We start from the raw sequence: 1,153,433 nt of genomic DNA on the forward strand, positions 1-1,153,433 counted from the left end.
TTTTGGTTAATTGATGAAGGAAGCTGTCATGAGCACATTGTGTAAAAGAAAGAACAATTCTTTGGAGAACCATAGTTCACTGTCTGAGTTTCCCATATGGCCTGCTGAGCATTCAGTATTATGACTGGAACTCTCAATGCCCACCTGTCTGTACCTATTGGGGTCAGACATGAGACAAAAGAACAAAGTACTAATCTGATTTCAATCTTTCCACAAAGACTATATCACAGAACATTGGTTTCCATTGTGGCTCAGTGGTAAAGAATCTGCCTGCCAATGTAGGAGACGTGGGTTTGACCCCTGGGTTGGGAAAATCCCCAGAAGAAGGAAATGGCAACTCACTCCAGTATTTTCACTTGGGAAATCTTAAGGACAGAGAAGCCTGGCAAGCTACAATCCATGGAGTCAGGAAAGAGTCAGACAGGACTTAGCAACTAAAAAAAAAAACAACAACAGCAAAAATACTCCCAATATTTTTTTTAAAAAAGCTGTTTTCCACAAGATGTAAAAACAGGACTCTAAGAACTATGATCATGATGGGTTCTCATTCTCACCTCATTTTCTCAAAACCTGATTATTTCCACTTTGGTTAATTATAAGCTGCCTCTGAAAATATTCAATATAGGGATGCTTTCGATTTATTTTATTTTCAGTTGCACTTCTGTGTTCTGTCTTAATTATTATAATTCAAATCAAATTGGAGGCTACTCTTTATTTCTTAAAAAAAAAAAAAATCCATGGCCCACAAAATGTCAATAGTGCTATGCAAAAGAGCAACAACAAATATTTAGTGAGTGCGTACCATAAAACAGATGTTGTTTGAGTATCAAAAGATAAACAACCTGCAGGTGATAAAAATTGGGCAAAGATTAGACAGGGATTGAATGGTCAAAGAAGGCTTTCTTAAGAAGACAATAGTAATGCAGAAATCTACATAAGGGTCACTCACCTAGAGCCAGACGTCCTGGAATTCAAAGTCCAGTGGGCCTTAGGAAACATCACTATGAAAAAAAATGTAGTGGAACACATGTACACCCATGGCTGATTCATGTCAATGTATGGCAAAAACCACTACAATGTTGTAAAGTAATTACCCTCCAATTAAAATAAATAAATTTTTAAAAAATTAGTGAAGATGATGGAATTCCAGCTGAGCTATTTCAAATCCTAAATGATGATGCTGTGCAAGCAAATTTGGAAAACTTAGAAGTGGCCACAGGACTGGAAAAGATCAGTATTCACTCCAATCCCAAAGAAAGCCAGTGTTAAAGCATTGCTAAAGGCAATGCTAAAGTACCGCAAAATTGCACTAAACTCACACACTAGAAAAGTGTCCTGCAAAGTTCTACAAGCCAGGCTTCAACAGTATGTGAACCAAGAATTTCCAGATGTTCAAACTGGATTTAGAAAAGGCAGCAGAAGCAGAGATCATCACCCTCATCTGCTGGATCATAGGAAAAGCAAGAGACTTCCAGAAAACATCTACTTTTGCTTCATTGACTATGCTAAAGCCTTTGACTGTGTGGATCACAATAAACTGTGGAAAATTCTGAAAGAGGCAGGAATACCAAACCACCTGACCTACCTCTTGAGAAACCTATATGCAGGTCAGGAAGCAACAGTTAGAACTGGACATGGAATAACAGACTGGTTCCAAATAGGAAAAGGAGTACCTCAAGGCTGTATACTGTCACCCTGCTTATTTAACTTATATGCAGAGTACATCATCGGAAATGCTGGGCTGAATGAAGCACAAGCTGGAATCGAGATTTCTGGGAGAATATCAATAACCTCAGATATGCAGATGACATCACTCTTATAGCAGAAAGTGAAGAGGAACAAAAGAGTGTCTTGATGAAAGTGAAAGAGAGTGAAAAAGCTGGCTTAAAACACAACATTCAAAAAGCAAAGATCATGAGATCCAATCTACCAGGTCATGGCAAATAGATGTGGATACAATGGAAACAGTGTCAGACTTTATTTTCTTGGGCTCCAAAATCACTGCAGATGGTGACTGTAGCCATAAAATTAAAAGATGCTGCTCCTTGGAAGAAAAGCTATGAAAACCTAGACAGCATGTTAAAACACAGAGATATTATTTTCCCAACAAAGGTCCATCTAGTCAAAGCTATGTTTTTTCCAGTAGTCGTAAGAATGTGAAAGTTGGATCACGAATAAAACTCAGCACCAAAGAATTGATGCTTTTGAACTGTAGTGTTGGAGAAGACTCTTGAGAGTCCCTTGCACTGCAAGGAGATCAAACCAGTTAATCCTAAAGGAAATCAACCCCGAATATTCACTGGAAGGACTAACACTGAAGCTTAAGCTCCAATACTTTGGCCACCTGATGCAAAGAACTGCCTCTCTGGAAAAGACTCTGATGTTGGGAAAGTTTGAAGGTAGGAGGAGAAGGAGATGACAGAGGATGATATGGCTGGATGACATCACCAACTCTATGGACATGAGTTTGAACAAGCTCCAGGAGTTGGTGATGGATAAGGAAGCCTGGTGTGCTGCAGTCCATGGGGTCACAAAGAGTCGGACATAACTAAGTGAATGAACTGAACTGATTAGAAATCTCAGCAGTATGGTAAGTAATAGTTACATATATTGGTGTAGGCTAATGGGAAGAGGTCCTGTTGTGAACAGTGAATGTGAAGGTGAGAGTCATAGTGATGGTTCATAGACAAGAAGTTCACCCAGGAAGAGTAAGTATTTAGGGAAGAAAAGGGGAACCAGAATGAAGTCAGGGATCTATGCAACATTGAAAAGTTGAACAGAGGGTTCTCAGCTAGCCAAGTAGGGCAGAAACAAGGTATCATCAAGTTAAAAGAAAAGACAAGAATGTGTTCTGTCACAGAAGCCAAGAGAAGAATATTGGAATAACTGTGAAGTAAACAGCCAAGTTTAGTGCTTTTAAGAACTTAAGAACAGAGAAGTAATCATTGAATTAGCAACGTGAATTCCCTCAAATACTGTGACAAAATGTTCTCAGTGGAGTGGCAGGGGCAGAAGCGCAATTATGGCTTGATTAAAAATGCAAAGTAATATGTGGGATAAGCAACGAAACATCACACTTTTAAGACTTTTGTAACAAAGGAAAGTAGAAAAATAGGTGATTGGGAAGAGGAAGTTCAGTTCAGCAAAATCAAAAGAATACATTTTAAAATAGGAAAAATTTGGACAGATTTTTATTATCATAGGGGAATTATCCAACAGAGAGGGAAGCTTATGCTGGAGAGTGTATATAAAGCAGGAGTGAGGCTTTGGAGCAGAAGAGGAGAGATCCAGGAGTCCAGATGGAAGTGTTAGCCTTGCCCAAGAGCAACATCACATCCAGCCCTTGTAAGGTAAGTCCAGTCAGAATGAGGAGAAATGCAGATGGGTTGGTAAAGATGACATTGGAAAGATGAAGAAGTACCAACTGATTATTTCTATTAACTCAATAAATTATGAGGGAAGCTATCAGATGAAGATAAGGGATTGCTGTAATGGAGAAGGTTTGAGAAGAGTCACCTAGGCTGTATATAACCTTTGGAGAATGGGAAAACATATATAATGAATATGTAAGTAAGACTGCTGGAGAGAGCTACGTCTACTTTTGAGATAGGGTATAAACATAAAGTAAAAAAAACCTCACTTTTTTTTTTTCAATTCTCCATAAGTCCTTGGCATTTGCCTGTAAGTGGAGGAAAAGCATTCATGGGAGCTAAGTCCATTATTTCTGTAACATACAGATATTAGACATGAACTGAAGAATGTTCAATAAAAGACACAAGAAGTGTAAATATTAACCATGTAAAACAAGAAGACACTGATAAGGGAACACTGGATATTTAGAGCATAAAGAAAGCTAGAAAGCAAGATTGTACACGTATTGCAAGTCACTCCCCATAAGTACATAGCAGTGCAGTTCTCAATATTAATATATTGTAGGACAGCAAGAATTCCTTGCAAATCTGCTGATACTTTATTGGCAGGGACACCTTATGCGGTGTGCACCTAGCCCCTAAATTATTTCTAGTGAACTTTTCCTCTGTTCAACAAGAGCAATGGGCTGTAGGTCATTTGCCCTCATGGTCCTCACCTCATGGTCACTGCTGATTCATGCAGATATGTTATTTCATCCAAGTGGATCAATCCACTTCACCTTGCTTATTTAAAATTAGGATTGATTGCTGCTGATTTGTGTCTGCAGGTCATCTGAGCTTAAATCAGTAAAATCAGGAGTTGAGGAATAAAGGAAAAATGCTGAAAAAGACTGTGATGCATTTGTGTGTCTAGAAAGACATACCTTTCTTTAAATCTGTGGTGATTCTTGAGAGCTTTACAGCCTCGGATATTAGACCTTCCTGAGACTTGATTCCACTTCCTAAAGAAGGTTTTGGAAGAAAGTCCTACATCTTTATAGTAAAGTCTGCCGGGGGCCAGCGTGAGGAATTCCGCCCATGGCAAAGGTCATGAGGAAGGAGGCTTGGCATATGCAAAGGCGTGATCAAGCCTCAGGAAACCCCCTGTTCCCGAGCATCTAACCCCAAAACCAGAGTCTGTTTTATGCTCTCACCTACACCTCTAACTTTACGGGGGGCTCTCCCCCATAACCATTTCTTTCGGAGAAGGAGTAAACGTGCAGCTCCAAGGCAATAAAAATTCCTGGGTGTGACAAGAGTGTTTCAGCTTACGGACTCCTCTGAAGGTTATCTAGCCCACCTGTATAGGTTCGTCCGGCCACATGTGATTGTTTACAGCCTCCAAATCTGAGAGGCATGAGATGTTTTAGACTTACTAAAGGCAAATTCTTTTGAGGAGTTAGAAATTATTAGTATAGTGGGTTGGTTAGGAATTATATTGGTGAAGGGTTTTTCATTTGTTGTGTCAATAATTGCTACTAATTCCCTGCTCTGGGTGGGACAAGGATGTCTCAGGTCAAACCTCTCTGCTGACAGACTAGCTTGTGTGACAGCATTATCCATATTCCTGCCACATGATTGTTTACTACCTCTTAACCATAAACAGCACAGAGAGTTTTGGAGTATTTTGAGAGTCTTAATTAGCATAGGACTTTTTCTTGTTGTTGAGTCAATGATTGCCGCCAGGCCTCCATATCCTTAGGCACCTGGGAATATATTAATCAATGTATTTGGAATATAGCAAAGGAAATATAGTAGTTTTTGATGTTAGCAATACTAGACTTTTTGATTTAATGGATTTTCTCTTTTGTAATAGGTCACTGTACTTTGTTATAAATCACTGTGTCCTTGCTATGTAAAAATGTAATTTTATCATATCTTAAGACTAAACAGATCTTAAGGGGAGCATTGGTGAAAGGATTTTCATTTGTTGGGCTGATGTTTGCTGCTAAATCTCCATGATCCCTACTCTTATAATGAATATAACTAGCATATAGGAAGAAATAAGTATTAACCTTTAAGCATATAGGAGAAATAAGTATTAACCTTTAAGACTAATCATGTTAACCTTGGGTTAAATAAATTCCTTTCTTGATTGTAACTCACTACACCCTCACCCTATAGGAATGCAGCTTTATTTGGAGGATGGTGCCTGGTTTGAGAGAAAACATCCTTGGGAAAAATAAGATTTTTGGTTATCAGAAAGAAAGGATCATAAAATGTCAGCAGGTCTCACTCATGGCCAGAAGATGATGTACCTTTTTTATACATTTATGTGAAGCACCTGATTTTGACAAAGGTCAGGACTGCTGACCCCCACGTGACTCTGTATTCATCCCTATGTGTAACAAAAGGTATATAAGCAAACCCCAAAATAAAGAAATCGGATCAGTTTCCAGAAAGACTGATTCCCCCATGTCGCTTCTTTCTTGCTCCCATTTTTCTGGCTGAATTCCCATCTGGAGCATGGATGCTATTCCACGTAATCCAAGTTATTCAGCCTCCTTTTCTCCACTAATCTTCCTACTACACTATCCATTTCTAATCTCTCTATATCTGTGATTAAATATGTATTTTTCCAAAGACGCCGACTCCGTCCCCCCACCTTCGAATCACCCTGGATCCACCGGGGCTGGACCCCAGCAAGAGTCGGCTTTGTGGCCTAAGCATTTTCAGTGGATGTTTGTAGTTTGCAAAAAAAGACATCCTCAACTCTTAGAGTGAACTTTAAGTACATGATTAAGTAATGATAAGAATCTTCTGAAAATCATAAGATATTACGAGGAAGTAAATGCTCAGTGTGGACTGACATGTACTTTGTGATAAGTCACGAGCAAGAAATAAAGTAGAATTTCAGGTTCTATCAAAACAGGGACTCTTTTTCACAGCTATCCTCAGCTAAGTGCTAAATTTTGGGGAACGAAAAAAGCAGCATTCCTCCATATAACATGCTGAGTATGTTAATGTATAACATTTAATCATGCTAATGTAAATTATGTGGCATAGTGTACTTATTCATTAGTGTGGATTTATTGTCCCCTTTCTGCTGTTTTCATGAGGTTCTGAACCGTAGATCCCTTCCAGATAGTGTTAAAGATAGATAACTCAATAACACTGCTATACCCTACCTGGTTATTTTAAACATAGTTCTCATCACCAGAGTGGGTAAAATCAGGTAAGAAATTCATCAGAAAACAAAGGTGTTAGTTGCTTGCTGCTATTGCTGCTAAGTCACTTCAGTTGTGTCCGACTCTGTGCGACCCCATAGATGGCAACCCACCAGGCTCCCTCATCCCTAGGATTCTCTAAACAAGAATACTGGAGTGGGTTTCCATTTCCTTCTCCAATGCATGAAAGTGAAAAGTCAAAGTGAAGTCGCTCAGTCGTGTCCGACTCTTCTCAGCCCCATGGACTGCAGCCTACCAGACTCCTCCATCCATGGGATTTTCCAGGCAAAAGTACTAGAGTAGGGTGCTTAGTCATGTCCAACTCTTTGTGACCCCATGGACTCTAGCTTGCCAGGGGCCTCTGTCCATGGGATTCTCAAGGCAAGAATACTGGAGTGGATTACCATTCCCTTCTCCAGTGGATCTTCCCAACCGAGGGATCAAACCCAGGTCTCCACCATTGCAGGCAGATTCTTTACCATCTGAGTCACCAAGGAAGCCCCAGAAAGCAAAAATGTTGCTTCAGCTACACCGGTGTAGTATGTGTATTACAGGCACATTATAATAAAATATTATGATGAACCCTGGCACCCTGTAAGAGACATGGGGAGAAAAGCACTCAAGTAATAATGGCTGCCAAGATCTAATGTTAATTGAAACATGCCCCATGAAATCAGGGTGGACACCTCAAGGAATGTATAAGGACACACAGTATCCTCGTCCGCTTCGCTCCATCATGCTACCTTTGCAGGAACAAGAGACAAGACAGACTCATGGAAAAGCTTCAAAACATATATGAAGGAAACATACCTTTTTATTTCAACATTGCCAATACTTTATTTTGAGGGGCATTAGTCCACTAAGAGTCTGTAAGTGTTAGGGGAAGCACACTGAAACCACCCACCCTGTCCAGCTACCACAGTAATCATTTGCATGAGTTGTTTTATGACAGGAAGTCCTGGTAAGAAACAGGGAACTAATAAGCCTCCACCACCCAGAAGAGTTCGGGAAAAGTCAAAAGGAGACACCACCTGTCCAATCACCTCCCAGAATCCTTCTCTCTGGCATCCATCTTGGTGTGCACTACCAGGAAGGACTCTGAGTCAGAATGATTGGCTAAGGACAACCCAAAAACTAATCCCATCACCATAAAGCCCGAGATTGCAAGCCATGTGACAGAGCAGTTCTCCTGGGTTCCCTTACCCTACTGCTCTCCACCCGGGTGCCCTTTCCCAATAAAATCTCTTGCTTTGTCAACACATGTTTCTCCTGGGACAATTCATTTCTGGGTATTAGACAAGAGCCCAGTTTCAGGCTCTGGAAGGGGTCCCTCTTCCTGCAACATAAGGATTTTGGGAATTATGCTAGCTGTTTTTAGCTACAGTTTATTTATCTCTAAGTGGATTTAGCTAATCTCTAGTATTCACTTGTACTTTTATAGCTTATGATATTAAAATTAATATAGAATTTCAATTTCCTTAACTCACAATTGGCAATAAAAATATTTACTCAGTATCTACCTGCTCAGATCATAAAGAATCTGCCGGCAATGTAGGATACCCGGAATCGATCCCTGGGTTGGGAAGACCCGTTGGAGAAAGGAATGGCTACTGACTCCAGTATTCTTGCCTGGAGAATCCCGTGGACAGAGGAGCCTGGTGGGATATAGTCTGCTGCTGCTGCTAAGTTGCTTCAGTCGTGTCCGACTCTGTGCGACCCCATAGACGGCAGCCCACCAGGCTCCCCCGTCCCCAGGATTCTCCAGGCAAGAACACTGGAGTGGGTTGCCATTTCTTTCTCCAGTGCATGAAAGTGAAAAGTGAAAGGGAAGTTGCTCAGTCGTGTCCGACTCTTGGCGACCCCATGGACTGCAGCCTACCAGGCTCCTCCATCCATTGGATTTTCCAGGCAAGAGTACTGGAGTGGGGTGCCATTGCCTTCTTGAGGTCACAAAGAGTTGGATATGACTGAGACACTAACACACACATCCATCTACCTCAAAGGATTGCTACATATGTAAGTTAGCAGGATGAATCTTCCAAGCAAGGACTGGCATTACACTGAAAGCTATGTTCCTTTGTTAAACTATTTTAACACTTTGTATGTACCTGCAAAGATGCACTATCTAATCTTTCAGTCAACTTAAAAATCAATATAAGCAAATGACTAATAAATGTGACGGGCTCTCTATTGATTCCATTCAACCTGACTAACATTTATTGAGTAATTATCATATGCTGATCCCTGCAATAGGTACTGATTGGGACATGGCCCCAGATCTTGAAGTGTTTACAATCTTGAAGAGAGAGAAAGAGTTTTATAAGGAAAGCATACTGAGTAATTAAAATAAGAAATTATTATCTGAATATGTGTGGCTTTACATGGGCAAACATGTAAAATTTCAAGTGAAGATAAAAGAATGGTAAAATACAGATGAGTGATGAGCAAAAGGGGTGGCTATTCTAGCTGTTAGATTCCTAAGCAGGTATCATTGTAAAAAGGTGTAAATGAAGGGAGGGGGTGAGCCATATGACAATGTAATGGAATCCTGTTCTAGGCAGGAAAATAGCTGAGATGAAAACAAAGTCAGCTTTCCCAGGAAACCATGAAATATCTGGAGGGCTGAAGCAATTTGACTGAGGAGGAGCAGAGGAGATGCAGTCAAGGAGACTGTCCATGACCACTAAGAGTCTTATCCAGTCATGGTAACAATTTTATTCTGAATGTGATGGGAAAACAATGGAAAGTGGTATTTGAAGTTTTACAGAAAGGGGAAGTTTGTAAAAAAAAAAAAAAAAACTGGTGAGATATGTTTGTCAGGATTGTATCAGCTCTGTTTGAGTTATGTTACTATCAAGACAGATATTAAATATTAAATAGCAGATGTCAAGTATGCAACTGGATTTTCACATATGGAGCTCAAGGGACAGGTCAGAGTTATAAACTAACTTGGGAAGTCAGCAGTGTACAGATGGTATTTAAAGCCATGAGACTGAATGAATCACCTTGGGAATGAGTGTAGAATGAAAATTAACAAATAATGAGTAATGAAGATTAAATGACATATGTATAAACCAAAACTAGTAAAAATCTCAGTCAAAGATGACTTTAGCAATGTTGGCATAGACCAAGTTATGACCTATGAGGTTTAATAAGTTACAGAAGATACACACAAACCTCAAAATTCCCTGTGACTTCACCAGTACAAAATAGTTAACATTGACTATTTTTAATTTCCTTTTGTTTTTTGTTCACATTTTTTTTTATTTTTTGCTATTTATAATGGTATTTTGTATTACTCAAGTATGTATCATAAGCACCTCATAGGCACCTGTAAATGTATCCTAAACTGAGTGAAAAACACAGAAGGGAATCACCCAAGACTAAAATCTCCACATGAGGAAAAAGACTACAGAGAGGAACTTACTAAATATTTGCTGAAACACTGACTGAATAGACATATCCCATGCCTAGTCTCCAAGTAAGAAATTGTATCTATAGATCACTAAGGCAAAAGAGATCAGAATTGCCCTTTTGCTTGTTCAAGTTCCTCAAAAGTATTACAGGGATGGTATTTTCTCTTTCTTTGGGAAAATGTGTCACCAAGTCTTACAAGGACAAGAAGGCTGTGCATTTTCCTACTGGGTTCTCATGACTCACTTCATTTCAAAAATAGCACAGCACTATAACGCAACTTCAACAATATTTTAAGTCTTTACACTTAATATTCAAAAATCGCTTCCAATGTCAACTAGCCACAAATGATGAGAATGTGCTGTCTTTATTTCATTGTTATTTTCTATCCCAGAGTCTATTATACAGAGTGAAGTGAGTCAGAAAGAGAAAAACAAATATTGTATATTAACACACATTTATGGAATCCATTAATAGAAACATGGTGCTGATGAACCTATACGCAGGGCAGCAAAGGAAACACAGTCATAGTGAACAGATCTGTGGACACAGTGGCAGAAGGAGAGGACAGGATATATTGGGAGAGTAGCACGGAAACAAAAACATCACCACATAGGTAGCCAGTGGGAATTTGAAGAATGACGTGGCAAGCTCAAATCTGGGGCCCTGTGACAACATACAGGAGTGGGATGGGGCGGGGGGAGGTGGGAAGGGGGTTCACGAGGGCCAGGACATATGTATTCCTGTGGCTGATGCATGTTGATGTATGACAGAAACCAACAATATTATAAAGCCAATATCCTCCAATTAAAAATAAGTATAAATAAAAAAATAATAAACTGGAAGGACTGAGAAGGAAAGATGTGGCTTACTCATTTGGATTAATAGTAGTTTGCCCACCAGCTAATTCCGTTTTTCTTATTTCTATGGAAACACTTCTTACTAGGGTTTTCCTTACTATAACTGGACAATCTCACAGAAAACCTCTTTAGTACTAACAATAGAATAGCTTTTTACCATTTAACAAAGATATATGTGCTAGGTTTATAGCAGATTTAACACAGCATGCATTTAATCCTTGCAACAATTCTATATTTCAGGTTTATATGTAATATATATGTGTGCATGTGTACACACACACACACCTGCACATGCACACTCAGTAATAAAAGTTAAAAGTGACAGAACAGGTATTTGAACGACAAGTGGAAACAAAGCCCAGGTGTGGATGTGACTGGTAATGGAAGTAAAGTCCGATGCTGTAAAGAACAATATTGCACAGGAACCTGGGATGTTAGGTCCATGAATCAAGGCAAATTGAAAGTGGCCAAACAGGAGATGGCAAGAGTGAACATCGACATTCTAGGAATCGGTGAACTAAAATGGACTGGAATGGGTGAATTTAATTGAGATGAACATTATATCTACTACTGTGGGCAAGAATCCCTTAGAAGAAATGGAGTAGCCATCATAGTCAACAAAAGAGCCTGAAGTGCAGTACTTGAATGCCATTTCAAAAACGACAGAATGATCTCTGTTCGTTTCCAAGGCAAACCATTCAAAATCACAGTAATCCAAGTCTATGCCCCAAACAGTAATGCAGAAGAAGCTGAAGTTGGACAGTTCTATGAAGACCTACAAGACCTTCTAGAACTAACCCCCAAAATATGTCCTTTTCATTTTAGGGGACAGGAATGCAAGTAGGAAGTCAAGAGATACCTGGAATAACATGCAAGTTTGGCCTTGGAGTACAAAAAGAAGCAGGGTAAAGGCTAACAGAGTTTTGTCAAAGGTCATTGCAAACACCCTCTTCCAACAGCAGAGATGACTCTACACATGGACATCACCAGATGGTCAATACCTAATTCAGACTGATTATAGTCTTTGCAGCCAAAGATGGAGAAGCTCCATACAGTCAGCAAAAACAAGACCAGGAGCTGACTGTGGCTCAGATTATGAACTCCTTATTACCAAATTCAGACTTAAATTGAAGAAAGCATGGAAAAGCACTAGACCATTCAGTTCAGTTCAGTCGCTCAGGCGTGTCTGACTCTTTGCAATCCCATGAATTGCAGTACACCAGGCATCCCTGTCCATCACCAACTACTGGAGTTCACTCAGATTCACATCCATCGAGACGGTGATGCCATCCAGCCATCTCATGCTCTGTCATCCCCTTCTTTTCCTACCCCCAATCCCTCCCACCATCAAAGTCTTTTAAAGTGAGTCAACACTTTGCATGAGGTGACCAAAGTACTGGAGTTTCAACTTTAGCATTAGTCCTTCCAAAGAACACCCAGGGCTGATCTCCTTTAATGGACTGTTTGGATCTCCTTGCAGTCCAAGAGACTCTCAAGAGTCTTCTCCAACACCACAGTTCAAAAGCACCAATTCTTCAGTGCTCAGCTTTCTTCACAGTCCAACTCTCACATTCATACATGACCACTAGAGAAAACCATAGCCTTGACTAGATGAACCTTTGTTGGCAAAGTAATGTCCCTGCTTTTTCATATGCTATCTAGGTTGGTCATAACTTTTCCTCCAAGGAGCAAGCGTTTTTTAATTTCATGGCTGCAGTCACCATCTGCAGTCATTTTGGAGCCCCAAAAAATAAACCCTGACACTTTTTCCACTGTTTCCTCATCTATTTCCCATGAAGGGATGGGACCAGATGCCATGATCTTCGTTTTCTGAATGTTGAGGTTTAAGCCAACTTCTTCACTCTCCTCTTTCAATTTCATCAAGAGGCTTTTTAGTTTCTTTTCACTTTCTACCATACAGATGGTGTCATCTGCATATCTCAGGTTATTGATATTTCTCCTGGCAATCTTGATTCCAACTTCTGCATCTTCCAGCCCAGCATTTCTCATGATGTACTCTGCATATAAGTTAAATAAGCAGGGTAACACTATACAGCCGTGAAGTACTCCTTTTCCTATTTGGAACCAGTCTGTTGTTCCATGTCCAGTTCTAACTGTTGCTTCCTGACCTGCATATAGGTTTCTCAAGAGGCAGGTCAGGTGGTCTGGTATTCCCATGTCTTGAAGAATTTTCCACAGTTTTTTGTGGTCCACACAGTCAAAGCTTTGGCATATCAATAAAGCAGAAATAGATGTTTTTCTGGAATTCTCCTGCTTTTTCAATGATCCAGTGGATGTTGGCAATTTGATCTCTGGTTCCTCTGCCTTTTCTAAAACCAGCTTGAACATCACAGGCATGACCTAAACCAAATCCCTTACAATTGTACACACTGGATGTGACAAATTGATCTAAGGGATTAGATCAGATAGACAGAGTGCTAAAGAACTATGGATGGTGATTCAGTACATTATTCAGGAGGCAATGATCAAGACCATCCTCAAGAAAAACAAATGCAAAAAAAAGGCAAAATGGTTGTCTGATGAGGCCTTACAAGTAGATGAGAAGAGAAGCTAAAGGCAAAGGAGAAAAGGAAAGATATATCAGTCTGAATACAGAGTTCCAAAGGAGAGATAAGAAAGCTTTCCTCAGTGATCACTGCAAACAAACAGAGGAAAACAACAGAATGGGAAAGACTAGAGATCTCTTCAAGAAAATTAGATACTAAGGGAAATTTTCATGTAAAGATGAGCACAATAAAGGACTGAAATGGTATGGCCCTAAGAAGCTGAAGATATTAAGAAGAGGTGGCAAGAATACACAGAAGAATTATACAAAAAAGATCTTCATGACCCAGATAACCACGATGGTATGCTCACCCACCTAGAGCCAGACATCCTGGAATGTGAAGTCAAGAGGGCCTTAGCAAGCATCATTACAAACAAAGCTAGTAGAGATGACAGAATTCCAGTTGAGCTATTTCAAATCCTAAAAGATGATGCTGTGAAAGAGTTGCACTCAATATAGCAGCAAATTTGGAAAACTCAGAAGTAGCCACAGGACTGGAAAAAATCAGTTTTCATTCCAGTCCCAAAGAAAGACAATGCCAAATAATGTACACAATTGCACTCATCTCACAAGCTAGCAAAGTAATGCCTAATATTCTCCAAGCCAAGCTTCAACAGTATGTGAACCATGAACTTCCAGATGTTTCAGCTAGATTTAGAGAAGGCAGAGGAACCAGAGATCAAATTCCCAACATCTGTCAGATCATCAAAAAATCAAGAGAGTTCCAGAAAAACATCAATTTCTGCTTTACTGACCATGTCAAAGCCCTCGACTCTGTAGATCACAACAAACTGTGGAAAATTCTTTAAGATACGGGAAGAGACCAGACCATATTACCTGCCTCCTGAGAAATATGTATATAGGCCAAGAAGCAACAGTTATAACTGTACATGGAACAACAGACTGGTTCCAAATAGAGACAGGAGTGCATCAATGCTGTATATTGTCACCCTGCTTATTTAACTTACATGCAGAGTACATCATGCAAAATGCCAGTCAGATGAAGCACAAGTTGGAGTAATTTTTTTCTGGGAGAAATATGAATAACCTCAGATACACAGATGACACCACAGAAGGTGAAGAAGAACTACAGAGACTTAGGAATATATCTACATAAAGAAACTAAAGACCTATATACAGAAAATTATAAAATACTGATGAAAGAAATCAAAGAGGACACTAATAGATGGAGAAATATACCATGTTCATGGATCAGAAGAATCAATATAGTGAAAATGAGCATACCACCCAAAGCAATCTACAGATATAATGCAATCCCTATCAAGCTACCAGTGGTATTTTTCACAGAACTAGAACAAATAATTTCAAGATTTGTATGGAAATACAAAAAACCTCGAATAGCCAAAGCAATCTTGAGAAAGAAGAGTGGAACTGGAGGAATCAACCTGCCTGACTTCAGGCTCTACTACAAAGTCATAGTCATCAAGACAGTATGGTACTGGCACAAAGACAGAAATATAGATCAATGGAACAAAATAGAAAGCCCAGAGACAAATCCACACACATATGGACACCTTATCTTCAACAAAGGAGGCAAGAATATACAATGGAGTAAAGACAATCTCTTTAACAAGTGGTGCTGGGAAAACTCATCAACCACTTGTAAAACAATGAAACTAGATCACTTTCTAACACCATACACAAAAATAAATTCAAAATGGATTAAAGATCTAAACGTAAGACCAGAAACCACAAATCTCCTAGAGGAGAACATAGGCAAAACACTCTCTGACATAAGTCACAGCAGAATCCTCTATGATCCACCTCCCAGAATACTGGAAATAAAAGTAAAAATAAACAAATGGGATCTAATTAAAATTAAAAGCTTCTCCACAACAAAAGAAACTATAAGCAAGGTGAAAAGACAGCCTTCAGAATGGGAGAAAATAACAGCAAATGAAGCAACTGACAAACAACTAATCTCAAAAATATACAAGCAACTTATGCAGCTCAATTCCAGAAAAATAAACGACCCAATCAAAAAATGGGCCAAAGAACTAAATAGACATTTCTCCAAAGAAGACATGCGGATGGCTAACAAACACATGAAAAGATGCTCAACATCACTCATTATCAGAGAAATGCAAATCAAAACCACAATGAGGTACCATTTCACACCAGTTAGAATGGCAGCGATCCAAAAGTCTACAAGCAATAAATGCTGGAGAGGGTGTGGAGAAAAGGGAACCCTCTTACACTGTTGGTGGGAATGCAAACTAGTACAGTCACTACGGAGAACAGTGTGGAGATTCCTTTAAAAATTGTAAATAGAACTGCCTTATGACCCAGCAATCCCACTGCTGGGCATACACACTGAGGAAACCAGAATTGAAAGAGACACGTGTACCCCCAATGTTCATCGCAGCACTGTTTATAATAGCCAGGACATGGAAACAACCTAGATGTCCATCAGCAGATGAATGGATAAGAAAGCTGTGGTACATATACCCAATGGAGTATTACTCAGCCATTAAAAAGAATACATTTGAATCAATTGTAATGAGAGGGATGAAACTGGAGCCAATTATACAGAGTGAAGTAAGCCAGAAAGAAAAACACCTATACAGTATACTAACACATATATATGGAATTTAGAAAGATGGTAATGATAACCCTGTATGCGAGACAGCAGCGGAGACACAGATGTATAGAACGGAGTTTTGGACTCAGAGGGAGAGGGAGAGGGTGGGATGATTTGGGAGAATGGCACTGAAACATGTATATTATCATGTAAGAAATGAATCGCCAGTGTATGCTCAATACAGGATACAGGATGCTTGGGGCTGGTGCACGGGGATGATCCAGAGAGATAATATGGGGTGGGAGGTGGGAGGGGGGTTCAGGGTTGGGAACTCATGTACACCCGTGGCAGATTCATGTCAATGTATGGCAAAACCAATACAGTATTGTAAAGCAAAATAAAGTAAAAATTAAAATTAAAAAAAAAGAATAGTTCTTTTAAAGTTCCTGAAAATATTGACTGTTCCAGAAAAGTTAATTACAATGTGGTAAGATAATGTCATTTTAACCTTTCATTTAATGATAAAGTTGTAGAGCATTTTCTTATATATGTAAACAACTTGCTCTCTTGTTTCACATTGACAAAGTGAAACAAAGTAAACAAAGTAAATTGACCATTGACAAAGTCAAAAAAAAAAAAAGTGAAAGAGGAGAGTGAAAAAGTTGGTTTAAAACTCAACATTCATAAAACTAAGATCATGACATCCATTCCCATCACTTCATGGCAAATAGAGGGGAAACAATGGAAACAGTAACAGACTTTATTTTCTTAGGCTCCAAAGTCACTGCAGATGGTAACTGTAGCCATGAAATTAAAAGACACTGCTCCTTGGAAGAAAAGCTGTGACCAATCTAGACAGGATATTAAAAAGCAGAGACCTTACTTTGCCAACAAAGGTCAGTCTAATCAAAGCTATGATTTTTCCAGTAGTCATGTATGGATATGAAATTTGAACTATAAAGAAAGCTGAGTGCGAAAGAACCAATGCTTTTGAACTATGGTGTTAGAGAAGTTTTGGGGAGTTTTGGAGAGCTGCAAAGATATCCAACTTGTCCATCCTAACGGAAACCAGTCCTGAATATTGATTGCAAGGACTGATGCTGAAGCTGAAACTCCTATACTTTGGCCACCTGATGCGAAGAACTGACTCATTGGAAAAGACCCTGATGCTGGGAAAGATTGAAGGTGGGAGGAGAAGGGGATGACAGAGGATGAGATGGTTGGATGGCATCACCAACTCAATGAACATGAGTTTGAGTAAGCTCTGGGAGTTGGTGATGGACAGGGAGGCCTGGTGTGCTGCAGTCCATGGGGTCGCAAACAGTTGGACACACCTGAATGACTGAACTGATCTGAACTGCTTGATGCAAAAGCTGCAATCTGAAGCATTATGCTGAACAAAAGATATCAGAGGTTTCCCTCTGTGGCCCCTGGAAGAGGCAGGGAAAGAATTTAAGATGGATGAACTGCAGAATCAAAATGTTTTCATCAAAATCTCAGATATTAAACTTTTCTCACTCTCTCATTGCTCATGTGTAAAAACTGAGATAATAATTTGTTTTCTTTTTCAAGGATTAAGTGAGAAAATTTATGCTTCATCACATAGTATTGTACTTGGTATTCAGTTCAGTTCAGTCACTCAGTTATGTCTGACTCTGTGACCCCATGGACTGCAGCACAACAGGCTTCCCTGTCCATCACCAACTCCCAGAGCTTTCTCAAACTCATATCCATCGAGTCAGTGATGCCATCCAACCATCTCATCCTCTGTCGTCCCCTTCTCCTCCTCCCACCTTCAATCTTTCCCAGCATCAAGGTCTTTTCCAATGAGGCAGTTCTTTGTATCAGGTGGCCAAAGTACTGGAGCTTCAGCATCAGTCCTTCCAATGAATATTCAGGGTTGATTTCCTTTAGGATTGACCGGTTTGATCTCCATGCAGTCCGAGGGACTCTCAAGAGTCTTCTCCTACATCACAGTTCAAAAGCATCAATTCTTTGGTGCTCAACTTTCATTATGATCCAACTCTCACATTTATACATAACTACTGGGAAAACCATAGCTTTGACTAGATGGACCTTTGTTGACAAAGTAATATCTGTGCTTTTTAATATGGGTCTATGTTGGTCATAGCTTTTTTTCCAAGGAGTAAGTGTCTTTTAATTTCATGGCCACAGTCACCATCTGCAGTGACTTTGGAGCCCAAGAAAATAAAATGCCACTGTTTCCATTGTTTCCTTGGTATTACTAGATTCCAATTCCCTTGAAAGTGGTTTTACTGTTGTTTCAAGATTCTATCCCTATACCTGTGAAAAAAAGCTAAATGCAGTAATGTTGAATTAATTGCAGATAATAGGCAACCTACATAATATCTGCCTCATTTGCCTTGTATATCAGCAAAGCAGTCCACAGACTGTCTTTTTACTTTGGATAAAAGAGGGAATTAAGAAAAGTAAGAATGTTCACTGCTTAAACTATGACAGGATACCCTTCTGATTCACATACTTTGCTTTGAACCCGTATCACTGAGTGCTTCCTGAGATTGCAAGTGTCCCAGCATAGTGGAGATCAGCCCATTTTAGGCTGAAGCACTTTCTAGGTAATAGATGAACATTCTTGGCACACAGCCTCACTAATACGGCTTCCAGTAAGTTGCTTTTACTAGAGAAAATTAAATAGGACTCTTCTGGGAGCAGTTTTAGACAAGGACATCCCCTGAGCCATGAGAACACTTAGAGAAATCCATGGTGCTGACTGATAGCATCCTATTTTGATAACAGATAATTTCCTCAGGCAACCCAGAGTAGAAAGACTGTGTGTGTGTATGTGTGTGTGTGTTTGTAAAACAGCTAAGAGAAATGAAACAAACAAACAAAAAAAAATGAGAATCAAGAATAGTAATAACAATACCCAACTGCCTTAGCAGTTAGGTGGCACCTCAGAACTGGCAGCAAAATAGGGTCATGGTGAGCATCAGTTCAGTTCAGTGGCTCAGTTGTGTCCAACTCTGCGACCCCTTGAATCGCAGCATGCCAGGCCTCCCTGTCCATCACCAGCTCCCGGAGTTTACTCAAACTCATGTCCATCGAATTGGTGATGCCATCCAGCCATCTCATCCTCTGTTATCCCTTTCTCCTCCTGCCCCCAATCCCTCCCAGCAAGAGTCTTTTCCAATGAGGCAACTCTTGGCATGAGGTGGCCAAAGTACTGGAGTTTCAGCTTTAGCATCAGTCCTTCCAATGAACACCCAGGACTGATCTCCTTTAGAATGGACTGGTTCGATCTCCTTGCAGTCCAAAGGACTCTCAAGAGTCTTCTCCAGCACCACAGTTAAAAGCATCAATTCTTCAGCACACAGCTTTCTTCACAGTCCAACTCTCACATCCATACATGACCACTGGAAAAACCATAGCCTTGACTAGACAGGCCTTTGTTGGCAAAGTAATGTCTCTGCTTTTGAATATGCTATCTACGTTGATCATAACTTTCCTTCCAAGGAGTAAGCGTCTTTTAATTTCATGGCTGCAATCACCATCTACAGTGATTTTGGAGTCCCCCAAAATAAACTCTGACACTGTCTCTACTGTTTCCCCATCTATTTCCTATGAAGCATAACCAAGTGCAAATATTAATCGGGACAATAAGGAACATAATGAAAAAGACATACAAACATGACATATATTAGGAGAGGCACTATATATACAGAGGAGATAACATAAAAAAAAAAAAAAAAACAACAAAGAGCAACTAGGTGGAGGCCAAATTTTCAGCAGAGACCTAATAATTTAAATCTGGTGAATCAGACAAATTTGGATTTAAGCCCAGGTCTTTCATTTACTGGTTCAGTGTGACCTTGGGAAAGCAATTTCTTATCTAGGCTTCGGTTTCCTCACCTAGGAAGGGAAACACTAACTGTACCCAAGTTTGAGGCTTTTAGAAGGTTTATAGTGAAAATGTACTACAATGCCTGACATTAATTAAAAATCCATTAAATGTTGGTGGGAGTGGTTATGGCAGTCACTGCTCAATAAATGTTCATTGTTGTCATTCTCTAAGAAAGGACTAACTGCACTGAATCTTCCTAGTAAGCTAATGGAGTGAGTGCAGTTATTTTTCTCCTAAAACAAATTAAAAGACTGAGGTATAGAAGACTAAGGAACTTGGCTGTGATATACAGGTGATTCACTATAACAGCTAAAACTGAAACCAAGGCAAGATGGCACAAATGTTGGGACTCTTAACAGCTGGGGTGGGGGTATGGTAAGAGTAGTGGCTGGATTATAAAAGTGTAGTAGGTTATTAAAAGGCACTGGCTTTACAAATAGTTGGGGAAATAAAGAGAAGTGAAAGGCAAGGGTGAAAGGGAAAGATATACCCAACTGAATGCAGGGTTCCAGAGAATAACAAGGAGAGATAATGCCTTCTTCAATGAACAATGCAAAGAAATAGAGGAACATGATAGAATAGGGAAGACTAGAAATATTTTTACAATAACTGGAGATATCAAAGGAATATTTCACGCAAGAACGGGCATGATAAAGGACAGAATCAGTAAGGACCTAACCGAAGCAGAAGTGATTAAGAAGAGGCAGCATGAATACACAGAAAAAACTATACCAAAAAAAAAAAATCTTAATAACCTGGATAACCACAATTGTCTGGGTCACTCACCTAAAGCCAGACATCCTAGAGTGAGAAGTCAAGAGGACCTTAGGAAGCATTGCTACCAAAATAGCTAGGGGAGGCAATGGAATTCCAAATGTGCCATTTAAAACTCAAAAATGATGTTGTTAAAGTGCTGCACTCAATATACCAGCAAATTTGGAAAACTCAGCAATGGCCCCAGGATTGGAAAGGTCAGTTTTCATTCCAATCCCAAAGAAGGGTAATGCCAAAGAATTATCAAACTACTGTACAATTGTGCTCATTTCACATGCTAGCAATGTCATGCTCAAAATCCTTCAAGCTAGGCTTCAACAGTACATGAATCAAGAATTTCCAGATGTACAAATGGGTTTCAAAGAGGAACCAGAGGTCAAACTGCAAACATATGTTGGATAATGGAGAAAGCAAGGGAGTTTCAGAAAAATATCTACTTATTCTTCATTGAGTACACTAAATCCTCTGTGTGGATCACAGCAAAACTGAGGAAAATTCTTAAAGAGATGAAAGTACCAGACCACCTTACCTGTCTAGAAACCTGTATGCAGGTCAAGAAGCAACAGCTGGAACCAGACACAGAATAACTGATTGGATCCAAAGTGGGAAAGGAGTACAACAAGACTGTATATTGTCAACCTCATGCAAAATGCCAAACTGGATTCATCACAATTGCAATGAAGATTTCTGGGAGAAATATCAACAGCCTAAGATACACAGATGACGCCACTCTAATGACAGAAAAGAAAGTGAAGAGGAACTAAAGAGCCCCTTGATGGTGATGAAAGAGAAGAGTGAAAAGCTGGTTTAAAACAACATTTAAAAAACTAAGATCATGGCACCTGGTCCCATTACCTTATGGCAACAGAAAGGGAAAAAGTGGAAGCAGTGATAGATTTTGTTTTCTTGGGCTTCAAAATCTCCACAGATGGTGACTGCAGCCACAAAATGAAAAGATACTTGCTCTTTGCAAGGAAAGTTATTTATTTTTTATTTTTTTAATTTTAAAGTCTTTAATTCTTACGTGCGTTCCCAAACATGAACCCCCCTCCCACCGCCCTCCCCATAACATCTCTCTGGGTCATCCCCATGCACCAGCCCCAAGCATGCTGTATCCTGTGTCAGACATAGACTGGCGATTCAATTCTTACATGATAGTATACATGTTAGAATGCCATTCTCCCAAATCATCCCACCCTCTCCCTCTCCCTCTGAGTCCAAAAGTCTGTTATACACATCTGCGTCTTTTTTCCTGTTTTGCATACAGGGTCGTCATTGCCATCTTTCTAAATTCCATATATATGTGTTAGTATACTGTATTGGTGTTTTTCTTTCTGGCTTACTTCACTCTGTATAATCGGCTCCAGTTTCATCCATCTCATCAGAACTGATTCAAATGAATTCTTTTTAACGGCTGAGTAATACTCCATTGTGTATATGTACCACAGCTTTCTTATCCATTCATCTGGATAGGACATCTAGGTTGTTTCCATGTCCTGGCTATTATAAACAGTGCTGCGATGAACATTGGGGTACATGTGTCTCTTTCAATTCTGGTTTCCTCGGTGTGTATGCCCAGCAGTGGGATGGCTAGGTCATAAGGTAGTTCTATTTGCAATTTTTTAAGGAATCTCCACATTGTTCTCCATAGTGGTTGCAATAGTTTGCATTCCCACCAACAGTGTAGGAGGGTTCCCTTTTCTCCACACCCTCTCCAGCATTTATTGCTTGCAGATTTTTGGATCGCAGACATTCTGACTGGTGTGAAGTGGTACCTCATTGTGGTTTTGATTTGCATTTCTCTAATAATGAGTGATGTTGAGCATCTTTTCATGTGTTTGTTAGCCATCCGTATGTCTTCTTTGGAGAAATGTCTATTTAGTTCTTTGGCCCATTTTTTGATTGGGTCGTTTATTTTTCTGGAATTGAGCTGCATAAGTTGCTTGTATATTTTTGAGATTAGTTGTTTGTCAGTTGCTTCATTTGCTATTATTTTCTCCCATTCAGAAGGCTGTCTTTTCACCTTGCTTATATTTTCCTGGAAGGAAAGTTATGACAAACGTAGACGGTGTATTAAAAAATCAAAGACATCATTTTGCTGACAAAGGTCCATATAGTCAAAGCTGTGTTTTTCCAGTAGTTATGTATGGATGTGAGAGTTGGACCATAAAGAAGGCTGAACACTGAAGAACTGAAGCTTTCTAACTGTGATGCTGGGAGTGATGGGAGTCCCTTGGACAGCAAGGAGTTCAACCCAGTCAATCCTAAAGGAAATCAAGTCTGAATATTCACTGGAATAACTTATGCTGAAGCTGAAGCTCAAGTACTTTGGCCACCTCATGTGAAGAGCTGACTTACTGGGAAAAAAATAAAAATAAAAACAACCTAATTCTGGGAAATAAGGAAAGTAAAAGGAGGAGCGGGCAGCAGAGGATGAGATAGTTAAATAGCATCACTGACTCAGTGGACATGAAATTTTTGCAAACTCCAGGAGAGAGGGTGGGGCAGGGGTGCCTGGCATGCTGTAATTCATGGGATCACAAAGAGCTGGGCATGACTTATCAACTGAACAACAGCTACAAATACCATACTTCTTTAATATGGCACTCGGCAATTTATTTATTTATTCGTAAAATGAAATGAATATTTGCTTCTTGTCAGATGCTCTGTAAGATTTAGGAAGCTGGGACTAGCTTCAGGGGAGCCTATAGAAATGCATACAAAACACACCCTCTGGGATTTGAATCCAAGCCCTGCCGGTGTTGGGTGATGTGGAGACTGCTGCTTTACTTGCTCAGTTTCAATTTCCTCTGATGAAATTTTACTGGATTGCTATGAAGATTAAATTAAAGAGATAACCATATAATTCACCTAACATCTCATAGAGCAGTTGATAGACAGTAACTAAAATGGTCCTGACTTTTTCCTTTAAATTTCTTGGGTAGATTTTTATTTACCTATGAGAAGTCAAACCCAAAATAAAAGTTCAGTGATACCTTAACACAGTGCATGCAATATCAAATTCCTTTCTTCCTTCCATCTTTTCCTTCTGTGCATCTTTCTTCCTTCCTTCCATCATGTACCATGTACTCTATATCTACTGCATGCCAAGCTGTAAGCATAGCACTAAGAATACAACAAAAACAAGATAAGTATATGATTAAGTGTCATGCTTAGTGTTCCAGAGGGAGAGACCCCTCTTTACTGAAATGACCAAGGACAGTTTTACACATAAGTTGAATTAGCCCTAAGTTAGCCCTTAGGGCAGAGAATCTAGAAAAGGAACAATTATCTAGGCACAGGGAAAGGACAGTAGCAAAACGTAAGAATCCTTAATGTGTGGGATGTTTGTTCATCACTGACAGGTATCATTTGGCTAAATGAACTGTTCATGGATACAGTCATTATAATTAATGCTCCAACATCGCTTTGGAAATTTTTCTTTAATAATAACCTTACAATGGAACCCAGTGTATAAACCAAACAACACTGAAGTATTCTGACTGAGAAAAGAAGCCAAGAGATTTTTCCAGGAACATGCTTTGTGCTCCAGGTTATCTACAGAGATCCCATAGAATTTTTGAAATAAAATGTACAGCAAAGAAAAACAAAAGCTCCCTTAAGAATGTAGTAAAGGTTTAAACATTCATCTGGGAATAGCCTAAGAACAGTCTATCCAAGAATGTTGGATAAAAGTCTGAGTAAACCTATATGTAAGAAAAATGGAAGAATTTGAACAGGAAAGTACAAGGAAAACTGTGCTGAGGAGAAAAAAAAAAATCACCTGGATTAGATGAGTCTGATTTGGAGGATTAAAATATCTGTTTGCAAGGTGATTAAATGGATATTACTATAGTTTAGTTTGAATGTACTCCAAAGATTTTTGTAGAGAAATCAACATACTCTGAGTTGTAACAAGGATGTAACCACACATTTACATCTAGCTCTAAGCATTGCTTTTAAAAGAGAAAGAAGTGGAACCGTACTACTTTTAGAAGCATAAACACTTTTGTGCATGAAATGCATAAAACCATTCTTCTACAGTGATTTCCTCAGATTCATGGCAATGTGAACCTACATCAGTACTTCACACTTTTATCTATAATCTGGAATCCCAATCAGGGGCAAAATTACACTCAGGGAAGCAGCATTTCATCTTATTCAAAACATATCTCATTGAAAAAATTAATATTATATTACTTTGGATTAATGGTGCTGATTGATTTACCTCTTCATTATTTAAAATAAAGACTCTGTGATGTTTCCCTGACTTCTTTCTATTCTTCATAGTATGTAGGACAATGACCCTTCCCCAAGGTATCCCTGCTTTAATTACTGGAACCTATGAATATATGGCCTTACACAGAAACTTAAGTTGGCAGAAAGCAATTAGGAACTAAAGAGCCTCTTAATAAGGATGAAAGAGGAGAGTGAAAAAGTTGATTTAAAACTCAACATTCAAAAAACTAAGATCATGGCATCTGGTCCCAACACTTCATGGCAAATAGATAAGGGAAAGTAGAAACAGTGACAGATTTTATTTTCTTGGGCTCCAAAATCACTGCAGACATGACTGCAACCATGAAATTAAACGACTCTTGCTACTTGGAAGCAAAGCTATGACAAACCTAGATAGCATATTAAAAAGAAACATCTCTTTGCCAACAAAGGTCCATGAAATCAACCCTGGAATATTCATTGGAAGGACTGAAGCTGAAACTACAATACTTTGGCCACCTGATGTGAAGGGCTGACTCTGGAGAAGACCGTGATGCTGGGAAAAATTGAGGGCAGAAGGAGAAATGGATGACAGGGAATGAAATGGTTGGATGGCCCATTGACTAAATAAGCATGAGTTTGAGCAAACTCAGAGAATTAGCGAAGGACAGGGAAGCCTGGGATGCTACAGTTCATAGGGTCACAAAGAGTCAGACACAACTTAGTGCCTGAACAAGTTCTTCAGTTGTTCTTCAGACAAAAGTCTTGATATAGGAGATTACTCTGGATTATCTCAGTAGACCCAGGGCAAGCAGAAGAGTTCTTCTAACTTAGAGAGGGAGGAAGAGTCAAAGAAAGAGATGTGATGAGGAAGCTAGAGTCAGAACAATGCTCCCTGGAGACTCCACTGGCTACTGCTTTTTTTGAAGACAGAAAGGAGGTCATGAGTCAAAGAACATGGGCGATTTCTAGAAGCTGGAGAAGAGAAGGCAACAGATTCTCTTCTAGAGTCTCCAATGGGAACACAGTCCTGGCCACATTTAAATTTTAGCCGAGTGAAACCCATTTTGTTCTTCTGACCTTCAGAACTGTAAGATAATAAAACCATATTGTTTTAAGTCACCAGGAGTAGTTTGTTACAGAAGCAATAGGAATCTACCACAGAACAGCCTCAGTAACCTGAAAGAGAACTGTACTGAGTATTCTGAAGGTCAAAGAGATTCACTGATTCATTCCTAGGGCTGATTCTTAGAACATCTCTTTACTGGTCACTTTTCTTTCCTAAAATTTCCTAGTGATTATCCAGGTTTTTGGGTTTTCAAATTATCTTAAAAACAATACTCTAAATCACTTATCAGTGTATTCATGACATGTTAATAATCCTCTTTATGTCTGTTTATCTATTTAAAACAGGATCAATGAACACACCTAATCATAATATTGCGGGGGGCGGGGGGGAGAGACTGAAAGTTAAGTAAGAATGGTAGAGCTTAATATATTCACTCATTTAAAATAATCTATTTACAGGAAGTATAACAACTCTGTACTAAGCATTTTATTAAATTCTACAGCTTCTATCTTCCAGGAGCTGACATTCTTATACACGGCAGGTATATATAAATGTCGACTCTAACATGTAATAAGTGCCCATAACAATGACATTTAGTCATTTGTTACAATGTTGGCATACAGTAAACATCAGTTTGTCAATATGTTTGTCTATAAAGACATAGTGGGGTCATTCAATACTTCAAACAGTGCTAAGTATCTCATACACATACAAAGATGATATGTAAATATACAAATGCTTTTTCATAACTGTATATCCTTTTAACTGCATGCTGGAAATTTGCTACAAGATGGCCTGTTCATGTGTCAGGGGATGCATAATCATACCATGGTACTTACTCTGTGTTTACATCTCTGGAAGAACTCCTTTATAGTTGTGGTATACCATGAATTGTCTTTTCTGGTCCAGGATGCTATGGAAAGGTAGGAATGTAAAATTGATTCACTAATGCTCAAACTAATGAGCTATAACAGTGTGTCCTATCTGTCAAACTGACACAGAGCATTTAGCAAATTCAAGGAAGTTTCCGAGCAAAAGACTCATTTCTGAATTTTTCCAGTGTCCCCATCTCTCCAGCAATAGCAATATGCATTCCTTAGGACCCACCAAATGAGAACAGAAATACAGATAAAGTGGTACATTGCTACTTAAGTAAATCACACCAGCTTCAAAGTCTGGAAAAGCTGGCAGACCAAGATGGACTTTCTTGAAGACAAGATTAAAGCACAACTCAGGGAGAAGTCATTGAAATGAATACTTCGCATGCAAAGGCAACATATATTTACAGAGAATGAAATCTGGGTTAAAACATTTTTGAATCATGTCTAAGTGTTCACTATAAACTAAAAAGATTTTGCTTGATTTACTCGCTTCAATTTCTAAGCTTTTCCCCTTTCTTTGCTAATGGCAAGCTATCAATCATTGAAGCTGTAATCAGATTTTACAGAAGGCCACCAGCATCATTTTCAATCATTTAAATGTTGCAGCCTGCCTCCCTTCTTTGTGAATCACAGAGATTAATGTGAAAGGATTTTTAAATGCATTTTAGAAAAATTAGCAAATTATGATTGTTCTCTAATTCCCAGCTCACCACTTTACAAGGAATTATGCACAGGGGCTTCTATAGGCTTCATTGCTCAGAGGAAGAAAAATGTGAAGGCATCCTGTACTTAACACTAGGATGGCTCTTTGGACAGATACTGAATACTATATTCAGAGTGGAAAGCCTTACATAAAAGTGCTTTCACGGTTATACCTTTTTCCTCTAAGTTATTTTCCTGAATAAGTTATCTCCTAAAGTAGACTACAGTCAAACAGAATTTTTTTTAATTACATAAATTTTGTTTTCAAGCTCATCACCATTTGAAATTCTTCATAGCTCCCTCAAGTTGCAAGAGTTACACTTCAATTTAGACAAGAACATTTTTTAGATTTTGGACCATGAAATTTTCTTTTGAAAACTTTTTCCAGTTCATTGAAATTAGATTTACTGTTTTCCTGTTTATAAACAGGAAAACATAAACTTTTCATTTTTAAATGAAAAGTGAAATAACAGAGTACAGCAGATAAAGTAAGAATGTAAAATCCCATCAGCCTGGTTGAAGTTGTGTGTCAATAGGAGTGTGGTCCATATGAAACTAAGAGAGGAGGTCTGAAAGAGATGATTTGGGTTATTCTAGGACATATATGTGATCTGATACTACAGAAGAACAGAACAACAAGTCATGAGCAAACCTAGCAGCTTAAAACAATAAATATGTATTGTCTCCTACATTTTGTGGTGTAAGGAATCTCAGAGGGGATTAGCTTGGCATTTCTGCCTCAAGGGCTCCCGTGAAGCTACAGCTGAGCTCTTATCCACAGTGCAGGACTCAGGAAAACTGACTGGATTAGAGGATCCCCTCACAAGATGTCTCAGCCATACTTGGAAAGCAGTACCGTTTGTCAGCAGGATCCTTCCTTCCTACTAGGTGAATATCTCCATGTAGCTGCTTGCAGGTCCTCAAGACATGACAGCTGGCTTCCTCCAGAGTAAGCAACTCAAGAGCTAATAACAAAATAAGGTAGAAGCCAGAACATATTTTACAACTTAACTTCAGAAGTCACATTCTATCATTTCCACGAAATCTTGTTAGTTACACAGGTCAACCCCATTTGAGGTGTGGAAGCACTAAAAAGGGATGCCGATCAGAAGATAATGCTAATTACTCAGTCATGTTCAACTCTTTGGGACCCTGTGGACTGTAGCCTGCTAGGCTTCTCCATCTATGGAATTTTCCAGGCAAGAATACTGGAGTGAGAAGCAGTTCCCTTCTTCAGAGGATCTTCCTGATGCAGGGATCGAATCCCAGTCTTCTGCATTGCAGGCTGATTCTTTACCATCTGAGCCACCAGGGAAGCCCCAGAGGATGAGATAGTTAAAGAGCATCACTGACTCAATGGATGTGAATTTGAGCAAACTCCAGGAGATAGTGAAGGACAGGGAAGCCTGGCATGCTGCAGTCCATAGGGCCGCAAAGAGTCGGACACAACTTAGTGATGGAACAACAGCATCAAGAGATAAGCTCGGGGTCAGTAACCACACCATTACGGATTTTTGTCTTTCCTTTAAGAGTGAGTTGAAACTAAAGACTTTTGCTAGAGGGCTGTCATAATGAAACAAATTGCAAGATGATTTTGACTCCAGTGTGAACAGAAAGACAGGAAGAGAGCAAGAGTCAAAGCAGGACACTTAGATAGCTTCTGCTGTGGTCCCAATCAGAGATAATGGTGCTTACATCAGTCTAAGGGCAGGACAGGTAGAAAGAAATAGGAAGGGAGATCTGGGGTATGACTATTTCAAAGTTTTTGTTTCTAAAAGTTCTGTTCATTACTTTTTTTTTTTTTTTTAGTTTTTTATTTTTTAAATTTTAAAATCTTTTTCTTACATGCATTCCCAAACATGAACCCCCCTCCCACTTCCCTCCCTATAACATCTTTCTGGGTCATCCCCATGCACCAGCCCCAAGCATGCTGCAACCTGCGTCAGACATAGACTGGCGATTCAATTCACATGATAGTATACATGTTAGAATGTCATTCTCCCAAATCATCCCACCCTCTCCCTCTCCCTCTGAGTCCAAAAGTCCGTTATACACATCTGTGTCTCTTTCCCTGTCTTGCATACAGGGTCGTCATTGCCATCTTCCTAAATTCCATATAAAAGTTCTGAAGGGTTTGATTTAAAAAGAAAAAAAAAAAACATTTATAGCTTCTCTCTTTTCCTTTTTTTTTTTTTTTTTTTGAAGGCCTGATCAGCAGTTTCATTAGTATAACCCAGGAAACAGCCTCATAAGGAAGATGTCAGCATTTCAGGATGATCCACACCTCCTCCATCCAAAAGGGACAGATGCTTTAAATGATGCAGTAGAATTGTCTTACTGAGCTACAGATAACAAATTGAAGTATTTCTTAAAACTAGGGTTACTGAAAATTACAGAGTTGTGTAGTGGGAGAAAATGTGAAGCCATATAGAGAAAAGGAGCCAGTGGATTAAAGGTTCTTGTCGGTGCAAATGCCCTATGACTGAGTTGGTGAAATTTCAGGTGTTATCCCCAGGTTGTATCATTTTCTCCAGAGTGCTTGCTTGAACCTCCAAAAGGCTAGGTTTGAAATACAAATCTTTCCCCACAATCACATGCTAATTTCTTTTTTCAGTTGTCTGAGATCGAGACCTTAGTTCTAGGCTACCTGGACTTGCCATTTTTTTTTAACTGGAGCATAGTTCATTTGCAATGTTTTGTTAATTTCTGCTGTGCTGCTGCTGCTGCTAAGTCGCTTCAGTTGTGTCCGACTCTGTGCGACCCCATAGACAGCAGCCCACCAGGCTCCCCTGTCCCTGGGATTCTCCAGGCAAGAACACTGGAGTGGGTTGCCATACAGCAAAGTAATTGTTATATATGCGTATGTGTGTGCATATTCTTCTTTAAATCCTTTACATTATGATTGATCCCAGGATATTGAATATAGTTTGCTACACTAAACAGTAGGACCGTGGTGTTTATCCATTCTATATATAATGGTTTGCATCTGCTAAACCCAAATTCTCAATCCATCCCCCACACACACCCTTCCCTCATGGCAACCACAAGTCTGTTCTATGTGTCTGTGAGTCTCTTTCATAGATAGGTTGTCATTTGTGTTATATATTAGATAGAATTGGCAATTTTGATCCTTTTCCTGAATCTTTCCCCTTGAGTTTTGTTTTTGCTTTTGATGGAGTCAACGATCAGGAAGTGTTTATTGACATAAATAGGGTTAAAGTTATTAGATAGTAAATATTCATTATGGGCTTCCCTGGTGGCTCAGATGGTAAATAATCTGCATTATACAAGTATTTATACATTACGTATTTACATGTAAAGTATCTATTAAACGTCTCTCTGAGTGAAGCACTCTGTAGGACCACAGGACATAATGCTGAACTAAATGGATCTAGCTAGTCCCTGTCTTTGTGGAGCTTAGTCAATCCTTGTTAAATTGGTAGTTACATTGCTAATTTTATCTGTTCTCTCCCCTTTCCTCTTTTCCAACACTTCTCTTGCGTTTTTCTAGCACAAAAAGGTTCTTTGGAGCTTTTTACACATTTTAACTTGTATTGGTTTTAGGTTAATTATCTTTTGTTTTTATGTACTGATTGGCACAAGGAAGATACAAAAAAAAATACCATAATATTAATAGCTAATTTGGTGAAACTTTGCCAACTGGCTTTCAGTGTGAAACAGACTTGAAAGTTTTATCCATCTGGCACTACTTAATTGAGGAGTTCACCACTAATCACTGTCAACAATCAAGTTTCTTTTCCTCCAGTCCCACTTTTGGGAAATGTGTGTGTTCATGGGCAATTTGTTCATTTAGCCAAAATCAGTGACTGTCATCTGCTTAGTAATGTGCTGGGGAAAAAGTAACAACCCATGCCACTTTTTAAAAGAGATCTTTATTTCAGAAAAACAAAGAGGGCTTTATCTCATAAATGAAAGCAAAATATATTTGCCTGCCTAAGTCCTATGTATTGTCATAACTCTTATGCTTTAATGCTATGACTACCCCATCCATTCCTTATCTAGATGTATCTTGTATTTCCTAGTCAAGTTAATAACCCACCGACTTCAAGAAACTTTTATCCCCTATGATAATCTCATCAGAACCATACATTCAAATATCCAATTTTATTTCACTCATTTTGCTTTGTCTTCCCTTTGGTTCTCCTGTTCTTTAAGGTTGGGGATCCCACAGCATTGTTCTCACAGGAAAACCATGCTATGTGCTGAGCACATGGCAAGAGACTAAAGGATACTTATTCTTGCCTGGAAAATTTCACAGACAGAGGAATCAGGAGAGCTACATTCCATGGGGTCACAAAGAGTCAGACATGACTGAGCGTGCACACACACACACGCAGAATACTGACTGAATTTTCATTCATTAATTGATTCAGAAAATAATCATTGAGCATCTACTGTATCTTAGATTTACCAGGTGTACAGCTATCCATCATACTCTCATAAGATGGCAGAAAAGGCAAACATTAAAAAAAAAACTTGAAAATTATATTGCAATTATTACATGTGTTAGGAAGGAGAAATGAGACTCTAAGGATAGCTACACCTGGAGAAGCCAGTCTAGTCTTCCCTGGTTAGTACTTAAGCTTCTAAGGGGCAGGGATACTGGAGTGTAGTATGTGAGGCAAGTAAGGAGACTCAGAGATCAAGAGTACTCTGCTGTTCGGGAATCTGGCACATGAGACCATTCCAACTGATTATGGGAGGAGTCTGTTTCAGAGAATGACAACTATCCAGGGATCATAACATAAACAGGGCTGGTAACTATTTCAGATTCACAACCTAACAGTTCCCTTGTATAAGTGACCTACTGCAGGCATTCCAAAAAATGTCTTTCCAGCATTCTTAGTTGAATCTCAGGTTTAGGTATTTATCTCCTTTTAAGTGTTTATAATCAAGTCAGCATTTTTCATTTCTTGTGCAGCATTATGGGCTCAAATATGCTCCTCCTCTCAAAACTAATCTGCTGATACCCTAGTACCTCAAAATGTGACTGTATTTGGAAATAGGGTCATTAAAGACATTAAGTTAAAATTAGGCCATTACACTGGGGCCTAATCCAATATGACTGCTCTTCTCATAAGAGGTCGAGATACCAGGAAGGCATATGCATGGAGGAAAGTTCATGTAGAGGTACAACAGGAAGGTGGCCATCTGCAAGCCACGGAGAGAGACCTTGGAAGAAATCAAGCCTCCCAAAGCCTTGATCTTAGATTTGTCATCTCTAGAACTGTAAGAAAATAGATGTCTCTTGTTTAAAAGTCACCAAGTCCGTGGTATTTTGTTATGGTGTAACAGAGCAGGGCCCTATGGAACTTTCCTGGAGCAAACCCTCCCCCAAGTCCCCTGCTTTTGCTCCTCTCTGAAGCACGTAGATAATAGCATCTTATACACACTTCCTGAGCTATTTTACAGATGCTAAAACCCCACCAAAGGGAAGAAGTTAACTACTTAGTAACCTTGAGTACATAACCCTCAGATCTATTGGTACTAAGGAATAATATTGTCAAACCCAATGGCACCGCCTTGTTACCCCACCATCAACCAATCAGTATTGTGCACGAGCTGATCAAAGATCTTGAGATGCCCCTCACCATGCTCTGAAAATGCTTTGCTGAAATCCATCAGAGAGTTCTTACTTTTTTAGCACTATCTGTCCCAGACTCCATATCTGGTGTCTTACAATAAACCCTGAACTTTCCTTCATCACAGCTTAGTGTCAGTAGCTTGGGTTTACAGCACACAGGCGAGTGAATGCCATGTTTCATTAGGTAGCAATGGCAGCTCCAGCAAACTAATACATACAAATACAGAATAGCCAAGTTTCTTTAAGTACCCATCTTAACTAATCAAAGTTTCTGCCTTTGATGACTATTTACCTCTTCTTCACAACACACCAAAGCATAACTTTTTTCTTTAACATTAAGATGGTGTATTATTATGACCACAGAAGAACTTCAGGTCTAGCTAAACAATCTTCATACTGAATATTATAAGTCCAGTATGGATGCTTTGCAGAGAAAGAAAAAAAAAATCATTCCTTACAACCAATGCCCTGCTCTCCTTCTTAATTTATTCTGCAATACACTAGTTGCCTGGATACAGAACTTCTTTCCTCAGTCAATACCTCTTCCAAAAAGTATTTTTATGTGAAGAGGAAAATGCATAAGCCTCATTCATATTTTTTAAGCTAGCTAGATCCTGGTCTGTACTTACCCTTCTTGACTTATATCCTCCTTAGATTTACAGAGCTGTCGTTTGAAATATTATTTCTTGAGTATCATGACTTGACTTGGCAAAACTTCTGCAGAGCAGCTAGATAAACTTTGTATACTTGAGGGTCTTTGATTTATTATATTTTCCAGTTTCAAGGGGCTTCTCAAAAGATAATTTTTAATTGAGTATTAGAATTAAGGGGGCCTTTGAAAAAGTCACTTTTATACACACACATTTTTTGCCCTTGTTCTGAAGGACTCTTATATAAGCATAAAATAATCCTCATTGAATTCTCTTGGACAATATCAGTTCAGTTCAGTTGGGTAGTCATGTCCGACTCTTTGTGACCCTGTGAACCACAGCACGCCAGGCCTCCCTGTCCATCACCAACTTCCAGAATCCACCCAAATCCATGTCCATTGTATTGGTGATAGCATCCAACAATCTCATCCTCTGATGTCCCCTTGACCTCCTTCCCTAAATCATTCTCAGCATCAGGGTCTTTTCAAATGCGTCAACTGTTCAGATCAGATGGCCAAAGTATTGCAATTTCAGCTTCAACATCAGTCCTTCCAATGAACACCCAGGACTGGTCTCCATTAGAATGGACTGGTTGGATCTCCTTGCAGTCCAAGGGACTTTCAAGTGTCTTCTCCAACACCACAGTTCAAAAGCATCAATTCTTCGGTGTTCAGCTTTCTTCACAGTCCAACCCTCACATCCATATATGACCACTGGAAAAACCATAGCCTTAACTAGATGGATCTTTGTTGTCAAAGTAATGTCTCTGCTTTTTAATATGCTGTCTAGGTTGGTCATAACTTTCCTTCCAAGGAATAAGCGTGTTTTAATTTCATGGCTGCAATCACCATCTGCAGTGATTTTGAGGCCCCCCAAAATAAAGTATGACACTGTTTCCAATGTTTCCCCATCTATTTCCCATGAAGTGATGGGACCAGATGCCATGATCTTCATTTTCTGAATGTTGAGCTTTAAGCCAACTTTTTCCACTCTCCTCTTTCACTTTCATCAAGAGGCATTTTAGTTCCTCTTCACTTTCTGCCATAAGGGCGGTATCATCTGCATATCTGAGGTTATTCAGACTTCTCCCAACAATCTTGATTTCAGCTTGTGCTTCTTCCAGCCCAGCCTTTCTCATGACGTACTCTGCATATAAGTTAAATAAGCAGGGTGCCAATATACAGCCTTGACGTACTCCTTTTCCTATTTGAAACCAGTCTGTTGTTCCATGTCCAGTTCTAACTGTTGCTTCCTGACCTGCAGATAGGCTTCTCAAGAGGCAGGTCAGGTGGTCTGGTATTCCTATCTCTTTCATAATTTTCCACAGTTTATTGTGATCCACACAGTCAAAGGCTTTGGCATAGTCAATAAAGCAGAAATAGATGTTTTTCTGGAACTCTCTTTTTTTTCCCCATAATTAGACATGGAACACCACAAAACATTCCTGGCTGTCTTTGATTGCAGAGGTACAGTATGCTTTAAAGCCAACGATTTTAAGGCTTAGAAAAGTCATGGTCTAAATCATTTTGTGTTCAGAAAGTTGTTTAAACATTTCAGAGAAGTCATAAATTGTAGGTAAAATGTGGTATAGAAGTTAGTATGCAGGGGCTTATCTAAGACATTGATACTTTCCAAAGCTCATTTGTTTAAAAGATACATCTAATATGTTACAAATTGAAATCCAATGCTTTTAAGAGAGTAGATGCTGACAATCTAAAACTAAGTGTAACAAACCATCTTCAATAAATTCATCAGTCAACAGTCATTATTCTTTCATTTTATCATCATATTCCCAGAAATATAGTTGAATTTAATTCATAGAAGTTCAGGAATCTGTTATTAGCAGAACAAGAGTAGCAAGAAGCTGATCCTACAAGGTTCATTATTCACTGTTAATAAGCCATAAATTATTCAGTACCCAGAACTGAATTCTACCTCAAAACTAGGCACTTCATGAAACTACTATGAAGATCCTCTGGGTCCAGTCAATGAACTGGGACTCTGAGGACTCAGGAGCAATAGTAAGTTTCAGATAGCCTCATCCCTCACAGTATCATTTATTTATATGACTTATAGCACAAATACTCTAGGGGGAAAAGTATAAGCATACATTTTTCAATATACTAAAGAACAGCAATCACTTTGTGGTAGTCAACATATTTTGGAAGGTATTGGCATGGGATCAAATCTACCATAGCAGGACATTTATATGTTCACAGACCTAAGCACCATTCTTGGAAAAATATGTACTCTACCATTATTCATTTTCATGCAATGTTTAATTATACCAGAGGCAAAAGAAAATATAATATGAGAGGAAAAAATCAGCCAGGCAGTGCTCTTGAGAGAATAAAACTTATGGAAGATTTTTAATAACAATGAGATGGCATGAACATCCCTGCTTTATAAAAGCAACAGAGCTCTTTTCTCTTTGACTTCTCAAATTAAAGTAGAATTTATAATTTGTTCTTCCCTTTATCATTAATAGGAGACTATTGCCTAAATATTGAGTACAAGGCCACAATTGGAAATGCATAGATGTGGCCCTCACTTTAAATTAACAGGAAGAAATTTAGTTCAAAAACAGAGGTATCCCAAATAGCTGCACTTTATTCTTCAATATTAAAGAACAGACATTGAGAACTAGATGGCAGAGGAGTAGGTGTATGTGGAGTACATCTCTCTCCACGAATACATCAGGAATACACCTTCAGACCCAGAAGTGCATGCAGAACACCAGCTGGAAGTGGAAAGGAGGACCTGACCAGTGGAAAAGAATATATGCTGCTAAGTCACTTCAGTCGTGTCCGACTCTGTGTGACCCCATAGACGGCAGCCCACCAGGCTCCCCCGTCCCTGGGATTCTCCAGGCAAGAACACTGGAGTGGGTTGCCATTTCCTTCTCCAATGTGTGAAAGTGAAAAGTGAAAGTGAAGCCGCTCAGTGGTGTCCAACTCCTAGCGACCCCATGGACTGCAGCCTACCAGGCTTCTCCATCCATGGGATTTTCCAGGCAGGAGTACTGGAGTGGGTTGCCATTGCCTTCTCTGAAAGAATATATAGTATTACTCAGCCGTTAAAAAGAATTCATTTGAATCAGTTCTGATGAGATGGATGAAACTGGAGCCGATTATACAGAGTGAAGTAAGCCAGAAAGAAAAACACCAATACAGTATACTAACACATATATATGGAATTTAGGAAGATGGCAATGACGACCCTGTATGCAAGACAGGGAAAGAGACACAGATGTGTATAACGGACTTTTGGACTCAGAGGGAGAGGGAGAGGGTGGGATGATTTGGGAGAATGACATTCTAACATGTATACTATCATGTGAATTGAATCGCCAGTCTATGTCTGACGCAGGATGCAGCATGCTTGGGGCTGGTGCATGGGGATGACCCAGAAAGATGTTATGGGGAGGGAGGTGGGAGGGGGGTACATGTTTGGGAATGCAAGTAAGAATTAAAGATTTTAAAATTTAAAAAATAAAAAAATAAAAAAATAAAAATTAAAAAAAAAAAGAATATATAGAACCACACAAAACTCGATAGGACTCAGGAACTAGGGGGGAAAAAAAGGAGTATTAGTAGGACTGGACCTATCCTTGGCAGGTGGGGGAACTGAAGCAGGGGTCCAATCCCACATCCGGGCAATTGTCAGAGGAGAAACATTTAAGGCTGGAAGGGACAGTGGCTGCAAGCTGGAGTTTAGGGATTATGGAGCAATCCTAGTGCGAGGGTTGCTGTTGACTATGGAGAGACAGATTGAGGGGATTTGAGAGTGGAGATCGCAGTGGGAACTACCTATGGAGGAAAGCCAGCCAGCTATGGAAGCAAGGTGATACTGCTGAGTCATGCATAGTAGGTGGAGCCATCACCATAGCCTCTCTCTCCACGTGCCAGCATCAGCAGCTGAACAATAGAGAGGCTAGCCCATCTAACACCTGATGCACTGAACTACAGAGCAGGACCCCACCCAGGGTGCCCCTTTAAGTTCCTGATGCACCAGTCTACAGAGTAGGGCACCAGTCTACAGAGTAGGGCACCAGTCTACAGAGTAGGTCCCTAGTCAGGGGGGTCCCTCTATTTGCCTGACATGCCAAACAACAGAGACAGACCCCAGGCAAGGGATCCCTCTAAGTGCCCAAATGGGCAAATCTATGGAGAAAGACTGGCCAAGGGGGCCTTCTGATCACCAGCTACAAGAGGCTCCAAAAAAAGACTCTGATCGAGCCATAACTCCTGCCAAGGTTCCTGAACACTTAGAGCTGCCAAGGTCCCTGCAAGCCAAGCAGCTGCACCACCTTCACGCTCAACTGTCACTGGGACAGAGTGGCCACAGTTAAAAAAAAAAAAAAGGTCTTATGTTTATGCATGCAGGGTCTCTTCAGTCCTATATGGCTCTTGCAACCCTGAAGACTGTGGCCTGCCAGGCTTCTCTGTCAGACAGGGGTTTCTCCAGGCAAGAATACTGGAGCGTATTGGCCAATGTTGTTTGCCATACCCTTCTAGAGCACTATATTTCCCACTGCCCTAGCCACCAACCCCCTGAGTACCTGGTGCTGCCAGAACCCCTGAGACCCAAGTAGATGCACCACTTCCAGACCTGGCCCTCACAGGGGTGAACCCAAGCCCTCCAGGGAAGCCTCAGGAGCTAAACCCCAATGGATGACCCACATGTACATAGAGGTGGAAATAAAACCACAATTGAAACCCAGGGCCAGTGTGGTTAAGGAAGAAGACCCCAAACCTTCCCACCAGCTCTAGAAGCTGCAGGTTAAATCCACATGATCAACTAAGCAGACTCTATGTCTATGGAATATATAAAAGGACATTGAGAGCTCCCACAAAAGAAAACACACTAGCTCTGATAGCTGTGGACATTGGAGGCAAGAAGATACAGGAGCAGGACCAGATTGGAATCTGAGCAGCCTCCACAGCAGGTCCAGAGATCAATACAGTGTTGGAGGGTGTCATAAGAAGGTAAGGTGGACTGTGATTCCCATCTTGGGAAAGGACTCTGACAGCAGTGACTCAAGAAAAACTTTTAAACTTTTATTATTCTTACTTTTTGACTTGTTCTATAGATTTTTTTGGATTTTTTCCCTCCCCTCCCCCCTCCATTGTAGTTGTCAATTTTATTGGCACTAAGAAATTCAATTAAGCTTTTGAGCCTTTTTTTTTTTTTCTTTTTCCTCAGCCTTTTTTTTTTATTGTTGTCATCAATTTCTATCTATACATTGGGCTTTTACAGTTCTGTGGAGTTTTCCTGTATGTTTTTTTTTTTTTCTTTACTCTTTTTTTAAAATTTTATAAACCATTATTTTTTCTACATTTATGTCTTTGTTTGCTTTTCCTACTGTTCTTTAACCTCACAGTTAGTCTTTAATGTATATAAATCTTCTTCATCTTCCTCAATTTAACGTTGCATATCTATTCTTTCTTTCTTTTCTTTCTTACTTTCCTCTCAACATATTTGTTATTTTTGTTTTCATTGCTTTATTTCCCCACTTGGCACCTTACTTTAGTTTTGTTTTCCATTTTGTGCTTAAGTTACTTTTGTTCATAGCTGGTAAATATAATTTTTTATTTCCTTTATTCATCAGATCAATATACTGTACTTGATTTTTGTTGTACTGTTTTCAGTTTGCTCATGGGTGTATATGTATATGTGTATATGCCATTATTTTGATTATTATTTGCCTGATTTTGTAACTGCAATTTGTCAGAGGTTCATCTGTAGTTTCTCATTTTTGGATATTTGTTTTACTCTCCCTTAATGCTATAACAAACCACTTGTGGAATCTTCATTCCTGACCAGAGATCAAACCCTGAGCCTTTGGAATGGGAGTACTGACTCCAAGACCCTAGACTACCAGAGAACTAACCCTATGGAGTATCAAATAGTGAGAACTCACACAAAGGAAACCACTTGAATACAAGACCCAGCATCACCCAACCACCAGTAGCACCCTGGGCAGGATGCCTCATCTAAACAACAAGTAAAACAAAAATACCAACCAAATTAACAGCAGACAGGAGTACCACCTCACTCAGCCTTGCCCATCAGAGGGAAAACAAACAAACAAATAAACAAACAAAAACTCAACACAAATTTCACCCTATAAAAAACACACAAACCACTGGGCCAACCTTAGGAGGGCAGAAATGAAAAGGAAGAAATAATTCAATCTTCTTCAAGGAAAGAATTCAACTTTCCTTGAAGCCTGGGAAAAGGATACCTCAAACACAATAACTTAAATTAAAAAAAAAAAGAAAGTCAGAGAAATGCTGCACAAATGAAGGAACAAACTAGAAACACAGAAGTCCAAATAAATGAAGAGGAAACAGAAAAATTACCTGAGAAAAAAATCAGAATAATGATAGTAAAGATGATCAAAAACCTTGAAAACAAAATGGAGAAAATGCAAGAATCAATTAACAAAGACCTATAAGAATTAAAGAATAAATATACAAAGACAGACAACACAATTACTGAAATTAAAAATACTCTAGAAGGAATCAATAGCAGAATATCTGAAGCAGAAGAACAAATCAGTGAGCTGGAAGATAAAATGGTGGAAATAACTTCTGAAGAGCAGAATAAAATAAAAGAATGAAAAGAGCTGAGGACAGTTTCAGAGACCTCTGGGACCATATCAAATGCACCAACATTCTAATTACAGGGGTCCCAGAAGAAGAAGAGAAAAAGATAGGGTATGAGAGAAATTTTGAAGAGATTGTAGCTGAAAATTTCCCCAACATGGAAAAGGAAATAGCCTATCAAGTCCAAGAGGGACAAAGAGTCCCATACAGGATAAACCCAAGGAGAAATAAGCCAAGACACATACTAATCAAACTAAAAATGACTAAACACAAAGAAAGAATATTAAAAGCAGCAAGGGAGAAGCAACAAGTAACATACAAGGGAAATCCCATACACTTAATAGATGATCTTTCAGCAGAAACTCTGCAGGCCAGAAGGGAATGGCAAGATATATTTTAAAGTACTGAAAGGGAAAAATCTACAACCAAGATTGCTGTACCCAGCAAGAATCTCATTCAAAATTGATGGAGAAATAAAAAGCTTTTCAGACAGGCAAAAGTTAAGACAATTCAACCAGCTTTACAACAAATGTTAAACGGACTTCTATAGTGAAGAAATATAACAGAAGAAAAAAGATCAATAAAATCAACCCCAACCAATTATAAAATGACAATTGGAGCATACATATGAATAATTACTTTAAATGTAAATGGATTAAATGCTCCAACCAAAAGACACAAACTGGCGAAATGGATACAAAAACAAGGCCCATATATATGCTGTTTACAAGAAACCCACTTCAGACCTCAAGACACATATAGATTGAAAGTAAGAGGATGGAAAAATATATTCCATGCAAATGGGAAGCAAAAGAAAGCCAGAGTAGTAATACTCAGATAAAATAGACCTTAAAATAAAGAAGATTACAAGAGATAAGGAAGGACACTACATAACGATCAAGGGATCAATCCAACAGAAAGACATAAAAATTGTAAATATCTATGCATCCAACATAGGAGCACCTCAAAACATAAGACCCAACACTAGCAGACAAAAGGAGAAACTGACAGTAACACAATAATAGTAGGAGACTTTAATACCCCACTCACACCAATGCACAGATCATCAAAACAGAAAATTAAGAAGGAAATACAAGCTTTAAATGATAGATGTCATCATGGTTATCTTCAGGATATTTCATCCAAATGCAGAAGAATACACCTTCTTCTCAAGTGCACATGGAACATTCTCCAGGATAGACCACATTTTGGGTCACAAATAAAATCTCAGTAAATTTAAGAAAATTGAAATTGTATCAAGCATCTTCTCTGACCACAATGCTATGAGACTAGATATCAGTTACAAGAAAAAAACTTGTAAGAAACACAAACACATGGAGATTAAACAACACATTTCTAAATAACCAACAGACTACTGAAGAAATCAAAAGAGAAATTAAAAAAAATTCTAGAAACAAATGACAGTGAAAACATGACAACTCAAAACCTATGGGATGCAGCAAAAGCAGTTCTAAGAGGGAAGTTTATAGCAATACAATCCTAACTCAAGAAATCAGAAAAACACTGAAGATACAACCTAACTTTACACCTAAAGCAACTGGAAAAAGAAAAAAAAAAAACTGAAAATTAGTAGAAGGAAAGAAATCATAAAGATCCAAGCAGAAATAAATGAAAAAGAAATGAAAGAAACAATAGTAAAGATAAATAAAACTAAAAGCTGGTTCTTTGAGAAGAAGAACAAAATTGACAAACCATTAGCCAGATTCATCAAGAAAAAAGAGAAGAATCAAATCAACAAAATTAGAAATGCAAAAGGAGAGATTACAACAGACAATGCAGAAATACAAAGGATTATAAGAGACTATTATGGACAACTATATGGCGATAAAATAGATAACCTGGAAGAAATGGACGGATTCTTAGAAAAGTTCATTCTTCCATGACTGAACCAGGAAGAAATAGAAATTATGAACAACCCAATTACAAGCACTGAAATTGAAACTGTGATCAAAAATCTCCCAAAAAACAAAAGCCCAGGACCAGATGGTTTCACAGGAGAATTCTATCAATCATTTAGAGAAGAGCTAATGCCTATCCTTCTAAAGCTCTTTCAAAAAAATTGCAGAGGAAGGAACACTTCCAAACTCATTCTACGAGGCCACCATCACCCTGATACCAAAACCAGACAAAGACAACAAACAAAAAAGAAAACTACAGGCCAAAATCACTGATGAATATAGATGCAAAAATCCTAAAATTTTGCCAACAGAATTCAGCAACACATCAAAAAGCTCATACACCGTGATCAAGTTGGGTTTATTCCAGGGATGCAAGGATCCTTCAATATATAGAAATCAATCAATTTGATACACCATACTAACAAATTGAAAGAAAATAACCATATAAACATCTCAATGGATGCAGAAAAAGCCTTTGACAAAATTCAGCACCTATTTACAATTAAAACCCTTCAAAAAAATGGGCATCAAAGTAACCTACCTCAACATAGTAAATACTATATGAGATAAGCCTACAGCAAACATTATTCTCAATGGTGAAAAACTGAAAGCATTCCCCCTAAGATCAGGAAAAAGACAAGTGTGTCCACTTTCACTACTATTATTCAACATAGTTCTGGAAGTCCTAGCTATAGCAATCAGAGAAGAAAAAACAATAGAAGGAATGCAGATCATAAAAGAAGTAAAGCTCTCACTGTTGCAGTTGACATGATACTGTACATAGAAAACCCTAAAGATAGTATCAGAAAATTACTAGAGCTAATCAGTGAATTTAGCAAAGTTTCAGGATACAAAATCAATACACAGAAGTCACTTGCATTTCTATACACTAACAATGAAAAATCAGAAAGAGCAATTAAGGAATCAACCCCATTCACTATTGCAACAAAAAGAATTAAATATCTAGGAATAAACTTACCTAAGGAGATAAAAAAAATCTGTACACAGAAAATTATAAGACACTAATGAAAGAAATAAAAGATGTCACAAACAGATTGAGAGATAGTCCAAGTTCCTGGGTAGGAAGAATCAATATTGTGAAAATGACTATACTACCAAATGAAATCTACAGATTTTTAACAAAATTAGAACAAAAAAAAATCACAATTCATATGGAAACACAAAAGACCCCAAATAGCCAAGGCAGTCTTAAGAAAGAATGGAGCTGGAGGAATCAAGCTTCCTGACTTCATGTTATACTACAAAGCTACAGTCATCAGGACGGTGTGGTACTGGCACAAAAGCAGAAATATAGACCAATGGAACAAGATAGAAAGCCCAGAAATAAACCCATGCACCTATGGGTACCTTATTTTTTACAAAGGAGGCAAGAATATAAAATGGGGCAAAGACAGCCTCTTTGATAAATAGTGCTGGGAAAACTGGATAGCTACATGTGAAAGAATGAAATTAGAACATTTCCTAACACCATACACAAAGACAAACTCAAAATGGATTAAAGACCTACATGTAAGACCAGAAACTATAAATCTCTTAGAGGAAAACATAGGCAGAACACTCGATGACATAAATCAAATCAAGATCCTCTATGACCCACCTCCTAAAGTAACGGAAATAAAAACAAAAGTAAAAGCTTTTGCGCAGCAAAGGAAACTATAAGAAAGGTGAAAAGACACCCCTCAGAATCGGAGAAAATAATACCAAATGAAACAACTGACAAAGGATTAATTTCCAAAATATACAAGCATCACATACTATTCAATACCAGAAAAACAGATAACCCAATGAAAAAGTGGGGGAAAGACCTAAACAGACATTTCTCCAAAGAAGACTTACAGATGGCTAACAAACACATGAAAAGATGCTCAACATTGCTCATTATTAGAGAAATGCAAATCAAAACTACAATGAGTTATCACTTCACACCAGTCAGAATGGCCATCATCAAAAAGTCTACAAACAATAAATGCTGGAAAGGGTGTGGAGAAAATGGAACACTCCTGCATGTTGGTGGGAATGTAAATTGATACAGCCACTATGGAAGACAGTATGGAGATTCCTTAAAAAACTAGGAATAAAACCACCATATGACCCAGCAATCCCACTCCTAGGCATATACCCTGAGGAAACCAAAATTGAAAAAGACACGTATCCCATTGTTCATTGCAGCACTATTTACAATAGCTAAAACATGGAAGCAACATAGGTACCCATTAACAGATGAATGGATAGAGTAAGTGTGTTATATATACACAATGGAATATTACTCAGCCATAAAAGGGTCACATTTGAGTCAGTTCTAATGAGGTGGATGAATCTAGAACCTATTATACAGAGTGAAGTGAATCAGAAACAGAAAGATAAATACCATATTCTAACACATATACATGGAATCTAGAAAAATGGTACTGAAGAATTTATTTACAGGGCGACAGTGGAGAAACAGACATAGAGAATAAACTTATGGACATGAGGAGAGGGAAGGAGAAGGTGAGATGATGGAAGAGTAACATGGAAACTTATATTACCACATGTAAAATAGATAGCCAACGGGCATTTGCTGTATGGCTCAGGAAACTCAAACAGGGGCTCTGTATCAGCCTAGAGGGATGGGATGGGGAAAGTTTCAAAAGGGAGGGGATATATGTATTCCTATGGCTGATTCATGTTGAGGTTTGACAGAAAACAGCAAAATTCTGTATAGCAATTATCCTTCAATAAAAAATAAATTTAAAAAAAAGAACAGGCAGTCTACTACAGTTCTGTTGGCTGTGACTGATTAATTCATTGAAATCAACAAATGTGTACTGAGTCTCCACTATGCCCCATGCATTGTTCTTCCCATATTCTAGTGGGAAAAAAGAAAAAAAAAAAAAACTGGAACAAATACATCCTATCAGATGATGGTACATAGAAGCAAAATGAAAGAGGAAATGGGAGGTGGGGAGTAAGTCATGTTGTGGGTGCTATTTTATATAACGTCATGGGCCAATGACTCTCCAAAAAGTGGTATTTGAGTAGACTGGAAGGAAATGATGACATGAGTCATGCATATATCCTAGAAGAGATTTCTAGGAAAGAGGCAAGTGCAAAGGTCTTGAGGAGGGAGTGTACTTAGCATATCAGAAGGGAAAACAAAGGAAGCCAGAGGAGCAGAAGAGGAAGAATTGAGAGGCCAAGTGGTAGAGAAGGACATAGAAAAGGTAGTGCAGGATAGTTTATACAGGACTTTGGCTTTTACTCTTTGTGAGACAGAAAAAATCTCACTGGTTTCAGAGGGTTTTGAGCAGAATTAATAAGTATATACATGGAGAACAGACTATGAAAGAATTAAAGTAGAAACAGGGAAACCATTCAGGAGTCTGCTCTAATGATCTACATGAGAAGCATGGCATCTCAGACCATGTGATAGCTAATGAACATGTGGTTTCTCCTTTCTCAGTCCCTGGGCATGTTCAGCGTGCCTTCCCTAACCTAGTAGACCCTACCTGCTCAAGAAACTTCCCTCCGCTGAATCTGCCATCAAGAATTTCTGCAGTTGCCAGATTCTCTTCCTACCCTCTGGCCTAGGCTGTCAGCCACCATTGAGAAGCATGTGGTGAGCATCAGAGCAGATCTGACTCTAAAATCTGTATCCAGACATATGGAGGCTTAGGGAGGCTCATGAGTGGAGACTATTAAATCCACTCTTTTCACTAAACAATACCCCTCCCACCTTAGCTCTGCTTGGATCTCACATTATTAGGTAGGGAAGCTATGCAGACAAGTTTCTTCCAGAGTGTGGAAGAAAGTACCTGTGCTACTATTTTTCCCTCCACTCAAACCTGGACAGGATTCATCTATGAGCATCTCTCTTCCTATTGCTTTATTCTCCCTTCCTTCATTTTAATCCCTTCTGGGATAAAAAGAATGAACTTTTCTTTAATGCCCTTGTGGCATTTTATTCTAGTATTTAGCAACAAGAGTTTGCCTAGCTAGTCTAGGTAAAGGGATATGTCTTTTCTAAGAGAAGAGAAATGTGAAAGCTGAGTCTGAGTTTTGTTCTTTACAGACTGAAAAAAAAAAAAAAAAAAAGGAAATATCTCTCTGCTTGCTTGATAAGGACAATTGTCTTGCCAAATACCTCTTTCTCTTTATATGGGGTAAAAGACCTCATAGGCCTCTGAGATGGAAAGCTATAAGGAAACATGATTCATGATTAAAATATACCTGTTTGTCATTTGCTAATTATCATCCCTGGAAAAGTTATAATAATTGCCAAATATCAAGTCAGTAAGTGATGAATTATTCAACCAATAATGTGCATTAGTTTCCTCTTGCTTTCTTTATATAAATTTATTTATTTTAATTGGAGGCTAATTACTTTACAATATTGTATTGGTTTTGCCATACATCAACATGAATCCGCCACGGGTATATTTAGTGGCTTAAAAGAACACAAATTTATTATCTTACAGTTCTGGAGGATAGAAGTCCACAAGGCAATGTGCTTTCTGAAGGTTCCAGGTATCCATTTCTTATTTTTTTCTGGCTCCTAGATGGTTCCTGCATTACTTGGCTCATGGCCCATGCTTCCATCTTCAAAGTGCATTTCTCCAATCTGTGTTTCTGACACTGTATTAATCATCTTTGACAACTTTGCTTCCCTTTTATCTGGTCGTTTGTGATTATGCTGGACTCATCCTTATAATTCAGAATAACACGCCATGGCAAGATCCTTAACAATGTCATATGTGAAGAATTCTTTTTTCCATGTAAGATAACATATTCACTAGTTCAGGAGATAGGTATATAAGCATCATTGTATATGCTCAACCCTATGGACTGCGGCCTGCCAAACTCCTCTGTCCATGGGATTCTCCAGGCAAGAATACTGGAGTGGGTTGCCATGCTCTCCTCCAGGGGATCTTCCAAACCAGGGATCAAACCCAAGTCTCCTGAGGCTCCTGCACTGCAAGCAGATTCTTTATCACTGAGCCACCAGGGAAGCCCAACATAAACATCACTGGGTGTCATTTATTCTGTTTACCACATAATGCTAAAGGAATTGCCTAACCACTAAAAATATAAAATGATATCTAAGCCTCACATTATCTACCTTAGTAAATTACACACAGATTAAAAATATAAATGCTAATCATGAGAGTAGCACTTATAAAATCTTTGTTCAAGGAAAAAGACCTTACTATACATGGCAGAAAGTCAGACACAATACATCCATGTAGCTAAGTTTACTTGTCAACTTCTCTGGGCCATAGTGTCCAGATGAGTAGTCAAACACTCTGGTTGTTTCTTGGAGGGTGTTTTTGGTTGCAATTAACATTTAAATCAGTGGACTCTGAGTGAAACAGATTGCCCTTCATAATGTGAGCGAGTCTCATTCCGATAGCTCAAAAGTTTGAACAGAAAAAATGACTGACATCCCTTGAGTTACAGGGAATTCTGCCAGTAGATGGCCTTTGGACTTGAATTTTAACATCAGGTATTCCAGCTTGCTAGTTCACCCTGCAGATATTCCATAGTTAAATGAGCCTCCGTAGTCCCATCAGTCAATACCTTAAAATAAATATTTTATATGTATATATACCCTAGCCCTTACCCTTCTTTTGCTTTTCCTTTGTTACACACACACACACATATGCAATTTTAATGGCCAAACTACAATATATGAAACAAAAAGTCTAAATATCCTAAATATATCAAAAGTTCTTCATATGAATGGAGAAAAACACCCACTAGCCTAAACATGAAAATATTGGGAAGAAACAAACATTAAAAGAAAAAAGTTCTAGGGCTCTAGCTTTTAAAGAGAAGTTCTTTAAAACAATACAAAGACTGGCAAAGATCAAAGGTAATGCTAAGACTCAGTAACCTTCTGCTTAGAATGCAAATTGCTTAGTTACGTCTTATAAATTTAGTTCCATGTGTCAAAAGTCCAATAAAAGTCATTGATCCATTGATACCAGCTTTGTGAAGTTTTCATTATAAATAAATTATCAAATATGAAAACAAATATTTAGCTCATTTATTATCATGATGCTAATGATAGGCATTAATATAAGCAGACTAATATCCAATAGCTTGGATATACTGCTGCTGCTGCTAAGTCACTTCAGTCATGTTCGACTCTGTGCTACCCCATAGACGGCAGCCCACCAGACTCCCCCGTCCCTGGTTTTTTCCAGGCAAGAACACTGGAGTGGGTTGCCATTTTCTTCTCCAATGCACGAAAGTGAAAAGTGAAAGTGAAGTCGCTCAGTCGTGTCCGACTCTTAGCGACCGCAGGGACTGCAGCCTATCAGGATCCTCCACCAATGAGATTTTCCAGGCAAGAATACTGGAGTGGGTCGCCATTGCCTTCTCTGAGCTTGGATATAAATAAACCCAAATATTTATTACTTAAACCACAGTAGAGGGTTAAATGAGTAAGGGACAATCATTAAAAAATGGAATCATACATCCCATATGGAATATAATTTATATTTTAAACAGTAATAAGATATAATGTATTCTGACAAATAATTCTACATGCATGTTAATATCTTTAACACATCTGCATGCATATTCACATGGAAAAATCTGGAAATATATAACTAAGTTTTAGAAGTAATAATTTCTTGGTGGTAGACTCTAAGTTGGCTTTCACTTCTTCCCTTTACATATCTGTATCTTTTACTTTCTATCCATTGGTTATTTATTATTTGTATACTTTAAATTTTCAAAAATAGGTTAACCTGCAAAAATTTTTTTAAATCTCTTTTGCATAAGAAAAGTAAATTGTTTGTTTGTTTGGTTGGTTGGTTGGTTGGTTAGGTTAACTAAATCATTAATAAATAAATAGTAGAGAGGGATCACAGGAATAAAGTGAAAGTTACTTGTTTCAGAAGTATAAGCAGAAAGGAACACTGATAATGCTCTCCAAGATAAGATGCCTTTTGTAGCTAGCACTTCATCTTCCTCAGCATGTAAATACAAGGAGAGCAATCTAAGATCCATTTTCAGCTAAAATCTCTTGGATAGGTTGGTTTCTATCTTTCTAAGATATTTAACCAAGTACCGAGTAGGAAGTCAAGAAAGACCTGGAGTAACAGGCAAATTTGGCCTTGAAGTACAGAATGAAGCAGGGCAAAGGCTAATAGAGTTTTGCCAAGAGAAAACAATGGTCATAGCAAACACCCTCTTCCAACAACACAAGAGAAGACTCTACACATGGACATCACCAGATGGTCAACACCGAAAACAGACTGATTATATTCTTTGCAGCCAAAGATGGAGAAGCTCTAACAGTCAGCAAAAACAAGACCAGGAGCTGACTGTGGCTCAGATCATGAACTCCTTATTGCCAAATTCAGGCTTAAATTGAAGAAAGTAGGGAAAACCACTAGACCATTCAGGTAAGACCTAAATCAAATCCTTCATGATTATACAGTGGAAGTGAGAAACAGATTTAAGGGACTAGATCTGATAGACAGAGTGCCTGATGAACTATGGATGGAGGTTTGTGACATTGTAAAGGAGACAGGGATCAAGACCATCCCCATGAAAAAGAAATGCAAAAAAAGCAAAATGGCTGTCTGAGGAGGCCTCAAAAATAGCTGTGAATAGAAGAGAAGCAAAAAGCAAAGGAGAAAAGGAAAGATATAAGCATCTGAATGCAGACTTCCAAAGAATAGCAAGCAGAGATAAGAAGGCCTTCCTCAGTGATCAATGCAAAGAAATAGAGGAAAACAAAAGAATGGGAAAGACTAGAGATCACTTCAAGAAAATTAGAGATACCAAGGGAACATTACATGCAAAGATGGGCTTGATAAATGACAGAAATGGTATGGACCTAACAGAAGCAGAAGATATTAAGAAGAGGTGGCAAGAATACACGGAAGAAATGTAAAACAAAGATCTTCATGACCCAGATAATCACCATGGTGTGATCACTCAGCTAGAGCCAGACATCCTGGAATGTGAAGTTAAGTGGGCCTTAGAGAGCATCACTACAAACAAAGCTAGTGGAGGTGATGGAATTCCAGTGGAGCTATTTCAAATCCGGAAAGATGATGCTGTGAAAGTGCTACACTCAATATGCCAGCAAATTTGGAAAACTCAGCAGTGGCCACAGGACTGGAAAAGGTTAGTTTTCATTCCAATCCCAAAGAAAGGCAATGCCAAAGAATGCTCAAATTACTGCACAATTGCACTCATCTCACATGCTAGTAAAGTAATGCTCAAAATTCTCCAAGCCAGGCTTCAGCAATACATGAACCACGAACTTCCAGATGTTCAACCTGGTTTTAGAAAAGGCAGAGGAACCAGAGATCAAATTGCCAACATCTGCTGGATCATGGAAAAAGCAAGAGAGTTCCAGAAAAACATCTATTTCTGCTTTATTAACTATGCCAAAGCCTCTGACTGTGTGGATCACAATAAACTGTTAAAAATTTTGAAAGAAATGGGAATACCAGACCACCTGACCTGCCTCTTGAGAAACCTATATGCAGGTCAGGAAGCAACAGTTAGAACTGGACATGGAACAACAGACTGGTTCCAAATAGGAAAAGGAGTACGTCAAGGCTGTATATTGTCACCCTGCTTAGTTAACTTATATGCAGAGTACATCATGAGAAATGCTGGACTGGAAGAAGCACAAGCTGGAATCAAGATTGCCAGGAGAAATATCAATAACCTCAGATATGCAGATGACACCACCCTTATGGCAGAAAGTGAAGAGGAACTAAAAAGCCTCTTGATGAAAGAGAAAGAGGAGACTGCAAAAGCTCAACATTCAGAAAACTAAGATCATGGCTTCTGGTCCCATCACTTCATGGGAAATAGATGGGGAAACAGTAGAAACAGTGTCAGACTTTATTTTGGGGGGCTTCAATATCCCTGCAGATGGTGACTACAGCCATGAAATTAAAAGATGCTTACTCCTTGGAAGGAAAGTTATGACCAACCTAGATAGCATATTCAAAAGCAGAGACATTACTTTGCTGACTAAGGTCCATCTAGTCAAGGCTATGGTTTTTTTCGGTGGTCATGTATGGATGTGAGAGTTGGACTGTGAAGAAAGCTGAGCGCTGAAGAATTGATGCTTTTGAACTGTGGTGCTGGAAAAGACTCTTGAGAGTCCCTTGGACTGCAAAGAGATCCAACCAGTCCATTTGAGACGAGATCAGTCCTGGGTGTTCATTGGAAGGACTGATGCTAAAACTTAGACTCCAATACTTTGGCCACCTCATGCGAAGAGTTGACTCACTGGAAAAGTCCCTGATGCTGGGAGGGATTGGAGGTAGGAGGAGAAGGGGATGACAGAGGATGAGATGGCTGGATGGCATCATCAGCTTGATGGACATGAGTTTGAGTAAACTCCAGGAGTTGGTGATAGACAGTGAGGCCTGGCGTGCTGCAATTCATGGGGTCGCAAAGAGTTGGACACGACTGAGTGACTGAACTGAACCTAACTGAGATATAAACAACCTAGAGATATTTTGATATTGTTGAAACTAAAAATAAAGATCTCACAGATGTCATTCAAGAATTTAGGAGAAGGCAATGAGATGGGTAGATGGCATGTCTGACTCAGTGGTCAGAGCAAACTCTGAGAAATAGTGAAAGATAGAGAAGCCTGGCATGCTACAGTCCATCGGGGTCACAAAGAATCGGACACAACTTAGCGACTGAACAACATCAATATACCCACACAAACCTCTCTAGCTCTGTCTCTGTGTCTCAGAATTATGAACTCAAGCATATAATATCATTATGTAATATATTTTGTGAAAATATCATAATATGTTTGCGGAAACTTTCATTAAAATCTCCATTTAATGGTGCAGATGTCAGTAAACTGATAGAGTGAGGACCAGATTCAAACCAAATTATCTCTTCCATAAAAGCCACAAGAACATTGGCAAAAACAGAAGCAAAGCTTTTTTTAGGACTCTGGAAATTAACCAAGGGTTTGAAGCAATCTGGGGAATACTTCTCTGGGAAAAACAGCTGATTCTCAGTAAGGACTTCAGGATTTGTGGCAATTTAACTCGCACTATTCCCAGGTTCCCAGTCAGATCTGCAGTACCCTTGAAAACTGATAGTACACAGTCAGCTAAAAAAAAAAGACATTGAAGAGGCAGAACAGGGTTATAGGGTTAGAGCTTCCTCAAAGCCCAGCCTCCAGGGAATTCTCATTATTTGACCTGTTAGCTCCCTGAAAGACCACATTTGCAAGGCTGATGTTATTTAACTTGATTCAGCACACACAGTACAAAAAGCCTCTTTCCTAAGACATTTACTGAAAACCAGAGATTGATCAGCACTGCGGGTGCCTGAAGTGCATTATAACAGGGCAGAAAAACTGGCTAACCAAAAAGCGTAATGAGAAAATCAGGGAATGAGATAGTCATAGGTAGATCTAAAAAGTTCAAAAAATATTTGTAGGAAAGCAGAAGGCCGTGCATAGGGCAGTGCATATGCTCAGAAAAGACCTGAAAATGCCCTTAACATCTCAATTCTGGCCCAACCTTGAGTCTGTGCAAGCAGAAACTTAAGTGCTAACACAGAGCTGTAAACTGCATGGCTAAGTGTTGAAAATATCAAAATATGCGTGAAGCTCTCAGCAAAGACAGAGACTCATAGGTTCCAGGGGTCAAAAGCAATATCTGTCCAATTCTTAACTGATTGCTAAGCTAACTGAACGCAGCATTAGTGGCCACATATGGAAAAGAGTCCAGATTTTACATAATTCAGAAAACTCACTAAACAGCGACAAATAACAAACACTGGAAAATGGGAAGAATCTTATTTCTACAGTTGTCACATTATGTTATTTAAAATGTCCATTTCTTAAAAATTGTAAGTGATGCACAGAAAGAAATAAGGTCCATAGAGGAAAAACAAAATAGAACAATCGATAGAAACTGAGCTTGCAGAAACCCAGAACTGCACTCACTAAACAACAACTTTAAATCAGGTACATCAAACATGTTGAAAGCCCTAAATGAAACCATGTCTAAGGAACTAAAGCAAAACATGAAAATGATATCTAACCAAATAGAGAATGTCTAAAATTAGAAATTCTTTTAAAAAAAACCAAATATGAGTTATGGAGTCAAAATATTAGTTGAATAAGATTAATCTACATAGCCAAACAGCTCAACAAATTCCAAGGAGGAAAACTCAAAGATATGTACACACAGACACATCATAATCAAACTATCAAAGAGAAATAAATGATCTTGAAAGCAGCAAAAGAGAAGCATCTCCTGGTTTCCAAGGGCTTGTCAACAAGGTTAACAGTGGATTTAGTTGCAGAAATCATGGAGACTAGTGAGGTGATACAAAGTTCAAAAGAAACTAAAAATTAAAAGGGAGATTGTTAACCAAGAATTCTATATTAACTATCTTCTAAATATGAAAGTCAAATTAAGATATTCTCAAATAAACTGATCTAAGATGACTTTTCCATAGCAAATCAGCCAAAACAAAATGTATAAGGGGGTTCTTAAGGCTGAAATGAATCAACATTAGATAATAAAACTCACATAAAAAATTAAAGTGCACCATTAAAAATAATTACATAAGTAAATATTAAAAGTATATTTTTATTATAACAATTGCTTATATTTTATGAAATATAGCTGCATAAAGCATTAATTATGAATCTGGATTGATATGAACATGCAGTGTAAAGATATATAATTTGTAAGGTAATAATAGCAGAAAGGAGGGAGGAGAGATTGAGGCTATGAAGGAATAAAGTTTTAACATATTGTTATAATTATGTTTTCATTAATAAAAGTAGGCTGTTAAAATTGTGATGTTCATTATTAATCCTAGAACCAATAAATTAATTTTTTAAATGACATAGTAAAAGAAATAAAAGAAGAATTAAAATAGTACAGAAGATCATACCTCTTTAATATAAAATAAGGTATTAACTGAGAAATAGATTAATAAAATATATATGACAAATAGAAAACAACCAGTTAAACATGCAAATCTTACATAATAGGTATTTATTAACATTACACTTAAATGGATTAAATATCAAAATTAAAAGTTAAGTAGAAAACAGTTTAAGTGATTTAACTACATACTGATTCAAAGACACAAATAATTTGAAAGGATGAAAAAATATATATACCATGCAATATTAACAAAAGAAAACCTGGAATGGGTATACTAATATTAAATAAATAAAGTTAAAGACAAAATTGTTTACCAGAGACAAAGAACAGCATTTTATGATGATAAATCTAGCAACCTGTTAAGAAGATATAACAAATATAAATATATAAGCCTCGAAAAGTACAGTCCAAAATACATGATGCAAAAAAAGGTAGAACTGAAAAATTGAAAGCAGAGAAATGGGTGATTCAATGATAACGGTACAAGATTTCAGTACTACAATTTAATTATGTATTGAAAAATAATACTGAAGATTGGCAATGGAAGACTTGAATAATATGTCAATTAGACCTGATGGATATTTATAGAATAGTACCACTCAAAAGCAGTAGAATACAAATTATTCCCCTGTGTACACATAGCATTTTCCAGGACAGAGTAGATGCTGTTCATAAAGTAAGTTTCAATGTATTTCTTTTCTTCCCTTTTTTGGCTGTGCCATGCAGCCTGTGGGATATCTCGGTTCCCCAACCAGGGAATGAAGACAAGCCATGATATTGAGAGTACCAAACACTAACCAGTAGACCACCAGGAAAGAGCAATACACCTAAAAGATTTGAGATAGTACAAAGTATGTTCTCTGACAATGGAATGAAATAAAATGAATAACAAAAAGAAATTTGGAGTATACACAAAAATATGGAAATTAAGCAATACACTCATAAATAGTAGTTAAAAAAATAAGTCATCATGAAATTAGCAAATATTTGTGATGAAAGAAAATAAAACACAAAATACTAAAACTTATACATGCAGCAAAAGCAATTTTCAAGGAAAGATAACTAGCTAAAGAAGAACAGATTAGCTCCAAAGCAAACAGAAGTAGGAATTAATGAGGGAAAATAAATAATAGAAAGCAACTAGAGAAAAAAGCGAAACAAAGAATTTTTTGTTATCAACATAATTGAAAAATTATTTGGATAGATTATCCATGACAAAAAGACTCAAATTACTAAAACTGGGAATAAAAAGGAGATACTACTCATCTTAGAGAAACAAAAAGATTTTACGGAATTACCATAAACAATTGTTATAAACATGTCAATAAGTAACAAGATAAAATGAAGAACTTTCTAGAAATATTCAAAACTAAACCTTATTTTTAAAAATCAAAATTCTAGCTAGACATAAAAAAGGATTGAGTTTGTAATTAAAATATATATAAATATATATTTATTTATTCTCACAGGAAAAGTCCAGTACCAGAGAGCTAAACTGGTGAATTCTATCATACATTTTAAAATGAATTAACACTACTCCTTTGCAAACTCTGTCAAAAATTAGACAAGGAGAAAATGCTTCCCAGATCATTTTATGATGCCAGTACTATCTTTATAACAATACTAAGCAAAGCATTAAAAGGCAAGAAAACCAGAGATCAAACTAAAGATCAATATTGCTCATAAATACTGCCACACAATCCTCAATAAAATATAACCAAAGCATATGAAAAACATTATACCCCACAACCATGTGAGATTTATGCAGGAATCCCAGGTTGATTCAACATATGAATATCAATATAATATATATAGAATAGAAAAAAGCCTATATATTTAATAAACACAAAATGTAATCTCAACACAGAAAAATTTGACAAAGTCAAACACACTTTCATGAGAAAAATCATCAGCAATCTAAGAATAGAACTTCCTCAAAATGATAAAGTTAGCTATAAAAACATACCGTAACTTTTTATGAAATTAAAAGACACTTGCTCCTTGGAAAAAGGCTGTGACAAACCTAGATAGCATATTAAAAGGTAGAGACATCACTTTGCCAATAAAGGTCCATAGAGTCAAAACTATGGTTTTTCCAATAATCATGTATGGATGTGAGAGCCAGACCATAAAGAAGGTTGAGCACTGAAGAACTGATTCTTTCAAATTGTAGTGCTGGAGAAAACTCTTGAGAGTCCCTTGGACAGCAAGGACATCAAACCAGTCAGTCCTAAAGAAAATCAATCCTGAATATTCATTGGAAGGACTGATTCTGAAGCTGAAGCTCTGATACTTTGGCTACCTGATGCAAAGAGTTGACTCACTGGAAAAGACCCTGATGCTGGGAAAGACTGAGGGCAAGAGGAGAAGGGGTAAGGGTGACAGAATTAAGATGGTTGGATGGCATCACTAGCTCAATGGACATGAGTCTGGACAAACTCCAAGAGACGGTGAAGGACAGGGAAGCCTGGCTTGCTGCAGTTCATGGAGTCACAAAGAGTTGGTCATGACTGAGAAACTGAACAACTCTATCCTAAATGGTGATAGACTGAAATGCCTCCCTCTATGATCAGAAACACGCCATATACATCCATTCTTATTACTTCTGTTCAGAACTGCACTGCAGAACAGGAAATTATGGGAGGGAAAAAAGGAAAGAAAGGTATGCATTTTGGAAATAAAAATGGAAAATTACCTCTGTTTACAAATGATCTGAACTTGTACACAGAAAATACTAAACAATCCATAAAATAAACTATTAGAGCTGATAAAGGAGTTTAGCAAGTTGACAGATAAAAAGATCTACACACAAAATTCAACTACTGCATTTCTATGCACTAGCAGTGAACAATCTGAAAATAAAATTAAGGAAACACTTGCAATTAAAATAGCATCAGCAGTAATAAAACACTTAGGAATAACTTTATTGATTAAGTTGTGCAAGAGAAGTGTAAGACTTATACACTGAAAAGTACAAAACATTGTTGAAAGAAAGGAACAAAAGCTTAGAAAAACAGAAACATCCTGTCTCCATGAATTGGAAAACTTTATCTTACAAAAAGGATGTGAGCCCCAGCATACTAAGTCACTTCAGTCATATCCGACTGTATGGCCCTGTGGACTGCAGCCTGCCAGGCCCCTCTATCCATGGGATTCTCCAGCCCACTGGAGTGGATTGCCATGTCCTCCTGCAGGGGATCTTCCTAACCCAGGAATTGAAACCACGCCTTTTATGTCTCCTGCATTCGCAGGCAGCATCTTAAACCACTAGAACCACCTGGGAAACCCACAAAGAGGACAATCCTCCCCAAATTGTTTATCAAAAATCTCAACTGCTGTTTTTCTAGAAACTGAGTTCAGTTCAGTTCAGTTGCTCAGTTGTGTCTGACTCTTTGCGACCCCATGAATTGCAGCACGGTAGGCTTCCCTGTCCATCACCAACTCCCAGAATTTACTCAAACTCATGTCCATCGAGTAGGTGATGCCATCCAGCCATCTCATCCTCTGTCATCCCCTTCTCCTCCTGCCTCCAATCCCTCCCAGCATCAGGGTCTTTTCCAATGAGTCAACTCTTCGCATGAGATGGCCAAAGTATTGGAGTTTCAGCTTTAGCATCAGTCCTTTCAATGAATATTCAGGACCGATTTCCTTTAGGATGGACTGGTTGGACCTCCTTGCAGTCCAGTGAACTCTCAAGAGTCTTCTCCAACACCACAGTTCAAAAGTATCAATTCTTCGGCACTCAGCTTTCTTCACAGTCCAACTCTCACATCCATACATGACCAATGGAAAAACCATAGCCTTGACTAGACGGACCTTTGTTGACAAAGTAATGTCTCTGCTTTTTAATATGCAGTTGAGCCTAAAAGTCATTTAGACGTGTGAAGGACCCAGAATAGACAAAAGTTTTTATTATAAAGAACAAAGTTGGAGAACTCGCTTCCTAATTTTAAGTTACATAAAGCTGTAGTAATTTATATAGCAGCAGTATAAGGAGAGATACATAGAGCAATAGTATAAAATTAGGAGTTTAGCTAGATGGATAGATACATAAATAGCTAAATACATAGTTGAATAGATATACACATACCTGTTATCTCACACATCTATTGATTGTATAGAGATCTCTATCAATATCTATCTGTATGCTAGTATGAGTAGCACTGTCAATTTCTTAGTTCAAAAAAGAAAGGTTATTACTTTTGAAACAGAGGTTTAGGCTATGATGGAGGAACAATGGTCACCTCATGGAAGTATATCAAATTTCAATATTAGTTATTTTATGTAAAGGAAAAATAGCCTTGCAAAAGGATATACTTTGCACTTTGTAAAAATCAGCAAAGATGCTGGACCAACTAGAATTACTTGTGAAGTTACATTTTCTCAGTCTTAATATCATCTGACAGTTTTAAATATGTTTTATTAACTTCTCTGCAGTTATTGGCTCAGAGGTTAAAGCATCTGCCTCCAGTGCAGGAAATCCAGGTTCGATCCCTGGGTCGGGAAGATCCCCTGGAGAAGGAAATGGCAACCCACTCCAGTATTCTTGCCTGGAGAATCCCATGGACAGAGGAGCTTGGTAGGCTACAGTCCATGGGGTCACAAAGAGTCAGACACGACTGAGTGACTTCACTTTCTCTTTGCAGTTATATCACAGATGACTAAAAATGACTACATCACATTTTTAAGAGTGTAAAGACAAATATAAAATTATGATTGGACAGAGATAGTAACAGTTATGTCTTCCCAACTTTTGGGCAATCTATATCTATATGCAATAATGCAGACCTTTTTCTTTATCAATGTACCTAATTCTACATTATGTGGGCTACGACCTTCCTTCTAGCCACTGATTGGAAATGTATTGTATCATTGTCCTACTTTAAAGACTGAGTCACCTACTGTGAGCTGTAACAACTGAATAGCCACTAACAAGGTAAATAAATTTATCAAGCCCTAGAAGCTCCAGTTCTGTTTAAAAAAAAAAAAATCCTTTGTTACTTTCCAAAAGTGATCCTTGGGTAATGCCAAACAGGAATTAATACTTTCATTGATGAGAAATTAAGATTCTTCTTTTCCCTATGATGAAAATTTATGAAAATAGGGGAAAAAATTACATAATGCCAATGTATCATAGTAAGAACACATTAAAAACATGATAGAAAAACTGTTTTCTACCAAAAGTTTGGTGTCTGGTAGAAATGAGGGGAAGTCCTCAATTTTAATAATGATCATGGCCAACTCAGAAAATAGTGATCCTGCTGTGGAATTAAATTGTCATTTCTTAACTGCATGATTCAGGTAAGTAAATGACAACTAGGATAATTTAGTAGTTTAAACTCCTCCAGAAGAGTCACTTTGTTAGTCTTTAATTGTTGTATGAACCAGTGAACCAGTGAAGTTGCTCAGTTGTGTCCGACTCTTTGGACTGTAGCCTCCTAGGCTCCTCCATCCATGGAATTTTCCAGGCGAGAGTACTGTAGTGGATTGCCATTTCCTTCTCCAGGGGATCTTCCCAACCCAGGGACCGAATCCAGGTCTCCTGCATTATAGGCAGACACTTTACCATCTGAGCCACCAGGGAAGCTTAATTGTTACATAAGTTACTACAAATGCAGAGGCTTCAAAGAAAACACATTATCTCTTTTTCACAGTTTATGAAAATTAAGAATCTGAACATGCTTTAGCTTAGTCCTCTGTTTGGGGTCTCACAAGGCTACAATCAACAGGTTCAAGGGCTGCATTCTCATCTGAAGGCTTGATTATGAATAATCAGCTTCAAAGTTATCTAAGTTGTCAGAAAATCCATTTCCTTAGACTCATGGGTCTAAGGTTTTTGCTAACTGACAGCTAGAAGCCTCTCTCAAGTCCTAGAGGCCTAAAGGCACCCTGAAGTTCTTTGCTGCATGGGCTTTTCCAAATGGCCATTTACTTCACAAAATCCATGGTTCAATATGCTAAACGAAATCCCACATAACAATGAAAAATGGAAATAACATTCCATCATCTTTTCCATAGGCTACTGGTGAAAAGAAAGCTAGAGACCCTACCTACTCTCATGGGGAGGGATCACACAAGGATGTGAACACAAGAGGGTAGGGATGGTTGGATGTGACACTAGGGTCTGTCCAGCACGATTCTCTTTGACTACTTTCAAATCCAAAAATTCATTCAAAATCCCTAAAAGCTTAGAAATCTATATAACAAAGGAGATATTAAAAGAAACCTCAAAATAAGGGAGATATTTTCTGGGACACATTTTGTGCTTCAAAAACTAATATGTATTGTTTGTTCAGGAATATCACTGTAATAACAATGAATTAATTGGTGTCAACATGCTAATTTCCTCACCAGTATTCCATTGGTCATATTTGTGACCCTCATATCAAAAGCCCCTGCAACAGGAAAACAAATGGAACCCCCCAGATAGAGGCCAATTTGAAAAAAGCAGCCACAAGTTTCATTGTCATCTCCCGTAGATGGAGGTTGTATGCATCCTTATGCTTTGTATTCTGGGAATAGCATTCTTTTGCTTCTAAAACTTGTTGGCTCAGCTGCTGGAACCTTGAGGACCTAATTAATCCAAGGCCAAGATAGAACATTTTCTCTCATTAATTTTTTTTCAACTGCAATTATTTGAGGCTGAAAACATACGCATCTGTGATATACTAGGGATGAGTGGATCCATGCCTGTCAATTGTATATATCTGAAAGGAGGCAAAGGTCCAGAAATCCCCCACTTAAAAGTAGATATACTGCTATATTTTATTCTCTTTCATTTTGAAAGATGAAATTATGCATCACACTCATGTCTCAAATTGATGGCAGAATGATTCAAAGGCAAATATTTGTTGCAGCTTTTGACCAAGCATTGAAACACTTCTGAAGTCAAATCTCAGTTCTGGCAAAGTGATAAACTCTTAGGAAAGAGAGCAGGAAAATACCAAGTGGAAAGATGGCATTCGTAGATTGAGGGGGCAAGACATGTTGGGTTCCCAGGAAACAGGCAACATGACCCACAGGTATTTGTTTCTTGTTTTGATTCTCAAATCTACTTTTTGTGCTGACCTATTTGAAACATGACCAAAGAATTAGTTTTTACTAATACAGAGTTAGTTATCTTGAAAATATAAAGCATTTTTAAAAGACTTTTTTCAGCTCTTTTGTTCATTATGAAGATAAATAGGGATGCTGCTGTAAAAATCTCACTATCTACTCCCTCCCCACACTGCCTGTTCCACCTCCACCGTGCAGCCTTCAGAGGTAAACTCAGTCTACTAGCCATTTTCATCAAGTACAAATTCTTAAAAACCAACTGGGGGAAAAATTACACCAGCTAAAAAGAATCTGATGGTTTGAGTGGGAGGTGGAATGGGATAAGAGAAGAGAAAGAAAAAACATGGAAAATGACTTAAATAAGAGGGCAGAATGATACACTTCAAGTGGTTTTAATGAATGGAATTTTAAAAGGATGTCCATTTAGTAGTTCCCAATTCTAACTGCACATTAGAGCTACCTAAGGAGTCTCTGAAAATGCTAATACTAGGGCCTAATCTAATTACCCCCACATCTCTAGAGGTGGGACCCCTGCATGGGCTTAATTTGAAAGCATTCCAGGTGATTGTAATGTGCAGCTATGGTGGAAAACCTCTGCCTAAAGCCAGAAAACATCAATTTTATATGAGCACAAATGCCTTCCTCAGTGCTAATCTTCTTGGGCCATACTTGTGAATTCTGGGACACATCCATAAATTAAAGTCAAACCCTCTGGGGTGGTGGCTTGAATATTTTACATTCTCAAAGTGACGATGATGCAACTCTCTTGATTGATCTATGATTCACTGGCTTTTAGAAACAACTGCTGTAGGCTGATGATCTTGCTTCTTTTTTCTTGTTAACCAAGAAACCATTTGGGGTTTAAGATGCAACATAGTGTCTTGAGGGGAAATTTTCTATTGTTTACTAGACCCACAAACATTTATATCACATCTACTCTGAGCTTCCAAATACAAAGAAATGGACAGTGACTGCAGCCATGAAATTAAAAGACACTGTTCCTTGGGTAAAAAGCTATGATAAACCTAGATAGTATATTAAAAATCAGAGGCATCACTTGGCTGACAAAGGTCCATATAGGCAAAACTATAATTTTCCCAGTAGTCATGCATGGATGTGAAAGCTGGACTATAAAGAAAGCTGAGCACTGAACAATTGATGCTTTTGAACTGTGGTCCTAGAGAAGACTCTTGAGTGTCCCTTGGACAGCAAGGAGATCAACTCAGTCAATCCTAAAGGAAATTAACCCTGAACACTCACTGGAAGGACTGATGCTGAAGCTCTAATACTTTGGCCACATGATGCAAAGAGCCAGCTCATTGGAAAAGACCCTGATGCTAGGAAAGATTGAGGGCAGGAGGAGAAGGAGGCAGCAGATACACACACACACACACACACACACACACACACACACAAATATATTTAAGCATAGATGAATAAGAGATAAAGTTAAAAGAACTACCCCTCCCCAACAAAATTGGTGTCTATTTTTCAAAAAATAATTTAAGGCTCATAAAACAAAAGCTTGTTTTATATTTATGTTCATGAACTTTTTCAATGGATTATGAGTTGCGACAGATGTTTAAGGCAAAAATGTTTTTGATGAAATGGTTCAAAGCTAGTTAAATCAAACACTTCCAGAAACTAACCTTCCCTTTGCCCTCAGAAATCATCCTAAACATGAGCATTATATTTCTTTCTAGACACCTAAAACCATTTAGGACACAAACTTCCACAACACCGCAGTTAAGAAAGAAACTCAGACTATATTTGCACCACACTGCCTGAAATCCATGGCAGCGTCTTTTTAGGTTCCCTGAAGTCTTCTTTTATTTTCTTTCATATATATGTTTCCTAAGCTTTAAAAACATTTTTTCCTTCTAAAACATATAAAATATACACAGAAGTAAAAAGGATTGTGTAATAAACTCCCCAAAATCCATCACATACTTTTAACAATTAGTAACAAACACATGGTCAATCTTATTTTATGCAAACTTCCTATGTCTTTCATCCTCTTTCCAAATTGGGTTATCATATCATTTCTTCTGCGAACACTTCTGTATAAAATTCTTAAAAATGGAGTTTGATTTTTGCTAATAAAATGCAAAATAACTCTGCAATATCAAATATCCAATCACTATTTAAATTTCTTTTTTTTTTTTTTTGTATAGTGAAAGTGAAAATTGCTCAGTCATGTCCAACTCTTTGCAACCCCATGGACTAAAAAGTCCACAGAATTCTCCAGGCCGGAATACTGGAGTGGGTAGCTGTTCGCTTCTCCAGAGGATCTTCCAACCCAGGGATCAAACCCAGGCCTCCCACATTGCAGGTGGATTCTCTACCAGCTGAGTCGCAAGGGAAGCTTGTGTATAGTAAGTTTCTTTAAATTATAATCTAAAGAAATACCACAAAATTTTTTACTAAACTTTATTTTGAATAGTTTTAGGTTTACAGGAAATTTGAGAAAATAGTACAAATATTCACATATGTCGCACCCATTGTCCTCTATTAACAGTCTGCATTACTATGGTGGCGCGCGTGGTAAAGAACACACCTACAAATGCAGTAAGCATAAGAGATGATGGTTTGAACACTGGGTCGGGCAGATCCCCTGGAGCAGGGCATGGCAACCCATTTCAGTATTCTTGGCTGGATATTCCCTTGGACAGAGGAGCCTGGCAGGCTACAGTCCACAGGGTCGCAAAGTGTAGGACACGACTGAAGTGTTTTAGCGCAGATGCATTACTATGATACTTCGCTATAATTAATAAACCAGTACTGATATATTGGGCTTCCCTGTAGCTCAGACAGTAAAGAATCTGCCTGCAATGCAGGAGATCCAGGTTCGATGACTGGGTTGGGAAGATTCCCGGGAGAAGGGAATGGGAATCCACTCCATTATTCTTGTCTGGAGAATCCCATGGATAGAGGAGCCTGTCCATGGGGTTGCAAAGAGCTGGACACGACTGAGTGACTAACAGTACAATAGAGTCCATACTTTGCTTAGATTTCCTTAGATTTTTCCTAATGTGTTTTTCTGTCCCAGGACCCCAGGTAAAATACCCCATTACATTAGTCATCATGTCTCCTTGGACTCTTCTTGGCTGTGACAGGTCTTCCTTTTCCTTGTTATCGATGACCTTGACAGTTTTGAAGATTACTAGTCAAGCATTTTGTAGAATGCCCCTCTCCTTGAATTTGTCAGATAGTTTCTCAAGATTAAATTGAATTATGAATTTGGGGAGAAGACCACAGAGATAAGGCTCCATTTTCATCCATCGTACCCAAAGCATATACTATCTCCAAAGCCTGCCAATGTTAATGTTGACCTTGATTACCTTGCTGAAGTACTTTCTCCACTATGGGGTTATTCTCCTCTTGCCATCTAGCTTCTTCCATACTGTACTCTTTGAAAGGGAAGCACTTATATGCCGTCCATACTTGAAGTGAAAGTGTAGTTGCTCAGTCATGTCCGACTCTTTGCGACCCCATGGACACCAGGCTCCTCCATCCACGGGATTTTCTAGGCAAGAGTACTGGAGTGGGTTGTCATTTTCTTCTCCAGAGACTCTTCCCAACCCAGGGATCAAACCCAGGTCTCCCACATTGTAGACAGATGCTTTACCATCTGAGCCACCAGGGAAGTCCTAGGCAATTATTCTTTGCCTTCTTGAGGGCAGAATATTCATATAACTATTTGGAATCCTTTTGCATGGAGCAGTTTTCATTTCTCCTCTATTTATATATGGTTTCAATTGTTTTTATCAGTATGAACTCATAAATATTTATTTTATCTTTTGGGTTATAAAACAACATATTTTGTTTTGTGCTTATAATTCAATATAACTTTTTCTTGCTCAAAGTTTTCTAGGTATAGCCCTTGGAGTAGCTTCTTCAATAGCCTTGTGTGTTCCTGTAACATGCCCTTGATTTATTTTTAAGTACTTTCAGACAAAGTAAGATCTCTAGCCTTATCATGAATATTTCATACTGCAGTCCTGGAATCAATCAATTCTCTAAGGATCTTGGTTCCTTTTATTGGAGAATCATATTAGAAACCAAAATGTGGGTACTAGATGTGCTCATTGTTACTGGGGTATCATTTTCTAAGCATTTTCAGCTAACACAGCAAAGAAAACATACTTGTGTATATTACTCATGTACATTCACATATCTATTTATATTTCTATGTAACCATTTTTATGCATATTAAGTTAAATATAAGTTAACATTGATGTCTCTAACTGCAAGTTCAATGAAATTTGACAAATGCATACTTTCATACACCCACATACGGTATCATACAGAACAAATAAACCAACCTAAAAAGTCCTCAGTGTTTTGCCTGTTCAATCCTTTCTCCTTCCAAATTCCTGACAACCACTGATTTTTTTAAACTGTATATACAGTTTTACCTTTACCAGGATGTCAGATAATTATAATCATATGTTATGTAACTTTAGACTGCCTGTTTTCATTTAGAAATATATACCCAATATTTATCCATGTCACATCTTCATGACTCAATAGCTCATTTGTTATTACATTCAGTTTTTGGCAATTATAAAATGAAGCTGTTATTAACAGTTTTAAGTACACAGGTATTTTCAAATGAGTTGGGTAAACACCTATTAGCACAATAGCTGCATTATATAGTAAGACTTTAGTTTTGTAAGAAAATGACAAGCTGTCTTCCAAATTGAAGTAACATTTTGAATTCCACTAGTAATTAATGAAGAGTTTCTATTGCTTCACATTCTAAACAGAAATAAGTATTTTCCCTCTTCCGGCTTTTTATTTCCTTACAGATATTATGTCACAGAAATTGGATTTTTGTTCTCTGCTATTTTACGGATTTTTAAAAATTTGTATCCCCATGTCCCTTCATTTCCTATATTGCTTGGAACCCAATGTTAAATCTAGAATCATGATCAGATTCAAGTTTGATTTTTTGGCAAGAACATTTCATAGGTGGTTAAGTATGTTACCTATTACATTTCAATCAGTGACATAATTTTTGGTTGACTCTGTTTTTGTGGCCTTAAGCCTGACAAGTAGGCCTAGGTATAATCAATCTGAAACATCATTTATAATGGTACCTATAGGGTTATCTTCTGATGAATTTAGTTAGCATCCACTGCTTTGATCCATTATTAAGAGCCATCTCCCATTTTTAATCAGTGCCCCAATGGAAATTACTGGATTTGTATTTTCACACCTGTTCTTAGGATTTCTCTAGCTTCTCTTGCTATTACAAAGTCAATGCTTTGCTCACAAGTATTACTTTTAATGGAAAATACCAAATATTTGTTTTAAAACTATGGCCCTCATTAGAATCAGATCTGACTCCACAGTGGAATATTTTATGCTTCAGTATCCTGTGATGATTCAATACCTTTCACCAACTTTACCTGCTCTGTACTCTTTAAATAATTGTGACATTTTATGTTCTTACTTTATCTCTCGGACCACATTTATGCCTGACAGAACTCTCTATAAACTCTGTCTCACGTCATAAATCAGGACCCAGAGCTCTTTAATCATTCTCTTCTTTTCTAAACTGTCTTTGATTTATTCATTTGGCATCTTTCAATCAATGTGCTATCCAAAACCCAAAGCCATATTTGCAAAGGGACAATTAGAATTGACATCTACCACAAAAGATTATTTTACAGATTAAAGGAAATAATCTACATATAGTTCCTATCACAAATACTTAAAAATTGCTTGCTCTTAACTCAAATTTTGTGTCCTATTTCAAGGAAACTTATTTTGTATATATACCCGTGGTGGATTCATGTCAATGTATGGCAAAACCAATACAGTATTGTAAAGTAAAATAAAGTAAAAATAAAAATTTAAAATATTTTTTTAAAAAAGTATGTCTTCTCAGAAGGTTGATTAACGCTGTATGGCATTTTTATGGCGGAAATTTTGAAAAAGTCAGCACTCACAAAAAATAAAGATCATAACACACAAAAAGAATAATGATTATAATTTTAAGTTACCTCCTGCACTTTTCTGCATACTGTTTATATAGCTAAGCACATGCTATATAGAAAACTTTGCATTTTGATTTTTAATTAATTTATCATATCATTTTATTTCTTTTAAATACATAGGAAATATTACACAATGCTATTCTATCATTTATGCAATATTTTTAACAAAATTTTCTCAATCCCAATTTTTTAGGTCTATTTGAGCAAACTCTGGGAGATAGCAAAGAACAGAGGAGCCTGGTGTGCTGCAGTCCATGGGGCTGCCAAGAGTCAGACAAGACTTAGTAACTGAAGAACAACAATGACCCTATTACACCTTCTCTCCTATCCAAATCCTTAATATCACACCAGTATATATCATATCCTTTCAAACTTAAAAAACCTCTTTCCGCTCTATTGCATCAAACCATCCCAAGGGAAACTCTTTTAAGAATCAAACAACTAAAATAAGAAAATATGCTTTTAAAATAGCTTTTATCAAAAATGAAGGAAACAAAGAGCCTCTTAGACTATAGCATTCAGAGCTGAATTGAAGCCCAAGTTCCAATAATTTGTCTCACTTTTAGTTACTAGATCACTTTATTTTCCAATTTTATCACCTTCCTACTTTACATTTAAAAGAAAGAAAAATGGCCATTGAGTGCTAGTCTTTTGGCATGCATAAATGTGTTACATTTTTCATTCCCCTAAACTGATAAAAGTTTCTACCAACAAAATTATCTCTTTGAGATCTCAAATGATTTAATAAATTCAGCTTCATTTTAAACTCAAATGGATCAGAATATCCTACTTGCTCCCAAACTAGATACTTTGCAGTTGATTTTCTACTGTTTGAGACCTTAAGTAGCTTTCAACCCACAAGGCACTACTCATTTTCCAGAAAATTTGAACTGATGTAAAATTCACTAGAGACTATCACATATAATAAAATAAAAACATATTACCATCACTTCCTTTCCATAGTCTATTAATTTGGCAATCCTATCAAAAAGCTATTACATCCCATCTGTCAATTTTTTTCTTTATAAACCAATTCTATTTATTGTTCATGATTTTGTTACCTTTGAGAGGTTTTTTACAGGTTCTTCTTAATAGTTGTCCCATTATTGAAGGATATAAGTTACATTCACTGAGCCATAATTACCATGATAGCCGTTACTTCTATCCTAGAAAACTGATACAATGTCGGCATTCAGTTCTATATTTCCCAGTTCTCAGTAAATTTTCACAAATAACCATCAGCAGTGGTTCAGTAAGTTTTCCAACAAAATCCATTAACACCTTAGATGACAGATCATTCAGACCTTACACGCTTATTTTACCCAAGTGTACTCTTACCTGTTTTTAATTAACAGCTATTTTTGAAAGTATTACATTACATTGAAATCCTAGAGTGAAAATAATGATTTTGTGTAAAGTAATTTCTTTGCATGAAATAAAATACCTATATTCACTCTGTACAATAAGAATGGCAATATTCTGAGGAGATACACATAGGAGTTCATAACATAGTGTGAAGTCTGTATTTACAGAGCATCTCTTTCCTACTCTGAATATTCCAACTTGTACCATCTCCCCTTGGTTCTATGGAAGATACACTGTTCCTCTCCTGTGACTTCTCTTATAGCTTCCAAATATGAAAATGAAACACCTAAATATAAATAACCAAATATGTAATCCACATTTTTTTGTTGTTCAGCCACTCAGTCATGTCCAACTCTTTGCAACCCCATGGACTGCAGCATGCCAGGCTTCACTGTCCTTCACTATCTCCGAAGTTTGCTCAAACTCATGTCCAATAAGTTGGTGATGCTATCCAACCATCTCATCCTCTGTTGCCCTCTTCTCCTTCTGCCCTCAATCTTTTCTAGCATCAGGGTCTTTTTCAATAAGTCAGTTCTTCACATCAGGTGGCCAGAGTATTGGAGCTTCAGCATCAGTCCTTCCAAAAAATAATCAGAGTTAATTTCTTTTAGTTTGACTGCTTTGATGCACATTAAATGGGTTGAATAGTGATTCCCCAAAAAGTAATGCCCATGTCCTAACCTCCAAAATCTATAAATGTAATTTTTTTTGGAAAAATATCTTTGTAGATATTATTAAGTTAAGAATCCTGGGATGATTGAGGTGTTCTTATAAAAGAAAGGCAGACGGAAACTTGAGAAACAGGTCAAGTGCAGATGGAGGCAGAAGTTACATTGCTACAACCCAAGAACACCAAAGATTACTGGCCACCAACGTAGGATACAGACATGGAATGGATAGTGTGTTAAAAAGAACTGATCCTTCTAATACATTGATCCTGTACTCAAAAATTTTGAGATAATAAAATTCTGTTGTTTTTAAGCCCTCCAGTTTTATTTTCTAATTTTTTTTTTATTTTTTTCAGGGTCACAGTCTTATATCTATTTTCCAACAGATTTATGCAGGAGATGAGTTGGAAAGACAGCTCTTTCCCTAAAATAGGCTAACATTATTGGTGCTCAGAGTCAGTTAATTTAACCTTTGAAAAGTTTGAAGGATATATGAGTTTATTTTTTCCCCTCACCAGATATTGGTATAATTCTGATCCCTAGCTCATAGACTTTAATAGGATTTGAGTACAAATGAAGAAAACAGTTGTAAAACTTAAAAAGTGAGTTGATGCCGGATGGTGGGGAAGGCCTCAGTTGAATGTAATTGCCCAGGAAGAGATTAAAATATTAATAGGTCATAAGTTGCGTGTGTTTTACTGCAAAGTAATAAAGTAACTCATCCAAAACTACTCTTCTAGGTCTTTGCAACATGGGGGATACAATCCCTTCTAAGCTGTGTCCTTGATATATCATAATTCATTTGTAGCACCCTGACAGGGAAAGTCAACCAATGGCTTCAAAGTCAAGGCACTTCCACAGAGCAAATTTTCTTTGTCTTCCTTATGAGTGAGGAATCTTGGAAACAATGTTAAATAAACCAGAAATTGTAATAGTCAATGATGACAAAGTCAAAAGGCCAAGATATAGAATGGAAGAGATTGCAAGGCAACTGGCAGAGCTAAATGAGAGAACAAGTAATATATTTTAAATGATTTGTGATGAAGAGCTAATTGTAATGAACAAAATATAATACCACCAATCATAAATAAGTGAAGGAAACAGAAGTAATTACAGATAACCTGTAAAAATTGCTGTCATAAATTTACAAAGTTATTAATGTTACTGACGCCTATCACCATAAACCAAATACATTAAAAGATATAGAGAACAATATAGTATAAGGAAATAATTGGAATTAGGTTCAGGAAAGTAACAAAAAGCCCAAACTCTTTATATTTTAAGTTAAATAAAAGCCTCTATTATATATTATTTATATATTTATATATATTTTAGTTTGTCAATCCAGGCCTGGTGAGTGACTTTGTTTCAAAAAGTTTTCAGGGACCTATATTTCCTCTGATTTTCTACTCCACTATCATAAAAGAATAACTTTAATTCTCCCAATCCAAGAGGGGATTCCAGAAACCAAAGGGCTATTTCAACTGTAGAGTGGAAAAACTGAGAAAAACAGGTCAGCAATATCTGACATGGAGCATACATTGTTTCCAAGTGCACATGAAACATTCACTAAAATGGACCATACTCTGGGCCATAAAATAAACTGCACAAGTCTGGAAAACTTGAACTCATAAAAAAATATCTTTTCTCTGTAAAGTAAAATAAGGTAAAAATAAAAAAGAGGTAAAGAGAAAAAAAAAAATATCTTTTCTGACTGTAATGAAATTTATAAATCAATCATCAAAAAATAAAGGAAAAGTGAAAATATTTTAAAATTAAGCAACATACATCTCAAAAAACCTTAGGTCAATGAGAAAATTCAAGGAATAAAATTAGAAAATACTTTATCTGAAAAGGAAAGCACAACGTATAAAATGTTGTGAAGTGAAGTGAAGTCGCTCAGTCGTGTCCAACTCTTTGCAACCCCATAGACTGGGGCCTATCAGGCTCCTCTGTCCATGGGATTTTCTAGGCAATAGTACTGGAGTGGATTGCCATTTCCTTCTCCAGGGGATCTTCCCAACCCAGGGCTCAAACCTGGGTCTCCCGTATTGTAGAAAGACGCTTTACCATTGGAGCCACCAGAGATGCTGCTAAAGCAGTGCACGCGAGAAATTTATATCAATAAAGTAAAGAGATGTGGGAAATGGGGAGATTTAAGCCAAGGGGGGCAAAGTTTCCCTTACACAAGATGGAATTCTAGGATACTAGCGTCCAGCATGTTGACCGTGGTTAATAATGAACTGTATAAATGAAATTTGACAAGAAGGTAAGTCTTAAGTGTTCAACACACACAAAATGAAACTGTTTGAGGTTACGAGTATATTAACTAGTTTAATTATGATGATTATTTCACAATGTATACATATATTGAAGTATTAGATTGTACAACTTAAATATATACAATTTCTTTTTGCTGACTATATACCAATAAAGCTAGGGGAACAAAAAACTGTTTTGAAAGAAAAGTCTAACATTCCACATTGAGAAATAAGAACAAGAAAATAAAACCAAAATAAACCCAAAGCAAGCAGAAGAAAATAAACAATAAATAGTAGAAACTAGTGAAATTGAAAATTGAAAAATAGAGATCCTTGAAGAGATCAATAAAATTGGTAAACCTCAAACAAGAGAGACCAGGGAAAATATCAAACCTAATTTTATAAGGTTTGAAAGTATGGCTATTGCTACAAATCTTGTAAGTATTAAAACCATACTGAGGGAATACTACAATAACTCTGTATATATAGTTGACAATTTGGATCCAATGCCTTGAAAAAGCAAATTGCCCTAACTCAAACAAGACAAATTAATTAACTGAATAAAACTTAAATTACTAAATATACTGAATTCAGAGTTTAAATCTCTGAAATAGAAATATTCAGGCCCAGCTTGTTTCACTGGCAAATCCTACCATTCACTAAAGAAGAAATCACATCTATTCTATATAAACTCTTCCAGAAATCTAAAACAAGGAACCATTCCCTACTCATACAAAGAGGCCATAATTAATGATTTAAACCAGACAAAACAGTAGAGGAAAACTACATGATAATGGATTTAATAAAAATATATGCCAAGTTCTTAATCAAACTTTCAAGTGAATCAAATTTAACACCATATATGAATAGTAATACATATCAACCAAAAAGGTTTTATCCAAAAATGCAAGATTTGTTGAACATCTGAAAAAAAATTCAATGTAATTCATCTTATTAATGATCTAAAAGAGAAAAACCACATGATTCTCACCTGATTTATAAAAAGCACTTAACAAAATTCAGTATCTGTTTGTAATAAAAATTTTCAGCAAACTATAAATAAAATTCCTAAAGAAATGATAAAGGACATCTATGTAAAAATTAAACCTACTGCTAATATACTTGCTTCTTACCGTTTTTTTTTAATTATTATTATCAGTAACAAGGCAAGAACATCTCCTCTCACTATTCCTAACCAACTTTATATGAGAAATTCTATTAATAGTTTAATAAGTGAAGAAAAATAAAGCTATGCACAATATTGTATCAATATTGTATTGTTTAATGTAAATTAACAAAAAGTTCAGTTCAGTTCAGTCATTCAGTCATGTCCAACTCTTTGCAATCCCATGAACTGCAGCACACCAGGCTTCCCTTTCCATCACCAACTGCCAGAGTCTGCCCAAACCCATGTCCATTGAGTCAGTGATACTATCCAACTATCTCATCCCTTTGTCATCCCCTTCTCCTCCTGCCTTCAATCTTTCCCAGCATCAGAGTCTTTTCAAATGAGTCAGCTCTTCGCATCAGGTGGCCAAAATATTGGAGTTTCAGCTTCAACGTCAGTCCTTCCAGTGAACACCCAGGACTGACCTCCTTTAGGATGGACTGGTTGGACCTCCTTGCAGTTCAAGGGACTCTCAAGAGTCTTCTCCAACACCACAGTTCAAAAGCATCAGTTCTTCGGCACTCAGCTTTCTTTATAGTCCAAATTTCACATCCATACATGACCACCGGAAAAACCATAGCTTTGACTAGACAGACCTTTGTTGACAAAGTAATGTCTCTGCTTTTTAATATGCTGTCTAGATTGGTCATAACTTTCCTTCCAAGGAGTAAGTGTCTTTCATTTCATGGCTGCAATTACCATCTGCAGTGATTTTGGAACCCCCAAAAATAAAGTCAGCCACTGTTTCCCCATTTATTTGCCATGAAATGATGGGACCAGATGCCATGATCTTCATTTTCTGAATGTTGAGCTTTAAGCCATCTTTTTCACTCTTCTCTTTCACTTTCATCAAGAGGCTTTTCAGTTCCTCTTCACTTTCTGCCATAAGGGTGGTGTCATCTGCATATCTGAGGTTATTTATATTTCTCCCAGCAATTTTGATTCCAGCTTATGCTTCTTCCAGCCCAGCCTTTCTCATGACATACTCTGCATATAAGTTAAATAAGCAGGGTGCCAATATACAGCCTTGACGTACTCCTTTTCCTATTTGGAACCAGTCTGTTGTTCCATGTCCAGTTCTAACTGTTGCTTTCTGACCTGCATATAGGTTTCTCAAAAGGCAGGTTAGGTGGTCTGGTATTCCCATCTTTCGGAGAATTTTCCACAGTTTATTGTGATCCACACAGTCAAAGGCTTTGGCATAGTCAATAAAGCAGAAAGAGATGTTCTTCTGGAATTCTCTTGCTTTTTTGATGATCCAGTGGATGTTGATCATTTGATCTCTCATTCTTCTGCCTTTCCTAAAGCCAGTACAAATTGGAAAGGAAGAAATGTGTCCCTATTCACAAATGACAGATTTGCCTACCTAGAAAAATCCCAATAAATCTACCCAAAAGAAATTTCTCTATTAAGTGAGATTATCAAGGTCAAAAGTTACAAAGTCAACATACAAAATCAATCACACCTCTACATAATATCAATTCATGATTGTATATTTATATTTAATAAATTATACCTGTTCAAAAATTATAGCTTTACAATAAAATATTTTGTTATAAATCTGGGACAATATGTACAATTTAATCTAAAATCTACAAAACTCTGACAAAATAAATCAAAGAAGATCAAAATAAAAGCATATACTGTGTTCACAGATTTGAAGATTCAACAAAGTAAAAAATCTTTAAATACTAGTTCTAGATATCTGATACTGTTTATCATGTTCTCCTTTCTGCTTTCAGTTCAATCTCGAGTCCTCATCATCCAAAGAAGGCAAGAGAAAGCATAGTCAGCTGGAGTGAAATATTCTGAAACTGCATGTGATCACTGACAAATGTAAAATGGTTGCCCTTGGTTGGAGAAGGTCAAGTTAAGAGCTTTGAAAGCATTTGTGAAACAAGAAAATCAATAGTTTTGTGTATTTAATGTCTCCTCTGTAAGCAAAGTCACAGAAGAAAAACAATGCCACTTTGTGTGTAGTGTTCCACAAAAGATAAATCCTTTCAAATGATCTGAGCTGGAGGTATACATTATCTGAGAATTGGCAATTTAGTGCAAGCTGATAAATCATTTCACTTGACCAAAAACCATGTAGAGAAGATGTGATAAAATGGCACCCAGTGTACACTCTCTTGACATGCATATTTTACGTAGATGACTGATGGCTTTTTTCACTCCTTCTCTGAAACATAAATTTAATGTACTATTTCAGATATGGGAAGCAATTTTTTTTATTCACAATTCAACCACATTGAAAATATTAAATGTCAACAAGTTTTGTTGTTGTTTTATTTGTTAACAGTAACGTGTTTCTGGGCTTCCCAGGTGGGGCTAGTGGTAAAGAACCCACCTGTCAATGAAGGAGATACAGGAGACATGGGTTTGATCCTTGGGTTAGGAAGATCCCCTGGAGGAGGGCACGGCAACGCACTCCAGTATTCTTGCCTGGAGAATCCCATGGACAGAGAAGCCTGGTAGGCTACAGTCCATAGGCTCACAAAGAGTTGGATATGGCTGAATAGACTTAGCACTCAATGCACTTCTAATGTGGTCATTCTACATCCAAGTAAGCTGTCCATGCACATCCATTCCAAGACTTAATTTAACATGCAAGTATAGATCTAAATTATTTATGCAAATAAACATAATTTACAAATCTTATGTACAAATCCCAATGTAACTTACATTTATATTCCAACCCTCACTGTTGTAACTCAGGGCCTACATGCTCTTTTCTTACCCTAATACTAGCCCCTTAAGGTATATTTCTAATCTATTTTTCCCAGCTCCATGGCATTTGTATAGAATGACAATGCCAAGCTGTTCTTTTTTTTTTCCTAGTTTTTTTCCTTCATGAAACACTGTTTTCTAAACTGTCTTCTTTATTAAAAATTAATGATTCTCTATTATTTTTAATCCATCAACACTGACACCTAACTTTTAAATATCTCTGTAGTCTGACCCATGTCTGTCCTATACATACATATACCCTAAATCCAGCCACAGTATCATTTCCTGATCATATCTGGCACATTTTCATAAATTACCACTTTATCTAAAAAATTATTTCCGTTCTAACTTAACCCACATCTACTTAGATTTCTCCATTCATCAAGGCAAATTCCGAATGCACACTTTACCTTGAAGCCTTTTCCCATCATTTTTGCTGCTAAAGGTGATCTTCTAGGTGTTAGTACTTCCATAACTCTTACCATTTAAGTTTTGTGATACCCACTGGGTAAATACAAAACAGAATCCATGTCTTCCCAATTTTCTCTATTTCTTAAGAGTTACAAAGGGCACAGTTTCCTTTTCAGAATTATAGTGTGCTTGGTCCTTACCTGTACACAGAAATGAAACATGCTAAAAGATGGAATTAATTTTTAAAAGTGTTGAATGACAGTGTAAGATCAGCAAGGTCTACCCCCAGATTAATAATGGTTTCTTTCCTAACACCTAAAATATTTACATTTAATCTTTGTTTTGGATTTCCCCGGTGGATCAGACAGTAAAGAATCTGCCTAAAATGTGGGAGACCATGGTTCAATCCCTAGGTCAAGAAGATCTCAACTTTGTTTTAACAAAATTTCTCACAGAAAACCCATTTCAAAGTAACAGATATCTCTGAGAGAAAGAAATTATTTCGACTATTTTATACTTATCAGGCTGCTCTTTTTTATTTAAAAAGAAAATTGAGGGTTTCTTAGTAGGAGAGCTGTTAGAGGTATATGGACAGGACAAGAATGATACAAAGTGAAGGGCCATCCCTGAATGTCTCCTGTGTGTGTGTGCTTAGTCACACAGTCATGTCTGACTCTGAGATGCCATGGACTGCAGCCTGCCAGGCTCCTCTGTACATGGGATTCTCCAGGCAAGAATACTAGAGTGGGTTGTATTGCCCTTCTCCAGAGGATCTTCCCAACCCAAGGATCCAACCTATATCTCCTGCATTACAGGCAGATTCTTTACCTTCTGAGCCATGAGGGAAGCCAGATATCTCCTGATTTCAACACTAATGAGAGGTGTAGTGGACAATAATCAACAGACATTATGTAAACTGAATGGGGAGAGTAAGAGAAGGATGTAATGCTAAATACATGAAGGAAGGTAACTTCAGAAGTGTATCTCAAATTCTAAGAAAGGTCCATAAAGGGATTATCATGCTAAAAATGACCATTGAGCCCTTGCAACAAATCCCTTCCCTAGTGATAGTAGGAAAGGAAAATTTAAAGAGAGCTAATATTTACCTGCCCCTTGAGAAATCTGTATGCAGGTCAGGAAGCAACAGTTAGAACTGGACATGGAACAACAGACTGGTTCCAAATGGGGAAAGGAGTACGTCAAGGCTGTATATTGGCACCCTGCTTAGTTAACTTATATGCAGAGTACATCATGAGAAATGCTGGACTGGAAGAAACACAAGCTGGAATCAAGATTGCCAGGAGAAATATCAATAACCTCAGATATGCAGATGACAACACCCTTATGGCAGAAAGTGAAGAGGAGCTAAAAAGCCTCTTGATGAAAGTGAAAGAGGAGAGTGAAAAAGATGGCTTAAAGCTCAACATTCAGAAAACGAAGATCATGGCATCTGGTCCCATCACTTCATGGGAAATAGATGGGGAAACAGTGTCAGACTTTATTTTGGGGGGCTCCAAAATCACTGCAGACAGTGACTACAGCCATGAAATTAAAAGACACTTACTCCTTGGAAGAAAAGTTATGACCAACCTAGACAGCATATTCAAAAGCAGAGACATTACTTTGCCTACTAAGGTCCATCTAGTGAAGGCTATGGTTTTTCCAGTGGTCATGTATGGATGTGAGAGTTGGACTGTGAAGAAGGCTGAGCATCGAAGAATTGATGCTTTTGAACTGTGGTGTTGGAGAAGACTCTTGAGAGTCCCTTGGACTGCAAAGAGATCCAACCAGTCCATTCTGAAGGAGATCAGCCCTAGGTGTTCTTTGGAAGGAATGATGCTAAAGCTGAAGCTCCAGTGCTTCGGCTACCTCATACGAAGAGTTGACTCATTGGAAAAGACTCTGATGCTGGGCGGGATTGGGGGCAGGAGGAGAAGGGGATGACCCAGGATGAGATGACTGGATGGCATCACGGACTTGATGGGCGTGAGTCTGAGTGAACTCCAGGAGAAGGTAATGGACAGGGAGGCCTGGCGTGCTGTGATTCATGGGGTCTCAAAGAGTCGGACACTACTGAGCGACTGAACTGAATATTTACCAAGTTTCAGCCATATGCTATGCACTTCTATTCAATATTTTATTTAATTCACATGGAAGATAGACATTATTACCCTCCATGGAAAGAGATTAGTGATGTTTATGTAGTTTTTAAAGCACATGATGTTAGAATTTGTGCGACAAGATTTGAAGCCATATCTGTCTGATACTATTCCTGTGCTCATTTTTATATATGTTAATGCACCAGCAGAGGCTATTTTTTCAGACCAGCTTATTTTAGGCATGGCCAAATTTTGGCACATTACATAGGTACCCCCTCATAAACCTAGAGTAGTTGATCACAGTACCCTTTGAGTCCAGGTTCCACACTAGCATCCATCTCAACACAGTGATCTTAGAGGCCACTAGAAATCAGATTTTCTTCATGGAAGTTAAACTTTTTAGACATTCCTAACACTAGTAACTTTTATAGTAGTAATGAGGTGAGCAGGATCATCTCTGAGATTCTTTTCAGCCTAGAGACTGTATCAACAGTAACAACAACCAGCTATCCAAACAAAACTTCAAACTCTTTTATTCCTAAATAATTTTTAATAGAGATACCTAGGGAAATATATTATTGGAGATAAAGTTTTTCTTACATACACACTTCAAAACTATCAATAACCCAGCACACTCTAAATGCTGAGCCCTGTCTAGAATTTTTAAAAATATTGTCCTTAATGAAACTGAAAATCTGATTACAACGTTTGCCAGTCCCTCATTTCTAGGTCACCAAACTTCACGTGATGTATCATTCTGACCAGAAAAGCATTTCCTTTCATTCCAGTTTGTCTGTTTGTTTTTTTTCCAAATTTGAACAACTGTTTGAAGAAGAGGACCTTTCCCAAAGGGTAACAGTTCTTTGGTCAAAGGTATTGTTTTAATACATGCTCTCCACTGCAAATTCCAGTATAGATTCTGCATTTCTATTGTAAGAACTCAGACTGGTAGCCTCATGGGAGCCTGTATACCTCCTGGAAGCAACTATAACCCCATCTCAGAAAAGCTGTCTGGTATGTCATCTGGTAAAAAGCTGTCAGACTTATCTAACTCAATGAAACTATGAGCCATGCCATGTAGGCCCACCCAAGATGGATGGGTCATGGTCATGGAGAGTTATGACAAATTGTGGTCATCTGGAGAAGGGAACGGCAAACTACTTCAGTATTCTTGCCTTGCAAACCCCATGAACAATATGAAAAGGCAAAATGATAGGACACTGAAAGATGAACTCCCCAGGTCAGTAGGTGACCAATATGCTACTGGAGATCAGTGGAGAAATAGCTGCAGAAAGAATGAAGAGACGGAGCTAAAGCAAAAACAACACCAAGCTGTGGATGTGACTGGTGACCGAAGCAAGGTCCGATGTTGTAAAGAGCAATATTGCATAGGAACCTGGGATGTTAGGTCCATGAATCAAGGCAAATTGGAAGTGGTCAAACAGGAGATGGCAAGAGTGAAGGGCAATGTTTCAGGAATCAGCAAACTAAAATGGACTGGAATGGGTGAATTTAATTCAGATGACCATAATATCTGCTATAGTGGGCAAGAATCCCTTAGAAAAAATGGAGTAGCCATCATAGTCAAAGAGTCTGAAATGCAGTACCTGGATGCAGTCTCAAAAATGGCAGGATGATCTCTGTTAGTTTCCAAGGCAAACCATTCAAAACCACGGTAATCCAAATCTATGCCCCTATCAATAATGCTGAAGAAGCTGAAATTGAATGGTTCTATGAAGACCTACAAGACCTTCTAAAAATAACACCCCCAAAAGATGTCCTTTTCATTACAGGGGAGTGGAATGCAAAAGCAGGAAGTCAAGAAACACCTAGAATAACAGGCAAATTTGGTCTCAGAGCACAGAATGAAGCAGGGCAAAAGCTAATAGAGTTCTGTGAAGAGAATGCACTGGTCATAGCAAATACCCTCTTCCAAAAACACAAGAGAAGACTCTACACATGGACATCACTAGATGGTCAACACCAAAATCAGACTGATTACATTCTTTGCAGCCAAAGATGGACATGCTCTATACAGTCAGCAAAAATAAGACCGGGAGCTGACTGCGGCTCAAATCATGAACTTCATATTGTCAAATTCAGATGTAAATTGAAGACAATATGGAAAACCACTAGACCATCAGGTATGACCTAAATCAAATCCCTTACAATTATACAGTAGAAGTGAGAAATAGATTTAAGGGATTACATAAGATAGACAGATTGACTGATGAACTATGGACAGAGGTTGGTGACATTGTATAGGAGACAAGGATCAAGACCATCCTCAAGGAAAAGGAATGCAAAAAAGCAAAATGGCTGTCTAAGGAGGCCTTACAAACAGCTGTGAAAAGAAGAGAAGCTAAAGGCAAAGGAGAAAAGGAAAGATATACCTATTGGAATGCAGAGTTCCAAAGAATAGTAAGGAGAGATAAGAAAGCCTTCCTCAGTGATCAGTGCAAACAAATAGAGTAAAACAACAGAATGAGAAAGACTAGAGAGCTCTTCAAGAAAATTAGAGATACCAAGGGAACATTTCATGCAAAAAATGGACTCAATAAAGGACAGAAATGGGAGGGACCTAAAAGAAGCAGAAGATATTAAGAAGAGGTGGCAATACACAGAACTATACAAAAAAAAATTTTCTTGACCTAGATAATCGTGATGGTGTGATCACTCACTGAGAGTCAGACATGCTGGAATGCGAAGTCAAGTGGGCCTTAGGAAGCATCATTACAAACAAAGCTAGTGGAGATGACAGAATTCCAGTTGAGCTATTTCAAATCCTAAAAGATGATGCTGTGAAAGTGCTGCACTCAATATGCCAGCAAATTTGGAAAACTCAGCAGTGGCCACAGGACTGGAAAAGGTCAGTTTTCATTCCAGTCCCAAAGAAAGGCAGTGCCAAAGAATGCTCAAACTATCACACAATTGCACTCATCTCACATGCTAGTAAAGTAATGCTCAAAATTCTCCAAGCAAGGCTTCAGCAATACATGAACCATGAACTTCCAGATGTTCAACCTGGTTTTAGAAAAGGCAGAGAAACCAGAGATCAAATTGTCAACATCTGTTGGATCATTGAAAAAGCAAGAGAGTTCCAGAAAAACATCTATTTCTGCTTTATTGACGATGCCAAAGCCTTTGACTATGTGGATCACTATAAACTTTGGAAATTCTTCAAGAGCTGGGAATACCAGACCACCCTACCTTCCTCCTGAGATATCTATATGCAGGTCAGGAAGCAACAGTTAGAACTGGACATGGAACAATAGACTGGTTCCACATCGGGAAAGGAGTACATCAAGGCTGTATATTGTCACCCTGCTTATTTAACTTATATGTAGAGTACATCATGTGAAATGCTGGCCTGGATGAAGCAAAAGCTGGAATCAAGATTGCCAAGAGAAATATCAATATCCTCAGATATACAGATGACACCACCATTATGGCTGAAAGTAAAGAACTAAAGAGCCTCTTGATGAAAGTGAAAGAGGAGAGTGAAAAAGTTGGCTTAAAGCTCAACATTCAGAAAAGAAGATCATGGCATTTGGTCCCATCACTTTGTGGCATATAGACGGGGAGACAATGGAAACAGCGGCAGACTTTATTTTGGGGGGCTCCAAAATCACTGCAAATGGTGACTGCAGCCATGAAATTAAAAGGCACTTTCTCTTTTGAAGAAAAATTATGACCAATCTACTACTACTACTACTAAATCGCTTCAGTTGTGTCCGACTCTGTGAGACCCCATAGATGGCAGCCCACCAGGCTCCCCCATCCCTGGGATTCTCCAGGCAAGAACAGTGGAGTGGGTTGCTATTTCCTTCTCCAATGCATGAAAGTGAAAATTGAAAGTGAAGTCACTCAGTTGTGTTTGACTCTTAGCGACCCCATGGACTACAGCCTACTAGGCTCTTCTGTCCATGGGATTTTCCAGGCAAGAGTACTGGATTGGGTTGCCATTGCCTTCTCCAATGATCAACATAGATATCATATTAAAAGGCAGAGACATTACTTTGCCAACAATGATCCATCTATTCAAAGTTATCATTTTCCAGTGGTCATGTATGGATGTGAGGGTTGGACTATAAAGAAAGCTTAGCACTGAAGAATTGATACTTTCAGACTGTGGTGTTGGAGAAAACCCTGAGAGTCCCTTGGACTGCACGGAGATCCAACCAGTCCATCCCAAAAGAAATCAGTCCTGAATATTCATTGGAAGGACTGATGTTGAAGCTGAAACTCCAAAACTTTGGCCACCTGATGCAAAGAACAACTGACTTATTTGGAATACCCTGATGCTAGGAAAGATTGAAAGCAGAAGGAGAAGGAGATGAGAGAATGAGATGGTTGGATGGCACACCGACTCAATAGACATGAGTTTCAGCAAACTCTTGGAGTTTGTGATGGACAGGGAGGCCTGACATGCTGCAGTCCATGGGGATGCAAAGAGCTGGACATGACTGAGCGACTGAACTGAACTGAAAGATGCTTCCTTGGAAGGAAAGCTATGACAAATATACATAGCATATTAAAAAGCACAGACATCACTTTGCTGACAGAGGTCTGTATACTCAAAGCTATGTTTTTTTTTTCAGTAATCAAGTATGCATGTCAGAGTTGGACCATAAAGAAGTTTTAGCACTGAAGAATTGATGCTTTGAAACTGGTGCTGGAGAAGACTCTTGAGATTTGTTTGGAGAACAAGGAGATCAAACCAGTCAATCCTAAAGGAAACCAGTTCTGAATATTCATTGGAAAGACTCATGCTAAAGCTCCAATACTTTGGCCACCTGATGCCTAGAGCCAGATCATTGGAAAAGACCCTGATGCTGGGAAAGATTGAGCACAGGGCATGGGGTGAAAAAGGATAAGATGGTAGGATGGCATCATCGACTCAATGAACATCAGTTTGAGCAAACTCTGGGAGATAGTGAAGGACAGGGAAACCTGGCATGCTGTAGACCATGAGGTCTCAAGTCAGACTTAGAAACTGAACAACGAAGTCTTTCATATGAGTCTGGATTCTCTCAGACTATCTGAAAGAATGCTTTTCTGCTCTAGCCTCAACCAACTTCTCTCTTATCTGCACCATTCTTCTATTGTTCACAGTGTCCTCATTTTATTATTAATACTCTGCTGCCATCCCTTTCTCTGTGTGTCTTCCCTTCTTATTCTCTCTGCCTACAATAAGCTTCTCATGGCTGACTTATTCTTCCCTTTTAGGTCTCAGGTCAAATGAGCACACCTCACCTGTCAATTACTCTCATCACCCTACTTAGCACCTTCAGAGACTGTCTCATTATGTGTGTGTGTGTGTGTGTGTTTACTCGCTTATTGGATTTCTCACATATCAACATATTGAGTTTCTCTCACAATAGAATTATCTTTCTTCCATTCATTACATCATTAAATATTTAGTGAGCACCTATTTTGTGTCAGGCACTATTCTGAGCATTGGCTATATAAAAGTGAAAAACAAAGTTCTTGTTCTCATAAATTTATGTTTTGTTCTAGAAATAAAGAAATTGAAAAAAATACCATCAATTTTCATTGCTTATTATCTCTCAATTCTTTTTTGCAGTAGTTATATTTTATAAAGTCACCACAAACACTGAGTTAGTGAATACTGAACCACTGATTCTAAGGGAAACAGGGATTAGGTACCTGCAAGCCTCTGGTCACAACATTTTCATCAAACAAATAATACATAACCTTGCTTTATATATGTTTATGTTTAGATATATCTTATTTAACATATATTACAGATTCATTAACACTGAATTCAAGACCAGCAATACTTTGATTCATGCCTGAACAAAGCTTATCTAATACAGGTATTTCTTCTGTAAGGCACATCACAGGTTTCTCATACTTCAGTGCAGTTCAGTTGCTCAGTCGTGTCCGACTCTTTGCAACCCCATGAACCACAGTACGCCAGGCCTCCCTGTCCATCACCAACTCCCAGAGTCCACCCAAACTCACGTCCATTGTGTCGGTGATGCCATCAAACTATCTCATCCTCTGTCATCCCCTTCTCCTCCCACCTTCAATCTTTCCCAGCATCAGGGTCTTTTCAAATGAGTCAGCTCTTCACATCAGGTGGCCAAAGTATTGGACTTTCAGCTTCAACATCAGTCCCTCCAATGACCACTCAAGACTGATCTCCTTTAGGATGTACTTAGGAACACTAAGACACACTTAAGCTGGCTTACACAACAAAATCAATAACAAAAATTTAAAAATGACAAAAATGTGCCTAACAGATTGCACCAAGGGCATGTGTATGTTGTATAAGAGCTGAAGGAAGAGGGCAAAGAAACACCTTGTTCAACCTCAGCAAGCAATGTCTGCTTTGGACTTTTTCACCACTTAGAACTTGTCTGTGAATAGCCAAGAAAGTGCTGCAATCATTGATTATGGGGTCACAAACATGCTTTAGCAAGTACAAGAATTTATAAGTATGGAATCTTGGAATAATAGAGACTATTATAATAATTACAGATGGTTAGAAGTATGAGAAATACTAAAAAAAATTTTTGTTAAAGCAGAGCATGGAGGGTGAATGCTCTGCTCTTCAGAGTTGGGTCAAGGAAGGCCACTCTGACAAAGTAAAATTTAAAATAGTTAAATAAAATTAAAGAAGTAGTATGCAAGTGTTTGTGGGGGAAGAACATATGCATCAAATGAAAACCAAATGCAAAAGAAAAAAAAATTCTGGGGGAGAAAATGTGCTTATAATGGAAGGGTGTGGATAACAAGCAAAATGATATTACAGAGTTGGAGGGGGATGTGAGCAGGCCAAGTATATTATGATTGTAGCTTTTTTTTTTTTTTTAACGTAGAAGGAAGTAGATAATCACTAAAGGGTTTTCAGCAGGAAGTATAAAGAATTAACATTTTCTAAATTTCCCATCTGGTTGCTCTATGGAAAATATGCAATAATGCTCAACATTGGAAAGTGAGACCAACTGGTAGTGATTTCAATATTCCAGGTAAGGAAATGTGATCACTTAGCACAGTATAATGGGCTTCCCTGGTGGCGCAGCTGGTAAAGAACTCACCTGCAATGTGCGAGACCTGGGTTTGATCCTGGGTTGGGAAGATCCCCTGGAGAAGGGAATAGCTACCCACCCAGTATTCTGGCCTGGAGAATTCCATGGACTGTGTAAGAGTAGAAATAATATTTAGAAACCACGGAATCGGGGATATCAGTTTAGTTCAGTAGCTCAGTCGTGTCCAACTCTTTGCGACCCCATGAACCACAGCTCCCCAGGCCTCCCTGTCCATCACCAACTCCCAGAGTCCACCCAAACCCATGTCCACTGAGTCAGTGATGCCATCCAACTATCTCATCCTCTCTCATCCCCTTTTCCTCCTGCCCTCAATCTTTCCCAGCATCAGGGTCTTTTCAAATGAGTCAGCTCTTTGCATCAGGTGGCCAAAGTATTGGAGTTTCAGCTTCAGCCTCAGTCCTTCCAATGAACACTCAGGACTGATCTCCTTTAGGATGGACTATAGTTCAGGTTTATCATTATAGAATATGTTTTAGATTGGGTATAAGTAAATCATGAGAGAAAAAGGGTGAGAGAGAATATGAATAAATGGTCACAGATGACCATAGGCTTTTCAGCAAGATCAACCAGAAGAATGAAGTTAGCATTTTGTGGCTGAAGAAAAGAAGAGGAAAATGGATTGACAGAGACATGGCTCATGAGAAAAGAACAAAAGTTCTTTTACAGAGTTAATTTGACACATCCAATCATTATCTCAGTAAAGGTGTCGATCAGGGAGTTAGATGCATGAATCTGAAGTCCTAAAGATAGGTTCAGACTAAAGATATTTTGGGAGACAGTAGTTTATACTTAATATTAAAGACTTGAGACTGATGAGATTGACTATGGAATAAACTAGAGGTTGGAGATGTGAAGAGATCTGAGGTCAATGGATGTAAGTTTCAAGAGGGCAGGGGTCATATCTTACCGATGCTTGTTAGACCTATTACTCTTTTCAGTATCTACACAAAAACATCCTCAGTAAAAAATGTTGAATTACTTTTGAGCATATATTAACATTTCATACTGATGAATAGATGTACAATATATTTTTATTTTGCTTTTTAAAATAACTTTTTAATGTTTTCAGTGTGCATTTATGGAGCCAAGAAGAATAATTTTGCAGTAGCTAAATATTCTGAATTAGGTTTCCTTTCTATTTTAACAGAATTTATATTTTTGGACTTTGCTTAAGATTTTTCAAGAAGATTTTCTTCAATAAAGCTAGGGTAATAAAGAATTGCCTCCAAACTGTCAGTCAGAAAGAGGAAGTTCATTCTCCTGTTTGGCTTTCCACACCCACTCTGAGACTAACAGCTTTCTGAAATACGATGATAATTATCGTTGTTGTTACCAATATTGTGAACTGGTACAGAGGCAATATTTAAATGTTAATTCCTGTGTTGGCTCATCAGCATTTCATCTTTCTTTTTTCAAAGGTTATTGTATCCTCCTCATTGAGCAGCCTTCTCAGGAGAATGCGCCCATCTGATTCATCTTTGGAACACAGTCTCAGAGACATCAAAGGAAAAATGAAAGAGACAAGCTGGCACACAGCTCTGTAGTAGGCTTTTCCCCTATTGCATTGTCCATATCAGAGATCCAAATTTTCAAATATAAAAGTGTGTGTTGTCTTGAAGATTCTGAACCAAATCAAAATTACAAATCTCCCTGCCTGGGTCTCTGTGCTTGGTCAGACAGCTGGGGACTTTTCAGCACAACCCAGATTTTCATATTCAGTTCAGAACTGACATCACTGAATTACTTACTTCTCTAGGCCCACTCACTTTGGAGAAACGTCCTCATTTTGTGCCTGAGACTTAGTCTAAAGGTCTACTAGTTTATATGCAGCAGTAGAAATGCAGCTCATATTTTTTTTCAAATCAAGTGTGGTTTTGCTATATCATGTGGTTACTGCTACCTCATGTGAAGGTTCACTTATAAGCTCTTAGTGGACAACATTTTTACTCCTCTATCTCTAAATCTTACGGCACAGCACTCCTAAAATGTTGTGGGATGAATGTATTTCCAAATTACTATTTCACTTTGACACTTGTGATTTCTCAAAGAGAGTAGCCTAGTTACCATTCCAATAAGCCCTCGTCAATCAATCATTTCTGAAGTGATCACAGGAAGATAATAACTTCAGGTAACTTCTTATTTCAATGAGTTTATGAAACAGCACCTTGACAAAGTCACTTTTCCTGATGCCAAATAAAAGATCTGGGTTAAGAAATCACATTTGTCTTCCTAGATAACAGGATGTCAGTGTTCTGAGACACAAGTGCCTCTGAATCATTCACAATGACTTCTCTTATTCTTCTTCTCTTATTCAACAAAATCAGTTAGGCAGTATGCATTTGCTTGGGTTGGTATATGTGCAAGGGCAATGTCATAGGCATCACTTCACAGTGAAGGTCTCTCTAACCTGTACCACTATCACTAGAAATGATTACACAAAGGCCCCTCACTGGGTAGAGGGGATAGAGTGTCAGCTGATTCAAGTTATTAATACATCTTTATACTCAGCTAAGGAGGAGGGTGGTGGCGCTGGTGGTAAAGAATCCACCTATCAAGGCAGAAGACATGAGAGATATAGGTTCAGTCCCTGGGTTGGGAAGATCCCCTGGAAGAAGGCATGGCAACCTACTCCAATATTCTTCCCTGGAGAACCCATGGATAGAGGAGACTGGAGGGCTACAGTCCATAGGGTAACAAAGAGTCGAACATGACTGAAGTGATTTAGCACAGCACAGCACAAAGATGAGGGCATTCCTTTGAACAGGAAAAACAAACGCAGCTGAAGGACTCCAGGTGGGCAATGAAGGTAAAAGTAAATAAATGTTTATGCTCAAAGAGTTAGAGGTGCAGTGAACAACTGACAGACTTTTAGGTTCAGGAAATAAGATGTGAGATGTCTCCCAGGGAAATTTACTCGAAGGGAAAGAATTCCAAGAAAGGTCTCATAAAGCTGTTCTAAATCTGAAGCCTAGATTTTCCTTACAGTAGCAGCAGGTCCTTTAGCTACATAAGCTTAACTAGTTGTATGAGTCTCTCTTTTTTTTAATACCTTTTCTGCTGTTGCTTGGTTTTCACAAAAATTCTTTTCAAAATGCCAGCCTCTCATGGGTGTGTTAGTAGACGGAGAGCAAAGGATATGGTGATGGGAACAAAATTTCAGGGGAGAGAAACTGGTACCTGCCTGGGTGGTATGCTACAAATTCATATATCTGAGCCTCCCCCACACCTGCTAAATCAGAATTCATGGAGGAAAGAATCCAGAAATCATTACAGTGTCCCAAGTGATTTTTCAGGTCAATAAAAGTTAATCCTTATGCCCAAGGGGAAGTTAAAACTCAAGAGTGTTTCTCTCATCTTTCCTTCCCAGTCAGAGTCTCATTACAGATTCTCCTCTATCAAGTACTCCAGGCTCACTGTTTTTGGTGTTTTTTTTTAACATAAATAGATCTTTTTCTCTTATAAGTTTTTCCACTGGATTTTAATTTTACCATATCCTTGTAAGTAGCAAGAAGTAACTGAGCCTCAAAAACAGTAAATTTGAGTTACTCTTTATGTAGGCAACATCCAGCTATCTTTTGCAACTCTATTCAGATGTCAGTTTTCCCTGGAAATATTCACTTATTCCTCACCACATCCCCATCTAGATTAAGTGCCCCTCCTCTGCCTTCCTAGAACATCTTTATTTACCATTTAGGCAATGTTCAGAATCATCTGTTTATTTGTCTGTTTCCTAAATCAAATATTCTTCCTATCAGACTTTGCATTGTCATTCCTATTTTTCCCTCCCATTTCTCAGCTGACCCCTAACTAAATGTTGGTTAAAAACAAACATGCACGCAAGAATAAATGCATGAAAATATGATTGCGAAGGGAGCAATGAACTACAAGCCTGAAGCTACAATTTTAGAAGCTTGAATTTAACTTTCTAGTTGACACTTAAGGACATAGACAGACTTATCTGAGAAAGAGTTCATATTATCTTAGTTGTACAACCTTGAGAAAATAAAATCTAAGTTATCTTGTGACAGCATATACTTCTGAAAGCAACTAAAGTGAGAAACCAAACCCATTATTCTTTGCTCTGGTTCCAAGGTAACTAATAACTTGAGTGTTTCACCAATAACAATTGATGGATGCTTTTACACTAAAATGGGTTTCCTATTTGCCATGCAATGTAAAGGCTGGAAAATACAATTAACCAACTAAAAATGAGAGCATAATGAAAGAAGAACCCAAGGCACCAAGGAAATAAACTTAGAATTATTACTTTTCCATAGGCTGCTTGTGCTCTTAAGAGTATGCTGTCTTGTCAAGATGGAGAGAGATTTTCCCATCAAAGTTAAGTGGATGTCAAGGCCATACCCATATCTACTGCAGCAGCACATTTAACTGTATACAGCATAGGTGTTTAATAAAAACAAAATTTTTTCCCAGTGTTGAGTTTTTGTTTGTTTTTGCAGGTCATTATGTTAGATGATATTATGAGAGCAAGTTTTCAATGGATATCAAATTTCTCAACTCATTTCCAATGAATGGCCTCAGAGTTATAAGCTCAGCCACTAATGGGTGGTAGTCTAGTTGTTTACCCACGAATCACCAATTAAAGGGAGCATTGTGTTTAGCTAGGTACAGCGGAAGAAAACAAAACAGGTTTCCTATCACCTGTCTGCTGAAATTAAGTGGGATATAGTTTGACTCACAGTTGCTCCTAGAATAAATCCACACATAAAGGGTATCTGCGAAGGAACAAGATGAGTCCAGCCTAAGTTAGCTCCTGGCTAAAGATTGCCCTTTAAGACTCTAATTTTTCTATTCAAATTTAACACGAGGAAAAAAATAGAATTTTGTGCAGTGCATAAATTAAACACTTTCAAACTATCCTTAATGATTCTGGTTTTGCTAGACAGTTGCTAATGGCAATAACCAAGTCTTTAGGGAATCTGCCTTCTTTTGACATTCTAGTTTAGAGGACAAAAATTCACTTGTAAAGTCTTTGCTCCAAAGCTTGAATTTCTCTTTTGGGATTTCTCCCTTATATTGAAAACTTTTACCCAAACATGAAATGAGATCTTAACTCCACACAGGAGACATTCAGTAAACCTTGGAGCTAAGAAACCTTCTGTTGGTGGAGAGTCTTAGGAGCACCCAGAGACCAAATTCTCTGAGCTCTTTCTAACCTGATCACATGAAAATGGGTACTCTGGCAGAACTGAATTCAACAAACCATGGATCAAAAATATTAAAAAAAAATTTTTTTTTCTAGAAAGTTCCCCAAAACAAAACTTGAATTTACCACCTGCTGGTAATTATTTATATAGCATTTGTATTATATGAGGTATTTTCAGTGATTTAGACATAATTTAAAGTATATGTGAGAATGTGTTTATATTACCTGCAAATATTATGCTATTTTACATAAGGGACTTGAGCATTCCTGAATATCAGTACCCACCAGAGGTCCTGGGATCAATCCTCTGGGGATTCTCAAGAGCAACTGTGGTAATAATCATGATATTTTGGAGGGCTTTTTAATGGCCAGGCACAATGATAACATATGCCTATATCTTAGTCTTTCAACCTATCAGACAGAAGCTATTCTCATGCTCATGTTTTTCTTTTTTAATTTCAATTTTAATTTAAAAATATATCCAAATGATAGTTTCAAATGGAATAAACAGGAACACAGTAAAATGTGACTATTCATATGGTCTATAGTACCCTAGATGCTTTCCACAGAGGAAACATTATAACCAATTTCTTCATTGTTCTTCCAGAAATAAGCTATACATATATGGGACTTCCCAGGCAACTCAGTTGGTAAAGAATCTGCCTGCAATTCAGGAGACATGGATTTGATCCTTGAGTCTGAAAGATCCCCTGGAGATGGGAATGGCAACCCACTCCAGTATTCTTGCCTGGAGAATTCCATAGATAGAGGAGCCTGGAGGGCTACAGTCTAAGGGGTTGCAAAGAGTCAGACATGAATATGCAACTAACACTAAGGTGATACATTCTGAGAAGGTTAAGTCTTCAATATACTTCTGGAGAGCGAGGTTAGGGGGCACAATTCAACACATTATAGTGTATAGCTTCATTTGATTCTCAGTACTGTTGAGAAGTAGATTTATTATAATCTACATATTAAAAAGCAGAGACATTACTTTGTCAACAAAAGTCCATCTAGTCAAGGCTATGGTTTTTCCAGTAGTCATGAATGGATGTGAGAGTTGAACTGTAAAGAAAGCTGAGCACAAAAGAATTGATGCTTTTGAACTATGGTGTTGGAGAAGACTCTTGAGAGTCCCTTGAACTGCAAGGAGATCCAACCAGTCCAACCTAAAGGAGATCAGTCCTGGGTGTTCATTGGAAGGACTGACGTTGAAGCTGGAACTCCAATATTTTGGCCACCTGATGCAAAGAGCTGATTCATTTGAAAAGACCCTGATGCTGGGAAAGATTGAGGGCAGGAGGAGAAGGGGATGACAGAGGATGAGATGGCTGGATGGCATCACCGACTCAATGGACATGTGTTTGGGTAGACTCCAGCAGTGGTGATGGATAGGGAAGCCTGGCGTGCTGTGGTTCATAGGGTTGCAAAGAGTTGGACACTACTGAGTGACTGAACTGAACTGATTATATATATATATATATATATATATATATATATATATATATATATATATATATATAAAGGCTTAAAGACATCAAATCATTTACCAAAGTTCACACAGACAAAATGTGGCAGGGCTCAGACTTAATCCTGGGCACCTGAATCCACATTCTAACCCCCTAACCACCACCCTCTGCTGCCTTTATTTAGAATAGGTTTCTTTAACCTATAGACTGTGCTGTGCTGGTAGACATTCTATATTGCAGCATCACTAGGACAAGCTATGGTGTCTCTACTTGAATACATGAATGTCTCTAGGTTCATTCATGTTGCTGCAAATGGCAGAATTTCACTTTTCATATGGCTGAGTAATATTTCATTGTATATATTATATACACCACATCTTATTAATGCAACCTTCTGTTCATGGCCACTTTATGGGTTGCTTCCTTGTCTTGACTATTGTAAATAGTGCTTTGAAAAGACATACGCACCTCAATGCCATTTCTTTTATAATTCCTGACCCTTCCCACATCCCTAAAGTTAGGCCACATATCCTTCCCCAATGCCTCCTGTGTGCGTCTCTCACAGTTTACTGATCAACCTCAGGTATCTGTGAGCTTTTCTGTGTCTTTTATTTGACCAAGAGCATATTGAGGCAGTTTCTATGTCCTGGACCTCAGGACCAGATATTCTGTACTTGACAGAAGGTCACTACAAATTAAATGTTACAATGACTATGTTGTAGCCACACGTTCCGGGAAATGAACTCACTTAGAAGGACAATGCAGATAGTGGAGTGCAGTTTATTATACCAGCAGGCCCAAGGCAGAGTCTCTTTTTAGCCCAGGAGACTGACCAGTTTTTGTGAAAACCTTATATACCCTAAGTGTACGTGCTCAAACCCACCTCCCCAAATTCTCTGAAACTAGTCTGAACAAAGGAAAAGAAAGATACAATCAAAGTTAACCCATGGTTTGTATTCCTTAAACCCGTGATTTGTACACCTTGCTGCTACTGCTAAGTCACTTTAGCCGTGTCCGACTCTGTGCGACCCCATAGACGGCAGCCAACCAGGCCCCGTCCCTGGGATTCTCCAGGCAAGAACACTGGAGTGGGTTGCCATTTCCTTCTCCAATGCATGAAAGTGAAAAGTGAAAGTGAAGTAGCTTAGTCGTAACCGACTCTTTGCGACCCCAGAGACTGCAGCCTACCAGGCTCCTCCGCCCATGGGATTTCCCAGGCAAGAGTACTGGAGTGGGTTGCCTTTGCCTTCTCTGTCGTCGTATGCCTTAAGCCTAGGTAATTAACAGTGGACAATTATCAATAGGTCTGTGGCCATACCCCAATAAGCATAATAGAATTTATGATTCTATTCAGTTACACAGATAATTAGGGTGTTCTTTTAGGCATTGGAGAGTCTAGGTATGAGCCCAGAGGCTCTTCCACTCAGCAGGCAGGTGGGGGGTCTGGTTTTCCAGTTGGTATGTCATTTGCATAGATAATGGGCATATAGCTCAAAGTCCACAGTCTGGCCCAGGATGGAGGCTATTCTGTCTGCTTTCTCCTTCAACTAGACCAAAGTTCCTATTGACTTTAGCAACTCTAAATATCTAAGAATTTATTTTAAATGGGTAAATAATATTGCCAGCAGTGAAAGATATGTTTATTGAAAATGATAAAACATTGATTAAAGAAATTGAGAGATACAAAATAAATGAAAAATAACCCCATTCATGAACTGAAAAAAAGTTATTAAAATGTCCATACTACCTAAAGCAATCTACAGATTCAATGCAATCTCTATTGAAATTCCAATGATATTTTTTCACAGAAATAGAAAAGCCAAGCCTAAAATTTATACAGAACCACAAAAGATCCCTAGTAGCTAAAGCACTCTTGAGGCAGAAGAATAAAACTGGAGGCATCACACATATTTTCCTAATTTCAAACTATGCAACCAAAATGACAGTAATCAAAACAGTATGGTATTGGCATAATAACAGACACATGGACTGATGGAATAGAATGGAAGGCCCAGAAATGGACCCACATATAAACAGTCAACCAATCTTTGACAAACGTGTCAAAAATACACAATTAGAAAAGAAGAGTCCTTTCAATAGAGTGTGGGGAAAACTGGAACTCCATATGCAAAAGAATAAGATTTACAAAAATTTGAAATACTTTTATTTTTATTTTTTTCTCATTTGAAATTTTTATTTTGGTATTTGAGGTGTTTATGACAATTAGTGCCTAAAAACATGGTATTTCTTTTTTTTATGTCACAGAAAAGACAAATGAAAGAAATTTTAATTCATTAGAGATATTCTAAGGAGTGGGAACAAGATAGTGGTAAGTCAGACTGAAATCATAACGCGTTCATTTTGTTTCTTCTTTCTTGAAAGAAGTCTTTGCCCTGCTGCACTCTAATCACCTGTCTTCTTCCCTCTTGGTTCCTTTGGCAACTGCTGTGATGCATACACTGCCTCTGTTGCCTTTCACTGCTTCTTCTTCCTTACGAAGTAGGGATCCTGGATCTCTGTTCATTGCGGTATTGGGACGGAATTCTTAAAAGACAGCTTCCTAATTTAAAATGGAATGCCGAGTTCTCAAGAGTTACGGTGTTTACCTGCTGTTAACAGGAGATGGTGTTCACCAGCTCTCTTCTCGGGAGTGCTCCTCTGCTGTTGGCTCCTCTGGCACTGCTCTCTTCCCTTTCCCTTCTTGTCCCCTTCTCCCCCCGCCCCTGGAACTGTGGCCTTTTCTCCTCTTAGGACCTGCTTTTGTCATTCCCTGGTGCTGTCCTGTGCTCTTCCTGTGTTCACTTCAGCTCCAGGCTGTTCTCACCCTGCTTTGCAGATGACATGTTAGTGATGGTGGGATTTTTGTCTGCTGGCTTGCATGAGTAGTCTAACTGTTGTTTGTACTGATAGATACCTTCTGTTTTCTCTCTCTCTCTCTCTTTTTTTTTTTTTTTTTACTTTACAATACTGTATTGGTTTTGCCATACATTGACATGAATCCACCACAGGTATACATGAGTTCCCAACCCTGAACCCCCCTCCCACTACCCTTCCTATATCATCTCTCTGGGTCATCCCAGTGCACCAGCCCCAAGCATCCTGTATCTAACCTAGACTAGCTATTCATTTCTTACATGATAGTATACATGTTTCAATGCCATTCTCCCAAATCATCCCACCCTCTCCCTCTCCCACAGAGTCCAAAAGTCTGTTCTTTACATCTGTGTCTCTTTTGCTGTCTCACAAACAGGGTTATCATTACCATCTTTCTAAATTTCATATATATGTGTTAGTACACTGTATTGGTGTTTTTCTTTCTGGCTTACTTCATTCTGTATAATCGGCTCCAGTTTCATCCACCTCATTAGAACTGATACTTAAATGTAAGACTTGAAACTAAAATTCCTAGAAGAAAACATAGGGAACACTCACTGGCATTGGTCTTAGAAACAATTTTTTTGGATATGACACAACAAGAAAAACATAAAAATAAGTTGAACTACAAACTAAAAAGTTTCTTTATAGCAAAGGGAATAATTAACAAAGTTAAATGCAACCTATGCAATGGGAGAAAGCATTTACAAACCAAATAAATATCTGGCAAATATTCAAAATATATTAAGAAACTCATATGACTCAAACAAAAACAAAACCACAAATAATATAATTTTAAAAATAGACCAAGGACTTAAATTGAAGTTTTTCCAAATATGACATACAAATGACCAAGAGGTACATCAAAAGATGTTCAATATGACTAACCTTCAGGGAAATGCAAAGCCGCAGCATGGTATCATCACTTTCTTGTTAAGATGGCATTTACTAAGAACAAAATATCTGGTAAAAACTGTTGATGAGGATGTGGAGAAAGGGAATCTTTGTGTCCCATTTGGTGGGAATGTAAATTGGTATGGCCTTTAGGGAAAATAGTATGGAGGTTCCTCAAAGAAATTAAAACTAATATGTGATCCAGTCATTTCAAAGGAATTGAAATCAGAATTTTGAAGCAATAGCTGCACTCTCATATTCACTGCAATATTATTCACCATAGCCAAGATGTAGAAACAACCTAAGTGTCCAAGAGATGAATAAAGAATATGTGGTTTATATATTATAATGGAATACCATTCAGTAGATAGAAAGAAACGAACCCTGGCACTTGTAACAACATGGATGAATCTGCAAGACACTATACTAAGTGAGATAAGCCAGATCTCACTTACATGTGGAATCTCAAAAGCAAGGGAAATGTCCAGCTTGTAGGAACAAAGGACAGAATGTGGTTAGCAGGGGCTAAGGAGTGGGAGAAATGGAGAGACGCTGATCAAAGAATACAAGTTTCAGTTTTAAAATGAACAATTTCTGGGGCACAAATGTACAGCATGGTGGTTATAGTTAGTGCTGTCTTGAATAATTTTTCTAAAAATGTGGAACTTAATTAAACATTCTCCACACACACACAAAAAGATAACTTTGTGAGGTGATGAATGATTTAATGAACCCGATTGTGGTAATAATTTCACAATGTGTGTGTGTGTATGTTGTGTGTAATATGTGTTAGTCACTCAGTCGTGTCTGACTCTTTGCGACCTCATGGACTTGTAGCCTGCCAGGTTCCTCTGTTGACGGACTTCTCCAGGCAAGAATACTGGATTCAAATCATTACTTTGTACACTTCAAATGTGTGTTCAGTTGCTAAGTCTTGTCCCAGTCTTTGTGACACCATGGACTGTAGCCCGCCAGGCTCCTCTGTCCACGGAATTCTCTAGGCAAGAATACTGGAGCTGGTTGCCATTTCCTTCTCTAGGCGATCTTCCTGACCCAGGGATCAAACCCACATCTCGTGCATTGGCAGGCGGATTCTTTACCATTGAGCCACAAGAGAAGCCCTGTACACCTTAAATATACACACTTTTATCTCAAAAAAAATTGGAGGATTAAAAAAAAAAGAAATGGGAGGTGATGGCTCTAGTTGAGATTCAGTGAAGGCAAATTTAATAACAAAAAATCAGGGGGAAATGTGGAGGGGAATACGTAATGTCAATGTGTCTCAAATTTCATTGTGTGTAAAATTCATATTCCTCATTTCGTAGCTCATATGTGAGACAAAGAAACCTGCCATTTTAATCAGCATCAGTAATTCTTATGAAGACTAAAATTTGAGAATTGCTGTAGGTCTTACAATAGAATCAATAACATTTTTCAAAAAATGCTTTATAAATACAAGCCTTTTTTTAACCCTCTCTGTAAGGCATAATGCTATAATTTGAAACAAGAGCAAGTTCACTAGTCATTCTATCTACATTATTTCCTCCTTGTCACACATCTTTTCTTTGTGCAAAGCTTTATTAAGTCACTTCTCCCACCTAGAATCCAATATAAAACCTTTCCTAATAATGAGTTTCATTACTTAATTACATGCCATGAGGGCTCTGATTGAGAAATGCAGACATTTAATTGTCTTCTTGAAATAAAGAAAGGCTGTAGCTGAAGACATGAAGTTTGTGAAAAATCAGGTCATTTATGTCAGCTAATACCTCCCATTTCAAAACAGATGTATAAAAGTAGCTTTCTTGAATATGGCCATAATCAGAATTGTTTTTATGTAAGTTTACTCCTAGCCTTGATACAAAGAATCAAAGAGGTAGGAGCAATTGTTCAAATAGTCCCACCTCAAGGAAAAACAAAACAAAACAAAACAAAACTTGACCTTCTGTTAGTCAAACTATGCAAGTTTTCATACCTCAAATACCCTACAAATTCTCTCTTTAAAAGGTACTAAAATAATCGTATCTATTCCCTGGATGAAAGATTCTGCCATCAAGAGAAAGTGCTATGAGAAATCACAGTTTCAGAGGGCTACCCATCTCCTGTGGTTTACTATTTTTATCATGTTAGCAAATCACTTAGTACTTATTCCAGGTCAGAGTTATTACCTGAAAGGAATATCATATGCAGAGGACTGAAGAGAATTAGGAGCTATAGCAACCTCTCAAGCTGGATGTCCAAAACAAAATGAGTAAACTTTTAAGAACTAAAAATGTCTTTAGGAATAAATATAACCCTGATGAAAGATGACAGCCTATCAAAGAACATGTGGGCTCCACACCCAAAGATTTCACAACTCCTTCAGAAACTTTTGCCAACTCTACTGCAGCAAGCTGGCTCTTCTCACTCTCAAAGAGGTGTATTTATCTGCTGATGTAGAATCCTGGAGAGCTCTCCAGAGTGGATTTGTAGACTCCGACCCACTTAAGATTGAAATGTCATCAAGATTGTTGAAACTTATGTCTTGATGATTTGAGTAGTTCTAAAGAAGTGAATGTCACCTATATATTTTTTAAAAAAATCAAAGAGAAAAATATGAGTTAGCTGAGTATGGCAAGGAAAGGGACTTCTTAGTAATGAACTAAATTAAAAGAGCTGTTTAATGATACTGAGTATTTATTACATTTCAGGGGCTGTTCTTTGTATGTATTAACCCTTAGCTCTCAAAACTACTCTAGGAAGTTGCACTGTTACCAGTCTCCTTTCGCTCCAAGGTAGAGAGGGGTCATACTTCCAGTAGCACAACTACTGGAATTCAACCCTGGGGAACCTGACATTAAAGCCCAAATGCTAATCACTGTATATATTGCCTCTACCTACCTCTGATGGGTAACCCTCTCCCCTTCATCTCCTTCATATTAAATGAAACAAAAAACATAATAATGAAAAAATAGGCTTCCTAATGATAAGATTTTTGATAGAAGTCACAGACTAAATTTAAAGGACTCTGAATGAATTGAGTTAGGAACAACAACAACAAAAAATTATACACACACGCACACACCTCCTGTGCCAAAGCCAATGCCAGTTATTTTCAGCTTTAAAATCATTTCCACTCTTGAAGCTTTCCCTTGCCTCCCATCTTCATAGAAGTATTTGTAGTTCTGAGTTTTGACAGAAACCCAATGAGCCAAAATTCTGTTGGAGCAGCTGTTCTCAAGGCATTTCTAGATTGACTCGATCCATGAGCCACTGAATGTACCCTGTACAAAAGTGGTGAAAATGGAGGCTGTTTGTTGTTTAAAGTTGGTGACAGTTTGTCAAAATGTACTACTGTGATACATGTGGATGACATTTTTCTAGCCTTTTAAATTTGTTTCCTTGAATTAAAATCCACTCAGAGACCATCCCAAATACAAATAATAGCTAGTAATCTTTTAATACAATAAATTCAATACAAAAATAGTGAATATTTGTCATCATCATGATGTGAGCCAAAAGAGTGTTCATGCTCTGTTTTCCAGATCTTTACCAATGGCTGCATTTATTAAACTGCAACTGTCTCCTTTGAAAATCTAGCATGGGCACTATAACTATAGAGTCGAAAGGATTTTCTGGCCATTCTGTTGGTGGTTAAATGAAATCCTAGTTTTACTGATATCGCAATAGTTTTTCAAATTCTCATCTTAAATTATCTTAAATCTATGGGACTATTTTAGAATTATTTGAATGAATTGAATTAACTGTTTTTCATTATAATCCTTTTGTGAATTCCTTGTTCAATAATATTAGAAGTGGTATTAAATTCATGTTTAGCCTACTATTTGTACCAAAGACTTCTTCCTTTATACCAGAATTTCTCAGAATTAAAAACTTCAGTATTGCATCTTGGTTTAGGTGTTCTGAGGGAGAGTCCAGACTGAAAGGCATATGAGCCTTCCACTACAATATATGTGGGTGAAGCTCTGTAGGCAGATTCTTTACCAGTTGAGCTACCAGGGAAGCCTGGAACCTACCCTAGGACCACCCTATCTCTGCACGTCTGGCCCATTTTGAATTATGTCTTGTGATCATATCAAAAGCATGTTAATACTCTCTGTAGACCTACACTTTTCATTATGGTAGCCACAACCCCTGGATGTGAATAAAATGTGCTGGCCAAAGCTGAAGACCTACTTTACCCTGCGTGAAAGAAGCTTCACTTTTTCCTGATGTACAGCATGACCAAACACATACATGCATATGTATGCGTATACACACCATACATTCGACCCCTTTACTTCTTGCCTTCAAGGGATTAAGTAAACTTCTGAATGGGAAGAGACTATCATCTGCATTCTAAACTTCAATATAAGGAGTGTCAAATTAACAAAGAATATATAAGTTGACCCCTTGTCTAACTCAATGAAACTATGAGCCATGCTGTGTAGGGCCACCCAAGATGGACAGGTCATAGTGAAGAGTTATGACAAACCATGGTCCATGGAGAAGGAAATGGCAAATCACTTCAGTATTCTTGCTTTGAGAACCCCAAGAACAGCATGAAAAGGCAAAAAGATAGGACACTGAAAGATGAACTCCCCAGGTCCGTAGGTGACCAATACACTACGGGAGATCAGTTGAGAAATAACTCCAGAAAGAATGAAGAGATGGAGCCAAAGCAAAAACAACACCCAGTTGTGGATGTGACTGGTGATGGAAATAAGTCCAACGCTGTAACGAGTAATATTGCATAGGAATCTGGAATGTTAGGTCCACGAATCAAGGCAAATTGGAGGTGGTCAAACAGGAGATGGCAAGAGTGAACAGCAACATTTTAGGAATCAGTGAACTAAAACGGACTGGAATGGGTGAATTTAACTAAGATGACCATTATATCTACTATTGTGAGCAAGAATCCCTTAGAGGAAATAGAGTAGCCATCATAATCAACGAAAAAGTCTGAAATGCAGTACTTGTATGCAATCTTAAAAATGACAAGAGTGAGTTCTGTTCATTTCCAAGGCAAACAATTCAAAACCACAGTAACCCAACTCTAAGTCCTGAACAATAATACTGAAGAAGCTGATATTGAATGGTTCTATGAAGTCCTCCAAGATCCGCTAGAATTAACACCCCCAAAAGATGTCTTTTTCATTACAGGGGACTGGAATGCAAAAGTAGGAAGTCAAGAGTACCTGGAGTAACAGCAGATTTGGCCTTGGAGCATGAAGCAGGCAAAAGGCTAAGAGAGTTTTGCCAAGAGAACACACTGGTCATGGCAAACACCCTCTTCCAACAACACAAGGGAAGACTGCACATGGACATCACCAGATGGTCAATACTGAAATGAGATTGATTATATTCTTTGCATCCAAATGGAGAAGCTCTATACAGTCATCAAAAACAAGACCTGGAGCTAATTGTGGCTCAGATCATGAATTTATTGCCAAATTCAGACTTAAATTGAAGAAAGTAGGGAAAGCCACTAGACCATTCAGGTATGACCTAAATCAAATATCTTATGATTATACAGAGGAAGTGACAGATTCACAAAACTACATCTGACAGACAGAGTGCCTAATGAACTATGGACGGGGTTCATTGTACAAAAGACAATGATCAAGACCATACCCAAGAGAAAGAAATGAAAAAAGCCAAAATGGTTATCTAAGGAGGCCTTACAAATAGCTGAGAAAAGAAGAGAAGCTAAAAGCAAAGAAGAAAAGGAAAGATATACCCATCTGAATGCAGAGTTCCAAAGAATAGCAAGGAGAGATACGAAAGCCTTCCTCAGTGATCAATGCAAAGAAATAGAGGGAAATAATAGAGTGGGAAAGACTAGAGATCTCTTCAAGAAAATTAGAGATACCAAGGGAACTTTTCTTGCAAAGAAGGGCCCGATAAAGGACAACAATGGTATGGATCTAACAGAAGCAGACGATATTAAGAAGAGGTGGCAAGAATACACAGAAGAACTATACCAAAACGATCTTCATGACTCAGATAACCACTCTGGTGTAATCACTCACCTAGAGCCAGACATCCTAGAATGCGAAGTCAACTGGGCCTTAGGAAGCATCATTACAACAAAGATAGTGGAGGTGATGGAATCCCAGTTGAGAGCTCTTTCAAATCCTAATAGATGATGCTGTGAAAGTGCAGAACTCAATATGCCAGGAAATTGGGAAAACTCAGCAGTGGCCACGGGACTGGAAAAGGTCAGTTTTCATCCCAATACCAAATAAAGGCAATGCCAAAGAATGTTCAAACTACCCCATAGTTGCACTTATATCGCACGCTAGTAAAGTAATGCTTAAAATTCTCCAAGCCAGGCTTCAACAGTACGTGAACCACAAACTTCCAAATGTTCAATCTGGTTGCAGAAGAGGCAGAGGAACCAGATATCAGATTGGCAACATCCGTTGAATTATCAAAAAAACAAGAGTTCCAGAAAAACATCTACTTCTGCTTTATTGACTATACCAAAGACTTTGACTATATGGATCACTATAAACTGTGGAAAATTATTCAAGAGATGGGAATACCAGACCAACTGATGTGCCTCCTGAGAAATCTGTATGCAGGACAAGAAACAACAATCAGAACTGGACATGGAACTGGACTTGGAGCAGACTGGTTCCAAATCAGGAAAGGAGTATGTTCAAGGCTGTATATTGTCACCCTGCTTATTTAACTTATATGCAGAATATATCATGTGAAATGCTGGGCTGGATGAAGCACAAGCTGAAATCAAGATTGCCAGGAGAAATATCAATAACCTCATATATGCAGATGACATCACCCTTATGGCAGAAAGTGAAGAACTAAAGAGCCTCTTGATGAAAGTGAAGGAGGAGAGTGAAAAAGTTGGTTTAAAACTCAAAATTCAGAAAACTAAGATCTTGGCATCTGGTCCCATCATTTAATGGCAAATAGATAAGGAAACGATGGAACCAGTCAGAGAATTTATTTTGGGGGGCTCCCAAATCACTGCAGATGGTGACTGCAGCCATGAAATTAAAACATGCTTGCCCCTTGGAAGAAAAGCTATGACCAAACTAGACAGCATATCAAAAAGCAGAGACATTACTTTGCCAACAAATGTCCATCTAGTCAAGGCTATGGTTAGTCATGTATGGCTATGAGAGTTGGACTATAAAGAAAGCTGAGTGCTAAAGAATTAATGCTTTTGAACTGTGGTGTTGGAGAAGACTCTTGAGAGTCCCTTGGACTGCAAGAAGATCCAACCAGTCCATCCTAGAGATCAGTCCTGGGTGTTCATTTTAAGGACTGATGCTGAAGCTGAAGCTCCAATACTTTGGGCACCTGATGCAAAGAACTGACTCATTTAAAAAGATTCTGATGCTGGGAAAGATTGAAGGCAGGAGGAGAAGGGGTTGACAGAAGATGAGATCGTTGGATGGCATCACCAACTCAATGGACATGAGTGTGAGTAAACTCCGGGAGTTGGTGACGGACAGGGAGGCCTGGTGTGCTGCGGTTCATGGGGTCGCAAAGAGTCAGATACAACTGAGTGACTGAACTGAACTGAGCTGGTGCTGGGAAAGATTGAAGGTGGGGGGAGAAGGGCTGACAGAGGATGAGATAGTTGGATGGCCTCACTGACTCAATGGACATTAGTTTGAGTAAGCTCGGGGTTTGGGTGACGGACAGAGAAGCCTGGCATGCTGCAATCCATGGGGTTACATAGAGTTGGACATGACTGAGCAACTGAACTGAAAAATTATCCCAAACACGATACTATGCTGATCAAAGGACTGTTTATTAATTCTCTAACTTGTGCCCTGAGATCAATGCCATACTATATTTTGTTTGTCCTTTCTTTTCCCTTGATTTCTAATATGTGGTGGTTTTGTGGTATTATAACATAAATTTTTGGGAAGCATATGCTTTTCATATGCATTCTCTGCTGACTTTATGTCCAAGAATACATAATCTCTTGACTCCTCAGTGAAGCCTTAGAAGTTTATCATAAGTATAGTTGCTTTGTAATTATATTTTCAACAGTAATTATATCCAATCATCTGGTTCAGCTTGCATCAAAAAATGGCACATATTTTTGTGACAATTTCTAATTTACACTCCTCATTCAGGTGAAAGCTATCTTCTGAAAGATTAATTAGGTCTCTAAGTGTGTGCTAAATTACATTTTACCCCTATTAAGCATGTGAGAAGCTCATGCTAAGATCTCTGGTTTCTGGTCAAAGTACAGTTCAATGAATTTGTTGAAATCACAGAACTCTAGGAAGTTTTATTATTCACTCTCTTGATTTTTACATATTCAGTCTACTCCGGCCCCTTTGCTGAGAACTCCATACCCAGAACCTTCTGCTTTGAAACGGTAAAATAATCAAGAGCTTGTTTGATTCAATTTCTGATATGGGATTTGGATAATACCAGTTACTGGTCCTACTGTGCGTTAGTTTTCAAATAGTTTTCCTCTATATGTCTCCATTTTTAAATTGTACCTGAGAAGCTATGTATGTTAATAAGATGGGAAAGGAGGTTTTTTCCTCTGCTTTTAGTTCTCTGAAAATGCAGAATAGTATTCCCTGGACCAGTGTTGAGATGGTCCCAAGGCCTAGACTTTCAGATTTTCTACCCTTCTATCCTACTGACTCCTTAAGCACACCCTATGGTATTCTTACAGAGAAGACAGTGGCACCCCACTCCAGTACTCTTGCCTGGAAAATCCCATGGGCGGAGGAGCCTGGTAGGCTGCAGGCCATGGGGTCTCGAAGACTCGGACACAACTGAGTGACTTTCCTTTCACTTTTCACTTTCATGCATTGGAGAAGGAAATGGCAACCTACTCCAGTGTTCTTGCCTGGAGAATCCCCAGGACGGGGGAGCTTGGTGGGCTGCCGTCTATGGGATCGCACAGAGTCGGACACAACTGAAGTGACTTAGCATATCATAGCATGGTGTTCATAGAGAGACTGGGAAAGCAGATGATCAGTTAATACATTTTTGATAAGACAGAAGTCAACTCAAAATATTCTTAATATTAAGAAAAATAACTCCTAAGAAATTCCAAGTTAGAACAACTTCAAAATGGGTCATGCATCAGCTTAAGAATGTCAAGAACACATGTACCATTTCCCCTTTCCCCAGCCATTCTTCGCTTGCTGGTTTTGCCCTGAGAGTCAACATATGGTTTCCATGATTCTAGAGATAAGTTTCAGAGATTAAAGTTTCCAACAGAACAAAAGAAACCATTTCTTTCTTTTGTCTCTTACTACAAGTAGTTCGAGCTTTCCTAGAAGTGTCCCCAGAAGACTTTCCTTTGCCTGTCTTTAGTCAGAATTGTATCACACATCTATTCCCAAAGCACTCAGAGGAAGAGAAGAGTAAGATTACTGAAACTGGCTTACTGAGACATATGGCCATGTTTAAGAGGGTGGATTACCCAAACAAAAGCACGGTTCTGTTAAAAATCTACTGCATAGGGAACTGGCTATGTCTGTATGTCTGCTACAGTCTGGAAGAGTGAAGCTGGGGACACAGTTTTTACTAAATAGCACGAAATTCAGGTCTGATTGGGTTTCCCAGGTGGCTCAGTAGTAAAGAATCCACCTACAAATGCAGGAGATGCAGGTTCTACCCCGGGGTCAGGAAGATCCCTTGGAGAAAGAAATGCAACCACTCCAGAATTCTTGCCTAGGAAATCCCATGGACAGAGGAACTTGACAGGTCGCAGTCTGTGGGGTTGAAAGGAGTTGGACACAACATAGTGACTGAACAATAACAACATCCTTGGTTGCAAACTTCAATGGAAAAAACACCAGGGAGCCATGTAAACAATTCTATGATAATATATATATATACTATATATATACACTATGTTCATATTGAGGACAATTAAGAATCTTAATATTTCATATTACATTCACAGTTCTGAAATTTTTGTTCAGGAGCACTTTGTGCAGAACACTTTTGAGGGTGGATAGCTGGTACTTCAGAGATTTGTACAGTTGAAGAGGGTTAACTGCTTTCCCACTGTCTAGTAGTAACCAAGAATCACTTTGTTTTTTCTTCTCTTTACATCAGAAATATATGAAAAACATTCACCTGTAACATGTCAAAGGTATGACACTCCATTTTGAAAATGTTCTTTCCTGGGAAGGGTCACTAGTTCTCTGGCAGCTGAAACAATGCTTTTTAGGAAAACTTCTGTCCCCTAAAAATGCAAGGGAAAAGGAGTCTAATTTCTATTTCCTCACCATTGCCTGAATTACCTAGATATTTTTGAAACCAAGAGACATTTCCTTATCAGCAACTTAGAGGGCAACTTTTAGTAGTTTTCTTCAAATGAAGGGCACAATTAAAAACACAGCTACACGTGTTTTCAGGAATCTTGAAATCTTAATGCACATGAGATCTTTATTCATCTGTTAGAACAAACTGGTTTTCAGTAATCCCCTAATGCCTACCAGAGACAGGAATTAACTGATTTTTTCTGCAGTTTACATCACTGTCCCTCACTTAGTTCCTGAAATTCTCTCATGTTCACCTTTGATGGCACCAGAATTTCTTTACCTTTCCTCTATGATTCCCATGACAGCTGTCTCAGTGTCCTTCACTGTACCCGATTCTTATTCCTACTCACAAGATATAGACATTCTTCAACCTTTTGTTCTCAAGGTCTGATTTCACTCCTTCCCTATCTCCTTGCAAATCACTTCTGTTGGTCTTGTAAGTGCCCCCAGACTTCAGCATTCTTTTTTTTTTTTTTTCAAACAACTGCCAAATCAGTATCTCTAGCCCAGATTACCATATTTCTAACTACCTGTTGGGAACACTAACCTTCTTCCCATGCATTTTATTCTCTATTTGGAATCAGTTCAGTTGCTCAGTTCTGTCCAACTCTCTGCAACCCCATGAATCACAGCACTCCAGGCCTCCCTGTCCATCACCAACTCCCAGAGTTCACTCAAACTCACGTCCATCAAGTCGGTGATGACATCCAGCCATCTCATCCTCTGTCATCCCCTCCTCCTCCTGCACTCAATCCCTCCCAGCATCAGAGTGTTTTCCAATCAGTCAACTCTATGCGTGAGGTGGCCAAAGTACTGGCATTTCAGCTTTAGCATCAGTCCTTCCAAAGAACACCCAGGAATGATCTTTAGAAATAGCATCACCTTATTTCTAATCACTGATGCCTGAAATCAGAGTTATCCCTGACCCTTCTTCCTCCTTTAATTTCCATTCTAATTACTCATGGGCCAAGGTCTTAGGTTTGACCCTCGTGGACTTTTATGTCTGTCTTATAATTACTACTAAAACCACAATGAGAGCTTATTAAGATGTCAATGCACAACTACAATAAACTATAAACTAGAATTACTCTTCTTGGCAACTTCCTCCAAACAAAATATACTGATGATGTCCTGTAATCACTTATTCTCATATGTAATTCTGATTTCATGACTGCTCTGCACAAGAAACTTCCATTGCTCCCTACTGCCTTTGTCCTAACATATAAAGATTTCCAATTTCAAGCCCTGATTACATGTCCAGGCTTATCTCCCTACACCCACTTACCTGTTTCCTTTGGCATATTCAACTATGGTTAAACTTCTTATATATCTACAATGGTGGTAGAATTCCAAAGCAGTTCCCCTACTTCCCAAATTCGATTTCTATCCTCTGATTATTAAATCAAACACTAATCTAGGTTCTGCTGTGAAAAGACTTTGAAGATGAAATCAAAATTACTACTCAACTGATTTTAAAATAGGGAGATTATTCCTGATTATCTGGATGGGTACAATGTAATCACACCAGCCCTTAAAAGCAGAATGGGAAAGCAGAAGGATCTGAAGGAAATAATGGAAGAGGAAGGAGGAGAAATCAGAAAGCAGGACACAGACTCCACCCACAGATCCAACCACTGCTGTAGACAGAGGCCCCATGGAAACCATGAGAGGAATGCAAGCAGCAATGAAAATCAGATCAGTCTCCGTCTGACAGCCAGGAAGGAAATGAGGACCTCAGTTCTGGAACTCCAAGAAGCTGAACCTGGCCAATTTTGAATCTGGGCTCCTTTCAGCCTGGGTGAGCCTGAAAGGACCACAGCTGTGCCAACACAGTATCTCAATACTGGCTTGTGAGACTCCAAGCAGAGGAACTTCTGCCCTACACAACTTTGAGATGGCAGGTATCACTCCAAGTCACTAAATTTGCACTAATTTGTTATGGCAGCAATGAAACCGAGGGTAATCATCAGAGCCATTCAACTATAACTTGCTTAATACATAATAAGCTGTAACCTGTCTTCACCGATCAAGCTCCTTGTAACTGTTTCTACAATATTTGCATATCCTCCAAGCATAACATGGCCTAAAAAATAAGTTACAAGACACTTTCACCACCCCTGGAGATAGTATCTCTGACTCAGGTGTCTATAAGATGTTTGCCTGAGTTGTTCTACAGGAATTTGGAGTCAGTTTCTGTTCCATTTGAGCTCTAGCCAGTTAAACTGGTTGGGACCACTGACCCTCCACCTGGGAATGAGAGTGTCCAATCGGTGACCTTTTGACATCACAGGACCAAAAACCCCACCCCTAGAATGTGCTAACTCCATCATTTTCTGAGCATGCAACCTTTGAAGAAGCATAGCTCAGTTGCACCTGCACAGGTCGCCGATTACCCAACATTCTTACTTCCCGTGACCTTTCTGCCTGCCTCTTCATCTCATGAAAATCCCTAAAATGTATCCTTATGGAGGCAGATTGAGATTTGTTCTCCCATCCTCTCTCTTGGCTGCCTTGCGGAGAAACCAATTCTCTGCTGCCAACCTCTAAGTCTTGGCACACACTTACTTGTGCTTCAGTTTAGCACTCAGTTCATTTATGCAAGGGAACCTGGCTCAGCAACAGCAAAAGAAAATAAAGACACTGCCGCATTTATACACCGCCTCCTGCTCCCAGCATTTTCCAGTCTAAACAGGAATACTGTGCCAGGATCTAGACTTAGTGACTAAACAGCGACAAACTTGATCTTTCCATACTGATGCTATTGGCTAGAAAAACCCAGGGCCACTCAACTGGGCCCTGGCAAAAGAGGCTCCCGCAAACATTTTCCTTATTGGGGTCAATGTTCTAGCTGACCAGACGCGTGGTTCTTACTTCCATTGCAAGACATACTTCAGCAACAAAACCATCAGGGAACTTTGAAAAACAAAAGCACAAATGAGATTTATTACTCACAAGTCCTGGAGGATACAGGGCATGCCTGGAACCACACAGCAAGCCCGCAGGTAGAGAAAAAGCATCCTCAGGCATGGGGCTCTGCCTTTATCAGGGTTCAGGGTAGGATTTCTAGCATTTCATAGCTTCATTCTTTCTTGGGAAGTAAAAGTGAGAAGGGAAAGACTAGGAAACAAAGGATCAGATACTAAGTCAACCAGAGAGTTCTTAAAAGAGAAAAAATAAAAGGAACTTCCTGGGCGGGACAGCCGGGCTCCTTCTATCTGGCAATGGGTAAATTGGAAACAGCTGTCTTTGATGAGGAGGCCACAGCAATCAAAGCTTAATATCATGCACATGGGTTACAATGAAAAAAAAAGCAACTATATATGCTGACATTAAGGATCCCTTCTCCATGCTTCCCTTGCCTCTCCACAATCTGCTCACAACCTAACTTTCCTTTAAGGATATCACTGTCACTTTCAGAAAGTCTTTGTTAACCTGAAGCCTCTCATCTCTGTGCCCTCTGTTCCCTTGAATATTTTTTACTTCTCTCAAGACACTTATTCGAGTTACTGGAATATACTTAAACACAAACCATTATTTCCTCAGTAGGTTAAACTTTATTGATATATGAGGTCAACCTTAGTTTCTTTACTAGCATTTGCTCTATAGCAAAAGATTTCAATATCTCAGTGGCTTGTAACAAGTATTTATTCTCCAGCTCTTATCTTCAGGTTAAAACCAAACTGATGTCTAACTGGATCTCTGCTGGTGTGCTGTTCTTCAGGACAGTGGGAGTCAGCTGTGCTTGGATACACTCTAGTGGTGGGCTTAGATTTGGCTCTATGCATGTTCCTTTTCAGGTCGGGGCAAAAGGGAAAATACTTAAGTGACCGGCGTTACCAAGAAGATCAAAAGACACAAGAGAAATCTCAAGATCACGCATCAAGCTCCTGCTCCCATTGCATCCATTAAAAATTCATTTGCCAAGTCACAAGACCAACATAAATGGTTGGCCAAAAAGTACATTTGATTTTTTCTGTCACATCATATGTAAAAACCTGAACAAACTTTTTGGCCAAACCAATACCTCCACCCACTGTGTAGCATCATACCAGTATAAATGTATCAGTTTACTATAGGCGAGTGAAAAATTGAAAAACTTTCATTCAAGTGACCTAGGTATTCCTTCTGATAAATTTATCCTTCCCTCATCTAACAGAAGCAAAATGGTTAACATTGAGCCTTCTGTGGTCAGGAGAGAATTGATTTAATCTCTCTTCTTGACCATACATTTTTCCTCTAGGATAGCTGTTCCTTTCCCGATTACTCAAAATACATATTCCCTTTATCACACACACATACACATACACATACACACACTTGCCTGTGCTTCAATTTAGCTTTCAGTTCATTCATGATTTTTACAAATTATCTCCAGTATATATATTTTACATCCCCAGAGAAGTCATGAATTCCTAAAAGATACCTCAGCTTCATTTACTTGTTCCAAGTCTCCCACATCATGTCTAGCCAAGGGCTGAATAAAGTGGATACCAATAAGTACCCGATGGCTGCTATTTCCCATTAAAAATGATGGCTCTTCTTCTCTGGCAATTTTCTGAATGTGTTTCCTGTATTACTATACAGAAAACATCAATGGTGCTCCTCTCATTACAAGTCTGAGTGTCAGCCTTAGCTGTATTTTATTTAAAGATGAGTAATGATACATAAAAGCTTTCATAGACCCTTGAGAAGCTGATGGGTGACATTTCCTGTCAATCTGAGCTTGTTCTGTCAGGGTAACTGACACTGTTCTTGAAATTCCTGCTCATAGAAAGCATACCTGTGCTGCTAGGGAATTAAAGGCATCCTTCCTGTCTTGTAACAAGCTATTGGCGATAATCTAATGCTACTATTTGTTTGGTTATCAGACACTGGTGTTGAGTTGTTGAGAGGATGCAAGGCAGCAGGGAAGTCTCATTCTATAGGGTGAAAGTGAGGGCAGGAAAAACTCTCCAACACACTCTTTCAGATGCAAGGTAATATCGTCTCCTTGAATTCATTATTATTCATAGATATGCCTCTGACAGGTTAATAAACCATTGCAAAAGACTCTGGCATTGGAGTTCATGCTACTGAGAAGAACCATGACATTAGAAATTAGTCTGAACAAGTTTCATAAAGATCTCCATCTGGTTTCACCCCTTAGTAGGTGACTGAGTCATGCCCTGGCTTCACCACCAGATCAAGTGATCCCAGAGGTACTGGAAAAAAAAAATCAATTTGGAGCATATATGAAAATATATGCTCAATAAGCCAGAGGAGCAGAATAGGAAGGGTGTGATGCTCTTCAGCAATAAATCAAGATCTCCTGCTCGAACTGACATAACTACACTGTCAAATGGGCTTTCCTGATGGCTGAGTCCATAAAGAATACGCCTGCAATGTGGGAGACCTGGGTTTGATCCCTCGGCTGGGAAGATCCCTTGGAGGAGGGCATGGCAACCCATTCCAGTATTCTTGCTTGGAGAATCCCCATGGACAGAGGAGCCTGGAGGGCTGCAGTCTAAGGGGTCACGAAGAGTTGGACATGACTGAGGAGCTAAGCACAACTAAGCACATAATGCTATATAGTTACCATGCAATCAGAGAGAGAGATATGTAATGAATGGGTTTCTGTTCACCAACTTAAATGCTTCAACAAGACAAACTCTACAAGCATCTTTATGTTTAGGGCAATTCTAGAAATCATGGTAGAAAGTAGACAGGACTTTCTAGCACAAATGTTGCCTTTATGTCATAATTGGGCAAATCACTTAATCTCTCTGGGCCTCTACTATCTCATCTATAAAATGAAAACAATCTCACTTGCCTTCTCCTTGCATTCTTGTGTGGATTACATAATGTCACATTTTGAAGGGATCCTGTAAACTAGAAATAATCACAGAGAGATCAATAGTTAAAATTGCATTTTTACATTTTATACAAGAGGTTCAGAGAAACTGACTTTCCCAAAGCAAATAATTATTATTATCTGTGGGTCATTATGGAATAACAGTAATAATAACAGTAATAAAAAGTACTAGCATTTAGTGAAAATTTACTATATGACAGAAATTCTTAAGCATTCTACAACAATTTTAATTTCCTCAGAAACAAACTATGAAGTAGCTACTGTTTACCCTCTTTTCAATGAGCATAACTCAGTGAATTTCAGTATTCTGAGGAAATACAATTAGCAAATAGTAGAGCTAGTATTTAAACCAAGAAATCTAGTTTCATAGTATTAATAATATTGCTTTTGCAGATATGCAAGATCTGCCTTAATCAATTTGAAAGAGTTTGTTGAATCCGTTACGAATGTTAGAGTAGTCCTTTCCACTTTCTAGAAGCCTCATAAGTACCTGTGACCTTCTTCTAACCTAATTGCTCTTTCACCTCTAGATCTTCCCACAAAAATTTGATGACAGTAGTAGTATATTATTATTTCTTTTTGTTTGTTTTCCTCATGGTTCTGTCTAAACTGATGGACAGAGTATTATATCTGAGCCATGAATCCAGCCGATTCATGACCCTACTGCCTTCTATCAGCTGAATCTGAGTTGATTCATACTGGTCTGTGAATCAGCGAAACTAAACTCTGACTTCTGCCATAAGGCACCTTAGAAAAGGACACATATCTTGCTACTTTCATCTGAGTTCTGACATGAAATTAACTAGCAGGCTCAGCTCAGTAACAGCTCTAGAAATTGCCCTACACTACAAACATGTATGCGACTTCTGGGCTTCCCAGGTGGTGCTAGTGGTAAAGAACTTACCAATGCAAGAGATACAAAAATAGTGGGTTCATTCCTTGGGTTGGGAAGATCCCCTGGAGGAGGAAATGGCAACCCATTCCAGTATTCTTGCCTGGAGAATCCCATGGACAGAGGAGCCTGAGAGGCTATAGTCTGTAGGGTCGCAAAGAGTCAAACACGACTGAAGCAACTTAGCATGCATGCATGTGTGACTTCTGGGCTTCCTTGGTGACTCAGATGGTAAAGAATCTGCTTGCACTATGGGAGACCTGGGTTCAGTCTCTGGGTCAGAAAAATCCCCTGGAGAAGAGAGTGGCTATCCACTCCAACATTCTTGCCTGGAGAATTCCATGGACAGAGGAGCCTGTTGGGCTACAGTTCATGGGGCCACAAACACTTGGACATGACTGAGTGGCTAACACTTCCACACACAGATGACTTCTAAGCAAATCTTAGTGACAATCTATCCCTGTTTTTTAAAAAATCATGTTAGTCTTTTTAAAATGAAAAACTATCTCTTTCTCTCTCCTTGCTCACTCTCTTCCTAACTCTCAGATATACAGAAGAAATTTCTTGAAATGCCTTGCTTTTGACTAAAAGAAGTAGGCTTCATCCTACAGACCAAAGTCTAGATTAGTTGAAATATATTTGAAATATAACATGCTTTTTGGTAGGGAAAAGGCTCTCATAATTTAGCCCATGCCTGTACATTGCTAAAATAAATGAGAGAAAATATAAGGCCAGAGAGAAATAGTTCTGTGCAGTTGCTTATAAAGTTGAAGATTGTCAGCAAATCTTTGAGGACACTATATCTCTCTTATGTAGACCTGTGGATTACACACTGGTTACAGAAAGTCAACTGCATAGCTATAACTTCCCCTGCTTCTGTAGCATAGGCTGGGCTCCTGAGATATAAGTATACAGAAAGAATTATATAATTGTTCATATTTTATTTGTTTGACAAAGGATGGGGATGCATATATCAAAGTGACCCCAATTTTCAGACAAGCCATGAGCTGTCTTGGCATAGAAACGTGTCAGTGGTACCAGCATCTGTAATCCCCTCATATGCTGTAATTACGTTTTTGTGGAAAATCTAAATGTGCCAAGCTTCCCAGGTAAAATTCTTACCTGTAGTAAACTACCATTGTCTTTACCTAGCCAATAGTTTTCTTCTTTCTTGGGACGAGATCACAGCTTTTGAGGAATCACCCTTCCTCTGTTGTATATGGTATCAGTGGGACTTCTGATCTGGGAGCCCTATGTGCCCACTGCTGATCAGAGTCAGGCAAGACTAACTCCCTGTCCCTGGAATTTGTCTCTTGTGAGGAATACAAGGGCAAAGAATGTATAGAGGTGGTCTGTCCAAACTGTGGATATCTAAACAAACTCTCCTCCAAGTTTCATTATCTCTACTTAGATTTTGTCCCACTCTAAGTCCCTTGGACTGCAAGGAGATCCAACCAGTCCATTCTGAAGATCAACCCTGGGATTCCTTTGGAAGGAATGATGCTAAAGCTGAAACTCCAGTATTTTGGCCACCTCATGCAAAGAGTTGACTCACTGGAAAAGACTCTGATGCTGGGAGGGATTGGGGGCAGGAGGAGAAGGGAATGACAGAGGATGAGATGGCTGGATGGCATCACTGACTCGATGGACGTGAATCTGAGTGAACTCCAGGAGATGGTTATGGACAGGGAGGCCTGGTGTGCTTCGATTCATGGAGTCACAAAGAGTCGGACAAGACTGAGCAACTGAACTGAACTGAAGACCCATTTATTCAGTTAACTGCCTCATGTCCTTGCAATGCCTCACATCTTCTTTTGACTTTATCTACTTTGTTTTGTCAAACAAACAAACAAACAAAATCCAGACTTTATTCAAAATGATTATTGCAAGGGATGAAGAGGTAGACAGGGGATTATTACAATAAGGAGAGTGCTCAGATCTTAAGATATGTAAGTGTTCTCAAAGGTTGGATAGAGTTCTTTGGTATGGAGAGGAGTATGCAAGTTCAGAGAAAAAAAAAAAAAAACAGGTATAGAAAAATGGAGTGAATGGGTAGTTTAATGGATTGTATATCAGAGAATGTTTTACCCTGAGACCAGCCTACTCTCTGAGCACTGTTAAGTTGTTTGCAGGGTCAGGCTGAGGGTGAGTCAAAGTAGGTGGTCTGAGGGAAGGGAAAGAAATTTAACCAAATATGATTAAAGAGCACATCATTCCAACTGATCAGTGGAGACAAGCATTTGAGTGAATCATTTAGGAGGCAAAAAATTGGAATTTATAAATCTGTATCTGATCTCATGATAAGTAAATAAGAAAGGCATCCAGAAGTCTATTTAAGTCATATGGGGAGGGATCATTCTTTGTAATAAACTGTTTTCCAGAACCATACAAGGGTTAGAGGATTTCTTAAATTTTGCTGTTTTCCAGAATCCCAAGGTCTCAACATTGTTAGTTTCTATTGCCTGCATCCAGTCCCATCACTTCATGGCAAATAGATGGGGAAACAGTGGCTAACTTTATTTTGGGGGGGCTCCAAAATCACTGCAGATGGTGACTGCAGCCATGAAATTAAAAGGTACTTAACTCCTTGGAAGTAAAGTTATGACCAACCCAGATAGCATATTAAAAAGCAGAGACATTACTTTGCCAACAAAGGTCCATCTAGTCAAGGCTATGGTTTTTCCAGTAGTCATGTACAGATGTGAGTGTGGGACTATAAAGAAAGCTGAGCACTGAAGAATTGATACTTTTGAACTGTGGTGTTGGAGAAAACTCTTAAGAGTCCTTTGGACTGCAGGGAGATCCAACCAGTCCATCCTAAAGGAGATCAGTCCTAAGTGTTCATTGGAAGGACTGATGTTGAAGCTGAAACTCCAATATTTTGGCCAGCTGATGCAAAAAGCTGACTCATTTGAAAAGACCCTGATGCTAGGAAAGATTGAGTGCAGGAGGAGAATGGGATGATAGAGGATGAGATGGTTGGATGGCATCACCGACTCTATGGACATGAGTTTGGGTAAACTCTGGGAGTTTGTGATGGACAGGGAGGCCTGGCATGCTGTGGTTCATAGGGTCACAAAGAGTCGACTGAAGAAAAGGGTCACGACTGAGTGACTGAACTGAACTGATTGCCTGCAGCAAAATAATTCAAAATAATGAACTAGCTCACCTTCCAGATTATTTGATCTAAAGTGACTTTAATTTTTTATGTCATCTGATGCCTGATGCAGGCAGAAAAGAAGGAAGGGGAAAAAAGAGAAAGGGAGAGAGGAAGGAAGGACTGAAGGCAGGAAAGGAGGGAGGAATAGAAGGAGGAAGACAAGCATTCTTACTCTAACCACGTGATGACAGCTGGAGCAAACATGACGACTGCACCTTGACTCACACGAGAAAAGGGAGCACAATGTATAAATATGGCAATGGCAAGCACAGTTCAGTTCAGTTCAGTTGCTCAGTCATGTCCAACTCTTTGCAACACCATGAATTGCAGCACGCCAGGCCTCCCTGTCCATCACCATCACCGGAGTTCACTCAAACTCACATCCATCGAGTCAGTGATACCATCCAGCTGTCTCATCCTCTGTCGTCCCCTTTTCCTCCTGCCCCCAATCCCTCCCAGCATCAGAGTCTTTTCCAATGAGTCAACTCTTCACATGAGGTGGCCAAAATACTGGAGCTTCAGCTTTAGCATTATTCCTTCCAAAGAACACCCAGGGCTGATCTCCTTCCGAATGGACTGGTTGGATCTCCTTGCAGTCCAAGGGACTCTCAAGAGTCTTCTCCAACACCACAGTTCAAAGGCATCACTTCTTCGGCATTCAGCCTTCTTCACAGTCCAACTCTCACATCCATACATTGATGTTAGCAATACTAGACTTTTTGAGTTAATGGATTTTCTCTTTTGTAATAGATCACTGTACTTTGTTATAAATCACTGTGTCCTTGCTATGTAAGAATGTAACTTTATCATATCTTAAGACTAAATAGATCTTAAGGGGAGCATTGGTGAAAGGATTTTCATTTGTTGGGCTGATGTATGCTGCTAAATCTCCATGTTCCCTACCCTTCTAATGAATATAACTAACATATAGGAGAAATAAGTATTAACCTTTAAGACTAGTCATGTTAACCTTGGGTTAAATAAATTCCTTTCTTGATTGTAACTCACTACACCCTCACCCTATAGGAATGCAACTTTATTTGGAGGGTGGTGCCTGGTTTAAGAAAAAACACCCTTGGAAGAAATAAGTTTTTTGGTTATCAGAAAGAAAGGATCATAAAATGTCAGCAGGTCTCACTCATGGCCAGAAGATGATGTAATATTCCTAAGACCTTTTTTATACATTTATGTGAAGCACCTGATTTTGATAAAGGTCAGGACTGCTGACCCCCGTGTGACTCTGTATTCATCCCTATGTGTAACAAAAGGTATATAAGCAAACCCAAAAATAAAGAAATCGGATCAGTTTCCGGAAAGACTGATTCCCTCATGTCACTTCTTTCTTGCTCCCATTTTTCTGGCTGAATTCCCATCTGGAGCATGGATGCTATTCCACATAATCCAAGTTATTCAGCCTCTTTTTCTCCACTAATCTTCCTACTACACTATCCATTTCTAATCTCTCTATATCTGTGATTAAATATGTATTTTTCCAAAGATGCCGACTCCGTCCCCCCACCTTCGAATCACCCTGGATCCACCGGGGCTGGACCCCGGCAATACATGACCACTGGAAAAACCATAGCCTTGACTAGATGGACCTTTGTTGGCAAAGTAATGTCTCTGCTTTTCAATATGCTATCTAGGTTGGTCATAACTTTCCTTCCAAGGAGTATGCATCTTTTAATTTCATGGCTGCAGTCACTATCTGCAGTGATTTTGGAGCCCCCAAAAATAAAATCTGACACTGTTTCCACTGTTTCCCCATCAATTTCCCATGTAGTGCTGGGACCACATGCCATGATCTTCATTTTCTGAATGTTGAGCTTTAAGCCAACTTTTTCACTCTCCTCTTTCACTTTCTTCAAGAGGCTCTTTAGTTCCTCTTCACTTTCTGCCATACGGGTGGTGTCATCTGCATATCTGAGCAAGCACAGACCCAGCTTATTACTCTACATGTTGTATCCAGCCTGTGAAATCTCTGGGGACCTTCTGACCACCTTGTCAGTGCATCTGAGAGAGAGGTTTCAGAAGCCTGTCTTGCACAGTCATCCTGATGCCAGAACTGCATACACATGATATAATGAGATTTCCCAAACTCCTTGTCCTCCTAAGTAAGAACTGAAAGTACCTGAAGTATGAACTACAATGATAGTACAAAGAGCTTCTCTCTTGACTTCCTTTCCTAGTTTCTGCTGCTAAACCTTACACAGAGGCTACTGTAAAATTCCAGGTATCACCCAAATACAACTGTATGCTAAGATAACCCTAAAGAAAATCTGATGGACCCACTGCCAAATGATCCAGAATCACTCTAGGAACAAAATGAAGACCACTGAACACACTTCTTTCCTTGAAACAAAATGTATCACAGTTCAATATCTTCATTGAAAAAGACAAGAAAAAAAATCCTCTTCGCTTTGACCATCACTGTCGATGTCTTTACTACAGAAATTATCAATAAGAAAAACTGGAAAGACTACTCAAAGAAAGACATAAAGTCAGTATGTTTTTAAAGGAAAGGAAAATAATCATATTTGGTTTAACATACCTATGAATTTCTCATTAAGATCTTGAAAGTACATTATAAATTCCCATTTTTCTCCTAGGACATGATTCAGTTGTTACTGGCTTATAATAGTTCATCACCTTTTTGTACTTATTTTAACTTCTTCATGTCTATTTTATGGAGTGGCATCATGGACAACTATCTACTTCTTTTAATAGCACCTTCTTTATAGAGCACATCATTTTCATTTACCTGCTCTTGGACTGTGTGTTAAATCCAACTAAATCGATTTTAACAAGCCCTTTTTTCAATTGTGAAGAAGCAATTAGCACTGGGTGATGTCACCCAAATTCCGGTAATTATGAAGCAAATGTCTTCCATCTTTTCTCACAGGTTTTAAAATTCTGACAACTTGGCATTGTTACTGATCCATTCGCAAATGGAATTTGTCTTTTAAAAAAGTTACATTTTTCCTAAGTTGTTTGAGTTATAAAAGAAAAAAAAAAAATCCCTGACACTCTGAAAAATCTATTAAATATCTTGGCTCTTAGGATCTTCCTGCCTTAGAGGCATACTGTATTGAGGATGGGGGCCAATTCTAAGAGAATGTGGTGTCTGAATGACGGGAATTCCCTTTTTTCTTTCACATTCTACCCTGATCTGTCTTCTAGGTGAAGAATCTTTTCACTGCTCTCTGTTCAGTTTTCCGGTTCCTTACTTCTGGTCTCCTTACATTATGCTAATCCTCATCTTGCTGAATGTGCTGCCTATTGGACCACATGATGAAATAATCAAAACCCCTCAGTGTTTCCATGTCACAGTCTTTTTATCTTCTTCTCCACTGAGTCCCTCCAGTGTCATTTCAGGCCACAGATCTTCCCTGTGACTGGAAGTCTCCCCTCTCACCCCAGCTTCTCCTGTATAAATGTCATCAGAATGACAGTGAGCTCCTTGAAAATTTGATATCTTGTATTATTTAAAAGAAATCTGTTCACAAAGTTCCTATTATTATGAAGGGGAGATAAGTTTGGTTTCAACTTGGGGATGGACAAGTTGAAAGTTGTCTCAACTGCACATCTACAGAAAATAGCCCAAGTTTAAAAAAGCTCATTAGAGGCTTCCATGTCATAATCATGGATAAATGCAACCATGACTTTCTATTTTTAGGAAAAGAAAAAGAAAAGTCATGCTTTCTTTACTTCAAAATAAATAGAAAAAAACACATTTTTTTAATGTGATGACCCTTAGAAGGGAAATGGGAAAAATGCATTACTTTGAAGATTGTTGCATGTTGACTTCTTATTGTCAGGGAGAGACTGGAAAATGGGAGGAAGGGTAAAAGAATATAAAGGTGACTTGAGAGTTCCACCTTCAATGGAAGTAATATACCAGCAGGAGGGGGGAAAAAAAGAAAATTTTAGAAATCACATAGATATTTCTCTTTAAGAAAGAAAATTCTTAAAACTTGTTAAGAGATTCTTTGGGTCAAGCAAAGAAGGCAAGGACAGCTAGCTTGTCGACAGTCTCCTGAGAAACATTGGTCTGTATGTTTTCTAGGAGTCCAAGTGTTAAAATATCTTCCCTCCTCGCTTATCCTGAAACCATTCTATCAATTAAATATATTTGGACTAAATAGTTTTTGAAAAACAGAAGGTCCTTTGTAGCAGCACTATTTACAATAGCCACAAAGCAGAAACAACCTAAATGTCCATCAACAGATGGATAATGAAGGTGTGGTGCATATGTACACACACACACACACACACACACGTATACAAGTGATGGAATATTACTCAGCCACTAACAAGAATGAAATAATGCCGTTTGTAGCAACATGGATGGACCTACAGATTATTGTGTTAAGTGAAGTAAGTCAGAAATAGAAAGACAAATACCTTAAATCACTTGTATATGGAATCAAAAATATAACACAAATGAACTTGTCTACAAAACATAAACAGGCTCAGAAGTATAGAGAACAGAATTGTTGCCAAGAGGAAGGGAGGGGTTTAGAAGGGAAGGATTGGGAAGTTGGGATTAGCAGATGCAAACAATTATATATAGGATAGAAAAACAACAAGGTCCTACTGTAAGGACAGAGAACTGTATTCAATATCCTGTGATAAACCACAGTGGAAAATAGTATGAAAAATAATATATATGTATTGGGTGGACCAAAAAGTTTGCTATAGTTTTTCTGTAACATGGTATGGAAAACACAAATAAAATTTTTGGTCAACCTAATATAATGGAGTTACTTTGCTGTATAGCAGAAATTAAACAGAGCATTGCAAATTAACTCTAATTCAATAAAATTTTAAAAAGAAAAAAAAAACAGAAGTGCCTTGGAAGAGTTCTCATTTTATCAATAGTTATGAATTTAACATCAGTTTATTTTTCTTTTTCACACAGATTAGACCAGAAGTATTAAGGAAATAGAACATGGGAGAGGTATAAACTCCTGGAGCAGAAAATATATTGAGATCAAAGGGAGGCAAAGATGGGAGTTACATGAAAGGTTTAAGGACATATAAAATCCTGGAGAGAGAAGTAGAAGGTGAGAGAGCTATAGATAACAGGATATTACTGAGGCAATCTTTCTCATTCAGTTTGCCTGGGGTTTGCCATCTGCTCTGGAACAGTACTCTCGGACCTAAGATTTCTCTTTGTGTTACATCTTTCTTCTCCTTCATATGATGTCAACCTCTTCTCTTACTCTTTCTCTTCTTTCACTGCCTTGGTTCTTTGATTCAAAGACTAAACCATCAAGCCAGTATTGTATGAAGTCAGTTGCATTAAAAGATTAATCAGTTCTGGGTTCTGGTCTGAGAAAGGAGCTACCACTCTGAAGAAAATGTATTAAGAATGAACAATTTAACCAAGTCACAACCACATTGGGGAACACAGTGCATAAGTTGGGTCTGGAAACCTTCTGCACTTGAATGCATGGATTGTATATCTTCTGGTTATACTGATCCTAGGTGTGTATTTACCTCTAATCCCTGGCAGTCTGCTGACTAGACTTTGCTACAGACAGACTCCATAAGTTGAACCAAAATTCTATTAACTTCTCAAATGAAAAGAAAAAAAAAAAAAAAACAACAAACAACCCTCCTTTAGAGTTTCACCTCTGGAATGTTCTTACTTCACTCCTACTCATGCAGGTCAGTTTAAATGTCCCTTCCAAGACTAACTCAGATCTTCTCTACAATGAACTCTCAAAGCATCCTCTATGTTTCCATGGTACCCATATGCATTTATAATCAATTCAGTTCAGGTAACAGTGAAATGGGTTCAGAGAAAAATGCTGTTAGACTGACTTTGGGAATTAGACAACTGCCTTCAGAGGTCATCTGAGTCCCATTGGTGTGGCTGTCAACTGGTTCTGCATTTGAACATTCTGTAGGCATTACGAAGTTTTCCAAACCCTCTGTAATGAGATACCCAGCTATTACTTTTGACAGGCATTGTGTCAGTGAAGACACTTGGGAAAGAATTTTATCCCAAACTAGAGTTAAATTCCAGGGTGGTCCAGATACACTAAAGGAATTCAGCATGGAGGAGAGAAACAGAGGAAGTCTCCAGGTGCATAATCACTGTTGCAGAATCAAACAGACTGAATAAGAGGACCAGAAAGAGACAGTGATTCCAAGCAGGGTGGATCAGTATGCCCCACCCTCTCCTGATCCAGGTTCTAGGTCAATCATTTGTAGCCCACTGGACATAGATTAAGTGACATATAATTTCCAAGGACTAAATTTCATTTATAACATATACCGTACAAAGTCTTACATTTATGCTCTTTGTCACATCTGATATCATCTTTTAAGTACCCATTTGATTAATTACCTGCTTTTGTTCCCATTGGCGGGGTGGGGGGCACTGACTGGCTACAAAATCTTCATGCCAACCAGCCTATTCTTGACTTGAGGCTTATGGAAACATTACATCATGAGGGAACAGTCTTTGATTCTTTTGGTTGTAGTTTCAGTTTTGTTCTTTGTCTGCATAGCTATCTCTTGATTATGAAAGACTCATTTCTAGTCCTGATCCTCTTATTTCTTTCTTCTCAATTATTATTCCAAGGACTTAAATTCTCAGTCAAATTTCTTAACTCCACACTTCTTTATGGATTAATTTTATAGAATTATCACACAGTGTTTTAGGAAGATTTTCTTCCAAATGATAATATTTATTGAGCTTTTGGGTTTCTGCGGTTGCTCAGTTGGTAAAGAATCTGCCTATAGTGCAGGAGATCTGGGTTCAACCCCTGGTTCAGGAAGATCCCCTGGAGAAGGAAATGGCAACCCACTCCAGTATTCTTGCCTGGAAAACCCTATGGACGGAGGAGCCTGGTGGGCTACAGTCCATGGGGTCACAAGAATCGGACATGACTTAGCAACTAAACCATCATCACTGAGCTTTTACTATGGAAACAGGCATCATTTTAAGCACTCTCTAAGTAGTCCCTCATTTGATCTTTTCTGCGGTAAAAAGAATCTGCATATTTTATGAGGCACCCATGCAGCTAGCAAATGGTAGAATGGGATTCAAACCCAAACAGTCTAGTTTCAGAGCCAAACTCTTGGCTACATCATTTTAATAAAATGCAAGTACTACTGATGGGGTTAAATATATCCCACTTCTATTGCAAGATACTTACAGCAGAATAACACTTCAAATGAAGCTAAGATTCAAATATAAAGTTTGTGTTGAAATCATTCAATTAGCAATTTAAACTTCTGAAACATAAATTGGATGATAATAGATCTCAATGGGAGGGCTTGGTTTTGTGAATCAGGGACAATAATCATAGTTACCAATGGAATGGCATCTATGAGAGAAAAAGTAGAGGCACAGATCTCTAGCCATGACTGATGTGGAATTACATTTGCATTTTGTGTCATGGATCTGGATTTATTTTTAGCTCCAACACTTACTACCTGTATGCTCGTTAGAAGTCTACTTTTCAAAAAAAGAAAAAAAAAAGTCTACTTTTCTTAATATTCCATTTTTTCCTATTGGTGAAAATTAAGATTTTACTGAATATCTACTACCTACCAGGACCTCTGCTGGTACTATATGTATGTGCATGTAGCCGTTGTGTCTGTTGAGTCTTTAATATTCTCTGCATTACATAGGTTGGGAACCTGAAGTTCAATGATACTAAATAACTTGCCCCAAAGTATTAGCTATTCATTAGCATAGCTAGAAATTGAATCTAGTTATGCTTGACTTCAAAATCTCTCTGATCTCAGCTGTACCACAATGACTTGTGCAGATGATAACACATGATGTTGCCTCATAGAATGTTGAGTCTTGAATAAATACATGAATTATAAAAAGTAGCTAATATATAACTGATAAGTAGGAGGCATTCAATGTGAGCTCCACAGAGATATCAATGTGACCTCACATGGGTCTCCAAATTTTGCATATTGGTTTATTAAACTAGACTTGGTACTGTAATCAAGTTAAACATACGTATTAGTTACATAAACAGCCTTTCAGGCCATCTCAATATCAGAATTATTGTTATCTTATTTTACTTGAGGGTTTCAATGTCCACTATACAATTTACCCTAACAAAGCTGTAGACCAGACACTGTTAGGCCCCAGACATATCACTTGACCTTTTCTATTCCAGTACACATGAGCTAGAATTTCAACTACCAGTACATAAATCTCTTTACCATTCATCTTTTTCTGTGGCTCCAGAGCCTCTCTGACCATGTAAGCTGCAGGCCTGAGGTGTCAGTGAATTAATGCCTATCAAGAACAGCTCTTACTGAGGTTCCAATGAACTTTGGGATACACATATAAATGTCTACCAACAGATAGACAGATAAAGAAAATATGGTGCATATATGTGTGTGTGTGTGTATAAATATATATATATATGATATATATATATATGATGGAATACTACTTAGCTATAAAAAATAATGAAAAAAATCCATTTGTAGGAAAGCAACATGTAGATTATCATACCAAATGAAGTGAGTGAGACAAAGACAGATATGACATCACTTGCTGGGAGCCACCACGGGAGATCCCACCCATGACAAAGGTCATGCAAGAAGACCTGACAGGCAAAGGTGGATCAGGATTCGAGGGGCTCTCTGGACCTGCTTGAGCATTTACCCCAAAACCAGAATCTGTCTGTCTTACTGTTTTGTGCCTTTCACTAACTCTCCTGACATACAGGTGGCTATCCCCGACCACCTTTCTCTGGAGAAAATCAACTTAGGGCTCTAGCTAATAAGTCTCCTGGACATGAGAGGAATATTTCAATCCAAACCCCCTCTGTTAGCATTCTAGCTTGCTTGGCAGGTTTATCCAGACTCTTGCAGCTACACATATGATTGTTCACAGCCTCCCAACTGTGAGAGGCACGGGAAGCCTAAAACATAGAGCCTTTTAAAGAATTAAAAACTATTAGAGTAATGCTGGTGTAGCATTTCACTGTTGAGCCAATGCTTGTTGCTAAGTTCCCATATCTCTTATCCACTGTGCACCTGGGAGTGCATTAGTGAACATAGTTGGAATGTAAGAAAAACAAGTGTAGCCTTGAAATTAACCACATCAGACCTTTGAGCTAATTGATTCTTTCTTTGTAGTAACTCACTGCACCTTTGCCCCGTGAGAAATGTAACTCTGTTTAGCATTTTCTGAGGCTGAGATAGATTAGAAATATAAAGAAAAAACACTTTGAGGGAAAATAAGTTTTCTGGTTGAGCAGCCTTTATCAAAAGAGGGTCATAAAATGTTCACAGGCCTCCAAAGCCAAAAGATAATGTACACAACATTGTTTATGGGAAAGATATGCAGAAAAAATCCTGGTTTTGATCAAGACAAAACAGATGTAATGTTTGGGCTGACTCTGTATGACTTTACATCTTTCATTTCCCTCTATGTACAAGTTAAGGTATAAAAGTTCCTTTTGAAAATAAAGTAATGGGTCCCGCTCACCGAAGCTTGGTCACCCTGTGTCTTTCTTTTCTTTCTTTCTTTCTTTCTTTCTTTCTTTCTTTCTTTCTTTCTTTCTTTCTTTCTTTCTTTCTTTCTTTCTCTCATCTATTCTCTTATCTGCAACATTCTTTCTTTGTCTCTCTCTCTAAATCATTGCCGATGCCATTTCTCCTTCCGGCTCCCCTGGATCCTGCGGGGGCTGGACCCTGGCAATCACTTATATGTGCAACTAAAAGAAAATGACACAAATGAGCTTATTTTTAAGATAGAAGCAAACTTGCAGATATAGAAAACAAACTTAGAGTTTCCAAAGGGAAAGGTGGTGGGATGGGATAAATTAGAAATTTAGAAGTAACATATACACACTACTATATATAAAAGAGATAAATAATAAGAATGTACTATATAGCACAAGGAATTATAATCAGTATTTCGTAATAACCTATATGGGAAAATAATCTGAAAAAGAATATATATATATATTTGCTGTGTACCTGAAACTAACACAGCATTGCAAATCAACTATATTTCAATTTAAAAAAAAACAACAACAGTTCCCAAATGATGACTTTTCCCAATGATGACAGGAAGTGAAGTGAAAGTTGCTCAGTTCTGCCTGAATCTTTGTGACCCCATAGATTATAAAGTCCATGGAATTCTCTTGGCCAAAATACTGGAGTGGGTAGCCTTTCCCTTCTCCAGGGGATCTTCCCAACCCAGGGATCAAACCCAGGTCTCTTGCACTGCAGGTAGATCCTTTACCAGCTGAGCCACAAGGGAAGCCTAAGAATACTGGAGTGGGTAGCCTATCCCTTCTCCAGTAGATCTTCCTGACCAGTAATCAAACTGGGGTCTCCTGCATTGTAGGCAGATTCTTTACTAACTGAGCTCTCAGGGAAGCCCTGATGACAGGAAGTTGTTATATAAGTAGTCCAATTTCCCCATCTCTAGGTTGGGGTAACTCTGAGGCCACAGTCTTCACTGTTTACAGAGCTCCCCAGAAGGAGAAAGCGCCATCTTGGAAATGATTAATTCAGTTCAGTTCAGTTGCTCAGTTGTGTCCAACTCTTTGCAACCCCATGGACTGCAGCATGCCAGGCCTAGGGAAGTTGATCATCCATCACCAACTCCCAAAGTTTACTCAAACTCATGTCCATTGAGTTGATGATGCCATCCAATCATGCCATCCTCTGTCATCCCCTTTTCCTACCACCTTCAATCTTTCCCAGCATCAGGTCTTTTCAAATGAGTCAGTTCTTTGCATCAGGTGGCCAAAGAATTGGAGCTTCAGCTTCAGCATCAGTCCTTCCAATGAGTGTTCAGGACTGATTTCATTTAGGATGGCCTGGTTGGATCTCCTTGCAGTCCAAGGGACTCTCAAGAGTCTTCTCCAACACCACAGTTCAAAAGCATCAGTTCTTCAACACTCAGCTTTCTTTATAGTCCAGCTCTTACATCTATACATGGCTACTGGAAAAGCCATAGCTTTGACCAAACAGACCTTTGTTGGCAAAGTAATATCTCTGCTTTCCAATATGCTGTCTAGGTTACTCATAACTTTTCTTCCAAGGAGCAACTCTCTTAATTTCATGGCTGCAGTCACCATCTGCAGTGATTTGGGAGCCCAAAAAAGTAAAGTCTGACACTGTTTCCACTGTTTCCCCATCCATTTCCCATGTAGTGATGGGACCAGAAGCCATGATCTTAGTTTTCTGAATGTTGAGTTTTAAGCCAACTTTTTCACTCTCCTCTTTCACTTTCATCAAGAGGCTCTTTAGTTCTTCACTTTCTACCATGAGGGTGGTGTCATCTGCATATCTGAGGTTATTGATATTTCTCCCAGCAATCCTGATTCCAGCTTGTGCTTCACCTAGTCCAGCATTCCTCATGATGTACTCTGCATGTAAGTTAAATAAGCAGGATGACAATATACAGCCTTGACGCACTCCTTTCCCGACTTAGTACTTTTTTCCCTTTTCCTTCTCACTTAACCTCATTTACAGACTAAACTATTTGCTCTCTAATCTTTGTCTCAGGTTCTGCCTCTGTGAGACTACAGAATAAGATAAATCCTCAGTAAATTCCATTGGTGGAGTTTAAGGATATCACAGAAAATCTCCCTCATTTCTGCCACCATTCTGAACCAATTGTCATTAAAAGAGAGTTAAACATATAGAAAGAATAAATATTATATTATTTTTATTACTGATAAATCAGTTCACCATCTGTCATCAAGGGCCTCCTTTAGAATTTTTAAAAATCTGCTTTTTCTTAATCACATAAAGAAAACCTATCTGTGCTAGAAAATGAGGAAATGAAGAAATGTCACCTATACTTACTTCAAATGGATTTGACTATTGGTAGTTCAGCTGGTGAAGAATTTGGCTGCAAGGCTGACAACCTGGGTCCAGTTCCTGGGTTGGGAAGATCTGGAGGAAGGCATGGCAACCCACTACAGTATTCTTGCCTGGAGAATCTCCATGGACAGAGGAGCCTGACAGGCTACAGTCCGTGTGTTCACAAAGAGTCAGACAGGACTAAGCAACTAAGCACAGCACAGCATGTTAATTTATATCACTATGTATCTATTTAGTTGAGGTCTTTTCAGCCATTTGAAACTTCATCTCAATATATATTTTTTTCCCTTTGATTTTTTGTGCTTCACACTTTCCAATGTGCCACATATTAACCAAGCATTCATATAATGGCTCTGAAGAGTTACAGAAGATTAGATAAGATATGGCATTTCAATACAGTCCAATAGACATGATATAAAAACTCATAAAATGGCATTAATGACATTTAAAAAGTTATTAATTAACATTTAATAGACAGGCATCTATAAAAACCAAGATGCTTAAGAAAGGCTTATGGAGGAGATGACATTGTTTCCCTTATTGATTGAATTAATGCATTTTAGAAAATATTTTTATTTTAGAAAGTAAAGGGTAAAATTAAAAATCATCAGAACAATCTTCGCAGAGGAAGAAAACCTGGACTTGTTGGAAAAAAAGAAAGGGAAATGGTTGTAAAATATAAGAACCACTTATGAATGTTTATTGAGACTCTACTGTGTGGGCACTGTTGAAGTTTATATAAGAAGGCAAAACCTCCTTTTTTTTCTGCTTTCAAAAATCTTGCATTTCAATGGGAAAGAAAGATGACTATGGAAATAATAGTGTCAATGATAATTATGTAACAATGTAAGAAAGGCTATGGTGGAAACACCTTTGAGTGCTATGAAAATGCCAAGAGATGAGAGCGATTCTTGTCTGAGGAATGAAAGTGGCTTTCCTCACAAAGCAAGTCAAGGAAAGCCACTACTTAAAACATTTCTAAGACTGATAGAGTTTTGACAGTGTTTGTTTGTATGGGTTTGGAGTCCATTTGCCCATATACCAATAACTGCACCCTGCTGTTCCAATATAAAACCATCCTTCTTGGATTTTCATCCCATGTCTGACAATGACCCACACCTGGTCAATTAGACACATTCAGTGTCATTCAGCTGGAGTAACTGATTCAGACATGGGCCTGACATCTGTCAGTGAAATGCAAGTGTAGTAATTACTGGCAATGCTCAACTGAGAATATAAAATCTTGGAGCTGGTTGTGTGTACCACAGCAGAGTAGGAGCCTGCCCAAGGAAATAGGGTAGGATGAGAACAGAACTTAGATGTGGACAGAAATAGACTAACCTCAATTATTCTCTGAGGTCGTATATTCGGTTGTGAATAAAGCAAACCCCAATACTGGGCCTTTCAGTGACACAATTTTGAGAAAGGAAGGTATGCAAGAATTTTTGCTTAAGCCCCTTTGAGTTGAGTTGCATTTGATTAAGAGTAGGAAATGCTGTTTGTTATGAGGAATTAATGATGAGTGTGTTATTCTTGATGAGATAACAGTAGCCTCAACTGAACAAAGAAAACATTTTCCAAGAGAGAACCTACATTTTTAACAAAATGTCACCAGCAACACCTGGCATGTGGCAGTATATTCTGTTTTTATAGCACACCTACCAAGAACAAGACCCTTTTCATTTCTAATTTCGTGAGATATCATCGCTAAGTTGATATTGTTTATGCTGATTAAAAACCCTCTTGGGGACCCTGTATGCTCTGTTTGTTTTGCTTCAGACACAGAATTCTTTTTCTTTTTTTTTGTCCCTGCAATTTCCCTTTTTTTTTTTTTTTTGATACACCAATGGTATTACAGATGGATTGCTGTGATTCCATGTATTGGTAACTTCTAAAATGAAAGCTGCCACATAATAATTACTGGTGAGAAGGTTTCTGGTTGTAACAAAAGAGAGATGGGTTTTACTTAATCTCCCTCTTCAAGTGGCTATTAGCTTCATCATAAAAGGTTTATTTTTAAAGGAACAGGATAAAGATATAGTTAAGAAAGGATTTGACATCTGTCACTGAAATGTAGGAATTTACTCTTTTTTTTTTAAGGAATAGGATAAAGATATAGTTAAGAAAGGATATTCATGCTTTGAGTGATAGTACAACTGGAAATTGTTACTCAACCGGAAACCAGACACTAAAAAAACTGGTAAAAGAACGGGTGAAGATAATAGACAGTATTTGTTACTATTGAATAAAATTTTGTTTGTTTTTTTTCAACCTGATAATAAATCCTCCTGAAGAAGCATAAAAGTGCCTTCTCTATCACCACAAGGTGATTATTTAAACTAAACAATTCTCTATTTTAAGAGTAACTAGATCAGTCAGAGCTTCCCAGGTGGCACTTGTGGTAAAGAACCCACCTGCCAATGCAGGAGAAAGAGACTTGGATTTGAAACCTGGGTCCAGAAGAACCCCTGAAGGAGGGCATGGCAACCAGTTCCAGTATTCTTGTCTGGAGAACCCCAAGGACAGAGGAGCCTGGTGGGCTACAGTCCATAGGTCACAAAGAGTTGGACACGACTGAAGCGACTTAGCACACACAGATCAACAGCCACTTTTAAAGGTTCAGTGGTATAAGCTGTGGTTGTAGTAGATTGTTGGGACAAAGATTGACATTATTCACTTGAAGGATGATTTTTCAAAAGTCCTAGAAAATAAAGAAAACTTGAGTATGATTGTAGAAAAAATAATTATACCAGAAACAAATTTATTATCATAATTCAGGAACATGGTCACTGAAAATAGGGCTACAGAGTGAAATAGAATTCAAAATTGCTAAGTAATAAGACAAGTTGCATTTATTCCAGCTGATTACTAACTAGGTATATAAAACTGGTTTCATAGGAATTCATAAGTTCAACTGCTTGTGTGTGTGTGTATTTTCTCTGTTTTGGTGTAGGTCTCTTTTTCGGAAGGGAAAGGTTACGGTGTTGTAGCCACAGACAACTGAGAATTTAGTCATTCTAAAAATAAAGGTCACTGGGACCTGATGGTCTATGGATTAAGACTCCAAGCTTCCAATGCAGGGAGCATGAGTTTGATCCCTGATCGAGGAACTAAAACCTCACATATCATAGTGTGTGAAAGTTAGTCGCTGGAGTGAATTAGATCTCATGCACAACTGAGCATTTCTGTCATCACCTGCCTTGCCCTGACCAAATATCGAGGCAACAGTAAAGGAAGTGGTATTAGGCATTCTCTTCTCTTCATTTTCAGAGTTGTCCCATTTATGGAGTTGCAGAGTTCCTATTCAGTTTTGATTAATTCCCACATTTCCAACTGCCTGCAAGACAGCTCTGTTCTGAATACGTCCAACAGAACATGGTTAGATTGAACCCACCACAAAGCAAGCAAAGTATCACCACAGATCATCTCCTGCTTGAGACCTCCTTAGTGCTCTTCATGAAATTCCTATTTAGAAAACATTAATCTCGACTTCTTCCTTCATTCTTCCCATTCAGTCATCCTCTACTTCTGAACCGTGAAGTAGACTCAGTAAGACTCTTGAATCTGTGTTCTCCTTACACTTCTGCTCCCACCAGCATCATTAAGATTGTCATAACATCATAGCTGGAAAGCTTAACTCTGTTTCCCTCCCTCTTTTTTCTGAGCCATTGAACATTCCACTGCTGTACTTCTAGGCCATGGGGTATTTGTGTGTGCTCAGTTACTCAGTCATGTCCAACTCTTTGCGACCCTTTGGATTGTAGCCCACCAAGCTCCTCAGCCCATGGCATTTTCCAGGCAAGAACACTGCAGCATTTCCTCCTCCAGGGTGTCTTTCCAACCAAGGGATCAAACCCGTGTCTTCTGCATTGCAGGTGGATGCTTTAATACTGAGCCATCTGAGAAGCCCCCAAAATCAGAATTAATGGACTGCTAACTGAAATCCTTAAGGTCAGGCCAAATTTGGCTTGCTGCCTGTGGTTACTGCAAGGATCCTGGGACCCAATTACAAAGGGCATGTGTGTTGATGGGAAGTACCTGACCCAAATAATTCTCTGTGACACCATTTGGGGGTACTACAATTTAATTCAATTATAACACTATTTACCTGGAGAGAGCATCTGATTCTACAGATTAAAGGCTCAGTCCCAGAAGACTGTCCCTCATTCGCCCCATATGCATACACACACACACACACACACACACACACAAGACAACAGTCAAAATCCCAGGTGGTTTCCCATAATGCTAACCAACTGGTTACAGATTGGAGGTTCCAAGGATCTTCTTCTTGGGTTTGATTAGTTTGCTAGAGCAGTTCATAGAACTCAGAGAAGCATTTTACTTACTCCTGAAGTGAAGCGGCTCAGTCGTGTCCGATTCTTTGCAACCCCATGGACTGTAGCCTACCAGGCTCCTCAGTCCATGGGATTTTCCAGGCAAGAGCACTGGAGTGGGTTGCCATTTCCTTCTCCAGGGGATCTTCTCAACCCAGGGATCAAACCCAGGTCTCCCGCATTGTAGGAGCTACCGTCTTTACCGTCCCGCTTTACCGTCTGAGCTACCAATTTATTATGAAAGGCTAGAACTCAAGAACAGCCACATTGGAAGAGATGCATAGGATGAGGTGTGGGTAAAAGGAACCTAATTTCTGTACTCTCTCTTAGTGTGGAACTTTCCCTAAATCTCCATGTTTTCACCAAACCAGAAACTCTCCTAACCCTGTCTTTGTGGGTCTTTTTTAAAGAGGATGCTTCATGACATAGGAATGGTTGATTAAATCATAGGCCATCAGGATTGATTCATCCTCCATCCTTTCTCCTCACCAGGGAAATCAGGAGGGTCAGGCTGAAAGTTCCTACCCTCTAATCCTATGGTTGGTTCTCCAGGAAACCATGGGTATGGATCAAAAGTCACTTCATTAACATAACAAAAGACACCTTTGAGTTCTCTCAGGGGATTCCAAAACTTTAGGAGCTGTCAGGAACAAAACCAAGACCAAATATATATTTCTTATAAATCACAGTGTCATGGCTATAAATAGTTTTACTGAGAGTATGTGCTACTATTTGTTTACATGTTGTTTATGGCTGCGTTTATGACAGAGTTGTACACTTGTAAGAGGGCCAAGTAGTTGTGCCACAGTCCACAATGTTTTCCATCTGGCCCTCTAAGAAGAATATTGCTGGCCTTTGGTCTCTGTCAGTGATTCCAACTTTGGTGCATATTACAATCATATGCCATAGGATCCATCATCAAGAGCTCTTATCATATTGTTTCAGAATAGGAACTTGAGCATCTGTGGTTTTTAAAAACCTCATAGGTGATTATAATATGCAGTCAGGTTTAAGAATCACTGGCTAGGTAATGCTTTTACAAGCACTGTGTTGAGAATCAAAGCCACTGGATACAAAAGTAGAAAATATGACCAAGTCACAATTCAGAGTTTTATAATAAGCCTGGTTGGTAAAGATACTGGCATAATTTACTCAGTGATTGCATGAGGCTCACAGTGTATAAGCACTAATTTTCTGGCTCTGATGTCAGAGTCATGGAAAGAGGCTAAAGGAGACACATGGTAAAGGCTAGGATGATTCGAACACTTACTTGATTTCCCTAAACAAAACTAGATTTTATCCCAGAGTATCAAAGATGGTTAATTAGAAGATCATTTGTGCCTTGATTAGAAACCTCATTTTATGGGAAATACAGAACGCCACTCACATTAAATACAATTGAAACAAATGGAACACAACGTTAGTGCACTTGTGCTGTCATTTATCTACCTAATCGGCTTATAGTTGTAGCTGCTGTTGTCATGCATATCTCAGAGTAAAGAATGACTCTTGAATAGCCCCACTCCCTGCACACACAATCTCCAGTCCACATTTATGGAGAAAGGTTTATAAATCATGCAACCACACATTTTTGGCTATGTGTTTGTGTGTGTGTGTATACACTATTGATGATCCTATGTATAAAACAGATAACTAAATGAGAACCTACTATATATAGCACAGGGAACTCATTGTAAAGCAACTATACACCAACAAAAATTTAAAAGAGATGGAGAGGGAGAAATTTTCCTGACCCAAGGATTGAACTCAGGTCTTCTGCAGCTCAGGCAGATCCTCTACCATCTGAGCCACCAGAGAAGGCCATCTAAACATTATTAAGATTAAATTCTGCAGCCTGTATGCTTCTAATTATGTAGCAATTTGATGCAGTCTGTGTAAATTATATGCGAATTATGAACAGAGGTCCAAAGAGAGATTAACCTGTGAAAATGATTCTCTATTTTAATACTTACCCAGCTCATCAAAGATACTTTGTCTTAATTGCTATTCTTTATATGATTCCCAGCACAGACCCTTCATAATAACCCTGTGAAGTCACTGATATAGTTATTTACTGTGAAGTCACTGATATAATTATTTATTTCAAACCTCTGTGGAAAGTTTCTGACAACTCCTTCCTATTGTGCTTATGTGTCCATTAAAGAATCTAAGCACAATTTCTTTCTTTCCCTGTTCATCCTCCTACCATACCTCCAAGAAATGTGTCTCTTTCAGAATGCACAGGAACTACCCCAAACTTCAGTGTCCTGATTCCAACAAGCCCCATCAAGCAGTATGGCTATCACTTCTAAGAAGTTTCTAGTCCCTTCACATAAGCATAAGGCGTCACACGCTGCTGGTATGAGCACATCTAGATGTAGAGAGTTGGAAGAGGTGGCACTGCCAGTCTCATTCCAACATAAGTGAATTTTGTTGTACATCCTGGTAATGTGTTGTATATGTGGTAACATGCTGCTGCTGTTGCTGCTGCTGCTGCTGCTAAGTCACTTCAGTCATATCCGATTCTATGCGACCCCACAGACGGCAGCCCACCAAGCTGCCCCCTCCCTGGGATTCTCCAGGCAAGAACACTGGAGTGGGTTGCCATTTCCTTTTCCAATGCACAAAAGTGAAAAGTGAAAGTGAAGTCGCTCAGTTGTGTCTGACTCTTCAAGACCCCATGGACTGCAGCCCACCAGGCTCCTCCATCCATGGGATGTTCCAAGCAAGAGTACTGGAGCGGGGTGGTAACATACTAGGCACTAGAAAAACAAAAGCAAAACACCAGTGGGCTCTACTTGGCGGAGGTATCACAGTCCACTGGCTAAAGTTCAACGGGACACTACCTTGACCAACAACTGGATCTTGCACAAGCCCTGCCCCCAATATCTGGCACTGCCAACCATGGCACATGGGGTGCCATGGAAAGAAGGACATGCTCGTAACCATACAGATGCAGGAAAGAAATGCAAGAGCAAAAGCCATGTGGGCAACAAACATCAGAGGATCTCTTCTCATTCCTATTCTTCTCGGCCTTATTTTAAATAAGAACATGAAGTGGGTTTTGTGAAATCTGTTCCTCTTTTTTCCCAAACCACAGAACCAGAAGACTATCCATCATATTGAGCAAAGTAGCTCATCTGTCCTCATGGCAACCAATGACAAAAACAGAACAAATATATATAAAACTTAAAATAGGCATAGAGTAGTAGAAGTAAACTTTTAAAAGCAAAAATTGTATCTGCATTTAACTGTCTTATGGAAGAATTACAAAAATTAGAGTATAAAGGATATGACAAGAATGGATGAAGTAAATAGCCAGAATTATTTTAAAATACTCTTGAATATTATTTCTTAAGGATGGCCCTGAAGCATCAAAGTCTCTTTAAAATGCAGCAATCATATAAACACACTTTGCACAACATTCTGCATTATTATTATTTCAGTAATGAGAAGTGCTTTTCAGAGATTGCTTCTATATTAACATACTGGGAGGCAAATGGTCATCATAATGTTAAGAACATCACAAGTTAATCTCGGCATTGGCTTTCTTCAGAAGTTACAAACCACACAAGCCAGTTTGAGTGCAAATTGTATCCTTTTAGGGTTCCCCCCCCCAAAGAAAACTCCACCTAACTTTTTTCTCAGATGAATTCATCAATTTCTTACGGTTTGGAGAGATAGCAGAGAATCTGTGAGATGTTTGCTCAGTTTCCATTTTACATAATTGCAAGGAATACTGCAAGCTTTACCAACTTAGTTGTAATTACTGATGTGATTTTTGAAATGAACTAGAAGATAACTATCATATTATATAAGTTAACTTTCTGTTGGTACTTTAATGATATGTTATTACAAATTTTTATATTCTGTGTGGTTATTTCCTGTACATAATCTTACTGTAATACTCTTCTTAAACTTTTAAAAAATCAAGCTCTAAAATCACTGATGATCCTTCTCTAAGAGCAGGTGGAAAGGAAACAATCCATTTGATATCCTAACCCTGCTATTTCTCAATTGAATGACACTGGAAAAGTTACTTAACTTCTCTGAAGATTTTTCATCTATAAGGTACAGATGATAGTACTTACCTTAATGGTTAACGGAAAGGAATAACATAATTTTACAATATTTGTTTTTATCTCTTCAAACAACCTGCTGCTGCTGCTAAGTCGCTTCAGTCGTGTCTAACTCTGTGCGACCCCAGAGACGGCAGCCTACCAGGCTCCCCTGTCCCTGGGATTCTCCAGGCAAGAACACTGGAGTGGGTTGCCATTTCCTTCTCCAATGCATGAAAGTGAAAAATGAAAGTGAAGTCACTCAGTCATGTCTGACTCTTAGTGACCCCATGGACTGCAGCCTACCAGGCTCCTCCGTCCATGGGATTTTCCAGGCAAGAGTACTGGAGTGGGGTGCCAGCAACAAAATCCCAGCAATGATTCATATATTCACTTTCCCAATTATTCTTCTCTGATATGTGTTTTAGTCCTTATATTAAAAAATTAATTTTGCTGCAAGATATTTGGACCCTAAGGAAAATGCTAGAAACAAAACTTATCATGGTTCTTCCACTGAATTCAGGTTTTAGATCTGCAATATGAGTTTGGGCACTGGTGTGGGAATGGTTAATAGCTGCCAAGAAACACTGCTGGCCTCTAAATATACTATCATTTGCCTTTGTGAATTATCTCCTCATGTTTGTTGAGAGAACACTGCTTACCTGAAATGCTGCAGTATCATAAAATCATTCCTCAATAATAAATTCTGAGTGAAGGGAAGATATATCAGTCAGACAAGATTCTTGAGCCATGAGGTTTAAATAATCAAGTCAAGTAATCAATGGGTTTTATATATCTCAAAATGGATGAATTCATCTTTCACTTAAATAACCTGAGTAGCTAAAAGCTTCTGGTAATTTTCTCATTATACAAGTCAGTTGTTTAAAAACAAACTGTTTTCTAACATTGACCAAGCATATTCTGTAAATCACAGTTTTGGCACCGTGTTCTCACAGCCCTATATAAATACTTCCCTTTTTGAAGTAGATTTTGAATTCATAGAATATTCATTTATGTGCCTGGCCACTCCATCAAACAAAAAAGAATCCTGCATGATTAAACAGAATATATTATTCTGGCTCTGTATTTGTATAATAAATCAGGCTTACACTGTGGGTCATTGAGTGCTAGTTATGGCTTCTAATAAGTTGTGCCTTCAACTTCATTCTCAATTTTCAAATTAAAACAATTTTAAAGGGATGCATGAAGTTTCACAATTCAGAAACTGCAAATATTCAAGAATACATGGACTCTGAGGGAGAGGGAGAGGGTAGGATGATTTGGGAGAATGGCATTGAAACATGTATGCTATCATGTAAGAAACGAATCGCCAGTCTATGTTTGATGCAGGATGCAGGATGCTTGGGGCTGGTGCATGGGGATGATCTGGAGGGATAATGTGGGGTGGGAGGTGGGAGGGGGGTTCATGTTTGGGAGCTCATGTACACCCGTGGCAGATTCATGTCAATGTATGCCAAAACCAATACAGTATTGTATAAAATAAAGTAAAAATAAAAATTTAAATTAAAAAAAATATATACATGGACTATTTTTACGTGAACACTGCAGCAACCTGATGTTGAAGCAAATAATTATATCAGTCAGAGAATTTGGGACCTGACCAATTACGAGCCTGACACTGATACACTTATTTTGAGACTGAATACTATATTATGATATTATAGATACAAACTTCTCTCACAGTCCAGATTCAAGCATCAATAATGAAAGGTCTCTGATTATGTCACTTTTTTCACTCTATTCCTTGTTTAGGTAATCAGATATTGATTCTAGCATCCTCAGTGGAGGTATATAACAAGATACTTACACTCAAGTCACAAAAACACTCACTATTAAATATTCAAATTACTAAAAATTAAAATTGAAAATAACACTGATCCAAATTTGATCTTCATTCTGTTTCAAATTAATCATTAAATTCAAAATATAGGGAAAAATATTATCCAGGGCCTTTGTGACAATATTACAATTGAAATTTATTCTACATATCAATTCTGATACACAGTGGAAAAACATTTTGAATGCAAAATATATAAACTAATAATAGTGTACCTAGATCAGTGGGTGCTTCCAAGTTGGAAGCTAAATTAAAATTTTTTTCAAGGTTTCAGATTTATCTGATCATGTCTGAAAATGAGTAAAGCAGGTCCTCCAGAAGCATTTGAGAAATAAATTATTTTAAGAGAAAAGAGAGTTGAGGAGAACTAGGTTGGTCCAAGAAAAACAGAATGATAGTGAAGAGGAAGAGAAATCTTGAGTAGTGAAGAGTATTGCCCAGTTTTCATAAATTTATATCTGACAGTTGAGTAGACTGGTTAGGATTCTTAAAATCAGCAAAAAATAAATAAGTAAAAGAACCATGCTACTGAACTTTGTGAAAACATTGAGGAAATGAGGTAGTTTTACTTTGTAAATTGGATAATAGAATAAGTCAAAAGTAGTGGGGTGAGGGACTTCCCTCGAGGTCCAGTGGTTAAGACTTTGCCTTCCAGTGCAGGGGTAAGGCTTCGATCCCTGGTTGGGGAGCTATGAGCCCACATGTCTTGTGGCCAAAAAGCAAAAAGCATAAAATAGAAACAATAACAAATTCAATAAAGACTTTAAAAATGGTCCATATCAAAAAAAAAATCCTTAAAAACGAAAGTAGTGAGGTGAAGTATCATGTCTCTCTTAGTCTTCTGCATTGGAGGATATGGACTATGGAAGTTAGTGCAAGCAAAAATATGGACCAGAAAAAGATGACATAGCATGTGAGCAAGTGCCTGATGGCCTCAACAGAAGATAGTGAACTTTGAAAACGACTTTAAATTGTATTGGGTTGCTCCAGTGGCTCAGACAGTAAAGAATACACCTGCATGGTGGGAGACCTGGGTTCAATCCCTGGGTTGGGAATATCCCATAGGGGAGGGCATGGCAACCCACTCCAGTATTCTTACCTGGAGAATTCCATGGACAGAGGAGCCTGGTCAGATACAGTCCATGGGACTGCAAAGAGTCGGACACGACTGAGCAACAAACACTTGGATTGAATGACATTTTCATAACTTTTTTGCTGATTTTATAAATAACATTTAAACTGTAGAGGAAAAAGTAGAAAAGGCACAAATTAAGGCAGACATAATTTAATCGTGACCTTATCAGGAAGAATTAGAGGAAAATGGAATTCTTATAGGTGAACACAACAAACAACAATAACCACAGTAAAATTCTGTCACTGTTATTATGATCCCTTGTTTAATCCTAACTGAGATAGTCTTGTTACTGTTGTATGTTGATAATAGCATGCTATAGGCACCCTATGTTTTATGAATTAGTCCTTAAATAGTCAGGTTTTCCTGTCATCTTTACATTTGCAAATCAGGGCAACTACATCCCTAGAAACATGAAGTCACAAGGCCTCAGATGTATTTGTTCTTCCCCTGGTTGTCTGCGAATGACTCTAGGCTTACTTTCTTTTTCCTTGAATTTCTTTAATGTACACTATAGCAGTCTACTTCTTCCAGAAGAAATCAACACAGTGATTAATACTGACCTTTGGGATGTAATTTCATGTCATTAGCAGAGTGAAACCAACAGCGGTAACAAAATGATACATATTTTTAAGCTTCTCTGCCTAGCCCTACTTATGCAATTTTTAACATGCAATTACAACAGAAGTTTTGTCATTCTTCTCAGAAAATGGAAGGTGTAGGATGATACTGACTCCATTTATTATTGCTTTAGCAACAATGTTCAGATAGAACCCCACAAAATTGTGCCATGACAGTGTAATACAACTGAGTTTGGTGCTGTGGTTGAAAGAATAATCAATTCTTATAATCAATTATAAGACATTATAAAAGAAAGTGTCCTCAATTCAAATATTTTATAGACAAAATTAGAGATCTAACTTGACCATTTTGATTCTGAGTGCTTCAGCTTCACATTCCTAATCAGTTTCTGAACACTTGAATCCCCACAAATTGTATATTCTCTGATATACGACAGAGGTTCAAGAAGTGTATATTGAATAAATGAATAGGTCTGCAAATATATAATTTCATGAGACTTACTAGCCTTTGTAAGATAGACTGTGGATGATGGAGTCAGATTACTGGAAGTCATTATATGACTGCTCTGTTTTCGACATCAGTCACATGGGATCTGTCCGGTCAATTTTCCTGTTCATTTTGTGCCTCTCTGTCCAACTCTCATGATCGGTCATTGTTCTTACCATCTCACTCTGCTGCTCAAAGCCCTTCATTCCCTACTTAAATACCTGTGAATTTCAATTTTTTTATGCTGACTTTCAAAGATTTCCATGATCTGTGGCCTGTGAACCACAATGCCCACTGTTCTATTTACCATGACTTTATCCTTTCCTTGCTTTGGTGCTCATGCCTTACTCATCCAATACCTTTCAACAATCATTATTCTCTATCCATTCCATGGATGACATAAAGATGGATTTATGTCATCCATCTTTCCATGCTGCAGATATTCTTTGCTCCCTTCTCTCTATCCAAATACCATTCAGCCTTCAGTACTTAGACTCCGGTAATCTGTGGAGTGTTTTCAAACTATTCATCACATCAATTTCTCTTTCATTCACTGATAACTTACTCTGTGCAGAGATACAAAGTTGCCACCTGCCAGGGATGCAAATATTAGTAGAATGAAGGTCCAGCTTCTAAAATTCCTATATTCTAACAGAAGGATCAACATGTAAACAAACAATTAACAATGTAGACAACGCAAATCTTTTGACTCAAAACTCTTAGAGCTTTTTTATTACTGAGAAGACTGTAAACTCCCTGCTGTTTTGTTTTGCAACATATATGCATAACTTAACACAGAGCCATAGAATAAATATGTGTGGAAGAAATGGCTAAATGAGTGGAATAAACCAGCATAAACACTGCCATGTTTTTTCAGAATGCTAAGTATCATGTGTTTGTTCATTTAAATATGTTCTATTTTAAAATATATTCTAGTTTTTTCGACTCCCTTTTCAAGCCCATCCACAGAATTGAACACAATGCTAAATTTCAGTTCTTTGATTGTAAAACAAATGGTTAAATCTTATGAGTTTAGTGGCCCCTCAGCTTTACGTGTCCCCTAAATGCAGATGTATTCTCATTTTACCCAGTAAATGAGTTCATGTTTCTAACCCATACACTTCCAAGGACCTTAATATTTACGAAAAATGCATAATTTCACTACCAGTATAAAATCATTAAAGAACTTGTTTTACAAAGAGATACTGCATTATAGAAGCTTGTACCCTAGAACAGGCTCACAGATCGATGTAAGGAGAGAACACAGATTTCCTCTACTTGCTTTCATTCAATGATTTCCCTTTGATTTTTGGTTTGACTAAGATGGTTGAGAACTGTGAATAGACCTCACTTCATTTGATTCCAGCCATTCCTCTACCATAAATTTGGGAAGTGGCCTTAACAGGTCATGTTAATATTCACAATCTCTAATTCTTCCCTTTGACTTATTATATCTATCTTGTTGAATTGATGAAAATCATACGTCATTTTTTTATGTGGTAATAAGGGCACAGTGCTTGGCACATAGTAGTCATTTATTAAGAAAAAAACAATTTTTAATACTATATTATACCTTTTACATCTATAATCTTGTTTTTTCATTCTCTAGTAACTTAGTTTCTCTTGTTAATCATGTCTTCCTGAATCCTCTTTAAGAGCTCAGAGAATAAGAAAAAGAACAAATTATTTCTTTATTACTTTTGCTCTGCAGATTTCCAGTGACAGTTGCTGAGTCAAGTCCAACTCTTTGTGACCCCATGGACTAGACAGTCCATGGAATTCTTCAGGCCAGAATACTGGAGTAGGTAGCCTTTCCCTTGTCCAGGGAATCTTCCCAACCCACGGATTGAACTCAGCTCTCTTGCATTGCATGCAGATTCTTTACCAGCTGAGCCACCAGGGAAGCCCAAGAACACTAGAGTAGGTAGCCTATCTTTTCTCCAGCAGATCTTCCCAACTCAGGAATTAAACCGGAGTACCCTGTGTTGAAGGTGGATTCTTTACCAACCGAGCTATCAGGGAAGCCCAAATGCCCACTGCTGCTGCTGCTGCTAAGTCACTTCAGTCGTGTCCGACTCTCTGAGACCCCACAAATGGCAGCCCACTAGGCTCCCCCATCCCTGGGATTCTCCAGGCAAGAACACTGAAGTGGGTTGCCATTTCCTTCTCCAATGCATGGAAGTGAAAAGTGAAAGTAAAGTCGCTCAGTCATGTCTGACTCTCAGCGACCCCATGGACTGCAGCTTACCAGGCTCCTCCATCCATGGGATTTTCCAGGCAAGAGTACTGGAGTGGGGTGCCATTGCCTTCTCCTTAAATGCTGACTAATTAATACTAAATATATGCTAGGCTTTTGACTATGTGGATCACAATAAACTGTGGAAAATTCTTCAAGAGATGGGAATACCAGACCATCTGACCTGTTTCTTGAGAAACCTGTATGCAATTCAAGAAGCAACAGTTAGAACTGGACATGGAACAACAGACTGGTCCCAAATAGGAAAAGGAGTACATCAAGGCTGTATATTGTCACCCTGCTTATTTAACTTATATGTAGAGTACATCATGAGAAACGCTGGGCTGGAAGAAGCAGAAGCTGGAATCAAGATTGCCAGGAGGAATATCAATAACCTCAGATATGCAGATGACATCACCATTATGGCAGAAAGTGAAGAGGAACTAAAAAGCCTCTTGATGAAAGTGAAAGAGGAGAGTGAAAAAGTTGGCTCAACATTAAAGCTCAACATTCAGAAAACGAAGATCATGGCATCTGGTCCCATCACTTCATGGGAAATAGATGAGGAAACAGTGGAAACAGTGTCAGACTATTTTGGGGGGTTCCAAAATCACTGCAGATGGTGATTGCAGCCATGAAATTAAAAGACACTTACTCCTTGGAAGAAAAGTTATGACCAACCTAGATAGCATATTTAAAAGCAGAGACATTCCTTTGCCAACAAAGGCCTGTCTAGTCAAGGCTATGGTTTTTCCAGTGGTCATGTATGGATGTGAGAGTTGGACAGTGAAGAAAGCTGAGCACTGAATAATTGATGCTTTTTATCTGTGGTGTTGGAGAAGACTCTTGAGAGTCTCTTGGACTGCAAGAAGATCCAACCAGTCCATCCTAAGGGAGATCAGTCCTGGGTGTTCATTGGAGGGACTGATGCTGAAGCTGAAACTCCAATACTTTGGCCACCTCATGCGAAGAGTTGACTAATTGGAAAGGACCCTGATGCTGGCAAGGATTAGGGGCAGGAGGAGAAGGGATGACGGAGGTTGAGATGGCTGGATGGCATCACCGACTCGATGGACATGGGTTTGGGTGGACTTTGGGAGTTGGTGATAGACAGGGAGGCCTGGCATGCTGCAATTCATGGGGTTGCAAGGAGTTAGACATGACTAAGCAACTGAACTGAACTGATATTTTAAGCTAATGAATATATTAATATATATGTATGATAATGTATACTTTTGTGTGTGTATATATATGCCCATATAGGTATATATACACAGAATTTGCTTTGAACTCTGCATAAAGAAATGATGAATCGGTAACACTGAAACTCAAAAATCATATGAGTTCGTGGTCCTAAAACAATGTATTTTGACTTATTATTACTATGGTAACTTGTATGGAAAGTCCCAAGAAAACAATTCATGTTTTTCATTAAAGCTAAAACAAGAATAAACAAGCAAAACAATATGAAGGATTTACTCAATCTGTGAAGACTAAGGACTACTTGAGGTGAGATTCAAGTTTAGTCATTACAACCCTTCATGAAATACTGGACAGAAAACTATGAGATTTAGCCAAGGTATTTGAAATTAAGTCTGGTGTGGAAATAAGAGGAAGTAATTTTGTTAATTCTTCTCTCGTTTTATGCTAGAAGAACAAAGAATATTTTTATCGAAAGTATCCTTTGATGTTGACGTCATGCCCTCCCAAAGCAGAAGTTCAGTTCATAGCCCAGAAGTTTTTCTTTCCCATTCAATTATCTCCAAGGAAGATATATGAAGTATATATTTGCATTAGTCTGAAGCACCAGCCTAAGGGAGGGAAACTGCAACCTATCTGCTTGTGAACAATGGGCTTCATTTCATGCTTTGTTCTAGGGGGCAATGGACTTTATTCCATCACTGAAGAACAGTAGCTAATTTTCCCATTCTAGTCCCCAGGGCACAATTGGTATTAAATGAAAACAGTAAGCTGTTATTTCAAAAGCATTCAATAAATGGTGGATAATGCTTATCTAACCTTTGGATCAGGACTACTAAAGTAGACTTTATTATTCTCATTTTGCAGATAATAAAATGGAGGCTCAGATATATTATATAAATTTGGCACTCAGCAAACCTGGATTTGAATCATGGCTTTGTCACTTTCTAACCCTGTATCCTTGGGCAAAGTCTGTCCTCTTTCCACTACACCATAATATATCCATTTTCCTTTCCAAGAGACAGTCAGCTACAGTGGAACTCATACTTTGTGGCCCGCCCACATCCATCACCTGATGCTCACTTTGAAATGTACGGAATGGACACAGATCAGCACTGACTCTGCGGATCTACTGCTGTCATATCAGAAGGCATGCTCTTGCTCCACATGGTTAGTGCCAAGGGAATTGAGAGCTTATTCTGCTTATGCAAAGCTTAAACTCATGAGCTAGGGAAGTATTCTAACTTTTTCATAAATGATTTGTCTTTTTGATAAAACTTCCTCTGATAATTCATAAAAAATGAGAGAAAGCTATCACTCCAGGGCACCTTCGGTAGATCAGAGCCCAATATCACAGAAACTTTCCCCAGTTTTTTCAGATCATCAAGCTAAATAATGAATCTGAAGTTTCCTGATGTCTTTCCTACCATGAAGCTTAAATTAGATGTGGTCTCCCCTGGGTACCATTCAAAAGAGTCTAATGACAGTGTAAAAATATTGAAAGGAGCTAAACGAGATTCTTTTATTTAAATATGCATAGCTATATATGTACTGACTTCACTTCATTGAAATGAAAAGGAAAGAGCTAACTTCAATGTTAATATCATTCTCCCATTGCTTGACTTTATATATAAATGCCAATAATTCTGAGGCTTTGCAAGATGGATATTTATAATTACTGCAGATTTCATTAGCTAAAAAGCCAGCATTAGAAAGTAAAAATTAGGTTTTAATGAACAATTCTTTGGAAGGATGTCATGAATTGGTGTCTGGAGGACATAATCATGACTTAAAAATCAAGCAGACTAAATGAGTCCAGGAAAGGGCTAGATAGAATCAGGACTAAAATAACTTTAAAGATAGGTCCTTCTTGAACCATTTCTCCCAACCCCTAGGGAAAATAACAAGGTAAGAAAATAAATAAGAAATGTGCATTTTTAAAATGTAATTTGTGTTGTAATCCTTTTTATTTGACGGGGAAAATTTGGGTTGACAATTTTAACAGTTGTGACTTAACACAGCAAATTAAAGGCTTTGGCAGCAAATCAATAGATTCAAAGTGATTGGTGCTGAAATTCAATGGCCTTCCATAGGGTATTGTCTAAACTCTGCCTTGTCAGACTTCATGAATCCAGCACCATCTTGGGAGGGGTTAATGACCAAGATAAATTTAGAATGAGAGTTTTCCAATGCAGGCTGGAAGGAGATCTGCTGCAGCCAACGATAGAAATAATAACAGCAAGTAACACTGTTATCATTGCCAAACGCACAGAGCAGTTTTATCTGCCATGCACTGTGCTGAACACTATGTAAACATAAAACACGTTAACTTGAAGAGATGATTTAACAAGGAGATTTAAGAGCCAAAATGAAAGAGAAACTTGCTTCACATTCTTAGCTTATTTTTCTAAGTATCATGTATTGGGTCATAATAGCTTCAGAACAGACTTGAAATTGCCTTTATATTTTAAAAATAACCATTTTTAAATACAAGAAAAAGGAACAGAACTATTTCTATCTAGTAGTGGTAAATATTAAGCATGAATATTTTATTTGAGAAATTAACACTTAATTATAAGAAGTTTTGAAGTTACTACGGCTACGTAACAACAGCACTGTGCTTGCAATAGACTACAGCAAGCTTATGTCACTCTTGTAGTGACTGGAGAATTCTAATTCAGTCTCGGTAGAGGTCCATGAATTCTCAGCTCACACTCATGCCATTTATAATCTCCTTCCGTTTTATTAAAATATATCTTTCCTTCAGCGGTCTCCTTCTAGGAGAGCTACCTCCTATGATTTGTATTTTGTAAATGAAGTAAGGACAGGAGATTATCTGTGCCTCTGTCTCTGGTTGTTCATAATTCTACTCTGGGGTACTAATAGTGAATCATTTACAAAACTGACACTGTGGAGTTATTTGAGATATTCTGGCTTTTCTGGAAACTTCATGTCAGTTTGTTGTTAACATTTTGTTCTGTGTGTGTGTGTAATGATTAGGGCATGAATTCATAGATGCAACAGGGAGAAAACAACATGTCAGCAAGCATATCTTACCCCTCAGGTATCTGTCTACCTTCTTCTTCCTCTATAAATCCTATTTATAGACAACTGGGATATTCCTTCAGTTCAATCGTTCAGTCATGTCTGACTCTTTGAGCCCCACAGACTGTAGCATTCCAAGCTTCCTTGTCCATCACCGACTCCTGGAGCTTGTTCAAATTCATGTCCATCGAGTAGGTGATGCCATCCAACTATCTCATTCTCTGTCATCCTCTTCTCCTGTCTTCAATCTTTCCCAGCATCAGGGTCTTTTCCAAAGAGTTAGTTCCTTACATCAGGTGGCCAAAGTATTAGAGTTTCAGCTTCAGCATCAGTCCTTCCAATGACTATTCAAGACTAATTTACTTTAGGATGGACTGATTGGATCTCCTTGCAGTCCAAGAGACTCTTGAGAGTCTCCTCCAACACCATAGTTCAAAGCACCTATTCTTCACCTCTTTGCTGCCACAAAACCTTAGCTTACACTGACCCCTAGTATTTTCATCTATCCATTGACATATAACCTGTTTTTTAGAATATAGGTAAAATGCTGCCATTCATTAACTGTAGAGCCATTCATTAACTGCTAATCAAATCCCCACCCCAACACCAAAAGCCTTCACAAACGTCCCCTGGATTCCCTCTTATATCATGATACTTGGCTAGTCACACATTTCTTCTCATACAAACTAAAATTACTTTGAAGACAAGGTCTACAATTTATATATCTTTACCATAGCTCCATATTCAGGGTTCTGATTTTGAACATACTGAATCGACATTATTTCATGGTGGATGCCTAAAATGAATTTTTAAGTCCTACAGAATTTTATCCTTTAAGACCTCATTAAAAATGGTTCCTATAAATAAGAGGAATCTCTTACTTTACCCTATAAATCCTAGGGTCAAATGCAAAGTTTGCAGCCAGAGTACACAGGCTCAGGTCCGAATTCTATTGTAAATAACTGAGAGACCTTGGGCAAGTTTTCTTGTTTTTCTTGGTTTCTACACACTTATCTATAAAGTGCACTTGATAAAAATAAAACTAATTATAAATACCAATTATACTGTACCATTGGAAGGCTTAAATATGCTAGTAGATGTAAAGAACTTAATAGTGAGTCCACTGAGGATATGGTTCAGTTCAGTTCAGTTGCACAGTCATGCCCAAATCTTTGTGACCCCATAGACTGCAGCACGCCAGGCTTCCCTGTCAATCAATAACTACCAGAGCTTGCTCAAATTCATGTCCATCGAGTAGGTGATGCCATCCAACTATCTCATCCTCTGTCATCCCCTTCTCCTGTCTTCAATCTTTCCCAGCATCAGGGTCTTTTCCAATGAGTCAATTCTTCGCATCAGGTGGCCAGAGTATTGGAGCTTTAGCTTCAGGATCAGTCCTTCCAATGAATATTCAGGACTGATTTCCTTTAGGACTGACTGGTTTGATATCCTTTCAGTCCAAGGGATTCCCAAGAGTCTTCTCCAACACCACAGTTCAAAAGCATCAATTCTTCGGCACTCAGCTTTCTATATAAGCAAACTCTCACACCCATACATGACTACTGGAAAATCCATAGCTTTGACTAGTAATGCTTCTATTTTTTAATATGCTGTCTAGGTTGGTCACAGCTTTTCTTCCAAGGAGCAAGCATCTTTTAATTTCAAGGGACCGGATGCCATAATCTTAGTTTTCTGAATGTTGAGATTTAAGCCAACATTTTCACCCTCCTCTTTCATCAAGATGCTCTTTAGTTCTTCTTCACTTTCTGTCATAAGAGTGGTGTCATCTGCATATCTGAAGTTAATGATATTTCTCCAAGCAATCTTGATTCCAGCTTGTGCTTCATCCAGCCCAGCATTTCGCAAGATGTGCTCGGCATATAAGTTAACTAAGCAGGGTGACAATATATAACCTTAACATATGCCATGAAATTAAAAGACACTTACTCCTTGGAAGAAAAGTTATGACCAACCTAGACAGCATATTCAAAAGCAGAGACATTACTTTGCCGACTAAGGTCCATCTAGTCAAGGCTATGGTTTTTCCTGTGGTCATGTATGGATGTGAGAGTTGGACTGTGAAGAAGGCTGAGTGCTGAAGAACTGATGCTTTTGAACTGCGGTGTTGGAGAAGACTCTTGAGAGTCCTTTGGACTGCAAGGAGATCCAACCAGTCCATTCTGAAGGAGATCAGCCCTGGGATTTCTTTGGAAGGAATGATGCTGAAGCTGAAACTCCAGTACTTTGGCCACCTCACGTGAAGAGTTGACTCATTGGAAAAGACTCTGATGCTGGGAGGGATTTAGGGCAGGAGGAGAAGGGGACGACAGAGGATGAGATGGCTGGATGGCATCACTGACTCAATGGACGTGAGTCTCAGTGAACTCCAGGAGGTGGTGATGGACAGGGAGGCCTGGCATGCTGCAATTCATGGGGTCACAAAGAGTCGGACACGACTGAGCGACTGAACTGAACTGAACATATTCCTTTCCCGATTTGCAAATAGTCTGTTGTTCCAGGTCCAGTCCTAACTGTTGCTTCTTGACCTCCATACAGACTTCTCAGGAGGCAGGTCAGGTGGTCTGGGATTCCCATCTCTCTCAGAATTTTCCACAGTCAGTGGTGATCCACAGTCAAAGGCTTTGGCATAATCAATAAGGAGAAGTAGATGTTTTTCTGGAACTCTCTTGCTTTATTAATGATCCAATGGATGTTGGGAATTTGATCTCTGGTTCCTCTGCCTTTTCTAAATCCAGCTTGAACATCTGGAATTTTACGGTTCACATACTGTTGATGCCTGGCTTGGAGAATTTTGAGCATTACTTTGCTAGTGTGTGAGATGAGTGCAATTCTGCAGTACTTTAAACAATCTTTGGCATTGCCTTTCTTTAGGAGTGGAATGAAAACTGACCTTTTCCAGTTCTGTGGCCACTACTGAGTTTTCTCAATTTGCTGGCATATTGAGTGCAGCATTTTTAAAGCATCATCTTTTAGGATTTGAAATAGCTCATTTGGAATTCCATCACCTCCACTAGTGATGGTTTCTAAGGCCCACTTGCCTTCACATTTCAGGATGTCTGGCTCCAGGTGAGTGATCACACCACCGTGGTTATCTGGGTCATGATGATCTTTTTGGTACAGTTCTTCTGTGTATTCTTGCCATGTCTTCTTAATATCTTCTTCTGTTAGGTCCATACCATTTCTGTCCTTTTTTGAGCCTATCTTTGCAGGAAGTGTTCTATTTGCATCTCTAATTTTCTTGAAGAGATCTCTAGTCTTTCCCATTCTGTTGTTTTCCTCTATTTCTTTGCATTGCTGAGGAAGACTTTATCTCTCCTTGCTACTCTTTGGAACTCTGCATTCAGATGGATATATCTTCCATCTTCTCCTTTGCCTTTAGCTTCTCTTCTTTTCTCAGCTATTTGTAAGGCCTCCTCAGATAACCATTTTGTCTTTTTTCATTTCTTTTTCTTAGGGATGGTCTTGATCACTGCCTCCTGTATAATGTCATGAACCTCCATCCCGTAGTTCTTCAGGGACTCTATCAGATCTAATCCCTTGAGGATATGGTACAGGCTATATAAATATTAGCTGTATTGCTGTCTCTTATCTAGATTTTAAAGAGTATCCATAGGCTAACTTTGTCCTGCAATCATCATGTTTTGCTCAGCCTGACACTGTTGCTACACATAACACTTTTTAGTTTGTTGCCAACATTGAAAGGAGGATATTTTGCATTATTCAGATTTCTGAATTTTCCCGGAAAAAAATAGAAAGCTTGGTTAACACTGAAACTTCTGTTTGCTGAAGGAGAAAAATCAGCTGGAAGGAAGCAGTGCCTGCCCACTCTAGACAGGGTATGTGTTTTCTGGTGTTTCAGGGGCCGCAGTTGCTTGCTGCCTCCCTGAGCACATGTCATCCCTCATATCACACCTTGTCTGAAACACTCATCCAAACTATCTAGATAGTACATGGAGGCATTGGTTTTAAGACTCTGACATTTTAAAATAATAATAATTCATGAATACATCACTGATGATCACCTATAGCAAAATAACACAGCCTGGATGTGAATGCTACTGTGGCAATAACTATAACCTTGATTGTCTCTGAGGTGAGGTGAGGTGAGGTGAAGTCACTCAGTCGAAGCCTACCAGGCTTCTCCGTCCATGCGATTCTCCAGGCAAGAATACTGGAGTGGATTGCCATTTCCTTCTCCAGGGGATCTTCCCGACCCAGGGATCGAACCCGGGTCTCCCGCATTGGAGGCAGGTGCTTTAACCGCTGAGCCACCAGGGAAGCCTCTGGTGATTGTCTCTAGCCAATAATTATTGACTACACACTATCTACCATGCACTGTCATAGACACTTGATATAAATTAACCTCACTACTTATGAGAAACTTGCAAGGTAGGTATTTGTCATTGTTGTTGTTGTGTAGTTGCCAAGCCGTGTCTGACACTTTGAGACCCCATGGACTACAGCACTCCAGGCTTCCCTGTCCTTCACTATCATCTCCCGGGGTTTACCGGATTCATGTCCAAAAGTAGGTATTATTAATTCTTTATTTTACAAGTAAGAGAATGGAAGCTTAGTGAAATATAGCCACTCACCCAAGGCCACTCAAGGTATCAGCAAGACAACACAGGACTATCTGGCCCCAAACCCAGTGCTTTTCCACCATATTGACATGTCTTCCTCTTGTCAATCTTTCTGGCTTCTCTTATACAGTATTTATCCACGTTCCAAGGAAGACTGAAAGAAGGAGACTTTAGTTTTACTGTGCATATGGTGAATTGAAGCATAGGCAGACCCCAAAGGAAAAAAAGTGACATAGATGAGTAAGCATTGTCCTAGGACAGATGCAGATATTGTTTCTCTATTAGGAATACTATGAAAATTAATTCAGAAAAAGAAGTGCTAGAGCTTTTTCCAACTGAATCCTCTGAAGTGAGGCAAAAGGCTTTAAAGATATGATTTTCCAGCTGCTGATGCTCAGCCATACTTTAGAATATATAGATTTATATACATAGATATATAAAACATTTCTATTTTGAAAGCATAACAACCCTTTTCTAATGAAGCAGAGAAACACTGCATTTTCATTGACATTACAAACTGGGAAGAGTATTTCAAGCAAGAGAAAATGCTATGTTTGTGTATACATATCAGTTCAGTCACTCAGTTGTGTTCGACTCTTTGCAACCCCATGGACCTCAGCATGCCAGGCTTCCCTGTCCATCACCAACTCCTGGAGCTTACTCAAACTCATGTTCATTGACTCAGTGATACAATCAAACCATCTCATCCTCTGTTGTCCCCCTCTCCTCCTGCTTCCAATCTTTCCCAACTTCAGGGTCTTTTCCAATGAGTCAGTTCTTCGCACCAGCTGGCCAAAGTATTGGAGTTTCAGCTTCAGCATCAGTCCTTCCCTTTAGGATGGACTGGTTGGATCTCCTTGCAGTCCAAGGGACTCTCAAGAGAGTCTTCTCCAGCACCACAGTTCAAAAACATCAATTCTTCAGCGCTCAGCTTTCTTTATAGTCCAACTCTCACATCCATAATGATTACTGAAAAGCCATAACTTTGACTAGATGGACCTTTGTTGGCAAAGTAATGTCTCTGCTTTTTATATATGAGAGAGAGAAAGGGGGAGAATTAAGTACTCATTATTCATTTTCATTAGGCTACACAAACATTTTCTTTTTTTTTTTCCATTGAACAGTTTATTTTATCTTCAATAAGTATTTTTGTTATATAAGAAAAATATATATATATTTATATGTATATAAATAAAAGACAAAATGCAAATGTGTTTTTAATATTGATATGAAGATGGCGAAATTTTATGCTAGAGGTGCTAAATCAATTGCTTCTCTTATCTTGACCTACTTCTGTTTTGACAAAAGTAGGTCCCTTTCAAAGCTTAATGTATCATTAAAGTAGTTGACTATTTCAAGAAGGAAGACTAATTGCATTGCTGAAAGTTTTTCAAAATAATATTTTAACATAAGTTAATATATTGTCAACATATCAACTGTAATTTTAGGTTATTTTTTAAATTTATTTATTTATTTATTTATTTTTGACTTTTTTTTTAAATTTTAAAATCTTTAATTCTTACATGCATTCCCAAACATGAACCCCCCTCCCACCTCCCTCCCCATAACATCTCTGTGGGTCATCCCCATGCACCAGCCCCAAGCATGTTGTATCCTGAGTCAGACATAGACTGGCGATTCGATTCTTCATAATTTTACTAAGAATAACTTGAATTTGCTTGTTAAATATTGTTTATTGTTTCATTGATAAGGTTGGAGCTCAAATAATTATTGTTTTCCTGGATCATTTGTATTATTACTAGAAATTATGCTTTTTGATCTGTTGGAGTTTTTGCAAGCTTTTCTCTATATTCTGTGGGGGCTTTCCTGGTAGCTCAGCTGATAAAGAATCCACCTACAATGCAGGAGACCCCAGTTTGATTCTTGGGTCGGCAATATCTGCTGGAGAATGATAGGCTACCCACTCCAGTATTCTTGGGCTTTCCTGGTGGCTCAGCTGGTAAAGAATCTGCCTGTAATGTAGGAGACCTGGGTTTGGAAGATCCCCTGGAGAAGGGAATGGCTACCCACTCCAGTACTCTGGCCTGGAGAATTCCATGGACTGTATAGCCCATGGGGTCGAAAAGAGTCGGACACCACCCAGCGACTTTCACTCAGTCTGATTCTCCAAGAAGCAAAGTACTCAATGCAATGTTTCAGTTTCAGAATAAATTACTTAAAATGCCCTGAAAGTCTGTCTTTTCTCCTTCCCTCTCTGGAAAACATAGGAAAGCAAGGTATAAATTGCCACAGTAATAGTCTGGCAGCTCTGGTATCCACTGCTTGATCATCAAATCATATTTATACTGGGCTAATTAATAATATTCTTCAAATACAATAGTAAATGCAGGTGAGCTAAGAAGTGCTTAGGAGAAAAAAAAAAGAAACAAAATACCACTGAAATATTGCAGACAAATCACTTACAGACCAATTCCTCCAAGCCCCCAAAATAATTAACTCCAGAGAGTTCATGAACTCTCAAATATTGATAGGCATTCCACCATGGCAGTTACTAAATAGATTCACCAAAACTGATTATAAACAAATGACCTGCTGCTTCAGAAAAGGGGTAAAGTATATCTCAAAATTCTTTGCATTTGTCTCAATTGTGCTTACTATGTTCCAAGTAAAAATAAATAGTGTTGGAGGGAGGGGTGTGAGGACGTGATCCTAATAAGTCACATAGAGGAAAAATCCCTAATCTCCATTTAAATTGCAGTGAGAGTTGTCAGCCATAAGCACAACAAACAAATGACCAAGCTCTGGGTTCTATTGCAGTTCACCTTAACCTTACTCAGATTTTGCCTACTCATTCTACAGTAATTGAAAATGCCACAAAAATAATGCCTTTCTTACTACAGTATAGAATTAAGCAATTACTATAAATAAAGAATAATCAAGTTAAACTATTTTAATAGTAAACTGTCACTATGCTGTTTTTAATCTATATGTACAAAATAATTTATCATGTATATAGCACCTACTCTCTTAACTATGCCAACATATTCATCTGGCTTTCTGTCTCCTGCAAGTTCTCAATCATCTTTACATGAGCAAACAGTCACATTCTCAGAGAAGCAAATATCCTAATATATTCATGCTATTATTGTTCCTTGGAAAAGATCCAGAGCTTCAATAAGGCAGTGATTGGAAATGCACAAAGTATTTTAATATCCTAATTATTTTGATTTAACTTCCTCTAATAGTTTAAATTGATACTGAATTTATTTAGACCCCATTAGAGTTTTGTTTTTTTTTAAACAGACTATAAACGCAGACTGAACTTAATCTCAAGACAAAATTAATTATTCATGCTTCAAATTGCTGATACACTTTTCCAAAAACCTGCCACCCTCTTCTACACTCAGCCTTTAATTTTAATTTCCTTTTCCATTTTAGGAAAGTAATTATTGGCAATGTATATGTCATTCTGAAGAGCAGTGAGGCCTTCTTCTCACTGATCTGAACATAAAACAGGCTCTCAGAGCTGCAAGGAGAGAAGTTGCTAAGTGTCATCAATTTGATATCACCATCATAGCCTCCCAGCCCCTTGAAAATGAGCTACTGCAGAGGAAGAAGACCATACAGTTGTAAGAATCTCTTCTTTATCAATAACAGGAGAAAGTGAAAGTGAAAGTCACTCAATTTATCCGACTTTTTGCAATCCCGTGGACTATACAGTCTATGGAATTCTCTAGGCCAGAACACTGGAGTGGGTAGCCTTTCCCTTCTCCAGGGGATCTTCCCAACCTGGGGATTGAATCAATAACGGGAGAGTCAATCATTAAATGACCTCATACAAACCACAGAAAACTCAAGAGTGTTTTCAGTGAATGCAGCACACTTTGGTGTAAGTCAATGCTCATCTTTCATCCATTTTGCTGAATTCAAATGGCTGTTTTCAAGGGAAGTGGGCTTTCGACTCAACAGAAACATTAAATATTCAAACTTGTTAGTAACCAACTATGGCAATGCAAGATTTTTGACTTTTGTTTTCTTAAACATGAGAAGGGTTCGATAATAATAACAATTAATTAAAAACCCAGTGATACTACAAACGATGTATCAACCGAAAATTGGATTAAAGATTTACTGAGCATGGCCCCATCCATCAGAAAAAGACCCAGTTTCCCCCTCAGTCAGTCTCTCCCAAGCCTTTTATCCTTCTACATCAGAGGGCAGAGAGAATGAAAAAAACAATTACCAGAAACTAACAACCTGATCACATGGGCCACAGCCTTGTCTAACTCAATGAAACTATGAACCATGCCGTGTAGGGCCACCCAAGACAGACAGGTCATGGTGGAGTGTTTCGACAAAATGTGGTCCACTGGAGAAGGCAATGGTAAAAGACTTCAGTATTCTTGCCTTGAGAACCCCATGGACAGTATGAAAAGGCAAAAAGATAGGACACTGAAAGATGAACTCTGCAGGTCTGTAGGTGACAAATATGCTATAGGAGATCAGTTGAGAATAACTCCAGAAAGAATGAAGAGATGGAGCCAAAGCAAAAACAATGCCCAGTTACGGATGTGACTGGTGATGGAAGTAAAGTCTGATGCTGTGAAGAACAATATTGCATAAAAACCTGGGATGTTAGGTCCATGAATCAAGGCAAACTGGAAGTGGTCAAACAGGAAATTGCAAGAGTGAATATCAGCATTTTAGTAATCAGTGAACTAAAATGGACTGGAATAGGTGAATTTAAATCAGATAACCATTATATCTACTACTGTGGGCAAGAATCAACTAGAAGAAATGGAGTAGCCATAATAGTCAGCAAAAGAGTCTGAAATGTAGTACTAAGATGCAATCTCAAAAATGTCAGAATGAGCTCTGTTCCTTTCCAAGCAAACCATGCAATATCACAGTAATCCAAGCCTATGCTCCAAACAGGAATGCTGAAGAAGCTGCAGTTGAATGGTTCTATGAAGACCTACAAGACCTTCTAAAACTAACACCCAAAAGAGATGTCCTTTTCATTATAGGGGACTGGAATGCAAAAGTAGGAAGTCAAGAAATACCTGGAGTAACAGGCATATTTAGCCTTGGAGTACAAAATGAAGCATGTCAAAGGCTAAGAGATTTGCCAAGACAACCCACTGGTCATAGCAAATACCCTCTTCCAGCAACACAAGAAAAGATCCTACACATGAACATCACCAGATGGTCAATCCCGAAATCAGACTGATTATATTCTTTGCAGCCAAAGATGGAGAACCTGTATACATCAGCAAAAACAAGACCGGGAGCTGACTGTGGCACAGATCATGAACCCCGTATGGCCAAATTCAAAAATAAATTGAAAAAAGTAGGGGAAAACACTAGACCATTCAGGTATGACCTAAATCAAATCCCTTATGATTATACAGTAGAAATGACAAGTAGATTTAAGGGATTAGATCTGAGTGCCTGAGGTTTGTATGACATTAAATGTAGAGGTTTGTGACATTGTACAGCAGACAGTGATCAAGATCATCCCCAAGAAAAAGAAAGGCAAAATGGTTATCTGAGGAGGCCTTACAAATAGCTTAGAAAAGAAGAGAAGCTAAAGGCAAAGGAGAAAATGAAAAGTATACGCACTGAATGCAGAGTTCCAAAGAATAGCAAGGAGAGATAAGAAAGCCTTCCTAAGTAATCAATGCAAAGAAACAGAGGAAAACAATAGAATGGGAAAGACTAGAGGTCTCCTCAAGAAAATGAGAGATACAAAGAGAACATTACATGCAAAGATGGGCACAGTAAAGGACAGACATGGTATGGACCTAACAGAAGCAGATGATATTAAGAAGAGGTGGGAAGAATACACAGAAGAATATACAGAAAAGATCTTCATAACCCAGATAACCATGGTGGTGTGATCACTCACCTAGAGCCAGACATCCTAGAATGTGAAGGCAAGTGGGCCTTAGGAAGCATCACTATGGACAAAGCTAGTAGAGGTGATGGAATTCCAGGGGAGCTACTTCAAACCCTAAAAGATGATGCTGTGAAAGTGCTGCACTCAATACGCCAGCAATCTGGGAAACTCAGTAGTGGCCACAGGACTAGAAAAGGTCAGTTTTCATTTCAATCCTAAAGAAAGGCAATGCCAAAGAATTTTCAAAGTACTGTACAATTGCACTCATTTCACATGCTAGCTAGCAAAGTAATGCTCAAAATTCTCCAAGCCAGGCATCAACAGTGCATGAACCATAAACTTCCAGATGTTCAAGCTGGATTTAGAAAAGGCAGCGGAACCAGAGATCAAATCCCCAACAACCACTTAATCATCAATAAGGCAAGAGAGTTCCAAAAAAATATCTACTTCTGCTTCGCTGACTACATCAAAGCCTTTGACTGTGCAGATCACAACAAACTGTGGACATTCTCCAAGAGATGGGAAATACCAGACCACCTGACCTGCCTCCTGAGAAGTCTGTATGCAGGTCAAGAAGCAACAGTTAGAACTGGACATGGAACAGATTGGTTCTAAATCAGGAAATGGATACGTCAAGGCTGTATATTGTCACCTTGCTTATTTAACTTATATGCAGAGCACATCATGTGAAATGCCAGGCTGGATGAAGCACAAACTGGAATCAAGATTGGTAGGAGAAATATCAATAACCTCATATATGCAGATGATACCACCCTTATGGCAGAAAGTGAAGAAGAACTAAAGAGCCTCTTGATGAAAGTGAAAGAGGAGAGTGAAAAAGCTGGCTTAAAGCTCAACATTCGAAAAACAAAGATCATGGCATCCAGTCTCATCACTTCATGGCAAATAGATGGGTAAACAAAAATAGATGGGGAAACAGTGACAGACTTTACTTTGTTGGTCTCCCAAATCACTGGAGATGGTGACTGCAGCCATGAAATTAAAACATGCTTGCTCCTTGGAAGAAAAGCTATGATCAACCTAGACAGCATATTAAAAAGCAGAGGCATTACTTTACCTACAATGGTCCATCTAGTCAAAGCTATGGTTTTTCCAGTGGTCATGTATGGATGTGAGAGTTGGACTATAAAAAAATCTGAGTGCTGAAGAATTGATGCTTTTGAACTGTGGTGTTGGAGAAGACTCTTGGGAATCCCTTGGACTGCAAGGAGATCCAGCCAGTCAATCCTAAAGGAAATCAGTCGTGAATATTCATTGGAAGGACTGATGCTGAAGCTGAAGCTCCAATACTTTGGCCACCTGATGCAAAGAACCGATTCATTGGAAAAGACCCTGATGTTGGGAAAGATTGAAAGCAGGAGGAGAAGGGGATAACAGAGGATGAGATGGTTAGATTGCATCACTGACTCTATGGACATGAGTTTGGGTAAGCTCCAGGAGTTGGTGATGGACAGGGAAGCCTGTCTTGCTGTGGTCCATGAGGTCATAAAGAATCGGACAGGACTGAGTGACTGAACTGCATAATGTAAAGGGAAGACAATAGCAAGAGCAAACACCTTCTGGTTTGAATCCAGAGACCTCTACTCCAGCTCACTTTTTTTCACTTACATGTTCATTACTTTGGCAAAATCTTTGACTCTGTTGACTCAGATTAGTCATCTTTGAAGATGGGCCGAGACTACTAGATAGAATTTTAAAATAAGATTATATCCAATACCACTTAGAAAAAGAAGAGAACACTATTCAATTCTAAGATTATCTTATCTCTATTTCATCTGGGGAACTCATTTCAATTCTGTCTTCCACTGTACAGTACAAGAGTTGCTCTTAAAAAGCTACAGCATTGACTTGTTTTGTGCTGCTTTTTGATGAAGAGTATGTTTTGGAAGACAGATCTAAGACAAACCTTTCTATCCCCCCTTTTACAGGTTGATTTTCTTAGGTATAGAGTGTCTGATCAGTAATATTACCCAGAGCCTAGGGCAGAGGAATGAAAAACCAAACCACAACAACTCAACAGACATGTCTCTTTATGGCTGTAGCTGAAGTAGCAATGAACAGTAACTCTATGTCATCTATCTTGATGTGGGACTCAATCCCTTTCTGTGTATCCAGATCAAAGTATTCTGAACAACTAGCCTGTTGGGTCCTGCTGCAGTGTACTATCAGCATGGTCAGTCCAGTTCAGTTCAGTTCAGTCTCTCATTCATGTCTGACTCTTTGTGACACCATGGACTTCAGCAGGCCAGGCTTCCCTGTCCATCACCAACTCCTGGAGCTTACTCAAACTCATGTCCATAGAGTCAGTGATGCCATCTAGCCATCTCATCCTCTGTTGTCCCCTTCTCCTCCTGCTTTCAGTCTTTCCCAGTAACAGGGTCTTTTCCAATGAGTCAGTTCTTCGCATCAGGTGCCCAAAGTATTGGAGCTTCAGCTTCAGCATCAGTCCTTCCAATGAATATTCACGACTGATTTCCTTTAGGATTGACTGGATGGATCTCCTTGCAGTCCAAAGGACTCTCAAGAGTCTTCTCCAACACCACAGTTCAAAAGCATCAATTCTTTGACACTTGGCTTTCTTCATAGTCCAACTCTTACATCCATACATGACTACTGGAAAAACCATAGCTTTGACTAGATGGACCATTGTAGGTAAAGTAATGCCTCTGCTTTTTAATACGCTGTCTAGGTTGATCATAGCTTTTCTTCCAAGGAGCAAGCATCTTTTAATTTCATGGTGGCAGTCATCATCTGCAGTGATTTGGGAGGCAAAGAAAGTAAAGTCTGTCACTGTTTCCATTGTTCCCCCATCTATTTGCCATGAAGTGATGGGATGGATGCCATGATCTTAGTTTTCTGAATGTTGAGTTTTAAGTCAACTTTTTCACTCTCCTCTTTCACTTTCGGAGAAGGCACTGGCACCCCACTCCAGTACTCTTGCCTGGAAAAATCCCATGGATAGAGGAGCCTGGTAGGCTGCAGTTCATGGGGTCGCTAAGAGTCCGACACGACTAAGTGACTTCACTTTCACTTTTCACTTTCATGCTTTGGAGAAGGAAATGGCAACCCACTCCAGTGTTCTTGCCTGGAGAATCCCAGGGACAGCAGAGCCTGGTGGACTGCCGTCTATGGGGTCACACAGAGTCGGACACGGCTGAAGCGACTGAGCAGCAGCAGCAGCTTTCACTTTCATTAAGAGGTTCTTTAGTTCTTCTTCACTTTCTGCCATAAAGGTGGTGTCATCTAGGAGCCTGGTAGGCTGCAGTCCATGGGGTCACTAAGAGTCTGACATGACTGAGTGACTTCACTTTCACTTTTCACTTTCATGCATTGGAGAAAGAAATGGCAACCCACTCCAGTGTTCTTGCCTGGAGAATCCCAGGGACAGCAGAGCCTGGTGGACTGCCGTCTATGGGGTCGCACAGAGTCGGACACAACTGAAGCGACTTAGCAGCAGCAGTATCTGCATATATAAGGTTATTGATATTCTCCTAGCAATCTTGATTCTAGCTTGTGCTTTATCCAGCTTGGCATTTCACATGATGTGCTCTGCATATAAGTTAAATAAGCAGGGTGACAATATAGGGTCTTGACGTATTTGTTTCCTGATTTGGAACCAGTCTGTTGTTCCATGTCCAGTTCTAACTGTTGCTTCTTGACCTGCATACAGATTTCTCAGGAGGCAGGTCAGGTGGTCTGGTATTCCCATCTCTTGAAGAATGAATGTTCCACAGTTTGTTGTGATCGACACAGTCAAAGCCTTTGTTGTAGTCAATAAAGCAAAAGTAGCTGTTTTTCTGGAACTCTCTTGCATTTTCAGTGATCCAACAGATGCTGGGGATTTGATCTCTAGTTCTTCTCCCTTTTTTTAAATCCAGCTAGAACATCTGGAAGCTCATGGTTCACATATTGTTGAAGCCTGACTTGGAGAATTTTGAGCATTACTTTACTATCATGTGAAATGAGTGCAATTGTGCAGTACTTTGAACATTCTTTGTCACTGCCTTTCTTTGGGATTGGGACCCATTTCTTTGGGACTGGGACCTATCAGCATGGTAGTTGTAGTTATAAGATCCCAACAGTTGTGATCTGGGCATAATTTACAAGCTTCCTAAACCATGGGCTTTTACTGCCCCTGATTCATATTCCCTGCTAGCAATCTGCCCTTCTCTCTCATCCTTATCTACTCCAATCTCAGTCATTGGTTCACTGTCATGCCTTCCATGAAGCCTACTTTTGTCAGAATTTGGCTGTTAATTAAAGTCCCTAGAGTTAACACTTGGCTCCAATAATTCACAGCTGTGTGAGTTTGGGCTTGTTAGTTGAAACTTACCAAGGTTTAGTATTCTTATCCTTTCAAGGAGAAATATAGAGTATACTGTTAGAATTTAAATAAGCACATATATGTGCTTGACATGTAATAAGGGAGCAAGAAATGTCAATTAGTGTTGCAATTCGTCATAATAAACTCTTCACTATATGGAAATTATACAACAATTTTTTAAACCTAGGCCTCTCATTTGGTTCTTTCGCATTAACTTTTTCTATTTGTCACAGCTCCTCTTCAGAATTTTTTAGGTGAGGATTTCTACTTCAATTTATGGGGTAGGAATATATAAGCAATTTATTTTTACATTCTCCATAGCATCTAGTAGAGTGCATTGATATAAAGGCGGTCAATATTATGCGTTGTGTAAATAAATGAGTAAATAGGTAACTTACATGATTCCTGGGGTGCGGCCTCTGGCTAAGCTTCCTCTGAATACTTCACTGGTTAGGTCTTCTGCCCCCAGGAGAGCCTGATATTTGCATTATCTCTCAGCCTGTGGACGGCTCCTTCCCTTTTTATATTCTGCTGCACACGCCAGGCAGCCGGTATTCAGCCCTCACTCCACTGTGGCCCATTAAGAAAGGACGATCTCACACTGGCAGTGCTGAAGGCAGTTAGACTCAGGGCACAGAAGCAGAACAGGAGTTTGGAAATTTGGTTGACTGACAAGAAAACACATTAAAATTTCAAGAGTAGCTTTCAAGCCAAGTGCACTCACCAAACACTCAAGATATTCGTTCTAGAGGGAAAAAAAAGCAGAGTCTTTTCTGGAATATAGACCCTACCCCTGCTATATGAGACAGAGGTCTGTCATGGCAAATATCCTGACCTCAGAGGGAAAGCAAAAGAATCAGAATTCCTATTATTCAGGGCCTATGTGAACTTGGGGAAGCGACTTTTCTGTTGACCTCGGTTTCTCTTGTACGAAGGTAAACCAATGCCCCCTCAGATTCTTTCAAAATGTATAGTTATATGAATATAACATGAATAATATAATACATATGATATTGCCAGACCTGGGTTCGATCCCTGGGTCAGAAAGATCCCCTGGAGAAGGAAAGACTTCAGTATTCTCACCTAGAGAATCCCATGGACAGAGGAACCTGGTGGGCTACAGTCCATGCAGTTGCTGAGTCAGACATGACTGAGCAACTAACACTTTTAGAAAAACAAATGACTCATTTCAATGGTTCAAATTCACGCATTTCTGTCCAGATTTGACATTACAATCTGACTTGCTTTGAAGTCAAAATGTGGGAAACAGAGGAAAAGAAATGACACAAATCAACCTATTTCAGAATAATGCTCAACATAAACAAAAGCAAAAGTTAACTTGTTTCTTGATTTTTTTAAAAAAGCTTTAAAAAAAAACCTCAAAAATGCTTTGTCATGCTGTTCTTAAGGGATTTTGGATACAGGAGGTTATGAAGATAGGCAGATTTTTTAAAATATTTTCTGCCCTAAGAAATGGGAATTCAAACATTAGGGATCTGAGTTTAAGCAGTTCCTACTGTTTAAAATCTGGGACCTTAAAACCCTTCATATGACATGCAAATTAGAAACAATCTAACAATTTCGTAGAGTCAGCCCAGGCCCTTTAGATATCTATCAAGGTCCCCACCCACTTCAACCCACACACAGATCCAGGACCCATTTCTCCCAGAGGAGATGTTATAGAGGAGAGGGAAGAGAGGAGAAGAGGGTGGTGGAGGAAGCTGTTTGCCACTTGTAACTATTTCCCAACAACCTACAAATGTTCCAAGTTCCTTGGTAGCATGCTACACATCAAATTAAATCTGAAGTGGTAATTTGGCACAATTTTTTATTCATAACATCAATTCTCAACATTAATTTTGACATGTCCTTTTTTTTCTGTTAATATTTCCAAATGAAACTGAAACTTAACTTGGCAAAGGGAGTATATGCTGAGAAATAAAATGAGGCCCCCGCCTCTGGCTATAGTGGAGCTGAGTTCCCTGCCCACCCCAACCCCTTCAGGAAGGTGAGCACTGTTTCGTTATTAGGCCTTGGAGCCAGCTCTTCCTTCAGCTCTTTGCTGGTGACCCCAGAGAGCTGATAAATGGCACTTATTTCCTACTCATAACCTAGTTTGTAAGCTCATAAATCACCCCCAAATACCCTGAAACCCATTTCCTAGGCTCTTCTCTTGACAAACCAGAGTTTGCTACCTGGGAGAGGTCAGGAGATCAGCTCGGAGATCTGGGCACCTCTCCTCGAGCCCATTAGGTTCAGGTGTAAATCATTTCAATCATTAAAATATCCGCCGGCTGGAAGGTTTATTACTGAAAGTGTATGTGTGCCTGTCTGCGGTCATGACCAATGCCTGAAGGTTGTGTCTGTTAGGAGAGGGGAGGATGGGCGGTGCAGAGAGTGGCTAAGTATTGGACTGTGCTGTGCTCAGTTGTATCTGACTCTTTGTGACCCCTTGGACGGTAGCCCGCCAGGCTCTTCTGTCCATGGGATTCTCCAGGCAAGGATACTGGAGTGGGTTGCCATTTCCTCCCCCAGGGGATCTTCCCAACCCAGGGATCGAACCCAAGTCTCTTGTGTTTCCTGCGTTGGCAGGCAGCTTTCCCACCACTGAGCCACCTGGGAAGCCTGGCTATATAATACAACACTAAAAATCAGAATGCTTCATTGTTGTTCAGTCGCTAAGTTGTGTCTGATTCTTTGTGACCCCATGGACTTCAGCGCATCAGACTTCCCTGTCCACTGTGCACTTGAAACTAGTTTCTCCCACTCACAAAATCCAAGCATTTCCATACCACCTTGATGACTTTTGCCATATCTATGTTCTTCATATATTAATTAAAAATTTTACTTACATCTTTATTTTCCAACTCGGTTTCTATTCCAAACCTAGTCTTTAAAATTATCTGTGAAATTATAGGATTCATGTTCTACTTATGTATTTTATAATGCCTACTAAAATGAACACAGAACAATGACATGTTTAAAAAGTGATCTATGTAACATCTAAAATTGTGCATTTATCATTGGTAAACTGTATACTGCACCAAGAAGGAAAATTGCTCTAGAAGATACACCACCAGTGATATTAAAGGTCAGAGGACTAGTATGAAAAAGCTAAGTTCCTGATGAGAACGTTTTTGCGTATAATGTTTCTAAGACTGAATGAAGCACCGCTGGGGAAATGCTACAGAATTCAGACTTGCAAGGGGCCGCCAGTAACTGAAAATCCGGCTGTGAAGCACATTAATACAGGAGACAACTGTATCCAAGCGGGAGGACCCTGAGGCCTCCGCAGAACTGGCCCCCACCTGTGCCTTCTACCTGCCTTTTGTGTGTAGAAAAACTTCAGTCAAAGAAAACATCTAATCAGAGAAGTGAAGAAATGCAGAAAGAAAAGAAAACTGTCAAGCAAGATAAACTAAAAATAATTTAGCCATTAAACAAAATCAATGACCCTTAGTACTTCTTCAAGGCACAGACGGTAAAGAATCTGCCTGCAATGTGGGAGACTCAGGTTTGATACCTGGGTCAGGGAGATTCCCTGGAGGAGGAAATGGTAACCCATTGTCTCCAGTCTGTGGGGTCACAAAGAGCCGGACACGACTGAAGCACACATGCAAAGGCTATAGATAATATTCTGAGCCATATCCTTTGAGCTATTTTGCAGATACTGAAACCCCCACCAGGTGGAAGACGTTAACTGTATGCTCCTCACAAGCATCTAGACCCCAGATGGGTTAGAACCAGAAGGTTGATGACGCTGATTTCTAATCACCTCACCACCAAACAATTAGAAGAATGTCCACGAGCTGATCATGGCCTGCTCCGTGAACACTGTAAGATTCCTCAGTACCTGCTCCAAGATGGGACACATAGTCTTGAGGGCATTAGCCTGCTGTGGTCCCCTTTGCCTGGCAAAGCAATAAAGCTATTTCTTTCTACTTCACCCCAAAGTCTATCCCCCAGATTTCATCTGGCACCAGTGTACAGAGGCTGAATTTTGGCAAAACAACTAGTGTACATTAGTTAATTGGAAAGAAAATGTTTTACAATTGAAAAAGGCAATATACCAACACAGAGCAAAGTTATCAATGAAAGGTTTTACAGTACTGTGTTGAGAGAACTGAGCTCAGTGGAAGTGAGAAACCTAAAGTTATCAACAGTGTTGTAAATAAAGCTTGGACCTAAACTGGGTTGTTATGGACTTTCTAAAGCACACAATATTGCCTTCATTTCATTAACTGTAAAACTTTCACTTAGATTTTTCATGGTGGAACAGGTTTGACCTATTGGCACAGACCTTGTTCAGAGTCAAATCTACAGTGGAAAGGATCAAGGCTTAACCTAATACTTAGATACCATGCATTGCGTACTCTGACTCTCTAGGTCTCTAAGAGCACTTGAATTCTAGTCATTTGCCCTGCTATTGTTCTGACCTTGGAGGGAGATCGAAGTCCTAGGCAGCGTGGTAAGTAGCTTGACCAGGCTCCATCAGTCTGTATCATAACCAGTCCTATGTATACGGGAGCCCTATGCCTCAAGCAGAGTAGAGAGGGAATGGATGGCTCAGTTCAACTCAGCTTTAATCCTGGGAAAAGTCGGTGCTATTGCTCTGGGGTCAGAGAGGATATGGAAAAACCTCATTTTTGAAAGTCCTGGAGGACTAGGTGCTAAGTTGCTTCGCTCGTGTCTGACCCTTTGCGACTTCATGGACTGTAATGTGCAAGACTCCTGTGTCTATGGGATTCTCCAGGCAAGAACACTGGAGTGGGTTGCCATGTAGGCCATATGATAAATTTTACTTCAAATATAGTCTGTTAATATATTGTTCCCAATTTTACAATTGTTTATGGTGGTTCTTTATGCTGTATTATGGCCAGGAATAGAAGAAAGCCCCTTCAGCTACCACACCTTTTTTTTTTTTTCCTGGCTGCACAGTTTGTGGGATCTTAGATCCCTGACAAAGGATCGAACCTGGGTCTTGGCAATGAAAGCACCAAGGCCTAACTACTGGAATGCCATGGAATTCCCTGTAGTTTACATTTTGGAAAGGAATACTATGCTTGACTATGTTTATGAGAGTTTGAATTTTCAACAGAGTATCTAGAACTCATATAAAACACGGAATTTTGTGTTTGTGTCATGTCAAATAGATAATGAACTACAGTTTTCATCTTTCCCAAAGCCACACAGAAATTTCATCCTTTTATCCTTTACCATCTTTCTATGGTGTCTGATGACCTTTAACAAAATTCTTTTGTTTTATTAACAGCTTATATTTGAATATCTGTAGTAGTATGGAACACTGTCTTCCCCAAAGAATCTTATCCCATAAGACAGTTCTGTTACCACAAGCCTCCTTATGTTGCCCTAAATTCTTTCTTCTTGTACTTTCCAAGAGCTGACTCTTATGCCAGCCACTGAAATAGTCCAAAATTTATTTTTTTTAATCAATCATATCCCACCTGCTTCCAAATGAGATTTGAAGCAGTCTGTTTAGAAGACATGCATGGCAAATATCTGATGCATAAGAGTAACTCTCAAGTTCCCTGCTGCTGCTGCTAAGTCGCTTCAGTTCCCTAGACACACCCTAAGCATTCCTGGTTCCTCAGTTATTTCTCATATGATTAGGGACTAGTTCCTTTATAAGAAAAGATACCAGAAAGTAAAATGATGGTTTCCAGAGGCTGAAGGTAGGGAGAAGAGGGGTTGTTGTTTCATGGTTGTAGAATTTCAGTTTTGTAAGATGAAAATGTTCTTGAAAACTGTTATACTGCTCTACTGTACACATAAAAATAGTTAAGATGATAAATATTATATGCTTTTCACACACACAAAAATAACAATGGATACATGTAACAAAGACTGTTGAAACAGTAAGGAAAAACGGAGGTCTCTTTCTGATCTCATAACAATGTTTTCCTTCTGTTGGCTTCAATGCTAGATCTTCTCATCAATGAATATATCAAACCAAACCTTGTTTCAGAGCTCTGTTAAGTGGGAGACAGGGGAAGGGATTAGGACTATGGTAGGAGCTCCAAAAATGAAGCAGTAATTTAGCCATCAGTCTGAGACAACTTGGCTTGCAGAACCTAAACTGCAAATTCTAACATTGCTACTACAGTGGCCAGGGATTTGGAGATTTTATGTTGGATTAAAATCAGCACCTTGACTTGAACTTGAAAGTGTAAAATCTGCAGTGCAGGCCAGCAGGCTGGAGATCTAGGAAGGCTGATGGTTCAGTTCTAGTCTGAACGAGGGCAGCTTGGAGACCCAGGAAACCTGATGATGTACTTTCTCTCCAAAAGCAGTCTGCTGGACAAGTTTCTCTTGCCCAGTCTTTTTTCCCCCTTGTGTTTTATTTTTCCCCCCAATGTTTTATACAATTTTTAAAGGTTACTTTACATTCATAGTTATTACAAAATATTGGGTAGATTCCCTGTATTGTACAATACGTCTTGAGCCTATCTTATATCCAAAATTTGTGTCTCCCACTCCTACCTTTATTATTCCCCTGCAACTAGTAACCACGAATTTGTTCTCTGTATATGAGTCTGCTTCTTTTTCTTTTTATTCACTAGTTTGTTGCATTTTTTAGATTTCACATATAAGTGATATCATATTTTTATTTCTCTAACTTTTTACACCCAATATAATGCCTTCCAAATCCATCCATATTGCTGAAATGGCAACGTTTCATTCTTTTTTATGGCTGAGTGGTATTTCATCATGTGTGTGTGTGTGTGTGTGTGTGTGTCTGTGTCTGTGTGTGTGTATACACTATATTTTAATTCATTTATCTCTTGATGGGCACTTAGGTTGTTACCATATCTTGAAAGAAAGTGAAGTTGCTCAGTCGTGTCTGACTCTTTGCGGACCCCGTGGACTGTAGCCCACCAGGCTCCTCCGTCCATGGGATTCTCCAGGCAAGAATACTGGAGTAGGTTGCCATTTCATTCTCCAGGGGATCTTCCCGACCCAGGGATCGAACCCAGGTCTCCCACATTGCAGGCAGACATTTAACCTCTGAGCCACCAGGGAAGCCCTACCATATCTTGGTAACTGCAAGTCATGTTGCTATGAACATTGGGGAATGTATCTTTTTGAACTACTGTTTTTCCAAATATTCACCCAGGAGTGGAATTGCCGGGTTATACGGTAATTTTAGTTTTAGTTGAGAAATTTCCATACTGTTTTCCACAGTGGCTGCACCAGTTTACCAATTTCCACCAACAGTGTACAAGGGTTCCCCTTTTTTTGCCGACACTTTTGGTATTTGTGTTCATTTTGATGATGGACATTCTGGCAGCTGTGAGGTGATATCTCATTGTGGTTTTAATGTGCATTTTCCTGATGATGAGCGATGTTGAGTATCTTTTCATGCGTCTATTGGCTACCTGCAGGTCCTCTTTGGAAAAATATCTACTCAGTTCTTCTGCCCATTTTTTTAATTGGTTGCATGTTTCTTGATGTTGAGTTGTATGCGGTCTCTGTATATGGTGGATATTAGTCTATTATGGGTGCTATCATTAACAAATACCTCAGTAGGTTGTCTTTCCATTAATATTTTTATTCTATTCAAGCCCTCATCTTATCGGAAGAGATGCACCCATATTATGGATGGCAGTCAGTTTACTAAAAATTCAGTGATTTAAACGTTAATCTCCTCCCAAAACACCTTTCAAACTAACACACAAAAGCAATAATCAAAGATATTTCCATGAGACAACAGGAAGTGCTAGCAGTAGTGAAGTGTTGAACTTTCAAGACTCCACTGAGATTTAAGTGAAAGGACAAGTCCTGTAGAAAACTAGGAAAAGAACATTCCAATAAGTGGCACCAGTGTGAGCACAGAGGGCTGTGTGTATGTCAGTCTCTCAGTCGGTCCAGCTCTTTGTGATGCCATGGACTCTGTCCATGTTCTTCTGTCTGGAGGATTCTCCTGGCAAGAATACTGGAGTGGGTTGCCATTCCCTTCTCCAGGAGATCTTCCCAACCCAGGGATCTCCTGCACTGCAAGCAGTTTCTTTACCGTCTGAGCCACCAGGGAAACCCACAAAGGCCTATAGTGCATGCTAAGTAGCTTCAGTCGACTCCAACTCTTTGTGACCCCATGAACGGCAACCTGCCAGACTCCTCTGTCCATGAGGATTCTCCAGGGAAACACTGGAGTGGGTTGCCATTTCCTCCCCCAGGGAGGACTATAGTAGGAGAGTATTTCTATGGAATAGAGGAGGGATCAGGCTGGGACAGCAAGAGCACAGGAGCTGAGGTCAAAACAGCAATGGAAAGTCATATGCAGATCATTGAAAGGACTGGGGGCTTTAGTCTGAAGGATGGTAGCCATTCCACAGCAGGAGCAGAAGAATAACATGAGCTAGTTTTATAATATTCTTTTATTGATGCTATTTCAATTAAACAGGCATAAATGGTATAAAGGCAGGCTCTGTGTGAGACACATCTCAGATGTCATTTGAACTGGAGTTCAAAGCATTTAAGTGAATTATTGAAGGCCACAAAGCTGGCAAGTGACAGAACCCGATCTGATTCTCTTTTCCCTCACATGATATGCTGACGTCCAGGTCATTCTGACCTTCCTATGACATATAGGATTTCCAGGTCACTGTTTGGTAAGCTAGAGTCATTACTAAGTTGTGTCCGGTTCTTTGCAACCCCGTGGACTGTAGTCTCCTCTGTCCATGGGATTTCCCAGGCAAGAATCCTGGAGTGGGTTGCCACTTTTTTCTCCAGTGGATCTTCCCAACCCAAGGATCGAACCTGCATCTCCTGCTTGTCAGGTAGATTCTTTACCGCTGAGCCCCCAAGGAAGCCCAGAGTCATGATTACAGAAGCCATTAATTTAGCATTCTCAGAAAGAGTCACAGTAGTCCAAAGCAAAAAGACCCAACTCCTTTCTTCCTCATTGTGAGTGACTTTATTCCCACCTTCTAATATGTTCTTTTGCTTCAAACTGTCAGTCTATTCATTCTCCCAGATTTCAGTCTACTCAGTGATATAAAGAAACATGTATTTTCCCCTTTCCTCCAGTCAGGAGGGTAAGAGATATTTCCCTGGATGATGCTATTATAATATTCAACAGCAGCTCCCTGGAGAGAAAGGATAATTCAAAATCTTAAACAAGATATTCAATTTGAGATTAGTTAAGTGGTTATTTGGCTGAAAGGGATTTGACAAACAAGAAGAACTTTTATATCTTCAGGTGAAGGAAATATTCAGTTGGATTTAATTAGCAGTGGGATTTTTCTGGCACCTCTCCATTTTGAACTTTCAAGCATTGAAAGGATAATTAAAATTTCTGCAGGTTAATAATCACAATAAAGTTTCATTTAAAAAATGAGAATTCTTAGCTCAAATGCAAAATACTGGTGTAGTATTCCCAAATGTATTTCCTCCAAGATCATAGTTAATATACAGACTGTAGCCATGCATTTTATTAACACTTGTGGTCTTGATCAATTTGCTTTAAAATCACACAGCTTTCAAGTCTGATAATTTTAAGCTTGGAAGAACATACATCATGAATAAATGTTGGCTCTGAGTTTCTTCAAAACTCTCCAGTAAACACATTATCCTCTGGCACAGAAGAAGTGCTTACAGAATAGAAGAGAGACCCTATCTTTGTTGATTGCACTGGTGGAGGCATGGCGGCCCAGGATCGAGGTCACTGATTAAGGTCATTGTGATCATGAACAGGATGATAGTGAGAAATAGGAGGGCTCTGGCCGAGGGAGTAATGGGTAGCTACTCTTCCACTCTCAAGTCTCTTTTTATATATTCTAAGTGTGGGAGGACATGATTCTCTTTTTGTCCCTTTATTTATCATTCTTATCCCTGGTGAGGAAGATGGATTTAAGCATGACATGCCAAAATTCTACTGTGAGAGATGACAAGATGACAGATATTAGAAAATGAGAAGTTTGCTTATATTTTTAGATACTTCATCCATGAAGAATTGAGTGTTTAAGGCAAAAGACTGGTCATGGAAAAATGTAGCTGCTCTGAGGTCCCCTAGAGGAAGAGTGATGAAGAGGAAGGACAAGGAGACTAAGGGAAAGTGAACTCCAGATGGCCCTGTGCACCCCAGGTGCCCACGGAACACTCCTAGAAAGGGGCACAAAGGGCGGAGCCAAGAGAGATTTCCTCTGGCCTCTTGATAATATCAGGATTTCCGGAAGCTTTCTGAGAGGATCTCTTGCCTTTCCATGTTTGCAGAGCATAACTGTAAGTTACCAGGTCTGTTTCCAAAGATGTTTGAAAGAATGCCTATATGCCTATTCATCTTTCAGTCCTTCTGGTGATGTACTGCAACCAGAGCATACAGGCTAATGAGAACTAACTGTTAAATTTTCAGGAATCTTGGGGACAACTGTTAAATCATTGATAGCTTGTAAATGGCTATGATGAAAGTATTTATACCATGAAATTCAGCAATGCTTCAAAACAGGCCCTACCCTAGAGAGCCAATTTTTAAACTGCTTTTAGCATACCACTGAAGTTTTTTACTCACCACTCAATACTGTACCATCTGGGTTTTGCTTCACTTTCCTTCTCAGTTATTACTATTAGAGGCCACAGATGGCATTCTTTCCAGACACAGATATCCACACAATCCACACTTCCTGACCTGTCAGCATGGGACAGGGTCAGGTGAGTCCATCTTCCCTTTCCTCCTACAATAGTGTTATCTCTTGGGTCCCAGTGATTCCAAATTCTCTTCCTGGTCAGTTTCAACAGTTCTGTTTCTTTCTCCCTTTCCTCAAACGTCAGTATTTCCCCTGAGTGTGAACTGAGGCTTCTTCCCTCTTTCTCCCTCAACCAGCCCGTTTATTGTCTGTTTTCTCTTACTGCTCATGTTGAGGCGATGGCCATGTCAGTCCCTTCTCCTAGACTCACAGTTCAGTTTTCCAGGCTAGTGTTTCAACAGTCTGCTAGTGTTAGCACATGATATACCCCACAGTATCATAAATGCAACATTTCTGAAAGTAAACTCATCATCACCCCCATCTTTCCTCAGCGCTTGCCCTGACTTCCTTATTTGTATGAAAGACATCATCATCAGACTAGTTCTCTCTATTCTGGTCTGATTATCACAGGTAATTTGCATTTTTTTTCAATTTTGGGGGGCTCCAAAATCATTGCAGATGGCAACCACCACCATGAACTTAAAAGACACTTGCTCCTTTGAAGAAAAGCTATGACCAAACTAGACAGCATATTAAAAAGCAGAGATATTACTTTGCCAACAAAGGTCCGTCTAGTCAAATCTATGGTTTTTCCAGTACTCATGTATGGATGTAAGAGTTGGACTATAAAGAAAGCTGAATGCCGAAGAATTGATGCTTTTGAACTGTGGTGTTGGAGAAGACTGTTGAGAATCCCTTAGACTGTAAGGAGATCCAACTAGTCAATCCTAAGGGAAACTAGTCCTGAATATTCATTGGAAGGACTGATGCTAAAGCTGAAACTCCAATACTTTGACCACCTGATGTGAAGAACTGACTCATATGAAAAGACCCTGATGCTGGGAAAGACTGAAGGTGGTAGAAGGGCATGACAGAGGATGAGATGGTTGGATAGTATTACTGACTCAATGGACATGAGTTTGAGTAATCTCCGGGAGTTGGTGATAGACAGGGAAGCCTGGCGTGCAGCAGTCCATGTAGTCGCAAAGTGTTGGACACTACTGAGCAACTGAACTGAACTGAACTGAATTTATTTTATTTTATTTTACTTTATTTTAATTTACAATACTGTATTGGTTTTGCCATACATTGACATGAATCCACCACAGGTGTACATGCGTTCCCAAACATGAACCCCCCTCCCACCTCCCTCCCCATAACATCTCTCTGGGTCATCACTGTGCACCAGCCCCAAGCATGCTGTATCCTGCGTCGGACATAGACTGGCGATTCGATTCTTACATGATAGTATACATGTTAGAATGCCATTCTCCCAAATCATCCCACCCTCTCCCTCTCCCTCTGAGTCCAAAAGTCTGTTATACACATCTGTGTCTTTTTTCCTGTCTTGCATACAGGGTCGTCATTGCCATCTTTCTAAATTCCATATATATGTGTTAGTATACTGTATTGGTGTTTTTCTTTCTGGCTTACTTCACTCTGTATAATCGGCTCCAGTTTCATCCATCTCATCAGAACTGATTCAAATGTATTCTTTTTAACAGCTGAGTAATACTCCATTGTATATATGTACCACAGCTTTCTTATCCATTCATCTGCTGTTGGACATCTAAGTTGTTTCCATGTCCTGGCTATTACAAACAGTGCTGCGATGAACATTGGGGTACATGTGTCTCTTTCAATTCTGGTTTCCTCGGTGTGTATGCCCAGCAGTGGGATTGCTGGGTCATAAGGTATGAACTGAACTGAATTTACAAATAAGAAATTTAAAAATAATCCTTTTCCTTCCTTATTTACATTTAATTTATAACATATCTTCCTAAAATATTTCTTCTTAATATATATGTTGTCCCTGAAATATTTCTTCTTAATATATCTCATATATGTTGTCCCTGACATTCATTTTTTCATCACACGGCTTTAGCGAAAATCTGTTTGTTTGGTCCTCTTCACCATTGCACTAGACTTCGATTAATACTTTGTTTCCTGTCCCGAATACCTGTTGAGATGGGAGGTACCAGGTGGCACAATCTCTATAACATGCGGATGCTAAGCTATCTATATTGGTTTTACTTAAATCCTTTTCTCTCTCTCCCTTCAAGAGGTGGAGTTCCTCTTGAACCTAGGTTCAATTTAGTTGATCAAATTCTAATAAATAGAAGTGACTGTGTGAGACTTCAGAGACTAGGTCATTAAAAGCACCAGGCTTCCTCTCCTCTTCCTTGACCTTGGATCATTCACTCCAGGGGAAGTCACCCACGATGCCACGAGAGTGTCAGCTAGCCCTGTAGAGAGGGCTGTATGGTGAGAATCTGAGGACTCCTAGGAGAGCCATGAGACCGAGCTACCTTTGTAGATCCTCCAGCCTTCTGAAGTCTTCCTGTGATTATAGTCCCGGCCAACAGCTTGACTGCCACCTCCTGTGTTACCTTGAGTCAGAACCATCTTACTAATTCACTCCTGGATCCTTGCCCCTTGGAAACTGTGAGAACATAATTGTTTGTTGCTTTAAACTGGTACTTACTGAGGTCATGTCTTAAGCATCAACAGACAACTAATCTATTAGTCATCTTTCATCTATCTTTCATCCTGCTCCAAGGACCACTTTAAAGGGAGCATTCTAATGATACCATGTCAAAGCTAAAACTTTCCAAAGGCTTTGGAAACAGACTTCCCACTAGATAAAGTCCTGTCTTTTTAGTCTGGTATTCAAGGCACTCTACAATATATCTCTTCAGCCTTATATCCCAGAGGACTCCTTATTAACAGTGGATGTTCAGCCAATTGAGAATGTTATCCACTCTCTATGTAATACATTGTATTTTCTATACCATTCCTATTCCTGTAAAAGGAATGTAGTAGCCTTGTTATGGTGATCAGAGAGACTTTTAGATCACCATCTTTTTAAACCCCCTTCCTTAAAGAAATTCAGGTAAAAATGCTTCTCTTACATATAGTGGAAGGGGAGAATTTAAAAAGAACTTAGGATTATACTATACTTCAGCTCATCTGGTTTTTCTGCAATTAGACTGTTTTGTTTGGTTAGGGGTGTGACTGCCCTCTTTTCTCTGCTCTCAGCCTCTATTGCGTTTGGCTTGGGCCCAGTTCCTGCAGGGCCACTGTTTTCTAGAAATCCCTAGCTGAATGTTAACCTTCTGTCTCCTGCTAGCTCATGACACTTGTTCCAATCTCCTTAATATTTGAAAATTATTCCCACCCTGACCATAGATATGAATCTCCTTTGTTTTCTTCAATTAGCCATTTTTAATTCTATGGCTCCTGCACTTAGACTTGTAATTAAATTCACTACAGTATCTTGGTTTCTTAGAAAGCAAAATACCCAACACACACCCCTTCCTTCTCAGAGGACTCCCAGTCATCTCTGCCCTGCCTGGAGGTCCACTGAAGCAGCAATGGGTGGCCTCTCCAGTCCTCTGAATGCTTCTCACCATACATGGAGCCATACCTCTGTGAAGCTGATGACAGGATAATTTCATGCATGATGTGCCTGGAAAAATTTCTCTCTACCTCTTTTCTGTCCCTCCTTTCTTCCTCTTCTTTCTTTTCCTTTTCCTTCTTAAAAAATTGAATTAAAAATTCATTTTTAAAAAATCTTTATTTTCTATATTTTTTCTGTTTCTCTATACTTTTCTGTTTCTCTCCATGTTTTCACCTTGTGGATAATGTGCTTGTGTAAAAACAGTCAATGCTTTAAATTTTAGCCAAAAAAATAAAAAGCCAGTCGAGTCCTCCTTACCAGCAGCTGTTGTAGGAAGAGTGGACTTTCAGTTTCTCCTGCCTGATGCCTCTGAGTTCACAATGGGAACATCTCAAGTCCTGATGCACACTGTCCATTTAAATTATCTTAATGTGTATATGGATGAATTAAAGCCTATTTTTGCTCAACTGTCCGTGAGAACTGAGTAGCCGGGCATGAGTCAGCCACCTGATATGCCCTTACAATGGGCAGTGATTTGTAAATATTTCTCAGCTCCCTAGGTGCCAAACTGAAAGAACCAGAAAAAAGTCACATTTGCCTCTTTAAGACTATCACTTATTTGTTTGGTATGTCTTGGACAGACAATGACAATCTACCAATATTTCTACATGGAGACAATCATATTGATCATCTAGAAAGGGATATGGAAAACTGGAAGGACAATATCTACTATAGGATAAATCCAAGTCTCGGAGAAATAAGTAACTTGACCAGGAACTGAGAGAGAAAGAGGAATCAAAGGAACAGCTCAGTTAACCTAACTGCCAGACCAGTGCATATTTCAGGGAGTTATGCTGATAACATGTGATAATTAGTGACTGTCCATTTGGCTACAGTGACCAGTTGTTTGGTCAAATGTAGTCTCAAAGTCACTGTGAAGTATTTTTTGAATGTGATAAATATTTAAATTGGTAGACTGAAGACAGCAGATTATGCTGCCATAATGTGGGTGGGCCTCATCCAATAAGTTGAAAGCATTTAGAGAAAAGATTGAGCTTTCCAGAGGAGGAGGGAAATGTGTCTCCAGACTGTCTTATGAGTAAATATTCATCAGAACTTCCAGTCTGTTGGTCTGTTCCACAGATTTCAGACTTGCTAGCCACCGTCATCTCATGAACCATTTAAAACAAATCTATGAATATATCCTATTTGTTCTGTTTCTCTGGGACCTTAGCTAATACTTAATGATACTGAATTTAAGTCATACTTATCATCCAGATACAGGAACATTTGTACTATTGTATTGTGCTAGTCATTGGAAGGACAGATGCTAAAGCTGAAACTCCAATACTTTGGCCACCTCAAGTGAAGTGTTGACTCATTGGAAAAGACCCTGATGCTGGGAGGGATTGGGAGCAGGAGGAGAAGGGGACGACAGAGGATGAGATGGCTGGATGGCATCACCAACTCGATGGACATGAGTTTGGGTGAACTCCGGGGGATGGTGATGAACAGTGAGGCCTGGCATGCTGCGATTCATGGGGTCGCAAAGAGTCGGACACGACTGAGCGACTGAACTGAACTGATTGTGCTAGTATTCCTTATTGCTCCTGGAATTCCTGACTAGCATTTACTGAGTTCTTAGTATACAGATTGCACTAAATAGTTTCCATAGATCATGGTTTTAAACTATATAGTAACCACTCAAGGTTGCTGTATATTTAATTTTATGCAACTGGCTTTAAGAAGAAAAAGGATAAAGGAAGAGAAAACAGAAGAGAGGGAGGGCAAGGAATGAAAAGAACAATTGCCCATGCCTACACAATCAGTAAGAGGAAAATCCAGGACTTTGATCAAGATCTAACTCCAAGAGTCACATTCATACCAGTATACTGATCTTAGGTAAAGGCAAATCCACTAGTAACCTGTGAATCGAGGCTCTGACATTAGGGACTCCAAGCTCATGAATAGCATTCAGTTTAGTAATCCTGTTCACTAGCATTACTAGTTTCTAAGTAGCTGGCCCTAGTGAGAAATGGGTTAAACTTGAACTGAAGAACAAAGAATGATCAAACATTATAAAAAGACAATCTACAAATCAAACCTCCAGATTTGCTGGTTTCTTCAGGATAACTGAAATATGGAAGTTTCACACCCCATTTAGTTTATTTACATGCCATCATCGGGCATTAGGAGTATACATAGATGAGGTTTTCTTATTTTCACTTGAAAGTAAGAGAACCATACCTGCTTAAATGCCAAAGTCTTTTAAAATAACTGTTAACAAAATTTTCTAAAACACACTATATTTGCCACCCTCTTCCTTCAAAACAGAGACTGAACATAACTCAAATGCATCTTTAAGACATACGATGACCATTGCAACTACACCTCTTGTTCACAGAACACCTTCCAGACCTAATGATGTATGAAGAATTTTTTTTCCCTGCACTAAAGAGAATTGAATGTCTGGGATTTTATAGTTTTGTCTACTTCTATAATGCTCAATTTCCTTGTATATCTCTAGTAGCCTTCTTGGTGGCTCAGTGGTAAAGAATCTGCCTATCAATGCAAGAGATTTGATCCCTGGTCCAGGAAGATCCCCTGGGGAAGGAAATGGCAACCCACTCCAACATTCTTGCCTGGAAAATCTCATGGATAGAGGAACCTGGCGGGTTCCAGTCCATGGGGTCTCAAAAGAGTCAGACATGATTGAGCAACTAAAATAACAACAAAATCTGCTGGTGCTCCTCTCCACTGCCTTCAGTGTGTCTTTACTGCCTCTTGTATGCGAGGTATCTAAACCTGATATCATGTGTTATCTTTGCCAAGACCCTCTTTTTTAAACAGCGTTGTTATTCTCTATGCCCTAAATTTCATATTAATGTTTAACTTCTTTTTATCCCTTGTTTCTCAAGTTGAACATATTGCCTAATGGGGTTGAATCTACTTTCTCCTATAGAGTTTTGGGTGACTTATTAATATATATAATTCTCCAGCAAGATTTATTCAAATGGGCTATAGTCCATAGTGTCACACAGAGTCGAAAATGCTCTGAGCATGCAGCACAGAGTTGCAAAACAGTTGTAAGAAAAATCAGGGCATGAAAAAGGCTTGAAAATTGTTGCTAAAGTTATGACTCACATACCCAGTGATATTCCTTGAATCATGTAAATAAAGGTTAGAATTTCTTGTTTGTTTGTTTTTTTTTAATTACTAGTTGATGGCTTAGACTGCTTCTTTAAAGTTACACACCTTAGTGACTGTCCTGTGATTTAGCAGCTATTCAGATCCTGTGTGTTGAAAAAACTGACAAAGCAAATGAAGAGACGCACTCTTTATTTTTCAAGGACTGAGGGCCATTCTACACCCTCAGATCCTGGGTTTGTGGTAGTCATTTTTCTCACTTCTCCTGGATTCTTTTCTATTCATTTCAAGGATCTTGTCTGTGTTCTTCAACGATGGGAGAGGAAAGGTATCATGGAGAGAACAGAGGCTAACAATGCGCTGCAGAAAAGAGGCTTTAATCTGGTTGCAGGAGTCTGTGCTATGATCTAACTTGTTATGTGTCCATGAGAAAAAAATCTCAGTCACAGGAGGTGACTGGCTAAATCCACACTCTAGCATGAGACCCAGCACCTAGTCAGTGCTTAAGAAATACTCAGAATGATTTCTTATTTCCCCTCCAGCTCTAGAATTCTGAGTCTCTAATTCTAGCCAAGCAGTTCTGGCAGACTTGATTCTTAATAAAGATATTCCCCAAGCACTGAAAATTTGGACTCCGGCTGCTGAGTTACTTTCTGCCTCTGCTTCCCAGGAGAGGATGGATGGCAGTCCCATTTGTAATGCCTATAAAATTATGCAGAGTGGACCACTGCAATATACCTAATAAGCCATCTGGCATTGCTTTTGTTTTTCCCAGAAACTGCCTACCACACATTATACCAAAAGGAGTGCATCTGCCTACACACAGAGCACACAGACCTGCGTGCTCACTGAAAAGTTTTTCCTACTGAAGAGTTCAAGGTGAGTCAGTTACCGTACACTGGATTTATTTGTTGTCTCCCCAAATCGTAAAGGGGCTCCCCAGGTGGCTCAGTAATAAAGGACCCTCCTGCCAATGCTAGAGGTGTGGGTTCAATCCCCGGGTCAGGAAGATCCCGCAGAGAAGGAAATGGCAGCCCACTTTTGTATTCTTGCCTGGGAACTCCCTTGGACAGAGGAGCCTGGCAGGCTACAGTCCATGTGGTTGCAAAAGAGTCTGACATGATTTAGCAACTAAACAATAACAACAAAATTATACAGAGCTGGAACCCAGGTCAGTGCAGATGCTAAAGGAAGAGGAATAGTGTGGAGGAAGTGGAGAAGAAGAAAGTGTAGACAAGATCTGTTTGAGCTTGATAACTAATGGACAGTTACTCTCATCTGGCTCTTTCTTCCTATCACTTTCTGAGAGACTGTCCAAGAAGCTCTGAGATTACTATATGATTCATTCCCAGAAGGTTTGGAGGAAGTGGAATCCACATTGTCCCAGAACCAATGCTACTAGGATTGAAGTGTGTATTAGGCGTCACAAGCTCAGTCTGGGAGAAGTCTGTTTGTGAGAAGTTGGGATGCTTTAATTGTGGGTCCAGTGTGCTTGGTTTTTTTTTGTTTTTCTGCTTTCTTATCAAATCCTAGTTATTCTATCACATAGCTCAGACCTAGATATTTGGCCTTGCTTTCAGTTTTTTGAATGAACTTTAGCCCCCTACTCTGTTCTGCTAAGAATCCACTTAAATCGAAGCCAGGTGCCTTGATTGGTTTCTGCTGTCCCCTGTCCCTCAGGGTCAGACCCTACTGGCCTCCCAACTTCAGGACACTCAGTAGAGTCTTATTGATAAGAGATACAGATACAGATAATTGAGGACACCTATATTACATCCACCAGCCTGACTTTTCATGTAATCGATGACTGGAACTGTTAGGTTGCATGTTTCACCTATAGAATTGGGCTAAACACAATCTAGATTTTTTATGCCTGTTTAGATAGTACACTGAGGTCAAGAAGCGGCCCTGCACCTGTGTCAGTCCTGCCTCCTCAGCCCTTTCCAGGCTTGCTTTAGTCTCCCTTCCCACTTAAGTCTCATGACGTACCATGACTGAGTGGGACATCCCAAACCAATCAGTTTTTTCCTATTTGTAATAATATTGTGGACTCTCATCAGTTACAAATAAAAACATGCTTGGTCAAGTATGCTTGTATATAATAAAACCTCAAGGCTTAATTGGAGAAGGCAATGGCAACCCACTGCAGCACTCTTGCCTAGAAAATCCCATGGGTAGGAGAGCCTGCTAGGCTGCAGTCCATGGGGCCGCTACGAGTCAGACACAACTAAGTGACTTCACTTTCAGTTTTCACTTTCACAGATTGGAGAGGGAAATGGCAACCCACTCCAGTGTTCTTGCCTGGAGAATCCCAGGGACTGGGGAGGCTGGTGGGCTGTTGTCTATGGGGTCGCACAGAGTCGGACACGACTGAAGCGACTTAGCAGCAGCAAGGCTTCGTTCTGGGTTATTACTTTTCACTCCAAAAGTGAGGAAGGGCCAAAGTGAGGATGGAAGATCTTGCCCTGCAGTGAGGGCACTGGGAAGAAACCTCATTCAGAGGCTTCAGAATCAGTAAGGAAGCCAGTCTCCAGTGTACCAACCATGTCTGTTTCTACCATTACATGCAGCTCCCCTGAGTGGCACATGAGCTGCTGGGTTTCAGGTTACTTCGTATTGGAATTTGGAAAACACTTCTTCTATATCTCGTTGTTTACCGGAGTTAGTAGCAAATATCAGTTCTTTCCTCTGGGAGGGCTTAGGTGGCCTATCTTCCCTGTGTACCAGTCAAGCAAGGTCAAAAGGTCTAAGTCTTTGTTTGCGAAACTCAACTGCAAAGGCTGAGACAGGATTTATAGTGAGCTTTCAAAAGAACGATAACTCTTTTCCTTGTGTAAACTTTCTCACCACTATATCTGGAGGAGGGAACTGTGTGAACACATAATTTTTCTATTTTAAACCATCTCCTATTTGTGGCTTACCTGGAGGAGGGCAGGAAGGAGGGTGGTAGAGTGAAAAAAGGAGGGGACATGCCCATTAGGAGTTCTGGGTTGGAATTCTGACTTTACTATCCTACTGGCTATGTGACCCTGGCCATGGGACTTAAACTCTCCAGATCAGGGTTCCCACATTATTTAAATGAACATATTACTCTGAAGTATTTGCATGTTTTAAATCACTTATTCTTTATAACATAAAAAATGTACTATCCCATCACCTCCTTTGTCTCCTCTTCTTTTATAGGTCATTATCTCCTACTTAGATTAAATCTTTCCTATCCTCCTGTCCCAAAGTCCCAGCATCCTTATAACATGTTGTATAAAATTAAGAGGTTAAAAAGAAGAAATGTTTGGAAATACATCTAAAAATTGGGATGCTATACTGGGTAGACCAAATAACTTTGTGATTATTTCTCTGTCCTATTTAAAAAAATAAAAAGAATTCAATAGTTACCTGTCTCTCTAGGTTTCCTGAGAGTATTTTCAGATTATTTCTATGGAGAAAAAAAACCAAAAACTCATGTGAAAAAATAAAAAAACTCATGTTAGTTATTTCCCTTGTTAATTATTTCTACATGCATGTGCACATATCTGAATAATGCACATATTTACATTATATTTATATGGCAACATTTTATTATGTTCAGTTGTGTATATATACATGTATAATACATACTCATATATTACATACACACACAGCATGTTATACAGTTTAAAATTTTTAAACATTTGAAATTTTCTGAATTAAACCAAGTACCATAACAGCAAAATGTTTTCACCTCAATATAAATATAAATTGGCAAAATGAAACAAAAAGTATTTTTTACCTAGAGAAGTTATTTTTAAGTTACTAAAGATATTTAAGTATACATTGCCAACAATTTTGAACTTTTCTATAAACTATACATATTATATATAGAACTATTCATAATAATTACATAATTAGTATAATAAATATATTTTAGATCTGTTCTATATTTCTTATGCATTGTATTTAAAATAGTATTTTCTGACCATATGAGTAACATATGTTCATTTTAGAAAAGTATAGCAAATATATAAAGATGTAGAATTTTTAAAAACCTGGCATTTTTACAAGTTAGAAATAACCAGTGTTACTATATGTCAATCTGACGGTCTGCCCCTACTTATTTTTTGTAGAAGCTATTTTCATACTACACGAAGTCTTAAATTCTGCTTCCTCTTAACATTGCCTGAGAATTTTCTCAGGCTATTACAAGTTTTTTAGAAAAAACAATTTTACTGAAACATTTTACTTTATTATATAGGTGTACACTATGTATTATTGTTAAATAGTTGATTTAAAAATACTGTCTACTGAGTTCTTTTTAATGTTTACATGGGCAGAAAGCTTTCATCAGGACATCTCCAGATGCATCTTTTGAAATATTATTGTTCACAGAGTGTGTTTATTATCTAGATGACTCAAGAATAGATGCTTTCAGACTGTGGTGTTGGAAAAAAACTTTTGAGAGTCCCTTGGACTGGAAGGAGATCAAACCAGTCAATCCTAAAGGAAATCAACCCTGAATATTCACTGGAAGGACTGATACTGAAGCTGAAGCTCCAATACTTTGGCCATCTGATGCAAAGAGCTGAGTCATTGGAAAAGACCCTGATGCTGGGAAAAATTGAGGGCAAGAGGAGAAGAGGGAAACAGAGGATGACATGGTTGGATGGTTGGATGGCATCACTGAGTCAATGGACATGAATTTGAGTAAACTCTAGGGCATGGTGAAAGACAGAGAAACCTGCTGTGCTGAAGTCCATGGGGTCACAAAGAGCTGGAAATGACTGAGAGACTAAACAACAACAATCATACCTTCTCATACTATCATCTTACTTTTTTATACTATCATCTTACTTTTTTATACTATCATCTTACTTTTTTATACTTTCATCATACCTTTTCATACTATCATCTTACCTTTTCATACTTTCATCATACCTTTTCATACTTTCATCATACCTTTTCATACTATCATCTTACCTTTTCATACTGTCATCATGCCTTTTCATACTATCATCTTACCTTTTCATACTGTCATCAAACCTTTTCATACTCTCATCTTACCTTTTCATACTATCATCCTCTTTAACGAAGAGTTTTTACCACAACTGAACATTCTTGGGGCCAAAATCATATTTCTAAATATCAGTTGTGGCTGCTAGAAAGTGGGTGATGTTCTAAGGTCTGCAGAGTGAGGTGTCCACAGCAGAAGTCCTTAGGCTAATGCTGAGGGGGAGGAAAGGAGAACTGGCGCATTTCCTATCTTTCCCCTTTGCTGTCAAGTGAGACGTCTTCCTTTTGCCAGTATATCCAAGCTACTTTTAGCACATACATGCACCTGCCAGTGGCCTCCATCTGCCTCCTGTGTTAGGAGCCATGCCATCCATTCAGCAGCACAATCTTCTACTGGATTTCCGATCACGCCTTCTACACCTTTAAAATACCACAAGCTATCAGGGCTCCAGTGACCACTTTCACAAGCAAATGGCAGGTCCTCTTTAAGATAAGTGTTATATCTGAGTATTTCTTAACCATTTAACAATGTATACGTCTCTGAATGACTAGTTCCTTTTCAGCTTTCAGATCTCAGAGAAGCTGGGGACCAACTTCCTCCTCTCCCACCCTCAGTCACTCTGCTCCCTGTTTATTTACCTGTAAATATCTCTAAATTATATACAGGATAGCATCGTCCATGTTATATTAAATTTTCTTATTTGCCCCTATTAGGCTATATCCCTATGAAGGCAGACATATTATCAGCTTTGTTCACAGCTGTATTATAACTACCTAAAAAGTCTGCACCATGATGGATTAATAACTATTTGTTTTGTAAACCAAAGATCCTTTTTCGTGTGCTTAACATGAAAACTATAGCAGCTATTTCCTTATATATGATCATCTGGAATTAATTTGGGATTCCCCCATTATGAAAGAGTGAGCCTAACACTCTTTTTCAAAGTACTATTAACCCCTAAGAAATAGAAGACAAATTACATAAGGGTTCAGAAACCAGACTTAGGCCTTTGTTTTTCATGCTACATTCTAGAGAGGTTTTTTTTTTTTTTTCTAAACAGCAATTATTTCTCTTAAATTAATACATAAGAGTAGCTCCCTGAATACAGCAGCTTGAGTGGTATCAGAGACGAAGGGCAAGGATGTGTTGATGCTTGACAAACACCAACTGAACATGTAATTGGAGGTGCTGTCTGGGTAGGGGAGTCTGACTCAGGAGGGCATCTTAGAGGTCTTTGCTAAATGAAATGGACCAAACTGAAAATCCAAGGTTGTTTCAGCAAACATTTATCTAGTGCCCTCTAATGGTGATGTCCAGTGCTGCCAGCTACAGGCCGAAGGGGTAAAATGAAAAATAGAAGATTCTCCCCAGAGACGGGGGAGCCTGGTGGGCTGCTGTCTATGGGGTCGCACAGAGTTGGACACGATTGAAGCGACTTAGCAGCAGCAGCAGCAAGTGAGCATAGAACTTGGTGAGAAAGGTATAGAAGGGCATACATAAACATAATGCCACATTTTAAATATGTGTTGCTTAAAGGCTTACATGTGAAAGAATGGCATAGAGAAAGGAGCACCGACTATTTAGTAAGCACCTTTGGGTGGAAGGAGATTCGTTGAAGTGGGCAGAACTTGAAACAAGCGCTGTGCCAATTATCCATCTGTGTTTCTCAAGTCCACTTTCCACTCCTCCTTTTTCTACTTAGTAACTCAGAAAACTATTTTCCAGGCTCCACTGCCCACTGCCTTGTGTGTGGCTGGGTTGAGCTAGTGGGAAACATTGGCAGGAGATGGGAGGCCTAGGGCAAGCTCCTCCACGCCCTCCCTTCTGCTGAGGCCGCAATGCTGGCAAAGGCTGTGTCTCCTCCGTGGCTCCAGTTTCTTCCAGACACGGCCTCCATGACTTCAGCTTCCATCTGGTGGTCCTGGGTCCCGGGCTCTGGGGGTCTCTTTGTTTTTTCAGCCCAGGGAAGATAGAGGCCTCTTGTTGATGTTTATCTTGGAGTTGTTTCACCTTCCCCTATTTGGCATGCTGGCTCTTCAGTTATTCAAGCAACAAATTTCCTGTCTGAAATTAAATCCTGTCTGAAATCTCCAGGGATGACTTTTGTTTGACTGCCTGTACCCTCAGTGATGTACTATGAATTCTAGCTCAGCTGAGAAAGAATTTGCCTGCAATGCGGGAGACCTGGGTTCAATTTCTGGGTTGGGAAGTTCCCCTGAAGAAGGGAAAGGCTACCCACTCCAGTATTCTGGCCTGGAGAATTCCATGGACTGTCTATGGAGTCACAAAGAGTCAGACACGACTGAGCGACTTTCACTTTCACCCTCAGTGACACAGGAGCTAAGTTGCTCCTGATGGAGAAAAACAGTATAGGCCTGGAAAATAATGAGGGGTCAGAAAGAAAGTTTAGTCTGTGTTAAAGGAGAGGTGAAAGCTCACCTGAAAATAACAGAAATTCCTATGCATGCTGAGGCTGCTCTAACGAGGCAATGCCATTCTAAGCCTGGCAGGTCTTCGAAAAGGTTTTGGGGGGCTTTGTGTCTGCACAAATGTTTAAACGAAACACAAGTACAAAACGTTGACCGAGAAAACACACCACAAGGCCAAAAGGATTTGGATCCAGTCCACTTCTTTATTTTCCACCAAGTTTAAGTCAGCTATTTGGAACTCTTGGGCATGACTCGCCCACTCAGAATACAGTTCTGGGAGGTGTTCTTTTCCTTTAAATTATCCACAGGAGGACACTAAAGATCTGCTCAAGGTCACACAGCTGTTGGCGGTGGGAGGAAAACTCCATTGTCCTGATTCCTGTAGCAAAGCCATAATTACTCTAGCATTTGAGCTCTTTCCTCTCCCCAAGTTTCAGTCCATTATATGCAGGTTTGGCCCTTCAGTAACTACAAGCTTCTGAACAAATTTGAATAAATTTGTTCCATGTCAATAATTTCTCATTTTAAAGCAACAAAAGGTAAGAATGGTACTCATTCCAATGCAACCAGCTTAGGGTGATTTTTAAATAGAATATAGCAATAGTAAAGCAACAGACATTATACAGTCAACTGAAATGTGGGTAGAATTCAGACAGTAGACTATATATCCTACTTCAAAAGCAAAAACCAAAACCCCCCAAACGCAAAGCCCTCAAACCTGTGGTACTTACTAAACTCGCATGCATTTAGCCTTTACGAAACCCTATAGATTTAGCGCTTCTATATCTGGACTGAACACTGAGGTTTGGAATAAAAGAAACACCTCAAGGCATAGATTTTAGAGACATTATCTGTTTAATAAATATGATTGTAAAAGCAATAAACAAGAGCAATTATACATTACACTACATAGTATTTAACAAAAAATACATCAAAAAAGTCATTTTAAAATTAGAAGTAGTTCCAATACTATAAGAAAACTTTCTTTTTTTTCTTTTTTTAATTGGCTTCCTATAAAAATAAGTTGGCAAATGAGGGAATTTCAATGCTCAGTTGGAATCCTGGAAAACACAGAACAGCTGCCAAGCACCCCATTGCTCTCAAAGTTGCTGTTTGGAACTTCTGAAAAAAAGCAAAGCAAACTCTGCATTTTGGAGAGTGAATCCAATTAAAAATAAGGCAAAGGAGGAAACCTTGGTTGGGTAGTTCAGAGTGGAGCATGCTCAGTTTGCCCTCTGGGATTTTGGAAAATGTTTTAATATCAGATTCGCAGTTTGCCCTGAATCTTACCTTTCCCATCCATCCCTCCCCACCCATTCCTCTGGCCGTGAGCCCACCAAACTCCTCAATGTGTTTGTACCTGCTGTTAGTGAGTAGGTAGGCACTTGGGTCCCTTCCATTGGCAGGCTCTCATCACTACTTTTTCTTTGGGATTGAGCTGGTGTGGCCTCCTATGATGGTTCTCAAACTTTAGTGTATTTCAGAACCACTTGAAGAGCTTGTAAAAACAGTCTTCTGGGCCCCAACTCTGCAGTTTCTAATTCAGTCGGTCTGAGGTTAAGGGAACATAAAATCTGCATTTCTAACAAGTCCGAGGTGATGCTGATACTGCTGGTCTCTGGGTGCCACACTTTGAGAACCATGGAGCTAGATCATATGAACAGTAAGATCCCCTCTGAGCAATATACTTTGCCTCACCAGCCTCCTATAGGTGGGAAGGAGCTCTAAGGAGAGGAACATGAGGACCTTGGAGATGCTGAATCTAGAGCTGGCCGTCTGTGATCACTTCCCAAAATGCCAGACATCTCATCCCCACCTCTGCTTTAGACGAGGACTTACAAGCCCATTCTTCCCTATGTCTTCTCATGTATTCATTTATTTTTCCAACGCACAATTTTCTTAATACCTATTCTAAGCAAGGCACTGTGCTAGATTGAGTGTTATTCCCTTTTTCATAGTTTTCCAATTAAAATTAATTGAACTGCAACTCTGATGACTCCCTGTTCTGTTGTGCATGAGCCTCATTTGGTTTCCAAACACTGTCTTCCAGATTAAATTTGGGAGGCTCCAACCAAAGAGGATCAGTGAAAATGTTTCCGATGGGATAGGAAGCCTGGCAGGTTGGGGATCAATTGAGTTCTACAAATAGATGGCGGCCTCAGGCATAATCTGTTTCCCAGATTCATACCAAGCATCTTCAACCGTAAACACTTCTGCTTGATTAACTTCTGAGTGAAGCTTTGCTACTCTTCCTTACTTGAGCTACACAAAGGCAGGGGTCATCAGGATGTCTAGGACACTGCCACTGTCCTTTCTCTTATATTTTAGAGTGGGCTTTATCCAATCCATAATACTCCAAGGGCTGCTGTTGGACATGCTTTTGGTTCCCACTCTCTCTGGACCTTCTTTCCTGATGGCCCTGGGAGAACGGGGGTTTCTTCCTGCTTTGAGCCAATCTGCTTGAGTCTGCTCACTCCACCCCTTTACGCTTATTAAATTGTCCTTTGCTGATACTATGAAACTCACAGAGCAGAGAGCATACGTGTAAGAAGTCTAGGATTATCCTACATAATCACAATCCCATTCCAATAGGGCAAGACCTCCATACGTTCTTAGACTTTTTGACACTCTTAAACATTAAATCCATTAACTAGGTTCTTCTTCTGCTTAACATCGGTTTTATTTTACAAATAATTTCACTCTACTGTAAGAGAACTACTGGGTAATAGCAACCATCACAGGAGGAAATTGCCCTGCCACACAGTAACACATGCAGAACATTTCTCACAAGAATCTTCTGGAATCTGACTGCAGGAGATGTTTGTTAAGCTGTGAGGAAAAACCATCATTCATTCTTACACTTTCTTTTCTAAGATACATGGGCCAGGTTGGAATTGCTTTGCATCTCTCAACTCTTTCACACACATTATGCGTTTCCAGGTGGGGAAAGGCAAGGATACTTAGAAAAGGCAGGTTCTACAGGAGGAGACAAAAAAAAAAAAAAAAAAAAACCCATGAAGCTGACCCTTGCAGGGCAGGATGTATATGGAGGCTGCATGCGTGGGCATGTTCAAAGCTGACACAAAGATCAGAAACTTTGGGTGGTGGAGGCAGGGTGGCAGAGGCGAAGTCAGTTTTTAAGGAACATCAGGATGAAAGTCCAGAATCTAGCAACGTGTTTGGGAGGAAAAGGCAGGAGCTGTGGTAGGATAAGTTGGGGACTGGAAGGAAGAGATACAAAGGCTTTGACAGATCGTGACCACAGGCGGAGAGCAGACAAATGGGAAGGTCAGAATACGGGTAACTGAGATTCTGTTTCCTACACAGGGCAGGAGTAGGGAAAGCTAGAGGAGAGGTCGTCATGATTGGAAGGGGGAACGGGAGACCCAGGTCCACTTTTAACACACTTGCCCCTTGCCTTCCTTCCTTCCTTCCCTATTCTGCCTGCATCCATGGAACCTGAAGTTGCTTCTTTGTCCCTATGGCCGCTCAGAATGGAGAAGGCCACCTTGTGACCGCTGTCAGCCAACAGAGCTCCCCAAGATAACTTAGAAGGGGAAAATAGCAACAGGGAAAGTGGAACAGAGAAACAGCTCAGGGTTTTGAACTCCTGTGCATGTCTTTGTGTCTTGTGAAAAGAGCCGGGGTGGCTAATCCACCCATCAGCCTATAGTGCTAAAAGAGCTGTTAAATCTAGAGCCAAGAATATTTCCAAAAATACATGCAGATTTCCTTGGCCTATATATGTTAGGAATTTTCTACAAACACGACCGATCAGAAAAAAGAGAGAGAAGAAGAAAGGGGGAGGGGAGTGTTTTTTCCATTAAAATAGAGCACCTGTACACTGCCCCTCCAAGCATGTTCTCAAGGTACTGTCCACATGCACAGGCTTAAAGCTAAAAACCCTTGTTGTGTCTGAAGAATTAAAAAGTCCCGATGCAGTGAGTGTTTGTTTGTCTGTTTGGATTTTGATTGTTTTTATTTTATTTGTTTGTTTTTGTTTTTACTGGCGTCCTCCAGTCAAACATTTACATAGGTAGGGATTTCTTTTGTGCTTTGATTCTCAGCAACTATGGAAATACTTCCTGGCAAGATAGGAAACAGAACAACAAAGGAAAAAAAAAAAAAACACAAAGTTAGTGGTCATGGAGAAGGATGCACTTGACAAGAGCGAAATTCTTTCCTGATCAGCAGGTCGCCTGTAGCCTTTGGGGGTTTTCCTTAAATGGCAAATTGAGCCCCAGCCGATCCCCGCTTTGGCGTTGAAGGTGGAGTGGCGTGTCTTGCTCTTTGCAATCGGAGAGATGAGTCACCAGGTTGAGTAGAAGGGGAGGGAGGGGAGGGTAAAGCTACTCTCCTAAGAGAAAACGTGTAACACTTACTCATTTAATGACACTGGAAATGGAAAGGTGTCAGACACGTTGCAACGCACTGGGAGCTGTTCCTGGTGAAGGAGGGATTGCTGCTTTAATAAAGCAAACAGTGCCTGTGCTCCACACCCCGTGGAAATGGGATTGAAAACCAAACGACCCGCAAAAACGCACTTAGAAGCTTTAGAAATAAATAGACAGGGTGAATGCTTCTCTGGACTTGAAGACCAGAAAACCTTTTTCTTTTTAACCCAAAGCAATGACTCATTTATCACCTTGTCTCCCCAAATAAAAGGAAGCACGCTGTGAAAACTGGACACCCGATGTGGGGGCTGTTGTTATTATTACCTCCCATACAAGCCAGGCAGCACATTTAAATTTCCCCTTAATACAGCCAAAGAACTCGTTTTAAGAGAGGATGCTGTTTCCCTCTAAGCACTTTTTTTTCTTTCTTTTCCAGGTTTCAGATTAACAGTCCTAGGTAAGGACCTTCTAGGTGGTTTGGCATTATCACATCAGAGTAAAGCATGAATGATTATATAACAATGTATCCATCAGAGTCAGCAATGCAGGGTCTAAATGGGAACATTTACAGCTTCAACTCTATGGCCACCAGACAGGAGGAGACTGGGAGAGAAACTGATCACAGTGGTGGCTTCACGGATTTACCTAATTTCCTGGGAAATTTCCTCTACAATAAATAGTAGAATATAGCAATTACCCTGAGACTTTCTACACCTAGCTGTTAGATTCCCATGCTTTCTTTCCAGGCAGCGTGAGCCCTACTGAATTATGTTGAAATCCATTTTAAGACTTCTGGTAGGGCACAGGTGAAAAGGAGGAAGAAATCTTCCAGCTGCTCTAGAACAATCTAACCCTCCAATGCTCTCTCCAGGAAACTTCACTCCTGACATGTCCTGCCAACTTGATGGCTCTTGTCCTCAGAATTTTTAGGCTCCATGTTTCCTGGAGGACAGTTTTAGTTTAAAGCTAGTTTAAAAAAGAAAAAAACACCTAGGGTGATCAGTCTTTCTTTTACATGTGTTCTGGAGCAGTCTGCCGTCCTTAGAACTGTCTCCAGGTGGGGGTGCCATGGCTTGCTCTGGTCATTATAAATCCTGGCTCCCAAAACCTTCACAGCCTTCTAGGATCAGCAGCTCTAGCCTCTGAGCTCTGTCCTTCTCATATATTGTTACAGCACATACTATGCTCTTTGCCCAAGAACACTTGAAGTCCAATGTTTCAGCAAGCATTTTTGCAAAAAAGGAATAAACTCAGAAAAGAAAAAAACTAGATAGGAGCGAGAAAGCTTTTTTTTTCCTCTCTCTTTTCTAAAGGAAGGAAGCAGGGAAAGAGGCATCTTAGCTGTTTCTCTCAGAGATGTTAGAAAATAGAAAGTGGTTACGTCAAGCCAGAGAGAGGTTAGAGAGAGAGCCAGCCATTGACTACTCAGGCTGAAGAGCTGAGGGCTACCAGGAATTATTTACCTATGAGCTGGGACTCCACCTTCTCATCTATCAGCTGGCCAGGCCTCCTGAGTTCAGTCTGAGGGACATAGGGCCTGCTTTCAGGGTGACTGACTCGACTGACCATCTCTCGTTCTTTCTCATTCTGCATCTGGGCATAAACATTAATCCCCGGGATCTTCCTAAAACATTAACAGAAACCATCACTGCCGTGCATGGGACGTGTACACCATGGCCACAAATGCTTCTGAACCTGTTGGGGAGAAGGAGGAGGGAAGGAGGGAGATGGTGGAGGGGGACACCCACCTTTTGAACTTGTAGATGACGAACACCGCCAGCCCCACAAACACCACGGACAGCAGCATCAGCATGGCAGAGCCACTGTGGGTTGGAGTGAGGTCCACCAGCGGGGCTAGGGGGGAAAAGCAAGGCACAGTTACCGGCAGGCAGGGGGTGGGTGTGACTCTGTGACAGGCTTGGGGCGCTCACACGGAGGCATGGTGCATCCCACAATGCCGTGTGGGATGTGCACACAAGATGTACCTCACATGGCTGGACATGTGGGTAAATCTGAGCCTGTCCCAGGCCCCAGAATGCTCCAACTGGCCTGCTGAAGAAGTGCAGTGGAATGATTTCAAGCACAGACTGTGGAGCCGGCCTGCTTAGGTCCAAGGCCTGCCCTACCACAGGCTGGTTGTTAGCTGCTGGGCAAGTTACTTCACCTTCCCATGCCTGAGGGAGGGAGCTGAAAATAAAAGTACATGTCTCATTGGGTTTTTGTGAGGATTAAATGAATTGATGTATGTAAAGCACGGATAACATTGCTAGGCACATAGTAAGCCCTTTATGAGTCTCAGCTTTTATTGCTTTGAATCAATATTTATAATATGATTTTTAAATTTTTCTATACTCTGAATGCAAGCTTTTCCCACTAACTAATGCAGAAAAGCAGAAACACCTCCAGCAGGAATACTTTCATGAATTATCCAACCCCTCTCACTCCTATCCCAGCAGTTGTCATGTGAGAGAACTGGTTGCTTATATTTTTACACATAGGAAACTGATGGCTAAGTGAATATTTTACGAGGGCAGCTGCTCTGATGCAGGAGGAAAGAGGTGAAATCCGGCATCGTCTCTGTAACTTGCCAAAGTCCAGACAGCTCGTGCCAGGAGGCGCCAGTCTCTCAGAGGCAGTGAGTTCTCCTCTTGGGCTGAACAGATGTCTTGGCATCCATGAAAGATTCTCCCTCCCTGACCTCACTCCTAGAGTGCGGCTCTGGGGAGCATCTCTCTCCACCTCCAAACCCCCCTCCTCTAGCCCCAGGGTCAGCCTGCTCTACTTTAGTGACTTTGCAATTAATTTTCACCCTCTCGAACACTGACATTTTGCAAACATAGCGTAGCTCCAGAATAAAAGGCAAACCACACATAGCCCTCAGAAGCCTGGACACTGACCTTTACCTTCCGTCAATTTAAGCAAAGCCCAATATCCAGGAATGCAGGTGACCTTTAAGCACCATTTTCTGTGGCTCTTCTCTGTTGAAAGCCAAGAGTAGAATGTCCTGGTCACCCAGATACAAAACTTCAGGATAGGTGTCTGCAATGCTGATGGTTTCAAACATGACCCAAGGCTGCTTCTGCTCTGTCTGGTGATTCAACGATTACATCCCAGGCGTGCGGTAACTATGACTGGAAATTCCATATACCAGTGTTGGCGAAAAATACAAATCAAGCCCTCTTTGTCAGAAAACAGGTTTATTGTTTTAGTAGAATTAGCTTTTAGGAAGGGCTAAAATGAAGCTACATCTCTGATTCTCCTCCCTAAGTCAAGCAGCACTTAAGCTGTGAAGTGTGTGTGAGGAGACAGGAGGGGCTCACTGAACAGAACACCCAAGGCAAATGCACTTTTGGCTCGAAACTGAAAAATAAAGGTCTCTTCCATTTACTTAGGCAAACGCAGTGCAAAGGGGTCCAGGAATACTTCAACACTCACATCACAATGGGTAGAAGGTCAGTGGGGAAAGAACACCTTCCATTTGTCATAGACATTACCGCAACTGACTTTCACTGTGGAGGGCAGGGCGGTGATCCCCACTGAACAGACAGGAACGGTGAGGGCCTCACTGGTTAATGTTGCTCCAAAGGACTCAGGACTAGTAAATGGGAGCACTAAGACTTAAAGTCCCTCTTCTCTCTCTTTCTCTCTCACACACACACATACACACACTTTTCTATATACATCAACCCTGGGATAATTTCAGCAGGAGATTTCTGAGAATGGGGATAAAGGCTAAAAGTAAAGCACATGAAGCAAATTAACAAGTGACAAGGTCAAAGTAGTCTGATGTTTTCAAAGGACCAATTAGAATCCTAGGTCATACCCTCTTAAACTCTGATAACGTGTATATGCACATACACAGGCATGCGTGTATTTAATGGGTGGTGGGCTTCCCTGGAGGCTCAGTGGTAAAGAATCTGTCTGCCAATGCAGGAGACACGGGTTCAGTCCCTGGGTCAGGAAGATCCCCTGGAGAAGGAAATGGCAACCCACTCCAGCATTCTTGCCTGGGAAATTGCACAGACAGAAGAGCCTGGCAGGGTTGTCAAAGAGTCACATGCAACCTAGCAACTAAGCAACAGTTTATCAGTGATAAGTGTACATAGAGAATGAACCCTCATGCATCCATCACTCTTCAATAACCATCAACCCAAAGACAATGTTATTTTATTTCTACCCCTGTCCAGCGCCCACAAGCCCAACACTGGGTTATGTTGAAGCAAGTCTCAGCTATTAGATAATTTCCTCTGTAACTCTAAAAGATAAAAGTCTCACTCTGTTTCTCTCTGGACATTATCACAATACCATCCTAACACTTTTGGAAATAATACTGGAAAGCAATTAAAGGCAATCTTCTAATGCAAACCCCACATTTGACAGGGAATTAAGGGAGGCCCAGGGAGAAGCTGTGGAATATAAGGATGAGTCAAGGCAAGTAGTTGTATTAGCTAAACCTCTGATTTCCAGCTGAATGCCCTTTCAGAACAAGCAGAACATCAGTGTTATGGAGAAAGCAGGAAGAATACTAAGGCCGCTTGAAAGGGTTGGCATTTGAAATAAAGGTAGAACTAAAGTGAGGAAATTGCCGCAGCCAGGTTCTCACTGACACAGAAAGCAAACACACAAATGGACTCTGTGTCCCTTCTCTCCCCTTCCTCCTCCTCTATCTCCCCATCACAAGCTGAAATCCTTCAAATCTAAATGATTCCCACTAAAATCATCATTTACAAGTAGGCAGCATTAACAATGTTAAGAAATTAGCACATTATTTTGGGAAAATGAGCTTCTGTATCCCGAGGTCTAAAGTGCATGCACTCCCTCGACCATCTTTGCATCACGAGTCCCTGCTCAGCGGCAAGGAGCAGGCAGCAGCAGTGAGAGGTTGAGTACTGCTGCCCTCTGTGCTTCGTGGGCGACTCCTGCTTGCCGATGTGTGTCTGAAGATAAACAGGACTATTGCTACTCCACACAACCTCGGATGCATATCACAGTTTGCCCAACATTACTAGGTGGGTTTGTATGCGTTTTGCTGAGGAATGAACACTCATGATAAATGAGCTTCAGCTTACTGTCTGCTCAATAAGCATAAATAAATCCCTCTCCAATTACAGCCTAAACAAGGTAGAAGGGGCAAATGCTGAGTGGTTTATTGGCCACAGTTGACACACACCATAAAGCATGGACATAGCAGTACAGTATGTGACTCGACAGTTCTAAGGCTGATGCTGGTACATGTCGTTTCTACAATCCTACAGAAATGCACTGAATTATTACATTCTATTCATGAGGACCCAGACTGATTACAATAATAGCGATGCTTACAGGAATAACAAGAATTCTTGTGAAAAGTGATCCATACACAGTGAGTGCTAAGTAAGGTCACAGCTTGAGGCTTGAGTATACGAGAGGAGAGTGAACTCAGAACCTTAAGTTTAGGGTGAAATAACTGATATGGTACCTTTTTGAAATCAGATTCTTACTTGGCCACTTGCCGACACACTAAATGACTTACACTGAACCTCAGTTTCCTCATCTGCAAAATGGAGATAAAACTAGTGCCTATTTTAGAAGGCTGTGAGAATAAAATAAGATGGAATTTATAAAATACTAACATGGTGTCTGGCAGATGGTACATGCCCAATGGCTTTAAAACCTTGCTATTCTATTTCTAAAAGTGTACTCTATAGAGGACAAGCCCTGAAAGATAACTAGAGTTCATGGCCAGATAATTTAGGGAAACTGTATATATGACATTCCCCATCTTGGAGATTCAGTATATGAAAGTTCACAGCAGTCCTACAGGAAGGAAACTCACATGACTTCATCACAGGGGTTCATAAAGTCGTCAGAGCACATACCCTTTGCTGACCTGGGTCCACACAACATGCTTTAGGGAATGCTTCATCCAGAGCATCACTAATCCCCTTGGCTGCAACCTTGCCCCTTTAGGTTATTTCCCAGTTTGAAAGTCAGCAATATGGCAGCATCACCCTGGTGAAGCTCCGCAAATATCCTTACCGTGGTCTGTACTACACTCATTCTACCAAAGGGACTTTCTTGGAAATCTTCTACCTGCTCTATGACCCTGGAACTTTGGACTCATATTGCATTTCTAATCCAGAAGTTAGTGCTGTCAAGAAGTTACAAAAGCAAGTTCAAGTTTGCCAAACTTCGATTGATTTTTCCTCTCTCGCCTCTAAAGCAGACCTAAGCCAGCCTTTACTTACATGCCTTGAATATCACGAAATACATGTGGTCTGAAATCTCTTTTTCAGAAATTAAAGTTATATGGGACTGGAACAGAGAAAGTTTATCTAGATCACAGGAAGGGTTTATGGAGCCTTATGACAGAGCACCCTCATTTGTCTAACAGCCCTTCCTTCTAATTCAAATCCAAACCTGGAGTTCTCAGTTCACATACTGTTGAAGTCTAGCTTGGAGGATTTTGAGTATTACCTTGCTAGCACGTGAACTGAGTGCAACTGAGCGGTGGTTTAAACCAAGAACTTTCAGACGTACAAGCTGGATTTAGAAAAACCCAGAGATCAAATTACCAACATCCATCAGATCACAGAAAAAGCCAGAGAATACCAGAAAAACATCTATTTCTGCTTCATTGACTACACTAAAGCCTTTGACTGTGTGGATCACAACAAACTGTAGAAGATTCTTCAAGAGATGGGGATACCAGACCATCTTACCTGCCTCCTGAGAGACCGCTATGCAGGTCAAGAAGTAATAGTTAGGGTCAGATATGGAACAATAGACTGGTTGGAAATTGGGAAAGGAGTATATCAAGGCTGTATATTGTCACCCTGGATATTTAACTTCTTTGCAGAGTATATCATGAGTAATGCTGAGCAGGATGAAGTACAAGCTGGAATTGAGATTGCCAGGAGAAATATCAATAACCTCATATATGCAAATGACATCACCCTAATGGCAGAAAGTGAAGAGGAATTAAAGAGCCTCTTGATGAAGGTAAAAATGGAGAATGAAAAAGCTAGCTTTAAATTCAACATTCAAAAAACTAAGATCATGGCATCCAGTCCCATCACTCCATGGCAAATAGATGGGGAAACAATGGAAACAGTGACAGACTTTATTTTCTTGGGCTCCAAAATCACTGCGGATGGTGACTGCAGCCATGAAATTAAAAGACTCTTACTCCTTGGAAGAAAAGCTATGACAAACCTAGACAGAGTATTAAAAAGCAGAGATATTACTTTGCCAGCAAAGATCCATCTAGTCAAAGCTATGGCTTTTCCAGTGGTCATGTATGGATGTGAGAGCTGGACCATAAAGAAGGCTGAGCACCAAAGAATTGATGCTTTCAATCAATGCTTTCAGTCTGTGGTGCTGAAGAAGACAGCCTTGGTCCCTGTAGATATAAGAAACAGTGCCTGAAAGGTAGCTTGTCCTAGATTCTGGCATATTCTCTGTATTGTGTATGTGTTCTCCTAGCTTCTTTGGTTGTGCCATTTTCTCTGGAAGGCCTTCCCTGAAGGGAACTGCATCTCCTGCATCCTAACTGTGGCTTATTTCCAATCTGACATATGATTGTACTGTTTCCGAACTGTTCATCTGACTATTCTCTGCCCAGGAAATTCTGGGTACATCTTCAGGGCAGTTAACCTACAGTCATTCATGCCTTTCTATAGACCCAGGAAATCTTAGAAAAAGAAAAAGGTTATGAATCTTCAGAAGCTAATGAACTGCTTCATTGCTGGTCCCTGGCATATTTATGAAAGTATCACATTCATTTAGTCACCTTTGGGAAAGGGATATATTTAATATCTCAGCACCTGTTATTACTTATCATAATACCATAACAGCTTAATCACTGTCAAAAACCACTGGGTCCACATGTCTGTGAAACAACCTAATAATGCGTAGAGTAAAAAAAGATTGAGAGGAAAAACAGAAGGAAGGAAAAGTATTACAAGCATGACTTTACTCACAAAAGACTTGTAAATGATAACCATGTAGATCATAAGGCAACCAGAGACTAAAGAGGCAGATAAATTTATTGGTTGTGGAAGAATTTCACTAGTGCTAATTCCATCCCTAAATGGAAAATGTTATTATAACCATCTATTTCACTTTACAGTTCTGAGCTCCACAACTTCACAATTGGGCATCTGCATGTATAACAACGTGGCTTATATGATACTGTGTTTTCTAAAGCTTCTGGACTCATGCTAATTCTGCCTTCAAGTGAAAGAGTCTTTCTTAATGTTAACTGTTGGGCAGAATTCATGATGTATCTTGACCTAGACTGAAATTCTGAGGACCTTATCCCTTCCCACATTGATTCATAACATATCCAGAGGTAGGAAGTGAAGCTGGGAAATATTAATTCTCTAACATCTCAGTGATAATATCTTTTTATTACACCTGAAAAGAAATTGAACCAGTCAGAAACAACCATGGAGGCTAAGATAACACAAGATAACAGTTTTATTAAAAACCCACACATACCCTTGACAAAGGACAGGCTTCCTAAACATAACAGTTTAAACAAGGCAACTGCTAGACAGATAGGAGGGGTTGAGAGCAGTTATGTGGTATTACATTTTTAAAAATTTCAACCTGCGATTTGAGGCTTTGAGAAATATTAAGCTTTTACATTTTTTTTACCAGTCAGTATCCAAAACCCCAGAAGAACAGTGACCCCCACCACAAAGCTAAGAGTGGAAGAGCACCCTGATTCTCTAATATGTGCAGAAATACAGAGAGGTGTGGATGTATTATTTTCTGTTCACACTAGCACATTAACAACACTGAGATAATATCACTTGTTTAACTTTTATAAAACCCACGGCTGTTCTGCTACTAACATTCTGGTTCACGCTTTAATCATTTTTCAACTGCTTCACGGCCACGGCTCTTGGTTGGCCTTTGCCATCCATCTAGATTATGGATAGAGTCTATCCCGCATTCAGAGGCAGGTTTCATTTTTTTCCCCTTACTCCCACCGTCATCTACCCATTCGGCCAATCAAATTGGCTCCAAATAAGCCAAGGAATTAGATTTTAATGTTTATTACTAATTTCCTCCTACACTTAATATCAAGGGCTTTTTTTTTTTTTTTTTTTAGATGCATGCCTCTGTTTTGAGTGGATGCCCTGAGTTGTAAATCAGATTTATTGCTGGAGATAGACGAGCACCTTTCCTTGTTACACAGATAGATTTCTGTCTGCAGAATGCTTGTAAGAGCAGCTGCTGAGACTGATGAAAGGCCTGGCTGCATAAACATCTCTTGGGGAACCTGTTACAAAGGCAGATTCCCAAAGGTCCCTGGGATTCTGATTCCAGGAACGCATAGTGAGGCCTGAAGAAGTTCAACTTTGATGAAGCTTCCTCCGAAACTGTGACACACAGCAAAATAAAAGAACAACGTGTTTTATAGCAGGGATTGCCTACCCTAAGCTATAAAGAGATTTTCAGCCAAAGAACAGGCGGATATTTATCCCAAATGTTTTGAGTGAACCAGTTAGCACCAGCTTTTCCAGTCGCACTGTATAGAAGTCTCATCTCTCAAGGTTTAGTTTATTTATCCAATAAATAACTCCTGTGAAATGCACAAAATCCCTAAGTGCTGTTGGTTGTCATTTAATATGAATTCATCTAGTGAAGGCTCTGTGTCCTCAAATAAAATGTAGTGTTTCCCTTTGCTTGCTGAGGCATTAACTTCTAGTCTCACTGCTCTCATCTCTTCTACCAAAGGAGAAACAATACGTTTTTTTAAGCTACTTTCTCCCCATCTTCTGCCCCCTGTCCCCACCCCCATTCCCAAATATAATTGCTGAATTAATTTTGACCATGGGTCCTCACAGGAACAAAGTTACAGACTTTGGTGTAGCGTGAGAGGTTTGTATCAGCAATTAAAACTTCAGTTAATTACCTGTCAGCAGATTCCCTTCACCTGGCAATCTACTAAAAGGTGATAAACTAAAGCTCACAGTTTAAAGCATAGTCTGGTCCTGGTCTCTTCACCTGAGTGCCCACCTCCTAGTCCCAGCTTCCTATTACGGTTCTTTACTTGTCTGTTTTGAAGAAGGAAATGGCAATCCACTCTAGTGTTCTTGCCTGGAGAATCCTGCAGACAGAGAAGCCCGGCAGGCTACAGTCCATGGGGTCACAAGACTGGGACACGACTTAGTGACTAAACTAGCATCACCAGCACTTGTCTGTTTTATGACACTTGCTTTTCTGGTGGCATAAAGAATATGCCTGCAATGCAGGAGACCTGGGTTCAATCCCTGGGTTGGGAGGAAGATCCCCTGGAGAAGGGAATGGCAACCCACCCCATTTTCTTGCCTGGAAAATTCCATGGCCAGAGGACCCAGGTGGGTTACAGTCCAGGGGGCTGCAAAGAGTCAGACATGACCAAGCGACTGACGCTAGTACCAAGCTAACACGACCGTGGCAGTTACCTGCTTTGGCCACTATAAAAGAGATTCCAGGTTTCCAATGCTATCAACTAAATGACCGTCTCTTGCTACTAGAGTTGAAAAATCCTTGTAAAATGGGTAAATACTTTGTAAAATGAGAAAGGATTGTTGGCTATTGACCTATGGTCTTAGAAAATCCATTTATCTGCCCCTTCTTTCCTTTATCATGTGTATCATACTTTGTAACAGTAAACTAAATGTGTGTTGATGAGAGTTTTCTCACATTATGCAGGGATGATGAACAAAGTGTATAATATAAATGACATATCAAATAATGACACATTTAATTCCCATGAATTGTATCCTGTTTATAATTATATCTTCAGTTAATATTCAGCTAGGAATATTTGAGGGTATCTAAATGCCACAAACATGTCACATTATGGATCACTTTACACACAAACCTAACTTTTTTCTGCTTCTGCTCAGCATAGCCCCTCAACCTGGCAGGTTTATTTTCTCTGCTTTGAGTGAACTCCTATTCAGCATGAAGGCTCTTTTTTATTGAATCTTCCACATGTAATGCTCTTCATCCTCTTGATTTAAAATTAGGAAAGCTTCACGCAACTAGTATTTGGGCCCCAGATCAAGCCAGTGTACACTGAGCAAGAGTACTAGTTTATTTCATATCTCTGGAAAAACCATAGTTTTAAAGGAATCATTGTGTAGCAAGGTACAGAGTCATGTGGAGAAGTAAGATGATAAACTGGAAATGAACTGTGTGCCCTTGAGTAAATCCCAAGTTACCAGAACCAATGAGGAAACTATTGGCATCTTAGGGATATTTTGTTAACAGCCCAGGTTTGTTCTGCTGTAATTACCTACAGGCATCAAATGTTCTGCCGCAGATCCCAAGACTTCCTGTGAGTCTTGTTGGAAAAACTCTCCCTAAACCATCCCTACATCACACATCACAGCTCTTAAAATACAGGAGAAAATCAATCAGTCAATCAATCAATAAAAAGAAGGCCAGGGTAAAAACATGGATAAGAGAGAACTCAAGGGAGACATTACAAAAGATGTGAAGAAGGTCTGGTTTGTTTGATCAGGTAAGGGTAGTGTGATCTAAGGTTTGAGACCCTGAGCTCTGTCATGAAAGGAGACAGAGCTTGCTTTGCTCCTTATTTTACTATTCTGGTAAAATAATGGCCAATAAGTTAAATTTGCTTCTGTATCTTTCAGGAACATCTCTCTTGCCAGTCCCTCTGCCATTTCTTTAGGACCTCTCCTTTATAGAGCTCCAATTTTCCTTCAACTCACCCATTTTCCGCAACATGCATATCAACAACTATCGTACATCTTAAAAAAGATATCTGACATAATGAAAGCACAGAGGTGGGTTTTCCTGGGAAGCTTACTATTTAAATGAAGGCAAGGCTCCTCCATTATTGGGTAAGAGGTATTAAAACAAGACTCTTGGAGAAAGGAATGGCAAACCACTCTAGTATTCTTGCCAGGAAAATTCCATGGACAGAGGAGCCTGGACAGCTATATTCCAGGGGATCACAAAGTCAGACGTGACTGAGTGGGTAACACACACACACATTATAACATGACATGGAGACCGGTTCATAGTCCAACACACTGAATCCAAAGGTAACCGAGAAGATAAGAGTTTTGAACATATCTCTATAGGTTATACAGCCTTAACGTACTCCTTTCCCGATTTGGACCAGTCTGTTGTTCCATGTCTGGTTCTAACTGTTGCTTCTTGACATGCATACAGATTTCTCAGGAGGCAGGTAAGGTGGTCTGGTATTCCCATCTCTTGAAGAATTTTCCAGTTTGTTGTGATCCACCTAGTCAAAGTCTGTACCTTGTCACCCTGCTTATTTAACTTATATGCAGCGTACATCATGCAAAATACCAGGCTGAATGAAGCACAAGCTGGAATCAAGATTGGCAAAAGAAATATCAATAACCTCAGATATGTAGATGACACCACCCTTATGGCAGAAAGTGAAGAACTAAAGAGCCTCTTGATGAAAGTGAAAGAGGAGAGTGAAAAAGCCAGCTTAAAACTCAGCATTCAGAAAACTAAGATCATGGCATCTGGTCCCATCACTTCATGGAAAATAGATAGGGAAACAATGGAAACAGTGACAGACTTTTTATTTTGGGGGGCTCCCAAATCACTGCAGATGGTGACTGCAGCCAGGAAATTAAAAGATGCTTACTCCTTGGAAGAAAAGTTATGACCAACCTAGACAGCATATTAAAAAGCAGAAACGTTACTTTGCCAACAAAGGTCTATTTAGTCCAACCTATGATTTTTTCAGTAGCCGTGTATGGATATGAGAGTTGGACTATAAAGAAAGCTGAGTGCTGAATAATTGATGCTTTTGAACTGTGGTGCTGGAGAAGACTCTTGAGAGTCCCTTGGACTGCAAAGAGATCCAGCCAGTCCATCCTAAAGGAAATAGTTCTGAATATTCATCGGAAGGACTGATGCTGAAGCTGAAGCTCCAATAGTTCGGCCACCTGATGTGAAGAACTGACTCATTTGAAAAGACCTGATGCTGGGAAAGTTTGAAGGTGGAAGGAGAAGGGGACGACAGAGGATGAGATGGTTGGATGGCATTACTGACTCGATGGACATGAGTCTGAGCAAGCTCCGGGAGTTGGTAATGGATAGGGAAGTCTGGCATATTGCAGTCCATGGGGTCGCAAAGAGTCAGACATGACTGAGTGACTGAATTGAACTGAACTATAGTTTATAAATTAACTATATGTCTAATTATTTGTAAAAGCAATATTTACTGAACACATGATATATGCAATTTTCTGTGCTAGATACAATGATAGAGACACTACAAAGACATGGTGAACTGTATCCTCAGGAAATTAAATAGGAGAGATGATGAAGATCAGACAGACAGAGCTTAAAAAAATCCCATGTGAGTTCTGACAAGGGATAGATGATATCCAGGTAAAGGGTTCCAGAAAGACAACATGTAAAGGTTAACATTGAGCTGAGCCTTAAAATATAAAGACACTTAAAAGATGTAGAAAATTAGAGAAAGGGGAGTAATATTCCAATTGGGAATACCACGAGCAAAAGTACACTTCCATCAAAACACCAGTGTTTCCAGTCCAGCCCCCAGCTTGACTGAGTCATACTCCCTCTGTCTGCTAAACGTGGCACCAGCTGCCACGGGGTCCTAAAAGCCAAAGAGAGCCACTCAAGGCATGGCCCTCTCTCAAACTTCTTATAACAGCTCCTCATCCCTTCTTATTCTCACACAATCTGAAATATTTACTTTCTTCAAGAGAGTTTCAGGAACGCCGCTCTCAGGAGCGGTGAGGACCCCAGGAGGGAATCGTACAGAAACTGAGAGGCACGGGAAGAGCTAGAAACAAAACAAGGGCTGCATTCAGAGTTTAGCTCACTTAGATACCAAAGTTAATGCATTCCCAAACAGAACACGTGGGGGAAACAAACGAAATCCAGTCTCTAATGACATCCAGGTACCTGGAAACGCTTACCTTGTGTTCCCATAAAAGCAAACAGGGACCTGAATTTGAAAAACAAAGCAAGGCTAGTAAATTCCTGAAAGGAGACATTTCTTTTTCCTTGGAGATCAACTAAATTATGCATTGCCTCTCCCACCAGCAATATACTCTGGCTCAAATATTTTTAAAAGAAGGCTGTTGAACATCTGCTAAGCAATTAATAGTATGCAGCGGTGTGCTGGAATGGTCCCTGGGAAGGTATTAGCAATCCTGCTTATGAGACATGAAATGTTGCAAGCAGTGGTCCTTCTTCCCTTTTTTGAGATTGTATTTTATTTTTGTTTTCTCCTGCCTGTAAGGGGGATGAAAGGAAAGGGAAGGTAGCTGAGGTGGAAGTTCGGCATCAAATTCTCTTCCTCGTCATGTCTTCTTTCACCCAGGCAAGAAAGGGGATATTTTTCTGCTTTATCTTCCTAGCCATCCCAATATGAATGTGTTAATTTCAATTTAAACAAATGATGGCAACTCTCTCAATCCAACTGATTGCCTACCCAACATGCCAAATTTTCTATGTGTGAAAGGAGAATTCCCTCCACTGTCTTGGTACCATAGTCTACCCTCTGTTCTAACAGTTAAAAAAAAAAAAATCAGGTAGTTAGAGTTAACTTAGGAACAATCTCCAACACGAAACTGATCTCTCCTATATTCAATTTCCTCATCACAGTCATTGAAGAGTGCCAGCCTTAACACAAGCTTGTCTTTTGCATATGAAAGCCTGGCTGAGAGTAACTTTGTACCTCTCTCCCTCGGAACTGCCAGTCCTAACACTATTATGACAACATGGCTAAAATCAATACAGCGAAAATTTCCAAGACTCAATTCCTACATCAGCCCTTGACAGTCTCTTCTTTTATTCTTCAAACTGGAGCTGATTACCCACATATAAGTGTATATTCACTCTGGTCATCCTAGGAAGCACAAAAGGCCAGGTGATCAGGTTTCGAATTACACTGCAGAAAGGTGTATGAGAGATACTATCAGAAGAACCTGGGGCAGCCCTGATGACTGAAAGCCAGATAATTTTCTCACTCTCTCCAAAATGGCCCAGTCTAAGTTTGGGCTTTTGCCTCAAACTACAGTTTCCTTTTGTTCCCTTGGTAACCCTGCAGAATACATATCTATGCTGCAGAGGTCTCTCCTTCCAATCTCAGCATGTTTACCTAAGTTCCCAGTAATACAACTCCCTTTTGCCAGCCCCTCCTCTGACGAATCTGAGTACTGTTCTCCATATCTCCAGCTAAAGGATGAACCATGAATATCAATTGGATAAATTTTCTAGATCTTCCCAACTTTGCATTACTCTTTGCCAACTGGAACTTAGACCAGTGGAATTATTCTTTCCTGGTTATCAGGAATGACCTTTTCTTTCCTCCATGGAACTATGGATCCATAGATACCTTTGCTGTATAAATTTTCCAGGCCAAGTCACTGGTTAAAGCAGTTTCAGATCATTAGCCACTTTTTGGATTTCTATCTTTTTTAAAAATTCTAGATCCCAGATGTCATCACAGAAAGGCATCCTTAACTAATATATAAAGTAAGATTCAAATTTAGGAAACTAATCAAACCATCTTTGGAGTGTGATATGACAACTGTCAGTGGCATGGCCACTGGGCTGATAACAAGGGATGTTTCTGGACTTTGTTTTCCAGTTTAACCAACTATGTGTAACTGCCATGTGCCACCACTGCTCACCAAAGATCAAAGGTCAACCTTCTTGGCAGGAAACAGCCAAGAAGATCATCAAACACTCTGCGGGAAGTTTGTTCAGGCCTTAGGCTTACAGCCTGCCCTCACAGGTGCTCCGTTGTTGGTTTCTACTCTCTGTGCACATGCTCAGTCATGCCCAACTCTTTGCGAGCCCATGGACTGTAGCCTGCCAGACTCTCCTCTGTGCATGGGGATTCTCCAGGCAAGAATACTGGAGTGGGTTGCCATTTCCTACTCCAGGGGATCTTTCCGACCTAGGGATCAAACCTGTGTCTCTTGCACTGCAGGCAGATTCTTTACCATTGGGCCACTGGGGAAGTCCCTTTCTACTCTCTTATATTTTCTTATTTTCTTCAGGACCTTTTCACCATCAGTATGATTTGTAAAGTGTCATTTTCAATATGTTACCTGCTCAGCCTTCTACACTGATGGAACCTTCATGAAGTCAGAGGCTCTATCTCATGTTGAGAACACTTCTTGGCTCAGAGTAGCCAGCAACTCAATCAATAAATGTCTGTTGATGGATGCAACTGACTGCATTCATTTGCTGCAGAATAGCAAGCTGGCTCTACTCAATCCTTGCTCCTAAGAGTCACCTTTCTCAAGTGACACTCTGAATCAGGCACATCTCCGCTCCTAGGTCTCCACGGCTTCCCAGAGTCCACCACAGGAAGAAGAAGTAGCTCAGCCTGGCATGTTTCCACCTTCCACCTCCATGCCCCATGCTTAGTACAGTGACTTCTATATGTTTGTTTTTTAAGTCAGTGTTTTTTTCTTTTTAAAGAAAAACATTTTATGAAATCCTAATAAAGTAACAAGATGGAATCTAAGTAGAAAAGAGGCCAATGGCCAACCTTCTTGGGCTTCTTCTAGACCTAAGCACACCTCCAGGAACCTCCAGGAAACCAGAGAATGGAATTGGAAAATCCTGCTCCTTGTCCCCACTTATTCAGCATACCCAAAGCCCTCAGGGCTTTCGTGTTCCCTCCCTGATTATTCCAAGATTATGCTTGGAATAATCTCTTCAGTTCAATCCTATCCATCTTTCAAGGTCCTACCCAAAGACCACCTCCTCCATGAAGCTTTCCTGTGTCATTTTGAATGGCTGTGATTTACCACTGCTTTAAATTTATCATAAAACTTTGATTGTTAATAATAAAAAAGGATAAAAGGAAAAATAACACCTGACTCTGCACCAGGCATTACCCTATGTGTATAACCTAACTTGACCCTCACACAATTCCATTATTACAGATGCTATAGAGAAGTCTCCTCTCAGAGTCTATATACTAAGCAAGTGATGGAGCGAGACTGAAACCAATGGTCTGGCTGCAAAACTGCAAAGTCCAAGCACCCAGAAATGTGCTTAAGCAGAAGTGAAGTTGCTCAGTCGTGTCAGACCCTACCAGGCTCCTCCATCCATGGGATTTCCCAGGGGGTTGTCAGAAATGTGCTACTGCCTCTCTATAAAGGCGTTTATGCATTTCACTTGTTCAGAGAACCCCCTACTGCCCACTTCCCCCACCCCAAAGTATCACCACCACTGCCACCACCAAACTCTGAAACACCACAACTAGATCATACTTTCTGAAGGCAAAAGCCATTGCCTACTGGCCTTTCTGCAATACCGGTATAGCACTCTGCAAAAATAAGGACCCAATACATGGTGTTAATTTATTATTAATAGAGCACAATAATATCTATTTCTATATACTTGGAACTACCTCAATTACTATTGAGACTTCTATATGGCCTTAGAAAGAATATTTTCCCCATCATCTTTTACAAGTGAAGAGACAGAAGTTCAATGACATTCATTCATTTGTAAGATACGGACCAACCTGGGGTTCAGCTCCTGGCTATGGCCCTGGACAGCTCCTAAGTCTCAGCTATTTCTATTGTGCCTCTTTATCCCAAACTGAAAGAAAGTTCTTCATAGCATGAATGATTTAAAAATAAAGTCTTACAGAAAGACCAGAAAAAAAAATTACTTGTAAAGTTTTAAGTTAACTTTATTTTCAAGAGTTCTGTAAGATGAAATATGCTATTATTTGAGGGAATTTTAAGTGATTCAGTGATGGTTTTTGCCATGAACCAGGCAGGAAAATCACCCTTTTCTCTCACCTTGCTGGTCCCCATTAAAGAAAAAAAAAAAAGACAAGCAAGAGAACCTCCAAAGAACGAAGCCCTATTTCTGATCAGCAGTGGCACCAGTTAGTCTTGTTTTGCTGAAACAAATTGGGATCCCCTTCTGCCAGAGGCACTAGCCAGAACCCAGGGATGGGAACACTGACCTGCTGTTAAGTGGGCTGCGTGGACAAGGACTTGGACCCCCGGCTTCAGCTCAAAGTGCACGGAGTTTTGGTTGAGCTTGTGAATCAGCAGTTCTGATATCTGAAAGGAAAAGAGAGTGAGTGCCACTAAAGTTGTCACACTAACTACATACAAATGTGCTGAGCAATATTTACCATGCTGATCAAGGCATCCTGATATTGTACCTGGCAGTGATATAAGTGAGCTGTATATGATTTTAAGTTTTTAGTCCAGAATATGTGGATAGAATTATCGTCTAAGCATGACATGACTTTATATTCGAATTGCTACAAAATAGGACAATTAGGAAATCAGATCATTTCTACTGTTAAAAAATTACCATGGTATTAGTTTTAAAAAATCACCCTGGGTTTCTTTGAGAGCGCATTTGTTATACACAAGGCCTTAAAAGAAGCAAATATGTAGAATTTACAAATTCTGATGAGATTCAGACCCATTTATTTTACTTTTTGATAGTAAACTCCATCTTATTACCTATTTTGCTTCCCTCCTCTTACCCAACCTTCCAAGAACAGGCAGTTCATGGGTATTTGTTGATGATAAACATTGCTCTACTAAAATAATAACTTCTGATGTTGTAGTTCAGCTGCTAAGTCGTGTCCAACTCTTTGAGAGCCCTCATGAACTGTAGCAGGCCAGGATACCCTGTATGTATTTATTTCAAATGTATAATAAATTATACATTTGAAACAAAGCATAACCACAACTTAACATGTTGGCTAACTCTTGTTTCATACTATGAACCCAAAACCACTCCTCAGGCTGATGCATCTGTGCTGGGCAGACCCACAGAATTCTGGGTCATGAAATATTTAACTCCAACAAATGACAAAGGACCTTGTTTTAGCAGTAACAGTATAAGGCCAGATTTTCTAGACAAGGTAAAACTATTAATGTGTTTAAAGTTAAAAAAAAAAAAAAAACAACCAGATCAGTATGCTCTTTCACTCATCCTTTTGAGTAATTTGTGAAAAGCTATCAGAGAAAACGATACTCCTATTATCTGGTCTCTTTGCCTCATTTTTAATGTTCTAAGACCCAGTGTAATGTTCTATTTCATATGCTATTTAAGTCTAGTTAGATGCTTTCTGAATATCATTCTGCTAGTTAAGTTCTTAAATTATTTTTCTTTTTATATTTATGGACTTTCACTCAGTCCACTGAGTTGCCAAAATGACACCTTTGATCCTTTTATCAATTAAGCAGGGCCTGACAGCTTTGTTTTCAAGCACAGGGTCTCTCGCAGAGGTCCCTGTTCAGTGACGGAACTGAACTGCCCTGCACATGAATTTCTCTGCTTAATAGCAAGAACTTGGGATGACTGTCAGTGACCTGTGACCCATGTCACGCACCTGGGATCCAGTTCAAGCTCAGCCTCTCAAATATTTCCATTTAGCAGACTGTGCAGGAAAACAAGGTTGTGATAAAATTATGTTGAAACAGCTTTATTCTTTCTGTATAAGCTACTCTTTTTCCTGGGTAATGAGAAACTTCCAGAATGCTCAAGGTTTATGGGAAGAGTAGATTTCTAACACAGATTGTGTAGAATGTTTTCCTCTGTGTTCTGTAAAGTGTTATAGTGTGCAAGTTCCTATTCTATCTTATTCTTATCATTCAATCAGTAAGACCTTTCTAAGAATTTGATGGTGAATTTCACTAGAGGTTAAACAGAAAGGTTTGGCTCTTAAATAAACATATACACAGAGAAATGTGTATATATATATGTGTGAAATATATAATCATGTATAAAATTAATATGCTTATGTACATACACATGCTTATGTATATACACATACATATGTGCACATACATATGTAATTGTATTTGCAGAAAAAATATCTTAACTTGAATAAGAAAACATCGGAAGCAATTAAGAAATTGTCCTGTTTTTCAGAGTCCATCCCATGAACAAAACGGGACTGTGTATATGCATGAGAAAGACATCTCTCTTCCAACTTGCTGAAGTGATATGTATTTCTTCTCCCTGATAACGTTTCTTCCTCAAGAAAGAGATGTAGATAATAAACCAGAAAAGTGTTCATCTGAACAATATACTTCTAATTTATAATCTCCAGGAGAGTCCCTTGAAGAAAATAATTAACTTCCCAAATTTGTTCTGGTTTATAACAGTGCTTCATCGGCTTTATCTGTATCATTTACAAAATTAAACAGGCTATGCAAAAATGGAAACAGCGAAAGTATATTTCATGGATTTCATTTTGCGTCAAACAACACACAAAAAAGATAACATACTTTGTGGTATGTGAAAGAACTTATGCACAGAAATAGAACTAAATAAAATTTACACTGCATACAAGAATGAGCTCAATTAGAACCATGCATTTATCTATGCGAGTAAATGGATACGAAACTGTTGACAGATTTTGACAATATTTTAAATGTTTCCCATGCCACCTGCAGAAGTGTTTATCCTGTATTGTCTTCATTATTTGTGAATTATTACATATATTTTCATATATATAATATATAGTATCTATGCATTGAACACTTTCTATTGGCAAAGTTACACGTTTCGCAGTATTTTTTTTCCTAGCACAACATAGCTCCATTGAAAGCAACATGAAGCCTCAAGGACACTCCTAAGTTTATCCTGTTAATATTTGAAGAATTGAGACTAGAATTTCATTCTGTTTGACTCCTAATCTCAGGGCATTTCCATAAAAAACATTTTCCTCGAGCCAGCTGACAAAGACACAAAAAGTATATAGGGGGAGGTCCAGCTGAGCACATTTAGGAGATAAAAAATTGTAGCATATCATTAACTATGCTTCTATTTCTCATCTAACTGTGAAACACATGATTTATAACACCAGGCCCGTGTCATCTGACCAATTGGAGCTACAGGCAATTCCTAACCGTAGCCTCAGGACTGCTACATTCTATTCAACAGTTAATATTATTTATAATGTTTGTGAGAGCCTTTGGCCATGAAAGGAATAGAATAAACTGCGACTATAGAACAGTGTGGTGACAGCCTAAATGAAAGAACACAAGCTTGCATGATAAAGACTCGCGTGAAATAGTGTGTAATTGCCGGGAGCTCGGTCCTCCTGAAACAAGCTGAATCTGTTCATTTTTCTTTCTCTGTCCAGTGCAAATGTGTCTTCCTAGCAAATTTCATTTACCTTTGTAGTGTCACCCCTCTTCTGCTGCTCTCCATTTCCTACTCTCCTACAGCTAAATAATCATGAGCAAAGGAAAATCTATTATTCTTGGTGTCTGCCTATTTGATGGAATATGCCTATGATTCAAGTGCAACCCACACGTCATTTAAACTACCACTTAAATAGACAGTGGCAACTCAATACAAATACTTGGAAAGACGCTTTCAAAAGGGTGCTGTGGAAGGGACCAGGTACATGGAAAACATCAATTCTCCTTCTCAGCTTCTACACAAGCATGAAATTGGAGTGTGGTAATCAGAACAGGGGTCAGGCTGAGGTAACGATGTTACAGTTTTGAGGACTTGAAACAAAGGAAGTGTGCTTTCTGCTTAGCGCTCCATATCCACTGCAGGAAGATGTGATGCTGTGCTCATTATAGTCACACAGGGACATCGGCTGGTAGATCAGCCCCCTCAACTGTACACACCACCAGAGGAGGGGAAAAAAGAGTTCTCTGGGTTCTAGAGACAAAATTTGAATACTTCAGCTTGGAAGTGATGCATCGCTTCTGCTCCCACTTCATCGGCCAGAATTAATCACACGGCTCTGCTCACAGAAGAGACTCATGGGTATAACCCTACTGGTACCCAGAAGTGGTGAGCTGGAGATGGTTGGTCGATAGAATAGATCGCTACCACAGAAAGAACACATTCAACATCCAAACAATGCTTAATAAAACCAACAGAGGAAAATCGACTCTCAGATCATGAGAATGGAAGTGTCAAATGCTGAAACAGGAAGAAAGAGAAGCTTAAGGACAGCAGAGCAGTGGTAATTTATGAAACATGACACCCAAAGAAATGGTACAGAGTGAAAGTATTAATACACACTCAGATGGGCTTTAGCAGATTTACAAATGGCAAACCTATAGTGGGCCACACAACTAATGCTTATCTGAAGTTGAGAGGAGGGATGGAAACCCTACTGAACGTAAGGAACATTTTGGTGCCAGGTTTAGAAGAAGACTTGCCTGGGATTACCTTGGAATGGACACAGTCACGCCTGATCCTATTAAGTTATTAAGGCCTCTTTAAAGAGTAATTGAAAGATATTGCTTTTGGAATTAACAGAGAAAGATCTTTCCCAATTATCATGATTTCTGGGTTAATACAGGGAAGAAGCGATGGAGCCAAATGGGACTTCTACTTATCAGTTCTGTTCTTTGTTAGCACCAAAGCATCAGCTTGACTACAGTGTCTAAGAAGTTCTTCCTGGATGACATAATGAAGAAATAATGTGGCCCAGTTCACTTCCTTGCCCTAAATTCCCCATCACCAGCTCCAAACTTCTCTCCTCCTTTCGCTGTATTCTTTCAGCACAGCTCTTATCTATTCTTTCGATGATAACTTCCTGTTTTTGTGACCTTCCTGGTGAACTTCAAAATATTTCTACAACCTCTCTCTTTGAAAAATCTGGACAGGGCAGACTGAGTATATTGAAAATGGTCTAGGATTATTTATTACATTTCACAATGAATCTTTAATTTCTAAAATTATTGCCAATAACCTGTTCCATTTTAAGAGGCTCTTTTTCTTTCCCTGGATTTTGGTTTCTGCACCTGTCAAATGTATATGACAACACAAACAACTAAGAGGAAATTCGTTGTTGGTGGTTGACATTTCATCCATAGTCATTCTGTTCCTTTTAAATGCGTCCATACCCTTTAAGGATTCAGCAAGACAACATGCAGGCTCTCTATCTCCCCAGCACAGCATCACAAACACAGCATGATGGTCCTTTCTCCTTCCAGGAAAGCCAGATACAAATCTGCTCACCTCTGAGGACTCAGAGAGAAGCTAGCAAGTGGTGCAGGGGGTGGAGTATGCTCCACACCTGAGCAGCTGACCCCAGGTAGCAAGAGGGTCTATCCCTGATGAGGCCAGCTAAGGGCAAGTGAGTCTTTTCTCACTCTCTGGAGATGTGAAGTCAAGAGTGGTGGAACCCTCCCAGACAGAGGTCACTTGATTAACCCAGCCCACAGTTATCCAGATAACAAGGTCAAGTGCTTCTCACTGTGAGGAGTTTTCAATTTATTTCACAGACAAGATAACTCGATCTAAGCCAGCATCTGTCCTCCCTGGGCAATGCTGTTAGAGGAAGTAAGGGAGGAGAGCCAAGAGCCCTTTGTGGGGGACCTCCCTGCCCAGTCATCAGGGTCCACCTGGCCAGGTCCCACTTTTTCCCCTGCTGAGAGTCTGTGCAGTAACTTGACAAGAAAGGGGCCAGAGTATTGAGAGAGAGAGAATAAAGCCAGCTCTTCCCAAGTTCCATCTAATTCAGAGTGCAGCCTTTAAAGGAGTGGGGTCCTGGTTGTCCTTTTCACTTTGCACTCAGTTGCAATTTCTATGTAATTTATGACAAAGGAAGTCAGTTGCTTTTGCCTGCCTCCAGTTCCTTCTCTCTCCCCACCCATATTTTTCTTTAAGGACCCGTGTCCTTCTTTATTCTCAGCCCATTTGATTTAGGAGGGGCTCCCTTAACTCCTGATCTGGGGGAGGGTATGACATATTGAGTTATCACTGACAGAGCCCTAGCCTTCTGACTACCAGGCTAGTTGAGACATCTCCACTTTACCGAGGTCGAGCCTGTGAGAATTATCACCCTAGGCTTTCGGGGTGCACTCAGGAAGAGGAACTGTCTTTTGAATGGAATTGATAAGATGACTAAATGAAAGGCTGGGTGGGGCTTCCCGGGGCCGCTCTCGTCTCCCTGTGTGCCGGCTTCATTCTCAGGCAGACTTCTCGTGTGGTCACAACAGAAAGAGATAGAGAAAGAGGGACAGACAAAGACAGGGGAGTAAGCTGATGATGCGTCCTCTCTGAGTTATCCATGCCTGAGCTGGACTTCCCAACTAAATAAGCTCATAACTGCAAATTTCCAGTGAAATTTGTTTGAACAGAATATATGTTCATTTCATCAGAGAAAAAAAAAATCCCTACAAAACTCAAAGCAAAGCATCTGTTGCTCATTTCCTGGGGCAGCAGCCTTGATACCTGGGGGCCTTGCAGAAGTCAAGTGGTACCCAAATCCACATGGGCAGCATGATGGAACAAAGGGACCACTAGACTTGAGGGTCAGTTGCAGGAACAGAACTAGAATCTCCTCCTTAAAGAGTTGCATCTCCTCAGGCAATTCACAGCTCCCTGTTGGGGTCTGAACTCATCAATTTCAAAGTGACTGAGTCAGAAAGAAGAATTAAAGGACCTCTCTTAGGATCATAACTATAGGATTCCTGTGGGCAGCACCTGTATTGCTATTCTTGACACAGTTTACATGCTGATTTCATTACTGTACTTATTAATTGGGTAGTAACAGTTTCCATAAGACACTGATTTCTCATATGCTGGGCTTGGTCACTGAAATTAGTTTCATTCCTGCATAAGGCTGCTACACTGGCAATTCCCTTAGCTAAAGTTACAGTCTCCCTTGGTACTCTGCTGCTTTCCCTCAGTGCCATCCATCTGCCTGATAACTTAGATGAGTCATCTTCCCTCTAGTTTACTCACTGACGTGTTCTTTCTGTTCCCTGCTATCTTTGTTCTTTCCTGTAATTCCATTCATTAATCTTTTTCTCCTTATTGTCACCATCTTCTTTCTGCCAATGCATGCCCTGGACTATACTAGTCTTTAATATGCCTATATATATTTTTTGCATTTCTCATATACTCTCCTACCACAAAATGTCCATAAATGTAACCGTGATCTATTTCCCATTTACTGAGTAACCTCCATAGTCAAGGGCTTTGCTGCCTCATTTCTTTAATGATCTGTCAGACACCCCATGAGACAGGTATTATTGATTATGTGATTTTGACTGGATTATTGATCTTTTCTGAATTTTCCTCATCTATAAGATACAAGCAATGGATATAAGAGCTGAAACTAGAAACCTGGTCTATATTTCTCCAAACCTGTGGTCTTTCTAAAACATATCTGAACTTGCTACATGGGCACTGAATGTTAAGTTTCACAGCTTTCGAGCAAGCCAAGCCAGCTGCCTTTGGGTCTCTGATTAATGGCTCATCAGTACATGAGACTTGGCTGCCTCAGGGACACTCACTCAGGTCTCTGAGAATGTCTCTGGAGAAGACACTCTGACAAGATAAAGAGAAAGAAGAACTCTAGGGAAAACAGACAGTTAGAGCAAGATATACCCTCACACAAGTAAACCAACTTTCAGAGAACACCTGCCTCTTCTTCCTACATTTTCTCTCAAATAAACATCTAGAAACTATATTTTAGAGAGAGAATGAAAAGTATTGGAAATTGAGATATGCAGATGATGTGGTACCTGGGAACTTAGCTGGCTCTAAACCTGGACTCCTCCATATTGAGAAGATGATATTCTGGATTTCATAGGCAAGCCACCAGATTTTCAGAGGAGGCACAAATATACATGTTTCAACCTAAATGCCCTGGATAGGGATCTACACCCCTCTTAGTCTCATCAGCAGTGTGGTGATAAGAAACACGTCATTTTTCCTCCCACTGAACTGCAGGTGCAGAGAATAATTTACAGAATACAACCGGAAGCTGAAAGTGAGGGCTGAGCAAAGTCAGACGCAAAGTTGATGGGTTCCCTGCTGTCTGATGTTCAAGTGCAATTCACTAGGAGATGGGGTTCACTGGGGCTTTCCTTGACAGCTCTGTTATTTACACATGAAAAAATATATAGATGTGAGTCTTCTGCCAACTGAGAAAGCAACTGTTGAAAGATGGGTGTGTCCTAGGAGGTGGGCCAGGTTGTAATTTGGGGTTGTTGCTAACAAGGCTGTGATAGAGGTTTCTCAAGTCATCTTGGAGACTAGAGATCAAGGGACTAGATTATGGGTTAATTCTAAGTCAACTGAAAAGATCCAAGTACTAAAAGGAGAAAAAGTTAATATTTACTTAGTATCTGACAGGAATCCTGTTTTTAATATATCTGTCAGAGAGCGTTGAGAAACCAAAGTCATATAGTTTCCAACAGGGTGACCAGGCCAAGACTGATCATTTTAACTGAGTGAAGAATAAGAACAACAATAATGACATCATCATAGTAATAATCCTCACTATGCGAGTGTGTTAAGTTGGTTTAGTCGTGTCTGACTCTCGGTGACCATATGGATCATAGCCCACCAAAGCTTCTCTGTCCGTGGGATCCTGTATCCAAGAATACTGGAGTGGGTTGCCCTCCTCTGAGGGATCTTCCCAACCCAGGGATCGAATCTGTGTCTCTTACACCTACCTGCATTGGCAGGCAGGTTCGTTACCACTAGCAGCACCTGGGAAGCCCAATCCTCACTACAGAGATGGATAATATGAAGTTAAAAGGAAGAACAGGAGAAAAAAGACCTAAGGGAGTAGAAGAGAGAGAACCTCTCTCTCACACACCCATACACACACACACACACACACACACACACACACACACACATAGACACTCTAATACTCCAGAGGTGCTAGAGATGAGGAAAGCAAATCCCATATAGCCAGGGCAGGTACTTGGAGTCAACATTACTCATTCATTATCAACTCAAATCATCATAGACTGGTGGCGATAAAGAAGACTCATGATTTGTATAAAAGCTGTGCCTTTTTATAAAGATATGCCATTTGATTCTCAGGGATTCTGTCATGGCTCAGAGGGTAAAGAGTCTGCCTGCAACGTGGGAGACCTGAGTTCAATCCCTGGGTCAGGAAGATCCAGGCACCTAAGTTTGATCCCTGGAGGAGAAAGTGGCAACCCACTCTAGTATTCTTGCCTGGAAAATTGCACAGACAGAGGAGCCTGACAGGCTACAGCCCATAGGGTTGCAAAGAGCCAGACACAACTGAGTGACTTCACTTTCACTTTGATTCTCAGGCTGCAGGTATGTGAAGCAACATAAATCGATTCGACTTCTACACATGGTTCAGCCTCTTGTGTTTTTCCTGCCACCTAATACCTGGGACAGTTTGCCACGTCAGTACACGGATTTATCTTGTCTACTGTAAACACTGTAGATGGATAGACCCTGAGTGGTTTAGCCACTGCTGACAATACACACTCTTGCCCATGTTCTCTGGTGATGCTGTAGTTAAAGCCCAAGATTAACTTTCTTTAGGGAGGATGGGAAAGTGGAAGGGTCCGCAAGTGGGAACCCCCAGAGCTGCTGTCCTGGTCAGGCACTAGTGGGGTCGTGGCTCGGAGAGGGAGAAGCTGGCATGCTACCTAGGGACTCACCTGCTCCAGGTCCTCGGTTGGCCTTTTGTTTTCTCCTGTGGGGTCCTGATGGGGTAAGACAAAGAGCTCGGCAGCGGTGGGCAGGCCAGGCAGCACTGCCACCAAGATGTGCTGGCCCGGAACCCCGGTGGCCTGAGGGAGAGACACAGAGGCACACGTGAGTCCTGGGGGAAAGAAAGCTGATGAGAGCGAACCACGTGTTCGGGGGGAGTTGGAGGGTGGTGTAGTAAGAAGGCACACAGGTGTGGAGATGGGGTGTGAAGGCAGAGTCCTGGGTGCACTTGTGGGGGAGGGATGCAAGGGCCAGAAATGGGTTCAAGCCAGACTCTGCAGTCTGGTCCCCTGCTCTATCCCCATGAGACCTTAAATACTTTGCATCCTCTCAAATTAAAGAGTGGCATAATGGTAGAACCTTCCTTGTAAAAGTAAGTGGACCCTGTCAGTGAGAAGGCCGTCACTGAGCCTTATCTTCTGACCCTGGAGATATAACATTTTCTAACCTAGCTCCCTCCTTCCTCAAAGCACCAGCATTCTCTCCAAATCCACCAGGCATACCTCTATCACCTAACCTAACAGCACGCCCCAGACCACAGCCTCCAGGTATCTGTTGAGTTCTCCAAAGCATCAGACCCCAGTGATCAGCTAAGGAAGCTCTCTTAGCCCCTCCCCCTGCTACCCTTCAATCTTCTATTAAAATCACGCACATCACTCAAAAACTTCCTCTTTACTGAGACTACTTTTTAGATGGTTCTAGAATTCAGTTGGCTACAATTTCGGCATTTCTCTGGAGCATTCAGTCAGAATGTCATTTGTTTGTTGTACAAGAACTTCTCACATTTACTCCAAAATCTTCATTCTGCATGTGGATGAATGGAGGCACTCTTCTCCCAGATACCTCAGTGGGAAGCCTTGTCTCACCTATGACATGGCACTTTCCTTTTAACATCCTATCTAAGCAGCCTGTGAGATATTGACAAGTGATCCTATTGGTTCCTTTCTATTTAAAATCCCCCCACCCCTGCCTTGTTAATATCTCAATTCAGCCTCTATGTTCACTCCCCTCAAGCTTTACAACAGCCTCCCCATCTCCAGGAGACAGACTACTATCAATACTTAACAATTTATCCCCCTATAGTCCAACTCAGATAGTGCGTCCCCATCCAAATTCATGCACAAATTACCATTGCCAAGTGGATTAGATTTACATTCAAAGTCTTCAGCAATATGGTCCCACCTTTCCTTCCTACACTAATTATCCACAGCTCACACAGTCATCTTATGCTTAACTGAATAGACTCATCTACAATTTCGCAACATCCAGTCTTTTCTTGCAAATGTTTCTGTGTATCTCTGCCGAATATCTTTTCTATACATTTGCTGCTAGAACATCATGAAGTTCTAGAACAACATAAAGTCCACTCATTTCAGTATATTTTTTCACGATTTCCAGTTAGGTGATTGTTGGGTTCCGAAATCTACCTTTATATCTTTCTTCAAGTAGTAAGAAATTCCATTTACTGGATCTTTTCCATGTGTCTGGCATTGTCCTAAGAACTTCTTAATATAATGTAATGCAATCTCCCACAAGCACTCTTTAAAGCATGTATTACTATACCTCTCTGTGCAGGTGAAGACTCGGGTTGCGAGTCCCCAGGAAGCTGACTCTGAGCTTAGCATGTAGGGTGTTTATTAGGGGACATTCTTAGAATCAACAGCTATACAACTGAAGGCAAGGAAGCAAGAATGGGTAGAGGGAGAAGCTGAGCTATGATAAAGGTCAACAACAGCCTCAGACAACCTTGCAGGGAATGAGAATGGCCCTTCAGATTTGCCTGAGGTTGAGCTGAGGGCATCACTGGACATGAGCCACTCAGAAAAGGACACAATGTGGGGGGAAGGCAGCTGAAACCTCTGCCCACAGCTCTCCCAGTAGCTAAGGCAACTGTATCTCCCATAAGGGGAATCTGGACGGTACATCCCTATTTCTGCTACGGGACAGACAGTAGACGAAGGAAAGCTCAACAGTGGCTCGATGCCATCTAAGTAACCAGTGGTGACACTCAGTTTGGAACCTTGGTCTGGCCATGACGCCTCTGTCCTTTACCAGGGCTCTCCTGCCTTCTTCCTCCTGACACACAAAGTAGCTCCTGTCCCAGCTGGTATCGTGCTGTTTTACAGCCCTCCAGGATGCTAAACTCAAATATTATGTCTAAACTCATCCTTATCATTGACAATGTTTACTGAAGGACTTTCAATTAGAGATCCCATTGCAAAATATCAATAGAAAAACCCCAGTTGATGCGGAAAAAGGCAACTGATTTACATATTGAATTCCATTACAGAATGAATAGGAAGAAAACTACAATTAAGTTGACATCCAGTTGAGCTTCTTATAGAGCTTATTAGGGGACACCTGGCAATAGGGTGTGTTCTTTAGGACTTAAGGAAGTGGCTGAGAATATTTACTCTCTCAAAGCCAAGGTGGGGAGCTAGGAACCAGGGCTGGTTCAGCTGCCTCTTAGGATTGGGTAACCACGGAGTCTTCAAAACTCCCTCCACTCCATCACCTCTTATTCTGAGGGATGTGAAGCCAACCTCTTTGTTCTGAATTTAGCTGATTATGCTCTGCAGCGGCCTAGAAATATTAATGAGCAGTCAAATATAACTTAGTGGACAGCTGGTGGAAGGGTGGCAGCCCAGAGCATCTGATCCCCTTAAAATTAATGTGAAGAGAAAACAGCCTGGAAAACATCACTGCTGAACTAATGCTTGGTTGATAAGTCACCTGGGGGTGTTGGACAGCTGCCTAGGAGATCTACAGGGACACAGATCTCTGAAGGAGGTGGGTTGTGAGTTCACTGAAGGCTATAAGTCATCTCTCTAGGACAGCAGAGAAGAGAAACCAGTTGTCACCCTAGTGACAAGCAGCTCCAAGGATAAAGGGGCCTGTGGTTTGGTAGCTTCGCCCCCTGGTGGCCACAATGTTTAGCCATTGACAATGTCATTGATGCTCAGAGTCGTTAAGACAAAGGTGAAATGGCATTTACCCGGAGGCAGAGAAAATAACCCTTCCCCATCCCACTATTCCAATTACTCTCATCTCTCCATTTAACAAGACAAAGGACCCAGCAGAGTGGAGTGGGCAGAAAACTACTTGATCAAGATTTAAACCTTGAGGCCTGACTCCAGAGCCTGATTTTAAGCTGTACAACTTTGGGCAAGTTATTTGCCTCTATTCACCTGTAAAATGGGGATAATCATACTATCCATTTCTATATCATAAGCTAGGTTTCTTTTTTGTGATTATATGTGTCTAAAAATGCAAAACATTGAGAAGAGTTTCTTGAATTTTTAAAGTGCTAAATGAATATCCACAAAGACAATGGTATGATTATGGGGAATATCAGCTCTTTGCCAAAAGGCTGAATGTGAGATCAGTTTTCTGGGTGGAGGTTATCTGAATGGCTTTAATTCTTCTCACCCCTTTGTGTCGTGAGGCACCATGCGTCAGGTGCAAGAGAGAATGTATAACTAATCCTAAATTGACTTTTCTTTTAGGCTAAGAGTAGACCTCATTTTCTTGGGCGCCAAAATCACTGCAGATGGTGATAACAGCCATGAAATTAAAAGACGCTTGTTCCTTGGAAGAAAAGCTATGACAAACCTCAACAGCATATTAAAAAATAGAGACATCACTTTGCCGAAAAAGGTCCAGCTAGTCAAAGCTATGGTTTTTCCAGAAGTCATGTATGGATGTGAGAGGTGGACCATAAAGAAGGCTGAGCACCAAAGAATTGATGCTTTCGATTAATGCTTTCAATCTGTGGTGCTGAAGAAGACTCCTGAGAGTCCCTTGGACACTAAGGAGATCAATTTCAGTCAATTCTAAAGGAAATCAGTCCTGAATATTCATTGAAAGGACTGATGCTGAAGCTGAAGCTCTAATACATTGGCCACCCAATGTGAAGTGTTGACCTGATGAAAAGAGTCGACCAAAGAAAAGACCTCAATACTGGGAAAGATTGAGGGCAGGAGGAGAAGGGAGCAACAGAGGATGAGACTGTTGGATGGCATCATGGACTCAATGGACAAGAGTTTGAGCAAACTCCGGAAGACAGTAAAGGACAGGGAAGCCTGGCATGCTTCAGTCCATGGGGTCACAGAGAGTCAGACATGACTGAGCGACTGAAGAATAACCACCAAGAGTAGATGTTAGGGAAAAGTCATTTCTAATTTCCTGGGTTTGTGCAATAAACCCAAGCAGCTATATGAGCAGATATTCATTTCTCTGATTGTTTATGGAAGTGGAGTATGCAGGCGGAATGTGCCTAGATGAAGATGTCTTGTCAAATTGTGGGTGACATTTGTTCAGAAGGGGATGGACCTTACCACCTAGTTACCCTCCCAGAAACCAGATTGGATTCAGATCCTTCACTTTAATTTTGTGGCTTTGTCACTTATTAGCTGTGAGGCTTTAGACAAGTTATTTAACTTCTCTGAACCTCAACTGCTTAATCAACAAATAGAGACAATAATATTTTGCTCCTGGGGCTGTTGTGGGAAAGGAATGCTGTTAGAAAGAACTGGGACATAGTAAGATGACTACCTTCCTGTGCTGGGTACTCACTGTGCTGCTGTGCTGGGCATTCACGGGGCTGGAACCCAGGTTGCTCTTACTAACGGTATTCACTCTATGCCTTTCAGTATTATGCCCAGTAGCTATTTCACACATACTGACAGCTAACTGTGAATTCTGCCATGACCGTCACATATTGCCGTGGTCTTCTCTAAGCAGAACATAAAGGGTAAGGACCCCGTGATTATTCCATTTCCTGTCCCCCGTGGCACCTGTGACATGTCTGCACATGGGGGGCTCAGCTTTGCAGGCATCAGACTGGGCCAGAAGGAGCTGGCCACACTCACCTCCACCAAGGCCTTTTTGATGACTCGGCTGACGTCTCTCCTCCACTCAGGGATGTCTGGATTGTAATCGTCCAGGTTTGGAGAAAAGGACAGGCGAAGAGATCGGAATTCCTCTGTGGACGCCAGAGTAGAGGGTTACTATAAGTCAGATCGGCCTCTCAGGAAATCTGTTATACTTTCTATTTTATGCAAAGCCCTAACGCAGGGTCCTTGTCCTCCACACTCACCAGAAAGGCCTTACTAGAAGGCAAGGTCAACATCCCATCCTTCTTACCTCTGAGCTCCTTTTCCAGGCCAAAGCTTTAGTCTGTGACCCATGCTTCACTCCACAGCTTTGTGCATTGTCCCCAGTTCTAGCCCTTGTGCTCCTGGACGCTAAAGGCACACACCTGGAGCACTCTGACTGCATCACAGGTTTCTGCCTCTGGGCCTTTGAACACACAGCCGCTTTCCCAGAATGGTCCCCTCTTCCCACCTTCCACGCATGCAACACTCAAGCTCTAGTTTGAATCCTCACTGACTTAATACTTTTCCCACCACATTTTACTTTTCTTTTTTATGGTACAGCTGTGCTCTGCACATACTTTCATTATTATAATATAATAATTATTGTATGATTATATAATTATAAAATTCATCATAGTCACTCTATCGATAAATTTTGTTTGCATGGGAATTTCACTGAAAGGAATTTTCAACTCTCTATTTCAAGGATTTTGCTAGTTGTCACAGTAGCCTCTGAGTTAATCTTGGTCCCCCAGAAAGTAGATGAAATTATAAAGGCGATGATTTTGTGAGGAGAATTGTCTTTAACAGAATATGGGGAGGAAAGCAGAGGATCTTGGAGTACCGTCAGACCATGCCGCATATATGACACAGTGCAAGAGAGGGAGGAAGGTTCAGCGAGACTGATGGGAGACCCATGAGCTGAAGTCAGCCAGAGGAGCCCTGTGTCCCAGGAATGGGCTCACCTTAGTATTCCTACTGCATTCAGTCACTGGCTGGATGGTGCAGCCTTGGTCCTAACATGGTGATGGGTTTCAGAGCACAGCCCTGAGGGGGTCTTATCACACAGTCTACTCAGATCACACTGCTCCCCTGAAATCTGTGGGAGGTTCCTCACTGCACTTAGAAGAAATTCAGATTCATATCATGGCCTCCCTAGTACCACACAAACCAGCAACAACTGCCTCCTGCCACATGTCCTGTGGGCTGCCCTGTACTCCATGACGCCATCCTTCCCCATGTTCCACAGTCTGTAAGTTTCTTCCCACGTTACCATGCCTCTACTTCCCCAGAGGAAAGCCTGCTCAGCTCCTTTTCAGCCTTCAATTCTCCTGCAACCTCAGGTATCCTCCCTTTCACCAATGTGCTAATACCTTTCATCATGTGACCCTATTTGTCTTTACCAAACTTCTTTCTATTTAAATTATTTTGTTTGGGGGATAAGGGGGGAGGGACAAATTGGGAGGTGGGGATTGACATATACACACTGCTGTATATAAAACAGATAACTAATAAGCAACCTACTGTGTAGCACAGGGAACTCTGCTCAATACTCTGTAATGGCCTATATGGGAAAAGAACTGAAAAAAAGAGTGGATTTATGCATATGTATGGGCTTTCCTGGTGGCTTAGACAGTAAAGCGTCTGCCTGCAATGCAGGAGACCTGGATTCGATCCCTGGGTTGGGAAGACCCCCTGGAGAAGGAAATGGCAACGCACTCCAGTACTCTTGCCTGGAAAATTCCATGGACTGAGGAGCCTTGTAGGCTACAATCCATGGAGTTGCAAAGAGTCAGACTGGACTTCACTTTCACTTTCACGCATACGTATAATTGATTTACTTTGCTATACACCTGAAACTGGGTTTCCCTGGTGGCTCAGAGGTTAAAGCGTCTGCCTCCAATGCAGGAGACCCAGGTTTGATCCCTGGGTCAGGAAGATCCCCTGGAGAAGGAAATGGTAACCCACTCCAGTACTCTTGCCTGTAGAATCCCATGGACGGAGAAGCCTGGTAGGCTACAATCCACGGGGTCGCAAAGAGTCGGACACAACTGAGCGACTCCACTTTCTTTCACTTTCACACCTGAAACTAACACAATACTCTAAATCAACTATACTCCAAAATAAGCTTTAAATAAATAAATGTTTTTGTTGTCTGTCTCCCACACAGGAATATTAGTTCAGTGAGGATGGGGGCACAGTGTTCCTGGCCCTTCGGGACAGTGCCCAGGGGTAGTGCCTTCATGGTAGGTTTCCAGTGGCCAGGGGTCACTTAATTAATACATTTTTGTTGAATAAATGAAGGCATGAACATCTCTGTAGTTTATGCCTTTATTATTCAACAAACATTTCTTTCTTAAGCATGTTCTTATATTTCAGGAGGGGCTCAGCAACACTGGTAACACCAAAGACACATTCAGGAAACTAAAAAACCCACGTGTGTATTTCCTAACACTGCTAATGACTTCTCAGGAGCAGGCACTGAAGATGTGCACATGATCAGGACTGCATTTAAGGCAGTCAGGTTATTCCAAAGATGTATTTTTCAAAGTTTGACTATTTTGAGTCACACTGGTCACTGAGGTGAACATTCCCACTTCAGTTCTGATGGAGAAGAAGGAAATGCATATTAATTAGCAGCATGGGAAATGGCAGTGCCAAGGAATGACCCGCTGGGTCCTAACATTTCCCTTTGAAGATGTACGTGTTTGTCATTTTCACTTTCTTCGAACCTCTTAACCAAATTGTGCAGACTTCATCTCAAAAGAAGATATTTATCTTAATAAAGAGACACAGATGAGAAAAATGGTGCAGATCCCTCTATAATTCCTTAGCATGCTAAACAGCAGGGCCGAGAAATGTTATCTTTAAGTTTATTCAACAAATAGGGGATGCATGTGGGAGGACTGAAAAGGGTAAACGTCAATAATATATGTATTTTTTGCAGCTGCTGAGAGAGATGAATTCTACACATTTACATTTTCTTTGTTGCATTTAAGGGCAAACTTGAGCCCTGAAGCAAAGGAAGGAGAACCATGCAAACCAAATTTTCTTTCCTACAGTCTACTGTATGTCTTTGGGTAGGCAATCTTTCCTCTGCCAGCTTCTCAAATATGCTACCTCCTTTGGTCTGACCATAATGATCTTAAATTTCCCCAAAGCTTAATTAAACTTGAACAGGTTTCTTCCAGACTTCAGACTCTGACCTCCCCTTTCTTGGAGCATTTCTTTTAGAAACTTGCTATTATACATTCTTTCTGTGGACTTTTAAGATGTAAATCTTCTGCAACCAGGAATGCCTTTCTCAAGGACCCAGGAACCATCTTTGAAATGGTATCATTAAGAAAGACAGTGCCCCACCTCTGGGAGGGTAGGAACCATGTTTCCTAAGTAAACCCTTGTGTTCTAACCCCAGAGATAATCCAATCCCCCTGAGTCCTCCAGCACTTTCTGCCAGCTTATCCCAGAGTTTAAAACTCTCCCTGCCTTTTGTTTCTGTCAAGCTCAGTCTTGCCTATTTAATTTCCTGTGATACAGTTTCCTTTTAATAGGTCACACATATCATTAGAATTTTCCAGTTATACATGTGAAACCCTGGAAAACCCATCTGACCAAAGATGATTATGGATGCTGAAAAACTCAGGAATTTGGCTACAGGAAGCAGAGAGCACTTTCCCTGTTCAAGCTTTTAGTCAAGGGATCCCTTTTAATGAAGAGAACCCATTTGATGGTGAATGACCCACTCTGGAATGATGTCTTTCAAGGGATTTTTAGGAAGAGGAAGAACTAAGCATAGCAAGGGATAGAAGGTAGTCATCAAGGGAAACATTCTCTCTAGATTCAGAATTCTTATGCTCTGGCTATTATACTTACATTTTTCACTTGTAAAAGAGGGATAATCATATTTCTGATAAGCCTGTTCATAGGATTCAATAAAACAGATCTTATATATCCAATGCTTAGAATAAACACCAGTGAAAGATGCATCAATGTTAATTTCTATCACTACCAACCATCATCATTATTATTCAACCTGTCACTGAATAGGGATGACTTTAAGACAGTAACTTTCCATTTGGGGACCACAATTTCCTAACGCTGTACTAGCGGGTTGGACCAGAGAAGTCCAAGTTCGGTCTGTGGTTCTAATGGGGAGGTAGCTGTTGGACTAATGGGTCAATGCCCATTAGTGACACAGGTGACATCCCGGAGGGAGGGCGGAAAGAAAGAGAGCATTGGATAGAAAAGAATGAGAGCCAGCCAAAAGGGTAATTTCAGAGCACTGGGCCCTAGGTCTTGATGGTTGGAAGCCCAGCTCCACCACTTACTAGCTGGAGCAAGTTAATTACCTCTCTGAAAAAAAAAAAAAACAATGAGGTAATGATATTGGCTACCAACTAGATACATTCCTATAGCATAGAAAGGAGATGGAGAGGAAAGAGAAACAAAAGCTCTCCTCTATTCAGGCCACTTGGCTAAGAGGTCTCCTCACTGATGGGACCTTGGAGGCAAACCACAACCCTGCTTACTGCTGGGGCTTCTCAAACCTCTTCAGGGGCTGGGGGAGGGAGGAAACACTATGAAATCTAACAGGCGGCCACACGAGGAGGAGCAGTGTCCTCAGACGTGTTCAAAGTTCCTTACAAACTGCTTTCTGAATTTGAAGGTCAAGTTGGCAAAATCAGAAATGAAAAATAGGACCTGCATGAGAATCAATAAATTCTAGAACTGGGGCAACTGATACTACTTGGCCCATGAGTTCATGTGTCTCCGCCTCAGTCTCTCTATCTCTTTCAGTCTCTCATCTCGCTTTCCCTCCCTCACTCGATCCTCCCTTTTGCTCTCTCTGCACAGCATTTATTTCCTTATTTTCTTTTAAATTCCTGCTCTTTAAATTTTTATTTTCTGGGATGCATTAGTACCATTTTCCTATTAACAATAAAAGTTCATATTTTTATCATCTACTAAAGCACTTAGTGTAGATCCATCTGACTATCTTTCCACAGGGGAAAAAAAAAAAAAAAACCAAAATGAAATCAATTGGTATAAACTGGTTTTTTTTTTTTTTTGAATATCATTTCCCATCAAGGATCCCACCTTTCCTTTTCAGTAAATTTTCATTTCATGTGATACCCTGACCACATTCAGTTTCCCCGACTGATGACAAGAGTGTTCTGTACAGCTGTTTGTTCAAACTAATATTCTGTCCACAATCGCTCACCACATGTGCTTTTTATGACCCCTCCCTTGCTTTTAAACCAGTAGAGTGATTTTTAAATGATACATATTTATGGAAGAGATTTTCAGAGCATTTAGACATTGGCAGATTCTTCTTAATGATCAAGACTCTACGTTTGAACTTAAAAAAAAAAGGTTCAATATTAACCATTTTCATTTATAATAGGTTTAAATCTTTAAACATCACAAAAATATCAAATGGAGTGAATCAGCCTTCCACATAATGAAATTCACTTTTTTGTACCTAAGGTAGTTGAGTATACACTTACTCTATGGCACCAGAGCCAGTTCCAAAAAAAAAAAAAAAAAGGCAACAAACAGTCTTGAACAGTCTTGGGGTTTTGTGATCCCTACTTTGCTGGTGAACCACACCTTTCTCAAAAGAGGAGATGAGACTTGACTCAGCTCTTTCTCAACCACTACCGTCTGTTCTCTGGGTAGATTAATAAGCTAGCATGGCCTCTGGTGCCAAGGTACCAAACCATCTCATCTGAGTGATGGAGGCGGACAGTGATGGATCAGCAGATGGACCACTCACCGTAAACCGCGATGGTCTTCGTGTCTTGCAGGATGGCATTCCCAGCTGAGACCTGCACTGTGATGGTGTTCATCCCTTCAGAAGTAAACTTGAATGCTATGCTTCCCTCCAAGGTGATCAGGGGCTAAAGCAAATGAGGACATAGAGTGACGGGAGAGATTTTCAGTTATACCCAAGATAGGCACCAACTCTGAACCACCACCAAGCTCCTTAAATTAGTGGAGGCTCTTTCTAGGGCGCCCCCTATGTGACTGACTCCACCTATGCCTCCCTGTCACCTCGGGTCCAGTCCAGAAGGGGACTACCAGAGACATGACCGCCAAGAAACTCTACTCATTCCTTGTGAATCTGACACCTCTCTTCTGCTACAATCCTGATTCAGGACTGGGAAGATCAATAGGCCTTGCCTGCTGGTGGGGTGTCTCTCTGTCAATAACCTACTCATCAAGCAGATCCCTTAATCCAAGGCAACATTAAAATCAAGCCAAAAGAAGGGGCTCATATGAATCCAGATTTAAGCCAGTCACTGAAAGTGTGTAAGCTGCCAGTGCTTCCCTCCAGGGTGCGCTGCTTACATAAAATTACAATGGAATGCAGCGACAGCGGACACCAAAACTATGCTAATTAGATGGGTGTTGCCCTTGTGTGGCTTGGTTTGCTCTGAGAAGCCCCATCAGCAATTTCCTGGAAGAAGCTGCTATGGAAACAAGTACTAATTGGATCGTGGTTTGAACACTCAAAAAAAAAAAAAAAAAAAAAAGATTTGGATCAGTTCCTGTCATGCAACTGGACACTAGGATTCTGGGGAAAGTATTATTAGGCTCCTGACCTCCCTCCACTCGCTCCCCACAAACAGTTCATTCCTGTCTTTTCTTTAATTAATTTAAAAATCAAAATTCATTTAACTCCCTGTGTAGCAGAAGGTAGACGAAAGCCCAGCATAAGAAGTCTGCTTAACAGAATCTGTTGAGAATTTCTTCTTCTGCTAAAAGCTCAAGAAAAGAAGCAGCAGCAAGTAAGTTATTTAATAGTTTCACCTCCTAGTACTAGCATTCAAGCAAGTAACGCAGATTTCTCTTCTCCTGCGGATAGTGGGTCCAATCTGGACCCAATTTGCATGTACAGTTTCAGAAGAAATAAAAAAGGGCTTCTTTTCAGCTGATTTATGTCAGCAGGAGAGGTGAGAGATTCCTTTGACTGCCAGGCACGCAGCGGGTCTGGTGTCAGGAGAGGTTTCCTCCCTGGGCTTGTGTGAAATTATGGCTCCAGTTAAAGCCAACACTCAGCTCCGGGGTAGAAAGAGATTTGTATTCACACAAGAAGCATTGCGTTTGAAGAGCAAAGTTATAAGCAACGGCACCTCTGCTGCAAGAAGATGAAGCTCTCCATTCAGAGCCATTGGTCCGGGTCCTCTCGGGAAGATGATGCCAAGCTTCAGTTCTACTGCCTTTACTGACATTTGCAAGCAAATTTTAATTTCTGAGGATGGAGTGAGTTCCAAACTGAACCAGCGCATGCAGCCTGGTGTGCGGGGGAGAGAAACCCAGACAGGCATGAGAAAGGCCATGGATCTGCGTGAAGTAGCTGAGTGAGACTGGAGGAAGCCACTTCATCTGTGTCCTCCTCACTTTCCTCATCGGTAAAATGAAGGACTCGGGGTACATGAGGTCCAAGGTCTCCACTGGTTTGAACTTGCTGCTGACTTTGGATCACAGCGAGTGTTTGAAAGAAACTTAGAGCAGGAAGCTGAGCTAAAGAGGGGGCCATTTCTGATCCAGGCTGGGGAGTCATGGGGTGGAGGGGCCATAGGGCAGGGGGGCCCATGTCTGATCCAGAATGGAGAACAAGGGGCGAGGGGCGGGCTGCTCAGACGTCTGTGGCTCTTGTCTGTCTGGTGTCCACTGGTCTCTTCTCCTTTTGAGAGCCATTCCCTCCCTTCTCTTCTAGACAGATCTAGGAAGGTTGACTTGAACAGCTCTGTTTCTGCCACGAGCACCATGATCAAGGCATGGCCGGTATTATTACTCTGTTCCGGGATTCCTGTTAGAATTTTGGGAAAGATGGCTCATTTGCTCCACTGAGCTGTGACAACAGAAAGCTCAGGCTGCTGCTGAGGGTTACTGCAGAGTAAAGCCCATGTGGAACCCTGACTCACAGGAAGGCAGGGGTAAGAGTAGAGGTGTAGGCGTGAGAGAGACAGAGACATACTGAAGAGATGAGTGGGGCTCTCAGAGCCTGCCATTCCCAAGGTTGCCACAACTCCTGGGCTCTTGAGTTAGTATAAGTGATTTCTTTCCCTTTACTGCTCCAAGAGGAGCCACACAGGCCCTGCCCGGAAAGCCAACTCACCTCGGTGTTGTTCCCGTACCACCACACGTAAGTGAGGGTGCCCACTTGGCTGGGCCACAGCACGGCAGTTGCGTTGACCTCTTTGTTCTTCGTGGTGACAAAGGGAAGAGACAGGTGTACATGCTCCAGGGGACCTGAGGCAAGAGAGGAGAGAGGAGGCATGGAGAGGGAAGAGCTCTCTCTGCTCTGCACTCCCTGCTCTGAATCCACATTCCTTCTGGAAGCCTCCAAAACATCAGTCATGTTCCCAGAAGGAAGTGCTCAGGTGCCACCCCTACTCTGGGGGAAAGGGACATGTTGGGAGCAATTGTGTCTCCATCCTTTCCATTTATAGATCTTTCCTCCAGGTCTAAATCCTGAGTTATTTCTGTGTAAAAGCTTAAAAAGTTACAAGTAATTGATGAAGTCCTTAAAGGAACAGGAATAATATGAGATTTCACAGAGAGATGCAAAGTGTTTCCAAGAAACCTCCCAGAACCCATGTTGGGTGGGGGTTGGGGATGGCTATTATACAAATCCCCAAAACTTTCTACATGTAATTATTTTGTATTCTTTATTGGATTTTAAAGATGTATCTGAGTTATGGAAATATGTGTTTGTGTCTAACTGTGTTTGTGTGTCTGTGTAGCCCCCTGGTTAGGTAAGCACAGGGCTGAGCTGAGCCTGTCCAGGACAAAGACAGGCATGAGGGGGCAGAGAGAGAGTTCTGTGGTCCTCACGTTCTCAGGATGCACTCAGCCAAAACGTAGGATGATTCTACCTATAGAGGCCCAGTGGACCAGAAACTTTAGTCAGATGTACAAACCCACAAAGATAACAGTATCCTTTTCCTGGAGAACCACTAGATATACCTACCCTAAGATCCCCTGACTTTCTCTTCAAGTTACTGTTACCAGACAAAATGCATTCTCCTTTGAGGGGAACATGACAAAAATCCACCACCACCACCCGTATTCATGAGATGGAGAAGAAAGTGGTACTCAGGCCTTTGCACCTGCTTTAATCACTGTCCCCTCTAGTTGACCATATGATGTATTTTCTAGAGTAAGTCTTTGACTTCTTTCTCCATCTTCTTTTCTGCTGAGGGATACCATCCACACTCTGACCTTCAACTATGAACCACGTGCTTAGGGCTCCAAACCACCTTCTTGACTCCAGATCCAGTTGTTCATTTATGCTCAGCCATGTCCGACTCTTTGCAGCTCTATGGACTATAATCTGCCAGGCTCCGCTGTCCATGGAATTTTCCAGGCAAGAATACTGTAGTGGGTAGCCATTTCCTCCTCCAGGGGATCTTCCTGACTCAGGGATTGAACTCACATCTCTTGCATCTCCTGCATTGGCAGGCAGGTTCTTTACCACTAGCACCACCTTGGAAGCTCCCAGACTCAATTAACAGCCAGATATTCCTATGAAATACGCTGCCTCCCCCACCCCCCCACCATTCTGTATACTTCAATCTTGATGAATAACATCAGTGTTAATTCAGGGGAACAACCCAGAAACAGAAGGTCAGTCTTGATTCCTTATTTCTTTGCTGCCAACATCCATTTAGGAAACCACTGATTTGGTTTCATAAATTCTCTCTCAGAGCTTTTTGCATCCTGCCCTGGTTCATACACTATACACCAGTCTCACCTGAAGCAGTAGAACTTTCTCACGGATTTTACAGGCTCTAACCTTTCCCCTAGAGCCAGACATCATGGAATGAGAGTCAAGTGGGCCTTAGGAAGCATCACTATGAACAAAGCTAGTGGAGGTGATGGAATTCCAGTTGAGCTGTTTCAAATCCTAAAAGATGATGCTGTGAAAGTGCTGCACTCAATATACCAGCGAAAACTCATCAGTGGCCACAGGACTGGAAAAGGTCAGTTTTCATTCCAATCCCAAATAAAAGCAATGCCAAAAAAGTCCTCAAACTACTGCACAATTGCACTCATCTCACATGCTAGCAAAGTAATGCTCAAAATTCTCCAAGGCAGGCTTCAACAGTACATGAACCGTGAACTTCCAGATGTTCAAGATGGATTTAGGAAAGGCAGAGGAACCAGAGATCAAATTGTCAACATCTGCTGGAATATCAAAAAGGCAAGAGAGTTCTAGAAAAACATCTATTTCTGCTTTATTGGCTATGCCAAAGCCTTTGACTGTATGGATCACAACGAACTGTGGAAAATTCTTAAAGAGATGGGAATACCAGACCACCTGCCTGCCTTCTGAGAAATCTGTATGCAGATCAGGAAGCTAGAGTTAGAACTGGACATGGAACAACAAACTGGTTCCAAATCAGGAAAAGATTATGTCAAGGCTGTATATTGTCACCTTGCTTTTTTAACTTATATGCAGAGTACATCATGAGAAACGCTGGGCTGGATAAAGCACAAGCTGGAATCAAGATTGCCAGGAGAAATACCAATAACCTCAGATATGCAGATGGCACAACCCTTATGGCAGAAAGTGAAGAAGAACTAAAGAGCCTCTTGATGAAAGTGAAACAGGAGAGTGAAAAGGTTGGCTTAAAACTCAGCATTCAGAAAACGAAGATCATGGCATCCTGTCCCATCACTTCATGGCAAATAGATGGGGAAGCAATGAAAACAGTGACAGACTTTATATTTTGGGGGCTCCAAAATCACTGCAGATGGTGACTGTAGCCATGAAATTAAAAGACGCTTGCTCCTTGGAAGAAAAGTTACAACCAACCTAGACAGCATATTAAAAAGCAGAGACATTACTTTGCCAACAAAGGTCCGTCTAGTCAAAGCTATGGTTTTTCCAGTAGCCATACATTTCTTCATAGTTGGACTATAAAGAAAGTTGAATGTCAAAAAATTGATACTTTTGAACTATGGTGTTGGAGAAGACTCTTGAGAGTCCCTTGGACTGCAAGGAGATCCAGCCAGTCCATCCTAAAGGAAATCAGTCCTGAATATTCATTGGAAGGACTGATGCTGAAGCTGAAACTCCAATACTTTGGCCACCTGATGTGAAAAACAAACTCATTGGAAAAGACCCTGATGCTGGGAAAAATTGAAGGTAGGAGGAGAAGGGGATGACAAAGGATGAGATGCTTGGATGGCATCACTGACTCAAAGGACATGCGTTTGAGTAAACTCCAGGAGTTTATGATGGACAGGGAGGCCTGGTGTATTACAATCCATAGGGTCACAAAGAGTCAGACATGACTGAGCAACTGAACTGAAGTGAACTTAACTAAACCTTTCCCTATTCTAATCCACCCTCCTGCTCTGTGTGTCAAAGCCTGCCTCCCTCGATAATACATAAACTGGGGACTTCCCTGGCGGTCCAGTGGCTAAGACTCTACACTCCCAGTGCAGGGTGCCCAGGTTTGAGCCCTGGCTGGGGAACTAGATCCCATGTGCTACAACTAAAGATCTCATGTGCCACAACTAAATAAATAAAGATTTAAAAATTAATACATAAGCTAGATTAAGTCCCAGATGGCCCCATCACTTAGAATAAAACATACGATCCAGGGCAAGGGCAGAGGAAGTCCAAAGACCCAGAGGAGGAGAGGGATCTCCATGTTGGAAGAATAGTGAGAAATGGAGAAATAAATGGAGGGAAAGTGTATAAGACAATGAGATCTCAGAGATAATCAGGACATAGAGCACATTGGCCTTGAAGGCCCAGAGAGATGTATCTGTGTGTTTGTGGAAGTTCTTTCCTGCATATGTATGAGTACACATTATACATTCATGCATTGTATAGCAATGACTATGTGCCTTCTCACCCTCCAACTTGTTGTGAGAGTGATATTTCCAGAAAGCGATGCTACTCACATGCTCAAAATGAAAATTTCCATTATATAATCATCATAATAAGATAGCTAACACATACAAATCTAAAATTTCTGAGATAGAGAACACAGGCTGAAAACTTTTGGAGGGACCAGTCCTTCGTATTCATCTTTACATATATAGAAAATTGCATGGATGGACAGAGGAGTCTACAGTCCATGGGGCTGCAAAGAGTTGGGCACAACTAAGTGACTAAGCACACACACACAGATGTGTGCTGCGTGGACAGAGGAGTCTGGTGGCTGTAGTCCATGGGGCCACAAAGAGTTGGACATAAATAAGTGACTGAGCACACACACAGATATGTGCAGGTCCTGAGACCTAGCAGGTGCTGCGTTATTGGCTGGGTCACTGAACAAAACCAGGTAAGAAAGAGTTGGATACGACTTAGCGAACAAAGAACAAAGTGAACAAAAACATAATTTCCTGTTTCTGCTTTCGTGTGTGTTTTCCTCTCTTTATAAAGATTAGAGGCTGGAAGACCAGGAGAATGGAACTAATTTTCCGGTTTACAAGCCATATGATAAGAAGTAGTTGATCATAAGTCAGAATTGTTCAATGAAATAATAAAAGGGTAATATTTACTGAATGGTGGCTGTGTACCACATAGTCTGAACGACTTCTTGTTCTCATTTAATCTTCATAATAACCTTATGAAGTAGGCATTATTATCAGCTCCATGCAGAGATGAACTAACAGAGGAAGGTCACCTTCCTCCACTCCAGGGTGTGAACCAAAACAGTTCAAGTTCAGAGCCTGGGCCAGCTGACAAATGCCTGCTAAGACCCATGTTAACAAAAGAGCTATTATACTTACTGATGACTCAGACATGATGCAGACAGCAGGACATGCTTGTTACACAGGCTCTTGTTTATTGCATGGCTCCTGCCGTCCCTCATCACGTGATGTGCTCCAGCAGGTTCCCTGTGCTCCCTGAGGACCTTACTTACACACCTTTGTGATGGCACCTGTCCCCTCCTCTGTGACACTCCTCCTGACTCCCCAATCAGAGTTACCTGAATCAGCTAGACTGTGAGAACTAGCTAAGCTCAGGGAGACCAGCCATTTCCATCCTTAAAGGCTTCATCTTGGTCTCTCTTGAGCAGTCAAAAATTTTTAAAGTCCCAAAGGTCAAAATAAGGATAATGTCTGTGTCCCCTTAATGACAAAGCTGAATCTTGTTCCTGAAATATGGTCATCCCTCCACTCAGTAGTTTCTGAGTGCTACTGTGTGCCAGGCATTACTCTAGGTGCTGGGACATCTGTCCCTCGATGGTGCTTATGTATTATTGAGGGAGGCAGTGACTGCAAGGAGCAGGGCTAGTGAGAGCATGCTATTTTTGATGGGTAGTCAAGCAAAGTCTCTCAGAAGCAATGACATTTGACCAGTCACCTGAATAGCATGTATAAGGGCACTGTGCATCTCCTTGGGAAGCTCCAGGGTAAGGGCAGGGCACAGACCTTGAGAAGGAGGCGGCCTGTCAGGTGTGAGGAGAGCAGGAGACACAGGCAAGGAACAAGAGCAAATGAGGTCTAACTGGCATTCAGGACTCTCAGCAGGTCCGTTAGATGCTGAAGAATGTCTGCGTGTGTTTGTATAACTTTCATCTTGCGTATATAGACATACACACACATGCACGCACGCACACGCACACCCACACATCATCTGTTCATACGGCTGTGTGGCATTTAGCTCTCAGGTAGCTAAGTCCTCTTGCTTTTTATTTGTTTAATATACCTGATTCCTGTTGCTTCAAAGCCGAGCTTTCAACTCTCATTTTTCTGCACAGAGGGACCTGCCCTAACGGAACCTTGGAAGTGAAAGTCTAACCCATGGAAGCCTCCGGCTGGCTAGCCACACTCAGCTGAGAGCGGAACAAGCTAACAGACACCGCTTCCTCGGACAGGTGCACGCAATACACAGAGTGGACAGCAGGTGGCGCTGTACTATTCCTTATGAATCTCAATGTGGCTGGGAGAACTGATCATTCTGACCTGCCTCTGGCATTTGTTCTGAAGACCTACATGTCATATTGCTGTTTGTCTGAAATGCTGGGCTTCCCTGGTGGCTCAGTGGTAAAGAATCTGACTGCCAGTGCGGGAGATACAGGTCCGATCCCTGGGTTGGGAAGATCCCCTGGAGAAAGCAATGGCTCCCCATTCCAGTATTCTTGCCTGGGCGATCTCACGGACAGAGGAGCCTGGCGGGCTACAGTCTGTGGGACAAGAGTGGGTCACAACTTAGCAACTGAACCAAACCTGAAACATTAAAAAAAAATACCTAAGAGAAGAAACAAAAGAAATTCAAAGTTTGAAGATCCTGCAACAGAGTATCTTAAACTTCACTGGGCTTGAGGCTCATACTCAGCTGTTGAAGGCAGAGTATGTCACTTTAGGCAGCTGTCACTTTAGGCTCTGAAGAATGTCCATGTGTGTTCATATAACTTCCTTCTTGCATATATATACATACATACTTACACACACACACACACACACACACACACACACACATTATCTGTTCATACAAATGTGCAGGATTTAGCTCTCAAATTGAAGCCACACTTCCAGAAATTTTAGTCCGGTAGGTCTGGGAAGGGAATCAGGGCACTACATTTTTATCATTTGATTCCAGGGCAGGAGGCTCCTTAACCACATCTTATAAAGCCTAGGTCTGACATTCTCTGGCCAATAAAATGACCGTGTGATAACAAAGCTACAAAGGTTTTCAAGAACTGATCACTTTACCCTAAGCTGGGGACAGAGAGATATCTGTAAAGGACATCTTGGTAACAGGGTAGTTGAGGAGAGAGGTTCAGGAAGTATCGGAAACACCCCCCTCACCTTTTTTCCACCTCCTATTCTGCAAGTTTGCAAAATCTTCAGTGATTTTTTTTTTTTTTTACGCAAGACTGGCTGAGAGAGGGCAGCTTTCTGAACAGAAATCTGCATGTCCTCTAAATTCCCAGTCCCATGCAGCTGAAGGCAAACCTGGCTGCATCCCAGGTCTCATTAGTTTGCAAGCTAGCAGAGAACAGTGAATGCATTCCCCAAGAGATTCTCCGCTGTCAGGATACAGTAGATTACCCAGCTGCCCCCAGAGAGCCGCCCAGCCCTGTGTTACAGCAGGAACATCATCTCCACTTGCTTCTGATGACCTCTGCAAACCAGTACTTAAGAACCTTTGATTTAGAATAAAAGCATATTTCTGAACTGGAAAGAAGAGGTAGTGTGTGTATAAGACAGGCTGTGCAGCTTTTAGGAAGAGCCCTGGGTACAGGGGAGGAGGACTGGGTGAGAGGAATAGAGGGCAGGCTAGGGGAGCTGAACTGAGCTTTTGCTCAGAACCCACTAAGTACTAATGCACCTGCGGCATCATAATGGAAAATCAAGCTTGGCCAGTTGGCAGGGCACAGCATAAGATGTTTTATAGAACCTTTGGGAAATAAGGCGTGCATTTCTTATGTAATGGAGGAGAAAAACTAGCTTCAAAGCAATGCAGTGACTTGGCCAGGAGTTCAGGCCAGCATCTCTACTTAACAAGGGCCAACTTGTGCAGTGCTGGCTTCTATTTTTCCTACAAAGCCATATATCCCTTCTGTCACTGTGGCACTCAAAACCGCCATGCTACCCTCCACACTTCAGATTTGGGGGAATGGAAGTCAATTATGATTTCATCATGACTTCCTCTTAGTATAAAATAGTGTCAAATCACCGTACTTCTCTAGTCTTTGCTTTCACCATCTGAAAGAAAGGCCAAATGTTGCCCAAGATGGTAGATGTGTGAGGATAAACAAAGATGTTGATGCGTGAATGCTAAGTTGCTTTAGGTGTATATAAATCTTAGCAGTCCTATGGACTATAGCATGCTAGGCTCCTCTGTCCATGGAATTCTCCAGGCAAGAACAGTGGAGTGGGTTGCCATGCTCTCCTCCAGGGGAATCTTCCCGCACAGGGATGATACCCATGTCTCTTATGTCTCCTGCGTTGGCAGGCAGGTTCTTTACCTCCAGCGCCACCTGGGAAGCCCTAAAAAATGTTCACACATATGGTAGAACACAACGGGTCCTTTAGGAGAGAAGCCCTAGCAAAGCTGTTAGAACCTGCTGGCACTGCTCATGTTGTGGTTTTTAAATATATGTGACAAAATGGAAACATAAAACATAATCCTGCTTTCATACAGTTAGTACAAAAGTTAATTTTTATCCCCAAAACCAGGCTTAGAAAGGGGTCCCCTGATATGAGTCCTGCTTATTCGATCACTTGACCCAAGATGAGTCTGATAAAATTAGAATCAGAAGACAACACTTTCCATCACAGATCATCTGCTACTGAGGTTGAGGTCAAATCGCTCAAGCCATTCAATCAGCCTAATGAGATGAAAAGAAATTGCAAGTGAACAAACGGCTCGTTTCTTTCAGAAATCTTGGCTTCCGCAGCCCTTCATCTGGAACAGAGGTGAAAATGCTCTTTTCCTTCCCAGGATTCAGTAAGCCCAGGAGAGAGCAGGAGAGGGAGGTTCCCTCGTGGGATATGACCGTATGTAGGGTGATGGAGAGTCCACAGGGCAGATTGGGGCAGGGAGCTGTGGTTGACTACGAGAGACCCTGAGAAACAGAGATGGCAAGCTGCTGCTGAATTTTAAATCACTATTGACACATGCTTAGAGTCCAGGGATGTTTGATACACATATGGGGTATGGAATATAATAACTGTGATTCTTCAGGAGAGTAAATCTCTAACAAAACCTCAAAGAATAAGCTGTGTGGAATGATAACTGCCAGGTAGGCAACCATTCTCAGCTGTCGTTTGTGTGGCAATTTATTTTTGTTACTATTAACAAAGGTTTGTGATGTAATTTTAAAATATTTTGGGCTTCCCTGGTGGCTCAGCTGGTAAAGAATCTGCTTGCAATGCAAGAGACCTGGGTTGGGAAGATCCCCTGGAGAAGGGAACGGCTACCCACTCCAGGATTCTTGCCTGGAGAATTTCATGGACTGTATAATCCATGGAGTCGCAAAGAGTCAGACGTGGATGAGCGACTTTCACTTCACTTTTAAATATTTTAGGATTACTCCTAGCATATTATCACTTGTGCCCCCATAAATACTGAAATATAGAGAAGAATTACCTCTTAGTAAGCAGCAACTCCAGGAAGACTGTCGAGGACAGCTCAGGAGCGGCAGTCAGCAGGAAGGGAGCTTGAACCTGTGTAGTTGAACAGCTGGAGAAATGCCCTGCCTCTAACCTACATGTTCCTTCGGGATGATGTACAAAGCCATGGAGGGGAATAAGGGCTGACGACTTCCTCTGACCCCCAGCCTACGCTGGCACCTATAATAACCTAGTGACCACGGGCTAGGATTCCAGAGGCAGGGAGAACTGAGTCTGAAGCCTGGCCCTACAGACAGTAGGCCTGCACCCCGAATGGGCAACTTAAGCTTTCTGAACTGCACAGTTCTTTGTAATGTAGTCTTCCAGGGAGTGCCTACTTGATAGGGTTGTTCTGAAAAGAAAGGTCAAACACATAAAGAGTAGGTTTAGCATAAACCCTGGCACATAGTAAGAGCCTAACTAACATTAGCTGAAAGGGGGATGTGGCATTGGCACAGGCGGCACCTTGCAGAACTCTGCTTAAACTCAAAGAAGGACGGGTGGGTTTCTCCAAAGCCCTTGAGTCTTGAGTGTACAGGAGATGAGGATCACGAATGGCTGATAGAGCAGGAAATCTCAGTACTCTTGGGGACCTCTAAATTGCCCTGTCCTCCTGCTGGACCACAGAAGCTTAACAAAGGGAGTCTACTTGGCCCCTTGTGTAGCCAGTTTGCTCCAGTGGGCAAGGGTCAATTAAGAGGCTTGGAATACAGCCCAGCCTTAATACTCCTGACCTCGAACTTGGAATTTAAACAGGATCATTCATATAGAGACTAACTTTCATTTGAAAGTAAACCATTTCTCCAGCAAACTAAGTAGGTCCCCTATCCTTCTTTGGTTTTTCCAGTGGTCATGTATGGATGTGAGAGTTGGACTGTGAAGAAACCTGAGTGCCAAAGAATTGATTATTTTGAACTGTGGTGTTGGAGAAGACTCTTGAGAGTCCCTTGGACTGCAAGGAGATCCAACCAGTCCATCCTAAAGGAGATCAGTCCTGGGTGTTCATTGGAAAGACTGACGTTGAAGCTGAAACTTCAATACTTTGGCCACCCGATGCAAAGAGCTGACTCATTTGAAAAGACCCTGATGCTGCGAAAGATTGAGGGCAGGAGGAGAAGGGGACCACAGAGGATGAGATGGTTGGATGGCATCACTGACTCAACGGACATGAGTTTGGGTAAACTCCAGGAGTTGGTGATGGACAGGGAGGCCTAGAATGCTGCATTCCATGGGGTTGCAGAGTCAGACATAACTGAGTGACTGAACTGAACTGAACTGATACTTTTTTGGGGACAACCATATAGACTATACCAAAGCCTTTGACTGTGTGGATCACAATAAACTGTGGAAAATTCTTAAAGAGATGGGAATACCAGACCACCTGACTTGCCTCTGGAGACACCTGTATGCAGGTCAGGGAGGAAGAGTTAGAACTGGACATGGAACAACAGACTGGTTCCAAATAGGAAAAGGAGTATGTCAAGGCTGTATATGGTCACCCTGCTTATTTAACTTATATGCAGAATACATCATGAGAAACGCTGGACTGGAAGAAGCACAAGCTGGAATCAAGATTGCCGGGAGAAATATCAATAACCTCAGATATGCAAATGACACCACCCTTATGGCAGAAAGTGAAGAGGAACGAAAAAGCCTCTTGATGAAAGTGAAAGAGGAGAGTGAAAAAGTTGGCTTAAAGCTCAACATTCAGAAAACTAATATCATGGCATCTGGTCCCATCACTTTATGGGAAATAGATGGGGAAACAGTGGAAACAGTGTCAGACTTTATTTCTTTGGGTTCCAAAATTACTGTAGATGGTGACTGCAGCCATGAAATTAAAAGACGCTTACTCCTTGGAAGAAAAGTTATGACCAACCTAGAGAGCATATTAAAAAGCAGAGACATTACTTTGCCAACTAAGGTCCATCTAGTCAAGGCTATGGTTTTTCTGTGGTCATGTATGGATGTGAGAGTTGGACTGTGAAGAAAGCTGAGTGCCGAAGAATTGATGCTTTTGAACTGTGATGTTGGAGAAGACTCTTGAGAGTCCCTTGGATGGCAAGGAGATCCAACCAGTCCATCCTAAAGGAGATCAGTCCTGGGTGTTCATTGGAAGGACTGATGCTAAAGCAGAAACACCAGTACTTTGGCCACCTCATGCGTAGGGTTGACTCCTTGGAAAAGACCCTCATGCTGGGAGGGATTGGGGGCAGGAGGAGAAGGGGACGACAGAGGATGAGATGGCTTGATGGCATCATCGACTTGATGGACATCAGTTTGAGTGAACTCTGGGAGTTGGTGATGAACAGGAAGGCCTGGCGTGCTGCGATTCATGAGGTCACAAAGAGTCGGACACGACTGAGCGACTGAACTGAACTGAACTGATACACCCTAGCATAAGAGGCACTCACAGCAAACCTTTTTTTACCAAACACAGCTTAGGACTCACCTTTGTTTCATTAGGAACCCTCTGAATTCCTCAATGGGGAAAAACCTTTATCACTTTTTGAAACTACTTCTTAACGCAGCTTCCTCTCCATTGTTTACCCTCTTTTGCTCTATACCACTTTCTAAGACCAAATCATCACAGAGCAAATCTAGGAAACATACTTGAAAGAAAGGAAAACAAAAGTCTAACATGATTATTATTAGTGAGATAAAACAAGGAAAGAGAAGAATAAGCAGATGGGGCGAAATCCCATTACTTGTGATAATTTGGATTGTTCTCAAACATCTCTAACCCCAAAAAACCCTCACAAATCCATATTAAATCAACCAGCTCAGCAGGTTGCTCAGGCTCAGCATAGACAAGCAGTACCATCTCTAAGAAGTGTCCAGAAGCGGCAGAATCAGTGCAAAAGAACAATCTGAAGCAAACCAGAGTCCAGACCTTTCAGTCATGCCCTGGTTTCTTCTTGCTTTCTCTGCACTCTCAGTCTCCTTTCCTCAGCTGCTAAAATAACTAAGGGGCTTCTTCTAGATACCTGATTTTGGATTATATTTTTCAAAGGACACAATATGTAAGATATGTCATAAACCAACAACAGTAATAACATACAAGTTACATGTAAGTACAGGACGGCGCTGTCAGACCCCAGACTGTTGTCCACCTGCACGGTCACTCGGAAAATGCCCACATTGTGATAGACGTGTTTGATCCCATCTTCCATGGAGCTGAGGTTGACATAAGACACTGCGATGCCATCCCCGAAGTCCACCTGGATGAGTGTCCTCTGGACGTCACCCTGAAAGACAACACCAGAGGAAGGGGGGTCAGTGCGTGGCTGTTGCTTCTCCAGGGCTGAAGCTTATCAGAGCCCCAACTCAGGAATAAGGCAGCCTCAGTTCCGTCCTGCAGCTGGGAGCCTGTGTCTGTGTGACGGGATCCCTGTGAAATTCCCTAGGAGACAGGAGTTTACGAAGGTGGATACCCTCCAAACCTGAAAGGTACCAACTCCCAAAAGTTCTAAGGTTCAGAATATTGTTTGATTATCAGCTTCAATTTGATATTCGTTTCCTCTGAAGCCTTTGTTTACAGTCTGATCATCCACATCAATAAAAGGTTTACATACACAGTTTCAAAAATTCAGCCTACCTGACACTGTCAAGGGTCACTTCCCATGTGCTCAGGGTCCCCACATTTCTGTCTTTATTTCTGGTTCCCTAACTGTTTTGGAGAAAGGACAGGGGACACCTTGCCTGACACTGGACTCAGCCCTATTATTACTGATAGTTAAGATAATGATGGCTAATTCTTTTATACTTCAGTGTTTTCTACTATCAAAATGATCTCACTTTATTCTTTATGGAATCTCAGTCTGGAGAAAAAAGCAGGCAATGTTTGTCCACTTTACAGATGAGGAAGCTGAAGTGAAAGAAGGTTTAACCATTTGTTCAAGGTTACTGCAGCTATTTAGCTGCAGCAGTCTTGGGACTTAAACCCTTCTCCTTGGACTTGCATTTAATTCACTATACATGGATTAAGCATTGACAGCTCATCTGGGCTCAAATCCTGTCATTTCATTAACCAGCTGGATGACTTATGTATGTCAAGCAGTCTCCTTTGGTCTCAGTTACCTAATCTGTGAAATGGGCATATTAGTGTCTTCCTATCTTAACTTAAAGAGTTATTATAGAAGACATGTGAATAATCAGTAACCTGTACAATTTGATACCAAAATGAATGACTGTAAAAACAATGCAGCTATGAAAGATCTGCTATATCCCTTTTAAAGCTTGACTGAAGTCATATGATTCTAAATTTCCCACAAGTATGCAGGAGAAGATAAAGTCTGCTTTATACCCAGACCTGCTTAAAAAAAAAATAGCTTGTGGAATTAGTTGAGATTCTTAAAGAACAAAGTTTCTTAGAAAAACTGACAATACCCAGCATCCCTCACAGATAACTCATCCTTTAACAAGTTGTGTGTGTGTGTGTGTGTGTGTGCACGCATGCGTGTATCTGTTTTGTTAGCTTTCTCCATTTGGGGTAGAGTGGGGGAAGAAAACGAAAAACCTTTGAACTAGAAATGTATTTTCGATTAAGTAAGGTTCACACGGTATCATATTTTTTGAAAAGGGCAAGTTTAAAATGTTGACATTTAAAAGATTAATTCACAGGGAAAGGAAAAGCAGTTCAAATCCTATGAATCTATGTGACCTACTCTTCTGATTTGTGCCCAGCCAAGCATTGTGTGAGGATGTACACGGCAGCTAACCCTCTATAAGTACATGGGCACAAATCTCCCCTAGGGTGGGAAAAAAGAAACCCCATTCAAAATTACAAAACAGATAACCACAAGTCCAGGTGTTGTACAATTACCTGAATTCCCTCCGCTATTAAATACAAATGTCAGCCAAGCTTGCTGACTTGTCCTTCACTTGGACAACCAAACTGGACTGACCAGTTTCTCACTCTGCTTCTGGTCAGTTTCCTCCCATGTTTTCTGGATTTTCAACAGAGCTGCTGCTAGCCAACCCTAGGTTGGGCATGGAGGAAGAACCCATATTAAAATCTACTACATTTGGGGGGGGGGGGAAAGTGTCTCAGGGAAATACCAGAAGTAGCTAGGGTTAACCAGATTATCTATGGGATGAAACTAGCAATATGGTTTCTGAGAAAGAAAGAGGTTGAGAGACAGAGAGGGAAAGAAAGTTACAGGGTTCTTTCTGGAGATAAGAATGGTCATAAAGTAGGGTTACCAACTGCAAGAAGACAGAAGGGAGATTCGTGTCTCTGCTGATTCCACTTCAGTATCTGCTGAGAGAGAGCAGCTACAGACATGACTGGGGCAAGTACAGCTCTGGCTGTCTCAGATGGAGTCTACCTTACCTTGGTCTCTCTGTCTGGTGTTCATCACTCTCCTACAGACCTGGGCTTAGACTTCTTGTCAGTTACTTGAAGCTCCTCCCAAGTTCTGCCTGGATATCTCCTGTCTGACAGCCTGATAGCATTCCTGGTTCTCCAGTGCTGCTGACAATGCTCCCTGTCTGGATCACAGGGGAAACCAGGGAGCTACACAGCATTTGGGTTAGTGCACCAATAGGGCTGCCATTAGAGCAGAGGAGCCAGGCTTTGAGAGAATAAGGTCAGGTACAAGGATGGAAGGTCCGTCTAGTCAAGGCTATGGTTTTTCCAGTGGTCATGTATGGATGTGAGAGTTGGACTATAAAGAAAGCTGAGCACCGAAGAATTGATGCTTCTGAACTGTGGTGTTGGAGAAGACTCTTGAGAGTCTCTTGGACTGCAAGGAGATCCAACCAGTCCATCCTAAAGGAGATCAGTCCTGGGTGTTCATTGGAACGACTGATGTTGAAGTGGAAACTCCAATACTTTGGCCACCTGATGCGAAGAGCTGACTCTCTTTTGAAAAGACCCTGATGCTGGGAAAGATTGAAGGCAGGAGCAGAAGGGGACAACAGAGGATGAGATGGTTGGATGGCATCACCGACTCAATGGACATGAGTTTGGGTAAACTCCGGGAGTTGGTGATGGACAGGGAGACTTGGCGTGCTGCAGTTCATGGAGCTGCAAAGAGTCGGACATGACTGAGCGACCCAACTGAACTGAACTGAACTGAACAAGGATGGAGATACAGATATATAGATATAAGTATATTAGGTTACCACACATCTGAGAGCCCCTGTGGATAAAGACGTGGGATCCCCCAATCAAACATCAAGTCCCCAAGGCCTTTGATGTGGGTGGGTGCAGACCTCTTAGTACTCTGCAGTACGTGCCGAGAGAATCCAGGGGCCAAGTCTCACTGGTGATTCATCCCTGTTGTTGCTGTTTTTCCCACTTGGGTCAAGCACACTGGATCTTGTGCTTTCAGGGGCTCTCAGGTGCTTGGGAAGACTAACACAGCTGTAGCTGCATCACTTTGGGGCTTACTGTCCTCAACCTCTAACTTTCTTGGGCTGCTATTACCATCTCAGGCAGGGATACCAATTCCTTTTAGAGAACAAGAAACAGGGCAAAGAAAAGAATGCCTAAGTCCTAGGTCACCATTTGATTAGCCATGCCTGCCTTGCTTTAATAGGCTGTCTGGTCATTCATTCATTCAGCCAGCTGACAGATATTTTTAGGTGTCTTTCTTGTATCAGGCCCTAAATGTGGAAAATTATGCCAAGATATTATAATCAACCAAACAAAATAGATGTGGTCCCCACTTTCTTGAGCAAAGAGACTAGTGAGACAAATAGACTTCAATAATTATGCAAATAAAAAGTTATTCTAGGGGATGATGTGAAGGAGAGATCCATGGTGCTGTAAGCTTGTATAGTAAGCTTGTTCGGTAGGGAGAGGTGGAGAGTTGAAAATTTGACCCAAATGAGAACTTCAAGAAAGGCTACCCAGAAGGAGTGATATCTGAGCTGAGAAGGCCTGAAGAAAAGAAATTAACCAAACAAAGGACATGAGCAGGTGATATGGAGGTGAGGAGTCCAGGCAATAGGGGATGGAGGGAACTGGATGTGCAAGGGCCCTGTGGCAGAAAATGGTGGTACGGTTAAAGGAAGCTGATGATACAGACACAGTAGGAACATGTAAAATTAGATGGGAGACAATGACATTCCAGGACTTGTGGGCCAAGTTTCTGACTTCAATATTTCTCTTAAGAGCAATGGGAAGAACTCAAAGTGATTGAAGTCAGAGTTTGAGGGAAGATGACAGGATAATATTTTTAATTCAAAACGATCACTCTGGCTATAATATGGAGAATGCATTGGAAGAAGGCCCGAGTATTCCAGGAAGCCAATTAGGGGATAGTTCAAGGTAGATGATAGGCAGATTGATATATGAGTTGCAACAGGGAATTGCATTCACCTTCCTGCCAAAAGTAATTCCCATAGTTTACTGGTTTTGAAATCAGTGAATCTCAGTCTTTGATAACAACACCTCTTATAGAAATTAAAAGAAAAAAAAATCTGATACCCAGTTCACATCCAAGCCCACCTCCTGGTTTGGGGCCTTTGGGGAGGATGCTCGGTCCTGCTGTGGCCTGAGAAGGCCCCCAACTGATGCTGGGTTGCACCAAAGGTTGAGGAACACTAGTTCAGACTGTTGAACATTAGGTTTTCTTGTGATTGAATTCATCTGAAGATGAATGTAGTGCAGCACAAGCTGATGCCATTCCTATCACACCTTGGCATAATAGTCAAAGTTTCCCAGTATGTTTTAGGATTCTGAGTGCTAAGGGTGAGCTAACAGAGTCAGGAATGGAAGGACTAAACTCACAGTTAGTGACTGATGCACAATCACAAAAGTCCCACAGTACACTCAGTCAAGGTTAGTCTCTGGGAAAACAAGTGGCTGGATAATATGAGGGTAGCTTGTATAAAGAGCTGAGATGTGTCCTTAAGGGCTGGCTGCAGTCTCAGGACCTAACACAGATGATTCTTTTCTGTTCAATAAATTTTGAAATTTTACAAAAAACAAACAACAACAAAAAAAAAAAACATGAACACTGTACATTTCTAACTTGTTTGTTTGGCTTTTGGGACTCTGGGAGATAGCTAGGCAGATGCTATTTCTATCTGTGACACCAGGAGACTGGAGCATGGACCAGTTAAATGAGATGCCAGATGTCCCACAGCTGGTGAGAGGCTCAAAACAGGCCTAAGATGACCTGTGGTTTAACTTATCTCTGCAAAACAGTCCTTCAGGAGTTTCTTTAATTGGAATTTATTTGTGATGCCTTTCAGAGAGAGAGAGGAGATAACAAAGGCAAGCTTCACTTTCTTTTCTTGTTAGATTTGATTCCTAGCATTGACCATTTCCCTCTCTGACAATATTTTTGCTTATGGAAGTGGAAAGATGGGTTGTGAACTCCATACACCATCCTTATGTCTTCCCTCTGATGAAGCAGTATCATGTTTAAGCTGCAAAGAAGACAGATAATAAACAATAGGCATTCATAAACCACAATCACAAAAAACTAACCAAACTGATCACATGGATGACAGCCTTGTCCAGCTCAATGAAATTATGAGCTATGCCATGTAGGGTCACCCAAGACGGACGGGTCATGGTGGAGAGTTCTGACAAAACACGGTCTACTGGAGAAGGGAATAGCAAATCACTTCAGTATTCTTGCCTTAAGAAACCCATGAATTGTATAAAAAGGAAAAAGAGATAGGACACTGAAAGATGAACTTCCCAGGTCAGTAGGTGCCCAATATGCTACTGAAGAAGAGTAGAGAAATAACTTCAGAAAGAATGAAGAGACAGAGCCAAAGCAAAAACAAGGCCCAGTTGTGGATATGACGGGTGATGGAAGTAAAGTCCAATGTTGTAAAGAACAACATTGCATAGAAATCTGGAATGTTAGGTCCATGTAAAAGTCACTCATTCATGTCCAACTCTTTGCAACCCCATGGACTATATAGTCCATGGTATTTTCCAGGCCAGAATACTGGAGTAAGTAGCCTATTCCTTCTCGAGCAGATCTTCCCAACCCAGGAATCGAACCAGGCTCTCTTGCATTGCAGGTGGATTCTTTACCAACTGAAAGGGAAGCCCATGAATCAAGGTCCATGAATCAAGGTAGATTGGAAGTGGTCAAACAGGTGATGGTAAGAGTAAACATCGACATTCTAGGAATCAGTGAACTAAAATGGACTGGAATGGGTGAATTTAACTCAGATGACCATTATATCTACTGCTGTGGGAAAGAACCCCTTAGCAGAAATGGAGTAGCCCCCATAGCCAACAAAAGAGTCTCAAATGCAGTACTTACATGCAATCTCAAAAATGACAGAACAATCTGTTTCTAAGGCAAACCATTCAAAATCACAGTAATCCAAGTCTATGGCCCATCTGATAATGCCAAAGAAGTTGAAGCTGAACGGTTCTATAGGTCCTACAAGACCTTCTAGAATTGATACAAAAATAGATGTCCTTTTCATCATAAGGGACTGGAATGTGAAAGTAGATAACTGAGAGACACCTGGAGTAACAGACAAGTTTGCCCTTGAAGTACAAAATGATGCAGGGCAAAGGCTAACAGAGTTTTGCAAAGAGAATGCACTGATCAAAGCAAACACCCTCTTCCAACAACACAAGAGACAACTCTACACAAGGATGTCACCAAATGGTCAATACTGAAATCAGATTGATTACATTCTTTGCAGCCGAAGATGGAGAAGCTCTATACAGTCAGCAAAAACAAGACAGGGAGCTGACTGTGGCGCAGATCATGAATTCCTTATTGCAAACTTAGGATTTAAATTGAAGAAAGTAGGGAAAACCACTAGATCATTCAAGCATGACCTAAATCAAATCCCTTACAATTATACAGTGGAAGTGACAAATAGATTCACAAGACTAGATCTGATAGACAGAGTGCCTGAAAAACTATGGACAGAGGTTCATGACATTGTACAGGAGGTGGTGATCAAAACCATCCCCAAGAAAAAGAAATGCAAAAAGACAAAATGGTTGTCTGAGGAGGCCTTACAAATAACTGAGAAAAGAAGAGAAATGAAAGGCAAAGGAAAAAAGGAAGGATATATCCATCTGAATGCAGAGCTCCAAAGACTTGTAAGGAGAGATAAGAAAGCCTTCCTAAGTGATAAGTGCAAAGAAAGAGAAGAAAACAGTAGAATGGTGAAGACTAAAAAATTAGAGACACCAAGTCAACATTTCATGCAAAGATGGACACAATAAAGGACAGAAAACATATGGACCTTATAGAAGCAGAAGATATTAAGAAGAGGCGGCAAGAATACACAAAATAATTTTATACAAAAAGGATCTTCATGACCCAGATAACTATGATGGTGTGATCACTCACCTGGAGCCAGATATCCTGGGGTGTGAAGTGAACTGGGCCTTAGGAAGCATCACTACAAACAAAGCTTAGTGGAGGTGATGGAATTCCAGTTGAGCTATTTCAGATCCTAAAAGATGATGCTGTGAAAGTACTGCACTCAATATGCCAGCAAATTGGGAAAACTCAGCAGTGGCCACAGGACTGGAAAGGTCAATTTTCATTCCAATCCCAAAGAAAGGCAATGCCAAAAAATGTTCAAACTTCTGTACAATTGCACTCATCTCACACACTAGGAAAGTAATACTCAAAATTCTCCAAGCAAGGCTTCAACAGGACATGAACCATGAACTTCCAGATGTTCAAGTTAGATTTAGAAACGACAGAGAAACCAGACATCAAATTGCCAACATACATTCAGTTCAGTTCACTCACTCAGTTGTGTCCAACTCTTTGCAACCCCATGGACTGCAGCACACCAGGCCTCCCTGTCCATCACCAACTCCCTGAGTTTATTCAAACTCATGTCCATTGTGTCAGTGATACCATCCAAGCATCTCATCCTCTGTTGTCCCCTTCTTCTCCCACCTTCAATCTTTCCCAGCAACATGGTCTTTTCCAGTGAGTCAGCTCTTCGTATCAGGTGGCCAAAGTACTGGAGTTTCAGCTTCAACATCAGTCCTTCTAATGAATATTCAGGACTGATTTCCTTTAGGATAGACTGGTTGGATCTCCTTGCTGTCCAAGGGACTCTCAAGAGTGTTTTCCAACACCACAGTTCAAAACCATCAATTCCTCAGTGCTCAGTTTTCTTTATAGTCCAACTCTCACATCCATACATAACTACTGGAAAAACTAGCTTTGACTAGACGGACTTTTGTTGGCAAAGTGATGTCTCTGCATTTTATGCTTTCTAGGTTGGTCATAACTTTTCTTCCAAGGAATAAGCATCTTTTAATTCCATGGCTGCAGTCATCATCTGCAGTGATTTGGAGCCCCCAAAATAAAGTCTACCACTGTTTCCACTGTTTTCCATCTATTCGCCATGAAGTGATGGGACCGGATGCCATGATCTTAGTTTTCTGAATGTTGAACATATGCTGGATCATAGAAAAAAGGAAGAGAATTCCAGAAAAACATCTACTTCTGCTTCATTGACTACATCAAAGCCTTTGACTGTGTGGATCCCAACAAACTGTGGGCCATTCTTAAAGAGATAGAAATGCCACAGCACCTTACCTGACTCCTGAGAAATCTATATGCAGTCAAGAAGCAACAGTTAGAATTGGATATGGAACAATGGGCTGGTTTCAAATTGGGAAAGGAGTACATCAGGACTGTATATTGTCACCCTGATTATTTAAATTATATGCACAGCACATCATGTGAAATGCCAGACTGGATGACGCACAGCTGGAATCAAGTTTGCAGATAGCAATATCAGTAATATCAGAGAGTAATATCTGAGATATGCAGATTACACTGCCTTTATGGCAGAAAGCAAAGAGGAACTAAAGATTCTCTTGATGAATGTGAACACAAGAGTGAAAAAGCTGGCTTAAAACTCAACATTCAAAAAATGAAGATCATGGCATCTGGTCCCATCACTTCATGGCAAATAGATGGGGAAATAATGGAAACAGTGAGAGACTATATTTTCTTGGGCTCAAAAATCACTGCAGATGGTGATTGTGGTCATGAAATTAAAAGATGCTTGCTCCTTTGAAGAAAAGCTATGACCAACCTAGACAGCATATTAAAAAGCAGAGACATTACTTTTCTGACAAACGTCCATCTAGTCAAAGCTATGGTTTTTCCAGTAGTCATGCATGGATGTGAGAGTTGGACCATAAAGAAAACTGAGCTCCAAAGTATTGAATGTTTTGATCTGTGATGTTGGAGAAGATTCTTGAGAGTCTCTTGGACAGCAAGGAGATCCAACCCAGTCAATCCTAAAGGAAATCAGTCCTGAATATTCATTGGAAGGACCGATGCTGAAGCTGAAGCTCCAATACTTTGGCTGCCTGATAGTGAAGAACTGACTCATTAGAAGAGACCCTTATGCTGGGAAATATTGAAGGTAGGAGGAGAAGGGAACAACAAAGGATGAGGTGGTTGTTTGGCATCACCAACTCAATAAACATAAGTTTGAGCAAGCTCTGGGAGTTGGTGATAGACAGGGAAGCCTGGTGTGCTGCAGTCCATGTGGTTGCATAGATTTGGCCACAACTGGGAGACTGAACTGAACTGAGATACTGATCAGGAAAATCTTGTGTATCACTGAGAGGTACTTATTAGGTATTCAATCTCATAAATGACAAGTCAACATTCCTGAAACACAACTTAGGCTGGGAAATATCTACACTGTCAAATAAATTTCTTTAGACATAATGCATTTGGTCCTGTGCCCTAATATAGACATATAACTGAGAATACTAGGCCAAAAGAAGTTCCCAAGGAAGGACCAAAAGCCACACGAAATCCATATGGGGTTTCTCCAAGGGCAGCACTGACTTCTATAATAGAAAAGCAAATAGATCAAATGGCCGCAATGAGGCCAAGATTAACCTGAGGAATGAAAGGTGTGTGAACTTATCAGTTCCTGTAACAGGGCTTTAGAGAAAAATGGGAAAACAAATGCTAAAGTAACTCAACACTGACAGCCTTGGTGCAGAAATGAGACTCCAAGATGCTCTGGAAGTCATTAGGGAGCCACTGCAGATAGAAACTGGACTCGTTTGTCAGAGGTTGGTCCTTGCAAAGCTTAAGGGCAGGCCTGACAAAAGCTTTACTGAAATTCAGTCTTGGAAGGGGCTTTAAAGTTTATGCAGCAAAAACTGCATTGAAGTCAATCACCTACGGTATAACCTGTTTTCAGATGCATAAGACAACACATTATATGTCCTGTAAGTCTGTATGTCTGTATATGTTTGTATGAGCATAAATGTGATCATTAAAATAGCCCAGTCTGTTAACACTGACCACCCCAGGGGTGAAATGACATGAGAGGCAGAGGAAGATCAGCAGGATTAAAAGAGAAGAGTAAAGAGGGGAAACTAATATTTCACCAAATTTAAAAGGAGAGGTGGAGTAGGCCACGACACAAGAAACAGCACAAAACACAACACCATAACCGTACTGTTACTCTTAACGCTTAAATATTGACTGAGTAACAAGGAAATAACCAGGAGGTAACACAGACACTGATTGGAGAAGGAAGTGGCAACCCACTGCAGTATTCTTGCCTGGAGAATCCCAGGGACAGAGGAGCCTAAGTGGGCTGCCGTCTATGAGGCTGCACAGTCGGACACGACTGAAGCGACTTAGCAGCAGTGGCAGCAAAACAGACACTGATGATGGGATACAGCCAACTCTGGCTTTAGATTTCTGTTGTTATTTTATTGTTCTTTTGATCACAATATTTGAACAACATTATCACTCAGTTCAGTGAAGTTCAGTTCAGTCGCTCAGTCAGGTCGGACTCTTTGCGACCCCATGAATTGCAGCACGCCAGGGCTCCCTGTCCATCACCAACTCTCAGAGTTCACTCAAACTCACATTCATCGAGTTGCTGATGCCATCCAGCCATCTCATCCTCTGTCATCCCTTTTTCCTCCTGCCCTCAATCCCTTCCAGCATTAGAGTCTTTTCCAATGAGTCAACTCTGCATGAGGTGGCCAAAGGACTGGAGTTTTAGCTTTAGCATCACTCCTTCCAAAGAAATCCCAGGGCTGATCTCTTCAGAATGGACTGGTTGGATCTCCTTGCAGTCCAAGGGACTCTCAAGAGTCTTCTCCAACACCACAGTTCAAAAGCATCAGTTCTTTGACGCTCAGCTTTCTTCACAGTCCAACTCTCACATTCATACATGACCACTGGAAAGACCATGGCCTTGACTAGATGGACCTTTGTTGGCAAAGTAATGTCTCTGCTTTTTAATATGCTATCTAGGTTGGTCATAACTTTCCTTCCAAGGAGTAAGCATCTTTTAATTTCATGGCTGCAGTCACCATCTGCAGTGATTTTGGAGCCTCCCAAAAATAAAGTCTGACACTGTTTCTACTGTTTCCCCATCTATTTCCCATGAAGTGATGGGACCAGATGCCATGATCTTCATTTTCTGAATGTTGAGCTTTAAGCCAACTTTTTCACTCTCCTCTTTCTCTTTCATCAAGAGGCTTTTTAGTTCCTCTTCACTTTCTGCCATAAGGATGGTGTCATCTGCATATCTGAGGTTATTGATATTTCTCCCGGCAATCTTGATTCCAGCTTGTGCTTCTTTCAGTCCAGCATTTCTCATGATGTACTCTGCATAGAAGTTAACTAAGCAGGGTGACAATATACGGCCTTGACGTACTCCTTTTCCTATTTGGAACCAGTCTTTTCCATGTCCAGTTCTTACTGTTGCTTCCTGACCTGCATATAGGTTTTTCAAGAGTCAGGTCAGGTGGTCTGGTATTCCCATTTCTTTCAAAATTTTTCACAGTTTATTGTGATCCACACAGTCAAAGGCTTTGGCATAGTCAATAAAGCAGAAATAGATGTTTTTTCTGGAACTCTCTTGCTTTTTCCATGATCCAGCAGATGTTGACAATTTGATCTCTGGTTCCTCTGCCTTTTCTAAAACCATCACTCGGTAACATTAAATGCCAGAATCAAAAATCAGGCATTTCAGCCTTTTCTTCTTAAGAGTAAACGTATTTGGGCAGGGTGGGAGGTGTGAACTAAAAATAACATACCTTTTGGGAATGTAAATTGGTGCAGCCACTATGACAAAACAGTATAGTGGTTCCTCAAAAAACCAAAAATAGAATTACCATAAGATCCAGCAATCCCACTCCTAAGCATATATCTGGATTAAGCTATAATTCAAAAAGATACATGCATCCCTACATTCAGAGCATCACTCTTCCCAATAGCCAAGACATGGAAACAACCTAAATGTCCATCAACAGATGAAGGGATACAGAAGAGGTGGTACCTACACAGGGCGGAGTAGCTATCAAAAGGAACGAAATAATGCCATTGGCAGCAACATGGATGGACCCAGAGATGATTATACTAGGTGAATAAGTTAGAGAGAGAAATTCAGATACCATATGATATCACTTCCCTGTGCAATCTAAAATATGACCCAAACGAACTTATCTATGGAACAGAAACAGACTCACAGAGAGAAAAGACTCCTGGCGGCCAAGAGGGTGGGGACAGGGGAGGCATGGACTGGGAGTCTGGGATTAGCAGATGCAAACTATTATATACAGAATGGGTAGACAATAAGGTCCTTCTGTATAGCCCGGGGGACTATAGTCAATGTCTTGTGATAAAGCTTTATGAAAAAGAATATACCCATATAAGTAAATTCCTTTACTGTACAGCAGAAATTAACAAACACTACAAATTAAATATACCTCAGTAAAACAAATTAGAAAACAAAAAGTAATCTGCCTTTGGCTTGTGTATCTTACTCCAGGGTATGAGACAGGTTAGCAGCTTTAGATTCAGACTGGCAAGGTCTCAGCAGGAAACAAAAAGGAGAAAACGACGGTATAATGCTGCTCTGGTCTCCAAAGAAGAGATTTTGTCAGCTGGTGTAAAGGAGTTCATGGAGAGAAGTGCTATTCCCCTTGTGCGTATTCAGTAAGAATGAACTCTGGCATGTGACTTCTTACATGGACTGTAAAGTTAAGACTGTTCTAGAATATCCCCTGACGGTCACTAAGGGAAAAGAGAGAGCACATTTCTCAAAAGTTTTTTGTCCTAGAAATAGTAACGACTGTTCTCTGTGTAGTTTCTCATTGAATCTTCAACCCTATTAAGACTCAGGCCTGAAAGACTGTTATAATTTGTCTAGAGTCACAAGATGAGTTTGAACCAAGCTCTTCTTAACTCAAGAAGAAGTTAACTTAAGGAGTTCTGTGAACTTCTTTTTCACAGAAGATAGATACTCATTGTGCTCATTGCCAGAAGGACACTGAAGAACAAATTGATAGACAGGTAAGACCTGAGAGTGATTGTAAGCTCCAGTAATGAAAACTCTTTAGAGGAATGCCAGCACAGATCAAATTCTACGTTAAAAAGCGATGTAAGTAGATACCCATGTAATACACGGGAATACCATGGAGACTACAAAATACATTTGTAAAGACCCATGAGTGCTTGACAAAGAGTGAGATGACTGTAAACAGGAATCAACTGCTGAAACTGTTGCACCTGCCATTGTATAACAGTCAACAGAGTCCTAGCATAGGGCAACAGCAGTCTATGATAAGGAGCCATTGCGCATGCTCTATCTTCTGTTGCTGGTTCTGGGTCCTCTCTGGCAGCTCTTCCAAGTGGTATTACTATTACTGAAAGCTGAGGCTGCCTCACCAGATGAGCTGGGACAGTGTTTTCTGGTGGTCTGGTTTGAAGCATGCCCTATGGGCTTCTTTTTAAGTTCAAAACCGAGCTTTATATATAATTCCAAGATATCTAGGTATTGGCACAATTGTAAAATATAGAATTATCCTCCTCCCCTTGCCTATTCAGAGATGCTTTTCAATAATAGCGCAGGCACCTCTCCAAATGTGCAGACCCTCCGGCTTCTCTGAGAGTAAAGGCAACATTGAATTTGGATCCTTTGACCTTAAGGGAGAACATTCACAACAGTATGGAGGGTGGTCCATGGGGTTTTATGATTTTACCAGAAAAATTTGGGTCTGACAAGGCCAGTGATACCAGAGAGACCCAATTGTGGACCCACCAAATAATCTGACTGGATGAGCACTTTATCTTCTTTCTGATGAAATACAGATGGCTAGACCTTTCTTTGAGGACTATGATTTTTGGAGCTTGCCTAACTAAATATCCAGATACTTCTGGATCTAATGCTCAGACTAAGAACTTGCTATTACAACATCACAAAACAGTTCACCTTCTCACTTACAAATAAACTGTAGCACCATGTGTCTAAATGAACAGCAAATTTCCAAATTTCCTTTTTATGTCTTCTGTGCTTGTCTGAATAGAACAGAATACTGTAAGTCAACATTTGGCTTGTATAAGTAGATAAATGACTATAAACAGAGGCCTCCTTATTCCATCCAGACATTGTGGTGTAGAGCCATCAGAACCTTGATCCATCATGCTTTTGAAACCTTTTTCAGGTGGTAAAGGACACTGCTCTGCTGTCTGCTGCCGTTGCGGCCTCAGGAATCACCCCAGCAGGCTTTGGCAGGAAAACTCTGAGGCTGCTCAACGATGTACATTGTGTAAGTGGTTTTGAATGATTTTTTAAAAATCACTCTAAAAGTAAACATTTGGGTATGTCATAAGAACAATGTACCCCAATGTTCATCGCAGCACTGTTTATAATAGCCAGGACACGGAAACAACCTAGATGTCCATCAGCAGATGAATGGATAAGAAAGCTGTGGTACATATACACAATGGAGTATTACTCAGCTGTTAAAAAGAATTCATTTGAATCAGTTCTGATGAGATGGATGAAACTGGAGCCAATTATACAGAGTGAAGTAAGCCAGAAAGAAAAACACCAATACAGTATACTAACACATATATATGGAATTTAGGAAGATGGCAATGACGACCCTGTATGCAAGACAGGAAAAAAGACACAGATGTGTATAACGGACTTTTGGACTCAGAGGGAGAGGGAGAGGGTGGGATGATTTGGGAGAATGGGAATTCTAACATGTAAACTATCATGTAAGAATTGAATCGCCAGTCCAAGTCTGACATAGGGTGCAGCATGCTTGGGGCTGGTGCATGGGGATGACCCAGAGAGTTGTTGTGGGGAGGGAGGTGGGAGGGGGGGTCATGTTTGGGAATGCATGTAAGAATTAAAGATTTTAAAATTTAAAAAAAAAATAAATAAAATAAAATGTTAATACTCATAAAAAAAAATAAATAAAAGTAGTTTATAAACTTAAAAAAAAATAAACTAGAAGTAGGGTTTATATGGATAGAAAACTGATCATAACATCACTTTGAAATAAACTGCTTTTGAAAGTACTTCTAATTAAACTTGAAAAAAAAAATTAAAAAATAAATAAATAAATAAAATGTTTAAAAAAAAAAGAAAGAACAGTAGGAACATTCCTTTGGGAATAAATCTATGTTTCTTTTCTAGTTTTAAAATATGATAAAATATGTTAACCTTATTAGAAGAAAGAACAAAGAGAAAAGCCATAATGAATTCTTTGAGAAAACTATAGAATGAGGATGAGATTTGGAAGAAGAAAGTTCAAACTGCTCATAATCATGACACCCAGAGATAACATTTTTACACTGGTGAATACCATATTAACCAATGATATTGCACGCACACACACACGCACACACACAACCACCACCACCACAACGGCGGCACTGGAATTACTACACTGTTTTATGTTACGCTGCCAACATTTTTAAGTAGCTTTCAGAACTTCTGTATTTAGCCATCACTTGGTAGACTTGAGTCATGGGATCCTGCCTATAAAGTGGATATATGATTTCTTGCCCCAGATATCACTTCATCACTTTCCCAAGTTATTAGGTTGATGAGATTTCAGTGACTTTACAGAGGTCTACAGGTGTATTATATGTGGAAGGAGTGCCCTTCAGAAGGCAGGTGGTGACCTGGAAGTTAGAAGACATAGTTAACTGTCCTCTGAAATGCATTTTACAATTGGACCTCAATTCCTTTACCTATAAATTAAAGATGAGCAGAATGGTGATGATTCTAGTTGTCATTTCTAGACTGGGTAACCTGCTATTTTAATAATTATACTATTCTTTCAATTGGCGTTACTGGACATCCATAATATTCCAACATCTCTTCAGGCTGCTGAAATAATCTCCACTCTTTGGTGAAGATGCAGAACTTATCCGAGTGCTGTGATGGAGATTCTCCATTATAGGTGAATGGTGGATTACGCTGAGGAGTGAGCTGGTAAGACACAGTTATGGAATAATGAATGACAAGAGTGTAAAGCCAGAAATCTGAGGAAGTTATGCACTTGGGCAAGATTGTGTGGCTTCAGCCCTGATTCGAGGGGTGGTGGGCCCCTGTGGTGGAGGGCCTCAAGCAGACATGCTGAAAGATTGAAAATCCAAACTGAAGACAATTTTATGACTCTAGCCCTTGGATGATCACTGTATTGAAACTCTCGGTAATGAACCAAGTATCTCTCTTTGCTTGTCAAGGCAGACTGAAGTGCTTTGCAAACATCTATTCTCTGAAACCCTAAAGGATAGAAATATACCAATGCATGTGGAACAGGTACTGAGGGAAGAGAAAAGCAGAACCTTAGAGCTGCTAACCTGAATTCAACTGAACTTCAGGCATCAGGCCTCTGGCTAAAGACAATCTATATTGCCTGCCTCATTTCCTTCTTTCCTATTTAACCCAAAGCAACAAGGGAGAAGAAATGAAGTGCCTCAATTACCTTGCTTAGAGTCAAAGAGAATAAAGCTGCATGGAGTAAGGAATAATACATGAGAAAGCCTCTTAAATCTCTATGGCTCATTGAAATCAGCTTCCATTCCTTTGTGCAGAAGAAGAAAACAGCTGAATCTTCTGAGTCAGATCTGGGCTGGCTTAGAAAGTGATGCATACCTGCCTGGACTTAACACTTCCTGCGAACTCTTCATGCCAACTCTTTCTCCAAATGAAAAAGTAGGTCAGCTCCCTTTATCAATTCAATAGATGAGTTTCTCTCTCTCTCTCTCTCTCTCTCTCTCTCATACACACACACACACACACACTCACACACACAATTATCAAAAGTCCTCTTTTCTACCATCTGATGGCGGGCAGCATTCTGCAAAATTTATGAGGTGTTATTACACTGTGGTTACTTTTATGTGGCTGTAAGTCTTTCAATGTATGTGAAATTACAGCTCATTGAAATCCATTTAATGAGGACACAGCCTTCACATTTCCAAGTTAAATCTCACAGAAGAAGTTATAATCATGAATTTTCCTTATTAAGTTCCAGTCTTTGTATGTAAATTGAAGTATTGAAACAATGAGATACGGATCAAAGTTTTTAATTTTAGTCCCCTGCCTCAGATTTAATTTAAAAGTCTTAAATTATGCAGTGAATTGCATCTCTTTATTCTTACAGCTGTTTAAAACAGATTTAATTATCTCCCGTAACATGCAGACACTACTTCCGCCTAGCAGTCCTCTCAAATGACTGCCTTCCAAATCACTTTTGTTGAGTTCTTAAGACTGATTAGGGCCTTCACCATTCATCCTGTGCCTTCAGGTTGTCACACTGGATTTCCCTAGAAAGCTGGGTTATCACACTGAAAGTCCATAGACTCATTAGGTGCTCATTAGTGGTACAGGGGATATCCATCTTAAGCAAGTCTCCAGACAGATGCTACCACTCATTGGATGCTGCTGGGGTCTCTCTGCAGAACACTTTTGATCAGCTTCCTAAAATTCAGGAGCCATTACAAAATGTGAAATGTTAAGCTTCTTAAACACAGCTTCATGGACTCTTCCTCTCCCCTCATGGTTGTTCCTGGATCATTGTTCTTTGTCCTTAAGAAAACAGTGATGCACAAATGCATATTGTAGTGTGAGTGTGGGTGTTTACATGCGTGTGTTCTTGGATCCTCCACAATGAGTAGGTCTGGGATGGAAGCAAGACTGGCTCGTTCGCCTTGTTGCTTCCAGTAAAGATTCTTTTATTCTTGTATATTTGCAGAGAACCCTCAAAGCAGCAGACATGGGGTTCCTGACAAGGGGGCTTTTCATCAGCATTAACAGAATTCTGTGGTTCTCTGAGTAACCAAGCTGTATGGTTTTGAAGGGTTTATGTATGGAGTCATTGTGTCACCTAGATGTATGTGTGGGGGTGGGGGGAGGATAGCTTCACAGGCCATTTATGAAAAGTGATCACATTTCTTGCATTTCTCAAATTGGAAAAATTGTGGCTCAGGTCTCAGCTACAGTACACAGAGCTATAAGCATCAGTGTACCTTTGATATTCTACAGTCAATAAGAAGTTCTCTTCTTTGCTCTGGTTTTAGCAAGGTTTTCACTGATATTATGTTAGAATTAGGACATGCACTAATACAGAACAAAGGAAGGGCTTTAGATTTCAGATGAAGACTAACATGTTTAGGGTTTTATTCGAATCTTAAGAGCCTTTTCAAGTTTAGGCTTTATCTCTACTCTCCTGGAGGAAGCCTATTCAAATCCACACACATTTATTGAGTTCCTACCAATATTGCAGACATGGTGAGCAGAGTTACAACCAGGCAGGACATGATTCATGTCTTAATAATATTGATCATTTATTTGGAGATGTCAGAAAATAGAAGGTTGCTATTATATATTAGTAATATAGATATTTATAATGATCTAATACAGATTTTATTATAATGTATCCAATAAATTATTTTTTTTTGTTTTGAACAAATACAAACTACTTAGTACTTTCTATATTGTATGTTTAAATTTCTACTTAAAATTTGATACAGCAGAGGTCCTAGTTAGTCCAAAACATGTAGTTCCACAAGCTGAAATATGTCTACTCACAAATGAGAAGTATTTGAAGGGTTTGAGTTCCTACAAGGTTGGAAGTCATAAAATATTTGTTGAAGAAAAAATAAACACACATACATAACTAACTGGTGGAACAGTTGACTCCTCAGGTCTCTAGTGTTTTAGCTGATACACAAAGGGGACACAGCTTAGTGTGTGTGTGTGGGCGGGGGCGAGGGCAAGGGTGCGTTATATGTAAGTAACTTGAGGACAAAGATAGGGTAGGTTCAGTCCCTGGGTTGGGAAGATCCCCTGGAGGAGGGCATGGCAACCCACTCCTGTATTCTTGCCTGGAGAATCCCATGGACAGAGGAGCCTGGGGGGCTACAGTTCATGGGGCTGCAAGGAGTCAGACACAACGGCGACTAAGCACATACACACACAGAGCTGAGGACGAAGGTGGAGGGGTCAGTCCTTAACCTAACCTAGTCCTTAACCTAACCTAGCATCGTCTTTAACCTAACCTAGCCCCACAGACATGAGACAAACTTGGAGAAGAAAGTTGAACCAGAATAAACCATGAGATGCAGAAGCATGATCCTTGGTGTCCAAATGATAAAGTATCACCCTGGCTTGGAAATCTTCTGCCCACATCTCAGTAATCACACTACAGTGTCATATCAAAATGTAGCTGAGACCTCTTGTGGCACCTGGAGGACTTGCCGCTTTGGGGGCATCAGAAGTGTGGCATTGATATCCCCACTGTTATGAAGAACTGGCACTAGATATGAGAGCAAGTCAGACACTCTACTCAAAGTAAATTTAGAAACAAATTGAAATGAGAAGTGAATTCAGAAATTTTGACGAGGATGTAGAGAACACATGTATTACCAGTAGCATACATAAGGGTTTTTTTTGTTTTAAATTTAATTAAGCAATATTATAGCCAAATTCACACCCAAGATTCTGGAGAAGCTTGGTATACATAGATGTTAAAGTCCTCAAGTATTGCATTCATATTCTGTTTTCCAACATTTTTTAGAGGGGATAAAACAGTGCTAGAATCAGACATGACTGAGCGACTTCACTTTCAATTTTCACTTTTCACTTTTATGCTTTGGAGAAGGAAATGGCAACCCATTCCAGTGCTCTTGCCTGGAGAATCCCAGGGACGGGGGAGCCTGGTGGGCTGCCGTCTATGGGGTCGCACAGAGTCGGTCACGACTGAAGCGACTTAGCAGCAGCAGCAGCAGAAATACTGTAGTCATTCAATAAAGGCATAGTTTTGCAAAGAGGAGGACACCCAAGAGCAGATTTGGCTTCTCTCATTGCTGAAATGGTTTTCAAGAAGCTGATCTCAAAAGCCATGGATATTCTCAGAAAATCCAGAAGGAAATCTTGGTTTACATACTGATGAGTGGGATGGGGGGGTGGGGTGGGGATGGGAGGAGATTCAAAAGGTAGGGTATATATGTATACCTATGGCTGATTCATTTTGAGGTTTGACAGAAAATAACAAAATTCTGTAAAGCAATTATCCTTCAATTAAAAAAAAAAAGATGAGTGAAAAAAAAAAAAAAGAGAGAATTTAGCTGCAGCCATAGCCCAGCTTGGCTTGGACATAGATAATTTAGCCTATTCTTTCTACTCCTTGATCTTTGTTACTACCTGCCCCAGCCAAGTGTTTCTAGGAAGCCTTGGGAACTACATGAAGTTCTTTGCCAGAAAAATGGTTGTTTCCACTATAGACAAGTGATAAAAAGGCAGGATACCATAGGTCCTGGATTTGACTCCTGGCTCCATTACTGTAGCTGGCTGTGTGATCTTAGGTGAGTTACTCTGCCTTTCTGTGCTTCCACCGTACCATCTATAAAATGATAACAGTAATACTTACTTACCCACTGCAGGATCTATATGAGACAATCCATGTAAGCACTCACAAATGGGATCTTTTTTTCAAGTCTCAATGCTCCCCAGGTTCTATAAGACTTTCTGCCCTTCTGTGTTTCACATTGCTTATCACATGCCTCAGCTCTGCCTACATATATAATCCAGAGATTAACAGAGAACTTGATGGTGTTTATGTAAGGAGAGCTTGTGATTCATGAGCACAGAATCTCACAATCAAATGTGAGCTCTCTGGGGCCTCCTTATATGGGGACAGTCCTTAAGGCTTTGTGCTCTGCACTAGGAGACAAAAAAATCAAGGGGCTGATTCTGACAGCTACAGGCAGCGGATTCATCCTTGCTCTTGCAGCTTTGCCCATTCAAGTGGAATGAACTGACTTGTTATTTTTTTCCCCCTTTTTGTGCCCAGAAGGCATGACTTTACACATCTTAGAACCAGATTCCCCAATTTGTTCCCACATCACTCAGCCAAGTTTGAGTTGCCTGATCATCCTGGTTGCATGGAAAATGACATTAAATAGATGAGAGCCTGGCCTCTGTCCCTGGAGGGTACACACAGGTTGGAGCTGACCAGGACTGATTTCTTATTTCAGATTTTCCTCTACAGCATTCTTCAAAGTGAAATAAAAATCTAAATTCTGAATCCTGCTCCAGCATTGATGTCTATTGCTTCAAAAGACAATGTTCTTCTGAGTTGTATAATCAGTTTCCTTATGTCTTTGGGAAAGGGGCCTTCACCTTCACCACAGGGTATGGGATTAGTCTGGAAAATGAATACCTCCTTAACAGTTGCCTGTTTCCTTACTGCTTAAAGATCTAAATACAAAGTATTCCATTTTATTTGAATTTCTAAAATGATTTTTAAGTCAGCTTCTTGTTGAACATGCTATGGATATAGAAACATATGCATACCATTAAATATACAACCTGAATTTTATAAAGTATATGCATTCATTAGTCACCAAGAAATTTTAAATTGTGACTAGTCCAGAAACTGTCCCTGCCACTCCCCCTCCAAAGGTAATACTTATTCTCATCACCATAAATCAGCTTTGCTTATTTTTTTGCCGTTTAACTAGGTAGACATATAATATGCATTTTTTCAGTCCGATTCCTTTAGCTCAATAGTAGCTATGCGATTCATTCAAGTTTCTGTACATAGCAGTAGTTTGTTCTTTTTCATTGTTGTATGATGTTCCATTTTATATGTATATTATCATTTATTTCTCTGTGCTAATATTGACGGATGTTTATTTTCAGTTTGTGAGCTCTTAGGAATTCCTCTGCTATGCATATTATTCTACATACATTCTTATGCACATTTGTATGCATTTCTCTTTGTTTTTAAGTTTTATTGAAGCATAGTTGGATTTACAACGTTGAGTTAATGTGTCCTGCACAACAAAGTGATTCAGTTATACATATGTATATATATTTACTTTTTCATATTCTTTTCCATTATGGCTTATCACAGGATATTGAATGCAGTTCCCTGTGCTATACAATAGGACATTGTTGTTTTCTCATCCTATATATAATAGTTTGCACTGTATGCATTTCTGATAAATATATCTTTGGAGTGGAAATGGGGCTCTTAGGTTGTGCACGTATTCAGGTATAGCATTTCATGTCAAGCTGGTCTCCAGGGTGCCAACCAACATGCCTAACAGCACTGGATGACTGACCAGTTGCCCCAACAGCACCACTTGATATTGTTAGTCTTTTAAAATACCAGTCTTCTGATGGGTACATAGGAATAATCTATTATAGTTCTAAGTTGCATTCTCTGGATAGGCGGTGGTGTTGGTAATTTTTTCATATGCTTATTGGCTATGTGGTTACCCTCTTTGAGATTTCTAAATCATTTGTACATTTTCTACTAGGTTGATGAAATTTTTCTTATTGATTTGTAGGATTTATTTATATTTTTCTGGGTATGAGTCCCTTATTGAAAGTGTGTACTGAAAATAACTTCTTCCCCTCTAGATTTCACCTTTACGGTTTTTAAAATAATGACTGTTGAAGAAAAGAAATTCTCAATTTTAATGTAATCTTAGCAAATCATATTTTTCTTTATATTAGGTTTTCTTTCCTGTTAAAAAATATTTTCCTAATCCACGGTCATGAAGATATCCTTGCATGTTTTCCTTTAAGTACCCTAGTTTTCTCTTTCAAAATTAGACTGACAGTCCAGCTAATATTATTTTGGTGTGTTTTGAGAGGTCAAGATTCACATGTTCCCTCATACTCAATGCTGCAGCACCATTTACTGAAAAGATAGTACATTACCTACTGTACTGCAGTCTCATGTGACATAAAGCACATACTTATGTGCACATATATATGTATATTACTATGTCATAAATGAATTGACCATATAGAGATTCAGTGTGAAAATATTTGTCTTTCAATGGTACTGGGTCAACTGGCTACATATATGGAAAAAATACATAAATTTTGGCCCTTGCCTGAAACAATTTTGTTCAAAATGGATCTTAGGCTTAAATGTGAAAGCTAAAGAAAAAAATGTGATATGATATCTTCACAGTCTTGGGCTAGACACATTTCTTAAGCAAGACACAAAAATAACTAATTATTTGTTTTATATAACTACATATGCCATTTTCAAATCTGTTCAATTTGTCTCAATGATAGCATGTCTCCTCTTCTCTCTTTTCTACTTTATTTTGATTAATGAGGCACTTAATATTCATCCAGTTCTCCTATCAGTAGTTTGATAGTTCAGCATTACCTTACCATTTTTAACTTGTGACTAGATATTAAAGCACACTTTCTGAACATGCTGGTTCTAATATAAAAGAGTATTTTTATCAATACTTCTTCACAGATATTTCATGGAGCTTAAACCACTTTAATTACATTTAATTCTTTTCACATACTATATTATTATTGTCATGTATTTTAATTCTGCGTGTATTTTAAGTCCCACAACGGATTAACATGATTGGTCTACAAAATCACTGTTAACTTCAGTTCACCAGCATATCCACCATCTTTCTTATTCTTCATTCTTTCCATTATTTCTGTGCTTTTGCCTGGGGTCACTTTGTTTATTCCTGGACAATTACCTTTAGTGTTTCTTTTCAAAGAAATCAGCTTATATGACTCATTCTAATTTTTGCTTGTCTGAAAAATGGTTTTGCTTTAGCTTCACTATTTTTCCCTCAGCACTTCAAACATGTCATTCCATTTTTGTCTGCGCTGCTTTAAAATTTTCTCTTGTTTTTAGATGATGTCAGTAGTTTGAACACAGTATCTAAAATACCCTGCTTTGAGTCTACAGATTCTCTTGAATCTCTGTGTTGATATGCTGACATCTTTTGCCAGCTTTTGGAAAACTCTGACATTATCTCTCCGAAAATAATTCTGGCTCCTTACCAGTTCCTCCCCTTCAAGATGACTGTGTTCACTCTTTCTACCATTTCCTTTGGTCTCATTATTCTTTTCCCTATTTTCTCCTCTTTTCCTCTTAAGTTCCAAATGCTATATTCCCTACTGTCATTGCTTCTAATAAACGGATCCTTCACTCACCTGGGTTCAATCTACTACAAACCCCTCTAAGTTCTTAATATCAGTACCTATACCTATGGTTCTATGACTTCCATTTGATTGCCGCTACCTACTGATGACTGCTGTGGGATTAAATTTTATATCTTGTCCCATATTCATAAACATATTAATCATATCTCAGGAAATGTGCTCTTTTTTATGTTGTTTTTTTTTTCCTGTTCTTGGTCCTGATTCTTGATATATCTGTGGTTATTTAAATACCCTAAATTTTACATGAAAAATAAAAAGTAGTAAAGCTGCCGGTATATGTTATTTTCCTCTAAAGAGGATTTGTTACAGTTTCTGACATTTAAAATGGGGGGGAAATCATTCTAATAATGATTAGACTGAAATAATTTCAGGTGGGATTTCAGGGTGTAGGGAGTCTGGTCTAATTCCGCTCGGTCCTTACTCTTAGCATAGAGAAATCTACAGGACCTAGTCTTGTATCATTCACCAGGGCTTTCCCCTTGATCTCTAAACTCAATTTTTTTCTATCTCCTCAAAATGTAATACTTCTAAAAACTATGTTTGACTTCACATCCTAAGTGATTACCTGCTGTTTTATCTGCATCCCTCACATATTGTCAAATAATTCAAGGAAACAAAAGTGAAAGAGAAAAGTGTTAGTGGCTCAGTTGTGTCCAACTCTGCAACCACATGGATTGTAGTCTTCCAGGCTCCTCTGTCCATGGAATCCTCCAGGCAAGAATACTGGAGTGGATAGCCATGCCCTCCCCCAGGGGATCTTCCCAACCCCGTGGTTGAACCTGGGTCTCCCACATTGCAGGCAGATTCTGTACCAATTAAGCCACCATGGAATCCCCCAAGGAAACAAAGAACACAGAATCCTGTATAACTTCTCTACACTCCTCTCCTCTTTGGGATTTGAGATCATCAGTCCCAGATGACTTGGTTACTCTGAAGTCCAGTCTTTATCTTCCCAACCTCGAGTCTACCAACAGATGTTTAGGCAACACTTCTGGTCTGACCTTCTACTGGGAATCTGAAATCTGACCTCTTAAACAGTGTGACAGATGAACTGGCAAAGTTCTTGAGGGGAAATACAACATGAATTACAGCATAACTCATCACAATGAGTTTCCTATCTCTCAAGAAAAGAATTGAAATTTCTTAAGTCCTCTTCCTCCTTCTCCATGTGTGTTTCTCTCTTTCCCACTCTAACTCCTGCTCTAAATAATACATATGTATTTGGTTTGCAGCAAGCTAGTCTGTCATAGCCTCAGGCAGAAGCTCCCCCAAGATTTATTTCTGTGAAATGCAAGTAATTCCAACTAGCCTAAACTGGCCCATCTCTTTCTAGTTCCAACTGAAGAACACTGGGGAAACTTAGTGTTTAGGAAACTGGGTATGGTTAAAAGGCACTTACTAAGGAGACAGGAAAAAAGATATTAGGTTAGAGCAGTGCTTGTCTAAGTGGTCCTTGAACTGAAAGCAACAGCATCACTGGAGCCAAGAATTCCAGCTCATTAGATCACAGCTTTTTCTATGGAAATTATAATACTAAGTATTTTGAGTAAACCTGACAATGTAATCCTAACTACATCTTTTCCCCTTCATGTCACCCTCTAGAGCCTCTTAGACTGGTCTGGGCCTCTTGATGTTGCCCTTATTTCTTTCTTTCTTTTTTCTTGAAGCAAAATGCATAACATATGACCCTGTTAGAAAAGGATATTCCTGAGTCTTACCTCAACCTCCTGTATGAGAATCTTTGAAGTTGCAGCCCAGAAAACTGTTTTAACATGCTCACCAGGTAATTTTTATGTTTATTAGAGATGGAGAGTCACTGAACTATCAGAAGAAAAGGGGAGAAAACAATGTTGTATATCTTTATCCTGATGTCATTGTGAACTTTTCAGATTCCTTTGCATTCACATGGCTAAAAGTGGCATTGGCCATATTTTAGGTACACAGAAAACACTGAAGGTAGGACAGCCTGGTTTAGTAATTAAGATCATTTAGTGAAGGTGTTTATCCTTTAGAGGCCATTGTTACAACCTCACCAGAGCCATGACAGGCTCAGAGAGGTGCACTAGGCCAAAAATAATCCCTGAGTCATGCTTCAGGGACTTCTGGGGATGGTAACTCTGGCCAATCAGAGAGATGGTAACTCTGGCCAATCAGAGAGATGATAACTCTGGCCAATCAGAGAGATGATAACTCTGGCCAATCAGAGAGATAACTCTGGCCAATCAGAGGGATGATGACTGGCCAATCAGTAAATACCAGGAAACCCCTGCAGCCAATCAACCCTTGCCAACTCCCTGTCTTTGTTCTAAACTTATAAATACTGCTGTAAATCTGGGCTTGGGGCTTTTGTTTTACTCCACTATGTTGGATGTGACAGGAGCCCTGGCTCAAGCTAGCAATAAACCCCTTTATGCTTTTGCATTGCTGTGGATGTCTTATTCTCTCAGTTTTGGGGACTCAGACACTGGGCGTAACAGCCATCTTCCTCATTTGCAAGATGACAAACATGCCGTAAACATTCTAAAATATGTAATATAAAAGACATCTTATTCTACCATCTAATTACTCAGAAACTTCAGATAACTGAAGTTTGGCAAACAATAATTGATGTTTATAATAATATTCCTAAGGAACTATTAATAGTAAAACAATAAACCTCCCAAATGTCAGGGAAATTATATTCAATTAGTTTAGATTGGTCTGGATGCTATATGTATGACTGGTTAATGTTGTCTTTAGAAAGAAAAGCCATGACCTCAGATTAAAGGAGGAAGACAGCATTAGCAGCTTTTAGGTTAGTTCAGTATGTATATGTGTTAAGCTGTTCTAGGAATACTATTAATGTATTCTGAGAAAACATTTTGCTAAAAGTGCCAATAATAGAAGATTAAATCCAGGCAGAATCCCTAAGAAGTTACAGGTTCAGTAAGAATGAAGACCAACTTGCAGTGAAATAAAAGTAACAGAACTGTGTCAGAGAAGGCAAACTTATAACAACAAATACCAAGGAACTAAAAGGAGAATACAAATTTTAAATGAAATTTAAAATTAAAAAATATACCTATGTAAACAAAAAGACATGTAAACCAAATCATGATTTCTTAAGGAAAGTCATTGGCTCTAGAAAGTAGAGGGGAGACGGGACCCGGTCCTACCTCTTCCAGCTGTACCAAAAGAGTAACGTTGTGCCCTTGTTCCGCCGTCAGCTTTCCATCAGCAGTGACGATCCGGAGCCCCCGCGGGGCCTTCCCTGGGCACTTCTGTGGCTTGGCTGTGTACTGTTCTCTCACTCCATCGGTGCAGTTATTGGAAACCACCTTTCTATACCTAAGTGGGAAAAAAGCTCAAATTGTAATTCAGTTCGTGATAATTTGGATCACTCTCAACTTTTCAAACCTTCTGCCTAGCCCTGAGGGCTAGCAATAACTACCTTTCATGGTGTCAGGAAGATTACAGTTTGTTTATAGTAAGCACCCAACAGAGAGGCAAATCGTCATAGGAACATAGTGCATCATTATTAACGTTCTAATTTATGCTTTTGTTCACTTAGTTGATAGACAATTTCACTTTGGAGTTGTGGGAAATGCATAGCAGGAGAAGACGTGGTCTTTCCTTACCCTCAATAGGTTTATAATCCAGGTGAAAAGATGTGTACTTAGTTGCTCAGTCATGTCCAACTTTTTGCAACCCCCTGGGCTGTAGCCCACCAGGCTCCTCTGTTCATGCAGATTCTCCAGGCAAGAATACTGGAATGGGTTGCCATGCCCTCCTCCAGGGGATCTTCCCTACCCAGGGACTGAACCCAGGTCTCCTGCATTGCAGGTGGATTTTTTACCATCTATACATGGATAATCCAGAAAATACTTCAAAGGCCACATAATTAAAGGTCAGAATGAGTACTATATATATATTGTAATATATACATGTATATATTGTAAAGGAAGGTATAGTTCAAAGAAAGAATAGATTATTATGCATTATATGTCTCAACATTAGGTACTGTACAAGCTGTTGCACTCATGGTACAGTACAGAAAGGTGGCTAAACTCGAGAGTTTCTACTCAACATTTCATGGGATATAATGTCTAAACTATTGAAATTTCACATTAAGGAAACTTTAGACTATAGATTGAGTAAATCCTCCCTCTATTTTGCTTTTTTCTTGTTTTAGCCTTTCTAGGAAAAAAAAAAAAAAGAATTATGCTACCAATTTGTCCTATACAATTTATCAGATTTATGGTATATTAGAATCTATGGGTTTTCTTTAAGACTTTTGAGGTCCAATGTTATACATTCATCATCTTTTTTGGTGTGGAGTCCACAGCAGCCACATTATGTATTCATATATTTGGTTTCTCCAATCTACCTGAGGAAGGTTCTGGTAGGTCTCAAAATGGAAGCAGTCAAAAGTCCAAGGTCTTTCCATTCTTCTAGACCATAATTTGACAAACTTTTCACATAAAGTGCCAGGGAATAAATGTTTTAGCTTTGCAAGTTATATAGCTCTAGTCACAAGTACTCAACTCTAGGGTTGTAACATTAAAGTGGACATAAAGAATGCATAAAAGAAAAAAAATGAATCTGGGTTCTAATAAAACTTTATTTATAAAATCTGGCAGTGTGCGGGCTATTCCTTACCACCTACTTCAAATCTAGCCAAAGTCCTTTCTCTGTCCTTAAGTTTCAAGACTGACTACTTAAAAGCATGATTGAGAAAATAGAATTAAATACCATCTGGGAAAGCACTTTGAACACTTTTGGTGACTGTAAGGCCAAGTATTAATATTAAACTCACCTCATAGGGTAACCATAAGCATGAAATGGATTAATGTACACAGAACACTTCAAACCACCCTGACAATTAGCAAGTGATTATGAAATGTTATCAGTTATTTTTACTTAACATTATTATCTATCCTCCCTGTTCACAACCTTCACAAATTCCCATTTCCTTAAGATAAATCATAAATCCTCTAACTTGGGGCTGAAGCCCTCCATAAACTAACTTGGTTCTACTTTTCTGGACTCTTTCTCCCCAGCCAGCTCATTCTGCTTTAGCCAAACTTTTCTTTTCAATCCTCTTGAAAGTGCTTTCTTTTGTTCTCTCTGCTTCCATGTCCACCTTTTTGCCTAATCAGCTGCCTAAAACTTATCCACACTTTAAGTGGCACCTTATCTCCTCTCTTTTCCTGATTGTGAAAGTAAAATCATAAGACGTTCAAATTTAGAGAATACTAATATGTTTGGGCTTTCCTGGCGGTCAGATAGTAAAGAATCTGCCTGTAATGCAGGAGACCCAGGTTCATTCCCTGGGTTGGGAAGATCCCCTGGATAAGGGAATGGCTACCCACTCCAGTATTCTTGCCTGGAGAATTTCATGGACAGAGGAACCTGGTGGGCTACAGTCCAAGGATCGCAAAGAGTTAGACACGACTGAGCAACTAACCCTTTCACTAATATGTTCTAGACACTGTGCTAAGTTCTTAACATGATTTGCTTTCAAACTATCCCTAATAAAGAAGGTATCATTACTCCCAATGAATAGATGAAGAAATTAAGATTCATAGAACTTAACTAGTTTTCTCAAGATCACACAGCCAGCATCTAGACAATTTGGATCTAGGATATATGTATTTGTTACCACTGTACTGTACTAGCTCTTTAAATTAGGTGAGATATGTGTTATCTCTTACAGGAATCCTTATGATTTACTTTATAGGAATCAGTAATGTCTTGTATGATTTTCTTCCTTCGTGTGACTGTGAACTTTAAGCTCCTCATTGAGGGCATACTTGTGCTGCAGACACGCAAGGCTGATGATGATCACTAGGTCCACACTGGGATGACTGTATAGAGTTTAAATGTTGAAATAACTGTCTAGAAATTGGCTATCATCACTGGCCCCAAACCCTGCAGGCACCACACCCACCAACCCAGCTATATTAACCCCTATCCTTGGAGTCCTTGCTTTTCCTGGCAATCCAGCAGTGAATGGGTTAACACCTAATACACCAAGGTGAAGGTGAAGGTGAAGTTGCTCATCGTGTCCGACTCTTTGCAACCCCGTGGACTGTAGCCTACCAGGCTCTTCCGTCCATGGGATTCTCCAGGCAAGAATACTAGAGTGGGTTGCTATTTCCTTCTCCAGGTGATTTTCCTGACCCAGGGATCGAACCCACGTCTCCCGAGTTGGAGGCAGATGCTCTAACCTCTGAGCCACCAGAGGAGCTTCCTAAATCCTGCTCCTGTACTGAGATCCCTACTCATTCTGACTGGTCACTGCCATGTCTGAACATCTTCAAATCATCCTCTCTGATATTAAGTATTCTGAAAAGTCCATGTAGGTGCTTATGACCGTATGCTGATTTGAAAGAAAATAACGGAAGCTGGGGAAAAAAAAAAAAAAAGATGCGGACATGGGAGAATGGTGACATTCTGGTACCAGCAATGGTGGCAGAGAAGTGACCAGCAACGTCATACAGTAATTGTGGCATCCCAGTGAGTTAAACCGCATCACAAACTCTCTGTGTGTTTAAGAAGCCAGGCACAATGCACATTAAAGGCACGTTATAACTTTAATCGCTTAGCATCCAATCACACCTGTGACTCTGTCTTGGCGAGGAACTCTGGAGGCATGGGCTCACTATCACCACTGGCATCATCAGCTAGAGAACACTTCTTTTGTGTGTCACTGTTCTGACCAACCACCACCCTGGGTTTCCCTGAAGCCTGTAGCAACAGGAGTTCTGCTTAAATACAAAGCATGAATCCATTCCTCTGGTATTCTGCCACAGAGAAGACTGTTGGTAATTTTTTCAATGCTCATTAAAAACCATTCTGAGACCATTTTATTTCCTGGATGAAAATGGCTTCACATTAGCCCTATCAGACCAGTCTCTGAAATTTACAAGAAAATTGAGCAGAAATACAGAGTTCATTTACTCAAGTAAGTACACACCTGCTTTGTGCATTACAGAATGGTTCTATTTTCATCCCAGCAGCTGTCCCTGGGTCTGAGTTACATAAATGAATAATACATTTTATATGTTATTAAATGGGGCTGCTTACCTCTACAATAACAAGGCAACTTATGATTATGTTGGACCTAAGCTCTGAATATTACTGGGATGCATTTAGTTGGTAAAACATTCTTCAGTCTGCCAAGAAGAAAAGTGCTTTGCAATGGCAAGGGAGTCTTTGCACAATTACTGAAAGGAAACATTCCACAAATACGCCTTTGATATTACCGACTGCTCATCAGTAGATGGTGTCTTATTACTCCAACAACCCCAATTTCAGCTATTCTCTTTCTTCTTTTCTTGATACTCTCTGTCACCTTTTCCTTTTTACCCCTACCCTCTTTGATTTTGCTTCTGCACTGCCTCTCAGTCTTTAAAAAGATGAAGGTCGTAGTTTTTCTTTGTGAGAGTAAAATCGGAAAAAGCATCAAAAGTCTTCATATCATGTGATTTAGCTGTTTAGCAGTTTGTTTTTTTTTAACTTACAATTTTGGTACAGATGTTTGCTATAGATGTTTGTGACTATTCCGTGTATGTTAAGGTGACAATATAGTCTGGCTTAGTCAGTCACAACCATCTCTGTGATGTTAAGACTCTGCCCATAGAAATCAATTTAAATGAGGATTCTGGGCATCAGTGTGCTTTTGTTTTTAATTTCCCCTGGTGATTCTACTGTGCAGCCAGGATTAAAGATCACTGCCCCGGTGGTTAAAACTAGTGTTCTGGAACCAAACCGCCTGAGTTTAAATGCAGGCTATTACACATTATATAAACTTGGGCAATTTACCCAGACTCTAACATTTGGGTTCTCTGCCTATAAAATAGGTATAATTACAGAAACTGTTCCTAAAATTCTTGGGAGGATTAAATGAGATAATGCATTCAAAAGGACATAGAAAAAATATGCCACACTGCAAGACCTTAATAAATATTAACTAGCATAAGGTAGTAAAAAAAATTAGCATTTAATGTTTTAAATACTAATTCCCTGGTGGCTCAGATGGTAAAGAGTCTGCCTGCAAAGAGGGAGTCCCAGATTCGATCACTGGATCAGAAAGTTTCCCTGGAGAAGGAAATGGCAACCCACTCCAGTATTCTTGCCTGGAGAATCCCATGGATGGAGGAGCCTGGCAGACTACAGTCCATGGGGTTGGGCACAAAGAGTTGGACACAACCGAGTGATTCACTTATTCACTTAATTAAAATTTTAAATGTCGGCTTGCTATCACAGCTGGTAAAGAATCCGCCTGCCATGCAGGAGACTGGTTTGATTTCTGGGTTGAAAAGATCCCCTGGATGAGGGCATGGCAATCCACTCCAGTATTCTTGCCTGAAGAATCCCATGGACAGAGGAGTCTGGCGGGCTATAGTCCATGGGGATGCAAAGAGTCAGACAGGACTGAGCAACTAAGTACAGCATTATACAAGTTCCCTGAAAGTAGAAGCCATGCTCTCACTGCCAAGATTAGCTTCAGATCAAACTGGATCACATCAATTCCTTCCTTAATATTGTTCAAGCTGCCCATGGTTTAGTCACAAAGAGTAAGGTTTGGGTTTAAAAGATAGTTTCATGATTTGTGGTTGATGAATTTTTTAAGCTTAACTCTTTTCACTGCCCTGCATACCTCCTAAGCTCAGGCCAGGCTAAAGGCTACTTGCCTTCTGTCGGTGGGATGTTCCTCCCTGGGATGATCTTTACCCTGTCAAGCTTCTATTCATTCATTAAAAATCAGTGCAGACATTATATCTTCTTATTACATTATCTCTTCTCTTTTTTCACAGTAGTTATTACATGTTATGACCAAGAAAGAGGTGGAACTCTAGGTTTTCTATTAGCCAAGGTAGGACTTACTGTCACTGAGCTCTGGTGTCCCTCATTTGTGAGCACAATGAAAAGAATACATTTGTTTAGTTTCTTGGATTGTACCATGTGTCCTTGTTTTCAAGGAAAAACTTTCCTCTTACAATAACACCTGACTTGAAATGAGAAATGGGGCAAGCCCTGGAGACAGAAGGGAGCTGGTTCTGGCTACAGTGCATGGCTAACACTTCAAGTAAGTCTTTCTAGACTCAGTGTGCTCATATTTCAGCAATAGTGCTATGTAGCAGTCATACCCCAACAGTCAGAAATAACAGGGTTCCCTGACGGTTTAAGCAGGTTCTCCAAGTTTCTCTCCTCAAGGCAATAGCTCTCAGAACCTTCCCCTTAAACAGAATAGGCAGGCCTTGGGCTCAGGGGAGTGTCACTGGGCAGAAGACAGGTGAGGGGAAGAAAACTTTTCTTACACTAAGTAGGATGGAAGCGCAAGTCATTCAACAAGAACACTAAATAGAATGCAACATCATTCTGAATGCCAACGTGATGAAGTGGGACATACGGCTGAGTTAAACTAAATGACAGCATCAGGAGGATGGCTCCTGGAATCCACTACAGTCAACTAGTTACATAACAAATTCATAAAAGGAAAATGTCCCTACTTTTAAACATCTGCAGTCCAAGGAATGCTAATACTGGTCAGTTCAGATAGATTATGGACATGTCAGAGCCTGAAGGGGTCAAAGATCAACACAATCCCTCTGTTTTGCACATAAGGAAAAAAAAGAGAGAGAGAGATAAGAGTTTAGAGGGCTTCCCAGGGTCACACAGCGGGCAAGCAGTGGTCAGGGGCTCTGGACTGGGTTGGGAGCTCTCGCCATGATGCCATACGACCTGGATGAGGATTTTTATTCCCAGTGCCACTGGGCAAGGACAGTGGTGTGAGAAACCTGATCTCCATTCACTTTCTTCATTTCCAACCCTAATGCCATCCTGTAAACATGTGGGAACATGTATCTAAGAAATAGATTCTGAAGAATCAAAGCAGCTGACAAGTCTAGAGCATCTGCTGCAAAACTGAATGGGTGCTTTCCAAAAAAAAAAAAAAAAAACAGCTACATGGGCCCCTGAAGTTTTGGGTCTGCAAACACTGCAAGTGATTTCCTTTCTGTGGACATGAAACACATGGACCACTTTTAGGGCCAATTATTCTCTGTGATGTACACTGACATATGTTGCTGAATAAATCAGACTGAACATCAAGAACCCTACCAGGATAAAAAATAAGATCACTTGGAAACGAACACAGCCCCTAGGGCCCTGGAAATAGCAACCCCAGGGTGATGGCAGGATAGCCAGGGTCTAAGTGTTTTCATAGCTCATGTAGAGAGGATTATGTTTATAGAAAGCATTTTTAAAACATTCTAAGTGTATGTGAGAGTATGGAGATAACTGTTTTTCTATAATTTATGTGTATATATACATGATATATTTTCCTGGACCCACGAAATATTCTTATATAGATACTGAATTAATGCTATTTATAGATCTTTCTTAAAATTATTGATTAAATATTCCCATTGAATATTGAGAAACTAACATTGAGGAACAACAAAAACCATCACTGTATACTTATATTATTCCAGAAGAGATTAATGGCTCCCCTAAAGAAACTTCACAGACAAAAATTTCTATACCTACTTTCTTAAAAACACATCTAGAAATATCTCTAGCTTAGTAGCAAAAAGAAATCTGTTCCTTGATAAGATTATCTTCGTTTCTTACAATAAACAAGCCCAATGCCCACTTTATTTTTTACTTATGGAATCTTTCATGGTTGGCATGAAACAAGCAATGTTCTAGTTAATTTAGCAACTGAAATCGTATCACGTTCTCTGGATCTGAAACAGTGTAAACAAAATTTAACCATTCACAAGTATCACTTCAGTTCAGCTGCTCAGTCATGTCCGACTCCTTGTGACCCCATGAACAGCAGCACGCCAGACCTCCCTGTCCATCACCAACTCCCAGAGATTACCCAAACTCATGTCCATTGAGTCGGTGATGCCATCCAACCATCTCATCCTTTGTTATCCCCTTCTCCTCCTGCCCTCAATCTTTCCCAGCATCAGGGTCTTTTTCAATGAGTCAGCTCTTCACATCAGGTGGCCAAAGTATTGGAATTTCAGCTTCAACATTAGTCCTTCCAATGAACACCCAGGACTGATCTCCTTTAGGACGGACTGGTTGGATCTCCTTGCAGTCCAAGGGATTCTCAAGAGTCTTCTCCAACACCACAGGTCAAAAGCATCAATTCTTTGGCGCTCAGCTTTCTTTAGAGTCCAACTGTCACATCCATACATGATGACTGGATAAACCATAGCCTTGATTAGATGGACCTTTGTTGACAAAGTAATGTCTCTGCTTTTTAATATGCTGTCTAGGTTGGTCCAGAGAAGGCAATGGCACCACACTCCAGTATTCTTGCCTGGAAAATCCCATGGATGGAAGAGTCTGGTAGGCTGCAGTCCATGGGGTCATTAAGAGTTGGACAGGACTGAGTGACTTCATTTTCACTTCTCACTTTCATGCATTGGAGAAGGAAATGTCAACCCACTCTAGTGTTCTTGCCTGGAGAATCCCAGGGCTGGGGGAGCCTGGTGGGCTACCATCTATGGGGTCACATAGAGTTGGACACGACTGAAGGGACTTAGTAGTAGCAGCTAGGTTGGTCACAACTTTCCTTCCAAGGAGCAAGTGTCTTTTAATTTCATGGCTGCAATCACCATCTGTAGTGATTTTGGAGCCCCCCAAAATAAAGTCTCTCACTGTTTCCCCATCTATTCGCCATGAAGTGATGGGACCAGATGCCATGATCTTCATTTTCTGAATGTTGAGCTTTAAGACAACTTTTTCACTCTCCTCTTTCACTTTCATCAAGAGGCTCTTTAGCTCTTCTTCACTTTCTCCCATAAGGGTGGTGTCATCTGCATATCTGAGGTTATTGATATATTCCCGGCAATCTGGATTCCAGCTTGTGCTTCTTCCAGCTCAGCATTTCTCATGAGGTACTCTACATATAAATTAAATAAGCAGGGTGACAATATACAGCCTTGATATACTCCTTTTCCTATTTGGAAGCAGTCTGTTGTTCCATGTCCAGTTCTAACTGTTGCTTCCTAACCTGCATACAGGTTTCTCAAGCAGCAGGCCAGGTGGTCTGGTATTCCCATCTCTTGAAGAATTTTCCACAGTTTACTGTGATCCACACAGTCAGAGGCTTAGCATAGTCAATGAAGCAGAAATGGATGTTTTTCTGGAACTCTCTTACTTTTTCGATGATCCAGCAGATGTTGGGAATTTGATCTCTGGTTCCTCTGCCTTTTCTAAAACCAGCTTGAACTTCTGGAAGTTCACAGTTCACGTATTGCTGAAGCCTGGCTTGGAGAATTTTGAGCATTGCTTTACTAGCATGTGAGATGAGTGCAACTGTGTTGTAGTTTGAACATTCTTTGGCATTGCCTTTATTTGGGATTGGAATGAAAACTGACCTTTTCCAGTCCTGTGGCCTCTGCTGAGTTTTCAAATTTGCTGACATATTGAGTGCAGCACTTTCACAGCATCGTCTTTTAGGATTTGAAATAGCTATTGTTATTATTCAGTTGCTAAGTTGTGTCCAACTCTTTGTGACCCCATGGACTGCAGTAACCCAGGCCTCCTCATCCCTCACTTTCTCCCAAATTTTGCCCAAGTTCATGCCCAAGAACATAGTATAAATGTGTAGTACATAGTATGTACCAGTTCAATTCAGTTCGGTCGCTTAGTTGCGACCCCATGAACTGCACCACGCCAGGCTTCCATCACCAATTCCCAGAGTTCACTCAAACTCATGTCCATATAGTATGTATAGTATAACTAAATAGGCTTGGGCTTTTGTATTTGCAAACTGAGATATTTATAGTTATCAATGGAGTAACAAAGAGAAAATGAATTTGGAGTTATTTTAGCACTAAATGCCAGATGACACACAGGTGAATACTGATTTCATTCTGTTTAAACAAAAGGAAATCATTTATTAATCAGGTAAATGTCTTATCTGCCTTGAGTCGTCTTGGAGGCAGACATGCATTTTGGAGTACAATGCTTCGAATTCTGTGAGTTTATGAGCCTATGCAAGGCATTATTTCAGCTTTACAGATGACAAAACAGGTCCTGATTTTAAATGTGTCCTAGATCTCAGGACTCTCATGACTATTATGTATCAAATGTCTGGACTACAGATACACAATAAAGGGAAATTTCCCCCCTCTTTTCACCTTCACTCCAGAGGAGCCCTTAGATGACCACTGTTGGCGATGTTCTACATTTGGAAAAGTGACTACTATCACTAGGTACTGTGCTGCAGGCTTCATATAAAGTATCACATTTAATCAACCCCCAAAAGCAAATAGTAAAATTTCATAGTTTAGGAAACTAAGGCTCAAGAAAGGAAGCGACTTGCTAAAGATGAAGGCAGAGATTGTTTCATTCTAAAATAACTCTGTTCTTTACCAAGCAACACCTCCTGCCTTAGAGTTCACTCTCTAGCCACAGTAGATGGAAGGCCTAGTACCAGCCTCCTGGCTTTCCGTGGAGTGGCTTGTGGGAGGCATGAAGGAGCAGGTGAAAAGTGGCAGAGACAGCGTGGCAGAACCGTGCTCACGTGCTGTGTCGCGGTGTGGACACTGGACACCTTACATCACTGGGCTAAGAGCTGAGGACTGGTAGCTACAGCCACTGGAGGGATACTTTACACCCATTTCAGCTCTTATTCTGTCTTTCTAAGATCTTTCCAAGAGCTAAAAGGAAACTGCATACCCATTCATTTCTACACAGGGAAACTGATAACAATTTTGGCATCTCCTCAAAAGAGCATTTCTATTGAGCATAATAACAACTGATGCTAGGATGTTTCCATCATGGAGAAGGGAGTGAATCTGAGAACAGGGCTATCTGTACAGCATAATAAGCTGACTATGAGAGCCACCATAACCATTTATAAAGTGAGGTCTTAACAAAAATAAAAGGAAAGTTTGCCTGCGTGCCTTCAAGTAAACGTGCAGAAAGGTGCTACTGGCAGATCTGCTTGTTAAGCTTTATTGACAAGGGATGGCTGTTTTGCAGACCTGGTCAACCCAAGTCTGACTGCATAGCCGCAGCGTGTGCCCTGTTGTGAGGACTGGGTGAAGCAAGTCAGGCACATGACAAGTGAAATCTATCGGAGGCAAGAACTCTCAAGCCAATCCTGCCCTGTGACTCCTCAGCACTTCATCTCAGCCTGAAGTTAATACTACATATTCTGTGCTGACAACCAGAGATGCCCGTGGATCGGTTAAAATGGGCACTGGAGAGACTTAGGGGCACTATGGCTCCTTAATCCTAGAGACTTGAGGCTTTGCCCAATATCTCCCCCAATGCCTAGATACTAATCAGCTTGTCTTTGAAAAACTACCAGCCTGGCCCTTTCAACTGGCTCATTTCTTGTTCCTTTACCTCCAGTAACCTGCCTCAGTTCAGTTCAGTTAAGTTGCTCAGTTGTGTCCAACCCTTTGTGACCCCATGGGCTGCAGCACACCAGGCCTCCCTGTCCATCACCAACTCCAGGAGTTTACTCAAACTTATGTCCTCACACCTTCTTAATTTGGGAATCCTGCTTACCCTTCCTCCTAGTGTTCTCTTACAGAATCCACTGGCATTTGTATTTTAAAGGTGGATGGAAGTTAATACAACTGAATATCTTACGCATGGGATTCACAGGCAGTGTGTGGGCAGGAAGCTGGTGTTTCCACTCTTATGCGGGAGATATTTGGCAATGCCTAGATACCCAGGTCTAAGAAGGAATCAGCTGACTGGGTGGAATTTGCTTTAGCAGGTAGCAGAAAGACCTTCAGCTGCCAAAAGAGACTCAAATTATTGTTGCAGGGTTTTAATAACAAGTATTATAGTATGAGAAAGATAACTGTAGCATTGTTTATAGTGGCAGAAAATAGGAAATGATCAAAACGTCCATGAAAGGGATTACTACATAACTCCTGGTGCCTGAATCCTAAGGGGTAAAAAGAAATTAGATGGAAAGAAGCCTCATAAACTCTGACATCAAAAGATGTCTAAGATGCATTTTTGAATGAAAAAGGCACATAAAAGAATAATACATCTAGTAGGAAGCTGCATATAAAAACAACCAAATTAATTTTGCATGTCTTTTCACTTAATTATTCCCTGACAAATGAAAAAGAAACTGTTTAGAAACATGCATATCAAACAGATCACAGCTGTGTAGGAAAGGAGGCCAGGACTGGGATGATAATCTAAATTTGCTTTTTAAACACAGAAAACATATGTATATAATTTTTGTAATTAAATACCTCTAAGTGAAAAGCTAAATGTTTGATTGCAGCACGGTAGTGGCTACCACCTTATTGAGAATCTGTACTTATGAAATGCCACCAAATCAACATATAGCCAGGTGGCATCTGGGATCAGGGGCTGGAGTGGCATTAAGATGGTCAAAAAGATCTGCAGCAACATGGACAGACCTAGAGATTTTCATACTTAGTGAAGTAAGGAAGAGGAGGAGAAATAACATATGACATCCCTTATACGTGGACTCTAAAAAGAAATGATACAAAGGAAATTAATTACATGACAAAGAGGGACTCACAGACTTAGAGAAGGGATTTATGGTTGCTGTGTAGGGGGGAAGGAGGAGACAGGGATAGTTAGGGAATTTGGGATGAACATGTTCATACTGGTATATTTAAAATGGATAACCAACAAGGACCTACTATATAGCACAGGGTACTCTGCTCAATGCTATGTGGCAGTCTGGATGGGAGGGAGTTTGGGAGAGACTGGATACACACACTCACACACACACACACACACACACATATGGCTAAGTCCTTTTACGGTTCACCTGAAATCATCACAACATTGTTAATCAGCTATACCGCAACACAAAATAAAGTTAAAAACAAGAAAGACAGAATGTTCTTTTTCAATTTCATCTACACATTACCTCTTACTCACTCTTGAGTTGGCTACAGACCCTGCAAATGGAAATTTGATGGTATGGAGTCTTCTTTGAGGATGACTTCAGGACTCTGTCTCAGCTAATAGTCTCCCTATTCCTGATGCAAATGTATAGATAATATGTCAATCAGTGAGGTTATGATTGATACCCTTCCTCCCAAACTTAGGCCACAGGGTGCTATGAAGGTGGTTACTCTTCCACCTGTGAGCCCCTTACTTTCAAGAGCAGAGCCTTTGTCCTACTTGCTGATGGTTGGTATTTATATGTCCCCTTTACACAAAGTAGCTCACTAATGCTGATGATTTTCTGCAATATGTTTCAATGGAATGGATGAAGCCAGCAGATGTGATAACAAAAATCCTTTAGGGTGAGATGCTCTCAGGTAATAGCCACTGACAGGAACAACCCTCTGAGAGTGGAGGGGGAGCACTAGGAAGTGATGTTGTAATTAATAAACATAATTGCATTGACAAGCATTTATATACCTGGATACCTACTGCTGAGTCAAAGCTATGGTTTTTCAAGTAGTCATGTATGGATGTGAGAGTTGGACCATAAAGAAAGCTGAGCACCAGAGAATTAATGCTTCTGAACTGTGGTGTTGAAGAAGACTCTTGGAGAGCCCCTTGGACCACAAGGAGATCAAATCAGTCAATCCTAAAGGAAATCAATCCTGAATATTCATTGGAAGGACTGATGCTGAAGCTGAAGTTCCAATACTTTGACCACCTGATGCAAAGAACTGACTCATTGGAAAAGACCGTGATGCTGGGAAAGATTGAGGGCAGGAGGAGAAGGGGATGACAGAGGATGAGATGGTTGGAATGCATCACCAACTCAATGGACAAGAGTTTGAGCAAACTCTAGGAGACGGCGAAAGACAGGGAAGCCTGGCGTGTGGCAGTCCATGGGTCACCAAGAGTCAGACACGACTGAGTGATGAACAACAACGCACCTACTGCTGCTGAACCATTTATAGCTGAAATTTTTATCTTTTAGGGCATAGATGAAAACTTCCATTGAATAGAATATATAAATTACTCATCTCTGATGTTTTATTAAATATGTGTTAGGATTTATTTGGGTTTCACATACTGAGTTCACCAAAGGAATGGTGAAATCTGTTTAGGAGTAGCTAAAAATATGTGTGTCTAAGTGTGCATGTAAATATTGATACATGTATATAATTATAAAATGAAAATACATATACATTCTTAATAAAGTGAAAAGTAAGGGTTCATAAACCTTTTTCTGCCTTATTACAGTGGTTTCAGTAGCACTTGATAAAATTTACATCCCTCTGTACTTCAGCCTCTTCTCATTAATACCAAAGAGAGAATAGCATAACTCCCTTGACTAATGCTGTGGAAAAAAAAATCAATTCTGAAATCAGCTTCAGGGGCTCCCAGTGCTCTTTACAATGTCTACACATGTTCCTACATGCAAGTGATACAACTTCTTTCTCTGGCATTTCTTCACCATTAAGTTGAGTGATTTCAGCAGCCTTTTTCAATTTTTCACATGGTACTAGATGCTCAAGACCTCACTGACCCTTTGCTGTAAAAATGTTACTTGCATTTTTCTCAAATTTTGTGTTACAGTGCAAATAAATCAGAGCTTATTACTTATTCAATCATAGATACGAATATTTGATGTGCATGTCTATGTTTCCTTTCTCTCCTTCTGAAAAAAGTTTGAATGGAATGGATGAAACCAGCAGATGTGATAACTCAACAAAAGTCCCTTAGGGTGAGATGCTCTCAGGTAATAGCCACCGAGTAGTATATACTATTCTGAGAGTAGTATATGTTATTTTGGTGATTTTTTTTAATTCAAAAAAGTACATATTTAAAATACAAAAGTACAAGAACATGAATGTCCTCTCCTCTGGATGGCAGCTCTCATGAGAAATGAGAAGGGCAGCTGTCAAGCGGTGCTGGCCTACTGGTGAGTGCCTGCCCCACCCCACCCCCCCCCCCCCTTCTTCCAGCCCTTTCCTTCCTAACTGTCTTCAAACTGAACAATGGCTTCCTTCTTGCCTTCACACTTAGATGGAAACATCAGTTTTGGCCTTGCTGGTCTTCAGACAGAAACTATACTGTTAGCTTCCCTGGTTCACCATCAGTGCTCAGACTGTGCCTAGAAACAACCCGTCTCCAGCTTGCCAACTCCCCCTATAGATATCAGGATTTGAACTTGCCCACCTCCGTAGCTGGGTGCTCCCAGTCCTTTTAACAAATCTGTTTATATATACATATATATCTCCAATTGGAGATAGAAAAGCATATCTTTGGAACATCCTGATGAATACATCACTAGTCACCAGACCATACTTAGCTTCCCAAATGGCTCAAAAATGTCTTTTGATAGATTGCTGGAATTAGATTCCAAATAAGTTCCACACAGTAGTTTCCTAAGTCTATAAATATTAGTTACAATTTTGGGAAAGTCACCACACGGTTTTCCTTTTTATGGTGTTTCTTAAATAATATTGGAAAAATCCCACAACACATATCATTCAACACAAAATTTTCAAATCTGATTCCAGATTTATAAAGATCAGAATGCATGTCTTCAATGTGTCAAGACTGGATAGAGAGAAAATGGAACACATTTCTGCTAACACCAGCATACTCTTGAAAAGTCAATGAGCTTCTTTTCTGCCTCTAGTTTCCACATCTATAAAGCAGGAAATGCACATAGGAAATATTTGTTTGACCTTTCACACAGGGATGCTGCAAGATAAAAGGTAGTGTCATCTAATTAAATAGTTGTGAAATAAGGGATCAAAAAATGAAGCAATTTGTATATTATCATCATTGCTATCTTCATCCAAGTAACCTGTTCTGTGTCTTCATTTGCAACTGGAATCTTATTCTCAGATGGAATTTGCACTATTAATGCAAATTTGTGCTGATTAAAATGAACAAAAGTGAATAAACTGGTGCTATAATGAAACAGACCTGGTCTTTGATCAGAAGTTATTCTATAAGTTTATCGCATGCTGAAAAGCAGCAGTAGATGACCTCCTCAGGCCAATGTTTCCGGCACTCACCCAGTACTATTGAGGTAACTCTGCCCCAAGCTGCAGTCCTTCGACAGAGAGGATGGATTGAACCAAAAGGCTGGCAGGCACTGACCATTGCTGTGTCGCTCATAACCATAGTCACTGTTGGGGAAAAAAATGAGAGAAGCCTTTCAGTAGGTGGCAACATTACTGAGAATAATTTAAGTCAGTCCACAGCCAATTTCTACACTGGTCAATTAATTTAAAAAAAAAAAAAGGCAGGCATTCACTAAATTAATGCCTTTCCAAAAATGCAGTCTTTCTTTCTATCTATCAATTACCCAAGAAAACATTCTACAGAATCCATTTTGAGAAATGCTAGCTTGGAAGCCACAGAGACGCATGTATAGAGATGAAAGTTCAGTGCCCAGTAATTCCTATTAAACACCTTTCAGCCAGGAGCATAGATGTTGTTCTCATCAGGGGGAGACACAATAGTGATTGTGGTTGGGCCCCAAGAAAGCTATGATGGTGGAAGCCCAGTCCTCCGTGACAACTGCATTGGAAAACATAAGGCATCCACAAGTGGCATAATCCTCATTACTAGCTCTGTCTTTGTGGTGCTCTTCTAAGACGTCTGGATCTACTAAGGAGAGCTGAGCCAGGTCTCTCTGCGCACAAGCCATTTGCTTCAAAGTCACAGCAGGAAAGGCAATGTACTTCGGGAGTGTTCCTATTCAGTTAACGCCACCAACTGCTTTAAATTTTCCCTAGTTTGAAAACAAAGAGTTTTCTCTCAGCCTCCTTGCATTCTTGCCTCCAGGAACCTCTGAGTCAACTTTCTTGGCTTATAAAAGATAAAGCTGGGCACAGAGAATGGCAATACATCGCACCTCCTCACGCACAGACAAATTGCAGGCAGCGATGGCAAGCACAGGTATAAACTGGCCCATCTGTGTGATGGAGGCGAGATGCTGGCACACAAAGGTTGGGAAAGAAGAACTAGCTTGCTCAGGGGCCTGTCACCAGGCAGTTGGTTCTCAGAATTCTGCCCATACCAGCTGGGTTTGATTCTGGTGCAACACAGCATGGGTAGAAGCACTTCCGGGACTCTGCCTACAGGACATTCTGTGTTCATTTCAGGAAATCACGAATAACAGGTAAGGCCGTCTAGCAGAGGGATGTCCGGGGGAGAGCCAAACTGAGAGAGAACATTCAGGGACAAACACCTTTGCCAAAAAAATCACTGTTTGGGAAGGCCAAAGTCAAAGCTATAAGATAAAACGTTAACTCCCCGTAAGGATCCTCCTTAAATACAGTGAATAAAGGAGAAGCAGGTAGGTTTCCGAAAGAGGCACATGATGAATGACAAACATTCCACGCAAGTTCTCCCTGTGAATGTAGTTCAGGATGTCAATCCTGAAAGGTAGGACAGAGATGAAATATTTTTGTCATTGTAACAGTGTTGCACTGAATAAAGGAAAATCAGGGCTGGGGAGGCCCCTACAGAATTCCCTGTGAGTCCCAGTATAACTGAAGCTCTGTCTGCCTCCAGCAGAGCCCAGAGAGAGACAGCACTGCCTCTTGGCTTGCCTTCTCTACCAACAAGACAGGAATGGCCTTGGGTTATATGTCTGAGTACTGGCAGCCAACGAGCCAGGACTGGCCAGCACTATTTATTCAGAGAATGCCCCTAGAGGTCTACCGTGAGAGATGCTTCCTTTTTCTAAGTCATGTTACATGCATGTACACAGTATCTCAGCCCAATCACTGATACTCTGATGATCAGACATGTGGCTGATGATTGCTACCCAGCTAATACTTTTAAGTAAATGTCTTTGTTTCTTCTGCTGGTTAAGTTCAATTATTAACACTGACGTACACATTTAGCAATTGCTTTCTCTAAACCAAAAACATATAAACACATTTTAAAAAGGAGGAGGAAAATAAAGAGACTGAAAATGGGATGGACATGATCAAGAGCGTTGGTTACCACCTATTCATCGTCAGTCATCTTTCAACCTCATCTGACAGTCAAAACTAGAACAAAGCGAGCACATCATTGGCCCCACAAGCTAGTTTTCTGCTTAAGTAAAGCTCCAAAAACCATGTTGTGGCACTCTGAGAATATTTAACATCTAAATGTTGCACTCATTTTCCAGTTTAAACTAGGTTAATACTCATAACAGGAAAAGGCTCTTCTGCTTCTAGGTTCATAAAGCCACAGATGGCAATGCCAGTGACTCCATCCTTACACTGAATTCAGAAAAATATTCCAAGGCTTTCATAAGCAATAGTCAGTTAGCCACTAATTGAAAACCTCCAGGTATAGAAAATGCACTGCCCTAAATGACCGCAATTTCACTAGCAGAAACCCTAGATTCTAGAAAGATTTTTACCTTGAACACACATATATTTGCTCCCTGAAACGTCCACTTATTGTTCAAGTGTTTCAGTCAGAAGAGACTCAGAGTGGATCTGGCTTCTCTTTTTGTCCTGAGATCTGTCAAATGTGTGAAGATAATTACCAGCTATCTCCTGAGTCCTCCTTAAGCCTAAAGAAATCCCTGTTTTTTTCTGTATATACACACACACACACATAACCAGTAAGCCATGATGTCCCCACATGGTAATTCACACAAACGTGAGGTTTATCACTTGGATCTATGCATGTCACTATTCAAATCTAAACTTTCATTTAAGGCCCACATGGGTTTGAAATATGCAGTGACTACATGGGCTAACAGCGCAAGCTCACCAGTCAAAATCAGCCTCTGTGCAGACACAGGGCTCAGACTCCATGGCGCCTGCATATTTTCCCTGCATGCATTTCCGCTCGGATTTTCTCTTCTTATATATCCTCTTCGCTCCCATGATGCATGCTTCCCCCTGTAAGGAGACAAGAATCTCACACTGTTGGCCCATAGGTATGACCTTCCCTACTCCACACTAGGACAGTCCAGGGAGATGGTCTCAAATCTTAGGATAATCTGGACATGGGGAGTCTGCTTTGTGCTAACAGCATTTTCTTTTCAATGTCTAGAGTCCTATTACAGAACGTGACGGCAAAGTTAATCCTAAGAAGCCCCGAGAGTGTCAAAATGTCCTGAACTCTGTTTTCAGCAAATCCTTACTTGGCGAGGTGTTGGGTAGAAGGCTATGAGGGACACACAGGTACCTAAGACGCAGGCTGTGACAGTGTATTACCAACAACTCTATGGTAATTAAGTTGACTTCTTCTGTAATAAAAGATTGGCACATGATCATTTATGTGCATATGAAAGAAGAATATTGCTAAGAAACATAATGGTCTATTTTGCCTCGGTTTGTTATGCCTCTGCCCACACAATTTTACTGCACTGATCTTACATCCCTCTACAAGATAACCAATAGCACTAAATTCAGTGTTTCTCCACAAAATAAATAAACGCTTTGAATATTACAATGTCCATGCACTCCAAAGGGGAAAATATCAGCTATGTGAATGAGCAATCCTTTCATTATTGAGCCTCCAAGAAAAGTGGGTGATTCTAGCTGATGTAGCTCCCATTGTCAAACCCAGCTCTGTGTGTGTGTGTCCAAAGGGACAGACAGACTTTTGTCTAAGCTACTCGATACTGTCTTTTTTGAGCAAGCTCACTTTAACCAGCTGCACTACACATCAACACATAAATATACAACTTAATCTAGGTTTGGAGTATATGTTGTGTTACTTTCTCAACACAGTGATGGCTTTGCAAGCAAGGGCCCCAGCTATGTCCTTTGAGAGGCTGGCAGAATGAGTTCTTGGGAAATCAAAAGAGAGATGCTTTTATCCAAGCATTCTATCAACAATATGAGCGAAATAGCAGAGGGGCCAGGATGAAGGAAATTTTCCTACTAATTCCACAACCTTATAACACAAGAACCTTGGAAGGAGACATGAAGCACTGCCTAATCCCAGGGAATCACAGTGGTGGGGAGGAAGAATTTTACTGGTGCTCCTCACTCAGCCTAATTTTGCTGTTCTATGTCTCTGTTTGCATTGCTAGATAAAACTGAAGAGCCTTTCCTCACCCCTGCCCCCACAACCTGCAAACAGATGACATGCTCAGATAAATTATGTTTGGATCTCTGTGCTGAGTCGGTGTTTTGTTTTGAGTCATAAGTCTAACCCAAGCACTTTTGAATTTTATCTCATTATACCCTAGTAGAATAAAAACATAAATTACTTCACAACAGCTATAAATGTCGAGTCTGTTCACTGCCATGGCACACAGAACACATAAGGAACCACCAGATGGACATTTTTGCCCAGAGAACCCTGATTCCTACATATGAATGACTATCTTTCCCCCAGTACTCTCCATGCCTCCCACCCAGGACACTTGTCCCCCTACCTGGCTGTGCAGCTGCCAGGGTCTGTAGTCCTCCTCGGCACAACGCCTATCGAAAATGGACTTGTAGTCCACTTTGACTAGCTGCCATTCAGAGCGGTGACTGAAGTGTCCAAACACTCTGCAGATGATACAAATACTCACAATAATAGCGATGCTGACAGTTACAACTACAGTTATAAATATTTACAGTTATGAATATTTACTATGAGGTTAGCACAATGCTAAGCATCTTATATCGGTCGTATTATTTGATCCCCAAAATACATTTCCGAGGAGGGTTGCTATTATTGACTCCACTTTACCTGTGGGTAACCTGAGGCTCAACAAGTTTTAAAAACCAAAGACAAATCACCAAGAACCGGTATAGTTAAAACCCAGGGGTATTAGACTAAAAGCCTGCTGCTATATATTGTACAACAAGAACTGTTGACCAGAAAGAAAAGATAAAAATGAGAAAACAATCACAAAGCCTGCCTTCTGTGCAGTCCAAGATTACACATACAGGTTCTCTTGCATTTAATCTACCTGGTCCCGTGGTTTCCATTCTATTTTATCTTCCCACCATTCCCAAGGAGAAGTAGGCAACAAGGTTGAAGAGGTATAACTACTTCCTACCCTATTCATTCTACTCTCCTGACTCAGAGAAGCTCATCTACTTAATGAAGTGTTTGAATCACCTATTGTAAATGTGAATAAAAGCTACAAGGCAGCCTTTACAATCAGCTTTTTTCATCTGTGTTTTGTAAATATAAAAACTGAATAAAGATAAATTATAATAAATGGTTAACCCACTGGGCAAAAGTGTAACTGTTAGGCATATTAATTTTTGTTGCTCTTTTCTACTGTTAAAAAAGGAGAAAAAATATCAGAAAATGTAACAACTATTCACTTTGATTTAAAAATTTTCACTGTCGACGGGATCAACTGCTTTAAAATCTTCCCTCTCTGTTTTCCACTTCTGTTTTTCCAGGAGAAGAAAAAATCAGAGTTTCATATTTCAAATTCAAAGCTCATGTTTTGAAACCCACAGGCAGGCAAGCCATTAATCAAGCCTTTCACAAATTAATGATCATCACTTTCCAGACAAGAATGAGCGCAAATGTAATTTCACAAGAACAGACTGTTCTCGTGGTTCCCCTAATATGCCTCACAATTGGGTTAGGTAAAGAGCCAGGGAAAAATAACATCCTTTGTGGGGTTGTGATCAAGCTCTGTGTTCTGTCTTAAAGTGAAATCATTCTTATATGCCTGTGATTGTCTGTATATCAAGCGTGTTTATAATTAAAGTTTTAAATTAATAGCTTTAACTTCTATTGAAAAAAAAAATCCCGTCTAATTTCCCTAAGCTCATTCCGTATAGGAAGAAATAAGCTGTACCACGTTGCTGCCAGTCCACAGTACAGGTCTCCTAATAGCTAGCAAAGAGCCAAGGAAATGGATGCCTGCATTGTTCTTTCTTCTTTGCTAGGGAATCATGAAGTAAGATGCACTGCCTTTGCTAGCAACTTTAAAACTGAAAGCAGCAAGGCGAATAGGCTCAGCTAAAAACCACACGTTTCTGGATTTCTATGAAGACCAGAAGACAACACGGTTTTCCACTTACGTCATGATGAGAGTCTCTTCCCCAGGTTCACCCAGAACCCCATCCACAAAAAGGGGAATAGATGTGAAACTGTATTTGCTCCAAGATCTCCCTTCATCAAAACTCAACCTGATGACAGAAAAAAATAACAGTCATAGGCTCTCAAAAGAAAATCCTTTCAAAGAAAAGATACTACCAACCAGGACAGAATATATTTTAGAAGTACCTGGGGCATTGTCAAAGTGAGCCTTTGATATGAATAAGTGTTCTTAATTACATCAGAAGGTGGATATACAGCTAGCCAAGTGATTTGGGGCCCAGATGTATTATAACATCAGTGGAGAGCTGTATGAAATGGGAATGGTAAGTCGCTGATAGAATTTTTTTTTAATTTGGATATCTTATTAGGTCTTAGATCTCAATGTGACCCTCTCTAAAACCCTGCAGTCATCTAGCAGCAAGCCTTGCAGGTGATTCTGAGAACAGTCACCTTCTGAGACCACTGTGATGGACTTGAATCAGCCACCTCCATGTGATCAAACCCTTAGTGGTATCCTTCGTACATTGTTACAAATCCTGGCTGACCCACTGAGCGACGGGGTGCAGAACAGGCTCTTGAAAGTAAGAGAGGACTCTGCATCTCTGATGGTCATACAGGATGTTTCCTTTCCTCTGCCTTTCTCTGGGATGCCTTCCCTCAGGCTAAGCCTCTGGTTCTCTTATTTCTGCAGCTTTCCCTTTGGTCCACCAAAGAAACCAACCCTGGAGGGAAAATCAAGCCTCTCACTTTGAATGAACCCGCCTGTGGAGAGAGCCATTTTCAAAAACACAGATAAAGGAATCTATTGAAAACCCCTCTGGAAGTTAGGCCTTGCATGTTCATCTATAGAAGACCGACAGGGAGAGTTTCAGAAAACCACCCTCTCCTGCCCGCAAAAATGAGGCCAAATGAGATCAGAGCAGAAGTGACACGCACTGCTGATCTCTGTGCAGAATGAACACAGTGAATGCAAACATTAAACTTCAGGAGACAATATTTGGGATAGGTGGCTGTGAGAAATTAAGCTATTCAGAGATTATCCTTGACAACCATCCTACCCATGACTGTACTGGAAGAGTGTGGCGCTGGAGGTACTGATGGGGGAGAGGGGAGCTGTCACATTCCAAAACCATATATAATTCCTCTCTAAAGGGCAGAAGTAAGCTCCTTTCTCTTTCTCACTCTCTCTCTCTCCTTTCCTCTTGCTTCTTATAATAAAGCAAAGGTATATGTTATACTCCAGGAGACCATGATAATTTACTACAAGCAGTTATCGTCTGTCAGCTTGACTTAGACTGGTCTTAGCTGTGTGCAACCAGGCCTGGGTACAGGATTTAGGGGCAACAGGTGCCTTTACCAGAGATGTCGAATTGGGAGAGATGTGTGCTTCATGGCAACCAGGACTCCACCTTGATCCAGATACAAAACACTGTGTTCTTCTTCAAAGATCTGGAAGAGGAAAAGCACATACACAGCCCCCCACCCCGCCACACACACACCCAGGGTTCAGAGAATTAGTCTTCATTTGAGGAAAAATAATCTCTCCATGAGCCCCCATGATAGAACTGCTGCTGCTGCTGCTGCTGCTAAGTCGCTTCAGTCGTGTCCGATTCTGTGCAACCCCATAGACTCCAGTATTCTTGCCTGGAGAATCCCAGGGATGGGGGAGCCTGGTAGGCATGATAGAACTGGGTCTCCCCAAATCTGTGGAGAGACACAGTTATGAACAATGCTTCCCCAGGTGGGTGACATGTACCACTGGAGTTCCATAAAATGATTTTAGGTGCTCCACAAGAGAAATTTAAATAATGATGAAGAGTTATGTATTCATATTTCTATTTCTGTCATTTTGTGGTGAGCTCTATTGGGTTCCATTTATGATTATGTTGACATTTGTGCAACGGTTACACTGGGTCACATCTTTAGATCAGAGAAACCTTGGAGACACTCTATTCCAATACTCTCATTTTCACAGATGAGAAAACGAAGGTTTAGAAAGAAGTGGTGACTTGCCTAGGACCAGGTAGACGATAATGGATGATGCCAGGACGGGGCGAAAGACAGTGTCCTTTCCACATGCAATTACTTCAAAGTTTCCAAGTGTTACAGGGGACAGATGTTCCTGTTCAACTCACGGATTCTCTAGTGAGTCATAGAGTAATTCTGATCAAAACGAGATCATACCTTTGGGTACATTGTCATCGAGTCTCTTTCTGTATGTGGAGGGAGGAATCTGAGGTCAAATGCAGACTGGCTGGAGACAATTTCTAAGACCTCCCCATACAAGATGCATCTTTTTTTCTCACAGTCACTCTGTTAGTATAGCGTTGTCTGTGATTACACTATAGAAATAATTGTTGCCACTCTGTCTACTTCTTACATTCAAGATGTACCCCAGGACTATAGGAGAGACTTATTTGCTTTGTTTGAGATGTTAGAAGGAAAAAAATGTGACCCTGGCCTCTAACTATTGTCCATAGGAAGCTTAATAATGCCTGTTCTTATATATATCCATGGAGAAGGAAATGGCAACCCACTTGAGCATTCTTATCTGGCAAATTCCATGGACAGAGGAGCCTGGAGGGCTACAGTCTATGGGATTGCAAAGAACTGGCCATGACTGAGTGACTGAGTGCATATATCTCCAAGATCAAAACCCCTGGAATTTCTTAAGCAAGTTTCTTTCCTGCCCCACTCTTCTCAAAATATGTGAATCACAGTGCAGATCTATGAAGCTAGGAGATGGTAACTAGACCGTAACATGGGCATCTCTGTCTAAAATTTAAAGCGCAGTATTCTCACTGCTATGTGATTACCTGTGCATTAGATTTCAATTTATGGTGCTAGTTATTGTATGATAATTAAATGTCAGTGGCTTATTAAAGCATATTTATTGAAGTGTAACAACCAAGCATTAGGCACCTATTTTGTTAGGACTGCTAAACCTCATTAAGCGCCTGTTTTATAAGCTAGGAGTATCTAATTTTCATTCAGAAGAAAGGGGAAGCATTTAAGCTAAACACACTGGCTGAAAGTGATTCCGTTTCTACTCTCCCTAACATATGCGCCCTGATGCTTATTACTCTGTCTTCTGCACATGAGCTTTAAACATCTCAGAGCACCACCTGGGTAATGGCTTTTTCTGAATCACTGCATTCTCCTCTATTCTGACTTCAAGGCAAGAGGAATTTACAGAAGTAACCCGGCATTAGATAGATAATCTCCCTTCCAGGCTTCATGTTCCCTACATAATAAACTCTCTAGATTTCCAGCTTTCTTTTAAGGGGAAAATTCAGTCATATCTAATTTGGTTTCATTGTTACTTTTAAACTTTCTTACATATAGGCTGTGATAAAGTGTCAATTTTTTAGGACTTTCCTAGTGGCTCAGACGGTAAAGAATCCTCTTACAATACAGGAGACCCAGGTTTGATCCCTGGGTCAGGAAGATCCCCTGGAGAAAGGCATGGCAAGCCACTCTAGTATTCTTGGCTACAGTATCTCATGGACAGAGGAGCCTGGTGGACTACAGTCTATAGAGTTGCACAGAGTCAGACATGATGAAAATGACTAGGCATGCATGCAAAGGCTCACTCATCACGCAAAGAAATCAAATTTCATAAATATTTGTTGAACTCAGAACTTCCGTAAGCCATGCATAAAACAAAAAAGGAAATAAACACATTGAGAAGCTTTAGGATTTATGTGTGACTAAGTTCCCAGAACTGAAACAATCTGGACAGTTTTTAACACATTTAAACACCAGTAACTTAACCAGGATACTTTCTTACCTGCCTCCAAGTGTTTCCCGCATCTGAAGAGACAAACATGCTGATGTCACTGTCTGACAACTCAGAACCTATATTACCTGGAGAGAGCACATCACCATTAGTGAAGAGAACTTTCTGCAAAAGCTAACGACAGTCTGTGCTGGCAGTGTGCATTGCCCGAGGTGGATTTCCACTGCAAACACTATCTGAGCAGGGGTTTTCAGCATACTTGCTTCAGGATCGGTGGCTTAGGTGCCTTTAAAAAATATTTTTAGCTTGCTCATTAAGTTCCAAGCACAGCTACTGGGCTTCTTAAAATAAATACAATTTATAGCAGTGAGCAAACCAGGCAAGCTGCTTACCTGAAGCCACTATGATGCTGGGGGCTGTGTCTCTGCTGGCGATGATCCCTGATGTGTAGGGATTCTCAGAGACCTTAAGGTGAAGATGTAGGGAGCAATAGGGCTGAGAAGAGGAGAAATGAGGATCATGAAAGTACACCATTTAAACGGTTGTTTAAAGCTCAGATTCAGAGCTCCTATCCGTTCATTCAACCATCCCACCCATCCATCCACCCATCCATGAACCCATCCATCCCCCCACTTTTCATTCCACAGATATCTGGTGCCCACTAAGTATAAGACAGCTGCCAAACTGTTGAAGGAGAGAGCATTTTCATTTCAAGTCTAGTCTACTGATATAACTGCCATTTGGCCATTCGACAAACATTTTAATACTTTATCTGTAAAACACATGGTGTAGTTTTATGAAAGACTTACCACTGACTAAAGTTTGGTCTCTGCCACTAAGGAGTAACAATTTAAGATCTTTCTATTGATTACCATGAAGGAATATATTTTAACAGCCATGAGATAAGTACAGACAAAATATGAAATTCTAGGGGTTAGGAGCCTACATTTAACTTCGGTTAAGGGGAAATTTCAAGGAGAAAATGGTGTCTGAGGCAAAGGTGGGTAGGATTTGAATTGCAGATGAGATGCTCAGAGGATAAAGGACATTTCAGGCAACAAAGAAAAGGAGCAGAAGAGTGGAGCTGTAATACAACAGGTAGTTGGGTAAGACCAATGAGGAGAAATGGGGTTTGAGACTGGACAGAAAGCGCAGCCAGGCTGGGGGTGCTCTGAAGAAGTCACTTAGTCATATGAAGCCTTGGTCTCAGTTCTGTAGAAGAAGCTGTATGACACGTGGAACTGTCCTTACATCTGCCAGATAACTGACATAGTGTCTGTGTAAGGATATTATCAGATTCAGTGTAATTCAACATAGAAGTTCTTGTAGATGAAACACACAAGAGACAACAATTTAAATGAAAATTTAAGGGACTTGTTTGCGAATACAAAACTTGATCAAGTTTTCAAATGAAGACATCAACAGTTTTCAAAAAAAAAAACAGGATAATAAATCTCACACAAATTTCATTTAAAAGCGGTCTTGTACTGAATCATCGACAAGTTTGTGACTGAACCCACGTCACTTTTCATCTCTCAGGAAGATTATTTTCTAATCTTATCGACTTGAGTTTTGAAATCACCAGTGCACCTCTGTTATTACTTTCATTCTGCTCTGTTAAGTCTCAGCCAGCAGATATTCGGAGAGCGACAGAGATGCAGCGATTGCATTTAGATGGGATAGAGTAAATGACAAACTGAAAATGAAACTCAGAAGTAAAAGCAGCTGTAACACTGGTGAAATGACACGATGGGTCACAGTAGGGTATTTCCATCACTGCCGACACAGGGAGTAAACTCCCAAGCAATGATTACCATAACAAATGGTTGGCTTTGCATGACAATTTCATGTACAACTTTCAAAAATGGAACTTGTACTCTGCAATGTTCCATAAGGGTAAAGAAGACCACCCCTGTAAGAAAAAACAGTCAGACCCCAAAACCTGGCTGCCTTTTGTCCAAGAGGAAGATTAGCGAGGGTACTGCATCCTACAGAGGCCCCAGGGAAGTGTTGACCAACTCTCAGGCAGATGCTGAGACAGGATAACCAGAGGTGTCAAACCATGTGTCCATAAAAATGTGCCTGACAACTGCAACCTATCAGATCTTGCTGTCTCTGATTTACCACAGCTTATTTTACCACGCACAATCCTGGATCATGTCATCGAGTATGCAGAGTTTTATCGCCCTAAGAGATACACTCGACAAATAAAGAGAAAACATCAAGTATTACTTTACATCTTCTGTAAAACCTCACATAGAATCTAAAAAAGACAATCAATAAATACTTGAACTTTAGGGCATGAAAGACCTTACTTTACTGTTCTACTCAGAACAATGCCAGAAGCACATGGGCTTAGGTATTGTTATGAACCACATTACCACAATAATGTGAGAATCTCCACGGTATTCAAAGAAACGATTACTACTATACTTAGACACAGGGGCTTAGTGGATGGCCTTTTGTACCAACAGAGCAGGATAGCCCTGTCCAAGAGAGCACCCGGGTGGCAATCTTAAGTCAGCCACTGGTCACATGCTTCATCACCCCGCAGTCCGGAAGACTGTGAAACTAAGTCGTCACCTGGCCCAAGGATTATGTATGAGAGGGCACTTGCCATTACGTGAGAAAGAGAGCATTTTCGACTGGTCATTTCAGCACTGCTCTGTTGCTATGGCTTTCAGAGGCCTGAGAAAAATTAATTTGGGAAGAAAGGACACCAGTTCATGCAGTAGCAGCAACATTACAAACGCTCTCTTTCGTGTACTTTTTTTTTTTTTCCCTCACTTGCACATTTGTAGAACTGGATTGCCCCCAACTGGTACAAGGGAAATATTCTATGGGGTTTTTTTTTTTTTCCCTTTCTTCCATTTTTTTCTAGAAAGTTACATGGTCCACCTTGCAGAAAAACGATATTAAGTGATTCATCTTCACTTTTTAAACTTAAACATTTACACTTGAACAATTTGGGATATTTATTAAGGTGAAGTCACCAAAGATTGATAGAGAGGTTGTTATAATGTCTCTCAAACCACTGCAAACTCCTGGAAAACATGAAACAATGCCTTCCAGTTCTTAGGCACATTTTGCTCAGGCAGGAAGCACTTTGTCCATTTCTGCCCTCCTGCCTTCTTTTCCCTCATTAGGGAACATATACTGAGTATCTTTCCAGTTCAGTGGCTCAGTCATGTCCAACTTGCGACCCCATGGACTGCAGCATGAGTTATCTCTAATTTAGTATGAGTTAAAACACAGCTTATCTCAAAGACCTTTATCTATTTCCCTTCACTTCTCATATTAAAAATCTACAAAACTGTACACTGAAATCACCATGATCTAGGAGCTAACCCACAAGAACGGAGGGACCAACACATGTGTTTGGAAGCTGCCTGTGGTTCTGACTCACACATAGGTATAGGGCATAGAGTATCACCAGCTGGTCAATACCAGGAGCAACTAGATCCTTAGTCATCAATCTTTCTGGGGTCAAGCACAGATTTTGAAATTCTGATGCAAACTGAGGACTCTTTCCCAAGAAAAGTGCACAAAGGAAGCACACACAAAGATTTGCATTCAAATCAAGGGAGTTCACATGCTCTTGAATTATACCGTGGACCTCTAGACCCCAATCACCTTTCTTTGGCCTTGTTCTTGTATTTCTTATTTTAACCAACAAAATCCTTTGGCCACCGCAAGTGTTCAGTGAATGCCTGTTCAAGTCAATTGATCTGCGAATGAATTGCTGTCTTCCTGGCACTGTGGGTGACCGGCAGAGAAGGGTTAAGCGATCCAAGACATCCTACACAGACAAGACATCCTACACACACAAGACATCCTACACACGCACTTGTACAGTTTCTGATCTTGAGTTGGAGCGTGGGATCCATTGAAGTTTTTGTAAGGAGTCGGGGACAAAGAAGAGGGTGGCCCTCAGCCAGCTGGCTGGGTGTAAGGCATTCAGCACTGCTCAGATTCAGCAGAATATGGAAAGCTGCAACCCGTGCAGAGGAGCAGGAAGCAGGGTCGAGCCTCCCGGCTGCAGCTTAGCTCCAGGAGGAAGCCGCCAAATGAACCCATCAAGAAGGCATGGTTTCTCTCCATGAAACACTAGGCTTTCCCTTGGGGCCCAAGGATTTGTCACAGGCTCAGCTCACATTTTGCCTCTAGGGAGCCCAATCCTGAGGTTCTGCAGTCAGGTAGACCATGACCTATAACACCCCATCCAATTGTACAATGTGGTCTTCAGGGGAAGGAAATCCCAGCTGAGCCCTCCAGGCAATCAGTCTGAAAGTCCTAAAAATACAGCCCAGATTACCCTGGATGTCTTATTTCTATATAATATATTTTACCAGGAACATTCCATTTGGGGCTGCAATTCTGAACTTGTTCCACATTTGCAACAACTCTGCTGGGGGAAAAAAAAGACAAATCTCTTTTCTAATCACTAGACTGTGTTTCCAGTGACACTGTCACTTTCCAAGTATTCACAATCTAAAATCTCCGTTTATCTCCTCTCTGCTACCAGCTCCCAAACCTAAGGAAGTTTTTAACAGTCTGGGTCTCCTGAAGCTCAAAGATCTTTCTTACTCTGTGCCTTGGCAGAGTTGTATGAGTTTTTTTGCTGTTTCTTCTTCATTTTTTCATTTTCTTCTCCTCATTCTACTGCCTGTTTTCTAGAGCTCAGATTTAAATTACATTAAATAATGAGATTAAAGAGGGAGGAAGGCCAAAAGACTCTTGGGTACCATATATCTATATCTCCTTCACTGATTTTTCCTCAGTCTTAATGAGCCTAGTGATTCTGTTAACTGTGGGGTCAACTGGTGCACATGAACTTCAGAAGGTGGCTATTATAACACATTTTCCAGTGTGACTATCAATGGCAAGGAAAGCCTTCCCCTAAAGTCCAAATATGAAACTCAAACATCTGTCGATGGCATGTCTGACTGAAACAAAGACAACACCCTCCCCAACACAAGCATTAAGCACCCACCATGTGTCAAGTATGGCTCTTGAGCTAACTCTTTGGAGTGACCAAAAAGAGCGCCATGGTCCCTATGCTTGTGGAGCTCACAGTGAGTGGGAGGAGATATACTAGCAAGTCAACAGATGCATGTGCTGATTTCAGAGTGAGAAAGATCCTGAATTAAAAAAAAAAAAAAAACACTGGACCAAGTGCAGTTTCAGAGGATGCTCAAGGAAGCTCCTGAGATGAAGGTTCTCAAACAAGGGTCTGAATGCCAAGAAAAAAGTCATACCAGAAGAAGGGCATTTTAGGAGATAAAATATAATGGCAGATACAGAGCCTAAAACATGAGTGAGGTGAGCCAATGGTATGGAAAGGCGCGATCACTTCCCTCACCATGGCCAGTGTGTAAGGAGAGAGAGTCCAGAGACCAGCCAGGGGAAATGGACGGGGGCCAGACCATGTGGAATCTTGCAGGCAAGAGTCAAATATCTGAATTTCATTCCATCTGAATTAGAAAGTCATTAGAAGGTTGAGTAAAAGGAGGGACATGGTCTGAATTTTTAAAGTTCAAGTTGACACCTATAGGTAAAATTTTAGAAAAGAACAATCTAATCTCTCATGAAAGAAAGCAAATCGGAGGTTGTCTAGGGCCAAGGGTGTGGGTACTGACTGTGAAGAGGCACAGAGCAATTTTTTAGTGATTAAAATGTTGTATCTTGACTGCTGTAGCCGTTACACGGGTCTATACATTTGTCAAGATTTATCACTAAACTCTTTAAATGCTTTTATGTATGCATATTTAAACGCAATGAAGTTAGATTTAAGGGGGAAAAAAAGGTGGCATTGGCTGCTATGGTGAGATGAAGTTGCCAGGTAGAGACAGGAGGAGCAGCTGTCACTGTAGGGAAAGGGAGGAATGATGATGCTTGTATTAGGATGGTCTCAGCGGAGATGGGGATATAAGCTGATACGGCACTTATAACTCGGAGGCACAGCAGTCAGACTTCCTAACTCTGGGCTGGGGGCGGAGCAAGGAATGTCTCACTAAGTGCTTTGTGTAAGAGGCATTTCTAATGGTCCATTTATGATGCCAGAGCACCCAGGAAAGCCTCTTTAGGTGACACAGTTGACTCTTTCTCACGGGCATGCAGTCATCAACATGCATGATGGGATGGACGACGGCATTAAGCCACTGGGACATCTCCTGCATCTTTGGCTTCAACTTGGAACAGCTGAATGAGGAAGTCGGGCATGTTTTTAAAATGCTATTTGCCTTATAAATAGCCAGTGGGAATTTGCTGTATGACTCAGGGAACTCACACTGGTGCTCTGTAATAATCTAGAGGGGTGGGAATGGGCAGGAGGTGTGAGGAAAATTCAAGTGGGAGAGGACATAATGTACACCTATGGTTAATTCATCTTGATGCATGGCAGGAATCAAACCAATACTGTAAACCAATCATCAATCAATTAAAAATAAATAAATATTTTTAAATGCTATATTCCTTGAATAGAGTAGGCATTCAATACATAACTGCTGCATTCACTTACTCTGTAACTGGATTTGTGTACTGAGTAACAACTGGCTTTTTCCCCCCTGCAAGTTGCCACTAATAGGGATATAAGCTGAGTGGGAGGCAGAATGTCAGACTGCTTCCCCTGATGCATGATGACAACTGTGATATCCTCTGCAGCTAATAAGGTCAAGCTATGGCTGTTGACTCATTGGAAAAGACTCTGATGCTGGGAGGGATTGGGGGCAGGAGGATAAGCGGACGACAGAGGATGAGATGGCTGGATGGCATCACGGACTTGATGGACTTGAGTCTGAGTGAATGATGGAGTTGGTGATGGACAGGGAGGCCTGGCGTGCTGCGATTCATGGGGTCACAAAGAGTCGGACACGACTGAGTGACTGAACTGAACTGAACTGAACTGATGGCTGTGGCATCTTCTCCATTGGGAGAGTGACCTGCTTACAGCTATAGGAGACGAACCTGCAAAGTGACCGCTCAGACTTCATGGGACAGAAGGAAGCATGATCAGTGTGCATAACATTAAATAAAGCTGGGATTGTTTGGTGGGTGTGAATAACTGGTATATATCAAGCCCTTCTTACTAAAACTAAGAGGTCTCTTCTCTAGCTTTACAGACTGCTCTCTCCCTTTTATGAATTTAAATGAAACTTTGGATTTGTTTTCTAGAAATTAGCATTTAATGATATATTATTTTTACAATTAACCCCTGGCTCCCCTCCTTCATTCACTCAGTATCAAACTCATGTGTCAAGTAAAGGGCAAGCATCATAAATACTAAGAAAAGTAGGATGTGACCTTATAATCATTCACTCATTAATCTATTCTCTCTCAAGTAGACAGCAAACTCCTTGAAGGCAAGACACATTTGTGATTCTCCTCTTGGACACCATCATATAATCAAATAGAAAAATAATTTGATCTAATCTACTTACTGGCCCAATGCTAGACAAGTTTTTACAAGACATATTTCAAAGTCTGGGTCAAAAAATTTGTTTTTAAGCATCAGATAGTAAATATCTCATTGATAGAATACACAGTTTCCCATGGCTACTCAACTCTGCCACTGTAAAGCAAAAGCACCCATAGACAATATATAGGTAGTTAAGCATGACTGTGTTCCAATAAAATTTTATTTAGAAAATAAGCAGTGAGCTAGATTTGCCCCACAGACCATAGTTTATCAATACCAGCTTTATATAATGACATACATGAATGGAACATATTACAAAGAGTTCCGATTCAGGATTTAAATCAGTGATCCTTATCTTTGTTTGAGGCATACATTTCTCTGAAAATATGAATAAGCATGTCCACTGGAAAATATACTTACACAATTCTGCATTCAGTCCATCAACTTTACAGCTGAATTTGTCTGTCGTTAGATCCTTAACAGGTTATTCATGGGAAAGTAAGCGGATCTTTTCCCACCACAAATGGAAACTATCATAGTTTCCCTTACGCTACAATATGTGGTCCTTATCAGAAATTGGACAGCAACTGAACATCCTTGGAAATAAGCAAGAACCTTACTTATGTTTTCTTATGGCTTTGGTCCATCACAAGCAGCAAAGCTGTGACTCTTACCTATATCCGCCTTCACACCCTTCCCCATCCGCTCCTGTTCATCAGTTGAGCAAGAAGCCCTGCGGTCATGTGCCTCTGCTTTTTTACCTCCATCTCCAGCCCTCAGTATGTGGGGCATTTCACCCCCATATGAAGACTCACCAGCAAGCAGTGCACAGGGTCCCCTCTTAGGTCTGTGTCTGGAGCCTGCAGCAAACGCCAGTCTCTGCCTTTGTTGTATGTGATGAAAGTCTTTACTTGGTTGTCAATCTTCTTGTTAGCCAAGAACATTCCCTTTATCCCTGCTACCTGGGAAAAATTGACATGGCTGAAAAATACCTCAATTTGAGAAGAAATGTAATTATTTTCCTTAAAAAAGAAACCAGACTATCAAACTTAACTGTGATCACTTGTCTTAAAGGAATGAGAGTGAGGGTTGTGCTTATGCATGACTCCCCGGGCTGTGGGAGACAATGTAATGGCCCCATGACCCCTATGCCAGGGCGAGCCCAGTGCAAGTTTGACAGTCTTCTTATCTCCTCTAAGGTAGGTTGACAGTAGCTTACAGCTGCCTAGAGATAAACTGATGCTGTTGGCTCTGTGCTTGGCAAATGATAAACAAATAGGGGGTACAATATTTTGGCCACCTGATACGAAGCACTGGCTCACTGGAAAAGATCCTGATGCTTGGAAAGATTGAAGGCAAAAGGAGAAGAGGGTGGCAAAGGATGAGATGGTTAGAAAGCATCACCAACTCAATGGACATGAATTTGAGCACACTCCAGGAAATAGTGGAGAACAGAGGAGCCTGGCATGCTATAGTCCATGGGGTCGCCAAGAGTCAGACAAGACTTAGTGACTTAACAGCGACAACTTTTATTTTATTTTAGGCAAGCACTGATAGTCTTAAATACTTTATCTTCTTCAATTATTGCAAAAGTCCTTTTGGGTAAATATCATTTACTCTGTTTCACAATTGAGGAAACTGAGGCTCATTCAGGTAAAGTGAGTTGCCCAGGATCATAACACCTAATGTCATATAAATGGTAAGAGGCAGACCAAGGATTTTAACCCAGAGCTCTGTGGTTTCACAGCCCCTGCCCTTAATGATGAAATCACTGCACTATTTATAGCCTTGGGCAATAAAAAGAGATCAGTGCAAACTCTGGATCCAATGACTATCACTATTTTTTTTCTGTAAAATATCTATTAAACTACCAAAATACATTAAGCAAATGCAAACAGCTTTTAAACATAAAGAAGTAGTGGTTTTCCTAAATTGTCAAACAATTCTTCCTCAATTTCTATAATACTATTAATCCTACCATAAACAGCCCTTATTATTTATTTGACTCTACAGACATGATTACTTTTTCTTTTTTATATCTTAGGAAAGATGCAATGATAAAGAAGTTGCCAAAACTGTGCAGGAGAAATCATTAATTGTGTGTCATATTTTTCACGTGTTTTAGAATTCAACATATTTATGCATAATTGAGTCTACTTTAAATTATAACAATCCAGGAAAACTTGGTAGTGAGACAAGGGTCTGAAATGTGTTGACAGGTGCATTCTAACAGTCTGCAAAGGTTATCTCATTTAATCCTCACGAAAGCCAAGGAGATATAGCCTCATCTGAGGATGAGGGAATAGAAACTTAGATTAAGTGGCTTTCTGGAGCACAAGCAGAGACTAAATGAATAAGCTAGAAAGAATACCTGAACCCATTTAACTTAACTCAGGTCCTTTATATTATAATATGAAAAAATTTAAGCAGAAGGATGAAACCATGGTTTCAGTTCTTGCCATGTACAAAACACTAAACCCAGTCCTTTTTAGGTAAAACCTCCAATATTTGCTATAAACCTGTACAGCACCTATCATCCTGATTCTACAGATGAGGAAACTGAGGCATAAATGAAATCTAATTGCTGAGGATAACAAAGACTTGGGGTTCACACCCAAATCTGCTGGACTTCCAACATTCTTTCAGCAAATACGGCTCTGACTTTGTCAATTCAAAGAGGCTGGGCTTCGATCAATAGAACACGCACGTTTTGCCTTTGCTTTTGACACAGTCAAACCTCATTAGTTCGTACCTGCTGTTTTGGCATCTGGGATAATTTAGAGTTGAGCCAACATTGTACTCTTTTGCAACAACAAGTTTGTTAAGCAAATAAATGGTATAAATGAGTTGCTGGGGGGAATACTTTTTGAACTACTTAGGAAAACAAGCTTCATTTGGGGCCTGTAACAGTAGCCAGAATACTTTTTTACACACTGTGGATCCTCCACAAATGTGGAAGACGTAAATTTCCAGAAATACTCTACCTCTTAACAATGGCATGTTAATTGCAAACAACGTTTATTTATTCACTACACCGGCTCCATAAGGATTACACACCAGGGAAGCCCATGTTGGTCTTGCATATGTTCGAGAGGCTGCTACATATTTAAATGACATTATACTGACAATTCTTTAAAGCTTTGATTTCATAAATCAGAATTTTCCCACAGTTGTACCCATCTTCCCTCCATAGCAGTACCAAACATGGACAATGCAACACTGTAGTTTATAGGACATAGAGAAGGAAAAAAAAAAACATTACCTATTCCAGTAGTTCCCTTGCCACTTCCCGCCCCATTCCTCTTTTGGCCCAGGTGTCAGAGCGGGGCTACACGTGTTTAGAAGCTGGTGCATTTGATTTGCAGAGGCGGGTGACTTTATTGGCCCCCAATTGTCTGGCTTTATCAAATGCCTCTAGAGCTTTGTAATTCATCTCTGGCAACCTGGCCTTCAGGCTTATCTTGAGGAGTACAAACTTAGCAAAGCCAGGGGGATGTATCACAATAAAGGATAGAGCTGAAGAAGGTCTGCTTATTTTCCTCTTGTGGCCAAGGCACTTAATCCAGGAAAATCCCATTTGGAGTGTATTTTTATCCTATTTCTCTGTTTATTTAGGCTTCTTTGGCTTGGTCTGCAAAGATGGGCACCCTTGCCTGCTGTTAGGTTTTTGTGCCACTCATGGTTCCTTTTCCCTGAGCCTGAGAAGCCCACCCGCCTGTCACAGTGCAGGCTTGTTATGAGGTCTCATTATGTTTCTAGAACTTCTACCCTCTTACTGTGGACTCTGGATACTAAGGGAGCAGTATTAGTACCCAAAATGTCGAATATGTGTGTATATGTGTGTGTGTACGTACATATATGCATCTATGTATTAATGTGTGTGTGTGCGTGTGTGTGTGTGTGTGTGTCTAAGGTCTAGGTTTCTGCTGAGGATGAGGGTACACATTTTTGTTTCCAGACAACTCCCTCTGCATCCACATCATGAGCCCATCTGTGCACTGGGGTGGGCTGTGGTGTGATGACAGGGCAGGTTGCGGGGTGGAGGGTGGAGTAGTATTCCCACTGGAAGCATGCCTTCACATAAACACAGAGGTCAGGAAGATATGCTTGTGGAGATGGTATATCCCACTGCTGGCAGTCTGCCTCGCTTCAGGGAAGAGCTGCTACTGCCTCTTCTGCCGGTCTCAATTCTGCACAAAGATGCTGAGTATGTTGAGAAGCCACTTTTATTTCTTTGTCATATGGGGGAATATGATACCAAAAGTTTCAAAGTTAATTAGTAATTATTTCTTATTCTCTAACATCCTACAAGCCAAAAATACCACGTTGATTAGATTTTTCAACATAAAGTGTCAGAGTTCAAACCTCAAGACAACACAAAGCCCTGACCTCAGGATATCAGCCTCAACGTGCCACCGTTACTTCTCTTGTCTTCCTTTCTTTGATCATGAAGGCTACCCCCACTTCCTGGGACAGCATCCCAATGCTGACCTCTCCCTACCCATCCTTCAAGACCCAGCTCAGTAAGTCTTTACCAGAAGCCAGAACCTCTCTTTTAATCCTGACTGTCCCCATCTCTTCTTCTCTGTCCTTCAATATGTCTCTCACACAGATGCTATCTACATCTTGGCTCTCAACAACCATGTAAGCTTCTCAAGGGCAACGGTCTTCCTGGAAATGTGTCTGGTACTCCTCAAACTTCTTACCACATGTGAATTCTTCCTAGATTCTCCTGTCATCTCTCACATCATCATGTCTCACTCGGGTATAACTTCTGGATTATCATTCAATCCACCATATTCTCTCATTGAAATTAATAATTGAAAGTCACTTTATACAAGAAGTGCTACTTTTGTTTTTAGTGAACTAGGTAGTAAGAATTCTTCATTAGAAGAGAGAACAAATTCACAGTGCCCCAAATGGATTAAATACTTAAGAAATGTCAGACATGACATGAAAGGCTTTTTGCAAGCAAGTGCACATCCATCTCCCCATGCAGTGTAAGTGGTAGACTCATTGCACCCTCATTCTACACATGCAAGAACCAAAGTCTGGATGGGGCCAATCACTCTAAGGCCATTCCCCCAAGAACCTTAGGAACGAACTCCACATCAGTGTGTCTAACTTGAGAACCCAAGAACCTAACCCTTTGGCAATACTAGTTCTTCAAACTTCTCTCTCATCCTGAGAGAAATGTTAAATGCAGATATTACAGGAAATTGCTTTTTATTCATTCTTCAGTACATGTACTCAGTAGTTGCTCAATTAATATTTTTTAATATCCATCACTTATATGTTCTAAGTACCAGGAAAATAGCACTTAGAATGTCTAAGGAAGTATACATTCACTCTGCAGGTGTTTTTTGAGAGTCAGAATATGCCAGGTACTGGGACTTAGATTTCTTTGGTGATTTAAAGAAAGAACTCCAGATATCTCCTTTGTTTCTTTCCCTAGAAGGTGCTTTCCTACCCCAGATCTTTCATACATTCCACATGGTGGCCATGTTAGAAAGATTCCTGCACAGGAATTTTTGTTTATTTCCCTGATGCTGACTGGGAGCTGATTCCTCCCAACCTCTCTATCTCAGACTTTAATTATGAATCTGAAATGTCAAACTTAGAAGAGAATTTTAAAAATGAATCAATGACAATGGTGGGAAAGAGAACATATTGCCACCATAATGTCTTTGGAGACAGGATATTTTTTGTTCTAAAGAGAGAATCCCAGCCAGGAGAGACACATACCCAGCCAGTGCCTTTGCCATCAGAGAACCCACTCCCAACAAAGACTAAGTATTTTTGCCTTCCCTGTTGTCTTGGTCAGGCAGCACTCACCTACCCAGGGAGAGAATCACCTTAAATAATTAGAGGGTATATTCTATGTCTTGCAATAACTATGTCCTAAATGGGAGAGGAATTTTCTTCCCTACCTCTTACACTGGATTGTAAGAGGTAATCTTTTCCCGAGAATCAAGGTGTAGCTACATCCTCAGAATTGTGGAGCTTTCTCTTATAGAGAGAGGTACTCATAACATTGGAGCAGGCAATGGCACCCCACTCCAGTACTCTTGGCTGGAAAATCCCATGGATGGAGGAGCCTGGTGGGCTGCAGTCACTAAGAGTTGGACACCACTGAGCAACTTGCCTTTCACTTTTCACTTTCCTGCATTGGAGAAGGAAATGGCAACCCACTCCAGTGTTCTTGCCTGAAGAATCCCAGGGACGGGGGAGCCTGGTCGGCTGCAGTCTATGGGGTCGCACAGAGTCAGACATGACTGAATTGACTTAGCAGCAGCAGCAACAGCTCATAACTTACGGAAGACACTATGTGTGTAACAACATGCACCGCTCACCAGTTACGTCTGTCATACCGCCCACTGTGCCTCACTCCTGCATGCATGCATTCCGTGCATTCTGAATTCACAGCCAGGTGGCTTCATTCTCAACACAACCCCTTCTGCTTGGCTGGGGTGAACTGTCATTGTCCATTAAACCAAAGGGCTCGCCATCATCATTAATTAATATCCCCTTCCCAGAAGAGGGAGGATATTGCCCAAAGCTGTCAGACTCCGTATCATCATCCGCTCCAGATGGATATACCAGGAACCACATGTCTCAGACACACTCATCACAGCTCTTTTGCTCCGGCCACCATCAGGCCTGCTGTCTTCTGTGATCTGCTCCACATGGTGCTACCGGAGAATTTGTGCTCCTCGGGAATGACAGAATTTTAGGACACTTGTTTCTAGGATTCTCTTGCATGAACACATCCACCAGGCAAAATTGGGAGTTTCAGGATAACATAGGGTGAATTTGCTTAAACTGCAGGCTCAGGACTTGGCTTAGTAAATGGTGAATAGGTCCAAAACCGTCATCTGCTGATTCTGTTCATGTTGGCTTTTTCCCAGACCATTTTCTTCTTCCCGTCTGATCTCTCCTGTAGGTATCGTCTAATATGATTTATGCTGCTCTCTAATGGGCTTCTATCTTATGGTTACTACTTGGCCACAATCAAATAGAGGCCTGAAGGCTGATCTTTCTAGAGACACACAATAGTTTCTGGTTAAAAGACTACACACTCTAGAATGCAGATCCTAATCCTGACACTTATGAGTTTTGTAATCTTATAAAAAAATTATTGCATTTTCTCTGCCTCCATTTACTTATAAACAAGATTGATGATTACAGTCTCTGTGTCATAAAGTTAATATATAGATTGAATGAGATAATTTAAAAGCTTCTTTATAAAGTGTTTAAATGGTATCCTAAGTGGTATCCCAAATATTATCTATTTACTGTGATATTTCTTCAACAAAAATCACTACCCAGCATTTTTGCTCTGAGGCCAACTTTCCTGACTCACATCTTGACTCTTCATGAATGGGGTCCATGGCAGTGGTTACCTCATACTGAGGGGAATTTTTGGTATTTTAATAACTAAACCATGTAAGATAGAGCCCCAACACTTTGTCCCCAACATTTCCCTATCTCAATACATACATACACATGGTTCTGGTGTAGAGAGAACCTCATTTGTTATAAGGTTCCAAGGAGAGAGTGCATAAAATGATTATTTTTCATGAGAACTGTGCCTCCCTCTGCATTTCCCACACAGACTCGCCAACAATACATATGCCTGATACACAGACTCATCACACAGTCATATTACACAGTTCACCTCGGCTCACATAATTTAAAGAGCACATGAGAACAGCAGGTGATCAGCAGGTAGAAGCCAAGAGTGCAAGTCACCTTCCTCTGTCCCCCCCAAAACGTGGGCAGACGTGCATTCTATGTATTCTCTCTCTGTCACCCCCTCCTGGCGTGTTGCTCATCTCTCCTCATTAATTCATTTATGGATTTTCTTACTTCTCATTTATCTCTAACCACTCATCATTCATTGCCGTTCGATGGGGAAATTCATGCTGGATGGCTTTCAGCTTCCTGCTAGGCAGAACAATCAGCTTTAAGGAACACTTGTGCCAGGTTCCGTGTCAGCCAATATTCTTTCTATCTACGTAATTGGCCTATATGGCATTGCTGTTCTGATCACATCAATTTCAAATCAAGTTTCTGTGAACTGCCAGGTTAATAAAACAAAGCCTCTTCTTCCCCTGGCCCCAGGATGCAGAACACCTTTACATAATGTAGGCCCACCACCGTTCAAAGTGAGGGTAATAAGAGCCAGCAGCTTTCCTACAGACAGTCAACCGAAAGGAGAGATGCAAAGGGAGGACATAAAGGTTACCGAAAAATGGCTGGCCGTGTTCAGTCACTCTGGTTCCTCTTCTCAGTCCCTGCCTGTTAGTAATTTTTGATTTCAGAAAACCATTCACGGAAACAATTGCAAATAACAGGACATGACAAAGTCCATCATCAAGGGACTAATTAAAATGTTCTCCATTTTGGCAGAAAATAAAATTAACCAGAGAAACTATTCCACATGGACTTAAAAAGAGGGAGAAGGTCATCAGGAAGGAAAAACACCACCTGAAAATCAGAAAATGTTTTCAAGAGAGCAGGGACAGATCCGAGGCTGATTAGTGTGGGACAGTTGAGTAGATTTCACACTCTCGAAGCAAGATATTCCCACTGTAAATGCTGGATCAAAGCAAGAAAATGTGTGGTATTTCAAAAAAACAAACTTAAAGTTTAAATGTTTATATGACATTTACAAAAGAGGACCAAAATGTGGCAATTTACATTTGTTTATAAGAAAAGGTTCAGATGGTAAAGAATCTGCCTGCAATGCAGGAGACCCGGGTTCAATCACTGGTTGGGAAGATCCCATGGAGAAGGAAATGGCAACCCACTCCAGTATTCTTGCCTGGGAAATCCCATGGACAGAGAAGCCTGGAGGACTCTAGTCTATAGGGTTATACACTCTGAGAAGAGTCAGACATGACTGAGCATGAAGCGTGTCATAAGAAGACAACTTTGGTGATAAAGGATGGCATGTGGCCTTGCTAACTGCAACACAGGAAGGAATAGAGATCCTGAACAGTGGAAGTACGTTGAGCATTTAAATAATATGGGTTGGTTTTAAGATTATAAGACTAGAACATTGTTTTCAGGCTTAAACTCATTGGAATGTAATATTGATTATGCTATCTATAATCTGTTGAGTATTGCTATATTTCAGGCACTGTTCACAGTACTTTAAGAAGATTAGCTTATTTCATCCTCAATGAAATCCTACCAAGTAGATATTACATTTATCCCCTTATTTTAAACAAGGAGACTAAGGCTCAAAAGTTGTTGGATTTATCTCACGGAGATATATATGTGACATGGTCAGGATTTAAACCCAGCCTGCTTGACTCCAAAATTTACACCCTAAATCACAATTTTATCCAACATGGATTTAAAAGTAAATCACTAGAATATGTAAATGTTTTCCAGAATACATGTTCAGTTTGAGGCTGAGATATATGATACTATATTTATCTGGAACATGGGCAGGAAATGAAGTGGAAGAAATTTGTGACTGCATAAAAAGTTTGCAGGGTATTTTCCTAAATATATACACACAAACTATGTCTTATGCTGTCTACTGTAATTTCCATTACAAATACTTGAGCTCTGAGTTGTGCTTACAGTTTGCTAACATGCCTTTATATATACAGAGAAGTTTAGATACTAGAAGAAAATTCCCCAAAATATCTAAAGATCAAGGAATATAGAGAGCATTAAAAGAATTCCAGTGATAGGTTTATGTTTCTTAAGTGAAATTGGTTTTTTTCTTTGACATAACTGGATATGATTCCCTTTCTACTCATCACACAAACAACTTATATTCTCTGAGCTTATCCTCAAATAAATGACAGTATCATTGTGACTGAACGCATTTAAATCAGTTTTATAACTATTTTTTCAATAGAATATAAGTAGATGTTTGTACTTCCCAAATTCCAAATATGACTTTTGTAATGGCTCATTAAAACCCACTATGAATCCTTCATAGCACAAGACTGACGCATGGATAAAATCCGTCCCCAAATAGCAGCTTTCTTTTACCTGACTCTACTTTAAACAGCCAGTAAAGTGTTAGTGTTTGTCGTGAAAGCTAACTGAGCCACCACATGACTTTATTTTGAACCTGGTCCTTCTGAGAAAAAAAGGGTCAGAGTTCCCTTAAGGAAATCTGGTAAACTCTGCTTTTTGTTTCTCCTCCTTAGCCCTCTTTAGGAAAAGAAAGACATATGAATCTTATCTCATACATTGGACCCCTGAGAAGATGACAATCAGCTTGTAGAGGTTATGTAGTCAGAAAGGTCTTCAAATCCAAGTGAGTGTCTTCTTTTTTTCCCCAATATTTAGCTACAATAATTTTCAAGTTTTATTTTGTATTGGAGCATAGTTGATTAACAATGTTGTGTTAATTTCACATGTACAGCAATGTGATTCAGTTACACATATATGAAGGATAGACTGAGAGTTTGGGATTGACAAGGACACACTGCTATATTTAAAATAGGTAACAAACAAGGATCTACTGAATAGCACAGGGAATTCTGCTCAATATTCTTCATGACCTAAATAAGTAAAGCATTTGTCAAGGGAGTGTGCTCTGATGCAGTGCAAAGATGTTCTCTTAGTTCTTTCTTATGAGACGTAAGAGAGCACTGCCGGTCACTTCCTTGCTCTACCCCTGACATCCATTAGTCCTTTAAGACTATTTTCAAGCTTCATACTAGGCCCACTCTTATTCAAACCTTTTAATTACCTGACTGCTTCCCCAGATACTTTCCAAGTCTTCTGGACTTGGTCAACAAAGAATCCCTCCCAGAGATGTCTTATGAATTGCAAATTAACCAATATAAATGTTCTGCAATCCCCTCCCTCTCCCAAACAGACCAAGGCCACATAAGGAACTAGTCATTAAAATGACTGAGGGAAGGGCCAACCCGTAGCCTTCAACTGCCGGTCACAGCACTGCAGTGGCTGAAGACCCCACATGCCTTGTGACATACCTCATAGAGGTCAATCATGACGTTGCCCTCAGGGCCTCTGCTGCTCTGGACATTCTCTAAGGCCAGGGTGAAGTAGACTCCGCGTGTGTCTGAGATGTAGAGGTTGTACGTGTCATTCTGGTTCCACTCTTGGACCGCTGCAAACACTTGGTTCTCATCAGTGCTGATGACGTGCATGTCCTAAGGAAAGGCACAGGGAAAGGAAGAGGAAGAACATTTTATACGTGCCCCTGGCATGTATCCACATAATGTGAAGACGAGGAACACAGGACAGGCATGTAGGTAGCGTGAGGAAGACAGAGATTTTCCTTGTGTGTATCTGTGAAACAACCATTAGTTGAGCGCTAGTCACATATTTCCGTTGTCGCTTACAAGGTGAGGTCATCAGAAAATAAGACAGAGAGGTGCTTGGTAGCTCAGTTACCATTTAATTGCCTCATTAGATAATTTGAAGGATAATTTCTCAAAGATGTATGACTTTGGAGAATCAGGCATCCTGATAAATTTGCAAAACACCGAGTTCATGCTCAGAAGGCATATATAGGACAAAACAAGGGACAGAGAGAAAACAGACAAGCTTTGCACCTCTCAGTGTGGTCTATGGAACAGCAGCATGACCATCACCTGTAAGACTGTTAGACACACAGAACCTCAGGCCTCACCTGTCCAATAGAAACCTGTATCTTAATAAGATCTGTGGATGGATAATATGCACACCCAAGTTGGAGAAGCACTTCCCTAAGGCTCAGCAAGCCCTAGAAGTCCCAGAGGAAAAATGTTTACCTGAGACCCCAGAGTACTAGCCTTCAGGTTAATGAGCATTCCAGGTCTTAGCTTATCTAAACCTGTACCCTGAGAAGTTCAGCAGGAAACCTTAAATAAAAGAGGGAAAAAACGCTCTGCATAATTGATGATGTTTTCAGCCTCTGGTTGTCCTGGAAGATAGAAACAAGGCAGAGGTAATGAGAGGCAGTGAGCAGAACCCCCTGGGGTGGCGGTTCTGAATCCTTTCTCCCCGACTTCTGACCACAGAGGAGTAGGTGTTCAGGAAGAGGCTGTCTCAGACCAGGGCTTGCCGTCTCCCTCAAGGATGCCAGCTCATTGCTCTCAGCAATCTTTCCCCCTTCACCCAAGGTGGTACATATATTGGTATCACTTTAAAAACCCAAAATCAAAATAAAACAAAACAAAACCAGAATTGCACATAAGCCTAAAGGTAGAAGAGCAACCTGAAAAGATCCCTGGCCTTTGCGTAGCTCAGTGCTCAGACTCTCCAAGAGCAACCATACATTCTCCTCGAAAGGCTTCCGGAGACCTGTCAGTTTTCCTTGACAACAATTCCAATTCTACCTAACTTGTAAATTTCTCATTGTAACCTCTGCCCATATTCTCTCAATCAGTCAGTCAGCAATTCAGCTTCAAGTGTGTTTTAGACACAGATTCCTCTTTCAAGTTGATCATAGTGAACTCATGTGATTCTAGAAGGAAGAAGTCCTTACTCAAAGGGTTTCATGTTCCTGACCCCTTTTCAGACCTTACTGCCATACTCTGGAGTCTGATTACAATTTTATAGAAACAATCCAGAGGCAGGAGCCCACCAATGAATCCTGCCCATGGATCCAAGGTGGTCGATAATGCAAAGTGAGGTTTGGTATAAAAGTTGTCCAATGTATGACTTTACTTATGTACCTTTTATTTTTCTTACGTACATTTCTTCTGGCAATGATAGCTTGATGTTCTTTGAAAAAGATTCTCATCCCTCTCAGACAAATTTCCCTCTATGCTCAGTCTTTGCTACTTTCTCCCACCCTCAGCACCAGAAATGATCTTGCAGGCCTAGCATTCAGGGAACGCTGACTGTTGGACTGGCAATGGGCATTCCACCCAAGCAAGCTCAGTAAGACATCATTCTAGAATGACTGTGAATTACTACACGGAGAGAGAAAGTATATTTTACTGTCAGTTTGCAAGCAGTCAGAATAAAAAAATAAAATCTAGATCTGTTAGAGATATATCTTGCAGGTAGAGAATAAGCCAATCCAGAAAAAAAGTAGGTATGATTTAATAAAGAATTTAAAAAAAAGAAAAGAAAACAAAACAAAAGGTAAAGAGAGATGGTTCAAATTCTGTGACACTCTTGGAGTCTCTGAACGTGGATACCTAAGAAGTCTGGCCACGTGTGAACTTGCTGGAGAGGACAGTAAAGCAAAATGATTAAAAGAATGGTCTTTAAATAAAGCTAAGTTCAAATCGTAGCTCTGAAATTTAGCTGTGTGAACAGAACTTTGTGCCGCAGAATTTCTACTTGTAAACTAGAGATAATAGTATGTCCTTCATGGAGTTGAAAGGATTAAATCAGTTAGTAAGTATTAAGCATTTAACAAACAGTGCCTGGAACCATACAGGCTATTTTTAGTTACACAAACCTTAAATCTCCTTTGTTGATTGAGCCAGGTGGATTTGGCTTTTCTGTTCATTGCAAATATTAGGGTATTGAAATATTATATTTATATATATGATATATACACTAATACACTTAATAAAAAAGTGGTTCATCCACATGATTTTTTTTTCCTAATGGAAACAATTAACTGTGGAAATTAGCCCAAAGGTCATTCATCCATGGAGGGCCAATGGTTCCTCGTTTCCTACAAGACAAATATCAATATCCTTACACTAGCATTTCAAACCCTTAAACAACTACTCCCAATTCATGTTTTCTTCCTTGTTAGTGGGGTGTAGCATCATCCCTGAGTTCAAGCTAAAATATTTCAGCACTAACCTGAACATCACATAACTAATTCCCACCTCTGTGTCTTTGGAGTGAATCAGTGCCCTCGTGAACCTCCGAGGTCTGGGCCACAAATAGATGATGCATTAAATAATCTTAGGGGCCAGAGTAAATCATCGATATTATCCCAGCCCACTTAAACTTGTCCTTGGTAGATGTGGAAGAGAAAACATGGATGCTTTTAAGTGTTTAAGTCACTTAGAGAACTATTCACAGAACTATGGCTGATTCATGTTGATGTATGGCAGAAACCAACACAACGTTGTAAAGCAATTATCCTTTAATTAAAAATCAATTAATTAAAAAAACAACAGATTAAATGGTCATCACCAGATAAGGGCCAAGGACAGATCTCTTTCTCTGAATACAATCTAATTTTATGGAATAGACTGTTTAAAAATGACAGATGACATTAGTCTTAAATATTTTAACTGAAACCTATGACATATTTAAATACCATCTTCCCTTTTCTTGTCTACATCCACTTATATCAGGAAAACATGCTATTTCTCCCAAAATGGCACTTCATGTTGAAAGCTCGTACTGAGACACAAAATTTTAGACCAAGAAGTGAACTCTGAGCTCTTTTAGAGCATTTCCCAATGTCCGTTCCATAGGACATCAATATTGTTGGATTTTAAGTTTTTTTTTTTTAATGGTTCCCTCTGTAAAATGTTTTGATGAATGCAAATTATACAGCTTTCTTGCTTGCAGGACATCCTAGAACCTTTAAATACTGGTGAGCTTCTAGTAGTCCCCAGACAAGAAGCATGGAATTAAGTTTATTTCCTTTTTTAAACTTTCAATCATAAACCAAATCTTCATGAAGCATCTCTAAAGGCATTTTATTGAGTAACACATTTGAGAAAGTATTATTGTGAATCTAAGCTCTGTATTTTAAAAATGCAAAAAAAAAAAAAAAAAAGAAGAAAAAAAAAAAACAGAAACTGATAAACCCTCCCAAGGTTCAGAGCAGGTGAGTGACAGATCTAGGTCTGGAATTAGGGTCTCTCGCTGTGAATCAAGCAGCCTTTTCATCACCCACACCCCAGTTCACATCGATCTTCTCCAACACAGACAACTAGATCCATACTAATAATAATATTACCTTGCTTTTATAGAGTATCTGTCCTCCAAAATGCTCAAAGCACTTTCATATGTATTGCCTCATTTATCTCACTTGAGTAGCTCAGAATGAGCTCCAAGTATGTCAAGGGAGGAAAATGGTCACTAGCTCTCCTTCTGCTGGGCCTCATGCTCTTAACAGTAACAGCAATATTAAAATCTCCCCACCCCTGCTTTCCGATCATCTTTGCCACTGTATTATTATTATTTTTTAATACAGCCCAGGTTAACCTCAGTCTTTTTAGAGCTGATGCAATGGAAGGGGATGACTAAAGAAAATCTGATCATGGAAGTGCTGGCTTTTGTCTCCGTTCCTTCAGGGAGCATGGAGCTTTGCTCCTTTCCTGCTGCAGCAGGAAAAGGTTTGATAGCAGGTCATGAAACATGCATCTTTGCCATGGATCACTCCAACCAAGCTGAGGCTTCTCTTTGAAGGTATAATGGGATTGTAATGAGGCATCTCTTTGCTTTAAATAATAAACACCTACTCGGACCAAATAATATATTCATTTGCTATAGTGGCTATGATTTTTCTGGGAACAAGCTAATTTAATCACTGCATTCTTATCCTCAGACCTCAGATGAGACTGAGTAATGGAAAACGCTCATCTGGGACAGTGGAGTGGGGATGGGGTGCAGATAGCTGATTTAGGCTCAAAGTAAAACTTCTCCTTCCAGCTTGGCACAATACCACTGGGTGCGATGATCCACAGTGATTGGTGTGATGCCAATGAAAAAGCAATGCAAAGTATGCAATTCCTAACACTCCAGCCAAGGGCCCAAAGTGATTTCTTTGATTTTAAACTACCATTTCTGAGACAACTTAGATCAATGGGACTTTTTCTTTGGACGCTATTCAGTGTATAAAAATCTGGGGGGTGGGCGGTGCTGCTCCCTTTTAGTTATAGACTCTATTAGTTTATTTTGAGAGTAGAAGAGTATAATACAAGGAATGCTGGTCTGGGAGTCCACAGACCTATTTTAGCCTTGATTCTGCAGCAAGCAGCATTTAGTTTAGCTGAAACTTATTCCACTCACAAAGTATATTCCCAAGAGGAAGTAAGCAAGAGATGAGTGGCTCAGATATGCTGTTTCCTGATTTGGTCCCAATTCCCACACGCCTCTTGAACAGAAGCATCTCACTGCATTGAGTGTATTCTTGTTTTTAAAGGTGTAAATCTTGCAAGCCAACTACTTCATTTGTTGGTCAATCAAAGTCAGAAACTTATTTCAGTGCTCAAGGGAAACAAAACAAAACAAAACCACCATCTCTGTTGAACTTACCAAGATACCATGATCATCTCCCTCATGGACTTCCCTAAAAGATTACTGAGGGAAATGTTAACAACACTGAATTTTTCTTTTACTGACTTTATCAAATTCTCATCTAAGGCACAACTCCAATGTTGTGTTTGTCTTTTTGTAAAATAGTTCAAGCTAAATCACGAATGAGGAGCATTTAAACATATACAGGCACAGGCATACAGTTCTGGGCAATTACCACTGTTATTAATCTCTTAGCAGCTGAAAATAGTAACTACTCACATGGAAATAGTTTTTTGAAGTTAACAGCATAATTTAATGTGTGTTATTATCTCTAATGGGCTGAGGTTTACAGCTCACCTCTCACTACGCTAGGGTTAGGGGCAGAGTGATGGCCAAGAAGGAGAATTCTGCCTGGAGAAGCCACTGGCTCTCCTGGGAGAGAAGACCTGCTGTGCCCTTGTGCTGGATCTATCACAGGGTCCCCGGGCAGGAAGCTGGTATTGGTCCAAGAAAGCATATTACAAACTCAGGGATAAAAACGCAAGACACAGAGTCATGGAAATACAATTGAAAAGAAGTTATTGATGCTCTTTGTTCAACCAAAGATTTCAAAGCTGAGCTGCATTCAAACCTACACTATCCCCTTCTTATAGCCACATACATCTCCCTTGTTTCATGATCAACACACCCACATGTCAGAATGGCTATCATCAAAAAGTCTACAAAGCATTAGCAAGGATACAGAGAAAAGAGAACCCTTGTATACTGTTGATGGGAATGTAAATTGGCGCAGTCGCTGTGAAGAATAGTACGGAGGTTCCTCAAAAAACTAAAAATAGAACTACCACACGATCCAGCAATTTCACTGCTGGGTATATAGTCAAAGAACACAAAACACTAATCAAAAAAGATAAATGCACCCAAATATATATACATGTAACTACACATATGTGTGTGTACACGTATGTACCCCATTATACATATCAACATACAATGGAATATTACTCAGTCATAAAAATGAGTGAAATCTTGCCTTTTGCGACAGTGAGGATGGACCAAGAGAGAATCATGCTTATGAAATAAGTTAGAGAAAGACACATTCTCTGCTATTGCTTATATGTGGAATCTAAAAAATAAGGCAAACAAATGTATGTAACAAAAGAGGAGCAGAGTCACAGATACAGAGAACAAGAGTGGTTACCAGTGGGGAAAGGCAATGGTAAAGGGGATAGATAAAGGCATGAGATTCAGAGACATAAACTACTATGTATACAATAAATAAGGGTACATTATACGGTACAAGAAAATATAGCCATTATTTTATAATAACTTTAAATGGAGTATATAACCTAGAAAAAATATTGACTCACTATGTTGTACACCTGAAGCTAATATAATACTGCAAATAAACTATACTGCAACAAAATCTTTTTTAAATGAAGACGCATTTCAGTGGTTGTTGCTAGAAAAAAAGGCACGATGCATTAACAATTTACGGCCACTTAAAATACATCACAGTGGCAACAAGACAGCAAATCCACAACTTTGAGCTCCTAAATAAGTTTCGCTTCCACTAGGTGGCGCTCCGTATTAACACAGTTCTTCAGTGTTTATGGAGAGACAGCCTGGGGATGTTAGCTGTTGGGAGTCTCTTGTCTGCCTCTATTTTCAAAAGAGTACGTTTTGGGGGAGGTTTTAAAAATTAGCTGTGTCGCTGAACCCTAAAGACAACTAGTCTCATAAGTTCCACTGGGAGGGAAAACAAAGGTCAGAAGCTGTATCACTGTATCTGTGATATAGTGACCGTACCACTTTATAAATAATAACAGGTCAGAATACATATGTATCACACCTGTTGCTCTGATATACTGTGTGTCCAAAGCATAGTTTCTGTTTTGCTAAAAACCAATATATACCACTTAAGCAAAAGCAAATCGGTTATCAGTTTACTCAGATGTCCCTACAGTAAGAATTCCGAAGAATCAGAGAAAGAGAGAGGAAAAGAGGGCTATGAGAGGGAGGGACCACTGAGAGAGAAAGGAAGATAGTGAGATTGGCGAAAAAGAATATAAGTGAATTTGAGAAATGGAGATGGGGGATTTTTAAAAAATAACTACAAGAGGCTGAAAGTGTCCTTGGGAAAAAGAATAGGTACTGAAATAGAGAAGCTGATCAGGCCATACCTTGGGCAAAGCATATTTGGGGAGCTTCATCTGGGCAAACGCATTCCTTCGGTAGGACACGTAGTAATGTGGCCGTCCCCCTGATGTCAGCTGCAACGAAAACACCAAGGTGGTAAAATGAGTCACTACCACAGTTACAGGTCACAGAAGAACAGTCCCTGCACGGAAAGGGTAGGTACCAACGCAACAGCGCGAGTGACTACTGTGGGCAAGTGTAAAGCTCTGGCATCCAGTTCCAAAACAACTCGGTGTGTGTGAGTTGGTCAGAGGCCCAACGTGAACCCCCTTGACAGAAACACAATTCTTCGACTTGCCCTGTGGCTCAGAAGTCAGGAAAGAATTTTGGTTATTTTTCTTTTAACTGACACAAGCCTGAGGGTATTTGGGATCAGAGCCCCTCAGCAACCCAGCTCTCTCTAGCCCCAAGACTGTGACCACACCAACAGGTCCTTGTGCCATACCAAAAGGGAATGGGCCAGGTCACACAGTGGCAGGACCGGAGCCCCCATCCCCGGGCACTGAATTTCAGTTTGGGGCAGTCACACAATTGGCTGTGTGCACGTCCCCCACACAGCAGTGCTGCTGACGTGCTAGACGGAAAGCCAAGCCAGGACCATGGTTCTAACTCATTCTCCATCTCCCCCGCCGGAAGAGAATGGTGAGCTACCGCCCCAGGTCCGTCCAGGATCTACAGCCCAAAAAACCCTGTGGGTCTGAGGGAGGGGGAGGAGCAGTGTGGTCTCCATCTCAGTTGAGCACCATAAGGAATGAGGTATCAGGGCTGCACTGCCAAACTCTCCCTTAATCCACCTTTAATGAGATATTATTGACACATAACATATGCAGTTTTAAAGTGTACAATATGATTTGATGCATATATATTATGAAATGTTTACCACATATAAGGTTAGCAATCACCTCTGTCTTTTCATCTAATTAAGATTGTATATGTGTATGTCTGTGTGTATGTTGATAACATTTCTGACTTATTCTCTTAATAATTTTCAAGTATATAATATAGTAGCCACCATGCTGTATACTACATCCCCAGAACTTATAGCTAGACATGTATACCCTTTGACCAGCATCTCCCCATTTCCCTAGCCTCTGAAAACCACCATTTTACTCTCAGTTTCTCTGGATTCCTGTTGCCACTCTTAACTCATATAAACACCTGGAGTTTGAAGTCAGTTGGTTTGCATACTCAGAATGTCAACAAATGCTCTGGGTGAATTTTCATCAGACACATAAAACTGTGACTGGAAAGTTACATAGTCACCATGATGTGGCCAGCTCTCTCTCAGTCCTAGCAATGGGTTATATATTCATAGCGGCCTGGGTAAAAATATATATAAAACTCTAAATGCACACTTGATTCTCACTTGTACATCATATATGTGGATTATAAATTGTTAATAGAAAATAGGAAAGGTCTCTGGAAGCAACACTGATGGAGAAATGAATTATATATAGAACCAATATGGGTAACCATTTTCCATTTTAATGTCACTTGATAATTTGATGCTGAAGTTATCAGAGTGCTCATTACTCATTTTCCTGAAGAAAAAAGGAAGTGTGTGTGTGTGTGTGTGTGTGTGTGTAATTGTGAAATAGTTTAAAAGTACAAGGAATTTGAACATTTGCTTTTCAATATATGGGATCAAATATTCTAAATTATAATTTCTTGCCCAAGTAAATACAGTAGTGTCTAGAATGTCTCAATCATAGTGAAAAAAGGCAATGGCACCCCACTCTCTTGCCTGGAAAACCCCATGGGCAGAGGAGCCTGGTAGGCTGCAGTCCATGGGGTCGCTAGGAGTCGGACATGACTGAGCGACTTCACTTTCACTTTTCACTTTCCTGCATTGGAGAAGGAAATGGCAACCTGCTCCAGTGTTCTTGCCTGGAGAATCCCAGGGTCCGGGGAGCCTGGTGGGCTGCCGTCTGTGGGGTCGCACAGAGTCGGACACGACTGAAGCGACTTAGCAGCATGTGTATTATATATAAACTATTTAGCAATAGTAACTTTGTCAATTTTAACATGAAGAGCAACATGAGAAGCAACAACTGAGGTTTTAAATGTTTTGTCCAAACAAGTTTAAAGTTTTATTAACTGCAAAATGAAACCAAAGGATACTTGTTCCTTCTGTCTTCTAATTGCCCCTGAGCCCTCAGTTTCTCAAACTGTTCTCTGCTCTCTCTGGAAGTGAAACACCCACCTGAATGTCTCCTCTGCATTCTCTTGATCCTAATCACTGCAGTGCCTGACAATAATGGCTGATTACTGGCTAACCACCTCCAGCCACCCCACAGCGTGTGACCGCCTGGCTATTTTTAAGGCAGGTTCTGAAGAGGGGGCTTGTTGGCTGACTGCTCTAGGAAGAGACTGACGTATCTGCTCAGTCCCATTGACGACTGAAGGGAGCCTCTCTGGAATGCAGGGGATGTGACGAGGATGAATGTAAGTGTGCGTAGCTCTGGGGACAACCTGAGTATTCAGGGCAATGTCCCCAGGACCCTGTTTTAACACATCCTCCAGACACTGCCCCAAGGAAGTGAAACAGGAGGGAAGAGGGCAGGGCAGAACCTTTCAAAGAATGACACTTCATAAGACATGACAAAGACTGATTCGAACCAACTGGGTCCAAGATGGCTGGAAGATTGTGTTTCCAAGGCACCACGAGCTGCATTATACACTCACTGACTACATTAGCACGCTAAAAGACACACCAACCAGTGCCAGACAGTTCTGAGGGCAACCGTGAGAGGTCAAAAGTGGGTGACGGCCCAGTTCCTGGAAATGCCGGTTCTTCCCCCAAATAACTGGAATAATCCTCCCACGGATTAGCCTATGAAATTACCCAGGCTGTAAAAACTAACTGCGCCATACCTCTAAACTCTCACTTACCCTCTGAGATGGCCCACACGCTGTCTGTGGACTATGTTTCTCTCCAAATACATCCACTTCTTACCAATTACTTTCTCTCCGAATTCTTTCACTAAGAAGCAATAACTTCACATTCACAGGCAATAGAAGGAATTACTATTCTGTTAGTATAGAAGCTTCAACTTGGTAATGTTCCTTTTGTTAAAAAAAAGAATGCCTTTGCTTCTTTCTCTATTGTTCTTCAGGGAGGGCAGGCAGGTGAAGGGGCTGCATTAGAAGCAGGGAAGGGAAATGTCTGTGAGACAATCAGCGGAAGCAGATCTTTCATACCTGAACAAACACATAATCATCCTGGACAATCAGAGAGTCTGGGTCAATGTAGCCTGGGAAAGGTTTATTTCTGTTGGCCTCTGTGCAGTTCTGCATTCGGCATGTTAGGTATTGTGAATCTGAAAAAAAAGAAAAAGAAAAAATGCGGGTGGGGTGGTCTACACACAGTATACAGAGTCAGAGTAGACATTTTCCATTCTCTTGCTTTCTGCAATTCTTGCAACAAACCTCACATTCTCTATTAACTATATTACTGTTGTTATTATCATTGTTTAAATTTTCATGATTATTTTACTCACTTGCCATCAACACCACCACCATTTCCCAGTGCCTCCACCAACTCCTGTCATCCTAGAATACTAAATTCTATTAACTATTTTTTTTTCCTTCCAAACCAAAGTGAAAAAAAAATTCAAAAGCTGGCAATAATACTTGTGCTCTTTTAGTTATTTTCCTTATTAATAGGATTCACCTCCATACTCTGATAAATAGGGAAACATACAAACATACATGCAATCATTGGTCATCTCGTACTAGAAGTACACTGTTATAAACAATAAGGCCCTAGGTCAAGATAAAGGTTTTTCTTCTATTACTAATTGGAAATAAAACAGAATTGAGAAGAGCTTCCATACTCAAAAACATTGCTCTCATTTTATAGTTGAGGAAACTAAGACCCTGCCTCTCACCTGAGATGAGAGCAGGTGATACACATGCCAGTAAAAAGGACTCTTAACAGATTTGACCCCTGCTGTGGACAGGAGTAATATATTGTACCAGGGAGGCTGTCTTGTTTTTCAGCCACAGCTGTTCTGCCCTCTCTGTGAATCAGACGTCACTCAGACCTCCCTTTTGCAGAACTCCCGAATACATTCAAACCTTCCGTCAGTGCTGCTTCAACCTCCCCTCATGCTAATCTCTTCTCTCCAAGTGATTCTTCTAATCTGGCCTAAAATATGTTTAAAAATTTGGCCAAATTTTCTGCCACTTAAGAGGCTTTACATTTGTATTCCCTCTGTTCTAAAGGCTTCTCCCCAGGTTGTTCTCTAAAAAAGGTCTAGATTTCAGCTTACTGTTATTTCTGGGGGTCTCCTATGATTGCTTTTCAACAATACTCCATCCTATTAATTCCCTTCATGGAACTTATCACAATCGAAGTATGAAACAAATTAGCACATAGTACATAATAAATAAATATTCTTTGGAACATGCCACTTTACTGGAATATGTCTTTTTGAACGAAAAAGGAAATTATTTTACCTTTTTCTGATGTTTAATGAATGAGTGAGTTTGATTTTAGGACATTCAAGGATGTATGAAGAAATATACTCTTCCAAATGGAGAAATAAGGACATGATTATTTACATGAAATGGGGGTAGGCAATTGTATGCTGTGTTGGATATAAGGATTCACTAACGACTTCCCTGAAGGAAATTTCTAGCACTGCTGCTGCTACTGCTAAGTCACTTCAGTCGTGTCCGACTCTGTGTGACCCCATAGACGGCAGCCCACCAGGCTCCGCCGTCCCTGGGATTCGCCAGCCAAGAACACTTTTCTAGCATTACTTTAACCTGGGCAAACGTGTACTCTACAAGCAGTGCCACGAGGGGGCGACATGCACATTTGCTCCAACTGACCAATGGCTGACAGTTGCTGATAAGTTCTGAGAGGGAAGGAGGAGAGCTTTATCCAGTCTTCCTTTATCCTGCTACCAAGTGCGGGGATGGAAATAGCTCTCAAGTATATATTTTAACCCATCTAGTCCTCCAAAGAACGACTAAGGAAAAGACTTCCACTCTCCCTTCCCCATCTACTTTTTTAGGCATTCTTATATTAATTAATTATATTAATTGTAACTATAAATATGTAAATTTATATAAATTATAAATATATATTATGTTATAATCATATATTCCAAACATGTTATATTTATATATTATCTTATGTATTATATTGTATATAATTATAATTATAAAAATTTTATATAAAATATAAAATTTTATATAAAATTATAATTATATAAATTATATAAATGTATGCAATTTTAATTATTAATTATATTAATTAATTATCAGTTCAGTTCAGTTTCTCAGTTGTGTCTGACTCTTTGTGACCCCATGAATCGCAGCACGCCAGGCCTCCCTGTCCATCACCATCTCACGGAGTTCACTCAGACTCACGTCCATCGAGTCAGTGATGCCATCCAGCCATCTCATCCCCTGTCGTCCCCTTCTCCTCCTGCCCCCAATCCCTCCCAGCATCACAGTCTTTTCCAATGAGTCAACTCTTCGCATGAGGAGGCCAAAGTACTGGAGTTTCAGCTTCAGCATCAGTCCTTTCAAAGAAATCCCAGGGTTGATCTCCCTCAGAATGGACTGGTTGGATCTCCTTGCAGTCCAAGGGACTCTCAAGAGTCTTCTCCAACACCACAGTTCAAAAGCATCAATTCTTCGGTGCTCAGCCTTCTTCACAGTCCCACTCTCACATCCATACATGACCACAGGAAAAACCATAGCCTTGACTAGACGGACCTTAGTCAGCAAAGTAATGTCTCTGCTTTTGAATGTACTATCTAGGTTGGTCATAACTTTTCTTCCAAGGAGTAAGCGTCTTTTAATTTCATGGCTGCAGTCACCATCTGCAGTGATTTTGGAGCCCAAAAAAATAAAGTCTGACACTGTTACCACTGTTTCTCCATCTATTTCCCATGAAGTGATGGGACTGGATGCCATGATCTTCGTTTTCTGAATGTTGAGCTTTAGGCCAACTTTTTCACTCTCCTCTTTCACTTTCATCAAGAGGCTTTTTAGTTCCTCTTCACTTTCTGCCATAAGGGTGGTGTCATCTGCATATCTGAGGTTATTGATATTTCTCCCGGCAATCTTGATTCCATTAATTATCATAACTTTAATTATTAAAGTTTCATTTTAGGACATAATTCATGATCTTCATCTCTGAAGAGAATTTCTGGGACTCATCTCCTCCCAGAACACTTCTCTTTGTGGGACACAAAATCTTTCCCTCGCCATTTCATACCCCATCAGACCCTTGCAGAGCTTTCAGTTGACGCCTGCCTTTCAGAAGGCAGCTCAGGGTCATAGAAATGGAGACTGGCATCTGTGAGACCCGGGTTTGAGCTCTGCCATGGTCACTTCCTAGTTGCATCACTCAGAGAACACCGCTTCACCTCCCTGAGTCTCTTCACTGTCATTTCTCAAATGAGGATGCCAGTGTCAACTATGTCATAGTTTGGTTCTAAGAATTAACTGAAATAATATATATGCTAAATGATTTGAAACTCAGAAGTTGTACAAAAACTGTAATGTTTCTATTTTCTCTTCTGCAACCTTTCACAATGATTAGATCGTGTTGGGGCACATTGTAGGTCCTTTAAAAAACTGAATTTGAGTATTCCAGTTATATTTCACTATTGATTACTGCTGGTATCTGGTCCAACACTCATTCCTCCCTACCTCTTTGCCAAAAAAGCCAATATGGATCTGGTGGCTCATCTTTCTCCCATGTCACTCAGAAGCTCTGATCTGCTGGGAATAATTCTCTCGGGTCTGTGTTTGCTCCAAGTCTTCTACTCCACCTACTATCATTTGCTTTAGGAGAGGCCTTTTAAACCCAGTTCTAGTAAACAAGAAGTTATAAGGGGCTACAGGGAGGCACAGCAGAAAACCTTCTTCAGCCCCCATACAACACTGTGTCAATATGATGTCTGGAAGTGTTCTAGCCTTTCTGTGCACGGAGGAGTCTTACAGTTGAGCTTCCACAATGAATACGACAAAGAGATGGAAAGGGCCCATTGCCTGATGACATCACTGAGCGTCTGACTGTACTGAACCCAGAGCTGCCCTTTCTCAAGCTTCTTGTTACATGAGATAATGAATGAAAACAATCTGAATCAAAGGTTCTGACTGAGGAAGTCTCGGGCTTCAGATTACAAATACAACTTTCCAATTAGAATTCGTAAGACTGCCACTCATAGGATTTCTTGATGAGTACACCGTGCTTGTTTTATTTGTAGTGTTGTCTAATAATTTCTTTCTTAAGATTTCAACTTTCTCTTCAAAGGTCCCTGAACAAACATAAGATGGAAAATATAAAAATAAACTCTTTATATTTATAACTTAACTATATGGAAATTATGAATCTGAGGGATTTGGGGAGAAATTAAAAGAATAGGGAAACTAATATTTGCTGCGAATTTATGTGCCAAGTACTCTAAAGCATGTTCACATTCATTTGGTACACTTAATCGTCACAATACTCTGGCATATAATTTATCAACTGACTTTGCAAGTAAAGAGAGGGAAGCTCCTGGAGATTATAGAAAGGGCAGAATGGGTTTTCACACTGGGTTGGCCAGACTCCAAGTCTGGTTTATTCCCACTGCGGCTGCTGCTGCTGCTGAGTCGCTTCAGTCGTGTCCGACTCTGTGCGACCCCATAGACGGCAGCCCACCAGGCTCCCCCATCCCTGGGATTCTCCAGGCAAGAACACTGGAGTGGGTTGCCATTTCCTTCTCCAGTGCATGAAAGTGAAAAGTGAAAGTGAAATCCCTCAGTCTTGTCCGACTCTTCGTGACCCCATGGACTGCAGCCTACCAGGCTCCTCTGTCCATGGGATTTTTCCAGGCAAGAGTACTGGAGTGGGTTGCCATTCCCTTCTCCAGCTTATTCCCACTACATTGCATGAAAAACCCCGGCAAGTCTGGGGCCAATTTCCGTTAAGTATGTTTTGGCTTCAAATTATCAATGGACAAACCTAGATACAAAGGAAAAGGAGAAAGAAGAAAGAACAACTGTATGTTTTCATGAGGTAATTTGTCAATACGGATCAACATTTATTAAAATCTCTTTTGACTGTGAGTTCATTTCTGAGAATTTGACTTGAAGAAATAATTAATGAACCATGCAAAGATTTAGTTACTTTGATAGTCATCATAGTGTTGTTTATAATTTAAAAAGGTAAGAGAAAACAAAATGGCCAACAGTTGAGGCACAGCTAAATAGATTGTAGAACATGCATAGCTTGTTATGAATCCTTATAAGAGGATTTATAGACATTCTTAATACATTTTATAAAATAAAATAGTTATCAACTAATAATGTTGTATCAATGTTAATTTATTAGCTTTGAAAAATAGATCATGGTTGTATAAGATGTTCGCATTAAGGGATGCTGGGTAAAGCTGCACTATCTTGGTAACTTCTCTGTTTATCTAAAATTATTCCAAAATAAAAGTTTTTAAAAAGTAGGTTACCAAAATATGTGCATATGGACACGATTTTGTGCAAGTGGTATATATAGATATCTACATATGTATGTTTGCACGGGGAAAATGAATAATAAATATATACTAGACGTCAACGCTAGTACAGAGGCAGTTACATGAGAGAGGCAGACGATCAGACAGCATGCAAATCTCTGGCCAGCACTTCGCAGCCAGGGAAGGCGGCCCAAGGGTCATGGTGGGCTTGTGGGATTCTACTCCTAAGAATTAGAGAACTGTCTCTGACTCCTTTGCTTGTTCCATCCCTCTCCACTCCCCATGCCACACAGTGAGGCAGACATGTTCAATGAGCTGTTCTTATGCTGAGAATTTTAAAATGTACAACCAAAGCACCCAAGAAAAGCTCCGGGAAGAGGTCTTGAAACCATGTCTTGCTCGGAGTGGCTCAAAGTGAAATCTACAAGCTGAAGGGGAACCGATCAATTCCAACCGCCTGCCCATGGTAAAGTGCTCCTGGTTTGTTCTCGTTCCCCTCCTAATGGAAACAAAAAGAAATTGGCTGCACTTCATAATGAGGGACCGATCATTCTTATTCCCCTTGGGGCTTGCTGTAATAGCATTAAGTGTGATGAACTCTTTCCATATTCAATTCTGGTGAGTGTATGATGCGATTCCATAGGAGGTGTCTTGTAATTTGGCATTAATTAACGTCAATTAATGTAGGCAACCGCTAGACTTTAGAATTAATTTCATTACTTTTCCCACGCAGATGTTTTCCTTGCCGCAGGTAATTAGGACACTGTGCTGCTCTTTCTAAGCTCCCTCACTCTCTGCAACAGCTGCTGCTTGGCATAATGCAGTTTCCATGCCCCCAGATCGGTGCTGCTCTAAAGAAGGGAAGCTGCTTTTTAAAGGCCAGGCTTGGAGCAGGGGTATAGTGGCTTAAATGCAGGCTTAGCTTGGTAAACCTAAGCAAATCATTTTACCGCTCAAGTCTGTAAGATAGGTATAAACAGGAGCCGTCTCGCTAGTGGTTGTGAGAGCTTAAAACCACAGTCGGGAAATGTATTCAGTCTGGAGTCAGGCTGGACTGTGCTCACACGGTGGAAGCTGGGGTTGTGATCAAAGTCCCCCATCCCCAGCTTTCATCACCAGTATGCTCACTGTGTCTCAAGGGAACCGACTGCAAAGTACTATAGACATTTCTACCTGAGACAATAGCTTTCTTTCTTTTTTTTTTTAAATTTTATTTTATTGTTATTATTTTTTTAACTTTACAATATTGTATTGGTTTTGCCATACATCAACATGATTCTGCCACAGCTATACACGTGTTCCCAATCCTGAACCCCCCTCCCACCTCCCTCCCCATACCATCCCTCTGGGTCATCCCAGTGCACCAGCCCCAAGCATCCTGTACCCTGCATCGAACCTAGACTGATGATTCGTTTCTTATATGGTATTATACATGCTTCAATGCCATTCTCCCAATAGCTTTCTTTAATATTCATGTTTTGATTTGGGTTAATTTATTTATGTGAAATTTTAAAACACCATGAAGAAGCATTCTCGGTGTAACTAAAGAAGTATTCTGTGCAGGTAGTGGTCAGGCAGAACTGGAAGGTAACTCGGATATGAGATGACCCAGAAGTCATCCTGCCACCTGGCATGCGGGGTGGCCTGCCTGCAGCCCTGTTGCTGTGCAGGGTCTCCCACCCCTTGGAGTGAAGGGCTAGGTCTGAGCTCGGTCTCTTTCTCTTTCACAGGCTGTGTGACTCTGAGAAGGTCATTTACCAGACGAGGCTTCAGACTTTTTCTCTATAAGATGAAGCTTCTTAGAATTTTAGAATCAAAGGAGGATGGTAAAAATCAGACTATTGACTTTAAGATCTGAAGGTCTTTACCATCCTTTACCCACTGGGACCTGTTTCCTTCTCACTCTTGCCCAAGCAATCAAAACTCTGTGATGCTGCTGGCAAGTCTGTGTCTCCGGGGTTTCTGCCTTTTCTAAACAGCATTTGCATTGCTGACTGACACTCTGTGTTCATTCAGAGAGCTCCCTCCTGGGGCTTGAACTGCCTCTTCCTTTCCTGTGATCTTCTCCTAACACTTCCTGGGCTGCTTTCTGTGGAGATTTTCCAGAGGCTCAGGCAGATCTCTCCTTCCAAGAATGGCTTCATTTATAGTAAGAGTGGCATTAACCTCCAAAACCACCAGAGCCACCTCTCCTCTGGGTCAGGAACTGTGCTGAGTGCATCACGTGCTTTTTCTCTTTTAAAGTTTGGAAAAAATCCAGAGTAAGGTACCTTTTACAGGTAAAGAACTCAACGCTTAGGGACAACAGTTTAATATTGTAAAACTTTAGTCTTAAATAAAACCATAAACCAAGCTGGTAAGCATAAACACTTTAAAACTCTTTCCCATCCCCCATTAATTTTCAACTTAAAGCAGAATAGTTTTTAAAGCCCATAATCTGTTTGTAAATTTTTATTTCGTTCTTTCTACAGTCCTATTGTTTGTTTTAGAATGTTCCTATCAAAGTTTCCAACCACAACACACACACACACACAAACATATACATGTTTCAACAATCTTGTGCTCATAGAAACTTCATTCCCAACTGGGTCTAGCACCCTCTGCGGCACATACCAGTTAGAAACTGAGATCTTCAAAAGTGAGACTCCAGCATTGACCCCTGAAAGACTATATTGAGGACAAGAAATTTCTGTGAAAATTACAAACTTGGATCAAATTTCCTCTGGCATGATGAGCTTGTGGCATTGCTTTCTTCTAGGCAATCTCCTGATTTCAGCCCAGTGTGACTTTCTAAATGCTGGCTTGTATTGTTAGTCTTTGGACATTCAGGAGGCCATGCTTACTACATAGAAAGCTCTGGAATCATACACTATTTTTGTCAAGCATGGGGCTAGGAACTGGGGACATGAGAGAAAACAAGAGGGCAGGATAATTTTGTAGAAGTACAGAAAGCCCCTCACCAAGAATAATATAGTGGGGGAGTGCATTACGAGGAGCTCAGGGGCAGGTGTGTGGGCCCCCAGGTGACGGGTGTCTAGTCTCCAAACCTCTCCACAGAGGATTTACTCTGTGTGGGGATTTCTTCTGTGACTCTGCTTTTATTTTACTTTGAGTCATACAGAGCTGTAGACCTGCTGTGCTCTCCTGGGCTGTAGAACAGCAACCATTTTACTACTGACTGACTCACAGAGGGATAACTACTGGTGTAGAGATGATGATGGGCACACCCATGGAACACTTCATGGAAAAGCTGAGAAAAGCCTAGAAGGCTGCTTGGAATGGAGATGAGGAGTGAGGGGGGACATCACTCCAGAAAGCAGGAGCAATGGCCAGAGCACAGAGGCATGAGAAAGAACTGGGGACAGGCTCAGGGAGGGCTAGCTGTCTGTCTTGTGAGAACACCACACTAGAAGTCCAGTTTAAGCCAAGAAAAGAAATCAAGCTATCCATAAGATTCACCCAGCCATGAAAAACCCAGGGGCAAGCTCATTCCAGTAATTTTCCAAACTGAATTTACAATGAAGTGGGTGGGGTGGGAGAGGGAGAGGCAGAGACAGCAAAATGGACAAATACTAAGAAAGAAAGAAAATAGAAGTGAAAGTGGGAAATGGAGGGAAGGAGGGAGGGGAGGGAGAAAGAAATGAAAGCATCTTTGCACATGGGAGAGAAAATACACAGCATGGCTTCTCCAGAGTTTCTGGGGGATGGGTGTATACTACTCATTACATGTGTTCATGTGTTATATGAGGACAGAGGGCAGGTTCAAGGAATGGCCGATGAAACATGTGGGTATATTCAATCCACCATGTCTATACTAACTTGCTATTTTCATCATACTCAATACTGAATATCATGCTTGGTACATGATAAATGTTTAATAAAAATCAACAGAAAAACATCTAGTTCTGTTTCATTGACTATGTTAAAGCCTTTGACTATGTAGATCACAACAAACTGTGGAAAATTCTTCAAGAGATGGGAATACCAGACCACCTTAACCTGCCTCATGAGAAAGCTGCAGGTCAAGAAGCAACGGAAAGAACCGGAGATGGAACAACGGACTGGTTCCAAATTGAGAAAGGAGTATGTCAAGGCTGTATACTTTCACCTTGATGATTTAACTTGTAGGCAGAGTGCATCATGCAAAATGCCAGACTGGATGAAGCACAAGCTGGAATTAAAACTGCCGTGAGAAACATCAATAACCTCAGATATGCACATGGCACCACCCTTACGGCAGAAAGCAAAGATGAACTAAAGAGCCTCTTGATGAAAGTGAAAGAGGAGGTTTAAAAAACTGGCTTAAAACTCAGCATGCAAAAAAACTAACACCATGGCATCCAGGCCCATCACTTCATGGCAAATAGATGAGGAAACAATGGAAACAGTGACAGATTTCATTTTCTTGGGCTCCAAAATCACTGCAGATGGTGACCGCAGCCATGAAATTACAAGACACTTGCTCCTTGGAAGAAAAGCTATGACGAGCCTAGACAGTATTTTAAGAAGCAGAGACATTACTTTACCAACAAAAGGTCCATCTAGTTAAAGCTATGATTTTTCACCGTAGTCATGTATGGATGTGAGAGTTGGACCATTACAAAGCTGAGTGCCAAAGAGCTGATGATTTTGAACTGGGTGTTGGAGAAGACTCCTGAGAGTCCCTTGGACTGCAAGGAGATCAAACCAATCAATCCTAAAAGAAAACAGTCCTGACTATTCATTGGAAGGACTGATGCTGAAGCTTAAGTTCCAATACTTTGGCTACTTAATATGAAGAACTGACTCATTAAAAAAGACCCTGATGCTGGGAAAGATTGAAGGCAAGAGAAGGGGACGACAGAGGATGAGATGGCTGGACGGCATCACTGACTTGATGGACATAAGTTTGAGCAAGCTCCAGGAACTGGTGATGGACAGGGAAGCCTGGTGTTCTGCAGTCCATGGGATCACAAAGAGCTGGACTCGACTGAGTGACTGAACTGAACTGAAAGATCAGTAGGCACAATCCCTGCCTTCTGCAGTGGAATAAATAGAAAGATATGACACATTTTGTCTTTTCTGTATTCCAGCCACCCTGCCTCCCTGCTATTCCTGCATGTCCATAGGCCAAATCCTTCACACATGCTGTTCCACTGTCTACAATGCTCGTCCATGTGGCAGACCCACCGCTCTCCCTTACTTACATAAAGACTTAGCTGAAATACCAAATGCCACCTTATCAAACATTCTTTCTTTGACAGCTCCCCCTCTCCAACCAGCCCCTCTTTATAGACTTTGCTTTTCACTTTCTAGAACTTATCACCATCTAGCAGTATGCATATGCTCATAACCTGTCTCCCCTAACTGGAAGGTAAGCTTGATGAGAGTGGGGCCTTTGGAACATCCCTTATCCCCCCTCATTCATGCCTAGAAGGGCACCTGGCATACCACCAATGTCCAACAATGCCTTTCAAATGAATAATAAACAGCTCTGGAATAAAACAGACCTGGCTTCAAATTTTGGCCCTGCAGCATTGGCAAAAATATATAATCAAAAATATGTAATCACTGCAAACCTCATTTTCCTCATAGTTACAATGAGGAAAATAATTAAAGGAAAGAAAGAGAATAAAAATGAAAGTGGGAAAAAGGTGCGAGGGAAAGAAAGGAGGGAGGACCTATTCCCAACAGTTGCTGTAAGTAGTGTAGCCAAAAAGTATCTAGTGCAGCAGCAACAAATAGTAGGAGTATAATGCACAGCCCTGGCATCCTGGCTGCTTAAGAACATATGGGGCAAAGGAAGAGTGGTGGTATGAAAAAAATGGCAAGACCTTTACAATGTACCTTTTGGTTTTGCTTTAAATTGGGAATCAGAAACACGAGAAATTTCTCAAACTCTTAGAAATTGTATGTTTTAGGAACTGGTGTTGCTGAGTCTTGGAGGAGCTTGAAGACCCAGTAGAAATCCAGTCCTTTGTCCTAGAGTTAAGATTTGGAGATCTAACAAGGTCAAGGTGAAGGTGGAAAGAGATGAGACATGCAAAGAAAGGAATTAGCAGGCAGCAACCTAAATTCCTATTCACTATCATAGGAATGAATAACATAAGCAGAATCATCACACAGTGTAAAGAAATACAGCAGTGAAAAAAAATTGCACTGGAGCTCCATTCAGCACCATGGACAGAGCACCAATCAAAGTACCAGGCAATAAGGTGGAAGGGTATACAAGCCATGGCACCACTTCTATGAAGTGTGAAATATAGAAATCAATATTACACATAAGATAATAGTACGTGAGTTTGGTGGGCTACAGTCCATAGCATTGCAAAGAGTCGGACACAACTGAGTGACTAATGTGGATTTAGGAGTGATAGATACCCATTTAAGGAGAATGGTTAGTTGGGGTTATCAGAGGATACATTTCGGGAACAGGCACTTTGGGCTTTAACTGTGTTTGCAACCATGTAGTTCAGAGGCTGACACAACTCTGGTCCATCCAAATACAGCTTGTCATCTATTTTCGTGTGATGCTTGAACCAAGGATGGCTTTCACATTTTTAAATGGTTGAAAAAAATCCTAAGAAGGATAACATTTCACGACCTGTGAAAATGATGTGAAATTCACATTTCAGTATCCATTAGTAACATTTTCTTGGAACATACACACACACACACACACACACACACACACACACACCATCTGGAGATGACAAATTTCTCTCGTGTACATCTGTGTTCTCCTCCTCAGGCTGGGAGTTGAGGGCACAGACCTCCTCACACATGGGTGGGCACCCAGGAGGCAGAGGAAGTGGCACATAATGGATACAAAGGACCCAATTTGAAAGCTGCCCAGCTGAGCCTGTGACTGCACTGTCACTGCCAGGCTTTTCACTGCTGTGTGGGGAGGCCTGTGTTATCTTATTTCATGCTTTTCTGGTTGGTTTTCAGGGCTGTCCTTAGGCTGACAAATCAGAGAGGCCAAGTTGACATCAATAGTCTTTGAAATCAACAGACTTTTGCAATACGAAAAATAGGGTCAAAGTGGTAGGTACCATTGAACTCGCTAAGCCTGGAAGCTTGATTTGAGGATAGGGAAGGAGAGGTAAGAAAGCATTTGGCAAATCTATTGGGAAGTGAGGAAACCAAGAAGGACCCTGTGGGGCTCCTGGGCACAAAAGCCTTCTATGTCCCCCATCTCTGGATTACTGGAAACAGGCTTCTTTCAGTCTCCAAGGCCTCCACGGAGTTCCAACAGGAGGTTCAAACAGTTGCTAATTAAGGAAGGGTGGGGGATGCTGAGACTGGAGATGAACAGTCTAGAAACAATAGTGCAGCCTCAGGGAAGGTTCCTGAGGGAAGGTTCCTCAACTGATATGCAAAACAATATCTTCCAGCTGTCTTGCAGATACTGAAACCCTCACCAGGTGGGAGAAACTAACTGTATGCTGCCCACAAGCACACAGACCCCAGACGCATTGGAACTAGATGGTTGATGATGCTGACTCCCACTTACCTTACCACCAAACCAATCAGAAGAATGTCCACCTGCTGATCATGGCCACACCCTCTTGGAAGCATTACTATAAAACTATTCACTACCCGCCTCCAGGTGAGGACATACAATTTTGAGGGCATTAGCTTGTTGTGGCCCCTTTTGCCTGCAAAGCAACACAGCTATCTATTCTTTTCTACTAGGCCCCAAACTCTTGTTTCTAAGATTTAATTCAGTCTCAGGATATAGAGGCTGGATTCGGCTCCACTGATGGAGAGCTATCAGTATATAAAGCTGACCATTAGTGGAAACGTCTAACCTACTCCCCGGCCCTACCCTAAAAGCCTAAAAGTGATTAATACATTAACTTTTTAAGAAGAAGGTAAAAGAAGGCTATGAAACATGGGGTCTATTAATGCCAATTGGTGTACCAGTATTGTTGGGACTCTGGTAGCAAGTTTGGTATTTTTTAGATTTGAATAAAATGCAAAAATTTTGATCTTCTCTAGAAAGAACATTAAAAAGATCTGATACCTTGGGAAGGGTCATTGAAAAGGAAATGCAAATAATTAGGTAAATATAATACCTCACTCTTAATTAAATAAATGCAAACAGAAACAATACGGATATGCCACATTTTTGCTCATCAGACGGGCTATGTTTAAAACATCTTTCATAATTTCCTGGACTACTGAGGGCTTGTAAACATAGGCATTCTCATATTCAGAGAGTATACGATGATGCAACTATTTCAGAGGGTATTGTGACAATGTCTATGAAAATTAAAAATGTATACACTCTCAGGCCTAAGAATTTCCCTTTGGTAATTTTTCTTTGAGCAGTGCTTGCTCCCTACACTTGTCTGAATGCTTACCAACCAAGTAAGTAACATGTGTGTACATGTATGTATCAACATTGTTTGAAATAGCCAAACATCTATATGTCTATTAGAGATGTGGGGAAGTGTTAGTCACTCAGTCATGACTGACTCTTTGAGACCCCATGGACTGTAGCCTTGCAGGCTCCACTGTCCCTGGAATTATCCAGGCAAGAATACTGGAATGGCTAGCCATTCCCTTCTCCATGGGATCTTCCTGACCCAGGGACGGAAACCAGGTCTCCTGCATTGCAGACAGATTCCTAACCATCTGAGTCATCAGGGATAGTGATTAACAAAATTACAGTTGATTGTATAATGGAGTTCCTATGTCGTGATTAGTCATTAAGTGGCTCAGTCAGTTCAGTTCAGTCGCTCAGTTGTGTCCAAATCTTTGCACTCCCATGGACTGCAGCACACCAGGCCTCCCTGTCCATCGCCAACTCCCAGAGTTTACTCAAACTCATGTCCATTGGGTCGGTGATGTCATCCAACCATCTTATCCTCTGTCATCTGCTTCTCCTCCTGCCCTCAATCTTTCCCAGCATCAGGGTCTTTTCAAATGAGTCAGTTCTTCGCATCAGGTGGCCAAAGTATTGGAGTTTCAGCTTCAGCATCCGTCCTTCCAGTGAATATTCAGGACTGCTAAACGTATATATAGTATATGGAAAGATTTTTAACTTGCTATTGAATTTGCCCAGACCAAATTTGGCATAAGAGTTTTATAAAATGAATATTTGTGTGTATGTATGTATAGACATACATTTCTCTGTATAAGTCAAAAAAATATGAAATCCAGATTTCAGAGCACAGTCAGCAAGAAATGTCTATGTCAGTCACAGACCCTCATAGAGCAAAAGTTTTCCAGAGCTCATCTCCCCTCAAATATGGAGATTTCAATTACAACAGAAATTAATTAGAAAATGTAACCTAGGGAGATCTGAAATGAGACTAAAACTAAATTTCCAACAACAATAGAAGACATACTTTTTTAAAAATACCAACTTTAGGGAATGGGAATGACAGTCAGAAAGTGGACCTACTTTTCACTTGATACAGTAGAGTACTGCTTCTCCTTGTTATTGTCAGTGTTGCTACTTCTGTTGGTATAAAAGTGATTGACGCTTATCGTATAACCTCAAACCACTTCATTGCTAATACACTGGGGACTGATGAGAACTGAGGTCTCTGTCAACTTCCCACAGTGTCTCAGCAGGGGTCCCTGATCCAGGTGTTGACATGCAAGACATTCAATATGGAAATTTGATCGGAGGGGTAGAAAACAAAAAAGTTGAAATGAGATATCCAGTTCTCACGTATAGCCGGAATTAGTGGGATAGTGGTTATACAAAGTTGGGAGTTTCCTTTGATTTTTATCTCAGCTTATAAGATACTGGTTTGAGTTTCATTTCAGAGTTTGGGGGCAGCCATTTTCACAGTTTATTAAAGGGCTAAGCTTGTTTTTCCTCAGTGAAGATTAGTCCTGTGGCAAGCTGTTACAAGGTTAGTGACTCATGTAAATAGACAAGGAGACCAGTAATTGTCCCCCATCCCCTGTCCCTGCTGGCATGGATCATCATGGGTACAGAAAACATTCAGGTCACTGGCCAGGTCTTTCATTCCAGAAATAAAATGGAGAAGCAATAAAGCTCAAACTTGGTATTACAGGTTCTCTGACAAGATAATGTCTATAGACAAGCACAAATATAAGACTATAGACCCATGGATAATTATCATGCAAAGAATTGTGATAAAAGTTTTGCTCTTTTCCCCCAGATTATGCATACATACAACGTGGCACAGGATTTCAGGAAGCTGTGAGTTTCTCATGCTCATCTCATCCATTAGACCTATGGGACTAGACACCCTGTGGTTACAGCCCCTTCTTTATGAAAACCTGCCCATACAGTGACAAGGAGATTTTCATTAAGTCAATATATGTTAAATGTACCACGCTCTGAGCTATGCTTTATACACAGAACCAAGATTAAATAAGATGTGACCTTTCAAGATTTCAATCTAACAGTTTGGTCAACATTTTCTCATTATATACATTACATTTACACACACACATATCTATATTAGGTAAATCAATAGAATGTATGTTTCCTTCATACAATTTTCATATTCTGGGTAGCAGTTTTAATGTATTAGGTACATGCCATCCATATGTGTGTACACATTCTCTCTCTCTCCCCGCCCCCCCCCCCACACACATAGTATTTGAACAGTAAAATCTTTGTTTCCAGGATGACAATATATCAGTTTGTCCACAGTTGAATGCAGGGGCCAGTAACAAATGCCAAGTACAATAAATACGTTCAGAATTTTCCAATAATACAACCCATGATTGACTGTAATTGAGGTTGCTCTCTTCAGCTTGCCTCCCAAGGCAGAGAGGTAGTACAAGAAAGAATAACACCCTTGTCACGGGTGTAAACTACAAAACATCCAGATTTCAGAGCATAGTCAGCAAGAAACATCTATGTCGGTCACAGACCCTCATAGAGCAAAAGCTTTCCAGAGCTCATCTCTCCTCAAATATGGAGATTTCAAATGAAACAGAAATTAATTATAAAACGTAATCTAGGGAGATCTGAAATGAGACTCAAACTAAACTTCCAACAGCAAGCTCAGATAAGCATTTGCCATCCATCCCAGGGTGATGAGCAAAATAAGGAGGGATTTTGTTGTGTGTCACATGTTTCAGTGAATTGGTGACAAAATTCCTAAACCCATTAAAATCAGAAAAAAAAAACTTGCTACAAACCTTTTAAAAATTGTATTACTTGGGCATATGTTCTACTAGATGTATGACCCCGAATACAAATGATGGGTTTCATATACTAAACAGTAAGAAAGAATGGAGAAACAAAAGAGGAAACCCAATCCCAGAATGTGGAGAGAGAGATAACATAGATACTGGATTTCTGGGAGCAACCGACTAGCCTGGAGCCTGATTCTGATAAATACATGCTCAGTTATTTTTACTAACAGTTTGCTACTTGGACCTCTCTGTTTTCTCTCTTTCTTTCCTCCTCCTCTCTATTTCTTTGATCTGAAGCCATGGTTACTGACTCTCTCGGAGAGACACAGACAGACAGAGCGAAGATGATACCAAAAAAAAAAAAAAATCCTTTTTACACTGAGTCAGGTCAGGTGTTATGCTTATATCCTTTATTTCAATGGTAGGTTTTGTGTTTTTTTCTCCCCTTTTGTTTTGATAGGGATAACGTTTCAAATTGAATCCCTATATTTAATTTTCACTCTTGGATAGTTTCTGAAGATGCTGCCTTTGCAAAAAAAAAAAAAAAAGTACAATAAATAAATAAAATTAGAACTGATGTATTTCATGCCTTGTGAAAGCTGAGCCTGAGAGGACAGTTTGGCATTATCAGCCTCCATGCCTGCAAGGAGCACAGGAATGTTGCTGGGTGAGAGAAAACGTGCCAATCAGGGAAAGTGACTGTCTTGTTGCTTTTAGGATACAGGGTGAGAGCATTAGATGCCACAAGCCAGAAAGCAGCCGAATCCCCCAAAGCTGGAAAACAGAAGCAAACTGGGATGCTACCAATTTCATTCAGAGCTTTCTAAACAAGGAGTGTGGTCATGGGAGACAGACCCTAAAGCTCTTTCATTAGTTTTTCATTGTGAGACTTTGTTACTTTAAGCATGTTCTACAGACCATTGGCAGCAGCTTCACCTGCAGACTCTTGGGCCCTTACTGAATCAGAATCCACATTTTTAACAAGATCCCTAGGTGGGTTGTATGCATGCTCAAGTTTGAGACGCAGGGCACTAGATTTTTCATAAAACCTGTAAGTGAGTTTAGGTAGCCAGTTGACTGAAAATTGGTCAACTACGTATTCGTTATCCAGTAAGCTCTCTCTACATGGAGCCCCTGTGGAATGTGCTGGAGACGCACTATCAAGCAAAGGTATGCTTGATTCCTGCACTCACAGAACTTACAGGCTGGTGGAGAGGAAAAGTTATCAAATAACCATGTAAATGGAATGTGTAATTTCAAGCTAAGATGAGCACCAGAAAGATAAATAATGGAGTTGGATGAAAGCAAACACAAAATAAACAAATTTAGATTAGAAGTTCAAGAAAGACTTCCTTAAGAAGTCTTAAGAAACCAGGGATGCTTTCTCTGGTTTGATAGAATTCTGTGGTTATATTAGATGTTATCATTGGAGGAAGCTGGGTGGAGGATTTGAGGGAACTCTACTATTTGTGTGTATGTGTGTGTGCGTGTGTGTGCGTGTGTGTGTGTGTGTAACTTCTATGTGAGTCTAAGGGGCTTCCCTTTTGGCTCAGATGGTTAAGAATCTGCCTGCAATTCAGGAGACCTAGGTTCAATCCCTGGGTCAGGAAGATCCCCTGGAGAAGGGAAAGGCTCTGGTATTACCACTCCGGTATTCTTGCCTGGAGAATTCCATGGACAGAGGAGCCTGGAGGGCTACAGTCTACGCGGTTGCAAAGAGTCAGACATGACTGACGAACTTTCGCTTCATGTGAGTTTAAAATTATTTCAGAATTAAAAGTTATAAAAAAAATGGATGTTTAACTGGATACCTGGATGATTCCCAGTGATGAGTTATACTGAATTGGTCAGGGAAGAGGGACAAAATGAATTTCAAGGAGAGGAAACACCAGGTATTAGAGCCTTATAGGGAGATAGACCTTGCAGGTCTAAGAATTAAAAGCAAACCCACAGACCCCCAGGTTAGGAGGGCCCAGAGTGAAATGAGACAGAGAAAACGGACAGATGACACTGTAACTTCTGACCTCAGAAAAGGCAGCTCTGGCTACTGTGTACTGAAAACTGAACCTTGGAATCCAAGGTAACATTCAGCTCTGGTCACCACCAGAGAGAGGCCACTTTAAAAGAGGAGAGGAAGCAGCTCTAAATTGCTGAGGTTATTCTGTGTCAGGTACAATCTGGGCACATTATATATCACAGCCCTTCCTGAGTTTATAAGGAGAAAGGAGATGGTCAGCTTGGACCCTGATCTGTCCCCAACTAATTCAGCCAAAGGATATATATTCATCCCTTACACAGGGAAAGAAACCTCTGGAGATGAAATGATCTCCCTGTGAGTGCACAGTGATGGAGGAGGTGTGGTTTCTGGAGGGTGTGGATGCTGCGGTGACCAGCTGCTTTCAGCTGTGAGCTGGTAAGCCATGGGTATCATCTGCCTTTGCATCAGAAGAGAGGACGGCATGTAGACAGGCTCAGTGTCAGTGATGGTAGTATCTGTGAACTGTGAGGGGTAGTTTTGAAGGAGGGAAGATCTCCAAAATTGGATTATAGCCCTCTGCTCAGTGCTGGACAACCTCTACCAGCCTTCCGGCTCCATGGTGACTGGAGAATCCATTCTCTTCCTCTTCTCTACACTGGAGACCTCTTCCTTTTCACTTGCCTTTTCTCTCTCATCCTTTTTTTTCTTCTCTATAGTTCCCCCTTACTCTTTCACCTGCAGCATCCATCTTGGGCCTAGTAGAACCCTTGGAAATGCTTAGCCCTTCTGGAGATCCTCAGGACCAAAGAAGGGGAAGGAAATCCACGTCATTTAACCATATTACTTAAACTTTCTATGCCTTGATTGCTTCATCCATAAAATGGGAACCACATATAAGTTGTGAAGATAGTTGTGATAAACTATAGAAATCCCTTAGCAAGATTCTTAGTATAGGGCAAGTACTCAGTAAATATTAGCTACCGAAGGAATCACTGTTATTAACTTCTTATAATTTACGGTGAAGAAACAGAGGCATAAAGACTTTCAAGGTCACACAAGAGAGTGAACTTGTGAGCCATACAGACATGTGTTTGGATTGTGAATCTTCAACTCCCTCCACACCGAGTGCTAAAGTCAGGAAACGCAATCCTTCACTCAGCCAATCTAACCAGGGGCGATCAGAGCTACCAACTGACTTTTCCCTTCTGCTGCTCGATTCTTTCCTACAAACCAAGTATTCTGTGAATCTCCCACTAGACCGTGAGGCATTGCCTGGATGATATCTGACAAAACAAGGAAACTGATGGAAAAAATCACATCAGAAGAGCAGCAGTAACAAGGGGACGACAGAGGATGAGATGGTTGGGTGGCATCACCAACTCTATGGACATGAGTTTGAGTAAGCTCCGAAAGTTGGTGATGGACAGGGAAGCCTGACGTACTGCAGTCCATGGGGTCACAAAGAGTTGGACACAACTGAGCGACTGAACTGAACTGAACACAATAATAATACATGTTTACTTTAGCAATAAGGGATTTGGGGATTTTCTCATCACCTGCAAAGAAAAACCCCCTGATTGGATGAGAGTTGTAGACAATTATCAAGACAACTCTAGATTACTAAACAAAAAAAGTTTAGGTCCAAATGACTTAGATTAGTGCCACTGTGATTTCCCTTAACACAGATGTAATTCATGGCAGATCCAGAAAACAAATTATTACTATGAGCATCACAGAAAAGTGCCTTTACTTACGACCATCCACAGTTCTGGCCTCTAGATGCACAAGGTCCGGATCCTTGTTCGACCCCATCACAGACCTAAATGATGGAGAAATATCAACATTAATGAAACCCCACATGCCCCAGAGAAACTCAGCTGAGCCCCACAAACTATTATACTAACATCCACAGGACTTTAAAGCCACGATCCTTGGGATACATCTACTGTATTTATAGATAGAGCCTGACAGTAAAATTTCCACTTCAAATAAAGCTGATAATGAAACCTTTATTTGATGGAGGCCAGGCTTAACTCTGGCAAGGATATTGTGTGTTATTATCTCAGATTTGCAAATAAGTCCCACACATGTCATATGCAACAATCTCACTGACAGTATATTAAACTTTCAAGACTTAGCCGGCAGATGCCAGGCAAGCTGCTTTAGCTGGATGACTTGAACAGTGATCTACATGGCAAACCGATCTAATTAATACTTTTATTTGAAATGTGCAGAACTATCTACTACTATCCTATGAACAGACCATGTGACCCAACAAATGTAGTGGACAGAACAGCGCAGGGTGACCATTCTCTGTGTATTTGAACCAGTTTGAGGGGGAAATGCAGGTGCATTTGCTTTCTGATGTGTACTGGATGCCACAAATGTAAGTAAAAGACAAGTCTATTTAAAATGCCTTGGAGGCACATATTACTTAGTCTTATCTTGCAGTGAGCCATATTAAATAGAAAATAATTATTCTGTTACATAAGTAATATGGGCCATCATACTCCATCTCGTAAGACTTTCATTCAACAAGATTAATTAACCTTGGGATCGTCTATAATTTTATCAGGACTTGCACAACTTTCATTTATTTGTTTCATTTCCAAGTGGAAGGTGGTAACATGCCTTAAAACCGGTCTCCTTTTGCCTCCTTTGAGCCCCTCAGCTCCACCATCAAATCCATGTGGGAAAATGTAAATGGTGAAAACATTCAGGACTCAGTGTGGTACCCTAGGTGCATCTCGCTTCTGCTGTCACCTCCTGCTACAGGGGAAGACGTGCCACTTCTGAAAGTGTCTCTTGCCCTTCCTTAGCCTCTGTGAGCCTCTGTGTGCTTTTCTCTCCAGCATGAAAGGCTGTTTTCCAGGTTCACCTCGTCTTCCTTGACTCTTATTCTAAGGCACATCTGAAATGTCACTTCCTCCATTCCCTAGTTCCCAGTTACACCAGGAAAATTTTTCTCTTCCTACCACAAATATTTCTTTTTTAAAATATAAACCCTATAACAGTGTGCTAGAGTTATTTTTGTCTTTCCCAGTGTAAAAGCACCCACCCCCCTACATCAAACTGAGAGCCATGGAGGAGTTTTGCTTCAAACACTTTATATTCATATGTATAAATGAATAAAATAGAGCCTGAGCTCTAACATAATAGATATTCAAACACTGAAAGAAGGAATGGGGGGAAGGTAAGGGAGGAGGAAGATAGGGAGAGTGTATGATGGTCTGTGAGCTCTTCTAAGTAAGTAAATTAATCACTATCCTATGGGCATCCCCAGAACACTTCTCATTTGACCTTATCTTCCAACTCCAAGTCTGAAGCTTAGCCTGATTAGTCTCTGTTCATCTTAAGGAGTCTCCTAAGGCCCTATTATCACTGTCGGTAACTTTTCTTTGATTGACACATAGCCTAAAACTCAGAGCCTATGCCTGAAAAATTAAACTCTGTATTTTTCTTCTCCCAGGAGGCAGAATGGTCCCAGCAAGGGTTTTATAATTCCCCCCAAAGACACAGAGGACATGCACTTGGTCATTTCGCCTGGTTAGAATCTGAACATGGGAAGATGTGACATTTTCACCATCCACTGTAGTGACTGCTTGTCTATGGTTGGTAGCACTCCACTGCCCAAAGTGAAGCATTGACTGGGTTCAATCAACCTCTACTGATGAGACCACAGTCATGAGCACTAAAAATAAGGACAAGCTCCCAACAACCCTCAAACCAGAAAGCTCAGCAGGTAACTGGTTTTTGTAAATTATTACTAGGTAGTAACATGTTTGTCACTTCCCTCCTTAATTGCCACAAGTTTCTTCCTTGAAATGACCAACATCTATGATGCTGGCATCCCATAAACAGTGGTGCACTCCCCTGCAAACTAAATAACCTGCTTGGCTTGTGGTTAGGGTCAACAGGAGGCAAAATGATTATTGTGTATCTAGTTTCATCTTTCCATGTGCTCATGACCTCAAATCAAAATCTCTTAAGATCTTTTATTATCTCTAAAGGCAGGAGCTGTTGTTTCAAGTGACATGTTCCTCTTATTAACTAATGAAAAGAGACAGGGACAAAACAGAGTCCTTTGTCGCTCCAAAATCTACCGTGGCTACCAACTTCCTTACCTCGCCTAAGATTTTCCCAGGTATAGTAAAACTGCAGTAACAAAATAAAACTTTAAAGTCAGACCACAGGTTTTATTTGCTGATGTGCTCGTCCTTTTTCCTGGAGGCCTAAGGGTATCTCTTTGATCTGCAGTCACAGATTATAAAGAATTACTGTTGCTTTTACTTTGTGGCACTGGTGAGTTCTCAAGAGCGGAAGCCAAACAATGTTAAATGTTCACAGAGGTGCTGGCTTTAATGGTGCTGTCATTGACCAGACCCTTGTGGAAACACATCACTGCAGATGACCTGCAAAATATCATTTTCTGGCTCATTTATGCATTTTAGTTGGAGCTTTAGAATTGAATGGTTTTCTGTATGTTTTAAGACCAGTTGTTGGGCTTAATGATGATGCTGATGACAATAATGACAATAATGACAGGTGGTTGCCAGAGACTTTGGGGGATGGAAGAATGGAGAGAAAATGATAAAAATGCACAACCTTGCAGTTAAAAGATGAATAAGGTCTGAGGACCTAATGTATAACACGGTGACTATAATGAAGAACAATGTATTATACAATTGCAGTTTGCTAAGATAGTAGAATTTAAGTGTTCTTACACATCACACACACAAAAGATAAACAGGTGAGGTAATTAATGTTAACTCAATTATGGAAATCCTTTCATAATGTATGTGTGTATCAAATCATCAAATTGTACATGAAACATATCACAAGTCTATTTGTCAATTAAACCTCAAAAAAAAAACTAAAAAAATAAGAAGTCAGAGAAAACCAGCATAAACAGTCATTTTAATTCAAAATATTCTCTTGATGATCTCATATTTGAAGCGAGATCTCAAAAACGGCATTAAGAATCTCTACCCAATCATGTTAGTAACTCTGATTTCAGGTATTAAGCACAAAGGTTTGGGCCGCTTTGCTTTATGCTTCCAGATTGCCCTGCACCATCCCCATCATGGTTCATAATGATTTGCTGGATCTCTTTGCATAACTGCTTCTCTTACTTCACTGAGCTCCCAAAAGGCAGGTGCTCTGTTTTTATCACTACTTTCTCTGCTTACCAGAGCATAGAGAAGAATGTTTCCTCAACAGATATATAGACATATTTACACTGGTCAATATTTACTATAATATCCAATATTATATTGGGTTGTTCAATTCTGGGACTCTGAAAGAATCTCTATGAAAATGAGATGAAAAATATTGGTGCAGGGTCCTTTAATTACATAAAAAGACAGTAGGTGGCTATATCTTGTATATTTTTATATTGTCTTTATGTCTAATTGGGAAAATGAATTCCCTTCTGGAGCTGAATTTCAATGAAGTTAAGGAATATCTTCATGCGTGCTTTGCACATATCAGCACCTCTGCCTGGAATGACCTCTTACCCTTCTTCTGCCTTCTTAACTCTTATGGTTTGTGGCTCTGCTGCACATGAATGAAGTTGAAAACTATTTCCCCAGTGGGGGTGCCACTTAAACTAAGATGGTTATCCCTTCTGAGACATCCAGAACTTTGCACATTCTTTTGCATAGCACAGATTAGGCCATGTTTCAAGTGGTGACTCATTTGCTCTTATTGACAGACAAGCTCAAACTGTGCTAGGTACCATGCATGCCATACATAGATATTCAATACATGTTTACCAACTGCTTTTGAATAATGAAGTACAAAGCAAGCCATATCAGCATTTCTCAGTTTATCTGCATGTTTGACATTCAGTTACTTAACATCTCTGTGCTTTTATTTTTTAAGGATAAAATGAGACTAAAATAAATTTTCTTAGAATATACATCTAAAGCACTTAAGAGATTCCTGGCTCACAGCAATAATGTGTAGATAGATGGGGGATATTAATCCTCATGTGAAAATTAAAATTCATGTTGGTAATAAAAGCTTCTTAGGTTATCATGGGTACCTCATTAACAGAAATGATTTCTCATCATGAGTCAACAGACAAAATGAAAGAGTCAGTAGCCCAGAGATCAACCATATGAATGAATGAATTCTCTTATTTATTTAGTGAAATATTCCAATGTCCTCTTATGTGGTAAGAACAAGGGCTACAGATTCCCCAGCTTTACATACAGCTATGGCAGAGACAGTAATCCAGTTAGACAAGAGTTCTAATATTCAAGTTGGTATTTGAAGACATAGGAGAAATGTCTGCAGGAGAATGTTCCATAAGCCTTTAGAGTAAAATAGATTGAATTTTCATGGATATGTAATGATATGATCAATGGCTAGAGGGAGTGGCAGAGCATTCTCCTTAGAGATAAATATCAAGTGAAAAGGCCACTTCTTTTCTTCAAGAAAATTAGAGATACCAAGGGAACATTTCATGCAAAGATGGGCTCGATAAAGGACAGAAATGGTATGGACCTAACAGAAGCAGAAGATATTAAGAAGAAGTGGCAAGAATACATGGAAGAACTGTACAAAAAAGATCTTCACGACCCAAATAATCATGATGATGTGATCACTAATCTAGAGCCAGACATCTTGGAATGTGAAGTCAAGTGGGCCTTAGAAAGCATCACTACGAACAAAGCTAGTGCAGATGATGGAATTCCAGTTGAGCTGTTTCAAATCCTGAAAGATGATGCTGTGAAAGTGCTTCACTCAATATGCCAGCAAATTTGGAAAACTCAGCAGTGGCCACAGGACTGGAAAAGGTCAGTTTTCATTCCAGTCCCAAAGAAAGGCAACGCCAAAGAATGCTCAAACTACCACACAATTGCACCCATCTCACATGCTAGTAAAGTAATGTTCAAAATTCTCCAGAGACCAAATTGCCAACATCTGCTGGACTATGGAAAAAGCAAGAGAGTTCCAAAAAAACATCTATGTTTGCTTTATTGACTATGCCAAAGCCTTTGACAGTGTGGATCACAATAAACTGTGAAAAATTCTGAAAGAGATGGGAATATCAGACCACCTAACCTGCCTCTTGAGAAATCTGTATGTAGGCCAGGAAGCAATAGTTAGAACTGGACATGGAACAATAGACTGGTTCCAAATAGGAAAAGGAGTACGTCAAGGCTGTATATTGTCACCCTGCTTATTTAACTTATATGCAGAGTACATCATGAGAAATGCTGGACTGGAAGAAACACAAGCTGGAATCAAGATTGCCGGGAGAAATATCAATAACCTCAGATAGCAGATGACACCACCCTTATGGCAGAAAGTGAAGAGGAGCTAAAAAGCCTCTTGATGAAAGTGAAAGAGGAAAGTGAAAAAGTTGGCTTAAAGCTCAACATTCAGAAAACAAAGATCATGGCATCCAGTCCCATCACTTCATGGCAAATAGATGGGGAAACAGTAGAAACAGTGTCAGACTTTAATTTTGGGGGCTCCAAAATCACTGCAGATGGTAACTGCAGCCATGAAATTCAAAGACACTTACTCCTTGGAAGAAAAGTTATGACCAACCTAGATAGTACATTCAAAAGCAGAGACATTACTTTGCCGACTAAGGTCTGTCTAGTCAAGGCTATGGTTTTTCCAGTAGTCATGTATGGATGTGAGAGTTGGACTGTGAAGAAGGTTGAGTGCCGAAGAATTGATGCTTTTTAACTGTGGTGTTGGAGAAGACTCTTGAGGGTCCCTTGGACTGCAAGGAGATCCAACCAGTCCATTCTGAAGGAGATCAACCCTGGGATTTCTTTTGGAAGGAATCATGCTAAAGCTGAAGCTTTAGTACTTTGGCCACCTCATGCGAAGAGTTGACTCATTGGAAAAGACTCTGATGCTGGGAGAGATTGGGGGCAGGAGGAGAAGGGGACGACCAAGGATGAGATGGCTAGATGGCATCACGGACTTGATGGACATGAGTCTGAGTGAACTCTGGGAGATGGTGATGGACAGGAAGGCCTGGCGTGCTGTGATTCATGGGGTCGCAAAGAGTCGGACATGACTGAGCGACTGAACTGAACTGAACTGAAAAAGGCCACAGGTCAGGTAGAAGTTGATCCACAGAGGTATCTACTAATATGTAAACAGTAAACATGGCTAAGTTTTCACAGTAGATCAACAGAAGATGAAATGAAAATTTAGGCACTGTGTACATCATGTTAGCACTTCCTTGGTGGCTCACTGGTAAAGAACCCACTGCTGATACAGGAGACATGGATTTGATCCATGGGTGGGGAAGATCCCCTGGAGAAAGAAACAGCAATCCACTCCAGTATTCTTGCCTGGGAAATCCCATGGACAGAGGCGACTGGTGGGTTACAGTCAATGGGGTTGCAAAGAGTTGGACACGACTTTGCAACTAAACAGCAACAACATCATGTCAAGGTTTTGTATTTGATTCTAAAAGCCACAGGATGGCACTGAAGAAAGTTATGCACACAAGTTTATAAACGTCTCCAAATAACTTGTGTCCTCATCTATCCATGTGTAGGTCTCTCTGCCCAAGGAACATGAAAGCCCTCAGGGTATAGTAGACTCAGCTGTATTGATAAAAACAAGGTCAAGCCAGACTCCTGCATCTATGCTTCCAGTATCTTAAGCCAGTGCTCACATTTAGGAGCCATTTTGGAATAAAACCTAAGGATTATCATAGTCAAGAATGCAAATAAAATGCTCACTCTGATATACTGCGCTGTGAAGTTAGCAGTGAAACATCAGCCTTCTGAAATACAATCAGCCAAATGCAGCCTTTGTAGACATTTTCTACAGAGAAACTCAAGAATGTCACTAATTTATCATTCTCCTGGCATTTTGTCTGAGTTTATTCCAGCTTAATATACTACTCAATAAATGTCGTGGATCCACAAAATGTACTAATGGAGATAACCACGGAGCAAGTATTAAAAAATAAACACTATGATGGGATAGCGCCTATTTATTCAGAGTCAGATTTGCAGCTAATGGCCAAGGGAGGAGTCGGGAGGGATCTGCAGAGAGACAGAGGCTTGAGAGTTAGAGACACCTGCCCTCCTCCTTTTTGTTTTAGAAGAAGCATTTATGTTCCCGCAGGCTTCCCATAAACAAAGCGAGTGGCCCCATCTACTGCTGGGAGAAGCAGCCAAGTGCATGCCTGTATTGGCAGCTGGACCCTCTGGTTCTCTTCTGTAGTCAAGGGTTTCCTCTTCACATAACACTACGGTTAGGCTCTCAGAGATAAACGCCATTAGGCAAGTCTTAGTTAAAGCTATAGTTTTCACTCCTAAACAAAGCAGCTGGGCCTGAGGTCTCATCTTATGGGAGAAATGAGCTAGGAAAAAATAAAAAGTATCTTAAAGGTGGCATTTTAACCTCTCCTGTAAGCCTGAGAAACATGCTTGCTTGCTTTTTTCTGATCTCCACATGGTTACACTGGTTTTCCAGACACACTGGTCAGTCAATCAGTTCAGTCGCTCAGTGTCCGACTCTTTGCGACCCCATGAATTGCAGCATGCCAGGCCTCCCTGTCCGTCACCAACTCCTGGAGTTACTGAAACAATGGTAGCTACTACAAATAACAAATAAATAGAGGCAGACAAATGAAAATGCTGCTTAGTTTGTTAAATGCATAATGGCTACAAAGGATCAGCATGGCCAACACCCTTAAGCTCTTTACAGTCTGCATTTTGTCATTCCTACTCCCCAAATGAGAAGTCTGACCATTAAGTTATATGACATTTATAACAAAATGCAGGGGAGAGAGACAGACAGACAAAAGAGAGCAAAGTGAAGAATAGGATGTTTGACTCAGAATGAGGGAATACATAAAGCTCAGGGGGGCGGTGGGAGGTGAGGTTTTGTTACACAAAGTGCTCAGTAGAAAGAAAACGGAAAGTTGAAAGAGAAATGAAAGGGCTTAGAAGTAAGCACGGGTCTCTGCAGACATCAACCGGTCTTCTAAACTGGTTGGGACAAACCATTCCTCTACAGTTTCCCTCCTCTTTCCCACTTTCCCTCCTCTTTCCCACTTTCCCTCCTCTTTCCCACTTTCCCATCTTTTAATGTAATGACTTTACTTCTTACTCCATTGGTTGAATTTCCTCTCTCCTTCTTATTTCCCCACTTTTATGGTGCCTCCCCATCTTTGTCTTTGTTGTTTCTGAATGCAAATGAGAAAGTCTAGAGAGATACCAGGGAACATGACCAGGTCATGAGCCTGATCCTGAAACAGAAACGACAGTGTCAGTAAGATACAGAGAAAAATACCTTAAATTATCAAAGAATGTGGGATGGAGGTAAAAGAGGAGCACACAGCATTTTTAAGGCAGGTTTCTTCTTGTGTTTTGAAACTATACTGGTAGCATACCCTATGTATTTTTAGCAACTTGTTAATTTTACTCAAAGATGTATCTTAGAGACTGTTCCATGCCAGAACACAAAATTAATGAGAGAGATCTCTATTTTATTGCAGCCTATTAAATGAAAATACCAAATTTATCTATCTTATATTGACTAGCTCAAAGTCAAAATGCATATAAAGGTAAAACAAATGCTACTGGAAATGTACCTTCAAAATTCATAATGGAAGTCACCTCTGGAATTTTTAGAATTGTAGAGAAATAGTCAAAGGGATCAGTATACTTATCAGTAATTTATTTAACAATAACATGGAAAATGTATTTATGCATTATTATTAATAGTAATAAACCAATACTATTAATAAAAACAATAAAATTTCTACAGTCAGGAAAGGAAGAATAAAGTGGATGTAATTAATGTGTGCAAATGACAAAGGGACAGAAGGGGAGAAAAGTGGTATTTGCATGATCAGGATACATGGAGTTTTCTCAAATTTCAGGACACTTACAACTTGTATACCATCTTAAGAAAGAGTGCTTGGAAGGCTAAAGTTGTGATAGTATAAGAGGAAAAAATGCCAGGGATACCAGGAGGTGTGTATTTGTGCCCACTGTAAATTCAATAAGAGGAAGGTGTAAAGGTCCTGATTCGGACTGAAGGGACTGTATTAATGGGAAACAAGGAGAGGAGAGAACTTCAATTCTCCTTTATTTTCATATTTGTTACAGACAGAGAACTTCAGACCAGAAGGCAGAAAATGAGTGTAAAGGAATGGAAACCTGATTAATTTGCTGCTGGAGACAGTCTAACCCAGAGAAATTATGTTCCATAAGAGAATACAAAGGGCAGAAACCTCCAAATTTTTGTTTGAACACATCAAGCAAGAGAAAACAAAAAAAGAGCACATACCCTGCCAGGGTCCAGCCCCGGTGGATTCAGGGTAATTTGAAGGTGGGGACGGAATCAGCATCCTAGGAAAAAACTTATTTAATTACAGATATAGAGAGAGATTGGAAAATTAGCGGAGAAAAGGACACTGAATAACTTGGTTTACGTGGAATACCAATCACCATCTACGTAGGCCACAGGCGTCTTTCCGTTCTCCCGAAGGAGAGGAGGCACTGAGGCCTCCCCGGTCCGATCTTAGAAGCCCAGGCAAAATTAGCAGGCTTGGTGAGTACCCACGTACCAGATGGGAATTCAGCCAGAAAATAGTAGGAAATATTAGTGGAGAAAAAGAGGCTGAATAACTTGCTTTACGTGGGATACCAATAAAACCCCAAGACAAGGAATTTGCACCATCTACGTTGGGCCACCGGCGTCACTTGAATATTGGAAGGTGTCCCTCCTTGGGCTCCTTCTCGCATGGAACTTAAAAGCTGGGGCAAGTAAGTAGACGTGGCGGGCACCCACGCTCCAGATGGGAATTCAGCCAGAAAAATGGGGAGCAAGAAAGAAATGACATGGGGGAATCAGTCTTTCCAGAAACTGATCTGATTTATTTATTTTTTAGGTTTGCTTATATACCTTTTGTTATACATAGGGATGAATACAGATTCACGCAGGGGTCAGCAGTCCTGACCTTTATCAAAATCAGGTGCTTCACATAAATGTATAAAAAAAGGTCTTAGGGGTTTTACATCATCTTCTGGCCATGAGACCTGCTGACATTTTATGACCCTTTCTTTCTGATAAGTAAAAAACTTATTTTTCCAAGGGTGTTTTTTCTTAAACCAGGTGCTACGCTCTGAAGGTAGCAGATAAAGTTGCATTCCTATAGGGTGTGGGTGTAGTGGGTTACAACTAAGAAAGGAATTTATTTAACCTAAGGTTAACATGATTAATCTTAAAGGTTAATACTTATTTCTCCTATATGCTAGTTATATTCATTATAAGGGCAGGGAATATGGAGATTTAGCAGCAAACATCAGCCCAACAAATGAAAACCCTTCACCAATGTTCTCCTTAAGGTCTATTTAGTCTTAAGATAGTGATAAAGTTACATTTTTACATAGCAAGGACACAGTGATTTATAACAAAGTACAGTGATCTATAACAAAAGAGAAAACTCATTAACTCAAAAAGTCTAGTACTGCTAACATCAAAAACTACTATATTTCCTTTTCTATATTCCAAATACATTAATATATTCCCAGGTGCCTAAGGATATGGAGGCCTGGTGGCAATCATTGACTCAACAATGAGAAAAGCCCTATGCTACTTAAGACTTTCAAAATACTCCAAACTCTCTGTACTGTTTATTGTTGAGAGGTAGTAAACAATCATGTGCATAGTGGCAGGAGTGTGTATAATCCTGTCACACAAGCTAGTCTGCCGGCAGAGAGGTTTGACCTGAGACACCCTTGTCACACCCAGGGCAGAGAATTAGCAGCAATTATTGGCATAACAAATGAAAAACCCTTCACCAATATAATTCCTAACCAACCCACTATACCAATAATTTCTAACTTCCCAAAAGAATCTGCCTTTAGTAAGTCTAAAACATCTCATGCCTCTCACTATTGGGAGGCTGTAAATAACCACATGTGGCCGGATGAACCTGTACAGGCAGGTAGATAACCTTCAGAGGAGTTCATAAGTTGAAACACTCCTGTCACGCCCAAGAATTTTTATTGACTTGGAGCTGTAAGTTAACTCCTTCTCCGAGAGAGGTAATGGGGGTCAGCCGCCCGTAAAGTCAGAGGTGAGAGCATGAAACAGTAAAGTAGGCAGACCCTGGTTTTGGGGGTAGATGCTCGGGAACAGGGGGTTTCCTGAGGCTCAATCCGCCTTTGCGTATGCCGAAGCCTCCTTCCTCATGACCTTTGCCATGGGTGGAGTTCCTCCCACTGGCTCCCGGCATCTCCCCTTTTTTAATTCTTAAAACAGCCAGGTGCAGCTCAGTCGAGAGCTTCTAGTAATAAGTTACTAGTAATAAGTTGTGGAAATGCACTAGTTGTTGTTGTTACTCATTGGCTAAGTTGTGTTTGACTGCCTGCAATCATATGGACTGTAGCACGCCAGGCTTCCCTGTCTTTCACTGTCTTCCAGAGTTTGCTCAGATTCATGCCCACTGAGTTGGTGATGCTATCTAACCATCTCATCCTCTGCCACTCTCTTCTCATTTTGCCTTCAACCTTTCCCAGCATCAGGGTTTTTTCCACTGAGTCAACTCTTCCCATCAGATGGCCAAAGTATTAGAGCTTCAGCTTCAGCATCAGTCTTTCCAGTGAAAATTTAGGGTTGATTTCCTTTAGGATTGACTAATTTGATCCCCTTGCTGTCCAAGGGACTCTCAAGAGTCTTATTCAGCACCACAATTCAAAGGCATGAATTTTTTGGCACTTAGCCTTCTTTATTATCCAACTCTAACATTCATACATGACTGCTGGAGAAACCATAGCTTTGACTATACAGACTTTGTCAGCAAAGTGATGTCTCTACTTTTTAATATGCTGTCTAGGTTTGTCATAGCTTTTCTTCCAAGGAGCAAGTATCTCTTAATTTTATGGTTTCAGTCACCATCCACAGTGATTTTGGAACCCAAGAAAAAAAATCTCTCACTGTTTATACTTCTTCCCCTTCTATTTGCCATGAAGTGATGGGACCATATCCCATGGTCTTAGTTTTTTGAATGTTGAGTCCAAAGCAAGCTTTTTCATTCTCCTCTTTCACCTTCATCAAGAGGCTCTTTAGTTCCTCCTCACTTTCTGCCAAAAGAGTAGCATCATCTGTGTATCTGAGGTTGTTGATATTTCTCCCAGCAATCTTGATTCCAGTCTGTGATTCATCCAGCCTGGTGTTTCTCATGATGTATTTTGCATATAAGTTAAACAAATAAGGTGACAATATTCTGCCTTGTTGTACTGCTTTCCAATTTTGAACCAGTCTGTTGTTCTACATAAGGTTCTAACTGCTGCTTCTTGATCTGCAACCAGATTTCTCAGGAGATAAGTAAGATGGTCTGGTATTCCCATCTCTTTAAGAATTTTCCAGTTTGTTGTGATTCACATAGTCAAAGACTTTAGTGTAGTCCATGAAGCAGAAGTAAATGCTTTTTTTTTTTGGAATTCCCTTCATTTTTCTGTGATCCAATGGATGTTAGCAATTTGATTTTTGGTTCCTCTGCCTTTTCTAAATCCAGCTTGTACATCTGGAAGTTCACATACTGCTGAAGCCTAGCCTGATGAGCATTATCTTGCTAGCATGTGAAATGAGCACAGTTGTGCAGGAGCTTGAACATTCTTTGGCATTGCCTTTCTTTGGGATTGAAATGAAAACTGACATTTTCCAGTCCTATGGCCACTGCTCAGTTTTCCAATTTTGCTGACATATTGAGTGTAGCACTTTAATAGCATCATCTTTTAGGATTTGAGATAGCTCAGGTGGAATTGCAAATGCACTATGGTATTTACATATTCACTTAAGAAAATATACTGAAAATAGAAATCAAAATAAAAGAAAGCAAAAAGTCAGAAATTCTAATACTTTCTTCTCATGTCTCCATGAATCATCTTGTCCATCCCTGGGGTGGGGTCACAGGTAACTCACCATGGAGACCATTGCTCTAGACTGAGGATTCCTGGGGCATCTTTAACATTTAAAGATTTATGCACCTACGGACACCTTATCTTTGACAAAGGAGGCAAGAATATACAATGGAGAAAAGACAATCTCTTTAACAAATGGTGTTGGGAAAACTGGTCAACCACTTGTAAAAGAATGAAACTAGATCACTTTCTAACACCATACACAAAAATAAACTCAAAATGGATTAAAGATCTAAACGTAAGATCAGAAACTGTTAAACTCTTAGAGGAGAACATAGGAAAAACACTCTCTGACATAAATCACAGCAGGATCCTCTATGACCCACCTCCCAGAATATTGGAAATAAAAGCAAAAATAAACAAATGGGACCTAATTAAAATTAAAAGCTTTTGTACAACAAAGGAAACAATAAGCAAGGTGAAAAGACAGCCTTCAGAATGGGAGAAAATAATAGCAAATGAAGCAACTGACAAAGAATTAATCTCAAAAATATACAAGCAACTCCTGCAGCTCAATTCCAGAAAAATAAATGACCCAATCAAAAAGTGGGCCAAAGAACTAAATAGACATTTCTCCAAAGAAGACATACAGATGGCTAACAAACACGTGAAAAGATGCTCAACATCACTCATTATCAGAGAAATGCAAATCAAAACCACAATGAGGTACCATTTCATGCCAGTCAGAATGGCTGCTATCCAAAAGTCTACAAGCAATAAATGCTGGAGAGGGTGTGGAGAAAAGGGAACCCTCTTACACTGTTGGTGGGAATGCAAAGTAGTACAGCCACTATGGAGAACAGTGTGGAGATTCCTTAAAAAATTGCAAATAGAACTGCCTTATGACCCAGCAACCCCACTGCTGGGCAGACACACCGAGGAAACCAGAATTGAAAGAGACATGTGTACCCCAATGTTCATCACAGCACTGTTTATAATAGCCAGGACATGGAAACAACCTAGATGACCATCAGCAGACGAATGGATGAGAAAGCTGTGATACATATACACAATGGAGTATTACTCAGCCGTTAAAAAGAATTCATTTGAATCAATTCTAATGAGGTGGATGAAACTGGAGCCTATTATACAGAGTGAAGTAAGCCAGAAAGAAAAACACCAATACAGTATACTAACACATATATATGGAATTTAGAAAGATCATAATGATAACCCTGTATGTGAGACAGCAAAAGAGACACAGATGTATAGAACAGTCTTTTGGACTCTGTGGGAGAGGGCGAGGGTGGGATGATTTGGGAGAATGGCACTGAAACATGTATAATATCATATAAGAAATGAATCACCAGTCCAGGTTCGATGCAGTATACTGGATGCTTGGGGCTGGTGCACTGGGATGACCCAGAGGGATGGTACAGGGAGGGATAGGGAGGGGGGTTCAGGATGGGGAACACGTGTATACCTGTGGTGGATTCATGTTGATGTATGGAAAAACCAATTCAATATTGTAAAGTAATTAACCTCCAATTACAATAAATAAATTATATTAAAAATAATTAATTACAAAAGAAAAAATAATAAAGTGTTAAATCTTTAACACTGTCCTCCCCAGGAGGGCAGACAGCAGATTCTCAATTAAATTTTTAATGAATGAATGAGTTCAACAAATATTTATTGAATGCCAATAATGTGCCATTGGTAGTTTTAGGTGATGATGGTTTAGCAACAAATAAAACAGAGGAAAATCCCTGCTCTTCATGTTTAGATTTCAACATAGAAGAGAGTGAATAACTATAAATATATATCAAGTGTATATTATGTATAATATACCATTTCTTGAAAGTTGTGTAGGAAAAAACATATGAACTATAAGGGGCTTTAACTACATTAGAAAAAAAATCTTCTGTCAGATGCTGTTGATCAATGACTAGTGTCCATTTGTTAAGTGTAGGATGGATATCACATATGGTTTGTAAGGCTGTGCCACTGCTGGTGTCCTGTCTGTCAACTGTCAGCAACTTGGGTAAGAATATATATTGTGTGCCTAGAAACTTCACATGCAACACAATTTCAGGAAAAATAATGGTGAGATAAGAGAAAGGCGGTGTTGGCCCTGAAAGCAATTTACTTGCCTGAGGTCATATGGCTAAAAAATGATACACAATCAGATTGGAATCTGACTTCTCTATAACTCCATGTACCATCTGTAGAAAGGTTGATAATAATACTACTTAAGACTGTTGTGACGAGTAAAAGAAAGAATACGTAAAGCTAACATTGTTGTCAACAGTAAACCTGTAGAGATGAAAAGACTGTTAGAGATGACCTAGTCAAAACACTGTATGTCACAATTATAGAAACCAAAGTATCAAGAGAGGAAATATCTCATCCAAGGTCACACCATTCAGACAGTGTCAGGTTGAAACTGCTAACCTGGGTCTTGACTCACTCCCCAGTGATCTTTCTCATGAAAAAATATTCCTTTTCTTTTCATTCTTTGTCTTAGGAGTTAAAATCACTCTTGAATAGCAGAGTCAGTAAACTTTATGGAGGTTTGTTTTCTTTTTCGGGGAGTAGCAAGCCTGCATTTTTTTTTCCATAGCCAGGATAGAAGAGAGAGAGAAAGAGGCAAAAGCGTTTGTGTGCAGGAGCATGCATGTGTGGGCACTCTCATGCAGTACCCCCAAGCCTCCCTCCTCAGGGTGAAGATGCTGTGGGATGCCCAACTGAAGAGACGGGGGAGATCAGAACTCCCGAGGGAGTCCCCACCTCCACAGTCAATAAAGCAAATATGTCACTGGAGAAAAGCATTCGCCTCTGACTGCTTCATCCCCAGTCAGACTTTAAAACTTTCCTTTAAGAAGGACTTTATTAGGCAGAGAGATCTTGCCTTGAATTAGCAGGTGGCATCTTAATGCCTAACAGGGATTATTTGACCACAAACCCAGAGACAGCGCACGGAGATTCCTGAGGTGAAGAAGAAATAAAAAACATAATCCAGAATTGGGCTTATTAACTATCTTTTTTTGGTCAGTTCATTGGCTGAGCAATTAAACAGCGCTATACATTAAATAAATTGTCAAATGGGACAATTGTTCCTGACAGAATTTCAATGAACACATACATGAGATGACTACTATGAAAAATTTCCATTAGAATACCACAGTCATAACTGCTGCAGGCAAGGCTGACGGATACATCCTAAAATTAGTGAGTGAAAAGCACAGCCTCAAAGTATCCCTCTCAAAAGACTTAATGATGATGGAAATTTTAACATATGTTCATCCAGTCTTTGATACTCCTTCTGCCAGGAGTTAGAGCTGGATTCTCCTTCGCTGGAATGGGAACTGGATTCAGGGACTTGCTGCTAAGAAACAGATGTTGGAACAGGGGAAATAATAACTAAGCAATGGACAAACCTGGAAGATACCACCTCAATCAAGTGATCAAGGTTACCATCTTCGGTAATAAAACATACATATTGATACTTGTATCACTCTTTGATGTGATGTCATGAGAAGCACACACCATTTCTGTGATATTCTTCCCAAGAATATATAAACCTATAATCATGAGAAAATATCAGACTAATTCAATTTGAGGAACATTCTATAAAACACCTGATCAGCATACTTCAAAATTGTCCAGGTTATCAAAGACAAGGAAAGACAGGAGATTTGAGGAGACAGAAAAAGAAATGACATATAAATGCAATGTTGGATTATTATTTGGATTCTGGATGGGGAAACAATAGAGCATTGGTAGAAAACCTGGAAAGATCCAAATAAAGTCTCCAGTTTAGTGGATAGTATTAAACCAATGTTAATTTCCTAGTTATGAATATCACAACATGGTTATATAAGGTGTAAGCCATAGGGAAGGGTATATAAGAGCTCTCATTCTTTGCAATTCTGCAATCCTGAAATTATTTCTAAATTTAAAAAAAATTGGATAAAACTACCCAAATCTTATAAGGATATACTCAGTTATAGCAAAACTATAAACGGGAACCTAATCTGTTTTAACTAAGTTATAGTCATCATGAGGAATGAATTGGTCCTGTCGTTACTTCATCCTATAAAAAAAGTAAAACTACCATTTCATTGCCACTGTCAAGAGTCTTATTCATAGATTTAAATAATCACAAAAGATGAAGGTATATGATTTTTCGAAGACTTGCTAAGATCAGAAAAAATGGTTCTTATTACTGGCATGTTTTTACTCTTCGTTTGTTTAGAAGTAGAAAACAATGAAGACAGCCAGAATCTTTATTTATTGTTTAACTGGCCAGATTACCATGGGAAGAGCCTGATTTCAGCTGACAACAGAAATGTGTTGGACCCAGGAGCTGACCTTGAAATTCAAGGTCAGATGTGAAGTATGGTTGTAGGCTATGTCTGTTTTGGAGCCCTCTCTCTGAAGTATCTTGTTTTCCTTGGATACTGAATTACTCAGGAAGGCTAACTGCTCATAGGAGGCACATGGAAGAGCCAGCTTGTTCTCTGGATTGGTGGTGCAGAAGCTATCCCAGGCACATAAATATTCTAACAAGTTCCATCTTGTCACAATAGAGTCATAAAGTTGCTCTGTTCAGCACATGATAATGGTTTTGTAATTCAATTATTGGTGGTATTTGTCTTCTGGGATTTATCTGCCTTAAACTTCAGCCCTCATGTAAAATCCTTTCCCATAAATCTCATAAATGCTGCAGCAAGTTTTTCCCCCCACCCCAGGGCACATCTTGCCATGCCCCTGAAAACCTCGATAGCTTTCTCTAAATTATGGGATCATTCTGTTTAGAGGTGTTGATGTTTTAAGTGCCAGAGCCAACAATAAAAAATGGTGGGAATAGTCTATTTCCTCTACTTATTATTTTTAAAGAAAGATAGATCCTGATAGACAAAGTTCCATTCTCAATACAAAAGGCTGTTTTCAGCCACTTAACTTAAAATTTTATAGAAGGGATTCCCGCGAGTCAGAAATAAGATGTTATGAGCCTTAAGTTTTTGAAGAATCCTGAGATTCTGATGCATAAACATATCAGGGCTAGTCATCTGTAAGGATTCACCTGTCTTACAGTTGCTTTTATGATCTTCCTCAGGTCATTCTGAGTTTCATTCCTACCTAGTCAAATGAGCCAGGTTTTGGGTCATTTGACTACCCTCCTGTCTAGAATTCATCATTCCACATCTCATTAATTTTCTATTCAGACAACTCTACCCACTCCAGTAATCTTGTGCTTCCTTTGTGGTTCAGCTGGTAAAGAATCTACCTGCAATGCAGGAGACCTGGGTTTGATCCCTGGGTTAGGAAGGTCCCCTGGAGAAGGGAAAAGCTACCCACTCCAGTATTCTAGCCTGGAGAATCCCATGGACTGTACAGTCCATGGGGCTGCAAAGAATTGGACATGACTAAGAGACTCACTCACTCACTCATCTAAACTTTGATTTGGAAAATAAATACCCATGGTTATTCCATCTCCAACACCCATTCTTCACCTTGCACTCATTCAACAAATATTTATTGTTCACTCATTTCATCAATTCCAAAATGTTCATTATTTTTTTTTAACATCTCTTAAATCAGTAGGTATAATTATTGAAATGATAAAGTTTAATGAGAAGAATTATTTTGACAGATATACAAAATGAGGGTGCATCTTCATTCCATAAAAGTTTAAATTTGAAATTATATGGATACACTAGGGACTGTTCTGGGTACTTCACTATCCTAACTTTTCGGTAGGATTTCTACCGAAATTTCTTCTCACCATTGATCTATTAACAGATAAATTCCTTTCCTTAGGAACCATGGCCTAGAGACCCACCGTGATCTAATTTAATGTGAATATTTTTGTGCATGTGTGTTTGTGAATCCTTCTTTTTTCTCTTTCCCATTTCTCTGTTTCAACATGAAATTTATTATTAGTGGCTTACATTATATGTCAGTTTTTAACTACAGAATAAAGAAGGGGGAACTATGATTCACTAGAGAAGGAATATCACCCAAAGAGAGACTCTATGACATGGGCAATGGTTTTTAATCTTTTTAGGAAGATATTTATCATGTCTTAAGTTACATGGGGGGGTCCTCTCATGTTAGACATGGGTGTAATGTTTCTTTTCTCATTTGGAAGTTACATATGGTTAATGATGTGAACAGGAGCCACATTTTCTTTCTTTTTTTTTTTTTTAAGCCAACTTTTTCACTCTCCTCTTTCACTTTCTGTTTTTAATTTTTTTTTTAATTTTTATTTTTACTTTATTTTGCTTTACAATACTGTATCGGTTTTGCCATACATTGACTGTTTGCAGGAGCCACATTTTCAATGGGTATACTGTGGTGATTTTGCACTGGCTCATCTTGGCAAAGCTGCAAGTATATTTTCCAGAGTCTCTGTATGGCTTCTAGTTAGAACTGACTGAAAGGAAACGCGTGAGATCAGCAACGCAGGAGAGAAGCTGCGGCCACCTCACTCTGAAGGTCCTTTTGGCTAGAGGTGATGGGAGGTGGTCCAGAAGGACTGGAGGGTTCTGTCTTGCTTGCCCGTGCTCTTCCCTTTCCAGTTACATGCCCGGCCTTTTTATTTTTCAGACTGACAGTCTCGTGACCCTGGGTTCCAAGTCAGATGCTTGGCTGCCACTCACAGAGGGGCAGCTATGCAGGGGCAATATCCTTCCACAGACTTCTGAAGGGTCTTCCCTTCACAACCCCACCCCATCAGCTGCAGGCCCCCCTGGGGCAGGGGCTGTATCCTCTACCTTCACGGACAGGTGTTAGTTCTGAAAATGACTCAACTGATGTAAATTAAATGAACTGGATAAATAAGAGTTTTCAAATATTCGAGAAGCTACAAAATTATAAGCTGTTTTTCTATCCATTGTTCCAAATTCTGGCACAACAAAAATGTAAAACACACACACACATATTAAAAATGCCTATTGAAACCATAAAGGATTAAACTGAATATCAAAATGAGATGGCCACATTTCAGAAACTCATTAATACCCAACTTGTCACTATTCCTCTTTTAAATAATAGTTAATATTTATTCATCATGTATCATGTGTTTAGATTTTAACCTCAAATCTCATTTTAATCTTGACAACAAATATATGAGGAGGCCACTATTATGATAACCATTATATAGATGAGGATGACAAGGCTTAAAGAAGTTAAACAGCTCATTGTGACACCTTTGATAATAGGATTCTAACAAAATTCTAACAAAAGCATCCTGACTCCAGAGCCCTTACTCTGAAACACCAAACGCCACCTCTCACTGACAAAAGAGAACATACAAGGTGGACAGTGACTGAGCAACAGAAACTACATATGGAGACACTGGACAAATCCAGAGGCTCTTGAACTTGAAGACTAAGCAAGGCCTAATCACCAGAGCTTAGTCAGTTTTTTTTTTTTTAATTAGTCTAAATTAGGAAGTCATAATTATGAGGATTTTACCCTTTCTTTTGGCCTTCCGCTGCCCTCTCTTGTACTCTGCCATCATAAGAGTTCTCAGAGGGAATCTAGAGAAAGGACTGAATCTCAGCTGCTCAGTGATGGAGGAGCTGCCGTCCTTGGAGACAAGAAGTCATCAAGATAAGGAGGACAGGAATCAATGATGGCCATTAGTGAATGAAGGTCATGAGAAAAGTGATGGGCTCAGAGTGTAGCAGGGGAAATTTAACTTAATTTGTAGAGAAAACCTGCTAATCATAGGAAGAGATTAAGAAGTGGAGGAAGAAAAAAAAAAAGTGGAGGAAGGTACAAGTGGATAGGGAAATACCACTGAAGTGGAGCTCATTAACAGGAAAAAAAAAAAAAGATTAAACAGCAACCCTCTCAAGGATAATGAAAATCCTCTTATCCAGCATGCCTAGTACAGGTACCAGAAATGCCCCACTGCAGCTCCTGGTATGTGATCTTGGGCATGATTTTCTGCTACTTCTCTCTGCTCTTACCCAAGCCACACACATGGTTCATCTCAGAGGCTCAGAACAGAAGAGACTGCCTGGGAGGATGAGGAGTACAAAAGAAGAGAGAAGAAAGTCCATACTCCAAAGAAAGGAGGGTTTCTTCTTCTGAATTCCATATTCTGAAGTATGTAGAGGATCTCTCGACATTCTTTGGCAGAGCTCTCTGTGAGAGCAGTCTAAGAGGCAGCCACTTTGTTTTTGCTTAAATTCCTCTGCTAACATGGATCTCATGACTCCTTAAGACAGCCTGTTGAATTAATAAATAACCTATTGCATAGAAGTGTTCCTTTTACTAATCCAGAATTCCCCCTCTCCCTCCTTCAATATATACTTTGATGGCTTCAGTGGCTTAGAAATCTAACCTTTTCAGGCTGGAAGGAAAACACAGGTTATCTATTATGATTTCCTGATAAATAACATCCGTTCAAGATGTGTTTCAATCTAAAGGTTTATGTTTGTGCATATACAAGTATATGTGTAGTTGATGAATTTCACTGCCTTGTGTGCATTTGTGTGTGTGCGTGTGTGGTATGTATGTGTGTGTGCACACTAAAATTTCTGCTATCCATCTATTTTTGCACACAAGATGGAAATATGTTAAAGACAGTGCTGGTCCTTAAGGAATTTATCTTTTAGCAGGAGAAACAAATGAAACCAAAAGATAGATACAAAGAACATACTAAGTGCTAAATTACTTAATAATAACATAATATGCTATTTTTGATTCTCAAAATAAGATATGGAAGAAGGAAAGTAAGCTCTGGCAGGTGAAGCAGTTTTTCAGGATCTCCCAGGTAGTAGATAGTGAAGCTCAGATTAGAAACTGCATATGATGGCTCTAGGGCTTCCCTGTTGGCTGAGATGGTAAAGAACCCGCCTGCAATGCAGGAGACTCAGTTTCGATCCCTGGGTCAGGAAGATCTCCTGGAGGAGGGAGTAGATACCCACTCCAGCATTCTTGCCTGGAGAATTCCATGGTCAGAGAAGCCTTGTGAGCTATAGTCCATGGGGTTGCAAAAGAGTTGGACACAACTGAGTGATTACTATTACTACTATGTTCTTTCTCCTAATCCTACAAACAGACCTGTAATACGACCGACACTATGATGTATTACTTTTTATTTGTGACATGATCACATTTAAATTCAAAGGAAGAGATTCTTACTGCCTAAAAAAATAAGAAGCCAGAACCAAAGAAGGCTACATAGTAGAGGCAGTCCTCAGTAAAAGGACATAACAGTCCAATACTGTGATCCTAATAATGACAAAGACCCTCACATATTACCTTTATATTCAAAGAAAAAAATATCCTGACACATAGTAGGTATTAAAAATGAATCACTGCAAAAACAAACAAACAAACAAAAGGACAGTTTATCCTCAGGTAGGAATATGTTTAAAACCATAGACACAAGAGGTATAGATTGGTACATAGACTAAGCAGTGCTTAGAATTACTTACTTAGCCTTTAAGATTTTGGCACACAGAATTGGGAGCACGGCAGAAGGGCCAGAAAAATGTATATTTGAGCTCAGGTTTGTAAGAACCAGGTTACATTCTTATTCTTTTTAATGTTATGCTTTAAGCCATGAGAAATAAGACAGATACTTGACCAGGGAAATGCGTACATAGTTCCTGAGGCAGTAGTGCGATAGGAGGAGATGGATGGAGAGGCTTTTTTACTATTCCTAGTGGGAGGGAAGGTGGTGCTGAATCCGTATAATGCTAGGGAGAATGGAAGAGCAGCTGGGCAGGTAAAACTTCCTGGAGGTAGAACCTGTGGGACTTGGAAACCCAAAGATTTAAGAGGAGGTGAGTATGAGAGCGGAGTTGAATATGACTCTAAGGTGCTAAGGCTAGGATACAGGGAATACAGAAATATGGAAGCCTGTAGAAAAAGCTGATTTTGAATGGTGGGATGTCACACTACTGGCTCACATAAAACTGAAAGTGGTGGTGTTATTCTCTACAGAAAATGACTGGCTTCACAGATGTGAGTAGAGAATACAGCAGAGCATCTTTAAGAAATAGCCATAACTCTATCTAATCTAATGCCATCAAATATCGTATTATATCTTCCAGTTATTTTGATAACATAGAGTTTTACTTCATATACATATATATGTGTATATATAAGTGTGTGTGTGTGTTTGTAACATCATTAGATTTTATCCTATTTCCAGTTTGCAAAACCTGGGAAAGGAAAAGCAGAGAGAGTTCTTTTATTATTGAATCCATTAAACCCATCTGAGGAAAGAGAAAAGACTTAGTTATCTCATGCCTTATCCCATTCAAGTCCCTTTTGTGAGAGTGGCTTAGAGGTAGAGATGCTGGGTTGAATGCCAGCACATCTGAAGGAGGAAGAGGTAGGGTCATGGTTCACTTGGTAACCTGGTGAACATAAAACAAACTGTCAAACAAGGCAAAATAAAATGCTGAAATAGGCTTGGCAGCAATATTCAACAAAGACTAGATGATGAGTAGGAGCGATATGAGTCAGAATCAGAGAGGAAAACTATTTCAAGTCCTGGAGTGTTTTCTGACTGTAGCCAGATATACTAATGAAAGTTTATGGATCTGCCTCTTATGCCTGAGGTTAGATGAAAGGACCCTGGGTAGGAGCTGATGACTTCATGTGTAACTGAATCACTTTGCTGTGCATCTGAAACTAGCAATACTGTAAATCAATCCTATGCCAATAAAAATTGAATGCCTTTGGAAGCAAACAAACAAAAAATAAATAGAAAGAGAAAACATGATTGCACCGAGCCCCCGCATCAGGTAGTCTAGAAAAAGGTAGACCTTATTTTTCAGATCCATGAGCCAATATTGCTTTTTCCCCCCTTAAAACAGGTTTCCGTTTTCTATTACATATTTTGAAGAGGTTTTGATCAATAAATTACTTTACATCATTGTCCTGGCGACTGATTAAAACAACATATGCAAAGCACTCAGCACAGAGGCTGGCATACAGTAAGTGCTCAAGAAATGAGACTTGTGGCCAAAGATGTGGGATGGGAGTCATTGATACTGACTGACATTGAACCATACGGACAAATGAGAATGTATAAACTTGCTCAAACACACTGAAAATGGAGCCAGAAATGTTCCTGGATCCCTCTGCTACAATACAGCTGGCATACACCCCCTGAGGGACATCACTGAAGCAAGGATGGCATTGTAAAATAACAGAAGGTTTACTGTCGAGCCGACTCTTAATTTTCATGTGTGAATTAGTTACAAAAAATATGTAATCCGCCATTCAGCTGTCTCTGTTTCCAGCTGGTATGCTTGAGCCTATTTGAAATTAAGTGAAACAGCTCTAAGACTGCCTTGTCTTTTGCACAGATGATAGATTGCTGTAGCAGTTCAGTCACTAAGTTGTGTCTGACTCTTGTGATCCCATGGACTGTAGCCTGCCAGGCTCCTCTGTCCATGGGAGTCTCCAGATAAGAACACTGGAGTGGGTGGTCATTTCCTTCTCCAGGGCATCTTCCTGACTTAGGGATCGATCCCGGATCTCCTGCCTTGCAGGCAGATTCTTTACCAACTTACTAACAGGGAAGCCCAATAGATTGCTGAGTGGTTTATAATAAAAACTACCTTCCATTCCTCTATCCTAAATTTGAATCCTATTCCAACAAACCATATTCATCAACTTCTTAAATAGTAAACTTGGTTCCTGACAGAAGCTTCACTTCTGCAAGGCATGTGGGCACCACTGGTTCTCCTTTCCACAGTCTTCTTCAGTATTAAATGCAATACCTTGGTTTTTTATCTATTAAACTGTTAGAAAGTGTGTGTTTGTATGTTAGTCATTCAGTCGTGTCCGACTCTGGGACCCCATGGACTGTAGCCCTCCAGGCTCCTCTGTCCACGGGATTCTCCAAGGAAGAATACTGGAGTGGGTAGCCATTTCCTTCTCCAGGGGATCTTCCCCACCCAGGGATCGAACCTGGGTTGTCTGTTACAGGCAGAGTCTTTACCGTCTGAGCCACCAGGAAAGTCCCACTGAACTGTTAAATTAACAGTTATTATGGAGGGATACAAGGGGTTCACAAAGAATCCGACACAAAAGAAATGACTGAGTACACACGTAACTCTTGAATTTGGGGCTGATCTTTACTGTTGCAAGCAAGAGTCATGGATCTAGACAGATCAAGTTCAAAACTTGGTATACTACATACTATGTTGCATAAACTATATCACTTTTCTATTTCATCATCAAGGGAATAAAAATCCCTACCCCACAATCTTATTGTGAGGATCAAATGGTGTGACTTATCATGTGCCTTCAAGCTAGGCTACAGCAGTATATGAATTGAGACCTTCCAGAAGTAAGATCTAGTACAACCACTGCAAGTTCAAAGCGTGAAGCAGGGCACCCAGGGCCTGTGCTCTGTGACAACCTGAAGGTATGGGGTGGGGAGGGAAGGGGGCGGGGGGTTCAGGACTGGAGGGACACAAGTATACCTATGGCTAATTCATGTTGATGTATAGCAAAACCCATCACAATATTCTAAAGCAGCTATTCTCTAATTAAAATAAATTAATTATTTTTAAAAGAAAAGACAGAGGAACCAGCAATCAAATTAGCAGAGAAAGCAAGGGCATTCCAGAAGAACATCTACTTCTGCATCACTGGGCTTCCCTTGTGGCTCAGCTGGTAAAGCCTGCAATGTGGGAGACCTGGGTTCGATCCCTGTGTTGGGAAGATCCCCTGGAGAAGGGAAAGGCTACCCACTCCAGTATTCCGGCCTGGAAAATTCCATGGACTGTACAGTCACAAAGAGTCGGACACGACTAAGCGACTTCCACTTTTCCATTAACTATGCTAAAGCCTCTGACTATGTGGATCACAATGAACTGTGGAAAATTCTTAAAGAGATAGGAATACCAGACTACCTTACCTGTCTCCTGAGAAACCTGTATGCAGGTCAAGAAGCAACAGTTAGAACCTTACATGAAACCATGGACTGGGTCAAAATTGGGAAAGGAGTACGACCCTGTATTGTGACCCTGTTTATTTAACTTATAAGAGAGTAAATCATGTGAAATGTCTGGCTGGATGAATCAAAAGCTGGAAACAAGATTGCCAGGAGAAATATCAACAACCTCAGAGATACAGATAATACCACTCTAATGGCAGAAAATGAAAAGGAACTAAAGAGACTCTTGATGAGGGTGAAGAGGAGAGTAAAAAAGCTGGCTTAAAACTCAACATTCAAGAAGCTAAGATCATGGCATCCAGTCCCATCACTTTATGGCAAATAGATAGGAAAAAGTGGAAGCAATGATAGATTTTATTTTCCTGGGCTCCAAAATTACTGCAGATGGTAACTGCAGCCATGAAAATTAAAAGATGCTTGCTCCTTGAAATAGAGAGTGTATTAAAAAGCAAAGACATTGATTTGCCAACAAAGGTCCATATAGTCAAAACTATGATTTTTCCAGTAGTCATGTATGGTTTTGAGAGTTGGACCATAAAAAGGGCTGAGTACAGAAGAACTGATGCCTTCAAATTGTGGTACTGGAGAAGACTCTTGGGAGTCCCTTGGACTGAAAGGAGATCAAACCACTCAATCCTAAAGGAAATCAACCATGAATATTCATTGGAAAGACTGATGCTGAAGCTCCAATACTCTGGTCACCTGATGCAAAGAGATGACTCATTGGGAAAGACCCTGATGCCGGGAAAGACAGAAGACAAAAGAAGAAGAGGGCAGCAGAGGAGGAAATGGTTAGATAGCATCACCAACTCAACGGACATGAATCAGAGCAAACTCTAGAAGATAGTGAGGGACAGGGAAGTTTGGCATGCTGCAGTCTATGGGGTTGCAAAGAGTTGGACATGACTTAGCAGTTGAATAACAACAAAATCACGTACCTGGACCACTGTAGTTACTTAACAAATACATATCCCTATTCTGGAACATTAGCTTACTAACACCTAGCTCTCCCATCTTATTTTCTCCCTAATGAAAATCTATCTTTTTATTTTATGATAACAGAATCTTTTTTCCTTCCTTTTTAGGAACCTTCTCTCTTTTATCTTTGAGCTATGTAGTTTGACTGAGACTCTATACCACCTCCTATTTCAATTCCCAGAAAAGATACGTGTCTGACCTACATTAGTAATGAACCATCTTATATAGCTCTGATCCAAGCCAGACTACTTGGATTCAATCCCTGGAAATGCGAGGAAAGAGGCAGAATGGTTTGATGAAGTTTTCAAACTGTCAGACTGTAAGACTAAATTTGATGATGTCCATCATTGCTATAATAAATGGTGAAATCTAACTTGAGAATGAAGCCAACTTGGGGGAAAAACAAAACTAAGAGATGTAAAAAAATCAGTTGATATTACTGTAAGCCAGTAGGGACTCAATACAGTTCTTAGGTGTCAGGCATATAACCAATTCACAAGAAACATCTCATTTAACTAAGTAGGTATTCATTATCTTCACTTTACAGAGGGAAAACAATAAGGGGCACACAGAACTAAACTTACTCATGACTCCTTACTTAGTAAATGGCAAAGCTAGAACTCATACCTCAGTATCTCTGAGCCCCTTAAATTCCCAGCTGTACTACCTCCCAGTATAATTGATTTCTGATGTAGTAAAGAACAAGACCATTATAACAGTTAGTTGAATAAAAATACACCTATTCTATTTAAGGCAGCATTGTGCTAAGATACGTTTTATAAGATGCCCTAAACATGCAAATCAATTTTGGAAGCAATTTAAACTCCTTGGAAGAAAGTTCATATGTATGTCAGTATGATGGTACTATCAACAACCACCATAAGCATAAGGATAAGTTCTTATATTCCAAAACTGCTTTACAATTACCACTGACTACTTCCAGGGGTAGGAGTACTATTGCCGCCAAAAATAAAGATATGCCTTAAGTGCACTAGGTGATGAGGAAAAGATATGAATTCATCTTCATTTTTCTCCATGGGAAATGCTATGTTATTATCCAGTGTCACATATAAGTTCAGCACTATAAAAGTTCCCCTCAGTCCCCTCTACACTCCCACAGCCAGGCTTTAAGCAGAAATGATTAAAGAGAGCTTCTTTCAATTAATTTGCTGAATAATCCTAGATAACCCAGTAGTTCTTATATAATAAAAAAAAAAAAAAACCTGATTTCCAAGAGTCTAACAAATATTGCTTCGATTGACACCTTTTTGCCAGGCATAGGAAGATCCTCAGAGTCAGAAAATACAGACCATGGGGACAGAGACCAATATATTTCATCAACAGTCAGGTGCACTGTGCAACTTACAAGGTCTCATGCTTTCTCGGGAAAATCCAGAGGGCCCACTTTCCAAGCCCCATTGGAGGGATACGCACACAGGCATGGTGGCCAAAAGAGCCTTGGGTTTCCTACTCACCTGCCTAAAACAGTCTAGATTTCCAGAGTTCACAGCTCCAGCCCAGAAAATGTCCAAGAAGTGGCAGAGTCCATTGATTCACTAGCTTATGGGCTCTGAAGCCATTCTGCCTGAATCTTAATCCTGGCTTTGTGGCTTTCTGGCTGGGTGACCTTGGCTAAATTATTTAACCTCTCCATGCCAAAGATTCCTTTTCTGTTAGGGAGGATAATGCAAGGCTTACTTCATAAAATTGTTCTGAGGATTACATTGCTTAAGTTTGAATAATGCCTATCACAACGTCAGAGCTTGAATGGAGAAGAGGTCTCTATTCCCAAAGGCAGAGGAGGGGTATCATTTATTTCACTCAGCAGACAGATTAATTAGAATTTATATATGACCATGTATAAAGTTTTTATCAAGATAATGATATGACATGTGGTTACAAGGACTTGGTATAATATTTGTATAATAAATAAAATTTGTATAATAATATTTATATAATAACATTTGGTCACTGATGGAAGACCCCCATTCCAAGAAGAGATAATGGGTTTTCAATTACTACCAGCCAAAGCAATGATGGAATTGTTTATATCCCCAAAATGTGTGTAAACTAGCCCCCAGTGAGCTGGAAAATACCGTATACCACCACTTAACATGGGAAATTCTCTCATCTCACTTTCCCTTTTTTTTTTGGATCAATGTTTTTCTTTGTTTCTGTCTCCAGACTTTCATGAAGTTTTTACCTTTCACTGCTTGGTCCATGTGCGAATGTTTTCAGTCACTTGGAAGCTGGACTTAAAGAAAGATCAGTCTCTCATACTTTCTCATTGGTGAAGCATTGACTCCATCTCCAGGTTAAATTAGGGGAACCATATTAATTTATTTTAGTCTTTATTTATTCTGTGCATATTATTATTTATTTATTCTATGAACAAAACACCCAATAAAGGAGGAAATGAAAATAAACAAAACAAAACACATGGACCCTCTTTCCAAAAAGTGACTTTATAATTTATAAGGAGATGCGCATGGAGACTCAAAGTGTCTCATGAATAAGAAACAAAATGAATAAGTGAGGAAGAGAAGAAACGCTAATCCGAAAAGGGAGATTCAGTGACAGTTAGAACTGTTTTCCCAGAGAAGGGAGAGGCCAATTTAGATGTCAGAAACAAAACTTCAGTCATTCCTGAGTGGAAGCAGCAGTGAAGAGGTGGTGACTTCTATGCAACTGAAACCCTATTTAGTTATCAACATCTCTGTGATGGGAGAAAAGGTATCTTTCCATACAGAAGTCTCTTTGTGTTATCTTCGAGCCAGTTTGTTTGCAAATGACTTGTCTTTCACTTTTTCAGGCAGTTTCACTAGTGTTAAGAGACTTATCTGTTCTCTGGCTTTCACATCCCACAGGAGTCTTAGGGCAGTATTCGAGAATGAGAAAAATAAAAATGCATTCCTCTTTGAAGTGAGAGAATTGGAGTGGTGAGGGAAGCTATTAGGTACATGGAAGTTGCAAGGCTGATGAAAGGTAGCATGATTTTAAGAGGAATAAAAGGGAGGCAACTTTCACTGTCCTGGTTGAAGGAAGCTCACTGGCTTCTAAAAGGTCATTGCCCCAGTAATTCTCAATGATGTGAACAAAGGATATTTAAACTCCTGTCTGAGCTAGTTCCACAGACCACTGTTTATACCAGCAGAAATCTGGAAGTAACCTAAACGTCTATTCCACAGGCAGGTTAGATAAATCAGGGTAAGACAGAATCACATCTTTTATATGGTCTAGGCTATAAATTCAAAAGGGATTGATAAGTAATATCAACATTAACTAGAATGTTTTGTATTTACACATGCTTAGGTATTCATAGAATGTTTAGGGAAGGAGAAGCGAGAAACTAGAAACATTGGTTGCGTACCATATGATGAAAAGAATACTTAAAAGAGTCGAAATCAGGAATGGGAAGATGATCTGCTTTTAGACTAATTAAGATCTACTTATTTACACTGAAAGTTTTTAATTTGTACATGTATTATATATGTGTATAATGCTTTTAGTAATAAAAAATCACTATTAAAATGTCTTTAAGGGTCTGTCTCAAAGTTTCACCAAAATATAAGAAAACAACATTTTCATAGCTCTTGCTGCCATTGATCTCATTTTTTAGAAGTAATTTCTGATACTGCTTTAACATTCCCTTGCCATGTTTACCAATCCAATGTCACCTTCTGCCCTACAGAATGTGGGTGTATCCCGATAAGAACAGACTTCATGTGAGAGTTCTGGGTGGGAAGATTCCAATGCTCGTTTTCCCAGGTGATATCTCAATATGCTACTAAACAGAGTGAGACTTACCAGTAGAATCTGTTTGGTACAACCGCTTCCTGGATAAGCTGCCACCTTCTCCCAAATTCAGCAGAGCTGTATAACTGTAGAGAAGACAAAATATTCAGCACCAGGACGACATGGTACACTGAGTGCATAAAACATAATTCACTGGATTAATGATAATGATAATAATAATAACATCTTCCATTTATTAATTACCCTTCCTATGCCAGATGAGTGCCCCATGTATCATCTCTATTCTCCATGTAGATCCTGCAAGACATTGATATCTCCATTTTATAGTTGAGCAAACTGAAGCTCACAAAGATTAAGTGATTTGTTGGAAATCACATGCCCACTAAATATTAAAATAAATTGGGATTCATACCCCATTCTGCCTGGTAAGCTGTATTACTGGCCGTGGAATAGCAGACTGTTGTCTGAAATACAAAGAAGCCCAAAACCTAGACCTGGCTCTCAGAAAGCCAATAATATAACCCAAATCTGACAAAAGATAATGAACAATGCATGCAATCACCAGATGAAGAAATTCAGAGGAAGGGGATTCAGAAATCAATTAGGGATGCTTCTGAGATGTATGGTAACTCACCATGGATGTGAATGAATGGCAGAATTCAAACTGACAAAGATAAGACAAACAGTACTCCCAAAGGGAATAGCATGGATAAGAGGTGAGAAATCAGGGATGGTATTTGAATAAATGTGGCTTATCAAAGACACATGTAGTCAAAGCTTTAGTTTTTCCAGTAGTCATGTATGGATGTGAGAGTTGGACCATAAAGAAAGCTGAGCACCAAAGAACTGATGCTTTTCAACTGCGATGTTAGAGAAGACTCTTGAGAGTCCCTTGGACTGCAAGGAGATTAAACCAGACCATCTCAAAGGGAATCAGTCTTTAACATTCATTAGAAGGACTGACGCTGAAGCTGAAGCTCCAATACTTTGGCAACCTGATGTGAAGAACTGACTCACTGGAAAAGACCCTGATGCTGGGAAAGATTGAAGGCAGGAAGAGAAGGGGACAACAGAGGATGAGATGGTTGGATGGCATCACTGACTCGATGGACATGAGCTTGAGCAAACTCTGAGAGTTGGTGATGGACAGGGAAGTCTGGCGTGCTACAGTCCATGCAGTTGCAGAGTCAGACACAACTGAGTGACTGAACTGAACTGGCAACTTGAAAAGGCTTTGAATGGCAAGTTATGGGGAAGAAAATCCGGCCCTGCAGGTAGAAGGAGCCAGTGATGGCTTTTTAAACAGAGTAGAGGAACTCCGCACCTTAAGCACGGGCGGCTGCACCCGACGCACGAAGCGCGGCCGAGAAGAGCTACCCCATGTCCGAGGCCAGGGACAGAAGCTGGGAGGACCCCAGACCCGAAGGGCAGCAGCTGAGAGGAGCTACCCCACATCCGAGGGCAGGGGCAGCGGATGAGAGTGCCAGACTGTGACGGCACAGGAACGGCCGAGAAGAGCTACCCCACGTCCGAGGCCAGGTGCAGAAGCTGGGAGGACCCCAGGCTCGAAGGGCAGCAGCCAAGAGGAGTTACCCCACATCCGAGGCCAGGTGCAGCAGCTGGGAGGAGCCACCCTGAGCCCGAGGCCAGGGGCAGCGGCCGGGAGGAACAACCTCATGTCCAAGGGGCGGTGGCTGCGCAGGTGCAGCAGGGCCTAGAGGAGCTATCCCACGTTGAAGGTCAGGAAGGGCAGTGGTGAGGAGATACCCTTTGTCCAAGGTAAGGAGCAGTGGCTGCGCTTTGCTGGAGCAGCCGTGAAGAGATATCCCACGCCCAAGGTTAAGAGACACCCAAGTAAGATGGTAGGTGCTGCAAGAGGGCATCAGAGGGCAGACACACTGAAACCATACTCACAGAAAACTACTCAATCTAATCACACTAGGACCACAGCCTTGTCTAACTCAATGAAACTAAGCCATGTCCGCGGGGCAACCCAAGACAGGCGGGTCATGGTGGAGAGGTCTGACAGAATGTGGTCCACTGGAGAAGGGAATGGCAAACCACTTCAGTATTCTTGCTTTGAGAACCCCATGAACAGTATGAAAAGGCAAAATGATAGGATACAAAAGAGGAACTCCCCAGGTCAGTAGGTGCCCAACACGCTACTAGAGATCAGGAGAAATAACTCCAGAAAGAATGAAGGGATGGAGCCAAAGCAAAAACACCAGGCTGCGGATGTGACTGATGATAGAAGCAAGGTCTGATGCTATAAAGAGCAATATTGCATAAGAACCTGGAATGTCAGGTCCATGAATCAAGACAAATTGGAAGTGGTCAAACAAGAGATGGCAAGAGCGAATGCTGACATTCTAGGAATCAGCAAACTAAAATGGACTGGAATGGGTGAATTTAACTCAGATGACCATTATATCTACTACTGCAGGCAGGAATCCCTCGGAAGAAATGGAGTAGCCATCATGGTCAACAAAAGAGTCCAAAATGCAGTACTTGGATACAATCTCAAAAATGCCAGAATGATCTCTGTTTGTTTCCAAGGCAAACCATTCAATATCACAGTAATCCAAGGCTATGCCCCAACCAGTAACGCTGAAGAAGCTGAAGTTGAACGGTTCTATGAAGACGTACAAGACCTTTTAGAACTAACACCCAAAGGAGATTTCCTTTTCATTATAGGGGAATGGAATGCAAAAGTAGGAAGTCAAGAAACACCTGGCTGCTGCTGCTGCTAAGTCGCTTCGGTCGTGTCCAGCTCTGTGCGACCCCATAGACAGCAGCCCGCCAGGCTCCCCCGTCCCTGGGATTCTCCAGGCAAGAGTACTGGAGTGGGTTGCCATTTCCTTCTCCAATGCATGGAAGTGAAATGTGAAAGTGAAGTCACTCAGTCGTGTCTGACTCTTAGTGACCCCATGGACTGTAGCCTACCAGGCTCCTCCGTCTATGGGACTTTCCAGGCAAGAGTACTGGAGTGGGGTGCCATTGCCTTCTCTGAAGAAACACCTGGAGTAACAGGCAAATTTGGCCTTGGAATGCAGAAGGAAGCAGGGCAAAGACTAATAGAGTTTTGCCAAGAAAATGCACTGGTCATAGCAAACACCCTCTTCCAACAACACAAGAGGAGACTCTACACATGGACATCACCAGATGATCAACACCAAAATCATATTGATTATATTCTTTGCAGCCAAAGATGGAGAAGCTCTATACAGTCAACAAAAACAAGACCAGGAGCTGACTATGGCTCAGATCATGAACTCCTTATTGCCAAATTCAGACTTAAATTGATGAAACTAGGGAAAACCACTAGACCATTCAGGTATAACCTCAATCAAATCCCTTATGATTATACAGTGGAAGTGAAATATAGATTTAAGGGCCTAGATCTGATAGATAGAGTGCCTGATGAACTATGGAATGAGGTTCATGACATTGTACAGGAGACAAGGATCAAGACCATCCCCATGGAAAAGAAATGCAAAAAAGCAAAATGTCTGTCTGGGGAGGCCTTACAAATAGCTGTGAAAAGAAGAGAGGCGAAAAGCAAAGGAGAAAAGGAAAGATATAAGCATCTGAATGCAGAGTTCCAAAGATTAGCAAGAAGAGATAAGAAAGCCTTCTTCAACGATCAATGCAAAGAAATAGAGGAAAACAACAGAATGGGAAAGACTACAGATCTCTTTGAGAAAATTAGAGATACTAAGGGAACATTTCATGCAAAGATGGGCTCGATAAAGGACAGAAATGGTATGGACCTAACAGAAGCAGAAGATATTAAGAAGAGATGACAAGAATACACAGAATAACTGTACAAAAAAGATCTTCACGACCCAGATAATCAAGATGGTGTGATCACTCATCTAGAGCCAGACATCCTGGAATGTGAAGTCAAGTGGCCCTTAGGAAGCATCACTATGAACAAAGCTAGTGGAGGTGATGGCATTCCAGTGGAGCTATTTCAAATCCTGAAAGATGATGCTTTGAAAGTGCTGCACTCAATATGCCAGCAAATTTGGAAAACTCAGCAGTGGCCACAGGACTGGAAAAGGTCAGTTTTCATTCCAATCTCAAAGAAAAGCAATGCCAAAGAATGCTCAAACTACCGCATAAATGCACTCATCTCACATGTTAGTAAAGTAGTGCTCAAAATTCCCCAAGCCAGGCTTCAGCAATACGTGAACTATGAACTTCCTGATGTTCAAGCTGGTTTTAGAAAAGGCAGAGGAACCAGAGATCAAATTGCCAACATCCGCTGGATCATGGAAAAAGCAAGAGAGTGCCAGAAAAAACATCTATTTCTGCTTTATTGACTATGCCAAAGCTTTTGATTGTGTGAATCACAAAAAGCTGTGGAAAATTCTGAAAGAGATGGGAATACCAGACCACCTAACATGCCTCTTGAGAAATCTGTATGCGGGTCAGGAAGCAACAGTTAGAACTGGACACGAAACAACAGACTGGTTTCAAATAGGAAAAGGAGTACATCAAGGCTGTATATTGTCACCCTGGTTATTTAACTTATATGCAAAGTACATCATGAGAAATACTGGATTGGAAGAAACACAAGCTGAAATTAAGATTGCCGGGAGAAATATCTATAACCTCAGATATGCAGATGACACCACCCTTATGGCAGAAAGTGAAGAGGAACTGAAAAGCCTCTTGATGAAAGTGAAAGAGGAGAGTGAAAAAGTTGGCTTAAAGCTCAACATTCAGAAAACCAAGATCATGGCATCCAGTTCCATCACTTCATGGGAAATAGATGGGGAAACAGTGGAAACAGTGTCAGACTTTATTTTTAGGGACTCCAAAATCACTGCACATGGTGACTGCAGCCATGAAATTAAAAGACGCTTACTCCTTGGAAGAAAAGTTATGACCAACCTAGATAGCATATTCAAAAGCAGAGACATTACTTTGCCAACAAAGGTCCATCTGGTCAAGGCTATGGTTTTTCCTGTGGTCATGTATGGATGTGAGAGTTGGACTGTGAAGAAGGCTGAGTGCAGAAGAATTGATGCTTTTGAACTGTGGTGTTGGAGAAGACTCTTGAGAGTCCCTTGGACTGCAAGGAGATCCAACCAATCCATTCTGAAGAGATCAGCCCTGGATGTTCTTTGGAAGGAATGATGCTAAAGCTGAAACTCCAGTACTTTGGCCACCTCATGCGAAGAGTTGACTCATTGTTAAAGACTCTGATGCTGGGAGGGATTGGGGGCAGGAGGAGAAGGGGGTGACCAAGGATGAGATGGCTGGATGGCATCACTGACTCAATGGAAGTGAACTCCGGGAGTTGGTAATTGACAGGGAGGCCTGGCGTGCTGTGATTCATGGGGTCACAAAGAGTCAGACACGACTGAAATGAACTGAGAGGAACTCCAGGCTCTAACAGCAACCTGCATGGACTAAGCTCTTACTATAATTCAAGTGCTTCTCATACATTCCTTAATCCACATAGCATCCCTCCCAGTAATATATAAAGCTATTATGGTCATTTTAGCAATGGTTACACAGCTGGGGAGATTTCAAGTCCATTTGCTACAGTGCTTTCCAAGGGCAACCACAAAGAAACACTGCTCAAGACACAGGGTCTAACCCTTGGCATACTCCTTCCCCTCCAGATGTCTTTCTTCTCTTACATCTTGTTCTTCATTGTCGCCTCACTCCTACTCCTGCTCCTCTCCAGTAATTTCACAGCACTATACCCAGGATGGTTTTACAGGAACCTTTCTTGGTGTTTTTGTTGTTGTCGTTGTTGTTCTTTTGCTTCTAGAAGTGTCCTCTGATGGCAGCCCAGAGATTCCTATTGCTCGAGGCATTCCAGTTCCCACGGATGTCTGGCCCGCTGATTTGAAAATATCATTTTGGAACATCTCCTTTCTGCTATGTGCCTGGTCTGTAACCCACTCACATCCCAGTCATCCACCACTGCAAGTGCCAGATCCCACAGTGAATGGATGGTGAGTCACTGTGTATTGAGTACCATGACTGTCCGCCCTCCCCAGCCTCAGCGAGCAATGGAGGGTCAAATGACTCACCAAGTGACTCACCACGCCTGCAGATGTACCAGGCATGTCCAAGAAGTAAGTCGGCTCAAGTGAGCATTTACTGACCCTTGGAAGAGCCTGCTACGACACTGTGTACATTGGATCAAAACACATCCTGAAGTCAAAAAAGAGGCTGAAGTATTTGGCTACCAAAGCGAGGTGCTCACTTGGCCCCAGCTACTCAGTATTTGGGCATTCAGCCAAGAAGAATCTGTGACTTTTCCTTTCAAGTCTTATTATTTTTCCCTGCCCTACAATGCCTGGGTTGGGGCTAGGCTTCCTGGGTACATTTCATGCTTGATTCATTTTAACAGTGCCGAGGAGAAAGGGGAGACAGTTCCCCTTGTGGGGCAACAGAAGACACAACAACATCCTCCCTCTTAATTCAGACGCCAAGCAGACAGAGGGTGCATGTTCTGCTTCCCACTACGTCCCGAACACTTGGGTTTTAATATTCAAACTTGGATCAGAACAGTGATCATTTGATCCTGAGTGTCTTTGGTTTCCTCTCCTCTTGCACCATCTTTTTTTAAAAAATTAAAACCCAGAGCTGCACTGCTTTCTATGAGTTCAAAGGGAACAGAAATCAGGCCACTGTGTATGCCTATAGCTATTTATAAATGTATGTTAGTATCTATATTTATATACAAAGATTTATGCAAATGTGAGAGAATCAGGGTCATATGAAATAATAATTCTGTGTGAAGGCTAGACTCACATATATTCTGAAAATCATATATAAATTCTGAGCTCTTCTACAGCTACACCAAGGGATTGCTACCTCTGTCTTCACATAGAATTCATCACAGTGAGGAATTGTTGGGTGCCAGCATTTATGTGTGTGTTTGTGTGTGTGTGTTTTCCCCTATGTCTTTTTAAATTGATCCCTCTAGGCTTGGATTCAGAACCTGTGGACCAGTCAGGTATGTCCCATGATATTTGTTTTTATCCTCTTCAAGGAGATGCTTTGTTATTTGTGAGCATCTAGAGGCCCCTCAAGCAGTGGGCACATTGAACAATCCAATAAACCAAGCCTCTCTTATTCAGCTCAGTGACATTTTTTATAGTTTCCTATCTCAAAAGGTACCCTCTCGTGACAGTGGACTTGTTTCTCCCCTTTCCATTCACACCTGGGCACATGTCCCCTGCCATGCCTTCCCTGGTACTACCCACTCTGGCAGAGGTGGCTTCAAGGCTTGCCTACCACAATGCCAGTCTTCTTTTTAGGTCTAGATGAGAGGACATTTTTTCTATGAACCCTCTCCTACACACTGAGATTTCCTAGTGGTCTCATTTCCAAAGAACTATGGTATAAGAAATGCTATCAAACTATAGTCCGTATATTTAACTTTCTTAGTAACCTTTCAAGAGAGCCTTTTATAATGCAAGACAGAAATCCCTACCTATCTAAACTCACTCTAAAATATCTGAGATCATCCCTTCCCTCTCTGATGAGATCACAAAGTTTTTATGTCTGGAATTCCATCTTTTTGTATCTACACAGTGCCTTGCACATAGCAGATGACCAACAGGGAAAAATAAAGTATTGACTTTACATCATGCAAATTCCCTAGTGATGGATCTACCTAGTAAAACACTCAGGTTTCCCAAAGAACAGACAAAGGTAATTTAGCAGAGGAAGATGTTTTACTTCCATGGATCCATAGCTAGAGGCCTGTACCTAAAACCAACAAATAAAACTATAAATATCAGCACATTTGAAATTCCCAAGGATTTGAAGGCAAGGTCTTATATATTCACCCTTAGACAGAGCTGCTCTGTATACTCCACATACTACTTCAAACCTTTCCTCTCTAAGAATTTAATTGTTCAGCCTGATGTCACACCAAGAAAAGGAGAAAACAACTCACAGCCATCCAAGTTAACGTGTTCATTAAACCTGCAGAGTCTGACAGCAAAGTTTTCCTCCACAAAATAGAGAGTGCTACCCAAGCCTTTTTTTTTTTTTTTTTTCACCCAGTGACTATCTCAGCCACCAGTGGAAGGCTTTCTGTGTAGAAAGAGTCAATGTCCTTTAAGAAAATTCATAGTGGTGGCAGCACCTAAATAAGATTTATTTTCCTCCCTATCTGTGTGTAGCTCCAAGGTTTCTTTTGACTGTCAGAACACAGAACTGAGAACTATCATTACTACTTGTCACATCAGAGAAAGCATCCACAGCTTTCTCCAGCAGTGTCAAACCCAGAGAAAGAGAAGAAGAATGATCAGGGGGCAGAAAAGACTGTCTGAACTAGTTTTAGGAGAGCAGTGCTTGTCTACTAATCCTCTGTCATGACCTCCCAAATGCCTTCTTGGAAGGGTTTAGATCTGTTTTTTTTTTTTTTTTTTAATTTTTTTTACTAATCCTGGTACAAAATATTAGCAAAAAAGAAAATGGAAGGAGTAGACATTTTAGACAGGGAGAAGGGAAGGATTCTAGTTAACTAAAGAATGAAAGGCAGATGATTCTTCCAGTTTAGAATCACTCTAAACTGTCTGAGACCACCTCTCCACCTCAGTAAATGTAAGTTAATGAGCAAAAACTCATTGCTCATCTAAGCTCAAGATGTATTAGCAGCTCAAGGTCCAACTCTCCACTCTGTTATTACCCTAGTGTGGGGGCTTTCAACACTTCTTCCTGCCAGTTCCTCCCCTGAAGTGTTAGTCGGTCCTTCTTTCCTTTTTTTTTTTTTTTTAATAACTTGATCATCATCACATTGGCTTGTTTTCTTGCCATCTGTCTTTGTCTGCCATATGAAGAATGCAGATAAAAAAACAATTAATTGCAAAGGATGCAATTTCAAGGGTTGGTTTTATTACCAGCTTTCAACCAACTGTACAGTCCTCTCTGGTGCCATCCTGGAGAGCTGCAAGTTGGCTGAGAGGCAAAGGCTCCAATGGAGAATAAAGAGGGAAGCCACAGGGGGACAAACAGCTTGGGGCTGGGCAAGTTGAGATCCACCAACAGTGCTCAGAATTCCTAATTGACAGCAAAATAAGAAGGGCTGGAAGAAGTGGGGTATGAGAGCAGCTCCTTGCAACTTTCATTTTCTGTCTTCTTACCATTCACATTTTGGCTGAATCGCGAGCAGAACAGCATCTTTTTTTGAATAGAAATTCACCTTCTTTGTGGTGATGCAAAAGCTTGCAAGCATTGCTGTCCCTGGAAAGTCTTCTCAATTGTTCTAAATCAGATCAACGCAGCCCTTCATTTTATAGCATTAAGACAGGGACCTATTAGGGATTTTCTTTAGCAGCTAAGAAATCAAGGACACCCTTTGGCAGAAGGTAAGAGTGATGGCATGTTTCAGTCTTTGAAAGTGAAAGCTGCTCAGTAAAATCTGACTCTTTGTGACCCTACGGACTGTATCCCGCCAGACTCCTCTGTCCATGGGGATTTCCTTCTCCAAGGGATCTTCTCGTCCCAGGAACTGAACCCAGGTCTCCTGCATCGCAAGCAGATTCTTTATCACCTGGGCCACCAGGGAAGAGTTTCAGTCTCGGATTGATGGGTTTGGATGCTTTCACCACAAAGGTCCCCATGGCGATTTTCTCATCAGGAGGCAGGTCCTGGGTCTCCTCCACATGGTCTCCTGCAGAGGCTTCCAGGTTGGAGGAACACTTCCTGCGGTTGGCTCTCTTCAAGGCTGCCTGCTCCCTCCACTCTGTGGCTCTGCCCTTAATAGTTTCAGAGGCAGGAGGCTTGCAAATTGCCCTTCCTGAAAAGGCTGACAGAAAACCCTGCCAGTTGTATTTGATCTGCCTCATCCTAATACCACCCTGGGGATGGTCTGGGGACAAAGCAGTCAGTCACCTCATGACGCTCCAGTTCTCACTGCTGTTATTGCATTCTTTTTAACAAGAAAAGAGATGGGGCCTTGAGGACTTCCAGTAAATTTATAGTGCCAGCCCTGGGGCATTGCAAATATCAAGCTCCTTCCTCCACTAGCCTCCACAGGAAGAAGAAGAGCAACCCAGAGAAATCCATAGTCTTCAGAGATGGGCTCTCATGCTCTGGTTACACAGCAAAGGAGGCCAGAGTACACTCTTAGTGGGAAATCACATCATAAGGGACCTCAAACTTCATCCAGTTCTGACACAAGTCTTCTCCTTGGCCAGTGGGGACAGGAATAGATACAGAACCATGACCCCCTTCCCAGACCAGCTCCCCCACCTCCAAGAGATGCAAGTTCCTCAGAGAAAAGGCAAACTTCTCAGCATCTGTCATACATGATATGTAGTAATGTGTTATATTTTGTCCAGATTGCTGTGGTGGCTTATGTAAGACAGTAAAAGCGGGAAGTCTCCCCAAGTTCTCATGGTGGGACTGGGCATACAGTTAAAATCTCTCAGTATGACAGTGTGAGGAAAGAGTGTTTTAGGACAAGTGGGTCAATCTGAGCAAATAAACAGAGCAGAAAAAGTTAAAGTGAAGTCGCTCAGTTGTGTCTGACTCTTTGCGACCCCATGGACTGTAGCCTATTAGGCTCCTCTATCCATGGAATTTTCCAGGCAACAGTAGTGGAGTGGGTTGCCATTTCTTTCTCCAGGGGATCTTCCTGACCCGGGGATTGAACTCGGGTCTCCCAAATTGCAGGCAGACGCTTTACCACCTGAGCCACCAGGGAAGCCTGAAAAAAAAGGTAGAGCGGTGTCTTTGTTCTTCTTTTGTCAACTATGCGAGACTCAGCTTGGCAGGTGTGAGTAAAGGAAAGTGAAGTGGGAGCAGAGGCTATAAACACAGCCTGGGAACAGATTGGGTGGAGGCAATCCAACCAAACTCATGGGGAGCTAATGGAGACGGGACTCAACGGACAATGAGGTCAAAAAATAAGGGGCCGCAAAGCTTTGCTGATGAAGAGTGAGCAGGAATGATGACATGTCACCAGCTCCATCAAATTCTCCCAAGGTTGGATTTATCAAACCTGTCACTGGCCATCCCCCAGCTGGCAATGAAGTCTGTCACGTGCCCCACAGTCCTGTTTGGCAGGATTGGGGGGTTAAACCTATGGAACTTGGGTGGATTGGGCAGCAAGGGTCAATAGGTAACAGTGGGCCAGTTCAATTTGTGGCCATTTCCTGTGCTCCCAGATCTGGAGGTACTTAGGGAAATTTTCAAATAGAATCTTAGGCTTAAAGGTTCTATAATATAGATGTAGAAATAGAGAATAGATAAAACAATTAGATGCTAAGCATCTATATCACAAATGCCTCATATCTAGACACTGACAGGAAAAAATGAGTAACTCTCAATAACCATGTAATTGTCCCATTATTTAAATGCATAAATGATGAAACTTAGCAAGTTTTGAGAGATAAAAATAAGCAGGAGGAAACACTTGTTGCTTGGAACATACTGGATGTGTGCTTCCGTAAGATAGACCCAATAGCCATGTGGAGATGGGACAGAGGGGAGAGAGCAGTTAGCAAGTGGCTGAGCAGAGCAGGGAAGAGATGGGTGCCTGGATAAGCCAGGGCCCCTGGATTTGGGAACGAGGAAAGGGAAGAAGAACAATAATAACAATAAACAAAATTTTAAAAAGAAAAAATCTGACCAAGACTGAGTATAAGAGAGGGTCATTTCATTTAAGTATAGCTTATATATATACACACACATGCATGGGTTTGTGTATTCTATTTCAGATTCTTTCCTGTTATAGGTTATTGCAAGATGATGACTATGACTCTCTGTGCTATACACACACAGGCAACTATAAATTTTGTCTCAAATTTGAATGATGGGCTTTAGAGACTTTTCTAGAATATCTAAATATTTCATCTAATCATTCCAAGGACTACTGATTTATTTTTATTTATTTCATTCCAGTTTTTAATTTTTCATTGAAGTATAATCGGTTTTCAATGTTGTGCTAGCATTTGGTGTACAGCAACGTGATTGTTTTATTCATAAACACATTCTTTTTACATACTCTTTCCACTATAGGTTATAACAAGATTTTGAATACAGTTCCCTATAATATATAATAGAAACTTGTGTATCAATTTTATATATAGTAGTGGATACCCGTTAATCTCAAACTCCTGGTTTATCTTCCCCCCACTCCCCTTTCCCCTTTGATGACCATAAGTTTGTTTTTCCTATGTCTGTGAGCCTGTTTCTGTTCTGCAAATAAGTTCATTTGTGTCATTTTATAAGATTCCACATATAAGTGATATACAGTATTTGTCTGCCAGACTGACTTTACTTAATATGATAATCTCTAGATCCATCCGTGTTGCTGCAAATGGCATTATTTCATTCTTTTTTTATGGCTGAGTGATTGCATCTGTGCATGTGTGTGTGTGTGTGTGTGTCTGTGTGTGTGACATACCTTATCTATTCATTTGTCAGTGGACATTTAGACTGCTTCTGTGTCTTGACTGTTGCAAAGAGTGCTGCTATGAACATCGGGGTGTATGTATCTTCTGTGAAACAATTCTGTTTATTTACTTTTGGCTGTGCTTGGTCTTCACACTGCATGGGCTACTCTCTAGTTGTGGTACATAAACTTCTCATTGTGGTGGCTTCTCTTGTTACAGAGCACAGGCTCTGGGGCACATGGGCTTCAGCAGTTGCAGCACATGGCCTCAGCAGCTGTGGCTCCCAGGATCTAGAGCACAGGCTGCATAGCTGAGGCACACAGGCTGCATAGCTGAGGCACACAGGCTGCATAGCTGAGGCACACAGGCTGCACAGCTGAGGCACACAGGTTTAGCTGCCCTGTGGCATGTGGGATCTCCCCAGATCAGGGATTGAACCTGTATCTCATGCACTGGCAGACAGATTCTTCACCGCTGAGCCACCAGAGAGGCCCCATGAAGCATATGTATCTTTTTGAGAGTCTTTTCTGGATAAATGCCCAGGAGTGGGATTGTTGGATCATACAGTAGTTCTATTTTCAATTTTTAAAGGAATCTCCATACTGTTTTCCACAGTGGCTGCACCAATTTACAGAAGGATTCACTTCTGAAAGCTCTAGTCATTTTGCTGGGCAAGGGGAAATTTTACACATAGACCCCTGGGACCAGAGCTGGTGCAAGGTTGGAGGAGGTGAGCAGGGGTCACAGTGCTTATGACACAAGCTGGCCTGCTGAGTCACAAGGGACTGTTTGCTGCCTGGGAACCAGCCAGGGACAGTTCCCTTCTTGCTCTCCCTTCCTCTGTTGCATGATCTTCAAACAGCAGTTTTCCCTCTGCTGTGAAACTCAGCTTTGAAATGCATACTACAGCATCTGCCAGAGGGAATGGGTCGCACAGTAGGTTGGACATGGGGAATATGGTTAAACAAAATTGAAAAAAAAAAGGCAATTAAAGAAAAGAAAATATCACAATGGCTTTTCTAGGGAGGCAGTGTTTGGTGCAGTGAGGACAGAGTATGAAGAGAATCAAACCTGGATTAGACTCCTAGCTCTATCAACCACCCTGGGGAATTTTCTTAACCTTTTGGAGCCTCAGATTCCCCAAATATTAAATAGGCATAAAGATAAAGTCAATGTTTCATGTGAGAAAGAAGTTGAGGAATCAATGCGAAAGGCCTGGCAGAGAGTTTACTATGGAGTAAAGGGTCAGTGCTAGTTCTCAGCCTTTCCTCTTCCTGCTGATCACTGCCTCCAGCCTGAACTGCCCACAGACCCTGAAAAAAACAAGGAATGGCAAGGAGAAGCAGGTGTGATTGCTATTTTCTTCCTGACTTTCAGGAAGCAAGGAACGATCCTAGACAACACTTCCATGTCCCTTGCCTCTGAGGTTGGATATTGCTTAGCCTGGCTGTTCCTGGAGTAGCTGGGGGCGGGGTGGGGGGGGGGGTCTGACTTTGGACCACAAGTCTTATGCTGGGACATTTTCTCATCATGCCTGCAATGAGATCAGCAGGCAGGCACTGAAATTAAGTAAGTCAGGTGAGTGAGCCTTGCCGATTTGAATTTGTGACTTTTCATCTGGTACTATTTTACAGTACAGGATCTGGTTGTTTCAGGAGGCTGGTTTCTGACTTCCAGTTTCTCTTCCTCTTGCCATCTATGAGATCCTGCCTGGGCCTCTGAGTCTCTTAGACCACTGAGTGTGCCGTTTATAATTTGTACTTACAATATCCTCTTATGCTGAAAAGAGGAAGTTGGACAAGGTAACATTGAATTTTTTTTTAATGTGAAATTCAGAGTCATAAGTTCACAAAATGTGTCTGTCTATAAGGCCAAAACTTCCTTCTCCCCAAACCACTCCCCTCCGTGGCAACACTGTTGGTTACACACACTCTTGAAAAGGAAAAATACAGGAAAATGTCACTTACTTGATTTCTAAAGGACCACTACGAGAGACAGGTTTAAGAAGAGGTCCATGCCCTCTTAGGATGTCAAATGTCTTTCAAAGTTCCCTGGATGGATGCCTGGATTTAAGAGGCATCTTAATCCATTTAGACAAGTGGTGGTTAGAACAGATCAAAAAAGCTAGCTACAAAACACAAGCAAAAATGTAATTTATTGGAAATAAATTAAGCTCAACTAGCTAAAAAGAGCATAATTCTGTCTGTCCAAACCTTAGTCCTAATCACTCATTTTAAAATGTCCATTTCTCCTAATTCTTGCAGCCTGTTTATTCAAACTTGGGAATAGATAGATCAATCTGCTTTATGTAGCAACTGAAAAATAATGCTACAACCTGGTTAAACAAGTTAGCTAAGGTGAACACAGGACTTCTGTGTTTGCATAGGATGACATTTCGGCTTGAGAATTTGTTTTATAAACAAGCATTGGGGTTGACATTTAGCAAGCTCCCTGGTTTCCAGTCTAATTGCCAGTTTTGTACTTGGATACTTAAATTACTAATATATTCATGAGGTTAGAAATCAGCTCTGACATTGGGAAATTTCAAGCACATGGAAATCTTGCCAAGGCAGCATGGTATATAACACTGTACGTATTTCTTATAAATAACTGAGTGCCTTTTTACTTAATGCAGTGCCTTGGGAAAAGTGATGGCTTTAGGTAGGTATCAGTCTCCCAAGTGTTGTGCAGAAATTATTTGAATATCCTCCGGGGGCTGAATTTGAAGGATCTATTTATATTTTATTTCAATCTTGCCCTTTTGACATGAAAGGGCTGCTAGGTCTATTCAAAAACAAATAGAGTTGCTCTGAAGGCAAATACATTAATATGTAATGGCATACTGCTATTATAATCGATAATATTTTCTTAGGACCAAATATTGGTTCTTGCTTGCTCCATTCATTCTGGTTCAATGGTACCTTTTAGCCACTAAGAGTATAGTCAACATTGACTAAAGTTTCTATAACTTCTCGTATGTGGGGAAGACAATCCTGGATTGCTGCTAAGGCAGCCTTGTGTTTGTATCTAGTTGTGGCACACCAGGTGGCTCTCTCTCCTAGGTCTTTGAAGAACCATGTGCCAGGCACTGTGTTGAGTGTTTTACATACATTATCTCAGCATCTTCAAACAGTCCTGTGAGCCAGGTACTATTATTACTTCCATTTCACAGCTGGAGAAACTCTAAAAGTTAAGTGACTTGCTGAAGGTCACACAGCCATCTGCAGGGCCTGACAGAGTAGAGAGCTGATGTTCCTGTCTCACTTGCTGTGTTGTCTATCACTGGTAAGAAACCAATATTACCGAGTGTTGGAAACTGCTGACATCTCTTCTCTTGTTGAGCAGTCATTATTTCCCAGGGAATTCCTGGCATTCAAAGCAGTTGTGATAAGCAATGGTCTTCTGTTAGTGCCCAGTCAGGAAAAGTAGAAAGGATTAAAAGAAATAAAAGAAAGTGTGTTTTTTTTTTAAGAAATAGATATAAAACTGTTTAAATAAAATTTCTGGACTCATATAAAGAAAGAAAAGAGAAAACTAAAAGCAGTTCTTTTAAAAATGTACTATTAGGCAAGTTACTAAAATTCCATTGTATGCCCTCAAACATACTTGCAGTATAATTTTCCTTTTCTATCAATATGATTTTAACTCAAATTCAGTCTTCATTTATATAGAGAATGTTGCTGTTAATATTCAGGGTTTTAATTATTTGTGAAAAGGGTTTCCGTATCAAAACACGTTCTCCTCCTTAACAGTTGTGTCTTTTGTATATCCTACACATATTTGCTAAAATCCTGAAGGTGAGGCCACTCTGCAAGCCTGAAGACTTCTCATTTAATTCGTAAACTTTGATAGTTTGTAATATAGAGTAGAACAGAGATCCTGAAAGCTCCCACATGGTATTACTTGGACTGTTGACTCATAGGGCTTTGGAACAAGTGAGACCATACAAACTCATGAGTATTCTAGAACTGCCACTAAATGAACAGTGACCCACCAAACTGTCCTAAAGGTCTTGTCCTCCCTCCACAGAATTGATCACTCATTTGGATGCATTTTTTTTTTTAATTCACAAAACAACTGAACACCTCCTGAAATAACACTGACAGGAAGATCCATGAACAAGAGGAAAACAAAGATGATGAGAAAGATGGGGAAATAAGAGAAAAAAAAAAGTGATTTGGGGACTAATACAAGGCAGCAGATGAGGTTCACTTGCTCTGCACAGTTCTCTGCTTTAAGTTTTTGAGTTCGTTACAAACAATTTACAAATATCACATTTCAAACAAAACAGAATTACTCCTCTCGAAAAACTCTGAAAAGTCTGATGACATCAGATGAGTCATTCTTGGTGGCAAGAACAGTAGGCTGAAGCTGACCAAGATCCCCTACCTCGATCCACCCACCCTCCTGAATGCACACCTGCGCCCCAGTCTCCCACAGCTCAAACCCGGCTGCTCCGTTCAGTCAGATTCTTGCTTGTCTGTGGAGGAACTGAGTTTGTGGCCTAGAAGGACGTGGGCATCCACAGGGGTGGGGAGAAGAAGCTGGCTGCCGAGGATGGGAGAAAAGTGATTCCTTCTGCTCACAGTCGGGGCGGCAGGTAGGTCTGCAAAGCTGCCCAAGGAAAGGGCTTGCCAGTCTGAATAAGCCAAACAAGAGAGTCTCTCCTCCCCAGCAACCAGGCAGTCTGAGCCCGGGGAGTGTTCACATTGATTTCACAACACTGCAGACCCTCCCCTATACAAATCACTCCTCAGTGCAACCCCTAACAGACAGGCCTCGAGCCCAGCACCCCCGGATGGTCAGCAGAACTGATTTAGATGCCTATTCTTAACAAATTTCTATTTCCTTTCAGTCACATCTGCGTCTTGTTTTCTCTCATTTCCAATGTTTCCCAACACATCATGTTTAGTGAGGTGTTTAAGACAGACTGAGAGATGCTGTTGGAGGCAATGTTTTATAGCACAGTTTGTACACTAGTTTATTGCCAAATTAAAATAAAGATGTAATCTGGCAGACTCAGCCTACTGCTAAGTCTTGCTTGGGTGGTTTCCTGCACTGAGGCAAGAAGAGGTAGGGGAACATGGAAGGAAGGGGAAGCTCTGTATCTTTCTTTTCCCAGCTGTTCGGTTTCCAAATGCAAAGACACAAAAGCAATGAGCAGAATGTTTGGTTTGCCTACCACTTAATTACAGACATAACAAATAAATGAAGGAGCGTGAGATGGTTGGTGCTTCTGGAATTCTTCACCGCAGAATTCTTCACAGCATCCACAGTGATTCACTGCTGGTTTGTAAGAAGCTGAAAGGGTGTGACTATACGTGACGGGGTTACCTTGGCCCATTTGGCACAAACTTTCCATAATGTCTATAACATTTATTTTTCTGAAAATCTCAGGGCTTTCCAAAGGCACAGCCTCACATTCAGAGGCCAAGGAGTCTATCACCTGTGTCTAGACCACGGAAGTCCCCCAACAGGGCTTTTTAAGAAGGCAGGTTACTTCTTTTAGAGCTTCAGTGGGTCTCAAGCCTTTTCCCTTCAATTATTCTAGTGGTGACTTGAGAGTCACATGCTCATTCAAGAACACTTTTACCTCTTGGCAACCATCTAGATATTGAATATCACAGGTATATTTCTTTATCTAAAAAAAGGCTAAAATATCAAAATATCCTGGTTTTATGGATTTCAAGGGCATTTGGCTATACACGTTTCTCTCTGATTAAAAGCTCTTCTCTTTTTTTTTTTTTAAATCTGGCTTCCTATGGAATTGATGGCCACTAAAACTCTATCTTGGGCCAGAAAGGACAATCTGTTCAACCAAACTCTTTCAAGTCCCTTAAAATGCTCACATCAAAAAACGTCCGCTGAGAGTCCAGACACTCAAGATGAGATGCAGTCAGGGCAGAGTGCCGCGGCCCATATGGACTCTTTCCTGTGAGCCAGAGATCCAGACTGTGTCCTTGGGGGGCTCAAAGCCTCATTCACGGAAGGAGAAAGAAAGCCATGGCAGGAAAATAAGGGAAAAGCAAAGGTGGCTGTATATTCAAAAGAGGAAGTATGCTTCGAAAGTCTGACAGCCAACGATGGGAGAGAGGTGAGGAGGTCTGTGCGCAGGGGAGCTCTAATGCAGCTGCCACCTCCGTGCTTTCTAACCCACAGTATTTCACCACAGACTGATGGGAAATAGCACTCAGCAGAGTGAATCCCAGCACTTAAGCCACCATCTTTGCTGAGAGCTCTGCAGCAGCAGTGACTGTCATGCACAGTGATGAGCAATACTTACATGGAAGAATGAACGTTCCTGTTTTCCAAAGTCACTCACCTGCCAGCACCGGCATGGGGCCCTCATTGGGGCCCACTGCTGCATCTCATTGGAGCTAAAAGCTCTGTGATTTGTGGGTGACTGACAACTGCTATTTCCATATCACTGGCCCACTGGAGTGGCCACACATCTTCTCCACTTGACTTTAGGCCAACTCCACCAGTTAATGGCTCATCGAATGACTGCACCCCAATCCCCTCATTGCTAATGGACCACTCCTCATTCTGTGATTCACATCCTGACATATGGAGCCCTTCAGTTCAGTTCAGTTAAGTTCAGTCGCTCAGTCGTGTCCGACTCTTTGCGACCCCATGGATCGCAGCACGCCAGGCCTCCCCGTCCATCACCCCTACTTCTGTTAGTGGGTTTCTCATAATTCTTTTTTCCCAGGATCATCTCTCCTTCATTCTCCTCTAGAGAAACAGAGCTTAGCAGATAGGCTGACTTCTACCCCTTTGGTGATATCTCCAGACATCACCATCCATTTAGTAGAACTCTATTAAGTTTCATACTCAGATTCCAGTTGCCTAACTTAGACATGTGTTACTAATGAGTATTTTCCCCTTTGGGGAAAAATCTTCTCAGATTTTTGGTTTGTCAGCTACATACAGAACAAAGACTGTTAAGGCTTCCTCTACATGTAAAATGACAGAATTCATTTGGTCTGGTCCAGACCAAGGATTCTATGATATCACCCTAATGGGTCTTCTTGGTTTTGACCTCATAATGCCTCAGTTCATCGTAATATTACTGCCAGGTTAATTTTTGTAATCTATAGCTCTGAACACATAAATCCACTGACCAAAATGTTCAAAAGGCTCCTAATTGGGAAAAAAAAAAAAAGAATTATCTTTCCTAACAGTCTAAACAGTAAAAAAAAAAAAAAAAAAGATTGGGTCCAGGAGTACATGCATAATTAACTTTCCATAATTTCAGTTTCAGCCAAATCAACATATTCATGATCCTGTTAACATGAGTTTTCTAACTATACAAACTTACATTATTGTTTATGACATTGCTCTTGTGTAAAGTGTGCCTCCCCCCAAAAAAGAAATATGACATATTCATTAAAGTCCAGGTGAAATCATTTTATAAGATCTCCATCTCCTAAACTTTGGGCTGCCAGGTTCATAGAATCCATGAACTAACTCTGATTGGGTATCTACTATACGTGAATGACTTCCCTGGTGGCTCAGACGGTAAAGCATCTGTCTACAATGCAGGAGACCCGGGTTCGATCTCTGGGTCGGGAAGATCCCCTGGAGAAGGAAATGGCAATCCACCCCAGTACTACTGCCTGGAAAATCCCATGGACAGAGGAGCTTGGTAGGCTACAGTCCATGTGGTCGCAAAGAGTTGGACACAACTGAGCGACTTCACTCACTCTTCACTCATATGTGAATGAAGGCTCTCCCTGCCTTGTTAGTCCCTCTTAGACTACTGAACTCATGTGTGTTTATTTTCCTTCCCTAGGTTGACCAAATACTTCTCGATATAGCTATTTTATACCAACAATGCACCATGCTGAGCACGTAAAACAGAGCCTAATCTTTTTTCAGTCTCATCCAAGTGCATCTGCAATTATAACTACCCACACAAACACATTTTAAGACAAAGAAGGCTGACCCCAAGTACCATACGTGGCCGAGTTGGGGCTATAACTCCCACATGCCCTAACTTCTCCAAGGTAATTCACTCTGCCACTGTGGTCATGGGGCTGCTGTCTGAAGTGCTGGCACATGAAGGGTTACATTTTTGGCCTTTTCTTCCAACACAACTGCAAAGATGCACAGTTTTCACTCAGCCAGGTAAATCTGGCCCTCACTGTGCCTCTGGCATCAGGGGGAAATTAACCAACTGTCAAATACAATACAAAAGCCCAGTGGATTAAATGTCTAATACTCTGTGTTCTGAGCTGCTCAGCTTTGCCTCTGGTAACTGCACCATCCTGGACCAAATGCACGGTGGCTTGACTCCAGGAATGAAATTGTACATTCTGCTGAAAGGGGAGCCAGGCTGCTCAAGAGGAAAAAATACTAATTGCAAATATTTTCTATTTTTAGGCTAATGTGATTTTATTTGGCAGTAAGGGCAGCATGAATAAAACTCCAATCCTAAGAATTTTAATTTGCCTCCTCAAAAAATGCTCATGTCAGTTAGAGACCTTGAAAAGTTGCTAGTATCATTCCTCTCTCATCAGGAAGAACCCCCACACGTCTATACCAGTCCAGATGGATAAAATCCTCAAACACCCTCCTCACTCAGCTAAGTCCAATATTTCTTTAAATATACGTCCTTTGTAACTTACAAGTCCTCTAAAGAGAATGTTCAGAATGACCTCACTGAACCATGCATTTCACAAAAAGCATTCCAATATTTTAGCTATGTTCCTTTTGGCTTTTTTTTTTTTTTTAGGTTTTCTCTCACATTTGCCTCTGTATATTTTGTTTCTTCTAATTCTAATCTGATTGTATTTGCTGTTGTCAGCCTTATAGTCTACCTGAAAATGTAAGTTCCTTAAAAGCAGGGGCTATATGTATTTTATAACTGTAGCCTGCTAGGCTTCTCTGTCCATGGAATTCTCAAGCAAGAATACTGCAGTGGGTAGCCATCCCTTCTCCAGGTGATCTTCCTGACTCAGGGATCGAACATGACTCTCCCACATTGCAGGTGAATTCTTTAACATTTGAGTCACTAAAGAAGCCCAACTGCAGTATAGAGTACATGATATATTTGACAGTATTTATCCCATAAAATACATATACATATTGCCATGCACTTGCATACTCACATGAACATACAATAAACATAACATGCTTATAACATACAATTGCATAACATCAATCAATGCCTTCTTAAAAAATAGACTTCTCCTTCAGCCTAACCACCAAGAGAAGAAAAGTCCTGGATTACCTGATTCTGAATGTCATCTATGTACATGTCTCTCACTATTTTAACAAGTCGCTAGCTATTGCGCTTAACTCTTTCAGAGCCATCCAGCCCTTTAAGGCTCTGAGAAAACCTATGGGGTCCTTTATAAAAAATGATTATATCTCTCACACACAAAACTGTCTCAGATTTCATGGGGGTCGGGGGCTGTCGATGGACTGAAACTTCCAGGTAATAAGTTTCTCCACAACATCTTCCTGATGGTCTAGCTTTTCCTTTGCATGCTCTTTCAGACATTTACAGCTCAGACAAGCAGCCTGAGATCCACATTCCTGCTCCCTGCCCTACTGGCACAGGGTTCAAGCTCCTGCACGTAACCTGCCCACTGAGATGAAATACAGAGATGACTAAGTGGTTGTTGTTCCCTAGGACAACCATGTACCACTGTCTCGAGCAAGGTGATCGCACTCACCTTTTGGTCTTGGCTGTATGCCAGAATCCAGTCCTCTTGTTTGGGGTGGAAAAGTAAGCTCTGGATGTAAAAGTTCAGCCGGTATTTTTGATAGGTTGCCCCTTCGTCCGAGCTGATCAGTAAACTGCTCTCAATCTCTGGGTCTGTGAGCAGCATAATCTGTGGCAGATTATGGGAAAGAAAACAAGAGAAAAGTAAATTTACAAAGCTTAAAGATGAGCTAAATTTTTGACAAAGGGAAAAGGAGCAGGTGAAGAACAACTGGGCAATGACCTTGACTGCCAGGTCCACTCTCCTGCCTTGGACCAAGGTGACAAAAAGAAAGGAAAGCGGTAGGACAAGTTGAAAGCAGGGGTTGGGGGTGGGGGGTGGTGGTGGGTGAGAAGAAAGGGAGGAGTGAGTTTTCTTTCCTCCTATAGGGCTCCTTGACCCCCCCTCCCCAAATGTTATTTCCTTAATCTGAAATATTTTCTATTATTCTCCTGACCTCAAGCCTCCTTCCTACTGAGCCCTATCTAGTCTCCATTTGGGGGGATGAGAGAGCAAGATTTGTCACTGGTATTTGTGAGAAAGCTGGAAAGGAGTACCAATAGCAGTGGGATTTCAGTCCATTAGATTTTTCTCTTATTACAAGCCCTTCTTGATAGGGTCCACATAGTTCTCACTGACAAGATGGCTCATTATGCTGACCTTGCAAACAAATAATAAATCAGAGTGATCCTTGAGACTGACCAAATTGCCCAAATGGCATCCTGTTATCTCACTGGTGCCTATCTTCTCAAAGCTGCGAGACCACCAGATTCCAGACCTCTGGCTAGGTGACCATTTCTTTAGAGAATTTTTCATTGGTGGGGACTCCGTCAGAAAGGAGGATGCTGGTTCTCCTTAAGGGCCAGTCACCCTCTCTTTTCCCTCTAATAAATTTTCCTTTTCTTGCCTGACTGCCTGGCTCACTCTTTTTCTCTGCACTCGCCTTACACTTCTATTCATATTAAAAATCTCCCACATCATCCTGCCTTTAGCCTGATTTTCTGAATCTTGAGTCAAAGGCTGTGTATTCAAATGCCTCCTCTGAGTATTTATTTGTTGTCTATATACTTTCTTTAGAAAATAACTCCATGAGAATAGTGATACTTGACATTCCTCTGTTTTCATCCCCCATGGGTATATTCCCAGCAGCTAGAATGAGGTCCAGCATATATTATATACTCAATAGATATTTACCAAATTAATGAACATGAGTAAAAGGGATGGATGAAAAGAGTTTTCAGAGTAGTCACAAAGATTTAGAAAGATGCTCTGAACAGTTTGAACAGATATAAACGGAAGTTCCATGGGAAAAAAAGTCATTGAATGCCCTCTCCATCTTTAGCCTTTGACACGAGAATACACTAGACTCATATAAAAAGTCACAGCTCCAGAGGCTTGGGATTTTCTCCTTTTGAGGGTTAACCTTGGCCAGAGCAGTGTGAAGAACAATGGGAGCGAGATGCAGGAGCTGCCCTGTAAACTGCTTTTTATTCTCTCATTTTCTGCCTCTAGGAATGTGATAAACACCTCATTCCAGACTCTGCAGGTTGCCCTTCACTCAAAGTGCGCACCTAACGCCTCCAGACAGGTGGCCTTAATGCTACCCATTGACTTCTTCCCCATCAACTTATTAATTGGCACTCTCCGAGTTTGGTTCAGAGAGGCATGAAAGATGTGTTTAATGTGTGGCCATATGAACAGAAACCTCTGCAGCCCAGGGTTTAAGATTACCAGCTGAGGATGCTGCAGTTCCAGGGAAAGGAGAGAAAGAGAGAGAAAGAAAAAAAGAAAAAGAAAAAACTAGAGCCCTGTCATAAAAGAGCAGAGTGTCAGGCAAACACACAGGGCTTTCTCAGGCACTGGAGGCAATCATATTAAAACCTCAAGATAGTTAGTGCCATCTTCCAAAGACGTGTCCTGTCACGGCAAATGGCACACAAGAACCGCACACCAGACACACTCAGCCGGAATGTGTTTATGTAGTCAAGGATGGATTTAGGTTCCTTGCTGTTTTCCTCTCTGCCTTTCTTGAAGAGGAGAAAGGAATGTGGTGGAGTGAACGGAACGCCAAGGCTGTCAGCCCCTGTCTGGACAAGTTGGAGAGCACACACAAAACTGGAGACTAATTGCCTCTCATCCTGTGTTCCAGTGAAGCCACTGTCCATCAAACATAAATCCTGACAAAGTTATAGATTTCTCTGTCTTGCAGTCACCAAGCAGACAGTGTTCCCCTTTTGGATGGCTGGTGTGGAACCAGCAGATAATCTGCTAAGTACAAACTTCTGTGGCATCATTAAAGTCTATTGTATGCGTTAAGCAAGGAGGATCAGATGGTTCCTAAATTCACAAGAATATTTCCAGGTGATTTCCTATTTACTGACACATAAAAGCTGTCATTTTCTAAATAACAAATAAGTCATCAAATGATCATATTGCTTTGTGTCTCCAACCACAATTAACAATAATATATAACAGCCTTTTTGCACCACTGCCAACAAGTAATTTCCATGATAAAATGAAAAGGTTCAATTTTATAGAGCATCTATTGTCTCAGGCAAGGTGATTTTCCCCCTCTGATTTTCTATTTCTCTGTAAACCAGAATATGTTTTACTCTCTTCCCACGAGTGCGGATCCCACCACCTGCTTCTCCTGGCAGATTACTTCATCAAAATAAAAACCTAGGCCTAGAATATACTGATATCAAGCTGCTTTTGATTTATCATTTATTTAGAATATTTTGATACTCATTTATGCTCTGAGTCATCTGTATGAGATATTCTGTATCCAAGTAACATGGGATGGGAGAGGTAAAATCATGCAAATATTTTCAAACATATGGATATTTACTATTGAATAAATAAAACTCCTAGCTTCTGTGTTTTTCTTCTGGGTGTGGAAAAAATGTAGGTCAAAATCTCATGAATTCTATATATTCTTACATAAAACCCTCTGCTTGGGAACTTGACACTTCAGATATTATAGAAGATGTCAGGAGATCCCTCTGTAAGAATTTTAGATGTATCTGTACTACACCAACTTTCCAGTGGTTCCTCTTTCATATCTCTGCTTCAATTTACTCAAAACAAACAGGTCAGTCTGGATCCATTTTTAGTAGAATTCAAAATAAATGAAAAATTCATTGACCCTAACCCTTCAACATGTTAAATCATGTTTGTGCCGCCTTCTACTACTTCTATATTCATAGCTACATATCATATCATGGATTGAATTTTTCATTGTTTTCCTTTTTTAATTTACTATCATTACCTATATTCATTTCTCAGAGAAGGGAATGGCACCCCACTCCAGTACTCTTGGCTGGAAAATCCCATGGACGGAGGAGACTGGTAGGCTGCAGTCCATGGGGTCGCTAAGGGTCAGACACCACTGAGCGACTTCACTTTCACTTTTCACTTTCATGCATTGGAGAAGGAAATGGCAACCCACTCCTGTGTTCTTGCCTGGAGAATCCCAGGAACGAGGGAGCCTGGTGGGCTGCCGTCTATGGGGTGGCACAGAGTCGGACACGACTGAAGTGACTTGGCATGGCATATTCATTTCTAGCTGAACAATAAAATTACAAATGCATACACACATTAATTAATACACACCACTGTATACAATGTATTTCAATTAGTTAGTTACAACCTTTAACACAATTAGGTTACAATTGATTCAGTGGTTGAACCATAGAAAGCACTTGATGAATTATTCATTGGATTCAGTTCAGTTCAGTCACTCATTCCTGTCTGACTCTGACCCCATGCACTGCAGCACGCCAAGCCTCCCTGTCCATCACCAACTCCCGGAGCCTACTCAAACTCATGTCCATTGCGTTGGTGATGCCATCCAACCATCTCATCCTCTGCTTCCCCTTCTCCTCCTGCCTTCAATCTTTCCCAGAATCAGGATATTTTTCAATGAGTCAGTTCTTCGCATCCATCAGGTGGCCAAAGTCTATAGAGTTTCAGCTTTAGCATGAGTGCTTCCAATGAATATTCAGGACTGATTTCCTTTAGGATGGACTGGTTGGATCTCCTTGCAGTCCAAAGGACTCTCAAGAGTCTTCTCCAACACCACAGTTCAAAAGCATTAATTCTTTGCCACTCAGCTTTCTTTATAGTCCAACTCTCAATCCATACATGACTATTCATTTCAGTTCAGTCCAGTTCAGTCGCTCAGTTGTGTCTGACTCTTTGAGACCCCATGAATCGCAGCACGCCAGGCCTCCCTGTCCATCACCATCTCACGGAGTTCACTCAGACTCAAGTCCATCGAGTCCGTGATGCCATCCAGCCATCTCATCCTCTGTCATCCCCTTCTTCTCCTGCCCCCAATCCCTCCCAGCATCAGAGTCTTTTCCAATAAGTTAACTCTTCGCATGAGGTGGCCAAAGTACTGGAGCTTCAGCTTTAGCATCATTCCCTCCAAAGAAATCCCAGGGTTGATCTCCTTCAGAATGGACTGGTTGGATCTCCTTGCAGTCCAAGGGACTCTCAAGAGTCTTCTCCAACACCACAGTTCAAAAGCATCAATTCTTCGGCACTCAGCCTTCTTCACAGTCCAACTCTCACATCCATACATGACCACAGGAAAAGCCATAGCCTTGACTAGATGGACCTTAGTCAGCAAAGGACTGTCTGTGCTTTTGAATATACTATCTCGGTGGGTCATAACTTTTCTTCCAAGGAGTAAGAGTCTTTTAATTTCATGGCTGCAATCACCATCTGCAGTGATTTTGGAGCCCCCAGAAATAAAGTCTGACACTGTTTCCACTGTTTCCCCATCTATTTCCCATGAACTGATGGGACCAGATGCCATGATCTTAGTTTTCTGAATGTTGAGCTTTAAGCCAACTTTTTCACTCTCCACTTTCACTTTCAACAAGAGGCTTTTTAGTTCCTCTTCACTTTCTGCCATAAGGGTGGTGTCATATGCATATTTGAGGTTACTGGGATTTCTCCCGGCAATCTTGATTACAGCTTGTGTTTCTTCCAGCCCAGCGTTTCTCATGATGTACTCTGCATAGAAGTTAAATAAGCAGGGTGACAATATACAGCCTTGACATACTCCTTTTCCTATTTGGAACCAGTCTGTTGTTCCATGTCCAGTTCTAACTGTTGCTTCCTAACCTGCATACAAATTTCTCAAGAGGCACGTTAGGTGGTCTGGTATTCCCATCTCTTTCAGAATTTTCCACAGTTTATTGTGATCCACACAGTCAAAGCCTTTGGCATAGTCGATAAAGCAGAAATAGATGCTTTTCTGGAACTCTCTTGCTTTTTCCATGATCCAGTGGATGTTGGCAATTTGATCTCTGGTTCCTCTGCCCTTTCTAAAACCAACTTGAACATCAGGGAGTTCACGGTTCACATATTGCTGAAGTCTGGCTTGGAGAATTTTGAGCACTACTTTACTAGCATGTGAGATAGATGAGTGCAATTGTGCGGTAGTTTGAGCATTCTTTGGCATTGCCTTTCTTTGGGATTGGAATGAAAACTGACCTTTTCCAGTCCTGTGGCCACTGCTGAGTTTTCCAAATTTGCTGGCATATTGAGTGCAGCACTTTCACAGCATCATCTTTCAGGATTTGAAACAGCTCAACTGGAATTCCAACACCTCCACTAGCTTTGTTCATAGTGATGCTTTCTAAGGCCCACTTGACTTCACATTCCAAGATGTCTGGCTCTAGATTAGTGATCACATCATCTTGATTATCTGGGTCGTGAAGATCTTTCTGTGTATTCTTGCCACCTCTTCTTAATATCTTCTGCTTCTGTTAGGTCCATACCATTTCTGTCCTTTATCGAGCCCGTCTTTGCATAAAATGTTCCCTTGGTATCTCTAATTTTCTTAAAGAGATCTCTAGTCTTTCCCATTCTGTTGTTTTCCTCTATTTCTTTGCATTGATCGCTGAAGAAGGCTTTCTTATCTCTTCTTGCTATTCTTTGGAACTCTGCATTCAGATGCTTATATTGGAAAAACCATATCTTTGACTAGACGGATCTTTGTTGGCAAAGTAATGTCTCTGCTTTTAATATGTTGTCTAGACTGATCACAGCTTTTCTTCCAAGGAGCAAGCGTCTTTTATTTTATTTTATTTTAATTTTTGGCAAGCGTCTTTTAATTTCATGGCTGCGCTCACCATCTGCAGTGATTTGGGAGCCTAAAAAAATAAAGTCTGTCATTGTTTCCCCATCTATTTGCCATGGTGTGATGGGACTGGATGCCATGATCTTAGTTTTCTGGATGTTGAGTTTTAAGCCAACTTTTTCATTAACTGGATTAGTAGAATCTTATTATTTTAGTCTTCAAATTAGGATTCTCCAGTAATTATATTTCCATTAGTTCAAGTTTGTTCTGTCATTTTGTAGGTTATGAAAATTAAATATGTTAATAAGCAAACAGAGAATTTAAGTAAGATCTAAATAGAAAATGTCTAACCCATTTGAGAAAAAAAGATACAATGTAAGTGATAAGTGTGATCCAATCATTAGATATAAATGATGCCATTTATAGATAAAATCCTATCTTCTCAAGAAGGTATTCTACTATCAAAATAGTAACTTCAAATTAGTGACTATTCTTCAAAAAATAATCAACTACATTCCTTAAATATGGTCAGTGATCCCTGTTTTTGCCAGTTTACATTGGCTCTCTACCTTCCTTTGGCTCTTCCTATGAGTTTGAATAATAATGTTTTGCTATGTTTAATCCTCTGCATTCTGAAATATGATCTCCGTGACAGAACTCTAAAAGACCTCTATAAAAGGCATGACTCCAAAGTCAGCAGGATTCCTGCAGTGAGCTCTCTAAAAGGAGGACTTATTTGCTCAGCATAAAGCTTGATCCATAGTAGGTCCATACATATTTATAAATGAACAAATGAATGAGTCCTCTTTGTCCTTGGATCCCTGTGCCATTGAGAGTTCGAGTCTCTTAAACAAGTCCCTGCTTTCTACTTGGAAGCAAAGAGGGTAGAGACATCAGGAAGAGTCTGTCTTTAATAGGAAAGTAATTAGTCTGTTCAGATCAGCCCATTAGTGATCAGAACCAGTTCACTCATGCCTTGGAGGGCACACTGCATGCTTTACGACTATAGATGAGCTACTTTCTACAGCAAGTCAATAATGGCGACAAGGGCTTACACCACCCAACTCTAAGTAACCATTCATCATCCACTTCAGGGGGAAAGAAGAGACTTTGTTTGCTTTTCCCGGAGGTGACAAATGAACATGAAATGCAATTTATAGATTTCAAATATGTCACTTCTCTCTTTTTTTGATATCAGTCCCCCTGAAACCTCAGTGTCATAAAAAAATAAATGTCTCTTTGACTCGCTCCAGATTCAACTTATGGCTACATGATGCGCTTCTACAAAAGGTTGCCTCGTAGCTTTCTGATCCTTCCAGGTGTCTAATCAGGACATTCCTGAGGAATGTCCTACTATTTAGCTCTCCCAATTCTTTTCCTAGGTGTATGTTGTTCTTAGAATTGTATCATATACCTGTTAAGGCAGCATGGAGTTAATAAGAGGCAGCTGGAGAAGGAAATGGCTACCCACTCCCATATTCTTGCCTGAAGAGTTCCATGGGCAGGGGAGCCTGGCTACAGACCATGGGGTCACAGAGTCAGCCATGCCTGAGTGACAAACAGACACTCACTCCCACTAGGCATATATGTTTTCCCACCATTTCCTTGGTCCTTAAGCAAAGAGTATTTATTTTATGTTGTTCACTGTTCATTTGCTTGTTTGTCACTCCTGTTGTTCATGGCAGAACCAAGAGGGAATGCACTGGTGTCATCTGTTTCTTTGCTCAAGGCTTACTCAGATCCAGATGCCCACGTCACAGGTGCACAATAAATAATTTCCATAGTGAAAATTACAATGACCAAGAATAATAGCAAGGGCAGCAATTGGGCACTCTAGTTATCTAGCCACTCTATTCAAACAGAAATCTATAAAATAGTATAAGAGGCTATTTGCAAACCTTTAGCTCCAGTATAAAAAACAAATTAAGTGAAATGTAATCGGAGCAAGTGAATAATAGGTTGATCAATGTGGATGGATGAGTTGAGGGTGAGAGCAACAGTGCTTAGCAACTGGCAGCTGTTTAGAGGATGGTATTAAAGAAAGTTATACAGGCTTCCAACATGACTCATGAAAAATAAATGACTGAAGTATGAACAATAGTGAGAAAAGGAGGGGAAAGTGATGAAAAAGAAAAAGGTCTAATCAAGTAAACACTGTCAGAAGTGAGTCTGTAGAAAGATGGACCCAGCAAGCAAATACTCGATATGAGTCCCACTTCACCCTCTCCCATGAACTCAGGGAAGCTCATCTCACATTCCTTAACCCATCCATGTTCATTAACACAAGGGAGGGTCATTCAATACTAAGAGGCCGAGAGACCATTTGAGCAATAGACCAGCTTCCTGTGATCTGAAATATGGATTCAATGAAATTGCAGAGAAACGTTCTCACTGTATTCTTTAAGCTCACTTTTAAACTATTTTTTTCTTTAATGAAGTCTTTTTATTTTAATAAAGACTTTGATGTCTCAGCGGGGATAAAGGGGGTTTTCAAGAAGTGTATCAAACAATTTCAGCCCTTCACACTTCTCTTGATAGAAGACCTACTACTTATTATGCAATGATAACAATAATTCATTCAGTACTCATTTTGCCAAACCCTGTGAGGTACACAGAAGAGTAAGATTCACCAGTAATAAAATATGTGTTACACTTCTTGGAAGACAATTCAAGAAAGAAACTATGGAAGACTGCTTCTGATTCTCTTAGGACCACAGACAACAACCCTCTCTTCTGAGTTAACTCAGACAATCTCAAACTAAAATACACCATTTCACTGTGAGACTAGGCTCCCACTGCTATGACCCTCTGCGTGCACAGAGGCAGGTTGGTATGCAGGGCTGAAGGCGGGGAGCTTGAACCACACACTTGTTTTCCACAAGAAGAGGCATGACCAAATCCTAAACATGCCCCTTGTCAGTGTTGCTGTGGATGTGTGCACTCCCTCAGAAAAGAGGAAGAAGGTGAGTTTAGTGAATCCCATTCATGCCATGAGAAGCAGAAAAAACAAACCATAATGTAACAAACCAAATAATCACAGTGTCTCATAAGCCCTAACTGGGAATGCAGATTTGAGTTTCATTTCTGCCATATTTGTTAAGCCATTTTTAGGGGCTCACAATTCAATCTCATTCTGAGCCTCCTTTTCAGCATTGAGGGTAGGGATACTACACACTAAGTTTACATTCACTGAACATGTACTATGTGCCACACACTCCACTAAACCTTTAAAACACAGCATCTCACTAGACTTAAAATACTTCAGATAGATATTATGTGCATGAGACAGATGAGGAAAGGAGGCTTTGAGGAATGAGGTGATTTGCTCTAGGGCACACAGCTAATCAGTGGCAAAGCTGCTTATGGGGTCAAATAAGACCATCTGTGTGAAAGCAGAGTTGTTTTGTGCCAATGTTACCATTATTACTTCACAAAGACTGTCACATTTGGTGCTGAATGTTCAGATAAAATGAAATGGTCAAGTTCTAAAAAAGAAAGAAAAAAACCTTATATTACAAATATCTCATGAAAATATTGCCTAGATGGGAAGAAGGATGGGGCAGTAAGGGACTAGGACTTAAATACTGGAGTTTCAATAACAAGATGATTGGTAAGATATTCTTGAAAAAATACAGATAATTTGGGGAGGGGCTTTAAATATAAATCTACTGAAGCAAAATGCCCAGGCCTGGTTCACACTCAGATTTTTTACAATGGTACTGGCCTCCTTTATTCTTCAGCATCACTCCTCCATAGAAATGGTTTTATGCTTTATTAGAATAATGGGTGAAAAAATAAATTATAGAAATGGTCAAAAAAGCCCTGATTGAATGATAGTACATCTTGTTCTCAAAAAAGTTTACGCTAAAAGCCAATAAAAACCATTACAATGTAATGTAATTTTCTGCACAAACAGACCCTAAGTCTAATTGGCATTTTAAAAATAAACTATCTTTGCTGGAGGGAGAAATTGCTATTATCATGCTAAGAGTATAGTACAGTATGTGAACTATTCATCGAGGCTAAGTATTGTGTCATCTACTTTTTTTTTTAAAGGTATTTTAAAGGAAAAGAATGATGTAAAAATTTGAGAGACATTTTTATTCTTGCAGTCACTATGGAGACTGATTAAATACCTTGAGAATATTTGCATTGACTTAAAAAACTGCAGCATTATCCATAGCCTCAGCTCAAACTCAATCAGAATACACTTCCATGGTCATTACAAGTCCCAGAGTAACTTCTCGCTTAAATCCCAGAAGATCTATAAATGGCAAAAGGTCACATCATTTTAAAATGTTAGCTGCTATCAGAGGGAGCCATGATGCTGGGAGAAACGGACATTCATCTTCTTTGCTCACAGGAAACTTTACAAGAAATGATGTTCATTTAATGATAAGAAATCTCTTTATTCCACTAGAAATGATAAAGGAGAAGGAGATGGAGAGAAAGAGCAAGAAGAGAAGCTATCAGTATATTTTAACATTGATTTAGGTGAGAGACACACCATTTGGGGTAAAATCTCTTAAACTGCATTTGATTTTAGAGATTGAATAAATGTCAAGTAGAAAATCAGGAGAATGAGAGGAAGAGCCAATAGGAATGAATCCACTCTGAAAATCAGTGAACAGAACATACCCATATTCTTCATCCTTTGCACATCGAGCATCATCATCCTAGGGGGTATGGTTAATTTTACTTACTTGTATTAATGATTCATGGTAAGCAGACAAATATACCAGGGTGTACTGGGGAAGATTAATGAAGTCTCAGACACAGGTTCAATTCAGTTCAGTCATTCAGTCGTGTCCGACTCTTTGCACCCCATGAACCGCAGCACACCAGGCCTCCCTGTCCATCACCAACTCCCGGAGTTCACCCAAACCCATGTCCATTAAGTCGGTGATGTCATCCAACTATCTCCCCCTTTGTCATCCCCTTCTCTTCCTGCCCTCAATCTTTCCCAGCATCAGGGTCTATTCCAAATGAGTCAGCTCTTCGCATCAGGTGGCCAAAGTATTGGAGTTTCAGCTTCAACATCAGTCCTACAAATGAAAACCCAGGACTGATCTCCTTTAGGATGGACTGGTTGGATCTCCTTGCAGTCCAAGGGACTCTCAAGAGTCTTCTCCAACACCACAGTTCAAAAGCATCAATTCTTCAGTGCTCAGCTTTCTTTATAGTCCAACTCTCACCTTTATACATTACTACTGGAAAAACCATAGCCTTAACTAGATGGACCTTTGTTGGCAAAGTAATATCTCTGCTTTTCAATATGCTATCTAGGTTGGTCATAACTTTTCTTCCAAGGAGTAAACATCGTTTAATTTCATGGCTACAATCACCATCTGCAGTGATTTTGGAGCCCAAAAAAATAAAGTCAGCCACAGTTTCCACTGTTTCCCCATCTATTTGCCAGGAAGTGATGGGACCAGATGCCATGATCTTAGTTTTATGAATGCTGAGCTTTAAGCCAACTTTTTCACTTTCCTCTTTCACTTTCATCAAGTTCTTCTTCACTTTCTGCCATAAGGGTGGTGTCATATGCATATCTGAGGTTATTGATATTTCTCCTGGCAATTTATATTCCAGCTTGTGCTTCTTCCAGCCCAGAGTTTCTCATGATGTACTCTGCATAGAAGTTAAATAAGCAGGGTGACAATATACAGCCTTGACGTACTCCTTTTCCTATTTGGAACCAGCCTGTTGTTCCATGTCCAGTTCTAACTGTTGCTTCCTAACCTGCATATAGGTTTCTCAAGAGGCAGGTCAGGTGGTCTGGTATTCCCATCTGTCTCAGAATTTTCCACAGTTTATTGTGATCCACACAGTCAAAGCCTTTGGCATAGTTAATAAAGCAGAAATAGATGTGTATCTGGAACTCTCTTGCTTTTTCCATGATCCAGTGGATGTTGGCAATTTGATCTCTGGTTCCTCTGCCTTTTCTAAAACCAGCTTGAACATCTGGAAGTTCACAGTTCATGTATTGCTGAAGTCTGGCTTGGAGAATTTTGAGCATTACTTTACTAGCTTGTGAGATGAGTGCAACTGTGTGGTAGTTTGAACATTCTTTGGTATTGCCTTTCTTTGGGATTGGAATGAAAACTGACCTTTTCCAGTCCTGTGGCCACTGCTGAGTTTTCCAAATTTGCTGGCATATTGAGTGCAGCACTTTCACAGCATCATCTTTCAGGATTTGAAACAGCTCCACTGGAATTCCATCACCTCCACTAGCTTTGTTCGTAGTGATGCTTTCTAAGGCCCGCTTGACTTCACATTCCAGGGTGTCTGGCTCTAAGTGTGTGATCTGACCATTGTGATTATCTGGGTCATGAAGACCTTTTTTGTACAGTTCTTCTGTGTATTCTTGCCATCTCTTCTTAATATCTTCTACTTTTGTTAGGTCCCTACCATTTCTGTCCTTCATCGAGCCCATCTTTGCATGAAATGTTCCCTTGGTTTTCTAGTTTTCTTGAAGAGATCTCTAGTCTTTCCCATTCTATTGTTTCCCTCTATTTCTTTGCATTGATTGTTGAGGAAGGCTTTCTTATCTCTTCTTGCTATTCTTTGGAACTCTGCATTCAGATGCTTATATTTTTCCTTTTCTCCTTGGCTTTTCGCTTCTCTTCTTTTCACTGCTATTTGTAAGGCCACCCATTTTATTTTTTTGCATTTCTTTTTCTTAGGGATGGTCTTGATTCCTGTTTCCTGTACAATGTCATGAACCTCTGCCCATAGTTAATCAGACACTCTGTCTATCAGATCTAGTCCCTTCAATCTATTTCCCACATCCAGGGGAAGTCATAAGGGATTTGATTTAGGTCATACCTGAATGGTCTGTTACTGCAGGTGTTTCTTGACTTCCTACTTTTGCATTCCAGTCTCCTATAATGAAAAGAACATCTTTTTGGGGTGTTAGTTCTAAAAGATCTTGTAGGTCTTCATAGAACAATTTAACTTCAGCTTCTTCAGCATTACTGGTTGGGGCATAGACTTGGATTACTGTGATATTGAATGGTTTGCCTTGGAAACGAACAGAGATCATTCTGTCATTTTTGAGATTGCATTCAAGTACTGCATTTCAGACTCTTTTGTTGACCATGATGGCTACTCCATTTCTTGTAAGGGATTCCTGCCTGCAGTAGTAGATATAGTGGTCATTTGAGTTAAATTCACCACGTCAGTCTATTTTAGTTCGCTGATTCCTAGAATGTCAACGTTTGGTCTTGTCATCTCCTGTTTGACCACTTCCAATTTGCCTTGATTCATGGACCTAACACTCGTGGGCTGGATGAAGCACAAGCTGGAATCAAGATTGCTGGGAGAAATATCAATAACCTCAGATATGCAGATGACACCACCCTTATGGCAGAAAGTGAAGAGGAACTAGAAAGCCTCTTGATGACAGTGAAAGACGAGAGTGAAAATTTTGCCTTAAAGCTCAACATTCAGAAAATGAAGATCATGGCGTCTGGTCCCATCACTTCCTGGCAAATAGATGGGGAAACACTGGAAACAGTGTCAGAGTTTATTTTGGGGGGCACCAAAATCACCGCAGATGGTGATTGCAGCCATGAAATTAAAAGACACTTATTCCTTGGAAGAAAAGTTATGACCAACCTAGATAGCATATTGAAAAGTAGAGACACTACTTTGCCAACAAAGGTCCATCTAGTCAAGGCTATGGTTTTTCCAGTAGTCATGTATGGATGTGAGACTTGGACTGTGAAGAAAGCTGAGTGCTGAAGAATTGATGCTTTTGAACTGTGGTGTTGGAGAAGACTCTTGAGAGTCCCTTGGACTGCAAGGAGATCCAACCAGTCCATTCTGAAGAGATCAGCCTTGGGTGTTCTTTAGAAGGAATGATGCTAAAGCTGAAACTCCAGTACTTTGGTCACCTCATGCAAAGAGTTGACTCATTGGAAAAGACTCTGATGCTGGGAGGGATTGAGGGCAGGAGGAGAAGGGGACGACAGGATGAGATGGCTGGATGGCATCACCAACTCAATGGACATGAGTTTGAGTGAACTCTGGGAGTTGGTGATGGACAGGGAGGCCTGGCGTGCTGTGATTCATGGGGTCTCAAAGAGTCAGACACAACTGAGTGACTGAACAGAACTGAACTTAATGGTCTAGTGGTTTTTGCCTCTTTCTTCATTTTCAGTCTGAATTTGGCAATAAGGAGTTCATGATCTGAGCCACAGTCAGCTCCTAGTCTTGTTTTTGCTGACTGTATAGAGCTTCTTCATCTTTGGCTGCAAAGAATATAATCAATCTGATTTCATTGTCGACCATCTGGTGATGTCCATGTGTAGAGTCTTCTTTTGTGTTGTTGGAAGAGGGTGTTTGCTCTGACCAGTGTGTCCTCTTTGCAGAACTCTATTAGCCTTTGCCTTGCTTCATTCTGTACTCCAAGGCCAAATTCACCTGTACTCCAGGTGTTTCTTGACTTTCTACTTTTGGATTCCAGTCCCCTATAATGAAAAGTCAGACACATGAGACCTTACTAATGTATTTGTCTATGAAAGCTTTTCTGAGAAGACAGTGGCGACCACCAGGGGTTTCTCTTCAATGGGATTTGCAAATTGCGGAGTGTGATTTGCCTTCTGGCTCCTCTGCAGAGCTCTCAGGAAGACTGGGCTGGAGGGCATCATCCAGAAGAAGTTAACAAGGAAATCTATTTCATGTGTTTTTTTTTAGTTCCTTAATTATTTAATGATAGACACTGATCAAGTTGTTTCTGAGAGGCAGAACAGGGTGAATATGCTTCATCAAGCTGCCCCAGAGCATAATTACATTCTGCTGCTGCTGCTTCTCTTTTCTTCTTTTCCTTCCTTCAGAGCAGACAATACATACTAATGCAATGTTTTAAGTTGTTTTTTTTTTCTATGATTGCATGATAGTTCTATATCTTGGGTTAATTCCATTTCAAAACATGTAACTCAGAAGCAGTAGAACTCATCCGTCATGATAGAGAAAGTGACCTCTGTTCTTATTGATTGCTGTGCAACACACTATATCAGAATAGAGGCTTAAGACAACCATCTATTTTTTTTCTTGGTTTTATGGGTCAAGGATTCCGTAAATGCTCAGCTGGGTAGTGAGTCTCACATCCACTTGATGTCAACTGCAGTGGCTGGAACTGGAGGTTCCACTTTCTAAATGTTTTTTTTCACTCGGGTGTTGTATCTTAGCCTCTCTCTTTCTCTCTATGTTGAATCCCATCCTTCAGGCCCTTTCCATGTGGCTTGAACTTCACAGAATACTACAGTTTCATGGTTGTTGGGCTTCATAATTGGTGGCTGGCTTCTCCCAGTATGAGGTCCCAAGAGTGAGTGTTTCAAGAAATTCCAGTGGAAGCTGCAAGGCTTCTTATGACCTACCCTCAGAAGTTCTACACATCCATTTTGCCCCCATTCTATTGATAAAACATATCAGTAATTCTGAGTTAGATTTAAAGGGAAGAAAAAAATTAACTCTACCTCTCAAGATGGGAAAGGCATATGCACACACAGGATGGCAAGAATTGATGGCAGCCATGTATGGATGTGAGAATTGGATCATAAAGAAGGCTGAGGGCTAAAGAATTGATGCTTTTGAATTGTGGTGCTGGAGAAGACTCTTTAGAGTCCCTTGGACAGGAAGGAGATCAAACTAGTCAATCCTAAAGAAAATCAACCCTGAATATTCATTGGAAGGAATGATGCTGGACCTGAAGCTCCAATAATTTGGACACCTGATGCAAACAGCCAACTAATTTGAAAAGATCCTGATGCTGGGAAGATTGAGGGCAAGAGGAGAAGGGGGGCAGCAGAGGAAGAGATGGTTGGACGTTATCAGTGACTCAGTGGACCTGAGTTTGAATAAACTCTGGGAGAGAGTGAAGGATATGGAACCCTGTAGTTCATCAGGTCTCAAAAAGTCTTTACATAATCATAATGTATCTGGAATACAGATAATTTTGAGATTTTCAGATTTTTCATTGGATTTTGGCTGTGAAATAGCTATTACCTTAAATTTTTGAAGGCTATAGATTCCCAATCTGGTAGCAATTCAAGGTGCATATTTATTGAAGCCTAAATGAATTTATCATTAGGCTCAGAGACATCAAGAAACCCAAGGTCAAGAAACTCCAGTCTGGATTTTCAGGGTATATAAATTACCCAGATTAAATTATAGAAGAATAGATCTGTTAGATGTTCATTGAAATGTACATAAGTAACTCTTCAATATGACAGCACTTACCTTGGCATTACAACCCTGTCATTTAATTAAGGATCTCATGCTATTAAAAAAAAATGGGTTTCTTAAGAGCAAAAACAACTTTCGTCCTTTTATAGTCACAATGAAAGCACTGATACCAATTATGACACAATCTAGCAATTGAAAACAGAATATTTATTGTTCTCTTAGGTCTTAAAATAAACTCAGTGACTTTTTAGGTAGCCTTGGACCAACAGAAACAACAGAAGACCATTTGGGTCTGAAGGTGAATGGCTGAATGGTAAACATGTCCCAGAAACATACATCAAGCTCAATTTTCATCATACACAGGCTGGTATAAAACTGTCTACAATTTTTATTGTATATTTTTTATTTTATATGTATCCTGCTGCGTAGCTCAATTCTTACTGCTACTACTCCAACCCTATAAAACACTCATCTGCTCCATGTTACTACCAATGGGCAATCCACACTTTAAGAAAATAGCCACAAAACCAGCCCTCTTGACTTCAGTGGTATTTTTCAGCCCACTGATTCAAAAGGAATAAAAGGGTTCCCTAAAAGAGTTCAAAAAGAACAAAAATTTTGCCTTCATAGAACCTTTGCAAACATCTTTTATGTATGTTCTTCATAAAACGTCTTTTAAGTATGTAGGGGCTTCCCTTGTGGCTCAGCTGGTAAAGAATTCACCTGTAATCCGGGAGACCTGGGTTCGATCCCTGGGTTGGGAAGATTCCTTGGAGAAGGGAAAGGCTACCCACTCAAGTTTTCTGGCTTGGAGAATTCCATGGACTGTATAGTCTATGGGGTTGCAAAGAGGTGGACATGACTGAATGACTTTCGATCTTTGCTTCTATGAACATATAGATATAAACATACATAAATAGGAGAGGAGACAAAGAAAGACACACACACACACACACACACGCACACAAGGTGGAGGAGGAAAAAAGGGAGCAATTGATTTACATAGCAAGAGAGAGTACAAAGTGATACTTTCTGCTTTTTAACCTGCTTTAGCCACTTTAAAACATTTTCCAGGCTATTGAATATTCTTCAGTATTACCATTTTTTATTGGCTACACAGAACTTGGTTGTATGGATATACTACTACGCAATTAATCGCTTATTAGAAGGCTCTTAAATTTCACTATGATAATGTTATGACCTAATGTAAATTAATACTTCTATGAAGTGAAGTCTTAAGCATTCAGTCATGTCTGATTCTTTGCAACCTCATGGACTGTAGCTTGCCAGGCTCCTCTGTCCATGGGATTCTCCAGGCAAGAATACTGGAGTGGGTAGCCATTCTCTTCTCCAGGGGATCTTCTCAACCCAGGTATTGAACCTGGATCTCCTATACTGATGGCAGATTCTTTACTGTCTGAGCCATCAGATGATAAAGAGTACATCAATACTTCTGTATATCAACTATTATTTCTTCCAAGGACTGTTGTTGAAGCTGAAGCTCCAATACTTTGGCCACCTGGTTCAAAGAGCTGACTCACTGGAAAAGACCCTGATGCTGGGAAAGGTTGAAGGCAGGAGAAGAAAGAGGAGAGAGAAGATGAGATAGTTGGATGGCATCACTGACTCAATGGACATGGGTTTGAACAAACTCCAAGAGATAGTGAAGGACAGGGAAGCCTGGCATGCTGCAGTCTATGGTGTCACAAAGAGTCAGACATGGCTAAGTGACTAAACGACAACAACAACAATTTCCTTAGAGTGCAGTTGAATTTATGGATCAAAGAACAGGAATTTTGTCACCCCTCTTGATACATAATACCAAATGTCTTTCAGAAATAGAGAATGCTAATTCATGGTTCCCTCATCAGGGACATGGGAAGTACCTATCACCAATACCTTTTTTTATTCTTGCTTTCTTTTTATAATGCTCTCTAAGTGAAATGGTAACCCACTCCAGTATTCTTGCCTGGAAAATCCCATGGACAGAGGAACCTGGTAGGCTATAGTCCATGGGGTCGCAAAGAATTGGACATGACTGAGCGACATTTACTTACTTTACTTACTAGGCTAACTTTGAAAATGGTGCATTTTGTGTCAAGACACACTACTAAAGATAGCAAATTTGTTTTTTTCTCATTTCCTTCCTTTTGTCACGTGTTTTTAGTCATTTGAATATCCTCATTTGGTAGATTGCCAAGTTCATATTTTGTCCCCATTTTAAATCATGATTGTTTCCTCTTTTCTAATTGATTTATATTAGAATGCCATTCCTACTTCATAGTTTATTTATAACAGTCTATTTATGTACATTTTCAATCTTCATCTAAGTTTCTAGAAAAAAGTAATAAAGTATCATCTGCACATATTATACATCCACACACATAGGGGACCCAGGTAAGCATTTCAAGTTTGAAGACATTTATGAGATTAAAAACTCTGAACTGCACGGCACCTCAGTAATTGTGTTCCCTGAATAAAGCAGCCCCAGAGAAACATGATTTCTCCATTTTGACTAAATCATCAATTCACAGGCAAACTTTCCCTGTCACCCATTTATCATAAATTCTAAGATGTTAAAAAAGACTTCACTACATACACAAAAATTCCACAAATTTGTTAAGTTACTATTTAAAAAGATTTTATACATACATGACATTTTCACTGAAGCACTACGAATGTGCTTTACAAATGTTAATTAAGATATTCCAACCTGAAATTGAAGCAAACCTCAAGGGAGTGAAATTAGGCAGGGAAGGACGTGATAATTTCTTCAAGACAATTTCAGAGCATTTCTGGCATTTGCATGGCTCACACCCAAGAACCTGGTCCCCAGGTCTGCCTTTTAAACATAAGCCCACAAAATAATCAGGTCTTCTAACCAGTGACCATGAGCTTGGAGCGGTTATTAACCAATGTGTGTAAATTTGTCTAAAACACAAGAGAAAGTGTCAACTAAACGGTATTTTCCTTCTTCAGTACAATTTACAGTCAATTCATAATCAAGGCACTAAACAGAACCTTATAAAGCCTGTCTTATCTACAGGATATTTTACCAAAAATACAGAAATGACCTCAACAATTAAAATTCTTAAATTCAGGCTTCAGGTATTTCAAGAGTGGATAGAAAAACATGATTCTTCGCAAAAAATTTTTTACTTTACCCCCATTTCTTTCTTCTCTCCCTCTTTCTCCCCACCTTTCTAATTTATTTAAGTAAGTTTTAGGTACCAAGTGATAACTACTGTTTTTAAGACTGGGGATTAAATTACAAATGAGACACTAAATGTTTTACTGCTCTGTGAATCCTTTACAACTGGCTCTGACACAGAAACAGATAAAACTCAGCGGGAAAAGTGCAGCCATACAGGTACTAACACATACCAAACATTGAGAGAAAACACAAAGAAGCACCTCTTTCCCTGGTGTTGGAAGGAGGGAAGGAGCCATAGGGCATTTGATGCTATAGTAGATTTTGAAGGATGTACAGGTACTTGACAGAAGGGGTGGGAAGGATCTCATGGCAGAGGAGTCAACCTAAACAAGATCAGAGAAGTGGGAGCCCACACAATACGCTCAGGTAGTAGCAAGTTCCTCAGCATGGCAGAAGTTAGGTAAAATGGTCTGAGGCTGGTAAGTTGTGTCCAGCTATTTGTGACCCCATGGACTGTAGCCCACCAGGCTCTTCTGTCATGGAATTCTCCAGGCAAGAATACTGGAGTGGGTAGTCATTGTCTTCTTCAGGGGATCTTTCCAACCCAGTGATGGGACTCAAGTCTACTGCATTGCAGGCAGATTCTCTGAAATTCTTTAGCAATTTCCCATCGCAGCACTGGTGCTCTACAGCCTAAAAGCGATCTACAGTCAAGGTAAAAGAGCTTCACTAGCCACTTAAAGGGGTTTTGACTTAAATAGGAAGAGAGTCTATTTATTCTGAGCAAATTCAAGGTTTTGAAGTAGGGGAAAAAAAAAAAGACTCCATTGTAGGTCATGCAGAATGACCACTGTGGAGGTAATATAGAAGTAGGATTACACAGAAAACATTTGGAGGCAAGACACTCACTTAAAAGGTTGTTGTATCAGTTCAGCTAAGAGAAGTATCAGGAACATACACAAATGATCTTAGACCAAATAAAGGTCTCCTCAGAGTTGGGTGATTAAGCATTACCACAATGATTTCAATATACCAGAATGTCAATCATATTTTATAGTTAATTCCAGCCAAATTTGAAAGTGTTGGAGATTCAGGAAAAAAGAAGAAAAAAAAAAAAAGATTCAGAAACATGCCCCTTGAAAAAGAAAGCCAAGTCTCACAACCAAAGCTCTTCAAGGATTTAACAGGAGGGGAGAATAAAGAAAACATGTCTCCCCAGTTTAACACTTGCCAATGTAAATGAGCACAGTACCTTTTCAGTGTTCAACAAATTCCTCAAGCCACACAATGTGGAACTGCCACAAAGAACACCATAAAGCTACAAAGAATCATTTCAGTGAGAGCCTTCTCTACCCCCTACGCCCTCTTGGCAAGTAGCACAGTGAAAAACAGAGGCTAAAACTCATGGTCTATAGGGTGACTCCGACCAGCCCCCAAGTTCTTTTTGATGTAAATAATGCTAATTCAAAGAGAACTGTTGATCAGTTGATTTTTCAGCAATGTGCAGAATGACTGGGACCATATTCCCATAAGGTCAGAATCAACAAGAGCTTTAGAGCTGCTGTGTCCTATAGAGAGAGGGCATCTCTTCTCTGGTTTACTGCACTCCACATTATCCTCTGTTGCCTTTTCGATACTAAAAGCTGGATCTATTGGTTTCTGTCATTAATAAGAGAGAGAGAGAAACAAAACAACACAGTGTAAATTCAGAGCTTAAATAAAAGAGAAAAGTACTATGTTCTTGCTGCAATTAAAAATGGGACATCAACAACAGATTGAGAAGACACAGATTACATTAGATGCTGGGGATATTCCTCACTTCCTCAATTCATACGCTGTCTCATTTTTTTTTTCTTTGAAATAAAAATCCTGTGTCCAGAGAATCCCTAGTCACATCTCAGTTACCTGTTCAAGCCAATAGGTATTGGAACTGAGACTTCTGCAGGGGCTATGAACACAGACTTGATTTTGATTCTTAATTCTTACTACTGATGAGACATTGATAAATCACTTATTATCTGATTCTTTATCTCATCGCCATGAAATGCAGCTGAAAATGTCCATTTCACAGAATGTCTACTACAATTACACAAAACCTAAGCACAGAGCTCAGCATTTTCTAAGCAAAATTCATAGTTACAATATCATAAAGATTTAATATTCATGTAAATTTGAGGAACAGTCAAATAAAGAAAAAAATTAAGGTTTATTTGACTCACTAAAGTGTCTGAAAAGCACATTTGGAAGCAAAAAGGGAGATACTTTTTTAACATCTGCTGAATGTATTTGGGGACAAAATCTGTTTTTGTTCACAGAGCTTCTAGAGAACTAGGGCCCTGAGAAACAGACTTTAGGAACTACCAATGGATTGTCTACATCGCTGGCTCACAGAAGACATGGGAAAGTTGTTAGTTCACTCTTATAACTGGCTCTGGGCTTTCTGTAGCTTTAGATGAATCTCAAGATACAAAAGAATAAGGATGGGGACAGTAAGGAACAGATCAGGCAATGTTGTCCTGTTCCCAGTGTGAAAAGAACCTTTGGCTCTTACGACCCTTCTTGTTGGGAAAGATGGCCAAAACCAAATCTATTCTGAATGATGGTCTTTTTTGTTATCCTTGGTGTTTCTGGGGAACAAGATGCTTGGTCCATGTATTCAAGTTATGCAAAATAAAAGTTAAAAATGTGCCATAACTACAGGACTAGTAGAGGAGTCCAGTGTTCCAAAAGGGAATAGTCTGTAGAGTGGTTGAACTACTTGATGGTCAAGGGGGAAGGAAGTGTACAGTGAAATGGGAAGTGTGGTCCACTTCTGCCACTGGTTGGTTCTGGGACATTAAAAAGTCACCTAAACCTCTCTGAGCCCAGATGTCATTATCTTAAAATGCTGAGTTGGAAGATAAAGTTAGTTTCTAGTATCTCTTTCAGTTCACACAATATGCAACTATTTTGGGGTGAAAGATACATTCTAATGAGGTAGACAAATCAAATTTTAGTGAATCAAATTCCTAATACCTATAAATAATATTACCTATGCCAAAAAATATCATTCTGTTCATCTTCAAATTATCTTTTCTTGGCACTATTTCCTGGTATTTGAGTCTTAAGTTTTGCCCTTATTTAGCATAATGTGCAAGGAACACCTGTTACCTAAAAGAGGTATGTGCTGTTTTTTTGTGTCGAGTGGATAATTTCTTAATTTACATATTGACCGTTCAGGTTTGCTGAAATCAAGTTAACTTATGGTAAGAAGAACAGCAGAAAGAAAGTTTGTGCTAAATGGAAGTTTTAAATCACAGAAACTTTAGTATGCTTCTCAATCTAGAATTGCAAATTTTTAAGAAGATATAGATCTTCTTGACATAAGACATTTCTCACCAGTTCCTTTATCAAATTTGTTTTTTCCCTGAAGGTAAATTCTTCTAGTGCTGCATTATAAACTTAAGTTCCACCCCATCCAGGCTCAGCTGTCAATGAAACCTATAAGATTATAGTTACCTCTTCTAGCTAAAATGTAAAGGTCACTTTGTTTATTAAAGTTCAGCCTTGAGGTTAAATATCTTTCTTCACTTTCCCCGAAGAAAAGGATAGAGAGAAAGACAGAGAAGTCTGGGAAATAGAAACCATTACAGCTTAATTGATCGGAAACTGAGATCTCTGGATCCTCACCAAATTTAATCTGGCTCATCCATAGCTGAACCAGAGTTTTTAATTCCAATCAAGAATAAATTTTACACAGAAGAGATAGGAACCTTTCTCTGATTAAATAACAACTGTTTTTTCTCACTGATCTATCATCTTTAAGAGATTGGAAGATTGTCTACTGGGGAAAATAGTGCCATTTTGGTCTGGCTCTTCTTGTCTGCATCTAGTCCATCAAACACCTCTGAGCCATTTTGGAAATAATAGACAATAGGATCCAACCCAAATTTCCATGTTTCAAATATATTACTTAGTTAAAGGATGCGTTGCTTTAAGACTGATTGAAAATTGAACCACATGATGCTAACTTTTGGAAATCCTGACCTGAAAAACACCCCATCTTCTCAGTTCATGATACCTACACTTAGGTGATTTTCCTGAAAATTGCACAGATTTTCTTCTAAGCTCTGAATACAATCCTTTTCCAATTTAGTCTCTTGCTGAGGGGGGTTTTGGCTGTGCCAGAATATTTGAAAAAACAGAGGATAGGAGCAAACAACCAGGTGCAGCCATGAATTTTTAAACCAGGTCTACTGAAAAAAAACATAAAACAAAACCCCTCTAACCACCTTTGGGGTAAAACATCAAGCTGAATATTATCCAGAATTATCTCTGTTATGCGTCTACACCAACTCCAGACAGATGGTCAATTTGCTTTTACCCAAGCCCAAGCAGCCAGCCATTCCCAGTCGACGGCTTTTGCAGACAGGGGCTCTGATGATAGAGCAGTCCAGACACTGAGGGAAGAGTACATCCCCAGAGTGGCATAAATGTGTAGAAAGTAAAGCTAATAAGCACACAATAGTCCATAAAAAATATGTATGCATATAATTGAACAATAGGCAAAGATTGGCCAAGAAACGAAGCTGACACAAAAGTTTATTTCACCTTTCTTTGAAATATGAGGTACCATTTCTTAAAAGGGGAACTACCTTCTGTCACTTTATTCTTCAACTTCCTGCAAGGAAACCTAGGATTCTTAGAGCCAGGAAAAGATCTACATGACTGAAGATTGAACTATCACCTGCATTGCCATGTGTAGTATTTGGTTAAAGGGATAAATCAAGCCCTATTCCAAGGAATCAAAAGTGTCTGCCTGCCCTATTTTGCTGCAATTTACATAGACTGAACTCCTGATTTTGATGCACCATTGCAACTGAATATGCTGTCTCATCTCTAATCACCTTGTAGTGATTGGTGTCTTCTAGCACTTTAGCTCTAAGTTATGGGTCCAGTCTCTTAAGCAAGAAAAGATGGTCTATTAATAAATAACTAAACACCCAAGAAGGACTCATATACTGTTGAAGCAACTGTCTACCTCCATTAATAATCTTGAAAATAATTAAGTGTTCCCTAAACAATATTTATATAAAGTCAATATACAAATGCAAGACTTCCTAAAGGTTGATATCATGTCTGCCAGAACACTTCTAGGGCTGTAAACAAAACCATAATAAGGGGCTACTGTGTCCACGTGCTGTAGTTTACAAGGGAACCACCAACACCAGAGACTGAGGGGTCAAAAAGTTGGACCTAACAGGTTATAGGGCCATCTTGGGAAGAAACAGCAAGCTGGGTGAGGTGACTCTCCCCTATTCTTCAAAAGCACACTGGGTGCAGTGCTATCTCCCCAAGCCAAGCACTCAATGTTGGTGTTGCCGTTGCTTTGTGTATCTCCTCTACCAGACTGGAGTACGGATACCAGACATGGGATCTTTCTCCTTCCTCTACTCTCTTCTACATAGTATATTGTTAATCGATATTTGGTGATAAAATGGACAGAAACATAATTTAATAAAACAAAGAAGCAAAAAATACTTTGGGATATTTTATTCATTAACTAATTCATTAAGTATTTACATGACTGCTGAATATTTGCATATTATTACATTACATATGTGTCCCAGTTCAAATTTTAAGGAGAGCAGTTGGGACAAAGAAAGAAAAATAAGGAAGGAGGGAGAGTAGGGAAGAAAGGAAAGAGAATGGAGGGAGAAAGTCTCTAAATAGTACTATTTGGGGCATTAAACTAAATTCATCTATGTGCTTTATATGTCTTTTATGTCTCCTACACTGGCAGGCAGGTTCTTTATACTATCACTACCTGGGAAGCCCATACACTTTATAATTGAACTATAATTTTTAGTTTTTTACTAATCCACATAGCATCATATTTAAGAGGCCTTACTAAGTGCTAGGACCCATTCTAAGGGTTTGGCCTGCGTGTATGCTCAGTTGTGTCTGACTTTTTACAATCCCAGGAACTGTAGCCCCCCAGGCTCTTCTGTCCATGGGATTCTCCAGGCAAGAATGCTAGCGTGGGTTGCCATGCCCTTCTCCAGGGATCTTCCCAACCCAGGGATCAAACCCACGCCTCCTGCATCTTCTGCACTGGCAAGTGGATTCTTTACCACTGAACCACCTGGGAAGAGGTATCAGTCAGTTACTATTACTATTGCCATTTTATGGATTGCTATACAGAGACAGAGAAATTTAGTGACCAACCTAACATTACACAGATAATAAGTGGCCAAACCAGGATTCAGTGTAGGCAGTGTCAAAGTTTTTACCCCTTATGTCAAACAGCCTCATCTTGAATTTATAAGCATGTATTAAGGAGATTCAAAGATCTTCATAGATCTTTCTATGAAGACCTCCTAGAACTAACACCTAGGAAAATGTTCTATTCATCATCGGGGACTGGAATACAAAAGTAGGAAGTCAAGATATATCTGGAGTAACAGGCAGGTTTGGCCTTGGAGAACAAAATGAAGCAGAGTAAAAGTTAACCTCTATGCAGGTCAGGAAGCAACAGTTAGAACTGGACATGGAACAACAGACTGGATCCAAATAGGAAAAGGAGTACGTCAAGGCTGTATATTGTCACCCTGCTTATTTAACTTCTATGCAGAGTACATCATGAGAAACGCTGGACTGGAAGAAGCACAAGCTGGAATCAAGATTGCCGGGAGAAATATCAATAACCTCAGATATGCAGATGACACCACCCTTATGGCAGAAAGTGAAGAGGAGCTAAAAAGCCTCTTGATGAAAGTGAAAGACGAGAGTGAAAAAGTTGGCTTAAAGCTCAACATTCAGAAAATGAAGATCATGGCATCTGGTCCCATCAGTTCATGGGAAATCGATGGAGAAACAGTGGAAACAGTGTCAGACTTTATTTTTGGGGGCTCCAAAATCACTTCAGATGGTGACTGCAGCCATGAAATTAAAAGACGCTTACTCCTTGGAAGGAAAGTTATAACCAACCTAGATAGCATATTGAAAAGCAGAGACATTACTTTGCCAACAAAGTTCCATCTAGTCAAGGCCATGGTTTTTCCAGTGGTCATGTATGGATGTGAGAGTTGGACTGTGAAGAAAGCTGGACTGTGAAAGAAAGTTGGACTGTGAGCACCAAAGAATTGATGCTTTTGAACTGTGGTGTTGGAGAAGACTCTTGAGAGTCCCTTGGACTGCAAGGAGGTCCAACCAGTCCATCCTAAAGGAGATCAGTCCTGGGTGTTCATTGGAAGGAATGAGGCTAAAGCTAAAACTCCAGTACTTTGGCCACCTCATGTGAAGAGTTGACTCACTGGAAAAGACTCTGATGCTGGGAGGGATTGGGGGCAGGAGGAAAAGGGTACAACAGAAGATGAGATGGCTGGATGGCATCACCGACTTGATGGATGTGAGTTTGAGTGAACTCCGGGAATTGGTGATGGACAGGGAGGCCTGGTGTGCTGCAATTTACGGGGTCACAAAGAGTCGGACATGACTGAGCGACTGCACTGAACTGAACTGAAAGGTTAACTGAATTCTGCCAAGAGTATGCACTAGTCATAGAAAAGACCCCTTTCAACAACACAAGAGATGACTTTACACAGGTACACCACCAAATGGTCAATACCAAAATAAAACTGATTACATTCTTTGTAGACAAAGATGGAGAAGCTGTACACAGCAAAAGCAAGACCTGACTCAGATCATCCACTTCTCACAGTAAAATTCAGCTTAAACAGAAGAGAACACAGAAAAACAATAGGCCAGCCAGGTACGACTTAAATCAAATCCTGTATGAATTCACAGTAGAGGTAACAAATAGATTCAAGGGGCTAGATCTAGTTAACAGTGTGCCTCAAGAACTATGGATAGAGATCTGTAATATTGTACAAGAGGGTTGAACAAAACCATCCCAAAGAAAGAGAAAAGCAAGAAGGCAAAGTGGTTATCTGAGGAGGTTTTACAAAATATCAGAATAAAGATAAATGAAAAGCAAAGGAGAGAAGGAAGGGTATATCCAATTAAACTCAGAGTTCCAGAAAAATAGCTAGAAGAGATGAGAAGGCCTTCCTCAATGAACAATGCTTAAAAATAGAAGAAAACAACAGAAGGGGAAAGACGAGATCTCATCAGGAAAATTGGAAATATCAATGGAACATTCTGCCCAAAGATGGACACAATAAAGGATAAAAATGGTAGAGTCCTAGTAGATGAGGAAGAGATGAAAAGAATACACCGAAGAACTGTATAAAAATAGATCCTAATGAACCGGATTACTACGATGGTGTGGTTAGTCACCCAGGTCCAAACATTCTTGAGTGTGAAGTCAAGTGGGCCTTAAGAAGCACCACTGTTAATAAAGCTAGTGGACACAATGAAATTTCAAAACTATTCAAATTCCTAATGGATGATGCCATCAAGGTTTTGCATTCATTACATCAGCAAATCTGGAAGATCCAGCAGTGGCCACAGGACTGGAAAAGGTCAGTCATCATCCCAATTCTCAAATCCCAATTCATATCAAAGAATGTGCTAACCATCAGACAACTGTACTCATCTCCCATGCTAGTAAGGTCATGCTTTAAATCTTGCATGCTAGGCTTCAGCATTATGCAAATCAAGAACTTCCAGATGTCCAAGCTGGGTTTAGAAAAGGAAGAGGAACTAGAGAGCAAATTGCCAACATTCGCTGCTACTACTGCTAAGTTGCTTCAGTTGTGTTTGACTCTGTGTGACCCCATAGATGGCAGCCCACCAGGCTCCCCCGTCCCTGAGATTCTCCAGGCAAGAACACTGGAGAGGGTTACCATTTCCTTCTCCAATGCATGAAAGTGAAAAGTGAAATTGAAGTCGCTCAGTCGTGTCTGACTCTTAGCGACCCCATGGACCGCAGCCTACCAGGCTCCTCTGTCCATGGGATTTTCCAGGCAAGAGTACTGGAGTGGGGTGCCATTGCCTTCTCTGGCCAACATTCGCTGGATTATAGATAAAGTAAGGACATTTCAGGAAAATATCTATCTCTGTTTCATTGATGACGCGAAAGCCTTTGACTGTGTGGATCGTGACAACTGTGGAAAGCTCTTAGAGACATGGGAATACCAGACCATCTTACTTGCCTCTTGAGAAACCTGTATGCAGGTCAAGAAGCAACAGCTGGAACCCTGTATGGAACAACTGATTGGTTCAAAATCGAGAAAGGATGACAACAGGTCTGTCTGGATGAATTACAAGCTGGAGTCAGAACAGGTGGGAGAAACATCAACAACCTCATATAGGCAGATGATACCATTCTAATGGCAGAAAGCAAAGAGGAACTAAAGAGCCCCTTGATGAGGGTGAAGGAGGAGATTGAAAGAGCAGGCTTAAGACTAAATATTAACAAAACTAAGGTCACGGCATCCAGCCCCATTACTGCATGGCAAATAGAAGGGGGAAAGGTGGAAATAATGACAGATTTCTATTGGGAGCCGCGTTAGGCATTAGTGACAAAATGGAGGCACGGTCCCCAGCCCCCTCTCCTCATTCCGCAGGCACGGATCCCAGGATGAAGGAGTTAGGCCTTGTAATTCTGACTTGTCTTTTCCTCTCCTCAGCTGAGTTGACTGAAAAGGAATATTAAAGTGCTTATTGTTCTTGAGAGAAGCATGAGAAGGCACAAAGCCTTCTGTAGCATTGCTCAGAAAATAATTCATAAAGTTAATCATTGACACTTGTTCAAGGACTTTTACAAAAAAGTGTTCCAGGATGAGCACATAGGCCGCAGCTTGAGACCATGGGAGAGACTGATATCTGAAGTCTATTTGTGAGGAGAATGTTATGGCAGAGGAGTTTACTGAATTTAGGGCTTAGAAATAATTAAAATAGTTAGAAGTTAAAGATTTAAGGAATGTTGTAAAGTTAGCATATTTTACTATCGCTTATAGAAGTTAGGAATTTTTAGAGACACTATAGCTAGCAGCCTTTTTAAGAGATAGTGAGCTCAGGATGTTAGGGGCAAACAGGATTTAGGAAGATAAGTAGTAAACTGAGGAATGTAGCATGAGTTACAATGTAATCACAAGTTGACTATAGGACACATTAGAGGGGTAGATAATAGATGATAAGGCTGATTCCGAGAGGATCACTGAAGCAGGAACTCTATTTGAAGAGCAACAATGATTTATGGAGATAATAAATCTGGGAGAGGGGGATCTGAAAATGTCAACCCTCTGGCCTAATGCTTTTGTAAAAGTATAAAAGAGAATCTTACACGTGAAATAAACAGGCAGTCCATAGAAAAATGAGAGGCTGTCTCATTCGCCAACACCGTCCACCTCTTCAGGTTGAATCCCTGGTTGCTGGAGTTGGACTCCAGCAGATTTCCTCTTCTTGGGCTCCAAAATCACTTTGGATGGTGACTGCAGTCATGAAATCAGAAGACGATCGCTTTTTGGAAGGAAAGTGATGACAAACCGAGATAGTGTGTTGAAAAGCAGAGACGTTACTCTGCCGGTAAAGGTCCACATAGTCAAGGCTATGGTCTTCCCGTGATCACGTATGGTTGTGAGAACTGGACCATAAAAAAGGCAGAATGCCAAAGAATTGATGCCTTTGAACTGTGGTGCTAGAGAAGACTCCTAAAAGTCCCTTGGACAGCAAAGAAATCAAACCAGTCAATCTTAAGGAAGATCAACCCTGAATATTCACTGGAAAGACAAGGCTGAAGCTGAAGATCCAGTATTTTGGTCACCTGATGTGAACAGATGACTCGTCAAAAAATTCACTGATGCTAGTAAAGATTGAGAGCAGAAGGAGGAGAGTGCATCAGAGGATGAGCTGACTGGATGGCATCACTGATCCAATGAGCATGAACTTGGGCAAACTCCAGGAAATGGTGAGGGACAGGGAGGCCTCGCATGCTGTAGTCCATAGGATTGCAAAGAGCTGGAACACGACTGGGCAACTGAACAACAATAATGTTGAGGAGACTCAATGTGCTAGTTACTCAGGCATGTGAGAGATATATGGCTTTAAGCTACTGACCTGTGATGCCTTATGTTGTCAGTTCCTTTACTGAAGTATAGGTTGCTGCTGCTGCTGCTAAGTCGCTTCAGTCGTGTCCGACTCTGTGCGACCCCATAGACGGCAGCCCATTAGGCTCCCCCGACCCTGGGATTCTCCAGGCAAGAACACTGGAGAGGGTTGCCATTTCCTTCTCCAATGCATGAAAATGAAAAGTGAAAGTGAAGTTGCTCAGTCGTATCCGACTCTGTGCGACCCCATGGACTGCAGCCTACCAGGGTCCTCTGCCCATGGGATTTTCCAGGCACGAGTACTGGAGTGGGTTGCCATTGCCTTCTCCGAAGTATAGTTTATACCTTCTAAAATAGAAAGTAAGCATCCCAAGAATAAAGACAAAGTCCACACAGGGTATAGATGCTCTAGAAGAGAGGATTAGAAAATGTGCTGCCAAAGGGGCAGCACAGAGAGTATGAGGAATAAGCTTGGTTTCAGGGGGTTTGCCTCTAGAGAAGAGCCAGCAATGAAGTAGTGCTCACTGACTTTATACAATTAAAAACAAACAAACAAACAAAAAACCCTGCAGGACCTGTTGGTATAAATGCAGATGACACAGGAAGAAAAGAACCATCCTTCATTCAGGGATATCTTGTCCCTTCTGGTTAGTAGGACTGGGTTACCTCTCTTTACCTGATCACACGTGAGGGCCGCACTGTCTGTAAGAGAAGTGGAAACCAAGATGGAGCACAGACCTTAGGCCCAGACCTCTGTTCACCAAAGTGAAATCAACTTGCTTGCAAGAGTGAAAAGGAGACACTTAAAAAATTTGCCAAGAGGTGAAAATCACGGGTTTAAAATAAGAGTTTTTGATGAAATAGATGATTTATGATGACAAAATCAATCCCGTAAACACCCATGCCTTACAAACAAGTACATTTTATGTTATAAAAGAAGCATATAGTTATTTGGAAAATACTGTATAGTGAGGAAATATGCAAAGTTGGGGCACCTCTCTATAATTCTTAGTGCATTTATTATAATAGGCTTATAAGCATTCATCAACACACACACACACAGAAACACACACAATCTTGCTGCCAGACTTTCACTCTCACAATACTTTGTATCTTTGAATAATTAGATCCTATCCTCTTGATAGCAATGGCTGAAGGTTGTTAGAATCCAAGCTGTTCTGGGTACTGGAAATGCTCAGTATCTCTTCCCTAACATCTATCAGCTCTTTAGACCTCATTATCACAATGACACATCTTGGCTTCTCTCCAGCTAGTATATTGTTTATTGATTGATGCAAATAAGGTAGGAAGAGTAGAACATTCTCTGCAAGTTATGAAGCACTGACAAAAAGGGGTTCAGAGGGCAGTATCTGTCGGAATTGTAACAGCCAAGGGATGCAACGAGATAGATTACTGTGCAACTTCTCCCTGGTTCCCAATCTAGGCTTGCAGCAGAGAATTACTGGAGAAAGTTTTTTATTATGGTTGATTTGTACAAGGACATTTTTCATATCAAAATCTCCAAACATCTACTGTATGGATGATTTCTGTGAGTGAAACTGACATGCAACCATTTAACAATTAGCCTATCTTACAGGTTAAAATTGAGAAGGATACGGGGCCAATTTGTGGGAATAGTGTCAAAAAAGGAGAACATTTAGAATCCCAGTGTTTTGTTAGAGAAAGCTGGGCAAGGTGCAAGTTATTCAAACAAATTGATGTGTGAGAGAGGTTGGAAAAGCACTTGTCATAATCACTGCATCAAAGAAAATCTCTTATTCAAAAACGGAGACAGTGTGCCTGGGGACTAATTCGGCAAGTTGCCACATCAATCGCAGTTTGGATACATAATTAACAGCTGTGTGTATGGAAATAATTAATCTCATGCTCTGGGAGAAAATGTATAGTGAAATGTTTTTCGGAACAGACAAGGGAGGATTATGTTTTGAGATTTGGACGTCTGGAAACAACACTTGAGAAGAAGAAACTTCCAGGTCAGTGATGTCATGGATCCAGCCTGCATGTGCCTTGGATGTCAAGACAAGAGAAGAAAGAAAGTACGCCAGCTGCACACCTAAACACCTGGTTTCAGGAAAGCAAAACATCTACAAATACCCCTGCAATCTTCCTGAACTTGAAGCTCAGGTAATACTATTCCCAGATTCAGAGAAATTTTGTGTTTAAATCGCCAAAGCTAAATTCTTCCACAGACATCTCTGAGCAAATGTTAAGTAAGTATAAAGAGTTTGTTATTAATAGCAGTGGGAACACGGCTTTCATCTCAGAATCTTGGAAAGGCAATGAAGGAATGAGGGAATTCTTGAAATTCTTCAGGGTGAAAACTCCTCCTGCCTCTTAGCCTTTTGCACCAGGACTTTATAGATATATGATTGTGCTCATCTTCTGTCTAAAATTTACAATGTAATCCTGTCCCTTTCAGCACAGTATTTAACATCCTCAGCATGGTATACAAAACCTTTCATGATCTGACCCCTGGTTTGCATAACTCAGTTTTTCCAACCACAACTTTAAGTGACTCTCAGGGACTGTCTGCTAGCCCTTGACTGTTCTTTCTCACTGCTGTTTGCTCAGCCAGATGGATTTTCTTCCCCCCTCTACTAAGAATAAGCTGATATCTCTTTATTTTCCTAATTCCTCTATCACTCCCCTGGAATGCCTTAGAGTTGCTCAGTCGTGTCTGACTCTTTGCAACTCCTTGGACTATACAGTCCATGGATGGAATTCTCCAGAACAGAATACTGGAGTAGGTAGCCTTTCCCTTCTCCCTTCTTTCCAACCCAGGGATCAGACCCAGGTCTCCCACACTGCAGGTGCATTCTTTACTAACTGAGCTATCAGGGAAGCCCTTTTCCTAACCCTCTGCCTACCCTAAATCTGGGTCAGATTCTCTTCCCATGAGCTTTTATTTAAGGAAACCTGCTTTCTACGTGACATATCAATTAGAAATTAAGTATTTCCAATATGGTATAACATACATCTTTTACTAGATTGCGAACATAGAGAAAATATACCCTGCTCACCTTATTCCATACCCACATATAGTAGATGGTCAATAAGTGATGGCTCAATCAATTAAAGAGTGTGGCTTTGTCTGTGACATGGCTGGGCGTTTGGCAGAGGACCATAAAACCTTGACAAACAGAGTTGAGTGGCCTGAAAGCAATTTGAAAATCCATGATAGCATGTGTTTCCCTTCAGATATATTTTACATTGCCCTTCGAAGCCCATTGTTAACATCCCCACCCCAGACCAGGAGGCACATTATTCACTCAGCTCGGTGTCATTAGTGGAGCATGTGGTGTGACTCTGGGCCATGCTCTTTTCTCAATGGAAGGCTCTTGGCCAACCTAGGAATGTCATAATGATGGAAATCTGGCCCATTTCTGTGGGGCTCTGTCACCCATTCTGGAGGAAGGGAGGATGGAAGCAGGGGCAAGAAGATGCTTCCCAATTCTTTTTATTTTTCATCAGAAGGTACCTAGTTCTTCTCTGCTTCAGATATACTGGGTGACCCTACTCTGAAGATGCTGCAAGGAACTTCCAATATAGCTATAATTCTAGCAAAGCTGCTTCCTAGAAGTTTGAGAGAATCAAGCTATAGTTTCACCGTGATGCATCAGTAATAAGCAAACACCAGCATCTGAAAGTATTACAGGATGTGAATAAGAAGCCAGGCAGGGAAAATTGATGGCATTTAGAAAGAATGGGCCTCTTTGTCAGAGAAATGCTACAGGTTAATATGAAAGGTGCAAATTCAGAGGTTCACAGAAGTCCTTTGCTTTAATAAGCACTTAATCAAAATATAATTGTTTCAATTTAAGTCTTTACAAAACTTTTATTTTTTTTCTTATTTCCTATTTGAAAATTCCTTTTAAAAATAGCATAGTGAAAACCTTAAGAATGTAGCTTTGAGAGAGCTATTTTCCAAGGACAAATTCTTCTGTATGATAAACAGAAGTAAGAGAAGCAGTTTACTGAAAAGAAAAAAAAAAAATCAATATAGGAGATAGATGACACATACCACAGCCACTGGAAAGAATAATAATATATTCACACTTCATATAATGAAGGAAATAATAAATATAGAGTGCTTTGTTTAATAAGGAAGGTGAGGATATAATTTTGAAAACTTTTTAAGTAAAATAGAAGGAGGGAAGGCACTATCGCCTTCTAAAGATAAGCTTCAGTTATCTGAACATTCACCTAAATAGAGCACTAAAATCCCCTAGCATGTCACACCCACAAATGATACTGAAATATGTGGATCTCTTAACGGACATGCTACATGGCAGCAACCCCACAACACAGAGAGATACTCAGAAATAAAGTAGATATTCTGGGAAAGAATATCACTATTTCTAAAGATAGATAACCCATGATATGGGACATAAGTGCTCTATGAAAAAGGTACTTATTTATACTTTTTGCAAACAGTTCCTGGTTATTTACTATTTCCAGAATGACCTTTCACTCATGCCCAAAGATTATGTGAGAACTATAAATATGAGATATTGAACTGAAAAACCATTTGTATGAACCTTAGGATCCAATTGTCATAACCTCTTAAGCCTTCCTAAGAATTACAGATTTATCACTTCCAGGCCTTTCAAAGAACTTGAAAAGGCATTTTATTTCTCAATATACAGCATTTAAGTTCACTCACTGTAATCACTTGCTAATGGACATCATAGCTGCAAATTAGATGAAAATGGTGTTTAGAGATAACAAATCAATTGGTTAGATTAAAGGATGTTATCAAACAAGTATCAGAAGGATAAGGATGATGAGATTTTAAAGGATTAACTTACTCCTTGGAGAGGTAAGGCTTAGAATCTATTACCTTCAGGGCCCCCATGCAGAAAGCCAGCAGCTGCAAATTACTGGTTAGTTTTACAAAGTATAAAGATCAGGTAAAGAGAATAGATTGCAGTAGGCTAGGCATCAAAGAAACTACAATATGTTAATTAGTAAGGACCCACAGCATTTACATGAGATCTTAAGGTTACTATCGGTTTAACTCCTTAAAAAAAAAATCCTATGATGTTGTTTTACTCCCACATGCCAGGAAGATTAGACAAGTTGCTCAAGGTCATTCAGCCTGTTGACTGGCTTGTCATGCAGAGCTCTCAACAGTCATGCCATCAGAAAACCGATTTATGTGTCCATGTGGTGTTTGGGCATGGCATTTATTAGTTTTTATTTTATCTTATTAGTATATCTTTTGCATACCACAATAACCTACAGGAAAAAAAGAAAACAGTGTCTGATGGAGTCACCTCTACACTCGGGTATTCAGAACAATGCTGAAACTACAAATTATTCAGCAAGCAAAGTCCTGTGGGATGAGAGCCTATTTGATGGGAGAGGAAGCCTTTTAAATAAAGAAGGAAACTCCACCTTCCCTATCACCCATGACAAATGCATAATTGCTTGGCTCTTTTCAACATCCTGCCCCACTCACTTAGTATCCTGCTAAAAGTGGAGCTGAGACACTGTATTTTAATTTTCAGAGCCCTGAATAGAATATCAATAAAGGCATGTGAGAAAAGCACATATGTTTACCATCCTTCTCTTGGAAATTAAGCACAATGAGATTAACTCAGGGGAACCTAACAAGCTTTCCCTTTCTTTCTCATCTTTCCCTTTAGATTACTTCTGTAGCTGCTTCGCTTGTACTGTAATGTAGGTCAATGACACTACCAAAGTTTTTTTTGTTTGTTTTTTTTTGCTAACATGGATCCTCTTAGGAAGAAAAGAAATAAGTAATGGAGACAGGGTTTCCATCACTTAGGAGGATGCAGTGTGCGGCTGTATTCTGTCCTAAGTCACTTCAGTTGTGTCCAGCTCCTCACGAGCCCCATGGACTGTAGCCCACCAGTCTCCTCTGTCCATGGGATTCTCCAGTCAAGCGCACTAGAGTGGGTTGCCATGCCCTCCTCCAGGGGATCTTCTTGACCCAGGGATTGAACCTCCATCTTTTACATCTCCTGCTTTGGCAAGCAGATTCTTTACCACTAGCTCTACATTAGAAGCCCATAGGAGGATTCAGTGCTGGATATGTTAAAAAACAAACAAGCAAACAAAAAACACTTTTCTCCTCCTGATGGTTGTGTCTGGATAGAGACCAAACCACAACATTGAATAAGAAGCTGTCCCTTTTGAAAATGTAAACTTCAGTTTAAATGGTCCATAAGACATGATACAATAAACTGGTTCACTGACTAAGCACTGGGACTCTGGTTGCCATCTCCACCTCAAAAGCCCAAAGGCCCTCTTGTCTGCCCCTCCCCTTTGAGCTCAGATGCTGAGTCTGCAGCTCTATACAAGAGCAGTGACTTCTCTTGGCTGCTGATTTCTGCTGTAGTTTTGCAGGCTTTTCACTGAGATGCAAAAGGAGGTCCTGACCACTCAGAGTCATTAAGGCTCCCTGGAAACATTCTGCAAGAGTTGTGATATTAATTCCAAGTAATTGGATTCCACTAGGCAGTTTATGACAAAAGCCTATTCTCCTGCCATCTTCGTGGGTTCTTCTGCCAATAAGATACCAGCTGCTGAGCTTCAACTACTTTGGGGTTAAAATCGAGTTTCTGGAGTTAAGTCACTTGCAGAATATGTACAATAAACCTAGCTGCAATGATTCTTTCATTAGCTTCCAATATCAAAGCATTCTTGAAGTCTTCTCCTTGTCTGATGTCCAGCTCAAAAATTTTCTCTTTCAAACAGCCCTCCAAAAGCCTGTCCTGTAGGGACTAATCACACACTCTCTCAAGTTTCCTCATCATAGTATTAATGTAGTTTTAGAATATGTAATTTAATTCAATAAATATGTGCCCCTCTGTGTTTGTGACTTCCTAGTCCATGCTACCATGTAATGAGCTAACAGGATACATGTATTATCCCTACTCACAGATGAAGAAATAATGGTACCCAAAACTGTGGCTTTGCACATACATCAGAGAAGAGTATATTTAAGGCAAAGTGATGGATGATGACTTTTGTTAACAAGGGTGGTAATTAAAACCAGAAGATTCTGCTGCCTTCATGCTAGTTAGGTGTCTTTGTTTTCTTTCTAAAATTCCTTCTGCATTATAGGTGGTCCTTTCCTGTTATAATTTTGCACAAATTGAGATCCCCGCCTCTTTCCCAACAACCGCAAGATGTAATCCTCCAGTAATCTGCTTCCTACTTCTTTTTACTTTCCCCATTCATGTTTTCCATATCTCAGCTTCCAGATAAAGCACATCCTCCTTCCCCATGGTCAAGTTTTTCCCAAAAAATCATCTTGCAAATAACTATAAAATCACTGATTGTGTATATCTGAACCTTATTTTTCAACTATCAAAGTATCTTTTGATATACAATTGCATTTTTCTCTTAATGATCCTGAGATGAAGGAGAATTAGTACTTTCTCCATATTCTAGATGGAATAAGATGTTCAGGGTTCTGAAATAAAACCACTTTATTTGCATCTCAAAAGAAATGGCTCAAACCCCTCTGGGCTTCGCTTTCTCCAAGACTGGTCCAAGCACTCCTCATGATTGCCTAAAATAGGGCCATCTGTCCCTTGTAGCAAAAGCTCCCTACATGATCTTCCATGGGGTAGGGAGGAGGGAATTTACTTTTCAATTGCACTTTGAATTTGCCCACAAAGGTCACATCAGAATCGAAATGTCCACCAGATTTTGAGCTTACAAAAGGCAAAAACCTAGTGTCTTGAAAGAAAATGTGGGTCTAATATACAGTCTGTACTCAAGGGCAGTCACAGTTTGGTTTCTTTGTCTCATTTTCTTTTTTATTTTTATTGAGGTATAGTTTATTTACAGTATTATATTAATACCAGGTATACAGAGTGTGCTATTTCATTTCATATTCACACCCCTCATCCATGTGATCTTCCCCACTGCACAGAGGAGTATGTCCCTCCAGCACATGTGCTAAAGCCACTGAAGCTGGGATTTAGGTGGAGGCTGGCTGCCTCCAGGAGCCACACTCTTCACCTGTCACCTGGAGCAGGGAGGGCAGTTGTCACATCCCCTGATGCGTTCATCCCCTTCCCGGCTGCCACATACAGCAGTCACAGTATTTCTTCCTGTTTTCCTACAAAACTTTAGAGTTAAACCAGAAGAGCAAATAGAAATAAAAAGGATACTGAACTTGTTCAGAGAGAAGTCGAGAGGTTTCAAAGCAGTTGCCCACTTTACGGCCAGTTGTAAAGAAAACAAGATGTGGGATTCCAGCTCGGTCATCAGACTCAGATCCCTTCTTTACGTAATTTTCTCCTAGCCAAGCTACACTTTCTTCCTTTGTTTGTTTGTTTTTTAATTTTGTTTGTTTGCTTTGGAGGGAAGGGCTATGTAGATATACAATTTTTTTAAAATACATAAAAAACAAAACCAAAGGGAAAAATCCTCCCAGACTAACAGCCTCCTCCAAGTTCCTGGACATCAGAAATGAAGTTTGACTTTGGCCTTGGCAAAGGGACAGAAAGTGCCAGGGATGGAGGACCTTACTCTTCTCTTGGCTGAGAGACTCCACAGTCAGGCTGCCCTTTTGAGAAGACAGCAGGATCCGATCTGTACTGGTCTCCCATGGAGCTCTCACGTCTTGCCAGGATCCCCCTGCCAGCCCCGTTCAATTCCACTTGTCAAAAGGCAGGGAGTTGAAAGACATGACAGCCAAACCACAAAGCAGAGACGAGCGACAGCTTAGCTTTGGAGAGGCTGGGGCAGAGGAAGGCTGAGCTGCTAAGTACAAAGAACGGGGCTAGAAAAGGAGCATCTGGTGGTGCCCAGCGCATTTATTCTCCGACTCATTCTACAGCCTTCACAAACTCTCCTTCTCTGTGACCAAAATCTCGAGAATCTGTTTGGTAGGCTGGTCTGAGCACCTGGCCCTGGATGAAAGTGAGAGAACCCTCTCTGTGCATTCATGCCTCTTTTCAAACAAGAGTCGTTTTCTCCTTGTTAATGTTGTGTGTGTGTGTTTCAATACATTTTGCTTAACTAGTGTTATTGGGTGGGGAAGAGGAGATCTCACAGACATGAAATAAAAAGCATCCATGTTTACTACCATTCTTCTTTCTTGGAAGGTGGAAAAGTTAGATAGAGTTCAGTGATAGATGAAAGCTCACATATCAATGCTTCCTTAAAATTACCCTTTCACTGGTCCAATCTCAAAGCAATGATAACCCCTCTTTTCACTCTTCCTGCAGGCCATGGCACGTGTTAGAATTTATTCCTAAACTCGTTTTTCAAAAAACACCTGCATTTTTTCATGTAGCTCTCTCATGGGATGTTTGAATAGCAGTTTGTATCTAATAAGCCTGTGTGGGCTACCTGTGTTTCATACCAAGACAGAGTCACTTGCTGTGCAAAGGAATTGAATTAGAATTCTGGAATAATGGAGTAGAACTCTCAAAAAATAAAATTTCAAGAAGCTCCCCTCCCTGAGCTTATCAAACACCTTAGAAAATACTGTAAAAGCCTCCCGCACCTCTGCACAGTTACATTGCAAGCTGTTCTATGAATGCTTTATTCTAGCCCCTCCACTACATTCTCCAGTAGAAGAGTAGAAGGGCACCATGTCGCCTGCATCTTGAGCTTTCCTAATCCACTCCTGAGACTAGGTTTCATCACTTCCTTAAATCTCAGAGATGCCCCAAATGCGTCTGTGTGTTCTGGACCTTTATTCCATATGGTGGTTGAGTGCCTAACACAGCTGTCTTTCTGCTAGGGGCATAAGGAACCCAGTCTTAATGTCAAAGGGACACGTGGAGAGAAACAATCTAATTTCACATCAAAATTTCCACTGTCCAGTAGAGGGCAGCTGGTTCCAAATACATAACATGTATTTTATAGTCAGGTCACCAACATTAAGAGTTTTACCTACTTATTTTATAAAGAAAAACAAAACCAAGAGATTTCTTGAAAAAATGACATGTTACTGTCAGGACAGTTCATCTCTGTTCAGTAAAGTCTGGCCTTAGGTCCATATGCAAAAGAATTATGGGGGGAGGGTTGGCAGGTGGTGCCTGGTTTGCAAATGCAGATTCTCAGAGCTTCTGACCCAGAATTTCTGAAAAAAAGGCCCTCATAGTCTACAATTTCAACAAATTCTCTAGATGATTCTCATATATACTGAGATTTAGGTATCTCGTTACTAATTTAGTCACTACTTCCTGTGAATCTTGGAAAGACAAGTGGATATATCTTCAAGTATTTTCATATATATGTATAGAGAAATCCAAAGATACTAGAACATTCAAGCCACAGTGTGTTGGATGAAAGTGTGTTAGTTGTGAAGTCATGTCTGACTCCTTGTGACCCCCATGGACTGTAGCCCGCTAGGCTCCTCTGCCCATGGAATTCTCCAGGCAAGAATATTCGAGTGGGTAGCCATTCCCTTCTCCAGGGGATCTTCCTGACTCAGGGATTGAACCTGGGCGTCCTGCAATGCAGGCAGATTCTTCACCGTCTGAGCCACCAGGGAAACCACAGTAGTCTTTATAAATGGCCCAAAATAGAATTATTGTTACTGCTCTTGCTTCATTGAGCAGAAGGAAGTATCTCACATGCACCATTAGAAGAAATAACTGTGGCCCTAGGGAGATTATACTCTTTAGTTAATATTCAGGGAAGGTAAATGTGAAGCAAAAAGCTTAGGAAAATTTCCATGTTGTCAAGTCCTCATGTAAGCATCCGCTACACAATCTGGACAACCCACTCTCTGAGCCTTAGTTTTCTCAGCATAAAATGTCATTAATGGCAGTTACCCTGGTTTCAAAGTTTTGTTTTGTTTCCTTTCTGCATCAACTATCATCATGCATGGGAATGTTCTCAGTACATTTCCCATGTGCATATCTTACAGCTTGTAGTTTATTATAATCACCGACTTGAGAAGCATGCACCGTTGTTCTACTATTTCTCTGAAAAGTGTGAGTCTGGGTTACCTCAAACACCACTTAATTTAAGAGGCTTAAGGGGAGTTTCCAGTTATAACTAGATGTTATCTCATGGATGGAGGAGCCTGGTAGGCTGCAATCCATGGGGTCACAAAGAGTCGGACACGACTGAGAGACTTCACTTTCACTTTTCACTTTCATGCATTGGAGAAGGAAACGGTAAACTGGGTGGTTACTTTATTCTTCATGTCCCTGGTCATGGATATGGCGATGGGATGGGTGCGTTTCTGATCTACATTCCTTCTGGTAAAAAATAACAACCCAGAATGATATAAATTGTAAGTACACAGAAGGCCTATTGGGCCTGCAGGGAAGCTCAGAGGCCAGGCAAGGGATAATGCCCATTACAGGAGTTGTATGACAGAGGAGGAAAGTGCTGTGAGGGTCACCGCCCATCCTCCTGCCATAGTAAATCTATCCTGATTATTGTTGGCGCCTCTAACCTTAGAGATACTAAGGAAAAAAAAAATTCTTGAATTTCCTTTTACTTACTCATTCATTCATTTTTTCATTCATTCAACAAACCTTAATTTGTTTGCTTAAGGTTTTTGGTTTGTTTTTTTTGTTTTTTTTTTCTGTTGTAGTTTTGCTTTTTTTAGTAGCAAATATTGACTGAGTTCTTCCTGGGAGCCAGTACCAAAACCTGGGGTTAAAATAAGGACTCTCTATGTGGAATCTTTTTCAGATTTTTTAAGACATCAGGCTTATCCTGTAAAGCTGTCAAGGCTGCTATCAAGAAATGATAAGCTAGAGGCTGGATGATTTTATACAAGCTGACTTAAAATGTGACATATGGTTGTGCCTTTACTTTTGCTCTGTGCTTTGCATTTTATCTGAGATTATATAATTTGTATTTAATACATGAAATTCATTAAAGTTCTATAGAGGAATCAGCGCTTAGCCTGAGACTAGAAAACTGCAGCAATGTTTGGAAAATGTAAACTAAGAGAGAAGAAATACAGACCCAAAATGCAAAGTCTAATTAAAGACTACCAGCTACTCACTGGGTGTGAGATGTAAAATAACGTGACTTTTCCTATCCCCACCTCACAAAGTTTTTGTAAAGATGACATGATTACACACATATCTAAACATTTTGAAAACCTATTCTGTTTTAAATATATAAGGTGTTCTCATTACTCCCTCTTTCATATAAATGAGCTTTGGGAGAGAAAGAAGGAAAGATGGGCACAAAGAAGGGAAGAAGAAAGGAGGGAGGGAGAGAAGAAGGGATGGAAATGAAAGGAGAAATGAACTAAGCAGTTGAAGACAGGTAATATCCAATTTCAACACTGTTCTCTCCTGTGTATTTATTTCAGACTTCTTAGTAATTCCCCTGAGTTGGGTTTGTATAGGAGGAACATAATGAACCATGGGTGAAACTTTGTAATAAATGGAGCCAAATGGTTTGGGTTGGATAATCTTCTGGGCTTTATCATATGAACTTAACCAGCTCCCATTGGTTGCTGGGAAATGGGTGCTCACATGGCCCTCCAGGGATCCAGATGATCCCCTCTCACCGTGCTAGACTCTTGGGCTCTACCAAGACCTCTGAAGTGGGAAAAACAGTGTCGTAGCTCCTAGGAAATTTAAGCCCTCATACAAGTGTAATCTTCACGAGTCTATAAAATTTCAACTAGTAAAGACAGGGGAAATGGGGGAGGATAATAAAACTGCGGGAACTGTTTTCCCTTCTGCAAATCAAAGAATTAATTTCATTTTCTGTCTGGTTGTTTGCACTAGCAGTGCAGGGAGGAGGTGGGAGAAAGTGGCTATTTCTATAAGAAGAGGATGGTGCTTTCTGTCCAACTTCAACTTGCTTAGATCTGGAATTTCAAACGAAACAATGAGAGGCAAATTTCAAGCTCCATTTACTTCTAGCAAATCAGGACTTCTTGTCTCAGTGTGAGTACAGAGAGACTCCTTCCTGGGCCACTGTGTTTACAGATGGCCACTTCTACTAAAATAACTGGTTTGGTAGAATTTGGCTTCATACTTCATCAAAATGTCAGTAGCATCACACCTTCATCACAACAGAAGATGGAGGAAATAGAAGTCAAGAGTGGAAATAATTACAAAGGAGATGATAAACCTCTGAATACATTATCAAGTTTATTCCCTTAAATTAGCACATCTTAAGGCTATTGTCGACCAGAGATATCAATCTTCTCATGAGGAACATCTGCGATCTGACAAACTACTCTGGCTCTAAATGCCCTGATCTCACATTCCATTAAAGACAGAGAGAAGTTTAAGATTACCTAAAAGGCTACCATCCCAGATATGCACTAGTAATACATATAATTTAACGTGCAGAGGGCTCTGTGCCTGACGTCTGCACTCTGGGGCTTCAGTCCCTCTGACAGCCTGCCATGGAACAGGCCAACTATGCCTACGGCAGAACGGCCCTGCAATTAGCAACAAATCACCATCTTGAAGTAATTGGTGAGCTCTGCTGATCTGTGAGTCTAGAGTAAACCTGCAGGCAATGTCCCAATTTCTGCCTAATTATTTTATTTATTTAGGGTCTTCTTCTGTGTTGACACAAAAGGTGATTGAATTGAAAACTTGTTAACTCTGGGGGTCTGCTTCTTTTTCTTCCAGAGAAAACATACGTTTCCATTCACAAGTCAATGTCTTAGGGTTTGGGGAAGAAAAATAAGATTCTTCATCTAAGAAGAAAGCATCCCACCAATTACACCAGGCATGGAGCCAAAATTACAGCAAGCACTGCGGGGGTAAGAAGCAATAGATTTTAATTGGTGCCCAGGGGTAAAGGTCAACTCTCTTGGAACAATGGGTGTCTATGGTGGTAATTGACAGAGTCCTCCATGGGAGTTTGTAAATGTCAGTAATGCTTCCAAATAGAAGCAGGAAGGGCTTGGGCCCTGGAAACAGAGCCAGTAGTAACCAGTTGAGAAAATATGTAAATCTGATGGTTAAATAATGCAGTCATAAACCGTAAGAGTAGAGTACACACAAACACACCACAAAAGGTTTCAAAAGCAAACAGACTGCTTCTCATATCAGACAAGTGCCTTCTTGAGGTCCCGTGTATTTTTTCCCAGCAGATGTGCTTAGTCGTTCAATTGTGTGTGGCTCTGTGGGACCCCATGGACTGTAGCCCGCCAGGATCCTCTGTCCATGGGATTCTCCAGTCAAGAACACTGGAGTGAGTTGCCATGCTGTCCTCCAGGGGATCTTCCTGACCCAGGAATTGAACCCAGGTCTCCCGCACTGCAGGTGGATTTTTACTGTCTGAGCTACCAGGGAAGTCCAGCAGAAGTTTGGCTCTTTTCCTAGATGCCTCCGGAATTCAAACATGCTGATTATTTGAGTCAAGCTGGATGGGTGGTTTGATCCTAAAGCTATAATCATCCTTGTGAAATTTGGGTTACTGGAGAGGAAAGCATCAGCATTTATTACTGTTGTTTTTTCAAGAGAATTTTTGGCCCCTTTTTAAAAGTAGTGGCAAAAATGGTGAACAACTACTAATTGAAACACCAGCATCCCCTGCCGATCCCCCAGATCAGAAGGACCTGACTGAGCCCCCTTAACTATTCAGAGTGCTTCTCTTATGACCATGTTTCACCCCATTCCTCTCATTTCACAATCATCCCCCAGTATTCACCTGCTCCCCGGACCTGGGTCATTCTTCTCATTTCACCATCACCCCCAGTATTCACCTACCCCCTGACCTGGGTGCTCTCCTAAGTGTTTAATAAGTTTCCTATAGTTTTAAACTCAACCATTAGGCTAACTGTGGAAAATTCTGAAAGAGATGGGAATAGCAGACCACCTGACCTGCCTCTTGAGAAACCTGTATGCAGGTCAGGAAGCAACAGTCAGAACTGGACATGGAACAACAGACTGGTTCCAAATAGGAAAAAGAGTACGTCAAGGCTGTATATTGTCACCCTGCTTATTTAACTTCTATGCAGAGTACATCATGAGAAACGCTGGGCTGGAAGAAGCACAAGCTGGAATCAAGATTGCTGGGAGAAATATCAATAACCTCAGATATGCAGATGACACCACCCTTATGGCAGAAAGTGAAGAGGAACTAAAAAGCCTCCTGATGAAAGTGAAAGAGGAGAGTGAAAAAGTTGGCTTAAAGCTCAACATTCAGAAAACGAAGATCATGGCATCCAGCCCTGTCACTTCCTGGCAAATAGATGGGGAAACAGTGGAAACTGTGGCTGACTTTATTTTTCTGGGCTCCAAAATCACTGCAGATGGTGATTGCAGCCATGAAATTAAAAGACCCTTGCTCCTTGGAAGGAAAGTTATGACCAACCTAGACAGCACATTAAAAAGCAGAGACATTACTTTGTCAGCAAAGGTCTGTCTAGTCAAGGCTATGGTTTTTCCAGTGGTCATAAAGAAGGCTGAGCACCGAAGAATTGATGCTTTTGAACTGCGGTGTTGGAGAAGACTCTTGAGAGTCCCTTGGACTGCAAAGAGATCCAACCAGTCTATCCTAAAGGAGATCAGTCCTGAGTGTTCATTGGTAGGACTGATGTTAGAAACTCCAATACTTTGGCCACCTGATGCAAAGAGCTGACTCATTTGAAAAGACCCTGATGCTGGGAAAGATTGAGGGCAGGAAGAGAAGGGGACGACAGAGGATGAGATGGTTGGATGGCATCACTGACTCAATGGACATGGGTTTGGGTGGACTCCAGGAGTTGGTGATGGACAGGGAGGCCTGGCATGCTGCGGTTCATGGGGTTGCAGAGTCAGACATGGCTGAGCGACTGAACTGAACTGATTAGGATAAACAATGTATCAAAGGAGCATTGTAAGGAGCACTTCTAAGATACAAAAAGAATAAGGCATATAAAATATATTATCAGATTATTGAGATTTCAGAAAACCAAAGGTACAGTGCCTAAACCAATGCCAACACCATACTCATCTCTACCTGCCTGTCTTTGCAGACAGGGCCCTGCTGTATGGATGTTCATATTTCTACTGCCTGCCTGTGTATACATGCTAAGTCACTAAGTCATGTCTGACTCTTTGCAACCCCACAGACTGTAGCCCACCAGGCTCCCTTGTCCATGGGATTCTCCAGGCAAGAATACTGGAGTAGGTTGCATTTCCTTCTCCAGAGGATCTTCCTGACCCAGGGATTGAACCCACATCTCCTGTGTCTCCTGAACCGGCAGATGGATTTTTTTTTTTTTTTTTAACAACTGGGCCACCACCTCTGTGGTTATCTACTGCCTAGCACTCAATAATTGTTGGTACAAATAATTATATATATTTTCTGTGAATGCCATGACCCTTTGTAATACTGGTCTGCTTCATTGGTCAATCTAAGCCTTCTCCTGATGTTTTTCTGATCATCTTAGACTACAGTCCTCTCCAGATTCTAAGAGCCTTTGCCATCTGTACCACGTAATTCATCATCTTCTATCCAGCACTGTTCATTAAGTGTATCCTCACAAAGGGAATGCAAACTCCATAAGGGCAATGTGAAGTTCACACTGTTTTTTTGTTCGTTTGTTTGTTTTTTAATTCACCAATACAGTTATACTTTTTCCAATAGTCATGTATGGATGTGAGACTTGGACTATAAAGAAAGCTGAGAGCCAAAGAATTGATGCTTTTCTAAAGGAGATCAGTCCTGAATATTCGGAGAAGGTAATGGCAACCCACTCTAGTACTCTTCCTTGGAAAATCCCATGGATGGAGGAGCCTGGTAGGCTGCAGTCCATGGGGCTGTGAAGAGTTGGACATGACTGAGTGACTTCACTCTTACTTTTCACTTTCATGCATTGGAGAAGGAAATGGCAACCCACTCCAGTGTTCTTGCCTGGAGAATCCCAGGGATGGCAGTGCCTGGTGGGCTGCTGTCTATGGGGTCGCATAGAGTCGGACACAACTGAAGCGACTTAGCAGCAGCAGCATTCATTGGAAGGAATGATGCTGAAACTCCAATACTTTGGCCACCTGATATGAAGAGCTGACTCATTTGAAAAGACCCTGATGCTGGGAAAGATTGAAGGCAGGAGGATAAGGGGATGACAGAGGATGAGATGGTTAGATGGTATCACCAACTCAATGGACATGACTTTGAGTAAACTCCAGGAATTGGTGTTGGACAGGGAGGCCTGGAGAGCTGCAGTCCATGGGGTTGCAAAGAGTCGGACATGACTGAATGACTGAACTGCACTGAACACTTGCAAAGAACTGAGTACAAGCCAAGGTGTTCAATAAAATATGTAAATTGATTTCTTAAATGTGTACCTCCAAACCTCATCAATAGTTCTGTCTGATAAATAGTTGAGATAAATGCTGAATATGTCAAATTTATAAGGTAAATTTTAGTTTTATTAATTCAATTTTAATAATGTCATTCTGGCCTGTTTATTGATTTTATAAAGAGAGGTGAAAATTTATAATAATTAAAAAAATTATATTATTATGTTAGAATTCTAATTTAATTGGGTCATGAGGACTTTAATTTTGGTTTGATTAGTCAGTATACTCATATATATTTCCATTTATATATGTACAGAAGATAGGTACAGAGAGTCAAAATAAGTACATGCTTATCTATTTAATATCTGCAAATCAATCAAACTATGTATGTGCTGTGATCTGTGAACACTGGTTTCTCACAACACATACACTGAAAGATACTCTTCATCTTCTTTTCCCTTCCCCTTTGACAAATATTTGCTCCTCTGTGAAGCCTTTCTTGGGTCCCCAAAATAGAGTTCTATGTACATAACTCTTATGATTCATAACTTCTGTGCTGTAGTTGACTGTTTATATACTCATCCCCTCTGCCAGACAGTACAATCCTTAAGAGCAAAGACAAAGTCTTTCATTTCTATTCTGCTTCCTAGTTCTTAAAAAAGATATGGCACAATATAGTCATTTAAAAAGACTGGCTGAGTTGACAAATGATAGCATCAGGCATAACCATATAATTTGAAACAGATGAAAATGATAGCAATGAGACTAACTACTTGCTGTGTGTCAGGTACTGTTCTTCACTTGATATAACTCTTCTCCTAACTATCAATAACTCTTGATATGGACACGATCATTTTGTTTTAGAGATAAGGAAACAGTATTGTGGTGAGGTTAATAAGAAACAAACCAACAAATGAAACCTTGTCTAAGGGTACGTACCTAGTATGTGGCCTAGCTGGAATTTAAAGTCAGACCAACTTCAGGGTGTAATACATCAACTATTACACATGACCATGACTCTACTGGGGCTTCCCAAGTGGCGTTAGTGGTAAAGAACCCGCCTGCCAGTGCAGGAGACGTAAGAGATGCAGGTTTGATCCCTGGGTTGGGAAGATGCCCTGGAGAAATGCAGGGCAACCCACTCCAGTATTCTTGCCTGGAGAACCCCATGGACAGAGAGGAACCTGTCGGTCTACCATCCATGGGGTCGCAAAGAGTCGGACACAACTCTACTAAGCAAAAATTCACCATGAGTGCCTTCAAATGACAAAGTGCAGCTCCATGGTAACTGAAGATGGATGCTGAGTGGAAGCACCTGACAAGTGCAGACACCAGCAGATGTCCACATACATAGAAGAGCCCATTCCCTAGAGGGATGGGGAGCAGCCAAGGGAGACAGCATTAAAAGGACAAAAGTTCACTAAGCGCAGGCAGTGGCGATGATATTTGAATCTGCCACTAGGGAGCTGGGGAGCCTGTATCTAGGCCTGCTACTCCTCCACGCTTGAGTCTAAATCGTTTTTCCTTCCTGGCAAAACCAATTTCGGCCACGGCCATCAACATCTTTTCCCCCTTTGAAAGTACTCAAGAAGAGCAGAGAGATAAAGGTAAATTATACTCCCTCTGAAAATCTTAATAAGTTCCTAGTGAATGAGCCAGTCCTCCTCTCTCATAGATCTCAAGACATTCTTAATCTACTGCTGAGAATACACATGATTTTATTTTTTCTTTTTCTTCAACTTTATGAGTTCATTGTGCTTTTACTACCTTTCTCTCATCACCATTTTGTTTTCTAAATGTTTTGTACTAACCTCTACCATCATCCCTCTGAGCTTAACACCTGTGTCTTTCCTCCTATAACTTTTCTCTTATCTGTGAGAGACAGTGTATTCAGGCTGTTTTATTTTCCCCCATTCTATACTTTTTGGATTCGTCTGCAATAGTCCTTTCCTCCACAACAAGTATGCTCATTTCCTGGTTGGGAGATGCTGTCAATCATGGAGACACTTAGTATTCCAGGGCCAAAGAAGCGCACACAACCCCAAGCAGGTAAAGAAGAGACTGCTCTGGCCCAGGCATCAGACTGTATACGCTGTACTACAGGCTTTTTTGCCTATGAAGATCATAGCCCATCTTGTACCAACAAGTTACGGTATTTTGTCCTGTGAAACCTGTTTTAAGTAGTTGAGTTGGAGGGTTATGGAACGAGAAACATGTTAGCAGCTAGTGACCCAGCACAGTGAGAGGTGGATTGCTAGAAGAACAGAGGGAAAAACTATCAAAAGAAGATTTGGTCAAAAGGAAGGTCAGGTCAGAAAAAGGAATTGTTTAAATGGAAGCAATCCAGCTCCTGAGGCTAGAGGTATTCTCTTAATTTCTCCAGGGAAGAAAAAAAAAATAGTGATTTTATTAAAGATTCATCAACATCGACTCTGTTTTTCCTGACAGCACCAAAAGAAAGCTTGGAGTAGATCTGATATATTGGAGTGAAATATCCCCACCCTAGTAAATATGGCACATTTCCTGTAGCAGCGGGCATTCATCTCCATCCATCACGAGAGCAGCAAGGGCTATTCACGAGAAACAAATGTTCTAGATACAGTGTGTCAAACACTGAATGATGGAAACCTCTGAGAAACCACAGGGAGCATCCAGGAAGCAAACAGACCAGAATGTTGAAAAGACCTGAAATAATGCATCTGACCTTCATAAAAGGGTAATGGATGGGCATTTAACATTAGGCCAGTCAGACTTCAGAGAACAAGAATTCTAATAAGGACAGATGATGAATCAAAAATAAATAAATAAGGAAGTAGATAACTAAATAAAAAAAGATCTGCTCCCCAAAGAAGGTTATGCAGGTAGCCTATTTGGCATATTTGAAGGATGACCAGCCTCTGATACAGGTTTCTTTCCATTTTTGAAAAAACTTCTGTTCACTGGCCTACAAAAACAACTATCTTCTGAGACGCATTTGTTGGTATAAGAAGCATTCAGTTTCCAGATCACTCTTACTTTATGATATTTCAAGATTAATGCAGGCTATCTCTGCCCTCATTAAATACATTTGTTAAAAAGGAATAACACCAAAAGACAAAGTTCTATTCCCCCACCCTCTTTGGGAAAGACATACCACCTAGAGTCAACTAGAAGGCATTACCTAAACTTAGAAATGGTTGACCTCTGGGTATTTATAGGGCTTCCCTGGTGGCTCAGATGGTAAAGAATCCACCTGTAATGAAGGAGACCTGGGTTCGATCCCTGGGTTGGGAAGATTCCCTGGAAAAGGGAACAGCTACCCATTCCAATATTCTTGCCTGGAGAATCCCATGGACAGAGGGGCCTGGCACTCTACAGTCCATGGGGTCACAAAGAGTTGGACACAACAGAGCAACTTTTACTACACTCACTACTGGGTATTTATAACCATTCTACTTATTTGGCTAATAAAACTCTGAATTATAGCATCAACATTATAAACTCACCTTTATGCAGATGTGTTCGTTGTTTCCTTTTATATCAGTGATTCATAATTAATATTTAATGTATCAGACACATTATATGTGATAGACACAACATCTTACAAATGAGGAATAATAAATACATGATCTTAAGTATGCAAGAAGCTTCTTTCTAAGAACAACAAAATGATATGCTTTGCTACTTAAAGCTTCATGAAATAGAACAGTGAATTACTAGTTAACCTGGTAAGTTCTGGAAAACCAGGCACATTCTAAGTCTGCCTTTCTTTTCTTTCCTTTTTAAATTAGTGTTAGAGATAAAAGTCAATAAAAATCAACTGTGTACCTACTCTGTACCACACTGTGTTAAAATAAAATAGACCAGTTTGATAAGATTTTTAAATCTATGAATGTTATTATAAGTGCTTTGATTTATATAAAATAGCACAAAGTACATGGCTGTTTCGAGTGTAGTTCCACATACAGAGGGGGAATGGCTTAGATCAGTGGTTTCATTTTTTTTCTTTATTTCTGTTTTACCACTGTGTTCTGTGGATCCCAGGAGCTCCCGAGGGCTCCCCAGGGCCACCCTGGAGTGACAGGGGAGTTTGCAGGTGGGCACTAGTCCTGGCACTCAGCCCATTTCAAACAGAGCACTTTGCACTTATTATTCTGTAGCTTATTTGAAACCCAGGGGCTTGGACAACCGTTGGAACATCACCCAGAGGAAAACAATGTAGATGTGGCATGCTTTCTTGGATTTGATTTGATTTTTGAAGGCTCAAGAAAAGAACAGAACAATGTTTGATGGACTGAAACAGTATAAACACTCAGCTGTACCCAGGAAGGATCAAAGGACGTGATCTCTCCCTTTAGCCATCATTGCCCAGAGTAAATGCAGGCAAGTTAGTATTTGTTTCCAAAAAAAAAAAAAACAACACCACAGAAAAGTCACTTCTACTGAAGTTTGGAAAATACAACTTCCGTTCTGTTTCTGGATTCATGTATTGTACTTCTTTATGAATGAAACATACATTATTTTTTAAAAGATTAGAGGCAAATGCATGATCTTGTGTACAAAGGGACAGATAAAAGAGTTAGGGTAGAATGAGCAAGTGTTGCCTGTCTGCCAAGGGAAATGCCACGCACCCCCTTTGATGTATTATACAATACACTTGCTCCCCTCGGCCTCACCAGATAATGCCGAGTGAGTGCTATGCAAAGTCCTGGAATTTTAAATATTAATCATGCTCTTCTTGGCTAGAAAAGATAAAATTATATATAAAATTATAAAAATGATAAAACTATGACTTAGAAATTATTAAAACCTACAGGGATTTTTTTTTTCCTTTTAACTGTCCTTATTTATTTACATAGAAAAATTAATTTTATAATTAGAGAAAGTAAATGAGTCAAAGCTAGTTTCACATTGTATTTTTCTTTTCAAGATCCAGCCTAGGAGTCCAAAACCCACCTAAGTTCAACTCATATCTTCAGCCATGTGTTGGACATGACTGGACCCCAAAACCTTGCGCTCTGATTGTTAGAGACAGGAAAGTGGATCAAGCCACAATATCCCATCTAGGACCCTGTGTGCTAAAGGGGTGATTACACAGGGTCAAAAACAATTATAATCAGGAGAGAGAAGAGCTGGAAACAGAAGCAGATGCCTGGGAGATCAGGGGGAGTGAGAAAGTTTTGTTAGCAGAATTGATTCAGTTTTATGGAATAGGTGGCATTTGAGGATGACTTTAACTCAGACAGTAAAGAATCTACTTGCAATGCAGAAGACCTGGGTCGGATCCCTGGGTCGGGAAGATTCCTCTGGAGAAGGGAATGGCAACCCACTCTAGTATTCTTGCCTGGAGAATCCCATGGACAGAGAAGCCTGGTGGGCTACAGTCCATGGGATCTGCTAAGAATGGGACATGACTGAGCAACTACCACTTAAAGGGTTAATCATCTTTGTTGTTTATTTGCCAGCTGCATGCAGCCTCGGGCAAGATACTAAACTCTCAAGACTCAGTTTCCCTATCTGCTAAATGCAAAAGGAGAATGTTAAAATGTCCAACATCTTTTAGGTCCTGATTCAACAATTTCATGATTCTTCCTAAGAGAAGATGAGGACACTGCCAAGCACACTTCTCTTCAGTCCCAAAAGGTCACATGCATGCTAAGTCACTTCAGTCATGTCCAACTCTTTGTGACTCTATGGACTGTAGCCCCCCAGGCCCCTCTGCCCATGGGATTTTCCAGGCAAGAAGGCTGGAGTGGGCTGCCATTTCCTTCTCCAGGAAAAGGTCACATATATACATGATATATATGTGACAAGCAAATGACAAGAGGAATTAAGCCCAGGATATAAAAAGAAGAGGCAACAAGTCAATAATCACATGCTTATTTAGAAAGTGCCACATACAGTATGGTAATTAAAACCTAAACATCTGGAGAAAATGCAAACAGTGTTTCATGTTGGCATGTATCAAGAGACCAGCAAGAATGATCAATGTGTTCTGGAGAGCCAGGATCCTATTTATAGGATGAAAGTCTTGGAAGGCTCTCTCAGCAGGAACAATACTAATTAAGTGGTGATAACACAGAAAGGAAAAGGAACTGGGATATGCAGGGGGCACCGGAAACATAAAGAACAAATAATCTCTAGGTCTTTTCTTTGCTGGGAACATACTGTACAGAGAGTACAAGCATATAACAACTAAATGAATTGGCTGTTCTGAGTTTTTGAAAAAAAGCAAAACAAAACACTTTCTTTTCTTCTCTCTCCTGATAGATGCCACTTAGGATTTTGTATTCTTTAATCCTTGAAGATGTTCTACAACACTGCATGAAGGGAGCATAGCTAAGGTTGGTTGGGAGTGATGGGTAAGGTTTTATGGATAGATGCACATGGAGTATAAAGAAGTTTTCCTTTTTTAGGCAGAACACAAATAAACTCAGTGAGAATATAAGAGTAAGACTTAGATTTCAGTATTGATTTTTTTTTTCTTTGATACATTTGTATTGCTTTTCCCCATCATCCTCTACATCCCAGATGTCCATTTCAGGTACAGGTTAAATCATCTTTCCTCACAGAAGATTATATATAGGTAGCCAATAAACTACTTCTGAATCCAGCAAGCCTTGGGATTTATCATGAACTGGGTGGGTGGGGGAGTGCATTCCCTTGGAGGCATGGTGACAGATAGGTAGCCTGCCTCTCCTCTGGCACCTGTACCCACTCACTCTTAGAACTTTTGAGCCTACCTCATATATCTGAGGTCAGGTGCTGAGTTCCTCTGACATAGAGGATGCTTGGGCTAGGATAATACCTGCGAGCCAGATTTCTGTGTCTGTCAGTCAGTTCAGATTGCCTAGACTGACCTAAGATGAGATTATAGTTTTTACTGTAACAGACAACTCCAAGGAAAGCTGCTGTAATTTACAGCAGGCTTGCAGAGAAACAGCCAATGAATGATCATCAATTTAAACTGAAAATATGGGCCTATTTTGTTCTAGAGGCTGATCCCAGTAATGCCCCTAACAAGCTGCCTGGAAAACCAGGGCATGATGCCCACTGCTGGAGACATGTTGATTGAAGAACTGTGCTTGTCCTGACAAGCTGCTAAAAATAGCAAGAAGAACAGGAAGGCAAAACAGGTTCCTGGGAATGTAAGACAGTTACTCCGATGTCAGTTTTATTCCAATTGCTCTCACTGATATGAAGAGGAGAGAGAAGTATCTGGTACAAAAGATGTTAACTTGCTAGACAGTACCCCAGAGACTTAAAAAAATTAATACAATCCTTTAAAGGAGATTGCCTTTTCACTGGAGGATGTAGAAGTCTTAGGAGAATCAGAGCAAAGCTGAATGCCTTTGTCCTGCATAATTAATAGAGCCTGGTATTTCTTTTCTTCTTCTTCTGCATTTTTTTTTAAACATAAACTCTCATTGATTGGGGGAAATATATTCACACTGTAAAACATTGGGCAGGTACTATCTCTTTGGTTCAAGTATTCCCTTTGCGGGGGGAAAGTCCATATTTCATGGTGATAAATTCACCTCATAAGTAGAAAAACTGAACACAAATATACTGCTATGTCAACTTTATTGATTTTTGCACCATTGTAAAGACCTTCATCGTCCTCCAATATTTCTTAAATCTATCAGCATCTCAGAAAGTGACCCTGAAAGCCTCATTTATCTGTAGAGGAAAAGATCCCTTCTCTTAGGTTCACCCATAAACATTGTGATTTAAACAGCTCAGGCCTGCCTGCCTCTGCTTCTGGAAGGGAACCTGCACTGAGAAAGCTGTTCTCAGAGTCATGGGCAACAGTTTCTTTTTCTCTGGAAAAAGGAATAGCTGGGTGTTAATTGCAGCTAAATGCCCATAGCCAAATGTCTTTTTGAAAGTCCTGTGAGTAACTATATAGTTCACTATGCACCCTGACTGACATTGATATATTGACATCAATAAGTTCGATGGCAGGGCGCCTTTCTGTATTACGTCTAGGATTTCCTTCTAGTTTTAGGAGCTACGTCTGGACTTGAGACCTCATTCTTCAAGTCCTGTTCCTGCTAACAATCTTGTAGCTTTCAGGTCACTAGCACTTACTCTGCTGCTACAGAAAAGCCTATGCTGACATTCAATACTTGACATGTGACTTTTAAAAACCATATTCCTTTCTAATGGCATGAATAAAACAGAGACTATCCCTAGATCAGAACAATTTTAAGGTCTCTTCTAGATGTAAATTCCTTTATTTTGACTATATCACTTTACAAATGTAAACAACTCACCCAAAGACACCTGCTAGGTGCAAGCAGAGTCAGAGACTTCTTAGTTACAAAAAAGTCATATTGCATTTACTACTAGAATACAGGATCTTTGAAGATGGAAAGCTGGCTTATTTATTTCTATATCTTATGGTGCCTACAATTCGTTGATTGTTGAATAAAATTTACTAAAAATGTGAACTAGAGGAAAAATCTATAGAGATTATAAGAATTGATTCAAAGCCAACAAACACAGCTAAATTTCATTATAAAAAATAGGGGATATAAGTTCAGCTCCTCAATTTAGGACTGTATACAACAGATCAAAATTGTTTAGATGTAATTGTTGATGTTGGACCAGTCATCAGCCAGGAAGGGCAAGATAGGAACGTTCAGGGTAAATCTCTAAATTTGAGAGGCTGACGTTACTTAACTGTGCTCCCCAATACTGTGGCCAACAGCCACACGTGGCTATTTACATTCAAATGAACTAAAATGAAATTAAATGTAAAATCTGGCTCCACAGGCACACTAGCCATAATTTAAGTAATAGCCCCAAGTGCCTAGCGTCTATAGCACTGGACAGCTTAGAGGAACATTTCTATCATTGTAGAAAGTCTACTAAACACTGATATTTATAGAGGATGGTCACTACTATTATTTCCAGTAATTATTTGATAAAGGAGGAGAAGAAAGATGAGCAAAGGAGAATAAAGCGAAGAGAAAACATGATAAGGCCTTAGCTATTCTGTGCTAAATACTTGAAGTGCCTTAGTTAATGTAGTCCTTAAAACTTTCCTCCTGAGGTAGGTACTATAATTATGCTTATTTTGAATTTGATGACACTGTGCTAGGAGAGATTAAGGAAATCGCCTTAGTTATATACTTGTTAATTGGCTTAGCTGGGTTTTTACTCAAGCCATCTGACTTCAGAGTCTATGCACAATGGGAAATTATGCTGCTCCAACTGAAAAACTTGAAATGTGTAGACCCAGAAGAAATATCACACCCTATCTAGGTGGTTCTTAAACCCAGATATATATTAGAAGCACCCGAGGAACTTGCATAAGATACAGTTCCCTGAGCCCTAAGCCAGAGCAACAGTGGTAGGGTAGAGGTTTGCACACCCTACAATGCCCATTGCTCTGCATCTACAGCTAGAGTTGAGGATGACTATTTAGAGATGCACTAATCTACCTTCCACGGGCCAGATGACAAAATGTAGTGCCTACCTACTCAAGGTCAATGATAGTACCTATTGACAGATCTGAAATGAGAACATAGGTATCAGGGCTACCAACATAAGAGAATATGGCTTGGGACAAATGAACAACCTTTTTAAATTTCCTGATAGATATTCTTATCTATTCATATAACTTATATAATACCTAGAAATTATATGTCAGATTCTGATAGTGCAAATTTTCAAAACTAGACAACGAATGCAACACCACTCTCCTCCTAAACTGAATAGGTTTTTCTCATTTAAAAGCAAATATTATTTTCTTCCTAAGAAAATAACATCCCTCTCTGAAGAATAAATAAACCCTATGTTCATGACAGCTCTCTGGTACATCAGATGGTAAAGAATCTGCCTACAAAGCGGGAGACCCTGAGTCGGGAAGATCCCCTGGAGAAGGGAATGGCTACCCACTCCTGTATTCTTGCCTGGAGAATTCCTAGGACAGAGGAGCCTGGACTGAGGAGCGTCCATGAGGTTGCTAAGAGCTGGACATGATTGAGCAATAACACTGTCACTTTTCACTGAAGAGTAAATAACCTCTCATCATAACAGCAGTATAATGCAGTGGAAACAGGATGATCGCCAAGCAAGAAAGCTGGATTCTTGTCTCAGCTGTGCCTATAACTCTGTGATGGAGGCAAGTGATTTTCTTTCTTTGAACTCTAGTTTCCTCATCTGTAAAATTAGTATGTCGTATATGATGATCTTCAGGGTTCCTTCCAGCATTGTCTTCAACCTGACATTTGTATGCAATCTGAATAAACTTTAGAAATGAAACTTCCAACCTGCTTAGGACAATGCGTTCACTTCAATTCTCGTCAATCTATTTATTCCATGTCAAGAGAATAGAGGTGGACATTCCATGAAAATCCTATCTTTTGTTTTGCCATGCTTCATTATAATTCCTGCCACTAACTGGTCAGAGCTCTTGTAAGAGTCTGGAATGTCCACACAACAGGACATTCCCTATAGCTGCCTTTTGGAAATGATAATGATGCCTGCTTCTCTCTCTCCTACATTCACAGCTGCTGATCTGAAAATTATGATGTGTCGGACATTTTACCACCTTAACATCCATCAGTTCATCTTTATATCTCTTGAAGCTTAACTGTAATGGATTTTTAGGTGGTTTAGAGAGATGAGCCAGCCAAGACAGAAGTCACATCATGAATAAACAGCATGCTGAATACACACTTCTTACCTTACGCTTGTTGGTAGGACACACGTAGAGATAGCTTAAAATTGTTTTCAACCCAACTTTATCATTCAGCTTCTCATAGGTTGTCCCATAATCGGTTGACCTATAATTCAAAAGGAGCATTAATGAGGACAGAAGTATACATCATTTGCCTGCTTGTCAATGTAATGCATGTTTTACATAGTAGAATGGCTCTCCAGAGGTTTCTAAATGATTCATGTAGTATATAATGATGCTTAATTATGTACACAGTAGCATCATGTGAGTGGTTAACATTTGCATTTAAATTGAATTGGTAAAAATTAAAACTCCATCTCTCACTGCTCCTTAAGGTACGTGCATTGCATCGAGAATGTGTTTAATTTTCAAAGATTAAGAATGAGGGTATTCCTTGAAACCAGACTAAGAAATAAAGACCTTTTACTTAGATCTGACATTTCCAGAATTCTGCTTTATCTTTGGCACAGTGGAAAAGTAGGTTCTGCTGATTTATCTACAAATTGTGTTTTCTTTCATGAGTCATAGGATATATGGTGGGCTAGTCTCTCCAAAGGTCATTCAGTCTTTTCTTATTATTTAAGAATAAGAAGATGTCTTAATAGTAAGCGAAATTTCACAGTTCTACTCGGTGGCCTTTTCCAGTGTTAAGCCACCTGGAGTTGGGAGGATATTACGTCTTGGCACTGACTTTGTCGTTTTTGGAGATTCTCTCATCTTTTCTTGACATTGGTCAATGACTTATTAATTTAGACTGAATATACAGACCTTAATCACCTTCTCTGTATGTCTATTATATATTTCAGAATTGTACATCTTATTAGATCATCATTGCAACCAAGTTCAATAGGAAATATTATCTATATTTGAAGAAAGTGGTTGAGAGAACATGAATGATTTTTTCAAAGTCAGTTAGAATTTGACTCTAGGTATTTTGAATGGCAACCCACTCCAGTATTCTTGCCTGGAGAACCCCATGGACAGAGGAGCCTGGTAGGTTACAGTCCTCGGGGTCGCAAAGAGTTGGACACGACTGAGTGACTTCACTGTCACTTTCCTTTCTGACTCTAATCTCTATGTTACATTATACCACAGCTTTTTTTTTTTTAATTTAAAGGGAACAAATATAAAATCTGTCAGCTTCTTTACACAAATAGGAGATTCCCAAAGAAAATGCAATTCATCCATTCACATTTGTAGAGCCTCTAAAATGAACTAGGCTCTGTGCTATGTTCCAGGACACAGCCCCTACTTTCAAGAATCCAATGGCTTTGAAAGGCAGAAAAAGAAAGTGGTAATGTGTTATATGTAACAAAAGAGATGAAAATTAACAAGACTCAGAAAATAAAGTTGGTTTAATCAGAAAAATCACAAAAATGCAATTATTTAAACTTATTTATGATATGATAGAAGTTTCATATTTCCCCATAAAGATGAAATAGAAGAGTTGTCTGTTATCAACCTCAATGTCATACATTAAGAGCCTACTCAGGATCAGGCACCAGAGCTAGAAAGCTATAAAACATATTAGCTAGGAATTAAGGAATTAAGAAGTTGCTATGGCTAGAGATACAGGGAGCTCTTTACCAAAAAATGTTTATATAAGATAGATAAATATTTTAGATGATATTTGAAAATGAAGATCATAGCATCCGGTCCCATCACTTCATGGGAAATAGACGGGGAAACAGTGGAAACAGTATCAGACTTAATTTTGGGGGGCTCCAAAATCACTGCAGATGGTGATTGCAGCCATGAAATTCAAAGACACTTACTCCTGGGAAGAAAAGTTATGACCAACCTAGATAGCATATTCAAAAGCAAGACATCAGTTTGCTGACTAAGGTCCATCTAGTCAAGGCTATGGTTTTTCCAGTAGTCATGTATGGATGTGAGAGTTGGACTGTGAAGAAGGCTGAGCACCAAAGAATTGATGCTTTTGAATTGTGGTGTTGGAGAAGACTCTTGAGAGTCCCTTGGACTGCAAGGAGATCCAACCAGTCCATTCTGAAGGAGATCAACCCTGGGATTTCTTTGGAAGGAATGATGCTACAGCTGAAACTCCAGTACTTTGGCCACCTCATGCGAAGAGTTGACTCATTGGAAAAGACTCTGATGCTGGGAGGGATTGGGGGCAGGAGGAGAAGGGAACGACAGAGGCTGAGATGGCTGGATGGCATCACTGACTCGATGGATGTGAGTCTGAGTGAACTCCGGGAGTTGGTGATGGACAGGCAGGCCTGGTGTGCTGTGATTCATGGGGTCACAAAGAGTCGGACATGACTGAGTGACTGAACTGAACTGAGACTAAAATACATATTATATACATAAATTATAAGTAAGTAAATATAGAAAACACTTTATAGAATTTAGATTACACTCCAAATCACTGAAGATTGGGGTATTATGAAAAGTTTCTTAGAAGGACTTTGGATCTTGAAAATGGAAAATGGGTAGGGTTTTAGAAAAGGGATGTAGAGTTGATACTTGAATAATAAGGGGGTTAGGGGTGCCAACAATTCCTGTAGTCAAAAATCAGCATACAACTTATCATTGGCCTCCTATATACAGTTTCTCCACTGTGGTTCTGCATCCAAGGATTCAACCAAACACACATTGTAGAATCTACAGTATTTACTACTAAAAAAATATGTATAAGTGGATACACACAGAGTTCAAATCTCTATTGCTCAGGGGTCAGCTGTAGTCAGAGCATCAAAAAACAGAAGTCACCTTATATAATCCAAATATATAACTAGATTTCCTCAGGACCAGTCTGGGCTTTAGCCCAATCGAACAAATGCTTGCTTAATAACCAAGAATATTTAAGAATATTCCTAATCTCTTTACAGAAGAGCTCATCTATTAACTATGACAAACTTCTTTAAATTCTCCTTCCATATATTTTTTTCTTATCAGACTCATCTAGACATGAAAATTCCTGCTATTTTCTAAGAAATATCTGAGGCTTCTTTCCTTATTGAGTCTAATCCTGGTGTTTGACCAGTTTTTCCCACTCTCTCCGTGGTTATACTGAGTCAACTTTCTCTTCTTACTCAGACTCGCTTGTCTCCAAAATTTCAATAGTCTTTCTCTAGCTCTTTTTATTGGATAACGTTTTCTATTTGTATTCTTAATGATACAAGTTCAAGAACAAAAAACATAATTGCAAAATCTATGGAGGGGTGATGGGAAGAGGATTAAATATACAAATACTTCCACATTGATAAATTTTGTGGTAGGCAGAAATTGATAGAACTGTGTTGGGGATGAGAGAACAGTTCATGTTTTTCTAGTGGGATAAAAGAAAGGAGAAGCAGGGATCAGTTTATAAAAGCATGAAAAATAGTTTCCCATAATTTCTATCAACTCAGTCTCTGAGCTACTCAAGAATATTTTTACATTCAAAACACAAACTACAACTACAAGGGCAAACTCTGTGTGTGTGTGTGTGTGTGTGTGTGTGTGTGCGCACGAGCGCACACTTAACTGAAATCCAAGTGTGAAAGATGGTAATGGAGTGACTAATTCAGATTTACATGAACGACTCCTTTTTCAGATAACTTACAATGTTACTGGGAACTTTTATTTTAACATCAGTAGCCCAGAAACTTCAGGTATCTGCCATTATTTTTTGTGCCATTTTTGCCCCTTTATTTTTCAAAGCTCAAAAAGTGAATCAAAATTTGTTCTCAATTCAAGCCAAATTAAATGTTTAAACACTGTGGTATTATAGTAACTAATAGAAAGGGGAAAAAAAACAGATGTATTTCCATATACCCCAAATGTCACAGACAAGCAATTGTCTGTGGCTGTCCCACAGAACCAGAATTACACAGAGTGTTGACAAGTTTCATGGGTAAAACAACCAACCAGCTGGGATACACTGGTACAGTGATACAGGAGTGAAGACACTCAATGATTGCAAACCAGTTGGCAAATAGTTTACTGCACCACATTCTCTGAGTAGCTACTTCTACCAGCCTCATCACCAGGGCCTCTCCTTGGAAAATGCCCAGATCTCCTTACAGTCCCAGCAACCGAAAGACTGAGGGCTGAAATAGCAGAGTGTCACTGTGTGACCCAGGACACTTGCTCCAGCACCTGTTCTGAATGCCACTGCCTATGACAGTCAGCCTGAGCCCCAGTGGAGGAGACAGTGACCTTAGAGGAGGGACTGCACCCTGGAAGGCAATTCTTAGGGTCCATCTGCAAACCCAAACTCCCCTTCATAGCCAACAGATGCTTCCAGTCATGCCTGCATGGTCAAATGTGGGAAATTCAGTCTCCTAGGGATGTGGGCTCAGAAAGAACAGAGAAGAGACAGACAGTTGAGCAGCAGGCTGGCTGTTGAGCCAGTGCACTAGCTGTTAAATATTTTAAGTGTCATCTCTAAATACAGGGGAGAGGAGTATCATCCCAGATCAAAAAAATGTTAGGAAACACTTGATTAGGCAAAATTTAACGTTTCTTAACTTCAGAACTTAGAATTTTTATTATTCTTACATACATACATAAATTTTATTATTCTAATATACACTGTGAACCTCTTACATGCATATTTCATGAAGCATATTCAAAACATATTTGATTATAGGATCCATTTGTGAGAGATACCTAATGAGATTAGTCGTCTGAACAATATACTTTGGGAAACTGTACGAAAGACCAAAAAAAAAAAAAAAAAAGCCAAACAAAGATTATGGCGCTCTTGGTTTCATAAGAAAAGGAGAACAATAAAAATATTTAAAATAAATCAAATTTGCCAAGAGAAATGCCGGTTATGCTAACTATAAAGTGACTGTTGCTATGAAGGCAAAAAGGAAGCAATCTTAAAAATAGGTACCATACACAGACATATTTAAGATGCAGCCTTGCATCCTCCAATTGTACTATTTTTTAAAACATTCCAAAGAAAGCATTTTTTCAGGTTGTGTTTATAAGCTGGCTTATTACAGATTAAAAACATAGCTTCTGTCAACACCTATACTGTGCTAGAAGATACAGAAAGCTTAAAAAATAAGTGTCTCAGGAAAACAAATAGCAAATGATTAAATCAAGGACTGCAGGCTCTTGTGTTTGATCCTTAATCTTTACCCTTTTCAGCAAATGCATCTTAGTGACTTTTAGAACATTTGAAAGCATGTCTTTATTTAAGTATTTACTATATGCATAGACCTGAGAAGAGCTTCTCTGAGGGATGGAGAAACCACATTCAAGGCATGGCCCCTGCTTTCCAAGAACTTATGATCTTTTTGAGATGACAGAGTCTCCAAGGGATGAACACTGGGCACAGCTAGTTTCCACAAGGAGTGGCAGAAATAAAGTGTGTGATTGGATTTCCTCTACTACAATCTTATATCATCAAATGGGATAATAAATAAGCACAGAATCATCTGTAAACTAAATTAATCCATAAAAAGTGCTGAGCACAATGGCTGGTATGTAATAAACCATCTACAAATTATAGCTTTTGTTACTCATTTTATCACTCATTCTTTTTCTTGATGATTTTTAGCATTCTTTGGCCAACATTCACTAAAACCCATCATGTGAATCCTCAAGGAAAATCTCAATCACTGAAAATGAGTTAGAGTTAGTTTGCTTAGAAGATAAGACTATCTCATGAAGCTATTACGATTTTGAAATGTAACCACATTTAGCCTATCATATTTTGAGGGATAAATGTTAGCAGTTTTGTGCAGAACTTGGATCAGAGAGGTAAGGAGAGAACTTGATAAAAGATTCTGTACTCTGCTTCTATAACAACTGTGTCAGGATTCTACTGCTGAATAGATTATTACATTTAAGAATCCTAACAGATATTATAAATGTACATTTATTGGGTGCTTACAGTGTGATCTAAGCTCTTCAGCTCCTTCAGAATCCCATGAGAGGCAGACTGGTATTAGTCATATGCTATAGATAAGGAAGGCCCACATGTATAACCAACCTACTTAACTAAGGCCACAGAACTTGGAGGTGGGGCACCCACTAAGGGCTGTATCTTTAACCTCATGCTACATTTCCTCTCTCAAAAGCTACAAGAGGAAAAAGGAAATGTATTTACAAAGCCTAGTTTTAAAAAAGGAATATGAACTGAAATTATTAGAAGTTCCCCATGGGGTAGGCCCAAACCTGGATTCTCTTCATACTTAGTAAAAATCCAGAGGATCTGCCAGAAGCCATATTAAGAAAAGTCTAAACAGAAACTCTCACAACAAGGCACAAAGAAAGCGATCCTTGATGTGGCCCACTTAGGCTCCTGGGGAGGCTAGAAATATGGACAAGGTGAATGGGTCAACCTGTCAATGATGTGATGATGGCTCATGAAGATTACCAAGACATCACAGCTGAATGGAAGAGCAACGACTTGAAGTCAAATAGAATGGGACTTATGAGCTCACAAGCTGGGTAACCAGTCAGTGTCCTGTCTCCATACAAACTCCAGACTTGCTATAGACAAATAATATTGACTTCTGCATCTAATAGGACTGCAATATAATCCTGAGATTCCCATTCCTAGTATCTCTCCTTTTCCCCTCTCCCCCTGATTCCTGCCCACACCTGTCTTGTTATTCTTGCCCTTGGAGAGCTCTTTATCTAGATACCCTGACAGATGGCCCCTCGTTTCTTTCAGCGACCCCCCTCTCCTAATACACTGCTCCTCCTTAGCCTCTTTTATTTTCTCCTCATAGTCTTTACCCACATCTGAAAGATTTTTACTTATTTTTTATTGTAAAAAACAAAATTCTCCCACCAGAATACAAGCGTCATGAGGGTAGGAAAGATGTCTTGCGGACTGCTGTCTTCCGAGCTCTCAGAAGAGTGCCCCAGACACTTGTGAAACCTAATTGTTTTGGCTGAGTGACTGACTTCACAGATGTTTGCTCTTTTCGTGTGGCCCACGGGATTTCCACAAAGTCAAAATTAAGAAGCTCAGCTATTCAGGCAAGAATCACTGAAGTCTTTGTTATGAGCAGATACAATGGACTCTGCAGGCTCAAGCGGGACTATGGTGGTCAGCATGCTCCATGCCCCTCTATTGTTTAATGGAGCAACCTCTGCCTGGCATTTGTAACCTGGCCACTGTAAGCACCATAGGAAAGCACACATCTCTGTTCATTTCCAAGTCCCCGGTCCTCAGGACAATGCTGGTACATAGCAGGTGCCTTCTATAGACAGAAGGTGAATGAATGCATGAAGCCTGATGGACACCCTCTTTGAATTGAGGATAAACTAGGCTTCTTCTTCAAAAAGGCTTTTAGAAAATATCCACATAACTTGACACCTTCCTTCACTTCCAGGCCCCAGAGAGGGAATATACTCTCTCCCAGACACACCATGCCATAATGCCAAGGTCACAAAAACAAGACTCAAGCTGTAGAGCGAAGTCCAGGGACAAGAAATATCAAGGCATCACTCAAATCAGCTCAAATGAGATGTCCTGAAAGAGGAACAGTGTTTAACTCTAATTCAAGAATCTGCAGCTTCTGTGTTTTGTTTCTTTCCTAAAATCATTAACAGCAGCCACCTCCACTGTCCCTGGTGCATTTGGTGGCATACAAATAGCTTCCAGAGGCAAAGTTGCACTGGCTACATCACAGACTCTGTTCCTGCGGAACTCAGGAGGCATGAGGTTACAGCAGTGAGAATAATTTAGGGTTTGGAAAATGTTTGCGAGTGAGTTGACATTTAAATAACTTCATTATCATTCATTGACAGGTTTTTTTCACCTGTCAGTGCAATTGATATTTCTATTACCATGTTATAACAAACCTCTGCACATTTTAAATACAGTCACCAGATTCCATTAGTCTACCCACTGTCAAGAAAATATCTCCCAATCCATTTCTCATAATACCTCGAGAATATAATAGGTGATCTACATCAAACGATGACGTGGAGCTGAAGGAAATTGTCTCCTGCTTTCTGAGGATTCTGTCCTGAAATACATCTGCCTGTCAGCCTAAACATATAATTTAAAAGTGCTGCTGAGACATTATAGTGCATCCAGAGCTGAACAAGCTTCCCTCTGTTTTCTTCGATTCCCTGAGTTTTTCAGATTAACCAGCAGAATCAGAGGAAAGGGGGTTAAACAGCAGGATTGGGGGAGGCATGTCAGTTTACTATACAGATACTTTCCACTTTGCCATATGACACAGTATTTGGAATGTCATTTAATTTGTAATAGAAAAGTGTTTATTTTTTTAATGGAAGGGACAGTACTTATATCTTGTTAAATAATAAGCTGTGAAAGTCCTCTCTCATCTTCCTGGTTCCTTGTATCATCACACTGCATTCTTTTATTTTATTGAAGTATAGTTGATTTACAATGTTGTGTTAATTTCTGCTGTATAAAAAAACGGATTCAATTACACACACACATATTCTTTCCCATTATGGTTTATCGCAGGATATGGAATATAGTTCCCTGCACTGCACTGTATTCTTGATGTTTCCAGTCACACAGGATAGCTAAGAAACTGGAATGTATCTGACTGTAACTGCATGCATATTGCTCTGTGGGAAAGTGGTGATATAGATTAGAAGACATTGCTACCCACATACATTTCTGCAGTAAGTAAAGATCTATTATACTTAACATTAAAGAAAGGAGTTACCCTTGCCACTGAAATATCTCCCAGTTCATTTTGAGTGAGTATAAAGATAATCCAAACTGGTACCAATACCCAGAGTATTTTGCTTAAAAAAGGGAGTGCAAATTAACTTAGTCAGATGTTTTCTGTTCAGCTTTTTGGGCCATAGGTACAGGGAAGAGTAATTTTCTTAATAAGGTAATATCTACGAGTTTCTTCTGACACACACACAGAGAATTGTCTATCCTCACTGTCTCTTATCTGTACCGTCCACTTCAGCTCTCCTTCCATCTCTGGGGCAGAACATTGCCATCTTTGCACTGGCTAGATCTTGTTGCAATAGTCCAGGAGACACCACTACTCCCTCCTTTTCCCTCCTCTCTGTCTTTGCAAATATAATACCCACTGCACAAGAGACAGTGGTGGGGTGAGCAGAGGACACACAATCCTTATCATCTTTTCCTTTTCCTGGATACCTCTCCTGACGACGCCAGCTGACTGGCAGCCTTTGTTGTTTCTTCTATAACATCTCATACCTGTCTATGCTGGCCTAAATTTGTCAATGCTCAAAGTGTTCAGTGCTAATAGACTACCTTCTCTGAGGGCAGGGCTAGTTTACATTTATTCTTTCACCCTTTATTTCCCCAATCAAAATTCACTCATACTTTTTCCCTTCCTTTATTGAGCCTTCTCATAGCCCTCTGCTGAATGGGATGACTCTTCTTTATATCTCACATAACTCACTTGAATCCTGTCTTCTGTTACTTTCCATATTTGCCATGCATTACCTTCATCTAGGTCTGCTCCCCTCTCACCTTATGGCCAGCGACTAGACAACAAGCTGCATTTATGCTTACTCTTCTGTCTCTCTCTCCACCATTATAGCTTCTCCATGGTGTTCAAAAGGTGCTCAAACAATGTTGCTGATTGAACACCCTGAGACCTTTTCCTCTATTACCAGAAGCTATCATTCGAGAAATTTCACATTATTCTCTTTTTATGCATTTCTTTTTGGAGGATGAGGGAGCAAGAAAATTTCAGGATTCCCTGCTTGGTTAGAGTCAGACAGGATTAATGCTGAGGCAGAAATATAAGAGAAATTAGGGGCTTACTTAGGAAGCAGGCATAAAACTGTGTATGTAAAATGTATTATGCATTCAGTCCAGTTCGGTTCAGTCGCTCAGTTGTGTCCGACTCGCTGCGACCCCATGAATTGCAGCACGCCAGGCCTCCCTGTCCATCACCATCTCAAGGAGTTCACTCAGACTCACATCCATCGAGTCAGTGATGCCATCCAGCCATCTCATCCTCTGGTGTCCCCTTCTCCTCCTGCCCCCAATCCCTCCCAGCATCAGAGTCTTTTCCAATGAGTCAACTCTTCACATGAGGTGGCCAAAGTACTGGAGTTTCAGCTTCAGCATCATTCCCTCCAAAGAAATCCCAGGGTTGATCTCCTTCAGAATGGACTGGTTGGACCTCCTTGCAGTCCAAGGGACTCTCAAGGATCTTCTCCAACACCACAGTTCAAAAGCATCAATTCTTCAGCACTCAGCTTTCTTCACAGTCCAACTGTCACATCCATACAGACCACTGGAAAAACTATAGCCTTGATTAGACGGACCTTTGTTGGCAAAGTAATGTCTCTGCTTTTGAATATGCTGTCTAGGTTGGTCATAACTTTTCTTCCAAGGAGTAAGCGTCTTTTAATTTCATGGCTGCAGTCACCATCTACAGTGATTTTGGAGCCCCAAAAAATAAAGTCTGACACTGTTTCCACTGTTTCCCCATCTATTTCCCATGAACTGATGGGACCAGATGCCATGATCTTTGTTTTCTGAATGTTGAGCTTTAAGCCAACTTTTTCACTCTCCACTTTCACTTTCATCAAGAGACTCTTTAGTTCCTCTTCACTTTCTGCCATAAGGGTGGTGTCATCTGCATATCTGAGGTTATTGATATTTCTCCCGGCAATCTTGATTTCAGCTTGTGTTTCTTCCAGTCCAGCGTTTCTCATGATGTACTCTGCATAGAAGTTAAATAAGCAGGGTGACAGTATACAGCCTTGATGTACTCCTTTCCCTATTTGGAACCAGTCTGTTGTTCCATGTCCAGTTCTAACTGTTGCTTCCTGACCTGTATACAGGTTTCTCAAGAAGCAGGTCAGGTGGTCTGGTATTCCCATCTCTTTCAGAATTTTTCACAGTTTATTGTGATCCACACAGTCAAAAGCTTTGGCATAGTCAATAAAACATTAATGTACTAAATATTATATACAAATAGAGCAATGCAAAACATAATATGCATTTATCAGTTATAAGGATACAGACAAATTTAGGAGAAAAGAAAGTCTGCTCAGCTTTTTAGAGCGTTCTCTCTTTTGACACGACCCTAATCCCCAGGCATTTTTGATCCAATGCAATGCTTCCATGACCACGCTGAGGTCACATCCCCACATGCTGCAATACGCTACACTCATAACTGGCTGTGCCAAATATTTTATGAATAATAATAGTGGACATTCACCGAATGCTTAAAACATCCCACACCCTGGGCTGACAAACACTTTGTAAGGACTAGCTCATTTAATCCTCATGACACCCTACCAGTTAAGAGCTGGGAAGATCTACATTTTACAGATGTAGAGATTGAGACTTAAAGAGGAAGAACAACTTGCCAATACCACACAGCAATGATGAGCAGGGACTGGATTCAAACTTGGGTATTTAGTCTCCGAAGCCAGCTTCATACAGACACAAGGTGGCTTGTCCATTTAAGCTTTGTGCTCGTTATAGGTGGAGAAGGCAATGGCCACCCACTCCAGTACTCTTGCCGGGAAAATCCCATGGACAGAGGAGCCTTAGTAGGCTGCAGTCCATGGGGTTGTGAAGAGTCAGGCACGACTGAGCGACTTCACTTTCACTTTTCACTTTCATGCTTTGGAGAAGGAAATGGCAACCCACTCCAGTGTTCTTGCCTGGAGAATCCCCAGGACGGGGAGCCTGGTGGGCTGCCGTCTATGGGGTCATGCAGAGTCAGACACGACTGAAGTGACTTAGCAGCAGCAGCAGCAGCAGCAGCTTGTTATAGAAAGAAGGAATAGTTTGTCTGGAAAACAACAGCATTTTCTAACAGAGCTCCCAGAATGTAGATCACCTTCTTCCCCAGTGAGGAACCACTACTGTTTATGACATTTGCCAATTATCATTCTAAAGTCAGTTTTCTATTTGATGAGGACCCTGAGCCCAAGCATCTAATAAACCAAGACTCTAAAGGCACTGACGGCTCTAGGGACTACTGCAGCTTATGCCTTTGCTTGTGAAGACTGAACGGTGCCAGACATGAAAGCACATCCACATGTATATTCCTTGCTTTAGAATCCTTATCAGAAAATGGATTTAACCTGCAACTGCTCATCAGCATTTGCTATTTCTGACAGAGTGCTTCACTTCACTCTCAAATGGCATGCTGGTTGACTAAAGGAGCACTGTGATTATCTTGCCTGGAAATAGGCAAAAATAAGTAAAATATTTATTAAATGAAGCCAGTGTAAATTGGTCCTCCTAGTCCTTCAATCCGGAGAAGGCAATGGCACCCCACTCCAGTACTCTTGCCTGGAAAATCCCATGGGCGGAGGAGCCTGGTAGGCTGCAGTCCATGGGGTTGCGAAGAGTCAGACACGACTGAGCGACTTCACTTTCACTTTTCACTTTCATGCATTGGAGAAGGAAATGGCAACCCACTCCAGTGTTCTTGCCTGGAGAATCCCAGGGACGGGGGAGCCTAGTGGGCTGCCGTCTATGGGGTCACACAGAGTCGGACACAACTGAAGCGACTTAGCAGCAGCAGCAGCAGTCTTTCAATCAGAACATACAGTGAAAACTATGAAAAAAAATGTATTCTGGAAGCATAAGCAACTTGTCATTTAGTGGTGATAATAGGATTTATTTGATTCCCTGATATTTAAATGATTAATTATCCTAAATAATGGAAGTTGTTCTCTGGGAGTCATGATATAAGGATATTTTATGAGTTTTTTTTTTTTCTATACATGGTAGAAGCCTCAACCTCACATGATGACTAAAAATTAAATTAAGTGAATTGGAAATGAGTAAATTATTTCCCCACATGTAATTGGAGAGGACTGAACCACTGATGTCTACTCATGACTACAAAATTCAAGAATTTCTGTAGCAGGAGTAGTTTTGAGGAACTTGATATCCATAGTGAAGCCTGGAGTAAGGCTTAGAGGAAAACACTACCCCCAAATCATAGGAGACAACCAGGGGTTGGAGTTTCAAGAGGAGGGTTTACCGTCTTCATCTGTTACATGTTGTCTACTTTCTATTTAGCTTCTTTAAAGATGAAATGCTTGCAGATTTTTGGATCGCAGCCATTCTGACTGGTGTGAACACCAGTCAGAATGGCTGCGATCCAAAAATCTGCAAGCAATAAATGCTGGAGAGGGTGTGGAGAAAAGGGAACCCTCCTACACTGTTGGTGGGAATGCAAACTAGTACAGCCACTTTGGAGAACAGTGTGGAGATTCCTTAAAAAATTGCAAATAGAACTCCCTTATGACCCAGCAATCCCACTTCTGGGCATACACACCGAGGAAACCAGAATTGAAAGAGACACATGTACCCCAATGTTCATCGCAGCACTGTTTATAATAGCCAGGACATGGAAACAACCTAGATGTCCATCAGCAGATGAATGGATAAGAAAGCTGTGGTACATATACACAATGGAGTATTACTCAGCCGTTAAAAAGAATTCATTTGAATCAGTTCTGATGAGATGGATGAAACTGGAGCCAATTATACAGAGTGAAGTAAGCCAGAAAGAAAAACACCAATACAGTATACTAACACATATATATGGAATTTAGGAAGATGGCAATGACGACCCTGTATGCAAGTCAGGAAAAAAGACACAGATGGGTATAATGGACTTTTGGTCTCAGAGGGAGAGGGAGAGGGTGGGATGATTTGGGAGAATGGGAATTCTAACATGTATACTATCATGTAAGAATTGAATCGCCAGTCCATGTCTGACGTAGGGTGCAGCATGCTTGGGGCTGGTACATGGGGATGACCCAGAGAGATGTTGTGGGGAGGGAGGTGGGAGGGGGGGTCATGTTTGGGAACGCATGTAAGAATTAAAGATTTTAAAATTAAAAAAAAAATAAAAAATAAAAAAAAATAAAGATGAAATGATTGAGCCTGGATAGAAAACACAATTTGTTCATTACTGCATGAAAAGTGAAGTAAACATGTTAGTCATTCAGTTGTGTCTGACTCTTTGTGACCCCATGGACTATAGCCTGCCAGATTCCCCTGTCCATGGTATTCTTCAGGCAAGAATACTGCGGTGGGTTGCCATTGCCTTCCCCATGGGATCTTCCTGACCCAGGGATCTCACCTGATTCTCCTGCATTGCAGCCAGGTTCTTTACTATCTGAGCCACCAGGGACGCCCTCATTACTCCATATAGTTTCTTAAATAATCACTATTTACTGGGGGAATTCCATCTATTAATGTGAAGGAAGCTAAAGATTCTAAAATAGATCTTCAATTAAGTCTTAGAGGTAATTTGATCTGTTTAGTGGTTTTTATTTTTATTTTTTATTAAAGTAATGGGGTATTCAAAACATATTTCAAATTGTATAGTAGACACATAGGAGTTAAATTCATTGAACCCCCTGTTGTCCACTCTAGCCCACACCCAGATACCCTAGTTGGTCTCTTTTAGTAACCCTTTAACACTTTCACACTACCTCCAGAAATCAATAAAGTACAATTACTACACAACTGAATAGGTCTGACCTTATGATTCTGCAGATAAAGAAGATAAGACTCACTGTAAATTAAGCCAAGAATTCAGTTGAGACCAAGTTATGAAGAGAACACAGGTTTTTTGATTCATGTGCTAAGGCATTTTTCAGAATTTCAGGCTATAAAATATGCAAAAGTACAGTTATCTCATTAGAGAAAAATAATTATAAAGCTTAATCATCCTAGAATTAATTAATACTGTAAGAAACATGATTCTACATATAAAAGTTAATTCTCCTCCAAAACTAGAAACAAATAAAACATAAAAATTTAAAATAAAAATAATTACAAAATAAACTAAATCAGAAGCATAGATATATACAAAATTATGTGTAACCACACTTTGGAATCATATCAAACTGAAAATAGTGGTTACATTCAGGAAAGGGACCAGGATGAGGGATAACAGTCAAAGAGGATATTAAAAACACAAATGATATATAGTGCTTACTGAGAATACATTTCAGAATCCCTCATGGAATGAAATTTGAAAGGAAAGCCAAGAAACACTTTAGTCATTGATCTTTATCCCTGCCAGTCTTCGTGCAGTGATATCTAACCCACTTACAGGTAATACTCTGCTCAGAAAATGTGATGGTCCAGCCAACTGGAGCTCTAACCTACACCATGACTCCAGGCCACACTGACACTTGTCCATAAATATCCAGGAAAACTGTCAGGTCCTACTTTCCTCAGCTTTTCCAATTTTATTCAAAAATCCAGGAAAAACTGGCAATCTCGCCCACAGTCTTACCATGGTCCCTTCATTCATTCTTAAATATGTCAAGATGACCACAGTATAAATTAAAACACTCAGGTGTTTCTTGGCTTGAAACTTACTGGGGCACTGGTAGCACCAGAATACTTATTAATAGGTGCTAAAAAATGCTCACCAGAAGTCCAAGACTCTGATTCTTCATAATCACACACAATGTGTAGTTAATATACATATTAGAGTGCACTGATACAGGATCATGGCATCTGGTCCCATCACTTCATGGGAAATAGATGGGGAAACAGTGGAAACAGTGTCAGACTTTATTTTGGGGGACTCCAAAATCACTGCAAATGGTGATTGCAACCATGAAATTCAAAGACACTTACTCCTGGGAAGAAAACTTATGACCAACCTAAATAGCATATTCAAAAGCAGAGACATAACTTTGCCAACTAAGGTCCGTCTAGTCAAGGCTATGGTTTTTCCAGTAGTCATGTATGGATGTGAGAGTTGGACTGTGAAGAAGGCTGAGCGCCGAAGAATTGATGCTTTTGAACTGTGGTGTTGGAGAAGACTCTTGAGAGTCCCTTGGACTGCAAGGAGATCCAACCAGTCCATTCTGAAGATCAGCCCTGGGATTTCTTTGGAAGGAATGATGCTGCAGCTGAAACTCCAGTACTTTGGCCACCTCATATGAAGAGTTGACTCATTGGAAAAGACTCTGATGCTGGGAGGGATTGGGGGCAGGAGGAGAAGGGGACAACAGAGGATGAGATGGCTGGATGGCATCACTGACTCGATGGAGGTGAGTCTGAGTGAACTCCGGGAGTTGGTGATGGACAGGGAGGCCTGGCATGCTGGGATTCATGGGGTCGCAAAGAGTCGGACACAACTGAGTGACTGAACTGAACTGAACTGAACTGATATAGTATAATGGCCCATTCATTCATTCAACAATTATTTGTGCTGTGTCTCCTAGGTTCCAGGCCTTGTTTCTGACACCAGCAATAAAACAGAAAAAGAAGAAACAAATACAAAATCGCTGTTCCTTTGGAGCTTACACTCTAGCAGAAAGAGACAGATTAGAAACATATAAGTATTAGTAGCTCAGTCGTGTCCAACTCTTTGCAAACCCATATTCTGTCCATGGAATTCCCCAGGCAAGAATACTGGAGTGAGTAGCCTTTCCGTTCTCCAGGGGATCTTCCCAATCCAGGGATCGAACCCAGGTCTCCTGCACTGCAGGTGGGTTCTTTACCAGTTGAGCCACAAGGGAATCCCAAGAATACTGGAGTGGGTAGCCTATCCCTTCTCCAGGGGATTTTCCCAACCCAGGAATCGAACCAGGGTCTCCTGAATTGCCAGTGGATTCTTTACCAACTGAGCTACTAGGGAAGCCCTATAGTCAGAGAAGGTCTTACTAATAAGACATTTGAGGATAAATCTGAGTGATATATGTGGGAAGGTATGCATGTTGAGAAAGAGTGTTACAGGGAGAGGAAAAAGCAAGTGGAAGGGCATGGGGTCAGGTCCAAGCTCTGGATGTCTGATTTATGGCTGGACAGGATATTAAAAAGTAGAGATATCATTTAGTTGATAAAGGTCCATATACTCAAAGCTATGGTTTTCCCAGTAGTCATGCACAGATGTGGGTGTTGGATCATAAAGAAGGCTGAGCATCGAAGAATAGATGCTTTCAAATCAAACTGTGGTGTTGGAAAAGACCTCTTGCGAGTCCCTTGGACTACAAGGAGATCCAACCAGTCCATCCTAAAGGAAATCAACCCAGAATATTCACTGGAAGGACTGATGCTGAAACTAAAGCTCCAACACTTTGGCCACCTGATGTGAAGACCCTGATGCTGGGAAAGATTGAAGGCAGGAGGAGAAGGGGATGACAGAGGATGAGATGGCTGGATGGCATCACGGACTCGATGGACATGAGTCTGAGCAAACTCCAGGAGATGGTGATGGTGTGCCACAGTCCATGGGGTCGCAAAGAGTGGGACATGACTGAGCGACTGAACAACAACAAATGGTTAGTTCACCAATTTAGAACTACATTTAACTTTTTTTAGTATGTAGCTCCATTTATCAAGAACTACATATCTTAAATCCTAAAGGAAGGGAAAAACACCAAAATAATAATGGAACGTGAGATGCAGCATGATTTCTTAAAACTGAGATCATGTTCCTTGATACATATTCCTGCAGGAGAGATAGTAAGGCAAGTTGATTACAAGGGGCACTTGTGGAATTCATATGCTGGGCTTCAAGGGCTGAAATACTATGTATTTGAAAACTAGATTTCACCCTCACAGAACATCAGGAAACTCTGCTTGATGGAGGTGAGTTGGTGACATATTATTTCAGAGAACTAAACTTATTTCTGAACAGAACTTATTTCCAATACCCTGACCCAGACGCTTCTGAAAGGTTTTGGCCCTATAACTTACTATTTTTCATCTCCCAAAGCCACCCAAATTGATTTTCTACATACATCTCTGCTTTTTACAGTCCTATTTTTCAAACTACATTTCTCTCATTCTCTCAAAAATAATATGTCCTCCAATTCACCTCCATTAAGCAGCATTTTCAATTTTCAATATCTGGCTCCAGTTTCTAATTGCACCAATAACTCCTTCAACTCAAGGCCTTCACATTTCTTTCACCTCAGAACAGTTAGTGTTTATATGCCTACCTTACAAGAAAAGTGATTAGGGGTCACCCTTCCTAGAGGAATCAATGCCAGGACTTGTCACAGTAATGGGCTCTGAAGTTGCCCATGAGGCTTTGCCAATGACCTGCTGAGTGACCTTGGGCAAGTTGCCCAACCTCTCTGGGCTGTTCAATAATAATGGTGATTGACCTCACAAGGTTGCTGAGAGGAAACACTAATCAACCTGATTGGGAAACAGTCAATATAGAGAGCTTTATAAATATTTACCAATATACAATGAGCTCACCGCATATGAGAGTCAAAAGATTTGCATAATCACAGAAAACCCTGTCTGGACCCCAGAATAACAGTCAACATGGTGCCTGACATGGTTTCTTTCTCTTAAAATTTAAGGCTATCAGCATTCTGGGATGGTTTCCATTTTGAATCCTAAGAGAAAGGAAGGAATCAGATCAGTAAAGCCTTAGTCACCTACTAAACAAAGAAAGCAATGACTCTAGATCACTAAAGTGGTAATACTATATGCAAGGAAAAATGTATGCATGTCACTTTCATAATAAAGTGTGTGTGCCACTGAGCTTGTCACTCAACAATTAGGTAAACTGAGGATAATATATTACAGATACAGTTCTGGACATGTGCATTAGTCGCTCAGTTGTGCCCGACTCTTTGCAACCCCATGGACTGTAGCTTGCCTGGCTCCTCTGTCCATGAAATCCTCCAGGCAAGAATAATGGAGTGAATTGTCCCATTCTGGACATGAGGGCAAAAATATTCAATAAACCAAGCAAGGATCCTGTTCTCAAGGAGGCTGCAGTTTAGCATGAGATAATCAATCCCATCAATAAAAATGTTTATATTTTCCTGTTTACATAAATACTAAGATGAAAACAAAAGAGGGTCCTGCTGTAAACAGTGACAGTGTGGTGGCTACATAGATCGGATGGTTTTGGGAGAACTTGATGAGTAGATGACGTAAGCATCCATTGGAAGCAGAAGAAGCTACAAACACAAAGGCCTTCAGGTGTATTCAAGAAACCACAAGAAACTTGTGTGCTCTTAGCTTAGAGGGGGATGAATACAGAGAAATACACAGGACCTAGATCATGTAAGGTCTTCCTTAAAGTACATGGTAAGAAGTTTAGATTTTCTCCCATGTGAGACCAAAAGGCATAGGAAAGGTGTGGTAAAAGCCAAGTCTGAAATTGACTACATTTTATAACGATCATTTTGTCTATGGTGTGGAGAATAAACTAGAAAATAAAAGAAGTAAAAAAGCAAAGAGTCCAAATAAATGAGAAATATGGCCCAGATAATAGACTCAGGCCAGGATTCACTCCTGGGCTTGATTTTTCAGTGAGGAATACCTGCAGGCTACCAGAAAGTTATCAATTGTACCAAAACCTAGTAATCTATGACTATTTCTATGAACATTTTATAATAATTTCTATTCATTATGCATCATTTTTTCTAGGTATAACTTATATAATAATTTCTTCAACTCACACTCTTCCTTAGCACAGGCCTGACAGTTCCTTTTCTCTTAGGACCAGACAGTTCCTGAGACATTCTGCTTACGGAGACCCTGGAAGGAGTATGGCTTCTTTGACATTGAGGGTGCAGTTTGTATAATCAACATGAATAATTCAGCAGTGTATTAGTTATGCTTTATGATTATCGTTCACTTCAACTTGAGCTATAGTTTCAGAGTTATGGACCTTTTTTTTTTTTTTTTTAATCACCAGAAGCTCATCCATCACTATGCATCCAAGGGATCTACCAGATTACAAAGTTTGCTACTTATAGCAACAATTGTGATTCAAAATATGAATCAATATGTTGGTCCCCTACGCCTAACATTAGGTGAAGCACAGGATCGCCAGATGAAATTTTACAGGAAGTGAGATGAAAGCACATAGCTGGAGATTGATGCCAGTGCAAGGGCTCAAGAGAACAGGCTCTTTGGCTGCTTCCCAGATGAAAAATGGTCAGCAGTGTAGATTGTGTGTCACAGCTACCTGAGGGGTGACAGAGAAATGATAGACAGGGTGCCCTGGCATTTTCACACCAGGGTGTATGAACCAAATTTTCTCAAAATGAAGAGTGATCACCCCAAATCCTGTTCAGAGTTTGCCTTAGGAAAGAGGTCTCCAGGACTCCTTGCTCAAGTTATTCAATCCTCAGCATCATTTATGTAGTTAACTGGGAGCTAAACTTCCCTCCCATATTACCATGCAACGTCTTGTGTCTCTTGCAAATACCACCATTGTGAACACCTACCTAATCACTTTCCATCCTGGTACCTTAAGATGTAGGACTTCCCAGCTGACACTAGAGGTAAAGAATCTGCCTGTAATGCAGGAGACACAGGAGATGCAGGTTTCGATCCCTGGGTTGGAAATAATCCCTGGAGTAGTACAAGACACCCCACTCCAGTATTCTAGCCTAGAGAATCCCACAGACAGAGAAGCCTGGAGGGCTACAGCCCATAGGGTCACAAAGAATAGGACATGACTGAGCAGAGACATTACTTTGCCAACAAAGGCCTGTCTAGTCAAGGCTATGGTTTTTCCTGTGGTCATGTATGGATGTGAGAGTTGGACTGTGAAGAAGGCTGAGCGCCGAAGAATTGATGCTTTTGAACTGTGGTGTTGGAGAAGACTCTTGAGAGTCCCTTGGACTACAAAGAGATCCAACCAGTCCATTCTGAAGGAGATCAGCCCTGGGATTTCTTTGGAAGGAATGATGCTAAAGCTGAAACTCCAGTACTTTGGCCACCTCATGCGAAGAGTTGACTCATTGGAAAAGTCTTTGATGCTGGGAGGGATTGGGGGCAGGAGGAGAAGGGGACGACAGAGGATGAGATGGCTGGATGGCATCACTGACTCGATGGATGTGAATCTGAGTGAATTCCGGGAGTTGGTGATGGATCTGGAGGCCTGGCATGCTGCAGTTCATAGGGTCGCAAAGAGTCGGACATGGCTGAGTGACTAAAATGAACTGAACTGAACTGAAGCAACTTAGCATGCATGTACCTGAAGATATGATGTTTTCATATCTTTAAGAGGTTGGTTTTTTTGTTTTTTTTTTTTTTTCTGCAAGGAGCTTTCCTTGGATAGAGGCAATTTCCTTTGTACAGTGTCTAACATCAGGCCTTAAGTAATTAGCCATGTACCAAATATTTCTGACAGTGACGAGGCTAATGAGAATCAGTTACTATTTTCATACTCCCAAAGGCATTTCAACCCCTGTTTGCTGTAAAATGTGTTTGAAGATCCTGAGAGAGAACTTTTCTTTTTGCCACAGCTGGGTTTTTATACAAATTATTAGTAAGAACCAATCTTTTCTAAAATTCAAAGAACAAAATTGGGCTGCTTCATGGGCTTTAGGAGCAAAATCAAGCATTAATCTACTCTTGAAGAGGTGGAACTCTATTTAAGAGAGAGTCACAGTCCTCAGCAAAAGTTTTGTGAACAGTGGAAAATAAAGTAAATGGTTGATATATGTACCATGATGGACTTCTGGAACTGGCTTGATTAGAACTCTGGAGAAGAACCTGGGAATGTGCAGATTCTGGGGGAGTCTAGTCTGGGAAACCAATGTGCATGGCAACTCTGCAGAGTCAACAACCATTGCCCACCAAAGATGGAGCAACTGCCATGTGTAGAACCTTGCTCTGAAACAGTAGAGGAGAGAAAAGGTGCAATGGGAGGGCCATGACTGAACAAAGCAGAGGTTTCTTGTACAGCCCCTGGCAAGATATTCGGACAGACAGTCTTCTGTACTGTATAGATGCAGGGCCGGGGGTGGGGGGTGGGAAAGGGCTCCAAAAGACATGAGAATGTGGCCACACTCACACAACTTCTCCATGGGTAGGACTGGTTTCAAGTGTCCGTCCTTCTGGCATCAAAGTCCATACTCACAACCTCTGTCTTAGATTAACTCCTCAACACTCTTGCCCAAGAACGAACTGAAGATTTCAGGTCTCCCTCACTCACCCCGTACCCCTTCCCTACACACGGCCCTATGGTAGTCATGGCCAGGTCATATGAGACCTAGAGAATTTGTTTTGGGGAGTTACTAAAGCTTTATGAACAGCCCAAGAACAGAAAGGGTTTCTTTAAAAAACCCAGATACAACCAATCAATACTTCTGAGCTGAAAAAATCCCCTTCTCACTCTCCCAGTGCTTTTCAGCTGGGGCGCCACTCTCCCCTAGGAGATCCTTTGTAAAAGTGTCAGATGTTCTAACATTGTCATAATGATTGAGGATGGGGGCCTGGGGATGCTAGGTGTCATCACATATGATTTTAAAATGTCCCACTAGGTTCTCTCTATAGAAAAATATCTCTAACAGCAAACTTCATTTTATATATAAACATAATTTTTCCAATTATTAAAATATACTATGTTTTATAAAATCTGGCTCCAGTGTAACTAGGGGGAAGATTGTATTCCATCTTTTTTTTTTTTTAAACTGAGGGCTTCACCATTTCTAAAAATTACATAAATGATGACCACGCTACTCAGGGAACTTAGGCTTCCAAACCTGATCACTTGTGTCTGTCTTCACTGTAGCTCTTCTTTCTGACAATCTTACTTCTAATAGTGTACTGTCTAAACACCGAAATACTAAAATACATTTAAACAGTGGAAACAGTGACAGACTTTATTTTGGGGGCTCCAAAATCACTGCAAATGGTGACTGCAGCCATGTAATTAAAGGACACTTGCTCCTTGGAAGAAAAGTTATGACCAACCTAGATAGCATATTAAAAAGCAGAGATATTACTTTGCCAACAAAGGTCCATCTAGTCAAAGCTATGGTTTTTCCAGTGGTCATGTATGGATGTGAGAGTTGGAATACAAAGAAAGCTCAGTGCTGAAGAAGTGATGCTTTTGAACTGTGGTATTGGAGAAGACTCTTGGACAGCAAGGAGATCCAACCAGTCCTTCCTAAAGGAAATCAGTCCTGACTGACGCTGAAGCTGAAACTTCAATATTTTGGCCACCTGATGCGAAGAACTGACTCATTAGAAAAGACCTTGATTCTGGGAAAGATTGAGGGCAGGAGGAGGAGGGGACAACAGAGGATGAGATGATTGGATGGCATCACTGACTCAATGGACATGAGTTTGAGGAAACTCTGGGAGTTGGTGATGGACAGGGATTCCTGGCATGTTGCATTTCATGGGTCATAAAGAGTCAGACACGACTGAATGACTGAACTGAACTGAAACTGCATCATTATACTCTTTTATCCCTACATTACAGTTAAGAAATGTATTCTTATTTATTTTTAATGATGTGTGTAGATGAGTGTGGTTGGCAGAATATTGCCTCCCCCTTCAAAAATGTCCTCTTCCTAGTGGATATGTTATATTACATGACAAAAAGGACTTTGTATTTATAATTGAGATTACTGATTGGTTAAATCAGAGATTATCCCAAATTATCTGGGCAGACCCAATATCATGTGTTCTTAAAGACAAATAAACAGAAGAGTAGGTTGGAAAGTAAGCATGAGGAAGATTGACTCTAGGTGACATTGTTGGGCCGAAGATGGAGAGGGCATGTGAGAGCTGATGTGGGTGGTCTCCAGGAGCAGAGGACAGGACCAGATGACAGCCAGCAAAGAAAAAGTCACAGCCAATGACCTCAGACCTACAGCCTCAGAAGCATGGGAGAGAATGCTTCCCCCAAGCCTCCAGCTGGAAGTCCAGCCAGTAGAGATTTTGATTTCAGCCTTGTGAAACCCTGAGCAGCACACCAGCAGGATTCACCTGAGCTTTTGATCTACACAACTGTGAGCACATGCTTTTTTTGGCAGCTAAATTTATAGTACTTTGCTAGACAGCAAAACAAATATACCACAGTTTCATGTGAGAGGTTAGTTCTGACAAGACTGATAATGACAGCACTAGGCACTTGGTAGCTAAGGTGGATGGAATGCAAAATGCAGCCCCTGCCCTTATTTGGAACCCAGGACAGATATTGATCAGACTCCAATGATAGTGCAAAATGAAGTCTTTGTGTACAAGGACTCCATTTTACTTGTTATACAAGCTTGCTTTGTTCTCCCTGACAGTGAGTCATAAAAAGAGTTATTGCATTTCAGCAATACTGTTGTTAAAAATATTATGAGCCAGAGACTAGCCTTGGAACTAAAGGACTAGAACAAAATCTTTTTTGTATTTAAAAAAAAAAAAAAAAAGAACACACATCCTAAAAATATAATTAGGAAAAATATTTCTAAGTTGAAGAGTTCCTATATCTTACGTCATGTCTTTGAAGGTATTAAAGAACAAACTCTCTAGGATGGTCTGCTTGATATTTATGATGTGTGGGTAAGGAAAGGAGACTGTTAAAAATTTAGATTCCTGGGTCTCTACCCCAGAGCTAATAATCCAATAGGTTCTAGAAGTGCCCAGGAATCTACAACTTACTAAGCTTCCTAGAAGTAGAATGACCTATTTTGAGAAAAAGTTTCGAGTGTTTGAAACTACACGAAATGAACAAAGAGTAGGTTAACAAACAAAACGTAGAAGAAAGTGGAAAAAAATATTAGAATTTCTTTTTGCACCAGAATCAGCTACTACCTTCAGAACCAAGCAGTAGCCTCACTTTCTAAAAGCAAAATAAATTCCTTTGAAAAGGACAGGCTGTAGTGGTCCAATGGAAAGAACTAGGGCTTGGGAGAAGACAGCTAGACCCTCATTCACAAGGTGACTAGAGGTAATTTTTCCATCTTCTCTAGGTTTGAGCTTCTTTCTCTACAAAAGAAGAACAATAGTTAACTACTATTTAGGATGAAGATAAAAAAGAACTATTATGACTTTGGGATACTGTAACTATTTAATAAATATCTATTCTTCTGTCTGGTCCCTCTTAGAAACAACAGTTTCAAGGGTGATAAATAGAGTCTAAGCTGACTAAACCCTGCCCCTGGTCTTTAACCTTTTCAGAGAGAAGAGCTGGCATCACATTATTTTTGAAAGACCAGAAAATGAAATTCATTAACATCTCTAATCATGTGTTCCAGTAACATGATTTATACTAACAATGCCTTCTTCAAATCCCACATAGCAAAACTCAGGGCTATTATCTATCCCAATGTGTACTTACTATGGGAAAAAAAAAAAAAAGAACAGTTGAGTTACTTAAAGATCAATAGGCTTATCATCAGGAGCTGAGAGGATGAAACTTAGCTGCCAGTCTACTAGCTCACTAGTCTCCAAACAGATTTCTCACCTGGTATCCTATTAATCCCCAGTGGATTGGAATGATTATGGCCCTTTGATATGCCTGTATTCATTCAACCAACATGTACTGAACATGATTGTATGCCACAGGCCCTAGACGTTCACTGAACACATAAATTAATATGAATTGGTCCATCTCCTCTGGGATCACTGAGGGCAAGTTCATCTAAAGTGAAATCTAAGTTACTATCTCTTTCAGATGATCAATGAAGGCAATAAATGCCTAAATTCTCTGCCTCTGAATTTACTGTGAAATTGTATTGCGGTTGTACCTGGGATGTCTGTGCATAACTCTCATCTTTAACAAGATACCTGGAGAATGGCTTGTAACTCAACCTGCAGTTACCAACCTGGGGAAACTGTTGGGAATATAATCTCAATCAGGGTCTGACAACATTTTTTTTTTTTCGTAAGTGGCCAGACACTAAATACGAAGCAATAAATCTGAAGCAATAAATAAAGAGTCTCTCTTAGAATTATTCAACTCTGTGGTTGTAGCTGAAAAGCAGTCACAGACAAGATGTAAACAGATGGGTGTGGACATTTTCCAATAAATATTAACTCATGAAAACACATGGTAGGTAGATTTTGGCCAAAGCTTGCTGACCCTGCTCTAGATTCTCTAGACCAGAATTCCTAGTTGCAGATCCTTTGTTTTTCACCCTGAGATTACATACATACACAAAATCTAAATGGGGGGGATGGGTAGCAAAAAAAACAAACAATAGACCAAAAAAAGCAGTGGTCTTCCTGACAGAGGGTTTTCCTAAAGAACTTTAGTAAGAATAGGATAAATATCAAATTATATTGTCTAGAGATTATAGCCAGTACTAAGCTCTGTACTAAATAACTCCTTGATGACTGTTGAGGTTGAATGACTAAATTTAAACCCCAAAACACAGAAAAAACACCACAGAGTCAAGTCTCATTCTGACTCTCTATTGAACAATTATCACCACGTATACATTAGAAATTATATCACTCTGTCCACTAAAGCCAGGTGATCTACAAAAATAATTGTTGAAAGACTCAGAAGAGATTTGGCATAAGGTGTCCCAAGCATACTTGGGAGCTATGCACCCAGCCTGCTCCCCTGGCCATTTGTAGAAAGTCACTGACATTTCAGAGTAAGCAGATGTCTTTCGATCTGATTTGATTTTAGAAGAGCCACTTGCCGACAATCTGAGGTATGTGTCTGATCTCCATAAGCACATTATAAATCTTAAGAGTACCTCTGAATGAGAGGTGATGTTCACAAGTTTAGAATATATTATTAGCAATGTTAATAACACCTTCACGTATTTTTTTTCCTTTTCCCTTCGAGTTTTCGTGTCTCTTTCATCTTGCAGATGCCATGTCATGTTCAAAGATTAAGTGGGCATAGGAGCTGATATGCATTCCTGTTGCCAGCACTACTCATATCTTTGACTTAAGCTTCTCTGACTCACCAGAGTAAAGAAAATTACAATGTTTCTAACCTTACCCAGGTAAGTTGACCCCTTATACAGCGTCACAGCTGGAAGAAACTGGTTTGTTTATTGTTTTCAGAGGTTAGCATCTCTAATCAAGGTAGAAAGCATCACTCAAACTTCATAATAGACCAGTAGCTGAGTTCTGAGCCAACACATTGTTATTTTCCCTGCTGAGAACGTCAGTCATTTCTCAGATCACGTTTCTATATTGTTTCTCCCTCCCCTTAATTCTATAGTAAATTATCAGCTAGGAAAGTATCAAAACTTGACTCCTTCCTCCCTCACTCTTTTTTCCAGTGAAATTATTCTTAAAAAAAAAAAAAATTTGGAGTATAGTTGATTTACAATGCTGTGTTAGTTTCTACTGTACAGTAAAGTGAACCAGTTATACAGATACACATATTCACTCTTTTCTAGACTCTTTTCCCTTATAGGTCAATATAGAGTATTGAGAAGAGCTCCTTGTTCTACAGTAGGTAGGTCCTTATTAGGTATCTAACAGTCTTCCCTGGTGGCTCAGATGGTAAAGCATCTGCCTGCAATGCAGAAGACCTGGGTTCGATCCCTGGGTTGGGAAGATCTCCTGGAGAAGGAAACGGCAATCCACTCCAGTACTCTTGCCTGGAGAATCCCACGGATGGAGGAGCCTGGTAGGCTACAGTCCATGGGGTCACAAAGAGTCGGACTCGACTGAGTGACTTCACTTATTAGGTATCTATTTTACATACAGTAGGGTTCTTATGTCAGTCTGAATCTCTCAGCTGACTCCTGCTCCCTCTCCCTGTGGGGTAACCATCAGGTTTTTGGTGTTTTTTTTCTACATCCTTTTTTTTCTTTTTTGCCAAGTCATGAGGCTTGTGGGATCTTAGTCCCCTCATTCTTTATCTTCCTCTCCTCTTCCTTTCTCTCATTCTAAATACCTGTATGGCCTTCTGGCCATGAGCTGTGAGATGTGGAGTTCCTGGATTCCAGTGACGGGAAAACCTAACATTCCATCTCCTTATACAAGACTCTGAAGTCTAGCCGCAGACTACTGTGGAACAAACAACTTTCTTTGTCTCAAATAGAGTTTCATGATAGCATAAGACTATCCAGCTGGTGAATGAGGCACCTTAACCTTCACATTCTTCCCCTCCCCTTTAAATTTATGGCTACCATTTAGGGAGATTTCAATTCCCATTAATAATACGTGTAATTGATCTACATTTAAGAGAATTTAATCATGTCAGCGACAAATTTAGCTTAAAGCAGAGCTTCACTTAGGACTTCCAAGTAAATTTCTGTTGAAAAGGTCAATTTCTAACATTTGCCAGTTAAAGCCCATACCAGACAAATTACATTTCATGCACTCATCTGGACACAAACACTTTCCATGCTGAATATCACCACTGGCTGTCAATTAGGAAAGCCACCCAAACAACAATGCAGACCGAGAATATTTTTTTTAAGAAGACCTAAATAATTATTTATTCAAGAGTTAGGATTTGTTTTTCATACTAAAAGGTTATCTGAATATGGTAATGGAAAAACAAAATAACACATTATCTTAGTGGATAAATAGAATCAGTTCAATACCACAGCACTTGAACATGTAGTATCGAGAAAAGAAGTAGAGGGGGCTCTTAAGCACATACTGAAGTTTATGAATCCTCTCTGGGGATACAAAGCACCCTTGAACAATTGGAAATTAACATGTAATCATCACTAAGGATAGCATTTGATAAAATCCTAGTCCCCATGTCATGCTGAAGACAATTTGTGTTTCGGTTGGAAAAAAAAAAAATCTATGTTGTTTTGAATTTCTGGGGAAAGCTTTATGGAACAGAAAAAAATATCATAAATAATTTAGACAAATAGTGTTCACATTATGGATATTTTTCCTTTTGCTTCTCTATGTCTTCTGATTTTGTACATCATACATGAATTATTTTATTTAAAAATAATAAAAAGAGAGAGAGCAAACTTAGAGAAAAGAGAAACAAAAAGGATATTTTTCAATTTCCTCAGGTCAGTCTCAGATCAAACAGGACTGTATATCCTTCTTTTTTGGCCTTCAATTATTAAATAGTTCATATTTTATTCCAAAGAAAAAGGCTCATGGCCAAATATTTAAAGACGATATTTGACCATAAGGTCAACAGCAAAGGACCAAGATTTAGAAGATTTTACAAAAAGACTGCATTCATTGTCTAGCACATGTGATCGACTAATATGGCTACCTGAGCACTGCTGGGGGAAGAAGTGAAGGGAAGCCTCAGAGCAGGAGAAGCAGAGACGCTCACTGCCTCATTAACCTGCTTATTTAATAAGGAAGAAGAGCAGGCCATGAGGGATTATTTTCTTAGAAATCATCAAAATTGAATACAACACACACACACACACACACACACACACACACACACGACATACGCACACATACCCTCATCCTGGGTTGAGTGGCAACACTAACTAAGCTGTCCCAAGATTATAGGGGAGGCAGTCTTTTCCAAGCACCCTGTGATTACTATTGATCTGTTCAGCGCATTGTAACTCAGCCTTACCAGGCTGGTCATGGAAGAAGGATGGATGTTATTAAAGATCCTGAGGAGCTGCTCTGCAGATATCATTCATTAGAAGTAAACTAAATGCACTGACTTCCAATCGTATAGAGAGATTATGTAGCAGATCCATTCCATCGCCAAAACCTAGAACCTCTAATGTGCAAAAGCACAGACAGGTTTAAGTGGAAGCACCTACTCTCAAAGTGAGATATGGAAGCTCAACTTTATTAGACAATCCAAATAACTGAGCAAAGTCAGGACTGGTGTGGCAGGCTTCAGTACTCTGCAGTTATTTATTAAGCTATCATGTGTCCAGAGATATGCCAGGCACCAAGCAAAGAATATTTAGAAAGAGATAACCGGGGATGTAGGAAACGTCTATGACCCTGAAAACACAGTGGTGCGCAAAGGGTCAAAGTCTCTTGAAATGAAGTATATCAGTTACCACAAGTCTTACAAACAGATTACCAATGGACACACACATCAATCACATAAGACAGCATGAATTAAATATATTAATGATAATAAACATTACTATGAGGTATTTCAATAATTCAAGAAAATTAAATACATTGATAAAACTATAGAATAATAAAGAATCAAATTAGAAATATGTTGATTTACACTATTTTGTAATAATAACACTATTTCATTTCAGCCATAATTCACATTCTGCCTTTATTTTATTTTGAGCTAAAAAGAATAGAGATTAATATGACAGCATTATACCAGATATACAGCAATCTTAGATGGATTAAAGAGTTATAGGAAAATGAAAAACGTTATTACTGTAGCACAGTTGTGAAACTCCAGATTAAAATATAACCTCCCAGTAAAGAAGCAGATACAAAATTCTTAGCACATAGTGGGCTTTCAATAAATGTCAATTAGTAGTAGTAGGATGAAGAATTAGTTTATAAAATATTCTATGTGACAGTAACAGAATCGCTCTTAAAAGACAAAGGATCTAGGGTTGAACACTTTAGAGATTTACTTTCTTAAACTACACTCTATAATGTTTAAATGACTATTATTTTCATTACAAATTTATTTTTCCTAATGTGTTGGCAATTTACTGAATATCCAGTGTGTTTATGTTATTTCTCTCACATACAGATACACTGTACCTAAAGAAGTGACTAGTAGAAAAAGACCCAAACTCTGTGTCGCCAGGACTGGTTTCTAGATTTTCCTCTATCACTGACCTGGAGGGCATGAAGCAAATCTCCAATTATCTGGGCTTTTGTTTCATCAACTACAAATGGGATGAGTGCTGTCTCCTTCCAGCTGTCCATGGTGTCATAAAGACAAGTGAAAAATAAGTTGAGAATCGTTTTTGGTTTCTTAGAGGAAAATACATGGAACACAAGCATTTTTCCATTCTTCAGAGCTGGCATAAACTAGTATATATTTTATAGAGTGAATGCAGAGTATAAAATATCAGTGGTCTAATAAAGTAAATTCTCCAGGCTTCTAACTTTCTAGACTTCTTGATAAGATCGAGCTGACCAAGGCCTGCTCAACATTTTGCAGGTATTTGAGAGGCTGGTGCCTGTTTATTAAGGAGATTAGAGTCTTTTCATTTGGGAGAAATGGCACTGATAGGAAGTCAAAAGATGGAGGCCATGAGGAGCACAGATATGGTGTGTATCCACAAACAGCAGGTTGACCAGTAAGTATTTCTTAAATGAAAAATTTGAATCCTAGTTTTACTCTTGAGAAATCAATTAATAAACTGGTGATATTAAATAAAATTAGGGTAAACAATATTTTGCTTTGTTGGCCTCACAGGTTTTTATTCCATGATGAATTAAGTGTCACTTCAATGACTATCTCAGATAGGTCTAACCTACTGTCCACTTGACTGAATCTGCTGCTGCTGCTGCTGCTAAGTCACTTCAGTCATGTCCGACTCTGTGTGACCCCATAGACGGAAGCCCACCAGGCTCTCCTGTCCCTGGGATTCTCCAGGCAAGAACACTGGAGTGGGTTGCCATTTCCTTCTCCAATGCATAAAAGTGAAAAGTGAAAGTGAAGTCGCTCAGTTGTGTCCTGCTCTCAGCGACCCCATGGACTACAGCCTACCAGGCTCCTTCATCCATGGGATTTTCCCAGCAAGAATACTGGAGTGGGGTGCCATTGCCTTCTCTGCAGACTGAATATGCTATTTGCATGTAAAAAAATAAAGCCAATGATACAAAGCAGGGAATGATATCTTTCCTCCTTGGTTATACTGTAGGTTCATAAAGATAGAAGAATCCATTAATTCCCAGACCTTATCCAAGCACTGAATTAGGCACTGGCAGAATAAAACAGAACTTGTCTATAAGAAATTAATCACCACAGATGTGAAAGCATCTGGGAAAATTTTAAGGTAGTTAAAATCCCAAGGCGCTGTCTTTAAAGAGGCCTATGTGTCTCAAGAACTGCTGGAGAAAATTATTTGCAAAACATCAAGGTCATTGCAATAAACATTTCCTTTCAGTAGGAGATTGATTTTTTTTTAAAAAGGCCTGTCTTTGTGTTATGTATTCAGAAATTAGACATAATCCTTTTACAGTTTTAGAGAATGATGGAAAAAATCATGATGCTACTTTCTGAGACAACAGGCGGAGGCATTAGGGACGAAGCCCCATTCTCTGGTTTCCCTGGCAGCCGATATTGGCAGGAAGCCCAACCTCCTTGCCTTATGACCATTAGGTAGCTCTAATGGGCAGACATGACCACCACCCCTGCCAACTCTCCTTTTGGCACAGCACTAAAGAACCACAAAAAAAGAGACCATGGTTCAAGGACCCTGCCACCTCAAATGCTTTCCACTGCCCAGCATAGCACCACCATCTGCAAACCTGCAAGGTATACAGTCATACCGTACACATACCTGAGGAACAAGAGCCCTAGCTGACTTGCGCACACATTCAAACAAAAGAAGCACTGCCCTAGGCCTCACTTTATGTTTAAATAGCCTACTTTTTTGAAACCTGAGCACTAATGTTTCCTCTCAAAGCTCGCTGTGCAAAGAACAACCTTCTGGGGTGAATCATCTAAGATGTTCATAAAAAGACAGATTTCTGGGCTCTACCAAATACCTACATTTTTGTCAGAGCTGCAGTCTGAATTTTTAAATAATCCTACCAGGTGATTTTGATGCATACTCATTTCTGAGGACCACTGCCTTATTCTTTGATGGAGGCTGGCTCTAAAGACCGTTGGCTGTGTCTTCCATTTCCCTCTCTCATTCAGAATGCAGGCATTTCAGGTTGACTTTCTTTTTCCTTCTATTCACACAGATTGAAACTTTTTTTGTATCTCTAAATCATCTGGGGATTGTTTCCCTCTAATAAAATGGCTGCACTACTGATTAAGGAAAGTGATAAACCTGCTGTCAATTACCTTAATTGATCTGACAACATGATTAGGCCCAGAAAGGGGAAAATTTCCTCAGAGGAATCTTAATAAAAACAAAAAAGAGAGAGAGAGAGAGAAAGAAAACAAAACAAAGGTCCATGTAATTAAAAAGTGATCACTGGTGATGAGTATGTAAAATCAACCCTGAGAGGCATTAGTGATGGGAAAACTTTTCTAAATGACATCTTAGGAAGACAAAGGAACACAGGACAGTCAAATAAATCAGGGGACAACTAATGGAGTATGCTGAACAGACCTAAAGGACTTTTCTCAGTTCTACTCACCAGAAGCTTTGACATTAACAAAGTCCATTCTTGGTTTAAGGATGGAAGAACACAGTTAACTGGCCCCAATTTGTGGCACTATAAACCCAAAGAGAATGCCCATTATTGGCACTGTTTGTGGTTATATGATCTGTGATCCATGGGGTTGCAAAGAGTCGGACACGACTGAGCAACTGAACTGAACTGAACTGATGGTTAAAATAGAATCTTGGGTTCTTATCTCAAGGGGACTGAATAAGTTGTTCTATGGAACATCAGTACCACATCCCAGCAACCACAAATGCTCCAGCAAAAGGCCAGCACTCAGCATGTGTTCCAGATTCAGGGATTATTTAGTATTATTTATGACCCATTTTATTCAATTAATTTTCAGTGAAATACATCTTTTAAATTTATCCCATACTTGGGTAGCCCCCAGGCCTTCAAGACCAGAAATGTAATATGGTGACTACGTTGTTTTACACAACAAAAACACCTCAGTCCCAAGAGGGCTGAGGGATAGAATATTATTAGGTAATTAGGATGAACTGTCACACTGGAATGTTTGATTAAATTAATCAAGCTGATGATTGGTCTGGAGGGGGTAGGAAGCTGTTTTTATAGTGCACCTGGTAAATTGTGTTATTAACCAGTGGTCCCTTTGAAATTTAGGGAAAAAGTATTTTGGGATGAGAAATAAACAAGTGAGCAGAAAGTTGATAGAGGGATCAGAAATAACAATAATGCTTGTATGCAGCAGGTGCCAAATATATGACTGTTCACTGACAGATTTGAGATTGGAGTTTTCCTTTACCCATATCATTATATTGAAGTAGTCAGAAGTTTGAATTTGGACATCATGATTTCCTCTTTAGCAATTACACAGAATAATAGATTAAAACAGATGAAGAAGCATCACCATAGACTTTGCCCTATTTTAGTTTTGACTAAACAAACCCATCCACCCCATTCTTTTTCAAAGACATAAAAGAAGAATTAAAAGACCTCTAGTTTTATTCCACTATCTACTCCCATGCCTAACTTTTTTAAAAGATGTATTGTTCTCTCATTTCCTGTTGGGCAAGAGATCAATTATTCCTTCCACTGCAGAGTTCCCAATTTGGTAAGCACTGGTATGGTCTTAATTCCGACCAATTCACTCCATATCTAACACTCTATGACAGAGGACATTTCCACGTGACCCTGAATATGCCTGATACAAAGCCTTCTCTATATCTTTGATAAAAGTTTCCTGGCAATGTATACTCTATATGAGTTTGCTACTAAGCTAATCTTCAGATGTAAAATTGAACAAAATGGACCAAGATTTCCCTTGCAGTCAAATCAACCAGGATACATGTCAATGGGTCACCAACACTCCTTGGTGATGCTAGAATTAAACAATTGTTCAAATAAGATTGCAACTGCATGTTATTTCTCTGACTTGAAACAACCTTTTATTCTAAGCCACCTAGAGTCTGACTTATTTTAGACAAATGTGGCTGTTTCCCCATTTCAGATGGTCCCTAGACAGTTCCCTCAGTCAATCACTGCATAGTATTAGCTGGGAAAGCTCAGGGACTGTTATCATTCCTGTGCTCTTATAGAATACCTAGCACATTCAACTATTCTGTGCCATCATTTACTAAAGCGTTATCAAAGCCTTGATACTTGGATAAGAAAGGTTGTAGGCACATATTTTGGGACTTTATCAAAGCCCCTGATTCATCCATCTATTTACTCATTCATTCATATGTATATTAATTCAAATTATTTCACAACCTTTCATAAAGCCACCTTCAGGCAAGATGTAAATACAAATAAGGATATGTCTTATCCTTGTAGAGGTCATAGTGTGTGGTATTAACATTCTAAAGGGCTTTAGATAAATTAAACCCCATATATAGGAACTCTGTTTTAAATGAATACTTTGCAGGCTTAAAAATTATATATATATATATATATATATATATATATATATATTTTTTTTTTTTTTTTTTTTTTCAAAAACTCTCTCAATAGAATCGCAAGGGAAAAAGGACTCATTTGAAAACTTTATCAACTACCGTTCCCCTCCCTCTCACCAAAGGATGGAGCTTTCTTTTTCCATTTCCTCAGAGCCTGGTTCAAAGGATAAAGTTTTTGCTGTCAGATACAAAATCTGGTTACACTTCAATAAGTACTTTAAAAAATTATAAAACCAATTAAAAAAAAAAGTATAAAACCAATAAAACAAATGAAAACCCTTCTTTTGATCTAAAATATGTAGTTCAGCTCAGATTTTATAATGCTAAATTCATTTAAAGCTACTTATCTATATTTTTTCCTCCTCCTTTTGCCTAAAAGCTCCCTGAGGGCAAGGGATATGTATACTCCTGATCATTAATTTACTATCTGCACCTAGCATGGTGCTAGCACATACTATGCTTAATAATTATTTATGGAATGAATGAAATAAACTAAAGCAATATAAGCTTTCACATTCAAAGATGCAAACACCCCCAAATAGCTTTAAAATTAAAAGATGCTATTGTCAACATGCTACATCTAATCTAGTGAAAAATAAGTAGAAAATAAGTGCAGATAATTTCAAAGGACCAACAAAGGTAATTTCCTTTTTTTTTCCCCTAAAAGAATTACAGAGGAAAAGAGTATATATATACATATATATATATATATGAGTGGAAAAGAATAAAAAAGGGGGGAGCAAAGGGAGAGTTTAGCTCAAATGATAAACTAAACATTTTTATTCAACACTTTATAGTCTTCAAAAATGTATAATGATCTCCCCAGCTCTTCAGGACAGCAGCATGAGGTTGAAACACACCATCAGTTCTGATATAAAACATGAGTTTGCAAGTAAACAGGAAGTTTGTCTTATAAAACGGAGCTTTTATTTACATAGAAGTTCTTCATTAATAACAGAGATGGACTTTTGACTACTTACTACAGCTGGAGCTCTTTCTCCCTGCATATGGAGCTTCTTTAAGAGGTTAAAAAAAAAAAAAAAGTCAGAGGAATTTCTCAGCAAATTCAATCCCTTTTTTTCCCAGAAGGGCAGGAGTGAAGCAGCAGGTGGCAAATTCATATTTATCTAGCAACATTTGATCATGTGACACATTTTATTTTCACAGTTAATGTAACTTAATAAATAGAAATTGGGAAAATCTGCCAGCATGTGGGGAGTTCGTGGGGGTGTGTACGTGTGCTGTGTGAATGTAGAGAGACTGAGAAGGCTTACATGGTGAAGGTGGGGGAAGAAGATGGCTGCTGTTCTATGCCCTGTGTAGGAGACTTTTCTTTTAAATCACTAGTTCCAACCCATACTGAGAAAGTTCTAAGACCATTATATGGGCTGGGGAGACCATCTTTATTAAATAAGATGTGGTGATCTTTGGTCAGGTCCTTAAAGAAACAGGCTTTCAAAAAGAACCCCATGACTGATAAACAAGGTCCTACTGTATAGCATAGGAAACTATATTCAGTACCCTGTGATAAGCCATAATGGAAAAGAATACCAAGAAAGAGTTTATGTTTATATATAACTGAATCTCTTTGCTGTACAGAAGAAATTAACACATTGTAAATCAACTATGGTTCATTGAAAGAAAAAAAAAATGACTGACTACAGCAACTCTGACGAAAACTCCAAGATGAGATTACAAAGATTATATGGAACAAACCTGTGTAGCCTACAAAGGAAGAACAGAAACTGAGGGAGCTGTCAACTGGACATTTTCCACCAAGAAAAGCAGTTGCTCTACAGTTTCAAACAGAGTTATACCTAGTTTTGATATGTATAATACCAGCAAGATGAAGCTTTCTAAACAGATAAGATAAACATTGACTTGTTATTCTCTCATGTTATGGAGAATCCCAAACCCTGGAAGAAAAGCTAAGAGATCTGGCTGCATTCGGAAACAAAACACTCAGTGTAATTTTGGGTAAGCTGTTTTCCCACAAACCTCAGCTCTCTCAACCCATAAATTGGGGATAATCAGACTTTGCGTTTCCTATGGCTACTAGCAGAACTCCACGTACCTTTCTTTTGTAAGTATTCCAACATATTAGCTTTTTCCATAATAGATGCTGTCTAATACGACAGCATATTATAACATCTGAGAGCATTCCTGACAGGAATACCCAGGTAAACTCGGTCTAGTCAAGCTTTTAGGCTTCACTCACCTTACTCTACTTGTCATTTCAGTGTAGCTAAGACCCCAGAGTTAGATGATCACTTGCTTACCTTCTGTAAGTCCCTCATGGGCTTCTTCTGCCCCGTCTCTTCTCAGAAGGGGTTTTGAAACCTCTGGGGACTCCCAAGAAATGATGGAAAACAGCCTTTTAGGGATCCCACCTACTCCAGATACTAATTCTTCCACAGTTAGAGGAGTTTTTCCTTAAAAGATAAAAATGAAGCTGACAAACCTTGTACACTACTGGTGTGGTTATAAAATGGTACAACCACTATAGAAAACAGTATGGCAGTTACTCAAAAAAAAAAAAAAAAAACCACCACCAACAACTGAAGATAGAATTACCACGAGTAGTCATGTATGGATGTGAGAGCTGGACTATAAAGAAAGCTGAGTGCAGAAGAATTGATGCTTTTGAACTGTGGTGTTAGAGAAGACTCTTGAGAGTCCCTTGGACTGCAAGGAGATCCAACCAGTCCATCCTAAAGGAGATCAGTCCTGGGTGTTCATTGGAAGGACTGATGTTGAAGCTGAAACTCCAATACTTTGGCCACCTGATGTGAATAGCTGACTCATTGGAAAAGACCCTGATGCTGGGAAGGATTGAAGGCAAGAGGAGAAGGGGATGACAGAGGATGAGATGGTTGGATGGCATCACTGGCTCAATGGATATGAATTTGAGTAGACTCTGGGAGTTGATGATGGACAGGGAGCCCTGGCGTGCTGCATTTCATGGGGTCACAAAAGGTCAGACTCGACTGAGCAACTGAACTGAGCTGATATAGAACTGTCATGATTGATGACTACAATGATCCTACTATCCTACTTTTGCATATAAAGTCAACATAATTGAAAGCAGGCTCAAAAAATATTTGCACACTTGTATCTGTAACAGCACTATTCACAACAACAAAGAGTTGGAAGCAATCCAAATGTCCATCAGTGGATAAATGTATGAACAAATGTGAGTTATATATTCAGTAGAAAAGAAAGGAAATTCTGTCACATGCTATAACATGGATGAACCTTGAGGATATGAAGTAACATAAGCTAGTCATGAAAAGACAGATACTATATGATTCCTTTTATTTGAGGAATCTGAAGTAGTCAAATTCATAGAAAGAGCAAGTAGAGTGATGATTATCAAAGGTTGTGGTGAAGAGTAAAGGGTGATCTTTGTCTATTGGGTGTAGAGCATCATATGCAGGAAAAAAAAGTTTTGGAGATCTGCTTTAGAGTAATGTGAATATATTTAACACAATGTAAATATATTTAATAAACAAATTTGGAGACTCAGCAGTGGCCACAGGACTGGAAAAGGTCAGTTTTCATTCCAATCCCAAAGAAAGGTAATGCTCAAACAACTGCACAATTGCACTCATCTCACATGTTAGATAAAGTAATGCTCAAAATTCTCCAAGCTAGGCTTCAGAAATATGTGAACTGTGAACTTTCAGATGTTCAAACTGGTTTTAGAAAAGGCAGAGGAACCAGAGATCAAATTGCCAACATCTGTTGGATCATCGAAAAAGCAAGAGAGTTCCAGATACACATTTATTTCTGCTTTATTGACTATGCCAAAGCCTTTGACTATGTGGATCACAATAAACTGTGGAAAATTCTGGAAGAGATGGGAATACCAGACACCTGACCTGCCTCTTGAGAAACCTGTATACAGGTCAAGAAGCAACAGTTAGAACTGGACATGGAACAACAGACTGGTTCCAAATAGGAAAAGGAGTACATCAAGGCTGTATATTGTCACCCTGCTTATTTAACTTATATGCAGAGTACATCATGAGAAACGCTGGGCTGGAAGAAGCACAAGCTGGAATCAAGACTGCCAGGAGAAATACCTATAACCTCAGATATACAGATGACCCCACCCTTATGGCAGAAAGTGAAGAAGAACTAAAGAGCCTCTTGATGAAAGTGAAAGAGGAGAGTGAAAAAGTTGGCTTAAAGCTCAACACTCAGAAAACTATGATCATGGCATCTGGTCCCATCACTTCACGGCAAATAGATGGGGAAACAGTGGCTGATTTTATTTTTCTGGGCTTCGAAATCACTACAGATGGTGATTGCAGCCATGAAATTAAAAGACCCTTGCTCCTTGGAAGGAAAGTTATGACCAACCTAGACAGCATATTAAAAAGCAGAGACATTACTTTGTCAACAAAGGTCCATCTAGTCAAGGCTATGGTTTTTCCAGTAGTCATTTATGGATGTGAGAGTTGGACTATAAAGCAAGCTGAGTGTAGAAGAATTGATGCTTTTGAAGTGTGGTGTTGGAGAGGGCTCTTGAGAGGCCCCTGGACTGCAAGGAGATCCAACCAGTCCATTCTAAAGGAGATCAGTCCTGGGTGTTCATCGGAGGGACTGATGTTGAAGTTGAAACTCCAATACTTCGGCCACCTGATGCGGAGAGCTGACTCATTTGAAAAGACCCTGATGCTGGGAAAGATTGAGGGCAGGAGGAGAAGGGGATGACAGAGGATGAGATGGTTGGATGGCATCACCGACACAATGGACATGGGTTTGGGTGGACTCCAGGAGTTGGTGATGGACAGGGAGACCTGGCGTGCTGCAGTTCATGGGGTCTCAAGGAGTCAGACACAACTGAGTGACTGAACTGAAATGAACTGATAAACCTATAAATGGTTAAATTTTCTATTCTGCATTTTTTTCTTTTTTATCACAAGGTTTAAAAAAAGATAAACTTTGCAGACATTTTAGATGCTCATTCTTGGGCAAGTTCTCCCCCCTAAAGCACCCAAAACAGAAGACAGAGCTGGACCTGTGTTGGAGTTTATGGAGAGAAGTGAAATATTCCGACACCCTTCCCAATCTATTTCAAATGTTCATGTCCCAAATACTATTTTAATTTATGTTACTGAGCCCAGAAATGTCAGAAGGCTCTGAGGATATTGATTGCCCATAAATAATCTGCTGTTGCTTTTCTCGACTTTCTTTCAGTTTACCCTTAAGCTATGTCCCACATAAAAAAGGATGCACCTTGTCTATTCATTAACCCCCTGGTCTGAAATCTTAATATTTGACAGTCCCATCATAAAACCATAAATTTTTATGGTTACACTTTTCTACTATCTCCATACCACTTCCACGCTGGATATTTGTCTTTGTGACTGTGTGCATGACTCATAATCCAGTTCTCCTTCCCAACATCCAAATTCCCTTATGGGGAATTAACTGTCACTGTGGGGAATCTTGGTTTGGGTGCTTCAAACAGGTGTTTACTTCTCTCTATAGAATTCAATCCTGGAGAAGGGAAAGGCTACCCACTCCAGTATTTTGGCCTAGAGATTTCCATGGACTGCATAGTCCATGGGGTCGCAAAGAGTCAGACAGGACTGAGCAACTTTCAAGAAGTAGAATTTGACGGTGCTCAGAATCTCCTCTCCACTCTGTAAAGCCAAAGAGGGAACCTAGCAGCCAAAGCTCAGAAAATGGGACACACTAGCCCAGGATTGTGACTTTAAGTAAGAAACACAAGATTGGAAGAAACATTTGGAATTTGGTCATTTGCTGTCAGTATCCTGACCTGACAGTCACTGAAGTTCCTGCTTCCAGTTCTCTGGTGCTGGCTTGGCCACCATCTATTCGTTAGGTGGGATTTCAACCCTACTGAAGTACTTGGCGATGTTTATTTGCATACTGTTAGGAGTTGGTGATGGACAGGGAGGCCTGGCGTGCTGTGATTCATGGGGTCGCAAAGAGTCGGACATGACTTAGCAACTAAACAACTGAACTGAGGCTGTACCCCACAGGCCTGCAAGGTCTATCTTTGCCCACCCAAGACCCAAGAAAGAGCCCGGAGGCAGCAACAGAGACATCAGAGGTTTCATGGATGGGGGATCTTGCACACTGAAGGCAAGGTCCTGGAGCAACACCCCACCACACCACCGAGTGCAGTGGACGGCGGACAGGACACAGCGGCAGTCTTCACTCCCGGAAAGTGGCTGAGGGGAACAGCCAGTTATTTGGGAACTGATGTAAGCTTGGCTCATCAGTTACTATCTTTGATAAGAAGAATCGCTGGCTGGGGCCTGGGGCAAGTATGTTGGAAGGTCAGTCTTGTGAATAGGGTATAGGTGAAGAAGGTACTGGTCAGGCAGGGGATGTACAGAGAACAAGAGAATGGGAGTGCTGAGTGGCTTGACCATACATGCAGGTAGCTTCAAGAGAGCAATGCCGTGGCTACTATCTCAACAAGCTCCCAGAGCACTCTGAAACCCTCTCACTGCCTCAGTTCTTTGATGGAAAAGTTCTGAAAATGTCTCCTGTCTCTGCTTCTATTCTTGTCTTGTTGCTCTTCAGATTTCTTTAAATCCATGCAGATCAGCTGCTGTTCTGCCCCACTATGTCCCAAACACTATTAAAATAAACCCACCTACAGCACCAAGCCTACTAATCATCCTCCCACCTAATTAGATGTCTGACAGCTAATTTCTTCAGCAGGATTCCTGTCCTTCTGTTGGGCTTTCTATACAGGAGTTTCACAGGTAGATTAGAAACTAGTTAATTGCCCACATCCACAATCTTCTTCCTCCGTTTATTCATGAGAGACCAACCATTCCAAAACCCCTTTGGCACAGGAAGCTGCTGTCCCACTGTTAAACAAATGGCCATTATCACTGATTAGAAGATAAAGCTTTTTGCATGTGCGGGGGAGGGGGTTCTCAGGGTGCTGATCTAGGTTACACTGCTGAGAGGTAGGTAGGTGGTGTGGTGACAGGAGCCACAGCCAGACTTGTGGGGGAGTGAAAGATACATGAGGCTGCTAGCCTGATTATATCATTCTTATTCTCTCTTTTCCCTTCCTTACTTTCTCCCTACAAAATGGCTCCTGAATTTATTAATATTTGTTATGCTCATGGTTTCTTGCTCTCTTTTAAGCCATCCATTTCCACCTTTATTATTATTATTATTCCCCCCCAAAAACCTTAAAGCACAATTATTTGTAGTCTCTCCCTAGTTCATAAGTAAGGGACCCTGTATGGTCTTGGCTCCTCTGATCGGGGCAATGCTGGCTTATTATTAATTCATTTGCCTTAATTTATGAATTACTTGCTTTTGTAATTGCACAGTCCTTACGAGTTCGTGTGTGTATGTGCTAGACGCTCAGTCATGTCCAACTCTTTGTGACTCCATGGACTGTAGCCCACCTCTATCCATGGGGATTCTCCAAGCAAGAATACTGGAGTGGGTTGCCATGCCTTTCTCCAGGGGATCTTCCCAATCCAGGGACTGATCGCAGGTCTCCCACATTGCACGCTACCAGGGAAGCTAACAGGGAAGTCAGACAGCTTTTTACTCCTTATGTCATTCAATTCTCACAACCATCTTTCTGGGGAGTGTACTCCTACTTGTAGGTAGTGGTACTGCTGGGATGGAAATTCAGGACCAAATCATGTTTGTTTGTTTTTCTGTAGTAGTTAAAAACTAACCCTATCCCAACCCATTTGCTCTTCCTTTCAGTTGACACCCAAGAGGCAGCCATGAAACTTCCTGTATCAATTACACACTGAGCCTCTGGTATTTAACAATATGGGTTTGGCAAGAAAAGTGAAATATGTTTTATTGGGGCTGAGGATTCAACGAGGCACTAATGAGAAAAGAAGGAAGGAAGGAATGGTAGAGGCCAAAGAAAGAAAAATAAGTAGCACCCTGTCCTATTACTAAAGAAGTAAAGAGCCTCTTGATGAAAGCGAAAGAGAAAAGTGAAAATGCTGGCTTAAAACTCAACATTCAGAAAACTAAGATTATGGCATCTGGTCCCATCACTTCATGACAAATAGATCAGGAAACAGTGAAAACAGTGACAGACTTTGTTTTTTTACGGCTCTAAAATCACTGCAGATGATGACTGCAGCCATGAAATTAAAAGACACTTGCTCCTTGGAAGAAAAGTTATGACTAACCTAGAGAGCCTATTAAAAAGCAGAGACATTACTTTGCCAACAAAGGTCTGTCTAGTCAAATCTATAGTTTTTCCAGTAGTCATGCATGGATGTGAGAGTTGGACTATGAAGAAAGCTGAGTGTTGAAGACTTGATGCTTTTGAACTGTGGTGTTGGAGAAGACTCTTGAGAGTGCCTTGGACTGCAAGGAGATCCAATCAATCCATCCTAAAGGCAATCAATCCTGAATATTCATTGGAAGGACTGATGCTGAAGGTGAAACTCCAGTACTTTGGCCACCTCATGCAAAGAACTGACTCATTGGAAAAGACCTGATGCTGGGAAAGATTGAAGGTGGGAGGAGAAGGGGACGACAGAGGATGAGATAGTTGGATGGCATCACCAACTCAATGGACATGAGTTTGAGTAAGCTCTGTGAGTTGCTGACGGACAGGGAGGCCTGGTGTTCTGCAGTCCATGGTGTTGCAAAGAGTCGGACATGACTGAACAACTGCATTGAACTGACTGTCCTATTACATCTTTCAGTTCTCCCATCCCTAAACTGTCAATCTCTGTGTCCAACATATACACAGGATGAGTAGCATAGCCATGCAGTCAGTTCCCTAGTCTGAAATTTGAAAAAATATCCAGGGCTAATTCATTTCACTCATCTTACTGCCAACTCTCAAGGCCTAACTCACTTCCTTTGATTTTCTTTGTGTGTTAGTTGCTCAGTAGTGTCTGACTCTATGTGACCCCATGGACTGTAGCCCACCAGGCTTCTCTGTCCATGGGATTCTCCAGGCAAGAATACTGGAGTGGATTGCCATGCCTTCCTCCAGGAGATCTTCCCTACCCAGGGACCAAACCCAGGTCTCCTGCATTGCAGGTGGATGCTTTACCATCTGATTCTCTTTACTGTGGAGAAGGTAATAGCACCCCACTCCAGTACTCTTGCCTGGAAAATCCCATGGACAGAGGAGCCTGGTACTTAAATCCATTCTGCCTGGGTTGGGAAGATCCCCTGGAGGAGTGAAAAGCTACCCACTCAGTTATTCTGGCCTACAGAATTCCATGGGGTCACAAAGAATTGGACACAACTGAGCGACTTTCACTTTCACCAGGGCTTACTACCTTTTTTGCTAAAACTTCTACAGTTGCCCCTAAACGGGTCTCCTTGTTCCTTAAAATAACATTTCCACACTGAAAGTATTTACCAAAGAGCTCTCTGTGTAAAAATCTTTGCCCCACCTCCTCCCCTCCGATTTCCACAAGGTCCCCACAATTGCCTTTACAAGGTCTTTCATGATCTGGCACCAGTATGGCTCTCTAGACTCAAAAATTACTACTTGACTAACTGAATCCTTCCTTCCAGGTATGCAGTACTACTTTAAATCCTAGGTTAAGCCATTCTCATTTACTATTCCCATCATATTATGTAGACTTTTCTCCCTAGGATGTCCATCCCTTCCCTCTTTGTGAAGCTATATCATCTACTCATATTCACAAAAAAGCTGAAAAATCATCTCTACCAGAACCACTCCCCACCTTCCCACAAACCACACAGTCAATAGTCATGGCTTTCCCTCAAGAGTTCTCACAGTTGTCTCGCCTATGAATTTTCATTGCACCTTTTCTTGAATTTGAAACAGCATGCATACATCATAGTTTTTGTTGACTTACTCCTTTGTTTCTAATAACCAGACTGTGAGCGATCTGAGTTCAGAAACTATATCTTAGTCATTATATTCTCAGTGGCTTTTACTGTGTCTGGCGACAGTGTCTGTTGAATACTAGAACTAAAATCACAAGTACTGCTTGCTTTGAGCATGATGATCACAGCCATGTTCAGGTTATAAACTTTCCAGGGCTCTTTAATTTCTTTGGATTGGAACAGTATCAAAGCTGCTGGTCCTCTCCCCACGTTTCCTTGGCCTCACCACTATAATGTACTAATGGCCCCACTTCCAACTGCCTGTGGCTTTGCTCTGGTGGTAGCAGTCCCCCTCCCCCACCAATGATCACAGAGGAAGACAAAAGGTGTCAGAGGATGAACCCCTCCCACTCCAATGCAGCAGCCCTCAATCAATGATTTATAAGACTTGGTATGCAAATAATCTAATTCCCTCACTCCTTATATAAGACACCTCAGGGGTGGCAGTTTTACACTGACTCCCAGGCTCCCCAATAAGATTAAGTTTCATTCACCCACAGTGTTGACTGGTTGGATAATGTATCTTTTGTTGGATAACTTTCTATACCTGACTCACTTCCCTACCCTCCAAATTTTGTTTCTAGGAATCATCTGCAAATAACCTATGTACTAGAATCCTACTGTCAGAATCTGTCTCTAGGGGAACTAAGCAAGACAGTATCCGATATTAATTTTTTTAAGTTTAAAAAATTTTTTTTAAATAATTTTTTAAATTATTTTAAAATAAGTTTAAAAAACTAATTTTTAAGTTTAAAAACAGTTATATAACTCCATGAAGTAGAAATTGATATTGTCCTTATTATATACATGCAGAAACCGAGGAACAGACAGGTTAAACTTCCCTTAAGTTCAGAGCGTCCCTTTGAAGAGATAGTCTATCTTAAGGGGTTGATGGGCTCTTTCCTCGCCTGCTCAGTTCTTTTGGTGGTCCCTGGAGCATGCCTCAGATTGTAAAGAACCCACCTACAATGCAGGAGACCTGGGTTCCGTCCTTGGGTGGGGAAGATGCCCTGGTGAAGAGAACGGTAACCCACTCCAGTATTCTTGCATGGAAAGTTCCATGGACAGAGGAGCCTGGTGGGCTACAATCGCAAAGAATTGCATACGGCTGAGTGACTAACACTTGAGTATCTTTAATTAAAAAGTTCACACATCAGTTGCTGATGTTGCCCTCCGTCTAAAAGGGTGACCTGTGGAGAGGTCATAGCCCAGCACCTAAAATGGCTGAGCAAGCAATGCATTACAGTTGAAAGCTAAATTCTCTCCTTAAGAGAACAATAGAGCCAAACACAAGCATCACCCAAGAGAGTTGGCAGGAACAATCTTGCCATCACAGTGATCATCCAGGATCTGAGGGATTAATCCATAAAAAACTAGAGAACAGTCCAATATAACACTCAAGGCAGATATTACTTCTATAGACTGCTTAATGAAAACATAAAGTAGAAAGGCATGTAAGAGAGAGAAATGTATCTACAACATGAAAGATGGGAAGGAGAACGTATTAAAATGTTCAACTTCCTAAGCAAGCAAAGCTACACCAAGTGTTCAAAAAAATAAGCCAAGATTAAAATAAGATAATGTGCAAATTTAGTAATATAGGCAATTGGCATAATGTTGGTGGGAGTATAAATTTGTAGAACATATTTGAAAATTAATTCAGCCTTTTATAATAGAAGTCTTAATATAGACCCTATAATTTGATGCAGTAATTTTTAAAATAGTCCCTAACCTTTAATCCAGTATCTTTCTTTCCTTACAGATTTACCTTAAGAATATATATAAAATACCCACATATACATACAATAAAAATACATCCTGAAAATCACCACAGTATTATTTATAATGGCCAATTAAGAAGAAATCACCTAAATGCCAACAAAAAAGAAAAAAGAAGAAAAATACTAATCAATCGTATGTTATAATACTTAGGGTAAACATTAAAATATGAGGATTTGAAAACTAGGACTGACATGAAAAATAATACATAAAAATTAAGAAGATGTAGGTTTTATGGTTTTATATAACATATGAACTTACTTTTTAATGCTAGTAAACCTAGAAAAAAGACAGGAGGAAAATAGTGAGTGATTCATAAGTATTACAATCGGTAATGGGATTATGAGTTACATATTTTTATTATTTACATGTTCAAAATTTCCAAACTTTCTGTAATATACACACATAATTTTTATGTTTATGTGAAGTTATTTAAAAATATTGATTGGCTATGCCTGGGAAGTGAATCTATGGGTGGTTATTCCTGCCTAATGAGATCCCAAGCATTGAATCAAGAATAAATCTTAAGCAAGTGAAATAAAAATACAAATTTACATGGCGCTCCTTTTGTCTAGTTACTCCTCCAGATCTGGGTGGTGCATGCCCCTTTCCTCTTCCATATTTTCAGTCATAATATTCACCATTGGAGTGTCTTGTGGCTATTGGGCATGTGCTAATTCTAAGTGTTCATGGACCCCTCTAAAGGCCTTTATTTCTGCAATTTCAATTAGGGAGGCGACTGTCAAGAATAAGAAGCAGCAAAGCCAAGCCAATACAGCTGGTAAGGAACTGCTTCCCTGCATTGAGAAAAATGAGGTTCACTAAGAGTCCTGGCTGTTCCTTGCCATCTCCAAGAGTTGCAGCAGAATAACTGTTTTAAAAAAATGTATATATATACTAACCAAGACAACTCTGTTGTGATTTGGCTCTGTGTTGACTTCCCACATCATTTCTTAATAATTTTGCCTAAAATTCTCTAAATTAATGAACAGTGTTTATTTTGTAAGATCAAACTGACTCAGCAGGACTTTGTCAGAGACAAGGAAGAGTAAAGATTTTGAAGGGAAAACAACTATACTAAATGCATTTTTAATTACCTTTAAATTACGTTAATAACAACATTCTCAGTGGGACAAAGAAATCAAATCCTACTTACTATGAGATTTCTCATTAGCTTGGGAAAAAACTTCCTTTCTTCATTTGTTTGATTTTGTTTCAGAACTGGACTGGAGATATGTGCAATTCTAATAATTTATATCCATGGCTAAACACATAGGGATAGATAGTTTCATTTTCCTGTTTACTACTGTAGCTTTGCTTTGTTGCTGTTATTTGCTATGTAATAATTAAGAAAAATCACCCTTCTTTCCCCAACCCTGACTCAGAGTCTAGAAATCAAGTCTCAGCTCTAAGAGAACAAAGAATCTTTTGGTTTAGAGAAAAGTTAACTGACATTGCCTAGTTCATGTATTTGCTACTAGAATCATGGATGTTATCCAACTCCTTCAAACTTCTCTGGAATAATTCCAATAGCTGACACCAGGGAAATTCTCCAATCAGTAGAGATATAGCTCTGCTTAGTCCCACCTGTGTCATAGGTAGTCACAAAATTTTTCAATCAAGATTTGCATCAATTTAAAATTTGAATTTGGTCTCAACATTCACTCTAATATTTTCTAATAACCCATGGTGGAAATAACCTGAAAAAAATACATATGTAACTGAATTACTTTGTTGCACACCTGAAATTAACATGATATTATAAATCAAATATACTTCAATTAAAAAACAGTAACTTTTATTTGGTGCTTTTTGTGTGCACGGCATATGGTTAGGTATATGGAAAATTCTTAAAGAGATGGGAATACCAGACCACCATACCTGTCTCCTGAGAAACCTATATGCATGTCAAGAAGCAACAGTTAGAACTGGACATGGGACAATGGACTGGATCAAAATTGGGAAAGCAGTACATCAAGGCTGTATACTGTCACCTTGCTTATTTAACTTCTATAGAGTACATCATGGGAAATGCCTACTTAGGATCACAAGATGGAATCAAGATTGCTGGGAGAAATATCAACAGCCTCAGATATGCAGATGACACCACTCTAATGACAGAAAGCAAAGAGGAACTAAAGAGCTAACTGATGAGAGTGAAAGAGAAGAGTGAAAAAATTGGCTTAAAACTCAGCATTTAAAAAACGAAGATCATGGCATCTAGCCCCATCACTTCATGGCAAATATATAGGGAAAAAGTAGAAACCGACAGATTTTATTTTCTTAGGCTCCAAAATCACTGTAGACGGTGACTGCAGCCATGAAATTAAAAGACACTTGCTCCTGGGAAGAAAAACTACGCAAACTGAAACGGTGTATTAAAAAAGCAAAGACATCGCTTTGCCAACAAAGGTCCATATAGTCAAAGCTGTTTCCTTTTTTCAGCAATCATGTACAGATGTGAGAGTTGCACCATAAAGAAAGCTAGGTGCCAAAGAACTGATGCTTTCAAGTTGTGTTGCCAGAGAAGACTATTGAGAGTCCCTTGAACAGCAAGGAAATCAAACCGGTCAAGCCTAAAGGAAATCAGTCCTGAATATTCATTGGAAGGGCTGATGCTGAAGCTTCTATACTTTGGCCACCTGATGCAAAGAGCTGACTCATTAGAAAATACTCTGATGCTGGGAAAGACTGAGAGCAGGAAGAGAAGGGGGAGACAGAGGATGAGATGGTTGGATGGCATCACTGACTCAATGGACATGAATTTGAGCAAACTGGAGAAGGACAGAGAAGCCTGGCATGCTTAATATGGTCATGGACTTGCAAAGAGTCAGACATGACTTAATAACTGAACGATATCGAGACATGTAAGAACCAGACAGCCTCTCAAAGCTTAGAGGAAAGGGTATCCATATGTCAACAGGAAGATGAAAAGTACAAAGCGCCAACAGAAGAATGCATTAAAGATACACATGGTTGAAAGTGAAAATGTTAGTCACTCAGTCATGTCTCACTCTTTGTGACCCCATGGACTATAGCCTACCAGGCTCCTCTGTCCATGGAATTCTCTAGGCAAGAATACTGCAGTGGGTTGCCATTTCCTCCTCCAGGGGGGCCTTCCCAACCCAGGGATTGAACTCAAGTCTCCTGCACTGCAGGCAGATTCTTTACTGTCTGAGCCATCAGGGAAGCTCAGGGTTAGTGGTGAGAAAAGTTACATCCCTGAGCTGGTGGAGCGTGGAGGGCACATAGCTTGGGTACTTACACTGAGACCTGAAATAGATCATTTACTGTTCTTGACATAACTTCGGGATTCTAATGGCATCCAGATCTTCCTCCCCTTCCTTGGAGAAACCCATGAAATCAGAGAAAGATGAACAGCCTTAGAAGTAGGAAAGTAAAGTTACTGCTAAACCTGGCCAAGTTTGGAGAAATCCTACCCAAGTTTCCCCAAAATAGGAGATGGGTCTATGTGATGGATCCCTGTAGGTCAACCTGTATTTAGACATCTGATACAGAATAAGAAGGAAAGCCAGGATCCATGACTTTTTACTGAGCCACATTATTTGTTAACTTCAAGAAGTAAAATAAGATTAAACAAATTATTAAATAAAAGTAGTATTAGAATAAGAAATCAGAAACACTTTCCAAAAAGAATTACTGAGTGAAAGAGCAAATAAAAATGTCAATTAGAGACTAATTAGAAAATAATGAAAATGCAAATACTACTATCAAAAGATGTGATATAACACAGCTTAACTAAGCAAATGTTTAAACTCAAAATGTTTTAATAATTGAAGTGAAAGTAAAAATATATGTTTATTAAATCTAATAAGGTACAAAAATAACCACAATACTTAAAAAGCAAGAAGAAGAAAATAATAAAAAAATGAAGACAAAAGAAAGACTTACAGAAGAGAAAAAAGAAAAAGATGAAAATTGTTCAATAAATTGTTCAGGAGTTGCTTCTTAGGGAAACATTAATGTGAGCTTTAATATATGAATCTGGTGATTTTATCATGAGAAAAATAAAACTAGAGAAGGAAAAAATACATAGTGCTTAAACAATATATAAAGCTCTCTATTCAATTTGACAGCAGAATATTTGAAAGCCTAGGACAAATACATTTCTTAAAAAAATAAATATAATCAAAATATAATAAAGAAAAACCTTAAAACCTTATCAGAAATGTGGGGCAAGATTATTAAAAGTTAACAAACTATTAGTCCTTCTTCCCTATCTCCTCTCTCCCTTAAAAGGTTATGGTTTAAGGATAATTTGCAAATTATTTAAAAACATGCTATTTTCACTTCAAGTAATTTTATAACTGAAATGGTCAGTTATCAAGAAAAATGGAAGAAAGAATAAATAAGCTTAGCATTTCAGGACTCTGGTTTTCTAATCTTTCATTGTGTAACTGGTCAAATTCCTTCACTTCTCTGATTCTCACTTTTTCCCTCTGTAATATAAGTGTCAGAGCATGTACAGGTCGAAAGACTAAATTGTATCAAAAGTCAGCCAAGTCTATATCAGTTCTGGAAATACTGAATTTTAGAGTTAGGAAGCTCTAGAATGCTTTAAAACAGTCTCAATTCACTATCAGTCCTTTCCATAATCTGCACTACCTGCACTCGGCAGTATCTCTGATGTTATCCCCAAGTCAATTTCTATCCTCTTAAAACCCCAGTCTCAACTATCTCATATCAACACTTATCCCTCCTTCTGGGAAATAGGTTCAACAACAGTAAGTTATAACAACAGGTGAGTCTAGTTTAAATACAAACCAGAAATTCAATGTTCTGCTTGAGCCCCAAAGTAACTCTAATTAACAGAGGGCACTGCTAACTTGCTGGGGTAGGGTCTGAACCTAACAGAGGGATGTGCCAAGTGACCAGCTTGCTGTAATAGAAAAGAATCAGCCTCCAGACACTATGAAGGTCATATAGACCCCAAATAGTACTTCTCCATGCCCTGTTTCCAAGCCAGCACACAAAGACTGAAAAGGAATGGTCATAACCATTTGTCAGGTGTATGGGGAAACTCAGATAACTGTCTGTAGGTGTACATTCACTGCAGCAATTCCATAGAGCAATCGTTCACACCATTTTGAGTGAAAATGTACAATATTTCCTCATTATTTCCCAGCAGTGAAACTGCCAGGTCAAAGGATATTATCCTGGTATTACACACAACATTAACACATCAAAAGGAATCTAATATCCAATGATGATGATGTTGGTATAAGTATTGCTTGATATATCCATTAAATAAATATCACAGAATATTAAAGATTGATTTTTTGGGACATGGAAATGTGATTAGTATATACTGATCTGAGAAAAAATAAAGGATATAGATCAAATGTATTATGATTAAACTCCATTTGTGTCTACACACATAGAAATAAAGAAGAATACATATACACATAATAAAAGTACTTATCTGAGGGTGCTGGGATTACAGTGGATTGCACATGTTTTCAATTTTCCAATATTTAAAAAGTAAATGTTACTCTGATAATCTTAATAGTGATAAAGGTATACCCATTTGCTAAAAACAAAATAGTGGTATTATGAATAAAGTCAAAAAAGATTATGCTACATATATAAAGTCTACCCACACTGTAAGGACAGTCCTGCTTCCGAATCTCCCAGGAAAGCTGAACTAGACACAGATCATTACTGTTCCTCTGAAAGCTTGAATGTACCCAACATTTGACTCTCAGCATATGCTGCTTTGAGTTCTTATTGAACCACTTTCTCTAGCTGTAGGTCTCCCTTTCATGGTCAGCAACCCATGATTTATATGCATGTACTTATATGTCTCTCTGTGTATTTGTACTTCTATCCTTCCGCCTCCACATTCAGCATGACAGTTTCCACACACACACACACACACACACACACACACACACACACAGTCACATTCACGTATTTGCATTCTCCCCAGTACTGTCAGCTAAACAGTTCTGTGGGTTATGATCTGTGGTCATATGCCAGGGCCCCTGTAGTAACTTCCCAATAGTCTTGGAAATGGCTAATAAATAGGATAGGTATTTTTAACCATTAAGGTGTACTAAGACATTTCACAGACACACAATTATGGAGGATTTAGCTGTTAAATCTGAAGCTACCCTAACTTATCTATCAATAATGAAGGCTTCCAGGAGCCCTTAGCATGGATCCTGTTTTATTTCAATGACCAATTTTGCCCCTTCTCTGGGCTGGTGTGGATAACATGGAGACTGCATCCCTGCTTCAGTTGCACAGCTGATGAACCTCACTGTGTGGGTGAGGGTCCCCTCCAAGGCCCGGGCACAGCACACCCTGAACACAGAAGGGAACTCACAACACAACTGCTCCCTTTGCGGTAATGGAAGCCATCCTAGACAGGCTGCACGCGCCGCTTCCCTAGCCAGCTCCCAGGTGGTTCGCTGATGACCTCAAGAACCATCTCAGCATCTAGGGACGCCTCTAAAGACTGCTCCGGGGATCTTCAGGCTCTACCATCCAAGCCTGTCCTGCCATCTTTCAACATTTCATTCTTTTTTATTTATTTTTTTTAATCTTCACAGTACTTGTAGCTTCCCTGACTTCCTTACTCCTTCAGATGCTTTGAAAGAAAAGCATCCATCTTCTGGAGTCAGCTTTTCCTTGAGAGCACACCACAGCCACCAAGCATCAGTAGCTTGCCCTCACCACCCTTCCTTCCCTGGGGGTAGGATCCTAGCCTCCTTGGTATTTGGGAGGAAGGCTCTGACACAGCCTTTTGAAAATTCGCAGAACCACATGGTTTCTTGAGGATTGCATTCAATTTTATGCTGGCTGCCTTGCTACCTGGCTTGCCCTCAATCCATTGATCTCACGCTGAGGACTCTCACTGATTTCACTGTGGTGAAAAGAATGCATTTCCTTTTGTCAGAAGTCACCCTCTTTTCCTTACAAAGTGGCTACAGGTATAAAGTTGGGGAATACATGATGGAGAAAAAATGATGAGAAGAGAGCGAGACTATATTCTCAGGAATAGAAAATTAGATAGAGAAATGCCGACTCACATGCACAGAGTTACAGAGAGGGATCCGTTACCCGTAGGCCACAGCATCATACACACTCTGAAACCCACACAATACATTCCCCACCTCACCTCTGCCAAGCAGTACACAGATGTGCCTTTTCTAGTTACTGTATGGGCTGTACTGTACAAGTAGGGAAGTGTGCTTATTTACCCGTTAACGTCTCCCTCTCTTTACCCCAATTCCTTCTTGAGATTTTTATGCATTCTCATAATGTTTCATTCTCAAAATTAATACATCCCCAAGCTGGTTTCCCCCTCTCTCTTACTTATTACATCCAGTGGCTATTTCTTTCCCTCTAATCCATGAAATTCTGTCCCCTTCCCTTGACATCTCTGCATATACACACTACCCCACACAGAGACCCAAAAATATCTACTGGCACAATATATCTGCAGGTATTGCTGTGATGCAGTCGCTGATTTGTGGGGAAAGTTAAGTGTCCGGAGCTTGGCACAGAGGGAAGGAATTCATGCTTATATCACAGCAGGGAAAACGACTTTAAAAGTTCTCTAGCAATTTCCACTCACTCCCATATACTTAGTGGGGATTTTTTTTTTTAGCCACACCATTTCACTTTAGCAGAGCAAAACAACTTTTCTAAATTGGTTATGCTAAATAATTCTGTTCTCTGTAGCCCCTACTTGCAAATTTAAATCTAATGTTGCTTCTCATTTGAAAAAGGCCTCCAATATGGTAGAAGTGGAGGAATATAGTTGAAAACTGGGGTCTTGACATGAGGAGCTTTATTTTCTACCAGTGTGTCTTTTGAGATAAGCTACTTCACAACTCTGTGCCTTAGACTCTTTATATACAAAACGCAGCTGATGACAATATTGAGTAAAGGGTCCGTATGAGGCATAAATGAGATGATGCAGGAAAGGTGATTGTCAGTTACCTGGCACAGGGTAAGCCCTCTTTAGTGTTCACCTTAGAGAACCACACATGAGTTTATATCCCATCTTTACCACTCTCTGTAAGAAGTATGCAGTATGTAGATAAATTATTATGAACAACATCAGCTAATGCAAGTGTCTCCCCCACAGAACGTAAACAAAGCTCAAGTAACCTGTAGTTACACTGCACAGTTTTAACCTGTTAAACTACTATTATCTACTGCACATGTGTACACACACAATGATAGTGTGACTGGAGCAATATTGCTCCAACTACGGTCATTTGTGAGTCACTGCCAGGATTCCACCTGATCCCTGGACCACAACACATGCTACTATTTACTATTTACTTTGCCTTTTTTTTTTTTCTTTAAATCAACTGAAGTATTTTTCTTAGGCCTGCTCTAAGATAATAACAAGAAAATTACAGATCTCATGGGATGTTAATCACTGCTTAGCATTCATAAAATAAGCGCTGGAAACAAACATTTTAAATATGTTTATCCACGTTCCAACTTTGATGATAGTTTCTGCATTTGGAAGAGGAAGCATAAGACTTCAATTATTGCCCCCAAATATCATCCAATATGTTATTGTTGTCTGCCATTTTAGAGTCATTTAAACTCTCTAAGTTCCCTTTGTCTTGCTTGGAACAGTTCACAGATGTTTTGTAAAGGTCAAGGGAGAAAATGTACATGAAAGTGTTTTGTAAACTGTAAAGCTCTGTGCCAGTGGACGGTGCTGATTTTCAGGAGATGTCCAAGAACTCTTCGGAGTTGTAGATTTAACTTCAACAACTGAACAGCTGGCTTTTCCAAAGAAAGAGAGTTTCCTTCACCCACCGGATCCCCAGATGATGCATTCCTAAGGACTCCATGGGGGAGAGTGGCCCAGCCAGTGCCACACTGGGATGCCCCGGGGTCTTGGTACAGAGTTCAGAAATGAGAACAAAACCGGCAAATGTCTTTTTTCCTTCTCTTGACAATTTTTTTTTTCTTTTCAATCAACAGATGAGCTTCATGCCATAGTATCAGAGAACCAGGATCCTGAATTCAGTACTGGGTAGTACAGTCCCCAAGTCCTGACCCCACTTGCACAGACAGTGCTACAGAACTTTGCATTTCTGAGAAATTCTCTGGCTTTGTATCTTTCTTTAGGCCAATGGACTTCAATCCTGGCTGCACATTAGAATTCCATGAGGAATTTATTTTTTTAATACCAGTCTGAGCCTTATCCCAGAGTAATTTAACTAGGATCGCTGGTGGAAGTAAACATCAGTTTACATCAAAAGCTCCTCAGATATGAAGCCTTCTTGGGAATCATCACTTACAGCGAACCACGGCCAGACTGTAAGATTGTCCCTACTGAACCTGGAGAGAAGTAGGAATACAATTCACCTAGGGGTTGCACAGCGTCGGACATGACTGAAGCGACTTAGCAGCAGCAGAAGCAGCAGCAGCAGCAGCAGCATGTACTTAATGTGACTAAATCCTCTAAGTCACAATAATTAAACAAGAAACTAAAGAAAATCAACCAAACTACAATAGTAACCACTGACAGTCAGCCAGGACACTTTCTCATTAGATGATCTTTTTACTGCCTGCACAGATCTTGTTATAGATTCCAGTCCTCACCCTGACCCACAAGAATCAGAGTCTCTGATTTGAATTTGCATTTCAACAGGCTCCCCAGAGCATCCAAGTCCACAAAAGCTTAGGACCACTGCTCTCCATGTGATTACATTAATTAAAGAGCTGTTGCATACTTTTTTTTTGGTGGGGGGGGGGCAATGTAATCCTTTTTTTTTAAAATTTTGCGGCAGGGGGTGGGGAAGGGGTCTCTGCTCTGGTTGTACAAGAAAAACCAAACTATATGAGCTTTAAAAATACATAACTGGGTTCCAGCCAAGCATCCAGGTATAGGACCTGCATTAATGAATTTTTTCTAAAGCTTTATATAGGATTTTGATAGACTGTGAACCTCTGTTACAACGGCAATGCTACTAAAAAAAAGAAAAGAAAAGAAAAAATATGCAGGAGCTGTATTTCAAAAGTATCTTTCCTTTGGTCAGGTGTCATTACCAAAACAAATTCCTCTATGCCAATTCTCTTTAGAATGAGAAAAAGAAAGTCTCCTTCCTGTCAATTTGCCTTCTGCACAGAAGGGAACACAGATTTACAAAGTATTTAAAGCAGTGGGCAGTCTGACTGTTCATTATTCAACACGGGAACCAAAGGCTCCCCAGGCATTATTAAACAAATTGATGAACACTGTGGCTGGATTTAGAGGGAAGAAAAATGCTGCTGGAACTGAAACACAATGATTCTTCATCTAAATGTCTTGTGAGTAAAGACTCAGGAACTGACTTCATAGAGTTTCATGTAGCTGGTGACAGTATTTACATCTCAAAAGTCCAATTCTGCCTTCTCTGTGATTTCAGCCACTGGAGATTTGGAAAATGAGCACAGGGTGAAATGCAACTTAATTCTCTCCATCGAGGAGACACAGGTTTCATAGCTCACCCTGTTGGGTGGTGTGCGTGATGAGGCAGTCATTACGGCCTGAACAAATGGAAACCAAAGCTGATTACCACTTCCACCACCTGGTTTGCTTTTGGACGTTGAGGCATGGGAGATGGAGTGCCAGTCTGGCCTGAGTTCATGACTTAACACAGAAGGATAATTTTTCTTGTAAATCCTGAAGGCAGGGTGAAGCCCCCAGAGCAAGCCACGCTATTACCACTCAGCAGGGTGACTCCTGGAGGTGGATTTGAGGGACAGAAGCCTAAGAAATGTCCTTGTAGTAAACGTACATTTTTATAGATGACAAAGGGAAAAACAAGAGCCAGCTGTCACTCAAAGAGAAAAGGAAATACAGGTTGAGCACTTGTGCTGCTTCTAAGTTCCCCTCACCAAACTAAACCAACCCCCACACACAGCCAATCAAGAGGAAGACAGCCATGATTTTCCATCTCTCCCAGGTCTGTGATTGGCTTCAAAACACTGTCATCAATCATCCTAACAAGCACTTAAACAGTAAATCAAGGGCTATTAAAACACTTCTGACATTGAGCTTGCTTCCTCCAGCAAATCATAAATGCCCTGAATTTACAACATTTGCTGAGAGTGGAGAGAAGTTGCTGGGTTTTAAAAACAAATTTATTAGCTTGTTTCTTGTACTGGGTTTTCCTCTTCCCTCTGAAATAGTGATAAACTAAAATTGTTGAATGTCGTAATGGACTGCTAAATTCGTGGTTAGGGTTCATATCATCATCTGAGCTATTCTGGATTTCAGTGGGGTGATTTATAACTGTGTGCTGGCAACAAGCCAAAAAACATGTTCTCCCTTACTAAAGGGGCCCGAGACTGTTTGATCAACATCTATATTCAAAATTTAAGGTAGTGAAATAATATTGCAGGTCACTCCCTTCACAGTCAAAATCCTGGGGGACAAAGCCATATCTAACTGTGAAATAGACTGAGTTAGATGGTAGTCACACACTGTCACTAACAAGTGGGGCAAACCTGGATAAGTCATTTATCCCCTCCAGACTTCCATGTGCTCAACAGTAACAGGCATGTATGGATGTGAGAGTTGGACTGTGAAGAAAGCTGAGCACAGAAGAATTGATGCTTTTGAACTGTGGTGTTGGAGAAGACTCTTGAGAGTCCCTTGGACTGCAAGGAGATCCAACCAGTCCATTCTGAAGGAGATCAGCCCTGGGTGTTCATTGGAAGGACTGATGCTAAAGCTGAAACTCCAATGCTTTGGCCACCTCATGCGAAGAGTTGTCTCACTGGAAAAGATCCTGATGCTGGGAGGGATTGGGGACAGGAGGAGAAGGAGACGACAGAGGATGAGATGGCTGGATGGCATCACCGACTCGATGGACATGAGTTTAAGTAAACTCCAGGAGTTGGTGATGGACAGGGAGGGGTTGCAAAGAGTTGAACACGACTGAGCAACTGAACTGAGCTGAACTGAACTGAACAGGCATGATTCATCTAGGTAACTCTGAAGATCCCTTTCCAAAATAAACTATCATTCAATCAGCTCATTAGACAGCAAAGTATTAATCAGCTACTTCAGGGCTTATATGAATGGCTAATGTGAGACTCCCCAATGTCCCTTCCTCCAAATTATGTGTCCTGGAAGTGTCCTCCACTTTGCCCTGGCAAATCTGATTCCTTTTCCTTCACTTTCTTTCTCCCCTCAACACATGCTCAACATTGATTTTTTATTTAAACTCTCTTGGCTCCCTGCTTAGTTTCATGTTGGCAGCACTTTCAGCTGGCGGGGCTGGGATGCACCAATTTTTAAGTCTACAGATTAACAAAATGGAACTGTGATGAGGGCAATGTGCCAGCTGCTACTGAAGGGTATCACCTTTTAGTTTAGCAGGAGCATAGTTGTTGCTTATCAGCAGCAGAAACTCTGCATTTGATAATTCCCCTTGATGTCTCAAACATACCTCAAAATCAGCTTTTCTAAAATTGAGCTTGTGATCTTCTTCTCCAAAATGGATCCTATTTCAGAGATTCCTCTCTGGGTGAACAGTACCATCATCTACCCTGCTGTCAGGCAAGACATCTAGCCTTTATCCTTGACTCCCCTATCATTTTTATCCTTAACTCCCCTATTTATTTATTTTTTTTACTGGTTTATCCCAATCCTTACCATTTACTTCCTGAGCATTTCTTGAATATGAACAAACTAATACATTCCCATCAGTATGAACTTACCCTATGCACTATCCCTCTCCTGATTTTCTGCACTATTTTCCTACATGATTTGACAGTATTTTCTCTGGGATCTTCCAAAGTGTATATTTGCCCCTTTCTCCGCACCCCCCATCCCAACTCTACTTTCGCTCCCTCCCTCCTCCTTCCTACTCTTGCCTAGTAGTGTGGTCACATTTCACACCCTACTTCCCATGATCCCTCTCCATCCCAGTAACACTGGAGTTCCTTCCCTTCTTTCTTGCATGGTTCCTCCCTCCATATGCCAATACCTCTGCAGAAGTCTTTGCACCCTTCATCTCACCCCACTTCACCTGGGCAATTTCTACTTGCCTCTTGCTCAACACTTTCTCTGAAAAGTCTGCCCCGTCACTACTCTCCAGTGAGAATCCTCTAACCATAGGTTCAGTTCAGTTCAGTTCAGTTCAGTTGCTCAGTCATGTCCCACTCTTTGCGACCCCATGAACTGCAGCCACCAGGCCTCCCTGTCCATCACCAACTCCCAGAGTCCCCCCAAAAACCATGTCCATTGAGTCAGTGATGCCATCCAATCATCTTCTCCTCTGTTGTCCCCTTCTCCCTCTGCCCTCAATCTTTCCCAGCATCAGGGTCTTTTCCAATGAGTCAGTTCTTCGCATCAGGTAGCCAAAGTGTTGGAGTTTCAGCTTCAACATCAGTCCTTCCAATGAACACCCAGGACTGATCTCCTTTAGGATGGACTGGTTGAACCTCCTTGCAGTCCAAGGGACTCTCAAGAGTCTTCTCCAACACCACAGTTCAAAAGCATCAATTCTTCTACACTCAGCTTTCTTTATAGTCCAACTCTTACATCCATACATGATCACTGGAAAAACCACAGCCTTGACTAGACAGACCTTTCTTGACAAAGTAATGTCTGCTTTTTAATATGCTGTTTAGGTTGGTCATAACTTTCCTTCCAAGGAGTAAGTGTCTTTTAATATTATTGCTGCAATCATAGGTTCTTATAAGGACAAATATTCATTCCTCTCAGCACTTAACTCTACATGCATACTTATTTTTGTTTTTATTTCAGAGGTGGCTCTCCCACTAAACTGTAACCTTCCTGAAAGCTGAAACTATTTCTGATTTTGCTCACCAATATGCTCCCAGGGTCTAGTATGTCAAAAGCACTCAAACATATTTATTGAGTGAATGAAGTGGATGGTTGATGATAGCAGTTAAGTTTTATTTTTTTCCATAGCACCATTGGCCATTCCAGGTCCAAGCCCTTGCTTTTAGTATGTGATTTTTTCTTGCCTAGAGATCTCTTAACACCAAGTTGCTTGCACCAATACCTTTAAAAAGAAGGACCTACATTTCAAAAGATTTCTTCTTTTTTTTCTTTTGGTCACTCACATGCAGTGTCACAATGGCAACCCACTCCAGTGTTCTTGCCTGGAGAATCCCAAGGACGGTGGAGACTGGTGGGCTGCCGTCTATGGGGTCGCACGGGGTTGCACAGGGTCGGACACAGCTGAAGCGACTTAGCAGCAGCAGCAGCAGCATGCAGTGTCACAATAGAAAGGGCCCATTTTCAAAGCAGGCTGCTAAAAACCAACGTTTATGACTCCCTTGTCTTATTTCAGCCCAACTTGCCCAGATTTTTCTATTTCCCTTTTTAAAAAATGAGACGTACTTACGTCTCTCTCCAAGTTGTTGCTGTGCGACCCTACCCCAGCCAACTTCCTATGCCTTCCTCCAGATATTCCCTGGTGACTTTTCTCTCTATTCATTTCTCCCTTTTCCGAATTCTTACCAGGTTTATTAGCTTGGCTATACTGAATCTATATACACAGGCACATCCCTCCACATACACACAAATCACTCAAAATCAAAAGTGTTTCCCCTCTCTCAGAGCCTGAGGCACATGCCTGCCTCTCTCTGCTTATCTTTCTCTTCCTTTGCTTTCTCAGCTTAAATATCTTGTTCTCAGAGAGGTTTGCCCTGATCACCAAATCTAAAGAAATTCTTCCTGTCATTCTTTCTTGGGGCAACAGGGATTTTTCCCTTCCAAATATGATTTCTCCCATTACACAGTGAATTTTGTGTGTCTTCTCTTTAACAGGTGTCCTACTCAGTAAATTCTAAAGCTCTTGAAAAAACGTCCTAGCACAACTACAAACCATCTAAAATCTTGCAGAGTCCCTGGCACATTGTAAGTACTCAGTAAATATTTCTGGATGTGGAATTATTTCAACTAATGGATGGGTGTATTGTTCCAGCCTCTGGATTAGGGCTCTAAATCACTCAAGGTCTGAAATCATGTGTCTCATTTGTTTTGTATCCCTCATAGTTAGGTGAGCCAGGCTTTGTCAGCTCTGGCACTATAGACATTTGGGTCCAATAATTCTTTGTTAACCTAGTAATTCTTTGTTGCATGTGGCTGCCTTGCATACTGTAGTCACATCCCTGGCCTCCACCCACCAGATGCTGGTAGCAAACACCCACCCTCAGTTGTAACAACCAAAAATGTGCCCAGACATTGTTAAATATCCTTGAGAGCAAAATCCACCCCTAGAACCCTGCTGAGAATCACTGGATTAAATACTTAATTTGATCAATATTGATTAACAGATGGTAAACTGGCTTCACCTCTGGGATCCACAGAGTCCCTCAATATCTTGGTGGAATTCAGTATAGCCAAGGAACAGAACAAGTACCTATGAGCAGTGCACACTTCAAGTGTTAGAAACTGAAGCCAGCTTGGCCAGGAGCCTATGCAACTTCTGCCTTAGTAATTATTTTCTCAATAGCTGGAACTCATTGGAACATCCTTGGAACACTAGGTGAATTTATATCTTATTTTCTATTCCCTGAACTCACCAATTAAGTTCTCATCATTGTAACTATTTTTTAAAAAATCTTCCAGCCTGCTGCATCCTCCTGAGGGGTAAGAATATGCACCTGTTTCATTGTGCTGCCTTCTGCGATACACGAGAGGACATGAGCAAAGCGGCTCCTTAATAAAGAATTTCTGTTGAACTTTGCCATTTGCTCTGCACATACATTTTTTTTTAATCAAACAGTGAAAGACACATACACAGAGAGAGAGAGAGAGAGAGAGAGAGATGGAAGATGAACTGAGTAGTGTATTGGTCTAAAATTGCGACAGGACTGAAAAACAAGTAATTATCTCCTTACCATAAGTTTTGACATCTGGGCTCAGAGGCAGAGAGAGGAAGAGACAAGGCTGGAAAAAACTTCAGTTCTTATTTTTAGTGGTAGTTGAAAAAAACTAGCAGGAACTTTCATAATGAATGGCTTGAAAGCTGTATAATACAGAATGCATTTTAATGTCCTTTATAATACTTATCACTTATCACATTTACAAAGAGGGAATGAATGATGTCAATGTTCTTTTCACTGAAAAATGTAATGCTTGTTATATCTTACCCATTAGATGATACTACACTAATGGCAGAAAGTGGAAAGGAACTAAAGACCCTCTTGATGAAGGTGAAAGAGGAGAGTGAGAAAAAGCAGGGTTAAAACTCAACATTCAAAAAACGAAGATCGTGGTACCCGGTCCTATCACTTTGTGGCAAATTTTATTTTCTTGAACTCCAAAATCACTGTGAATGGTGACTGCTGCCATGAAATTAAAAGACACTTGCTCCTTGGAAGAAAAGCTATGACAAACCTAGACTAAACCTAGTGTACTAAAAATTCGAGGTCTCACTTTGCAGACAAAAGTCTGTATAGTTAAAGCTAGGGTTTTTCCAATAGTCATGTATGGATGTGAGCCTTGGTCCATGAAGGAGGCTTGGGGGCAAGGAATTGATGCTTTCAAATTGTGGTGCTGGAGAAGACTCTTGAGAGTCCCTTGGACAGCAAGGAGATCAAACCAGCCAATCCTAAAGGAAATCAACCCTGAATATTCACTGGAGGACCGATGCTGAAGCTGAAGCTCTGATACTTCGGCCACCGGATGCAAAGAGCCAACTCACTGGAAAAGATGCTGGAAAAGACTGAAGGCAGGAAGAGAAGAGGGAGACAGAGGATGAGACGGTTGGATGGCATCACCGACTTAATGGACATGAGTTTGAGCAAACTGGGAGATGGTGAAGGACAGGGAAGCCTGGTGTGCTGCAGTCCATGGGGTTGCAACGAGTTGGAAAGGACTTAGCAAATGAACAACAATAAAGTACTAGGGCAACTTACTTAAATTCCAGTCTTCTGATTTTAAATCTTACGTACTTTCCACCCTGACCCCACTCTCTCTCATAGGGAACACACCTAATAATCCTTCTGGCTCCCCATCTTCTCTTCTGCCAGTTGTGATCATTTTTCTTTCTTACTCTTGAGCAGAGTCTGCCTTTGAAAAGAATATCTGCTGAGACCTCAAACCAGGAGCATGTAAGGATTCCTAGGACATATACATCACTTCATAATTGGAAACCTCAATTTAAGTGCTTTGTCTGGATTATGACAGGGCTGTGTGTGACCCACAGTACCATCACCTGTGATGCAAATAAACAGGAAATTCCCTAAGCTACTTGCTTCAAGGGAGGCTTAATAGTGCTACACAGTAAATGGCACAAAGCTGCACAAAAGTTGGATAGGATTTTAGCTCTCACCTCTAGCAAAACAAAAACAACAAAATTAAAAAAATAAAATAAAATAAAACTTTTCCACATAGATTAAGAGCAGCAGGATATGGGTGGACTGACCATATATGTCCTGGCTTGCTCAAGACAATCCCAATTATTCCTGTGGTTTCAACACAATTAGTTCTAGTGTCCCTTCTCTAAAGGGTTTCCATTTGGAAGCTAATGGCACCGTCATGCTAAATATAGTTTAGCACAATTTCACATTGTGCATGACAGGTTTAGTGTATCTTCAAGTTTAAGGTATAATCACATTGAAAATGGTCATGCTTCATTCCCAGAGGTTGTTCATGACATTAGATAGGGTTTCAGGGGGTAGGTGACAAATTCCCTCCCCCCCCGTCTTTGGAGGCTACAATATCACTTCTAAAAAAGGAGCTTTATACTCAGAGATTAAATTGCCAACATCATTTGGATCACAGAAAAAGCTAGAGAATTCCAGAAAAACATCTACTTCTGATTCATTGACTATGCTAAGGCCTTTGACTATGTAGATCACAACAAACTGTGGAAAAATTCTTAAAGAGATGGGAATACCAGACCACCTTCCCTGCCTCCTGAGAAATCTGTATACAAGTCAAGAAGCAACAGTTAGAACTGGACATGGAGCAAAGGACTGGTTGCAAATTGGGAAATGAGTACATCAAGGCTGTATACTGTCATCCTGCTTATTTAACTTATACCCAGAGTACATTATGCAAAATGCCAGGCTGGATGAAGCACAAGCTGGAATCAAGATTGCCTGGAGAAATATTAATGACCTCAGATATGCAGATGACACCACCCTAATGGGGTGCTGCAGTCCATGGGGTCACATAGATTCAGAAACAACCGAGTGACTGAACGATAAACTGTTACTCCCATCACCACAGGGTTCCAGGACTAGAGGCCACTGCAGAGAGAAAACCAGATGCTGAGCATGAGCAGCAGGGGGCGGCCCACGACCAACATCCAGGGTCATACCTGTATCTGTAAGCAGGTGCTAAACAAACATGACCGGTGACTTAAAACACAGTTTTGTTTCTATCTTCTTTTAAATTTTATTCTTTGGGAGCAAACTTCCCACACTCTTGAATGAAATGACTGATATATCCCTTTTATGTTTATTTATTTTATATTTTTTATTTATTTATGTTATTTATTTTAACATAATAGATAGTGCTAAAGTCACTTTATAACATATGCATGGTCTTAATTCAATAAATAAAATGTCTAGCTGAAGACAGTAATCAAAAAGCTGCATTGGACTGTATTAATCCTCTTCCTTTTCTCCCTCTCCAGCTCATACCTCCCACATTGAGCTCCCTGACTCCTTTCAGGACCTCTCTGAGTTGTCTAATCAAGCTTCTTCAAATCGCTCCCCACTGCCTTGTTCCAGGACAGCCCTAGAGGGTAGAAGGACACGGAACAAGGGCCTTTCTCCCTCCTGCGTCGTGTCTAGCACTCCGGGCATAACAGACAGTGAAAATAACTCTTTGCTTGATGAGGTTTTCAGAGCCCTCAGCTGGGCCCCCTATCCTGAATTCCCATGACCAGGAGGGTTACAGCTCTTGGAGACCCTCTCCCCTGAGGGTGGTTACCTAGAAGTCCAATTCCAAGGCATTCATTCCACTGTGAGGTCGCCTGGTGCCTTCAGACAGGCTTGCTAAACGTGACTTGAGAGGACCCCGGAACCCTGTCCCCTTCACTGTCCTTTCTAAACACCCCTGCTTCCCCAGACTCAATGCACCAAAGGACCGAGACGCTATCTGACCCACCATCTAGCAGGTGGTCAGCTCTTGCCTCTCCCCCTTTACAGGCAAGAGTCAGATCCCAATTGTTATGCCACTTTAATTGTACCAATCAAGGGTGCAGTGCCAGTCTTTTGCATTACCAAATCTGAGGTGGGGGTATAAGTGAAGTTCTTTTGATGTCCACGCCATCACCACAACATCATGGGGACAGGAAACAGCCCAGTACTCTGTCAACTCTTTCTTATGAAATCCTCTCCATCTCCTCACATGCAAGTACCACTGAGTGTTTCTCCCTCCCTGATCTTTACCAGGCTCAACTGATGTGACAGGCATTGAACTTCTGAAATAGGGAAGATGGGATTCAGAGTATAACTGTCTCTAGATCTCTTTGTAAGGATACCCACCTTACACAATTCTCTCACCCTGCTGACCTGTTTGCATATTCTCTATTTGCTTGAAGAGTATGAATGCCCTAAAACAGTTCCCCACAATCATTTCCCTAGTAAACTAGCAAACAGCTAGTAAGGGTTATAGAGGGAGGGGAGTGGCTATTTCACCCTTACCCTTGGAACCTATTGCATAGGCACCTCAGTAGAAATTATATACACTCAGTAGAAGCTGTAAGTACCTATAGCCCTTTGTGAGTATTAATATCAAGGGTCTGGTGTCCAGGAAGGCAAAGCCACCTAAGCAGGCTGACACCCTTCCTCTGTCCATTACAAATTCAATCTGAGCAATGCTTATTTTTTTTCTATGTTGCCTGAATTTCTAGAAAGTCTCTCTCTAGGGCCCTACTTCCTATAATCCAAGCACCTCACTGTCACCAGGGAAATCTAAGAAATTGCTTTCCTGTGTGCTTTATCTTACACCAAGTTGAGAAATCTCCTCTGATCTGCTGAAATTTTGAAGTCCCAGAAGTAGAAAACACTAAGAAATATATAAAAAAAAGGTCAAGAATCTGAAAATGCCACTTGTAAATGGACAGACTTAGTGAATAGCCAGATAAGGCAATGGCACCCCACTCCAGTACTCTTGCCTGGAAAATCCCATGGATGGAGGAGCCTGGTGGGCTGCAGTCCATGGGGTCACAAAGAGTCGGACACCACTGAGAGACTTCACTTTCACTTTTCACTTTCATGCATTGGAGAAGGAAATGGCAATCCACTCCAGTGTTCTTGCCTGGAGAATCCCAGGGACGGGGGAGGCTGGTGGGCTGCCATCTGCGGGGTCGCACAGAGTCAGGCATAACTGAAGCGACTTAGCAGCAATAGCAGCAGCAGTGAATAGCCAGGCCTCCTCAGGTGGTGAAGATTAAGGTTTGAAAAGGAATGAGAGCGATAAGCTACTTTGGGCTCTTTCGTTTTGTGCCAAGAACAAAGTTTTTATTTTCTTGGGGCAGGTTTCATGGGTCATGTACTCAACATGCAACCATTATTGTGCACAATGTAGAACCTCAACAGAGAAAGAAATTATAGGGCTGGCTTGTGAGTTAGCTTCACTTCAACATGAAGGCTGCAGCAGGATCTACAGATCCCCAATCCCCCTTTGAAATGTTTATAAGGGTAAACATACAATACAAGCAGATAAAACTGCTGATCAGAAAGTCATTGAGACCATCAAATAATAGAACTGTTCAAAGGCTTTTTGGCAAAAAAAAAAAAAAAAAAATTAAGCACATTTTCTTAGAGGTTTAGATTCATCACAAAAACACGGGAAAAGTTCAGAGAGTTCCCATATGTCCTTGGCCTCCAAACACCCACAGTCCTCTTCATCATCAACATCTGCAGCAGAGTGGTAAATTGGTTATAAAGAACCAACACTGACACACCAACATCACTGCAAACCCGTAGCTCACATTAGGGTCCACCCTTGGTGTTTATTATATGGCTTTTGGCAAATGTATATAATGACATGTACCAACCATTGCCCAGAAGAAGAAAATTATAACCCACTCCTATATTCTTGCCTGCGAAATCCCATGGACAGAGGAACCTGGCAGGTTGCAGTCCATGGATCACAAAAGCGTTGGACATGACTTAGAGACTAAACAACAACTCATCATTGTAGTATCTTACAGAATAGTTTCACTGACTTAAATATACCACCTATATTCTAACTATTCCCCTGTTTTTTTCTCCCAAGATCCTGGAAATGACTGATTCTTTTATAGCCTCCATAGTATTAATACCTTCCAGAATGTCATACAGTTGGAACCATGAAGCCTTTTCAGATGAGCTGCTTTCGCCATGCAACATGCATTTAAGGGCCCTCCATATCTTTTCATGGTAAGATAGCCCATCTCTTTTCAGAAATGACTTATAACTCATTGTCTGGATACACCACAGTTTATTTATCCATTCACCCACAAAGGAAATCTTGTTGCATCCAAGTTTCGGCAATTATATATGAAACTGCTATAAACATCCATGTGCAGGGTTTTTGTACAGAAATAAGTTTTCAAGTTATTTGGGAAAATATGAAGGAGCAAAATTACTGAATCATATGGCAAAATTATGTTTAGTTTTATAAAACAAAAAACTGTCAAACTGTCTCAAAAGTGGCTATGCCATTTTTTTGTACTCGCAACAGCAATGAATGAGAGTTCCTGTTACCCTACATCCTTCTGAGCACTTGGTTTTGTCAATGTTGTGGATTTTAGCCATTCTAAAAATGTGTAGTGAAATATTGTTATTATAATTTTCAATTTCTTTATATCATATGATTATGGACATTTATTCACATGCTTATTTTCAATCTGCATACCTACTTTAGTTCATTTTTACAGTTGAGTTTTAAACACACTTTGTATATTTTGGATAACATCCCTATGTCAGATGCTTTTTGCAACTATTTTCTGTCAGTCTGTGGCTTTTGCCCACTTTTTTATTCTGAAACATCAGACAAGCAAAATGTACTATTTGTGTAACTTTCATAAATATCTAGGGTTATATTTATCTCTGTTCTGACTTCTGAAAAATGACAATTTGTTGGCTCACTTGCTAGACAGTTCAGTTCAGTCACTCAGTCGTGTCCCACTCTTTGTGACCCCATGAACCGCAGCCACCAGGCCTCCCTGTCCATCACCAACTCCCAGAGTCCACCCAAACCCATGTCCACTGAGTCGGTGATGCATCCAATCATCTCATCCTCTGCCAGCCCCTTCCCCTCGTGCCCTCAATATTTCCCAGCATCAGGGTCTTTTCAAATTAGTCAGCTCTTCACATCAGGTGGCCAAAGTATTGGAGGTTCAGCTTCAACATCAGTCCTTCCAATGAACACCCAGGACTGATCTCCTTTAGGATGGACTGGTTGGATCTCCTTGCAGTCCAAGGGACTCTCAAGAGTCTTCTCCAACACCACAGTTCAAAAGCATCAATTCCTTGGCACTCAGCTTTCTTCATAGTCCAACTCTCACATCCATAGATGACTACTGGAGAAACCATAGCCTTGACTAGACAGACCTTTGTTGACAAAGTAATGTCTCTGCTTTTTAATATGTTGTTTAGGTTGGTCATAACTTTCCTTTCAAGGAGTAAGCATCTTTTAATTTCATGGCTACAATCACCATCTGCAGTGATTTTGGAGCCCAGAAAAATAAACTAAGCCACTATTTCCACTGTTTCCCCATATATTTGCCATGAAGTGATGGGACCGGATGCCATGATCTTAGTTTTCTGAATGTTGAGCTTTAAGCCAACTTTTTCACTCTCCTCTTTCACTTTCATGAAGAGGCAAGACATTTAAAGAAACACACAGATAGTTTCTAAAACATCTACTTAAAATATTATTTTTTAATTATCCTTTCACTCGATCCTGTAGTATGCATCACAGAGTACACAGCAGAAATATCATTCTGTAATCAGTGAGTATTTGCAAACTAAAATACCAAAATTCTGGCAATAATGCTAATTTGGAGCAGGAAAAGCATCACAATCCTGGATAAATAACAATTCTTCTATGTTGTTTTCCGTTGTATAGCACAAAGACCTGTTCCCCTATTCTATCTTCCTCGATAGCCAGAGAGAGAAGCTTCAGATTCTGCCCTAGGTCCACTGCTGACCAGCCACCACCCATACCATCCTCTCTGGATGCCATGTTTCCACATGGAAGGGTATTTACTTCCTGCTTTTGGACTCCTGGATGGGACCCACTGCCACATTTAACTGGCTGTCCCTGAAGCAAAAGTTTAATACCCAAATAACACCAGCTCCCTGCTTAGCATGAAATTGGCTTGAAATACACATGCTCTTAAGCATCCCCTCTTGATGGCCTCAGGCTTTCTCACTGATGTGTAGCTGCTCAAAAGCCCCAGGACAAATGCCAGAGTCTCCCCAACCCTGAACACAATTCTTCTCACTGTCCCCTCCTTTGAATGACTGCTTGAGAGAAGAATTAATGTGCTTCAGCTCAGACAATTAGTTTTTCCTTTCATGTCTAAATAACCTGCAATCAGTTCATGCAGCATTTTGCATATAATTGCTCCAAGTCTATTTCTGTGTTTTTTTTTTTATGATGAAAATGTTTCTTTCCACCAAACAACTCAACAGAGAACAACTGTCCTGAATCTTCAGGGGTAATACTAGAGCCCTGGGGACAGTATGTTTGGTGGAAAAATGAAGCTGATGATTTGGTTAAGATTTCCTTGATGGAAAGGAGCTACTGCCTTGGCAAGTATATAGACTCTGAAAGAGTGGTGTTCCTAGAAATCTGTGCACAAAACCAATGTTTCATATAAACACATTACCAGGACTCTGCTATTAAGAAAAGATCCTAAAATGTTTCATAAAAACACATTACCAGGACAAGATTGTAAAATTAAATGAAAGTAGAACATGACATTAAAAAAAATAGTAACTTCATTATTGGTAAATCTTGAGGTTCATATGGGATATTGTCCATCTAAAGAGAATACAGGAGTAAATCTAGAGACATCGAATGCATTTAATTCCAGCTACAGCATACAGTAACATATGTACTAGGAGTTATGTTCACTGTAGCATCTTTTACGGTAATGAAAAAATAGAAACAACATAAATGTTAATCAAGAGACTATATTTTTAAGACAAAAAATACTAAAGTAGATGCATACAACAAACTATGCCACAGCCATTAAGAATATGCATGTTTAAAATAATGTGTGTGCCTTGGGGGAAAAAAAAACCCACTAGAGCCAAAGAGAACTGTGTTTTAATACTGATTTGCCTCCTTACCAGTCATTTAATATTGGATTAGTCACTTTGCCTTTCTGAGACTCAATGTCTCATTTGAAAAGTGGAGGAAAAAAAAAATGTGCCTGGCCCTTGAACAACACAGGTTAGAACTGTGCTGGTCCACTGATATGCAGTTTTTTCTATAATATGATCCATGGTCGGTTAAATCTTTGGATGTTGAATCACAGATATAGAGAAACCACACACACACAGAGGAACTGTGTATACAGAAGGTTAAATATAAGTTTTTACAGATTTTCAAGTGTGTGGAGGGTTATTCCTAATGCTTACATTGTTTAAGGGTCAACTGTGATTATCTGGGAGGATATTTCAGGGAACAAAATGAGAAGATCTGTGTGAAGTCCTTAGCAAATGATAAAGTTAACTTTTATCAGTATCATTACATTGAACTGCCACCCACATATAATTCAGGGAATAGGAAGATCTGTTTTCATCCATTTCTATTCTTGTTCCAAAACATCTGATGTTTGTCAAAGGTGCATCTCAAAGGCAACCTGACAGTCCACTGCTCTGAACCAGTTCCGGGCTAACTGCAAGAGATGGGCAGTGCAGAGGAAACCTACAAGTGTCAGGAAGTTGCCTTTTCTTTGTTACTATGCTAAGATCCCCACTCAAAGGAGGAGCTTGTACTTTGCTGGGCACAATTAGTACAATTTGCAAGAATGCCTGAGGGACCAGGCAGGCCCTCCCTGTTCCTGGAGATCTCCACCCTTTTCCCCAGTTTGAAGACCCAACTGCCTTATTACCCCTGAAAAGTCTCCCACTTTCCTCTCTTTGGGGAGCAGTTATCTTTAGAGAATAAGCTCTCCTTTCTCCATTCTTCGATCAAGGAATAAAGTTTCTGCTCTGCTTTGCTGAGCATTGGGTTGAAGGCAATTGGCTTGAATGCCACTAGGCAAGGGAAGGACCCTGCTGGAGTCCACCTGAGGTGAGAGGGTTGGTGACAGAATCACCCTGTAGTTTATAGAGGGGAAAAGAGGGGGATCAATTAGGAGTATGAGATTAACAGAAACGCACTACAACGGTGGTGGTGGTTTAGTTGCTAAGTCATATTTAACACTTGCGACCCCATGGACTGTAGCCTGTATAGACTGTAGCCTGTAGCCTGCCATAGGATTTTCCAGGCAACAATACTGGAGTGTGTGGCCATTTCCTTCTCCAGGGGATCTTACTGATCCAGGGATCAAACCTGTGTCTCCTGCTTGGTAAGCGGATTCTTTACCACTGTGCCACCTGGGAAGCCCCCTTAATGTATAGTACAGGAAGCTATATTCAATACCTTGTAAACCTATAATGAAAAAAAAAAATGAAGAGGAGCTAAAAAGCCTCTTGATGAAAGTGAAAGAAGAGAGTGAAAAAGTTGGCTTAAAGCTCAACATTCAGAAAACAAAGATCATGGCATCTGGTCCCATCACTTCATGGGAAATAGATGGGGAAACAGTGGAAACAGTGTCAGACTTTATTTTTTGGGGCTCCAAAATCACTGCAGATGGTGATTGCAGCCATGAAATTAAAAGATGCTTACTCCTTGGAAGAAAAGTTATGACCAACCTAGACAGCACATTCAAAAGCAGAGACATTACTTTGCCGATGAAGGTCCATGTAGTCAAGGCTATGGTTTTTCCTGTGGTCATGTATGGATGTGAGAGTTGGACTGTGAAGAAGGCTGAGCACCAAAGAATTGATGCTTTTGAACTGTGGTGTTGGAGAAGACTCTTGAGAGTCCCTTGGACTGCAAGGAGATCCAACCAGTCCATTCTGAAGGAGATCAGCCCCGGGATTTCTTTGGAAGGAATGATGCTAAAGCTGAAGCTCCAGTACTTTGGCCACCTCATGCGAAGAGTTGACTCATTGGAAAAGACTCTGATGCTGGGAGGGATTGGGGGCAGGAGGAGAAGGGGATGACTGAGGATGAGATGGCTAGATGGCATCATGGACTCGATGGACGTGAGTCTGAGTGAACTCCGGGAGATGGTGATGGATAGGGAGGCCTGGCGTGCTGCGATTCATGGGGTGGCAAAGAGTCGGACACGACTGAGCGACTGAACTGAACTGAACTGAACTGATATGTATAACTCAATCACTTTGCTGTACACCTAAAACTAACACAATATTGTAAATCAAATATGTATATATTTTAAAAAAAGGTTAAAATTGGGAATCTCAAATGGTTAAAACTAGTATCAAGAAAGAAGGTAAGATACAGAAGTAGATTGTGAAATCTTATCTAGAAGTATAAATAGGCACATATCTAACAGTTAAGTCTGATGTAAGAGAATTTTTCAATTCATTAGTAATATTTCCCTCATACCTCAGTTCGTAAAGAATCTACCTACAATGCAGGAGACCCTGGTTTGATTCCTGGGTCAGGAAGATCTGGTGGAGAAGGGACAGGCTACCCACTCCAGTATTCTTGGGCTTCCCTTGTGGCTCAGCTAGTGAAGAATCCGTTTGCAATGTGGGAGACCTGGGTTTGATCCCTGGGTTGGGAAGATCCCCTGGAGAAGGGAAATCTTCCAGAACACTCCAGTATTCTGGCCTGGAGAATTCCATGGACTGTATAGTCCATGGGATCGCAAAGAGTAGCACATGACTGAGCAACATCACCACTTCACTACTGCTTAGTAGCATTATGATGATATTAGACCCAGCGTCTTATACAATAACCATTCTTCCCAAAATATTTCTAAGGGAGATATATATAGCCAAGAGACAATGACTAACGCTTAAGTATGTTATGATGGACTTCATCCAGTTACTAGGAGTAGAACATAAAAGAAAAATAATATATTTTACGGTTATAGCCAGGGTTCTTCTGAGCTAGGTACCTGGATGGGAGGGAGAGGCCAGACAAGAGGAGTGTGCAGCATCCTGTCCTGGCCAGGTCCAGGTTCACTGAAGCAGGAGTCCCACCTGCGTGTGTGATCTGGCATTTGGAGGGACTATGGGCAGAGCTATTCCATCCTCCTGGGAGGAGGCGGAGAGCAGCAAAAGGACAGGCAAGTCTGTCCCACACAGAGGAGGAGGCGGATGGCAGCTTCCACCCACCTACCCGCTAGATCCACTTTTCCTCACTCTTATCTTTTTTCTTAGCATATAAACTTTCCAGTTTACATGTTTTTTCCTAAATTAGGTATGTGTATATACATAATTTTTCAGAGAATTTTTTTCTTGCAATTACATCTAATTAAAGAATATTGTTAAAGCATATCAATGACAAACACATGACAACATTCATAGGAAAGACGTGACTCTCCCAAGTGAGAAACTGATGGTTCCTTCTGTGTCATTCTGTCTCCCTGAATACGCTTCAATGGTGAAGAGCTGCTTCATGTTCAAGGGTGGCTTAGCCTTAGAGGAGGGACTTAGAAGGGGATTATATTGAAGATCAGAAGAGAATGAATTTTTCCAGAACAAAAGATTTCTAAAATCTTCTAAAATTGCTCATTCGTTTTCCATTTCCTTTCCACCATGTATTACATGTAGGCCTCTCTGTAACAGTTAATAGAAAAATTCAAATTATATTTTAAAAAAGAAGGAAAAAAGGTCTGAGATCTGAGAACAGAAAAAGATATGAATTGGTCCATTAGAGATAACTGAGTTCCACCGAAATATGGCTTGTATTTACTTTCTGTCCATATTAAAATGGCCTTTTTATGAAAGAAAATGTGCTGGCTTTTTCTTCCCCTTTCTTTCTGTCTACTAATGAAGCCACATCAAGACAGATCAGAGTTTTAATCCGTTTCTGGAAAAGCAGATCCCCAAGACAGGCTGTTTTGTAGACTTTCTGGTTCATTTTGCCTCCATTGTTTTAGTGACCTGAATGTAAGGAAAATCAAATTTTGTCACTTAAGCTGCTATTCTTGGCTGAATTTTAGAGTACTCAGCAAGGTTCTGTAACAAACAAATGACCCTACCCGCACCAATCACCCCCACCTCCACCCAGTATATATCTGAATATGCATTTGCTTAGATTCTAGCCAGGAAGATGAAAATAAATGGTGCAGGGTCCCTAAAATTCCCAAACTAATCCTTTTGAGTGTGGTGGAAAATGAATGATTGCTAAGAGAGAAGGGGTGACGAGGCTCCTTTTGCTTAAGAAAATTAATCAATTAAAGGGTTACGACTGATTGGTTAGAAAACCACCAGAAAGGTCACTCCTAACAGAGTCATTAAATTTAGAGTAAACGGCCATCAGCTTACCCTGCAAAGTAAGTGGCCTGGCTGCTGAATACAAATTATTTGCAGAACCCTCTGCTAGCCTTGCCTCATTTTGCCACTGGGGATATGCAGAAGCTGGAATTTACAGGTTTATGCATGGATGTATGCATCTCATTATAAATTATCTTTGTATTGAAAAAGAACTCCATAGGCACAGCATCAACACAGGAGAGCTGTGCCTGGGTGGCAAGTGATTGGATCAGGTGCATCTTGCTTTGCATTTTCTTGTTGTTGTTTTTTTTTTTCTTTTTCTTAATAGAATCTGGGAAAGCATGGTTGTCCTCAAGAGTCAGGGCTCTTATTTTGTTTGCTTTAATCTCCAAGTGAGATTAAATAATCTCAGATTTATCTAAGATTTTTCTCAGATAAATTTCTATCAGAAGTCCAGGAAGCCTAGAGATCTAATGTTCCCATGACCTCCTCCACAAGTCATATCTGATCAAAAAGCCTTAGCAAATCAAGGACAGATGTGAGGGAATCTGCCTTTCAAAGAGAGGACAGTCTCAGCAGATTTCAGTGGAGCTTTGCAGTCAGATTTCCTAGGGTCACTGCGGTAGAGCTGGCTGTCAGATACATTAATGCAGACACAGTGGCCTTGGGATTCCCTCAAAGGGCCAGTGTGTGATTCTGGAAAAGCCTGGGAAAAGAGTGTCTTGATTTCGTTCCTAATTTGGAGAAGACTTGCAAATCCCTGTCTTGCCCTTCCCCTCCTGGCAGACTCTGAGGGGTCAGTGATACTTGGGAGAAGACTACACCTGGACTCGATACCTAGAAAATTCCTGAAATATTCTTCTGGGTCTTTATTCATTCATTCAGTTATCCATTTAATGAATTTTAATGAGCCTACTTAATGTGTCAGGCACTCCGGTAGGTGAGGGACATACAAAGAAAGGCTGTCCTGTCGGCAAAGGCTTTACAGTACAGGCGAGATGGAAAAGTAATGGAATCCATTCAATGGGACAGCGCGAAAAGCAGCTGCAGGATAAGGATCTCAGAACTCACTGAGGAGAGTGTGGAGAGGGTAGGGAAAATACTTGGTAAGAAGGGCAGAAAACTCAGTTTCAGCATGCTCGACTCCAGTGTAAAGTTCTTTCTCTGAAAGTTGGCAACCTCCCCAAGTGCACAAATACAGATGTTTGTTTGTTTCTAACTCCTGAACCGGACAGCCACCAGCTCAGAGCCATCATCATGGGGCAGCCTCCTGCAGTTTTCATGGATGACACCTTATGAATAACAGAAATTTCAAGAATAACTTTGGTTTAAGACCAGGGATAAGACCTTCTTGAGGGGCTGGGCATGTCAGCACGCTGCCCTGGTAAACGATCTGCAGACAGCACAGTCTATCCGCCCACAGCTGCTCCTTCTTTTCCTGCCTGCCATGTGGTTTATTAATTACCATCTGTTATTTTTAAAGAATTTCTGGAATCAAAGGAAAGAGCAAAAAGAGAAAAGGGTGATCCGAGATGAACGCACTTTCAAATCTGGGTCACGTGTGCCGATGAAACAGGAAAAATGTCTAGGGGGAAATACGCAGATTCTTCCAGAACAGCAGGAATAGTCACAGAGTTGCATGTTCCAGACTCAGGGACACTGACAGTTACATTCTGGGGGTATTCTTAACGGGGAGATGATGTGTTGAGCTGATTGGCTGTCCATTCCTTGCTTTTTGGAACAGTGACACAATGTGAATTTCAACCATCTCTACAGCAGCAGCAAGCAGTTACAGAAGAGAGTCTCTCTATCTCTTTAGTCGCTAAGTCGTGTCCGACTCTTGCGACCCCATGGACTGTAGCCTGCCAGGCTCCTCTGTCCATGGGATTCTCCAGGCAAGAATATTGGAGTGGGTTGCCATTTTCTTCTCCAGGGGATCTTCCTGACCCAGGAATTGAACCTGGGTCTCCTGCATTGCAGACAGATTCTTTACTGACTGAGCTATGAGGGAAGCCCCATACTATGATATCAATATGCTTTATAAGTATGTTATTATTTTTGAGAATTGTATGACATTTTTTGAAACACCCGGGGATACCCTAAGGCTTTTAAAAAACAGAGTAGAAATCATTGCCTTGAGTAAAAATAACTTCACATTTGGCTGCGGAGAGCTCCCCTGGTTCCATTAATTTGGCATCTAATCATCCTTCCTTGAAGCACCTCACAGCACTCCTGTCACCCTGTGTTATAACTGGACTCTTGAGTTGTTATTTAACTTTGTCATGGGGTGACAAAGCAAAGATATGTGTTACTGCTTTAGAGTGATAGCTATCTCTTCTCCTAGCCCTCACCACATGTGTGTACGCCTGTCTATGAAATGACTTACGTTAGGTTCTTGGGCAAAATGACACTTTAGTGGGACCAGGAATGAAAAAAGAACGAACATGTTAACCATCCATGAAAAACAAAATAACATAATTATGATTAATCCAGACAAGTTTACTTCAATGACATCTTCAGCAAACATGTAAATTGAGTCTGCTCTTTGAAGAATCAAAATACCTTTGACATAAGTACTCCCCCTAATGGGAATGGCAATATTTAGCTGGTTAATACCAATAAAGTTGCAAATAAACACTTAAAAAGGAATCAGGCTATAATTTAAAACACCTCCTAGGCACTGCCTTATCTCATAATGTTATAGTGAGATTACCAATTGTTTTATTCTAAAACTAGCCTGAGACCCAGACCTCTGCAATTTACAGCATGTCAGTGATCTTAGTCAACATTAATTTTCTCCATCCCGATTGACATGTTTTCTTTCACACTACAAAAGGATCTAAGCTTATGATTTACATGGACAGCATGACTGTGTTTCAGGACTAGAAGCAAAACAGATCACACTCTTAATGTGGATAATAAATTTGCACCCTTGTTAATGTAGAAAATTCTTAGACATGACAAATGGCAAGATGGGAATACATGGTCACTGAAAGTTGCATGCCCAGAAGTTAAGTAATTGGCAATGTTAGCAAAAAACCCAGTCAAACAAACCCCAGGAAAACAATGGATCAAGAGTCATTGACTCTATGTGTCTCTCTCACATTAAAATCACTTGGGTAGCTTTTAAACTACTTATGTCTCAGGCTCAGTCCCAGAGATTCTGATTCAATTAGTCCCGGGTGAGACCACATATATAATATTTTTAAAAGCTCCCCAGGAGATTCTAATGTACCCAGGATTAAGAGCCACTGAGTATGAAATGTACTCAGCATATCGGCAGGCCCATGATCAATAGGATAGAAACTAAAATAAATCAGTGATTCATTAATTCACAGACTCATTAAAGAAATTCTGAGGACTCATTATGTGGCAGACATTGTTCTCTGCTTCAATGCTACAAGGCAAAAAAGTTGCAAATTAAATATTCTACAGGAGTCCATTATCTAGTGAATTATAATGGTATTTGGACAGTTGCATCTGGGGTGCCCTCAGCCACAGTGTAGGAAATCACTGAATTCAAGTTTTCCCCGCTCCCACTCCCAACTAGGGATAACAACATCCCTAACACGGACCCTCAGTTGGACACGAATGAGCGACTTCACTTTCACTTTCAACACCCACAGAGCACTTTATAAACTGCAGAGCCTGTGGGCTATCATGATACCTGTGTGTGTGCTTAGTCACTCAGTCATGTCTGCTTCTTTGGGACCCCATGGACTGTAGCCCGCCAGCCTCCTCTGTCCATGGGGATTCTCCAGGCAAGAATACTGGAGTGGAATGGCATGCCCTCCTCCAGGAGATCTTCCTCCAGGCATTGAACTCAGGTCTCCTGCATTGCAGGCAGATTCTTTACCATCTGAGCCATCAAGGAAGCCCTTGATACCTTGTATTTATAGTAACCTTAGATAAGGAAAGAATTTTTGGCATACCCATTTTACAGTGAGGATACTGAGGTTCTCACAGGCTTTTCAGGAAATGATCACTAACTCTTTTTCTTTACAATCAAAAGATCTAGGTTTCAGCTATGTTTCTACCACTCAAAATATAACAGGCAAGTTCTTAAAAACATGTTTACTCTTTACAGCAACCTAATGGATAGAATCATTATCATCCCCAATATATAATATGCAAATTAAATTTCAAAGATATAAGGTAATTTAGTAAAGGTCATTAATTCTGTTTTCTATCACTTTCAGTTGGCATATAGATTCTCTAATATAATAACCATGAAATATGAGTCTTATTACCTGTAAAACCAGAGTTTACCAGCCTGTCTCTAATCAGCTAGTAATGAGCTGCAATGGACACATTTAAGGAAAAAAAAAGTACCTCAAGAAATGGGGGTACTAATCTCATTCACATTCCAAAATATATGAGGACATCAGCTTTAAACATGGCAAAATTTGGGGCAACAATTCTTAGAAATATGAATGTTAAAGCTAGGTTAAATATCAGAGATTAGGTAGTACAAACTTTTCTTGTTATAAATGAGGAGTCCAAGACTCTATGAAATAAAACCATTTGCCTAAGATCACACAATTAATGGCAGTGCTAAGATTAGAACACAGGACATGTTCACACCAAATCTCAAACATGCCCAGGATATATTATTTACTTTTCATAGGAGGGACCAAAGCAGTTCTCTCTCTAACAGATTTTCAATTTTGATTATATTCACAAAAGTTTGAGGAAAATTCAAGGAGATGAAGCATATTCAATTTTCATCTAGAATTTCTAACATTTCTAGAAAGTACTTTGAACCTTTAAAATTAAACTTAAGAACTGGCAGCCGATACGCTATATTATTTTAAATACACACCCCTATTACCATCTGATTGGACACATCTGAATGTTAACTGTTCTTAGCTACCTCCTGAAAATCTGCCAAAGTGATCTATGCTGGATGGTGCAGGAAGTCAACTATTCTTACATACTGATGCATTGCTGAAAATCTCAATTTCTGTTTATGTGTGCAGGTAGGAGATCTGAGTGCTACCTGAGTAGATTACAGTGCTGGCTCTGCCACCTAATAGTCATTAAGCTTTTGGGCCTTGGTATCCATGATTATAGGAATTTTATTTTATTTTTTAGATTATAGTTGACTTTCAACATTATATGTTAAAGGTGTGCAACAAGGTGATTTGCAACTTGGTAAAGGTTATACTCCAGCTACAGTTTTCCTTGTATATTCCCCATGTTGCAGCTTATTTATTATATACTTAATAGCCAGTCCCCTTCTTTCTAAATTGTGACTTGGCCCCAAGCCATGAGTTGGGACACACGCACTTTAGTGAGCTTTTTCCTTCTTCTTTTCACGTGGGACCTGACCAGTATCTTGTGGGCACTACTTACATGACTTGAGCAAAAGAAGTAAATCACTTCCCCATATCCAGCATCCACAAACAACACACATCTAAGAAGAAATGTACAGAAGAAACACTCAAATCTAAGACAGGAGCTTTAGTTTTGTTAGTGGATCTAACATCTGGCTCTCTCTCAGATCCAGGACATCTTTCTGGTGGGTCGATACTAATAACCTCAGGCACCATGGAAAGACGTATGTATGGGAAAATGCTATTAATAAAGGAAATTTACATATAATGAGACCCTTCTATGCATCTGGAGCTTCAAATACATTTTTCCTCACAATATACCTACCTGAGGTGGAGGAGCAGGTGCTCATGGACACCGGGAAACTGGAAGCAGAGATAATGTTCAGGAATTTACTAAACTCTGATTTCCTCTGCCAGACAGATGTGGCCTTGATGATGACGGGTTTGACACAAGCCCCACAAGAAAATGGTATCTGCATTTCCTCAAGAGAAAGCGTCAAGTGCAAAGACTGTCCTTGAGTATAATGAAAGACTCAAGTTTAAAAGCATTGTGGAAATCAAAGCAGGAGACTTGTCAGCCGTGGTAAGGCACAGTCCTACAAAAAGTCACTAGTATTTCTTTGTGAACACCTTGTTTTTGATAAAATGCTGCCCTTAGTTAAATACAATGGAATACAATCAAATCTTCAAATAGCATTTGTGTGTTCTCTTAAATCTGAAATGCTGAACTATTATCACTCTAACTGATCAGATGAGGAAAAGGAGAACCAGAAATGATAGCCTTGCCTGAGGCTTGAAGAGACTAAATAACCATCTCAGCTATCTTTTCTATAAGCATAAAGAATCCATAAAGAAAGGAAGGGTAGCATTATTTCCAATGGCCATAGGGACTACTGGGTAGCAGAAAGTATCAAAGCAGTGACAGAAGGAGGCCTGGGAAGTAGAGGGAAGAGGAACCCAAGTCAGTCTTGCTCTGCTCTAGTCTACAAGGCCTATGTCAGGGGCTTACCCATCAGTCTGATGTTTGCCCTTAAAAACCAGAAGCTGGGCTTTCCTGGTAGTTCAGCTGGTGGAGAATCTGCCTGCAATGCAGGAGACCCCGGTTTGACTCCTGGGTCAGAAAGTTCCCCTGGAGAAGGGATAGGCTAACCCATTCCAGTATTCTTGGGCTTTCCCAGTGGCTGAGACAGTAAAGAACCAACCTACAATGTGGGATATCTAGGTTTGATCCCTGGGTTGGGAAGATCCCCTGGAGGAGGGCATGGCAACCCACTCCAGTATCCTTGCCTGGAGAATCCCCAGGGACAGAGGAACCTGATGGGCTACAGTCCATGGGGTCACAAAGAATCGGACATGGCTAAGCAACTAAGCTCACACACATTATAAACCAGAATGGTACCAAACCTTGACATTTGCCCTGCTACAGTGAGTCTTTGGAATAAGAGAAGTGGCCCTGATTTTCATTTTGAATTTGTCTTTAAGAGTTATATCTGGAGAAGGTGAGAAACACAGGTGAATGAAAGGCTCTGAGTCCAGATAATAGTTGACTTCATTGCCCCCTACTCCCTGATCCTGCATGCTTCCTGGTCATTGGAGGAGTCATGAATCATGAGCTTAGACTGCCCAGTGAGTAAGTAAGCAGGGTTTTTGTTTAAGAAGAGTCTTCTAGTTTTGCAGGTACTGTAAAAGTGACCTAAACAAAAATAGTGGTGGGTAAAGGCAGAGTACACATATTCATGTGTCATCGCAGCCTCAGAGCATCAGCCTCTGACCTCTGTAGAGTTGCCAAGAAGGGGAACTCAGAGGCCAGGCCTCTATCAAGAGTGCAGCAGTACGTACTTGGTGTCAGCAAAACTCTGCTTGCCAAGGCTACTGCAGACCAGCGCCCACTGCACCCTGGTACAAGTATAGTTTCCATGTGAAAACATCAGTTTGCTCAGTTCTGAAGACACAGGTCTTTGTGATTGTTTTCTGCGACCTCCAAAGAGGAAACATCCCATGCAGTGTGGAAGAAAGAGGGTTTAAATGCTCACACATCTTTGAGTTAGAAGCAATAGATTCCCACCCAGGAGAAAGGCAACAACAGGCCGAGGAAGGGTGATCCAAGAAGCTAGATATATAGTCAATAAAAGTCAGAAAACTGATATTTCAATAAATACTAATCAAATTCTAAGAGTTTTTCAGACAAAAAAATTTCTTGCCTTACCAAAGAGAATGTATTCATCAACCAGTAGGTATTACTAATCTGAGTCCCCAGTTATTTCAAAGAGTATCTGTTTGGCATACTGTAATGAGTATACATTTCCCAATTAATTTGGTTTGGAGTCAGGAAAGGGGGAAAGACTTTTGTGAAGTCATCTCATTTCTTTCAAACTCAGAGTTAAATCTAAATTCACATTGGCTTGGCTCAGTGTTCTTATTTGAAAGAAGCAATGAAGCAGGACATTCAATGATAAATTCTTTTCAAAAGGCTCTTTTAAGTCTTGGTCTCCAGAAATGCTGGCAGAAATAAATATACATTTTTTAAAAGAGAGAGAGAAAAAAAAAAGTCCTGTGCCTTTCATGAATTGATTGCATCTCCTGCTTCTGCAAGCTAAGAAGTCATAATCCTCTGCAATCACAGATTGTTTGAAGCCAATAAACCAAAGGTGATGACCTTGCTAATACATCCCAGCAGGAGAAAGAAATAAAGCCGTGCTGAGGAATAACTCTTCAGCACACCATTTCCCTTTGGAAAGAGGAGAACAGAGCTGAAAATGCCCCAGCTTGATTTATGGATGAACAGTAGCTCAGAAACTTCACCTGAAATAAGAAAACGGGTTTCCTAAAACTCTTCAGTAATGCTGTTTCATCCCTTGTGCCCTATAACACACAGGATGAAGTCCCCACCCCTAGGCGCCAGCTTTGTTGGCACACAAGGCTCCCCTAGCTTTGGTCAGAGACCATACTGCTGTCTGATGGGGGCCCCTATTTCCCCTATGTGAAGTTTATTCTCTGGTGACAGCGCAGTGTGCAGGGCTCAGAATTAGGAATTCAAGTGGGCTCAACATTACATTTGTTTTTAAACAACCCCCCAATGGTAGCCAAAGGAAAAGAAACTAGGAGATACTGAAAGAAAGTGAAAGTGAAAATTGCTCACCCTTTTTGACCCCATGTCTGACCTTTTTGACTCCATGGAGTCCTCCAGGCCAGAATACTGGAGTTGGTAGCCTTTCCCTTCTCTAACGGATTTTCCCAACCCAGGGATTGAACTCAGGTCTCCCACATTGAGGGCAGATTCTTTACCAGCTGAGCCACAAGGAAAGTCCAAGAATACTGGAGTGGGTAGCCTACCCTTTCTCCAGGAGATCTTCCTGACCCAGGAATTAAACTGGGGTCTCCTGCATTGCAGGTGGATTCTTTACCAACTGAGCTATCAGGGAAACCCCTAGGAGGTACTGACAGGGATAAATTCATCTCCCCTTTACAATAATATCAGCTTCCAACATACACCAAAGCATAATTACAGACAAGCTGCATGGCAGTATCAACCTACATGGCAGAATCAAATTAATATTTGCCACCTCCTTCAATGGCAATGAATGAGAGCAAGACTTGACATTTGATTAAACTACTCTTGTTACCCTTTGATTACTTGTGATATACAGTAAGCTGCAAGCTTTGTATCAATTAATTATGTCCACAGATGACACAGTTCACGTGTTTTTTAAGTCTTCTCTCCTCAGTCATGGTATCCACTCCCATCACTTCATGGCAAATAGATGGGGAAACAATGGAAACAGTGACAGACTTTATTTTGGGGGGCTCCAAAATCATTGTAGATGGTGACTGCAGCCATGAAATTAAAAGACACTTGCTCCTTGAAAGAAAAACTATGACCAATCGAGACAGCATATTAAAAAGCAGAGACATTACTTTGCCAATAAAGGTCCATCTAGTCAAAGCTACGGTTTTTCCAGTAGTCATGTATGGATATGAGAGTTGGGCTATAAAGAAAGCTGAGTGCTGAAGAATTGATGCTTTCGAACTGTGGTGTTGGAGAAGACTCTTCAGAGTCCCTTGGACTGCAGGGAGATTCAACCAGTCAATTCTAAAGGAAACCAGTCCTGAATATTCATTAGAAGGACTGATGTTGAAGTTGAAACTCCAATACTTCGGCCACCTGATGAGAAGAACTGACTCATTTGAAAAGACTCTGATTCTCTGAAAGACTGAAAGTGTGAGGAGAAGGGGACGACAGAGGATGAGATGGTTGGATAGCATCACCGACTCGATGGACATGAATTTGAGAAAGCTCTGGGAGCTGGTAATGGACAAGGAGGCCTGACATGCTGCAACCTCTGGGGTCACAAAGAGTCGGACACGACTGAGCGACTGAACTGAACTAACTGAACTCCCCAATCAATTGTCCTGGTGCTCTTTTTTACTGAAGAACTACAATGGGCCAAGAACTATAACTGGTGCTATGGATACAAAGGTTAATAACATAATAGGCAAGCTTCAAGATGGTCCCTGTAAGGGGAATAAATATACAGAAAGTACTAATGACTCAAAGTAATACATCAAGAAAGGAAATTATGTACAGAAAATATGTACCAGAAAGAGTACACGAGCAGTGATTTATTCTGTGTGGAAGGTGCTGGTCAAGAAAGGGGTCACACAAGAGATGGTCCCTCTGGGGTTCAAAGCCAGGCTCTGGAGCCAGACTGCTTGAATTCGGATCTCTTCTCTACTGCCTAGTATTCTTGTGACACTAAGCAGTATCCTCATCTATAAAATGTGTATAATGATATAACCAAACTCGGAGGGTATCAAGAGGATTCACTTATGGTTAATACATATAAAGTTCTTAGAGGAGTGTCTTTGTTGTTGTTGTCTTGTCACTAGGTCATGTCAGACTCCTTGCGACTCCATGGACTGTAGCCTGCCAGGCTCCTCTGTACATGGGATTTCCCAGGCAAGAATACTGGAGTGGGTTGCCATTTCCTTTCCCAGGGGACCTTCTTGACCCATGTCTCCTGTATCTTCTGCACTGGTAGGCAGGTTCCTTACCAGCTGAGTCTAACACACAGTAAATCATTTGTATAAATGGCTATCATTATTATTTACTAGACAAATAGCCTTAAGGGAAAAGGCATTTCAGATGAAGAAGGAAAGACCACAGAAGTACAAGATCTAAGATTTTCATTGGTTTTAGATTATTTATTTATTTACTGTGTAATTAATAAGTGATGCACATTTTTAAAATATAAGTGTCACTATAATTGTACTAGATAAATACTATTGCATCCCCTTTCATGATGAGGAAATGAAACAGAGATTAGAAAACTTCCCATCATCTCAGAGCTAGTAAGCGGACAGAGCCTGGATTTATGTCTGGACATCCAACGCTTGAGCCCAATGCGCTGACCTGTTTACGGACAGCCTTCCAAGGGCACATGTTGTTTGGCAGAACCTACACGTAGTTCACCATGTCTGGAACACATAATGAGCTTCCTTTATTGAGAATGCTACTAAATGGAGTTATCAAAGTCAAGGACTATAAATACCTAACAGGATAAAGATAGGAGAAGCCAAGGTCAACTGAGAGTCCAGAAAATTAAATTCTGAAAAGCAGAGTTTAATATCAAAGAAGCACATTTTTGGCATGGGCTCCAGAGCAAATTGTGATAAGAAGAAAAAAGTAACCAGAAAGGAAATCAACATCACTTCAATGTGATATCTAGCCTGGCACTATTTTCTTAAAGGCATCACGGTGGCTACCAGATGTGGTCCACAAGTCTTAGCGTTGGAGTCAGCAGCTTCACAGAGAAAAGTCTAATATAACTCAACCAGAGAAGGCTGCCCAGTGTTTCCCCACAGTGTGAGTTTTCACTCAGAATGTTGGGGGCCTGATAAACAGATCCAGCTGTTTCATATACACGTGGAGAAATAGCAGCTCCTTCTCCTACAGATCTGGGTGGATTTCTTAACAGTATCTTTTAGAAAATTTTTCTGATTAACACCACCTTCTCTTACCAGGTCCTTTTCCCAGAGTCCCCTGGAAGCTAGATACAGTCTAAGTTTAATATTATAAAAAGTCTAGATATTATTACTTCAGTGTTCTTTAGGCTTTTAAACATGCTTGGATTGGGAGGGGGAGGTCCTACTGTTCACTCTTTGTCCTCCCCCAACCCCCAGCTTCAGTTTCTTCTCTGTTTGGCACAGATCCCCTTCTCTACCACTCACTGCCCCCAGCCATCTTGCTGTCCTGTCCTCTAACACCGCTCCAGAAAAACACAACCAACTGCCTTCTTGAGGATGTCCCCTGCTCACCGGAGTGAAAACAGCCACGCTGACCCCCAGGCTGTGGCCTCAGCTGGGCCCTCAGCATCACCCAGAGCCACCCCTGCTTTCCCTGAGTAGGCCTTCCTCATGGCTCCTTAGCAGCTGCTCCAAACCACCTGGCTTCCTTCTCGCTGAAAGAGAAGCAGTGCTCCCCCTCTGGCCCGCTCCTCATCCACCCTGATCCACCATAGCTGGATTACCCACCCCCCAACCGTAGAAGCTCCAATCCATATACTCTCTGCCGTTCAATCCTCAACCAGTTTTACTGCCTCCTAAGTTCTACATTTTTAATCTCTTTCCATGGATTTAACCCCCATAAAACAGGGTTGTCCTCACTTAAGGAAAGGAAGATATTCCTTTAGTCTATGACCTCTTTCATATTTTTACATGTCTTCCTTTATGTCCCTTCAAAACTTCTTCCTTGAAAGAGTTGCCTCCATATCCTTTTCTCCTTCACTAAGAGAAAGTGCTCAGAAGGTGTCAACAGAGCAGATGTATGTAGTAAATAACCTCGCCACCCACTGGACTATCCAAGACTAAGGCAAGAAAATCATGTCTCTTCCTTTCACCTTCTCCCTTATCCAACAGCCCTATTCATTTTCACTTTAAAAGATTTATTGAAATCACCACCGCTAACCACTTCCATACCCCATATCCCTTCCTTTGTGGCCTAAAATAAATCACTCCCTTCTTAGCTCTTCTGATACCACTGACTGCTGTTCCCATGATTACCAGTTTTGTTCTTTCCCAAGTGAAATTCTCAGCATAACACCATGAGTCATTTATTTTCCTAAAATTCACATTTCATCAAGTTTCTTCCTTGCCCCAAACCAAAAAATGATACTTCAATGGGAATAAACATCAGAATAATTAGCACAGAAAAATATGAATTATCCCACCTCTATTTTTCCAAAATCATCTCCAAACATCCTCTCCATACAGAGTATATTCCAATATTACACACACAGAGTATATTCCAATCTTGTGCAGTTTCCTCAATATGCCAGACTATCATCTCTTAAAGATGCTTAGAATAATAGTATATTCCAGTCAATAAACAGCCCCGTTTACTAGTGTGATTCTTACTTGTTCCTCAAGATTCAAATCAGATATCCTTTTCCTTCTTCAACTCAGGTCATATTACAATACCTCTATTATGACATTCGATGCACTAATTTCTCATCTATTTATCTTTCTCCCACTGTGAATTCCTTAAGAGCAACAATCAAATTTTATATGTATCTGGATTCACACAATTTACCATGATTCTAGGCATGTATTTACTTATACATTCAATTAATTGAGAAATCTCACTTGAATGTCTGTCTATGTGGCACGCACTTTCCTGGGCATTTGAAATACAGTGGAAAGTAAGACAATATTTCTGCCTTCAGGGAGCTTATATTCTACTGGTGGCATCGGCCAATAAACAAGTGATAACTAGAATCAGTAGACATCAGGACATGCAGTAAATGACAGGAACAAAAAGCTATGGTAAAAAGAAAAAGAGTCTCCTTTTAATAGGTGGGCATCGATAACTTTTTAAAAATAAGATGGTATTCAGGCTGAGACCTAAAAAATGAGCACAAGCTAGTCATGTTGACTGAATAATGAGATTGTATGCTGGTGAAAGTTAAGAATTTAATTTTATCTTGGGTATCTTTTGACCTTCCTTGTACCCAGGGCAAAGCTCTAGACCCAAAGAACATCCAACTGCCCCTGTTTACCTACTTATTAATGATAAGCTCAAGTTTTGACTTCAAAGGACAGACCAAAGCATCAAGTGAGGTTTTGAGAGGCTATGAGGATATGGAAGCATTGGGTTCCTATTGTAATTGGATGGTGGTGACAGAGGATGAGATGGCTGGATGGCATCACTGACTCGATGGACGTGAGTCTGAGTGAACTCCAGGAGATGGTGATGGACATGAGGCCTGGCGTGCTGCGATTCATGGCGTCACGAAGAGTCGGACACGACTGAACTGAACTGAACTGAACTGACCTCAATCTCAAGGGACAACATAGATGTTAAGATTCCATCATGTACTGTTCAATGGCAAGGTAGGAAAACCAAAACTGACATCCTTTAACTACTTTCTGAGTTTATAACCAGGCTTGATATTGGAATGCCAGTTGTTCTGCACTTGCTTTACTCTTTCCTAAGGTCATATTGATAAAATTACTACACCCTCAGGGCAATGGTAGCTTTTGTGTGTGTCTCATCTATTACTTACTAAAAGGAGAAGTGGAGAACTCAGCACAGCCAATCACCGAGGCAAATGAGAAGTGAAAACATGCAATCTGAGGCCAGACCCTCACAGAGATCTCAGGAAAGCCAACAGCATCTCTGGGCAGAACTCAGCCAGATCCCTACAGAAATAGGAGGTATGCAGGAAGATTTTGACAGAATCTCCAATGTGCATGCCTGGTGTTCGATGGATATTAGTGGATTCCTTGACTTGAATCTGGAGTCTTCACACTTGGCACTGCCTGTGTTCTGACTCTTTGAGTGCAATCCAATGATATTTTACAAGGTCAGGTAGCACATTATTGAAAACAGTATTTCCTATATGGAAGGCTTGAGTTTAAAAATTTAGGATTAAATAAGTACACAATACAGACCTGACTTTCAGAGAAGACCCTGAACCAATACTCCACATAATATTTCTAAGCAAAAAAATAAAAATAAAAATAACTTAATACATGCCAAGTTACATTTTAGGTGCCAAGTGAACAAAAATAAGTAAGAGACGGTCACAATCTGAGTTTCCAGGCTGGTGTGGAAATAGATGAACAGGGACACTGACACATGCATAACTTTGGGGCTATGTTTGTCACACTTCTATGACCACCCACGGAGTGTCTGCCCTTTACTAGTTTCGAATTTCTGTAGGGAACAAGCAATCTGTGACTCCTAGTATCTACCTAGCACACTGCCTGACATAAAAAAGGGGGTTAGTAGATGTTTATTAAAACAAACCAAATAAATATACACCTGATAACCATTATAAGCCCAAGTATATCATACACTCAGGATTATTGGGGAAGAAGCAATTACCTTTGCTTAGAAAGAGAGGAGAGATGGAGACAGGGATTCAAGAGTGTCACAGACCAATATACATATGAAAAGATACTCAGTATCACTGGTAGTCACAGAAAACCCCTTTGAACACTGCAATCAAGACACCATTTTCACTAAACAGACAGCAAAATTTTAAGTATAAAAAATAGCCAGTGCTGGTGATATTATAGGGAAATGTACAGTCTGTTGTTGCCTGTGGGTATATGAATTATCCCAACCATCTTGGAAAGTAATCTCAGGTATCTGTTAACATTATAAATGCATTAGGTTTTAATACAGCAATATCGCCTTTAGGACTCTAGAGTAATTTCCATACACAAAATTACCAGAATGTAAGAACATGTTTACAAACATGCCGATTGAAGCACTATATGTAATAAATAGGGCTTCCCTGATGGCTCTGACGGTAAAGAATCTGCTTGCAATGCAGGAGACCTGGGTTCGATCCCTGGGTAGGGAAGATCCCCCGGAGAGGGGATTGGCTGCTCACTCCAATATTCTTGCCTGGAGAATGCCATGAACAGAGGAGCCTGGCGGGCTACAGTCCATGGGGTCACAAAGAGTTGGACACAACTGAGGGGCTAACACATACTTATGGAATAGTAATATTGTAGAAATTAGAATAAAAATCAAATAAAAAGGCCATAGAGAAGAAGCATAGCATGGAGTTAAGAGAGCACACTCAGGATCCAGCTCACGCTTACCATTTGCATGACCACTGGGCCCATTACTTAATTTTTCTAAGTCTCAGTTCTCCCATCTGTAAACCTGGGATACTAGTAATTCTCGCTTTATAGGGGTGTTATGAAGATAAAGAAGCACTGAGAACACTTCCTGGCTCAAAAGAAGCACTACATAAGTTAATTAAGCATGCAGTAGTTAAATTCAGTATACAACATCCGTACTAATTGATGCTTATAAACCTGACCCATTTTTCTTAATGTATTCATCTGGACGGACACTCATGACTCACTGTAAAGTGAAAATAACAGGTTGTCAGAGTCCTGTGAATAGTTACTCCTATTTGCTCAAACAAACAAAAAAAGTGGTCCTGATATGTGTATATATCTCTTGGTATTTTTGAGTCTGGTCACAATGATGGGGACAGAATCACCCAAAATGGTTAGCATCACTGACCTCAGGGAAGCTCAATCTGTGTGGGAAGGAAAAGACAAACAATTCTTTTGCCTCTAAGTGTGTGGCTCATTATAATGAGCATACATTCCTTTTGATTTCTTAAAAAAATAAGATTAAAAATGAATTTGTAAGCCCAGTAACTACAAGTAGCTCTCTATGACACAAATATGTGGGTGGGAATAGGAGTTATTAAGTCAAAGAAGTCCAGACTTCAGGGCACCTCCTGATCTGGCTGGGGAGCCTGCCTCTTTCCTGGGGGCCATTAGGTAGGCACAGAAGGCAATGGCACCCCACTCCAGTACTCTTGCCTGGAAAATCCCATGGATGGAGGAGCCTGGTAGGCTGCAGTCCATGGGATCGCTAAGAGTTGGACACGACTGAGCAACTTCACTTTCACTTTTCACTTTCATGCATTGGAGAAGGAAATGGCAACCCACTCCAGTGTTCTTGCCTGGAGAATCCCAGGGACGGGGGAGCCTGGTGGGCTGCCGTCTATGGGGTCGCATAGAGTCGGACACGACTGGAGCGACTTCACAGCGCAGCAAACACGTGCAGCAAGGGATGATTAACATCACTGGATTTGTGTGACATGAAGAGCCCTTTTACAGAGAAATTTCATACTCTAGCTTTATTCTTTTTTTTCTTTTTCAGGCTGTATAGGGCATGTGTGTGTGGGTGTGGGTGTGGGTGTGTGCGCGTGCGTGCGCACGCCTGCACTCTCCGTCGTGTCCAACTCTTTGTGACCCCATGGATTGTAGCCCACCAGGCTCCTTGTCCATGGAGTCCTGAAGTAGGTTGCCATTGGCAGCACTTACATTGGCCAGGGGCTTCCCAGGTAGCACAATGGTAAAGAATCCACCTGCCAATGCAGGAACCTCAAGAGACACAGGTTCAGTCCCTAGGTTGGGAAGATCTCCTAGAGAAGGAAATGGCAATCCACTTCAGTATTCTTGCCTGGAAAATCCCATGGACAGAGGAGCCTGGTGGGCTACAGTCCATGTGGTCACAAAGAGTCAGATTTGACTGAGCACACCCACATATCCCTGTTCTAAATCTTTGTAACTGTAACTGACTGAAAGCTGAATTATCTGGAAAACATCCTTCCAAGCTGAGACTAACAGCCTATTCATGTCACTCTCTGCTTTTCCCCTGGAGGAGGAGTGGGAAGGAAGAGACTTCCAGCTAGTGGGAATTATCCACAGGGTTGGCCAAAAGTCAGCATCTTCAGGTCAGCTTCTGTCAGCCTGAACCCCTGGAGCTCTCCAGGAAGTACTAGCTGCAGCCAACCCCACACAGAAGCTGCCTCAAAGCCCTCTGCAGCATTCTGTCCACAAAGATGTGATGGGGACACTTCTCTTGACAGTCGCTGTAACACCCAAAGCTAAACAAAGCGACTCAGGTGACAAGGAAACAGGGCTGGCTCCCAGTGCTGAACCAAATGGCCTAACCCGTTTCCCCACTTTAATCTTCATTCCACAAAAGCAGGAATTGCTGCTTGCGTAGTCCATAAGGGTGGAGATCTTTTCATAAGCTTACGTATCATGTGGATTGGAAGATAGGACAGCAGTGAATTTGAGAATCAGTCAGGTCAGGCAAGCTCTGCAACAGACCCTTGGTAAGCTGTGCGTCCCTTTAAGAGAGTACACCTTTAGTCCCTTCACAACTGCCCGAGGCTTTCTCACCAGCTAAGCCTCTCAGCAGAGTGCTGATTACCCTGGCACAGGGAAAAAGAAAGATTAATACATTTTTTCTCAGAGATACTGTATCTAGATTTTGACATTTTATTTAGCTCAACCTTTAAGCTTATCTTGCTTCAATATGGTAAAACCACCAGCTCTACGGAGTCTCACAGCCTAATCCTCTGGAAAGTGAAGAAGATCCTGGGGTGTAATTAATTGTTCTGGGGCAGATTATCCCCTTTGCCTCTCAGTTTGACTCCTGGAGTGAAGGACCACACAAAACAAAACAAAATCAACAACCTGCTCCAGGATTAAGGTGTAATCAATGACAAGACCAACTGGGAGCCAAAGCTCATTAATTTGGAATAGCGGCATCTCGCTCATCAGCCTAGGTTTGTTGATTCAGCAAGGTTGAAAACCCTAGAACACCAGTGCAAGGTCAGCTGCTTTTCGGCCTCTTTCCTACCCTAACACCCTGGAGGCATTTGCCACTTGCCTCTTTTGGACTACCCAGCTGGTAAAAGTTATAAAGAATACAGGCTCAATCAGAAAGCCCATGTATCTGTTTGCTGGACAAGAAACCAGTTCCCTGTTGCCCAGTATTTTTCTGGAATAGGGCAAATGCTACTCAAAATGTTATAATGCTTTGAAAACTCTGATTTTAAGATGCAGATAGATAATAACCATATATGTATGTATGATTAAAATGTTGTTTGTTTAGTTAGAGCAAAATCCACCCGAAGGCAGACAGGACTCTAGGTGATCAATAAGCAGTGAAATGAATGAAGTTTATTAACTAATGTGCCTGTATGTGTGTGGGCTATTATTTACACATTGTGTGACCTTGGCATACTGTAAAAATGAACTGGGAGGATGCAATAATGCATGTCAAGCACTGAGCTTAGTGCCTAATACAACCTGAGTGCTTGATCAAAGTTAACTTTTATTATTGTTGTCATCATTTTCATTAGCAAAGTATCACTGCCATTACCATGAAACCAGAATGGTGTTGGGTTTAAGGATGTAAAGTCTAGTTGAAAAGAGAAAATACAAGCATGAGCAAAGTAAAGAAGCAACACTTATCTCATATCTTTATGCTAACACTTAATATTTGTATGGCAGTTTGTCTATTTACATTAGATTAAACACATTCTGGGATCTGGCAGTTCTGGGTGCTGTGTAAGGACCTTATTCAATATAATTACATAAGGCAGGTTACAGACAAGTACAGTTCTCTCTCATTTTAACTGTCCATAGAGCTTAGCCTCTCTAAACAACGAAGTCCTAGAAGGCAAAGCCTATATGCTGTGGATCTGTGTATTTACCCACCCTCCCTTTCCCAGACAAGAACAATACAAGGCCCAGAGGAGTTAATCAATTCATCTGTGTTGAATAAATGAGTGAGAAACAGAGTCGTATGTCTATGACCATGCAGTAGAGATAAAATTGTAATACTTACTAGCCTTTTCAAAACCAGATACTTATTGAGCATTATCTATGTGCTATGTCCTGAATCCAGTGCTGTGAGAGCCATGAGAATTTCTAAAATATGGTCTGTGCCCCTAGTAAACTCCCAACTGTAGGCATAGGCAGGTTTTCTGAGAAGAAAGTACAAGCTTGTGCAGGAGAAAATGAGTCATGTCAATGTATGGCAAAACCTATACAGTATTGTAAAGCAAAATAAAGTAAAAATAAAAATTAAAAAAATTTTAAAAAAAAAAGAAAATGAGTCAACACTGAGCAGTCTAGTCCCCTTCGGTAGGACTGAATTAGAAGACATAGGGCCATGAGGACCTCATTTCTTGGTCCCCATCCTTGACCCATCCAGGCCTGTCCCTGTCCTATGCTAACACCCAGAAAAGGGTCCCTAAAGACCGAATATGGGCGCCATGAGCCACTCAGAAAAATGCAGCCCTGAAATGCAACTGGGAAGTTTTCTAAATAATTTTTCTTTCTCCTTTCCTCTTTTCTAAATTACATTTTAACTCAGGTATATGGTCTCCTATAAGGTATTAAAGTGAGCAGTTGCAATAGAATAGAACACCCACAGTAATAATTTGCCACATATGACATGTAGAACATAATAAAACATGCAGAACATGATAAGACATGTAAAACATGGCATATGAGGTAAAGGATTACTTTGGGTATGTTAGAAAAGTGAATATATATGGGTATATACATGTACATATTATAGGTATATATGCATATATATGGGGCTTCCCTGGTGGCTCAGCTGGTAAAGAATCTGCCTGCGATGCGGGAGACCTGGGTTCAATTCCTGGGTTGGGAAGATCCCCTGGAGAAGGGAAAGGCTACCCAGTATTTTGGCCTGGAGAATTCCATGGACTGTACAGTCCATGGAGTTGCAAACAGGCAGAGATGACTGAGCTACTTTCACACATATGCATATATATATATGTATGTATGTATGTGTATATACATATATATATACATGCATATATATAGGTTTCGTAGGAGGCTCAGATGGTAAAGAATCTGCCTGCAATGCAGGAGACCTGAGTTTAATTCCTGGGTTGAAACAATCCCCTGGAGGAGGGCATGGCAACCCACTCCAGTATTCCTGCCAGGAGAATTCCATGGACAACGGAGCCTGCAAAGAGTCAGACACAGCTGTGCGACTAACATTCTACTTTTTCATGCATGTGTGTATATGTGTATGTATGTATGTATATGTTTTTATGAATGTGTGTGTGTGTGTGTGTGTGTACACATATGTGTATATTCTCCAGTGAAATTGGTTCTAAGATGGAAAAGTAAGCAGGTCACTCTTGCCACATTTTCCCAAACTAAAGCCCATGGAGTTTGCTCTCTCAGAAGGGAGGTCTGATACCACTGGAATGAGATGTCTTTTTTATTTCACTAACCTGATTCCTTAAGATCAGAAAAGAATAGTCCTCCTAGACTGGGGCATCAGTAATAGTACTCCAACAGAGAGAGAGATGCATGCTGGACGTGTGCTTCTGCAGTCCAGGACAAGCTGTTCCTCAAATCCCTCCAGAGTGCCCTTCCTAGGCCTATTCAGAGTGAGAGTTATGGCTGCTCTGCCTCTATCCCACGGAGACAGAACTGCACATCTTTTAATTTTCTAATACACCAACAACACTTTAGATGGCAGATGCACCACAGAGTAAAAGCTGGCTTTTATTTTCATTTATGCACATACATTAGAGAAATTGATCAAAGAAGCATAAGCTTACTCAGAGACGCTGACAAACAGGTACTGAATTTAAACAATACAGCAGGAGTCAGGCCCTTAATGTATTAAAGAACTGTACTTTTAGAGGCTCCTATCAAACCTCCTACACTTGAATTCAGTTACATAAATTTCCTTGGGACAGAAACTCTGCATAATTGACCTCTTCATTGGGAAAAGAGCTCACTAATTGAAATGCCTGACAACAAATAAAATAACAGAATCTAGCCTTTTCTTTAGTATAGTAGGGCTCTCCCAGAGCATAGGACAATTTATTTGGAGCTTCTTATACATAGTGTCAAGTCTAATAAAAAATAGACATCAAGTGAAAATGAAATTTAATGAATAACCTTCTTGCAAGGTCTGGTACATTCTTTTGGGATGTCTATTCAATCCATGAGCCTCCTCTTGTATGACCACCACATTAGCCAACAGAGGCAGGCCCTGCAACCAAACTGCTACCATAAAAATCAGCTTTCCCTCCCCAGCCACTGTCAAGTGTACTGGGAGCAGGGGGAGCAGCTGAAAAATAGGGTGACTGGAGTCTTTCTCCCTAGACCTCAGCACAGAGACTCAGAGCGAACAGCCAGTCTTTCCTGGTCTTGCAAACTGAGTCAATGGAACTACTAACTTTGGTCTGTCCACAGACCACTTCTGCCTTTGTGTTTGTGCATGTGTGTGAAAGAGTACATGTGTCTATGTGTGAATATCATCTCTGAAGTCTGTCTGCATCCTTTCAGGCTCAGGGATCATCATGTGATCCAGGCCTGGCCAATCAGAGAAGGCTCTCTCCTAGACTTCAGGGACTAGTTCAGGTTTGAGCACATGACCCAGGCTACTGGAGAAGAGCCAAAGAGGAATGAGATAAATTAAACAGATTTTTTTAAGAAACAAAACAAGAGAATGTATAGTTTTCAAGAATAAAGGAGGACAGAATAACTGTCTGGGTATCTGAGGACTTGCTTTTGTGCCAAATCTAATGAGTTAGTCTACGCTCTTAAAGAATTTGCTCATCCATTTGAAAAATCACTCAGTATATACTCTCTCTATATATGGCTCAGTAGTGTGAATCCCAGAAATAAACGCTTGCACGTGTGTGTGCACACCTCTGTGCTGCAGAACCACAGAAAAGCAGCTGTGAAACTGGTGTGCTGGGAGCCTGCCTGAGTTCTTCAGACCTTGAGTTATACTGATCCCCTCTGCAAAGACATCCTTATTCTTTCATTTCCACTCCAATAAGCTCACGATTGGTGAGAACTATGGGAACCAACATCCATAAAGACAATCTAATGAACACTTTAGCAAAAAGACTTCTGACCAAAAGAAGAGGTCTATAGAAAGAAAGGATCTGGCCCCTGGTAAAACAACAACAAAAACCCTCCACATGGTTAAGGAAAACAAAGAGCAGACAGAGAAGAAAGGGAACATATAACCAGAAACCTTCTCACTAGGAAACGGGTGAGGAGGGAGCAGCCTGGCCAAGGGCATCATGTTTAAATAACACAGTAACTATTAGCTCAATTTCCTTACCTCCAAAGCGAGCTCTCGGTGATGCTCCCCAGGTTATAGTCATACAGCTTTGTCAAAATGAGAATCACCTGAAGGCAAAAGAAGAAATCGCGGTTAGTTTCAAACAATTACAATTTCATAGAACTGAAATGGCCCAAGGGAGGGCTTAGAATTCCTTTAACGGGTGCTTAACATAATTGAATGAATTGTTGCAGCATCCACTTACACAGATTGGGGAAGGGTTTGCCAGTGCCTGGGCTTCCCTTGTGGCTCAGCTGGTAAAGAATCCGCCTGCAATGCAGGAGACTTTGGTTCGATCCCTGGCTTGGGAAGATCCCCTGGAGATGGGAAAGGCTACCCACTCCAGTATTGGGGCCTAGAGAATTCTACGGACTGTATAGCCCATGGGGTTGCAAAGAGTCAGACACGACTGAGCAAATTTCACTTCACTTGCCAGTGCCTCCCCTTAAACAGCTAAAACTGGACCTGGATCCTAGAGCTTACAGAATTTAGGCAGCTCTTTATAAGAAACAAAATACAAAGTCATGAGTTCCAATCTGCACATCCTGGGAAAGGGCCTGTGCAATTAATTAACACTGAAACTTGCTTCATTTGCTTTTTGGCAAATCTTCATATAATTTTAACTTGTTGCTTTTCTTCATCCTCACTCAGAGGAACCCAAACAATTTAGCTCATTCTTTAAGCATTTACTAGGAGCCCAGAATTTTGCCTGATGCCAGAAAAAGAACATAAATACAGATAAGGCCTGTGGTCTGGGATCCACCAGAACTCATGCCCATCATGGTAGCATCAGAAAGCAGCTGCCTTTGTTGCCTGCAGCTCTGACCTAGCTCCGCCTGGTTAAGTGAAGCATAGGAGTGCCACGACACTGGGGAAGATTCAACAGAGCAGCGTGTTTCTAACCATGGATGGTCTCAGCCCTTATTTGCTCTTCTTACATAATGAGAAGAGCCTAATAGCTCTGCCTTGTTTTCTGTTGAGGTTCGTATTTCTCTCTTGGTAGTCATAACCTAGAACATTCAGCCCAGTCCTGTTGTTTCCAACTCAGCATAAAAATGTTGACATTGATTTTTTGGATTTCCTCTGAAGGCCAAGGGATCAGTTAAAGCCACAGTGAGCACAGAACGGTCTAACCTTGAATTCCAAGCCAGCAAGCTGCCAAGGAGCTGCTGAATCCTTCATGGGTCTACTCTGCTAGCATAAGGCTGCTTTACTGAAGACACAGTCACCAGTGAGTGGATTCTGATCACTTCTTTCACAGCAAGTGAACTGGAACTCCATGCCTTAGGTTTGTTCCAACTTCAAGGGGATGAAGGACCATGGTCACCCCAAAACAGGCACAAATCTGAGGACCTGAGCTCTAAGGCCACCTCGCTCTTTAACCACTGCACAGACTTCCTTCAAGGATCTGTTCAAAATTGACTTTCTTAGCAAAATGTGAGCATGTGCAAGGCGCTGGGTGCCCTACGGGCATGTCAGATGGCAGGCCTGCGGTGGGGGCATATGCTTAACAGATCCGTGTGCCAATTAAGTTGCTCTAAGTGCTAAATTTCAATCACCGCCATCCCAGGAACGCTGATCAGTGACAGCGGGGTGGCTGTTTGTTTGAAGACACAGAGATGTCGTTGCTCTACCTCGGTATGATTTTGCCGAACAGGCCTATAAATCCCCCGCCAAGAAAATGGGGGTGTGGGCATAAAGCGTTTCTCGGTAGTTGCTCTCTTGATACAAGATGGCAGTAAACTAAATAATGAAGTTCAGCCGGCCACAAACTGCATTTCCCATCCATCTGATGAGGGAAGCCACTGGAGCCCCAGAGAAGGAACCTTTTTAACCCAGCATGTAACAGTGTGGAGCAGCTCACACGTGCACGCAGAAGTTGTTTAAGCAATTCACAGGCAGGCAGGCAGGGAGGTAAAAATCCACCCCCTGATTTTTCTTGCTGGGCTAGTAAAATGAAAATGCCAGTGATACACTCAGGCAGCTTGTCAATACTGCCCCAGATGAGGCGTTCTTTACGGCATTTCAAAGCATATCTGCTTGAATCAATCTAATCTTTCATTTTCAGAATGAAAGCAAGAAAGAAGGGAAAACTGCTAACCTTTAGTTATGCTTCAATCGATTATTTGAACTCTCTTTTCCCCTCTGTTTTTCCCCTTTTCTATCTATATGCATTATTCACCGCCTTACTCCTGAATGGTGATATGCCATTATATAAGGTTGATTTGTGATTGTTTGTTTTTCTGTTCTGGTTAATTACCAATACTGTTTTATAGAATTAGCATCTGTTAAAGGGCCACAGCCCAAACTACCACCATTAGATGAGTAAAAGAGGTTAACACAATTGTCCATCTATTCTAGTTTTGTTGTCTATCATTCCTGTGTATTTTTCAAACAAAACAAAAAATGCTGGAACCTATTAATCAAGTAAAACATATGTACTTAAAAATACATATAAATGGTCATTTACATTTATTCATTTGGTAAATACTTTTAATGTACAGGTTTAATTCCAAGTTCATGTGTATAGCATTTAAGTATAAATTCCAGTCAATGTGATCAAGGCTGATTTGATAAATATAGGGTTTGACCAAAAAGTTTGTTTGGGAAAAACCCAAAATCACGTCCATTGAGTCGGCGATGTCATACCACCATCTCATCCTCTGTCATCCCCTTCTCCTCTTGCCTTCAATCTTTCCCAGCAGCAGGGTCTTTTCCAATGAGTCAGCTATTCACATCAGGTGGCCAAAGTATTGGAGTTTCAGCTTCAACATCAGTCCTTCCAATGAACACCCAGGACTGATCTCCTTTAGGATAGACTGGTTGGGTCTCCTTGCAGACCAAGGGACTCTCAAGAGTCTTCTCCAACACCACAGTTCAAAAGCATTAATTCTTCTGTGCTCAGCTTTCTTTATAGTCCAACTCTCACATCCATACATGACTACAGGAAAAACCATAGCTTTGACTAGACAAACCTTTGTTGGCAAAGTAATGCCTCTGCTTTTTAATATGCTGTCTAGGTTAATCATAACTTTCCTTCCAAGGAGTAAGCGTCTTTTAATTTCATGGCTGCAATCAGTAACTGCAGTGATTGTGGAGCCCCCCAAAATAAAATCAGCCACTGTTTCCACTGTGTCCCCATCTAATTGCCAGGAAGTGATGGGGCCATATGCCATGATCTTCATTTTCTGAATGTTGAGCTTTAAGCCAACTTTTTCACTCTCCTCTTTCACTTTCATCAAGGGGCTCTTTAGTTCTTCTTCACTTTGTGCCATAAGGGTGGTGTCATCTGCATATATGAGGTTATTGAGATTTCTCCCGGCAATCTTGATTCCAGCTTGTGCTTCTTCCAGGCCAGCGTTTCTCATGATGTACTCTGCATATAAGTTAAATAAGCAGGGTGACCATATACAGCCTTGACGTACTCCTGTTCCTATTTGGAACCAGTCTGTTGTTCCATGTCCAGTTCTAACTGTTGTTTCCTGACCTGCATACAGGTTTCTCAAGAAGCAAGTCTGGTGATCTGGTATTCCCATCTCTTTCAGAATTTTCCACAGTTTATTGTGATCCACACAGTCAAAGGCTTTGGCATAGTCAGTAAAACATAAATAGATGCTTTTCTGGAACTCTCTTGTGTGACCTCTCCTAATTATTTTGCTTATAGGTAGCAACCCAGTTGGTAGCAGCAGTGGACTAAGAAGCTTTCCTGAAGGAGTTTAGTAAGCTTTCTATTCTTCTTAAACTATGAATTTAGGGTAGCTCTTAGGCTTCCCAGGTGGTGCTAGTGGTAAAGAACCTGCCTGCCAATGCAGGAGACCCAGGTTCGATCCCTGGGTCAGGAATATGCCCTGGAGAAGGGCATGGCAACCCACCTCAGTATTTTTACTTGGGGAATCCCATGAACAGAGGAGTCTGGTGGGCTATAGTCCATGACATCACAAGAGTCACACATGACTGAAGTGACAGCATTCTGCATGCTGTGAGAACCACTGGACACTTAGGGAGATCTGAGTCCCACTAGGACACCTGGCCTGGCCACTGACCTCCACCTCATCCCTCTCTCATCTCAGGGAAATCTTAGAATTTCTAAGTAGGTCATGTCTCCTCATTTTTCAGTTATGAATTCTTTTTAATCTTTTTTTTTTTTTCCTTGCTCTATGTCCAACTGTGGAGGTGGAATCTAATCATAAAGGAAACAAAACTGTGCCCTGGGCTTCTTGATAGTGAGCACTTTGAATACAGGATCCTAAAGTCTGTTCATTCCTGAGGGTCTATAGTTCTAAATCCTGAATAATGAAGAGGAGTCCTAGTCTATAAATCAAGACATTTTCTTGTGTAATGTTCTCAGTCATTAGTGACTCAGGGTTCTGCCTTTGTAAAGCACAAGGAGACCCCGTAAGAACTCGGTCTTGTCAGAGCTTATAATCCTGCACCCCTGAAGGAGGCTTCATTCACTTCTGAATGAGCACTGGCAAAACCACATGGGTGATGTTAGCAGGCTGGTTCAGGGGCTGAAGCATTCTCCTAAACCAGCCTTCCTTAATGTAGGCCCTGGTGTCCCCTCATCACCCAGGTGCACATGACCCTTTTTTGCTCCCTGCACCACCCTGCCAGAGACATTAGGTTGGATGTTTTTAAAGATGTGTGTGGAAGTGAATATGGGGACAGGATAATCAGGGTCCCAAAGAGATGTGGAACAATCTTTCACAGGGATAGCACAGTTGGATAAAATGTAAGAGGGATATTCAACAGCCAGAAAGTTGTTTTGTTTTTGGTTGTTTTCCTTGTACTCCAATTTTAGGGAAAGGAAGAAAACTCACAACAGTGGTTTTCCTAAAACATGCATGCTCTGGAGTGTGTGTTTGGCTCAGAAAGCCTTTATTCAACTTTCCAGCTTAAACAGAGGTTCTCATTCTTTTAAGGAGCCATGAGTTCTTTAAAAATCTGATCTAATAAAATCTATGAGCATAAAACAATGAATATACCATTAACGATTCCCCTGATCTCCTGAATCCTACGGGGATCATGAATCCAAGGATAAGAACTGTCTATAATTTCCAGAAAATGGGAGCTTTGTTCAGAAGAAAGAACTTTCAGCTGTAAAATTCTACATATTTAATTCAATAAACATTTATTATGCCTTCTTAAGAAGCAGGGATAAAAAATGTGTGCTATAAAGACTCAATGAGGGAATGAGTCTCAGGAACCAGTTTCTGGAAACTCACAGTCTAGTAGAGAGGCTGAGCTGTACAAAGATGGTTAAAAATAAGGAAGGAAAAGGTATATAGCAGGAGAAAAACATGCATATCTTTTAGAGGGCAAGAAAGAAAAGTATCATCAAGAACAGCATCTTATAAAGGAGGCATTCAGGCTAGATTCAGGACATGTGTGATTCTAATGGAGTCAAGGGGCTACATGGATGATATTCTAAGGGAACTGCAAATTTCAACAGATTGTTTTATAATATCAACATTTTAAGAAGATTTATGTAAATGATTAGGGGCAGGAGGAGAAGGGGACGATCGAGGATGAGATGGCTGGATGGCATCACTGACTCGATGGACGCGAGTCTGAGTGAGCTCCGGGAGTTGGTGATGGACAGGGAGGCCTGGCGTGCTGTGATTCAAGGGGTCGCAAAGAGTCGGACACGACTGAGCGACTGAACTGAACTGATACTTGTGTTCCATTTGAGCTATCAAAGGGCAAAGAAATCAATAACTTCTAATAACCTAGATTAAGAAGCCCCAGAGGGAAGTTCAAAAGTTGGTATGATGCCCAAACACACTCACAACCACACATTGAAGTCATCAGATGGAAGTATACTTGAAGTCATCAGATGGAAGTAATTCAGTACACACAAACATAATTTGAAATGAAAAACCAGTAGAAAGAGTGAGATGAATGTGGGGTGCAGGGCCAGCTAGAAAGCTGTTAGTAGATTTTTGCCTCTGGAAAGTTCTTAATCCCCAAGTGACCTTCCAGTTTTAGAGAAGCCTGAACATCATTTAGTGTAATGTTTATTCATTGATATCCTCTACAGGGCACTAAAATGGTTTGAGTCAGTCACTGGATCCCTCCCCAGGGAACTTAAAAGATAAGACAGTCAACAGAGATGTAGACATAAAGAAGGCATGCAGATAATCTAGTCAACACTAGACGCTAAGTCACTTCAGTCGTGTCCGACTCTGTGCAACCCCATAGACGGCAGCCCACTAGGCTCCCCCATCCCTGGGATTCTCCAGGCAGGAACACTGGAGTGGGTTACCATTTCCCTCTCCAAAACATGAAAGTGAAAAGTGAAAGTGAAGTTGCTCAGTCGTGTCCGACTCTTAGCGACCCCATGGACTGCAGCCCACCAGGCTCCTCCGTCCATGGGACCTTCCGGGCAAGAGTACTGGAGTGGGTTGCCATTCAGCACTAGACACAGGGCAAATTGTAATACAGAAAAGGTTTCATGAAAAGTGGAACATTTTTTAGTAAAATTTGCTATGTGTCCTTCCTCTGAGTCTGTTTCCCAGTAGAGGTCATTTGCGGCTAATGTGAAAGGCTGGTCCAGGAGCTGTGGGCCACTGTCTCAGTCATTTGCATGTGAGAAAAACTGTAAATCTCATTGGAGGACTGATGCTGAAGCTGAAGCTCCAATACTGAAGAGGCTGATAAGAGCCAGCTCACTGGAAAAGACCTTGATGCTGGGAAAGACTGAAGGCTGGAGAAGGGGGTGGCTGAGGATGAGATGGTTGGGTGGCATCACTGACTCAATGGACATGAGTTTGAGCAAACTCAGGGAGATAGTGGGGGACAGGGAAGCCTAGCATGCTGCACTTCATTGGGTCACAAAGAGTCAGATAAGATTTAGTGACTGAACAACATTGGAGGCAACTTGTATCTCTTGCCCCTATCTAGAGAAAGTCAAGGTTTCTCCTGTTAGTAATAAGCCTAGAGCCAGGTCGTTATATTTCACAAACAAATCCAAGATCCTTAAACCCACCAGACCTAAGTTGCTTTTGAATGGAAATCTTAAAAACAGAAACTCTGATCATCAACTTGCTTTTCTGTTTCCCAAAGTGGGGGATGATATCAATTTGAAAAAAAAAAAAAAAGGGCACTCCCTTCAAAATGTATTTATCTTAGAATGCCAAACCAAAACAGACTGACTGAGATATGCCATTCTTATACTTTTTTTTTTCTTTCCTTCTCCTTCTCTTCTTCTTTGAATAATAATAAAAAAGAAGATAATTTTCCAAACATAGATCCATATCTAGTAGATAATGTTGGCCATTCTATACTCTCCTTCCTTTATTTCAATTACTCTGCCCAAAATGATACTCCATTTTAATCATCTGCATTATAGCAGAGGAAGTAGGGAGATGCTAAATTAAATGATGTATTTTTTCAAGAAGAGCCAGATGTCAGCACCAATGTCATCCTGGAAGAGTATTGAGATAAAATGATTGCACCAACATATGAGGAAATGCTTATTCAAGGCAAAATCTCACTATATAGGGAAATAGAAAATATTAAAATGATAGTAAAATAAACATATTAAAAAGAAACAGAAACCTAAAGCCAAAGTCTCAAGACATGAAAGCAAATGAAGCTAGAGCATAGGTGGAGAGAAGCTGGCAGCTTACTGGGTGGTAGGCAGAACAAAGAACCTACTGGAAATGTCCTCTGCAAGTCCACTGTTTCATAAAGAAACAAACTATATACTGTTTTCTCCTCATTCTCCTCTTAGGGCTTAGCAGGGAATGGAGATGATATCCAAACCATTCTCCTCTGAGTTAGTCTCTATTCAAATTAGGTTACCTGGTACTTTGCATAGAAACACACATAATGCAGAGAACTTAATTCAGAATTTCAAAACAATTAAAAAAAAAGTGCAGTATCTTCCCTCTGGAAACCCAGAAAATGAAAGAGAAGTAACCTTCCATATACTGAAGTAAAAGGGGTACAAACCTGAGTCTGAATAGGAGGGAAAGAGGGGGGATGTGAATAATGGCCATATTCCTTTTCAACTTCTCTGAGGCGCTGATCTGAGAAAGATAGATCTACAAGCTCTCAAATCACTGTCTGAAGTAGAGATGCTATCTAAATATCAAGCCTCTTCCTTTGTGAGAACCCACACGCAAGGTGAACGCACCATTAAACAGCAAACAGCGTGTTAACAATGAGGGGCCCTTCTGTTCTTGCTTCCTTATATTTAGCTTTGAAAGAAAGAAACAAAGCAAGACTTTCCCTCTCCGCTTCTCTGTCTTTGGTTTTATATAGTTATTCATGGGTCTGAAGAGGTGAACTCATTTCTTTTTTTTTGTTTTATATCACTTTTAAAGGTTAAGACAACACACAGAAAGCTAATAAAGAGATATGCATATTATGGTGATCCAAGCATCAGAATATGAATTTCAGCAAGTTAAGAATAAGAATGAAAAGAAAAAGTAAGCTCTCCTTTTTTTTTTTAAATTTTCTCATTTAATATCTACTTCAACTAACCAAGGCAACAAGAATAACACACTGGAGAATGAGAGATGGTTCAAACAAGGTAAGTTCAAATGTTTTCCTTTACTATGGGAAAGTCTTAAAGTGGACCAGAAATGAAGAGAGCTAAATAAACAATAACCACTGATATCTCTATGAGCAGATTTTTTATTTGCCTTATCTGAGTGCTAATGTGTGGTGAGACACAATTTGCCTAAAAGGAAATTCAGAGCCTTGAAAAAGTTGACTTAAAAGTGAAATTCAACAAACATCTTGAAGTCCCATGCCAAATACTTTAATAAATAATCAAGGTTTCTATTGTAGGAAAAATCCTATGGAAGTTAAGAGCTTTTTATATGTTCTTTGTCTTTAACTCATGGAATCAAAATGCTTCTACAAGATTCTAACTCTAATCCTCTACAATGGCATCTAGATGGCCGGTGGGTGGTTATGAAAAAAACAATAGCATTTTGCCACTCTTTGGAAAGAAACTTAGGACAAAATCGGAAGGAAGGGACTGGAAAGATCTAATTTCAACCACCTCATTTGACAAATGCAGTAGGTTACACTTTTAGAACCAGTTTTTGAATAAGCAGTTTCTGAGAGTAAAGAAGAGTCTTAACAAACCATATGCTAATTTGGGGCGTGAAGCAGGGGTTCCTAAGTCCAGGAGGAAGGACTGGACTGGGACAGTTCTGAGCCAGGAGAATTGGAAGGGGTAACACAAATTGGTAGGACCAAGCCTGGACCCAGGTCTTCTGAGGATGAAAGTCATGCAACTTGACGGGGCCTCACTTTAAGAAAATACAGAATTGTTAGTAAAATTAGATTTAACAGTCAGTATTCATTAGAATGACCAATTAGATGACAACAAATTACCAGTGTGTTAAAGATTTGCATATTTTCATTCTGAGATAGCTTTAGGCAGTTTGGCAGAAAATGAGGAAATAAGAATGTCTTCTGATTTCAACCTAACTTCTCGTCACTACCTGCAACAATCTACAACCCCCTCAAACTGCCAGCACTCCCAGGAGCCCACGCTTATGAAGGCTGTGACTCTTAAGCTTCCTTAACTCCACTATAAATCCACCTTTAAGTATCATTCCATACTATTAGTTGCTCAGTTGGGTCCAACTCTTTGTGACACCATAGACTGTAGCCCGCCAAGCTATTCTGTCCATGGAATTCTCCAGGCAAGAATACTAGAGTGGGTTACCATTTCCTTCTCCAAGGGACCTTCCTGACCCAGGGGTCAAACCCGTGTCTCCCGCATTTTGGGGAGATTCCCCATCTGAGCCACCAGGGAAGGCCTACTAGATTCCACATTAGATGCTCATTAAATCTTTTCAATGGAGTTCTCCATTTCAGCAGGAATAGGTATGAAACAGGTGATATGGACTTAAGCCTGAGCTCTGCTGATAACACTGTGATACTGAGGAAGCCAATGTACCACTTTGGGCTTCAGTTTCCCCCATGGCTACACTACAAGCTTGTAAGGTCTGCTCCCATTATAATAACATCTATGGCCCATTCAGTACTCGGTCTTCAAGGTCACCAGGCTTATTAGCAAGTGCCACTGTCATTGCTAAAGCTTGAGTTCTGAGTCTTCCTTGATGCCATCCCTCTCTTTTGTCCCAAAACTGAAATCAATCACTAAGTCTTACAAACCTCTGCCCTCTAATCTCACATGAGCCTGGTCTAGCCCAGCGCAATGCCTGAGACATCTCTGCCAGGATCTCATCTTGCTTCCCTCAAGCCACCTTCTATGCTGCTACCACTATAATCTTTTTGAAAATAGAAATCTGGTCATCTTTTCCCACTTTTTAGAGCACTTCTATGGCCCCCCACTGATCTTAGAGTTTAAATTTCATATGACCTACAAGGCCAAGCATGACATGCCTCTTAACATGCACATTCAAATCAACATCATATTAATGCCTCCTTAGAGACAGAGGTCTCCTGCTGACCTAAAGAACATCAATATTTGTTGATGGCCTGACTGACTGACTGACTGTAGTGATATTGGTGATGGACTTTTCCAGGCATGAAAAACATATTCCAGTTACATGAGCAATTACTGCAGCAAGCCTCTGGAACAGAGTAGGCTGAAAAAACCTGAGTAATTGCAACACAAGAGCACTACCATTTCATGAAATTCCAATTTTAGGAAAGACATTCCAAACAGTTTGGATCAATTTAGAAGTCCAAGCTGATTAAAGGATTAAATGCTACAGATAATTCAATGCTGCGTATCTCTTTTGGGAGGGGTGAGTAGTTGTAAAACATGTCTATGATTGAATCCAAAGATTTATTGATTTTCCTGTCCTTTCATCCAAAAGTATTAGCTTTCATGCACAGACCTGTGAGCTACCTAAAGTTTGGCCAGGACACTGTAGAGGCCCAATTCCCATTCTGTGAATTTCTTCTGTCTAAGAAAGGACAGCCCTGGGAATATGTAAATATGTCAGTGTTCATATCTGAAATCAAAGTCTGAATGCTAGGACTTTCAATAATTTCCTATGGGCCTCTCAAAACTTCCTCTGTACAACAGGGACAAAGTCAAGTAAAGTCTGAATAGATGGCAGAGTAGAGACACAAACTTAAAGTTGAGAAGGATTGGTTTTGGTTAAGGAGCCAATTTTAATTCCTTTTATGACTTTAGTTAACTTCTTTAATTTTTTTCTTATCCTTTTTCTTATCAAATAGGATTGATAAAATTAGAAGGCTGGTGTACTTCAGTCCATGGGGTCACAAATTGGACATGACTGAGCAACTGAACAACAAGAAAATTAGAATGGCTTTTTCTAACTGAATTATTATCACCAGTTTACCATCTTATTGAGTACTTAAGAAAAATCTGTCACTCTGCTAAGCATTTGGAATAACATAATATATATTCATTTTTAAATATCCTGTGAAGCCAACAGGTCTTCCTTTCTTTCTATGGTCTCTTTTCAGAAAAAAGATTATAGAAAGTTTAAGAAATATCAGGTAGTACATAAGTAGGAAAGTTGGGATTTAAACTCAAACAAATTGAGACCAGAGATCAGGTCCTTCACTATTAATACCATGCTACATGGAAGAAACACAAGCTGGAGTCAAGATTGCTGGGAGAAATATCAATAACCTCAGATATACAGATGACACCACCCTTATGGCAGAAAGTGAAGAGGAACTAAAAAGCCTCTTGATAAAAGTGAAAAGGAGAGTGAAAAAGTTGGCTTAAAGCTCAACATTCAGAAAATGAAGATCATGGAATTGGGTCCCATCACTTCATGGGAAATAGATGGGGAAACAGTGGAAACAGTGTCAGAGTTCATTTTTATGGACTCCAAAATCACTGCAGATGGTGACTGCAGCCATGAAATTAAAAGACAATTACTCCTTGGAAGGAAAGTTATGACCAATCTAGACAGCATATTCAAAAGCGGAGACATTATTTTGCCGACTAAGATTTGTCTAGTCAAGGCTATGGTTTTTCCAGTGGTCATGTATGGATGTGAGAGTTGGACTGTGAAGAAAGCTGAGCGCCAAAGAATTGATGCTTTTGAACTGTGGTGTTGGAGAAGACTCTTGAGAATCCCATGGACTGCAAGGAGATCCAACCAGTCCATTTTAAAGGAGATCAGTCCTGGGTGTTTTTGGAAGGAATGATGTAAAGCTGAAACTCCAATACTTTGTCCACCTCATGTGAAGAGCTGACTCATTGGAAAAGACTCTGATGCTGGGAGGGATTGGGGGCAGGAGAGAAAGGGGACGACAGAGGATGAGATGGCTGGATGGCATCACTGATTCAATGGACGTTGAGTCTGAGTGAACTCTGGGAGTTGGTGATGGACAAGGAGGCCTGGCATGCTGCATTCATGGGGTCGCAGAGTCGGACACAACTGAGCGACTAAACTGAACTGAACATAACCTCTTTCTACTCATCTACTACTGTGGGCAAGAATCCCTAGGAAGAAATGGAGTAGCCATCATGGTCAACAAAAAGAGTCTGAAATGCAGTACTTGGATGAAGTGTCATAATTGAGAATGATCTCTGTCAGTTTCCAAGGCAAATCATTCAATATCACAGTAATCCAAGTCTATGCCCCGACCAGTAATGCTGATGGAGCTGAAGTTGAATGGTTCTATGAAGACCTACAAGATCTTCTAGAACTAACAACCCAAAAAGATGTCCTTTTCATTATAGGAGACTGGAATGCAAAAGTAGGAAGTCAAGAAATACTTGGAGTAACAAGCAAATTTGGCCTTGGAGTACAGAATGAAGCAGGGCAAAGACTAATAGAATTTTGCCAAGAGAACACACTGGTCATAGCAAACACCCTCTTCCAACAACACAAGAGAAGACTCTACAAATGGATATCATTAGATGGTCAATACTGAAATCTGATTATACTCTTTGCAACCAAAGATGGAGAAACTCTATACAGTCAGCAAAATCAAGCCCAGGAGCTGGCTGTCTCAGATCATGAACCCCTTATTACCAAAATCAGATGTAAACTGAAGAAAGTAGGGAAAATGATTTGACCATTCAGGTACGACTTAAATGAAATCCCTTAGGATTATACAGTGGAAGTGACAAATAGCTTCAAGGGATTAGATCTGATAGACAGAGTGCCTGAAGAATTATGGACAGAGGTTCATGACACTGTACAGGAGACAGGGCTCAGACCATCCCCAAGAAAAAGAAATGCAAAAAGGCAAAATGATTGTCTGAGGATGCCTTACAAATAGCTGTGAAAAGAAGAGAAGCAAAAGGCAAGGGAGAAAAGGAAAGATATGCCCATTTGAATGCAGAGTTCCAAAGAATAGCAAGAAGAGATCAGGAAGCCTTCCTCAGCGATCAATGCAAAGAAATAGAGGAAAACAATAGAATGCAAAAGACTAGAGATCTCTTCAAGACAGCTAGAGATACCAAGGGAACATTTCACTAAAAGATGAGCACAGTAAAGGACAGAAATGGTATGGACCTAACAGAAGCAGAAGATATTAAGAAGAGGTGGCAAGAATACACAGAAGAACTATACAAAAAAGATCTTCATGACCCAGATAATCATGATGATGTGATCACTCACCTAGAGCCAGACATCCTGGAATGTGAAGTCAGGTGGGCCTCAAGAAACATCACTATGAACAAAGCTAGTGAAGGTGATGGAATTCCAGTTGAGGTGTTTAAATCCTAAAATATGATGCTGTTAAAAGTGCTGTACTCAATATGCCAGCAACTTTGGAAACTCAGCAAGTCCAAAGGACTGGAAAAGGTCAGTTTTCATTTCAATCCCAAAGAAAGTCAAAGACAAACAATGCTCCAACTACTGCACAATCGCACTCATCTTACACACTAGCAAAATAATACTCAAAATTCTCCAAGACAGGCTTCAGCAATATGTGAATCATGAAATTCCAGATGTGCAAGCTGGTGTTAGAAAAGGCAGAAGAACCAGAGATCAAATTCCAAACATCCGTTGGATCATCAAAAAAGCAAGAGAGTTGCAGAAAAGCATCTGCTGCTGCTGCTACTAAGTCTCTTCAGATGTGTCCGACTCTGTGCGACCCCATAGACGGCAGCCCACCAGGCTTCTCCATCAGTGGGATTCTCCAGGCAAGGACACTGGAGTGGGTCATAACTATGCCAAAGCCTTTGACTGTGTGGATCACTACAAACTGTGGAAAATTATGAAAGAGATGGGAATACCAGACCACCTGACCTGCCTCCTGAGAAATCTGTATGTAGGTCAAGAAGCAACAGTTGTAACTGGACAGGGAACAACACATTGGTTCCAAATTGGGAAAGGAGTACATCAAGGCCGTATTTTGTCATCCTGCTTATCTAACTTATATACAGAGTACATTATACGAAATGTTGGGCTGGATGAAGCACAGGCTGGAATCAAGATTGCCGGGAGAAATATCAATAACCTCAGATATGCAGATGACACCACACTTATGGGAGAAAGTGAAGAACTAGAAGCCCCTTGATGAAAGTGAAAGAGGAAAATGAAAAAGTTGGCTTAAAACTTAACATTCAGAAAACTAAGATCATGGCATCTGGTCTCATCACTTCATGGCAAATAGATGGGGAAAAAATGGAAACAGTGACATACTTTACTTTTGGGGTATCCAAAATCACTGACTGAAGCTATGAAATTAAAAGATGCTTGCTCCTTGGAAGAAAAACTATGATCAACATAGACAGCATATTAAAAAGCAGAGACATTACCTTGCCAACAAAGGTCCTTCTAGTCAAAGGTATGGTTTTTCCAGTAGTCATGTATAGATGTGAAAGTTGGACTATAAAGAAAGCTGAGTGCCAAAGAATCGGTGCTTTTGAACTGTTGTGTTGGAGAAGTCCCTTGGACTGCAAGGAGATCCAACCAGTCCATCCTAAAGGAAATCAGTTCTGAATATTCATTGGAAGGTCTGATGCTGAACCTGAAACTCCAATACTTTGGCCACCTGATGTGAATTACTGACTCATTGGAAAAAACTGTGATACTGGGAAAGATTGAAGGCGGGAGGAGAAGGGGAAAACAGAGGATGAGATGGTTGGATGGCATCACCAACTGGATCGACATGAGTTTGAGTAAGCTCTGGGAGTTGGTGATGGACAAGGAAGCCTGGCGTGCTGCAGTCCATGGGGTCACAAAGAGTTGGACATGACTGAGTAACTGAACTGAACTGAAAATGGTGTCTTTAGAGAGGGAAAGAAGCAGCTTTAAAGAGTTTCCAAGATTATACTTCTTGCTTTTAATTAGTCTGAGACTAAGCTCTGTCTGTCTTTAGGCATGTTGGTTCTATCTATCTATCTATCTATCTATCTATCCATCCATCCATCCATCCATCCATTCATCCAAATCCTTCTCTAGGCACTGATCACAGAGTGTATTTCTTCTTCTAAGTGCTATCAAGGATGCAAAAATAAGAAACAGGTACTTGCTCTCATTACACATTAAGGCCACAGGAGAGAGAGATATGCCAGGTTACAACTGAATGCTTTGGGAACTAACCACTGTGGCAATAAAGAGAAAGGAACAGTCTCTAGCTAGATGTAAATGGAATCTTTCCAAGCTCTTACAAGCCAGGCGCTTCACACACCACACAAATTCACTTTGCAACCCTAGGGCGACAGTGTTAGTTATTCTCACATAGGAGAGGGGATAGGATGGGACTTGAGTCACACATATTTAAGCCTTGATCTTCCTGGCTTTTGATGTAGAGCCAGAGGTCTTGATAGATGAGCTCTTTCAGCATCCTAAGCAGAGGGATCAATTTAGCATCTCATTCACTGAACCTCTCTGGATTTCACAAGCTGGAAAGACACAGTTCTTTCCCATCAGCAGGGATAAAACATGGAGGTCTCATAGTCAGACAAGATGAAACAGACTTCCCCTAGATCTACAACAAGACCAGCCATCTGCTACTCTGATAATGAAGACTTCATAAACTGAAAGTCACTCAAATGTCCAACGCAGGAAATGAGACTTTAGTAAAGAAGAATAAGTAAAGCCTGAAAAAATGGTATCTCTATTCCACGGGGGAAATCAGTTGCAAAAATGGAAAAGTATATCACTGCTGCTTCCCTTACTTTTCAATGCTTTCATCCTAAATCAAGACACACAATGAGATTTAGAAACTCAGCACCCAGTGTTGGAAAAGACCTTGATGTTGGGAAAGATTGAGGGTAGGAGGAGAAGGGGGCAACAGAAGATGAGATGGTTGGACGACATCATCAACTCAATGGACATGAGTCTGGAAAACACCTTGAGATGCTGAAGGACAGGGAAGCCTGACATGCTGCAGTCCATGGGGTCACAAAGAGTTGGACATGACTGAGAGACTGAACAACACCACCACCCAACACCTAATATACCAGAGGAAATGCAAATCTCCCAGGAAAGAACCAGTTTCCTGGCCTTGGGACAGAATTGGGCCATTGCAAATGACTGTCTGCAGAGAAAGGGAGCCAGGTGCTCCCTGCTGGGTACAGGACTGTGAGGGGATCCCTGGGCCTAATCAGCAGTTCAGCAGGAGACTCAGAGCCACTGGTAGAAGGGGACATCTCAGCCAGCACCTCTGCCTGGCCGCTGAACAAGGCAGTAGGAAACAACAAATCTATTTTCTTGAAAATGGAACTTCTTCTTTAGACTCCCTCTTACTTTTTTCCCCCTCTAAACTGTCCAAGATTAATGTGGCAAAAAATAAAATGCCCTACAGGCTGCTTATTTTGACGCTTACTACAGCGCATAAAAGTGAAGAATTAGCATGGAATGAATAATTTATTTAGCGCTTTACTGTTGTTTTAAACAAATCACTTCCATGAAAGCAATGTGTATTCAAGCAATAAATCACTGTTTAGCACTCTGTCGCGAGGAAAAGATACCACTTGCCAGAATTATTGAATGGCAGTTGCTGGCAGGAGGCAGACCCAATAATGGTAAGCTGATACGCCTGCACAAAGGGATTCTCTGGATCTGGAGGAGGCTAGGTCTGAATGAGATTCAGTAGTGATACTTTTTTCTTTACCCATAAGATTTAATTAAATGAGCACCTACTTGAGCTAATGCATCTGATACTGTGACAAACACAGTGTAACTGAGCTATTGTATCACAGCTATTATTATTTTATTATTGCAATGACTGTGGACCAAGCACAACTAAGTGTCCTGGACACATTACTGAAACAAAACAGTGAGTTTTACGCCCTTGAGTTGATCACTATCCTATAGGCTTCAGACCACTTTATATGATGTGACGGAGTATTATACAAAATGCTATGACGACTTACTTGCCTAGTAGGAGGGCGGGAAACTAAAAGTTTTCACAGAGGTGGTTTCACTGTATTCAGACCTTAGTTTAGTCAAGGGGCGAGGAAAAGGAGAACAATCACTTTAGAAGCATTCGAGGGACCAGAGGATGGCGAGTACGAAGCCCACGCGATATCCGAGTGGACAAGTGTGTGTTGACATGGTGCAGATCCCAGGGGTGGAGAGGGAAACAAGAGAAGGGCACCAGAAGAGGCTTCAAGGGATGCAAGATGCACCCCCTGTGCCTCCTAGATCCTGTGCCGCTTAGGGAAGTTGGTCCTATGGACCAGAAACTTAATCCACTTTCAGTCTGCAAGGCAAGGATGCTTGTGCTATCCTTCACCAGACTTGCTGATCACCAAATCTAACATAGCAAGGGAAACCAGTTTAGGTTGAAGACAGAATGACCCTGGTACTCTTCCTATAGTCAGACTGGAGATGGAACTGCTCTGTTGCCCCAGCTTTATAAAGTTCTCAGAATGAAACCATAACCCTAGTTTTTGTTAGGGAATGAAAAAAAAAAAAGAAAAAAAAAGAAAAAAAAAACAGTTTCCACAGGGCTAAACTATCTCAGATTACAAATTTTGAACTTTTTTCCCCTTTCTTAAAAGTCACCATCATAAGCATAACCTGAGGTCTGACAGTCTAAGCTCTGATGCTCAGAGACCTCCATCACTCCTGGTAACTTGCAACAATTGGTACAGGTTGATCGTTCCTGTCACAGTTCAAAAGGCTGAGGGCTTAGTGTTTAGGCAAGTGTAGGAAGAACAAAATCTTTCCATTCGATCAATAGCTTAAAAGGTTTCTGAATTATTTCATTTCCCTTTGGCTTAAATAATAGTTATTAAAAGGATGTCAACCTCAAGAGTTTAGAGAACCAGTATTTCCCATCTCTACTTCAAAGTGGTTTAAGAAAGAATGAACTTGGAACTTATTTTGGGTCATTTCAGCTTTGCCAAAAATTTGCTGAACACTGCAAACAACATTTCTGGTTACTAGACTGAAGATGACAGGCAGAGAAATGTCATGAATTTGAAGCTTCTCATCACCTTAATGATATTTGCTGCTTAAAAAAAAATAAAATAAAAACTAGATGTCAGCATTTTATCAAGCTCAGAGAAAATTCAAAATGTTGTTGGCTACCAGTCAGCCAGAAACACTCCCCTCTCAGGGAGAAATTAATCAATAGACGGCTCTATTGAAGGTCCACTATGTTCAAAGTAGAGCTGGTAGAACCCATGGGAGACAAAGAGACACATAGTTTCTCCCGCCCAGAAATTTACAATAAAGGTAGAATCTGATTGTCACACTCCTGCTCAGAAACTCTCAGGGTTTCCTTTGTCTCAAGAGGATTAACTCCTTATTCTTCAACAAGACATCCAAGGTCCATTCTATATAGCACACGTCTCTTTTCGAGTTTTATCCGTTTGCCAATTCTTTGTGCAATCTCCTGCAACCCTGACCTCCTTGTTATTCTCTGAACCACCATAAATATTCAGGTCTCTGGCTTTTTCAACTTCGGATACCCAGCTCCAATGCCATTGCCTCCGTGAAGCCATCCCAGGCTCTCTGGATAGAATTTGTGGCTTCATCTGTCCTTCAGCATTGTATGCTTCTACTACAGCTAAGCACATCATTTTTAGTATTGACATACCTGTCTCGTTCATTAGATTGTGATCTAGTTGTTATTTTTTAAAATATAATTTCTTGTGCTAGGAAAAAGTCTGACATAAAAGAGCCCTCAATATATGATCAAAGAGTAAATACTTAATGTAGCAGTTTTTAGTTTTAAACACACAAAATGTGTGTTTAAAAACGTATGTCAATCCAGGACAAAAGAAATTATTGTGCAAGCCTACTGCCATCCTTAACATACAGTAGGTTCTCAGTAATAAATTATAATCATAAATACCCACTGAAATCATAGTCAAAGTATGATGGGCAAACTATTCTGCACATTAGGTTGCAGCACACTCTCAAAAGTTCTGAATTAGGGTGAGCGTATTGTGGTTCATGATTTAAACCAGCCTTATTGGAGATCAAAGTGATATGTAACACAGACTAGGCTGCAACACGGCTGTAAACACAGACTAGGGTCGTTTTAGAACCATCTCTAATACCAAGTTGTGAAATCTTGAGCAGTCACTGTGTGTATATGTGAAATAGGAAAGCAAGTAAAGATTTTGAGCACAGAGGTAACACACGAGATATGGAGGATACAAAGTTAGATTTGATAGTGATGAACGGAATGGATAGGCAGGTATCATCAAGCTTTCTCGTAAAGAACACAGTGGTAAACGTTTTAGGCGTGTGGGTGACAAAGCAATTGCTGCAACTACTCGTTCTGCAGTTGGATCATGAAAGCAGTCATAAAGGATGTGACTATAAATGGGAATGCCTGAGTTCCAAGATCCTTTATTTACAAAACAGGCCAGGGGCCAAATCTGGCCCCCCACCTCCACCCCACCCCAGGCTGTAGTTTGCCAACTCCTGGATTAGAGCAACACGTACCTGAAAGTTAAGACAACACTTAAGAGTCTATTTAAAGGCACTGATGTAAAATTTTGGAGGCTTGCAGCAGGGTGGCAGAATAGAAATGGAAAGAAAAGAACAAAAGGAAGAGAGATTACAGAGGAAAAAAGAAAGTGGGACTAACTGGATATTACAGGAAAAAAGGAGGAAGAATTTATGATAACTTGTTAAGGTTTTGAAAAAATGAGGCTAAGAAGAAAAGAAGCATCACTAATAGGATAGGGTCTACTTTGTTAACTGTAAAAACTTTCCTAAAAGGGCCGGAAGAAAGCAATTTGAAAACACACACATATGGAAACAGGAAGCTTGAGCTATTCTAGAGAATTTTGGTGATGGAGGTACTTAAGAGATTATTTAGTCATTTTATAATATAGCAGGGTAGGTGGCATTTAAATCATAGATCAGTAGATGATTGTCAAACCACAGCAGGCCCAAATCATGTTTTGCTTATCCTATACAATATTGATTTTCAATGTGTTTTAAAAACAAAGACAGTTGGTTGCCAGCATTTCAAAATCAGGAGTTTATACCAAGCTGAAATTCTTGCTTCTCTTGGAGAAAATACTAAAGCAGCTAAAGTGACATTCCTACACAGCAAAATCAGCTGGAAGGAAGGGGCAGTAGCTTTTGCTTATAGGATATGGGCTCTCCATTCTCTGGGGCAAACTCCATACCATCACTCTCTGACCATCCTTGTGTGGTCCTATGGACATCTGAGTTTGTGAGCCTTAACTTCAGTGTCTGGGCCTTGGAATCAGACTGCCAGGCTTGTGTCCTAGCTGTCACCATCCTAAGTGGTCAGTTAACTTCCATAAGTTTCCTCATCAAGAGGTGTGGAATAATGTTAGCACCTACTTTATAGGATTATTATAAGGATTAACTGAAATATTATATGTAAAGCACTGGCACACAGTAGTCCCTCAAAATGTTAGATACCATGATTTGTATCATTATGAGAAATTGCAGCCCAGACAAGTTACTTAAATTGCCCGAGTTGAAACTGTTGAATGGTGGCAGATGAGTAATAGAACTCATTTCTCATGACTCCAGAGGGATTTCAAACACTCTGGAGTGTATTTCAGCACAAAGGCAATGGGGATGTTTGAAAAACCTAACAAAGGTATGCACTGAACCAAGAAGAAAAAGAAAAAAGAATAAGTCAGATATAATGATGGACCAATATGTTGGACCACATCCAGGTGTTATACCCAAACATAGCATATTAGAGCAAACATAGATTACGTGTCTGCAACTTGTTTTTCTGCCAAAGTCATATAAAGGAACTCTAAACATTGATTCTACCATTTGTGACATAGAGTAAAAACCAAGCCCTATCTCACATCAAAGTTTGGTGACTTGCCTCCTATTCTGGGGAGCAAGTGCAGGTAGAAAGACTGGCAAAAATACCCTGGAGCGATTTTGTCCTGTTTATGAATTCTAAGTCCATGCTTGTTTCAAAAGTGGAGGAGAGAAAGTGCTAAGTCAACCAACTTTAGCTAATTAGCTCTTTCTATTTGGTGACTGTAAATCAATGACAGGCAAACTTCTAAGACTTTCACCCTGGCTGAGAAATTTGCTGTCACTCATCATCCATCACACCTGCCTGTTAAGTGGCCTTCACTGAGCTCTGTCTAAACAGCACCCAGTTTTCTGGTTATATGCCCCACTCTTTTTCTCAGCCTATAAGAAAATATGCTGGTGGCAGCTGTTTGTAAGAAGCTGAAGACTTTGTGAAACCAATTGTAATGCAAAGGTCATACTTGCTAAGCTGTTTATAGATTGCAATTTGTAAGGTTATAATGTCACATACCGTCAATAACTCAAGGTGGAGAACTACAACTGTTAATAAGTCATCAATTCTTCACTCTTTTCTTTCAACACTCATTCCCCCAACAGCTTTAACTTATTTCACTGAAGTGTGATTCCTTGAACTTTGAACTAAAGGTTTCATATGTTTATATGAGGAAGGGGGGAAAAATGCAGAATGGTACATCATAGCTAATTCTTTAACAAGCGTCAAGGCATTTGAACCAATAAGACCATAGTTCAGATAGCAGTGTTAGCATAAAGACTATTTTCCCAGGAACCCAAAGATCCAGAAAATGTGTTTACATTATATTCATGAGGCTTAAGCTGTCCCCTAAACAAGCAAACAAATAAATAAATAAATAGAGCAGTCAAAAGTTGCTGAAATGCACCACATACCAAAAGCTAAAGGAGTTTCAGCCTGTTTATAAGAATATATTTGCTGTAATTGTGCTCTGTCAGGAGTTTGTTCAAACGCTTTACTTGGGAAAATAATTAAATTTAAATTCTAGTGAGATTATGAGTACCAAACTTGTTGCACCTGGATTTGGGGGAGGTTATAAACTTGAAGTATCTGATAACAGCTTTGGACACTCCATACACTACTTATCGAACCCAGGTCTCCTGCATTGCAGGTAGATTCTTTACTGTCTGAACCATTAGAGAAGCCCCTCATGAACAATAGATGTAAATAAAATTCTCAGGCAACCTTCAGAAGCTCATTCATTTAATTCTGGGTAAAGAACTTTGATGATAGAGATGCAGTTGATCTTTTCATACAACCAATGTGCTTTTAAAACAGAGGATAGAGGCACATGATGAAATTACCTTTCCTGGGTACTTACAGTCACAGGATTTAAAAGAATAATTGATTTTTCATCTTTGATAATATTTTTCCCTGTCTTCAGCTTCAGGTTGGAGCAGGTTGATACAAAATGGCAGAGCTCAGAAAAATAGCCAGTTATCCAAAGAGAGGGCAGGCAGGACAGGGCTTCTCATTACAGTACCAGGGGGCTTTTAACAGACTATTTGCTTTGTGTTTGTCTGTTCTTCCTGTCAACTCCTTCCCTGTAAATGTGTCCCTGACTATTTGATTCTTCAGTGTTCCTAGGGAGGGGAAACTCTCAGGGATCCCCTGTGAGAAGCTTAGAAAAGCCCATAAGCACCAAGCATTCACTGAGCATTCCTGAGTTTCTGACTTCAAGACCCATTCAAACCTATGGGTTTCCATTTTTGTAAAATTCCAAATCCCAGGTCACCAAGAATCAGACATCAATATATTAGCCAAACCATAGTCATTATTTATGCAAAGATCTCGGTACCTAGAAGTAATCAGGTATAACAGGACATAGTCTTGGATTAGATTGTGTGTAAGAGACTGAATTGGATTTTTTAACAAGAAAAGCCATTACTGAAATCTGATCAAAGGAAATATAAATTTTAAACTCAATCACAACTTAATGCATATAATTCTCACTGTGCTGATGAATTAGAATAATATGAATACTTATTAGAATGTCTAAATATATATTAATCACATTAATCACAGGGGGGATATGTAATGAGCCAAATAAATATTGATATGAAGGATTGTTAACAAAGTTGTGCTTCTTCTTTTCAGGGTAAGGATCATGCTTCTTCAACACACTGTCTATTCATTAACCAGGACAGCCAGGCTTTCACAGTATTAGTCCACAGAATGTGGAAATATAGAGAACTGTGCCCAGTTGCAAGGACAAGACAACTAATTTAGATTTTAAGGATGGGGAGGAAGGGCACACTCCTCCCTTCTCAAATTATTACCATTTCCAGAAATCCATCTGAACTCAACAGTAAGAAAAACATCTTTTCAAGGCACCTGGCTCTTAAGACAAGATCTCTGCTGCCTTCTGTTTCTGCTTCTTTTGCTCTCAGTTTCATAAAGGGATCAGTTTCACAGGTAAAAGATAAAGCTAGAGCAGTTAAATATTCCAGAAAAGGCGAAGGTCCAGTTTGCTGATTGTAAGCTTATCAGCATATTTTAATGCCTTTTAATGTTATTGGGTTTTAACCAGAGTTTGGTTAAAACTCACCCACTAATATGTTTTTATATTCATCTTACATCACTGGTGCTTAGCTTCCAGGCACAGGGGTATTTCCAACTTTTGGTCAAATGAATGAAATACCAAAGGTGCTAGAAAAGGACATTCAAAATATTGCTAGCTTTTAAATATTTACCTTGGCAATAATATACAATGCTTTGCCTTACCAACTCAGAATAATTATATATACTGTCAAATTTTTATATTAGTTTCTTATTTAATATGTCTTATGGGCAGGAGACAACCCCAAAATCTATAGTGGATAGACATGGCATATCTACTTTAGAAAATCTATAGTAAAGTAAAATAAATAATTCATTCTTTGCTTTCCATAAGTCAATGGGGACCCCACCAAAAACAGCACTTTTTTTTTTTTCCTGTGATATAACAATTGAATATGGTCAACTATTCAAGTAAAAAGTGTGTCCTGCTTTCCAGGGATTTATTTGCCTTTTTATCACTACTAGAGTTTTCCTAAGTAACACTGCCCACGGTCCTTGAAACCAGATTGTACCTATATCAGTAACCATTCTTATAAATAATAACTGCTGGTGAGGACTTCTTTAAGTCTATACAGTATGCACTGCCATCTCTGCCTTTCTCACAAAATTCTTTTTTTTTAATTTTTTAATTTATTTTATTTTTTTATTTTTTATTTTTAAAATTTTAAAACCTTTAATTCTTACATGCATTCCCAAACATGAACCCCCCTCCCACCTCCCTCCCCACAACATCTCTCTGGGTCATCCCCATGCACCAGCCCCAAGCATGCTGCACCCTGCGTCAGACATAGACTGGCGATTCAATTCTTACATGATAGTATACATGTTAGAATGCCATTCTCCCAAATCATCCCACCCTCTCCCTCTCCCTCTGAGTCCAAAAGTCTGAATTGAAGAACTTGACACAAAATAGCAGCAATCGCAAAGTCACCTAAACAGCAGTAATCGTGAGGCGTTTCCCAGCAGGGGAATCAATAATTCCTGTTATCTCCAACTTGTCCAGAGCCCTAATGGCAATTTGTAAGGGTCACATCTAACTTGGTGTTTATATATAGGGCAACAATTAATTTAAAAAAAAATAAATAAAAGTGACCAAAGGTTTTATAAAGACCAATTGTTCAGTTCAGTTCAGTTCAGTCGCTCAGTCGTGTCCGACACTGGAGAAGGGAATGGCAAACCACTTCAGTATTCTTGCCTTGAGAACCCCATGAACAGTATGAAAAGACCAATTGTTAAGAAATTTTAATGCAAGATCTAAGTACTTTTACTAATTTCTGGGTAAATGGAACTTACCAATGCACCAGAGGAACTCGAGGTAACAACAGACCACATATGTAAACAGGCCTATATATTTTAATGAGTTATAAGAGAGAATCATAAAGCAAAGAAGTGCCACTGAAGCATGATTTCAATAATCAAAAGGTGAGATTTCAAGAGGATAGACTGATAATATATAGTTGAGAGCAATTAGTTTATTTTTAAACCAATTTGGAAATATATTGCCAATGACACAAGCTTATTTACTAACACGTTAAGTTGTCTAACCAGTCTTAAGTATTTCTCAGATTTCCCTGCAAAGCTTTGTTGTCGTTGTTCAGTCACTAAGTTGTGTCCAACTCTTTGCGACCCCATGAACTACAGCATGCCAGGCTTTAGCTACAACTAAGCCAACTTAATTTTCCAGAAATGAAGCAGTAATAGTGATCTTCCTATTCTTAATAGGAAGAGTTACCATTCTGACCATTGTTCATGCAGTACCAGACGATACAGAAGAGACTTTATAAGCATATACTTCTGAACATATTTCAGAGATGTTTAAAATCCTGAAACCTCACAGACACACAGAATACAATGAAAACACTAGCAAACATGAAGTATGTTCTCATTAAGTTGCTTAAAAATATGCAAATTTTCAGGGTTCTATGTTTTCCATGCAGGTCCTCCAAAGCCTTACAAGTAGAAACACACCTTGAAAGTGGAAATAAATATTTTGAAAAATCTAGGCATTTGATTTAGAAAGTGGATTTTTCTGTCTCATAAATATACCCCTATGTCTTTGGGCTTCCTCGGTGGCTCAGTGGTAAACAACTTGCCTGCAATGCAGGAGATCCTGGTTCAATCTCTGGGTCAAGAAGATCCCCTGGAGAAGGAAATGCCACCTCACTCCAGTATTCTTGCCTGAGAAACATGTCTTTATCATATAAAATATCTATATGTCTTTACCATATAAAATAACCAAAATCATTTATATTCACAGACACTTCAAATGCCTAGAAAGAAGAAAGAAAAGAAGGAAGGATGTGAACATTTACAGGGTGTGTTTTATGTGGCATTCTGTTAAGTCTGTGCATATATTATAATCTCAGTCAATCTTGATCCCAGCTCTAGGGGCAGTTCTGCTTATCAACAATCTTAGAGATTATGAAATGTGATACAGAGGGCCCTTTTCTCCAAAGGTCAGTCATTCAGCATCAATGCCAGAATTCAAATCCTGCTCTCTCTGCTCACAGATCAAGCAATCCTTCCATATCCTTAAGCTCTACTGGTGACTGTGATGGAATAATTACAAGTTTCTTAACCAACTCCATATTAAGTAACAGCCTTGTCTAAAATAAATTTTCAAACATGAATACTGTTTTTCAGCAACTTGACTTGGCTATGAGATGGCTAAATGTGGCTTCTTTGTATCTATCCAATTTGGTGTTTGCTGAGCTTCTTAGATACTTAATTTTTAAATCAAATGGGAGAGTTTTATATGTATGTTTTTGGAGGTGAAGATTTTTTTCTCTGTTCTTCAGATCGGATAATTTCTATCACCTCTCTTACAGTTCCCTACTCTCTCTCCATTCTCCTCACCAATACATATTTTCATTTCATATAGCATTTTTCACTTCTAGAACTTCCATTTGGCTCTTTTCTGATAGTTGCCATTTCTCGTCTAAGATCATCATCTATTCTCTCAGCATGACCATCTTCTTCTTTAAGTTCTTGAACATATTTGCAATAGTTTGAAATTTTTGTTGTTAACTCTAACATCTGGACCATCCTTAGGTTGGTTGTTTTGACTACTTTTTCCCTTGACCATAGATGACACTTTCCCTTTTCTTTGCATGACTAGTAATCTTTTACTATCCATTGAATACTGTGGATGATGTGTGGTATGGACATAGACTGGTAGCTTTTCATGACTTTTTTTTTTTTTTTACTCCTAATAGATAGCTATTTTTTACTCCTAATATATATATATATATATATCACTGGCTGATCACCTGGAACTTATGAGAGTGAAAGTCACTCAGCCGTGTCTGACTCTTTGCGACCCCATGGACTATATAGTCCATGGAATTCTCCACACCAGAATACTGGCATGGGTAGCCTTCTCCTTCTCCAAGGGATCTTCCCAACCCAGGGATCAAACCCAGGTTTCCTACATTGCAGGCAGATTCTTTACCAGCTGAGCCACAAGGGAAGCCCTGGAACTTGTAGGAGCTTGGTTTTACACTTTACTGATGAGGCAGTTTGTATTTTCACTTCAGTTCAGTTCAGTCACTCAGTTGTGTCTGACTCTTCATGACCCCATGAACCGCAGCAACCCAGGCCTCCCTGTCCATCACCAACTCCTGGAGTCCACCCAAACCCATGTCCATTGAGTCAGTGATGCCATCCAATCATCTCATCCTCTGTTGTCCCTTTCTTCTCCTGCCCTCAATCTTTCCCAGCATCAAGGTCTTTTAAAATGAGTCAGCTCTTCACTTAGGCTTCTGGAAAAATCCTTGGCCTGGTACATAGTCTTTATACCTAAGGTGTGTCCCTTCTGTGTCTTAATGGTAGGCTCAAGGTATTTACTAAGGCTCTTAGTTGAGATTCAAGCTCTTATCTCTGTTTCCCCTGCAGTAAATAGCAGCTGAAACCCCTTTTCAGCCCTTTTAGTCTTCAAGCTGTTCTCATCTGCTGGCTCCTTGGAATTCAGGAATCAACAATTTGATACAGATTTTTGAGGCTCTCATCTGTGTGGCTTCTTCATTTCTTAGATACCTCCACAATCACTAGCCTCTGAAAGTCCCAAATTCCATCCACTGACCCTCTGCTCAAGGTCTAACGACCCTGTGCCATATGGATGGGGGAAGACCCTCAGGCAAAAACTATAAACACAGATCTCACCTAGTCCCTTTCCCTTTTCTCATGAGCTAAATCTCCTTCTGTTTCTGCTCTTGACTCCCTCTCCAATGAAACAGTTTTTCTTTTCCTTCTAAGATTATAATTATTACTTACAGGAAGACTAGTCCAATACAAGCTATTCCTCTCTCACCCTAAGGGCTCCTTCTTAAAAGTAAACAAACAAAGGTCTTGTGTTTTGCAAGTGCCAAATCCTCCTTTCAATTCTAATCAACTTTTGGAAGATTAGTGTTGCTGTTATTATTATTACAAAATAACATTTTTTACTTATGTTCTAGAATCCTTTTCATTCTTTTCTGCTTTTGTTCAAGGTGGATTCTGTCACTGCCAACTTTAACAAAAAGTGACAAAACCAGAAATATACTGACTCTATTAGAGTAAGGCCATTTCACAAGACTCATCCTCCTTTGCTTTCATTGTATTACAGAAGAATATGGGAAGCCATCCATCTGCCGTTTCTTCCCATGCTTGGTGAATTTCCTGTAATGTGTCCAATTAAGTCATCAGAAGAAGTAATGGGAAAGGTAGATGTGAACTCTACTTCACATGACAACTTTGAAGAGCACCTTTATTCTATAAAATGTGAGTTATACCATACCTGCATTTACACAAGGCAAAGGGATCAATCTATTTACTTACTCCTAAGATCTAAAACACAGGTGGGTTTTAAATTATTGCTTTCTCAGAGAGGTACCAGGAAAAGGGCAGTATCCATATCTCAGCTGACAGGTGGTGTATGAAAAATACATTCTCTCTGCTTGCTGCTGGCTAAGGTGAGGCTGCTCCATATAACCTAGAGCTAGAGGGCTGAGATTACACCAGTTCATCAGCTGGATTTTTCAGTATCCAAGAAAATCTGTCTACTTCTAGAGAGAAATTCAACATTTCCAGGGAAGCCACTGGATTGAAAAATGGGTAGATAAACATTTATTTATTTATTTATTTTAGAATACTCAGCAAGACGGAAGCCTCTTAAGGGTAAAGTAGGGCAGTTCCTAGGAAGCGTTTGACTACTTTCCCAGAAATTATACTCTAACCTGATACCTGGGTATCAATAGAGAGAAAAAAAAGGGGGGGCATTAATATTTAGCACTCATACAGCAGTATAAATGCTTGCAATGCTCTGCAATAAATAAAATCAGGTCTCAAAATATGCCTTAACACAATTGTAACACAGAAATATCTTTAGACTTTGTAATAACCTCCAGGGGAATCAGCCAGAAGTCACATCATGTAAACTTATAGTATACCGAGCAAAGAGGAGGAGGTTATCCTATAAAACATAATCGTGTACTGATGAGACAAGGATCAAATGTCCTTAGGAGGGGCTTTTTTGCTCTAATTTAAATGACATTAGAGTACTCCAAGTGCCTTCCCTAAAGCCCCTCTTCAGGCTGTCTGTCCCCCTTGGCAGTGTCCTCATTCTGTCAAGTTCACTAACAGTAAGCAGTGGCCTTGATGTATGGTAGTTCACTCTCTCTTACTTCTTTTCGTTACCACTCATCTCCATGCTGTCTCCATTCAGTAGTACAGTGCTGACACTTTAACTCGGACCCATAGTGCAGTTTCCCCAGCACAGCCTCTTCTTATTATCGACCATCACCATTCTCCCTCCCTCATCGCTCAGTACTTCCAAGTTAAGCAATTAGTTCTGACTATGCCTTCACTGACATTGTCCATTCTTAAGCAGAACTTCTCTTTATGTACACATATTGATAATTCAGCTCCATCCATGTTGCTGTTAATATTCAGTTCAGTTCAGTTGCTCAGTCATGTCTGACTTTTGCAACCCCATGGACTCCAGCCCGCCAGGCCTCCCTGTCCATCACCAACTCCCAGGGTTTACTCAAACTCATGTCCATTGAGTCGGTGATGCCATCCAACCATCTCATCCTCTGTCGTCCCCTTCTCCTCCCGCCTTCAATCTTTCCCAGCATCAGGCTCTTTTCAAATGAGTCAGTTCTTCGCATCAGGTGGCCAGAGTATTGGAGTTTCAGCTTCAACATCAGTCTTTCCAATGAATATACAAGACTGATTTCCTTTAGGATGGGCTGGTTGGATCTCCTTGCAGTCCAAGGGACTCTTAAGAGTCTTCTCCAACACCACAGTTCAAAAGTGTCAAATCTTTGGTGCTCAGCTTTCTTTATAGTCCAACTCTCACATCCATACATGACTACTGGAAAAACCATAGCCTTGACTAGATGGACCTTTGTTGGCAAAGTAATGTCTCTAGTTTTTAGTATGCTATCTAGGTTGGTCATAACTTTTCTTCCAAGGAGTAAGTGTCTTTTAATTTCATGGCTGCAATCACCATCTGCAGGCATAAGGGTAGTGTCATCTGCAGTTGTTAATATGGGTCATATATTTACTGAACAGGTACAAGAAAAAGGGTCACCTTGCAAAAAAACACCCTTGTAATGAAGACATCTCTGAAATAGCATATAGTTTTTAAGATAATCCACTCAGAGGCAAAGAGATAGTCTCTCTAGGTCCCTTTAAACCAATACATCTTATCCAGTCCAGGACTGAAAGAACCAAACTTTCATTCTACTCTGAAAACTCAAATTATTCTCACAGTCTACACAGATTTGGAAGCCTCCTGCATGTTTTAAATGATTCTTTGATCAGAAAGAATGCTGCTACTGATATCATAGTATATGACTGCATAGATCACAAAGGTAAATGGGGACCAAATAGTTACAATTAAAAATAACAGGATTTAAGAAGACTGGAGAGCATTTAAGCCTTCATTTTCCACTTCCTATTTCTACCTGTAATCCTCTTCATTTTGCACTCACACACACAGTTAATGAAAAAGGTCTACTTTTAAGACACTGAGTAAATTTATTCCTAAAATAAAAGAGGCAAACATGACCAATGAAAAATGCAAAAATGATTATACTTCCATTAAAAGAGTTTATAATTTAGAAATATTATTAGACATTTCTTTTCATTGAGGTAGATTATCCTTTGCAAAATGAATGATGAACATTTGTGCTTTTCATAGTCTTTGCTTAGAGGAAGACAAAATAGGTTTTGCTTAGAGGAAGACTCATCCATAATCTCACCCAGCAAGATTCATCCAGCAAGGACAGCAAGGAGATCAAACCAGTCAATCTCAAAGGAAATAAACCCCAAATATTCATTGGAAGGACTGATGCCAAAGCTGAAGCTTGAATATTTTGACCACCTGATACAAAGTGCTCACTCATTGGAAAAGACCCTGATGCTGGAAAAGACTGAAGGCAGGAGGAGAAGGGGATGACAGAGGATGACATGGTTGGATGGCATCACCAACTCAGGGTTCATGAGTTTGAGCAAGTTCTGAGAGATGGTGAAGGACAGCAGTCCATGGGGTCATAGAGTTGGAGATGACTGAACGACTGAACAACCACAACATCCATAATCATGGATAGCTGCAGCACATCAGAGCACAAATTCTACCTCATGTTGAAATGAAAGCTGCTAACTTTTCAGCTCTTCAATATTCTATGTGCCTAACTAATCTGACTTCTGCTTATGTTTAGCCATTTGTCAAATACCAGGTCAGCACAGAGTTTGATTTTCCATTGCCTTTGACTTCCATTTTATATTTGACATGTAAGGCCCTTGGGATACAAGAAAACTTTCTACCCAAGCTGATGCCTACTCAGCATGTGTTCTAGAAGCGAGAGTGTTATTTTAGCTTCCCCGTGTGCTGGTTGCAGAAGTCAAATGGCTTAATAATTCTCTCCACAATGATGTGTTTGACAAGCTGGATGGGAGTTGACACCCTTATCCTGGCCTTTCCATTCCTCAGATATAAGGGACTAGAACCTGAAACAAGAAGAATAGATGTTTAGCCAGATTAATTGGTGAGCTTGGCTGAAATGCTTAAAATCTTAATTGCAGTAGGCAATTCTAACTTGAAAACTGATTTTCTCTGAATAGATCTTCTCTGTATGAGTCCTCAACTTATGCCCGCCAGCTATACTAACAAAGTAGTTATGCCTTTGGAACAAAGTCAAGAGAACCAAGGGAAGATGAATCCTTGATTTCAGCCTTGAGCATCACAAATAATTATCAGTCTTTGACTAAAAGTTCATTACCGTTGAAGCAGAGCTGGATTTTAACTCGAAGGTATGTTACAGAAAACACTAGAAGGTGGAAAAGGAAGGCCTATGCAGGGAGAAAGAGAACAGAGGAGAAAAAGAGGAGAGTTAAGAGGAAAAAGAAAAAGCAAGACATTGAGGTTGTATAAAATCATTTTTCCATTTTCTTCTTGCAGCTTCATTTTGAAATTATGCAAACGTCTCATTAATTTCTACATTGAGAATCTGATTCTGATGGTAAAAGTAAATTACTCTTTTCAGTCTTCTTATTTCCACTTCTACCAGTGACAGATGTGAAAGAGATGAAATAGTTTACCCAATTAAATAGTCCATGTTACACAATGTGACTCAGAATGAATACTGTTTCAATAACTTAGAGGGAAGAGAGATATAGGAAATAAAAAGGTGAGGCCTGAGCAATCAACACAGGATCACAATAGATAAGTGGTTGGATGCTTGTTTGTAATTTGTTTTGGGTACATCTCTTCAGAGCTAGAGTCTGCATGGGCTTAAAAGCACTAGCAATGATAAAGGAGCCCTGGCTTTGCACAAGAGATGCTTCCCCAACATTCACAGTGCTCAGTCCTCCTCTCCTAGTCATGACAATGAGGAACTGGAGTGCTCTTCTGAATAGGCTCAAGCCAGGAAAATAGAGGCCAATTTTGGACTTAATAGCAAGGGATTATAACAGAGTGAAACATATCATGCATTTCCTACAGCTTTTTCTACAATGGCGAAACTGCACAGTGCTTTCATGATGTGTATTGCAGATCCCAATACTAGGCTTTCCTGTCAATTATAAGATCCCGCAAATTTCTCACAGGACTTTCAAGGTAAGTCTAGACACTATTTCCAGGGCCAAGGTTATGAATGCCTCTTCATTTCCCCGAGTAGGGCTGGAGGCTCTTTTCCATGCCTTTGTTTTCAGAAAGTTTTCATGACTGCACTCAGACAGCTTGCTCCAGTTTGTGACAATTTTACATGGAGCTGTACTGGTAGTTTGGATTATATTTGAGTGCAAACTGTATTCAATATAACCCTCAAAGCATCCTATTACTATTTATCATTGCTATTTCACAGAAAATATGAGGCCCAAAGAAATAAAAGATTTAATTATCAAAGACAGAGGGGACATGATACAGGCAGGACTGTGAATTAGAACACTGGATTCTAGAGGATTGCCCAAGAATTCCTTTTTCAAACAAAAAAATTTTCAAAGCTGGAAAACTAGATAATACTTTTCTTCATTCTGTAACAAACATCACCGCCAATCTGACATGGTGCCATAACCCCAAAACTCACAGCTGAAACTACCAATGCTTTATTTGAATGTATATAAGAGGGAAAAAAAACCTACCCTTTTGGAAATTAATAAGCAACCAAGTTGCCAGATGGCGCTAATGGTAAAGGATCCCCCTGCCAATGCAGAAGACATAGGAGTAATTCGATTCCTGCATCAGGAAGATCCCCTGGAAGAGGAAATGGCAACCTGCTCTGGAATTCTTGCCTGAAAAATTCCCTGGACAGAGGAGCCTGGTGGGTTACAACCCATGGAGCCACAGAGAGTTGGCCACAACTGAGTGACTAAGAATACAATCAACCAAGTAAATTTAATTCATCTAAGGCGGTGATATGAAAAAGGAGAAATAAGATACATGAAAGGAAACATTCAAAATAAACATATTCCTAGTTCATGATCCTGATAAGAAAGATAAAATTAATATAGGCTCATTCAAACTCTAATTAAATGTAGTCCCAAGGAGTTTCAAGCAATTTGTATGTTATTCAAATTCTCCTACCTACAGAATTGATTCTTTTGTGGTCAACTCTTTATGTAAAATGACCACAGCATGACAAAAATCCTTAGAAAATATACTGAATGTCTTAAAAACAAGAGCCAGAGAAAAAGAATATAATCAGGCATCAATTTCTCTAACAGTAAGTCACTGCTTGGGCTTTCCTGGCAGCTCAGCTGATAAAGAATCTGCCTGCAATTCAGAAGACCCCGGTTTGATTCGTAGGTCAGGAAGATCCCGTGCAGAAGGGATGGGTTACCCACTCCAGTATTCTTGGGCTTCCCTGGTGGCTCAGATGGTAAAATATCTGCCTGCAATTCAGGAGACCTAGGTTTGGTCCCTAGGTTGGGAAGATCCCCTGGAGGAGGGCATGGCAATCCACTCCAGTTTTCTTGCCTGAAGAATAATCATGGACAGAGCAGCCTGGCAGGCTACAGTCCATGGGGTCTCAAAGAGTTGGACAGGACTGAGCGACTAAGCACAGAATAGCACATGTTACGGCTCAGCATATAATTCAGCTCTAAGTAATCAGGAAATTAAAAAAATAGGATATCACAAAAATATCAAAGATTACAGAGATACAATTATAGCAGTTGATCCATATTTAAGTCAATAGACACTTTGAGAAAAGATTCTAAGCCATTTTTCTTAAAAATGCAATCAATTTAAATGATGATTTAATTTTAACAGCTGATTAAAACTATTTTGGACAGAAGTATATGCCACTGAACTGTTTTTGCCCTGAAGTAGAAGTAATCGGTCTTAAAGTTAAACTTTACTGGCAAATGTGTTATGCAGCATTACTTGAATGTGAAAATACCAGTGACGGTTTAAGAACTCACGATATAACATTCTGAAATGGTGCTGAATATTTTTGAGGAGAAGGGAACGATGAACAGGCAATAATTCATTGGCAGCAATCTGGCTAAGCGTTGACAAACACCCCAGAGCAGGCACCAAAATGCATTCTGCCTCCTCTCTACCCTTTGGGCAAAGAAAGCAAAGTAAACCATCCCAGTAAATCCCAAAAAGATCAAACAGAAGCCTCGTCAATGGGAAGACTATTAGTAATAACTGAAAGGAGGTATAAAATACATGTGGGTATTAGGGGTTAAAAAATGAGAGTAGAATAACAGAAGGAAGAAAAAGGAACAGTTTTAGGAATGAATTAGAAATCTGAAACAAACCTGCTGAATCTTAGAGTTACACATCTGTCTGGGTAGGCAAGAAAACTAATGGGATCCATTCATCAAGTTGCTAAGTTCTGGTGGGGATTACTATAGACAAAGCAAACACCAAGTTATCCTATAAATTGGGAAGGGGCAGCAGGAAATGGGGAATTTCAGCTTCATTTTGCCAGGTGAGGTAGGTTAATACTAGTTACTAAAAGTTAAATAAAAGCTAATAAAGGTGCTGCTTTTCTGGAGCATTACGTTGCTCTTTTATTCCAAAGTTAGGACTACATGGGAAGTTGAGCACTGAAACACTGTCCCCAAAATATCAGTCATGCTGGAAGCAATAGTTGTAGCAACAGTAATAGTCAGAACAGTAGCAACGGTGATAAGAACACAGCTCTGAAAGGTAACTTTTCAAAAAATGGTAAAATCATATAGATATAAAAATTAATCACAATGGCATTTATTTGGCTTTTTTTCCCCCACCACCATTAGAATAATGTGCTCAACATACTTGGGCTTTAATTTGAATAAAACACTAGAATTTTCACAACACAATTTACATATAAGGCCCAAGTGAGTCAATCAGTAACATACACAGATATATAACCACATACACTCATAAAGGGGGAACTTGGAAGACGTTTTAACCAATCAAAGGAGAAGTGCAACACAGTATCAACGTATCGTATATAGATTAACAGTGTGTTGAAATGAATATGCAAAAGGAGGCAAAACTACCTTCAGAGGCTTGAGCGAACTGGTAGAGTCTCTACAGGTCAGGATGTGGTATGTTTTTCATAGGCAAAATTGTGGTTTGTTGTTATCACTTATCTACACACAATTTAAACACTTAAAAACTAGCTCTCACAAAATCAGAGTCGGAGAACTACCAGAAGGGTGTGCTATAATGTATAATTTTCCACCAAGTCACAGATTTTCCCCTGTAACGGGGAAACGAGAAACCTAGGATCCTTAGAAATCAGTCTGAGTTCCACATTAAAGTCACACGCATAACTTCTCACAGCCACTACCCACCCTCCTCTACCTGCCTCTATCTGTACCAAGAAATCAGAAGCATACTGTTTTCAGAGCTACAATTGTTCCATTTGCAAATGAGGGATCTTAAAGATAAAACAGCAGACAGGCAATATGGTGATCATTCTGGATGATTTGACCAGAGTGTGTAACCTACATAATGTGATTAGTGAAGGTACTTTTGGGGGAAATGACAAAGTCCAGTTTACAAGGAACTTAAACTCCATGTCTCTACCGCTCAGGGAAACTTGCCCAGTGCCCAGGGCAGTTAAAAAGGAATATCTATCATGTTTTCTAAAATGAAAGGAAATATGCTGAAAATAACAAAAGAAGCATATGGAACTCCATTCTCATTGCATTTTTTTGGATCTTCATTTAGAGAAAAGGAAAGAGGAGGAGGAATATATAAAATTATTTTTACATCCTTTTTTTTTTCTTTGCAAAACTGCACCAGAACAGTCGGTGCCTTTAAGTTGTCGGGTAATGTTGTGACCACAAAGCTGGAATTACATAAAATAGTGCTCTGATATCCTCTTTCTCAGGAATGTTAACTACCCTGAGAGAAGAACTTCACATTATTTACTTCACATTATTTATCTTTATCCTCAGCACAATGTCTGGTGCATAGTAGGTGTGTTACAAATGGTTGATGAACCCGGCCTTCACCTTGCTGTCAGTCTCTGGCCCGAGCTGCTCACAGTATGCCCAGTCCTGCTCATGAGGGCCACTGCTTCTGAATTTCTGACATATTTTTCCACATCTGCAGCTTCGACAGGCTCCTGGAACCTCACTGCTGGCGCAAATTCACCGAATCTGACCCACTAGTTCTCTCTGATCACAGCGAGCCTCTCCTGTTGTAGACATATTGCCACCGAGTCATCCCCTAACTCAGCCTGCAAAAAGAGTCACTCCTTCGATTTATATCATTTCCAAACACTTTATACTCATGCAAAACAAGGGACATGTTTCAAGTCATATGAAGAAAAACTAAAACCAGGACAGAAAACCTCTGGAAACCTCCTAAGGGGCCTCAGAAGCCAGAGAAGTCTGTGCCACTCTCTGAATGACTTTTCCTAAGTCTACATATACAATGTGGTTCAAAGTGGGAGAATACGATTTGACCATTTTTTCAGTAAAAATAAGCATCCGTAAATTAAAAACCACACTTTCGTTTGGTGAAGTGCTTCTCCCCATCACACTAAACTGCCTCCCAAGGATCCCCATCCCTGACATCCACCTCCCCTATTCACAGCTACACAGGTAGGGAGAGGAGAAAGGACGGATGGACTCTGCATTTAAGACCATTTATACTGGTTACTTCTCAGGGATTCAGCAGATACTCTCACTGTCTGCTTCTGCTTTAGGAAGCAATTCAATGCAACTTCTAGTTGCAATTCAATGCAACTAGAAGGAAAAACAGAAAACAAAAACGAAACAGAAGCCTAACCTGCAAAGCCTCCTGGTATTGATGATGTCAGGCTCACAGATTTCATAAGCATCTTCTAACAGACTTAAATCACACATGGTCATATCCATTGCCTTTACGTGACTTGTTAGTCTTTTATTAAAATGCTCCTCAGTCAAGGGGTATAGAACTTTCTGTGCCAAGTAACAGCTACAGGATGAAGCTTAGCTTCTGAAATCTCAGCCTCTGAGGTGTCAGCATAACAGCACAAATGAAGCTGCTGGGTCACCTTAATTGCTGGGGTCATTCACAACACCTTTCTTCTGATCAGGATTCCCAACCTCTGGCTACTTTCTTTAGTTAAGAACACATTTTGATAACCAAGGAAGACCTACTCTACAGTACAGAAAACTATGTTCAATATTATGTAATAATCCGCAAGGGAAACAAATTCAAAAAAGATTATAAACATATTCACATTAAAAAAAAGCCAAAGGAGCAGAGGGCAGCAGAGGATGAGATGGTTAGATAGCATCACCGGCTCAATGGACATAAATCTGAGCAATCTCCAGGAGACAGTGGACGACAGGAAAGCCTGGCGTGCTGCAGTCAATGGGGTCACAAACAGTCAGACACAACTTAGCGACTGAACAACAACAAATGTGTGTGTGTAACTGAATCTCTGTTCTATGCATCTGAAACACAATACTGTAAATCAACTATACTTAAAACTGTAAAGCTATGCAGCAGAGATAAAACTAAAGGAAAGCTGTAAGGAGGCCTGGGTATGGGTGAGGTAAAGGAACTATTGAGCACAATTTCATCTCACTCTCCTTTTCTTTTTGAGTGTTCTTTAATATGACAGCCAGTCTTAAACTACTTTTAAAGGCTGATGACTTGACCTGGAATTAACATAAGCTATATTAGATACTTTCTGATACACCGTTAAAGTGAAACAGCCATTATCTTTTTTACATTAAGAGAAGGGCAGAATGCCATAGCCTTTCATTTCTCTAGTAAATCAAACTGAATTATTCATTAGCACTAAATATTTCCAAACTCTGTCCCGCTCCACACACGCATAGCATTACCTCATTTTAAACAACAAATGGATTGGTTTTATCGCTTCTAAAAATAACCCCTCTGATACATTGAGCTCCTACAGTTTTGGACTTTGCAAAAATTAATTTCTGTGGCTAGTAAAGCTAACAGCCTCTAGAGTAGAATCAAATGGTAAAGATAATAAATGAGCAATTAAATAGCAGCCCCCCTGTATTCTTTTTCAGTTCTCCCATTTGTCACTGACTACAGAACTTTAGTGCTGAATAATTCTTGAGATCTGAGGTTAGTCAAGAAGAATTCAAATTAAAATCTTAAGAAATAACTAGCTGTGCACCTGAAACTATCACAACATCATTAATTGGCTATACTTCAACATAAAATGAAACTTTAAAACAATAAAAAATTAATTACTCAGGGAAAAAAAAAAGAACTAGCAACTAAACTTTTAAAGTTTTACAGTTGGTCAAATGAAGGCAGGTCCCTAAATACCTACCTAAGAGGCAGAGTGAAGCCACAGCTATAGATTTATAGGAGTCAGGCTTAATGGAAACCCACACAGAATGCCTAGCATCTCAGACCACTAAATATGCACTTAAACATACATGAAATACACATAACCCAGCATACACACATACACTACCAAACACACACACACGCACATACACCCCATTTACCACCACTACCTAACACATACATGGATAAACACCCACATCCATCACATACACACACACATCATACACACACACATTGCCAAACACAGTGCCATACACACCCAAATAGACAAAGATCATTTTTCTTCTCTGAGATATGATCTCTCTAGACACTCGAGTCTGTTTTTCATATGGAATCCTATCTTCCATCTTCAACGCTGATCGTTTTCCATCTGCTGTGTCCTGTTTCATTAACAGGAGCTCATCAGAGTCACATCAAACAGTGAAGATGCATTGTTCCTATTACCATTTATAGCGCCGTTTGTTTCATTTAAGAAAACGGGCTTAGTCCCTGGCCTTAAATTACACAGCAGAAACAGGATTTCAGAGTTTAGAGTACATATTTATTCGCCCATCTCTTCACTCTGTCAGAAGAGAAATCACTTCGAGTTGACTTCTAAGACAAACTATTTCCATTTGTACCAGCAGAAGCTCAGCTCTTTCTAACAATAACTTAGCTTCAGGGACTCCTGAGCCGTTCTTGTTTCCAGATCAGAAAGTAGCCTCAAGACTGCTGCTGCTGCTACTAAGTCGCTTCAGTTGTGTCCAACTCTGCGCGACCTCATAGACGGCAGCCCACCAGGACCCCCCGTCCCTGGGATTCTCCCAGGCAAGAACGCTGGAGTGGGTTGCCATTTCCTGGCCTCAAGGCTACACCTCCTTAATTCAGGCCTTACAAATTCAGCCAAGGGCTGAGCTCAGAATTTTACTTTTGCATGATGAAGATGAATTTCTCAAGTGTAACAAGAAAGGGAAAATTGTATTATCTTGACGACTGACACCAGAATTCCTCCTAGGAGGAAATGTCTTTGGAAATAGACCTGGATTGTAGGTTTTTATCTTTTGTGTGTTTTATATTCTTTGTTCCTATTTGTTTTCTCTTACTTGGTGCTTTCTTAAAAAGGTCTCAGCAGATGCCAGCTGAGCCATGGGAGACAAAGTTTGCTGGAAAGGAGCAGGTGAGGAGAAGAGAGTACTGGTAAGAGAGGAAAGAAAGAGAAATCTAACAAGAGTCATGGTAGAAACCTACGTGCCTGTGTCACTAATTTCTCCCCATTTCCTGCCAAATCTTCAATTAAACCTACAAGACTAACAAAGACTGGAAATAAGTGATTTTTTTCCCCCAAAGCTGTTACTATAGCAACCAGACAATGATTTGTATTTTATGGTGTCTGATGCACACCCATGAACTGGATACCAAGTGGTCCTAAGAACATACTCTACCACCACATTCCTAAGAACTAACAGAAACCTTAGCTACAATTTTACCTGAAACTTGAGTTTCAGTAAGCCTCACACTAACATCTGGCTTACACAAAGTAAGTATTTAAATTAGATGGTACAGACAACACTGAACAATACAAATTAATAAACTCTTTTTTTTCTTTTTTTTAATAAACTCATATTTTAACACATTATTCTCAGTACTTGCTTGCTTCAAAGGACCCATGAATGAATGGCGCAATCCCTGTCCTCAAGGAAATTTACAGTCTAGTGGGTGAAATAACATACAGACACAGTTATAACATGAGGCAAAATATGAAGTATGGGAATGTGGATTGTGGAGAAGGACCAATGCCAATTTCAAAGAGGGGAGAAAAGATAGATGTCAGTGATTCTTTTGAGAGACTACTACATGAAGATGTTGCTGATATGGAAACAAATCGTGGGAGATGGGGGAAAGACTATCTTATTAGAGCTTCTTGTATACTTATCCAAACATTTCTCATATTAAAGGATAGTAATACTATCTTATGAACCTCTACATTGTCTTAAACATAGTAGTTCCTTAAAATTAATATTTTATTGAATCCTAGGCTGAGGATCAGCATAAACATAAGCAGAGATGCAAGATGGGGCAAGCAATGGACAAGAAATGTCAAAAGTCTAGTTTGTCTAGAACTTCAGAGGTAAGGTAGAAAACTGCATGGGATATGTGGTCAGGCTAGACTGGGGCCAGAGGGAGAGGCATCTACACTCAATCCTCTTTGCTTTATGCACTGAGGGGGTGTGGTGGGAGGTTCTTGGTCAAGGGAAGACTGCACAGGCAACTTGAGACCCATTATTCCAACGTCATATGAAGCATACAAGGGGACAAATCTGTCAGTGGGAAGCCCAGGAAAGAATTCAGTTAAAAACGAAGCCATAGACGTCCAAGCTGAGGTGGGGTTAACAGGAATGAAAAATAGTGGGATACTGTTAGCGATAAACTTAGGCTGTGGAGAGGCAGGGGACTGCTTCAAGTTAGTTTAACAACTATTCCCTGAGCATCTCCTGGGTATTCTGTCCAAGGCAGTTAAACCTGGTGCCACAAGGATTCATGCCAAACTGTTATTAGTGGTTATACCTGAGATTTGAGTTGGAAGGGAAGAAATTGATTAACTCTTTTCTCTCACAGAATTAAGTTACCTTTGGCTTCTTACAGTGGTGATGCGTCACTTTTATGATTTTGAAAAAAAAAAATCCGAGAATATGTAAATTAAACAAAAAAGTGTTACATAGTAAGTGAACATGGCAGACACCACTGGCTTTGTATGCCGAATCAGGGAAAGGAATGGCCTCGAGTGAATTAAAAATCATCTCTATCTCATCATTAAAGCAGGCCCACGAGCATCACCACAAAAGGTGTTAAGCTATTAGTTTGTGGTTTTGAATATCGCCCGAAGTAATAAAGCCATGTTTCAATTTAAAACGTTACAGTTTTCATGCTCCTCATTAAGCCAAACTAATATCTCTCTCAATAATTCTAAATTTGTAAGGTCAGACTATATGGGAACTAAAAAATAATTATGGATTGAGTGAATCTTCCCATTCTCCTTTAATTATTCTGTCAGACCCAGGCCCTGGGAAAGCTCCTACCCAAGGACTAATTTAGGGAGCTTCGAAAACAGTCACTTTTGGGGGCTGTCTCGCTGTGCGCAACTTTTTCCAACCCACACAGCACATACTGAAGCAGAAACGGTAGTTAATGAGTCCTCATTTCTACAGCTGCAAAAACCTGGGAGAATTTAAGAAAATAGCATAACTTCCCTGAATATGCTATCTCACATGAATTGTATATATGTTGCGCTTGCCTACAAATGAACTAAGATAATCGTGTCTAGCAAATCCAGACTGCATTCAGCAGAGAATCTCATCTGTGTCTATGGAGAGCTCAACCATAAAATTATGTCACTTCATAATTTAGCTCTGAGTTTAAATCCCAGAAGAAATAACATGGGTACATTTACCCAAAAGTACTGAGGTGTCCCGTGTCTTTATCCCACTATTGACTGCCACATCTCAGTCAGTGCAGGGTTGTTACTGAGATCCCATGAGGGGACTGGTGTTCTGATGACAGTCAGCTAAGGGATGTATCCCTCGGGCCTACTCCTTACAACAAGAAGTTATTCTATAGATCAAAGTGTCAGTCCCTCAGTTGTGTCTGTCTCTTTGCGACCCCATGGACTAAAGCCCACCAGGGTCCTCTGTCTATGGAATTCTCCAGGCAAGAATACTAGAGTGGGTGCCCATTCTCTTCTCCAGGGGATCTTCCCAACCTAGGGATCAAACCCAGGTCTCCCCTATTGCAGGCAGATTCTTTACTGTCTGAGCCACCAGGGAAGCCCCCTATAGAAAGTACTCATCTGCATAAAAAATTTTTCACTTTGCATTCTTCCAATGGAGCAACAATATAAGAACATGTATGTTTATATGTTTAGGTATAAAATATATTTCTACATTTCTATTTGTATCTACATCTATCCTGAGAAGTCACTTCCTGCTTTAGCTGTCCCATAAAACAAGAATATCACTCATTTAGATAAATGCCTGAGAAGGAATAATAGGTCTGATGTTTTTCTGGTATCTCTTTCAGATCTAAAGTTCTAGGCATAAAAAATGTACCAACAGTCTTGCACCACAACCCTCACGGTGATGACATTATCTGCAGGGTCTGTGTGACTCTGGAAGGAGTCTCTGGCCTGTGAGGACAGCAGTTGTAAGAGATGGAGAGCATGTTCCAGGGAAGGTCCTGACTCCTGATCAGGACCACTCTGCCCCTCATTACATAATTAATACAGTTCTAAATATTTGGGAGCAAGGAAGAAGGAAAGGAGAGATGGAAGAAGAGAAGGGAGAAGGAGGGAAATACTGTGACTATAGAATTTCACCATTAAAAAGTGATCCATGACTATAATTAACAATTCGGTTCTGCATACTTAAAGTTACTGACAGAGGATCTTACACATTCTCAGTACACACACACACACAGAGTTAATTCTGTGAGGTAATGGATGTGCTAATTATCTTGACTTTGGTAATCTTTTCATAACATATATGGATAGCAAATCATCGCATTTTACATCTTAAATATATACAATTGTATTTGTCAAGAAATAAATGTGATTTAATTATGCCTTCTATTTTCTAATCTATTTTACTGTATAATTTTCCAGTAAATGTATTATAAATATATACAGAAGTATTTCACCAGAATAATCTCCACAATGTGTTTTACTATATGAATAAACTTTAATGTCTTTATATACTCAAAAAAAGTACCTTTGAAAGACTTATCTGGTGATACCATCAAAAGTGCATTTTATAGAGCATTGTACAAAAAGCAAAAGTTAATAGTTTCTTAAACTTCCTCCCCCCAAAATTAACAAATAAAAAGCAGTCCACAGCATATCCATTTTTAAAGCAGAGAATCCTATTGTCTCTATGTGTTCTAATTTCCCACATGTAAGTTTGGATTCTCTATACAACAAACCTTCAGGTCCCTTCTTTGGTTAATTCCCAGATATTCTTCCTGACTTTGTTCAAGTGTCTGCTCCTCTGAGAAGTCCCTCTTGGACTTCTATAGGCCCATACTCGGGCTTGTGAGCTGAATATCTGTAAAACTGTAGATCATGTCGCCTCCATCATAGTAGAAATACTTAGAAAAATATAAATCCTCATATGCACACCTATATGTGTGTGTGTGCACACACATGCACACACATGTATGTATGTAAAAGTAAGTTTCTAAAGACAGCCAAAGAACTACCTTAACAGAACAAAACAGCAAGTCATCTGGTCCTGAAGGAACTTTCTTCAGTTGTTGACCAATCAAATAGTTACCTACACAGATACTTTAATGCAAATATCTGAAAAAGAATATGTCTGCACAAGAGTCCTAGAATATTCATGGCTGTTATCAAAAAGACCAAATACAGCAAACAACTCAAAACAAATAATTGAAAGAAGGTCAAAGATATGTGCATAAGAAAATTCATCACAGCATTATTTATAATAGAAAAAGAAGCTGAATAATGCATAAACTTTAAAAACAGAGGTTGAGTAAATTACAGAAATTTTAAATAACAGAATAATATAGATATTAAAATTATAGTTTTTTGAAAAATATTTCATAAAGTAAAGGATATAAGATTTATCTCAAACACATAGATATATCTATATAAATATCTCTATAGATGTATACAGCTGTGTATATATATATATGTTAATTTAGTTATCTTGGAGGTTTATAGGCAATTTCACTTCCTTTTTGTACTTTTTTGCACTTTACATAGTTTCTACAGTAAGAATATTTCACAATATGATTTCACATCATATACAATATGATTTCAGTGTAATCATAGGGAATTTTTTTTTAACAAGGTGGGATCATAAAAATAATAATGAATAACAAAAATAGGCATAAGACTTTGAGATATCTTCTGGCATTAAAATTAATGAAGCTATAGTTCTCCTTTTACCTATCTTTTGATGCCTAATGATAACCATCTGAATGAAGATCTAGAATTACTTGAATCAATAAATATTTCACTTATATACTATTATGATTAAAAAATATATCAGTTGTCTATTCTTGATTTTGTGATAATTTGTTTTTGACTGGGATGTATAATCTTGAGGCTCCTTATCATATGTCCATAACACTTATATATTTATTATAATACATCATCACAGCAAGTTTTAGGAACTGATTTACTTCTGTCTCTCCTATTAGGTGTTCAGTTTACGGAAGACTGGAAACTCCCATTCCCTCACTCAACACATACTAACTGAGAACATATTATATAGGTCCTGCTGTAGAACTTGTGATAGAACAGTGAGGGGAAAGAGATCGAAAACTCCAACTTATGGCCTCGTGTCTCTGATTCCCAGCCAACCCTGTGATTAACATGGAGTAGGTGTCAATAGGGGCTTCCTCGGTGGCTCAGACAGTAAAGAATTCATCTGCAATGCAGGAGACCCAGGTTTGATCCCTGGATCAGGAGGATCCCTGGAGAAGGGAATGGCATCCCACTCCAGTATTCTTGCCTGGAGAATGCCATGAACAGAGGAGCCTGGTGGGCTACAACATGCGGTCACAAAGAATTGGACACAATTGAGTGACTCAGAACACATGCACACATACACACACACAGAGGTATCAATAAACGTGTTAAGTAAATTAATAAATGATGATATAATATATTAAATCAAAACAAAAAAAGAACAGGTAGTACAGGAACACTCTGCAAAGTATAATGAAGAAATTAAAGAAACTCAGGAGGGGAACAAGTAGGAAATCCAAAACATGTATTTAAGGAAAGAAAAAGTGTTGGGTTTTGAAAGAAGAGTACATAAAAACAGTAAGTTTCAAATTATGTTTCACAGAACTCTAGATTCTTCTAATATTCTCATTCCTTTTAAAACTATTGTTGATAAATTTTAACAGTTATACTTTAAAAATTATGTTCTCAAATGTGTTCTATAACAAACATTAACACTCCAGAGAAAAAGTGTTCATTTTTTTTTCTAGTTTAAGTTGTTCTCCATTGTTAACCTCAGTTTACAACTTTAACTGCAATCCTGGTGTAATTATTTGAAATTCCTTGAGAAGAATCATCATGGAAAAAGCAAGAGAGTTCCAGAAAAACATCTATTTCTGCTTTATTGACTATGCCAAAGCCCTTGACTGGGTGGATCACAATAAACTGTGGAAAATTCTTAAAGAGATGGGAATACCAGACCACCTGACCTACCTCTTGAGAAATCTGTATGCAGGTCAGGAAGCAGCAGTTAGAACTGGACATGGAACAACAGACTGGTTCCAAATAGGAAAAGGAGTACGTCAAGGCTGTATATTGTCACCCTGCTTATTTAACTTCTATGCAGAGTACATCATGAGAAATGCTGGACTGGAAGAAACACAAGCTGGAATCAAGATTGCCGGGAGAAATATCAATAACCTCAGATATGCAGATGACACCACCCTTATGGCAGAAAGTGAAGAGGAACTAAAAAGCCTCTTGATGAAAGTGAAAGTGGTGAGTGAAAAAGTTGGCTTAAAGCTCAACATTCAGAAAACTAAGATCATGGCATCCAGTCCCATCACTTCATGGGGAATAGATGGGGAAACAGTGGAAACAGTGTCAGACTTTATTTTTCTGGGCTCCAAAATCACTGCAGATGGTGACTGCTATCATGAAATTAAAAGACGCTTACTCCTTGGAAGAAAAGTTATGACCAACCTAGATAGCATATTCAAAATCAGAGACATTACTTTGCTGACTAAGGTCCATCTAGTCAAGGCTATGGTTTTTCCAGTAGTCATGTATAGATGTGAGAGCTGGACTGTGAAGAAGGCTGAGTGCCGAAGAATTGATGCTTTTGAACTGTGGTGTTGGAGAAGACTCTTGAGAGTCCCTTGGACTGCAAGGAGATCAAACCAGTCCATTCTGAAGGAGATCAGCCCTGGGATTTCTTTGGAAGGAACGATGCTGAAGCTGAAACGCCAGTACTTTGGCCACCTCATGCGACGAGTTGACTCACTGTAACAGACTCTGATGCTGGGAGGGATTGGGGGCAGGAGGAGAAGGGGACGACAGAGGATGAGATGGCTGGATGGCATCACGGACTCGATGGACGTGAATCTGAGTGAACTCCGGGAGTTGGTGATGGACAGGGAAGCCTGGCGTGCTGTGATTCATGGGGTGGCAAAGAGCTGTACATGACTGAGCGACTGAACTGAACTGAACTGAGAAGAGTCACTGACTATCAAGGTGGTAACTCTATGTGGTGATTAAAGATGGTCACAGATTCTCTGACACAACTTCTCAGAAGAACAAAGGAGCCTTGTGGGTTACAATCTATAGGGTCACAGAGTCAGACACAACAGAAGCAACTTAAGATGCACACACTAAGAAGAGAGAGGGTCTCTTGCCTCATTCTGGGAATCTGCACAGGTTCTTTCAATGCTATGACAATAGAATATAACACAAGTGATACTGTACCAAATTCCAGACAAAGCCTTACCAGTCAGCTTACACTTCCTGTGTCTTTAAACAGTCTCTCTTGAAGCCCAGCTTCCGTGCCTTGAGGACGCCCAAATAACCCTATGGAGAGGCCCCAGCAGAGAAAGAAGACACCTGGCTGTCAGTCCTGGATGAGCTCACAGGTAAGAGCCAGAAACATTCGGCCATCACATGAATGAGCACCTTGAACATCCATCCTCCAGTCAGTCCCAGGTGAGTCTCACCAGCTGACACTGCGTGGCAATGCCACTGCCAAGCCCTGCCCTAACTTCAGCCCTAACTTCAGAGCTCCCCCCGGAAAAAGAAAATAAACAAATGTTGAGGCTTTCGGTCATAATGTTTTAGAGTGGTTGATAACTCAGAAATAAATAAGTGGAATATTCTGCATGAATGCTTGTCCACTGTGTATGAGCATGCTAGCAGTAAACGTGCTCCTCCAGCACACTGAGCCACACCCAGCTAAGGGCCATGCAAAGCTTAGGCCCTTGTCATCACGTTTGATAAATGTGTAGTAACAAATGAATACACAGCTTATTACAGAATTTCAGTGCTTCTGGAAGTTTTAGGTATTGCCATAATAATCATTATACAATTTTTCCTGTCATCTAAATTTTGATATCATTTTATTTACTGCAGGTTAAGTAATTACATTAGAAATGTATCATTACATTTAGGGATTTTTTAAAAATTAGAATGACTGTGATGACATTGATCAGCTTCAAAATGAGATAGCAATTCATACTATACTGACATCATATGATTCTTCAACTGGTGCCAATGGCAATTTCAATAATACCTAAAATAGCAGTGTATCCAATATCTTCCATAAAGTCACTCATAAAAATACAGCACAATAAGCATTTATCAGTCCTTTCACTTTTTAAGGTGATGTAAGTCCAAGTCAATGTAATTTTTATAGTAAAATTTTACAAAATAGTGTTCCAGGCAAATCACAAGGTCACTGATACACAAAATACAAATATGTAACCCAGATTCTCTCAGGATCAATTAAACATATTAATATGACTGAAAAAAATGTATACTAAGAAAATTCAAATATGTTGATGAATATTTTGTCATAACATTGTTCAGTATAAATTGCTTCATCACATGAAAGTGAAATGTGCTCACAATAGAAAAACGTTTGTGAATGCCTCTTCTGATATTGACACCTCAATACGTAGTTTGATATATAGGTTATGGTACAATTTTTTTTTTTATGGTACAATTTAAAAAATTATTTGATAATGTAGTGCAAGGATGGAGCTAAGAAAGTGAATTCTACATTCTGGATGAATTTGCTTGAAGTCTGGATTATAGGAGATCATGAGAATGCAACTGTACATTAAAAAGGTTATTATGGCTTTCTCTCCATTTTACTTGTTTTGGTAAATTGTGATCATATAAGGAGATATCAGGCAGATTTTTTAATTTGGTTAAATTTTTCTGTATTTATACAATAGAAACACTTAAGAATATGGATCAGTTTTTTTGTTTGTTAATTTTTTTTAACACATGATCCAGTATGGCAAAAATGTACTCACACATGTTTTGGTGTTGGAAAAAAAAAAACAGGAGAAACTAAAATATCATGGCCCTTAAAAAGTTATTCCCCACATAGATTCAAGCAATCTTTGTATCTTTCCTGGACTAGCACCACTTTTAAGATGCTCTCTTCTATCAGAACTGCATTGGATAATGCATTGTACACTGTTGACTAGATCAGGCATTTAGAATTATTTGGGCAGTGAGTTACAATTTCTATTTTTTCACTGAAGCCCTTCATTAATTCTGATCAATGCAAGGTGCAAGTGTGTATACTTCAAATGAGACAAGAAATCGCTACATTCTGTTGGTTTCTCTCTAAAATAGAATATAATTATAACAAGATTCTTGTGAATTGTGAAGTTTTTAGTAAGCAGAGCCTGCACAGTCTGGTAATGCAGGGCATAATGTTTACAACCATGGACAATGCTACTGAAAATTTACAGTTTGCACTTGGCAAACAAAACAAAATAAAATTTCACATTTTGAGATATTAATTGAGTCACTGAGAAATGTACTAAAATATACACATGCAAAAAAAGATGGAAAAATATTACTATCTTATAATATATATAAAAATATTTTCTAACCAAAATATTTTTAACTTGCTGAGGAATCTGTTTTCCAACTTTTTAAAATTGGGATTTTACTTATTGAAGAATGCAAATAATTATTAAATGATGGGAGTGATTCAATTTGCAAAGATCAGTAAGAACATTTGAGGCTGAGATTTCAGTTGTTGAAAAATTGTTACAATGCGTAACTACTTAATTATGTGAACCAGTATATTCTTATTTCTGAAAAAAAATAAAGTAACATCAACAACTATGGTATCAATCACACAGTTGGTTAATACGAGCAATAGTCACTGTTTCAAATTTGTGTTTATCAAAATAACCTCGTTTGAATTCAGAGGTTTACTAAGCACATGGGAATCTGAAGTTCAGTGAAATGTTGTTTAAAGCTTTTGGGGAGGGTGAAGTGAAGGAGATTTCACAAAAGGTTTCATTTATAATATTGGTTCTCAGCTAAGTAAGTTTGAAAACCCACTGAGCCAGAAACATTTTCAAACAGTTGTTCTATAGGACAGAGTATGAAAGAAAACTTCAGCTGCAGTTGATCATGCTCCACTGATCCGAGACCCAGTTACTTGCTCACAAGGCAGAGGATTTTTTTTTTTCTTTTCTAGTTTTCTCTGAATGACTCTTGAAAAGAAAACGCCATTCAGTTAAACATCCTGCATCGGTAGCAACATTCATCACTCAGCTCATCTCTCCTGCAGATGTGTTTATCCACAGCTCTGTGATGTCAAAGACTGTGGCATCAGCTTCCATTAGGAGCTTTCCTCAGCCATCAAAACCAAAACTTGGGAAATCAGCCCAGCTCAAGGAAGTTGAGTAGGAATGGTGGGAATAACAAAGTTCGCTTTAGCGCTGTGGTCATTTGGGGAGTGCTCACTTGTGGCTCATCTGATAAAGAATCCACCTGCAATGTGAGAGACCTGGGTTCGTTCCTTGGGTTGGGAAGATCTCCTGGAGAATGGAAAGGCTCCAGTATTCTGTCCTGGAAAATTACATGGACTGTATAGTCCATGGGGTCGCAAAGAGCTGGACTCGACTGAGCGACTTTCACTTTCACTTTTCACATCTTTGAATATATTGGCATCTCTTTCCTAAGGCAGAGCTCAAAGTTCTGATGGCTATGGCTTTTGCAGTATCTATTGGCAGAGCTGCCCTCCATGGTTTGTTTGTTTTCCCCACTATATCAAACACATCCTGCAGATCATTTTAGCTTCTCTCACATCAGCACTTTCAAATCACTTATCTTCCCAACAGAGACAAGAACACAATGATTGTTCACATGCCTCACCAGAAAAATGTCTAAGTCAACTGGACCATCTGGAGGGAAGCCCTGTTATTGTGGAGACACTGGAAGAGCTGCCTACTATGACAGGTGCAATTCCTATGTGCTCAGCCGAGCAGAACAACCTCAGGAGGAAAGAAAGGTGTACTTCTGCCCTAATCACTGTGTCATGCCGATGGGTGCCCCGTGAATAGCAGCTCCCTTGAGCAACCTCTCCACTTTTTGGCCATGGACAAAATGAAGTCCCCTTTGGGTTTGTTCCACTCTCACTTTCACAGAGCATCAGCCACAGTGAGAAAAACATGCCAGTTCATATTTCTCAAACTGCTTACACTAACTGCTTTCACTCTTTATTCAAATGCTGCCTTCTGCAAGAAGAATGTGCTAATTGGAAAGTCTGAGGGGAAATAAAGAGGTCAAACTAACCAAGAGCAGGTTACAAGAAGAGACCTTCCACCATAAAAGAAAAGCACATCCTGGTCTTCTTAACAGAAATCCATGCAAACTTCAAAGAGTTGCTCTCTCTCTCCTGCAAAAGCTGTGTCTTTGCTTCCGCCCTGCAAACCACCTGCTGATGGCTCCTTTACATGCTTCCTGGACTCCTGTTCATTCTTGGCAGCTAGAAGATTTACCCTGCATCTCTCCACAACCTAGGATTCTAGCTCCCTGGAGAGCCTGACAGGTACCCACCTCCTAAAAGCCTGACCCAAGGAGGTATTAGAGATTTTTTAGACAGTACAGTAGAATATTACAGAGAACCTGAGACAATATACCCTCTTCTCCCTACACAACTTCTGCTTAGTTATTGTTGACTTTCCTAAACACTGAAAGTCATTGCCTGAACAAGGGGTTCTCTCTCCCCAGGCTCCTTCAGTGTGTGTCACAGTGAACCAGTTCATTTACTACTGGAGTATACTGGAGTTCATTGGAGTATATTGGGTTAGAAGATACTGGACTGAGAAGGTGAATTTGTTCAAACTTTGAAATTACACTGCCTTTATAATCTTTGTAATCAGTGTCAGATCATAAGATCCTCATTCCTAAAAGGTAAAACAAGTCATAAAAGATGATTATACTTTCACCCTCTTGTGTGGAAATTTTTAACATCAGAAGCAAGTGCCTGAGAATGACATGATCTGGCATGTGGATTTTTGTCTAGGCAACAGGCAGAGTGACACATTTCTGCAATGGTTCTGGATATCAGGTGTTCCTACGTTACTCTGTCTAAGGCTGAAACGGAGTCATTAGTTTGACATCAATTTCACATCTGTGTCCCAATACCCAAGTTGTGGTTTGGCCTCAGGGAATAGCCTTGAGTTTCAAACTAGTTTCATTTCACACACTTCCTTCCTGATTTTTTTTTTTTTTTTTTTGCGCTAGACATATGAAGCCTGCCACAGAGATCTCTGGAACTGCAGTGTAATATAATGATTAAAAGCCAAAGTCCTGGAGTCAGACAGGTTTGTCAAAAAGAAAAAAAAAAAAAGCAGATACTTACAGCTTAAAGAGCTAATGGGAGATGATGCATAAAAAATATTTAATAATAATAAAACCAAGTCCCCCTACACCAAGTTCCTTTTCTGAGTTTATGATTAACCTCCCTATCCAAAATCATATTCCCTTTCTAGTACCATCCCTATTACCCTCAAGATTGAGGAGTATCAAATCTTAAAGGGGAGGGTTAAAACTGAGCAGGAGGTATGAGGCCCTCCTGGGTACCAAAGTTCCAGTCTTCCACCTGTCCCCCCGCCCCCCATTTATTTTATTGTAGAAGAAGGCTTTAGCCTCCTAGGCACATTCCCTGAGTTCCCAAGAGCAGATTCAAGCAGGTAGCAATTAGGGAAGTGAGGGAATGCAGAAACAAAGGAAAAACAGTGAAGAAAGGAAAGCTATGATAGCTTAAATAGTTCAGTGGTAAAACAGAGCTCTAGTTCCTCCTCAAGTGCATAACAATCTGATGCATATCTTTGAGATGTTCTAAGAAACTAAGATGCCCATCCAGTGGAAGACGGGCAACATGCTGAGCACAAGCAGGCAGAATTCACACTGGTTGGAACCAGAAGGCTGATTGATGGTTAAGATTCCCCAAACATCACCCTGTTGTCTGACCACCAACCAATCAGAAGAAAGTCCACCAGGTGCAACCCTCACTGCAAAATGCTGCCCTTAAAAACCCTTCCCTAAAAGCCACAAGGGAGTTTGGGTTTTCTTGAGCGTGAGCTGCCCATTCACCTTGCTTGGTGCCCTGCTCTAGGTAAGTATAATAGCTACTAACATTTATTTCAGAGAAGGCAATGGCAACCCACTCCAGTACTCTTGCCTGGAAAATCCCATGGATGGAGGAGCCTGGTAGGCTGCAGTCCATGGGGTCACGAAGAGTCGGACAAGACTGAGGGATTTCACTTTCACTTTTCACTTTCATGCACTGGAGAAGGAAATGGCAACCCACTCCAGTGTTCTTGCCTGGAGAATCCCAGGGACGGTGGAGCCTGGTGGGCTGCCGTCTATGGGGTCTCACAGAGTCGGACACGACTGAAGCGAGTTAGCAGCAGCAGCAACATTTATTTATCTCTTACTATGCTTAAGCATTTTCCATGTATCAACTTATTTTTCTTTCACAATAACTCTGAGAAAGTTAGTATCATTCTCCTTACTTTACATGCAATGACTAAGACTCAAGAGGGTAAGCAACCTGCACAGATAATTTATTTGCCCATGGCCACACAGCTAGTTGGTTGAAGAATTAGAATTTGAACTCAGGCAATCTGTTTTCAAAATCCATGTACTCTATCACTATATTGTGAAATGAAATCTTTTCTGTTATACCAGTAAACAAGTCACATCACAGCCAGGAGGGATACCAGCCTTCCAAATGCAGATGAAACAATACCAGCCATCCAGCAGCCATCAGCCACTTCCTCCCTGGTAAATGCTGAGGAGTTGGGGGTGGGGGAATGTGAGAAAGTACAGGAGGCAGCCATCTGCCACATCCGCCACCACTTATGGTAAACGAGGAATGAAGGATGAGAACAATCAAAAAGTAGGATTTGGCCTCAGATAGCTGAGATGCATATGAAAGAACTGAGTTCAGTAAGCCCGAATGCTTGCATTTTTCCATACATAGAAAAGCACTAAATTTCTTAATGCAAGAAATCTGGTTTTCCTTAATTAACAGTAATCTTTTAATATTCATATTACCTGCCCCTTGCGGCAAACTTCTACGTAGCCTGGCTCCTCTCCGCACCTCCTCAGAAAGAGTTCTCTCTTGGTCACCTGAGGTGCTATCTCCCAGGCTTGAAGTCCTCATGATTTCCACCAAATAAACCTAACTCTCAACTTTTAGGCGACATGTATTTTTTCAGCCAACAATACTATAAACCTGAATGACTGTTAAAAGGACTGTTAACTCATTGTGATCCTTTCTCCTCTGCCACCTTAACACTATAATTCCCCATAGATACCATATGACCCACCATGCCCATGCTTTTATTTGTAACATTTTGTCTGTATTTGGCTTGCTTCTTTCTCATTTCCCTAATTCTTACAGAACAGTAAAGAAGCATCACAAGTCATGACGTCACTAAGAAGCTGCCCCTGCCCCCTCTGGGCTGAGCTGCTTGTTGCTCTTCTATAATCCCTTAATGGCTGTTCACTGTTCACGTCACTGCCGTTAATGTCGATGTATCCAATTTCCTCCCTTGACTGAGCTCCTGAAGAACAAAAGAATAGCATCCACTTCTGTATCCCCAGGGGCTGACAGGAGCACCTGGTACACAGTAGATAGCTAATTAATGATGAATTGAACAAAACAAAGTCTAGTTACTGCTCCATAGCCCCTGGTGGGTTCCGTTCACAAACTAAACTGCATCTGCCTTAAATAGGTTTGGAGAAGCGTGAGAAATCAAATATCTAGGAAAAGTTGGGTAACTCCGATGGCATTTAACCCAGAGCCCAGGCCTCATTGAAATTCAACAAGAAGCCTGGCAGAAGTTAAAGTAAATGGCATGGAAAGGTTTCACAGTTAGCCAAGAACTCCACAGAGCACTGAGATGGAACCTGCCACCACGAGGAAGATAATTAGTTCTGAGGTAACCTCAGATCACAGGTAGCCAGCAGGAGACTCACTCATACTGTGGATGAGCGAATAGGAGGTCATTACCCACCTATACTGTATTCCATGCCATCCTCTCCCTTCCACACCTGCCCAATAATGGGCTGTCTGCATATTTACACGCTGTAATTAAGCCTAGGCAAAGAACTCTTTAGGAGTGTTTATTAGGATGTGGAGTCTGCAAACTACCTCTGGCCAACCTCTTCCAACCTCTGGTTGGAAGACAGGATGAAATAAAACATCGACTCTGCAATGACACTATAAATTCCCTCCAGGCCTCCTCCTGCCAATGCGCCTGACCTCCTCATGCTATACGGATGCAGGCCAGGTTACTGAAGATTTTGTTTCTAACAAGCTCATCAGGGCTCAAAGGTCTGTAAAATGTGTAACCACTGCAACTGGACTCCTGCTCATTCAGAATCTCTAGGTCCCCATGAACAGGTCTGCTCAGTGTTATCAGGTCATCTTTGGAGGTGTCTCAAACGTGCTCAGCAAAAAAATAAGGAACAGAGGACTAGAGGGAGGGTGGGAGTGAGAAAGATCTTCCCTTATGAGGCATCCACCACCTTCTTCTACCCTTTCTTCTGGCCTTTGTTTGGTGCTGCAGGGCACCAAGCTTCTTCCAGGAACCACTGTCCTTTTCACTGAATACTTCAGAGCTCTTAAGTATCTTCAAAGTGTCAAAGTTTGGAAACTGTTCTATTGCAAAGTGGAAGCCTGGAGCATACCAAGCCATTTCCTTTCCTCCCTAGGGTCACAACTAAGGAGGTACTGAAACTAGCTCCTTTGCTCTCTGATACCTTACAGCCAGGGTTCTCAAGGGTGGGGCCTGGATCAGCAGCATCTGCATAATCTAGAAATATGGTAGAAATGCAAATTATCTGGCCCCATGACAAAATTTTGAGAAATTAATAAATACTGGGGTTAGACTCTAACAGTCTGTGTTTTAATAGCCCTCCAAATGATCCTGATGAATACTCAAGTTTGAGAACCTCTTATTTTACAGAATTTCTATAGGAAAAAAAAAAAAGTCATGTTTTATTTCCAAGGTTCATCTGGGATGTAGACATGAATTCCTAAAGGGAGGAACAGCTGATGTTACAGTGTGGTCAGAGTCATCCTTTCCCTAAAAACATTAAAACCACATCTTACTGGATTGAAATGCCATGCCTAGGATTAGGATGTTCTTTCCAAAAAGACCCACAGACCCTCAGGCACACCAACTGAGTTATACAGGCAGTCCCATCACCAGACTGCCCCATGTAATCACACAGAGAGACACGGCTTAAGAAGGAAACCTTTCATTCATTTAATTCATTCTGCAAATATTTGTTAAGCATGTGCTACATGCAGGATGCTTTTCTTCCCTTGGGATACAGTAGCTACAAAGCCAAGACATTTGCTATTGTGGAAAGATAGACACTAGATGGAACCTTATCAGGAAGTACATTAGATTGGGTCAGAAAGTGAAAGAGTTACTGTAACCACACACACAAAATAGAGCAGGCAAGGGGGGTTAGCAGTTACCATTTCAACCAGAATTAGGCTTCATTGACAAGGTGATGTTTAAGCATGGTTTGGAGAAAGATGAGAGAGTAAGGCACACCAGTGCATGCAAGCTAAGTTGCTTCAGTCGTGTCTGACTCTTTGAGACCCTATGGACTGTAGCCCCCCAGTCCATGGAATTCTCCAGGGCTGCCATGCCCTCCTCCGGGGAATCTTCCCAACCCAGGGATCAAACCCTTGTCTCAAGCATCTCATGCATTGGTAAGCAGGTTCTTTATCACTAGGACCAACTGGGGAGCCCTTGTAGCTCAGGAAAGGTGTTCTAGACCCAGGACACAGCCAGTGAAAAGGGTTGAAGGTAGAAGCACCCCTGGCTTGGACAAGGACAGCTATCCTAGAAACAAAATGTGGAGAATTGATATATTACATCTGAAAATAATATAAGGACTTTGACATAATTTCAGAATAGTAACTGAAATAATGTAGTAACATTTAACCTGGGGCTCCCTGGCTTTCTGAATGAGCTATGTTCTTAAACAATAAAGACGTATGTTTAGCATGAAATCTTCCCTATTATCTCCCTGTGAGCATGTGCACAAATTAGGAGTGAGAGTTTTATTTCTACCATTTCTGATTGAAGGCAACAAATTGGTAAAGATCTCAAGGGAACAACTTTGAACTAAAAAATACCTAAGTCAAAAATATACTATTAGCAGTTGATTATAAATGAATATGGATGGAAACAAAATAGCTAAGATCCAAGGGTGTCATAAATAGGAAGGGAAATTTAGAAGTCTTTCACTACCAGATATTAGGATTTTCTAGAAAGCTACAATTAATTAAGAGAAAATGAAAAGGATGAATCCACTGGAAAGAGATAATTAAGAAAAAGATTCATAGAGATATACATATGATTTATAACCAGGTTGTACAGCAGAACAGTGGGGGAAGTACGGTCTTTTCAATAAGTGGCACCAGGTCAACTGGATACGTCTACAGAAAAAGTAGTCCCTAACGCTTAACTTGTATCATACACAGAAATCAATTCTACGTGAATTGTAGATGCAAATGTGAAAGGCAACAATAAAATTTCTGGATGATACGACAAAAGAATATTTTTTGTGACCTTGGAGTAAACAAGGGAACTTATTAAACAGGACTTACAAACTATTAACCAGCAAGGCAAGGAAAGGTAAACTGACTGTTTCAAAATGAGAAGGCTCTATTCATGAAATAAAACCACCAACAGAATGAAAAAAGAAGGTTTATGGTAAAGGACTCATGTCTAGAATATATCAAGAACACTTCAATCAAAATAAAAGATTAACAGAAAAAAAAAAAAAACAGAGGACATGAACAAGGAGTTGACAAAAGAGAACAAGCAGGTAGCTTATAAACAATAGAAAAAATGCTTAATTTCATTATTTGGGGAAACACAAATGAAAGCCCATAATGATATAACTAGACATATCCACCAGAATAGTTAAAATTAGAAAGACATGACAAAACTATATCATAAAATGTGGAGCCACTGGATTTCTCCTAAACTGCTGGTGGGAATATGATCATTGATTTAATTACTTTGGAAAACTATTTGGCAGTGTTTATTCAAAAGAAATAGTGCTGGGACTTCCCTGGGTGTCCAGTGGTTAAGAAGCCACCTGCCAATGCACAGGACACAGGTTTGAACCCTGGTCTGGGAAGACTCCACACATGGTGGACAACTAATCCCGTGCACCATAAGTTCTACTGAGCCCAAGCTCTAGGCCCACAAGCCACAGCTACCAAGCCTGTGTGCCGTAACTACTGAAGCCCGTGCACCATGGAGGCCATGCTCTGCAACAAGAGAAGTCACTGTAATGAGAGGCCTGTGCACCACAGCTAGAAAGTAGACACCACTCACTGCAACTCGAGAAGGCCCACACACAGCAACGAAAAACTTGTGCAGTTAAAAATAAAAATAATAAATAGTGCTTTATATATAATGCAGAGATTCCACTTCTATATATAATTCAACAAAAATATATATGTTTGGGTGCTAAAGACAAGTGCAAGAATGTTTATTTCAGCATTATTTGTAGCAACCACAAACTATGCATATATCCATAAAGAATGAAACTGATAAACAGTGGAATATTTATACAATGAAATGTTACAAAGCATTGAAATGAACAAACTACTGCTATATAGAAGAGCAAACATAAATTTCCGCAACACAACTCTGGGCAGAAGACGTGAAATAATACAAAATGTATAGTTCTCTTTACACGAAGAAAAAGAACTGGCAAAATTTAACACTCTCAAGTCTACTGAGTAAGAAGTGGGAAGACTGGCTAGCCTTGGAGAGAAAGGCAGGGATATGGCAGGGAATCCTGGAATGCTGGGAATGTGCTATCTCACATTCCCTTAGTGAACATTCATTGTGCAGTGAATTCATGATTAGTGCATTTTTATAGGCATATGCTATACTTTATAAGAAAATATATTTTAAAAACAAAGAAAAATATAAATATAGGCTTGTGACAAGGCAGTTTGTTAGAACACCAAGTGAACAAATTGGGAGTCCCAAGTTCTAGTCCCAGCTACTTCCTGATGGCTCAGACAGTAAAAACAATTGTCTGCAATGCAGGAGACCTGGCTTCACTCTCTGGGTTGGGAAGATTCCCTGGAGAAGTAAGTGGCTACACACTCCATGGAATTCTCCAGGCAATAGAAGGTTTTTGCCTGGAGAATTCCATGAACAGAGGAGCCTGGTGGGCTACAGCCCATGGGGTTGTGAAAGTCAGACACGACTGAGCAACTAACACTCTCACTTTGTGTAATTTTGGGTAACCCACTTCACCAATCTGAACCTTACGTTTTACATCTGTGAAGGGGATTCCTGCCCATCTCATAGGATACTATAAATACCACATGAGATGATGAAAAACTATTTTATAAATTCTTTATTAATTGGAAGAAAATTGCTTTATAATGTTGTATTGGTTTCTGCTGTCCAATGATGAAAATCAGCCATAATTATACGTATACCACCTCTTTCTTGAGCCTCTTAAGCAACGTATAAATATATGATGCTGACTAGTAGTAAATTGTACATTTAGGATGTAGAGTTAGATAGTAAAATTTCAATAAACAAACTTCTCAAAAATCAGGAGATTTGTCATTATGAATAATGATTTCAGGTTATTCTTATTTTTTAAACTTTGTATTGCTATTTTTAACATTTGAAGATCATATCACGCTTGGCTCAAATTCCTGATGGCGACAACTATGTTTAGAAGTAACTGCTCCTCTGTCACGGAGAAGGCAATGGCACCCCACTCCAGTACTCTTGCCTGGAAAATCCCATGGATGGAGGAGCCTGGTAGGCTGCAGTCCATGAGGTCACTAAGTCGGACATGACTGAGCAACTTCACTTTCACTTTTCACTTTCATGCATTGGAGAAGGAAATGGCAACCCACTCCAGTGTTCTTGCCTGGAGAATCCCAGGGATGGGGGAGCCTGGTGGGCTGCCGTCTATGGGGTCACACAGTCGGACACGACTGAAGTGACTTAGCAGCAGCAGCAGCAGCAGCTCCTCTGTCAGTGGAGTGCGTATTCTCAGGCTCACAGTCGCCTCCCCTATCCATTTTTATTGCTAGGCTGTCTATTATAGGAATAGGAGTTTGGGATCCACAAAAAATGTTATCATTAAGATTTTTTTAAACTTTTCCTAATTAGAAAAGGCAATTACATTGCAAAGTTCTAGACTGAACCAAAGAGGTCAGGATCTGCTAGAAGGGAGCCCATGCACTCTGCCATTCCTTTCCTTGTGCTACGTACTTCAGTCTCTGCAAGCTCCTTATAGAAGCTGTTCCTTTTAAAGTCCTAACAGCTCAAAAGGGAGAGTACCATTCAATCAACATGTAGCACTGGAATTTCTCAAATGCCAAGGGCCAGTACAGATGCGCTGTGCATTCCACTCTAGCAGCAGGTATCTGTCAGACTTGTGATGCCTGAGGTTCTCTGTGCTGAGCCCACTGGGACATGACTCTGCCCTTTTGGAACTTATGATCTACTTAGGGAAGCAGCTCCAACATGGGAATCTGCTGGTCTGACAAGGCAAGTAAATGCCAGAACAAGAGTTGCAAACAGAGTGAGTACTCTGGGATTCCAAGAAGAAGCAATCATGGAAAATTACGGAAAGTCCGAGAAGGCTTTTTAGAAGCAATGACGTCATTGAGAATATGTACCTAAAATTCAATGAGCCAAGGCCATTCTAGTTTCTCTTTCTAGCAAGAGTCACCCCATGTCCCCTGTGATGATGACCACTGAACTGAAGTCAATTTGGGATGAGTGCTTTTATCTCAAATTATCCAAGTTCCTCTGTCCAGACAAGAATGACTAAAAGGAGATACAAATAGGACAAATGGCATTACCTCTTACGCTAACCAAACACACAGTCTCTAATCTCAAGATTTTACTAATGGGTTTAAATGGCTCCTTTAGTTAGAATTACATGTAGTAAATGAAGTGTAGTATGAAATGAAAACAATCCCAAAATGACTTGGGCCTGTAGAATTTTGTTCAAAAATAGAGAATTTTTGCCTGGAGAATTCCACAGACAGAAGAGCCTGGTATGCTACAGTCCATGGGGTTGTGAAGATTTGGACATGCCTAGGCAAGAGGAGATGAGATGGCTGGATGGAATCACTAACTCGATGGATGTGAGTCTGAGTGAACACCAGGAATTGGCGATGGACAGGGAGGCCTGGCATGCTGCGATTCATGGGTTCGCAAAGAGTTGGACACGACTGAGTGGCTGAACTGAACTGAACTGAGGCAAGAGGAGAATGAAAAAGTTGGCTTAAAGCTCAACATTCAGAAAACTAAGATCATGGCATCTGGTCCCATCACGTCATGGGAAATAGATGGGGAAACAGTGGAAACAGTGTCTGACTTCATTTTGGGGGGCTCCAAAATCACTGCAGATGGTGACTGCAGCCATGAAATTAAAAGATGCTTACTCCTTGGAAGGAAAGTTATCACCAACCTAGATAGCATATTAAAAAGCAGAGACAGTAAGTACTTTGCCAACAAAGGTCTGTTTAGTCAAAGCTATGGTTTTTCCTGTGGTCATGTATGGATGTGAGAACTGGACTGTGAAGAAAGCTGAGTGCTGAAGAATTGATGCTTTTGAACTGTGGTGTTGGAGAAGACTCTTGAGAGTCCCTTGGACTGCAAGGAGATCCAACCAGTCCATCCTAAAGGAGAGTAGTCCTGGGTTTTCATTGGAAAGACTGATGCTGAAGCTGCAACTCCGGTACTTTGGCCACCTCATGTGAAGAGTCAACTCATTGGAAAAGACCCTGATGCTGGGAGGGATTGGGGGCAGGAGGAGAAGGGGATGACAGAGGATGAGATGGCTGGATGGCATCATCGACTCAATGGACACGAGTTTGGGTAAACTCCGGGAGTTGGTGATGGACAGGGAGGCCTGGCATGCTGCGATTCATGGGGTCACAAAGAGTCGGACACGACTGAGCGACTGAACTGAACTGAAGCAAATAACACTTTCACTTTGTAATTTGGGCTAACTCACTTCAACAGTCTGATGTCCAGACGTATTTCCTGGATTATCTATTCTCTACAATGCCCAGAGGAGAGAGAAGGGATGAGAGGGGGAAACTATCTGATACCTACATGTTTGAGGAATTAAACTTTTGCTCCTACAGATGTTAGTATATCAAAGACCAAAGCATTTCTTCTGTGAGGAAATCTGTTTAAATCTGGCAGTGCTAAATGTTTTTGTGATTAACATCAGCTATTAATTCTGATGGAATCAATGTTCCTCAAAAGGCACTTTAAAGCAACTCTTATTAAAATAAGTTTTAGGGCTTATTTTTGTATTGAAATCCTCAGACAATGTGGAAAAGAAATGCTTTCAATTTGTGTCGTTTCTCTTTCCTACACATTTAGAAATAGTCTTTTCTAATGGATTTTGGGCTTCCCTGGTGGCTCAGAGGTTAAGGTGTCTGCCTCCAATGAGAGAGACCTGGGTTTGATCCCTGGGTCGGGAAGATCCCCTGGAGAAGGAAATGGTAACCTACTCCAGTATTCTTGCCTGGAGAATCCCATGGACAGAGAAGCCTGGTAGGCTACCGTCCACAGGGTTGCAAAGAGTCGGACACAACTGAGTGACTTCACTTCAATGGATTTTGGGAGCTATGCAAAATTTCACATTTTTGACTAGGTGGTTGATTTATAGAAAGTGATTTTTTGAAATTTTAGATAGCAGAAGGTAGTAATGCCTAAACTTACCAAACAAAAGATTCCTGCACTGCCCACCTCCCCCCCGCCCCCCGGGGGAACCAAATTTTCAATCAAATCTGCTTTAACCCTCCCTAATTTAACTCTCTCTACACACACATACTATATATATACTTACAAAATGTAGAACTTTCATTTGGCTTAACTAAGTTTTCTTCTAAATCCTCATTAAAAAAAAAGTAAGCCAATTTTTTAAAGAAAGTCCTAACACTTTTGAGTGTCTATTTTAGGCCTGATATTTTATATACAAAATCTCATAAACATCACAATGATTTTAAAAAAAATGTAGAGGTAGGAAACCAGAGGGCATGCCTAAAGTCAACAGAATTTCAGTCTACATGAAGTGTGTGTATAATTCATCCAGTGAGAACAACATAGTGATTGTACAGGCTTAAGGGTGTCCAAGCCCATCTGAATAATTTCATTAAATGTCCATTTCTAGTCCCCGCCCTCCCATCCCTAACATTTTGATTTAGGCGATGGGGAGAGAGAAACAGGAGCTAGGCGGTCCTCTCTTGAGTTCAGCAGACCACACTAGAGACACTTTTCAGTAGAGTGAGACCCTACTAAAGAAGGGCTTGGGTTCCAGTGTCAGAGGTCTAGGTTTGCACCCTGATGTGGCCCAGCTTCAGAGAGGTTAAATGGTCTGTCTGGTTCAGAGGGAAACACGCACTTGGGAAACCAAAGGTGATAATAACTACCTGCAGTATTAGGATGAGCGTTGTACGTGAATGATGAGGTGTGTCGATTACTGAGTCTACAGCATGGCATATAATTCTAGACACCATCTACCAAATTTTATCATAAGCTACAGCCACATAGCTCACTACTGCAGTCAGGGGGATGCCAGCACAGGGCTCTGTTACCCCTATGCCACAGTTTCCAGGAAAGGTTGACCTTCTTACCCCAAACTGAAACGACCAGGGGCTTTCCCTCTCAGGCTAATAAGAATTTTTCTTTCATTTTTCTGCCACTCCCTATCCCCAAACTATCTTTCTAGAGTTTTTAATTGGTTGCACTCATTTTAGCATTTCAGTAGTTAGACAATATCTACTTTTTTCTCCCCATGAGTCAAATCAAACCCTACATAAAAATGTGCTGGGGATATAATGGTATAAAATACCTAAGGCAGAACTTGTGACATGAGGATTTTTGCAGTCTCAGAAAATAATAAAACACACATTTAAACTAACAATTCAAGATAGTATCTGGTTATATATCAATATAATGTAGGGACCAGAAGGCCTAGTGAATCTTAAAACATAGAGAAATCAATTTGTTCTGAAATTAGGGGAAAGTACCCGAAGGAAGTCATGGAATCTGAGTTAGGTGAAGAAGGATGGAAGGAAATTGTGATTGTTTTGGAAAATGGTGAATACTTAGTAAGGAAAAGAGGATATTATTACACTGTACTTCTCAAAGCTTTCAAAAGTATAGTCAGAGGATCAGTCACATCAGCATTACCTGGAGTTTTCTTAGAAATATAGTTGTCCCATGGTATCCATAAGGGATGGGTGAGGATTGGTTCCAGGACCCCCCGCAGATACCCAAATCTGCAGATGCTCAAGTCCCTTACAAAACGGAGTCATATTTGCACACAAGCTATGCACTTAGTTACATATACATTAAATCACCTCTAGGCTACTTATAATACCTAATAGAAAGTAAATGCTATTAAATAATTGTCAGCACATACCAAATTCAAGGTCAGCAATTTGGAATTTGCTAGATTGTTTTTTTCAAATATGTTTGATCTTTGGTTAGTTGAACGTGAAGATATGAAATCCAGATATGAAATAGGGTCACCTACACAGGATTCCATGCCCAGCCCCAGATTTCCCTAATCAGAATCTGCATGTTAACAAGATCCTCAAGTGATTGGTATGCATTAAGTTCGAGAGATAGTAGTACTATACAAGTGCTTATTAGCACACAGTACTATCAGCAAGTCTCAGCAATTACCAGCTGTGAAAGGATTCCACTCTAACATGGAATCAGAGGTTTATGAAATGAAGAATCTCAGACATACACCCTGGGAGCAGTCCTTAAGAACTGAGAGACTTATTTCTGTAAATGTCTAACTTATAGAAGACCAAGACTTACCTCCTGACCAATGAACATCCACCAGGAATCCCTTGCCATCTTCAAGCTAATGAGTTCGCTGCTTGGACTCCAGCTGAACTCCTACTTTTTACACCACTGGCTTGAGTGCAACCTCCCTCAACCCTTAGGGAACTTGCCTGAGGGTTGCTATAACATGCAATTCCTGAACTGTAACTTCTCTGCTATTCCCAAATAAACTCAATTTCCAGTAATTGAACTTGTATCCATTTACCTCTTTATTTATGTTGAAAAGTGCATAGTGTATCTTGTTTTCTTTGTACTTCTGCCCACATTTTCATCCGCATTTTGGATTAAAAGAAACCCACTGTACCATAAATTTTATCTGTGCTTGTTTCAGAGGGTGCATCTTTAGAAGACATGGTCTCTTAGAAAGAATAGTAACTGCAAGACATTTACCACACTGGAAATATAATAATTCTTGAGTATCATTAAACATTCTGGAAGGATTTGAATAGGTAAGGAATGAGAAAGGTATCTATTTTAGAATAATCTGCGGAGATTTAACTAGCTTGCTTGGAGCTGAGGGTTAGTCTTCTCAGTATTGGAGAGTTGTGAAGCTGAACAATGCCCATAAAATTACCTGATATAAAGCACAGTATGTTACTGATAATATTATGTCAAATGACTTATGCCAGATGCTATATAAGGAGTCACAAAATTGAAACCTAAAAGGCAAGAGGAGCATTGTTATATGGCTTGCCAAGGGAGAAAAAGGAACTCAAAATGTTAATTATTTTTTTTAAACCCTCTGTGAATGGTTAGGTTATAAAGAAAACTAAATGTAAAACAAAACTACTTGAAAATTCTAGTTAAAACCCAGATTTAGAACTACCATCATGGCAAAGTCTGTCTCAAAAGAAGGGAACAAACCATAGAAATGCCAGCATGGGTATAAATAGTGCTTAAGGTTCAGAGAGACCCCAGAGATGTGGTTGACTTGTGGGAAGACATGTTAACTCAGGGGGCTCTCAAGGATAATCTCCTTCTATTGAATCAGGTGACTGAATTTATATTGGAAGCTTAAAGATGAAATAAACTATCAGAAGCTATTTGGGGGGCTAAAGGTATGAGAGAGAGGCATAATAGCATTAAGTTTTACAATGCTTAATATATTTGTATGTAGAGAAGATGAAGAGAATCAGATACACTGGAAACTAGGCCCCAAACAAAACCAATTGATTATAGAGTATAACAAAATGGTCAATTTCTCAAGGGTACTCCAAGGGGAATCTAAAAACCATGGCACGTTTCAGGAAGATAAATTCAGTCAGGGGCAGGTTAATTTCTGGAGGACCCTAGATGTCAGAATGAGGAGATGGAACTTATTTCCACAGGCAGCAGGAAGCCATGAGAATCTTTGATGGGATGAAACAGCCCCTCAGGAAGGTGTATCCGACAAGAGCAGTAAGCAAGAGCAAGAGCCTAGAAGTGGGAGGACCAGTGAAGGGGTTGCAGAAATAATCCTGGCATGAAGAGATAAGCGGTGCATGGCTGGAGAAGGTCATCTGAATGTCAGCCTTGAGAGTGATATCAACCTCTCTCCGTGCAACTTTAAAAGCTCTCCTCTCTCCCACCCAGGGACCCCATGGGAGCCCACCTAAAAATCCACCATCCACAGGAATATGATCTCTCACATTACAAGGAAATCTCAAGCATCGTGGTAAGGGATACATGATTCCAAATCTCTGAGTGTGAGTTAAACTTCACTTACACACTGGAATGTTTCCAAGAAGTTTAACAAGATGGAGAAAAATATTATTTACCTGAATTTCTTTAACAAAATGAAAATTTTCAAGTGAACAGAGTGATGGGTTTATTTGGAAGAACGACAGATTTATTTGGAAGGGGTGCCTTGATTAAAAGCTTGAAGCAGAAGCTATCCTCAAAATATTTTCTTCCAGAGACAGAGAGACAGACTGGAAGGGAAAGAATGGGAAGGACCAGGATAAAAAGAGAAAAGAGAAGCACGAGCGTGACAGTGGGAGACAGCACCCAGCATGATGTGACACCCCCCGTGACCCTTCACATTGGCAGTGATGTGACCACACAGGCAACGTAACTGACACGGCTGGACACGCACATCTTGGCTCTAAACCAGTTAATGAGCTGAGTGTCAGCAGACTTGAGATCTAGCTTATATGAGCAATTAAATTTCTGTAAGTCAAATGTGAGAGTATGTCTTAAAGGAATTCTCTAATGAGTCCTTTAACAGTATGAATAACTCATGCCCTAATTTATCTGGTTAGTAATTTAGGTGCTTGACGATCAGGCTTTCTTATACTGGGGTGGTCCCATTATTCCTGGAGGCCTGGCAAGCAAGAGAAAGCCAGATTACATGATTTGTAAAATATTAACTGTTTAAAATGGGGCTGGAGGGTCGGGGTAGGGGAAGAAGATTTGGAAGCCTTTCAGGACCTGGGTGAGTGATAAGCCTCCTCTCACCTGGATAATGATGTTGTCAGGGGCCGCCTGAGGGATGAAAGGGGTGATGGTGGCTCTCTATTCCTCACTAATGTCCCCATCCAAGCATTCATTTTTTCATTTACGATCTCCTTGACACCGGCTCTATTTACATGGCATCAGAATTAATCAGCCAGGAGTTTTTTAGCTGCAGGAATCAGGCAATCCGTGTAACTCAGCATGGCAGCGTGACATTATCACCAGCTAAGCAATTTTCGTTCTGTATGATCACCATCTCCAGGGAACTTGCTGTGTGATAGGACTTCAGGTGCTGAAGTCATAAACCATTACACTCATCCCTGAGCAGCTATGTGACACCCTTCCTCAAGGACAGCCATGGAAAGCCACACTGGTGATCCGGCCTGATTTATTAGCAGAACGGGCAAGGGCAGCACGGAAGTTTCAATCACCCAAGTGCTGCAGGGAAAGGTACCCATCCTCAACTCCGCTGGCAGGTCCTTATATATAGAATTACCCAAGACCCAAACACAACCCACTCGCTCAGTGGCAAAAAGATTTCTGTCAAGGTATCCATCTCACTGCATCACAATTATGTGTTGGCCTGCCTGTCATGCCCCAGTGAGAATGTGAACACTTTGATGGGAAAAACAGAGACCTATTCATTTGAATCCTCACTTCTCTACCTGTGTTTGATACAAAAGAAGTTCTCAAACTATGTTGGTGAGTGAGCAAAAGAATGAATATCTGAGTTTTGGTGAATGAAACAAGTTACTTTTACAATAACACTAGGGTTGAATTTGCTACTTGTTTTTATTCTATTCCTCGTAAACTGACCTAATTAAGCAACTGTTGATGGGGAGGGAGGTGCTGTCCAGAGCAACTGACTCCTGCCAGGTAGAACAGGGGTCACTGTATTTTCATCTGGTGAAACTACTCAGCTAGTTCAAAAGAAATTTCAGGGTTTAGGCTAACATACAGTTCCCCCTCGGTATCTGTGGGGATTGGATTCAGGACTCCCTGAGGGTACCAAAACCCCTGGATACTCAAGTCCCTTACAGTATCCTTTGTATACAAGTCCCTTTGTATCCATGGATTCCATATCCACAGATTTGGGAGGGCAGACTTTACATATGAAGGCAGAAATAAACGTGCTCATCTGACTAGCCTTAAATGTGGAATTCCCCATCTTTTTTTCACTTGGGTTAGCAGACAGGGAACATAAAATAGTTCCTATTCAGACAGATCTGTGTTAGACTCCCATCTGCACAACTTCCTTTTTCTGTAATTTTGACTCTGGAACCTTAGTTTCCTTAAAACTCTTCTATCCCGCATGTGATTGCAGTCACTACTATAAGGGAAATACTGAGTGTAAACGTTCTACCTGCCTGCGACTTGGCAAGTGCTCATTAAGTGGAAGCTAACACTGTTAATCCAATTTTTTTAAGGAGATTAGCAATACTTGGTTCAGGTGAGTGGTTGGCTATAGCAGGTAAATCCTCAGAAAACCATTCACAACTCAACTAAGCATTATTATATTTTTTAAAAAATCAACCAATCAATCATGGGAAACAAGACTGTGATCTCCAGTTGTCATGTGTACCCCCGAGTTTCTTACCTCTAAGCAGTTCTCATTTTCTTTCACTCTCCCCTTCATTTCACTGCAGGGGCATAACAGATTACATCTGCTTACTTCTCAAAGAAGCAGCCAAGTGACCTTTGCCAAGTCACTTTACCTCTCATGGCTTCTCTTGGCTCATCATTTAAATGAAATCAGTTGGACTAGGCAATCTCCAAAGTCTTTCTGATTCAAAGATCTTTGATACTAGGAAATGAACACTCATAGTTCCTAGATAACAAATCAAGAAGTCAGACCATGTTAAGATATTAAGTCAAATGAAGCCCTACAATGTTATAACATGGCTTTTTTGGGGCAATTAGTATATATTAAGCCCACAAGATATACAGATACTGTACTAAGTGCTCTCATACAGGATTTCCATCAGTAGCTGACCCTCAGTAAAAGAAAACTCCCTAAGGCAAGCATGAGTTTATGTTCGCTTTTCTAAGAGGATGTTTGGGTCATTCACTGGCCAATGGGCATCTTTCTGTAATACTGCGTGACTACCATAAAGCATTTTCATTCTTTAGAGTGAAAATTTAGAAGAAGGTTAATATTCCCTTCTACTAGTCAAGAGCATGGGTTTATCAGTTTCATTAGTCAGAAAACATCCCATGAAATCCACCTACTCAGCCTCCTGCTCATGCACTACTTACTCAAACATTCTATTGCAAACATCAGTCTTCATGTCCCTCTTCTTACAATTTCTGCAAACCACCGTATGCGGTAAACACACAGTAAATGTTACCTTGCTCATTCACAACACAAATCCAAGGTTGACAGGAAAGCCTCTATATGGTAAGCATACTACTTACATTCTCAATGGGACATTCAATTAACTCAGTAAATAAGGACTGAATTCTTATTTTGTGCCAGGCCAGGACTAGGTATTCCGGATATGGGAAGAAATAAAGAAATGAGGCCTTTGACTTCACAGATGCTACAATTAAGGTTGTGGAATACACATTAATCAAATCCAAGCACACACAACAGAATGTATAAATACACATACAAATTCTAGGTTGGTCAGTCAGTTCAGTCACTCAGTTGTGTCTGACTCTTTGCGACCCCATGAACTGCAGCACACCAGGCTTCCCTGCTCATCACCAACTCCCAGAGTTTACCCAAACTCATGTCCATTGAGTCAGTGATGTCATCCATCAATCTCATCCTGTTGTCCCCTTCTCCTCCTGCCCTCAATCTTTCCCAGCAGCAGGGTCTTTTCAAATGAGTCAGCTCTTCGCATCAGGTGGCCAAAGTATTGGAGTTTCAGCTTCAACATCAGTCCTTCCAATGAACACTTAGGACTGATATCCTTTAGGATGGACTGGCTGGATCTCCTTGCAGTCCAAGGGACTCTCAAGTTGGTAGGTAGGCTCTTAATTCTTGTTTTAGACTGTGCTAAAACATCAACTGCATTCAAGGCAGAGAGAATATCTCTGAGGCAGAAAGGCACATCATGGCAATAAAGAGCTGATATAAATTATGTCTGGAGTGCCACTAAAGGAACACAGAGGTGCCAAAGGTGAGTTTTAGAGGGCTATGCAGGTCCAGAGGAAACTGCCATGACATACAAGAACTAACAGATTCTGAAATTATTTTAACCATCATTTTAACATCAAGAGTGGTCTACTCTGTGTTATTTCTTTTAGTCACAAGAACATCTCTTTTGCTGGTCAAGTGCCAGTACCCACATTTAGTACTTGGTACCAGGTGATTTCAGACAAGTCTAATAATAATATTAATAATAATGGCAAACATTTATTGACAATGCTTAAAGTCCTGGGCTACATACTCTGCCAGCATCACAAAATAGGGCTTCATTCTCCTAACTACACCAGGAGATAGACATTATATTGACCCCTAAGTGAAAGATACAAAAACAGAGTTCAGTATCGTGCTCGAGGTCACACAGCTTGAGGTCAATTACACACTAAGTAATCGAACCACATCAAAATCCAAAACTTGTATAATTCAAAAGTCCTCTTGCTTTTTATCTATGTGCTACTTTAGGTATCTAAGTTTTCCATACCCATAGCTATGCTCTGAAAGAGAAAATCACAAACATGATAGGCGTAGACATGTATTAATAAGACATATTTAAATCTAATTTCACAGAAGTAAAAGAGCAAATTTAATTAGTGGGGTTTTGTTTGTTTGAAGGAATAATGAAAGGTTAGAGTAAGAGCTTATTTTGCAGCTAAACTCACTCAAGGAATACAATAATCATTTTAAAGGCAAAATTCATTTTTATATTACACTGAGGTTAAAACTGAAAAGATACCAAAAATACAGAGAAAAAATGGACAGAAGGGTGAAATATGTTACAAGAGAGAAGAAAGATCAGCTGGTAAAGAACTAGGGGAATAAGACATAAAATCACAAACAAAAAAGGAACAGGAGAGACATCAGGAGTGAGAAGGGACACAGATGGATACACAGGGGGTCCTGAGTCTTCTAAGAACATCTGTGCAATTCACCTGAACCTCAGAACCTCGCCCCTCTCATTGCTGTCCTTAGAGAAACAAAGGAACAAAGAACTAGGGTTCCAAACTGTTCCTTTCCCAGAAACTGGCATGTGTCCAAATGGGCCAAGTTAGCTCAGCTGGAGGACATTATCATCTAGGCTAAAGCAGATGTCTAAACAGATGAAATCACATCAAAGTCAGACATTTCTCATCCCTTATGTGAAAATACTGATAGCACAATCTTTTCTTTCCCTAACCCTCGAAATAATCAGAGATTGTGAAAACTATTAGGCATGTCAATAAGTTTCTTAGTTCATTTATGGCTAAGTTACCTCACTGGGTTCCATTAAAAAGTAACTTTGCAGTGATCCTTCACAACCTCTGCAAGATTTTATTTTTTTCCATTTCTAATACTTTTCTTTTTTTCTAGCCAGAGCCCATAATACTCATCAAATTAGCAATCTGAAAGCAATTGATCATGTCCACAGTCATTTAAGGAATCAATACTAAGGGCTTGGAGACACAGAATAATATCATTTGGCAAATTGCCCTGAAAGACTTTAGTTCCACTATTATTGAAAATGACTGACTTTGGGGGAAGGTTTCCATGATATTCACAGGAAAAAAAGAACTTTGCATTATAGCCTCAAAATGTGAAAGACATCACATCTTCACTGAGTCCTGGCTTTTTTGACCATTATTTTTAACTGCTCAGAGGTCATCCTCTCTGGGCGATCCTCTGACACTTAAAAGCATATTTGTGTTCCACACTAAACTCAGTACCTCTCTGCTGCTCCTTGGTTCCCTTTCCCAACTTTTCTGCACTAGGACCCTATGTTTCTATTTTCTAGTGTCAGAAATCTGGCCAAACTCTGCTATGCTGCTCTTCCCCATAAGCTATTCTATCATTATCATCAGAACCTCAGACATATGCATAATCTGGTGGTGCCAACGACAGAAAGGAGAGCCCACTGGACTCAGCAGCACTGTCTGTGACCTTTTGACAATCAGACCCAAGAGCACAGCCTCACCTCTTCTCTGTGGACCTGTTCCCCAGGGCTCCATTCAAAATGCATAAATAAATGTAAGACACATAGTTCAGTTTAGTTCAGACGCTCAGTTGTGTCCGACTCTTTGTGACCCCATGGACTGCAGCATAGACATATATATATAGTAAGGACTCTTGCCATTGCAACAATTAACAGACACTACCTCGAACTAGATTAAATAAGAAAGAGAAAATACGAGGGAAGTTGCCATATGCACAAAGGAGCCTGGTAAGGATTGAAAGCCTTGGCCTGAAATCAGGCATGAAAATCATGAAGATTCCAAGAGTACTCCTGGTCCTTTTTTTTTTTTTTTCCTTGATTTCTCTCTGTTTATCTGCATTTTATTTCCTCTCCTGCTTCTGAGTCCAAATGCTGGGTGGAAAATGGCCTCCTCAAAACAACCAGGGTTTCTAGCAGTTATAGACACAGTTACTCTCCCTCAGTGCCAATTCCATCCCTGGGATGGGGAATCTATTTGATTTCAATCAACTATAAGTTTGAAGTAAGTCACTTACTATAAACAAAACTGCTGGGAACCTCTCCTCGTTGCCCCAAATATGTGGAGATATCTCCAGAAAAGAGGGGTCTTATGAATTGAGTGCCTCTCCATAGGGTCTGGGTTTCCCAGGTGGCTCAGTGGTAAAGACTTTGCCTGCCAATGCTGGAGACCTGAGTTCGATCCCTGGGTCAGAAAGACTGCCTGGAGAAGGAAATGGCTACCCACTCCAGTATTCTTGCCTGGAAAACTGCATGGGCAGAGGAGCCTGGAGGGCTACGTTCCATGGGGTGGCAAAAGCGTCAGACACAACTTAGTGACAAAATGATAGCCACAGGGTCCAATGCCAAAGAAAAATGACAACAGAGATGTTGTAACCTGAAGCTGTTCACTGACAGAAGCAATCAGATGAGGCTGGAATAACACAGGTAAGTTCCCTTTGATCCCCTGCTCACAACACAGTTCAGACGGCATCACGCCTTTCAACTCACTATGGCAGCCTGCAATCGAGAAGCAAAATCTGACCACTGGAAGGATTTTTTGCCACAGTCACTACCACACTTGACCATCCCACAACCTGACAGCAGAAAAAACTCATCATCTTCCTCTTGAAAGGAAGGTACAATTCCAACAACCAATATCAATATCATGCGTTATCCCCTTCCGGATTCTTATTTCCCACTGGGCCTCAGTCTCATAGCTGCAAAATGCAATGGCTTGGGTCCAGACTGGAACGTACTACAGGCTATCTGAAGTGTGGTCTCTACAGCCAACGGGTGACAATGAAGACCTTGAGTAAAAGCACTGACGTCTAACGGTAAACACTAAGTTCTAGGTGCCAAGAACTAGGCTAAACTCTTACTTCCATCAGTAAAGGATTGCGTAACAATTCAATAAGGTAAAAAATCCTTCATTTTGCATACAGAAAAAAAAGTACAGATGAGAAAGATTAAATACTCCCATTAACAATATAAAAAATGCTTCCAGAGTTTAGCCGGCTGCTTAACTTCTTTGAAGTTTGTTAAACTTTTCTCCTTTTCTTAAATCCTCAGCCCCATTCTCCTATTTTCCAAGTTCTGCTGTATACAGAACAAGTGGGTTTTCTGCTTCCAGAAGAACTCTTCAGACATGTGGAGTGAGGGGGCCTGGAGGCGGTGCGCCTCCTGGATAATGAAATACAGAGTTTGGGAAGGCAGCTGCCTGTGGTCCATTAATCACTCCTGACACTCTGGGAGACATGAGATACAATTATAAGCCAGTTAATCCCCTAGTTCACTGGTGGTGAGTTGGAGAAACTTAATCAGCATCATAAACACATTCGGAAAAGGATTTCCACAGGACAGTTTGGAAAATACTGAGACAGACAGAGCAATCCAACAGGAAAATCACTTATTGGTCACATCTGTAAGCACCCTGATTCAGTCTTAATTAGACTGTGTAGTAAAGATCTCATAAACAGAAATGGAAGGGAGGTGTCTGGATGGAGCTCAAGAATATTGAGTCAATACCAGTGGCCATGCTCCAAGTATCAGAAAAGAGCCAGGAGTGAGGAACCCAGAGGCTCCATGAGGTTTTATGGGTGAGAGGCATCCATGAGCTTGCTACCTGTCCTTCCTTCATCTGTCAACTTCAAACAACACTAACAATTCCAGTGGAGAAAACGGAGGCTCTCTCCAACTCCATCTAAAAGCTAACCAATGGAAGAAACATCTGTCTCTCTGACAGGTGTGGGTTTCTAATACATTGCCTCTTATCCTCTTTTCTATGAGAAATTCTTTCAAAATTTCCTTCCATAAACACCATATTTTATACACTTCTGTTTTTAAATAAATACCTGGTTAGTTATCCATTTACCTGTTTTATTAATGAAATAATGAAAGATGAGAGATCTCTTCAAGAATATTAGAGATAACAAGAGAACATTTCATGCAAAGATGGGCAAAATAAAAGACAGTAAAGGTAAGGACCTTACAGAACCAGAAGAGATTAAGAAGAGGTGGAAAGAATACAAAGAACTATACAAAAAAGATCTTAATGATCATAATGACCCAGATAACCATGATGGTGTGGTCACTCACCCAGAGCCAAACATCCTGGAGTGTGAGGTGAAGTGGGCTTTGGGAAGCATCACTGTGAACAAAGTAGTGAAGGTGATGGGATTCCAGCTGATTTATTTCAAATACTAAAAGATGATGCTGTTAAAGTGCTGCACTCAATATGCCAGCAAACTTGGAACACTCAGCAGTGGCCACAGGAAAGGTTAGTTTTCATTCCAATCTCAAAGAATAGTAACGCCAAAGAATATTCAAACTACCACACAACTGCACTGATTTCACATGCTAGCAAGGTAATGCTCAAAATCCTTCTAGCTAGACTGCAACAGGTATGTGAACCGAGGACTTCCAGATGTATGGGCTGGATTTAGTAAAGGTGGAGGAACCAGAGATGCCAACATCTTTTGGATCATAGAAAAAGCAAGATAATTTGAGAAAAATAAATCTACTTCTGCCTCAATGACTACACTAAAGTCTTTGACTGTGTGGATCACAACAACCAGTGGAAAATTCTTCAAGAGATCAGAATACCAGACCACCTTACCTGCCTCCTGAGAAACTTGTATGCAGGTCAAGAAGCAACAGGTAGAACCAAAAGTGGAAAAAAAATGACCGACAAGATTGGGAAAGGAGTACATCCAGCCTGTATATTTGCACCCTGGTTATTTAACTTATATGCAGAATATATGATGCAAAACACTGGGCTGGATGAAGCACAAGCTGGCTCAAGACTGCCAGAAGAAATACCAATAACCTCAGATATGCAGACGACCCCACCCTACTGGCAGAAAGCAAAGACAAACTAAAGAGCCTCTTCATAAAGGTGAAAGAGGAGAGTGAAAAAGCTGGCTTAAAACTCAACATTCAGAAAACTAAAATCATGGCACCCAGTCCCATCACTTCATGGCAAATAGATGGGGGAAATATGGAAACAGTGACAGACTTTTTATTTTGGCTTCAAAATCACTGTGGACTATGACTGCAGACATGAAATTAAAAGACACTTGCTTCCTAGAAGAAAAACTATGATAAACCTAGACAGTGTATTAAAAAGCAGAGGCATCACTTTGCTGACAAAGGTCTGCATAGTGAAAGCTATAGTTCTTCCGGTAGTCATGTATAGATGTGAGAGTTGGACCGTAAAGAAGGCTGAGTACCAAAGAATTGATGCTTTTGATCTGTGGTGTTGGAGAAGACTCTTGAGAGTCCCTTGGACTGCAAGTAGGTCAACCCTGAATATCCACTGAAATGACTGATACTGAAGCTGAAGCTCCAAATCTTTGGCCACCTGATACGAAGAGCTGATTCACTGGAAAAGACCCTGATGCTGGGAAAGACTGAGGGCAAGAGGAGAAGTGGGCGACAGAGGACAAGAAGTTTGGGTAGCATCATTGACTCAATGGACATGAATTTGAGCAAACTCTGGGAGATGGCGAAGGACAGGGAAGCCTGGCATGCTGCAGTCCATGGGGTCACAAAGAGCTGTGCATGACTGATCAACTGAACAACAACAAGAACAGTTAATGAAATATATGAAAATGCTAACCTGACATCTGAATTCCTTTGAGATAACATGTGTGATCCTCAACACGTTAGGAGGAGTACCATGAGAAAGCTGAATGATTTAGCTCTTCTGTAAAATGATGAATACTAATATATGTACAGTTCCAACTGGGCTTTTGTAGTATCAAAAAAAAAAAAGAGTTTTGGATATGGATTACCAACTTTTTAATCCCAACCAATCCCATATGGGGTGGAAGACACTGCTGCAGCTCATCTCCAAGCTCCCTACGTCTTTGTAGAGGTGGAGATACAGATTCTCCTTCATTATTATGGTAAGGTACCTTAGAGCATCTTGCTTCAGTGAATCGTTCAGAAAAACTCTTCATATGTAATGTTATATAGAGCTACATTTTGCAGGGGAAGCACAGGCGATCAGGTGCTTTGCTTCTCACCAAGAATATCTCTTCCCATTGATTTAAGTAGAGCACCTTCAACTCTTCAACTTAATTCAGTGACCCGCAGTCCCATCCTTCAGTAAACCACATACCAGTAGAATGATATTTTGGTAGAAGAATGGAGGGAAAACCATACTTCACATTTCAGTTCGGTTCAGTCGCTTGGTCATGTCCAACTTTTTGCAACCCCATGGACTGTGGCATGCAAGGCTTTCCTGTCTGTTACCAACTCTGAGAGCCTACTCAAACTCATGTTCACCATGTTGATGATGCCATCCAACCATCTCATCCTCTGTGATCCCCTTTCACTCCCACCTTCAATCCTTCCCAGCATCAGGGTCTTTTCCAATGAGTCCGTTCTTCCCATCAGATGGCCAAAGTACTAGAGTTTCAGCTTCAGCATCAGTCTTCCCAAAGAATATTCAGGACTGATTTCCTTTAGGATGGACTGGTTGGATCTCCTTGCAGTCCAAGGGACTCTCAAAAGCCTTCTCCAACACCACAGTTCAAAAGCATCAATTCTTTGGCGCTCAGTTTTCTTTATAGTCCAACTCTCACATCCATGTGTGACTACTAGAAAAACCGTAGCTTTGACAGGATGGAACTTTCTTGGTAAAGTAATGTCTCTGCTTTTTAATATGCTGTCTAGGTTGGTCATAACCTTCCTTCCAAGGAGCAAACATCTTTTAATGTCATGGATGTCATGGCTGCAGTCACCATCTGCAGTGATTTTGGAGCCCCCCAAAATTAAGTTTCTCACTGTTTCCCCATCTATTTGCTATGAAGTGATGGGACCAGATGCCATGATCTTCGTTTTCTGAATGTTGAGCTTTAAGCCAACTTTTTCACTCTCCTCTTTCACTTTCATCAAGAGGCTCTTCAGTTCTTCTTCACTTTCTGGCATAAGGTTCATGTCATCTGTATATCTGAGGTAATTGATATTTCTCCCGGCAATATCCAGCTTGTGTTTCATCCAACCCAGGGTTTTGCATGATGTACTCTGCATACAAATTAAATAAGCAGAGTAACAATATACAGCCTTGATGTACTGCTTTCCAGGTTTGGAACCAGTCTGTTGTTCCATGTCCAGTTCTAATTGTTTCTTCTTGACCTGCATATAGATTTCTCAGGAGGCAGGTCAGGTGGTCTGGTATTCTTATCTCTTTCAGAATTTTCCATGGTTTATTGTGATCCACACAAATGCTTTGGCATAATCAATAAAGCAGAAGTAGATATTTTTCTGGAACTCTCCTGATTTTTTGATGATTCAACGGATGTTGGCAATTTGATCTCTGCTTCTTCTGCCTTTTCTAAATCCAGCTTGAACACCTGGATGTTCACGGTTCCCATACTGTTGAAGCTTGGCTTGGAGATTTTTGAGCATTACTTTGCTAGCGTGTGAGATGAGTGCAATTGTGTGGTAGTTTGAGCATTCTTTGGCATTGCCTTTCTTTGGGATTGGAATGGAAACTGACTTTTTCCAGCTCCATGGCCACTGCTGGAGTTTTCCAAATTTGCTGGTATATTGACTGCAGCACTTTCACAGCATCATCTTTTAGGATTTGAAATATTTAACTGGAATTCCATCACCTCCACTAGCTTTGTTCGTAGTGATGCTTCCTAAGGCTCACTTGACTTCGCATTCCAGGATGTCTGGCTCTAGGTGAGTGATCACATCATCGTGATTATGTGGGTCATGAAGATCTTTTTTGTGTAGTTCTCCTGTGTATTCTTGCCACCTTTTCTTAATATCTTCTTTTTCTGTTAGGTCCATACCATTTCTGTCCTTTAATGTGCTCATTTTTGCATGAAATGTTCCCTTGGTGTCTCTAATTTTCTTGAAGAGATCGCTAGTTTTTGCATTCTATTGTTTTCCTCTATTTCTTTGCATTGATCGCTGAGGAAAGCTTTCTTATCTCTCCTTGTTATTCTTTGGAACTCTGCATTCAAATGGGTATACCTTTCCTTTTCTCCTTTGCCTTTAGCTTCTCTTCTTTTCTCAGCTATCTTTTAGGCCTTATCAGAGAACCATTTTACCTTTTTGCATTTGTTTTTCTTAGGGAAGGTCTTGATCACTGACTCCTATACAATGTCACAAACCTCTGTCCATAGTTCTTCAGGCACTCTGTCTTTCAGATCTAATCCCTTGAATCTATTTGTCATTTTCACTGTATAATCATCAGGGATTTCATTTAGGTCATACCTGAATGGCCTAGTGGTTTTCCCTACTTTCTTCAGTTTAAGTCTGAATTTGGCAATAAGGAGTTCATGTTCTGAGCAACAATCAGCTCCTGGTCTTGTTTTTGCTGACTGTATAGAGCTTCTTTATCTTTGGCTGCAAAGAATATAATCAATCTGATTTCGGTATTGACCATCTGGTGATGGCCATGTGTAGAGACTTCTCTTGTGTTGTTGGAAGAGGGTGTTTGCTAGGATACTTCACGTTAGTTGCAGATTAAAAGTTAATTAGGATGCTATGTACAGTATTTGATCATCTGGGGCTCCATTGCCAGTGAAAATTTCCAGAGACGAGGTTCAAGGTTCACTGATTGATTGCAAACGCCACCTGTAATTTGGCCTTTTCTCTAAATTGTTTTTGTCTGTCAGTGGGAAATCCCATGTCAACTAAGTTATTTCACATCTGAAGATCATTAAACCTCCGAAGTGTTTTAGAATTGACTAATAGCTAAAGAAATGACACTTCTAAAATTATGACACTCTTAAATGCCACATGCGGGTGGTTTCCTTTAATCCTCACAAACTGCCTATGAAATCAACATAATTACTATCCCCATTTTATAGTTCAGACTCATATTTATTGTAAGTGGCAGAACCAGGCTTAGAACCCAGACAGTGTGATTCCTAAAGCTTCCATGTTTATATTATGCCATGCTGTTATATCTGCTAGGGATAGAGTTACATTAATAGCCTGCCCTGGGTGCAAAACTTTTTAAATTTTGTGATTATGAAGGAGAAAGTGTTTTTGTACTTTTATGTTAGTAAAAAACGTAAATGAAGTCACTCAGTCGTGTCCGACTCTTTGCAACCCCAATAACTGTAGCCTACCAGGCTCCTCTGTCCATGGGATTTTCCAGGCAATAGTACTGGAGTGGATTGCCATTTCCTTCTCCAGTGGATCTTCCTAAACCAGGGATCGAACCCGGGTCTCCTGCATTGCAGACAGACGCTTTACCATCTGAGCCCCCAGGGAAGTCCTTTAAGGGATCAGTTCAGTTCATTTTTTTAACTTTGATGTTAAAAAATGCTAAATCTTCAGTCCTTTCATTTTAGATACCAATTACAGGGAGTATTTGAGAGGTAGAAATGAGGAACCATTGCCACTATACTTCGTGCTCACACATACATACACATACACACTTATGCTGAGGAGGGAGTTCCTGATATTTACATATGTGAACTTAAAATTCCCTGGTCCCTCAAGCTTCTAGGTGACCTCATCAAGCTATTTAGGTTGCCTGGCCCAAACAGTCACTGTTTCTCTATGAGCTGGTCCCACAGGAAATGTTCACAATATTGATTTCAAACCAAGTGAGAACCACAGCTGTTAAGAACTGGTTAAAACTAGAGCTTTAACTCAGATTTTAGGGATCTCCTTAGATAATGTTTTCTCCTTTTCCACATCTCCTGACTATCCCCTATTAAAATATCTAGACTCAGACTGCCCAACTCATTATGGTGAAAGAAACCTTGGTGAAAAAAATTTCAAGTTATAAAATATTTAAGTAGTACTCTCATCATCCTGCCTTACTGTTCAGGGTTCCATTTATAAAAAAGGCTCCATTTTTTGCTAGTATTCCATCTGGTCATTTTTGTTTTCAATTAAAACTAAAGAAATGAAGCTGGCCTTCCAATAGATTCAGTTATTGTAATATGTTCCCATGGTCACACAAGTTACAGAACTGTGGGGCATACATTGCATCCAAGCTCCTAGAGAGAGAGGAGAGGTCTATAGTAGTCAGCCCTGATAGCTCTTAATAAGAATTAAATAACCATAATCTGTTTGCATTTCTACCTGGCTTCTTGTTCTGAAGAAGCTTGAATAAATATTGGCATATTTTATAAATGAGCTGTGGGAGTAAGGAAACCCAATGTTTTTCTCAAATAAAATTATTTCCAGGCAAAAGTCATGGGGAGACTTGGTGCAACCCTCAAATTACTGAATATTATATTGTTATTCCTGCAAAACAACTCATCCAATTCTTACAGCATCCCTTTGAGGGAAACATCAGAAAAGGATTATTAGTCCCAATTGCTTCAGTCAAAGAGGCTAAAAGGAGAAATGAACTTCCAAACAAAATTTTAAAAGAAGGAACTTCCTATGTTCTTTGTGTGGAGGATACTTTATTTGTTCACTTCTCCGCTTAGTGATTTTATGACCATGTGTCACCAAACAAAGCTATGGAGGGAAAAAGAACATTTGTGAAAGGTACCAAATTGAGATTCCATAAGTTTTTCCAAATTGAAAAATTAAACAGAGAACAAACAAACAAGCAAAAAAACATAAGAAATTCCTCCTAAAGTTGTAGAACATGAGCAGGGGAAAAAAGGAAATAGCAGGGAAGACAAAGCAAGCACTCAGTAAGGTAGTATAACGAATCCTGGAGTCAGACGGGGGAGATGTAGCTTTGAATTAGCTGCTTGATAACTATAGTTCCAGTTGAGCAGTTTAAATCTGGTTTGCTTTTAACTGGTAAAAAGGGGAAGAAGGTGAATTTAGAGCCTCCCTGAAGGGGTGGCATGAATTAAATGAAATAAAACACATTTAAGATGGCCCAGTGCATGATACACATTCCAAGTGCAACAAAGGCTATACGTGTTAGTACTTCTGTCAGAAATGGGACAGAAACTTGCACTGCATGGATACTAATAAGCTATAACTAAATATCCACCATCTATGGGAGGGGAGTTGGCCTCCTGTAGGCTGAAACAGTTAAGATCTTCATAATATTCAATATTATACTGCTCTTTCTAATCCTGCCAACAGGTCTGCATCAATTTGTTATTCAACATAGCAGGAAAAAAATACCAGAGTCAAAACATGATAGGCTTTAATTCTAGAATGCTAAAATATGCTAGAGAAATGTCACAAGAGTTTATAGTAAAATAAAGAGGACTAATTTACCAGAGAAAAATATAAGTAAATTATCAAACATGATTAAGCCTAAGCAATATGGAGGTACTCCAAAAAGTATGCAATAAAGGGTATATCAAACCTCTTTATTAACTGCAATTTCTGGCCCCATATAACACTGCTTTCTTGTTTGTTCTATAGAAACTTCTAAAATTGGAATGTGCTAAGAATATTTTAAAACTCTCTAATGTGGTGGCTCAGATGGTAAAGTGTCTGCCTGCACTTCGGGAGACCTGGGTTCGATCCCTGGGTTGGGAAGATCCCCTGGAGAAGGAAATGGCAATCCATTCCAGCACTCTTGCCTGGAAAATCCCATGGACATAAAAGCCTGGTAGGCTACAGTCCATGGGGTGGCAAAGAGCCGGACACGACTGAGCGACTTCACTTTCATTTTCAATGTAAGTGTCTTAAGACACTTTGACTTAAATTTAAGACACTTTGATTTAATAATCTGGTTGATTATTTCCTGGTTCTCAGAATAATCTGGTCTGATATTTCCCGGTTGTCACAATAACTGAGCTCAGCTCATTCTTTCCAGAATCACTGGAAGTGGACTACTTTTTCTCTCCAACTCTCCTCTGGGTTCAGTTGGGAGGCATGTGGGCACCTTTTCCACTCAGCAGTTACCAATTAACCACCTCCTAAGAGCTCAGCAGCTGATCTATATTTTAAAAAGACCAGACAATCTCCCACTGCTGCAATCTTCATTAAATAGAACTAAACATTCTGAACACTATGACTGAAGCTTAAACAAACACATTTCCTCACAGGATTAAGTAAAGTAAGGCTTCTTAGTACCAACTGAGTCCAGGTAGCCAACAAAAGTGATAACACACCTTGCAAGGATTCTAAGCTACTGTCATCAGCACAGTAACCATTTTACACAAAAGCCAGTGATTCCACAGGGAAATGTATCCTACTGCAGGAAATGTGCATATTGCTCTAACTAATGGCCTGTTTTGTTTTCTAGTTTTCTTCTTGCAATGTTAATTTTCTCTGAGTGGTTAATGTTTAGATCAGTGAGAAAGTCAGCAGAGATTTTGTTTTATTGACTTTATTTCATTTCACATTTAATTATGCCAGATAATAACTGCAGGAATATTATATGGAATCCAAATCACATATACTGAACTCAAGGGCAGAAAGTTTGTAGACTCTCTCCTTTAATGTATTTGGCCCAAGACTCAGGGATAAATTTTTTCCCTGAGTACTTAGGATAGTCCAAGTAATATGGTCTCTAACTTTAGAATATAAAGTTCATCTTTAGCTCATCAAGACAAGACAAACACCTTTCTAAATTTAGGCCAATAACTAGAATTCTCTAAGCCTCATTATGTGCTGTGCTGTGCTAAGTAGCTTCAAGTCACGTCTGACTCTTTGTGACTCTATGGACTGTAGCCCACCAAGCTCTTCTCTCCATGGGATTCTCTAGGCAAGAATCCTGGAGTAGGTTACAATTTCCTTCTCCAGGGAATCTTCCCGATCCAGGGATTGAACCCACATCTCTTACATCTCCTGCACTGGCAGGCGGGTTCTTTACCACTAACGCCAACTGGGAAACCGAAGCCTCAATATACTCTTCTGTAAAAGGATAATGATGATATTAGCATGTATCTCACAGGCTAATCCTATTAGGGCTGTTAAAGTTAGTGACTCAGTCATGTCTGACTCTTTGTGACCCCATGGACTATAGCCCACCAGGCTCCTCTGTTAATGGGATTTTCTAGGCAAGAATACTGGCGTGGGTTGTCCTTTCCTTCTTCAGGGTATCTTCCTGACCCAGGGATTGAATCTAGGTCCCCTGCATTGTAGGCAGATTCTTTACCATCTAGGCTACCTGTCTCACTAGGGCTGTAGTAAGGATTAAATCACTGCAGATGGTGACTGCAGCCATGAAATTAAAAGACGCTTACTCCTTGGAAGGAAAGTTATCACCAACCTAGATAGCATATTGAAAAGTAGAGACATTACTTTGCCAACAAAGGTCTGTCTAGTCAAGACTATGGTTTTTCCAGTGGTCATGTATGGATGTGAGAGTTGGACTATGAAGAAAGCTGAGCACCGAAGAATTGATGCTTTTGAACTGTGGTGTTGGAGAAGGCTCTTGAGAGTCCTTTGGACTGCAAGGAGATCCAACCAGTCTCCATCCTAAAGGAGATCAGTCCTAGGTGTTCATTGGAAGGAATGATACTGAAGCTGAAACTGCAGTACTTTGGCCACCTCATGCGAAGAGTTGACTCATTGGAAAAGACTCTGATGCTGGGAGGGGTTGGGGGCAGGAGGAAAAAGGAACAGAGGATGAGATGGCTGGATGGCATCACCGACTTGATGGATGTGAGTTTGAGTGAACTCCGGAAGTTGGTGATGGACAGGGAGGCCTGGCATGCTTCAATTCATGGGGTCACAAAGAGTCGGACACGACTGAGCGACTGAACTGAACTGAAGGATGAATTGAGAATACTTAGCATAGTACCTGGTCAAGAGCGAGTAAGGATTTGCTACTAGCAGCAGCAGTGACAAAAACCTGAAAACATGAGACTGGCAACATTTTTCAGTGGCAAATGGTACTCATCAAAGTTGTAAATTTTATAGCTTTTAATCCATCATGTCTATCTCCTGGGGTCTATCCTAGAGAAATAATCTCATATGCAGCCCAAGGGCTATATAAAATGCTGTTAATGTATCATTTGCTATAACAAAGGTAACTGAAATTATTTACATGTTCATTATTGGTAAAATTATTAAATAACCAATATTACATTTTTTCAGTGTAATGTCATACAACAGTTGAAAACACTGATCTCCACGTATTGACAGCTAAAAAAAAAAAACAAAAAAAACCCTAAAATGTGTTGTTAGGTAGGAAGAAAAATCCAAGTTCAGAACAAATGTTTAATATGATGCAATTTGTATTTGAGGGGAAAAGCCACATGTGTAAAACATATATGTATTTAGGTGATTTATCCAGGAGAACACATGGCCCTACTGAAAGCAATGAGAGGCAGCCACAGGACTCTGGTTAATGCCATTGGGAAAGAGGATCTTTTCTTCTGTGGGTGAAGACTTCACGGCTGCTGGCTATCTTGGACACTTTCTGAAAGATTCTGGCCAAGGATGAGACGAATATAGAGAAGTATGGCGATGAAAGCTGGGCAGGGAGATTTCTGCTGAGTAAAGCCCTGGGATCTAAGGAGGCCATAAGCTAGGGCTATCCCTTGACATTGTAGTTCCAGGAGCAGTACCTTCCATCTGTTAAGGAGTCAGTTTGAGTCCTATTTGTGTTTTTCACTTGCAAATGAAATGTACTCAAAATCCCAGGTAATTTCTCCTTCTTCTCTACCAGTGATTTTTTAAAAATATGTTTAGCCTTATATTCAAATAGAATTATACATAAAAGGTCCAGTGTGTAAATCCAGCTAGTAGTGAAAAGTGAAGAGGGGTAAGATCACAGTCCTCTGAGCCAGCTGGTCCAAATAGGACTTTCAGAGGGTGTATCTGTGTTCCCGGAGACAAACCAATTAAACATTCACCGCCTCAATGTCTTTATCTCAAGTGGGTATAATGATATGTTTCCTACCTATTTTTTAGGTTTTGTTAAGAAAAAAACAGCTCTTAAGGCATTTGGGGAATATGTAAAACTTTTTTAAAATTTAAATACCTGTTCCAGTATCAAGTCTGAGTCTATAATAAAGATTCATTAACCTTAAAATGGGCTTCCCTGGTGACTTAGACAGTGAAGACTCTGCCTGCAATGCAAGAGAAAATGCACCATCTCAAGAAAAAAGATGATAGTATTCAAAACTTACAATGATCTCAACTTCAAAGTACAGCAAACTCTTCAGCATACCCTCTGTAATTAGGCTTGTAACCACGACACTAAGTAAAAGGTGACGAAAACTCCACAGCCACAGACCTTCCACTGTGATTTAGAATGTATACCTATAGATTTCACTTTGTCTTTGAGTGTGGTGTCATCAGTTCTGGCATTGTACTAAGAAAAATGGTCCAGTAAATCAACAAAACAAGAACTACAAACGATAATAATAATAATGAATAGCTCACATCTGGCAGGAAGGGATCTGGTATTCACCAAATTCTAAAATGAAGACTTCAAGGAGACGTGTATCATCTAGAATGATAAACAGCCATAGAGATCATCAAGAATTAGACTGGTAGGTTAGTTTTCTCTCTGATTCGAATTCAAATTTGTTTTTAGTGAATGTTTTTCGAGGTTGTGTGAATGTGTCACAAAAGACTAATGATATTTACCTTGGCATGGAAAGGCAGAGATGGAGCTCTCATGCTGTGCACAGGAAACCTCTGATTTAGCTCCAACTTCTTTTGCCAGTGGGCAAGCAATGACTGACCACTAAATACTGATACAGCTCTGACAGGCATGAACACCATGTTAGAGACCCTTAGGCCATTTCAACATAAATCTATTTATTCAAGTTTTTGAGCTAGAGGATTCCATCTTAATAGTATTCTGAAGATTCCAGAAGATGAATTCCTCGTTATCTTCCGTCATCCTTCAAACAGAGAATTCAGTTAAGCATAGAACTCTTTCCTAGGAGAAAACAAGTTGCCAGAAAATGTTTCCGAGGAACTGTTAAAAGACCTCTGGATCCTCGGTCATTCAAATCTAGACTAGGCAAAGAGCTAGAAAGAATCTAAGGAAAAGGAATAAACTTTATTCATGTTATCAAGGACGAGGGCATAGTATTAGTAATGGTTAGTTTAATAGGTCTTTTCTGTCACAAGTTGTTATTCAACCTGAGGGATTCATATTGAAAGATGTTGATTTTGCCATTTGAACAGTTCACGTTCTTCCTTGCCAGATGAAACAATGGTCTTTTCATGAAGACACACAGGGAATATGATAGAGTTGCATTGAATTTATAGGAAGAATAGCTCTACAGACACACAGAGCAATAGCCTTTTTTATTTTCTTTAAAGCTATTGATGAGTTAACGAATCTTTCTTAGCTGGTGATGGGCATCTTCTCTTCCTTCCATAGCCCAAAAGCTAGATAGTGTCTTATTTTCTCCGCTTCCTTACAGGGCTTGTTATCGAGGCCTTCAAAGCCATTCTCCCCCTTGCTGCCAAAATCTGGTCCTATCTTATTTTTTCAGTCTCATGTTTCACCCTCACACCCCCTTGACCCCAGCCTTTCCATGGGAAATGACCTATAGGCTTACCAGAATTTGGAATTATAACTTTAATTATTTATTTATTCGGCCATGCTGCATGGCTTGTGGGATCTTAGTTCTAAAACCAGAGACTAGGCATTAGGCAGTAGGCAGTAAAAATGCATTAGGTATTAGGCAGTAAAAGTGCAGAGTCCTAACCATTAGACCACCAGGGAATTCCCCATGATTATAATTTTCATTGTAGGATTTGATGCTTAATGTCGGTCTACCTACTAGAGCAAAAATTCCATAAGGAAGATCTGTGTCTTTGTTTTATTCAATAAATATCCAATGAATTGAACTACATCTCCAGCCCCCACCACCCCACTCACCCCACCCTGCAACTCTGCCTGTGTCTGTCTCTGGGTCTTTGATAATTTGTCTGCATTAGACTGTGAATTCCATAAAAGGAGGGGTTATGGAGCTTGTCCATTTTTATATTCTCTCATCTAGACACTCATACCTTTCCCACATCAGCTTCCTGACCCATGCTCATATCAACCACAGATCACCTACAACACTCAGCATTGATTCCTTTCTAGATTTTTCTTCTTCCTTTTACAGAAAAAAAAAAAGACCTATTACTAGAACTGTTTATGGTGAAGGCAATCTTTTCACTTCAGCTTGCAATATTTTTCTGATGATTTTCACCTTGCTTCTGAATCTCAATTTTATGTAACTCATTACATGATTGGATATATTCTTATTAAAAATAAATAAAAATAAAGAAAGAAATCAAGATATCTCACCCTGCATGCTTCTCATTAGCTAGATTCTGTGTTTAGCCTTAAGGATTAAGAATATAAACAGACAACATACATAAACAAGCAAACATACAGACACTTTCTTCTCAATTCCTGGGTCAGAAAGATCTGCTGGAGAAGGGATAGGCTACCCATTCCAGTATTCTTGGGCTTCCCTGTGGCTCAGCTGGTAAATAATCCACCTGCAATGCAGGAGACCTGGGTTCTATCCCTGGGTTGGGAAGATCCCCTGGGGAAGGGAAAGGCAACCCACTCCAGTAACCTAGCCTGGAGAATTTCATGGACTGTATAGTCCATGGAGCCGCAAAGAGTTGGACATGACTGAGAGATTTTCACTTTCACAGACACGTTCACATAAACACAAAAAGCAAATATAGCTAAATAATAAAATATTCTGCCTATAAGAAACAAGTGTTGTTATTTGTAAAAAGAACAAGCACATGAGAAATAAGCCCTGCTTTTAACAAACATTCTAACTGGTAAAGGAAAAGTCATGTCAACTAAGGAATCCCACTTGTCATCCAGTTCTCTAAGAAATGAGTCATTTGTCACCGCAATTCCTGACCTGCAGTATACCCTGAAAAAAATTCAGGGTGAAGAATTGAGAACAAGACACTCTGTGCTCTGGGAAAACTAGCAGAAAATGCCTTCAGACAGATATTTTTATGAATCCAGATTCTTGCATTGTCCCATACTTAGAAAAGCACTAAAACAATTAAATGAGGTATCAGTTCCTCATGACTAACAGTAAACTTCTACCAAGATTATGCTTGATTTGCCAAAATCCTATATATACTGGCCTCCCCCTCACCTCTTTGACACAGTTCCTCAGAGCTATCTGAGAGGCTGTCTCCTGGGCTATAGTCCTCAGTAAATCCCCAAATAATCTCACACTGAGTGTGTGTGTGTGTGTGTGTGTGTGTGTGTGTATGTGTGAGTGTGTTTTCCCCTCAAGTTAATAGTCACAACTACAGAAATGCACTAATGTGCCATAGGTGGTATATCATATATGCAGGCAGGGCATGAGGAAAGGAGGGGCCGATTTTATATTGAAGGGGCCAATTTTATATTAAAGGGTCCAAAGGAGCTTTGGAAAGGGGATGGCATTTGTACAGGTTTTAGACAGCATCACTAACTCAATGGACATGAATCTGAGCAAACTCTGGACGATAGTGAAGACCAGGGCAGCCTAGTATGCTGCAGTCCATGGGGACACAGAGTCAGATACAACTTAGCAACTGAACAATAACAACAATAATGACTCTTTAGGGATGAACACGAAACTGACAACCTGTGAAAAACAGATGTTTGGTAGGACAGCAGCAACAAGCTTAAGTGTACATAAGATTTGTATGCCTCTAACACTTGAGATTCTGATCCAAAATAACTGATTCCATTAAATGGGACCTAGAAAACTGAAATTCCATTAAAAGGGACCTTGTTAACTGGCTCTGGTGCTTCTCATGTAAGTACTGAGCCCCCTCACCTTTTTTTCCTAGATTCACTGCAAATAAAAGATTGCAGCTGCCACTACTGATGGGAAATAAAAGGTCAGTAACATGAATCTGACCTTTCCCCATGTTCCCAGTGTACAAGTTGGAGGTGTTTTCAAAGTTTGCAATATCTAACCTGAAGTCTGTATCTATAGTTTTAGGGGGTATGGACGACTTTGGGCTCAGCCATGCATACTGGTTTTCAATTCTGTTTACCATCAATTCTCCACAAGTAGGAAAAAGGACCAACAGGCCCTTTAGTCACATCATGAGTGTTGTTCCTGAGGCTCACAATAGTTTTAGGGGACCAGAGCAATGTTTTATTTTGACACAAAAGAGAAAATATATATATATATATATTTTAGCTCAAAAAATGATTTAGTACATAACATTATACATTTGTTTTTATACCAATGCAGTCATGAAATATAATTGTAATATATTTTTTATAGAGAAAGAGGCCCCAAAGGCAAAGTGCCTAGAACCCATAAAAGTCAGCATGCAGCCAAGAAAGAGGATGAAGAAATGCAAAAGGAATATAAACTCTTTACATTAGGTACTGAACTGTGTCTCTTGTGTATCAGAAGGAAGACATTTATTATTCTAGCAAAGAATCTGGAAAAGATAAAGGACTTGGATTCCCGAGAAGAGATCATTTGGCTTTCTAAATCCATCTATTAATTGCTGGGATTTAAAATCCTCCCAGAATCTAAAAATAAATGATACAGATAAACTTACTTATAAAACAGAGACTCACAGATTCAGAGAATGAACTTACGGTTGCCAGGAGGAAGGCGTAGTTAGGGAGTTTGGGATGGACATGCACACACTGTTGCATTTAAAACAGCATTAACCCAAGGACCTACTGTGCAGCACCGGGAACGCTGCTCAATGTTACGTGGAAGTCTGGATGTGAGGGGGGTTTGGGAGAGAATGGATGCATGCATGGCTGAGTCCCTTCACTGTTCACCTGAAACTATCACAACATCATTAATCGGCTGTACCCCAATACAAAATAAAAATTTAAAAACAAAATAAAAACCTCCCAGAGTTCGGTCTTTAATTAGGATCAATATCCCTTGAGGATTCACAACACTCTGGACAGCCATTCAAGGAGAAGGTGCAAGAAAGAGCAGTAAATAGAGAAAACCTGATGTCTCTCAAACAGTCCCTTAACCACAATAGTGGCTATGTATTTGAATTTCATAAGGTTTCTGGAAAAGGCCCATCTGGCATTCAATTTTATTTTAGACAGAACCCAGACGTCAGCAGGACACGTAGTTAAAAACAAAACAAAACTACTGTGGGTGACGTCAATAAACTTACATGATTATTCTGCAACTCTTTCCACTCTGCAATTGTTTATACACCACTGATGGGTTACTATTTTGTTACCAGAGCTCTGATTAACTCACCTGTTGGCCTGAAACTTTATTATTAGGAGCTGTCTACACTTTACATAATGAAAATCAATTACTCTGATAATCAGGAGACATGTTTGAAATATATATATTTTTAAGTGGCTCTTGTATTCAAATTTCTCACTTTGGCATTTGAAGCCCTTCAAAATTTGGCACCAAGGGAACTTTATGCTGTTCTCTCAGGAGTATCTGGCTCTCTCCCTGCACTCAAGCCAAAGTGGACCATGTGTTAGTTCGGTGCATCGCCAGAATTTTCCCAATGCCATGTCCTTGATCAAGTTGTTCCTGTGAATAGAGTCCCACCCTCACCTGGGCCCACGCTGACACCCCTCTTCTGAGAAGCCTTTACTGCTACTCAGGTGGGCCCTTTCACTTCTTCAACGCCCCTTGATACTGTTCTGCACTTCTCTTATTGGCTTGCTTATTTTCCATATTATGTTTTAGCTATTTTTATGTATTTCCTATCTCCATCATTAGACTGAAAGTTAAGTACAAAGAATGAGACATAAGTATTAGTCACTCAGTCGTGTCCAACTCTTTGCAAACTCATGGTCTGTCCATGCGATTCTCCAGGCAAGAATACTGGAGTGGGTTGCCATTCCTTTCACCCGGGGATCGTCCTGGTTTGGGGATTGAATCCAGGCCTCCTGCAATGCAGGCAGATTCTTTACCATCTGAGCTACCTGGGAAGCCCATAAATAAATATATAAATAATTTTTCAGGTGACAGTAAATACTATGAAAGTAAAGGAAGCAGAGAGAGGAGGATGGAGAATGAGGATGGGGCCTGTTACATTATACAGCATAGTCAGAGAAGTGAAGGTGAAACTCGCTCAGTCGTGTCCGACTCTTTGCGACCCCATGGACTATACAGCCCATGAAATTCTGCAGGCCAGCATACTGGAGTGGGTAGCCTTTCCCTTCTCCAGGGGATCTTCCTGAACCAGGAATCAATCCGGGGTCTCCTGCATTGCAGGCAGATTCTTTACCAACTGAGCTACCAGAGAAATAATGCCCAGTAAGTTCCTTCGAAAAAACACAAATAACCTGAGAATAGCATCTCACTGTCTTTCTACTTACTCTGTCTTACTTTTCTTCATAGCACTTACCACCACTTGAAATAGCATAGCCTATGTTAATTTGTTAATTTGTCTTCTAGTTAGGAATGTAAGACCCATGAAAGCAGGAATCTTCTCTTTTATTCACTGCTGTATCTCCAGTGATAAGGACCTTGCCTTGGATTAATATTTGCAAAGTTAATATGTTTGAGTGGATAAATAACTGATAACCTGATGTTTAGTCTCTAAGTTGCATCTGACTCTTTTGTGACCCCATGGATCGAGGCCCACTGGGCTCCTCTCTCCAGGGGATTTTCCAGGTAAGAATACAGGAGTTGTATTGAATTGTAAGAATACAGTTGCTGCTATTGTTTAGTCTCTAAATCATGTCTAATTCTTTGTGACCCCATAGACTGTAGACCACCAGGCTCCTCAGTCTGTGGGATATCTCACAAATATGTTAGTTACGTGCAACTTTTCATACCCATTCAGATTGCAGGTGAGATAACTTTGGGGATGGAATACAAAAGCAATCTGTATTAGGCCTAAATGAAAGGTCACAAAACAGACATAACTAGAGATTAGGTGTTTATGGAGGGGGTGTATTTTGACAAAGTCACCCAAGAGGGCCACATTTAATGCCAGTAGCAGAGACTCTATGTTTGAAAAACCCATGTAAAGGGCTCTTAAAAAGAGAGAAAAAGCAATACAAATCATAAACAGGTTATTATTTAATCCAATGAAAATCATATACTTAAGGCATTTTATAAGATTCTGGATATAAAGTCTCTGTGAGTCACAGAGCAACATTCATACAGAGAAAAACAGAAAGAAATTGCACCAATTTCTAGCCTTTGATAAGAGGGTAATGATAGCTTGGAAACCTGGTTGGCATAGCAAAAGGATCTCCATTTGTAAATTGAACAAACAACCTACTGAGCACCTGCTGGGATTAGGGATTCCAGTGGGCACTGGGTACACATTAGGGAATGAAACAGATAAAGTTCATACAGAATTCACCACCTAGACTCTCACTGAACTCCCCTCTCCTTGAATCCTTCTTGGCACAGAATGCATTTGGTGTGAGACAAAAGCACTGAAGTCAAGAAGAGGTGCCAAGATAGGAGATACAAACACCTTGGGGCAGGTAGTAAGCTCTGCTGGTTGAACCCAAAACCATAGCTATCTAAGAAGACACTCTGTCTCTTTCACTTCCGGCTGAGGACCTGGGGTAAGTGCTAAAACTTACTCATTTTAATATTTCTATTCATAGGAAATTCCATCTTCTGTAACATAAGAAAACTTTTCCCTTTGTTTTTTTCCTAAGCATTGAAGTTTATCTTTAATGTATTATTCAGGTTGGGCAATGATTAATTAATCAGAACCCTTTTGTACTGGGAGAATAGAACCAGGCTCTTGGCTAAATAACACCAGATGTTCCAAGTTAGAGTCTGTCAAGAGGATGACAGTGTCAAACACTATTGTTAATTATGCAGTAAAAATTACAAGAGTCTAGAAATGAATCTGGATTTTTAGAGGAAATCTTTTCTCCAGTATTTTTGACATATACACGATGCCACTAAAATGCCAGCTCTAGCTAATGGCTTGTATAAAGAGAGAATAATCAGTAAATGAATGCTATATCCCTCTGTTTCAAATTCTGACTTCAAGCCCACTTAATAAAGAGTATTAGTATATAAAATTGGATTTGTTGTTCCACAAGTACATAATTTTATCCCAAGAATTTCAAAGAACTGGGCCCACAAGCACAGGTTCCTATGGGAAGAGGTCTCACCAACCAAAAGACTTAATTCTTAAAAACTAGCCTAAGGGAGGGATTTAGCTAAACAAATATCAATACACTTGTTAATCTTTCCAAATCTTAGATACTGCTAGATTTGGCTCAATAACTGACACGTATAAGGGTCAGATATTTTCTTTTATTCTGCAACGTAGTATCCAGGGCTCTCAGGCTTTCAGAGAAAATGGTGACTTTTAAACACTTGACAGTGTAAATCAGATGTGAGATATGAATCCATCAAATAAGAATAGGAGTAAAGGCTTCAGCCAAAAAGGAAAAATTCATTTTCCACAATCAGAAGAGAAGGACTCCTGTGAGGAGGAGAATTTAGGACACTGCTTTCTGATTTGAAGGGTATATTTTGATTGTAGAACAGAAACCCCGTGATAAAAATGCCACTCCATTTAGGCTCATTCCTGGAAAATTCTAGTCCTGTTAAATGAAAGCAGACACACAATGCTTTTAGTGTATCTCTCCTGAAAACTGAATTCTGGATAGAATTCGATATGCCAGGAGTTCATCTTGTCAGCTGTTGAACCAAAGCACCTGTGTGTATCCAAGAAATGGATCAGTCCATCCCTACAACACAGAGAAAGTGTGACTGGATAGCTTCTTTTTAGAACCAAAGGCACCACCTAGAACTATCTATGAACTGGATAATGGAAAAGGTGTTGTTCGCTGGAGAGTAAAAATCCCTATTGTGTCAAAGAAAAATAGGGTGAATTTTTCCACTGCTCAGGTCTTACCCTTCCTGTCACATCTTTAAAACAATCTCAGTGAGTCTTGGGCTTCCCTTGTGGCTCAGCTGGTAAAAAAAAAAAATCCACCTGCAATGTGGGAGAACTAGGTTCGATCCCTGGGTTGGGAAGATTCCCCTGGAGAAAGGAAAGGCTACCCACTCCAGTATTCTGGCCTGGAGAATTCCATGGACTGCATAGTCCACGGGGGTCAAGAGTCAGACACGACTGAGCAACTTTCACTTTCAGTGAGTCTTGCTTATCATTCATATATCCTGTCAGTTCTTTAGTCATTAAACCATTTATATATAAACGGTATATACTATGTGACAGATACTATGTAATATACAGTAATTTCCTTCTTTCCTTCCTCCTTCCCTGGCACAAATAGCCACTGAGGATCTACCATAGATCCATGAGCAAGAAAGTCAAGGACACTGTTCTCAAGGAACTGGTGATTTACTGGATGGTAGCACACAAGGAAACAGGAAAGAAAAAAAAAAGAGAGAAAATGACATATTTAGCTACTCTTGTCTTGTGAGGAAAACAAAGGAAGGCATAGTGATAGCGAGTGCCTGAAGATGGGTTAACACTTTAGACCTTTCCAAACAGCTGAAGTTTTACCAGTCAAGAAAATATTAATATATTTTATTAAGAACGGCACAGTAACAGCATTGCCCAGGCCCTGAGCTCAGAGCCATTCTGGCATGTTGGAGGTACAGAACGTTCAGTGTGTGGGCAGGGTAGTGAAAAACAACAGCAACAAGAACAACTTACAAGAAGCTCACAGACCAGTCGTTGTGGTCTGTCCAACTCTGCAACACACCCGGCCTGTCCTTCACTACTTCCTGGAGTTTGCTCAGACTCATGACCATTGCGTTGGTGACGGCATCCAACGATCTCACCCTGTGTCATCCCCTTCTCCTCCTGCCCTCAATCTTTCCCAGCATCAGGGTCTTTTCTAATGAGTCGTCAATTCACATCAGACCAGTATAGAGATTCTTAATGTGTTTCTGATTGACAACACCATTGAATGCATGCATGAGAGCTAAGACACCCTTCCCAGAGAAACACCCAGCCATGCACTCACAGTGCTCACAGGCACGCACCAAATACCAGGTAAACTATCTCAAGAGGGTCATGGATCCCTTGATGCCCAGCAGTATATTTATTGTAGATTGAGGGACTCTTAAAATAGTGGAAGAAAGAATTACTTTGGGTGTTATGATGCTGCACTTAAAATCTGAATTAACTAATTCATATGGAGTTGCACATTCATGACAAGCATTTTCAGATGCATCACTAATGTAATGTTTACATAGGAACTGACAATCTCAGAGATGCAGAACTGCTTCACAAAGTTAGCCTAAGTGGACTTTTGTGTTCCAGCTCCTGCCTGGGCTTGGAGCCTTTTTTAAATTCATGCTTCAATTGTTCACTTACAACACCTACACAATTAAGTGTCATCTGCAGGTTTCATTAGCAAGCTGCTTATCAAGCTCTTCCAGGTCATTAATGGAGCTGTTAAATATCTCGGGTCCTCACCCACCTCTGAGGACGCTTGCTGGTTACACAGAGACTCATTTATCATTTCTCAGTGCTGGGAATCTAGGCACAACTTCAGACATGAGGATGATGTTTCAGCCCAAATCAAAGATCATTTTCAAATTTCAAGATTTGCCTAATCAATTGCACCTTAGGGAATCAAGCCCAAGAGGTTGGACATATTGCTTCTAAGGAAAGTGACTATATATATTATCAATTTACTAGGATGTTTTTGAGATGGGCACTGTAAATAATACCCCACAATAACAGATATAAACTAAAAGCCATTTAAGGCAAGCCAGGATGGTTGTCATAGATTTTTGTACCTTCAGATTCTTATAAGATTTACTGGGCACCAAGTACATGGCAGGTATAAATGAATACACACACACACACACACACACACACACACACACACACTATTGTTAATGCTTAGTTGCTAAGTTGTGCCTGATTTTCCAGGCGAGAATCCTGGAGTGGATTGCCATTTCTTTCTCCAGAGCATCTTCCCGACCCAGGGATCGAATCCACATCTCCTGCATCTGCTGCACTGGCAGAGGAATCTTTACCACTGTGCCACCTGGGAAGCCCATAAATAATATGTGTGTGTGTGTGTATGTATGTATGTGTGTGTATATATATATATATATATACACATAACACATCCTTAAAAGATGATGCAAAGACACAAATTGAATTCCAGTCTCCAAAGCCACAGAAGCACTCTTCAGAACAACAATATTACAGAAATCCCAAATCTGTTCCCTAGTTTCCCATGAATATGTCTTCTTTTCACTTGTCCCCTATGAATTCTTTTTTTTTTTTGGCTGCTTGGCAACTTCTATCCTACAATGGGAACTGTTTTCATCAAATTTTGTGGATTATATCCGAGCAGAATAGGTCCTTTTAGAATATTAGTGGGAGGAAAAGACTTGGGATCAATAGTTGCAGAAAATACTCCCCCCACCCCCCGCCCCATTGAACTCTAGAAACTCATAACCAAAAATGGAACTCTCCTCCTTCCTCTCTCTGCATTTTTACTGGGAGCCCTGTGGCTTATTATTACTTTACGGACCTAATCAGCACAAAGCAGGAATCAACTGCTTTCTAGGTGTGGTAAAATCATGAGGTAACAACATATCTCACTTGCGAATACATTTTTTATGTGTAAATTAAAAACCTACAGAAAAAACCCATTACTTTTCCCTCACTTAAAAGCCACTCAATCATTCCCTCAAATGCTTATGAAACCCTGTCTCAAGCCAAATTCTATTTAAAATCTTTAATTGTGATTTCTATGAGTCCTGATGCATTAGTCTCTCCAATGTGTACCCCCCACTTAAGTTTTAAAATGCATACTTCCAGGGTTTATATATCTATGATTTATTATGCTGAAATAAGAACAGCTTTTAGGAGATGTTTTAAAATATCACTCAAAGTATTTAAAGTCTATTGCTAAGAAAATTAATAAAAATAAAAATACAGGTCACATTTTGCTGTTGGTAAATGAAATCAGACAGGCCAAGGTTAAGCATCTAGTCAAATATGAACTTCACAGTGTACCAAATATGAATATTTAATCTTTATCATTTGTGTACTTCTTTTTTGAATCAGAAAAACACAGTCAATTGAAAAAGTCACTCCAGTTGGAAAGGAAGGTTAGTTTGCAACTTTGAAGAGCTAAATAGACTATTTGAAACATATATATATATATATAGACAACTATACAAAAGTCCTCATGCCGAGTTTACTGAAAATGCTTGCAAAAATCTGCCTAGGGCAAAAGAACAGGCAAATCGAATGATTCAGAAGTCAAAGAGGTTTGTTAAAAACACAAGCAAGCAGAAACCCTTGTGTCCCATAAAAAGGTGGTTTCTTCCCATCACTCCGAGGAGTTTGCAAGAGTCCCTTCCATCAGACAAGTTCACCTCCTGCTAAACTTTACTTGTCTGTATTTAGGAGATCCACATACCTGGGCAGCAAAGAGCATGTCTTTACAGAGCCCCTATTGTGTGTAATTACTATTCAAATTAGTAGTTCTCACTTAAGAATCCTCTAAGGGAATAAAAAATGCGTATACCAGGGATGTAGTCCAAACAGATTCCAATGTAGCTGAACAGGACTGGGTACAGCTATAACATTTTTAAGAGCTCTCTAGGTGACTTTGTAGTCATCAAGTGTTGAAGACCTCTGATTTGGGTGATACGTGTTTTGAAAAGCCTCCACAATAATTGGCTAGAGAAGGATAAGGATAAGTATTGGAATTTCAGCTTCAGCATCAGTCCTTCCAAAGAACACCCAGGACTGATCTCCTTTAGAATAGACTGGTTGGATCTCCTTGCAGTCCAAGGGACTCTCAAGTCTTCTCCAACACCACAGTTCAAAAGCATCAGTTCTTCAGTGCTCAGCTTTCTTCACAGTCCAACTCTCACATTCATACATGACCACTGGAAAAACCATAGCCTTGACTAGACGGACCTTTGTTGGCAAAGTAATGTCTCTGCTTTTTAATTTGCTGTCTAGGTTGGTCATAACTTTTCTTTCAAGGAATAAGCGTCTTTTAATTTCATGGCTGCAGTCACTAGCTACAGTGATTTTGGAGCCCCCCCAAAATAAAGTCAGCCACTGTTTCCCCATCAACTTGCCATGAAGTGATGGGACCGGATGCCATGATCTTAGTTTTCTGAATATTTTTAACTTCGATATTTTCACTGTGATAAGTTGTGGGGATCCAGTGATGAACGAAACCAGCCATGGGCCCTGAGACAACAAAGACTTCTAACTGTAACAACTTTAGTAAAAGAAAGGTTCTGTGAGAATATGCAGTTGGGTGCTTTTGTTGGCAAATTACACGAGGAACTTTCAGTTGACATCAGGAGGCAGAGAAGAAATGAACCAGGTGAAGAAGGCAGGAATGCCCACAGAGATCAGCACATGTTCAATGACAGAAAGAAGGAAAGTTTGGAAGGGGCTGAACACAGAAAGGGGAGATTTTAACTGGGAGTCACAGGTATCCAGGGGAATGTCACATTTAGAACCTTGCTGAAAGACTAATACAACAGCCCGTGGCAGGGAGTGAAATGGCCGGGCCAAGGGCTGGGCACTCTGCTCCCTTGGATACTCATTAACTGATAGCCAAGCAGAGACCACAGGGCAGTGGCTGTTCACAGACCACAGTGAGTTCTGGGTTGTCAACCTCAGTCTTGACACTAATTTTCTCTCCGACTTGAGCAAATCATTTAGCATCTCTGTTTTATCTATAGAATACAATGAATAATGGACTCTGCTCCTAAGGCATACTAGGTAAAGATTCATTGAGATCACATTTCTTGAGCCCCTGTCACTAAGACATGCCTATTAAGTGTTCAGTTCAGTTCAGTCGCTCAGTCGTGTTCGACTCTTTGCGACTCCATGAATCGCAGCACGCCAGGCCTCCCTGTTCATCACCAACTCCCAGAGTTCACTCAGACTCACATCCATCGAGTCAGTGATGCCATCCAGCCATCTCATCCTCTGTCGTCCCCTTCTCCTCCTGCCCCCAATCCCTCCCAGCATCAGAGTCTTTTCCAATGAGTCAACTCCTCGCATGAGGTGGCCAAAGTACTGGAGTTTCAGCTTTAGTATCATTCCTTCCAAAGAAATCCTAGGGCTGATCTCCTTCAGAATGGACTGGTTGGATCTCCTTGTAGTCCAAGGGACTCTCAAGAGTCTTCTCCAATACCACAGTTCAAAAGCATCAATTCTTTGGCACTCAGCTTTCTTCACAGTCCAACTCTCACATCCATTAAGTGTTAGTTATTCTTATTAGGACTCTCTAGAGTCTGCTTGAGTTAGAGATCAGACATAATCACAGATACTTCAGATCTAACAAATGGAAGATGCAGTGAGGACCATGGGGGACCTGAAATAAAATCCGGTAAGAGCCTCTTGATGAAAGTGAAAGTGGGGAGTGAAAAAGTTGGCTTAAAGCTCAACATTCAGAAAATGAAGATCATGGCATCTGGTCCCATCACTTCATGGCAAATTGATGGGGAAACAGTGGAAACAGTGTCAGACTTTATTTTTGGGGGCTCCAAAATCACTGCAGATGGTGACTGCAGCCATGAAATTAAAAGATGCTTACTCCTTGGAAGAAAAGTTACGACCAACCTAGATAGCATATTGAAAAGCAGAGACATTATCTTGCCAACAAAGGTCTGTCTAGTCAAGGCTATGGTTTTTCCAGTGGTCACGTATGGATGTGAGAGTTGAACTGTGAAGAAGGCTGAGCGCCGAAGAATTGATGCTTTTGAACTGTGGTGTTGGAGAAGACTCTTGAGAGTCCCTTGGACTGCAAGAAGATCCAACCAGTCCATTCTAAAGGAGATCAGCCCTGGGATTTCTTTGGAGGGAATGATGCTGAAGCTGAAACTCCAGTACTTTGGCCACCTCATGCGAAGAGTTTACACTTTGGAAAAGACTCTGATGCTGGGAAGGACTGGGGGCAGGAGGAGAAGGGGACGACAGAGGATGAGATGGCTGGATGGCATCACTGACTCGATGGACGTGAGTCTGAGTGAACTCCGGGAGTTGGTGATGGACAGGGAGGCCTGGCGTGCTGCGATTCATGGGATCGCAAAGAGTTGGACACGACTGAGTGACTGGACTGAACTGAACTAAACTGAAGAGCACAGAAGTGGAAGGGGACTGATTTTGAATCAAGGAACTGGAAAAGACTTCAGGGGGAGCGAAGATGCCTTAACGAAACCTTTAAGAGCAAACAGTACCATCCTCCTGTTCTCCTCTAGTTTATTTTGCTGCCCACTCTTTCATCCCTGTTACCTTCTGTGTTGTAAACCACAGTCAAGCACAAGTCTCCTTTCACATCAAGCCAGAGAGCAGAAGAGAAGCACAGATCTGGTAAAAAGGAAAGACTGACACAGAGCAGAGGTGCTGAGTTCAATTTCTAGAGGCAGGTTTAATAAAGAAGAGCGCTTCACAACCTAAATGTCCATCAGCAGAGGAATGGATCAAGAAGATGTGATACGTATATACAATGGAATATTACTCAGCTATTAAAAAGAATGAAATAATGCCATTTGCATCAACATAGATGGACTTGAAAAGTGTCATATGAGTAAAGTAAGTCAGACAGAGAAGAAATATTGTATGGCATCTCTTATATGTGGAATGTAAAAGGAAATGATACAAATGAACTTACAAAACAGAAAGAGACTCACAGACTTAGAAAATGAACTTACGGTTTCTAGGAGGAAAGGATAGTTAGGGATCTGGGGACAGACATGTACACACTGCTATATTTAAAATGGGAAACCAACAGGGACCTACTGTATAGCACAGGGAACTCTGCTCCAGGTTGTGGGGCAGCCCAGAGAGGAGTGGGTTTGGGGGAGAGTGAATACTTGTATATGTATGGCTGAGTCCTTTAGCTGGTCACCTGAAACTATCACAATGTTGTTATTCGGCTATACCCTGATACAAAATAAAAAAGTTCAAAAGAAAACAAAAGTAACAGAAAAAGAGATGAAGAGAGCTTCATACTTACCCAAATATTTTGTGTGTTACTTGCAAAGAAGATGATTTAGACTGGTACATTTTTATAACTTGCAAGCAATGTACTTAAAAGGAAAACCCTTGTTCAAAGCAATATTCATCGTACACTTTTTGTCGTTGTCAGGTTACACATTCCTGGTTTTTTTTTTTTTTTTTCCATTATTGAAGTAGAGCTAATTTACAATGTTGTGCTGGTTTCTAGTGCACAGAGTTCATCTTAGATTGTTACACTTCACCAGGGGGCAGGGACTATTCCTCTGAGCGTAACAGCGCTGTTAAGAGCACTCTGCAGGACCCAGCCTGGTGACGGTGCTGGACCAGCAGCATACTAAGTTCCTACCAGACAGCCACAATGGCAGTTTGACTCAAAGGGAAGGGCAGCCCATCAGGGTGATGGGAGACAGGAAAAATAATACAGCCAGACATTTCTAACTAACACCTAGAGCTGTCTCGTGGTTTCTTCAGCAATAGTTTACATTATCAGGATACGGCCACGGAACACAAGTTGCTTCAGTGTGAGCTGTATCAGGGCAGAAACGAGGAGAAATATCCACTTAAAGGAGTTGCTACTGGAGCCAGCTGGTAACTATCTTCTCCTTCCTGAAGGCTAAAGTCACCCGTGAGGGATTACTTTGAGAGATTACCCTTCTTTACACACCCCCTTGGACATTCTAGGCTCTAAGCATGGAGAAACAAAGCTATTTAATTTCAGAAACCAGCAGTTTCTTTATGACATTTGGCAGAAAGTAATGTGAGAAGTTGTGGAACTAGCTCCTTGTACGCATTGTCTGGTACAGAGTACACCCGTCTGGGGGGCTTTCATCACAACACACATCCCATCAACCATTATATAAAAATGTGCTTAGGAAGAGGAAAGGAGCTTGTAAAAAGCCTCGATGAAGAGATGTATTTGTATGGTTCAGTGAGCTGAGCGATGGGCCAGGACCTGAGATGACAAACCGCCCCCATGTCCTAGAAGAACAAGTTACTTACCACCCTCTGCTCACTCTCTTTCTGCATGGGGAAAGCAGGGAACGTGGCCACTGCCCCACTGTGCAGGGCAGGATGGGAGAGCTATGAGCCATCAGTCAGGGAGACCCAGACATAATGTCTTCCACAGCCACTGATCTTTTCTTTGAGTTTCAACTGTTCTCTGCCAATTATTGGAAAATAGAACAATGCACTATGCATTCTGGTGGCATAGAATCTGCAGTTGCCAAATGAGATGGCTGATGAGTACAGGAGAAAACCATCTCTCATGTCATCAACACAGACCCATTTGTAGCTAATTCAAAGATTTATAGGAAGCAGAATAGTGTTTTCTTTTTCATTCAACACATTTATTAGTGGCAAAGGGCAAGAAGGCAAGAAATAAGGGAAATGAGTTGATTCAATTGGCTGATGCAATGATGAAATGTACTCTTTGTTTGCCCAAACTTCTTTCAAGGCAGAGAGAGAAAGCTGGGGTTCTATCTCTGATCTTACTATAGTTTTCCATTGAATATCCACAGCCCAGTCACACATGGGCGGCTTATGTCACTAAGGCCACAGTTAACTGATATGCTCACAATGAAACAGTTTTAGTTGCGTTTATTTTTATTTTCTGTACGTCTCTTTGTCCATCCCTCTTTTACCATGCCCTGGTGGTTTTCTTGCCATCGTATGCCCAGAAACTTTCCATATCAGCTCTAGCATACAACCTCCCCCGTCCTGAATTCTCAGCTTGATCACTGACCTCTCTCTGTATTCTAAATGTCTTCATTAAACTTCAAAGAATGTGACTGGGTCACACAGAGAAGTGAAAAACACACCATCAGAGCTCAAAAGACAAGAAAAGGATACAATCAGCATTGTTTATTCTCAAGTAATCAGGGCATAATCACTTTATGGAACAGACACTTCCCCCAGGGGGAAAAAATTTGCTCATAAAATGAGTATCTTGAATATAAATATCAATTTCCAATGATTATTATAAAGCTAGTAAATGTATTCTTTACACACTAAAACACAACCCCATAAACAAGTCTGTTAGAAAAAGGAATCAACTGGGATAAAGTTCTGTCCTATAAAACATTATCAGTCTCTGCCTCTTGGGAGTCACAGCCCCAAATCGCAGGCTCACCTTTCCCAATTTGTACCTCCTCCAAGGATGCAAGTGCATTCAACCCCTGAAACTGAACAAGGTAATTCTTTCTCATGTTAAACTAGAGTCAGGTATAGAGTTTCTACACATTATCTGTGGCCGCGTCTCTTACTCTTTCCTTTCCTCTCTTCTTGTTTCCCTCTCCGATTGCAGTGTCTCACAATGTCCAATAGAACTGAGCTTCACTATCTTATTTCACGCAAAGATTCCACCATTTAACAAAGGGCAATCATAGGAAAAATATTAAAGTTTAGAGAAGACTTGATTTCAACTTAGAGATTCCAAATGCTATAGTCAGTTCACTTGAAAATTACATTCTTAAATGATACATGGAAATAGAAGCATAGTGGGATCAATATATTAGTACTTATTCTTTTGTTCACTTCCTAGCTCTAGTGAGCTGTCTTCTGGACACCGTCAGAGGAGCAAGGAGCTCTCTGGAGCCTCTTTCATAAGGCAATTAACTCTATCCATGAGGGATCTACTCTCATGACCTAATCACCTCCCCCAAAGCCTCACCTGAAGACACCATCACCTTGGGGGTTAACTTTCAGCATACAGTTCTGGGAGGGGTGGGAGTGGGCACAGACATTCATTGTACAGCACTTTCAATGAAAAGAAACTCATTGATCTGCATAACATTTCTGTTGTTATTGATAAAAGAAAGAGAACACAGACTCTTATAACACAGCTATTATAGAACAGGACTCACAGCCTTCCTATAAGAGAAATATATCCATCAGCCCTATTTCGAAGATATTAGACACACCTAAAGTCAACTTTTACCCAGCATGACAGATAAACAGGTATTTCTGACTAATATTCTAGCTAACAGAGGCTTTTTATTACATAGTCAGCAAAGACTATCAATCAAAAACTATAGAAGGTGACAAATTATAAACAATAAAATTACCTTAACTCTAATTTTTTTTGGTGATTCAGAAAGTGCTCCAGGCCATATGCTGTACTGTCTCAAGGAGCTGAGACTCCCCATTCAGAATGTCTGAGCTTGAATCCCAGCCCCCTTGCTCATCTGTTTGGTCTAATAAGTAAGCTGCTCACCATCTCCAAGCTTCAGGATCCTTATGGGTTAAAGATGGAAGTGACAATTCTACTGGCACACACAGTGATGAATCAGTGTATGTAGAACTGTGTTTGGCACATGGGAACTAGAAAATAAGGGTTAGCAATCACAAATGCTGCAACTATTAAATATCATTAAAGTACCAGTTAACAGAATTATGGCTTATGGTTCCAACTGTTTAAGATTTTATTTTCAAGTAGTACAACTGAAAGCACTGAAAATCTGAATCTGATATACATTTTTCAACCTTTCAGAGAAAACTAGGGAAATGACTGACGATAAAAGCACATTGCTAATAGTAGTGCTGTTTTTTGCTTTTTTTCGTTTTTTGTTTTTTGTTTTTTTTCCAGAGACTGAAACTCTTCCCTGTAATGCATCTTGTGACAGGAAACCCATAAGCCATTATGTTTTCATTGATCTGAATATGTTTCCTATGACTAGTGTCTGTATGAAAATTCCTTCTCATAATCTAAATCATCTCTAACACAGAACATAAAACCTGTCTTTGTTGTTTTCTCATTGGAGCCTAGGGTTACAGGAAGGCCAGCCAATAAGCTCAGAACAAGGGGCTTCACTCCATAGAGCTGGCTCCCACCATGAGGGCGAAAGCAAATCCCACGCACACATTATAAAGACACTCTTTCAGCAAAAGTGACAAATGCAAACAGTCTAGTTTCTCTGAAACTGTGACATGAAGTGGCTATAGTTTCCCACACAATCTTATTTTTCAATGTTTTCTATGCTAAGATAAGGACCTTAAAACAAAAGCAATTACTTAGCGATGTTTCACACTGTTTAAAGGCATATTGTCTCTGGTGGAGACAAAGGCTCTCTGCTGCCTGGGAACTGCTCAGATGACAGAAGAGATGCTCAAAATCCCAGTAAAACAAGAAGCCTGGATTTCATGCGAGGTCATAACTGACAACGAAGGAAAACATTGCAGAAATGCTGTGGATGTCAGATTCAAGGATCTGCAGTCCTGCTGTTGTAAAGTATTCAGGGGATGCTGTATAAAGGATGGGCCTGTTTAGAGCTTTGCCTATGAGCTTTATTATGAAAGGACCTTTGGAGCAACAGGAGATGAGACAATAATGAATTCTGTAAAATGAAAGGGACCTCAGAAGTCCATCTGGCCCATCCTCCCGCCATCAAGCCGACTTATGCTCCACGAGCCCAGACAGAAGAAATCCTACTTTACATCATGTTTTGGGGATGTCAAAAAACAGTAAATTAAAAAACCTCATAATCTACTCATGGACCCAGCAGTAGACAGTCTATCAAATGAAATAAAATTCAATTACAAAGTACATCAGAATGCCAAAGTGCATTGGATTTGATTATCATGAGGGTCAAAGACTGTTTCTGACAGATACAATGGTCTTAATTTAGCACTTGTCCTCATACACAGATTCCTTATAGGTGACAGCACATGGCTCTACTCAGCTAACAAATCCTCTGCCACATCACATTGTACACACACACACAGACACACAATCATGTGAACACCCTGCATTACAATGAAGAGGGTGGTGGACATGACAGTGAACACTCCAGAAGCCAGGTCCTCCTGCTACCTTCAGGGCTCTTTATCTGGTTCTCAATAACTTAGCATCTATCCAACCTTCTTTTTTTGTTTCCAACTTACCTGCAAAACTGAGATAAAAGGATTGAGGGAGGTTCTTAAGAGATTAAAATTAATTAATTTTACACATGCAAGTGAATTTCTTGGCTATAATTTGTATTGCCCTGTACTTAGTTAGGGTCCCAAACATGCAAAGGGAACCTTCCAGACCTACTCAGCCTTCTGCTCACACAGCATTGTCCTGTCCTTATTTCTCCAATAGGCCCTCAGCCCCTGAGAAGCCCATTTTGTTCAAAACCACTCCCTGTGATCATGAAAGCATACTGTGTGCTGTGCTCAGCGTGTCTGATCCTCTGTGGCCCCATGGACTTATAGCCCACCAGGCTCCTCTGTCCATGGAATTTTCCAGGCAAGAATACTAGAATGGGTTGCCATTTCCTACTCTAGGGGATCTTTTCAACCCAGGGCTTGAACCCATGACTCCTACATCTTCTGCACTGGCAGGCAGATTCTTTACCACTATCATCATCTGGAAAGTGATCATGAAAGGGAGTCACCCAATTCAATACCTTTGCCAAAAACCCTTTTCCTTTACCTTGTGGAGATTGTGACCACACACACCCAGCTCACAAGTTCATTCTAAATTAAACAATATTTTTTTTACGTGAGAAAAAGAAAATATTGAATACAACTCATTTTTGCTTTCTCTTTACTGCCTCCTATCATATTTAGTTACCTTCCTCCAGATTTTTTACAGAGTTTTTTTAAAATTCATATTTTAGTTAATTTTATTTCATCACCAGCACCTAAACCAATGACTTAAAAATGCTCAAGTACTCACAGTTTCAAATATACCTTCTGTTTTGAAGTTAATTTAAGAAAATGTATTTTCTATCTCTATTCCTCCCAGAAACAGCTATGAGTAAAAAATAATAGTAAACTTGCTGATAAATATCTGAACTATACTAGTGATGAGTTCCGTCACGAAAAGGAAAAACAACTTTTTTGGGGGAGGGGGCAGGAAGGAAAATTAGACATAAAAATGAACCAATTTAGAGCTTATGGTTGTGAGGGGAATAGTCAGGGAACTTAGAAAAGTCAGTCTACCAAGGTAAAAAATGCAAAGAAATAGAAGAAAACAACAGACAGGGAAAGACATCTTTGACAAAGGAGGCAAGAATATACAATGGAGAAAAGACAATCTCTTTAACAAGTGGTGCCGGGAAAACTGGTCAACCACTTGTAAAAGAATGAAACTAGAACACTTTCTAACACCATACACAAAAATAAACTCAAAATGGATTAAACATCTAAACGTTAAGACCAGAAACTATTAAACTCCTAGAGGAAAACATAGGCAAAACATTCTCCGACATAAACCACAGCAGGATCCTCTATGACCCACCTCCCAGAATATTGGAAATAAAAGCAAAAATAAAGAAATGGGACCTAATTAAAATTAAAAGCTTCTGCACAACAAAGGAAACTGTAAGTAAGGTGAAAAGACAGCCTTCAGAATGGGAGAAAATAGTTAACAAACCAGACAATGGACAAAGAATTAATCTCAAAAATATACAAGCAACTCCTGCTGCTCAATTCCAGAAAAATATAAGACCCAATCAAAAAATGGGCCAAAGAACTAAATAGACATTTCTCCAAAGAAGGCATACATATGGCTAACAAACACATAAAAAGATGCTCAACATCACTCATTATCAGAGAAATGCAAATCAAAACCACAATGAGGTACCATTTCACGCCAGTCAGAATGACTGCTATCCAAAAGTCTACAAGCAATAAATGCTGGAGAGGGTGTGGAGAAAACGGAACCCTCTTACACGGTTGGTGGGAATGCAAACTAGTAGAGCCACTGTGGAGAACAGTGTGGAGATTCCTTAAAAAACTGGACATAGAACTGCCTTATGACCCAGCAATCCCACTGCTGGGCATACACACCAAGGAAACCAGAATTGAAAGAGACATGTGTACCCCAATGTTCATCGCAGCACTGTTTATAATATCCAGGACACGGAAACAACCTAGATGTCCATCAGCAGATGAATGGATAAGAAAGCTGTGGTACAGCCATTAAAAAGAATACATTTGAATCATTTCTAATGAGGTGGATTTAACTGGAGCCTATTATACAGAGTGAAGTAAGCCAGAAAGAAAAACACCAATATAGTATACTAACACACATATATGGAATTTAGAAAGGAGGTAACGATAACCCTGTATGCGAGACAGCAAAAGAGACACATGTATATAGAACAGTCTTTTGGACTCTGTGGGAGAGGGAGAGGGTGTGATGATTTGGGAGAATGGCATTGAAACACATAAAATATCATATGTGAAACTAATCACCAGTCCAGGTTTTATGCATGATATAGGGTGCTCGAGGCTGGTGCACTGGGATGACCCAGAGGGATGGGATGGGGAGGGAGGTGGGAGGGGGGTTCAGGATGGGGAACTCATGTACACCCATGGCGATTCAAGTTAATGTATGGCAAAAGCAATACAATATTGCAAAGTAAAATAAATAAATTTAAAAAAAGAAAAAGAAAATCAGAGATACCAAAGGAACATTTATGAAAGAATTGACACAATAAAGGACAGAAATGGTATGGACCTAACAGAAGCAGATGTTAAGAAGAGGTGGCAAGAATACACATAGGAACTATACAAAACAGATCTTAACTCAGATAACTACGATGGTGTGATCACTCACCTAGAGACAGACATCCTGGATTGTGAGCCAAGTGGGCCTTAGGAAGCATCACTTTGAACAAAGCTAGTAGAGGTGATAGAACTCCAGCTGAGCTATTTCAAATCCTAAAAGATGATGCTATTAAAGTGCTACATTCAATATGCCAGCAAATTTGGAAAACTCAGCAAAGTATACAGGACTGGAAAAGGTCAGTTTTTATCTCAGTCCTAAAAAGAGCAATGCCAAAGAATGTTAAAACTACCACACAATTGCACTCATTTCACACGCTAGCTAGGCAAAATCCTCCAAGCTAGGTTTCAACAGTACATGGACCAAGAACTTCCAGATGTGCAAGCTGGATTTAGAAAAGGCAGAGGAACCAAAGAACAAATTGTCAGCATTTGTTGGATCATAGAAAAAGCAAGAGAATTCCAGAAAAAAAAAATTTTCATTGATTATGCTAAAGCATTTGACTGTGTGGATCAAAACAAACTGGAAATTTCTTAAAGAGATGAGAATACCAGACCACCTGACTTCTCTTCTAAGAAACTTGTATGCAGGTCAAGAAGCAACAGTTAGAACTGGACATGGAACAATGGACTGGTTCAAAATGGACTGGGAAAGGAGTATGTCAAGGCTGTATATTGTCACCCTGCTTATTTAGCTTATATGCAAAGTACAAAATGTGAAATGCTAGGCTGGAAGAAGCATAAGTTAGAATCAAGATTGCTGGGAGAAATATCAATAACTTCATATATATAGATGACACCACCCTCATGGCAGAAAGTGAGGAGAAACTAAAGAACCTCTTGATGAAGGTGAAAGAGGAGAGTGAAAAAGTTGACTTAAAGCTCAACATTCAGAAAACTAATATCATGGCATCCGGTCCCATCATTTCATAGCAAAGATATGGGTTAACAATGGAAACAGTGGCAAACTTTATTTTCTTGGGCTCCAAAATCACTGCAGATGGTGACTGCAGCCATAAAGTTAAAACACACTTGTTCCTTGGCGGAAAAGCAATGACAAACATAGACAGCATATTAAAAAGCAGAGACATTACTTTGCCAGCAAAGGTCCATATAGTAAAAGCTATGGTTTTCCCAGGAGTCATGTACGAATGTGAGAGGATTACCATTTCTTTCAGGCTGAGCGCCGAAGAACTGATGCTTTTGAACTGTGGTTTTGGAGAAGAATCTTTAGAGTCCCTTGGATTGCAAGGAGATCAAACCGATCAATCTTAAAGGAGATTAACCCTGAATATTCACTGGAAGGACTGATGCTGAAGCTGAAGCTTTGGCCACCTGATGCAAAGAGCTGACTGAATGGAAAAGACCCTGATGATAAGAAAAATTGAAGGCAGGAGGAGTAGGGGATGATAGAGGATGAGATGGTTGGATGGTATCACCGACTCAATGGACATGAATTTAAGCAAACTCAGGGAGATGGTAAAGTACAGGAAAGCCTGATGTGCATGGGGTCATAAAATGTTGAACAAGACTGAATGACTGAACAGATGTACATGCTGCTATATTCAAAATGGATAACCAACAAAGACCTACTGTATAGCACATGGTGTGTGTGTGTGTGTATGTGTGTGTGTGTTATTTGCTTAGTGGTGTCCAACTCTTTGCAACCCCATATGGATTGTGGCCTGCTAGACTCTTCTGTTCATGGATTTCTCCAGCAAGAATACAGGAGTGGGTTGCCATTTCCTTCTCCAGGGGGTCTTCCCAATGCAGGAATGAACTGGGGTTCCCTCCATTGCAGGCAGATTCTTCACCATTTGAGTCACAAGAGAAGCCCCTCTACTCATTCCCCTCATAGCACATGGAACACAGTGTTATGTGCCTGCCTGGATGGGAGGATGGTTTGGGAGAGAATAGATACATTTATATGTTTGGCTGAGTCCCACCACTGTTTTCCTGAAACTACCACCATATTGTTAAGTGGCTATATCCCAATACAAAATAAGAGGTTTGAAACTTGAAAAAAAAGAAAGCAATTCAGAGTCTCTACCAAGGAATCTAATGGTACTCAACAAGAATTCCTACGAGTCTCAATTCTTAGCAACTATGATCTATATTGTAAAAGAATGGATACAGATAAATAATCAACAAATTAAAGAAAAAATAATGTGCTCACAAATGCATGCATAATGGATGCTTAGCACATGAGAAACAACTTGAGTAAAAAAATTCCCAAGCAAACATCACTCTGATATCATAGCAAAATTCTACATATCTAATTAAAAATCCTTATTTCCACCTTATAAAAATCAAAAGAACATGGTTTTAAAACTATCCATGATTTTTTCAGTAGAAAAATTGTTACAAAGATACCTATTAGGTTTTTCAACATCCCTTACATAAAAGCCAATGCAATACATTTCATTTAGACTGAAATACAAGAGAAATAACTATGCTTAGAAAACCAACATATTTCCCTTTATAGGACAGTGAAAGTTCCATAATTCACTTTTTCCTTTTTGTCTTTGTATGGGCAGTTCAGAGCAAAATTCAGGGTTCCAATATAATACCTGTCCAAATCTAGGTTCTGGTATAATTATTCTTTCATCTTTTAAATAATTTGGTTGTTTTATTTCACTCATATAACCTATGGCTTCATTTTATCTGTGTCATATAATGTAAAATATCTAAAGTTATTTTGGAAATAAGTAGGGCATAACAAGTACATGAATGAATCATTAAAAATTGCATACTGATTATATTAAACTAGAGAAACATTAACAGAATAAGGTTAAGTGAATAATAAGTGAGAAACAAATATTAGAAACTGATATGAATGGGTAACAAAATTAGTAGCTAAACTTTATAGCATTTTTACTCTGTATCAAACACTGTAAAATGTATTTAACATTTTCTTATATCAGTGAATGAACACAGCAACCCTCTAAAACAGCATCAGTAGCCCCCACTTCCTCATCTATCAATGAGGAAACGGAGGCCCAGAGAAGCTAAGCAATCTCTCCAAAACCACACAGTTTGCAGGCTACATGTATATAATTTTATATACAGTTTTATTTCCTTTAAAGAGTTTATATTCACATAATAATATTCATAAAAGCAATGAATACTGAATTTAATTTCTCAAGCTGAAGGAAATAATCATCTTGTTCCTTTCATCTTCACTATATTTTTATTAATATTAACATATTTAAATTTATTAATATCTCCATAGTATCATTTTCTATTATTTCAGTCATAGTATTACAGATGAGTTAGATAGTTGAAATTAATTTGGGGTGGGGCACATTTAGGTTCTAATTAAAACTAACTGAAGGCACTTTTTTTTCATTCAAATACTCACGAAAACAAAAGGAGATTTAAGACTAAAAAGCCACAGGGAGCTAAAACTATTGCTAACCTACCTGTCATAGCTCAGAATAATACAGCCTCGCTGAGACACGAGGTCTGAATTTCAGGGTCAAGGAAATAGATGTTAGGTGTTCCAACACCCCAGAGAGACTGCCGCCAAAGAAAATGAGACCACTCCATGGGTATACGGGAACGAATCTGCAAATCATCTGCAGATGAACGAATCTGTAAAGCATGATGCATGTCATGCTTTTATCACTTCCTCTCTCCTATGTTAATACCCCTTTTTTTTCCAGTTCCCAAAATTTAACAAGGTCAGAGATACTGCATCTTGAAATGTGAAGTCAGTGATAAGTATGGGTTTTGACATTAGAGTTTTACTGTGGTTCAGTGAAATGTCTTGTTTTTGATTTTTATTGTTTTTCTTTTTTTCAAAATAATTCTTTTTGCAAAGGGAAAAATTCTGCACTTTTTATTTCAAACTATACAGGAATAAATATGCTTCCATAAAAACAGAAAATCAGTTGAAGCAGATGATCTTTCCTTAAACCAAAGAAATAACTGCTAGACACTAGCAAGTTGGATAAAATGTGTGTGTGTTCTCACATTTATATACATACGAATGTATGCATGCTTAGATTTTGATAAAGCCTTGACTTTATCACACCACAGTGAAACACTTGAATGAATTTGCAATTGTCTTTTTTTTCAGTTCCCTCAGTCAGTTCAGTTGCTCAGTCGTGTCCAACTCTTTGCGACCCCATGAATCACAGCACGCCAGGCCTCCCTGTCCATCACCAACTCCCAGAGTTCACTCAGACTCACGTCCATCGAGTCAGTGATGCCATCCAGCCATCTCATCCTCTGTCGTCCCCTTCTCCTCCTGCCCCCAATCCCTCCCAGCATCAGAGTCTTTTCCAATGAATCAACTCTTCACATGAGGTGGCCAAAGTACTGGAGTTTCAGCTTTAGTATCATTCCTTCCAAAGAAATCCCAGGGCTGATCTCCTTCAGAATGGACTGGTTGGATCTCCTTGTAGTCCAAGGGACTCTCAAGGGTCTTCTCCAACACCACAGTTCAAATGCATCAATTCTTCAGTGCTCAGCTTTCTTCACAATCCAACTCTCACATCCATACATGACCACTGGAAAAACCATAGCCTTGACTAGACAGACTTTTGTTGGCAAAGTAATGTCTCTGCTTTTGAATATGCTGTCTAGGTTGGTCATAACTTTTCTTCCAAGGAGTAAGCGTCTTTTAATTTCATGGCAGCAATCACCATCTGCAGTGATTTTGGAGCCCCCCAAAATAAAATTCTGACACTGTTTTCACTGTTTCCCCATCTATTTCCCATGAAGTGATGGGACCAGATGCCATGATCTTCGTTTTCTGAATGTTGAGCTGTAAGCCAACTTTTTCACTCCTCACTTTCACTTTCATCAAGACACTTTCTAGTTCCTCTTCACTTTCTGCCATAAGGGTGGTGCCATCTCATTCCCAATTAAAAACGGAAACTCACGGGGTACTTGTCCAAGTTCATGATGTAACTCTTCAGTCACAATGAAATCAGGATGAATTTTAAAATACTTCAAATAAATGAAGAATAGGCAGAACAATTTTTAAAAAAAAAGCTGAAAATGTATACTAGTTCAATACTTGCTAAAACTCATTGAGTTGAATGACATTAAGCAACTGTTCACTACCACCCCACTCCATCCTCACTCCCTCCACTAATTAGCAGTTTTCATTCACAAATATTTAAAATTGTTTTAGGCAGCTACTTGCAGCTTTCCCAAGAAGTTCAACTCATTTCTCTTTTAATGTTTAAACAATTATCTTGGTTAAGAATAGAAAAGATTAAATAATGTACCAGCAACTGGGCCCACCATCTTAGGATTCTAAACTCTGAACTGAAAAGTGAAAGTTGCTCAGTCATGTCCGACTCTTTGCAACCTCACGGACTATACAGTCCATGGAATTCTCTAGGCCAGAATACTGGATTGGGTAGCCATTCCCTTCTCCAGGGGATCTTCCCAACCCAAGGATCAAACCCAGGTCTCCTGCATTGCAGGTGGATTCTTTACCAGCAGAGCTATCAGGGAAGCCCTGAACTGAAAGGGATAAATTTATCTGTCCTTTCCTGTCTACCCAACCCCCAGTGAACACATTTGGCTTGATTAATTCTACGTCTTCAACAGCTTGTCATGTGAAATTATGAATTTTCTACCTGAAGGAGAGAAAGAGTGAGGAGCAGCAGATCCACTCTGGCTCATTTACCAGCTGTTCTCAAGGAAACAGAACTTAGGGCAAGAAGTCATAGCCAGTACAGCGACTCCTCTCTGAAGCTTTCCCTCTAGCCTGCCTCATATTGAACTCCAGTTTATGTAAACAGCTTGCTGAACACTGATTTGCACTTCATATGCTGGAATTTCATTCATACTGACTCTCTGTGAAGATGTGCTTATCAACAGTATATCTAGAAGTGGGATCCACCTTTCTGATCCTACCCATCTCTCAGCAGCCGTGCTTTCCTCTTGTGGTTGTTGACGTACTGCTGTATTTTTGTCTAATTACATCATCTCTGGAAACTCGATCCACAGACTTTATTATAAACCCCGACTGGTACTGGTACAGATGAAAGGAAATGGCATTTCTGTAGTGCTATTTTTGCAAATAGCTTCCATTCATCTCCATTCATCTTCAGGACAACCAGGAAATGTCATTTACTGTGATTCCCACTTAATAGGAGATAGTTGGGTCTTAGATTTCTGGTATAAGGACACCTCCTAAACAGTGTCAAAGCAGAGTATGGAACTCAAAACAAGGCGACACCACTTTCTTTTGAAATCTCAGAAATAACTGTATTTGAGTGAGCATTTTCTTCTCCTACCAATACCACAAATCCTAAGGGGATTCAGCACACATAACTAGTATGTTTTGACTCAGTCATGAGAATGTGGCAAAAGACAGTAATAAACAGATCAGCATTAACATTTAGTGAATGCTGCAGGCTTTTAATACCATACTGAATATTCTCATACATAATCTTATTTAATCTCGACAGAAACTCTAAATGTGAGTACTATTATTTCCCTCATTTCATAAATTTCCCTAAATTTTTAAGCTCCCAAGCCTAATAAATTGCAGAGATGGGATTCAAATCCAACTTGTTTGATGCTAGGACAACTTACCATCTTCTTATTATAACAAAAACATATTTCTCAACCTTCAAAAAGGAAGTTATCAGTCCCTAGGGAAACACTTCTTTGAAGAAAAGTGGAAATTTTAATGGTTATTAATACTTTAATGATTTTTCTCCAAGTCTTAAGTTTGCATCAAATCAACCTAGATGACTCCTTTTCTCATTTTGTCTGAAACGGAGAGGGCATCTGTCCACCCTGGGGTTCCAAGCATCACAAGCATTTTCTGTTGTCATTTAGCCATAAAATAGCTCCTACATTTCACTGTGGAGTTGTTTTTGGACCCTGTGTTCCAAAGAACCTCAAATTCCTTCAGGCAGAAAACTACTCTGTGAGTTGCTACCATGTTCATTATCCTACAGTCATTTTACCAAATAAAAATGGTTTTGACTGAAATGAGAATGTGTTATGCAAACCATAAGGAAGCCTGTAAATATTACTTAGCATCTTCAGTCTTCCTTTTCAAAGATAATAGCTATCTGAAAGTGAAAACTCAGCCATCTGCTACAAGGCTCCACAAATGAATCTATCGCCCTAGGTGCTGGAGACCCAAGGCTAGAAAGAAATGAAGTTCAAGGATCAAAAGTCATTTAGTTAATGATGATTAAGCCTGGACTCCTACATCACATGATTTAAATGACTACTGTGTTATCATAATTTAATCATTTTGATTATTATTTTTTCAACACTGCTGAAATGTTTCTAAGAAACCCAAAACAGGTCTCTATTAAATACTAAGAGAGAAAAGAATGGAGAATAAATAGTGTATTTCCAACCATATAAATGAATGAAACAGAGAAATGACATATGTTGATTTGTCACTATTGGGATATGAAAAATCCTGTTACTGGCTATAAGTGGGCTGTCTATAACATAATCTTTGTTAATTAACCAACCTTAATACTTCAAATGTGGGGTTAATACAGAAATGGTTGAACACTACATTAGATACACACTTCTCTGCTAGGCCAAGAAACTCAGTCTAAGAATGTTAAAATGGGTAGGGCATGTGGAATTATGGTAAAACTACACAGAGCTGATAGGGCAGCATGATTTCTTTGGGGCCAGGCTGAAACTGAAAATTATTCTGGAGATGAGACCATGGCAGGGCTTTTACCTGTGGGAGTCTGAAGTCATTCCCTGGTTCTGTCATTCACGAACTCATCTGTTCTCTAAATGTACCTTGCCTTGTCTCCTATTACTAAGCGGGTACAGATGCAAATCCTAGGGAGAAAAGTAGATGGTTGGTTCAAATTTTTTTCCCAGGCAACATGTTGGCTATTCTCTGAATACCCATCTGGATTACCATCTTCTGATCCTTGCCCAGTAGTCTGGGAGAAGGTCACACTGGCCTGCTAGACTTGTCCCTTCTGCAAGGAACTGGTGATAAACACTTCCTTGGGAATGGGATATCAACTAGTTTAGTATTCCAAGACATCTTAGTATAATTTTTGTATACATATTGTTATATTAATAAGATTTATGAAATGTTGTGTTTCAGGCATTCAGGCAGAGCAAGTGTGAAATTTGATTCATAAAAACAATTGTCCTTTTTTTTTTTCTTTTTAAGGAAATACTAGATTCTTTCTTTTATACAAGATGTAACTTATCAATAAGAAAGTTATCATATAACTTTAAAAGCAACTGGAATCCCATTCATTCAATCAGTCACTGTGTTACCTTGGACAACTCACTCTAAGTCTGTGATCCTCACTCATTTTCATTAACAAAATGGAAATAATAAAGAGTATCTACTTCATATAGGTGTCAGAATTAAAGCAATATGTGTAATGTGCTTAGACCATATCTGGCACATTAGGAGCACTATCATAAGCATTGGCTGTGATAACATGGATGATGACCTTGGTGGTTCTAAGTCCCTATTCCACAAAACTGTCAACAGAGAAAAAGGAAAGAAAAAAAAGAAGAAAAGCAAACTCTCTGCTGTCTCCCTGGCAAGCTTGGAACAGCACAGCTTTGCCCTCTTAAGACCCCCCTCTCTCTTTCCCTCTCAAAATCCTTGCCAGTATTGCAAAAACACTGCTGGGAAACAAGGCAAGGACTGCCTAGCTTTTGGTAACTGGAATCCTTTTCCCCTTCCTAGCTTGGAGAAACCACTTTCTAAGATTCGAGAAGCTAATCTTAGGGAAACTCTAGTGGCTCAGGTGGTAAAGCAAGCGTCTGCCTACAATGTGGAAGATCCGGGTTCGATCCCTGGGTCAGGAAGTTCCCCTGGAGAAGGAAATGGCAACTCACTCTAGTATTGTCTGGAAAATCCCATGAGCAGAGGAACCTGGTAGGCTACAGTCCATGGGGTCACAAAGAGTTGGACATGACTGAGTCACTTCACTTCACTTCTTGACACTTATTGGCTGTTTCCATATTTTGGCTAATAGGAATAATGTTGTTATGAACATTCATGTACAATTGTTTGTGTGTGAATATATGTTTTAAATTCTTTTGAGTCTATACGTACAAATGGAATTGCTGGATCATATGGTAACTAAGTTTAAATTTTGAGGAACTGCTGAACTTTTCCACAGTGGCTGCACCATTTTACAGTCACACTTAACTGCCTCTTTGCTCACTCTGAGAGAATAAGAGTTAATGAAAAATAACAGAGCAGAATTGCAGGATTTAAAACCTCCGTTTTGAGCACTTATCCTCCATTTAAAGCATCTTTTACTAGGCTTCCTACTGTGTTCAGAACCAGTAGCTGCAAAGTCAAAGTTCAAGAAAGACAAATAATTTAGTTTTCCCATTTTTAAAATGCCTTTTTCTTTCAATCTACTCTACCAAATCTAACAGGGTATGAGTAATACAGAAAAATAATACCTGATTTGTATAACTGCATGGATTGCTGGAAAATTCTCAAAACAAAAATGATCATTCTTAGTTCAGTTCAGTTCAGTTCAGTCGCTCAGTCATGTCCAATTCTTTGCGACCCCATGAATCGCAGCACGCCAGGCCTCCCTGTCCATTACCAACTCCCGGAGTTCACTCTGACTCACGTCCATCGAGTCAGTGATGCCATCCAGCCATCTCATCCTCTGTCGCCCCCTTCTCCTTCTGCCCCCAACCCCTCCCAGCATCAGAGTCTTTTCCAATGAGTCAACTCTTCGCATGAGGTGGCCAAAGTACTGGAGTTGCAGCTTCAGCATCATTCCTTCCAAAGAAATCCAAGGGTTGATCTCCTTCAGAATGGACTGGTTGGATCTCCTTGCAGTCCAAGGAACTGTCAAGAGTCTTCTCCAACACCACAGTTCAAAAGCATCAATTCTTCAGTGCTCAGCCTTCTTCACAGTCCAACTCTCACATCCATACATGACTACTGGGAAAACCATAGCCTTGACTAGATGGACCTTAGTTGGTATGATTATATAACTGAGTATTAGAGAAACTTAATTCATATATATGTTTATATTTGAATATATATTTATATTTTATTTTAAAATACATATTTATCCTCTGAATGTATGTGCTATAAAAGAGAGTGATATAAATCTCCCAATGATCATTCCAAGAGAATATATCTTAAAAAAAAACAAGTTTCCATAAATGAAGCTTGCTATTGACCTGGAGTCAAGTGACAGGGAAGTTTTCACTCAGCATTTACTAAGCATTAACACCAAAAATGCAAAAAAGCAAAATATAAACACTTGCTTTGGCTCTATCCAGTTCAAGGTCAGGCACACTGGAATGACCAGTAAGAGTCAGAATCACAACCCATCTGGCTCAGAACCATGCTGCCAAAAGAGGCAGCATGGACCTTGGCAGGCAAGAGGAAGTACTCGCCCTAACAGCACCCTCCAGGGCAGGACATATCCTGAGAGATTTTTATGTACTTATTTTATGTTCACTCCCAAAATAATTTTTGAGTTTCTTTTTTTTTCTTGTCCTCATCTCAAATAACCCAACTGCAAGAGTGTCTCAAGTTTTTATGGGTGATGCATGCACTCTAAGTTGCTTCAGTTGTGCCCAAATCTTTGTGACCCTATGGACCATAGCCCACCCAGCTCCTCTATCCATGGGATTCTTCAGGCACAAATACTTGAGTGGGTTGCCATTTCCTTCTCCATTTTATGGGCCAAGGCTCCATTAAAAGGTAAAAAACAAACAAACAAACAAAAAAAACACTACTGAAAAAACAAACCTCTCCTTCAAAAAGTTTCCATGAACTCAACTTTTGCACACAAATGTAAGAGATTATATGGAAGCAAACAATGAACTTACTCAGGGACACCTGCCTTAGGGCCAGTCATGTCACCTCTGTGGAACTTGCTGTGTGGAAGAGAACATCCTCTACAATTAAGGTTCACATGATACATGCGATAATTTTTTTAAGAAGCATTAACTGCCCCTGGTGGTTCAGCGGTAAGGAAGCTGCCTGCCAATGCAGGAGCAGCAGGTTTGATCCCTCGGTCAGGAAGATTCCCCAGAGAAGGAAATGGCTACCATCCCAGTATTCTTGCCTAGGAAATCCATTGGACAGAAGAGCCTGGTGGGCTACAGTCCATGGGGTGGCAAAAAGTGAGACACGACTTGACAACAAACCAACAACGGCAAAGGGCAAATAGCCCTGGAAAAATTGTTCCTCCTGATTAATCCTTGGATCTAAGAACTATACTTAGCAAGTCATTACCCAATTAGCATTTAGCCAACTAGTATTAACTTTGGCATTACTAACAGAGACGGGTCCTAACACACCTATCACTCGGCCACTCACCGGGCAGAAACCACAGCATTTATGACAGAGGGAGTTTAAAATGAAGAACTGTTAGCTAGGCATAAAACTGTTAACTAGGTAACTGAAGATGTCACAAGAGAACTAAGAGGTATCATGGAGACAATAATCATAGAGAGCTGAGAGGAAGGTGAAAGAGGTTGGAATTATCAAAGCTTAGAAACAGACCTGTTATGGGGAGGTGCTCTTGGCTCTTGCGTTATCACTGTTCAGTTCAGTTCAGTCGCTCAGTCGTGTCCGACTCTTTGTGACCCCATGAACTGCAATACACCAGGCCTCTCTGTCCATCATCAACTCCCGGAGTTTACCCAAACCCATGTTCATCGAGTTGGTGATGCCATCCAGCCATCTCATCCTCTGTCGTCCCCTTCTCCTCCTGCCCCCAATCCCTCCCAGCATCAGGGTCTTTTCCAATGAGTCAACTGTTCACATGAGGTGGCCAAAGTATTGGAGTTTCAGCTGCACCATCAGTCCTTCCAATGAACACCCAGGACTGATCTCCTTTAGGATGGACTGGTTGGACCTCCTTGCAGTCCAAGGGACTCTCAAGAGTCTTCTCCAACACCACAGTTCAAAAGCATCAATTCTTCGGCACTCAGCTTTCTTTATAGTCCAACTCTCACATCCATACATGACCACTGGAAAAACCATAGCCTTTATGTGCTATCACTGAGTGGCACGAAGAACTTGATTCTCTGAGTTGAAAAGACTACAAACCAGATTCAACTGCCACTACAGGAAAGTGTTCCTGCTGCCCAGGTGACAAAGCTTTGCTCTTTAATTGGGTATTGTTCACAGAAACTGGAAGATAGGGGGCCCAAAGGAAGCAAGCAAAGAAGAGTCCTTACTTTCCCATCCAACCTAGTAGGTTTTCTCTAGCATCCTTTATGGGCAGAGCCTAGTATGGAGCCCCGAGGAAGCAGGAAGGCTGTTAAGGAAGGCCCAGCTGCAGGTTCTCAAAGCCAGCTAACTACAGAGATATGAGTTTGGAGCTGTAATAACTGGCAAGCCAAATTCTCTCAGTGACGGTCCCTAGATTTTTTTTTTTTTAAATTTTCAAATCAATAATTAAACAAGTTTCTACCCACCTAACCCATGCAGTTGCCTTAGAACATCTAACATACTAACAACACGCATTAAACAGTTGCTACATGCTAGACAGTGTAGTGATTTAATTTAAACTGCACTATTTCATTTAATCTCTGTAACACAAATTTCCCTCCCTTTCTTTCTCTTGCTGTCACTCTTGCTCTCTCCCTTTGTGTATGGTGGGTATGAATGTATGTGTGTGTGTGTGTGCATGTATGTGGAGAAAGACACATATACATATGGATATTTATAGAGAGTGAGAAGTAAAACACTTAATACTATATAAAGAGAGAAAAATAAAAGTGCATGTGTTATTTGGATCAACTCTAGAGATTGAGTATAATATTCATTTCTAAACAAAATAAAACAAAACAAAATAACAATAAAAAAGGAAGCTGGCAAGACTGGGGGAGTTTAAATAATTGCTCCAGTAGCCACTTGCAGATCTGACCCTCAACCCTGGTCTCTTAAGTACTCTCTATCTACACTACTATTGAAAGCCAGCAAGGGACACAACAAGTCTCTGTCTAAAAGGTCACTTCCCCAGTAGGGCGCCCAGTGATGTTCGGGGACACTGACACAAAAGCTCATTGTTTCCCAACACCGCAGTTACTGGGGTTCAGCAGGCTGGGAAAGCACCCAGATACTTTGTCTACATGATGCCCGCTGTGCTCCTGCTAAAATCCATTCACTGTATGGTCTCAATTACTTTTAATTACAATGAGCTACAACTTCAATTACATGTAGCACAGATATTCTTATATAATTCTTCCCTAAGGATACCACTTTAAACAGAGAGAAAGATTTGGAGAGATGGGATCAGCCAAGGTAGAAAGACCATGAATAAAAGGGTAAAGAGCTGCAACTAATTTTCTAAGGGACATTCACCTGACATTTACAGTTCTTTAAAAATGCAATGAAAAATACAGCAAAACTGTGAGAAAATCTCCATAAGCATTCATTCAATGCATGTCTCAAATGGAAATATTTATCTGGTGCCTATAATTTGCCAGACAGAGGTGAATTAGGTTTGGCCCTAGTCCTTAAGGAGCTTATAATCCAGTTGAGGGTAAAGCTTTCCTTGAATTCAATAACAGCTACCATTTACTGGGTAGAAACAGCTGCCAGTCATTCATCCAAATGCCTAACATATGCCTGCATGCGTGCATGCTCAATCGCTCAGCCATGTCTGACTCTTTGCAACCCCATGGACTGCAGCCTGCCAGGCCCCTCTGTCCATCGGACTTCCCAGCCAGAATACTGGAGTGGGTTGCTATTTCCTCCTCCAGGGGATCTTACTGACACAGAGATCAAACCCATGTCTCCTGCAGCTCCTACGTTGGCAGGTGGATTCTTTACCACTGAGCCACCCGGAAGCCTGACATATACTAACACACTGAATGTTTGTAATGGCATGTAAGAGATATTTTTAGTATGCATCTCCATTTTACAGACAAGGAAACTGAAGCATAGAAAATTTAAGCTATCAATACATTATCCAAGTCATATAGATAACAAATGGTGGAGGGAGGACCGTTTAATGCCAGGCCTTCTGACTCCAAAGCCTTTGTGTTTACCTAGACCACACTAGCTCTTGCAGAAACAATAAAGAAATGCTAAATATCACTATTTATAAATGCTAAATATAGCACTATGTACACTTAAGGGATGGAGAGATATTCTAAATCCGGATACTAGAGAAGGTTACATGGAGAACATAACATTTAATGTGGGCTTGGATACTTTTTAAATAACATGCATTCTATAGCAGAAATGCTGTCACTACCTTTACCATAGATAATGATAACTCACATTTGTTTTTTATTGTATTTTTGCCTGATATTTTATTTTTTCAAAGTTATATGTATTTTTTTATTAAAGGATAATTGCTTTACAGAATTTTGTCGTTTTCTGTTAAACTTGAACATGAATCAGCCATAGGTATGCATACATCCCCTCCCTTTTGAACCTCCCTCCCATCTCCCTCCCCATCCCACCCCTCTAGGTTGATACAGAGCCCCTGTTCGAGCTTCCTGAGGCATACAGCAAATTCCTGTTGGCTATCTATTTTACATATGGTAATGTAACTTTCCATGTTACTCTTTCCATACATATCACCCTCTCCTCCCCTCTCCCCATGCCCATAAGTCTATTCTCTATGTCTGTTTCTGATAACGGTAACTCATATTTATTGAATGTTCACTATTTGTTAGACAGTAGCTATTCAAGGCATAACTATCCAAAAATGGGACAGTGGGCATCAATAAAAATCAGCCTTATTGAGTACAACCTGGAAGAAAATTTCAAGATAATTACTGTGAGTTCCCTAAATCAGATAGTGAAGTTTTAGAACTAATCATATTATACTGGATTTTAGACATTAAAATAAAGGGCTTGAAATTCTGATACCACAAGTCAGAAATAGTGACTCTTCAGTTAATCCTAATTTAAGAAAGTTGCTTTCTTATTAAAAAGAACAGTGCAGTCGAGAGAGTTTGGAGGTAGGCAGACTTTGCTTTGAAACTCCAGTCCTGTGTGATGAGGTTATCAAGTGTCTTGATCTCTCTGGACCTCAGTTTCCTTGTTTGCAAAATGAAACCAATGCCTTTTTTAGAGTAAATGTTCTTGGCACCAAAGATAGCACAGAGAACTGGGTAAACTTACCACCCAACAGAAGCTAGATTAATACCCTCAGTGGGAAAATCATGATGATTATCAGAAATTCACAAATACATTACACTTCCTTCAGAGTCCTGAATTTCTCCATTCATGTTTCTAAAGCTATGCACTTCTTATGCAAAGTTTCACATACAAATGGTCTATCTGTCTAAGTTTCAGTAAAGTTCAGTTTGCTATATGAAGAGCAACTTTTGCACTAGCTGGAGCATTTAGTACAATCTGTTCTCGAATCACTCTTGTTTCTATACAAATCACATGGTGGACATGTTGCTGTTTAAAAAGAAAAATCACAGCTGAATAGGCTGCAGTCCATGGGGTCGTGAAGGGTCAGATATGACTGAGCGACTTCACTTTCACTTCTCACTTTCATGCACTGGAGAAGGAAATGGCAACCCACTGCAGTGTTCTTGTCTGGAGAATCCCAGGGACAGGGGAGCCTGGTGGGCTGCCATCTATGAGGTTGCACAGAGTCAGACATGACTGAAGCGACTTAGCAACAGCAGCAGCAGCAGCAGCACTAACAAACAAAGAAACATTCTATACAAGGGCTGAAACCTAGATGCTGACCTAGAGAAAACTACACATTAACTCAGATCATCAGCTTCTGAGGGCCGCTAACCAGTTAATGACATTGTGAATATCAAAGTCTCCTGCTTGGCTTTTGACTGTGTTTAGCAAAACATTAGTACTGTGAGATACTCTGAAAAGCTTGCCTATAGCAAAATAAGCTTAGCAATATAGACTTCTTGATGATTCACAAGGCACACAGGCATATTAAATCCTCTGAAGTCGTACCGTCAAGAAATCTATTTAACACTGCATAAGTCAGAATATCGCAAGCCTATCTGACTACAGAAGACTTTTAAAATATTTTTTCTTAGCACATATCATCCTGTCCCATTGATATTTCTTGTGGCATCTCATCTAAACAATAAACATATCACCCCCCCCCAAAATCACAAAACTGTACCAGCATAACATGCAGCATTTGAAAAAAGTTTAATTCCTTTTTCCAACAAATATTTACTAATAATCAACAGCATGTAAAGAAATGTGTATTCATGTGGTTCAGTCTAAGCATAATCTACTCTTTGTTCACAGAACCAACACTTAATGAGTCCAGTGATGGAGCTTTTGAGAGAGCATCATACAATTTTTTGTGAGGAAATAGAGGTACGTATGATGTTGATTCCCAGTGAGGTGAACATCATGGTGAGATGGTGAACATCATCCTAGATGTTCCCTGGAGTTTATTTTTCTAATTGTTCTAGTGGTTGCTGTTATTATCCCCAAAGCCGTTTCTCACACACAATACTGGAGGTGTCTAGGACTTTGGAATGAATGAAACATTTTCTTCATCAGAATAGATAGTTTGTTCAATAAATCTTGAGAAAGACCTTCTACTGCACCACTCAAATGTGACACGCATCCTGTATCTGTTCTGCTTTTTCGAGATGAAAGCAGCTTCTTGATTATGTGCATCTGTTACTTCTAATGACTCTACCTCAGAGGGATGTGTCCTACTTTTCATCGCCAGTCCTCTTCCTTCATACTTTCAATCTCCACTGACTTAGACTTTCATGTGTTTTTTTTTTTCATTTCCCCCCTCTGACGTTTTATTAGTTTTTCTCCTGTGATGTGTCTCTGAGGTCTTCTACGTAGTGTAGCCACGTTCCCAGTCTTGAATATACTTAAACATTTCATTCAGTAATCAGATTCCCAAAATTGAATACCGCTTTTACAAACACTTACAGTTTGAATTAGGTGGCATAATCAATGTTACCTGCAGTATGAATCCTAAACTCAATCTTTAAATGTTTAAAAAATACATACTATAAAATTATATCATCCTTTTAAGTTTACTACTTAGCCCACCACTAGTTATTATCAAACATAAATTAACAGGTATCACTTTACTATGGTATTTTCTAGATTTACACAAAAAGAAATGTAAGATGGAGCTTAGGAAAACATAAAACAAAAATAATCATACAATAAAAATAGACTAGCTGTACCCAGCATAATATAGTTATTAATAACTGCCGATGTTTACTATTATAAAACAAGCCTTGTACTAAGCATTTGATATATCATATCTCACTTAATCCCCACAGCAATGTATTAAGCAGGTACCTCTACTGTACGTTTTTACAGTTAAGAGAAATGAAACACAGAAGAGCTGAATAACCGGATCAAGGCCACACTGAGGTGAAACACAGGGCCAGTTCTCAAACTTGACCTCTCTGACACTAGAGCTCTCCCTCTTCTTAAACACAGTGCTTCCCTTTGCTGAGTCTAGCAAATGCCAGTCTACTCTATGCGTGCTGTATGTATCAAGGCGGAAAGAAGAGATTTAGGTGAGAATATGGCAACTAGGGGAGAAGAGACCATTTAGGAAAAGAGTTAGGTGAGAATTTAGGAAGAGAATTGGGTTGATAATTTGGGAAATCAGATAAGCCTTTTTCACAGATTTTTTAAATTCCAAACTAGCATTCAAGGCCTGGAAAAGTCATGCTTCCCACCTGTTAAATGGAACTGCTATTACCTCATCACTTATAATCAATATAAAGTGCATATTAACAGAGATTCAAAAAATTTAGAGGAAGCCAATATATGAGCTTTGAAATGTCTTTCCTATGTGATGCACAGTATTAAATACTATCACAGAATTATTTGGGAAAATGGTTCTCTTTTCTTTAATTCAGCAAGAAAACCTTCCATTGTAGAATGTTAACTTTTTAGAGAAAAAGGTCACAGTGTTAAATAGGAAAAAAAAGGGGGGTTCCACCCTGAAACAGTACAAATGTTTGGGATAAAAAATACTAATTCAATTCACCAGCGTTCTAACTCAGCTTGCAGAGAATTCAAAACAAGATTAGAAAAGAGAGGGTAATTTGTCACCCAAGGGAGGGGAGGGGAAGGGAGGGGAGACTGTCTTTGACATTGAATTATGGGGTATGGACTTTGCATGTGAAATCCTCCTGCATAACAGTCTCAGCCAGATCCCAGACTGAAGAGTTTTCTGGCGATGAAAACGGTTCCAAAAATAATGAATGCCTTTGGTCTGGACACACCTCTCCTATTCAACCCAGTTCCCTAACACTCCCTCAGCACCCAATTTTCTCCCACAGGCTGCTGTTTGCATTTTTCTCCACCATCTGTGTTTAGGAAACTCTTCACACTTTGAATTACTTATACCTTTGTACTTGACCATTCTTCAAGGACCACCACTGTCTAACCACCATCCCTCTCTTCTGAATGTCCAAAGCAACAACATCCCATATCTTATAATTTAGTACTGAACAATTATAAAGTCATTTATTGTTTCACTGTAGTTGTATTTATGTAAGGTCTCTCTGGAACTAGCCTTAAATTCACTAAATCCACTTGCCACATTTTATGATACTGTATTTCTCATGAAATACATAATGGGCACTCAAGAATTTAACTGATTAAAAATAGTGGTGGGAATCATAAGGCAATGCTCTGAAGGTGGTAACATCTCTGACAAAATATAGAATTGTCACCATTCTTGGGAGGTGTTCCACAGGTATGCTAACATAGATCCTATTAGTAATTGGGTCACATGTTAAGTAAACAAGAGCTATGTATCTTTTAAATGATTATACATCTTTTAAATATTTTAAATAGCCCCATTCTATAATGTTGGCTTGAGCCCCATTCTATAATGCTGGCTTTGTGTGCTGCTTCAGCCGATCATAGCCTTTATCCCTGCAGGAGACACCAAGGGAGTGAGCAATCACCATTTGCTCCAATAACCACCATTACCAAAGACTTGCTGTTTATCTTACAGAACAAGGGAAAAACAAGGAAAGAAAGAGAGAGTTTGCTGGATGCTGGGATGTCAGCTAATTAACGCTCTAAAAATCTTTGACCCTCAATTCTGGAACATGGATAACAAAAATTTGAGGCAAGAGATTCTCCAGAGACAAACTAGGAAGATTCTGTGTAAGAAACTCATTGTCTCTGACTAGAATCCTTGGTGGAGTGACGAGTCAGTGGAATTTAACACAGATGCCACGAAAACCTCACCAAAGCGAGAACTCTGAGCTGACACAAAACCTGGATTTACTGGCTAATAATGAAGGTCTTGGACAGACCCCAGCTCCTGCCTTTGGCGGGCGAACGATTTTCCTCATGAGCTGCTCCCATCTAAAAGATTAATAAAATAAAATGTATGATAAAAACAAAGAGAGATTTAGCTCTCAAATTGTAACATAATTATGCTCATGCAATCCAAATAATTCTCACCAGCCTGAAATTCCTCAGAGACCCAACTGAATATATTACAAACACTCTGGTCATAAAGCCCGTGTTTCCCAGCAATAAAATTGCTGCAATAAACATTTGGATTCTTTTCCATTTTTAGAACTATTTTGAACAACCTGCCTCTAATGTATTTTATTAGCACCCTCCAAGTCTTGCAATGAATGACGAAACCCCCAGTGCTTTTTCTGAGTGGCTGCCACTAAACAATAATGTTGTTTTCAGTGTGTAGTCATCCCCCTGCCAAGAGAGGGCTTTCTGCTAAGTTCCTTGGCACTAAATCTCTCCCTGAGATACCTTCTGCAATCTGCAGGCAAAAAGTGAAATGAGATGATCTCCCTTGAACGCATCTCACTCTAGCATTAGCCAGAAGGGATTCTGAACATCAATCATGCCTCCAATTTAAAGCAACTTAGTTCCCTAAATTAAATTTTTAAAAAAACCATACACTCTTTGACAACCACGATTCCATCTCCAAGTCCTTGTGTTGTCATTTGGACACTAAGTTATGTCTGACTCTTTGCAACCTCCATAGACTGCAGCGTGCCAGGCTTCTCTGTCCTTCAGTATCTCCCCTATGTGGTCTCGTCAAAACATACTTCTTGGTACGATCTGCTCCTTGGTAATCAAGCAGGGCAACATTTTATAAAGAGCTTTGCATGTGAAGGACCTTCTCCAATCAAAACATGTGAAGAAGGTATCACACTTCCATCAGAAACACTTCAAACACAGAGACCTAAAAGTTGGCCCACTGTTATGACAATTAGAAAAGCAAACTTTAACAAGTTTTATTCTTTATTCATCTTTAAAACTCAATAGTTAAAACAATAAAAGTAATATACAATATCCTAAATTAATTATACTCTATCTGAATGCCTTAAACATTATGTTTAAAATAAGAGATTATAGAAAATTCAAAAGGCACTGTTGGTCCCCAGGGTGCTATTCTACATTAGAACCGTCTCTCTGCTCCTCCATCTGTCTTTGCTGATCATAGCTGATATACTCCTTAAGAAACAGGGTGTTACATGCATTACACTTACATCTCACTGATGATAAGTCTCACCGCCATATTAAGAACTATTATTGATATCCTCATTTTATAACTGAATCCACAGAGGTTCAGAGAGGTTGTCAACTTTGTCACAAAGCTAGTAAGTACTGTAGACACGACTCAGTTTCAAGTCCGTCTTATTCCAGAACCTGCAGGCCTGTGCTGTGCTTAGTCACTCAGTTTTGTCCAACTCTATGACCCCATGGACTGTAACCTTCCAGGCTTCTCTGTCCATGGGGATTCTCCTGGCAAGAATACTGGAGTACGTTGCCAGTATACCCTCCTCCAGGGGGTCTTCCAAACCTATTGATCAAACCCAGGTCTTCTGCATTGTGGGTGGGATCTTTACCATCTGAGCCACAGGGGAAGCCTAAGAATACTAGAGAGGGTAGCCTATCCCTTTTCCAGGGGATCTTCCTGACCCAGGAATCAAACCAGGGTGTCCTGCATTGCAGATGGATTCTTTACCAGCTGAGCTATCAGGGAAGCCACCCCTAAACTACCTCTTTAATCTTTTCCTTTCTGTTCTACAGGAGGCCAACCATTTTTTTTAATGTTTTTATTGAAGTGCATTTGTATATGTATGTACATTCTTCTTTTTAATATTCTTTTTCATTATGGTTTATCACAGGATATTGGATATAGTTCCCTGTACTATACAGTAGGACCTTTTCTATACACAATAGCTTGCCTTTGCTAATACCAAAGTTCCAATTCACCCCCTCCCTCCACCTTGGCAACAATAAGTCTGTTCTCTATGTCTGTTAATCTATTTCATAGATAAGTTCATTGGTGTCATATGTTAGATTCCAGATATAAGTGATATTATATAGTGTTTGTCTTTCTCTTTCTGACTCACTTCACTTGGTATGATAATCTCTAGGTCCATGTTGCAGCAAATGGCATCATTTCATTCTTTTTTATGTCTAATATTCCAATGTTTATAGGTACCACATATTCTTTATCCATTCATCTGTTTGTTGGTGGACATTTAAGTGGTTTCCATGTCTTGGCTATTGTGACTAGTGCTGCTATGAACATAAGAGGTATGTGTGTATTTTTGAATGATAGTTGTGCTGCAGGAGGTCAATCTCATCATAACGTGATTACTCAGTGGATCATGCTAAAGTAAGAGAACATCTCCTGAAACAACTCTCAGGTCACCAAGCCACAGGCTGACCCAAAATAAGATGTCTAAGAAGAGATCATAATGCATTTCTTCACAGGGAATTTTGTATAGTTCACTTAAATAAAGAGAACTGACTCGATTGCCTTTTATATGTGATGTGAACAGAGTGTGAATGCTTGGATATGCTGATCACTGTACTGTACCATCCTATCACTTACCCACAAAATTTGCCATGTTGACAATGGTTCTCAACTACCGCTCCCCAAGTCAGCCTCCTGTAGGTGAAAGACTTGAGTTCCTTTCAGCACTGTTTTCTCCTCTGTGCCTTTTATAACAACTGCATCCTATCATATTCAGAAAAGCTAATCATATTTCGATTCATGGGGTCGCAAAGAGTCAGACACAACTGAACAACTGAACTGAACTGAATCATATTTTATGTAGTTCCTGCTTAGACTATCACTTGGTCTATTTCTTAAATGTAGCAGGTTTTTAGAGCTCATAAATACATGAAGATACATAAAGGAAAAAAAAACCAATGTATAATGGAGAGAAACAGAATAAAAAGGAGTAACATTAATAAGATCAATGAGAAAAAAAAAAAAGAAAAAACAAGAGCTAGTTAGTAATCACTGGTCCCATCTCTGGCTATGATAGAGAAGAATCCACAAAGCAAACCATTGTTGTAAGCTACCTGGACAAATGGGAAAGTGCTAGAAAAATCCTCTCATCATCTTTCAACTCACACAAATATAATATACCTGATTGTGTTTCTATGTCTGTGGAGAAAATAACCTGCTTAAAACTGATAAAAAGAGATTCTTCCAAAGAGACAGCATCACTTCCCATTTGGCATGTTTGAAGCAGAAGAGCTACTTGTAATTGTATAATTTGTTGTGGAATTGCACAGTTTTCCTTCACATTCATTTCAGGATTAATTTGCTTTTTAAGCACACCTACACGTCCACAAACCCTCGGAGCAAAGAGTTGCCTGTTGTCAGAGCATGATTTCCCAGCTGTCATAACAGGGATCTCTCTGCCCTCAAGGGCTCTGAGGTGGAAATGAAATAGCCTTATGTGTTTGTAACTTAACTTTCACACTTCCCTTAAAGATGAGCTTATTTTAATTTTTAAATTTATTTCACTTTTTAAACATTTTTAGATAAGCTTTCAGTTCAGTTCAGTCTCTCAGTCGTGTCCGACTCTTTGCAACCCCATGAATCGCAGCACGCCAAGCGTCCCCGTCCATCACCAACTCCTGGAGTTCACTCAGACTCACGTCCATCGAGTCAGTGATGCCATCTAGCCATCTCATCCTCTGTTGTCCCCTTCGCCTCCTGCCCCCAATCCCTCCCAGCATCAGAGTCTTTTCCAATGAGTCAACTCTTCGCATGAGATGGCCAAAGTACTGGAATTTCAGCTTCAGCATCATTCCTTCCAAAGAAATCCCAGGGCTGATCTCCTTCAGAATGGACTGGTTGGATCTCCTTGCAGTCCAAGGGACTCTCAAGAGTCTTCTCCAACCCCACAGTTCAAAAGCATCAATTCTTTGGCACTCAGCCTTCTCCACAGTCCAACTCTCACATCTATACATGACCACAGGAAAAACCATAGCCTTGAACTAGACGGACCTTTGTTGGCAAAGTAATTTCTCTGCTTTTGAATATGCTATCTAGGTTGGTCATAACTTTTCTTCCAAGGAGTAAGCATCTTTTAATTTCATGGCTGCAGTCACCATCTGCAGTGATTTTGGAGCCCCCAAAAATAAAGTCTGACACTGTCTCCACTGTTTCCCCATCAATTTCCCATGAAGTGATGGGAGCAGATGCCATGATCTTAGTTTTCTGAATGTTGAGCTTTAAGCCAACTTTTTCACTCTCCACTTTCACTTTCATCAAGAGGCTTTTTTGTTCCTCTTCACTTTCTGCCATAAGGGTGGTGTCATCTGCATAAGCTTTAATTGTTTTTTAATTTAGATACAGTTTTGTTCAAAGGTAAATAGTTTACTTTCTTTACTACACAGAGAAATACTTTTTATTATTATTATTACATAAGATCTTTAATATCCAAGAGCTGGATTACCTGATGTGAGAAGGGATCCATGAAAGTCAGATGCTTCCATATTTAAGAAGGTTTGGTATTATTACAGGTAAGACTCAGCCCCACATCACCAAGGGGAACTTGGAATTTTGGAGAGCACATGTGAAGAGAAGAATACTTAAGTCTAAAGCAACATCCTATCATGTAAAATTTCTGAGGACTATCAATCTTACAACTCATAAACTTCAAACATACATCATTCCAAAAATACTGTGAATTTATCTAAAAAGAATACAGTGTTCAAATTATTTGGAGCTCTACTCTATTCCATCTCCTAAAAAAAATAGCAGAATCATGGTTCCTGAGATTCTGATTGCAAGTTTACTCAAACATTAATGCTCCATCTGACAGAGACTGAAGCTCATGCAAATTTTCTAAAGCACAGCTTCTAAAATCATGTGCTCATATCTCAATACAATGTTGGGTCTTGGTGAAAGGTTAGAGAAGCATGAAGCCCCCCAAGCCTCTGTTTTCTTGAAGAGACCTCAAGGTCCAGGTACATAAAATCTTAGGGACACAAGAGGGAAGTCCTTTAACTTATTCACATTTGAAGAAAGGGAGAGAGAAAGAGAGACAGTGAAAGAAACAGAGATATTCCATATGGCTTCTGGCTAAGCTTTTCTAAACCATCACATCTCAAAAATTCTGAAAACTACATTGTGCGCTTTTTAGGAAACTTGGATTTGTCCTCAGCTAATCCCATTTAAACTCAACCAACTAAAGCTGGCTACAACATCAACATATAACTCAATTGACTCAACACGGGTCTCCTCAGATGAGAGCGAATTCTTATGCAGAATTTAATGATTCACCTTCTGCAAAGAAACACAAAATCTACTTCCAAAAACACAGAAACATGATAATGGCTCACTTTATAGATTGTCCTTTATGGACAACTCACACGGTGCTTTATTTTGATGAAACTCTTAAATAATGTATTTAGTATCAAGGAGTACGCTAATTATTGGAGAAGGAAATGGCAACCCACTCCAGTGTTCTTGCCTGGAGAATCCCAGGGATGCGGGAGCCTGGTGGGCTGCACAGGGGTCGCACAGGGTCGGACACGACTGAAGCGACTTAGCAGCAGCAGCAGCAGCAGCAGTATCCTAATTAGAAACCACAATAAGGGGGGCACACCACAACTGTGGGGAAATGTGAGAGAAACAAATGCCAGGGTCTCTTTTGAAGAGAAATAGGGCAAGTAAATCAGGTTCCCAAGAGCATCTGCTCCATTTCCCAGCTCAGAAAATACAGAAGTTTCGTGATACCCAGATGTATGTTACACGTTGAAGGTCCTACACGTTTAAAGATACTACTCGGCTGAACACTGGAGAAGTATAAACAGAATTCTTTAGAACAGCAGTACACTGTTTTTTCTCAGGAGAAGCTGACAATGAGCATTTTGTATTATGCTGAGGCAATTGCATTACAGACACTAGCTCTACATTTTACAATCACTCACAAAGCAATTGGAATTTGACAATAAAAAAACCAAGGCCTTTCCCCCATTACCAAACAAATTTCTAAGCCATATTGTTCAAAAGGAGAATGTGACTGAATAAAGAACTCTAAAGCCTGGAAGTGACTTAGAGTTTAAAGCACTTCCACAGATGCTGTCAAAATACAGATTTTCAAAGCTTGCTTTCACAGTGTAGAGAATTCAGAGACTGGAGAAGCATCTGAGGACTCTCATATAAGCATGATACCTAGAGTGTTCATTGCTTTCTAGAGACGTATCATCATTTAAGAGTTTCACAATTCACACAGAAGTCCTAATCCACTGTATATTAAGGAAAAACCTAGCCAAAACCACAAAAATTCCAAGTTGTGAATATACAGATGCAAAATTAATCCACTATCAAATCTCCAGTGTGAACAGATGATACAGTGAGTGACACAGATGAAGTGAGTGGGGATGTCTACACTCTAAGAGATTAGAGTTCTTAATAAACAAGAGAAGTTAATATTTAACAGCTTAAAATATTGAGATATTTTGAAACATGTATCCCAGGTCTTCTATCTCTTAAAATGATAAATTTATCAAGCTATAAATAGTATGTCAGAGTGGAAACATCATGAATTAGGAGTGAGGTGGATCTAAATTAAACATTTTGACTGTGTCACATAGCAGTGTGACTGTGGGGAAACTAACCAAACTCCTGTTTGTTTGCTTGCTTGCTTGCCTTTCTCATGGCTTAAAATAAAATTAGAAAGCTATGGAAATAATATTTATATCATTGTTTTTAGGTAGACTAAGTGATCTAAAGCATGGCTTTGAAATAGAGAGCTCTGTTACATGACACTATTTAATTCCACCTAGAAATACTAGCAGTGATATAAAGAACACTAGACCAAGAATTACAAAATCTAGATTTCATTTTTATTGGCCTGTGATTCTTGTCTTTTAACTTTGTGAGTCTCAGTCTCATTTTTGGTAAGGACACATACCTGTCCTGAACAAAATTCAAGAAACCCACTGCATTTAACCTCCCACCATGTGGCTTGCTGGCCTCTCAAATTTAGAGCATTATCAGCAGATTAGGGTGATTCATTATTTTCTTTTTTTTTTTTTTTCCTGGAAAACAAGACATTCCATAGTGGCACTAGCCAGTCTGTTTTTATTAAGCAGCTTTATCTTTTGCCTACATGTTCAGTTTTCCTGAAGAAAAATGGTTTTCATTTCATAAGTAAAAGGCAATAGGGTATAATGGAAAGACCCTGAAAGAGTTCTGTAGATTAGTTTTATGACTTCATAGTACTCTTGCCTGGAAAATCCCATGGATGGAGAAAGCCTGGTATGGTGCAGTCCATGGGATTGCTAAGAGTTGGACACGACTGAGCAACTTCACTTTCATTTTTCACTTTCATGCATTGGAGAAGGAAATGGCAACCTGCTCCCGTGTTCTTGCCTGGAGAATCCCAGGGAAGGGGGAGCCGATAGGCTGCCGTCTATGGGGTCGCACAGAGTTGGACATGACTGAAGTGACTTAGCAGCAGCAGCAGCTGTTATATTAGGAAACAATTTAATGTATCTTAATAAACAAGAATCTTTCCCTATAAAAATCATTTCTTGAATTGTTTTAAAGATTGAATAAGTTTTATATATACACACACACACACACACACACACATAAAGTAGACTGGAATGAGTGAATTTAATTCAGATGACTATTATATCTACTACTGTGGGTGAGAATCCCTTAGAAGAAATGGAGTAGCCCTCACAGTCAACAAAGGAGTCTGAAATGCAGTACTTGGGTGCAGTCTCAAAAACGAGAATGACCTCTGTTCATCTCCAAGGCAAACCATTCAAAATCACAATAATTCACTATTATGCCCCAACGACTAATGCTGAAGAAGCTGAGTTGAATGGTTCTATGAAGACCTTCAAGATTTTCTAGGACTAACACCAAAAAAAGATGCCCTTTTCATCATAGGTGACTAGACTGCAACAGTAGGAAGTTAACAGATACCTGGAGTAACAGGCAAGTTTGGCCTTGGAGTAAAAAATGAAGCAGGGCAAAGGCTAATTGAGTTTTGCCAAGAGAACACACTAATCATAGCAAATATCCTCTTCCAACAACACAGAAGACGACTCTACACATGGACAACACCGGATGGTCAATACCGAAATCAGATTGATTATATTCTTTGCAGCCGAAGATGGAGAAGCTCTATACAGTCAGCAAAAACAAGACTGGGAACTAACTGTGGCTCAGATCATGAACTCCTAATTGCCAAATCAGACTTAAATCAAAGAAAGTAGGGAAAACCACTAGACCATTCAGCTATGATCTAAATCAAATCCCTTACAATTATACAGTGGAAGTGAGAAATAGATTCATGGGATTAGATTTGATAGACAGAGTGCCTGAAGAACTATGGATGGAAGTTCGTGACATTGTGCAGAAGGTGGTAATCAAGACCATTGGCAAGAAAAAGAGTCAAAATGGTTGTCTGAGGAGGCCTTACAAACAGCTGAATTGATAGAAGTACAGTGTAAAGGATATTAGAAAATAATAATACAAAATAAAGTTAATTTTAATTGAGCTGTAAAAAGCCATAATTATAATAAAAATAAATGATGAAAGTAACTTTAAGGTTACTGACACACAATAGCTAAGATTTACACTGGGATTATATACCTCACTATGCTTAGCCATAAACACAAATATACAATACACAACAGACAAAAAAAGGCTGGTATTTTTTGACAATATTTAAAAAAAAAGGCTGTATATTGTCACCCTACTTATTTAACTTATATGCAGAGTACATCATGCAAAGTGCCAGGCTGGATGAAGCACAAGCTGGAATCAAGATTGCTGGGAGAAATATCAATAAGCTCAGATATGCAGATGACACCACCCTTATGGCAGAACATGAAGGAGCTAAAGAGCCTTTCGATGAAGGTGAAAGAGGAGAGTGAAAAAGCTGGCTTAAAACTCAGCATTCAAAAAACAAAGATCATGGCATCCAGTCCCATCACCTCAACGCAAATAGATGGCACAACAATGGAAATAGTGGAAAACTTTATGTTCTTGGGCTCCAAAATCACTGCAAATGGTGACTGCAGCCATGAAATTAAAAGACGCTTGCTCCTTGAATGAAAAGCTATGACAAATCTAGACAGTGTATTAAAAAGCAGAGATATTACTTACCGACAAAGGCCTGTCTAGTTAAAGCTATTGTTTTTCCAGTAGTCATGTATGGATGTGAGAATTGGGCCATAAAAAAGGCTAAATGCCAAAGAATTGATCCTTTTAACTGTGGTGTTGGAGAAGACTTTTGAGAGTCCCTTGGAATGCAAGATGAAACCTGTCAATCCTAAAGAAAATCAGTCCTGAATATTCATTGGAAGGACTGATGCTGGAGCTGAAGCTCCAATAGCAAAGAGCCAGCTAATTAGAAAAGATCCTGATGCTGGGAAAGATTGAAGGCAGGAGGAGAAGGGGATGACAGAGTACGAGATGGTTGGATGGCATCACTGACTCAACGGACATGAGTTTGAGCTAGCTCTGGAGATGGTGAAAGACAGGGAAGCCTGGTGTGCTGCCGTCCATGGGGTCACAAAGAGTCGGACATGACTGAGTGACTGAACAACTATATATATATATATATATGTAAAATATATACTTATATACACATTACAGACATACATAAACACATACGTAGATCTCACCAAGCCTTATAATTCCTTGTACCTGGTATATGCACAGTACTATGTAGGAGTGATGATGAAGGTGATGACAAGTAACAAGGTAACAAGGATTAACTGAAAGATTACAAGGACCTTATACAGGCAGAGCCACCAGGGAGTCAAACATTTGAGGAGTAAACATTGCATTCAACATAAAGACATAAAAAATCTAGAATGAAGGGTAGACAAAAGATAAATATTAGCAAAGGAGTAGTGTCTACAAAAAGCTTTCTTATAAGGCTCTGCCTGTTTTCCTTTTGGTTCCTTGAGTTTCTTAGTTGCTGTGGGTTAAGTGATTGTCTTACTGAAGTGATTTTTAATTTTTCAAATGGTTTGAATTATTTTGTTCCCACTCTTTTCCCCAAAGACTATATACATGTTGCACCACTGCTGCTGCTGCTGCTGCTAAGTCGCTCAGTCGTGTCCGACTCTGTGCGACCCCATAGATGGCAGCCCACCAGGCTCCCCTGTCCCTGGGATTCTCAAGGCAATAACACTGGAGTGGGCTGCCATTTCCTTCTCCAATGCATGAAAGTAAAGTGAAAGTGAAGTCGCTCAGTCGTGTCTGACTCTTAGCGACCCCATGGACTGCAGCCCACCAGGCTCCTCCATCCATGGGATTTTCCAGGCAAGAGTACTGGAGTGGGGTGCCATTGTTGCACTGCTGCTGCTGCTGCTGAGTCACTTCAGTCGTGTCCGACTCTGTGCGACTAGTGATAGGTAAATTCACCATTTTATCCAGAGATCTCCGAACTGTGCGACAAGGTCAAGTAAAAAATTAGGAGGTGAGCACATCACCTAGGAGACTCAGTGACTGACAAGCAGATTTTATAGCTGCTCATCACACTGCATCTAGGTACAGCCTCTGGGTGAGACTCAGGTTTTTTCCTGGTTGGGTAGAGGATGACTGGCACTCTGTTTATCTTGTGTGATAGCTGAATTGGTAAGCTAGGGTACCTCTGGCATATAAGAGAAGCTGTGTAAATAAGTAGGGTAGGCTCAAAGGTGTAATGAAGAAGGCATATTGTTCAACTGTCTGACTCATTTTTTATCAGAATATCAGCTCACAAAGCCACTACTTGGTGATCAGCAACTTTCTGCCTCTGTCTCTCTGGGCACAGCTCATGGAGAACTGAACCAAACTGAAATCATTACGCAGAGTTTAAGTTACATCAATATCAGGGTCTGAGAATAAAAATTCATTAGCAACTTATACTGCAGGCCCTCATGTTGCCCTCCTCCTTTCCTGAACCTTCCTCTTCAGCTTTTTCTTAGATTATAGGAGAGATCTGCACCTTTCCCTTCCACCCCTTTATCTAGGCTTTTTGAAAAATTACTATCAATGTTACTAAAATTTATCACTATTACTAATTTTAATCGCTGCTATTATCTAAACTCAAATTGCAATAAGAATATGACTTAGAATCTATAATGTACAAGTCACTCCTGAAAACCAGTCTGTACTAACCAATGGTTAACTTCTAAAATATCAGTAATCATCCCAAACTAAATCAATGAAAAATATGAAAAATTCTGTCTTTTTAGAGCATTTTATTTTATTTTATTTTTTTATATGGAATTTATTTTTTATTTTTTTTTCTTTAATTCTTACATGCGTTCCCAAACATAAACCCCCCTCCCACCTCCCTCCCCATAACATCTCTCTGGGTCATCCCCATGCACCAGCCCCAAGCATGCTGCATCCTGCGTCAGATATAGACTGGCGATTCAATTCTTACATGATAGTATACATGTTAGAATGTCATTCTCCCAAATCATCCCACCCTCTCCCTCTCCCTCTGAGTCCAAAAATCCGTTATACACATCTGTGTCTCTTTCCCTGTCTTGCATACAGGGTCGTCATTGCCATCTTCCTAAATTCCATATATATGTGTTAGTATACTGTATTGGTGTTTTTCTTTCTGGCTTACTTCACTCTGTATAATCGGCTCCAGTTTCATCTATCTCTTGCTAATTTTATTTTGTTGGCATTTTTGCTGAAATAAAATAAAAGCTAAAACCAATGTTTTCATAGAATACACTAATAAATAGCAAAACTGATGTACTTGACATGAACTAAGAATGCTTTTTTTGGAGTGAACAAAAAATAGCCTAGATTTTTTTAGCTTTTATGTGATTTTCATCCAATTACTATTAGTGCTGTCCATTGTCTACTCCTCTGCATTTTAGGAAAGACCAGTCTAAATTAAACCCAGGAATGTGAAAATCTAAAATCCGAAGGGGAGGAATAAAAAGAACTGTAGACTTTTGAAAATCCTGAAAAATCTGCAGAAGCTAAAACATATTCCTGGATTCATGTCAATGTATGGCAAAACCAATACAGTATTGTAAAGTAAAATAAAGTAAAAATAAAAAAAAAACATATTCCTGTGCTTTAATATCATCTAACCCAGAATTTTAAGGAGTAATAAAGACTCCTCTATCTCTGAGGAGTAAGAAAATGTGTGTCCTTCTCACTGCTATGTCCCATCACTAAGCACAGAACAAAACCTTGAGCAGGCACTCAAACTGGTGAGTGTATAATGATAAATGAAAGGACAAATGAATTGGGGTAAAATACCGCAATACAAAGACAACAAGGTTCAAGTTAAGTGCAGTAAAGCCAAGGCAAATCAGTTCTCCCAGGTGTAAAATGGATATGTTATCTGTCCCCTCTGTACCTTTCCAAGCCTCATCTTTATCCACCAACACACTGAACTCAGAAAAATGGCAGAAAGCCAGATTCAAGTTACTCTAAGTTCTTACAGTCTTAAACCCACCGAAGTCTAGCAATACCTATTCATCCGTCTTTACAATTTTCAAAATGACTCTAAAACTGCCAAAGCTCTTTTCAGACTTAAAATTCTGAACAGAAAACTTGAAGGAAAAATGAATTGTCTGTAGACCCACCAAATCTCTTAAGTCTGTGTTTACTTTACTTCATAACTCAGCTGACAATGACAGGATGGCATTATAGAGTGAAAAGAGGTGGGGAGCCTGGGTGGCTTCCATACAGAGCGGCCCACGCCTCTCTCTGAGACGAGTAAGCCCTCTTGATCTCCTTTCCTCTTGCTCACAGTTCCTTGTAAGGAGACGAGGAATGCCAAGAGTACTCTTCTCACCAGTGGCCTGTCACAATATATCCATCCTGGGAGAGAACCCTAGAGAAGTGTGAGTCTCACTGGGCTCTATGAGGGAGGGAGTAAAGTGGGGGAAGAAAGTGGAATGGGAGGCAGCAGGCTCTAGCTAACATGTAAGCTGGGGACAAATTAAGTGTTTTGTTGTGTGACTAATATCTCTCTCTCTATTTTTTTTTTTTTTTTTTTAGGAAGAGAGAGTGCTTTAGATTTGTAATTTGGACTGTATCACTGCTTTGCTTACTTTCCCTTTCTCATATGTAAAATGATGGTAGTAGTAATGATGATGATGACCAATAAGAATTACAATTTATATCTTCCAATATTTTTAAGATAGTAAATGAATGTACGAAATTACAACATTCAAAGCTATGTGTAGCCATTAGTTATTCTGTTCCAGCTGTGTTGGAGAGCAACACTAAACCTAGATGCTTATCTGGGGTTGGGAGATGCTGGGCCTGGGAGAGATGATAAAATGATAAATAATAACAGCCTCACTGACCTCAAACTTAATTTGGACCAAAGCCTTTATTTTGATGAAGCAGGGTTCCAGTGAGGTTGACTAGTAAAATGCTAATCTGGGATGCAAAACCCAAGTCTGCCTGGCACACGAGCCAGGCTTTTCACTCTGTGCTCTCCTGCCCTTGACCACACCATCTCACAGCTGACATGATGTGGAGAGATACGCTGGATCTAGGATCCAGCAACACAGCCAGAAATTTATTCTAATGTGTATACAGACACACACACACACACACACACACACACACACACACAATATGGCAAGTAAAATGATGACAGGAGAGATTGCCAGTGACCTAAAAGAGAGCAATCATATAGGGAAAAAAAACTACCCCCTGCATGGGGTTTCTGGAGGAAAAAAAGAGAGAGATTCCAGCCCTGTATTATGGTGCAACTCGGAGAAAACACCAAGAATAGTAGTTAATAAAGCTGTCCTTAACCACGTTTTATCAAAAATCTTGTCCTGCAGCTGCTACTGACAGTAACTCCTCTACTAATCCCTTACTGCCTGTGCAGTGGACCTGGTGAGTAGCCCAATCTGAGCCTTCTCTGATAAATCCCTTAATCCTCACCACTTGTTTATGAGTCCCCAGCATCAATGATGACTAATGGCTTAGGATTCGAAGTAAACTCTGCTCCTTCTCCCTTCAAATGGAATCAGTATTCTGATTATAATAATCTATCATTGCATCATTTAATGGGTTCATATAGAGAGGAGGGGTGTAGATTTAGAATGGGGTATTGATTTCCATCTCTGGGAGGATAAGTCTGACATTTCTCACGTGCATCTCTGGTCTTTGGGCAGTTCTGCAAACTCAGGAAAATGAACGGAGTGTTTCTTTTAAAGTCATCTTTAACAGTTTAAGCATGACTTTGAAATTCCAGAGACTGAGTTAATTCGTTGCTACATTAAGGTACCAGGTGGAAAACAAGTCAATCACATTCTGCAGTAATGCTTACTTCTGAGTTCCTAGCCTAAAAGCTTTCAAATGCTGAGGATATCATAACCTCTGGAGACCCCCATCTGTATCTAACAGCTGGAACCTGCTCCCTCACAGCCTAAATGGTCCATATGGCTTCAGTATTTTCTTCAGCTCACTCCACGGTGAAGATGGAGTGGTGAAACGCAACATCTTGTCTCCCAACACCCACATTGCTGCTGCATGTGTTCATGACCCATCACTTACTTTCTGATGATCCTGCCTTTGTGCATGAGTGAGCCCCCCAAGAACACCATCAGAGTGCAAAATAGTCTGTACCTCAGTGCATTTGGGAGCATCGATAGGACCAGAAGATGCAAGAAACTGCAAAAGAATTTTAAGAAGAGCTGCAAAAATGCTTTAACAGTATTGAAAGCTGGCTTATGAAGGAAGATGAGAAGAACTCACACTTAAACCAACTATGGAAATGTGGTTGTAAAGAGAGCATACACCTGAAGTTCAGACATGCTCCTATGTAGGAAGATTGGAATCCATGCTAAGTGGAACTGAAAAGTGTGAGCTCAGCAAAGGGAAAGCCTCACTAACTGTTATATGCACCCTCTGTTAGATTATAAGATGCCAAGGGCACATCAAGAGTGAATGCTGCCCAAGATTGAGCTGAGCTATTCTGCAATGAAAAACCAAGATGTGAAATAAGAATTCTTCTAGAGATGGCTATTTACATCTCTGGAAACTGTAGTGTTGAGCCCACTTATCTAAATAGTAGGAGTAATATCACCTATATTACAGAATGAGAGTTCATGGATGTGGCCCAGGGCCTGGCACACACTGAGTGCTACCAGCATAGCAGCTATTGGTTGACTTTCAGCGTCATCATGCTCCCTGCTTGCACATGATTAAGATGCAGTCCAAAACACCTGCTAATCAAATGGCTCTTAAGAGCCTTTATTTTTCCTACCGAGTCCCCACTCAGGAACCAAACGTATACTATGCATCAGCAAAGAAATTATTTAACAACTTAGTAACCTGACATGAGAAATCTATCAAATTTTTACTTTTATGTATTATTTTATACCTAAGTGCATCTTTGCGTGGCTTTCAAATTGAAAACCAAGCGCAGGCCTCAAGAAGCAGATGGTCTGTATTTACTTCTAAGCACCTATACCAGATAAATCTTGAAAGCACTGAAAGTTTTTGTTTGTATGTTTGTTTCTGATTGTTTTTTCAAGGGGGAGGAGATTGCCAGGTACATGTACTGAAAGCAAACCATGGGGAGAAAAACAAAAACGAAAAACAAACAAACACCCTAAATGATTACAACTTTGCTTTTTTCAAGTTCAACAGTAAAAGAAACTGTGACATTAATAGCGCCAGATAATGGTTGGAATTTTATGAGCTAGGCACAATTTTTTTTTTTTTTTTTGCTTTTCATGTTATTTCTCATTTAATCCTCATTAAAGCCCCATGCGCCTTAGGCTTTAGTGGAATTCTCCAAGAGTTCACAGTAAGCGCTTGAACTATAAGCAGCCTGATCACAGAGAACCTGTGTGTTTTAACCATTATGCAGTGTGGGTTCCCCACGTGTCTGGGTGATGTCCACATATATAACCAACACACCCACACTTTACGTAACTTATAGCACTGCATCCCTGTTCTGAACTAGCTCTATCACTTATTTCCGTTTCTAAAATAGCTTCCTGCATGGAATCTCTTCATTTTACCCTTTGCTCCAGCCTATTTTCGACTAGGGAAAGTCTGTTAAAAAGTGAGCCTTTCATGTCATTTCTTGACTAAAAACTTCCATCGGACCCCTTCTCCCTCAGAATCAAAGCCGCATTCCCTCTGATGGTCCGCAAGGGTTTCCACGAGCTGCCCATCGCTTCTCTTCCTTCATGACCTCTGTACTTCATTCCTTTCTGTCTTTTCCCTGCCTTACTCTGCTTCAGCTGCTGTTTTCTTGCTCTTTCTTGAACACAACAAGGTTATTCCCGCCTCAGAAACTCTCTACTTGCTATTCCTCTGCCTGAACCACCATCAATCCGCCATATGGCTTGCTCCCTCACTTCTTGAAGATTTTTCAGCTTTCATCACTTTATTTAAAACTTCAAAAAGCCTTGCGTCTTCCAGACTTTTTGCCGTTCTTCCTTACTATATTGTTTCCATAACATTGATGACTATAGAAAGTCCTTTATGTTTTGCTTATCCATATATTTTTTGTTTTTTAGACTATCAACTCTATGAGGGCAACTTTTTTGTTTCTTTTATTCTCTGCTATATCCCCAGCCCTCCAACAGTGATGCATGGTAAACATTTGCTACAGAAAGCTTAATACATAATATTAACATGCTAAGGGACATCTCTCAATCAGGGAGAGAAACAACTCACTGGGAAATATCTATTAAGTATTTTTCCAAATTGGCATTAAAGCAGCTCCAATCTACTACTAAGGTTAGCTAATATTTATAAATACTATCCAAATTATATTCTTTCTCAACAATTTTTTCCCCATACAGTCCTTTTTTCACTAAAAATAGACCAGGAGAGTGAGACAATATAAGTTCAAAAGAGGAAACAGAAGATACAGCCTAGAGATGTAAATTCCTCATTCAACTGCAACTTCCAAAAGTAGTTATTTTTTCAAAGACACAGCCCACACAAGAGATTTAGAGCCCAAGACATTTTGATTGGCAACAATTAGACAAGAAAGAGAGAAGTGCCTTTTGTTTTGATTTTTTTAAGCTTCCATATATCAGTGGTTGGTAGAATCAGAGAACAGGATAAGCAGTGAGTAAGGAAGAATACAGGAGCAGTTTGCCAGACCAAATAAAAAGAGAGAGAAAGAGAGGCATTTGACCTGGAGGGAAGAGCCCTAAGAATTCAAGGAACAACACAGATGTAGGTATGGTCCCTGACACAGCCAGTCCTGCACCATTTATAGAGAAAATCTTCAGTTGAGGGAACAACAGAAGTGTCATAGATAGGTTTGGTGATCTGTTGGAAGGACAGACTCATGGGATTTCTTTCTAGAATATGGGCAGAGGCAGTCTTTCAGAGTGCCTCACATCAACATGGGGCAGCTTCAAGGAGTAAAGATGTGGAAATTCTACTTGGCCTAATGTAAGGCCCCAATGTAAGACACAGATCTTTCCTAAAGGCAGCAGCTGCTCATTAATCAAGAGGTGGTAACTCTGGAGAAGAAGTTAGGGTAGATGGTCCAAGCTGGGATTAAATGGCAGCCAAGCTGATCTTGGCAGGGCAGGGGTGGGGGTGGTAGGAAATGCAAGCAAACATTAAGATGGGAGCTTAGTCTACCAGGAGATGGATCTCAATGCATATCACAAAAGGAAAGAGTAGGTAACTGATCTCATCCACAGCTGCACCAGAGTCAGTCAACATGAAAGAGCCAGGAGTGACATTCTTTGGTGGAAGTCCGCAAGAACCAAAGTAAGAACCAAAGTCTGCAAGAATCCCAGGCTCCTCTCCACTTCATCACGCTACATGTAACACTGAACTCATGGTCCCGCTAGACCACAGTAAAAGGGAAAGAGAAGAGGCAAGGAAAAAACTCTGAAAGAGTAAGTATCTTCTCTAGAGAGTTGGATTTAACCTAAAACCAAGAGACTTAGACTGGAAGTGGGTGAGATAAATTCAAGTGGCATAAGAGTATTCCTTCCTTAAGCAGAAATTGGTATTGGTGAGCAAGCAATATTCAGTTATGAAGGAATAAAGTTATATTTCTACCTACCTGAGCCAGAGTGTATAAATTTTAAATCCACTCTATATGGAAGACCAATGATTTATCAGTGCTGCATTTTTCAGTAAAATAAAATTTTAGAAAGTTACCAAATGGCTAAGTATAGGGCAGAAATCATGAGGAATTACACAAAAAAAGTTACCTCTTCTCCAAGGAGCATGGTAAAAATGATTCAGATAAAAATATTATAAAGCCAAATATGAAAAATAGTACATGCCCTGCTTACAATAAACCATATAACCCCAACACGGTTATTTTCAAATGGTGTGTGGGATTCAATTTGCATAAAAACCCAAGAATAAAGATACATTTCACAACTTGCCCAGGAATTTTCCTTTTGTATTTATGAAACCCTCACTGCCTAGTCCCTATTTTCATCTAACTAGAAACAATGACAAGTCTCCATTATAAAATATACTAAAATGGCACAATCACTCCTATTTGCTAATAGACAAATTATATCTTATCCAGTGTTTGCAATAACTCTAAAGGCAGATAATATACGGCTAAGTTATTGCTGTACTGCAGAAAAAATAGATGAAGTTATTTTTCATCCATGTTTAATGAGGAATATGATCTTAAAGCCTCTGTGTTTTGCTTCAATAGGTATTAAAAGGTTGAAAGAGCCTGCTATGAGGTAAGCTAGATGACTAGGGTCAAATCCTGATCACCACAAACTACTGGTATGAATTTCAACTTTTTTAACGCCTCCATTTTCTCACCTGTAAGTAGGTAAACAGCTGCTTATTGGGAACCAAGATTATGTACATAAAGACAGAGGTTTTAGAACACAGCTTGCCATATCATGCACACTCAGTTAAAGGTTTGCTAAAATTATCAATATTTTTAAAGGCAAAATTCCTAACATAACCAATCAGAAATTCATATCACCTCCACCCCCAATTCCTGGTTAAATCTCCTATCTCACTTCCTCCATTCAATTTTCTATGCTATCTAAACACTGATTTTCCTCAACCCCTCATTCTGTATTTAAAGAGAAAAACCTCCCTCAGTATTGAAATCTTCCAACACAGAGAAACTCACGCTCGTTCTCAGCATGCCTACCTGTGATGAACGTAAAGTTCTGGGATATAGAACTGGACATAAAGATGGTCATGTTAGGACACAGTCTTCTGTCGAGGAACTGAACGAGACCCTCGGTGCTCATGTGATGGAATCTAGGAACTTGGTCCAATCTGCACTTTATTTTGAACAAGGGAAAGAGAAATGGAGAACTTAAGAAACAATCAATCTGGAATCAGAAATCTGTGGTTTGAGTTCTCTGCTGCATGGCATTAAGTAAATCATCTAGTTATTCTGGATTGCATTTTTCCTTTTCACAAAATAAAGACCAAAAACTGGTTGGATAATATCCATTTGCTAGTCCAGATCCTTCCCTACCCTCCTTCCTCATACTGCTGACCAAAGGATGCTGACATTAGGGGCTGTATCAACAGGGCCCCCTTTGTGGCTGGGTCAATGGGAGGGACTGGCAAGAGTTTCAAGACTGGAGAGGTAGAGCACATCTGTTCTACATCACCTTTTAGCATCTGCCCCTCTACTGATTAGCAGTGGCCACACTCTTCTGCCTGTGTCTGCGTCTCTCCCATTTCCTGCTTCCCACACTGCTCTGGCTCCCTCTCCACTCTGTCCACCTAGCTCTCTCTCTGCCTCTTCAGGGTCAGAGGTAATGACTAGACACTGTTGCTAGTGCCTCTGTGCTTCCGCATTGCTTACTGGTTTCCTTTAATAACAGCTCCTGCATAGTGCCTTCACTAAACTCTCCTTTATTTCCACTTCTCTTTGCTGCCAAGACCAATTCATACAAAAGTCTACATCATCGAGACTTTGTAAGAATGCTATCAGATAAATAAGTGAAAATTCCCCATTCTTTCCCTGTTACACAGCAGGATCATTGATGAATATCTGCTACATCCTCCATGTGAAAGAACATTTTCTGCAAAGCACTATTGTGATGGGATTCTTTCCTGTGCAGGTCATGGCTTACTTTTATGCAAACAATCATTAGATAAGCTACAAAATAGCCATCTTTTATAATGCATCTTTTTTTTTTTTTTTCTGGCATAGTATCTAGGTTGTTCTTCATTTTATGTTAGACAACCACTGGCCGATAACTGTGATATTTCTCATTGAACCTTTCTTTGCCAACTTCTGTATATTTAGTGGTTTCATCTTGCCTCCCAAGTCAATGCATCCCAGCCTCTTAATCCTACGGCTTTTCTCTGAACACCCAGAGGGTCACACAGCAGAAAATGAGGGGCCCAGAATTAATCACTGTTTTCCAGGAGCTGCTAGCCATACTAAAAGCAAATAGTTTTCCTAATGCAGTCTGGTGAGCTGACATCATGGTTCAGAGCAATACTTGTATGTTTTGGTTTTCTCCCCCATGAGGTATTTAGGCTATCTTCATCAATTGTAAAAATAAAGGACCTGGCATATTAGTGTGTATCATATGGCAGGAGGTATGTCAAAACAGGAAATTTACTGTTCTCTGCTTGGGTTCACCTAATACCTTGTTTTTGGAGATGATACAATTTTATAAGCAATGGGAGGAATTCAACTAATGCCTTGTGGCAAAACTTCCAACACTTTTGGTATAACTTCTTCTTGGAACTGAAATAAGGTCCTTGGAGATTTCTATCTGAAAGCCATTATGATAACAGTTAGATCTACTTTTAATGGTTGTTACAAGGGTATGCTTTCTTTCATGTGATCCTCATCTGTCATCCTTGGGAAACATATATTAATATCTCTGTTTGAAAAATAAGAAAACTGAAACTTAGAAGTATTAAGTAAGTCACTAAGTAAATGGCAGAGACTCAGAACTGGTCTATAACCCACATTTGCTGACCCCAAACTTCATTCTTTTTCAGTTCAGTTCAGTTCAGTTGCTCAGTCATGTCCAATTCTTTGCGACACCATGAACCACAGCATGCCAGGCCTCTGGGTCCATCACCAACTCCTGGAGTCAACCCGAACCCATGCCCATTGAGTCAGTGATGCCATCCAACCATCTCATCCTCTGCCATCCCCTTCTCCTCCTGCCCTCGACCTCCCAGGAGCAGGGTCTTTTCCAATGAGTTAGCTCTTTGCATCAGGTGGCCAAAGTATTGGAGTTTCTTCTTCAACATCAGTCCTTCCAATGAACACCCAGGACTGATCTCCTTTAGGATAGACTGGTTGGATCTCCTTGCAGTCCAAGGGACTCTCAAGAGTCTTCTCCAACACCGTAGTTCAAAAGCATCAATTCTTCTATGCTCAGCTTTCTTTATAGTCCAACTCTCCCATCCATAAGTGACCACTGGAAAAACCATAGCCTTGACTAGATGGACATTTGTTGGCAAAGTAATGTCTCTGCTTTTTAATATGCTGTCTAGGTTGGTCATAAACTTCCTTCCAAGGAGTAAACATCTTTTAATTTCATGGCTGCATTCACCATCTGCAGTGATTTTGGAGCCCAGAAAAATAAAATCAGCCACTGTTTCCACTGTTTCCCCATCTATTTGCCATGAAGTGATGGGACCAGATGCCATGATCTTAGTTTTCTGAATGTTGAGCTTTAGGCCAACTTTTTCACTCTCCTCTTTCACTTTCATCAAGAGGCTCTTTAGTTCTTCACTTTCTGCCATAAGGGTGGTGTCATCTGCATATCTGAGGTTATTGATATTTCTCCCGGCAATCTTGATTCCAGCTTGTGCTTCATCCAGCCCAGCATTTCTCATGATGTACTCTGCATATAAGTTAAATAAGCAGGGTGACAATATGCAGCCTTGACGTACTCCTTTTCCTATTTAGAACCAGTCTGTTGTTCCATGTCCAGTTCTTACCGTTGCTTCCTGGCCTGCACACAGATTTCTCAAGAGGCAGGTCAGGTGGTCTGGTATTCCCATGTCTTGAATAATTTTCCACAGTTTAATGTGATCCACACAGTCAAAGGCTTTGGCATAGTCAATAAAGCAGAAATAGATATTTTTTGGAACTATCTTGCTTTTTTGATGGTCCAGCAGATGTTGGCAATTTCATCTCTGGTTCCTCTGCCTTTTCTAAAATGAGCTTGAACATCTGGAAGTTCTTTTTCACTCAGTAACTATTCATGAAAGACCAACCATGTGTGAGTTCATAGACCTGCTATGAGCTTCTGTACATTTTTTTTTTTAAGATAAAGTGCCCATTTCATTAAGGAAGTTTTAGTTGCCTTGAAAACAATCTACAGTAGAGCCATATATAGGTTTAGAGGTATTGACAAAGTTCTATGGGGCTCTAGAAGACACAGAAAAGGAAGGCTTCACAGAAGAGTAACAGCTGCATTCGGTCTTAATTAGCAAATGCAAGTTCTTCAGAGGCAACTTGATACGTGATATATGTTCTTCCTCTGTTAACTGCATGCTACATAATATGTCTCTTTTTATTTTAATTCAGACTCCGATCTTGATTGACAAAGATTTTGAGGAAGGAATAATTAAAAACACACAAATGTGATCCTTTCCATAAGCATGTTCATACACAGAGCCCCTATTCCATAGGAAAAGAAATATGTTTCCTAAAGTCAATGGTCTATGCACCATACAAATATGGCAGCCATATAAATTATATAAAAATTAATTACAAATTCAGTTTCTCGGTAACACTAGTTACATTTAAACTGCTAATAGTCACATGTGGCTGTTGGTTACCATATTGAAGAGAACAGGTATAAATATTTTCATCATTATGGAATGTTCTATTGAACAGTGTTCAGATATTTTTAATATGAGAAGTGAAAGTGTTAGTCATTCAGTCGTGTTCAAGTCTTTGCAACCCCATGGACCATAACCCACCAGGCTCCTTGGTCCATGGAACTCTCCAGGCAAGAATATTGAGTGGATAGCCATTCTCTTCTTCAGGGGATCTTTCAGACCCAGGGATGGGATCCAAATCTTCTACATTGCAGACAGATTCTTTACCACCTGAGGCACCAGGGCATATACATTTTCCTTAAAATTGTTGAACCAAAGAACTATGGGTTCATATAATAAAACGATAAAGTAGAAATTCACAATGTTATTAGAGCAGAAAGTAACCCAGATTAATTCGTTCATTTGTTCTATATGGATCAAACAGATATGTATGAAGTGTATACTATATGCCAGGCATTGTATTTGTAGAAGGAAATATAATGAGTAAAGCAGACATGACTCCTGACCTCATTCATCTTAAATCCTAGAGGAAATACAATAAAATATGTAATTACATGCCTGCGTACTAAGTCACTTCAGTTGTGTCTGACTCTTTGCGACCCTATGAACTGCAGTCCACAAGGCTCCTCTGTCCATGGGATTCTCCAGGCATGGAGTGGGTTGCCATGCCCTCCTCCAGGGGATTTTCTTGACCCATGGATCAAACCCGCATCTCTTACATCTCCTACGTTGGCAGGTGGGTTCTGTAATTGTAATATACTGTGATTATTTACACCTACTGCTAATTTTGTTGCAATCATAACCACAAATGACAACTGTCTTACATTTGCACATGCAAAGAGAGACAGACATTTTTGTCTCCTAAGAGGCTTTACTCTTTCTGAGTCACATGACCACTTCTGCTAAACAAAGAAAAACTTCTTCAAGAAATGTCTATAAGCTTTTGAGGTGTGAGTTTAATAAGCATTTCAGTGGTTTTGCTTCATATAGATTCAAATGAAAGTTTCTCAAGCATGGGTGCATTTTGTAAACTGTAATAATAAGTAAGTCAATAGTCTCTTAGGCAGGCTTTATGACAGAGTCAAAGCTATTGCTGCGCCCAGGAACACAATAAAACAGCATTTAGTGAGAATCTCAAAAAAAGCCTGAAAATCACCCTGATTGGGTTGGTTTAAGTTTTCCTTGTTGGTAGGGTAACAGTTCTTCTCTTTAGTTATTCAAGCTGAACATTACCCACAGGAGTCAGCATTAGTTCTAACCCACAACCTTGGTAGTTAGTGGGCTGGATCTTGATTATTCTCTCTTGACATTGTTTTTAAATCTCTCTCCTACAGAGGAGTCAGGAGAAAGGATAATAAAGTATCCATTTAAGAGTAAATGTTTATCTGCCAAGATTCTTAATGTTACTTCAAAAGTCTCCCTTCCTAGGAAAAAAATACTAATTCTTTCTGCTGAGGAACAATAGACATATGTTCCTTTTTTTTTTATTTTTTGACATATGTTCTTGAATGAAAACAATAGCCTCAAATTTGAGAATGTTATATAACATATTTCCAGAAACAAGATTTCCAGGGACTAAATGTGTGTGTGTGTGTGTTTGGGAAAAGTTGACTCAATAATCTTCAAAATAAAAACTGGAACATCTTTAAGCATGACATTCTCTAGTTACCTACAAGTTTCATCATGTCCTATCAATTCTCAGCTGACCCAGTTTGTACATATATGTAATCTACATGGTCCCTTTGGTATTTTTGAGTATGCAGTTCTTGACTTACAGTGACTCTATTTGCTATCTTTTTCCCCTTGCTATGGGATTCTCAATGTACATTTTCATCACAGATTAGACAAAACAGAAAGAGAACTTTCCTTTATGGATCATAAGAGACTATATTTATCTTAGTTACCATTTTCTCCTAATGACTAGAACTGACATAATGCATCATATAATCTGTATCTGTTGCATCCATAAGTAAAGCATGAACAGATAAATGGATGATTAATAATAATCATTGCATTTTAGGTACTTCTCATTATTTTATTTTACTATTCAAACACTGCGGATATGATGAGAGGATTTTAAGTACAGAGAGGAAAATGTGTGGCTTTTCTTATGTAAACTAAGCTGCATGTCTCACCTTTCTGGATAGATTTGAGGAGACCTCTGAATTCAGGGAAATCAATCAAAAATGTAAGGTGTGAGCAATCTAGGCCAGGATAATAAGAACAAACAATTCCTACCCAGTGAAGACTGGTTTCTAGCAGCAGTGTAATACTGACTCCTACATGGCTCACACTTTTAATGGTTATCACTCCATTGAGATACACATGAAAAGGGAACCTAATGGATTTGTTAAAGGTGTTTTATTTTGCTTCCTATATCTGAGTGGTTATTGCTTAAGATTTTACTTTAGCACTAGAAAGAAAAAAGAAAGAAAAATCATTGCAAAACCAGAGGAGTCAGACCATCTACCTATTATAGGCAAAAGAGTAAATAAATAAATAAGGACAAAGCCATCAATTACAGTTCTTTGGGCTTCCTAGGTGGTGCGTGCCAGTTCAGGAGACACAAGAGACGTGAGTTCGATCCCTGGGTTGGCACTATCACCTGGAGGAGGGCATGTTGACCCACTCCAGTTTTCTTCCCTGGAGAATCCCATGAACAGAGGAGCCTGGCAGGCTACAGTCCCTAGGGCCTCAAAGAGTCAGATATGACTGAAGACACTTAGCAGAGACACATAGTTCTTCAGACTAATTCAGCCTTTTCTACCCCGACAATTGAATAGGCTAAAAATGTACACACACAATTAGAAGGGCACACATACACGCCTACATAAAGTTAAGTCGCTCAGTTGTGTCCAACTCTTTGCGACCCCGTGGATTGTAGCCCACCAGGCTCCTCCATCCATGGTATTCTCCAGGCAAGAATACTAGAGTGGGTTGCCATTTCTTTCTCCAGAGGATATTCCTGACCCAGGGGTCGAACCCAGGTCTCCCACATTAGAGGCAGATGCTTACACGCCTACATATATGTGTGTAATCTTTACTTTTTGTGAGCAGAAAGATGTCCTGTGATCACTGTCCACAATATTTTCCTGGCATTAAGCAAACTGGCATTTGAGGAGTCACAAAAATTAAAATAATACTTCCATCAAATTATTGTGATCAATCTTCCCTCCCCCTTCAGGGAAATAGAATCAAATAGTGCAAAAACACTGTCTACCTATTTTATTCTTTCTGTCCCCATACCATTCTTTTTTTCCACACTCCTTCCTGGGAAGCTGTCCAAAGTCACAGTGAGCTCAGGAGAATATGGGCACAAAGTATTGTGTAATTGTTATAATTCTTTAATCACTACGCCTAGACATCATTTCGTAAATTAAACTTGGGCATTTTGATTTAACCTGATCACAAAGAGAAAGAAGCCTGGATCTGCTCTGTAATTAATCATCTGTGCATTACATTTCTCACAAAATGATCTAAGAAACAGGAGCCATCCTAATCCAACCCTTGATGTGCAAATAATTGGCCTGGCTTGGCTTTTGTCACTGTGAAGGGAATGGTGCCGACAAAGGTTTATTAATATATGCTCTCTAGACAGATACAGAACACAAGATGCCGTGGCCAACCTGAAGCCCTGGGAAATTCACAAAGATACCTCACTTTTTCCTGCTCTTTCCTTTCCACCGTGGCTTCCTCTGCATAAGTAATCTTTGTCCAAAAATACTAAATTTGATCTTCCTACTTTTAAATATCATAGACTGCCTAAGGCTTGAAAACTACATGTTTCCTTGCTTGTGGTTCAATATGCTCAGTGGGAGAAATTTGTCATCCAAATTGTTGCTGTTGGAGAAATATAGAGATCTCCTTTCCCCTCAGTCCCCAAAGCATCTGTTGCCTGGACTTCTGTTTGTATTAATGAAATATGCCATCTGCATTGTGTAGGCTTTTACATTCCAGCAGGAAGCAGAGGAGGGACTCCCAGAGAGGCATCCATTAGCCCCATAATGCCCCTTTGTGTGCCTTCCTGCATGACTCAGAGACCAAATCCTCCAGACCACCTGTGGCCACGGCCAGGGGAACAGCAAACTCAAGTTCTAAACAGGCCATCGTTTCATTGTTCATTGAGTTATCATCCACTGCTCTATTTGGAAAAAGTGTTGCAGATGTGGTTTTTCCTCTGCTTCAATGGATGGGAGGGTTAGTCAGAATACGTTTAGACACAAATGGCAGAAACCCAACTCTATCTAACTTAAATAACAAAGAAGAACATTGTCCACGGATCTGAGAAGTTCAAGGAGTGAATCCTCAGGTACGACTGCCTGCAGGTGCTCGGATGTTGTCAGAAATCAGCCTCTCCACACCTCTCAGCTCAGCTCTCCTTACTGTTGGATAATACTTAAGCAAATCCTCACCAAATTGCCATCTTCTTATACTTAATTTATATCTTCCCTGTTTAGCTGCCCTAATTTGAAAAAAATTCCCTATTACCCATAAGTTCCAACAACAGTCTAGAAAGTGAGTCTCCATGGCTTGGACAGACTGGCTTTGGTCACCTTCCTTCTCCTGAGCCAATGTTTCTGCCAAGGGGATGCTATACGTTCAGTGACAGACCCGAGTCATGTATCTCTCAGGATCTGGATTGTGAGATCTGCTCTGCTATAACCACATGGACTGGGAGTGTGGGAAGGTAAAGATCACCACCATGATGTTCCCAGAAAAAAAGCATGTTTCATAGGCCAAACCAAAGATGTCCACTCCAAAAAAGGGAAATTCGGAAGACTTCCCAGGATTTGGCATTTTGGAAGAGCCCTTAACCTTATCTGATACGAGTATGAAAAAATTCTTTCCTTTGCTCAGCCCTCCTTCACCAAATTCTCTGAGTGGTGGAGGAAAGAAAGTTCCATTCAGATACACAGGTATGGCTCACATTTTAAAGAGTCACCTCTGGGTGTAGATGGCAGGGAAGAGCAGGTCAGGAGGCAGTGGCCAGATCTAAGAAATAGGAGGCTGGCAAGTGTAAAACAACCTCAGTTGTGAGGAAGACAGAATCAAGAAGAGAAGAGCATTCAGGAACAGCCTGTATGCCCACGCTATATACAGAAGAAGCAATAAGGAGAGGAAATGCTGGACAGAAAGCTGATTTTATTTCTGGATTATCAACGTATATTTTTGAAGGTATAATAATAATACTAACAGTTAACTTTGTAGTGAGTGAAATATTCTCTCTTATTACTGTGTACAGTCACTTTAAGGGTAATTTTAGACTCACTCTTAGGATAATTTTATGCTGGACCACCATTCTTCATTTGACAAGAACAAGACGCCCTTTTAATAATAATCATACAATAGGTCAATTAATCCAGTTACACACCTAGTCTTGGTATTCTTCAAATCCATCCCAGCATATCACAAGCTCAATATATGTTGTTGAAAAGATGCAATGAACAGATAATATTAAATGTCTTTTATTGAGCTCAAAACAGACCTGATAGATGTTCTACGTATTTTTACCTTAAGCTTCTTTACTATTAACATCTCTGCCACAGCATTTTCACTGCAAATATTTCGCCACATAACTAATTGGCCATAAGGTAATTTTGCCATAAAAGATACAACAATAAAAAATAAAAGAGGGCCATTCAATGATATTCATTTTTCATAACAAAATTAAAAAGACACCAAATACTTGAATACATTTAAAATGGTGTAGATTCATGGCGGTGGCTGCTGCTGCTTGGTCACTTCAGTCATGTCCGACTCTGCAAACCTGTAGCCTGCGGGGCTCCTCTGTCCATGGAATTCTCCAGGCAAGAGTATTGGAGTGGGTTGCCATGTCCTCTTCCAGGAGATCTTCCCGACCCAGGGATGGAACCTGGGTCTCCTGCACTGCAGCAGATTCTTTACCACTGAGTCACCAGGGAAGCTCCACAGATTCACAGCAACACTGGTCAAATGACTGATTTTATTTTGTGGGTCCTATCTAAGCACTTGTCTTCAAAGTCTTTCATTTATAGTGTTTTATACTTTTCTTTTTGCTTGTTGATCCATTTCCTTGCTAGGAATCACACTTTTTCTTTTTTCTAAAATGTCTTCTTTCATTAAGAGGGGTATTAGTTTCAAAACACTGAAATGTATATTTGTAAATGAGTTTTGTATCACAGTGTGAAAGCCTTTTGCACTGTTGTTTCTTCTTGGCATACTGTTACATGTCTGTTGATAAACATTCTAAAGTTCTAAGGAAATGTGGTTCAACTCGGAGCCTTTGAGTCCCTCAGCCTCTTTCAGATTCACGTAATATACAAATGGGAATACTGCATCAATGGAGAAATGAAACCAAACAGTCAACCAGTTGAAATCAAACTGTCCAACCAAACGGCCAATCAGTTGTTTTATCTTTTTATGGCAAAACTGCTTTAGAGCCAATTAGTTATACAGTAAAAAATGTGTCAAAAATGTTTGTGGCAAAGATGTTTACAGCAAAGAAGCTTTACGAGAAGATACCAGACACACTTGAGAACTACCAATTTATTCTGCAGTTATTTAGCCCCAAAGAAGTGCCACTCTTCCATAAGACACCCATCTAAATATTGAATTGAATGATAAGAAAAAGATATTGTGTCTCTTGAGGAAGTGGCTTCTGCAGAGTTCTGAAGAAAAAAATCCAGTCAGCTCTTAGCACCAGGAATAAAGATTCTTAAGCAGATTTTTTAAATCAAAATATTACTAATCTTATAAAGCATGAGCATTATTTTATTATTTAGCTACCAGAAAGTTGACAGTGAATTTAGGGAATAATCCAAGAAATAGTGTTATATCACATGCCGCTGCTGCTGCTAAGTCACTTCAGTCGTGTCCGACTCTGTGTGACCCCATAGACGACAGCCCACCAGGCTCCCCCGTCCCTGGGACTCTCCAGGCAAGAACACTGGAGTGGGTTGCCTTTTCCTTCTCCAATGCATGAAAGTGAAAAGTGAAAGAGAAGTCGCTCAGTCGTGTCCGCATGGGCTGCAGCCTACCAGGTTCCTCCGTCCATGGGATTTTCCAGGCAAGAGTACTGGAGTGGGGTGCCATTGCCTTCTCCTATATCACATCACATGCACATGGCCACAAAAGATTTATCCTTGCACTTTATTACTTTCCTCTACTGATTTACCTAATATCCAAGGTCCTCCAATTTAAAACGTATCCCTCCTTTATTCCAGAAGGTTGTGAGAAACTTTATACAAACTTATATAAAAGGATAAACAGATCAATGGATGAGTGCACAGACTAAATGATATCTAGGTGCATTGCTTCCCTGGTGGCTCAGACGGTAAAGCATCTGCCTGCAATGCGGGAGACCCGGGTTCGATTCCTGGGTCGGGAAGATCCCCTGGAGAAGGAAATGGCAATCCACTCCAGCACTCTTGCCTGGAAAATCCCATGGATGGAGGAGCCTGATAGGCTACAGTCCATGGGGTCGCAAAGAGTCGGACATGACTGAGCGACTTCACTTTCACTATATCTATTCTGGTTTTATGCTCTTGTCTACTTCTACTTCTTTTAGCTTTTAAGGATGGGGCAATATCAACCACGTTCTCTCCTGCGGAAATAACCATATCTTGAGTACTCTATCATCTTCATTGTTCCATCTATTTCTGGACATCAATGGGACATGTGACTAGACCTGGACAATGAGCAATTACAAGAAGTGACATATATAACGTCCACATCAGAACATTTAATTACAATGTGAGATCCTCCATAGGCTCTCTCCTCCAGGGTCAACAATTAGAAAAGTTACAGAGAGTGGACTCTTTAATGCCTGGGTCCTGGAGTGATAATTATGCAGAGCAGAGCCTCCATAAATAACTCACACTGGAAATATAAGATACAAACCTTTCCTGCTTCAAATCTCTGATAATTTGGGGTTGTTTGTTATTGCAGCATCAACTAATCTATTCTGACTGCTATATACCCTAATTTAACTTACCATAGAGCCAGCACAATTAAGGTAGTAAACAAATCCCTAAAGTAACAAATCCACTAGCGAAGGAAGCAAGAAAAGAAGGCAAAATATCAAAATATCATCGTGTATAATTTCCAACATTGAAGTACACTTTCCAAATTGTGCAAAAAAAATTAGTAAGGGTTCAGAGATGAATGATAAAAGTTATTAGGATGGACTCAGATACAGTAAAGACATATTAGAGGTGCTGTAATTGCTTATCTATAGAATTTTGTTGCTTTGTACATTCCATGCACTTTGCTGAAGTATACATTTGATTTTAAAGAAGGAATGTGGTTTAAGTAAAATTTGCATTTCAAGGGCTCCTAGCATACTCTAGTTAAGGAATTATAAAGCGTGGCCTTTGGAATCAGAAATACCTTACTATGTCTGAGGCCTTGAAAAAATCTATATTGCCTTGATTGGCCTTGACTTTTGTTTTATTAGTAACATGAAGAGTATCTTGACTGTCTTATGTTATTGTTGAGACAGTAAAATTAAATAAACCCCTAATCCTTGACCAAAGAGGAAAGCTCAGTAATTCTCAGATCTGTAACAAATTAAGTCAAAATAATCTTCAGACAAAATAATATGTGTATTGATCATCAGACAACGCAGTGGTAGAAATTGAAGGAGGCTGGAGAGTCTTTATGCATGGAACTGTTCATTTACACCCAAACTGATCATAGCCCTCCAAAACCTGCTATGCACTTAGTAAGCTGCCCATTACCTCTTCCAGCTCATTCTGATATCTACCTGTTCAGAGCACAAAACACATGCCATCAAGGATAAATACCAGGCTTTTAGTCATGACCTGCTTTGTAACATATCTCCTATGTTACATCACTGTTATTAATTCCACTTCATACTGTCATTACCTTTGCAAGTGAGTACATTTAGTGACAGAAATAATGAGAAGCCAAACTCTTGGAGGGTTGGCATTGGATGTTAACTACCGTACATCATTATACGTCATATATTTCATATCATGAAATCCATTATACGTCACAAAATCCATTGCCAGGTCATAAGGTATCTCTTATAGAGATATACAGAGAAGGCATTTAGTTTGTATTTGCTGAACAAATAAATGAACTCATGAATAATGAAACAAATTAATAAAAAAATTAATCTGCCTATAGACAAGTGCCTAGGAGACATGATTGTATAGTGCTAGATTATTTTATTCTTTGATGGTAAGAGTGATTATACTAGCAGATTCAAAATAAGAGGACACTTAGACTAAGCAAATCCCAACAGTAATAGGTATTAGTTACAGAAAGAGATGAAAGACATCACATGGGTCACTTGGAATAGGGAAAAAGCAAAGACCTGGCAAATTCATAGCAGTAAGCAATCTCATAATGCACAGAATAACCTAATAGATCTTTCCCACCTGTTATTTCTCTAAGGGAGGATTCTTTCCATGAAACCAGGGATGACTAACTTGAGAGGCAAAGCACGCTTGCTTAAACCAGCCATGCATCACTGGCACCAAATTGCTACAACTGAAAATGCGGTAAGCAGACTAACCACATTCAAGAAAACCCATTTTAATTTCCACAGAACATTCCTTTTCACACATTCCTTGTAGGGGAGACCACAGTGAGAAAGTCCCTAGGTTCTGTATTTCAAGTCTCAAGTACAAATAGTAGCAGACATTGATCTATGCAGAGAAGCAGAGGAAGATGGGGATGTGATTGCTTTGCTAGGGTCTGGATGGAGAAATGAAGAGAACTGATGCTTTTGAACTGTGGTGTTGGAGAAGACTCTTGAGATCCCCTTGGACTGCAAAGAGCTCAAACCAGTCAATCCTGAAGGAAATCAACCCTGAATATTCATTGGAAAGACTGATGCTGAAGCTGAAGCTCCAATACTTTTGCCACCTGATGCAAAGAACTGACTCACTGGAAAAGACCCTGATGCTGGGAAAGATTGAAGGCAGGAGAAGGGGACAACAGACGATGAAATGGTGGATGGCATCACCGAAGGACATGAGTTTGAGCAAGCTCCGGGAGTTGGTAATGGACAGTGAAGCCTGGCGTACTGCAGTCCATGGGGTTGCAAAGAGTCAGACACGACAGAAAGACTAAACTGACTGAACTGAAAGAGAAAAAGGGGTTTCCCAGGTGACACAAGTGGTAAAAAAAAAAAAAAAAAAAGCCTGCCTGACAATTCAGGAGACACAAGAGATGCTGATTTGATCCCTGAGTTGGGAAGATTCTATGGAGGAGGGCATGGGAACCCACTCCAGTATTCTTCCCTGGAGAATCCCATGGACAGAGGAGCCTGGTAAGCTACAATCTGTAGGGTCACAAAGAATCAGACACGACTGAAGCAACTTAGCACGTATGCACACAAAGAGCAAAAGAGCAGGCATTTGAAAATGAAGTTCAATTAGAAGGTAGCATGGCCTAGTGGAAATCCCAAATGTTTTTGGAGCCAGAGTATTTCAATTTTAGACTGCACCACTTAGTGTATGTAATATCAGGCAGGTTACTTCCTTCCCTTTATAAACTAAGAATGGTATCACTTATTTCTCAGAATTGCCACAGGATGACATTATGTCATTCATAAGTGTGTCTGACCCACTATGGAGAACAGTGTGGAGATTACTTTAAAAACTGGAAATAGAACTGCCATATGACCCAGTAATCCCACTTCTGGGCATACACACCAAGGAAACCAGAATTGAAAGAGACACGTGTATCCCAATGTTCATCGCAGCACTGTTTATAATAGGCAGGACATGGAAGCAACCTAGATGTCCATCAGCAGATGAATGGATAAGAAAGCTGTGGTACATATACACAATGGAGTATTACTCAGCCATTAAAAAGAATGCATTAGAATCAGTTCTAATGAGGTGGATGAAACTTGAGCCTATTATACAGAGTGAAGTAAGCCAGAAAGAAAAACATCAATACAGTACACTAATGCATATATATGGAATCTAAAAAATGGTAACGATAACCCTGTATATGAGACAGCAAAAGAGACACAGATGTATATTGGACTCAGTATTTTGGACTCTGTGGGAGAGGGAGAAGGTAGGATGATTTGGGAGAATAGCATTGAAACATGTATATTATCATATGTGAAACAGATCGCCAGTCCAGGTTTGATGCATGAGACAGGGTGCTCAGGGCTGGTGCACTGGGATGACCCAGAGGAATGGGATGGGGAGGGAGGTGGAAGGGGGATTCAGGATGGGGAACACATGTACACCGGTGGCAGATCCATGTCAATGTATGGCAAAACCACTATAATATTTTAAAGTAATTAGCCTCCAATTAAAAATAAATTTATATATTTTTTAAAAAGTGTGCCTGTCATACCACAGGAACTCAGAAAACTACAATTCCTTTCTGGCTCTCCTCAGGGACATTTTTGCTTAAGCAAAAAATGTATGAAATTTTGAGAAGAACCAAGAAGTGTACAGATTTAAGCACAGCAGGAGTCCAGAGCTGAACTGACCGTAAGAACATAAGCATTCTCCCTGCTCTCCACGAATTAGGTTTTCCCAGTGCAAAATTCATACGATGGTGGATTTGGGAAGATCCTGCCTAGCTTTTTATACAGTTCATGGGGTTCTCACAGCAAGAATACTAGAGTGGTTTGCCATAATTTCCTCCAGTGAACCATGTGTGGTCAGAGCTCTCCATATGACCCATCCGTCTTAAGTGGCCCTGCACGTACGTCATGGCTCATAGCTTCGTTGGGTTACGCAAGTCCCTTCCCACGACAAGGCAGTGATTGGTGCTAGAGAAGATTCTTGAGAGTCACTTGGACAGCAAGGAGATCAAACCAGTCAATCTAATGGAAATCAACCCTGAATATTCATTGGAAGGACTGACGCTGAAGCTCCAATACTTTGGCCACCTGATGCAAAGAGCTGACTCAGGAAAAGACCCTGATACTGGGAAAGATTGAAGGCAGAGAGAGAATATGGTGGCAGAGGAGGAGATGGTTGGATAGCATCACCAATTCAATGGATATGAACTTGGGCAAACTCCAGGAGATGATGATGGACAGGGAGGCCTGGCATGCTGCAGTCCATGGGGTCTCAGAAAGTTGGACAGGACTTGCTGAATGAACACCACCACCACCACCTAGCTTTGGAGTTGTTTCAAGAAAAACCCAACAGAGAAGGCTAGATAGTGCCTATTATCACTTTACTGTTAAACACGTTAACAGTAAAATGGCTAAGTTTGATTTATCCACATTTTAAGCCCCATTCTATACTAAAATCATCATACGGTATTCTTTAAGTAACATCACGGCAAATGCCCAAGAAATATCATTTAGAGAAAAGATACAATTTGCATAACAGTATAGACAGCATGACACTAGTTATTTTAAAAACAAGAAAAACATGCATTTTTATTGCCTTGCATATGTATCTCTATGCATAACAAATAGAAACTATCTGAAAAAGATGTATAGTGGTTCACTCTGGTAAGGGAACTGTGGCTTGGGCACAGGGAGAAGGGACCTAAGGAAACCACTATTTTATGTTGTTTTCATCTTTTACAACAATTATCTGCTCATGCATTGACTGTACAACAACAACAACAACAAAAACCCAAAAGAGGAGGAAAAGAAATGAAGGCAAGTGTTATCTCCATGCAGAAACTGACTGGTGGATAGGGTACACCCCCGTGGGAAACCATTAGCAACTAGATGCCCATGAATGTAGATGGGCTGGTCTGCACTTAGTACCAGGCTTGAGGAGTGCTAGGAAGCCTGGTTCTGGTCCCATCCATTTCAGGGGGCATGAAGAGGTCACTTCATAAGAAGAAATATCCTTTCAAATTATTTCCTTATTTCCATCTCTATTCTCACTCCTAAGCCAAACACACCAAGCGCCTGCCTTTCCTGACCTTGTCAACCCTGCTATTTCTTCCATTGTTTTTTTTTCCTCAAGTAAATCCATCAGAAGGTTGTTTGCATTTCCTTCCTCTTTCTTTTTTTCCATTCAGAAAGAGAACTGCTGAGCAGAAAATAGCAGGAGTTATACTCTAACGTCAAGGTTCTGCCTCTCTGATCACTAAACCAGGAAAGGTGGGGGAAAAGCTACTCAAATATAGATTAAAACAAAAAACAAAAAAACAGGACTGTGAGTGTTGGTGCATGCATGTGTGTGTGAATCTGAAGAACACAAGACACCTACTTTAAATGATTCATAAATGAAGAACTGCAGTATTTAGTTACTTATTGAGTAAAAAAGTTTTCAAGTTCACTGTCTTTAGCTTTGATATTGGCAGCACAATAGCACGATGGCAGCTTCAGGGAAACCTCAGTGTCATTATAAACTGGCTATCATCTCTTTACGAAGTAAAAACAAAAACAGGAGAATTTTTTTGTTTCATGGTCTAAACTGAAGCACCAATTTAGCACTTTTCTTAACAGCCTGAGTTCTGCAGCTAGAGATAAGCTATGAATTGGGCACGAAGAGGAACAGGAAAGAAAACCCAAGTCGGCATAATGATAAGCAAATCCTCAGCGTTGTTGATGTCATTTTAGACATAGTTAGAGATGCAGAGACGATTTCAGTCATTTCAACAAGCCCCTTATGCTCATTGTCACTGCTTTCCCAGTGATGATTTCACTCACATTCAAGATGAAAAAATACATTCCTTAACATCCACAATGCTTCCCCCCTCTCTTTTTCAATTTCTTCTGACTTCTAAAAATTATAGGGCAGAGACAAATTGCCAAACAAACAAACTCAAACAAAAAACAACAAGCAGCGAACTGAATGAGGTCCAAAGTGTTTACAGAACCAAGGTAATTCCCACCTTGGAAGTGAGTGCATGGTAAAGGATTCTAAACCTAGCTGCATCTTCCCACTATAAAATGAAATCATTGGTCATTGCATTTACAGGTTTGCCCCCACACAATGCTGAATGCTTAAAATAGATGAAATAATATGTGTATGGTAGTGAAGCAATATGCCAGATAACCACTGTTGCTTTTTAGTTGCTCGGTCATACCTGACTCTTCGCTACCCCAGGGACTGTAGCCCACCAGATTTCTCTGTCCATAGGATTTTCCAGGCAAGAATATTGGAGCAGGTTGCCATTTCCTTCTTCAGGGGATCTTCCTGAATCAGGGATCAAACTCAGGTCTTCTGCATCGGCAGGTGGATTCTTTACCACTGACCTACCAGGGAAGTCCTAACTGTACCATTCAAGAAATAGGAACACAGAAACTAAAATGGACTAGCTCTACGTGAATGTTAATTCTTGAAAGTAGTTCAACTAGAGAAACTTGAAGTGAATACATGGAAAGTGAAAAGGCAGAAGACTTCGAACCCAACAAACATGAAATGAGTTTAAACTCACTTATATATCCCCCATATTAGCCCAGAATCCAGCACATGAGATATACTCAATAAACATAATTCACCACAAATCAGTGTCAAGATTATAAAAAGACTCTGGTCCAGTGTTGAAGATGATATTTTAACTGGATATTTTTTTAATGTTTAATTTAACTCAAAGTTAATCTTTGACCTCCTTCTTATACTACAGGATACAGCTTAGTGTTTAAATAGGGGCCCTGGAGACAGCAAAAAATGGGTTAAAATCTTTGCTTTACCATTTATTAACTAGATGACTTGAACACATTGCCTTTTCTAAGCCTCAGTTTTCTTGTCTGCAAAATAGAGACAAAGCTAAAATCTATCCATAGAGATTAGAAGGAGGATTAAATAATAAAATGTATGAAAACTCCTTTGCACCATGCTTTACTGTTTGCGTCCTTATAGAACGCACTATCATTGTTCTGGTTGAGCTTCAGCTCAGTTCAGCTCAGTTGCTCAGTCATGTCCAACTCTTTGCGACCCCATGAACTGCAGCATGCCAGGCCTCCCTGTCCATCACCAACTCCTAGAGTTTACTCAAACTCATGTCCATTGCGTCAGTGATGCCATCCAACCACATCATCCCCTGCCATCCCCTTCTCCTCCTGCTCTCAATCTTCCCCAGCATCACGGTCTTTTCCAATGAATCAGCTCTTCGCATCAGGTGGCCAAAGTATTGGAGTTTCAGCTTCAACATCAGGCCTTCCAAACAACACCCAGGACTGACCTCCTTTAGGATAGACTGGTTGGATCTCCTTGCAGTCCAAGGGACTCTTAAGAGTTGTCTCCAACACCACAGTTGAAAAGCATCAATTCTTTGGCACTCAACTTTCGTTATAGTCCAACTCTCACATCCATACATGACTACTGGAAAACCATAGCCCTAACTAGATGGACTTTTGTTGACAAAGTAATGTCTGCTTTTTAATATGCTATCTAGGTTGGTCATAACTTTCCTTCCAAGGAGTAAGCATCTTTTAATTTCATGGCTGCAATCACCATCTGCCATGATTTTGGAGCCCCCCAAAATAAAGTCATGGGAAATAGATGGGGAAATAGTGTAAACAGTGTCAGACTTTATTTTTGGGGGCTCCAAAATCACTGCAGATGGTGACTGCAGCCATGAAATTAAAAGACGCTTACTCCTTGGAAGAAAAGTTATGACCAACCTAAATAGCATGTTCAAAAGCAGAGACATTACTTTGCCGACTAAGGTCTGTCTAGTCAAGGCTATGGTTTTTCCAGTAGTCATGTATGGATGTGAGTGTTGGACTGTGAAGAAGGCTGAGCGCTGAAGAATTGATGCTTTTTTTTTTTAATAGTTTTTTATTTTTTAAATTTTAAAATCTTTAATTCTTACATGCGTTCCCAAACATGAACCCCCCTCCCACCTCCCTCCCCATAACATCTCTCTGGGTCATCCCCATGCACCAGCCCCAAGCATGCTGTATCCTGCGTCAGACATAGACTGGCGATTCAATTCTTATATGATAGTATACATGTTAGAGTGCCATTCTCCCAAATCATCCCATCTTCTCCCTCTCCCTCTGAGTCCAAAAGTCCGTTATACACATCTGTGTCTTTTTCCTGTCTTGCATACAGGGTCGTCATTGCCATCTTCCTAAATTCCATATATATGTGTTAGTATTGTGGTGTTGGAAAAGACTCTTGAGAGTCCCTTGGACTGCAAGGAGATCCAACCAGTCCATTCTGAAGGAGATCAGTCCTGGGATTTCTTTGGAAGGAATGATGCTGAAGCTGAAACTCCAGTACTTTAGCCACCTCATGCAAAGAGTTGACTCATTGGAAAAGACTTTGATGCTGGGAGGGATTGGGGGCAGGAGGAGAAGGGGACAATAGAGGATGAGATGGCTGGCTGGCATCACTGACTCAATGGCCGTGAATCTGAGTGAACTCCGGGAGTTGGTGATGGACAGGGAGGCCTGGCGTGCTGCGATTCATGGGGTTGCAAAGAATTGGACATGACTGAGAGACTGAACTGAACTGAAAATAAAGTCAGCCACTGTTTCCAATGTTTCCCCATCTATTTGATATGAAGTGACAGGACCAGATGCCATGATCTTAGTTTTCTGAATGTTGAGCTTTAAGCCAACATTTTCACTATCCTCTTTCACTGTCATCAAGAGACTCTTTAGTTCTTCTTTGCTTTCTGCCATAAGGGTGGTATCATCTGCATACCTGAAGTTATTGATATTTCTCCCAGCAATCTGGATTCCAGCTTGTGCTTCATCCAATCCAGTGTCTCTCATGATGTACTCTGCATATAAGTTAAATAAGCAGAGTGACAATATACAGCCTTGACATACTCCTTTTCCTATTTGGAACCAGTCTGCTGTTCCAGGTCCAGTTCTAACTGTTGCTTCCTGACCTACATACAGATTTCTCAGGAGGAAGGTCAGGTGGTTTGGTATTCCCATATCTTTCAGGACTTTCCAGTTTATTGTGATTCACACAGTCAAAAGCTTTGGCATAGTCAATAAAGCAGAAGTAGATGTTTTTCTGGAACGCTCATGCTTTTTCAATGATCCAGTGGATGTTGGCAATTTCATCTCTAGTTCTTCTGCCTTTTCTAAAACGAGTTTGAACATCTGGAAGTTCACAGTTCACGCATTGCTGAAGGCTGGCTTGGAGAATTTGGAGCATTACTTTACTAGCATGTGAGATGAGTGCAATTGTGCTGTAGTTTGAGCATTCTTTGGCATTGCCTTTCTTTGGGATTGGAATGAAATCTGACCTTTTCCAGTCCTGTTGCCACGGCTGAGTTTTCCAAATTTGCTGGCATATTGAGTGCAGCCCTTTCACAGCATTATCTTTTAGGATTTGAAATAGTTCAACTGGGATTCCATCACTTCCACTAACTTTGTTTGTAGTGATGCTTCCTAAGGCACATTCCAGGATGTCTGGCTCTAGGTGAGTGATCACACCATCATGATTATCTGGGACATGAAGATATTTTTTGTTGAGCCTCAAAAAAAAAAAAAAGAGACGTGAGCAGGTGGCCTCAATAGCATGGCATGATGCAATGCTCGAGCTCCCAATTTTGACCACAGCAGTGGAAACAAGTCTCTACTAAATATATTTAAGTCATACTCTCTCAGCAAGCCTGATTGCAGTGTTAGGATCAGGTATGTCATGGGAAACCTGTCAGAGAGCTGATGTAAAAAAGAATCAACCCTGATCAGATTTGAAATTTAGGTTTCTCAAATGGGTAATTTGGAGCTAGCTCCAAAGTGTTCATAACTGATCGCAGAAAGCTGAAAAAGAAGGTAAATACAACATGAATAGTGGAACCTCCTCTCTGTCTACTTTTTCCTGGGAATTGGTAGTCTGTTTGATCTGAGCACTGGTATAGTACCAAAAAAAACACCAAAAAAACAAAAACATCCAAACCTGGTAAATAACTGGCCAGGCTCTGTATGAAATGTATAATTTTCTCTTATCAAAACTCACAAGGCATACATAATTTCTCCCACTTGATCAAGGGAACCGTCAGCCTTTTGGTCAGCAAGATGCAGTTGTTGAGAGCTGAATACTCAATGCCTACTCCTCCAAGCTTTCTCAAAACGAAAATGCCCCTTTTCTTTTTTTGTTTTCCAGAAAGGCTTAGAAGCTTTGCTCATTTGTTCAGCCCAAAATTTAAAAGGATGATAGTGATATTTGGCAGGTTCAACATGAAAATTGTTTTGGCTGTGCCATTGGGAAGTTGGGATGAACTTGAAGCATCCCACCAATCTGTGACTATCCTCACTAGAGGGGCTTCCTTAGCAAATCAGCCCAGAAGAGCCTGCCTCTCCGGATCCTACTTATTAATAACAGAGACGAGAAATGGCTTCATTCAAGCTTGCTAGATCAGCCTGATTTTATATTACCAATGCAATACTAATCAATTATAAATTAATGACAAACCAAAATAAATCCATTCACACAATGCCGTTGAGTACCACAACATGATTAAAATCAGCTAGATCTCCTCCAGGATTAATAGTTAAGGGACCCCACTCCCCGACCCCCCCCCCCCGCCCCCCGCCACGCACACAGAAGGACACAAGAGTCAATGTAAAAATTAACCTTATGGGAAAATCCACTGATATCTAATATGCAGATCCGAGGATTTGGGGGTACTTTTTGTTTGTTGATTGGTTTGTATTGGCCTTTCCTGGTGTTTGTAGAATGCTTTCACAAAATTATATAACATGGTTGCTAGAAGAATCCCTGGAAATCACACAGATTTCACTCCTCAATTTATAGAACAACAACAACAGGTGTGCTCAAGAATTAAGCACTTCACCCACCACCGAGTATCAGCAAAGCTGGACCTAAGAGCCTCCTTTGGAGGTGATTTACTCCTTTCCTTAACAAACCTGCATTGTGTGGCTTTTTCTGCATGAGGATATTCATTTCTAGGAAATTGCTAGTGAGCTACACACAAATACATCTTACACATAAGTCATGTAGTCTGATCCAACTTCTTGACCCCAAGAAGCAGTATTTCAAACCCCAGCAATATCACCTCATCTATACTCTCGAAACAAAGGAAGGGAGGGAGTGTGAATACTTAGTCATGGCTCAGCAGTCTTCCTGGTGGTGGCTGTATCATCTTTGTATACAGAAGTTGATTAGCGTGTTTGGACATGGGCTGAATCTCTGAAAATCTGGCAACTAGGGCAGCATTAGAAGGCTGGAAAGCCAATGATAACAGTGAATAAGGGGGAAAATAGCCAGCTTGAAAATCAGTATTTCTTGGTCATAACAGGAAAATTCATTCAGTGCCACAGACATCTGGCCGCTTGTGTCTTAATTGAATCACTCAGGTTTCTTTCTTTTTTTTTTTTTTTTTTTTCCTTTCTGCTACTAATAACTGAAGTTTAATGGGATTTTAACATTTCTAGCAAGGTGGCACACATCCCCAGTGCTCACAGAAAGGTAATTGACCAAGATTGTATTAAACCATCATTATGGGAAATGCTTCGGGTCCCAGAAGAAATGCTACCAATGCTTCTAAATTGGAATGCTCTTCCTTCCTCTGTCCCTAAGGTGATTTGCCAATAAACTAACATGTCGGTAACTGTCTATAATACATGATTAAACATGATTCAATGTGATTAAATAGCTATTTAAGGTCACATTTATCTCTGCTTGACTTTATTATCTCTTCTTTGACCTACTCGTCCCTTTTCTTTCCTTCTGGTATATGTCTTTGTCACAATATCCCCTTTCACTTTTAGCTCACTTTGAGCCTGACCTCCTCCAAGGAAGCAGACAATTACTTCACCCTTTCTAAAACAAACAAACAAACAAACAACAAATCTCTCTCTAATGCCTTCTCCTAAATTTTAAAACTGCAATTAAATAAAATATTTCGATTGTCAGCCCAGACAAACTCTAAGGACTTTAAGGACATATGGTCAGCATCTTTGACAGCATTCCTGTACCACTTAGAATACTGCAGTTCACAGGAAAAATCTTAGACAAGTATCTAATTCATTATAATTCCTGGAATCTAGACTGAAATAAAAACTTAATGAGAAACAAAAAAATTTAACCTCCCATTGACCATTAAGAGAAGAACCCCCATTATTTCCTGCATTCTAGTCATTTGACTTAAACCACCCTCAGTGACCGGAATGAAGTCAGAAATTTTCCTTAGGACCCTCTCCCTGCTTGTCTGCAGAGAGTCTGTCTCCATGTGTCTAGGCTCATTATGAAATGCCAAGGAGAGGGGACACAAGAGTTCTGCTCCCTGCCAGAGCACTTCTTTTGATGGATGTGGATTTTATCTCCTTTAATTGTGGGCATTTCCCTGTATCCCAGTTATGAGGGAGGATCTGTGACCTCAACATAATTGTATTAATGAATCAATTCCAAGCAGAAGAGACACAGTCTATTCATGACAGAAAAAAGACTCTAAAAGATTTGTTAGGAACTAATGAGCAAATCAGGAGAATACTTGTAAGCAGGCCACTTACCATAAATAGCAACAGCAAGGGAAGAGTGTACAACTTAGCGCCATGGGCAAGTAGCCTTCCCCACACCCTCCACCTGCTTCTTTGAGCCCAGCGGTGGTTAACATGATTTACAGATCTTTGGTGACTTCAGCAGCAAATGAGATGCCAACTTCAATCCTGTTCATGACAGGCTGATTATTCAGAGAAGATGAGTAACTGCAAAAAATGCCCATGGTACATTGGCTCTTCAAGGAAGCTTGCTGATAATGAGCCCGATCTTGCCAGGTAAGAGAAATGAACTGGTCCAGGATTTTATGTTGCCATTTAGGACATTTCGTTTTGTTACATTGCTTGAACCAATAAATGCATTTTCACTTACCTACAGCTCTCTTTGCTTTCCATGCCATGCCTTGAATTCTAATTCTCCAGGATATGTCTGCTTGACTCCACCTTCGTTTGACTCCACCATTACTTTGATTTTCTCAGGAGACCTGTTGTTTGTAGGGCTTCCAATGTAACTGGCATTTCTTTTCGTTCATTTTCTTATGTTTTCCTACATCCTTTTTGTGTATCTTTCCCACATGGCATAATCTTGGCTACTGTCTGATTAATTTTCAAGATAGTAGGAAGATGGAAACATTTTCCAGAAGATAGTGGAGGAACTTAAAAAACAGAGCAAGCTCTAATCACGTCTTCTGTACACACTCTATCCTTTCTGACTCTGTGTCACCTCACATATACTTTCTTTCTGTATGGAGCACACACCCCCCCTCATGCTCACATTCTGGTAGGACCCATTACAATTTCTGAATCGGTGGCACTCTGTCTTATACAGTAGGCAGTTGGGTGAATATGACAACAAAGACCAGTTTTGGAGTCAGGCACATATGGGTTTAAATCTTGCCTCTCACTTACTAGCTATAATCTTTGGTCAATAATGTATCATCTTGGAAACTTGTCTCACTGTAAAATAGGGACGTTAATAGTGTCTTTCCTATTTCAAGGACTGAATAAAAATAGTTATGCAAAACAGTCAAAACGACTGGAACTCAAAAGATTCTCAACACACATTACTTTCTTTTCCTTCCGAAGCTTCTACTAGATTATAAGTTCTCCAAGATAAGCATTGTTGCTTTAGTGGCTAAGTCATGTCCAACTCTTTCATGATTCCATGGACTGTAGCCCACCAGGCTCCTCTGGCAAGAATACTAGATTGGGTTGCCATTTCCTTCTCCAGGGGGTCTTCCAAACCCACAGATCAAACCCACGTCTCCTGCATTGGCAGGCAGGTTCTTTACCACTGAGCCATCAGGGAAGCCCCAAGATAAGAATAAGTTCCTACAAATCTCTTTAGGCAAGGAGCTATGATCTCAACATAATTACATTAATGGAGCACTATTTTTGTGCTCCAGAGTGTTAATCCCTTCTTCCAGGTAAATATAAATTTAACCTAAATCATGCCCTATATGAGACAGGATTTACACAAAAGCAACCAGAGACCGAAGTGTCCTTTGGGAGAAAAGAATGCAGGATTGACAGTAGGTTCCATTCTCCTTTCACAATTAGGGAAGCCTACAAAATGCAAGAGTGAACTTTCACTGGCATGGACAAGGAGGAAAGGCCAAATGGGCTTTATAGTTAAGATCTTGGAATCATCAGGCCTACAAGTGTTTGATTCCATCTCTCCCATGGACCAGCTGTTTGGCTCTAAACAAGTTTCTGAGCCTCATGGAACCTCAGTTTTCTCTTCTGTAAAATGCAAGTAAGAAGAAGATCTTGTGAGGAATAAATCTAAGGAAGAGATCCATGTGATATGTTTACAAAGACAAACAAGCAAACATACAAAAACCCTCACCATCCACAGCATTGCCCACTCCCATCACACAGGGTGTTGCTTAATCAGCGCCAACACTATTTTTTTAAGGACACCTGTTCCTACCTGGAACTTCTTGAATTCTAATATCCCTTTAACTTGGAGATGGAGTACAATATTTCCCTAGTCCTCTCCCTGCTTCATAATGATGATCCAAGCTGTTGGATAACACTAGTTCTCTCCCTGACCTTTACCTATTACTATCCCAGTACCTGGTAAGGTTTCCTGGGTTTTACTTCTATATGATGCCACTATGTCTAGTGAACATGCTCTGGGAAGGAACACAGTTCATTTCTGCAAACTTGTTTATAAGATGGTTGGAGAAAATATAAAATATACATTTATAGTCCCTTAAGTCAATCAGTTATTTGCAATAAGGAGGGTCTTTCCCAGCACTAGTTTCCAAGGATGAGCTTGGCCAAATACCGAGGTGATATGGAAAGCTGTGGTTCAGATTCAAGATGCCAAGCACAAGTCTGGCTGAAGCAGGCTCCTTCAGCTGGTTGCTACTGACAGCAGACTGGGGGAAATTGTTCTGAAGTACCACATGCATGATAATAGCTGTCTAGATACAGCAAATAGATATAAGCAAATGAATGGTCTTGGAACTGTATGCTGTCATTCATTTAAAAGAAAACCTCTCTCGGAGGCTGACTATCTTTGTTCAAAAATAAATTTAACTAGAATTTAGTTGCTGTGGGACGAAAGAACATGGAATAAATCAGTCAGGCTCAAGCAAGAGCTGGCAGTTCCTTCAACGTTTGGAGAAATACAATGATTGGGCTCAATTGCACACTGGCATAAAACGGAGGGAGGAAAAGGAACGTATTTACAAATAACCCTGTTGTTCTCAACGGCTCCACAGGAGTCTGAACAACAACACAACAGCCTTTGTTCATTAGGGAGAAACCAGGTAGGGGATGGATTAACTCATTAACTAGGAAAATGTTTCCTGTGAGCATGGTTTAAGTTTACTTATATTTTATCTTCTTTTCCCAACTTGCCACTTAATTTGAAGATGGGAATGTGGTCTTGCCATCTTACATTCAAGTTCAAACTCCTTCAAAGGGAGATTTTTAAGACCTTTCCCAACGGCTCCTCTAATTCCTTCTCACTGGCTCCCTAATAACCTCTTTGATGCCTTGGCTGAAACCTCTTTTCTTTATTGATTTTAGTTTCGCTCTCACTATCACTATCGCTATTGTTGGGTTCTACATGAGAGACCACTGATGATACGCTGACGTTCACAGGAGTACTACCCTGCGGAAGTAGGAGTTTCTGGGGCTGTCAGTGTTAGTTTATTTATTTAGTGGAGATGGAATTACATTGTTCTGTATTACAGAGGAGAGTCCACCCCCTATAACTAACAGACATGATGTCTTCAGACATATCAAGTTTTCTATATAATCCAGAGGAAAAAAGACCAAACTATCAGAGAAGAAAGGATGAGCTTCGCATGCAATAAGGAATCACTGTTTTCCACTCGACTCTGAAACCCTGTTTCCAGGGGAAACTTCGTTGTATGTTAAGAGAACCCAAACACTCTCATTAGAACCACCAGTGGGGAGAAAATCTGGAAAACCTAGCCACACAAGGGCCCTTAGGGGCAAAGCAAATTTTCCAAAAAACTGGGATTCTTTGTCTTCTAGCTGCTTTTATTTGCAGAAGGAACAAGTTGACTCTGCTATAGAGTTGACTGCCTAGCAACAAATAATCAGTATTTCTTGTAATTAAGCTCAATACTTCTAATATCTTTAAAATCGAAAGTGAAAAATATCTCCAAGCAGAGACAGAAGAAAAATAACTGTAAGTGTCAAATCATACTTTAAATAATTAACCAAAAATATTCAAAATCTATCCAGAGGAATAAATTGGGAAAAAATGTGTCTATAATTGCAATAAATTCAGCATCATAATGGCAGCCTCTCATGGCTGCAACGAGCTTTTGTGCAGCACACAGGCAACAACAGGAAAATAAAAATACAAAGATCTTAACACTTAGGATCTTTCTGATATCAACTCCTGCTTTTACTTTTGGTTCTTAACACAGCTTAAAGTTGAACAGATTTCCTTGTGGATTTTGAACAACAGAGTTCCTCCAACTCTGGGAGTTATTTTGTTTATCCTGAAAGGAATAGATCTTTTATTGTGGTAAAATAAGCATAACATTTTTACCACTGTGCAAATGACACCACCCTTATGGCAGAAAGTGAAGAAGAACTAAAGAGCCTCTTGATGAAAGTGAAAGAGGAGAGTGAAAAAGTTGGCTTAAAGCTCAACATTCAGAAAACGAAGATCATGGCATCTGGTCCCATCACTTCATGGGAAATAGATGGAGAAACAGTGGAAACAGTGTCAGACTTTATCTTTTTGGGCTCCAAAATCACTGCAGATGGTGAGTGCAGCCATGAAATTAAAAGATGCTTACTCCTTGGAAGGAAAGTTATGACCAACCTCGATAGCATATTTAAAAGCAGAGACATAACTTTGCCAACAAAGGTCCGTCTAGTCAAGGCTATGGTTTTCCCAGTAGTCATGCATGGATGTGACAGTTGGACTGTGAAGAGGGCTGAGCACCGAAGAATTGATGTCTTTGAACTGTGGTGTTGGAGAAGACTCTTGACAGTCCCTTGGACTGCAAGGAGATCCAACCAGCCCATCCTAAAGGAGATCAGTCCTGGGTGTTGTTTGGAAGGAATGATGCTGAAGCTGAAACTCCAGTACTTTAGCCACCTCATGCGAAGAGTTGACTCATTGGAAAAGACTCTGATGCTGAGAGGGATTGGGGGCAGGAGGAGAAGAGAATGACAGAGGATGAGATGGCTGGATAGCATCACCGACTCAATGGACATGAGTTTGGGTGAACTCTGGGAGTTGGTGATGAACAGGGAGGCCTGGCGTTCATGGGGTCACAAAGAGTCAGACACGACTGAGTGACTGAACTGAACTGAAGCATAACATAAAATTTACCATTTTAACCATTTTTAAGTGTGCAATTCAGTGGCATTAGGTACATTAACAGTGTTGTCTGTCCATTGCCACTATCTATTTCCAGAATGGTAATGCCATCCCAAACAGAAACTCTGGACCCTTAAAACAATCACCTCTCCATCCCTCCGTCTCCCAACCGCTAGTAACTGTTGTTTTACTTTTACCTCCATGAATTGTCTATTCTAGGAGCCTCATATAAGTGGAAAGGGCTAGAAGCTGAACTCACTTTCAGGGCTTCCTTGTTGCCGACACCACACATAGCTTGCCAGGCCCTCTGTGCCTTCTCCTGCCCCTTATACTACTTCTCCTAATTCTGAGCTGTCTTGTATTTGGGCTCATTATCAGTACTTGTCCAGCAATTTGCTTCCCAGGTGGTACTAGTGGTAAAGAACCTGCATGCTAATCTACATGCTAGAGACGTGGGTTCCATACCTGAGCCAGGAAGATGCGCTGGAGGAGGGCGTGGCAACCCTCTCCAGTATTCTTGCCTGGAGAATCCCATGAACAGTTGAGTCTGGCAGGCTACAGTCCATGGGATCACAAAGAGTTGGACATGACTAAAGCAACTTAGCACACACATACCAGTTTACAAAACCATTATTACTGGCATGCCCTCCTTTCCTAGGTCTCTTACTGGGATCTTTCACATCATGTTTCTGCTTTATTCTCTAACCAGTTCCAGCTCCTCCAAGTCTCACTTTCTTCTCCTAAAACTAAACTGCCAGCTGCAGAGACTCCTTCAAACACTGTTGATCCTCACAGCTGGGCTTCAGTGCTACTCTAGGATGACATGGCACCTTGGAAAAGGCGCTTCACCCTTTTGCCATTTAGAATATTTCTCGGCAGAGTCCATACTGAACAACGGTACTCTCAGGACAATTATTTTGACTGAGTTGTTTCCCATCCATTTTATAGACTGGGAAACTAACGCGCAGCCGAAGATAAGGAATATCTCTCATCTCCCTTGCCTGCTCCCTAGGGGGCCTCCTTCCAACATGAATGGCAGCTGCTGACTAAAACAAAGAAAACTAGTTTTCCCTCAGTTTTGCTTTCTTTCCTGTAAGAAACAGTAAAGCAAAACCTCAAAAATTAATCCTCTCAGAGTCAAACGAGTAAGAATGGATGATGATCCTCTTTTGCCTAGCATTTAAAGACTCCCACAATCGTCAGGCTCTCTCAACATCCCTACCCCTGCTCCCCATGTCTCTCCCTTTCTCACCATCTCCCTTCTTTCATCATCTTCACCCTTCATCCACACCTCCTCACCACAAAGTCAAATTTCTGTGAACTCCAGAAAATCCCATTTTTTATTCCTATTTCCAGGCCTTTCCCCATTTATGGAAAATTCCATGTTTCTTACCCAAACCTACATAGCTTTAAACATACAGGGAGAACCCCGCCTTGGTCTACAAAGCACTGTATCAATATCTCCACTTAATGTTTAGTAGGCTATGTGTTCATTTCTACTAGGAAGCATGTAATTTTAAATGAGCTAACATAGTATCTTTAGTTCGAGAGTAAATCTCTTTTTTAAAAAAGAAAACTGGAGATAAATAAGATATATATATGTCTTACAGTGTTAGGAACAGTGGCTCAGGTGGTAAAGAATCTTCCTGCAATGCAGGAGACCTGGTTCTAACCCTAGATCAGGAAGATCCCCTAGAGAAGGAAATGGCAACACACTCCAGTATTCTTGCCTGGAGAATTCCATGAACAGAGGAGCCTGGCAGGCTTCAGTCTCCAGGGTTGCAGAGTCAGACACAACTGAGTGAATAACACTTCCACTTTATCTTATGCACACACCATGATGCCCAGCAATCACTAGCATACAGACAGCAGACAACAAACACCTGTTGCTTGATAGATAATTCAATCACAGCTGGGCTGAAGCTTATCTCCTTACTGTCAATGAAATAAAGGGCTTGCTAAGCAAATTAATACTGTAAACAGAGAGAGTTTGGCCTACTTTAATGTGAAAATCAACACACTTATTTTAAGCAGCACTTCCGTGCCCGCTTCCATTCAAAGAATCAATGTGCTGATTGTGAGTATTGTCTGTTTGTTAAAGCATTAACAAGATTCACAAAGATTACCATCTTCACTAGCCCTGTTGGTACTCCATGTATGTAACCATATTTCTGTTATTTCCTCTGTCCCCTATATTTTAGAATAAAATACAGGAAAATGAGCCCACGGGCAGCTTACCTCAGCAAACACACAGGCTTTTCTTTGCTTTGATAAAACAGCCACACTTGTGGAAGAGTCTTAGAGCAGTTTTGTTTTCATTTTCCCTTGTCAGGAATAGAAGACATCTTGAAGGAGTTAGAAATCTAGGCGGCAGGAAGGACTTTGTGGGAAGAGCCCTTCAACTCAGCCCTGATGCTTTTCTGACATCCTTCCCTTTGTGTCTCTTTCACTACTCTGGAATACAACCACAACTTTTGAAAATCTTTAATAATCAGAACTTCAGGAATCCGCAAACCAGAATAGGGTATAGCCACATCTTGAAAAGAAGAGAAATCCTAAATAAATGACCAGATTTCAATTCCAGTTAAAATCATCTGTCTGTTTCTCTCTCTCTAGCAAACATAACTGGCTTCCTCCAGCTCTGTTTCACTATGAAAAAGAACCGCTGAGAGAAGGAAAGTATTCAGAGCTATGGATTCCAATACTTCTGCCACCAAGCCACCAATTGCTGGCATTTCTGTGTGAGTCATTTAGCTTTTTCTCCCTACATACTGATGCTTCAACTACTACTACTAAAAACAATAAAGAGGTCAGAGGGTCTCACTGGCCCTGGGCAAATAACTAGCATACTCTCATTCTAAGGGAATGAGGGCTGGAGGTGGGGAACAGATGTGGGGAAGAAAGAAATCATAGGGGGTACAACCCACTGCATAGAGAAATAACTATCATTTAACTAAAAATTGCTTATAACTCTTAAACTGTAAGCTATTAACTCCTACTAACCAGCCTTCCCTCCCTCTGCCTCTGACCACAGGGCTCATTCAGGCTTTACGTCCCATCATTGCACAGCAGATTAATGTATCCAGACCACAATGTGAGGGGTGGGGTGGAATGCCCCATGGAAATCTCAAGGCAGGACTGATCATTCTGGTGCCCAGATACACCGAAAAAGAAGTGTGTAAGACTTTCAGGGGAATGACAAAAGCCAATTTATCTTTAAAAACCTAATTGTGGCTTATAGCTGTATTGCCTTGGCCATTAGTCTTGTGTCTGTGGCTTTACCTAAGATAAGGAAGATGCAATACAATGAAAATTTTGAAAGAAGTTGCTTTGAAAACATACTCATGCTACTCCATATGTAAATATGTAATCTCTGTGCTGAACAGAGAGCCTCACGCATAGTAGGTGCTTCCTGAAAGTCTGCACCTTGAATTCAAAGAGCCAAAAACGGACACTCAGAAAGTTCTATTCTATAAAGTTCAGAAAGAACTATTATACAACGACAGGTAAATGTTGTGATGGTAAATTTATCCTGAGGGAAATAAGGTCTTCAGCTTCCTTGAATCAGTGCGTGTTTCTTTTAGGACTTAGCACAACTGCAATACGGTTTGCATTGTTTGTGTATGTCACTCTCTCTCCATTTGGAATAGGGATTCCAGCAGGCTGTGTACAGTGTCTACACACCCTCCTTGGCAATGAGCACAGAGTTTTGCATACAGTAGGTGCAAAAGTGGAGGCACTGAAGTGTAACAGTGGTCAGTATTCTCTTCTGATAAAGCATGCAAGAGGTTAGAGGCTGATGCACACAGACCAGGAAAGCAAGGAGAGAGATAACCAGACCGTTATGTGACCAAAGGCACTACATGATGAACAGAAGTCACTGGACAAATCGTAAAAGGACAGTGATCAAACTATCTTCCCCACAACCACCTGCTGCTCCTTCTAAAGCTCAGACTCAGAACACACACTGGGAATTTCCTAATGGCTCTGGCTATAAATGTATCAGATTAACACTGTATGGCCAGAAAGCAATATATTCTCCACAGTGTTCTAGAAGAAAGAGGAAATTACGGCAAAATGACATACATGAAACACCTAGTAAAGCGCCTGGCAGGTAGGAGACCCACAATACTTGAGGGCCATTGTTGCATTTGTGCTTCTTTTCAAGCATTGTTAAAGAAAAAAAATCTCATGTCCTTTTGTAAAATGATCCCAGGTGATTTTTAGAATCAGAACCAGAAGATAGATTAGATAGGCTACTAAAAGCAAAGAGGGAAGGAAAAATAGATATTGCATATGGTTGTTATAGCAACTGAAGGCGTCTCCAGAGCTCCCTCTCATTTCTTCCCACCCTTGGCATGATCCTGTTTCCATATAAATAACCTCTGGTTTTTCTTTTAAGTCCTTCATCACAATGAAAGTAAACCACAGCCCCTGTTTAATAGTAAAGACCCTAAAGTCCTAGAGGAAACTTGTTTTAAAAAGGGAAAAGATAACTTGAAATCAAGAAGGTGGAAGCTGGAAATATGTTTATGCAAAACTTATGGGGACCTTTCAGCCAAGACTTTCCATGGGAGTGGCTTGTGAACCCATATGCAAGAAAGAGACAGAGAATACCTGCTTCTTTCCATGAGAGGGACCTACTGAAATCATAACAACCAAAAGGAGTGAGAGAATAGAACACAAGCCATAAATCTTTATTTTCTGATCCAAACTATGGTTCTACACAGCTTGCAAAGAAAACAAAATGCATCGAGTTCAGATTGCATTTCATCACATCTTGACAGTAGTGGGTTCTGCTAGACAAATCTGGGGTTGCAGTTGTCAACATCGGGTGCACACAAAACATCCCACAGCACCAGGCCACGTGATTGCACCATCTCAGCTTTGGAGAATTATAAATGGTACATAAACGTCTCCAGGAGCTCAGATTGTGAGTAAAGATGAAGAAACTGAGGCTCAAAGAGACTGTGTCTTATCTAAAATTGCAGCGGAAAAGTGATGGGGTCTGACTAACAGTAATATCTAACAATTACAAAGGTGCCAAGATATAGCAGGCACTGTTCTAAGTGCCTCATATGTAATCACCTTACCCTCAGAACCACCTTTATTGATATCATGTCACATTAAATATGAAGGAATGGAGATATGGGTAGGCTGAAGCATGCTCGGGATTACCCAGCTAATAAACAGAGGCGTCAGGGTTCAAGTCCAGGCCATCTGATCTCAGGGTCCACTTTCTTAGCCTGTCTGCAATAGTGCCTTGCCCAGGAACAGGAATCTGCTGAGTAAGCCATTTGTAGTTTTCTCACAACCAAGTAGAAACAGATGCGAGGTCAAGTTTGCTGTTATTCTCTTGGCCTTTGCACACCTCCCTTAGCCCAGTGCACACTTACTGCTTCCCCACCCACTACCGAGCCTCCCCTACTTCCATTTTTTTTTTCCCATTTGCAAAACACCTTTGGGAGAATCAGTTTCATCCAGTTCTATTTAGAACAAATTCCCTTCGAATCACTCCATCAGATAGTCTAAGATCGAAGATTGAACTCTCCTAATAAAATACCATGTCCAGGGTTCCATTTTGGAAGATAAGTATTTCACCAGCAAAAGAATCTGGGGCTTTGCAATCATAGAGCTCCCCAGGGCCACTCTCATCTTCTGTCTCCCACAGAGGATCTCTGCCTTCCGTAGTTACCAATCTGGAGTCTCAGAAATCATTCCTCCAGCCTGGAAGCCAGAAACAGGAGGAGGGGACTGGACAGTGGGAAGGGCAGAGAGGATGGAGTAGACCTTGGGTGCTATAGGCAACAGGTTCTGAGGGCACGCTGAAGGAGGCCCACTGCATTGGTCCCAAATATTTCTAGACATTCTTGCTCTAAAGGAGTTCTCTAATTGAATCTTCTTCTTGCCCTGGGTGTCAGTAAATACCATTCTTTCTGGCTGAACTGAACTGCCCCTAACTCAAATTTCACATCCTCAGAAAGTTTCTCCTGCCCTATCCATTAGGTTAAACCCTCTTGATATGCACTTTCACAGAATGTATCACAATTCCTGCTATTTATAAGAATGTAAACAGTTATTTATGAGAATGTAAATATTTTTTATAAGAATGTTCATAGCAGCAGTATTTGGCCCAAACCTGGAAGGTACTCAGGTACATCTTTGGGAGAGTGGATAAACTGTGGTATACTCATAGGATGGAATACAGCAACAAGAATTAACAAACTATTGCCACTATAAGGAGTGATTCATATGAATGTCACAAAAGAATCCAGTTACAAAACAGTATGTATAGTAATGGTTCCATTTATAGAAAGTTCAAAAATAGGCAACATTAATATTTTGCCTTTCTAATCTCATTATCACCAAAATAATTAAAGATATAATCATCTCTCTCAGGTCATGATTTCTAAAATTTTTCAGGGCAAAATTCATATTTGATTTGTTACTAATGAATCTTCTATTCTTGATATGGTGCCCAATATATAGTAGGTACTCAACTTACAACTTAAAAAAAAAAAGAATAAATGAATGCTTCATTTTTTAAATGATCTCTCCACCCCTCCAATCCTTTCTGAACTTCATGCCTGACCATTCTTATTTTACTGTGATTATCTTCAGGTCACATTTTACTGTCAGTATTTACTGGCTCCCTAATGTCAATAAGAGAAAGACAACATGTGGATTCCATAAGCCAAACTGTCTTTGTAAATTTATCATTATTCTTTATGAGGACCCGTCTGTCTAAAGAGAATGTGATTCCTCCCTTTTCTCCTTCTCTGCCTGCTACAACCCTCAGCAATCATATCTGCCAAAGGTTACGGTCTATACCCCTCATCAAGTCTTACAGACCCTCCTTTTAAAATGAGCAGAAAGAAACATCAATTCATATTTACATTTTTCTTCTAATGTAGACTAATCACCCTTTGAGAACAATATGTACTCACTAAATCTAAGAAATCCTTTGAAAGAGTAAAGATCCCCAAAGCAATTTGACTAATTTTTCATGGACGTACTTCAACATGTGGACAGCACATCTTAAAATTTTAGAAGCCTTTGTATTTAAGTCAAAGAACATATTTTAATCAATAAACATGTGTCAGGCTGCTGAGAAGGGATACCTCAGTGCTTCTATCTGCTCCATGCTCTCTGCCGTCCTTCACCTCAGATTGACCTCCATGAAGTGGCTAGACAAAAGCCCATTGCTTCAAGATTCAGTCCCAGGGACAAAAGAATTCCTTTCCTAGACTTTTCACTATTTTCCCCTTCTTGAGCCACACAAGATGTTCTCTTTGTGTGAGAAATTCCTCTGGTGCCAAACAAATGAGGGTAAACAAAATCCATCTCCCCTGGCAAAGTTTCTCCAATCTAATTTGTGTAATTACCTATCTCCCTAATGATGTGCTTGTTTACAGATTAAAGCTATGAATCTAAGCACAGAAATAAGATTAAATCTGAAGAATTAAATCCTCATTTGCTTAAATCATCTGGATATTCTTTTTTTCTTTAGATAGAAATTCCAGGTAAAAAAAAAAAAAGAGGACATTAAAGTCACTGGCTTTGAAAAGACATATATGAACACAATTTTTAAAATTACAAACCAAGCTGGTAACAGACAGTGGTGTGCACTTAGTTTTAGCCTTACTGATGGAAGACTAGCTAATTTGAAAAGTCTGGGAGGGAAAAAAAAGCCAAAACAAAACACAATTTCCATTATTTGTTTATCCTTCTAAGATCTTTCCAAATGAAATAAAGACACTGCCACCTAGACCCTGTGGTCTGGCCCTGCAATCAACGGGTGACATAGCAGTGAACTCTTAACAAATCCCAGGGACACAAAGGAGAGGGACAGGGAAGAGAGAGGGGCAAAGAAAGAGAAAAGGAAAGACGGAGGGAAAGGGAAAATAGAACCTTAATGGTACAGTCAGGTCTTCAGACACCGAGACAGAGAACTCAATGAAGGCTGTGCACTCCAGGCAGCCCCATTGCTAACTGACTGCTTTGACGTAATCCATACTCTCTAAAACAAAAGGGTACTACCTGCTCGGCAAGCTCTTCCTTGAACTATTTCTAGGGATCGCACAGTTCTTGCTGAGAAACCTGGAGTCACCAAGACCTAATAACAGCCTGGACATAAAGCTAATAATAACCAGCAGGTTTTCAGAACCTCCACACACCTAACTGAACACAAAGAGCTTCCTGTATGTTCTCTCATTTGTTTCTTACAACACTCTTCTGGTCTTGCCACTATCAACACTAATTATATTTTAAGAATTTGAAGATGAAGAAATGTCTAGAGTGTTCACCTGATTTGTTCAAGGTCACCTCGCTGGTGAAAAGTGGGGACAAGATGCACACCCAGGTGCGCAGGCCTCTAGGGATTCTCGTCACCCTTACATCCCCCTCCTCCATTTGTACAAAGGCAATGATGAAGCAGCAATCAAATTAAATCCTGTAGTAAACCCATCTCGATCTTGATCCCAGTCATTTGTGAGTTTCATTTGCCTATCGCTGAAAAAGAAAGTATGTGAAAAATTATGTTTACCTGAACAAACACTAAGTATCTCAAGGTTTGGCAACCAAAATTTCCTTGAAAAATCTGTGAAATTAAGTCTACCACTACCATCACAAAGCCTTCATGCATATAGATTCCAGCAACACAGGGTTTCAAAGGAGCCTTGAAAAAGAGTTCTCCGCTAAAAACAGCTAAAATTCAAGCTTTTAATTTCATGACAGTTTTACTATCAGCAATAATTTCACACTATCATTTCTGTGATCTATTTCTTTGTGGTTGACTTTTAAGTGTTAGTTTTCTAAACAAATGAACACACAATTGTTCTTATTAGACTGTGTTGTCATAGACTGAACACAAATTCTGAATGTTCTCAATGAATGTTGCTTTTTAAGTGAATGCATTCTGTGGCTTACTTTTAGTAGAAAATTCTTATATTATGAAGGCTTTCTATCTAATCAATCTTTCAGATAGGGAATATACATATATTTCTGTAACAAATTCTTTTCAAGACATCTATAATTATGATCTCTTCAAAGGCATTTTATTATCTCAATATTGAACAGCAAAGTACTTAATTTGAACTTGGCATTGTGCAAAATGTTTGACATACATGATCTCTGGAAATACTCAGGTTAACCCTGTTAGGTAGATGCGACATTAATTTCATTTTATGGATGAACAAACAGTCTTGGAAAAATTAAATGACCTATCCAGTGTTGCCCAACTAGTAAATGGCAGAAAAAAGAATCTGAACTCAATCTCTCACCATCATAACATGTCACTAGTGTTTTAAACTCTTTACAAAAGTCAAGGGCATCGACACTCTGAAGTTTTTCACAGCATATTTAGTTCAGTCTCCACAGTCCTCAGATTTCTCATCTGTGAAACAACAGCACTGGAGGGACTGACCTCAGAGATCTTTCTGCTTCATAAGGGATCCAACAGTTTACAACACTCAATTACCAAGATCAGACTGGTGGAAAAAGAAGGAGTCAAAGTGTCTAGCAAAGTCCCCATGTGAATTCAAACTGAGTCCATAAGAATCTGCACTGAGCATCCCACGGGCAAAGCTTTGTCTTGGTCACTATCGCAGTGATGGATATCATGGAAGGAGGGGCACACATGTTATTTAACACTAGAACAAATTAAACTTGTGACTCTCTCTTCCAGGTAAAGACATACACATCACCATTTCCTCCCAGGCCAACTGTTAGCACTGTTACATTCTCCAACCAGAACAAGCTGATAAGGGATGCAGTTTGCCCCACAGGGATTATTAGACTATTTTCAAGAAGTTGGTGGTTATGTAATGTAGACTTGCTTTGGGGCAGTCCTCAGATCACTGACTCAAAATTGTTCCTGGCCCTTTATCATGGAATACCCAAAAAAGTTATTATCACGATGTCTTGCCTGTGTGCATGCACAAGTCTTAGGCAGAGTGGAATGAAAACAGGCATGGGACAGAGGAATCCCTTGGGTTCCTAGTCCTGGGCCTAATTGGGTCTATTTTAAAGGCCGGTGGTGGCAGAGAGGATTTGTCGCCTTTGATCGTGACTCCCTGGATGCCAGGCTTCCTGCTGAACACAGGCGCTTCCCCCAGCACAGTCCCCGTGGTGTGCCCTGCATTCAGGGAACTCTGCTGAGGCAGCAGTATCTTTATCTGTCTTCATCACCACCCCTGCCTTCCTTGAATAAAGTACAATCATGAACACCAGTGTTCGCCTTCCTGTAAGACAGCTCCATTTGTTCCCCTTGATTTGGAACACCACAAGCAAAAGTGTTCTTGATGACTCAGAACATTTGAAGCTTTTTCATTCTGAGGAGTGGGAAAAGATGGTGGACAAGGAATGGGGTACCATGTAGTATCCTCCCAACCAGGTTGGTTCCTTTGTGTTAGTCACTCAGTCATGTCCAACTCTTTGCAATCCTATGGACTTAGCCCACCAGGTTCCTCTGTCCATGGAATTATCCAGGCAAGAATACTGGAGTGGGTTAGCCATTCCCTTCCCCAGGGGATCTTCCTGACCCAGGGATAAAACCCCAGTCTCCTGCACTGCATGTAGATTCTTTCCAATCTAAGCCACCAGGGAAGATCCTTTAGTCATCTAAAGCTTTCTCACTCAACTCTGACAACATGGATCCTGGGTTAGCCCTCTCATTGGCTGCCTACCAGTGGCCACTCTCCATTTTCTTGTGTCCAAATGCAGCAGAGGTTTGGGAAGAGGAAAGATGTTAAATCTGAGCCTGGGAGATAAGACATCTAGAGAGTTCCTACTGCTGATTGACTTTATGAACCCTACTAGAGATAGAGGAGGGAACCTGGACTTGGTAGGCCAGAGAGATACATTGTAAGAGCAGCTGAAACCACAAATGCTGGTCCTGCATAAATGTTCAGCGATGCTCAGAAGAAGACATTTATATCTTCCTTCATGGATGTGTTCTTGAGTATTAGTGTGAGAAGGGCTCTGGCATTAGGCATGGCAAATAGGGGAAAATAGATGTCATCTGTTCCTTAAACCTGCTTAAGATTTGAATATTTATTAAGCACCACCTGTATGCTCAGTAGATTTACCCACAGCCTATATTTACACACTATTTGTGTAGTCATGGCCCCGCCCATCAGAACAAGACCCAGTTTCCCCCTCAGTCAGTCTCTCCCATCAGGAAGCTTCCATAAGCCTCTTATTCTTCTCCATCATAGGGCAGAGAGACTGAAAACCACAATCACAGAAAACTAACCAATCTGATCACATGGACCAAACCCTTGTCTAACTAGATGAAACTATGAGCCATGCCATGTAGGGTCACCCAAGACGGATGGGTCATGGTGCAGAGTTCTGACAGAATGTGGTCCACTGGAAAAGGGAATGGCAAACCACTTCAGTATTCGTGCCTTGAAATCCCATAAACAGCCTGAAAAGGTGAAAAAAAAAAAAAGGACACCAAAAGATGAACTCCCCAGGTCGGTGGTGTCCAATGTGCTACTGGACATTAGTGGAGACATAACTCCAGAAAGAATGAAGAGATGGAACCAAAGCAAAAACAATACCCAATTGTGGATGTGACTGATGACGGAAGCAAAGTCTGATGCTGTAAAGAGCAACACTGCATAGGAACCTGGAATGTTAGGTCCATGAATCAAGGCAAATTGGAAGTGGTCAAACAGGAGATGGCAAGAGTGAACGTTGACATTTTAGGAATCAAAAAACTAAAATGGACTGGGATGGGTGAATTTAACTCAGATGACCATTATATCTACTACCGTGGGCAGAAATCCCTTAGAAGAAATGGAGTGGCCATCATGGTCAACAGGAGTCCGAAATGCAGTACTTGGATGCAATCTCAAAAACGACAGAATGACCTCTGTTCATTTCCAAGGCAAACCATTCAGTATCATGGCAATCCAAGTCCATACTCTGACCAGTAATGCTGAAGAAGCTGAAGCTGAACAGTTCTATGAAGACCTACAAGACCTTTTAGAACTAACATCCAAAAAAGATGTCCTTTTCATTATAGGGGACTGGAATGCAAAAGTAGGAAGTCAAGAAACACCTGGAGTAACAGACAAATTTGGCCTTGGAGTACAGAATGAAGCAGGGCAAAGGCTAATAGAGTTTTGCCAAGAGAATGCACTGGTCATAGCAAACACTCTCTTCCAACAACACCATGGACATCACCAGATGATAAATACTGAAATCAGATTGATTATATTTTTTGCAGCCAAAGATGGAGAAGGTCTATACAGTCAGCAAAAACAAGACCAAGAGCTGACCGTGGTTCAGATCATGAACTCCTTATTGTCAAGTTCATATTAAATTGAAGACAGTAGGGAAAACTACTAGACCATTCAGGTATGATCCAAATGAAATCCCTTACGATTATACAGTAGAAGTAAGAAATAGATTTAAGGGATTATATTTGATAAAGTGCATGAGGAACTATGGAAAGAGGTTCATGAAATTGTACAGGAGACAGGGAGCAAGACCATCCCCAAGAAAAACAAATGCAAAAAAGCAAAATGGCTATTTGAGGAGGCCTTACAAATAGCTGTGAAATGAAGAGAAGCAAAAAGCAAAGAAGAAAAGGAAAGATATACCCATTTGAATGCATAGTTCCAAAGAATAGCAAGGAGAGATAAAAAAAAAAAAGACTTCCTCAGTGATCAGTACAAAGAAATAGAGGAAAACAATAGAATGGGAAAGACTAGAGATCTCTTCAAGAAATTTAGAGATACCAAGGGAACATTTCATGCAAATGTTCAGGGCTCAGTAAAGGACAGAAATGGCATGGACCTAACAGAAGCAGAAGATATTAAGAAGAGGTGGCAAGAACACACAGAAGAACTTTACGGAAAAAAGATCTTCATGATCCAGATAACCATGATGGTATGATCACTCACCTAGAACTACACAACCTGGAATGTGAAGTCAAGTGGGCCTTACGAAGCATCACTATGAACAAAGCTAGTGGAGGGGATGAAATTCCAGTTCAGCTATTTCAAATCCTAAAAGATGATGCTGTGAAAGGGCTGCACTCAATATGCCAGCAAATTTGGAAAACTCAGCAGTGGCCACAGGACTGGAAGAGGTCAGTTTTTATTCCAATCCCAAAGAAATGCAATGCCAAAGAATGCTCAAACTACCATACAATTGTACTCAACTCACATGCTAGTAAAGTAATGCTCAAAATTCTCCAAGCCAGGTTTCAACAGTATGTGAACTGTGAACTTCCAGATGTTCAAGCTGGTTTTAGAAAAGGCAGAGGAACCAGAGGTCAAATTGCCAACATCCGTTGGATCACTGAAAAAGCAAGAGAGTTCCAGAAAAACATCTACTTCTGCTTTATTGACTATGCCAAAGGCTTTGACTGTGTGGATGATCACAAACTGCAGAAAGTTCTTAAAGAGATGGGCATACCAGACCACCAGAACTGCCTCTTGAGAAATCTGTATGCAGGTCAGGAAGCAACAGTTAAAACAGTACGTGGAGCAATAGACTGGTTCCAAATAGGGAAAGAGGTACATCAAGGTGTATATTGTCACCCTGTTTATTTAACATATGCAGAGCACATCATGAGAAACGTTAGGCTGGATAAAGCACAAGCACAAGATTGCAAGGGGAAATATCAATAATCTCAGATATGCAGATGACACCACCCTTATGGCAGAAAGTGAAGAACTAAAGAGCCTCTTAATGAAAGTGAAAGAGGAGAGTGAAAAGTTGGATTAAAGTTCAACATTCAGAAAACTAAGATCATGGCATCCGGTCCCATCACTTCATGGCAAACAGACGGGGAAACAGTGGAAACAGTGAGAGACTTTATTTTGGGGGCTCCAAAATCACTGCAGATGGTGACTACAGCCATGAAAGTAAAAGACCCTTACTCCTTGGAAGAAAAGTTATGACCAACCTAGAGAGCATATTAAAAAACAGAGACTACTTTGCCAACAAAGGTTGGTCTAGTCAAGGTTATTGTTTTTCCAGTGGTCATGTATGGATATGAGAGTTGAACTATCAAGAAAACTGAGCACAGAAGAATTGATGCTTTTGAACTGTGGTGTTGGAGAAGACTCGAGAGTTCCTTGGACAGCAAAGAGATCCAACCAGCCCATCCTAAAGGAAAGCAGTCCTGTATATTCATTGGAAGGACTGATGTTGAACTGAAACTCCAGTACTCTGGCCACCTGATGTGAAGAACTGACTCATTTGAAAAGACCCTGATTCTGGGAAAGATTGAAGGCTGGAGGAGAAGTGGATGACAGAGGATGAGATGGTTGGATGGCATCAGCAACTCAGTGGACACGAGTTGGAGTAAACTCCGGGAGTTGGTGATGGACAAGGCGGCCTGGCATGCTGCAGTTCGTGGGGTCGCAAAGAGTCAGACATGCCTGACTGAGTGAACTGTACTGAACTCAACTGTGTAGTGATCCATAGGAAAATATTTTTACATGGTTCAAATTCATACTTTATCCCTACAAAGTCCCCTCAGTTGTTATGAGCCTGGTGGGCTGCAGTCCATGGGGTCGCACAGAGTTGGACTGAGCGACTTCTCTTTCACTTTTCATTTTCATGCATTGGAGAAGGAAATGGCAACCCACTCCAGTGTTCTTGCCTGGAGAATCCCAGGGATGAGGGAGCCTGGTGGGCTGCTGTCTATGGGGCCGCACAGAGTCGGACACGACTAAAGTGACTTCGCAGCAGCAGCAGCAGCAGCAGCTGTCTAAATTCCAGTTTCCCCTGGAGCTCTTCTTCAAGTTTAAATACCAGCTCAAGTCCTTCTCATCACTAGATCATAAGTAGGGTCATGTTTATAAGTCTATAAAATGGGTGAGATCTTTGCTATTGTGCAGTGTGACATTTTCATTCTTAAATGGAGGACACAGCCCCAGAGAACTAAAATGACTCTCGTTGGGCACACAGGGCACATGTGATGGAACAGGGGCCCACACCCAGGCATCCTGACTCCCAGCACAGGCTTCCCTCTAGTTAGCTTCTGGCCTTGCAAAGGGTATACCAGACAAAATATCTCACTACTGATGGTGCACATCTTGTGATAGACAGACTGTGTGTGTTGGTCCTACCCTCTGTAGTGTTATCTTGGGAAAGTATGTGACAGTCACAAAGCACCACCAGCATCCATGGACAGGCACCAGCTGCCCACTCAGTACCTCACAAATGGAAGCAGTGGGGGAATGGGTTCTCCAAGGAGTTTCCCCCCCAGTCTCTCTTTCTCCAATTCTGCACCCATCCAATCCATCCAATTCTTTCAAACTGAGATGCTCATCAGCCCGTTCCCTGCTCTCTTCAGTTTGGCTTGCAAGGCCCTCCGTAATAGGATGCCAGCTTAGTCTCTGGCCTCATCTCCCTCCCCTGACTTCCATTTCATATCGTTCATGGGCTATTCCTTCTCATGCCTGTAAGCTGCCACATGTGTCCATCCTTCCATAGGGATTTCTACATTTCTACATGGCACATTTTCTACTTTTTCTCTTCACCTGAAAGCTCCTATCTATCCCTTTCTGTTTACCAAGGACATAATATGCTACCTCTTCTTGGAAGTCCTTGCTGATATCATTACCTCACTCCACTATCAACTGGCTAATTCTTCTCTTCTGTACGTATTGCACTTAACGAGTTGTATTTTAACTATTCGTTCCCCCTTAAACTATAAGCCATTTGAGAGGAGGACTAGTTCTATATTCTCAGCCCCACCAGAAAGTTAAGTGCATGGTAAGATTTACATGCGACAACAAAAAGCACAGAGTCAGTAAATGGAAAACAAGTACAGGGCACCACAGCCTCTATCTTTAATTACGACCCCCTCCTTCCTCTTAATTAAGACTTTACTGACTGTAGATGATGAGTACCAGAATGGTCAGCCACAGAGTAAGTCAGACAAACCCTGTCCCCACATTATTGTATACAAGGATATACACTTGTGGAACATCACGCAGTCATGTACGACTCTTTGCGATGCTATGGATTGTAGCCCACCAAGCTCTCTTGTCTATGGGATTCTTCAGGCAAGAATACTGGAGTGGGTTGCCAATTCCTTCTGCAGGGGATCTTCCCGACCCAGGGATCGAACCTGTTTCTCCTGCACTGGCAGGTGGATTCTTTACCCCTGAGGCAGCTGGGAAGCCCTTGTGGAACACTACCTGAATTTAAAGACAGAACAAGATCCTGCAGCTAGTTTGTATCTGCCAAACAAATAAGAGCCTGTGGCCTTGGCTTAGCCTGCACTCAGCAGTGGGTGGCTGCAGCCCAAGGCAGAAAACAGGTTCAGCGCCATCTCATAGAGAACAGCTCCACCTGCTGAACTCCTGGACATTCCTCTCCCCCTTCATCTGTTTTCTTCTGTGCAGGAGAGGCCAGGATTTTTGAGAAATAATAGTATCACAGAAGAGACACAGAGGAATTTTGCATTTGTTTCCTTGCCTGCATTTTTTATGGGACAATAAGGACACAATGTGACAAATATCCACATCACCTCTTGAAAAGAAAGGAACACCTATGTCAGTACGCCAAGCCTTTCTGCATTGCCTTTTTTTTTTTTTTTTAAGAATTAAGCCATAAGGGTACCTGGTGCTATTTAATCTACCTCTCTCTTCTGCAAAGTGGTGATAATCTCTGTCTTTCTGTGGATGAAGGGGGAGGTGTGAAAAGCATTGCAAATTCTCTGCTCATATCCACCAGCAAATAATGTGATAAATACTGATGTGGGTGGTAGGTGGTGTTAAAACATGGGCAAGCAATGAATAAAGCAGATTGTTTGGTAGGAAAATCCTGGGCAAACACACTAGGCATTCCCTGATGGTACAAGTTATTTGAATTACCAGAAATAGTGAAGTGTATGTGGCTGAACTGAATCACCTAAAGAAGAAAATGAGGAGACTGGAGGAAGGCCAGGGACCAAGGACTTCTGGGAAGGAAATATTTTGTCAGTCATCCCAGGTTGCAGAAACGGTCTTGTCAAAAGGATGCAAAACCCATTTACTATTCTGGTTTTCTGTCTCTATCACAGTACAGATACTGCATTTTAAGAAACTCTGTCCAGTACTAGATTACTGTGCAGGAAAATTAACCACCATGCACCAAATGTTTTAACAAAGAAAGATGTTAGGTCTTAATTAGAAGCCCATGCTTTTGCGAGCAGTTTTGCATAAATAAAATGCTAGCAGTCCTAAAAATAAGAAAGTCTATTAAAAACACAAACAACTTGGCTATAAGTTAGTTTTAATAATAAATCAAGGTCAGACCATTCAAATTTGTTCTGAATGAATTAAGACAACTTAGCTGTTAGGTTGAAATGCAGCAGGTTGCACACATCACAATACAGCTTAAACAATCCTTGATCTGGAGAAAAAACTCCTTTCTCAGTCTTAAATAGAAAGTGGGTATTTTCCAAGTGAGAGAAGGAACTATAGCAAAAAGCAAAGGTCCCAAATTCTTTGCTAGGTAACTTCATTTGAATTCTATTTTTAATTCAATGCTTATAGCCACTACTAGATTTGAAATATTTTTTATCATTTTTCTAATCTACACGTAAAATGTTTGCCTCGTCATACAATTGGAGCTAGCATTTTGGTTTTCATAGAAAATAAATCCCATAGTTTTATTATATCCTTGAAGAACAGAATTTGACTCAAAATGTGAAAATAACGCAAAGGCACTAAAGAGATTATCTAGCTATAGGCATAAGTATGCCTGGTGATATAGACATAGGGGCAGAAGCAAATATGTGTGGGCATATAACTGTTCTTCACATACACACAACTACTAATTTGTCAATGTCCATGATAAAGAGAACTGTAAATGTTTCTATTTATTTAGATACAGATTTCTATGAATACATTTTTTGCGTTATCTTAACCATGCCAACCAACATGCTACCTGTTGCTCAATAATATTCATCTAATTAAAAAAAAATTCCTTCATACTTTTTCAATTAACCCCTAAGCAATGAGGAAGCTTTGAGAGTTCTGAAAAGTCTACTTTTCAAAAATACTCCTGGATCATAACCTTTCAGCCCCTGTAGAGTTAGCAGGTGGACCACTAAGCTCTCAGTCCAAGGACTATCACTGGGGTTGATCACAAATAAATCCCCAGTGTCTGGCATATGCTTGCCAGGTATTCAGCACTCAATAATGAATGGCTGACTACATGAAAAATGTGAAGCTACTTGAAGATAAAACACCATACTGTCCTAAATGCAGTAGAATATAATGTCCAAGAGCTGAGAATTTTTAGATCACAACTGGATTTAGATTTTTAGATTTAGATTTAGATTTTTAGGTCACAGTCTGGATTTAAATTTCAATTCTCTATTCTGCTATCCCTGTGATGTTGGGTAAGTTACTGAACTTCCCATCTTTCAGTTACTTTATTTCTAAAATGGGGATAATGACACTATTTATTCCCTGTTGTTACTAATATGTGTATTACGAGGAATAGTGCCTGGCACACTGCAAACAGCCAACAAGTATTGGTTAAAATCATATTAGCTATAGTCTGAGCCCTAGATAGTTAGCAGTCCTCACCCACCTTTAACTGAAATTTTATTATGTCTAAACTCACTTGGAAAAGCAGCAAGGCTCAAGTTACCCTCTCAGGTAAATGTGCCTGAAAGACCATCCAGTTTTTAACCCATAATTCTTTTCTCATTGTCATGGTGCTCTCATTTCAGTGCGTTACCACAAATGCAATTTTATCTTTCACAATGCAATAGCTGCTCATTTTTCTCAAATGTTCTGGCTCTTCTGAGACTTCTGTATATGGGGACTGGTTCTCAATCCAGCTCCTTAAATGTGGAGCATGAAGGCATTTTCTCCCTCAAGCCTTCATTAGCCATCAGAGCATCCTGGTAGCTGGCTCATCAGAACTCTTTAAGAGGTATTGCTACCATTCCTGCTATGAGAAAGCTGTGACTCTGCATGTCTCTCCCTCTCGCTCTTAATCTCTATCTCAATATCTCTCTCTACACTGGGGCCATACTAGAATTATTTGGATGAGGTAATCTGCATAGTTTATACTTTAGGAATTGAGTCAGTGAAAAATAGCCAGAAAGCCCATCATCCTGCTATCTTAAAACTGACCATTTATTTTCCCAAATGTAAAAAGTGTCAATAAAACAATACTATAGCGCTTTTGGAGAAGGCAATGATAACCCACTCCAGTAGTCTTGCCTGGAAAATCCCATGGACGGAGGAACCTGGCGGGCTGCAGTCCATGGTTTGCTAAGGGTCGGACACAACAGAGAGACTTCACTATCACTTTTCACTTTCTTGCATTGGAGAAGGAAATGGCAACCCACTCCAGGGTTCTTGCCGGGAGAATCCCAGGGATGGTGGAGCCTGGTGGGCTGCCGTCTCTGGGGTCGCACAGAGTCAGACACGACTGAAGCAACTTAGCAGCAGCAGCATACTGCTTTAGTGTTTTGATATTTTAAAGTACATTTATCAAGCATCTCCTATGTGCCAGATATTGGTATGTATGAAATGCAATCTTTCCCTCAAGGAGTTCACCATTAACTACAAACCAGATGATGTTTAGTGATTGAACAGGGTATAAGATCTCTTTTCATAAGAATCAGGTATCACTTCTCTTTGAAAGTAATGGATAAATTTTCAGGAGGCAAATCCAAGTAAGGACTTAAAACATGAAATAGATCTAACTGGGCATGAAGTAGTATGAGCAAAGGGACGAGAAGTGAGAATGAAAGGTCCATGTTGGGACTGGGAATTTCCAATGCGGAGAAGGCAATGGCACCGCACTCCAGTACTCTTGCCTGGAAAATCCATGGACGGAGGAGCCTGGTAGGCTGCAGTCCATGCGGTCGCGAAGAGTCGGACATGACTGAGCGACTTCACTGTCACTTTTTACTTTCATGCATTGGAGAAGGAAATGGCAACCCGCTCCAGTGTTCTTGCCTGGAGAATCCCAGGGATGGGGGAGCCTGGTGGGCTGCCGTCTATGGGGTCGCACAGAGTCGGACACAACTGAAGCGACTTAGCAGCAGCAGCAAGAGTATTATGCCTATGAAACAAAACAACCATGCAGGTGGCATCTGCAGTGTCTTTATCGTGCCTCACTGCTTACATTATCGCCAATTTCCCAAATCAGGGTCAGAAAGCTTTTCCTGTAAGGACCAGAAGACAAATTTTTGAGCTGTGGCTCAGAGGTTAAAGCATCTGCCTGCAATGCAGGAGACCTGGGTTCGATCCCTGGGTCAGGAAGATCCCCTGGAGAAGGAAATGGCAACCCACTCCAGTATTCTTGCCTGGAGAATCCCATGGATGGAGGAGCCTGGTGGGCTACAGTCCATGGGGTCGCAAAGAGTCTGACATGACTGAGTGATTTCACTTTCTTTCACTTTCCCTTTCAATGAGCTATACAGTCTCTGTCACAACTACTCAACTTTATCAGTTTTGAGTGAAAGTAGTTGTAGACAATAAGTTATCATATTCCAATAAAACTTTGTATCAAAAAATTTAAAGTGTCACAATATATCACTCTTTGTTTTAATTTTCTTAGTCATTTAAAAGTACAAAAAATTCTTCACTTATGGGTTATATGCAAACAGTGATAGGACATTTCAGGCCCATGGGGTGTAGTTTGTCAACCCTTGCCTTAAATAAACTACTGCAAACCCCACCTACAAAAGAAAGATAAGTTAATTTTTAAATGGGAAATCATTGTTGCTTCTTTACAGATATTTTCAAGAACAACATTTAGGCTGAATATGAGGTACTCAGGTACTTTCTAAAGGCGGTGAGCTTTTAAGGCAAATATAATGTTTCCTTCTTTTTCCCTAAGGCTTTAAGTTAAATGAATATCAAGGAGAGTTTCATACATGAAATTAAACAAACAGGTGACTAGAAGAGAGCCTGTCTTAGTCTGTTCAGACCTGTGAGAAAATACCATAGATTAAGTGATTTATAAAGGACAGACGTTTCTTTCTGTGGTTCTGTAGTCTAGGAAGCCTAAGATCAGAATGTCATAAGATCCAGTCTCTGGTGAGGACCCCCTTCCTAGTGCATAGATGGTGCCTTCCTGCTGTGTCCTCATGTGACAGAGAGGACAAAGGAGCATCGTAGGTCACCTTTATAAGGGTACTAGTGGCTTCTCTGGTGGCTCAGATGGTAAAGAATCCATCTGCAATATGGGAGGCCTGGGTTTGATCCCTGGGGTGGGAAGATCCCCTGGAGGACGACATAGCAACCCACTCCAGTATTCTTGACTGGAGAATCTCCATGGACAGAGGAACCTGGAGGGCTACAGTCCATGTGGTTGCAAAGATTCGGACATGACTGAGCAATTAAGGACATTTACATATACTGAATGTCATTCATAAGGGCTCCATCTTCATAATATAATTACCTCCTGAAAACTTTGTCTCCTAACACCATCATTGTGGAGTTAGGTTTCAACATCCAAGTATTCAGATCATAGCAGATTTTATCCTACTCTTAGGGATAGTCATTCATATATCTAAGGACATATTTGCTATCAGCTGAAAAAATCATTCCCGAGTCACTTCTCTGTCAAAATGATAAAATTCCTGAGTCATTTAATCTACTATAGTAGCACAAAATGTTAGTAAAAAATTCCTAAATCATGAAACCTCAGAGGCAGATCTGGACATTGTAACATCATCTCAAGCCATAGTCTGTTTGAAAGTTATATCCACGGAATGGGCAGAACTCAAAGTCCGGGGAAGTGTCTTTCCAGAACTAATGAAGTGGTGATCTGGTTCTAAGGACACATGCTCCCTCAACTCTAGCCATGCCTTTCCTCACCAGCTACCCTCTTATGTTCTTTTTTATCTTATTTCTTCTTTGTGACAAGAAGGAGGTAAAGGGAACAATCAGTGAAAAGCCAAATCTATTCTTTGGAAATTTCCTATGTCTTTACTTTGTGTGTGTCCTCTTTGCAAGGCATAACCACTTAAGTCTGGATGACCCTGATGTGAAATAGTCCACTGCTTTCTCCTGCTGCCTTGAATAATCACACTGCAATCCTAAGTGGTGACCATCCAACTCATTCTGAATGAGTTCCACATATTGACTAGAGAAGCCAGATCAAGAAAATGACATAAACACTCACTTTGAACTTAAAACATACAGAATGACCAAGGAAAAATCCCTTGAGTGTTTATTTAATCAAATTCTACTGTGACTAGAGAAGACAGAAATCATTTAAAATTGTGCATCTTCGTGTGTGCATAGGCGAGCACTCATGCAGTGAAAGGATTCAGGTGAATAACTTCACCCTTTGGAAAAATCAGATTCCTTCGGCCTGTTTGAGACTAAGTACTTAGGAGGACATTTCAAACTGGGGTGTCTAACCTGATACCAAAATATACTGTGAATTTGATTCCAAATACCTTGGGCACTTAGATGATAAAGAAGGAAAGTACCATTCTAACCACAGCTTGTTGATTCAAGATCTGGAGAGTTTAAAATGGGTAGGCGTGGCCTTACCTCTTGCCCAGCCCTATTCTGCAAACTCTTAATCTTGCATAAAGACCTGGCTCGAATGTCATTTCCTCAAGCCTTGCCTCCCATCCTCAGAAAAAAATTAATTGTCCCCAACTCATCTTTGCTCCCATAGCACTTTGCACTAAACTCTATTATAGCTATTATGCACTTACCACACTAAATTGCTATTTATCTGCTTATGTGTCTGTCTATTTCCACAAGAATATGCACCCTCAAGGGTAAAGATCAGGCCTTATTTATCTTGTATTCCCAGCACTCAGTAGTATGCTGACATGTCAACCACTTAAAACATGTCTTAGGATTTTTATTATTAAAGAAATGCATGCCCATGTTAAAAACTCAAAATAGCATGGACTAGTATAGAAGAAAAAATGTTAGAAGCTGCCTTTCTAACATCCAGACCATCAGTCCTATTCCCCAATGGGATCTAAGAGGTTTTTCAAAATACATAAACACTACATGCACCTCTTCCACTGCACACCCCACTCACCAGCATATTTGCCTCTAAAAGCTGTCCCCCATGCAAGATGGGCCGCTGCTAGGTGTGACCTGGCTGGGTGTGAAAACCTCCAGAGCGAAGGCCAGGGACATGTTGTCACTGTAGCAGGAAATATACAGCCAGAAGAGGTAGAAATTAGTTCTACATTATGAATTGATAACAAGTTCCCTCTACTCAGGGCTTCCCTGGTGCCTCAGATGGTAAAGAAACTGCCTGCAATGCAGGAGACCAGGATTTGATCCCTGGGTCAGGAAGATCCACTGGAGAAGGGCATGGCAACCTACTCCAGTCTTCTTGCTTGGAGAATTCCATGAAGAGAGGAGCCTGATGGGCTACCATCCACAGCGTCATAAAGAGTCGGATGCAGCTGAGAAACTTTCACTTTTCTCTCTACTCGCTGACATTTTTCTTCTCTTGTTTTGAACTCTAACTCTGACTTATTCTGTCTCTACGCCTTGGTTACAAGTCTGTCTTTGTCTCTCTGTTTTCCTTTCTCAATCCACAGCGTCACTTGCTCCTTGCACCTCATCTTCTGTTTATAATCCTCTTTTTCAGCCCACTTTCCCTGTCTATGTCTTGCTCTCTGTCTTTCTCTGCCTCTATCATGGTGTCGTACTGTCTCGTCCTCTCCCTTATTCCTTCTCTTTTTCCATCTCACTGTTTCCATTGTCTCTCAATCTCTTCCTCTTGGTTTCTTTGTTCTTTTTCCTCATTCTGGAGATCTCTGTCCATTCATCTCTCACAATCAGCAAACATTCTCACTGTGGCCATACAGCAGCATCTAGTAATTCACTTTTAAGAGTGGAAACTTAAAGACACCAGGGCTGTGAATGCACAGAGATGCCCACAACTATGATGCATGTGCTAATATAAACATATATGATAGAGAGATGGAGCCCAAGATCAAGAAAGAGACTGAGATGCAAATTAAAAGGCATGCTTCTTTACTGGAGACAAGAAGCTACTCGAATTTCCCGGAGGTATAGTCAGGTAGGTGAAGTTACCTCCAGATCTCTCTGTCTGGAATCTACAAAGAGGACGATATGCAAACGGTCCTGAAGCCCCTGCTGCTGCACAACTAGAAGAGAGGTGTGGAGTGATCCTGCATCTTTGAACAACAACAACAACAAAAAACCCGGGCACCAGCTCCTTTCCAACAATAGTGACTGGAAGCAAATCAGGCAACTTGGACATGGGCTCTTTGTCTAGTTCAGTTTGCCTGGAATGCAATCCTGATGAGGCCAAGTTCATAAACTTGCTTGTTCTCCTCTGTTTTGTTTCTTTTTCTTTTTCTCATTTCTCAAATAGCCTTTAGAAATAACCAAGCAATGCACGTTTATGGGAAAACAATAAAACCAAAACCATGGACAAACAAAATCAGCTACAATGCTAGCATTCATAATCGTAGGCAAGCATTTTGAACCATACCTTCTCTCTATTTCTATTACACAAGTGAAATTTTATATAATATTTTGCAAAGTATTGAGCCACTTCTAAGTATATTTCTAGGGTCTTGGGATATATAAGGGAACAATAGTTATTTAAAAAACAAGAAATACTTTGTGGGGCTTACATCTGTTGTTGTTGTTTAGTCACTAAGTTGTGTCCGACTCTTTTGCAACCCCGTGGACTGTAGCCCACCAGTCTCCTCTGCCCATGGGATTTCTCAGGCAAGAATGCTGGAGTGGGTTGCCATTTCCTCCTCCAGGGGATCTTCCCGAACCAAGGGTTGAACCTGCATTTCCTGCAATGGCAGGAGGATGCTTTACTACTGAGTCCCCTGTGAAGCACTTACATCTGTACTATTTTTAAATTTTATTTTTACATATTCTTTTATTTCCCCTTTCTTATATTTTGTGGAAGGTTTCCATATATATATATATATATGAGACACATAAGCAATCTTTTAATGGCTGAATATTCTACAACACTCATATGGTCATGAGTTGTCTCTTCTAGGTGAAAGCCAGTTTTTCCCAGGGAAATATCAAACAAAACAGTAAATATTTAGTAAGCTAGTTGTGATGTCATGATTCATGATGAAACTATATTATTTTGCTCAGTCCCATTTCTGACACAGAACTTCTAAAACTCCTGGATTTTCCTGTGATGAGATGTCAATGAGGTGACTTTGGACCACAAGGAAGGGTGTAGGCTAATTGCCAAAATAGTAACCATGTGATTAGAGGGTTGAGACTTTCAGTCCAACCCCCATGACCTCTGGGGAGGGGAAGGGGGCAGAAGTTTGAATCAATGCCCAGTGGCCAATGATTTAATTGCTCCTGTATAATGGAACTTCCATAAAAACTCAAGACAGGGTTCCAAGAGCCTCTGGGTTGGGGAATAGTTGGAGATCAAGAAGGGTGGTGCACTCAGCACAGGAAGGCCCCACACCCTTCCCCCATGCCTTGTCCTGGGCATCTCTTCCATCTACTGTCCCTGAGTTATATTCATTTATGATAAACTGGTGAGCTAGTAAGTGAAAAGCTTCTCTGAGTTCTGTGAGCCACTCGAACAAATTAAATAAAACATAAAGAGGAAGCTGTTGAAGCCTCCCATCTATAACCTGTCAGTCAGAAGTGCAGGTGGTTACCTGCACTTGGGGCTGACCTTGGAAGTGGGGAGTGTGGGGCATGGTCTTGTGGGACTGAGTCCTTAACCTGAAATCTGATGTGACCTCTGGGTAAACAGTGTCAGAATTAAAGCACTGGACATGCAGCTGGTGTCAGAGAAACGGTTATCGGCGTATAAACTACCAACCTGCCACTCACACACTGGAATCTTGGTCCAGAACCCTACAATGACTATCGTGTGCAAATAGTTATAGATGATGAAAGGCATGACAAAAAGAGCAGATGAGAGTCCTGGCATCATTATAAGAAAATGGAACCGGAATGAAAAAAACAAAACAAAACAAAACAAAACCATAAACGGAGAGACAGAAGCAATGAGCAACATATTACAAACATCTCTTAGTAAGTCCTACTCAAGCATGGTTAGTAATAGTACTAATACTAACAAAATAATGGCGATAACAACAATAATAACAGGTAACCTTTATTGATTTCTTAATATACGGCAGATGCCACTTTTAGCATTTTTCTATCTGTTTTCTCTTTTAACCATAGAGAAAGTACACCAGTATTACTTCTTTTAAACTCATGTGGCAAATAAGACCCAAAGTTACAAAGCTAACCACCAGAGTTCAGGTATCTAGGAACAGGAATTCAAACCAATCATTAAATGTTATATGTACAACAATATACTCTTTTAGACACTTGTTTTGCCCAAGGACATAGGGACATCCAGGAAAGATAACTGCATAGGATATACTCAGTGATAGAAACATCACCATCTGCATAAAGGCACCACCTTTCTCTGCCCGGGGCACCTGTGCTGTGCCATTTTCTGTCTCCCTTTCTCTTACAGAGCCTTCCACCAGGCTCTCACCACTGGGGACTAATTTTCATTGAGCAGGTGATTCAAGTGTTGGGCTTCAGCTCTCCTTGCAGAGAAGTGAAGCATACTGACCTAAGACTGTGCAGACAACGGGAGGGGTTCATAGACCCCAAAACTCACACACAAATTTTAGGAAAATTATTTTCAAACTTCAGTGTTCCTAAGGGCATTGAGAAATCTATGTTGAAAAACATAGATTCCCAGCCCCCACCAGCAGATTCAAGAGCAGGTCCCAAAAAGATGAATTGAAAAACGCTGCCCTAGGTGCCGAAGGAGGGATCCCACGGCCACTCAGTTAAGAAATCCTCTGTCAGTTCAGCAAAATGCAAGGCAGGGTAAACAAGGCTGCAGATAGGTTTCTAAGCAAAGTGACAACCGTGCCTAAAATAGCTTTTTCTCCCCTTTAATGATTCTAATCAAGAGTGCATTTTGAAATGTGTAGAGGTAGGGCAAGACCTTTTGCTTTTCACCTCCCTCTACAGGCTCTGGAGCAGGATCCACAGCCTGCAGTTTCGTGCCTCAGTAGCCTCTTGCAATTCTGAATAGGGGAAGACCACTGCAGGCATCAATTCACTGGCTTCAGGGCACAACATGATTAGTTGGTTGACTGAAAATCTGTTTCTTATAAGCACCTCCCTTAAAGACTGTTCAAGTTGTCCACACTGTCACTCGTGGGTCATCAGCCATCAGGGAGAAACCAGTCAGCATATCCACACATCCTCCCAGATAACACATATTAATAACCCCAGACAAGCCGCTCCTGAGGACAGGATGAGTGGAGGGGAGGGCTTTGATCAAGCTCCAACATGGAGCAGCTTATTTCCAAGTAAAGTATATCAGGTCAGCGACCTCAGAGTGGGGTGACATCAAAGGAAGTACCCCAAAGAGGGGCACTCTTGCCAAGAGTTCTCCCACAGTTCTCTGCACTGACTTATGGCATTATCTCTAAAAGAAACTCAGAGGTAAACGCTGATGAAGGGACAGCATGATCAAACAGAAAAGGTTCTGGAGCCAGAAAGGGCAAAAATAAAATTCTTTCACTGCCACCAACTTCAAGCTGGGTGAACTCAGGCCAAATCATTAAGCCTTGACTTCCTCAGCTTTAGACAAGGATAATGATATCTAGTGTGTAAGACTGGTGTGAGGATGAAGTGAAATAACATGGTGATGCTCCAGAATGTACTTCCAGGGAATCTGGTCACTAAATTGGTGGTTATTTATGTTATTATTGTTAAGAGCGATTTCTGTTATAATCAATATAGCTTATCTGGCTGCATGAGTCTCCCTAGAATGTGGCAAACTCTCCTCTGCTCCCTTCTCCCACCTCAACCTCATCCCCACACCCAAAAGTTCGAAGAAGTAGAAAAGGCAATAGCTGGTAACTCTATTATAATCCTTGAGCAAATTAAATCCATTGGAGTCAACAAGGCATCCCTTCAGTTTGACTACCGCTGCTCCCCAAAGTTGAAGCTCTAGATTCCTTTGACCAAGACCATACGTAGTATTATTTTCAACTAGATTTCATAGGCATAAGGCAATTAAAGAGGGGGAAGAGATGGCTCTCCCCCTTTTCTCTGCAAGTGCCTGCTGCAATAAGCCCAGCAATAAGTAACCTCATCTCTGAAGATCATTAGCACTGGAACACACATGGTAGACGGTTATTGCTGGAGGTTATTGCTGGAGACCTTACTTGCAAAAAAGTCCCATCATCTTCCTCTAGGGTCCCTTTTAAAAGACTTAAACAATGCCAAGAGCATGACTTTTGACCAGGCCACTTGCTCTGAAGCTCAGGCCAAATAACTCAAATAGCTGAGCCTAGAACTCAGGAGCTCCACGGCCAATTCATACTTCACCCCGGGATGGCAACCACTGCAGACACAGGTGCGTGGGCTTGAGGCAAGCTGTGAAGCCAGGATGCAGCTGCGTCCTAACTCCTGGCTGTGGAAAGCCAGTGGCGTTCCAAGCTGAGAATCAGTAGTGCTATGCGACAAAACATTTTTGACCTTCCCCTTCCACTAACAGACCCGCTTAATACCAACACCCTGCTTTCCCTCTTTGAGAAATGTGGATGATATTTGTCTTTTCTATCTCCTAGGACTGTTGCAAGAATGAAAAGTGAAGTCATCGAAGGAATGTTCCCATCTTTGAAAACTGAGGCATTTTGCAAAGGAAAAGGGCTATCACCAGTCTAAAGTGGTATAACAACATTCAGGAGTGCTATAGAAATAGACACAATATCTTTCATACACATGCAAAATTTCATGTAGGAGTTCCTGCAGAGCATTGACGCCTTTCCCCCCCCCCCCCCCCACCTACATTTTAGAATAGGCTCTCTTTTTCCTTGTAAACCGTGCACAGTAAGAGTCCAGCTTTGTTTCTCGCCAACCATGTGACTGTTCCATCCATTCCGTAGGAGCGGAATGAGCACTCCTCCTCGGGAGTAACCACTGCCCTTTCATGGAGCCTGGTTCCACCTCACACTGACCACACCAATTCTCTGCCATCCCTTTGGCCACTTCAGGGATACTGTTTGGCTAGTTTCCCCTCTAGGACACACAGGGGCATTCACCAACTTTTCCAGCCAGAGGTATACAACAGTAATTGAGACATACACAAAGACGGGACAAATATTTCACATACATTTAGTCAACAGAAGCTGTCAGGAAGCCAAATTAATTTATCTTCCTGGCATCCCAGCCAGTGATATTTCTAATCAAGAACTTAAAACAAACAAACAAAAGTCTGTTGGCGAAAACTGCGTGTGAAAAATGTCAGAGTAAAAACGAAACAATGATGAATCCAGCTGATATTTAATGTGCAAATAAGGGCAGTTATGCCCTCAAGTGACCATACAGGTTTTTATTAATATTTTCTATTTGGGCTTGGAATACAGCCAAACTCACTAGAAGATGAGTGTGTATATGCTTAAAGCATATTTTTGAAACTATTTCTAAGATTAAAATCATAAATATAGTTTACATTTAACGTAGGTTAATTTCCTTGATATAAATAGGAATGTTTACATCTCCACTCTCAAATTTACTCATGCCATCCGTTCAGCTCAAAATATTCCTTGTAATAATATCCGTCTTTTAATCAAAATTTTCTCTGTGTTTTAAGGTTCGGCTGAAGCACCTACTTTGCAATAAAGTTTGGAGATCACCAGAGACAAAAGATGCCTGCCTAACCTGTCTATGAATTCCTATAGCATCTGACACCCCAGAGGACACTTACCTTCTGCTGCTTCTTCAGGGCATTCTTTGGGTAGCAGACTGAAAGCTCTTTGAGGGCAGGTATCATTTTTTCTCATCCTTTTGCATCAATCCACATATGTTCCTACTATCAGTGCCTGACAAATATTAGGATTCAATGCATATTCATACAATTAAAAGTAAATATGATACTTTGTATAATTTGTGTAAGCTTCTTACCTTAATGTTGCCATATGACAAGCCCACCTTAAATATGAGCAACTGCTATTCTCTGAAATAAATAAGAAAACTGCATCAACTTCTCTACCCTAGCTTAGGAGTTTCTGGGATCCTTCTTTAAAAGGATGTGGACATAATTTTCAAAGTCAACACTAATGTCAATTTACTCTATTTTTTTTTATGGACTAAATGTATGTATTTTATTCTACTACTCAATTATAAAATTCTTTTTTTTTAGTTTTTTATTTTTTAAATTTTAAAATCTTTAATTTACTCTAAAAAAAATCCCATTAAAACATCTTAAGGGATCTTTACTTTCCAATTTCACAATAGGTTGCAATTTTTTTGTTCAAAGATACTGGTGGCTCAGATGGTAAAGAATCCACCTGCAATGCAGGAGACCCAGATTTGATCCCTGGGTCAGCAAGATCCCCTGGAGAAGGGAATGGCTACCCACTCCAGTATTCTTCCTGGAGAATTCCATGGACAGAGGAGCCTGGCATGCTACAATGCATGGATTGCAAAGAGTTGGACACAGCTGCGTGACTAACACTTTTACTTTCACCAAGGGTCTTAACCTGAAGATATGATTTAATAAACCTAGTAGACTATATTTTGCTGCAAATCTACATTGAAATGAATGCCTGCTTGGGTCTCAAATGCCTTAATTTCCTATTAAAGATATGCATATAAACCACAGAAAGGAAGAATCTTGTGAAATGAAAGGCTTACTCATTCATAGGTCAAAAGTATAGGTCAGTGCGTCATTTCTGAATCTTGAATACTCCCAGTGCACTTTATTTGGATGTAGAAGGTGCAAAATACCTACAGGTTGACAAACTGTTTAAACTGGATTACAGTCTGTAAGGGATTTCAGTGATGTTATGGTATATTCATGTCATTTTACAGAGGATAAAATTGAGGCTACAAAAGTTTGATAGACTATCAGGACATGTCTAACTTTTGTATATAGCCAAGACTATAACCCAGGGGTCTTAATTACCAGGAGAGATGTATTTCTGCTACACAAAATAAGAAATACCATTTATTGAGCACTTGCTATGTACTGCCTCTTTGTATAAGTGATAGCAAATCTTCAGAAGAAGAAAAAAAAAAAAGATGCGCCCTCCCCATATTATAGTTGAGAAAACAGAAGCTCAAAGAATTTAAGGATCTTGCTCAAAGCAGCATGCTGGGTAACTGGACAGCTAACATTCAAACTCAACTCTGCTTCCAAACTCATTGCCTTCCATGTCACACCACATTAACACTCATTAACAGAATAAAGCACTGATGAGAGAAAAAGGTCTTATGTGGCTTGCTAGAGAAATCTAAAATCCTTTATTATTTCACTCTAGAAAAAGTTTAAAAAATTACATCAAAGTACATAGTCAAATGAAGTATTCACAGGCAACCTCTCTATAAAATCAGATTTGTAATTAACTTAGAAAAGGAATCTATTCCTGAAGAACACCAGATCTGAAAGCTGAATGATGGCACATTACCTCGTGCTCAATGAATCACCAGGTGCGGATCCCATGTCTCAGTAAAGATGAAGATGTGGGCGGATAAGAGAACAGCCAAATCACTACTTTAAGGTAAAGAATGCAATGTGACAGGCACATGTTATACAGTCCTTGCTTTGCTACAAAGAGATGGAGTTTCCAGCTAAGACTATGCCTTCCTCCACCATCATGCGAAATCTGTCCCAGACAGGAGTCTTTAAAATACAGATCTTCAAGGGTTTGGGTTTTTCTACCCCACCTTAACGTCTCTAAGACAAGTCATTCTGTGGGGTTTTGAAGTCAGATCACCCTGGGGGTCGGTGTCTGTTTTGCCCCTGAACTGTTATATCTTGGCAAATCATTTAACTTTCTGAAGCCTCAGTTTCCTCATTAATGCAATGGAGATAATAACACCTACTCATAAAATTTTTGTGAAAATTAAATGAAATGATGAATGTCAGGCATCTACCCCAAAACCTGACTCAAGTTGGGACTCAGTTTATTCACTAAGGATGGATAGTAAATGTCAAGTCCCAGAACAACAAAAGGCAAAAAAAGTACATAAAAACCAACCAGATCATCATTCACTATGATAAATTCAGTATTAAAAATATCATAATAGCAAAATATGTCAAGTAAAAGCCTCTATTAACGAACCTTGTAACACTATTTTTAGTGAGAAAAGGACAAGGATTGAACTGAAATATTCAAATTGACTCCAGCATGAAAATACGAAAAAGAGATATTAACACTTGACACCTGCCTCAGGGATATTATAAGGATTAATGAGTATAGAACTTTGAAATTCCTTGGACATAAAGAATAAACACTTCCCCATCATACATATGTATAGATAAATATATATTTTAACAAACTAAGAACTACTCTGTAAATTTAGATCAGGGCACAGCATGCCTTGGATGAGTAGGGTAGGAACAATATGTTCTTGCTTACGACACCAAGCTCATGACAAATGATTCATACCCAGCACCTTTCATGCCAAAAGATCCCCCCAGGTGTTCTACCAACTTCATCAACACTTTTCATCAAGCTAGACTGCAGCACAGAGGAATCACATCACACCCACAGATGAAGCAAAACAGTCATATCTTTACCCAACTGCACAAGTCCAACAGAGGAGGGGGCAGGAAGGAGAAGGGAAAGAGTTGGGAGAAGGATCCAGAATTCTTCACAGGTTTGACAGGCAGCCTATAATTACCATACATTTACACCTTTAATGCAGGTGTTATTGTCATCAGAAGCCCTACTTAGCAAAGACTTTTAGCTAAAGGTGAGACAGGTTCAGAGGATGTGTATTGCCTCTGGCCCTGAATGGGTTGGGGTGGATCCATAAGGGATGGTAGTTAAAGGAGAAGAAAATGAGAGCCCCACCCCCCTCAACTCACTGCTGTCCTTACAGTTAGGTTAGTGGATGTCTTGCTCTGGGGGAACGTGCAGAGCCATGAGATGAGAATTACAAAGACTACACTACAGTCACGACGCCCTCTTAAGTATATCCTGGCACATAATTCTCAGTAATGAATCTGACAGGCATCCTCCCCTCCTGTTTTAGACATCAGGGAATCCACACTCAGGCAATCAGCTTAGCAGGATCAAACCAAAAAAAGGCAGAATTAGAACTCAGGTCTCCACCCTGCTTTTCACATCACAAAGTTGCCCAGAAAAGTTTCTTTCCACCTTCCTTACTTCCAAAAATATTTTAAACTTTCTCTCTCCTAGGAATCTGGGATAGCTTTGTGGCAGATCCTGATCAAACACTGTTTCTCTTCCTCTGCTACCTATATGTATACACTGAGAAAAAAAAACTGCCACAATTTGCATGTAAGTGGGCAGGGATGGAAGGTATGACCTTGTAGAATGAAGATTTAGGATAGATATCTCATTAATTTACATGATTTCAATGCTCCAACTTCTAGCACTTTGATTATTTCCTACATCATCTCCAATTTCTTTACATGTCACCCATCCAAGCCCTGACCCATAAGCCTGGCTGGGTTTATAAGCACCGTTTAAAAAGGGCCAGCAGGGCTTGACAGCATTTCTTAAATGGAGTCTAAAATTTGCCAAAGATGTACTCTCCTTTTCTTGCTCTTTCCAAGATCTTTCAAGAGGTGAACTAAAGTAGAGGTCTAATGAGTGAGTGATATTTTACAGCTTGAATTTCATTAAAAGCCAGAAATATTTTGAGTCCAAGGTCCTTTACTTCTTGATACAAGATCTAATATGTCTGATGTGTTTAAAATCTCGTCTTAAAGCTGAGGGCTTTGAGTTAATCACTTAAAACAGAGCAAAAGTTATTTCATCAGTTTAAGAAGATTCAAGTTCAAACTGGGGGATTAATTTTAGTGATTATGATATGAAAGATATGATAGTTAAGGTAAGGAATGAAGGCAAGGGTCTCCAGAACTTGAATGAAAAGAATTTGTCTCAATTATTTGATTAAACCAGTCCTGGGCACCATAGCTTTGGTCATAAAGGCTAAACTGTAGGGAAAGCCATGCTGATATTCTCAGAGATATGATACAAAATATTATTTATCACAGTTTGATTTAATACAATTTATGTCTATGTACCCAAGGAATCCATAATGATAGGCTCTTATTTTTAAATGTTCACAACTCACATTAAAAAAGCTGACAATGAACACAATTTACTAAAGTGGCACTTCCCTGGGAAGGTTTCTGGCAATTACATCACAACTGAAAACATTTTGAAATGTACCAGGATGCGCAGCTTGTGCATAGTACAAATACGACAATCTCCGTAATCCGATAGAAGCTGAAACTTTGATTTTTATTTTTCATTTTACCGTCCTTGGTTTCTATGTTCTTGTCTGCTTAACAGCAACATGGAGAAGTTTCCATACTTTTAAATCACCTACAGTTATTGCCACCAAAGCTCTTTCTTAACTATTGCAGCTCCTTGAAGTTTCTAGGTGCAGTTTAAGTTGGAATAGCTCCCTCAGATTCCAGACACTCAGGTTTTTCCGAAAATCTAAGACCTTCCCTGACTTGGCCACAGCTCATGGACTTGCAACCACAGTCCTCTCCCAAGCATCAGCCTCCTGTAAATCCAGCAATCCCTCTCCTTTAATAAAGCAAGAGTGAAGTCTTTATTCAAGCTCTTCACTACAGGAGGTCAGGCAATGGAGGAGAACAGGGAGTTGTTGTCACAGAGATATATCTGATCTTCCTGGGACCGATCAAGTCGGAGAACAACCACTCATTCACAGGCTGGAAAGCCCCAGCTCTCCAAACACACTGGCTGATGCTGTTAGAAGATGCTGGAGAGTTCCCATCCTGAAACTTGCATCCACTTGGTCCCCAGAAACAGAATGCATTAAGGGCAGCTCATTATCCACTGAATTTCTCTTCCGTGCTAGCAAGAAGGGGTTAGGAGCTCTACACAAAAATAAAATTAAAAGGCAACAAATAAAGACTTCAAAAAAAAAAAAAATCTTACTTGCTCTCAACCTTAAGTCTAGCAAGTAAAAGGAAAGTCACTTGAGGGAACAGGAGGCTGCCTGGAAGTTTAACCCTTTCATTTCTGCATTCAGAATACTTTAACCCCCTCTGTTTGTCTGGTCTTGGCTCCATCCTACTCCAATGAGACCAAAGAAACAGGAAAGAGAGACCTGCCTGCCCTGTAAGAAGCTTTGTTAGAGGTTTGGAGAGGGCTCCGGTGTTGCTGGGAAAGGGGTGGGAGGTAATCACCTAGTTGGTGGCATTTAACTCCTTGGGGAGAAGGGCAGGGAAGACTAATTTGCAGCATCTTTCAAGTCCCCAAACCCCATTTCCCCAAATTCTCCATGAGATCACACAGTTGACTTTAACCCTTTCCATCTTTCACCCCTTTGCCCTCAGTCCCATTTTACTCACGCTGCTGTTGTGGCCAGACCAGTGGACCATGGCTTGGTTGTGTGCTGAGTCGCCCGTCAGCGCGAAGGTGGTGCTGGTCAGTTTCAGCTCCTCCAGCCGGAAGCGAGTGGCTTTGTCCGGGTCCCGCTCCAAAGTCCCAGGCTCATGCTGCCCTCTGTCCCTTGGCACTCCCCGAGGGCTTCTACTTGTCCCCTCTCCTCGCTCAGCCTTCTCTCGATCCTCTCCACTCCGTCTCTTCCGGCCAGAGCGTGGAGCAACCGCTACCGACGCCCCAGCGCCCGGCGCCCGCTCCAGGGACAGCGCTCTGTCTCCGGGGGCCACTGCGAACAGGGGGCGTCCGAGTTGGGGCAGGGGCGTAGCAGGAGCTCTGCCTCGCGGTCCCTGGTGAGGAAGCCCCGCTGGGGTCAGAGCCCAGCGTGGAGCCGCGCGGGGAAGCCGCGGGGGACAACAGGAGCCGCCGCCGCTGGAGCCAGGGGCGCAGAGGACCAAGAGCCCCGCGCCCGCGAGGAGCGCGCTCAGCCCGGCTGGGGAGACGCCGCCGACGCCAACTTTTCCCATCGCGGGAGCGGAGAGGAGCGAAGGGGTCCCGGACCAGAGGCGGCCGTGCAGGGCTCTCAGCTGGCCGGCTGCGAGGGGCAGGCGCTCAGGACCCCAACTCCATCCAAGTTGGGCCGCGGTGGGGGCGGGCCGTGGCGGCGCGAGGCAGGTGGCGGCCGCTTGCCCGGGCTGGGTTGGTGCCGAGCACAGATTCGGACAGAGCGAGCCGCCGCCACGCGGGGGTGGAGCCGAACTGAAGTCGCGGGCGGAGCGGGGGCTGGCGCGCGACGCGGGAGGAAGGGTGGGCGCTGCCGGGGCTCCGAGCGCCGCGTCCCGCTCCCGAGCTGCGCTGCGCGCGGGTGGCTGCGGGGACTGGATGAGCCACCGACCCTCCCCTTGGGCTCGCCCGCGCCGCCGCCGCCCGCTCCTCGCCTCCGCGCGCTCTGCGCGCCAGCAGCCGCCTGGCTCTGCGCTGAGCCCGAGTGCCCCTCCCGTGGGGGTGGCCAGCGGAGTGGTCACTGTGTTGGGGATTTCCTATTCCTGTTTTATTGTTTCTATCAGTCTCTGTGGCTGTTTCTTTCTTTTTTAAACCCCCCTCTCTGGTCATTTTCAGTTTGGAGAATAAGGATGAGTTGGCTTCTCCTCTTAGTCTCAGCGAGTTGGCATCTTGACCTTACCTTGGGAACAGTGTGTGTCCCAGCATCAGCAGAGAATGATGTAATTAAAATATCGCGGGTATGTGATGTGTGTGTGTGTGTGTGTGTGTAGTCTGAGGGATTTTTTTTCATCAATTATCACTCTTAGATTCCTTCCTTGACCTCCTAAAGTACTCAATGTATTTAAACCCAATCTTACTGTATTTTGTGGACTATACCTTGGGTTTCCTTAAAAGACTGCACACTCATTGAGGACAGGAAGACTATGTTGTGAGCAACTTGGAAGAAGTATCCAGTTCGGTGTTGCCTTTTATCCTTAGTACTTGACACTGTCCTATATGGTAGGAAATCTGTCAGTCATTAATTCAATAAATACTTATTGTAAGATAGATTTCCCAGGTGGCTCAGTGGTAAAGAATCTTCCTGCCAATGCAGCAGACACAGGTTAGATTCTTAGGTGGGGAAGATCCCCTGGAGAAGGGAGTGGCAACCGACTCCAGTATTCCTGCCTGGAAAATCCCATAGACAGAGGAGCCTGGCTACAGTCCATGTGGTCACGAAGAGACAGACATGACTGAGCACATTTACTGTAAGTCTGTTATATACAGTTCTGTGTGCAAATGCATACAGGAAAGGAAGCATGGTGCTCCATTTTTCCTGTGGCATTAGTGCCTAACCCAGAGCTATTAACACAGGCCTTTAGATTCCTAATGGCAAACTTCATGTGGATGCTGGATGTTCTGCCATTAGCTTGCTGTGGAATCTCAAACAAGCAGTAGTCTCTCAGCTTCCCAGGTTTAAAACAAAGTTGTTGCATTAGATGACCTTTAAAAATCCTTTCACTCCTAAAATTCCATAATTGTATGATTATATGGTCTGCCCGGCCTAGCTCCCCTGCTACTATTCAAAAGTTCACATGAAGATTTATAGTAGGTGAATGGGCTTTGAAAATTACAAAGAATTTCTCAAAAATCCAGGCCATTTTCAAACAGAAAGTTGCTTCTAAGGGTTGAAATGCCTTCTCATGTCTTCCTTTGTAGTCTTCATGAGCCCGATAATACTTTCTTATCACATGGTAGCTGTTAAATTATTCCATGAGTATTTACTGATTGAATAAATGAATCCCACAACAAAACAGTACAATTTCCAATTTCTCATTATATGTTTGTTCATTTTCATTTTTGCAAAGGTAACCTCACTGAAAAATCTGAATCCCGGGTTTGTGATGGGGAAACCAAATTTGAAAGTAACGGAATGATCATTATTCTTCAATTAATACTACTCTTTAATTCTGTCCAAGCAGAATTTCTCTTCTTCCAAGCCAGAGAGGTGTGCTACAAAACAGTTCAAGTGATTGTTCTCATGATCAATCCAAGAAATGTGCCAATGCAAAAAGCACAGTTTCCTCAGCCATTAAAATCGCATACTTAAAAGAACAAAAGAATGTTCTATTTGCCATTACAGGAGACACAGGCTGTTCTTCCAAAAGGACCACTACTACCCAAACATGAATCCTCCTAAAAAGGGACTACTGGTGGATTGAGTCTTCTAGATGGAGGAGAAGTGAGCCACAGGTTCTCCTACCTCTTAAATTGCAAGTGTTGTTTTTCAAAACCCGGAGCAGTTGTTTTCCTCTCCTCAGGAAGGTTTTCAAAGTTTTTCAGGATCCTTGGCTTAATACCTTCTTTCTATGCCCTGCTAATCTCCTTTCCAATCTGTGAAAATTCCTCCAAAAGAGAAAAACCAGATTAAAGCCTCAGAACCCAAATGAACTCCCATCCAAATATAGGACTGGAAAAAGCAAAATAAATTAGTGGAGTCACATTTTCTGGTTTTAGTCTGATTATTACCCTACCAAAATTTAGATTGTTTTGGTTTCAAAAGGAAGTTCTTCCTGTCAAGTAGTGCTGACATTTTGTCCTCAGGGAGTTTACAACGCTCATTTTTGGAGACACCTTCTACAATAATCCCTTTAATGTGAGAGCATTTTAATTCATTTGCTGAGAATTTATAGAGACGGGTATTTTTTAATGCCTGATTTTAATCATCCATTTGTGAAAAAGTTTACACAGATGTAGAAGAAACTGACTTTAACTATTTTTTTAATAAATTCATTTTCTTATGGCTCTGATCATCTGGGACTTTTGTCAACAAGCAGAAAGGGAAAGTACCAGTAACTCCCTAAACTATCGTGCTTTTCTAGAGGACTCAGGAAATAGGCGACTCATGGAGGAAAGTGGGCTAGTCTACTTCAAAGTGTTTGCAACCCAACAACCCAACAGGTTTTATTAATATGATGCACTAAGAATGGGTCTTTTATTAGGAAAATAGTTGATATCAAAGGCCAGTAGAGAGTATAGAGCTGTAATTCCACTTAGGGGTCTTTTTCATTATGCATATGAAAAATATGCCATCACCTAGTGTAAGTTACCATCATTGGTGACTACCCTGGTCTCGTCCAATAGTCTCCATGTTAGTCTCCCTACTCGAAGACTTCTTTGCTCCATCTTTTCTCTACAACAGTCATCTCCGAAGTGGGGTAGAAGTACTAACATGGCACCACAAGGTGATTCATTTGTGTGCAGGGAGTAGACTAGTTAAATTTAATTATTGATTCACATAAATATTTATGTTATTTATGTATTCCTATCTCTATTTATCTATCTATTGAAGGAGAGAATATGAACATAAACAGTTTGGAGTCACATGCTGATTGGTGTGCATGATCAAAAAATTTAGATGCCTTGCCCTACAAAGCAGCAAAGGTGGTCTTTCAAAAGTATAAAAAAATGTTTTGCCAGTACGTAAAACCTTTCAGTGACTTACTTTTTCAAACAGACTACCTACACTCCTCGTCATGGTCCATGTGGCTAGCATGAGCTGGGTTCTGCCCATTCCTCAGTCATATTAGACAGCACTCTTTCTCCATATGATTAAGCCATTCTGGAAATTCCTTCCTCCCATGTGCCAAAGTGTTCTTTTTTTTTTTTTTCAACTCATGACCTTTACAAATGCTGTTCCACCTACTGAGAGTAATATCCACCATTACCCTCATTCACATGGCTGACTTCTTTGAAAACTTCACTCTACATGTACTTCCTTAGACTTTCCTTGACTCCCTAAACTAAGAAGAAATCCCTTCCACATTTTCTGCATCAATACATTCTTAGTTCCTTCTTAGCATGTTGTAGGCTTCAGTTATTTTACTTGAGTGTTTCTTTGTTAATACTTCTGCCAAAAGCTACAGGTGGATATGGGCCATGTCTCCCCTATTCTTTCTTTTCCCAAAGCCTCCTTTGGTGCCTGGCTCATGGAAGTGTGCAGTAAATAACTGGCTAGCAAAGCAGCAACTAATATAACTGCCTTAGTTTCACAAAGACTAAGAGTTGACATTCTGTGGATCAGTGCATCCATGTGCTGGAGACCATGTTAAGGATTTCACATGTACTTTCCCATTTGGTTTTCTCCAAAATTTGTCTGAGTGAGTACTATCATTGTTCCCACTTTAAGGGTTATGTTAAATAACTAAATGCAGTCACATGACAATTTCATGCATGGCAAGGCTTCAACCCAGGCCTCTTATTCCTAATGTGTTCTTGACTCTAATTTTCTTGAAGAGATCTCTAGTCTTTCCCATTCTATTATTTTCCTCTGTTTCTTTGCATTGATCACTGAGAAAGACTTTCTTATCTCTCCTTGCTATTCTTTGGAACTCTGCATTCAGATGGGTTTATCTTTCCTTTTCTCAGTATATCTCTCTAAATAAACTTACTTAGTCACAGTCAACAGTCCACATTCCAGGTTTTCTTTATTTCACATTTAGTATGACTATTTAAATGGGAATACATATATGGATATATGAGTTTACACAATGACAGTGATATTATTTCATGCATTTTGTTCTTACTCCAAATCCAAATAATAACAAGGAACAATTATCGGGGCTTCCCTAGTGGCAATTTACTATTTGTCAGGCACTCTAATTAGCACTTTGAATAATTTTTTAGTAATGTTGAACAATTAGTTTTGGAAACAAGTGAGTGAGTTTATTTAGGCTGAAAGGAGAATGTGTGTTCTCCAAATTATATCATCTTTTATTTGGTTAAGGGGTAGGGGCAGTGTTATGCACCACATAGTCACAACCACATACACCTTATATGAATGCAGTGGTATATTCACTGTAACAGAAGCTACTTCACTGACGTCAGTAACTGTCACATTGGTTTCTCTTTTTCCCTTTTCCTAGGTCTCTCTGTGTCTGATGGATACCTTGGCTTTGGCTGCACTAAATCACATTATATGCCTCATCATTAGAACAATGTCTTTTAATAGCTCTCAAAATACTTGGCTCCCCTTGGATACCATTGACACAAGGTGTCTTACATTTCAGATCAATTTCATGTAAGAACCACAGAAAGAAAATGGGAGGATAATATGCAGACTATCCTCATTGCTTGCCAAGGGGATGATGGGATGTTTTTTATAACTGCCCTTTAAAATATATTCAGGTAACAACAAGTACTATAGCTCTGAATTCAGTAATTGTATTTCTTCTCCTATACCCAATCTAGTGGCTGTAACAGAAGAGTTTAAGCCCTCTTATCTGTAAAAATAGGTCTAAGATTATCTACTTGACTCATAAGGGTGCTGTGAAATTTAATTCAAATTCTTACACCTCTTGGAGATAACAATACTGCCTTGTATTTATATAACACTTATCAGACCTCTAAATAGTTCTTCTTTTTTTTTTCTCCTAGTTTAATAAATCTTGCAGCAGCTCCAAAAGATAGGTAGGGGGCAGTTTTTGCCTGCATCTTACAGAATATAAAGAAATCTATCCAAGGTCATAGAGTTAGAGAAAAAAAAAAATAGAACTAAAATTTTTTATCCTTTTTCCCTTGATTTAGTCCAAAACCTCCCCCAATTTGTATATATATATACATGAATTAAAATTATACATTGTTTTGTTTAGCAATTATGCACATTTCTTACACAATCATTTCAGGTTTCAAAAAACAGCTTGTGTAGTTAAAGAAGAAAAGAAATGCATGAAAAAAATATCACTGTCATTGTGGGAACTCACATATGCATAGACATTTTTTCCATTTGAATAGTCTTTACTAAATGTGAAATAAAGAAAATGTGGAAAGTGGACTATGGACTATGACAAAGTAAGTTTGTTTAGAGAGATATACTGAGAAAAGGAAAGATATCCATTTGAATGCAGAGTTCCAAAGAACAGCAAGGAGAGATAAGAAAACCTTCCTCAGTGATCAATGCAAAAAAAATAGAGGAAAATAACAGAATGGAAAAGATTAGAGACCTCTCCAAGAAAATTAGAGATACCAAGGGAACATTTCATGCAAAGATGGGTCGATAAAGGACAGAAATGTTATGCACCTGATAGAAGCAGAAGATACTAAAAAGAGGTGGCAACAATACACAGAAGGATCTTCATGACCCAGGTGACTGTGTGATCAGTCACCTAGAGCCAGACATCCTAGAATGTGAAGTTAAGTAGGCCTTAGGAAGCATCACTCTGAACAAAGCTAGAGGTGATGGAATTCCAGTTAAGCTATTTCATATCCTAAAAGATTATGCTGTGAAAGTGCTGCCCTCAATATGCCAGCAAATTTGGAAAACTCAGCTGTGGCCACAGGACTGGAAAAGGTCAGTTTTCATTCCAATCCCAAAGAAAGGCAATGCCAAAGAATGCTCAAACTACCACACAATTGCACTCATCTCACACGCTAGCAAAGTAATGCTTGAAATTCTCCAAGCCAGGCTTCAATAGTACATGAACCAAGAATTTCAAGATGTTCAAGCTGGATTTAGAAAAGGTAGAGGAACCAGAGTTCAAATTGCCAACATCTGCTGGATCATCAAAAAAGCAAGAGAGTTCCATAAAAACATCTACTTCTTCTTTATTGACTATACCAAAGCCTTTGACTGTGTAGATCACAATAAACTGTGGAAAATTCTGAAAGAGATGGGTATACCAGACCACCTGACCTGCCTCATGAGACATCTGTATGTAGGACAAGAAGCAACATAACTGGACATGGAACAACACACTGGTTCCAAATCAGGAAAGGAGTATGTCAAGGAGTATGACAAGGCTGTATTGTCACTCTGCTTATTTAACTTGTATGCAGAGTACATCATATGAAATGCTGGGCTGGATGAAGCACAAGTTGGAATCAAGATTGCTGGGAGAAATATCAGTAACCTAAGATAAAGAGATGACACCATCCTTATGGCAGAAAGTGAAGAAGAACTAAAGAGACTCTTGATGAAAGTGAAAGAGGAGAGTGAAAAAGTTAACTTAAAACTCAACATTTAGAAAACTAAGATCATGGCATTCAGTCCCATAACTTCATGGCAAATATGGGGAAACAACGGAAACAGAGAGAGACTTTATTTTGGGGGCTCCAAAATCACTGCAGATGATAACTGCAGCCATGAAATTAAAAGATGCTTGCTCCTTGAAAGAAAAGTTATGACCAACTTAGAGAGCATGGACATTTCTTTGCCAACAAAGGTCCATCTAGTTCAAGCTATGGTTTTTCCACTAATCATTATGGATGTGAGAGTTGGACTATAAAGAAAGCTGACTGCCAAAGAATTGGTGCTTTTGGACTGTGGTGCTGGAGAAGACTTTTGAGAGTCCTTTGGACTGCAAGGAGATCCAACCAGTCCATCCTAAAGGAAATTAGTCCTGAATATTCATTGGAAGGACTGATGCTGAAGCTGAAACTCCAATATTTTGGCCACCTGATACAAAGAACTGATTCATTGGAAAAGACCCTGATGCTGGGAAAGATTGAAGGTGGGTTGATAAGCGGACAACAGAGGATGAGATGGTTGAATGGTATCACCGACTTGATGGACATGAGCTTGAGTAAGCTCTGGGAGTTGATGTGGAAGCCTGGCGTGCTGCATGCCATAGGGTGGCAAAGAGTCGGACGTGACTGGGCTACTGAACTGAACCTTGAGCAAGGTCTTCCGTGTAGCTCAAATGGTAAAGAATCTAACTGCAGTGCAGAAGACCTGAGTTCAATTCCTGGGTCAGGAAGATCCTCTGGAGAAGGGAATGGCAATCCACTCCAGTATTCTTGCCTGGAGAATCCCATGAACAGAGAAACCTGGGGGACTACAGTCAGTGAGGTTGCAAAGAGTCAGACACGACTGAGCGTATGTGCCAGATACCTTTATCACAAATTCTTAGAACGTCTTTTTTAAAAATCCATTATAGTCTTAAAATGATCTAGAAATTGTAACTTCTACCATTCTGTCTCTCTTCTGCCCTCTCACCTGTTTCTCCAACATTAAAAGACTTTGACAGAGTAAATCACAAAACCAACTTTGTAATCCTTTTTCTATTCCAGTCTCCTTGAAGGTACAAATAGGAAGCAATGAACTCAGTGGGAGCTAGACTTCACTTCTGTTTCTTTGGGAGTGCTAACTAGAGAAGAGAAGACAAGAAAAATGGAAAGCTTCCCTTCGAATTCTTTCAGGGCCACTGAGATGATAACCCCAAACTTCCCATATCACAAGAAGTCTTGTTATTTTTGTCTTTCTTCCAAAGAACTGATCCAAAGATGAATGGAGTTAACTCTGAAGCCAAAATAAGTAGATTTCTAGGGCAGAATATTCCAGCAGAATACAACTGTATAAAATGTACAGTAGCCATGGAAAATAAGATCTTTGGGAAATTTCTCTCAGAGCACAAGAAGAGCATGCAAAGAGGAGGAGGAAACAAGGCAAAGAATAAGCAGCACAGCTGGGCAGGCACTGACTACTGTGTGCTGCTTCCCATTTCTCTGTTCCATCTGGACAAAGCACAGACATGCTCCAGCCTTCACGAGTCCCAATATCCTGACAGTAAGTTAATCTCTGCGAGCAGTGCAGAAGTACACTGACAAGGCAGGCAAGAGAAGTGGCCAAAGCTGGAAGTTATTGTGTCTATCTGTCTCTGGTGCTTGGAGACCGCACAGAGTATGTATTAAAATCCTATACTTTGAAGTCAAGATTCCAGTTTTAAATCCCATGGAGGCCACTCTGTAGCAGTATAATATCATCTGAGTTTCTGAAGCTCTGTTGCCTAATCTGCAAAATGGAACTATATCACTTCCCTTGTGTAAAGCTGTTCTATGCTCAATTCCTGTTAGTTGTTGTTAAAGGTATTTCACATTGTTAATACCAATTTTCATTTGGGACTGTTCCCTAGGTGGCAGACAAGAAGTTAAAATCCACTCAATTAAATAAAAATGAATTTATTTCCTGCTGTATATAAAACAAAAATTAAAGACCATCGTACTCTATAATATATGACAAGAGAAGCAGATAGCAGACTGAAACTCAGAAGTTTTGCTTTGGAGGCAAATTGAATGGATGGAATAAACTACTGCCTTCTTGGTTCACGCCAAACCAATCATCCATGTGAATCGTGGTACAAGGAATCTGCACCTGAGCTTTACAAGCTTCCAGGAGGTCAGCAGTAAACTGGGGGGCAGACTGAACTTTTGACCATGGACTTGACTTAGTCTTTGCAACATGAAAATTAACTTTAGAAAAGGTCAAAGGAATCCCTTATTTAATATATCATGGGATAAATACATGCCACTTATCATAGAGCTATTACAAAGTCTGAAGTCATGAACAAGCTTAGATAAATGCCCAGATGCAGAATCAGGAGAGTTTGCCATTAAAAAACAAACAATTAGGAAATGCTCAGCTATGTTTAACCACCTCAGTATCACCAGGTATGATTGTTTGAGTCACGTTGTGGGCTGAGGTGTGTCCATTTTCTAGTCAGCTATGGTTCTAATGCAGCTGACTAGGTCCTGGAGGTCTAATGAGTCCCTACCTATTAATAAGAAGGCATTCAGTTCATTGTTAAGCTGTTTTATGTCTGCTAGCCAAATGCTGGATTTCTGCAAATGCTCTACATCAAAATTGTTTATTCCATTCCCCATCTTCTAGACCAATTTCCTAATATTTCTAAATTTTGGTTTCCTGAATGGATGGTTTTAGAAAAGGCAGAGGAACAAGAGATCAAATTGCCAACATCCGCTGGATCATGGAAAGAGCAAGAGAGTTCCAGAAAAACATCTATTTCTGCTTTATTGACTATGCCAAAGCCTTTGACTGTGTGGATCACAATAAACTGTGGAAAATTCTGAAAGAGATGGGAATACCAGACCACCTGACCTGCCTCTTGAGAAATCTGTATGCAGGTCAGGAAGCAACAGTTAGAACTGGACATGGAACAACAGACTGGTTCCAAATAGGAAAAGGAGTATGTCAAGGCTGTATATTGTCACCCTGCTTATTTAAGTTATATGCAGAGTACATCAGGAGAAACGCTGGACTGGAAGAAACACAAGCTGGAATCAAGATTGCCAGGAGAAATATCAATAACCTCAGATATGCAGATGATACCACCCTTATGGGAGAAAGTGAAGAGGAACTAAAAAGCCTCTTGATGAAAGTGAAAGAGGAGAGTGAAAAAGTTGGCCTAAAGCTCAACATTCAGAAAACAAAGATCATGGCATCCGGTCCCATCACTTCATAGGAAATAGATGAGGAAACAGTGGAAACAGTGTCAGACTTTATTTTCTGGGGCTCCAAAATCACTGCAGATGGTGACTGCAGCCATGAAATTAAAAGACGCTTACTCTTTGGAAGAAAAGTTATGACCAACCTACATAGTATATTCAAAAGCAGAGACATTACTTTGCCGACTAAGGTCCATCTAGTCAAGGCTATGGTTTTTACAGTAGTCATGTATGGATGTGAGAGTTGGACTGTGAAGAAGGCTGAGCGCCAAAGAATTGATGCTTTTGAACTGTGGTGTTGGAGAAGACTCCTGAGAGTCCCTTGGACTGCAAGAAGATCCCAACCAGTCCATTCTGAAGGAGATCAGCCCTGGGATATCTTTGGTAGGAATGATGCTAAAGCTGAAACTCAGTACTTTGGCCACCTCATGTGAGGAGTTGACTCATTGGAAAAGTCTTTGATGTTGGGAGGGATTGAGGGCAGGAGGAGAAGGGGACGACAGAGGATGAGATGGCTGGATGGCATCACTGACTCGATGGACATGAGTCTGAGTGAACTCTGTGAGTTGGTGATGGACAGGGAGGCCTGGTGTGCTGCGATTTATGGAGTTGCAAAGAGTCGGACACGACTGAGTGACTGAACTGAATTGATAACCTCATGGTGCTTACAAACCATCCTTTGTAATGTAATTCTTGATTGCTATCTGCATATCCTATGTCATCACACCCTAGATCTTGCTCATTAGGGAATGTTTGAAATTTATCCATAGCTTTTTAAGGGTTCTTATTATGGAAATTATCTTATATATTTCAGTACTATTATTTTAGTGCTAAGCATGTAACCACTGTTTCTTTTCTATGTGCTCTTGGCACCTGGTATCTGTTCTGACATTGTATTTTCATTATTTTGATCATCTGTCTTACTCATTTATCTCCTCCATTAGACTACAATCTCCTCTATGTTATGGGTCCTTTATGTCTTGTATATTTATCTCTTTGCCTTAGCATCTAAAGCAGTGCAGAAACAGAAGACATTCGGTAAATGTTTGTTGAATGAATAAATGACAAAGCTGATTCTCATTTCTTTGGTAGAATTTCTTAATATCATCAGTTAATCATCACTGGAATGAATCACAGATGTCCACTACCGGTATCACATAATGCTATATTGACACCAAAGACAAAAGTTGAATTAGTGAATAAAGTAAATTAAAACAGAACGTGGACTGAAAAAAATATTTTTCTAACATATTGCTCTTAGCTGCAGTTTGTAAAGAACTCTGCTCAATAACAATGACAATGCTTTTAGCATTTAAACAATTTTTAAATTGCTTTGAAATTTAACCTGTATCCATAAGAATATCGAAGTATTAACTAAAATTTTCAGTCATTTTATATTTATACACACATGCACTCACATACACACACTCCCTGGCAGTCAACAACACCGAAGCATATAGACTCGACAAAGAATGCCTATTTTGACTTCTATAACTATAGATTAATTGTGCTCTTTTTGAGTGTATTTAACAAAATCAATCAGTATATATCTTGTGTTTGGCTATTACCATTCAATATTATATTTGCGAGTTTTTTTTTTTTTTTTACCCATATAGTGTGTACTAGAAATTGGTCCTTTTTATTCCTGTGCAGTATTCCATAGCATGAACTGTAACTCTTTATTTATTCCTTACACTGTTGATAGACATTTAAGTAGTGTCTACTTTTGGCTATTAGGATTACAGTGCCATAAGCATCTTTGTGCATGTCGTTTAGTAGACATAAACTAAATATGCTCTAGGATATATTTTGTGGTTGGGAATCAATGAGTTCTAAGGTGTATGCTTACTTTTCTGTATGGTGCCAGTTTTTCAAAGTGTTTGTTCCGAATAGCAATGTATGAAACTTTCAGTTATTTCACAACTTCACCAACACTTTTTTTTTTTTTTTTGTCCATTCAGGTAAGTGTAGCTGTATCACATAGTCATTTAATTTTCATTTTCCTAAAGAATAATGATGCTGAGTACTTTTTAAAGTATTTACTGGCCTTTGAATACTCTGTTTTCTGAAGCACTTTTTCCAGGCTTTTGGTTAGTTTTAAAAATTATTGGATGGTCAATCTTTTTCCTATTGACTTGTAGGCATTTTTTTCTGATGGCTCAGATGGTAAAGAATCTGGTTGCAATGTGGGAGATCTGGGTTCGATTCTTGATTTGGAAAGATCCCCTGGAGAAGAGAATGGTTACCTGCTCCAGTATTCTTGCCTAGAGAAGTTTACGGACAGAGGAGTCCAGTGATCTACAGTCCATTGTGTCGCAAAGAGTCAGACATGATTGAAGAGACTTAGCACACAATCTAAACACAAATCCTTTTCCACACATATTTTAATAGATAAGAGCAGTAATTTCACAAATAATGTTCCAAATTTTGGATTTTTAATGTCAATTTTTGATGAATAGAAGTGCTTAATATTTATGGAATTCAGTTTATCAATTCAAAACTTTTTGTATGGCTAATGCTTATTATTTTCTGCATAAGAAATGTTTTCTTACCCCACATTCATGAATGTATTCTATTTTCTCTATAAGTTATATTGTTCACTTATCATATTTATTTCTATAATCCATATGTGATTACTTTTGTATGTATGGTATGAAGTAAAGCTGAAAGTTAATGTTGTTTTATATGGATACCAATTAACCCATGACCATTAGTTAAAAAGGCCATCCTTTCCCCACTTTTCTGTTGTGACATACTTATTGTACATCCAGATGACTATATTTGTGCATTTGTGTTTCTGAACTTTCTCTTCTGCTTAATTGATCAGTTTGTAAAACTGTGCTAATAAAAAACATTTCTTAACTGGGGCTTCCATGATAGCTCAGTTGGTAAAGAATCTGCCTTCAATGCAGGAAACACCAGTTCGATTTCTGGGTCAGGAAGATCCCCTGGAGAAGGGATAGGCTACCCACTATATGTGTGTATTTGTGTTTCTGAATTTTCTCATCAGCTTAATTGATCAGTTTGTAAAACTGTGCTAATAAAATATATTTCTTAATTACTATAACTTTTTATGATAAATCTTGATATTGGGTGTGAACCCCTCTACTTAGTCCTTCCAGATTGTTTGAGAATTACCTTGTCACTTAAAAAAATGCTAGACATTTTAGTGGGACTACAATGTGTCTATAGATTAATTAAGCAGAAATTAACATCTTAAAAATACTGCCTTCCAGTCCATAAATATATTCTTTCTTTTTATTTACCTAGATATTCTTCCAGTCTTCTCAGCAATATTTATTAGTTTTTAGTGTAGAAATCCTGTACATCTTTTAATAAATTTATTCCCAATATTGGAGCTATTTGGTGGCATTGCAAATATTATCTGTCTTAATTTTCAACTAATTATGTCTATTATATTGAAACAGAATTAATTTACATTAATTTTGTGTTTAATGACCTTGTTAATTTTACTTATTGATTCTAATAATTTTTAGATTATTTTTTAATTTCTATGTGCCTAATGATATCATACACAAAGCAAAATTTACTTCTTTCCCTCAAATATTTCTATCATGTGCTTATTAATTTATGTATACAATGATGGATAGAAATGGTGGCAGTGGGCTTGGAAATCACTAGGAAGAATGTTGTTTACTGGGGATTGTTCTCTAAGTGACATTATCATGTTAAATAAACTTGTTTTATTCTCAGTTGGCTGACTTTTCAAAAACTATGAATGGGCTTTAAATTTTCTAACATGATTTTTATGCATCTTTTGAAATGGTTATATATTTTCCTCCTTTGTTTCGATGCTGTAAATTTATTATAGAATGTTTAACTAATCTGGCATTCCTAGAACCATCTCCACTTTAACATAATTTATCATTTTATTTTATTGGTGATTCTGATCTGTTTACATTTTGTTTAGGAGTTTAAAAAATTATATTTATGAGATATCTCATTCCTTAATTTTTCTTTTGTGTACTGTTCATACCAGATTTTGGAATTAAGATTATGTTGGCTTCATAAAATAAGTTGATATCTATTCCCACTTTCTCTACATTCTAGATGAATGTGAATGAGATTAGTTTCATTTTTTTCCTTATTTGTTTAGGGGAAATAACCATTGAAGTAATCTGGGCCTGGAGTTTACTCCATGGGAAAATTTTATTTACATATACAATTTCTAAAATACATACCATATATAAAATTTATTTTGCATTAATTTTGATACATTGTGATTTTCAAATAATTTATACACTGAATCTGAATTTTAAAGCTATCAACATAAATTTGTTTTTATTATCCAATCATACTACTCATTGTTTTATCTATTAGATTTATATTAATATACTCTTTTGATTTTATAATTGGCAATTTTTGTTCTCTTTCATTTGTATTGATCCATCTTACCAGAAGCATATCAATTTTGTGAATTTTTAAAAACAACATTTTACTATACCAATTTTGTATATTTTACTTTATTTCTACTTTAATAATTTCTTTCCTTTCTTACCTCAGGCTTAATTTCTTATCATATTTCTCTTCTTTTGGTGTAGTTCAGTTCAGTTAAGTTGCTCAGTCGTGACCGACTCTTTGCGATCCCATGAACTGCAGCACTCCATGCCTCCCTGTTCATCACCAACTCCCGCAGTCCACCCAAACCCATGTCCATTGAGTCAGTGATGCCATCCAACCTTCTCAATCCTCTGTCATCCCCTTCTCCTCCTGCCCTCAATCTTTCCCAGCATCAGCGTCCTTTCCAATGAGTCAGCTTTTGGCATCAGGTGGCCAAAGCATTGGAGTTTCATCTTCAACATCAGTCCTTCCAATGAACACCCATTCTGATCTCGTTTAGAATGGACTGGTTGGACCTCCTTGCAGTCCAAGAGACTCTCAAGAGTCTTCTCCAACACCACAGTTCAAAAGGTGTATTATTTTTCCAGTTTTTTTCACACTCACATGTGTGCACACATACACACACACACACTCTTAAAAAATATCCTCCCTCTAATTAATACTTTTGCTGCATCCCACATTTTGATATGACCCATTCATTATCATACAGTTTAAATTTTCTAATTTTCATCTTAATTTTTTGATTAATAAGCTCTTAACAATTTTGATGTTGAAGTATTCATGTTTTTCGGGTTACTGATTTGTTTTTATTTCTAGTTTGTTTCCATTGTGATCAGAAAAAAATGTTGTCTGTAGTTTCAATCATTTAAAATTTGTCACAAATTGCTTACTAGCCTATCTTATGATCAATGATAAATGTTCCAAGCATACTGGAGGAGTGCGTTCTACAATATTTACATTTATCATTTTATATCTGGTCATTGAAAGTGAAAACAAAGAAAGTGAAGTCTCTCAGTCTGACTCTTTGTAATTCCAAGTACTGTACCTGCCAGGCTCCTCCATGGGATTTTCCAGGCAAGATTACTGGACTGGGTTGTCATTTCCTTCTCCAGGGGATCATCCCAACCAGAGACAGAACCCAGGTTTTCTGCATTGCAGGCAGACTCTTTACCCTCTGAGCCACAAGAGGGCTTATCTGGTCATTAGTTCAGTTCAGTTCAGTCGCTCAGTCGTGTCCAACTCTTTGCGACCCCATGAATTGCAGCATGCCAGGCCTTCCTGTCAGTCACCAACTCCGAGAGTTCACTTAAACTCAAGTCCATCGAGTCAGTGATGCCATCCAGCCATCTCATCTTCTGTCGTCCCCTTCTCCTCCTGCCCCCAATCCCTCCAAGCATCAGAGTCTTTTCCAATGAGTCAACTCTTCACAGAAGTGGCCAAAGTACCAGAGTTTCAGCCTCAGCATCATTCCTTCCAAAGAACACCCAGGACTGATTTCCTTTAGAATGGACTGGTTGGATCTCCTTGCAGTCCAAAGGACTCTCAAGAGTCTTCTCCAACACTGCAGTTCAAAAGCATCACTTCCTCGGTCCTCAGCCTTCTTCACAGTCCAACTCTCACATCCATACATGATTCTTGGAAAAACCATAACTTTGACTAGACAGACTTTTGCTGGCAAAGTAATGTCTCTGCTTTTTAATATTCTGTCTAGGTTGGTCAAAGCTTTTCTTACAAGGAGCAAGCATCTTTTAATTTCATGGCTATAGTCACCATCTGCAGTGATTTTGGAACCCCCAAAAATAAAGTTTCTCACTATTTCCATTGTTTCCCTTACCATGAAGTGATGGGGCTGGATGCCATGATCTTTGTTTTTTGAATGTTGAGCTTTAAGTCAACTTTTTCACTCTCTTCTTTCACTTTCATCAAAAGGCTCTTTAGTTCGCCTTTGCTTTCTGCCATAACCGTGGTGTCATCCATTTATCTTAGGTTATTGATATTTCTCCTGGCAAACTTGACTCCAGCTTGTGCTTCATCCAGCTTGGCATTTTGCATGATGTACTCTGCACATAATTTAAATAAGCAGGGTGACAATATATAGCCTTGACATACTCCTTTCCCAATTTGGAACCAGTCCATTGTTTCATGTCCGGTTCTAACTGTTGCTTCTTGACCTGCATACAGATTTCTCATGAGGCAGGTCAGGTGTTCTGGTATTCCCATCCCATTAAGAATTTGCCAAAGTTTGTTGTGATCCACACAGTCAAAGGCTTTGGCATAGTCAATAAAGCAGATGTTTTTCTGGAACTCTCTTGCTTTTTTGATGATCCAATGGATCACTGTACAGTTCAGCTTTTTAATGTTTAAGCTGATTTTCTGCTGATTTTCCTGAAGTTTTATCCTGCAATGTGAAAATCATGAATTGCTCAAGAGGAGGTAACATGTGTACTATTTTTACTTACTTTATGTGTATCCTTTCTGTGTAGTATCTTCTTTTAATGTCCCAGTGTTGTTTTGTTTTGTTTTGTTTTTGGTCCACCCTAAACCCAAGTGTTTGTCTCCTTGACCCAGTGTGACTTATTTTAGGGAAAATTCCCCAAGCATGAATTGGCAAATGGATTCAGAAACAAAATCTGGAAATATGGAGTTCAACCCATTGGGTGAGTTATAGCCTTTTGCCCTCTATCCACAGTTTATTTCTAAGAACTTCTAAAATAATAATTTTTGTTATTGCCTGTTTTACACTTGTTTTCAATGGGGGGGGGCGGTATTCTCATACTTTGGCTACAGTCAGTACTCTAAGATATCATAGTGCTCTCTTGTTCTGTGTATCCACTGGAACCTTTTAAATACACCACTGGATTTTAATCATTGCCAGCAAGAATATAACATTTTTAGGTGAGGATTCATTTTTATTAACTAGATAAGAGAAATTCTTGCCCATCATTGTCAGCTACAGCCCTTCACTTGATTTTCAAAAAGCTAATTGGGAGAAAGAGAATAATGAGAAAAAAGAGAACACTGTAAATACAATGACCTGTGAACTATATTTGTAGCTTTTCATCATCAAAGGTTGTATGTTCTGTGCTGCTAAAATAAGCCGTTTTCTTTAGCTGACAAATAATCTCAAATAATTTACATGAGACTTTCACTTTTTTAAAAAATACTATTTTTCTTTAAAAAAAAACTGAGAAGAGGAAGTAGAAATGCTTACTTAACATTTCAAGACAATTTAGAAGTGTCTACTGACATTTGCTTAGTAATGACTGGAAATCTGTTGGAGATGTAAATTCTCATTCCTCATCCCGGACCTACTAGATTAGAAACTCTGGGGGTGGAGCTCAGCCATCTGTGTTTTAGGAAACCCTCCAGGTGATTCTGATTCATGCAAAAGAACCCCTGCTCCATGCCTGCAGTCCAGAGGTCACACTTTGAAAAAGTGATACAATATGTGGTACATACAGGTGATCAATAGACAAATATATTGAATAGTTAAATAAATAGCAAATTGATAAACAAAATCAATTATGCTGCTGTATAAATTCATTTACAATTTGGAAACAAAGTTCCTACCTTTGAATATAACACTACTATCAGCAAAGATGGTAGGAAGGGTTACTTTGATTAAATCTTTTATATATAGAAATTTTATACCTGTGACTTTTCTATATGTCTCAAATGTTAACTCCCAAGCAGGACCAAAGCAGAGATACATAGGCATCCTCTTATGCTATAGCAGAGAGTGGGACTCAATGTGTGGTCCCCAGAACCACCTGGGAACTTTAAGAAATGTAACTTATTTGTCCTCACCTGACTCACTGAATCAGAAGTAGAAAGTTTATAAAATTTACAGGGGATTCGAATGCACACAAAACTCTCAGAACCACTGATCCAGGATATGGATTTTAATAAGTTGGCAATGAACCACATGGAAAAGTTAATTAAAGGTGGTATTTCAACTAAGTACCTAGGCAAATAGATGGAAAATTCCAAAGTACCTTTCCAAATTGATATATGCAAATGTTCAAAGGAAAGTCTTTAGTTCTACAACTCTTGAATCTTTCAACTAGATAATATATACATAAGGGCTTCCCCGGTAGCTAGCTTGGTAAAGAATCTGCCTGCAGTACAGGAGAGTCGAGTTTGATTCCTGGGTTGGGGAGATCCTCTGGAGAAGGAAATGGCAACCCACTCCAGTGTTCTTGCCTGGAAAATCCCATGGACAGAGGAGCCTCTGGTTACAGTCCATAGGGTCACAGGAGTCAGACAAAACTTAGCAACTCAACCACCACCACCAGGTGTGTATGTGTTCTTGAGGCCATAAGAAACTTGATATATGATGTCTGTGATCAAAGATTTCAGTCTCTCTTACCAATGAAATCCTATGATCCTGGAAGAACTGTTTTGTGGTTTTCTTACAAGTAACCTGCACCCCAAAAATAGATCAGTACCAAGGTCTTTTGGCCCAAAGGTGGGTCATGTGGGAGAAAAACATCTAACCTGGAGTCACCTTAGATCCAGTTTAGAAGTGCCACCAAGACAGTTCAGGAAAAAGTTTCAAAGCCCTGTAGCAAAAAAACTAAGAAGTAACCATGGTTATTTAGGGTTACTGAAATTAGGGCAAGTCCCCACCCACAATATGATGCCCAGGGTATGAGATCTAGGACAGAGGGACCCAGTAAAGAAACTCTAGACTCTAACAGCATTCAAAGAGAAAAGATCAGCTCTAAACAGTTGCCAAGCCCAGGGAGCAGAAAACCAGCTCACGAAACTACCGTTTAAACAAAAATTTCATTTTTCTTTTTCACTCCACCCTCACCCTGCTCCAACTGTGTAGGGGTCAAAACTCTCTAGTGAGGTGGAGTGAGGGCAGTAAAAGCACAAGGTAAGGAAATGCAAAAGAAGTCAACCTTGCTCTTCTTTCCTACTGTAGACTTCTGCAGGCTTCTGCAGGCTGGGAAGGTGAGAGCATTGTAATGCTAAGTCAAACCCAAAGTTTGTATTATTAGCTTGAACTGGGCATTCTGACTTCTGAATTAGGGCCAGTTTGTTTCTTAAAATAGCTCCAGGATATTTTAACCAAAAGAAGCAAGCAAAAATGTCATGGACTTGAAGTTTTCAACCAAAAGCAGAGAAACATTATCACAACTGAACACATTTTAGAAGGATGGTGAGAGACAAAAATAAAGTTGTGTTTTGATTATGTCAGGAGTCGTGCTTACTCAACATATTGGTTACACACAGATTGAGTCTTAAACAATTTGGTTCAAGTCCAAAAATGCTTAAAAAAAAAAAAAAAAAAAGAATGAAACATTCGGGCCTGAGCCAGTTCCATGCACGTGAAGCCTATTCTGTAGCAAGTCCACATGTGGACATGTGCCCAGATGCCCAAAGAAATGTTGGCTGTGAATTTTATGTTTAAAATAGTTTATAAAGATACCAAGCAATTTTGTATGGGCAAATTGGTGTAATAAATACAGAATTTTTGCTTTTCTTTCTGGCACTTTCTTGAAGTACTAGGTCCAACACGCGTTACTATGATATAGAGTACGGCACTAATTCTTTAGGCTCTGTTTCCTCATCTGTGTTATAGAGAACTGGGCTTTGTAATTCTAAATGTTGAGAGTTATGATCCATGACATCATTACAAAAAACAAATTAATGTGTGAAATTTACATACATGTTCTGCTCTTGCAATTAGCTTGAAATGTGATGTTGAGAATTTGTCTACGTAAGGATAACTTTACCCGTAAAATACCTGCCTTGCCTTCCTATGAGATGACTATGAAGCTCAAAAAGGCAGTAAGTATTTTGGTGGTCAGAATAATGACACCCAAAGATGTCCTTGTCCTAATCCCTAGAAACTGTGAATATACTAATTTACATTGGAAAAGGGACTCTGCACAAGTGATTAACACAAGGACCTAGAAATATAGATTATCCAGGCCTGTCTAATCTAATCACAGAGTCCTTAAAGTTGACCAGATGTGGTCAGTGGGAGCAAGGACTATATAGAACAGTCAATGAGATACAAAGTTGCTGGCTTCTAAGATGGAGAAAAAGAGTCCCAAGTGATGGAATGTGGTGGTCTCTAGAGCTAAAGATGACAAGAAAATTTCTTTCCCTCCAGAGCCCCTGGCAAGGAACACAGTCAGGGGAACACCAATGCCCTGATTTTAGTCTAGTGAGAACCATTCAGACTTTTGACTTCCTAATAAAGTTGTACTGCTTATGCCACTAAATCTGTGATAATCTGTTATGTCAGCCACAGAAAACCATTACCTGTATGAACGTTTTTTAAAAAGTTTCAAGCCCTATGCAAATGTAGGTCCTGCTAGTAATAAGGACAGATATTTAAAAAATGATTTGAAATCAAAATTGGTCTTTAGAAAAACGTACCAAAATGCTATCAAGATTGGGGAGGGAATTCTAAAGGTCATCCAGAGAACCTGCTCCTTCTTCCACATCTCAGTCTCCTTATCCAGATGGCATATTCTTTTCTTAAATATCTTGTGCACAGAAATGCAGCAAATACTCTTAGTCACCAGTTCCAGAATCTCACAATTTTATTACCATAAAATTCATGTCATTTTAATTAGGATGAGTTTTTTAAAAGCACATAATTATTTTATTCTCAGTTATGCTATCATAAAGAAAAAACAAAGTCCTCCTTGCACAATAATATGGAAGCTATCTTCAGATTAACGAACCCTTGCTGCTGCTGCTGCTGCTGCTGCTGCTGCTAAGTCGCTTCAGTCGTGTCCGACTCTGTGCGACCCCATAGTCAGCAGCCCACCAGGCTCCCCCGTCCCTGGGATTCTCCAGGCAAGAACACTGGAGTGGGTTGCCATTTCCTCCTCCAATGCATGAAAGTGAAAAGTGAAAGTGAAGTCACTCAGTCGTGTCCGACTCCTAGCCACCCCATGGACCGCAGCCTACCAGGCTCCCCCATGGATGGAGAAGCCTGGTTTGAGTTCCTGCCAAATATATACCTTTTAATTCTTGTTTTTAGGTAACACCTGTGGTTTGCTTTGATATTGGGATTATTTGAATTATTCAGCATATGGTGATTACACATCACCTACTCAATGGGCATGAGTTTGAGCAAACTCCCAGAGATAGTGGAGGACAGAGGAGCCTGGCAGGCTGCAGTCCATGGGGTTGCAAAGAGTGGGACATGACTGAGTGACTGAACAACCTCTCCCTTTAAAACCTGCCCTTTTATACTCTGCAAAGCTAGGCCCGGGGCTGTGCGAATTACATCTCTCCTTTGACTGCTGTTTGTTAGGCTCAACCAACAGGGGGAGCTAGATAGAGTCTGAGAGGAGAGTTGTGAATGAACTTGCTACTTGCTGTTTCTGTCACCACAGAAACAATTCATCCTCACTGTGGTAGCTGGTTTTGATATCAGTGGTTAATTACAGTTTGCTTATTTTTTTCCCCCCACACTACGAAATTATGCCTCGAGTGCCCTTTTGAAAATATCTTGGAGGTGTCCTCGGAGTTCCATCTTGAAGGCCGTGCTTCACTGAGATTCTGAGACACTAGGTCCAGTCTGGTCTACCTCCTCCTCAGAAGACTGAGTCCCAGCTGTGTGGAGCCCCTTTTCTCTCATCTTCCTCTGCTTTCCCAGGTCTTAGGGGTGTTAGCTGCTTATTTAAGCTAAAACTTCAGTCATACTTCAGATATCTCTTTTTGCTTTTTCAGTTATCTGAATTGTTTTATATCTTGACTAGAACCTGAACAATACAGAAATTGGTAAAAAATGATCCCAGAAAACAAATCCTGGAAGATGGGAATTTGGGATTTGTTCATCTATGTTGTTGGACTTGAAAACAGTGTTGTGTATTCAACAGGTCTCCCGCATTGCAGGCAGATTCTGAGCTATCAGGGAAGGAAACTTCTGGTGGGCCCTTATTCTTTTAAATAAGATTTACTGGGGTAACCAGCTTCCCAGGTGGCACTAGTGGTAAAGAACCTGCCTGTCAATGCAGGAGACATAAGAGACATGGGTTCGATCCCTGGGTTGGGACGATCCCCTGGAGAAGGGAATGGCAACCCACTCCAGTATTCTTGCATGGAAAATCCCATGGACAGAGGAGCCTGGTGGGCTATAGTCCATAGGGTTGCAAAGAGTCAGACACAACTGAAGTGACTTAGCACATATTGGTATAACCCTGGTTTATAACATTATATGTTTCATGTATACAATCTTATATTTCTACATCTGTACCCAGGGGAGTGTGTTCACCACTAAAAATTTAGTTTCCATCTATCACCATGCAAGTGACCCTTTTTTACCCATTTTGTCCTTCCCTTAATTCTTCTACTCCAGGAATCATGGCTTTGGTTCCCTGTAACTACAGGTTTGTTTCTGTTCGGTTTGGTTATTTACTTTTTTATTTTTATGCTTTTTATATTCCACATGAGAGTGAAAATATATAGTACCTGTCATTCTCCACCTGACTTATTTCACTTGGCAGAATACCCATCACAAATGGCAGTATTTCATCTTTTTTGATGAGAAAAGTGGCTGTGTAGTATTCTATTATATATATATACATATACATATACATATACATATACATATACATATATCTACATGTATATATATGTGGAGAAGGAAATGGTAACACACTTCACTATTCTTCTTGGAAAATCCCAGGGACAGAGGAGCCTGGTGGGCTGCCATCTATGGGGTCGCACAGAGACAGAGACAGATACAATTGAAGCAATTTAGCAGCAGCAGCAGCATATCAGCATATATATATATATATATATATATGTATACATATATATATATACACATATATATATATACATATATATATAGGTATATTAAATGCAGTTTGACTTAAAATATTTTCAAGTTGCAGTGCGTTTATCAAGCCCTAAGTTCTCTTTCCCCAATGGAAGCAGCCTTCCCTCTTGTTTCTTTGTAGTCTAGCTATCTCTTGTGTGAAGCCCTAGTTTATCTGGAGAGTTGACCTATGGGGGAATGCTTATTATCTTGAAGTTCTACCATATACTTACCTATTACTGCCACTGGTCAGTTCAGTTTAGTCACTCAGTAGTGTCTGACTCTTTGCAACCCCATGAAGCGGCCCCATGCCAGGCCTCCCTGTTCATCACCAACTCCCACAGTCCACCTAAACCCATGTCCATTGAGTCGGTGGGTGATGCCATCCAACCATCTCATCCTCTATCATCCCCTTCTCCTCCTGCCCTCAATCTTTCCAGCATCAGGGGCTTTTCCAGTGAGTTAGATCTTCACATCAGGGGGCCAAAGTATTGGAGTTTCAGCTTCAGCATCAGTCCTTCCAATGAACACCCAGGACTGATCTGCTTTAGGATGGACTGGTTGGATCTCCTTGCAGTCCAAAGGACTCTCAGGAGTCTTCTCCAACACCACAGTTCAAAAGCATCAATTCTTCTGTGCTCAGCTTTCTTCACAGACCAACTCTCACATCCATACATGACTACTGCAAAAACCATAGCCTTGACTAGCTGGACCTTTGTTGACAAAGTAATGTCTCTGCTTTTTAATATGCTGTCTAGGTTGGTCATAACTTTCCTTCCAAGGAGTAAGTGTCTTTTAATTTCATGGTAGCAATCACCATCTGCAGTGATTTTGGAGCCCAGAAAAATAAAATCAGCCACTGTTTCCCCATCTACTTGCCATGAAGTGATGGAACTGGATGCCATGATCTTAGTTTTCTGAATGTTGAACTTTAAGCGAACTTTTCACTCTCCTCTTTCACTTTCATCAAGAGGCTTTTTAAGTTCTTCTTCACTTTCTGCCATAAGGGTGGTGTCATCTGCATATCTGAGGTGATTGATATTTCTCCCAGCAATCTTGATTCCAGCTTGTGCTTCTTCCAGCCCAGTGTTTCTCATGATGTACTCTGTGTATAAGTTAAACATGCAGGGTGACAATATACAGCCTTGTTGTACTCTTTTTCCTATTTGGAACCAGTCTGTTGTTCCATGTCCAGTTCTAACTGGTGCTTCCTGACCTGCATATAAGTTTCTCAAGTGGTAGGTCAGATGGTCCGCTATTCCTATCTCTTTCAGAATTTTCCACAGTTTATTGTGATCCATACAGTCAAAGTCTTTGGCATAGTCAATAAAGCAGAAATAGATGTTTTTTCTGGAACTCTCTTGCTTTTTTGATGATCCAGCGGATGTTAGCAATTGATCTCTGGTTCCTCTGCCTTTTCTAAAACCAGCTTGAACATCTGGAAGTTCACAGGTCATGTGGTTTACTGTCACTAGAGTCATGAATTAGAATCCTAATGAATTAGAATCCTAGGGTCATAGCTTGGAATCCTCTAGAACAAGGTAGACATCAGATGAAGAAGAAAATAGCCAATACTTAAAAAAAAAGATTTTGCTACTTTATACAAGCAGAAATCTGGGGAATATGAGAGTGGATGATTCTAACAGCTTTTAAGGTAGCCCCTTAAAGATAAAGCAGGATAGGGAATTCCCTTGTGGTCCAAGCTATGGCTCCTGCTTTCATTGCCATGGCTTGGGTTCAATCCTTTGTTTTGAAACTAAAATTCTGCAAGGCACTGGCATGGTGCAGACAAGAAAAAAAAAAAAAAGAGAGAGAGAGAGACAAAGCAGGACATATTTTATATATGTATATATATACATATATATATGCAGAAGTTTATAACATTTCTGATGGTTGATTAAACTTGCACTTAATGTTCTCCCTCATTTAATGTTACCAATAGGCTAGAACTTCTATGGAATTATGTAAAGGAAGGAACACAAAGTTCACGGAGATAAAAATGTGGTATAGAATCAACATTCAAGGCCTGCATTTCATCATTTCCCCACTACATTCCCCAAGAGTACTTACAAGGTAACAGTATCACTAAGGCACTGAGAAATACATTAATGATGAGAGCATTCATATCCTTGGTAGGCTGTATGGTAGCTTCACTATCTAGATTGTATATAAGGATGGGAAATAACTTCCTTATTTCAAAAGGTATGACAGGATCTCAGGGAGACAAAGGATAATGGATAGCATATCACCATGGACAGTGTCAGGATATTTACCATAACAAACAGTAGGAGGCTGTAGAAATTAGACTGTTTGGACCTATAGTGAGGTTGCTAACAAATTTTGATGCCTCTAGGAATATAACAGATGGTTGGCCTAATTTTGATTAATTCATCCACATTTTTTTAAAAGGTAAAACTCCAGTCCTGGTGATTTTTCAACACTATCATGGAGAATCATGGCTATTCACTTTGAATTCAGATCATGCCATTTAAAAAACCTTCATAGACCAATGGAGGTATCTCTTCTTAACAATAGGTCCTGACATTCTGACACAAGTATGTATATAGATATGGCTGCATACCTTCTCCAGGGGACAGGAGACCATTTAATAAAGGGAAATGGGAAAAAGTTAGCACTTATCAAGATCAGTAGACATTATATTTGATGTGACAATAATTTTTGGGAATCCCAAATGTGACAGAAGTCTATCAGTTAATTAGGGGCAAATAAAATTTAGGCAATAAATGGAGTTTTGGCTCATTTTTTAATCAAAGTAAGCTCAATAGTTTTATCAATAAATCCTATGAATATTTTTTCACTTTTTGAATGAATAATTGTAATAGATACAACAAATATAAGAATCCACATATTGTCTCTGACCCGTTGATTGAGGGCTACTGTGAAAGGAAGAACTAAATGGAAGCCCCTGGAACTTCCTTTCCTTTATTAGAATAATAAAATAAAAAACTGTATTGTATTCCTAGGAAAATTGCATAGTGCAACGGCACCAACCAGAACTCAAAATATTCATTAGTGCTGATATCTACCACACCCCATTTAGTCTTCCTAATTAGCCTATGCGAAAGGGAGAAGGATCTCCAAAACGCACTGCGATTATCATAAACTTCATTAGGTGACAACTCCAAATGGTACTACTATTTCAGATGTGGAAAGGTAAATTTAGGAGCTAATCAACACATTTTCTGGTACCTAGAATGCAGCCACGTACCTAGCAAATGCTTTTTTCCCCTCTGTTCCAGTTTTCAAAATTTCTTCAATAAAGGCAGTTTAATTTTATCCCACAATTTATTTCCTAAACTTGCATCATTGCAATATGAATTCTGTTACTGTCATTCATAATATATTTTTCAGATATCTTGACAGTGTCTGCTACACTTATGACATTGTGCCAATCAGACGAGAAGAACAGGAAACCACAATGTAAAAAGCATAATTGAAAAAGGCATGTGTACCCCAATGTTAACAGCAGCACTATTTATAATAGCAAGGACATGGGAGCAATCTAGATGTTTATCAGCAGGTAAATGGATAAAGAAGTTTTGGTACATATATACAGTGGGATATTACTCAGCCATAATAGGGAACATATGTGAGTCAGTTCTAGTAAGGTGGATGAACCTAGAGCTTATTATACAGAGCTAAGAAAGCCAGAAAAAGAAAAACAAATTTCATATATTAATGCATATATAGGGAATCTAGAAAAATGGTACTGATGAACCTATCTGCAGGGCAGGAATAGAGACACAGAAATTAAGAACAGACTTTGGACATAGTGGGGGAAGGAGAGGGTGCAACAAATTGGGAAAGTAGCATTCACATATACACACTACCGTGAGAGAAATCGACAGCAAGTGTGAAGATGCTGTATGGTCACAGGAAGCTCAGCCTGGGGCTCTGTGACAACCTAGATGGGTACGATGTGGTGGAGAGTAGAAGGGAAAGTTCAGGAGGGAGGGGAAGTATGTGTACTTATGGCTGATTTATGCCATTGTATGGCAGAAGGTAACACAATACTGTAAAGTGATTATCTTCCAATTAAAAATAAATTAAAAAAATAAGACACACGTAGAGCAGATGGTGGAAGATTAATTTCATGAATGTTCAGCGACACACTATCTTTGTGGAATATCTTAATTTCCAATTGTCTGAAGCATGTTAAGATATGCAAGATAAGAGACATGTTGCTTCATCATGAATTAATATTATTAAATAGAAGTAACAGTGAGGGCAATTGTGTCTTGCAGGTAATTTACATATACTGGAATGTGTCACTCTAAGTCTTTCACTGAGAAACTCTTGCTACCAAGCCCAAGCTCATACACCTCACTGCAGGACAGGCCAGTAAATTAAGAAAGGAAGTGCTGGAGCAAGGAATAGTGTCTTTATTTGGAAGTTGAGCAGAGTGAGATGGCAGACCAGTTACACAAAGAACCATCTTGCTTTGTTCAGTCGCTCAGTTGTGCCTGACTCTTCACAACCCCATGAACTAGAGCACACGAGGTTTCCCTCTCCTTCACTATCTCCCTGAGTTTGCTTAAACTCAAGTACTTTGAGTTAGTGATGCCATCCAACCATCTCATCTTTTTTTACCCCCTTCTCCTCCTGCCCTCAATCTTTCCTAGCATCAGTGTCTTTTCCAGTGAGTCAGTTCTTTGCATCAGGTGGCCAAAGTATTGGAGCTTCAGCTTCAGCATTAGTCTTTCCAGTGAATATTCAGGACCGATTTCATTTAGGATTGACTAAATTGATCTCCTTGCCATCCACGGGAGTCTCAAGAATCTACTCTAGCACTACAATTCGAAAGCATCCATTTTTTAGCGCTCAGCCTTCTTTATGGTCCAACTCTCACATCCTAACATGAATACTGGAAAACCCCTTGTAGTTCAGCTGATAAAGAATCTGCCTAAAATGCAGGAGACCTGGCTTTGATCCCTGGGTTGGGAAGATCTTCTGGAGAAGGGAAAGGCTGCCCACTCCAGTATTCTGGCCTGGAGAATTCCATGGATTGTATAGTCCATGGGGCACAAAGAGTTGGACACGACTGAGCAACTTTCACTTCCATAGCTTTTCAATTCCATGCAGACCTTTGTCGGCAAAGTGATGTCTGCTTTTTAATATGTTGTCTAGGTTTGACATAGCTTTTCTTCCAAGGAGCAAGCATCTTTTAATTTCCTGGCTGCATTCACCACCTGCAGTGATTTTGGAGCCCCCCAAAATAAAATTTGTCACTGTTTCCACTTTTTAGCCATCTATTTGCCATGAAATCTTGGGACTAGATGAAATGATCTTAGAGTTTTTGAATGTTAAGTTTTAAGCCAGCTTTTTCACTCTCCTTCACCCTCCTCTTACGTGAGGGAGAATTTAGGCTTCTTCTATACTAAAAGATTAGTGGGGTGGTGTGGCTGGTTGTTGCAGACATGTTGGTATTGGCCAGCTATGGAAGGGGATATGACAATTCGTTGTTCTTCCAACTGTCTGATCTAGTCACAACGTTCCTATAAACTTTCAATAAGATAAGTGCTAGTCTCTGTTCTGCAACTTTTTTTCTCTACATGAACAAAAAATGGTTAAATCTTTAAATGTCAAGTCTTGGAGGCAGAGTCTTGAGAAAGGGTTATTGTGTATATTTCAGGCTATAGGTAACAATTCTTTACAAAGATGAAGAGCAAGCATGGCTAAGCACTCACAACTGAAAACAAAAGTTAGAGCTAAAGGAATAGATCCAACATGGCATCAGGTTTCTACTCCGTTACACCATGAGACATCAGCTGTTCAACCCCTACTCCTTAGTAGTTGGAGTTTCAGCTTCAGGAGCGTTTACCTCCAAGTTCTTTTGCTATGATTTTAGTCTAGAAGCAACTGTAAGTAGATAAAGTAGGGGGTCTCCCAAGAAAGTAAACCAGGCATGACTTTGTTCACATAAGAGAAGCCATTTTTGGCCTAAAGCCATATTGTGATCTAAGCCTGACCATAATGCTTGCCCTTGAACAAGTCTCAATAAATAATAATCTTAAGGGGACAAAATAATGCAGAAATGCTATTGGGCAAGAGAAGCAACAATAACAAAGATAATACATCAGTTGTAAAGACTCATTGTTCTATTTCAGTGATAAAGATTAGTCTGAAATGCTCAACCACCAGATCAACTGGAACCTAAGGGATGATGGTAACCTCTTCTGACCCTTGTGATTTCTATCAACTAAAGCTTGGCCTGTGTCAATTGACAGAGCCCCTTAATAGAAATGCATGTTTTTTGCTGTTCTTTAGTCCCTCAGCCAATAGCCATCTCTTGGTGACCCCATGTATTTCAGCATGTCAGGCTTCCCTGTCCTTCATTATCTCCCTGAGTTTGTTCAATCTCAAGTCCATTAAGTCGATGATGCCATCCAGTTATCTCATCCTCTGTCACTCCCTTCTCCTCCTTCCCTCAATCTTTCCCAGCATCAGGGTCTTTTCCAATGAGTCAGTTCTTCACATCAGGTGGCCAAAGTATTAGAGCTTCAACTTTCGCATCAATCTTTCCATGAATATTCAGGGTTGATTTCCTTTAGGATTGACAAGTTTGGTATCCTTGCTGTTCAAGAGACTCTCAAGAGTCTTCTCCAGCACCACAATTCAAAAGCATCAATTCTCTGGTGCTCAGTCTTGTCCAACTCTCACATCCATACATGACTACTAGAAAAACCACAAATTTGACTATATAGACCTTTGTTGGCAAAGTGATGTCTCTGCTTTTTAACATGCTGTCTAGGTTTGTCATGACTTTTCTTCCAAGGAGCAAGCATCTTTTAATTTCTTAACACCATTTTTTGGGTAGTACAACCATTCACCAATGGTCTCAGTCCCACCTCTACATGGACATGTTTTGAGGTACAAGGAGTCATCAATCAGTATGTCTTCCTCAAAGACCTGGCTTTAGTCACTTCTCCAAGCCTGTACATTCAACAATCCCAGCTTCTTCCCTTTGTTAACTCAACACTAGAAATAATAGTTGTTTCCTTTTATCACAGCGTCTGTCATACCTCAGATTCCTCTCTTCACTTCATTCAGTTCTCTAATATTTATATTACATTAATTATTTTCTATTAAAATAAGTCATGTTTCAGCCTTCTTGTTGAAACTTGAGTTTTAAATGGAAATATATTTGTCAACCTGGTGGCTCAGACGGTAAAGCGTCTGCCTACAATGAGGGAGACCCAGGTTCAACCCCTGGGTTGGGAAGATTTCCTGGAGAAGGAAATGGCAACCCACTCCAGTATTCTTGCCTGGAAAATCCCATGGGTGGAGGAGCCTGGTAGACTACAGTCCTAGGAGTCCCAAAGAGTCGGACATGACTGAGCAACTTCACTTTAATTTTGCTAAATGGTTTCTTGACCATTCTTATTCAGAAACCAAAGTAGGAAAATGCTTGCAAAGAACAAAATGAGATGATTCACTATTCAAAATGTTAAAAAACTCAAACCAATTAATAATGATACCATGTGTACAAATTTTTCTCACCTAACATCTCCAATGATATATATATATATATAATTTCATAAGCCCACAAAAAGTATGGCTAATCCATTTACATTTTTATTTAAGCCTATCTTTGCTATGAAGTCCATTTAAATCATCCCTAAGTTTAAAAATCTGAATATTCTCCAGGATTTTGACACAAATTGATCTTCTTTCTCCCTTGTATCTTGTATCTGTGACTTCAGATTCTTTGCGTCAATAAGCAGTGATATTTTCATCATCTGAATTGTTCCCTTGTAGTTTCAGGCTACAAAAATAAAATATACTAGAGAATGCATTTACTTTTATGCCTTAGACCATCTCTCAGAAGGTCTTCAGTTCAGTTCAGTTCAGTCGCTCAGTTGTGTCTGACTCTTTGCGACCCCATGAATCACAGCACGCCAGGCCTCCCTGTCCATCACCAACTCCTGAAGTTCACTCAGACTCACCTCTATTGAGTCGGTGATGTCATCCAGCCATCTCATCCTCTGTCGTCCCTTTCTCTTCCTGCCCCCAACCCCTCCCAGCATCAGAGTCTTTTCCAATGAGTCAACTCTTCGCATGAGGTGGACAAAGTACTGGAGTTTCAGCTTTAGCATCATTCCTTCCAAAGAAATCCAGGGCTGATCTCGTTCACAATGGACTGGTTGGATCTCCTTGCAGTCCAAGGGACTCTCAAGAGTCTTCTCCAACACCACAGTTCAAAAGCAGCAATTCTTCAGCACTCAGCCTTCTTCACAGTCCAACTCTCACATCCATACATGACCACTGGAAAAACCATAGTCTTGACTAGACGGGACCTTAGTCGGCAAAGTAATATCTCTGCTTTTGAATATCCTATCTGGGTTGATCATAACTTTTCTTCCAAGGAGAAAGCATATTTTAATTTCATGGCTGCAGTCTCCATCTGATTTTGGAGCCCAAAAAAATAAAGTCTGACACTGTTTCCCCATCTATTTCCCATGAAGTGATGGGACCAGATGCCATGATCTTCATTTTCTGAATGTTGAGCTTTAAGTCAACTTTTTCATTTTCCTCTTTCACTTTCATCAAGAGGCTTTTTAGTTCCTCTTCACTTTCTGCCATAAGGGTGGTGTCATCTGCATATCTGAGATTATTGATATTTCTCCCGGCAATCTTGATTCCAGCTTGTGTTTCTCCCAGTCTAGCGTTTCTCATGATGTATTCTGCATATAAGTTAAATAAGCAGGGTGGCAATATACAGCTTTGATGTACTCCTTTTCCTATTTGGAACCAGTCTGTTGTTCCATGTCCAGTTCTAACTGGTGCTTCCTGACCTGCATATAGATTTCTCAAGAGGTCTTAGATTTGATCTAATCTCAAGATGTTTTAGATTTGGGAGAGTTAATGATGATGATTTTTCATTGGTAAAACAGAAGTAATTAATTCCAGGGTGGATTTGGCATATCTGTGTAGTATAAGGGGCTTCCCTGATAGCTCAGTTGGTAAAGAATCTGTCTGCAATTCAAGAGACCCCGGTTCTATTCCTGGGTCAGGAAGACCCACTGGAGAAGGGATAGGCTACCCACTCCAGTATTCTTGGGCTTCCCTGGTGGCTCAGCTGGTCTGCAATGCAGGAGACCTGGGTTTGATCCCTGGGTTGGGAAGATCCCCTGAAAAAGGGGAAGGTTACCCACTCCAGTATTCTGGCCTGGAGAATTCCACGGACTGTATAGTCCATGGGGTCACAAAGAGTCAGACATGACTGAGCAACTTTCACTATACAAAGTATACTATTGTTAGGATCATTGTTTGTTTAATGTTCTGTTACTATGATCTAAAATATATGAGGATATGCCTGGAATCCTACCTTTCAAATTTCATTTTCTTCCTAGCAAGATTCTCATGCCTCTTCTCATGGGAAGAAGATGATGCTGCCTATGAAAGGCATGACATTGGCCGAGATGTAGCATTTCCCAAGATTTTTCTTGCAGACCTGGGCCTCCATGATGAGGACACTATTCTGTTCATTTATCTTTCCCTCCACCTCTGAAACTGCTGGCAGTAATTCCAAAAAATGCACCCAGGAAATCCAGAGACTATAATTACAACACTGGGCACCACCTGTTTCATGGGATTAATATTTTAAAGGGAAGCCTGTGAAATGAGGCACATAGTTTCTTTAAGAATAAGTCTTAAATACTCAGAAATGCCCACAGATTACTAGCATTTAAAAGAATGAGGAACATTATTTTGTAAAGTGTGGAAATGCTACTTTCCAAAACAAAATAGCTAAGAGTTACAGAGAAATCCAGATGGAAACAGGAAGACAGACAACTACATAGTCTACTAGAATCATTTTACGCTCTTTCTGCACACATTTTTTTCATTCAATTTGTTGGAAGTGTGTCTGTGACTGAGACTTTGGCTGATTTAGAGCAATTAAAAAAAAAAGCAAAGTGAGTTAAATTTGAAGTTAAATTGGAGTTACTTAAACTATGGAAATATGCAACTCCTCTAATATAGGAGATAATATACAAGAGTGAACAAAGATGGAGAATGCTTTCCACAGCTTATTATTTAGGAAAATGGAATTCAGTGGTTAAATATTTAAGCTTTAGAATCAGACAGACAAAGGCTATAATTTCAGCACAAATTCTCCAAGCATGGTCCCTTTATAATAGTTTCTTCAAGGCTATATTTTGTTTTGATAACTGTTAAGATGATGATAAAAATACATTAGAGGAAGCCCTGTTCTGCCCCAAGACTAGGCCATTCCCTTTCCTTAAGAACTCATTTTTATTGCACAGGTCAACTCTGATAATGTGAGAGTAGTTAAGTCAATTTTCTGATCTTGAGATCCAAAAAGAAAAAAATTCTCATGTTATAACTGGTTTACTTGCCTAGAAAGTAGAGATTGTACTAGTGTTGATGTTATGATGTTATGAGATTTATGTGAGAATTAATGGTGTTGATTTTTAAATTCATAATGTACTAACAGTGACATGCCTGGTACATAGTCAGATCTCAGTAAACCATCAGTATTATTATTTGATGGAAAAAGAAAAAGATTTGTTTAATCCTTGTCTGACATGGGCTAACAGAAAGCACTGATACTTGGGGTCCCCAGATTAATAGTGGGCACAAAATCTTATTCACTGGATTAATTATATTTTTAAATTTTCAATATCTTATGATTACTATACTTTATAACATTTTGCAGTCCCTTGTTTACTGGGGAGAGACTACCCCTCTAGCTAATTCTTAGAGATGGTAAACAGCTTTTATATCGGCCTATTTTTCATATATAAACCAACCACTCCTGAGTCTATACCCCACTCCTAACCAAGTCCTTTATCTTACTTTCATACATAAAGCCAACATTTTTCCTACCCTAAATCAACACAGGGAAAGATACCAAACAATTAGGAACCAACCCTGTGCCCCAAAGCCCACTTGAATTATTCAAACTAGCCAGTTGTACAGTGTTTACCCTGCCTTCCTTCTTACTCACAGAAACCTCAATAAAAGTGGTACCCATACCTTTCTCTAGATCCTCTGTGCCCTTGACTGACTGTTTTTCCCTTTTGTACCAGTGTGGTGTGCCTTCCCTCTCATTTCGAGAGGAACTGTGAGTAACAGTACATTTGTCTTTCAATAGCACTGGTCTTTGGAGAAGGCACTGGCACCCCACTCCAGCACTCTTGCCTGGAAAATCCCATGGATGGAGGAACCTGGTGGCCTGCAGTCCATGGGGTCGCTAAGAGTCAGACGACTGAGCGACTTCACTTTCCCTTTTCACTTTCATGCATTGGAGAAAGAAATGGCAACCCCCTCCAGTGTTCTTGCCTGGAGAATCCCAGGGACGGGGGATCCTGGTGGGCTGCCGTCTGTGGGGTCACACAGAATTGGACACGACTTAAGCGACTTAGCAGCAGCAGTAGCAGCACTGGCCTTTCCACATCATCATTCAGTCATCTATAAAATAAAACCCCATGAGTCCACTTTGAGATGCTCACATCTTTCATTAACAGGTGCACTCAAATCTTCTTAGATATTTATTCGGGATTGGCCATATTGGCCCTTCCCTGTTAGTAGGCTGCCTTGAGATCCTCAAGCTAAATGGAAGCTGATCTATCCAAGAACAATGAGACACTTCGCACTTTGTAGAGAAGAACCGAGGCATCCCAGCAAACAGGCGACACATGTGACAGATGACTGAGTGATGTCATTTTAGAGCAACCAGTCTTTCAGGCCATGTCTGACTTCAACTGCACCAGCGAGCCCAGTGATCTGCAAGTGAAGTCAGCAGAAGAATTGCCCAGCAATCCACAGAATAAGAAATAAGAAATCATTGTTGTTTTAGTTAACCAAGTTATGGAGTAGTTTGCTATACAGCCATCCAAAAGTGAGGACACAGAAGCAGCATGAGGGTAATTATATGTGTTATCAAGTTCCCTGTACACACTTTCATGCAAACATACATGCTTCTACATACTGACCAGCTAATATGCAATAAGAGACAAATTGTGAAATGTTCCAAAGATGTATATAAATATAAGATATACATATATCTATATCTATATATAAAGACCAAATGGTCTGTTTACTAGCAGCATAATTTTGGTTAGTAAAATTCCGGGAAGGGATTAATCCAGTTGAGTACCAGAGAGCCTTGTGTAAGATCTTATGGCATTATAACAGTACTTTCCCTCATAGAGGTGTTTTGATGCTTAAATGCAGTAAAATGCAGACAGCATATAATTCAGTATCCAGCACGTGTTAAATACTGAAATACAGTAGCCATTACTGATACCATTTACCTGAGATATAAATATGATGGCATTTCTATAAATCAATAAGAAGAGAAAACAACCTGAATAAAACACATGGAAAAACAAATTGAATAGACATTTCACACAAAAAAGGTGTCCATCAGCTTAGGCTGTCATAGCAAAACAAACAAAAATTAAGAAACGGTAACAAATACATCACAGACAATAAGAATTTTTTCTCACATTGTTCTGAGAAGAAACTTTTTCCCACATTGTTCTCAAACCAGAAGTTTGAGACCAAAGGTGCCAGCGGGGTGAGGTCTGGTGAGGGCTTTCCCCTTGGGAAGTCGTTAGTTATCATCTCACTGCATGCTCACATGACCTTCCCTCAGAGCCTGCCTGTGCAGAGAGGAATAGGAGAGAGAGAGATGACAAAGGAGAGTGCCTTGGTGTCTGCTCTTACAAGGACTCTAATCTTACCCGAACAGCATTTCACTTTTATGACTTCATTTAACCTTAATTGCTTCCTTAGAGGCTCATCTCCAAATATAGCCAAGTGAGGGGCAGAGACTCAACATATGAATTTTGAGGGGACACACTCAGTCCATAACAATATTCCCGTGAACAGGAAGTTCGTGAAATAACACTGAACATCATATTTGTAGGTAAATGCAAATGAAACCCTCAAAGATATAGCACGTCATATGCCTGGGATGACAAAAACAAACAAACAAAAATGTCTCGAAACACTAGATGTTGACCTTGAGGCAGTGCAGTTAGCATCCTTGTTCATTGGTGGTAGTAGTGAAAATGGAAAAAATATTTGAAAAATCTTTATTAAGGTAAACATGAATACATACCAAGGTACTTTTCTAAGATAAATGAAAATTAATATACAAAAAATGTGGTGCAAGAATATGTATTGTAATGGAATACATTTTCAGCAAAATGGAATGATTCTGAGCAATAAAAAAGCATTGATATTGCTCTACACAACAGCATGATAAACTTTAAAATGTTATATTAAGCAAAAGAAGCCAGACACAATAAAGTATATTCAATATTATTTTATTTATGTGGCATCCTAAAATAGGATATATATATCACCAACCTAGATAGCATATTAAAAAGCAGAGATCTTACTTTGCCAACAAAAGTTCATCTAGTCAAGGCTACAGTTTTTCTAGTGGTTGTGTATGGATGTGAGAGTTAGACTGTGAAGAAAGTTGAGCGCCAAAGAATTGATGCTTTTGAACTGTGGTGTTGGAGAAGACTCCTGAGAGTCCCTTGGACTGCAAGGAGGCCCAATCAGTCCATCCTAAGGGAGATTAATCCTGGGTATTCATTGGAAAGATTGATGCTAAAGCTAAAACTCCAACGCTTTGGCTACCTGATGCGAAGAGTTGACTCATTTGAAAAGACCTTGATGCAGGGAGAGATTGAGGGCAGGAGGAGAAGGGGCAATAGAGGATGAGATGGCTAGATGGCATCAGCGACTCGATGGACATGAGTTTGAGTGAACTCCAGGGGTTGGTGATGGACAGGGAGGCTGGCGTGCTGAGATTCATGGGGTCACAAAGAGTCAGACATGACTGAGTGGCTGAACTGAACTGAACTGAACAAAAGTATATAAAGAAATATTTTGTGTGGGTTGGGGCATAACTGAGTGATAAGGGGCACAAGTCAAGTTTCTGGCATGACAAAAATTTAAGCATTTTAAAAGTATTGAATTTTAAAGGCTTCCCTTGTGGCTCAGTGGTAAAGAACCCGCCAGTAATTCAGGAGATGCAGGTTCAGTCTCTGGGTTGGGAAGATCTCCTGGAGAAGGAAATGGCAACCCACTCCAGTATTCTTGCCTGGGAAATCCCATGGCCAGAGGAGCCTGGCGGGCTACAGTCCATGGGGTTGCAGTCAGACACGACTTAGCGAATAAGCATGCATGCACGCATTGAATTTTATACTTAATATGTATGAATTTCATTGTATAATTGCAAATGTTTTACCAAAAAGGAGGGGAAAAGAATCACAAGTAGAGAACTCTAGTAGGTTTATTTCTTATCAATGGTATGTTTCCTGTTACGAGACCACCTTCATGTATTCTAAGACTGTGCAAATAAGTAAATATATAGAATGTAATGGGGAGCCATGGTTCTCATTGCTGGAGAAAGGAGCTGTAAACATGGAAGAGGAAAAAGAATACTTCAGTGCACCATATTATTTTGGATTGGAATCTGAAATATCATTATTTATAAAAGATAGGTTTGTATAAATGTTTATATGTATATACACATATACATAGACATACACATGTGTCTGTGAACGTGCACACATACACGCAAAGATATCTAGTAGAATCTGCCCAGCATGAGCCAGAATGTAACTGCTCTGAAACACTGCAGCCTAAGCTTTGTGATGGCTATTAAACAGCTTTCTAGAAATAGAAGCCAACTATCTATGGAACAGTCTTCAAGCTGCCTACCTGTGACCTAGGTGACCCTGCAGATCTTCAAGCTGCCATACAGCCTAAATGCTTTGATTTCCTCCTATCTCTGGTCTATTTACTGCAAATCCAAACCACTTCAGCCTGGCCAAATCAGGAACCTTCTCTGCTATCGACTGGGCTGAAACATACCTTCTCCAATGAGATCTGAACTCCCTCCAAGTTTATACTTGCATAAGTACTCTAGAGTACCAGACAGATTTTCCTTACATCTTACAGTTACTCTTTTACAACAACTAATAATTCTTTGTGTTAAAACTCTCATGTTTAATCCTCTGGCATTTTACATCTCCTGATCAAGCTCACACTTCTATTATATTATATATTATCAAAACTAACACATATCACATAATATGAAAAGCTCTTCATATCAACTACTAGAAAGAAAGATTTTCTTATGCAGGTAATGAAACCAACCAAGCAACCAACCAACCAACAAAAGCAAGCCTTGCTTATCTTATCGTGTCTTCTATAAGAAGAACAAAAATTAACCTCTTCAAAAGTAGAAATGAAAAAAAAATCCTTTATACAGAGCAATTGACATTCCTTGTTATTTTTGGCTCATTTCACACATTTTAACACTTGAGATTGGAATCATTTCAGCTAAAAAGCTTCTTTCAGTTGAGAAGCCTAGATTCATATTTATTATTAGCTTGGCAGCAATGAAACCTGGCCCAGCTTTAACATGAGAAACATCTTTTCCCGCAGTCAAGGCAACGTGGGAGGACATTGCCTCAAGTTAGGTATGTCAGGGACTCTCCTGAAATCTGTTAAGCTCAATGTATTGAATACCTGCAATGTGCTGTACTAGATACTTCTGGTGGGGGTAGGGAGGGGGGAAATCTCTGCTTTTAACTAACTTAACAGTGAAAATGTATTAATGGTTTTTAGAAGGTAATACAGAAAGTAACATGTGATATAATTCAAATGAGACAGAGAAATATTTGAGGATTCAGAGAAAATAGCCATTAGAGCCACCTTAAAAATCCATATTCAACAAAAACTAAATGGGTATGGTATTGTTAGTAGCATGACCTTGAAGTCTGGGTGGGATTTCAACTGAAGAAAAGGACAAAAAAAAAAAAAAAAAAGGTAATGAGTTGCATTTGGATTCATGGATATGATAGGACTGGCAAATAATGAGACTCCATTCTCAGGAGACAGTCTGTTCAGTTTAATTAGGAAGACAGAAATTAAGAGTAATAGATTCAAATATTTAATTAGAATGCCTTTGGTATATAGAGAGTACTTACAACTAATTATAATCCAAACATCCACCTCATAAGCTCATGAAAAAGTGATTAAAATCATGAGTAGGTAAGATTTTTACTTGCTTTACTAAGTTCTAAATAGTCCATAACTACATTATAGATGGTTCTGTAGTATGAACTAGAAACTCAGATTTATATTGGGTGTCATTGGCAATAATGACCTAGATGGTAAGAAAATGCACTATTCATTCTTTATAAAAGTAATACCATCGACCTATGTTCAATAAGTCATATGATATGAGACTCTGCAGGAGTTGTGGCACCCTGCCAGCTGGTGCTCTTTTAACAAAGACCCACATTCACATCATGGTCATCATAGGAGGGAGTCTGGAACTTAACAGAAACTAGTTAACCCGTGAGGCCATGGGACTGGTCCACCAGCTGGCCTTTGAGCTCTAATATCCAGCTCATGCTGAATGAAATAACTAATGGCCACTGACATAAGCATCATGCTTTCAAGTATCTGGTCACATAATGATGACCTTTACTCCATTATTTTTCTTCTTTGTTATTTTCACTGAAAAGATAATACCTCTGAAGGCCAAAGGCCAGTGAGAGGTTAGGATGACAAGGAAAATTTGGAATTGATTTGAAGTGAACTTTTATTCTTAGGATTAGATATGATGATTTAATGAAATGGTTGGCACACAGTAGAGAGAATTAAATGAGAGTATGAATATTATTATCCTCCTTTTCTTAATATTTTCCTCTTATGTCCATGAAGTCCCTCTGCATTTCTTCCTTCCTACAAGATGGTCTTCAAAAAATTCCACATTGTTTAGAATGTGTCTCACTCCTTTAAGTCCTTCAATGGATTCACATGTAATATGGACTCAGGGCCTCTATAATTTGATGTTGCCCATCCTCTACATATACTGTCATGGTAGTGACCCTGTTCCACAACCCTTCTCTCAGCCCCTGGCAGCTGTGCACATAGGCCTAAGCATGTGACCATCCCTACCTTTGAACCTTTTAGCTTTTCTCTTCCCCCCCTGACCACTTCCATTTATCCTTCAGGTCTCAGCTAAAGAACATATTCTCAGGGAAATTCTTCCTGATCTTCCTTACTAGTTATCATAAACCCTTATATCATCACCTGCCTCTTCTTAGAACTCATTAAAATTGTAAATCTCTACTTCTGTGATCATTTGACTAATACCTGTCTTCCCTATCAGACTATAAATTCCCTAAGGGCAGGGACAATGCCAATTTTTTCAATATTATATCCCAGAAACTGGTACAGTTTTGGTATGTTGTAGGCTTCCCAAATACTGTTCTGTCCCTCACAGAACATTACAGAACATTCTCTTAGGCAAATACAAATGTATTTAATATAAAAGTTAATAAAACAGTTTCAGTCTTCCACAAAGGAAAGTTCTCTTGTATGACTCATTTTTTTTTTTACAAAAATTATTACAAAATTCTAGTTTCCCAGGGACTACAAACTCATTTATTTAGCCAGAACTGCTTTTGAGACACCAAAATAGTAGTGGAGAGTTGTTCAGCCTTCTAGGAAAATCAACTTAGGAAAATAATTATATCTATATCTCTATATCTCTCAGTATAGATAGACAGCTATAGATACCTGTGTGTTCACAAGCTTAGTCATTCAGTCATGTTCGACTCTTTGGGACCCCCTGGATTGTAGCCCACCAGGCTCCTCTATCCATGGGATTTTCTAGGCAAGAATATTGGAGTGGGTTGCCTTTTCCTTCTCCATTATTTTGTATTGGAGTATAGCTGATTAACAATGTTGTGATGTTTCAGGTGAAGAGTAAAAATAATCATACATATTGCTGCTATTAAGTCACTACAGTGGTGTCCAACTCTGTGCGACCCCATAGATGGCAGCCCACTAGGCTCCTTTGTCCCTGGGATTCTCAAGGCAAGAATATTGGAGTGGGTTGCCATTTCCTTCTCCAATGCATGAAAGTGAAGTCACTCAGTCGTGCCCGACTCTTAGCGATCCCATGGACTGCAGCATACCAGGCTCCTCCGTCCATCGGATTTTCCAGGCAAGAGTACTGCAGTGGGTTGCCATTGTCTTCTCCAGCTATACACATTCAGTTCAGTTCAGTTGCTCAGTCATGTCCAACTCTTTGTGACCCCATGAATCACAGCGTGCCAGGCCTCCCTGTCCATCACCAACTTCCCGGGTTCACTCAGACTCGTGTCCATCGAGTCAGTGATGCCATCCAGCCATCTCATCCTCGGTCGTCCCCTTCTTCTCCTGCCCCTAATCCCTCCCAGCATCAGTCTTTTCCAATGAGTCAACTCTTCACATGAAATGGCCAAAGTACTGGAGTTTCTGCTTTAGCATCACTCCTTTCAAAGAAATCCCAGGGCTGATCTCCTGATCTTCAGAATTGACTGGTTGGATCTCCTTGCAGTCCAAGGGACTCTCAAGAGTCTTCTCCAACACCACAGCTGGAAAGCATCAATTCTTCGGTGCTCAGCCTTCTTCACAGTCCAACTCTCACATCCATACATGACTACTGGAAAAACCATAGCCTTGACTAGATGGACCTTAGTCGGCAAAGTAATGTCTCTGCTTTTGAATATGCTATCTAGGTTGGTCATAACTTTTCTTCAATTTCATGGCTGCAAGCACCATCTGCAGTGATTTTGGAGCCCCCCCAAATAAAGTCTGACACTGTTTCCACTGTTTCTCCATCTATTTCCCATGGAGTGATGGGACTGGATGCCATGATCTTCGTTTTCTCAATGTTGAGCTTTAAGCCAACTTTTTCACTCTCCTCTTTCACTTTCATCAAGAGGCTTTTTAGTTCCTCTTCACTTTCTGCCATAAGGGAAAGATGCCTATTTAAATTATGTATCATGGCATAGCTATACCATATCTGATAAAGAAAAGCTACCCCATTGACTGTAGCCTGCCAGGCTCCTCTGTCCATGGGATTCTCCAGGCAATAACACTGAAGTGAGTTGCGATTTCCTTCTCCAGGGGATCTTCCTGACCCAAGGATTGAACCTACATCTTCTATGTCACCTGCATTGGCAGACAGATTCTTTACTCCTGAGCCACCTGGGAAGCCCCTATGAAATCTTACCTATACGGAAATAATAGAGACAAAAGATCAAATGTTAGCTGAAATAAAACTTTATAAGCTAGGCTTATTTATGTCATTTTGGAAGTGTCTAGGAAACAGTATGATTTAGAATGAAAAATAAATAATTTTAAATAAAATATTTTAAGGAAAGGTTTGTTTTCATTAACATGCTTGAAATCATCAATTTGAGTGTTTATAGTCATAATGTTGAACTGTGGAACATGGAACAACAATATTATAGGACATCAGCCTTAGGCATGGAATTGTAAATATTTCATAGCTTTATAAATGTATGATGATTAAGTGTGCCTCAGTGGTCAGCTGAAAATGTTTTACAGGATCAAAATAAAAGTTTCTTTTTTGTCTTTACCTGGAAACTTGAAAATATAATTAAAAGTTTATTTATTTATGTATCAGGACCAAACCTAAAATTCTACTTATGATACCAAAGAGGGAGAGTCCTGGAGTCACAGTGCACGGTTCTTCCCTATTATAGAAGAAAATGCTGCAAAATTTTTGATCACTAATTCTCAACGAGGCTACACATTTGTTTTGATACTTATTACAGAATGGTGTTACCCAAAGAGGTCCATATCCAAATGCTTGAACCTGTTTTACATGACATGCCAAAATGACTTTGCAGATGCAATTACATTAAAAATCTTGAGATGGCATTTGATGATGGGAACAGGGGTGGTAATTAGAGACAAGCTGGAAGATGATATGATGCTAGCTGGAAAACAGAGGGAGAAGACAAGATAATGAATGCAGGTAGCCTCTAGAAGTTAGAAAAGTCAGGAAAGAGATTCTCCTTGCAAGCCTATGGAAGGAATAGTCCCTCTAGCACCTTGATTTTAGTCCATAGAGAGCTATTTCAGACATTGACCACCAGAATCACAGAATATTAAGTTTGTTTTGTTTTAAGCTACTATTTGTGGTAAATGGTGACAAGAGTAGCAGGGCATTGACACAGTAATAAATGATACATATTTGGTAATCAAAGTTTCTATTAGTCAATTAATAATGAGCGAGGTAATTTTTAATGTTAAAGTAGCTTCAAAATTCAAACACACAAAAAACTCTCTATAAATATCTTTAAACATATTATTTTAGTTTTCTTAATGGTCAAACATACCTATTTAATCAGTAGGTCACTTAGTCTTCTGGGACTGTGTAAGTGAACTAAGTGAAAGTCGCTCAGTCATGTCTGACTCTTTGCAACCCCATGGACTGTAGTCAATGGAATTCCTCAGGCCAGAATACTGGATTGGTAGCCTTTCCCTTCTCCAGGGGATCTTCTCAACCCAGGGATCCAACACAGGTCTCCCGCATTGCAGGCAGATTCTTTGCCAGCTGAGCCACAAGAAAAGCCTAAGAATGCTGGTGGGGGTAGCCTATCCCTTCTCCAATGGATCTTCCTGACCCAGGAATCAAACTGGGGTCTCCTGCATTGCAGGCAGATTCTATACCAACTGAGTTATCAGGGAAGTCACAGGGACTGTGTAAATATAGATAAATTCACCTTGTACACCTAATTCCATACTAAAAGAGTCTGATTCCCTCTGGCCTTCGACAAATATAGTTGTTTAATACAGGTGATAAGGCAGGTTCAGAAAAGATTATAATGCGGGAGAGAAGTAATATGACTACAAATATGTAGGGTATTCAGAGAAAGAGAGAGAGAGACAGAGTGAGCTACTGACCAATTATGGAAACCCAGACACGATTCTTGGAAGGATGGCAGTTGTAAAGGTGAAGACAACTAAAGACAAAAGAAATGGTTTGAATAAAAATGTGATGTTAGAAAATCATGGAGCAAAAACATGGAAAACTTGTAGTTCTGAGGATAAGAATGGCAAGAGAAAAATAAATAAATAGAAGACCCTGAAAAACCAAGTTCAGAATTTTGATTTTATTCTGTGGGTGACAGAGAAATCCCCCAAATTATATAACATAAAATCTTTTCCTTGTCACTTTACAATGATGTTCAAATAAGCACTTTGGTTTCCACGACAGAGCTTGGAAAGGAGAGAAAATAAACTTGTTTCTAAGTGTTCTTCCAAATATCTCACAATTTGGAAGAACTTACAGCATCAGGGAATTGTCAGCTCTGTGATGGAGAAGTTACACACATGTTTGGGGTTGTGAGAAATTAACTGGCTTCTTTGTAAAAATGAAGACCTAAAGGGGTAGAAATAATTCTCCAGTACTTCATGCTTCACTCCATCCTTGACAGGAAGTACAAGACCATGGTGAAGAAGAATGTGGGCTGGTATGACTGTGACACACAGTTTGCCATTAGATGTAGCCAAGGACTGAGTTTTAGTCATGGGATTTAAACAAAGTGATCAGGCCATTTCCAGAAACAGCTCATACCAGAAATTCACATGCCTACTCCTACATCAACTTTATTTACCTCTGGCTGAATCAGACCCACAAAACCACAACAATGATCTGGAAAGCTATATACTGAATGTGAGAGAGGTTCCCAAGAAGATGTGGACTTGTATCCGGTAATCACCAGAGCATCTATGATACAGAGAATGAAGTAATAGTTGTCATTTCCAACTAGAATGCCCCAGTATCTTTTGCTGAATAAGGTATTTGAAGGTGCAGAGGCCTGGGGTTAATCCACTTATTACAGCTGCTGCTGCTGCTAAGTCACTTCAGTTGTGTCCAACTCTGTGTGACCCCATAGATGGCAGCCCACCAGGCTCTGCCATCCCTGTGATTCTCCAGGCAAGAATACTGGAGTGGGTTGCCATTTCCTTCTCCAATGCATGAAAGTGAAGTGAAGTTGCTCAGTCGTGTTTGACTCTGCAGTCCATGCGGTCTGCAGCCCACCAGGCTCCTCCATCCATGAGATTTTCTAGGTAAGAGTGCTGGCGTGGGGTGCCATTGCCTTCTCTTATTATTAGGTGCCCTACAATGATTAGTTTCACTTTTATCAAGTAGCATATTTTCATCTATGTTATGCCAAAAGAACAAAACTGTGAGAACGAAATGTTCAGCATGACATCTGCTACATTGTTGTTCTTGTTCAGTCAGTAAGTCCTGTCTGACTCTGACCCCATGGACTGTAGCATGCCAGGCTTCCCTTCCTTTACTATCTCTGGGAGTTTGCTCAAACTCATGTTCATCGAATCATTGATGTCAGTCAACTGTCTCATCTTCTGTTGCCCTCTTCTCTTTAGCCTTCAATCTTTCCCAGCATCAGGGTCTTTTCCAATGAGTAAGCTCTTTACCTCAGGTGGCCAAAGTGTTAGAGATTCAGCTTCAGCATTAGTCCTTCCAATGAATATTCAGGGCTGATTTCCTTTAGGACTGACTGGTTTGATCTCCTTGCTGTCCAAGGGACTCTCAAGAGTTCCCTCTAACACCACAATTTGAAAGGCACTCAGCCTTTTTTTATGGTCCAACTCTCACATCTGTATATGACTAATGGAAAAACCAGACCTTTGACATATTATTTGGATCTTTGTCAGCAAAGTGATGTCTCTGATTTTTAATATGCTGTCTAGGTTTATCAGTTTTTCTTCCAAGGAGCAAGTATCTTTTAATTTCCTGGCTGTAGTCACTGTCCACAGTGAATTCGGAGGCCAAGAAAATAAAGCTTGTCACTGTTTCCACTTTTTCAACATCTATCTGCCATGAAATTATGGGACCAGATGTCATGATCTTCATTTTCTGAATGTTGAATTTTAAGCCAGCTTTTTCACTCTCCTCTTTCACCCCCCTCAAGAGGTTATTTAGTTCCTATTCTATTTTTCCCATTAGAGTGGTATCATTCCCATATCTGAGATTGTTTATATTTCTCCCTGTAATCTTGATTCCAGCTTGTAAGTCATCCAATTCATCATTTCACATGATATACCCTGCATATAAACTAAATAAGCAGGGTGATAATATATAACCTTTATATACTTCATTTGCAAATTTGAACCAGTCCACTGTTCCTTGTCCAGTTCTAACTGTTGCTTCTTGACCTGCATACAGGTTTCACGGGAGACAGGTCAGGTGTTCTGGTATTCCCATCTCTTTAAGAATTTTCCACTGTTTCTTGTGATCCACACAAAGTGTTTAGTGTAGCCAAGGAAGCAGAAGTAGATGTTTTTTTGGAACTCTCTTTCTCTTTCTATGATCCAATGGATATTGGCAATTTGATTGCTTTGTTCCTCTGCCTTTTCTAAATCCAGCTTGCGCATCTAGAAGTGCTTGGTTCACATACTGTTGAAGCCTAGCTTGAAGGGTTTTGAGTATTACTTGCTTCATGTGAAATGAGTGCAACTGAATGGTAGTTTGAACATTCTTTGGCATTGCTTATCATTGGGATTGGAATGAAAACTGACCTTTTCCAGTCCTGTGGCCAATGCTGAGTTTTCTATTTCTTCCTGGTTCAGTTTTGGAAGATTATACTTTTCTTAGAGTTCATCCATTTCTTCCAAGTTGTCCATTTCATTGTCATATCGTTGCTGATGGTAGTCTCTTATGATCCTTTGTATTTCTGTGTTGTCTGTTGTGATTTCTCCATTTTCATTTCTAATTTTGTTGGCTTGATTCTTCTCCCTTTTTTTCTTGATGAGTCTGGCTAATGGTTTGTCTATTTTATTTATCTTCTCAAAGAACCACCTTTTAGCTTTGTTGATTTTTGCTATAGTCTCCTTGTTTCTTTTTCATTTATTTCTGCTCTAATTTTTATGATTTCTTCCCTTGTACTACTCTGGAGTTGTTCATTTCTTCTTTTTCTAGCTGCTTTGGGTGTAACGTTTTTTTATTTTTCTCTCTTTTCTTTTTTTAAAGTATGGTTAAAAAAAGTATGCTTTGTTAAAACAAGGAAAGGCACTATTTGCTTCAAGATTATTTTTATTTTTTTAAATTTATTTAATTGGTGGCTAGTTACTTTACAATATTGTAGTGGTTCTGCCATACATTGACATGAATCAGCCATGGGTGTACATGTGTTTTCTTGTTTCTTGAGGTAAGCTTGTATTGCTATGAACCTTCCTCTTAGCGCTGCTTTTACTGAACCCCATAGGTTTTGGGTGGTTGTGTTTTCATTTTTGTTTCTATGCATATTTTGAATTTACCAAGGCTAGATTTATGGCCCAGGATGTGATCTATCCTGGAGAATGTTCCATGTGCACTTAAGAAAAAGGTGAAATTCATTGTTTTGGGGTGAAATGTCCTATAGATACCAATAAGGTCTAACTGGTCCATTGTATCATTTAGAGTTTGTGTTTCCTTGCTGATTTTCTGTTTGGTTGATCTATCCATAAGTGTGAGTAGGGTATTAAAGTCTCCCATTATTACTGTGTACTGTTAATTTCCCCTTTCATACTTGTTAGTACTTGCCTTACATGTTGCGGTGCTCCTATGTTGGGTGCATATATATTTATAACTGTTATATCTTCTTCTTGGATTGATCTTTGATCATTATGTAGTGTCCCTCTTTGTGTCTTTTAACAGCCCTTATTTCAAAGTCTATTTTATTTGATATGAATATTGCTATTCCTGCTTTCTTTTGGTATCCATTTGCATGAAATATCTTTTTACAGCCCTTCACTTTCAGTCTGTATGTATCCCTTGGTTTGAGGTGGTTCTCTTGTAGACAGCACATATAAGAATGCAAGGATTCTTCAATATTCACAAATTAATTAATGTGATACACCACATTAACAAATTGAAAGATAAAAAAAAAACATACGATTATCTCAATAGATGCAGAGAAAGCCTTTGACAAAATTCAACATACATTTATGATAAAAACCCTCCAGAAAGCAGGCATATAAGGAACATATCTCAACATAATAAAACCCATATATGATAAACCCAAAACAAACATTATCCTTGATGGTGGAAAATTGAAAGCATTTCCCTTAAAGTCAGGAACAAGACAAGGGTGCCCATTCTCACCACTATTATTCAACATAGTTTTGGAAGTTTTAGCCATAACAATCAGAGAAGAAAAAGAAATAAAAAAAATCCGGGTTGGAAAAGAAGTACAACTCTCACTGTTTGCAGATGACATGATCCTCTACATAGAAAACCCTAAAGACACCACCAGAAAATTACTAGAGCTAATCAATGAGTATAATAAAGTTGCAGGAATTAACACACAGAAGTCTCTTGCATTTCTATACACTATACACTAATAATGAGAAAACAAAAGCAAAAACAAATGAGAAAACAAAAAGAGAAATTAAGGAAACAATTCCATTCACCACTGCGATGAAAAGAATTAAATGCTTAGGAATAAATCTACCTAAAGAAACAAAAGACCTATATATAGAAAACTATAAAACACTGATGAAAGAAATCAAAGATGAAACAAATAGATGGAGAAATACACCATGTTCATGGCTTGGAAAAATCAATATAGTGAAAATGAGTATACTACCCAAAACAATCTATAGATTCAATGCAATCCCTATCAAGCTACCAATGGTATTTTTCACAGAACTAGAACAAATAACTTCAAGATTTGTATGGAAATACAAAATACTTTGAATAGCCAAAGCAAATTTGAGAAAAAAAGAATGGACCTGGAGGAATCAACCTGCCTGACTTCAGACTATACTACAAAGCTACAGTCATCAAGACAGTATGGTACTGCACAAAGACAGAAATATAGATCAATGAAACAATATAGAAAGCCCAGAGATAATTTAACGCACCTATGGACACCTTATATTTGATGAAGGAGGCAAGAATATACAATAGAGAAAAGACAATCTCTTTAACAAGTAGTGCTGTGAAAATTGGTCAACCATCTGTAAAAGAATGAAATTAGAGCACTTTCTAACACCATATACAAAAATAAACTCAAAATGGATTAAAGATCTAAATGTAAGACCAGAAACTATAAAACTCGTAGAGGAAAACATAGGCAAAACACTCTTTGACATAAATCACAGGCGGATCCTTTATGACCCACCTCCCAGAATATTGGAAAGAAAAGCAAAAATAAAAAAGTGGGACCTAATTAAACTTAAAAGCTTTTGCACAATGAAAGAAGCTATATAAGCAAGGTGAAAAAGCCTTTAGAATGGGACAAAATAATAGCAAATGAAGCAACTGACAAAGAATTAATCTCAAAAATATACAAGGGACTCATGCAGCTCAGTACCAGAAAGATAAATAACTCAATCAAAAAATGGGCCAAAGAACTAAACAGACATTTCGCCAAAGAAGGCATAAAGATGGCTAACAAACACATGAAAAGATGCTCAACATCACTCATTATCAGAGAAATGCAAATCAAAACCATAATGAGGTACCATCTCACATCATTCAGAATGACTGCTATCAAAAAGTCTAAAAACAATAAATGTTGGATAGGGTACAGAGAAAAGGGAACCTGCTTACACTGTTGGTGGGAACACAAACTAGTACAGACACTAAGGAGAACAGTGTGGAGATTCCTTACAAAACTGGAAACAGAACTGCTAAATGACCCAGCAATCCCATTGCTGGGCATGCATACCGAGGAAACCAGAATTGAAAGAGACACATGTACCTCAATGTTCATCACAGCACTATTTACAATAGCTAGGACATAGAAACAACCTAGATGTCCATCAGCAGACGAATGGATAAGAAAACTGTGGTATGTATACACAATGGGATATTAGTCAGCTTTTAAAAAGAACACATTTGAATCTGTTCTAAAGAGGTAGATGAAACTAGAGACTATTATACAGAGTGAAGCAAGCCAGAAAGAAAAACACCAAGATAGTATATATTAACACATATATATGGAATTTAGAAAGATGGTAATGAAGACCCTATATGTGAGATAGGAAAAGAGACACAGATATAAAGAACAGACTTTTGGATTCCGTGGGAGAAGGCGAGGGTGGGGTGATTTGAGAGAATCACATTGAAACATGTATATTACCGTATGTGAAACAGATCACCAGTCCAAGTTAGATGCATGAAACAGGGCACTCAAAGCCGGTGCTCTGGGACAACCCTGAGGGATGGAATGAGGAGGGAGGTGGGAAGGGGGGTCAGGATGGGGGACACATATATACCCATGGCTGATTCATGTCAATGTATGGCAAAAACCACTACAATATTGTAAAGTAATTAGCCTCCAATTAAAATAAATTAATTTTAAAAAGTAGTTTTAGTCCAACACAGAGCCATTTCACTAAAGACTTTGTTTCCCCACTTCCCTTGTACTTGGGTATTGTCAGGAGACTAAACGAACTATTTCTCAGTTTTACTTGAAAGTTCAATTAAAAATAGGGTTTGCATTTTCTTCATTGAATAGCAGTTTAGGGGAGTAGAAAAGTCACATGATGAGAAGTTATGAGGTCTAGAACCAGATTCACCAACTTGTAGCCAGTTGTGATATTTTTTTTCCCCTAGACTAGCATCAATTTACTCAGTTGTGAATTTACAATAATGATATTTACACTTAATTCTCTTTAAGGTTATGAGTGGTTAAGTGGTGTGGTTAGATATTTTGTAAGTATTAAGAATTACAGATCTAAGACCATTTTTAATGATTTTTATAAAGTATTCAGTGCTGTCATTTCACATACTAGGGGAAAAAAAAGAACTGAAACCAAACCAAAAAATTCTGAGTCCTGTGGAGTTGAATGATTTGCTCAAGGTCATAAGAGCAGTTGGACTATAGAGAAAGCTGAGCATTGAAGAATTGATGCTTTTGAACTGTGGTGTTGGAGAAGACACTTGAAAGTCCCTTGAAGTACAAGGAGATCCAACCAGTCCATCCTAAAGGAAATCAGTCCTGAATATTCATTGGAAGGACTGATGCGAAGAACCGACTCATTGGAAAAGATCCTGATGCTGGGAAAGATTGAAGGTAGGAGGAGAAGGGGACGACAGAGGATAAGATGGTTGGATGGCATCACTGATTCGATGGACATGAGTTTGAGTAGGCTCCAGGAGTTGGTGATGGACAGGGAAGCCTGGTGTGCTACAGTCCATGGGGTTGCAAAGAGTTGGACATAACTAAGAGACTGAACTGAACTGAAAACCCTCCAGATCTCCTGATTTAGGACTGGCACTTTCAACAACATCAACCTGTTTATATCCTGAGGCTCAATTAAAACCTTTGTCCTTTCTCTTCTTACCACCATAAAACAAACAACAGTGAAAAGGGAGTCATTCACTGAGTCAGTAGAAATCAAATTTATCTCCAAGGTCTGGCTACTCTTCAACTTTTCCTGAATTCCATTCTGCAGGTGAGGGAGGGAAGCCTGCACTTCTGTAATCCTACTGGTTAGTATCACTGAGAATTTATTTATTTGTATTCCTGTCAATGTGTTTTAATGCACAAATTCTGCATTTAGGGTAATGACCGGCCTGAAGTTTATGAAACAAAAGATTGATATTGGCTTCATAGTCAGTGAATGAGTGAGTCACTCAGTCGTGTCTGACCCTTTGCGACACCATGGACTGTATAGTCCATGGAATTCTCCAGGCCAGAATCCTGGAGTGGGTAGCGTTTCCCTTCTCCAGGGGATCTTCCCAACCCAGGGGTAGAACCCAGGTCTTCTGCATTGTGGGTAGATTCTTTACCACCTAAGCCATGAAGCTTCATAAAACCCAGGCCAAAGCAGTATGTTTTCTATATCTTGTTATGCTTGCAATTCTAGAAAAATGTACTTGATGGCTACTGAAAAATGTTATAGTTAGTATTTATGAGGGCAAAAATAATTTAAAAAAACAATTAAAAATTCTTTCAAGAGCTATCATTTTTGTTAATAGTCTTAAATTTCTTTATTCATTATTTGACAAAGAAGGATATACTTACTGCTTACTCTAGGTTACAAGTATATTTTCTCCTTTTTAAAGAAAGTGAAAGTTTCTGAGTACATGGCTTAAATGTCAATATGTTGTTTATTTTATTTTATTTTTTGAAAAGGGAATAATATGTTTATTTCACAAGATACATACAAAACAACAACAGAAACATAGGACCTCAGTAAATAAGTACAGGACAAAAAGAGACAATTTTTAAAAAGAGAAAATGTAACTCAGAAACAATCAAGGAAATGGGAATTTTTAACTGAAATGCCTTTTGCACACATGCAGACAGGCACACAGGCTGAAACTGGGGCTCTTACATCTTGCTGGCACCAAGAGAAACTCTACCACCCTTTCAGAAAGCACTACTGAAAACACTGCAAATCACATTTCTCAAAGTTACGAAATGTTCTGATGAATTTTTTAAGGTTTTATTGAGATGAAGTTCTCATAAAACAAAATTTAGCACCTTTAAGTGTATAATTGTGTGGTGTTTAGTGCATTCACGATGTTGGGCAACTATCACATATACTGAGTTCCAAAACACTTTCATCTTCCCAAAAGAAAACCCTAGACTCTTTAAGCCAACACTCCATATGCCTCCCTTCCACCATCCTTTGGATTTACCAGCCTGAGGATTTACCTATTCTGGACATTTCATGTAAATAAAATCATCAAATATGTATATGTTGTTTAAAAATCACCTCACTTGTTTATGAATTGGAGACTTGGAAAGCTGAAATGCATAGCCACAGCTAATTTCCAAATGTTCTTCAGAATCAGAAGTGAATTTGTGAGAAAGACATAATTTTTATGAAATATGGGCTTTTGGAAAATCAGTCAGTTATACAACTTTTTAGGACTCTATCCCATGTCTATTAGGTCATTATTTTTCACTCACAAAGGCAAATAAAAAGCAAATATAGGGATTTGATACAGGGAGGCCTGGCATGCTGTGATTCATGGGGTCGCAAAGAGTCGGACACGACTGAGTGACTGAACTGAACTCCCCTATGATTTGGTACTATTTGACTTTTCCTCACTTCTCTAACTCACATACATGATAAATTAAATTTTCTTTCACTTTTCTTTTTAAATTGTTCTGAAACTAAAAAACATTTATTTTATTTCTTCCAAATTTAATGAATTGTAATTGACAAATAATCAATTCATAAGTTTAAGGTATACATCTATTAATTTATATACTTATACATTGCAAAATGATTACCACTATAGTGTTAAAATAAAAATGTTATGAGAAAGACACTTTTCTCTTAACTAGAGATGCTGTGAACCTACTATGTTCCAAGCCACATTTTAGCCTTCTGAGCTGGGAAAAAGACTCCACTTTACGTATCTTTGTTATAATTATAGTCCAATTTAACAAAAATTTATCAATAACCTATTGTGATATAGGCCATGTGATAAGCTAGGAACAAGACAATAAAGGAATATGTAATTCACGGCCTTTTCCTTTGTAAAGCTCACAGCCTAGATGACAGTTTGACATGGTAAAATAATGAGGGCAAACAGAGATGGGTTGGAAGGGATACTAATGAAAGATGACTTCCTAGAGGAGGTTATGTTCAGATGACACTTAAATGATAGGATTTTTTAAAAAAAGACTAATTATATAGAGAGTTGAAATAACCAGGAGCGGGTGGAGAACCACTCAGACGTCAGTGTTGCTGGGTGAAATGAAAAGCTCTGCTTACAGAATTCCTCCTGGAATTTCCAAATGTTCTCAAAACTTGAATCCTGAGTTAAACTCTTATACATATTCTCCATTCCCCACTCTTTATTAAAATGCTACTGATTCCAAGCAGCACTTTTTTATGCCCAACGGAAAAATTTATTAGTATCCCTATTGTGTATTTAATCAGCTCTAAAGAAGGATTTTTCCAGTATTAGCTCTACCTATTTTATATGTGTTTCAGCTGAATTTCAATAACTTGCACATATCCAACAAATCTCCATTATTATTATTCAGTCCTTAAGTCATGTCTCACTCTTTGTGATCCCATGGACTGCAGTACACCAGGCTTCCCTGTCCTTCACTATCTCCCAGAGTTTGCTCAAATGGACTCATGTCTATTGAGTTTGGATGCCAGCCAACCATCTCATCCTCGGTCGTGCCCTTCTCCTCTTGCCCTCAGTTTTTCCCAGCATCAGGGTCTTTTCCAATGAGTTGGCTCTTCCCATCATTTGATCAAAATATTGGAGCTTTAGCTTCAGCATCAGTCTTTCCAGTGAATATTTAGGGTTGATTTCCTTTAGGATTTACTGGATTGAACTTCTTGCTGTCCAAGGGATACTCAAGAGTCTTCTCCAGCACCACAATTCAAAAACATCAACTCTCTGGCACTCAGCCTTTTTTATGGTCCAACTCTCACATCCATACATGACTACTAGAAAAACCATAGTTTGACTATATGGACATTTGTCAGCAAATTAATGTCTCTGGTTTTTAATATGCTGTCTAGGTTTATCATAGTTTTTTGTTCAAGGAGCAAGTGTCTTTTAATTTCCTGGCTGCAGTCACTGTCTGCAGTGATTTTGGAGCCCAAGTAAATAAAGTCTGGCATTGTTTCCAATTTGCCCTATCTATTTGCCATGAAGTGATGGGACCAGATGCCATGGTCTTAGTTTTCTGAATATTGAGTTTTAAACCAGCTTTTTCACTCTCCTCTTTGCCCCTCATCAAGAGGCCCTTTAGTTCATCTGCCCTTTCTTCCATTAGAGTGGTATCACATCTGCATATCTTAGATTGTTGAAATTTCTCTTGGCAATCATGATCTCAGCTTGTGATTCATCCAGCCCAGCATTTCACATGAAGTACTCTGCACATAAGTTAAATAAGAAGAGTGACAATATATTGACTTGATGTTGCTGTTGTCCAATCATTCAGTCATGTCCGACTCTTTGTGACCCTATGGAGTGCAGCATGCCAGGCCTCTCTGTCCCTCACCACCTCCCGAAGTTTGCCCAAGTTAATGTCCATCGCATCAGTGTTGCCATCCAGTGATCTCATCCTCTGATACCCTCTTCTCCTTCTGCCCTCAATCTTTGCTGGCATCAGGGATTTTTCCAATGAACTGGCTGTTCATATCAGATCACCAAAATACTGGAGCTTCAGCTTCAGCTTCAGTCCTTCCACTGAGTATTCAGGGTTGATTTCCGTTAACATTGACTGGTTTGATGTCCTCGCTATCCAGGGGACTTTCAGGAGTCTTCTCCAGCACCACAGTTCAAAGGCCTCAATTCTTTGGCATTCTGCCTTCTTTATGGTCCAGTTCTCAGAACCAAATGTGACCACTAGGAAAACCATAACCTTGACTCTACAGACCTTTGTCATCAGAGAAATGTCTCTGCTTTTCAACAGACTGTCTAGCTTTATCATAGCTTTCCTGCCTAGAAGAAATTGTCTTCTAATTCTATGCTGCAGTCACCATCCACAGTGATTTTAAAGCCCAAGAAGAGGAAATCTGTCACTACTTCCACCTTATCCCCTTCTATTTGCCATGAAGTAATGGGGCTGGATGCCGTGATCTTAGTTTTCTTAATATTTAGTTTTAAGCCAGCTCTTTCACCCTCCTCCTTCACCCTCATCAAGAAGCTCTTTAGTTCCTCTTTGCTCTCTGCCATTAGAGCAGTATCATCTGCATATCTGAGGTTGTTGCTGTTTCTACTGCCTAACTTGAGTCCAGCTTGTAACTCATCCAGCCCGGCATTTCTCATGATGTGCTCAGTGTACAGGTTAAATAAACAGGGTGACATCAGACAGCCCTGTTGTACTCCTTTCTCAATATTGAACCAATCAGTTGTTCCATACAGAGGTTCTAGCTGTTGCTTCTTGACCCACATACAGGTTTCTCAGGAGACAAGTAAGATGGTCTGGTATTCCCATCTCTTTAAGAGCTTTCCACAGTTTGTTATGATCCACGCAGTGAAAGGCTTCAGCATAGTTGATGAAACAGAGGTAAATGTATTTTCTGGAATTCTCTTGCTTTCTCTATGATCCAGCAAATGCTGGCAATTTGACCTCTGGTTCCTCTGCCTTTTCTAAACCCAGCTTGAATATCTGGAGGTTCTTGGTTTGCGTAATGTTGACACCTAGCATGTAAGATTTTAAGCATGACCTCACTAGGATGGGAGATGAATGCAACTGTGCGATGGTTAGAACATTCTTTAGTACTAACCTTCTTGGGAATTGGGATGAGGATTGACCTTTTCCAGTCCTGTGGCCACTGCTGGGTCTTCCAGATTTGCTGAAATATTGAATGCAGCACCTTGATTGCATTTTGTGATTCATTCAGCCCAGCATTTCATATGATGTATTCTGCATATAATTAAGCAGGATGGCAATATATAGCCTTGACATACTACTTTCCCAATTTTGAACCAATCCATTGTTCCATGTGCAGTTCTAACTGTTGCTTCTTGACCTAAATACAGATTTCTCAGAAGACAGGTAAGGTGGTCTGGTATTCTCATCTGCTTAAGAATTTTCCAATTTGTTGTGATCCACACAAAGACTTTAGCATAGTCAAGGAAGCAGTTTTCTGGATTCCAGTTTTCTGGAATCCCCTGCTTTTTCTATGATCCAGTGGATGTTGGTAATTCGATCTCTGTTTCTTCTGCCTTTTCTAAATCTTCTATTACCAATTCAGTTTGCTTTCTCCAAACTCAAATACAATTTTATCAGGTTTGGTTTGGCCTCAAAAGCATTTCCCTAAGTTTATTATGTTGCCATAACTTCTTTTGTTGCATATTTTGTTATTGACCACTTTCAGGTTAACTAATGGCATAACTTACTTTCAGTCATATTCTAATATCCATTATCATATACTTAAAACACGCAGACCAGAAAGATAGCTTAAAATCCATCTCAAACATCAAGCCACAACTGTGGATGCAGGTTTAGATAAAAAAGACATTACTGAAATGCAGTGGGGAAACAATGGTCTTTTATATGTGCTCTTCCAATTAGATATCCATACTGAAAGAAAGAAACTTTGACTTTAAGCCTTACCATAAACAAAATTTAAAGGCCTAAATATGAAGAACCAATTTAAAAGCTTCAAGAAGAAAGCATAGCAGGAAACTTTCATAATATTGAAGTGGACAAAAAAATTCTTAAACATAACCAGAAAAGTACTACCATAAGATAAAAGATTTATGTTTTAGATATTAAAGTAAATTTAGAGATATGACTCCCAGATGGCCCTTCAAGGAAGGATCTGTTGCTTCAGCTACTGAGAGGGCTGTCAGTGGACAGTGCTCAGCTGTCATCTACTTTAGGGACAGCCTCTAGTACAGAGAGCCACCCTGTCCAAGGTCATGCTCTTCCAGGGTCAGCTACAATCAATGACTGATCCAGTGAAAAAAGTGAAAGTTTTAGTTGCTGAGTTGTGTTGGACTCTTTGTGACCCCACGGACTTCAGCCTGCCAGGCTCTTCTATCTTTGGCATTCTCCAGGCAAGAATACTGCAATGGGTAGCCATTCCCTTCTCCAAGGGATCTTTCTGACCCAGAGATCAAACCTGGGTCTCCCACATTGCAGGCAGATTGCTTACCATCTGAGCCACCAGGGAAACCCAACTCATTCAAACAGATATATACAAGTTCTGACATTCTGTCCCAACACTGGACAACTCTAAGAGGTAATACACACTCCAGAGCTCCCCATGCATTTATTATTAACAGACACCTCTCATTTTCTCCTCCTTCCCATGAGTGTTGGTCCAACGGACAGTATACAAACAACTTGAACAGTAGGCTTTTTCAGAGCCTGCTTTCTAGAGAACCCAAACAGTGTCAGCAGTCATTCAACTTAAGAACTTTTGTTCATTGAAAGATGCTGTTAAAATGGTGAAAAAGCAAGCTACTGCCTGGGTGAAAATATTTGCTATCCATATATCTGAAAACTGTCTTGCATCAAGGATAGATGAAGAACTTCTACAAATCTACGAGAAGATGACAATTATTAAAAATGGAGAAAGAACTCAACAGTCCTTCACAAAGAGGATATGCATATTGGTGGTTTAGTTGCTAAGTCCTGTCTAACTTTTGTCACCCCATGGAATGTGGCCTGCCAGGCTCCTCTGTCCACTGGATTCTCCAGGCAAGAATACTGCAGTGGGTTGCCATTTCTTTCTCCAGGAGATCTCTCCGACCTAGGAATCAAACCTGGGTCTCCTGAACTGCAGACAGATTCTTTACCAACTGAGAGGGAAGCAGTCTATAAGTCTATTAGTTTATAAGTCTATATGCATTATAGTCTGCAAGTTTAGATAAAGGTCCTCAATTCTCCAGTCATTAATGAAATTACAAACAAGCCAACCAAAGCCTGAAACAAATAACAAAACAACGTAATACAACTACACTCACTTGAAGGCTTAAAACTACAAAGGCTGACAATACCAAATATTTATAAAAAGGTGAAAAAACTGGGTAACTAATGTATTGCTGACAGAAGTACACTGGTTCAACTACTTTAAAAAATGTTTTGGTGGTACCTACTAAGATAGATAAACAGTTGCCCACTGCTCCAACAGTTCCCCTACTAGGTATATACTCAGTATCTTCCAAATGACTTAGACAAGAATGTTCATAGAAGTGCTATTTATAATAAGTAATATTTTAGAAACAACTCAAATATCCATCAACTACAATTAAAAACTTATGGCATATTCATATAATGGAATGTTGTGAAGAAATAATAAATGAACAAATTTTGGATACATTGGGGGTGGTGGTTTAATTGCTAAGGTGTGTCTGACTCTTGGTACCCCATGGAATGTAGCCCACAGGCTCTTCTGTTCACAAGATATTCCAGGCAAGAATACTGGAGTGGATTGCCAGTTTCTTCTTCAGGGGTTCTTCCCAACCCAGGGATTGAACCTGGGTCTCCTGCATGGCAGATGGATTCTTTTTCATCTGACCCACCAGGGTAGTAGCCCCATGGATACACTGTACATGCTTAATACTGAGTGAAAGAAACCAATCAGAAAAGAAGATAAACTGATTCCAGTTATATTAAATTCAGAAACTAGTAAAACTGATCTGCGGAGATGAAAATCAGCATCATGGTTACCTTGTTGGGGAGTATTAACTGGAAGAGAAGCTGGGTGTTCTAGAGTAGTGGAATGTGTGTGTGTGTGTGTGTGTGTGTGTGTGTGTGTGTGTGTGTGTGTGTGTCTGTTAGTCACTCATTTGTGTCTGACTCTTTGCGACCCCATGGACTGTAGCCCACCAGGCTCTCATTTCTATGGGATGCTCCAGGTAAGAATACTGGAGTGGGCTGCCATTCTCTTCTCCAGAAGGAGTAGTGACATAGTTCTATTATATTTTTGATCCAGGAGGTAATTACACAAGGTAAAAATTCATTGAACTATACATGTAAGATCTGTTTGCTTTATTGCACATAGGTATCTTGATGAAAGTGAAAGAGGAGAGTGAAAAAGTTGGCTTAAAGTTCAACATTCAGAAAACGAAGATCATGGCATCTGGTCCCATCACTTCATGGGAAATAGATGGGGAAACAGTGGAAACAGTGTATCAGGTCCCATCACTTCATGGGAAGTAGATGGAGAAACAGTGGAAACAGTGTCAGACTTTATTTTTGGGGGCTCCAAAATCACTGCAGATGGTGACTGCACCCATGAAACTAAAAGACGCTTACTGCTTGGAAGAAAAGTTATGACCAACCTAGATAGCATGTTCAAAAGCAGAGACATTACTTTGCCGACTAAGGTCCGTCTAGTCAAGGCTATGGTTTTTCCTGTGGTCATGTATGGATGTGAGAGTTGGACTGTGAAGAAGGCTGAGCGCTGAAGAATTGATGCTTTTGAACTGTGGTGTTGGAGAAGACTCTTGAGAGTCCCTTGGACTGCAAGGAGATCCAACCAGTCCATTCTGAAGGAGATCAGCCCTGGGATTTCTTTGGAAGGAATGATGCTAAAGCTGAAACTCCAGTACTTTGGCCACCTCATGTGAAGAGTTGACTCATTGGAAAAGACTTTGATGCTGGGAGGGATTGGGGGCAGGAGGAGAAGGGGATGACAGAGGATGAGATGGCTGGATGGCATCACTGACTCAATGGACGTGAGTCTGAGTGAACCCCAGGAGTTGGTGATGGACAGGGAGGCCTGGCGTGCTGCAATTCATGGGGTTGCAGAGTCGGACACGACTAAGCGACTGAACTGAACTGAACTGAATACCAGAGAAGGAAATGGCAACCCATTAGTATTCTTGGCTGTAGAATCCTATGGAAAGAGGAGGCTGGTGGGCTACAGTCCACGGGGTCGCAAATGAGTCCAAAATGTTGCTGCTGCTGCTGCTAAGTAACTTCAGTTGTGTCCGACTCTGTGCGACCCCACAGACGGAAGCCCACTAGGCTTCCCCGTCCCTGAGATTCTCCAGGCAAGAACAGTAGAGTGGGTTGCCATCTCCTTCTCCAATGCATGAAAGTGAAAAGTTAAAGTGAAGTCTCTCAGTTGTATCCAACTCTTAGCGACCCCATTGACTGCAGCCTACCAGGCTTCTCTGTCCTTAGGATTTTCCAGACAAGAGTACTGGAGTGGTGTGCCATCTCCTTCTCCAAGTCCAACATGACTCAGTGACTAAACAATGAAAATATCTCAACAACAGAAACAAAAATCTCTTGGGGATATAAATATCTCCAGACTCCACCCTCCAGGGAATGATTTGATTTGTATGCCTTGCCTGGGGCCTTGTGCTATTTTACTTTGTCAAGCTTTCCTGGTTATTCGACTCTGCAGCCAGTGTTAAGAACCACAGATCAGAACAAACTTTTTCAAGAAAAGGGAACCCTCCTACACTGTTGGTGGGAATGCAAACTAGTACAGCCACTATGGAGAACAGTGTGGAGATTCCTTAAAAAATTGCAAATAGAACTACCTTATGACCCAGCAATCCCACTTCTGGGCATACACACCGAGGAAACTAGAATTGAAAGAGACACATGTACCCCAATGTTCATCGCAGCACTGTTTATAATAGCCAGGACATGGAAACAACCTAGATGTCCATCAGCAGATGAATGGACAAGAAAGCTGTGGTACATATACACAATGGAGTATTACTCAGCCGTTAAAAAGAATTCATTTGAATCAGTTCTGTTGAGATGGATGAAACTGGAGCCGATTATACAGAGTGAAGTAAGCCAGAAAGAAAAACACCAATACAGTATACTAACATATATATATGGAATTTAGGAAGATGGCAATGACGACCCTGTATGCAAGACAGGGAAAGAGACACAGATGTGTATAACGGACTTTTGGACTCAGAGGGAGAGGGAGAGGGTGGGATGATTTGGGAGAATGACATTCTAACATGTATACTATCATGTGAATTGAATCGCCAGTCTATGTCTGACGCAGGATGCAGCATGCTTGGGGCTGGTGCATGGGGATGACCCAGAAAGATGTTCTGGGGAGGGAGGTGGGAGGGGGGTTCATGTTTGAGAATGCATGTAAGAATTAAAGATTTTAAAATTAAAAAAAAAAAAAAAAAAAAAAGAAAGTCAGCTCTGAGAGTCAAGCAACCTACCCAAGGGGACATACAACAAATCTGATCATTGCCAGAGCTGGCTCCAGGACCACGCACATCTCAGGGTTTGTATTGCACTTTTGACCATGACCACCTTGTACTGCCTTTTCCCTCTTGTTACCAAGTAACAAGTTAATGCTTTCTGAACTTCCTGTTAAATCCCTACTTCACATGAATGCAAGTATACCCTCCTGAGCCTCTCATCCTGGTTACATTAATTCCATTCTGATGTGCTTTAGGTTTGAGAGACATAATTTGTTTTCCAGCAGAATTAAACTTCATTTCATAACAGAGATGCATCCACATTCAGTAGTCAGCTGATTGTAATCCTAGAGATAGCCACATTGGAAAATCTTTATGAAAACAAACCTTTACTGATCTGGCTTCCTCTCTGGGTTTTATGAGAATTGAAGAGAGCAATGCATATAAAGCTTTAGCACAGCATATATTCAACAAATGGTAATGATCATGATGATAATAATAATTATTCTACTATTAATGATTATTATAAGTTTGGTAAAAAAAAACCCCACCTGCCAATGCAGGAGACATAAGAGATGTAAGTTTGATCCCTGCATCAGGAAGATCCTCTGAAGGAGGCATGGCAACCCACTCTAATATTCTTGGCTGGAGAAGCCCATGGACAGAGGCTCCTAGTGGGCTGTAGTCCATGGGGTTACAATGAGTTGGACACAACTGAAGTGACTGAGCACACAGGCACACACAAATTTTTAACATAACTATGACACAATTATTAGCATCAGTAAATTTAACATTACTACCATATTTTTATCTAATACTGTGTGTATTAGATAAAAGGCCCTGGTGAAGACCTTAGGAACCAAAGCCGCGATTCTGTCCCTCTCCTTTTTTCTCTTGACCTTCTTGCCTATTTTCCTGTGCATAGTCTTTATTCTACATAAGGACAGGTTTTCTGAGTAATTCCATGTTATATCCCAGTTAGGACCTCTCATTTCTTCCATTTTAAGTGCTTAATGGAATTATAGTTTTGAGGGAAGAAATTTTAATTGATACCTGTTGACTCAGATGTCCCTTCCTGATGCACTTATTGGTAACCCAACGTGCAGGCCCTTGTATCTGCTTTTGGATCATCCCAGAAGTTGAATATGGGACAGAAAAAAATACGAAGAAATGTCAGAAAAGAATTTAAATTTGATGAAAATCATCAAGGCAAAAATTTAAGAAAGTCAACAAATTCTACCTGGATAAACACAAACAAAAGCACTGTAAAGTAAATTATAATCACATTTCTGAAAGTCAGTGGTAAGGAGAACATCTCAAGGACAAAAAATTTTTTTAAGGTATAAGTTTAGAGGAAAAAAGTTAAGAATTACCATAACTACTTGCAAATATATAGCAAGCCAGAAATATCGAACGAAAAAAAAATTTCTATACAACAGAATTTTATGAAGCAAAAGTATCCTTCAACAAGGGGATAAGGCAAAGTATTAATTACTTTAAAATTGAAAATAGGTGATATAATTTGTCACCAGTATACTTGAAATGAAATAAATAATTAAAATAATTTTTCTAGAGAAAAGGGAATGCTAGCAGATGGAAACTGGCAGTTAGTCAATCAGTTCGGTTACCAGTCATGTCTGACTTTGTGAGCCCATGGACTGCAGCACACCAGGCTTCACTGTCCATCATCAACTCCCGGAGTGTACTCAAACTTATGTCCGCTGTATCAGTGATGCCATCCAACCATCCCATTCTCTGTCATCCCCTTCTCCTCCTGCCTTCAATCTTTCCCAGCATCAGGGTCTTTTCCAATGAGTCGGTTTTTGCATCAGGTGGCCAAAGTATTGGAATTTCAGCTTCAGCATCAGTACTTTCAATGAATATTCAGGACTGATTTCTTTAGGATGGACTGATTCAACCTCCTTGCTGTCCAAGGGACTCTCAAGAGTCTCCTCCAACACCACAGTTCCAAAGCATCAATTTTTTGGTGCTCAGCTTTCTTTATTGTCTAATTCTCACATCTGTGCATGACTACTGGAAAAACCATAGCTTTGACTAGACGGACCATTGCTGGTAAAGTAATATCTCTGCTTTTTAATATGCTGTCTAGGTTGTTTATAACTTTTCTTCCAAGGAGCAAGTGTGTTTTAATTTCATGGCTACACTCACCATCTGCAGTGATTTTGGAGCCCCCAAAATAAAGTCTCTCACTGTTTCCATTGTTTCCTCATCTATTTGCCATGAAGAGATGGGGTCAGATGCCATGATGTTAGTTTTCTGAATGTTGAGCTTTGATCCAACTTTTTCACTCTCCTCTTTCATTTTCATCAAGAGGCTCTTTAGTTCTTCTTGCTTTCTGCCATAAGGGTGGTGTCATCTGCGTATCTGAGGTTATTGATATTTCTCCCAGCAATCTTAATTCCAGCTAGTGCTTCATGCAGTCTGGCATTTCACATGATATACTCTGCAATAAGTTAAATAACAGGGTGACAATATACAGCCTTGATGTACTCTTTTTCCTATTTGGAACCAGTCTCTTGTTCCATGTCGAGTTCTAAATGTTGCTACTTGACCTGTATACAGATTTCTCAGGAGGCAGGTTGGGTGGTCTGGTACTCCTATCTCTTGAAGAGTTTCCTTCATATTTTTCTAATCCACACAGTCAAAGGGTTTGACATAGTCAATAAAGCAGAAGCAGATATTTCTCTGGAACTCTCTTGCTTTTTTGATGATCCAACAGATGCTGGCAATTTGATCTCTGGTTCCTCTGCCTTTTCTAAATCCAGCTTGAACATCTGGAAGTCACAGTTCACAGACTGTTGAAGCCTGGCTTGGAGAATTTTGAGCATTACTTTGCTAGCCTGTGAGATGAGTGCAATTGTGCGGTAATTTGAACATTCTTTGGCATTATCTTTCTTTGGGATTGGAATGAAAACTGACCTTTCCCAGTCCTGTGGCCACTGCTGAATTTTCCAGATTTGTTGGCATATTGAGTGCAGCACTTTCACAGCATCACTTTTAGGGTTTGACATAGCTCAACTGGAATTCCATCATCTCCACTAGCTTTGACTGTAGTGATGGTAGTAAGGCCCACTTGACTTCGCATTACAGGATGTCTGGCTCTAGGTGAGTAATCACACCATTGAGGTTATCTGGGTCATGAATACAAATGAATGAAGGGCAATAAAATGATTAATATGTGGGTAGATATAAAATATTATATTATTTTATAAAATTTTTAAAAATTGACTATTGAAAGCAAAATTAAAATTTATATCTATAACCCCTCAAAGGAAGTCATGGAATAGAGCATATGAAGGTTCTCAAAATATACATGAAATAGTATAATATCATTTGAAGAATGCCAGTCATGTCTGCTGCTGCTGCTGCTAAGTCACTTCAGTCGTGTCTGACTCTGTGCGACCCCATAGACGGCAGCCCATCAGGCTCCCCCGTCCCTGGGATTCTCCAGGCAAGAACAGTGGAGTGGGTTGCCATTTCCTTCTCCAATGCATGAAAGTGAAAAGTGAAAGTGAAGTCACTCAGTCATGTCCGAGCTCTTTGCGACCCCATGGACTGCAGCCTACCAGGCTCTGCCGTCCATGGGATTTTCCAGGCAAGAGTACTGGAGTGGGGTGCCATTGCCTATTAGAAACCATAAGGTAATTCCCTGACAGTCCAGTAATTAGTATTTGGCACTTTTGCTACTGTGGGCCTGAGTTCAGTTCTGGGTGGGGAAACTAATATCTCACAAGCTGCATAGCCACACACACAAAAATTAGAAATCATATTGAAATAGCTAATAAAAATTTAAAATGACAAAAACTGCCTAGCTGATAAACAAATACTGAAGTTAAAATGAAATACTCAACAATATAATCAACCCAAAAGAAACTAGTGAAAGAAAAAATCTAGATGTATCCAAACAAATAGTGAAACAATTGACTGAATTCTAACTAGGTTGATAATTACATGAAATATAAATATTCTAAACACATTAATTAGTGATAACGAAAAGAAGAACCAAGTATGTGGTCTGTCTAAGAAGCATTTTAAATATGGAGACACTTACAGGCTTAAATAAAAAAGGCTTAGCAATAAGATATTTGAAAACACAGTATCTTTTTTTACATACTCCAACTGTATTATTATCATTTAAGTATACTTTGAGACAGGATTACTGGGAATAAAGGGCATATGGTTTAATAACAAATCCATTCAGCAAATAGATATAACAAGTTTAAATGTGCATATACTCAATAACAGAGCTTCAAAAAAACCAAAATCAATGGTAATAAAACTAAAGTTGTAATAGATAAATACAAAATTATTGTTGGAGATTTACATACTTTTATCTTAGTTAATGGCAGTGGAAAGAAAACAAGTGTATGTGTGTTAGTCATGCCTGACTCTTTGTGACTCCATGGACTAAGGCCTGCCATGCTCCTCTGTCCATGGAATTCTCCAGGCAAGAATACTGGAGTATTCTTCCCTTCTTCAGGGGAACCTTCTGATCCAGGAATCAAATGGGGTCTCCTGCATTGTAGGCAGATTCTTTACCATCTGAGACATCAGAACGCCCCAGCAAACATTATCACTTCAGTTCAGTTCAGTCACTCAGCCGCATCTGACTTTTTGTGACCCCATGAACTGAAGAACATCAGGCCTCCCTGCCCCTCACCAACTCCCCAAGTTTACCCAAACTCATGTCCATCGAGTTGGTGATGCCATCCAGCCATCTCATCCTCTGTCATCCCTTTCTCCTCCTGCCCCCAATCCTTCCCAGCATCAGGGTCTTTTCCAGTGAGTCCGTTCTTCACATCAGATGGCCAAAGTATTGGAGTTTCAGCTTTAACATCAGTCTTTCCAATGAACACCCAGGACTGATCTTCTTTAGAATGGACTGGCTGGATCTCCTTGTAGTCCAAGGGACTCTCAGGAGTCTTCTCTGACACCACAGTTCAAAAGCATCAATTCTTCGGTGCTCAGCTTTCTTCACAGTCGAAATCTCACATCCATACATGATCACTAGAAAAACCGTAGCCTTGACTAGATGGACGTTTGTTGGCAAAGTAATATATCTGCTTTTGAATATGCTCTCTAGGTTGGTCATAACTTTCCTTCCAAGGAGTAAGCGTATCAGTTCAGTTCAGTTCATTTCAGTCACTTAGTCATGTCCAATTCTTTGCAACCCCATGAATCACAGCACGCCAGGCCTCCCTGTCCATCACCAACTCCTGGAGTTCACTCAGACTCACGTCCATTGAGTCAGTGATGCCATCCAGCCATCTGATCCTCGGTCGTCCTCTTCTCCTGCGCCCAATCCCTCCCAGCATCAAAGTCTTTTCCAATGAGTCAACTCTTCACATGAGGTGGCCAAAGTACTGGAGTTTCAGCTTTAGCATCATTCCTTCCAAAGAAATCCAGGGCTGATCTCCTTCAGAATGGACTGGTTGGATCTCCTTGCAGTCCAAGGGACTCTCAAGAGTCTTCTCCAACACCACAGTTCAAAAGCATCAATTCTTCAGCGCTCAGCCTCCTTCACAGTCCAACTCTCACATCCATACATGACTACTGGAAAAACCATAGTGTTGACTAGATGGACCTTAGCCAGAAAGTAATGCCTCTGCTTTTTAATATTGCTGTCTAGGTTGGTCATAACTTTTCTTCCAAGGAGTAAGCATCTTTTAATTTCATGGCTGCAGTCACCATCTGCAGTGATTTTGGAGCCCCCCAAAATAAAGTGACACTGTTTCCATTGTTTCTCCATCTATTTCCCATGAAGTGATGGGACCAGATGCTATGAGAGTAAGTATATAGCTGCCTTCGATCGAAAAATCAAACAATGTAATATAAGAGAATGCACAAGCCAAAAACAATAGAAGAAGCACTGCTTTCCTGTGCTCACAGAACATTCACCAAGATAGACTATATGTGTGTGTGAAGTTGCTTCAGTTGTGTCCAGCTATTTGTGACCCCATGGACTGTAGCCAGCCAGGCTCCTCTGTCCATGGAATTCTCCAGGCAAGAATACTGCAGTGGGTTGCCGTTTCCTACTCCAGAGAATCTTCCCAACTCAAGGATTTAACACACGTCTCTTAAAGGTCAGCTGTATTGACAGGCAGGTTCTTTACCACCAGTGCCACCTGGGAAGCCTAAGACTATACTTTGGGCCATAAAACAAGTCTCAGTGAACTTGAAAAGATTGAGAGCATACAAAGTGTGCATTGCTTGAATCAACAGTATCAGATAGTGGATGGCATCACCTCAAATGAAGCGATCATGTAATTTTGAGGATAGAACAACAGTCAGCAGTGCCCATGAAATCCACAGTCCTATCATATACTGTTGGCTTAACAGAAGTTTGGGATGGACTTTTAAAGTAGCAGCTAAATTAACAATTTGTAGATGATATCTTATAAGGCAGAGTCTTATAAGGCAGTCTTTCAGGAGGAAGTATGTATTTTAAACAGTGGCTCCTCAGTAATTAGAAAACATGAGTCTGGCAACCAAGGGTAAAAGTAGAAATGGACCTATTTACCATCATTTTTAGTGTACTATTCAATGAATTTGTGCTTCCCTTGTCTGTGCAGTATTTTCCCACAGAAATATGATGCAATCTGTGTAATTAATTTAAACTTATCTTGTGTGAAAATTGCTCAGTCATGTCTGATTCTTTGTAACCCCATGGACTATACCATCCATGGAATTCTCCAGGCCAGAATACTGGAGTGAGTAGCCTTTCCCTTCTCCAGACGATCTTCCCAATCCAGGGATCGAGGCCAGCTCTCCCACACTGCAGGTGGATTCTTTACCAGCTGAGCCACAAGGGAAGTCCAAAATTATCTAGTAATCATATCTAAATAAATAAATAAATAAAAAGAAGTCTTTGAAACTAAGCCTAATAATAAATTTTACTTAATCAAATATACTAAAAATATTACTTAAACATGTAATTACATATTGAGTTCCTAACAATGTATTTTACATTCTTTGTTTCCAAATTAAATCCCCAAAATCTGGCACATATTTTATTACTAAAACACATCTTAATTTGGATACTAAATTTTCATCAGAGATATTTGATCTGAATTTAAATTTTATAATGGAGAAGGAAATGGCAACCCACTCCAGTATTCTTGCCTGGAGAATCCTAGGGATAGTGGAGCCTGGTGGGCTGCTGTCTATGGGGTCGCACAGTTAGACACAACTGAAGTGACTTAGCAGCAGCAGCAGCAGCAAATTTTATAAAATTTAAAGTTGAAAAGTACAGTGAGCCTTGAACCAAATGGGATTACCTGCATGAGTCCACTTAAACACATCCCCCCACCCCAACCAAAACTATACAGTGACCCTTGTTATACACAAGTTCTGGATCGCAAGAATCAACCAACAAAGGATCATATACTATGTTTATTGCCAGTGGTTGGTTAAATCTGCAGATGTGGAATCTCTGTATATGGAGGGCTGACTATGGGACTTGAGTATCTGTGGCCTTTGGTTTCCTCAGTGGGTCTTGGAACCAGTCCCATGAGGATACTAAGATACAAGTCTAGATTCTTACAACCAAGTTCTTCCAAAGGTACTTAAAATGTTTTCAGTAAGTGCATCAAGGAAAAAAAAAATTTCCTTCAGTGTTTTTTTGCATCTACATTAACTACAATTCATCTTTCTTTCAAAAAACTGATTTGACTTTGAAGAAAATGTTTGTCAATTGTGAAACGACATCTGTTTATAAATAAAACTACTAATTCTTGCATCAGCTTGTAGTCATTAACATGAAAATCAAAGGATATGCTATAAATTGAAAAGAAACTAAACTTACTGATATTAACAAAGCATTCTTCAAAGTTTTCTTGTGGTTTCTAAAACAAGGTATATAACATTGGTGATTATAGTTATGGCTGTTATAGTCTGCACATTTATCTATGTCATAAAAATATATAAAGTAATAATTTTTATTGATATGAAAAGTGTATTCTTAACAAAAATGATCACATTTGTCTGGGGAGTTCACAAATAAGCTCTTTCTTTCATTGAATCTTCAAATCTGTTCTTATGCAGTGAGAAAAGTATAAACCACATTGCCAGTTTTGCCTTTGATTAGTGGGTATTTGGCAAACGTTACTACTATGGATTTATTGTTTATGTTCCTTTCAAATTTAGATGTTGAAACCCCAATCCACAATGTGATGCTCTTTGGGGGTGGGGCCTTTATAACACATCATTAAGGTATAATGGGTGAGATTAATTTCTGAGAGTGAGGCCCTCACAATAAGATTAATGCCCTTACGAAAAGAGCCAGACCTCTCTGACTCTCTCTCTTGGGCCTGTGAGAACACAAGAAGAAGCTGGTTGTCTACAAGTCAGGAAGTGGGCTCTCCCCAGATACCAGGTCAGCTGGTGTCTTGATCTTGGCACCAGTTTCCAGTACTTTGAGAAACAAACATCTGTGGTCTACCCAGTCTATAATATCTGTTATAGTAGCCTGAACTAAAAATTACTTCTCTTTCAAAAATCTTGAATTGGAATAAATACAGTGAATTTTCATAAAATTATTTCATTAATCTACCAGTTGACATTAACGGGGCAATAAGATTATTCAATTGATTTGCTTTCAACTCTTATACCAACTGGTCATAATGATTCATGGCATTCGCACTTAAACAGTGAGCAATTTTAACCACTATATCCATGATATTTTTCTTATAGCTTGCTTTAAAAACCTGTATAAATCATAAATAATTTAAGTGTGTGTCATTCATTTGTATAACACAATAAGGAAAATAGTCTCATTTTAAAATCTAATACATCTGGACGTTAGTCATAACAAAGCTGAAGCACCACTTATTGTGACAGAACCAACCATTTTAAATATCAACCTGAAATTCTTTTTTTGACCCATGTAAAAGATTAAAATATATCTGTACTCTGAGTTCATTTTTTAGGCCTCAAATTGACAAATGATTGACAATTTCTTTGCAAATTTTAAAGCTGTTTGAGGCAAAATATACTTTAATTATTAATAGGACAACATCTTCTATGTCATACAACTCATTTAATGCTAAAGAAAAGGATCTTCACTTCTTCAGGTATGAATCAAGTAGTCTTTGATCTTTTCAGAAAGATCTGGTATTTTACGAGCAACTGTTTAGTGGCCCAAGTAGGAACCTTTCACTTTTTGTGAAATATCTTCTAGTCTGCTTTTCACAGATTTTCAACAAAATTTATGTAACAGAAACAATAATATTTCCATCTAATTTGTGTATGTGTGTGTTCATGCATCAGTACAATTTTAAAGTTGGTCAAAGTTGTAATTTAAGATCCTGTTAGACTCAGAGGGAGAGGGAGAGGGTGGGATGAGTTGGGAGAATGACATTCTAACATGTATACTATCATGTGAATCGAATCGCCAGTCTATGTCTGACGCAGGATGCAGCATGCTTGGGGCTGGTGCATGGGGATGACCCAGAAAGATGTTATGGGGAGGGAGGTGGGAGGGGGGTTCATGTTTGGGAATGCATGTAAGAATTAAAGATTTTAAAATTTAAAAAATAAAAAAAAATTAAAAAAAAAAGAAAGGAAAAAAAAAAGAAATAAAAATCATTTAAAATTTTATTTTTGGATATTTAATTCTGATGTCAGTTTTCTAATTTTGATTGCTTTTTTTAATGGCTTGACAAGAAACTTCTCAAATTTTACTATGTATTTGACGAGAATGTCTCAATGTTGTTCACTTTATCGTAATTTTTTTCAAATCACAGAATAACAGATTTATTTTGCTGTATGTCAAAAAATCACAATTGTCATTCAATATGAAATTTATGACACACTTTCTCCCAGTTTCTCTCTCTCTCTTTTTTTTTTTTTTTAAAGAAAACTGCTAATTATGAGTCTGGCCCCACTGTATTCTACATATGTCTACATTTTAAATGTAACATTTCATTCATATTTATTTTAAAATATAATATAATTTAACTATATTGCAATTAAATAATAGGTGCTTTAATTTAATTGCCAATTACAATTCACATAGGTATCTCTTAATTCCTGCTGTCTGCATAACATTAAAATAAGCACATCAAAATGTTACATCAATGTGTATGAAAAAATACTAATTAAATCAATCTGTTGGGATCATCTAGACTGTTAATATGTTTATGTATAATACTGGAAATTACACACAAAACTTAAAAACATACTTTAATGAAATGATAATATCTTATGTATTTCACTACTAAAGTGAAATGCTACCACCCAATTTGTGTTTCAAATAGAGAAAGGAGTGTGTCAAGGCTGTATATGGCCACGCTGCTTACTTATGTGCAGAATGCATCATGAGAAACACTGGCAGGAAGAAGCACAAGCTGGAATAAAGATTGCTGGGAGAAATATCAATAAACTTAGATATGCAGATAACACCACCGTTATGGCAGAAAGCAAGGAAGAACTACAGAGCCTCTTGATGAAAGTGAAAGAGAAGAGTGAAAAACTTGGCTTAAAATTCAACATTCAGAAAACTAAGATCATGGCATCTGGTCCCATCACTTCATGGCAAATAGTTTGGGAAACAGTGGAAACAGTGGTAGACTTTATTTTTGGGGGCTCCAAAATCACTGCAGATGGTGACTGCAGCCATGATATTAAAACATGATTGCTCCTTGGAAGAAAAGTTATGACCAATCTAGACAGCATATTAAAAAGCAGAAACATTATTTGCCCAAAAGGTCCATCTAGTCAAAGCTATGGTTTTTCCAGTAGTCATGTATGGATGTGAGAGTTGGACTATAAAAAAAGCTGAGCACTGAAGAATTGATGCTTTTGAACTGTGGTGTTGGAGAAGACTCTTGAGAGTCCCTTGGGCTGCAAGAAGATCCAATCAGTCCATTCTACAGGAAATCAGTCCTGAATATTCATTGGAAGGATTAATGTTGAAGCTGAAACTCCAATACTTTGGCCACCTGATACAAAGAACTGACTCATATGAAAAGACCCTGATACTGGGAAAGATTGAATGCAGGAGGAAAAGGGGATTAACTGAGGATAAGATGGTTGGATGGCATCACCAACTCGATGAACATGAGTTTGAGTATACCCTGGGAGTTGGTGATCGACCGGAAGGCCTGGCGTGCTGCAGTGCATGGGGTTGCAAAGAGCTGGACACAACTGAGCAACTGAACTGAATTTGTGTTTCACACACATACACACACACAATTTACAGTTTCAGTTTTAAAATTTAACCTTAAATTTAATGAAATTGAGTAAACTTTAAATTCTGTCTCTCAGTTGTACTAATCACATTTCAAAGGCTTAAGTCACATGTGGATAGGGGTTACAGTATTGGACAGGATAAGAGAGGTCTTGATTCCATGAGTAGGGAACTTACACCAAGAGACACATCATGAGTCTCACTAAACTTAAAGCAATCACTGCTACCTGATCACTTTGATTTTCTCATGACTGTCAACCAGAAGGCAAAGAAGAGAGGCACAGTCCTAATGGGAGTAGTGGACCCTCGTCCTCATGAGGACATAAGAGTTGTTGCTACAAGGTGATAGGAGGAACAAGCTATCCAGATGATCCATCTGGGGTCTCCTGATGCTTCCTTAACGGTTTCTTCCTGAATGGGTAATTACAGTATACACAGCCTGAGAAGGGAATAGTAACCTGGGATTTAGATGCTTCAGCAATTAAGGTCTGTATGGTGCCATGTGATCAGTCACCTAGCCAGAGAGTCAATTCCTAGGCAGGCTGATAAGTCTGGGAGTCCTGAGGAGAGAGGGATCTGGGGTTCTCAAGGAGGAGGAAAGGACTATTTTTTTCCTTCTCTACATTCCTTAGTCTTAGTCACATAAGATTTTTTTTTTTCTTTAAGCCTGGAACTGATGATTACACAACAAACAACTCAGTTTAAACTCTGTACTAAGGATTATATAACAACAATGTATCCTGCTTTAAGAGTGTCTCCTTCCCGAAAGTTCAGTTCAGTTCAGTCGCTCAGTCGTGTCCAACTCTTTGCCACCCCATGGACTGCTGCACTCCATGCCTCCCTGTCCATCACCAGCTCCCAGAGTTTACTCAAACTCATGTCCATCGAGTCGGTGATGCCATCCAAACATCTCATCCTCTGTTGTCCCCGTCTCCTCCCACCTTCAATCTTTCCCAACATCAGGGTCTTTTCATATGAGTCAGCTCTTCTCATCAACTGGCCAAAGTACTGGAGTTTCAGCTTCAGCCTCAGTCCTTTCAATGAATATTCAGGGCTGATTTCCTTTAGGATGGACTGATGGATCTCCTTGCAGTTCAAGGGACTCTCAAGAGTCTTCTCTCACACCACAGTTCAAAAGCATCAATTCTTCATTGCTCAGCTTTCTTTATAGCCCATCTCTCACATTCATACATGACTACTGGAAAAACCATAGCCTTGACTAGACGGACCTTTGTTGGCAAATAATGTCTCTGCTTTTTAATACACTGTCTTAGTTCAGTTCAGTTCTGTCCCCATGAATCACAGCATGCCAGGCCTCCCTGTCCATCACCAACTCCCAGAGTTCACCCAGACTCACATCCATCGAGTCGGTGATGCCATCCAGCCATCTCATCCTCTGTCGTCCCCTTCTCCTCCTGCCCTTAATCCCTCCCAGCATCAGAGTCTTTTCCAATGAGTCAACTCTTCACCCGAGGTGGCCAAAGTACTGGAGTTTCAGCTGCAGCATCATTCCTTCCAAAGAAATCCCAGGGCTGATCTCCTTCAGGATGGACTGGTTGGATCTCCCTGCAGTCCAAGAGACTCTCAAGAGGCTTCTCCAACACCACAGTTCAAAAGCATCAATTCTTCAGCCCTCAGCCTTCTTCATAGTCCAACTCTCACATCCATACATGACTACTGGAAAAACCATAGCCTTGACTAGCTGGACCTGTGTTGGCAAAGTAATGTCTCTGCTTTTGAATATGCTATCTAGGTTGCTCATAACTTTTCTTCCACGGAGTAAGTGTCTTTTAATTTCATGGCTGCAGTCACCATCTGCAGTGATTCTGGAGCTCCAAAAAAGAAAGTCTGACAATGTTTCCACTGTTTCCCCATCTATTTCCCATGAATATACTGTCTAGATCAGTCATAACTTTTCTTCCAAGGAGCAAGCGTCTTTTAATTTCATGGCTGCAGTCACCATCTGCAGTGATTTTGGAGCCCCCCAAAATAAAATCTACCACTGTTTCCCCATCCATTTGCCATGAAGTGATGGGACCAGATGCCATGATCTTAGTTTTCTGAATGTTGAGCTTTAGTCCAACTTTTTCTCTCTCTTGTTTCATTTTCATCAAGAGTCTCTTTAGTTCTTTGTTTTTTGTCATAACGGTGGTATCATCTGCATATCTGAGGTTATTGATATTTTCCCCCAGAAACCTTGATTCCAGTTTGGGCTTCATCCAGCCCAGAATTTCTCATGATGTACTCTGAATATAAGTTAAATAAGCAGGGTGACAATATACAGCCTACCTTCTGACTAATCCTGATATCTTAGAATGTATATTATGGGAGAGTATCTGGTAGGATCTTTCTATTGTTAAGTTCTAATCCTGTTCTAAAATATAAATTGTGTGAGTGGGTCTGGTAAAATTTTTACAACCTTGAGACATTCTTATGATTTATTGTAATAACTGATTTAAAAAGTATATAATTCCCTTGCTAAAGACTAGCAAGAGAGGCACTCTCCCTCCCCCTTCTGATGTCTATGTCAGAAGCTTTCCCTGTCACTTTTCTTACTTTAATCAAACTCTGCTACACAAAAGCTCTTGAGTGATCAAGTCTGATCCCTGGTCACAAAGCTAAATCTTCTTTGGAGATCACGAATCTGACATCATTCACCTTAGCTATCACTAGGCCAACAAGCAAAGAATAAATAGAATGTGAAATAGGTCAGCTAATTTGGGGGGCTGGAGCATATAAATACCAGTTACATCCTGGAGATTAACTAGAGTGTCAGGGGTGTAGTCTTACTAAACTTCCTTTTGAAATTTCCCTCAGCAATGGTAGGGAGTCTTGAAGATGCATCATGGGACAGAATTAATGTAATGTAATAAAGGAGTGTATTTTTGTGGTGTTAGGTGGTAGACTATAGTGGGTGTTGGCAATGTCTTGCTCATATTCTCTTATATTTAGAGGTCTTGTATTAGAGATCCTCTCTGCCTTATTTCTCCAGGGATCACATCCCTAATACATTATTTGCACACAACTCTTCATCTCAGGAACTGTTTCAGGGGAACCCCATTTAAGAAACACAAACATGCACAATCTTTATTTTCATTTTCACATCTCTTTAATGTTGGCAGTAAAATGTGTACAGTGTGTCTATTATGTGTTCTAAAATTGCAGTTTAGTGGAAAAAATGACCTAAAGGCTGTTCCTTTTTTTCTAACTGTCTAGTCTTCTTTTTGGATAGATCACACCTAGAAAGCTAGTGCAGATAGAAAGGCTGGAATTAATTTATTTTTCTCTGAAGAGACCACAGGTCAAAAGTGTGTGTATGTGTATCTACATAAACACAGAGATAGAGATAGACATAGAAGGAGAGGAAGAGCGGAGAGAGGCAGACAATCAACAGTCAGAGAGGGGCATACATGTTGCATCTATTATTTCTAATAATTTTCAAACTTTTACATGACCCTTTACCTTTTATGAGAGACAAAAATGAATGAATTACACTATCTTCTGCGAATTGATTGTATAATAGAGAAAAGATACATAACCTTAGGTAATTCCAACTCTTAGCATTCTGTGAAAAGTGCTCTGATGAACGTAAAAAGTTTCATGGTGACTGTAATGGTGAAAAACAGTAGTCAGGGCTGCCTACAGTATTCTTGGGAGTATGGAATTTAATATGGACCTTGAATCCCAAAGTATTATTTCTATATGAGCAGGGCTGGTGAGGGACTCCAGAGCTCTAGTTGTCACATGTCGCATGTCAAGTAAAATCTTTTACTAAGTTCTTATTTACACCTGATATTTTTCAGTAGCCAGCGTGAAGTTTTATCAATGTTTCTGAGTCATTTCCTGAGTTTGCAGTCTGACTGTAAAATAACGACATTGATTTATTTTAAATCATCAAACATGATTTGTATAAAAATAGATATTTTATAATTGTTAATCTCTTGGATTATGTTTTCTCTGTAAAACAGGGGATAGAAGACCTTGTCTTGCAAATATTGGAGCTTGTGCTTTACTGAAGTCTCTAGCTCAATCCCTTGTATTTAATCTCAGCAAATTTTTGCTGTGCTTTCAATATCATTTCACCATTCTTGGGGTTAATGAATAGTTAATTATATTTCAAGGAGTTATTATCAACAAATAAAACAAAGGTAGCCATGCATATCAGGGCAGTGCCAAGTCATATTAGATCCTGAGGTGAAAGACAAACCACTAATACCGCTCCTGTCTTTAAAAAACTTGATATCTTGTTCATCAAAGTTTTTGCATTAATTTTGATTAAAAATACTGGACTAGAGTATTATTTTCATGCCCCTTAAGTTTTTCTCATGAGGCCTTATGGTCTCATCCTGGTCTCATTCTCATTATCTTACAGTTGTTCCTGTTCTGATGGTGGCTATTGGGATGTGTCTACACTCTCCTGGTTAAGGATTGGAGCAGCCATTCTTTGAAAGGCTGAGCGCTACTGGTGGCTCATCACTGGAAATCCTCCAGAGACTATCCATCACTGATGGTATATCACACTGCCCTTACCAGGGGCACCCACATATGAGGACAGGTAGATGTGTGAGATGAAGTTCTGGTTGCCTTCCCCCAATCTGGGAAAGCTGTATGACCATCAGAGTTTCTGGAAGGATTTTCTCATTCCTTTTCTTGTGACTGCCTCACAGCTCAAATTCTCCCTCTGTCCAGTCTCATGTTCCCCCCCGAGCTAGTTCCAAGAGTACTTCCCTGTACTTTTCCTGTACTTCAATCTCCATCTCAGATTCTGACTCCCAAGAACAAAACCTGTGACACTTGTGTCCAGGAGTGGTCTGAGAGAGAAGGTCCTCCAATGAGAGTTTTTGGAGCTGAAGCACACATTAGCAGGGTAACAATGAGAATGTCGTCTTTGGTGTGATGTGGATCAGAGATAGGCCCTGGAATAAGAGAGCAGGACAACTTTAAAACTTTATTCATGATGAACTGAGATGCTACTGTAAAAATAAATGCACTAGCAGGTATAAGATCCAAAAGTCATTTGAGAAATATTGGGATATATGAGCCAGAAGGACACCGTTCCTCAATGCAATAGATGTTCTGAAGAAAGATAATGAAAGGCTGAGGGCCAGTTGACCAGCAATTAACAGCTAAGAATGAAAGCCGGAAGACCTTCTAAATAGCATTAAACAGATTCATATCTCCTGCTGCTGAAGGGCTGAAAAAGATGAAGACAAGTCCCAGGACTTACTCAGAAGACCAATAGAGCTTCATAGAGTGGGGGATCTCAGAATTGATAGGTTGGCTAAGCAAAGGTTAAGATCTTATTTGGAAAATCATAGGATCCTGAGAAATGAGATCAGGTTAATGAACTAAAAAAAAAAAAAAAAAGTTGATTCATTAGATTCATTCAGGTTATCTGTAACTACAAAAGTGTATCACTTCTCACTGTTAACCCCACCCCCACTCTTATCTGAAGATTATGTAGAAGACTCTGCCTTGCTAATCAGAACCTCCACACTTGACTACTTGATCAATAACTAGAGTTAATGCATGACAAAAACCAGCCAGGGAATGCTGGGGTTATTAAGGGAGGAAATAAACTATATTTTAAAAGACCTGTATGATCTGTTAAGCATATATAGGCAGAAATTGGGACAGTATATATGGAACAAAGTTCTGAGGTGCTGGATGAAGGGTGGCAGAATTAATTGGGTTGGATTTTGGAGACTTTATTGAAATGGGAATACTCTCTGAGGAGCTGGAATAAACAACTGCCTGCATGTAAAAGACATGCCAGAATTTTTGTGGGAAAATGTAGATGAAGGACTCAAAAGATTCAGAGAAGTAGGTTTGTTAGAGTTACATGCATATAAGTCTTAAAAATCCATCAGATGAGTATTATTCCTTGGAAAGACTTAAAAGACAATCCATTTACCAAAGCAATGAGGAATGTGCTGATGAGCTGGGAATTAGCCTCACCGAGAAGCTCAAAGATCATTAATCTCTCCTACCCTATGTTATTACGTAGTCTGAGGAGACCCAGGCCATCTGGACACCCCACAGAGCAGGACACAAATCAACTTATTTGTGACTTGAGGCTAATTAGACCAGATAAGAAAGAAGTGACAAGTTCACTGGACGACTCGGTAAAAGACACACATGTCAAAGAGTAAGAGATAAAGTCCATGAATATTCAGGATCTTGCTATATCAGTGAATTATTTAGGGATCCAATGAGGCATACCAGGGCATCACTTCCCAAGGAAAGGACAAACTACTGCATTTCACGGTGCTTATGATGAAGAAGGAAGTGCAATGTCTGGTAGACCTCTTTGGGTTTTGGACGCAGCATCTTCTACCTCTGGGAATACTGCACTGACCCACAGTCACATCAGATCACATCAAAGGCATCAGGAAGGGACCCTGTAGCAGGGCTGGGATTTGGTGCAAGCAGCCCTGCTGCTTGGTCTACAGGACATGCCAGGCCCTATGTATCAGAAGTGACTGTGGTAAGAAAAGGCCTTCAGGATATCCTGGTCCACATAAATAGAAGATTCATAATGTATTGCCCTTGGGTTCTGAAGCTAGACCTTATAATTGGTAGTGATGTATTAATTTTTAAAAACAATAGCCCTTGGCTGATACTCAGTAACTTTGGAATTCCTGAGAGACCAGCAAGCAAGGGAAGGAGTCACAACACTGGTCATGACCCTGTTCACTGGGAAGAAGTAGATATAGTTTTCTACCTTGGAGGTAGGGAGAAATAGGATTTTCACCCTACTGATCCACATAAAAAAAGACCCTGATGCTGGGAAAGATTGAAGGCAGGAGGAGAAGGGGATGACAAAGGATGAGAGCACCAACTCGATGGACATGAGTTTGAGCAAGCTCTAGGAGTTGGTGATGGACAGGGAAGCCTGGTGTGCTGCAGTCCATGGGGTCACAAAGAGTTGGACACGACTGAGTGAACTGAACTGATCCACACAAGTGTCTTTTGATACTAACATGGGTAATTAATACACAGGCACAGTAGCCACAGCCTGAGAAGTACCTCAAGCTCTAAAGAATAAGGATCTGCGTTACCCTACTTAGTCCGTCACTTGGACAAGCAAAGTGAAATCTAGAATTGCTAATAGAAGAGGGAGATGACAAGTGTGTTTGTGACCTTCAGACAAGCAGTGGTAGGGGTTCCCTGGTCCTACTATCCTTCCTCTTTTGAGCTGATTTTGGGGAAAGCAGCCACCATAACCCAGACGGAGCATCTTCCAGGACATAAATGAAGGGGAATTCATGTGACTCAAGGTGGAAGCTTCTCCAGAAACCACATTGCATCTTCTAATTCCCCTACATCTGGGCCAAAGTCTTTGTTGCTCCAGTTGCCAACACTTTTGGACACTGAGATTTTACAGCTGAGTACCCCCAAGATCACACCATAGGCTGAATAGAAACACCTTTCCCAAAGTCACACCCCTTCCCCGGGGGGCTGAGATGGGTGTATGAAAGCCCAGCACTTTCTTACCCCAAACTGAAAGGACTCTGCTGGGTCATCTCAATCCAGGGTCCTGCAAAAGAGCAGCTGAGTCTTTTATTATGACTGCATCCCAACTCATTTTTTCCTTGAAAATTTTGCTTCCTTCACTGTTGACCTAGTAGTATGCCTTCAAATATTTCCTGTACAGTCTGCTTCCTGGGTGCCCTGTCCCTTGACAGGTTATATATGAGATTCTCTCCTTATACCAACCATCTCCACCTTAAAACTCACTCTATGCGCTAATTCACTTACATGAAGGTTAAATTGTTCGAAATTCTTATTTTTATTATTGCCTCCCCCACTGTGATGAGGTTTTTCTTTTTCTTTTTTTTTTTTTTTTGGTCATACTTTTTCAGTTGAGTAAACTTGTCCTCTGCAATTAATTCCAAGGTTGAAGTCCCTGTCTCCAAGCCAAAGTAAGAACATGGTGTGTGTTACTTGGCTATTTCAATAATGTCAGACCTCTTGTTCTTGATGTGTTTGACGGATTCTAAATTGAGAAGCATCTGAATGGAGAAGACCTGAGCCTTGTAAATGTACTTGTCACTGCTGAGACATCATCCTCAAAGATGGTATGAGATGAGAATGCACAGAGGGCACATAGCCCAAGCAAGATGAACACAAAGAGGCATTTTGAAATTTTCCTTTGTGCATTCATAAATAAGTAAGTCCAATTTAGCTTATGTGGTAAAATGAAATCAGGGGGAAAGAAGCAAAATATAGCCTGAAGTCCTCACGCAGAGGAGTCACTCCACGTTTTTCCATGTAAAGTCTTGAAAAGATTTTAAAAAATAACTATTAATTTTCTCCTGCATAGTCCACGTCTATCACCCAGGGCAGGCCCACCAGTCATTGTGGCTGACATCTTTTCTCTTACAGTATTTAGTGAAATTAAACTGTCAGTCTTCATTTCTCCTGATGGCTTCAGTACTGCACCAATTTCAGACTAAGAGGTTTTTTTAAAACATTAAAGAGAGTCTTGGTGGATTGAAAGCCCTTATTTTCAGTTTGGCATCTTCACATGAGATTCAGAATATGGAAGACAAAGACATCAGGACAGATGAAGGTTGGCAGCATAAAAGCAAAAGCAAGCATTTTCCCCCTTTACCGACTTGACATTCTCTCATTTGGAAGCTTGAGAGAGTCCCAGGCCCAGAAATGGCCTCATCGTTGGGAACATGGGGTGTGGAATAGGTAATGGGCCCCAAGATAACATCAAATAGACTAGACAAGAGAGAGCTTCACACCAGAGAGGTAGAGAAGCTGGCAAATAAAATCCATCACCCATATGATCTCCTCCCTGAGATATTCCACCAGAGGCAACCCTGGAGGCAGCATTGTGTCACCCTTATTGTTTCCGCTGCCTGAGTTACATCACAGAGTGTGCTTCATTGATTCAGGACCTGACGTGGCCTTCCAATCAATCACTTTCTAGAAATACTTGACACTATTTCTACACTTACCTTCTCACCAAATTTCCCATTCAGTTTGGTATTAATAAAATTGCCCAATAAGCAAGTTTCCTATTTGAGGGCTGCCTGGGTCAATTTCTTGTTTTTTCCTCTAACCTCTCATGTTTTCAGCTACACTGACACTCAGGGAACTCCTTGTACTTTACATAACGCCACCCCTGCCCCATATTCAGGTTCCCTTTTGTAGGAGAGCAAAACTCCACTACCTCAAATTTGACATGAGGATTAATTTAGGTTGATTATTTTTAAGAAATGAAGACTCAAGAGATGTTTCTTGCTATGGTCCCTTTGACTGCCTAAAAGAATTTAGGTAAATGGCCTCTTTCTGGAGCAGAGCTTATCACCAGAGATATCTGCAAAGAATATGACCTAGGATGGTGAGGGAAACTCAGCAAGACCTAGAAATAAGAATTGAGTCTGTGTCCCTTTGAACACTAAAAAGAAATAGAGGAAAGCAATAGAATGGGAAAGACTAGAGAAGTCTTCAGAAAATTAGAGATACCAAGGGAACATTTCTTACAAAGAGCAGCACAATAAAGGACAGAAATTGTAAGGACCTAACAGAATCAGAAGATATTAAGGAGAGGTGGCAAGAACACTTCTCCAACATACAGTTCAAAAGCATCTATTCTTCAGCATTCAGCTTTCTTTATAGTCCAACTCTCACATCCATACATGACTAGTGGAAAAACCATAGCTTTGACCATAGCTTTTTTGGAATGGAATCAAGATTGCTGAGAGAAATACCAACAACCTCAGATACGCAGATGACACCATGCTTATACCAGAGAGTGAAGAAGAACTAAAGAGCCTCTTGATGAAGGTGAAAAAGGACAGTGGAAAAGCTAGCTTAAAACTCAGCATTCAAAAAACTAAGATCATGGCATCTGATCCCATCACTTGGCAAATAGATGGGTAAAAAATGGAAACAGTGACATTTTATTTTTTAGTGCTCCAAAATCATTGCTGATTGTGACCTCAGCCTTGAAATTAAAAGACTCTTGCTCCTTGGAAGAAAAGCTATGACAACCTAGATAGATAGTGTGTTAAAAAGTAGAGGCATCACTTTGCCAACAAAAGTCCGTATAGTCAAAGTTATGGTTTTGTCATGTACAGATGTGAGAGTTGGACCATAAAGAAGACTGAACACTGAATAATTAACGCTTTCAAGCTGCGGTGCTGGAGAAGACTCTTGAGAGTCCCGTGGACAGCAACGAGATCAAACCAGTCAATCCTAAAGGAAATGAACTCTGACTATTCATTGGAAGGACTGATGTTGAAGCTGAAACTGCAATACTTTGGCCACCTGATGCAAAGAGCCGGTTCACTGGAAAAAACCCTGATCTTGGGAAAGACTGAGGGCAGCAGGAGAAGGGGGAGACCTAGGATGAGATGATTAGATGGCATCAGGGACTCAATGGACATGAGTTTGAGGAACCTCTGGGAGAGAGTGAAGAACAGGGAAGCCTGGCATGCTGCAGTACACGAGGTCACAGTGTTGGACACAATGAGTGACTGAACGACAACCCACTGTCTCTACAAAGCCCAGTAAACAAGTGTTTACAAAGCATTTCCCTTTCCATATCCATGTAAACTGCCTTCCTCCTCTTTGAAATCCAAAACTACAACCCTCAACATCCTCTTTGGTCTTTAGCTGAAGATGGTATTTAAGGTGAGGGGTTAGGTCATTTTGGTGACTACTTAGTTTTCCTCAGTTTCTCCCAGATATACTTGTCAAACATCTTTTATTTTTCTCCTGTTAATCTGTGTTATGCCAATTTAATTCTTAGATCAGCTAGAAGAACCTAGAAGGTAGAGAAAATTTTTTTTCCTCACCAACATTCTAATATTGTGATGTCTTATAACTCAAAACCATAACCCTTTACTTTCCTAGCAGCCAAATTTGCATGCTCTAAAAGAGGATGTCCTCAAAGTGCTACAGCTATACCTCTGTATCAACTCCATTGAAACCAGTTTATTTAGCTAAGGCTTAGAGGGAAGCTAACTAATAAGAGAGATTAAGCTTGAGGTAATCATGAAGTTTTAAATGAAATGTGTGCATGCATGCTAAATCACTTTGGTCATGTCTGAGTTTTTGCAACTGTAGCCCGCCAGGCTTCTCTGTCCATGGGATTCTCCAGGCAATACTAGAGTGGGTTGCCATGGCCTCCTCCAGCGGGTCTTCCCAACACAGGGATCAAACCCACATCTTTTGCATTTCCTGTATTAGCATACATGTAGGTTCTTTACCACTAGGGCCACCTGGGAAGTCCATTTATGAAGTATTTACTCTCTAAACAGGAGCACATTTTAAGCAAAAATGAGGTTCCCTAAAAACATATCTCTGTCATACTTATGGTTCTGTGTCATTTGGTATTTACTATACTGCCTTTTCTAGCAGTCATAAATGGATGTGAGAGTTAGACTATAAAGAAGGCTGAGCGCTGAAGAATTGCTGCGTTTGAGCTATGGTGTTGGAGAAGACTCTTGAGAGTCCCTTGGACTGCAAGGAGATCCAACCAGTCCATCCTAAAGGAAATCAGTCCTGAATATTCACTGGAAGAACTGATGCTGAAGCTGAAAACCCAGTACTTTGGCCACCTGATGAGAAGAGCTGATTCATATGAAAAGACCCTGATGCTGGGAAAGATTGAAGGCAGGAGAAGGGGATGACAGAGGATGAGATGGTTGGAAGGCATCACCAATTGAGTGGACATGAGTTTGAGTAAACTCCGGGAGTTGGTGATGGACAGGGAGGCCTGGCCTGCTGCAGTCCATGGGGTCATAAAGAGTCAGACATGATTGAGTGACTGAAATGAACTGAACTGACACTACCTTGAGTAAGTGGGGAGTTCAAATACATGTTGAATTTGCTATGATCTCATGAATTCAGTTATTGAATGAAACTCTATGGAACACACTTCATTTGGCTGCTTTCCTTTTTTGTTAAAATCATAAATGTCGAGGTCAGAAAGGCTCAGACTCCAGTTTTTGGCTATCATGTACTTGGGGAAGTGTGTTTTATGGGCAAATTATGTGGCAATGCTGAGTTTCAATTTCCTCCTGTGTAAAATGGGCATGATAGCATTGTATCTCACATAAGGTTGATGAGAGGATTACAGGAGATATTTTTCAAGTGCTTTGCACAATGACATTCATATAGGGTAGTGCAAGCTAATAATAATAACAGTAACAGTAGTAGTAAAACAAAGAATTTGCTCCTAATTCTCATGACTGTGGACTTAACAGTTAATTTAGTGGGCTAACTCTCACCTACTTCCTTGATTCATTTGAACTTCAAGGAAAAATTATAACATTTAAACTCTCAGAAATAAATATTTATGTAAATAACATAAGGGAATAAGATCATTATGTCTGAAAGTGAAAAGAAAGTGTTAGTTGCTCAGTCATGTACAATTACCTGCCACCCCATGGACTGTAGTCCATGAGGCTCCTCTGTCCATGGGATTCTTCAGGCAAGAATACTGGAGCGGGTAGCCAGTCCATTTCCAGGGCATCTTCACAACCCAGGGATCAAATCTGTGTCTCCTGCATTAAAGACAGATTCTTTCCCATCCAAGCCACCCATTTCTGAAAATAAAATAAGGGATTAAGATCATTATGTCTGAAGCTCCTTAGAATAGAGAAATTGGCAATTTTCTCCTATAAAATGCTAATAGTAAATACTTTAGGTTTTGCAGGCAAACTATGATCTCTGTCATAACCATCCATTCAACTCTGCCATTGAGTCATAAATGAATGAGTGTAACTATGTTACAATGAAACTTTATTTCTAAATACAGGTAGTGACCTGAAGGAGGCAAAACCAGAGGAAAACACTGAGTGAGTAAAGTTCACCATTGAGTGATGTTTCATTTGAGTGCCTTTAAAGGCTTGCTTTCCATCCAGCATTCATGAAATACCACTGCATCTCTGTAACACACAGGTCATGTGGGTTTATAAGATAAAGAAACAACATACACAAAATAGAAGAGGCACTTGGCTGGATTATGTCTCCAGGCTATAGTGTACATAGAGTATCTGATGTCACAGTAGAAGAAGTGAATCATAGTGGATTCACTACAATTTCCACCAAGAACCAACAGAGTTGGGGGGTGGTGCTTTAGAGGCCATCCTATCCCTTCCTAGAATTACCTAGTTATATCTAGGACTACATTCTTGACACAGAGGCTAATGAGAAGTACATTTCTAATGCAGGTAGTAAAAACAAATGGATTTGATAATGAACTTTTAGTGACTTATCAGCCTACTGTTTTCATGTTCTCTTCCTTTGCTGAGAAGATGGTTGCTTAGGAAATCAGTTACTGTAGTGGGCTTACAATTTTCATCCATAGACCTTAAATGGAAAAAAGAGAGTAGAAAGGTTTTGCTGTTTTATTTACACAGAAAACTAATGAAATAGAAGCCAGGGAGGATAAAGTCTTTGTATCAGGGGTTACTCTCTAGTTGTGGTGCACAGGCTTCTCATGGATCAGTGGTTGTGTCTCTCAGGTTCTAGAGCAAAGCCTTAATAATTGTGATGCATGGGCTTAGTTGTTCCACGGCATGTGAGATCTTCCTGGATCAGGGATTGAACCCTAGTCCTGCATTGGCTGGTAGATTCTTCACTAATGAGTCACCAAGAAAGCCCTGTATCTGTATTTTTTAACTGAGATTAAAAGGCTAGAGGAAAAGATGAGGGAGGTCAGTGGTGCAGCTAGAGGTCTCCTATGTCTCTCCTCAGTGTTACCAGAACAGCTATGGAGCCTGTGAACCCGGGAACCACAACTACTGAGCCCATGTGCTTCCACTACTGAAGTCTGTTCCCCCTAGAGCCCAGGCTCTGCAACAAGAGAAGGCATTGCCATGAGAAGCCCATGTACTACAACTACAGAGTAGCCCCTGCTCACTGCAACTAGAGAAAAGCTCACAGAGCAATGGGGACCCAGTACAGCCCAAATAAATAAATTATTAAGAACTTCATTTAAAAAATGCAGCTTCAAAATAAGTCATTTAGCCTCCCACTCACTTCCTAGCAGACACTACCCACATTTTTAAGAAACAGAAAATCAATGTCACCAACCAAGAGTAATGGCCACAGTAGCCAGAACGGGACCATCAACAACGTACAAGTTTCCGTCATCTCTGATCAGCCTGAGAGAAGCAATTAAAGGGCCAAATTTTGAGCAAATTGCTTTCAAAGGTTATTTATACATCCTCTTAAACTAGCTCAATTTGAGTTTGATGATGATAATAGATTGAGCATGAATATAAATTATTCAACCTTACTCAATTCAACCTAGCCCGAGCTTAGTTTGTATATTCCTATGACCAGATGACAGAACGCAGGTTAGTTTTCCTCTGAAAAATTTGAGGCTGTGGTTGGGAACACAAATTGCTAAACAAAATCAAATTGCACAAGCAGTCTATCATAGCTTCCAGAAAATCATAAAGGACATTAAACTTGAATGAACATTATAAAAGCTGAAGCCCAGCTTGAACTGATGCATTTTCATTCCAATTGCATTCGATTATTCTTGTTATGTTATTACCATGTTCATAACTGTTGCAATTTGTCAGTACAGAGCAATTTCTTCCCAAATGTAATATGACTTGAAATAAAAATGCTAATGATTTGCTGTGTGCACCCATTTTAGAGGCCATTGCCCATACAGTATTTCATTCAGGAAACTGAAGGTAGTGTGTTGGTCAGAGTTTAAACACACAACTGGGGGAAAATATCCTGTAGAGAGAGCACTGAATTTGAACATAAGCTTTGTCTTTAAATATTTGCACGACCTTGGGCTGATGCTCCAAACTATATCATACCACCTGGCCTTTGCACAGGTGTTATCTCTATTAAAAATGCTTCCTTTCTTTTTCCCCAAGGTCGTCTTGATGAATTCCTCCTCTTTCTTCAAGTTTCATATCTAATATGCATTCCATCTGACTGCCCTATGTAGAGTTGTTTACCAAAATTCTTGAATAATAGTACAGTAACATTTATTATTTTCGTGGATGTAAAAATGCTACGGTGTTTTAGGGTTCCTATGCCACCTTGTATTTTAATTTAGCTTATATATCTATCTTTGCAACAGACTAATAATTTATTAAGGGGGGAAATGTGCTTTGCTCGACTTTATATTTGCAGCATTCAGAAGAGTGGTGCCACAGAGTAGACATTTAATAAATATTAATTAAAAAGTTCCTATCTCTGTAAAATGAGAATCAAATGAAATGATTTGTATAAAAATTCCATGTCAACTAAAATATACTCTATACATATCAGAAGTTATGATGATTTCCCAACTAAGCAAATATATTCTGTACGAGAAATTGCAAAGATGCCCATTAATATAACTGGGATCTAGGTATGGTGAGAAGGCATGTTCATTACTTCAGCTGCTCAAGAACATAAAAATTTAATGCATCCTGTGTTAAAAGGGGAAAAAAAAACATGTTCATATATTGTTTGTATTAGGAAGATGAAAAGTGTGGAGATATGGGATGTGGCATGAAGATGAGATATTTTGAATATAATTTTTCATTGCATATTTATTTACATATTTTTTTTCTGCAACTTGCACTTTGATGAACAGGTTTGATTCTGAAATTCAGGATCTTTCCCCTCCTCTGAAGGACTCAGTAGAAGAGAGAATGATGACAAGGACTTGCTCCTCCACCGTGATGTCTGAGAATGTACACCAGCTTCAGTGTCTACACAAAATGAATGAAGAAGTAAATTATGATCTATAGATGCAATGATGTGCTACTCAACAAAATAAACTATTATTAACAGGATAACTTAAGGGACTCATACAGATGCGATATTACACAGATCAGCCAGCGCCTTCAAAGAAAACACACTATATGATTCTACATAAATGAAATTAAAGAATAGGCAAAGTACTACACAGTAGGTCCTTATTAGTTACCTATTTTATATAAAGTAGTGTGTATTTCACCCCACTCCAGTACTCTTGCCTGGAAAATCCCATGGACGGAGTAGCCTAGTGGACTGCAGTCCATAGGGTCGCTAAGAGTCAGACACGACTGAGTGACTTCATTTTCACTTTTCACTTTTATGCATTGGAAAAGGAAATGGCAACCCACGCCAGTGTTTTTGCCTGGAGAATCCCAGGGACGGGGCAGCCTGGTGGGCTGCTGTCTCTGGGGTCGCACAGAATCAGACACGACTGAAGCGACTTAGCAGCAACAGCAGCAGCAGCAGCAGCAGCAGCAGCAGCAGCAGCAGCAGCAGCAGTGTGTATTTGTCAGTCCCAGTCTCCCAGTTCATCTCACTCCCAATCCACTCCATGCTTTTCTCCGTGGTAACCATAAGTTTGTTTTCTACATCTGTGACTCTACTTCCATTTTGTAAATAAGTTCCTTTGTACCATTTTTTAAGATTACATATTTAAGAATATCATATATTCGTCTTTCTCTATCTGACTTATTTCACTCAGTATGACAGTTTCTAGGTTCATCCATATAGCACAGGGAAATCTCAATACTTTAGTAAACTATATGGAAAAAGAATCTAAAACAAGAGTGGATATAGGCATAACTAATACATTTTGCTCTACAGCAGTAACTAATGCAACAATTTAATCAACTAACTTTAAATTTAAAAAAAAAACAAGAATAGGCAAAAATAATACATGGTGTTGGATATCAAAACAGTGATTAATTCATGGTGTGTTTTACATGGGAGAGCCTTAAGGATACTAGAAATGTTCTATACAGATATGAAAAATTACTGAGCTGCCCATTTAAGATCTGGACACCTTCTGCCATGTATGCAATTCCTCAATAAAACGTGTAACGAAGCCAAGGAAAGTAAAACTCTTGTTCGGAGATGGGGCTCATAAAAGACATGTGTGTGAAATTTATAGATTCACTCTCCTTCCCTATTCTGTTAGACTGCATGCCCACAGAGGGAAGAGATGACAGCTGGCTTAGCTAGCTCTGTGTCACTATTAACATGCATGTTCCTATCTTGGGAAATATTTTTGGCTGTTTTCAATTTGCACTATTAGAGCTTCTATAAACATTATTTACGTGTCTTTAAAAACTGCGGTCATATGTACCAATCATACCAGACCACCTTACCTGCCTCCTGAGAAACTTGTGTGCAGGTCAAGAAGCAACAGTTATAACCGGACATGGAACAATGGACTGGTTCAAAACTGAGAAAGGAGTATGTCAAGGCTGTATATTGTCACCGTGCTTATTTAACTTATATGCAGGGTACATCACGTGAAATATTGGGCTGGATGAAGCACAAGCTGGAATCAAGATTGCTGGGAGAAATATCAATAACCTCAGATATGTAGATGATATCATCCCAATGTCAGAAAGTGAAGAAGGACTAAAGAACCTCTTGATGAAGGTGAAAGAGGAGAGTAAAAAAAGCTGGCTTAAAACTCAACATTCAAAACACTAAGCTCATGGCATATGGTCCCATCACTTCATGGCAAATAGATAGGGAAACAATGGAAACAGTGACAGACTTTATTTTCTTGGGCTCCAAAATCACTACAGATGGTGACTGCAGCCATGAAAGTAAAAGACGCTTGCTCTTTGGAATAAAGTTATGACAATCTAGGCAGTGTATTAAAAAGTAAAGGCATCATTTTGCCAACAAAAGTCCATATAGTCAAAGCTCATGTACGGATATGAAAGCTGGACCATAAGGAAGGCTGAGTGCTGAAGAACTGATGCTTTCGAACTGTGGTGCTGGAGAAAACTCTTGAGAGTCCCTTGGACAGCAAGCAGATCAAACCAGTTGATCCTAAAAAAATCAACCTTAAATACTCATTGGAAGGACTGATGCTGAAGCTGAAACTCCAATACTTATGACCACCTGATTGGGAGAGTCAGCTCCTTGAAAAAGACCCTGATGCTAGGAAAGATTGAGAGCAAGAGGAGAAGGAGGTGACAGAGGAGTGGGATGGTTGAATAGCATCACCAACTGACTCAATGGACATAAGTTTGACCAAACTCCAGGAGATAGGGAAGGACGGGAAGCCTAGCATGCTGCAGACCATAGGGCCACAAAGAGTTGGTCATAACTTAGTGACAAAACTGGAGTGGTATGTGGTACACAACAGTTTACAAATATTTATTACATAAAATAAGTAAGTGAGGAAGTTCATGCAGAGAGGAGGGAACCTGGCTCTTGTCAGGGGGAAAGTATTTCAGGAGAGTAGAAAAAGTATGGGAGGAATGAGATGTTGCTTCTGCAGAGGACAAGGCATCAACAGCCCAGGGACTGATTTCTCCTCTGGAAGAATATTCACTGAATCTGTCTTTATCCAGAGATTCAGGATGGAGCAAGAGGGATCAACCAGAGTCATCCAGCCCAGATCTGCCCAGCAGCCATCTGTGCTGTCTCGCTATTCCTGTGTGGGTCAGGGGAAGAGTCCTAGAGTAGGAGAAAGAGGAACCCAGATTCAGCTCTGCTATTGTGTAGTCTGTATAACTCACTTTAGTTTTCTGAGTCCCCTTTTTGTCATCTCAAAATTGGAAAAAGGCATCTTAACTCTGCTTTCCTGACATATCCTGATGGAAGAAAGAAGTGAAGTGTGGGATTCAACCTAAGCAACTTACAACAATAAGTAAAATTTCTTGCAACATTGACATATTTTTCAAACATGCAAATTGCTCATTTGAATTTTTAGCACATTTTAACATAAAAATGTTTATTTGTAAAGGCTTTTAAGAACATAGAAAGAACCCTGGAAGCTGAGCTATGTTTACCCTTGTCATGTCCCCTGCATTATCATCACATAATGCTGGTGATATCAGAACCCGAAGATCTCCAACTTCTCAAGCTGAAGTAGATGACTCTTTCCCATCATCCTGCCTCCTCTTTCTCCCTACCCACCATCCCCCCGAAAATAGACCTGTCATTAGTTCTCTTCTATACCGTGATTTTTTAGTCTAGAAATTGAGTTCAGTAAGTACTGACTGATGCTATCATGCATTTCTGGTCATCCTGCAGCTTAGACATCATTCAATAAGATATTTCTACAGTTTAAAAATGATGCTATGATCATTTCTTTGTATTTGCAACAGTTAGGCCACTTGCTTTCTGACAATGAGCTGTTAAAAAACTCACTTAAAGTTTTTATTATTTCATTTTTTAAATATCTTAGTCATTAGATTCATAATTGCAAGACTTGCTCTGACACTGGTAAACAACTCTGTTCGACATTTAGGAAGAATGCCTGGGATTCTGAGATTAACAAATGATAGTGAGTGCCTGGATTGTGTAGGAAAATAATGCATTCTACTTCTATAGTTCCTAGGAACACTTGGCCATCTTCCCTCCATCTTCCCTCTTACACTCAGAAAAACCTACTATGGACCAAAAAGAAATTCTCCCTATTTTGCACTTCTTGGAAGAACACTTCCAAAAGGAAGACAAAGATATTACAGAGACCTTAAATCAGAATGCTGTCTTAAATGCTATCTTAAATCAGAAAGCTATATCTACCACTTGGGATTAGAAGGGAGGAGACCTATTTCCAGGTACGTGCATGAATTTGCTTAAAATTTTTTAAAAGCAAGAACACAATTCTCAGTTTGAAGGACCATCTCAAGGACACATTTCTTAGTAGTTATAGGTGACAAATGTATGCTGCAGAAAATAATTTTTCATCTCCACAAAACCAAATCATCAGTATGTTGTCTGTGGAGAGAAACATTTCTACATGAGAAATGGGAATTAATCTCAAGGGGAAAATGTATTGTTATCCTTTGCATTTACATTTACATGCCATAATTACCCATATGGAAACAATTCCCCAAAGCCTACTTATTTCTCATGTAATAGTGTCTTACAGTGATAATAACCACTGCTATAGCAAAATACCATAGATTGGGTGGCTTATAAACAACAGAAGTTGATTTCTCATATTTCACAGGCCAGAAAATTCAAAGGCAAGGTGCTTGCAGGTCTGTTATCTAGAAGAGCTGTTCCCTAGATCTCAGACAGCCTTCTTTGGGCTGTGTCCTCACATGGCAGGAAGGGCAAGGGGGATATTTGTGATCTCTTTATAAAAACAATAATCCCATTCATGATGTCTCTATCCTCATGACCAAATCAACTCCCAAAGGTCCCATTCTTATTTTCATATTGAGCATTAACTTTCAACATATGAACTTCGGAAGGGACACAAACATTTAGTCTATAGTAAATAGTAATCTATAATTATGAATCATTGCTGGCCCAGTTTTTCAACTACATGGATAGAATATCCTTTGCTGAATGGAATGACTTCTTAGAATCAAAATTACATATTTTTTGCTTGAGTTGACTCAAAGTAAGTAAAATCATGAGATGGGCACCAATTATTTCTAGACTTCTGTAAATCTAGAACATGATGTCTAAAATTGAACTAAAGGAGGGTGGCAACTTCTTGGTTATATTTAAACTAGAAATTTAAATTTTATTTATGAATTTGAATCAGTAACTAATTCTTTTATGATAAACATGTGAAGATTATATCCAAAATAGGAGTTATTTGCCTCCAATTACAAGCTGGAATATTAAAAATAACTATAGCTATATAAATACATATATATAATATATGTAAATGTATGTATATATACACACAAACTTAAATATATTGTTAAGGAGGAAGAAATTTTTTCTACACTTTTAAGTTCTTCAGGCTGATCTAAGGAATAGATTGATATGAGACAGCCCAACAGGAGAAAAGCAAATAAAAGTTTAATAACATGTGTACATAGGAGAGACCCAGAATTGAGTAACTCTCCCAAATGATTGAAACCCCCACCTTAAATTCCATTTTTAGCTAAAGACAAAACAGAATGTCTGGGATAGTGGTTTGGGCTTCAAAAGGGAGAAGGGCAACTCACATGGAGATGAAAGCAAGCCTTTGGTAAACAAATGTTTGCTGAGCCATGCAAAGACGACAGGACACAGAGTAATCTCTGATCCCTAGGTCTTATTGTTTCCCCACACTTAGACTATTTATTTGCAGAGATCTCTGGTGATTTCAAGAACAGGACTTCTTTCTACATTTTTTAAGGCAATGTAACAAGAAAAAAACTTCCAAAATCTACTGTTTCTCAAAATTAACAGCCTAAATTAATCCCCATGCCAAAGACACACACCTTGGGGTAGCAAATGTTGCTCCCCTATACCTCCTTTTTCTTTCTTATGTGGATACGAAGTAAGAGTTTAGATTCCCATAGGCTCTCACAGCTATATGGTCAGGCACATCAAATAACTGGAAGTTTGGGAGTTAAAATCTGAGACATTTATATAGTCATGTCTCTCTTTCCAAAAGTTATAGTATCTACACTGGCCAACAGGGGGTACAACAGGGTCTTTCTCTTAGATGGCTTCTTAAAACATGTCTTCCCCTACAAATGTATATGTTTGTGACTTCCATTCATAGTATTCACATCATTCCCATGTTTTCTTGAGACTGAATTCTTTCTACAAGTAACTGACATGTGCTCCTGAAGAAAAATGCATCCCTGACTTCATGAAAATGCAAATCAGGAAATTAATTCCCAGCTTCACAGGCTGGACATATTCTCAGGCAATAAAGCATGTCAGAGCAGTATAAAATTAGTAGAAAAAAAGCCAATATGAGTCTTGAAATAACACCCAGACACCTGAGTGCTTCTTTCAGAAAATAGGGACTCTAAGCCCCATGCTCAAAGGTCTTAGAAATCCTAAAACATCCCCAGTTCTAAAGAGCTATTTATCCTTGTTATAGCGCTGTAGAAGATCTCTCGTATGCAAAATAAATATTTATACAGCTTGAAAAACTAACTGATTTATACCTGAAACCACTGCCTGGATCTGCTTAGGCATTTCCACCTCCGGCTTCTCTGACATTCCCTGAACAGTGGTCCATCGTGTTCTCTATGTCTTGTACAGAGATCTTTAGAGATGTAACAACTGATGATAGAAAGGGGTCATAAATGAATACCTATGTTCTGGCAGGCACTGACTATTTATAGTTAATGATTTCACGACAACCATATGAGGCATGTAGCATTCTAATTTGTTTCCAAAGACAAGGGAGAACCTGAGACACAGGAAAAGCAAGTATTTGATTTCAATTTTACAAAGTTAGGAAGTTGAAAAATTAGGTTTGGAAGTGAAGACATTCTATTATATGAAGCCTAAACTGTTTGCCTATCTAGAAAGCCAATTTAGTTTTGCACAAGGATAGCCAGTATCTAACGGAGAAGGCAATGGCAACCTACTCCAGTGTTTTTGCCTGGAGAATCCCAGGGACGGGGCAGCCTGGTGGGCTGCCATCTATGGGGTCACACAGAGTCGGACACGACTGAAGCGACTTAGCAGCAGTAGCAGCAGCCAGTGTCTTAAGTTGTGAACTTTTTGAGAGCAAGGTCCTGTTCACTGCGTAGTGTCCTGGACCTAGTCCCGTACTTGGCATAGACTAGGTACTCATTAAAGAATGGTTTAATAAAAGAGGAAGGTGAATGGTGAGGATATTTTAGGTAGTATAGGATGTTTCAATGTCCTGTTCTCTTAACTTATATTCAAATCTGACAGCTCATTTATAAACTGTATCTATTATCACCAAGGAATTAGAAGTATTCATTTTCCTTATGGCAGGTTGGAGGTACCAGATGATTTCCTTTTATTGAATACTTGCTCTCAGGCCAAGAGAGTAACAAAAATATATAACTATTGTTGTATTTTTACCTGCTGACTTTGCTTTGCCTCCATTGCTAAATCAGTGCTTATAGGAAACTATAACTTTAAATGGGGCTTTCCAAGTGGTTCAGTGGGTAAAGAATCCACCTGCAATGCAGGAGACTCAGGAGACATGGATTTGATCCCTGGGTTGAGAAGATCCCCTGGAGGAGGGCAGGACAACCCATTCCAATATTCGTGCCTGGAGAATCCCATGCACAGCCTAGTGGGTTACAGTCCATAGGGTTGCAAAGAGTCAGACATGACTGAAGCAACTGAGCACGCATGTACTTATCTTTAAATGCCTATGTCAGAAAATGAAAAAAAAAATCTAAAAATAAATAATTGAGACTCTCACTTGAGATAAAGGAAAGAGAACAAACTAAACCCAGAATAAAGAGTAGGGAGGAAATAATAGAAATGTAGAAATCAGTGACATAAGAAAGATTTAAGAAATAGAGAAAATCCAATAAAATCAACACCTGGATTTTTTATAATAATATTAGTAATTAGAAATGAAGTAAAAAGAAAGAACATACACATTATCAATATCAGAGTGAAAAGTGGTATATTACTACAAGTCCTATAGTCTTTACAGGATAGTAAGAGAAATTGCTCACCCCTGGAACTGCTGTGGGAGATCTGTGGACCCACTCCCCAGTGAAAGAGCCATGTGTGCTAAGTCACTTTGATCATGTCCGACACTGCAATCCTACGGACTGTAGACCACCAGGCTCCTCTGTGCATGTGATTCTCCTGACAAGAATACTGGAGTGGGTTGCCATTTCCATCGCCAGGGAATCTTCCTGGCGCAGGGATCAAACCTGTATCTCTTAAGTCTCCTGCATTGGCAGGCAGGTTCTTTACCACTAGCACCACCTGGGAAGCCCAAAATTTTTATTATTTATATAAAAGAATAACAACAACAATTTAAATTCTATGGAACTTATCATATGGGCATATAGCAATGGGAGAAACATTTATTCAAGAAAATAAATTAAATCTTAGGAAGGACAATGAGTTTGTGCTTCTTGAGCTATGACCCTTTCCCTCCAGCCCCATCTCCCAGATCAGCATGAAGAAATACTTCAGATGATGTGTGACTGAGAAAACAGGTTTCTTCTCTGCTAGTTCTCAGTCAAAGGATAAGGTATCTCATTGGGTGGGGCAGATCTCCAGTATGTCACACTATCTTCAGCTGCAAGGTGCAGAGACTAAATTCCTAGAAAGCATGGCTAAGAGTTGGTGTCTATAAATTACTCATTTTAAAGACTCACATATGCTGAAAGCACAAGGCTGGAAAAAGACATTTTTGCAAACAGTAACCAAAAGAGATCAGGATGTCTATATTTATTTCAGACAAATTAAACATTAAGTCAAATATTGTCACAGGAAATGAAAAAGGACATTATATGAAGATAATGGGTCTAAACTCCCAGAAAGATATTACAGTTATAAATATAAATACACACATAGTATCAAAGCATACAAATATATAAACATTGACAAGAATGCAGGAAGAAATACACAGCAATACGATAATAGTGGGAGATTCCAGTATCTCACTTACAGTAATAAACAGAATAACCAGATGGAAAAATCAATAAAGACAAAGAAGACTTGAACAGTGCTGGATGAATCACAAGTTGGAATCAAGAGTGCTGGCAGAAATATAAACAACCTCAGATATGCAGGTTGTACCACCCTAATGGCAGAAAGTGAGGAGGAACCAAAGAGCCTCTTGATGAGGGTAAAAGAGGAGAGTGAAAAAGCTGGCTTAAAACTCAACATTCAAAAAATAAGATCAAGCCATCTGGTCCCATCACTTCATGGCAAATCTATGGGGAAAAAGTGGAAACAGTGACAGATTTTCTTTTCCTGGGCTCCAAAATCACTGCAGATGGTACCTGCAGCCATGAAATTAAAAGATGCTTGCTCCTTGGAAGAAAAGCTATGACAAACATAGACAGTGCATTGAAAAGCAGTGACATGACTTTGCCGACAAAGGTCCATATAGTCAACGTTATGGTTTTTTCAGTAGTCATATATGGATGTGAAAGTTGGACAATAAAGAAAGCTGAGCACTGAAGAATTAATGTTTTGAACTGTGATGCTGGAGAAGACTCTTGAGAGTCCCTTGGACAGGAAGGAGATCAAATCAGTCAATCCTGAAGGAAATCAACCCTGACTATTCATTGGAAGGACTAATGCTGAAGTTGAAGCTCTAATATTTTGGCCATCAGATGCAAGGAGCTGATTAATTGGAAAAGACCCTGATGCTGGGAAAGATTGAGGGCAGGAGGAGAAAGGGGCAACAGAGGATGAGATGGTTGGCTGGCATCAGCATCTCAATGGACATAAGTGTGAGCAGACTCCAGGAAAGGACAGAGAAGGCTGGCATGCTGCAGTCCGTGGAGTTGCAAAGAGTTGGACATGACTTAGGAATTAAATAACAACAATATAACAAACAGATCTTATAGACACACATTTAATATTCAATCCAACAGCAGCAGAACAAGTCATGCTTCTCAAGTACATATGAGGTATTCCACACAATAGATCATATAATTGGTCACAAGGATTAACAAGTTTAAGAAGATTGAAATAATACTATGTAGTTTTTCTAACCAGAATGAAAAAAATCTAGAAGTCAACAGTAAAAGGAAAACCAAAAAATTCACAAATATATGAAAATTAAATAGAACACTTCTGAACAACCAGTGTGTCAAAGGGAAAATCAAAAGGGAAATTAGAAAAAAATTTAAAGCAAATAAAAATGAACACACATACCAAAATCAATGAGATGAGGCAAAAGCAGTACTACAGGTTCATAATAATAAACATCTACATTTAAAAAGAAGAAAGATCTCAAATAAAAAAATATAAATTCCTACCTCAAGGAACAAGAAAAGGAAGAGAGAATTAAGGCTGAAGTTAGTAGAAAAAGGCAATAATAAGGATTAGATCAGAGATAAGTAAAACAGAGAACAGAAAACAATAGGAAAAAAATCTCAACAAACTGAGGTTCTTTTTTGGAAAAAAATATAAAATCAACAAACTTTTAGTTAGAATAACAAAGAAAAAAGTGAGAGTACAGAAACAAAATCAACAAATGCAAGTGGAGATATTACAACTGATGCCACAGAAATAGAAAGTATCATAAGAGATTGCTATGAACAATTATACACCAAAGAACTGAATAACTGGAGAACTTGGATATCTTCCTAGAAATGTACAGAAAAATAACTGGTAAGGAGATTGAATCAGTAATCAACAACCTTCCAAAAAAGAAAAATTCAGGGCCAGATGGCTTCACTGGCACATTTTACTTAACATTTAAAGAATTAAAGGCAATCCTTCTGAAACTCTTTCACAAAATTAAAGAGGAGGGAACACTTCAAAACTTAGTTTATGAAGCTAGAATTACCCCGATACCAAAACCAGACACAGACACTACAAGAAAAGGAAATTACAGGCAAACATTCCATATGAACACAGATGCAAAACCGAATTCAACTACACATCCAAAAGATCATACACCATGACCAACTGGGATTTATCCCTGGGGATGCAAGGAAGGATCAACAAACAAAAACTCATTTAACGTGATACACCACATTAAAATAATAAGGATAAAAATTACATGATCATCTAATAAAAGCTGAAAAAGCATTTAGCAAAATCCAGCAATCTTTAATCATAAAATTAACAAACTAGGAATAGCAGGAGATTAAACAAACATCTATCTATCTATATTTGCTCAGTCATGACCAACTCTTTGTGGCCCCATGGACTATATCCTGCCAGACTCCTCTGTCCATGCAATTCTCTAGGCAAGAATACTGGAGGGGGTTGCCATTTCCTTCTCCAGGGGATCCTCCCAACCCAGGGATCGAACTTGTGTCTCCCACATTGCAGGAAGATTCTTTACCATTTGAATAAAGTTCATATATAAATAGCCAAGAGCTAACATTCTCAACAACGAAAAACTGAAAGCTTTTCCAATGAGATCAGGAAGACAAGGTTGCTTACCCGCGCCGCTTATCGTTAGCATAGTATTGTAAATTCTAGCCTAGGAATGAGGCAAGAAAAATAAGTAAGAGGCATCAAAAATCTCAAAGGGAAAAGTAAAATTGCCTCTATTTGCACATGACTTGAACTCATATATGGAAAAGCCCACAGTCTCCATCAGAATACTGTTAGAACTAATAGATGAATACAGTAAAGTTTCAGGATACAAAAATCAAAATAACAAAATTACTACTAATAATGAAATATCTGAAAAAAGAATTACAAAAACAATTCCATTTATAATAGCATTAAAAATAATAAAATAGTTAAAAATAAACCTAAGGAAGTAAAATGCTGTACCCTGAATATTACAAATCCTGATGAAAGAAATTAAATGAGACACAAACAAACTGAAAGTAATCCCATGTTCATCTATCAGAACACTTTATATTGCTAACATGTTTATATTACCCAAAGTAATTTACAAATTCAATGCAATCCTTATCAAAAATCCCAAATGCATTTTTACAGAAGTAGGAAAAATGACTTTGTTTATTTATTTTTTTTCACTTTTTGGCCCCACCTCATGGCACATGTTCCCCTTGGAGTGGAGTGGAAGTGCAGGTTTTAACTACTGGACCAGCAGGGAAGTTCCTAAAATTTATATTAATTTTTAAATTTTAAATAAAGTGCCTCTGAGAGTAAAACACAAAAAGAAATCCTGAAAATGGACAACTGTGTAGGCATTACACAGACTGATTTCAAAATATATTATTAAGCTGTAGTCACTTAAACATGCTATCAAGATAAAGACAGACATAGGTTAATGGAACAGAACAGAGAGTCTAGAAATAGCCCCACACATGTGTGGCCAACTGATGTTCTACAAGAGTGTCAAGGATACACTATAAGGATAGGATACTGTCTTCAACAAATGATGTTGGGAAAAGTGAATATTCACCTGCAAAAAAATCAAACTGGGCCTTTATCTTATACTAGAAACAAAAATCAGCTCAAAATTTAAAGACTCAAACATAATATTTGAAACTAAAATTCTTCCAAGAAAATATAGGGGAAAAGCATGGAATTTGTCTTGCCAATGATTTCATGAGTATTCATGATTTCATGAAAATCACAGAAAACAAAAGCAAAAATAGATGAATGGGACTGCATCAAACTAAAAGGCTTCTACTCACGAAAATAAGCAAAGTGGGTAGATCATCTATGGAGAAAGCAAAGATACTGCAATCCATAATTTCTAAAATATTAACATTAAAAAATTCAAATGAAAGAAAAACTAATTACTTGATTTAAAATGGACTAAGAACATGAGTAGACATTTCTCTAAAAAGACATACTAATGTCTAATGTATATGAAAAGATGCTCAATGTCACTATCTATCAGAGTAATCAATTCAAATCAAAGCCACAGTGAGATAGTGCCTCATACCTGTTTGGATAATTATTATCACTAAAACAAAAGATATCAACTATTAATGATAATGTGGAGAAATGGAACTCTTATACATTGCCGATGGGAAAGCAAAATGATGTAGCCACTGAGAAAAACAATGCAAAAGTTCATCAGAAAATTAAAAACATAACTATTATATGACCTAGAAATCCCACTTCTTGGCATTTATCCCAAAGAGTTGAAATCAGCATCTTAAAGAGTAATCTGTACTCTATGTTTGCTGCTGCTGCTAAGTCGCTTTAGTCGTGTTCGACTCTGTGTGGCCCCATAGACAGCAGCCCACTAGGCTCCTCTGTCCCTGGGATTCTCCAGGCAAGAACACTGGAGTGGGTTGCCGTTTCCTTCTCCAATGCGTGAAAGTGAAATCGCTCAGTCGTGCCTGATTCTTAGTGACCCCATGGACTGCAGCCCACCAGGCTCCTCTGTCCATGGGATTTTCCAGGCAACAGTACTGGAGTGGGGTGCCATTGCCTTCTTTACTGCAGCACTATTGACAATAATGAAGATATGGAAAGAATCTAAATGTTTTTGAATAGGTGAATGGGTTATAAAAAGGAGGTATACAAACAATGCTCATCATTCAGTATCAAAAAAGAAAAAAAAATCCTGCAGTACTGACAACATGAGTGAACCCTGATAACATTCAAAATGTAATAATCAAGTCACAGAAAGACAAATGGTGCATGACTCCACCTATATGAGGTATCTAAAATAGTTAAACTCATAGAAGCAAAAATCAGAAGAGCAGTTGCCAGTAGCTGGGTGGAAGGGGGTAGGTGGAGTTGTTAATCAAGGAGTATAAAAGTTCAGTATTCAAGATAAATTAGTTCTAGAGATCTGCTGCACAATATTCTGCCTGTACATGACAATATATTGCACACTTACAATCTGCAAGAGTGGATATCTCATAAGTGTTCTTACCACAATTAAAAAAATAAAGTTTAGAGGTGGATGAAACTGGAGCCTATTATACAGAGTGAAGTAAGCCAGAAAGAAAAACACCAAAACAGTATACTAACACATATATATGGAATTTAGGAAGATGGCAATGATAACCCTGTATGTGAGACAGCAAAAGAGACACAGATGTAAAGAATAGACTTTTGGACTCTGTGGGAGAGGGAGAGGGTGGATGATTTCGGAGAAAGGCACTGAAACATGTATACTATCATGTAAGAAACAAATTGCTAGTCTAGGTTCGATACAGGATACAGGATGCTTGGGGCTGGTGCACTGGGATGACCCAGAGAGATGATATGGGGAGGGAGGTGGGAGGGGGGTTCAGGATGGGGAACTCATGTACACCTGTGGTGGATTCATGTCAATGTATGGCAAAACCAATACAGTATTGAAAACAATTTTAAAAAGAAAAAAAAGGGAAAAAATAAAATGCTTTATGAGCATAAAATGAATAAATAAATAAATAAAGTTTAATCCCTCAAGAAGATAGATTATAAATATATATGCATATACCAACACATATATATGGAATTTAGAAAGATGGCAATGATGACCCTGTATGCAAGACAGCAAAAATGACACAGATGTGTATAGCAGACTTTTGGACTCAGAGGGAGAGGGAGAGGGTGGGATGGTTTGTGAGAATGGCATTGAAACATGTATACTATCATGTAAGAATTGAACCGCCAGTCTATGTCTGATGCAGGATACAGCATGCTTGGGGCTGCTGCACGGGGATGACCCAGAGAGATGTTATGGGGAGGCAGGTGGGAGGGGGGTTCATGTTTGGGAACACATGTACACCCGAGGTGGATTCATGTCAATGTATGGCAAAACCAATAGAGTATGTAAAGTAAAATAAAGTAAAAATAAAAATTTAAATTAAAAAATAAAATAAAATTGAGGAAGTATAAAAATGGACAAAGTTGAAAGGGGAAACAGACAATCCAACAGTAACAGTTGCAGACTTTAGCACCCCTTTCAAAATGACAGAAAAATTAATCAGAAGATCAACAAGAAAATGGAAGCTTTGAACAATACTGAACTTCCAGATGTTCAAGCTGGTTTTTGAAAAGGCAGAGGAACCAGAGATCAAATTGCCAACATCCACTGGATCATCGAAACAGCAAGAGAGTTCCAGAAAAACATCTATTTCTGCTTTATTGACTATGTCAAAGCCTTTGACTATGTGGATCACAATAAACTGTGGAAAATTCTGAAAGAGATGGGAATACCAGACCACCTGACCTGCCTTTTGAGAAACCTATATGCAGGTCAGAAAGCAACAGTCAGAACTGGACATGGAACAACAAACTGGTTCCAAACAGGAAAAGGAGTACATCAAGGCTGTATATTGTCACCCGGTTTATTTAACTTATATGCAGAGTACATCATGAGAAACGCTGGGCCGGAAGAAGACCAAGCTGGAATCAAGATTGCTGGGAGAAATCTCAGTAACCTCAGATATACAGATGACACCACCCTTATGGCAGAAAGTGAAGAGGAACTAAAAAGCCTCCTGATGACAGTGAAAGAGGAGAGTGAAAAAGTTGGCTTAAAGCTCAACATTCAGAAAACGAAGATCATGGCATCCAGTCCCATCACTTCATGGGAAAGAGATGGGGAAACAGTGGAAACAGTGTCAGACTTTATTTTTCTGGGCTCCAAAATCACTGCAGATGGTGACTGCAGCCATGAAATTAAAAGACGCTTACTCCCTGGAAGAAAAGTTATGACCAACCTAGATAGCATATTCAAAAGCAGAGACATTACTTTGCCAACAAAGGTCCGTCTAGTCAAGGCTATGGGTTTTCCTGTGGTCATGTATGGATGTGAGAGTTGGACTGTGAAGAAAGCTGAGTGATGAAGAATTGATGTTTTTGAAGTGTGGTGTTGGAGAAGACTCTTGAGAGTCCCTTGGACTGCAAGGAGATCCAACCAGTCCATTCTAAAGGAGATCAGCCCTGGGATTTCTTTGGAAGGAATGATGCTGAAGCTGAAACCCCAGAACTTTGGCCACCTCATGGGAAGAGTTGACTCATTGGAAAAGACTCTGATGCTCGGAGGGATTTGGGGCAGGAGGAAAAAGGGATGACAGAGGATGAAATGGCTGGATGGCATAACCGACTTGATGGATGTGAGTTTGAGTGAACTCTGGGAGACAGCGATGGACAGGGAGGCCTGAGATGCTGCAGTTTATGGGGTCGCAAAGAGTTGGACATGACTGAGCGACTGAACTGAACTGAATTGATGATCCAACAAGGACTAACAGACATCTACAAAACATTCTTAACTGCTATGTTAATATTCATGTCTACAAAGAAGTTATACATTTGTCCAATAAGCAAATGAAATGATGTTCAATAATACTAGCCACAGTGCGAATCCATGTCACACATACTAGAATGCCTAAAATAAAAAAGACAGGATAACAAGTGTCAGCAAGAAAGTGGAGGAACTGGAATTATTCATTGCTGGCAGGAATGTAAAATGTTTCAGCCATTTTGTAAAATGGTCTGGTTCTTACTCAAATGGTTAAACATAAAGTTGCAATGTGACCCAGCAAATTCCACTCCTAGGTATTTATCCAAGATAACTGAAAATATGTCTACACAAAAACTCGTACACTAATGTTCATAGAACCATTATTCATAATAAGTAAAGAATGTATACAATCCAAATGTCTATCAACTAAGGAATGGAAAAATTAAAAGCGGTGTATTTGTACAATGCAATATTATTCAACAATAAAAAAATGAAGTTCTAACACGTGCTGAAACATGGATGAAACTTAAAAATATTATGGAAAGTGGGAGAAGTTAGTTAACAAAAAAATATGACATCCTGCATGATTTCATTTGTATGAAATGTCCAGAACAAGAATATACATGGACAGAAATCACATTAGTGGTTGCCTAGGAATGGGGTTGGTAGGGAAAAGTGCAAAGCGACCTTTGATGGGTACTGGAATTGTTTCTGGACTGACAAATGTTGTAAAACTGACTGTCGTGTTTCGTAAGGAATAGAGAAAATTTCCAAAATGAAACAAAACAAAAATTTTTGAATTGTACATTATATAGGGAATTACTTGATATGTGAAGTATATTTAATTAAAGCTGCTATTTAATGGGAGAAAAACAGAATATTATGAAGAAAGGCATATCAATAAATTTGACAGCTTAGTTTTACTGTAAACATTCCGTAAAAGACACAAATTATGAAAACTAGCACAAGAAGAAGGCAAATTCTATTTACTTCAACTGGCTTCCCAGATAGCTCCTGCAATGCAGGAGACCCTGGTTTGATTCCTGGGTTGGGAAGATCCACTAGAGAAAGGATAGGCTACCCACTCCAGTATCAAAGAGACAGACATAACTGAGCTTTCAACAATATATTATCTTCACTTTCAATAATATATTAAATAATATATTTATTTATATATTAATTTATTATACATTTATAATATTAATTTATTCATGATATATATTTATATAATTAGGCAATATATTAAAATAATATATTATACAATATATTATTTTCACTTTCAGCAATACATTAAGCTTCAAAAATCCTTTAGGTTAATTTTATCAAACACATAAAGGGGAAATAATATAAATTCTACACTAACTCTTTCAGAACATCAGGTAGAAAGAAATATTGCCCAACACATTTTATGGAACCAAGTTTATCCTTATTCATAAAATAGACACTATGAAGAATAAACATTACCAACAAAGTTTCCTCATGAAATTAGACAGAAATATCTTTAAGATAATATTAAAAAATAAAATCCAATATGTAAAGCTGATAAAAATAATGACTCAGTAGAATTTGTATGAGGAAGCAATGTTCTTTTAACATGTGAATGGCAATCAATTTTATTTACTTTATTAATGAAATAAAAGAGAAAAATATGATTATTTTATATATGCTGAATTTGTTGTTGTTTTATAGTTGCTAACTCATGTCCAGCTCTTTGCAGCCCCATAGACTATAGCCTACCAGGATCCTCTGTCTATGGGACTTCCCAGGCAAGAATATTGAGTGGGTTGCCATTTCCTTCTCCAAGGGAAAAATGTGCTGAATAGCATTTGCTGAAAGTCAACACATATTCATTGTATAAACTAAATAAAGAATAGAAAATAACTTCCTAAAACTGATGAAGTACATTTATGAAAAATCTACAGCTAAAATCGTGTTTAAAGGTATAACAACGAATACCACTTGCCTAAGACTGGGAGTTATAGGTTATATACACTCATCACTTCTATTCAGTATTGTACTAGTGGTCCTATGTCAAATACAAACAGCGTTGTTGTTGTTGTTTTTACAAGGTGTAATTTGTTAAAATGTTTTGTGAAAGCGTAAATGATTTAAAATGTACAAAATAATCTTGAAAAGGCTGGGGAACCATACTACCTAACAGTATTTAAGACAATGTCATATTTTCATCAGACAGATAGATCAACTAAACAGAACAGCAAGGAAAGAAGAAGAAATACACACACATTCCCAGTTGATTTGCAATAAAAATGTCAGATGTTAAGATAATTCAGTGTGTGAAAGAATAATCTTTATAAAATGCAGCTGAAAGAAACAGAATATCTATTTAGGAAAAAAAAACCAAACTTTGATCCTTGTCACACACTAGATGTATAAATTTCCCCAAAATGGATTATTTAACTCAATTAAAACCATCCAAAATAAAATAATTATAGGAGAAATAATCATGGATTTTGGGAAACCACAGTTTTCTTAGATGGGTCCTAAATACGGAAGAACTACAAAAATAATTTGATTGGATTTTATGAAACTTAACTTTTGTAAAAACTTTTTAAAATTCGCATAGACTCTCCTCTTAGCAAGGAGGGTAGGAGGTACCTGGAGGGATGCTGTGAGTATAAGGTGGCACAAGACAGGGGCTTTGGCAGTAGTATTAAAGTTCCCTGAGGCTAGAAAATATATTTTAACAGAGATGACAAACATTTGGACTTCATTTTCCATCCTTATTTATATAGCATTGATAAATTTAAACATTAAGGGCCCATTTAATTTCTTTAGGTGTAGGAGGGCTGGGGGTTTAGAACTCAGTATTTTCATGGTTATTCAAAGGAGGAAGAGGAACATTTCTTCATAATTGCTGTCAGCATGAATATTACTTGTTATTTACATAATTACTGACCTTGCAATCAAAACCTGAGAAAAGTGACAAGGTATATTAAACAGTTAAGCTTAGGCACAGTGTTACGTGATTTATAAGTATCAAATCAGATAACCTTATGGAAACCCTGTGACATGGTAATGTCCTTAATTTATAGCCAAAGAAGCTGAGGTTTAACTAGGGCAGCTCCAATGTTATGTGACTCACCCTATAATTGGTCCCATGTCATTCATTCTATTTTTGTTTCATTATAAATGTTTATGAAATTAGCTGGCTAAAAAAACTCAACTTCATCCATCAATCAGTAACTCAGATCTGATCGAATCAATGCCATATGATAGAAATAGCAATGAATCAGGCATATTTCATCCTTGGAAAGTTTCAGGATTATGTAAAGTACTTATTTCCCTTTGGCAAAACTTTGGCAAATTAAAATCCCTGTAATATCTTATAGAATCACAGAAGTATTTAGCTGAAAGAGAAATTGATATTTCCTTTTAGAGACGAGGTGCCTGATGTCCCGAAATGTGAAGCATAAAATGTTTTTCCAAAGTGATGTTAGAAGATGAGAGCTTTAGATCACCAAATTCGAAATTCTGCCTTCTCATTGTTATTCCAAGTGTCCCCAGGATTATGCTGGAAATAAAATCTCGGGAGGATCAGAAGGTACAGTGAATCAGAGGAAACATGCAATCTTGGATCCCTGACTCTTCTTAATGCACACTGAGAACATCAAGGATGCAACAGGAGAAGAACAGCAAGGCAGCAGGAGCCTGCAGCATGGAGGCGGGTGAACCCAAAGGCAAGTATCATTAGCATCAGATGTTGGATGGACAGCTTATTGATTTTCTTTTCACTTTAGTCATGATGCACATCAGTAAATATCAGATCATGTCCTGGGAGCCAAATTGGAACACTGGCAACACTTGGAAAACTAAAGCCTTGAAAGGGAGGCTATTGTCGGAAATAGCTCATGTCCATAATCCCTCAAGAGCAGTCTTCATGTCACAGAAGGTAACTTATTCTGGCATTCTTCCTAGATCTGCCCGGTACCACAGCTTCCTGCCTGTGGTTCTATAGTTCTTTCTAATATTCACAGTTAGATAAAAGGAGTAGTAAGGAAGCCTGTTCATCCTTTTCCTGGGAGGAGCCTACAGCAGGTATACTTTTATTACTATGTAGCAAATAGAGGGTGATTCTGGAAAGTCTATGAATCCTCAAGTACCCCCGTCATAATCTCAGCCTTACAAACCCAGTGCCTTCCAAGAAAAAAAAAAAAAAAACAACAATCTTGGGCTCTGTAAGTTCAGAGGTATTCATTTCCAGATAGCAGCAGTGCTACTAAATTGCCCGCAGAAACTGTTGCCCATTTTTTCTCAGCTTCTCAGACCATCAGGCAAGGAAAGGAGTCACCGCCATGACATGTGTATTAAGAGGGAGTTCAGTCTACTATTGTAAAACAGGGCAGGGAGACATGTTTGACATCTAAATGACCTATTCAGGAATCTGCTGACTGGCTATGATGGCAAATGAACAAACATAGCACCCTGATTCAAAGACAAAAGCCTTGCTGACTCAGCTAGGAATGAGGGGTTGTCACCCCATCAGGTAATTCACCTGTACTAGGAGAGAGGAATCTAGAATCAATGGTAGACAATATTAAGTTTTGGCCTAGAATGCAGCTGAATAGTTAAACTCTAATACCATAAATATTCTCCTTATACAATTCATCCAGAGGGGAAAACAAAAGTCTACCAGAATCCTGAAGAAGTTGCTTCATGAACTTTTAAGATACAAGTACAGACATGCTTCATTTTACAGTGTTTCACTTTGTGTGTTTGTGTGTGTAAAGTTGCTCAGTTGTTGTCTGACTCTTGTCCATGTGTGACCCCATGGACTGTAGCCTGCCAGGCTCCTCTGTCCATGGGGTTTCCCAGGCAAAAATATTGAAATGGGTAGCCATATCTTTCTCCAGGGTGCCTTACTTTACTGTACTTCAAAGATAGTGTTTTTGTTTTTAACAAACCAAAGGTTTGTGGCAACCTTTCCTAAAGCAAGTCTATTGGTACCATTTTCGCATTAACACTTGCTCACTTTGTGTCTCTGTGTCTCATTTTGGTAATTCTTGCAATATTTTGAGCTTTTTCATTATTATTACATTTGTTATGGTGATTCATGATCACTGATCTTTGATGTTACTATTTTAAGAAGATTATGACTCCCTGAAGGCTCAGATGAGGATTAGCATTTTTTTAATAAATGGTGTATTTTTAAGTTTAGATATGTACATTGTTTTTTTTTAGACATAATGCTATTTCACACACCATATAAACATAACTTTCTATGTACTGGCAAGCCAACAAGTTCATCCCAGTCACTTTACAGCAATATTCATTTTATTGAGATGGTCTGGTCTGAACCCTCAACATCTTCAGGCTATTTCTGTAGATTCAAGTACCTAAGAGGTAAAACTGTACTAGACATGGCATTGCACTGCCCAGATCTAACCTCTTAGGACTGAAACATTCATTCACTCAACAGCTCTAGTGTTAATAGCCAACAGCACACAGCTTGGTTTCTCTCCATACTGTTAGTTAAAGTGGGGTCCCATTGCTTGCTGCTCAAAAGCCAATAAAGAGGCAAGGATGGTGGAAAGGAATGCTTGCTTTATTTCTGAGGTTGGCCACTAGGAGCAATGGTGGATTCATGTCGAGAGGCCAACTCCACGTCCTCCCATCCCCTCTTCTGACAACTGGCAGGCAAGAAATTTTGAAGAGTTAAAGGGGAGTTTCCAAGGGGAGGGGCTATATAGGTGGAAGGAGGGGGTTACATGGTGAAACACCATCGGTTCTGACAGTCATTTTGAAGTTGGTTATGCAGTGGTCTGATCAGTGTCATCTTGATTGTCTTAAGTACAATTAATCTTCATGTCCAAGATTGGTTCATTCTCATATCCTTTAGGCCAATTCCTGGAATGGTAGCAGCTCACATCAGATAGCCTGAGCATCATGTGGTCAAACTTCTTCCACCAGGTGGGCATTTTCGTATATACAGTGCAGCCCATTGAATATGGGTCAGAATACTATCGATAGCCCTTGAGGAGGAATTTAAGGTCTTTGACTTTGCTTAATGACTATTTTTATTTTGCCCTATTTGCTCTCCTTTGTTTCTGCATTTTCTCACTTCTCTGATTAAACTGAGTCTTTGGTTAAAGTTTTTCTACAGACAAAAGGCAGACAGAGGACATGAGGGGAAAGGGCCATAGCACTCTGCTCCATTTCAATACCATTTGTCCTTGGTTGAAGAGAACTATCTTGTCCAAGATCACTTCCTCCCATCAGCCCACTTCCTGGGGCAGACTTCATCTAGTGAAGGGACGACAAGAGAGTGGAAGGCCACAGAGCATTAACTGAGAACTTTGTTTTTACTGGTTGGTATCCCTCCACCCAGTAGTGCTTCTTTTACTCTCCAAAAGGGTTGGGGAGCACACGGTATAGTGAACTTTCCGTATACATCCTAAAAAGCTAAGTGTGACATCCTCATTTTTACCTTTCCTGTGTGCTTCTTTTTCTTTTTTTTTTTGCAGCGGGGGGGGGGGGGGGGGTAGTTCCATATTTATATCTAGGATAATTATTTTTAAGCTTTGGATATATTTTATAGGCAATTTCTATAATTTTTAGCTTCATATATTTTAATGTTTTAAGTATTTTGCTCACAATTCTCTCCTTTCTTTTTTTTAATGTATTGATTGTAACTATTTTAAAGTTCTTTTCTGAAAATCCTGATTTTTTTAAAAAAAACTTTTATTCCTTGTTTTCTATTGACTTGATGTCACTTAGTCTTTATTTTTGCCATGTATTATCGTAATTTATTGATTGGATCCTGGATTTATGAATTTAAAAAAAAGTAAATCTTGATGATGTTTTCTTTCTGTGAACACACATTTTCTCCTGTCACAAAGGTAGTGTTGCAGTAAATGACCTTTGTCCTTTTAAGGACAGTTTTCAGCTTTATTGATCTATGTTAGTTTTGTGTTTAATCCTAGGAATCGTTCTCATTTCTAATGCCAAGTCCTCCTGGGGTCTCAGCACAAATCCCCAGGTGTTTACCAAGGGCCCTCTTGGCAGTGTTTGAACTGTGCCCCTCATCACCGCGGCTCTGAGTGACACCAGACATCCGTGCTCTGTTCTTTCATTTACGAAGCTTTTGTGCTGGGTTTCATGGACTTTTCCTGTTGTGTGAAGGATCTGGAAGTTATTCAGTGACTTGAGGATATTTGTATGCAGATTTTTAGACTTGTTTCTCTGTGATTCCTTCTGCTCCAAAATGTCACTCATATTTTCTTTTTTTTTTAATAAAAATGTATTTAATTGGAGGTTAATTACTTTACAATATTGTATTGGTTTTGCCATACATCAACACGAATCCGCCACAGGTATACACGTGTTCCTGAGGTTTGGTCTCTGACTCTTTAGATTCTTCAGTTCGCTAAACTGACACTTAGTGCCTGGGGCTCTATTCCCTGCACTGCCAACCAGAAAATGTCCCCAGAAAAACTCAAGATCAGTGTGTCCTTCATCTTGTGTATTACCCTTATTTCAAGTACCATGCCCCTCAGGTGCTGCTTTAGTTGGTGCTCTTCAATACAAACATCTAACTGTATATATCATGCATGTATATATTTGTGTATGTGTTTGTGTGTTAATGTGTATCTATAGTTCTTTTCTAAAGGAAGGTTAATCTAATTCATGTTTTGATAAGCTGTATCTCTTCTTGCTAACTTCATTAATTTCTATTTTAATGCTGCCTATATATCAGTACACTGAAACATTTACTACTCTCTGAACATTGCTCCTTCTTAGTTTTGTTTTTACTTATTGTCTTCCCTCTTTCTTTTTGGTACCTTTCTCTACTTAATTGACTTTGTTCATGTCTACTTGTCTTTGCAGTTACTACTCAAACACCCTTAACTGTCTTTTTCCCTGACCATGGTGATTTGGTTAATTGTTGCATATGATACCTTGAAATGTCCTTAATTGTCCCCTTACCATTTTCATAATACATTACAATCAGACATTTATTTGTCCACTTTCCCTCCCAGATGGTGAGTTTGCTTTTTTGTTTGTTTTGGTTTGGTTTGAAGACAGAAAATTGCCTTAAATGGAACTGACATTTCAATATCCTCAGGCTTTCTAGTATAGTGCCTGACATATAGCATATGCTATAGCATGTCTCAGTGGCCTTATGAGTAAGTATTTTCATCTTCATCATCATAGACTTTACAGTCAGAGTGACTGTTTTAAAGAGGTGAGTCTTTGAGCCCAGCTATTCATGAAGTGAAAAGCTGGTGAGGCGAAACATATGTCGCTATAAATCCAGAGACTCTCCCAGCTGACACTAACCCCAAACCTTTGTGTATATGCGTTCATTCACTAAGTTGTGTCCAACTCTTTGTGACTCCATGCACTGCAGCATGCCAGGTTTTCCTGCCCTTCATTATCTCCTGGAGTTGCTCAAATTCATCTCCATTGAGTCAGTGATGCTATCCAATCATTTCATCCTCTGTTGCCTCCTTCTCCTCCGGCCCTTAAACTTTCCCAGTATCAGGGTCTTTTCCAGTGAGTCGGCTCTTCACATCAGGTGGCCAAAGTATTGAAGCTTCAGTTTCAGCATCAGTCTTTCCATGAATATCCAGGGTTGATTTCCTTTAGGATTGACTGATTGGATGTCCTTGCTGTCCATGGACTCTCATGAATCTTCTCCAACACCACAATTCAAAAGCATCAATTCTTCAGTGATCAGCTTTCTTTATGGCTCAACTCTCACATACATACATGACTACTGGAAAAACCAGAGCTTTGAATAGACAGACCTCTGTCAGCAAAGTGATGTCTCTGCTTTTTAATACATTGTCTAGATTTGTCAAAATTTCCTTCCAAGGAACAAGTGTCTTCTAATTTCATGGCTGCAGTCACCATCAGCAATAATTTTGGAGCTCAACAAGATAAAATATGCCACTGTTTCCACTTTATCCCCATCAATTTGCCAAGAAGTGATGGGACCAGATGTCATAATCTTCGTTTACTGAAAGCTGAGTTTTAAGCTACCTCTTTCACTCTCTTCTTTCACTTTCATCAAAAGGTCTTTAGTTCCTCTTCACTTTCTGTCATTAGAGAGGCATCATCTGTATATCTGATGTTGTTGATATTTCTCCCAGCAATCTTGATTCCAGCTTGTGAGTCATCCAGCTGGCATTTCACATGATGTGCTCTGCAGAGAATTTAAATAAGCAGGGTGACAGTATACAGCCTTGACATACTCCTTTCCCAGTTTGAACTAGTCTATTGTTTCAGGTCAAGTTCTAATTGTTGCTTCTTGACCTGCATACAGGTTACTCAGGAGGCAGGTAAGGTGGTCTGGTATTCCCATCCCTTTAAGAATTTTCCACATTTTGCTGTGATCCACATAGTCAAAAGCTTTAGTGTAGTCAATGAAGCAGGTTTTTTTTTCTTTTCTTTTTTTTTTCATTTGTTTGTTTGTTTCTGGAAATCTCTCGCTTTTTCTGTGATCCAACAGATGTCGGCAATTTGATGTCTGGTTTTTCTGCCTTTTCTAAACCCAGCTGTAAACCTGGAAGTTCTCCATTCACATACTATGGAAGCCTAGCTTGGAGGATTTTGAGCATTACCTTGCTAGCATGTGAAATGAGCACAGCCTTTATGTTGGCTGAATTACCTGGACACATTAATTTTGGTTAGATTACTTTCCCCAATATAGCTTACCTCTTTAATGCCTACTTACTACCTAACTCATTTCTACATCTCTAAAGAAATGCAACCTACTAATTTCATCTTAAATAACACGGTTTACTCTATTATACTGTTCTTTCCTCCACACTTAGGCAAATTCAACACATCCTTCAAGGGGCAGACTATATTTCCTTCATTCCATGAAACCTCTCTGGTCTTTTCCATGCTTTCTTCTTCTTGTGTCTGATTTACCATCTGAGCCTCTCAGATTCACAGTCAACATTTTATTTTTTTTTGCCAAATTTTCTATGGACTTTATCTTGCCTTCACAAGACTATTTGTTTCATCATGATGGATAGTAGGTATTTTATCTTCCCCTGTGTTGTCAAACATTAACGGAACCAGCACATTGGTGAGTTTGTAAGAGAAATCACAAGAAGTACTACTTAATTAAATGTATAGTCATCTGTTTCTTTTAGTTGGAATTGTTACAATTATCATTGATTTATAAAGGATTTTCCTCTTTTCAGAGAGTATTCTCATAAGAGCTTAATAACTTTTGCCTTATCCAAATTGCTATAATTTTACCGCACATTTACTTAGCAGTACTTCCTGACATTATCTTCAAATTCTTTCTTTCTCTGTCTCTGTCTCCCCAAACTTAGCCTCATTGAAAATATAAAATTATGCATTAAACATACTATTTAAACTTCATTTTTTCCTGATATCCATGAAAAAATATTTTAAAAAAATAGTTCTCTGTATTAACACTCCTGTAAGTCACCAAACTACACTGTCCATATGGAGTACAGGTCAGTCTTAGTTTATTTTCTTGTTTATTATATTTTATTTATTTTAATGTCTTCTCAGAGAGACATTGTTTCATTATAATTACATGTCATCTTGATACCAATCAGCTTGGGGAATGAATTCAGGCTCTATCTCTAAACTTCTGCCTGTTCTGCTTCAGCTTTTATCTCTTTGGTCTAATTTATATATCATTAGCTTTGAGTCCAAATTCTGTCTGTCTAAACCATTTAGACTGATAACTCAGTTTAGCAGTCTGCCTGGCCTTTTCATTGGGCTCCTTCTCATTTTAAGAATGGATCTCCATTCACTTTCCCTGAGCCCAGTCCTCATTTATCATAGTAGTGGTTATGAAACGGGAAGGGCTAAGAACTCACCAACTGTGAAAACCAGTCTTGCCTTCTCACCCTGCCCAGCAGCAGCAGAAAGTATTTGGTTATGAATCAGACCCAGGTCTGTGTGCATATAATCTTCAGAAATATACTTAATTTCTTTAAGCTCAGTTTGTTGTTTTTTGTTTTTTTTTCATCTGAAAAAGATGTGAATATCCATACATGCCTGCTGGGCCCGATGTCTTAATTAAGTGAGAACATGAATTAATGTTTTTATTATTTTTATCACAGCAACCTTTTCTCAGGAAACCAAAGACAAAATTGAGAATTTTTTCTTTTTTTATTTTCTGAGATGAGTCTTTGTTAAAAATAAAAGACTGGATCAGTAATACAGAAACTGCTAAGTGGAAAAAGAGATATACAGTAGATTAGAGACACAAAGCTACATGGGCAGGTGATCAAAGCAGAACCCTTCTGCTGGGGAGACATGAAGAATGAATATAGAGCAGTTCATCATTGAATGATGACTGAGTGGAGGTCTGATTTACTTTTTTACTGAGGCATGGTCTCTTCCTAAGCAGTGTTCATGCTATTCAGAGTATTCATTCCATGTCCACCAGTTTGCTGTTTTTAAACTTGTCATCCTCTAGGGCAGGGCTGTGAGGTTTTTGATAGTTCTCTATGGTTGGCAGAAGGAACCAGTCACTTGTAGGAGACAGCATGCTCTTGCTTGTGACAGTGGGATGATAGACATTGCTTGGACCTCCCATTGACTCAAATCAGTCATAAGTTGTTCCTGCCCACACAGGTGCTTTCTCAGAGCACGTGGGAAAGCCTTTAAGTGGTGTGACCTCAGTAGAACCTGATTTGGTCAGGGAGCCAGAGACAGAGAGTCCTTCAAACTGATCATGATGATGATCAGGTACAAAGTTAACTTCTTCATCCCAGTTGCATAAAATCCCAAAGAATTTTCATAAGAGATATCCTAAAATGATTTAGCACAGCATGCAACCTTTGTCACATCCTTGAAATACAGAGCCCAATTTGCTTGAGACCTCAGGCTTGGGCAAATTAGAATTTCAAGCCTAGGGGAAAAAAAAGACAGAGAGAGAAGAGTCAAAGAGACATTTTAAATCTCAAGCAGAAAACTATGAGATCTCTCTCTGTCTGTCTGTCTGTCTGGATTTATCTGTGTCTCAGTGTGTGTCCTTGTTTTGGATAATATGAGGTTACTTTGTAAATGAGATCTATTCAAAGTTATTGTCTACTTCTGGATATTGCTTTAATACCAAAGGCATTTCTGTGTCACCCCTTGGATGGTTGCAACTGTATCTTTAGTGTTCCTCTTTTGCAGTCAGTCCTGGGGAATGTTTCTCTTCCAGAATTAAGTGGTAGAGTCTAGCAATAAGAAGTGAAGACATGACATCAGAGCTACTATCTATTAAAAACAATTATAGTTGAAGATTGGTGTATATGAACTGTTTATTTCATCAATGTATTGGAGAATAGGACTTCCTTTATGGCTCAGTTAGTAAAGAATCCGCCTGCAATATGGGAGACCTGGGTTTGATCCCTGGGTTGGGAAGATCCCCTAGAGAAAGGAATAGCTACCCACTCCAATATTCTGGCCTGGAGAATTCCACTATCAGTCCATGGGGTTGGACACAACTGAGCGACTTTCACTTCACTTCACTTACCTTGTGCATTAAAGCTGTTTGCAAGTAGACAAGCACGAATTGCTTCTGGGGTACTGGTTAAAACATTGTATTTATGTTTTTGGTTGTTTGGCCAGGCATATACAGAGGATGAGGGTAAGAGGCAGTAAGAAGTAGCAATAAAACACATCTAAATATTTCTGAGGTTCCAAAGAAACTTGGGAAGGGTGGAAAATATCATAGAAAAAAGATAGGGATTTGATTTATTGATCTATGTTTGAGTTTAAGCTCTGTCTCTTACCAGCTGTGCAAGACTACGCAAATTATTTCCCCCAAATAGACAAACTAAAGCTTATAAATAGGATATAATTTTTCAGGTAGAGATAATAATAATAATATCTACTTCAAGAAGCTGTTTTGCTATTTAAGTGAAAGGATGCTTATGAAAGAGCCTGTATTAGTTTACCATTGTTGCTGTAGGCAAAAATCCCTTAGAAGAAATGGAGTAGCCCTCACAGTCCACAAAAGAGTCCAAAATGCAGTACTTGAATGCAATCTCAAAAATGACAGAATCATCTCCATTGGTTTCCAAGGCAAACCATTCAATATCATAGTAGTCCAAGTCTATGCCCCAACTATTATTGCTGAAGAAGCTGAAGTTCAATGGTTTTATGAAGACCTACAAGACCTTCTAGAACTAACACCCCAAAAAGATTTCCTTTTCATCATAGGGGACTGGAATGCAAAAGTAGGAAATCGAGAGATACCGGGAGTAACAGGTAAATTTGGCTTTGGAATACAAAATGAAGCAGGACAAAGGCTAACAGAGTTTTGTCAAGAGACCACACTGGCCATAGCAAACACCCTCATTCAACAACACAAGAGATGACTCTACACATGAACAGCACCACGTGGTCAATACTGAAATGAGATTGATTATATTCTTCACAGCTGAAGATGGAGAAGCTCTATACGGTTAGCAAAAACAAGACCAGGAGCTGACTGTAGCTCAGATCATGAACTCCTAATTGCCAAATTCAGATTTAAACTGAAGAAAGAGCAAAAACCACTACACAATTCATGTATGACCAAAATAAAATCCCTTACAATTATACAGTGGAAGCGACAAAAAGATTCAAGGGATTAGATCTGATAGACAGAGTGCCTGAAAAACTATGGACAAAAGTTCACAACACTGTACAGGAGGCAGTGATCAAGACCATCCCCAAGGGGGGGGAAAAATGAAAAAAGGCAAAAAAGGTGGTCCGAGGAGACCTTACTAATAGATGAGAAAAGAAGAGTAGCTAAAGGCAAAGGAGAAAAGGAAAGACATATCCATTTGAATGCAGAGTTCCAAATAGCAAGGAGAGATAAAAAGGCTTCCTCAGTGATCAATGCAGAGAATAGAGGAAAATAACAGAATAGGAAAGACTAGAGATCTCTTCAAGAAAATTAGAGATACCAAGGGAACATTTCATGCAAAATGGGCACAATAAAGGACAGAAATGGTATGGACCTAACAGAAGCAGAAGATATTAAGAAGAGGTGGCAAGAATACACAGAACTATACAAAAAAGATCTCAATGACCCAGTTACCCATGATGGTGTTATCACTCGCGTAGTGCCAGACATCCTGGTGTGTGAAGTCAAGTGGGCCTTAGGAAGCATCACTATGAACAAAGCTAGTGGAGGTGATGGAATTCCAGCTAAGCTACTTCAAATCCTAAAAGATGATGTGGTGAAAAAGCTGCACTAAATATGCTAGCAAATTTGGAAAACTGAGCAATGGCCACAGGATTGGAAAAAGTCAGTTTTCACTCCAATCCCAAAGAGAGACAATGTCAAAGAATGTTTAAGTTCAGTTCAGCTCAGTAGCCGACTCGTTGTGACCCCATGGACTACATCATGCCAGGCTTCCCTGTCCATCACCAACTCCTGAAGCTTGCTCAAACACATGACCATCGAGTTGGTGATGCCATCCAACCATTTCATCCTCTGTCATTCAAACTACTGCAACATTGCACTCATCTCACACTCTAGCAAAGTAATGCTGAAATTTCTTCAAGCTAGTCTTCAACAGTACATGAACTGAGAACATCCTGATGTTCTAGCTGGATTTAGAACAGGAAGAGGAACCAGAGATCAAATTGTCAACATCCATTACATCACAGAAAAAGCAAGAGAATACAAGAAAAACATCTACTTCTGCTTCATTGACTTAAAACCTTTAACTATGTGGATCATCACGAACTGGAGAATTCTTAAAGATGGGAATACCAGACCACCTTACCTGCCTTCTGAGAAATCTGTATTCAGGTCAAGAAGCAAGTTAGAACTGGAGATGGAACAATGCACTTGTTCCAAATTGGGAAAGGAGTACATCAAGGTTGTATATTGTCACCCTGCTTATTTAATTTGAAGAGTACATCATGTGACGTTCCAGACTGGGTGAATCACAAGCTGGAATCAAGATTGCAGAGAGAAATATCAGTAACCTCAGATATGCAGATGACACCAACCTTATGGCAGAAAGCGAAGAGGAAATAAAGAGCCTCTTGATGAAGGTGAAAGAGGAAAGTAAAAAAGCTGGCTTAAAACTCAACATTCAAACAACAAAGATCATGGCATCTGGTCCCATCATTTCATGGCAAATAGATGGGGAAGTTATGGAAACAGGGACAGACTTTATTTTCTTGGGCTCTAAAATCACTGCAGCAGCCATGAAATTAAAAGATGCTTGCTCCTTGGAAGAAAAGCTATGACTATCCTAGACAGTACAGTAAAAAGCAGAGACATTACTTTGCCAACAAAGGTCCATGTAGTACTATCGTTTTTCCAGTAATCATGTATGGATGTGAGAGTTGGACTACAAGGGAAGCTGAGCACCAAAGAAAAACTGTGGTGTTGAAGAAGACTCTTGAAAGTCCCTTGGATGACAAAGAAATCCAACCAATCCAGCCTAAGGGAAATCAGTCCTGAATATTCATTGGAAGGACTGATGCTGAAGCTGAAACTCCAATACTCTGGCCACCTGATGTGAAGAACTGACTCACTGGAAAAGATACTGATGCTGGGAAACATTGAAGGCAGGAGGAGAAGGTAATACCAGAGGATGAGATGGTTGGATGGCATCACCGACTTGATGGACATGAATTTGAGTAAGCTCTGGGAGCTGATGATGGACAGGGAAGCCTGGCATGCTGCAGTCCATGGGGTCACAAAGTGTTGGACATGACTGAGTGAATGAACTGAACTGACCGAGCGAGCGAGCACACACATACACACACACAAAATAACATAACAGGATCCAGGATTAGGATGTGGACATCTCTAGAGGGAACATTATTTTGTCTTCCGCAGAGTTCCATAAACTATGAGAGCTATGCATATGGTACTTTGGCTTATCAAAACATAGTATTTTTTTAACTGAATTTTTTTGGAAGGATGAGGGCTGCATTTACCATACTTACACCATTGTCATAGAAAGCCACTTCACCTTTCCTTGTACCTAGACTGCTAGGCAATAGGGACACAGATTTACTTCAAAACATTGATGCATGCATCTCACATAATTGGGGTCACAAAGTTTTCTTTACTGTCATGTAATGCTGGTTTGGTCAGATGAGGAGACAGTGGATCAAATCAGAAGTTAGCAATCAAGCCTTTCTTCCCTTCTGAGACAGTAGAGGCAAGCGATTTTAAAAAATGTATCAGCTCCACAATGTCCCATCTTCCCTACAGAATGGGCCCTGGATTGGCTCAGATGACATGTATCACAGAGGAGGGAACCGTCTCACTACGGAGGAGCTCTGCAGAAAAGGCTCCTGACTTTTTACAAGACCTAGGATCAAAGGGAGGGAAGAGGTAGGTATGAAGATAAACTCAGAGTGAGGAAAAGTACTTAAGCCAAGACCTCTGATGAGGAGGTGTTGGCAAAATCTCCTAGGAAGTGCCTCAGCAGAGGCTTTCAACATGGAAACCTCTGAATATAAGTTCCTGAGCCTGAGTCCTTGACCACAGCTTGCTCCAGTCCTTGAAGAAAATGCCCTGACAGTGCACCAAGTCTGCATGGGGAGGACAGCTACCTTCCCCTCCCCCAGGGCCTGCCAAGCAAAGCTCTGGAATTGCCAATGACTAGGCTGAAAGATCACATAGGATTTTGGTCTGGAGCCAGACTTTTAGCTGATGCATATTAAAAAAACAAAGAAAGAAATACATAAATAGAGTAATTGTTATAATACCTTATAATCAGAAAATAGTGTTTTTTCGTGTGAGATGAAAGCATTACTGATTTGTGGATAAAATTTTTAGGAAGAAATGTATAATATAATTAGGTACATTTGTAGAAGTGTTACATACTGACCTTTCCCATATCATTTCCATAGGATTGCTACAGAATTGGGAACAGGCCCAGAATTACAACTTGGATCTGAAATTTTTTAACTGAGCATCTATGCTGCTTCTTGATCACTGAAGGAAGAATTGCTTTTCCCCCTAGTATAAGGAATGTGGCAGCAGTGAAACAAGAAATTTTTTGTTTATAGATAATAGCTGATTTTGGACTTCCCAGATGGCTCAAACAGTAAATCCATCTGCAATACAAGGGATCCTGGTTTGATCCCTGGGTTGGGGAGATAACCTGGAGAAGCAAATAGCAACCCACTGTAGTATTCTTGCCTGGAGAATCCCATGAGTAGAGAGGCTTGGCAGTCTACAGACCATGGGATGGCAAAGAGTCAGATATGACTGAGCAAATAAGCACACATATAGCTGACTTTAGCAGGGGCTTCACAGTTCAGCCTAGAGAAAAACTGAAATGAGGATAGAAGCTAAATCTTTCAGGTTCACTTTCTTCATTCTCATTTGGCTGAAGCTCTGACGGTCCTGGTAGCACATTTTCCATGGCTCTTTGTCCAGCTGAGTTTTAAGTAATGCAGATGACTGCCCTCTTACTATACCTCCTGGGATTTTATTCTATCATATAATGGAGCTGACTGTTAGGGAGTTCACAATATGATATTCTTGTGTTGAATTCTTGAGACATTTCCCTTTACTCAATCTTACCACCATAAAAAAATCAGTAAGAATAAAAATTTTGAAAGTCAAGAAACAAAGCAGAAGCGGCATCTAGTGAAGCGAGGAAATTTCTTTGTTTGTTTTGATAGGAGGAGGCAGAGAGGAAGCTTGTATTACCGGGACACATTGTAAGAAAGGATGAGTTCAGAGTAGACAAAAATAAAACATGTCCCCAATACCCATCAATGGAGCTGAGGAGGCAGCAGCAGCTGAGAATCAATACCAAATCTCCGGTCTAATTCCTCTCCCTCTCTGTGTGAAATGAACCTCAAGCTGCTTATTTAGGTAATTTCTATGAATATGGTCAAGTCTCAGGTTGTTAACTTCAAATTGATATTTAACCACTTAAAAATCTACTTCTATCCAGGTTAACACTCACAACAGAACTTTGAGCATTTATGCTAGAGGGGTTGGGAAATCTTGGTGCAGAGCTAACAGAACTCTCCTCCAAATTCTAAAACTGGAACAAATCTGCTGCTTTGTCCACAGACAACCACTCCCCTCCCATCCCCCACCCCCAAAGCATCTTCCTCTCCATCACTTTTGAACTCCGCATTCTCAAAGTACTGGATTCCTGTAACTAATAAGAGGCTGACAGGTAGCACTCAGGAAGTCTCTATTGTTCTCAGAGACACAAAGCATCAGATCTCCCCCCACCCATCTGTCAGATAGTCTAGAGAGCCCTGTCCAGATGGACACCACAAAGATAAAACCATCTGATGATATTCTTAGCATCTGGGCCTTTTTTTTTTTTTTTTTGGTAAAAAGATGCCCAGAAATAGGAGTGATGTTCAAAGAAGTATTTCTTTATATCATCCCCAAAGCAGAAATGTACTAAATGGAATCAAGACCTGCTTCATGTTATGTATGTTTAATGCCATATTTTTGAGATCCTCAGGGGACCTCTCATCATATCACTCTCCCATTTACTTTTTGTCCAACCCCAATCCCAGTGACTATCTTACTTCTTGGAATAAAATTCAAATTCTAGGGAACTATCCCCCAGACACTTCCTGATCTGGCTTTTCCTTGTCTCTCCAGCTTCATCTCTGGCCATCTTCCCTTCCCTGGCATTCAGTCCACAACGGTCAACTTTCTAAAATGTGTCACCCCTCAGTGCCTTGGAGATTATATGTGCTACAGTTCCCTTGGCTTTTACTGTACCTTCCAATACTCTTCTCTTTCTCTAATTAAATTCCATTCAAAATTTCTGTCATTGTTTAATTATCACATCTTCAGAGAACTTCTACTTCCATTCTACATCAATTTCCTGTCATGAGTTCTCATAATACCCTGCACGTTCCTTTCATAGCAGATATGATCATACCACTGTGCAGGTAAATATGCAGCCGTATCAATATCATTGTTCCTCCCACTTGTCCATTTCATTCTCTTTCACCAGTAGTTCTTTGTGCAGTACCTGGTAGAGTATGTTATACACGTTTTTGTTGAATAAATCACTTTGTACATTACATCCTGGAGAATGAACAGAGAGTAACCATCCAAATTCAGAGACCTGTGGGTGGCTGTTCAAAATACTTGAACTGAATAAAAAAGGGTTCTCAACATGGAAATTTAATTGCTGCCTTTTTAACTCATCAAAGCAGTATTTTAAGCATGTGCAAATACCTTGTAATAGACTTCTGTTTTTCTTATTAAACATGATAACATGCACGGCATTTTCCATATACTAAAATATCCATACTAATAATTACCTTTCCACTGTGAACTCTGAAAAACAATCCCCCTATGCTTCACACTTTATTAGAATATATATGAAGATATGCATGCTTTGTGTGCATATGCTCTTTTTCCTCAAACTGTAAACCCATTGAAAAATAATGACACCTTTATTCAGTTACAGCAAAATGTGCATTGTTAAATAATGCTTATTCACTGGTGTTGTTGGAACCACCTCATATGGGCTCAAAAGAGCTGATTGTGAGCTTCTTTTCCCAATTCTGTGTTCAGTCATCTCAAATATGCTGCTTTAAGTCAGACATGGTGGGACTATTTACACCATGGAAATCAGTGAATAGTTGAAATCAGGACTGTTTACCTGGAGAGCTGATTGTTAAATATTTACCAGCAAAAACTGATGATAATACTATTTACTAGTTAAGGATAACAACAATTGACTATATCTTGAAAAAATTAAGAGGCTCTCGGAGCAGTTCTGTTAATGGCTCACTAATTGTGATATGGTTAACTGTGATATTCTAATTCATGTTGATGTAATGACTGGCTGAGAAGAGTGAAGAGATTCCCTATTATAGGTAGGAATAATTCCTCAATCATTCAGAAGCTCAGTCACTCAAGGGTATGAATAAATTGGCAGTGGTAACTTTAAAATTCAGTATTTGCAGGTAGCAGTGTAAAAAATAAGTGATATTAGTAATCTGGAGGAAAGAAATCTATTTCAGAGTTATTGCTGGGGTGAAAAAAAAAGACTTGGACATTTGTAGAAATAGGAATAAATAATGTTTGACGGCCTTTCTTAGGAAGACATAGGAGCTTGAAAATCATGTAAATAGAAGAATATAAACAATCAGTGTGCTAAGTCTGGGCTGATAAAGAGTATTCCACATAGACTAATCATTTGAAAGCACAATGAGGAAATCTTAGAAACAGTCTTAGGGTCACCATTTGTAGAAAACTTCCTGATTGGATTTAAGTGTTTAACAAGGATACTACCAAAACAACCTATGTTGAACTATCAGGGTGAGGACCCAAAGATTCCAGTAAAAGATAATCAGAGTGGGAGTGCAGAGCTCAAGCCAGAATTGTGGGGCCTGGGAAGCCCTCCTTCAACTCCTCAATCCTAGTGAGCTCTGTTGACTGAAACTCTAATGCACTCACTACCTATTTCTCTCACAAATCATTGAGGTTTTGATGATTCTGGTAATAACTACCTGTGAATATAGCATCTTGAGCCATTCTCTTTGTTACCTGTATGCATGGTACAAAACATGGTACCTACAGATGTCTCAAATTTGAAAACATACATTTTCCACATCTAAGTCACAAGCATTATTCCCACATATGGTGCTAGCAATCACCAGGCTCATCCTCCAACTCACTATATATTTTGGTCCTATATCTGAACTGCCAACTGCACAGCTGTAAATTTTCAGGCATAGTTACTTCATGAATACACCCTCTCATGGGACATTAGAGCAAACACAAACTATCTCTCTTGGAGCTAACTAAAGCTTTGATTTTTTATTTTTTTCCTTTTTCTCTTTTATTCTATCTGTTTTGAACAAATTCTAGGTCTCAACAATGCAGGTGGTCTAGCTTTGTACACTGCTATGTGCTTTAATGAAGCCTGTTTCTGGATCATACTGCTGGTTACCTGCTGAGTATTCCTGGGTCTTGAGTTTTGTGGGGGTTCTGGGAAGGCCTTTCTATTCTCTTATTGGATCCTGTAGTGGGCCCTTCAAAGATAATTGGAGTTTAGAGATATTTGGGTTCTATGAATGTGTTTAATTCATACTGATTTCTGAAATCTACTCAAAGTCATTTGTAGTTCTGTCTCCTGACTACAAAACTTTAGATTTAATATCTAAGTACATCATCTGGAGCCAAGAAGAAGCTGGAAAAATAGACCATTTTGTTATTATTATCTTTGTTGTATATTGTTGTAGTTTTTGCTGAAATTAGCAGGAAACTAACCAAAGAAATTTGTAAGTTCTTCATTTTCAGATACTAGTTTGGATGACAAAGTGAAACATGGGGTAAAATAGAGTATAACATCAGTCTTGTCACCACTAACTGAATGACCTTGAGCAAGCCGCCTCATCTTTCCAGTCATCTGTTCTTTCATCTGGAAAATGAATAACTCTAAGGTTTTTTCCAGTTCTAATATTCTATGAAGACATAGCATAGCAGCCATAAAGCCCTGGAGAGGGACAGAACTGTTTTAGGCCAGTGAATACCTGGATAAGACTGAAGATCAATAGATATTAAAATGTCAAGAGGTAAGGCCTTCATTTTCCCCTAAAAAGGTATATCGTCCATAGTGTATCCATCCATATATAATGTTAGTGCAATAAAGCAGGAGATAAAAACAAATCTTTTTGCCAGACACTTTGCTGACCTCTTTGCATGTATCATCTTTTTATAAAACAATAACTCTAAGAAGTAGGCATTATTATCACTACCTTAAATATAAGCCTTAGAGAGGTTAAGCAATTTGTTTCATGTCAGACCACTAACAAATTATGCGTATTGTATAATGATTCAAATCTTCGTGAAGTAAATAATACTGCCAATCCAACAGGGAAGAAAACTGGTATCAAACCATATTCTTCACCAAGATGCTAGGTTTAATACTTGGATATACACTGGAGGAACTCCACAGGCCAACCATCAAAAGACTCTTGAGAGTCCCTTGGACAGCAAGGAGTTCCAACCAGTCTATCCTAAAGGAAATTAGTCCTGAATATTCATTGGAAGGACTGATGCTGAAACTGAAACTCCAGTACTCTGGCCACCTGATGTGAAGGACTGACACATTGGAAAAGACCCTGATGCTGGGAAAGACTGAAGGCGGGAGGAAAAGGGGATGACAGAGCATGAGATGGTTGGATGGCATCACTGACTCGATGGACGTGAGTTTGAGTGAACTCCAGGAGTTGGTGATGGACAGGGAAGCTTGGTATGCTGCAGTCCATGGGGTCGCAGAGTCAGACACAGCTGAGCGACTGAACTGATCTGCATCCGATCTCACAAGTTAAAGGCTCAGTCCTACTAGACTCCCTCCCACAACCACTTCAGAGGCTAGGTCATCACCACAAACCTAGATCATGACAAAACTAGGTCATCACCAGTGCTGCTGACCTACCAGATAAGACTGAAAGTTTCAGTGACCACGATCTTCGGTTTGTTTAATTTTTTAGAATGGCTCAAGATCTCAAGCCAAAATGTTGGCTTGATCTCAAAAATGTTTTTGAGCCAAGATCTCAAAAATGTTTCTAGTAAGAAACATTTTTCTTACTAGATCACCAACTGATGATAAAAAGAAATAGCTCAGGAATGGCCAGACGGAAGGGATGCCCAGGACAAGGTACATGGAAAAGGATTCAGTGCTTCCACGCTCTCTCTGAGTGTGCAGCTTTCCCTGAATCTCCGTGTGTTCACTCACTTGAAGCCTGCAAAACCCTACCCTTTTGGGTTTTTAAGGAGGCTTTGATACACAGACATGCTTGATAAATTATTGGTCATTGGCAACTGAACTCAGTCCCCAGCCCTTTTTCCCTCCCTGGAGTTTGGGGGTGGGACTGAAAGTTCTAAACCTTAATTAAATGGTTAACTTCTTTGGCAATCAGCCCTGTTTCTTTGGTTACCTAATAGGTAACAAAGGCCATCACATTAACATAACAAAAGATACTTTATCTCCTCAGTTAAGAAATTCCAAGTGTTTTAGGAACTCTGTCAGAAATGGGGTTGAAGACCAAAAACATATACCTAATTTAAAAATAAAACTGAAATATATTTTAAGGTTAAGGAAAGGGTCTTTAAGAAGCAGAAGAAAACTTTTGAGTCTCAGGAAGGAATTAAAAGCAGGAAAGGGAAAGATGTCAAGGATCAAGGGAGTCCTCTGTGCCTCTCATACTTCACTTTATGCAGTGGTTGTTCTGATTCATTCTGCTCTTTCTCTTTAGACTAGCTTTTCCCTACCCTCAAATTCAATTATATAGCAAAAAGGACTGTCCTTTAGTTCTTTAGATCAAAAGTAACTGTTCAATCTCAATAAAAGCTATCTCATTGGCCTAGTGGGTTGGATTCTATGGTAGATTACATTGCTGTTCCTGCTCCTGCTGCTGCTAAGTGGCTTCAGTCGTGTCTGACTCTCTGCGACCCCATAGATGGCAGCCCACTAGGCTCCTCTGTCCCTGGGATTCTCCAGGCAAGAATACTGGAGCGGGTTGCCATTTCCTTCTCTAATGCATGCATGCATGCTAAGTCGCTTCAGTCATGTCTGACTCTGTGCGACCCTATGGACAGCAGCCTTCCAGGCTCCTCTGTCCACAGGATTCTCCAGGCAAGAATACTGGAGTGGGTTGCCATTTCCTTCTCCCATTGCTGTTCCTAGAATTTCTTATTTTTCTATAGAAGAATAATAACAATCACAACTTTGTGATGGCTTCATGGTGAGCAGAGACTACTCCTTGGGCATGGCATGTAATATGTTTTGGCCAATGGAATGTAATTGATATGACAGAAGCAGAAGTTTTAACTGTGTTCAGAAGTTTGTCCTTCTATGCTTCAATGATTTGCTATTAGAAGAACATGCTCTGAATAGCTACTGTTCCTTCCATCTGGACCTCAGAATAAACATATATGGGCCTGGAGCCTGGAGCTAAGTCAGTCTCCATAAGCTAAACTGTAGGCAGTGTACAGACTCATAAAATAAGAACAGGTACTGGTTGTTGTAAGTGGCTGATACTTGAGAAGATTTATTAGGCAATATTATTGTGCATTAGCTGACTGATACAGAAATTTGTATTGAAAGTGGTACATTACCATAACGGAAGTCTAAAATATTGTCTCTAGGACTGGTAACGAACAGTGAGAAAACACTTAGAGGGTGCTGAGAATGTGGCAACCCAAGTTATGCAGCGGCAACATATTTGGCATGTCTATCCCCTGGGGTAACTTGAAAAACACAGGATATTACTAATTATCTTGAACCTTCAGCTAAATGGTTTTGAGTTGTAATATTGAAAATGTGACCTGATGGCTACTAAGTGAATTTGATGAATTCAGATAAAAAAAAGATTTGCAAATATAATTGACAGGGTCTATAGACCTAGATAGTATATTCAAAAGCAGAAACATTACTTTGCTGACTAAGGTCCGTCTAGTCAAGGCTATGGTTTTTCCTGTGGTCATGAATGGATGTGAGAGTTGGACTGTGAAGAAGGCTGAGCGCCGAAGAATTGATGCTTTTGAACTGTGGTGTTGGAGAAGACTCTTGAGAGTCTCTTGGACTGCAAGGAGATCCAACCAGTCCATTCTGAAGATCAGGAGATCAGCCTTGGGATTTCCTTGGAAGGAATGATGCTGAAGCTGAAACTCCAGTACTTGGCCACCTCGGGTGAAGAGTTGACTCATTGGAAAAGACTCTGATACTGGGAGGAATTGGGGGCAGGAGGAGAAGGGGACGACAAAGGATGAGATGGCTGGATGGCATCACCGACTCGATGGACCTGAATCTGAGTGAACTCTGGGAGTTGGTGATGGACAGGGAGGCCTGGCGTGCTGTGATTCATGGGGTCACAAAGAGTCGGATACGACTGAGCGACTGAACTGAACTCAGCTGATAAACAGCCCAAACATTTCAAGCTTTCAAGATAACAATCAAAGTTTTCAATCATTTCAAATATTTGTCCATTCAAATAAAACTTTAGGGCAAAGCCCAAACTCTGGACACTGCCATTAAGATACAACCTAAGGGCAAAATCTTGTAGAATGTGCCTGTCACATTCTACCTTAAGAAACTCTGAAAGGATTAAAGTGACATAACTCTACTTTTTCAGCTGGGCAAATGGATTATCAGAAGAATTAAGGACATGACCCCATGAAAGCCTGATAAACCCAAAGTTTTCTTTAATTAAGTCTAAACTTTAAGAAAGAGACATGTCAGAAATGAATTGTGAATTGTTGGCATTTCCATGTACTATGGAACTCAACAGAACACATTTAGAATAACTGCAGACTTTAAGTCCTTTACATCCAGATTAAAAAACAAAAATGGCATCGCAAAACTGCAATTGGCCAAAATGTTTCAGGTGAGTCTTTGCTTTCACCTCTTTCCCAGCCTTCTTTCTGTCACCAAGTCTGACTTGTGTTTTTCTGACCCAGGAAACTGATGGGCACAGCTGAATTTCTTGACCATACCCAGTCAGAACCCACATCTTTGCTGAAGTGTCTTTCTCTTAGGCCTAAATAGAAGACGGTGAGAAAGAGAACAGGTGGAGTGAAATACCTGCAAGCTTCTAAGAAGGAGATGACTCTAAGAGAGAGGAGACAAAATCTTGGAATTTTGTTGTATTCATAAAAATCATCAGAATATCTAGAGATACCTTTAAATAATAATAAGTTCTGGCTAACAAAATGCAAAACAAAGCATTAATGAGAAAGTTCTCATCAATGATTAATGCTTCCAAGTCAACTCCCCACTTGATAAAAGCCTGCCTTGGGGACCACAAACATTTGACTGTAAATAATAGGCAACAGGATGCTCTTGTGTTTTCACATTGAGGCTCCACTGATCTGCTATCAGATAGCTGATTTTGAGGTACAGTGATCTGGGATGTGAACAATTAACAAACAGAAACTTCAACTATGTAGAGTCAGAAAACCAGTAGGGGGAGCTCTCACTTCCAGTGATTAGCAGAGCCATCAGGAAGAAGGAATATTCCTCTTCTCTGGCAACAGTTCAGCCCCACAGCCAATGAAAAGACACATATTCTTTGCTGAGGGTAGCAGTCCCAACTTTCTTTTCTCTACATATAGAGTTCTCCTTCCCTTGCTGTGTAGGGGCTTGCAAGTGGCTTGCTGTGGTTGCAGACTCCAAATTGCAATTGTCCACTGATTCCAAATAAACTCATTTATTTTGCTTTGTTTTTTTGTTGAAGAAATAACAGGCAATCTGTTTATTTTTAAGCTCAGTAGTAAGGACTCAACCTGCAATGCAGGAACCGCAGGAGACTCGGGGGCTTGATCCCTGGGTTGGGAAGATCCCCTGGAGAAGGGAATGGCAACTCACTCCAGTATTCTTGCCTGGAGAATGCCATGGAAAAAGAAAACTGTGATTATCCATCCGTGCCCCAGAGTCTCAAAGGCTAGATTATAGTTTTGCCCGTTGGTTATGAGAGATGACTAAAGGCAGAGAAGATAGAATTCTGAACCAAGGGGATTATTTGGGAACTAGCAGGAAATAAGACAGGGCCATTAGACCCCAAACATGTGGTTGGAGTTAGTAATAAAATTACTTGATGGGAATATGTTAAAATCTATAGAAGAGAAAACTGATAATTTACTATCTAGGAACACAATTTAGGGACACTGGAGGCATTTTAAAGTGGGCAGTAGAGCAGAACACGCTATCCAAATGACTCCAGTCGTCTCTCCTAGCAGTTATCAGGAACTAAAATAGAATTTTTTTTTCTTTCTTAGATTTAAGAGAGAAATGTAATTTACAGAGGATAGCTAACAATATGTTTAAAACTGATAAGTAGCCGAACATAGAAATTTGAAGGCAAAAACTATCAATTTTCACTGAAGGGTTGAGGCAAGAAAGGGATGACTGTCTGATATCCAGTGAGATGTTATGATTATAAATGATAGGAGCAGATTTTTTTTTTCAAAATGTTCCAGTAGCCAAATATCATAGCTATTTTATAGCATAAATGTATTCAAAACAAATACCTGTTGCCTTTTGGATCTCATGACTTGTAGCCAAACCTCAACTGCACCCTTTCCCCTTACTAACCATAATGCAGGATTGCTTGCTTCCCAAAGCATAAATTAAATTACTGCAAAATACTGCAGAGTGAGCATTTTGCACCTGCTAGCATTCCCACCACATGTGCTTTGCTTTCCTCGTGTGTTCATATATTCTTTCTAAATGTTCTAGAATGATTTCAGTACACCTTTTTTTTTGCCACCTTCCCATAAAGTAGCAAGGTTTGCTTTTTTTTAAAAAAAAAAAAAGGTAAACAGGAATTTCATTTCTTATATTGCCTTCCAAAATGGAATTCAGGTAAATAAATATTTGTTATCTGAATTACATTACTGCATTTTACTGTACCTTCATAATATTGTTCAAGTTTTTCCATTATTTTTGCTTTGTCTTCCCGACAAAATGCTTATTTTAACAAAAAATATATTAAGTTTCAGGCATTTTGGGAAGTGTAGAGGTGATAAGAACCCAGTCAACAGCCTCACAGCACATCACAATAGAAAAATATTTTATAACATATATTTAGTTATTTCATCCAAAGCTGCTTATAATGCCCAAATTCAAGCAAGCAAATCTGTCTGCTCACAAGAGCAAGTATAGCATCTTCATTATCTCTGGTCTCCAACATCAAGGACAATCCTTGGCACATAGTAGATGTCCAGTTGTACCTGTGTTTTGGGAGTTGTGTGTGTGCTTAGTCGCTCAGTCATGTATGACTCTTTGTGACCCTTTAGACTATAGCCTACCAGGCTCCTTTGTCCATGGGATTCTCCAGGCAAGAATACTGGAGTGTGTTGCCACTGGAACTATCATATAATTCTGCATCCAGACAGAATGCAGTTGGGTATGCAAAACTGAAAGCCCTGGGCTTCATCTAGTAACCCTCACCACAGTCCCACTCCTTGATCATAATAAACCAAAGATAGCTGGCCCCTGCTTTTTTTTCAAGACATTTTTGTACCTGATTGGGAGAATATTCTGCTTTCACCAAAAAGCCACATTCTGTGAGCAATAAACATTCCCATACCCTCTTGGTGAATGTGTAGCATCCAAATCAAATGTTGACATTCAAACCAAATGTTGCATCAGGTGTCCATTTCATCTCTGCAAGATGACTATAAACAAGGGCATTATGCTGAGCAAAAATAGCCAACTGCGAAAGTGACATGGTATATGACTCCATTTATATGACGCTGCAGAAATGACAAAATCATAGTGATAGATATAAGGTTGGTAATTGGGGCTATAAAAGGGTAACATGGGGTTGTTCCTTTGTGATGATGGAATTGTTCTATATCCTGTATTGCTAGTTACATAAATCTACACATGTGATGTGATTTCATAGTACTACAGATAGAGACACCCACACACAGTACACGTAAAACTGACGAAATCCAGTCTGTAGTTTAGTTAGTGGTATCAATGTAAATTTCTTGATTTTGATGATAGTGTGCAGGTGTTTATATTATGGAAGGCTGCTTGAAAGGTATACGGGAAATTGATAGTATTTTTGAAAAAATTAAAAGTAAACCAAAACAAATATATATATATATAAATTTTGATTTATACATTTAATTTATATCTTTATATATATATATATATACATCCTTTTCAATGAGGAAAAATGGAAAAACAAACATTTCTCATTTGTTTAGAAGAAAATCTGGAACTAGACCTTGGAGTTTCTACATGATCTGTTCCTATCTTCCTCCCTGATCTCATCTTCTGCTATTTCTCTGTCTTCTGCTGGCTGGGACATGTCAGACTTATTCATACTTTACAGCTTTTAAAATATCTTGCCTTTTTGTCTGGAATATTACCCCCTTAGATTTGCATTTAGTACTGAGAAAACAATGCTAAAAATGCATATATACTTTCAGACTCCTTATTTTCAAAGGAGAGGAAAAGATAGCCATTGATAGAATGATTCCAATAAGAAACAAATGGTAAATGCTATAGGGGAGTAGTGCACAGGAATTTCAGCACCAGGAATAGGGAGGTTTGCCCCAGTCCGGGAAGGTGAGGAAGTCTTCCATGAAGTGACATGTGAGCTGAGATGTAAAGGCCCAGCTTGATTTTACTATGTGATGAGCAGTCAAAGAGAGTTCTAGGTGAAAGAACACATAAAAAGACTCTGTATTGATTGGACGATGGTTTGAGAGGGAAAAAAAAAAAGAAACATCACAGTAGAATATAGGGTCTGAAACCTGGGGAGAGGCAAGATCTCTTAGGATTTTTGAGATCAAATCAAGGGTGATTTCACTGGATCTTGGACAACTACAGACTTCTCACAGGCTAAACTGAAACTAAATTCTACTTTTAGCAATTAATGCTTTTAGACTTAGGGTTTACATAAAGATAAATCCACTGACATCTCACTGTGAAATGTCTCTGAAAGTAGATTGTACTGGGAGAGAGATAGATGGATTCTCCTACAAGAGCCGTGAGTGAAAGAAACAAAATTACCAGGGGAGGGTGGGTTATTTCATAATTTAATCTTCAGAAGCCCTTATAGCAATGCCTTGATAAAAGTAAGACAGCAAAATAGCTCCCGTTTGCTCTTACTCACCAAGGCCCTCCTCTTCTCCAGAGGGCAAGGGGCTCACTGAGGGGACCTGTGGGTCAAGAAACAGTAAGCCAGAAGCTGCCTCTCTGGGGTCCAAAGAACCAGCTGAAGCTCAGGCAAGTGTGATAGGATGTCTGCCTAGCTGCCCTGAAGTCTGTTTTTTGTTTTTTTTTTTTCTTTTCATTTCTACAAACGACAGGGAGAAAAACAGCGATTTCTTAGTGATTCTGAACATTTGAAAATAAGAATGACATTAGATTTGAGTCATGTCTGCCAGACTGCTGAGCAATTTAGACACAATATGCCTTCTGATTTTAACTTCCGCTTTCTCTTCTCATTCCCTGATTTGAAGAGTTCAATTTCTCTTTTCTTTCACTCCTCCTGTCCCTCCTGTCCTTCCCCTTGCTTTCCTGTTTCTTCTAATCTTACTCCTGCCCTTTCCCCTTACCCTGAAAAGGAAAGGTGTAAGAGTATGATAGCTTAGTGTTCACTGCACATTTCACAATCCCAAGTTTGAGCATCAGGTTTCCAAGTCTTACAGATGATCCCTGTTACAAGGATCATTTATACTTTCAGGAAGAGCTGGAAGCTTCTTTCTTTCAGTAACCATATGAAATATAAATCTCTTCTCTTCTCATATATCATCCCACACAACTGTTTTTCCAAGTCTCAGCTTTTTTATATACTTTGAGGCCTCTGATGCAATGATAAAACTCATAACTGTGCCCTGAAAATCAGTGGCAGAGACAGGCTGTCCCTCACTCCCCTGTCCCAGACCCTGTAGTTCAGGGTGATGAGTTGGCCAGAGGCCAATGGCTCACTTTAATGAGCAGGATGTATTTCTCAGTGATTGATCACTTCCCCTATAAATTAAGGAAAAGCACCTCTGTGAGGCCAATGACTTATTAAGAAGTCTTTCAAGCAGTAAATCCCCTATCTTTCCATTCTCTAGGCAGTAATGGCATTGCTTAAGTCACAAAGAAATGCAGGGCTACCCTCTGCTGAAGTGATAACATTCTAAAGAAGCAAAACTCTTTGCTAAAGTCACAGCAGGGAGGATTTTGGGCAGGGCCCACAACTTCCATCAGCTATATCTCCTTTAGTTATCATTTAGCAGAGACTCTTGAGTGACTCAGAATGGGATCCAGACCGGGCTGTTTGGGGAAAGGAAAAAAAAAAAAAAAAACTATGGAGAAATGACTCCTGAGAGCACTCAATTGCATAAACTGACATGCATAGATTTTGCTTCCTTAGGCTTTGATTTGGGCAGGAAGTTATTTAATTGTTGCTTCCCAGGTATCTCAGTGGTAAAGAACCTGCCTGCCAGTGCATGAGATGCGGGTTTGATCCCCAGGCTGGGAAGATTCCTTGGAGAAGGAAATGGCAACCCACTCCAGTATTCTTACCTGCACAATACCATGGGCAGAGGAGACTGTTGAGCTACTGTCCATGGGGTTGCAAAAGAATCGAACACAACCTAGTGACTAGACAAATACATGACTGCCAGTTGATACGGGAGGGATGGAAAGAAAGAGGAGGATGCATCCCCTTGTCCAGTCAGTTGGTCCAGTTTTGAGGACCAACTGAGGTTCCTGAGGAGAGACTGGTTAAGAGAGATGGTGAGGGAGCTATTTTAATGGTAGCCCCATGAGTCTATAGCCCAAGTAACGTTAATGTGGAGTTTAGAAGACAAAAGGCTGTGTAGAGCAGGTAAGGACAATTTCCCCCATGCTGTAGAGACACCTGTTGTTCCTTTCAGGGCTGATGAACTTTGCAGCATAAGGGGCTGGTACTCCAGACAGACAATGGTGTTATCATAAAGACCTTAAGTGGATGAAATTGAGAAAGAGCAGGAAAAGACATCAGAACAGACATTCTGGCTAATAAATGGGGGCATTCCTGGAGACTCCTAAAGATTCTTGGGAGGACTCTCATGAGGTACTCTATCTGCTTTATTTATTGTCCAAGCCTCACAGTCAGTAATTAGCAGGCTGAGAATTAGAAATCAGGGAAGCTCAAGACTTTGAGTCTCTATTACTTGGCCTTCTACAGACTTTCTATGTTGCTGTTACCTCTGGAAACACACACACACACACACACACACACACACGAATGGTTTTGTGACATTTTAGGTCCAAGCAATCTCTGTTGAGAAGATCAATTTGTCTTCCCCTACTTCTGGCAGACGACTGGGAGAAGAGAGGTGTTGTCAGTTAGAGGACACATAAAATCAAGGTCTTTGCCACTTATAGTCAATAAAATCTTCACAATGCATTTTCCATGGCTGTTCTGGATAAATTCCAGTTGGAGTGATTAGCTTTAACGTCTCGAAATGTCTCCAACACTTTAAGTTGCTTAGCATATTCCAAGTGTCCAGCTAATTTTCAATACATTACTGACTGTGAACTGTGAATGTCAACATCTCTCCTAAGCCCCAGAAGACAACACAGCCCAAGGAGAAAGAAATACATATAGCATCCCAGTTAATGGGAATGTGTGCTCTGTATGCTCAGTTTCATAGAGAAGGTGAGATGGAGACATGTTTGTTTTTTCGCTACATGATTACTAGAAGTTCATATAATAACAAGGCACTGATTAAAACCATTTTATTTTAATACATTCTATTAGCAAAATTTGACTCTTTTTTCTTTAAATTTTATTTATTTTTATTTATTTTTATTTTTTCATTTTTTAAATTTTAATATCTTTAATTCTTACATGCGTTCCCAAACATGAACCCCCCTCCCACCTCCCTCCCCATAACATCTCTCTGGGTCATCCCCATGCACCAGCCCCAAGCATGCTGCATCCTGCGTCAGACATACCCTGTATGCAAGACAGGGAAAGAGACATAGAAGTGTATAACGGACTTTTGGACTCAGAGGGAGAGGGAGAGGGTGGGATGATTTGGGAGAATGACATTCTAACATGTATACTATCATGTAAGAATTGACTCTTTTTTCTAATTTTCTTCTTCTGTTCATCTGTAGTGAATGGGCCTGTGGACACCATTGGGGAGGGAAAGAGTAGCGCTGATGGAGACAGTAGCATCAACATATAAACACTATTATGTGTAAAGTGAACAGCTGGTGAGAAGTTGCTGTATAACAAAGGGAGCCCTGTCTGGTGCTCTGTGCTGACCTAGATGGGAGGCGGGGAAAGGGAAGGTAAAGAGGAAGGGGATATATGTATAATTATGGCTGAGTTGCATTGTTGTATGGCAGAAACCAACATAACATTGTAAAAACTAAAAAAAACAAACCACAAAATTCAACACAGATTAACTAGAGGATTGGCAAACAAACAGAACCACAAAATGCTAGGTTTTTTAAAAAATTGGAGACCAGGTGTTTCTTCAGGTTGCAAAACCCTCAGAGTGATTCAAGGCCACATTTTAAGTTAGAGGCAGAATGGAAATTAGGACTCAGTTCTCTAGACTCCAAAGTATTTCCATTATACTATTTTTTTAAAGACTATTTATCAGAAGGCAAAGTAGGTAAACATGCATTTATTCATATGACTAACCCCTATCATGTGCCAAGAACTGTGTTAGAATGTGTACTCAGAGCTGGGGTCCAGCCAACAGACAGCACCGCATTTCAGGGAACCATTCCACCAGTGTTTCTGAAAGATTAGATAGCATATGGCAGGGAAGAATACAAACAGAGATGGTGAGGTTATTCAGCTGCAGACTACAACCTCAGTAGTTTCCTCTTAGATGGAAGCTCTGGGAATTTGTTGGGGAGAGAACTCAGTGGTGCTTTGTTTCAACAGATAGTTTCATTCTAAACATCTGCAGGAAGCAAAGCCATTCTTCCCTCCCAAATTACGAAGACCCTTATTTATCTAGCTTTGTCATCACTTTTTCCACAAGAAATTGGAGGCTGTTGTTGGGATATGGGCTTTACTTTCTAGATTTGTTTTTCTTATAAACATTCTTGACTCTCTAATTCTGTACCTAAAGGTCAAAGAAATGATTTGGGAGCACAGAAAACAGAATGTCATTTTACCTGTTCTGACATGAAGTCATGAACAAGACTAACTACAATGCCTAACTACATACCATCATTGTCTGCTATCGTTGGGGAATTTGGCAAAGATCTTGCTTGATTTTCTGAACTCTAATTCATGATGGTTTGATACATTTTTCTGCCCCTGACCAAGAAACTTTGTGGCTACTGTTGCCAATGCTATTCAATTTAAATTTATCTGCCTAGAAGTCCATGTTCTCCTTTTGGGGGTTTGTTTATTCTCTTCAATCCACCATTATTTTTTTTCTTCAGAAAACTCTCTTTTCTCTAAGCAACCTGATCTCTTCACTGCCTGATCTCTTTGTAGAAATTATTTAATTTCTTCTTTATTTAGAGACCAAATTTAGTTGTAGCTAATAATACACAAGTATTTTGTTGTGGAAAACCGTACAATCATTAATGAGCCTCTGTGGTAGCCAGTGGCTGGTTGTCCTTATGGGCCTGAGCACCTACTTCACTTCACATGACACAGTGCCTTCCAGACTAGTGGCAGTGAGGAGAAGTGTGCTTTCTTTATCATCTCTCCATTCCCCCACCTGCCAGCTGGATGATGACAGCATAATTTCCAAATCATGTGTTGAACATAGAGGAACCAAAATCTGTATATCTATGGTCTCTGACTGCTCAGGAGTGTTACACCATCAAAAATATCTGTTAGATGTTTTCTATACAATGCTACAAAAACTATAGTCATAGGACTCTGATACTGGAGACTGTTTGATACAGAAATAGCCTATTCTGAACAATGCAGTGTATTTCAATGTTGAGAAAGTGAACTGATGCTGTCTCTCAGATTCTTACCCTTAATTAACTGAAAAAAAAAAAAACTCCACTCCCTAAAAAGCAATTGTTAATAGAGTCAAACAAGGAGAGAGGCCGAGAATGATGTAGTAGTAGTTCTAAAACTTGCTTGCTTATTAGAATTTACCAAATAACTTTTTTTTTTTAAAAGAGGATGTTCACCTCTCAACCCTGATCCATTTTGTGAGAAACAGAACCTAGGTATTTGCAGTAAAAAAATAAATTCCCAAATGAGTCTTATGAATCTAGGATTTAGAACTGAAATTTGTAGTCTTCAAAAACAGGTGGAACACGAAAGAAACAGGAGACTCTGGAGTGAAGTCGGGAGCTACAGTGAGACTTTGATTGTTGCTTGGATCCCCAGAATCCCAAACATTCTCAGTATGTCAATAAAATTCGGAGAATTCTTACTAGTACACCCAGCTGGGAAAGAAGCACAATTAATAAGTTTCACCTTTTTATTGACTTAAGAGAATCACAAACCTGTGAAAAAGGGAACAAACAGGTTGTCTCTGACAAAACAGTAAAATTTTAGTGTGATGCAGTGAAGTGTGGGACTGATAAAATTTCCAAGAATTCCCTAGATCAAGTAATCTAATTGAAAGAAAAGGAAGAAAATGAAGACATGCTGAAGAATAAAAACATTCAGATCTAAATTGAAAAAAAAGAAAAAACATTTCAAGGAACATAGTGAAATTGCTTGGCTTTTTTTAATATGATGTTACTACATTAAAAATAATTTTAATTCATTAAAATAAGAACTGATCACTGATAAACAGACAATTGATAAACACATTCCAATGTAAGAATAACTGGAGTATTTGAGTAAATATTAAAGAGAAACTCATTTAGCTACTTAATAAAACATATCCTAAAAAAACCCAAAAAACTGTATCCAAATATTGGGTACAGTATATCTAAATATTGAAAGATTGTGAAACTGTCCATGGAAATGTGATACAAAATATACAAGCTACTATTTAAGCTCTTTAAGAATAAAGAAAGACACTTCAGATGTTAAAAAAAAAAGAAAAAAGAAAAACACAGGATAAAAAAACCTGATAGACCTCCGATTCCTCTACAGAAACAATGTTCTGAAGATAACCAAGTGTAATCTAAGAATATTCAAAGTCAATAGGCAGGCAATCTGAAACATGAAATATCTCAGGGAATAAAACACCTGTGAATCCTTCTTGAATTAAAAAAAGTTCTAATACTGTGATTTAAGATATTTTAAAAACCTCTCAGGAATAGATAAACTGCACCAAGAACTGATGGTGAATAGTTAATAAATTTATAGGCCAAACTATATCAAATTATGCTATAGAACAGACTTAGAATTGACAATGTAAAGTGAAATATCAGAAGGTAAAAGGGAAGACAAGGAGTCAATTACCCTTGTCTCTCACAGCAGGAGTGAACTGATACTACCTTAAACAAACACAAAGTTAAAGAAACATATTATGTTTTTACCCTCATTTTTTTCTTAATCTTTTATTATTTAGAGTTTAAACTATAATTTAGGAAATAATGTCTCTGTGGTAATGCATCACATGCTTTAAATTCAAGAGCTGCTTTAGTTTAAGCTCTTCTGTTATACTTTTTTACTAAAAAGAGCATCAATTTGCATTATGAGGACACACTTGGAAAATAATTCTGTATATATACCTCAGGGTTTATTTGTTTACAGTCTTAAGAAGACTTTTTGGAATGATGTACATCTAATATAAAATATACTTGCTTTCTGAGCTGGGTTATTTTCACTTATCCGTGTTATTCCACAGTGTTTAAGATTTTTATAATAAGCATGCATTTTATTTTTGAATGATTAAGTGGAAGCAAAAAGCAACAGTTAACAGTGGGTGATTATCAGTGATAGTAATATGAATGCTTGCTATTTCTTTTCCTGTATTTTTAATTCTCCCTCTTAAAAAAAAAAAAGATTAAATAGCCTAAGCCCCCTTTGTAAAGAATCTGCCTGCAATGCAGGAGACCTGGGTTCAATCCTTGGGTTGTGAAGATCCCCTGGAGAAGGGAACAGCTACCCACTCCAGTATTCTGGCCTGGAGAATTCCAAAGACTGTATAGTCCATGGGGTCATAAAGAATCGGACATGACTGAGTGACTTTCAGTTTCAAGACCCCTCTGATGACATTAAAATCTTTTTGTCATCCTAAGATACTCATTGTTACCACCTAGGTGTTTCCCTCTAGACTCTTTTTCAATGCATGTCCTAGCATATTTACACACATAGTTTCAGTTATATTTGTGTATATGTAATATTTCGGTACAGCATATTTTGTTTTGCTTTTTTAAATTGCTGTTTTGAAGACTTAAAAAGATAGTAAATAGTAAATATCTATCTTCTTCTTTGAATTCTAGTAATATTTCCTAATAGACATATCACAATTTAACTCTCTCTCCATTCTTTGTCATTTGTTTCCAAATCTTCACAATCTGAATAAAAGCTAAAAGGAGCATCACCCTGCAGGCATTATGAGGTGTAGTTGTTTCTCTAAGGCAGATGTTAAGAAGTGAAATTGATAGATCATTAGGAACACACACTTTTCTTTACATTGCTATACAAAGTGTTATGAATTTTCATCCTCATCAGCAGAATTATACCTGTCTAAAGGAGTTCTTTTCGTTCTTCAAAGCTTACTCCATATTACCTCTCTCCTTCAACTTACAATTTGCAGATTTTATACTAAAAGAAAATTGATGATACATTAAATGTTTATTTCTCTCTCTGTCTCTCCTTCTGTATATAGTAGTTTCCGGGGAAATAGAAATACTTATAAATAAATAACTTAACCATCATGTGATGAATGTTCTATTGATGTGCAAGAGAGGAAAAGTATAAAAGGAAATATTCGACTCAAATTTTAGAGTATGTCAAAGCATGGTTGAATCATCTTTAAATATAAGAATATGTTCTCTGAGTGTAGCAAGAGGATGGACCTTTATAGCAAAGAAAAAAAGTGACATTTGAAAAATGTAGCTTGGGATCTTAAAAACACCAAGGGGCAAGGCAGGTATTATAAATAGTTAAAAGTTAGGCAAAGATAAGAAAAACAGCATCAGAGAGAAGACAGTGTCCTGGTCACACTGTTGGGAGACAACAGGGAGAAGTGGGGATAGCAGCAACGTGGAGAGCTTTAACCTCAACTCTGGAAAGAACAGCTGCCATTCAAATACTTATGAGGTTTTGAAGGCCCCATGTTGCCAAGTATGGTTTTACAAAAGAAATTCAAATTCTAAATAACTATGTAGAATTTCTCTATTTTAATATATGGGATATTGATTCAAAATATCATTTTTTTAAATACTGCGTATTTCAAAGAAAAAAACTAGAGTGACCAACTCATCCTGACTTGCCTTGGATAGACCCAGTTTTAAAACTGAAAGTCCTGCATCCAGGGAAAACTAGAACTGTTGGTTACCTTATTTAAAAAACCTATATATGGCCTATATCCAGCCCAAGGTCTGCTATCTTGTAAACTCAGAAAACAGAAACCTCAGAAAACAAACACTTTTTAAGGAAGTGTAGGGGTTTCATCGACATTGTGAAGCATTAGTGGAAAGTATTTTAGGTTGGAGTCAGAGATACTGATAGAGGAAAATTCACATGAGTCTATTATTTGGCACTTAAAGAATTATGCCCTGGAAAATCTGACTAGTCTGAAATTTAACTGCAACTTTCAAACTCTTTCAGTAGTCCTCACTCACCACCTACTTAATTGGCTCACTGCTAAAAGTAAAGAGGTAAATTGTCCCAGAGTTATAGAAAATCACTGATCCTTTGTTCAAAATTACTTTTCAATTATTAAGGGGGCCACTACCTTGTACTCCTTCGTCTCTGCCTCTCCTTCTCTTACCGCAGGGGTTTCAGCAAGTGTTCAGATGCTCAAGTTCTACCAGTCACCAGTTCATAGGTTTCTCTACTTTCTGCAAGGTATAATAGGAACAATAAGAATTATTTTTGATGAGAACAAAATTCAGCACTTCTATCCGAGCATTCGAGATGCACTGATCACCATAGTAACCAGACAAAAATATAATTTGTATAATGTATTTGAAAATGATGTGGTGCAGAGGCCATGCCTGAGAGAAACAGAAGAAAAAGGGTAGGAGTGGAAAAAAAATTCAGTAGAATAATGTAAATAACTGAATTATATAGTACTAGTTTTGCATCAAGAGTTCATTTCACAATGGAAGAAAATGACATCGAGAGATGTTACATGACTTTTTCAAGATCACCTAGTAACTAAAGCTGGGGCCTTTTCCCCTATCTTTTAAACTCAATGCTTTGCTTTTTTTTTTTTTTTAAATGAACAGTTGCCATCAAAGGCACAATAAATGCATTTTGTGACGTATAGCTTTTTGTTGTGTTTAAAAATATATGAAGCAATACTGCATATAGCACTTTGTTTAGTGTCCTCCAAGAAGCCAGTTTTGACATAAGGATTCTATCAGAGGTAATTCTAAGACACTCTGGTAGATAAGTGGGGATAAGCTATAGGTAAGTGGAGGCAATTAATAGAAGGTGCACATGAAGCAAGGTACCACTGGGTGTACAAGGCTTATTGGTTTTGGACAACTCTTGAAGCTAGTGCCATTCATTTTTCTCAGATTTACCCAAAAATTGAGAGAGCATTTGTATATTACTATCCATTCCTCATTTGTTGAAGGTTGCTCCCAGGTGATACTGACTCTCTGGAATGTTCAGCATACTTGATATGTAGGCAAAGCTGGTAGAAGTGACCTTCAAGACAGACATACATGTGAGAATATTTGGAGGAGAGCATGGTTCTGTGCTGAGCAGCACAGTGTCTGCTACAGTCCATCTTCTTCACCATGCATCCACTCAGCACCATATTGAATTTAGCTCAACTTTTCATTGATACTTCAATGATGTATGGCCTATTATATTTAAAAGGGAGAGAGACAGAGATGGAGATAGAGACAAAGAATATAGCTTCTTTTACAGCACTTGTTGTTGGGATACCCTTTGCTTTAAACACCCTGTTCTCTACCAAACATTCTAAAATCCCCTTAAAATTAGTCCTGCACTTTGGCTCCTCTAGACTGATTATCCTGTGGCATAAATCAGACGTGTATTCTTACGAGGTCTGATCTATTTATTATGTCCTTGTTAAGCTCTGGTTGTAATTGCCCCTTTAGGGCTATTGCTGGGGATAGAAGTACCAAAATAGATCGCAGTGAATACCCTAAATTACAGGCATCTCTTCCTATCCATTATCTAATAGCAACCAGATCTCATGATAATTGAGAAGATTACTTCTATCAGAATAGCAGTTCCTTTCTTTTCCTCCTTATATCACACAGGAAGAAGCCAAATGACCAACAGCATCTATTTTGTCAGGTTTAATGGAACTTTCATTTCGTTTTTTAGTGGAAGCATCCTTGTCCTGGAAAACTGAACTAATACAATGGAGAAGAGAGTTCCCAGATGTATCTTTGAGAATGATGGTGAGCGAATACATTTCTAAATCCATCTTCTGATTTGCTTACCCACACTTTTTACCTGTTTGGGAAAATACCCCACATAAAACCTGTTGTTTCAAAGTATAACATAAAGTTTAAGGGACAACACCTCAACTCCTCAGAGGATCATCCTCACCTGGTGCCTCAGATAAACTTTAATGAGGTTATATCAATACTCCATTAGCAGGTAATGTCTGAGAGGTAGTATATGGCACAGTGAGTGGATCCCATGGTCAACTGCATTCTGCTTACCTCCTTCACAGTAAAATAGACATCATGATCACTGAGGACATTAAAGACAGCACCAATCATCCTTTCCTGATAGGCTATGGTCAGGTGTGCTTAATAAATACAAGATGAGGTAGCACAGCATATGCTTCATTCATTCATTCATAAATTCTTACTTCTCTTTTTCCCTTTATTAAACGAAAGGCATAATAAAGTATCTTATGTACATAGCTCAATACATTTTTCATATGTAATCACTTGGGTAAACACAAAAGGTATAGACTATTTCCAGACCCCCACAAAGCCCTGATATCTAAGTCAATACTTCCACAGAGGTAATCTTTTTGAAATTCTAATGCACAGATTATTTTAATCTGTTGTTAAGCATCATATAAGCAGAATTGTACGACATGTATCTGGCTTCTATAGCTGAACATAAACTTTGTGAATTTCTTCCATGTAGTCATGTGTATCAGTACTTTGTTCTTTTGATGGATGTACAAAAATTTATCTATTCTACTGCTAATGGACATGTGTAATTTCTAGGTTTGAGCCATTTTGAAGAAAGGTAAATTCATATTTTGGTGGATTTATGTTCTCTTGGGTATGTTTCAATGCACTTATATGCAGACTACATCATGAGAAATGCTGGGCTGGATGAAGCACAAGCTGGAATCAAGATTGCTGAGAGAAATATCAATAACCTCAGATATGCAGATGACCCCACCCTTACGGCAGAAAGTGAAGAGGAATTAAAGGGCCTCTTGATGAAAGTGAAGGAGGAGAGTGAAAAAGCTGGCTTAAAACTCGACATTCAAAAAACTAAGATCATGGCATCTGGTCCCATCACTTCACGGCAAATCAATGGGGAAACAATGGAAATAGTGAGAGACTTTATTTTTTTGGGCTACAAAATCACTGCAGATGGTGACTGCAGCCATGAAATTAAAAGACACTTTCTGCTTGGAAGAAAAGCTATGACCAACTAGACAGCATATTGAAAAGCAGACACATTACTTTGCTGACAAAGTTCTGTCTAGCCAAAGGTATGGTTTTACCAGTAGTCACATATGGATGTGAAAGTTGGACTATAAAGAAAGCTGAGCAACAAAGAATTGATGCTTTTGAACTATGGTGTTGGAGAAGATTCTTGAAAGTCCCTTGGACAGCAAGGAGATCCAACCAGTCCATCCTAAAGGAAATCAGTCTTGAATATTCATTGTAAGGACTGATGATGAAGCTGGAACTCCAATACTTTAGCCAACTGATACAAAGAGCTGACTCATTTGAAAAGACCCTGATGCTGGGAAAGATTGAAGGCAGGAGAAGAAGGGGATGACAGAGGATGAGATGGTTGGATGGCTTCACTGATTCAATGGACATGAGTTTGAGCAAGCTCCAGGAAATGGTGAAAGACAGGGAAGCCTGGTGTGCTGTAGTCCATGGAGTTGCCAAGAGTTGGACATAACTAAGTGATTGAATAACAGCAACAAAGTGCCCATCATATATTGATCTGTTTTGGGACTCTATTATACTCTCTCTGCCCACTTGTCGTCATTTCTGCCAAAAGAACACTGAAACAATTATTGTGTTTTATATTGATATCTAGTAGCACAATTGCTCTTTGCTCTTCTTTAAGATTGTCTTGGTTCTTACAGACATTTTTTATTTCCATGTAAATTTCAGATCCAGAATGCCAATTTTAATACATTTACAAAATGTTAATTCGTTACATTTTCTATTATAAATTTGAGTGGAATGGCTTGAACCTATAGATAAATTTAAGGAAAACTGACATTCTACCACTGTTTAGATTTTTGATTCATGGGCATTACTTATCTTCCAAATTATTTAGTCTATAATTTCCCACAGCAACATGTTCTGTTTCAGTGTAGAAGTGATTTTTTCAATTTATTCATAAATATTTATTTATATGTGGTAAATTTCATTTATTGAAATTGTATTTCCATTATTTTTTATTGCTAACATGTAGAAACACATTTGATCTTACAGTTGGAAATGTATTCAGGAACTTTGTTAAATTTGTTTACAATTTTCAGTTTGTTGGTAGATTTCTTTTTAAAAAACTTTCAATATAGAATTTTTAAAATTGATTAATAAAGGTTTTTTTCTTTATTTACTGACATTTACTTTTATATCTGCCATCTGTCTATCAGATAGTAGTCTACCTTATTGCCTTATTTTACTGGCTAGGACATCCAGGGCACTACTGAAAAGAAATTCCCATCTATTCTTAACTTGCTGACAGTTTTTGAATGGGTGGTGAAATTTATCAAATGCATGTTCATCAATTATGGTAATATATGTCTAAAAAAATCTTTGATGTGTAATGCAATCAAGTACTTTCAAATGATTAACCAACACACTACTAAAATAAATCCCATGTGATTGTTGTGCATATTAATATTTTAACTAAAATTTCCTTATAGTAATTTTGTTAATAATTTTTTTAGGAATTTTGAACCTATGTTAATACAGACTGAACCCTGTGATATTATTTTACTGTTATAATTCTACCAAGTTTTGATATCAAAGCTATGCCTGCCTCAAAGAAATGAGAAGTGTTTTAAGGGTTTTCTTTTTCTCTGAACTTTTTGTATAAAACTGGCATTATTTATTCATTAAATAAATGGCAGAATTTAGAAATATTCTTCCATTTGATAGCTGAGCCAGGTAGTTTTGAAATAAATACATTTAATTATTTAATACTAAAATATAGATTTACATTTTAAAATAAAGGACTATGCAATTTCTCATTTCTTCCTATCACTTTTTGTGTTTTTCAAAATAAATCTGTACACTTGTTTTAAAGTTTACGTGCACATAGTTTTTCAAAATATGTTTTTATTTTATTTGCAATGTTTATAGAATCTGTAGTCTTATCTACTGTTACGTATTGTTAATTCTCTCTATCTTTGTCTCTGTCCATCTCTCCTTGATCAGAATTTTAAGGCTTTATTATTTCTTAATCCCTATGAAGAAATAACTTTTGGCTTTTTTGACTTATCTTTTTAGTACCTATGTTAAAAAGCACACATAGTTTTGGAAGTTTTCGCCACAGCAATCAGAGCAGAAAAAGAAATAAAAGGAATCCAAATTGGAAAAGAAGAAGTAAAACTCTCACTATTTGCAGATGACATGATCTTCTTCATAGAAAACCCTAAAGACTCCACCAGAAAATTACTAGAGCTAATCAATGAATATAGTAAATTTGCAGGATATAAAATCAACACACAGAAATCCCTTGCTTCCTATACACTAATAATGAGAAAGTAGAAAAAGAAATTAAGGAAACAATCCCATTCACCATTGCAATGAAAAGAATAATATACTTTGGAATATATCTACCTAAAGAAACTAAAGACCTATATATAGAAAACTATAAAACACTAGTGAAAGAAATCAAAGAGGACACTAATAGATGGAGAAATATTCCATGTTCATGGATCAGAAGACTCAATATAGTGAAAATGAGTATACGACCCAAAGCAATCTACAAATTCAATGCAATCCCTATCAAGCTACCAGCGATATTTTTCACAGAACTAGAACAAATAATTTCACAATTTGTATGGAAATACAAAAAAACTTGAATAGCCAAAGCAATCTTGAGAAAGAAGAATGGAACTGGAAGAATAAACCTGCCTGACTTCAGGCTCTACTACAAAGCCACAGTCATCAAGACAGTATGGTACTGGCACAAAGACAGAAATATAGATCAATGGAACAAAATAGAAAGCCCAGAGGTAAATCCACACACCTATTGACACCTTATCTTTGACAAAGGAGGCAAGAATATACAATGGAGTAAAGACAATCTCTTTAACAAATGGTGATGGGAAAACTGGTCAACCACTTGTAAAAGAATGAAACTAGATCACTTTCTAACACCATACACAAAAATAAACTCAAAATGGATTAAAGATCTAAATGTAAGACCAGAAACTATAAAACTCTTAGAGGAGAACATAGGCAAAACACTCTCCGGTATAAATCACAGCAGGATCCTCTATGACCCACTTCCCAGAATATTGGAAATAAAACTAAAAATAAACAAATGGGATCTAATTAAAATTAAAAACTTCTGCACAACAAAAGAAACTATAAGCAAGGTGAAAAGACAGCCTTCAGAATGGGAGAAAATAATAGCAAATGAAGCAACTGACAACTAATCTCAAAAATATACAAGCAACCCCTGCAGCTCAATTCCAGAAAAATAAATGACCCAATCAAAAAATGGGCCAAATAACTAAATAGACATTTCTCCAAAGAAGCCATACAGATGGCTAACAAACACATGAAAAGATGCTCAACATCACTCATTATCAGAGAAGTGCAAATCAAAACCACAAAGAGATACCATTTCATGCCAGTCAGAATGGCTGCAATCCAAAAGTCTACAAGTAATAAATGCTGGAGAGGGTGTGGAGTAAAGGGAACCCTCTTACACGGTTGGTGGGAATGCAAACTAGTACAGCCACTTTGGAGAACAGTGTGGAGATTCCTTAAAAAACTGGAAATACAACTGCCTTATGAGCCAACAATCCCACTGCTGGGCATACACACCGAGGAAACCAGAATTGAAAGAACACATGTACCCCAATATTCATGGCAGCACTGTTTATAAAAGCCAGGACATGAAAGCAACCTAGATGCCCATCAGCAGCTGAATGGATAAGAAAGCTGTGGCACATACACACAATGGAGTATTACTCAGTCATTAAAAAGAATACATTTGAATCAGTTCTAATGAGGTAGATGAAACTGCAGCCCATATAAACACAGTGAAGTAAGCCAGAAAGAAAAACACCAATACAGTATACTAAAGCATATATATGGAATTTAGAATGATGGTAAGAATAACCCTGTATGTGAGACAGCAAAAGAGACACAGATGTATAGAACAGTCTTTTGGACTCGGTGGGAAAGGGAGAAGGGGAGATGATTTGGGAGAATGGCATTGAAACATGTGTAATATCATATAAGAAACAAATCGCTAGTCCAGGTTCTATGCAGGATACAGGATGCTTGGGGCTGGTGCACTGAGACGACCCAGAGGGATGGTACGGTGAGGGAGGTGGGAGGGGGGGTCAGGATTGGGAACATGTGTACACCCGTGGCGGATTCATGTTGATGTATGGCAAAACCAACACAATATTGTAAAGTAATTAACCTCCAATTAAAATAAATAAATTTAAATTTAAAAAATGTACACTATTTTATTGTATCTTTCTTTAACTATTTTATTTATTTCCATTTCAATTTTTGTACTTTATTTACCTTTTTTTAAGTTTCTTCCACAACTGGAAAGTGAGATACTTGGTTTTGACTTTTTTTTCTTTTCTAAAATTTGAATTTTGACTATAAACATCTCTTCTAGTCACTTTAATAATATTTCCAGCATTTTACTATAATTATTTGGAAACAAACAGTAATGATTAAACATTTTTTGCAGTAAACATCACCTCATGCATGTTTAGATTTTACTATTCACATTTTTCTATATTTGTTGATAACATTATTTCCATTCTTTCTTCCTTCCCTTTTCCCTTTGTTCCTTTATTCTTTTTCTTCCCTTTTCCATTATCATTTATCACAGGATCTGAATACAGTTTCCTGTGATATACAGTTGGACCTTGTCATTTATCTATTTTGTATGTAGTAGTGTGTATCTGAACAGTCTTCTTTAAATGGAAAAACAGGAATGTATAGAAGAAAGAAAATCCTAATTGGAATGCTCCTTCATTCTTAATCTTCCCCACTCGGCATACACTACCAGTTCTGGGAGTCTGACAAAATGAGGGATATGAACGGTGCCCTCACATGAAGTAGTTAGCTACCAGACAACTGGTAGCTCAAGACTTTGTTTGGCAATTGAATAAAGTCAAACTAGCTGGGTTAATCAAGAGCAATATTATGAAGTGGTGAAATGTAACTTAAGGGTTTTCTATTCCTTTCCTGATTTTAGTTTTGACTACAATTATATGAGGCATAAGGTTGATTACTAAGGCTCCCACCATTACTAAAAATGTTGATTAGCACACAGTTGCTATTACCTACTCTGGTTATAAATATTAGAAGTAGTTGAGGTTAGCTTTCTTCTATATTGCGTTTGATCATAACACAGAATTATCTGCAGATATATCCAAAGTCTTCCTGGTTTTTTGGTCATGTAGCAAAACCTATTGTTTACAATGGTCAGAGTATATTCTACTCATGCTTATGCTGTTACAGTCCCCTCAAGATTCTGTCATTTTTGCTGTTTTAGATATTCAATCAAATTTAAATTTATCTTTATATTGTCTATGTTCTTTCTTTATTACCTTTTCATTCTTCCAGCCCCCACAAAAGGGAACATCATTACTAATCTTATGGGTATCAAAAAGAAAATAAATCCCTTTATGTTATGAACAATTTATGCCAATATATTTAACAAATTGAGATAGAAAATACTTAGAAAGTGAAACTGACCGAACCTTATAGTAAAATGAATAGAACTGAAGATTCTTAATTATGTGGAAGTTGAAAGTGTTATTTAAAAAATATACCTCCTCTGAAGAAGAACCAAAAATTCATATGAATTCACTGGTAATTTAAGAGAAGTACTTAAGACAAGGGTACCATCAATCTTCAACAGACATTTCCAAAAAGAAAGGAAAAAAAAATAATGCAACGCAAATTCTTAACTGTCCTTTTCTGAGGCCAGCTAACTTTGATTCCAAAATGTGACAAGGACATTACACAGGACAGGAAATTGTGGCGTGTACTGGAAGTCCTAACTAATGTCACAAGAGAAACAAATGAAAGGAAAGCACATAGTTTAAAAATGGAGCAACCCCCCCCCCAAAAAAAAAAAAACCTGTCATTATTCTCAAATGATTTGATTTTTGAACCAAAAAAATACAAATACAAATCTAAAAAAATTAAATTTAATAAGTGAATTAATGAGGTCTATGGATTCAAGGTCATTACAGAAATATATAATGTATTTTATTCAGAAGCCTAAAGACAAAGGAAAATGAGAAAAAGATTCTCAATTTCCCCTAAAATATCTTTCAATTGTAGAATAGTTTTGAATAGATTAAAAAAAACACACACACACAAAAGAAACCCCACACATCTATGGCAATAGCACAGAAAATTCTCAAAAATCCCAAACCCAGGTTCCCTTATTATTTTTAACATCTTACATTAGTATGGTACATTTGTTACAATTAATGAGCCAATTCTGAAGCAATATGACTACCTAAAGACTACATCTTATTCTGGTTTCCTTTTTTCTCCTCCCTTTTTTAAAATTAATGTGCTCTTTTCTTTTCTTTTTACTGTTTTGAATCCCATGCAGGATACCACACTGCATTACACTGAATTATGATTTCTCCTTAGACTTCTCTGAACTATGAGAGTTCTTGGACTTTCCTCGATTTTTTATGATCCAAACAATTTTGAGGAGTTCTGATCAGGTAGAATGTCTCACAAACAGAAATTGCATGATATTTTCCCTATGATTAGACTAGGACTGGGTTTCTCTGATGCCTCAGTGGGTATAGAATCTGCCTGCAATGCAGGAGATGAGAGTTTGATACATAGGTCAGGAAGATCCCATGGAGGAGGAAACAGCAACCCAGTCCAGTATTCCTGCCTGAAAAAATCCCATGGACAGAGAAACCAGGTGGGCTATAGTCAAAAGGTCACAAAGAGTCAGACACAACTGAGCAACTAAGCAGAGACTGGTATTATGAGTTGGGGGCAGAAAGAAGAAAGTTTAAATAAAGGGTCATTTTCATTAAATTGTATCAATGATTAACATGGCTATCATGGCTGACATTGACTTTGTTCACTTGGCTGAAGTCTTGTCAGATTTCTCCACTGTAAAATTTTTCTCCCTCCTCTCTCTTTTTCCTACTGGACTTTTTGGAAGAAGGTCATTATTTGTAGCCCACATTTAAAGAGTAGAAAGCCATCTCACATCTGGAGAGGACAGAGGATGCACATAAATTATTTGGATTCTTTTGCTTGGGAGATTTGCTTCTTCTTTTTTTGTTTATTTACTTATTCAATCATTTATCAGGATGGATTCATGATATTTATTTTATACTTGGGGTTGTAACCCAGAACTACTTTATCTTGTTGCCCAGTTGTTCCTGCTTTGGCTGTTGAACCCTTTTTTCAGCTGGCTTCTAGGCATTAAAGATCAAGTAATATGTGCATCATGGGCTTTCTATCATTTCTAAGCCCTCCCACCTGACACAGCAATGAAATACACGTATATATTAGGTTTGCCAAAAACATTTTATGAAAAAAACTTGAAGGAACTTTTTGGCCAGTCGAATACTAACTCATTCATATACTTACATCCATAGATATATCTGTAAGTAACCACTAAGAAATCTGTATGCAGGTCAGGAAGCAACAGTTAGAACTGGACATGGAACAACAGACTGGTTCCAAATAGGAAAAGGAGTACATCAAGGCTGTATATTGTCACCCTGCTTATTTAACTTATATGCAGAGTACATCATGAGAGATGCTGGACTGGAAGAAACACAAGCTGGAATCAAGATTGCCGGGAAAAATATCAATAACCTTAGATATGCAGATGACACCACCCTTATGGCAGAAAGTAAAGAGGAGCTTAAAAGCCTCTTGATGAAAGTGAAAGTGGAGAGTGAAAAAGTCGGCTTAAAGTTCAACATTCAGAAAACGAAGATCATGGCATCTGGTCCCATCACTTCATGGGAAAGAGATGGGGAAACAGTAGAAACAGTGTCAGACTTTATTTTTTTGCGCTCCAAAATCACTGCAGATGGAGACTGCAGCCATGAAATTAAAAGACTCTTACTCCTTGGAAGAAAAGTTATGACCCACCTAGATAGCATATTCAAAAGCAGAGACATTACTTTGCCAACTAAGGTCCGTCTAGTCAAGGCTATGGTTTTTCCAGTAGTCATGTATGGATGTGAGAGTTGGACTGTGAAGAAGGCTGAGCACCGAAGAATTGATGCTTTTGAACTGTGGTGTTAGAGAAGACTCTTGAGAGTCCCTTGGACTGCAAGGAGATCCAACCAGTCCATTCTGAAGGAGATCAGCCCTGGGATTTCTTTGGAAGGAATGATGCTAAAGCTGAAACTCCAGTACTTTGGCCACCTCATGCGAAGAGTTGACTCATTGGAAAAGACTCTGATGCTGGGAGGGATTGGGGGCAGGAGGAGAAGGGGACGACCGAGGGTGAGATGGCTGGATGGCATCACGAACTCGATGGACGTGAGTCTGAGTGAACTCCGGGAGTTGGTGATGGACAGGGAGGCCTGGCATGCTGCGATTCATGGGGTCGTGAAGAGTCAGACATTACTGAGTGACTGAACTGAACTGCACTGAACTGAATCTAAACATTATTGTATACTGAGCTCGCCAACACTAATCCATTAACACACAGATCAGTCTAGCTTCTCCACCTTGCTTATGTTTAAATTTCTACTCCAACACTGAGCAATTTTGTTCCTGTCATGCATGATCCAATTGGCTAATTTTTAAGTTCCAGTAAACATGTATAGTGGTATCAAATTGTGAAGTCATACTACCATAGGAAGCAGCTTTATCAACTAAAGTATGGTACTTATATATTGTTTCTTTTGCTTTTAGTGTTACAGATATCACTAATTGCAAAAGTTACTTGGATCAGCCTCTTTCCCCTCAAATTCTTCAGAAAAGGTGATTCACATGTTTGCAATAAAGTTACATTGTTTATCACACCTAGAGACAAATGAAGATGAAAACTGACGACTCAAATCCTATGGGATGCAGCAATGAAGTTCCAAGAGGGAAGCTTCCAAACACCCTGTGATCTTTTTGCCATATCCGTAATTTTGCCTTTCTCAAGATGTCATGCAACTGCTATCATACAGCACATAGACTTTTCTGGTTAGCTTTTATATATGAATGTACCAAAGTTTATCTGTTTTACTGTTGAAAGTCATTCGGTTGATTCCAGTTTTGATTTTATTTTAGTATTAAAAATAAATCACCTAGGAACAACTCTTCTAATACTTGTGCAAGATATCTATCCCAAAAGTTATGAAACATAAGTAAGACAAATTAAAGAAGACCAAAATAAAATGAAAAACAATCCCTGTTCACAGATGGGCAGACTAAGTACCGGAAAGATGTCAGTTCTTCCAAAATAATCTATAAATACCATATAATTACAATAAGTTCAGTTCAGTTCAGTTGTATCCGACTCTTTACAACCCCAATCGCAGCATGCTAGGCCTCCCTGTCCATCACCAACTCCTGGAGTTCACTCAGACTCATGTCCATCGAGCCAGTGATTTTTATTACAATAAAAATTCTAGTAATTTTCCCAGAAACCAATAAATTCTTTAGAAAATGTATATGGAAATGCAAAAGGTCAAGTATTGTCAGGATAGTCTTGAAGAAGAACAAAGCTGATGGACTTATACTGAAAATATCAAGACTTTAAAAAATCTGCTGCTACTGCTGTTAAGTCACTTCAGTCGTGTCTGACTCTGTAAAATGCCATAGATGGCAGCCCACCAAGCTCTGCAGTCCCTGGGATTCTCCAGGCAAGAACACTGGAGTGGGTTGCCATTTCCTTCTCCAATGCATGAAAGTGAAAAGTGAGAGTGAAGTTGCTCAGTCGTGTCCAACTCTTTGCGACCCCATGGACTGCAGTCTACCAGGCTGCTCCATCCATGGGATTTTCCAGTCAAGAGTACTGGAGTGGGTTACCATTGCCTTCTCCTTAAAAAATCTACTACATACTATAATAACACATCATTGTCTTGGCACAGAATAGATAAAATAAACAATGGAATGAAGTAAAACTCCTAGAAATTCACTCATTTTTACTTGGTAACCTAACATACAACAAAAGTGGGAAAGTATGCTATTTTGTAAACTGATGTTATCTCTGCCAATTAGGTTAGTTGCAACCTACTTTAAGAAGGAAAGATAGAAGCTTTAAACGACAGTATCAGAAAAAATGCTGTCGTTGACTAGATTTTCTTAAGCAGAGAATTAACAATAAGGAAATAATAAATTTTTCTGTGTTAAAATTGAGAATGCTAGTCAACTAAAAGATGCAAATTAAAAGAGAAAATGCACCCTGCATGGAGTAAGAAAATTTGGGTGAGAGGGGTTAGACAGACTAATCATATTTATTATTGACTCTTAAAATTCAATAAGAAAAATACAGAGATAGTTCAGTAGGAAAGATAGAAGAGATGCTGAGACACATCAAAGTAAGATATCCAAGGGGCTAATGAAGCTATGAAAAGTGCTCAGATTTATCACCAGAGAAATGCAAACTTAAAACAATAAAATAGCACTAAAGAATCATCAGAAGTGTCAAAATGATAAAGATGGAAAAATACCTGATTATTATTTTAATATTCAATCAAAATTCTTATATACTTATATTTGGAGGGTATCAGTATAACCGTTTTGAAAATCTGCCTTATCTACTCATGTTGAGCATATTTCTCATAGCTGTATGTTCCCTCTCTACAGGGAACTGTAGACTGAAAATTACAGTTTTCAGTTGAAACTGTCCCTATTAATCATGAATCCCTCATTCCCCTCCCGACTCCCTCACCTGGGCCCCTAGCATCTACCAATGTACTTTCTGACTCCACGACTTTGACTGTTCTAGGTATCTTGCATAAGTGGAATCATACCAGTGCTCCTACAGTTGTACTTTCTTTTGTTTTTCACTAATTATCAGGGAAATGCAAATCAAAACTACAAATGAAATGCAAATGAAAATGTATACTGCTAAATCACTTCAGTCGTGTCCTTCTTTGTGTGGCCCTATAGATGGCAGCCCACTAGGCTTCCCTGTCCCTGGGATTCTCCAGGCAAGAACACTGGAATGGGTTACCATTTCCTTCTCCAATGCATGAAGGTGAAAAGTGAAAGTGAAGTCGCTCAGTCGTGCCCGACTTCGAGAGCCCATGGACTGCAGCCCACCAGGCTCCTTTGTCCATGGGATTTTCCAGGCAAGAGTACTGGAGTGGGGTGCCATCACCTTTTCCGATGAAAATGTATAATGTATTCTTTTTAGTCCCTGTTATTTTTTTTTTCTCACCCACATAACACTCAACTCTTTTGTTCTTTGTACCGTTCCGATCTATGTGGTGAAATAAGGTTTGCACACATCCAGACATGATTTTAAATGAAGCCATTGTGTTTATAAGGGACCCCCAAGCCATAAGAATCACCTTAGAGACAGAGAACTAATTTATCCACTATAGGATCTCCATGACCACGACTCTCTGTAGACAGCAGGACGAAACTGGAAGCTGGCTTTACCAGCCCCCTCCACCAGTTTGCTATAGTTATTGTTCTCTCTTCAGTCAAAAGATGCTTGAATTTGAGGGAGGTGCGGGAGGCGCGGGCTGCAGTGCTTTGTAAGAATCGGGCAGGAACGCCCCACACATAACCAGAACGAAGTAACTTGGGCTAGCAAACCAGACTGTGGGATAGCTACCACGTGAAGAGCTCAAACATAAGACACTGCCAGGACCACGTACAGAACAAAGGACAGAATGGAAAAAGCCGGCTGCAGACCATCCTGCCCGGGGACAGGGAGCCAGAGCTGTGAAGGCTGGAAAGGGGCAACCGCAGCCCCGGAGAGACTTTACCTACCAAACTGCAAGCAGGCTTCTTTGCTAAGACTTCTGGGGGTGCTGGACAGTCACCATCTGCCTCACAAGGGGCCCCAACGGTACACCCAGAAAACTGAGCAGCAGAGATAGGAAAGGCGACAAGTTGCAGCGACCGCGCTTGCCAAACACCTGAGCTACTCAGACCTGGGAAGGGCACAAAACGCAGGCCCAACAGAATCTGCACCTCTGAGGGCTACCTGAGTGCCGAACCTGAGCAGCTTAGACTGGGAAGGTGCATGCAGCCTAGGGCCGGCCTCAGATGGTTCCCGGTGGAGCAACGTAGAGCCTGAGTGGTTTGTGCGCTGCGAGCAGGGACAGGCCCAGCAGAGCTGAGACACTGCGTGCACACGACAGTGTTATTTGTTTGCAGCATCCCTCCCTCCCCACAGCGCGACTGAACAAGTGAGCCTAAAAAAAAAAAAAAAAAGTGTCCACCACCGCCCACCCCACCCCCTGTGTCAGGACGGAAATCAGACACTGAAGAGTCCAGCAAACAGAAGTTAAACAGAGGGAACCGCCTTGGAAGTGACCCCACACTGCCCACAACACCAGAGAAAGGGCCAGATATATCTTTACTATTTTTACAATCATTCCTTTTTACTTTTATTTTTTTGTTTTTGTTTTTGTTTTTTGTTGATGCTGTTGTGGGGTTGTTTTTTCTTCTTTTCTTTCTCTTTTTTTTTTCCTAACTTTTAAAAATTGTTAAGTCCTCTAATTTTTATTTCTATAACCTACTATTACTTTTCAAAAAAAAAAGGCTATTTTTTAAAGCAAACACCATATATAGTCTTTGTGTGGTTGTTGGTGGTGTTTTTTAATAATTCTTGTGGCTTTGTTTTTTGTTTTCTTGTTTTTTTTTTTCTTTTTTCCTTCTTCTTCTTTCCTTTAATATTGTATTTTTGAAAATCCAACCTCTACTCTAGATTTTTAATCTTTGCTTTTTGTTTTTTGTTGTCAATTTTGTACATTTAAAAACCCAAACTTCACTACCCAATTTTACCTGAGAGCGAGATTACTGGCTTGACCACTCTCTCTTCCTTTGGACTCTCCTTTTTCTCCACCAGGTGGCCTCTGTCTCTTCCCTCCCCCTTCTCTTCTCTATCCAACTCTGTGAATCTCTGTGTGTTCCAGATGGTGGAGAACACATAAGGAACTGGTTACTGGCTGGATTTGTCTCTCTCCTTTTCATTTCCCTCTTTTATCCTCCTGGCCACCTCTGTCTACTTCCTCCCTCTCCTCTCCCCTGTATAACTCCGTGGACACCTCTGAGTGTGCCAGACTGTGGAGCACACATAAAGAAGTGATTACTGGCTAGCTTGCTCTCTCCTCTTTTGATCCCACCTCATCTCATTCCAGTCACGTCTAACTACCCTCTCCCTCTTCTTTTCTCCATGTAACTCAGTGAACCTCTCTGAGTGTCCCTCAATGTGGAGAAACTTTTCATCTTTAACCTAGATGTTTTATCACTAGTGCTGTATAGATGGAGAAGTCTAGAGGCTACTGTAAAAACAAAACTGAAAACCAGAAGCATGAGGCTTAAGTCCAAAGCCTGAGAACATCAGAGAATTCCTGAATTCAGGGAATTAATCAATAGGAGTGCATCAAACGCCTCCATACCTACACTGAAACCAAGCTCCACCGAAGGGCCAACAAGTTCCAGAGCAAGACATACCACGCAAATTCTCCAGCAACACAGGAACACACCCCAGAGCTTCAATATACAGGCAGCTCAAAGTTACTCCAAAACCATTGACATCTCACAACCCACTACTGGTCACTCCATTGCACTCCAGAGAGAAGAAACCCAGCTCCACCCACCAGAACTCCAACACAAGCCTCCGTAACCAGGAAACCTTGACAAGTCACTGATACAACCCCACCCACAGTGAGGAAGCTCCATTATAAAGAGAACTCCACAAATTCCCAGAATATAGAAAGGCCACCTCAAACGCACCAATATAACCAAGATGAAGAGACAGAGGAATACTCAGCAGGTAAAGGAACAGGAGAAATGCCCACCAAACCAAACAAAAGAGGAAGAGATAGGGAATCTACCTGAGAAAGAATTCCAAATATTGATAGTGAAAATGATCCAAAATCTTGAAATCAAAATGGAATCACAGATAAATAGCCTGGAGACAAGGATTGAGAAGATGCAAGAAAGGTTTAACAAGGACCTAGAAGAAATAAGAAGGAGTCAATATATAATGAATAATGCAACAAATGATATCAGAAACACTCTGGAGGCAACAAATAGTAGAATAATGGAGGCAGAAGATAGGATTAGTGAAATAGAAGATAGAATGGTAGAAATAAATTAATCAGAGAGGAAATAAGAAAAATGAATTAAAAGAAACGAGGACAATGTCAGAGACCTCCAGGACAATATGAAATGCTCCAACATTTGAATTATAGGAATCCCAGAAGAAGAAGACAAAAAGAAAGACCATGAGAAAATCCTTGAGGAGATAATAGTTGAAAACTTCCCTAAAATGGGGAAGGAAATAATCACCCAAGTCCAAGAAACACAGAAAGTTCCACATAGGATAAACCCAAGGCAAACACCCCAAGACACATATTAATCAAATTAACAAAGATCAAACACAAAGAACAAATATTAAAAGCAGCAAGGGAAAAACAACAAATAACACACAAGGGGAATCCCACAAGGATAACAGCTGATCTTTCAATAGAAACTCTTCAGGCCAGGAGGGAATGGCAAGACATACTTAAAGTGATGAAAGAAAATAACCTACAGCCCAGATTACTGTACCCAGGAAGGATCTCATTCAAATACGAAGGAGAAATCAAAAGCTTTACAGACAAGCAAAAGCTGAGAGAATTCAGCACCACCAAACCAGCTCTCCAACAAATTCTAAAGGATATTCTCTAGACAGGAAACACAAAAAGGGTGTATAAACCTGAACCCAAAACAATAAAGTAAATGGTAACAGGATCATACTTATCAATAATTACCTTAAATGTAAATGCGTTGAATGCCCCAACCAAAAAGCAAAGACTGGCTGAATGGATACAAAAACAAGACCTCTCTATATGCTGCTTACAAGAGACCCACCTCAAAACAAGGGACACATACAGACTGAAAGTGAAGGGCTGGAAAAAGATATTCCACACAAATATAGACCAAAAGAAAGCAGGAGTGGCAATACTCATATCCGATAAGATAGACTTTAAAACAAAGGCTGTGAAAAGAGACAAAGAAGGCAACTACATAATGATCAAAGGATCAATGCAAGAAGATATAATGATTATAAATATATATGCACCCAACATAGGAGCACCGCAATATGTAAGACAAATGCTAACAAGTGTGAAAGGGGAAATTAACAATAACACAATAATAGTGGGAGACTTTAATACCCCACTCACACCTATGGACAGATCATCTAAACAGAAAATTAACAATGAAACACAAACTTTAAATGATACAATAGACCAGTTAGACCTAATTGATATCTATAAGACATTTCACCCCAAAACAATGAATTTCACCTTTTTCTCAAGTGCTCACAGAACCTTCTCCAGGATAGATCACATCCTGGGCCATAAATCTAAACTTGATAAATTTAAAAAAAAAACAAATCATTCCAAGCATCTTTTTGGACCATAATGCATTAAGATTAGATTTCAATTACAGGAGAAAAACTATTAAAAATTCCAACATATGGAGGCTGAACAACACACTTCTGAATAACCAATAAATCACAGAAGAAATCAAAAAAGAAATAAAAATATGCATAGAAACTAATGAAAATGAAAACACAACAACCCAAAACCTGTGGGACACTATAAAAGCAGTGCTAAGAGGAAAGTTCATAGCAATACAGGCATACCTCAAGAAACAAGAAAAGGTCAAATAAATAACTTAACTCTACACCTAAAGCAACTAGAAAAGGAAGAAATGGAGAACCCCAGGGTTAATATAAGGAAAGAAATCTTAAAAATTAGGGCAGAAATAAATGTAAAAAAACTAAAGAGACCATAGCAAAAATCAACAAAGCCAAAAGCTGGTTCTTTGAAAGGATAAATAAAATTGACAAACCATTAGCCAGACTCATCAAGAAGCAAAGAGAGAAAAATCAAATCAATAAAATTAGAAATGAAAATGGAGAGATCACAACAGACAACACAGAAATACAAAGGATCATAAGAGACTACTATCAGCAATCATATGCCAATAAAATGGACAACGTGGAAGAAATGGACAAATTCTTAGAAAAGTACAACTTTCCAAAACTGAACCAGGAAGAAATAAAAAACCTTAACAGACTCATCAAAAGCAGGAAATTGAAACTGTAATCAGAAATCTTCCAGCAAAGAAAAGCACAAGTCCAGACGGCTTCACAGCTGAATTCTACCAAATATTTCGAGAAGAGCTAACACCTATCCTACTCAGACTCTTCCAGAAAATAGCAGAGGAAGGTAAACTTCCAAACTCATTCTATGAGGCCACCATCACCCTAATACCAAAACCTGACAAAGATGCTACAAAAAAAGAAAACTACAGGCCAATATCACTGATGAACATAGATGCTAAAATCCTCAACAAAATTCTAGCAATCAGAATCCAACAAAATATTAAAAAGGTCATACACCATGACCAAGTGGGCTTTATCCCAGGGATGCAAGGATTCTTCAATATCCGCAAATCATTCAATGTAATTCACCACATTAACAAATTGAAAAATAAAAGCCATATGATTATCTCAATAGATGCAGAGAAGGCCTTTGACAAAATTCAACATCCATTTATGATAAAAACTCTCCAGAAAGCAGGAATAGAAGGAACATACCTCAACACAATAAAAGCTATATGTGACAAACCCACAGCAAACATTATCCTCAATGGTGAAAAATGGAAAGCATTTCCCCTAAAGTCAGGAACAAGACAAGGGTGCCCACTGTCACCGCTACTGTTCAACATAGTTCTGGAAGTTTTGGCCACAACAATCAGAGCAGAAAAAGAAATAAAAGGAATCCAAATTGGAAAAGAAGAAGTAAAACTCTCACTATTTGCAGATGACATGATCCTCTACATAGAAAACCCTAAAGACTCCACCAGAAAATTACTAGAGCTAATCAATGAATATAGTAAAGTTGCAGGATATAAAATCAACACACAGATATCCCTTGCATTCCTATACACTAATAATGAGAAAGAAAAAGAAAGACAATTCCATTCACCATTGCAACAAAAAGAATAAAATACTTAGGAATATATCTACCTAAAGAAACTAAAGACCTATATATAGACAACTATAAAACACTGATGAAAGAAATCAAAGAAGACACTAATAGATGGAGAAATAATCCATGTTCATGGATCAGCAGAATCAATATAGTGAAAATGAGTATACTACCCAAAGCAATCTACAAATTCAAAGCAATCCCTATCAAGCTACCAGCGATATTTTTCACAGAACTAGAACAAATAATTTCAAGATTTGTATGGAAATACAAAAAACCTCGAATAGCCAAAGCAATCTCAAGAAAGAAGAATGGAACTGGAAGAATTAACTTGCCTGAGTTCAGGCTCTACGGCAAAGCCACATTCATCAAGACAGTATGGTACTGGCACAAAGACAGACATATAGATCAATGGAACAAAATAGAAAGCCCAGGGATATATCCACACACCTATGGACATCTTATCTTTGACTAAGGAGGCAAGAATATACAATGGAGAAAAGGCAATCTCTTTAACAAGTGGTGCTGAGAAAACTGGTCAACCACTTGTAAAAGAATGAAACTAGATCACTTTCTAACACCACACACAAAAATAAACTCAAAATGGATTAAAGATCTAAATGTAAGACCAGAAACTATAAAACTCCTAGAGGAGAACATAGGCAAAACACTCTCTGACATAAATCACAGCAGGATCCTCTATGATCCACCCCCCAGAATTCTGGAAATAAAAGCAAAAATAAACAAATGTGATCTAATTAAAATTAAAAGCTTCTGCACAACAAAAGAAACTATAAGCAAGGTGAAAAGACAGCCTCCGGAATGGGAGAAAATAATAGCAAATGAAGCAACTGACAAACAACTAATCTCAAAAGTATATAAGCAACTTATGCAGCCCAATTCCAGAAAAATAAGCGACCCAATCAAAAAATGGGCCAAAGAACTAAATTGACATTTCTCCAAAGAAGACATACAGATGGCTAACAAATACAAGGAAAGATGCTCAACATCACTCATTATTAGATAAATGCAAATCAAGACCATAATGAGGTACCACTTCACACCAGTCAGAATGGCTGCGATTCAAAAGTCAGCAAGCAATAAATGCTGGAGAGGGTATGGAGAAAAGGGAACCCTCCTACACTGTTGGTGGGAATGCAAACTAGTACAGCCACTATGGAAAACAGTGTGGAGATTCCTTAAAAAACTGGAAATAGAACTGCCTTATGACCCAGCAATCCCACCACTGGGCATACACACCGAGGAAACCAGAAGTGAAAGAGACACATGTAGCCCAGTGTTCATTGCAGCACTGTTTATAATAGCCAGGACATGGAAACAACCTAGATGCCCATCAGCAGATGAATGGATAAGAAAGCTGTGGTACATATACACAATGGAGTATTACTCAGCCATTAAAAGAATACATTTGAATCAGTTCTAATGAGATGGATGAAACTGGAGCTGATTATGCAGAGTGAAGTAAGCCAGAAAGAAAAACACCAATACAGTATACTAACACATTTATATGGAACTTAGAAAGATGGCAATGATGACCCTGTATGCGAGACAGTAAAAGACACACAGATGTGTACATTGGACCTTTGGACTGTGAGGGAGAGGGAGACGGTGTGATGATTTGGGAGAATGGCATTGAAACATGTATACTATCATGTAAGAAACGAATCGCCAGTCTATGTTGATGCAGGATACAGGATGCTTGGGGCTGGTGCATGGGGATGACCCAGAGAGATGTTATGGGGAGGGAGGTGGGAGGGGGGTTCATATTTGGGAACGCATGTACACCTGTGGTGGATTCATGTCAATGTATGGCAAAACCAATACAGTATTGTAAAGTAAAATAAAGTGAAAAAAAAAAAAGATCCTTGAATTTGTGGGTGGGGTGGCCCCTGATCCTTATCTTCACAGATCTTCTGACATTTTTCCCAGTACCTCTTTCCCATAACTTATTTGTGCTCATGTGGTGACAAATGAAGGATGTTTCACACCCTCCCCCAGGAAACCATTTCTTCACACTATAAAATATACATCTAAGTTGCTTCGCCATTACTAACATAATTCATCTTACCCCAACTATTTATTAATAGTACAGTATGTAATCCCCAAATGTCTTTGATGACATTGTTCTGACGGAGTGTTATTTAAAAGCATGCTTTAGAAAAAAATGCCATAAATTATGCCTCTTTGGTTATTTTAATTTTCTTTTATTGCATCTTGGCAATGCACAGGAAGCATACATTGAAGTAATGAGACATTATACAGCATGGATTAATTACCACAATATTAACGGATCCTGTGGCTATGGCTGTGGCTGTGCCCTTAGAGCTAACAATGGCCAATGGGGGGCAAAATTTTAAAAATAAATAAATAAATTGCCTGTTTTTTTTCCCCGCCAAAACAGAACAGATATTATAAATATTTTCCAAAGATTGACATTCTTTTAATTTTATTTTTCATGCATTTTCTTCAGTTCTTCAAAGAGAGCAACTCTTAAAAGATGTGATGTGTGTGTATAGATGAAGATATGCTGCTGCTAAGACACTTCAGTTGTGTTCAACTCTGTGAGACCCCATGGACTGCAGCCTACCAGGCTCCTCCGTCCAGTGGATTTTTCAGGCAAGAGTACTGGAGTGGGGTGCCATTGCCTTCCTCAGATATAGATATAGATATAGATATAGATATAGATATAGATATAGATATAGATATAGATATATCTGTGTGTATGTATATATACATATGACTCAAAAAACTATTAGCTAACATTATACTATTGTCAATTATGGTAGTACTGCACAGTTGACCTTATGGAGGTCCCCTTTGCCCTACACATCTTGATATGCACATCCCTAAGAGCCTCATACCTGCTGGATGATGGGATGATATTCTTCTCTAGCCCCTTTTTAAGTTAGTGTGCCAAAGTACTTATAAATGATGTTCTTAATTTCTTATTTATTGTTGTAATTCATATAATTCATGCAATTCATAATTGTTGTAAATTATGGTCACTGAGAACCTCACTGTCACTAAGTATCCAAGGCAATGATAATTTAAAACTAATTTAAACCCCTACCAATTGGATATATGTGTTCTTTTCTAAGATTTCCACCAAGCACCATGGAGCTTCAATTCTGAGTTACTTCTGGTTCTGTTATCAGTTCGGTTCAGTTCAGTTGCTCAACTGTGTCCATGGCTCTGCATTAGGGATAATCACATTTCTTCTTCTCTGTGTGAATACTCTTTCCCTAAGAACTAAAAATTCGATAGGAGACTCAAAGCAAACACCTATCATGAGTTCAACGTGTGTGCGGGAGAAATAAAGTAAAAGACATTATAAAATACAAAAGGGATACATTTATATAAAGAGATGCCACAGTATCTCTTTTGATTTATGGAGGCATCTGATGTCCTAAAACAAGATAAAATGAATAAACCAAAAAATCCCACTAAATCCATTAAAAGGAGAGAACTAAAACAAATCATACCAAGACAAATATATCCAATTTAATCCTAAATAGACAATACGGCCACATTAAAGGAAAAATGAACAAAATAAAATGAAATAACATAATTCAAGTGAATTTGTATGCACAGAATTTGATTCATTTACCTGTTTATGCTCATTTGGGATGGGAGGAAGTTAACTAAGCTCTTTGTCTTAAGTTTAAGTGGTATGGGTGAAGCAATTCTGAAATTATTTTAGTGTAATGTAAGACTGTGGAAATAAGGAAAATTGCTGATACTGGTTAGACTCTGAGTTCGAACTATGGACAAAAATGGACACAAATATGGAATGAAGGAAAGCAAGAAAGAATTTTGTGGAGATGAGTCAAACAAGAAGTTTTAACACTTCTGCTGGGAAGAGGGTCTCTAAGTAACAAATGGCTCCAGAATAAGATAAAGTATTGATTATTACATGTAAAGGACTTCTTTGGTAGCTCAGCTGGTAAAGAATCTGCCTGCAATGCAAGAGACCCTGGTTCGATTCCTGGGTCAGGAAGATACCCTAGAGAAGGGATAGGCTACCCATTCCAGTATTCTTGGGCTTCCCTGGTGGCTTAGATGGTAAAGAATCTGTTTGTAATAAAGGAGACCTGGGTTTGATCCCTTGATGGGAAGATCCCGTGGAGGAGGGCATGGCAACCCACTCCAGTATTCTTGCCTGGAGAATCCCCATGGACAGAGGAGCATGGCAGGCTGTAGTCCTCAGGGTCACAAAGAATCAGATACCACTGAGTGACTAAGCACGCATGCCCACTCCATGTAAAACTCGGTCTTATGGCAGAGGTACATCAAAGGCGTGGTTGTAACATCTCTTGTTAAGACCTCAGAAATGTTTATAGTGCTGTTGTGCACATACTCTCAGGTAGGAAATTGGAAGACTACCAGTAACATTAAGCACAATGACCTAAAACACACACTGACAATCCCAAGTTGGAGAGGGACCAGTCTCCAGGATGTTAGTAAATGTAACTTTTATGTAAAACATAATTATAATTTGATGCTTTTAAATCCTATAATATTTTAATGAAGCTGTTAAAGGTACAGAGACAGTTCAAAAGAAAAGAATCTTCTGAATTCCCCATCTTCTGCAAGGAAGAACAAGGCTATCCAGTAGCAACACAGGTTTTGCCTCACGGACAAGGAAGAATGACTTTGATGGGGAAGAAAAGTTCAGAGTCCAGGAAAAAGAGCTGTGGGGAATTGCTTTGTGTATGCACGTGTGTGTATGAGTATGTGTGTTTATGTGTGTGCACGTGTTCTTGCATCAATCTGGGGAGATGGGGGAAACAGTCGCTTTCAAACATGTTGTTTCTGTTTGATTTGCCTTCTCCCTGCCACAGTCATGCACTTCCCTAACATTAAGAAAATAGTAGAAGCTGCTACTTGTCTGTGTCATTAAATACCTAAAATATTTAGATCCTCAATCTTAAATATTTTCCAGTGATTATTCTTGAACAGATCTAAAAGTTAAAATACAATTACATTGTATTCTCACATATTTGTAAAAGTAAACCATTAAATTGTTCTTTGGAAAATTAGTCTGGAAATATGCTGTTTAATTATGTAATTATTTGGATTAGAATACTGAGAGTCAGGTTTCTCTCAAACTGAAAAATGTAAATAAAAGTGGATTAAAAAATATGGAATTTAGGAAGATGGCAATGACGACCCTGTATGCAAGACAGGGAAAGAGACACAGATGTGTATAACGGACTTTTGGACTCAGAGGGAGAGGGAGAGGGTGGGATGATTTGGGAGAATGACATTCTAACATGTATACTATCATGTGAATTGAATCGCCAGTCTATGTCTGACGCAGGATGCAGCATGCTTGGGGCTGGTGCATGGGGATGACCCAGAAAGATGTTATGGGGAGGGAGGTGGGAGGGGGATTCATGTTTGGGAATGCATGTAAGAATTAAAGATTTTAAAATGTAAAAAATAAAAAACTAAAAATAAAAAAAAGAAAAGAAATATGATAAAAAAAAAACACCTAATTAGGATAGGATATTCTTTCTTTCTCTCCTCCTTTTAAAGATTCCTTCCCATACGCTTAATCATACAGACCAGAGACTGTGTATTTCACATATTATTTTATACATATCATAATATTTAATTCACAAAACTCTAGTATCAGTTATTAGCTTAGACTTATAGATGGTGACTACAGAAGACATTAAGAAGAGGTGGCAAGAAGAACTGTACAAAAAAGATTTTCACGACCTGGATAATCACGATGGTGTGATCACTCATCTAGAGCCAGACATCCTGGAATGTGAAGTCAAGTGGGCCTTAGAAAGCATCATTATGAACAAAGCTAGTGGAGGTGATGGAATTCCAGTTGAGCTATTTCAAATCCTGAAAGATGATGCTGTGAAAGTGCTGCACTCAATATGCCAGCAGATTTGGAAAACTCAGTAGTGGCCACAGGACTGGAAAAGGTCAGTTTTCATTCCAATCCCAAAGAAAGGCAATGCCAAAGAATGCTCAAACTACCACACAATTGCACTCATCTCACAGGCTAGGAAAGTAATGCTCAAAATTCTCCAAGCCAGGCTTCAGTAATATGTGAACTGTGAACTTCCAGATGTTCAAGCTGGTTTTAGAAAAGGCAGAGGAACCAGAGATCAAATTGCCAACATCCTAAGGATCATGGAAAAAGCAAGACAGTTCCAGAAAAACATTTATTTCTGCTTTATTGACTATGCCAAAGCCTTTGACTGTGTGGATCACAATAAACTGTGGAAGATTCTTCAAGAGATGGGAATACCAGACCACCTGACCTGCCTCTTGAGAAACCTATATGCAGGTCAGGAAGCAACAGTTAGAACTGGACATAGAACAACAGACTGGTTCCAAATAGGAAAAGGAGTACATCAAGGCTGTATACTGTCACCCTGCTTATTTAACTTATATGCAGAGTACATCATGAGAAATGCTGGACTGGAAGAAACACAAGCTGGAATCAAGATTGCCGGGAGAAATATCAATAACCTCAGATATGCAGATGACACCACCCTTATGGGAGAAAGTGAAGAGGAACTAAAAAGCCTCCTGATGAAAGTGAAAGAGGAGAGTGAAAAAGTTGGCTTAAAGCTCAACGTTCAGAAAATGAAGATCATGGCATCTGGTCCCATCACTTCATGGGAAAGAGATGGGGAAACAGTAGAAACAGTGTCAGACTTTATTTTGGGGGGCTCCAAAATCATTGCAGATGGTGACTGCAGCCATGAAATTAAAAGACTCTTACTCCTTGGAAGAAAGTTATGATCAACCCAGATAGCATATTCAAAAGCAGAGACATTACTTTGCCAACTAAGGTCTGTCTAGTCAAGGCTATGGTTTTTCCAATGATCATGTATGGATGTGAGAATTGGACTGTGAAGAAGGCTGAGCACCGAAGAATTGATGCTTTTAAACTCTGGTGTTGGAGAAGACTCTTGAGGGTTTCCTGGACTGCAAGGAGATCCAACCAGTCCATTCTGAAGGAGATGAGCCCTGGGATTTCTTTGGAAGGAATGATGCTAAAGCTGAAACTCCAGTACTTTGGCCACCTCATGCGAAGAGTTGACTCACTGGAAAAGACTCTGATGCTGGGAGGGATTGGGGGCAGGAGGAGAAGGGAATGACAGAGGATGAGATGGCTGGATGGCATCACTGACTTGATGGACATGGGATGAGTGAACTCCGGTAGTTGGTGATGGACAGGGAGGCCTGGCATGCTGCGATTCATGGGGTCACAAATAGTTAGACAAGACTAAGCGACTGAACTGAACTGAACTGAACTGAACTGACATGTCTCTGAGAAATCAGTTTATTTGCACAGGATTACTGTCGTAGGCACAAAATTGAGATTTAATTGTCTGTTTGATTTGAAAATCCATTTTCACAGTTGAATCAGGGGAATTCTGTGGAAAAAGTGCCAGGTTCCTGTCTCTAATATTCAAGTCATTAGCCCCACTTGCTTCATATCTTTTGTGTGTACACTATGAAAACAAGCACCCCTTCTGATGGTATCTCACACAAGAATAAAGTGAGAAAACAGCAGAACCGAGTGCCCAGGTTCATCAACAATGCTGGCTGGCCTTTCGTGGTGACTGTAATGATCACAATAGTCCACAAGGTCACCTCCTCCGGGATTTGTAGAAACAGGAGCCTGCTCCTTACTGCACTGTATTTATAAATATACCCTCCTCTCCTGTTTTATTTCCTTTATGTAACTTTACAAAGACTGTTTGGGGAAATAAAATAAAATACACATTGACTCATAAAACTGTGCAATTCTCTGTTTTGTTAAGGTTAATTCTAAATTTAATCAACAAACATTGAATGGAAATAGACCCTAATACTTCCTCCTGGATTTTATAAACCCCTAATTTGGGTTGGTATACCCAACCCCTATGCCACTGCTCTGAAAAATACAGTTGTTTATAGTGATTCCTGGCCCTTCTTTCACTTTATTCCACTAACTCCCTATTAGAATTTACCTATCACATTAGAGTCTGAAAATGGACATTTGTATCTATCCTTTGCCATGCTATTTCCTCATCAACTCAATGTTTAAAAACTTGTTTTATATGAAGAAAAATAGATGCTGAATTACACTGTCTTTTAAACTCTACTCTCACATACATGTAAAAAGAAGGGTAGGTGATTTGAAACTAAATTATAACTGCAGCATTATAAATTTGGACAGAGGTGAAAATCGCAATGATGTTTCCTGATTCATGACTGAAGAAGCTGTAAGAAGCCTGACATAAATTCCTAAGATGCTCTCATACTTAGAAAACTAAGTTTCCTTACTGTCAGCAACAAGTAGAATAATGAAGCTCCAGAATGACTTCTGAGAGTTTTGCTAAGTTTGATAAATAGTCATACCTTATAATCATAGTTGCTTTAAATACATTATAGAAATTACTCTTAAGAAGTCTTCTAAACTACTAGCAATGTCTCAAAGCTCTCTAGATATCTTTCAGTGTATGTATTATCACTGTAGATTGCTGTAAGAGGTTTCAAAGATAGAAAAAGCTCAGATAATTTTTCTGAGGATAATTTTGGTTTCAACATTTAGTTTTTGTTTTTCTCTATGACTCAAAATTGTATACCTTTTTTATCAAAACCCATTGAAATCACACACTTTAAATTGGTGAGTATTGTATATGTTATACTTCAATTCAAGTGGGGAAAAAAGAAGGGGCAATTATTCAGTCACTAGATTATCAGCTAACTGAAGAACTCACGAACACAAAATCAACCAATTCCAACAAAAATTCCCATAAAGAATTATATAGAGAATTATAAAATGTACAAGATGAAAATCAATCAGATTTGGGCTATGGCAAAAATGTATAAGTGGAATCATAGAAAAAAGAGAGTGAAGAGAGTGAAATTTGATATCTGAAGACAAAATGCTTGAGAAAGTATTACACTATTAAAAGATACATCTAAAAACAAAAGGAGCTCATCAAACACTGAGCAGGACACACATACGTCACACACAACGTGCACTTTGGTATATCATGCAAACAATGCTGATAATCAGAGAGAAAGAAGTATTATTAAAATTATTGATAGTATTAATATCAATAATAGACACTATCTTTAAAGGAAAAAATAAAACTAAGTTAATTTTCAAGTACATGTACTCAGGATAAGAAGATAGTCAAAAGGTAGTTAAAGAAAATAATGTCTGACTTAGCAGATAATCCACGAAAGACAACTTAAAAATGAAGTACATACTGTTTTTAAATTTTAAAGTTATAATAGGAAGAGTAAAGGGTAAAAGTAATGATTTTCATTAGGTTCTAATCAGTCTAGCATGCCTTCTGTCATTTCCAAAATACCTAATAACATTTACAAATGTTTAACTAATGTATTAATAAAATAAAATAAATTAATTCAAATGTTAATTCAAATGAAGAAAAGAAAGAATAACAAAAAGTATCAGAAAACACAAGACAAATGGAAAATAAAGATGGGAGCTATAAACCTACTATCTCATTAATAATATTAGTTATAATTGGGTGAATTATTCCAGAAGACAGTTTTCAGATTATTTAAGAGCAAAAATCAACTATATACTACTCTTAACTATAGACAAACATTGAATGTTTAACATTACAGCAATGACCTTGGGAAGAAAAAGGTCCACATTCCCTCATGCTGATCAACAATCTTTCATTTCTTAAAAGAAAAGCAAAACCAAATGAAGCAAATAAACAGAATATCAACTAAAAAATGCTTTGGCTTCAGTTCAGTTCAGTCTAGTTGCTCAGTTGTGTCTGACTTTTTGTGACTCCATGAATTGCAGCAGGCCAGCCTCTCTGTCCATCACCAACTCCCGGAGTTCACTCAAACTCATGTCCATCGAGTTGGTGATGCCATCCAGCCATCTCATCCTCTGTCATCCCCTTCTCCTCCTGCCCCCAATTCCTCCCAGCATCAGAGTCTTTTCCAATGAGTCAACTCTTTGCATGAGGTGGCCAAAGTACTGGAGTTTCAGCTTTAGCATCATTCCTTCCAAGGAAATCCCAGGACTGATCTCATTTCAGTCCAAGGGACTCTCAAGAGTCTCCTCCAACACCAAAGTTCAAAAGCATCAGTTCTTTGTTGTTCAGTTTTCTTCACAGTCCAACTCTCACATCCATACATGACTACTGGAAAAACCATAGCCTTGACTAGACAGACCTTTGTTGGCAAAGTAATGTCTTTGCTTTTGAATATGCTGTCTAGGTTGGTCATAACTTTCCTTGCAAGGAGTAAGCGTTTTTAATTTCATGGCTGCAATCACCATCTGAAGCAAAATAATAAGATACAACTACATTTTCTTTCAAAGTTCATTCATTTACTTCCTAGGAGTATTTATTTATTTAGGCATTTACTTACTCTCTTCTTTTAGATATTTAAAGTTTCTTGACAGGAAAACCCATATGACACGCTATGAAGGCATTAACATGCCCATCACTTATTTCCCCAGTGTTTCAATGTTTCCTTCATGAATATCTTTTTATATTTTTATTATATTCACAAAAACAATCTTATATGCAACTCAGAGGATAATTTGAATTCCATTTTGAATTTAGCATGGCAGATCAAATTCTACATGAAATTCAAAAACTCAATTTATATAACCAGGTGACCAATTACAGAGTAGCTTTCAACAATGGAATTTGGCACCTTTTCTCTCTCACTATACCCAGATCAGACAAAGTCTAATAAAGGGCTTAACAAGCGGGAGTTACAGCTTACGATATTTTTAGGAGAATGCTAACTTTTCTCAAGTTTATCTATGCAATTGGCTATAAATGAAAAATAAATTTCAGATGTCCCAGTTCCAGCGATAGAGAGTTAGATGTATTGAAAATATATTTTCCCACTAATGCTCTAACATGTTTTAAAGTTACACTGATGAAAACAGAACAACTGCAACAGCTTTTAAACTAATAATACAAAACCTATGGATAATTTCCTCTAAATAGCTCAGAGATGTGAATGAATGTATCATAGCAAGGAACAATTTCACTCAATGAGTCCTACCTGCTGGAATCTCAATTCATTACAGATTGAAGAAGAGCTTTTATTTGAAATAAGACTCTCAAACTGGCTCTGGAGCAAAACCTAACCCTGAGAGGAGACAGCTGTGAATATATGCAGAACTTTTCATTCTCTGGGAGGGCCTGAATTCCAAACATCTGTCTTCTATGCACAGTACCTTGGTGCAGTATTCCCATGACATAAATTATTTCTTACAATTCTGCACAGGTTTTAATATCCTTACTGTGGCTTGGCTTTTTCCTGAGGAGCTACCGTCACCCAAACTTTATAACAAAATCTCCTCATTTTATCTCTGTCTTCTCTTTGATATGGCACAGATATATGAATGTCTGTTAGTTAAGTAAGGAAGCCTAACAAATTAAATGCCTGCAACTTCCCAGAAATTTGCAAAGAGAAGTTAAATGCAGCCCAACTCCAGAGAACTTTTTGTATCTTTGGGTGCTTTTGAAATATTTTCAAAAAAATTATAAAAAGCCTCTTGCTTTTACACCAGCATTAAAAAGTAATAGGTGAATCTCTCCTCTCAAGTTAAAACAGAAACTGGGCAGGTAGTACTGTTCACCTTTCATGCATTGGAGAAGGAAATGGCAATCCACTCCAATGTTCTTGCCTGGAGAATCCAAAGGACGAGGGAGCCTGGTAGGCTGCTGTCTATGGGGTCGCACAGAGTCGGACACGACCGAAGTGACTTAGCAGCAGCAGCAGCAGCAGTACTGTTCACTACTCATTGCTTCACTGCTCCTTCACTTGACTGATGTCTGAGGCAAGAACAAGATACCTTTGATGAAGAACTTAATTTTCATGGAGGTCAAATGATTTATACAAAGTTAAAACCTAGACCTCCCAGTTTCAAGATTCTAAAGTAAGTCTAACGGCAACCCACTCCAGTACTCTTGCCTAGAAAATCCCATGGACAGAGGAGCTTGGTGCAGGCTACTGTCTTTGGGGTCGCAAAGAGTAGGGCATGACTGAGCGACTTCACTTCGACTTCACTTCACTTCTACATTTATCAGTCATATGCTAAGTCTTATCATGCCTGGTATTCTTGTATTTCCTCAATAATCATGTGTTAGTTTCCTATGGCTTCCAAAACAGAGCCACAATCTGTCAGACTTACAACAATAAAAATTCATCGTCTCAAATTTCTGGCGGCCAGGAGTCTGAAATCAAGGTGATAGTAGGGCCAGGCTCCCTTAAGCCTGTAGAGGAAGCATCCTTCCTTGTTCTTCCCTGGCTTCTAGTGGAGGACACCAGTCTTGCTGGATGAAGTCCCACCCTAGAGACCTTATCTTAACCTGAGTAAATCTACAAAGAACCTATTTCCATATAAGGGCAGATTCACAGGTAATGGGGGTTAGGTCTTTAACATATCATTTTAGGGACACAATTCAACATGTAACATATCATAAGTCCATTACAGACAAAGGAGCTGCTCTTGTTCTCTTTTGTGTTACCTGTTCTGTGTGTATGTTAAGTCGCTTCAGTCGTGTCCGCCTCCTTGTAACGCTATGGACTATAGCCCTCCAGGCCCTGTCCATGGGATTCTCCAGGCAAGAATACTGGAGTGGATTGCCATGCCCTCCCCCCAGAGGATCTTCCCGACCCAGGGATGAAACCTGCATCTCTTATGTCCTTCCATTGACAGGCGGGTTCTTTACCACTAGCGCTACCTCAGAAGCCCATGTCACCCGCGTCTGTTACCATATTGCTGATCACATATTTGGAATTTGATGCACTACAGATATCAATTCTGTTGAAAACTGACTGATGGCAGCAAAAGTGACTCACAGATAGAAAACTGCTTTGGACAGGTGAAAAGTTTAGGGGATGCTCAAAGATATAATAAGGAGCATCTGTTAATGGGAGAACCAGAGACTGGGACAAGAAGTCAGACTATTTGGCTGTGGCCCTATCTGTGATACTTACTAATTTCATGACCCTATAACTATTTCTTCATCAATTATAAGAGATAATATCTCTTCTGCCTATCCTACTTAGATATTGTAAATGTAGAAGACAGTGGATGTAAAAAATATTTAATGCCAAGCAAATTCCCAGGCATCAGTACTAACATGATACTACACTACCAAAGTGCTCTCTGGGTGCCAGAAAAGCTACAGAAGTGCAGCAGATGCTCTTGGTGTTCTTCCCAGATTCATCCTAATCCCCTTTACTGTTCCCCTGAAATCATATTTGAGCTTCTATTAGCTTTCCTGTTACGGGCTTCCACCAACTTTCTTTAGAGTATGCCTTTAGGCCACGAGGGGCACTTAGTTTTTATGAAGTTCTAGAGATTTTCATGAGTCATACCACCCACCCTGTTTCACAGCAGCTCACGACCAGTAAATACTTGGTAAATAATACAAAAGCTCAACTTTTATCGATGTAGGACGAATTCTGAATTGTTTAGATTCTGATTCTTCCTGCGAAATCAGATGGAGAACAGGGCTTCAACTGAAATTGAATTCTAGCTTGGCTTTATTTTCATTGAGGTACTTTCTCCACCCACTTACTAGTTTCTCTGTGAACATTTACTTACTTAATCCACTTGAATACATACTCTAAGTTTGGGGGCTCCTTTTAGAAAATCTGACCTAAGACAGCTTGTTCTTCTAAGGAGAAGACTCCGGATATGAAGCACTTTTTGGCTAGCTGGAAACCAGGCACCCATTACTAGTGGAAAGTGGAATACTGGTAAATAACCACTGGCATGCAATTACACTGGCAAAGGCTTTTATCTCTGCTGAACTGGGGCAAGATACTGATAGGAGGAGTTGTGCAGTACCTCAAGGATTTGACAGGTATGGGAAAAATAGTAATTACAAGGGCCTTAGAACTGAAATTCCAATACTTTGGCCACCTCATGCGAAGAGTTGACTCATTGGAAAAGACGCTGATGCTTGGAGGGATTGGGGGCAGGAGAAGAAGGGGACGACTGAGGATGAGATGGCTGGATGGCATCACCGACTCGATGGACATGAGTTTGAGTGAAGTCCGGGAGTTGGTGATGGACAGGGAGGCCTGGTGCGCTGTGATTCATGGGGTCGCAAAGAGTCGGACATGACTGAGCGACTGAACTGAACTGAACTAGAACAGGGTGATTACAGCTGAGCACCACTGAAACACTGAAAAGAGAAATGACAGATGTGACCAAATAAAAATTTAAGGTAATATATGGAATGACAGAATGTACGTAGCAATATTCCTTATAATAGCCCCAAACTGGAAATTTCTCAATTGCTAATCCATGGCTGAATACGTAAAGACATATACACAATGATATTGATATTTATTGAACTAAAGAAATCACATGAAAGAGTAAATACTGCATAGTTTTACTCTAATGTAAATTTCAAAAACAGTCAAAACTAATACATGTTGTCAGCAAGGATATTACATCTATACAGTAGGGACCAATGTGGAAAAGATCATAATGGAAAGGACACTGGTGCTGGTGGAGGTCTGTTTTTAATCTGAGTGTTGACTGCATGGGTATGTTTTGTTTAGAAAAAGAATCCATGAGCTCTGCACTTACATGGGCATGTGGGTCTCTGGGTAGTCATTACATGTCTGATGTATATGTATAAAGATTATGTGAAGTGAATGAAAGTGTTAGTTGCTCAGCTGTATCCAACTCTTTGTGACCCCATGGACCCCTCTGTAGCCCACCAGGCTCTTCTTTCCATGGAATTCTCCAGGCAAGAATACTGGAGTGGGTAGCCATTCACTTCTCCAGGGGATCTTCCAGACCCAGGGATTGAACCCAGAATCTTTTGTAAGGTAACTCCAATACTGGACTGTATTACCCAGTTTTCTTTAAGTGTAAAATGCACAGTCATAAACTGGCTGCAATCTGTTATTATAAAGCTAATGGAGTTAGTGTGCTTTTTTCTCTTACAGTATGAGCTTCTGTGATGTTATAAATCTGCCCCACAACAAATGTTCAAGTGCCTGAAGAGCAACACTCTTAGATCTTCTTTTTCCCTCTAGTCAAAAATCAGAATGACTAAATGCACCTCAGTATTTCCTCCCACTGTACATTATAAAGAGAAGTTAAATCTGCCATCTGCTGTTCTTTTGTTCTGAGCTAGATCATTTTCATATTTCTTCTGATTACTGCTCTTATTTATGCTTTGCTGCACAGATGACATTTAGGGATGAGAAAGAAGAGCTATTATTTCCCTAGAAAGGGGGTAAGCAAGATCTATATGGATATATTTCTTAACAGGAATTTGTAACTGACGAATTCTGCATGCAGTAAGGAGCTTACCCTCAGTAAGGAAAGCCATGGTTCTTATTTTCTGGCTCAACAGAAATGTTGAATTTACTCCAAGTTTATTTGCTTAGTGAATTCTCTATCATTGGCTGACAACCATTAATAATGACCCTCAAATAATTTTTTCTAATAGACTTTTTAATAGGTATGTAGAAATTTTCAGAGCCTTTAGATTATTAATGGTTAACCTCTAAGCTATGGTTTTACCAGTAGTCATGTACAGATGTGAGAGGTGGACCACAAAGAAGGCTAAGTGCTGAAGTATTGATGCTTTTGAACTGTGGCGCTGGAGAAGTCTCTTGAGAGTTCCTTGGACGGCAAAATCAAACCAGTCAATCCTAAGGGGAATCAACCTGAATATTCACTGGAAAGACTGATGCTGAAGCTGAAGCTCCAATACACTGGTCACCTGATGCGAAGAGTCAATTCATTGGAAAATACCCTGATGCTGGGAAAGATTGAGGGAAAGAGGAGAAGGAGATGACAGAGGATGAGATGGTTGGAAGGCATCACCAACTCAAAGGACATGAGTTTGAGCAAACTCTGGAAGATAGTGAAGGACAGGGAAGCCTGTCATGCTGGAGTCCATGGGGTCCATGCAGAGAGTCGGACACAACTTACTGACTGAACAACAACAAAGAATAGGTATAAGGGATACTGAATACATTTCCCCCCCAGATATGTTCAGAAGCTCAGCTGGTAAAGAACCCACCTGCAATGCAGGATACCCCAGTTCGATTCCTGGGTCAGTAAGATACCCTGGAGAAGGGATAGGCTATCCACTCCAGTATTCTTGGGCTTCCTTGGTGACTCAGCTAGTAAAGAATCTGCCTGCAATGCAGGATACCCAGATTTTATCCTTAGGTTGGCAAGATCCTCTGGAGAAGGAAAAGGCCACCCACTCCAGTATTCTGGCCTGGGGAAAAGTTGCAAGGATTTGGATACGATTGAGTGACTTTCACTTTGATGACAGAATTCTTTCAGCTGTTGCTGTATCTTGTCAAACCTATGTTGAAAAACACTTGTCTCAGCTAACCCTATTAATATGTAAAATGGGAAATTTAAGTATAGAGAAGTGGAATTATTTATCTAAGGTCACTCAGTTGATTAGTGAATGATACCAGACAGCAGGGAAAGAGGGAGAGCACTTATTGATTAACATTCACCCAGACATTACCCATGAAAACATGCAGTCATTTTTTATTTTTTAAACTTTTATTTATCTGAACACAAGTTAATATCCAAGGTATATAAACAGTTCATATAACCCAATAGTAAAATCCTCAAACAATCCATTTAATCTTTGTCTGGCTTTAGTATCTGGGTGGTGGTTACCTCATACACCGAGCTTGGAAATGGTTCTCTTGCTGTTTTCAAAGATCTTTTCTGTCTTTAATTTTTTTTTTGATTTCTTATTTAATCTTTATTGACATGCAATTGACAAATTATAATATATTTGATACATACAACATGATGATTTGATACACATATATATTAAGTATATCAAGTTAATTTACATAAGCTCATTAACACATCTATCACCTCACATATTTACCTTCTTTTTTTTTTAGAACACAAGTTTTATTCCCTTAGCAAATTTCAATTATATAATGAAATATTTTCAAGTATAGTCACTATGGTATAACTGTCTACAGACTTTATTCATCTTATAACTGAAAGTTTATACTGTCTTTAATTTTTGACAGTTTGATTTTAATATGTATCTGTGAAGTATTTGGGGGTTTAACCTAATTGTATATTTCTTATCTTCATGGACCAGGATGTAAATATATCTCACCAGATTTGGGAGATTTTCATCCTTTCTTTCATTCTTTCTTTTCTTTCTTTTTGGTCCTGCTGGTTGATTTGAACTCAAGCCCTGGGAGTGAATGCAGGCCCTTGGCAGTGAAAGCAGAGTCCTGACAATTGGACCACCAGGGAATTCCCATTCATTATTTCTTTAAACAGACTTTCTGCCTCTTTCTCTCACTCATCTTCTGAGACTACCATTATAAGAATGTTAGCTCTGTTGAAGATGTACCATAAAATCCTTAGGCTTTCTTTTGCTTGATCCAGCCTACTGCTAAGGGTCTCACTACTACATTTTTAATTTTATTCATTGTATTCTAAGTCTAGAATTTCTGGTTTTCTTATGATTTCTGTTTTTTATTGAACTTCTTTATTGAATACATTTTGTTCAAGTATTGTTCTTTGATTTTGTTGAATTTCTATCTGTGTTCTCTTGAAGCTCACTGAGCTTCCGTAAAACAATTATTTTGAATTCTTTGTTAGGCAAATTGCAGATCTCCATTTCTTTCAGATTGGCTACAAGAACATAATTTTGTTCCTTTTCTGTCATGGTTCCTTGACTTTCCATATTCCTTGAAGTCTTTAATTGCTGCCTTTGCAACTGAAGAAGCAATCATCTCCTTCACTCTCTATGATTTAGTTTTGGCAGAGAAACACCTTTACCAGCAGACTGGACAGGGATTGAAGACTCTCTTACATTTCTTTCTCATACATCAATGTGCTCATTCCACATCTTGTGGGGGATTTTTTTCTTAAGATTGAACACCTTCTCTATTCTGCAAAGCAATAATTTGTGTTGATAATCTCTTATTTCTTTTCCTAGGGTGGTGTGATTTGCTCAGTTTTGTGTACATTTTCTCAGTCACACAGAGTCAAGTTGTCTGAGACACCTGTTCTCAGTGTCTACAGGGGTGTACTTGAATCCAACCTTGGAGAGGGAGAAAGTGAGGGACACAAAGCATTTGACATACTCATGCATCATGTGGGATGGGTTCACGATCAAGGTGTCCCAAGTAGCTTATGGGAAGGTTTCCCATTGAAGTCTATAGCGAATTGGTGTGTGTGTGTGTGTGTGTGTGTGTGTGTTAGTTGCTTAGTCATGTATGACTCTTTGCGACCCCATAGACTGTAGCCTACCAGACCCCTCCATCCATGGGATTCTCCAGGCAAGAACACTGGACTGGGTTGTCATTTCCTTCTCCAAAAGGAACTATAGAAAGAAATAAAGTGAAGTCACTCTGTAGTGTTCAACTCTTTGCAACCCCATGGACTGTAGCCTATCAGACTCCTCCATCCATGGAATTTTCCAGGCAAGAGTACTGGAGTGGGTTGCCATTTCCTTCTCCTAGTGGGATTGGTAGGGTGTGCAACTTCTCTCCCCTGGTCTCAGCCTCTCCCAATGACTCAGCGGTGCTGATCTCCTCAGTAATCTGGCTGAGGAAAGAAGGAAGTGACATTCTGGGCAGTGTCTGTAATGGCCAGGTCACCCAGGTACTCATTCACTCTATGCTTTCACTTTCACTTGTGGGAGGAATTAGAAGCCAAGAAGGTCTCTCTAGGTACTGATCTATGCTACCTTGGAGAAGGAGTGACACAAGTAAAGTAAAACTGTTCTTCTCACCTTCTTTGATGCACTGATTCTCGATTGTTTTAGCTCCAAAGTTGTGCTGGAATTTCATTGCTGGACTAGATAGACTCCCACAAAAGTATGAATCTGAATTTCTCCAAAGAAGACATACAGATGACCAAAAAAGACATGAAAAGATGCTCAACACCACTAATTATTAGAGAAATGCAGATCAAAACTACAATGGGGTATTACTTCACACCAGTTAGAATGGCCATCATCAAAAAGTCTACAAACAATAAATTCTGGAGAGGCTGTGGAGAAAAGGGAGCCCTTTTACATTGTTGGTGGGAATGTAAAGTGATACAGTCATTATGAAGAACATTACAGAGGATCCTTAAAAAACTAAAAATAGTGTAACTATATGACCCAGCAATCCCACTCCTGGGCATATACCCAGAGAAAACCATAATTAAAAAAGATACATTGACCCCAATGTACACTGCAGCACTATTTACAGTTCCCAGTACATGGATACAACCTAAATGTCCATCAACAGAGGACTTGATAAAGATGATTTGTTACATATATACAATGTAATATTACTCAGCCATAACAAGGAACACAATTGTGTCATTTGCAGAGATATGGATGAACCTAAAGGCTGTCATATAGAGTGAAGTAAGTCAGAAAGGAAAACAAAAACAAATATATACTAATGCATATATGTGGGATCTGGAAAAATGGCAAAGATAATCTTATTTGCAGATCAGAAACAGAGACACAAATGTAGAGAAGAATGTATGGATACCAAGGTGTAAGGAAGGTGGTGGGATGAATTGGGAGATTGAGACTGATATACATACACTCAATTCAGTTCAGTTACTCAGTTGTGTCTGACTCTTTATGACCCCATGGACTGCAGCATGCCAGGGTTCCCTGGAGTAGGTCCATCACCAACTCCTGGAGCTTGCTCAAACTCATGTCCATTGAGTTGGTGATGCCATCCAACCATCTCATCCTCTGTCATCCCTTTCTCCTGCCTTCAATCTTTCTCAGAGTTAGGTCTTTTCCAATGAGAAAGTTCTTCAAATACAATACATATATACATATACTACTATGTATAAAATAGATAACTAATAAGAACCTACTCTATAGCACAGGGAACTCTACCTGGTCTCTGTGGTGACCTATAAGTGAAGGAAATCCAAATAAAAAGAGGATATATTGATTCACTTTGCTTTACAGCAGAAACTGACATAGCAGTGTAAAGTAACTATACTCCAATAAAAAAAATTATACTTCTGTTGAGTGGTAATCATAGCTCATATTTTATCATCTTATTGACATTACTTCTTGGTTCACATTTCAATGCAATATTCAATGACCAGTCACCAGGTAGATTAAAAAAACTGGTAAAGACTTTCTGGTTCTAAATTTAGTTTTGTAATGGCCACCATCTGACCTAAGGCAAAATCATAGTCTCTCTAGACCTCAGTTTCCTCATGAAATATCGCTAATTTATGAGGATGTTATAAAAATAAAAATGCAAAAGCATGTGAAATATAACACAAAATTAAATAGCTTCTCATGAAGGAAAAATGAAAACTGAATGAGCAGCTGGGTTTGAAGCTATCACAAATACCGGTGGCTTAATAACATAACCTTGGATGGGCTCAGTGGCATCAGACATTTTTTGGAGAATTATTAGAACACTGAAATACCACAACATTGAACTTTCCTTTGCTTCTCAGTTCAGTTCAGTTCAGTCGCTCAGTTGTGTCCGAATCTTTGCGACCCCATGAATTGCAGCACGCCAGGCCTCCTTGTCCATCACCATCTCCCAGAGTTCACTCAGACTCACGTCCATCGAGTCCGTGATGCCATCCAGCCATCTCATCCTCAGTTGTCCCCTTCTTCTCCTGCCCCCAATCCCTCCCAGCATCAGAGTCTTTTCCAATGAGTTAACTCTTCGCATGAGGTGGCCAAAGTACTGGAGCTCAGCTTCAGCATCATTCCTTCCAAAGGAATCCCAGGGCTGATCTCCTTCAGAATGGACTGGTTTGATCTCCTTGCAGTCCAAGGGACTCTCAAGAGTCTTCTCCAACACCACAGTTCAAAAGCATCAATTCTTCGGCGCTCAGCCTTTGCCTCTCAAACTATATTATTTATGGACAGAGGCAAAAAAAAAAAAAAAAAAAAAAAAAAAACCAACAATGCTATCCCATTATGTTCACATGAATAGAAGTCATTTTGGACATTGTTACCTCTAAAATTATCCAGTGTATCTCCTACATAAACAATGAAACAATATCAAGCACAACAAATTGTGGGCTTAAGGAGATTCATGGAGGACAATGGCACAACAATTTTTAAAGGCAGCCAGAGATGTTATTACAGATATAAGTATAGATATCAGTACTGATAGGTCCTCCCTGGTGTTCTGGCCATTCCTTTAAGTGGTAAGTAAATCCTGTTTATACAATCCTTCAAAATTGTTTGTCAAGTACCCAGAACTCTCCTATAGTAAATCACTTGGTTCTCCACTAAGAAGAAAGATATCTTCTGGTATAAATATATACCTTCATAAATAAAAAGTTCTTAAGGTAGAAACATAGTTACAAGTATTACCTTACACAGGATATCATAATGACTGATTAATACATGTCCTATCATTGTTACCCCTCTACAAGAGTTGTGATATTTTCATGAAAGATATACTATAAATGAAAATCACTCTTGGTGTAGGATTTTAGGGTACTGTAAGAAACATTTGAAATAACAGAGGTGTTGTTAATAGATTTCTCTGCATCCTGGAAAGGAAAGTGAAGAACTCAAAGAGGGTTTTATTTTTCCTGTGTTCTTGCTTCACATTCACATTCTTTTAACTTTATCCAGGTCCTTGAGAGACAGCCTGTACCGTGTGCTAGTGTTTAAAGCAATATCTTCACTTTATACATAGGTTCTCCTACATAAATCTTCCAAAACCATCCCCAAGAAAAAGAAATTCAAGAAGGCAAAGTGGTTGTCTGAGGAGGCTTTACAAATAGCTGAGAAAAAAACAAAGAGAAGTGAAAGGCAAAGGAGAAGGAAAGATACATGCAACTGAATGCAGAGTTCCAGAGAATAGCAAGGAGAGATAACAAAGTTGCTTCTTAAGTGAACAGTGCAAAGATACAGGAAAACAATAGAATGGGAAAGACTAGAGATCTCTTCCAGAAAATTGGAGATACCAACAAAACATTTCACAAGGATGGTCATGAGAAACGACAGAAAAGGTAAGGATCTTACAGAAGCAGAAAATATTAGGAAGAGGTGGCAAGAATACACAGAAGAACTATACAAAAAAGGTCTTAATGACCTGGATAACCATGATGGTCGGGTCACTCACCTAGAGCCAGATCATCAAGTGTGAAGACAAGTGGGCCTTAGGAAGTATTACTATGAACAAAGCTAGTGGATGTGAGAAAATTCCACTGAGCTATTTCAAATCCTAAAAGATGATGCTGTTAAAGTGCTACAGTCAATATGGCAGCAAATTTGGAAAATTCAGCACAACCACAGGACTGGAAAATGTCAGTTTTCACTCCACTCCCAAAGAAAGGCAATTCCAAAGAATGCTCAAATTACTGTACGGTTGTGCTCATTGTGCTAGCAAGGTAACACTCAAAATCCTTCAAGCTCGGTTTCAGCAGTACATGAACCAAACTTTTACAGATGTACAAATTGGATTTAGAAAAGGCAGAGGAACCACAGATCAAACTGCCAACAATTGTTGGATCATAGAGAAATCAAGGGAATTCCAAAGAAAAATCTACTTCTGCTTCAGTGATAATGTTAAAACCTCTGACTGTGTGGATCACAACAAACTGTGGAGAAATCTTGAAGAGATGGGAATACCAGATCACCTTATCTGCCTCCTGAGAAACTGATATGAGGGTCAATAAGCAACAGTTAGAACTGAACATGGAACAATGGAAGGTTCAAAATTGGAAAAAGAGTACATCAAGGCTGCATATCGTCACCCTGCTTATTTAATGTACATGCAGAATACACTGTGCAAAATCCCAGGCTGGAAGAATCACAAGCTGGAATCAAGTTTGCCAGGTGAACTATCACCTACTTCAGAAATGCAGCTGATGCCATTCTAGTGGCAGAAAGCAAGAGGAACTAAAGAACCTCTTGATGAGGGTGAAAGAGAGTGAAAAAGCCGGCTTAAAACTCAACATTCAAAAAAAAAAACAAAGATCAGAGCATTTATTCCCATCACTTCATGGCAAATAGAAGGGGAAAAAGTGGAAGCAGTGACAGATTTTATTTTCCTGGGCTCAAAAATCGCTGCAGATGGTGACTGCAGCCATGAAATTAAAAGACACTTGATCCTATACAGAACTAGACAGCATATTAAAAAGCAGAAACATCATGTTGCTCACAAAGGTCCGTATAGTCAAAGCTATGGTTTTTCAAGTAGTCATATGGATGTGAGAATTTAATCATAAAGAAGGCTGATGTTTTTGAATTGTGGTACTGGAGACTCTTTAGAGTCCCTTGGACAGCAAGGAGATCAAACATGTCAATCTTAAAGGAAATCAATCCTGAATATTCACTGGAAGAACTGATGCTAACGCTTGATACTTTGGCCACCTCATGTGAAGAGCTGATTCAGTGGAAAAGATGCTGATGCTGAAAAAGGTTTAGGGCAGGAGGAGATTAGGGTGACAGAGGGTGAGATGGATGGATAGCATTCACCAACTCAATGGACCTGAGCTTGAGCAAACTTTGGGAGACAGTGAGAACAGGGAAGCCTGTCAGGCTACAGTCCACAGGGTTGCAAAGAATCAGGCATGGCTTAGGGCTGCAGTCCACTGGATTGCAAAGAGTGGGCATGACTTAGAGACTGAACAACGACTACTACATAAAGTGAAAGAAAGTGTTAGTTGCTCAGTCATGTCTGAATCCGTGTGACCCATGGACTGTAGCCTGCCAGGCTCCTCTATCCATGGAATTCTCCAAGCAAGAATACTGCAGTGGCTAGCCATTCCCATCTCCTGGAGATCTTACAGATCCAGGCTCACATCCCATCTCCTGCATTGCAGGCAGAGTCTTTACTGTCTCAGCCACCAGAGAAGCCCAACAACTACATAAATCTTACATTATTGTCTTAATTTTCTTGTTGGTCTTATATTTCCCAGACTATATAAAGCCCTTTGAGAACAAGGGCCATACCTTATACTTCTCTTGTTTCTCTTAGCATTTAAGAGGCTGATTTTAGACCTAAGGTCTGTTTAAAAATGTATTTTATATAATATATATATATATATATATATATACACATAAAATGTATAGTACATATATACAATGGAATACTCAGCCATAAAACAACTATGTGCATATACATATATATACATATATGTGTGTGTATATATATAATAAGTGGATGATAAATGAGTTTATTAAAAATCATAATTTTATTTTTCAGATTAAAGTTTTATTATTTCCCAGTAAAATATATCAAACATATAAATATTTGTAAAGAATTCTGTGAATTACTAAATATACATCATCTAGACACCTAGATAGTGAAAATATACATACATCTCCTTTTGTATTCAGTAGTAACTATTATATTGAACTTGATATTTTCATTACTATTCATATTTAATGCATTTATTTCTTATTTATGGATGTCTAATAACATGCATCACTGTTCATGTTTTTAAATATTATACAGTGATTGCATTGTGCTTTTCTGTATTCTTCTGTATCTTGCTTTTTGCTTCAACATTATGTTAGGATATAAAATCACTTTGATGCATGTCTATTCTGGACGTTTTGGGATGCTTCTTATATTTTCTTTCAGAAATCTCAGAACTGAGCCACTCAGGATTTGGATGTGGTTGTTCTCAGTTGAGACCTTCTCTAGGGATTGCTTTTTCCAGGATTTGACCTTAGCCAAAGGTGAGTATGTGCCTTGCCCCGGGTCACACTTTCCCAGGAGCAACTATCCAATAATTAGCCAATTAAGGTACAGAGGTCTGGCACTTATCTAGATTTTGGATAGCTTTGAAAATCATCCCCGTGTCAAAGCCCCACATTTCTGTCCAGTTCTGCTTCATTTATTCCCTAACAGATGTTGTTCCCAAGAGCAATGCCCAGTAAACTTCCTGTGTGAAATGTGTGACTTGGAGTCTCTTTTCTAGGATGTCCAACCTTAGACGGTGCTTTTTTATTTCACTCATTTTAGCTTCTGAATAGTGCTTCAATGTATGACCATACTACAATTTATTTATCCATTCTACCATTGATTAGAATCTAGATTGCTTCACTTTAAAAAATTATTGAATGCTCTTATAGATATCTATGTGTGAAAATGTAAGCAAGTTTCTCTAGGGAGAGCCCCAGCATGTAACTGCCAGGTAACAGATTTTCTTATTCTCAACTTTTCAAGGTAATATGAAGCAATACTTGGAAAAGTGTTGTGCGATTTGCTTTCCTATCCTCATAATACAAATTTTAGTTTTCTAACACCATGTCTTGGAACTTTGGGCACTGACTTCTGTGAGTGGATACTTTTTGCTGCTTATCTTGTCCAAGTGCTGTGCCTCCATGCCCTTAATAAACTTTGGTATCTGTTCAAGGACAGGGCTTCATTCTAACTTTATGCAAAGGATTCCTATTCATCCACAATAGTTGCATGATCTGAGACTACCATGGTTTCTAAGTGTCTGGGTATAAGAATTTGTTTCTCTTAATCTTCAACTATTCAAATATATATACATATGTATATATATATTCGTTTTAGAAAGATAATATAATTGATTTTTGCCTTTACGATAAAAATAGGGTGCTTATCTAAATGCTGTCTTAACAGAAATTTGTGGATCCAATTCACATTCTCCTAGTCTTCCCGTTGTCTGACACCCTTAACATTCTGTGTTTTTATGCTGTGGAATCATAGCACCCTAAGCAACAACACTGCTGTTAAAATTCTGTGGTCATTGTAACTAACTGGGTTTCAACTTAGTGCTTCTTATCTCTATTATTATTCTGGCGTTCAGAATAAAGTTTATTAGAACAATTTGAACTCTGTAGTGGTCAGGATATATTTCAAAGGGAAGCCTATGTTAAATGATAATTTAAAAATTTATTGCCTGCAGTAGCCCACTCTATTGCAGAGCTAAGGGTATTAATGATATTCCTTTCTTTTCTAATTATTAATTTTATTCCCAGAATTCCTATACCAACTGGTAATCCCTACAAACAAAATGAGAATTCCTAGAGGGTTTGAATAAATTATTTATACCTTTATCTTCACATGTATTTACACTTATCTTTTTTTTTTCAAATAAGTTTCTAGTTAATTTTGCTAACTATATGTCTGAAATTTAAGCAGATGTAAATGTGAATTGGGTTTCCCAGGTGGTACTAGGGGTAAAGAACCCACCTGCCAATGCAAGAGACCAAAGAGATGCAGGTTTGATCCCTGGGTCAGGAAGATCCCCTGGAGAAGGAAATGGCAACAGACTCCAGTATCTTTGCCTGGAGAACCCCATGGACAGAGGAGCCTAGAAGGCTACAGTCAAAGGGATCACACATAGTTGGACACAACTGAAACCACTTAGCAGACACAAATGCGAATTAAGTAAACGATTCCTTCTATATGTGACTCCACTGAGACCCAAAGGGAAGAAGCCTTCCTTACTGGGTCCTTCCATGAGATAGTAGAATATTTAGGACTAGATCACTAGCCCTCTGATGCCCCGTGTGTTTTAAATTTGTCCATTATCACTCTTCTGACCTTCTCTTCCACTGAAATGTAACTCTGATCCTTGAAATGACACCACTTCGCTTCTACACTATGGAGACCAAGTCTATCCCATTTGCAGTCATGCTGCATAACTTCCTTGTCTGATGTCTCAGAAAGAAACTATCCTTCTGAGAAAGATTGATACAGCACTTAGTACTTTATGGATAAGGAGTAAAATATGGAGGAAAAAAACCTGATGATAAGTTTGATTAATTGATATGATAAGAATACTATACAGTGTTTTGTTATATGTCTTTTCTGAGAAAAAAGAATCAGATGTGTCAATTATGGGGAAAAAAAGCAAGCCTTCAACAACTTATTAGGAAACAGAGAGCATATAGAGCACACTCAATTTTTCTGACTCCAAACAAAGCTCTTACTGTGACACAAACCTCTGAATATTTTGTTGATTGAGAATTCAGTAGAGATAGTATTAACATTTCAGAGAGAGGAACTATAATTTTAATCCCAGTTTTACCATGTGTGAGCTGTATTATCTTAGACAAGTAAACTTAGCTCTCTAATGTTCAAATTCTTTTACTGGAAGACATAATATTTACTTAAAACTACACGGTTAGCTACAATGAGATACCACCTCACACCAATCAGAATGGCCATCATCAAAAATTCTATAAACAATAAGTGCTGGAGAAAGTGTGGAGAAAAGTGAGCCCTCTTGCATTGCTGGTGGGAATGTAAACTGATACAGCCACTATGGAAGATGGTATGGAGATTCCTTAAAAAACTAGGAATAAAACCCATATGACCAAGCAATCCCACTATTAGGCATATACCCTGAGGACACCTATGGACACCTTATCTTTGACAAAGGAGGCAAGAATATACAATGGAGAAAAGACAATCTCTTTAACAAGTGGTGCTGGGAAAACTGGTCAACCACCTGTAAAGGCATGAAACTAGATCACTTTCTAACACCACACGCAAAAATAAACTCAAAACGGATTAAAGATCTAAATGTAAGACCAGAAACTATAAAACTCCTACAGGAGAACATAGGCAGAACACTCTCTGACATAAATCACAGCAGGATCCTCTATGATCTACCTCCCAGAATACTGGAAATAAAAGCAAAAATAAACAAATAGGATCTAATTAAAATTAAAAGCTTCTGCATAACAAAGGAAACTGTAAGCAAGGTGAAAAGACAGCCTTCTGAATGGGAGTAAATAATAGCAAATGAAGCAACTGACAAACAACTAATCTCAAAAATATACAAGCAACTTATGCAGCTCAATTCCAGAAAAATAAACGACCCAATCAAAAAATGGGCCAAAGAACTAAATAGACATTTCTCCAAAGAAGATGTACAGATGGCTAACAAACACATGAAAAGATGCTCAACATCACTCATTATTAGAGAAATGCAAATCAAGACCACAGTGAAGTACCATTTCACAACAGTCAGAATGGCTGTGATCCAAAAGTCTACAAGCAATAAATGCTGGAGAGGCTGTGGAGAAAAGGGAACCCTCTTACACTGTTGGTGGGAATGCAAACTAGTACAGCCACTATAGAGAACAGTGTGGAGATTCCTTACAAAACTGGAAATAGAACTGCCTTATGAGCCAGCAATCCCACTGCTGGGCATACACACTGAGGAAACCAGAATAGAAAGAGACACGTGTACTCCAATGTTCATTGCAGCACTATTTATAATAGCCAGGACATGGAAACAACCTAGATGTCCATCAGCAGATGAATGGATAAGAAAGCTTTGGTACATATACACAATGGAGTATTACCCAGCCATTAAAAATAATACATTTGAATCAGTTATAATGAGATGGATGAAACTGGAGCCAATTATACAGAGTGAAGTAAGCCAGAAAGAAAAACACCAATACAGTATACTAACACATATATATGGAATTTAGAAAGATGGTAATGATGACCCTGTATGCGAGACAGTAAAAGAGACACAGATGTGTAGAACAGACTTTTGGACTCTGAGGGAGAGGGAGAGGGTGGGATGATTTGGGAGAATGGCATTGTAACATGTATACTATCATGTAATAAGTGAATCGCCAGTCTATGTTCAATATAGGATATGGGATGCTTGGGGCTGGTGCACGGGAATGATCCAGAGAGATGATATGGGGTGGGAGGTGGGAGGGGGGTTCATGATTGGGAACTCATGTACACCCGTGGCAGATTCATGTCAATGTTTGGCAAAACCAATACAGTATTGTAAAGTAAAACAAAGTAAAAATAAAAATTAAAAAAAAAAAAAGAAAAAGACACATGTACCCCAATGTTCACTGCAGCACTATTTATCATAGCTAGGACATGGAAGCAGCCTAAATGCCCATCGACAGATGAATGGATCAAGAAGCAGTGGTGCACATACACAATGGAATACTACTCAGCCATAAAAAGGAACACATTTGAGTCAGTTCTAATGAGGTGGATGAATATAGAGTCTATTATACAGAGTGAAGTAAGTCAGAAAGAGAAATATAAATATTGTATACTGACATGTATATGGAATCTAGAAAGAGGGTATTGATGAATTCATTTTCAGGGCAACAGTGGAAAAACAGACATAGAGAACAGTTCTATGGACACGGGGGAGGGGAGAAGGGAGAGGGTGAGATGTGTGGAGAGTAACATGGAAACTTAAAAACAGATAGCCAATGGGAATTTGCTGTATGACTCAGGGAACTCAAAGAGGGACCCTGTAACAATCCAGAAGGATGGAATGGGGAGGCAAATGGGAGGGAGTTTTGGGAGGAAGGGGCCTTGGGTGTACCTATGGCTGATACTTGATGTTTGACAGAAAACCACAAAATTCTGTAAAGCAATTGACCTTCAATTAAAAAAAAAGTACATGGTTGGGATTAATGATAATATACAAAATAATTTATCCCAGTGCCTTATTCATAAAAGTGCATTGGTTAATGAGCAATATATCTAAAACTAATCATGTGAACACAATTATTTGCAATGCTTTTATGAATATCCTAATTTTATCCTTGAAACTCAAATAGGATCTACTATTCTCCATTCTTGACAGCTATCTCAAATAAGATGGTATACGCACTGAGGGCCATTGCTCATCTCCAGCAGGGAGATTCAACCCACAGAAGAGCAATCTATTCCATGTAAACAAGGAATGATGGGTGTGCCCTGTCTCTGCAAACACAAAAAAATATAACCCTCATGGAACTGTGAACAAAAGCCATGCTTGACCAGAGAGCATACAGAGAAGATGTCCAAAATCCTCTTTGAGTGGCTCCTATCTTCCTAGAATCAAAATGGCAGCCTGACCTGCTGGGCCTGCCAACATTTTCCTGTAATCATATTGATGCGTGGGCCTGCACAAAGTTCCACAGAAATGTCTGCCTGCCAGAGATGGCTCTCTGCTGTGTGACCCTATAAACTCCTGGATCATGTCACTGAACAGATATGGATTTTGTGTATGGACTCCTTTCCTTCTGTCCTTCTTTTTTTCCTTTGTTACCCTCGCCTCACCCTTCTTGACTTCACAATTGCACTCCGGGTTCACATGTCTATTAGAGGCCCAGAAGGAAATCAAGAAACCTCAAAGTGGACATAAACACAGCCGAGAAAGTTGATAGGAACTGACTGGAGTGACAAAGCTGCATTGGCTCACATTCAGGGAGGAAATATCTATTTCCCACCTTGCCTGGCCCTGCTGTGATTTCTCTGGGACCTGATTCACAACCCAGAGAAGGGTGATGCTGTGAAAGTTCAGACTGCTAAACTGCTGCTCTTTGCTTTGGGTACCTCTTGGTCCTCAACTGATTCAGAACAAACTGGAAGCCTGGAGTATTTCCTGTGTGGAGTCTTCATCTGCTGAGAGTTTCACCTCTACCTCCCACCATTTTCTCCCACCTTCCAAAATAGAGTGCCACTTCAAGCCCAATAATTTTCTTTTCCTGATAATCGTGCCTATTCACACAAAATTGTCTAATGTATTTTTATTTAAAGGACACCAGCTTTGGATGTGGGTTCTGGCATAGATTTTAATTCTATCATTCATTTAATCTAAAAGACTCTGGGAAAGTCATCACTCAGGCTTTCTCTGAGTCTCACTTCTCTTATCTTTGAAATACCAATAAACCAAATGCTGTATATGAAAATGTCTGTATATAGGAAGTAATTCATAGGAATTATTCAATGTTAATGTCATGTCACACTTCTGGTCAAGGGCCTATGTATTAGTTGTTCAGTCATGCCCAACTTTCTGCAACCCCATGGACTGTAGCCTGCTAGGCTCGTCTGTCCAAGGAATTCTCCAGGCAAGAATAGTGGAGTGTGTTGCCATTCCCTTCTCCAGAGGATCTTCCTGACCCAGGAATCGAAGCTGGTCTCCTGCATCGCAGGCAGATTCCTTACAGTCTAAGCCACCAGAGAAGCCCAAGGGCCAATTTAGTGACTTATCACTTCTAGGTATGGACCCAAATTCCTTTGCCTTCTATCTTCTGAAATGGGCATCTACAATCACAACTTCCCTCTTGGTCGAAGATGGCTTTATTGACTCATTTTGTTAGGGGTTAAGTGCAGAGGTGAACTCTGAGGGCCTGATGCCAAGTGATGGTAATACTCAACTCATAAAAGAAAAGGACTTGAAACTCCCAAGACAGCCCTAGAGGAGGAGACAAGGAAAGAGACAGTAGGATAGAACTTCCAAGGACATCAGGCTGAATGTGCACTCAGAACCCTTCTTCTGATTTTCCTAAAATATCCAGTAAAGTATATTTTACTTATAACTGTGGGGTGTGAACAGTGTTCCTTTTTAATGCTTATGCTGCTGGTCAAGAAGCACTGTCCTTTGAAGTATCACAGATCTGTTTCTAAAAGGGTGAGCAGTGATCAACCATGGGAAGACTATCGAGATAGGTGGCAGGGTGGCTTCAGCAATTTTGTGAAGTTACTTAAGTTTGTTCTGGGTTACCTGTTTCCACAATCATTATCCACTCAGAAATGTCCACTGCCATATATTTGTTTAATGTAGCCTCAGAAGTAACATGGGCCCCAAATTTACAATTTCAACATGTCATCCCTCAAAACTTTCATGGGTCTTGTGATTTAGTCGCCACCAATAGCAAGTACAGAAAATCTGGTAATTATGATTCCCATTGAGCATTTAAGAGCTATCCCCAAATTCCTGGGACACCATTCTAAGGAGTACAGTTGACCCTGGAACAACACACACATTAGGGGCACCAACCCTACACAATCAAAACTAAAAAATCCACAATGGTGTGATCAATACTGAGGGCCAGACATCCTGCAGCGTGAAGTCAAGTGGCCATCACTACAAACAAAGCTAGTGGAGGTGATGGAATTCTAGCTGAGCTATTTAAAATCTTAAAAGATGATGCTGTTAAACTGCTGCACTCAACATGCCAAAAAATTTGGAAAATTCAGCAGTGGCCACAGGATTGGAAAAGATCAATTTTCATTCCAATCCCAAAGAAGGGCAATGCCAAAGAATGTTCAAACTACCATACAACTGTGCTTATTTCACATGCTAGCAAGGTAATGCTTAAAATCCTTCCAACTAGGCTTCAACAGTATGTGAACTGAGAACTTTCAGATGGACAAGCTGGATTTAGAAAAGGCAAAGGAACCAGAGATCAAATTGCCAATATCCGCTGCATCATATATAAAGCAAGAGAATTCCAGAAATTCATCTATTTCTGCTTCACTGATTATGCTAAAGCCTTTGACTGTGTGGATACAACAAAATGTGGAAAATTCTTAAGGAGATGGGAATACCAGATCACCTTACCTGGCTCCTGCAAAAACCATGTGCAGATCAAGAAGCAACAGTTAGAACTGGACATGGAACAAAAGACTGGTTCAAATTGGGAAAGGAGTATGTATAGGCTGTATGTTGTCACTCTACTTATTTAACTTCTATGCAGAGTACATCATACAAAATGTCAGGCTGGATGAAGCACAAGCTGGAATCAAGATTGCAGGGAGAAATATCAATAACCTCAGATGTATAGATGACACCACCCTTATGGCAGAAAGCAGAGAGGAACTAAAGAGCTTCTTGATGAAGGTGATGAGGGAGAGTGAAAAATCTGGCTTAAAACTCAACATTCAAAAAATTAATATCATGGCATGTGGTCTCATCACTTCATGGCAAATAGATGGGAAAACAATGGCAACAGTGACAGATTTTTTCTTAGGCTCCAAAATCACTGTGGACAGTGACTGCAGCCATGAAATTAAAAGACATTTGTTCTTTGGAAGAAAAGCAGTGACAAACCTTGACAGCATATTAAAAAGCAGAGACATTACTTTCTAACAAAGGTCAGTATTGTCAAAGCTCTGGTTTTTCCAGTAGTCATGTACAGATGTGAAAGCAGGACAATAAAAATGGTTGAGAAACAAAACATTGATGCCTTCGAACTGTGGTGCTGGAGTAGACTCTTTAGAGTCCCTTGGCCTGCAAGGAGACAAACCAGTCGATCTTGCAAGAAATCAACCCTAAATATGGACTAATGTTGAAGTTGAAGCTCCAATACCTGGCCATCTCATCCTCTGTTGTCCCCTTCTCCTCCTGCCACCAGTCCCTCCCAGAATCAGAGTCTTTTCCAATGAGTCAATTCTTTGCATGAGGTGGCCAAAGTACTGGAGCTTCAGCTTTAGCATCATTCCTTCCAAAGAAATCCCAGGGCTGATCTCCTTCAGAATGGACTGGTTGGATCTCCTTGCAGTCCAAGGGACTCTCAAGAGTCTTCTCCAACACCACAGTTCAAAAGCATCAATTCTTCGGTGCTCAGCCTTCTTCACAGTCCAACTCTCACATCCATACATGACCACGGGAAAAACCATAGCCTTGACTAGACGGACCTTAGTCGGCAAAGTAATGTCTCTGCTTTTGAATATGCTATCTAGGTCGGTCATGACTTTTCTTCCAAGGAGTAAGCGTCTTTTAATTTCATGGCTGCAGTCTCCATCTGCAGTGATTTTGGAGCCCCCAAAAATAAAGTCTGACACTGTTTCCACTGTTTCCCCATCTCTTTCCCATGAAGTGATGGGACCGGATGCCATGATCTTGGTTTTCTGAATGTTGAGCTTTAAGCCAACTTTTTCACTCTCCTCTTTCACTTTCATCAGGAGGCTTTTTAGTTCCTCTTCACTTTCTGCCATAAGGGTGGTGTCATCTGCATATCTGAGGTTATTGATATTTCTCCCGGCAATCTTGATTCCAGCTTGTGCTTCTTCCAGCCCAGCATTTCTCATGATGTACTCTGCATATAAGTTAAATAAGCAGGGTGACAATACACAGCCTTTATGTACTCCTTTTCCTATTTGGAACCAGTCTGTTGTTCCATGTCCAGTTCTAACTGTTGCTTCCTGACCTGCATACAGGTTTCTCAAGAGGCAGGTTAGGTGGTCTGATATTCCCATCTCTTTCAGAATTTTCCACAGTTTATTGTGATCCACACAGTCAAAGGCTTTGGCATAGTCAATAAAGCAGAAATAGATGTTTTTCTGGAACTCTCTTGCTTTTTTGATGATCCAGCAGATGTTGGCAATTTGATCTCTGGTTCCTCTGCCTTTTCTAAAACCAGCTTAAACATCAGGAAGTTCATGGTTCATGTATTGTTGAAGCCTGGCTTGGAGAATGTTGAGCATTACTTTACTAGCTTGTGAGATGAGTGCAATTGTGTAGCAATTTGAGTATTCTTTGGCATTGCTTTTCTTTGGGATTGGAATGAAAACTGACCTTTTCCAGTCCTGTGGCCACTGCTGAGTTTTCCAAATTTGCTGGCATATTGAGTGCAGCACTTTCACAGCACCATCTGTCAAAGTATGGTGCAATTCAATCCCAAGGGAACTCTACTTCCCTCCCCAAAATGGATATTATGATGATCAGCAAATAAGAGGCAGCATGTAACTTCCTGAGAATAAGAAGCTAAACCATAGGCCACCTAGTTTACCCATGAGAACACAGGAAAGAGACAACTAAGAAAAGTCCACCACTAGGTCAAAACAAATCTCAAGGACTGGTCTCAAAAACTAGTTCAGTAAAAGGTCACAAATTTACTTGGTTCAGGTTGTGTGGAAATATCAATTGAGCAATATTAGTTGTGGCATTGTAAATATCAACTGAGCAATGATCCAGAAAAGAATAGAGACTAACAGGTAGGTGTCATACTAAAAGAGAGAATTTAACAAAAATGTAGGGAGAGAGACAGTCAGAAAGAGACTGGCTACAAAGTCAGAAAGAGACTGGCTACAACCACTGTCATTCCAGGGTGATCTTGCACATGCCCAAGGCAGTGCCCTCTGAAAATTAACTTTAGAGGCTCAGTGGCTTTTGTTTTAAGCAACTAAATTTAAGATGGTTTGTTTTGCAGCCACTGATAAAGTATAGAACATTTGTGAGATTAAACAAATCTTATAAAGCATTTAGCAGAGTGCCTAGCACAGAGTAGGTGGTCAGTAATGTCCACTGCTCTCAAGTCACTGAAATAAAACAGTTTATAGATTTAATGACAATATGTAAACTTTTATCTATAAATATATGCCATACATTATGCTCAATCCCAGAGGAAGAGAGAGAAAAAAAAAAAAAAGTTTTGTTTCTATCCCCTAAGAGCACACATTCAATCCAGGCTGAGAGTAAATGCAGTTTAATACAAAATGATAATCACAAAGGCAGAAGTACAGAACACAATGGAAACATGGGGAAGAGAAGAAAAACACTGATCTGGGGATGGGTGACTTCTAGGAAGGATTTAGTGAAGATATGGAACTTGAATTGTGCAGAGGTTGCTGTCAGACAAAGATGGAAGACATTTTTTAAAAAAAATTCACTTTTGATCCCACCTCCAGAGGATCCAAATGATCATTGAGATAGGTTAGAGCAGGCAGAAATCAATAAAAGGGAAGAATTTCATAAGAAAATAGGAGGTTGCATCTTCATGCCTATAGTATGTTTTGACTGCTACTCATTTATATCCCTACCATTTTCCAAAGATTACAGCATTCGATGTGGGCCTCACCAGAACAGAAAAATCCACTCTTACATAATTCTTTCCAGGAATTGCCCTCAGGAAGCTCAAACACTCTTTAAATCTGCAAAGAAACTCTTATTTCTACTCATTTTTCATACTGCTCATCTTCTGATGATTAGGAGAGAAAATACAGAGGAACAAATGAGACTGTCAAACACAGCCCTTATATTTGCTAACAGACATGGAGAAATGGCCTTTGTGCTGCTATTGGTCTTGCTCAGGCCTGAGATTCTCAACCTCTGATTGTGTAGTGCCCTATATAGAGCTATCATTCTCCCTCAACAGGAAGAGATGGGGAGGGTGTTAAAGAATTATTAACTGTTCTTCATTCTATATGATGAATATAACCATCAAAATAGTAACACAAGAAATAAAGATAACTTTCAGGAACTATGCTAGGTTCATCAAATATACTCCTCCTAATTCAAACTTTAAATAAATATATTTGCATGATTTGAAAGGCTTAGGTGTTTGTATTAGTCTGATTTCCCTAGAAGCAGACTCTGAAACAAAGACTCTAGGCAAAAAATTAATTTAGGATGTGATCCTAGTGAAGGACCTAAGCTACTCCATTTTGTTAACAAAAAACTCCATTTTGTAAGGGTCCAGGAAAAGAGCCTTTAAAAATCCAGGAGCCTTTGAAAATCCCCTGACCTCACCCCACCACCCTTGAGCCAATCAGACCCCAGACCAAAATCTCCTGACTTAACGTAGTCTACCTAGGTAATGAGAACCAATCAGAACCCGGGGCCAGCCCGGGAAAACAAGAATCAATCAGAAACCAACACCTAACCCTTCCACAGAAGGTAACCAATTAGATGTCTCCCAACCCAGAAACTCCCGTTTTTCAAATTTCTCGAGCAAGAATACCCTATATAAGCAATGTAACCCAGAACTCATGGCTCCTCCCTATAGCCACTGCGTCGGTATCGGGTGGGAGCCCCAGCTCGAGCTTGGTAATAAAAACTCTCGCTTTTGCATCGGATATCGGCTCCCTGGTGCTTATTGGGAGACTTCACGACTTGGGCATAACACTAGGGAAGTGGGGAGTGACAGAAAATGGAAGGCAGCTATGTAGCGAAATTTGCCAAAGAAGTTACCGTATATCTATAATACCATAAAGATTCAATCATGTATAATCACCCATCACATATATTTATCTATATTCATATCTTTCAACATACTATGTTTGTAGATATACCTGTCTATATATATACCACATATAACACACAAAACTCTATTTTTAGGGTATGTATTATTATTATTCTTACTCTCATCTAATGTCTTGGAAAAACTGCAAGGAGAGGTGAAGTAGCTTGTACAAAGATATTTATAATTAGTAACAATGAAAATCATCTGAATCAGGAAAATTTTGTGGTTTTCAATTCATGAACTTCCTAGTTATAAGAGTTTGAACTAAATCTCACAACCACTATAATGGCCACTTTAAAGAACAACAAGATGTTCTTTAAAATGTTGCAGAGGATGTGGAGGATTTAGACCCATGACCACTGTAAGTAGGAATGTTTAATTGGAATGGGAATTTTCTATGGACTATGGAAAACAGTATAGAGGTTCCTCAAAAGAATTAAAACAGAATTACCAGATAATTCAGAAATCTCACTTCTGGATAAGTAAAATAAGTGAAAACAGGATTTCAAAGATATACTTGCATGCCCATGTTCATATCAGTATGTTGACAATAGCCAAGAGGAAGAAGCAACCCAGATGCCATCAATGATAAACACAATGTGGTATATACACACAATGGAATACTATTCAGTATCAACAAGGAAGGACATCCTGTTACCTGCTGCAACACTGATGAAAGTTGAGGACACTATGCTAAGTGAAACAAACCAATTACAGGAAAGACAAGTATGTAGGATTGCATTTATATGAGGCATTTACAGAAACAAAAAACAGAATGGTGATTACAAGATCTGGGCAGAAGAAGAGGGTGGAGCGTTGTTTGTTGGATATAGAGTTTCAGTTTTGCTGAATGTGCTGATGAAAGTGCTCTGTAGAACTGTTGCACAACAGTGTGAACTGACTGAATACTATTGAACTATACAATTAAAAATGGTTAACATGGCAAAATAAACACATCAAATTATATATTTTAAGCATTGAGTTTATCATATGTAAATTATACCTCAATAAATTTATTATTAAAAGTTGAAACTAATTTTCTAGTCAGATTCTTAGAACTGGATGAAGCCTTGCTCTGCATCTAGTCAAATCACCCACTATATGCAGGAATCTTTTCTTTATAATTCACTGCCTACAAAGGCAAACGAATCTATTCTGGACAACTCCAATTATTTAAAAAAATAATCACCTTGTACTGAGCTAAAATTTGCAAGTAGTTGATAATTACCACTCACATGAAGAACTAGAAACAGTGCCATAATCCTTGCTCCATATTAAGGCTGGTCCTGTCCTAATCTCACTTTAGAACACATCTTTTGTTGCATGGTAAATATCCTATACTAAGCCAAACGTATATGGGACTAAAAAATCATAGATGAGATAGCTGACCACAATGTTTAAGGTTGTTCAGAAGCAAGATATCGCCCCCATACAATAATATATCATAAATGAATCCAGAAATGAGGGTAGGAAAGAGTATACATGATACATGTTTCTTATACAGCAAGTCCGTTGTCCTTGTTGCTGTTTAGTCACTAAGTGGTGTCTGACTCTTGCGACCCCATGGACCAAAACCTGCCAGGTGCTTCTGTCCATGGGATTCTCTAAGCAAGAATACTGGAGTGACTTGCCATTTCCTTCTTCATGAGATATTCTCGACCCAGGGGATCGAACTTGAGTCTCCTGCCTGGCAGGTAGATTCTACTGAGCCATATGGGAAGGTCCATACAGCAAGTTAGTGAGAAATTAATAATCCAAAGGACCAATGGGATGTACAGGGTGCCAATTTGATGAAATGTTAGGTAACAGAGTTTGCTGCTCGTTGTTTCCGTCTTTCACGTAATAAATCTGTCTCTACCAGAAAACATTATTTTTATCAGCAGGCCATGACTTCAACCCTAAGCCCTCAAATTTGCTTTCAATATCCTATGCTTCAATAAAATTGATATAATATCTATGCCCTTAGTACAGTAAGTGTTAATTATAATATGTAGGAGAAGGCAATGGCACCCCACTCCAGTACTCTTGTCTGGAAGATCCCGTGGATGGAGGAGCCTGATAGGCTGCAGCCCATGGGGTCTCTAAGAGTCGGACATGGCTGAGTGACTTCAATTTCACTTTTCACTTTCATGCATTGGAGAAGGAAATGGCAACCCACTCCAGTGTTCTTGCCTGGAGAGTCGCAGTGATGGCAGAGCCTGGTGGGGTGCCATCTATGGGGTCGCACAGAGTCGGACACAACTGAAGCGACTTAGCAGCAGCAGCAGCAGCAGCAGAGTACTTCAAGATCTTTTTCTTAAAGTCATGAGCCATATTATTACTACTATTAAACAGCTGAAAAATAAAAGCAGATCCTTCCTTTAGTCATTTCTACAGAAGATTGTTGTTTCCAGTTCTACAGTGCTCATGATAAGGTGATAACATAAGCAATCCAGGAACAAATTTTGTTATTAGTTGTATTCTGGAATAAAGATTTAGCTTCTTTAGGACCAACATGAAGTTAAAATAAATATAATTTTTTTCATATGTCAACTCCACATAATTTGAATCAGGAATAGTAGACTTTAAATAAAGTTTCCAATTCTCCACAGACAGAAATAAATCAAGATAGAGACTAGATATCTTTTGTATCAAATATATTTTATTATCTAATCCTAAAAGCTGGAAGATGATTTGTATCAATGTCCAACAAGTTATCCGAATTGCAAAACGTTCTCTGCATGCTGAGAAGAATTGGCAATGCAATGTTGTAGTAAGATATTATAAAACAATTGAAAGCCAGAAACTGATCAAAACTTAATACCCCTAAAAGTACTGAGGCCTAGTTTTCACAATTTTGTTGAAAATTAGGTAATATTATCAGTGTGATTTGGAGCAAGTTGCATAATCTCTGAAAACTCCATTTTTCTCAAACTACCCTTATTCATGTAAAAATCAATTGAGAAAATGCTTGCCATGGTCCAAAGAAAAACTCGATAATTGTTAGCTATTACTGGGGAGCAGTTTATGATAGTGGTTACAACGATAGGTTCTGGTTTGCCTCCTCAGATTCAAGTGTAGGTTATGACATTTATAAATGGTGTGGTCCTAGGGAGGTAATATAATACTTTGCCTCCATTTTCTTTTCTATGAAGTTGAGTAGTGATTTGATGACAAAATTAAGTGAGGTATTGTTAATTTATGAACCTTCTTAGGAAATTATCAGGTGTAAAATGAAACAGACTTCCTTCCTAATGCAGAGGACAGAGAGAGCAAAGAAAGAAGCAGCCGTACTTCTTCAGATTTGTAAGTGGCAGGTTTAATAAGCAAGGGGACTGACTTACAAGGCTGTTTTGGGTGGCCCCCAAGATAAGTGGATTTCTGCATCTCCCCCACTGTCAGAATCTTAAAATTTTATATAGAGGCCTTAAGTGGGTTCAGAACAGTACAGATAGTCTCATTACCACAGTATTATGTCAAGGCTATATCCTTAGGGCAACTTCTGGGAATGGAAAAGGCAAATGGGAGGCATATTCTAAGGACAGGAAAGAGGGTGATGAGCCTCCAGTTGTCCAGGTCCAACTCACAGGTCAAACTCTTGGTCACGTCTTCTCAATGACTTCCCCCAACTGGCAGTATGTGGACTGAGCTAGAATAATGCCTGACACACAAAAAGCACCTGCATATTTGTCATTATTATACTGCCATCATAGCATTACAAATGTATTTTTTCAGGATAAATAAGCTACGGCATTCTATACAATGAAACAGTATCTTTCAATTACACAACATTATTTTGATATACATGATATGGATGACTCTCAAGTGCATTATTCTAAGTGAAAAATTCAGACTCAAAATGTTGCTTCCTGTATAATTTTATTTATACAAAAGTGAAAAGCAAAACTACAGGAATGAAAAACAGCTCAGTGGCTGCCAGTGACTAGAATAGGGTGGAGGAGATTGAATATAAAAGGGCACAACAAAGGAATTTGGAGGGGGTGGAAGAACTGATCTGTATTTTTATTATGGTAGTAGATACAGGACTGAATATGTTGGTAAAAACTCATGTTAGTCTATACCAAAAGCAGTGAATTTTACTTTATGTAAATAAATTCTAAAAATCAACTTAAAAAGAGTAAAAAGAAATGTCAATTATCAGTGTACTTTACTTCAAATGAGAGTCTTTCAAGACATGCCTTTAGGTATGTTTAAAAAATGAACTTATAACAATACTTTATTAGAGAGAAAACTCTCTTGTAAAAATAGTAGGGCTACTTTCCTAAATTCTTTGCGACTGAGCTGTTGACTATCAGGGTTCCCAGTACCAGACAGTAGACACTTAATGCTGCCCTCTGAGTCTCTGAGCCTCTCCAATGTCTCACATTGGGACTGAGCTATTCAAACAAAACTTTCAAGATGGGAGGACTCTCAGGTCATGGCACTTCATGCATTTAGTAATTTAGCCATTTTTAATATAGAAAGAAGTTCCTAAATTATTAACATTTCCCAAAGTGATATTTGATGGCAAAAGTAATATCTTTGCGAAGTATTAAGTGATTTTATGAAAAAGTTGAATAAGCTGACACAGTAATAATTACACTGTCAAAAAATACAAGATTCCATTTTCTCAAAGCCAACTATATTGCCTAGTTTGGGTTTCACATGCTGTCATCAAGATGGTAAAATTTATTTCCCCTCTAATTACATTATGGCAGCTAGTTTTATGCAAAATATATCCATGGTGTCCACTTTTTCAGAAGAATGCAAAATCCATGGTGTCTCTTAAGTAGATAGTCGTGCACACAATTGAGACAATGGCTTGCGTGCCATGGACCTAGAAAACAAAACCTTTACAGAGCCCTGGAGTGCTGTTCAGATGTTTTGAAATATAAAACAACTGGTGATTTATTTATTAGCTGGAAGATGAAAAGTATGCTCCTTCTACAATAGTTTTTCCAGACTCTAAGCTCAAAGGACCTGCCCCTGAGATGTGAGTATGACCTCATTTGTGTAGCATAGTCTTATAACCTTGGAAATTTCAGTCATAAATCATTAGAGAAGTATAATGACTTGGTTCTTAGAACCAGGGATTATAGTCAATAGAGTTGATTGTGACCTTCGATCTGCCACTTGTGTCACTGGACTACAATTTGGCTTCTCTGCCTTTACTCCAAAGCTTTAAATGCTCATTTCTTTTCAATATAAGTTGTTGAATGGAATTTATGCGACACCTATGGGTAACTTGTTTTGGACTAAAACCTTGGGGGAACACACTGAGGCATATGATATGACTTAGTCCAAAGGATACTTTCAGAGTATCATTTGAGAATTAATACGTTTATGAAAAATTGAAGGATACAATAAAACTCTAAGCTGTCCAGTGCTAAATTGAAAATAATTAGGTATGTCAGTGGGTGGCACAGTAGAGCTTAGTTGCTCAAGGTGCAGTTTTCGGCATCAGCATTCTTAGGTCTGATTATGAGTTTTATCTCTAGTTGTGTGGCTGTGAATCAGTTAGTTAAGCTAACATTTCTTCATCTGTAAAATTAGGATTATATTACCTGTCTCATAAGCTGTTGTATAAGTTAAATGCAGTTTTCCCTGTTATGAACTGGCACAGTGCCTAGGATTGCTCTAATTTAGACTATGGATGACTTCCCAATTGTGTACATCCTATCACTTATAAGAGCATCATTATTTGATTCCTTCAGTCACATTTGGTAGTGTGGAATTATTCCTACTTCCTGAACTACACTTTAATACACCTCTTAAATCATTCTCACCTATTAACCCTGCCACCACTCTGACCGTGACTTCCAAATGTGTTTTTTTATGCTCCTCTTTTTCTTATCTTGAACACTGGCATTCTCCGCGGTCCACTCTAGGTTATCTTTCCTTCTTGTCTCCTTAGTGTCCCTGAGTAAACTCACTTACAATGATTATATAAAAGACTAGAGATATGGCCATTCAAATCAATATTTACATACATCTGTATCTCCAGCCAGAGCTCTCTCCCTAGAAATCAGGGTACTCAAGCACTCTCTGGGCATCTTCACCTAGGAGCTTTAGAGTGAAATCTAACTCAAATGTATTCCAAAAGCCCTTTCCATACCCATAACAGACTGCACTGTCCTCAATTTATGTTTCTCAGTGTGTGCTATTTCCACCCCTCATCCAATGATGCAAGCCATCAAATTGTGATCCATATTCCATTTCTTTTCTCGTCTTTCTCCACAACAAATCAGTTATATAGTATAGCTGATGCTGACTCCTAGCTGATCTTAATCCAGTGTCTTCCTCTTAAATTTCCTCTCACAGGTGCCACCACATCACATCCTCCTAATCTTAGCTGCCCCTCCAGACCCCACTCCTTTGTAGTCTCTAAACAATTAATTTAGTGGAAGCATCCATCATTTCTACCCAGACTAGTGCAACAAACTTCTAACTGAGCTTCTGTTTCCTAATATTGCCTTTTTCTGTTTCTTTCTACAGAACTACAGCTGATGCAAAGATATAAGATTCCTATTTTAAAATATTTCAAAAGCTTCTTACAGTTTTTAAGACAAAGAGAAAGAAAAGTCCTTCATATTGTAGTTCCTGCAATCTTAAAAAACTCCCTGGGTGAGCAAATGTATTCCTTACTTTTTAGTTACAATGCAGGACACAGACTGTGTCTGAAATAAACATTTTGTTGACTGTATTAGAGGGTGAATGTCACCCCTTCAATTTATTTCCTGTCTCCTCAAATTTCACAATGGGCATCCTTCATTCCAGCTATAAAAACACTACTTTTAAGCTTCTTACATGCCTTACTGTTTTTTTCCCTCCTTCATGGCTTTGCATACACTACATCTTCATTTATTCAATGAAGTTTTATTAAGTATTATACCATATTTTGGGGACTAATGAATAAACAAGATAAGCACAGCTGTTGTTCTCAGGAAGATTACAGTTTACTGGGAGAAAATTAAACAAGTTCTTAAAATGTAAGTGGAAATAATGTTTCCTACAGATTTGGTTACAAAAAGGGGAAAAATATTAATACCCTAAATATTCATAACAAAATAATTTAGTGTATATCTAGTCCAGAAACTACTTGTACCGAATAAAACTTATGAAATTCAGTAATTGACACAGCAAGATGTGAAATGTTATTTGGAAAAAAACATTAGGCTATTAAATATTTACTTCCCTATCCCTGCCCCAACTTACTTACCACTACTCATTTTTCACAAAGACTTTAACAATCATTTTCTCTTGGAAACATTCCCTAATTATCCAAGTCATCCTTTGTATGCTTGGCACTCTAATAGAAAACATAATGTATAACTTAAAATAAAAATTTTATTTTTGAATAATTTTAGATTTATAGAAAAGTTGCAAAAATCATACAGAGAGAAGCTCATATACTCCTTCACCAGTTATCACCTTAAATTATCCTGGTGCATTTATCAAAATAACACTAGACATTGAATGATGAACACTGTTAAAAAAATGGTTGGAGTTCTATGAATTATTGATGTAGCACAGACACCGCCCCATGCCGCCCCCCCCCCCCCCCCGCCCCCGCCTCCCACACCCACCCATACCCTTCTAGTGCAAAGTCTGCCTGAGCTTGGTGGCCCTTGAGAACGCAAATGCTCCCCCACCACTGGGCTCAAGTCACTCTTGTTGTTGTTGTTCACTCACTAAGTCATGTGCAGCTCTTTGTGACCCTGTGGACTGCAGCACGCCAGCCTCCCCTGTCCTTCACCATCTCCCTGAGTTTACTCAAACTCATGTCCATTGAGTCAGTGATGCCACCCAACCATCTCATCCTCTGTCTCCCCCTTCTCCTCTTGCCCTCAATCTTTCCCAGCATCAGAATTACTTTAGAACACTTGTTTTTCTTGACCTCAGTTAAATATGTGTTGTTTTTTTTAACAAGTTATTGTTGTGAGTTAAGCAGTTTACATGTCTCTGCCTCTTTTACTACATTCTATAAAGGGAAACACCAAGGTCTACTCATAAGTGAACCTTATCTGAAGAGATAATCATTGAGATCATCTCATTTTTGTCCCAGTCAAGAGCCTGGAAATTTACTTCTGTTGTTCATTTCCCTAAGTATTGTATTGATCACTAGCCATTTTCAAACTTTTCTTAAAAAAGCAGTTAAAGTCATTTGAGGATATCTGAAGGGTCAGCACATATTAAAGACCTTGTGATTTCAAGCAAAGCTTTCATACAGTTTATATAGCATCTAGTTTTAGTTGTCATTTGTTTTATTTGTATATACATGTTTGAATCAAGTTATTCATTCTTATTTTTGTATATAATATGGATGTTATACTTGACTTAGACCTAAATGGGCTTCTGAGCCAATGTTTTCCTATGGTCTTTCCAAATCAGCTACATAAGCATTTAACAATAGCGATGGAGAGCACCTGCTATGTGAGGAGCCAAGCACCAGGTGCTGGGAAAAGTCATCTTAAGCAAAGAAAAATCCCGTCTTTGAGCAGAAAGCTAAATGCTAGCAATCACTAGGTTTTTCTGAGGTGGAGTATCTTATTCTGTTCATTGGGAATTTAAAAATCCACTCTACTTACTTCATAGTATGTTGTTGCAAGAATTACATGAAATAACATGTAATACTGATAATAGGTTTGATACAAATATTAATAGCAGCTAAAATTTATATAGGGCTTGCTATGTGGCATGATTTAATTCAAGTATATTGTGCATATTGATTGACTTAATAAGAAAAATATCTGTGAGCTTCCAAATACTATAGTAAAATTCAAAACGTGATTAATATCCCTGAGTAAGAAAATACATCAAGCAGAAGCTAACCCTTCAAGGTGAATGTGTTTCCGAAGTGAATTTTGTGGTGGTACACATTTTCATGCTGGAGAAGGTCAGAGATTATGGAGGCCAAAGAAGCCTGGAGAGACTGGCCAGGCCTCAGTGCTATATTTGGACTATAGAGCTAGAAGGTCCCAAGTCTGCATCCTGACCAAGGCATTTGTAACACCATCATTATTCCCCTGTCATTGTCATCCCTCAGCACCTTCATTATCATTGCTTCCGCCATCAAGGCTCTTTCCATTTCAAGAGCACCTACTTCATGTCCATCACTTTACATGCATTATTTCATTTAATCATCACAAAAATTCTGGGAAGTAGATACTATAATCCTCATTTTATGGATGATGCAGAAAGAATAGTCTGTTACACAAAATTATAAAGCTATTGAGTGTACAACAAGAATTTATAACTGTACCTGGATGACTTTGAATCAAGGTTTTTCCCCCATATCTTAGATGGCCTTCTATTAAGAACACTTAATAGAAGGATGGAAAAGAGGTTTGGAATCTCCAATCAGTTGACATATTAAATTGAAGATTAAGGCAATTTCAGTGAAATGGCAATTGCCTGTATTAACACAGGAGTAAAAGATGCAAAAGGAAATATATAAAGAAAGCCATAAAGTCAATCACAGGTTAGATGATGATAATATTTATAAGCCAAGTCAATGCATGTTTTGTAAGCTGGACAGTGGCTCATAATTGAGCTTTGGTAAAACTTTTTAGCCATGATGTGGAGAATTGGTTGGTTTATGGCAGGATTTGAGCCTACAAGACTTGTTCACAGTTTGTAGCAGGAATTCAGGTAAGAGAGGCATTATGGCCTCAATTGAGATGACAGCAATTGTGGGAATGGGGATAAGTTAGAAAGACTTGATAGATACTATGAGGAAAGAAACAAGTGAGTCTAGTGACTGATTAGCTGTGAAAAACAAGAGAGATGGGAAAGTCAAGGAAAATGCTCAGGTTTAATGGCTTCAACTCCAAGAGAGATGGTAGAAATCAGTGGTGAAAGGGGAAGCTTGTTGGAAAAAGGCAAGGGCTGTTGTGTTGATTTGGAAGTGAAGATGCCTAACTGATGGCCATCTGGATGTCCAACAACGAGATCATGGCATCTGGTCCATCACTTCATGGGAAATAGTTGGGGAAACAATGGAAACAGCATCAGACTTTATTATTTTGGGCTCCAAAATCACTGCAGATGGTGATTGTAGCCATGAAATTAAAAGACGCTTATTCCTTGGAAGAAAAGTTATGACCAACCTAGATAGCATATTCAAAAGCAGAGACATTGCCAAAAAAGGTCCGCCTAGTCAAGGTTATGGTCTTTCCAGTGGTCACGTATGGATGTGAGTTGGACTGTGAAGAAAGCTGAATGCTGAAGAATTGATGCTTTTGAACTGTGGTGTTGGAGAAGACTCTTGAGAGTTCCTTGGACTGCAAGGAGATCCAACCAGTCCATTCTAAAGGAGATCAGCCCTGGATGTTCTTTGGAAGGAATGATGCTAAAACTGAAACTCCAGTACTTTGGCCACCTCAGGCGAAGAGTTGACTCATTGGAAAAGACTCTGATGCTGGGAGGGATTGGGCGAAGGAGGAAGAGGGGACATCAGAGGATGAGATGGCTGGATGGCATCACAGACTCGATGGACGTGAGCCTGAGTGAACTCCAGGAGATGGTGATGGACAAGGAGGCCTGGAGTGCTGCGATTCTTGGGGTTGCAAAGAGTTGGACACAACGGAGCGACTGAACTGAACTGAACAGTGAAGTAGAGTGATTTGTCTGAAATCAAGTAAAGAGGATGGAACTCAACCTATAATTTTAGGATCTATCAGAACATATATTTTAATTAAAGTGAAAAGTTTAATAAAATTGCTCAGCATAGGATATTGAGAAAGAAGCAAAGGAACTGAAAATTAAATCTCAAAAATAAAATATTTAAGCAGAGGCAGTGGAAAGTCTCACTGAAAGGATTCTTAGAAGGAAGACAGAGTACAAAATCATGGGAGCCAACTACACAGAGTCTACCAAGAGACAACAAAGAAAACAAAACAATTTAGAGAAATCAATGAAAGATATTTAAAAGTTTGTATATTATATGGAAAGATAAAAATGCAAAATAGCTGACATAATATTGAAGGAAAACATGGTGGAGGCTTGAAACGACCTGACATCAAGAATCACAATAAAGATTCAGTAACCAAGACTATGTCGTGTTGGTGAAAAAGTACACAGTAGATTAATGGTACTGAGGTCAGAAATAAACCCACACAAATACAGTCAACTAATTTTGACAAACAAGCAAAAGCAAAGCAGGGCAAATATAGTCTTTACAAGTAATGGTGCTAGAAAATCTGGATATCCCTATGCAAAAAGAAAAAGAATTTAGACACAGATCTTATGCTCTTCACCAAAACCAACTCTACAAAAACCTAGATGATTGTGGATATAGGGGTGGCTTTTTCAATGCAATGCCAAAGTCAAAATCCATAAAACAGTTAAACGATAAGCTGGACTTTTGCTCTGTGAAAGACAGTATCAAAAGATGATAAGCTACACATTGAGAGAAAATATTTGCAAAAGATATGTGATAAAGACTGGCATTCAAATTATACAAAAAACTCTAAAGTCAACAACAAGAAAACAATTTAATAAAAAATGGACCAAAAATCTCAACAGATACTTGTTCCAAGAACATATAAAAATTGCAAATTAGCATATTTAAAGATGCTCTACATCATGTGTCATCAGGAAAATGCAAATTAAAGCAACAATGGGATACCATTACATAGCTACTGGAATGACCTAAATCCAGTATACTGACGTCACCAAACACTGGTAAGGATGAGAACCAGCAAAAACATATTCTTACCATATGATCCATCAGTTACACCCTTTTGTATCTATTTAAAGAAGCTGATAACTTATATCCACTTAAAACCGACAAATATATGGTTACAGCAGCCTTAATCATAATTGTCCCAACTTAGAAGCAACTAGGATGTGCTACAGTAGATGAGTGGATAAATAAACTATGAAATATAGTAACAATAAAACATTACTTGGTACTAAAAAGAAACCATCAGACCATGAAAGATATGCAGAAAACCTAAATGCATATTAACAGTTTAAAGAAACCAATCTAAAAAGACTATTTACTGTACTATTCCAAATAAACGGAATTCTGGAAAAGACACAAGATTGTCAGATGTTGGAGACAAGAGTAAACACTAAGAGGCAGAGCCCAGAGGATTTTTAGGACTGTGAAAACACACTGTATGACACTATAATAATGGACACATGTCATTCACATTAAACCCACAAAACGTACAACACCAAAAATGGACCATAATGTAAATTATGGACTTTAGGTAATTACAATGTGTCAGTTAGTTCATCAATTTCTAGGAAATCTCAATACCTTCTTTTCAATGTTGCTGTGAAGCTAAAACTGCTTAAAAATGGTCTTTTTAGAAAAGGTTATCTACCTAAAGTGAGCAGTGAAAATTCAGTACTGCTCTGACAGGTGGAAATGGAATAAGATAGGGAGGGAATCTAGGTAATTTAAACAGGTTGACCAGAAGTGAAGAGGAAGAGAAAAGCATCCTTCACAGTTTCTCAGCTGACTAGTAGGTGGCCCTATGGAATGAATAATTTGTTGACAAATTAATTGACTTTAAATGGATTTCTTTGGAAGGAATGATGTTAAAGCTGAAACTCCAGTGCTTTGGCCACCTCATGAGAAGAGCTGACTCACTGGAAAAGACTCTGATGCTGGGAGGGATTGGGGGCAGGAGAAGAAGGGGACAACAGAGGATGAGATGGCTGGATGGCATCACTGACTCGATGGACGTGAGTCTGAGTGAACTCCGGGAGATGGTGATGAACAGGGAGGCCTGGCGTGCTGTGATACATGGGGTCACAAAAAGTCAGACACGACTGAGCGACTGAACTGAACTGAACTGAACTGAAACTAAAACAGACATCTTCCCATTATTGTAAACACTATGCTTACAACCCACCATCACATGCAATAATATCCTTTACTCCAAATCTGTTTCAGTTCCATACAATTAAAAAGTTCTAAAATCATACAGTATTGGAAAGGTAATAGCCTGCCATCAGCATTTTCCAAAACTTATCATAAGTCCCCTAGTGAACAGCAGTGTCTCTGTACAAGTAACTGCTGTACTGTTCATGGGTTGGAACTTGCTATTACTATTCTGAGGTTTATATTTTAGAAGAAAATGCCAAGTATATTCAAGTGATTTTTAAAAGTTAATTTAAAGCATTTTGTTTCTAACCTAGCTTCTATTCCTCAAAACCTTTCAACAGCAACTTTCCCTTGAACTGATTCAGTTTTAAAGATAACTTCTTAATAGGTCTTTTCTGAAATCATGATTATGAGATCAATGCTTTCCATTAATAACTGTGCTTTTCTTCTTAGATACAAGGTGTTCATTCTTCTGTTGTAATGTGATTATCTGAAAGTATGAGTGTGTGCATGAAAACTTGGTTTATAGAAATAAGATCAAATGCTATTACAAAGCAACTCTGACAGGTACTGGGCAAGATCTGACCACAGATGGCTACTGTTTGGTTTACATGATTCTGGCCAGCATGATATTTAAAATTATTTTCCAGTAACTTTAAGTGCACTTAAATTTAGGATACAAAGCTCTGGATTTCTGGCTTCTTTTGAAAAATGTGGGGACACAGGGACATAAGCTCACGCCTCCCTGGTAACAGTCGGCAGGAACTGAGTCAGTCATCACCTTTGGTGTGCAATCTCTAGTCTGTCACTTTCTCCATCTCTCCCAATTTCCCCGAAATCCTGAGTTCCAGTGATAGTTGTCCTTGTTTGTTACAGCTGTGCTTAACTTTTCTACTAATGTTAAGTGAAATATTCGTTGGACATATGCTTAGCAGGCATGGATAAACTGAGCTAGTGTGAGAACATTACATGCTTCATTAAAAAGCAGAAAGAAAGACTGGACAATAAATAGAGGAAGATCACGTAAATCTATGCAAATAAAAGACCACTGTGTGTTTACTACACAAATCAAATGTAAGTATGCAAGAATAACAATTAGACCAAGCTTACTTCAGTAATTTATATTTCTGTATTAATCAGGAGCCAGTTGAGGAACTGGAAATTACAAAGCTATAAGCAGTTGCCACCCCTGGGGCTGGGAGAAAATCAGGAAAGAGACTGTACTTGTTAAACCTGAAACTCTGTGGGAGGGCCCCTGCAGAGATGAAATCAACCTCTGAGGCTGCAACCTGGACTTTTGCAGAAAAGGGCATTGCCTTGTGTGGGTGTCTGGAGGAGGTATGATGAGACAATCTGCAAAAGTTTGACAATCTGCAAACTGGAATTAACTGCTCGTTCTGGAATGTACTGTGGTTACTGAGGTAGAGAAATGCTATGCTGGTAGTGATAAAATCGGAAATGCAGAAGTAGGAACAGAACAAAAAATAGGAATTGCAGTAAAATAGGAAAAGGAAGCAAAACAAAAAGAGTAAATTATTTGACCCTCCTCTAACCTCTCCGTCTCCTTTTGTTGCTTCTGTAGACAGAGTTTGCAGTGGCTTTTAGCTAAAATACTGTTTTCATAACTGAAGGTTACAAAACAGTGTAAAGAAAGGTGGGTTGGAAGTTAAGAATCAATAGCGTAATAGCTGGCACAACTACCTAACTGGTCCTTTAAAGACTAGACCTCGTGATCTTTGCCTTAAAGACAAAATTGAAATAGTATTTTAAAAACCTTTATGTTTTATATAGTAAATTATGGTCTATAATGACCTTCCACATTTTTTTTGGTCAATTTACTGTATCCCAACTCCACAATTAAGACAGACAGAAATGATGGATATGATCATCTCAATTTTCCCCATGAGAAAATTGAGGTAAATAGGAGGCCATTGATATATCATAATCATATGTGTCACAAAGTCAGAATCAGAAACAAGACACCCTGTCTACCAGCTCAATGTTTAATCCCTGCAGCAGGTGACCTCTATAAATTCACAGGTAACTGGACTCTTAGAATTAATGAAGCCCATGAATCCCACTGCCCTGGGGCAAAGAACTCTGGTGTTTGGCATGGCTCACTGTCTCAGGTCAGGGATGAAACCCATCTGTTTGCTGACTGGTTTTATTATGATTCTAAAGAAGAGAAAGCAAAAAAAAAAAAAAGTCTCTGGTTGAAGGTATTGGGGTATGTGAGGGCAATTGAGCTTAATGTTTCCTGGAACACCAATTTTATGTCTTTAAAAAACCCTCAAGGAATACAACTCAGCTTATTACCTTAAAAGAACCATGTCCTGGTTTGCAGAATCTCTTCCACTGCCAGTGAAGACCATGGCTCTAAAATGAGTGGTGATATTTTCATTGCATCTGTAAAGGGTGAATTTAGGTGAGTTGCGGGGGGGAGGCATCCCTACCTTAAGAAATTTTATTGCCATCTGCCGGAAAATTGTTGTAATAGCTACACAAATTTAGGAGAAGAGAAAGGCAACAGTCATCCTCAACTTGCACAGTGTACGACTTGAGCAACAGTAAGCGGTAGCTTGTGTTTCCTGACAGTAGTCCCATAGCCTACTAAAAAGTTTTATTTGGGGAAATCAGTGATATATAGTTATGTTTAAGAGTGTGCTTTGTTTCAATTTTTGTACTTGCCACATCCTTTAATAAGCTAATGGGTTTTATAGATGTCCAAACAAGAGGACAATTGTATTCTTCAGTTTTCCAGGACCAAAGGATGAGGGGGCAGGGGAGGATAAAATCTTTCCCTCAGGGACTAATTCCAGGGAGAATGTTCTGTGAAACAGATCTGCAATAGCAGTTATCGAAAGAAATAACACTGATATTTACAATCCTTTACTTCAGTTTTGCTATGAGAGGAGTCTCCTTCCCAAGTGATGATGTGTGAGTTCTTGTTGAGACACGGGTGGGGAACTTCTCATGCTTCATGATTTCTGGAGAAGAATTTTGTTTCATCTTCCCGAATCCACACATATTTGCACACTCCCAAACACCGTACACTCCAAAGCTGGCAATACTGAGAGAATATTTTATTTCATTTGCCAATTCTCTTGGCTTCCCTGGTGGCTCAGATGTTAAAGCATTTGCCTGCAATACAGGAGACCTGGGTTCGATCCCTGGGTTGGGAAGATCCCCTGGAGGCTTCTGATCCTTCTAAAAAATCTAATTTAGAAAGAGATACTAGGGAGAATCTAACATCAACAGGGTTATTTTAAGCAGAAAGGAATGTGTACTGAATTGGAATCTTGGGAGTAGGGGTCCACCTACTTTGTTTCTTTGAGTGTTGAGTACCTGCCCCAATTACAGAGCCTGGTGACCAGACCTTTTCACTCTTTTGTCCTCCTCCCCAGTATGCAGTCAACATACCATCCCAAGTCTGTTCACTCACTTATGATCTGACAGGTAAATTTAAATATTGAGTTCTGAGGTGGGAAGCCATAAATGATTTTCCAGTAATCAAATGAATGCATCTCAACTTAATTTCCATTAGATGCCTATTTTTGATTTCCAGTTACTAATTCACTGACACTAAGATAGGTGACTATAAGATTAGCCCACCTACAAACTCAAGAGGATCTGTTGGGTTTCAAGCTCACTCTGGTTATAAAATAAATTTTCTACCCTAGAAATGTCATAGGCTTTCTAGTAAAGTTGTTAGCTCCCTTATCACTGATGAGATTACAAAAATAATGAGGCAAGTGCTTGTCAAGTACACTGCAGAGACATTTCAAATTTTGGATGTTGAACCAGGAAACATTAAAAGTTGTACATAATTCTAAAAACTTGTTTTTGCAGATAAATTCCACTAAATTTTAACTCTAAAAGTTCCAAATAAATATAATCACGAGAGCCAGGATGCATAGCACTTAAGATAATGAGCTTGGAAACAGTCTTGTGTTTGAGTCCTAGTTCCACCACATTGTTTCTTTGATACCATAAGAAAGTTACTTCATTTCTCTTAGTCTCAGTATCCTAGCCAATGAGATGGGGACAATAACAATATTGCTACACAGAAAAGTTTTGAGAATTAAATGCAATAATTGAATTATTATTTATTAATTGTAAAATTAAATTACTCAGCCGTTAAAAAGAATTCATTTGAATCAGTTCTGATGAGATGGATGAAACTGGAGCCGATTATACAGAGTGAAGTAAGCCAGAAAGAAAAACACCAATACAATATACTAACACATACATATGGAATTTAGAAAGATGGCAATGACGACCCTGTATGCAAGACAGGAAAAAAGACACAGATGTGTATAACGGACTTTTGGACTCAGAGGGAGAGGGAGAGCGTGGGATGGTTTGGGAGAATGGCATTCTAACATGTATACTACCATGTAAGAATTGAATCGCCAGTCTATGTCTGACACAGGATACAGCATGCTTGGGGCTGGTGCATGGGGATGACCCACAGAGATGTTATGGGGAGGGAGGTGGGAGGGGGGTTCATGTTTGGGAATGCATGTAAGAATTAAAGATTTTAAAATTAAAAAATAAAAAACTAAAAAAAATTAAATTGTAATTTTAATAATTACATGTAATTATTAAATGTAATAATTGCCCAGTGCTTACCATATTGAAAGTGAAAGTCCCTCAGTTGTGTCAGACTCTTTGTAACCCCATGGATTACAGAGTCCATGGAATTCTCCAGGCCAGAATACTGGACTGGGTAGCCTTTCCCTTCTTCAGGCGATATTCCCAACCCAGGGATCGAATGCACATCTCCTGCATTGCAGTTGCATTCTTTACCAGCTGAGCCACCAGGGAAACCCAAGAATACTGGAGTGGGTAGACCATCCCTTCTCCAGCAGATCTTCCGGACCCAGGAATCGAACTGGGGTCACCTGCACTGCAGGTGGGCCATATTGAAAGCACTCAACAAATGCTAGCTGTTATTATCACTGTCAGTTTTATCCAATGTAATCAAAAACTAAAGAGACAATAAAAAGTTCTCCAGAAAACAAAGAAGTAAACAAAACAGAAGCATGGTTCTTTTAAGAAAGCAAAAGAATACAGATCTTTTCTTGCATTGGAACGTAGAAATTTGGAGAAGACTGTCACCTCGGCTTAATCTGTTTATAATAATCAGCCATATTTATAATCTGCATACTAACTACCCTGCGTTCCTTGTTTCTGCAGATCTACAAAACTCTGTTGAAAGGCCTTTCTCTAAGCACCAAATGAGAGTTATGAAATCTGAACTTAAATACATACCAACCATTAGTCATCTGTCCCCCTTGAACACAATATTTATTAATATTTATTAATATCTATGCAACAGCCAGTGGACTAGGCACTAAAGACCAATAGGAAAACACTGTAGGCTTGGTCCCTGTCATGGTGAAATGTTACCCACATCAAAAGTGGTGGTAAACAGGGAGACAATACACAGACACACCTCTCTATCTTCCTCCTCTCTCTGTATATTTAGCAAAAGTGGAAACATTCCTTTGTAATGTGCCTTTGCAGTTCCTCTTAATAAAAAGGGGGATCTCTTACTCCACCGTTAACCTGGCTTGCCCATGTTACTTGATTTGGTCAGTGGGATATTAGAAGAATGGTTCTCACACAGAGACGTGTGGACTAATGTGCCTTGCCATCTCCTGCTGCTCCTGGGAGCCTTGCAATATATGTTTACAGAAGTCAGAACAGTACTTACCTCTTTGAGAAGAAGTGTATTGCCTGGGAAGTGACACGAGAAACTTCTAAAAATATTCTATATCTTTGTTTGGATGGTCATTACACAAATGTGTGCGTATGGAAATAAATCATTGAATGAAAGTGCTAAGTATTTACTTTTATGCATATTGCCCCTACTCCATATATACATCTGTGGGCATACATACACGCATGTGTGTGTGTATGCACACACAGACTAACGGAATGGTCCACGAGTTATAAAAAAATTGAATGAGTATAGTATCACAGAAGTTAGAAATAGTAACAGTCAATTATGCGTGTTGAATGTGGTCAAAAGATTAAGATGGAAATTGAAGCCTGTACTGGATCAAGCAACATGGAGGTTGTTGATTTACTTGCTGGGAGTAGTTTTCATGGAAATAGAGAGTTCCCATTTTATGACAGGTCTAATGGTTAATAACAGGTGAGGATTTTGAGATGGTGTCATTTGTTTAAAAGACTCTTGAAAACTCTATTAAGAATAATAGAGAAATGAATTAGTAACAAACAATCCAAGAGATAGTACTTAAAGATTGAGGATACTGACACATGCTTGGAGATAAGAAGAATTTGAGATAGCAAAAGAGAGAGAGTAAATGGAGAGAATAAATGAATAGAGAAAAAGGTATTTTTCTCTGTTATAGAGTTTTACGAGAACTCGCCTTCATATTATATAAGTATTGGATATCTGTTCTATTAATAAGGTTGGTGCAAAAGTAACTGCGGTTTCAGAGAATGCATTTTAATTCATTATAACTAGGTTTAAACAAATCTTTACTAATCATGATGTTATGGGGAGGGAGGTGGGAGGGGGGTTCATGTTTGGGAATGCATGTAAGAATTAAAGATTTTAAAATTTAAAAAATAAAAAACTAAAAAAAAAAAATTCAGCATTCAAAAACTAAAAAAAAAAAAAAAAAATCTTTACTAATCAAAACAAGAACCATTATAATCAACATATTTTTGCCAATGACAAATGTTTGTTTATTGCTGTAGCATAAAAATCCATGCTTTGGGATTTGATAAACACTTGGAAAGTGTTTTTTTTCTGTCCTGCTGGTTATGGAATTATTTTCTCTGTGGAAAGTTGTCAAGATGTTTGAAGAAGCGGTAGTCGGTTGGCAAGAGGTCAGAAGAATATAGCAGATGAGGAAAAACTTTATAGCCCAACTCGTTCAACCTCTGAAGCACTGGTTGTGGGACGTGTGGTCAGGCACTGTAGTTGAAAAGAATCAGGCCCTTTCTGTTGGCCAGTGTCGGGTTTAGGCATTGCAGTTTGTAGTGCATCTCATCAATTTGCTGAGCATACTTCTCAGATGTAATAGTTTTGCCAGGATTCAGAAAGCTATAGTGGATCAGAAGGGCAGCAGCCCACCAGGGACCCTGACCTATTTTTCTGTGTGCAAATTTGGCATTGCGAAGTGCTTTGGAGCTTCTTCTCAGTCCAGCCACTGAGCTGGTCATCACCGGCTGTCATGTGAAACATGCTTTTCATCACAAGTCACAATCCAATCAAGAAATAGTATGTTGTTGTCCAGAATCAGAGAAGATGACACTTCAAAACCGAGATTTTTTTTTTTTTGATTTGCCATCAGCTCATGAGGCACCCACTTATCAAGCTTTTTACCTTTCCAATTTGCTTCAAATGCTGAACGACTGCAATATGGTCAAAGTTGAGTTCTTTCGGCAACTTCTCCTGCAGTTGTAAGAAGTTCAGCTTTGGTGTTGCTCTCAGTTGGTGGTTAGCAACTTCTGTTGGCTGCCAACTACGCTCCTCATCTTCAAGGCTCTTGTCTCCTTTGCAAAACTTTTTTTTTGTTGTTGCTAATATAAATTTATTTTAATTGAAGGGTAATTACAATATTGTAGTGGTTTTGCCATACATTGACATGAATCCGCCTCGAGTGTACATGTGTTCCCCATCCTGAGCCCCCCTCCCACCTCCCTCCCCATCCCATCCCTCTGGGTCATCCCAGTGCACCAGCCCTGAGCACCCTGTCTCATGCATTGAACCTGGACTGGCAATTCACTTCACATATGATAATATACATGTTTCAATGCCATTCCCCCAAATCATCCCACCCTCACCCTCTCCCACAGCGTTCAAAAGACTGTTCTGTACATCTGTGTCTCTTTTGCTGTCTTGCATATAGGGTTATCATTATCATCTTTCTAAATTGCATATATATGCATTAGTATACTGTACTGGTGTTTTTATTTCTGGCTTACTTCACTTTGTATAATAGGTTCCAGTCTCCGAAGAAGACATACAGATGGCTAACAAACACATGAAAAGATGCTCAACATCACTCATTATCAGAGAAATGCAAATCAAAACCACAATGAGGTACCATTTCACGCCAGTCAGAATGTCTGCTATCCGAAAGTCTACAAGCAATAAATGCTGGAGAGGGTGTGGAGAAAAGGGAACCCTCTTACACTGTTGGTGGGAATGCAAACTAGTACAGCCACTATTTGGAGAACAGTGCGGAGATTCCTTAAAAAACTGGAAATAGAACTGCCTTATGACCCAGCAATCCCACCGCTGGGCATACACACTGAGGAAACCAGAATCAAGAGAGACACGTGTACCCCAATGTTCATCGCAGCACTGTTTATAATAGCCAGGACATGGAAGCAACCTAGATGTCCATCATCAGACGAATGGATAAGAAAGCTGTGGTACGTATACAAAACTTCTTAACCACCACTGCACCATACATTTGTTAGCAGTTCCTGGGCCAAATGCGTTGTTGATGCTGCAAGTTGTCTTCGGGGTTTTGCCACCCATTTTGAACTCAAATAAGAAAATTGCTCAAATTTGCTTTTTCTCTAACATCACTTTCATAGCCTAAAGTAAATACAAAATAAATAGCAGGTAATAAATCATTAGCAAAAAAAAAACATAAAGTAAGAAATGTGTGTTAAAATGATGCATAACATCCCACCCTCTCCCTCTCAGGTTCGATGCAGGATACAGGATGCTCAGGGCTGGTGCACTGGGATGACCCAGAGGGATGGTATGGGGAGGGAGGTGGGAGGGGGGTTTAGGATGGGGAACACATGTATACCCATGGTGGATTCATGTTGATGTATGGCAAAACCAATACAATATTGTAAAGTAATTAGCCTCCAATTAAAATAAATTTTTAAAAAAGGAAATAGTAAAAAATAAAATAAAATGATGCATAACAAACCACATTTAAGAATGTATTCCAATATCAAGTGGCAAATTTCAACAATGCAAAAATCACAATTATGTCTGTACCAACCTAATAACAGGGCTTTAATACACGCAATACATGTCCTCATTTTTATTCGTCCTGATGTATATACCTTAGTGACTGGAGGACACAGACCCAGTCAGCTCCTCTATAACTCCTTTAAGGAAGAGTCTTGGCATCAAGATCTCTTAAATCTATCACAGAGCTACCAACTTTCATTTCTTTTTTCATCTTGGTTACTATGAGTAACATGCAACCATTTTTCTCATAAAGGCCATAAAAGATTACAGACAGAAAATAGACTAAACAGCTCCCCACCCCCCCCACCCCCGGAAATCTAAGAGTTTTCTTAGGGTAGAGTTGTCTTTAAAGTTCCCCAAAACGCTCTGTGAATCTTCAAGTTTTAATCTCTAACTTTCATTCCCACAAAACAAGTACATTTCCTCTTTTCCCTGTAAAATTGTCTTGTCACTTGTGACATTAATGTACAGAGGAAATCTGTTAAAGGCAGTCCTCGCTTCTCTTGATCTCGCAGCATGCCTTAGCTCAGCCATCCCTCAAGCGCAAAGAGAGATAAAGGGGGAGAGAGTATAGGCTTTGCTTTCTGGATTTCAAGGAGGCTGAGGGAGGGAGAGAGGAAGGGTAATTGGCCAAGATGCTGCTGTCTTTTCATTTCACACTACTTTCTCTTACCTGGATCAAAGAACAGCAGAGGGGAAGGTACTTTGGGGATCTTCTAACCTACTCTCCATTCTTCTATAGATGAAGAAACAGAGTGGAGAGGTGATTTGCCTAAAGCCTCAGCTTGTTGACAGAGGAGATCCCAACCTCCTCCCCTATACCTCATTGTTTATTCGTTGGAAATGTTGATTCAGGAGGCTGGGATGAGATGAAATGCAAGTGATGCAAATTACTGGTTCCCAAACTCAGGTGATCATCAGACATATTAACGAATATTTTAAAAACCAAGTGTAGTTGAAAATATGGCAGGAGAGTTGATGTGACCCTGGAATGCCTGGCATACTTCTGGGACTTCATCATTACTCAACCCATGAAATTTGGCATGCCCATAAATTTTGTGGTTATAAAACACAAACAGGCTCTCAACATCACTCCCCTCCTCTTTCAATGTTTCTTTTCACAGAACACCCCTCTCCTGTGGTGGTTATTTTGAACTTTATCTACTTGCCTTGAAAGTCCATCTCAACCTGCTCAGAGAAGATAACTAGTGCTCGCACTCTGGCTACCATTCTCTTTCCCTCTAGTGATGGTGGAGCCAAAGACCCTCCTGCCCGAGGCTAATCTGGCCTGTGCTCTGCATCCCATCTTCTCCTGCCTTATCATGGGTCCCTACTATCACTTATTTCACTGTCTCACTTGTTCATAAGCTCTACATCTGTACTAGCTATTCCCCCTCATATATGAATATTGACTTCCTTCTCATAGAATAAAATGTAAACTCCATGAGATGACACTTGGTCCTGTTCCCTACTCTATTCACTGTGTCTAAGATAGCAACTGACTCAAAAGAAGTAACAAGAGCTAGGTTGAGTGAATGAATGAGTTGAGTATATTGAATAGAGTGAGGAAGAATCACCCAGGAAATGGGAATGGTAACACAGGAGGCCTTTCTGTTATTTGGGTATTATATGTTTTACAAGAAAGAAATAAGGATAATTATGGAAAGGGGAATCCAGGGCAAAATGCTGGGAGCAGGTATAAAAGTACATGCATTTAATGTCACTTCTTCTTTCACTGTAGATATGACAGAATAAAACTGGAGTGGAAATCTCTATTCAGAAACAATTATTTTCCAGAAATCTTAGATGAGAATAGCTTTCCCCCATGGCATCTTGTCTGGAGAAAGTGATGGCACCCCAATCCAGTACTCTTGCCTGGAAAATCCCATGGATGGAGGAGCCTGGTAGGCTGTAGTTCATGGGGTTGCTATGAGTCAGACATGACTGAGTGACTTCCCTTTCACTTTTCACTTTCATGCATTGGAGAAGGAAATGGCAACCCACTCCAGTGTTCTTGCCTGGAGAATCCCAGGGACAGGAAAGCCTGGTGGGCTGCTGTCCATGGGGTTGCACAGAGTCGGACACGACTGAAGCGACTTAGCAGCAGCAGCAGCAGCAGCAGCATGTCATCTTATCACTCAACACTATGACCAGCAATAAATCTCTTTTTTACAAGGATCTACTGCTTGTAAAGGAATTCCAGGGTCAACCAAGTACTAAGGAGAAATATAAGTAGTAGTTTAGTCGCTAAGTCATGTCCAACTCTTGCAACCCCATGGACTGTAGCCTGCCATGCTCCTCTGTCCTTGGGATTTCTCAGACAAGAATATTGGAGTGGGTTGCCATTTCCTTCTCCAGGGAATTGAACCCAGGTCTCCTGCATTGCCAGCAGTCTCCTGTATTATAGCTGGATTCTTTACCAATTGAGCCACCAGGGAAAGAAGTAGTTTTAAAATGTGGTCTCTGAGATTAGACAGCCTGGGATCAACACTCAACCCCACCATCTTACTAGATGTGTACTTTTGGCAACTTAACTTCTCTCTTCCTCTATTTTGCCATGGGTTGAGTTATTACAACTATAAGACTAGATATTCCATTCAGAGCATGTACAACAGGGATTGTCAAATAAGTGCCCAATAAATGGGCACTATCATTATTTATCACACAAGACATTATTAATTATGCTGTGCTGAATCAATTACAATGCCAAGAAAGATTATTCTTTTTAATTTAAAGGTATTGTTCAAATAATATTTTTCTAAATATTAATACTTGCTAGGTGGCAGCCTATACAATGTAGGTGACAAAAAATTAAAATGATCTTTCTTTTTCTTATGGAGGAGACAATATGGGTACGAGAGTGAGGCATGAGTACATGTTAATGAATCACAAGCAACTCTATGTATGATCAACTGCCAAATAATCTGAATAAAAATATGGGCTTAAAATTAAAAGGAGAGATTGGTGTGAGCTAAGGATGGATCATATGTGGGGAAAAATAGAAATTATTCCTCACAGGATGAATACATCTAGCTTAGATGAAAGGAGAGAAAAGATATTCCAAACCTAGTAATTAAATATGCAGGATATAGCATTTGGAAATGTAGGTTGATTTAACTGTCAGTGAGTAAATCCTATTGGGTGGAACAGAGTCCTCTTGTTTAGATGAATAGAAAAGAGAATAAGGTAAATACTGGAATTTGGGCCTAGAGGAATGTTTGAGCAAAGGTGAAAAATTCTGCCAAAGGAAAAAATTTGAGATTGTGAAGAGAACTCAACATCAAAATCATCACAGGGATGTCCAGAGTTGGCTAGAAGATGGATGAATGACTTCTAACATTTTTCTCAAGCCCAAGTTCTGTGGCTGTGCTATGTAAGTCCCACAAAAATGGGTATATTGGCCTAAAAAATCTTTTTCTGAGCTCTCCCTCTCATCATTCCATGGATATGTTCCTTTCCCTGTCTAGTGGGCATATACAGAACAGACAATATGGATAAGGTGGGGTAAATTTCCCCTCTAGTATCTCTCTTTGATGGCTGTGAAGATTAGTTTCTAGGTATTTCTATGAAACTGCCTTGCAAATTGTCATGTCAATACAAGACTGAGAGAAGCAGAATAAATTTGATATTTTAAACTCACAATAAGTTCTGGACACAGGCAGTAGATAAAGCCAGACTTCAATCTCCTGTCTATTTCCTTTCCGTTCCACTCACACACATCATCACCTCCATTCATATGTGCACCCTCGTTTCATTCTCCTTCTCTTCAGTCACAAAATACTGTGTATTTGTGACATGTTTATTTACATCCTCCTCCTCCCAAATTTTCCATGAAGTAGGCATTATTTTTACCTCAGTTCTCAGATGAAGAAACTGGTACTGAAGTAAGACATGTAAATAGCCCAAGGTCATTTGACATGGCCTTGAATCTACTGGATGCCAAAGTCAGGCTACAAAGTTTTGCTATAGGGCTTGTATGGCTACAACACAAAGCCCTTGCAGCCAGAGGCCTGATTCTCACATGCTGTTCCTTGAGCAGCAGGGTACTTCTTGGCATCAGGGTACTCAAGAGCTCTCCACTGTGCTATCTTCCTTCCATCTGCACCATCTTTGTGCCACCTAAATATTACTTTCTCAGTCGACTGCATGTTCCTTTGAAAATGTAACATGATTACGTCCTTTTCTCATTGACAGGAAAGACACAGTTAGAAAATGGAACTTTCTGGAATAAGTGGCCTTGTAGAATGGCACTCGAAAGAGCAATGATGGGACTCTCTTGAGAGCAGCTTTCAGCTTCGGCTCAGGTACTCACTTGCTAAGTTCCTTCAAACAGGTATTTTAAACTCTTTGGGCCTCAGTTTCTTCCTCTATAAAAGAAGAGAATATTGCCTGCCTTCCTTATTCATCAGGGCCACTGTAAAGGATGAGGTCAGATCATCTATGTGGTGAGAAATTTTAAACTGTAAAGCACTAAACAAATGCAAAGTGTTATTTGACAGGCAGCTTTGCTGTAGAGAAGCAGTTAGATTAACAGGAGCTGAATTCACCTCTGAAGTGATGCTACTTATTGTCAGAGTAAGCTTGTGCATGTCACTTCAAATGCCTAAGTGTCAGCTTTCTAATCTGAAAAATAGGGGCACAAGGTTTCTCATGGGATTTCTGTGAAGATTAATTAGGGTGTTTGCTTAGAAATTAGTTGTTCATAAATCATTCTAATATTTACCATAATTGGTAGCTGGCAGGAAATAAAGTATAAAATGCAAGTAAATATACACGAAGATTAGAGATGAGTAAGATTTGATGAAAGGACTTCAGGCTGCTGGAGGTCTTTTGGAAGCTGCCAAAGCAGCCTGTATAAACATGGAGTAACCTGGCCTAAATGATTAGACTGCTTCATAGTCTGAGCAGGCTACCAAAAGGTCAACTGTCTGAGATGAAAACTTCCATTCAGTAATGGGGTTTAAGAAGACTTGGTGGATGAAAAACCCTTGACTACTACTAATAATGTCACCTTGACCAGCAAATGAGTTGGGCAGGGCCCTGCTGTTCCTATCGTCAAGAGGAGGGAGCATAGAGGATCTGCTTTCATCATCCTCAGCCTCTTAACCCTTGGGAAAGTAGATGTAGCCGTGTCTTGCTGTGTAGGGTGAGCTGGGCAGACCATTAATTTGGAACTTCCCTAACACCTGTGGTGTTCAGGTCCTTCATTTTTGGCTGCACTTAAGGCTTACTCGTTGGCTGTAATCTGGAAAGGGACAGTCTTATTCCTAAAATTTAGATTCTAGAAATAACAACTTTGGTTAACAGCTATGACTTTCTCAAAGAAAGCAGCAGTATAAAAAGTGTAAAAAGTTATACTTGTGTTTAACATGGGGTTTGGATCTGGATATATTAGGCATAAAACCCAGTTCCTGTTTTCTGTCTTTATATTTCTAGACAAATGATTTATTCTTTCTGAGTCCCAGCTTCATCATCTGTTTAAAGGGGATAATAATGCTAGCCTTTCTGGTTTGCTGTGATTAAATGTTATTAAATGAGAAAATGTAGATAATGAGAAGAGTACTGTGATGGACACATACTTAATGGTCAAATATGAAAGCTATTTCTTTGACATTTTCCTCTTTGGGGAACATAGATACAAACACAAAATATGTACTGTGCTTCTGCTTGCTTGTGTCAAAATGAAGGCCTTTGTTTAGTACTAATCTCAGACAAGGCAGTTTGCTGGAAGCTGTGGGGAATATAAAGATGTTCACTTAATAGTAGCCCTTGTCCTTAAATATTTTCCAAGCCAGTGGAACATAAGTAGGGAAAAAATGAGTTGCAAAAGGTTTTATACACATGGGAACTAATAAATGATCACGATAGTACATGCTATAGGAACTCATATGAGGAAAATGAATGTTCTTAGATAACATTTCACACACACAAACATACACAAAAACATGTTTCATTTATCTGCCAGTTAGTCTGCCAATCCCTAATATTAGTGAATGGCAATACTGTCCTAAAAACTGCACTAGGGGTCATGCTTGAGTTGGGCTTTACAGAAGTGGGAAATACAGAGAGGAAAGAGAAATCGGGATTCATTTCAATCGGGATTCATTTCTTCATGTTTTTAGGCAAGTAAAGCAAAAAAGAATTCCATTTATTTTTTCCTTAGCTGTGGCTTTAACTGCTGCTGCTGCTGCTGCGTCGCTTCAGTCGTGTGCGACTCTGTGCGACCCCATGGACTGCAGCCCACCAGGCTCCTCCGTCCCTGGGATTCTCTAGGCAAGAACACTGGAGTGGATTGCCATTTCCTTCTCCAATACATGAAAGTGAAAAGTGAAAGTGAAGTCACTCAGTCGTGCCCGACTCAGCGACCTCATGGACTGCAGCCTACCAGGCTTCTCCATCCATGGGATTTTCCAGGCAAGAGTACTGGAGTGGGTTGCCATTGCCTTCTCTGTATGGCTTTAACTACCTACTCGTAATTACTGAATGTTTGCTTTCACTCCCAGTTTTTCTCACTGGTTTTAGGAGTGTAGCTCTTTCTGGATATCCTAATAGTATCTCTAATTCATTACATTCTCATATATACTGAAATTATTACCTTTTCTTAAAAAATGAGCAGTATGTAGTTCTTATCTTGACTAAGTCATCACTGTTAGGAGAGGCTGCCGGTCATGGCCCTGATGTTCTTACCCATTCTTGGATATGCCGAACCTCAAGGCCTAATTATCCTCTGATCCTGAGCCATTTCTGCTGCTACTTGTGTAGGCAATTAGTTTGTCCAACACTGAGGTAGCATGACTTTAGTTCTACCATTTAATCCCTGGAGACTGGGGACTGTCCTATTTACTTGCCCTTGGCCCAGCTGCAGTACAATCCACTCAGTGTGTAGATGCCATCAAGCCCATCACATCACTCTGTGAACCTTGGGGGTAGGAGATCAGTGCTACTGTGTTCAGAGCCTGGCTATTTCCTTGCTGTGCAGTGATTGACATCCTGTCTTACTCAGATCCATCGAGTCTCACTGTCTACTTTTTGTACCCATGCAGCTAATGCAGGCCAGCTTGCTTGCTGGCTTATCCATGTTCTTATTCCTTCTGGCTTTATGAAGTTGGAGTTCTTCTCTGATACCATCGTTAAACAGTTCTAGATATAAATGTAAAATGATCCCCAGTTCTTTCCTCTTTCTGGAACTTGCCATCACACTGCCATATAATTAGAAAATCAAAATCTTGCAACTCTGAAGTTACACCTTGTACCTTGTTTCTTCACATTTTTCCTATGTTTATTCTCCTTAGCTGAGGTCTGTTCATTTCAGAAGCTCTTCTAATTTAGTGATTCCATGTGGAATCTGAAGAAAAAGAGTCTGGATTTGAATCTCAGTAAAATTATTTGTAATCTTGATGACACTGAACAGTGCCTTGACATTTTAATGTCTTGTTTTCCTCTGATATAAAATGGGGTGAGTAGAAATAACTAATTTACTGGATTGTATGATGATTACATGAGTTAAAACATGTAAAACACTGTAACAACAGCCAGACAATAGCAGAAGTCCAGCAAATGTTCATGATCATTATTCTTATTTTCATCATTAACTGCAGCCCTATGGTATCATAGCCACCATATAGTCTTCAGAACCAGATCACTCACATACTTAAAAGCCTTCCTGCTGACTTGACTACAGATAAGAAGGCAAAATTCCAAAATTTTGGCCTTTCAGTGTTTGGATTCATTCTTCTTTTTGTTAAATCCCTTCCACCCTCATGCAACATTTAATATATCTTCAAAAGTGACACATTTGCTTCATTTATATGAACCTCTTATTGGTTTTCTGAGCGTTTTTTCCCCTTTTTCTTTAACTGCTTATTATTGGTCTATGTCTCAGCACAGTGAACAAACCACTAAAAATTTAATAAACAGATCCTTAATCAATAGGTGGATAAAAAAGAAAGAACTTTAGAACAGCCTGTTAAGAATTTGAATAGAGTAAGAATTATTTTCTAGAAGATCACAATGACTTCAGAGCTTCTTATGGTCAATGTCTTCATAAAAATTCACTGACACATATATATGCACACACATATATTCACAAAATATTTATATTAGGAGGAATGAAAACCTCACTGGATAATACTTAAGTTCCTCGTAAGTATTATCATACTTACCATTTTCATACTCATACTTCACTTTATTGTTGTCTATATTCTAAAGAGACAAAATGAGAACCGGGTATTATCACTGGGATTTGAGCAAATAGTTTCTGTGTAAGTTCACATCAAAATTTTGTATTTATATGTAGGAAAAAATATGCCCAGCTTTGCCCTGGAATAACTGGTTTATACATGTTATTCAGTGTAATTATTAACGGTTATTTCACTCTCAAAAGTATGTCAGCTTGAATAATAAACCATACTGTCATACTAAGTATAAGGAAGATTTATGATTAGGATTGTATATGAAATAAAAAATTATAGTCAGATATTATTTGCATGGTGTGAGATATATACTTGATCCATCAGAAACATTTATTGAGTTTTCTCTCTGTAATAACTCAGTATTATATGTCCTTTTGAATGATGACCAGATAGGGAGATATCCTGCTCCACACATTTTCTCTTCTCATTTTCAACTTTATCTGGAACTACTTTATCCAACCTGGATAAAAAGTTAGGGTGTGTGTGTGTGTGTGTGTGTGTGTGTGTGTGTACGCTCAGTTGTGTCTGACTCTCTGCAACCCTGTGGACTGCAGCCCACCAGGTTCCTCTGTCCCTGGAATTTTCCACGCAAGAACACTGGAGTGGGTTGCCATTTCCTACTCCAAGGAATGTTCGTGACTCAGGCATCAAACCCAAGTCTCTTGTGTCTCCTGCACTGGCAGGAGTCCTTTTTACCCCTGAGCCACCTGGGAAGACCAAGAAGTCAGGTAAAAAGGTTCAAATCATTTATTTTTATTCTGTTTCTCAGGAAAGTCCACTTGCACTTTCTTGAAAGAAAAATTGCCTACATCAATAAAATGTTCAAAGCTGCTTCAATCAGGAATAGTTGGCTTTGTGTGTTCAAATAATGTTATCAAGAAGCTATCTCTATGTCTCAGTTTTGCTTTCTACTATGTTAGCACCAAAGAACGTGCTAACCATTTGACAACTGCACTCATCTCCCATGCTAGTAAGGTCAAACTTAAAAATTTTGCATGCTACACTTCAGCATTTTGCAAACCAAGGACTTCCAGATGTCCAAGCTGGGTTTAGAAAAGGCAGAGGGACTAGAGATCAAATCGCCAATGTCTGCTGGGTGATAGAAAAAGCAAGGGAATTTCATAAAACATCTATCTTTGTTTCATCAACTATGTTAAAGCCTTTGACCATGTGGATCATGACAAACTGTGGAAAGCTCTTAGTTCAGTTCAGTCACTCAGTTGTGTCCAACTCTTTGCGAGCCCATGAACCGCAGCACGCCAGGCTTCCTTGTCCAATACCAACTCCCGGAGTTAACCCAAACTCATGTCCATTGAGTGGGTGATGCCATCCATCCATTTCGTCCTTCATTCTCTCCTTCTCTTCTTGCCCTCAATCTTTCTCAGCATCAGGGTCTTTTCAAATGAGTCAGCTCTTAACATCAGGTGGCCAAAGTATTGAGTTTCAGCTTCAACATCTGTCCTTCCAATGAACACCCAGGACTGATCTCCTTTAGGATGGACTAGTTGGATCTCCTTGCAGTCCAGGGGATTCTAAAGAGTCTTCTCCAATACCACAGTTCAAAAGCATAAATTCTTCTGTGCTCAGCTTTCTTTATAGTCCAACTCTCACATCCATACATGACCACTGGAAAAAACCATAGCCTTGACTAAAGGAACCTTTGTTGACAAAGTAATGTCTCTGCTTTTTAATAAGCTCTTCAGTTCAGTTTAGTTCAGTTCAGTTCAGTTCAGTTCAGTTGCTCAGTCGTGTCTGACTCTTTGTGACCCCATGAATTGCAGGATGCCAGGCCTCCCTGTTCATCACCAATTACCGGAGTTCACTGAGACTCATATCCATCTAGTCAGTGATGCCATCCAGCCATTTCATCCTCTGTTGTCTGCTTCTCCTCCTTCCCTCAATCCCTCCCAGCATCAGAGTCTTTTCCAATGAGTCAACTCTTTGCATGAGGTAGCCAAAGTACTAGAGGTTCAGCTTTAGCATCATTCCTTCCAAAGAAATCCCAGGGCTGATCTCCTTCAGAATGGACTGGCTGGATCTCCTTGTAGTCCAAGGGACTCTCAAGAGTCTTCTCCAACACCACAGTTTGAAAGCATCAATCTTCGGCACTCAGCCTTCTTCACAGTCCAACTCTCACATCCATACATGACCACAGGAAAAACCATAGCCTTGACTAGATGGACCTTAGTTGGCATAGTAACGTCTCTGCTTTTGAATATGCTATCTAGGTTGGTCATGACTTTTCTTCCAAGGAGTAAGCGTCTTTTAATTTCATGGCTGCAGTCACCATCTGCAGTGATTTTTGAGCCCCCCCAAAATAAAGTCTGACACTATTTCCACTGTTTCCCCAACTATTTCCCTTGAAGTGATGGGACCGGATGCCACGATCTTCGTTTTCTGAATGTTGAACTTTAAGCCAACTTTTTCACTCTCCACTTTCACTGATATCAAGAGACTTTTTAGTTCCTCTTCACTTTCTGCCATAAGGGTGGTGTCATCTGCATATCTGAGGTTATTGATATTTCTCCCTGCAATCTTGATTTCAGCTTGTTTGTTTCTTCCAGTCCAGCGTTCCACATGATGTACTCTGCATATAAGTTAAATAAGCAGGGTGACAATATACAGCCTTGACATTTTCCTTTTCCTATTTGAAACCAATCTGTTGTTCCATGTCCAGTTCTAACTGTTGCTTCCTGACCTGCATACAGATTTCTCAAGAGCCAGGTCAGGTGGTCTGGCATTCCCATCTCTTTCACAATTTTCCACAGTTTATTGTGATCCACACAGTCAAAGGCTTTGGCATAGTCAATAAAACAGAAATAGATGTTTTTCTGGAACTCTCTTGCTTTTTCCATGATCGAGCGGATGTTGACAATTTGATCTCTGGTTCCTCTGCCTTTTCTAAAACCAGCTTGAACATCAGGAATTTCACGGTCTGGAGAGATGGAAATACCAAACCATCTTACTTGTCTCCTGATAAACTTGTATGCAGGTCAAGAAGCAACAGTTAGAATGTATGGAATAACTGATTGGTTCAAGATTGAGAAAGGAGTACAACAGGGCTGTCTGATGTCACACTGTTTGTTTAAACTGTACACAGATCATGAAAAGTGCTGGGCTGGATGAGTTACAAGCTGGAATCAAGATAGGTGGGAGAAACGTAAACAACTTCCAGTATGTGGATTATATGATTCTAATGGAAGAACGCGACCTAAAGAGCCTCTTGATGAGGGTGAAGGAGGAGAGTGAAAGAGCTGGCTTAAGACTAAATATTAAAAAAAAAAAAAAAAAAGAAACTAAGATCATGGCATCTGGCCCTGCCCAATTGCTGCATGAATAAAAGGGGAAAAGGTAGAAGTAGTGACAGATTTCCTCTGCTTGGGCTCCAAAATTACTGTGGACAGTGACTACAATCATGAAATCAGAAGACAATCGCCTCTTGACAGGAAAGCGATGACAAACCTAGACAGTGTGTTGAAAAGCAGAGACATCACTCTGCTCACAAAGGATTGTATAGTCAAGGCTATGGTCTTCCCACTGGTCATGTATGGTTGTGAGAACCGGACTGTAAAGAAGGCAGAACACTAAAGAATTTATGCCTTCAAACTGTGCTGCTGAGGAAGACTCCTGAGAGTTCCTTGGAAAGCAAGGAGATCAAACCAGTCAATCTTAAGGGAGTTCAGTTCAGTTCAGTCTCTCAGTTGTGTCCGACTCTTTGCAACCCCATGAATAGCAGTAGGCCAGGCCTCCCTGTCCATCAGCAACTTCCTGAGTTTACCCAAACTCATGTCCATAAAGTCAGTGATGCCATCCAGCCATCTCATCCTCTATCATCCCTTTCTCATCCTGCCCCTAATCCCTCCCAGCATCAGGGTCTTTTCCAATGAGTCAACTCTTCGCATGAAGTGGCCAAAGTATTGCAGTTTCAGCTTTAGCATCAGTCCTTCCAAAGAACAGCCAGGACTGATCTTTAGAATGGATTGGTTGGATCTCCTTGCAGTCCAAGGGACTCTCGAGAGGCTTCTCCAACTCCACCGTTCAAAAGCATCAATTCTTCGGCACTCAGCTTTCTTCACAGTCCAACTTTCACATCCATACATGTCCACTGGAAAAACCATAGCCTTGACTAGACGGACCTTTGTTGGCAATGTAATGTCTCTGCTTTTGAATATGCTATCTAGGTTGGTCATAACGTTCCTTCCAAGGAATAAGTGTCTTCTAATTTCATGGCTGAATCACCATCTGCAGTGATTTTGGAGTCCCCCCAAATAAAGTCTGACACTGTTTCCATTGTTTCCCCATCTATTTCCCATGAAGTGATGGGACCAGATGCCATGATCTTCGTTTTCTGAATGTTGGATCCACCCTGAATACTCACAAGAAGGAATGATGCTGAAGTTGAAGCTCCAGTATTTTGGTCATCTGATGCAAACAGACGACTCACTGGAAAATTTCCTGATTCTGGGAAGATCCAAGGGCAGAAGAAGAAGAGGGCATCAGAGGATGAAATGGCTTGATGGCATCATCAATGCAATGAACATGAACTTGGGCAACTCTGGGAGCTGGTGAAGGACAGGGGGCTTGGTGTACTGCAGTCCATGGGGTTCAGAAAGAGTTGCACATGACTGGGCAACTGAATAGCCATGTTAGCTTCATTCTCAGGATGGCTTTTTTTCCCTCATAAAGACCCTCTGAAGATCCAGCTTGACATTCTTGTAACTACTTAGCTATTGGAAAGATTCATTTTGACTGAACCCATTTTTTGATCATGAATCCCTGTATAACTAAGATGCTGAGAGACTGAATATGCTGACTATACAGGCCTGAATCATGTATCACCCCTAAATATGGAGGATGCGGGAGTCCACTGATCCAAATCACATCGAATGAGGTTTGGGATTGTTTTCTAGGAATAAAGAGGACTTTTAAACCAACCAGGAAACAAAACACAAAACAAAAAAGAAAAATGGCAAAAACTGGAAGATCATAATCAACCCATGAACCATGCTCGTCAGGCTTACTATCGACTATTCTATAATCCTATAATTTGTCATGGTAGGCTAATTTCTGTCCATTTTTAACTTCTTAACAAAATGAAAGCTGATTTCTTATGCAATCTACAAGCTGAGAAAGGTTTTTTGAGTGCGAGTAGACGTGTCTGTTTCTAATTTTTCTTTCTTTCTTTCTTTGTTTTCTGAATGACCCTCTTTAAGGAGTAACTCAACATTCTAGGCTTCTATATTGAGAACCACTATATCAAATTTTTCTCCAATCAGCCACAGCTGGGGAAAGGAGGATGGGAGTGTGCATGAGTCAGTATTAACAGGCAAGCCTGGGGGTCATATACAACTTCCTCTCCCCTACATTTTATTGGTCACAACTTAAGAACATAGCTAAGTCTAAGAGCAAGGGGAAATGTAGCTCTTCCCTGGACACAGAAGGAACTTGGATTTCATTCACTGAACCTAATAAATTATTTCTTCTGGGTTCCTGGGTGTGGGTGGGGGGAATCTGTGATCCAGTCTGCAAAACTAGCTTCTTGCCTTGTTCTCTTTATCTGAATCCCAGTCTTTATTATACTTTTATTACTTTGAGACAGGAAGCTCTGTAGCTTTAGAAAGAGTTACTCAGCTACTATTTGTCTAGGGACAAGCTCTTAGACCCCCATATTGCAGAATCTGTCAGCCTAGACTTCCAACAGATCCTGGTCTTATTCTGGATGTAATGTCTTCAAGACAGGGTGAGTCTGTCCTCATAGGCTTACCCTTATCACAATTCAGTCCCCAAACTGACCATAGTAATTCTTATTATGCTGGTTGCTATTTACACACTTATTTTTACTGCAGGAGCCATTAAGTATTTACTCTCCCATGTTCAGCAATTCTTATGACAAAATTTCTAGCCTTGCTTTAGTTAACAGGCTGTCAACCCCTTGATAACAATCCCAGTTTATCACTCAGCTGTAAATACTGTCTCCAGGCAAAGCTTGGCCTACATGGTCTGTGCCCTGGAGCAATTTTATTTTTGCTCATTCTAAATAAAACTTGAATTACTTAAGAGTGTGTGGGTGGGTGAACTGAAGAGGAGGGTGAGAAAGGAGGAGGAGGGGGTTTCAGAGCCTTGGAAATCTTTCAAAGAAAGAATAGGAGAAAAAGGATACGACCTCCTGGCAAAGGATAAGGGAAGTGAGAGAATAAAACAGGAGGAAAATAAAATAGAAAACCAAGAAACAATGAAGGACAAGTCATAACAGAAAATGTACAGAGAACAGATTATTGAAAGAATTACAAGAGGGATCAAATAAGCCTGTGAAAGTACATGTCTCTGGTTCCCATTTTCTCTTTCCCACCAGCCACCATGAATTGATCAACAAGCACTGCCTGAGAACTTACTATTTGCTGGGCATATATGTCTCCACAAATGTATATTTTGAGGTACATATACCATCTGTGCAATGGTAGGTAAGTGGCAAGTGTGTAAGACAGAATCTCTGAAGAGGGAGCTGTCTATGCCAGCTGGAGAACTAAGAGAAGGATTCATGGTAGAAATGGGGATCTAGTGGTTCATGAAGTCTGGGCATCATCAGAGAAACAGAGACAAGGGCAGAGGGCACTCTTAACAGGTAGAGAAGTGTAGAGACACAGAAAGTCTGGGCTCAGTCAGGAAACCCACAGTCCACGAGCTTCAATTAACAGAAGTATTTGATGGGGCAGATTGAGAAAACAGATGAGATGAAATAAAGAAAAATAGAAAAGAAGAATAAGAAATTAATGTAGAGAGAGTGAAGGGGAAAGGAATAAAAGAAAAAGACATGGGTAGAGAAAATGACAAATAACCTTTTAGATGCTTCAGATGTTTATTTTTGAATTCACACACCAAAAAGGAAAAATTATAATAGAACAAAACTAATTTTTATAAAATAAATGTCTGAATCTAGCACCAAAATCAAATTTACAATATTCTCATAATGAAAAGTCTTATGTTCTTTATCTATCCACCGCCTGCCCATCCCTATAACCAAAAGTAATTATTACATTAATTTCTAGCATTATAGGTTGCCATTGTCTGTGATCATATGGTATGTACTTTACTCACCATTTACTAGGAGATGCACTCATATGGCTGTGTGCAGTTACAGTTCACTCATTCTTACTGATTTTTAGTAAAATCAACATAAAAATATACCATGATTTATTTAACTATTATTGGAAATTCTTGCACAGATCTTTTGAAGTTTCAGAATTTCTTTTGGGTAGATACCTAGGAATATGATCATTACTTTATGAAATATGCACAGATTCAGTTTTGCTTGCTGCGAAGTGTTTTAAATGGTGTTTTAACCGATTTACACTCAAACCAGCAGTAAGAGAGTTTCTAGATTCCTTATCATCTATGCTTACTACTGTCTGTCTTTATCATTTTAGTAATTTTGTTTAGTACCTGTACAGGTATTTCACAATAGTTTTAATTCACATATCATAATGACAGGGATTTGAACACCCTTTTTTATGCAGTTATTTGCCTTATCTCATTCTGCGAAAAAGTGCTTCAATTATTTTATCTATTTTCTGTTGGTATTAACCTCTAAATGATAACTTTGAAGGAGTTATTTATGTATTTTGGTAGCAAGCCATTTATTGAACAATTGAAAATTTTTTTCTCCTTGTCTGTGATTTTCCTTTTCATTATTAATAATGCTGCTGAATGAATAAAAGTTCTTAATTACTATGTGTATATTACTGGTATTTTATTTTGTGATTTGTCCTTTTCATGCCATAATAGCTCTGGTTCCTTCTGATATTCTTTAAGTGTGATTTTGCTGTTCCTTTACTCTTAAACTGAAAGCATTAATCAAGGTCATTTCCAGAAAGTTTTCCATTTGCCAAATGCTTTACTCCTTTCATTTCTGAATGGTGCCAGTCCTGGATTCCTCTGTGCTGCCAAACTTCCCAAATTCCCATCTTGCCTGGATCATAATCTTCAAGTTCTCTAGCTTTTTCAAGACTGATCTCTCAATTTTGTCATCTGGATGTGTCCTCAGGACCCAAAGTATGGATCTGTGTTCAGAGCAGCCTAGCCTAGCCCTTCCTGCTATAAACTCAGTTTCTAGCCATGCCCCAAAGTAAGTACAATCCAATCATTATCATCATGATAGAAAGGGAGACTGTGAGCACTCTTTTCTCTTAAAGCTAAGCATGAATTCTACCTCCTCCAACTACTCTAAATTATGAGCTCTTCTATGAGTATACAGACAAACACATGGAGTTGATTGTGAGCAGGGCTGTGCTGAGTACTTGGAATATACAGTGAGTAAAGTTAATGTTGGGCATAGATGAGATACCTCAAATACAAGAAAAAGAGAGTAAATAAAAGGCTGACTGGAAGGATGTGAAGGTATCTTTTTGTGCATTTACTCATTTATTCAACAAACACAATATGAGTGCATGATGAGAGATCAACTTCAGACACAGAAAGTGGAAAAAGGTAAAGTATGTATAAATATGTACAAGATGCAAGTTTTTTCTTCGATTGATTTACTATTCAATAAAAATGAAAAGACATATAATACATTGTAACAGAATACTGCAATATGAATGGTATAAAACATGCACAATGGCAAGAAGTATATTCATTTATACATGTCTTGCATTTAATCAATTTGATTGAATTCCTAACCTATGTGAAAAAACTGTGACTATCACTGTTGCAATAAAAGAGAACAGAAATACCAATGACTTAATCCCTGGCCTAAAATGACTTAGCATCAAAACAGGAAGAAAATGTGTGCTCCCAAGAAATGTAAGGCATAAAAAAAATGTGCTATATCTATATACTTACATGTGCTGTAACTAAATAGCTATATGTAAATGTATAGATATACCTTATGGGCTATATATTAGAGTCTATCCATTGATTTGTTAAAGCAACTAGCTTTTATTAGGTCTCAACTTAGATCGGATATATATGCTAGGCACTAAGACACACCATTCATCTGAAAAGAAAGGACCCTTGCTTCTGGAGGCAAGGCAATCAAGGTTCTGGGAGGCAATATTTGGTAGGACAGGAGCTCCATAAGCAATATAAAAAGAGAAGGCATTCAAAGTAGAATGAAGGACATATCTAAAACTGCAGAGACGGAAGAAAGTAAGTGCCTTGATACATATGTTGTTTAATTTGAATGTGGAATAATTATAAAACAAAAAATAACAAAAGGAGTTTCAGAGTAAGAAGAAAGAATATTAAGATCCCAGTCTTTTCATCATTATAGAATAATTCACTCTACAGTTAATTTACGGGCATGCACAGCACTCAATATTTTCAGATCAGTTCATCAACACAATCTAATATAAACACTTTAGTACAATTTGATCAAATGCAATATTTTTTAAAATAATGCTGTCATAATGCATGTTTTATATTACCTACTTAGCAATTAGCAGTTAGCATTCTCAAGCCAGTTAGCATAAGCTGAGCTATGACTCTCACTTAGGTCTTTTTTCATAGTTTCACAAAATGAAGGAGAGCTATCTACAAGGGGCCCTGAGGCCACACTGCCTCCATTCTGGCAAGGAAATTTTCTCTGGGAGACAAGATGCTCAGAGAGTCATATTTCTTCCACTTGACGAGGTCTTATAAGACAGAAGAACAGACTTAAAGGAGGATAAATTTTGAAGTCAGAATGTCACAGAAGGAATCCTTAAGTGTTTGCTCTGTATCAGGAAAGAGATGTGAGTGGGTGTAGAATGACTCACGATAAAAATGAATATGACATTTCTATTGTAGCTCCCATGCAAGAGAAGCTTTGTTTTCTCTCCAATTCTGGACAGCCCATGGGTGGGTACCATGACCCCAGCAGGAAGCAGGAAAAAACCAATTCATGAATTATTCAGATGATCACATTTTAATTCTAAAAGCTAGATATTAGCTTGACTAATTGGATCTCAGTTGGAAAAAAAAAAATTAAGACTCTAAGTTTCATATTTGTTAGCCAATTGCAAGTACTAATTTCAGCAAAACCTAACTAAAGAAAAATATCTTAAATACTCAAAATCTTCATTGATAAGTACTTTGCATAAAATTATGTATGCATTGAATGAAAATTTAAAAATAATCATAAAGCAAAAAATAAAAATTATTAAACACAATATAAAAATTGATTAATTTTGATATGTAAGCTTCTACATATTTTTCTCTCTGTAATTTTTCTTTAAAAAGTGGATTTATAAAATAACATCTTGTAACTTATAAAAACAACTAAATATAAACATATTTCTACCTCCATAAATATATTTACATAACATCATTTTAATAGCTTTATCATATTCTATTGTATTGATGTCATAATTTAACTAGTTATCACTGGACTGTACTTTGGTTCAGATTTTCTAATATAATCAACAATGCTGTGATAAACATTCATATACATAGTCATATATATATGTGTGTGTATATATATATATATATATTTCTTTAAACACTTCTCCAATTATATCCTTAGGGTAAATTCCTAAGTAGAATTATTGGATTAGAAAGTATTTCAGTTAACTAATACTTTAATAGTTTTTTATTTCCTTTTTTTTTTTTACCATATGTTAATTCTGTATTTTAAACTTATGGCATGAGTTCATGCATAGATATATAAAAACATGAAGTAACTGAAAACTATAAATATAAGACTAAACATTTAATTTCTGTTTTCAAATTATGAATAATCTTGGTTAATTCACTTCTGACATTCATCTCTCTTTGCCAAATTGATGAGATACTCCCTTTCCTTCTAGCTGCTGAAATAAGCAGTATTTGTGATAGTATTTGGACAAAAGGAGATTTAAAAAACAAACAAACAAAACTTCAAGAAATCACTACTTAAATCTGGACCACAGATAGCTTGTGACTCACATTTTAAAGAACTGCATGAATTTGAAATTTCTGGTTGAGGCATTGGCAACAAAACTCATCTAGAATCAATGAATTCCTAGATTCCTGGCAGAACAAATTTTAAAACTCAGTAGAAATCCACGAGTGCATGAACCAGCCACAGGAAAACAAAGCAAAATGCATCACCATAGGGTTGTTTCCCAAATTTTCTATTTTTGTAAAATGCACAACAAAAAATTTACCACCTGAACCACCTTTAAGTGTTTAGTTCAGTGACATTAAATACATAAAAATTATTCTAACATTACCACCATCCATCTCCACAACTCTCATATTGTGAAATTTCAACTTTATACTGATTAAACAAGAAGACATCAGTCTTCCCTTCCCCTCAGCTCCTGACAACTACTGTTCTATTTTCTGTCTCCATGATTTCCACTTACCTAAGTACCTCATGTAAGTGGAATCATATAATAACCTTTTTGTGACTGGCTTATTTCACTTAATGTAATGTCTTCAAGGTTTATCCATGTTGGAGCATATATCGAATTTCTTTTCCTTTTAAGACTGCACAATATTCTCCTGTTATATATACAAAATTTTATTTATCCATTCATTCACTGATGAACACCTGGGTTGCTTTCACAACCTTATTATTATTTTTAAAAATAAAAATATGTTAAAAATGAAATGAGACTAAAATATAAATATTAAATAGAATTTATAGAATAAAATCAGTCATCCTTTCTAATAAATCAAAAGAAAACAAAGTAAAAGAGACTACAAAATAACTATTACAATTTTCAAATGAATAAGACAAAATAGCAAATGTCTATAGAAAAAATAAAGTAGTTGAGAAAAAGATGGTAAAGACAACAGAATGTAGGAAGAAGGGAAGGAGGGGAAAGTGAGATAAATGATGAAAAAAAATAATAAAATTGAAATATAAATGCAATGGTAAGTTAATAAATTGATTTTATTTTCATGTTTAAAAAATGTGTTTCAGATTTTTAAATAACCATTTCATATACAGATTATAAGAGATATACCAAACAGAAATGACACAAAAAATAAGCCAAATAAATATTAAGCAAAAATTCAATATACTAGTACTGACATCAGAGAAAATTGATTTGAATATAAAGTTTTCCAATATATGATATGCATTATGAAGTTGTATTTGATGTTCAAATGCACTCTTTAGTCCCAGAGATCCTGATATTAAAATAAGTTTAGACTTATGAACATATCTGTACTTAAGGATAGCCACCTAATTGCATTTTATCAGTAACAGTCAATCTATAGGAAAATACATTATGAATTTCAGGAACACTGCATACTGCTAAACTAAAATGGAAGAAGAAAACATTAGAGAGATTCATTGCACCAACAATGAGGGACAGATCCTTCTGATGACATCTAAGTATTCCACCCAGCCTAAGAATTCTTATATAGGAAAATATCTCAGGTCAGGGATGTCAGAGGAAACTGTTATCTCTGCCTTGACTCTGATTCTTACTATTGCTATTATATTTCCTTAGCACTTAAAATAGTGCCACCAACATAGACCTTTGATCATTCATTCATTCACCTTTTTAATTCTTTGTTTATACATCTAGAGCCTTGGCTGTGAATGACTATTAAAGTTTTGTTTTCTCCAGCAGTGACAGTAGGGATTTTAGATGCAGCCATTCTGCAGAAATTTCTCGCAATAGAAAGGATAAATGATTCACTCTGAATAAGACTGGATAATTTGTCTAGTTCAATCTCCTTACTTTACATATGGGGCAAAATTCGTCCCTAAACCTTTCACTTAGCCTCTCCCTTACTGAATCACATAGCTTATTTGTAGCCATGTGTGGAAAGATCCTTATTACACGTTTAATGATGCACATAATGGTTAAGAGTTTGAACAATGAACCTAGATTTAAAATCAATGACTTGAAGCTTGCTTTGTGACTTCAGTCATTATGTTTATTTCCATTTTTTAGATTTATAATTGGAGTTTCAAGAAATTAAAACATTTGCAAAATTCACAGGGGAATGATGAAACAAGTTGAGCTTTCAAACAGTCTCTGGCACTTGATAAATGAGGGCTATTGTTAATATCATGATTATTGCTTTATTAACATTACTAGCAAGACATCAGCTGCCCATCTTTAGTTGGTTTAACTTCTTCTAATTGTCAGAATTCAGTATTTCCTTTTTGTTCCTTCTCACATACAGACTGGAGAATTCTTTCTCAGCTTGATTTCCATTTCTGAGTCACATTCACTGCCTTTTAAAGTCAATTCCATTTGTGCCCCCAGCATCAGCTCCTGAGCTACTGAGCTTTTGGGGGGCCTTATGAATTTTGCTCATTAGATGCTAAATTACTGCCACCAGAAAGTGACAAGTCTTAGTTTGCAACCTCTTTGCTGCAATAAAACTCACTCAAAAACAAAAGGAGTTGTAGAGATGCAGAGTTTCAGGGATCATAACGAATATCTATCAGTTTCAAGCAGTTTGTGTTTAGAAAAGTGACAGCACTGAGTGAGTTAGTGTTAAGAAAACACACAGCTTCAGTTAATGAGATATATTATTTAGGAAAAGAGAACTGTCACTACTACTTGTCATGTAAAGCAATAAATTTGTTACTTTTGAATGCTGGCCGCATTAGCAAATGCATCATTTATTCATATTGAGATGTTCCCCAGAGTTGCACTTTGGTTAATAAAGATAAAACCCTTATGGTGGTTGTTAAATGTTATCTTCCCATCCTGGGAACCCTTCCAACAGCAACCTGGGCATTTATTCTCTGAAATGACTTGCTTATTGTGAGATCTTCATGTGTACTGCGGAACCTGGGTGGGTTCTCTTAACTGATCGTTGGGGGTACTACCTATGAAAACCAAAAATCCACATCTGGGAGGTTTGATAAAGCAGGAAACTAAACTAAATGGAGAAAAAAAAATTAGAATCTCAGACCCAAAGAAAACTTACATGTTTTCATTGAAAAATTTCCAACTTTTAATCTCCCATTGTCCTCCTTTCAGCCAAACTTCCCCCATTTGCTTCCACTTCCTCACCTCTCCCTCGCTCCCCAGCTTTTATGAAGTTCAAGAATGGGATTTGTTTAACTAAATCAGATGAATAATTTTGGTTCTTCTTTATTTGCTTTATTAGAATTACTCGACACTATCCATATATACATTCCTGCTTCTTTCAAAACTACAGCCAATTAGTTTCCATGGCACTATGCTATTCTAGCTTCCCTCTTAACTATCTTGCCAAGCTTACTCCCCTTCACCCAGTCATTTCATGCTGCTGCCCCTCAAGGCTAAATACAAGCTCTGCTCTTTTCCTCCTATTATATTCACTCTCCCTAGAGGATCTTACCTACCAACACTGTTGAATACCAACTATTTGCAGGCAACTCGTAAGCTGGCCTGCATCTCTGACACACAAATCTCTTGCATTCTGAATTCATTTGACTAGGTGTATCTTTGACATCTTCCAAACACTGTCTTAATAACTATAAATTCTCAAAATGTCCAGTCCAAAGACTTGAATTTCCTCCCCAAACATAGTGAAGTGAAGTGAAATTCCCTCAGTCATGTCCAACTCTTTGCAACCCCATGGACTACATAGTTCATGGAATTCTCTAGGTCAGAATACCGGAGTATTCTTTCCCTTCTCCAGGGGATCTTCCTAACCCAGGGCTCGAACCTGGGTCTCCTGCATTGCAGGCAAATTCTTTATCAGCTGAGCTACAAGGGAAGTATGTTTTGTTTTCACAAGCCAGAAACTTGAGTGTCATCCTAAAAATAGCCTCCTTACACTTCACATACAATTTATAAAGGTGTACTGTACATTATAGCACTTAAATATTGTTTATAGCTATCTACATCTTTCTACTTCTAGCCCAGAATCCAGGGCCTGACACACAGAAAGAACTCAAAGCTAAATTTTGATTAAAGAATCTATATCATAAACACATCAGTAAAAACTTTGCTTGGATCAAGAGTTTCTGAATCCATTACCTCAATTCAAGAATGCCCCACTCTGAATATAAATTGGTGCAGCTACTATAGAAAACAGTATGGAGTTTCCTCAAAAAACTAAAAACAGACTGGCCATGTAATCCAGCAATCCCACTCCTGGGCATATATCCAGACAAAACCATATTTCAGAAAGATGCATGTTCCCCTATGTTCGTAATAGTACTGTTCACGGCAGCCAAAACATGGCAACAGCCTAAACACCCATTGACAGAGGAATGGATAAATATGTGGCATATATACACAAGGGAATACTACTTAGCCATAAAAAAGAATGAAATAATGCCACTTCCAGCAACAGGGATAGACCTAGAGATTATCATGCTAACTGAAGAAAGAGAACGATAAATACCATATCACTAATATGTAAAATCTAAAATATGACACAAATGAATGTATCTATGAAATAGAAACGGGTTCACAGACATAGAGAACAGACTTGTTGACAACTGGGAAGAGAGTAGGGGAGAGCTGGGCTTGGAGTTTGCAAGTAGCACATGCTAACTATTACATATATAAGATGGATTTTTAAAAAGGTCCTATAGTATAGTACAGGGAACTACATTCAATACCCTGTGACAAACCATAATGGAAAAGAATATGAAAAATAATGTATACACCTGCATAACTGAATTACTTTGCCACACAGCAGAAATCAACACATTATAAATCAACTAGACTTCAATATATATATTTTTAAGTTAGTCCCACTCTATCAATTCTTCATTTGACAAATAATCTGGTTGCTTACAAAGCAAAACAAGATCTTGTCATCTCCCTTTCTTCACTTTAAATGATTTAATTTTTGCTTCAAGAACCACATCAATTAGCCACTCTCTCTCTCTACAGGCCCCTCATACCCTTCTGCCCTTTCTCTCAGGTGACAGCCAACTAGCTTGTCTGCCTCTGCTCCTTACAATCACTGTCCTCCACAGACACACTGTCGTCTTTTTGGTCTACGATCCTACTCTCCTTCAATCATCTCCTAATTAACGCATACTTTAAGTGGTAGCTCATTTCTTACTCCATTAGAAATAGTCACAATAACTTTGCTGACAAGGTCAATCATCTCTGATTATCCTCATCACCGTATCCTCAGGAACAACCAGTTTAATAAGTTTAAATATTTATGGTTACATTTATCAAATTGCCGCTTACCTGTCCTGCCATGTGGTGGGCCACTTCCTGGCCCTGCCTGCATAGGGGCTTCGGCCCAGCAATGTTAAGGACGCACTGCGGACACTGGCCATCAGACCATGGCCTCGTGGCTCAGCACAAACCTGTGAACAGGGACAAGCTGGGCAATCCCAGTGGCTGGAGGGTGTGCCCTGGCCAGTGGCCCGCGACAAGACCTCGGTGGGGAGCATGAAACAGGCCAGCATGGACAGGTAGCTACCAACCCTTCACAGCTCCACAGGAGAGAAAGGAAACTGTCAGCTGCATGCAGCCCACCTCCTCACGCCCTCCTGGATGACCCCGCCCACCAGCACGAGATGGTTCATGTGCCCCGCAACTCGCCCTCACTCGACAACCCCGCCTACCAACACGTGGCTATCCATCTGCCGCGCAATGCCTCATGGTCCCAGAAGCTCCTGAGCCAGTGGAAGAGCTGGTTGATGAGGCCAGTCGTCAGTACCTGTGGGCACCTATGGGTGCCTGCAGAGCCTGGGGGTGGAGGGAGGAGGAGGGAAGGGAAAGGGGTCCAGCCTCTAGGTCTAGGCACTGCTGGGGATTGGGCCCTGCGTTAAAAAAATAAAAGTTTAAATGTATATGGTTTATTTTATACATGTATATGTAAAATGTGTATATATGTTGTATTTATCTGTTTTTATCCCCTGGAATAGGCCATGGCAACCCACTCCAGTATTCTTGCCTGGAGGATCCCATGGACAGAGCCTGGCGGGCTACAGTCCGTGGAGTGGCAAAGAATGGGAAAAGACTGAGAGACTAACACAGCTGTTTATATACACGCACATTATATATTGATTTTGGACAATTTGGTCTCTTTGAAGCTCAATTTTCCTATTTATTTAGTGGCATTAGTCATTATATTTGAGGTCTTTTCATGTCTAGATTCAGTAGACTAGAATATTAATTAATTTAACATCATAATAGTAATTTAATGGCAACATTTTCTTATATCCAAATTAAAAACACAGGTGAAAACAAAATTTGCAATGTATATCTCAAATGAATTAATATTCTTGATGTAAAGAATTCTGAATACATTTGACAAATTGCCCAAAGTATGACAAAGAAGAGGCAATACACATTTTCAAATAATTCTCAGGAAATGTATAAAGATATAAAACTATATTTAATCTCTCTCATACTGGCAAAACAGAAAATAAAACTGTGCTGGGTTACCATTTCTTATATATCAGATTGGCAAGAATAAAATAAATATGGTGATATATAATGGGCTTGTGGGGTGGCTTAGTGGTGAAGAATCTGCCTAGGATGAAGACGATGCAGAAGACACCGGTTCAATCCCTGGGGCAGCAAAATACCCTGGAGGAGGTCCTGGCAACCCACTCCAGTACTCTTGCATGGAGAATCCCATGGACAGAGGAGCCTGGCAGGCAACAGTCCATAGGGTTGCAAAGTGTCAGACATGACTGAAATGACTGAGCAAGCATGCACCCACACACAATATATAATACTTTGCTGGTGGAGATGTGGAGAAGCAGTCACTCTGATACTCATGTGATGCTATTTGAAATAAACTTTGCTAATAAACTTATAGAGGAAAAATTTTCTTTTTCAACAAAAAGACATGTGTGCTCACATTGAGGCCTAAAAATCCAATTTCTACAAATTTACTCTGAAGATATATCTCCTAAAATAGGAAAATTCATGCGTAAGGGGGTATGCATTGCAATGTTGATTAAAAATGCAAAATACTGACAACATCTTATGTGCTAATACATAGAAAAAACAGTTCAGTAATTGGTGGTATAGTCACAAAATGTAGTAAAATACAGCCAGAATAAAATAATTGGAATGAGAAAGATCTCTGTAACATGGAGTAATTTTTCAGATAAACAATTTAGTGAAAAACTCAAAATACAGACAACTTTATGAAGTATGCTGTTCTTTGTGTAAGAAAGACAGGGAAATGAGAAAATATGCCTGTATTTTTTAATTATACATATAAAAAACACAGGAATATAAACCACAGATCCATAATTTCAGTCACTTACATGATATGGGTAAGAAAGCTGGAAAGTACAGAAGTATAAGACGGGACATGATGCTTCTCTGAGCATACCGTTTTGAACACTGAATTTTACAATACTGTGAATGTTTCAAATTCTCAAAAACAAAAAAAATGTGTATGAGGGATTTCTGAAACACAGTACAACTAGAAGCATTTTACAGGCTATATCTGGAGAAATAGTGTAACCGCATTACAAAGAGGGGGGGAAAAACAACTAAATCAGGTAACTTTTCAACTTTTCAGTATTTAGATTATATGCCTCAGGCTAAAGACAAAATTAGTTCTAAAATACGTTGGACTTTGGTTAGGTTTCTTTTTCACAAAATGATGGGTTAACAATTCTGAAAACAACTTTCTGTGTTTTCTGAGGCTAAGCAAATTAAGCAACTATATTGTAGCAAATTGGAGGCAGGTTTCTCATTGTCATAAGAAGTGTTTGAAAGGGAGAAGAACATTATGAACTCTAGTATCTCATTGGAGTTGGTAGTATCAGTATGAACTTATGATTGTAATATAAACAAAGATAATTATAGATGTTTGGTTCAGAATACATATTCATATATATATGTGTGCGTGTGTGTATGTAGGCTTGTATGTATATAGATACATCAATAAATATAGATAAATTGAGAAATACGTAGAGGTATAAATGCATGAGTTTTTATGTACCTGTGTATACGTATTTGTATGTACATATAGTTGCTAACTCTGTGCATTAAGAGAGCTTAGAAGCAGTGATCCTCAAGTAACACGGAGCACTGATCTTGATTTCTTATATCATTTTCTATTTAAAGAATCTAGGATTACAAACTAATACAATATTGTAAGGCAACTATAGTTCAATAAAAATTAATTTAAAAAAGAATCTAGGAAACTGTGGAGAAGTGGTTGATTTCAGAGATAGGGTAGAACAGAGCAAGATATGCTAGAATATTATTTTGTGCCATAAAGTAAAGAAGTGTTCAAAGAGTACCAGCTTCATGGGCACCATTTGCTAAATCTGAGGTCATTTGAGCATATTTAAAAATATAATGATAGTAAAGAATTGCTAACCCATATACTAAAATAATTAATGAGTCCACTTCTATATAAATAAATGAAAAGTTCTTTCTTATTATACAGTAAAAATCTAAGTAGTAAGTATAGAAAATTGTCAACTGGCAATAATCATTATAAATTTTTTTCAAGCAAAATTCATTAATAGATGTTAAAACTGGTATGTAAAATAGTTGTAAATAAGATATGTCTGTGAGATAGACTTTCTTAGATTTCATATACAAGTGAGGTAACACAGTATTTGTATTTCTGTCTCTGACATTACACTTAAGTGTAATGTCTTCCATGTTCATTCAGGTTGCTGCAAATGGAAGAATTTTGTCCCTTTCTAGGATTGAATAATGTCCCATCATAGATATAGATATAGATAGATCTGTATCACATTCATCCTTCCATGAAGGGACACTTAGGGTGTTTCCAAGTCTTGGTATTGTGAACAATGATGCAAAAAACATGGGAGTGCAGATACTGATTTCATGTCTTTTGGATATATGCCCAGAAGTGGGACCACCAGATCATATGGTAGTTCTATTTTTAATTATTTGAAAGTTTAAAAAAATATACACATGTATAAGCAATGTGTCGGAGAAGGCAATGGCATCCCACTCCAGTACTCTTGGCTGGAAAATCCCATGGACAGAGGAGCCTGGTGGGCTGCAGTCCATGGGATCACTAAGATTTGGACACGACTGAGCGACTTCACTTTCACTTTCATGCATTGGAGAAGGAAACGGCAACCCACTCCAGTATTCTTGCCTGGAGAATCCCAGGGACGGGGAGCCTGGTGGGCTGCTGTCTATGGGGTTGCACAGAGTCGCACACGACTGAAGTGACTTAGCAGCAGCAGCAGCAGCAGCAGCAGCATAAGCATCTGTAGAGATAGATTAGAGGCAGATATATAAACACGTGAAAGAGAAAGAGAAGAGAGAGAAGGTAAGGCAGAGGGAGGCATGAAGAGGGAGCAAGTAACAGTGTCAACACAGTTGTATGTGTATGCACACAGAAAGGGAAAACAAGAGAGACCATATTAATATTTGGAAATGATATATACACCTTCTTCGTACAACTCTTATAACTTTTTATAAGCCTGAAATTATATTAGAATAAAATGTAAAAGACCATAAAAATATCCTGTGATATTATGTATTAGTAAACAGCCTTCTAATACTTACTGATTAAAGCTCAAATGGTAGTATCAGTTCAGTTCAGTCCAGTTGCTCATTCGTGCCTGACTCTTTGCAGCCCCATTGACTGCAGCATGCCAGACCTCTCAGGCCATTACCAACTCCCAGAGTTTACTCAACCTCATGTCCATTGAGTAGTGATAACATCCAAACATCTAATCCTCTGTCATCCCCTTCTCCACCCACCTTTAATCTTTCCCACCATCAGGGTGTTTTCAAATGAATCAGTTCTGCATATTGGCGTTTCAGCTTCAGCATCAGTCCTTCCAATGAATATTCAGCACTAATTTCCTTTAGGATGGATTGGTTGGATCTCCTTGCAGTCCAATGGACTCTCAAGTGTTTTCTCCAACGTCACAGTTAAAAGCATCAATTCTTCGGGGCTCAGCTTTCTTTATAGTCCAAATCTCACATCCATACATGACTACTGGAAAAAGCCACAGCTTTGACTAGCCAGATCTTTGTTAGCAAACTAATGTCTCTGCTTTTTAATATGCTGTCTATGTTGGTCAAAACTTTTCTTCCAAGGAGCAAGCATCTTTTAATTTCATGGCTGCAGTCACCATCTGCCGTGATTTTGGAGCCCTTCAAAATAAAGGCTGTCACTATTTCCACTGTTTCCCCATCTATTTGCCATGAAGTGATGCCACCAGATGCCATATCTTAGTTTTCTGAATGTTGAGTTTTAAGCAAACTTTTTCACTCTCTTCTTTCACTTTCATCAAGGGGCTCTTTACTTCTTCACTTTCTGCCAAAGTGTGGTGTCATCTGCATATCTGAGGTTGTTGATATTTCTCCCAGAAATCTTAATTCCACCTTGTGCTTCATCCAGTCCAGCAATCCTTATGATGTACTGTGCAAAAAAGTTAACTAAGCAGGGTGACAATATACAGCCTTGATGTACTCCTTTCCCAATTTGGAACCAGTCTATTGTTCCATGTACCATTCTAACTGTTGCTTGTTGACCTGCATAAAAGATTTCTAGGGAGGCAGGTCAGGTGGCCTGATAGTCCCATCTCTTCAAGAATTTTCCAATTTGTTGTGATCCACACAGTCAAAGGCTTTGTCCTAGTCAATGAAGCAGAAGTAGATGTTTTTCTGGAACTCTCATGCTTTTTCAATGATGCAATGGATGTTGGCAATTTGATCTCTGGTTCCTCTGCTTTTTCTAAACCCAGCTTGAACATCTGAAAGTTCAGAGTTCACATACTGTTGAAGCCTTGCTTGGAGAATTTTGAGCATTACTTTGCTAGTGTGTGAGATGAGTGCAGTTATGTGATAGTTTGAACATTCTTTGGCATTGCCTTCTTTGGGACTGGAATGAAAACTGACCTTTTCTAGTCCTGTGGCCACTGCTGAGTTTTCCAAATTTGCTGGCATATTGAGTACAGCATTTTAACAGCATCATCTTTCAGGATTTGAAATAGCTCAACTGGAATTCCATCATCTTCACTAACTTTGTTCGTAGTGATGCTTCCTAAGGCCCACTTGACTTCAAATTCCAGGATATCTGGCTCTAGGTGAGTGATCACACCATCGTGATTATCTGGGTCATGAAGATCTTTTTTGTGTAGTTCTTCTGTGTATTCCTGCCACCTCTTCTTAATATCTTCTGCTTATTTTAGCTCCACACCATTTCTGTCCTTTATTGTGCCCATCATTGCATGAAATGTTCCCTTGATATCTCTAATGGTATTTCTCTTGAAGAGATCTCTGGTCTTTCCCATTCTATTGTTTTTCCCTATTCCTTTGCATTGATCACTAAGGAAGGCTTTCTTATTTCTCCTTGCTGTTCTTTGGAACTCTGCATTCAAATGGGTATATCTTTTGTTTTCTCCTTAGCCCTTCACTTTTCTCAGCTATTTGTAAGGCCTCCTCAGACAACCATTTTGCCTTTTTGCATTTCTTTATTTTGGAGATTATCTTGATCAGTGGTAACATCACTCACCATTATCAGACAATGTGTTAGAAACAAAGGTTAGTGTAGAGACAAGTCTTGAGTGTTCTTTACATTCAATAATACATTCTTACTAGCCAATGATATAAGACATCAGCTTCCACTCCTCCATTCTTATGCCTGTGGTAGACGTTGATAGTCAACTGATGGATTCCTTCATCCCTGCCCCACCTGGAACATAGTCTCCTATCTTCCTCAGTACATTACCCCCAGGCAGCCTCAAGTGATCAGTGGAGGTATCCAGGTTGAAACCTATTTCCCATTCTAAAGATTAGATATCACCCACTCTAATTCATACTGAAGTGGAAAGACCCCATACCAGAAATTTTATAGGAATATTTCTTATGGGGTGACAAAAATTGAAGAAATAAAATTTTCTACTTTGAAAGTAAGATGTGAGCTATAACTAAATGTAATACATTTTAGTAAATAAAGGCCAGTCTTTTCCCTCCAAGTAGGATAATGTTGGTGTGAATGCATGTGAAAAACTCTTATCTTGTGCCACTGAGGGAGCTGTGTCAACACAGGATTCCCCCATTTCCCACTAATGAATCATGAAAAAAGACTAATGTTCCTTTAAAGTTTGGCTTAGAGTTCTAAGAGATTACAGATTGTTTTGAGAATAAGGGATGTGGTCCACTGGAGAAGGGAATGGCAAACCACTTCAATATTCTGGCCTTGAGAACCCCATGAACAGCATGAAAAGGCAAAATGATAGGATACTGAAAGAGGAACTCCCCAGGTCAGTAGGTGCCCAATATGCTACTGGAGATCACTGGAGAAATAACTCCAGAAAGAATGAAGGGATGAAGCCAAAGCAGAAACAATACCCAGCTGTGGATGTGACTGGTGATAGAAGCAAGGTCTGATGCTGTAAAGAGCAATATTGCTTAGGAACCTGGAATGTCAGGTCCATGAATCAAGGCAAATTGGAAGTGGTCAAACAGATGGCAAGAGTGAACGTCGACATTCTAGGAATCAGCAAACTAAAATGGACTGGAATGGGTGAATTTAACTCAGAAGACCATTATGTCTACTACTGCGGGCAGGAACACCTCAAAAGAAATGGCGTAGCCATCATGGTCAACAAAAGAGTCCGAAATGCAGTACTTGGATGCAATCTCAAAAATGATAGAATGATCTCTGTTCGTCTCCAAGGCAAACCATTCAATATCACAGTAATCCAAGTCTATGCCCCAACCAGTAATGCTGAAGAAGCTGAAGTTGAATGGTTCTATGAATACCTACAAGACCTTTTAGAACTAACACCCAAAAAAGATGTCCTTTTCATTATAGGGGACTGGAATGCAAAAGTAGGAAGTCAAGAAACACCTGGAGTAACAGGCAAATTAGGCCTTGGAATGTGGAATGAAGCAGAGCAAAGACTAATAGAGTTTTGCCAAGAAAATGCACTCATCATAGCAAACACCCTCTTTCAACAATGCAAGAGAAGACTCTACACATGGACATCACCAGATGGTCAACACCGAAATCAGATTGATTATATTCTTTGCAGCCAAAGATGGAGAAGCTCTATACAGTCAACAAAAACAAGACCAGGAGCTGACTGTGGCTCAGATCATGAACTCCTTATTCCCAATTTCAGACTTAAATTGAAAAAAGTAGGGAAAACTGCTAGACCATTCAGGTATGACCCAAAATCAAATCCCTCATGATTATACAGTGGAAGTGAGAAATAGATTTAAGGGCCTAGTTCTGATAGATAGAGTGCCTGATGAACTATGGAATGAGGTTCGTGACATTATACAGGAGACAGGGATGAAGACCATCCCCATGGAAAAGAAATTCAAAAAATCAAAATGGCTGTCTGGGGAGGCCTTACAAATAGCTGTGAAAAGAAGAGAGGCAAAAAGCCAAGGAGAAAAGGAAAGATATAAGCATCTGAATGCAGAGTTCCAAAGAATAGCAAGAAGAAATAAGAAAGCCTTCTTCAGCGATCAATGTAAAGAAATAGAGGAAAACAATAGAATGGGAAAGACTAGAGATCTCTTCAAGAAAATTAGAGATACCAAGGGAACATTTCATGCAAAGATGGGCTCGATAAAGGACAGTAATGGTATGGACCTAACAGAAGCAGAAGATATTAAGAAGATATTAAGAAAAACTGTACAAAAAATATCTTCATGACCCAGATAATCACGATGGTGTGATCACTCATCTAGAGCCAGACATCCTGGAATATGAAGTCAAGTGGGCCTTAGAAAGCATCACTACCAACAAAGCTAGTGGAGGTGATGGAATTCCAGTTAAGCTGTTTCAAATCCTGAAAGATGATGCTGTGAAAGTGTTGCACTCAATATGCCAGCAGATTTGGAAAACTCAGCAGTGGCCCCAGGACTGAAAAAGGTCAGTTTTCATTCCAATCCCAAAGAAAGGCAATGCCAAAGAATGTTCAAACTACCACACAATTGCGCTCATCTCACATGCTAGTAAAGTAATGCTCAAAATTCTCCAAGACAGGCTTCAGCAATATGTGGGCAGTGAACTCCTTGATGTTCAAGCTGGTTTTAGAAAAGGCGGAGGAACCAGAGATCAAATTGTCAACATCCAATGGATCATGGAAAAGCAAGAGAGTTCCAGGAAGACATCTATTTCTGCTTTATTGACTAAGCCAAAGCCTTTGACTGTGTGGATCACAATAAACTGTGGAAAATTCTGAGAGAGATGGGAATACCAGACCACCTGACCTGCCTCTTGGGAAATCTGTAGGCAGCTCAGGAAGCAACAGTTAGAACTGGACATGGAACAACAGACTGGTTCCAAATAGGAAAAGGAGTACATCAAGGCTGTATATTGTCACCCTGCTTAGTTAACCTATATGCAGCATACATCATGAGAAACACTGGACTGGAAGAAGCTACAGCTGGAATCAAGATTGCCGAGAGAAGTATCACTAACCTCAGATATGCAGATGACACCACCCTTATGGCAGAAAGTGAAGAGGAACTAAAAAGCCTCTTGATGAAAGTGAAAGAGGAGAGTGAAAAAGTTGGCTTAAAGCTCAACATTCAGAAAATGAAGATCACGGCATCCAGTCCCATCACTTCATGGGAAAGAGATGGGGAAACAGTGGAAACAGTGTCAGACTTTGTTTTTTGGGGCTCCAAAATCACTGCAGATGGTGACTGCAGGCATGAAATTAGAAGACGCTTACTCCTTGGAAGAAAAGTCATGACCAACCTAGATAGCATATTTAAAAGCAGAGACATTGCTGACTGAGTTCCGTCTAATCAAGGCTATTGTTTTTCCTCTAGTCATGTATGGATGTGAGAGTTGGACTGTGAAGAAGGCAGAGGGCCGAAGAATTGAAGCTTTTGAACTGTGGTGTTGGAGAAGACTCTTGAGAGTCCCTTGGACTGCAAGGAGATCCAACCAGTCCATTCTGAAGGAGATCAGCCCTGGAATTTCTTTGGAAGGAATGATGCTAAAGCTGAAGCTCCAGTACTTTGGCCACCTCATGCGAAGAGTTGACTCATTGGAAAAGACTCTGATGCTGGGAGGGATTGGGGGCAGGAGAAGGGGACGACAGAGGATGAGATGGCTGGATGGCAATACTGACTCGATGGACGTGAATCTGAGTGAACTCCAGGAGTTAGTGATGGACAGGGAGGCCTGGCATGCTGCGATTCATGGGGTCGCAAAGAGTCAGACACGATGGAGCAACTGAACTGAACTGAAACTTAGAGTAGTCCTTGATGATTGGTCCTTGCACCTCCTTCAAAGCACTTTACTTTCGAACAAGAAACCCACTTTGAGTGTAGAAATGACCTCAGAATCTCTCTTAATGAAGTACTCCCAGATCATCACCACTGATTTCAGTTGACACTCAAAGTAAAACTCATGCTTTCACAGTGATTTCACCTTCCTAACTGAAAGTCATGATACGGGATAAGGGCTTCCCAGGTGACTGACTTAGTGGGTAATGAATCCACCTGAAATGCAGAAGATGCAGGAGATGTGGGTTCAATCCCTGGGTTGGGAAGATCCCCTGGAGGAGGGCATGGAACCCACTCAAGAATTCTTGCCTAGAGAATCCCATGGACTTAGGAACCTGGGAGTCTACAATCTGTGGAGTTCAAACTCTTTGACACAACTGAAGCCACTGAGCACACAGCACACATGCGGGGTAAATGGCTTATACTAGATCTTTTCTTGGTGTGTTTTTTCAATTACAAGTAGGAGTGAGGACGGGTTTCCCTGGCGGCACTAGTGCCAATGCAAGAGATGTAAAAGACCCCTGGGTTGCGACGGTCCCCTGGAGGAAGGCATGGTAACCCGCTCCAGGATTCTTGCTTAGAGAATCCCATGGACAGACGAGCCTGGAGGGATTGTTTTTTGAATAATGTAAAGACCATCACTGATGGTCAGGAATAGGAAATCTGAGTAATGTGCCTCAAAATCCCCCCAAAATCATCTGCTGATTTTATAATATATTAGGGTGTCTGCAGTAGAAATCTCCATTCACATCTTAAGATCCAGTTTAGAATTAACCATCTTGGATCAGGGCACATTTTTGCAGCATAATCTAGCTTCAGGCAAAAGGCATATATGTTGCTCAAGTAGTCAAATCTTAAAGCAACGTATAATAGGTTTCTGTCCTGCTTCACTGACGGTCATATTTTGGCTGCCTCAATGGAACAAGGTTATGGGTTGTTTGCATGCATTCAGGCCAGTGCAATGCTACTTTCATGAAAGGAACTGGTCCTTAGTTAAGAAATTTATTTAATAGCAGCAAAAATCTTGCAAGGGAGTCAACACATTTACCCATTAATCCTTTAAGTGGTAGTCTCAGTCTCTAGAAGCTTTGGAAAATGCAAATTGGCAGTGCTTACAACTTCAATCCAATTTCTCAATCTAATTTCCCAAATTCCCTCCATTGGCAGCTGCAAGTGCCCCAGGGTGCATATTTCACATAATTGAGCTTATAGTTGGAGCCTGTTCTCAGAGGGTCAGCTGCCTGCATTCTATTGAAAATGCAGAGAGAAAAGGAAGTACTTGGCTGATTCACACTGTGGGATGCTCAGAGCCTTCCCTGGCTGCTCCATGGTTTGAAACAGCTTGAAGAGAGACTTTATTTTTGTGAAGGAAAATAATCAAAATATAGGACACCACATTCATGAGGAGGGGAGCGGAGCACTGGTTAGGACCCACACAGTGTGAAAGGATGCTCTTCCTTCTTCTGAACCTCTAATACACATACCATCTGAACCAGGGGTCACATAAATTAGTGTTGTAAAACACTGCCTTATATTTACAGTAATTTCATGCATCTTACATATTTTATCTTCAGGACAAGGCTGTAACTGATTCACTATTTTTGCTGATTTTTCAGATTAGAAAAATGAGATTTAGAGAAACCCGTGGCTTATTCTGTATCATCTCCCAACTAAGATGATTATAAGGTTAGCTTTTGTGACTATAAACTGAGTGAATTATATTACTACACTGCTTAATAACTTTGCTCTTCTTAATATATTCCTCTCTCTCTCTCTGTCTCACACACACACACACACACACACACACACACACATCACCACACCCTCTGCACAGACTATAATCTTCCAAGGTACAAGAATAGCATCCAATGACCCCATGTCAGATAAGATGCTAGTACAAGGCTGGTGGTCATAGATTAGAGAAATAAAAACTTTAAAACTGACAAATGACTAATATCAGAGAAGAGACATCAACAGACAGAACCTCTAGTTATCTCTGACTTCAAGGCTGATGAGATAGATCTGGGTCCACAGATTTAACTAAATCTTGGATGAAGATAGTCTCCTGGAACACTAAAGGTTCTATATCCCAGGGACATGGCAGCCCCCAACGAAGATGGTATGAGGAAATCAGAGAGATTACCAACAAAGCACTAAAGCCAAGATTTGCTATTTAAAACCCAATATTAACTGAAGACAAACTTTTCTTGAAAACACGAAATAAAGATCAATTCACTGTAATAGGAATGAGAATAATGGGTTATAGCTGTACAGGTTTAATCCTCCATAAGAAGGGCACACTGGGTTGTTTCGGCACCTCTCTTATCCCCATCCTCTGGTCTCACTCTAGCTTCCCCAAGAGGATCACAAACTATCTTTACTAAGGACAATAGCTTGACTTTAAAGTTGCACAATTTTTTATAAAGGAAGGTCACCATCCTTTAGGGTACACCAACCAAGTATGTATATGTGTATATATGTGTGTGTGCATGCATACATGTGAATGCTAAGTTGCTTCAATTGTGTCCAACTCTTTGTGACCCTACGGACCATAGCTTTCAAGGCTCCTCTGTCAGTGGGATTCTCCAGGCAAGAATACTGGAGTGCGTTGCCATTCTCTCCTCCAGGGGATCTTCCTGACCCAGGGATCGAACCCAAGTCTCCTGTGTCTCTTGCCTTGGCAGGTAGGTTCTTTATCACTAGGACCACCCGATTGTTTACCATGGCTGAGCCCTGAAGAATTGATGCTTTTGAACTGTGGTGTTGGAGAAGACTCCTGAGAGTCCCTTGGACTGCAAGGATACCAAACCAGTCAATCCTAAAGGAAATCAACCCTGAATATTCATTGTAAGGACTGATGCTGACGCTGAAGTTCAATACTTTGGCCACCTGGTGCAAAAAGCTGCTTCATTAGAGAAGACACTGATGCTGGGAAAGACTGAAGGCAGGAGCGGAAAGGGATGATAGAGGAAAAGACAGCTGGATGGCATTACTGACTTAATGGACATGAGTTTCAGAAAGCTTCGGGAGTTGGTGAAAGGCAGGGAAACCTCGTGTGCTGCAGTCCATGAAGTTGCAAAGAGTCAGCCATGATTGAGAGACTGAACAATAATATGAATGGTAAAGAATATATAAATAAGTAAATATATATGTATAATGTATATGTACTACATATACATATGTATACATATGAAACACTTTACTAAATACCTATATCTGTGTGTATATATATATATATATATATATATATATATTTACTCAGACAGTAAAATCTTGTTGATGGTGAACCTTCCTAGACTTGAGGGATCATCCTAGATTGTATTTGTTGTGTTCCCTAATTTCACCTATGTCAAGAGCAATTAAAGTTGGATTAGCAGCTAAAAGGGTTGACTCTCAGGTAGATGATTGTAAGAAACATTTCAGGGGCTTTGTATTTGATTCATGCCGATAAGTCCTATAGGGAAAAATCAGGCTGATAGATTTATGGGACTTCTCCACTTTGAAAAGAGACTTCACTGGGCCGCAGGCGGCAATATAATCTACTCAATTCTCACACCTCAGGGCCTTATTTTATACTACAGTAATAGGCTTTAAAACCTGAATCTCATTTTATCCATCATGGCAATTCACTAGCACAATTCAATATTTGAGGGAAAATTGCAATGAATATTCTGAACATTTAAAGGCTTATTTTGTTTCATTTTTTAAAGCAGTTTACTGAGATATAATTCACACACCATACGTCATTTCAATGGCTTTCAATATATATCCACACAAACAAGCATCCATCACCACATCTAATTTTAGAACATTTTCATTGTCCCCAAAATAAATGCTACACTACTCAGCCTTCAACCAAACCTCCTCAGCCCTTCTTAGTAATCTGTTTCAGTCTCTATAGATTTGTCTGTTCTGGATATTTTATATAAACAGAATTTAAAATACATGCTTATTTTTGTGTTTGGCCTCTTTTGCTTTTTATGTTTTCAAGGTTCATCTATGCTGTAGAATCTATCAGTACTTCACATTTTTTTTTTTATTACCAAACAATATTCCAGCAGTGGTCATACCACATCTTACTTATTCATTCATCAATTGATGGGCATTTGAATTGTATAAAGATTTTGGTTATCATAAACAATGCTGCTATGGACATTTATGTACAAATTTTGGGGTAGACACATGATCTTATTTCTCTTGGGAGTACACTCTGTTGAGGAATTTCTGATTTATATGATGATTATAGGCTTAACTATTTAGGGAAGTTACAAATTATTTTCCAAAGCAACTATGCCACTCAACATTCCTACCAGCAGTGTATGAGGTTACCAATTTTTCCACATCCTTGTCAACACTTTTAACTTGTATTTTTAGTACTTTTGTATTCTGAAGAGAATGGCATTAATATTTGGATTTAGTTGTACAAATTTAGATTTTCACATTGAAGTCAGAGTGCCTCCTGACCTTACTATCAGATCAGTTGTGCTCATTTACAGGGTGGGGGTTGGATGATAAGTAATAGTTTCAATTTGTGATTACATGTTTACCTGCAGAAATGTCATCCCTTAAGATAGCATTAATGGAAGGCTTCCGCTCCCCTATAGGACACAGAAAGTCACAGCTGAAAATTATGTGCATGCATGCTCAGTGGCTCAGGCGTGGGGACTCTCTGTGACCCCATGGACTGTAGCTCTGCCAGGCTACTCTGTCCATGGAATATTCCAGGCAAGAATACTGGAGCAGGTTGCCATGTCCTAGGTGATCTCTTGTGTTTCTTGCATTGACAGGTGGATTCACCTGGGAAGCCCAGTTGAAAATTGATCCCACTTTAAAAACAAGAACAAGACCCGTGCATGCAGGAAGCCTGCCTATTTTTATTTATCTTTATGAATTCATCAGACAGAACTGGGACTATTAAGGCAGACTGGAAAGGGGACACAATAGTCAAGTAAAAAGAGACAATGGAACCTGGGACCCCAAGAGAAACACGGTCATGTCAGAGCAGAGCAAAGTCCTATGTCCTCAATAAAGAGCCTTGACCAGCCCTGAAAGCTGGGCCCATCAGAGCCAGCCTTAGGCAAGAAGGCTTTTTGTGATTTTAAGAAGCTGGTCCACTCTCTGAATCTCAGGCTGCCTGGGACCTTAGAAGAGTGCAGTTCTGTAGGAAGGCTGTAATATATAGGAAGCAGTCCAGTTTAAATCCAGAGTAGAAGACTGGGCCAAGAGTGAATGGGCTGGTAGACTGATTTGGGCCTGAAAATAATTTACTGAAAAATATCTTTTATCCAGTCAACGAGATGGGCCCAAATGGGTCTAACACAGAGCATGTGGAAGCTGTACAAGGACAAGCCATAGTCCTTCTCTCATGGGCTCCTCGTCAGTGGTAGCATGTGGTCAATGGAACAATTTTATCAGAATCTCTTTTTAATTAGAAATCATCTTTTAAAGAAATGCTGAAAGTATTGGAGATTGAGGGGGCAGAGCAGTATCCTTTTATAACTATTTTGATGAAAATTCTCCTGAATATATTTGTTCTTAGTTAGGTGGTTCAGTTCAGTTCAGTTAAGTTGCTCAGTTGTGTCCAACTCTTTGTGACCGCATGAATTGCAGCACGCCAGGCCTCCCTGTCCATCACCATCTCCCAGAGTTCACTCAGACTCACGTTCATCGAGTCCATGATGCCATTCAGCCATCTCATCCTTGGTCGTCCCCTTCTCCTCCTGCCCCCAATCCCTCCCAGCATCAGAGTCTTTTCCAATGAGTCAACTCTTCGCATGAGGTGTCCAAAGTACTGGAGCTTCAGCTTTAGCATCATTCCTTCCAAAGAAATCCCAGGGTTGATCTCCTTCAGAATGGACTGGTTGGATCTCCTTGCAGTCCAAGGGACTCTCAAGAGTCTTCTCCAACACAGTTCAAACGCATCAATTCTTTGGCATTCAGCCTTCTTCACAGTACCACATTTAGGTGGTACTTAGTGGTAAAGAACCCACCTGCCAGTGCAGGAGACTTAAGAGACACAGGTTCAATTCCTGGGTTGGGAGGATCCCCTGGAGGATGGAATGGCAACCCACTCCAGTATTCTTCCCTGGAGAATCCCATGGACAGAGGAGTCTGGCAGGCTTTAGTCCACAGGGCTGTGTAATATGACTGAAGAAACTTAGCACACACACACAAGGTGTAAGTTGCCCACGATTAGCTTCCCTGGTGGCTCAGAGGTTAAAGTGTCTGCCTCCAATGCAGGAAACCCAGGTTCGATCCCTGGGTTGGGAAAATCCCCTGGAGAAGGAAATGGTAACCCACTCCAGTATTCTTGCCTGGAGAATCCCATGGACGGAGAAGGCTGGTAGGCTACAGCCCACGGGGTCGCCAAGAGTCGGACATGACTGAGCGGCTGCACCTCACCTCACCTCATAACTGCACGAGCTTACAAAAAATAGGAAAAATATTGAGGAAAGTGAAGAGTAAAGGGGCCTCTGCTCTGGGCCATGATAATAATGAGTGTACACAATGGAATTTAGCCTTGGATCTGAATCCCAAGGATCTGAATGACTATTTATTTACAATAAGTGATTCAGATACCAGGAAAAATGTTCCTGTGCTTAATGTATGACAATGTGAATATATTAATATGAATATTCATAACCTAAATATATGAACATGTCATATATATATGCATCACAGAACACAAAAGCCACTTTTTCATGTAACTGAGTATCTATTTAATCACTGAAATCTTTTTAGACCTTATATTCTGATTAATATTTTTTTCAGAATTCCTTTAAAAAACTCCATGATTTAAACATTCAAAGAGGTTTTAGCAGTTAGCAAAATATTAAAAAAATTAGTGGATTGAAACAACAAGCATTTGCTATTGCTGAAGAGACTAGAGGTCAGTGGGAAGTGCCACAGGGCTTGGTTATGCTACAGTTGGTATGTCAGCTGCTGGTTAGTTGCTTTGGAATGGCCTTGGCTGGGTCAGCAGGGACTTTAAATCCACATCATTTTTCATGCTCCAACAGATTAGCCTGGACTTCCTATCACGGTAGTGGTGATGTTTGAAGAGACAGAGAGTAGAAGTATGTAAGACATCTTGAAACTTCAACTCAGAACTTGTGATGACTTCTATCATCTAAAGTAAGGGGACAGTTAGCCCAGATTTAAGGTTGGGTACTCCTACTGCAATACTTTGGCCATCTGATGTGAAGAACTGATTCATTTGAAAAGACCCTGATGCTGGGAAATATTGAGAGCAGGAGGAGAAGGGGATGACAGAGGATGAGATGGTTGGATGGCATCACCTACTCAATGGACATGGGTTTGAGTAGACTCTGGCAGTTGGTGATGAACAGGGAGGCCTGGCATGCTGTGGTTCATGGGGTCACAAAGAGTCGGACACGACTGAGCAACTGAACTGAACTCCTACTGCTCATGATGATAAGAGGAGGTACAAAGGGACACTAATATATCAAAGGATGTGGATGCTGGGAGGAGAGGACCATAGGAGCCATTTAAAAAAAAATCCTGTGTATGTTATCATCATTATTAGGTAAGTGGATATTATCATCATTATTAGGTACTAATGTAAGCAGGTATATTACTAAATATTCCAGTACTACAACCTAACCTTTATAACATATTAGTCAATATGTGTGGCATTTAACCTAAACACCCATCTTATGATTAAATTTCTTCTCTACATCTGCACTAAGGCAATCCCTCCTAAGGTAAAAAAATCTCAATATGTCCTGGGTCATTGCACAACTGAATTCAAAACCCATATATTCCTGCAAATATCTTTATACAGATAACTCAGAAATTCCTCTTGACCTGAAAAAACATAAACATTACTTCCTTCTAATATTGTCCCTCTTCTCCCTATGATTCATATTTTGATGAATGATACAATTATCCAGTTGCCCAAACCTAACACCATGGAACCATCCACAATCCCTACTCTCACTCACCTCTCTCCACAGTTGTTCCACAAGTCCTATAACTCTACCTTTAAGTGACTAAAGGAGATCAGTCCTGGGTGTTCATTGGTAGGACTGATGTTGAAGCTGAAACTCCAATACTTTAGCCACCTGATGTGAAGAGCTGACTCATTTGAAAAGACACTGATCCTGGGAAAGAATGAGGGCAAGAGGAGAAGAGGACGACAGAAGATGAGATGGTTAGATGGCATCACCGACTCAATGGAAATGGGTTTGGATGAACTCCAGGAGTTGGTGATGGACAGTGACGCCTGGTGTGCTGTGGTTCATGGGGTCACAAAAGTTGGACATGACTGAATGACTGAACTGAACTGAATTCTTGTTTAACCTCTACATTCCACAACCCCTGTTTCATGATGGAACTCATGTCCATCAAGTTAGCGATGCCATCCTGCCATCTCATCCTCTGTCATCCCCTTCTCCTCCTGCCCACAATCCCTCCCAGCATCAGGGTCTTTTCCAATGAGTCAACTCTTCACATGATGTGGCCAAAGTACTGGAGTTTCAGCTTTAGCATCAGTCTGTCCATGAACACCCAGGACTGATCTTCCCTAGGATGGACTGGGTGAATTTCCTTGTAGACCAAGGGACTCTCAAGAGTCTTCTACAAAACCACAGTTCAAAAGCATCAATTCTTCAGTGCTCAGCTTTCTTCACAATCGAACTGTCACATCCATACAGTTCAGTTCAGTTCAGTTGCTCAGTCGTGTCTGACTCTTTGCGACCCCATGAATTGCAGCACGCCAGGCCTCACTGTCCATCACCATCTCCCGGAGTTCACTCAGACTCACGTCTATCGCGTCCATGATGCCATCCAGCCATCTCATCCTCGGTCGTCCCCTTCTCCTCCTGCCCCCAATCCCTCCCAGCATCAGAGTCTTTTCCAATAAATCAACTCTTCGCATGAGGTGTTCAAAGTACTGGAGCTTCAGCTTTAGCATCATTCCTTCCAATGAAATCCCAGGTTTGATCTCCATCAGAATGGACTGGTTGGATCTCCTTGCAGTCCAAGGGACCCTCAAGATTGCCAGGAGAAATATTAATAACCTCAGATATGCAGATGACATCACCCTTATGGCAGAAAGTGAAGAGGAGCTAGAAAGCCTCTTCATGAAAGTGAAAGAGGAGAGTGAAAAAGTTAGCTTAAAGCTCAACATTCAGAAAACAAAGATCATGGCATCTGCTCCCATCACTTCCTGGGAAATAGATGGGGAAACAGTAGAAACAGTGTCAGACTTTATTTTTTGGGGCTCCAAAATCACTGCAGATGGTGACTGCAGCCATGAAATTAAAAGACGCTTACTCCTTGGAAGAAAAGTTATGACCAACCTAGATAGTATATTCAAAAGCAGAGACATTACTTTGCCGACTAAGGTCCGCCTAGTCAAGGCTATGGTTTTTCCTGTGGTCATGTATAGATGTGAGAGTTGGACTGTGAAGAAGGCTGAGCACCGAAGAACTGATGCGTTTGACCACTGGGAAAACCATAGCCTTGACTAGATGGACATTTGTTGACAAAGTAATGTCTCTCCTTTTGAATATGCTATCTAGGTTGGTCATAACTTTTCTTCCAAGGAGTAAGCGTCTTTTAATTTCATGGCTGCAATCACCATCTGCAGTGATTTTGGAGCCTCCCAAAATAAAGTCTGACACTGTTTCCACTGTTTCCCCATCTATTTCCCAGGAAGTGATGGGACCAGATGCCATGATCTTCATTTTCTGAATGTTGAGCTTTAAGCCAACTTTTTCACTCTCCTCTTTCACTTTCATCAAGAGGCTTTTTAGTTCCTCTTCACTTTCTGCCATAAGGGTGGTGTCATCTGCATATCTGAGGTTATTGATATTTCTCCCAGAAATCTTGATTCCAGCTTGTGTTTCTTCCAGCCCAGCATTTCTCATGATGTACTCTGCATATAAGTTAAATAAGCAGGGTGACAATATGCAGCCTTGACGTACTCTTTTTCCTTTCTGGAACCAGTCTGTTGTTCCATGTCCAGTTCTAACTGTTGCTTCCTGACCTGCATATAAGTTTCTCAAGAGGCAGGTCAGGTGGTCTGGTATTCCCATCTCTTTCACTTGTCTCTAATTCAAATATTCACATTTTTCTTGGAATAAATTCAATTAAATGCAAATCTGACCTTCTGGCTAATATCATTCTTTTGGCTAATATCACACTTCTGGGTAATATCATCAAATCCTAGGATATCTATATGATAAAGTGTATTATACAACATAGAACCTTCAAAGCTCTCAGACAACTATAAGTGAGGATAATGAGGGGAGGGATTGTGCCTCATTTAGCTTTGAGTCCCTTGTACCAATGACTAGTTCAATGAATATTAGCTTTTCTTATGAAGTTAAGGAATATCAGGTTTCAGCTTTACCTGGAATAAATATATGTAGTCATGAATCCATAGTTGCTAAAGGATTGAAATTTTTTAGTTCATTGGAATTATTTACTCAGTCAGCTTCTAGGTCATATTCTGGCACCTGAGTACTGACTAGTATAACAGTTGATAACTCAGGCCTGCCTCAAGAACCTTGTATCAAAACAACTGTGATCCAGCAAAACCTTGGCTCAAGAAACAGACAGTTGACTTTTTGATTCTAAAGCATTCAATTGATTTCAAATCCACAGTCAGTCAAAGAATCATGCATAGGTTGATTTATGATAAAAATATCAGAATTGAGAAATCAAGATGTTTGGAATTTATCATCATCAACATCTGATGGAAATGTGATGTCTACATTTTGTTAAATCTGCCAATTTTCTAAATTTCCAAGAACAATAAGCATGGGAATGAGGCTCATTTCCTATTTTAAGCACACGGGCTTTCATAGCAGCCCTTATTAGTTTGACTGCTTTGTTCTTTCTAGAAATATCACCATTTTTGGTGTTGAGAATATGCTGTTTGACCTTGAGACAGTACTTACAATTTAGCAGAGGAGATTGTTTTCCCATATATTTTGTTTCTTATTCAAATCCCCTAAATTTTCTCATTGATCAGGGAATGCACAAGAGGGCTAGAATCTTAACAATACATTCCACTTCCAAACTTTCTATCTGGATTTTTCAGCCTGATAAGTTTCACTTTCCTAAATCCTTGCTTTTGAGTCCAAATTATTTCTGTGACTCTTCCTCCTGTTTGCTCTGGGTTATCTGGCAATTGATATAATTATTTGTAGACACAGAAACTTGAGAGAAGTCCAGAATTTCTGTCTCCCAATTTATAGTTTGATTTTCCAAATCTAGTGCTTTGCTTTCCTTCTTATTTGTCTCTCTTAAAACCTTTCTAGTCCAACACATTTTCTCTATTTGTCTTTATTCTGAAGAACATGGTTTATATATAACATTTAACTATTGCAAAAACACTTCTGACTCCTTTATTTTCCTCTAGAAGGAATAATATTTCATCATCTCCGGTATATTTTTGTGGCCTATACAGGAAGAATAATACAACAGAGAGTGAGGAATTGAGAATTTTGAGTGGTACTACTCTTTTTGACTGGATAGTCAAAATAGTTCTACTCTTTTGACTATTTCATTTGAGTTCCCATATACTGTTTCACTATGAAAGATAAGCCATTTCCTCTTGTTAAATAATATTTTTGTTTTATGTTTGTCTTCTCACATAATTATTTATTATATTACTTTGAATTTTACTTAACAAAATGATTTTATAACAAGTGGAATGAGAATTTATTTGATTTGGAGTAATGTCTTTACAGATTAACCTGCTATTTAAGCCCAAACACTATGAAATAGATGAAAATATGAAAATGCTTATGCATATATATACCTGGACTATTCTGCATGCACATACAAATAAAGGTTTTCTTAACTAAGGTAACAGAATAGTAAAACCATACTGGCACATATTTTACCTTCCTACTGTACGTAAATGTTCAGTTGGGCAAAAAGTTTATTCAAGGTTATCCATGTTTTTGGTTAACCCAATAGAATATATAACTATATTTGCCTTTAAGGACCTCCATCCATAGTTCTAGTACTCTGAGGTTTATAACATTGTACAGGAGACATGATCAAAACTATCCCAAAGAAAAAGAAATGCAAAGGTAAAATGATTGTCTGAGGAGGCCTTACAAATAGCTGAGAAAAGAAGAGACGCAAAAGGCAAAGGAGAAAAGGAAAGGTATACCCATCTGAATGCAGCATTCCACAGAATAGCAAGGAGAGATGAAAAAGAATTCCTCAGTGACCAATGCAAAAAATAGAGGAAAACAATAGAATGGGAATGACTAGAGATCTCTTCAAGAAAATCAGAGATACCAAGGGAACATTTCATGCAATGATGGGCACAATAAAGGACAGAAATGGTATGGACCTAAAATAAGCAGAAGATATTAAGAAGAGGTGGCAAAAATACACAGAAGAAGTACACAAAAAAGGTCTTGATGACCCAGATAACCACGATGGTGTGATCACTCACCTAGAGCCAGACATCCTGGAATGTGAAGTCGAGTGGGCCTTAGGAAGTAATACTATGAACAAAGTTATGGAAGTGATGGAATTCCAGCACAGCTATTTCGAATCCTAAAGGAGAAGCTGTTAAATTGTGCACTCAATATGCCAGCAAATTTGGAAAATTCAGCAGTGGCCACAGGATTGGAAAAGGTCAGTTTTCATTCTAATCCCAAAGAAAGACAATGCCAAAGAATGTTCAGACTACCATACAATTGCATTCATTTCACATGCTAGCAAGGTAATGCTCAAAATCAAGCTAGGCATCAACAGTATGTGAACTGTGAACTTCCAGTTGTATAAGTTGGGTTTAAAAAGGCAGAGGAACCAGAGATCAAAGAACCAATATCCAGCGGATGATAGAATAGCAAAGGAGTTCCAGAAAAACATCTGCTTCTGCTTCATTGACTACGCTAAAACTTTTGACTATGTGAATTACATCAAAGTGTCGAAGACTCTTAAAGAGATCAGAATACCAGACCACTTTACCTGCCTTCTGAGAAACCTGTATGCAGGTCAGGAAGCAAGAGTTAGAACCAGATATGGAACAATGCACTGGTTTCAAATTGGGAAAAGAGTACATCAAGTATGTATATTGTCACCCTGCTTATTTAACTTGCACGCAAAGTTCTTGCTGTTTAGTTGCTTGGTCGTGTCTGACTCTTTGTGACCCCATGGACTGCAGCACATCAGGCTTCCCTGTCCTTCACCATCTCCCAGAGCTTACTCAAACTCATGTCCATTGAGTCAGTGATGCCATCAACCATCTCATCCTTGGTCATCCCCTTCTCCTCCTGCCTTCAATCTTTTCCAACATCAGGGTCTTTCCAATGAGTCAGCTCTTCACATCAGGTGGCCAAGTATTGGAGCTTCAGCTTCAGCATCAATCTTTCCAATGAATATCATGTGAAATGTCAGCCTGGATGAAACATAAGCTGGAATCAAGATTGCCAGGAGAAATATCAATTACCTGAGATATGCAGATGACATCACCCTAATGTTGAAAGTGAAGAGGTACTAAAAAGCCTCTTGATGAAGGTAAAAGAGCAGAGTGAAAAACCTGGCTTAAAACTCAGTATTCCAAAAACTAAGATCGTGGCATCTGGTCCCATCACTTCATGGCAAATAGATGGGGAAACAATGGAAACAGTGACAGACTTTATTTTCTTGGAGCTCCAAAATCACCACAGATAGTAACTGCAACTATGAAATTAAAAGATGCTTGCTCCTTGAAAGAAAAGTTATGACCAACCTATGCAGTATATTAAAAAGCAGAGATATCACTTTGCCAACAAAGACAAAGGCTCATAGAGTCAAAGCTATGGTTTTTCCAGTAACCATGTATGGATGTGAGAGTTGGACCATGAAGACCGCTAAGCACCAAAGAACTGATGCTTTCATACTGTGGTGGTGGAGAATACTCTTGAGAGTCCCTTGGACAGCAAGGAGATCAAACCAGTCAATCCTAAAGGAAATCAACCATGAATATTCATTTGAAGGACTGATGAAGCTGAAGCTCCAATGCTTTGGCCACATGATGCAAAGAGAGCTAACTCTTATTTATAAAATTTGGTATATAATATTATTATATACACATATTTATCCTTGAAAGGCTATAGGAGGAAGGGAGTTTACTTAGGAACACTTTCAAGAAATATTTTGTGCTCCAGGAACCTCCTTCCATTATAGCATGGGGGTATGTAGCAATGATTTACTATTCATATGAGGCCAATTTAGGTGTGAGGGTGTTTTAACCCAAGCACAATGTCAGGTTCAAATGCTAGTTAATAAACCTATTTTTCTGCCTTTTCTATTTTACCACAAAAGATGTAGGTTGTCTAGTACCTTCATGTGAACAACTTTACATGCATATTTTTCATACATGCTTTATTTGGGTTAGTATGACACATTATATTTAAGTTACTTGCACACTGTGGATTCTCCTAACATGTGTATGTATTACTGAAGCTTTGTGAATTAAGGAGGGCTTGTGTAAATAAAGTTATTATAAATAGGCATACAACATATGTAGTATTATCAAAAATTTTTCCAATGACACAATCACAGTGCAGGAAGGATCAGCACGTTTGAAAATAAGTTAACGTAAATTATCTAAAATAAAACAAAAGCTGAAGAAAACAGTGATGAAAGTAGCAAACTGTCATGGGACAATATCTTGCATCCAACATATGTAATTGGGGTCCCAAATGGAAGGAAAGGAGAAATGTTTGCTCAAAAACTGTTTGATGTGATAGTGGTCAATAATTTTCTAAGATTAATAAATGATGACAAAATATAGAACCATGAAATTCAGAAATCCTTATTTAGAATTTTAAAAAAGACCAAATTAAAACAGATGCACACCACTTTAACATGTCATACTGAAACTTCTGAAATATGAAGATAAAGGAATAATCTTGAATGTAGCCAGAGAAAATAAACATGAAATACAAAAGGAAAAAATATATGGATTGCCATACTTCTTTTTTCAGGAAGTGGGCAAACTAGAAAACAAAGCCACATCTTTAATATTTCGAAATACTGAAAGCGAGATCAAACAAAGAACAGAAAACTATCTGGTCAGAGTTATAATTTATAAAAAACAAATTCTCTAAATAATAATTTTCAAACAAGCAGACCTAAGATAACTAATTGTCAGAATAACTTAGCAATAAGACATACAGCTCCAAAATCACTGCAGATGGTGACTGCAGCCATGAAATTAAAAGATGCTTACTCCTTGGAAGAAAAGTTATGACCCACCTAGATAGCATATTCAAAAGCAGAGACATTACTGTGCCGACTAAGGTCCGTCTAATCAAGGCTATGGTTTTTCCTGTGGTCATGAATGGATGTGGGTGTTGGACTGTGAAGAAGGCTGAGCGCCGAAGAATTGATGTTTTTGAACTGCAGTGTTGGAGAAGATTCTTGAGAGTCTCTTGGACTGCAAGGAGATCCAACCAGTCCATTCTGAAGGAGATCAGCCCTGGGATTTCCTTGGAAGGAATGATGCTGAAGCTGAAACTCCAGTACTTGGCCACCTCATGTGAAGAGTTGACTCATTGGAAAATACTCTGATGCTGGGAGGAATTGGGGGCAGGAGGAGAAGGGTACGACCGAGGATGACATGGCTGGATGGCATCATGCACTCGATGGATGTGAGTCTGAGTGAACTCCAGGAGTTGGTGATGAACAGAAACGCCTGGCGTGCTGGAATTCATGGGGTCGCAAAGAGTCGGACACGACTGAGTGACTGAACTGAACTGAAGTTATATGGCAGGAATCTATTCAACCATATGATCATTTCAATGTTTGTACAAGTGTATTTGAAAAGCTCAAATTTTACCCATTATAAAATAAACAAACTCTTAGAGGCTAAGAATAGAAGAGAATTTTCTCAATATAATAAAAAAGGATAGATACAGATATATATAAACCCACATGTGTGCTAAGTCTCTTCAGTCATGTCTGACTCTTTGCGACACTATAGATCCTTGCGATTCTATAAACCCAGGGATTGAACCCCTTTCTCTTGCCTCTCCTGCATTGGCAAGAGGGTTCTTTACCACCAGCGCAACTGGGAAGTCTTCCTAAGGCTTAACTCCCAGATAACATCATATACCAAATAGTGAAATAGTGGATGCTTTGTCTTTAAGATAAAGAAGCAAACACACATGCTTCCTCTTTCCTCTTCTGTTCAAAATTATCAGTTCAGTTCTGTTCAGTCGCTCAGTCATGTCCAACTCTTTGCGACCCAATGTCACAGCATGCCAGGCATCCCTGTCCAACAAAACTCCCAGAGACTACCCAAATTCTTGTCCATCAAGTCAGCGATGCATCCAGCCATCTCATTCTCTGTCGTCCCATTCTCCTTCTGCCCGCAATCCCTCCCAGCATCAGGCTCTTTTCGAATGAGTCAACTCTTCTCATGAGGTGGCCAAAGCATTCAGATGCTTATATCTTTCCTTTTCTCCTTTGCTTTTCATTTTTCTTCTTTTCACTGCTATTTTAAGGCCTCCTCAGACAGCCATTTTGCTTTTTCGCATTTCTTTTCGATGGGGATGGTCTTGATCCCTGTGTCCTGTACAATGTCACGAACCTCCACCCATAGTTCATAAGGCACTCTGTCTATCAGATCTAGTCCCTTAAATCTATTTCTCACTTCCACTGTATAATCATAAGGGGTTTGATTTAGGTCCTACCTGAATAGTCTAGTGGTTTCCCCCACTTTCTTCAATTTAAGTCTGAATTTGGCAATAAAGAATTCATGATCTGAGCCACAGTCAGCTCCCAGTCTTGTTTTGGCTGACTGTATAGAGCTTCTCCATCTTTGGCTGCAAATAATATAATCAATCTGATTTTGCTGTTGACCATCTGGTGATGTCCATGTGTAGGGTCTTCTCTTGTGTTGTTGGAAGAGGGTGTTTGCTATGACCAGTGTGTTCTCTTGGCAAAACTCTATTAGCCTTTGCCCTGCTTCATTCCTTAATCCAAGGCCGCATTTGCCTGTTCCCCCAGGTGTTTCTTAACTTCCTAGTTTTGCATTCCAGTTCCGTACAATGAAAAGGACATCTTTTGGGGGTGTTAGTTCTAAAAGGTCTTGTAGGTCTTGATTGAACTGTTCAACTTCAGCTTATTCAGCATTACTGGTTGGGGCATAGGCTTGGATCACCATGATATTGAATGGTTTGCCTTGGAAACGAACAGAGATCATTCTGTCATTTTTGAGATTGCATCCAAGTACTGCATTTTGGACTCTTTTGTTGACCATGATAGCTACTCCATTTCTTCTGAGGGATTCCTGCCCTCAGTAGTAGATATAATGGTCTTCTGAGTTAAATTCACCCATTCCAGTCCATTTTAGTTTGCTGATTCCTAGAATGTTGATGTTCACTCTTGCCATCTCCTATTTGACCACTTCCAATTTGCCTTGATTCATGGACCTAACATTCCAGGTTCCTATGCAATACTGCTCATTACAGCATCAGACCTTGCTTCTATCACCAGTCACATCCACAGCTGGGTATTGTTTTTGCTTTGGCTCCATCCTTTCATTCTTCCTGGAGTTATTTCTCCAGTGATCTCCAGTAGCATATTGGGCACCTACTGGCCTGGGGAGTTTCTCATTCAGTATCCTATCATTTTGCTTTTTCATACTGTTCATGGGATTCTCAAGGCAAGAATATTGAAGTGGTTTGCCATTCCCTTCTCCAGTGGACCACATTCTATCAGACCTCTCCACCATGACCCGTCCATCTTGGGCAGCCCCACACATCATGGCTTGGTTTTTTGAGTTAGACATGGCTGTGGTCCATGTGATTAGATTGGCTAGTTTTCTGTGATTATGGTTTCAGTGTGTCTGCCCTCTGTTGCCCTCTTGCAACATGTAACATTTTAGTTGGGTTTCTCTTACCTTGGATGTGGGGTGTCTCTTCTTAGCTCCTTTAGCAAAGCACAGCTACAGCTCCCTACCTTGGATGAGGTCGCCCCTGCTGACCTTGAACATGGAGTTCAAGGAGAACCTCTCGGCCGCTCCTGAGCCATCACAACCTGGCAGTCTCGGTCATTGCCCCCTCTCTGCCAGGCTTGTGTGTGATCCGTCACAGCCACTGTGACATTATACCAGAGGTCAATCACTGACATGAAGAAATAAAATCATTGACACAGAAATACAATCAATAAAATAAAATGAATTGAAATTGAAAGTGCTGCACTCAATATGCCAGCAAATTTGGAAAACTCAGCAGTAGCCACAGGACTGGAAAGGGTCAGTTTTCATTCCAATCCCAAAGAAAGGCAATGCCAAAGAATGCTCAAACTACAGCACAATTGCACTCATCTCACAAGCTAGTAAAATAATGCTCAAAATTCTCCAAGACAGGCTTCAGCAATACGTGAACCGTGAACTCCCTGATGTTCAAGCTGGTTTTAGAAAAGGCAGAGGAACCAGAGATCAAATTGCCAACATCCACTGGATCATGGAAAAAGCAAGAGAGTTCCAGAAAAACATCTATTTCTGCTTTCTTGACTATGCCAAAGCCTTTGACTGTGTAGATTACAATAAACTGTGGAAAATTCTGAGAGAGATGGGAATACCAGACCACCTGACCTGCCTCTTGAGAAATCTGTAGGCAGCTCAGGAAGCAACGCGTAGAACTGGACATAGAACAACAGACTGGTTCCTAATAGGAAAAGGAGTATGTCAAGGCTGTATATTGTCACCCTGCTTAGTTAACTTATATGCAGAGTACATCATGAGAAATGCTGGACTGGAAGAAACACAAACTGGAATCAAGATTGCCAGGAGAAATATCAGTAACCTCAGATATGCAGATGACACCACCCTTATGGCAGAAAGTGAAGAGGAGCTAAAAAGCCTCTTGATGAAAGTAAAAGAGGAGAGAGAAAAAGTTGTCTTAAAGCTCAACATTTAGAAAAGGAAGATCATGGCATCCAGTCCCATCACTTCATGGGAAATAGATGGGGAAACAGTGGAAACAGTGTCAGACTTTATTTTTGGGGGCTCCAAAATCACTGCAGATGGTGACTGCAGCCATGAAATTAAAAGACACTTACTCCTTGGAAGAAAAGTTATGATCAACCTAGATAGCATATTCAAAAGCAGAAACATTATTTTGCCGACTAAGGTCCGTCTAGTCAAGGCTATGATTTTTCCTGTGGTCATGTATGGATGTGAGAGTTGGATTGTGAAGAAGGCTGAATGCTGAAGAATTGATGCTTTTGAACTGTGGTGTTGGAGAAGACTCTTGAGAGTCCTTTGGACTGCAAGGAGATCCAACTCGTCCATTCTGAAGGAGATCAGCCCTGGGATTTCTTTGGAGGGAATGATGCTAAAGCTGAAGCTCCAGTACTTTGGCCACCTCATGCGAAGTGTTGACTCATAGGAAAAGACTCTGATGCTGGGAGGGATTGGGGGCAGGAGGAGAAGGGGACGACGGAGGATGAGACGGCTGGATGGCATCATGGACTCAATGGACGTGAGTCTGAGTGAACTCTGGGGTATGGTGATGGACAGGGAGGCCTGGCGTGCTGCGATTCATGGGGTCACAAAGAGTCGGACACGACTGAGTGACTGAACTGAACAGAAATGAACTGACTGAACAGCTTTATAAAATTTGCAAAACAACTGCTAGAAGAGGCTAATAAATTTATCAAAATCACAAGGTAATATTAATCTCTAACAACCAAAGTGCACGTGTGTGCATGCTAAGTTGCATCAGTCTTATCTGATTCTTTGCAACTCTATGGACAGCAGCCCCCCTGCCCCCGGCTCCCCTGTCCAGGGGATTCTCCAGCAAGAATACTGAAGCAGGTTGCCATAGGTTGGGATCTTCCCCACCCCAGGGATCCATTTCATGTCTCTTGCATCTCCTGCATGGAAGACATGTTCTTTACGACTAGCACCACCTGGGAAGCCCCCTAAAAATCAAAGTATTATATAATATATATATATATATATATATATAATAGCATATATGTAAATAATGAAACAAAATATTTATACAGGTTTAGTAAAAATGCAGTATGTGTCCACTTAATACTCTGGTTAGTAAAGAATGATAAATGGTAAAGCACACACAGTAAAATATTTGTGTTAGAGTGTAACTGAATCTACTGAGGTTCAGAGTAAGCTTGAATGTGATGATATGTTTATCAAGTAGGTGCTTTGAAGGACCTAGTCTGTGAAGTACTTCACTACTATGGTTGTAATAGTAGCTTTAAGGACTATAGGAACAGTAAGGCTATTTGCGACTGTACTGGAGAGATCACAAATAGAAAATTATAAGCTCTGACTTTTAAACCTCTAGTTTAAATGATTATCAAGGGATTAGAGTGAATGTTTGATGTTCCTGAAAGATTCTCTAATTCTTTATCTGCAAGGATGACCCTACTGATAATTTTATTGAAAATACATTTGTTTGAGTTGCAGAATTACAATGTAAGTTAAATTCACACATTTGAAGAGTCTGTTATGTGATAATCAAGGCATTACTAAAGATGAAAGGGATTATGAAAACTGGTGAGAATAGTGAATAGATTTGAGTGAGGCTAAGAACTGTGAAACGTTGAGTCTTTTTCCTTAGTCTATGAGTCTCTTCATAAGCATCCTGACTTTCAGTATCAAAGGAGGCTAACCTCCCCTTTCTCTGCCTAAATCAGTTCAGTTCAGTGTCTCAGTCGCGTCCAACTCTTTGCGACCCCATGAATCGCAGCATGCCAGGCTTCCCTGTCCATCACCAACTCTTGGAGTTTACCCAAACTCGTGTCCATCGAGTCGACAATGCCATCCAGCCATCTCATCCTTGGTCGTCCCCTTCTCCTCCTGCCCTCAATCCCTCCCAGCATCAGGGTCTTTTCCAATGAGTCAACTTTTCGCATGAGGTGGCCAAAATATTGGAGTTTCAGCTTCAACATCAGTCCTTCCAATGAACACCCCAGACTGATTGACTTTGGTAATAATTTCACACTGTTGAAATAAGTAGTGGAGTTTTAATTCCTGATAGCATGCTGACTAATACACAATTCTGATAGATCTCTTTTTTATTCTTCATAAAACAGTATTGAGATGTGGGAAAAAGTGATAATAATAATTATTCATTTCCTTCCTAATGTCTGGATGTTATTTATATTGTATTTCCAGACCGCCTTGCAGATCACACTTTACTAAAGAGTCCAATTCATTAAAAATATAAAATGTCATATTTCTTAAATATAAAGATCATCTGTTGATATAACACTGGCAACACATATTTGTTATGATCTCTTTTATATTTTTTTTCTTACTTGCAGCAATAACAGTTATTTGCAGAACCAACTGATGCAATTAAACTCATTACCTTTCACCCACTTTGAAACCGCTTCTTGTGTTTCTTACCATCACCATTACAAATATGCAGAATAGATGTCAGCAAACATCCCATGAAGTCCCATAGGGTAACTATTTTAGACTTGTAGACTTGAAGGTCATATGGTCTCTGCTATGACTACTCAAACTCTGCCCCTGTAGCACAAAAGCAGCAATAAACCATATGTAAACAAAGGGGCATGCCTGTGTTCCAAAGAAATGTTATTTACAAAAACAGGCAGCTGGCCTCTGGGAAGTAGTCTGTCTACCCCTGATTCAGGCACTATATCTGGTAATCATTTCTAACTTCTATGTCTACTCACATTCCAAATTCAAATCAGTTTAACAAACATTAATTGAGTACATGCTATTTACATGCCATGGTAAATGGCACAAATCTTATCTGAAACAAGTTTCAAATATCTACTGCTATACACTGTTATATTATTTAAACAAGGAAACCATCAGACTGAGGTTGCTTGAATTTTTTAGGCAGCAATTTCCTTACATAAGCAAACCAAAACTTGTCTGTAATACCTCAAGGTGAAGAAATGAAAATCTATGGACAACCAATCACAGCCAACTAGGCTTTCTCAAATAAAGTAGCTGCTTAAGCTACCACCAATCACATAATTTCCTTGATTTGCTTCTGTCTCTTTTCTAGGGAGTATAGAGACTTTCCCCTAGCTCCTGTCAATGGAGCAGGTCCAACATTTCTGATTTGGGACTGTCCAATCCAAATAGATTTTTGCTCAAATAGAATCTTAAAATTTTTAACATGCCTCAGTTAATTTTTCAACAACAGTCTTACTGTCTCATTATGAAAGGCCTCCAACTTGGTTTTCTATCTAATCTTTTTCTGTACCATCCAGATTACATTCATTAACAAGATCTGAAGATAGTTTCTCTTGATATCTCACAGATACTCTGTGCTTCAGAGATTATGTCAACATGGTCCAGTTCATAAACAGAACTATCACCATGTGTCAGAGGCCTTCTGATTTCCTTTGTTGTTGCAGTCTTATTTCTGAAGAACATCGAACCTCGGTAAGCAAAATTATACTGTACAATTGTCCCATTGCTATTTCCAGAAAGGTCAATCTCTAGTGTAAAAGTATTATTCAAAAGATTGAAATATAGTTATAATGCTGTTATATGAGTATATGTGTGTGTTCGAGCTGTCACTTCAGTCCTGTCCATTTCTTTGTGGTCCCAAGGACTGTAGCCCTCCAGGCCCCCTCTGACCATGGAATTCTCCAGGCAAGAGTACTGGCATGGGTTACCATTCACTTCCCCAGGGCCCTTCCCGACCCCGGGGATCAAATGCATGTCTCTTACATCTCCTGCATTAACAGGCAGATTCTTTACCACTAGTACCACCTGGGAAGCCCTATGATATGCTATTATGTGAGTATATATATATAGTTATAGTATTATTATATGACTGTGTGTATATGTGTGTGTGTGTGTTTGTGTGTGTGTGTAAGTCACTCAGTTGCATCTGAGTCTAACTCTTTGTGACCCCATGGACTGTAGCCTGACAGGCTCCTCTGTCCATGTGGATTCTCTAGGAAAGAGTACTACCATGGGGGGCCACTTCCCCTTTCCAGGGCATCTTCCCAACCCAGGGATCGAACCTGAGTCTCTCACATTGCAGGCAGATTCTTTACCGTCTGAGACACCAGGGAAGCCTATATGTACATACATACCTATATATATATATATATATACACACACACACACACACACACACACACACACACACACACACACACATCAGTTCAGTTCAGTCGCTTAGTCGTGTCCAACTCCTTGTGACCCCATGGATCGCAGCACACCAGGCCTCCCTGTCCGGTCACCAACACCGAGTCTACCCAAACCCATGTCCATTGAGTTAGTGATGCCATCCAACCATCTCATCCTCTGTCATCTCCTTTTCCTCCTGCTCTCAATCTTTCCCAGCATCAGGGTCTTTTCAAATGAGTCAGCTCTTCACATCAGGTGGCCAAAGTACTGGAGTTTCAGCTTTAGCATCATTCTTTCCAAAGAACACCCAGCACTGATCTGCTTTAGAATGGACTGGTTGGATCTCCTTGAAGTCCAAGGGATTCTCAAGAGTCTTCCCCAACACCACAGTTTAAAAGCATCAATTCTTTGGCACTCAGCTTGCTTTATAGTCCAACTCTCATATCCATACATGACTACTGGAAAAACCATAGCCTTGACTAGATGGACCTTTGTTGACAAAGTAATGTCTCTGCTTTTTAGTATGCTGTCTAGGTTGGTCACATACATATATAAAATTGTACATACATACATATATAAAATTGGCTTTTTTCTTGGCTGGCTTTCCAGGTGGCTCAGTGGTAAACAACCTGTTTACCAACGGAGGAGATGCAAGTTTGATCCCAGGGTCAGGAAGATCCCCGGGTCAGGAAGATCCCCTTAAAGAATACTTCAGCATTCTTGCTTAGGAAAATTTCATGGACAGAGGAGCATAGTAGGCTACGGTTCATGGCACTGCAAATAGCCACATATGAGTGAGCATGCACGCAAAGCTGGCCATTTATGATTCTGGTAATGTAACATGAGCCTTACTTGGCCCTGCTGATGGCACCTGCCAGAATGTCCATTTGATTAAAAAAACTCCAAAAAACAAAGAGCTTGAAGCAACAATACTGGATGTTTTTTTGTTGTTGTTAATGAAGAAAGAGCCATAAGATCTGACTGACCTTTAGTTATCCAGAATTATTTTTAATTTAGCAAAATTTGTTCTGCTTTAGACTAAAAAAAAAAAAAAGTCTTTCTTATTTCCATTGTCCTGTCCTGGAGGGAAAATGAAACTAACGAGTTTCACAGAGCCATCTGATCATCATAAGGTGCCCTTGTTGGCTTTCTGCTGCTGAGGAGGCATCAGAAATGGAAATTTGTTGTGCCATGAGCACTGCCCCTCCTCTGAAACTAGTCACCATGACTGTGTTTGTCATTGAGTATGCTTTATATATTCACCACATTCCTGCTCAATCAGCTCCTTTTCAGAAAATTCTGTCTGCCTCTTAGTGAAGATATAGGCAAATAGCCAAGGCATTAATCAGATAAATCTCATTGCATTTGGAAAATATTTTTTGCCCCCAAAGATTCTTCTTTCGCAGCTTCCTTCTTCATTATTTTTGTCCTTTGAATTAATTTCATTCATAGGCTATGGGAGGCTCTGAGTGCTCTAGGGTGGGTTGGGAGACAGGTAATCATGACTGTTCTGGGTGAGGCAGAAGACTTTACATGAGCCATGGCTCACAAAGCTACCACAGGTGTTACTGTCTTCCCGGAGTCACCTCCTTTCTGCTATTCCAGAATCCCTAATTCCAGGGGCACCTTTCTTCTTAAATAGAATGCAACATGCATTTGGCAGCATATGCAGTCGTCTTCCTGCTCCATCACTGTACTGTGCTGTGTGGTGCTGCTCAGTCATTTCCGACTCTTTGTGACCCCATAAACTGTAGCCCACCAGGTTCCTCTGTCCATGAGATTCTCCAGGCAAGAATACTGGAGTGGGTAGCCATTCCTTTCTCCAAGGGATCTTCCCAACCCAGGGATCAAACCTGAGTTTCCTGCATTGCAGGCAGATTCCTTACTATCTGAGTCACCAGGGAAGCCATTGCTTATCCTAAACACAAGTTCTAGACTTCCCATAGACCTAGTGAATCAGACTCTCTTATAATTCCGTGTTTCAAGATCTTGTTGATTCTGATGAGCAGTCAAGTTTGTAAACCAGCACTATATTCACCCCATCTTTTAATGCTCAAATGTCTCCTTCAGCAGTCCTAATGTTTGTTCCTCTAGCTTTGCTTTATATATTTTTAGTGACAAGGAACTCACTATTTCTTGGCACAGACTTATCTACATGTGATACTTTTGAGAAGCGCTTCCCTTTACCAAAGCAAAAGCTGACTTTGAATCAATACTAACTCTAACCCTTAGATCTATCAAGGAAAAATTTGAATCTTCTCTCTATTAAAACAACCTATAGCTATTTGAAAACACTTAACTTCCTGACTCTTCTCTCCCATATGGCTATGCATTTTGACAAAATCCTTTACCTAGAATACTAGCTTCTTTTTAAACAATTTTCTCAAATATATTTCTACTGGTAGAGTTTTAGTGACCTTATTCTTATAGTTCTCTTCTAATTTATGCCTGATAAGGTTTAATTTTTTAAATTATTTTATTTCCAATTGCTTCTAACAGGTAGGGAGTACGTTCTTTCCATGAGCTTTTGCAAAAGAAATTTCAGATCAATTTTATCAATCTTATTTATGTGATTTCCATATTCTCAATCATATCAATAAAGTAAGTTGCTCAAGATCAAGGTTATGATTTCTCATATTCTATAGAATATGAAGATTTAGAATGGTCTAGAATTGAAGATGTTAAGAAAATATACATTGAAGATACCTCACACTCAGATCTATTATAGGGCCAAGACCTTATAGATCCTGGTTGGCTAAGAGATTTCCTTCTCTCTTCTAGTACAAACCCTACTTCTATGAATAAGGCTACATTTGTATAATGCATAGAAGTCAGGCTAGCATTCTAGAGAAATTTTTTTAAATTTATCAGTCTTTTTAGTTAATATTTAAAATTCAAATATTTCACATGCTTTTCCAGAAAACAACATTAAGAGATCTTGCAATTTTAGATCAGCATTTCCACAATGGGTTGGAGGTAAATGCTTCTTACCTTTGAACTGGAATTATATCCTCCATATTATGTGTCAGGGCACTGTAGGCATTTAACTTTACTTTGCCTCTCTTGCGTAATTTGTTTTACTTGAAATATAGGTTAGTCCTATGCAGTACTCAGAATATAGGTACCCATATATAATATAGCATATATATAGAATATAGCATATAGGTACCCCGTATATAATAGGTGTATATAGATTAAGTTATCTGAGATCTGTAACATATGAAGCAGTTACACAATATTTTAGTAGTTCGGTGTAGTCTCTGAGTCAGCCTGCCTGCTTCAAATCCCCATTTTACCACTTAAAAGCTCTGCACTATTAGGCAAATCATTTAATCTTCTGTAACATGGTTTCTTCAGCTGCAAAATGGACCATGGTAATTGTGTTCGGAAACTCAAATGAGAAAATGAATAAAAATTTTTAGCAAAGGGTCTAACAAAGATAGTTATCGTTAATTTATAGAGACTGGGCATCAGGACTCATGTCTCTTGGAATCGGCATGGCCCATTGATATTGTAACCATTCTGCTACCATTCTCCTGAGCCTCCCTGGTCCATACTCTCTGGAGCTTCACAAATGAAAACCTCACTGGAGCTGTAAGTGGGCACTGGATGAGCCACTGAAGCATCTCAACTTCCTATTTGACCCCCAGTGCTTCTTATAAGATAAATAAATATGAAGAAACCTATACCTATGAGATGACCCCACTCTCCACCCCGATTTATGTTTCTAAATGGTGATAAGTAATCCAATCTGATTCATAATCATATTGCATGATTTCTTAGGCAAATGATAGCCTGGGATTCCAGCTAATATTCTTTGAAAATTCTGATAGTGTTGTGCAACTGATTGGCCATCCAAGTATATGACTCTTCTCTGTGAACCCTTTCATCAAGACAATTCAGTTGTGAGAGAAATTTGGGTCACTCAGCATCTACTGGCCCAGAGGCAGAGAGGTGTCTTTAAACTTCACATTCAGAAGATAAATCTCTTCTATTTTCAGGCTTAATTGTGTGGCTGTGTAGATAGCAGGATGTTCTCTCTCTCACTCTCTCTCTCTTTTTTTTTTTTTTTTTTTTTTAGGACAACAATTTACTAATGACTCAGGAAGACACTGGAAAGAATAAATTAAAAGTTTCATATAAACATTTTTTCAGAGTTCAGTCTTGAGTCACGAGCCTCAGAATAATTTTGGTTAATTTTATAAAAAAGAAAGTACAATACCTGAATCTGTCCAAGATCTTCTGAACTGAAGCCTCAGGAATAAATCTCAGGAATGTGTCATTTTCTCTTTTTTTGATCCCCCTGGATAATACTGAAATACATCAAATTTGAGAATTAAGAAATCAGTAGTTAGAGAAATGTGATAATGTATAAGGAAGTAATCGGGGTCACTACAGCAACAAATGCTATTATAAAGAGGAATATAAAATTGTGGGGCCAGCTCTTTAGGTGTGTGGAGGTGGCCTTGGCTCTAAAAATGTAAAAACTGAAACAAAAAAAGCACAAAAAATACACAAGAAAAAAATTCATGATTAAGTATTAAAATGAATCACGCTGATGGTCAGGAAGTTCCCCTGGAGGAGGAAATGGCAACCTACCCCAGTATTCTTGCCTGTGAAATCCCATGGATAGAGGAGCCTGGTGGGCTACAGTACATGGGGTTGCAAAGAATTCAGACATGACTGAGCACTGTAAACACAAATCCTGAAGGGTATCAGTCATCAGCTATCATAGAAGCTAATGGTTTGAGAAGGAGGGGATATGATATGAGGCAGGTGTTAAAATGAGATCAGGATGTAGATTGGGTGGATGAAAGAGAAAGAGATATTGCGGTGGGAAAAGGAATGGTATGAATAAATCTGAAGTTGTAATAAAGTTTAGATTAATAGAGAGTTGAAAGGATGTATTTGGCTCAGGGAAAAAGAGTCTGCCTGCCACGCAGGAAATGCGGGTTCCTTTTCTGGGTTGGGAAGATCCCCATGAGAAGGAACTGGCAACCCACTCTAGTATTCTTGCCTGGGAAATCCCATGGACAGAGGAACCTGGTGGGCTACAGGCCATGGGGTTTCAAAAGACTTGGACAGGTCTTAGTGACAAAAACAACAACAATTGAAGATGAAGAGCATACACATTTGTGTAAGTGCTTCCAAAAGTCACAGTCACAGGATCAGAGACGCAGTGATTTCAAACAGCATTGGTTTTTGAGAAAAAGTGGTCTCTTGATCCAACATAGAGAACACACGCATCTTTTTATAGTAGTGAAATCTGACCACACATTTGACCAACAAAGTCTCTTGTCCTCACTTTGACCCTGGTTTGGAATTATGGGGACCAGCTTCATTTTGGGCAAAAGGAGATAGCAAATATATCTCTTGTACTCTTGGAGAAGGCAATGGCAACCCACTCCAGTACTCTTGCCTGGCAAATCCCATGGATGGAAGAGCATGGAAGGCTGTAGTCCATGGGTTCGCTAGAAGTCGGACATGACTGAGCAACTTCACTTTCACTTTTCACTTTCATGCTTTGGAGAAGGAAATGGCAACCCACTCCAGTGTTCTTGCTTGGAGAATCCCAGGGACAGGGGAGCCTGGTGGGCTGCTGTCTCTGGGGTCGCACAGAGTTGGACACGACTGAAGCTACTTAGCAGCAGCAAACATATCCAAGGCAGAGGAAGCATTTGTGAGAGCAATGTGACCCTATTGAAAAAGCAAGTAGATGTGAAAAAGGGAAAAATAAGTTGAGAGCCAGAGATTTACCTGCCTCTTCTTGATTCTGTAGCTGTGTCTCAAAGGACCACTCCTCTGCTTTGGAAACTCGAGCAGTACCTCTCTGGTAATCCATGTGTGCAGCAGGATCAATCTACAAAGCAGAGCTTTATAAAATATTGTTGCTGAAATGGGAACTGGCAGCCTCATTCATTTTAAATAAAACTAAAACATAGATTCACATTCTGTTTCAAGGTTTCAAATTGCATTTAATATTTCTTATGCTAAATCCCAGATCGTGGTTGAAAAACCCATGGAAGATTAAACTCATGTTCTTGCTTATACTCTTGTAACATTAGAAAAATAAAGTTTTTGCTTTTCCTTGTTTTTGTTTTGTTTGTTTGTTTGTTTGTTTCCCCATCCTTTAACCAGGTTAGTGTCATTCATCCACACTGCTCTGGGACTGTGCTAAGTGGCCAGACTGCACTAAGGCATGATGTGGACAAGACTGGGTTGCTAAGAAATTTGGTTGAAAGGAAAAGGCAAGTGAAAGTCACTCAGTCATGTCCGACTCTTTGTGACCCCATGGACTATAGAGTCCAAGGAATTCTCCAGGCAAGAATAGTGGAGTGGGTAGCCTTCCCCTTCTCCAGGAGATCTTCCCAACCCAGGTATCAAAAACAGATCTCCCGCATTGCAGGCAGATTCTTAATTAATTTGGTTGAGATCCTATTCAAATACTTCTGTGGCAAGAAAGATGTTGTGTGAGAGAGGCCTCCAGTGTGCATAAAAGACTCGCGTGTTGTAGAGTGGTCAAAAGTCTCCATAATCTTAGAACAGTATTATCAGCCTTCTCTCATGCCTTGGCCTAGGAACGATACTGATTCCTATTCCACACATGGTTTAAGATAGAATATTCATGTATGTGCTGTGTTCTGCAGTGAATGTCTATTATTATTTCAGCCATGTAACTTAGAATCCCCCTTTGGTAAAAATGTCATTTCCCTTGGAGGAACTGTAGTTTCTATTATCTCAAGTGCCATACCCTGGGAGGGGCTGACCCCACTTCCAGCTCCAGAGGGAGGCGTGTGATTCAGGATTAAGCCTCTCTCTTAGCCACAAAATTAGATGCGCAGATAGGGAACAAACTTAGAATTGATAAAACTAATCAGGATGTATTTGGAATGAGCAAGAGAGGGATGTTTTTTGTTTCTTTTGGAAATTCTCTAGCCATCTTTCATCACAAAGTAAGAGTTTGTTTGAAATGGGGTCAATACAGAGAAGAAAGTGGCAAACACATATAGGGAGAAATCTAAATTGATAAATTTGCCTCTTGATGTATATGGTACATGAAGATACATGTTATCTTTGATTTGTGTGTGTGTGTGTATGCATGTTTATGGAAAAATAGATTTTATTTCAAGTCATTAGGATAGGACTCAGAGGTATATTGTTAAATGTCAGTGGTACACTGCAAATGTTTATAGCTGGCTCTGTAGAGAGGGAGAGGAACTAGTATGGGAGGGGAAATAAAGCTCCAGTTTATAATATTTGCCAATGGTAGAACAGTGTAGATGTTGTACTATGCCATTTTCAAGCTACTAGCCTGATGTGACTAAACATGGACCTGGAAAAAGATATGTATAATTGGCTCTTGCAAGCTCACAACAACTGGCTTTCAAACATTACATCTTTTTTTTTTTCCCAACCTGAAAAATCTTGCTATGACAAGATGATACCTGGAACACTTCTTTCTTAGTTTGATAGTAGAGGATGAATAATAATACCTCCATTAAAACTGCACTGGCAGCAGATTTAGAATACTTGAAATAATTCACAAAACTTACATTAATGAAAGGTAATATGTGGCAGATGCACAAGCATGGGGGTTGGTCGGACTCAAACTGTGTGGCATTTAGATTTCTCTGTCACTGTAGGAACCTGGGAAAGTCAATTAAATTCTCTGAGTCTCATTTTACACATCTATAAAACTGGGGTGTACTAATACCTAAAACATGGAGTTCATAGAAATAAAGGTGGCATTTTATATGAAAGGGCTTTAGTATAATGCCTAGAACACGGTAAGTTCTTCAGTTAAGTTCAGTGCAGTTGTTCAGTCGTGTCCGACTCATTGCAACCCCATGAATCTCAGCACACCAGGCCTCACTGTCCATTACCAACTCCCAGATCACACTCAAACTCGTGTCCACCGAGTCGGTGATGCCATGCAACCATCTCATCCTCTGTCGTCCCCTTCTCCTCCTGCCCCCAATCCCTCCCAGCATCAGAGTCTTTACCAATGAGTCAACTCTTCTCAAGAGGTGGCCAAAGTACTGGAGTTTCAGCTTTAGCATCATTCCTTCCAAAGAAATCCCAGGGCTGATCTCCTTCAGAACGGACTGGTTGGATCTCCTTGCAGTCCAAGGGACTCTCAAGAGGCTTCTCCAACACCACAGTTGAAAAGCATGAATACTTTGGCGCTCAGCCTTCTTCACAGTCCAACTCTCACATCCATACATGACCACAGGAAAAACCATAGCCTTGACAAGATGGACCTTAGTCAGCAAAGTAATGTCTCTGCTTTTGAATATGCTATCTAGGTTGGTCATAACTTTCCTTCCAAGGAGTAAGTGTCTTTTAATTTCATGGCTGCAATCACCATCTGCAGTCATTTTGGAGCCCCAAAAAATAAAGTCTGACACTGTTTCCACTGTTTCCCCATCTATTTGCCATGAAGTGATGGGACAGGATGCCATGATCTTGGTTTTCTGAATGTTGAGCTTTAGGCCAACGTTTTCACTCTCCTCTTTCACTTTCATCAAGAGGCTTTTTCGTTCCTCTTCACTTTCTGCCATAAGGGTGGTGTCATCTGCATATCTGAGGTTATTGATATTTCTCCCGGCAATCTTGATTCCAGCTTATGCTTCTTCCAGCCCAGCATTTCTCATGATGTACTCTACATATAAGTTAACTAAGCAGGGTGACAATATACTGCCTTGACGTACTCCTTTTTCTATTTGAAACCAGTCTGTTGTTCCATGTCCAGTTCTAACTGTTGCTTCCTGACCTGCATACAGGTTTCTCGAGAGGCAGGTTAGGTGGTCTGGTATTCCCATCTCTTGAAGAATCTTCCACAGTTTATTGTGATCCACACAGTCAAAGGCTTTGGCATAGTCAATAAAACAGAAATAGATGTTTTTCTGGAACTCTCTTACTTTTTCGATGATCCAGCAGATGTTGGCAATTTGATCTCTGGTTCCTCTGCCTTTTCTAAAACCAGCTTGAACATCAGGAAGTTCACGGTTCATATATTGCTGAAACCTGGCTTGGAGAATTTTGAGCATTACTTTACTAGCATGTGAGATGAGTGCAATTGTGTGGTAGTTTGAGCATTTTTGACATTGCCTTTCTTTGGGATTGGAATGAAAACTGACCTTTTCCAGTCCTGTGGCCACTGCTGAGTTTTCCAAATTTGCTGGCATATTGAGTGCAGCACTTTCACAGCATCATCTTTCAGGATTTGAAACAGCTCCACTGGAATTCCATCACCTCCACTAGCTTTGTTCATAGCGATGCTTTCTAAGGCCCACTTGACTCCATATTCCAGGATGTCTGGCTGTAAGTGAGTGATCACACCATCGTGATTATCTGTGTTATGAAGATCTTTTTTGTATAGTTCTTCTGTGTATTCTTACCACCTCTTCTTGATTTCTTCTGCTTCTGTTAGGTCCATACCATTTCTGTCCTTTATCGAGCCCATCTTTGCATGAATGTTCCCTTGGTATCACTAATTTTCTTGAAGAGATCTCTAGTCTTTCCCATTCTGTTGTTTTCCTCTATTTCTTTGCATTGCTCACTGAGGAAGGCTTTCTCATCTCTGCTTGCTATTCTTTGGAACTCTGCATTCAGATGCTTATATATTTCCTTTCTCCCTTGTTTTTTGCTTCTCTTCTTTTCACAGTCTTAATGCATGATAATTATTGTAACTCTCAGTAAGCAGTCCACTACTTTTTCCTCCTCTTCCTCTAGGGGTTCTATTATATACATGGTAAGTCACTGGTCCTCATCTCACAGGTAATTGAGTCTTTGTTCATCTATTTTTCACTCTTCTCAGATTGAGTAATTTTTACTGATCATTATCCTATTTTCTTTTGCAGTTGCAATTGACTGTTAAGACAATTGGTCTATTTTTCCAATTTAAATATTTCACTCTGAGATCCTAGAATTCCTATTTACTTTGTTTTACAAGAATTAGTCCATTGATTTTTCACCTTGAGATCACTTCCTTTCTGCTAATTTGGCAACTCTGTCATAGTGACACTTTTTATATTGACTGCTTTTTCTCTCAATCCTAGCTAAAATAGTTGTTTTTTCACATTTTTAAAAAGTTTTGACTGTACATTGGACATTTTAAATGGTACACTGTAGACTCTAGCCTCTGCTACCTTCCTTTGAAGTGTTCATTTTATCTTAGCAAACAAATTATTAGTTCATCACATTGAAATTTTGCATTGCTTATATTTGTCAGTTTTGTTTTTTTTTTTCTTCTTCAGATTTGCCCTTAGTCTTATGGTGAATTCTTAGTCCTGGGATCCAGTCTCTATTCATAAGGCTTAGCCTCTCTGATGTTTTAATGGAAACCTCAGTGTTCTTACCACACCTGTTTAATTTGTAGGATTCAAACTCTAAACTCTTCATTCATCTTCCCCTGTTGTGAGTGATTGAGTGAAAGTCTTGCAGTCGTTTCTGACTCTTTGTGACCCCATGGACTATAGCCCATGAGGCTCCTCTGTCCACGGAATTCTCCAGGCAAGAATACAGGAGTGGGTAGCCATTCCCTTCTCCAGGGATATTCTCAACCCAGGAGTTCAATAGGGTCTCCTTCATTGCAGGCAGGTTCTTTACCATCTGAGCCTTAAGGGAAGCCCTCCCCTGTGTTAGTGAGTAGCTTAAATTTCTACTACTTAGTATTTTCAGTTTTTCCATGATTGCTTCTGTTGAGTTTTAGGAGTTTTCCCTGTACATGTGAAATTCAGGGGTTGGCTATGGATTTGAGGCTAGTTCATATGTAAATATTGGAGCTGTCCCAACTGTGGCTCTTTCCTTTTTTGAGTTATTCTCTCAATTTCCAGTCACTATGGCAGCTACAGTTTCTCTCATCTACCACACCACACCTATAATCCTATAGCTTTCTAAAGTAGAAGTATGTCATAATAATGTGGAGTGCCTCCCAAGGATAAAATCTATAAAACAAAGATGTCACACATGTTTTTTCCTTCATTCGAAGCTCAATTAATCTCACATTTTTGCCTGCTCTTTCTCATTCTATAATACTTGCAAATTTATTTTTATGATTTTTTTCTGAAATTTTAAATTTTTATTTAAGGAAGTTTAATATAATACAAAGTACTCCGGGTGTTACTGAAACTGGAATCAGCCCTTTCCCTTTTAATTTCTACTATAACTAGGAAGTTTCTTTGTTACTGATCTACTTAGCTTTGTCTTCGTTGTGTTCAAGAAACATTATGCTTTTAGAAATATTATTTGCATTTCTGGGATTGAGAGTAAGTGAGACTATAGCTTATGCTTAGCATTTTAGATGAATAACACATTTCAAATATAGTTACTAAATAGCTCTATTTGGTAAACATTGCCTCTAATTGCATTGAAATATTTTTGTGTTAATGAGTTTAGTTTATATAAGTATCAGCTTTTTTGACTACTGAACAAATTAATTTATTTTTATTATGATCTAGGGTCCTTCTAACCATTTCCTAACGAATGATTTCTTAAGGATTTTGAGAGGAGCAATGACTTCACTTTTATTATATCTAGGGTATAGAAGTAAGTAGCATTACCTTGTGCATGCTGTGCTAAGTCGCTTCAGTGGTGTCTGACTTTGCAACCCTATGGATTGTAGCCCACCAGACTCCTCTGTCCATGGGATTCTCCAGGCAAGGATACTGAAGGGGCTTGCCAAGACATCCTCTGGGAGATCATCCCAAAACAGTGATCAAACCTGTCTCTCATGTCTCCTGCACTGACAGATGGGTTCTTTAGCACTAGCACCACCAGCTAGTCATGACTTATTCCTTGCAATCAGAGACAGCTGAACCTTCATGTAGATGATCATCTGGAAAGAAAGACAGAAGCCAGTTTGGATGGCCAGAAAACAGGTGACATATTGGGTGGTGGCAACCAGGCCTCCTTTTATGCAGATTAGAGTTTGGCTTGTGTTTTTCCATCAGCCTAAGCTTCTTCAGTCACCCTCAGTAAACCTAGGTTCTGTCCCAGCTGCCTCCAAACCTGCCAAATATAAAATGTAAATCAGTTCAGGCTGCTAAAAAAAAGAAAGGGGGGGTGGGGAACAGCACTAAGAAAATGAGCAGAAGAAACTCTTCAAAACTCTCCATCCCACTGACTTATAAGAAGCTTCTAGGATGAAGAGCTACAATTTATTCCACATCTCTTATTATGTAAAATGATGCATCAGGCCTACACTGAGTAAAAGTTCAATTATTCCAACTAGAAGGGAAGTTCTTAGCTATAATCTTAATTAAGATTGATTTGAAATCTAGCTTAGAGTTTTCCTTGACAAGAGGTATCACAGAGTAAGGTCCAGAGGTACAAAAAGAAATTGGTAAGGTCCAGAGGTACAAAGAAATCCTTGGTCTAGAATCCCTTTCCAAGTTTCATCAGCAAGGGGAAATTATCACAGGTTTATTTCCTTATGGTTTGTTTTGTAACACTTTGGTTACAAAATATAGACTCAGCTGTGTCATCTGATTTTCTTCAAATTCAGAAGTCCAAATTAATATTGTTCAGAATCCCATGTGTCAACTATGATTTGAGTTTTCATCCTATGATTTCAGAGAATCCCCACAGTCACCATAGATACTTTGTGCTTTCTAAGTAAAGAAAATCGAGATATTCTGGAGACAACAGGCAATGGGTATATAATCACAGACACTACACTGTCTATGACATCATCAGGTGTTCTGGTTACATATTTTATGTAACATTTTGTCGTTTCCTTCGGACTGCAGCTGAGTTAGCTGTAGGTGAGCTAAAGTATGTTAATGTGGGCATATGACTTTTAAATCAATCAATTACACATATTTACACTGCACATCACTCTTGCCATTCATTAATTCATTCATATTTAAACAATAAATGAAAGCACAAGATGAAACTTGTCTTTCAGTTGCCAAGTTATGCCTGACTCTTTGTGACCTTTTAGACAATAGAACGCCAGGCTCTTTTGCCCTCCACTGCCTCCTGGAGTTTGCTCAGATTTATATCCATTGTGTCAGTCATGCCATCTAATTATCTCATCCTTTGCCATCCCCTCTTCCTTTCACCTTCAATCTTTCCCAGCATCGGAGATTTTTCCAATGAGACTGTTGTTTGCATCAAGTGGACAAAGTATTCGAGCTTCAGCTTCAGCATTAGTCCTTTCAATGAATATTCAGGGTTGATTTCCTTTAGGATTGACTATTTGATCCCCTTTAGCCCAAGGGACTCTCAAGAGTCTTCTCTAGCACCAAAGTTCAAAAGTATCAATTCTTCGGCACTCATCCTTCTTTATAGTCCAACTCTCATATCCATATCCATACATAACAACTGGAAAAGCCATAGCTTTGACTATACAGACCTTTGTCAGAAAAGTGACAAGTCTGCTTTTTAATACACTGTCTAATTTTGTCATAGCTTTCCTTCCAAGGACAAGCATCTTTGAATTTCATGGCTGTAGTCACCATTGATAGTGATTTTGAAGCCCAAGAAAAGAAAATCAGTCACTGCTTTCACTAGGTAACGTGGGTACATCTAAATTTGGTTAGAAGAGATAGCTGGGTATGAGATAAAAAATGTAAGTAGTGTCAGACAATTTCCCAAATCAAACAATTTTCCTCTAATAGTCTCTTACTGGGGCCAGATTTTGTCACTGGAATTTAGTTTTCAGTTAAGTCACTGCCCCTTTGAAAGAGCATATTTTAGACTGTGTGGTAGTAGAGGATTTGAAACAAGGAAATGGCTAATTTTATTTTATATGTCTATTCTGAATTATCACTAGGCCATGTCAGGGTGGATATATTGTTCTGAATTAGGGGGACAGATTGGGGTTAGAGACTTGAGTTTAGAAGGGTCTGCCTATACAACATAGCAGAGGTAATATATAATTGGCCAAGGAGAGGTTTAAAATGAAGATTAGATGCTTGCAGCAAGCCTTTGAGGCATGTAATATTATTGCATTTTCAATAGAAGAAAATGAGTCCCGTGGAGTTTATTTAATTTTTACATGATCAGTAAGTTGTGAAGCCAATAACAGAACCAAGTTCCCCCTCTATCAATCCCAAAGTATTTTTATTAAGCCACGATTGTTTTCTTGCCCATGAATATATGCAGTGGGACTGCCACGTGTCAGCATGTGTAAGACACTATACAGATAACAAAACAAGAATAAGTCAGGAGTATTTGATCCCCCACAAGTTAAAATGGGATTTTTAAAAAAGAATTTAGAGTCAGTCTCTTTATCTTCACTTCTCTCTTTTAGGGCTTTCATGGTGCTACTTAGAGCTTTCCAGTAATTATCTTGCCCAGACTTGGTCACCTCTTTCCAAGTGATTGTCTGTACCATCCTACCATAATTGTCTTCTGAAGATGTCAAGTATTTTATTTTTGTTAAAGAGAAAATGTTGAACTCTTTAGCCCAACATTCAAGGTTCTCTTAGTCTGGTCTAACCATACTTTCCAGTTTTATTTTACTTTTACCCCAGCATGATATGTATATATTTATATGATACATATATATATATATATATATATATATATATATATATATATAATTTTTTTTTCCTCCAGCCACGCTGTTCCTGTCACTATTCTCCTATTTTGGTTATTTATTACTATGCAATAATATACACCAAACTAGAGGTAAGATCAAGACTTTAACATCATTGTCTCGCATAGCTCTTGGTACTGTCTGAACTAAGCTAGGCAATCCTTCTTTGGCATCTTTGCAGTTAAAGACAGGCATCAGCTGGGGCTGAACCTGCCTCAAAAACGTCTTTATCCACAAGTCTGGTACATGAACTGGGAAGATTCAGACCTCGGGGATGAATCAGCTGGATCTCCTCAGGCATTTTCATCTTTCTCTAGTAGTTTATCCATGTGGTCTCCCCAGCATAGCAACTTCAGAGCAGACAGATTTCCTACATAGTATTTTGGGTTCTAAAAGAGAAAGCTAGGCAAAGGCTTTTAACATATTTTTATGATCCAGCCTTGAAAGAAGTTGTGAGGCATAATTTTGCTACACTCTATTTGCTATAAGCAAGTCACCAAGGTCAGGATATATTCAAGGCCTGTAGAATTAGACACCAACTCCTACCTATAGAAATGTAAATGTGTTATGTAGTTTAAGTGGTTTAGTTGCTAAAGTCATGTTCAACTCTTGCAATCCCATGCACTGTAGTCTGGCAGGCTCCTCTGTCCAGGGGATTTCCCAGGCAAGAATACTGAGATGGGTTTCCATTTCCTTCTCCAGGGGATCTTACCAACTCAGGGATCAAAGCCAGGTCTCCTGCATTGCAGGTGGATTCTTTATGGACTGAGTCACCAGGGAAACCAAAAATGTTATACCACCAAAAAAACATATTTTTGATTCTAAAATATTTAATAGAATATTAGGATATTAATATTCCATAAATGCTCTATTCTGATTAATAGAGGTTTTATTTACCATGACCACATAAGTTTTTGACACTCATCACGTGGGCATAGGAGGGCCTGGAGCAGCCATCCCACATTGAAGATCAGGAAGGGCGATCAGGAAGGGGTAAGGAGATACCCCTCAGGCAAGGTAAGGAGCAATGGCTGTACTTTGCTGGATCAGCCGTGAAGAGATACCCCAAGCCCAAGGTAAAAGAAACCCAAGTAAGATGGCAGGTGTTGCAAGAGGGCATCAGAGGGCAGACACACTGAAACCATACTCACAGAAAACTAGTCAATCTAATCACACTAGGACCACAGCCTCGTCTAACTCAATGAAACCAAGCCATGCCTGCGGGGCAACCCAAGATGGGCGGGTCATGGTGACTCTATAGAGTCAACAAAAATAAGACCAGGAGCTGACTGTGGCTCAGATCATGAACTTCTTATTACCAAATTCAGACTTAAATTGAAGAAAGTAGGGAAAACCGCTAGACCATTCAAAAGTAAAGTAAAGTAGCTCAGCCATGTCCGACTCTTTGCAACCCTGTGCACTGTAGCCTACCAGGCTCCTCCCTCAATGGGATTCTCCAGGCAAGAGTACTGGAGTGGGTTGCCATTTCCTTCTCCAGGGGATCTTTACAACCCAGGGATCAAACCCAGGTCTCCTGCATTGCAGGCAGACACTTTTACCTCTGAGCCACCAGGGAAGCAGACCATTCAGGTATGACTTAAATCAAATCCCTTATGATTATACAGCAGAAGTGAGAAATAGATTTAGGGGCCTAGATCTGATAGATAGAGTGCCTGGTGAACTATGCAATGAGGTTCGTGACATTGTACAGGAGACAGGGATCAAGACCACCCCCATGGAAAAGAAATGCAAAAAAGCAACATGGCTGCCTGGGGAGGCCTTACACATAGCTGTGAAAAGAAGAGAGGCAAAAAGCAAAGGAGAAAAGGAAAGATATAAGCATCTGAATGCAGAGTTCCAAAGAATAGCAAGAAGAGATAAGAAAGCCTTCTTCAGCGATCAATGCAAAGAAATAGAGGAAAAGAACAGAATGGGAAAGACTAGAGATCTCTTCAAGAAAATTAGAGATACCCGGGAACATTTCATGCAAAGATGGACTCGACAAAGGACAGAAATGGTCTGGACCTAACAGAAGCAGAAGATATTAAGAAGAGGTGGCAAGAATGCACAGAAGAACTGTACAAAAAAGATCTTCATGACACAGATAATCATGATGATGTGATCACTAATCTAGAGCCAGACATCCTGGAATGTGAAGTCAAGTGGGCCTTGGAAAGCATCGCTATGAACAAAGCTAGTGGAGGTGATGGAATTCCAGTGGAGCTGTTTCAAATCCTGAAAGATGATGCTGTGAAAGTGCTGCACTCCATATGCCAACAAATTTGGAAAACTCAGCAGTGGCCACAAGACAGGAAAAGGTTAGTTTTCATCCTAATTCCAAAGGAAGGCAATGCCAAAGAATGCTCAAAGTACTGCACAATTGCACTCATCTCACATGCTAGTAAAGTAATGCTCAAAATTCTCCAAGCCAGGCTTCAGCAATACGTGAACCATGAACTTCCAATGGTTCAAGCTGGTTTTAGAAAAGGCAGAGGAACCAGAGATCAAATTGCCAACATCCGCTGGATCATCAAAAAAGCAAGAGTTCTAGAAAAACATCTATTTCTGCTTTATTGACTATGCCAAAGCCTTTGACTGTGTGGATCACAATAAACTGTGGAAAATTCTGAGAGAGATGGGAATACCAGACCACCTGACCTGCCTCTTGAGAAATCTGTATGCAGGTCAGGAAGCAACAGTTAGAACTGGACATGGAACAACAGACTGGTTTCAAATAGGAAAAGGAGTACATCAAGGCTGTATACTGTCACCCTGCTTAGTTAACTTATATGCAGAGTACATCATGAAAAATGCTGGGTTGGAAGAAACACAAGCTGGAATCAAGATTGCCGGGAGAAATATCAATAACCTCAAATATGCAGATGACACCACCCTTATGGGAGAAAGTGAAGAGGAACAAAAAAGCCTCTTGATGCAAGTGAACGTGGAGAGTGAAAAAGTTGGCCTAAAGCTCAACATTCAGAAAACCAAGATCATGGCATCCTGTCCCATCACTTCATGGCAAATAGATGGGGAAACAGTGGAAACAGTGTCAGACATTATTTTTTGGGCTCCAAAATCACTGCAAATGGTGATTGCAGCCATGAAATTAAAAGACGCTTACTCCTTGGAAGAAAAGTTATGATCAACCTACATAGTATATTCAAAAGCAGAGACATTACTTTGCCGACTAAGGTCAAGCCTATGGTTTTTCCTGTGGTCATGTATGGATGTGAGAGTTGGACTGTGAAGAAGGCTGAGCACCAAAGAATCGATGGCTTTGAACTGTGGTGTTGGATAAGACTCTTGAGAGTCCCTTGGACAGCAAGGATATCCATCCAGTCCATTCTGAAGGAGATCAGCCCTGGGATTTCTTTGGAAGAAATGATGCTAAAGCTGAAACTCCAATACTTTGGCCACCTCATGGGAAGAGTTGACTCATTGGAAAAGACTCTGATGCTGGGAGGGATTGGAGGTAGGAGGATAAGGGGACGACCGGGGATGAGATGGCTGGATGGCATCACTGACTCGATGGATGTGAGTCTGAGTGAACTCCAGGAGTTGGTGATGGACTGGGAGGCCTGACATGCTGTGATTCATGGGGTCGCAAGAGTCGGACACGACTGAGTGACTGAACTGAACTGAAAGTCCTATTTAATATTGGTTAACTGTGACTTTTGGGAAGTCTTCACTTCTCACAGCAGCCAGTGGTGATATTAGAACTACTTTATACAATTATTTAAAAAGCATACAGTACAAAGTAATGTCTTGCATGCACATGTCCTATTTTAAGTAGAAAGATATGTTGTTGTATAGTTGCTAAGTCATGATCGACTCTTTTGCAACCCCATGGACTATAGCCCATCAGGTTCCTCTGTCCATGGGATTTCCCAGGGCAGAAATACAGCTCAGTAATGGGTGGTTATTTCCTTCTCCAGGGGATCTTCGCAACATAGGAATCAAACCCACATCTCCTGCTGTTCGGCAGGTTCTTTATAATGACCACTTAAAAGAGAAGACCATCTTTGAATGGCTAATTCAATGATTCAGAATATCAAAGGGTCACTTATGGTATCAATAATAGAAACATAAGTCATTCTGTAATTGACAAAAACACAGAAATTTCTTAATTCCCTGGCTGAGTGGGCTATAGTAGAACAGATTTGAAGATGAGGAAGCCTCAGTTTTAATTTAGAGAGACTTTTGACGGAGCAAATCCCATCCACTCCAAGTCTCAACTCTACACAATCATAACATTCTAATAAGATCCCTTGGGCGGCAACTTGGAGAAAGGAAAAATTAATTATCCCAGGCTGTAGTGTAATTTTTTAAGTATAATATCCTTTTGAATCCAGCAATCTTGGATCTGTTACAGAGTTTAGACTCTTCGGCTTTTTTTTTTTTTTTTTTCATGGTAACTGGGTGGCAGCAGCCTAGAAAAGCCTCTAGTCTTGATAAATGCTCATTAAAATAGAAGGTTATGCAGAGCCCCTGGAGAAATGCTTCATCAGGAAGCCAATTTGTTTAGATTCAACCCTTGACTCTGTTTAGAACTTTAAAATCACTTCCTTATTTCCTATTTTATTTTCTTAACCTGTAATTAATTACTGCCTGTTATAAATTCCCATACCACAGGAAGCATTTATCTGCAACATTAGGTCATTTGGAAGGAAGTTAAATCTGTGAAGAGAGGCTGCTGAGTGATTACAGAATCTCAGGACATAACATACTAACTCTAGAAACAGTTCCCTGACTTGGGGTATGACCTGAGACATCCTGTCATCTATCCATAAAGAACACTTCCATCAGAAATGTATGATCCAGTGGGAAGCAGCAGGTGCTCCTGGACCAAAGGTGGCTACCAAGACTGGACTCTTGCTGGGGAGTTTGTCAAGTCTTGACTTTCATTCTAAAGTGAGTATAGTTCTCTCCCACCAACAAAGAACTAAATAAAGACAGATACACTTATATTTAGGTTTATGACAGAACAGATTAATATTTGTCAAATAGAGAATTTTATTCAAATTTGATTTTTGAATCTTGGCATTTTAGAATGCTAAACATTTTAGAGTCTTTATTTCTTATCCCTTATCCTACATGCAGATCAGGCTATCGACACTCATTATTTCAAGACTCACCATGAGGTATGTATTATTATATCATATTTAAGAGGAGAAATGTGAGGTTCAGAGAAGTTAAGCAATTTTTCTTAAGGCCTAGATTATCAGTGGTAGAGCTGTGGTGGTAGAACTTAGGATCTACTCTTTCCAAAACATACATTCTTTCAACTGCACTCTATGTTTATAAATATTTACTTGCTAATATATAGAATATATGGGTTATATAAAACACTTGTTCTAGAGAACAAAAGGGAACTAAGAGGGAATGCTCTTTCCCAGACATCAAGTAATCCTGTCACATTTGCTGGAGAAAACTAGTACTCAGAGAAAAACACTAGGAAAAGTTTGTCAGTCATTATATTTCCAGCTTGATCTTCTGTTCCCCAATCTATTCAGTAGATGTTTAGATATGTTCCACTGCTTTAGGTCTTTAAGAGTTTTGTGAGATGATAAAGTGGATATAATACCCATAAACTGTTCTCCCAGGCGAGGAGCACAAGGACAGCTGAGGTTGAAACCACATTGTCTTACTGGTGTAAACACTACTAATACCTGGATTCATATGATACTTTCTCCTGTATATATTTACTGAATGAGTAAATGAATAAACATTATTTTTCCTCCATCTCTCTCTTCTCTCCCAAGTACATTAACTAGTACCTATGCTGTTTGACCATAACAAATAAGGCCTTATCTTTGGCCTCAATAATTGTACAATCTAGGGAGAAAATACAATGTGAAGGACTGCCTCAAGATTCAACATACAAAGGAAAGAATGAGTCAGAAGGAGGTTGAGAGCAGGGAGTAGCCATGACAGTGTCCTCACAGAATCCTGAATAAACTTTCAGCTCAATCAACCAGGAATATTATCGCCATTTTTTAGATGAGGTGACAGAGGCACAGAGAAGCTAGGGAACTTTTCCCAATTAAAAGTTGATAAGAAAGACTAAAACTACTTCATCTACCTTCCACTTTGTGCTACATATTCTTTATCAAAAAATAGAAAATAAAAAAATTACACTCTAAACAGAAAAATTCTAATGTTCAAGTATCTTATAATGTAACAATGAATACATAATTGTAGCTCATATCTGGTTAAAATATTCAAAGTTGATCAAGTCTGACATGAATTATGACTCAAACAAATCTATTAACACTGGGATAATTTAGAACTTTAGCATTAAAAATTTATTTAACTGAAAGCAAGTCTCCTTCCTTCTTCCCAGCTTTTACATCATTCCACATTGCAGCCAAAAGGGACAATTAACCTTAGGAGGATATCAATATTTGCTCACACTATAGATGATATAGCTCAATCCCAGGCATCCTGTCACTTGTAAACCCTAACCTCACCTCAGGACTTCAGTTCTGGGAGGTCTGTGGTATGAAAATACAAAGTGTTCAGCATTCAACAAGCTAGGGCTTCTGGAGCCCTACAATGCTTTTGACTCTTTCATAGCAGATATAAGGAACTCACCAAACACACGGCTTTACCCCACTTTCAGAGCAACTCTACCTCTCTAGTAATGAAAATTACTTGACCCCTTTTTCATAAAGCACAAAATAGGGTAAGTCAATTCAAATGTATTCATGCTGTAACTATATCAAAATGGGAAATATTTAGAAGAAACAAATCCTGCTCTCAGGAAACTCTCCACTGGTACACAAATGTGTGAGCTCCTTGAGGTCAAGGAATGAAGATTTTACTTCCAAATCCTCAGTTTCCAATAATTTGGGATCAATAGTTAATTACTGAATAAATAAACAAATGATTCAATGCATTCATTTAATATTCATGTATTCATTCATTCAACACATATTTATTGAACTTCAGTACATATAGTGGCAAAATAATAGCTATGGAAGACAGTGTAAACTGCAGGCTGGGCTTATATGGGAAGAATTTGCTGGGCTCTTCCAGAAGAAGAAGAAAGGAATAGATTAAAGGAGGAAACAGAGAAGGCATAGAAAGAGAGACTATTTTACATAATGCATGAGAAACCACTTTAAGCACAGATATGTATGAAGAAAATAGTCCTCTCTGTCTCTGCTAGGAATTTAGAACCACTTTGCTGGTAGTAAATAGTATTTTAATTTGTTTCCCTATTGATATATTGTTCTACCCATTTCTTTGAACTGTTGAATGTTTTATCATCCAGATAATTCAGTGTTCCTTCCTCAGAAACCCGTAGTCTCGAATATTTCCACTAATTGTTGAAAACCTTTTTCATCATTCACTTTTGCTGTTAAGGGGAGATGAGTTAAAAAGAAAAATATGAAAAAGCCACTGACAAAGATGTTTCACCATATACTTGCCCCATCACCTCCAGTCTTTCTTAATTTCTTCCCATTGCCAAGACCTCTCTCCTCTTCCATATTAATGCAGTGGTGCACTTGTGCTTCTTTCTCAAGACTCACATTACCTACATTCTTTTCATGGCTAACCCTGGACAAACACTTCTCTCAGGGAAGACATCTTTGGCTCCCTGACCTCAGTCTGGAAAAGAAGTCTCTCACACTTTAGCATCCTGTGCTTACACATTCTCCATATATAGCTGGATCTAAAGGCTCAAATCATGCCAACAAAATCTACTCTCCTTTCCTTTATCCCAATGTTGGACACATTCTGGGGAAAAGTTCTTTGTATGTTAGATTCTGACCCACCATCTATGGAGGAAAAGGTGGTCTTCTTGAATTTTCTATAATAAAAAGATCAACAAAAGCATTAACTGGCAAGAGACTGAATTATATGCTTACCCCTAGAACTGGGATATATTATTTACCCAAACTGAATGGAGTATGGAAAAGTGATGATTTCTCAAGTGTACATTGGAGGGGAGCAGAAGGTAAAATTATGCAGAAAGGGCAAGTTAAATAATTAGAGGGAGCTAAATGGATTGAAGGAAGAATAACATTGAAATTATTGGACAGCCCTACTCAAGCACCCAACACACACACATACATGTACATACGAAAAGAAGGAGAAATACCAGCCTTGATATCACTGAAAGTGAAAGTGAAGTCGCTCAGTCATGTCCAACTCTTTGTTACCCTGTGGGCTGTAGGCACCAGGCTCCTGTGTCCATGGGATTTCCCAGGCAAGAATACTGGAGTGGGTTGCCATTTCCTTCTCCAGGGGATCTTCCTGACTCAGGGATCGAACCCGGGTCTCCCACATTGCAGGCGGATGCTTTAACCTCTGAGCCACCAGGGAAGCCCTAGTATTCAACAAAAGAGAAGCCCTCTTTCTCCTATAGAATAGTTCATTTGGCAGTTAACCAAAGGCCTTTGCTGAAATGATGGATTTGGGACTCAAATTAAATTTTAGTTTCTGCTGGGAGCTACTGGACAGTAGTGAACTGGCTTTTGCTGAACAACTATGTTGATTCAGACATTTTGCCAGAGTACTGTGGACATTATCTCATTTAAACAGCACAACAATCTGGATTGTCATTATCTCTGTTTTGCAGATGAGGAAATAAACTTTAAAATATTAAGAAACCTACTTGAGGGTCTCACAGATGGTGAATGATCCATACAGGATTGATTCTGGCTCTGTATGCATAATAGCCCTTACTTATTCCACTATGTCATGGAGTGTTCCCTCTCTTCTAGCTGGTAGGTGGGCACAGTTCTGGCTTCCCACTTGGCACATTGACAGATCCCCTTTCCTCTCATTTCTCATAGATAAACCTTTCTGATTCTGGAAAAAAAATACAGAAAATGAACCCCTTTCCTGCCAATTGAGGCTTCTTTCTCTGATGCTCTCTGATGTTTCTCTGATGTGGAGAAGCAGTCATGCTGATAATAGGCTAAAATCACATAGTACTGGGGAGACTGGTTGTTGCCTTTCCCAGGGGAAATGATATGGAGGTGTGCACATGCAATCAGCTCTCATGCAGAAGTTTGGCTTTATTATGAAGATGCACTGGTAATAATTTGAAGGCTATTTACATGGTCTGTTGCCTACTTTTGTGAACTATTGACCATCTGTGTGTGTTGCCTAGGAAATGGATTGGGAAAGAGGAGAATAAGATTTATTTGTGCTGATCATAAGCAGAAAAGAGATGTTTCCAAGCAAAGGTTTGATAAAAATAAATCAACCTGAAACAAATTCTCTAAACACAAATTACATAGAATAATGAAAAGAGGTTGATGGAAGTTTTTGCTAATACTATAATTTTTATGAATTTGTTGCCTTTCAAAATAAAGCATAAATAACTGACAGATAAGAATTATAAACACAAATGAGTTCACAAAATATTTACCTTCAACAAAGTGGATTTGATACTATTTGACAATAAATATACATAAACACAGCAACCAGAATTCTTTTTAACTTGTTCCTTTAACTTTTCTTCATTGAAATATACCATTGCTGAGATGTAACAGGGACTTGCAAATGCATCTGCATTTATGATTCAATGGATCCCTTCTCCAAATGCCAATATCTTAACTAAAGAGCAAAATATACTTGGAGCTCTCCTTATTTAGCGTTATAGTGGTCACTGTCCTGAGTGACCATCCTAAAGATGCATATTTAAGAGTAACTACAACTATCCCATAGGGTTACTGTGGAAGTCAAAGAGACAAGGAGGGATCTGAATTAAGTTAGCAGTGAGGCTGGTGGGTATGAAGGAGCACGTAACGGAGCTCACGAAACTCTCTACCTGACTCTCCTGCATCTGTGCCTCATGCGGGCTGGGCATGCTAAGTCACTTTAGTCATGTCTGACTCTTTGTAAACCTATGGACTGTAGCCCACCAGGCTCCTCTGCCCCTGGGGATTCTCCAGGCAAGAATACTGAAGTGGGTTGCTATGCCCTCCTCCAGGGGATCTTCCCAACCCAGGAATCGAACCCCAGTCTCTTGTTGTCTCCTGCATTGGCAGGTGGGTTCTTTACCACTAGCTCCACCATCAGCATTAATTCCCTACAATCTGGAGCCTATATAGCACAGGGGTTCAGTTCAGTTCAGTTCAGTTTCTCAGTCGTGTCCAACTCTTTGCGACCCCATGAATCGCAGCACAGGGGTTAAGAGTACTAAATTCAGACTTCCTGGCCTAGATTCCCAATTTCACTACTCCCTCAGATGCCTGGCCTGTAAAGATAACAGTACCTACTTCATACAGTAGTTAGTGGGTGGAGAGAGAGAAAGAGAGAGAGAGAGAGAGAGATTGGGTTGAGCATAATTACGCATCAATTTTCAATCATATTCCAAGTGATTTAATGCCGATATAGAAACAACACAGAATTCTTTACAACACATATTCTAAAGAGCATTATTAATCCATTATTAAGCTGAGATATAACCAATTTTCCAATCCTCTGCTGAAATTATTCTGAACTGCTGCTCAGATAGTTGAGCTGGAGGAAGGAGTAGGGGCTGGCTAAGATACTCAGAAAGAGGACAAAGACTGTCTGACACCCCTATAGCTCTGGTCAGCTTCTCCTGTCACTCTTCATTAATGTGGTGATGATGATGATTTACAAGTGTGGTGATTTACAAGACCTTACAATTACCTAGTTTTGGAAATTTGTCAATGCAAATGCTAACATAATAAAAGTTTCAGATTCATATAGAGGCTTCCATAAAAATGACAGTAGAATTTATCTCTGCAATTTAGCGTGTAGAGAAAGGAAAATGTAGAGACTGTCATCTGGCAGTATCCTTAATGAGTGGGAAAATACCATGGAGTTTATTCTTTCACTTAACAGGAAAGTTGATTAACCATCAATACAGATAATTACTGGACTAATGCTTTTATATTAATGAGATTTGGTGCATTCACTCTAGCTATGCTCCTTTATTTGAACAGGAAGTCAGGATAAACTTCTTTCACCCTGACTCCCCAAGAAAATCCTTAGCTTAAACTAAGCAATAAATACATTCTGATGGGAAACTGAAACATGACAAGAGTGGTGGAAAAGTCTGGTTCGCTCTGTTATTCTGATTGGCTGGCAGGGGAAAACTACATCGAATTGCTCCCTTCTGACTTGGTCCAGTTGAGCATTCCTTCTCTTCCATACGTCCACCTCCCATCACTTCACGTAAACAGAGTCAATGAGTGAGAAAAACAGTCTCTCACTAAGTGCTCTTGGTAGCACAGGAAACTGGCCCTATCTCCTTAGGCAAGGCTTGCTATTTATGTTCTGTACTAACTCAGACTGTTTTCCTTGACCACAGAATGACCCTGAACCTCTGGAACAGTAGATTGAATCACCCATTGGCCTTCGATACGGATTGAGCAAACATTGCCTTCTCTCTAATAGGCGTTCTGAATGCAGACTCAGGGATGATTTGAACGGAGTGAGTTGTTACTTTTGTGTGGGATTATAATACGCACATTTCAGAGTTGAGGGGGGCTATCTTCTTCAATCATATGGCTTCCATAGTAGACAGAAGGGCTCTACAAAGAGGAAAGTGAGAAGGAGAGAGAGAGACTGAAACACGGAGAAGTAGTAATGTGGAATATAGAGGAGGCAAATAGCCATGTCCTGGGTTCCCAGAAGTTAATTTTCTGGGATCTGAAAACTCCTGGAAATCTGGCTGCATGTTTAGTCAGGAAGACAAGTCAATTTGACAGGGGCAAACACTGCTTGTTATGGTGATTATCTGATAGCTTTGTTTCTTACATTTTCTTTGCCCTTTTTAACAAGATAATCATGCTGGTAGTTGTCAACATGCTCACCAGTTTACCCTGTTTTTTCCCACCATTTCCAACATTAGACACTAATCCCATTGCTAATGAGAGGTGTTCCTCAAGCTTTAAGTAATATGTCAAAGCAATTTCTGCATCTTCTATTCAGGGATTGATAAACTTTACCTGAACTACTCATTATTAATTGGATCTCCATAGCCTAATTCAAGAGGCAGCATAAAAAGGACACATACTCTTTCCATATCCTCTTCACATAAATTATCCCTCTCTATGACTGAGTTGTTCTTTCCTGGGCATTATAAATAATCCTTTTTAAAAAGCCACAAAGTAGATCATTTCCATTTGCAGATATACAAACTGAAACTCGGAAACCAAAATGGCATATCTAATGCAAAGTGCTGGTACATCAAAGGGATGGAATAACTATGTCCTAAGCCAGAGTTCTTTCTAGAAGCCTATGCTGTCTCTTGTTCTTCCTCAGTATCAAGAACTTAATCTTGGATTGTGTACCTCATTTTTATGAAATATTGTAACATTCAGTGGAAAGAACCATGTCAAGCACTTCTGTATTTCATTCTCCATCACAATCACAAGATAAATGTGTTTACTCACATTTAGAAGATGAGAAAACTGAGTCTCAGCAAGATTCACAGACTTAGTAAAGCTGCAGTATTTATGACATTTATACATTTTAATGCAGGATATCCCACCCAGGTTTATCTCTCCACTCTCTGAATCTACGTCATTTACTTCAGATCTTTCCTCCCTTCATTATTTTCAGCTATAATCAGCATGTATCAAACTGGGACATTTGAACCAACCATGTGGTTGTCTCATGATCAGAGTATTTAATGCACTAATTTAGAGAAACGGAAAATAGAATAGAGGGAGAGGGAGAAAGAAAAAGGTGCTACTACCAACAGATTACAAAAAGAACCAAGGACTCATGCAATTAACAAGAAACCCTCCAGGTCTAAGTCATGGTCTGATACCGAGAAAAAACTAGGATGACTGACTTTGCAACAACATCCCTTTTCTGGTTTCATGCATTCCAGCTCCCATGCTGAAAGTCGCCACTGTAGTAACTTTCCTATTCTTATTCTCTGAATACCATTGATTGTCATTTCAACCTGATTACTCCTGTCCTGCAGGTCACTAAATGACTGACACATATGCCTTAAGCTTTCTTCCAGGCTTCCCTATTCCTTGCTTCTTATCATGTTTCCATGTTCATTCACTCATTCTTCCCACCATCTCCCTCATTATCTGCTCTCTCTTCCTTTTCTATGCTATGAATTAGAGGCAGAAAGAAGAGGAACAAATCTATTTCTTCTTATGCCTTTTTCTCAAACACATGCCTTAACATTTAGTTTTGTAATGAGAAGTTATCTTGTGAGGACATTGTGGGACTTTTTTTTTTTTTTTACCACGAGTGAGAATCTGTCCAGTCCAGACCTGGAGAGATGTAGCTTCCATTACTACCTTTTGGCTTCCATTCTGAAGTCTTTCCATCTACCTGGTCAGACGATTTTACTATCGCCTAGCTTAACTCCTTCTAGGTGCAAACCTAGCTCATCCCCTCTTGCTTAGACACCAGTGTTTCTTAAGTTTAGTGACTGAACATTTTATTCTACATAAGAGGAATTCATGTTGAATCCGAAGCCTTTCTTGGAGATTTATTTTGCGCTTTATAATAGCTGTGATAGGCCTCATCAGTTGCATGTATATGTTTTTGAGGACACTTGAGACAGAACTGGCCATTGAGCTGGAAGTCTCAACACACCTCCTCACCTATGATGTCTGAAACAGCTCCTTGTCAACAAAGCCTACATAGTTATTACAAGCTTAATCTGAACCTAACTGCAATCTGTTACTAGAAAATTTATTTATGTTTCTATGAATCATGAGAAGCTTATTCAATCACTGCCTATCCAGAGCACAAGATCCACTGGGAACAAATACAGGTTAAACCTCTTTATAAACTCAGATTTATTTCTACTCTACCCAGTACTTCAAATTTTAGTAGTGTAAGCCATGAACATAAGAAACCACGTATAATGCGTAAAGCTTACTTACATTTAAGGTGTGAAGGTAGGCAAGTCACCACTTTTTGTTTTGGTGTGGGTCAGGAATAAAAAAAGGTTATTTGGAGGTAAATGAAAATAACCCCTTTAGAAGATAATTTTCTAGGTTTCTTATCATTTTCCCAGGCAATGCTAGTGATAAATAATCTGTCTGCCAATTGAGAAGACATCAGTGACTTGGGTTTGATCCCTGGGTTGGGAAGATCTCCTGGAGTAGGAAATGGCAACCCACTCCATTCTTGCCTGGAAAATTCCATAAGCAGAACTTGGCAAGAAAGTTCCATGAGGTCACAAAGAGTCAGACACAACTGAGAGACCAAACACACTCACCCTGTTTGGAGTTAGATCCTCTTTCTGAGACGGAAAGTGATGAGGAAGTAAAGGGAAAGAGGAACAATGGTCATATAAACTGACTGGTAAAGAGATGGAAGTGATGAGAGGGGTGGAGAAAGGGGAGAGGGAGAAAGAAAGTGCTCTCTTGAAAGCAGCAGTATATGAAATTACTCCCATGAAAGAAACAATAAACCAGCAGCACAAGTTAAATAAATGATGTTTGGTGATTGAAAAATGCATTTTTACCCAGCTTCTGATGCACTTTAGGATGTCTAAATAAGACAAAGTAGAACAATATGCATTGTGAATGTTTTATAATAAACATTAATGTTCTCCTGATTTATTGTTTGTTTAGCGATCCCAAAGTCTTTCTGTCCCTTGTGGTTAAAGCTATGAAATTCTCCTTCATGGAAAGATAAAGAAAGGAGCTGAAATTATACCTGTGGGGAGGGCTGTGTTTGGTGACTCTTTTACATCATCATAATTCGGTCAGGTTCTTAGCGCTGTGGCTGCTGCTTGGGTTCTGACTTAGGTGGATCCTGTGCTGGGGTACTAGTCCCCTGACTTCCAGCAGCTGCACTGCTAGGTGGCCCTTAATGCTGATGATCACAGAGGCTATCCATTCACTTCAGTCTTCAAAATGGGTGCTATTGGCTGAGCTGGTGCAAACTTTTCCTAGGAAAGAAATGTGGAACATCCCTTGGTTAGCAGCCACAGCAGAATCACAGGGAGAGGAAGAGAAAGTTCCAAAGAGACAAACAGTCTATAATGCATTGTTTTCTGAAGAATTCTCCCAGATTATCCATCCTTCCCTTAATTAACATTAGCCCCTCCTTTGTAATATTAGTATTGATAAATAATACAAATCTTTGAACTCACAATGTTGTTATTACAGTTCTCCTCCTGAATGTCTTTGCTTATGAGGTTGTCGCCATTGGAAAAGTTGTTCCCTTATGCTATTTCCACTAGGCCTCCCCTAAAAGAACTCCCTTTGCCTAGAAACTCTTTTACTGCTGGGGATAAAATAGTATATTTTGTGTTATTTACTGATATTTCATATAACACTTATTTTGCCAATGATTCCACAAAATTTTTTTTTATCATCCACTGTGCCTAACACACTGCATACATACAAACATATATCCTGATTATATGTTCAAAGATTGTACATTTTAAATCAATCATTTAGTTAGCCACCACATGGAGATAATACTAACCTGTTAGGGCTTGTGGGGAGTTGATGTCTCTAAAGCACTTACTATTTAGTATGCACACAACTAATAAATTGTACACACACATATGCATCCATAATTGTTCGACAAATTACTCAAGAGCAGAGCTTTTAATAGGTGGCCTCCATTGGGCATTCAGTGTATGTATACGAGTGCTTGATTCTGACACATAGATTCTGCTCCTTTAACATGTCCCTCACGGTGATAATATAGAATGCTGGCCACTCTAAATATAGTTCTGAAATTCATTCCTCAAAACAAAGAGAAGCTTCCAAATTTTATTGGATTTTCAAATATATAAGTCAAGGTCACAGGAAAACATTTCGATGTACATTAAATAAACATAGGCAAGCAATATATGCAGTCTTCCCAACAGTTTTCCCTCTGGTTCCACAGCCTCTGGAGATTAATTTAAGATTCCTGTGCAGTTTTTTGTGGAACTATTTGCTTTCCTCATCTTTTAGTGGTGCCTCTAAGGAAATGACCAGCTCCATTTAAAAAAAAAAAAAACACAACTAAAGGACTAAGCATGACCAATTTCCACTTTCAAAGGTTCAGTGCAAGGCAAAAAACTGTGGGTCTTTTTCCACTGTCTGTTTAGAGGTTGACAATATCAGTACACTGCCACTCTGAATTTTGGCTTTTAATTTATGGATTACTGTGACTAAATGTATTTATATTTTGAAATCCAGAATCACGGTAAATATATGGTATATTCAGAATACATATATACATATTTGTAGCACAGAAATTAAGGTCACACTCAGTAGTTTCTTAGTGGAAAAGATTTAAAATTGAAACATATGTATGGGAAATACTTTGAAACTATAAATATTGGAAACAGTATTATCAGGTTTCTGACACTATCATTGGATAAGGTAAGATACAGAGGTTTGGTTTTAAAGAACATAGTGGGAATATATTGATTGGGATAGGAGTGATCAAGAATGGAAACTTGTCCTTTTTATATTTCTGGACCTTGTAAAGACTCCTGAAAAGGCCCAACTGTTGCTTGCTCTTATTCTGCATGTAGAGGGGAACAGAGCTGGTGTAAGAGAACATGATCTTTGAATCACATGCCGTGCCATGTCGTGCTAAGATGCTTCAGTTGTGTTCGACTCTTTGCAATTCTATGGACTGTAGCCTACAACAGGCTCCTCTGACCATGGAATTCTCCAGGCAAGAAAACTGGAGTGGATTGCTGTGCCCTCCTCCAAGGGTTCTTCCTGACCTGGGGATTGAACCCACATGTATTGTGGTTCCCATATTGTAGCCAGATTCTTTACTGCTAAGTCACTGGGGCAGTCCGGAAACATATAGACCCAAACCTAACAAAGATTTAATAATTTCCTAGTTATGGAAACTTGGATAATCTCCTTTCAAGTTTCAGAGCTTTTTGTTTGCTTTGTTTAGTTTTATTTTTTTTCTTTTTTTTTAAATTTTATTTTTACTTTATTTTAGTTTACAATACTGTATTGGTTTTGCCATACATTGACATGAATCTGCCATGGGTGTACATGAGCTCCCAATCATGAACCCCCCTCCCACCTCCCACCCCATATCATCTCTCTGGATCATCCCCGTGCACCAGCCCCAAGCATCCTGTATCCTGTATCGAACATAGACTGGCGATTCATTTATTACATGATAGTATACATGTTCCAGTACCATTCTCCCAAATCATCCCACCCTCTCCCTCTCCCTCACAGTCCAAAAGTCTCTTCTATACATCTGTGTCTCTTTTGCTGTCTCGCATACAGAGTTATCATTACCATCTTTCTAAATTCCATATATATGTGTTAATATACTGTATTGGTATTTTTCTTTCTGGCTTACTTCACTCTGTATAATTGGCTCCAGTTTCATCCATCTCATTAGAACTGATTCAGATGTATTCTTTTTAATGGCTGAGTAATACTCCATTGTGTATATGTACCACAGCTTTCTTATCCATCCATCTGCTGATGGACATCTGGGTTGTTTCCATGTCCTGGCTGTTATAAACAGTGCTGTGATGAACATTGGGGTACATGTGTCTCCTTCAATTCTGGTTTCCTCGGTGTGTATGCCCACCAGTAGGATTGCTGGGTCATATGGCAGTTCTATTTGCAATTTTTTAAGGAATCTCCACACTGTTCTCCATAGTGGCTGTACTAGTTTGCATTCCCACCAATGGTGTAAGAGCTTTGTTTAGTTTTAATGTCAGTTGTAAAATAAGGATAATAGTACATTTCTTACTGGATTATCTGAGGCGGGTACTAAATAAGGTAATGTATGCCTGACATATAAAAAACACTCATTTAAAGAGAACAATAATAACAATAATAATTCTAGACATCATACATACAATATCACACACCACAAAGATTTTTAAAGGAGCTTATATCTCTGAAAGTTTCTGTCAAAAAGTTTCATGACAAACTGCATACAGGTACTAAATTCCGGCGAGGGTAGGGGAGGACCTAAAACTGGAAAAACCCAAATCCAACACTTTTATTTATAGGTGTTCAAATTGAGTATCAATAACTTAGTTACCTAGACAAACCTAGACAGTGTATTAAAAAGTGGAGACATCACTTTGCTGACAAAGGTCCATATAGTCAAATTATGCTTTTTTCAGTAGTCATGTATGGATGTGAGAGTTGGACTATAAAGAAAGCTGAGCAGTGAAGAATTATTGCTTTTGAACTGTGGTGCTGGAGAAGACTCTTGAGAGTCCCTTGGACAGCAAGGAGAGCAAACCAGTCAATCCTAAAGGAAAGCAACCTTGAATATTCATTGGAAGGACTGATGCTGAAGCTGAAGCTCCAATACATAGGCCACCTTATGCGAAGAGCTGATTCATTGGAAAAGACCCTGATGCTGGGAAAGAACGAGGGCAGGAGGAGAAGGTTGGACAGAGGATGAGATGGTTGGAGGGCATCACCAATTCAATGGACATGAATTTGAGTAAACTCTGGGAGAGAGTGAAGGATAGGTGAGTCTGGTGTGCTGCAATCCATGGGGTCGCACAGAGTTGGACATGACTGAACGACTTAGTTACCAGCATGCATGATTATAGACAATCAGTCCTGTGAATTCTTTCACATTAAATATCCCCACAAGTTTCCACCTTCAGCCCAAACCAAGAGATCTATTCAATATGGGTGAACGTGTGATACCACAGGCGGAGACAGTACAGACAGAAACCACAGGGAGAAAACAGAAGTTTAGGAGCAATATGCAAGTTGGCAGGCTCTCTGCACTGTGAAAAGTATGTTGAATACTCAGCTTCACATGCTGGCTACGAGCAGAGGGAACACATTCATTTTTTTTGAAATTTAAGTTAATAGATACAAGACTGCTAAAATATAATTCATGGATTACTAAGTGGTTTCTACACTAGTAGCTATGAGAAAGTTTCAGAATATACTATTTTAAAAAATCTGTATTACTGATTATAGAGAAGTAAGTCTTGGTTTTCAGAGATTCAAAATAATATATGTATTTCTGCCGTTGGCAATTACAGTCCTGTGAGGAGAATCACTTGATTGATTAATTTGGTGCCAAAATGCCCCGATTTTCCAGCCTATGGCATTTTCCAAAGTGACTTGCGTTTCCATACCTCCTTATTCCCTCCATTAAAAGTGGAATTAATTGCCACATTTTTAGGTTTCTTATAAGAAGACTTGTAATTTGGTCAAAGGAATGTAGTGCGACAGTATGCCAGGTCTGAGCCTAGACCCCAAGCAGTCTTGTCAGACTCTATTTCTGACTCTCTGACCTCTGAATCTGACATGGGGACAAGTCTGAGCTACTTTCCTGGAGAATGAGGTACTACGAGAAGCAGAGCAATGTTGTCTCATCCAAGATTGTCCTAGTCTAGTCACTCACACTGAGAGAACTTAACATTGCCCTCGGCTCACCTCACCTTTAGACAGGCTTCTTCCTGACTTGAGATCCCTGACCTCCCTTTTCTTAAGATAGTTTCTTTAGAAAATTTGCAATTGTAAATTCTTAATCTGTCTGTTTCAGACATAAAGTTTTTTTTTAAAGCCTCTTGCTAGCTTTCTATATCCTTCTCAAGAATCTGAGAGTCATTTCTGTGAAATGTAATCACTAAGGAAGAGAGAGTCCTTCATCTTACAGTCTCTAGGGGAGTAAGAGCTTAACTTTCATGAGGACCTTCTTCCAAGTTGTAAAAACTGAGTTTTGTCATAAATACCATGGTCAGTATCACTATTCTGGAGAAGAAAATGGCAACCCACTTCAGTATTCCTGCCTGGGAAATCCCATGAAGAGAGGTGCCTGGTGGGCTACGGTCCATGGGGTTGCATAAAAGTCAGACACAACTAACAACAACATATCACTATTCAGCATACACCGTGAGGCACAGGGGTCATACCACTGAAATGAAAATGCTATGAGGCCAGGAAGGCCGTCTTTTTTTTCAGTATTGAACACGTAGTTCGCTATAAATAGTTTAAGTACTGCTGCTGCTGCTACTGCTGCTAAGTCGCTTCAGTCGTGTCTGACTCTGTGCGACCCCATAGACAGCAGCCCACCAGGCTCCCCTGTCCCTGGGATTCTCCAGGCAAGAACACTGGAGTGGGTTGCCATTTCATTCTCCAATGCATGAAAGTAAAAAGTGACAGTGAAGCTGCTCAGTCGTGTCCAACTCTTAGCGATCCCATGGACTGCAGCCTACCAGGCTCCTCGGTCCATGGGATTTTCCAGGCAAGAGTACTGGAGTGGGGTGCCATTGCCTTCTCCAAGTATAAGTACACATGTATTAAATAAAGGGGCAAAAAGAATGAAATAAGAAAGGAAGAAGAAAGGAAGGCATAAAGGAAAAAATGTCAAGAGGGAGGCACAAATTTATTACAAACCAATTATGTGAAGCAGTGACAAAAGCTAAATCTGGTAGCAAAATGTGAATAACAATTCTAATATAATAAAAAAAGGCCTTTTTCTTAAGAGGCACAAGGGATGGAGGGATTAACATTTGCTGAATTTAGAAAGATTTCTCATAAATCTTTGGATATTGGATATCTGACTAGATATAGAATATGCCAAGTAAGAGAAGGTAATTTCACACTGAATGAAAAACATTTGTAACATCATTAGGCATCAGGGACATAGTATAGTTTTGAAATGGACAATGTGTGATTTTAGCTATGGTTGAAATATCACGTTGGGGCAGAATGCTGAAAATTTTAATTTGACAAGCCAAACATTTGGAATGTAATCCATAGACAGTGGAAAGACAAGATTAAATGTGGAATTATGGTAGAAATCTACTGTGTGATATTTAAATGTGAGGCCATTGTGCACATAATCTTGTTTAGGAATAATGTGCCCTCTGAAAAATGGCGCATGATCTTTCTGATAGAGCTACTTAATGAAGATCCTAAATTGAGCTAGAGAAGAAATCAAGAAACACACTACTTGAGACTTTTGGGAATTAATCTTCTTTCTGTAGCTATAAGAAGGGGTGGAGGGGTCTGGCAGAGCCTCCAGGGCACCTGGTCCACCTGACACTGCATGAGTCATGCTCTCATTGCTGGGTGCTCTTTAGCATGAAAATGACATTCCTGACCTTATCATGAATAAATCATACACAATGATTCCCTTTTCCAGTAAGATTAAGGCATCATGCACTGACCTAATATGCTCTCTCCCTTCATTCATATTGTGATAAAATAATGCCACTTGACGAAATGACAAGTAAGATTTAGGTGCAGCCCAAGGACAGGCACTAAAGTTAACTAGGACACCCAGGAAGCAAATCCTTCACTATAGGCTGCACTGAGCACCAACCATGGACAACTTAATAGTTATAATAGGCAATACTTTTTAGTCCCTTTGACATGAGTAGGTGGAGAAGTCCCTGATCCAATCAAGATGGCTCTGTTTCCCTACCACACAGCTGACAAGCAGCAGCGAAAGCAGAGACTGCAACTTCCTTGAGATTCAAGATAGAATTGTTGCATGAGCTCCTGAAAAACAGATCTATTTTCAAGTCCTAACCTTGTGAAGTAAACATAAAAAAAGAAGCTCTGTTAGGCATTTTTTAGCAATACATTTCTCCCTGATCCCCTTGGTATTTTTCCATCAGCCCACCTCATATGTCCTGTTAGTTCCATGATGAATTGAGCCACTCAGAATGTCTCAGCCTGCTTCTCTTTTATTATGGAGACTCCCTGGTACTTGACAAAATGCATCAGCGAATTCTGATGACCCTGGTAGGTGTCTCTTGCTGCTTGAATGCTCTCTCACACACAAAAGATAACAATGTTAAATGGTACTGATGGAGTGAGTGACCTTCCCTGAATGATGGTCATGTAAAGAAATGGAGAATCTCACAGAGGGCACTGGAGGTGTGTTAGCTGACCTTAGAGGCATAATGTGTGTATACCAGGAAGAGCAGTGGAAGAGAACCTGGAGTCCCAGCAGGAGGGCTGAGTGTTTTGTTTAGGGACAGAGGTTAGAAAAGCAAAGTGCCCACTCATTGAAAAGACCCTTATGGTGGGAAAGACTGAAGGCAAAAGGAGAAACAGGCAGCAGAGGACAAGATGGTTGGATAGCACCACCAACTCAATGGAAGCAAATCTGAGCAAACTCTGGGAGACAGTGGAGGACAGAGGGAATCAAGGTAAAAAGAAGCTACCAGAGAAAATAAGCAAAGCAGAAAGATGCAAAAAGACCACACATGAATAAAATGATATGAGCCCCCGGGTCCAGACTTGCTTGTTATTCAGTCTCTCAGTCCTGTTTGACTCCTTGAGACCACAAGGACTACAGCACAGTAGGCATCCCTGTCCTTCACAATCTCTGGGAGCTTGTTAAAGCTCATGTCCATTGAACTGATGATGTCATCCAACCACTGTGTCCTCTGTTTTCCCTTTTCCTCCTGCCTTCAGTCTTTCCCAGCATCAGGATCTTTTCCAACGACTCAGATCTTTGTATCAGGCAGCCAAAGAATTGGAGCTTCAACTTCAGCATCAGTTCATCTAATGAATATTCAGGGTTGATTTCCTTTAGGATGGACTGGTTTGATCTCCTTGAAGTCCAAGGGACTCTCAAGAGTCTTCTCCAACACCACAGTTCAAAAGCAACAATTCTTCAGTGCTTAGCCTTCTTTATGGTCCATCTCTTACATCCATACATGACTAGTGGAAAAACCATAGCTTTGAATATACAGATCTTTGGTGGCAAAGTAACATCTCTGCTTTATAATATTCTGTCTTTGTTTGTAATAGCATTTCATCCAGGAAAAAGTGTCTTTTAATTGCATGGCTGCTGTCACCATCTGCAGTGATTTTGGTGGCCAAGAAAATGAGGTCTGTCACTGTTTCCATTGTTTCTCCATCTATTTGCCATGAAGTGATGGGACCAGATGCCATGATCTTCATTTTTTGAATGTTTAATTTTAAGTCAACTTTTCACTCTTCTCTTTCACTTTTTTCAAGAGACTTTTTAGTTTTGAGCATCACATTGCTAGTGTGTGAGATGAGTGCAATTCTGCGGTACTTTGAACACTTTTGGCATTGCCTTTCTTTGGGACTGGAATGAAAACTGACTTTTTCCAATCCTGTGGCCAATGCTAAGTTTTTCAAACTTGCTGGCATATTGAGTGTAGCACTTTCACAGCATCATCTTTTAGAATTTGAAATAGCTCAGCTGGAATTCTATCACCTCCACTAGGTTTGTTCATAGTGATGCTTTCTAAGGCCCATGTAGCTTTGCACTCCAAGATGTCTGGCTCTAGGTGAGTGATCACACCATCAAAGTTATCTGAGTCATTAAGATCTTTTTTCTATAGTTTTGTGTATTCTTGCCACCTCTCCTTAATATCTTCTGCTTCTGTTGGGTCCATATTGTTTCTGTCCTTTATTATGTCCATCTTTGCATGAAATGTTCCCTAGGTATTTCTGATTTTCTTGAAGAGATCTATCAATTCAGTTCAGTCACTCAGTCATGTCTGACTCTTTGCAACCCCATGAATCACAGCACGCCAGGCCTTCCTGTCCATCACCATCTCCCGGAGCTCACTCAGACTCACGTCCATCGAGTCAGTGATACCGTCCAGGCATCTCATCCTCTGTCGTCCCCTTCTCCTCCTACCCCCAATCCCTCCCAGCATTAAAGTCTTTTCCAATGAGTCAGCTCTTCTCATGAGGTGGCCAAAGTAGTGGAGTTTCAGCTTTAGCATCATTCCTTCCAAAGAAATCCCAGAGTTGATCTCCTTCAGAATGGACTGGTTGGATCTCCTTGTAGTCCAAGGGACTCTCAAGAGTCTTCTCCAACACCACAGTTCAAAAGCATCAATTCTTCAGCACTCAGCCTTCTTCATGGTCCAACTCTCACATCCGTACATGACTACTGGAAAAACCATAGGCTTGACTAGACGGACCTTAGTCGGCAAAGTGATGTCTCTGCTTTTGAATATAGTATCTAGGTTGGTCCTAACTTTTCTTCCAAGAAGTAAGCATCTATTTTAATTTCATGGCTGCAGTCACCATCTGCAGTGATTTTGGAGCCCCCCCAAAATAAAGTCTGACATAGTCTTTCTTATTTTATTGTTTTCCTCTATTTCTTTGCACTGTTCACTTAGGAAGGCTTTCTTATCTCTCCTTGCTATTCTTTGCATCTCTGCTTTCAGTAAGATATATATTTCCCTTTTTCCTTTGCCTTTTGCTGCCCTTCTTTTCTCAGTTCTTTGTAAGGCCTCCTCAGAATACCATTTTGCCTTTTTGTATTTCTTTTTCTTAGGGATTTTTTTGATCCTTGCCTCCTGTACCCTGTTATGAATCTCTGTCCATAGTTCTTCAGGCACTCTGTCTATCAGATCTAATTCCTTGAATCTATTTGTCACTTTCACAGTATTATTGTAAAGGATTTGCTTTAGGTCATACCTGAATGGCCTAGTGGTTTTCCCTACTTACTTCAATTTAAGTCTGAATTTGGCATTAAGGGTTTCATAATCTGAGCCACAGTAAGATCCCGGTCTTGTTTTTGCTGACTGTATAGAGCTTCTCCATCCTCAGCTTCAAAGAATATACTCATCTGATTTCAGTATTGACCATCTGGTGATGTCCATGTTTAGAGTTTTCTCTTGTGTTTTTAGAAGAGCGTGTTTGCTATGACCACTGTGTTCTCTTCACAAAACTCTATTAGCCTTTTCCCTGCTTCATTTTGTGCTCCAAGGCCAAATTTGCCTGTTACTCCAGGTATCTCTTGATATCCTACTTTTGCATTCCAGTCCCCTATGATGAAAAGGACATCTTTTTAAGGTATTAGTTCTAGAGGGTCTTAAAGGTCTTCATAGAACCGTTCAACTGCAGCTTCTTCAGCTTTATTCATTGGGGCATAGACTTGGATTACTGTGATATTAAATGGTTTGCCTTGGAGATGAATAGAGATCATTCTGTCATTTTTTAGACTGCACCCAAGTATTGCATTTCAGACTCTTTTGTTGATTATGAGGGCTACTCCATTTCTTCTAAGGGATATAATGTAGTAGATATAATGGTAATCTGAATTAAATTCACCCATTCTGGTCCATGTTAATTCACTGATGCCTAAAATGTTGATTTTCACTCTTGCCATCTTCTTGCCATGTTTGACCACTTCCAATTTATCTTTATTCATGGACCTAACATTCCAGGTTCCTATGCTGTTTTTTACAGCATTGGACTTTTCTTTCATCTCCAGACACATCCACAACTGGGTGTTGTTTCCCCTGGATCAGCTTCTCATTCCTTCTGGAGCTATTTCTTCTCTCTCCTCTAGTATCATATTGGGCACATACTGATCTAGGGAGTTCATCTTTCAGCGTCATATCTTTTTGCCTTTTCATACTATTCATGGGGTTCTCAAGGCAAGAATGCTGAAGTGGTTTGCCATTCCCTTCTCCAGTGAGTCATGTTTTGTTAGAACTTTTCACCATGACCCATTCATCTTGGGTGGCCCTACACAGCATGGCTCATAGGTTCATTGAGTTAACAAGTCATTTGTCTAATGAGTCACCTCATGGGTTTAAACCAGTTCTGATTAGAGTTTTATCACTTGCAAGGAAGAGTTCTGCCTTAGACAAAGTGTTAAGGTTTTGGTTTTAGGCTAATAATATCCGAAACTCACCCATACACCCTATAAATCATAGTCTGAAACAAGGCTGTGTGCAGCTAGTTTATTTTGGTAATTGTTCCCAAGGAACAGAGGTGAAACAGGGGTGGAAGAGGAGCAAACTCAGCAGTGTGTTGTCAAGTTTATCACTGCTAGGAGCAAATGGGGCTGGATCCCATAAGGGATTTTGTGAGACTCCATGTAGAAAGAGCTTCAATACTTTATGTGCAAGGAATAGGAAAGGAGAATATTTACCCTGGGTCATAGATTACCTTGTTGAGTTTTAACTTTTTTCCATTTTCAGACTTGCACAGGTATTAGAAATGGCTAAGTAGGTCCTACAGGTGTTCCATTAAACAGGCACAGGGAGTTTCTAAAATAGTCTATCCTTCGGACTGCTCAGATCCACTAACATTTACATTAATACCGATTCATAAGAAGGCTCTCAAGCTATGACAAACCATTAATCTCTTCAAGAGACATAATACATCAAGGTTAGTGGAACAAACTACAGTAATAGTTGCCTCTTGAAGGCACAGCTGAGGCACCAGATTGTGTTGACTTTAGGTATTAGGCAATATTTCTTAAACTTAAACCAACAGTCATCACATGGTATTACTGTTACTATAAGTAGAATATACAGGTCTGGAATTTATGAAAAAATCCCATAGATAAGAGTGGCCTGCTTCAAACCCTCCCAGTGAACCACTCAGGGCAATTTTTCATAGTGTTCCCATGGATATAGAGGCTTTTATTTCCTGATCAGGGAATACCTTAACTAAGGTTAGGGTGACCAACTTGTCTGGTTTGCATGGGACCATCCAGGTTTTAAACAGAAAGTCCTGCTTCCCAGAATTGTCATCAGCCCTAGACAAACTGGGATGGTAGCTCACCTAACTAGGTAACATGAGTTCCACTAACCTTAAAACCTGAAGTTGCACTTGGTCATTTCTGCCTCCTCAGTAGGAAAAGAAAAAAAAAAAAATCATAGCGGTGTTGTTAATTTACTCTGATCATTAAAAGATAGGTACTACTTCATTAGTGGATACAAATGTTTGACACTCATTAATATCCTGGAGTATACATTGCTACCTCCATGCCCAAGTTTAACTGTAAATAGGCAATTTCCACAACTGTGGCCTGATAAGTGAATGTCACCATTGGCCCAAACAACTCAGAAATAAATGCCTGGGTTGCTTGTGACAAAAATATAATTCATATTGGCTTTAGAACACAATGTAATATTTTGGTCAAACCAAATGTGAAACCTAAAGAAGTCTGAATCCATGGTCAAATAGCTGTATTAGGAATCAATTTCTTTCCATATTTCCCTTCTGCTTTTATGCTGTGATGGCTTTGTTTTGGAGCATATTCCCCTGCAAGGTGGTCCTTTGCAGGTACAGGTGTGCAGCAAATATTGCCAAGGTTAGCAGTAAGTGATGTTCTCTTTCTCAACAGTTTCTAACAGAAGATCTAGAAAGGAGATCTAGAAAGAAGATCTGTCTTATGCATTGAGGCATTGGTCACAGACTAGAGTCCCTTCAAAAAGCCCCTAAAAGGAGGGCTATTGTGTTGATACTTTACTTTGGGAAGTCATCTCATTGAGTAGGTGTGGAGGACTTGTTCATATTCCACTAAGAAGTCAATGGTAGGATTTTGCCAAGGGCTACATCCCAATTATGTACTCGGGTTCTAGGGTGTGTTTTTAAATCCACTAAACCTACCAGTACTCCACTTGTGATCTGACTTCTGTAAATCCACATTGTATTGGATTCTACTTTGGTCGTACCAAAGCATTAATTTCAATATTAATTCAGACTTCTTACCAAAAGCCAATCAGTAATGATGGGCACAATTCTTTCTCTAGAGTACAAGTTTTCTGTAAATGACTACAAATCCCTAAGAGAAAACAACAGACTACTATATATCATGGGCTTCCCAGGTGATGCTAGTGGTAAAGAAACTGCCTGCCAATGAGGGAAACGTAAGAGAAGTGGGTTCAATCTCTGGGTTGGGAAGATTCCCTGGAAGAAGGTGTGGCAACTCCCTTCAGTATTCTTACCTGGAGAATCCCACGGATGGGAGAGTTTGGCGGGCTATGGTCCATACAATAACAAAGAGCTGGACATGACTGAAGCGACTTAGCATGAATGCATTATTTATCATATGTTCAGGTAATGACATTAGAATCCTTCCTAAAGGGGACACAGTCTTTCTTTCAATCCATGAAAACTGGTTTTCCTTTGAAAACTCAGTGACAGCATGATTTTTCATTTTGACACCTGCAGTGAGCCTTCTGTTCACTAGCTCTCATGTCTATCTTCTGCCCAGCATTTTGTTTAGCCTCATTGGTCCAACATCCTCAAGGTTCATCCTAACACATGCTCCTCTTACTTTCTTCCAGTAAACAATAGGCAGATATTGCACTATTGGTGGGGGGGGAGGAGGATATAAACTGTGTTTTCCTAATATATGCACTGTATTTCTCTATTTGGGCTGAGTTGAAATGTAATCATATTATCAGTGTGACTGTGATAAGGGAAGGTGAGGCCAATACTGAAAAGAACAGATGTCAATTTTTTAATGCATCTGACACAGGGGAACTACTGGCTGTACCACAAGGCCAATTCTTAAACGGAGTATATTGCTGCTTCTTCTGGCCATGTTTCTTAGGGGAAAATATAGGCATTCACTTTACTTATACTGATCAATTAAATGTCCTTTTCAAAGATTTCAGTTACCTCCCATAATTTTGTTTATATTGTATCAAACTTACTGAGGCTTTGTCACTCTACTTTGTAGCTCTCCTAGCTTTAAAGCTAAATCTTGAGCTTAATATTTAGTACACTCACCCTGACACTTCCAGAGTCCTAGATCTATTTAAATACTACCATAGAGCCACTCTAGGTCTCATAGCATGCCATGAGTTGATAGCTGGCTAACTCTGAGCATGTTGCATTCATTATTGTAGATTTCAAAAGCTGTCGATCAACACTAAAACATTTATAAATGAATGATTCACCTTTTAATGGTTGTTTAAATAGCACCACTAAATATGCTAATACCTTATATTCTTCAGTTTAGTTCAGTCCAGTTCAGTCACTCAGTTGTGTCTGACTCATTGTGGCCCTAAGGACTGCACCATGTCAGGCTTCCCTGTGCAGCACCAACTTCCAGAGTTTGCTCAAACTCATGTACATTGAGTCCAACTCATGTCCATTGAGTGATGAAATCCAACCATCTCATACTCTGTTATTCCCTTCTCCTGCCCTCAATCTTTCTCAGCATCAGGGTCTTTTTCAGTGAGTCAGTTCTGTGCTTAAGGTGGCCAAAGTATTGGAGTTTCAGCTTCAGCATCAGTCATTCCAATGAATATTCAGGACTGTTTTCCTTTACGTTTGACTGTTTGGATCTCCTTTCAGCCCAAGGGACTCTCAAGAGTCTTTTCCAACACCACACTTCAAAAACATCAATACTTCAGTGCTCAGCTTTCTTTATAGTACAACTCTCACATTCATACAAGACTACTGGAAAAACCATAGCTTTGACTAGATGGACCTTTGTTGGCAAAGCAATGTCTCTACTTTTTAATATGCTATATAGGTTGGTCATAGCCTTTCTTCTAAGGAGCAAGCATCTTTTAATTCCATGGCTGTAGTCACCATCTGCAATGATTTTACAGCCCCTCAAAATAAAGCCTCTCACTGTTCCCATTTCTTGTCTTCTATGAAGACATACAAGGCCGTTTAGAACTAACAGCCCCAAAAAGATGTTCCTTTCATTATAAGGGACTGACATACAACAGTAGGAAGTCAAGAAGCACCTGGAGTTACAGGAAAATTTGGCCTTGGAATTCAGAATGAAGAAGGGCAAAGGCTAATAGAGTTTTGCCAACAAAATGCACTGGTCATAGCAAACACCCTCTTCCAACAATGCAAGAGAAGACTCTACACATGAACATCACCAGATGGTCAACACTGAAATCAGATTGATTATATTATTTGCAGCCAAAGATGAGAAGCTCTATACAGTCAGCAAAAACAAGACTGGGAGCTGAATGGGGCTCAGATCATGAAATCCTTATTGCCAAAATCAGACTTAAATTGAAGAAAGTAGGGAAAACCACTAGACCACTGAGGTATGACCTAAATCAAATCCCTTATGATTATACAGCAAAAGTGAGAAATGGATTTAACAGACTAGATCTGATAGATAGAGTGCCTGATGAACTATGGATGGAGGTTCATGACATTGTACAGGAAACAGGGATCAAGACCATCCCCAAGAAAAAAAAATGCAAAAAAGCAAAATGGCTGTCTGCAGAGGCCTTGCAGATAGCTGTGAAAAGAAGAGAAGCAAAAAGCAAAGGAGAAAAGGAAAGATATACCCATTTGAATGCAGAGTTCCAAAGAATAGCAAGGACAGATAAGATAGCCTTCCTCAGGGATCAGTGCAAAGTAATAGAGGAAAACAATAGAATGGGAAAGACTAGAGATCTCTTCAAGAAAATTAGAGATACCAAGGAAACATTTCATGCAAGATGGGCTTAATAAAGGACAGAAATGGTATGGACCTAACAGAAGCAGAAGATATTAAGAAGAGGTGGCAAGAATACACAGAAATGCTGTACAAAAATGACCTTAATGACCCACATAACTGTGATGGTGTGATCACTCACATAGAGACAGACATTCTGGATTGAGAACTCAAGTGGACCTTAGGAAGCATCACTACGAACAAAGCTAGTGGAGGTGAGCTATTTCAAATACTGAAAGATGATGCTGTGAAAGTGCTACACTCAATATGCCAGGAAATTTTGAACACTCAGCAGTGGCCACAGGACTGGAAAAGGTCAGTTTTCATTCCAATCTCAAAGAAAGTCAATGCCAAAGAATGCTCAAACTACCACAAAATTGCACTCATCTCATATGCTAGCTATGTAATGCTCAAAATTCTCAAAGTCAGGCTTCAACATTATGTGAACCATGAACTTCCAGATGTTCAAGCTGGTTTTAGAAAAGGCAGAGGAACCAGAGATCAAATTGCTAACATCCACTGGATCTTCAACAAAGCAAGAGAGTCCCAGAAAAAGATCTATTTCTGCTTTATTGACTATGCCCAAGCCTTTGACTATGTGGATCACAATAAACTGTGGAAAATTCTGAAAGAGATGGGACTACTAGACCACTTTTCCTGCTTCTTAAACAATCTCTATGCAGGTTAGGAAGCAACAGTTAGAACTACACATGTAACGAGACTGGTTCCAAATAGGGAAACTAGTACGTTAAGGCTGTATATTGTCACCCTGCTTATTTAACTTATATGCCAAATACATTATGCCAAATACAAGAAACCCTTGACTGGATGAAGCACAAGCTGGAATCAAGATTACTGGAAGAAATATTAATAACCTCATATACGCAGATGACACCACTCTTATGTCAGAAAGTGAAAAACTAAAGAGCCTCTTGATGAAAGTGAAAGAGGAGAGTGAAAAAGTCAGCCTAACGCTCAACATTCAGAAAACTAAGACCATGGCATCCAGTTCCATCACTTCATGGGAAATAGATGGGTAAACAATGGAAACAGTGACAGACTTTATTTTTTTGAGCTCCAACATTACTGCAGATGGTGACTGCAGCCATGAAATTAAAAGATGGTTACTCCTTGGAAGGAAAGTTATGACCAACCTAGATAGCATAATAAAAAGCAGAGACATTACTTTGCCAAAAAATGTATATCTAGTCAAAGCTATGGTTTTATAGAGTAGTCATGTATGGATGTGAGATTTAGAGTATAAATAAAGCTGAGTGTTGAAGAACTGATGGTTTTGAACTGTGGTGTTGGAGAAGACTCTTGAGAATCCCTTGGATGGCAAGGAAATCCAACCAGTCAATCCTAAAGGAAGTCAGTTCTGAATATTCACTGGAAGGACGGATGCTGAAGCTGAATTCCAATACTATGTCCATGTGATGCAAAAGATCCTAATGCTAGGAATGATTGAAGGTGGGGAAAAGATCCTAATGCTAGGAATGATTTAAGGTGGGAGGAGAAAGGGACCACAGGGGATGAGATGGTTGGATGGCATCACTGACTCAATGGACATCAGTTTGGGTAAACTCTGGGAGTTGGTAATGGACAGGGAGGTCTGGTGTGCTTCAGTCCACGGGGTCGCAAAGAGTCATACACGACTGAGTGGCTGAACTGAACTAAACTATTTACATTATTTCCCTGTCTATTTGCCATGAAGTGATGGGACCAGATGCCATCATCTTCAATTTCTGAATGTTGAGTTTTAAGCCAATTTTTTCACTCTTCTCTTTCATTTTCATCAAGAGGCACTTTAGTTCTTTCTTTGCTTTCTGCCATAAGGGTGGTGTCACCAGCATATATGAGGTTATTGATATTTCCCCCAACAATCTTGATTTCAGCTTGTGCTTCATCCAGCCTGGCATTTCACATGATATACTCTGCCTATAAATTAAATTAGCAAGGTGACAATATACAACTTTGACCTGCTCCTTTCCATATTTGTAACCAGTCTGTTGTTCCATGTCCAGTTCTAACTGTTTCTTGACCTGCATAAAGATTTCTCAGGAGGCAGGTCAGGTGGTCTGGTATTCCCATCTCTTTCAGAATTTTCCACAGTTTGTTGTGATCCACATAGTCAAAGGCTTGGGCATAGTCAATAAAGCAGAAATAGATCTTTTTCTGGGACTCTCTTGCTTTGTTGAAGATCCAGTGGATGTTAGCAATTTGATCTCTGGTTCCTCTGCCTTTTCTAAAACCAGCTTGAACATCTGGAAGTTCATGGTTCACATACTGTTGAAGGCTGACTTCAAGAAATTTGATCACTACTCTGCTAGCATATGAGAGGAGTTCAATTGTGCAGTAGTTTGAGCATTTTTTGGCATTGACTTTCTTTGAGATTGGAATGAAAACTGACCTTTTCCAGTCCTGTGGCCACTGCTGAGTTTTCCAAATTTGCTGGCATATTGAGTGTAGCACTTTCACAGCATCATCTTTTAGGATTTGAAAAATAGCTCAACTGGAATTCCATCACCTCCACTAGCTTTGTTCATAGTGATACTTTCCCAGGCCAACTTAGCTTTGCATTCCAGGATGTCTGTCTCTATGTGAGTGATCACACCATCACAGTTATCTGAGTCATTAAGATCTTTTTTTTTTTTTTTTTGTATAGTTCTTCTGTGTATTCTTGCTACCTCTTCTTAATATCTTCTGCTTTTACCTTACCTTCTTATGTCATTTAATTATAATGTACCACTAGTGACAATCTGGTTTATCATGATGATTTCGCATCCCAGGTGTTGTCATCAATCCACTTATCATCACTATTTGGGAGCCTTTTGTCACTGAACTGTGAATGATCCAGTTTCAGAAATCTGTCCTGAAGGTCTGTTTTCTAGGCCAGTTCTCATTCAGACCATCTTAAATTAGATCCCACTAAAGCCTCAGATGAAGACTTGCATATTGTTTCGTTTGTTGTTAGAAGGAATCCCAGGGAATTTGAGATGGGGTCTTCTAAGAGTGAATTATAGAAGGAAAGAAAACTAGTTCAAGAATGACTTACTAAGTTTATTGTAACTGACTAAACCTCACTGTGAATCTTCTGAAGTACCATGATTTTCCAACAAAGGGACAAAGAGGGACTGTTATGTATTAGTTTCCTTCATCATTGATGGCAGGATTTTCACTGGGGTATTAAATAACTTCCATGTCTAGGTTTGCACACGCATCAAAATGGTTGAGTGGATTTCTACAGGTATCCAGTTCAGAGTCAGTGGCAATGTCTGGGATGGAAACAAGCAGCTCAGCGTAAGTGCTATCAGCTTACATCTGACTGTACTGGTAGGTGCAGCAACAACCAGAATAAAATGTGGACTAAGAAGTGGCAAGTTTGCATAAGAGTTCAGTTCAGTTCAGTCGCTCAGTCGTGTCCGACTCTTTGTGACCCCATGAATTGCAGCACGTCAGGCAGTAATATCCCATAAAGCATTCTTCCCTGCCCATGTGTAGAGAGCATTCAGAGACATGCTTTTCCCTTTACGTTCTTTTTAATTGAAATTTTCAAGGTCTATTTCAGAAACTTACAATAACCTACAAGATGTGAGATTAAGGAACAACTCTCATCTCTACTGCCTAGATTCTTCATTTCATTTTGTCAAGATATTTATTCAAGATTATTGACTTTCCTCCAGCCATTTTCAATATATCCATTAATAATTAATGGATATTGATCCATTATTGGATTAATGAATGTTATCCATTATGATTTATCCATTAATAATTTCTATCAACAATTATTTATGGTAAGCCTCTGATGTGCAATGATATCGAAGATGTAATAATTATCCAGAGATACAAGCCACCTTCACACTACTTTGAAATGACTGGAGAAAAATAGGTATCAGAATGTCCATACTGTTTTCTCATTCTTAGCTCTGGAAGTAATTTTTACACATTTTAGTTTAAAGGACAAACTTACAGGGTTTCAGAGACGAAAGAGGAAAATAATTTGGAGTCAAGAAATCAAAACGTGTTTAGCATCTCAGAAGTCTGATTTCGCATACAGGAATGGAAACTTTGGGATACTATGTGAGTAAGTTGGAGAAAAAATTATGAAGTCAAAGATTAAAAAAAAATGTCTTGAACTAAAACATGCAGTGTCTCTGGGAGAATGTTAGTGTAGAGATGGACCTAATTTAGGTTTGGGAGCAAATGGTCTTGGGCAGTGGTTTTAAATGGTAGAAACATGTTCTTTTCAGAGGTGACATTTGAAGTTTCTACTGTAATCAAAGCTCTGACTATATAATAATGACTGAAACTTTGTGAGACAGAAAATTGAATCCTAAATTCCACTGAGTGACACATAAGAAAGGGAAACAGGCTAAAGAGTAGCCTCGCCTGCTGCCCAGTATCTACAATGAAATACACAAGAGACAGATGGAGGACTTAGTTCTTTATGCACTTATAGAAAGCAACTGATTCCAGAGAGGCAGAGGACATGTTAACACGGGAATAGAGGAAGGGTTCATAAGGCGAGGAAGGTTAATATGCGCCAAATAAAAAAGAGTGATAAATCTGGACTTTATAATGAAAGGGTTTGTAAGGCCATTCCTTGGCTGAATGTAGAAGAATTCTGTGATTCATTAGTGGTGGGGAGAGAAGTGAGAACAGCACATGTGACCCATAAATAACATCTTTTAAAGAATAGAAATGTCTTAGTGTATGTTGTGTGCTATGCATAGTCACTCAGTCATGTTTAACTCTGCGACCCCATGGACTGTAGCCCTCCAGCCTCCTCTGTCCATGGGGAGTCTCCAGGCAAGAATACGAGAGTGGGTTGCCATGCCCTCCTCCAGGGGGTCTTCCCAACCCAGGGATCAGATAAGGGTCTCCTCCATTGCACATGAATTCTTTAGCAGCTGAGCTATCATGAAAGCCCTGTCTTAGTATGGGTTCCCCTTAAAGCTGAGCATGAGATAAAACTTTCTGAGAATGTAGTTTACTATTTAATGTAACCTCACAGAGCAGGTATGAGAGACAGGGGAAATGAAATGAAGCCAATACAAGGACAGGTTATTGATTTGGACACAGTTAGGATGATTGACCCCACGATGACTCTTGAGAAGATGTGAAATGGCTCTCTAAATGTCTTGCCCAGGGAATGAAAAGGGAAGTGTATGTTTCTAAGCTCCTCACCCAGTGGCTAAGGTAGTTCCATGGTCCTTAATGGACTGAACTTTCTCATTGTGCATGCATGAATGCCGAACAAGTTCCTATCAGTTTCCTAGGACACAACCTCATTAAGCAAAGGGTAGGTGCCCTCAGATTTGGAATTCAAGCAAAGTTGGTCAGAGTCTGAGTTAAACTGGGGACTGTAATTTTTTCTGAAATCAGATGAAGGACTGAGAGGAAAAAGTGTTAACAGGAGATGCTTGATACATATATCTGACATCACTTTTTATATTCCTATTTTCTGCAAGCCTATGCTGACTCTACAAACAAAACTCGACCAATCTCACCAATTTAAGGGGTATGCACACAAATTGTGACCTTCTCAAGAATGACATTGTTTGGATTTTGTCCACGTTCAGATTTAATCTTTGAGTGGTAGATCATACCATTCAAGCCAGGACCCAGCTGTTACAAAGGCAACAGTGTCAATGAAATAAAATTAACAGGGCATCAAGTTAATAAAATGGGGGGAAATCCCTATATTCCCTATGAAAAAAACATATTCGTCTGACCTACATTTATTTATTCTTTTCTACAAAAATTAGTTTCCCCAGAAGCTTTTGAGAAGCACACCAACAGTAATGAAGCAGAAAAATGATAGATGTTAAGAACTTAAGGTACTCCAGAATGGGTTATAAACTTGTACCTCTTTGTTGCCCATGCACTTTTGATGAGCTTGCAAAGTTTTAGACCTCTTTAATTTAAGATTGAACAGTTTTACTTCTTCCAACTACAGTGGAAATAATTTCCTTCTCTATCATTAGAATGGTTTAATACTTTCATTAATCCACACATCATAAAGCAGAGAGTGATTTTTATACCTACTCCAATCAGTCATCATGCCTGTTTCAGAATGGAAAATGGTTGTTTTCTGCTGATTCCAAAGATAGACTGAAGGCCAATATCTTCATGAGCAATCACAATTAGAAGGGCAAGACCAAGACATAGAAATGCTGTTGTCACCACCTCTTTTGGCATAACTGGATTATTGCTCTAAGCAGCAGAATGTCTGCATGCATATAAGAAACTGGATTTCTGAGGCAGTACAGAGACATGAGACATCGGGAGGCACCAGGGCTGCCTCTAGAGCACAGAGTTTATTTTCTCATCACATTTACAGGAAGCCTGTGGGTTTGCGTATCTTACCCTTCTGCTCCACCTCACAGGGGCCAAGAAAGTCCGCCAGGTTTGAAAACGGATAAACACATCTTAGCCCAAGAAGTTATAGCTCCTGTTCACAGACAAGCTGTTTCTATGTTCCTCTTTCTACTAAACACATTCAGGATTCTCTCCCTCTCTCTACACAGAACACTTGGTTTCCATTCAAAATGTGCAAGAAAGAGAGAAGAGGGATTTACAGTGTTCTATTAGTAAATTGTCAGTCTCCAGAGATATGGATCCCAGTAAGATTTTATCACTTCAGGTGATCATTTAGTGTGCTATAATGTATTCTTTACCATCTGAGCTACAAGGGAAGCTGTAATGTAGAGAGTGCTCTATGAAGAAACAAAACAGCTGCCAGAGGGGTTAAAATTCACAACAGCAAGGTTCTGACTCCTGAGACACAAACCATGCTAATGAAATCCTGACTGTGTGATCCCCAGCCTTACTGGGCAATTGTGAGCAATGTACCCAATGTATCCTGAGAAACAATATGGGTCCTAACACTAAGGAAAAAGAATGAAGAACTTAGACAGAAGAGGAAAGTGGAAAGAAGATAATCTAGGAAAGAGTAAACGCACATTACTCTGTTCTACTCGCAGCAGAAAGTATATACTTATCCCCAAGCCCCTAATATGCTAAATCCTAATTCTTGGGTTCAGCAAAGAATATCCAGAAAAGAGTCATTACATAAACTACCAAGAAAATTTCATTCTCTACATTTTTTAGAATACTTCTGTTTTATACCACAATTTATTAATTTTAAAATGTGTTAACTTGTGTGCTTCCATTTTCATGCCTTGATAATATTTTAGACACATATTAAATTTAAAGATTTTTTTTCCATAAATTACCTGTTTGATTTTTACAATCACTCTGTGAACTAAGGCAGGTACTATTTTTCCCATTCACAGATTAAAAATAAGGCTCAGAAAAGTTAAGTGACTTTTCACATTTAAAAAATTTCACATATTAGGAATGGGAGATGCTAAGCTGAAAATCTGGATCTCTAATCAGAGACTTGGATTCTATGTACTATTTGTGTTGAATTAATTGTCCAAAATTGATTTAGAGAGGCAAAAAAGTATCAGCAGCTAAAATAAGGTTGGAAATCATGAAAATAAGTTATTTCAAAGTTCCTTTCCAGTCAGGGACTAGAGGGACTATAGAGGCACCTCCCAAGTTTTCTGCAGTCTTAGGTGTAACCTATTTAGATTTGAAAGCAGCCTTGTGTAATGTATGAAGTCTGCTATGTAGGTACATGCTAAGTCACTTTAGTTGTGTCCATCTCTGTGTGACACCTTAGACTATAGTTTGCCAGGCTCCTATGTCCATGGGATTTCTCAGGCAAGAATACTGGAGTGGGTTGTCATGCCCTCCTCAAGGGGATCTTCCCCACACACGATATCAAATCAGCACCTCTTATATCTCTTTGGTGAAGAACCCACCTGCAATGCAGGAGACCTATGTTTGATCCCTGCATCTGGAAGATCCCCTGAAGAAGTAAATGGCTACCCACTCCAGTATTCTTCCCTGGGAAATCCTATGGACAGAGGAGCCTGGTGGGCTACAGTCAATGAGGTCACAAAACTCGGACATGACAGAAGTGAGTAACATAAAATCTTAGGCGTAACGTATTTGGATTTGAAAGGAGCCTTGTATAATGTAGCAATCTTGTCCCTAGAATGAACAATATCTCAGAAAATTATATAGCAATGCACCGTCGGAGAAGAAAATACTTTCCAATTCTCCAAGGCAGTAGCTTTATTCACTGAAACTTGATTGCTCTTTTAGCTGACTTAAATAGAGTGGATATACATGAAAGTAGACACCAAGGTAATACCTGGCTTTGTTAAAATTATGGAACACGTTCCACATAATCATGGCCTGCACTGTACTTATATGTACTTTGTATCACTGCAATGCACTGTGCCATTTGAAATGAGGCCAAGTGAAACGCACTATGGGTTCCATGTTGGGTTCTAGACTCAGAAAGAAACTGGCGTCAAAATTCATGAGTTACTCTCTGTCCTCAGATTTATAGCTGAATACTGAAATCACATGCTCAAAGTTTTTGGTAGAATGAAATGACACTACATATTCTACAGAAAAAAAAAAGTTCAAAAGAAAGCAAATCATTGAATCTAATAGGGGTACAATGTTCAATGATGTTTTACTCTGTTGAAGGCCTTAAGTCCCTTTAGCTTGTCACAATAGGAGCAGAGCTATATTGAGACACACCTTTGCCTGACCTAATCCAGTGAAACTTATTATTAGCACCTATTATGGAACATCTGTTGCATGTGCACTGTGCTAGTTCTCTGTGTACCTTGTCTCCTGAGATCATCAACAACTTGTGATACGATTACTTTAGGTCACTCAGGTCATTTCACAAGAAGTGTTTTGAGACAGTACAGTACTTTGGCCAAGTTATTGACTTAATGTGGTAAGGAACCTGCTTGTCAGTGAAGGAGATGTAAGAGATGTGAGTTCAATCCCTGTGTAGGGAAGATCCCTAGAGAAGGAAATGACAACCCACACCAGTGTTCTTGCCTGGAAAATTCTATGGGCAGAGGAGCCTGGCAGGCTACAGTCCATGGGGTTCACAGACAGTAGGGCATTACTATATTTACTCCTTGGAAGGCAAGTTATGACCAACCTAGACAGCATATTAAAAAGCAGAAACATTACTTTGCCAACAAAGGTCTGTCTCATAGAGGCTATGGTTTTTCCAGTAGTCATATATGGATATGAGAGTTGAATTATAAAGAAAGCTAGTGCAGAAGAATTGATGCTTTTGAACTGTGGTGTTGGAGAAGACTCTTAAGAGTCCCTTGGACTGCAAGGAGATCCAACCAGTCCATCCTAAAAGAGATCAGTCCTGAGTGTTAATTGGAAGGACTGATGTTGAAGCTGAAACTTCAGTACTTTGGACACCTGATGTGAAGAGCTGACTCCTTGGAAAAGACTCTGATGCTGGGCAAGATTGAAGGCAGGAAGCGAGGGAACAACAGAGAATGAGATGGTTAAATGGCATCACTGTCTCAACGGAGATGAATAAACTCCGGGAGTTGGTGATAGACCGGGAGGGCTGGGGTGCTGTGGTCCATGGGGTCTCAAAGAGTCGGACATGACTAAGTGACTGAACTGAATGGAACTGAGCTCACACACACACACACACACACACACACACATGCACGCACATTGACAATGAGGGAAAGACAACTTTGTCTCTATATTAAAAAATAAAGTTATAATCTGTATATATTATGAAAAGAGTCCTGGGCTTAGTATAGAAAGACCAGGATACTGAGGATGAGTTAGGAAGGAAGAATTTAGGTTCTAAAGGCAAGGTAACTAAAATTAATAATGAAGCTGAAAGAAAATGGAAACCACTTAATTTGTGGCAACAAGATTTTAAACAGTCTGTTAGGTTATTTCATGGCTAAAACTATCTGTTAAGTTATAGACTAAATAAGACCGGTGAGATTGTTTTCCAAGCATTAAAAACTAATTCCAGAGGAGGAATCAGAGCCAGACCCAGAGGAGGTCCAGCATGTGCCCATGGGCACATGCGTGCGTGCGCAGACACACACAGAACTCCCTCCTCCCTGACCCTTTCAATGGGCTGAAGAATTTACTCAAATGTTGTAACCAGACACACAAGACCATTTGCCATCAGCCTTCCCCTCTGTCACTTTCAATTCCCCCTCACACACCCATGCTTCAGCCCAAAGGGACATGCTGGGACATGCTGGGAAACTAGTTGCTCAGAACACTAATCTATACTAAACAGTACACTAAAACAGTACACAAATTGTTACAATAAGGAAAATATTTCACTGACTACATTTCATCTGGGGGAAACTTTATACTGGCTATTAAGTAACATTTTGCTGGACTGTTTGGGTTACACATTGAGACATCTGAAATGCAAGCCTAAATTTCATCATCTGGTCATTACAATTCAATCTGAGACACTAACCAGGGAACAAAAGATGAGCTAGAGGTGAAATTATGGTGAAGTGAAGTCGCTCAGTCGTGTCTGACTCTTTGCGACCTCATGGACTGTAGCCTACCAAGTTCCTCCATCCATGGTATTCTCCAGGCAAGAATACTGGAGTGGGTTGTCGTTACCTTCTCCAGGGGATCTTCCCAACCCAGGGAGATGCTTTACCATCTGAATCACCAGGGAAGTCCAAAATTAGGGTAGAGGTGACCTTTTCACTATAGTAGAAACCAAACAGTTTCATAATAATCTTTTTCCTTATCTTTATCTCAATTGACAGTAAACCACTCTTTAAAAAGTAAATGAATATTTGCAGATGTATGTGCATGTACTTACACTGATATCTATTTATTTATAATGGTCTAGAGGGACACCAATATATTAGTCTGCTTGTATCCCTACCGGCATTTTTTGGATTCCACTCTAGTTACGTGCAATGCCTTCTGGCCCCCTCAATAGGCTAGGCGCTTTGAGTCCTTGCTCATTCTCTTCCCTAAGACTGGAACACATTTAAATGCTCCTCTGTTCCCCTCTGGGCTTTCCTGGTGGCTTAGTGTTAAAAAATCTGCCTGTAATGCAGAAGATGCAGGAGATATGGGTTTGATCCTGGGTTAGGATGATTCCCTGGAGGAGGAATTGGCCACTCACTCCAGTATTCCTGCCTGGGAAACTGCATGGACAGAGAAGCCTGGGAGACTGCAGAACATGTGGTCTCAAAGGGTTGGGCATGACAGCATGAGCACTGCTCCCCTCTGGCTCATAGCCAACACCATAATTTTCCTCCTCAATGACTTAGAATGGAGAAGGTAGCATGGAAGCATATATACTAATATAGGCAAATAGATAGCCAGTGGGGATTTGCTATATGACTCAAACTGGGGCTCTGTAATAACTAGAGGGGTGGGAATGGGTGAGAGGTGGGAGGGCGATTCAAGAGGGAAGGGACATATGTACACCTATGGTTAATTCATGTTGATGTATGACAGAAATCAAACCAATATTGTAAAGCAACCATCAATCAACTAAAAATAAATAAATATTTAAAAAAAAACACTCCAGCTTTTCCTTTTAACTCAAAATTATTTATTTCCCCCTCTGTAATTTCATTGTGCTCGGTTCAGACTTCAGTTTTTTTTTTTTTTTTTACCATGCTGACTGCAAAGTCTCTTTTCTGGAGCATGCTTTCAGTCTTTTTGAACAAGAAAATGTCTTATTGGTTTATTAACCTAATATTTGGTGCTGGAGGGGTTCTCAATTAAGTTTGTTAAATTACCTCTTAAATTCTTTACTGTGGGTTCTAGTCCTAAACGAGATACTAACTAGCTGTTAAACCTTGGAAAAGCAATGCTATCTCCAAGGTTAGGTGCTTTAGAAAAATAGGAAAAATGCCAGTCCATTTCACTTGTACTTTGAAGCATCCATTCCAAATTCAAATGAAACATGCTTGTAAAAAAGCGAGCTGCAACCTGTCCACTGATGTGGAGTAAAACAGAATAGAGCACATCAGTGGAGATCAAGATTCAGGCTGGTGCAGAACACATTACTGTAAAAGCTCAAGGTTTAATTAAAGGTCCTGTCTCCTGACAAAAGGCAATATGAAATTCATAAACAGCACAGTTTGGAATCTTAATTCTTCCTAAGGACATCTCCAAAGGGTGGCATTCATTGTCAGTAAGCATGTGATGTTCAGAGTCTAGCAATATTTCTGTACCCTAGCATTCTTTGTGACACTGTGGAAAGTGGAACAAAATCTTGGGAACTGGACTTTTAAATTAAGACTCAAAATGGCAAAATATGCTAACAGGATAAATATAAAGAGAAAGGGCATCAAGGAAGGTATTTGCATATCCTTTTTTGAAATAGTGCATTCATGCATGCTCAGTCATGTCCATCCCTTTGTGACCCCATGGACTGCAATCTGCCAAGCTCCTCTTTCCATGGAATTTTCCAGGCAAGAGTATTGGAATGGGTTGCATGTCCTACCCCAGGGTATCTTCCTGACCCACAAGTTGAACTCACCTTCCTTGTGTCTCCTGCACTGATTCATTACCACTGAGCTACCTGGGAAGTGCCTTTGAAATAGTACATAAAGTGAAATTCTTCTCAAAGTACACATTGGTTCAAACAAACATTCTTTGGTTTATTATTTACATTCTCTATCTCCAACCAACTCACTTAAAAATTTACAAAGCAAATAAGAAATCACACCTGTTTCATTCAACTTATTGTATTCTTTGTCCAATGGTGGTGCATATATAATTTTTATATGCTCCAAACTGCAAATCAGAAATGTCTTTCTGGTTTAAATTTCTTTGTAGCAAATTAACAATCCTTCAACTCATTTGCTTAAAATAGTCATTTTATTACTATGGTAGAGTCTACAAGTTGGGAAATTGATTATTATTCAGTTGGGCACCTTACTCTTCTTCATGATGTCTAGGGCCTATGGTGGGTAGTCTTGGAAATTGGAGGTGATGCTACAGTTGGAGGCTAGAATCATCAAAGGGATAATTCATATGCATTCACATGACAGGAATGACTCAAAGATTAGTACTGCCAACCTTAAAATTTACATATTATAATTCTATTTGGCTTGGCTTCTTCAAAGTATGGATGCTTTGGGGTAGGTAAACTCTTTACATGGTAGCCAGGCAACAAAGACAGGTGTTCCAATAAATCAGGTAGAAGCTGCACCTGGCCTAAGAGTCACACAGTGTCCCTTCTGCTGCACTTTATTGATTATATACAAGTTATCTGTTTACTTAGATTCAATGGAGAGTAGGCATCTCAGTGAAACAGTGTGAGCACCGTCTTGAGGGAAACAATATCAGTTTACCTTTAGTAGGATATGTCCAGAAATCTGACATTTCATTTTTATCACTCATATGTCAAAATTAACCTCCTTCCTCATCCCTGGCAGATTCCTTTGAAATGAAAGCATTGAAAGTGAAGATTTTCCATGAATATGAAAATTAAGCAGTTGGCATTTTATCTCAGAACATATGTCCTCCAAAGTACTGTATGTAAATTAGGATTTATTTTATTTCCCATCTCAAAACCTCACTTTCTGGTATCTAGTTATATTTGCCTTTGATTTCCTTAACCTTCAGAACTTTGCCTCTCCTAGGTTTTCATCAGGTGGCTTCCTGAAGATCTCTGTTTTAGGCAAAATCTTTGGTATTTCATGGATTCTGATAATGTGCTTGGAAATGGAAGTTGGAAAGTTTGCAATCACATCATGTATTCCACTACTAAAAATGCTCTATATAATTACAAATGCAACTGAATACATTTTAAAATAATACAAGTAGATTATTTAAGACCTTGACTAAGAAATATTTGGATGAATTTTTAAAATATGTTATTACATAGAAATCAATGCACATTGGTAATTTTGTGAGATGAGTTTTCTTCAGCTCTTATTAAGAATATATTTAAATTAAAATGCACATATTAGGTAGAACAGAGAAACCTAAAAAGTCTCATCTGAGTGAAAACATCTAATGGAAATAGTTTTTTCCTGCCTACTTAGATATGGCTAATGGCATCTAATATACTGTACTAGATGGAAAATAACAAAGTGTGCATTGAGAACACTGAAACTGATTCCTGTTCCTTTTCATTGGAGCCTGCTTGTATTTCAGACATCATGAGAAAGGAAGGGCTTCACTTTCTAAATTTATTTTTTTAAGCATTCAGAAAACATTTTTGTCTTCTCTAAGAAAATGTCATAGTAATTTACAATGATGTAGCATTGGGAAAATTGAAAAGAATTTGTATAGTTTATTTGGGAGATGAAGTGGTGGAAGAAGATATCAAGGGAAAATGTTTGAAACAATATTAGATTTTCTATAAAAACTAAAGTTCTAACCTATTACAATTATTATCAACATTATCATAATTAGTTACTAAGCTATTTAAGTTACCTAAAGTATTTTGACCTCAAAGTAAAGGGAGAAAATAAGAGAGAGATACTAAATGAAAGAGATTGGTAAAAAAAAAAAAAAAAAAAAAAAAAAAAATCCTTGAAAGGAAAACTATGACAAACCTAGACAGTGTATTAAAAATAAACGACATCATTTTACTGACAAAGGTCTGTATAGACTACTGTATGATTGTTCCAGTAGTCATACATGGATGTGAAAGTTGTATAACATAAAGAAGGCTGAGCACTAAAGAACGATGCTCTTGAATTGTGGTTCTGGAGACTTTTGAGAGTCCCTTGGACTGCAAGGAGATCAAACCAGTCAATCCTAAAGGAAATCAACCCTGAATATTCATGGCAAGGACCGATGCTGAAGTTCCAATACTTGGCCACCAGATGAGAAGAGCTGATTCATTAGAAAAGACAGTGGGGCTGGGAAAGATTGAGGGCAGGAGAAGAAGGAGATGGCAGAGGATGAAATGGTTGGATGGCATCATTGATTCAAAGGACATGAATTTGAGCAAACTCTGGGAGAAAGTGAAGGACAGGGAGGCCTGGTATGATGTTGTCCATGGGGTCGCAAAGAGTTGGATACAACTCAGTGACTGAACAATAATAACAACAACAACAGAAAACTAGTAACTTTACTGTCTCTCACGACTATGGCCATGCATTTAATTTGGTGCTAAAATGTGAGATGTTGATAACAAAATTCCAAATGAGAGACACATGAAAATTAGAATTTTCAGAGGTTTTGCTAGAGCTCCTGGGACTTGGGCTCAGCACTGGTGACTAATAAAATTTGAATGAGTGGAAGGAAGAAAAAGAGAGGGCCTGAAAAATGCATGGAGTTTGGAGTGAGTATGCTATGAGGTGGAGGGGAGTGAGGCATGAGTTTAGAAATCATCATGTTTATGTCAGACAATGTTCCCAGAGCCTCAAAGAAGCAAGAAGCAAATGTGTTTGTTTTCAGTGAATATAGTGGGAAACAATACTTTTACCATACTTTCCAAATTCCTGAAACCGAAATGACACTAATTTCCAGATTGAAAGAGTTAACTATTATTTCAACACAATGAATAAAAATAAATTCAAGTCTAAGAATATATTTTGGAATTTCAGAACATCAGGGATATAAAGAGCAGTCTGTAAAATATTCCACACTGGCTGAAATAGTACAAAGACCAGAATATCACTAGGGTTCACAACAACAGCTGGAGGTTGTGATGTCAAAGGCATCAGATCCATAGCTTCAGTAATATTATGAGGGAAAATCACTGTATACTAGAATTATATGTTCAACCAAAATGTCAAGCAAGGATGAAGATAGAACAAAAACCTTTTAAGATATGCAATGACTCATTTTTTCTTCCTCCCAGAATTTTTTCTTTAAAAGTTAATGAGGTTGTTTCCCAGCAAAATGTGGGGAATAAATCCAATAAAAGGAAAAGACAAGTTTCAGGAAACAATAACTCTGGAGTAAGGGAAAAGAGCAACACATACAATGGCTGGTGAATGTAAGCTCCAGGAGGGAAGGTTCTAGAGAAATTATGTGAAAAAAAAAAAAAGAACTTATAGATTCTCTGAAAGACTTAATCATGTTAAATGGGAGCAAAAATGAAACTAACAATAGTAAAAATACTGATCTCCACATATTAATAGTGACAAAAGTAAATGATGGTAAGCACACTATAGACTATGCAAGCAAAAAACAATCACTATTAACTCCAGGAAACCCCAAATATTCCCTCAAAAAAGCCCATGATTATTTGGTATTATTCATCTATTTAGTGAGCAGATGATACGCAACAAAACATACATGTAAAAATTCAGATGAGCAACAGATATGTAATAATATAATCCATTTATAAAACAATTTAAATGGTGATTACACATTTAACTAAAACATCTGGTGGGGCTTCCCAGGTGGCTCAGTGATAAAAGAGTTTGCCTGCCAATGCAGGAAACACAGGAAATGTAGGTTCAATCCCAGGTTTGGGAAGATCTCAGGGATAAGGGAATAGCTACCCACTCAAGCATTCTTGCCTGGAAAATCCCATGGACAGAGGAGCCTGGTGGGCTACAGTCAATGGGGTCACAAAGAGTTGGACACAACTGAGCAACTGAGCACACACAAAAAACATTTGATACAACTCTACTAGGAGAATGGGGAAGAAGAGATATAGTGGTGTGTTTCACAGTGATTATTCTACACAAGTAGATAATGTAGAAACTCGACAAACCAAGAAAATTTAAACATATCAATGTACATAAATTATTTAGAAGTACCAACATAAATATCTCTAAGTCATTTAAAAGAACTTTCCTCTGGGGGAGCAAAACTGGAAAGGGGAGAGAGAGTTACAGAAATGTCACAGAAATGTTGATGTAAGCTTTTTTATGTTTGGATTTTAACTTTAAAATTCAAAGACACTTTTTGAATTTGGAAATTGAGGACATTAAAGATTCTAGAGCTAGAGAACATTTCCAAAAGAGTAAGAACGATCCTCTGTCCTGAAATAAATCAAATGATCTCCTAAAGCTTGAAAATACTGCATAATGGAGCTTTAAGGGGGTATCATTGACAAATAAATTTGTGTATGTTTAAAGTGTGCAATCGGAGAAGGCAAAGGCACCCCACTCCAGTACTCTTGCCTGGAAAATCCCATGGACAGAGGAGCCTGGTGGGCTGCAGTCCATGGGGTCCCTGAGTCTGACATGACTCACTGACTTCACGTTCAATTTTCACTTTTCACTTTCATGCATTGGGGAAGGAAATGGCAACCCACTCCAGTGTTCTTGCCTGGAGAATCCCAGGGCCCGGGGAGCCTGGTGGGCTGCCATCTATGGGGTTGCACAGAGTCGGACACGACTGAAGCGACTTAGCAGCAGCAAAGTGTGCAATATGATGATTTGACGTACATAAATTCTGTAAAATGATTACCACAATCAGGCTAGTTAACAAATCAACCACCTCCTATATTTACCATTATTTCTGTGTGTGTGCAGTGAGAATGCTTAAGACATATTCTTTAAACAAAATGGAAGTACATATAACAGTATTATTAACTTTAGTCCACTTGCTCTATATTAGAACCCCAGAGTATATTCATTTTATAACTGAAGGCCTCTACAGAATCTCCCAGTCAACCATATCACTCAGTCCCTGGTAAACCAACATTCTATTTCATGTCTATGAATCAACTTTATTTTTTTTTTAAGATAAGTGAGATCATATAGTGTTTGTCTGTTTCTCTCTGGTTAAATTCACTTAATATGCTGTATTCAATATCAATCCTTCCCATATTCATTGGAAGGACTGATGCTGAAGCTGAAGCTCCAATAATTTGGCCACCTGATGTGAAGAACTGACTCATTGGAAAAGACCCTGATGCTGGGAAAGATTGAAGGCAGGAAGAGAAGGGGATGACAGAGGATGAGATGGTTGGATGGCATCACTGACTCCATGGATATAAATCTGAACAACCTCCAGGGGTTGGCAATGGACAGGGAAGCCTGGTGTGCTGCAGTCCATGGGGTTGCTAAGAGTTGGACATGACTGAATAACTGAACTGAACTGAAAGTCTTCTAGGTTCATCCACATTGTTACAAATGGCAGATTTCCTTCTTTCTCATGGCTAAATTATTTCATTATATGGGATCTTCCCGACCCAGGGATCGAACCCAGGTCTCCCGCATTGCAGGCAGACGCTTTAGCCTCTGAGCCACCAGGGAAGCCCATAATATAAAATTTTCTTTATCCATTTATGCCTCAACATGCACTTAGAATGCTTCCATATCTTGGCTATAGTGAACAATGCTGCAATGAACATGGCAGTGCAAGTATCTCTTTGAGATATTGACTTCATTTTCTTCAGATGTATATCCAGAAGTAAAGTCAATTTAAATTCCTATCAATAGTGTACAAGTGTTCCCTTTCTCCACATCCTTATCAACACTCATTACCTCTTGTGGGTTGTTTTTTTTTTTAATTAGCTCTTGTCTTTTTGATAAAAGCCATTCTAACAGGTGTGAGATTCTATTTGATGGTTTTTGATTTGCATTTCTCTGATGATTAGTGATGTTAATAACCTTTTAATGTACTTGCTAGTCATTAGTATGTCTTCTTTGGAAAAATGTCTATTCAAGTGCTTTGTCCAATTTTAAATAAGTTTTTTTTTTTTGCTATTGAGACATATACCCTTTTTCTACATTTTTATATTAACCCTTATCACATCTTTTGCAAATATTTTCTCTCCTTCCATTGATTGTTTTTTCATTTTGTTGATTGTTTTCTTTGCTTTGCAGCAGTTGTTTAATTTTCTGTAGTCCAATTTGCTTATTTTTGCTTTTTTTTTTTCCTGTAGTTTAGAGATTACATTCACAAAATAATTACCAAGACAAAATTTCCCCCTGTGTTTCTTCTAGAACTGTTATGGTTTCAAGTCTTATATTCAAGTTTTTAAAACATTGGGGCTAATTATTTGAGCAGTGTAAATAGTTGTAGTTAATTATTTTTAAATAACCTGGACAATTGGGCTGACAATGAAACTGTATATAAGTTTACATTGTGGTGTGGTTTTCCAAACTGTTGATAGAGTCTTAAGAAACAGTAATAGCATTTTCTATCTTCTTGATCATTGTTATTCATGTTACATCAAAAGTAGGATCGTGGCACCTGGTCCCATCACTTCATGGCAAATAGATGGGGAAACAATGGAAACAGTGACAGACTTTAATTTTCTTGGGCTCCAAAATCACTGCAGATGAACGGTAAGCAATCATGCTCTCATACTGCAGCCATGAGATTAAAAGACGCTTGCTCCTTGGAAGAAAAGCTATGACCAACCTAGACAGCATATTAAAAATCAGAGACATTACTTTTCTAACAAAGATCTAGTCAAAGCTTTGGTTTTCCAGTAGTTATATATGGATGTGAGAGCTGGACCATAAAGAAAGCTGAGCTTTGAAGAATTGATGCTTTTGAAGTGTGGTGTTGTAGAAGACTCTTGAGAGTCCCTTGGACTGCAAGGAGATCAAAGCAGTTCATCGTAAAGGAAATCAGTCCTGAATACTCACTGGAAGGACTGATGCTGAAGCTGAAGCTCCAATACTTTGGCCATCTAATGTGAATAGCTGACTCATTGGAAAAGACCCCAATGATGGGAAAGGTTGAAGGCAGGAAGAGAAGGGGATGCCAGAGGATGAGATGGTTGGATGGCATCACTGACTCAATGGACCTGAGTTTGAGCAAGCTCTGGGAGTTGGTGATGGACAGGGAAGCCTGGGGTGCTGTATTCCATGGGGTCTCAAAGAGTCAGACACGACTGAGAGACTGAACTGAACTGAAACCCAGTTTTTAGTGCCTGCTGCTTTCCTTTATAAAAAAACCAACTTCAACCTCTTTGGGGCTTCCCTGGTGGCTCAGACAGTAAAGAATCTGCCTGCAATTCAGGAGGCCCATGTTTGATCCCTGAGCCAGGAAGATCCCCTGGAGATGGAAATGGTGACCCACTCCAGTATTCTTGCCTGGAGAATTCCATGGACAGAGCGTGATAGGCTACAGTCCATGGGGTCGAAAAGAGTCAGACATGACTGAATGATTAACAATTTCAATTTCACTTCAACATCTTTAGATGCACATTAAGTGCATTCTTTGAACTTTCACTAATATTCTCCATGTTATTAATGTTATTTTTAAACAGTAAAAAGAGTTTCTACTTTGTGTTAGTATCTTCAACCTGAAGGAGGTCTAAAATACCAGAAGGCCAAGACAGTGAAAGATTTCCTAACACTGCTACTTTCTCAACACTTTTGGATTCCTGTGGATATTCCCAGTGATGACAGGAGAGAGCATTAGGAATCCACTTTTAATCCAAGTTCATATATACAAGCACATAACACAAAACAAAAGCTGAAACTGGGTAAGACATCAGAATGAGAAGTGCTAAGGATTGAATTTGTCCCTGAAACTCCACAAGGTGAGGTGCTTCGAAAAGTGAAATTTAAAGTAGAGAGAGTTAGTCACTCAGTTGTGTCCAACCCTTTGCATTCCCATGGACTGTAGTGCACCAGGTTCCTCTGTCCATGGAATTCTCCAGACAAGAATACTGGAGTGGGTAGCCATCTCTTTCTCCAAGTTAAAGTAGATGTGACTACAAATATCCTACATCTACCATGCTAACATAGAACTGTGTCAAGAAGCTGATTTAATAAATATGGAAGAATCACCTCTCTTGAGAGTCAGCCTCACATCAATACATACTCCTATGCCCAGGGCAGGCTTGTATAACCACACAGGACATTTAGGGATGCTGGAATAAATATTAGAGAGGGAAACAGATTTCAGGAAGTCCATTGGACAAATGTAGAAAACCCAGGATATCTCACAGAGTTATCAGTAATGTAATGGCATTTACCAAACTGACTAAATCAAACTTTAGGCCTCAGTTCAGTTCAGTTCAGTGGCTCAGTAGTGTCCGACTCTTTGTGACCCCATGAATTGCAGCACGCCAGGCCTCCCTGTCCATCACCAACTCCCAGAGTTCACTCAGACTCACGTCCAAGGAGTTCATGATGCCATCCAGTCATCTCATCCTCTGTCGTCCCCTTCTCCTCCTGCCCCCAATCCCTCCCAGCATCAGAGTCTTTTCCAATGAGTCAACTCTTCGCATGAGGTGGCCAAAGTACTGGAGTTTCAGCTTTAGCATCATTTTTTCCAAAGAAATCCCAGGGCTGACCTCCTTCAGAATGGACTGGTTGGATCTCCTTGCAGTTCAAGGGACTCTCAAGAGTCTTCTCCAACACCACAGTTCAAAAGCATCAATTCTTCAGCACTCAGCCTTATTCACAGTACAACTCTCACATCCATACATGACTACTGGAAAAACCATAGCCTTGACTAGACAGACCTTAGTCAGCAAAGTAATGTTTCTGCTTTTGAATATGCTGTCTAGGTTGGTCATAACTTTTCTTCCAAGGAGTAAACATCTTTTAATTTCATGGCTGCAGTCATCATCTGCAGTGATTTTGGAGCCCAAAAACATAAAGTCTGGCACTGTTTCCACTGTTTCCCCATCTATTTCCCATGAAGTGATGGGACCGGAAGCCATGATCTTCGTTTTCTGAATGTTGATCTTTAAGCCAACTTTTTCATGCTCCTCTTTCACTTTCATCAAGTGGCTTTTTAGTTCCTCTTCACTTTCTGCCATAAGGGCCTAGAAAAATGAAATAAATCAATCTTAAGTAAATAAAGGATATAACCTTGGTCCCTCAAATCTCTTTACTTTGTAGATGTCATAAGTAGTGATTGTTTACCAGTGCTTTACTAAGTCAATACAATTTTAAGATAATTTGAGTTTCTTAATTAAAAAATCTCTCCCACATAGTTGAAAAGAAATACATCAGATATTCAGTTTAGTTCAGTTCAGTTGCTTAGTCATGTCTTGACTCTTTGCTACCCCATGGACTGCAGCAAGCCAGGCTTCTCTGTATCACCAAATCCAGGAGTTTACTCAAACTCACGTCCGTTGAGTCAGTGATGCCATCCAACCATCTCATCCTCTGTCATCCCCTTCTCACCATGCCTTCAGTCTTTCCCAGCATCAGGGTCTTTCATATGAATAAGCTCTTCTCATCAGGTGGCCAAATTATTGGGGTTTCAGCTTCAGCATCAGTCCTTCCAATGAATATTCAGGACTGATATCCTTTAGGATGGACTGGTTGGATCTCTTTGCAGTCCAAGGGACTCTCAAGAGTCTTCTCCAACATCACAGTTCAAAAGCATCTATTCTTTGGTGCTCAGCTTTCTTTGTAATCCAACTCTCACATCCATATGTGACTACTGGAAAAACCCAAAATCCAGAAGTTGTAAATAACTTGCACAGAGCTTTTAGTGATAACTCTTCTTAATATAAACTCTTAATGTAACTTCTTAATATAACTCTTCCTTGTATAAAATATAGGAGTCCAGATGATTCTTGAACATGAATTAAAACTTCACAGGTCCACTTATATATGAATTTTTAAAAATAGTAAATTACTGGGGTCCAGCCCTGGTTGGATCCAGGGTATCCGAAGTGTGGACAGCGAGGTGAGAGAGGTATATAGATATAGACTTATAGACTTAGAGATATATATAGAGATAAGAAAACAGTTAAGAAAATAGAGGAGAGAAAGAGGCTGATATTCCTTGGTTTACACAGAAAACCAAAAAAAGCCACAAGACAAGGGATTTGCTCTGTTCACGTAGGCCACAGGCGCCTGCTTGAACAGCAGAGGGCGCCCCACCTTGGGCTCCCTCTCACGTGGGTCTTAGAAGCCTGGGCAGAAAAGTGAATGCAGAGAGCCTTTGTGTTCCAAGGGATCAGCCTGAAAAAGAGAGGGACGGAGAGGGAGAAAGAGAGAGAGAGAGAGAAAGAATTAACAAGAGAGAGGCCAAGCTTGTGCAAAAATCCCATAACTTTATTTTCAAAAGGTGCATATATACCCTAAGTTTTACATAATGGAAGATGCAGAGTCACGAAGGGGCAGCAGTCCTGACCCTTATTGATACCAGGCTTTCTATCTGCATACTTTTCCATATGCAAAAGGTCTCAGGTGATTTACATTATCTTCTGGCCAAGAGGCCTGTTAACATTTTATGGCTCTTTTCCTTGATGAATGTTAAACAACCAAAAAACTCATTTTCCCTTCAAGTGTTTTTCTTTAATCTGCGTCACCCTCAACTCCTAAATAAAGTTACATCCTTATAGAACAAAGGTGCAGTGGGTTACAACAAAAAACGTACTTAACTCAAAGATCTATGTTGCTACTTGTTTTTTCTATATACCAACTATATTAATTAATGCACTTCTGGGTACACAACAAATAAAGGATATGAAAACTTGGCAGCAAGTATTGGCTCAACAATGAAACCCTTAACCAGTTCTATTCTAATGATTTTTAACTCCTCAAAAGGCTCTACATTCCTAGAATGTTATAAGCTTCCTGTGCCTCTCGTGGTTGGGAAGCTATAAACTATCATATGAGTAGTTATAAAAGTCCAGATAAACCTGTCAGGGAGGTTAGAAAGCTATCAGAGGGGTTTGAATTGAAACACTCCAATTAAGCCCAAGAGACTTATTAACTAGAACTCTAAGTTAATTTTCTTTAGAGAAAGGTGATCGGGGATAGCCGTCCCCCCCTCCCCCCCACTTAATGTCAGAAAAGTATAGTATAGCAAACAGTAAAAGACAGATTTTGGTTTTGAGGTAGATACTCAAGCAGATCTAGGGGATCCTTTTGAGTCCTGACCCCGCCTTTGCCTGTCAGGGCTCTTCCTCATGACCTTTGTCATGGGTGGGACCTCCCGTGCTGGCTCCTGGCAGTAAAGACTGAGACTATAGGATCCAAGATTAGTGGAGTCAGATGCAGATCTGAGGATGGGGAGGGATGGAGCATATATAGAGATCACATGTTTAAAATATAATTTTTCTACTCTGCAGAGTGCTGGCACCACTAACCATCCTGCTATGCCTGGTGCTCAAGGGTCAACTGTATTGACACATTCTAATCACTACCAGACACTACACTGGTCACATCATTTCTATTTTTTTAAATTAATTAATTAATTAATTTTACTTTACAATAGTGTATTGGTTTTGCCATACATTGACTTGAATCTGCCATGACTGTACATGTGTTCCCCATCCTGAACCCCCCTCCCACCTCCCTCCCTATCCCGTCCCTCTGAGTCAACCCAGAGCACCAGCCCTAAGCACCCTGTATCACGCATCAAACCTGGACTGGTGATTCATTTCACATATGATATTTTACATATTTCAATGCCATTCTCCCATATCATCCTGCCCTCACCCTCTCCCACAGAGTCCAAAAGACTGTTCAATACATCTGTGTCTTTTTTGCTGTCTTCCATACAGGGTTATTGTTACCTTCTTTCTGAATTCCATATATATGTGTTAGTATACTGTATGGGTGTTTTTCTTTCTCACTTACTTCACTCTGTATAATAGGCTCAGTTTCATCCACCTTATTAGAACTGATTCAAATGCATTCTTTTTCATGGCTGAGTAATATTCCATTGTGTATATGTACCACAGCTTTCTTATCCATTCGTCTGCTGATGGACATCTAGGTTGCTTCCATGTCCTGGCTATTATAAACAGTGCTACAATGAACGTTGGGGTACACGTGTCTCTTTCGATTCTGGTTTCCTCAGTGTGTATGCCCAGCAGTGGGATCTCTGGGTCATATGGCAGTTCTATTTCCAGTTTTTTAAGGAATCTCCACACTGTTCTCCATAGTGGCTGTACTAGTTTGCATTCCCACCAAGAGTGTAAGAGGGTGCCCTTGTCTCCACACCATTGCCAGCATTTATTGCTTGTAGACTTTTGGGTAGCAGCCATTCTGACTGGTGTGAAATGGTACCTCATTGTGGTTTTGATTTGCATTACTCTGATAATGAGTAACATGGAGCATCTTTTCATGTGTTTGTTAGTCCTCTATGTCTTCTTTGGAGAAATGTCTATTTAGTTCTTTGGCCCACGTTTTGATTGGGTCTTTTATTTCTCTGGAATTGAGCTGCAGGTGTTGGTTGCATATTTTTGAGATTAACTTTGTCTGTTGCTTCTTTTGCTATTATTTTCTCCCATTCTGAAGGCTGTCTTTTCACCTTGTTTATAGTTTCCTTTGATATGCAGAAGCTTTCAATTTTAATTAGGTCTCATTTGTTTATATTTGCTTTTATTTCCAATACTCTGGGAGGTGGGTCATAGAGGATCCTGCTGTGGTTTATGTCGGAGAGTGTTTTGCCTATGATTTCCTCCAGGAGTTTAATAGTTTCTGGTCCTACATTTAGATCTTTAATTCATTTTTAATTTATCTTTTTGTATGGTATTAAAAAGTGTTCTGGTTTCATTCTTTTACAAGTGGTTGAACAGTTTTGCCAGCACCACTTTTTAAAGAGATTGTCTTTACTCCATTGTATTTTCCTGCTGCCTTTGTCAAAGATAAAGTGTCCATAGGTGTGCGGATTTATCTCTGGGCTTTCTATTTTGTTCCATTGATTTATATTTCTGTCTTTGTGCCGGTACCATACTGTCTTGATGACTGTGGCTTTGTAGTAGAGACTGAAGTCAGGCAAGTTGTTTCCTCCAGTTCCATTCTTCTTTCTCAAGATGCTTTGGCTATTCGAGGTTTTCTGCATTTCCATACACATTGTGAAATTATTTGTTCTAGTTCTCTGAAAAATACCGTTGGTAGCTTGATAGGGATTGCATTGAATCTGTAGATTGCTTTGGGTAGTATACTCATTTTCACTATATTGATTCTTCCAATCCATGAACACGGTGTATTTCTCCATCTATTTGTTTCCTCTTTGATTTATTTCACCAGTGTTTTATAGTTTTCTATATATAGGTCTTTTGTTTCTTTAGGTAAATATATTTCTAAGTATTTTATTCTTTTTGTTGCAATGGTGAATGGAATTGTTTCCTTAATTTCTCTGTTTTCTCATTGTAAGTGTATAGGAATACAAGGGATTTCTGTGTGTCAATATCATATCCTGCAATTTTACTATATTCACTGATTAGCTCTAGTAATTTTCTGGTGGCATCTTTAGGGTTTTCTATGTAGAGGATCATGTCATCCGCAAACGGTGAGAGTTTTACTTCTTCTTTTTCCAATCTGGATTCCTTTTACTTCCTTTTCTGCTTTGATTGCTGTGGCCAAATCTTCCAAAACTATGTTGAATAGTAGTGGTAAGAGTGGGCATCCTTGTCTTGTTCCTGACTTTAGGGCAAATACTTTCAATTTTTCACCATTGAGGATAATGTTTCCTGAGGTTTGTCACATATAGCTTTTATTATGTTGAGGTATGTTCCTTCTGGTCCCATCACTTCATGGGAAATAGATGGGGAAACAGTGGAAACAGTGGCAGACTTTATCTTTTTTTAGCTCCAAAATCACTGCAGATGGTGATGGCAGCCATGAAATTAAAAGACGCTTACTCCTTGGAAGAAAAGTTATGACCAACCTAGATAGCATATTGAAAAGCAGAGACATTACTTTGCCAACAAAGGTCCATCTAGTCAAGGCTATTGTTTTTCCAGTGGTCATGTATGGATGTGAGAGTTGGACTGTGAAGAAAGCTGAGTGCAGAAGAGTTGATGCTTTTGAACTGTGTTGTTGGAGAAGACTCTTGAGAGTCCTTTGGACTGTAAGGAGATCCAACCAGCCCATTCTGAAGGAGATCAACCCTGGGATTTCTTTGGAAGGAATGATGCTAAAGCTGAAACTCCAGTACTTTGGCCACCTCATGTGAAGAGTTGACTCACTGGAAAGGACTCTGATGCTGGGAGGGGTTGGGGGCTGGAGAAGAAGGGGATGACAGAGGATGAAATGGCTTAATGGCATCACTGACTCGATGGAAGTGAGTTGAGTGAACTCCGGGAGTATGTGATGGGCAGGAACGTCTGGCGTGCTGCGATTCATGGGGTCCCAAAAAGTCGGACATGACTGAGCGACTGAACTGAACTGAACTGATGTTCCTTCTATTCCTACTCTCTGGAGGATTTTTATATTAAATGGATGTTGAATTTTATCAAAGGCTTCTCTGCATCTATTGAGATAATCATATGGCTTATTTTTCACTTTGTTAATGTGGTGTATCACACTGATTAATTTGCGGATATTGAAGAATCCTTGCATCCCTGGGATAAAGCACACTTGGTCATGACGTATGATCTTTTTAATATGTTGTTGGATTCTGTTTGCTAGAATTTTGTTAAGGATTTTTGCATCTATGTTCATCAGAGATATTGGCCTGTAGTTTTCTTTTATGTGGCATCTTTGTCAGGTTTTGATATTAGGGTGATGGTGGCCTCATAGAACGAATTTGGAAGTTTACCTTCCTCTGCTATTCTCTGGAAGAGTTTGCGTAGGATAGGTGTTAGTTCTTCTCTAAATTTTTGGTAGAATTCAGCTGTGAAGCTGTCTGGTCCTGAGTTTTTGTTTGTTGGAAGATTTCGGATTACAGTTTCAATTTTTGTGCTTGTGATGGGTCTATTAAGATTTCCCATTTCTTCCTGGTTCAATTTTGGAAAGTTGTACTTTTCTAAGGATTTGTCCATTTTTTCCAAGTTGTCCGTTTTATTTGCATATAATTGCTGATAATAGTCTCTTATGATCCTTTGTATTTCTGTGTTGTCTGTTGTGATCTCTCCATTTTCATTTCTAATTTTGTTAATTTTATTTTTCTCCTTTTGTTTCTTGATGAGTCTGGCTAATGGTTTGTCAGTTTTATTTATCTTCTCCAAGAACCAGCTTTTGGCTTTGCTGATTTTTGCTATGGTCTCTTTTGTTTCTTTTGCATTTATTTCTGCCCTAAATTTTAAGATTTCTTTCCTTCTACTAACCCTGGGGTTCATAATTTCTTCCTTTTCAAGTTGCTTTAGGTGTAGAGTTAGGTTATTTATTTGCCTTTTTCTTGTTTCTTGAGGTAAGCCTGTATTGCTACGAACCCTCCCCTTAGTACTACTTTTACAGTATCCCATAGGTTTTGGGTTGTTGTATGTGTGTGTGTGTGTTTTTCATTCGTTTCTATGCATATTTTGATATATTTTTTGATTTCTTCTGTGATTTTTGGTTATTCGACAGTGTGTTGTTCAGCCTCCATATGTTGTGATTTTTAATAGTTTTCTCCTGTAATTGAGATCTAATCTTACTGCATTGTGATCAGAAAAGATGCTTGGAATGATTTCAATTTTTGTGAATTTAACAAGGCTAGATTTATGGCTCAGGATGTGATCTATCCTGGAGAAGGTTCCATGTGCGCTTGAGAAAAAGGTGAAATTCATTGTTTTGGGGTGAAATGTCCTATTAGGGACATTTCAATTAGGAAATTCATTTCAAATGTCCTATCAATTAGGTCTAACTGGTCTATTGTATCATTTAAAGTTTGTGTTTCCTTGTTGATTTTCTGTTTAGTTGATCTATCCATAGGTGTGAGTGGGGTATTAAAGTATCCCACTATTATTGTGTTATTGTTAATTTCCCCTTTCATACTTGTTAGCATTTGTCTTACATATTGTGGTGCTCCAATGTTGGGTCCATGTATATTTATAATTGTTATATCTTCTTGGATTGATCCTTTGATCATTATGTAGTGCCCATCTTTGTCTCTTTTCACAGCCTTTGTTTTAAAGTCTATTTTATCTGATATGAGTATTACTACTCCTGCTTTCTTTTGGTTTCTATTTGCATGGAATATCTTTTTCCAGCCCTTCACTTTCGGTCTGTATGTGTCCCTTGTTTCGAGGTGGGTCTCTTGTAGACAACGTATATGGGGGTCTTGTTTTTGTATCCATTTAGCCAGTCTTTGTCTTTTGGTTGGGCATTCAACCCATTTAAATTTAAGGTAATTACTGATAAGTATGATCCCGTTGCCATTTATTTTATTGTTTTGGGTTCAAGTTTATACACACTTTCTGTGTTTCCCGTCTAGAGAAGATCCTTTAGCATTTGTTGGAGAGCTGGTTTGGTGGTGCTGAATTCTCTCAGCTTTTGCTTGTCTGAAAAGCTTTTGATTTCTCCTTCACATTTGAAAGAGATTCTTGCTGGGTATAGTAACCTGGGCTGTAAGTTATTTTCTTTCATCACTTTAAGTATGTCCTGCCATTCCCTTCTGGCCTGAAGACTTTCTATTGAAAGAACAGCTGTTATCCTTATAGGAATCCCCTTGCGTATTATTTGTTGTTTTTCCCTTGCTGCTTTTAATATTTGTTCTTTGTGTTTGATCTTTGTTGATTAATATATGTCTTGGGGTGTTTCACCTTGGGTTTATCCTGTTTGGGACTCTCTGTGTTTCTTGGACTTGGGTGATTATTTCCTTCCCCATTTTAGGGAAGTTTTCAACTATTATCTCCTCAAGGATTTTCTCATGGTCTTTCTTTTTGTCTTCTTCTGGGACTCCTATGATTTGAATGTTGGGGTGTTCAACATTGTCCCAGAGGTCTCAGAGGTTGTCCTCATTTCTTTTAATTCATTTTTCTTTTTTCCTCTCTGTTTCATTTATTTCTACCATTCTATTTTCTACCTCACTTATCTTATCTTCTGCCTCCATTATTGTACTGTTGGTTCCCTCCAGAGTGTTTTTGATCTCATTTATTTTATTATTCATTATATATTGACTCTTTTTTATTTCTTCTAGGTCCTTGTTAAACCTTTCTTGCATCTTCTTAATCCTTGCCTCCAGGGTATTTATCTGTAACTCCAATTTGTTTTCAAGATTTTGGATCATTTTTACTATCATTATTTGGAATTCTTTATCAGATAGATTCCCTATCTCTTCTTCTTTTGTTTGGTTTGGTGGACATTTATCCTGTTTTTTACCTGCTGGGTATTCCTCTGCCTTTTCATCTTATTTATATTGCTGTGTTTGGGGTGGCCTTTCTGTATACTGGCAGTTGCTTGTTTCTCTTTATGGTGGAGGTTCCTTGCTGTGGGTGGGGTTGGATGGGTGGCTTGTCAAGGTTTCTTGGTTAGGGAAGCTTGTGTCGGTGTTCTGGTTGGTCGGGCTGGATTTCTTCTTTCTGGAGTGTAATGAAGTGTCCAGTAATAAGTTTTGAAATGTCAATGGGTTTGAGGCTCAGGGTTATGTTCCTGTGTTGCTGGAGAATTTGCATGGTATATCTTGCTCTGGAGCTTCTTGGCCCTTGGGTGGTGCTTGGTTTCAGTGTAGGTACGGAGGCATTTGATGAGCTCCTATCGATTAATGTTCCCTGGATTCAGGAGTTCTCTGTGTTCTCAGGATTTGGACATAAGCCTTCCTGCCTCTGGTTTTCAGTCTTATTCTTACAGTAGCCTCACGACTTCTCCATCTATACAACAGTTCAGTACAGTCATTCAGTCATGTCTGACTCTTTGTGACCCCATCAATTGCAGCACGCCAGGCCTCCCTGTCCATCACCATATCCCGGAGTTGACGTAGACTCACGTCCATTAAGTTAGTGATGCCATCCAGCCATCTCATCCCCTGGCTCATCCTCATCTCTGTCGTCCCCTTCTCCTCCTACCCCCAATCCCTCCCAGCATCAAAGTATTTTCCTATGAGTCAACTCTTCACATGAGGTGGCCAAAGCACTGGAATTTCAGCTTTAGCATCATTTCTTCCAAAGAAATCCAAGGGCTGACCTCCTTCAGAATGGACATGTTGGATCGCCTTGCGGTCCAAGGAACTCTCAAGAGTCTTCTCCAACACCACAGTTCAAAAGCATCAATTCTTCGGCGCTCAGCCTTCTTCACAGTCCAACTCTCACATCCATACATGATTACTGGAAAAACCATAGCCTTGACTAGACGGACCTTTGTTGGCAAAGTAATGTCTCTGCTTTTGAATATGCTATCTAGGTTGGTCATAACTTTTCTTCCAAGGAGTAAGCGTCTTTTAATTCCATGGCTGCAGTCACCATCTGCAGTGTTTTGGAGCCCAAAAACATAAAGTCTGACACTGTTTCCACTGTTTCCCCATCTATTTCCCATGAAGTGATGGGACAGGATGCCATGGCATTTGTTTTCTGAATGTTGAGCTTTAAGCCAACATTTTCACACTCGTCTTTCATTTTCATCAAGAGGCTTTTTAGTTCCTCTTCACTTTCTGCCATGAGGGTGGTGTCATCTGCATATATGAGGTTATTGATATTTCTCCTGGCAATCTTGATTCCAGCTTGTGTTTCTTCCAGTCCAGCATTTCTCATGATGTACTCTGCATGTAAGTTAAATAAGCACGGTGACAATATACAGCCTTGACGTACTCCTTTTCCTATTTGGAACCAGTCTGTTGTTCCATGTCCAGTTCTAACTGTTGCTTCCTGACCTGCATACAGATTTTTCAAGAGGCAGTTCAGGTGGTTTGGTATTCTCATCTCTTGAAGAATTTTCCACAGTTTATTGTGATCCACACAGTCAAAGGCTTTGGCATAGTCAATAAAGCAGAAATAGATGTTTTTCTGGAACTCTTTTGCTTTTTCCATGATCCAGCGGATTTTTGCAGTTTGATCTCTGGTTCCTCTGCTTTTCTAAAACCAGCTTGAACATCAGGACGTTCACGGTTCACATATTGCTGAAGTCTGGCTTGGAGAATTTTAAGCATTATTTTACTAGCGTGTGAGATAAGTACAATTGTGCAGTAGTTTGAGCATTCTTTGGCATTGCCTTTCTTTGGAATTGGAATGAAAACTGACCTTTTCCAGTCCTGTGGCCACTGCTGAGGTTTCCAAATTTGCTGGCATATTGAGTACAGTACTTTCACAGCATCATCTTTCAGGATTTGAAATAGCTCCACTGGAATTCCATCACCTCCACTAGCTTTGTTCTTAGTGATGCTTTCTAAGGCACACTTTACTTCACATTCCAGGATGTCTGGCTCTAGATGAGTGATAACACCATCGTGATTATCCGGGTCTTGAAGATCTTTTTTGTACAGTTCTGTGTATTCTTGCCACGTCTTCTTAATGTCTTCTCCTTCTGTAAGGTCCAGACCATTTATGTCCTTTATCAAGCCCATCTTTGCGTGAAATGTTCCCTTGGTATCTCTAATTTTCTTGAAGAGATCTCTAGTCTTTCCCAGTCTATTCTTTTCCTTTATTTCTTTGCATTGATCGTTGAAGAAGCTTTCTTATCTCTTCTTGCTATTCTTTGGAACTCTGCATTCAGATGCTAATATCTTTCCTTTTCTCCTTTGCTTTTCACTTTTCTTCTTTTCACAGCTATTTGTAAGGCCTCCTCAGACAGCAATGTTGCTTTTTTGCATTTCTTTTCCATGGGGGTGGTCTTCATCCCTGTCTCCTGTACAATGTCAGGAACCTTGTTCAATAGTTCATCAGGCATTCTATCTATCAGATCTAGGTCCTTAAATCTATTTCTCACTTCCACTGTATAATCATAAGGGATTTGTTTTAGGTCATACCTGAATGGTCTAGTGGTTTTCCCTACTTTCTTCAATTTAAGTCTGAATTTGGCAATAATGAATTCATGATCTGAGCCACAGTCAGCTCCTGGTCTTGTTTTTGCTGACTGTATGGAGCTTCTCCATCTTTGGCTGCAAAGAATATAATCAATCTGATTTCGCTGTTGACCATCTGGTGATGTCCATGTGTAGAGACTTCGCTTGTGTTGTTGGAAGAGGGTGTTTGCTATGACCAGTGCATTTTCTTGGCAAAACTATTAGCCTTTGCCCTGTTTCACTCTGCATTCCAAGGCCAAATTTGCCTGTTACTCCAGGTGTTTCTTGACTTCCTACTTTTGCATTCCAGTCCCCTATAATGAAAAGGACATCTTTTTGGGGTGTTAGTTCCCAAAGGTCTTGTAGGTCTTCATAGAACCGTTCAACTTCAGCTTCTTCAGCATTACTGGTTGGGGCATAGACTTGGATTATGGTAACGTTGAATGGTTTCCCTTGGAAACAAACAGAGATCATTCTGTCGTTTTTGATACTGCATCCAAGTACTGCATTTTGGACTCTTTTGCTGACCATGATAGTTACTCCATTTCTTCTCAGGGATTCCTATGCACAGTAGTAGATATAATGGTCATCTGAGTTAAATTCACCCATTCCAGTCCATTTTAGTTTGCTGATTAATAGAATGTCGACGTTCACTCTTGCCATCTCTTGTTTGACCACTTCCAATTTGCCTTGATTCATGGACCTGACATTCCAGGTTCCTATGCAATATTGCTCTTTATAGCATCGGACTTTGTTTCTATCACCAGTCACATTGACAGCTGGGTATTGTTTTTGCTTTGGCTTCATCCCTTCTTTCTTTCTGGAGTTATTTCTCCACTGATCTCCAGTAGCGTATTGGACACCTACTGACCTAGGGAGTTCTTCTTTCGCTATCCTATTATTTTGCCTTTTCATACTGTTCATGGGGTTCTCAAGGATAGAATACTGAAGTGGTTTGCCATTCCCTTCTCCAGCGGACCACATTCTGTCAGACCTCTCCACTATGACCCACCCATCTTGGGTTGCCCCGCGGGCATGGCTTGGTTTCATTGAGTTAGACAAGGCTGTGGTCCTAGTGTTATTAGATTGACTAGTTTTCTGTGAATATGGTTTCAGTGTGACTGCCCTCTGATGCCCTCTTGCAACACCTACCATCTTACTTGGGTTTCTCTTACCTTGCGCGTGGAGTATCTCATCACGGCTTCTCCAACAAAGCACAGCCACTGCTCCTTACCTTGAACGAAGTGTATCTCCTCACCACCATCCTTCCTGACCTTCAACGTGGGATAGCTCCTCTAGGCCCTCCTGTGCCAGCACAGCCAGGGATCCTTGGACATGGGTTGATCTGCCCAGCCACCACCTCTGGCCTCGGGTGCGGGGTAGCTCCTCCCGGATGATAAAACATCTAGGTTAATGATGAAAAGTTTCTCCACAGTGAGGGACACTCGGAGAGGTACACAGAGTTACACAGAGAAGAGAAGAGGGTAGAGGGAGACAGAGGTGACCAGGAGGAGAAGAGTGAGTGAAGTCACTCAGTTGTGTCTGAGTGACTGTGTCTTTGCGACCCCATGAACTGTAGCCTACCAGGCTCCTCCATCCATGGGATTTTCCAGGTAAGAATATTGGAGCGGGTTGCCATTTCTTCCTCCGGAGATCTTCCCAAGCCAGGGATTGAACCCAGGTCTCCTGCATTGTAGGCAGATGCTTTATCATCTGAGCCCCCAGGGAAGCCTCAGGAGAATAAGAGGAGGGATCAAAAGGGGAGAGAGCTAGCTAGCCAGTAATCACTTCCCTATGTGCTCTCCACAGTCTGGATCCCTCAGGGATGTTCACAGAGTTACACAGAGAAGAGAAGAGGGAGGAAGGAGAGAGATGTGGCCAGGAGGATAAAGGGGGGAATCAAAAGGAGAGAGACAGATCCGGTCAGTAATCAGTTCCCTAAGTGTTCTCCATAGCCCGGAACACACAGAGACTCACAGAGTTGGGTAGAGAAGAAAAGGGGGAGAGAGGAGATGAGGTGACATGGTGGAGAAAAAGGGGAGTCAAAAGGGGGAGAGAATAATCAGGCCAGTAACCTCGCTTCCAAGTAAAAATGGGTACTGAAGACTGGGTTCTTAAAGGTATAAAGTTAATAACAAATCCAAAGAGGAAAGATTAAAAATCTTGAGTAGAGGTTAGATTCTCAAAAATACAATATTAAAACAAACAAAAAACAACAAAAACAAAGTCACAGAAATTATAAAATATATATATATATATATATATGAAGTTTTCTTTAAAAATAGGGTCTTTCTTTTTTGTGGCAAGGTAATAGTAGGTTATAAAAATTAAAATTAAAGGAGTAATGGGGACTTAAAAATAAAAAAATTAAAAATTAAATATAATAAATTATTTTTTTTATTTTAAAAATGATAAGAGTAAAAATATGTCTAAGATTTTTTCTGGGGCTGTTGCAGACAGTGTGGGTCAGTCCATTTTCAGATAGTTCCTTGGTCCGGCTTGTACTTCTCATGGTCTATAGGCCCCTTCCTATGTAGTCGGTGTTAACTATAGGGTTTTAATCTATCGCACCTGTCACTTCCAAAGTGGTTCCCTCTGTTTATGTTAGCTTCTTCTGTTTACTCATCTCTTCAGTGTCTAATTTCTGCCCTGACACAAGGGGCACGGTGGTGGTCACTTTTTTTAGGCCTGCTTATTCAGTCGTGCTTTGAGGAGGACTGCAAACAAATATCACTGGCGTGAGTTCACAGTGATTCAGCCACACTGGGTTTGCCCCTGCTCATGGCATGTGTGCTTTCCAAGTCTACACTGCTTAGACTCTACGTTGCTCTGCCGGGAACTGTCTGATGCAGGCCCTGGTTTGCATGCACTTCCCAGGTCTAAGCCACTCAGATTCAGGTTCTCGGGTACTCCACAAAGGCACAGACTTGGTTGGGCCTGCGTTTTGCACCCGTCCCAGGTCCGAGCAGCTCAGGTGACCAGGTCCTTGGTGTGCATAGTCGACCCCAGTTGAAAGCTGCAACTTATCCCCTTCCCTGTCCCAGCTGCTCGGTTTTCTGGGTGTACAAGGGGGGTGCCTCCTTTCTTCTGGGAAGCTGATCTCTAGCTGAGACCCTCCCAGCCGATGTCAACCGTCCAAAATCCCAAGAAGTCTTGGTTAGCAATGAAGTCTGCTTGCAGTTTGGTATAGGATGTCTCTCTGGGGCTGCAATTGCCCCCTTCTGGCTCTGGCTTCCCTCGCCTGCCTGTCTCTGGCGGGGGATGGGCCGGTCCGCAGCCGGCTAACTCTGCTCAGTCCTTTGTTCTGTGACTGTACCTGGCGGTGGTTAGGGCTTTTCACCGGATCATGGGGTAGCTATCCCAGTATGAACTGCTATCTCAAGCTAGTTCCCTCAGATTGCCCTCAGGGCAATCAGGCCTGGTCCTTGTCCTAAGCAATGCCACCCTCTCCTCCCTGTCCCTCCCCCTGGCTTGCTAGTGGAGGATGCAAGCATCTGGGCTGTTGCACCGCTGGGAGTTGCTGTTGGGCATGTAATCTGTGGGTTTTAATTATTTATTTATTTTTCCTCCTTGTTATTTTGCCCTCTGAGATTCCAAGGCTTGCCACAGACCCTCCAGAGAGAGTGTTTCCTGGTGTTTGTAAACTTTTCTCTTTTTTAAGACTCCCTTCCTGGGACAGATCTCTGTCCCTACCTCTTTTGCCTCTCTTTTTATCTTTTATATTTTGTCCTACCTCCTTTCGAAGACAATAGGCTGCTTTTCTGTGTGCCTGATGTCCTTTGCCAGCATTCAGAAGTTGTTCTGTGGAATTTGCTCGGTGCTCAAATGTTCTTTCAATGAATTTGTGGGAGAGAAAGTGGTCTCCCCATCTTATTCCTCCACCATGTTAGGACCGCCTCCACACCATTTCTATTTTTCACCCACTTTTCTGCTTACCTCTTCCTATTGAGGAATATATAAAAGGTAAAACCCTAGATTCCTCGACTGTCTTGTAATTAGAGAAAGGCCAAAAATGGAACACTGGCCAAAAAGACACAAAGAAGGTTACTAATTCCATTTTTCAATCATCTCCTTTCCTGCCAGAATGCCCATCTGAGACCTAGATCATAGAAATTACCCAAAAAAGCAGGAGAAAAGATAGAAGAAATCTATACCTCAAATGCCATTACCTAGAAATAACCCCATTTCTGGATCTTCTGTACCTCAGTTCTTAAATGTGGGGAATTATAAGATGTGTGCTAAAGTGGGATTTGCACTAACATGGTAAATAGAAAGTGTGTTTATATGTTGTTGTTCAGTTGCCAAGTTGTGTCTGACTCTTTGCAACCTGATGGAATGCAGCAGGCCAGGTTCCTCTGTCCTCCACTATCTCCCAGAGTTTGCTCAAATTCATGTCCATTGATGCAGTGAAGCTGTCTAACCATCTTATCCTCTGCCAACCCCTTCTCCTTTTTCTTTCAATCTTTCCCAGCATCAGGGTCTTTTCCAAAGAGTCAGGTCTTCCCATCAGGTAGCCAAAGTATTGGAGCTTCAGCTTCAGCATCATGCCTTCCAGATGAATATTCAGTGTTGATTTACTTTAGGATTGACTGGTTTGATCTCCTTGAAGTCCAAAGGGCTCCCAAGAGTTTTCTCCAGACCACATTTTGAAAGTATCAATTCTTGAGTGCTCAGCCTTATTTATGGTCCAAGTCTCACATCTGTACCTGACTGCTGGAAAAACCATAGCTTTGACTAGATGGACCTTTGTTGGCAAAGTAATGTCACTCCTTTTTAATACACTGTCTAGGTTTGTCATAGCTTTCTTCCAAAGAGCAAGCATCTTTTCATTTTATGGCTGCAGTCATCATCCAAGTGATTTTGAAGCCACCATCCTCACACAGGTGAGTAGTAAAGAATCCACCTGCCAATGCAGGTGACACAAGACAGGTGGTTTCAATCCCCGGGTAGGGAAGATGCCCTCGAGGAGGAACCGTCAACCCAGTGAACCACTAAAGTTGCTCAGTTGTGTATGACTCTTTGCAATCCTATGGACTCTAGCCTACCAGGCTCCAGCAAGCCACTCCAGTATTATTGCCTGAAAAATTTCGTGGACAGAGCAATCTTGTGGATTCCAGTCCATGGGGTCACAAAGAGTTGGACACAACTGAGTGACTGAGCATGCATGTATGTGTTTATATGGACTGGGTGCTAACTTGATATGTAAGCTAACATGGGACATGCATTAACATAGATACACACTAAAATGATACTTCTGCAAATCTGAGGTATGCATTAACAAGGGATAACATGAAAAGTACACTAATATACACTAATAAGGATTCTCACTCTCATAGGACATACACTAAAATGGAACACACCTTACCATGAGGTGGGCTGATCTATGATAACATGGACTATTATCAGGTGTGTGCTGACATGGGGTATACACTAATGGACATGCACTAATATGAAGTGAGCATTAAACGTGACTTACCTGCTCTTGAGGGAAAAACCCAGGAAAAAATATTGAACTCCTACTACTTAGAAACAGTCTTTTCCTACTACACAGAAACCAAAATGACCTTACAAGAATAATTTGCAAAGTAAATACACGGGCAAGGGCAGCAATAATTTTCCTAATACAATAATTTGGGTAAAAAGCTTCTAAGTGGGTCTGAGAAGAGTGCCAATCCTGTCAGAGTGAACGAGCCTCAGTTTCCTGGCACAGAAGTCAGAGAGTTTTGCTTTTGCTGGAGTTGGAAAATAACTGCATCTTTCAAATTAGTCTTTTTCAGTAGGTCAGCAGCCGCTAGCGCCAATTCCTAGCACACATAGTGCCTTGCATAAAACCAGTACTCCATACAACATCTGTTGTTAACATTGATACAAACGGAATGAATTAGATTCATTAGCTTATTATGAATCATCTGGAAAAAAAAGAAAAGAAAAAAATCCTGCAGATTTGAGAAGAGTACAAAATTAAGCAAAAGTTTAGTAAATTTCTGTTCTGTATTTCATACTAAACTTTATTCTTAACAGAAAAAAAAATCTTTTATTTGGACTATAATAAGCCCAATGAATATATAATGCATTTAAGCCAAAGTAATTTAATTCTTTGACCAGGTTGCTGGCTAGAGAAGTTTCACTTGGAAATCCACTTCCGTTTTCTGCTTCAAACTTTGATGATTTTGTAAAAAGGAAATTAGTTTAATAATTTAACAAGGATGAGCTGAATATTGTCTTCTGTTATTCTGCCAGAGAGGCAATCATGCTGTCTTACTTTAAAATTAAATCTTAACTATATTTTCTGTTGTGTGCTTCCTGTTATTCTAAACAAGACTAATTATTTTATACAAGTCATTGAGCAGTCACCACTAAGATAATATTGATTCTGAATATATCTCTTTTATATTTTGAAAAAAAGTCAGTGTAAAAAAAACCCCACTGTCTTTTAAAATTCAATTTAATATTACTTTGAACCAGTAGAATCTTAGGCCGAAAAAGGTATCTTTCATTTTTGGAACACAGTAGTAAAATAAAGGAATTTTTCCTAAGATAATTTCATGAAATGAAAAATCTAAAACCTATTTGGAAAAGAAAAGGAAGTATTTCTCTGTCCTTGGGTATATCATCTTTGAGGAATAAATCATCTTTCATTATTTTTGAAAAATTTCATAGTGATTATTTGTTCAAAATCTTAATCTTAAATGAAACAAGCCACTGGGGAATTTTTTAATCTTATTTATGATAACTATTATTTTTATATGTGATTCAAATGCAAGATGTTTTTCTATTTTCCCCATAAACATCTTTTTATATATTATTCATTAAATAAAATCTCAAGACACTGACATTTTGCTAATGCCCAGTGAAATTTTCACCATAGTAAATGTTCACACACTACAAGGCAATACTTATCATTTTACATTACTATTGCTATTCAGTCATCTGTCAAATATTGAATTAGCATCTACCACGTGTTAAGTGCTCATCTCAGTCCTGTTTACTTTTATTGTCATATGTATTTACTTTTACAATTGTCCTTTTCAATTTACTCCTTACCCAAACCAACTTTATAGTATATTTTAATAATATCTTTAAAATGAAAATATGATTATATTTAGATATTTGAGTTAAAAATTCTTAAGTTAAGCATGATATTTCCTGCTAGCCATATTCATTCTAAAAATTCATCGGGAAATTAGAATATAGCTGCATACTACAAAGTTTGTATCTAAAATGATTTTCTACATTTAAAAAGTAAGTATTTTAAAGCAAATATTAACAGGATTATGCTCTGATCATGTCTGTACTGGATTTCTTCAGGTAGTTTTTAGTGCATCTCTATCTGGGCATAGGAGGTGCCTCATAATTTTGCTTTCAGGCTTTCAAGCTGGAGCCTACAGTCGTGTCTTATAGTTGTTCTTTGCAACAGACACCAAATCCTTTTATAATACGGTAGGAAAAGTTTAATGGAACAATTGGCTTTGCCTCTTATTAATTTACCCAATTAGTAAATTATTTCTCCACTCCTTCACAGTAGTTAGCATCAGCCCTACAGCAACCTACCTTGAATTGCATATATGCATGTGTGTGTATGTATGTATGTGTGTGTGTGTGTGTGTGTGTGTGTGTGTGCGCAGGCATACATGCTCAGAGGTGTGCACATTGAGTTGCACAGAGGGTTAAAATCTTAGTTGTGAAATAACAAAATAAGCCTCTATTCGAATCCCTTCCAGAACATGATTTGTAAATTCCTAGGTCCTCATTCTCTACAGTGGTAAAATGGATAGTATTTCAACTTCCTACAGGATTGTTTGGAGAATCACAAATTTCAAGCATTGAACCTAATTCTCCTCAGTAAATGCTAGGCGTTTTTAATACATGAGTAGCAAACTATCTGTAATCTCAATTTTATAACTGGCTTGATGTGTGTGAGGCAGGAGGGCTGACTTCCAAAAACACAGTCAAGATATAGTAATAGTTGTTGAGTTAAAGTCTTTTACTTAATAGTCTGTGTAAAGAATTCTCAGCACTCCCAATGTCAGAAATAACTCCACTGATTACCCAATTACTGAGGAATGTATAAAATATGTTTCCATCCAACAATGACACTTCACCTTTCATAATTCTTCCTGAGAGAAGACACTCCAACTCTTTGAATAATTGCCAAATGATTTCGGCATCTAGACCTCATTTTCCTTAGTTCATTAATGATAATATAGGGATGACATCAGTTTAAAAATTAATATTTATAACAGTGAGTTCAGCAAAATTGTAAAAATCATTTGGACATCTCATTTAAAAATATTGTGCAAGGACACATATTTTTATTACATGCTTTTATTAACTTGCTTTTCTTAACATTATGAGAAGAATAAAATACTGTCAAACTCTGACTTGGTGTAAGATTGAAGCAAATTACTCCGTCATACTTAATTAGAAGAGAAGACATTTTGAAACATGTTGTTTGTTTTTCAACCTCAGCCTGACATGCTGATGAAAGCAATTAAGCAACAAATCCTGCTACTAAGAACAGCAGTCCAGCCCAGGGGACACAGTGCACTTGTGGGGATCAATTTACTGACTATACTCCCGTAATTTCCATGTAACCAGCCCATGTTCTAGGAAATAAAATAAACACGTAAATTTTTTTCAATAATGAAGCTGTCTTTATTTCTTAAAATATCAAACTAATAATCTAGATCATTATATTCAACAGGGTCAGCCACAGCCAATAGATAAATTACAGTAAGATTCCCAGAGGTCAGTAAGTGTGAAGCAAAACCCAACTTGAAAAATAATTAAACAAATTAAAAACGTTCTCTCGTGAACAAAAAATCAACAAGTCATAACATGTGTGTCATTTTTAAATTCCCCAAATTCTCAAGTATAACTGGAGGTGTGCATGAATTTACCCTGAGGAAGATACCTGTTTATTACAAGGTACTAGGAGAAGCAATTACCTTCTTTCAGCTAATCTCAATACTATTGACAAGAGATGAGCTGGAGGCAAATAGGTAACTAAACCAACACAAAAGTCACAATTTAGTCACGTGGCTAGTATTGTTTTAATGTTGCTCCCTAGACCACTGAGTGTTGCTGACAAGAGTCAGGAGACATGAATAGCACTTCCTGATTTAGCCATGTTTATATTAACTGCAGCCCACCCAGAGGACCAATTGCAGGTGTTAGAGCCTGCCTTTCTCAAATGTCAGAGTTGAATGAGCCTTGAGTTGGTTAAGAGTATTATTTTGTAATAGGGTATGCTTATATCTTAAGATATGCAGATGATACCACTCTAATGGCATAACATGAAGAGGAAATAAAGAGCCTCTTGATGAAGGTGAAAGAGGTGAGTGAAAAGACTGGTTTAAACTCATCATTCAAAAAACTATGATCATGGCATCTGATCCCATCACTTCATGGCAAATAAAAGGGGAAAAATTGGAAACAGTGAGAGAATTATTTTCTTGGCCTCCAAAATTACTGTGGATGACAACTGCAGCTATGAAATTAAAAGATGCTTGCTCCTTGAAAGAAAACCTATGACAAACCTAGACAGCATATTGAAAAGCAGAGACATCACTTTGCCCACAAATATTTGTAGTCAGAGCTATGGTTTTACCAGTAGTCATGTATGGATATAATAGTTGAACCAGAAAGAAGGCTGAGCACCAAAAAAAAATTGATACTTTTGAATTGCAGTACTAGAAGAGACTCTTGAGAGCCCCTTGGACAGCAGGGAGATCAAAACAGTCAATCCTAAAGGAAATCAAGCCTGAATATTCACTGGGAGGACTGATACTGAAGCTGAAGCTCCAATATTTTGACTACTTGGTACAAGAAGAGCTGATTCATTGGAAAACATCCTGGGAAAGATTGAGGGTAGGAGGAGAAGAGAGTGGTAGAGGATGAAATGGTTAGATAGCATCACTGACTCAATGGACATAAAAATAGAGAAAACTCTGGGAGATAGTGAAGGATAGGGAAGCCTGGCGTGTTGCAGTCTATAGGGTGACAAAGAGTCAGACACAACTTAGCAACTGAACAACAGCAGCATGCTTACATCTCAGAGGGCATGCAGTTTCCTGTCCAGTCCTTTCTAGTGCTCACATTTTCCTAGATATTAAATCTACCTTAATCAAAATTGTGTGTTTTATGTAAGTTCAGAATAAATATAATTCATATATGCTTCAAAATGTAGTCAGTCTATGTACTTTTCACAGATCAGCCTCATTTATTACCTCTAAAATTTCCTCCATCTCTTAGAATTTAAGAAGAATGCGTCACCTTCCTTCTAGCATTGTTGGAAATTAAACATGGTATAAAAGGCAGTAGGGTGAAAGAAACCCACAAAGTATATAATGGACTCAAATCAGATAGATTTCAGCTGTAATTAATGGAATCGTCCAATTAAAATTGAATTAGAATATACAAATCTATTTTGTCGCTAAGGAATATATAGACGGTCTTCCCAGGGCTTATTTATTAAGCATCACACTGGCACCATCAATAAACAAGTGCTTCCATCTTTCTCCTTAGCCATCTTCAGCTTGTTGGCTTCAACCCCCAGGTCTGTGCCCTCCAGAATCTGAGCTGTCACTGATATAGGCAAGCTCCCATAAGGCTCTGCTCAGTGGGAGCAAGGGAAATATATTCTCATGCATTTCTTCCATAAATTGATTGTTTACCTCTCCCATCTTACCTTCTGCCACATTTGATCTCTCCTAGTGTTTACTCTTTAACCTATTCTAGCTCCCATTGACCTACTTTGGTGGTGGCAGTTTAGTCGCTAAGTCGTGTCCAATTCTTACAACCCCATGGACTGTAGCCTGCCAGGCTCCCCTGTCCATGGGATTCTCCAGGCAAGAATACTGCAGTGGGTTGCCATTTCCTTCTCCTATTGACCTACTTTAGGTACCAGCTAACCTCAAAGTAGGCCAGGAAATCAAATATATTGTCTAAATGTTCAGTGTTTATGGGCAATAAAGAGAACAAAGAGACAAAAGCCATGACTCATTCAGTTCAAATGGCACAATCTCTGAGCTTTAACCATTCGAATTACTGCAGTCTCTCTGCTGCTGCTGCTGCTAAGTCACTTCAGTCGTGTCTGACTCTCTGCGAACCCATAGATGGCAGCCCACCAGGCTCCCCTGTCCCTGGGACTCTCCAGGCAAGAATACTGGAGGGGGTTGTCATTTCCTTTTCCAGTGCATGATAGTGAAAAGTGAAAGTGAAGTCGCTCAGTCGTGTCCGACTCTTAGCAACCCCATGGACTGTAGCCTGCCAGGCTCCTCCGCCCGTGGGATTTTCCAGGCAAGAGTACTGGAGTGGGGTGCCATTGCCTTCTAGGGAATGGTATACATATATTGATGTGGATGGGACAGGGATTGGGGGAGAAATAGAAATGCATTATGGGGAAGACATGGAGGAATGTTTATGAAAAAGCTTTTCCCATAATCCGATTTTATCACTGAGCATCCAGGAACTAGACAGGTGCCAAATGCCAAAATATGTCTGGAAAACTGCACGGAACAATGCTCAGAAACCATATTATTCCATGAGGGAAACCAAAGGAAAAATTGAAGCAGATAGCTGAGCTTCTTTCAGATAAATTTTGATTTAATGTATTTCATATTTTGCTTTTCCAAGGGGCTTTGGAAATAACTTCAGTATGGATGACGATAACTGATGAAATTTGTTGGGACCACGACCGTTGCTCTACAGAGAGGGTCACACTTTTTTACCCCATCACAGGAAGAATACTTTCTGTAGCAGTCCATCAAAACTGAAGCTCCATCTCTCCCATAACAACCCTGCCTACCGTCTTAAATCTAATCACATTTATCTTCCTCTGGATGATACATCTGCATTCTTTCTATTTTTAAATGCACCAATATCATGTCTTTCCTGGGTTCAAACTAATATTTTGAATTCCTTTCTTTCCACCTCACTTCATTTATTCCCATATTCAGAAGAAAATTCACATCTTCAGACAGGGTGTCTTGAGAGTCCAATATAAATTAAGTCCTCTTGTTTTTTTCCTTTATAGTAGTTTGGACTATTTCTTCAAAAGAATTTGATATTGCATGATTTATTTGATTGACTATTAAATGTTTGCCACTTCATTAAACACTGGCAGTTTAAGGAAGCAAAGTCTTATGGGTTTTACTCATTAATGTAGTTGCAGAATCTAGCATAGAGGCCAGGTCAGGGTAACCGTTAATATTCATTGAATCAGTATATAAATAGATACTGTGAGCTCTTACTTCCTAATTTTCTGACTGATAGAACTGGTTTGTTATGGTTGTCCTGTTACCCCTTGTGTTCTGTAAGCTCCATGAAAACAGAGATGCTATTTTTAAGTCTTTTGGAGATTAACACTATGTCTTTCTCTTAGAAGGAAGCATTAGTATTTGTTGATTGATGTTGGGAATGGTTGTTACATGTATAAACCTTAAATATCTCATAGAGTAAGCTTATGAAAATGATATGAGAATTCTGGCTCCACTTAAGATATTAAAAGCTGATGGATATGCAATACAATATAGCTACATTCAGATAGAGGGATTGGAGACTTTCTGAGTTTATATGAGATGAGTTTACATGAGCAATATGACCTTAATTTACTGTAACTGGTATGACTAGCTATTGGCTTGTCTGATCTACACGTACAGTGGTGAAAAAAGGAATGCTATGGGTAAGAAACAACAAGAATATATAATTTAGGAAACTAAAATTCATTATTATTACTATAAAATTAAAATGGAATTAAAGAAACATTTGGGTAAGACATAAAGCTGAGGGCTGGGGGCAGATCTGGAGAATCCGAGATCAAAAATATAGCCAAGGTTTACCACTGGCCCTCACTTCCACATCTATAGTAAAAACTCTATACTCTCTCCCCACCTTCCTCACCCAACCCTTTATTTCAAGGCAGTTTCTATCTCTGGATTATGGGGGTTTAATACGGTGCAGGTCAGTGATTCTGCTGTGTCTCCCTGGGGTGTTCCTCTGCACTAAATAGGAATTAATCTGCAGAACAATTTACCCAGGCATTTGCATGCCAATTGTAAGTCAAAAGTGCTCTGATGGAACTGTCAGTGATGAAGTGAGATTTTTTTTCTCTTGTAAATATATTAAAAATGAAATAGGAAAAACACTATGTCTATTCATATGAAGCTGAGATTTTTGTTCAGTGATTTTAATGAATGTGTGGGCTTTCTTTAAATACCAGCCCCAGCCATTGATTGCCAAATGTGATGCCTTCCAAGTCTCTCCAATATCCAGTTCTCCAATCACACACAGACACACACACACACACACACACACACACACATACACACACACACACACAAAGGACTCCATTTCTGTTTTTGTTTCATTGATATGACATTCCAATGCTTAAGTAAACACAGAAGTTGTATACTTATAAACACATCCCAGCATTGTTGGGTTTTTCCTCTCATAAAATAATTCTCCCCTGGAGACACTGCACTAGGCTATCAGCCAGGTACAGTGTAGAAGAAAATTAATAAACTAAAATGGTAGGAATGTACAGATGAAAATGATAAAATTAAGTACTACTTGAAAATAATTTTGAACTGATAGTATAACAGAGGTATCTGTATTTGTCTTCCTGCTTCATTTCACTGAAATTAGCATAAAACAAGCTTTGTTTCTCAAATACTTAGGGGACATTGGGAAAAGATGTTTGAAAACAATATTATGCCAATTAAAGGCAAGGCTGGAGTTTCCAGCCCCTTTCTCTGAGATGTAATTGGTTTATTCTCTATAGACAGCTGCCTGCAAAGTCGTAACTAGTGTGAGACCCTTGTTGATTTTATAGAACCAACACAATTACAGATCCCTGCTTGTCCAGAGCAACAGAACACATGTGTTCCTCAAAAGATTCCATGTCTACTCTATATCTTAGCATCAAACCAATTTTGGTCTTAGGCACATCTGTTGATAGTTACCTACTTTAAAATAGTTCTTTTAGAACATTGATAAGTAAGATATCTATATTTTTAAAATATCAAGAACCTAACAAACTTACAAAATTAGGCTTCTTGTGACTTCAAATTTAGTTGTTGTTCAGTCACTCAGTCATGTCTGATTCTTTGAGACCCCTTGTACTGCAGCATGCAAGGCTTCCCTGTCCTTCATCATATCCCAGAGTTTGCTCAAACTCATGTCCATTGAGTCAGTGATGCCACCCAACCATCTCCTCTGTCGTCCCCTTCTCCACCTGTATTCAATCTTTCCCAGCATCAGGTCTTTTCCAATGAGTCCACTCTCTGCATCAGATGGCCAAAGAATTGGGACTTCAGCATCAGCATCAGTCCTTCCAATGAATATTCAGGATTGATTTCCTTTGGGATTGACTGGTTTGATTTCCTTGCTGTCCAAGGGACTCTCAAGAGTCTTCTCCAGCACTAATTCTTTGGCGCTCAGCCTTTTTGTTATCCAGCTCTCACATGTGTACATGACTTATTGGAAAAACGTGGACTATACAGACTTTTGTAGGGAAAGTAATCTTTTTGCTATTTAATACACTGTCTAGGTTAGTCATTGCTTTTCTTCCAAAGAGCAAACATCTTTTAATTTCATGGCTGTAGCCACTGTCCATAGTAATTTGGAGCCCAAGAAAATAAAGTCTGTCAATGTTTCCATTGTTTCCACTTCTATTTGCCATGAAGTGATGGGGCCAGATGCCATGATCTTTGCTTTTTGAAAAAGAAAATATTAAAATTTGGCTTCCATTCTTGTATTACATAGGAAGAACCACTTCCTTTTATTATGCAATAAGAACTCTGTCATATGTCCTATTTAAGTTTTTACTTTGATTCTGTGTGTTAGTCACTCAGTCGTGTCCGACTCTGCGACCCCACAGACTGTAGCCCTCAAGGCTTCTCTGTCCATGGAATTCTCCAGGCAAGAGTATTGGAGTGGATTGCCATTTCCTTCTCCAGAGGAACTTCCCAGCTGAGGGACTGAACCCTGGTCTCCTGCCTCACAGGCAGATTCTTTACCATTTGAGCTACAGGGAAGTCTTTGATTCTAGGAAAATCATTACTGAGTGTTATATCTAACAACATTGCAGTCCTTAAATTTAGATTTTCTGATTTCACCCCATCACTATTACTCATTATTAATTAATTCTTCTCTTTCTTTTGGTGGTTATATTTAGGTATATTTGAGCTTTGTTGCATTGATTTGGAATTTTGGGTTAGACAGTTTCACCCTGTTTTGATATTTGTTCAGTTCAGTTCAGTCGCTCAGTCATGTGTGACTCTTTGTGACCCCATGAATCGCAGCATGTCAGGCCTCCCTGTCCATTACTAACTCCTGGAGTCCACCCAAACCCATGTCCATTGAGTCAGTGATGCCATCCAACCTGCTTATCCTCTGTCATCCCCTTCTCCTCCTGCCCTCAATGTTTCCCATCCTCATGTTGTACATTTCATTAAACATAATTTCAAGTATTTTTTGAAAGCTCTTGGGGGAAAATAGCTAATATTTATAAACACATTAGACATTCCTGAAAGCAAGAATACTTTCAGATATGAGAGTTCCACCAGGGAGTCTCACTATATCTGCCATCATAGGTAATGTACTCTTAGTGTCTTTTACAGTGCTTTCAAAACAGGAGATATCTTCTATTATTGTTGTTTGAATCTGATCACTTGGATGTGAAGTGATGGGACAGAAAGACCAAAATACCCCAATTTGATGACTTCATAAAACAAACAGTTTCTTCATGGATGTTGTGTGAATGTTACAATCCACAGCAAAATCTGTATCTACTGGATGTTTTTTAATGCCAAGGTAGAGGTGAAAATGGTGTAGAGCAGGTAACATTTAGAGTCAGATTTCTTGGGCTAGGGGCCTCAGCTCTTTCACTTGTTGACTGTGAGACTGTTGAAAAGGTAGATAACATTTCAGAACCACATTGGCCTGAGCTATGAAATGGAGATTGTGGTAGAATTTGTGCTAAGTCTTGTTTTCAGTCAACAATAATTTAGTAGTTACCACTGCAAGGTCATTTCATTTATTATTAGCTCATTTAATCTATTAGTCCTGAGATTTTCATAAAAACAGTAGAGGAAAATTGATACTCAGAAAGATTAAGCAATTGACCAAGATCACATAGTTAAAACATAGCACATCTACTCTGAAATTTCCTACAGCTTAATTGACATGATAATCAAGACCATCCTTTTGAAATGTAAAGTGTAAGTGTTTCTTTAGAGGGTCCCTAATCTGGAAAGACTGCACTCACTGCCTTCCTGGGAGGTCAGCTGCCCTTGTATTTAGTAGGCTGCCTATGGTTCTCCACTCACAGCAGAGACCAGATTGCTGGGCAATCATCCGGGGTCTGTTTCTCTCACTGGACCATAATATACTTCAATGGATGGGCTGTATCTAACCTTTGTACCACTATTATAATAACTCAATCAACATTTGCTTAGTGAGTAAATGAACTAATACTATTTGCTTCATGGCTTAGATTCCTCCACAGCAGAAGCTCATCTGAACAAGACCATCATAGGAGCAGACAGGGCTCATTGTCTTCAGGATACCCTTTCTACTTTTATTCTCTTTTATATAAACTTTATTTATTTTGGTTAGTGATGAGCATAGCTAATTTTTAATTTTTCTAGTTTTTATTGAATGTAAGAGAAGGCAAATGACATAGTATTGTTGTTGTCACCCAGTTCAGTTCAGTTCAGTTCAGTTCAGTTCAGTTGCTCAGTCGTGTCCCACTCTTTGCGACCCCATGAATCGCAGCACGCCAGGCCTCCCTGTCCATCACCAACTCCCGGAGTTCACTGAGACTCACTGCCATCGAGTCCATGATGCCATCCAGCCATCTCATCGTCTGTCGTCCCCTTCTCCTCCTGCCCCCAATCCCTCCCAGCATCAGAGTCTTTTCCAATGAGTCAACTCTTCGCATGAGGTGGCCAAAGTACTGGAGCTTCAGTCTTAGCATTACTCCTTTCAAAGAAATCCCAGGGCTGATCTCCTTCAGAATGGACTGGTTGGATCTCCTTGCAGTCCAAGGGACTCTCAAGAGACTTCTCCAACACCACAGTTCAAAAGCATCAATTCTTTGGCGCTCAGCCTTCTTCACAGTCCAACTCTCACATCCATACATGACCACAGGAAAAAGCATAGCCTTGACTAGGCAGACCTAAGTCGGCAAAGTAATATCTCTGCTTTTGAATATGCTATCTAGGTTGGTCATAACTTTTCTTCCAAGGAGTAAGCGTCTTTTAATTTCACGGCTGCAGTAGTGTCACCCAGTAGTGTCCAATTCTTTGCGTCCCCATGGAGTGCAGCACGCCAGGCCTCCCCATCCCTCATCATCTCCTAAAGTTTGCCCAAATTCATGTCCATTGCATCAGTGATGCCATCCAGCCATCTCATCCTCTGATGCCTCTTCTCTTTCAGCCCTTGCTCTTTCCCAGCATCAGGATTTTTCCAATGACTCATCTGTTTGTATCATATGAGCAAAATACTGGAGCTTCAGTTTCAGCATCAGACCTTCCTGTGAGGATGCAGGATTGATCTCCCTTAAGAATGACTGGTTTGATCTTGCTGTCCAAGGGACTCTCAGGAGTCTTCTCCAGCACCACAGTTTGAAGACATCAATTCTTTTGCATTTTACCTTCTTTATCGTCCAGGTCTCACAACTGTACGTGATCACTGGAAAGATAATAGTCTTGACTATATGGACCTTTTTCAGCAGAGTCGTGTCTTTGCTTTTCAACATCCTGTCTAGGTTTGTCATAGCTTTCCTGCCAAAAAGCAATCGTCTTCTGATTTCATGGCTAGGGCCATCATCCACAGTGATTTTAGAGCCCAAGAAGAGGAAATCTGTCACTACGTCCACCTTTTCCCCTTCTATTTGCCATGAAGTAATGGGGCTGGATGCCACAATCTTAGTATTTTTTAATATTTAGCCTTAAGCCAGCTCTTTCACTCTCCTCCTTCATCAAGAGGCTTTTTAGTTCCTCTTTGCTTTCTGCCATTAGAGCAGTATCATCCACATACATGAGGTCATTGATGAGTCTCCAGCCTATCTTGATTCCAGCTTATAACTCATCTAGCCCTGCATTTCTCATGATGTGCCCAGCGTATAGGTTAAACAAACAGGGTGACAGCAGACAGCACGATTGTACTCCTTTCTCAGTCTTGAACCAATCAAGAACCCTGTTCCATACAGGGTTCTAACTGTTGCTTTTTGACTCACATACAGGTTTCTCAAGAGACAGGTAAGATCTGTCCCCATCTCTATCAGAGCTTTCCATGATTTGTTATGATCCACACAGTCAAAAGCTTTAGTGTAGTCAATGAAACAGAGGTATATATTTTTGTGGAATTCTGTTGCTTTCTCTATGATCCAGCGAATGTTGGCAATTTGATCTCTGGTTTCTCTGACGTTTCTAAACCCAGATTGGACATCTGGAAATTCTTGGTTAACATGCTGAAGCCTAGAATGCAAGATTTTAATCATGAACCTACTAGAATAGGAGATGAGTGCAATTATCTGATGGTTAGAACATTCTTTAGTACTACCCTTCTTGGGAATTGGGATGAAGATTGACCTTTCCTAGTCCTGTGGCCACTGCTAGGCCTTCCAGATTTGCTGCCATATTGAATGCAACATCATGATGGCATCATCCTTTAGGGTTTTGAACAGTTCTACTGGAATTCCATTGCATCCACTAGCTTTATTAACAGCAGTGCTTCCTAAGGCCCACTTGACTTCACACTCCAGAATGTCTGGCTCTGGGTGACTGACTACCCATCATAGTAAACTGGTTTGTTAAGATCTTTTTTTTTTTTTTTACAGTTCTTCTGTGTATTCTTTCCATCTGTTCTTGCTCTCTTCAATGTCTATAAGGTCTCTACTCTTTCTGTACTTTATTGTGACCAATTTTCCTGAAAAGATCTCTAGTATTCCCCCTTCTGTTGTTTTCTTCCGGTTTTATGCACTATTCATGGAAGAAAGGCTTCTTGTCTCTCCTTGCCATTCTTTGGAACTCTGCATTTAGTTGGATGTAACTTTCCCTTTCTCCCTTGTTTTTCACTTTTCTTCTCTCCAACAAAGTGTAAGCAAATATCTACTGGGAATTTCTGGAAAGCCTTTGCTTTGCTAATGCAACCATTACAGTTCCTTTTTACTTCTTTCTTCTACCTGAAACAGTCACTGAAGCAAGAAGGAGAGAAGCCTTTGTGCAAGAAAGCAAGCCAGACGGACCCTGGTTTCTAAAGCAGCTGCAGAAGCCTAGGACTACTCAAATTTGGATTCTTATTACATCATAAGTATCAATAATCTCCATTTGGCTAGGATATTATCATAGGCTTTCTGTTACATACAGTCTAATAAAATCTATAGCTAACAGCATTCAAAAGATTACTTGAACTAATTGCCTTAGAACAAATTAATCAGTGTAATAATCATGATAGTGAACAGATAATTTTCTCTTTTGGCTGCCAAACTTAATTACAGTATCCATTTTTAGGAAGAAATAATCAATTTTGTCATGCATTTTGTTTGGATGCAACTTCATCATCTGTCTGACATGCTCAAATGCAGGCATGCCTATACAATACTCTGCCAGATACTTCCAATACTCTCTCCAAGGTTTTGTGTTTTAAATATACACAAATTCATGTCTAATCTTAGTTCTAATTTGAGATAGACATGATATATGTTGAAGAAGGCAACATTGAACTAAAAACTTGAAGTCGTCTATGTCAGTCTTAATTTTTGCCACTTGATGGCCAAGTCATATAACTTTTAAATGAGTTTAAAGTCACTGTAGGGAAACAGTCACCACCTTTCACTTATTTTCTATTGTAATTGTGACTTAAGTATGAAATTAAAACTCTGTTTCCTCATTTATCTTTCCAGCTGCTGCCTACTGAGACTCATGGAATTGGCATCTTAAAGGAACCCACACACCCTTTCACATTCCTGAACACCTGTGCCAGCCACTCCTGCTTTCTAACAATGGTTCCTCAGGCCTGCTTTTCCTTGTTGTCATCATTATTCATGCAACACCCCACCAGGTGGGGATCAAGAGAGTGACTGTCTGAGCTTGCTCATGAGTAAGCTGAGCTATAAACTCAGGAAAATTGAGCTTCACAGAGAGAGACAGCCCAGAGTTTCACAGACTGTACTTCTGAGAAGAATCAGAAGTACTGGGCTGCATTCTCTTTGTTCATCATTGTTGAAAGATAAAAATATCCTCTACAGATGACTCTACAGAGGACTTAGCTGCAGCATCATCCTACCTCTTTATCACTGTCTAGAGAGCCAATGCTCTTACTCACATAGCATATCTAGGGGACAAACTGTCAGTGGTAAGTGCCTTGTAAATTGTAACTGCAATTCAGATGCTTGCTAAAGATATAGGCAAAATTACTTAAGTGTAGGACACAAACAATCCCATGGCTTGTGGGAGTCTGTAGCTCCCCAAAATATTTCTCTGAATTTCATTTGGGCCTCAGTTTCCTCGACTTCTCCTGTTTTGTGGGATGGGTGTCCTTATTTGTTTCCTAGACCCTAAACCAGATTTAATGTTCAGTCTTTCAATGCTTAACCCATCAATGCCATAGCCACACGCTTAATTCACTAACTTTTATTTCACTGAAGATTTAGAGGTTTTTAAGGGAAAAAAAGACTTAGAAGTCATGAAGAAAGCATCAATCAAATGACACACCATATAGTAACCAATTCACTGGCTTTCATATTTTTTCTCCTGAAGCCTTTTTTAGCACCCTACAAATCAGAATCAGACCCAATCTCTCTCCTTTGCTAACTTTTCCTTTCTCTTCTCTAGTCAGCTTTTCTCTCTGTTATAGATGCATCGAAAGATAAAATACATACACCGTTTGGAAGTATTCTGGGATGAGAACACTGTAGCCAGGCAACACTAGATCTCCAAAAATGCATAGACCCCAAAATTCCAGATGTGTGTATGTGTGTGATAGGTGTATAGTCATAGGATATGCAGATATTTGAATATGCTGTCATCCAAACCACCCTCCCTCAATTGACTTGAATGACATCAAATTTATCATTAGAGCAAAGTTTTAACTTTAGCCCAATCATTGGCAATCTTTCTGAAGCTTTAGGGTTTGTACATTAGGCTTGTACCTTAGCTTTATATGGAGATACAAGGTATTTGAAGTTATGTTTTATTGGATTAGCATGCTTTATTGGAACATGAGTCATTTTTTCTATATTCTAAACTGGTATACAAATAGTCTGCTTTAAGAATTTATCCAACACAAAGCTCAAAACTTACATACTGAGGAAGCTGATACACGATACATATAATAAATTTCCCCACCTTAGTGGAGTATTTTATGTTTTTCATTATATACCAAAGATTATAACAATATATAATATGAACATGTTATGATGCAGTCATATATATTATAATATTAAAGCAGTAATTTTAGTGCCTACTCTGGGCTAGGCATTTTTCTAATCTTTCACAGGAATTATCTCATTTAATGTCCCAAGACAATGAAATACTCTTATCATCCCTATGTTTTAGATTAGAAAACTGAGGGCCAGAGGTATTAATTTATGATATTATTTGTTATTGTTTAACTAGGCTCAAACACATCTTTATTAATCAAAATAGGAAGCGTTACAATCAACACACTTTTGCCAGTGATAAATAACTTTGTCTATTCCTGTAGTGTAAAAATATGCACTTCAGGATTCGACAAACTCTTAAAAAGCATTTTCTGCCTCCTGCTGGTTGTGGAAGTGTTTTCTCTGTAAAAAGTTGTTGAGGTGCTTAAAGAAGTGGTAATTGGTCAATGAGAAATCAGGTGAATACGGCAGATGAGGCAAAACTTTGTAGCCCAATTTCTTCAACTTTTGAAGCATTGATTGTGCAATGTGTGGTCAGGTGTTTTTGCGGAGAAGAATTGGGCCCATTCTGTTGACCAATGCCAGCTCCAGGCATTGCAATTTTCAGTGCATCTCATTGATTTGCTGATACATAATTGTTTTGTCAAGATTCAGAAAGTCATAATGGATTAGACTGGCAGCAGGCCACCAAATAGTGACCATGACCTTTTCCCTTGTGCAAGTTTGGCTTTAGGAAATGCTTTACAGCTTCTTCTTGGTCCAACCACTGAGCTGTTCATTGCCAGTTGTCATACAAAATCCACTTTTCATCACATGTCACAGTTGAAATAAGAAATTGTCTGTTGTTGTTGCAAGAAATAAAATGACACTTCAAAGGATGATTGTTTTTTGTTTTCAGTCAGTTCATGAGGCACCCACTTATTGAGCTTTTTCACCTTTTCTATTTGCTTCAATTTTGAATGACCATAGAATGGTCAACATTAAGTTCTCTAGCAACTTCTCATATAGTTGTTAGATCAGCTTTGATGATTGCTTTCAGTTGATTATTGTCAACTTCCAATGGCCAGTAATTATGCTCATCATCTTCAAGGCTCTCATCTCCTTTGCAAAATTTCTTGAACCATCATTGCACTGTACATTTATTAATAATCAGTTCCAGGGCTAAATGTATTGATGATATTGTGAGTTGTCTTTGCTGCTTTACCACCCATTCTGAACATTAATTTTAAAAACTGCTCAAATTTGCTTTCGGTCTAACATCATTTCCATAGTATAAAATAGATGTAAAATAAACAGTAAGTAATAAGTCATTGGGCTTCCCTGGTACCTTAGCTGGTAAAGAATCCATCTGCAATGCAGGAGACCATGGTCGGGAAGATCCCCCGGAGAAGGGATAGGCTACCCATTCCAGTATTTTTGGGTTTCCCAGGTGCCTCAGATGGTAAAGAATCCCCGTGCAGTGTGGGAGACCTGGATTTGATCCTTGGGTTGGGAAGATCCCCTGGAGGAGGGCAGGGCACCCCTGGAGGAGGGCAAGCCAACCCACTCCAGTATTCTTGCCTGGAGAATCCCCACGGTCAGAGGAGCCTGGTGGGCTATAGTCCATGGGGTCTCAAAGAGTCTGACATGACTGACTAACTAAGCACAGCACAGCACAGCATAATAAGTCATTAGCAAAAAACATAAAGCAAGAAATGCACATTAAAATGAAGTATAACATAACCATATTTATTTAAGAATGTATTCCAGTATCAAATGGCAAACTTCAGCAATGTAAAACCACAATTACTTTTGCATCAATGTAATAGATCTATAATCTGAGGTCATAAAAGTAAAATGTGAAAAACTTAAGATTTGTATAAAGATCTCTATGGATATGTATATTAAATATAATATTCCCAAGATTTGGTTTGCATGTATTTTTAGTGGATACAACTATTGAATAAAGGTAACCCATATGGTTAGATAACAAAGGATATAATAAGAGAATTAATGAATGGGATTAATTAATGGGTTATAGGTTCAAATAAAACCAAAGATGGTGTTTTCAATAATTACATTCCCATTTTTTATAATCCTTACCTATATTGAATACTTATAGACCAGATGAGTTCCTAATTCAAAGTGAAGAAACAATAAGTAATCAAAAACTGTATGCCTTTTGATCCTTAGAGTCAATCTTCAGCAACCACTCCAAACAAAACCCACCAGAAACTGTAGTATTCTAGTGGGGAAACCATTAGACTGTAATAGTCCATCTGTTCACCTGAGAATAAAGCACCTATTTGTTCCTAATCCAACGTATATTGTTTTTACAACATTAAATACAGCACTAGAAGTAGGCTCTGATATTTCCTCCAGTCTTTCTGGCACTTCTAGTTGAAAAGAGACTCTAAAATGTACTGTAATAAAGTTTATTATCCATCTGCATCTCAGATGCAATATGCATTAACTAGGAAACGCATAAAGATTTACAAGTGTGACTCTGTTTGATAGCATGGCTCTCTGAGAATGACTAGTAGATCATATCTAAACAAGAACAGGTTACACTTTGCTGTGACTACATCTTATTTTCTGAAACCTTCACTCCACACAGGCCCTCCTCCTCTGCAGCATTCAGCTGGGCAAATACCCTCTCCCTCCCCACATTTTGTGCTCCTTTTGTAGAAGAAGCATTGTATTTGAATGTGCTTTTTGGAATAAAAAATATTCAGCTTTCCATTAATGAGATAATGTATTTATTTCTTATGACAATAAACACAGCTGCAAAATGGGCCATAAAGAAATAGATGACTTGCAGGTTTCTGTGCCTGATATGTCAACTGTAATTGAGAAATAAATTAAATGATCCATCTGCTTCCCATCATCTACTCCTTTATTTTTGTCAGTATCCATGGTTTTTAAAACCAGTCAGAACTATTTATATTAATTACTTACTAAAAAATTCCATATAGAAATTAAATGACTTGGTAATGCAATTTTGCCAACCTCTGTCATACTGTGCTTCTTTCCAACATTCAGATCTAATGACTATGATGAACTCTTTCTACTTATTAATAGTTTTCACTTTATCATGCCAATATTATTGAATTTTCTCCTTATTACTGTCTTATAGGACCTGCTAAAATAATATCTCATAAAATAGGCTTAACAGTAATTTAATCCATTACTCTGGCAGTGTTTGCCAAGGAAAAGGAAAGCAAACAAATAATTAAAAAAAATGAAGAAAGGAAAATAAACCTGTTTTACATAGGTTGCAACACAAGATTCAGTCTGCCTGCTAATAATATTCATAAATGAGGGCTAAAATAGCCAACAGCCACTGGAACTAATTAAGTGTAATTGAACTATTTTTTTCTTCCTACTTCATTGTTGTAATCATCCCACTGATAAACAAGTCAGTGTGAGGAAAAGCTGCAAAACCTACTTTGTTTTCTCAAACATTTTCATGTTCATGCTTCTCCACTCTGGAACGTTCATTTTTTTCTTTCTTTCTTTTTTCTTTTGAGGCCCCAGGAACATCCCTGAGATAATACAATAAATTATTTTCAACATTTACAGTGATGTAGAGGGGAAAAAGAATGTTAAGATCTCTTTCAAAAGTTCTTTATTGACATCTTTTTTTTTTTTTACTACAAATAAAATTTGTGTTCAGTGTTAAAAAGGGGGGGGGGTGCTGGAGTGGGCAGTAAGGATAGAACCAAAGGAAAACAAACAGAAAACAAATAGAAATCATCTATACTCTCAACAAGCAAATATAACCAAAGCTAATGCTTGTTTGTTCTCTCAGCATTTATCCAAAGTACTGTACTCATATTTTTAGACAAAACTGAAGTGTTAAGTTGCTATAAGAAGCAACAGTTAGAACCGGACATGAAACAACAGACTGGTTCCAAATAGGAAAAGGAGTACATCAAGGCTGTATACACTCACCCTGCTTATTTAACTTATATGCAGAGTACATTATGCAAAATGCAGGGCTGGATGAAGCACAAGCTGGAATCAAGATTGCCGGGAGAAATATCAATAACCTCAGATATGCAGATGACACCACCCTTATGGCAGAAAGTGAAGAACTAAAAAGCCTCTTGATGAAAGTGAAAGAGGAGAGTGAAAAAGCTAGTTTAAAACTCAACATTCAGAAGACTAAGATCATGGCATCCGATCCCATCACTGCATGGCAAATAGATGGGGAAACAATGGAAACAGTGATAGACTTTATTTTCTTGGGCTCCAAAATCACTGAAGACGGTGACTGCAGCCATGAAATTAAAAGATGCCTGCTCCTTGGAAGAAAAGCTATGACCAACCTAGACAGCATATTAAAAAGCAGAGACGTTATTTTTCCAACAAAGATCTGTCTAGTCAAAGCTATGGTTTTTCCAGTAGTCATGTATGGATATGAGAGTTGGACCATAAAGAAAGCTGAGTGCCGAAGAATTGGTGTTTTTGAACTGTGGTGTTGGAAAAGACTCTTGAGAATCCCTTGAATTGCAAGGAGATCCAACCAGTCAATGCTCAAGGAAATCAGTCCTGAATATTCATTAGAAGGACTGATGCTGAAGCTGAAACTCTAATACTTTGGCTATCTGATGCAAAGAACTGACTCCTTGGAAAAGACTCTGATGCTGGGAAAGATTGAAGGCAGGAGGAGAAGGGGACGGCAGAGGATGAGATTGTTGGATGGCATCACCAACTCAATGGACATGAGTTTCTGCAAGCTCCAGGTGCTTGTGATAGACAGGGAAACCTGGCGTGCTGCAGCACATGGGGTCACAAACAGTCAGACATGACTGAGCGACGGAACTGAACTGAAGCACTATGAGACTGTGACCTATTTTTTTCCAATTAACAAGATACTGCACCTTTCCTTGTCTAAAGATTCACATCAAAATTTTAGTGGTTGCATAAATACAAGTTATGCTGCCATCTTTCCGTTAGTGTATAACTCTGTGGGTATAGCCATGTGTTTGTTTCAGTTTCCTTCTGATCATTCCAATCATCTTCCTTTCCAATCATCTACTAGGAGGACTGGTACCAGACCTTCCTCTAAAATGAGGATGCTTTTGACCCATGTATTAGAGGCTTCATGGCTCAGCAAAAGGGATTCTTCTACCCAATTTTAGAAGTCACTTTTTTTCCCAGTTTTACTGAAATGTGATTGACAAATAAAATTATACATGCTTGAGGTATATAATTTGATTTTGATATATGTATACATTATGAAATAATCACCATAATCAAGCTAATTAAGATACCCATCACATCATAGTCACTGTTTTCCTTTTCTTTCTTTCCCTCTTCCTTCCTCTTTCTTTCCTGTGAGAACACTTAAGTATTTCCCTCTTAATCAAATTTCAAGTATGCAACACAATATCGCTAACTAAAGTCACACTGTAGTACAAAGTTTGTTATGCCAGATGAATATTTTCTAGATGACACATTTTTTTTTTTTTTTACTAACTGAAAAAAAAAAAAAGCAGAGTTCTTTTTAAGAGTTTTGGGATACATTAGCTTTCCTATGTCTCTGCTGCTGCTACTGCTGCTAAGTCGCTTCAGTCGTGTCCGACTCTGTGCGACACTATAGACGGCAGCCCACCAGGCTCCCCCATCCCTGGGGTTCTCCAGCCAAGAACACTGGATTGGGTTGCCATTTCCCTCTCCAATGCATGAAAGCAGAAAGTGAAAATTGAAAGTGAAGTCACTCAGTCGTGTCTGATGTCCCTAGTGTCCACATTTCTTGTTGCACAAGGTAACTTCTCTGCCCAACCAGGGCCTTGAGACTTGTATTAATACATGGGGCCATTGTGATGGGTGTAGGGGGTGGAGGAAGTAAAGTCATTTTCCTTTCGCCTCTATGTCCTTGCCCTTACCATTCCTATTACCTCATCCTGGATCGCCTGCAGCAGAGCATGCCCAGTCATGAACTATGTAATTTGGAGGAAATCTCCCTATCCCCTGATAACCACAATGGAATAAAAGTAGTTCCTACAACATGAGGCACTTATAACAAATGAAGGAATTCGTAAAGCACTTACTCTCTCAGAAAGTATTAAAAAACATCTCAATTAGCATCACTTCTGCCCCAAATATCCCCATACTTCAAATTCCAGCTCAGTCATCCCCTTTAGTAAACATTTACTGTGTCCTCAGCTGTATATAGGGAGCAGGCAATGGCAACCCACTCCAGTACTCTTGCCTGGAAAATCCCATGAACAGAGGAGCCTGGTAGGCTTCAGTCCATGGGGTCACGAAAAGTTGGATACGACTGAGCAACTTCACTTTCACTTTTCACTTTCATGCATTGGAGAAGAAAATGGCAACCCACTCCAATGTTCTTGCTTGGAGAATCCCAGGGACGGGGGATCTTGATGGACTGCCATCTATGGGGTCACACAGAGTCGGACACGACTGAAGTGACTTAGCAGCAGCTGTATATAAATCTTCTCTCTTCTGACCTCATATTTCACAAGGATTTCTCTCGCATTTATTCTTATAAAAGCACTGGAATTAAGTGTGTTAATAAAGTGGCCCTCTTCAGAAAAAGATATCTTCACTTCCTACTCCTCAAAAGCTGTAAATACTACCTTATAAGGAAAAGTGGATTTTGCAATGCAATTAAGTTAAATACCTTGAGATGTGGAGACTATACTGGACTATCCAGGTAGGTCTGATTTAACCATAGTAATCCTTACAAATGGGATGCAGGAGAGCACAATGAGTAATAGGAGGCTGATGACAGATAGGACAGACTGGAGGAATGTAGCAACGGATGAAGCAATGCCAGTAGCCTCTAGAAGTAGAAGCAGCAAGACACAGAGCCTTCCTTGCAGCCTTCAGAAGGAACTAGCTGTGCTGGCACCTTGATTTTAGCCTGTAAAACTCATTTCAGACTTTAGACTCCTGGAAGTTTAAGAAAAAATAGTATTGTTTTAGGGTTGTGGCAGTTTGTTACATCAGTGATAGGAAATTAATGCACTATCTAGCAGGAAGACTAGCATATTGTAAATGTTCAATAAATATTTAATGAATAAATTCATTGTAAACACAGACAATAAAAGGGCAGTTTATTAAATCATGTCAATTGAAAAGGTCTTAATCAGCTCATAAGAAAAAGAAAGAAAATACCAATTCCAGAGCTATATTTTTGCTTTGGGAAATAAAACACATTTTAAAACTGTGGAAGTTAAATTATAATTCAGTTTCATCTGCCCATCACTTAGAAGTCAGGGTGGATTTTACTGTGGTGCTTAATTTATAAAACTGGAAAAATAAATCACAACAAATAAGAAGGCACTGACTAGTTTTTTTTATTTATTTTGTTTTAATGGTACCACAACTCTCTAAGAAAATGTGACAATTGATTCTGTGCCATGTTTAGGAAACATAGCTCAAAGGAGCCAAAACTTGAACAAAGGAATATAACTATTGTCCAATCACATGATTCTCTACTCCCTTCTCTGCTTCTTGATTTAAATACCTGTTCAGGGCATACCCACACAAAATAATTGCCATGCTAAGATGGCAAGATGGAAAGAATGACCAGGAACAATTTCTGCCTTATGATTTATGAAATATTCCTCATTCATCCACACAAAAGCTCTGAACTGTAAGTTCAAGTCACCACCAATTTCTAAGTCTAGACCTGGTCATATTTCAACATAAAAATCAGGATGATGTTTTCATCTTAGAGGCGGAATTGGCCAAAGTTTTCTTTCTGTCCTTTGTTTCCCATTCTTCCTCTCTGCTTCTTGGGATTTGTTTTCTCTGGAGTCACACACTCAGCCGATCACTTTGTACACATCAAGTGACCAAGAGCCAGCATACCTCCTACCTAGCATTGCTGAGATAACAAGCAGAAAAATCTGCTATAATACATTGCACCAGAAAGGGTCAGTTCTCAGATAAGATAGGAGGTAAAAATGAAACATGGTTAAGGACAGAAACTATATTCTGAATGCAGCTCTATTATTCCAAGGCTATCTAAAGATGCTAGCATGTTATTTCCTAAGCATTATATCTGTGAAATGGGTATCCAGGGAAACAATACTCTCCATCAGGTTAGCTCAGACTCACAAATTGCACTATTTCCCAGGAGGCAGAGTTCTTCTTTCTCACTAAATATAAAAATCTCTTGGAAAAATCCCTAAGTTGGAAAACAATAAACCCATATTCCATTCCAGACTCTGGTCACTAATAGAGATGCTTTTGGCTACAAACAATAAGTAAACACAACACCACTGGCCTAAACAATGAACACATTTATCAAATGAAGGGTTTGGCAGTTCATAGATTATTAAGACAGAAGCCTGATAGCAGCAACTCAGCTTGTGCTCTTTTAATCTATGCTTTTCCAGACTCATTGTGTTTGCCTTATCTGTCAAGGTAACTCCACTAAGGGCCACACATTACCTGCTATAGCTATATATGTCCCATTAATATGAAACATCTCAGCAAGGACATGGAAAAAATCTTTATTTTCAAGACCCAAGACATTTTACTCAGAGACCCCTTCAGAAGATACCTTCTCATATTTTTTTTAAAATGATGTGGACCATTTATAAAGTCTTCATTGAATTTGTTACAATATTGCTTCTGTTTTATATTTTGGGTTGTTCTTTTGGGTGTGAGGCATGTGGGATCTTAGTTCCTGTACTAGGGGTTGAACCCACACCCCCTGCACCGGAAAGCAAAGTCTTAACCACCAGGAAAGTCCCTTGTCATAATTTTTGAATCAGTTGCATGGATCACCTTTAACTATTCACAGCAGAAATTTTAAAAAAAAAAGAAAGAAGGAATTAAAAGAATATTGTTAAATTTTAAAAATATATAATGAAACCTTAGTTACTATCTTATAATCATGGGGTCACTCAGTTCAGATCAGTTGCTCAGTCCTGTCTGACTCTGCGACCCCATGGACTGCAGCATGTCAAGCCTCCCTATCCATCACCAACTCCCAGAGTTTACTCAGACTCATATCCATTGAGTCAGTGATGCCATCCAACCATCTCATCCTCTGTGGTCCCCTTCTCCTCTTGCCTTCAATCTCTCCCAGCATCAGGGTATTTTCTAATGAGACAGTTCTTCGCATCAGGGGGCCAAACTATTGGAGTTTCAGCTTCAGCATCAGTCCTTTCAATGAATTTTCAGGACTTATTTTCTTTAGGATTGATGGGTTGGATCTCCTTGCAGTCCAAGGGACTCTCAAGAGTATTCTGCAACACCACAGTTCAAAAGCATCATTCTTTGGCGCTCAGCTTTCTTTATAGTCCAACTCTCACATCCACACATGACTACCGGAAAAACCATAGCCTTGACTAGACAAACTTTGTTGGCCAAGTAATGTCTCTGCTTTTTAATATGCTGTCTAGGTTGGTCATAACTTTCCTTCCAAGGAGTAAGTGTCATTTAATTTCATGGCTGCTATCACCATCTGCAGTTGATTTTGGAGCGAAGAAATGTAAAGTCAGCCACTGTTTCCACTGTTTCCCCATCTAATTGCCATGAAGTGATGGGACCGGATGGCATGATCTTCGTTTTCTGAATGTTGAGTTTTAAGCCAGCTTTTTCACTCTCCTCTTTCACTTTCATCAAGAGGCTCTTTCATTCTTCTTCACTTTCTGCCATAAGGGTGGTGTCATTTGCAAATCTGAGGTTATTGATATTTCTCCTGGCAATCTTGATTTTCAGATTGTGCTTCATCTAGCCCAGCATTTCTCATGATGTACTCTGCATATAAGTTAAAGAAGCAGGATGACAATATACAGCCTTGATGTACTCGTTTCCCTATTTGGAACCAGTCTGTTGTTCCATGTCCACTAAGCTCATTTAATTCAACAGATCTTTACAATATATCTGCTAAGTATAGGCTATCGGACTAGGTCTGCAAAGGCATCAAAGATGACTAATACAGAGCTTCTTCTTCTAAGAATGGTACACATTTGTGAAGAATCTAACATAAGTGCAAGAACAACTATAGGAAAGGCTTATTATATAAATCCAAATGAAAAAGTTTACATTTAACTTGACCTAAATTTTGAAGGGCATCCAGTGCAGGAAAGAGAACAGGTGAATGAGTCAAAGCCAGCTTCATAGAGGAATTGGTATCGTAGACAGACCTGTAAGGTTTGGATGGATTCAATAGCTTCAGTTGGTGTGGGCCAGTTCTTCACATGAAGTAAGAGCGTAAGCGTGATAGAAAGTTGTTGCATCTGCCTCTTGGCATCACGTCTCTATTTTCTTAGTAAAAATATGTTGTTTCTATGGAAGCATCTGTCCCACTTTCATGCTTTTTGAATCCAGATGATTTCACACACAGAATTGCTCCAGGAGTGCATGTGTTCCCAGGCACATGATCTTGGCCCACTGTTTATATTTTCCTGTTCACAATCATTGCTTCAAATCCAATCGGAACTAATCCTGGAACTATTTTCTAATTACTGAAAATATAAGCTTCTTTGTCACTGGATTTGAACATGGGAATATACAGGCCTAAAAAATCTTGTAGAAAATTTGCCATTGCATAGACCTACGACTGAATCAGCTTAGAGTCATAAAATGGAGATACTGAGACCTGATGGCATAATTTGGTCCCCTGGTTTAAATATAATCAGAATTCAGCCACCATGGTCTCTTCTGTTACTTGAGTTAGAAAATTTATTCTTTGGACCAAGACTTAAAAAAAAAGTGTATCTGTATATCTTATTTTAGTCAGATTTTGAGTCATTTATAACGTAAAGAATCTAACTGACTATTGAAAAAATGTATAAATTTCAGACAACACTAAGGTTTCAGAGGGGGAAAAAACTGGTAGAGAAGTAAAAACTCTTGGGAGAACAAAAAATTATCTGGAATTTTTATTTGTATCCAGTGTGAACCTACACTTCACAGTCCCATGAAAAACCAACTTTCATGATTAAAGGTGACTGAAAAATTATTTGCTACTTTTCCTAGTACTTAGAAGATATATAATTCCCTGCTATTGAACCTGGTAAACTTGCTTGACCAAATATATATGGAAAAGTAATGTTTTGAGGTATCTGATGCTAGGTCATTAAAAGCATGTAGCTCCCATGGAGGGCTCTTTAAAAAACTCTCTGAGAGTGATCAGCCAATGAGTAAGAAATCCAAACCTAAAATCTCCATAATGTCCACACCGAGTCACAAGGGATGTAAATGAAGCTGTTTTGGACCCTCCAGACCAGCTCATCCTGCAGACAAATGCATTCCACTGACCTACATTCATTCCATGTGAACAGAAGTATTACACAGCCCAAGCCTTGCCCAAAGCCCTGAACTACAATGTTTATAATTTAAGCCACTAGGTTTTGGAGTGATGTTTTACAAAACAATAGCTTATTGGAATAGAATTTGGTAGCTAGTATTGGGGTGCTACAAAAAAACAACTTTATGAAATGTGGCACTGAAATTGGACTGGGTGGTAGACATGTTAAAAAAAGTTTAGGCAAACTTATGGTGAAGGCTGGAAAGACAGAGAAGAAATGAGTACTAGAGTGTGGATAAAAATCAACCTTGTAATATGGTGGCAAAAAGCTTGGCAACAACTTTGTCACCTGGGGTAAAATGGAAAATATAAAATACATGTAATGAGCTGGTGGTTTGGCTAAGATGATCACTAAGTAAATCATTGAAAGTGCCATCTGGTCTCTTTTGATGACTGTTGACAAAATATGGACATCTATCTATCTTTCTATCTTGAATGTG

At 39.7% G+C, this 1,153,433-nt stretch overlaps 1 protein-coding gene, 1 long non-coding RNA gene and 2 other non-coding genes across 7 annotated transcripts; 3 read left to right on the plus strand and 1 right to left on the minus strand.

Moving 5' to 3' along the window:
• Window positions 1–186,680: 186,680 nt before the first annotated feature.
• SORCS1 (sortilin related VPS10 domain containing receptor 1) lies at window positions 186,681–765,516 on the minus strand. 4 transcript variants are annotated; one of them, XM_069568058.1, is made up of 27 exons: window positions 764,515–765,268; window positions 552,990–553,057; window positions 455,850–455,949; window positions 397,520–397,678; window positions 375,505–375,578; window positions 344,655–344,719; window positions 324,526–324,644; window positions 321,309–321,398; window positions 313,944–314,123; window positions 303,786–303,932; window positions 295,946–296,048; window positions 295,605–295,681; window positions 293,172–293,263; window positions 291,796–291,903; window positions 290,193–290,310; window positions 288,572–288,702; window positions 285,862–285,975; window positions 270,055–270,226; window positions 242,730–242,916; window positions 230,697–230,830; window positions 228,348–228,471; window positions 222,566–222,678; window positions 217,643–217,774; window positions 208,213–208,312; window positions 191,987–192,092; window positions 191,702–191,862; window positions 186,797–186,966 (listed from the first exon to the last, which is right to left on the minus strand). In XM_069568058.1, exons 1-27 carry the CDS (start codon window positions 765,070–765,072, stop codon window positions 186,887–186,889), a joined length of 3,612 nt encoding a protein of 1,203 aa, XP_069424159.1. In that variant the 5' UTR covers window positions 765,073–765,268; the 3' UTR covers window positions 186,797–186,886. The 4 variants fall into 4 exon arrangements, with proteins under 4 accessions (XP_069424157.1, XP_069424159.1, XP_069424155.1 ...); XM_069568054.1 differs by lacking the exon at window positions 186,797–186,966 and adding an exon at window positions 189,793–190,201 and having other exon boundaries at window positions 764,515–765,516; XM_069568055.1 differs by lacking the exon at window positions 186,797–186,966 and adding an exon at window positions 189,793–189,929 and having other exon boundaries at window positions 764,515–765,424.
• TRNAW-CCA (transfer RNA tryptophan (anticodon CCA)) lies at window positions 224,438–224,510 on the plus strand. The gene has a single exon. It is a non-coding gene; the product is annotated as a tRNA-Trp (tRNA).
• Window positions 723,250–759,089, plus strand: LOC138427592 (uncharacterized). Its single transcript, XR_011252077.1, has 3 exons — window positions 723,250–724,661; window positions 731,824–731,948; window positions 758,800–759,089. It is a non-coding gene; the product is annotated as an uncharacterized lncRNA (long non-coding RNA).
• Window positions 765,517–1,026,488: 260,972 nt separating the features above from the next.
• TRNAW-CCA (transfer RNA tryptophan (anticodon CCA)) lies at window positions 1,026,489–1,026,560 on the plus strand. The gene has a single exon. It is a non-coding gene; the product is annotated as a tRNA-Trp (tRNA).
• Window positions 1,026,561–1,153,433: the final 126,873 nt, after the last annotated feature.

This window comes from Ovis canadensis, chromosome 22 (genome assembly GCF_042477335.2).
Source record: "Ovis canadensis isolate MfBH-ARS-UI-01 breed Bighorn chromosome 22, ARS-UI_OviCan_v2, whole genome shotgun sequence".
In the NCBI taxonomy this organism is placed as follows: Eukaryota; Metazoa; Chordata; class Mammalia; order Artiodactyla; family Bovidae; genus Ovis; species Ovis canadensis.

What these genes read in the sequence shown, in the direction of transcription:
- SORCS1 (XM_069568058.1), bottom strand. Translation starts at nt 765,072, where the DNA reads ATGGGAAAAGTTGGCGTCGGCGGCGTCTCCCCAGCCGGGCTGAGCGCG. An exon ending in GGTACGGGAACAACACCGAG is followed by an intron (nt 228,472 to 230,696) that starts GTGAGTTGGCTT and finishes CATTTGCTTTAG; the next exon opens with CCCCTGATCACCTTGGAGGG. An exon ending in TCAAAAAGGCCTTGGTGGAG is followed by an intron (nt 217,775 to 222,565) that starts GTGAGTGTGGCC and finishes TCTCTCCCTCAG; the next exon opens with GCCACCGGGGTTCCGGGCCA.